Here is a 1,049,162-nt window from a genome sequence, read left to right as displayed (position 1 = left end):
TATTTTTGTTCGCTGCAGATGTACACAAAATCAAACAAGCACAAAGCAATTGGTCACATTAGGGCAACAAATGCATGTTTGATGTAAAAGAAATATAAAAATGCTCCTTTGAAAGGAATTTAAAATTCAGGTATAGGAAAGTGCTGTGAAACAACAATTAACTGCAATGTAAAACTTGTAAATCAAAAGGTCCAAAATACTGAAATGGCATTTTTGCAAGTGAACAGATCATTAAAATCACAACAAATGTTACTTCACTTTAAAGAAGTAACGCTAAAATAAAGAACAGCATACAGCAGCAAACAAAGCAACAATAACTGACTTTATTCTTTGCAGGTCTGTTCAACCTTTCTCTTACTTTGACATTAAAACTCAACTTCATCTTAAAAAAAGTGATCTTAGGTGAAGAAATCACTAAACTCTGTACTGATGTTTTCTTGATTTAATTTGAGGGAGACGTGCACTGTAGCATTTATCTGCAACTGTTTCATGGTGCAACCTCGCTTGCAAGCTAAGGTCTGGAGAAGTGTGAGGAGGTTCTGCTGCAACAGGGCTTGGGGATTTCTTCAGCCTTTTCCTCCTTAGTCACAGCAGCTGCTGTTTCCTTGATTTCAACATGTTCATGTGTGGACACTATGGTCTCAAGGGTGTCCACTGACCTTGATCTAAAAGCAGAGACAGTAGAGTTATTACATCCGAGAAACTGAGATCAAAAATAGTAAGGACGGACTTGAATTAAATCTCTAACCTTAGCACTTTCTCTGTCTCCTGTTTTGTTTGATGTAGTATACATGCATGTCTCTTTACCATAACTACAAGCTTGTCTTTTCTGGGGTCTTGAACCATGAAGCAGAAAGCCTCATTCCACTGAGGTGAAGTGGTACGATCACACACCTTTGATGATTGAGCAGTTATTTAATATTACTTTAAGATACAGCATCCTGTTCAGAATATTACAATCACATTTGAGTAAAGTTTGGGTACATACAGTAGTTTTACAGGACATGTTAAGTGAAATCTCAGCTCCAACTTTTGGCTCTTTTCCATTCTTTTTAGCCTGCAGAGACAGAGGGAAGTCATTACAATAAAAACTCAGGCATTACAATCAATTACTGCCAATGTGAACATCATCCTCCACATAAATAATAAAAGACTTACTGGTAAGCCATCTGCATGCACAATAAAGACAAACAGCAGGCCTGTGGAAGGAATAGCCTTATTTTGGAAGGACTTTCTTGAATAGACCTGAAGAACCTGAAGACACTCGGAGGAACAGGTGAGTAAGAATGTGGCTCACAAGCAAAAGTCCTTAAAAAGTGTCTTATCTGGAAAATACTGACCTGGTCAACGCTGTCAGACGCAGAGGATGTTGGAACCCATTCCAGCACCAGGTGAATTAAACCCAAAGGGCAGACAGGGTCTTAAATTTTGTCACTAAAAACATACAGATTTTGGTTAACTTCATATGATTGTAAGATTATCAAAAAAATGTTTCCTGTGATATACAGCCTCATGTCACTTACCTCATCCATCTCGCTCCACATTTTCATCTCTGCTCTTTCTAATCTCTTTCTCTCCTCTATGCCCTGCTGCTGCTAATGCTACCATTCTGGTTTCTCTGACACGTCCTTACGCTCAGCCTCTGTCCCAAAATGCTGCTTCTGTCAAAAATGTGTCAGCCATATCTTAATGCATGTGAAAAGTAACACCAATCTCTGATATAACTACAGTAACAAGTTTTTATTTTGCTTACCTGTCAGCAAGTGTTATTTTACGCTGTTGTATATGTTTTGTCTTTAACTGAGAGATAAGTACAATCATTTTATCAAAAGAACATTTTTGCTAAATCATACATGCAATTTCAAAATTGTTTTTCCCTGATTAGTCCTTGTTTTGTTTTTTAATGAAAAATGACACATAGCTTTTATAGTACACAATGCATGGAGGCTCAGTCTTTCTTCTGGAAAGAGAATAATGTTTAATTTTTGCTGGAGTACTTTACAAACTAAATAACAGATATTGTTATAGATAAAATTTTAAAAATTGTACAGAAAACAAAACAGTTTGCTTTGTGTTTTTTCCACATTTGTTGATTAGTAGACGAAATATAAGAGGCCATAATCATTTAAACGTGCAAACATAGTGTCGTTCAATCAGTGTATCTTAATGTCATCCTTTTACTTTCATAAACTCAAACATTTAAAATGAAAAACACAAAAAAAATTCAAAGAAAAGTTTGATTGATGGGTAAAGATAGTACATCATGCTTAAACACAACTTTCACGGTGGTAAATACTTCCTGACTCGACCCAGGAAGACTGAAAAGAAGACTGAACAGAGTCATATCACATAGACTCTGTTGAGTGTTTGGGGGTGTGTTGACACATTTCACTCGATGCCTTTGGCCTTTAGCTCCTCCTTGACTCTGCGCAGGTAGTGAGGATCAGGATACCCAAAACTGTTCAAAGAGAGAATAAGTTAGTGTCTAACATTTCAGTGCAACCAACATTTTTACCATAACACAGATGAAATGAAAACAATAAAGATTTAGCTGCTGTACCCTGTTGCTCCTCCTGTCATCGAGGTTTTGTGGTGAATGTCGTTCCAGGTCACCTGATTTTCAGCCCCAGTTGTTCTTGGGGTACCAACAGTGAAAATGAGCTTCTGTTCAAAAGCTTTCTTTAACAGGTACAGCACTTCTTTGCCCTCTTTGTTGTCTGGCAGAAATGCCATTCTTGTGGTACCGTGGAAGGACTTCCCAGGATCTGGATGATTTTCCTGCAGAGGAGTGACACATCAGCAAAAACTGACATTTCTAAAAGAAATAAATGAAGATTACGAAACTGAATTATTCTTCAGGAATTTACCGTCTGTATTCCACTTGGAATATTATAGGTGATGACTATATGGCCACAGTTTGGAAATCCTGGGAGAGACTGGCCACAAGACCTCCATGTCATTGTTCCAAAAGGCTGGTTTCCCTCTATCTTTCCATAGACATGTTTACACACAGGACACATTGGTCCCATACTTTTCTTCAATTGTTCCAGGCATTCCTCACAAAACTCATGTTTGCACTTGAGCTGAGTCTTCTTGAAGAATGTATCCATGCATATAGGACAGGTTTCTTCTTTGTTGTCACCTGCTGTGGCTCCCTCTCCTTTGGGTGCATCGGGGTAGCGTATGTTGTATCTTGGTCTACTGTTTGGCACTGGTCTACCAGAGGCCCCTTCTGTCACTTTTACATTACTAAGTTTCATCAGGGAGCTGCTCAATCCTGCAGCACCATAAGGCTGGGTGAACTTTAAGGGAGATTTAGTGATGGGCCCACTGGTGAGAAAAGGATCACTGATGTTCATGTCAGTTTTAGGTGGTATGCCTTGAGTGGTCGCCATAAACTTTTGGGCAGACCAGTTGCTACCTCTAGTTGTGTTGAGTGACTTTTTGATAGCATCTTGACTCTGGCTTGGCCCACATATGGCAATCTCTTCTGAAGACAAAGTAAGCATAAGCTTGCTCTCCTTTGTCAGGACAATTTGCAGAGCATCCATGAGCTCTAAGGGATTTCTGTTCTTCAGAGGGAAGTCTGAATAACTGTGTTCAACCTTCTGGACAAGGTTAGTGAACTTATGAAGTGCATCATTTGAGCTTCCAGCTTCTTTGACTGCTGGAAATGTCACACATGCTTCTGCTTTCATTTTGACTCCAAACTTTTTTTCTATGTCACTGATCTCTCTCTTGTACATCATGTTCATGTATATGAATTGGCTCACTGGGAGTGTACCGGTTTCTGTCTCTTCCCCTGTTGTGGAAACTGCTGTTGAACTGCTGGTGCCACTTTGTTCAATAGTTTGCTCCTGCAAAAAAAGAAATGTTTTAGGTCATACTGGTGCTGATTTTGGATGTTGGGTATCCATTTTTAAATTACACTTTACACACATTTCGTAACTTTGACACAGATGAAGAGGAAGGAGTACTAGATATGTTTTCCACACTTGGTGTTTCTGCCTGTGGAGGGACATTTGCAGTCATGTCATCCTTTAGTTCCAGCAGTTGTCCAGCTCCCTAGACACAAATACAGAGAATTAGTTAAATTGAATTAGAGTGATTCACTCTCAATTTCTAACTGCACTTAAGATACGTTTTGGAGTTCTGACGCATTGTCTGTCACCTGTGTCTGTGGTGTGGCAATCTTCTGGTACAGACGAAGAAGAGCTCTGAGAGCATGGCTCTCCATTGACACATTCCCTCCAAATCTTTTGTAGGAAGTTTTGATTTCAACTTTACCACGACTCATCTCTGACATTTTGATGTTTGCTCCAAATTTTGCTTCGATATTCTTCAGTTCCTGATGGAAGGAAGTATTCATCAGTTTCCAGTGGTTTTCTTCAAAGATGAGCCCAGTGGTGAGAAAAGGATCATTGATGCTCATGTCAATGTTAGGTGGTGAGTCTTGAGGGGTCGGGGTCACTGCAGACTCATCAGCAGAGAGGTTGTTATCTGTTATCTGCAGCAACTTTTTGAAAGCATCTTGACCCTGACTTGGCCCACATATGGCAATCTCTTCTGAAGACAAAGTAAGCATAAGCTTGCTCTCCTTTGTCAGGACAACTTGCAGAGCATCCATGAGCTCTAAGGGATTTCTGTTCTTCAGAGTGGAGTCTGAACCACTGTATTCAACCCTCTGGACAAGATCAGTGAACTCACCTAGAGCTTTTACTGGGCTTCCAGCTTCCTTGGCAGCTGAAAAAGTCACATGTGTGTTTGCTGTCATGATGACTCCATTCTTTTTCACTATGTTGTCGATCTCTTTCTTGAACATGTTGTTCAAATACATGAATTGGCTCACTGGGAGTATACCAGTTTCTGTCTTTTCACTTGCTGCTGGACTGCTGGAACTACTTTGTTTGGCATGTTGCTCCTGACAAAAAAAATGGAACAAATTAAACTATATTAAAGTGATTCATTCTCAATTCCCAACTGCACTGAACATACATTTTGGGGTTCCGAGGCATTGTCTGTCATCTGTGTCTCTGACTCTGGCGAACTTAGAATAACTCTCAGGATTGTGACGGTTTTCTTATCTTTGATTGTCAGTGTTTTTCCACACAGATCCAGAAGAATCCTCATGTCTGAAAAAAAAAAACACAAAGGAAGAATAAACCCACTTGAGAAAGATGTTGCAGTACAGTTCTTAGTAATCAAACCAACAAACTAAAAAAAAATGACCCTAAAAGCTTTTGTTTACAGTAGATACTGTGTTGAAAGAAATGTGTGACATTTCATTGTCGCTTTGATATTCAGTCATACTGCACCTGGAGCAGGCTCGATCTTTATCTTTGCGATTCCATTATCCCAAACAGCTAAAACGTCACAGTTTCCTTTGAATGCTCTGTTTGCCCACTTCATAAGAGCCATCTCCAGCTTTTCGCGACATTTCTGTGGTGGAGGACTCTCAAACCACTTAAAGGATACGGTGACTTCAACTTCGTCTTTGGTCTGTGGTAAAACAAAGTTTGGGAACATGTTAGAGTCAATGACACGGAAAAACCAGACGAGCTCAAAATACTCCATATCATATGACTGAAATAAATAAGATACATTTAGTATTAAAAGGATATCTATGTGACAATGCCCTTTTCACATAGAATTTTAGAGAACCTCTGTGCCAATAGGGAACAGCACAGTCACAGTGCAGCAGAGAGCAACATGAAGCTGTCATAACTTGGCCCTAACAGTTAGTTTTAAAACTTTATACTTTCACTTTGATGAAGACAATGCATTAAAAAAAACACAACCTACCTCTGCATAAGCGCCACCAGATGCTTGATTTGACCAACGATCCCACTGTAATGATATAATAGGATGTTTCAAAATAACACCACTTCAGCAAATAAAACTCAAAATTGTTTCTTTAAAACCGAGTTCTGCTGTGCTCGTCAACTCACCTCCATTTCTTCGTCACTACCTGACATATTGACAGTCTTCACTGTAACACAAATTGGTAAGAAAATATAAATAAATAAAATAAAATAAAAAACGATTATCTGTTTTCCTAACATAAGTTAAATAGCAAAAAGATCGCCGGGCCGATACAAACTTATAAAGGCTATTTCGCTTCAAATTTTCTGAACAGTTTTTACTCGTCAATGCACCGATGAGATGCTAACAGCGTAATCAAACCAATAAACCTTACGAATCAACAACAACTAAAACTGAATGACCGTCTTACCTTCACTAGGTTTTAATCGCTGCCTGTAAACGCTGACCCTCCCGCTGAAGTGAAAGCGAAAGCTCCGTCCTCGAGACATATGACGTCACGTTGTAGGCTTGCGCTTCTAGATAAAAAAAAAAAAAAAAAAAAAAAACCTCCAAATGCTTCTTTATTATGGATGGGTTGTGAAGTGACTCCATCAAAGATAAACCTCTGAGCCCCAATCATCAGAGGGTCAAGTGTAAAGGAACTAGCTGCTTGACATCAACTCCCAACCCAACCTCCACAAATGAAAAGTTTACAGCACATTCAGTTATAACTATTTTAAATAGATAAACACATAACGTAAGCTGTGCAAAATCAATTTATTTGGGTTACAACCTTCCAACAAACAACACTGGATTGGAGCCATAATCTCTGCAGATATACACAAAATCAAACAAGCAAAAAACAATTTGTCACATCAGGGCAACAAATGCAGGTTTGGTACAAAAGAAATATAAAAATGCTCCTTTGAAGGGAATTTCAAATACAGGTATAGCAAAGTGCTGTGAAACAACAATGAACTGCAATGTGAAGTTCGTAAATGAAAAGATCCAAAATACTGAAATGGCATTTTTATAAGTGAACATTTCTTTACAAAAAAAAACAAAACAAAAAACAAATGTTACTTCACTTCAAACAAGTAACACTGAAATTAAGGACAGCATAAAGCAGCAAACAAAGCAACAAAAATGACTTCCTTCTTTACAGGTCTGTTTAACCTTTCACTTATTTAAAAAATAAAATTTAAATTTCATCTTCACAATCTTGACCTTAAGTTGATTTCAAACTTCATCCCTTTGTACTCAGCTTCTTTAGCACACGTAACTTTGGTGACAGTAATGATGTATGTGAATATGCAGTACAGCCAATTCTGCCCTCTAATGTGTGCTAAAGCACAAAGACCTGGCTGGATGCAGGTAAGGCAGCCTTAGTGGGAGTGTATGCAGAGGTGGGCAGGAAAAGGCATCTGTGTGAGCGGCAGCAGTGGCACAATATCATGAAGGGTGATGAAATCATCATCAGCAGCATATTTCTACAACAGCTACAGGCTGAATGACTACTCATCTTCATCTTTGAGAGTGAACCTGGGATAAACACAGAAAAACACAACTTTTAGCAAAAAAACAGGACCACTGAATAAAATGATGCAGCTTTGCAATGATGGTGATCAGAATAAAACATATAGGATAAATAGTTCAATCACATTGTGACAAGATTTTCTACAGAAACATGTCAACTTAGACTTATAATATCAAAAAAGAAAAAAAAACATAAAAAGATAACATTTTTCAAACTGAGTACAAATTAAGCCACAGTAACCAAATGCTGAGATATTTTACATTTTTAGATAGGTCTTCTTTTGCAATGGAAAATTTAGTTTGCTCATCTCACCATTCTGTGACACCAGAAATCAGGTCCATCTGCGCCAACTGGATCTGTACCTGTACAAAAAAATACAAGTTAACTCACATGAGGCCTGTTGGCATCTGGCTGCTGGATGTGTATAATATCAAACAGTTTTAAACCACATCAGAGCTACAGGCAGAGGTTAAAAAAGTCAGTTTCACACAGACCTGTCCAATAATGTCCCTGCTCCTGAATGAGGCCGAGTTATTCTTCACAGACACACTGAGTCGTCTGAACCTTATTTCATCCACTGGGAGATCATACTCAAACCTTGAAGAAATGGACAATTGGATTGCTATAGGTATTAACAAATAAATGTGGAGAGTTAAAAAATAATTATACAGTGATTCAATAAGTTCATTACCCCTCGTTATATTCTGGGTTGAGATCTCTTTTCTTCACTGCTGTCTTTCTCTTGGTGGCCTTGCTTTTGTCTGGCAGTAGCATTAGGGAGACATAGCTGTCTACTCCGTCCTTGCTTTGAGGCATCAGACCCCTGTATACAAACACAAAGCATCTCATCAAACCACTTCTCATGTTGCAGTGCAAGTCTATTTTAATCCTCCAGTTAAACTGAACAAGTGTAGTACATCATCACTACAACCACAAACTGACTGAAAACATTTTGAGACATTGTTTGATGTGACATACCTGCAGGAATGGACGATCACACTGAGCTTTCTCTCCTGTGAGGCGTAAGAAAGTGACAACTTCACCTGTCCGTTTCCAGATCCACTGCCAGAGGCAGTACAGGGCAGGGTCCCTGCACTGATCAAGTCCACCATTTTGGATTCGAGAATCTAAAGATTTAAGAAGACAAACACTCAGTGCCATAAATAACAAGCTGCTATTAATCGTAAAATATGCATACGCTTGCATTCTAACCTTGAGTTCAGCCCTCAGCAGGATTTGGCTCTCAGGTAAAGCTCCATCCAGATAGAACCACTGATCCAGGACCAGCTGCGGCTCTGCAAGCAGCTCTTTGACCGTAACCACCAGAGATCCAATTGGCTGGTCCCAACCACTTGTGAACTGCAATTAAATAAAAAGAAGGGGGATGAAAAAGATGTGCTTGGATATCTAAGCTGTGCATGCGCAGATCCCTTCAAAAACTGATGTAAATTGATGTCTCACCTTCACTACAAGCATCTGATTTTTAGGGTCATGAACCTGGAAGTTGAAGGACTCATTCCACTGAGGGCTGGTAGAGCGTTCACACAGCTTCAGGGAGATAATGAAAATACATTTTAAAGTTATTAAAACAACTCTTCTATAAGATGAACTATACTGCACCATGCGTTACAGGTCTCACGTTAGTTTTGTAGCTTGTTCCACCAAGAACAAGCTCAGCTCCTGCTTTAGGTTCTTTTCCACTCTTCTTCAACTATCAAGAGAGAGAACAGGGCATTCAAATTTCATTCAAACCCAGCTTTTCTTTTTTATTCATATCTGCATGGCATGAAAATGAACTGCATGTGACTCACAGGTAGTGAATGTGCTCTCTCCATGTGGACAAAGAGCAGAGCTGCAGTGGGAACAGCTTTGTTCTGATAAGACTGGAGAGAGTGAAGCTGCAGCACCTGTCACAGAGAACACAGCCAGTCAGAACAGATAACTTTCGACACTTCAGTACAAAGGTTAAAGAAAACAGCTCTGAGTGTGGTGAACCAGAGATGCAAACACAGACTCATGTTTACCTGGTCAAGTTTGTCTGAATTTGACACAGCAGGCACCCACTCCAGTATCAAGTGAACCCGTCCAGATTTCACATCATTCAGTGTGTACCACTGCAACAGAAACAGGGTCTGTTAAGAGGAAGAAGAGGGCAACACCCCCCAAGAATGACAGTTTCATAAGATTTACATCATCAGTCTTTGACTGACCTGATCTGTGTATTGGGATCGGATGACCTCATTAAGGTTGATACTGAACCTGAGAACACAGAAACAGGAAAGTGAAGATTTCAGCTTTAGTGTGTGAGTTACACAAAACAGTTAATGGTCTAATCATGCTTGCATATTTCTTAGCTAAAGTATTATGAAACAAAAGAACTGAAAAGCAAGACTGTTTAAGCTCTATACACAGACGTATAAAAGGATTATGCAGAGCCCTCACATGACTCCACACTTTTTTTTCTCCTGCAATAATTTAAGCTACTTATTGACCAACATGTAGACACACCTGCCAAGGAAGTCATCAGAATCAAAATCTTTATCGAATGCTTCAAACTTGATCTCCTGGGTGCTGTTTTCCTCCATAACAGCCTGTTAGGAACATAAGAAGGCCATATTTATCAAAAATAATGCATAATGGTTTAAAATGCACGCAAAATCGAATGCTTCGGACAAAAGTTACTCATACCTCATACATCTCATTCCATGTTGGATTCAGGTTCTCTTTGATAACATTACTCTTGAATGCAAAGTCCCCTACGTTTATCTTCACATAGGGATCACTCTTGCCTTTCACCATGCCTCCCATGAGATTGTCCTTTGCAACCAGATTCTGGGCTTCAAGTAGGTGAATCCTTAGCAGCCCCTGTTGGATGAAGATTGTAAATGATGGAAACATAAAGGAAACATAAGCCCACAGCATACTTGTAAACTTTGTAACAAACACAGTGTACTGTACATACTTTATAATAAGCAAGTTCACAAAGCTTTTATTAAATTAAACTTCCACTTCTACCAGCTTCTTTTTTTTAATTCATCTTTCATTCTAATAAGAAGTTTTAGTTAAAGCACCTCTTTGGCAAAGTCTCGGCTGGGGTTGGTGTGCGGTGGAAGAACTTCACCAACTTCAGGGATTTCTGTGACCTCTGCTGGGCCCAGTGTGTCTGCAGGAAGACCGGTCACTGTTGCCCCTGCAAGGCTGCCCAAACCAGTTCTTCACACAATAAACACACATTCAAACAAGTTTATTTCTAGGTATCTTTAAAACACAAAGATGAGAAATTGTTGTTTGCTTTGATGTTGAGCTCACTCTTCTGATTGTGTTTTGTGAGGCTCTTGGTCTTCTTCAGCTGTTGTGTCTGACTGTATGGGAAACTCCTTGGTATCACTTGGTTCATCAACCTGCTGCAGAATTCACAAATAGGTCAGCATGGTGAAAAAAATTACACTTGATAATAGCTGGCTACAATGTGCTCTGACTCACTGTGGTAGCAGGAAATATATCAGGTGCAGAGTGAATGGCAGGTGGCTCAGCAGAAGTTTCATCTTCTGCTGCTCTGAAGTGTTTGAACTGGTTGGACACTGCGCTCGATCTGAAAATACACACTGCATTAAATATATTACAAAACAGTTTTAAAAGATGCAATTTAGTAAAATACCCTTTTATTTATCTACTCAAACTGAGAGGTGCTGCATCTTTCGGTCAGAATTTACAAGAGAGGCTTATGAGTGCAGCATAAATAAAATGTTCACTTTTTTATAGTTAAGAAAATACCTACTGTTACTGTTTTTTTTCTGAAACAGCTCCATGTAAATCCTGCTGAGTTTTTAAGGAAGTATCATCAATCAAGTGTAGAGCACTTACTCATCTGCTGGCAGCTCAGCGCTTTTTTTGTCCTCGCTGGCTGCTTTAGATATTTGTTCAGCTGGAACGAGCATCTCCTCTTTCTCTGAACCAGTCCCCGAGGGCTGTGGAGCCTCAGTCATCCGTGAGCTCAGGATCTGTCAGTAGACACATTTTTACTCTGTTATTTGGTGAATTCATGACTTGTTATACCAACATAAATGTGTGTGTGGGTTCTCTTACCTTAAGTTCAGCCCTCAGAAGGATCTCACTTTCAGGTAAAGCTCCATCCAGAGGCATCCACTGGTCCAGGACCAGCTGTGGCTCAGAGAGCAGCTCTCTAACTGGGACTACAAGAGATCCCATTGGCTGGTCCCATGCACTTGACAACTACAGAAGTAAGAACCACAATGTTGGTCAGGGGCTGATGAGTCACTGGCAGCATGCTTCACAAACAGCATGTGAGTACTGTGAGAAACTTACCTTTACTATGAGCATCTCTTCTCTGGGATCACGCACCAAGAAGTGAAACGCTTCACTCCACTGAGGAGATCTAGAGCGATCACACACCTCCAGAGAAAAAAGAAGCAGAATTAATACAATAAGAGGGGAAAGTTTATATATATATATATATATATATATATATATATATATATATATATATATATATATATATATATATATATATATATATTGTTCACTGATAAAGCTGATATATCTTATTTGTCAAAAAGTAATCTGAAGGGCATATTCTTGAACATTAAAGCTCTTTTGCTGTCAATCTGTCTGTCAGCCAGTTGGGGGCAGTACAGTTCAACTTTTCATATTCTTCCCACACCATGGTAACTCTCATACCTTGGTTTTGTAGCTCGTGTTACCAAAAACGAGCTCTGCCCCTGCCTTGGGCTCCTTTCCACTTTTTTTGAACTGGAAAAAAACAGAAAGAACACAAAACACTTTTTGATTAGTTTGTATTCACTCTGTCATTTAAGAAACAGTGGGTTTTTCATACACCTACCTATTCTTCAAATAGGAAACATTCCTAATTCACATCACTGCATTACATTGTTCAATTAAACCAGCTGTTGCTCAACAAGTTATAACTAAATCTTGCAGTCACAACTTGAAAAATTATCTCACAAGGCGTTTTCACTACAAGTTGTTTGTATGCGCTTTTCAAACTGTTGTCAATGTGAAACTAAGATACGGCAGACACATTGTTCACCACTTAACCAAATTAAGAGGAACTCACAGGTAACGAGTGTGCTCTGTCCACACAAACAAAGAGCAGCGCTGCAGAGGAAATGGCCTTGTTGTGGAAGGACTGTAGGGTCTGTAAATTCATCACCTGCATTGCAGAAAGAAACAATGTAAAGGACTTGATGTGCATAGCGACCTGAGCTGTGGGTCAAGCTTAGTACAGGGCAAAAGAGCAAAGATTTAAAAATGAAAAAAATACAGATAACTAAAAATGAGAGAGAGGAGTAAATTTTAAGTTATTATGCAAAATCCACTAACTTGGTCTAGGGGGGCATTGTGGGATACTGCTGGTACCCACTCCATTATCAGGCGAATGCGGCCAGACTTTACATCATTCAGGTTGTACCACTGCAACACAGACGTATACTTAGTGAATTCATGTCCATGATTACACTGCAACAGTAACCAAGAGATACAGCACAGTGTCAAACACTGACCTGGTCTGTGTACTGGGACTGGATGATGTCTGCGACGCTGATTTTAAGTCTGCCCACAAGGAAAATTAATGTTATGAATAAATGTGAAACTTCTACACAGTTAAACACATAACCTTTGGTAGTGAAGCTCATCCTTACAATGATCCGAAACTCAATCAAAAATGTCTATAGGATTCTTTGATGAGTTAAGGTGAGATAAAGGTAAATTTCCTTCATGGGTTAAACTATTTAGAAATACACCATATAGTCACATGAATTTGATTTATTGTCGTGGTAGAACCAGACATTTCAGTGTTGTCAGTTACCTCCCCAGGAAGTCATCTTTGTCCATGTCTTTGTCAAACAGCTCCACCTGCACCTCCTGTCCTGACTGAGGCCTCAGCACCACCTGAGTGAACAAAACAGTTTAAGCAATGAGGCAGTCTATGCAAAGCATTTTAGCTTATTCTGAAATGAAAAGTCCCTTCCTCCTACAAACCTCATACATCTCATTCCACACTGGGTTGAGATTCTCCTTGATCACCTTACTCTTGAATACAAACTCTCCAACGTTCAGTTTTACGTAGGGGTCACTCTTGCCCTTCACCATCCCGCCCATCATGCTGTCTTTGGCAACCAGACTCTGGGCCTCCAACAGGATGATTCTCAGCAGCCCCTACAAGATAAAACCATCGAACTTTGTTCTGGTGTTTTTATTCTTTCACTAGAGGAAGACATGCACTGTAGCATTTATCTGCAACTGTTTCATGATGTTACCTCGCTTGCAAAGCTAAGGTCTGGAGAAGTGTGAGGAGGTTCTGCTGCAGCACGGCTTGGCGATTCTTCAGCCTTTTCCTCTTCAATCACATCAGCTGCTGTATCCTTGATATCAACACCTTCATGTGTGGACGCTATGGTCTCAACAGGAGGGGTGTCCACTGAACTTGATCTAAAAGCAGAGAGAGTAACGTTTAAGAGACTCAGGTTAAAATGAAAGGAAGGTCAGACTTAAATCTAACTCCCTAACCTCAGCACTGTCTCTGTCTCCTGTTTTGTTGGAGCAGGAGGAGGGTCTGCCACTGAAATAACCTTAGACTTATCAGAGGATATTGGACATTTGCTGGGAATGAGCACCTGCAGAATAGAAACAAGGAAGTCAATAAGAGCACTGATTACACCAAATCTAAAAGAGAAAGAGCAACACATATGATACAGAGTAAACTGGACTGACTGAGGTATTGGAGAAGATGATACAGTAACAGACTGAGATCTCTCACCTTGAGCTCAGCCCTCAGAAGAACCTGACTCTCTGGTGAGGCACCATCCAGATGGAACCACTGGTCCAGGACCAGCTCAGGTTCAGACAGCAGCTCTCTGATGGGGACCACAACGGAACCAATGGGCAAGGTCCAGCTGTGGGAGAGCTACAGAGATAAAATGCAGACAGTTAGCACAGTATCACACTCTTTCTGTTATGGTCTGCTATACATGCATGTCTCTTTACCTTGACTACAAGCATGTCTTTTCTGGGGTCTTGAACCATGAAGCAGAAAGCCTCATTCCACTGAGGTGAAGTGGTACGATCACACACCTTTGGAGATTGAGCAGTTATTTAATATTACTTCAAGATACAGCATCCTGTTAAGAATATTACAATCACATTTGAGTAAAGTTTGGGTACATACAGTAGTTTTACGGGACATGTCTCCAAGTGAAATCTCAGCTCCAACTTTTGGCTCTTTGCCACTCTTTTTAACCTGCAGAGGAAGAGGGAAGTCATTACAATAAAAACTTAGGCATTACAATCAATTACTGCCAATGTGAACATCATCCTCCACATAAATAATAAAAGACTTACTGGTAAGCTGTCTGCCTGCTCAATAAAGACAAACAGCAGGCCTGTGGAAGGAATAGCCTTATTTTGGAAGGACTTTCTTGAATAAAACTGAAGAACCTGAAGACACAAGAAGGAACAGGTAAGTAAGGATGTAGCTCACCAGCATGGGTCCTTTAGAAAGTAACTTATCTCGGTAATACTGACCTGGTCAACATTGTCAGACTCTGAGGATGTTGGAACCCATTCCAGCACCAGGTGAATTCGACCCGACTTCACATCGCTGAGAGTGTACCACTGAGAAGTGGAGTAAAAACAGACCTCAATGGATGAGCTCACATTTAAGCTTGTTTTGACTGCAATGAAGGAACAGTGACCAGGGTCCCTACCTGATCAATGTACTGAGAGTCAATGATGTCCTTCAGATTGACCTTTAGCCTGCATATCAGGATATGGGAGTCTTATATGTCTCTAATAAATGTATTCATGATGTTTGTAAACCAATCAATTGAGAGGCACTCATACCTGCCCATGAAGTCATCCTTCATGTCCATGTCTTTGTCAAACATCTCCACATGCAGCTCCTGTCCAGGCAGCTGGGTAAGAATCACCTGAAGGGCAAACAAGGTCAAACTTTTTTAAGGTATCTCGTAAAATATTGTCAATCACACTTCTTTAAATACAAGCCTCTGTCCATAACATACGATTGTAAGATTCTAATAAAAATATGTTACCCTTTATCAGAAGCCTTATGTAACTTACCTCATACATCTCATTCCACACGGGGTTAAGGTTACCCTTGATAACTTGACTCGTGAATGTTTCACCCCCAATATTAATTTTGACATAGGGGTCACTCTTGCCTTTCACCATGCCCCCCATCAGATTATCTTTTGGAACTAGATTCTGCCCTTCCAGCAGGTGGATTCTCAGCAGTCCCTGAAAACAACAACACAAACTTGAATCAGCAATAAGTAACTACAGTGCTAAATCAAACCATAATTGTCAAGCTCTGCTTCACCTCTGTGGCAAAGCTAGGATGAGGAGAGGTCTGCTGTGGCAGCCGTTTGCTGAGTCCAGCCTCCAGATTGGTCGACTCATCTGATGGAATATGTTCCTCATCGAACCACAGGACCTGTGTTACAAAAAGAGAATTCTAGTAAAAGAATCGTACCCAAGAGAAGAGCTTTTAGACATAGTTTACTTATTATGTGCTTGTGTTGTTTTCCAGTCAATCAGCCAATGGATGGTGTGAAATGGTCTTGCTGCCACTTACCCTGAGAATGCTGTTGATATAGATGCGACTGGCTGACCCAGAGTTGTCTAACTGGAACCACTGGTCCAGAGAGAGATTTGAGTTGGACAGCAGACGGGACATAGGGATGGTCAGGCTGCCTAATGTCTGCACACGATCAGCATCCTTCACCTGGTTGTTTTGATACAAAGAAAAATCCCATGTAAGACCACAACAAGTTAAGCTATCAGAAATATAATGTCATGCAAAGTTTCATCTTATAAACTGTTACCTGAATATCAATGTCCTGCTTGTGAGGATCCTGGATGAAGAAGGTGAAGGCTTCCTCCCACTCTGGATTAACAGTTGTCCAACATGTCTATAGTGGCAAAGCCAGAATAAATAGCATGCATATACAGAATCATTAAGTACAACACACTCTACACAAATAGACCTCCACAGTGGATATACCTTGCTTTCTCTAGTAATGTCCTGCACAGATAACTGAACCATGGGATTAGGCTCTTTATTTCCTTTTTTCATCTGAAAAGACACAAAGTTAAAAATAAATATTAGCTCAAAGTAAGTCATGTGAACAATGACATCCATGAATCAAAAAGGGAGCAATAAATAGACTTATCTTCCATTCTGAAAACATGGCTGATATGAGTAACACTGTTTACGACGCTACTATAGCAACAGTTAAAACAACCAACAGGAAGTACCACAGCACATGGCATAATCAGGAAGTACAGATCTGCATCAAATTAAAGCACAAAGACTTGAGTTTCATTTCCAAGACTCTGCCATGGCTGTAATCTTCGGTGAATGATGAGAGTGCAGAAATTAGCACAGAAAAAGAAGTGTGTCCTTACAGCCTTAGAAAGAGAACTGAACACTGAACAACATCACAGTGGAGTGCACAGGGTTAGTGGCTTAGGTAACAACTTTGTTTAACAATGTTAAACAGATGGCAGCTGTGGCTTTGCCTCAGATTAACCACACACAGGAAGCCACTTTGAGCTGAGCACCAACATGGGCACAGGGAGTAGAGTTATATGACTCACAGGAAGTGCCTCAGCCTTGTCTAGGTATACAACCAAGATGGCAGAAGATGCCGGATCACCAGCCTTACTACTTAGGCTTTCATTCCTCTTGAGGATCTGGGGGAGTAATGCAAACATATATTTTTTTAATGTAATAAATCATGTTGAGCATCACTTAATACAGTTTTTGCTAGAATCACTTCTGAATAATTTATTAGTCAAAACAAGTGCCTCAAACCTGTTCAAGGCGGTCTGTGTTTGGCAGTAAAGTCAACCACTCCAGTCTGAAGTGAACCCTTCCTGATGTTGTGTCTTTCAAAGTGAACCACTAGACAGACAGCAAAAGACATTCATTTAAAGTCCAAAAATTAAAATATGGTTAAAAAATAATCTTACACAAGTCGGATTTGAGTTTTTACTTACATCATCCACAAGAATAGATTTCTTTACGATGCCCAAATCCAGTTTGGTCCTACATGGAAAGAAAGTTTAAGACATATTAACTAAAAAATACAACTAAGAAGCAAAGTTCTCATGTCAACTTGTTAACCAAAGGTGGCAGATGAAAGGTGACAATGCCAGATTTAACATATGCACACAAAAGACATGAATTATGCATATGTACCTGCCCAGGAAATCATCCTGGTCTGGGTCTTTGTCATATACCTCCACCTCCAACTCTTGACCAGGCACTTCATGGACAATGACCTGATGCACCAGACACACACACAAGGACATGTAGACTGACAGTGATTTGTATGGACTGTGGCCTTGCGTATGAAATGACCATGCACAGCTCTGCCTGATTCAGTCCAGTCTCTTAAATACAGCACAACATGAAATGATTTATGATTGAGTCCTCTGACACCTGAACATGAAGAAAATGGTGAAAAAAAATCCTAAATTCACTCAATCTCTCTACTGTTTTTACCTCGTACATCTCATCCCACTTTGGAGAGTCTGTGTTGTCAATGTGTTTGGAGGTGAAAGTCTGAGGGCCGACTCTCAATATAGCGTAGGGGTCAGACAAGCCTGCCATGACCCCTTTCACATAGTTGTCCTTGGCAGCTAGTTTCTGGGCCTCTAGTAGGTGGATGCGCACCACTCCCTTAAAAATAGGAAAAGGATGTAACTTATTAGCATGGGCTGATACACTACATAATACTACAGTCTAACTTTGTATGTATGTGCATATGAAAGGTTACCCTTGGCAAAGGGGAACGAAGTTGAGCCACATGTAGGCCTTGAACCAGGGGGACGACAAGGCGGTTTGGCAGGACCAAGAAGGATGCAATAGCATCCATAATCATGCTGTCGGACATTACACTACAACACAAAGAGAAAAGGCCTGTCAATGAAAACCTTATAATCAGCCTTAAAATCACTGTGCAATAAAATCCACACAACAATGGAAAATGTCTGGTTCAGTTTATTATCAGGCTGTGTCTGAGTAAACCTATCCAGGGTTATTTCAGCTAGACTCACTTCAGGCCAGGGATGTCCAACAAGTTAGTCAGTCCAGTCCAGTTGATGTCTAGTTTCTGTAAAGAGAGAACAGAGAATTTTGCGTTTGCAGCAAAATAAGCGGGACTGATGAGAAATCAATAGAAGGGAAAGCTGACAAGCCAATGCTGTGATACATGATAGTCTTAAGAATAGAGGCAGAGGAGCAACACCAAGAGGACAAACAGAGGTGAATGTGTATGAACATACAGGCCGACGGATGAAAAACATGGTGACTGCGCCCACTATGGGGACATCTCCAATGAGAGGCTCCAGGATCACACGCATCATCCCATGTAGCTGAAGACAGAAAGGCAGGAGGAACGGTGGTGAAAACTAGATATGTTGTACATTTACAAACTCAATTTTTATTTTTACACTCTCGCTTCACTGACCAAATAACTAAAACTTAAAAAATGAAACTGACCTGGATTCCTTTGACTCCAGCTTTGCAGAAGTACCTTTTCACCTCAACATTGATCTCAGCATTACCAACATAGCTGATCAGATAAGAACAAAAATGTTACCTACAGCAATGTATTTAAACAGCTATAGATATGAAAAAGCATCAGATAAAACTAGATTTACCTGATATACAAATCTAGCAATACTTGTCCTTTATCATTTTCTGTGTGTGCCTTGATCCCTACAACCTTCATTGCCTGGAACAAACAGAGAGAGCGTTTGTTTGCAGAGCATAGTACACACAGATCAATAAAAACATGTTATGGTTAAACTTAGTAGGCCTAACCTTGTTCCCCATGTCCACTTTTGTGAAACTGAGCGTTTGGAGGTGAGTGCTCGAGGCTCGGATAGATGGGGCAATGGTTTCCACCAAAAGCTTCTCAAGATATTGGCCAACAAATGGCCACACCTGCTGCAGCACCTTGGTAAGCCAGGAAAAAAAACTTGTAAGCCTTCTTTATTAGATCACATAACATACAACAGAATGTACACCCCTGCATGTGACTGTTGTGGCTCTAAGTAAATGTTGACATTTAGGCTGCATACTAACAAAACTATTTGTTGAATGCCTCAGCTTCTATTAGCCATGGCTGAAGACTGGCAGAGACAGCTGTAGTTGTCTGAGTCCCCTCAGCTGTTAGTTTGCTACTTCTGCTCCCTACATATATCACAATGAATCCTGTGTTCTGCATAGACCCACTTTTAACAATGCTTTTAAGTTGCCACAAGCACCAAATTACTTTTTTTCCATATAGGGAAAGAACCAAAAGCAGAGACGCTGCCGAGCTGTGTGCTTGTGAGACTGTATAAAAAAATTCCCTAGAGTTGGTTTCTGTCTGGCATAAGTGGAGCATGAGTCATCAGCTGCCTGCAGTCTGAACAACAAGGCAATCTGCTGACCACCTCTTCAGTAACCAGTCTCAAACCTCTGCTTTGTGTAGCTCTCAGGCGCTTCAATCTCATGGTCTTGGCTGCATGGATAATTTTATTACTGTATGTCTAAATTATTGGCTTCACAGTGCTCTCCCTGGGCTGTGAGGAAGGCGGGGGGGACAATGGCAGCAGTTTTATTTAGTTTAGGGGGCTGGCCAGCTCCTCCCTCTTCCCGTGAGCTAGGCTGCAATGCAATGGAAATGTTGAGAGACTTGTCTGGCACTGGGCCTGCTCTCTGCAGCACAGACACAGTGGACTACGCTAATGGGAGGTGCGGCCTCTTCTTGGACACAGCATTGTGACTATCTATCAGCTAACACTGGCTGATAACGTTGCATAATGACATAAATTGTCAATCAGCAGAACAGCTGGGTGACTCAACAAACAGCTGATGGCCTTTTTGTGGGCGTATGAGAGGACAAAAAACATTTGCCCCTGTGTAGAGACATATGGGAAGTGGAAGAAAAAAAGTAAACCAATGATACTTTACCTTATTTAGCCACTCAACCTTCTCAACATCTGGAAAGTTGACCTGAGAAAAAGAAAAACAATGCAGGTACATAATTAATCTTTGCATAAAGAATGAAATACAGGATAAGGAGATGGTATAGATGTAGCAGGCCTGTAAATATCATTAGTAACACTCTTGATCCTGAACCCGGCTCTTAACTTGGCTAATACTTTCCAAGGAGAAACGGAAAAAGGATGAGTGCATCTAAAGTCAATGCAAAGATCATTTTAAATGTTGTTTCTGTACATTATGAGGTTTATCCATGCATCAACAAAGCATTTATTGTACCAGAGGGCAACATGAAGTTTCTTATTTCACTGTAAAGGCAAGCACGTGTGCTGGGTGCTTATGCAACAATCACAAAAATCACTCACTGCATGAAAAATATATCAAACAGGAACCTTGTCTGGGTGTGGCTACATGAGTCCAAACAGGCCCGTGTGGTTAGCAGCATTTCCATTTCGGTTACATAGGAAACTCACAGAATGTATGACATCCAAATAAGCAGTAATATACTTCATGCAACATTTGTGCAATCTTCAGTAAGACAGTATAAACACATCAGTTTGAAATTAGACACAGAGATTGAGACACAGAGTGTCTCAGTGCTGTTGAACCAGTTGCATTATTTTGCTCCAGCGTGCTTTTAAACAAGTCTCTTCTTGACAAAGAAGGAAACAAGGCAAATTTGCCAAGTGGCTCAGAGGGAATGATGTGGAAGCAGTTTTGCTTGAAACTAAAAAGGTATCTCGGGCAGAGACCAATGTACGCAGTTATGAGTTTTATATTATACCTCATCTGGAAAAGTTTCTAAAACATTAACTGAAAAAATTATGAATGGATTTTGTAATCCCATGAAAAAAAATACAAAGACACCATAAGGCTGACTTAACTACTAGATACAAAGTTTCACATTCTCTGAGGAATGTATGGTTGCACTGTTTGATTATTAGGTTGGGTTTTGCAATACAGGCAGTAATGTGGCGTAACTGTAGGTTAAAGAGAGGGATCAGGACGGACAGGCTGATGCTTATATAGTTTTTTTCTTACCCATGCAGGGAGGTCTCGTTTGATTTTGGACGCTCTGGAGGATGTGAACTCCTCCTCGTTGCTGAGCAGCTGAATGGCTGACTTCAGGCGTGCTTCCTTTGCTTCTCGGGCATGTTTCCATCCTGTGTAGACCATCATTCCGAATACCAGCAGGCTGGTACTGACCCTGTAGTAGCCGGCCAGGTAGACGGGCAGCAGGGCTCCCAGACATTTACCAAACGTCCAGAGAACGGCCACAGCACTGATACCCTTGGGTTTGGGGGCCTCGGTCTCGGATGGGACCAGCGCTTTCCCCTCGGAGTCGCCTGGGCTCGGACACACATCGCTTTTGGGTTCACTTGGTTCCGACTTTTCGTTTTGCATGATGAAATCTTCTGAAGCCGAAGGCTGTGATTAAATATGTCACCGAAAGATTTGAAAAAAGTGAAGTGTTTCGGTGTGGACGGACGTAACTTTACATTTCCAGCACAGGCTCGCTAATTCCCCGTTTGATCCAAAGCAATCTACCGCTGCGTCACTCGCTAACGTTTGTTCGCTGTTTGTCCGTCTTTCATCTTACGAAATAGAAACTTACTTCAAAAGTGGACTGCCTCAGTTTTACCGAATGTGCACAGGTCCAGGAGAAGCCGCCGACGACAAGTTCTGCTCGTCACGGAGTCCCGTTATCCGGATAAAAACACGCCCACTGACTCACGCATGAAACGCATCTTTGACTCTTTCGCTCCTGTATGTTGCAAGACAGTCATCAAACTCAGAGCAATCACTGGTATTACTGCGGCATTAGTCTGGCGAGCATTTTCCATGGCATTAAAAAATACTTTCAGAGTTCACAGTCCAGGCAAAGTCTTCTGCAGCTCAATTTTGAAAATTAGTGAGACAGCAACATAAATGTACTGCCTTATTTTACCATTTTACCCATCTGTTCTTTCAGCTCAGTCCTATTTTAAAAACAGCAGAGTGGCCATTCATCTCCAAATCCTCTGTGAGCTCACAGACAAATAAAACATGCATTCCCAGCAGCTCTTAGACCAACACCAAATAGTTTTCTTGTTTAAACAGACACACGGATGTGAGGCTACTGATAAAGCAAGGGGAGTAATCTTTAAGTTTACACAATAAGACTCCACCCAACTAAATCAAGCAATGGGGTTTTAGCTTGATAGTCAGTTGCAAGACACCGTCTCCCTGGGAATGCCTTGTTTACCTTGAGTGAATGTGCATGCATAGGAAACTGTAAAAAAGTATACACACACAAAAAAAATATCGTACAGACTTTTATGTGCAAAGTACAAAATTTGTTTACACCATATTAAACCACAAAAATATAAACATGGGCTATTTCCAGAGTCTTCACATACCCTAAAAGACATCTCATCAGTCTTTAAGAAATGGTTTGAACCACAAAGACGACCCTTAAATACCATGTTGTTTCTCTTTTTGTATTCATTTGTGAGCACATACCTTCATTACAGCTCATTATCACATGTAAATATGTTGGGAAAATGTTTTTGCAATGTTATGAGAAAGCACAGAGCGAATCAGGCTGTGCAGTTAAGTCTTTCCTGCCCTCTGCTGGAGAGGAATCGAGTCTGTACTCACACACAGTCACTGTTTTTCACAAGTTTAGTTTATTACATGTAAGAGACAGTCATTGGTGCTACTATGTGACTTCTTGATATGACAGTCTGGCACCTTATCAGTCAGTGAGGCAGTGTGGTGATCCTCATGCTCTGACTTGCAATGGGGTACGACACCATTGGGGTGGTGGCGTGACTCATGGTGATGCCAGGCAAGGGCTGTGTCATGGACACTGCCACTGGTGCCACAGACACAGCAACTGGTGCCATTGAAACAGGTGGTGCCATCCCTTGGGCAATGGTCTGTGCAAGGGCAGCTGAGAGGGGGGTGATCTCAGGATTGAGGTGGGGTGGGGGGGCTGTAGGTGGGGCAGCATTAGTTGGGGGAGCTGCAGGAGCACCGGTAGGTGCTACAAGGTCTTGTTGGGTCACGGGCCGGGGCTGCAGTCCTGCACTGCTCAGAGTGGTGTGTGTCTGGGCAATGCTGTGATTATAGGAACTCACTGCACCCACAGGGGGTGCCATGCTCTGCTCAGTTGGTGCAGGAGTGGAAGATAGGGTCATCACTTTGGCCTGGCTTCGGAATTGGGCATTCTGTTCCAGAAGAACCTCGTTTGTGGCAATTAGATTTGAAACCTGAGAAACACATGAGAATGAGTTATGAAAGGGGAAATGGCTATGGACTGAGACACTGCCACAAAATCCTATCAATATCAAAATTAAAGTATTCAGAGTGCAGAGCATAGAGGGAAGATAAAAGTTGAATCCACGTTAGATCTTTAATAACTCATAACACATACTAGCTTAAGTTTTTGTTCATAACACAGCTTATGTATCATAGCATTGGCCATTCTTTAAGATAGTGTGAAATGATTGTGTCCCAGATTTGTCTGACTTACAGTGATCCAATAAGTTATTTTACAATATTATATAGTAAAATATATAAATTTTATAAATAAAATAAAATTAGTTAACTTACGACAACAAAAAACAGTCAACCTTTTTTTCTTCAGAGGCACACCTCATACTCAAAGGGTTCATATTTGACATCAACCCGAGAACTACTGATTCCGTCTATGCTTTACTCGTAATACTTGCTCCAGGTCCTCTGCTGCTTTTGGTTGATTATGTGACTTCAACTGTTCTCATCTCTGATTAAAGATAAAGAAATTTGCAACCCAAAAGTGGCACGGCCTCTTATTTCCAAAATCATGATTTTTTCAGTTGCTGCCATGTTACAAATGTTATCAGACAAACTGAAAGCAGGTACTAATGCCTTGCAAGGTCTATGTCAATATGTTTTTTTTTTTTTTTATCAATTGGGATCAGTTTACATTTGTTCATAAATGTGACTTTGGGAGCAAATGATCCAATTGTTTAATCTAACCAAGAGCCAAAACTAGCTTATTTGCCACAAATAGAGAAACACCAAATTAAAGCCTTTTCTAAGTTGCACTTTTCATGGGGCTTTAACTTAAATATTTTGTACTGAACAGCTAATTACAGTGAAATTTGGCTATCCATTTTCACACCCTTATATATTTTTATCAGATATTAAAAAAATTCCAAATATATTACCAATACAGGAATTTGTTCAGATTCAATCTATATTAAGTGCTATTTACAAGCAGAGACTTACAACACCAGTACAATGACTATGTTTTGATTAGTTTCTAAATGATTTCACCATCTCTTGTTCTAACCTGCTTCTTTAACTCTTCCACCCTCTTCCTCAGCAGTGAATTCTCCTCCTCCAGGAACCTGCACTCCAAAGGCCTTGATGGCAAGGTGGCCTGAACCCCCAGCTCGTAGTGGCCTCCTCCACTCCCATCTGCCAGGCGCAGCCCTTCCAACCGCCGCCTCTTAAGCTGTAGAGCAGTGTGGTCCATAGAGGCCTCCAGAGAGCCAGCATCAAACAGCCCAATTTCCAGCAGAGGGTCATACACAGAGCCTGAGCTCCTGTCGTAACGCCGCTGACCTGCAGAAGTGATTGACAAACAACCACTCATCCCACCTCCACCCATTCCTCCTACTCCTGAGATACCTGGATCTCTGCACCCACCCAAGCTAGGGCAACCCATCCCCATGAGATTACTCCCACCTCCACCCCCACCTCCCACCAGCCCCTGCATTCCACCACAAGCACCTACTCCTCCACCACCTATTCCTCCTCCTGCATTCACCATTCCACTGGCACCTGGCCCCACAACACCACCCACCCCAACCCTGGCAGGCTCATATTCATAGTCCTTCTTGACATGTCGAAATTTGCATTTATTGCCCCTCTGGCACTCGCCTTTCAGAAAGTCTCTGCAGATAGGAACCTCACCACGACTATGTGGGAGATCCATGGGGGACAGGCCCAGTCGAGCTGCAACTTTTCCTCTTAGTCTGAGGGGTAGCTCTCCTGTTTTCTTGTAATAGTCCTCATCATCTTTAGATCCATGAACAAAGCGGCAGTTGGAGCGCATACACTCCTTGTTCTGGTGGTCATGGCAGAAGATGAATTCATTCTTTTGCACACCCAAGTCTGGCACTTCATTGAAGTCTGGGTGTCTGAAGCGGCAACGCTTCCCTCTTTTGCAGACATTGCGTATAAAGTCCCTGCAGACACCGTCTAATGCCAGTCCTGGCCCCCCACTCCCACCATTCCCACAGCTATTACCATTTCCAAGTGCCCCTCCTCCCCCCATGCTCCCAGAGCCAGACACGTTGCCTCCAACAGTTCCTCCTGAACCGCCTCGGCCCTCAGCCGTACCTCCTGCCAAACCAGACCCTGGTCCTCCTTCTTCAGTCAGACTACCAGCACTCCCACCACCACCTGACAGGTAGGAACTGTCCCGGTCAGGCATGGCGCTTGGCCCAGCGCAGAGGGAATATAGCACTCATGTGTGTGAGTTGGGCTGGCGTGACCAGGCAAATGTTTTCATGCACAGGCAGAAATGAGTAGCCTTTTTTTTCTTGAAGTAGTGTGATCAGCAATTTAAAGATCTGTAAGACAAAAATATAAACCAGGTTTAGCATTTAAAGTAAATACAAATATCAATTTAATAATACATTTTAACAGAACAAGAGAAAAACTGCAGGGTTTTCAAAAGTCACAAGCTGAATTTCAATAAAGGTACACACATCTACATAACAAAATAATCATCTTAATAAGCTACAGCCATGCCATTTTAAAATTTCAGTTCTATGTAATGCATTCCTAAACGTTCACTGAAACTAGTCCTGTTATTGATCTGCAGTTGGGTATTGCAGGGAACAGTTTGTAAACAATGTACAGCAGGTGTTTCGTTTCTGGGCGATCAGTAGACACTATCTTTTGGGTAAAAGTGCGAAAAAGTAACATTAATATTTATCTAAAGTATAGCTGAAATAACTTCAACGATTATCTGTTGGAAAACTAAACCCACTGTGTTGTCACATTTATCGAATAAGACAAGTTAAATCATAAAAGCTTGCAGCAAGTCTGTCTTGTTCAGTACCGTTTAGCTTGTTTTTTTGGCTAGTGAACATTTCTAGCTAATAGGCTAAGCTATGACGATCTAACCTGATGGAAACCAGGAGTAGGATCCAGGGTTCAAATGGAGTAACTCCCACGCTAAATCGCCTCCTCTTGATTCGCTGGAAATTAAACTGATTAATCTGCAAAGCTTGTGTTTTCTTTTGGCTATCCTTTGAGGGCCCTGTGCCGTTTACCACATTTCATGATACGGCCTCGTTTTCTTCTTTTGCGGTGTGTTTGTGATTGGTAAACATCAAATGAGCGTTCCGCCATCTACTGGTGTGGAATGTAACTGTTCTGTAACAATAGGATTGTTAATTAGTAGCGCCGTCCCAGGCAACAGTGTAAAAAGAACCCGACTGTTGCCAAGTTACACTCTCACCGGTTACAGCCAGCTAATCTCTGAAGCTTCTATGTGACAGTTATGATCGTCAGTTGACAATAAAACAAGTAAGCAAGTTGTGCTTTAACCGTACATCCTGTAGTTGATTTTGAAGACTACAGGACGGGATGAAACATGATCTATGGACTTAAGGGGGATCCCCTTTTATTTACCCCCTCGAGGGGGTAAATAAAATAAAAGAGACAGTTGTTTATCAATGATAATCGGCATTTTTAAATTTTCAAGAAGCTTACTTTGATACTTAATGACTGTTCTTGCTTACTTGCTGAATAAAAAAAATGAATCAATCAATTCCTGAACAATTTCATAGAATGTCTGAAGCGCCAAGACTTTAACTTGACGGTTCTTCATTATTTGTCTTCTTTTATTTACTTAATTCTGACAGTGTGCCACCAGTGTTCAACGCGTTCTACTGTTTTCTCTTGATCATAACAATCATACCCACCTGTATTATGTGTGGCAGCCTGCCCTCTTGTGGTCCTAAATGGCAACATGAACTGCAGTGGGCCCTGCTGCTTCACCGACAGATCAACTAATACACGGTATAAAAACACAAGAAACAAAATTGCTGAATTTCCGTTAGCTCAGACACAGGTTCCAACTGTAAAAAGAGATTGTTTTTGATATTTTGCACTTTTACAGCCTCAACCATATGGTCGACCTCGAACTTGTAATGTGAGTTAGAGCAAAACTAGCCGAACAACCCAAATAGCAGGTTGTCAGCTAAATATGTTAGCTATTTCCCTTATCTACCGTAGGCTTGCTGAGCTGACGTGTAACTTTTATATCTGTTTGAGCTGTCTAACCTCAAGGAAGCTGTATTTCCAGTCGAGTTCTTTGTTATGAAACGGTTCATTTCGAGTTCCTCATCTGTGCTCACGAAGACACCCAGCATGGCAGTTCAAGGTGTGCTCCTCTGGATGAAAGCCTGCGTGGTCCTGCAGCTCTGCTTATCTGAAATCCTCCCTGCTGCCGCTTCAGAGACAAGTAGAAACTACTACGAAACTCTCAATGTTGAGCCTACAGCAAGTGGCAGCCAGATAAAGAAGGCTTTCCGCAAACTGGCAGTTAAATACCACCCTGATAAGAACAAGAGTGTCGATGCAGAGAAGAGGTTCAGAGACATTGCTGAAGGTAAAGCACGTCCAGCAAACTAAAACTTTTTAATGTTTATGTCAATTACCGAAATTCCTTCATTTTTTTCTCTGTAGATTGGCTCCAGACTAAGAGCTTGTTTGGCAGGGTTCAACTGTATATTGAGTTTAGTGGTTTGTGGTGCTATTCATAATGATAAAAAAAGACACCATACATGAATGCAATGCCTTTTTAACAGCAACACTCATGTATTTAATTCACCAGGCCTATATCAATTCAGCTGTTCAGTACTGCATTGGAACACTTGACCTATTTAAACTCTGGTCTATCCCCTCCAGCCTACAAGGTGCTCTCTGACAAGGAGAAGAGGAGACTGTACGACAATGTGGGGCATGCGGCCTTCCAACAAGACAAGGAGGCTTCCTATAACCCTGAAGATGGACACGAGTCGAGCTTCCACTTCAGTTTTGCAGACTTCTTTCATGACTTTGATGAGAGTCCCTTTGTGGAGGAGAAGATGTTCCAATGGAGCTTCGACCAGAATGTGGAGGACGAGGGTGGTCCGTATGAGCAGTACACCTTTGAGGAACAGAGTTTCAGCTTTTATTATGAGGAAGGGGATGAAAATGAAGAAACACACTGTTACTAGCTGCTGCACTTTAACGGTTGCAATGGTTTAATTCATTCTCTTTTATAGATAATAAAGACACTGCTGTAAATGGATTACTTAGTTTCTGTCTTGTATTCTCCCTGTAAATATTCAGGTAAATAGACCTGTATTTGTTTTGTGTGAAAACCTGTGTTCATTGGTTGTTTACATGTTTATTAGGCTGCAAAGTTGACAGCTGCAAGGGGAGTTGATTGGGCCGTTGTGATAGTTTTCCCAAGTGGGTGTGTCCAAAACCCAAGTTACTCACTAACATATAAGTTTCACATCTTTTTCTCTGAGCCAGCACTTCACATTTGGCAACAGCCTTCCTTCACTTTTTACAGGACCAGTGTGCACTTTGACCCAAAGGAAATCCTGTGCCTGCTCAGCGGTTGGAGAGTGAGCTCTTCAAAGCCAACATTTAGACAAAAGATCCTCACAGCTTAATGCCTTTTTGGCTAGATAAAGTAGGATTTGAGCATTTTAGAAGGTGAAAAGGGGGATAGTTTGGGAACTGCGATCCAAAGAATGATGGTAAGTACTCACTTAAATGTTCTGTCTGCAAGCCTGTGATAATCATGTGACAGTTTTTACTCCAGGCATCTGTTGTTAAATCAACTCTTTTGTCATTTCCTTTGAGCTCAGTTTGCATACTTGAGGAAACCAGGATCTTGAATCAAATGCTTTAATACTTTTGCTGAACAAGTTGTCTTAATAGGCATATGTGATGCAACTAGTAGGGAATTGTAAGTTCCCTTAATATTGACCTTCAATACTGCCAACCTCATTCAATACCACAGGAAGAGGTAAACGAAGCTGCGCCTGCTCTGAGTCTTCATCCTCACAGCATCAAAGTTTCAGAGGTGCTAAAAGACGGGGACTCTATTACCTTCCTTGTTGTATCTCAAAAGGTGAGAAAACCTAAAACTGTCACCTATTATTTGCCGCAGGCCTTTGTTTACACATGATCTTGGTAAATACAGCCAACTAACAGGATCGGTCAGTTTGTTTATTTACCATTCAAATGACACTGTTGCAAAATGAATACATATGGATGTCATGTGTTTGTGTGTTCTAGGTGTCTGGGGAAGGGGAGCATCATGTGATCCGTACCTACAGTGACTTTGAGTGGCTCCAGTATCATCTTGTCACTCAGGAGGAGGATGCGCCAGGCATGGAGGGAGTCATAGTCAGTGCTTTGTTTAAGTTGCATTTCTGCAAAACCCCCCTCTTGTAAACACCTCCCAAAATTCCTGACCAAACAAGCACATATGAGCTAAAGCATATTTATCACTCAGCACAAATCTAGCATTGATAATGTTTTCACACCATCCATTTGAAGCATGCATGCTGCTTCTAGTTATTTTGTTTCTATATAACTGCTGATGTAAATTGCACTATTAACTCATGATAATGTAGAATTAAATGCTCTTTTGACTGTGTTTTTACATTACATACCAATAGTTGTGCTTGAAACATTGAGCAAATATAACTAGTCTTTAGCTTTCAAGAATGACCCTAACCCAATGGCTTAAAAACCTTTTTTCTTTTTAATCATGAAGCAAATATGGGCACTATATTTCTGCCAAATTTATATATTTTTTCACAGTGCTGAATGAATTAGATTGGAGCTTTGTGGTCTTGTGTTTTGATCAAAGATTTTCATGAAACAGTATCCCATCAGGAATACTTTTGTCACAATTTGATGACACTAGAATATCAGTCTTGTTGTGTGCATGTTCCAAATGAGCATTTAAGAAATATGTGAATAGGAACCATTAAAATGTGGCACCTTATTAGAAAACAATTAAAGCAATTTTACTGTCAACAATACTGTTTATATTTTGATATAACTTCTCTCTTCTCTCTTTACTCCTTGAACTTCTCTCTTCTCTCTTTACTCCTTGAAGTTCCCTCCTCTTCCTCAAAAGGCTCAGTCAAATGCATCTGCCAAAGCTTTGAGACAGCTTGGTAAGTACATCTAAAAAAGAAAATGTAGCTTTTTGTAAAGAGTCAGTATGATACCATGTGTCAAAGACAAACACAATGGTTTTCTTCTTTTTTTTCCTCACAGGTATCCTTGGTTTAGTGCAGTGGCAGCCGTACTGTAAAGGTCTGGAAATCTTCCTCCAGCAGGTTGCTGCACACAGCACACTCAGCAAAGTTGCCACTGTGGAACAGTTTCTGACCAGCTTAGATGTAAGTAGCCATCAATAAAAAGCTTTTACATTTATTTTTTTATTTTTTCCAAATCTACATTTTTACACCAGCATGAGGCACAAGTAGTTGTTTGGTAAAAGCTGATGGTTAAACACTTCAGAAAAAAGGGACCAGCATGATATAACAGTTATTACATCATGCCAAGTTTTTAGCTCTTGTCATCATTTCATCCAATATATGTTAAATGTATGTGAGATGTAATGCAATAATGTAATAAACATTCAAACTACTGCAAATGTTATAAAGGTTGTGCAAAACCACCACAGAGACAAATATAACAATAAAGCAACCTGCAAAGCCTTTGTTGTGGGAAGGTGCTGTGAATATCCCTGCTGACAGAGTGTTGTCTTTAACACAACAGAGTGAATCAGTTGCTGAATGAGTCATGCACCAGATACAAGGCTGATAGTTTGAGTGGAACACGATTCTATAACATGTGCTTGTCTTAGAGAAGAGAAAGGATATTTAAGTGATATCACAAAGAAACATTTTATCCTTATTCTGAGTTTATTATAAACACAGGTATGCAGGCACAGACATATAGTTTCATATAGAGAGTCAGTATTTATTCTAAAAACTGTGAGCCCATGAAGGAATAATTTTGTGATGGTATACTGAGTTTGTTTCATATATACAGTTAAGGAACAAAGTACAATGTTGAGAATAAATGTTACCATTAGATCAGAGTTAGCTTTAAGTTAGTTTGCATCTACAGTATCTTGGCAAGTCACAATTAGTGTTAGTTTTATGTTCTTGTAAGTATCTTGTTTTCTTAACTCTTTGTTCTCTGGCCTCTAGGCTCCCCTCTCATGTTGAGATGGTTTCATGCACAGTGTTTACTTTGCTAAAACAGTATTTACTTTTAAAACACCCAGGCTTGTTTGTGCTTTATGTGTGCAGCCCCCAGGCAAACAGAGACTGAGCAGAAGCATTTTCAGCCGGCTGAGTCACGCTGTGGCAGAAAGAAGGAGAGAAGGCCATAAGGTAGCCAACAGAGGCACATAAAACAGATTTCACAACATCTGCACCAGTATGTGAGGTCTCATTGTCATACTGTTTCCACAGGATGTAGATGAGTTCTTTCAGACTGAACGTGATCATAACATTCTCCTGGCAGAATGTACCAAGGCTGCGGTCCAGGTGAGCCAGTCAACAGTTTTTGTTTTTTCCCTTGGTAGGTTAAACTTGAAGCTAATAGAATTATACTTTTCTTGTAGAGCTTCCTGGATTTGGTGCTGACTGAGCAAAGTAAGGAGACTTTGCTGTTTTTGTTGAAAAGTTAAAAAGAACACACCGGGGATGCTCCCCAGCTTTTGTTATTTGGGACCTTGATGTTAATAGGAGAGCTGCAGTTCTGCAGCAAAAGTCTGAACATCTTGGAAAACTGTCTTTATCTCTGTCTGATGTTAGTGTGAGCTCCTTTTCCATTTGTTTGCAGAACTAGCAGTGGCCTACGGGCACTTCTCAGCTGCCCTGCAAGTCTTTGTGGAACCAGGGGATGATCCGGACAAACAGGCCTTTACTAAGTGAGTCAAAAATAACATCAGTCACATGCAAACATCACATGAAGTAAAAGTAATTGCCTCTGAAAAGTGCACCTAAAAGAATGTAATAGGTTAGCAAACAGAGGAGCTGGCACACTGAAAATACTTTCTTTTCACAGGACTTGTGTGAAATTATCTGAAGTCTTTGACTCTATGAAGGTAGGTCTGTGCTCTTCAATGACACAAGAAGCATCAAAGAAAATTTGCCATTGCTTTTCAAATAAACTGCGGATTATTTCCTCTGTGTGTTCTGTGTGTGTTCAGAAAAGTATGACAAATGTGTATGAGAATAATGTCAACACCATTGGTCTCGGCTTGGATGTGGATTCACGCTACCAGGAGGCTGAAAAGGTGCATCTTCAAGTGCTTCTCTACTATTTCTCTACAGAAATGTGATAATGTTAAAGCTTGCTCCTGTGTTTGACATGTTTAAAATTTCACATTTAGGAAATGCTCTTCAAAAGGACCTGTAAACTGGTGAACATGGAGCAGGCCAGAAGAAATGCAGAAAAGGCTAAACCAGCCAAAAAAGAAGCTGTGAGTGTTTGAACCACAGTATCACTATTTGTACTTACCATGTTGGGACCAGCAGGTGTCAGTATTGTACTAAAGTCCAGAGAGTAGATCAGTCACACAAAAACTGATACAAGACAACATTATGGTTGAACATTTTCCAACCATTGTTTATGTTTTCATGAGCTTTTTTGTTTTACACTCCATTTTTTAAATTAATCATCAGCAATAGTTTGATTATCTAATTAGAGTGAGTGCATGTTTTTTGTCCTTGCAATTTTCATCCAAATAAACTGTGAGATTGAAAAGAGTCATGTGATGTCCCATGCTGCCACCTGCTGGTCAAAAACAATCACAGCAAAAAAGTTTGTCTTAATAACTTCTTAAGTTCTCTGCAAATGCAATCAAAGCCATTATCTTAATGTCTTTCATTTATAGATTTAACAAATTTGTTTATTTAAATTGACCTTAATAAAAGCCTTGCTGATAAGAAGTCAGAAGCAGATTAAAAAATATTTGTCTATTTGATCTAAGTGATACAAAGTTAACACTGATAATGACCTCAGTCTTCTCATAATATTACTCAGATGGAGGAGGCTAAGCATGCAGCAGAGGATTCATTTGATCGGATCAGTGAAGTGGCCAGAGTGGAGGTAAAACATTTCACATCTACAGTATCTCCAGTAAATTGTGTCTGTGCTCTGACTGACATATGTATTTTCCTTTGAAGATCAAACACCTCCATGCCGTGCGTCTGGAGATTTTGCAGAAGTCCCTGATTCACTGGTGTGAAAAGCAGCTTGAAACAGCCAAAGAAACTGCTGAGCTGTTCGAGCAGCACCTGCAAGCCTTTAAAGAGCTGGCCGAGTGACCCCAGCTGCTCACTTTCACTGACGTGTCTCCTTGTGTCTTAACATAATACTGAATGTTAATCAGACCATGTTTTGCTGTAGTAGTCTGATTCTATGTTGGAATCCAGTTGAAAATGAAAAAAAAAAATCCTTATCATATTTTCACCTTGTCCTCATACCAATAAAGTCTAATTAGAGGTGATGCTGTTGATTTCATAGCTATGAACTTGAACCAAGAAAATTGCGTATGTGTGTGTGTGTGTGTGTGTGTGTGTGTGTGTGTGTGTGTGTGTGTGTGTGTGTGTGTGTGTGTGTGTGTGTGTGTGTGTGTGTGTGTGTGTGTGTGTGTGTGTCTGTGTGTGTGTCTGTGTGTGTGTGTGTGTTCTATACTATGCTTGTACATTTTCGCTGAGAGTTGTTTTGTGCAGCTCTCAGGCTGCTACACCAGCCAGGGTCACACAAAGTAAAGTGTGATGAATTGATTTCCACAGTACCTGCCTGCCTTTGTGTGTGTTTCTCACTACTGGATCATTAATCAGTATGTTTGACTGGTACTCCAAGGACATGGCTGCAAGGACACTCTGCCTCTCTATTCAGCTATTAAAACTACTCCAGCTTTTTGAATATTTGTTAATCAACTCTCTTACAGCTGTTCTGTTTTTCATTAGATATTATATGAGGTCTGCTTAAAACTATGACTCAGGTATCTGAGATTTCCTTGACAGTAACACGATGTCATTCTCTTCTCTGCCTGCTGCAGACTGTAGGTCTATACCTCAGCACTGCTGAGCTCTTTATTTCATGTGCTTCAGTCTGTGATCTGTCTGTTGGGTGAATAAGGAGGATTGGTTCCCATTTAGGGAAATGTGTAAGAGAGGGATACATTTTTGGTTTCATGTGAAGAAAGTGGAGAGCAGGATTGGTTTATTACAATATAAGGGTAGATCACAGGCAATCATTTCAACTCTGTGTTTGTTATCCACTAAAATGAATAAACTTAACATGGTGTGTTCTTTCTTACAATAAAGTTTACCTACAGTCTGTATAAGACAATGCATACTGTCCCTCTGTTCAGAAACATCCACTTTTGGTTTTGTTCCCTGTCATAATATCTAAATCTGTTTAACCCTTCTTCATGTCGCACCTTCTGCTCTTTCTTAAATAGAGTTGCACAAGGTCAACTGGTCTGTGTAATTTTCATCTTGCACATTTAATCAGCCAAGAACCAGACATATGTAATGGTCTCCTCCATGTACAGTTCAGATAAGATCTTTATTGTCACTGGAAGGTAAATATGATCTGCAGAGGCGGATACACAAAAGTAGATAAACAGACACGGGACAGTGCAACACAACCTGATGAAATACAACCATTATAAAGAAAGTCACTTTTCATTTAAAAAGTTCCTATTGAATGGTATAAATAGATAGATATGATAAATATAAAGTCTAATAGCGCTGCTTAAATGTGCAATTAAGGGTTTAAAGAAGATAAAGAGCATTGATTGCACAAGGAACACAAGAAAATTTGTATCTGTTTGTCTTAGCCCTGGGCGGTCAGTAACTCCAACATAAAAGGAGAAGAACAAAGTTTTCAAAGACAGGAAAGACAGAGCTGGAGAAGACAGACTTTGCTTTCCTTACAACTTGTGAAAGCTGTATTGACAATACTGGAAAGATGATTTTTGTTTTGAATAGAAAGGTTACCGTACCATGAGATGTAGCCAAAGGTTTAAATTGACTCAAGAGTGATCAGTTAAATGAAACCATCATTGTCTTCTCCACATTAAAAGTGAAAGCAATCTCTAAAGGCCCTTTTTGCAGATTGAATCTGTTATCATCATGATTTAAGCTGATTGGAGCAGGGGTTTGTATGTCTCATAATAAAAAAAAAAAAAAAGCTTTGGATCCAGATCCCCGGCTATTGCCTGGTTTTTAGTTTTTAGATTCAGGTTCAGGTTTACTGCCAGGAAAGGTGTACGAAAACCAATTATTTGTCTTTGCGTAGTAAACAGACTTAATCTTGGTACAGACTCATCCCTGTCAGAGGCGAGTTCAATGAAGATGGGCCTGTTGAACTTCAGGAGCTTTACGGGCTGATGACTGGAGGTGCAGCTGGTGGTGTACAGAGAAAATCAATGTCATAATCAAATGGAAAATCCATACAATTGGATCAACTACCGAATGAATCCATTTGTTACATGTCAACCCCCACAACCACCCACACAGGCCTGGGAGCAATCTTTTAATAACCAAAATTCTCAACATATTCTTTATGATCCTGCCTAGACTTCAAATTATCCCAGAGCGATAACCGCATAAAATGAGGGCATATATGAGAAAAAGAAGAAATACCAACTCATAATCACCAAAAACAAACCAGCTCTATTCAAAATGATGTAAGCTTTGATAGAGGAAACTAAACCTTTACTGAGCAGCTGAAAAGACATCAAGCTTTTTGGTAGACCATGAAAGCGTTAATTAGCAGAAAATTATATGGAAAATAGCCTGGATAAAAAAATAAATCTGCCATATTTTGTGGTACTGAGAAATGCCTTCCAACAAGACCAAACACTGACTAAACCACTCAATATCTGCTGTGATCAGATAATGAATCAGCACAGAAAACTGGACCCTCCATATCTGAGAGACAGGAAATTTGGCAGAATAACTTCCTTACCTCAAATAATGAGCCCAAATAAAAATTAGATTTCTCACATGAGTGTATATCTAATTACAAAATTAGCTTCTCTGCCTGAAAATATCAGTCATGTTACAAAAGGAGCTAGTTTATAACAGAGTGACCCAACTTACTAAAGCTACCAGACAATGAAATACCTTACCTGAGAGAAAAAAACTACCTGACTGAAAAAGCTTTCTCAGATCATAAGTTTTCTTATCCACAAAATGATCTGCCAGTTAAAACTAAACTAAACTATATGGGAGAATAAGCTATCTAACAGAATATGCAACCTTACATGACACATCTAAGTGAAAATTCAGACTTATTGACGGAATGGCTGCGCTAACAATAAGAGATACCTGCATGACAAAATTAGGGCTATAAAAAAAGAAAAAAAAAACACAACATCACAGGAAGAACTACCTTTTGTGCAGGACTGAGGTAATGCACATCGGCACTTGGCTCACTCTGTTGGATAGGGCAATTTATTCTGTCAGCTCACTCTGTCAAGTGAGGTGTTGTGGCGTACCTTCTTCATGTGACAACAGGCTGTAAATATACAGTCACCCATAAACAAAATTCTCAAACATAATAGTGATAAACTCATGTGAGGACACAGTTGCTCAATAGGATTCAACCAATAAAAGCACAGAATGTGAAGCTGTTCCCTCAACCCTCACTTCAGGTATAAACTATGAAAAGCAGTAACTTAGTCCTGCTCAGCAGACACTATTCAGTCTTTTTTTAACTTAGCTCTGTGATGGGGTCGGCCACATTGATGAGGTGTTTGAATTATTCTGCCAAAGGCGGAAAAATATGGCCATTTAATCATCACTTTGAATCATATAGATTAAAATATGCCAAATCTAGAAGTAAACTCTGCAATCAAAAAACTAAAAGAAGCCACCAAGTTAAGAAGATGGTAGACTATGTACAAATAAATGTACTTTGCTGACTATGCAGCACTGTACACTGCCAACCAGAAGTCCAGCATTTTATCCATCCACCCATCCATTCACCCATCTATTCATCTATTCACTATCTATGCCGATGCAGGGGCTGGAGCCTAACCCAGCTGTTATGGAGTTTGTTGGTTTTAATGTGCATAGTAAAAGTAAAATGAAAAATCTGTGAGAAGCATTTCTGTTATCCCAAGGTTTAATATCTCTCACAATGTCTCTATATATAGGCTCATAAATAAAATGCATTACACTGTACTTACAGTAACTAGTACAAAATGAACAGTGTGAGTTTTGTTACAATATTCAAAACATTGCAACATTATTCTTTAAGTCTTTTTTATGGTTGGGATGCTTTCACCCATGCTGCTTTGCACCACATTGTCGTTTCTATTGGCCTTTCGGATCTGCAGCAGCAATTGACTCTCAAGGTGAGTGCACATAGGCATACTCAATGAGCACACACACTCACACTCATACATACAAATAACATTTCTTCTCAGTTACCAAGAGTGTGACCCTCATCATGGACCCAGGGCTCATGGTACTGCTCAGTTTGTACAGCTGAGTGTTTAGGTGCTCAACACAGTGAAAAAAAATGCACTCAAGGCTGATGAGCTAAAGTAGCTCATTAATGGTGGAAAAGCAGCACTCAGCACTGTGGCCTTTGGCCTGACAGGGAGATCACTTTGTCAAAGTGAAGTAAAGGCAGTAGCTCATCTGCGCACACAGCCTGACAGGGCCTTATGACTCAGCCATCCCAATAGAGCTACACTTCACTGTGTGGACAAGTATGACAATTTGTAGGAGAACGAAAATATGTACAAGCAGATGAAAAAAAAGAGAGTTTACACAGGAGATGTTTTATGATCCTTCGGTTATTCTTCTTGTGTCATGAATCGTGTCAGATTGTTATGGCATTTTTGAATTTTGATAAATCTTTATATTTGACATTGACACAGTTTTCACAATTACGTCAATACAGCAGAAAAAAATGCAGTCTTATCTGATGTTATCATTACCTCCACCAAGGAGGTTATGTTTTTGGGAGAGTTTGTCTGTCTGTCTGTCTGTCTGTCTGTTTGTTTGTTTGTTTGTTTGTTTGTTTGTTTGTTAGTTTGTTAGTTTGTTTGTTTGTTTGTCTGTGAACAATATAACTCAGAAAGTAAGAAACAGATCTCGATGAAATTTTCAGGAAATGTTCAAAATGATATAAAGTAGAACTGATTAAATTTTGGAGTTGATCCGGATCACCGTCTGAATACTGGATTTTTTTATAAGGATTCTTTATTATTGTGAGATAGGGCCGTTTTCACCATATGTATATATAACTCCATGATAAATGGTTAGATTGATTTACAAAACAATACAAGACAAGGTCACCATAACTTCTTACAGGTGTAAAAATACGATCAGATCCTGGCAATATTCTGGATACTAACATCCGGAATATGAAATATGCACCGGGTCATCATAATTTTTAACACTGTCAGGTAACAAATTATCATACAAACCTGCAACTAACAGCAAATAGTAGAAGACAGTCTGCTGAAAGGGAGTATAACATTAAAGTAGGACCAAAGTGTTGCGTGACAATCACAATATGCTTGGCTGAGGTCTGCGCTCTCTGAGTGCTTCTCTAGTTTAAACTGTGATATTTGAATGCTAAAGGAAGTCCCTCTCTTAGTTTTTTAGTTTATAAAAACTGTATCTCATGAACTAATGATGAAGAATCTAATGTGAAGTAATGAGAGGCTGTTTGATTATTGAATTTCTATAGAAACAAACAGGCATGTGATGATAGTGAAATGGAAAAAATCCTGTCTCTTCCTTCTTGACTTTTACCTCCTTCAAAAGTCAACACTGCCAGACTTCATCTTCACAGCTTTCTTTGATATATTTGAGGATCTCTAACTCCTGGGAAGATGTAAGAACAACTGGGAGTACAAAATGCTAATATGAAAGTGTCTCTGTCTTCTTCCAGCTCTTCAAGCTAGGCTTGACATCTCTGCCAATTACTACAGGTCCTGAAATGAAAGGGGGAAAAAAACAGACTGAAGAGCCTTAATCCTGAATTCGCTTGTGTGATGCTTCTTTCGTGAGGTCCACGGCCTGGCTGTGCTCAGTCACAATTTGATGAGTGTGTTGCTGCAGTGGAGTTGAGTCAACCCAAGGTTGCTGGCACCTCATTAAATCTAATCACTGCCTACACAGATTATGACTCATTAAAAGTTTGTTGGACTGAGAATGAGACAGGAGGAGAGAGGGAGAAAGAGATGAATGCCATAATGCAGATGCCCCAACCATCTGTAGTTTAAACAGCATCATAGGGAAAATCCCATTCTGCATGTGTGGCACGGTACGAGGTAAATACAACAAAATAGAGCCTCTTGGGCCTCAAATCAAACCTGATGGCAGCACTCCACCTGTGATTTGAAGAGCGGATACTGTATCAATTTTCTCCCCTTGCTGTGGATTACAGCTTTGAAAGGTATTAGACTTGCTAATTTAGTATAGTTCTCTGTTCACCCCTGAATGAAGTCATAAATATTAATACTTTCATACTCCCCTCCTGGCTGCTTGTCATGCTTTCAAGAGCTTGCAGCTGATGGCATGATATTGTTAATTAGGTTTGCAGGAATAATGTCAGCACTGAACCTCTGGACGGGCTGACATGCTGAGGTGATGACTTCTTGATGCACAACATGGAAAAACACTAACAGGAGACACGCAGCAGGAAGAAAAAGCTGTCCATCACTCCATTTCACATCACAGTCATTCATTTGTGTGGCCTCCATTAGACATAAATTAAAGATCTGCATAAAAAAATACAGCTGATAATGTTTGATAACGCAAAACAACAGTGCATTTTATATATCAAGAAGTTTAGAGTGCATACACTCACTCACAAATACAAATGCACCCATTAGAGTCAAATCAATTATTCATCAATTTTTCCATCACAGCTTTGACCAGGGTATCAGGGCAAACACACACAACCAGGCTGTGCACTGCAGAGGTCATACCGTCACATGGCTTCAACATGTGGCCTTCGTTCAGGCAGAATGTGTCCACACAGGACATTTTGTGCTGCATGGGGTTTCATGAAGTTACTGTACACACTACCATAGCAAATTTTTGCTGCTGCAGCACAGAAGAGACAAATGTATTTCAAACAAAGAGTGCACACGTGAAGCTGCAGGGCTGTAATCAAACCATTTAACTCAGTGAGAAATGTGTATTATGTTTAGCCATAGTTATGTTGATCATACCTTAGCCCACTGTTTTTAATAAGATCTATGAATGGCATTTAAAAAAAAAAGTTTTACGGTGCTACCCTTCAACAGTCATTGTCTACCTAGCTCCCCAAGAAAAAAAAAAAAAAACTAGACACACCCTACCTATGCAAGATGTCAGTGCTGCAGCCACTCAGGACGGAAGCAGGTAACAGTTTCTGTTAAAAAAAAAAAAAAAAAAAAGAAAAAGTCAGCTACACCCACAATCTAATGTTTTAATATATATCTAAACCTAAGTTATATTATACTGCCACTAGAACGACATTACAGCCAATGCATCTTGCCTGTTTTGCTCACCACACTGGCTGTTTCCCTGCTGACAGCCAAAGTCAATGAAAATCCCACAGGGTGCAGAGATAATGACTGAACCCTTAATGAAATCACGTCCAACTACTGCAGGCTCCTCAAGGTTTGCACTCAACAGATCTTTGCTCGACTGCTCTTATTTGTAAAGAAGATAGTTTGGCTATGGTTGTAGCTCTGAAGCATGTGGCACCATCCAAAGTCAGGCACTAACTTCTTAGTATGAGTCCAGAACAAAACCAAATTACCTCAGCACGCTTAATTTCTGTGATCAAAACATTTTCAATGATATTCCTCAGATCACTGGAAGAAAAGGTTGACTTTTCATTCAGTAGCTCCTTTACTTTGCCCCCAAAAAGTAAAGAATTCACAGTTTTGTTCAAGGACACCACAGCAGGGTGATTCTGGCTATAAAAGGGGCTCAAACGAAAGCCTTCTGGTTGTTGAAGGACGCCCTCTCTGCTCGCTGCGCCACCTCCATGTTCCAAACAAACATACAAGGGCAAAGCAACCAGATGGAAAGTGTCGACAGCAAACAGAGGTAGAGCATCTGTTGCAGGGATGTATCCAAGCTCCCAAGACAAGCTTTGCCTCACCTTGCCCGCTCTAGTTTCCTCTGACTCAGACTTGGCAAACAGATACAGATGGGACTGCAAAAGCCCCCTGGATACTGCTGTTAAATTTCACTTTGAGATAATGCATGCTAAAATCTCATTAAATTTCCGTCAGAGATAATGCATGGTAAATTCCCATTATGGTTTGATTAGAAGGCACGGGGCCTGTGGTGCTGATTGTCTTTTTAATCAGATGCTTCCTGCTGCAGAGCAAACAAGAGCGGAGAGGAGGGGGAAGTGGGAGAAACAAAGCAAAGCATGCTGAGCAAGCAGTTACAATTTCTTCTCTCTCCAAGGACAAATTGGAAAATGTTGTGTATTGTTTGTGGCATAATGAAAGTATATGATAGTGGATTTTACATGCAGTCTTTTCCCATTTTATTTTCTGTGTTGACAGCAGAAATTAATTATTTGGTGCAGGAAAAATAAATGAAGAAGTATGAATTTTATTAGTTTGAGGTCTTTGGTATTAAGCACTTTCAAGAGAAAAATAATAATTTTTATTTCTTACACTTTTCTGAGAATCACAGGTATAGTCCTCATGGGTCCTTCTCTGTCCTGCATCAGCTAAATCATGCTGATCATTTTGATTGCACTGTCATGTTTTCTGATTGCTCAAAAAAGATCTGATTTTAATTCATATTTGCATGCCATACATCACAATACAATGTGTAAACAAGGATTAAGGAATAAATTCACACACGTTAACGTCATATTTTAAAAAAACACCATCACTCGAGTTTCAAAGATAATGCCTCATTAAACTCTCCTTAAGCTTCTTTTGTGTTATAAAAACAAATTAAGGTAAAACACATTTTGTGTGGACACATGTGGGAGTATAAATCTGCCTGTAACAAGAAAAGCTGTGTCTCACCAGTAGGTTTCATTTGAGTCAGGAGAGGAACAAAGAGGAGTGTTATGATGGAGGTGTAGGCTGTTTTATAGAAGTGGTTTAGTAAAAGCCCACTTTAGCAGATAAAAATATATGGCCCTGATTACCCATAGCTTTACACACTGACTCATAAACACATTAAAAACACTTGAACACAATATCAGATGTTTTTTTTAAAACAATTTAATCAATCCAGTTCTTAAATGCATTTGAAAATTCAAACTGAAAAAAATCAATCCAGACTGTTCAGTCCAAAGACTGTTTTTAAGCATTTCCAATACAGCACCACAGGACAATAGGCCTCAAAACTCCATAAGAAGTAAATGGGTGGCATCACAAACTCCACGTTTGTGTGATATCAAAGAAGGTAAAGGATCAAACTCATAAAATCACGCAATCTGTACTTTGTGTGATTTCACCTCACATTTAAATAACCCAGTTTGGAGCAATTAACTGGTGTTTGTTCTCTGTCCAGGGCTGCAGACCTGTGAGCAGGCTATAGATGATATATATCGAAGACGAGCCCGTGCTCATAGCGCCTCACGAATCAAGTTTGAGTAGACCTCTTTCAACCACACACCTCTGCTTTCAATTTTGGTTTCTTTGTCTCTTTGTTTTTCCATCACAACACCCACATAGCACATTTTGTCTCGCCTACACCTTACACGACTGACTTTACAGATTTATGGCCTGTTTATGTAAGTTTTCCTTGCTTTCCCTAGTAAATAAACCATCCGGTTATTTGTTCACTTTTCAGTCTCCAGTTTTTGTGCAGTCTAAGAGCCGGGCTGTGACCTATACTGTTGAAATTTTTTTTACCTAAACTGCATTAAAGCAGCTCCTCTGAACATGCCAGAACAGCCCCGAGACTGTTAATCCCATCAAATTTGTTATGTAAAGTCTGAACACAGGGAGAAAAGATAGGTTTTACAGCTAGGATTTAAAAATCAGAAGACGGGCTGCTGTTTTGACAGCGTGACTTTAAGCCACAGAGTGGGGCAAGGTAGGGATGAGCTCAGTTTTCTGAGGATTTTATAAACTTGTATTAAACCTGGAGGTCTGCTCACTTGTATCTTCAAGCATACAAAGAAACTGAAAAGTGCTTTTAAATCTGCAAGCACATGATGTTTTCTACTTGACATGGCCTGTGGAATTCAGGATCTTTTATTTGGTCAAAAGTGGGCCTTTTAAATGAAGGCTGGGGCAAATTAAGCTGGAGATCAGGACATTGTGGTACAGTCTGGAAGGTTATTTAAGATTTAGAAGAAGAGTTCTCTGTCCTGTACTTGTCGGGTGTCCAGAGAGACTTTTCTGCCTCTCCCACCTGCTGTTTGGGCAGCAGTTCTGCTTCTCTCAGCTCAGCGTAGGAGAGACAAAGGGCTTTGTGACTGGACTTGGTGAAAATGTATTTTCTGCTGAGAACAGCAGCTACAGAACATGCTGAGACGAAGAAATGAGCAACAGACTTATGTGACTAGGACTACAATGTGGAAAAATCAACACTACACCAGAGTATTTCAGCATCATTTGTAATCCTTCCCTATAGAACTTATAATTGAGAGACAAGAAGTGAGAAAGGTATTGTAGCTGAAAAGGTCAGTTTACACTTACTGTACTTTTAAGAACTGTGGATCAAGATGTTTTATTCAGACAGAAGGCAAACTACAACAGAATGCATTATCATCCAGTAAACACGGGAAGAGGGAAGAAAAACAGCCATTGAAATGACAATAATAAAACACTGTTAACAAGCTGTACCAGCCTCACTCCTGTTTTCTTTCCGTCATTACACAAATCCGCTCTCTCTTTCCCTCTGTGTGTGTGTGTGTGTGTGTGTGTGTGTGTGTGTGTGTGTGTGTGTGTGTGTGTGTGTGTGTAACAGACTGTTCTCTCTCTGGCTGTCTTGTAGTTCGAAGCAGCCAATTAGATGCTGTTTGGGGGGAAATGAACAGAACAGGTGGAGAGGCAAAGGCAAGAGAACAGGGAAGGAAGGGGTTGAGATAGGAACTTAATTAGACAAATGATAAGCAAGGAGCAACACAGATTTTCTGGAAAAGGGGTCATTTAAGTGGTCGATCTTTAATAAATCTAGGTCTTACTTTTAATGTGGCTGTGGCGTCATTAATCAGAGTCAGAAAGAGGAGAGAATATTTGCTGGGAGAGGGATAATGACTGATGAGGGAGAGTGTGTCCACTCTGGTCTAAATGGGCTCTTTCTGTGCTGAGATAAATCCTTCCAGACAAAGCACTAGAAAGTACATCAGTCAGTTTGATAATTGGTAGTCAGGCTGACACGTTGAAGAAACATTGTCTTTGGTGTCACAAAGTAGCATACATGCATTTTTTAAAGGTCAGTAAGTAGAAATGGATTGGTTATGCACAGGATCATAGTTAAGAATAAAACTCTCGAGTATTACTCATACTACTCTATCAGTTAGACAGTTGCAACTCTGATCTGTACTGAAATATCTCAGCATGTATTAGATTGATTGCTGTTAGATCTAGCGAGTCACTATTAGATCTAAGTGTCACTCCCAAACCTCACGAGAATGCTGACCACTTTTGTCTTTCATCTGCTTTGAGGATTAAAGATTTGTATATTTATGACTATATGAAAACAAATGGCCTAAACAATTTTTAGACTTTCATGTTCAGAGTTTTTCAGCCTAAAGCTAGGAAAATTACAAATTTATCAAAAACGTAGGAAGCACGAGCTCACATTCATACAGAGTCAAAACAATGGAAAATACAAAAAAGATTTAGGTTGGTTGGAAAAATAAATAAAGAAAACATCTTCCCTTAATCTTCCTAATGCATAATCTCTTCATTTTACTATAAAGTAACTTGATTCAAAAGTTGAAATGTTGGCAAGATACTAAGAAGTATATTGTAAATTCGCCTGCCTATAAAGAAACAGTAGAATGATTTGAAACCTTATTAAGGAGACAGCTGCAAGGTGAGATTAATTTTGGAGGTTTAAAATCATTGTCTGACTACAGGTTTGATTCTTCTCCTTGGGTTGGCTGAACTTTCAAAGTGTGAAAGCATACACAGCCATTGGCTGCTTGACCTTTCGCACTCTCTATACACTACATCCCCTGTCTCTTTTTGGCTGTGCTCGCCAATGAAAGCAAAAATGTCCCAAAAAGTACGTAAAAAAAACAGTCATCTTCTTCCATGGAACAAAAATTAGTGACACTTATTAGTTCAATTCAAAGGAGACTTTTCTAATTGGCTTATTAGAGGCAAACCTTTTTTGGCCTAACTAGGATGCTTTCAAAGATCTAGGAGCAAATAAGTCAGTGTATGATATGGTTGTTTGGAAAATAAGGTGATCAGAGGAACATGTGACTGCTGGTTTCTTCCTGCTACTTGTTGTCATTAAAGAAATTTGGATAATAACAATAATAACAATAATAATAATAATAATAATAATAATAATTATAATTATAATAAATAAATGTTTTGCTTTTCTATACACTCAAAGACGTTTTATCGAGGTTAAAAGCATCATATAAAAACAGTGTTAGCATGTTGGTGTACTGGTTTCAGCAATCATCTCAAAACATTTGTACAATCTAAGACTCTCTTATCTGGACACACATTCACTTAAATGGTTCTTCTTTTAATTCACTTAATGAAGAGATTGTCTCTATGTGTCAATAGAACTATTTTTTATTGTGTTTGATAAGCAAATAATTAATGAATATACTACTATTCCCAACTCAGACCAAATTTTTTATTGCTCTCTTAGGTTACATAGCAGGTCAAAGTTTAAGGTAACTTGCTGACACAAAGCTGTGTCACAGAGACCACAGAAGACTTCACCCCCCCATATCAAACAACGATCTGCAGAAATGCTTACAGAGTCCTTTAATCTGCTCTGTGTAAGCTGTGATGAATATGAATGAGGATATGAATAAAGATGAAGAAAAAAGACTTAATATTAATGAAGGTTTCCCCTCCTACTGAATGATAGTGTAAGAGCGCAAAGTGGAACCAATCAATCATTACAGACCGAGCAGATGATTGGCAGACTGGTCAGTCACTCTTTCAATATAAACAGTGCAGAACGCCTTCAGGGTGTGCAAATTAAAAGGATATATGTATGGTGTAAAAGTGAAATGACTCTATGTGGAAAGCTGGCAGCCAGGTACCCTTGAACTGCAGTAAAATTTTTATCATGCTATATTGTGACTGCACTGATTTGTCTGCAGTGTCTTTAATTAAAAAGCATTGTTTCTATTACTGGTATAGTACAAGTACCCTCCCGCACCAAACAGTAGAGCCAATACAGGATTGCTGGGATGATAAATTATATGCAAACAAGAACATATATTTTCCCTAATGGTTTCATTGTCATTAATCTGATTAAACCAACAGCAGAGTTAATGAGGCATGCCGGATAGATGGCAGATGAATTGATGGAAGTTATGGGCCAAGGTCAAAGGTCAGGTTTCCCTTTTGACCTGCTAATTGAACCACCCTAAAGTAGCATATCAGGGATAGTAGATACCTGACTTTGCAGTGTGTCACACAGCAATCACTCCCATCAGCTTTCCTGTCCCTCTAGACCGTCTGTATCCTCTCGGTGCTTCATTACAGGCCTAATGCAGCGTCTCCTGTTCCTACAGCTGTGGGATCATTTACCATCCCTTTACCTTGTGCTTTTCCCCATTTACCCCAGGCCTATTCCCAGTAATGAGTCCAGAGGCACATGGATTATATTGTTCCCCCACCATCTGTGGGATATTGACTGCACAGCCCTTGATTCCAACAAGAGAGACGAGCAGGTCTTAGTGAGAGCTGAAATGACTGCAAGGACACATACACAAGATTGTCGCAGTGAGTTCAAGGTCTTTTTTGGGGGATGTAGTTACAGATTTCCCCAGAAAGGGGGTAGATTTTGATGCCGGCTTGGTATAAAAAAAGACAACCATGTAAGCCTAAATATGGTGGTCACCAGACTTCAACTTTTGGCCAGAAACAATCAAAGAGGTAGAGCTGGAGTAGGTCTTTGGTCTACTGGCAAATCAACTTTGATAATTTTAATAAAACATGAGTAACTGAAACCAAGTGTCACCAAAAAAAAAAAAAGATGACAGAAAAAGAAGTGTCTATCCGCAGTTTTTAAGTGTTACAAAAATTTGGTTTTGAGACCAGAACAGTTTTTTTTTTTTTTGTACCGTGCTACTTTCAGATGGACCAACTGCTGTTCTAGTAAAGCTTCTAATGGAGTCTCAAGAGGACACTTGAGGCACTGCAGTCTTTTGTATTTCTATGTTGGCTTGAATTTTCACCATAGTGCAGTGACATAATTGGAAAAAAAATCATTCACATGGTGATGCAAACATGGGATTTGGCACTTATACTCTTGAGGGCCACCGTTGACAAACTACGTTGGAAACTGAAAAATTCAACACTGGTTGAACAAATGAGTGGTGTAAGAGTTTTGTTTGTGATATAGATATGGAAATTGCCATGAGCAATTTCCATGAGTCCCTTAACAGGAAACTGCCCCAGCTACATAGGGTTTTTTAAGATAGCTGTGATTTTTTTCAAGATGGCCGCCACCTTAGTGGAGCGGTTAAGTGATGTTCAGTGACTGCTATAAGCATGAGAGTTGGCATTAGTAGTCTCCATGGGTCACTTGACAATCAACTGTCCACAGCCAATTTAATCTTCAAAACAGTGGACATTTTCAAGATGGCCACCTCCTTTGCAGAAAATTGGCATTAGATCCAAGAGGCAACCTCCGGTCTAAGAAGAACAGACAATGCAGAAGTGCTAAAATCTGCTGTTTCTTGAGTGTCCACTTGGGGCTGGCTCTGGACGTACCAGAAGTCTGAAAAAAGCCATTTTCAGAGCAGAAATTAACCCATTTACAGCCTGGTTAAAAAAAGTCTCCTGTCTGAGTTGCTAATTTTACCATCAGCACACACTGTATGGGGGGTGAAATTTTTTTCTAACTCGGCAGTTCAGAGGATATTAGGATCACAAGCTCGCCCAATTAGAGGCACAGCTCAGGGTCACGTGACCAACAAGCGCCCTCCAGCTGTACGCGAAGCCCTTGCCTCTACCAATATGGCCGTGATAGCTGATGTGCTTCATTGTCTATTTCAGAAACAGACGAGTAACGTCAAAGAGACTACGTCCCCCCATATCAGTCTGTTTTATACAGTCTATGATTAGACCTCATGGGTCACTTGACCAGAAACTGCACACAGCCACTTGAATTTTTAAGATTTTAGCCATTTTTTGAAATTGCTACTTGGGTCTTTAAATCATAGATTTCACCATCTTATTTAGGACCACCTCCCTTAAGATGTTAATGATAAAATGTTCTGCCTACTTCATCAAAGAGGCATAACTTGGCTTGTTTTTCTCCTGTGTGATGTAACAAAAAGACCTTAGGATAAGTCACTAACACTATACATCATGGCTATCAGATTCCCTCACTCTTGTGCACAAGCTCTGTCATTTCCTGTATTGGCTGTGACAGTCAACATATCGACACCACATGAATCCTTGTGACAAGTGTGATGGTGGAAAATGTTGCATGCATTTCATGGCAGCAATGCTGAAGAGTGTGACAGGCCTAGACAGCACTGTCTATCTCATGTCATTAGATAGACTGTCAGTGCTGTGTTATTCCCCCTCAGGGGCACAATTTGTATGAAAGAGACACTCAAACCTTCAGGGTTCCTGTCAGAGCCTGTTGAGCATCAGAACAATAACAGAGAAGGATCTCGAATTATGAATGAAGAGTTAATTTACTTCAACTGAGTGCGTAATTTGCAAACAAATCATCGACACCAATCAATATGGTGTCTCTGAGGAAATACATAATCAACTTAAATGTGTGAATTTATTTAGCACAACCTTCCCTGAGGGCTTTTAGCTCACCAGAGGTGGCAACATCTCTTGGTTTGTATTTTTCTGCTTTTATGACCTAAAGTCAATAAGCAGCAAATTCCCACAATCAGCATGAGCCACACAAGTCTCTGTCAAAGGCATAAATTAAGCAGGCACTGCAGACAGTGGGTCCTGGATGAGATCACACAGTAAATGATTAAATTGGTAAATGGGCTATAAATTCTGTGTTAAGCCGATGGGGGGGGGGGGGGGGGGGGGGTTGAGAGAGAAACACCTTTTTTCAATCCCTATAAATCAGTTATTTTAACCTCTGGCTGCACTGTGGAGCCAATTAGTCCAATAGGTATGCGTTGATATCTGCACTCTGGCTCGTCACCTCCACAGGAAGCCTCTGTAAACTGCTGCAGTAGAGTAGGCTCAGATATGATCAGATAAGCATGCCAATATAAATGAGGTTACCTAAACGTGGTAAAAAAAATACAAAATAAATAAACTATAAACAGCTTCAGTGACTTCATAACTCCATCAGACATGTGAAATCAATGGAAATTTTATCTTCATCAAATTCCACCCCTCTATTGTACATTCATTCAACCTTTCTTTAATCTTCAGATGCCACTGAGAGCATGCTCTCATTGTCAAGAGTATGTCAAGACTACATTAAAGGGGCATGAGAGGTTTTAAAGTGATCTTGAAAAAGTCTCCCTTCCAGATATATGCACTTTAACTGTCTTGTGTGACTGTGGGGACAGTCCAATTAAAACAGATCCTCCAAGAGTTTGTTTGTTTCCATCTTTTTGAGGAGCTGGGGTCTGTCCCCTATGAAGAGTTACACAAGTCTGCTGAGCAATTTCTCCTCTCCCAGTCAACTGCTGGTAATGATTGTTAACACTGCTCGCTCTTTCAACAGCCTAACTTCAAAAAGAGTGCGTTTCAGCTTGTCATGTTGTTGTTGTTTTATTTCTTGTAAATTAAGTATGCACAAAAAAGAAGTGAACAAGACTGACAAATATTTCTTTAGTATGAAGAAACTGCTCAACACTCCCACCAGGCCGCTGCAATTGATTTGGACAAATGATTGGGGATTTTTTTTTAAAAGACATTTTTTCATTTCTTTCAAACCTTGCCAGACAAAGAATTTGTGGTTGTGGACTAAGTTTGACATTTTTAATCTCAAATTTCCTCTGAAGTTACTATGTTAGCTTTTCTTTCCCCCCAGGGGGTTAAAGGATCAAAAGGAAAAAAAAAACTCCTCATGGCATCTTTAATACAGTAATTGCAAGACAATAAGTAAGCAAGAGACAAAATGCATATATGGACTTCTGTACCCACCTTCTGTTGTCAAACTGACCACATCATCATCATCACACGCTTGCATGCACCACAGACTGCGCTGTACAACAGGCTGTTAAACCAAGTGTCTGAACTGACGGACATACTGTGAATAACTGAGTTGGTGTAAACCTGTCTCATCCTCTTCCCAGAGCTTTTTGGATGCTGATATTGAAGCAACACAGTTGTTAGAGCTAATCTAACAGACTGTCCTGTTTGTCTTCGACTTTTGAGCCATATGTCCCTGGAGAGTTACCGTAGGTTGCTGTACAGCAGATTTTATTGTTGTTACATGTTTGGTTGTGTACATGTGTGATAGACCTAAGTGTGGCTGCTGTTCCACATCAGTGTATGTTAACATATTTCATTATTTTCCCATCAACTTTATGAGGTTAGGCGCACTCATAGCACTTGGTTATACTGACGCATAAGTTTTTGGCAGCAATTTTTGCTCAATGACAGCTAACGTGGATGATTAGTTGAGATGATAGACTAAAATTCCTGATCACTGATACATTGAAAAAAATGTCAAAATCAGCCCCAATCCGATACTAATGATTGGGATTGGGACATCCCTAGTTATTACCAAGAAAACCATGGAAAACAGCGAGGTATCAAAGCTCAAATTAAACTGTTGTGAGCTATTTGTGTTATCATTAAATCTGTCCAAACAAATGTACCTAAAGTTGTACCAGGCATCAAAAAAACATGAAATTGAAGAAAACAGGGGTGGTATAATATTCTAATATTTAAAAAGAAGCAACTGCTGTAACAGAAAGTGTGTCTTGATTTCTATCTGTTAAACTCATTCTGTAGCCAGTCACTGAGGGACGCTCCAAAGGTTATGGCTCTGTTCAAGATAGCTATAGCTCTGTCCACATTATGTTCAGTCCCTGTTTTAAACCCACCACTAGAAACAATGATAATGTTACTAAGATGCAATAGTTATATCAATATGTGTAGTTTATTATCATAAAATTCCTGTGAGTGACACACTGTGACCAACATTACTGAGAGCTCATCGGGGATATCGTCCCATTATAGTAAATCTGAGTCAGATCATTGTTTTATAGTTCTGTCACTAGAAGAGTGAACAATGAAACTCCTTTAAAAGAAAAATGGACAGTGTCTTGATTTAGTTTATTTTAGCAACAACAACAACACTCCAGGCTCTTATGACACTGTGTCCAAATGGTCCTTCAAAGGAAGGTTACTGCGCTCCAGGACTCTGAAAGAAAGCACCATTGGTGTCCAGTGAGTGAGTTGCAGCAGTGAGGCAGTTAGAGTCATTAAAACTAGCTTCAGGCTGTGCTTTCTGAGTGAAAAACAGAGGCTTGTTTTTTTTTCATATGTTTATATCTACAGATCACTGCCTCCACAGCAGGAGCCCTGCCATACTGCATGTCTGTGTGGGTTGATTTTGGCTTTGTTCATGTTTGAAGTGCTGCATCAATATTTATTTTTCTTACTGCTGAAGAATGACGGGAACTTAAAATGTTTACCGCTCAGATGATTGATCAGGAGATTCTTTTATCAGTTTTCAAAGCCTTTTTTGGAACAACTGATCAGATACCTTTAATGTCACACTTACTCAGTGCCACATGAGAGAGCAGTTTAACAAGATAAACAAATGCTCTAAGTCATTGTTACAAATGATGAATCCTGATTTTTTACTAAGGATAGAGGCCATAATCTGACACTCTTTTGTTCCTCTCCATAAAGAAAAACAGCTTGTTTTGTCCTTCTGTGAGTCAGTGTCCCACTGGATTGTATCACACTTCTCTCCTGCAGAGTAAAAACTGGACTGCAATTATGTGTCTAAAAATAGCACAGAAGGAGGAAGTCCCAAGTAAACAAAGAGTGGAAATAGTAGTATCCCTGAAAAACTGTATCATCAGAAAAGCAGTCCTGGATGTTGTGTAAGCTTATGAAAACATCCTGCGGGGAGGTCAGAGGTCACTGCCAAGCTCTTGAACAAGGCTGACATGGTGTGACATCATTAGTTGGATTCTAAGCATTGTCTTTGCACTCCAAACCCCAGTCAGGGACAGATGTTCACTTCCACAAAGCCTGGGAACTTGTGTAAAGGCTCACCTACTTCGGCCTCACCCATGCGTTCGCACATCTCCAATTCCTTCAGTGCAAAGAGTGGGAGGCTCACCCATGGGACTGTGGGTGGGGGTTTGTTGTCCCTAGTGTGGTGCCTCTCCTTTTGCTCTCTTCCATATCCTATTGATGTCCTAAAGGGTCCAGGTTAAAGGTCAGCATTTCAGAGGTGGTAGGGTCAAATTGTGTCTCATGAATATGGACGTCTGCTGGGCTCAGGGGACCATCTGGTGGAGACTCTATCGGAGACTCAACAAATGAGTGCGCAGAGAGGGTGCCATATTAGTTTGATTACTGTGGATTTCCCAGGCCAAGAACAAAACAATGGCATAGATACTTGCGAGATCACATTGTATGCACAGCATACAAACAAAAAAATCATATAAACCCCAAAAGCATGTGTGAAATAAAAAAATCAGGACAGATTGCTTTACTTTTTGATACCACAGCCTCAAGCTTGCTTGGTTTGGGCTTGTGCTGACTTGGGTCTGCTAATGAAATGGTGTTGTGTTTTCAGACCAAGAAAATATTATCAGTGGGCCTGGGACGATAGTCAATAAACAAAATGAACTCAATAGCTATGCTGGCCTCAGTATATCACCATGTACAAGCGTGTTTGTTTTTGTAGTTTGGGATGAAGCTGATGAGGCTGATGAGGCCTCATGGATGAGAGGAGAAATGTCTCTCTGAACAGTCCAGTTGCCTCCGTTTGGAGCATTTAGAATAACTGAGCTGGGGGAGTGAGAATTTACATTGACACAGAGAGTGTGGTTTGCTACATCACAATCTTTTTTTTTTTTTTTTGCATTTTAACCCAGTTTTTTATTCAAGTTAATTTTTCGACTGAGAGCCAATTTTTATTTATTTATTTATTTTTTTAATTTTAAGATATATTTGAAAGTTTTTGATAACACAATTACAATTGTAAAAAATACTAATGAGAAATAAAGATTTCTTGCATTTGAAAGGGTGCATTGCATTATTATGATATATGTTTTTGATATTAGTGGTTTATTTGGTCTCAAAAATCATGTCAATAATATTGTTTATGGTCAATAATTGTGGCTAATCATCCAGCAAAATTTGTTATCAACTCAGGCCTAGTTATCAGTGGGCAAGTTAATTGTTCTTATCAAAGGCAAATGCCACTGAGTTTTGCTGGAATGCATGAACAAGTCTGCATATATTGTTACTGTCAATCCTCTGGAGAGCACTGGGGACCTTGTCAATGCCCATCTTTCCACCTGTGTTCATTCTCTTATCTGTTTATTTAAAGAAATTTCAACCCTGTTAGCATTAAGGCAGCGAGGCACTGTAAAATAATCTCACACTGGGGGATTAAAATTTGCTCTTAAGAAGCAATGACTTTAAGGAAGCCTGTAAGACAAAGCTTCTTTAAACGGTTTGGATGATATGCTACAGAAGAACTAGAGCGTAATGGTATTTTTCTGAGAGAAATAACCTTTCTATAGGCTATGAATGTGTAACAAATGGATGCAAGCCCAGCTGTGTGGTGACCTTGATAAGAATCTCATCCTGTTTGTCACACTGAGAGTCTTTGTGAGGACTCTCACCAGAGGCGAGTCACTGGTCGACCTTCTGCTCTCCTTCCTCCTCCTCCTCCTCTTTCCATCATTTTGACGTCCCAGGAGTGGAAAACACTGCACAACTTGGCATGTCAATGGCTGTCAGGGTATCTGTTTGTCTCTGGAGTATTTTTTCATGTTTGAGTGCAGTGAACAATGCTCTCATTCTTTTGTATTGCTCACTGATACAGGTGACCTGGAGGCCATGAAAGCACCAGGCTGCAGATTTCAAAGGAGGGTTGAGAAGGTCGGAAGGACTTTTCAGTCTGATAGCATCATCTGAAGCTTTTTGATGGAAAAACACCACTGCACTACAACAGAGAGGCCTCAGTGAAGATACACTCACACATTTTTATAAAAAAGAAAAAAAGGGGAGGGGGTAGCAGTCACCACCCTGGCATATTTTTATCATCCAAGAACAAAAAGGTGAAGAAGTTGTGAAGGAAAAAAAGCCTTGTCTTCATTTTCAGTTTCCCACCTTGCTGTGGATAATGCTTTGTATACCTTTGTTGCTGCACTTGTGAGCTGCAAGATGAGGCTGCAGGTGTTTATCGCAGCCTTCTTGGTTTACATTAGCAATATTTGTGCACACAACTATTGCATAATACTCATTGTATCCTTAATGATCTTACAGACGGTCCAATACCATAACAGTTAAATCTTGGCTATTTGGCCATGTTGTTTGCTGACAGCAGTACCGTGTATCCAATAACACTCTAAAATTAGATATGGCTTTGATACGGCACAAAGCCCAATCAAAGTACCATCAACTCCTGACTTATACTGTGTCATACTTATACTTTCCATACAGTAACTGTATATCTGTAGAGTTTATGATCAGAGGCTGTGAGCCTGGAGCTTTCCTGTCATGCTGAGTGGCACTAAAGACGCAGAGCATGAATAAATCACCGCAGTTTGACCCATTTAAATACCAAATGGAACCACACTCTCCACTGGGGAACAACAGGCACGCTTGAACACACTTCTTCATTTCCATGAAGGCAACAGGAAGCCACTGGATGGCAGTGTGAATGTGGGGTCATAGTATTATGCAGCAATTATTTAAGTACCCCTGGCATTTCTGTGCTGACTTAAGCTTTAGGTCAGATGAACACACATGTCCACAGCTGCAGCCAAAGGTCTAAGTTAATAAAATAATGACACAGTAAACCTGATGTGGGCTCAATATTTATGGCCACAGAGGCTGAGAGTACCCAAAATGTTCAGCTTTGTTATTCCATTCAGCTTCTTTAAGTCCCTTTAAGTTCAAGACTTTGACTTTAATTGGTTGTGAAGTCTTCTTAAACTGGCTATAGTAGAAACCTATATTCACTTAACTTTAGTGCTTAAGCAACCCCCACTATGTAAGCCAACCAAAGCACTTAGAATTTGAAATCATGAATCTTTTAGGAAAATGAGTAGGCCTGCAGTCACCAGTTTTCTATGCTGAAAGGATTTTCTCATCCACCTAGAGATGATTTTCCAGGCTTATCTCACGCCTTGATAGGCTTATCCATGGCAAAAGACTGCAGTCACACAAAGGTGTTATGAAGAGTTGTGCTCTGTATGTTTGTGTTTGTGTGTGTGTGTGTGTGTGTGTGTGTGTGTGTGTGTGTGTGTGTGTGTGTGTGTGTGTGTGTGTGTGTGTGTGCGCGCGTTTGCGTGTGTACGCGCACACGCTTGTGTTTTTACCTGTTATTTGACCATCGTACTTTGCAGATCCACTTTCACTGAACCCTTTTAACCTGCCACTGCTAATACGTCATCTGTACCATCCCAGAGAGTGTGTCAGCTCTTGTCTGAGAGGTGATTAATATTTAAATTCCATGTTTTGACGCATGACAAGAACCACAGCACTGGGATGGGAGGACAGAGGGCTGACACAGCTGTGTCAGGGAGGATGAAGCCACATCAAGAGGTTGTCACTGATACAAACCTTGGACTTCCTGAGAGCTTTTGCCCCATCTATGGTTTCCTTCATTTCAAACAGGATAGAGCAGTTGACCCCATGTTTGTCACATTGGCAGTATCAAAGAGATGCACCCTGCCATTACAATATCAGCAACTCAACTATCATTTTGGAGCTGGTTCAACATCAAATGATCGTTTCATTGGGAGCAAGATGTGACCATATTTGGATGAAAGAGCTAAGAAGGAAAGAAAAAAAAGGTTAGCAAATGCTAATACTGCATTTCAACCAACTCCCAGGCTGGAATTGTACGAGTTGAAACTCCAACCACCGACATCAGAGTGTTCCAGACGTACTGTCAGATGTAAAGAAAACAAAAGGCTAAACTTTCACGAAACAAGAATTAAATCAAGAGCATTTTCGGGTGAGAGCTCTTGTGACAGGTTGAATTGGCAAATTTAATTCAAGATTTTTTTTGCTGTAACTTAATGCCAAATCAAACTAGTTCCATATTAGCCAGTTAATTTAGCTACATTTATGAACTCTAATTACAGAGCAGGTATTACTGTATCATTGATTTTGTTGTTACAATTGAAAACTGGAAAATGTCAAAAAAAAAAAAAAAAAAAAAACACATTTTGACAATGTTGTACCATTCATGTGTGGCTTTTCAGTGGATGCTGCAATTGATGTGTGACGTAAGATGGACCAGTCTCTGTGAATACATTTTGTTTTCCAAGTCTCCAAGTCTCCAAGTCAGGGCTGTGACTTCAGTGGCTGTTCCAGTGCATTTTTTGAGCTGGAAGTCTGAAAATCCAGTCCTTTGAGCTATCAGGACTGCATTATTGGTCTCCCAGTTTTGCTCATAGCCAATTCACTTGTTGACTATAAATGCTTATTAGCTACAGCATTGCATGAGTTCAAATTTGTGTTGGAATAAAAACATATAAGTTTGGCACTGGCAGAGAATATTTGGCAAATTTTTCATACTCTGCACATCCCACAAATGCATGCTCCTTACCACGGGGGAAATAAACTGTCTTTCAACTGAGATAAGATTTATCTTAAAAAAAGCATTGTTACAACAAAAAAATATTCTACCAAACACAATTGGCCTTACTTTTTGTCTAAGTTTAGTACATTTAGCTGATCCATGCTATGATAACTTGAGTTTTCATCTAAAAAAAAAGAAAAAAAAAAAAAGAATGTCAATCAGTGTCAAAGCAGCTATTGCTTGGCTCATACAGCTGATGCTATTCAGCAGACGGGACCTGTAGTGTAACCTCAATATGCTAGCTGTCATGTGTAAAAGGAAGTTATCCTTCTCCAAGGAAAAGAAAAGTTCCAGCTTCATTCAAAAAATAACCAGGTAATAAATAGAATAGAATAGAATATAACTTTATTGTCATTGTAATAAGTACAACGAAACTGAAGTCACAGCAGCAATCAAGAAAACAAAAGTAAGAAAGTGTAAAGAAAGTGAAAAAAGGTCATGAAAAAATATATGATGACAGCTTGTCTATCATTCTCCAGTTCAGCCAGCCTCCACCTCCACAGGGTCCAGGACTGAGCTTCTTCAGTCATGCTCCATCTCCATCTCTGGATCCTGTCTGCTCACAGCAGGTGAAGCTCTTCCAATGTGGTGTTGGTGTCTGGTGTTAGCTCTGTAAGCCACGTCTGTGAATAGCATGATGCTACTCTGCCCTCTGGTATTGTCTCTGTTGCTGGGTTAGCATGGCTAGCTCGTCCATCTTATTGGAGATAGATCTTGCCTTCTCAATAACGATGGATGGAGGACAGGTCCATGTCGTCACTTCTTAGTTCACACCTGAGTACCAGCGCATCGTCCTCACCTCCTTCTCCTCACCTCCTTCTCCTCACCTTGTGGGAAGACATCAGGCCTTACACCAGTTAGCATTGACATGCTACAGGCTGCTAACAGCTGAGTTTACATGTAAACAATGCAGCCATGATTACATGTAGGATCTCAAGACAAACACAGGAGAAAAAAGTTGTAAAAATGTCACTGAAGCCACAAAAAGTTTGGTGTCCATGACCAACAAATGAGCCATACAAAATAATGATCCACTCCAAATACAAAAATTACGAAAAACAAGAAACAGACAAAGAAGAGAGAGCCGCTGCAAAAGGCAGCCATAGCCAACAGGGCTGTGCCTAGCAACAAATGCAATGAAAGCAATGAATGTTACATATTGCACACACTCCAAGTGTCCATTTCCAGTGATCCATCGGCTCAGTCAGCTGTGTTCTCAGTAACAGAACCAGGAAAATAAAAGAGGAGTGCTGAGTCGGTGTTAAAAGCAGAGAACAATCTGTTCAGGAGCTGGTGGACAGGGGAGGTTTAAATACCGGCTTGATTGCTGATGAGCTGCAGCTGGGAGCTCAGGTATACTGAGCTGCTTGATGAGGTGGGCGTGACCAACAGGCAGAGAGCAGCAAAGAAGAGGTGAGTGGAAAAATACTGAGCGCATGGAGCAATACTGTGACAGACACTAAGTAGCAGATCATCTGTTTCAGAGGAAATTACAACTACTCAGAGGTAGGTGTAAGATATAATTGGTGGAACTGAAAAATTGGTAGAGTAGAAACTCCATCCTAAATTAGAAATTGCATTCAAATTAGACAATGTTTGAACTCGTGCACAGCTGGTGAATGCCAGTGCTGATCTGTTAAAAACAGTAATGAGCACAGCACTACAGCAAAGTAAAAAGAAAAATTCCCTGTTGTAGCTTAACCCAGAAATGTGGATAATAATGTGGAGGAGTTTAACATCGGCACTTGCTCAACTCTTTTATCAATTCTGATTTTTTTTTTTCGTGTCTATCATGAAATAAAATCTTCCTCTTTTCATCTATTTTTATTCATCGCTTGCCCTTCTCTTCCACAACGGTGACACCACAACCTCCTCAGCTTTTCCCTCGAGCTGAGGAGGAGGAGGTGAGGACGACGTGCTGGTTCTCGGATGTGAGCTGGGAGGTGACGACGTGGACCTGTCCTTCCATTCATCGTTGTTGGGAACGTGGGATCTCGCTCCGGGGGATGGATGAGCTAGCCGTGCTAACCCAGCGGCATCGTGCTGTTCACGGACGTGGCTGACGGAGCTGACATCGGACGCCGCGACACATTGGAGGAGCTTCGCCTGCTGTGAGCAGACAGGATCCAGGAGACAGAGACTGAACAGACTGCTGGGGAGGCTCAGTCCTGGACCCTGTGGAGGTGGAGACTGGCTGGACTGGAGAGTGGTGGACGAGTGGTGGACGGGATGTCGTCATCTAATTTCTTATGGACATTTTTGCACTTTCTATCCTCTTTCTTACTTTTGTTTTCTTAAATGCTGTGGTGACTCCTGAATTTCCCCTCGGGGATAAATAAAGTATTTTCTATTCTATTCTATTCTATTCTATTCTATTCTCTTCCACAACGGTGAGAGCCAATAGCTGACAACACATACAGTAAACTCCTTGTGACAACGCTGACAGAGAGAATTGGTTCCACTGAAAATGACTTGGGGTTTGGGATGTCACAACAAAGTTCACAGCAGGAAAACACAAATGGTGATCTGGTCAGCAATTGAAAACAAGTTAGTCAAGTTAGTTTTATTTTTTTTTAAAGCACCAGATCACAGCAGATGTCATTTAGAGTTAACTCTCTCATAAATCAGATCTAAACCTTGTTTTTTTTGTATAACAGTCTAAATAGCCTTATGTTATTCATCTATCTAACATGACAGGGTGTCATCTGTCTGCACATCATCACACTTACATTTCTCCCCATGCTCTTTGAGCATGGCAAAGGTCCACCCCAACAGACCCCCCAAGACTGTACACCTAAGTCATCAGATGCTGACCACCACTCTGTACAAACATTACTAAATTTATACTTTAAATGAAGTGTCTCAAAGGCATGACATTGAGAAAACCCAATGAGTGAGAGGTCTGTGAAGCTGGCTGCTCACTTCAATAAGCTCACGCTGAACTGGACTTTAAGGCTAAGGTTTTTTTCTCTAAAGAGAGTTTACTTCATTTTGTAATAGGGCTTGAAAGAATCGTAACGCTGCTTCACTGTGTCTCTCTTTAGAGCAGTAATTGGTTTAACCTAACAAAGCTCTTCTTGCCAAATGTCTTTGACTTAATACGCAGAAACAAATGCTGCTCCACGAAGTCGGACGGCTGATGGAGAGTTGGAGGGGATGCACAGGGCTCACCTGTAAGTGGCTCTATTTATTACATGCCCCGAAGAAAATTCAAGCTCTTGAGTTGTGTGATTCTTTCTCCCTCTTTTTTTCTCCTCTTAAAACTGCAGTGAAAATAGTAATCATGCTTCTCTGCGGATAGAGAGAGTAGAGGCGAGCCAAGGACAGCCTAATATTGATCCACTTGCATTAGCTTGTCTTGAGTCTTCCATAAAAGACCACTTTAGAAGTAAAGACTCTAAAACACTCCCCCAGGTAGATTCTCAGTGGGTTTTTTCTACTCTTGGCACCCTTCTCACTCACCCATCACTTCCTCTTTATTTCAAGCTTTTCTTTTTCTAGTGCTAGTGTGATTTATAGGGGTTAACAGCTGCCCACTCTTGTCATGCTCTCTAACTCTTCATCTATTGATATTAGCGCAGCAGGAAATGGAGCTAGATTATCCCACTCACCAGGTGACCTTAACAGTCCATAAGATTTACCCTCTAAAGTGTTGACTTTCCTACACTCATACAGCATGCACACTGAACTTTACCCTCTGGTAATTGATTCGCACATAGTAGTTAAAATATGTAGTTAATATGTTGATCCAGAAATGTCACAACAATGCAGTGATTCTTTAAATTCCAACATTTATACAGTGTAAATATCTATATTGTAAAGCAGCAGAAAAAGGCTGTCAGTGCCCTCAAGATGGGGTGTAGATTGAGACAACACAGACAAAGAAGATTTTCAAAGAGAAACAGCCTAGTCTAGTCTAGACTAGTAAAGGAGGCCACCCAACCCCCTTCTCCTCCTAACCCAAATACCTTCAGAGAACAGACTGGTAAACCACGTCACCAGCCTCCAGCAAATTAGCACGTCCATATATGGAGAAAAAAAGGGTGGGGCAGGAAGGATGGAAATTCCATCACTTTCTCCTCTTCTCCTCCAAATGAAAATTCTCATCCCTCCAGTATCAATCACAAAAATATATATTCATTCACCTTGCTTGACAGCCTGCTCTGTCATTAACCTAAAGCCTTATGCTCTCTGGGATTATTCTAAATAGAAACGCACTGGCAGGCCACGAGGATAAAGTGCTTTGGCGTGGTGAGGGGGAAAGAAAAGTGCTGAGAGAGTGTGTATGTGTGTAGGCTTCAGTTTCTTTGACAACACCTCATCCTCCTGACAGGAAAAGTGCAGCGCTGTCTTTTGAAAATCTGAAATATTTTCACATTGAAGCACCCAGAGCAGCAAAACAAAAAGGTGAAGTGTTCTGAAGAAGAAAAGGTGCTGGTTATAGCGCTTTTACAGCTACAGCTTCACTCTGCGTCTCTTTCAAGATGTCTGAAAAAAAAAGGTGCTGATGCTCTAAACTGAAGCCCAGTGGGCACAAGGCCTAACATTATCTTCAGGATTATTTCCTCCCCCGTCTCTGCCGCCCATAGATACAAACCAGCAGCAGGTTTACTATATCTGCCACCATCATCAGCAAAAAAAAAAAAGACACATACTGACTCCAAATCCTGCACAGAGCACGAAGCCAACAAAGAGCAGTTGTCTTTGTTCAGCTGGTGCAGGAGAGGGAGGGGGAACAGTGAGGGATAGGGATGGAGGATGGGGAGAGAAACTGACTTTCCTTTTTTTCCATTTTAAGAGAAAAGAGCAGAGGAGCAAAATTTCCCCCACTAATCATCTTCCCACCAGTTAAGACAAAGACTCCTGTGTTGTGTCCTCACACACTACTGTGCTTACCTAGATGTGTCTCCTTCCTTGATGCATTTGGTTTAAAAAAATGATTTGCACAATGCTTTTACTGACTGAACATTGCCACAGGAGTTTTATCTGTTATCAGAACACTCTCCTCTGACAAAACATGCTCCCTTTTACAGATAGAAAGTTGCTATTTGGAGATATGCTAACAGCATATACAGAGTTATTTGATCTCCTTGTTGAGAAATTAGGGAGGGAAAGGGATGAAGGGGACCTAAAAACAGATCTTAAATGTTGTTTATTCCACAGGCCATCAAATTTCTAATTGAAGTTTTTTTTTTTTCAGACATGGCTACTCAGCTGGTCTGGTGACACCTTCTCCCTTCTCATTTTATAAGTCAGTTATGATGTATGACTTGTCCGGTTACATCATGTCTGCATTATGTTTAAATGCTTTGCATGATTTCTGCTGCAACTTGATTTTCCCCACAGGTACAATAAAACTGAACTACTACTACTACTACTACTATTACTACCACAATATCTCTTTAAGTTGCATCATCACAAGTGCAATGAAGCTTACAATTTAACCAAAGGTATCATCCAGCGGCTTACCTACAGTTTTTGTCACTTGTTAATAAACACAATATTCCAACTGGCTCCTTGGATCAGTGCCAGGGGCAGCACATACCCACAGTTTCGGAGTGAGGCTACATGAACACAGGCCCAATCCATACCTGCCAACACTCCCATTTTCTGCAGGAGTTTCCCGTTTTTTAACCCTGTCTCCAGCTGAACTCCTGATTTGGAATTTCTCCCGTTTTTCTTCTGAAGTTCACACTGCAGCTTAGGTGCGCAACATGATGACATGCAGGTTATGTTAAGTGGCAAAGTGCTGTCCCAATCCAAGGCTGTTTCCCAAAGCCCAGGTACCTTGCCTTGCCTTGATCTGATGTGGGCGTGGGGTGGGCGTGGGCAGGCATCCACATCATCAGATGCTGCCTAAGTGCTGTTCCAATATTCATGTCCTTTGGAGGCATATGTCCTCCATTTGGTTAGCATGTGGCTAATTGAACAAGGATACACAAGTGTATCCTTCGTAGCCTTGCCACGGCTAAATACTCAACATGCAATGTGTGAATCTACAAAAAAGGAAAAAAATGGAAGGAAAAGATGCACCAGAGAGAGCCTCTGTAGGCTGTTCCATTAGCATCTCTTTTTGAGCAGAGGCAGGACACTTGCCTTGGATTGGAAGGAAGTGGCTTCGAAGGCACTGCCTTCAAAGGCAAGGCAAGGTACCTGGGCTTTGGGAAACAGCCCAAGTCATACCATTTTGAGCCTTAGCAGACTCATGCATTAAGCCACTTTCCAGGTGATCTCACTTAAGTCTGTAAGGGCTCGGGGCTCAGGGTTTAGGGGGGACATTGAGATTTAGCCACACTTACTAGCCCAGCAAACACCTGTAACATTGGGTTTTTATGAGGGAAACACTGGAGAGCCATGCACCTCAACTGGCATGTTGGCCCAAGCTAATCACGGGTATTTGAGACATATCTGGTAAGCAGAAAACTAACTCATGTTACTCTTCATCCCATGCTGCTTTCCAAGTGCCTGAAAGCGAGTAAATATCAAGCCAAGCTTTGCCCTTGTTGAGGAAAAAGCTTTATTTGTTTCCCATTTCGTTTTATTTTGGTCATTGCTCCTGTGCTTATTGTAGCTGCTTGGGATAGCTTCTTTTACTCACTAATCAACATGCAATGTCGCTTGCACAATGGGCGTGCTGTGATTGGCTGATATAACCATACTAACTCTCTGAAATGTCCAGGAACAATCGGAACATCAACTTACAGGCTGAGGAGGGGTTTGAGGCAGGCACAGGCACTGACACACAGAGGCCCATAGGAGACAACTGAGCAGGACTATTCCTGTAAAAGTTGACTTTTTTTTTTCCAGGAAAATCCGTAAGACTCTACATTTTGGTTATACATAATACATTTTTTAATATTATTATAATTAAATTAAATTAATTTTTTTCTTTTTTTTTGCTCAGTTGCTGTGATCTTGACAACTACATTTTCATTGAGACAAACTCTATGAAAACTATTTAAATATAATAATATAATATTTCAACATTCTTTAATTTTTTTTTTTTTTCAAACCATTAACTGTTTTCAGAACTTAATTCAGCTCAAATTTTGGGGGACAGTGTAAGACAAAAATAGGCATAAAATGTATACATCTCTGTAATGCAGTGATAGCAGTACTAACAGTAGCAAGCAAATGTATTCATGATAATATCCTATAATACAGTGGGTTTGAGATTAAGGCTCCTTTGAGGATCTTCAGATTTATGTCAGTTTTGGCGCCCCCTGTTTAAAAAGCGTTAGCCTTTAGCTCTCTGCTGATTTTTTTCACGTTAGTGTTATTGTTTGAGAATAATTATATTATGCCAACCTCAAACTATTTGTTCAATAAAAATTGTTGCCTAAAAAAAAATGCGGTAAAACAGCTTTTTTCTGGAACATGCCATTTTTCGCTTTGTCTGACAAATGCCTCAAGGCAGAACTTTGAGACATGGGAAACTCTTACATATCAAGCTTAAACATATACTATACTGATGTGGTTTTTTTGTTTGTTTTTTTTAACCTGTAAATCATCAAGTGGCATAAACATCATTTTAGTCTGGTTCATAACCAGCTGTAATCTTGCTGATGTTCTTTGGGTAGCATTTGCATTGCACATTGTCTGACACATTTCATGGTAGCCTAAGACTCAATGAGAAAATTCATAGCAAACGTCAGTCTCTGTTTGAAGGAGGGCAACCATCAGATGATGGACTGAGTCACTGAGCTCATTCTGTGGTGTTTAGGTATATTAGTCTGGACAGAATTGATCTACCAACTGATTGACGAACAGACTGGTATTGCAAGCCCAGGGGGCATCCATTGCATTGGAATGGGCGACTCAAACCCGAGCTAACAAGAAAACACATTTTGGACCATACAGGGCAGCCAACTGAACATTTGAAAACGTGCTGAATTAAATTTGGGGACACCCTGGGTTGTCGTAATGGACGTGATCATTATCTTAGGACTGATAGCCCAGCCCCTGTATTTGGTGATAACACAGTCTATGATCTCTGCTTAGTTTTGACAATTATATCATAACATGACACAGATGGTTATGATATCTCTAACTTGATTCTTTCTTATTTCAAGATGGGTTACATGAAAGGCAGGACTTGAATATTTGAAGTTAATGACATTATCCTAAAGTAGGTTTTCTGCTGAGTCAGAAAAACAACTTGAAATAAAACAAATTAGATAAAGCGTTGAAAGCTGGTCTTCTCTTTCTTTATGCCTAGCAAACACATTTGATATAAAAGCTTTCATTTGGGGAAAAAAACACTTATTTGCCAGGGTTGAAACACGTAAAGATAAACAAAATCAAAGCTAATCAACAAAAGGCTTTAATTTTCTTTTTGGATTTACATCCCACTAACAATTACTTTTATTGATTTATTTTGCATTGGGCAAAGCAGTGCCAACAATCTCCTCAAAAGCCAAACCCAGACATGCCTAGAAAATGTTGCAACCTTCATCTGGACCAAAATAAAACAAGTAGGGCTTCTGTTTGACAAACCCAAATGAAAGTCAATCCCCGAGAGCCTCTTTAAATTTCTTTGCTCAGGAGCAATTATAAAGGGATCTTTTGATTTTGTTTTTAAGTGGCTCTGATTGGTTGCAGAGTGGCAGGCGCTAATATAGACACTAATGCAAAGTGACATGTGTAACAGGAGTCAGGTCCTCATCACCTCTGTGGCTATTAGCAGCAATTGAGATGAGACATTTTACACTCACACTCACCTTAGGCCTTGGCAGAACAGACGGGCATCAAAAGTCAATGCCAACACTGATGAAAAAGCACAGACTTGTTTTTGTCAACAAAAACTGTTCACCCACCCAAGAAAGGTTAAGTCAAAACTCATACGAATTGGCAGCTTTTTAAAACTCTTAAATGTTTTGATGTTTATTTGTTTATTTGGACAGTGGACTGCTATTTAGCTGTAACTAAGCTGTGATATCTTTACATCTTTAGTCCCTCGGCAAGAGACAAAGGCACAGCAGAACACATGTACATATAAATCACCTGCTGCCAAGTACAGCCTAAATATATTGTTATGATTAAGTCTGTATTTATAGATAATGAGTCAAGCCTTCAGTGAATTGTTGCAATTTTATCAACCAGTTAGTGCTCTCTGAGAGATGTATTAAACAGAGGATATTAATTACACTGGGATCATTTTCTCATTTAAAGTGATAATTCTGTTATGTGCTGTATATGTGTAAAAACGTTTATGTATATTAAATAATATACACAAAATAAAGCAATGGAAAACTTAACAACAGGAAGTGGTCTTTAACCAGCCCAAAACAGCACACGTCACCCAGCTGTTGATCTCTCTTCACTGGATACCAGTGGCAGCTTCAATCAAATGCACAGCTCTTCTTCTGGCTTACACAACATTGACAAGAATAGCTCCTACCTACCTGGGATCCCTCATCCAGGTCTACACTCCTTCTTGCTCACTCTGCTCTGCTTGTGAAAGATGCCTGGTGCTCCCAGCCCAGCGCGGCTCTAAATCTCTGGCCAGACTCTTCTCTGTTGTGTCCAAATGGTGGAATGAATTACCGAACTCTATACAATCCGCAGAGTCCCTTTCTACTTTAAGAGATGTCTGAAAACTCATCTGTTCAGGGAACACTTAAGCACTTAATCTGACCTTTCTCCTCTTTGTCCTCAGGGGTAGAATGAGTCAGAAGGTCTAAGACTCAGCTCTTATTGATTTTTCAGCACTACTACTGAAGGCTGTTGAAGGTTGATGTATACTGCTGCAGCAATTAATTGCGGTTTGTTGGCTTAATTATTTTACCCCCCCCTGCAGCCGAATAACTTCCTGCACTGTTGTTGCACTAACTAGGTTTTCCTTCTGTCTAAATTTTTGCTTGTGTTGTACGTCGTTTTGGACAAAAGCGTCTGATAAATGAAACTGTAGAACTGTAGAACTGTAGAACTGTGAAACAGTCTGGCTCTATTCAAAGAATCAAAGAAGAGTCTACCAGCTTCTTTAAGGTTTTCCAGGGAGGTCACTTTGGTCTTTTAAAAAAAATGAGGTGCAAAATGCGCTGTGGTTGTTTGGCAAGGAAGGTGCCAATTATTTCTTTTCCTGGCACAGCAACTTTCTACAGACTGCCTGAAAATTTACAGTGACATCAGTTCATAGTACAGTCTGGTGTAATATAACTGTGCTTTAATGGGTCCTCAGGTGAGCTTTGGATGTTCTGATAGTGACACTGTGTTGTGATATCAACCACCACATCTCTCTGCAAGAAAGCTTCAAAAAGCATTCTCCCAAATGTCAAACAATTATTCAAAGGTTTTGATCTTCTAAGTGCTAGTGTAATAGGGTATAAAGATGATGTACCACATAAAGCCACAAGAGGAACAATATAGAACCACCTGTACACTCTGAACCAATAAAACACAACAGCTGCACAATATATTCCACCTCAGTGAGGCTCATAATGTTCAATTTGTCCAGAGATTCAGAGCTGCTGATACAACTCAGAGGGGATTTTCTGAGGAAGTAATCTGTGTTATTGTTGTGTCAAACTGCTGATTGTGAAGCGTTCTGTGTCCACCTAGTTTCACAGCTTTTCTCCCCTCCCCCTTCTGCAGGTAAAGAAAAACAGACACAGGCAGAGATTGACAGTGTTGTGTTCCAATACACACAAGTATGCTTTTGTGCTTCTGTGAGTGTGTCAGTGTTTATTAGGGACTGGAACAACATCTGCTGTTTGTCAGCAGTGTGTGCTGTGTCTTGCAGGAGGTGGCAATGGCAACTGGAACGGTGTTATAGTGGAATTTTTTTTACAAGGTGGGAGATGTGCTAAGTGTTGCATCTGCTACTGACACAGCTGATGACAGCATCAAGCTTTTCACATTCAAAACAATCAAAAAACATCTTCAAAGAAGACTGAATTAAAAGTGCTCCATGAAACGAAACCCAGAAGTTGAACCAAATACCAATGATCTTGATAAATGCAAACAGGTGTTGATCTTGAACTGATGCTTTTTGTAAACATGGAAGCACAACCAGTTCCCTCTCAGCATGGCATATTTGACTCCTTTCAATCATCCGTTTATTTTTCCCCCCAAAATTCATCTCCTCATCACATCTTGTTGAATATGCCACCCATCTGTGACTGAAACCAAGCCCTAACAGAAAAGTTGACACTCTGTTTCCTCCTCAGCAAAGTCTAATGCGGCAAAATGATGAGAAGACTTAGGAGAGGTAAAACAGGGGGCACGGTTTCTGTGTGACTGCTTCTCCCAGATGGCCACGTGGAGGGAGCTGTGTGATCAGAGATCTAATAAACCGGTGGATATGCTGCAGCGCCTTTCCTGGGAGGGAGCTGTTACCATAGCAACCATACCACAAGCGCTGCAGGTTAATGGTGGGAAATTATGATTTGCCGATTGCAAGTAGCACACAGTGTGACTGCTGAATCCACTTTGAGGCTTTCTGTGGAGGCAGAGAGATACGAGCAGAGCCCACAGTGCGGTTTTTGGACACCAGAAGAGTCTTTGAACAAGTTCCAGTTGGCCCTACAGCAAAATGGATTAAAATTCACTCTTGCAATTGTATTTACATAGATTTCACACTATGTTTACTGCGTACTCAGTCTGCACTAAAACCCTGTTTAAAAGTAGTACAACATTTTATGTGCAAAAGCACTTTCAGATCCTGGTCAAACCAAGTAACCTCAAATAGCCTTTTCAGTAGCATCCTGTTTTTAAAATGAGTTACAGTTACAGGAGTGTTGGTGTACTGAGTTATGTAAAAATTGAGACCACAGTGGGCTGAAGGTTTCCATAACATTTGTAGTTGAACAGCAGTGTAGCATGAGTCATGATAACTGTAGGGATGGTGTACTGATTCACCCTCTACATGGAGGTCAGAGGTCTCTAAGCTTGGGTCCTTGTATCAAAGGAATAGTTTGAAAATTTGTTTTTAAAAAAGCCAACTACTTTAATCAACTGTTATTATTAGCATAATAAGATATTGACTACTTTAATGTTTGGAGCTTTCAGGAAATTAATTTAGCACAAGGACCGAAAACATGGGAAACAATTTGACTCTCCAAGTGGTGGTTTAGAAAGTTTTGTTAAGAGTAGCCCCTCCAGATATCTACAGAGTGAACACACCTGAAAAGTTAAAAGAAATGACAACCTCAGGAAGCAGTCCTTTAACTATTTACATTAGCTTAAATTAACCAGTAAGTTGCTCATTTTAGATCAAATAACATAAAATGCACCCCTTAACCCCATGATATGCACACTTCAGCCTTAAAAATGTAAATAAAGTACAGACCTTGACAAGGTCCACCCCAGACAGCATGTTTCATACTGAAAAGATTTCTTATTGCTCTAAACACAACTGACATTACATGTTAGCTTAAACACTTAAACAGAAAACTTGAAAAAACTTCAAAACAGGTCATTCTCTCAAAAACGAAGTACTCATGAACTCTTAGACTCTTTCAGCCAGGTGCTACTATCCTCTTTCAGTGCCCTCTGAACAGCATAAACTGTACAGTATATAGCAGTAGTCTCTGTGATGTCATCCCTCTGTTTCTAAAAATGAGTTTTGAGGCCCATTGTTGACAGAAGCCAAATTGGTAATGCTGAACTCAACCTAAAATCAACTAAGTTTGAATGAGGCAAAGAAGCAGGCGTTTTAGCCTTAGAAAAAGCTACAGGGTGTCTGACTGTCAGACAAGTCAGCTATGCATTTACAGAGGCAAAACTCATGTGTTTAAAGAAGCTGTGAGGAGTTTCTAAGTGATCTTGCAAAAGTCTCTCTTGTAGATATATTCCTGATCATAATCCACACTTTAAAATGAGGTTTCTTGCACCAATATTGCAGGTTATAGGTTATTTCAAAATGCTACGCCTTAGCTTCCCAATCAGGGCGAGCAGGACTGGATTTATTTACAGCACATCTAAGACTCTATGACAACACCACGCCGGCTGACAAAGTTAAGTAGTGAGAAGAGAAATCTGCGTTTTTCTCAGCTGAAAAAAAAATCTGTGATTCATTTTGTAGTGATGGTGGACACAGGAGCCTAACTGTCAGACAGAAAAAGAACAGAAGAGCAGAGGAAAGCTATAAATGGTAGAGTGATAGTAAACGGGCTTAAAGGATGAGTTCGGTTTATAAAGCTTTTACATTGTTTATAGAATGAAGTAGAACAAAATACTCACCCAGAAGGCTTTCCTAATCCAAGCAGTGCTTCGGGAGATGTTTAGATCCAAAATCGTGCAGCGGATGTCCGTAAAATGGGATCCATCGGGGCATAGACAGCACCGCTTCTAAAACTTCATTAATCGTCCAAAAACTCACGTTTTTCACCGATATTCCATCATGGTCCGCTCCAAGATAGTCCTCTGCGTCAGTCTATGTCACTCCAGACAGCGCTGTGTGGCTGCACTGACCTCTGAACTCACGAAGACTTTGTTTACGCTTGCCCCTCAAAGAAAGAAGTCAGCGCTTCAGAAAGTACTGCGCATGAGCGGCCGGCTCTCCAGAGAGTACTGCGCATGTGCAGTCGGCTCTTGACTCCTTTCTTTGAGGGGCAAGCGTAAATAAAGGGTGCATCCGAATAGTCCTTTTTTGATAAGGAACCTTCCTAACTGAAGAAATGACCCGGAAGCATTTAAGCGTCGGCCATGATAAGTGCTGTTCGAATTCTCTAAAAGTTAAGGAAAGGAGGGTCGTTGCTTCCTTTAATATCTCCTTTAGCATAGGAAACGACGGACCATCCTTTTCAAAAGGAAAGGAGAAGAAAACGCCCAATAATGCCTTACTGCACGTGACGTGTAAAAACACGGCTACTGCCGAAAGTTTACGGAAACTTACGGTGGAGAAAGGGCGGAAATTATGTGAGTGACAGTTGCTTTTCTTACATTTACCATCATGTGTCTGCCTGAATGTGTTTATTGTGTTCACGATGTATGAACTTCAAAAAGATTTATACCCCGAAATGTTTGGTTGCAATTCCGAACTGAAACAATGAATCACTAGTGATAGAAGTAATATCGTTTATTAAAATATATAAAAGAAGGACAAATGAGGACTTTTACAATACTCCAAATATAATGAATTCAAATAATGTTCATAATGAATGATGTGAATGAAACAGGGGGTGTAGTGTTTCTGACAGTCTGCTGTATTATCCACAGTCCTCTTGTGTTATCAGGCTTCAGACTGTCAACATTTATAGATGCTCTCACAAAGCTCACAGCTGTGAGCAGGAAACACACACTGCATGACCAAAGACAAAACACCATCACAGGTAAACCCCCTGATCATGGATTGTTGATGGTAACCGGTGAAGACACGAAGCGACCCTGTGAGATAAGGCAGAGGACAAATGCGCTTCTTGTAGTTCATTTTCGAAAAACATTGTAGTTTGTCGTGGCTTACCTACGTCACAAGTAATTGTTGTCACATAAATGTGACATCAAAGTGAAAATGCAGTTGAATTCCTCTTTGGCTGCAGTTCTCCTTTCCTCTCATCTTTTCCCCTCCTTCCCTTGACCCTGTGACGTTTTTTATTGGGGTTAAGGTAAAGTGGATAGGAAAGGACTTAGGAAGGACTATTCGGATCCACCCAAAGTCTTCTTGAGTTCAGAGGTCAGTGCTGTCTGGAGTGACACAGACTGACGCAGAGGACTATCTCGGGGCGCACTAAGATTGAATATTGGTGAAAAACGTGAGTTTTTGGACGATTAATGCAGTTTTAGGAGTGGCGCTGTCTATGCCCCGATGGATCCCATTATATGGACGTCCGCTGCTCGATTCTGGATCTAAATATCTCCTGAAGCACTGCTTGGATCAGGAAAGCCTTCTGGGTGAGTATTTTGTTCTACTTCATTCTATAAACAATGTAAAAGCTGTATAAACCGAACTTATCCTTTAAGGCTAACAAAGGGGCTAAACTGTTGTGATAATTTTTATTCCAATTCACATGCAGCAATTATACTGCAATGGTCTATGCAGACTTGAGAGTCTATTAATAAAGGGAAGAGTGAAGTTACGTTAGCTCTGCTTGGTAGATGAGCACTCTAAGGACTTGACGAAGACTCGCTAGCATTACACGTTACAGACACGTCTCAGAGCACTTGGTTGTTAGTAACGCTCAATTTAGCCAGATACCAAACTACTGTACAAACTTACAAAATTTGCTTGTTCAAACATTTTAAATAACAGTGCTAGTAACTGTTAATAAATACATTACCTATTCAGTAAACACCACGAATTCTGGCCAAAGTTGTCGCTGCAGTCTACTTCAAACAGATCATCCTCACAGTCCCTTTATAGGAACCATAGAACATTGGTTTAAGAAGACACCAACCAGCCTTTACTGTCAGGTTTTCTGCACTCTATTGTAATAACAGACAATGAGGACTCCTTCATTTGCATGGGGGGGAAGAGAAATCAATCCCATTTAAGTCTTCATAAATGTGTCACAAACCAATACTTTATTTTTCAACTGATATCCTATTACAATCCTGCTTTCTATAAACTCTGGCTATAATTATTTGGGATACTGGTAAAGCTCTGTAGTTAAAATAGGTACCTCATCTACATAAAATCACAGGAGGCCTACTCCTGGTTCATGTAGGAAAGGTCAAACAATGTATTTGATGAACTTGAACCTGCAAGGGCCTCCCAAGAATACACCCAAATTTCATTAAAAATTGGATTTTCTGTCACATCCTGCTTAATTCTCGTCTAACCTGTAGGTGACACCTGCCTGGCACGCTTTCTCGTGCTAACACAGAGACAGTCACGTTAATTCTCTGTGGCTCTTGCAGCTGCATGAGGAAGCAGACAGCTCCCAAAACAGCTCCTCAAACAGCAAGTGATGAAACGTTGTCATTTTCACAGCTCTCCATGGAGAGATGGGGGAGAGGAGGGGGAGGAAGATGGGGAGGAGGAGAGGGGGATCCAAAACAGCCGACAGGTCTGAAATAAAAAGACTTTCCTCTATTTCAACATAGATTCCTGTGTGAGCAAGTGTTTGTTTTAGTGTGAAAGAGGGGGAGTGGAGATTTAGAGCATCCACTTCAGAGTCCATAAATTTGAAAGTAATCATGAATAATTAATTTTTAAGTTATCAAATGTAAATCAACTCTGGATCAGTGGCACTTATGACTGAACAACTATCTTTGAAAGTAAGCTTGTTTTCCTTAAAGAGTGGATACATTTACTTTCTATTGGTCAGAAACTCATTTCTCAAGTCAGCCAAAGCATCACAAACATTCAAACAATGAGATCTCCTCTGTGCACTCCTTTCATTGGCTCCTCCATCATATCCACCATCACACTCGCGCTTCTCGGGTCGTGGCCGGCAGGGTGGGACTTTGGTTCCCATGGTGCATGTTGATGACAGAACAGATGGTAAGGGTTGCTTGTTTTGTCGGAGTCGGGAGCTGTTTCAGTCCAGCTGACCTGCGCCAGGCAGCTGCTCGTCACTGTGCGCTGTGCGCCGCTGCAGCGTTTCCACTGCTGAAGTAACCCACCAGCGTGCCTGCAGCAGCACCGGGGAGCACAGCGAGGGTTTACCCCGCAGATGTTGATCCCACACGCTCCATCTCTGATTATCTGTATTCCTTAACGTAACTTATACCTCTCACGTCTCATCCTGGAGATGCGGATACCGCACGGGTCAAACACAGTCGCCTGCAGCAGCCTCTCGGACGGAGGGTACGGCGGTTTAGAGGTGAGAGCAGTCTATTTATTTTAAGCATGTGCTGATTTTACTACCTATCATTTTTATAATCCTTGACTGTTTCCTTGATTTCCGGTTTTAAGGAAAAATAGTTAAACATTTTACTTCGATTTTGATTCATAAACTCGCAAAGATGAAGTCATAATTCTACTGTGTTCGCTTTTTTTCTTTTGGTTTTCATAAATGCACCGATCAACAGAAATGAAACAATAATGCGATCTCTGCCGTGGCCTCGTGCAGCGTGCGTTAATACCGCAAAGGTGACGGGTAGTGTTTGTGTAGCTTCATAACAGAAACAAAGGTTTGAATGGGTTGGTATTGAATCCCGAAAGTTCATATTTATCAGTTTCTCTACGGTCATATTGTGGAATTAGATTAATAATACTTTGCCTTTTAAACTCTTCACAGATCGTTATAAAACCTGTCAGTTCTGGGATGATCTGAAATGATCAAAGATCAGATTGAGGGAAACAAAGACAAATCATTTTACCTTTTCACAACAGACCTTTGTTAAGTTTCAGTACTTACTTTACTGCTTTTGGCATAAAAAACAAATATCTGTGTGGTTTGTGAGTCATTATTAAAGCTGCATCCCTGACATTTCTCTGCACTGTGACACAGGGTTCAGCCAACAGTGTAGTGTAACATTGACACAAACTGCAGCATCACTCACAATGCAGGGAGCAGCTGAAACAGCAGCTATGGGTCCACGTTGTCCAGCCAGCTTATTTGCATGCTTAAGGGTCAGGAAATTGGCAGATGTCTGGAGTGAAGGCACTGAGGAGGACTACAATAGGCTATCCAGTGTTTCTGCTCAGAAGTTTTAGACAGTAGGGGGTGTGTGGTGGTATTGTTGGGGTCACCTTTGTCAATTGGGCTCTGTTGTCTCAGCTGCTGCATTACAACAGCACCTGTTACTGATCTTACCATCACATCAAGCTCCCTTCAGGAAGTTTCATCCCATAGGTTTGATGAGGGAAAGTTGGTGCCTTTGACAAATTTCTTGTTTTCTAGTCTCAGCAACCAAACATTGAAAGACAGCATTCTTTGTCTTTGGAGTCGCAGCAGACATCAGATTCCTATGTTAGCCAGTGACGAGAGAGTTTAAAGGGCTGTGGCTCCTTCCCCCAGTCTTCACAATGCGCCGTGACGTAGCTTCTCAGCTGGTAGTGACGAGTGTGAGAACCTATCCAGACAAAGACACGTCCCTGTGTTCGGGTGAGAGCCTTTGTGTGTCATAGGGCCCAACTTTTAAGCATGTGCTGGTCCTGAGGTTCCCACAGCATGCAGCAGAGACAAGGGTGCAACAGCTTGACCTTCAGCCTTTGTGTGCGTGATCTGAAGGGGAACGGGGAAGCACAGGGGGGCCATTGAATGGTTTCCCCAAGATCTCTGAGTCAGCTGTTTTGTCACCTTTTTGTTTTCATTAGTGAACTAGAAATGTATCCTAGAAAGGCTGTTTGCAGAAGATTTTGATTAATACTTGATGTGGTCAGGCATTTACAACACACCACTTCAAGAAAACAATTTTAAGTAATTTAAATCATGTCATACCTAAATGGATTTGAAACTGATAAAAAAGTAGGATAAATCTATGCTAGTATGATCAATTTTGGTTTTGAGGTCAATTTTCACTGCGCAACTCCATCTACCCTGACCTGTGCGTTGTTTCAAAAAAGGAATCCCCCTGAGATTAGAGACCTTGGCACTGTCAGTGTGATTGATTGATTCTCCAGTGACAACAAATTGGCTTTTCACCAGCCATGCAACTGTAAGGAGAGATGAAGGGGAGGAGGAGGGGGAGGATAAGGGCAGAAGGGGAAATAGAAAAAAAATGAAAGCAGCCTTAATGGAGTCAGGGAAACAGCTTAATTCCACACGTTGTTTTCAGGTTTTGACATTGTACTTTTCCCCATGTTTCATTTTAAGCTTAGCCGTCTCCTCTGGAGGCTTTTCTAATAGAGGCAGCACTCCCAATCCTCTCCCTCTTTACTTCCTCTCTTCTTCTTGACTGAGTGGACATGCATCCTTCTTCTCCTCGGCTCCACACCTCTGCCATCAGCAGCTGCACCAAAGCTCTGTGTGATGTGGAGTGAGACGCTTGCATACTAATGGAGCAGGAACAGGAAATCTCTCAGGCAGGCCAGCCCAGTAAGGCAGCAGAGACAACATCAGGCAGAACTCCTCAGATTTCAAAACTGGTGGTATAGCTCTGATGCAAAATGATTATATTAAAGATTTTTTGCTTTGCTGTAAAAAGAAAAAGAAAGAGACTTGTTGCTAAAGTGATGTACATCATAGTCACCTCCTTCTAGTTCTTCTTTTAGCTCTCTAATGCCACTAATAGCTGTCCTCTCATTTGGTTATGAAACAGACAAGTCAGTGGCATAGTCGTTACCATAGTGATGCATGTCTGTGAGCCTGTTGTGTGGCTGCTGGTTCAGAAACACTGCTTACATTTTGCACCCAGTGAAAAAGAGCCTGAGGACCTAAGGGGGGGCATAGCCCAGAGCCCTATGAAAAATGATGCAGTGTGCTCTCAAGTCAGGTTCCTCCTGGCTGCACCAGTGGCTCATGGTGAGGTATTCATTAACAGCTACATATCTGAGCTTGAAGAAAGAGTCAAAACTAGTTCAAGTGAAAATCTCGAAACCTACCAAAGGAGTCTTTCTTTACTCTTTTAGCTAGAAAACAAACAGTGCCGCCTGCGCACAACTACCAGTAGTTCACACATTGACACAGTGAAATGCTCTCTACATCTGACTGCAGGGCTGTGTTTTCTCAGCTACTCTGATTACTTTCATTGCTCCTGGTGTTGTCCAGAGATCATGTCTCATAAATGCATTTATGAGGCCAGAGCATGAAGCAGACAGCTCATTATGCCCCACCATCACATCTCCCTGCATCGCTTTGATCCTCCGGGTCTGTGATGCTCCAAGGATATATGCAAACTGAGTTAAAATAACAGGTACTGTAAATGCGTGTGTGTGTGTGTGTGTGTGTGTGTGTGTGTGTGTGTGTGTGTGTGTGTGTGTGTGTTAATGTGTGCTTAGATTAAAACTTCATAAGGATTGGTTGAGCAAAGACAGTAAATCCCTCCTGCTAGAGGCGTCAGCTCAGACAGTCAGCTGGATAATACCGAGCTGTTGAGGGATTTTTTTAGTTTCCTTCCAGTGCTCTGTATGCATGCATGTTGAATAAGAGGAGAGAAACAGATCATATATTTTGTGTCAGTTTGAGTATAGATGTGGTGAAGTTACATCTATATGCATGCATGTTTTAATTATGATAACTTCAGTGTAATTGCTTTCTGCAGCTCGAGAACAGAGATTAGGGATAGATTATCAGGATACAGGTGCTGGGACACAACTGGTCAGGCTCCGCTTTGGCAGTGAGAGAATTAATCTTTATTTGTGTCACATTCTATAGAACAAAGGTGCTAGTCCAACAAAGTGACCCTTCACAGCAAGACCATACTTCCTCTTGAATGTAATTTTAAAAGATCACAATTTATCTCTGGTACATTTCCAATCAAGTTTTAAGATATAGGTATGACTCATACACTGCATAAAACAACAATCTTGCTGAGTGTAGTTGTGTTATTTTTAATTAAAAAAAATACTTTGAAGTATTTCAAACCCAATAGAAGGACTTGATTGATTTTAATGAGTAAAACTGTCAGTGCAGCAAGCACAATATCCTCAGTTTCTTTTAAGATGATTTTGAACTTATTTCAATAAACTTATCAGATAAATAGCTTGATTATCTTGATACAAAATGGTCCAGTCCTGTGGTGAGTGGCCTGCACATGGATAGGCCCTCCAAGCAGTTTTGGGTTTAGTCTTGATCAGTTTCCATACTTAAGTCAGCAGTAGGACTTCAACCGGCGACCCTCAAGCCACTGTAAGTGCTGTTAAAGTTTGGGATGAAAATCAAAACAAAACACTGGGGGGTTGTTTGTTTGTTTGTTTGTTTGTTTGTTTGTTTGTTTGTTTGCCAAGACATAGAAAACAGAAAAAAACAACAACAAAAAGGCAACAGTTTCTCTGGACCATACACCATATTTGTAAAAAGTTATTAAGTATTCTCCTAAAGCAAGTGTTTTGGCTTGTTTTAGCCCACAAAATGTTTAATTTGACTTAATATGAAACATGGTCACCGGACAAATCTAGGAAAATGTCTTATTCAAGATCTTAAAAACAAAAACAAAACAAAACAAAAATCACTAAAACCAAAAAAATGTTTTAAGGTCTTGTTAATAGTAAATTTTAAAAAGGCTCCAATGGAGTAAGAAAAAAATTCTTGTCAAGTTTCCTGAACAATAACGATTTCTGAATACAATAAACTTAACAAGATCATTTTTAACAGTCAGCCTTTGTTGTATTGGGTTTGAATCTTTGCTGCACTAAACACAAGCTAATATCGATAAAAGCCGTTTTGCATAAACATATTTTTAATTCAATGCACCTCCAATGTCAGGGATGAACTATTTTATTTTTGAGGATTCATTTGTGTGTTTTCTGCTTTGCAGAGGATTCATTATTTACAAATTAATTTTAAATGCTGTGAAAATCTATTTGCTGTACAGTGTAAGTTTGAGTGGTGTAGGTGTCAGGTCACATGTTTCCTCATCCAGAGAACCAGAGTAGCAGGTTGTATGATGGCGACTCTCTGGACTGGCAGGGTCCAGGTAAGCTTGGTGGGGATGATAGTTGGGGAGCCAGTCAGAGATTACATATCTGGCCAGCATAGCTTGACTTTGAGTCATCCTAGAGCGCAATGTTTAACTCCAACCACCAGTGAAGTTGGTCTGTGCTCAGAAATGACCATCCGTGGGTGCACTTGTGCCTGAAAGTACTGATTCCTGCACTGCAGTGATAATGAAGCAGCCCAGTGTTGGAAAAGAGCATATGTGCACAGCAGAGCTTCCCTGGGTCAATAAGGTCAATGCGTACGCACAGTCAGAGATAGGTGGGAACGGATACTAACCCCCCTCAGCGTTGCCAGTCTGCCAGAAACCTGGTGCCAGGTGTCTGAGTTTTATGGCCTCAGCATGAAATTAGCGATTACTCTGCCTGCCTCTTCTGATTTTAAACTCGGGCATGGAGAAAGACAGAGACAGAACAAACCAACTAAGTCTCTGTGCTCCATAGTAGAGTTTACTGTGTGGGGAGCAGATCAAAATAAATGTGATTTGATCCAGGATTATTTTCTTAAAAGTCTGAATGTTGTAGGATTTGAAGGAAAAAGAGGTGCCTCATGAATTGCAGCTATCCAAACATAATGGAGCCGAGACACAGTGCTGGACCCTGTCACCTAACTTTGGTCACACTGAGAAAATAGGATCAGTCTGAGTGTGACCAGGTCAGCCACCTGATACACAGCATCTCATGGTACTCTAACTCAAAGAGAAAAGAGAACAAATCCAAGCTGCGAGGCTTTGTTTTTCTGTCTTTTGCTATTTTGATTTCCTTCTTTTCAGTGAGTTTTAAAAAGCTTGCTTTTACCATGCAGTGACACTCAGAGACAGGTTTACATTTTACAAAAATCTCATCATCTTGTTATTTTTTTATTTTGCTCCAGTTTGTCCCATTTAGCATTGTAGAGCTGCTATTTATACTTTGCAATAAGTTTATGCAAATTAGGGGAAAAACTGTAAAATAGTGTCAACACAGTGCAGTGCATGAACTGACAGCACATGAAAGGGGAGAGAAAACAATCTGTGCCTGGTTTATGTTAATATCTGAGAAACTTGTCATTTTGGATGTAAAACAAAATAATCCTTCCCTATTGTACACACACACACACACACACACACACACACACACACACACACACACACACACACATACATACACACCCAGAATGCTCAGCCTCAGTTATTTTTGAAGATAAATGTGAATTTTTATGACTGTGAGTCACACAAGAAGCTAACGCTGTGGTGCTCATTTTTATCGAGAGGAATCCAAGAGTTGCTTTTTTTCTGTCCCTCTTGATGGTTTTAAACTACTACAGAGGCTGTCCTTTTGTTTGTTTTTTCGTTTGCTTGTTTGGACATGTTCCACCTTTGGCAAATCCCTCACCTATCTCTCTATCTATCCATCTATCTATCCATCTATCTATCTATCTATCTATCTATCTATCTATCTATCTATCTATCTATCTATCTATCTATCTATCTATCTATCTATCTATCTATCTATCTATCTATCTATCTATCTATCTATCTAGTCACTTATCACAAACAAATGCTCGTGCACACAAAAAGAGGAGTCAGTGCAGAAAGAGAAAGTCTATCCGTGAAATTTCTACTGAGTCATTTTAACTCAGCTCATTAAAACTTCCGTGTAATTTAGGGATTACTTTTTTCAGAGAAAGTGATGACTGTTCAGCACCAATTCTAATTATGTCATTTCCAAATTTGCCATTTCTGCAGACATTCCTAAGAGCTCATGTAATGAAATTTACAAATGGCAGTAAAAAGCATTAAGCATCACAAATTATATGGGTGTGCAGCATGTCAGTCCACTCCTTTCTGCTCATCTTACATCAATCACTCCCTTCTCACAGCCACAGCGAGAACAGCCACAGTGCTTGCTCTTAACAAATGCGTATGGCTGCTTCCCGTGGGCTTGTATCATAAGTAGGGAGTGATTAACAGTGAAGAGCACATACTCCCTGTTTATTAAGTCCGTTGTGTAATGGGCTCTCAGCCAGAGCCCCTGCTGGGCCCACCCCTCCCTCACTCACTCACTCACTCACTCACTCACTCACTCACTCACTCACTCACTCACTCACTCACTCACTCACTCACTCACTCACTCACTCACCGAAGAGGATCACTGATACCAAGCTGGTGTGCAGATAATCTACCCATCACAGAGGGAAAGAACATGTTGGTAATCTCTAAAGAGAGGGATACACAACACATCAGGGAAGCAGAGCTTGGATCGACCTTTTTTCATATGAGCTGCTGACAGACACAGGGCTAACTTAATCCAAAATTCTGCATCGCTTTTTTAACTTGCTGATGTCGTCACGGCCTGTGACTAATAGGGGCCATAAAGAAATATTGGAATATTGGTGGTAGTGAAGTGGTGAGGCCAAATGTGATATTTTCCCATCAGGCTCAAAATCCCTGGCAGTGTCCCAGTTTCTATCCATTATGTCAGGGAAAAGAGACTGTGATTTTCACTTGTAGAAGAAACAATAAAAAAGTAGTGGCAGGCAAGTTGTTTACAGGCTATATCAGGTCTTGGTTGTGTATAGTCTCTTGATGTAATTTTAGCAGCTTTTGTACACATTCAACTTTTGTCCTGCTGTGTGGAAGCTTCTTAAAATGTTAAAATAAAGGTTGACATGGTATCACGGCAACAAGACAATTTCTGAGGATTTTTTCTGCCTCGTTAGACACATCAACTTAGTCCCTCGAAAATCTGCAGGGTGTCACTGTGACAACCTACCACTTCATCCGTTAACCTGTAAAAGGAAATCAAATATGACGCCCTTATCATTGCCATTTCTTTGATCAGCTTCTCTCCTTTGCTGTTATTGGTTCAAAGAACTTTACCAAATGAATGATCAAAAAAAGTGTGTATTTATGTTGCAAAGTCAAACCTTACCCTTCTTTCTTTCTCTTTTTTAGGTTTGAACCACAGAGAAAAACACCAGGACATCAAGTCTGAGCCAGATGATCTACTACCCCGACTTCATCAAATAATTTCTTCTGGATAATATATCACCTCTCAAAAAAGTGCCTCCACACATACCAAGCCCTGAGGAAGACTAATGCTTGTGAACCATCCCTGCAAGCCCTTCCCCAGAACTCTGCCTCTGGTTTAAGCTTTGTGTGAGCAGAGAGAGCGGACAACATGGCGCTCAGCTTGCATTCCTGGCCTCCTTTTTGGCTGAGCATGGGGTTACTTCTTTCTTCCTTGTTGCCTGTACATGGCAAAGAATGTCCCCATTTGTGTGTTTGCGAGATTCGGCCTTGGTTCACCCCGCAGTCCACCTACAAGGAGGCAACCACAGTGGACTGCAATGACTTGAGGCTCACGCACATCCCCACCAATCTGTCAGTGGATACGCAGGTGTTGCTGCTCCAGAGCAATGCCATCTCTCATACCAGAGGAGAACTGGAGGTGCTGTTCAACTTGACAGAGCTGGACCTATCCCAGAACAACTTCAGCACAGTGGAAGCTGTTGGCCTCTCAGGCATGAAGCATCTCACCACCCTGCATTTAGAGGAGAACCAGATCAGTCAGCTGCCAGACCACTGCCTGGGAAACCTCTCCAGTCTTCAAGAGCTCTACATAAACCACAACCAGATAAACTCAATCTCTCCTCATGCATTTGCAGGTCTGCACAGCCTGCTGCGTCTTCACCTCAACTCCAACAAGCTCCACGTCATTGACAGTCGCTGGTTTGAAGAGACACCCAATCTGGAGATCCTGATGATCGGGGAGAACCCAGTGATAGGTCTCCTTGACATGAACTTTAAACCTCTGGGGAGCTTAAGGAGTCTTGTTCTGGCTGGCATGGATCTCACTGATGTTCCAGCTAATGCTTTTGCTGGTTTGGATACCCTTGAAAGTATCTCTTTCTATGACAACAAACTGGTCAGGATCCCCCAACTGGCCCTTCAGAAAGTTCCCAATCTGAAATTCTTGGATTTAAATAAAAACCCAGTTCACAAAATCCAGGAAGGAGATTTCCGGAACATGTTGCGTTTAAAGGAGCTGGGTATCAACAACATGATGGAATTAGTGTCGATTGACCACTATGCCATGGACAACCTACCAGAACTGACAAAGCTGGAGGCCACTAACAACCCCAAGCTGTCATACGTGCATAGGTTTGCCTTCAGGGACATGCCCTCCTTGGAGAGCCTGATGCTCAACAATAACGCTCTCACTGGCCTTTACCAGCACACCGTGGAGGTTCTGCCCAATCTGCGAGAGATTAGTCTGCATAGCAATCCACTGCGCTGTGACTGTGTAATTCAGTGGATGAGTTCAAACAAGACCACAGTGCGCTTCATGGAGCCTCTGGCCATGACATGTGGTTCCCCACCAGAACTCAGAGGTCAGCGAGTTCGAGAGCTTCGGCTGCTGGATTCTCCAGAACAATGCCTCCCCCTCATATCCCACAACACCTTCCCAAGTCACCTGAACCTGGAGCTGGGAATGAGTGTCAGTCTGGACTGCAGGGCCATGTCTGAGCCAGAGCCTGAGATCTACTGGGTGACTCCACTTGGATCCAAAATCACAGTTGATACTGTCTCAGAGCGACACCACTTGAGCAGTGAGGGAACCCTGCGGCTGACTCATGTGCAGGTGGAGGATTCTGGACGCTACACCTGTGTGGCGCAGAACACAGAAGGGGCTGACACACGGGTCGCCACCATCCGCATAAATGGAACCCTTCTGGACAGCGGCCAGGTGATGAAGATATTTGTCAAGCAGACAGAGTCTCACTCCATTCTGGTTTCCTGGAAAGTCAATTCAAACGTCATGTCCTCTGACCTGAAGTGGGCCTCTGCCACCATGAAAATCGACAACCCACACATCACCTACACAGCTCGTGTCCCCGTCGATGTCCATGAGTACAACCTGACACACCTCCAACCTGCCACTGAGTACGAGGTGTGCCTGACGGTCTCAAACGTCCACCTGCAGACACACAAGTCTTGTGTCAACGTCACAACTCGTAGCGCTACCTTTGCCTTGGACCTCTCAGACCAGCACCCAAGTGCTGCTGTGCTAGCTGTCATGGCAACAATGCTAGCCTTTCTAAGTCTGGGTGCAGTGAGTGTATATATGGCCCGCAGATGGAAGAGAAAAAACTACCACCACTCTCTGAAAAAATACATGCTGAAGACTTCCTCTATCCCACTGAACGAGCTGTACCCTCCACTCATCAACCTATGGGAGGCTGAAGGTGAGAAGGACAAAGATGGCAGCACAGAAGGGAAGCCCTCTCCTGTTGACACCACACGTAGTTATTACATGTGGTGAGGGTTGAGAAAGGAGGCCTGGCTGCCTCTTCAGCAGCACAAAAAGACACACTTTTGCTATTTTGATGCAAAAGTTGATTAAAGTTGCAAATGTTTTTTGTATTCTCATCTTTGCTAATATGGGCAGAGTGATTAAGGACATGATTTTTATTAGTATAGCGTATCGCCTCTGTTTGATTCTTTCTATCTCTTTAATTGTTTTGGACTTTCCAAGATGGCAGCTGTATTTAGCCTGCAGGTTGTCTTAGTTGCTAAGCTTTTTTTTTCTGTGGTGCATTTTTGACTCACTTTCTTTTGAGTTAAGCATACAGTTGTTGAGGCTGATGGTCCTCTTGCAGACTTAGTAGAAATCAGTGTTTTTTTGACTGTTTGGTAAAACAGGTGATCTGTTGTGCACTGATAGATAATGGAGTTTGTTTAAACTTCAATTTAAAGCTGACAGCAGGGTTTAGACTTGTTGAACTGTCAACTGAATGTTAGCATTGTGCAGTAATGTTGTATCAACTATACCTTTTAATTTTATCTGTGAAAAGATAGGATTTTAGTTTGCTTATACTGTAATATTATTGCTAGATATTCAAATGTTTTAAAAGTTTTGAGTTGTTTTTTTCTTTAAATACACTGCACAAGTACCCATTTGAACCTTTCCCTCTTCACTTGCTTATTTTTCTATACCTTTCTCTTTATTGCCAGTTTCTTAGTTTATTTTCACATGCAATATGTAAAGCTTAATGAAAGCATTAAAATAAAGATTTTTTGGCCTTTTGCAGAAACTCTGTCTTTTTTCCCCACATATCCTGTTACACTCTTGGAGGAATTAGTATCCTTGTGGTTTTGACAGGCACACTCACCCCCCTGGGATACGTGCAGTTGGTTTCATCTGGATTCTTAATCTTGTGTCTTAGAACTTAAGCCATGCTCAGTCCAAAACTGCCTGAATCAGCTTTTCACTGTCACCGACCAGACTGCCTGTCAAAGCCAGAGCTTATACTGTGTGAGCTTAACTTCTCAAATGAGTTCATGCATTTGACTAAATGTTGGACAGAAAGACAGATAAGTACTGCCCCCTGCTGGATGCAACACCACTATGTCAAACTTGTGTATCAAACACATCTTACAGAACATGAACAGGACAAAAAAAGCACATTGGCAAACTGAGGTCAGGCACAAGTTGATTTAAATTAAAGACAGTAATTAACATTAAAATAGAGGCTTAAAAATAAATCTAGTTCTATTTGAATAAATGAGACATGTGATTGCCAAGGATCCTGTTTATTCAAGTCATAAAAATTATTCCACATTTATTCTTAAAGCAGCAGCTCACAATGTTTACAATGACTTTCACTGAGCTCTTTTCTGTTGATCTATAAATCTTTTATCTATTATTACAGGACCAGTTATTATAAGCTCTTATAAAAATATATTTAAACAAACCAAATGTGAGTATGTACCAAAAATTCTGCAAAATATGAAGACACTTTTCAATTTGTTTAAAAACCTTCAAACATATTTACAGACACTGTGAGGAACTTTTATGCCGTGTTGAAAGTTTGAAGTGGAGCATAATAACCATCTTTTTTTTGTAACTTTGCACAACCCGAGTTGGAGAATTTCTCTATCTGAAACAGAAAACTTACATCTAATCTTGCTGTGGTAATAGCCATGAGTCCAAAAGATTATGTTGAATCTTCAAATATATTTATCAAAGGGAAAAAACCCTCCTCTTGTTTGCTAACTTAGCTGCTTACTTGCTTCCATACCTTACCTGTGGAGTACTAAACATATCTACTTCAGGGTACGTGTGGATGATTGAGTCAGCTTTTTTATCCAGAAACTCCAATTTCAACACAACTTGAATGTATCGTTAAGAAGTGGCCAATTTTGTCATTGATAATCTGATTTTACACTGTGGGTCATGACGAGTGAAATAATATGTTGAAAGCTCCTCACAGTGTTTTAAATAAGACAGCACTAAGTGTTTCAGACTGGTAGCCCAAGTCACTTTTGGCCATTGGAGGCACAACGAAATCCAAGATTTGAGGTTGAGCTGTCTGGAGTGTTCTGGCTTCGGGCCGCACATCTGTATCTGTAACAGTAAGACTGGAGGACAGGAAGAGAGGGAAACTTACCATCAATTTATCAACAGTCGTGAACTTCTTTGTGAAAGCATAAAAAAAATTAGGGAGACCTTTACAAAATAGTGATAAGGAGAAGCCAACATATTAGGAATCATTTTTCTTTTCTGCTCAATCATTTCTGAGCATGTTTTTCCAAATTCACCAAGCACGTCTGACTATTGTCCTCTCCCCCTTATGTAGTTTATTCATATAAACAAGTAGACCTCTGTCTTAAGGACTCATTTAGCATGCAATTAGTCACATTCCCATGGCAACCCTGCTGGTGGCAAGAAAACTGAAATGGCTACTTGTGGGCGGCTCAAACTGTTGCAGATAAAGTAACTGCACTGTGAATGTATCGGCATAATTTTCCTGTTCTTTCATGAAACCCTGCATGGTTATACCATGGATTAAACAGATTCAGGCAGTAGTGCATGTAGTCCCAGTCAGCCACTCTTGGTCTTTAACTGGCCTATTAAATTATTTTGAAAAATAAGAATTAGTCTAATTCAGTCAACCACGCACATATCACATTTAAATTGATTAAATTCCTCAGAACAAATTTAAGCTATTGCTTTAAATTTCATGAGTTAATTACAAGCAGAAGTGATATTTTGTTGAGCAACACAGAAACCATAAAATTGGCCATCTTTTTTACCTTGTGGCACATGTACGACCCTCCCTTTTTCACCTTTTCTTTGCCTGACGGGGGACCCGTCTGAAAAAAAAGGAAAAATAAAGCAGACAGAGTCTCATTCCATAAATAAACTTCAGAGCAAATTGAAAACCTTGATCATTTTAAATCTTCACCGTTATAGAGTCTTACAGGATTTTGTTGACGGTCTGTGGTGTGAATCACATTCCACCAGTCTGCTGTCCATTCCCATGCATTCCCCACCATGTCATACAGACCAAAACCATTTGGAGGAAAGGACATCACCTGCAGGAGAGAATACTGTCACTGTGCTTTCTTAATCAGATATTTTTAATTCTTCTAAAAGCATGGGAAATACATTGAAACATGAAAGCACAGTGATTTCAGCAAGTGAGGGAACATTAATCTACTTTCCTTTTGCTCTTTATAGACTGAAATAATTTGATGCACACCATCATAATTGATATTTTCAAATCAGATCTTTAAGTCCCACACTGTAGAGAAGAGATGGAGTTAATATTATCTAATTATTATTCATCTGATATCTGGAAGCTGCTGGTGAGACTTTATCAACTATCGAGATGAGCTTTTTTCTCAGGCACATTTCATTTCCGTCTATAGAAAGCAGATAAATCATAATTCAGTTTCCAGATTTATATCAATCCCTTATGAGCACATATCTTCCTCTATCCTGGTTGGGGATGTAATGGGTCTTTAACGCACTGATAACTGAAGCCATTCTATATCTTTCAGCCTGAGACTTACTGGGGAGGTTTTAATAAATCCATCCTCTCCAGTGTTATGGTTGGGGAACTCTCCCTGCCAGAGGTTGGCGTAGTGCTCTCCTTTAGGGTTCAATTTATTTCCCCAGGGGTAAAGTCTAGACGTTGGGGTAGAAAAACAAGAAATCAACACATTGTATGAGCTAACAAGCATACTGAGATACCTCATGAGCACATATCAAGTGCATTTCCTACCGGTCTTTAAGGCCTCCCCTGCAGGCGTACTCCCACTCTGCCTCTGTAGGAAGCCTCTTTTTTAGCCCAGGAGCAGTAAGCATCTTCCCAGGACACATGGAGAACGGGATGGTCCAGCCTTCAAATAATGGGATTTAAGTGTTTGATGTGCAACCATTTCCTTGTCAGCTTGTGTTATTAAAATATGTAATGAATAATGAAAAAAAACAGTCAGACAACCATTTATCTCCTAAATGTTATCGAAAAGTTTAGGTTCATATAATTGGAAGGCTGTCCTCAACCATATTTTTATACCATTAGTTGTTGCTTGCTAGTTGGGATCCCATACTACTATAGATGTTCAAATACCTGGAGACAAAAACTACTGTAGCCTCTCACTTACTGTTGATCAAAATAATTTAACACTATGATGACATTATTCATGGATATTTTTCTCCATCACTTTCATCACAGTTATATTCAGGGTCAGCATAGAGAGCAAAAATCTGTAATAGCAACTGATGAAATGTAATGTAAAACCCTGTAACATTTTGAGACACATTTAACTGAAAATCTATTTTGTTATTTGATAACCATGAGTATATTCCTAGAAACATCACAGAAGACCATTTCTTCACCTGTCTGCAGATGTCGAGTCTGGACCTTCCGGGTGCCTCCAGTTGGCCCCTTTGACTGGCAGCCACCAGGGGGCCTCAGCTACCTAATTACAAAGCAATGGAAATGCTTGTTACAGTTTAAAATAATGCTTCTTCACTCTCATGTTTTGCAAAATCTTAGCATACGTCTAGACTAAATGAATTTTTACAAAAATGCATTGGTACTGATGTTCATCGGTGTTGCAGTACAAATGGGTACAAAGCACCTCTTCAGCCAGTACGATCAGGTCCCACATGACAGCTGAGATGAAGCAGCAAATTCCCTGCCGTCTGGCTTTTGTCTAAAGGAGGCCTGCTGTGCTTAGGGCCTCTAACAACCAATCTGTGAACTTTCTCAAGACTCTTAAATAACACGGGTCTAAAGCAAAAACAAGTGCGGACCAAGGCTGGGTATTGGAAGATTGAAAGCATGCAGCACTTCACTGTTTGAAAGAAGTTCATGTACAGCGTGGTTGGAGGAACACCAAGTCATCTGACATAAGACCCAGTATTGAAAATCTGACAAGTTTGTTAACTTTATACTCTGACTAAGGGCAAAAAAACTGTACTTGTCTGAAAACACCGCCCTATTTGCATGTTTTCCAAGAGTCAGAAAGCATAATCAAGCTCCTAACTTGAGATATCACAAGCTCTTAATGCTCCTGTTGTAGACATCTGCATTGCAGAGACAAGAGCAAAAACCAATACTGTATGACTATGATATTCCCACTCTGTCGCCCAAGTGTACTACTCCATGTGCATCTCCCAGGATAAAACAAAAATCAACTTGGAAAAAATAACTCACAACCTTACTTACTGCTTGAGTGATTTCGTCTTTCACACTGTCACTCAAAAGTCCCTCAAATACAAATGAGTCTCCAAAGCTCTCTGCCTACAAAGAGGAAAACCAGAGAAAGAAGATACTGTAAACAAATGAGAAACATATCAAGACCCTTGTCACAAATTTTATTTTATCTTACTTTAAATCAACTGGAGGCATTCAATTAAATGAATTCAAGTTCAAAAGCTAGTGTTTCAATTTTGAAAACAGTTTGCATCAATTCCTCCTTATAATAAAAAGCCCTAGTCAAATGCATTAAGACATTAACAAAATACAAGATGTTACAACTCTGAGATTGACAGATGCGCAGCTGTGTCAGGAACATATTTACCAAGAGCTGATGGAATTCAGAATGACAATATTTCCAAAGTACAGAGTTAATTGTCTAAACTATTTATTTTGTATGAAGACTCAACTTTATTGAGTCTTTTATTCGCAGTATTTTTAGATTTGGTAAGCATACACACCTGTGTAATGTAGTCTCTGGCCTCAACAAAGCTCTGGAACTGTCTGTTAGTGACCTCATGGGTGTCCATGAAGAAAGAGTCCACTTGCACCAACCTCTGGGGGCCTTCACCATCAGCAGGGATGCCTGGGTCATCTGTCCCCATCAGGAACTCTCCTCCTGGAATCCACATCATCTGTGCGGAAGAAACAGAATCTGTCAGATTGACAAAAGTTACCTTTTCAAAAGAATTAAAGTTTTTGTTATAAATTTAAATTGATTTTAAATCAATTAAAAATGTCTAACAAAAAGCAAAATTTTAGGAGACTGCATTTCATTCTACACAAAACAGATCTGTCTCAACCATTAACTCAAATAGATCAGATGACAGATACAATGAACTGTAGTACCCTAAGTTAATTAAAAGGCGGCTTCACTGATAGAAGAGACACCTCGCCTGTGAAGTTTACTCTCTCCAAAGCCAAATATAATTACAATATTAGCTTGATGCGGTGAAGGGAGGGACACATTGGAGTATGGAGGACATTCATTTAAGATACTGAAGTCTAAAAAAAAAGCTACCAAGTACCAACAATTACTTATTGTGCATTCAAACAATATGGTTTCATTTTCTGTTTGTAGGGGAATTAGGAGGATATATGTAGATCAGGCTGCTGTCAGCTTTATTAAAAATGACTCAAAGAACTCCTCAAGCAAACTGACACGAGAGTCCCTTTCTTTCCCCACAAACATAGACCCATGTCTTAAACTGATATGGTTTGATGGATAGCTGTATATTTACCCCACTTTTCTCCTCATCTCCCTGAGCCTCAGACAGCCTCTGGTTGGCTTCTCTGGAGTATTTTCGAGCTGCAGGCTCTGTACTTTCTTCAGGAGAGGTTCTCTTTAGCTTATTACAGCCGCAGTCCGCTGCTGGCTCCTGGTCTGCAGTTTTTGACAAATTAAGACAGACTAGGACAAGAAGAAAAGTGAAAATGAGCGCCATGCTTGCGTGCCAACCGGTTCCAACGATCTGCATCCACTCATGTTGTTGTCGCTTTCACTTCCGCGAAGTCACGTGGTCAGTCAGCTGGGCGCACAGAAACAATCAGTAACCCCTTCGTGTCCGACTGCAGACACGTTTCATTTAAATTTTAAAATACTTATATGTTTTTTTTCCAAGTGACGAGTGGATGCTGTGGTTTTTGTTTTCACAGTAAAAAGAAAGAAACTATTCGAATAGCATCGAAGTTTTAAAAAAGAAGAGGGTGCTTTTGGAAGTTTTAGAAAGTTACATTTTTCACACCCTTACTTTGAAATTCTGGGCAGGAATTTATTTCATTATTCAGATTCTCACATCCATCCATCAGTAGAGGGAAGTGACCACATGGACATCATTTCCCAGCTATCATCACTACAGCCGCCTAAGGAGAGGGAGAAGAAGAAGAAGAAGTGGCAGTAAGCCAGCAGGCAGCTCAGCCAGTGTGCCGCCTGCCTCAGTGAACACAGCCCCGCAGCAGCCTCAGGCGCAGAAAGGTGATACAGCTGTCTAAATTCAAAGAAATAAACTGGATTATTGGAGTCGCTGACGGCTGAGCTCACCCTCGACTCAGTGGAAGGGGACAATCCGCAGTCATGCTTTCTTAGCCGTAGCAGACAGCTGAGAACCCCAGCGTTTATCACAACCAAGGTAAAGTTGCGCGCACAACTTGTTCACTTCACTATCCTCTCTTCCTTTCTTTCTCAGTTTTCTCGCAAGCGGTGCAAAAATCCGTCCATTCCCTTTTGATGGTTACTGTGGTAGTTACGGCTTATGAAATGAGCTCGTGATACCTTCAATTACACCAAAAAAAAAAGGCAGGACAGCGAAGAGGGCAACAGTTTGTATTAGCTGTGGAGCAGTGTGATTGCGGATGCCGACTGACAGCCTGGACGCGTGAAGTTTCGTGTGTTTTGTGCTTGGGACTGGCAGATAGTTGGAAAGTATGCACCTTTGACGTATAACACCGAAACATTTAATCCCTACGTCATTACTCTAGTCACCGAGGCTGCTACAGGTGTAGGTTTCATGATTAGTCGACCTCAGTGAGAGGCAGTGCTTCACATATGGGCATATAACCGGACTGAAGTGAAGTGCTTTCGTCAGGCTTCAGCCTCAGAAGGCAGGACCTGTTGCAGGTGCATGAACCTTCCTTGTAGCTGAATCATTAACCAACTTTTCGGAAGTCACAATACAAACAGGTTACAGTTAGATGAAATATTTCCCTGCTGTTTTTATGCAAATCCCAGGGGTCAGAATGGGTGATCTGTTTAATCTGACCTCTTGGGGGAGCTTTGTTCAGAACTGGCACCTGAAATAGCTGCAAGGATACAAGGATAAAGTGAATCTCAAACTAGTAACACTCTGCTGCTTTTTAGAGGCTAGTGTGAGCATAATAGCAGTTGAACAATAAATATTAACATTACATAAACTGAAATAACGATGCCTTCACATCCAGCGTTTGTTTACATCCCTGTGGAAAATAAAGTATAACTGTGCAGTATTCACATTTGTAACCCTCTCCTCTGCTTTAGGTGTTCCCTCTGCGTCCAGTATGTCGGACAAGATGTCCAGCTTCTTGCACATTGGTGACATCTGCTCCCTGTATGCAGAGGGATCCACCAATGGTTTCATCAGCACCCTGGGGTACGTCCATTCATCCAATACTTTCTCTGTTTGCGTGCTTTACTTTTTCTCTGGTCTAATGTAAGGCTGAAACCTTTGGAAAGGAGGGGACAATAAAAAGCCAGCAGCAAATAACCAACAGCTTATATTCTGTTGATTTCTTTCAGTTACATGATAGTGTTTTTGTTTTTTTAAACTTCCTTATTATCTGTAGCAAGTGACTAAATTTGATCATACAGTGAAGTAGAGAGAGACGGATGTAAACTGTAGTAGGTAATCTCAAAGCACAGAGCTGTGGGAACAGTTGGAAGCCTTTTGAAGTGGTCCCTCTGTGGCCATGGTTGACCCCAACACCGCGAGTGCTCAGAGAAAAGGAAATGTAGAGGCGGTAGGCTGCACAGATAATGACTATTGAATGTATGTTTGTGAAAGTGTGGTGGAAGTGGGTAAGGAGGGTAAGGTAAGGGGGAAAACAATAAGGTGGTGCTGTGCACGGTTCTCAACACCAATGGTAAAACTGTTTACAAGCAGTGTGTCCACCCACACAGTTTGAGAAATGTGTGTTGTTTTTGTCTCCATCAGTGAGCTGATTGTTTCGTAGTGAAATTATTTTGAATTCTATTTGTTGAAATTACAGAATGAAGTGATGCATTGATACAGTGGGGCTCAGTAGCACTACTGAAGAGATCATTTGAATTTTCTGACATCACAGTCTGTTCTGTATGTAAACTTGGCAATAGAAATAGCCTGCATTAATGCTAATACTACTGCTAGATAAACTAAGGCAGGTGCAGCCTATTGTGGCCAGCAGCAGTATTACTGTTAGTACTATCACTGTCCAAGACCTCCCCCTCTGCTCATGAAAAATGGAATGACCTGCAGCAAAGACTGAGTCACTGTAGAGATATTGTGGCCTTTTCTCGAGTTCCATAGCTTCCCACATACTCACACACACACTCATACACACACACACACACATACACATACAAGTGCATGTATTCACTAAACTGTCATGACAGTTTTGGCTAGGAGCCACATTCTCCACGCACAACCACCAACACAACAGCCTTCTCCAGATCCGCTCTGGAGGAAGAAACTGAACTGAGAACACCATGGAGAGAGAAAACTCTTTGGACTTTAAATCACTCCAGTTGATCAGCATGCTCTGCTCGTTTGCTAACAGGAAAGAGGGGTTCATTAGCAGCCCAAAGGTTAAAAATGCTAAAAATGCTGCTTCGTGCTGTTAAGCAGGACCTGTCCTGTTTAACCAAATGTGTAACTGCAAAACTTGTGTTAATGACTGACCACTTCTGCATGGACAGCACAGGCATATGCTGATAGCTGCACACCTATGCTGCTGTATAATTTCTATTCAACACTTGCAGATGGTTTTTCTTTGTTGTTCGAAGTCTTTATCCTTCTTTTCTGAAAGGTATTTAGACTGAATGAGCAGACTGGTGTGTTTGGACAATTGTACACATTCCCCAGGATAGAGACTGAAATGGATGTGGGATTTGGCTCTAATCCAGACAAGTGTTATTCTAAGCTAGTAAAAGCTAAAAATGTCACCAAAAAGTCCAGTCTGCCCACAGGTCATGTAATCCAGAATGATTTCATTGCTGTATAGAGTGGGAGACAAAAATGTGGGAGCGCTCTATAAAAATAGGAAACAGGCAGGAGCTTTTTTTCCTGCTAGTTCTTTGATTTGGCCTTTAATATTTAACATATGAACAAACCAGTTTGCACTAACTGGCCCTCAGGGATTAAAGAGGTGCATAATGTCACTTGGATACCCCTGCAAAACATCTCCTCATCAGTTCTGTACTTTATCAAGTAAAGGGTAATGTATAGTGAGCAGGTGGTACGGGAATTAAAATGCCAACAAGTTGAGCATGACTCATATTTGTATAAACACCTGTTAGGTATATATTATGCCTCTTACATGTGAATGCCAACTAAAATACATTAAAGAAATTGACAGAAATTATTGATTTAAAGAAAATTTTATTGAATTAAATCACCTTTGAAACAACTCAGATTTATTCTCATTTGATGGTCAGCAAGGATTGAACAGCAATGAATCCCAAACAGCTTGATTGTGAGATTAAACTAAACTTTCCAGTTCAAGGTCAAGTACATACATTAGTTTGAACAGGATTTTCAGAGGAATATCTAGACTGAAATTTCTATCCTCCACCTCTTACTCTTTTTGAATTTTAGTTTATTGTAACATCTTTAAACACAGGGTAGTGTTTAACAGCTTTTAAATTGTTGCTCTATCACTGTTGCGTATGGTTTTCAGTTAGTTTCTAGCTCAGCTCTTTATGGGATACTTAGAATTTAACAGCCCTTCAGGATGCTCTCACTGTGTGCCCATTGTTTTTATATCCCAACTCTCAAGGCCAGCCTAAGATAGCAATTCATGACTTTGCCACAGGGGCCACTGACTCTGTCTCATGGATTGAGTTCAATTGTAATCATTGTGATTTGCTGTTTAGAATTAATCTCATTGTTATGACTTTTTGGCCAGTCACAATTAAGCATTTATATGGATAGCCCAGTTTGTCTTAAGTTGGGTTGTATGAGGCACCTGTCAGTTCTGTAAGTTTATCAGCCATTGGGGATGCCTTTTTGTTGAGAACCCAACCAGAAGTTACCACCAGGTAATGGGGAATCTCTTCTGCTCTCCAGCTAACACTGAAGTTTTTCCCTGCTTTGCTTTAGTCCATTGAGTCTCAATCTCCTTCTGTCAGCTACAGCACTTAAAGGTGCCCACTTGTGTCAACATTAAGCAGCATGCCATTACTGGTAGAAATACTCGCTTTTTAAATGTAGCAAGACTGTAAAACTGTGTTTTCCAGCAGTTACAACAACCTTGTAATTTTTCCAGTCAAAAAAAAAAAACTTAAACTTTGGCCACAAATAAAACTTTGGAGACTGGATGTGAAAATCACAATGACCCCTTGAAATGCTTTAAATTTCACCAGCAGTTAACATTTGAGGACTTTCATTTTGCAATCACCATTAATATTGAGGACATGGATTGCTTCAGTTATAGCATTTCTCTGAAGAGGATACCTTCAAAATTTATGTGTGTTTGAAAAGAATAGATGTATTCTTGTCTCACTTCATTATTAAAACCTGACAGCTAACTGCAGCACCAGTGATTAGTGAAATGCATAATGTTTTCATGAAACATTAAGTGAAATACACATATTTAAGGGTTACTGCAGGTGTGGGTCTTGTACCTAATCATGTTGTTTGTGTGACCCTAGATTGGTGGATGACCGCTGTGTGGTCCAGCCCGACGCAGGGGACCTCAACAACCCTCCAAAAAAGTTCAGAGGTAAGACTCAGAGATTGGTCTCCTGTGGCTTGACATCATCACTTTAACTGCTGTCTGTTTATACTGAGAGGGGCTCTGCCGAGTGTGTTATGCTGTGTTTCTTTGGTGACAACCACAATATCTCTGCCTACTGGACTTCAAAGAGAGCTGCCTTTGACGATGTTAATGGACCATTTATGTGTGTGTATGTAGTATCTGCATGCATGTTGATAGTTGTGTGTTTTTTAGCTTGTCCGTGGAGGAAGAGACCCACAAGAAAGAGATTGAGAGTTCTGGTGTGGAGTGTCGAAAAACAACACACTCAAAATGCTGCTTTAACGAAAAAGGAGCCCTGAGATGTCTCTCTGGGTGAACCCGCTATTATTAGCTCTTATACAGGAAGTAGAACTCATGACCCTCAGTTCTCAGGCTGGAGGTTTATATCTCTGGGGATAAGCCTGGGTTGATGTTGCACAGAGTTGTAATGAGTGGATTGAAGTCTTGTGTAGTGTATCTCGCAGGTTGTTGTATATGCATACAAAACACTTTTCACCCGTCGCTAGAGAAGACAAACTTTATTGAGACATTACAGTACATTGGTATGTTTACTTGCCTGTTTGTTTTTCATTTGTCTTTGTTGATGTTGCTCCTTCTTTTTCTCCTTTTTTCACTTTCGTGCTCCATCAGTGTGAGTGTTTACAAGTGAGTCTGGTCCTATTTAAAGTTTCTGTATGTACAAAGAGTTTTCTCTGGCCACTGTTGTAATGTGCTCTCTCATTGGCAGATTAATATTTTCTTGTTGGTAGATACGTTTTATACAGCTAGTTGTTTTTCCAGTGTTTTATAACTGAAGACTGTTGAATCAGTTGGACTTTGCAATTTTAAAAACTAAATTTAGAATGTTATTCAGCTCAGTAGTCATTGCTACACACACACACACACACACACACACACACACACACACACACACACACACACACACTTGCATGCTCAGGCTTTGCATTTATGGTGTTATCTGTTGTCTCAAGAGCATATTAAAGGTTGCTCTGTATATAGAAAGTAGAAACCTTTGATCTGAGTGGTGCTCATCTCTTCAGTGGGTCTCTGGTGTTCAAGGACAAACTATCTTCACCCCACAGATAGTCACTGTTACCAGGATAAACACAAAACGACAGACTGATGCCTCTCCATGTGTAGCAACATGAAAGATCGGATTCACTCTGGTGTCTGTTGATTTTTGTGTTTCATCACCTGTCCTCTTATTGTAAGTGACCTGGTGAGACAGGATGGAATAAGTTACATTTGTAAATATCCATCCAACCATCCATCCATCCATCCATCCTCAATGATGGGTCATCCAAGGATAAACATTTACGGTATTTTGCGGTAGCTTTTAACAGTTTCTGCTATAAACAGGATCAGCATTCGATACATCAGCTGAATAAGTAGGTTTTTTTTAGTAGCCAAACTGTTTAATGTGTTTTATTCATGTTGTATTATTAGCATCAAAAATGCTCTTGTCATGCAAGAGTTGCCTATTGCTCACTTTTACAAAAGGACACTGTTATTTACTTTGCCATTCTTTCCCACTTTATTTATTTATTTATTTAGTGTTTTTTTCAAGATTAAAATATAACAGCATACATACAGAAATGCAAGAACCCCCCTGCCATGTTTAATCTTCAGTCCTCCCACACATTTTCTTATCCTTGTTGCACCTATAAAGATTTCAAATTGTTGTTGGAGTTTTAAGATATGTGGTCTCATTTTTTACCTTGCTTTTGTTCCAGTTATGGAAATCTGTAAAAAAAAAAAGGCACCTGTAAGGTTATTGTTCACACGGTTTGTTTTGTAAATATACACAAGTTTATGAAGCACATGTGATCCTCTGATGTTAGTGCTGTTCAAGATGCTTTAGTAACCCCTACCAGGTCAGCTGGTCATGACCTGTAAGAGGTCTTTGTGCCACCATATGTGACATAAAGTGGGAGGCCTCTTTATCTACCAGAAGGCAGAAGGACTAGAATAACAGACCAAGAGGGTTTGAGAGAAAGGACAATACGAGACAGGGACCTTGTTGCTATATACTAACTTGGTGTTATGTAAAATGTCTTAACTCTCAGCATTCAGGTCTGTACTCTTATAGGGAAGTGCTACTTGGCATGTGGAGATTTTCTGTGGTGGCAACAGTAATTAATATCCATGCCCCTTAAAGACCCACAATGATTATAACTTTTGTGGGGGAGTATGTGTGAGGCACAGCCCTTTAATTTATGGTAAAGAAAACCCCTTTGTTTATTTTCTCCACTGTAAATGTTTTTGATAAATTATTTAAAAAGCAGGGTAGCACTTTCTTTGTCAGAGCACATATGTTGTGTACCACCTGTACAGTATCTGTTTTTTTCTGTTGAGCATCCCACAGATTGTTGCATCAAGAATGATGTGTTTGACCCTTGACCTTAAACTTTTTTTCAGTAGATATAAGAGTTACTTTCATCTTGAAGAACTGCACGGCCACTCTTTGTGCAACTGAAATGCCCTGCACTTCAGGGGATACAAAACTTTGCTGCTTGGTTCCCCAACCATTGTTATGCTAATGTGGCTTATTTCTTGTTCAGCACATTAAGTTGCACAAAAGTGCACATCAAGAATCACTCTGTTTTCATGCCTTTATATTATGGCTGACTAAATCTAATAGGACAGCCTTTCTTTGAATATGAAAATAGAAGCACTTGGTGTAACAGAGCCTTTTGATTGAATACGGTTTGCATTTTAAACTCATCAATTGTTGCATCCCTGCTGCAAGACTTAGGGAAGAAATTGTACAGTGCCAAAAGGAGATGTGTGAAGACTTGTTCTCTAGAAATCAGGGAGGGTCTGATGAAGACATATTTGTGGTTTCTTTATTGGAAATGTTGACTCCAGCATTGACCCAATGAAGTAAAGTTAATGTAGCCTCTGCAGTACCATAAGCAGTTAGTTGGTCTGCTGATGTTTGTTACAATCTCTCTTTTTTAGTCAAAGTGAACACTGGCGAGGAGAGAGGGAATGATAAACCCTAAGTATTCAGTCATTCAGTTATCCAGTCATTGCTCAAGGCTAAGTCATTAGCAGATCAGTTAACTAGTCAAACTATGTGTTTTTCCACAGAACATGATTTCAGCCATCTATGTTTTCTGCAGAGGGAAGTTATAATCATGCACCGATCCAACTTTTCTGGTTCCAATACTGATACCGATGCTACCAATGCTTTGGGTAAAAGGCAAAAAAGGAGTTTATGGAATTACTGAAGTTAATATTTATTTAAACTATGAAATATTTAACTGTTTACCACCAAAAAAATTCTTCAGAAAGTACATAAGTTCTTTTCAAATGTAAACTTTTATACCCTGTTGACTAGCTATGCAGCAAAAAGCAAAGCAGGTACATCAGAGGCATTTCAAATCAAGTGGAAAAGAGCGCTGGTAAAAAAATAAAATAAAATAAAAAGGCATAGAGCTGTTTGTCTGGATTGGCACCATGGATCTCTTCCCACTGATACTGATCGAGCCTTGAGGGGCACCGATACGCCAATAACGGATACCACCAATCAGTATCGGTGCATACCTTTATTTGATTTAACAGTTAAGTATTACAACATTTTACTAAAAGTAGTCGTTTGGCTTGAAAATAAAACTGCTGTTTGAAACAGAGTGTAAACATCTTTATTCCCTGGTCAGATGTTTGAAACCCCCCCCCCCCCATTTGTCCATGTTGTGTTGTGATCTGTTGTAGCTGTAGCAGTGATATTTGGAGCTAAAAACGTTTAAAAAGCCTTCAAAAAGTTTTAGCCAGTTCATCTAAAAACTTGTTTAAGACAACCCTTTGAAAAGTGTAAACCATCGTTTGAAAACAATACGTCGAGCAGGTTAGTCCCTCTTTAAACATCAGTGTGGTTTAATATGATAGCATATAATTATTACCCTTTAGAAAACTTCCTTATGAACTTCAAATTTGAGTCCTCCACAAATCTCTAAGCAAACACACTTCAGGTCCTCTCAGTTTAGAGGCTCCTCAGCTGCTGGAAAGGGTCTAAGTTTTTCAAAGATAATCATTCTTAGTGGACAATATAAAGGCATGGGGCCAGACTCACCATATCCACATTCAGTGCCTTATATTGTCACTGCTGAGGTATGCTCAACATTTCCTCCTAATGTAAACACAAGCACCCCCACACAATCACACTCTCACTCATTTCTCCTGTGTGCACACGCTGAGACATCAGGATGCAGGAGCTTCAAGTCTCCACTGATCTTTATTTGAAATATCATAACACACACACACACACACACACACACACACACACACACACACACACACACACACACACACACACACACACACACACACACACACACATACGCCTACACATACTTAGTTCACTGAGTTCAACACAATATACTCAGCAGCATTCAGCAGAGAATGCATTGTAGCTGTAAAAAGTATAACTCCTCTGGATTGTCAGTATGTTGTCTGGATGTTGAGTCTTTTGTCTTGTATGAAGCTGCCAGCTGAAAACTATAATACTAAAGTAGCTAAAGGCTTTGATGCTTTTTTATCAGACCTGTCATCGTAGACATTCAAAAAATACATGAATTAGAGCTTTAAGCATATTTATTAACCAAAGGAGGGCCCTGCAGAAAGAGTTTGGGAACCACTGTTTACACCTGAGGTCACGAAAGACGTCCAGATATCCAGGGACTTTAAGTTATCACTAAGGCTGCACGATTATCGCAATCGCAATCGCAATGTCAGCACATGCAATTCAGATTTTTCTCCATGATAACCAAGCAAATCTGTAGACTCATCATGACACAACCTTTTTTATTAAATCGCAAGCACAATCGCAATCGCAATATTTTCCACCTAATCGCAAATCGCACCTTTTCCCCAAATCATGCAGCTCTAGTTATCACCCTTTTTTAACTATCTGCATATTTCATTTCTAGAAATAAAATGTTTCATCTTGTAGTGGTTTTGAGCTACACAGCTCTTGTCTCTAACCATTAGTACTGCTGTGATGCATTTTATGTTGGTGTTAACCAGGGCATTCTTAAACACCTACTGTTAGTCCTGAACGCTGCTGCCTCGTTCTAACCATCACTCGAAAATTAGAGCACATTACCCCCATCCTGGCCTCACTCCAGCTGTTCCAAGTTTGTTTAAGGATTTCTTAAAAGAGGTTTTCTTTATTTGCTTTAGATTTTTAAAAGAAATGTTACATCTTTGACCCCTTGCAAATATCCACCCAATGTCTGCTGATGAGCTGCTTCTCATTGCTCCTTCATGCCAGGCTGAAAACCAGGTGTGACCACACCTTCTTGGCAGTGACCTCAAAACCACAAGACCAGGGACTTCAACTTTCTTATATTATAATGTAAATATGTAGGTTAAGTGAATGAATTGGATTGATTATAAATATAGAAACCTACATTTGAAAAAAAAGAAACAAGCCCAAAAAGAGACACACAGCAGACCAGTTGGGTGGTTCATCGGAGATAAACCCCAGAAGCACTTCTGCCTTTTGTCCCTTCCTCTCCTGATAACGACATATATTGCTTTCCTGTCTTCAGAAAGAAGGGGTCTTGCAGGAAATAGTAAAGTGAAGCTGTTGTCTGCAGAATCATTTATTGTCTTACATGCACTACAAGTGTTTGGTCACTTCCTGTATGATATCTCCAACAGGATAAGAAACTTGGACTGCATAGAAGTTTACACAAAGCAGATCATAGAGGATAGTGTTAATTTGGCACAGAATAGAAGCTGTGTTATGCAACCTGTGTCTCTGTGGGCCCCGTGCCAGGCTGATGTCGTCTAATTACTGCAGGAATGAGCAGCTCAGGTCTCCTACAGAGGCACAAACAGGCCTCAGTGCTTGGGCTTAAACAGAGATCATTTTGCGAAAGGGTATTGTTGGGAGGGAAATGAAATATGAACCATGGTCATTTAACATTCAACCAATGTGGAAATATGTAGCCTTCCATCCCTTTTGTAAGGCAGAATGATGAAACCTGTATGCATGGATAAAAAGCATTTATGGACAATTTCTGTGTCTTGACTTTTATCATGGTTGTCTCAAACTCAAATCTTTCCACAAGTTGTCATATACCTGTGTTTGTGTATGTTCTTCAGTAAGGACCACTCTTCTCATAAACATCTGTTATTCCCTGTCTGTAAGTAAAATTTGGCAGTACGGCTCTGTTTTAGAGTTCCCTGCCCAAGTCAGGTGAAGCAGCAGCGGCAAAGAATCGACAGGGTACAGAACTAAGTAAGGGTGCAGCAAAATGGCCAACTCACAATATGATACGAAATATTATATAGTGCTCACGACTGCTCAGACCCTGAGAATTAAACTGAACACTATGAGACAAGTAACCACCGGTTGTCAGTCAGGTTAACAAACCATACAGAATAAAGTAAACAAGGGTTCTGGCTCTGCCAGCCACAATCATTTTACTGTATGAATCTCTATAGCTCAGAGGGGTTTTTGACAGAAAAACCTGCATAGTGACTTTTGCTGATTTTAAGGAACAACCAGTACAAGTTACTTTATTCCTTCCATGTCAGTGTACATGAAACTTTTTTTTCTAATTCCAGCCTTTGCAGTTTGAAAATTGAATTCTATTACATTGTGATGTCGGTTTAAAATTGATAAATTGTTCAGCCCCAGTAACCGCTAAAAACCCTAGCACTACATACGATGAGACCTATCATTTTGCATCAGTACTTTAGCCCACGTAAGTGTCAGCTGATTAGATGGAGGATGATTGACAGTGGTTTTTTTTGTTGTTTTTTTTACTGATAGTTGAAACAGGGCAAACACGCTTCAACAGATGATTTGACACTACCTGTCTGTAGTTTTGATCAAACGTAACTAACATTACATAAAGTAAGTTACGTTTAGACAGCTGTATGTCAAAATTGGTTTCCTGGCATGAGAAGCCTCCATACCCTGATGCACACAGAGGATAGTGTGTGAGGAGACACGATGATCCAGACTGATTCAGGTTTTTTAATATGTATATTTTTTTACTTGATTTTATTTTGTGCATCTTTGAATTTTATTACACCATTTTTTTTTTTTACATTTTCGTCACACCCCTAGAACTGAGTGTGTATCAGTGATGGTACATATGACACTCATAAAATCAAACACAGCATAAAGAAAGGTGCTGCATTGGAGGTTTGAAGCAAAACAATTTTTGCAGAAGAGGCATCAAGACCCGGGCTAAAACCGTTTAAAATTGAGCGCCCCTTCGCCAGAACGTGTAGATCGTGTTCAACTGAGCTGTCATCTCATAGGGGCTGGGGATAAAAGTAGCTGATGTTCTGTGGGCTGGGCTTGACGTTGTCAGCTCAGAAGTCTAACAGAAGTAAGTCCCACCTCTGACAGTTAAGACATAAAATCCTTCAGGGTTTGAGTTTTTTTGTGGTAGCCAATCAAATTTAAGTAGGGACAATGGCCACCCTGTCCCACCCCATTGACCCTCCCCTGGGTATAGTATCAGAATGAAGCACTGAATTTTTTTTCTCAACTTGGCTGTTTTTTATGTCCCCCCCAGAGGGTTCATTTGTTATCTTGGCGACCAACCTCTATCCGTTGATCCCTTCCACTGTTGTGAAGCTTAACAGTGACTGCAGGTTTTTATTAGCTTTTTCTTGCTCTCTGCATGCTTAAGTGATCTCTCTGACTCATCTGTGGCCCCTTGTGAAAGACCACTCAAAGCGGTGATGCATACCACCCTGTTTTGAAGCATAGAAATATTCTCTGCCCCCAGTATTGAGTTGGCTACATTTATGCATCCAAAACTCAAATTAGTGAGTTGCTGTTTTTAAAAAATGCAGTATTTGCTGTAACTCTTTTACTGAAAACTGTAAACACTGCTCCATTTTTAAGATTTACTACTCGACGCACGATGTCTTCAAACAGTTTGTGCAGTTTTCCTCTAAATCAGATGAGTTTTTAACTAAATAAGGGACCAGGGTCTGCCTCTTCTGTAGTTTTTCATCACAAAACTTGATGGACTGAACTCTGGGCTCTGCTATGATTGATTTTAAGTTTCAACAGATGATCTAAATTTGTTGTGTATCTTTCACATATCCCGATGAAATCCAGGACTATAATCTAATAGACGGTTAGATCTTTCTTTACTAGTTTGTCCTTTCAACTATAAGGATGCTGAAGTGTGTGATTGTTGAAACACACAAAAAAAAGAAGCTGTTGTGTTACTTTCTGAAGTGTTCACACTCACTTTGCATGGTATTAGCACTTAGCCACTGTATTTTTTGTACTAGCTCACAGCTAATGCTAAAAGGCTGAGTCACAGTTTGACACCATCTTACCCACAGTCAGCTTCTCTGTACACAACACTGTGTGAGAGCGTGAGGGAGTCAGGGGTGTAAAAATTTAGTTGAGATACTGTCTTTTTACGGGTCATTTCTTCCGATCATTATGAAACTCTGCGTTCATAATCAATTATCTTTCAACAGCACACAACAAATGATTGATCAAATCTGGGCCACGTCCGACATAAACTGCCTGGAAAGGGTCGTGGAGGGTCAGATCTGAGCCCTAAAAACTGAGACCTGAAGTCTTGAGTCAAACTGACACTTTTTTTATACACAAGGACTTTGAAAGACTAACCAGACTTAATGCTTAAAGTAAATCACTGTTGCTTCAATTAGCCTAGAGAATCTAGAGCTCAGAAACATAGTAAACAAAGAAACAAACAAGAATCACTTGATACCTTCAGAACAAGTCATGAAGCTGAGAAAAAACCTGTTAAACTGCAAATTGTGAAATTGTGTGATTTGACTTTTTGCAGTGGGTGTCGAATGCTAATAGAGGAAGTTAAATTCAGCTCCTCAGAATGACGGTAACTACTTTGGCAGCGAATTGGGGTACATCGGCTAAGATTACATAGAAGCTTACTATACATCTCAAAGGATTACAGACCCAAGTGCATGAATGTTGGGGCACTTTTGACCAACCAGATGACTGAAACACTTAAAGAGCTACATTACACCAATTGTTGCGGGGTTTTAGGGTAAGGGAGATGTCAATAGAAAATGTGATCTCCCACAGTCACACATTTTTGAGAAATTACCTGAAATCTGTGAAGGCCTTATCTTACATTTACTATTAACTTTGGCCTAGCTTTTATTTCACGTAAACTTACACTTTTTGAGATAAATTTCTAGAGCGCTAGTAGGATTCTCCCACAGATAAATTCTGCAACATGACATGTTAAACAAAGGTAAAAATCTGTCACTCAAAATAAAATGAAATGAACATGTTTTGATCTTTAGCTTCAAAAGTAAAGGATGCTACATCGCCAATAACGGCCTGTGTCGTCACGGACCATAGACCGTATAATTAATGGAGCGTTACCTGAAACCATTAAAAGAGGTTGGGGAAACAAATTTTTCAAGCAAATTGGCTGGATATGATGCGGGTTTTGAGATTCCACACTAACAGCTATAGGGCACCCGTTAGTCACATGAGCTGAGCTGTGCCTCTGATTGGGTGAACTTGGGATCTAAATCCCTTCCAAACTGCAGAGTTTGAAAATATTCACCCCCTGTACAGTGTGTGCCGATAGTGGAATTAGTGATTCAGACTGGAGACCTTTTTTGTACCAGGCTGTAGATATGTTTATTTCTGACGTGAAAATGTCTTTTTTTGGCTTTGTGTGCATGTGACTTTCAGTATTTCCAGGACCAGCCTCAAGTGGACACTTGAGAAACAGCAGATTTTAGCACTTCCACACTGTCTCATTCTTTTAAACCAGAGGCTGGCGTTTGGCAGGGATACAGTTTGCCCGGCAGTTTAATCACAGGTCTGCTTTACAAAGGCCGTAGATCTCAATGCACAATTGATTCCAATTGATGCCAATTGATTTTTTTAATGTCAATTGTTTATGATTATAATTTAATTTCAGAGCATATTGAGACATGAAGCTGCACAATCTAAAAAAACCCTGGAAAATCAAGAAGTTCCAAAACGTTTGACTTGTAGTTTACCACTGCTATTGTTTTCATAGATAGTGTTGATAAGAGGTGTATTTTCATCACCACCTGTTCTTCATTCTGATTGGTTGATGATGACGATTTGACACTGAAGGCAATGTTTTAAATGTTGAACTACTTCCAACTAAGTAGGAGTGCAGAGACAAAAAGCTGAGCAGCTGATTTCATTGGGATTTTGGGGTTAGGATTCTGAGTGCCAAAAAAACTGACTTGTATTGGTTTGAATGAAAAACAAACAATACTGTCTGTATTAAAAGGTTGTAAGTAGAAGAGGGGGATATTTCGAATATGCTCGATATATCACGGGTTGTTGGACGTGAGATGTATGAAATGACTATATTGCGACTACCAAATACAAATTGTCATGTCAATGTTGTAATTGTCTTTCATGTTTTCCTTCCTCCACTTCCTCCTGGTACTCCTGTCACAGCAAGCAGCCCACTTGCAGAAATCCTTCCCTTACATACGTGTTTCTGTATTTGGAGAGGAGGGAAAAAAGTTGCTTACATATCTCATCAGTCACAGGTTTGGGGTTTGTAAATGCAAATTTTAAAAATTCAACTGGAGGGTCTGCTTGAGTTGTTATACTGGTGTCACTGTATGAACCATGGGGTTGAATTTAAAATTTTGTATAGTGATTTAGAGGAGAAATCAGAGTATCGAGAAGTATACTGTGTATTGTGATATAGCTTAAAAATATTGAGATTTTAGTTTAGGACAATAATGTGCAGCCCTAGTTGTAGGTGTACACATTTCCTAAAGTACTTAATCATAATTATGATCAGTCACTTCTCCGAAAAAAAAGCCAACATGATTATTTCACTCAAAAGATGTTCTGAGTGAAATAATTTATTGTTATCTGGTCTTTGTGGTGGTCATTGATTGAAAGTTGCAGGAATGTTTATTAATCACTGAGGTTTTTCTGCCCTTCAATTTCTCCTCCTCGGTGACCCCAAGAAAAATGTTCACCCCAGATTTCGTAATCAGAGAGCTGACATGTTGTTTCCTCCAGCTGTTTATGATTAAAACAAACTCTAAGTGTGAGCTGATCATCTGTCACTCACTGAACAGCTGTGATTGTGTGTGTCTGTTAAATGAAAGGGAATCTCACTCAGCATTAAATAACCCCAGCTCTTCCTCCTTGGCTTCATCTCTCTCTATTTCACATTCTTACACTCCCTGCCCATCTTCCTCATTTCTCTTTCGCTTCCTTTTTGGTGTTGTTCTTGTTGTATTTTGGGTCAAACTAAAGTAAACCATATCTGCTGAGGGGGGCTGAGAAGGGAACTAGAGGAAGATCTGCAAGATAGAGTGTTAACTTGGAGAGGGTGGGAGGGAGCGGTGTGTGAAATGGTTTGAGGAATTCAGAAGAGAGAAGGAGGGATGATAGAACATTGAGGGGGAAGATATGGGAGTCCCCACCCTCTCCCTCCCTCTCTCATCCCACTCCCCTTCTCTCGGCTGGCCTTATTTGGTCATGTTACTGCGGCGATAGCAGGAGGAGAGAGTGAGAGAAAGAATGGGGGGGAAGGATAGATGGATTGTTCTTTTTTCTCTTCTTACACCCTTTTAGACCAGAGAAATCTGATCAGATGAGAGGTGAGGTCAGAGGAAAGCAAGAACCCTGAGCGACAAGTCTCTGATGGGCATGAGTTTAGAGGGAATTGTTGTGTTTTAAGATACTAAACTAAACTTTCAGCTGGGTTGAAAGCATTCTGTGTGCTTCACTGAAATCAGCTGGGTCAGAAGAGGAACTGTGTTATGCTGAAACTGTGTCAACATGCAAATTAAATGACTGCTTTCCCTCCTGGCTGTTTCCTACTGTATCTATGAAAATGAGCAGCAATCAGAGTCTGCTGATGTTTGTAGCGTTCCATCGTTGCTACAGATACAAACTGACAGAAAATAATTTGTTATACTCAGACACACACACACACACACAAACGCACAGAAACACGCAAACGCAGTCACACTTACATGCACATGTGCACGTGCCCTTCATCTATGCTCCATGAAGCACACAAAGCCCTTTGATCTACATGAAGGTGAATAGTGAATGTGTTTTAAGTGGACACACACACACACACACACACACACACACACACACACACACACACACACACACACACACACACACGCGCGCGCGCACAGGAGCGTGTGAAACTTGTCAGTAGATTTCTTTTAACCTGTCTCATGACATGTCTTAGAGGGCTCTATTTTTGATTTTCGTTTTCTTCTGCTCTGTTTGTTTTATCTGTTTCTGCTCCTGCTGAATACTTTGTATTACCTTTTGTTTGAACAGCTCAGTTCTTCAGTGTGTGCTGATTTATGCTAAGCTGCTGCAGTGACCCATCTCCCACACTCAAGCTCTGACCTCTCTGCGCTTCGCTGGAGTGCATCAACATTTTCTGTCTTCATTTACTTATGCCTTTGACTTGTTGTTTTCACTTTATCTTTGCCTTAAACCTATGTATTATTCAGGGCTATAAACTTCATAGTTACACAGATTAAACTGATCATTAAAATTATTGTTTCTTCCATTAGTTTATTGTTTTTGCCTTTTTTCACACACCCTACAATCTCTGCTTCACATAAATGTATATTACTCTGTTTTCTTCCTCTATCAATCCATCTCTTGTCTCTGTATTTATTGTCTCTGTCTTTCGCTCCAGACTGTCTGTTTAGACTGTGTCCCATGAACCGCTACTCGGCCCAGAAGCAGTTCTGGAAAGCAGCAAAGCCTGGAGGGAACACGGACACAGTGCTGCTCAACAAGCTCCACGTGAGTGAAGTGACAAAATGTTCATCTGTCTCAAAGAAGCCAGAAAATGGAAATAGTTGCGTTACTTTTCCAGAAGTCTCAAGAGTATTCTGGATGGTTTTTATTGGAACTGAATTCAGGGACACTCACTTGAATGCTTAAAAATGTGTCTGCTGTGCGTCCCACTCTACAGATTAAGAGCAAGTTATAGCAAAGTTGAGTTAGCATGTATATCCACGGAAGTAGAAGCCCTTTTATAGGCATTTCTGAAAGCTTTTACTCCTTCTGTCCCACCTTTCTGCCCTCTCTTTTTTCTTTTTCTTCATGGATATGATACCATTTAAAGCAGTCTGCTATCTGACCATAAAATGGAAGATTGCAATCACTCCTTGGTTTCCATGGAGATGTAAGCCAGACTATTTGGCAACCCCCCCTGCAGTTGAAGAGTTTTGGCTAACTTTGTTACAACTATTCTTCATTTAGCGGCTAACCCTCCAGATCTCTTCTTTCATTTATTTGCCGTTTTATACCAGTGCCATGAAGAATGTTACTGCCTTTTTTTTAATCTCATGCTTTACTTTCAGAGTGCAGCCGACCTGGAGAAGAAACAAAATGACTCTGAAAACAAAAAACTACTTGGAACAGTAATTCAGTACGGGAATGTGATACAGGTTTGTTCTTTGATATGTGCCTGACATTTAATCAGATAAACTTTGAATAAAAAGAATACCTTACATGAGCCTCATCATGTTTAAACACCTGCAGATTATAAAGAAAAAGTTTTTTTTTCCTATACAAAAAAATCCTACTATTTTGTGATAAATTCATGGTCAGAAGCACTTGCTCCCAGTGGTTGCTTATACTACCTCTTGTTTCTGTCCAGCTTCTCCACCTAAAGAGCAACAAGTACCTGACAGTGAACAAGCGTCTTCCTGCTCTGTTGGAGAAAAACGCCATGAGGGTGATGTTGGACACTGCGGGAAATGAGGGCTCCTGGTTCTACATCCAGCCTTTCTACAAGCTCCGCTCCATCGGGGACAGTGTGAGTTATCACGTGCATGTCTGTGGGCATGGTGCATAGTGGGAGCAACCGTCCCTGTGTGAGTCAACATCAGGCAAAGCTAATGACTGAATCGTGCCTGCGATGATGTGTGCTTAACATTTTACATTGCGTGCTCTGAAAATATAGTCAGCAGATGTTTATCTTCATGGCGAGATTCCATTTTTATAACTGGGCTTCCAGCCTGCATATACAGCAGTGAATCAGTGTTAAATGGTTAGAATCGCTCTAAAAAATTTGAGTGTGGGGGCACAGCTTTCTTTACCTCCCTTAGCCCAGTGTTTAGCATCAATCTGATTACATCTATCCTTGCATGGATCTGTGCCAGCACCCAATTGGTCTTTTCCTGATCACAAAGCTTTTGCTGGCACCAGCCCATCCTCCTCGTAGCAGGAAGTTGTGCGATGGTGCCAAAGGACTAAATAAACCTGGGCAGGGAGAAGGGCTTCTCTGCTAATCTCTTCTTAGATTAGGCATGGTGCATGGCTTTAGCAGCAGGACTTGACAAAGAGAAAACAGGAGACACCTCATAAAAGAGAAAAAGACAATTACAGGCATAAGGACACCAAAGCTTTCATACACCTGGATGCATGTGAAAGAATAAAGGATGAAATTTTTAAAGAATTAAAATATACTCATACATATTGCACCTCTGTTGTGTTGGATAAAAACAAGATAGAACAAAAATAATTCTCCTTATTAAAACAATTTACTGTACTTATATCTAAGTTAAAGCCAACACTGAGTACCTCTTTAACCCTAAAACTGCTTCTTATACTGCATGATTTGAAATGATAGCTTTGAAACAGTATGGCTGGCTTAGTGCTCTAGGGGAGCTCCTAAGCTAAAAACAAAGAGAGCATCTGGACTTAAGCTATGCTAATATCAGCTGGTCTAGACATCCTGTCCACTGAAAAGTGCTGGGCTAACATTTTCTTATTTTTAGTGTTTTTACTGGTTTAGTGAGATAAATCTGGAGTAATTCAAACAACCCACTCAAAAACTGATGATTAGAAAACAGCCATTGCTGAACTTTGCTAGCTCAACTTTACTTACTTACTTACCTTAAAATCTTAGTTAAGCTTTCCCTTCCTTTATTTTAACTTCTGCCTCTGCTAGGATAACAGTGTTAACATCTGATCCTTTGTTTCCGAATCTTGTATCTTATTGTCTGATTGTAGGTGGTGATTGGAGACAAAGTGGTCCTGAACCCAGTGAATGCTGGTCAGCCTCTCCATGCCAGCACACACCAGCTTGTGGATAATCCAGGCTGCAATGAGGTTTGGCTGAGCTACTGCAACTCATCTTCACTCCTCACATGTTTGTGTGGGAGTGTCTGTGTGGCCGTGTAGAGCCTTATTATAGCTTTTTTTCTCAGAACTGCTTCTTGGTTATTAGCTGCCTGATGTCAAACAGTACAGGACTGTTTTATTTTGCCTTCATGTACACTGCAGCTTTCTCCTTTTTAAAGATGGTGTATCCTTCATCACAATGGGTTGTTCTGAGTTATTTAAACACACTATATCTGATCATTTATTGTTGTCTTGTAGCTGTCTAACCAAAACAGAACAAAAATATCTCTATGTTAGATGTGACATTATTATTCCACTTTAAACGTGCGTATTAAACAGTGTAACAACAATGTTGTTTCTGCTGACCTAGCCACAGATTTTAGAGGGAGAAAATTAGTTTAGAGTATAATCACATTTCTCTTGAGTGTACCGTAGGTTTTATTCTTTCAGTCTTTAAATACTTTTTTTTTTTTACTTGAAACATAAAAGAAAAGCTTCAACACCACTAACTGTAAACCATGGTTCTGCAACTTTCACTATCCAAGGAGAGATTTTGCCTCATCTCACCTGGATTAAAGTCTTCCCAGAGCCAAAAATCTACTTTACCTCCACAATAAAGACAATGCTGTGTATAACATTCTATGTATAATTAAAATATACTAAATAATTATGTAAACAAGGTTTTAAATTTATTATTTGTTTATACTGTATATTTTGCTGGCACATTGGCAGATAAATGATTGCATTCATGCAGAATTGTTTTCTTTCAGGTTTGTCATTTTGTTGATTTATTTATCTTACCAGGAGTGTAAAACTTTAGGTTAGCCACAGATGCAAGGAAAGTTAGTTGGCTTTTGATGTTGCAGGAAGTGAAGGGGAGAGGTGGAAGGCTTTATTGCAAGATGTGATGCTTATTTAGTTCAACAAAATGTTAAATCATGGTTTTATTTAGTGTCATTGTTGTTAATCATCAGTACCCTTCTCTAAGAACAAAATAAAAATTCTTTATTTTAACAATATTTTTTAAAAGCTCCAGGGAGCCACTGCAAAGGAGTCCAGGAGCCACAGGTTGCAGACTCCTGCTCTAGACTAACCCTTTAACTATAGCAAAGCTATTTTGAGCTCCCTGTGTCTAGACTGTTGCGAGGAGAAAGTTACTACAGTCACGACTAACTCTGATTGTTTGTTTTTCAGGTGAACTCAGTCAATTGTAACACTAGCTGGAAGATCGTCTTGTTTATGAAGTGGAGCGACAACCAGGAGATCATCCTTAAAGGGGTTTGTCTTACAAAAGCTTCTGCACATATTGTTTTCACAATATGTTTTTGTAAGGGTCATGTTTTTGAATACATATTACATCCTTTGCAAGAGGTACAAAGAAAACATACCAGCAACATTCAGCAATAACACATTTCTATGAATAGTTGGTTAAATGCAGCTTTCAAATAATCAATAAAAGGTATACCTAATTTATTGTTCATAAAACGCATGGACATAAGAGCTGTCATGTAAAGTCCTCCAACAGACCTTAGTGGACACCTGGCTTTGCTTTTTTAATTCAGTATTATCAGCAGACAACACATGTTTACAAGTAAAGTTTTCTTTTTGGGAGTGATTCAACATAGTGGTGCCTGAAATAGGTTTGTCCAACTTCAGACAAAACATTGTACTGTGAACAAAGAAAACATTTCAGGGTGGAAGACGCAACATAGAGAGTGGTGTCAGTCCACACATGAAGTCCACAGGGGTTTTGGGTGAAACAGGTTGTTTATTACATAAGTATCATCTTGTTAAATATGAAGCAACTTCAACTCTTTCACACTACACTTAAGAACAAATTTTTCAGAACATAACTTCCTGATATTTCCCTCCTCTCCAGGGTGACGTGGTCCGGTTGTTTCATGCTGAGCAGGAGAAATTCCTCACATGTGATGATCACAGAAAAAAACAGTATGTTTTTCTTCGCACTACTGGACGTCAGTCTGCTACCTCAGCTACTAGCAGCAAAGCCTTATGGGAGATAGAGGTGAGAAGAAGAATTTTGGTGTTTTACTAAGCTGATTTAAGTTTATTTATATATATATATATACATATATATATATATATATAAATGATTTTCTTTTGAAAATAGCATGATTTAGGCACCTGTTGAATAACTGTGTGCAGATGATGAGAGATGCTCTTCTCGTGTTCTGGTATCAGGTTGTGCAGCATGATCCATGCCGAGGGGGGGCCGGCTACTGGAACAGCTTGTTCAGGTTCAAACACTTGGCGACAGGGCACTACCTGGCTGCTGAGGTCAGTGCACAACACATAATGTGTCTTTCTTCCTACGCCTCTGTAGTAGTTTGCACTACTTTAAAACAACTTGAATATATTTCCAGTATATTTCCTCCTTTGAAGCTTTCTGTTGTTTACATTGAACATAAGAGTGTCTGCATTTACTGTAAAGTAGCCTTAAGCACATGGGAAATGCAGATCAAAGCTCATTTTCAGCTTCACTTAAAAGATATAAAGCTTTGTGTCAGTAGATTTCTAGACTATATTTCAACCCGTGAACCATGATGTAACATTGCAGGTGAATCCAGAGTATGAAGAGGAGTGTCTGGAGTCTCGCTCCTCAGTAAGTGAGCCAAGCTGGAAGACGTGTGTTTATAGTGGAAATATTTATATGTCAACAACTGCCAGTAAAATTGCCGTTTATATTTTAATGATTTACACAACCTAACTTCTAGTTGTGATACTATGGAACAGAAAATACTCCTTGATTAGCTCGGAGGGGCTAAATAATGCAAACTCTGACTTATGACACCGCACACTCAGTTCTGGATAATATTTATAAATTTGTGCTTTAGAAAAAAAAACAAGTTATTGACTAATGGTGATGGTGCCATATCTGTAGTAGAAGGGATTTTTTTGAGTATTGGTTGGAAGGATTTTTTCCTCTGGAGTTAAATTGTGATGTGGTTTATTCACCAGCAGATGGCAGCCTTTCACTTAAAATACACCCCCTCTCTGCTGAAGCCTCACTTTTCAGATGCAGATGACTGTGGCTACCGTAAACATAAGGCTGTTTACATTTGCTGACAAGGAAATAAACCAGCTCACTCAGACTTTATTGCCTCACTTTTAAAACTAAGACACAAATCAAAACCTTACTTCAATACAATACAATACCAAGAAGAGTAGACGTATGGCATAAGTCAGGAGAAAAATGAAATACCCTTAGGTCTCTGGTAAAGATTACTTAAGTTTGAACTGCATCTTTACAGTTTTCCCTGGTCACATCTGTGGAAGTCTTACCTCATTTCTCATTTGATCACAAGTATTGTCTGAGGACTATGTCGGTACTATTTGAGAAACACGTTGTAGTTATGTGATCATGTGCCTCTTTGAGGAAAAGAAACTTTGAACCGTGATTGTATTTTCTCCTGCATTTCAATTTCACAATCTGAAATCAATTCCTAGAAATCTTTCCATCATTTTCCCATTTCACTGATGTTTATTGATCATGACAGAAACTTGGCAGTCCATGTCACATGTTTCAACATGTTTTTTTTTTTGTAATGCTCGCAGAGTTTCTTATCACGCTCTCTGTTGATTTTTTTCCCCACAGCTGGACTCAGAGCAAGAAGCCATACGGGCACGTTTGAGAAATGTTCAGGACAAAGTCATGTACACACTTGTGTCTGTTCCTGATGGAAATGATATCTCATCCATATTTGAGCTGGACCCCACCACATTAAGAGGGGGGGACTCGCTGGTGCCCAGGTAGGGAGGCTTTAAAGTCGGGAAGTGTTTCAAAACTGTAATACAGCTTAGAAGACTGTCTAATCCCTGTTCGTCACTCTTTCCACTGAAGAGGAAACATTACACACATCACAAGTCGGGGAATTCAACCGAACATGATGTCATCTCATGGATGGTTGTAAAACAATAAACCAGGGAAAGAGTGTGTGTGTGTGTGTGTGTGTGTGTGTGTGTGTGTGTGTGTGTGTGTGTGTGTGTGTGTGTGTGTGTGTGTGTGTGTGTGTGTGTGTGTGTGTGTGTGTGAGTGTATGTGTGTGTGTGTGTGTGTGTGTGTGTGTGTGTGTGTGTGAGTGTGTGAGTGTATGTGTGTGTGTGTGTGTGTGTGTGTGTGTGTGTGTGTGTGTGTGTGTGTGTGTGTTTGCCCAAGGTGGTGTTTGAACATCTGTTACTGACTGTAAAAGATATTATCCAGGGTGTGCAGGTGAAACTTTTCTTCATGTAGGCAGACTGATACATATTCATTTTCACACTACTGAACCAAAAAGAAAACTGATAATGATTCTGTCTGTATTTGAAGGGAGGATAGGTTTCACACAACCAAAAAAAAATAAACAGAACTATGTGTGTGTGTGTGTGTGTGTGTGTGTGTGTGTGTGTGTGTGTGTGTGTGTGTGTGTGTGTGTGTGTGTGTGTGTGTGTGTGTGTGCGTGGGCGCACACATGTGTGTGTGTGATGCATAGTGTTTTCAGCAGAATTTCCTGAGTAAGAGGAAGAAGTTTCAGAGGTAGCTGTGTCCATGTGAGCAGATAAAGAAGTGTGCTAGAGCTTGTTGAATGAGTGGTTGTGCCTGTTGTTTATCTGAAAGCAGATGTGGTTATGAGGTGATTCTGGGGTCAGCTGAGGAGGCATGTGATAGAAGTGGAGTTTTGTTTTTGTTTTTTACTGAAAGTATCTTGTAAACAAATGTGTTCTTTTACAGAAACAAGCTCAGTAAAGTCATGAACATTTATCGCATCAAGCCATAAAGCTCCTGGATACAGAAGAATAATTTTAATTCTGAACCTTTGAGTCAAACTTCCAATGTAAATCTTTCTGTATTTTGAGTAAAGGACTTTTGCACTAGTCAAAATAATTTTGGTGGGGTGGGAGAAAAAATCACAAAAAAATTTTTGTTTAACAATATCAAAATTGGGATTCTCTGTCAAAAAATTGTTTTCTTTTTTATCTAAACTCTTCATTTCAGTCTTTGTTTATAAACTGGATTAGAAAAAAGTTGCCACTTTTCTCCAGCAGAGAGTGAAATTATGTTTCTCACTGACTCATGTGATGTGCAGTTTATGGGTCAATATGACTCCTGGTATAGTCTGTAGACATTATCATCATCAATTAACTTTTTCCCGTGGTCTGGTGTTAAAAAAGCAAACTAAAAATCGTAAATATCAATGAATCACATTTTAAATCAAATCAGCAGCCCAAAAATCGTAATCTAATCGAATCACAAGAAAAGCATATCATCTCAGCCCTAGTTTTCATATCTGTTGCAATAAATGTGTTTAAGAGTTTACTTTCCAAAATGGCCACAAATGTGCTCCATCATTGAGAAACATGCTGAAGCTGGTTCCAATTTTACTTCATACGTGTGTGTCTGGTTTTCTGCAGGTTTATGACAGAAGACAAAGACAAAATTAAAGAAATGAAAATGACACACATCTTAAGTGCACTCTCAAGAGCCCTGTGTCACATACACTCCATGGGAAGGACACTCGAGAGAGCTTTCCCTTTCATTTTGTTTTGCGCTCGGGCATTGTAACACTTCTAAATCTTTGATTTACTGTGAGAGCAAAAGGTCTTTATTATATCATTGATCAAACTCTGCCTTGTCAGTAACCATGAAATTTGAGGATTGCAGTTATTTGCAGCATTTTAAATCTCTGACTAGACATGCTTATTTCCCCTTTGAATAGTTTTTCTAAAGTTATCAGTTTGGTCTTAATCTAGTATTTGTGCTCAGTGGTGGATGTTCCTTTAGCAGATTGAATAAAATTTTGATTTGTGTTCCAGGAACTCTTATGTGCGCCTCAGACATCTCTGTACAAACACATGGGTCCACAGCACCAACCAACCAATCGACAAGGAGGAAGAAAAACCTGTAATGCTGCGTGTAAGTAACAGTTCGTTGTCACCGATATATAGTCAGAAATATCCTATGATGCTCACAAAGTTGTACTTTTCTTTTCTGGTTTAAGATTGGCACCTCAGCTATGAAAGAGGACAAAGAGGCGTTTGCCATTGTGCCTGTCTCTCCTGCTGAAGTGAGGGACCTAGACTTTGCCAATGATGCCAGTAAAGTGCTGGCCTCCATTGCTGGGAAGCTGGAAAAAGGCACCATCACACAGAACGAGAGGAGGTACAAAATGCATAGAGCTCATTCTGCCAAATAACAAAGTAGTTGTTTGTTCATGCTTTGTTTTTCTTTTTCATGCACAATCAGAGCAGTCACCAAACTCCTGGAGGATCTGGTGTTCTTTGTGGTGGATATTCCCAACAATGGACAGGATGTTCTGGAGATCATGGTCAACAAACCCAACAGAGAACGACAGAAACTCATGAGAGAACAGAATATCCTCAAACAGGTGAAAGCTTTCCTACACTGACTCTGTTTATTAGGTTTTTATAGGGGGTTCTTGAAAACTACTATATTTCTACAGTTTTATTTTAGCAGAAGCTTTTTTCCAAAGCCACATACAAGCAAGATTTTAGACTGTCACTGTTTTGTTTGCCAGAAGGAGAGCTTTGAATTAGATTTCAGCTGCCACTGGAAGCCATTGAAGAGAGGTTAACAGCTTGCTGTTTTGGGGCTGGTTGAAGACCAGATGTGCTGCTGCATTCTGGATCATCTGCAGAGGTTTAAATGTTCATGCAGGGAGGCCTGCTAGGAGAGAGTTGCAGTTGGGCCTGTGTAGCCTGTTGTGTCTGGTAGGATCTGATCCTCTTGATGCTATTGAGGGCACATCAACAAGACCGAGCAAATGAGCCCACATGAACCTTAAAGCTCACACCCAGATTTCTGACAGAGCTTGTGGGCACAAGTTGATTAGATTATGAAACCTCATCTGCAGACCATACACACAATGTCATGAACTGTCTGGTCTGGATGTTTATCATCAGGCTCCTGGTTTTGGCTTTTATTTGGTGACAACTGTTGAAAGCTCATCCACATCTGTTTCCAGATCTTCAAGCTGCTGCAGGCTCCATTCACCGACAGCGGGGATGGGCCCATGCTGCGGCTGGAGGAGCTAGCTGACCAGCGTCATGCCCCCTTCAGACACATCTGCCGCCTGTGTTATCGGGTTTTGCGTCACTCTCAGCAGGATTACCGCAAGAACCAGGTACGTGTAGCCAGGCCTTGCTTGACGAGTCTATGCACTGAGTGTACTAAACACTGGAGTTAGTGTGAAGCTTTATTCCAGATTACTTGATTCAATCTAATCACAAGTTAAAGCGACCTTTGCTCTGTAGCTTTTCTAACATCATTAGTACTCTAACATCATTACTTAGACACAACAACTGCTCAGAATTCAAAATGTGTTGCTTAATACCCCGGCATTTTTCAAGGGTCACTTACCCTTTATCAAATTTCCTGTTAATACAATAGCTGAGGCATGAAACAAGCACAACGTTTCACAAATTCTTGTCAGTGTAAAAAACCACATTCCCATTTTCTGAGTAGAGCCGGTCTCTCTTAAATTCATTTAAGTGTAATTGGTAGATGGCTCAGTTTATAAGGTTAAATAGGGAAGTAGCCTGACCCTCTGTGAACAGGCACTGTTTTCTAAACAGGGGTGAAAAGGAGCCATTATGTGCCCTCTGCTTTGATTGAAATACCACATAGAGACATAATAAAGTGAAAAGTTGAGATTGAGTGTTTGGCTTGTTAAAGTATTCGTCATGATTTATCGCTACTGTTGGTGTGCATGTACTCAAGACTGTTTACCTCTCTGTTTTCTAGGAGTATATAGCAAAACAGTTCCGCTTCATGCAGAAACAGATTGGTTATGATGTCTTGGCAGAGGACACAATCACAGCTTTGCTACACAACAACCGCAAGCTGCTGGAGAAACACATCACTGCAGCTGAGATCGACACGTTTGTTAGCCTGGTTCGCAAGAATCGTGAGCCCAGGTTTGAGTCCATCTGTCTGTCTGTGTCTGCCTGTCTGCCTTTCTGTCTGTCTATCTGCCTGTGTGTAAGAGCACCATCTGATCTAATCAGATCTGATTTGGGTTAGAGGTACAATCAAAGTTGGGAGTGTGTACCAGATCATGTGATTCATCTACAAATGTTAAATACAGTTTACAATCAACGCACAGTATGCCCAAGGCGTTGCAATGTGTCATGGTACCTTTTCAGTTTAAAATGTTGTTTTTTTTCTCAAAGGATGACATTCCTCTGATGCTTTAATTATTTGATCAATTATTTGGTTTGATTGAATTTTGCATCTCCTCCCTGCATGTGTGTGTATATGTGAATACCCAGGTTCCTGGATTACCTGTCAGATTTGTGTGTATCAATGAACAAGTCCATCCCTGTGACTCAGGAGCTCATCTGTAATGCAGTCCTGGATCCGGCTAATGCAGACATCCTCATAGAGACGAAGTAAGTGAAGTCATATTTACTGATACTGTATACAAATGAGTGCTATGAATCACCTCCACATTATGTACTAATGTGCTTACATGGCCCATCTCATCCTTCAGCTGAAGCTTCTGATAAACAGCAATGATGGCAACAGTTATTGTCATTGCACTCTTATTCAGTTTCATTTGTGTATTTACCACCATTTTTTCAATTGATATGTATGTAAATAAAAATTCCACCTTCCTGCAGACTTGTGCTGTCAAGATTTGAGATAGAGGGTGCACCACTGGGAGAGAACTCTGTGGAGTCAGAGGAAGATGAGGAAGAGGTTTGGTTGTTCTGGAAAGACCGTAACAAAGAGATCCGAAGCAAAAGCATCAGGGAGCTGGCCCAGGATGCAAAGGAAGGCCAGAAGGAGGACCAGGAGGTGATCAGTTATTACAGGTATACGCTAGACTCAAGTTTCTTTGCCCCAGATTAAGAAGACAAAGCTGTCCAGGATTAAAACAGAGTAGAGTCAACTCATGTTGCCAAGCTCTGTTTATTAAACCAAACACCACAGGAAACTGATGAGAGAAATTCAGATTGTTACTGATACTCCACTTGTATGTACGCACTACTTCAGGTACCAGTTGAACCTGTTTGCCAGAATGTGTTTGGATCGTCAGTACCTGGCAATCAATAAGATCTCCAGCCAGCTTGATGTGGACCTGATCTTACGCTGCATGTCCGATGAAGACCTCCCTTATGATCTGCGAGCTTCCTTCTGCCGCATGATGCTGCACATGCATGTGGACCGTGACCCTCAGGAGCAAGTCACACCTGTCAAATACGCTCGACTGTGGTCTGAGATCCCCTCAGAGATCGCAATCGATGAGTGAGTAAACAGAGACATTTAACCCTTTCATGATTTTTACTCTGCGTAATGGATGATTTACTTTTTTTCTTTTTACTATTTTTGTGTTTATTTTTGTTTATTTTTTGTCTGTTTCTAAATGGAGCTATGACAACGATGGAACTTCCAAGGATGAAATAAAAGAGCGGTTCTCTCAAACTATGGAGTTTGTTGAGAACTACCTGAGAGATGTGGTGTGTCAAAGCTTCCCCTTTGCAGATAAAGAGAAGAACAAGCTAACCTTTGAGGTCAGTCTGGCCCATTCCTCAATTATAATCACCAAAGTCAGTCTACCTTTCAGATTATAAAATCGCTGTCTTTTCTATCTTCTGTATGCAGGTGGTGAATCTGGCCAGAAACCTGATTTATTTTGGCTTCTACAACTTCAGCGACCTGCTGAGGCTGACAAAGATCCTGCTGGCAATTCTAGACTGTGTCCATGTGAGCGCCATTTTCCCTTTCAACAAGCTGGTCAAAGAGGACGAGAGCAAAGGTATGAACAAGGAGGACTGTAAGTGAAGGAGTGAATATGTCATGGACATAAACTTAATGTCTCTGTGTGCATGTGTGTGCTTGTTTCCAGGAAGTAACGTGATGAGGTCCATCCATGGTGTAGGAGAGCTTATGTCCCAAGTGGTCCTGAGAGGAGGAGGCTTTCTGCCTACATCCTTAAACAACACCTCAGATGGGGAAACAGCCAAGACCCAGACTGAGCCAGAGAAACAGGACATCCTGGTGATGGACACCAAGCTGAAGATCATTGAGATTCTGCAGGTGAGAGCAAAATCTTTTACACAGTGTATGTACACTCTCTGGCCACTTTATTAGGTACACCTTGCTAGTACCGGGTTGGACCCCCTTTTCCTTCAGAACTGCCTTAATCCTTGATGGCATAGATTCAACAAGGTACAGGAAACATTCCTTAGAGAGTTTGGTCCATATTGATGTGATAGCATCACACAGTTGCTGCAGATTTGTTGGCTGCACATTCATGATGAGAATCACCTGTTCCACCACATCCCAAAGGTGCTCTACTGGATTGAGATCTGGTGACTGTGGAGGACATTTGAGTGCAGTGAACTCATTGTCATGTTTCAGAAACCAGTCTGAGGTGATTCCAGCTTTATGACATGGCACGTTATCCTGCTGGAAGTAGCCATCAGATATTGGTACACAGTGCTCATAAAGGGATGGACATGGTCAGCAACAATACTCAGGTAGGCTGGGGCATTTAGACCATGCTCAATTGGTACCAAGGGGCCCAAAGCGTACCAAAAAAATATCCCCCACACCATTACACCACCAGCAGCAGCCTGAACTGTTTATACAAGGCAGAATGGATCCATGCTTTCATGTGGTTGACACCAAATCTGACCCTACCATCCGAATGTCGCAGCAGAAATCCAGACTCATCAGATCAGGCAACATTTTTCCAATCTTCTATTGTCCAGTTTTGGTGACCCTGTGTGAATTGTAGCCTCAGTTCGCTGTTCTTAGCTGACAAGAGGGTCACCCGGTGTGGTCTTCTGCTGCTGTAGCCCATCTGCCTCAAGGTTGGACGTGTTGTGCGTTCAGAGATGCTCGTCTACAGACCTCGGTTGTAACAAGTGGTTATTAGAGTAGTTGTCTTTCTATCAGCTCAAACCAGTATGGCCATCTCTCATCTGACCTCTGGCATCAACAAGGCATTTTCTTACAAAGAACTGCCACTCTCTGTAAACCCTAGAGATGGTTAGGTAGATCAGCAGTTTCTGAAATACCCAGACCAGCCTGTCTTGCCCCAACAACCATGCCATGTTCAGAGTCACTTAAATCACCTTTCTTCCCCCTTCTGATGCTTGATTTGAACTGCAGCACATTGTCTTGACCATGTCTACATGCCTAAATGTGTTGAGCTGCTGCCTCTGATTAGAAACTGCCATTAATGAGCAGTTGGACAGGTGTGCCTGATAAAGTTTCTGGTGAGTGTATATGTGCAGTCCCTTTATTTCACGTTTATCATTTTGTGTTTTGGTCTGCAGTTCATCTTGAATGTCCGCCTGGACTACAGGATCTCCTGTCTGCTCTCTATATTTAAAAGAGAGTTTGATGAGAGCAACTCTCAAAGTGATTTATCTCTCACTGGAGCTGTGGAAGGGCCGAACAACATGCCAGGTCAGATCTGACTTTCTTTGAAAATGTTTGGAAAATTGAGTTGGTTCTAAAAGTCTTTGACTTGTTTCCAGGAGCTTTGGATTTTGAACACATAGAGGAGCAAGCGGAGGGAATTTTTGGTGGGAGGTAATGCTAGCTCCATTGACAAAGAATCAGTAATAACTTAAAACTGCATGTGTGTTATAATTCAAGAGTGTAATTTTGTGTGTGTCTAGTGAAGAGAACACCCCTCTGGACCTGGATGACCATGGTGGCCGCACCTTCCTAAGAGTCCTTCTCCACTTAACTATGCACGACTATCCTCCTCTAGTGTCCAGAGCACTTCACCTGCTCTTTAGGCACTTCAGCCAAAGACAGGAGGTTTTACAGGCTTTTAAGCAGGTATCCTAACAACCCAGGCGATACATATTGATATAAATTATTCAAATGCGATGTGCATTTTACTGTTTTTACTTAAATAATCCCATCACCTGTCTTGTATGTATATGTTTGCAGGTCCAGCTGCTCGTCACCAGCCAAGATGTCGAAAACTATAAGCAAATAAAGTCTGACTTGGACCAGCTGCGCTCCATTGTAGAGAAGTCTGAGCTATGGGTTTACAAGAGGCAGGGACCAGACGAGGGTATGGATGCAGGAGAGGGGCTCTCTGCTGAGCTGGAGCATAAAAAGGTGTAGTATAAATTGCATTTGAGAAGCAGACACGAACAGAGCAGGGCCCTATTGACTTCTGTACTTCAGAAATGGGTTTTTGCTTTTGATTCTGGTTCTTTCTGCAGGGTGATTCAGGGGGCACAGATAAACCAAAGAAAGCAGAAAGTACGAGCAGCTACAACTACAGAGTGGTAAAAGAGGTAATTATCTTACTTCTTATCCCAGTTACAAGCGACGATCCAACCCTGATGAGTAGCTCCAAGATGTGTTTTTCCTCTTACACCACATTATCTTATATGTGTCACTGATATTTCAGATCCTTCTGCGGCTCAGCAGACTGTGCGTCCAAGAGGGTCTGTCAGGCAGGAAGAGCAAGAAACAGCAGCAGAGGCTACTGAGGAACATGGGGGCTCATGCTGTCGTGCTTGAGCTCCTGCAGATCCCCTATGAGAAGGTAGTTGCAGTAAAACAGCCTCTAATGGAGTCATCTGTGTGTGTTGGAATGGACAAAGCCCTCACATTTTTCTTACTTTAGGGAGAAGATTTGCGGATGCAGGATATTATGAAGCTGGCCCACCAGTTTTTACAGAACTTCTGTGCTGGAAACCAGCAAAACCAGGCACTGCTGCACAAACACATCAACCTGTTCCTCAACCCAGGGGTAAGCAGTCACATTGCATCACTCTGTATACTTAGTATTACTATGATGATTATTAATTTTTTTTCTTCTTTGTTTGTTTTTACAGATTTTGGAAGCCATCACCATGCAGCACATCTTCATGAACAACTTCCAGCTGTGCAGTGAAATCAACGAGCGAGTGGTTCAGCACTTCGTCCACTGCATTGAAACCCACGGCCGTAACGTCCAGTACCTGAAGTTCCTGCAGACTATCGTCAAAGCTGAAAACAAATTCATCAAGAAGTGCCAGGACATCGTCATGGCAGAGGTCAAACCTCATTGCCACCTTTAAATGTTTGAACCATGAAACAGTTTCATTATGCACCAATGTAATCAATAACCTTTTTAACTCTGCAGCTGGTGAATGCAGGGGAGGATGTTTTGGTCTTCTACAACGACCGTGCCTCCTTTCAGACATTGGTGCAAATGATGCGGTCAGAGCGGGACCGCATGGATGAGAACAGTCCTCTGATGTACCACATTCACCTGGTGGAGCTCTTGGCTGTGTGCACTGAGGGCAAGAACGTCTACACTGAGATCAAATGTAACTCCCTGTTACCACTGGACGACATAGTTCGAGTGGTGACCCATGAAGACTGTATCCCCGAGGTGAGACACAGGCAGAACGACAGCTTTCGGTACAGAGAGCTCAAGCAATGAGGCTATCTTGTACACAGAAAGGCTCATACTTCTTACCCATACCATGCCTTAATTTAATCACTTGCAGACAGACACAAAATCTGTTACTGTAACATACACTGCTTATGTTTTGTTCTTGTTTTTTAGGTGAAGATCGCCTATATCAACTTCCTGAACCACTGCTATGTTGACACCGAGGTTGAAATGAAGGAGATCTACACCTCGAATCACATGTGGAAACTCTTTGAGAACTTTCTGGTTGACATTTGCAGAGTAAGAAAACCCAGACAGACAAAAACCCACTCAAGAAAAGGGGCTAGTTAACATAAAAAAAACAACAACTACTTCTTTTTGTGATGTTTTGATGTTCACAGGTGTGTAACAACACAAGTGACCGTAAACATGCAGACACCATCCTGGAGCGATATGTGACGGAGACGGTCATGAGCATTGTGACAACTTTCTTCAGCTCACCTTTCTCTGACCAGAGCACCAGTCTGCAGGTATGTCAGCACTGGTTAATCAAGTGTGGAAGGAGTCAAAGTAGTTTTGAAATGCAAAAAGTAACCCCTCTATTTTATTAAATATGTCTAGCACATCATAGTTTCTTGTAGTTGAATGAAGTAGGTCTTATTCGCATGTATGTTCTTTACGCGCTGCATTTATTCTATAGATAAAAAGTGATCTGCTGATCTCTTTACTTCCCCATATGAATGTATATAAACATGTAAATGATGTAAATGAAACCTTCAGAAAAGTAATGTGCAGTTTGTGCTGTGCTGTAGGTAGCCATCCAAAAGAATGTAAGTACAAATGAAGTGTGTATCATCTTTATTACAGCCTAGAGAAACTCCTTGTCCACAATCCTGAAATTTAGACGTGCAGAACCAGCTGCCTCTTTGTTTTCCTTCGGTTTCATCCTGAAGTGTTGAAATCGGTGCCTTTGTGTAATTTCTCAGAACTGTTTTCTACTTGTTTACGTCACGACCCTCCCCTCTGGCATGTGCAAGTCTGAGCTCCTTTAGTCAAGGTCTTGTAGAGCTAATCACTTCAGACTAGTTCTTTTGAATGTGACAAAATCCCTTTTTTCCCCTTTGAGTCACTTCCTTTAGCAGTCCAGGAATAGTTCCCAGTCATCATCTTTTGTTTATGAAGTGCATTGTTAACATTGTTGAGATCAGGATTTACATGATCGTAAAACTTCTGGTAGCTTTCTGTAAACACTAACATACGTTTATTGGACATCCATCACAGACTTGGCACTAACAGGGTCACATAACTTTACAAGTGTGAAACATTAAAGAGCATTTCACGGGTCTCCATGGATTTAGATTTAAATTTATTGTATTTAGATATTTATGGTGTGCTACTTTGTTGTTTTCCATGCACATTTTATTTCTCTACTGCTTGTGTCCTCTGCTGCAGGCCTCTCTGTTGGGGAAAATATTTCAGGTATTTGACGAACTTTAATTCAACAGGAGAAACACAGAGTTTGGTGCTGGATTTAAGGGAAAGCCTTTGCCTTGTTAAAAATGTGTGTTTGTGTGACATTCTGAGATGAAAGTGGGTTATGTTTGGGCAAATGTCCGCTGAGGGATTTGTGTTTTTTTTTCTTGGGAAAGTAACAGTCACTAGGTCAGCACACTGTTCTGACTACAGTCTCTGAACTACATCACTGTGTGGAAAGAGGTGTGAATTTATGATATGTAAAGGAGCAACAGAGGTTTAGATTGTTGGTGCTGTAGATGACGTGTGTGCTACTTTCATGTCATCTAAGAACGTCTTTTTTCCTTTAACAACTGGAAAACTTGGAGGACTAAGATAGTCTTTAACATCTCTTCCTTTGCCCCTGCTTCTTTTCAGACCAGACAGCCGGTCTTTGTGCAGCTGCTGCAGGCCGTTTTTAGAGTCTACCATTGCAACTGGTTGGTTCCAGTCCAGAAAGGCTCGGTTGAGAATTGCATTAAGGTGCTCTCTGATGTGGGTAAGATTAAGAACCACCCATAAAATCCAGTTAACTTTTATAGGTCTTCACTTTACAAGTCAAAATCAGTGCATGATGTGCAGCTGGAGCTTTAACAGTTAGTGTTTCATGTCATGACCTGATGTGTGTTGGCATTTCTTCACTTGCCAGCCAAAGGCAGAGCTATAGCCATTCCTGTGGACCTGGACAACCAGGTGAACAACTTGTTTGTGAAATCCAACAACATTGTCCAGAAGACAGCCATGAGCTGGAGACTCTCTGCCCGCAACGCAATCCGCAGAGACTCTGTGGTGACCGCCTCACGGGACTACAGGAACATCATTGAGAGGCTGCAGGTGGAGTATTCACTTCTGCTTTTACTAACTCATAAGTGTTGATTATTTCAAGTCGTAATGATATGCCTTTTTCTGGACTCCAGGACATTGTCTCTGCTCTCGAGGACCGTTTGCGCCCACTGGTCCAGGCTGAGCTGTCAGTTCTGGTAGATGTGCTGCACCGGCCTGAGCTGCTTTTCCCTGAAAATACAGACTCACGAAAGAAGTGTGAAAGCGGAGGTTTTATATGCAAGTAAGCACAATAAACAGCACTCTCCTGCTACACTCATGTATATACAGTTGGGGAAATAAGTATTGAACATGTCAACTTTTTTCTCATCACATTTATTTCCAAAGATGCAATTCAAACAAAATTTCTTCCAGACATTGGTATTAACTCAAATAATCCAAACATGAAAAGAAATCACAACGTTCAATCACTCACACTGTTCAGGTGTGATTTTGGCCCATTCCTCTGGACAGATTGTCTTTAAATCTTAAATATTCTTTGGTGCCCTCTGGTGAAGCCTTTCTTTAGTTCTTTCCACAAATGTTCAATTGGATTTAAGTCAGGTGATTGACACCGCCATTCTAACAGATTGATTTTCTTTTTTTTGAAACCATTCGAGAGTCAACTTTGCCATGTGCTTTGGATCGTTGTCCTTGCTGGAAGGTCCAGCTACGTTTCATCTTGATCATCCTGGTGGATGGCAGCAGATTCATATGACATAAGACTTTCCCCATACATGGCTCCATTCATTGCTCCATCAATTATATGAAGTTTGTCAACACCATGAGATAAGAAACAACCCCATGCCATGATGCTTCCACCTCCAAACTTCACTGTTGGTTTAGTGTTTTTTGGGTGATGTGCAGTGCCATTTCTCCTCCAAACATGGTTTGCAGTATGACAGCCGAAAAGTTTAATTTCGGTCTCATCTGACCAGACAACATTATTCCAGTATTCTACAGGCTTGTCAAGATGCTGTTTAGCAAACTTTAAACAAGCTTCAACATGCCTTTTCTTGAAGAATGGAGTCTTGCGGGCTGAGCGTCCAAAGAGGCCATGGTGGTGGAGTGCATTGCCTATTGTTTTCTCTGTAACAATTGTACCTGCTGCCTCCAAGTTTTTCTGGATCACTTCAGGGTGGCCCTTGGCTCTTTGAGTACACTTCTGACTATCTCTCTGACTCCCTGGTCAGAAAACTTGAAAGGAGCTCCTGTGTGTGACCTGTTGATGGTAAGGAGGTGCTTCTTCCACTTGTAAATAATAATGGCCCCAACGGAGCTGACTGGAATATTCAGGTGCTTTGATATAAGTCTGTAACCAGTTTGATTCTGATACCGAGCAACAATCAGGTTGCGAATGTCTTCAGAGAGCTCTTTGCCTTTACCCATCATGAGGTGTGTTGTATTTAACTGCTTGGTGAAAAAACAACCTTTTTTATAGGACCATCAATTTTCTCTAGCCCAGTTGATGTTGTTTTGCACTAATTGGAAGTTCAAGTAATTATTACTGACAGATTTCAGGTGGTGTGGTGTATTTCCTTGCCAAAGTATACAACCTTTCCATGGTGTGTTCAATACGTTTATCCTGTGTTATCGTACTTGATTCCTATAATCATTATTAATGGACTTGAATGTCATGATTTCTTTTCAGGTGTGGATTATTTGAGTTAATACCAATGTCTGGTAGAAATTTTGTTTAAATTGCAGCTAAGAAAATAAATGTAATGAGAAAAAAGTTGACGCGTTCAATACTTATTTCTCCCACTGTACTCAAACCTGGCATTCATTATAAATATATTTTCACTTTCGTGACTCCATAGGTTAATCAAACATACCAAGCAGTTGCTGGAGGAGAATGAGGAGAGACTCTGTATCAAGGTCCTACAGACGCTGCGAGAGATGATGACCAAAGACAGAGGATATGGACAGAAGGTAGGGAGAGCTAAACTTGGTCAGACAATGTTCATCAGCAACAAAGTATTACTGTGCATTTTTCATCATATGTTTTTAAGCTTGGAGTAAGTATATCAGTGTGACTCTTTATTTTGTTTTTCTAGATGTATCTTCATGCTGGAGCACAAGTATGCAGGATTAGTAGAGAAACACGTGAAGGCATACAGTTTATCTGAGTTTCTTTCTCATTCTTGAAATCAGTGTTTTCTAAACTAAGTTGAGGAAAATGATTTAGATATATCATTTAGAGACTAAAACTATGAAAAAAATGGAAAAAAATCAAAACATTTCTGATCTGATTCAGTTACTTTGCAAAAGCTGGGTGCAGTTCCATATTATCATCAACACACGTATGCACTAGAATCAACAACCTGATACTCAATTTGAAGAAATTGCACATTTTTTTCTCCACACTCACGAAACTGTCACTAAGCATGCTTCAGAATCACTTCATGGCCCTTGTTTGAGAGTGCACCAGTTCTGCTCCGTCTATGTAAAATCCCATCATACACACTTATTGTTTTGCTGCTGAAGCTCACAAGTTTCTCCACTGTCTCCCCTCACAGGACTAACATGTCATGCTTTATCATTAACCTCTTCTTTAGCTTCCTCCTCTCTGTGATGTTACCTAACCCTGGCAAACCTGTGTTCTCTTTCAGCTCAGGGCCTTTGATGATGAAATGGATATGCCTAAGGTTGTTTCTTTTCTTTTTTTCTTCTGCTCGTGCCTGTGTTCCCCTGATCTGCTGTCTGTCAGTGTTTGGTAGTTTGGTCTGTGACTGTGCTGTGGCAGCTTTGTGTTGTAGTTAGCAGAGGCTTTAGGCATGGCTGGATAGTGGTAGTGTTACGCTGATTCTGACACACCTGCTGCACCCTCTGCCATTAACTTTTATGTAGATTTAGATGAAAACATGTAGAAGGAGAGACAGAGACAGTGAGATAGAGAGATAGAGTGGAGTGCAGTGGTGTGAGTGCTTGTTACTCAACAGGCTCATTGTTATTCCCAGCTTCAAGGTGAGTCACTTGCGGAGCTGGCAGTCTGCCAGGGCTGCATACGTCTGCACGGTGTCCTAACACGGGACATATGCTCTAATTCCTGCCTATAAGCACTACATGTGTGGAAAGTCATGTGGTACATATTTTCTGTACATTTTGACATTATCTCCGGCACAAGTCTGCACATTGTCCTCAGACTGTGCATTTAACATGCCCTACTTCCATTAAGTGCAAGCACTGTATATCACCAGATGTAGAGAAAGTCATGTTGGGGCATCTGGTCATGTTGGGACTTCATGTCACTAAGACAAGAAGCGTGGTGTGAAGAGAGTCGTCAAAGAATTACAGCCAAAAGAAGGAAGAAAATGTAAAAAGTATGAGGCACAAAATGTTCCAAGCACTAAAGTTTCAGTTTACAGGTAAATATCATATAGATTCTAAAAATCCTTAATGTGAAAGGTGAAGTGACAGAAATTGGATTAAAATCCCAAAGGCATGAAAAAAGCTCCCTTGAGCGTATAAACGGTAGCTCACTCACAGTGACATAAAGCTCCATATTTCCATATTTGTAGGGGATCAGATTTGAACAGATACTTTTATGAATGCATTACAGCCGTAACAGCCGAATTATTTCCTTGCCTCGTTTTTCTTTTCATCAACTTGTTTTACTATCTGCGTCAGTGTTCAGCTTTTTTTGCTGGGTGTTTCCCCTGCATCTCCTTCAGCTGTCAATAGGGGGCACTGTGACTGTGCGTGTGCCGTCTAGGTGTGCGCATTAATGAATGTGCTGGTCTGTAGCAGTCATTGAGGCTGTGTCCTAGTTTCCCTTGCCTGAGAGCTGCACGATTCCTGGGCCCCTGCCAACTCTGGGCCGAGGTTACATAAGAACCCGCCTTTTTTTTTTTTTTTTTTTTTTTCCTGGAACTCAGCCCCTCCGCTGATGTGTGACCTTCAGCAGTAATTGCCAATAAAAGTGTGGAGGAGCTGTTTACCCACACTGCCGGCGTGTGCGTGCCTGAGTGTGCGCCTGTGTGCACACTTGTGTATATTAATCCAAGTTAGGGTAGAAGAGGGATGATGGGCTGTTCGCATGAGCAAGTGAGATGGTGTGAGAGATGAGCCGTGCACACACCTGTTCAGTGCTGTCTGTCTGCCTGTCTGTCTGTCTGCACATGAAAAGCAGGTTTGATTTAAGAGAGACAGGTGAGTGGAAAACACCCCAGATGCGTTAATCTCCACATTTTTCTCTTTTTTTCCAGCATTTGGCTCTCTCAAATCATCATGACACAATTTTGCTTTCATCCGACATAATTCCCACTTCCTCATGCAAAGTGAATGCAAACACACACCCACTCAGTGTAAACTTAATGAAGGTGTCTGTCGGTGTGTAGGTGTGATATAAAAGTGTGCCTCTGGCTCCTGTTTCCTCTTTTGACCTTTGAGTTAAACATTAATAGCACGTTATATAATTTAACAGCAACAGGGTGTGAGCTTGTTGAATAGGGCTCATTAGTTATATGGGTCACATTAGGTGGTGTTATGCAGTGTCAGTTAGAAATGAGACATATTTTAATTTCAAGGTTATTAGGTTTTTTTAGGGTCTTGTGGTCAGCTGCATCTATATTCAAAGTTTGCCTTTCAAAGAAGTACAGGTCCTTTAAATGCACCACAGGGTTTCAGAGCAACAAGCGGCAGTATTCTGCATGATGACTTAGTTTGAAGTCATATTACTGAATACAGATAGCGTGAGATATATTTATGACCTCCTCAATGCGTGCATAGCACAGCGTTGCTAAATGTCGGGGAGGTGATTATCAGCTAAATCCATCACTCTTTGGCTGTCAGACTTATGTAAGAACCAGAGGAGTGCAGCATACACAGTGTTGAGTTTTTTTTTACTTGCAAGCTCCCCTCTTCACCTGGCCTCATATGTGTGTGGTGTTGTTAGAGCAGTTATGTAAGAGCCTCATGTTGGAATAAGTCATGTTTCATCCCTTCTTCGTCCCTGTTTGGGCTGCTTTCTCCCTTTCCTCAGACTTTACGCATCGGTGAAGACATTAAAAAGTAAAATCTCAGGAAATCAAGATAAAGTTTGGCTTATTTTAAATCTCTTTGGAACAGTTGTATTCTTCACTCATGGTTGTATTGCTCACTCTGGCCATGAGTTTTAAGTTTATAGCGTGGCTGTGGAAGTAGGTCAGCCACGGGGAAAATGAGAGACTACTGTCTTTTCATTTAGTCTACATTTCTGTCTGCGTATAAAAAGTAGCCACGTGTTTTAAACATGAGTAAGCCTGTGAGGACAAGTTTATTTACACACACCCTGAAAACCAAAACTACACATTAAAGTAGATTTAACTCTTTGTGTGCATGTGTGTGTGTGTGTGTGTGTGTGTGTGTGTGTGTGTGTGTGTGTGTGTGTGTGTGTGTGTGTGTGTGTGTGTGTGTGTGTGTCTCTGCTCAATTGATAATCTGAAAAGTCTGTGGGACCAATCAGGGGTTTGCCCTGGGAGTTTCCAGCCTGCAGGACTGCACTCCGTCAAGGAGGATGTGGCAGCTGTGTGGGGGTTACACTGTGGTTTCTATGGTCAGACAGACAGGGGATGATAACGTGCAAGCATCGTCTGTGATCAGTAGATCAATTAAGGGTTTTGATGTGGTGTTACTGAAAGACAGACCTAGCTGCACCTGCGTGTGTGTGTGGGTGTGTGTGTGTAATGAGAGTGTGTGTCCTCTTGACTATCTGGTGAACTCTGCTCCAGAACACTTTGTGTTCAGCATGGAGGAAACTTGTCATTGATCGGGGTCAGATTTGATATTCCAACTTAGTCACAAGTTTTGAACGTGTGTGTTTTTATCCAACTCATAAACTTTAAGCTGAGCTTAATAACAAAGGTCCTGGAGAAATAGAAAATTAGAAATTCAAGTTTAGAGAAATAATAATCAATACTAATCAAACATGAGTGAAGCTTCTGTCTCACTTTGACTCTGCCCACACACAAAGTGCATCTCTTTCTACTACCTGTTGCCTTTGGGAGTTTTCATGTGTCTCCACAGTTAAAATAGAAACCTTTTACTAAGTTCTCAAGCAATTAAATAATAATATTACTATTAGATAATCCTGTAAAGTATTTCAGAAATAGTTAGTTTACAGCTTTCAGTATGTTGTAACCTTTCATAGACCACTCATTGAAATACATTGAAATTCAATATTTCAACCCTAGAGTGTTATTGGTGGACATTACGAGACTTTTTTTTAACTTGTGTTTCATTTTTCATGTTTTTAATTTTGTAGTGTGTGCAGAAGTCAGCAGATATAGTTCCTTGCCCAGTAAAGAGTTAATGTGCTGTGTGTCAAACAAGGCCCTGTAATGTAATTTTGGCCCGGGGTAGTCAGCACAGATGTTTTCTGTCAGGGCAGCTTTACATTCTAAATATTGAAGTCTTTCCTTTAAGCTGTTCAAGTAAGGTCCAGAGTGTACTGTACTTTCTGAGACAGTGGTTATCTAAGCAGGATAGAGGATTTATTTCACTATGATTCCATCCATGTCTATAATACCATCCACATGTGATGGACTGTTGTAATCACGGGCTAAGAAGACTTCCCATGACAACTCTTCCAAAAACGTTTCCTGTCTGTGGGGTCGGCTTTCACATATGAAATAGTTTAGACAATGAACAGTTAGTTCTTCATGACAAAAGTCTAGCCCATTTCTTCTCAAGACTAATTTGTTGGAAATGAAGAATCAGTTTGCCTTTGATTAAATCATGGTCTAGAGCTAGGTCACCTGAGTTTGGAATTCTTCTTTTGTTTTAATTTAATTTTGATTAAAGCTCCTATTTTTGAATCACATTTCTAAGTATAAGTTCCAGATTCAAAATTTGTAATGCCATTCTCCAAATATATATATATATATATATATATATATATATATATATATATATATATATATATTCTTCTTTTTCTCTGTGATGTTGTTATAAGCTCCAGTGAAGAGCTTTTAGATGGAAGATGAATCAAAAATAAAATAATTATTGATGCCATGTATGAAATTCAAATGTTATTAGAGATTGTCTGCAGGGATTATAGATTTGGTTAATTATTTGGAATACGTATGTAGGGTATAAGGTGGTCATTTTATAGCATACTGCCAAAAAACTCTTTGTTTAACTTTTTCAGGAGAAAGATTTTTGATGAGTAACATGTCAGGCTAATATAAAGGTATAATGTGCACCTTAAACATGCAATACAAGATCAGCAAAGAGAGGCAGTAGCTTTGTCCAAAGGGGATGCCAACATTGGCACAACCCAGAAGTTCTTCAAATGAGAGTCAATTGAAAGTTATTTTCATATTTCATCTAGGGGTGCACCGATCACAATTTTGCGGCCAATCACCAAACACCGATCTTGAAAAAACCTGACTTGCTGTTACCAATTTGGGCAAATACTGATTTTTATTTTTATAACTGACAGCGTATACCTTCAATGTTCCAATCTTATTATATTGAAAATCATTGAACAATACCTGTGAAACAATAAAATCTTTATGTTTTAACTTAAACAACTAATAAAGTGTCCTGAGTTTTTGGTCTCAGAGCAAAAAGCAACAATGGCTGGGTGCCTGACCACCCCAAAGGTGCATAAGACCAGTTTTATATGTAAGGATGGGCTGATCACCGATCATCAATCCCCCAAAATTAAGGAAAACGGCACTGATCGATCAACCAGTGCATGTCTGATTTCAAAATTCTGATTTCTGTTTGTTTTTTAAGTTAAAATGCTTTTAGTAATTTGATTTTATTATCTCCTCACTTTCATTTACTAAATAACTCTAGTCCAGGAAGTCTTATATTCTGACTTCCCCTAGTTGAAGAGAGTCATGTATTTTTATCTTTCAAATATTAGAAGTGAACTAGTTGATAAAAACAAATTGAAAGAGTGGAGAGACTTCCGTTTAGGTAAAGTCAATTAAATGAACAACTTTTATGGAAATTAATTTCATTATATCAACCCCTCAGGTCACAGTTCAACACCTGTGGGTGATTTTGGAGCAGGAGACAGAGCGCTCTCCCTCACAAACATCAGCAAAACACCACATGAGGGAAATCTTTTGGCAGACTTGTGCTCAGAAACATGTAGGAACTTTTCCAGAGGAGGCCCCGCACCTTGATAACATACTGTACTGTACATTATGGCCTTGACCTGACTTACAGAGAGCGACAAGTTCTCCGGTCAAAGTTGTTGTGTTTGTTATTCTCCCTGTCTCTTTCTCTCTGTCTTGCTCTCTGTGTGCCTGGTAACAGATGGCCACTGTTAGCAGCTCCGTGTCACTGGTTCAGTGGCCTGGTTCCTTTTGGAGTGATTATGTAACTCTAACCCCCTCACCCCCTCGCCTCTCCTCTCCTCTCCCATCGCCTGCCGCTTTGAGTGTGTGTTTTTACATAACAATTTATGTGGAGCAGTGGCTTTTACCAGCTCCCTCCTCCCTCAGTGATCACAGACTGTAGATAGAGGTGTCTCAGATGAATTCTTGTTTGTGTGAACCTTTGAGGAAGTTAGTAAAAGGCTGAGGATTTGACTCAGAGTAGCGATCTTTCATCTTATGTTAACTCAGCCCTGACTTTAAATGACTTCAGCTTTTAGTCAGATTACACTTGCAAATTAAAATAAGACTTTGACATTTCAAAAATATTCTCACCATCACTGTGACTACAAGAGACACCCAGAAGTGCACTTGTTTTAACACATGCCCACTCAAAACCATATGCATCATTTTTTGTACGTCAGATTTTGTAAAGAATGAAACAACTAAGTATTCACACTTTGTAAGTAATCATTAGAGATGCTGGGCCAATGAATCAGACATTTTTTTCTCCCTTTTTTGTGGAATTGTACTAACTTCATAAACACAACTTCTTCTTATCTTTAACCTGGGTCAGGCTATGGTAGCTCAAGTAAAGATCTATTCACATTTTCTATCTAAGGTAACACTTATATGATTTTTTACTACAGAGTGTATGCCAATATTAAATCAAATTTCCTCCTTCAAATGTACAACTAACAATCACAAAAAGTTATAATAAATAAGCTAGATTGTGAATAATAGCACCATATTCTCATTTTTTGTAGTCTATTGGCGGTGGTTAATGGCCCTATGCAAGCCTCTTTTCTTATTTTGACATCGTAGTGAAGGCTGTTTTTCTGCGGCTCAACCTGACAAACCTGCATCATAAAGTCTTCTCTTCACAGCTGAAACTGAGACTTTCTTAATATGACCTCTTTTCAGCTTTGAGTGAAGCTGTTGGCCCATCATACAAACTGTCAACTCTCAGTCACTTGTCTTCTGATTCAGTTGTGGTTTTGGGTCTGTCAGACCTCTTCCTACCAGAGTTTCTAAGAACCTCTTGATGGAGAAGGAAACTGTACTCACTGGCATCTCGACCTTCTTTGCAGTTTTTCTGAAGGAAAGATTTACATATTAAATTATCTTAAGATGGTTGGTCTCTCTTCCATTGTCATTTGCCTTTTCCTCACCATGTTTTTACAGCAATGCACTACTTTCTGCCGTATAACATTGTTTGAATACAATCACAAGGGTATGGTACCACGATAAAATAATGCTCTGCTTTTGTACCATTGGTCACCTGTATGAACTTTTAGCATCTACTTTGCTATAGAACAGCTCTAAGTTAACTCATTTCTTGTTCCCTGAAAAACATATTTTTTGTGTAATTCTGAAATGTCCATTATTTTCCAGGGTTGGTTCACCTTACCTTTTTAACCTCTGGCAGTTCACCACTTACCTTTATACCAGTTTAAGCTGTTCATTAGACTTGAACTGATTGAATTTTAATGTAAAACTGGAAAAACTGGGTTGTTCTAAAACTTTTGACAGGTAGTATTTATATATTTATCTATTTTTCTAAATAAATGGAAAAACTTAGGTAGAGCTACACTGTATCTATCTCATTCTATTTAGTTTGCATGTCTCCTGTCACTTTGTTTTTGTAGTTTCTGACACAGCAGTTGGTGCATGGCTGCTAACACAGTGCAGATTTTTGCATGGGCACTGAAAACAGCTGGATGGGTACTTGATAATGTTCTTAACCTGTCAATAATCTTGTTCTGTCCTGCATGGATACTAACCCTGTGTGTTCAATCTTTTGATCACTGTGCTGACACTCCTCACTGCACCCAGCAGCTGGATCAGAACCAGCCTGAGAAGCTGTTAGAGGACCAGAAGAGGGTAGGTACTCACTACAGCATGTCAGCACAACTCACAAATCCACCAGTGTCAAGACTCAAGGTAAAAAAAAAAAACAAGTTTCATTCAAACAGGCAATGAGCATCTAATGTAAGAAAATATACTTTTCTGATTTTGATTTCTCCATTTATTGTGTAGGAACACCCAATGTGGTAGAAAGTGAAGAAGGAAGGCAACAAGACAGTAAAGATTAAAACAATTGAGGACAGAAGGGGGTGAGGAAGGAAGGCAGAGAGGACAGAAATTAGTTGGGAAGGACTAAAAGCAGTGAGCAAAGAAGAAAGAAAGGCAGGAAGGAATAAAAGTGGGAAAAATAGAAGCAGTCAGGAATGAAAGAAAGAAGTAAATGAAGTGGGAAAACTGAAGAATAGAAGAAGTGGAGAAAGAAAAAGTTGCATGTCTCAAGTTTTATCACATATTGTCTTCTCCTCTTTCCCTTTCCTTTTTGCAACTTTTAAGAGCTTTGTATGTTAAAGGCCTTTCTCAACTTTTGTTATCCATAATAATAATTTGATCAAATAGCTTTAATCATTGATTCAGAATTGTCTTCTCTTGCTTCACAGAAGGAAAAGACTGATGTGTCAGATACATAAATATTTATATACCAGTTGACAAATATGTACCCAGCAGTGAATAATGTGCCCAGCATGATTTTAAACATAAAACAGTAATTCTATTGGGCTTGTAGGACAACCCTATAATTTATTTTCATGTTCAAACATGATGGAAAATGTTGGATATGAGGAAGTACTGCACTGTCATTAAAAACAGCAACAGGTAGTTTATTTAACGTGTTCTGGCGCTTGCAAGGGATAACATTGGAAATACATCAAACCTTAGAGCTTACTTCAAAAACAGGTGCAAATAATATTTCAAAAGTAAGAAACTGTATTTGTCTAACTTCTAATGTCTTACTAGACTCAACATGTCACATTCATAAAGCTCTGGTTGTTTGTAAGGAGTTAAACAAGTTCACCAGTGGAAGTGACATTTTTTGTTTTTTTTTAAATATAGGTATTTTACTAATTTAGGAAACTTAGAAAATATTTTATTATTATTGATATTATCATGTTTAAATTTTTATGACAGTTTATTACTCTTTAAAAGCAATTCAGGCTTTTTTTTTATTTAATTTTTTACAGTGTACAAAAGACATCAATATCAGACCTTCACCCTTGTTGCATCACTTCCTGTTATGGTGTTAAAGTTTGATTAAATTGCTGCTCCCCAGGACAGGTTTGATGATGCACTGACACCATGAGTATTAGGCTCATAACAAGAGAGTCTCATCATCATCATCTCTTCGTGCTGTGGGGTTACACATCCAGCATACAGTTGATGAACCTCCTGCCAGAGAGAAAGAGAGAAAAAGAGATGACAAGAATAGTGTTCACACCTCCTACATTCACTAATATGACCTCCAGAGCAGAACCATGGCAGCGCAGCTTACATAACCCTGCTGTCGTCTGTCAGGGACCACCCACAGCTGATAACGATTCGCAATCATGCACAAACACGCACAAAAAAACACACTCTTTTTCATTTCCTTCACTTTATCCCATGGGAGGTCTGTCAGGTAGCTCTGGGCCCTGGTTTCCATGACGACTATAAAGTCGTGCTGATGAGTGCTCAGCGGTGGATGAGTCATAGTGTGGGAGGGCTGGCCTCAGGTCTGTCTAAGTGAAAACTAGGCCCTTACATTGTCACTACAGGGTCACTCAGTTCTATTTCTGATTACAAGATCAAGCTGAATAACTTTAATACAAGTTTTCTGTTCAGCATCGACATCAAAGGAATCCCATAAATCCACCACGCATATTGTATCACTATGTGGTTCATCTTCAGCATGGATTGTAGAGTGTTTTCTTTGGCAGGCTCTCACATCCTGAGGTCTGTGGGTGTTTGTGGGGTCTTTGAATGCATCATAATGCTCAATAAATAACTGATGATGTGTGTTTTCCCTGTTATACAACAGCTCCTCTCCCTGCTGCTGACATCATGTTATTACATCCTCTCCTTCTCTTTTTCCTCTCTGTAGGGCGAGGCACTGAGACAGATTCTGGTGAACCGTTACTATGGCAACTTTCATCGAAGTGGTGGGCGGAGGGAAAGCCTGACGTCATTCAGCAATGGTCCCCTTGGCCCGGTCGGGCCTGGTAAAAACCAATCAGGTGGGGCTGTTGCTGCTGTCTGTGGTCACTCTTACAGTGAAGTTCGTTATGAAGAAAGTGATAAGGGTATTTTAAATGTTGCAGACAAGGCCATGAAAACACAGGTCCCAACATCTTTTTGCTGATGTGTCTGTGAAGCGTTCACCAAAGGTCTCAGCCAAAGAGCCGTGACTTTGCTGCCAGTAATGACTGTTAACACTATCAGGGAGCAAAGTCCAGATAAACATTTTTTTCATTTTGGTTTGTCAAACTGTTTTCTGCCCCTGTGGTTGTAGTTAAAGCAAGGCTCTTTCAGTGTTGCATAAGGACAGGAGTGGGTGAGCGTGTGTGTGTTGAGTGCGTGTGTCTGGCCCTGAGTCGGTTATCAGCTGCACAACTGTCCTGTGAGCTGCCCTTTGTGCACACACACTGCAACACCCTTATCTTCACAGGATAACATGCTCATTGTGTTATTATCTGCAGTCAAAATACTGAAGCTCTGCAGAGCCTCTGCTTTTCTTTGTGTTATTGGTTTTGAATGTTGAATTTATGTGCTAACATTTTATCTGCATGCAGATAAGGGGGATATAATGGTGCCAGTGGTATGAGCTGTGGGTCTGATTGTTATTTATTCAGTGCTACCATATTGACCCACTTACCAAAATGGCTGCACGTATGGCAGCGTTTTCACATTCAGTGAGACATGAGTGTGAAACTATAATGCATGCATGTTGGATGGATTACAGATTGTATGGAAGGCCCAGATGTCATCTCGTTATTAGCTCATCTGTTCCCTACACACTAAGATGTTGGCAAACTTCCAGAGCAAGAGAAATGTATCCCTCCCCAATGTAATCCTTTTTGTATATATTATTTATGTATGTATGTTGCTAGGTGACCAGCTATTACTTCCTGTGAAAACAGCTGTTGCATCTGCTGCAGAGACAAGAGCTGAGCTTGAATTCCATATAAACTCTTCAGCCAAGGCCGTGAGGGGGAAATGTTCAGCTAATTAATGCACAATGTACAGATAGTAGCTTCTACAAGCATAGCCTCACAGTATAGAAAACACGAGAGGTTATGACTTGTTCGCAGGAACACGGATAACGTTTCCATTTATTAACTCAAATTCATATAGCCTTTCATGAAGCTGAATTAAAAAAAAACAGTGTGGGATTTCATGACAGGAAATTTCTGGATATTCTAGACAGTGTTTAAGTTCCTTTTTCAAAATTTATCAAATTATACAGCTGAAATTACTTTCTGTTTGTTTTTAAAAGTGTATTTTGAATTGACATAAAAGAAAAACACTCATTATTATAAGGACTATGTTTTTGAATAATTTGATACATCTTTATCGCTGTTGCTACATAGCATCCAAATTAATCTCTTGTCAGGCAAAAATAAGAATTGAATAATAAAAGACCAAAAAAAGACTCATCAGCCTCTGTCGCAGAAGGCCTGTATGCATGCATTTTGTTTGAGACAGTCTCATTGAAAAACTTGAAAATGGCTTGGTTTGTGTTTATTTTTGGTTCCTGTTCCAAACTTTAACTTAAACCATGTGAATTTGATGTGATACACAATTTTACTGACTTCAAAAAGTATTTATTTCACAGGCCAATATGCCTCAAAGTCTTTGCTCTGATCTGGCCTGCCTCTCTGTCTCTCTCGTCCAGTGTTGGGGGGTCCAGGGGGCCTGAGTCGTGGTGAAATGAGTCTGGCTGAGGTACAGTGTCACCTTGACAAAGAAGGAGCCTCTGACCTGGTCATCGACCTTATCATGAACACCACCAGTGACCGTGTCTTCCAAGAAAGCATCCTGCTGGCTATTGCCCTGCTAGAAGGTGGAAACACCACCATCCAGGTCAGTGAGCTACGCAGGGACCTTTTTTACTGGATAGTCAAAGTAATTTGTTACCTATCTGAATCTTTAATGGAAGAAAATCTCACTCACCTACTGACCTCACTACAAGCTGTAACTGAGCTCAACTGTTATCCGTGGAAAAGCTCAGTTTATCCACAGTGCATCTGGAAAGGATCTGCTCCAACCTAATCAGTAAAGAACACAATAGTGTTTCATGGATGGAGGTTTTCGCTACGAGAGGATCCACAGTATGTGGGTCAGTGTGCCACCATAGCTGCTCATATACATTACCAACGCGGCTTTCCCTGTCTCATATCTAGAAGTATGTCTCTTGTTTAAAGGCCAAACCAGCTGCTTACAATGGCAGTGGTTTTTAGACAGATGAATAGACTTAAGATAGATTCACAACTCAGCATTTTAGCTTTTGGACTTTTATTTTAGCTTTCAGCTAAAGACTGTGTGAGTGAACACTTTCCTTCTATTTTATTTGAGAAAAGCTGCTCATATTCCCCTTTCTCCTTGTTCCTTATTCCTCTCCATGTCTTTTGCTCTCCTTGTCTCTTGCATCCGTCTGTCTGTCTGCATAGTGTTGTGTAAGAGCGGAGCTTGCATAATCAGGTTAGAGCGAGAGAGAGCCGCTGTGGCGGAGATAATGCCTCGGCTTCCCACGGCTGCTGCAGAGCTACGTCACGTGATCCGTCTGTGTTACATAAGGCCTGTGTGAATGAACAATGAGGAATGTCTCAGCCTTCAAAACATTCCAGCCTCTCTCCTGCTCCCTCGCGCTCTCTCCTGCCGGCCCAAACTGGGTCATGCTGGGCCTCCGGAACTGGGGCAGTGGGGAGAGAGGGCGGGGTTGGGGGGAACACAGAGGGGATTGAAAAGAAGCTGGAGCTCCTCTTACCCAAGTTTGCTCTGCAAAGGCAGGTTTCTTTGAGGGAAACCTAGTCTGTATGCCCCCCCTGAAGTGTACCATAAAATACAGACGTTTATTTTAGATATTTGTTTAATTCTTTAGCATTTCAGTCCTGTTATTTAGAGCAAACACCCACCAACTTAAATTTTATTTATTTTTTATTGAGTGTCAATCAAAAGTGTGACATTCTGAAGGAAACTTGTTTTCACAAATCAAGGATACCTTTTTTCAGAAAACCCCATAAAGTTCACCCTGTTTCACTCTGCTCTTCTCAGCAGCACACAATAAGACTTGTTTGCTGTTGTCATTGTCTTTGACAGGCTCTGCCGAGCACCTGTTGGTTCCTGAATATCTTGTTCTTACATAACATATTTAACCATTTACTCGTGACCTACAAAGCTTGCACTAATGAACCACACATAGCAGCTAAAGATTGCGTGCACAGTCACGTACACACACACTCTGGTGCAAAGATGTCCAAGGAACCTTTGATACTTTGCAGTCATGATTTCGAGACATCTCAGGGCCTCCCTACTTTTGTTTATTTCTGTCACAGTCTTGTCTTTCATGACTTTTAACTCGTCACCCATTCGACATGTAACCTTGCCCCATGTTGTTTGGTTTCCTCATCAAACTTTAATGTTTGGATTACATTGAAAAAAAAACAAAGGAGAACAGAAACTAGTTTTGAGGTGACAGAAAAAGGGGCAAGGAGTTGAGCTGTGGAAATAAGGAAGAATAGAAGGAAAGGAGGAAAAGGAGACATTTTCAGTTCCACTTGGTTTGCATGCGGTGCCTGACACGAGAGGGAGGGCGAGGAGGAAAGGGAGCGTGAGTATAAATAGCTGTTACATAACATCCCTTTGTTGATGCCAAGTGGCGGAACGGAAGGAGAGAAGGGAAAGCGCTCTGACCTTGTTTTTCAGTGTTGTCCGCCCCCACCTCGCCCCACTCCTCTCCGTCTCATTCCACTCAGGGTTTGTTGCCATGGATACAGACATGCTCTGTGTTTACCCAAACTGCAGGGGGGCCCTGAGATGATCACCCATCCTTCTCCTCTCCTTTCTGTTTCTTCTTCATCCACCTCTTCTACTAAAATCTGCTTCTCCTTGACCCCCACACATTACATCACCCCTTCATCATTCCCCTCTAGTGTTCGCTTTTCAAGAGCTGTACTAACATATATGTCGTCTTGTACGACAATACGGATGTCATTACCTCGGTGTGGAAAAAAAAAACTGCAACAAGATTACTGCAGAGGCAGAAAGTGCTTCATCACGACGGTTTAGGTTTCTCCTTCTGATTTATAGACATCACATCATTTCTCGAGAAACCCTTACATAAAAGTCTGCCGTGGTGCTTTTCCTTTACTATGGTATTCCCTTTCAAAGGTGGAAAGGCTTTTTCTTTGTTTCAGTGACTCACATCTTCCGCTGAACCCAGCTCAGTTCTTAGAAACAGGCCGTTTCACAAAGTGGATATTTCATTCTGCTGCTGCAGGCTGAAAACTTCCACTGCTGGAATAAAAAAATTAATAACTCTTACATGACCAATACACTCCTCTTCCGGCCAACATTAATCAAAGAAACTTGCTGCTAACAGTGAAAATAAGTCACTCAGCTAGCCTGCATGCATGTACATACTGCTGGCTGCACACCCTCACTGTGCCCAGCTTCTCTCAAACATTACATCCTCAAGCGGAGAGCTGCAGCATTTAATAAAAATGATAGGCAGCGCAAAATGAATGTGATTACATAAGGACAAAGTTGGCAGTGTTTGAGTTTGCGGTAGAATGCTGTATTACGGAGTGTGTGTGATATGTGGGTGTGTCCTCTACAAATTGGCATGTGCCTATGTCGGAGACAGCTGACCCAGTTTTCGAGTGTAAAAGTCAGTGGGCGGATTAGCTTATGCACTCTCTAGCATGGGTGTGCTCATACTGTATGTGTGTGTGTGTGTGTGTGTGTTTGTGTGTGTTTGTGTGTGTTTGTGTGTGTCTGTGCTTGTTATGTAATGGCAAAGGGAGGGGGAGGAGAGGTGATGGTGAGTGCTCTTCCCTCTGTTTGCTCTGCTCGAACCAGTGTGTGTTATCCTGGCCCTTTGCCTGCGGCCTCACCCTCGTCTCACTCACCCCTCCTCACCCACTGCTGAGGGGGAGGCAGAGTTATGTGAGCAAAGAGACTGACCATCGCCCTACACACACACACACACACACACACACACAACTGTCCTCTGTCCATGCTGTGAGCTAAAGTGAGCTGCCAGCAGTGCAGCTCATACCCCCTCTGCAGCTTCTTCTCTGTCATCAAGTTGTTTATTGCATGAGGGCCTTGCATGGCAACCCCCTTCTCCCCCCCTCACTGCCACTGCCAAGCTATCTCTTTGTCCCTGACTGTTGGCAGGATGTGTACGTGCAGGAGGACTGCTGCTCTGTGGTGGAGGAGGGCCGGGGTGGGGCACAAAGAGGTTTCGGAATTTGCTTTGAGGCACAAGCGCACAGTTATGTAATTGTTTCTGTGGAGGAAACTTGGTCAGATATCTGGGTTAGCCCTGCTCTGTGTCATGTTAATAAGCTGCACACACAAGCTTGTTTTGCCACTTGTTGGTCAGTTTTTAATCTTTTATATGAAAAGATCAAACAGTAAAATTCCAACGCATTTAATCATGTTAGTACAACCACCTCAAGGCTGAGACCTTGGAGCAGGGCGAACAAGGACTGTTTTGTCTGTTTTGCTTAACGTTATCCTTGTGACTATCATTTATTTGTTTCCTCTAGTAGCCCAGTTTTACATCTAACCTGGAAAGACTGGTGGTTATATAACAAACTTGAAGAGTGGCCTAGATACCGCTTGATAACATTCCCTCCCTACCCACCTCTTACTCCTGTTTTCCCCTCTCCAGTTTACCTGTTTTTTCCCCCCACTTTTCCTCCTTTTTTCCCTCTTTGGTGTCAGTCTCTGTCCTCCAGCACTTCTTCTCCCCTCTCCCCACTCCCCACTGCTTTCTGATTTTCTAACTGTGTAAGTAGGCCAGGCTTCTCCGTCTCGTGTCATTTTTCACCCTGCTAGTGTGGTGAGGCGGCTTCTGCTGGTCAAAGCCTTTCCATAGGCAGCAGCAGATAACAGTTCTTACATAACCAAACAACAGGCCTGTGGGTTGGGACACGGTGTGCTTGCAGGCTCCAAAGTGTTCTAATTCTGCATGACCCAATTCCACAGTAATAACTGCAGCGTTTAATCCCTCGCATGGCGGTAAATCCCAGCCCTGCACTTGGAATATGTTTTGTGGGGGTCAAGTGAAGACCGTGTTGCTCAGGTTCAGTGATGTATATATAAATATATAATTTATTTTACTGTATTTTTTCTTCTTTTTTTCAGTTTGAAGAACGTTAAACAAAACCAGATCTAAAATTTGGTAGTAAAGCCAGTCCACAGTTTCAGTATCATGTTCATTCACTGAACTTTGAATAACACTGCAGTTGCATAACAAACTTGAGAGAGGATACAGTGTGTTGACTTTCTGGGGTTAGCGTGTAGCTTTCTTGCTTGTCTAAAATGCTTATTGAGTCCAATATAACATTATGCTACTTGTATTGTTTAGCCATAAGCAAAAACTCTTTGCCTATATTTTCCTTTAAATGGCTTTTCAAAAAGAACACAAACAAAACCTTCATTTTTGAAGCCCTGATCCTGAGGCACTCTGGTGTTTTATTAGAAGAACGATCAATCCCTTAAAATGCAAAGAACAGACAATAAAGCTCACAAGACCTTCATTTTTATCCTTTATTTTGTCTCCAGCGTTCGTTTTTTTGCCGCCTGACAGATGACAAAAAATCTGAGAAGTTCTTCCGAGTCTTTTATGACCGGATGAAGCTGGCACAGCTGGAGATCAAAGCTACAGTGACGGTTAACACCAGTGACCTGGGAAACAGGAAGCGAGACGATGACAGCCAGGACAAAGATGTTCCTGTCCGCAAAAAAGGTCAGAGGTCACTCTCCAGAATTCAAACTTTAACTTATAACAAATAATTTTATTTTATACATGTTAACTAAGTGTTTATCTTTTCTACCTGTGTCCGTTTAGCGAGAGACTCGGCTGTTGTCATGACAGACGATGTAAGAGAGCAACTGTTAGAGGCCTCCTCTGCCACCAAGAAGGCCTTTAATTCTTACCGACGCGAAGCAGACCCTGAGGAGCACTTAAACTCGGCAGACGGTCAGCCGAGCACTGGAGACAAGAACCAGGATGAGGGAGAAATGAGTTTTGTCATTGTCATTATGCAGCCCATCCTTCGCTTCCTCCAGCTTCTCTGCGAGAATCACAATCGAGACCTGCAGGTAGGCAGATGGAGCTTCAGACTCTGCTGGCTTTTAGATATCTACTGGAGTGCCTCTCACTCACAGCTACAAGAATACAGCAGGAGAAATGTGTTGTAGTTTTTAACTTTTTACATGAGTACAACAAAAAGCATCATCTAGCCATCTGTAAGACATTTAGCCTCTTAGCTTCCTTCACAATGTAAATAAAAACTTTGGTGTAAAACACAACTTCTCATTAAAAAAGGAAAACATTGTTACTGCCTTGGTTCTTTTATAATTGATATCTTTACTAACAGCAGTGTTTGAGAGGACAGAGAAAGTTTGCCTCTTGGTGTTTTCAGTCATTCAGGTCATATTTTCAGCTTTTCTTCAGCGCCAAGTTTGTTCCTTTTCAAATATAAAAGTCATGCTTCTGTCAGCGCACAAACCCCAAAGGAATGTTTTAAAAAACAAAAGCTTTACATCACAACAGTCGTGTAGTCAAGAAGAGGTCAGGTTGTGGTATTGTGACTGCAAAGTGGCATGCTTCTGATGGGATGGTCAAGTCCAAAATAGAAATGTGGTTGCTCACCATGTCTGTCTTTTGTCCTCCTTGACTTCCTCTGAGCTTAGTGTGTCAGGGAGGCCACATTTTCATAACAACTTATCTTTTGTTTCACAGGTTTTGTTTTCTATTAGGTCGTCACTGGTTTGATGATTGTTTTTAATTGATTCAGTAATTACACCAACTCCATCTCTGTAGAACTTCCTTCGCTGTCAAAACAACAAAAACAACTACAACCTGGTCTGTGAGACCCTGCAGTTTTTGGACTGCATCTGTGGCAGCACCACTGGGGGCCTCGGCTTGCTGGGGCTCTACATCAATGAGAAGAATGTGGCCCTTATCAACCAAACTCTGGAGAGCCTCACAGAATACTGCCAGGGGCCCTGTCATGAAAACCAGGTACAGAAAGAGAGCTTGTTGAAGCTACACCTGGACTGTGCTCCAAAACTTTTTCATTTTCATACTTATTTTTTGGTTTTCTTCCAGAACTGCATTGCCACACATGAGTCCAATGGAATAGATATAATAATAGCACTGATCCTGAATGACATCAACCCACTTGGGAAAAAGCGAATGGACTTGGTGTTGGAATTAAAGGTAAGTTATCCAGGAATGTTGCAAAAAAAAAAAAACGTTAAAAAATGATCTGCAGTTTTGTTCAAAACCAGGAAATGGATTGACCAGCAGATAAATTTTTAGTCTGCTGATGAGAAAAACTGAAGTCTTCTCTCACAGAAAGGGTTAAAGATTATCAGGTTACAGATTTGAGATCAGACATTCAAGCATCTAAGGTCAAATAAGTTCTGTGCTCACATGCCGAGACAAACTGCTGCTGAGTGCATTTTTTAAGAGCGTCAGGGTTTCTGTCTGCTTCGCTTGGAAAAGGTCTGAGTTTAACCTTTAAGTGCTTTCTCTTTTTTTCATATTTTCCCAGAACAATGCATCCAAGCTGCTCCTGGCCATCATGGAGAGTCGCCATGACAGTGAGAATGCCGAGAGGATTCTCTACAACATGAGACCCAAAGAGCTTGTGAGAAATAGCACCTTGCACACTTGACCAATTTATCCCTTTCTATGTGGCAGTGAAAATGTTCTGATTCGTCTTCAGGTATCAAAGTACTCCCTGTAAAATTACAGTGATCATGTGTCTATAGGTGGAGGTGATAAAGAAGGCCTACCTGCAGGGAGAGGTGGAGTTTGAGGACACACAAGAGGAGGAAGACAGCGGAGAAGAAGAGGAACATGATGCTGCTTCTCCCCGAAATGTTGGACACAACATTTATATCTTGGCTCACCAGGTCTACTTTTCTTTCTTGCATCAGGTGTTGTTGGATCTGAATATGATACATTTGTTTAGAATCATGAATTAAGCTCACTTCTTGGATGCATTTTCTCCATGCAGTTGGCTCGTCACAACAAGGAGCTGTCCATCATGTTAAGGCCAGGAGGGGCCAATGGAGAGGGGGATGAGGCCCTTGAGTTCTACGCTAAGCACACGGCACAGATTGAGGTCACAATACACATCAAACAGCATTGAATCTCAAAAAGCAATACAAAGATACCAAAATAACTCACAGATTATGCACCATGTGGATCAGCAGATTTCAAGCTAATTGGCTCTTTGGATGTAACAGAGTGTCTCTGTCTCCAGATTGTACGCCAGGATCGCACCATGGAGGAGATCGTGTTCCCTGTGCCAAACATCTGTGAGTTCCTGACCTCTGAGTCCAAACTGAGAGTGTACTACACCACAGAGAGAGACGAGCAGGGCAGCAAGATCAATGACTTCTTCCTGCGGGCAGAGGACCTCTTCAACGAGATGAACTGGCAGAAGAAGCTCAGAGGTAAGAATGAGATGCAGCTTGTGTGGCAAAGGGAAGGGTCCAGTGGTGACCTATAGTCAGTTGTGAGAATTATGTGTAGAGAAATACATTTTTATGACTGTTTAACCAAATGTTTGCTTCATGAGTTCTTTGTTTACATTTTACAGTGTATAAAAAATCATCAGAATTAAAAGACACAATACGAAGGGTCTGTTTGCAGAAAGGATGATGGCTCATGCAGTCAGTTAGTGTGGAGCATAACAAAAAGTTGTGACAGGATTTGGTGAGCCTGTTTGGCTATCAAGAAACTCAATAAGCTTTTATACATGGGACTTTTTCTTCAAATAGTCCCTTTTTACTGGTCAGCTGATGTTGTGCAAACTTAGTGTCTGACTTTTTTTGTCCTAGAAATTGCTTCAGGCGTTGTTCTTGATGTGATAGTGGATAATTGACTTCCAAACTGTCAAAAGTTCCAACTACAGACCTCAGCTTCTGACTTATGTGCTTAAGCTGGAAAATAAGCTTAAATTTCTCTGCTTTCTTGGGTTTTCACAATCACTTGTGTTTTTAATTGTTTTATTATTTTAGTTACTTTTTTACATAATGCTGTCATCTTTTTTTCTATATCTGCTGATGTCTCGCACTAGCAGTAGGCAGTAGTTAGACCAGACCTGACACCAACATTATAACAGACCTTTTTTTTTTTAATATTTTGAACTTAATCATCTTTGACCTTTTTCGAGTTTATAGTGTCCAAAGTTTTTTTCTTGAGTTGGTATTCTTTAGCCGTCCTCGGTGCAAACCCTCCACAAGAAATTTGTAAGCATTGAAATCTATGATTTTAATACATTGATAACAAATGAATTTATTTGGTCTCAGTGACTCAATCCCAGTAAACTTCATAAGATTCAGTTGCATTTCTTTTTGCTTACAGAGGTTTGTCTGAATGTCTGAAAAGACTTTGGTTGAAGAATCTTGGGAGCAGCTGTAAGAGATTTGGTCAGCTGGTTAGATAGACTGCAAACTCTTTATCTACCACCGCTAAGAACATGGTTGTGTAATTCTTTGTGCCAGCAGCAGTCTGGCAACATGTCCAAGATACAACCCAACCCTTACCAAACCCATTTTGGTTGTAGACCTGTGCCTGAACAGGATGAGCTGGATGAAAATCAGATGGAAGGATGGGTGTGTGTGTAGAGAAAATCAGAAGCAGTTCTAACTATGTCACTTTGTGTGCTAGTGTTGTGTATTTGTATGTTTCCACTGTCTAAAAGCAGACAGGGGCTTTCCAACGTTCACTGAGCTGTGAACATTTGTACAGTAACTTTATGAATCACAACTCTTGGAGAGCTCTGCTGCTCACGCACACACACACAAACACGCTCAGACCAGCACCCACACTCAGTCACACTTCTAATCCGAGGAGAAGTCTGCAAACCCCCACACACACACCGTCTCTCACTTAGAGGAGGGAATGGACAGAGAAAAGTCCCTGCATCTGTTACTGTTTTCTACTGAACCAGAGGGTTAAAAAACAAAAGTAGAGGAGAGGTAATCTCTTTGAAGCAGTGTCAGTGGCTTGTTTTGAGTCTCTAATTTGGATGCTAAAGTATTGATGTTCCACTCAACATCGTTAACAAATTCTCCAGTCTCTCTCGGCAGTTTCTGGAAAAAGCCTTTTGATAAAACAGCCTTACTACTCAGTATAAAAACTTTTTTTTTCTTATTTGAATCAATCCTATTAGGTTTTTTTTTTTTTTACATTTATTGTTTTAACATATCCCCAAAGCTGCTTAACAGAGATTAAGTTGAAAACAATTTGGTTAATCAGTACATTTGAAACAGCATTTTTAGGGTTGCAATGAATAAATATGAGTATATGAGCCCACGTTTTAAGTCTTTTATGTCCCGGGGGTTTGAGCTGTTAGTTAGACATGGATGGTAACATGCAGTCTGCACACTTTTGAGTTTTCAGTTCAGTTCTTCAGAAATTCATTGACCTTCCTAGCTCAAGCTTACATTTGGAAATGATACATGATGTATTTCCCTTCTCTTCAGCCCAGCATGTGCTGTACTGGTGCTCCAGAAACATGTCAGTGTGGAGCAACGTTTCCTTCAACCTAGCTGTCCTCATGAACCTGCTCGTCTGCTTCTTCTACCCTCTGGAGGGGGTCAATGGAGGTCAGTCACACATCAGTGGACTCAGGAGTGTGAAAGCAACTTTTTTAAAAAGAAATTTCAGTCATAATCTCTTTCAAACACTTTGACTTGTATAATACCTGTAAGATTAGCTCAGATTTTGTTATGCATACAAACCAGCCACCAGCTTTGCAGGGACTTTTTTAATGCGTGTTGATGTGGAACTCATGCTGCTCCACAGAGGTACATTTGTGTGTGCTGCAATTTTTAGACTTCTCTGGAGACCGGGTCAAAAAAAGGTGATGTACTCATGATGCAAACAGGAAGGATGGGACTTGCTGACATGTCTTCAACTGTCTGTTTATACCTTTTACATTTTAATCTGATGTGCGCAAAGAAAACATCAAAACAATGACAGTTTGCTTAAAGGTGCTGCACTAGATAAAACAAGCATCAAAGCCTTGACAGACAACCAGAGATCAAGAGGTGAAAAGGCTTTTGCTCACTGCTGTGTTATGTCGCCAAAGTTTGTACTCAGTGAGCACTGTGTAGTTTTCTAGCTTAGTTTAATTTATTGGTTTAATATACAGAGACGATGCATCTTAATAAACATTTCTGTAAATACGCCGGTTTAGCCAATTTGGCTAGTTTTAAACTGTAGTCTCTGGGGCAGGTGGCATGAGCACTACAATAAATGAAATGCATTGAAAAAGAAAATTAAAACAGTACTATAAACATATTGCAAAAATCATTACAAACATACAACAAAATGCAGTGAAATTGAAATTTCAGACCAGGTGGTCACACAATTGACCATATCTAAACCATAATTTTGAATTTCTTTTAAAAGAAAGGTAAGTGTCTTGCTTCCTGAGCTGAGCTGGAAGAGTGGTCCTTCTGTTTGGAACCACACAGTCCCCTCTACTGACAGTCCTGGATTGCCTGTCATTAGATGTTTTCTAGTTGGATCTCAACATTTACGTCACATTGTAATTAAAGGGTCTGTGAGGCAGGTCATATGGTTGAGACACCCACACTGATCGACTTTGAAGATCTGACTCTTGATCCTTCTCCTGCATCATCACTGACCTACTGATCTCTTTTAACTGCAGAGGTCTGATCCGCTGACTTCTGATCACCTGACCAGGATTAAAAACAGGACTTTAGGAGGCCTCTGCCTATGTCTCAGACACTCACATCCCCTTACCAGCTAATACACACACACACACACACACACACACACACACACACACACACACACACACACACACACACACACACACACACACACACACACACACAAATGAGTGTGTTTACCAAAGTCCATGTTGCCAAAGCTTTGAGCTCATATTTGTCTTTCATTACCATGGAGACTGGCGTAAACACAGGAGTGCCCACTGTCATTTAGTCTTCCATAAACAAAAATTACAATCACTCAGGTAGGAAAATTAAACAGCATGTATCAAATGATCAAAAAAAGTCATACATCATGTGTTAGACTTCAAACGTTTGTCTATCCAGCTGCCAAACCTTTCTTTTTGAGATTTGTCTGTAATTGTTAGTTGGTGAAGTTTCCCTTTTCAGACTTTTCTCTGCTGCTTTTGTTTTATGAAAGGTAAGGTGTGTTCAGATGAGTTTCTTAACTTGCATAATCATCAAGCTGTTATAAGTTAACAAAAAAATAAGCGAGACACAGAAGGTAGATGAATATTCTAGGCTGTATATTAAAACATTTAAGTTTTGATTTTGATTTGTTGATACGTCTGTTTTCACAGGATTTTTTTGTTGTTGTTGTTTCTTTAAAAAGTGTAGGGTTTGAATAAAAATTGTGGAAAACTACAACAAATAATAAAGCTGATTTCTTTAAAATTGTTCATCAGGGGTCCAAAAATTTTGGTGACCACATCTCCCTGTGTGGTGTCAAACATTGCTCACATCGCCTCACACACAGTAATAGGCCAATAATAGATTGTACAAAGACCTTGCAACATTATTGGACAACACAACATCCAAAAAACCATAACAACAGCTACATTTATCAACTTTAGAAAATACACTAATCTATTATACAAGAATAGTTGAAAAATGCATATTTGCAATCATTCGAATTTCTACCTTCACCAAGGAAGTTATGTTCTTGGGAGAGTCTGTCGTCCTGTCTGTTTGTCTGTGAACAACACAAGTCAAAAAGTAGCAAGGTCACGATAATTTCTGACAGATGTAAAAGTACGATCCAGATCCTGCCAATATTCTGGATACTAAGATCTGGAATATGAAATATGTACTGGGTCATCATAATTTTCAACACTGTCAGGTAACAAATTATCATACAAACCTGCAACTAACACCAAATTGTAGCAGACAGTCTGCTGAAAGGGAGTATAACATTAAAGTAGGACTAAAGTGTTGCGTTACAATCACAACATGCTTGACTGAGGTCTGCGCTCTCTGAGTGCTTTTCTAGTTTACTTTTATTTTTATTTACATGGCATCTCATGATCCTTCCATCACTGTCTCACAACCCTTACTTTTGGATCCACTGTCGTCAATCCTAGTTCGGTTTCCAAAGCTGAGGTCTCGATGCCCTTTTGTTGGATTCTCAACAAAAATATGAGATACATTTGACATAAAACCATACAAAAAGAAAGCGTTTGATTTGTTTTCAACATTTCTTTGTTGCCCAGAGACCCCTGAGTTGACTAAGCCAGGATAACAACGGTGACAGTGGCAGCAGATAAATTTAGGAAGGACATTAATATGTGCACAATGGTAGACTTAAAGGGCAACTCCGGTTTTTTGACTCCTGGACCTTATTTGTAGGTGTTTGCATGCTCATATACTCACTCAGACAAACATCGTGCAGCTCGGAGTCCTTCAGAAGTTATTTAGATCCAACTGATTTTAGCCGCACTTAGCGGGGGCCACGGCAAGGGAGCTTCAGCGCGGGACATAATCTCTGCAAAATCGCTCATTTCGGCTATATTTTTTCATCCATCGCTATCCATCGTTATCACAAACACACTCCTCTTCTGTTGCCATAGGCGAACACTGTCCACAAGCGCACCACCAGTTTTCATTGAGTCGTGGACGTGCTCCTGTTAGTTGTTCTCGAGCCAGCTCTTCGTCTCTCTCCCTCTGCATCCTTCTTTCATGGAGCTCCTCGTCCGTGTACTCAGGCTCAAACCAGTAAGGACAACCGTCAAACTCATAGTCGTAGTCTGAAGGCGGTAGAAGAGCTGATTTTATAACACTGGCGATGGATGAAAAAATATAGCCGAAATGAGCGATTTTGCAGAGATTATGTCCCACGCTGAAGCTCCCTTGCCGTGGCCCCCGCTAAGTGCGGCTAAAATCGGTTGGATCTAAATAACTTCTGAAGGACTCCGAGCTGCACGATGTTTGTCTGAGTGAGTATATGAGCATGCACACACCTATAAATAAGGTCCAGGTGTCAAAAAACCGGAGTTGCCCTTTAACTTTGTGCAGACCGGCTCTGTTAAGGATCTTAGTCCTTTTTTATTTTATTTTATTTTACATTATTTTATTTTATTTTATTTCAATGTCAGTTTCTAAGTTTGCCCATTGGTGTGTTCCCCTGGTGGGGACAGGGGTGGCCTGTCTAATGCACTGCTCTTTTTGAGGTTGTGGGCTAAAAAGATTTTAAACTTCTGTTCTGGATTACTGATAAGGATGTATTTACGTGTTTTTATGAATCACAAAAGGAAAGTTAGGCAGGGAAGAATAGCTCTGACACCAAACACAAGTTCTAATAATTTAGTTCAGTCATATTATACTTGTGATCGAACTGTAACTCGTTCAAGGACCTACTTTTTTGTTACAAACAGAGGCAAAAACAGCTCTCAGGCCTGACTGAGTTTCACCTCTCCTTAGTTGTTTTGACCATCACGTGAGCCTCCAGCATTCCTCTAGCCTGCTGTAACAGGCACCTTTATGGCTTTGGGCCCCTGATCCCTCTCTGTCCTACACATTCACACTGTGCTGGCTTGTCCCTCCCTGCTCAGGGCTTTAAAACGACGGTTATAAGAGCAGGAGATCTGGGTCAGTGTGTTCTTCCTGTATGCACGACAGAAAGCTATGAGAAGAAAAGCATTAGTTGGCGTCATGACCTCATAAAACACGTAAAATCACACACTGACATACATGTTTTGGGCTTTTTGAGCTTTTTAGGTTTTATTCAGCCCACAATCATCTGCTCGCACATAAAAGCATGAGGTATAAGTGTAAGGTTTGTGAGTGCACGTAAGCGCCCCCCTTCAGTCTGCCACATCACTGGATCTGTGTGCTGCTCCCTCCTCATTCCTCATAAATCTTTCAGCTGAGGTATTTTTAGAGACGGCTGTTATGTAAGTGGCACCTGTCATGTGATCTCGACACGGATTGGGAGGGGGAGGAATCTAGGGGGAGGGAAGGAGGTAAGGAGGGCTCCCTCACCCACATTTCTCCCCCTCTGCTTTCTAATCCATTGAGACTCTGTCTTTTAATCCTTCCAGCCCTCCATCATTTTGTTTTTTAAAATTTCTTTCCCACCTTTTTAACACCAGTGCAGCCCTTTGTTGTGTTTTTTTCACTCATGTGTTGTTTGAGGTTAATCCATGAACACACGCACTCGCACACATGCTAGTCCTGTGTTTCAACAAAGCGGGATTAGTTACAGATCAGAAGGCAGGTTGGGTGTGGTCTTGTTTTTTAGGTTGGTCAAACTTGGTCCAGGGTTTTAGCCTGAGTGATTTGTTGCAACATGAAACCCCTGGCTAGGACACTAATCCTGGATCAAGCCTAAGATCAGAGAGAGCTTCAGGTAGGCTCTCATTTAAGCTTAGCACACACACACACATACAAAAAAAGTATGTCATATACTTTTGTGTGTTATGTAACTGGCTGTTTTTGAGTTCAAAGTCTCCCTAATGACTGCCTGAGGCTTCCTGGGAGGCAGTAGAGAGCAGAAGCCAGTAAAAAAGATTGTTGATCCACAAACTGCAGAGTCATCTTCTCGTCCTGTACAGATGGTTTCATGTTCACATTCATAAGAAGGATGTCAGGTTAATCAGTTTTTGGCTTGTCCCATAGAGATGCACTCATAATGTTTGTGTCTATGATTCCTTCCCTTTTGCAGTTGTGCTGGATCCCCACCTGTCCGCTCTGCTTTGGATGGGAGTCCTGGCAACGCTGATCATTGTCATTGTTATGCCCCAACCACTGGGCATCCGTGCCCTTGTCATCATCACCATCCTCCGTCTCATCTTCTCTGTCGGCCTGGAGCCGACCCTCTTCCTCCTCGGTGCCTTTAATGTGAGTATGATGCCTTAAAGGGTCAGTTCACCCATATGATGGTGTTAGTCATGCAGTAAGTCTTGGTTGTAATTATGAAATCATTGCCCTGAAAATACTTTTATGGCTTTGGACTGTAAGTAGGATCTAATAAGAAATTTTAAAAAGTCACCTGGAGCTCACAGGAAATTGTAATTGGCTGTCCTTTCATGTCTTTTTGGATGATTTTAGCACAAAAGTCACTAAAGGATTTAGCTATGAAAAATAAAACAGCATTGTTAAAAACTGTTGAGAAAATTCAGCAGTGTGGAGTTTTGAGAACACCCTGTCCTTGTTTTCCTGAATAATCTAATAATAAATAATAATAAATGTTATTGACATTTTTCTTAACAGCTGTCCTCGGAGCTATTAGCAGGATGTGAGCTTATCACATAAACCTTCTTTATTGAGTAGGAAGGGGCAAGAGACCTGAAATCTGTAATGTTTAGTGTCTCTCCTGTGTTCAAGGATTTATGGAGTCAAAGGTTTAATATTTATATGAGAACAGATAAAATGACTAAAAATGTAATTCCTCTCCCCCAACAATATGTATTGAAATTTAAGTGTAAAAAAATTAAGCATTTACTTATAAAAATGTAATAAATACAGAAAAGGGAAACTAATGTACACAGTGTAGGTAGTGCAGTGTTGTGACAGATCAGATATAAAGTTGCAGGTAGGTGAAGTCGGTGAGTATGTGTGGGGGTTTGTTTTTTTTCTGGGGAACTTCTCAAAACACTTTCATTTTTATCACTCACAAACACTATAGCTTGTTCTTTCGAGTTATTGTAACCAAAACTATGCCTACTCTAAGTTTTCTTTCAGCCCTCATTTGCACCTTTGCCCACTTGCAAGCCAGCAGCATGTCTGCTTGTAGTTTTGCCCCCCTGCCCCACCCCTCTGGCAGCACCCTGACGGGTTATGGGGTGTGAAGTGCGTCACTGGACCCTAGAGAGAGTGTGACACCATCTCTGCTCTCGCCAGCCATTTTCTATGTGTTCCCTAACACACAAGCACACACACATGAAAAGTAAAGTGTTGTCCAAACTCTCTAATCTCTTCCCACGATAGCTAAGTTCACGTGTTTACAAGAAACACGGTCATTGAAGGAGATCATGTCAGAGCAGGAGATCAGAGAACACGTTTCCATGCAGTATCCTGGTCACTCAGCTTGTTTACATGCAGCTGGTCAGACAGATCATGTGTCACCCTGTTTTTTATTGTACCATGTTAACCTCTCTACATTAGCAGGCGATACCTTCATTTCATTACTAAAGGAATAAAGATTTACCACTGATGACCTCTTCCCTGAACATTTTCTACAGATGTCACAATGATACTTTTCCTGTCCCAAGCCTTGTATCATAGAGGGTTTCTCTTGAAAACAAACTCTGAGACCCAGTTACACACACATATGACTAAGAAGTCAGTTCCTGCAGGTGCCATGTTAGCTAGGTTTTCATCAACCCCTTCTCAGGGTCTCTAATTAAAAGAGTTAAGTGAATTTTTTTTCTACAGAAAGACAAAATACACTCTGTGTCATTCATCCTTAAAGCCCTCTCTGACATTTTTTAAAATTTTAAAAACTTTTTTTTTCAGGTGTGCAATAAAATCATCTTCCTGATAAGTTTTGTGGGGAATCGCGGGACCTTCACACGTGGCTACAAAGCCATGGTGTTGGACTTTGAGTTTCTCTACCACCTCATGTACCTCATCATCTGCAGTCTTGGGGTGTTTGTCCACGTCTTCTTTTACAGTCTGTTGGTAAGAGAAGCACAAACACACACCCTCAGTGTACATACATGCTGAGAATATGTGCTTAAGCATTGTAAACACACTCACACAAACACATCTCTGCATTACAAGGCTTCAACACGCAGGTGAAGAAAAACAGTACGAATGCAGACAATTTTGAGTAAAACCATGTGTAAAACAATCCTTGTGAGATAATAAATTTCCATCATGGCGCTTTTGAGAATGTTTCATGTTTGCATGCTGGAGTTTTTCCTTATTTGGTTGTGTTGTGGGGGTGTTGTAGTTAGGTTGTTAAGCGCTGTTTACAGCTTCCTCTGATCTACTTTATGATGTGTCAGACTGAATATGTCAGTATCAGGACTGTTATACACTCACACACACACACACACACACACACACACACACACACACACACACACACACACACACACACACACACACACACAGGTCTGAGCAGCTCCTTACAGATCCAGGAAAACACATCAGAAGTTTTATACTGTAATAACAGGATGTTATAAACTTATGTAACGCTTGTCAGATAGAGTACGGTAGTTTTAAAGGAGGTCAAAATGTTTAAAGGTGCATTTTGCAGCAAAAAAACAATCTAAAGCTTACAGGTTTTTTTTGGTGCAGCTTTGCAACATATGTGCTGTTTGTAAAGAAGGACAAGACAGTAGTTGATCTGACAGTTTTTTATGACTTCTTAAAGACATTTACAAACTACACAATCATGTGCTTTGGCCCTGTAGCTGTTTGACCTGGTATACAGAGAAGAAACGCTGCTCAATGTGATCAAAAGTGTGACCCGTAATGGACGCTCCATTGTGCTCACCGCTGTGCTCGCCCTCATCTTGGTCTACCTGTTCTCCATTGTTGGTTATATTTTCTTCAAAGACGACTTCATCCTGGAGGTTGATCGTATCCCAAACACAACTCTGAGTGAGGGGAAGCTTCTGTCTAAAATCATTTTCAAAGATAGCTTTTAGTTTACTTATTCTTGTTTTAATGAACTCTCAATTTTTACTTTTAGAAAATGGAGCGAGTTTGGCTAGCGAGTTTTTGTCCTCAGGGATGTGTCATGGAGGTACTGATGAGAACTGCACCACAGGAGACTCACAGGAAGGTAATGTAAATTGCAATTTAATGTTGTTTTAAAAACACATAAGAAGATATGTCTTTACATTCAACAGCTGTTGAAAAAATATTGCTTAATCATAAAATTGTTTACAAATTGTACATAAGATGGGTTTATATTGTTGTCAGATAAAGTTGTACAGTCAGACACAGAGACTGCAGAGATTTTTTTTTCACTACGAGAATAGTGCTCTCATTCACTCTCTCTGGTATAACTGACCGTAACATAAAGAAAATCTGTCGCCTCAGGGACTGACAAAGCAGAAGGTCAGTTTATTTTTGAGTCTGACTGCCATACTTGAACCAGTGTGGTTGTTCATGTTGTAAAAGTTTGCTGTTGCATGACTGGTCTTTGACCTAAATGACTGACATGCAACCTCTTCAGCCTGCATGTGACATCAGCATTTGGAGTCCTAAAAGGTTTACATACCTGGAAAGTCCCTGCTGGTCAGGATGTGTGGCGTCTTCGTGATTAAACCAGAAAGTAAAGTTATTTTTGGCTAAGTTATGTTTGTTTTGTCATCAAAATACTGTTGGAAAAACAACTTTATGAAATGACTAAATATTGAGTCAGAGCAGGAGTTTTTCTCTCTTGGCTGCCTTACCAGTCAACAACATGAAAACAAAGGTTGTCAAATCATAAACACACCCATTGGCAGAATTGTGATGCTTTTCATTGTATCTGACAGCTCACAGGTCAAAAGATTCCTAAACTGTACGAATGTATCCTTGCCTTGGCCTACCAACAAACACTACCTGATTAGATAAATCAGTCCTATAAGCCAATGCTTTGACTCTGTTTGCCTCAGATCAAGTTCAACCACAGCTACTTTCACATTCCAGTGCAGAAACAAACACTTGTTTTGACTAAGAATCTTCATGGTATGAGACAAAACTTGTAAACAAAGTTTCTACAGATACCAAGTCCTCCAACCAAGTCAAGGGTAGTTACAAACAAAAAAGATGATCCATTAGAGTGAGCACTGTGTTAAATAAAAGTATACGACAAGGTAAACATCTCATCTGAGATTTGAAATTTTGAATGCATCTTCATTTTCTGTAGAATATCTGCACACTCTGAAGTTTTACTTTAATTCTCCCAGCTTTTAACCTGTCAGGCCTTCATCAAAGCAAACAAGAGTCAAATAATAAACAGGCAGGATTAAATGAAGGGACATTCCTGCACACAAGCAGTATCTATTGAATTTGCACCATACTGAGTTTTGAGCCAGGTTGAGCAGAGGTCTTTCAATAAATGTTGCATAAATTAAAATGTATGTGTCCTGGTGGCACTTATACCAGTAGTCTGATTGTAACGTTTTTAAAGCATTCTGCTTTTGATATTGCTTCCTGGTGCTGCAGTTATGTACATATCAGTCAATATAGCAGCTTCTGGTACGCATAAACTCAGCAGAAGGCCCGGGTTGAAATAAAAACAAGTTTTCTTTCTGCTACCTTTACATTCTCATAAGTGGCCAGGCTAAAGCTTGCCTTTCTGCTCCCTCAGCTTCTGGGGATGTTGGTGAGAAGGATAGCGACATGGAGCGGACCTGTGACTCTCTTCTTATGTGCATCGTCACTGTGCTGAGTCATGGCCTGAGGAGTGGAGGGGGTGTAGGGGATGTTCTTCGTAAGCCTTCCAAAGAGGTACGACACCTCGGATTGTGCCCCTGACTCTTGTGTGGCTGTGTGTGTCTCTGTGTAAGTGTGTGTGGATGGGCTGGGACTGTTTAGCAACCCCAGCTGCGTTACGGGTCATTAGAGTTGGCTGTGAGCCCATCATGTGCTGGGGTTGTTTCTGTTTCAACATTAAAGAGGTTTCACAAGATTTCCATCCAGCTGCACGGCCTCCACCCCCTTTCAGAACTAAAACCTCAGACTTCCACCGAATTCAGTCTCAACCACTGATGATGTCAAAAGAGGATGTAAATATCTTTCTCATGTACCCACAATATACAGCAGTGGTGGCTTATGTGCTAATTTTATAAAGTAAAACAGCAGTTTGATTTCCATGTGGGTGACAGAATTTCTCAGTGTTTTAGTTTATTTATGTATTCAGTATTTTTATTGACATTTGAGCAGGTGTGTGACTTTATCTGTCTGCTGATCACTGTAGAGTACTCCCTTTCTATTGAGTGCTGTCAGGCACAAAATCCACCATTTGCTCCTAAGGCGACTTACTTAAAACTGAACAAATGAGTCTGTTTGACCTGATTTATGATTCCACTTGTTGGTTATCAAAGTAAAATCAAAGATTTCTCCTCTGTAGTACAGAGTATACAGTTTCAAACTGTGTTCCACCTAAAGACCATAGCAGGTCAACCGTCCTCCGGCCGTCTCTGTTTCTGTAGCATCTGGCAGGGCACACTTGCAGTCTAGTGTTACCATTAACATCCATGATGGAGAAGGTTAACCTGGTTCAGAACTCAAAACATTATCCCCAACACATGTTTACATAAAGAGCTGACCTTTGGGTCACATGTCTAAATGGGACAATCTGTCTAAATTAGTCCTCCATTAAAAAGCACATGTGCTCCTAAAATTTACTTAAAACTGTGCTCAAAACTGAAAAAAAGGAAAATTAATCAGATGGAAACTAATGGTTACTTCAAAGATTCCCTCCACTCTCTATTTATCACGTTTTTTTTTTTCTTTCCAGGAGCCTTTGTTTGCAGCCAGAGTGATTTACGACTTGCTGTTCTTCTTCATGGTCATTATTATTGTCCTTAATCTCATTTTTGGAGTAATCATCGACACCTTTGCTGATCTGAGGAGTGAAAAACAGAAGAAAGAGGAAGTGCTGAAGACGACCTGTTTCATTTGTGGTGAGATTCCTTGATTTAACACGTTGAAAGAACTGTTTTTGACTCTTTGATTTTGTCTCTGGTGCAATAATCTGCACTTTGCAGTTTACATCTGCTCAAAGTACTGGCTGTTTTATTAATTGGTCACTACTAATTATACATCTGTTATTAGCCATAGATTTTTGGACTTGTGCTAGAATGATTTTTAAGCAGAACAAATGATAAAACAATTCTGTATAGCACAATATGATATGATGGGATACAGTGTGATATGAGAGGGTACATAATTTACCTTTTTATTGTTTACTTCCCAACTTTCCTCATATCCAATACAGCAGACATGAACCTGCCTCCACACTAACATCAATAAATAACTAGAGAAAACAACAAACAGCATCAAAACACAACTTGAACCACTGTTAAAAAAAAAAAAAAGACAGAAGCATCGCAGTGCTTTCACCACACAGCATCAAGGATCTTTAAGACTGTGAGTGCTGAAGGCACAAATGACTTTTTAAAACCTGTGGGCTTGTGCTGGAGGTATTTGTCAGATGGTACAAGCTCAGACTCAGGGTGGAGGAGCAAATGATTGGGATTGCAGATTTTGTTGCAAAATGTTTTATCCCTGCCCTAGAAAAGTCTTAAACCCAGTTATATCAGATATTGATTTTGAACAGTTATTTGCCCCTGTTCTGTTTCGTGTAATCTTATGTGGTAGAGCTTTCTCAGTAGCATGTTCTGATAAAGTTTTCTAAGGATTTTGTCCTGGAAGTCAACCCTCTTACTTTGCAGTGACAGGATTACTTCTCTAATCATGAGGGCACCCTGCCAGCTCAGCAGGGCTGCGCTCTCGTTAGAGTAGCTCCATGTTTCAAAGGCTGTGCGTCATTCATACTCTTCCAAGATCCATCTCGTGTCAGTTGGTTAACTCCCTTGTTTTGCCTGTCATGATGTGATGTTTGATTTCTTGGTGTCTTTGTGGTTACTGCTCGGAGCATCTTTGAAGGTGTGAAAAGTGAAAAGTCCCCCCTCCTCTCTTTCACTGCACTGTCGTTCCAAAGAAGGCTGAGTCATGTTGAGCTTCCTGCTCTGCTCGCCTCTATTATTCATGTCTGTCTCACAGGCACACTCATTTTCTCCCACTCACACACATTGATTGTGAGAGCATATGTGTTTTGCAACTTTACTCTTGACCCAAACTGCATTTCCATTACATATCTTTCTACATTTGTCCAGGGGTTTAATACGTGCATGCTGCTGTGTGTGAGTGTGTGTGTTAGCCCAGTGGAACATGCTGTGAGCATGTGTGTGCTTGTAAGGTCAGGCAGTGAGGACAAGTGGTAAGCATATGGAACGAGAACAGTATTATGTCACCATGCAGCCATCAGCTGTGACTCACTCATGTTAAAGAAGGCCAGGACACAGGGGGAGCTGCCGTCTCCATGGTTTCAACAGGGACCACAAGGGAACAGGAGATGCAGAGATTAGAAGCCGACCTCCATGGGCTTAAGTGGCTCTACATCCTCCCGCTCAGTTTCATAAGCCATCGATCTCTCACTTAGTTTTAGGGTTTTAAATTGAACTGCATTAAGAATAGGGATGGGTATCGAATTAGGTACTTTTATAGGTTCTGATCGAATTCCATCTGTAGTACCAGTACCGGTCCAAATAAAATCAAACAGTACCATCTTTAGGTACCTAAACACATCCTTGTGACAGTGAGAGGGTGTAAGAGTAGGCGATTTTCCATGCTGAACATGAACACAGCATTGCAAGGCTATATACTTAAGAATAGAAATGTTGAATTCAAAAACTTTGAGATTTTATTATTAAACAAATAATATGTCTTACCACATTAACACAAAAAAGTACCGAAAATTGGTACTGTTGAGAACCAGTACCAATTACCAGGTGCAGGGCATCAGTACCATATCAGTTCAAATGTAAAAGATACCAATCAGAATCAGAATCAGAATCACCTTTATTCGCCAAGTATTTTCAAGAATACAAGGAACTTGACTCCGGTTTAAACTGCACTCTCTCAGTACAAACGTTGTGGATAGAATTACAAAAGTAGAAAAAATAAAGCTTAAGTAGTAGAGAAGAATAATAATAATTACAATATTAAATAAAAAACTTTGCACAGAGTAAATACAAAATATATACACAATTTAAGTTAGGAAAAAATTAAGAAACTTAATTTATTATTAAACTTAATTTATTATTAAGAAACCTTATTAAGAAACTTTTGTGCAGTTTGATTAATTTTACCTGGATGAAAAGAGTGTGGGCCAAAAGTAGGATTAACCCCAAAAAGTTTCCTTACATCTTGTTTAGAGAAGATGAAAAAAGGAGGAGTTCAGTAGGTTGCTAAGAACCTCTGTTAAATTGGAGAGAGACACTGAACAATTTCCCTCATTGAGTTACGTTGTTGTTGTTTTTTTTGGTGTAAAGGTTGTTTCTACATATTAGCCCTATGATAGACTGGTGACCTGTACAGAGTGTACCCTTCCTTGCTCCCAAAGACTCCACCAGCCCCAACCCCCCTTGATCCCCAAAAGTTAAATCTGGTAAAGTTAATGGATGGACGGCTCATAAAACCTCAGCTGACAATAAAGACAAGCACGTTAAGGGTTTTGTGCCGCTGTGATATTTTATTTGATTTTGAAATTAAGTTCACAAAGCAAATCTATATCTCAGTCTTTCAACTCCCCTCTATCCCCACCTCTCAGCTGTGATTTCATAGTCCTAAAAATAGGAGCTTGAGTTTGGCCTTTATATTAAAGCCCCTGTAAGAGGTTTTGACCGTTTATGAAACAGTCTAAAATAAATAATGATGCCACTTTATGAGCTACCGACTCAAACAAGACCATCAGCAACAAGATTTAGTGTTTCTTTAAAGTTATGTATAGAAATACCTGTAAACAAAGTGAGGGGCAAGTGTCAGTCAAGGTAATTATAAACTAAAAAAAAAAAATACTAAAACGCAACAAATATGATGAAAGATAAAAGATTTGTCCATGGGGAGCACCAAAAACAACTCAAACCAAAAGTTCCTCACAGAAGCTCTAAAGTTACAGAGAGGAACTGAGATAATAGGAAACTGAGTGAAAGAAAGTACTTAAGAGAATTTGAAAAAACTGCTTGTGTTGTGAAAGTTGGTATGTCACAATTGAACTTTTGAACTGTCTGAAGTACTGTAAAATATATAAAAGCATCCAGCTACTAAAGAGTGATGTGTAGATTTATGTGTTTATATTTAGGTTTTCAGATCAGTCTGAAATAAAGAACAGTTAATGCTCTTTGTGTTTTCTCTTTTATACTACAGTTAACAACTAATCAGAAAAACATACTCTATCTCACAGCCTAACATGACTGATACTTTTTTCAACAGCTTAAATTCAGATACAGTTCTTAATTCTGTATTATTATATTTTTTAACCAGCACTGTCTAATTTACTCTTAATTATTACTCTCATCAATTAGTAAGGACATTTCTCTTCATCTTTTTGAAGGAGGCGTTGGCTTTACAAGTTATCTTGAGCAAAACTAGAGCTAATTTTCTTTATGTTCATATGATGTTCCCACTTTTGATCACCTTTACCTGAGCAGTAGTTACCTTTTTCAAGTTACGGTAAAGTTTGTTATTGCTCCTCTGCAGGTCTGGAGCGTGATAAGTTCGACAACAAGACAGTAACTTTTGAGGAGCACATTAAAGAAGAGCACAACATGTGGCACTACCTCTTCTTCATAGTGCTGGTAAAAGTGAAAGACTCCACCGAATACACCGGCCCCGAGAGCTACGTGGCTGAGATGATCAAGGTAAATAAAAAGCACAAACACACCCAGAAAACACACATCCTCCTCCTCGGTTCATTGTTTGGGTCGTCTTATTTCTTGGAAATGGATTACATTTAGCTGACTCCGGTACTTTATTTGGATTAAGTATTTATCCCCATGCTGAATAGGATCAGAAGCAGCTGTGTTCTCGGTGTTTACAGGAATAATAATTTGTAAAATCTTCCTCTACTATTTCTTTTCTTAATAGCAGACATCTCAAGTTATGGTCTTCTTTTCAAAGCTGTTTTGTGGATTTTTTTCTGCATCTGCTAATTTTATTGGCACCAATTTTAAGGGATCAGTCCTGTATACCTATGAGCTGTTGCTGATTACCTCTATGTCACTTTTTGTATCTGAATTGAGTTTATAAGATTATTCTACTGAGTCAGCCATGGAAACATGCACTGGCCTGCCTACACTCACTTACACTCACACTCACCACAGCAGCATAGTGTCTTCCTCTTTTCTTATCAGACCTGTCAGACACAGCGGTCATGCACATTTAATGGCACAAAGAGACTCTTGAATACAAACAGGAAGTCTGAGGATCAAGACAACACATGAGTTGCAGTGATATTCTAAAAACGGTCTGAGCATAATGAGGACTGTTTGGTGGCTCTCTTAAATTTCTGTTATAGTATGTTTCAGTTCAATTGGTTTTAGAGCTCACAGTTGAACACTTGAGAACCTGACTTTAACAATTCCTGTTCATGAAACACTTTTTTGACATAAATCCAGCTTGTTGCTTTATTTCTTAACTGTAAATGAGGTGAATTATAATCCCTGAAATGAATAATGAAGTGTCTGGAATGCTTTGTGTACTGCAGGAGCACAACCTGGACTGGTTCCCACGGATGCGTGCAATGTCACTGGTGAGCAGTGATGCAGAGGGCGAGCAAAATGAAATCAGAAACCTGCAGGAGAAGCTGGAGTCCACCATGAGGCTGGTCGCAAACCTGTCTGGACAGCTGACTGAGCTCAAAGAGCAGGTATGACGTGACGAGAGATCAAGCATTGCCTAATTGTTCGCAAGCTTTAATCGTGTCTACCCCTAAAAATGTTTTGGTCAACCTTGATATAAGTGTTGACTAAGGTTTCCAACTTTTATGTTTTGTTAAGAAATTTCAAAGGATTTGTATTTTACACTTGTTTATTTGCCATGATTGTAGTCAGACAATGTCAAGTACAGTTGACACGACAGCTTTGGTTATTTTTCATCTTCTCTTGGACACATATGAAATGCGTAGTTCTACCTTAAAGGGTCTACATCTTCTGTTTTTCTATTCTAATTCCTCTGCAGTTAAATATAAAACTACTGCAACAACCATTACCACAGCTTTATACAAACAGCAGAACCAGGAAACAACAATTATCAGGACTCAGTCCACAAAGAAAACATCAAAACCAGTTTGCAAACTACCATTTGAGACCTTTATTCAAGCATTTTAGATGATGCAATCTCTTTTTTTAGAGCAAGGAAGGATCATATTGGGATGACAGGAGTCAGAACAATTGCAGTAGAGCAGGTGGTTGACAAACACTAGATTATTGAAGTTTTCACACTCAAACTGCTAAGATTGCATACCCCATAAGGCTGGACACTCAAGTGGTCAGCCCGGGTCCTGTCCTCTTTGATTTAGGGCATGAAAAACCAGCAGAAAAGAACTTAATAAAATAAAATAAAAAATTTCATCACTGTACTTGTATTTAAGATCATCTTCAGTCAAAGTTTCTTGTATTTGCTGTTAGTATGTTAAATTCTTCAGTTATGGCTGATATTTGAGTATGGCCTTTGTCAGGATTAGACTATATAAAACATTAACGTGGTCTCAGTGAAGTCACAGATGACAAATACACAGTCTAATACAGGACCTCATGGGGACTCCTTAGCTTTTAGAGCCAGTCTCCATACACCAGAGACTGGCTTGAAACAGGTTAGGAAAAACAGGTTTCTCCAAAGTTTTCAACTTTAAAATTCTTCACTAAAATTTCATTCTCACTGGCTTGCATTTTGGGACAAAGAAATAACATGAAATAGAAGAAGGAATTTGTTTACTATGATTTATATGTTTCTTGAAAATAAAACATGGACCCACTCTTGTAAATATTGCTTTTGGTGGTCAAAACTGTAGATGAAACCACAGAGCAAAGATGTAAACTGTTGTTTTGGTATCTCTGTGCAGATGACAGAGCAGAGGAAACAGAAGCAAAGAATTGGTCTTCTTGGTCATCCACCTCACATGAACATCAATCCCCAGCAGCCTGCCTGAGGGCCCTGTGGGTCCAGTTTCACCAGTGCCTGAGCACTCCTGACAGCGTGACACATGCTAGTCAGGAGAAAGCCAAAACGTGTCCAACTGCAGTTTGTATTTAGGTCAATGTCTGACTGTACTCTCGACCAGACACTCCTACAGCATGTGTGCCTCTGAGTGTGTGTCTGCAGCGAAAGTTACGTGAGTGTGTTACTCACAGCCTCTAGTGTGGAAGTGTCGGTGTGGGTGGAATTTGCACTAAGTGCCTCAGGACCTGAGAAGCCCGTCCTGTAAGAATTTAGAGATAAAAAATACTGACATCAGCTTTAATACCCAGAATGCCTTCTACTGTGTTCAGCTACACTCACAGCATGCCAAAGATCAGCTATTGTTCCTCAAGTGACCTTGTGTACCGAGATTTTGATCCACCAGCAAACTCAGGTCACAAATGGATTACAAGATTTGTTTGACTCTGAAAGACTTTATTTAATATTTTGCTTTTTTTCAGACAGCAATAGACAGGCTCAGTGATATGCAATGTCTATTTAAGATTAACTATATTTTGGTAACTGGTTTTTGCTTTTATATTTCAAATTATACTATCTTTATTTAAAAAATGAAGACAAATGAAACCTGTGGACAATCACCGTACTTTTGAAAAAGCGCCTCAGTGCCGTTATAAAACCATAACAGTGTGTTATTATTAACCCCAGGGTAAGTGATTGTTATCACACGTATAGCTCTTTGCCCTCTCTAATGAAGGTTCTTTTTGCTCAACGACACTTTAAACAAGAGAAAGAGTTGTGAATTAATAGAAGTTTTTCAACTACTTTCATTCTGAATGATGAAGTCATAGAAAATCTACAGATCATGCAGAAGGAATTCAGGAATGCTTCACTCTGAAGTCTGTTTATGATGTGCTTTATTATTGTAGGGATATTACGTCACATAGGGTTTGTACTGTAAATCCAAACTTAAAATGATTTTGGGAGAAACTTAAAATCAGTTTTTTCTGCACTGAATTATTTAATATTCCTTTCTTACATTTAGTCTCAAAGCACTGATAGTTTTTGTAGCACACAGATAAATGCTTTGTTTTGGTTGGTCACTTTGTTAAAAACAGAAAAAATAAATAAATGACTGATTGAGTGACTGGGTGCATGTGAAAAATAAAGACAAAAAAGTAAATGATATTTGGAGTGCTGCTTGACCAAACTGTACTTTTATATGATTAGATGGTTTGTGTCTGAATTGTACATTCCTTTCCTGGAGTCTATTTAAATAAAGAAGTGTGTTGAAAACATGTGAGAGTAAAGGTCAAAAGGATGTTTGCATTTTTCCCTAAGTGTACCTTGTAATGTATTTAACTATATTTTTGTGGTTCCATCCCTTTGTAGCGCTGCAGTCAGATGAATGAATGGCCTCACACAGGAGTCAGTTTGGGTGGCAGACAGTTGAACTCTGGAGTCTTATCTACAAATGAGGAAGTGTACTTATCTCATCACTACGGTGCAAGAGGAAATTTGTTCGTATGTTGAGCCCTAATACAATTTGCACATTATTGGTTTCAATTTGTCCCTTTTTGAGTTTATCAAAGCCCAGGAAGGCTCCATGGACACTATAGGTTGTGCTTTTGGAATGAACATGCTAACAACCAGTTGTTTTACGAGGATTTATTGTTAGGAACAAGAATACATTTCGCAAAAAGATAATTTTATAGCCCAGGAAGATTGTCAAAAGAAATTGAGAACTAACAAGTAAAAAAAAAAATACATAAGTAGTGTTAACTGACTTTTCGATCAGTGTCTAATTGCACAGATTGTTTTAAGGGACTTTCCATCATTTATCCAATTACATCAGAGTCACTGAGATCTGTGCCGCGGTCATTTTGAAATTATGACTTCTATAGCCCACCCCAATTACATTTAATTGACAAAAATGCAGGAATGTAGTTAATGTACTTACGTGGTACAATGCTGGTCTTTTGAAGCCCTCTTCAGGAATGAGGGACATTACTTGTTACTGTGACAAAGTATTCCTGTATTAATCAGTCAATGAATAAAGACATCATATGACAATGAAAGTAGAGGGTTTTTTATATCATACCATCAAAACTGTTAAGAGTGTAAAGAGAACATCAAATTAAATTGCAAGTTAAATGAGTGTCCGGATCAAACATTGCTGGCTTGAGAGGTATTCACCACTTGCAACAAAACTAAACTAAAGCAGGGTATAAAAAGTATGCAATATATGAGTTAGGAACAGATTATTATAGATGTCTAAGCTAGACTTTAAGGTAGAAATACTGGAGAGAAATTTTGTGAAATGTAAAAAAAAAAAAAAAAAAAAAAAGGAATTCAATTTTGGTAACCTTCTTATTCTTTAGTGGATTTTTTTTTTTGCCATGAGCTAGAATAACAATTGATTTAAATTATTGCTTCCATCAAGCCAAATGTGTCCTGTATTCTTCATACACTTTTTTTTAAACTAAATGCTTGAACACAAAACAATCTTCATGCATTTTAGTATCAGTGTATTCTATGTTGTATGTATGTAGTGGGGAAAAAACACGTGTTAGTGGTTAATTTGGAGACTTTGTACAGGTATTTTACATTTGCATTTCTCCAATGATTAAATCTATTGCCTAGTAAACGTGGTGATGTAGACTACAGGCAACCTTCCCTGGCACGCCTCATGTATATGCTGTCGTAAAATGTCTTAATGTAAATCTGCATCACTGGTGTGATAAGTACGTGCCCCTTGCCTGCAGCAGACAGGTGCAGCTGCTGTGTGCTGGATGTACTGGGATTCTGGACGTGCCCTGAGCTCAGCAGGCTCCTGGGGCCATGAGGAGATCAACGTGACAGCCGGGACCGCCTCATGACAACAAACATGGAGTCCACGCACTCATCCGTGCAAAGAGTGCACGTGGTTTTCATGCTGTTGATGTGGAGCTGACCTGCCTCCTGGAGAAAATAAGATCAATTTTAGACACGACTGGACGCTATGTGCTGTTATTGTTACACAAAAAAGCGCATCTGAACTCGGAATTCATATGCTTTGTAAAATGATTGCAGATGATGGTTCAAAATGCTTTTTTTCAAGTGAACAATTTTTGTCATATTGGTGGGATAATATTTCAGGTCGCCTTGTTAAACATTGCTCAATTGCTCAAATGCTCAACGTATGTTAGGAGGTGATTATTATATGGTTTAAATATTTTTAAGGTATAAAAAATAGATAAACATGGACGTGCTGATGCCATTAATTGTAAAATAATACTCTGTTTTAAATTGATAGAATGTAACGACATATCGTGACGTCACATTTACACTTATCCCACAGGTCAATATGTAAACTCGTGGCGACCACGGTTTGTGAAATGTATTATTTTCTTTTCATTGGCGGTCAGCACTATCTTCACTTTCCTCTCGTGCACGGGTCCTGTTGGTGTCCTGCACTGATTCTCTGCCAGCACGTTCCCCGCGCCGTGGCGAGCACAGCCTTGTTTCCATACACTTCAGCATGGTGGTACACGGGATCCGACGCGTCCCGCCTCCTGCGCTGACGTCTGCAGCCGCCCGCCCACTGAGGCTCCTTATCGGTAGAAAATGGGCGGTCTCCCCGCCGAGGATACAGCGCCGTTTAACACGTGAGCCTCATGTGACAGAGGTAGGTCAGGCTGAGCGGAGAGTCAGAGGGTTTATTTAACTCGTCGCTCTGTCCTCCCCCACTTTCCCAACGCGCCACCAAAGAGGGTTACCTTCTTTCCGCGGAGTGATCACAGGTTTGAAATCGCAGGGACTAACCTGACAAAAACAACCTTTACATTAGTTTGAGTAGCATCGAGCGACACGAACTATCACCGACTTGTACCGTTTGAAGCACTTTAGTGCATTTTACGGCTCGTCTTTTTTTTTCTTCACGCGTCATAAATGCCAAACTATTTGTGACTGCATTGGAAAAGTACATCTACTTTGACTGCGTAACTGGAGTAAAACAGAATGGAGAGAATTCCAAGCGCGCAACCGCCTCCTCTATCCAAACATCAGGCTGATCTGTCAGACGTGCAGGGGTAAGTTTCACTCTTTAATGGCTTTACAATACGGACAAGTTTTTTTTTTATAGAATTTCTTTGTTTTAGTTTTCTCTGACTCTTTTAATAAACCAACAAAACAATTTTGTTAAATGTCGTTTCCCTTTTCTTATTTCTTTAGGATGGATTACCCGATGTATGTTTATAAACCCAGACGGGGAATGAAACGGGGAGAGGAGAGCAAGGTTGGTTATTATTCTATTTACTGTGTCCTTGTTAAGTAATAATCAGGGTCTTCGTAAAAGGGTGTGAACTACAGGGGAGGAATTAGACTGGCAGTAGTCCTGTAGTCCCATAAAAGGTTGACCTAATTCCTGCTATGACATAACTCTCCTAGTCCTCCCTATCGGACTGCCTTCACAGAGGGCTGAATGTGAGCTTACAGATCCGCCGATTAACCCTTCATATGCTGTTTTGTTTGTTGTTGCAGGAAACCTACAAACTGCCTCACAGACTTATTGAGAAGAAAAGGCGTGACCGGATAAATGAGTGCATTGCCCAGTTGAAAGATTTACTGCCAGAGCACCTGAAACTCACGGTGAGTTCAAGCTGTTACAGGAGAGAGATGGGTTTTACTGGATTGAGTGGTATACGCTATCTAGTGGCCGGCTATGGTAGTGCACCTTGTAAACTATTTGCGTCAGCAGCCAGTGACTGACGACCCATACTAAAAAGAACCTCTTGTGTCATTGATTAAACTGAATTGAAGAGAGAATAGAAAAATTATTTAAGTTATGAAGAAATAAATTAAAGTTTTGATACAAATAATTCTTAAAATAGATTGGGTAGTTTCTGTAGATTTAATCTTATCTTTCAGATTATATAATACATTTTGTAGTTATTTCTGCCGGTATTTATGCCCCTGTTGCAATGTGGTTTTTAGGTCATCAAAATCCTATATACATGGATGGTATAGTGTAGTCTTCATGTGTTATGTAAGAGGTGAGGATGTGCTGACGCTTTGTGTTTCCTACAGACTCTGGGCCATCTGGAGAAGGCTGTGGTTTTAGAGCTGACACTCAAGCACGTGAAAGCCCTCAACTCCCTTCTCGAGCAACAGCAGCAGAAGATCCTAGCCCTGCAGAATGGCATGCAAATTGGTAAGTTGCACATCAGACACGTGCATGCACATCAACATGCATCGGGGGCACAAGAGGATTTTGTCAGACCAACTGCAAACTTTTAAGCAGAAAGCGTATGCTGGGCAATAAGTGCATCAACTGTGTTTTCTGACTGTTTGGTCTCTTTTGTCTCTTCAGAGCAGCCTCCTGTCAGCCAGGAGAAGTCTGAGGAGATGTTCCGCTCTGGTTTCCACATGTGTGCCAAGGAGATTCTTCAGTATCTGGCCAACCATGAGTCTGATAGAGATTTCTCACCATCCCACGTCATCAGTCACCTCCACAAGGTAGCCGCAGAGGTGCTGCAAGGCCCAGTTCGACCACGCACTCCTCCCAGCCCTCACCCTGAGGAGGCTCCTGCCTACCACCAGCACCAACCTCACAAGGAGACACCCACCAGCCTCCCACCTAAACCCAGCGAGGGTTATGGGAGAAACTGCGTGCCTGTCATCCAGCGGGCCTATGCTCCACCAAGTGGCGAGCAGAGTGGCAGTGACACAGACACAGACAGCGGCTACGGAGGGGAGCTGGAGAAGACAGACTCAGGAGCTCAACAGGGTCGTCCAGATTACTACGGGCAGGAGAGCCAGCTGAAGCGAGCGCTGGGTGAGAGGCAGAGCTCTGGCATCAAGCGGGAGGATGATGAGCCACGTCACAAACGACCACGGGTTGAGTCGTCAGAGGATGAGCTGCTGTCCGGTGGAGAATCCTCATCCTCGTCGAGTGGCTATGGAAGCTACATGAGCGTATCTCCCAACCATCCACCTCCTCCTCCTCCACACCCTCTCTGCATGCCTTTCTACCTCATTCCACCCTCTGCTGCGGCCTACCTGCCAATGCTGGAGAAGTGCTGGTACCCCGGAGCAGTGCCCATGCTGTACCCTGGGATGGGAGGCTCTGCATCTGCCATGCCCAGCGAAAGGCCATCTCCACCTCAGCTGGTGTTGTCTCCACGGGGAGGTTCTCCAGCTCCAGCCATATCCCAGACCCCTATGGACTCCCCTGCCCTCCTTCAGGCGCTAAAGCAGGTACCACCTCTCAACCTCGAAACCAAAGACTAAGAGATCAGAGAGCAGGGGTGTGGAGGTGATCCTGTTCTACTACCCTGGAGCAGAGACAGTAATAGGACAGAGAACATGACTGAGCCTTCCCATAATCCCTCCTCATTCCTGCTGTCTGTCCCTCACAAAACAAGTGGACTTGTAGAAATGATTGAGACGAGGTGGAGCGGAGAGAATGCAAAGCTCTGGTTGAATGTTTAAAGCTCAGTGGTATTACACAATGCAAAAATATCTTACGGACTGGACCTTCCCTGCACACACACACACACACACACACACACACACACACACACACACACACACACACACACACACACACACACACACACACACACACAAGGTTGAATGTAAAGAAAGTTTCTAGATGCTGCTGTTAAAGAATTCGCCGATGACACTGATGCACTCACTTGTAGCTGTTGCAAGACACGCCATCTTTGTACTTTAGAGAAGTGTTGCACCAAATATTAGCGTTAATATATCACCCAGAGTTTGTTGCCTATTTCCTGTAGGTCACCTTTAACATCATTGAAAGCACCCTTCAAACCAGTACCATAAAGTTCAAGGGTTTCCTCAAGTGTGTACAGACAAAAGTAAAGGGTACACTAGATGCACGGATGAAGGAATGGGCCGCAACATGACCACACTGAATGAGAAGTCTTGTTTTTTATTGACAAAAACAGACAGATAAGATGGATTTTTCTGTAATTATTGTTCATAGACCTCTTGTACATTTCTATTTTTGATACCTGTTCTTGCAGTCTGTCCATCCAGAGAGATAGAAAGTGGACAATTGTACTTGTGTACTCAGAAACTGTGTACATACTGTAGCACTGTGCTGGACCTGGTCTGCATATTCATCATGCATCTGTTTCTGCTCAAGTCAAACCTGGTGTTTGTTCTTGCTGTTGCCTTTTACTTGTGAAAAAGCTGATAAATCTCAGATGTTTATTCTCTGTACTGCATATGAATACTGGAGTCAAAGGAGCGAGGTGGAGAGAAGTGAATGTAAAACGTTTTACCAGAAGACTAGTTTTCTATAGAAAGAGGTACTTGAGATTTTATATTTTGGGACCTACATGAAAGATGTTTGATGTACATATTTTGTCTATAATTGTTGGTATACATTATATAAGTGTAATAAAGTATTTTTTCCTGTGGAAAATGGCTCTGACTAATATATGTATGTGAAAGAATCTGTGTGCTTAATGTAAAAATATCTACAAATGAAATGCAATCCGTTCAGTTTTAGTTCCTGCAGTGCCACACATGTCACAGGGAACACTTATGTAATGACAGATCTGCAGCCTGGCTTTCCTGCTGCTTAAGCGTCTGTGCACACTAATAGAACAACAAGTGGATCTGCACAAGCATAAACAGTTTCAGTTAATCACATGAGGCAGCAATCAAGATCCATCTGCAAGCTGTCAGCAGCTCTGGCAGCGTTACACTTATTCTTTTGGTTGTTGGATTCAACATGAAATGCTGATGCTTTAACATTGCAACAACAATTACAGGAAATCTGAATACAAATTCATAAATCTCAACAGTCACTCATGAGCTAATCTGAATTGTGATTAGCGATGAAATTTGATCTAAATTCTGCAAAATTTCAGCAGCACAGGAGGGTCCCTTTTTCCAAATTGTAACTGGTTTGCTTGGAAAAAACAAACAAACTCAGAAATAGCAAAGTACTTCACTTGTCTCCTACAGATCAGGTGTGCAGGAGAGCAAGAGAATAAAAAATTTCCAAATGCTAAGTTGTTAAAACACACATTTTTGTACAGTTTCAGTTCTGGATCTTTACTGAGCAATTTGAAAAAAAAAAAAATCTTAAAACAGGCATGGCTCCAAGCATGCAACCAGTCTACATCAACCAATCTGAGTAAAATCATAGATGCAAAATAAAAACAAATTCAGCATCTTTGCTGCCATCATTTTTTTCCTCAGAGGTTGTCTTGATGTTCTTTCTCACATGTTAATTTTCTAAGAAGTAACAAGTGTTAACAACTTATAGCTTAAAACTTAAGTATAACTTTAAAAAAAACTTATAGCAGCTTATTATATGAGCCATGGAGTTCCAGTGAAAACTATGCCTGATATTTTTATTTGAAAAAGCATATTAGATTAGATGCATAACATGAAATTTGGAGTCTATCAAGCAGGGGTCCAAAGTGTGAAATGTGCTCTCTTTGAGTGCTCCTCAACATTCTAAGCTCATTGCCTTATATTAAAACCTCACCCCATCTCTGTAAATAATGAGGAATATCAAATAATTTAGATGTTACAGAGGGTTGGTTTATCAACATCCAATGAAAACAGCCAATTCTTTACTTGAAATCCCTCTCCTTGAAAAGACTAATGTTGCAACATGCAGCAAAATCATCTGTCTTTTATTGCCACCTGCTGGTGGCGTAAAGGGAAACACACCTCTTCTGGCTTACAGAGTCATTTTTCCACAATGTGTGAAAAAAGAAAACAGTCAAAACTAGAGATCTAAAAAAAAAAAACAAGTTAACCTTTTTTTTTTAATCAAACTGAGGCCACAAGCAGTTTTAGACGGAATTTTCTTTTTTATCAAACTTTTTAAAATTTCATATTAAAACAGAAAACACAAACAACAATCCCATGCCTCCATAATATTCAGAATTTTGAAGAAAGTCCTGCTTTTTTCCCAGCCCTATCTTACTCTTTTCTTTTAACATGCATGACATAAGAACAGATGAAAAAAAATGTTTATTCTAAATGTATTTTTTTCCTTGTAAGAAAAAAAACTTTTGAGAGAAAAAAAAGACAATCATGGCAAAGCATTTTACCTTAGCGTAGACCAGTGAGAGAACAGGCTTCTTTCCTCCGAAATTTCAAATCCTCTAGAATAGAAAAGATAGAAAATATACTAAAAGTTACGCACTACTCTCTTTTATCTATACAGCAATAAAACAAAACCTCACCTCTTGACCTTGTACATGGTTTGATGATCCAGATATTACTGAGTCCATCCGTATCCAGCCAAGGGAAAACCTCCTGCAGCCTGATTCGCATTGCATGGCAGCACTCCACAAACACACTGCTATCTGTCCTACCTGTGACGCAAACACAAAACTCATGACTTTATCAGAGATTTACCTTATGTTGTATTCTTTTACTCCAGGTATTAATCTACAGAAATCTACCAAAAGCTCTTGTGTGTCCACTCTTTTAAAGATATGTGGAAGAAGTGTGGTGTTACCTGCCTATCTTTGTCGTAAACTATGAAGCCTGCATATTGTACTGTTAGGTTTTAAAACCATGCATACACCCTGTAAAAAACGTGAACTTCAAGGTGAAAGTCCATCCAGTAAATCAAGGATAGGCTGGTTTATATTGGTGTTCTACATTAACAAGCAGTGGTGTTTGGCTTACGAACACCAGTGTACTTGTATTTTCTTGGGCTGTATCGCTTTTCTGTTCAACATGAACTAAGGTTAAACTCTACAAACAATAGCATGTGACATTATCCCAGGTATTTGTTTATACAGCAATCAAGTATTGCAACGTGAGCATGTCTTTCCGTGACGCAAACTTTACACATAACTGACTAAATATAACCCTAGCCTGAGCCCTGACACAAACCTTACATATGGTTCATAGTGTTAAGAAATTGTACTGGGAGACATATACATCAAGGAGTTAGGACATACTGCATAATGAAAAAAGACTCTACTTATATGAACTTGTCGTCAGTCAGTTTTATTTAATGGTCTGAGTGATAATACATTAATTTGATGAGCCTGTCATAACTGCAGATGACTTTAGCAAAAGCAAGGAACAGTCATTCCTGAAGACCACTGAAGGAAGCATACTCACTGCACAACCCAACCTTGTAGTAGTCTTGCATGAATTCAACCCACTGCGCCTCTTCTACTGAAAGGGGTGCTTCCACAGTCACATTAACGTCACTGTGCTCTCACACACCAAGAAAGTCTTCAGAAATGTTTAGCGCTAAGTCAATTGTTCCTGCAGCAACAAACTGTTGATGCCAATGGTTCAAGTCTGTGAGGGGGAAATTATATTGTCAGTCACATTGTGACACTTAATGGCCTGGACCTAATTTTACAAATATGTTTTTTTTTTGTTTGTTTGTTTGTTTTTGTTTTTTTTTTGTTTTGTTTTTTTTATTGGGGGGGGGGGGGGGGGGGGGGGGGTTCTTTTCATCAACTGATTTTTCCCCCCTTACCCTCTGCTCTGTCTTGCCTCTGTATACTTGTCTGAACCACATGCTGCAGCAGGCTGGTGCACTCTGTCCTCCTGAAATTCTCTTCAAGATGTCAAAAAATTATCAAGAGCGCACAAGCCCAAATGAAAAGCAGGACACACACTGTTGTTTTGTTACACTTGATGATTTCCTTAATATTTTCTAATTTATAACCACTTCGCACTTCATGCAGCAGGACCTTGGTTGTGAATGCTCCAGAGTTTGCATAGTGGTTGGTTATTTGGTCATGTCCTAAGTGTGACAGTCCATAGAATCCTGGTGCGACGTCCGGTAGAAATATGTAGTTTCCTTTCAAGCCAGACAGGACTATAAAAGTTAAGGGAAAGTGAAGTTGGCAAGCTGGATGAGCTAGAAACAACAACAACAAAGAACTTTAATGAAGAAAAAACTTTCAGAATGAAGTCATAAGGAAATATATCAAAATCCTCTTTCAACATGAATCAGTATTTTTAAAGAGGGGTTCAATGAGTTACATGACCATCACATCAGTCGTGACTGCAAGTACAGATAGCACCCAAGCTAGGCTAAAGTTTCCTGAAAAAGGCCACATCTGCATAATTTGGATACATTTGAAAGATTCTGACCAAACTGCTGATCTTGGTTTAGGTGTTTGCTCTCCTGAAGATGTTTTCAGCACTTGCTTTGCCATGAGAATGCCTGTATGCTCTGAACTATTTGCAGGCACAACACAGACATTCATTCACAATGCACTGATCAGCTGTTAGGTCCACAGGCTTGAATAGAACAAAAATACAAAACACACAGTGTTAGCAACTGAAAGGGAAGATTAAGCTGAAACAAATTCTACAGACAGTACTGTGTTGGAAAATCTTGGGCATTTGGCTCTTTCCATTACGCACAAATAAGAAGCAAAAATTCCCAATTTATAGTGGCTTCATCAGTAACATATATATCATAAATCTGACGAGATGATCAGAGCACTGCAACATGGAAAGCATATTTTTGTTGCATCAGGCAATGGTGGAAAAACAATTATTTCTAATGGTAAAGTGCTGAAAAAAGTTTGAAGATGAGCAAAACTAAGATGAGTGCATGGGTTGGATTCACACTTTTTAAGTTAAAACACGACAGACCTGTCCCCATCTGTAGGAAACCTTTGGCTTAACAAAGTGTTAGTTTTCCAGGTTTTCACTGAAGGGGCTGAGCTGACCTGTAAGCATCCACTAAGGCTTGTACAAGCTCTAGTGACATTTAACAGCACCACTCAAATATACTGATATCTAGAGGAGCTTTTATTTTGATAGGTAATGCGCGGGTGGAGAATGAAACATGTTAAACTATAGTATTTTTGCTTTAGAACAGTAAGAGACAAAAACAAAAAAACAAAAACCTTTTGGGTATGAAACCCCAAGCTGTAAATAACTCAAATAATTTCCTCAAATTATTTGATCATCTTCTGCTGTACTTGTCCTTATTTGAAAGATTTTTGAAGATTAGATGTTATTAATTCATATTTATCAGATTATAGCCCATACAGCAATTAGATAGATAGATAGATAGATAGATAGATAGATAGATAGATAGATAGATAGATAGATAGATAGATAGATAGATAGATAGATAGATCGATAGATAGATAGATAGATAGATAGATAGATAGATAGATAGATTGATAGATAGAAACTTTGTCTGTCACAAGTGACAGAAATTCATCTTTGACAGGCTCGTTCACACATTTAAAGGGACATTACAAAACAGATGAGATGAGATGTTCACATTAAAGTTAGTTTTTCTGTATTAATAATATATGTGGCTAACTATGCATTAATAGTGAACTTAATTATTGATTTATTCAATGGTTTGAGAGGTTAAAGTGATTTTGTTTTGAGCAAATTCAAGTATACGTACAGAGCACTTCACACAGTCTGCATCTTTTGTATAAACCAGTATTTAGATTCATCTTTTAGTGCAAACTCAAAATTCAAATTGAAAGATGAAAAGTAGTGCTTGAATACATAAGACTTGTAAAAGATTGTACAGGTATGTTTTAAAAGATTTAAAAGACAGTATTTACTTTCTCCCTTTTTATCATTTGCTCTCTTCATTCATGGCATGTTAATGAGGCTCCTGTCGATATAGCAATGGGAATTATGACTTATAAAGATAATCTATTTTTCAGGTGCTTTTATATTAACAAGAATCGCACAGTTAATTGCTTCAGACTACAGATGATGTCAGTATCATGTGGGTGAACAGGAACAACGTCTCACCATAAGGTTATACATGCCATTTCTCTTTCTCACTTTCATCCACTCTGTCTGTACAGAGACAAAGTGTGACGAGAGTAGAGTTGTGTGTGTACAGTACAAAAATGGTTGGTGTCTGAGTAACAGGTGTGTGTTTGTAATCTGGTACACAAAGCATGCGCCTTTATTTTGAAATACCTGACAGTGGAAACCGGAAATGTTGTATCAATGTCCGCAGGTGAGTGGGTGTAGGTGATTCTCCGTTGTGTGAGAGTGGCAATAAAGCAGTTAGCCGGTGGCTGACAACTCCTGAATCGCTGTGCGGACCTGGTTTCATTCATCAGACAAGCGGCACAACAACGGGGACTGGTGCTCATGTTACTGAGCACAAGGCAGGGTACAGGTTACTAACCTTCCACAGGGCTGACAGGCAATTTACAGTGTTCAGTCAACCCAAATCGCAATGGCTTTGGAAGGTAGCCTGAGGGAACCCAAGCATGCACAGGGAAAACAATCAAACCCCACACAGGAAGGCACCTGACCAGCAGTGCACTCAAACCGGAAACCCCTTTTTTTGAGGCAACAGAGCAAACTTTCACACCACCATGCAGCCAAGACTCAACTTGGTGGGTAGAAAGATTTAAAAAAATTAACGAATTAACTTTAAAAAAAAAGTGTCTTCTTCATTTATTCTAGATTACCTTGGTTTCCCCTTAAATTTTAACATTGCATACAGTTTATGGTGTGCTGTTGGCTTGAGTAATCCTTTATCACTTTTTGAAACGAAGACACTTGAAACCCACAAAGATCTCTGTCGTTCTGATTATCAACTGGTGGGTGAAATATTACCTCAATTAGCCACGAGTTGGAGAAAGTTGATCCACCATGTCACGCCGTCCGTGGTAGGCACGTTATTGCAAAATGGTTTTCATATTTCTCTAAACTTTATTATTTTTATCCAACAACCCGCCAGGTGAAGATGAATAGGCCTCCTTATAGTCAAAAATTATTATTTTTATTTTCAATTTTTTATTTCCAATAATTATTTTCAAAAATTATTTTTGAAAATATGGGGGCCTATTCATCTCATATCATCATCCTTTGTGTTGCTTGCACATGGTGTTCAAGTCGATGGTGTGTTATTCCATTACCAGAAGGTGGCACTCTTGGCTCTTTTGTAAGTTTTACAGCGTGTAACAGGATCAATTAGATCCATGGATTCACCATGACTCGTTCTCGTTTTTTTCGTTCTCAGAGGTTATTGCTCTCATTTCGCTTCGTGTTTAAAATCAATAGTGCAAACAGACATTATAATCCTGAATGCTGCCCTATATATTGATCTTTGAGTATAACAGGTTCACTTACAGAGAGCTTTCTAATAAATAAATAAATAAATAAATAAACAGGTTCACTCACAGAGAGTTTTCTAATAAATTAATTAATTAATAGCAACGTATGGCTATGATAATTGATTATTAAACTGCAAAGCTGAAGTTTATTTAACTTTTACTATGTCATAAGTTGATTTCTCTTTTTTGAGTTCCTTGAAATATATTATCATCATGTTTTGTTTTTTTAGTCCTTGAGAATATAGGCCCAGATCTTTTATTCTCTTTTTCAACCAGAAATTACAAGACAGTAGGTTGTGATAAAGTTACACTACTCCTTATCAGCAGAACACAATGTCATAGGTATAAATGTGGGTATAATAAAACAAAAGCTCAACTAGCCAGTGCCAAAGTTGTCGAAAAAAAGTGTCCCCAGACCAACACTTCTAACGAGGAGAACGGTAAGAAGCTGCTGAAGTTCAGGTCGATTAGAGTGACGTTGCTCTATAAGCTATAATAGGCTTGGCTTTGTTGTGTTGGGTAGCAGCAGTGCGTCGCAGCCCGTTGTGCGCCTCTACACTCTGATTGGCTGACGCTGCAGCGATGCTCTCTGCATCCTGCTCTCACCGACAGGGCAGGAGGGAGGGAGGCTGGGAGCGCGGACAGGAAATCACAATACAGGGGAGCTAGTTGATCTTTTTAATGTTTTTCTTTTTCTCACCCGAAAGAGATATCTTGTCTTAACATGTCTACAGAAATAGAAGTCACTGCTGTTGCCAGCGCGTGACTGCTTGTACAACACGTCCCAAGAAAGCGCCAAGGGGCTGAGCAGCTGCTGAGAAAGTCTTACCGATACACCTCGGGAACACTGAACAGGTTAATTCAGAGGCCACCAACATGCCAGTCAACGACCCCGAGAGCATACTGAGCTACCAGGTAAAGTGCATTTTACATGTCTTCATGCATGTCATGTTTCTTTGCAAAAATAGGATTGCACAGACTAGGCTGTACACAGGCTCCAACAACTGTAACCCCCAGTTTTAAATACTCTACATTTGCAAATTTACCGCTACAGGAACTACTTCATGACTGAGCAATAAACACCTGCTGTCTTAACTACTGTTGCATTTCCTAAGCATGCTGCGATATTGTTCACTTCCGATTTTTGCATCATTTTTGTGTAAATTGGCTTTTCAATGTTTCTCCCAGGAAGCCGATTCTATAGTGTGTCCTGCCCTGCAGAGTGATGCTGTATGCGGAGGACGTTGTTGACATTGTTATTCCGAGGTGCTAACACGTGCAGTAATTCTGGAGAGCGTATAACATTGCCATGCACTGAGAGTTATTTGGAGTCCTCTTCCAACACGTATTGTTTTGGAACAGCTCGTGGCAGTATCAGTATTAGACTGCAGTACATTATCGATTAGATAGCCCATCGATGCATTTTAACACGGCATTCGGCACTCATAAAATAATCTGTTCGTCGACTGTAAGTACCAGCACGAAATGTTAAATTAGTTTGGGTTTTCAGACGTGTCCTGCTAAGACGGCGTGTGGTTTTTCCAATTACCCTCAAATGACCTTGACGCCATCCTAACAGCTACTGTGCTGTCTACTTCCATATAAATGATCCTTATTAGTCCATCCTGGCGGCAGGGGGAGGACAGCTTGTGGTCAAGTGCTGTTTGAAGTGTGGGACATGGCATGATCCTTGACGTCCTGTTGATGTATGAACCATCATCCTGATGCCAGGTCAGCTCATGATTCAGAGGTAGTACAGCAGGAAAGAGGAAGGACAAATGGACCATTGAACACATTGGGGTTCAGGGATGTTTATTAAAACTGGAGTAGTGTTTATGTAGTTTGACTGTAGCTACCATGGTAGGCACTATCACGGTAAAATGACTTGCAGCAGCCTATTCCACAACATAGTGATTTTAATCTCATGCCAGGCCAGTAGACAGATGGAGAAGGACCAGAGGTGAGCTGGGAAGTCTCTGATATGATTAGACAGCTTTCAGACAGGGAGGGCACATTGCCTGGGAGCTTTGCTCTCAAAACTTGTGCCAGTTTGATGTTGCTACAGAAAACTCGCATGTGTGCCTCTGAACTATTACTGATATCCTGATCAGTATGAACTGGATCCCATTAATTAATGTTTGCCAAAGAGCAAGTAGTTGGAAAGGTATTGAGATCATTCAACTGAGACAATAGAAGAATTAAAAAAAATCTACCTGTTAATTAAATTATTCTTTATAAAAGTAACAGAGATGGAAACAAAAGGCACATGCTAGGGAATGGGGCCCATGTGGAAAGTTTTCCATCAAGTGTTAAATCAAGAATGTCTTAAATCCACAATATTACCAATAATTGTTACATCATTCTGTCTTTAAAAAAACACTTTGGTTCAGGATTTTCCCTCTCCGAAGAAATGGTATCTCTGAGGAGAGATAGAAGGAACTTAGATGGAGGTGGCTCATTGTATTATTAGATCAGGTCCCTGGAGGCGTCACTAGATCACTTTTATTTGGTTTGACCCCTTGACTTCCACCATGTAAAAAACTGACTTTATTGGTGCCCGAATTTACATAAATCCTTCCACCATTTTAGTGAACAGAGCCAGGGCTAAACATAACCTGCTATTTGATGAAATCTGTTAATAATTGCAACTCCTTCTGCTTTCAACAGCTTATTGTTTTTACTGATGTAGTTTGGATCCAGCCATCTTGGGACCATCAAATTGTGCCCATTTGCAGAAAGAAGTCCATTCAATTTATAACGTGCCCATCCATAAAAAGAAGTCCACAAGCCCACTGACTGATACTGATAATACAATATAAAGAACCAAGAGACTATTTTGTTTTCTACGCTCCCATTACATAGTGATTGTTAAAAAACAATGACCCTGCCTTTATTATTCTTCATAAAAGTACTATTGAAAAGTAAACAGTCCTCTGATTATATTCCCATTTAGAGGTACACTCATGTCTGATTTCAGATCATTTTGAGTTTAATGTAACACAGTACTCTGCATTAAGATATTTGATGATCAGATAAAGAGTAATTCAGGGATATTCTTTGTTTTGTCCTGCTCAGCTGCTGATCCATCAAGAATTTATCACTTTGAATGTTTATTTTTTTAGACTGCTCAAGAACAATAATGTTTTACTGCATGAAAAGAGGTCAGAGAAGCTACTGAGTAATTCAAATGCTTTACTTTTGCCTCTTAACTGGCAGGCAAATGTTACATTAATGATACTGTTAATTTAATACACTATTTACTGATTATTCTTATTGGCTATTTGATTACTCATGCCCTCAAAATTGAATTGTGTGACCACACTGTTCTCCCTGAGTACAGGTCCACCGATATATAAAGAAGATTGCCAGTAGAGATTGAAGCAGGCTATTTACCATTGTTAGTGATATTTGGTGCACACAAAGTGGTGAGCTCCAGCTGTGAAAAATAAAGCCACACAGAAGTGCAAAAAAAAAAGAAACACTGCTTCAAGATTCTGCTTGAGGCTGGCTGCAAAAAGACAGAAAACAGCATACATACCAAGCCAAAAAAATCAAACTTTTACACTATTAAAGAACATTTTCGGCCTGATTCAAAAAACGGCTTAGGTCAGGATACCTCATTCCTTTATCTGCCAACACTGTACAGGGTAGATTTTGTTTTATAACTCAGCAGTTCAGAAGATATTATGATCATGAGTTCAGCCAATCAGAAGCAAAGCTCAAAGCTTTCCTCATTTCCAATATGGCCTTTGCCAACGAGAGGCTTCAAAAAGCAGATGGGTGACACCACAGAGACTATTGCCATATTTTATACAGTATTGTATTGTAGTCTTCAGTTTCACCACTGACCCTCAAAAAATGGTCACACTCACAGATGTGAGGGTTAAGTATAGTATCTACATGTCCTGATACCTTCTGACAGTGATGTTAGTTTTTTTCTGATAATTTATTGCAAACCAAGTCATGAATCTGTCTCAGCTTAAATACACTGGATTGCAATGTTCCCTTGCTTGGTCCTATTTGGCACTTCAGTGTTTTCACTTTAATTGGTGTGGTGCCACTGAGACCACTTAGTGGGATTGATCCATGGTAGTCTTTCCAATGGATGATTTTTTTGTTCTTTCTAACAGTTTCTGTTGTTTTGGTCATATCTCTTAGTAATCTTACATGTTAATAAGTAAGAACTGTATCTAAACTTTAAAGAATTAAAGAGCTCTGCTTCATGTTTAAAAACCACAACAGTGCGGCAGCTTGCCCAACGGCACCAGTGTGATTAATTTAGTTTGAAAGCAAACGCATTAGAGTTACACACAGAGGTTTCAACTCAATACAAGCCAGAAAAACTGATATGAGTAGAGAGATTTTCAAACTTAAGTGTCTTTTGGTACAGACTGTTCCGTCCTCTGTATTCAATTAATCTGAACATATTTTTTAAGGAGACTCTAAAATACCTTTTCAGTTTTCCTTACCGTTACCATCTTTCACCAACAAACCCGACCAAGGCCGCTGTCGTCTCTCTGAAATGAAACAATTAGAAAGCAGGGACTGTCGGAAGGCAGACATGTATTTGCAGCATTGAATAAGGTGTGTATGACTCATGCCGAATGTGGGCTGAAGCAGTCAAAACAGCCGCCCCTCTAATCCTATCTCCTTCTTTCCTGTCTCACTTTTTTTCATTATCTACTCATATTCAACCATTCTTGTAAACCAATCCCTTTCAGGCAGCCCAGTCTTATGTGCCTCTGCAGAAGTTGAGTCAAAGTGCCATGCTGGGCTATGAAGGGGCGGTGTTAGCGTGTGGCTGTAGCAACAACCTCAGACACAAAGCCTGGTCTGGAAGTGACAGGCCCAGTTGTCTGAGTCAGGATCTGTGTCCCTGCTGTCAGTTCATGGTGCTGCTGGTAGAGAAGGAGAGAGTGGTCTGCAAGGGAAGAGGAGAGGAGGTGTTAGCATGACCAGATAAAAATAGACGGCAGAAGAGAGACAATCAGAAGGACTAGTGGAAGAAATCTCTTGAGAAATGTTTGAGTGTTTTGTTTGGGGAAAGAGGTCAGTGGAGTCAGAGGGGACAGACATCTGAAGAGCCCTGAAAGCTCACACTGCACTTTTATCAATCCAGCATTTAGTGATGTGGTTATCAAATTCATACAACAAAACATCTCCCTCTCACAACAGAGCTATAAACACTGACATAAGTGTTTCGGTGTAAAAAAGGAATTGCGCCTGTGCTTTATCTTGTTAGTTATTCTGGTCTCTCCATATAACCCTGCAGGCTTCACTTCTCTAAAGTTAGCTCCATGGCTCCATGCACCCGCTGCTCCCTCATAGCACTAATGGAGTGAAAGGGTGTTTTGGCATTGCTCATTGATTACCTCTGTTGGTCAGGAAAATCGTTGCTGCTCCATTTGTTTAGGGGGATGATCGGTACAATGTGTTTCACTGTAACACAAGATAAAACCTCAGACTCTTTCTCTGAAAACTTTTCAGAACAAACTTGCTTCATCTTGCGAGGTTTGGTTTGCAATACTGAAGTAACTGTTCTGATAATACCTCGATGCCTCCATGTTTTTACTTCTGTGACTTCAGTTGGAAGCCTTTAATCTTAGCACATGAAGCAAAAGAACTTTACTAACTTTTAATGCAGCAGACGGTCATCCACCAAGAAATCTGGTCACGCAAAAGGTTTTACTTGCTTCTTTTACCAAATGTTGGCTCATTGCATTATCTTTACAGGTCCTTGGAGTGTCATTAAATCACTATTATTTGATTTGACCCCATACTAACAAAAAATGTATTGATAGCTGGTTTGAAATTTGTCTTGAATTCAGAAATATATTTAATTTATATTTGACCAAAAGCTTTACAAGTTTCAAAATCCTAAAATAATAGCCTTAAAATTTACGATTAGTTTTCTGTTGACTCAAAACTCTCTAAATCTCTTAACCCGTTTTTAAATCAATGTGATCTCCTGCCTGCAGTAGCTTTCTACATTATCTGGATGCTTATTAGGATGTGAAGTAGGACACTGTGAGGCTGTTGTGCACTCTTCTGCTCTGCTGTGGGAGTCCAACATTTTTCTGGGACAAACTGCCTCATCAGAAAATACATCTTATATTTGTTTAGCTATCTGACATAGACAATTGATGGCAGCTCTATTTTAAGACTTTGATTGCTGGGTCCCTTACCTAAAATGGGGTGTTCAGAGCCTCTATCATGAGAACCTGTGACAGTTGGATTACTTAGTGTTTGAAATTTTCACCAGTAAGAAAACAAGACGGACTCTCAAGTCAAAACTTGAAATACAAGTTACAAAAGTATTTCTGAATTTGGTGCTAAACTTCTCTCTGTTGCTGATTTGAGGAAGCAGACATAGACCTGTGGCACAGTCACCCTGTATGGAGGGAGGAGAAAAAAAGGTGTGAGACCCATTAGTTTGATTTTAGGAGCGCTAGAAGAGGCGCAGTTGAGCCCTTGCACCTGAAAACTTTGCGATAAAGCATCTCTTTATTTGTTAACATGAAGCATTGGTGCAGAATGCCATAGATCCTTGATGGTTTAGCTTTATAGAATTATATACCAAGTGAGAACCACCAAGAAATAAAGTCTCGCAAAAGACTTCCCTTTAGATCAACTTCTTCACATTGTCTCTTGTTAACCTCACACTTCTAAAGCAGTTTTCTAAATCTTTTCAAACTATAGACTGCTGAGGGAATAAAGCTGGTGTGAGCCTTTATTTGTTCAAACTGGGAAAGAAAAGGGTTGATTATCTTTGTAGGGTGAAAATAAGTTTACGTAAAACAAATCCTTGATCTTGTAACATTCACAGGGTTTCAGAATTATTATTTTTTTTATTTTTGTAAAAGTGACAGAAGGTTATAATCTATTATAGGTGTGAAAAAATAGCAATACGGCAATGTATTGGGATACTTTGACCAGACCAGTGATAAAATATCAATATTTCAACTCATAATATCAATATTCTTGTTTAAATAAAAATTAGTTTAGCTAGTTGAAAATAATTTTAAGTAGGGATGGCCAGGTACCAATACCAGGTATCAGCATCAGGCTGATACCAGCCTTTTTTCAAGGTATCAGTACTTGTGAAGGCTGCAGATACTAGCATTAGATACTCTAGGCAAAAAAAATCTTACATCAAGCAAGTCCTCCTCGCCAATAGATGCCGCTAATTGCTTCGGCTTAACACCACTGCAAACGTGCGCCAGGTCCTGTTCAGACAATATGAATGAACCAGGAAGAGTTAACAGTTAAATTTTTTTATTTTGCACTTTAGTTTACTTTAAAAAACACTTAAACTCTGACAGTTGTTAGTTTATTGTGCACTTTTAATGTATACTTTTTTTTATATTGATCAAAAAAGTTCTTAACTCAGAAAGACTTGTTTGTGTATTGTTTGGACTTAATGTTAGAGTGACTGTGCTGTCCTTGATCAAAATGATCTGTCACTGTTAATTGAAATTTTATGTTTCAAAAGTACTAGTAGTATTGGTACTCAGTATCGGTGAGTACTCAAGAAGGAGTACTTGTACAGGTATTGGTCTGCATAAAAAGTGGTATTGAACATCCCTAGTCTTAAGTTCAATTTTTACATAGTAGTTGACTGATAAAATAGTAATCATGTTTTGTGCAATATTAGGGGTTTTTTATGAGTAACATTGGTTACATCAAGTGGTTTTTATCAGTTTCACCGACTGACCACATCTTTCACCTAATAATTTCTCTGCAACATTTGTTCAATGTCACAGAAGTTTAAGTGACAAACTTGACACACTTTATGTTTTCAAGTTAAGTGTACGTATGAACCGCTGCAACTGACTTTCTAAATTGTAACCATAATAAAATAGTAACGTTTTCTATCAAATAGTTAACAGGAAAGAATATTGCAGTATATCACAATATTGTGATATCCTGATATCACAACATTGTGGCACATATCTGACACGTATCGTGACACTTATCGTAACACGTATCGTGACACGTATTGTGAGGTTCTTGCCAATACTCGCCCCTATAATCTATCTCCCATATAGTAATATGGGCTCCCATATTACTATAGTTATTAGCAAACTTTGGTTCTTTCCGCCAGTCTAGAAGACAAAACTACTTGATTGCTGTCAAGCAAAACTCGATTCAAGAAGGTTGTGATGCTCTACTTTTGTACAACTGCACAGCAATGTCCTTTGGCTGTGCTTCATTTTTTCAAACAGGGCCACAAAAGGATTTCAAGGGCTTTTTCTCACCATTTGTATTAAATGAATTGTTTGACAGAAGCTCATGGACAAGAAACCATTTTTGGCCAAACTTGGATAGACTGCTTCAGTGGCGCATAGGGCATAATCTGTGAGAAAGGTTTTTTTTTCTTTGAGTCATAAAACCTCATGAGTGCTGTGACTGATTTGGAGCTAGAGGACAAGAGAGGAGAAAAGGGGGATGGTTGCCAGGAGATAGAAATAGGCTCCAAAAACACAAAGTATTCACCATGTCAGTGGAAAATCACGCACACGTGCTTACTCTGAGTGTCACAGATGTGTTCACCTACAAAGAGTCACAACAAAACAGACTGAGAGTGCTGTGTGAGGTTTTAATTAGCTGAAACACTTAGTGTGACATGATGGAGGGACAGGGGACCATTAAAATGTGAAGAAAAACACATACCTGCATTAATTTCACATTAAAAAGGGCTCTTAGTGAACTGTGACCAGGAAGACCACAGGGTGTGAGTTAAAGTGCGCCACTGGAAGAACATGTAGCAGTGTAACATGATCTAACACATACAATTCAGAGTGGGAGAAGACTCTTCTTTGTTCATTCTGTCTCTGAAACACCACTTTAGCCGCTGGTTACAATTACAGTTATTGAACGAGCTTCCGGATAATGATTTTTCACTTTTTCTGTCAGTATTTCTGCTTTGCTGTTTGTGCGTGCATGTGTGCGCGTGTATGCACCAAATGGATTCCTGCTAATTGATGATCTGATGGTGTATCGTCCATTCTGGGACAAAGACTTTTTCGTGCCTCTGTCTCATCCATTGCCTTTCATTGTGCGCCTGTGTTTGGTAGAGCTCCAGCTCTAATGAAGCTCACAGCTTCCAGCCAGAGCCCCAACCCACACGCTGCATCAAGGGAGCCACAGCTGCACTCGCTGATAACACCGTGACACTGTGTGTGCATGTGTGTGTGAGAGATTCAGAGTTTGAGAATGAGGGCAGGGAGAGCTTTGGTAGTGGATGTGTGTGTTCACAGAATAGTTGGCATTTCAGCAGCTTTTATTGATTTTTTTCAGATAATAATGTGAGAATGATGTGACACAGGGATAGGGCACTCCTGGAGATGACCTTGTGTAAGTGTGTGTGTTTGTGTTTCTAAGTGTCACAGTTTTACGCTCACACTATATCTGCTGTACAAGTTATTAAGCAATTATTGGATCAAACATCAGTTAAATGTGAAGCTATGGCAAGTTTTGGGGTTTTATGAAACAGGCACACACAAAAAAACATCACATTGAAGCTGATCATATCTATGAAGTAATTAAAGTCGATTAAAGTCAATTTTGTTGATTTAGCATTGGTGAATTATTGACAAAGTGCTGCTTTCAGAGTCTTTCTTTGCAATTAACACCATTATACAACCATGAGTCACATCAAGCGTTTGGCCCAAGCATGACTTCCTAATTAAATGGTCCTATTCCTTAAGCAGGCACAATTGTCTGAGGACAGAAATGTGCTCAGTCATGGAAAATGAAAGAAATCCCACAGCTGTGATACAGAAGAGAGGGTGTTTGAGGAGGCAGGAAGGCAGTGGAAGGCCACACACTCACACACACCTGTGAATAAGCAGATGTCAGGGGATCACAAAGCTATTATGATTTATAAGCGTCTGTCTGCACGGGTATTAGAGCAGCTGATTTGAAATAACAAGAAACTTTATGGTATTAGATTTGAATTCTTGCTTTACTCAGGTAAGACATTTATTTGTTTGCAGTGCATGTTAATTAGTTTTCTTTTATCACAGCCTCGGGTTAATTTGCTTAGTGTTCAGTTTTTAGCACCACGGGGAGACTAAAGGAGTGAGACAGAGGATAAATAACAAGTTAAGGGTGGCAGTGTGAACATAAATACAGTCAGGGATACAGATAAAACACACACACACACACACACACACACACACACACACATACACATACACACACACTTACACACAGTATTTTATCAGCCAAACCCCAGGAGATCTGAGAATAATCACTTCCTCTCTTGCTCCATTGACACTTTTTACAGTAACACACACAAGGTAAGCAAATTTAGTACGAATAGATTAACTATCACTCAAGTTAACAGAACATATGCTTAAATTTAACCTTTAAGAAGTCATACTGATGTTTTTACCCCAGAATAGAATGAACTCCTGCATCTGCATTACATTTTTCTTTCCATCCCCCTGAAACACACTCTCAGCTTTGTCCAGTCACACTTCAGGAAGACAAATTGCAATTATTCCTGCTTCTCCAGCCTCCCTGTCGAGCTATAGCGAGTGCTGCCTTCCCTCTCCTCTGGAAACTGGACTGACCAATTAAAGTAAAAGTCTGCCCGACACAGGCTGTACATCTTTTGTTCCTACTCTGACACATTATTCCTACACATATTCAACCGAACACACATATGCAGCTTTTGTGCTAAATGCTAACACACATTTCCTGTTCTAAAATGAGCTGATTATATTATTTAATTCTACTGATTAGAGGTCTGCAGTTTTGCTACTGGTTTTGCACATTAGCTTAATGAAATCAGGGAGGAATAATTTAATCAGATTAACTAATAAACAAGCTAAATTACCTCAGCTCTGCCCTGAGTTTTACAGCTAACAAACACACTCTTGTGCTCTCCTCTTCTGTGTAGTTTGTCTACATCTATTCATTTAGCCATGATAAACACTTTATTTCCAGACTGATTCAATTTTTTAAAAAGTTCAAACCCCTTCACTATTTATCATTTGTGAGTGTGGACGTCAGCTCTGCAAAATGGCAGTTATCCAATTTTCTTTACCAGCAACGTCTGCATTCACCCCCTTTTACATACACATAAGGTACATGCACATCCTGAGTTTATGTTGCGTGGGCAGAGACAACATATATAGAGTTGTACGTCAGTGTGTGTTTGTGTGAGATTCTGTGTGCATGTTGTTTTTCAAGCACTTGTATTTAATCTTAGAATTAAACTATTGATTTGTAACAGCTTTTAACCAGCTTTTCCATGCCGTGCTCATATACATTCACAGTCTCTGATGTGTCATTAGTTACATTTCACGGTTATAATTTTACTTAAGCATGGGTCCCTGAGATGAGAAATCAAAACACTTGCTGTCTGTTTCTTGCGTTTGTGCAAAAAGATGAAAAGAGATGGTGAAATCAAAGGCACAGTGGCACACAGCCAACGTCGAGGTGCTTGTAGAACTCTGCCCTCATTATCACAGGATGGATACATGACTACGGATAACATCACTCGACACCTGTGCAAACATACCTGTTTCTGAGAAAGCCCTGTCACTGTGTTAATAAAACACAGCATCATCCTGCGGCCGCCTGCCAACAGCAGCACTGCAGATGGATATGGCACTCTGCTAATTTGATTTGATTTCCCCTCGATAGTAGAGCCAAGCACTTTCTCCAACAGACTTTGTTCACCTCTGACTTTTGTGTGTGTCACTTAAGGTGTGTGTGTGTGCGCCTTTCCCCTGTCCTTGTGTGTGTGTGTGTCAGACACTCTGAGAATAGCCTGTCTGGAATTTGATGCTCATTGTGAAAAGGTTCTTGCCAGTTTGACCAATTAGTGGTTCTGTTGTAGCGTCACTTGTTTGTCTTCAAGGACATTTTTGAACAAACTGACCTTTCAAGCTATCTTGAAGGCTGAATGTGGCCTTAAAAGTTCAGCTTTGTACCAGGAACTATTCTACGTGTTTTGTGTGTCTACCAGAGGCCGGATGAGGAGGTGGTGGTGGACCAGGGAGGGACAAGCTCAGTGTTAAATATCCACTATGAGAAGGAGGAACTAGAAGGTGAGTAACATGTATGAAAAGAAGCTCCTAATGTGTTATTTCCAATGTGCTTCAGTATAGATTTGGAATTATGTGATTGGTTTTTGACTGCTTTATTTTTCTTTTTGCTTCTTGTACTCATCTAAGCTGCTCAAATCTACATTGTTTAGTTTTTGACCTAAATGTTTGAATAATCTCCTATCTTGTCCTTTATTATGTCTCTCTCTACCCCAAATAATGAAGCCTCTGCTTCAATATCTACCTAAAAGTCCTCCACAATTAGCGCCATTTGCATACAGTCTCGTGTATTCATTGTATGTTCTACTTAACACAGACGATGACTTCAGATCGCAGCAGCAAATTGATCACGTTGGTGCCCATTCATACCAACGCCTACCCCTTTAATATGAGTTATGTAATAAGTTTAATATAAATTCTGTCAGTCATGTTAAAGCAGAAGAGAGCTCTGTGTGCTTTGTTCAGCTTTCCTTGCGTCACAAGTTGTTTTACGTGTATTGCAGTGACACCTCAATGTTTCAGCTTGTAAAGTTTGAAATTCCCTCTGCAGAAAGCATCAAATCAAATGGTACTGTTAACAATGCAGATGAAATCTGATCAGTTGTATTGTAACTGACTAAATTATTAATTTAAGCTATCCAGAATGCCTGGAATAATGTTCAGTGTCCTGAACTGCCAGTTATTCACCAAAAAAGTTTAGATCATCTTCTTTTGATTGTCCCATTTGTGTCAAAGGAGGTTTGTGAAAAGTGTTGATGTTTCAGGCTATTTCTGGTTGGACTATATTATCAATGAACACTTGTTCTTCATCCCCCAAGTTTAAAAAAAACTTTTGTCTCTAATGTGTCATCTTAAAAAAAAAGTTTATGTTAAATTGTTGCCCTCAATGTTTTGTTATATATCATGTTTCTTTCTTTTTTTTCTTACACTTTTTATTTTTCAAAGTTTACACCCCCACCCAACCCCACCCCCCTCTCTCTTTTGTTTGATTTATGTTTACTTGGTTGTCTGAAGGATTACCTGTGGTTTGTAGGGATGGGTACCAAATTAGTGACTTTTGTAGGCTAGGGTTTGGACTAAATTCAGTCTAATTCATGTAAAATCAAACGGTACCATGTTTAGGTACCTAAACACGTCCTTATGACTGTGAGGGAGTGGAAGAGTAGGCATTTTCAATACTGGACATGAACACAGCATTGCAAGTTTATAAAGAGATATGGGTGAAATATGTTAAATTTAAAAAAATATATATTATTAAACAAATTAATATTTATTTCTACATAACCACACAAAAGTACCAAAAATTTGTACCACTGAGTACCGATACCTATTGCCAGGTACCAGGCATTGGTACTGTATCTTTGTGTTACAATATACAGTGCTTAACAAAATTATTTGGCCACCACTTAGTGTAAGGTGTTTGCCACCACTGTCCTAAATTAACAGAATATATTTGACTACCAAAACATTCTTTTACATTTCTGTAACAGTTAATCTTGCAGTATGTGCAAGCTCTTTCATGATATATTTAATGCAAAAATACAATTTTGTTGTTATTCATGGACATCAATAGTTTTGATTTATAAATTACAATTATTTACTTTCATTCCTGAACAGGAAAACATGTTTGGTGGTTTTATGTTATTCCTGATTCACTTCTGACTTCTCAGAGAATTCCAGTTTTCTGGCTCAGATTTGGGAATAAAAACATAAAATCAATGTGAAACTCCTCCCTCCTGTAAATATGGTGAAGAGTAGAGAATTCACTGAGAAAGAAAGAGTCAGAGTTAAAGCACTTCATGATGCTGGACAGTTTTCTCATGTTTATGACAAGTGGTCTAATAAAATTAAAATGAATCGTAAGACAATGAAAACAAGACTCAGATAGAAATCATATACATTAGCTACTGTCAGACAGGAGCAAATATTAGCATTTCTGGGAGGTGAATTCTTGGCGCAAAAAAAAAAAGACTGCTAGCTCACAGTGACATTACCTGGCTGTCGTTTTCAATGTTAATAGTTTCTTGTTGACAGAATAATGTGTCTATAAATTTTTAGGGATGCACGATATTGGATTTTTGCCGATATCCGATATGCCAATATATTGAAACCCCTTTTGGCCGATACCGATACCGATAATCACAAGTTTGTTCGTTTTTTTCACTGTAAAGAAAGCTAAGTCTATTCTGTACTGGAATTTATATGTTACTCTTATTGTGACGGTCTTGTTTGTTTAAGAAACACACATAACACAAGACAAAAAACATTTGATTTTACCATAAATAAGAAATGTATTCTTTTTTCAAACTCAAGACATTCAGTATTGAAATACAGAAAAATAATTTCTTTAGATCACATGAACTTTAAATGTACAATGCATTTTTAAACATAACCAAGTTGCATTTGATTATTTTAGAGCTACTGTAACAACCTGGTGACAGACACAGAGCTCTGCAGTGCAAATAAATGAAGTGCTACATTTTATTTAAGGAGCTTTTTTTTTAGATGGAAAATAATAGTAATCCTAACTGAATAGCATCTTATCGGCTGTGCCTATCGGCAGAAATTTTCATATCTGCCGATACCGATAAACGTGTTTTTAAGCTTTTATCAGCCGATACCGATATTGTGCCGATAATATCGTGCATCCCTATAAATTTTCTAGTTTCTTCCTTTTATTTTCCTTTTTCCTTTTTTTAGCAAGTATTTTTGAAGTATTTCTCAGTATAACTTAAAGCACATCTGTTATCTTCACTCTTCTGTCTTTTTTCAGGCCACAGGACTCTGTTTGTAGGGGTTCGAATGCCCAGGCAGAGCCACCGTCACCACAAAGCCCATGGCTCTCGCCACCGCAAGAGAGACAGACGGGCTGGAAGTATCGCAACACAACAAAGCGAGGGAACTGAGACATCCACCTCCAGTCATGGTAACACAGAAACACAAAACCTCCTCTTTGGTTAACCTTCGCCAACAGTGTTTTCTATAAAAAAAAAAAAGAAGAAAAGTTTGTGATGCTCCGTGTTGAATATTCAACTCCCACTGAGGAGTCAGAGGTTGTTAAACAAAGTCTGTCAATACTGTGGGCCATTCACACACTTGCATAAACACAGAGCACTCCAGGCTAAAATTGACAAGCCTGATAATTAGCGTCCAAAGAGGAGGGAGTGGTCAGCATGTTGCGTGTCTGTTTGTATGTTGTGGTAGATTTTTGTGTGGATGCATGTGTGTGTCTGTGTGTGTGTTTAAGTGCGTGTGTTATAAAAGACATATAAGGTGTTTAAGTATGTAGTTGCGTGATCTTGTTAGTCTTCAACTGACCACTGTTCACCCTTTTTTCTTTCCTTACACCCTCCCTCTGGAACAGACACACCGTCCCAGCGGGTGCAGTTCATTCTAGGCACAGAGGAGGATGCTGAACATGTGGCCCATGAGCTATTCACTGAGCTGGATGAGATCTGCGTGAAGGATGGCAAGGATGCTGAGTGGAAGGAAACAGCCAGGTCAGGCTCTCCTCTGGGAGGCGTTTGCAACAATGCTTTGCAATAAAGCCTCTGACAGCCTGGCAGCTCTACAGCTGCACCGTTAGGAAGAGGGACGTTTACTGGCACCGCTTACACTTAAAGCTTAGTGGATCATTTTTTGGTCGGTTTACTAAAGTCGGAAGACTCCAAAGAGTGAAAAATATTGTGGTCTGCGCACTCTGAATTTCAAACACTTAGGTTAAATCACATACTGTTTCTGAGACAAAATAATATATAAACTACAACCAAAGAAGTAAATGTAACCCCCTCAATACAGAGCTTAGCATTTGTTACATCTCTTTAGTACTTGAAGATGCTCACAAGACCCAGTGTTAGACTAAAGTTAATTTTCTGGGTACTAAGAAAGAGATGTTTATTTTCAAGTACCATTACTGTACTTGCTGCCATATCCAAAGAAAATTAGGCCAACCATTCTGAGTTATGGATGGATATTTGGTGTTTTATTCATCATGAAGACTAACATTTCATGTCTTGGGCTTGTGTTAAGAAATGTAACCCCTGTTACTGTACTGCAGTTAAATAGATTTACTCCAAACTAACTCAAGAAACTTCAGAAATTCAAGAAACTCTGAAGTTTAGGACAAATAAAAGTATTTCTGCTTAACATACACACACAAATAAGTTCAATAAGTTCCTGATTTATTTCCTCTACAGGTGGCTAAAGTTTGAGGAGGATGTGGAGGATGGGGGGGAAAGATGGAGCAAACCATATGTTGCTACTCTCTCCCTCCACAGCCTGTTTGAGCTCCGCAGCTGCATCATCAACGGCAGTGTGCTGCTTGACATGCACGCTGACTGCATCGAGGAGATTGCAGGTGAGGATTTTCAGAACCAGTGCTAGCTATCTGAAGTAAAATCTTCCTCTTTTAGCTTTTTTTATGACTAAAAGTCTATTTCATCACTTTGTAAGTGGCAGTTGTCCCTTCATTTGAAAGATTTATGATTTTACACTTTACTGTCCGATCCTTTTTACTCCCTGTCGTCTAAAGTCCCTTTTAGCTCATGTCCTTGGGTAGATATTACAGGCAATGACATAAAACAGGCTCTATATCTCAGCTGAGGAGCCTGTAGGATGTGTGCTACAAATTGATTTACCCTGTGAGAGAGGACAGACACAGTACAGGCCTGAGGGGAGTGTCAGTGATGTGGTGGGTGCAGGAAAACACCAAACAGACACACAGAGACCAAAGTTGTCACTGATGGAAAAATTCTAGAGGGAATTAAGTAACTTATGATGTTGGAATTGAAAAGACCTAAATTGTCAGAAGGTATTTCATGCTCAAAGTGCACCTGTGACTGCTGATGCTTTGTGACATTAAGCTGAACAGTTTTGTTCAGCTACTGGAATATTGCAGCTGAACTTCTGTTGACCCTCATTTGCATTAAAATCTATAACCAGAAAAAGCTTTAAGCCCATTAAGTTCATTTACATACAATTGTGCAATCACTCTTGCACATTTAATTTGCATGCAGGTACACATTCACTGTCAAAGCACTGCTCATGCACGTCAATCAGAGTCTAAAACAGGGTGCATATCAATCTAAATGTGAAGCCAATGTAAATGTGCAGAAGTTCAGCAGTACCTGCTGTACTGTCGTCTGCCCTAACCACATACTAATTGGTATAAAATAATGCACAAGGCTCTCCATCGGCCAGCCTCCCTCCTGGTCAGATTGTGACAGGTTAACAACCTGAACAGCTTTGCTGCCTACAGCACATCCCACATCACCCGTGCGACTCCTGCCAGCCCCATCTGCCCTCAAAACAGTGGAGGAGATAGCAGAGACAGACTTCTTTATTTGTTCACATATTTATTTTTGGAAGAGAAGCAAACTGAAAATTGAGTAAAATATTCCTTGAGTTTCACAAAAAAACTTGCAACAACCTCTTCAGCTGCCAACAGTGGACTAATAAAACTCCTCAGATGAAACACATGAATGACTCTCTGGAGTGAGCTACAGTTAAAATAAGCTGATTTAAATGAACTAAACTCTTTTGTGAAAAACTTCAGGGTTATGAAAATTTTGGTGCCCTTGTAAACAAAGCAGGATGCTATTTCTCTTTGATGATCTTTTTTCTGTGTTTAAATCTTATTTTCCGACAACAATCTGACTCTGTCTTTCATAACAGTCAGACGGATCTTTGCTTTGTAAAATATCAAATAAGGACATTTAACAAAGTGCTGTGCCCCCTGTCAGCATTACAGGTATTAAAATTAATTAGAAGATTGTATAAAATAGTATATTGTATAATATAAAATAAATTTGTAAAATAACTTTCAAATCTTGGGTATATAAAAAAATTATAATTTTGGTTTAACAGGATACAAGAGGGTAAATCAATGATGCAAATTTTATTTTAGCATTTAGCTTGCCCTTATCCTATCACGACTGATTTTTAAAAGTTTGGCATTTTCATTAATGACCCTCATTTTATTCAACTTGTGTAGAACTCAATTGATTAAAAGTACCAGTTCATTTGAATGAAGTGGAAAACAGCAACAATGACTGAATGTGAATGTGATATTGTTGAGTGAATCCTGTCATAAGAGGGACTCATAATCGCTGGTTGACAGACAAGCTGTAGGAGGCTTCATTGTCGGACCCAGAGGAAAGTAATGTGAGATTGTAAGACTCACAACTTGAGAGTTTTAAAACTATTTGAGCCCACTTTGTGTGGATCTCTTGTCACTGTCCTTATTAACACGCTTGATTATGCTGCTGCTGAGCTTGACACATTAGCGCTGGCCTTGAAGTGTGCCCAGAATAAATTCAGGCGTCGCAGTGTGTGGTTTAGTGTGTGTGTGTGTGTGTGTGTGTGTGTGTGTGTGTGTGTGTGTGTGTGTGTGTGTGTGTGTGTGTGTGTGTGTGTGTAACAGTTTGATTGACTGTGGCAGAAAAGGACGGGAGGAAAGGAAAGATTCAGTTCTGACTCAGCAAGTGAAGAAAGGAGCAGGAGGAGAGAGATGGAGAGATGCTGATTATTCTCTGCCGCGCCATGTGACCATATGTCTGACACACGTCTGACACATATTGACCTCACACCTCCCCAACACACACTGCCTGTCCAGCACTGTGCCTTCACGTATTGACAGATGCCTAAAGAGGTTCCCTCATTTCAAATTCAGCATTAAAGGAAAGTCAGTTATCACACAATTTATCGAAAAATCCTCAACCAGCGCATCGAGATTGTTCCGCTCATAACGTGACAAATACTCTTCCTGCTATGACTTGCTGATGCTGTCAATCTGTTTTCTGTATTCTGCAGATATGGTGCTGGACCATCAGGAGGCATCCCATGAGCTGGACGACAGTGTCAGGGTGAAAGTGCGCGAGGCTCTCCTGAAGAGACATCACCACCAGAACGAGAAGAAGAAGAATCTGATCCCTATCGTGCGCTCCATCGCAGAGGGATCCCGCAAACAGTCAGAGCCCCATCTGACTGGTGGGTTGCTTAGTGTATCCTCAAGTGCTGTTGCGTGTTGCACAGTTAAAATTGGGCTACAATTAAATTGTTAAAACAGATATTCCCGGTATGAATTGAGCAAGATGGGGTCCTTTTAAGGTTCATTAAAGTAACTTTCAAACATCAAGCTACAGAACCTGAATGGGGTTGTACAATTATTAGATGGCAAGCAATTTCCTATATTAGTTATAAGACGGTTAAAATGATGAATACAGAAATATCTCAATTAATAAAATGCAAAAAAAGAAAAGAAGTGATAGGATTTATACACTTGACAACTCACTATTCCTGAGCAAATGAGCTATATATTGACTTTAAGCATTTGAGTGGTTTATTTCTCCATTTAGCTGACTAACAAAACTAAAGTCCTGACCCACATGCACTTATCTCTCTCAAGCACCCTTACATTTTTACTGTTGTGTAGGATCAGCCACATCCCCTCAGCCTCCAGCAGTCACAGAACCAGCTAAAAACGGCGGTGGACTGGACAGCACACAAGTGGATCTCAGCAAGGTAAAGCAGCACTTATGTACTTTTCAGAGCACACCATAAATTTACATGAACATGAATGAGAAAACCACAACAGAGCAGGAGTATAAAACAGTATAAGAGACATGGGTTTAAAAAGAAAGGATTCTCAGTCAGGCTAGTGAGTCCCTTGCTTTACATGGATCTATAATCAGTGATTGAAGTGCTATAAACACAGTTAAAAAGGTCAGACAGTGCCTCCCAGGGAAACATGGAAGAAAAACACTTGAAAATATTCATCAAGCAGCATCAATCTCTCAATGCAAGACCGGACAACCATGTAAAACAGCAGAGTTAGCCAACACATGTAACTTTAACACCGAAATTCATCATAGGAATGCAAGCACAGCTCTTCAGTATAAGGCAGCACTTGTAAGAGGTCAGCTTCATATAAAAAGGACTGGAGACATTTCTCTTTGCTGTAATAAAAATTTGTGTGATGTTCTTTCTGTTGCATTTTTTAAATGATAGCAACCTTTACCTTGTCTGAACAGGTGGACATGCACTTTATGAAGAAGATTCCAGAGGGTGCAGAGGCCTCCAACGTCCTGGTTGGAGAATTGGACTTCCTGGAAAGACCCATCGTGGCGTTTGTTCGCCTCTCACCTGCTGTGCTGCTCACTGGACTCACTGAAGTCCCCATACCCACCAGGTAGAGCATGCGTCTCTTGTTGAATTAAGCATCAACTCCAAATGAAAAGGTTTTTTTTGTAATCCAGGATTATTTACATACTTAATCCTCTGCCGACAAATTTCAGGTTTCTATTCATTCTTCTGGGTCCTGACGGAAAGGCTCAGCAATACCATGAAATTGGACGCTCCATGGCAACCATCATGACAGATGAAGTAGGAATGATTTGTCAATACAAATCTGCAAAGAAAAAGCAAAAATGTCTATCCTTGCCAAAGAAAGGAGTTCATACTCTCTGTCCTTCACTTTGTCTGCATCAGATCTTCCATGATGTAGCATACAAGGCAAAGGACAGAAGTGACCTGCTCGCTGGAATAGATGAGTTCCTGGATCAGGTGACAGTACTGCCACCTGGAGAGTGGGACCCATCCATTCGCATTGAGCCGCCAAAGAGCGTCCCCTCTCAGGTACACAGGTTTGATTTCATCAAAAACCTATTAAACATAAAAAGAAATTCAGAGGTGGATTTTAATTTCTGTTTGATCCTGGACTGTCACTGGGTGTCTGCAGGAGAAGAGGAAGATGCCTGGAGTCCCTAATGGCACAGCCTGCCAGGTGGAGGAAGAACTCCATGCTGAGCACCACGGGCCAGAGCTGCAGAGAACTGGAAGGTACTGTTTATTGATGTCCTGTTATCACATGTGTGTCAGATATTTTTCCGTTCTCCATCATTGTTACTGAAGCCATTTAAAATGTCAATAAGCAGGATTGTTGAAGGATATTACACTCATGTTCCATTTCTGAGAATGCTTTTACAAAAAGTGACATGTGAAAAAACTTGATAAAACACGTGGGGGTATGGAGGGGCCTGTGATGGGTTTGACACTCTTCACCAGCTGACAGATGCTCAGGCCACAAATTCTAATTTTAGATTTATATAAAGCGGGGCTGGACGAACAGACTGACAAGCATTATGACCAATAGGGACAGCTAGAAACAAAAGCATTCAGGATAACATTGTTTTATTTTATTTCTTTAACAGATATAAATTGGGAAAATCTTGTTTTTTCTGTGATCTTACCTTGGTATGATGATGTCAAAGTGTCTGACATGACTACATAAAAGACCAATGGAGAGGTTTTTGGCTGTAGCTAGATTTAAAATATGTTTGAAACCTTCAATCATGAAAAACACTTTTGGTTGGACAGGGTGTAATTTACCCTCACATCTTGAGTATTTTCAGTTTATAAAATTATAGATTCACACCAAAAGTTTGTTAATTTAACTAAAGTTATTGGATCTTGTTTTAAGCAGTGTAGTCCACAGTTCTGTATATGTCAGTTCTGGTTTAAGTCCTAGCACCTTTGAGCACCTCTCTCTGCTTTCATTGTGTTTGATTTTAGGTTGTTTGGTGGTCTGATAATGGACATCAAGAGAAAAGCTCCTTTTTATCTGAGTGACTTTAAGGACGGTATGAGCCTCCAGTGTGTGGCGTCTTTCCTCTTCCTCTACTGTGCCTGCATGTCTCCTGTCATCACGTTTGGAGGACTGCTTGGGGAGGCAACTGAGGGACGCATTGTAAGAGGACTGACACTCATATTCTAACAGACAATTCATGTTCACATGTAGCAGATATTTTGTGCTGCACATGAAACCTCATCTGTGTATTTTCCTGGCTTGCTACAGAGTGCCATAGAGTCCTTACTGGGTGCCTCTATGACTGGAGTGGCCTACTCCTTGTTTGCAGGTCAGCCTCTCACTATTCTGGGCAGCACAGGTCCTGTGCTTGTTTTTGAGAAAATCCTCTTCAAGTTCTGCAAGTGGGTACCACAAAAGCCTCCTGACATTTTCATCTCTGCCATCATTTGGTTGTGTTTTTCTAACTAATGTATCATTTTTTTTCGTCATTACAGGGACTATGGCCTGTCCTACCTGTCGCTGAGGACCTGCATCGGCCTGTGGACAGCTCTGCTTTGTTTGGTGCTTGTAGCCACTGATGCTAGCTCATTGGTGTGCTACATCACTCGGTTCACAGAGGAGGCTTTTGCCGCTCTCATCTGCCTCATTTTCATCTACGAAGCCTTGGAGAAGCTCTTTCACCTGGGAGAAGTCTACCCTTTCAATGCACACAGCGACCTAGACAAACTCACTCTGGCTTAGTAAGTTACTTAATAATACCTTTGCTGACTTTGCTGGTGTTAAGAATTGGTTTTGGGAGACAAGTGCAATCTGAGGAGCATTAAAAGTATTTGTTAGGTCTTAATGCTGAGTTGTACAAAGTCAGCAGAACAAAGCAGATACTATTATCTACAAAAAGAGAGAACACTGTTGCAAGTTATGAAAGAGACAACATTGTTAAACTATAAATTACAAAGTAACAAGAAATGATCTTTGTGGGACTCCTTTTGTAAGCAGTGATAACTTTTTTTGAGTCAAACCCACTCCAGAAAAATTTAACTTTACTATACACTTTTACCATGTAAGTGAAAATCATAGCCTAATCATATCTTTTGTTTGTAAAAGAAATAATGTTATCATCCTTTGACATTCAAGCTGTAATGCCAGCTGTCAGACCCATGTTTAGCTCAGACACCAGACTGATAAGACTTCATAAATAGAATTTTGAGAGACAAACCTTCAGCTGCAGGGTGACCTCATGCCATTTTAATTAATCATACTTCATTGTCTACCTTGATAACTGAACAGAACAGCTGTTATTTTCTCACTGTGAGCATCTATTCATCAGCTAACTCTTTCAGTGTTGTTTCTCTAGCTCCTTTGAAGCATTGTGCCAAGGCAGTTACTTTTCTGTCCAGCCTGACTGACTGAGTCCATCCTTTTTTAGAAATCCACTTTTATTCATTTGTCTTGATCCATCTTCCCCTGTGTAGCTGTAGGTGTGCAGAGCCCAATAATCCCAGTAATAAAACCTTGGACCTGTGGAGTGAAAGAAACCTAACGGCCTCCTCTGTGCCCTGGCCTAATCTTACTGTCAAGGTAACGTAAATATGTGAAAACATGCTGACACCTAATGCCAGTGTGACTTTCACATGATAGCACACACTGCATTTACTCAAATGTGTTTACTTTTGTTAAAATTCAACTAACCCCTTCACCTTCCTCTGAGCAGTTAACCTCTCATGAGGACCTTAGCAAACACTAAAAGGAAAATTCCATCGATTAACCTTTCACTGAGTGTGCACCTGGACGCACCAAAGGCTAGCCTACTATGGCTCCTCCTGACTGACAGATAATTTTCTGAAGATGTCTTTGGTTCATTTGGTCCTCACTTATGATAAGCTCACACTGTGAATGTCCACAGGAGTGCATTAGTCTGCATGGGCACTTCGTTGGGACAGCCTGCGGCCACCATGGACCCTACACCCCAGATGTTCTCTTCTGGTCAACCATCTTGTTCTTCTCTACTTTCTTCATGTCTGCCTTTCTTAAACAATTTAAGACAAGCCGTTATTTCCCCACCAAGGTATTTACTTTGTATGACTCTTCTCTAATCAAAGGCTTGTCTCATCAGTCGCGAGAGCTCTTCAATACTTTTATCTTTCATCTCCAGGTGCGGTCCATGATCAGTGACTTTGCAGTATTCCTCACCATTGCTGTCATGGTTCTGCTCGACTATGCAATTGGAGTGCCCTCCCAGAAGCTGAAGGTGCCCAGCAAATTCCAGGTATAGAGGAAAGATTCTCTCATCTTCCACTTTGGTATCACAATCAGCCTAGTAATGGTTAAATCAGGAGCTCACACATTTCTAATTGGGCCTTCCAGCCTACCAGAGATGATAGAGGATGGATAATCAACCCTATAGGGCCCAACCCATGGTGGACTGTCCTGGCAGCATCGATTCCCGCTCTTCTTTGCACTATCCTCATCTTCATGGACCAACAGATTACTGCTGTAATCATCAACCGCAAAGAGCACAAGCTCCTGGTAAGAATAATATTATAATCAAGATCATAAAGCAGCCAAAGAGCTGGTGTTTTCTTGGAATATTTACACTACTTACAACTGTAATATCCTCGTGTTGGCACCAGTGTTTTGGTTGAGTCACCAAACCTTGAGTCACTGTTACCTGAAAATTTGTTGGAGAATTGCTATTTTACTCAAAACTATAACTGTCTAAATCTGGATTGTGTTGTACCTTTTGGACATGTGAAAATTTCAGTTTAATGTTTAATTATTACCACTTCTTGAGTCAGATTATGACTGATCCTGCCACAGTGTCTTGAGGTGAAATGAACAGTTCTGGTAAAGGACTGTGTCATGAGACGCAGTCTTCATTCTGCTGCAGGTGTCTAATGTGAATCTGAATTTTACCTAACCAAACTTCTGGATCTAGTGGTTGGGCCCTTTGGAGGTTTGCTTGTATGTAGCATTAATAGTGGTCCAAGTAATTTAAGCATCTCTCTTACTTTTCAGAGTGGACTCTAGACAGCTGTCTTTTAAAATCAGAGGCTGTTTCGGTCTTTTCCTTAGTCCCACTGAAGGTTCTTCATTAATCTTCATATATTTATTTTTAAATTTCTGACGACAGTTTATTAAACATGTACGTTAAGATCAGATTTAACCACAAAAACCTGTCTGTGCCACAAGAGACGTCACATATTTACAGTGATCTTCGAATCACAACACATTTTTTTTTGTATCAAAATATGTTAAAAGGTACAGTTGAATTACAATCTCATAACCTTATTCTTTCAAACCTGATGTTTCTACTAGGAAGAATTTATTAATATAAATAAATCTATTGCCAGTGAGTATCAGTTAACAACCATCATAGTTAGAGCCTCACGGTTGGTGCAATAGTGTGTCTGCAGCGTATTCATTCTCCACTTTCTTCTTCTTCCATGAGGGATGATGAAAATTCTTTTTTTACAGTGTCTCTGGACCTCCTTGCTGATATCACATAACACAAAATAAATTGTTGTGATTTATGAACAAAAAGTGTCGAAACAATGTCTCTAGAACAGGTTTTGAATTACTGCTGGGAAATCTACTTGAGAAACATCAAATTATTATATCTGTTGTGAATCTTTAAATTAGGTCTTGGTGTGATGCATTTTGTTGATAGTTGCAGACATGTTATGTATCAGTTCTTCTCTCACTTATTCAGAAAGGCTGTGGGTACCACCTTGACCTGCTGATGGTGGGGATAATGCTGGCTGTGTGCTCCATCATGGGCCTTCCATGGTTTGTAGCAGCGACCGTCCTGTCCATCTCTCATGTCAACAGCCTGAAGCTGGAGTCAGAGAGCTCGGCTCCAGGCGAGCAGCCACGCTTCCTGGGCATCAGAGAGCAGAGGTTTACTGGGCTGGTTATTTTTCTGCTCATGGGCTGTTCAGTATTTATGACTGGAGCCCTACAGGTTAGTCAGACAAGCTTTTCAATGCTGCCCCCTTCTGGCTAGAACATTTTATCAAGCATGTGGGCATAATACTGTTGAGGTGTGACTGAAGTGCACTGATGCTCAATTGTTTTTTTTCCCAGTTCATTCCGATGCCAGTGCTGTATGGTGTTTTCCTTTACATGGGAGTCTCCTCGTTGAAAGGCATCCAGGTAACACTCTGAACATCCTTTTTGCAAAATTGATCAAAAACTCATGAATATTGGGCAAGATGCTTTAGTAATAACGGCATATGCTCAGATTTTGTTTCAGTTATTATTGTATTTGTACTTTAAAAACATAATACCCCAGCAAGTAATTCAAGCATGAAGTATGCAAAGTTGTCCTCTTGGTCTCTCCAGCTAAATTTATTACTTACTTGGCTGTCCTGTTTTTGCCCTCTCTTAATCTTATTAATTTTGTCTCACTTTAATGAGGCCTGACAGTTTAAACCCAGAACAAGCTAGGTGAATTTGTCATTCATAATCATTTTCCTTCTCATGTCATTATCACCATCTGTGTCCCAGTCCTTTTCTCATTAATTCATTTCTCTCATTAACCTCTGGCTCAAGCTCTCTCTGTTTTCTTCCTCTCAGTTCTTTGACCGTCTGAAGTTGTTCGGCATGCCAGCAAAGCACCAGCCAGACTTTATCTACTTGCGCCATGTTCCCTTGAGGAAGGTGCACCTGTTCACTGTCACCCAGCTCACCTGTCTAGTGCTGCTCTGGGTCATCAAGACGTCACCTGCTGCTATTGTCTTCCCCATGATGGTGAGTGGATTAACAAAAAACTATCCCAAATCTCTGCTGGTCTTAAATTTAAGCAATGAATTTGTTACTTCTTGTGCCTGAAGGTGCTGGCTCTGGTTTTTGTCCGCAAAGTGCTGGACTTGTGCTTCTCCAAGCGAGAGCTGAGTTACCTAGATGATTTGATGCCTGAATGGAAGAAGAAAAATCTGGATGATGCCTCTAAAAAGATAGAAGAGGTAGTCTGAATGGCATCTTGTAAAGCATGTAAAGGTAAACAAACAATTTTGTATTGACACTATCTGTTTGTGGTGGGCGGGGGTGTCTTTGAGGAATCACAGGTTATGCTCAGCTCCAAGATGGATGATACAACTTCTATTCAGATTCCCATGGAGAGCAGCAAGCCTGCTCAGGCTCAGAGAGCACATGACCCCAGGTCAGAACACACACACACACACATACACACAAACACAAACACACACACACACACACACACACACACACACACACACACATACACACACACACACACACACACACACACACACACACACACACACACACACACACACACAGACAGACACACACACAAGCAGCACAGCACTGATTTGAGAGGTGGGAAAAATGGACAGTTGCACTCAAATTCAGTTGCCTTTACAAACTATGTTTATGAAAAAGCTTTTACAAACTTTCATCTCAGAGTAGATAATCAGAAACATAACATTTTGGTAACTCAACACTGCTAATATTTGCGAGTAGTTTCTTAAATTTCTACAAAACTGCCACTTTTAATTACTATGTCATTCGCAAAATGTTTAGACCACTTCTTACAAGTAACATTTTATTGTTGTGAACTGATGAAAAAGTAATGCATAGCCAGACACCGGCTTCTGGCAACGTTCCTGAATAATCTTTGCCCACACCTCATGACCAGTGGCTTCCAGTTCACTATTATTCTTTGGTTTGCATGCTGTAACCACCTTCTTTGCTCTCTTGTTTAACTTGATTATTGCTTACAGCTGAAAGTTTGTAAATTTGCTAATAAACCTAGTTTGCCACAAGGCCTGAATTATTTTGGATGCAACTGTAGGTATGCTTGCCTTGTTTTGCTCTTGATCCTGTCAGTGCTGACACACTGATACCTTTCCCTGACACTTTCCCTTAACATCTTTCTTTCTGTTCTTACCCTCCTTTTCCTCTTCCTGCTCCTTAGGTGTGATCCCTCTGACATTAATATATCTGATGAAATGTCTAAAACCACCGTGTGGAAATCCCTAAACTCCAATCAAAAAGAAACTCGTCCTGTGGCTGCTAAGAAGGCAAGGGCTGCACCCTCTTTTTCCTCAACCCTGCCATGCTTTGTGTTGACTTGAGTCACTTGTGCTTTTAAATCCTCCATGTTCAAATGTTAAATGTTTGTCATTTTCCTCTGCTACACACTTAAAATGAAGACTGATGCTGGACACATTTTTCATGTTGTTTGAAAGGAGTAACTACAACAGTTTACTATTGTTTCTTTTCAATGACTTAAAAATTAAAAGCTGTAGTAAAACATACATTTAAACCTTTCCAAACACATGTAATCAGACTGAAACTTTTGCGCCAACATATGTTACACTGTTAACTTGAAAAAAGAAGAACACTAATATCAGTTGTTGTTAGATGGATCTTTTTTCTTCCCTAAACTATCGCTGCAAGTTCCACCAACTATTAACTATCCATTTTTTACAGATGGTACAACCTGAAAAATGCAATTTGACATCAGCTTCAACAGTATTTACATCTCCCACCATGGATGATGTCAGGGCAAAATGTCCTTTGTGCTTCATTAACTCGGGGTTTGTCTGTGTTCCTCTGCAGGATTGAAGGGATGGAGTTCATAGACGAATAGAGGATATCCACAGTCCTGGCAGGCTCAGCTGTGTCACATGACAGCAGTTCTGGACCATGGGACACTAAGATCTGGCGCTTTTGACCGTCAGCCACTTCAGCGCTTAGAGATACAAGCCTCGATGATTTCTACCAGCTACCCACAGCACATAGTACTGATTACACAAAAGACATAATGCAAACATGCTCTTCTATTGTCGTGAAGACGTTTTTTAACAGTCTCAGTGATTGAAGACAGCCCTACTCTAATCCTTTCTCTGATCCTTTAAGCAGGAACTACTTGTATCAAAATGGTTGCCCCACTTCTGTAGGCAGTTAACCAACGAAAATGAACACCTTCACTTGACATCATTTGCTTTTAGCTCTCTATGTAACCAGACCTAAAAAAGGTCAGACCTGCCATTCTGTACACTGCCATTAGCTTTCCCTATTAGTTGTGCAGTTTAAAGGTCCCATATTGTGCAAAAATCACTTTATCAAGTCTTTTAGTGAAATTTAAACCTGTACTTAGTAGTGCTTGTGAATGTAAAATCCTAACCTAAAAACGAGCTGTTTGGATTTTGGGGATTTGCTGACATCAGCGATTCCCTTTTTTGACCAATCAGGAATCAACAAGTCTAACCTGATTGGTTCACCGGAGCAGATACCCCTGCACCCCCTCTTCGCCCACCCCCGCTGCTGGAGAGAAATCTGTCCACCAGCGGGAAGAGTGAGTATTTTAAATGCTGTGTGCTGTGGAGCAGATATAAGAGCTTTTCCTCAGTGTCCCCCCTGTCTCTGTGTTAGCTTCAGGATGCTAACTTTAGCTGCGCTTAGCCTGTTTTTTTAGCCTGTAATGTTACGGTTAACAAGCTTCGCTGTTTTCTAAACATTGTGCACTCGGACCTTGTGGCGCAGCTCTCAGTGACGCGGAAGAGCGGGGCGGTATCAGCGGTGGCTCATTTACATATGAAGGTCTCGCCCACTAAATCAGACCGTTCTGAACAGAGGGGCTATGAGAGCCTGGAAACAATGCTGCTGTACTTTTTTATTGGCTTTTTGGACTAAAACATGTTACTACCATTTCATGAAGACATCAATGATCAGAAAAGGAGCATAATATGGGATCTTTAAATTTAAGTTTGAATCATTTTTTCTTTACGTATGAAAATTAAATGCTACTCGAAAAGCTGTTTAAAATAATTTGAGAGGGACATCAATGGGCTTTGATAATGTAATCCAATGTCAAACCCTGGAGCTGCTCCTTCCACAGCGACAGTAAATAAAAGAAAAACTGTGATAACACAGTGACAGCTGCTGGCAGCCACAATGATTTCCCTGAGATACAGGGACATCTGCCCATTCACAGCTGAAAGCCCTGCATTTATTTAATAGTCATTAGAAGGTGGTATCTCAAACTGCCAAACTCAATAACCGGTCTATTTCCAAAGTGTCAACCAAAATGAATGGATGTTTTTTCAAGCTCACAGGGACACAGCTGTTGTTGGTCTAAAAATACTGACTTTACTGCCCAGTTACAATGAAACAGCCCATTGTAAATTCTTTTGTTGGGTGGATTTTTCACTGAATGTCAGAACTTAAAATAGCCCCAGCAGTTAACTCAACCTTTCCTCAAGCAGAAGAATACCATGTTTTTCTGGCTGTTATCTGGCTTCAGCATCACAGTTGTTAATTTTTATGTGACTTGCTAACTTATTAATGTTAGTGTCAATTTAAGCCTCCATCCGGTGTCTACCAAAACCTGGAGAAACATTTTCTTGCTTTTAGGTAAAACAGCCAGTCTCAGTCTGTGACAGTCTGCAGGTTGGTGCTCAACATGTTGCATAAAGCAGGTTTTTAGATCTAGTTCCAGGCAGCTAAACATTAAATCATATTAAACTGTAAATCAACTTAAACCTGAGGGAAACTTGAGAGTTTGGAAATAATTTACTGTGAGTTAGACAACACAACTAACCTCTTTTATTAACATCAACTGTAAATTGATTTTAACAGCGTCCTCATCACAATACAAGAGCAAGTGCAGATACAAGACAATAACCTCCACGCTCCACTATTTCATCAGAAATGCACCCAGGCTTAAAGCCCCCTGTACACTGATGGGGTTTAAACCCTCCTTCAATAACAAACCAGGTTCTTTTTGATAATCTCAGTAGGTTTTTTTCTGTCATTGTTCCTGAAATGGACAAGAGCCACTTTTCATTTACCATGCTATGACTGTTTTGTTTTTGTTTTTTTCAAATAGTGGTGAAATGGTTGAGTGTAAGTAAATCTTAAAACATCATTGCAGGTTCAGTTATATGTGAACTTGGCCTCTTTTGAAAGCATTAAACTAGTCGTCGGTTTTACGTGATGATGTAAAATGGAAATTGTTACTGTTAGAAGACCCACAGCTGTGGCAGAAAAAAAAGTACAACAAAAACCTTTTGGATAAATGAATATCTTCTTTGAACTGATGACTGTGTTAGGAAGGAGGGTGTTCTACAGTCCGTGTTACGTGTTAGTGTCTTATCTCTTTACCTCAGACAAGTTCATGAATGCTCCTGCAAGGCACTTTGTTTGATGTCAGGTCAGGGGAGAGCAGAGGTGGAAAAACTGTAAGAATGTGAATTACTCTGCCAGTAAGAGGGAGTTTTTGTGTCCCTTTGAGTCACAGGAAATAACTATGAATTTTCTTTTTTTTTAAGGATAAGGGGGATGGGGTTCTAGCAATAACTTTCCCAAAAAGTAAATCCAAATTGACCACCTTCTATTCTTAATATATGGGGGTGCCATAATGCAAATGCACCCTTCTGTTTGTCCCTATTAGAAAAAGAATGACTGGCTGGGAAAAAAAAAACACTTTATGCATAAAGACGCGTTATGTGCCAAAAAGAGGAATTCTACCATTCAGACAAATTAGTAAAAGATATTATAATATAACCCAATTCTCATTCACTACATAGACATAAAGAAGTCCATGTGGCTGAACAATAGTCTAGTTAATTTATGTTTTATTATTAGTCTCACATCTGGCTGCTGTCTTTAAAAATGGATGCTCCATTATAGATTTCAGGCCGTCAGTCACCTCAAAGCTTGGAGAGCCAAAGAGGGCAGAGAGATTCTGAAGTAACAGACTGATCCTCAATTATTCTTCATTTGTAGTTGCACTTTCTGTAGATAAAGAGATTATTATATATTATTTTCATGAGATATATTGCATAAAAAAGGATTTTAAATTAATGTTTAATTTATTTATTATTGATGAAAGTGATATTTTTAGATAAAATAATCCAAGTGTTGTCTTTGCTTTCTGTAAATAGTGTACTGTAAGAAAAGCAGGGGATGACCTATGGGAGAAGGGCTGAAGAATGCAGCACATGAGTAATAAATATGAGAATTCAATAATATACCATCAGAAGTTATTCGAGAGGATCTCTGGTGGAAGACATTATTAAATAACATGCAATGTCCATGTCCTTAGTCTTTTATGGAGGAGTCTTGAAACTACTTTTAAACCAATCAACCATAGTCTCATGGTGGCCATTGTCGTCTGATGACAGACAGGTGGGATATTTGTTTAAAAGCTGTTCAGATGCCATGTTTTGTTTGACTATCATGGGGTTTTGGATAATTGATCACTTCACATCAAGACAATTAACAGTGACAGGGGAATATGGCTTTCAGCAGTAATTATATTCCCCAGACAAGTCTGGCTAATCAGCAGCCACTGTGTGCTTGGAAGAAAATGTTAAACTTGTGTATTACTAACACAGCTTGAGACTGGCTCTGTTATCAGTCTCCACTCATGGGCTGCTGATCCAAATGTCAGAAAACACATCATTTTCCATAAAAGTATCCATAAAAGAAAATGTAATCAATAAACTTTTAATTTTCTGGTCAAACTTTAGTTCATGAATTGGTTTGTATTTTCAAGGCTGTCCTCCATTGTCCCAGTCATTAATTTGACTCTGAGAAAATGTGCGAGTGCAGTAACCTTTCATAAAGTTTCATGCTGTGATACCTCCTCATAAATGCTTATGAAACTTTTAAATACTGTATGTGCTGTTGTGTGCTTCTGCTTTGACTGTCATACTTTTGAATGTGAATATAGTCTTTGTGTGCCTGAGGACCCATAATTTAGCAAATAACTGGCATGAAAAAATGTTATTCATTGTGTAACTATGTATTCTAAAATCTCATGACTGAGTGCAAACAGATGCTTTGTAGATTAAAAAAAATACCACAAAACGTCTATAATAAATTAGAACAACACTCTGCCACCTAGAGCTCTTCGATTGTAGGTGTTAAATAATTGAGCCATTGTTTGAGTTTTTTTCATTAACCATCATGTGTCTTAAACTTGATTTTAACTCATTGATGTATATGTGAATGTATGGTAAGCATACAGTAAATTGCCTTCAGGACACTGTGGGTGACTACATATGCATGTGACAATAAAGTCACACATTATGATGGATGTAATATGTGTGTTACATTTGTGCCTGTCATAGAAAACATAAACAGTTCCTGTTGTTCTGTCATTTTTGATGGTTGACCACCCTACATGTGACCAAAAAAACATGACATTGTAAAGCCAATAATGAGTAATGGGCTGTCAAAACAACTCAGCCATTTCTGTGTCTCATTTTATATAGATTCTCAATTCTTCTCACATACTAATACAGCAAAATACCCTTGTGTTGTTTATTTCCTTCTTGAATCTGTATTTCATATTTATGTGTATATATAACTGAAAGATGTGCAGAGTGTAAGGTCCTTCTAATAAATATGAAAACATGTCTGTTTCGCGGACAAGGTCAGTTTGACTAAGAGGAAGAGGATGGAAAGTAGAGTTGTCAGAAAGCAGAAGAATTTCAGGTAGAACAGCAGCTGTACTGCAGTACCCTCAATCTTCAAGTCTTGGAGCCATAGAAAAGAGCAATGCCTTTTCTCCCTCACCATTGAATGATTAGTCTTTAGCAAAGTACATGTTTTATATGTATATGTAATTTAAATTTTGATTATGAATAATGAAATAAAATACAGATTAAATCACCGTTTTATTTTGGGAATTGTGATTTATTGAATGTGAGAAAGTACCCAGAAACAATGCGTTGATGTGTTTTCATACATATTTGTTTTCCCACTAGAGGGCAGCAGGTCCTTAAACCTTTCAATAATCCATTTGGAGGAACCTTACCCTCCCAATATTGATAAAATCCAAACTTGAGGAACACTCATACACGTCATTTAATGTGAGAAAAACACCATCATGACACTTGGAGCTGTTCCATTTTTTAAGGATTGTCTCCTCCCTGCTCCCTGCTGGGTGTGCTGCACCCATCCCCCGTTTTTTTATCCTGAAGGTGAAAGCAACGTGCACATCTGGAGGTGATCCTGCCTGCAAAGGAGTGGCCTGTGGGAAGGGGCTTTAGGTTAGAGATGCTCAGCTCTGATGTATATTTCTATGGTTGCCCTGGTGCCTTCAGGGTGTCACGTGACCATAACTCCCGAACGCTTCTGATTACAAACAGCTGGCGGGCCTTGGCTTCAACCAACCAAGAGGTGAGAATAGCGGTTAAATCAGGTGGAAAGAGTGGAGAGGATCGAAAATTAACAAGTTTTTAGTGTATGAATTCAGTCAGGGATGTGCAACTTCAGGCTTCACGATTGTAATGCTTTGTTGAACTCCAAATTGTAGGTTAGGCTGTTAAGCTCCATCTGCATGTTTGTGCATTGCATAGCATTGATTATTGTTACACTGAAGACAGTCTGTGTGTGGCTCATGGCCAGCACGGGGCCAATCAGCAAAGGCTCTCATGTCCCTGAGCTGAGACTTCTGTATTCAAAGAAATCCTTTGTGTTTATGTGAGAGTCATGCATTGTTTGTGAAGGACACATTTTTGTCGATCGAAACACATTTTTGAAGGTTTTCACATCATTTCATCCCCGTATTTCATTGAAAAAATGTGGAAAAAAAATCAAATGTTTGAATTAAAAAATGCGACTGTTTTATGGACAATGTAAAACTGTTTTAAATGTAAGCTAAGGTCAGCAACTTATTTTCAAACGGTGGGACTGAGACAAAACATATGTTGCGTGATGCTTTAAAAAAAAAAAACACCAAAAGAAACACCTCCAAACTTAAGATGTTAATTCACACCAGGTAAGTAAAACAACTTAGCATTTCAGAGAGGCTGAGTCTCTCAGAAGACAAGGTGGGATGAGGTTTACCACTTGGTGTAAAACTATATCAGAATAATGTTACTCAATCATGTCTTATCATTTCCAGTGTGTAAACATCATTGACAGAATCAGAAAATCTGGAGGTTTCTCACATCTTTGCTCTTAAGAGAGGGACCACCTGGGTTTTTTAAGGTCATTTCAAAAGCCAATGTTCATGATGGTTTTGCATATGCGGCTATCCAGATATTGCAGCATCACAATACCAAAGCATATTCTGCAAAATGCAACAACTGCATTAATTCTTTGGAGAATAGCCTGTGTGCTATACTCCTACTTGTCTTCCACTCAAACCATTAGTGCATGATCAGCTAAGGGGACAAAGGAGGCATTGAAGTTGCGAGCAGTTGTAACCCTGTTTTTGGCTATAATAGGAATTTAACTTTTAAGAGTCCGGAAACCCTAGTCCCCAAATCTTCAGCAACTGTGTGATGCCCTTATGTCAATATGGGCTGAAATCTCAGAGGAATGTTTCCAGCACCTTGTCCACAGAGAATTAAGGCAGATATGGATACAGAGAAAGATTGCGTTATTAAGTAATTATCATAACACCTGTTAATAAAACTCTGTAAGTCTAAAAATATTTAAAATATATGTTAATCAATATCTCCAGTAGGAGAAAAATAAATAAGCCATCATTAGTCTTGTGTAAAATAAGAAAGCATGGACAATCTTACAGATCAAAGATGCAGTTGCATCATAGATATAATTTTTTTAAGAAAACATCTTGTTTTCTTTTTTTCTGTTTGACTCACTGAGCTGTGTTTTTGTGTTCCCACTGAGCAGGGGCGGCCCTCGACTCTGCCCTCCCCTCCATCAATCTCTGTCATAAATCTGTCACGCAGAAAGAAAGGGAACTGCTGAATACAGATTTGTCAGCAATTAATCTAACCTCTATTACTAGACTTGGATATTGTGTTCTCTATCCCAGAGAACAATAAGCCTCTCTAACATGGAGCACTGCGCTTCACGTGCATGTATGGTGTGCAGTCGTGTGTGCGTGTGTGTGTGTGTGTGTGTGTGTGTGTGTGTGTGTGTGTGTGTGTAAGACAAAGAGAGGGTTGGACATCCAGTTACACATCCAGTAAGCTTGCTCATGTAGTGCTTTTTGTTGTTAACACAGGCTTTATGAATGAAGATCCAAATTTTTCCACATATTGTGGAAAGGGAAAAAAAGAGCTAGGGGTTTTTCTGTCTTGCACTTAAACATTAGAGAAAATTACACTCCAGTGTTGCGTACAATTATAGCTTTTGCTTTTGTCTATGATTGGAAACCATTATGAGTGGAAATTAATTTGAATACGGGATTGGCTAATTAACATTCTGCTATTGATAAGTGAGGACCAGTTTCTGTGGGCATACACATTTGCTTTTTCCAGTGTGTACATATGCACATGTGCGTATAATTTTCTGTTCCATCCTCTTGAGTTTATAAGGATTGGATTAATTACCAATGGATGAGCATTAATATAAAAATTAACAAGAAAGTAAAGAAAACACCTAATATAATGAAGAAGTCTGTGTAACTTTGAAAAACTTTGAGCTGTCATGAAAAAGATGCAAATATAGCTTTAAAACTATCTACAGACTCCTACATTTGATATAAGACCAGCCCTGTGCTGACTCTGGCACTGCCTGTGCGAAACAATACACACATTTCCTGTTCTCTTCCCAAAGATTTCCTGTTCCTGTTTTGCCCTCTCCGTCCCTCTTCTCTTTCTCTTATAATCCATCCTCCATGTCTCATGGTTGTGTTCACACTATGTAACTCACTTTACTGCTCTTCTTTTCATAGCCTCAATCTATTTTCATGTTTAGCCCCATTCCATCTTCGTAAACACATATACTTGAGCTATTATCATTACTGGGGCAGTTCAGTGGAGCAACGGGCCAGTGCTCAGCTGCTAGAGACAGAATTAGAGAGGCCAGCAGCTGAGCTTCTCTGGGGTACTATCATGTGACCTATCCCACCCAGAGGGCCAAAGGAACCCAGATTAGCGTTACCATGTCCAGTTTACAGCATAGCTGTGATGTCTCTGTGTGAAAAATCCATCTTCCTGTGTGTATCTGTTGTTTCCAACAGTTGAATATTTGAAAGGGTTTTTTTCTTACTCAGATTCTACCAGCAACCTCCAACCTGCTGATAGCCGCACCTTTCTGTGTGACTGTCATTAGCTCAAAGTCTGCCCTTTTGTCCCTGTACTTGTCCCAGTGACCTGTTTAGGGCAGCAAGGCTGCATGTGGCATCAGTCCTGACGTAACAACAGACCACATCTGGGGGCTTCGACTTTGCAGTGAGAATGTATCAAACAGCCTACTTTATCTGCTATGAAAAGAACAGCCCCCGCAGCACATTCGGGTTGAGATGTATTGTTTCCTTGCCTGAAAAACAGCAACCAGGCTTTGTTTTTTCAGTGTTTGTCAGCAAAGCAGGTAAGGGAGAAAAAGCTGAGTGTTGCACACGCAATTACTCCTCTGTGTGTCACCTGATGAAAGGTTTTGAACAAACCTCTACTTCAACTGCCATCACTAGCAGCTATTTAACTTTTAAATAATAGTACACTCTTTGTCCAAAAGGGTAGGACTGAAAATCATTTTACTGTCAGGAGTATTAACAGGGTTGGCACTCCTTGTTTAACCACCACTTAACTAGTCTTCCTCTTTTTGTTAAAACTCTATGAGTTTTAACTGCAGTCAAACAAGTTTTCAAAAATGAGAAGGTCTTTATCTCTTAAAGAATACAAAAGGAAAAAAGGATGATTTTACATTGGCTGAGTCAGGACTAACTGTGCCTCTCTTATGTTTGCGGCTTAAAGTGTAACAGATGAAACTGCAGTTCACAAAGCAGAATAGCCCTGTGTGTTTGTGTGCATGGAAATTCATATTTTACCATTGTGCCTCTCAAGCTTTGCAACGGTGTTAAATATTATGTGTTACAAGGTTTAATGCACAAGTAAAAACAAGGTGGAGTGATGGCGGCACTGCAGCAGAATCTCACGGTAAAAAGGGCAACTGAAACACGACCCACACATGTCAAACATGTGCTGGACTGTGTGTGCGTTTGATAGGGCCTGGTGCTGGAAACAGCCAAAGCAGAAGAAGTTTGTCCTGCAGGGACTTGAGTGTTTACAGCAGAGTAACATGAGGAGTTGACCAGCTTGTCCCGCCTACTCCCATAAGTCTAAATGCAGGACCACAGCTGTGTTTCTATGTATGTGGAACTGGGGTTAGAGTAAAACCGATGAGACCAAAGAAAAGAGCCCCTGACTGGAAATGATATGAAACCAGTGTGTTGATTTCTGGGGGTTTCTGATCTTGATAAACAGCAGGTGAAGACATTAACCTACTGCTTGAAGGTTTGGTCAAAGGTTTGAGGCCAATGTGGAGGTCATTTGCTGCTGCCCATGCATGTGTGCATGCTAGTATGTATACGTGTAGAGGGGGGATGGGGTGCCACAGGAATTAGGTAATATTGACATGGTTGGTTCAACCCCACCCTCCTAACACTACTCAGATCAATGCAGCAGATCAATGGAAGTCATTGACAATAACTGAAGTTCTCATGTGATCAGTGAAGGGGAAAATGTAATGTTTTTCAGAAGCATTTTCCCCACATGCTAACTTATCACAATGAAAGTCTAAATAAAAACATACCAAATCAACAAACAGATGAAAATAACATCATGCACATGTGCGCACATGCAGAGATTCATGCACACACAGCAGGGGGAAACATGCTCTTCTCTGACAAGGCATGATTGGTCACTTTTTCCCTCTCTATCCCTTCCTGCTAAAATAGTTTTAACAAAAGAGAGGGAGGGGGAGGGGTGGCGTAGATGGGGGAGGGGATGTGTGTGCTGCTCTTGTTGTCACTGGTCGAAGGGAGAGCGAGAGAAGGGGGGAGGGAGATGGGAGCTGGAGGGCAAGCGAGGGAGTGTAGGAGAGAAGGATAGGGTCCCAGAAGAGAGCGCACACACACACACACACACAGTTAAGCAGACGTATTCACTCTGGCTCCTGTTGTACTTTGTTTTTTTTTTTCTTTTTCTTTTTTTTTTTTTGAATGGTGGATTACTTTCCAGGTTAACCACTCGTGTAAATCTGAGTATGATCAGGTCAGTATAACATTGACTCACTTGTTGAAATGGATTTCCTGTCTGTTATGAATTGTTTCAGCTGTTTCTGCAGCTTCATGCACACTCCTGTCATTTCACCCTTTTGTCTCTTATTATGTTGTGCTCTTTTCCCATACTTTTATTTTTGTGAGTGCTTAAAGTTGTATGCTTGTACTTCTGAATAGCAATCTCTAAGTTGGTCCTCTGTATGTCAACCCAGGTTACGCACTCACACTTACATATTCTCCTCATGTACTGCATGTTAGACATGAATCTGTCCTTGCTTTGCAGAGGGTTCAAAGTTCCTATGGCTGTTAAGGCTTATAGCTTTAGTTCAGATTTATAGGAGCTTCAAAGAATTAGAAACCTCTGTCTTCTGGACATGGAGTTAAGTTGTCTGGGGGTAGAAAACCCCGCTCTATCAAGGCATGTAGCATTCAAACTGATCATGGATGTCTGAATGTACAAACATAAATATGCAACTGAGAAAATAACTGAGAGTAAGTCAACATCATTCCTCACCTATCAGTTATTTATATATTGGATTTTAAATACAATTCTCATTCTATGCAAAATTAGATCATCAAAATATTACCAACACATTAATATACTGACACCCCTTTTAGATACATAATTTTGAACCAAATCTGTTGGAATTTATGATTGATTCTGTGGTAATCAATCACATTAGTCAACAACTTTCTGTGTGCTCTTCAGCTGGCAGTGTGCTGAAGTAGTGTCCAACTGTGAAATGAACCATGGAAGGGTGCAGAAGGCCAGTAACTAGCCAAGCCAGCAGCCTCGGGAGAAGCAGCAGTCCAGGGAGGTCCCACAGCATGCAGCTGGGCCCTCACTAGCACCCAGTGGACCCAGTCCTCTCCTCTTCACCTGGGGACCAGAGCTGCAGAATGCTCAGTCCTGTCACCCCATACAGTAAGTCCTTCATTTTCCCACATAAGTGCATATGTGATTGGTTTTGGAATGTTTTACCTCATCTTGGCTAGTTCAGGGCAGAAAGGGGCTTGGAGAGTCTCAGACTAATCATTTTGAGGGAAGAGATATGCTAATGGGTTAAACAGAGTCTCCTCATGCTTTGCATTGAACAATTTCATAGAAAATCTGTCAACCCCTTCATGTGAATAAAGTCACAATTTGTTTTCAGAGAGGGCAGTGAGCTTGTCAAATGAGCAGCATTCTCAAAGTGAGACTTCATTATTTCAGAAAAAAAACATGCTGCTTTTAACTTCAGCACTGTCAGCGCCACACTCTTTATTTACGATAATGTTTAAGTGTTGAAGCCTTAATGTCAAACTTTGCTTAAGTACTATAAAACACATCTATATTAACCCTCTGATGCTTAAGTTCTGTTTTCATTTTTACGAAATAGTCCTTGCTTGCATATGTGCTAATTATGAGTGGTTGCTTTCCAGTCCAATGAATTTGCTTTTATTGATTATTTGGGGTATAGGAGTATTGATCGGACCAGGCTTTAAACAGGATTACGACACTAACCTGATTGGAATAATGCAACAAGGAATCACATGCCAGTTTTTGTGCTCTAAAGAGCTGCTCAGACTGCCAGGGACAAACTGCAAAAACCAGAAAACTCAAGAGAAGGGGGGAAGGCAGAAGCTTTAGTAACGTATGAATGTCACATTCCTTCCTCAAAAAACTCTGTCTCCTCTTTCAGCAGAAACTTCCCCTTCTTACCATTTTTAATGCATTCCTTTAAACTACCACTACCAACCTTTTTTAAAAATTTAAAATCTGTATCTGCTGCTTATTACCTAAAGCTCATTACAAACTCTTTCTGTAATGATGATAGACTGACATAAAGAGAGCAGTTTGGCCCCTGCTAGTTACCAGAGTGAAGCGATTCTGTGAATGAAAGCCAGATCGTTAGTAGCCTGGTGTCAAGAGCTTCTCATTAGTCCAGCTTTAGGACAAATAAACATTGCTTTTGCCTCCATGCACACACACTGGTCCTCCATAGTCATCGTTAAAGCTTGTTAAGCAAACATGAACACACGTTATCTCCTCATTAGGTGTTATAGTAAGGACGTGCTGTTGGTGGTAAAATGAGCAGAGACGCAGAAAGAGCAAAGTGAAGGGCAGATGGAAAGGACGCGAGAAGGGACTGGTCAGCTGCAGCTTGATATATGAGTGGACACAATAAGCAAAGAGGGGCCTGCCACATGTGTGTGTGTGCTTGAGCTAAAGGGGATGGGGGAGGGGAAAACTGACCACACAGGCTTGGACACATGGTCCTGTCTTTACTACAACCCTCTAGGAGGCTTAAGGAACGAAGGAAGTGAGGGCAAAAACAGAATGAAACATTGAAATGAACTGTGGGGAATGGAAAAATTAGAACTATAAAGGGGTAACCAGATTTTTTTAACAGATAAATCTGTGTGATTTACTGCATAGAATAACGTTAAAAGACACATTCTGGTTTAAAATAAAGTGATTTGTAGGTTTATGAGACTTACAGGTTTGAAATAAGGAACCCTTAAATCTGGTATGTTACAGTAGTAGACTGGCTTTTGGCAGTGTGGCCTGTGCAGGACTAAAGCAAAGGGGGAAGGGGAGAGAGGAGGGGAGAGGGAGGGGTTTCTCCCTCACACTGGCTTTATGCTTAGTGTTTTGGACTATGGCCGCTGCTTACATAACAATCTCACCCTCATTTACACTGCACAGAGATAGCTGGAAAGGTGTGCGTGGAGTCCATTGTCCATCCAGTGCTTCACACATTCATATCCTATTTCTCCTCTGATGAGCTCTGTATTGATCTTACAAGCAGGGGTGGGAATTAGCTTTAACTAATACAAATCACCCAATAATGTCCAAACAGCTGATAGGGTCATTTATCAGCTCTGTAAGTAAGCATGTTCTCTCTCTGCTTGGTTTGGCCCAGGAGTGGACAGTATGTGTTGTGCGTATGGAGAGGATATGTGCTTTGTAAATAGATCTCAGGTTAGATTCTTGGCATTCCAGCAGCCTGACTCATCGGATAGATCTTCTGCCTGCTGGCCAGCTGAAGCTAAATACTTTGCTGTGCTTGAGCGTTGGTGTGTGCTTTTTAGTGTGTTTCCAAGTGTCAGTCCATCTCCAGGAAATTTAAGTCTTTGTCTATTGTGAGTGGACTCAAAGCACAGAGGACCTTTCAGCACCAGAGGGGTGATTTTTGACTCCACTCTCCATCCAGCTAGCCTAACAGCCAGCCAGCAAGCTACCTCTGATACCCCACAACCCCCAAATCCCATTCCAGTCCGCCCCTCCCCCAACTAGTACTTTCACCCAATTAACCCTTAATTACATAAACTGACCATGCAGTGGACCACGAGTCAAACTACCCTCCATGGGGACAGAACACATCCGTGACTTGCAAATTCCTTCAAGACAAAATCTTTGAGTGATTTTTGAGAGTTTGCCATGATGCTTATTGAAAGTGAGAATTAGACAGTTAAATTGTAAATACTGAAACTGTTTTTGAGGGAGATACTCACATCTATAAAGAGAGCTAGCACTGATCCTGGGGACAAAGCATTCACATCAGCATCCTCTCTTTACACACACGTACTCCACTCCTTATCTAGGTATTACCAAATGAGATGTTCATAAAAACACAAATGTTTACAAGGGACATATAAAGAAGCTTTGTTCTGCAAGAAGTCTATAAAATGAAAGCCTGAGATGATGTGTTACAGTAGGGGTCATTTGAAAAGCACTGACAAGAAGGCTGACCTCAACTGTTGGACCTGGAGGTAGTTTAACCAAGCAGAAGAATGCTTTTTACCATCCTGGAAATGCTGACTCAACCAAACCTTCAGACAACCAAGAAATTACAGAGGTGAACTTAAGGCAGGCCTTTGGCCAGGTGGATTTAGCACACCAGTCAAGCCAACCCCACTTCCAATGATGCACAATTTGGGTTTAAATGAAATCTGTAACGTGGATGAATTGTTAAAAAAATAATAATTAAAAAAAAAAAACTATATTAACACTAGTTAGGTGTCCTTGGGTTTTTAGAGCCAAGCTCAAGCAAATATTCAAAGAACCACAGAGTTTTGAACTTCCTAACTTCTCAATATCAGAACTTTCCACTGGCTCTCACAATCTCTTACTGTGAGTTTGACGGCTGGGGTGATATGCTATTCTGGCAATTTGATTCTATTACGATTTTTGGGGTGTATTTCAATACATGTTCTTCGGTATTTACATTTTTTTGCGATTTTTTTGTTTGCTTTTTTAACACCAGACCATGCACAAAAGTTGAATGATGATAATGTCTACAGACGATACCAGGAGCAATATTTTCTGCCATAAAATGCACATCATGAGAATCAGAGAGAAACATTTCACCCGCTGCTGGAGAAAAGTAGTAACTTTTCCAATCCAGTTTATAAAAAAAGACTGAAAGGAAGAATTTGAATTTGGAAAAAAAGGTTTATTTATTTATTTATTATTATCTTTTTCTTTTCTTTTTTTTTTTTACAAAGAATTATGATTTTGATATTGTCAAACTCAATTTTTGATATTTTTTTCCCACCCCTAGTGAGTTGTTTGTATCAAAAGGCATGTCTGGGCAAAGTTGGGCCCTTAGTTCTTGGACATAGTGCAGAGTTTTAATTGAAAAGTGTCTTTAGTAGATCAACTGGGACACAAATGAAAGGATAGTAAAATTAAGTTTTTGTAGCTAATAACTAAGCTTTAGTTGGCAGTGAGTTTCTTTTTAATCTTATTCAGTTCCCAAAGTGAACGCATTGCTTTTAGTCAAATGAGTAAATACTAATTTACAACAAATATATCATAAGATTCTTTGCTGCAGTGACCTTGCTGGGCTTTCCTTATAGCTTTGGTAAAACTGTAACCCAGCGTATAGTGTTTTAGCCCTTGTCAAAACTGATAAACAAGACAGATTGCTACCTGGATTAATATCCAGAGCCACTGCTATGAACACGCCCATTCTATGAACTGATTTATATCACTTAGTTTGTTTTTTCTTAGTTTGTTTTTAGGTTTTCTACTGCAAATTGCAAAAATGGGTTGAATCCAATGAGTATCAAATTGCAAAAAACAGTATTTGCGGTTAAAATAATAGATTCATGGCATATGCATGTTATTTAACATCTGTATCAGACATAGCAGGTGTAGAGCATCCCTGCAAGATTGTAAATAAAAGTACCTTTGACACTTTGATGTACTTAAAGTATATTGATTTAGACATAGTGATACAATAATACTCAATAAATCATACAGGGAAACTGCATTGTTACAGTGGTGAAGGCAAAAAATACATTTCATTAAAAGTGTCGAGCATTCAACATGTCATGTTTGATGGATTTTGATTAATTGGTCAGTATTAATACTCATTTACTACAATTTGCACAGTTCTTTATATGGAGCAGCTTGTAAATCCAGTTGAATTTGATTACATTTTATCTTATGAGTGTCTTGAAAATTCTGGTGTGACATGTTGGTCTCACATTTTAAAAATTGTGAAAAACACTGAAAAAACAGAGATGGTTAGCTCTAACATCTGGTCTAGAATTTAAGCTGGAGCTGGACAAAGAGGAAACACCAGTGTCAGTCATCAGTGAGAAAATCGCAATGATTAAAGGAGGATGTTGCAGCTTCAAGCCAGCATAGTGATTATCTTCATCTGTTGGGAAGCTCAGCATGGTCAAGAATGGATGGAGGGTTTCCAAGCTCTAAGACAATATGAGGCACGAGATTAGGGTTAGGGCCCCCCTGTCCGTCCCTCTTCATGCTTATACTGCAAAAACTCAAATATTATCAAGTGTCTTTGTCTTATTTTAAGTAAAAAATTGTCTTGTTATACTTGATTTGAGCCACATTCACCATTCATTGACCAGTCCAAATATGTTATGTTTCATGTTATTTAAACACAAAAATGAGGTCTGAATTACTTGTAACTAATAAAAAAATGGAACGAGAAAAACTTGCCTGAAACTAGAATAATGTCTTGATACAAGTAACTTTTCTTTGGTTCCATTGGCAGATTTTTTTTTTTTTACTTGTTACAAGCAATTCAGACCTAATTTTTGGCTTCAAATCACTTCAAAAAAGCTATTTTTTCAACTGGTCAGGTGAATTTGACTCAAATTAAGTATCAAAAGATTTTTTTTTACTTAAAAGAAGACAAAACACTTAATGAGATATCAGTTTTTGCAAGGTAAAACCTGCTCTCCTATGTTCTCTCCTTCACATAGATGCCTGATGCACCAACACTTATGAACAAGGGTTTTTGATTATGATGACTTAACTGAACACACAGCAGTGGTCATCCTGTAAATGGAAAAGGTATATATATATATATATATATATATATATATATATATATATATATATATATATATATATATATATATATATATATATATATATATATATATATATATATATATATATATATATATATATATATATATATATATATATATATATATATATCCACATCCTGTAGACATGGTATGTGGCAGACAGTTCTGTCATCAACGAAGGTACATCAGTTACGGCACATCAGCAAGGACTAAACCTTTCATCTAAGTTTCAATCTGACTGCAGGGAGCAAGGATAAGGAGTTAAGCTTACCAGAGGTTTTGTGTCTTTAATTCCAGCCCATGACTGTTAGATTGTCACCAAGCTCTAACACTCCTATAAGCCCTCTGTGATCTAATCCTTCATTAGTCTAGTTTCAAACGTCTGGTCGTTAACCAGTCCAGACCCTCTATGGCTCGTCCATCGTCAGATCTCAGAGCAGTTCTTGTTTTGGCTCCAGTTTTCTCATTCTTCTGCTAAATTCTTATGAGGATTCCAAACACAGCAGAAAGTTCTGGTACAATATGTCTGGGATAAATTGAAGACCACTTGGTGAGGAGAAGGCAAGAGCAGTGGATTAAAAGGCAGCAAACAAATGGCTCATGTTTGCAATCAACATGACCAGTGAGTAAAACTGAAGATCTCTGTGAGTTTGTCATGTCTGATGCCCCTCTATAATTCAGTGACGATGACTTGACGTTAATAGCCACAAACCACTGACAAAACATAGGCATTTTGATGCAACCTGTAATGGCTTGTCCATTTCCATAAAACTGTGGAGGAGGCAAAAAGGTTTTTTTTTCCCCTATAGCCATAGAACCCCTTAGTATTATCCCTGCTGGAATTGTGCGGTGATTTTTTCCAACCATAATAAAACATCACTTAAAAATTACTTAAACCTTATGTACCACAATGATAGCATTGATGAACAACAAGAGAGGAAAAAAAACAGATTTAAAGCACTACTAGTCATATACTGAATCATGCTGCACCCTGAGGCTATCTCTTAAATCTTATTCAAAATGTATTTTTCAATGCATAACCATGAAATACAATTTTCTGTCATAAGCACTATTGTTCCTCATTGTATACTGGCTGTCATTCACATGTGTTTTAGTGGACACTAGATGCTTACAGAGAAACAGTTTGTGCAAAGCAAAACAAATACACTGTACCGCAGTCCTTGTGTCTGTTGGCTTTTGTTTCATTTGAATTCAGTTTTTAATCAACCTCTATTACAGTTATTTGCGTGCAAGAGAGGCTAACTGTCCCTTCTCCATCTTACTTTAATTTCAATCTTGTTTTAAAAGATTGAATGGGGAAAAAGAAATACTTAAGACCTAATATTCATAGGGAAGTCTTGGCTGAACATTTTTTATTAGCAAAAACATACTTGTCTAAGGTTGTCTGCATAGAATCATTTACTCATAAAGACAACAAACCAGCATTGACTAAATGGGATCAGGTATTTCCTTTGACAGTAATAAATAGTGTTATTTCACTTTGAGAATTTTTAATGCATCTCTGCCACTGAGGGCAGAGGCATTTATTTATTTATTTATTCAATGCTAGGACTAGTAGTTTGTATGATGACTGGTCAGAATTCTCTGAAGCAGGAAGATTTTCTTAGACCCGCAGTGGAGCTTATGCTGGTCAAGAGCGCTGCAATCCTTGGATTAGATGAGTGGGATTATTGGGCTGAAGGATCATTTAATTTAAGGATAAACATGTGGACTGTGTGAGACCCATCTGGTGGTCCCAGTCAACATGTGACCAAACAAAACATGGTCTGAATTTAGAATGTTTTTAGATGACATGTGGAAGAGACTGTACTCAGATGTAAGATCTTTTTAAAATGTCTAATGCAGCAACAACTGTTTTCTTTTTGGTGAGTTAGAGAAATTGACCATTAAATGTTCTGCAAATTTGCAAACATCCAAACACATTCCAAAGCCTGAAATTACCAATTTATAAATCACTGTCAATAAAACATGTCTTAGTTTGACCAGAAGTGGACATCCCTTTTGTCTTGTTTTATCAAAAATAACTACAGGCAGACTGTCGTCAAATGTTATCTGTCAAACTCTTTGAATTAGATTATTATTACGACAGATCTGAAGTATACATTACAGGAAACAATTGTGCTTCAAAATATCCAATGACCACATTCCAACAAAGCTCTTATTTCTTGTGCTAAATGATGGATTAATCAGTCAAGAACATGCTGTGTTAATTTTTCCGCCTCTGTCTGTAAAATTGAGTTGGTGGCTTCTTCCTATGACCACTGCTGATGTAGGGAAGCCCCTCTGGCCCAGGCTTTGGGTCAGGACAGTTTAATAATACTCTGAAATGCCTGGAATGTCAGCCTAATGCCTGCTCAAAAAGACAAGGCCTGCAAAATCCAATCAAAGCCCACAACCACTAAACCCGAGGATTACTTTGTTTGTGTGAATGTACACAGCGCATGGAAGCCAGCCTTTCTTTAACACTCGGTCAACATATATACTTGATACAGTGTGCATGGCTTTACTGGAAAAGGTTTCTGTGTTGAATGCGCAAAACTACTGATCACCCCCTACACACTAACCCCCTCCCGCCCCTCGTCCACCAGACCCCTGAGGTTTGGGCCGAATTAGATCACACGCTTGGTGGGGGTGGCTTTGTGGACTGAAAGTCACTGAGAGACAACAATGGCTCCAATGTGAGCGAAGCAAAGGCGGAGGGCAGTGTGCAGGCTGATAGAGGCTTATCACCGTGGAGACCAGGCTGGAGGCTATGTTGTTAGCTTCACATAAAGATTAAAACAGTTGTCCCCTGCTTGGATGAGACTGAGTAGAATAGCACAGGCTAAGCACTGACATGATTCTGGAAAAGGGTCAGTTAGCCAAGGCGATTATACTCCTTGAGGTTAGAATTGTTACTTGCCGTTGAGTTTTGGGAGAAAGAATCCACAATTTTAGATGCAGATTCTCAAGTACAGAATAATTCTTCACAACAAAATATGTATTACAAATGTAAAATGATGGTACATAATTTTGTGCTTGTTTAAACTAACCCCACTTTGTTTGTCTGTTTCCTTCAGGTCTGTTGAAGATGCACTGGTCTCCGGAGCACGCAGCCCCCTTATCTCAGTGGCCTGAGCAGCACCTAGATGTCACCTCTACCACCTCCCCGCCATCTGCCCACAAACATGATCCCTATTCTACAGCCGCTCGCCGCAGCTATGCCCCTGCAGGTTATCCATGGGCTAGTGATGACATATCAGCCCTAACTGCTTCTTCTTTGCTAAAACGCTATGCAGAGAAGTACTCAGGCTTGGAGTTGTCCTATGATCGCCCAGCTACTGGAGCCTACTCAGAGCCTGGGACTTTCTTGAAAACTGAATCTGAGCACTGGGCTCTAGGTCAAGGCATGGAGTGTTACCCTGGACTAGAGGCATTAACAAGCACCAAAGTGGGCACTGCACCTGTGGCCATCCCAGCCACAGGAAGTGTAACAGTGGTGAGCAGTAACTTGGCAACAGAGTCAGGCTACAGTGGCGCCGGCTCTTGTAGTACCCCCTCATCTCAGGAATACCCTCCTGCCTACAACACCACTTACCTGTCCTCAGGATACTGCCCTCAGCCAAGTGCAGCACTTCCCTCTTCCCCTCTGCACTCTTTACAGGCCACACCCACTTTAGTGCCCAGCTACAGTGCCAGCACTCCTGTCTACAACTATCCTCCAGGGTGCTACCCCCAAGCCAGCCTATCCTCTGGATACAGCCACCCTAGTGCCTCCTATCTGCCCTCTGGGATTAGTGCACCCACTCCTCTGGCCCCTAGGCCTACAATGGTGGGGGGCAGTTACAGCTACCCATCTCACAGCCATGGAGGGGGTTCTGAAGCTGGGGTGCCAATGAAACGCAAGGCCTTTGAGATGGCAGAAGAAGGACAGGAGGGAGCAGAGGTCGAAGGATCACGCTACAGAAAGTATGGCAATGGTCATGGAAACAGTCATAGCAAAGGCCACGGCAATGGGAACGGCAACGGCTTTGATACGGGGGGCTCTCCCTCAGACCCACAGTCCTACAAATCTGGAAAGCCCCTGATGTCACCCCCCTATGGAGGGGCAAGGGATTACAGCCCTCCATCAAGCCTAGGAGGAGAAAGTGTGTCCGGGGATCATAACTTTCCTCAGCAACAGAGAATGCCAATGAAGATACCTGCAATGCACACGCGATCTGAGGACTCAAGTGGAGGCCGTTGACCTCTCTGATAAGCATACACAAGAATTCTCTCACTCTTTAAACCACCAAGGTTCCTAAATGAAACAGACTTGTGGGAACAAATATGGATTTGCAAATGCAAGGATTCATTTTACTGGCAAACCCATGGGGCACAACACAGATTACTCTTGTGTATTGTTAAAATGTTCACAATTCATGTTATCCCAAAGATTCAAAGGAGTATGAAGCCCTGCAAGGCTGAGGTAAGTCTGAGGGGTGAGGTTAAGGCATTCTGTGCACAGAAAGCATAGGGATAGATTAAATGGACGAATTCCATTTTCTCTCAGGATCCTATTTATTTCCCTACAGCTACTGCAACAGCAGCACAGCAACATTGCTGTTTTGGAGGTTGGTGTAATTATTTGTGGCCAATTTGTTTGTTGAAGGCCTTTGACTGCAATATGTTCTTACACATCACATCATGCATATCACCAAATCATTACTGACCAAATATAAAGAGAGCAATAACTGAAATGTTAAAAAAAGCCCATACTTCAGCACAATCATTCGACTTTACACAGCTAATTCCAAGGCTTGGTGCATCACTTTGGAAATGTTGAATTCCTTACTAATCCAACACTTCACAGTCTTTACTTTGTCATTAGTCTCTTTGTCTCTTTTGAATAAGGTTTTCCTTCTTGTTCTTCAACTTTTTTCATGAGCAAGGCTCATAACTGAACAACTATTTTTGCCCAGTTTACACAACCAAGCTGCTAATCAGATCAAATCACAACATTGTATCAGTTATGCAGCTGTTCAAAAGTTTTGATGAACGGAAAGAGTGAAGAATGGTCAAGGATTTTTTTTTTTTTTTTTTTGCTTCTTCAAAATTATTATTAGAATTAGTTCAAAATGTGTTTACAGAGACTTCTCCTGATCTTAACACAAGGTATTCTTTCTGGAAAAATTGCAAGAAGTTCAGGTCCAGCTTATGCCTTGTCTCTTCAAATCAACATAATGATATAAATTGTAACAACACCAATCTATAAAACGACTAAAAACAAAGGAAACTTGTGATTTAGTCCACGTACTGATAATACTCAGAGCAAAGGACTGCATTAGCCAGATTGTTTATGATGTTAGATGCACAACACAGACTGAGTGGCTATGGAGGCATGCTTGCTTGTCTGATGGGGTTTTTCTGCTTGTTTTTTGTTTGTTTAGTTTTTTTTTAATATGAGTTCTCTTTACTTTTGCCTCTAAAAGTGAGATAACTAGTTGTGTTATTGAATACTCAGGAAGAATATTGTTACCTCAGAATGATAAAAACGAATGTATGTTATTACCTTAGGGTGTTTATTGGGAGCTTTATGGAGAAAGATGAAAATGGAGCCATGGCTTTATTAAGAGCAAAACATACTCTTAACACTGCAGGGAAACAATGAACTTACAAGGCCTTTGACATAAACAGGTTACATGCACACATACACAAACATGCACACTTGCAAACAAACACACACTTACATACACCCTCCACACAGCTTGTTAGCTCTGGAGAACTGAACTTGAGGGTTTTGTACTAAGGCCTAAAACGTTGAATGTAATTCAGATATTTTTTTCTTTAAAGGACAATACACGCCATAATGTACAAGGATGTTTTTAGATGTATGAAACATATTTTCTTCATGTATAGGTGTAATTCTCTTATTGGTTTTGGTGGACAAATGAATGACATGTTAAGTGTTAGTGTAGTTAGTGGGGTAGCGATTTATGGGCAAACTGTCGAACAAGGCACTCCTGACAAGCAACTTTTGGCATATCAAAATGTAAACAAACAACAGTTTATGCTCTACAGTAGGTTTGTTTAATGAATGTCTTAACAGTGTCCTACTCCCATTTTCTATGTCAGTATTTAAATTCCACCTGACAGTGTGACCTGTAAATCAGCTTGAATCTGGCTCGAACATGGTGCGATATCATGAAGAAGAAAGACGTTCAACAGTGGGCATGTATGTGCACTGTCACAAAATATGTATGGTTAAGATTCTAAACTTCTTAGAGAGTTGTAGCTTTGTTACTCCTCTATGCTATGCTGTGATAAATTGTGCCATACAAATTACTTTAAAACAAAAGGCCCCTTGGCAACAAATAAACTCACAAAAAAATCCTAAATAAACAAATTGCCAAGGGTCTTACCTAGAGGAAAGATTCCTTCTAGTATTAGACAAAAATGAAAATTTGGATTTAGTCTGAAATGCTATCTGATTTAAAGTATATTATTGCCTTTTTTGCAAATATAAGCACGATCATACAACTGAACACACAAGGAATGTGGTTAAGTGTGGAAAAAATATCCTTTTTAAACATGCTGAAGAACAAATACAGAATAATTACTAAGAGTGAAGCAAGTAACTGATTATTCTTACCCCCAGATTTTTTTAATATTTAAGCGCTTAGCTTCAGCATTTAAATGCTCTTCAAAGCCGTACAAGAACGTGCTCTTCAATATCGCAGATATTTTGCATCAAAGGATAGTAGTTGGTTTTTCCTATTGTTTATCTGATTCATTAAAAAAAGGTGAAGTTGAATTTTTCCAACAGATGGGAAATGAATTTCAGTGTTACCTCTGTCCTTTGGTTGTACTTTTCTTTTTTGTGTACATTCTCTGTAACCATTTCTACCTCATTTTGAAGATACTGTACATGGAAATATTTATTTCATGTCATTTCACATGCTGGTTTATGGAGCAATGTTTCTATTTCTTGAACCGCTATAGTCTACCTCACTTAAGGTTGTTGTGTCATGGAAATGAAGATATCACCAAAAAGAAAAAACTGTCTCTGTGTTTTTGTCTTTAAAAAAATTGTGCTGGTTTGAGGTGCAAACCTCTCCCCAGCCCCACTGCTCCCATTGTCTGGAGAAGGCAGGGCATGTGCCAGGTATGACAGATGCCGGTAACTCAGGTGTCAGTGCAACACTTAGGTATTACAGGAAACTTTTCTGCCCAAAGCTGTTCAATGTAAACTTAACTTTCACTGTAATAGCTGTTAAATATTACATCACTGCATTTCAGAAATGACCCATTTGTTTTTAACAGACTGACACTAGCCAACCTTAGCAAAACATCTCAATGAGCATCTATTGACCTCATTTCAGAGCTCATAGGGGATGTTCAGTACATATTCTGAGTGAGGAGCGAGGGCTGCTCTGCTCAGTTTCATCTTTAACATTTTAAAATGTGATTTCATGCAGGCAAAAATCAAACTGTGAAAACATGCCACTAGAATAACACAGTGAAGGATCAAAGGTTAGCCATGTTATATTGAACAGATTATCACTAGATTTCCTGATAAATTTGTTTCACACCAACTGTAGCTGCAGAACAAGTGCTTGACATCAATGCAACAGTGACACCTACTGGTTAAGAAAAACACTTTGTGTGTGTGTGTGTGTGTGTGTGTGTGTGTGTGTGTGTGTGTGTGTGTGTGTTTGTGTGTGTGTGTGTGTGTGTGTGTGTGTGTGTGTGTGTGTGTGTGTGTGTGTGTGTGTGTGTGTGTGTGTGTGTGTGTGTGTGCAATTATAAAAGTTGACATAACGAATACACATGCATCTACAGACGCAATAGAGAGTATTTAAACACATTTTAGACTTTCAGCTGAGACACTGGTTGAAACATGAGAGATCACAGGAAATGCAAAGCAACAATTGTATCAAGACATGGTTCTGATAAATAACACAAATAGCAACAATTTATAATGTACTCATAATGCGTGTTAACCATTGACCCTGAAAATATTTTTTCTTTATGTTACTCTGAACAACCTGTGGTTGAATTGAAATTATATTGAAATGTTTAATGCAAAAACATAAAGGACTACTCTTATATTATATTTGTTTTGTTATATCTCAGGCTTAAAATCTTAAGTTTTATCAGTCTTAGAGTTTGTTTACACCACCACCACCACCATCTCCTCCCATTACTGTCACTCCAACCTGAGTCAAGGATGCAGCTGTTTGGGATTATTCCCCCTCATATCCACTAGAGGGTGTTAGATAGCTACAAAAAGCTGTTTGAGGTCCTTCACTGAGTACTTTAGTAGATGTGTTTACAACAATAAACAGGGGCTAAAGGCTGTTTTAATGGCAGGAACTGAAGACCAAAGGGGTACAATAAACACATTTTATTGTCCCATATTTTCCGATGTTCTAATCTATTCATCTATGAAGTGTTACTGATGCACGTGTGAAATGTAAAATGTTAGGTTTCCCCAACTTAATTTTTCTGATGTAATATAGAAGCTTACATGCTACACTGGCTTCCTATCAAACAACACACCCACTTCAGAGTCCTCCCCCTGACCTGCAAAGCACTCCATTTCCAGGCCTCTTCCTGTTCATCCAACCTGCTCTACTGTCACACCCTGTCCTGCAAACTTTGTTCTTCTGACACCAGCCTCCTCTCCATTCCACCACAAACCAAGCACCAGATCTGGGGAGACCAAGTAGCCTACTCTCCATGGCTGCTCCCACCCTCTGGAACTACCTGCTAAGACTCATCCATGTCTGTACAGACCTGTCCACCTTCAGAAGACTCATCTGTTCAGAACAGCTTTTAATTTTGATTTTTTGCGAGACTGATTTTAGTTGCTTTGTGTTTTTATCCCTTTGTATAATATGTTGCTTGGCATTATAAGATTGGTTTGCTTTAAATTATTTTTAATTTTGTGTGCTGATTTTGTAAAGTGTGTTAGAGCATCTGAAAAGCGCTTCACAGATGAAGTGTATTATTTATTATCATTATATTATTGGTTTTGCTGTCTCCCTGTCTCTTTATCACTTTGACTAGTAGGCTGCACTATCATTTCTTTCACCGCCCCTCTTTCCTTTAAACAAACTTCACCTGCCCAAGGCAGCCCTGACCGATCCCAGTGATGTCCTACTTACTCTCACTCCCACCTCTGCAACCAAATCAGATCTGGTGCAAGAAGCACAGAAGCCATTGTGAAAGGTGGGGCAGTGGGGGCCAACAAATAAAATAAATATTGCAGCTTAAAGACATTTTTCATTTGTTGATGTTAAAAATAAAACAACAAAATCAAAGTGTTTCTTTTTTCATTTGCACCTTTAACTGATACATAAAACTGTTAGTTTTACAAAACCATACAATATCATTTAACAGTTATGTTTCAGTGAAAATCCATTCTTTTTTGTTATCAAGTGCAAGATACAGTATCAAATTATACACCGTCAATGATGCAATCCCAACATGCAGCACTGCAGGTAAGAAGTGAGGGACAAATGAAAAGCAGCAGGCTAATTTTTTTTTATTTTTGTCTTCATGGAATGTGCCTCTGCTCATTGTTCTACTTTTCATCTTGCTTTAGCCAGCTCTCCCTCTGCTTGCTAGCTGTGGGTAAGGAGGTGCTACACAGTGCACTGTACAGTCTGAGCCAATTGGGAACATGCTGCTGACTCAGCCCAGGCCACTGCATTCATCTATCTGCACTGCAGTGCTGTCTCTGCCTCCCCCCCACCCCACATACACACACACACACACATACACACACACTACTCCTCCCTCTCTCAGTGCACCACCTTACACACACACATACACACACAAAGAAGGGGGAAGGCAGGAAAGAAACACACATGCATGCACACACACACAATCACACACAAACACACCTGCTCTTACAGCCGTTTCAGCGGTGTTGCACCATGACACACCCAAAAACACCAACTCAAAACACGAGTGTATTCAAGTACTGATGACAGTGTGATTTAGGAATCGCTGTCCAATTTTGCATTTTTATTTCCAAATGACTCACTGTCCTCTGTGCAGTTCTAGCGATTCCTAGCAAAGAAACAGCAGCAAAATTCTCTCTTGTGTGGAAACACACACACACACACACACACACACACACACACACACACACACACACACACACACACACACACTTCAAAACTGAGCTGTTCAAATCTGAAGAGTGAATTCAAACAACATCATCAAATCTGAAGAGTGAATTCAAACAACATCATCCACATGTCTGAAAACATTACGTGTGATAAAAACGACACCAGCCAGAGGTGTAACTGGAGGCTGCTTTATTGTTTGGAAATAGATTCGTGCTCAAATGAAGATACCGTTCAGTGATTTTCATTTTATTGTCCCATGTGGTTGTGCAACACACGTCCTCTCTCTGACTGCATCAGTGCCAAGAGATAATGACAGACAAAAGTTGTTTTTTCTTAATTTAAGTTAGCCTATTTTCAGGAACAAAAAGAAATTATCTAATCTATTATAAATTACAAAATCATCTCTGTCATGCTACAAAAGAAATGGCCCCTTATAAGGATTGGTAAACCAACATTTGGAAATGAACAAAAGTGTTTGAACAGAAGGCAAGCTGTTCTCTTACTAGCCCAAAAGCCAGTAAGCAGAACACACAGAGAGAGCACTTGTACTACATGACTCTACAAGATGTTAGTCCAGACAGTCTAATCTAGGTGGTGAGTTTTCAGTTTACAAGTTAATTTTGAACTCAGTACATCATTTCTATCGTGCTCCATTTTGACTCACTCCCTCAGGTTTTTGAGATCCTTGCTGCTGATTTTTATTGACAGACTAAATAGGAAGCTAAAAAGGCACGTGCCGTTAAGAGATATTGCACCATAAACAAACACACAGACAGTTAAGACAGCTAACCCTTAAATCATTAGTTATATCATATCGAAAGTGACAGCAAAATTAAACGTCAACTCCAAACTGCAGCAGCGTGTTAATGGGGAAACATGAAGGAAGGTTAGAGCGGAAACGAGCAAAGAATTGTCACACAAAGAGTGAGCTGTGGCTCTTACCGGGGCACACTGATAAGCCAGCAGTTGCCTTCGACAGGCTGTGAGTGAGTGCATGTTAGTGTGTGTTTTCTCCTCTGTCTACGTTTGTATATATTGTGTGTTCAGTATACGAAACTAGGGGGCAAGACATCTTCACACGTACAAAAGGGTATGCTGGTAGTGCAATCCTCTCACCAAGGCAGGCTCCACAATTCTCAGCAAGCAGCCAGTACAACACCATGCATTGTACGCTGGTACCCAATATGCAGAAGTTTGCAGAATTTTGGTTTTTCTCTGAACGTACCACACAAAGAAAAAAACAGTATCATGTACACGCTGTGGTTCTGGTTTCACTTCAATGCAAGGACTGGACAGGGGACTATATATACTATATATATATGTAGTAGAATATATATATAATATATATGTAATAGCTCTGTATATGTATGTATTGAATTTTACAGTTTAAGTACAATTTCTGCTTTTAGTATAGATTCTTTTTGTTTACTCCCATCTTTTTTGTGAAAAGTGACTCAAAAAAATCTACTTCATCTAACAAATGTGTCACAGCCTAACAAGTGTGACAAGGGGTGTCAGCTGAAAGCCATTCTATTTACGGTTATTTATATTTAGTGTTAGATTAATAGCTGTAGTTTTTTTAAGTAATCCTGTATTTACAAAAAACTACACATGCTGTTAAAAGAAAATAATATATTACATTATTTAAAGTACCATAAAAAGTCTGTTCGTAGCTTTGTGCCATATAGAACATAGCCTGAACTGTGTTTATTTTTTATATTTTTTATTTGATTTTTTTTTAACCGAATGGATGTAAGTCTACTTTTAGGGTTTCTTTCTGTCATACGCACCTATATTTCCATGGTGATCTTGGAGAAAATGGACGGCAGTAGCTTTTATGCTTATCATTCAGAGTTTTATTTGGTTCAAGTTAACACCCACACTGATTTTGGAGATCTCATGCAGCAACTGGACCATAGAACTTTGAGAACGGATGAGGGAGTCACTCATAAACAGGAAGTGACATAACTGCACAACAAGAAGTGCAAAAGCAGTGGTGTAGTGCTTAGGCTCATAGTACCATAAGGATGCATCCAGTGCTCTGTTGGTTATTTTGGTATCTGTTATGCAGAAGAGCAAGATGAAGAAAAGTGGCAAACGAGAGGCTCAGAGCACTTGTTGAACACAGAAATCTGGGGCCCATCCAATGAGCAGCTAGAGTAGTGAGTAAGCTGCTCAAACCAACACATCCCAATACATTGTCATGACATCTCCTCACAGTGTTTCCTGTATTTGTGATTTGGGTGAACATTATTAGTGAGTTTGTTGAAATTGTGACCAGACTACAGTCCATAATGACTTAAACCACAAATGTAATCTGCCAATACAAGCGAGCAAAATGTTGCTGTTTCACTGAGATGCTTCTAGCCCTATAACTCTAAGCATTGTAAGCAGGAAGCACCACACTGGCTCCAGACCAGGCGGCCACCAAAATAAGGCAGCAAGCCGAGATCATTGTCCATCAACATAGCATAAAACAGAAAAGGTTAAAACATGATTTCATAAAACTCCCATCACATTCACTTGCATTTTGTTGGAGAGCTCATAATAGTACAGCTATAATATCTCCTGAGAAAAAGGGATGAATTTTTCAAGCATTGCATACATTTCTAGGGTCTCTCTGTCAAGTACTGACAGCGAAAAAACTGGATGGGCAGGGCATACTTCACCCAATCCCACTTCATGGACAAAGGGCAACAAGGGATAGCAAGGCAGATCTCTTTGGCTTCTCCATACACAATGTTTCTGTCACCCATTCATACATTTTCTGTTTCCAGTTAAAATAGGATAACATTAGCTCCAGAAAATTCATCCCAGCAAACTGCTAATTCTCTCAACATCATCTTCGATGTGGCTTATAAAAGTGCGTAAAGTAAGACTCACTAACGGTCAAAATATTACTGGAACATCAGGGAATAAAATTAAAAAACAAAACAAAACACACATATGTAAAGAAGCTACATGACATTACATGACATAAACTAAAGGATAACAAAAAGACTTTTCAGCCCTTTCAGAAAGGTCTAACCACTTACAGAGAAACATCAGAAGTAGAGTTTGCCAAACCTGTGAAATCCCCACACACCTCTCAGAGCCAACAGATGGACTCATAAATGCCCGCTCACACAAAAACTGAAGGCAGAATGGAACATTACATAGGTGCATACAAATTATAATTATAAGCATTAAGATTCAAGGTTTTGCACTGTTTAAAACATTTCAAATGAACAAACATGTCAGTCTCATTAAACACACGGACATCCGTTTCCACATCTTACACAGCCAAAATCTCCACAGCAGCAAAGAATTGTTTGAATTTCACCATCTGATGCACAACCTTGGTATTATTTACCCTCATATTGCATTCCTCTGTCTAAAGAGGGATCATTGAAACATATTATTACTTAAAAAGTGTTGTGTAATGACATTCAAATTCAGAACCTTTGAAGATGATTAACCCCAATATCTCTTATCTTTTTAAACATATTACTCTGAACTCTGAGCTTTCAAATTTTTGACAATGTCTCAATCTTACAGTCGAGCCACTGTTGTGGTCTGAGTATTAGTGTCTTGTGGACTATGATAATTCATGCAAGATTTCTGATCAAAACATGCCATCATGCAAGTCATTTCTATGCATTGAACAAGCACAATTATTTATGTATTTGTTTGGAAATCTTTCTGGGTAAATGTAAGCCCTTGGCCCGAGTTGACCCCATTATAAACAGACCCTTAACCAATTGGTGTGAAAGCCCATGTAAAAAAAAAAAAGCATTTCGATGTGGGTATAACAAAGATAAAATGAGTAGAAGAGTTAAGTGACATGGGCAGAATGTAGAATATTGTTCCTTTTTTTGTCTGTTTGCATTTTGCTGCTCAAATGAACAATTTCTAGCTTTAATAAAACAGAAGTATTTCCAACGCTCTCTGTCATATGTGTCTTTCACTCGAAAGTCATCTTTCCGTTGGCTCGTACAGAGTGAGTGTCATTTTGCTCGTCTTTACATATCAGTACCAAATGACACAGAGCGCCTCATTTGCTGCATGAGGAGGACAGTCCTTCAGCATATAGCAGCATCCTCATTTCCTTTACAACACTTGTCTTCCACAGGAATCCCGCTTTTGCATTCAGACGCTGAATTCCTTGTTCTCATTCTACCCCTTGGTGTAGAGTTACTGGTCCTAACAGTGGACCAGTGTTTAGTGAGCAATCTGCCTCTCAGCAGACACAGACCGTGCCTGTTTTTCATTCCCTTTTGTTGAGCTCAGTAGTCTGGACAAAACAAAGTCACACAGTATGCTGATTATGTTTGGTTTGACTGAAATTCAAGAGTCTTCAAGCTGTAACAGACCAAGCTGCTCCCCTCTGCGTCAATATAAGAATGAAGTCTGTAAACAAAAGTATTGAATTCTATATTCTGACTTGCAAATGAAATAATCTGTACATCTGTGTGGGTGAGATTCCTCTCGCTTTGCTTGAAGTTACATTATTATATTTTTTATTGTTATTACTGTGATTAGTATTCCAACACTCTAACATTTAGATTCCCTGATGTCTTTTTGGTTTCTTCCTTTCTCTTTCCTTCCCCCTTTGCCCTCGTTGTTTTCATCCTGTTTCTCCTTGTCAGGTTTGGTTACACTGTCATAGGAGGGCAGGGAGGCAGTTGAGGGGCTGCCCTCCTTCTTTTCCTGGTCCTGATTGTTTCCGCCATTCTCAGCTTTGTTATTGGTTGGTTTGCGCTTACAGACAAAACCGCGCCGGGCCAGGTAGGCACGGTAGGCCCTTTGAATGATTTTGGCTGACACCTCCTCCTGCTTGCGCCTCAGAGTTGTGGTGATTGGCTCGTAAGAGACCTTGGATGGATTTGCCGCCACAAAACGCTCCTCCATTTGTTGTCTCAACATGTCCAGCTCGCCACTGTCACCCAGCACACGTTTAGTGAAGGCAAACAGGATATCCAGGCAGTGGATGCGGTCGCCACTCACCATAGGCATGTCCATGGCAATCAGCTCAATGGTGTTGGGCTTGGGGACTCGAAGTGGGTGTTCAAGTGCATCAGCAAAGTCAGAAAGCTTGGCATAGGTGATGAACTGGGAGGCATCAGGGTCAAACTTCTCCCAGATCTCATAAAAGGTCTCAAAGTCGTCCTCACTGAGCGGGTCGGCGCTCTCCTCTGTGGCCACACTGAAGTTTTCCAGGATGATGGCAATGTACATGTTGACCACAATGAGGAAAGAAATGATGATGTACATGACAAAGAAGAAGATGCCCACAGACGGGTTGCCGCAGTCCCCAGTGGCAGGGGTGCCAGCATTCTCCAGTAAGGGGTCACAGTCTGGAGGGTAGTTTAGGATAGGCAGCAGCAGGCCGTCCCAGCCAGCTGAAGTGGTGATCATAAACAGGATGATCATGCTGTTGCCAAAGGTTTCAAAGTTGTACATGTCATCAATTCCAGCCCCGTGCTTTACGTAGCCAAAGTTAGACATACCAAAGATCGAGAAAATGAACATAACCAGGAAAAGTAGTAAGCCAATGTTGAACAAGGCAGGAAGTGACATCATCAGGGCAAACAGTAGAGTTCTGATTCCTTTGGCCCCCTTGATGAGACGCAGGATTCTGCCGATTCGAGCCAGACGAATGACCCTGAAGAGCGTCGGGGACACAAAGTACTTCTCGATCAGGTCAGCCAGAAACATTCCTAAAGGTTGAAAGAAACAAAGAGTCACAACAGATGTCTGCTGAAAATATGCAGCGTGTACTGATCATTTAATTTTTATCTAAACATGTCAGGAAAACAGGTGTGTTTACAGTCACTGGAGGATATTGTCTCTGTTCATCAAGTCTTTATATTATCTAACTGAAGAATGTTTCTAGATTAGTCCAAAGTGTAATTCATTATTTATTATTTAAACATGTACAGGAAATGACCAGCAAAGGGGAGATTGACCTGCTTTTTTTAATTTTATTAATTTCAAAATTTTCCAATATAATCTCCAAATGCTGCAAAGTTGACATTTATGTGAGTGTACTCCTCTAGCTCACATGGGACAAGTGACCTATTTTGTCAACCTGACCCTTTGAAAAATGTGATTAACTCATGGCAAATATTCCAGCTGCTTTAATTGAACAGTGTGAATACTTGGCTTTTAAATACTTGCCCACAATTGACAGGATGACCACAACCACATCAAAGATGTTCCAACCATTGGTGAAGTAGTAGTGACGGAGCGCAAAAAGCTTCAACAAAAACTCTCCAGTGAAGACCACGATGAAGACAAAGTTAACCCAGTAGAGCACTTCCTCTGTCTCCTTTGACTGATCATCTGTCTCCACCATCATGGTGACCATGTTGAGGCAGATGAGTATCATGATGGAGATGTCAAACACCTGCTGCGTCACAAAGTCAAACACCATGCCTTGGATCTTGTTCTGGGGAGAGATGGAGGGAGAGACAGAAGGTACTTGGAGCTATCATAATAATACTCGATAAACAAACAAATTTAACGACAAAGATGACAAAATTAACCTGAGGCCTGGGTATTGGTTTTTGTGGCTTTTTTGAACCTAGTTTCTTCATGGCATTGTAGTATTTCTTCTGCTCTTCTGTCATGAAGATATCTTGACCTCCAAAGTGCAGGGACAAAAAAAACAAGTTGGTTACAATCTACAAAAAAAAAACTTTAATTCCAGTGCTAAGTCTGAAACACTTGTAGGGTTATCTCATAAACTCTATTAACATACAAAATATCTTGTTTCTTTGACCATCTTAGAGAAATACTCTTCTTTTTACTCCAACAATTAAACCACTCATCACTTCAGTCTAAACAGTAAATATGAATCTACATTGCTAGGTTGACTGGAAACTTTCAAGATCCTCCTCTAAAATACATGAACTAATATCACCTTCGCCAACCTACCCAGTAAGCCATTATTTTAAATGACAGAAAAGCAGTGATCCTCATCATCCACCTGATTCCTAAAAGCTGTTTTTTCCTAAACAAAATAATCCATCACATAGCTTGCTTTGAGATACAAAAGTAAGGAAAATCAATCTTATCTTTTTCTTTTGTTGGTTGAAGTTATCGATGATGACACCAATGAAGAGGTTTAAGGTGAAGAAGGAGCCAAAGATGATGAAAATGACAAAGTAGATGTACATATATAAGTTGTCCTCGTAGACAGGCTGGTCCTCCACCTGAAAAGCACAACATCAAGTCAACAATTTTACAGAAAGTGGACACCTAAGTTAGGCTTTTAATTTGCCAAAGCTTACCTTTCTGGAGTCTATTGCTGCATACATAATGTCCATCCAGCCTTTGAATGTTGCCTAAAGTAGGCAGACACACTGTGTTAGACACCGGTTATACACTTAAATTTAGAGAAGAAAAACAACAGACACCTAATGTTCCTCACCACTTGTAGAAGAGCCAGGTATCCAGCACCCACATTGTCAAAATTGATCTTCACATTTTTCCATCTGACTTCACTGTAGTTTGCATTAATGAGTGCAAAACACTCTGTTTTGTTGTTGACATCCTCTTTATCAAAGTACTCCTCTGCGGTCTCGTTGAAACAGTAGTAATACTTCCCGGCAAACAGATTGACACCCATGATGCTAAAGATGAGCCAGAAAATGAGACACACCAGCAGCACATTCATGATGGAGGGGATAGCACCCACCAAGGCGTTCACCACAACCTGTGGAGAACAGCGAGCGAAACAGAAGCTCTGTGAATTAGCATCTACACAGTAGCAGCACAGAGATATCCAGTATCAAGAAAATCAACACACACAGAGATAGAAACGCACACTCTCCCTTTCTATTATGGCTTCTGATTAATTTACTGACTTTTCAGCCGAAGAAGCTCATCGTGACTAAAAACTAAGGGGTGTGACAATATTTTTGGCTCATGGTAAAGCAACATATTCAGGTAAGAGTATGAAGTCTGATGGAACAAATTTATACAATGTTAAAATAAATATAAATGACCAACAGTAACTTTATTTTCCCAATATCTCAAAATAATTTCTTAAAATGTCCAAATCAGTTTTAGTTTTGCTTAGAGTAGGCCTTTGAGGTAAAGAGCATTTGTAAAGTTGTTTGACTAAAAGTTTCTCAGCTTTGTCAATCATATTTCCAATTCTCTAGGAGGTCAGCGTTGCTGGTTTGGCAAATCAAAGTTAATTAATTATAAATTGCTTCAAAGTTGAATCCATTCACAGATCATGGCACTGCAATACATTTCCAGCATAGGTGCCAGCTTAGCTTAGTGGTGATGTGTGGCAATGTTTTACACTACAGTATATTGTTGCACCCCAAAAACTGTTATTCTTCCAGGTTTTCAAATTTGTATTGAACAGAAATTTATATTCTTTTATAGCCAAGTAACGCTAGAGCAGGTTGGGAATCAAAAAGTTATGAGCTTAAAGAAGAAACCTTAAGAGTGTGCATTTCTTAACACGTAGGTGCCATGGCAAAGATTAACAAAAAATAAAAATAAATTGAAACAAAAAACTGCACATATCAGGCACACAAGGTTATTTCTTCCTGTTATCTGCCTAATAGTCTAAAGGCAAAGCATCAGTATGATAAAACTACTGCAAAATGGTACTTATAAAAATCATGGTCATGGTAGAAGTAGGAATGAGTGAGGATGGTAAGGGGGAAAGGGGGGTATGCAACCAGAAGTTTGTTGTTCTTCCAGTGTGACAATGCCAAAGCCAAACTCTGATAGGATCAGGACACTAAAGGCAGAGCGACAGTCAAAGGATGCTGAGCTTAGACACTGGCAAGTTTGGTTTTTCTGCCCAGCAACAACAAGAGGCTGATCAAAACTCATCACACATTTAGATAATGATCACAGAACCAAATGAAGACTTCTTTCTCAGGCTAAATTTAGTTAGTTGCTGGGCCCAAATGGGATCAAAATGAAGTGCCACAGTCTGTAGATACAAACATACAGATATTAATTCCGTTTTGCATACTTTTAATTGATCACGTTTACAGGAAGCACAAATGTCAAATCATTTTGTCAAACTGTGGGCCCCACCGGTTCTTCACCAAGTATGACTTTGCTCAGAAAATCTGTGGTCTCCATTCATTTTCTCCTGTGATTCTGTATTAACACTTTTGTGTGATGGCTCAGTCAAACCTCTAGTTGTTCACCCAGCTGGTATAAATGCTCCAAACCAGAATTTATACTTGAGCATGTTGCATCATTCTCATTACATCCGTGTTTTGGGTTTGGTATTTCATAAAGCATCAGGTTGATTTTAAGCTGTTTTCCAAATCTTAAGTCACTGCAGATTGCTCCATCATAGCACTAAATCTATAAAATATGAAATGAAAAAAATATGATAAATCAAATCAGATGTATTGTGACCATCTGAGGTGATCTGCACCCATGCAAAAAAGCTTCTCACTCATCAAAGCTTTCGTCTACTTTGGTCTCTTAGGGGTATTTTTATATTTGCTATGTTGCCATCTCTAGCATGCGTTGCTGCTTTTGTCTAGTTTGCATGCAGACGAACCAACTGTCTGGTATCTTGGGTCTTACCCTCATCCCTTCAAAACGTGACAGGGCCCTGAGGGGTCTCAAGGCCCTCAGTGTCCTGAGTGATTTAATCGGACCTAGATCGGAGTAGCCCAATGCATTAGCTACAAGGCTGACTATAGACACCTACACAGATAGGGACAGAAGGAGAGGAAAGAGACAGAGGCAAAGGAAGAGAGGACCCACATAGTTAGAGGGAATATAAAGAGAAAAGTGGGTCCTGTATATACTTGCTAAAGGGTTATAGACAGTACAAGGAGACTTGTATAAGTGGTGTACGTAGATCTAGATAACATAAAGTTAAACAGGGGTAATTACATAAGTTAAAAAGTGCATATGACACAAGCTTTCTTTGTCTTTTTTGTGTTTGTTTGCTTCTGTTTGTGTTTGGTTTAGTTTGGCAAGCCAGTCTGGCGTGAAAACCAGCTTAACAGCACAGTGAGCACACCTGGAAAGAAACTTGTGGTTGACACAGTGAGAGGGAGAGAAGATAAAGAGTCAAACAAAGGGAAAAAATTAGAGGAGAGATGTATTCACAAACACTAAATCAATGTGACACAATAATATACACACAGTACACAGTACAAAACAGTACAGTTTCCACACCAGAGAGCATCGCACTTAAAGAGGGGAGAGAAAAACGCAGAAGGTTGAGGACAACTTTCAGGGTTAGAAGAGAGAGGATAACCTGTGAAAGTAGGAGTCCCAACACAGCACATAAACCTTACCCTGCACCCTCACACATCGACCCCCAGGCCCTGTCGACTGCTGCAGAATGTCTCTCTTAACTTAAAGAGAGACAATAAGAGGAACCTGCTGTGAGAGAGAGGACAGGTCTATGTTAGGCCAAGATTTTGCACGGGAAAGTCAACACATAGTCCGAGCTCACACCCTAACAGACTCATTGCCCTGGCTCTGCTTCCCTGTCCGTTTTCTGATGTGTCTCCTCCTGCTGTTAAGTTCTTCTTTTTCCTCTTCACATATCCATAGATATGAGTGGTGGTGAAAGAAAACAGGAGGAGGGTTATACCAGGATGCTGGGGCTAAGTGTTGAGCCTCTCTGAGGTATCTTGGGCCTAACTTGATGAAACACTGGTGAAGGGCGGTGCCCACTTGAAAACACAGTTGATGTGTTAGCACTTGCTGCCCCTTTGGTTCAATGGTCCGGTAGTGGGGGACTAAAAGAGGCTATGTGGTTTGTAAAGTAGGAGAGGAGGGTCCTTGATAGAGTATCATATTTTTCAATAGGGTTCAGGGGCCTTAGGCTTTAAAGTGACTGGGAATTTACTGTCACCCAGTTCTGCTGCTCCATCTTCTCTTCAAATATGGCCTCTACGTGTGCTGTAAAACCAAGAAGTGTTAAGATACCCAAAGGAGTTGAACACTTATTTTTATTTGTTGAAGAAGGGTTATGATGCTCATTTTTCAGGCTTTACATTGTATCTCAAGGCTTTATAGAAGTGTTACATTCTTTGATTATCCTTTCAGCCTTACTTATTCTTTTATTTCTTATGAATTAACACTGTAAGCACAGTTGTTTGTTCTTCAGTTAATAAAAACACATCATCTGGTTCACTGAAACAGCAGCAATAGTAGGTATAACTAACTTTCCTGCAGCAGAAGCTGTGATCTTGGTTGTTTACAAAATACCCAAAGCAGTGCTCCTTTGTCCTCATCTAATAAAACCCAACCCATTTCTAAACAATAACTATGATTGGTCAAGCATATATGACTTCAGTGGGAGGATAGTTAAGAGTGACTGCAGCTCTGGATCCACCTGCAAGTGAAAATGATCGTATGCTGGCTGATGGGTCTTGTGACACCAGGCTAGTGTTGATCTCACTAAATCTGTGTGACTTTTGTTAAAAAGACATTAAAAACGTCCTACAGCGTCATTACATGACTATTTCACCGTACATGTACCTCACATTTTGAAACTATGCCCACAGCTAGAATTGACATCCAACATTTTAATTAAATACCTATCTCTAAAATATGGAAAGCATGATACCACATCTTTAGGTCTATTTTGGCATTATCATGTGTTTAAGAGGGAGAAAGAGTTTAAGTATCTTGTAAACATTGAATCATGTAAAATTAAACCTGGCCAGTGCTGAAAAGTTAGCATCTGTTAACACCTGATTCTCCAGAAAGTGGGCTCAGCTGGTGCTGGAAATTTGCCCTTAGGTTAGAACTAAAAGATGTGAGCATACATAAAAAAAACTTTTTATGTCTCTTTCAAGTTAAGTTAACTTTGCAACCCTGCAGCTTCTAGACAATATTAATTAATTCCTTTTTTTTCATTTTAACATCAATTATTGCATTTGCATGAGCATTTTTCACTGCAGAACTTTTTTCCCATCGATTTGTTTATAAACCTAGACGGTATGTATCCCCAAATACCACTCATGTGGAGAGTAGCATAAACTGAAAGATAAGCAGAGGAAAACCAAAAACACATAGTATACTGTACATTAGTGAACAATACTCAAATTACAGACAGATAGGCACCACCAGTCAAGGACAGTGGAGCATTGGTGGTTGGGGGACAAAGGACAATTTACAAACCCACACCTGACCCAGCACGACATAAAACAAATAACCAAATACATTCAAGATGTTAAGGACAAGACAATTTACGGTGGGTTCTGAGATTTATTCAAGAATTCAGAGAAAATGTCTGAATTAGGAGCAAAGGTCAGAGGTTGTGTATTTAAATGTGTTAAGGGCTCCATGGTTTGTACCAGTACTTTAAAAGAAGCCAACATTTAAATACTATATTTGGCTGTCACTATCAAACATATCAATCAACATATCAAAATAACAGAAATATGCAAAGGTTGATGATGCTGTAAATTCAGTGTTGTCACATTTTCACTGATTCCGACTTTAATTTATGAATTCTGAGATAAATCTCTGAACTTTCTGAACTCACAAAATTCTCACCGCATTGAGAGACACACTGAAGTAATGCTTTTCAGTTTGTGGAAAAGTGCAACTTTCTGAAAAGCAGTCAGTACTTCACAGTGACATCCCGCACTTTTATGGTCATTAGCTCAGTTGGAGAGGACTCTAACCTAAGCAGATCATACAACCCCTGACTCGCAGTAACGTTGTTGTATTATGGTCCACTTCAACTTCCTGTTTGCACAGGAAATACATCACATTACAGGTACAGTTAGACTGAGCATGGTGTGCCTTTCAGACACCACAACAAGTTGCCCATGAAAAAAACACTAATGCACAAAATGCATTTCAGGGTTTGTTGCACTTACTGTTACAGTTTCATTTTACATATCAGTTCATGGCTGGTGTCTGAGTTCATGACTTGTTACTCGTTCCAGGTAGGAAGCCACGTATTACATCTTATGCTGCGTTTCCACCAAACAGTACGGGTCGGTTCAGTACGGTTTGGGACGGTTTGGGACAGTTATGTCTCATCCCGTTTGCGTTTCCACAGCAAACTGTGCCCTCTCGTGGTGGGCGGCGTGTAAGCCGCATGCCGGAAGCCACAGCTGGTAAACAATAGCGCGACGCCGTAGCAGCTTACCCCGTGATTAAATCCAACAAAGAAGAAAACGCGACACAGTAAACAAAGAGCATGGAAGAAAGACATGCAGCATTTCGTCCTCTCTGTGATTTTCATGTAACTCTCTGTTACAAAGTGCAATCAAGATTCGTTTCAGAGAAGTCTGTGTGCTGCCAGGAGAAATGCAGCCGCTGTCGGGGTAAGTGACGATTCTTTTGACCAATCAACCGTCTGCAGTGTGTTGCTCCACCTCCCGAGAGCGGATCGGTTCAGTCTGGCACCCATACGAAAGGGTCCCAAAAAAGTGGGACGGCTCGTCTCGGTTTTTAGGGATCCGTCCCGGGATGAGTCTGTGGAAACGCCGCTAGAAGCGCACCGTACCGAGACGAACCGACCCGGACTGCTTGGTGGAAACGCGGCTTTTGCCTTTCATACGGTATGCCTTTCTCGTACTGTGTAAAGATTTACACATCAAGTTTTAGGAATAATGCGCAGCTCTCCATGTGCAGTCTGTGTTACAAGGAAGTAAGGACCCAATCCTATTGGGTCTTTGTGGAAACCATGTAATGTGTGATTTTTTATACCAACCTTTAAATAATGCTCCAGGAATAAACATATCATGCATGAACATCAGTAAAAAAAATAAACCATATGGGTCAAAAAGATCATCAGGAAGATAAACACTGAATGACTCAGCAGTCCTGAGGAAAATGAGCTTTTGAACTTATCAGGGTTTTTAGATATTTACAAAGTGAGCAATTAATATATAAATATGACACTTGTATGGAATTTTTTAAGAAATCACTGATCTTATTAGTTTACTAGTGGACTCTACTACTGCTGTGGTTTATATACATACTCTTACAAAGACCACAGTCTCTCCACTATAATGACTTCACATCAAATTAAGTTTAAGTTGAAAAAATTGCGTGACAGCAAATGTGGTCAAAAATCTTGAGACACAAAGCCTCCTTGTATGACCAACATGCACCTCAAAAGAAATGTTCTCTGTCACTAAGTCGTTTTAGCTTTGTCAAGATAAAAGGAAGGCATTTTCAGTGCTGTAGACTGGTTTAGTTGTCCTGTGAGGCTGTTAAGTCAATCCATTCATATCAGCAACACTGTTGCACCATCAGAAAACCAAAAATTGGTATATAAATGTACTTACATCCACAATGAAGAAGTCCAGCCAACACCAGGCATTTGTGAAGTACTTGACAAAGCCGTAGGCCACCCATTTCAGCAACATCTCCAGGATGAAGATGTAAGTGAACACCCGATCAGCATACTCCAGAATGATGCGGACCGTCTTCCTCTGTTCAATATACACATCCTCAAAGGCCTAAAGAGAAACAGCGAGACATTGAGGACAATCACTGTGCTAATCTCTAGCATGTGCATTTGTTTTTATTTGTAGTATTCCTTCCTCTTAATGAACTTTCACTGTTTTCATTTATTTTTCTACCTACTGCTTATTGACAGCTTTTAGTAAATTGCCTTTAAATGTCCATATAATTTTATCCCATTCTAATCATTTTATCTCCATTTTCTTTCTTGCTGTAGTCAACTTTTATTGTCAGTTTCTCTTCTTCCGCCAATTTTACGCACTTTGGGTTTTAATTTTCCATTAACAACAGGTGCTTTATCAATAAAGTTTACTTTAATTCAGTTTTACCCTTTTCTATTGGCTGTATCTGATCTCCATCACATAAGCCTTTTGATTTGGCCTCAGACCTCCCCCCTCTATATAACTGCAAACCTAAGCTGGGTTCTGCTGGTTTAAAGGTTGGCGCATTACAGCACTTAGCTATCCATCAGCAACAATCATATCAAGAGCTGTTGCAGAGGAAAAGGAAGTCAAGAACTTTTGTCACTATTTATGCATTTCCTTATAATTATCTCATTTCCTGAACAAATGCATGTTATTTTTTTAATTTAGAGTTTCTTCTTTTACATCAATTATTATACCAGTAAAGCACTTAAAACTTTGGAGAGCCTATCCATAAGTGGAAACACTCAGATGCTTGTGTATGTTTGTGTTTGCGTTTGTGGTCTTACCAGGGCTCCACTGCTGAGCAGGATCATGAAGATGATGAGGGTTTCAAACCAGTTGTGTTCTACAATCAGGTAGCAGGTCTTTCTCAAGAACCACCAGTGTTTCCCCCATCCATGAGTGATGGGAACATCACAGCACTTGTATTTGGCCACACACTCTGCATGGTAATTAAAACACAATTACTCTTGTACACATGAGAGAAAGATATAGAATGTAAAAAATCAACACAGAGACTTCAATGCACAAAGTATAGTGTTTATTACTGACCCCTGTCTGTCTAGTGTTGCAGTGAGTGTAAGAGTTAGTTATTAAGCACGACCTACCATCCGTCCAGCAGGCATCAGGGTCAACGTACTCCTCCACTACTTCCACCACAGCGACTTCCTCCACATCAGGTTTGATATCTATCGTGCTGCCCTCAGACGAGCTGGTATCATCCAGCTAGGGCAAACAGAACAACAGAGAGATCAGCTCAACATCTGACTTTCTCTCTGAACTTCCCAGGCTCAACAGTGAGGAGCCAGCAGGTAACTACGGCACAATGCCAGCTTAGCCATTATAGTAATTCCCCCTTGGGTTTATATGCATGACATGATTTATTGCTGGAGGTAAACATGTTGTAGCCATGAAGAGTGGTTGGATCTTCCTCTGGCACCTCCTACTCTGCACGGTTATTAGAAATTGACAGGGAAGTCATTACATTTGCTCAGTGATTAATCACACTGGTAATCACGGTTACTGTAATGCATGCACACATTAAGATTCCTTGTGTGTTTGTGAACAAGCAAATGTAAGAGTAAGAAAACAAAATAAGAACAATATCTGCAGTCGCAAAAAAAATGTTTCAAACTGATGAGAGTTAGATGTTAATGCTCATTACTGTTTCATGTTATTGTATTTACCAGCTCAGCTAATTTCATTCAGCTATTTCTATGTACTGACATACCGATGTTTTTTGTTTCAAGTTTTTTGTGTCATACACGATACAAAAACATGTACTGTAACTAGCTCCCATTGGGCGAGGACCGTAAAAATGAGTGTCTTAGTGAAACTTACCAATAAATCATGCAATATCTGAACAATGGGTCAAGGTGAGGCAGGGCAAACTAACCAAACCTCAGCAGAAGAGCAGCTTTATCGCCATTAACTCTAAACACTCGAACACATACAGAAACACTCAGCCAAATCAATTCACTTGGGAATGATACTGCATTTTACAATCTTAAGTCGTCAGCAAAGGCCGCATTCACATTTCTCTCTGCTTCCTCTCTTCCCACTTTCTTTCAACCAAACAGCCGAATGGATTCCTGCCCCTCTGATTGGCTGTCAGCTGCTCTGTCTGTGTCTCCTCCCTGCAGTGTTCCCCGTGGCTGCCTGTGGTGCAGGGAGGATTGGTGTGTTGTTGGTGGAGGAAACCCAGTGGAAATATGGACTTGGTGCAGGTCCTGTAGTGATGCTGCTGCATTATCTCCTCTCTTCCTGCTACAAACCAGGTCAAGGTGACCCATGAATCATACTTCTCTACAAGCTTTGGCTCTCCCTTATCCTTCTCACACATTTGTACCATACAGTAGACAAAATGTTAGTCTGGTCCGGTCAGGACTGCCTTTCTATCTTTCCCTCTAGAGTCAGCACTCAGGCTCATTGTGTCTAAATGGATGTGCTAAAATGTCAAATAAACTCAATGTCTTCAGCACTGCAGCTTAGGCTTGTTCTGCTTAATGGATCTGAAAATGCTGTATGGGCACAAACATACACACATTCACACACCTGCACACAGACTCGTTACATCACTTTATATCATATGCTGAACCTTGGGATTTTTGAGTACATTTAGGAATTTATAATCTTTCAAATCTGGCATTGACCCAAACCCCAATATTTGGAATTCTTACAGTTTTCCCAAATATGACCTGCTGTATTCCCCTATCATATAAATTAACCCACATTATCAACAAACTCTAAAACAAGCAAACCTTTGTTGTCTCTTGACTAACATCTTTCTATTATTCTTGCACTTTTTTCACTCACATCTTTGCTGTTCTCCACATCCGATTCACTGCTGAAATCTTCCGTGTTGAGGTTTTCAAAGTCTGACTCGCCAACAGCAATGGGAACACAAACGGTGAGGTTGGGGTTGTGGATGAAGGACATGTAGTCTTCTTCAATCATATACTTTCCCACGCTGCTCCCAATGCCACTGGTCGTCCCATTGCCATTTTTAGCATAGTCCAATTCACGGTTGATGTCCACTGTGTGGTTCGCAATGCAGTTCAGCTTCTTCTCATACATTTCATCCAAGGGCTTCTGTTCGTCCTCTATAGGCTGTAAGTCCCAGTGAAAAGAAGACCACCATGAAAAATGTGTCTGACTATAACCCACATTTATATATATAAAAAAAAAGTTAAAGTTTGGGCTTAAAAAATCAACAACCAATAATTTAAAAAAATTTATCCTTACCTTCTTAAGGACCGTGGCTACAAACAATCTCATGTTAATCTTGAGCCAGGCGATCCCTTTCTTAATGCGAGCCACTGCCAGCTGGAGGTTGTTGGGCTCACCGTCATCATCTGTGGCAGCGAGGTTGTCCGCACTGAATGAGCTCAGCAGCAAGGCCAGGAACAGGTTTAGCACCTCAAAGAAGACACCGAAACAGCATTAAATGGATGGCTCATAAGAAGTGAAACTCCAACAGGCTACTATTAACTTCCATCAGCATTTATTAGAGTGGGGGGTAGTTTATTGGGCTTTGATATAATCAATGTATGGTCTTACCACCAGGTTTCCAATGACCATGACCATCATAAAGACAATCAGGCACATGGACTGTCCGGCCACCTCCATACAGTCCCACATGGTCTCAATCCATTCCCCACACAACACTCTGAACACGATAAGGAAGGAGTGGAAGAAGTCGTTCATGTGCCAGCGAGGCAACTCACAGTCTTGGGCAATCTTACAAACACAGTCCTTGTAGCTTTTGCCAAACAGCTGCATTCCCACGACGGCAAAGATGAAGACGATGATGGCAAGCACAAGAGTCAGATTACCCAGAGCGCCGACTGAATTACCGATGATCTTGATCAGCATGTTGAGGGTGGGCCATGATTTGGCAAGTTTGAACACTCTCAACTACAAGAGAAACAAGACACTGGATTACCTCACCGTTGAACTTTAATACAGGCATAATCTCATCCTTGATTTTGAGCTTTGTAGAAAAAAAAAGTTGCACTACTGTTTAAACAAAACTACTTTCCCACTGTGACAGGACAATATTTCATCTGACAACATATTTCTCACAAACTCTGTGTGATGACCAAAGGCGGTCAAAGAAGGGGTGAACAAATGCAGACAACCTTGCATCAACCTACCAATCGGAATGATCTGAGCACTGACAGACCCTCCACATCAGACAGTCCCAGCTCAACTAAACTCAGAGTCACAATGAAGCCGTCAAAGCAGTTCCAGCCTTCCTGGAAGTAATAGTAGGGATCCATGGCTACAAGCTTGGCAAACATCTCACCGGCAAAGATACCTGTGAAAACCTGTATAAAAAAGAAGAAGAAAAAAGCAGAAAGTTCAGTTTGTGCCTTGCTTTTTTGCTCAACAATTTAATTTCGTTGGTGACTTTCAGAGCCAAAGAGGCATTTTTTATAAACACATCAGATGTCACTGATGTTTTAAAATAAACCATGACACCAGTTTTACAGGGCTGCAGAGATATTGAGCAACTTTGCAACCGCTGTTCTTGCTCGAAAAAGCGCTTAAATGGCTGAAACACATGGTCTGTTTGTTAACATGAGTCTGTAGTCCTGAAAAATGAAAGCTTTTAATCAAAGGAAACTCTAAGTGCCTCAGATCTTTAAATAAGTACAGTATATATTTGGATCCTCACACTGGTGAGAGGAGCACTTTTTCTCACACCTTGTCCCACTCTGTGCAGCACTCAATGCATCTGCTCTTTTTTAAATTATGTTCGAGTATGTCTAAAACTTTAACAGATATTTGAGTTTTTGGTGAAAAATGTAAGGCATTGTTACTTTTATTCCAGGATTTAGCTTGACAATGATAAAATACTTTTTTTTAAGGTTGAAAAATTTGCTATTTGTAAAAATATTACAGCACCTTTGAGGGTAAAGTAATTTTGCATAAGGGGACAGGCCTTCTTAAACTTATGCATGTGTCTTTAGCGTCAAATAGGGCATATGTGCTAACAAGCAGATATTAGTTTTCAATTTGATGGTGTTATGGACCAGTGCTAATGCAAATTAGCATATTAAACTTGTCCCTGGTTGCATGTTAAGGGGGCCTTAAGAGTAGAATAACCCATCTCTGATTTATGATTGCTGCATTTGCTAGAAATTTAGAATCAAATTCTTCTGTACTGCTTTTTATAAAAGTTATATTTTGGGCATTTATTCAGAGAGGATTGGATGGTGGACAAAGCAGGAAACAGGGATAGGGTGGAGAGTGGCCTGCGGGAAAGGTGTCACAGGTTGGATTAAACCCAGACTGCTTGATCGAGGGCTAGCCTCATTAGGCACGCAACCTAGGCTGCTAGGCTACACTGGCGCCCCCTGTACTGGTTTGTAAGTAACATTGTCTGATTTCCAGAGACTGTGCCTGAATGAAATAATCCCCCTCTTTCTAATGTGTCCTTACCTTTCAACCATCCATCTTTGGAAAATTAGAGCCAAGACATTTGCCCTCAAAAAATTCTTTCAGGAAATAAAACGAAAATGTGACAGAAATATGCGTATTGCTTTAATTTCTTTCAACTCTGAATAATAACGGCACAGGGTTAAAAAAAAAAAAGCTGGGTTTTCTTTTACTTCAGAAATCTTGAGCACATAATGAAATAGCTGCCTTGCTAACTTTGTGTGCTGCTGATAAGAAATGGATTTGGTTTTGCTTGCAGTGAGGACTCTTCTGAAAGGGCAAGGTCGTAAAGCAGAGCGTTTGTGTTTCAGCGGAGCTCACAAGGGGCTGTAGTATTCTGAGCTGCCATCCACCCAACAGCTTATCTTTTGCCCAATCAGTGCTGCAGAGAACACCCAATGATTCATTCTGCACCATCCATCCAGCTGATTCCTCCAACTTCAGTTCCTGTTTTATTCCTGACAGGTTGCCAATCCCTATGACCTCATTTCCTGTCTTAACATTGGTCCAGTGCCAGTCGTGCTGCCCTCAGACAGCTGTGCACCGCTGATACCTGACAGCAAGGGCAGAGCACCGACAAATCAAAATGTCTGCTGCAGATTTCATTAATATTTACTAAGCCTAACAAGTCTTGCAGAGATCAAACTACATTACCATGACAGCAATTCTGTGATTCTCTACGTGTGTGTTTATGAAAGAGTGGGAAAGAGTCAGTCAGAATCCAGTAGAGTAGAGGTAAGCAGGATGCAGCGCAAAGCAAAAAGTGACCTGAGTGGGGGTGATGGGAGTTTGGGGAGCAGGCTGGCCGGCTGCATTAAAATGGAACTAAATCTTTAATGAGACCCCATCAGAGTCCTATATTCACTTTCACTGTGTGTATTCTTAAGTGCACATACCAAATGATGCATTGATGTACTGGTTTGAGGTTATGCAGTTGGGGAAAACTGAACTTGGAAAGCTTTAGCAGAGATAATGTGGCCCTGGCAAACATAAAATAATAACACAGATAAAGAGCAGTGGTATAAGAGAGGAGAGGAGAAGAAGAACTGCAGTTTCTCACCAGGTTTCCAGTAGCAAGGACATCCTCAAAGTGCGGCGTCATGGGGTAGTGCTCCATGGCCATGAAGAGGGTGTTGAGGACGATACAGATTGTAATAGCCAGGTCGACAAATGGATCCATGACAATCAAATAGACTATGTGTTTGATCTTCAGCCAGATGGGACAGCATTCCCAGATCAGGAAGACGTTGGAAAACTTATACCAGCAGGGAGGACACTTTCTCTGAGACTCCTCCAACTCTGCAGGGAGACATGCAGAAAACCAAAAGAGGTGAGAAGAACTATTGTGACTGGGTCTCTAAAGTTACAAAAGTAAAATTTTAACTTTGAAATCATACATAAACTTTATGATCAGTAAGAGATCATAAAGTGGGTATGTAATTTCTGTAGAGAGGAAAGTTTGTGTGGGACGAGGTTAGAGTAATCATACTAAGCAAGGGGGCTTTAAAGTAAAACAAAAACATGTATTTGGCCACAAAAGAAAAAAAAACAGCGTTCATGTCTGTATCTATTGAAAGTAGCGTACACACACAGGAAGAGCATTTCAGTCAGACAACTCACATTTGAATAGTTTATTTAGCAGCAAATATTTTTTTATGTTTGGAGCCCAGGATCTGCTGACCTCATCACTCCTTGTAGATAAGTTTACATATCAACACTGAGGAGTGATGAGCAAAACATATTAAACACAACCCCCTCTCCCTGGAGCCTGCAGGTGGTTGCTATGGCGGTGGGGCCAAAAGAAGGCGCAGCAATACAAATGTAGGGCAGCAGAGGCATTGACAGGCAGAGCGAAAGAGATGGGAGCATCCCAGTTTAAAAGACAAGTCATGTGATATGTGCACAGCAGCGCAGCTCGAGTTGTCTGACTGGCATAGCTCGCAGGCTTTGCTCCATTCATTTACCCTTAGGTATGAATGCAGGGCTGATTGGATGTTAAGTATCAAGTACAGATAATCGTGCAATTTAAAAAGATAAAACATGGTAAACATAGAAAAAAGGAATATGTTTTGTTTGTACCCTCTAGCAGCGTGTTAGTGACCATGCTCATCTGACTGTTGGCCCGGTCCTTTCCTTTGAAGGAGGAGTTGAGCTGATCCACAGATACCATTAGAGAACCCGAGTGCTTCTTCTTGATCTCCACGTCAGTGGTCTGTGCTCAGAGATAGATGTAATATAAGTCAGAGACAGGACAAGCAGGAATAACATATCATACAATAAAATTCATGCTCTTGGGGTTTAGCAATCAATAAGAGTTTTTGGTTTTATCGGAAGAAAAAGTGGTAATAAGATAAAACGAACGATTCCCCAAAATTAGATGTATTTGTTCAATCTGAGCTTTTTCCAAAAGCAAATCATGTAACACATCAATTTTATACTGTAAATTCTCAAACTGTTGCTTTACTCAGCATATCTTAAAGGAGAACCATAAGCACATTAAGTCATGATTTTATTTCCAATTTTGCCTATTTTTTCTATTATAATCATGGGAATTATTAACGGGTTTGGTTTAATTTGAGAATTTACAATAATCTTACTTGAGCTTTCTTCTGCACTTTACACAAAACATCTACAACCCCTAAACCAACAGAATTTTCCTGCATGCAGTCGCATGCATGTCAAGAACAGAGGGGGATACATGACTCATACCCCATGCTACGTTTTGAGAAAGGGTAAAAGACAAAAGCAGGTTTATTGGTTGAGAGTCAAAGAGGGGGCTACCATGCTAGCTTGAATGAGAAGTAATATTGTTACAGAAAAAAGAGGTTTAAATTTGTTCTTGCACCATCCAGTGGCTCAGGAGCAGAGGAGAAGTTATGACTAAAGGAGGAAAGACAGGAAGGAAAATAAAAAGTGAAAGTGAAATAAATAGAAAAGTAGAAAAATCAGTATAAGTGTGGGTGTGGGAAGCCCTCAAGTAAGTGATAAATGTAGAAAGTAAAAAAAATAAAATAAAATAATGATTATTATAATATTTTATAGCTATGTGTGAGTGACAATGATGGTGTATGCATAAGCTTAGTGATAAAAATGTTAGGGGGACCAAAGGAGGCTGAAATCACAGTTCTTGCTTGTTAGATGTCAATTAATGAAATAATAATCATGGTGCTTGTGAGGCAGTAAGTTTTGGGGTACTGTAACACCATAAGAGCTGTAATATGACCAGCTGAAGAGGGTTATAAAATCAGAGCATGGCTGTCAGCAGTCGTGAAACACAAAATAAAAAGACAGATTCTAGATATTCAGGGAGGAAAAGGGAGCTAGAACAAGAGCCAAGGGAGGAGGTGGTAAAGGAGAAGCTGCAGAGACCGGGGCCACCACCATCATGCCTAAACTGTATTGGTGTCCCATGGACGTCCTTACACTGTCATCAGTGGCTGCCTTATCTATTTTCACCTCAGGCAGAAGCCGTCTGCCAGGACCAGGGCCGATGAGAGACACCACGCCATTGCAGTCCACCGTGCTGTTCCTCTTGCCTCCAGAGTGGGGTGCTAGCGGGTGGATACGTGACGAGCCCTGGCTGTAGCCACTGTAGCTGTTGCGGCGGTAAGGGATAAACAGGGAGCCTCGACGGTCCTCACTTTCCTCGACTGTGCTGTGTTCATCATCTGCAAACTCGTTCTCTGAGCCCATGTCCTTGGAGCGGCCTTTGAAGCTGAAGATGCTGCTCCGGCTGTTGTGGCGTGACATGAAGGGAGAACCGGGGATGCTGAGGAGGGACTGAGGTGTGACAGACAGATGCAGAGAGGGATAAATGGGAGGGTTATCAGAAACAGCAGGAGTTTGTTGATGTGTATACTGGGTGAAGCATGTAGTTAACAAAAATAAATCAATGGGCGAAAAGGAAAAACTATTCATGTTATTCAGAAGGGAAGTGATAAAGTCACACTGTGAAAATGTACATTACTTGCTCTTGTATGAAAACAAGGTAACATTTTAAACCTATCTAAATACCCATACTGATACTTGCTTAGGTGTTACATACTTTCATAAAGGACTTTTAGGGTGTTGTTACCTTGAAAACTGGTTTACAAAAAAAATAGTCACACCATTACAACAAAATGAATGTCTAACTACATGGTAGGCATTGGGATAGAAAAAATATCCACAAAAAAAAAAAATCCATAGAAAAAGGATTTGTGTTATTTTCCAATTAAGTGCTGTAACTTACTGCAAACTTATAAGCAGACCACATCTGCAGCCTAACGTGTTTTTCCGATGATTCAGTCTGACACAGAGCCTTTGGTTTTGTTCAATCATCAAAATAAAATCACAGAGCAGCCGAGTTCTGTGTGGAAGCTCTGTTCAGTTATGCAAAAAACTCCATTTGCTAAAATTAGACCTTTTTTAATAGCATATTTCCTGTCAAGATGGACAAGAAATACAAAATACCTGTTACTCTGATGTAGATCCTTTGTGTGCTTTTGTTCTTTTGTCCCAAAACAATCAAAAAAAAGTTATCTAACTGGAGCTGATGGGCACCTGGGGTGATTGTTTGCAGGAAGCATTTGCAGTTGGAGAGCTAATTTTTTTTTCCCAAAGAACAGGATCACTAAGAGCAAAATCAGGCCTTTGCTGAAAGAGTAGTTAAGAGGTACAGAACAGAGCTAAGGTAATAAAATGCATAGGAGATTAAATCTTGGAGAGCCAAATGAAGTACAGGAAAGACTTAACATGTTGTTTATATCCAGATAGAATTGGGGGGAGATCACCACACAACAATTCCTTTAAGAAACATGAGAAGATTTTGAGAAACTTTTTAGTAATGACCAAGAGAGGCAAAAGAAACCAAGAAAGAATAGTGTGGCAACAAAACCCACATAGTCTGCAAAACAAACCACAACATCGAGGGGTGCCTGTATGGCTGAGGCCTCAAGTGTGTGGCCTGGGTTTGAAACCAACCTGTGGAACCTTTCCTACATGTCACTCACCCTGTTTCCTTCTCTATCCACCACCTATCCTCTCCAATTAAAAGGCACAAGAAGCCCCATGAAAGCAACAACTTTCAGATGGTAGGCTCAGAATTTGGTGTTAACATAAAGCATGGATCCATCCTGCCTTGAATCAACTGTTTAGGCTTCTTGTGGTGGTGTAATGGTGTGGGGGACTTAAGGTCTCTTTGTACCTGAGTATTGTTGCTGACCATGTTCATTCTTTTATGCAGAGAGACCAGTAACTGCTCATTACTTCTCAGAGTGTGACCAACAATAAACTCAATGCACATGTTTGATGAAACACAGGCTACCTTTACATCATCATTTTACTTCTTAACTTTACCTGGTTCATGATGGATGTCTTCCTACCCAGCCGACTTCCTGGGAATCGGATGGTACTTTTCTTGCTGCCATCATCTGACTCAGACTTAACAACCTTTTCACTGTCTCCCTTCTCTTTCTCTTGCTCTTTCTGACGCCATTTCTTCTTGCGATTACGCCGTTCTTTTGCACTTTTGGAGCTCAGTTTGGAGACCTCAGAAGAGCTGCGAGACAGATGCCCCCCTCCTTCATCCTCTAATGCTGCCTCTGACACTGTGCCAGCAGAAGTGGCCATGGCAGCAGCCTGAGAAAAAAGGACATGTGATTATCATAAACACAAAAAGGGTCATAGTGTGCGTATGACAAAGAATGAGAATGGCACCAACCTGTGTTTCTTCTTGCTGCTTTTTGAGCTGCTCCAGCATGGCTTTGAACTCAGCCTCTTTCTGCTCCGCCTCCTCAATAGTGGCCTGGTTCTGCTCTTCATAGGCCATGGCCACCACAGCCAAGATGAGATTCACAAGATAGAAGGAACCAACAAAGATGACCAGCACGAAGAAGACCATGTAGGTCTTCCCTGCAGCACGCAGAGTCTAACAGATAGACACAGACAAAGCAATGAGAACTAACCGGACACAGCTCAGAGCTCCTGGAAAGAACTTTGGGGTTGTGTCAGTTCTAGTGCTTAAAGGAGGGTATGTTTTTGGGAGAGTTTATCTGTTTGTCTGTAAACAACATAACTCAAACAGTAACGGATGGATCTTGATTGAATTTTCAGGAAATGTTAAAAATGGGATAAGGAAGAAGTGATTAAATTTTGGAGGTGATCTGGATCACCATCTGGATCCAGGATTTTCATAAAGGATTCTTTATCACTGTGAGATAGGGTCGTTTTAACCGTTTGTGATTGTAACTCCACGATAAAAGGTCAGATTGCTTTGCAAAGCAATACAAGAAAAGGTCATGATAATTTCTGACAAATGTAAAAGTACAATCCAGATCCTGGCAATATTCTGGATACTAAGATTTGAAAAATGAAATTTTTAGTGGTTCATCATAATTTTCAACACTGTCAAGTAACAAATTATCGACTAACACCAAAGCAGACAGTGCTGAATGGAATTATAACATTAAAGTAGGAATAAAGTGTTGTGTGACAATCACAATATCCTTGGCAGAGGTCTGCGCTCTCTGAGTTTTTTTCTAGTTTGGAAATATTATGCAAATGCAACAACATACAAGAAAATACTGAAATATAGGATTATAATGAAGAATTTTATGAGTCTACATGTTTTGTCATAAAGGAACATACAGAGATTAATGATAGTTGTGAGGTTTGAATTTTTCAATTTAAGAAACAGATATTAACTTCATACATAATAAATTTTGTATTAAAAAAACAAAAAGAAAAAAACATAGTAATGCTCAGTTCTTTTCAATTCAGCAAGTTTTTGGTTTGGTATTGCCCTGAGGACAATTGGGCCTTTATCTCTTGCTGATTTTGTCCTGTATTTGTTTAAGTAGTGTTTCTTTACATCAATCTGATGTTTTCAAACTTAAATATTGTCCTTTTAATCTAAAAAATGAATTTCTTTCTTTTGAACATTTTTTCATCTAGTCGGGTAAGTAGTACTGATGTTTTTTCAGTGTATTCTTCTGGCTGTAGTGGTGCAGAGTTAACAGAAAATGACAGAAATGTCAGTGAAGTGTCATGGTGCTGCATATTTTGTGAGAGAAGCAGGGAATACAGATATATGATCATTCATTTCTAGTCACCAAGATCAAGGTCACTAAATCAATTCCCTTTTGTTCGACGCTTCAGTGGAAATGTAAACATAATATTTCAGGATTTAATTTCCTCCTGCATGACTTGCAGAGAAGCTTCTAGTGGTTGGTCACACATTCCTAGCTCCACTGATCATCTGTCCTTCCTTTCATTTTATTCAGAGGGCAAATGAACTGATGGGGGAGTTGCTGAGAGGCACTTCTGCTGATTCATTCAGGTAAAAGGATGAGCATGTGTACATGTTTTTATGAGGAAGGGAAGTCAGTATCATTAGTACTGCTCAGCGGGTGCTTTATTTCTATGGAATGAAAGTGAGGGCTTTTACACCGGTTTCTAAAAGATGTTTTTCTTAGACGTTTATGAGTCAGTTTTACACAAAGTGGAAGAGACAGAGAAATTAAGGACAGCATCACTTTACCAGCATGTAAAGATTTTCCCAGAAGTCTTGGGTCATGAGTCGGAAGAGGGTGAGGAAAGCCCATCCAAAGCTGTCAAAGCTTGTGTAACCATAGTTGGGGTTCCTCCCAGCTTTCATACACGTGAATCCTTCTGGACATCGTCTAAAAGGAACACAAGAGAATAAAAAACACAGCTGCTCCCATGTTCAATGTCAATAACTGAAATCTGCCTTTAACATTAGACATACAGGGATCATGGTAATCATGTATGCCACTGAAACCATAACATTACCTACAGTCTTGCTCAGGAGATGGTTTCATACACACTTATTACTAAAGCTGTGCTCCAGTGTTAGTAATAATCCAACTTATCTGATACACCAAGTTTAAGAGATGGTTTTCTCCTCACATCAAAACAATGATGAATACAATCAGTGTGAAAAAAGTCTTGCAAAGTGTGATATTTGTTTCTGGTCTCCATGAGCTCACAAAGAATTAATGCACTGGGACTTGCTTGAACTATCCCAGCAGTGTGTGTAGGTGGCTTTCATAATGCGACTTGTTTTTATGAGTCTTTAACTTCAATTCATTTAAATCAATTAAATGCTAAAAGAAAGATGCAAGAGATACACATTTGGAGGTATCTGCTAAACACAGCAAGTGCTTAGATATACTGTATGTGCATATGTAACTTACCCTGAGTCAGAACTATTTCCACATAGCAGGGCATCAAGTTGACCCGGGAGGAAGTAGAAATTAGCTAAAGAAGCAAAGAATGCTTAATGCATCAGTCACTTTGCAAACTTGTTATATGAATACAAGATATTTCTGTAAACACCTTCAAGGCAAATTATCACAAAGATGCAGTTTTTGTTGTGCCTGATTTTTATCATTATGTGCTTTATGGTAATCACTCACTGTCATTCATGATGTATTCATCCCAATCAAAACCCCTGCTGCCGTTTGCAAGGGTCCGCTCTGTCATGTTGATCGGCCAGATGACACACTTCTGCCTCAGGTTCCCCATGAAGAGCTGCAGCCCGATCAGAGCAAAGACGCTAAGACAGAAGACGGTCAGGATCATCACATCCGACAGCTTCTTCACGGACTGGATCAGAGCACCCACAATGGTCTTCAGGCCTGTCAATTAACATACAACAAGCACACACAAATACACATAACACATATGTGCACGGGTGCACATACATGAAAGCAGGCACACTCATACAGACACACACACACACACACACCAGCACACAATTTCAAATGTACACAAACACACAGGTAGACACCAATCAAAAGAAATGCAACCTCTGGCGGTAAAAGAATGTACAAGCTGAGTTTGTTTTTAAAACTGAAATTTCGATCTATCTGAGGTCATAAACAAAAAAGTAAAGTTAGGTAACATACATCTTATCCCATATTTAACCCTGTGCTGTGCACCCTCTTACATAAATATAAACTTGGCAGACTTTAGAGTTATTCCTCAACACCTACATTTCTGCTGCTAGTTTCTGAACCAGGAATTCAGTTTCAGTTTTTCTCATGAACCTATTTATCATTTAAAAAATAAAAAATAAAAAACTCGGACGGTTGTTTTGCCCCTGTCACCCTGGTTTTAGAAAGAAGTCTGCACTTTAGTTCATATATTTGTTATGTTAACTATTTGGATAGCTGCCATTTGGTGGAAATCATTGGGATGTGAGTCATGATGTATACAAAGAATTAGCTTTATTACCCAAGTATTAAAATCTAAGTCTTCTTTTTCTTTATTATATATTTTTTTCACCCAATGGTCCCCCTAGTTAAGAGCTTTCAATTTGTGTTGACTCTTTCGCTGCATGTGGACAGAGTTACAATTCTTTCCTCTCTGCTGGTCTTGTAACTTTGATGTCAGACATGTTTTCATCCTGCTTTTCTCAAACAATCAAATGTTGAATATTTATTTTAAAATACAGAAAGAGCTATTTTGTGGGCATCATGATTCAGGTATGATAAATTACTGTTTAAAAATGTCAAACATGTTGCTAATGGTCTTATTCATCTCTGTAGGTCACAAAGAGGCAACATTAACAACTTCAACTTGTTTCATGACCAGTCCATAACTTCTCATAGGATTCAAGGTGTAAAATTAAACCTTCTATTCATTATTATAATTAATGAGGCTGTTACATTGCATTGCTCATTTTCTATTTCCTTTGTAAAGTACTAATGAGAGAGCCCCAATTCATGGCCAGGTTTGGGTGTAAAAGATGTTTAGCAAGAAATTCAAATTACCTGATATCCAAACATAAATAATGTAAGCACTGGGCAATAACCTCACAACTATCCTGATACTGTAATAAAAGAAGCTACCCGATGTGAGTTGGTGTGGGGGTTTAATATCATCAGTCACTGTCTGCAAGTAAAACTCTGGAGCTCAAAGGCAGAGGAACATGTTGTTCAAACTCAGAGTATCCTGAGAGAAGAGGCCCATGTCTGCTTTCCTGTGATCCTTCACTTGATATTGACTTCTTCTGTGTTTGCTTATACTTATATGGAAAAGATTCAGGATATCTATTGCTTATTATGATTATTTCTTGGATAATCAATGTGATGTAGCTAAAAAGGACAAGCTAAAAATGTAATATCAAATCAACACAGGGGGATTTAAAAGACTAAAAAGCAAATAATTAGCATCATTTGAATTCCTTTACTGATTTTAAGACTTAAATGTTAACAAGCACCACAGCAAACATCATTCTGAGGCATTCCCATAAATCACTGTTAACCATTGGCAAAATTAATGAGCTACACACAGAGCAGAAACAAGCTCTCTGTGATTTCACAGTCAGACCTAGTTTTTGCATTTAGAACGGTTTCAGCGTCAGAGTCGGGTTATGTTTAAGTACAGCATCTGCTGTTACCAGTTCTTCATTATCAGACATACATATGTATGTTATGTATGTTAGGCATGACTGATTTAAAAACACACAAAGATCCTTAAAGAAATCATAAACAGCAAATCTTCCATAATTAGAGGTCTTGTATAACTTGAAAATCAATCAGCTGGTTATGATTTAGTTGGGCTCATTTAAAAAAAGGACCATGCCTAACCAGGGCAAAAAAATAGAAATCCCTACTCACTTTTATCCCTTCATTAAATTGTGGATCAGGTTTTTTTTCACTTATTGTCATTATCCTTTATTATTGTAATATTTATCTTAATTTGAAGTAGAGTATCAAGTTCCAAGGATAAAAACCTCCTCATTCTTGCCTGCAAAACTTTATTTTTAAACCAACAAAAAAGGTTTTTTAACTTTTTAAAAGGAGTTTAAGATTTTGAAAATATTATTCTCTGACTTTGCTCCAGAACTCACTGCCAGAAGTGTCTTTTATCTAAGCTATACAAACTGTAACCTGTAGATTTGTATCATCTGAGCATATGTAAGGTAATGCAAACATTAACTGAGGTTGATGTGTCTAATAAAGATTTTGGCTGATTATCAAACAGAAATACAATAACAAACATTCTGTAAAATCTAAGACATGATTATCTAGTGCAAATGAAAAACACAGTGATTTTACTGTGACAGCATCTGCATTTAACCGAAGGTCAATCAGCTTTTCCTTTATCACAGAGCATCATCACAAACACTGCAGTTGTTTGGGATGTTCCCATATGAAAGACACATTTTTCTCACTTTAATCAACCCTGGTGAGTGAATGTTTGGGTCATAAAAAGCTTGGATGTCTCAAACAGTTTCCACTCATGGAGCAGCTACATTTTGTATTCATTTGGGGAAGGGGTGTTGAATCATGGTTGTACTATTTCTATTTGTCCCTTGTGTCAGTCTGTGGGAACATTCCTGACTACCTGCAGATGAAAATTTCCAGCAGCACAGCAGCACCACAAACAGCGAACAGAACCAGGGTCAGTCAAAGGGAGCAGGAGAGTAAAGAGGAGAAAGAAAGGACAGGCGAAGAGGCGTTGGCGGCTCAGGAGGGGGAGGTGCAATGAGAGGTGGCATGCAGGTCATTTAAACTCCAAGGCTGAAGGAATTGACTGTGTGTCAGCATCACCTGTCTGTAAGTTGTGATGGTGACCTTGCCTTAACTAAAGAACTGTTCCCATCCCGGGTAGACCCTTCCTCACTCTGACTGGTGTTGGGTGAGTCCTCGGGCTGCTTTAGCCCTGAGTACTGCTGATATGTGCGAGTATGTTATACTAGACTGAGTGCGCTCTGTGAGAGCAGGTGTATACATGTGCTGATTCAAAGTAACATCACAATTTATAAAAAACTCAGACATGTGAGTTGTGTTCAAGCAAATAAATCCTGTATTATGTGACTGAGGATTAACTCTCTTCAACCAAATCTGGTTAAATTTTCATAGATTTTTCTAGGGGATATTTATCTTCTGTTCATGATTCTCTTTTGCTCCCAGGATGGACAAAGATCTTTAAAAAAATCCTAAACCTGAATTTTTTTTTTTTTTAACTAAAAGAAAAAAAAAACTAAAAAGAAAAGCCTCTTGAAGCCAAACTTGTAAAGCATGTGTCTCAAAGCTTCATGCAGCGTCCATGTGCTGTCAGATTAGGCTTGGCAGTCTTTGGGAAGCTAATAGTCGTTGGAAACATATAGACAGAGCCACGGATACATTAACTCTGGGAAAATTAATCAGTCTTAACAAAAATAGGATGTGCAATGAAATGATCTCCAAAAAATATGGTTTATTTAAACTCTTATAGTGATATTCTAAAAGTCAGCTCATTGGAAATGGAATTCAAAGTCTATCTCCCATCCATCTGTTTTGGAAATTTATCCCTTAAGGTAGAGATGAACACAGAGGTAGCTGTTTACACCCTAAGGTGCTCCAAATAAGACATGTGAGTCCACAAGACTGCCAATAGACTGCTAAGCCTATCAAAAATGTATGGCTACCATTTTTGATTCAAAAGAAAAACAAATAAAAATAAAATGTCAAACATCCTGTTTTCAAAAAGAAAAAAAACAAACAAAAAGTAAGCAAGGTAAGCTCAGCCTTAGTGTTTAAATGGGAGTCTCACCTGGAATGACAGAAATAGTTTTCAATGCTCGGAGAACCCTGAACGTTCTCAGCGCCGAGACATTCCCAAGGTCCACAAACTCTGTAATGTATCTGTAACAAGGTAGGATGACACACAGAACAGAACCCCATGACACACAACACACACGATAACACAACACACACGCACGTATGTACGCGCAAGAGCACGACACCAGCACCAGCACCAGCACCACCATCGAAGACCAGGAGGGGACACCACGGTGAGAGAGCGTACGCCTGTCCGACCAGTGGGAAGAGAACAAAGGAGGAAGAGGAAGAGGAAGAGGGACTGGAACAAAACCACACCTAACATCAACCCCCCCATGACTCGCCCTCCCCCGCAAACACAAACACCTGGGCTGTCTTACCTGGGATAACTGAAATTGTTTTCAAAGCCCTCAGAACCCTGAACGTACGCAGAGCTGACACATTGCCTAGGTTTACAAACTCTGTTATATACCTGCAAGGTGGATCAGATACAGTTACTCAGCAGGCATCCCGCATTCAGTGGACAGAGAGAAGATAGTTACACAAAGTTTAATGAACATTATCAACATAGTGTGATGAACCAGTGTGGCTGAAGATGCTGTGGACGAATATCTGTAGGACCCCTGTTTTTAAAAAAATAAAAATATCCAAGACAGAAAGCATGACTACTGCTTGTCAACCAAACACACACAACGGAGGCTTGTCTTTGTAGGAGTGCAAATAAAAAACTGACTGACAAAAAGAAGAAATGGGTTGTGACAAGATTGTCAAGGCTTACACTCAAAGTAAGTTTCTGCAGCTACATTTTTGGGGTGATGCTATTATTAATAATAAATAAGTACAGCTCACAGAGAAGCATTGTATAAAACTTGTAAAACTGAGGTATGCCTTATGCTTAAAGACTGGCATTTTCACCGTTAGGAAAAGAAAAGGTTTAGGCAGAGTGTGGGAAAAAAAGTGCTGCCTGGAACTGAGGTTTTTGTTCAAATGTTTTCCTTTTTGCCCACAGCAGCTGCCTACAGCTAGCCCACTGTAAAACAATAACTGTTGTCTTTAAGTGTTAATGTTAAAAGTATGTTAACCCAAAGCAGACATGCACCCACACATGTTAGAGTTGTCACCATATCATAACTCTGAACTTTGAAATGAAATAGTTAATTAAACAATATGCCTGTAAAAGAGCCAGAGACAGAGGGCAGAGCAGAGTCACACAGCAGTTGCCTCAGCAACAAAATAAAATCTTCCCCTTTCCTGCACTTTTTGCATAGATGTGAAAGTGTTTTAACATTTTTAGAGCACAACTGCCATAAATCAATCAGAAAATAACTTCAAGATCCTTTAATATAGCAATTTCTGTCTTTTGCTGCTGCTCTCTTTTTGCCATATCTCTCTGTCTGTCTATGTTTAGAGATCACCTGTACTGTCTGAATCCACATGGCGTTGGAAAGTATCATAGCAATGAAAATTTTGACAATCTTTGTACATTTTTTGATTCCATTTTGCAGAAAAAGTTGCTTCGTAGGGATCCCGAATTAACATCATTTGATGATAACTAATATCCCAAGAGATGATAATGTACAAGGAATAAAAAAATAGAACTAAAAAGAATGATTCAAAATAGATTTAACTAACATATTTTTTCATTTGTGATCAAGGAAAATTAACCAGTTTTATTTCATTTTTGTAATATTTTGATAATTTGGGATATACTTTTTTATAATTAAGAAAGCAGCTATGTTATCTGAAAATGTGAAAAAAAATTGTCAACAACCACGCACTCTTTTTACTTTTTATTATAGGAAAAAGGAGAACTTCAACAACTTCAAATGCGTTTATCTCAACTGAGTTCATTATCAAATCCTAATTGCAACTACAAGGTCAAATTATGAATGTGAATTTAACATATCTGTAAAATGTTTGCACCAAAGACAAAATTAAAGGTTAATGACTCTTCTGCAAAAGAAAAAAAAAGAAAAACATTTTGCCCAATTGATAAATCCCATCAGAGGTGCACCAGTATGTGCTATAATGAAACCCCTCACCTGTTTGGAGTGTAGCTGTTTTTTAATATGACCTGTGTGAGAGCTCTGCTTTCATTTGGTATTTACCTCTTTCTATTTCCTCTCACCAATATGGATTATAAATAAACCACTGTCTCTTTACCTTGAGCTAAAATTTTGGAATATTTTTATGATCATGTTAAAATCCTTTTTTTCTCGCCTTGGACGTCCGAGCTTTCATAATTTCCACATTTGAACATGTGTAACCTTTAAAGTTTCCATGCTACAATTCCTTAATGCGATGAAATACTTACGCCATAGAGATGACCATGAAATCTAACCAGTTCCATGGGTCTCTGAGGAAGGTGAACCCATCTATGGCGAAGCCTCTGGCAACAATTTTCGTGAGTGACTCAAACGTATAGATACCCGTGAAGGTATACCTTTAATAAAAAAAATGAGAAAGAAGAGTCAAGCCATGGAGAAAGCAGTTAAGAATATAAACACTGAGAAAAAAAATAATTGTACTTACTCTACTTGTTTGGACCACTCTGGGGGGTCACTAAATGTCATGAATATACAGTTGGTCAAAATGGTACACATGATGATCATGCTGAATAACGTGGGGAGGGAGAAGTTAAGGAAAATCTGAGCAAACATGGCTATCTTTTATACATTTTTAAACTCATAATTTCAACTTGACAGAGAAGCCAGGAGTAACTGATCAGTCAGCTTACATAAAAGCATGCCTTAAAGACACAGAAGTCTGGATGACCAGTAATTTCTTGCTCTACTTGAGGGAAATAAGTGATGGTTCTTGGTCTTTAACACTTAAAGGTGGAGGGGGCTTTTGTCAATGACATAAAATCCTTAGTGCAGCCTTAGATGACATTAGTCCAGCACCACTGTCGGGAATCTGGAAGTCCTGTCCAGGCCATACATCTCTCTGGGAGTCCCTGAGCAGCCTCTCCTCGTAGTTTCCTCTGGATCATTGCTGTCAATGACGTGCTGCTGTGCTGCCTTATCATATATAGATATAATGCCATAGTTGATTACAGGTCAGGATCAACATTGTATTAGTGTTGATATGAGATCAGTTGAGCCTGACTGCCTTGAATATCCTGAAAGCTCAGTCTTTCATCATAAGTTCCTGCAAACAGCAGCACTTTTAGAAAGTAGCAGTGGTGATGATGTAAGTAAGTACCACCAATACCCATTTGTTTTTGATGTTATTGACTTTTCTCTTTAAGTCTTTCTTTCTCTGTTTCTGTATCATTTTTTCCCAATCCAAACACAGTCAAGGCAGATGGCTGTCTGACATCACTCTGGTTCTGCTCCTGGTTTCTGCCTGTTAAATGGAGTTTCTCTCACTCCTATATCATACTAAATGCTAAAAAGTGCTCTGCTTGTTGTGGGTTAAGTCTTCTTGTTTGGCAAGACCAAATCTCATCCTGTCTTGATGCTGGGTCTATGTTGGATATATAGCAGCATCTCAGTTTAACATTTGTCGTGTATTGGTACAGTATAAAAAAAGATTGATTAGCAGATAAATTGATTGAAATTAAGAGCAGACTAAGAAGAAGACAGCTTACACTACATTGGCTTCACTTACTTTTGTCATGAAGACTTGTCATCTACACATAGAAAAGAAGCATCTAAAATATTTAATCATCAGTTTCATGTCATCTGAAAAGAACAGAAATGACTTTGTGAAAGGATATGAATGTATCAAAATCTTAATAGCTATTCGCCTAAATATATTAAAAGGACTTATGATGTACAAGGAGGGTGTGGCACTGAAGCGGAAGATTGTTTTCCCTTTGTTTAGGACAATAAACGTCTGTGAAAAGAGAGAGAGAAAGACAACAATACAGTTAGGACGTAATCAGAGCTAATTATAAGTCATAACATATCCAGCACGTTGTCTGCAAGCCTTATCTGTGAAAAAGGAAGAGTGCAGAAAGACTGCAGCTTCACTGATGAGCTGATGTGAGTCCTGAGCTCACCTCTGAGTCATTGGACAACACTGCATTGGTTTCCACTTTAACTGCAGGTTCAGTGCTCACAAAAGATAATATTAAATCCATTTGTAAGGGGGATTTTGATGACAGTTACTGTGTCAAATTTTAGGTTCTTTACTCAACTAGCAGTCGGAGAAGAATAAGGAAAGTATTTCAGGATGTAACATGCTGTTACTGGATTAAGAAAGAACAAAGAAACAATAACAATCTAACACAAAGATAAAGGCTAAGAGAAGAAGACAAATGTGCTTTTGTAACACTGGCACCACTCCCTCTGTGTCCAGTAACCTGAGAACCAGAAGCACAGTTATCCCCTCAGTCCTGGTTGCATCAGGCAGGCAGCGTGACAGTGGTTGTGTAAGTACCTCTCCTCAGAAACATCAGACAGGTGCAGGAGGAAGCTCCCTCCTTACTGTGGCCCAATGACTCTCTTAGCCCAAGTTTAAAGCTCTTACTGGAAGAGAACCGCAAATGCTGTCATCGATCAGGGCCAGATCTGCTGACTCTAGGCTCTCAACAACCACTCCCCACCCATAAACAGCAACCAGGCCAAGTGGGGCTGAGGCACTGGGGTGAGGCAGCACTGTGTGTCTAAGTGTGTGTATGAGAGTGGGTGTTGTGAAGTGAGAAGGGAAAAAGATGAGCAATATTTATAAACAAACGGACAACTGAGATTCTTGAAATTACAACTGATTTGTTACCGGTCGTTAAAAGGCTGGCTAACCAGCAGATTAATGACTGTGGTTTGAAAATCTGTGAGTCAGGAGTTTTTTCTCTTTCAACACATACCCTCTCATGTATTTTTGACATAAAAAATAAGTGTTTACAGAGCAAATATTATTTTTCTAGAAAGAACAACAAAGAAGAACAGTAAACACACACAAAAAACCATGAGAAAAATGTTAGTCACTTGAAAGAAATGAAATTAAATAAAATGCAAATCAATCTCAGGAGTCTAATAAAGCCTCCACAAAGATTACCCCTTAAAAACTTAAGATCTGTTTAGGTGGCTAATAAATGTTTGACACATCATTAATAAACTGATAGTTGGACCAGGGACAATGCTAACACAGTCTAATGAATGCTTAATGCAATAAAAAGTGTATCAAACTTTTATTACACAGTAAGAAATTGTGAAAACTGAGAGTTATCATTAACATTCAGTTCACACCTGCTGTAAACTGGGAACATTGGCCAAACTGTTTTCACTTCACTTGCCATGATTCCATATTCAAGTTTAATAATCCACTGCATCCACAAATCAAAGACCCAGTAGTGAAGCATAAACATGTGCTTGTGTAAGAGAGGCACTTGCTTCTGAGCATGTAAATAGTATGAAGCTTGTAACTCCAAAAACACATCACGAGTTCATGGCCCACACCACGGGAAAACACTCAAAGGAAACGGTGAGGCGCCTTGAAGTGTCCTGGGACAAGTAGTGTCCTGAAATCTAATTAAATTATAAAAAGCAGCTGCAGTCTGGGGAAAGACAAAATGTATTCTCTGTATCAGAAGACTCCCTGCTCCCTCTCCACCTCCCTCAGCATCTCACAGTCCTTTTTGTCTACAGAGCATCTGCACTTCTTTAAATATCCTCCCAATATATTTCCTGTCACGTGGAGAAAGAATAATCGACTCCTGATCAACAAGATGCAAATGGGCAAACACAGGAAGTAGAGTCACGTTTAAAGGGTAAAGCTTTCTCCCAGAGGTCAACTGGGTGTTTGCTGACATAGCATAAACAGTGTGTAAATGGAAGCAGAGGACTTAAAAATGACCCATATCTCATTAGCAGTTTACAGATGATGTGCATCATAGCTACTGCATGTTCCAATGGTTACATCTGTGTGACGCTTATTAATACAGAGGTTTTCATTCATTTGACCTTGTTGTACCTGAGATTAAATAAACCCTATCCTTTGTGAATAAAGAATCAAAGGTCTTATAAATAAGAGCTTCAGTTACTCAATGAACTGTGACAATTTGGAGACAGAAAAATCTGCTGCTGACGCAAACTTGGCGACCTGGCACAACAACAACAAGGGATGCAAATGTTGGGCAATTTCCTTAATTGATTGTCTGACACATGAATCGATAGCTTATCAACCTTTGGAGTTTCTAAAACACTTGAGGTATGCTTTTTCCCAATGAGAGGACGTAGGACCAAATAAAGTATGAGACATTATTGGGAAGAAACAAACTATTATCTAGCAGAAAAAGATGTGTTGCAGTGAAGGAAACGCCAAAAAGGGAAGAGGCCAGAGGAGAATCTGCTGTTATGCACATGGTGTGGTTAAGCCAAATGACTGAATTTTGGGCAAACATGTTAAAGTTCATTTTGTTCAGCTATGGTATTTCAAATGAAGCACATCATCCTTGGCATAGGTCCAGCCTCTAAAGTCAACAACACATGCACAATTTCCTTAAAAGCATGAAGTACTCGTCATTATTCAAGCAGTCTGAATTGCCAGAAAGATGCAACTGTATTTGAGTGACATATTAGTGTCCTATGTTGACTTGGTAAACCTAAGAGATAGTGGATTATATTCAGAGAGAGTCACTGGGATTGTACACAGGCATCATGAATCACCAAATATGTCACAAAATGCAAAGTAATCTACCCACAAATTTAGATAGTTACAAAAGTAAAAGTACACAACTCAGCAAAGCAAGACTTATTTGCTGCAACGCTGATGTTCCTACTTCTCTGTAGAGCGTTTAAGAACCAGGCACATATGCAAGAATCAGAGGGAAAAGAGAATGCAGCTGCAAGGACAGTCTGTGCGTGTGTGCGTGTGTGCGTGTGTGCGTGTGTGCGTGTGTGCGTGTGTGCGTGTGTGTGTGTGTGCCTGCATGTGTAGCCGTGTGTGTTTTAGAGAGGAGGAGGAATCACAGAGCAGGATATGGAGAGGGGCTTGCAGAGGTATGGGACAGCAACAGCAGCAGCAGCAGCAGCAGCAGCAGCAGCAGCAGCAAGGCGAGCCGAGGAGAGAGCTGAGAAGAGGGAGAGAGAAAGAGATGAGGGGGTGGAGGGGGAGTGATGCAGGACAGAAAGCCAGAGAGCTGCAGAGGGGAGAGAGCCAAACCTGAGATGGATGATGGGTAGACGGAGGGAGGGGAAGAGGAGGAGGAAGAAGAGAACTGGGTAGGCATGTAGCAGCTGAGAAACTAAGAATGAAGATGAAGATGTGGAGGTGGAAGGTGGCAGAGAAGAGAGCTGTGTGAGATCTAGAAAGGGAAACAATGGGGGCTGGATCATGGAAAGGGAGTGTTGTACATGTTTTTAGCATCACAGGACCCCAGCCTGACAAATAATGGTCTAAAGCTTCTTTAAATTTGGACTTAAAATAGAAACAATCAGTAACCGGGGACCAAAACATCTGTTTTAGATGATAAATTAATTATATCTATTAAACCTCTTGGGAAAACTCTCATTGTTCTAGCTTTTTCACTGTTTCGCATTCTTAGAGATGAAATCTAAATACCATTTTCTGTTCAACAAACTTGGTCATTCAAAAGAAACCACAAATCATAAACAAAAAAATCTTGATTCCAAGCTATTTCTAAAGAATGTTATGACTGTCATAAGGATAATAATTCTCTATTTTTTAGTTTAAACAAAGATTTCTAAAAAGCAAATCTTCACACAGTAAAGCAGCCTGATTAGATTTACAGAGAGTGTAGATGATGGGTAGTTGATGCGGTCTGTGACAAAACAGCTCAAACCTCATGAGGAGCTTTAATCATCTATCATCCCTGTGGTCTTCAAAATGTACTCCTTGTGTGTTTCTGTTTTAGCTCACTGCAGTATGGAGTTAAAGGAGTAGGGAATAGGCGAAGTTATAAAACAGACCAGAAGAAACAAAAGCAGCAAACTATAACAGTCCTGTATGTTAAACCAGATCAAAAAAATGTGTCATCCTTCTGCTTCATGTGTATGCTGTGCTGCAAAACCCCACTTTCCCCTCCTCCTTACCCCACCCTCACTCCTTACACAAACCTGTCTAGCAGCGAAGGCAACCCCCCCAACCCCTCCCCTCCCTGCCTCACTCAGCCCAGCGCAGGAAGATGCTGTGTCATCAGAGACTGAGGACTCAGACAGAGCACTAAAGCCTGGCCCTCACTCTAATTTACTACATCCTCAAAAAAAGGGAGCGCACAGGAGGAGAGGCAGTGGAAGGGAAAGAGGAAAAGGAGAGTGATGCACAGACACAGAGGGAGAAAAGAGAGGAAGACAGAGGGAAGGTGGTATAGGAACATTATGCAATGGTGTGTACAGTGCTACATGCTGAGGCTCAGAAGCTACTGCTGCTTTAGCCATGAGCTAAAAGCAGCACTGACTTGTATAACCGTTGCCCCGCAGAAGCATGAATAGAAATGACTGGACTGAAATATAAAACAGTCAACAAACCGCCACATTCGGGAGGTAAAAGCAGCTTCTGCATCAACAAAACCTCAAAGCTGTTGAAAGTACTCCTTGTTCAAACAACACCAGCCAAAAAGAGCTGAATCATCTCTGTATTTCCATGTAGGTTGGAGTCCTCCCTCTAAACACATTTGTATATGTTTACACATGCATGGTGCAAAAAACACTCAAACGCCCTTTATTTATCCCACTGTGCTCCTCTTGTATTATTACAGCAGCTTTAACAGCGCCTAATTGCATCAGACATTTGAAAAGCCCAGGCAGTCCTCTCCCCATCACAGGGGAAAAAAAGAACTGCAACGCTGCATTTCTCTTCCTCGCCACTGCCCCCTCTTCCTCTCTTTGATGCATGAGTGCTGTGATCAGGTTTCCTGCATCTGATGGTTACACACACACACACACACCACACACACACACACACTTAGACACATACCCATTGACATACAGTTCAATGGTAAGCGACAGGATGACTGTGGGTCGAGTAGAGGAGACAAACAGCCTGGGACGGTGAGGGCAGGAGCAGCAGAGGAGGTGTGGACGCTAACTCTTTATGTACTTATGGGCAGCTGATCATGTGTGATAAAGGACAAAAACACTATTGGATTAGGACAATGGTTAATTGGTTGGATTGAATGATAGTAAGATGGAGAGAAGAAATGAGGACTCAGCCTGTGACTCTGGCTGAACTTGCTGACACAACACATGGATGGTTATGATGGGGTAAGCAGATTTTGACAAGGCAGAATGAAGGGAAGACAGAGCCTGTGAACTATGCAACACATATTGGCCTAATTTAAAGATAACATATTTCTGCTAGTCTCAAAGCATCCAGGTGACTCTAAGTGAGATTTTAGTTTTAAGATGAAGATAAAAACTGAGTAAAATCAGGCCTGAATGTCTAGGACTTCATTTGAACCATTTTCCAAATGGCTAAAATGAAATTACAACCACAGCATTTCAGATATAATAATTTTGAATAAAACGTTGATAAATTGTTTATTTAACCTGAGACAGAAATGAAAAGTTTGACTGAATTTCCAGAGTCAGTTTGCAGTAAAAAGTCTAAACTTAAGTAGGCATAACTTCACAAACGTTGGTTTGTTAGCTGGTTTATGTACAGATGTAGGTAGGACTGGATCCAGTTTGGTCACTTGAGAGATTCATAGAGGCTGTGAGGCACTGTATGCTTGAATATACAATATAAACCGTTTTCAAATACACAAAAATTTTGATGATTAATCCAGTTTTAGCATCTTTTTTATGGTGGTCAATAGAAATGTGTTAAAATTATGAGGCAATCTTGATTCCTAATAATGAGCCTAAAATTGAGGTCCCTGTGAGGACTTTCTAAGTGATCTTGAAAAAGTCTCACTTCAAGATATATGCCTGATCATAATCCAAAACTTATAATGAGATAATCAGCTCTGAAATAGGTTATTTCTAAATGTTTTTTTTTCAGCTCCCTGGTCCGTTTTTTGCTCGGACAGGACCAGGACGCTGATTGATTGATGGCACACTGAAGTTTCCATGACAACACCACGCCAGCCAGTAAAGTTTGGTAGTAACAAGAGATTTCTGTGTTTGTCTCTGCTGAAAAACAATTCTTGGATTTATTTTGTAGTAATGGGGGATACTTGAGTGAGATTTTCAAAAAGAAAAGAAGGGGGGAGCAGAAGAAAGCTAAACAGTAGAGTGATAGAGCACAAGCTAAAGGCTGAAACATGGGCTAATGGCCAGAATGGGAGCTAAAGTAAAGCACAAGCTAAACACTAAAACATGGGTTAAGCCGTTTCGGATAAAGTTCATTCCAAACTACATGCAGCAGCTATCAATGGATTATCAGTCTACGTCATAAAAATACGCACACATTTTGAATGCAGATGAAGCTTTGAACTCTATTCATTCAGGCAAGTTATAGTTTTTTAAACACTTAAGTCAAACAGTAAGCAGCATAAAAAATTCTGGTTGTTCTATGGTCGGTTAAAAAACCAACTATACCGTACAACAGAATCAACATCTATCAAGTTTTGACTTTTATAGAGCTACAGGTATTTTGGAGTTAACAGAGACGTGCTAACAGGTGACTTGCAGCTGAACGTATCAGTGATTAACATCTGAGAGTCACCAGATGACAGGGTGGCACTTTACCCTGGAACACTAGTGAAGTCTGCAGCTGTGTTATTAAAAGTGTCTTCTTTATCCTCAGGTGACCAGGTTTGACTGCAAATAAATAATTGTAACTGCCAATAATGAAAAAGTTGGTCTTGGGCTGAGATTGGGACTCAATACAGGAAGTAAATAATAAGTGAACAAATTATGATTAAAGTAAAACTAAAGTAAGTTATCAAATAATTCAACAGTCTTATTAGTGATCCTGAAATACACAACCATTAACATTCTGATGTATTTGGTGGTCAACTCCTTCATGTCGCTTGGCAAACCACTATACTCCACAGTGCTTCTGCAGTCAGAATGCGTGCGCATCCGCTATTGTTGATAAACGAATAATCCCTCAATACTGCAGTGGTCTGTTAAAACTTGAAAGTCTATCAAGAAGATGAAGAGTGAGGTTATGTTTGCTCTGCTCGGTGAGGTTGTAGTTGGTAGATGAGCACTGGTGGGACGAATCAAAGGTTCACTCATATTACAAATTACAGACAGGTCATCAAGCAGTAAAAAATACAGCCAGCTGCTAAACTACACATAAAACTGAGTTTAAAAGTTTGCTTGCTGTCACATTTCAAATAATAGCGCTACGTAACTGCTAATAAACACATTACCTCATCACTTTGTCTCCGGTAAAAAGTTGACTTGAACAAAGTATTTTCAATTGTTAGAGACATTTTTATCAAAAAGAAGATCCGATCTCCATTCATTTGCTTCAAAGCACATGCATACCTTGGTAAGAGTCACGTCCTCGTGACAGTTGGTGCAAGCACTCATTGGAAACAGAGTCTTTATCATGGAAAAACACTAGCTTTCCAGATAGTTCTCACAGCACTGTAAACTCCTACAATAATGCATGTTGCCAAACTAGTCCTCAATCAATTTTGTGACAAAAAATATTTTTTTAGACTGGTGATCAGGAAGTGTAACTTTTGAAGAGTTATCCTGTCATAATGATAATGTAAAAATAAACATCTACAGTACATTTTTGGGGACAAATAAGGTTAGACTTGATCTTTTTACATTCTTTTAACATAACTGTACACATTTTCCAATGGAATTTTCAAAGTTTTATTTTTATCTCTATTGAGACAATGTGTTCTGGGCCACAGAGTTAAGTGTTGTTTTGAGACACTCTTTCCTAAGATGATTGAAAACACCGCTTCTGCATATTTTACATTATGGTTTTTATGTGGACTCTCAAACTTCAACTATACAAGGTAATTTGAAAGGTAAGCTGTTATACTGAAGTGTTGGAAACTTTATCATTGTTTGTCTAGTTTCTCTGCATTTCACTTATTTGGATGAACTTTAATCCAAAAGTTTTACAGAGTCCAAGCAGCAAAGCTGTTAGGTCCCAAATAGAGTATTATTTCAACAGTAAAATGTATGATATATTGTTCTTTTAATCTAGCCTTCATAAATATGCAGACTTGGTATGATGGAACCATATGTGGCCATGAACATCTACTTGTTAGAAACTTTCTCCAATCAAAAATGGATGTCATTTAGGAAAGTAGGGAGGAGCAGAGAGATATTCACTGAGTAATAGTCAAAGTGAGGGGGGATAATAAGACAAGAATGTGTCTCTTCCTGTGGCCACCACTGAACTAGCATTGTGGATCAATAGATCACAAAAGGCACATGCACTTGATAGTTTCATCCGCTCTATGAGGGAGTGCTTCTGGCTGAGATTGTCCGTCCTGCTGACTGAGCTTTTTGTTGCTGCACAGGCCTCAGATTCTCTTACACATTATATCACCACCGCCACCACACAGGAGACTGACTGCTCCACATGTCTACACAGCTTAAGGGAGTACAGCACGCTCCTGCCCTTTCCTCTTCACTTCCCGTGCTCTCATGCCATCTTCTGCTTTCACGCATCCAGTTCTACCAATGAAAAGCCACAGTGAGGCCACAGCAGAGCTTGAGTTTGAGTGGTGTGGGGGAAAAGGTCATGAAGTTACTAAATGAAAAGAAAAAACATCATCTGCAGATAAAAGCCGTAAGGTTTGTGCCTTGTGCATATGCTCCACCATAACAAAGACCCTGATTACCTTTTAAGAATGTAGACTTCTTTCCAACTGTTGTGAAACCCCTTATATTATCAAAGACATCCATACTCTGACACGGCAGCCATTTTCCTCTGACATCACACTCAGAGCTCAATGCTGTTACAGTTTTTGGCAGTGCAGTAGAAAGCCTTATGAACAATGGGAATCAATCACATCTTTTGTTTTTCATGATGGATAGGCAACTGTACAGCCAACAGATAGTGAAAATCTGACCAGATTAGATAACATATAATCCACCATCAGTGAAGTTAGCATTTAGCCACTCTCTTGCTAATTTTACTGCTATCAAAGGAATGGTTGAAAGCTAACATTAGCATAGTATCTTCTTTGTGTGAAGCACATGATTTAAACCAAAGAATGTTGGACAGAAAGTGGTTTAATGTAAACCCAAGCCATTCTCAGGTAACAGCGAAATGTTGTAAGTTAAAAAAAACTTTTTTTGTATTTTACAGTGTATCTTACAGTTTTTCAACCAAAAGTGAATATTGGATAATGAAAACATTCAGTCACAAAATAGCTAATGGTGATGTAGAGAGGGAGTGGCTGAGTTCTACCATTTGCTGTTGCACAACAGTAGATATTTGCAGAAATGGCATCGAGTGTATGTTTCTATTAATTCAGAGAGAAATGACACTTGTTTAAACTAATCGACTTTGGCGAATCATATCCTTTTGAACGACTAAGTATAATAGCTACCATCCTGTTTATAATGTTTGGTCATCAAGAAGTGAATATAAACGTAACAACTTTGAGACCTTTTTAAACAGCACTGACAAAAGACTTTTTATCTGCTGCCCAATGAGGCTGGTAAAATTCAGGGCACAGGGATCAAGTATCAGACATTAGCTCTGATTATTACCTACATTCTTATTGATCTTCCCACTGTGTTCGATGCTTAATCCTGAAAACCCCTTGACAACCCCTATCTAAACATTTAAAATTTGCCATTCTTGGTCAGGTCTTCCTTGGAGAAGAGATCTGCTGATCTCAATTGGATTAACTGGGTTAAATAAAGGTTAAATAATAATGTATGTTTTATTTATTGTTACAAGGACATATCATATCATATAATGTCCCGTGAATGACAGAGAGAAGACTTTTTCATGTTGTTTCTACAGTTGTTTCTATCTTTGAGCCTGCACATGCAGCAGAGTCCTTGTTGCCCCCCCTGTCTCTAGCTGTGGTGTCAGTTTCTTGAGACTCTCTTATGTGAGACTTTGATGCTGATCAAGGCTTGAAATGATGAAAAAAAAGAGCCACCAGCAGGTTCAAAGATAATTTTAACATAAGTCCCACCTCTGACAAGGCAACACACAATCACCTTGAGGGTAATTCTGGGGGAAAATGGCTGCCATGTTAGTGTGGAGAAAATGAATAAATTGAAAAAACATTGTGATGATTCTCTGACAAACTTAACAGCTGTTAAACAATACACTGGCACAGCTCAAAAACCCGCAAGAACATGTGGTCATTGTGATGGTAATGTATAAAAAGCAAATAATCGTAATGTATGATGTATTGATCTTAATAATGGTGCATGCACCATCACTTGCAGTGTATTTGCATTTAGACTTATTGATTCATCTCATAACAATGTGGAAACGTGAGCAACAATGGAAACACTGCGGATCAGGATGCAGACCACAATAACAGCTGTAAGAGCAAAGCAGTATAGGAATAAAGCTGATAATGATAGGTGTATTGTCCAATTGCATGATGGGCACTGAGCAAACAAACTGAATATAGGTCACAGCAGCATTTCTGTGAGCTCAGTTTGCACTAAACTCAAATTTGAGCTAAGCGAAGCTAGTCTGAAGCTAAGCTAAACAGCAGCAGCCACACAAAGCACGATAACTCAACTATGAATGTACAATAACCCCAAGAATACACACCGACCACACACTCATACATAGTTATTTGTTGTCATCTGGGAGTGTCATTTTATCACAAAATGGTTAACACTGCTCTTAAATGATTTCATCCAAAAACAAAGGTGAATCTCCTATCCCTTTGCTGTGATTATATCCTCTCTACAGTTTGTAATAACACAGAAAGTTATCAACACTTCAAAAAACTTGTATTAGAATTACCACTGCTCAAGATTTGCATTACACATCATCCCTGCATGCAAAAGCATACAAAAAGCATCTCTATAAAATAAGATGTTGAAAGAATCAAACCTGTTACTAAAGTAAATGTTAAAATTCTTTTGTACGGTGTATAAATGTGTGAGTATAAAATGCTAGCAATTACACATTGTAAAAGATTTCCAAACAGCAGAAGAATGTGTCTTTGAATACTTTTAAAGTTTGCACTATTTGCTTTACAAATCTAAACCCGGTTAAGGAATTGCTTCTGGATTTAAGTGTTTTGCACAAAATTTGGGAGCATATGTGGCAAACTCACTTTCTCATTCAGATAGTAGGGGTCTAAGTCCTCCAGCGGTGTGGCGACCATCCCATCAGGAATATCGCCGTAGATGTAGGGCAGGCTCTTCCCAGCCTCCAGGTCACTGTTAGGCTTGACCTCATTGTCGTCAGACGTGTCACGGTGACTGCTGTCCGACCTGGGCTTGGGTGGTTTCTTGTTCTTCTCTTCTTGGATGCGCTTCTCGATGTTAGCAAGCGACTCCCGGGTGAATTTCTTGAAGCTGTCAGGTCCTGGGGGTGCAAGAAGGGGTGCGGCCATGTTTTCATCCTGCAGCTATTTCCTTTTTATTGGTTTTCCATCCCAGACCTCCAGCTCTGAGAGGAGGAAAGGAACACAGATGAGGAAGTGAGGAAGAGTGGAAATGAGATGCTGAGCAAAGGAAAAAATAAAGACTAGACTAAAGAAGAAAAATAGTACCTTATTCAATAATACTGTAATCATTCATCTTTTATGTACTCGGGTTACAATAGATTAATACTAGACAGCACAGAGTGAAGCTAAAACTATGCTAAAACTGTAGCTACGTGATTGTTGCTGAAATCCTCCAAAATGTCAATTTTCTGGTTCTGCCACAAAAAGCAAACAAAGCAAAATAAAGCTGAAAAAGTGCAAACATTTGGAACATGGGCCAGCAGGCATGGTTTCTGCTCTCTCCATCAGCTTTAATGACTCCAGCCCTGATCCTGTATCCCCAAAAGCTGCACTCAGGTACCCAGCTTATACAGCAGACAACACAGATTTTCTATTTTCACTCTCTTTCTTTGAGGCCATGACAGCAAGAAAATGTGTCTCTTGATGTTTTTATACTTCCAAATAATCTGCCAGAGATCGCATTTCACATCTGTGTTACATAACTTTGCCGTCTGAATATTTCCTGTCACTTCCGATGACAAGAAGAATACTGACGACTTGAGGTTATTGTTTGATTTTAAAATTAACATGAGGAAAACACAGCAGTGTTGATCTGCAGCTGTTTACATCTCAGACCGTTGTTTTTCAATAGTAGTCTCTGTGCCTGAGTCTAAAATGAGATAATTTGCAAAGTAGGTCCTGAACTATCTCTTACAATCAAGCTAGCGCAGCATGTATGAGGTCATAATGTACACAAAGGCTAACTGAGGTTTTTTTGTTTGTTTTAATCAAGCTGTGATATCCAATAACACACAGGCACTCATACATATTTCACTTGGAATGAGTTGGGTTAGTGCATAACCAGAATGCAGAATCTAACATATTGTTGAAAACAGCATGTTGAACTACTGTAAAGTTAGTTTAGCTGTGCCACAAAGCCAACTAGCTGTTTGTTTATCAAATTAAGTAATTAATTTAACCTACATATATATATGTTATCTTGCCATGCTGCCCATAAATAACAGTGCACCCAATCTAGGCCAAAAAGCATCCTAAAATACTCAAAACATTGACAAGGTTAATAATAATAATAATAATAATAATAATAATAATAATAATAATAATAATTACTTATCAACATCCTTAACTGCCCAAGTGTGTGAAAGAAGGATTTTCCATAAGAGTGCAGTTAATTATTCAACCTCTTGAGCTCTGACTCATTGTTTAAACAGAAACGCTGGAATAACAAAATCATCTGCATCTCTCCAGACTCCGACAACAGATGAGTTTCTCTCCCTAGTTTACTGTTGGTGCACTGTATGAGACTGTCAAGTCAAGCTCTCGGAGGCTAGACAGCGTTAACAACGTTTCATGAAACAATGACGGCTGCAGCTGAAGATCTCGGGATGAAAACTCAGACACCCAGCCCGGTATCTCCAAGAAATGCAGCACATTCAACCAGAAGGAGCTGGAAGTAACCCAAGCTCGGTACAACCTCTAAGTCTCCTTCCACCAACGCTACACCAATTGATCTGCCGTCAAGGTGATTCAAAGCAGGATATAAGAGCATGACCAGCGGTGCTAACATGCCCCACACATTTCAGAGTGGCCACTTAAAACAGATTAACTAAAAGGTAGACGGTACCTGATTCTGCAGTTTGGTTTGATATCCACTGGGTCATACGAAGAACTTCACATAGAACGCAGCCACAGGGTAAAATGCTAATACACAACGCTACAGTTCACTCAGTTACAAAAATAACAGCATTTTATCGGACAAAATCGGCACCACTAGTGCACAGCCCATCACCGCACTCGCTTCTTTAATCCATGATCAATAGAGTCCAGATATTGATGGATGGAATAAAAAAATACGAACACCGACTGTCCTCTTTTCTTCGACAGACCCCCTGAAAACACAGAGATGAAAGCGAAAAAAAAAAACTTGTAGCTTTCCGTTTCTGATCAGCAGCTCTCAGTTATGATGCTCCTGTATGCTGCGTCCTCTGCGCGAAGGAGAGACATCCAAACGCACCGCGGCTTCCGTCCCGTCACTGGACAAATCCTCTATTCTGCTCATAAACACTCCGAGAATTGATGGAGCTAACCGGACACTGTGGTGAGGAAGTGGTTGCTTATCAGACTTTTGCCGGACAGTAAAGAACTACAACATTATTCATTTCCTGCAGTGGTGCCTAAATGCTGTCTGTCTGTAAATATAAAGGTGTCAAGTGCAAATCCACAGCATCACTAAAGTTACGTGAACCCAACAAGCCCCTGAATGCATCTTTCCCTAGAGAAAAATTAAGCTGCCAAATATGAATGAAGCCTCAGCTAACCCCCCTTTATCCTATTGGGGTGTGTGCCATCTTCTTCCTGGCTGGGATGAGTCGGTTTAAGGTAAACTTCTGACGTCCTGACGGCACATTGAGTTATGATGATTGAGAAATATGGAAATGATCGCATGTACATCCAGATATTTTTTGACAAATACTAGTGATGACAAGGGAAACTTTGTCTTATATAAACGATATTCACCGAGTTAAGCCCACAACAGCGAGGCACTGGTGTCCTATAGGGCCAAAGCCTAAAATACTGCAGTGTGTTTTATTGCTGCTATAGGCTCTAAGTAACTAACTCCTACTGGGTCAGTTGAACGCATCAGCTTGGCGAATTAATCCTGGTCTCAATTTAAAGCAGCACTTATGTGGGCTACAGCATATTTTAAACAAACAAAAGGGCTACAATTGTTTTTTTTCTGTACAGCAAGAAAAGGGAACAAACCAAAAGGTCTTAAAGCTACACCCCACCCGTATGGCTATGATATTATTGAGCAACAGAGACCACATAATGCAGGTATGTTAAGTCACATCATAAAGGGGTTCTTTACAAGGAGTCGGCAGCGAGAAAAGATCACATTTAGGTGCCGCGGCCCCTATGAGGACTGCCAAAGTAAAGACGCACCTTCCTCCTCACGCAATACAGTCTTCAAGAAGGAAGGAGGGGGCGAAGAGGTGGAGTGGAGGAGGGGGGGGGTGTATAAAACTACCATAGTTATAAAAATAATGGAAGCGAAATAATAATGCCACCACAAAGACTTTGTCAGCGACCTATTTTTCATGCACTCGGATCATGCAGACGTATAACAGTCGCCACTCGGAGAAGTTTGGCGTGATCTCACTTCTTCTCCATCCCGTATGCGTATGTTTCCCATACTGACACACTGAAATGTCATCCCATCCAGCGGCAGGCCAACACCCAAAATAGCAAGCAGCCTCTCTATTTTCTACCATAACACATCAGAAATTCACATTTTCCCTGTAAAAACCTCATCCCTACTACTTCACAGTGTTTCCTGACATACATATCAGTCCACGTACAGGCAGTAAGCCCTTCATAGAGAGCAATGAAAAGATGCTGAGAGAGACCGCTCTGCGGCACTGGGATGCAGTCAGTCGACAAAGTAGGACTACGATCTATCCGACGACACAGAATCTCAATCAAAGCAAAAAAACAGAAAGTCTACTTACTTTTTCTCGCATTAACAGAAACCCAGACAGCCTTCACTGAATTGCAGATGTAGAAAAGAGACGAGAGTAACTGCGGCTGTCGCCATATTGTTGCTGCTATCTTCCTTCCCAGTGCGTGCGGCTACCCTGCATAATTGATGACTCTCAGCAAATTGTTAGGGAGTGTCGGTAAATGCCTTTAGTTTCAATAACGGACAAGAGACCGCAGCATCGTAAGCAGAAAAAAACACTGTTCATTGATATTCTGTACTGAATAAGTATTTCATATGGCAACATTTTACAATCCCTGTGTTTTATAAAAATGTGTGTGATTATGTGTAGTTCTAAATGGCAGGCCCTATAAAATGTATATAACAACAGTCTGAGCTTTTATCTGTTTATGTAACCTGAAAAACAATGTATAAGGCATTACAACCTAAACACCTACTATGAACAACTACATGCATTGCTTCTATAAACTTATATTTATTGAAATGTGTCACCTTATTTGTCAATAAAACACTCAACAAACTTCAGTGTGAGCTTCAACAGTCTGGATACATAACCAAAAAAACCCATGAACTTATTCAAAAGCCATTTTTTTCTTTAATATACCAGTGAAGAGGTTGCTAATTGTAAGGGCGGGCGGGGGAGTGTTGGGTCAAACCAGTCTGGTAAAAAAAATCGAAATGAATTGTTAGACATGCAAGAGTTAAGGTAAAAGCAAACACACATGTGACCCTAAAACAGAGGCAGCTGAACGGGAATTTATTTTTGATACATGTCTGTCCCAAAGTTGTATTGCCATATCATCTTATGTTAACGTTAAAGAAGCCTAGCAGTGTAATGGGATCCAACAGTTTTAGATTATCTGAGTGTTTAAAAAAACACACGGTCAAACCATCTCAGAAACCAACTTGTAACTTGATTCACATATGTTATTTTCCCTATGATGGGCTAAATTTTATCAAGATCTATATTTTGAGTATTTACCTTGAAACTCTTTTGTAAACAAATGACAACACATTTTTGAGGCCAGCTTTGTAAATGCTAGCCTGCACAAAAAAAGAGAATTTATTCAGAATGTCATGCACTGCAGTATGCAAACACATGTACAGAATACATGGAAGTACATATATTGCTTACCAAGTGGTATTTTAGTTGCCCCTGGTTAGATAGTTCTGATTGTAATGCACAGGTAAATGTATTCCAACTGTTTATTTAGGGGGAAGTGAAGGCATGGTTTGGCACTTAAAATTCATGACTAAAGTAATACAGGTCATTTTGCAACTTACTGGCTCACACAGTAAAGAATTGGATATAGTGTTTTTTGCAGATAGGGTGTCTCATTTTTTAATTTAGTGTTGTGTCCAGGAAACCAGTTTTGTCATGTTAAGTTGCATGCCCATGTTCAGAGACTAGTCCTCAGACCAGCAATCTGGGTTTGATCAATAAACAGTGGAGCAGTACTGTTTTACTTTAAATGCTCTTCACTGTTTTCTTAATTTTTTTTTTTATTATTTTTTTTGGGGGGGTTACTTTAAGAAAAATATATAAAAACCATTCTTAAACATTGCCAGAAATTTCTCTCAACACTGTACGACCCTTGTCTAGGAGCTTCAGTTTTCATTACTTGAGGATGGAAGATTTAACACTCACAGTGTTGAAAAAAGTGACCCAACAATGTCTCCACCTTGTGGAAAATCTGAAAAACGGCAGATTTGAGTCTAGGGGGAATCAAATGGTTGGCAAGCACTTGAATAATAAAGACATGATCAAATAATCCAGATTCAAGGTCAAGGGCTCAGACTGGTATTTTAAACATATATGTTGGCCATTATGAAGCTGGTCAAACTACAGAGAGAAGACCAAAGCATTTTTTGTTTGAATGCTTTGAGTGCTGGATATGCTTCAATCTTTTTTATGAAAGTGAAAAGATGTAAAGCTATCTAATGATTTTATGTGGCTGTTACACTTCAAGTGTCTAACTGCTGGTATTTAAAAACATAATTTTTAAGTCTTGCATTCAACAGACATCATATTTGGACTTTCAGACGGAAATCTGGTTAAACATTTTTAAGTTGAGGTACTTGGTGATACATTGCTGTACAACATAGACATGGTAACTAAAGATTGAAAATCTACTTTATGTTGAGTCAATTATAAATGCACTGCTCACAGCAGTCAGCATAGCAATCAGTTAACTATATGATAAAACTCTTTTCTATGCTTTACATATTAGGTATTGTGCTGTACAAAGGGCAACAAGTCATGTGTTATGGACCCCATCCTATGGTCTGAAATTGTCCCAAAGTAAAAGGAGATGCTGTACTTCAGGCTACTTTGAGTATTACATAAACACTAGGCTACTAGTCTGATTTTGGTACATGTATATCAAGTAAATATTGTCTCATCTAAGACTGGTCTAAAAAGTGAATTGGCTGGATGTAAAGCATATTTACTTAAGCCAGGACAGTGACTTCTTCTGTTGTTTTACAGCACTATACGTTGACAGTGACATTGTGTTCGAATTTGAACAGTAATTGAGGTAAGCCGAGCAAAGACTGTTTTAAAAGACAAGAATGAGCTGTTAAACATGACTCATTCTAAACTGAACACATGTGATTGACTTGGACTATCAACAAAGTTCCAGTAATACTTGAACTTTCTTGTTAGATACAATCTGAAAAGTATTTAGCCTTAAAAACAGTGTGGACAGAAAATGTATGAAATGAGAAATTAATACAAATACTGAAAGCCCTATATAGTGCAGAGAAAATAATAAGAGACTTCAGGTGATCTGTAGCCACTGCACAAGGAATTTTACCAAATTCTTCTTTTCTACTTCTGAGTTAGCTTAATGTTTCAGTTCCTCGGCTTGAAAAATTTTGCACTCGCAAACCTACTTAAAACTAAAGAGTAAAAGATGAAAGCTGAAAATGTCAGAGTTGGCAAGAGAAGGACACTTAAGGTAACAGTTATTATGAGACAGACCAGCCCATGGGATTGCAGTAGCCGCCTGTGCCAAAAGCTAGCAAATATATTTTGGTGATGTGTAGTTGTCATCAAGTTGGGAAGTCCGAACTACTCAAAATAACGTGAAATAAATAACTTCGTAAGGCAAGTGTGTTACACACATAACTTCATACTCACCGTATATGGTCTACTTCACTGTTTAAAACACCTGGGAGACGCTAGCTTGTGAGCACAGTGTCACAAGCAAGGCACGTCATTTGCAGGTCAGGCCTACTCTTTCATTTTGAAGTTAGCGGGACAGCATTTCTGCTAGCAAATCCCCTGGGGGGGGGGGGGGGGGGGGTGTCATGTCCCCCCCTTCCATAAGCGCCCCCCCCCCCCCCCCCCCCCCCAAAAAAAAAAAAAAAAAAAGTAACTGATTTTCTAACAGTAACGTTTTTTAATGGTGTAATACAAGCCATGCAACTTAAAACACTGTTTGACGATTTTAACTACTGAAATATTACACACACCGCACCCTTCGCGATCCTCCCAGTGGTTTGATCCGATCTTTCTCCCAGCACTGATGCTATTGAGTCAATACTATGCTGCCGCCGTTCACACACACGCACACAAACACACAGATAGAGCGGAGGATCGCGGTTAAGTATAGCCTTTACTGAAAAACTTAACATTTACAACTTCACTTAACAAACACAGAGAAAATGAAAAGCAAATGTCAACTCCTTTGTCCGAAGTCTGACGGTATGCTTTAAATAAGCACAAGACGCTGGTTAAGCTTTCCATCCAATGTGGTGCGCACACAGACACAGACCACAGAGCGCCAAGGATCACGATTAAGTGTATTAAAACACTGAACAATTTATAAGTTAATTATTACTCCGTTTGCTGCTGGCTGGCTAACAGCCTCTCCTCTATGATGCAAAAGGCTCTGACAGATAGGACAGACAGGTGACATGCTGACATCCTCATCCTCTCATTTATGACACTATTAAACCATTTAAGATGCCTCTAGTGAGATATTGTCCAGATTTATGAATTCATTGATGTAGGCCTTTATTTATTCAAGTCTTTTGTTTTATTCTAGATTTACTGATGTTGAACAGATCCAGTTTCTAATTACATTCTGACTGTTAATTTACACCCCTTATTGTTCCCCGATCACCCAATACCACTTGGAATTGCCAGTTGAGCATAAACAAACATGCAAACCGAAAGAATATGGAATTATAAGGAACAACGACAATGATTACAGTCACTGTTTAATATCACAATAGAAAACAAAACAGTAAAGAATATAGCATATTTTTATGTCCCCTCCAGAGATTATTAACTGATTTTTTCTGTTTATTGTACAACTAGTACAACTAGTATTGTTGTAGTACGTCCGCAAAACATATTTTGTAAATTTATGGTGGACATTTTATTCAACTTCCTTTTCGTCCGCAGACAACTTATTTTAACTTATTCTGAAAATACAACCGGAAATTCTTTTGAGCTCCATGAAACTCTATAAAGCAGGTAACTTGACAATTTGCATCAGTCAATGCAAATCGTTGCGTTGGTCGGAGTTTGGCCCAAAATGACTCTGTTCATGCAGCTCTGTACTTTGGCGGTGAACGTATTATGTTTGCCACTCCACCTGATGGACGCGATCGGTCTTTGTCGATTGTACAAATATTTGTTCCCCGTCTGTCAATGTCGTCTTTCTCGTATGTACAACAAGAAAATGGGCGACAAGAAGACTGAGCTGTTCAGCGTCCTCTCGGAGTTTAAAAAGCCGGGCAAACAGCTCACCCTTCTAGAGATTGGCTGCGGCTCGGGCACGAATTTTGAGTACTATCCAGCAGGTTGCAAGGTGATCTGCACTGACCCAAACCCCAATTTTCAGAAATATCTTAAGAGCAGCATGAGCGAAAATGACCAGCTGATATATGAAAGGTTTGTGGTTGCATCGGGGGAGGACATGGGAGCAATTGAGGACGAATCGGTTGACATTGTTGTCTGCACCCTGGTGCTCTGCTCTGTCAAAGACATCTCGCAGACTCTGCGAGAGGTGCTCCGCATACTGAGACCCGTGAGTCAACTCTAACTGCTCTACATTGTACATGTACATAACAAGATGGTGTCTAAAAGTACGGAAGAGGATTAGGGCCACTCAAAAAAAGGACAATTTTTTAAATTTTGTATTTTTTTTCTGTGGAAAAAAAGTCAGAATTCTGAGATTACAGGCAGAATGCTGTTTTTTTTCTTTCTCAGAATTCCTTTTTTCTTAGACTTTCATCTCAAAATCTGACTTTAATCTCAGAAATCTTTTTTTTTTCTCATATTTTTTTTTTTCAGTGGCCCTAATTCTGTGTACAAAAGAAACCAAGGCTACCGGTTATGCTACTGCCATACAACATTGTAAGACAATAAACAGCAGAGACCATTTGATTTATCTTAAAGCAACAATAGACTGATTATTTATACAATAGAAAATTGATTAAATGTGTCAAACATTTGCTGATTACAGTTTTTCATTTTAGAAATTTTCTTCTCTTAGTTGTCATATATTTTAGTCTGGTAAATAAACAGAATTTCAGTTTTGAAATGTTTGTTCAGCAAAAGAAACATACTTAATATCACACTTTGAGTTGTTTGAAATGCAAATAAAGATATTTTATTAATCATTATTTAATTTTTCTGTAATTATACTGACTGGACAACTGACTTTTCAATTAGCAGTGAACTTAAATCACAATCCATGTTTAAAGCCACAGACAGACAGAACAGTTTCCACTCTGTTAATTTCAAGTGCCAAGAGTTGTTTGGAAAGTGCTTTGAGTCTGATCTCTGTTAAAGTTTTACCAGCTTTTTAAACTTCCAAAAATCAGTAATTGACTAAATCAGAGGATTTCAATTGGGATATTTACTGAAGGTTGCTGATCCTGTGTGGAATAACAATTTGATTTTTTACTTTATATTGTTTATTGTGTATAATGTACTAACTCATAGTCAGCCACGGCTGTCAACCAATGTTTCTAAATTTAGCTTTAGGTATATAATACAGCCACTGGAACTGATATTCCATACATGCAGATCTTTTTCAACATGATTTTACCTTTGACCTTTGTGCTTACATAAAGGCAGTGTTACCATACAGTTAGTGTGTATATAGGCCAGCATTTATACTCTCAGACTGCATTAAATGTTATCTTGTTTTCAAAGTTTATTCTTTAACCGATTTTAAGGTTCTTTTACTCTTTTTTTAGTGTCTTAATGGTCTTGGGTCTTCTTATCTCTCAGAACTGCTTTTACCCTACAAACCCTCACGGACTCTGCGCTCCTCTGGCAGCCGGCTACTAGTCATTCCCAAAGTCAGGACACACACCCATAGGGGGGCATCTTTTCACTATTATAGCCCCCACCTGTGAAACAGTGTTTATGTTTTTAAGAACAGGCTCAAGACCCACCTTTTTAGCTTAGCCTTTGGTTAGCATTTATTTATTTATTTTTGAAGTAGCCTAGGGTTTCTTAATTCATTTTCATCTACATGTACCTTCACTATTTTTAACTCTTGTCTTATTCATATTTTAGTCTTTACATGTTTTTATCCCTTTAGTATTTTGAGAAAACCACCAGTGTTTTCTCTGGGGAGCCTTCTCCACTGGGAGTGGTGGTCAGCTGTGGTTGCAAGGGCCTGTCATACTGGTCCCTGGTGGTGGGTGGTGTCCACTACACCCCTCCTTTGTGGCCTGTGCTTGGGCTCCTGTGGCTGTGGCTGGCTCTCTGCTCCTGGTGCAGACGGCTGCTCTATTGGTGCTTCCTCCATCAGTTCATCTGTACTCAGCTTTATCGGTTTCATCTACATATGTGTGTGTGTGTGTGTCTGTATGTTGCTCTTGGTGAGTGTGTGTGCGACTGTTTACCGTGGGTTTCAGGGGAGGGTGGGCATGTTTTGATTGTTTTTAACTGCACTGTAAAGCACTTTGAGTTACGTCTTTTGTATGTATGAAAAGAGTTTTATAAATAAAGTTTTAAACGATTGATTTGAACCAAAGTCCTCAAGTTTCTGTAGTTTGTCATTTCAGTGAGCCTTGAATGAAAGAAGTACATACAAGCTGTGATAAAAGTTAGGAGTGGACTCTGTGCCACAGAGAAAAACACTAATGAACTTGAAACAGGTAGAAAGAGAGATACTTTTTGGAAAGTGCATTACATTCATGTGGCAAATCCTTCTCTGCAGGGTGGAGCCTTCTTTTTCTTGGAGCATGTTGTGGCGGACCCCTCCACCTGGACTCACTTCATTCAGCATGTCCTCCAGCCTGCATGGTACTACTTTGGTGATGGATGTGTAGCCACCCGGGAGACTTGGAAATATGTGGAGTCAGCTGGGTTCTCTGATCTGAAACTGAGACACATAGCGGCACCATTGGTCTCCATCATAAAACCACACATCCTAGGCTATGCCATCAAATAGATTCTATTCATTTAGATTTGTGGGGCGCTGGCTTCATTATCAGTGTGAATTGGCTAAGCACAGTGTGTCTCGTGAATGGATAAATTTTTTTGTGACGTGACAGTGAATGGATACATTTTTATTTTGATAGAGATTTTGGTACTTGGATAGCACTAGCCCTTGTGTTTGTAGAGACTTAACTTTAAAGCACTAGGTTAAACATTAAGGATAGCATACACTAACTTTGTTTTTGCAATTTAAGGAGAAAAATTATTCTACAGTTCTGGTATTGTATTTCAACTGTTCTTTCAGATGAATCTTAACCAGTAATGTGTTGTCAAATTTCTGTCAGTGTAAATTGTAAAGGTACTAATTAATTATTTTATCTCTCATTACTCATCATCTGCATCAATGAAAATGTTTTCTATAAGACGAGATTTTGGTTTTCATTTAGTTGTTGATTTCTTTTACATGTTTATTTTTTTCCATTATCAAAACCTTATATGTACAAATGCATATAAACGAGAAAATAAAGTCATGGAAAGGCCTCTATTTTTCGTAAGTGAAAAGTGAAACTTTAATTTGTTTTATACCAGTTGCCTGTAAAACTATAGAATGAAATTATTTTTTATTTGATTTTGAAATCTGAGCAGCAAAAAACATGGTACCTCAAAACACCAGACTAAGAGAACTCTACACTGGCTTTTAAACACTTTGAATCCCATGCTTCTTTTCTTAGGGGCTCAATTTTCAATTTAAATTCAAAACTACTTTCATTTTAAAAGAAGAAACAGAAAGACTATAGTTATTTTCTTCCAAGCCCATGAAAAGGCACTGAAGTCTGTTTGTCAGCTCTTGGTGGACTGATAAAAGTCAAAGTCCACTCATTGTAAAACTCACCAAAGGTCTTGGAAAAAAAACACAGCTTGCGTTTTATGATACAAGGATATATTAAATTTGAAATTTCACACTGATGGTAGAAGTAGATTTTTCTTCACTTGAAGTACAAACCTTTGCGCCATCTGGTGGTGAAAGCGTGAAATGGACATCGCCGCCCAGGTATTAAGACTAATCTTTTGATCTTCTGAAGTGCCTGTCTTCAGACGCCTCTTGCAGTGCTTTGTTTACGATTAGCCGGAGAGAAAATGAAGTCACTCTTCATGAAAATTTGCAGATTTTTGTGTTTAGTTTTGACTCTACCCCTGTTCATGTTGGAGATCACGGGTTTGTACGGACTATACAAACGCGTATTCCCCTTGCTGGCCTACAACATAACATTTTCCTACAACGACAAAATGCATGGAATAAAGAGAGAGCTTTTTCGAAACGTGGGCAGGTTTGCAAGCACCGACGGTACTCTTCGGCTGCTGGAGATCGGCTGTGGCAGCGGAGCAAATTTCAAGTTTTACCCCTTCGGCTGCACGGTGACCTGCACCGACCCGAACCCGCACTTTGAGAAGTATCTGCGGTTGAGCATGGACGCAAACACGCATTTGACGTATGACTCTTTTGTAGTGACTTGTGGGGAGAACATGACAGGAGTAAAGGATGAGTCCGTGGACGTTGTGGTTAGCACCTTGGTCCTCTGCTCTGTTGGCAATGTGCTGCAGGTGCTGCACGAAGTACGACGCATTCTCAAACCAGTGAGTGAGATGTGCTGCCTTCATGTGCTGTAGGAATTTTTTTTTTTTTTTAAAGACAGGGGCGTGGCACTGGCAATGCTGTGTGGGGTCCTTTACTATACAGTCTATAGTGGGGTCACGCAGGTTGACCCAGAAGACGCACAATTAAATTATGAATCTGTGAACGTAGAAAACTAGAGACTAAAATTCTATATAAATAATTCTCATAAGGTTATGTAGATTCAAAAACTTTAACTTTACAGTTTCTGTCTTGAGAAGGGCATACATAAGGTTTTGTTTAGTTATTGCGAATTGGCTTTATGGGAGAAAGGTTTAGAAAGTTATTGCTATTTTCAAAGTGTCTTGGATCTGATTTTCAAGACAAGGGTTACTTTATGCACTTTTATCTAAATTGTGAGCTACTTAACCTTTTGAGTTGGCCTAAGAATTATCAACATTTTTAATTATTAATGTTTTTAAAAGCTACTTATGCATATTGATCCCTGTTAATCAGCCTATAATATTTTCACTTCAAACAAATGAGAAAGAAAGTCTTAAACAAAGCTTGCAGAACTTGATCTGATGTCGCAATCTGCTTTTGTTGCCTGTTTCAGGGTGGGGCATTCTACTTTTTGGAGCATGTTGTGTCCGATCCCTCCTCCTGGATTTACTTCTTGCAGCATGTTCTCCAGCCTCTCTGGTATTATCTTGGGGATGGATGTACGATTACAAGAGCAACATGGAAAGATCTTGAAGCAGCTGGTTTCTCTGAACTCCACCTTAAACATATTGAAGCGCCAGAGGTGACTCTGATGATCAGACCGCATATAATGGGATATTCTGTAAAATGAATGAATTGTATTCTCCCTCTTGATGGACTATAAAACCCAGTATTCAGAATAGCTGACTGATTACTTACTCATGCCTGACTTAAAGGCATTGTGACAGTTTTTTGTTCTTGTGACAATTTCATCACATCTCTGCTAACTTTCATAACAAGGCAATAGTCTCAAAATGTCCAGGTTTGGGAATTTATAATTTCCCTGCCAAATTGGCCAAATAAAACATGATAAAGTCATCAAGGTCCCCTAGAATTTATAAGAGGAGAAGAAAAATACACTTATCAAATATTCTGAGTGAAAATATATTTATTTTTTACAGAATCAGCAACATTTCATACACTGTTTGTTCTTTTCCCCCACCCCTCCCAAGTTGTACATAATAAATATTACCTGGACACTGTGTTTCTTTTTCCCTGATTGTCTAAGTAACTGCCAAGAAACAACCAAACAAATGCCACTTGATGTCAGCGTTTGTTGCCCTTTATATTTCATTGCACACAAATAAGGAATGACAGTTGTAACATCTCCTTTGTGGGGAAATGAGGAAAATGGCTGGTTCACAAAATGATGAGGAATTATATCTGTGTTGAATTGTACAGCCAAAATCCTCCAGATGCTTGAAGATTATAAAAAAGTTCAACAGCAACATTTTTAAGAACATGAGACAAAAAAAAGAAAAGGGATACAATTAGAAACTGAGACTTAAAGCTCACAATTTCAAACCTCCCAGTATTAAAAATGTACACAACTATAAATGTTATAGCATTAGCAAATGTTTACAAAACAGCAGGAGGAAAAATGGCCAAATTCTTGTTTGCTGAGTATATTTTACTGCCATCATTTGTCACTTCTATATCAAACAGATCAAACAGTAAAAAAGAGAGGGATCTCAGCCTGAAATGAAGTGTTCCCAGAAACCCTGTTCATGTCCCGCTGGCTGAGCCGTGGTGCTCCCACATTCTGTGTCAATCTCCAAACTTTACTCAAACAAGTTATCCTGTTTTTACACAATAAAGGTCCTTTAATGTTTTGAGTTCTTCAATAAGGGTCTTGTTTTGGTTTTCAAGAACAGCAACACGGTTTTCCAGGCATTTGACATATTCTTTTTTCTTTCTCCGACATTCACGGGCTGCCTCTCTGAAAAAGGAGGGAAAAACGCAGTGAGTCAAACTGAAAACTATCTTGAAAAATAAAATCACAAAACTGTATTCTATATTTCTTTTAAGAAGGCTATTTATCCAAAGTTATGTCCATGTTTATTACAATTACTTTTTATTCATTCAGGGAACGAGAAAAAAAAGCAAAAATACCTGTTTTTTGCAAGCCTGATTTCTCTCTTCATTGTTGGATCATCACTCTTCCCCTGAGATAATCCCACAGGAGAGGTCATAAGTACAGTTTGAGACAAGGGGCTGGATGTGGGCCCTGTGCGGATCTGGTATGCTTGCATCTCTCCTCCTGCACCTAGGAGGAAAATGCCAGTGGAAATGTGACATCAGGGCTTGTTACAGCTATACAAAACAGCATTTGTCATCTAAAACATCTCAACCATAGGGTTCCTCTTGTCAACACAAACATTTGGTTATTGAGTCATTTACAAACCAACTCACCATGACTGGGCATAATATTTACAGCCATCAACAGGGACTGTAATTTGTTTGAATATATCAAATAGTGACTCAGTTTGAGTACTTGTTTCCCGCTTAGAGCAAGTGTCTGTCTGCCAAAAGACTGGATAAATGAAAAGAATGAATATATGGATGTAGTTTCCATGACGTCATCCATCCATTTATGACAGTTTTGAAGCAAATCAATGGTGAGAGCCATCTTGGATAATGGGACAGGCTTTAAACCTCCACACTAATGGCTAAAGGGTGACCACCTGTCAGTCAGCTGAGCTGTGCCTCTTGACTGGCTAAACTTGTGATCTTAATGTTTTCTTAACTGAAAAAAAAAATCACCCTTCCAACATTCCCATTGGAAAAATTAGCTATCCAGACGAAAGACATTTTTTGTACCAGGCTGTGAAAAAGTTTACTTCTGGCTTAGTGTGTATGAGGTTTCTGGTGCTTGGAGCCAGCAGACACCCAACAAACCGCAGTTTTTAGCCCTGTCCTTACCTTGTACCACAACCTGGTTGCTGGGCACCAGGATCTGCTGGCCATCAGGTGTCTGGGCATACTGAAGAATGGTAGTGCCTTGCTGGGCACCACCTGCATTTGCCATGGCTACTGCCTGTAGTCCCTGAATGCCTTCTGACCCAGGAGTCGCCAGCTGGATTGTGCCATTGGCTGAAATGGTAACTAGAATAACAAACAGATGGCATCAGAAGAAACAGACATGATTAAAATTGTTTCAACTTTGCAGCAGAATTTAGGTATATGAACCCCACTACAGGGGCGACCTCCTTCTAACTATGTGCTATAGAAGAGAGAAGCTCATACTGTATTGGCCGCTGCTGGTCTGGTAGATGGAGGTGGATGGTACTGTAACACCTGACACTCCTGTGGCTGCAGGGCTAATATCCTTTGCATCAATGTGCGTCACTTCTTCTGATGAAAGCTCATTTAGGATTTGTCTACGAGTTAAGAAGAGAGTGGTTAATGACAATCTTATAATGTGTCAGGTGTGGAACTGTAGGATTTGATTTTACCTGTATGAAGGCCGCCTTGCCAGGATTTCCCTGGTCTTTTGGGTCGTAGTTCCGCTATCTGATGAGTCCTGTGAATCTTCACTGTCTGAACCCTGGGCCTGTAAGGAAGGAGGGAGTTAAGAAAGTGCATACAAAATGATAAATTATGTTCTAAAGCTAAAGTAGGCAAGTTGGTGGTCTTACCTGTGCAGTTTGCCCCTGAGGAGACTGAATGACTGATGACTGTGCAGACTGGATCACTCCTTGGACCTGAAACTGACCCCCTGGCAGCTGTACAACGGCAACCGAGGAACCACCTCCCAGTGACATCTTTAAAACACCAAAAATACAATTCTAAACCCACAAAACATGTTTTCCTCATGGAGAGAGCATTAAAATTGTGTGAAAAAAAAATGAAAAGAAGCACTTTGTTTACGATATTGGGAGAATGAAGAGGGCTGATATCTTTGAAATCAATAACTTTTGAAAATCCAAACTGTGTGAATCAATACGAGAAATGAGAGTCCACATACATATAGTTCAAATTTGATGATGCAATCATACAATGACAGACTGTCAGTGACGGATTGTTTTGAGCTCTCAGAATCATTAGGAATTGATTCTATAAGGCAGATAAGCAAGATCCTGAAAACATTAGAATACACATTATGCATCTTTATTTTATAGATTACTATACAAATGCGTTAGTCTAACATGACATTTTAATCGTATCGGGTGAAAATGAAATATATATATATATTGAGATCAGTTATTGTAGCAAGATTTCATATCTGTCAAACTTAGCTGACTCGTTTCATGTTTTGACTACACAATATATATAACATAACACAGTCGGCTTTCAGCAGAAAAACCAAATGCAAAGTGGTATATCCTAAAAGCTGTAGTTTTGCACTACAAGTCAGTAATCACGAAATATTCTTAATTTTATTTTGAAAGGAACAATCGGTTACCTGTTGGGCTATCTGTGAGAACTGAGTGTCTGTGATGGTGCTGGGAATGGTTACAGTCTGTGAATCAATGCCTTTGCTGCCCTGTTGTACTTCTTCAATAGTACCTGGGGACGAATTAATACACACTACTGTCTTACAATGGCTCTAGAGTACACAGCAAGTGCGGGGTTGTCTGTGAGAAATAAGGTGTTTTGCGTTGAGGCTTGAACGTTATTCAATGATCTGTTAATTGCAGCTTTTTCACTTTGTGATAACCAGATCAAAGTACCACATTATATTTCTTTGGTTAATCGTTACTTTATATACCAAACGGAACTTAAAGCTAAATAAAATTGACTTCCTCTTTGGCTCAGTTAGCCACTGCAGCCCGTCTTAACATGGACAGGGTTAGGCCTAACAGCAAAAACTATAAAGTTTTCTTGCCCTGACTTCAGTTAAGTTTGTGCATAAATTTCACACAGCGAGTGACCTTTTCCTTTATAGTCAAACACATGGAAATGAAGCACAAAGTCTTGCTTTGAGTCACAACTGCTAGAATGTTCGACCTCACCAACGTTGCCGTAGCTAGTTAACGGTAGCTAACATTCGATTAAACGGATGATAACCACTTTAAACCGTTAAAAATAACAGTTCTAGGTTTCAGAACGAGACATCTTCCAGTACTCTGGTTCACGGGATGGACAAGCTTTTATCTCAATGAGCAAATATGTGTAACTCTGTCACTGGCACGCAAGTTACCGCGTCAACAGACGTCAGCGATACGGGGAGCCATTTAGCTAACTACTCCTTCCCTTTTCGTAAAACAGCGAGAAGTTGACGGAGCAGGAGCCGCCATTATCGTCTATCACCACGAACGGCCAAACAAGCACTGAGCACCGCTCAGTGAGCTAAAAAATTACCTTTTCAAATGCCGCGTAACTGCTCTTGTTCACAGCAGGGACTTCGTGAAAGTCGTGCAAATACTTTGACACAAGAGACTCCTTGAGAAGTCACTTAGCAACTATGGCTAACAGCTAAAAATACAAAGATGTCAGCTAAAAAAATAGCTGACTACTTTTTTTCCTAAAGGAAGTGGGCGGGGCGGTTCGCCAAAGACACATTACGTAATTGTCTTTCTGTGTTTTGATTGGTCTAGAGAGTTTAAGTAACTGAAGATTCAAAAGACCTGTTAGATTTATCATCCAGAGTTTCTTTCCCGCATTTATTTTATGCGACGTAATCTTTGCCCTAATAACGGCAATATTTAAATTTACAATATAAGGTACTTTTGCAATGCACAAGCAGCTGACTGTACTATTATTGAGTTGGATTTTAGCAAGACATGCTTATATTACAAAAAAAGGTTTGAGTTGGAAACATTAGTAAAACAATGTCAGATCATCTTTGCAGCATCTCATAAGAACACTGAAATATTCTTCCACAGCTGTACATCTCAAATAGTAATACAATACATATTTAGCAAGGCACAGTTTGTCCACGGATATTTGGATAAATGTCACACACATAATAATAATGATAACAATAATAATAATAATAATAATAATAATAATAATAAGAAAAACCTTACATTGTATCTTGTCACCCACATGGGAGAAGTTATGTGTTTGAGTGTTGTACCAGTCCAATTAAGGAGCACATTTTAAAAATTCAGTTTAATTGTTTCTCGTCTCTTACCAGTCATTATGTTCACTTTCCTTGTCACTCAACCCCTGTCTAAAATTAAAAAAAAAAAAAAAAAAAAAGCCAAATAGGCTTTCACTCCCATTCAGTTAAGTTTCTGGGGATCAATTTTAGTCCCTCTTCACTACTGACCAACGTTATAAATATCAAAACACTTGAACTGATTAAATGCTTTTGTTTATTCTGTATTTCTTTTACATAAAGTATAAAATAAAATACATCAAACAAAATAGAAAATAAATGAGAAAATGGGTTAGGGTGTACCACTTTGAGCTCTTTACTACATAAGTTTCAACACTTCTCAAACATTTAAGTTTAATCATGCCCTCATGGAAAAGTTTAGAGTTCACCGAATAATTAATATACAACACACCATGGGTCATACAGAAATTATTGACAGAACAACTGAAGAGAGATCAATGCAGTCTTAAGAACACTACTGGTTGAATTTTATCAGTCCTCTGTTCTTGGTTAGTACAAAATGTAGAAGCATATTGTATATTTCACCAGACTGTGCAAGATTTGAAATCAAATTGCACTGTCATAGGGATTGCATAGTGTGTAAGAAGTCTGACAGAGAGGAGTGGAAACCAGAAGAAGCCCTTGTAGACTTCCAGCAAAGTAAGTAGATGGTGGATGGATCTCAGTAACCCCTCTCCCATACATCTACAACCTTTTTTTTACAGATTGCACCAAGGGACCACCTGGTCCATCCCTGTGTTACGAGTTTTATTACCTGAATTTACAGTCTGATACACACGTCTCATGTCTCCCCTACTTGTGCCTAGATGAGATGAACCCCAAGCTGATCTTTTCTGTGCTTGGCTGAGCCATGCAAACATTCTGCTGCAAATGCAAGATACAATATTGAAGCGAAAATGAAGGGCTTAAAGTGTTTCTTCAAGGTAGGCCTAAAAGTGGATGAGATTAGAACTTAAATATTATATTTCTGCAATGATTACCACATTTAATGTGACATATAGTGGAGTATTTGAATCAGTCAAAGTAGAAATGTACTGTCAGTACCACAAGTGCAAAGTGTAGTAACTGAATGGATCATATGTATTACTAGAAACTATTTAACATCTTTTCAATATTGTGTTTGGCGTGACAGAGTGTCAAATGGGACGGCTTTAAAAAGGATCTATGTACATGCTGACGTTGAGGGTCCATCAATGAAATACAGTATTAACCAGTACAAAGAACCTATAAACAATGGCAGGGAGCACAAGGAGAGCACAAGAAAACCAAAAACCAAATACATTGCAATATGCATTTTGTCTTTTTTAAAATTATTTTCTTTTTCATACCATTACTTTTCATACCAATAGCCTGTGTTTCTAATGTGGCTCAGCTTTGCAACTGCGTTAAGTGCTTATAAATCCAGTGACTGAAGACAGAAAAGACTCCAGAGACATGATGAATTGGCTTGATTGTGAAAAGACTTACAGTGTCGCTTTAATTTCTTCGCAGAGTTGGACAAGGACAGAACACAACTCAATAAACTCTGAGAGTCAAGACTAAAAGGAAAGGGGCCTATCCCTCTTAAACACTTGTTCTGTTATGCAAAACAAAAGTGAGAGGAGTTTGAGTGTTTAGCAATACAAAGTACGCTGGAAAAAGATGTGAGACAATTGTGGGCCATTCTTTAACATTTAAAAAAAAAAATAGCTGGAAAACAGTCATGGTATTGGTATTAGCCTTCTCCTCACACCTGCATTTGTATTTGCTGACAGGAAAAGTCCCTGGCATTAACAGTGATAGCCCCCCACCCCTCTGTAAATTCTCAAAGCTCTACAGAATAATAAATTCTCATTAACTATCCCTCATAATGCCTCATTGTTATAATAAAATATACTTTTTTTGAGAAAGTGCAGTGTTACATCTATCCTGCCAAGCAATGCTTTAAGGTTATGCATCTCCACCCTCCGTCAAACAGCTAATATTCAGCTTCAGATGTACTGTTAATTCTTATTTACAATCTTCTTTCTGCTACTCTTTTTGTCTCTCAGCTGCTGCCATAATCCACCAACTGAGGGAATCAAGTCAAACATTTATACATTTGTACAATTAAAAATATCTATACAGTAGCGTACATTATCTAAAATACAACAGGCCTTTCTAGATACAGTACAGAATATGGCCTCTTTCCTCTTTTATTTTGATCCCTATGGATATCTGGATTTCCACAACTAGGTAAAACCAAACCAGAATGAACAGTTGTTGATAATAGGTTCAATAAAAATCAAGTTAGGAATGTATGGCTGAAGTTTTATAAGGCAGGAAATATATTGAGCAGGAAAGTTGTAAAAATCTATTTGGCTTCTTTATAATGGGACAAAATATGCTCTCTAAATGGCGCCAACAACCTTTAGCTGTTTAGTTTGCACTCCTCTGCCCTCATTTATTCATCCATGTTAGGGAGGACTGTTAGGGGGTCTGCTCGTGTGTTTGTGTGAGCTTCTTTTAAAGCTACATAATGAAAAGATTTCAAGTTGTAGACATAAGTTTAGTAGCTCTTGAAATCTGTGTTAAAACTAACAAAGGAAAGTGTTTCAGAGATTCGGGGTAGGAACAGAATACGATGGATTCTCACAAAGACATTAATATGGAATTTCAAAAATGTTTTTGATGAATATGTCATTTTGTTCTCTCCCCGAAAAAGTGCAACAGAGGATTTTTTTTCTCTCTTTGTCATACGCAGTGCATGTTTTTCTGTCCCATTTGCAATATCCTATCTAAAAAACACAGTGAAAAACTCCAAACATGGCAGGTCCAATCACAGACATGCAGTGGCCAATATGCTGGTGTTGCACAGGGCTGGGTGGCAGTACATGTGGCTCATGCTTTTCCTTTTCACCATCTGCCAAGCGGTGACTGAATGCTGGGAGTGATGGAAGAGAAGCATCCAGACTGTGGATGAGGGCTGAACAGGCCCAGAGCACCACAAGCCCTCACATGTTGTAAGCAACATAGATGGGATCCAGCTGGTCGGCGAGGAAAGAGTCACGAAGGTGCATGCGTTGCTTCTCTCCTCTGGAATTGATGGGTATGACCCCGGGGTCTACAATAACCACCACCCCCACGATGAGGTGGTGCTCCTCCAGGACCACGTTGGTTATCAGAGGCACCAGGTCCAGTGCGTCCTGCTCAGAACCACATAGCTCTGACACCACCACTAGCAGGTTGGTCCACGTAAACACAGCACTGTGAGAAAAAATATCAGCGTGACTGAGAATACTGAGCTCACCTAGAGCAATGTCAAAGAATAAGTGTGACAGTTTTCGAAATCTACTTGTATTATTTGATTGATAGTAGTCACATGTTTGTATGCCAAAAAGCCGAAAGCTACAAGCACCTCTCCAAGGTAGTAACCTGTGCTGGCCTTTATTTTTGTAATAAATAAGTAAGTTAAAAAAAAATGTTTTACAAGGGTGTGATTTCTATCAATCAAGATGAAACATGTTTATCACTGAGCTGGTAGTTGAGTGTTTACATTCATGCTCAGCTTGGTAAACCATGAACCTGTTTCCAGCATGCTTGAGGCTAAAACAACTGCAGCTTTATTCTCCTATCAGGCCTTTTCCCAGTGGACAGAAAAGGACATATTGAAAATAATGACTCCAAGTAACTTAAATGTATCTAGAAAACAGTAAAGAAATGGAGCTGATGCAATAATCTTGCAAACAGCTATAGTCGACCCTCAACTGTGTTCCTTATTGACATTTTAATCAGCCATGCTCCCAACTATGCCTGACTGTGCCTCTTTGCCTTGATCTATAATGAAAAGAGAAGTTCATACCTTGAACAGTTGTTAAGAGAGTAGAAACAAGGTATAAAAACCAAAAAATACTTTTTGTCTGCTAGGCATGTAATGGGTTTGGGTTTATTATTGCTATGAAGTCAGCCTCAGTGGACATTTCAGGGGAGCATTAGATTTTGCCCCTCAGCATTGGCTTCATTTTTCAATAATAGAGGCTGCAGTCCGTTTTCTTTTAATTTTACCAAAATTTTAAAATAAATATTTGTCTATTCTAACCGAGGCTTCAATCATGTTCATGGGAAAAAGTCTTTGAAAATAAAAACTGATAAAAAACTAAAAAGATTGACCTTCAAAAGAGATGACAAGGGGGTATTTCTGTCGTGTAAGAAACAGTTACACTGAGCAGAACCCTGGTGCATAGTACAGTAAAACAGATCAAATATTTTAGAGTGAAATAACAGTGTACAGTGTTTTCCCATTTACAAAGTCTGATGTTTTGTGATTTAACATGAACTTTTCTTAAACCATCACTAAAAAACTGCAAGTTGTCTCACCTCTCAGCAATACTGCGATGAGCACGGGACACTGAGGTTTCAATGTCAATGGGGTGGTAGCGCAACCCTCTCAGCTCCAAGGTCTCATCCAGCGAGCCCACAACAAAGAGAGCATCATGTCGATCTAAGCACACACAACATCAACAACATAACCAGGTGAGAAAGGTTGCAAGCAAGGTAGAGGGAAAGTGCAAGAGTGTGGCTGAGTCACAAATTACATACTTCCACACCTACAAGTATTATTTTGAGAGCATAAGTGCGTTTACACTGACAGTGTGGAAAAACCCAGTGCACTTTGATTTCTCTGCTGGTGCACTCAAAACTGTCCAAAAGTTGAGTGTGGCACACTGGACACTTCTCACACTCAACAGTTATACAGTTATATTTATCAGACGCTGTCGTCCAAAGCGACGTACAACACAAGCAAGAATTTAGACAGAAGGGGAAACTGTAGTTAGTGCTACAAAGTGCTACAAGTTATTTGGCAGCAGGTGCTGCTATTAAGTGCAAGAGGATTTTTTTTATTCACTAAGAGCTGGGTCTGAGACCTTCTGACCCATTCTAACCCTGAGCACTTCATCCAAGTGTACTTTTGCAAGTATATGATTTAAAACACAATTTCTCTGGTACTTCACAATTCATTAAAGAACAGGGCCCCAGCATTCATCTTTGCCAGGGTTGTCTTACCCCCACTGGCATCCAGTAGCTCAGTCCTTTTCACAAAACCCAGGTATCCCGTCCTGGCCCATAAGGTCTGAGGGTCTCCAAAGCTGAGCTTTATGTTGAAGTGGTTGGCCTGTAGACTCTCCTCCCCGTAGATGGTGTAGTACCCGCTGGCACTGTGAGGGCTGTTCACCCATATCTGAGGGAGTGGAGCAAACACTGGTCAACACTGGTTTGGAAAGGCTACTTACAATACTGTCATATTAAAGAGGGTGGTTCACAGCTTCTTCTCACCTCGCCTAGATGAGAATCTCCAAGAGGACCTCTTGTTTCTGGGTTTACAATTATCACCCGAACACCTGGGAGGATCTGACGAGAGAGGGGAAAAGGGAAGGAGTAAACATAAATAAATTTAACTTTGAATTTCACTTACTGGACAATAGAAAATGAAAACAGAAAACTTGAAGTAGCATCTCACCTTGCCAGACTCCATTAGAGGTAGACTCTGAGGCGCTCCTCGTTCCACCAGTCTTACTCTGAAAAGTGAAGTATCAACCAAGTTTTACTGTTCTTTGGTCCAAATTAGAATGATCCAAAACATTAATTTCCAATGCAGTTTATGTTCTGAGGTTTGTGTCTGTTTGCCTTCACTGAGGATCAAACATCCATATTCTATTTCAGTGAAATCGCTCCATTTCTTCCTACCTGTCATGGCGGAGGGACTTCATGTCCACATAAACTGTGCAGGGATCAGGACCAGTGGTGCCCTGTAACACACAGATCAGGTTCAAACAAGTCCCAACATCTCATGTGAACTGCTATGTATTTATTCTTCTGTACAGCACTTTGGTCAACAGTGGTTGTTTTAAAGTGCTCAACAAATAAAGGTGGATTGGATTGGTTCCTTCAGGATCTACGTCAGAGTGTTCTTTAATGTTAAGCCAGAGAGGTTTATGGACGTACCTGCAGGCAGATAGCCAGATTAACCCTGGACCCAAAAGCAGTGCTGACAGCTCTGGACGACAGCCCCACGTCCTTAAACAGCTTGGAGAAAGAGTGTGTGAGGGCCAGACGAGGCCGCTCCTCTGCTATCACAACGCAGCTCCTCACGCATGACAGATTTACACCACGAGCCTGGAACAGACACACATAAAATGATAAGAATCTGTCTGCAAATCATGATTTTTGTCCTATATACAGTATGTCTCTCTTACCTTGAGCAACTCAGTCTGAGTCCCCAACCCTTTAGTGCAGAGCTCCATGACTGAGTAGGAGCAGAAGGTGTCTCTGATGCGGTATTGACTGAGTGTGCTCAACCACAGAGACAAGCAACTCTCCAACTCAAAGGGAGGAATCAGGATAGACTGGTGACCTGAGTAGACGCTGAATAACCAGACAGGAAGAGAAAAGAGGGATAAAACATTAAAAAAAAACTCTAAAATGTCAGAAATATGTATTAGGTGATGCTTTACAGTACCTTGCGAGGCACCACAAGACAAAGCCCAGACCACAGTATGGATCGAGGCATATGGCTATTTGGCGAGAGGAGTACAGCTCACACTGCAGCTTGATAGAGCGACACAGTGCACTGACAGCTGCATGAGAGATCTGTGACAAAGAAGAATACGTGTTACAATCTCAAAGAAAATGTCCCAGTGTGTGTTATCATGTGAGGTTTGATGCTTCTCTGAATTTAGGCTCAAGTACATCAGTATAATATGGGGATTAAAAAAACGGAGACATAGACATACACCTCACAAAAATCATCATTAGAGAAAGACTTAAAATTTTATTTCTATGATGGTTTTGAATCTTTTTTTGTGTGTGCCTCTATGTTCTTTTTCACTTTGCTGTCATTTTCTAATTTCCTTTTAAACCTCCCATTGAGAAATGTCAACGCAAAGGCAAAGATTTATAGGCCTCCCAGTTTGTGTCCTGCTTGACCTGCTCAGTACAGCAGAACTGAAGGTTTTCTTCCATTTCTTTTAGGATAGACTTTTGGTATCTTTTGAACACAAGTGCAGCTTTTTAAAGGCTCGATACTGTTACTGGGTCTGTCTGGTGATACAACAGATAATTGATTGGTGTGTCTCTCATCACAGAAAAACATTTCCTTCATCTTATTTTTTTTATACTACAGAAACATTGCTAATTGTCCCTCACAGTGTTGAGGCCTGTTTAAAAATGGGTAGCGACATGTAGGAGCTCAGTAGCTGCTTCCATCAGAGAATGTGGATTGAGGCGAACGAAAAACCTCTTCTGTCTCACCTTGACCCCAGTGAGCATGCCTGTTGTGGACACACTGAAGTCCAGATAAGCTATCATCTCTGCTGTGGGTGGCTTATAGATCTGTGGAGGCCGGCGACGTGGAAGGTCATCTGCAAGCAAGTGCAGAAAGTAATCATTAAGCTATAAAAAATACAATGATCTAGCCAAAAATATTTATTAAATAAGCAACTCACACAGTTAACTATTACTCTGAGAGAGTTAAAATAAAATCACACATCATTTGTTGTTTGCTCAACACGTTCAAATTCAAATGTTGATCAGAGGAGCAGTGCAGAGGAAAACAATATTCATTCACAGAACCAAAGGGTAAACAAAGAAGACACACAACTGCAGCAACAAAACAGAACAAAGAGCACCAAGCACTCTTCTTCTCTTGAAGACTTGCTGTTCCTGATGTCACCATGCTTAAGGCTCCCAGCCAGTGGTAACACAGGTACTGACGCACATGTTTCTGACACTTTATACAAAACTGAATAACTCTTCCCACATCTGAGGATTATCAAATGGATTTGTTGTTATGAGAATGTCAGCCAATGTAGACTTTAGTATCCTGTTCCACGTGAACTTTTTATGTTTCAGTGTTGCAAAGAGTTTTCACCAAACTAGTGGATCAAACTGGAATTTTATAAGCCATAACAAAAGCATTAAAGGGACAATTCACGCTTTGTTTGATATTATATGTTGTTATTTATATTAATTCTTATCAATAACAAGTGTACTATGCAGTAAATGACAGTCAGCATGGTTCAGAGTTTCTAACTTAGTACTAAGTACTTCTACAGACAGGGTCAGTAAAAGCGTGTTCTTGACCAGATTTGTTGATTTTTTAACTGTTTCACTTTGATTTAAATCCTCTTTCCTTTGGGACCACATTTTGATCTTTTCCTCAAACAAATGTACCTTACTAACATAATATCACTTATGTTACATTCTAAAAGTAAATATAACAATTTTGACCTATCATGGTAAGAAAAGCACAGGTGTAACCAAGCAGCTGTTAATAACACCTGTATTTTTCCCACCACAGCATGCCAGAAGGATCATTATCTTACCTGTGTCAATGATTGTTGGCCACGTTTTAATGTTAACAGAGGCAGCAGCCTCTTTGGAGCGCAGAGTCCTCATGAGATTTTGAGTGGTTAGGATGCATGCTGCTTTACTAACCTGCAACACAGATAAATTATGAGTCAGCTGAAAGGAATATATATGCTACAGATAGATGAAAATCAAATGAGTCACAAATCAGCCACAGAAGCACAAAACAATGTGTCCTTCTTGGATAAACTGAATCTTCATGTATGAGGTTTTAATCCATAAGGCTTTTGGACACAAAGTAAAATATCTCGATCTACTGGTTTTCATGTTGTTTCTGTCTGACTAGTTATTAAAATACAAAATATAGCATTTGCAAGACTGCATTAGGAGAGTACACTTTTGTAAAGTCGGAACCATCTCAGAGGGACTGGATGTTCCAATTTTTTGTTTTAGTCATTCTGATTTTTTATTTTATTTTTAAATAGAAACAACACTGCATATACATACATACATACATATTTAAGTCCAAAAGTTTATTTATCAAAAAAATGTAGTGATTTGGGGCAACTGGTTCATAAAAGAATATAACTATGAACAATCTGTCATAGCATAAATCAGTAGACATGTACATATGAATTTACTGGCCAGTGCATTAACATGTGCGTAAGAAGCCCACATACTTACATCAATTATCATGCGGACAGTGGGCAGTGTGGCTGCAAGATTCTGAGGGTGTGGAGGTCTGACGTTTACTGGGACCACTCCAGCATAGAGACAGCCGTAAAAAGCAGCGATCAAATCAATGCCTGAGAAAGACAGTGGACACAGGCAGAGTAAAAAGGGGAGAGCATTGCTAACTAAGTACCACAGCAGTGATACACAGACAGAAACAGGAGACTGGAGGTTCAACATACCAGGTGGATAAAGCAGCACCACATTCTCTCCGGTATTGATGCTCCCTTTCTCTGTGAGTGCTGCAGCAATCTTTTCTGCACGCTTATGAAGCTGCACACAGGTCGCAGTGCTCACTGCCACACCCTGAATGAAAGGATTAATGCAGAGGGAAAGACAGATATATGGTCACCAGAATGGCATGCAGCAGTATACTTTTATGAATTGAAACCACAGTGTATATTATCAGATCAGACTGGTACCTTGGCATTCAGGAGAACAAAGAGGACATGGTCTGGGTCTGTCTGTGCCCTCCAGTGTAGAGCCTCCGACAAATACTGATGCTGCAATTTAAAGTGAAATTGAGTACTGAGGATGTGCTTTGATATATTTTTTTTCCAAACACAACCACAGAGGGGTTGTACGAGGATGAGGGTTTTGCTGATGGAAGGACTTAAATTAAAACACCTAAAAATGAATAGAGTGAAGCTCAGACACTGCGTCCCTCAGGAAGAAGCTGCCTTGCATCTTTTGGCAGAGTACACAGAAGTTTAACTACACACTCTGAACCAATGCAGCCTTTAAAGTAACGAACAATAACTTAAGATGTGGATGGTGCTACCACAGTAAAACAAAGGCTACAAAAGCTGCAAATTTCAAACTGATTAAAAAAACATGCACAGTTTGCATTTTATACAAGCACGCAAAATAAAAGCCACAGTACAATACTGATAGGGCATGACAAGAAAATATAGTATAAATAAAATAACAATGGTGTGGGGGAGATGCCACACAAGGGGGCCTCAGTCCTTACCATCACAGTTGGCCACATACAGAGCTACATCCAGAGAGAGAAAAGAGCAGAAAAAGAGAAAGGTCCAGATTTTTTTACATCTAAAAACTGAGCTATGGCTGAGCCTCTAGTCTTTAGACCGCATTGTGAACCATTTTCACCGGCAAGATTTATCCTGATTCTCAACAAATTATGTAAGCAGCACTTTTAGAAACAGAAGTGTGGTCACAAGTATTTTCAAAGTTTAACACTGGTTAAAAGATGGAAGTCAGTCATCCAAATTACCTTTCTGACAAGATCCTGATCCTCAATCATGCCCAGGTCTCTCCCTGCAGCCTGAGCAATCCTCTTCCCTGCCACCAGGTTGCCCACCATGACGGATGCTGGGCCAACACCAACTAGAAGACAAACACAGTAAGACTGAGATGCTTGGGTTTTTGTAGAGCAGTTTTTGGAGGTTACCTTTACCTCCTAGCATTTGGCATATTCTCTCTGTGTTTTTCTTCTTGACTATGTTTCGTACTAGACTGATTTTGAGCGTTATGTGCAGGTGGTGTCATGATGTTTGACGAACTCCCACAGCCACAGCAAACAGCAAAAACACAGGCTGTTACATGTGCATTATATAACAAACACAACAATGCTATTTACACACATTTCTAACACTGTGACTGTTGTGCATGCACGGCATACTCAGATATCAGTGTATGTTGTATTATTTGCAAATGTGACACGTTTATTTGTCTATTCAGACAAGTGCTTCATACACATTTCATGAGGCCATTTCAAAGATGTTTGTCTCCTACCAGGTTGTTTCTGACGAGGCTTGGGCAGGTTGGTGACACATGTGTGGGGACACATTAGGATATTGCAGGGATGCAAGCTGCCATCTAAAAAGAACTGCTTGGTGTCTGAGATATGAATGCCGCCCAGGGGGGTTTTGGGTAAGGTGTTAGCCGGGACCAGAGCCAGACAGTAGATGCCCACCTGATGGATACTGTCAATAGCCTATAAAAAAAAAAAGTTGTTTTTGGTGATGAAATGGTGCTCCTGTTTTCAATGAAGTAGATATGCTGAATGTAAATCTTTAGTGTTGCTGTTTACAAGAACTGAGAAAAACAGATTTACCAGGCTTCAGTTTTACAAAGATCTGTGCCTGCTTCCTGTTTTTTTCAGAAAAAAATCTATAGGTAGCAGAACTCTGCTTAAAACATATTAATCACATGAATTCAGGTTCAGTTTTTTGCCCATTACTGCACCCCTAAATGTACAAGCATTCAAACATAAACACAATTATGACCCATTCTTTGATAGCTATCTGGGTCATTGACTTTTGTGAGTGATTACCATGACAAGACAAACCGTAACGAGTAATTTAATTTCTTGTCAAGCAACATTTTGGCCATTTTTTAGTCAGATACAGGTGTAAACGTAACAATCAGTGTATTACCATGTTACAGAATATCAAAAGAATATACTTTGATCAATCTAAAGAGACACATTTACCTGCAAAACTCTACTCATCCACTGAAAGCTGTCCTCTTCGCTTGCGTCGGGTCTCTGCTCTGCCACAATCACAACCCTCTCATCATAGAACACAGAGACTGAAAACACAGCGATCCTGAAAAACACAAACACAGAAGACTAAGAAAACATGTACAAGTGTTATTTTTAAGTGCGAGCAGTGTAAATGCACTCTTGACTGAATGCTAACGTTTCATCCTTGATTCAGATTGTAGTGCTTCCTTTTCAACACTGGGTGTCAGTAATGATGAACAGACTTCACCCCTTACCAACAAATGAGTTCATCCTCTTTTTAAACAGAATTTGTGGGTCCCCTTACCTCCCGCGGTAAACAGTCTTCACAGGCTCTACGGCAAGAGCTGTAGCCACCAGATCATCAGCGTTGTGCCTCCTCCCGCTCACCATCAGCAGACCCTCGATTTTGCCCACCACAAAGATCAGACTGCCCTGTAAGAGAGCAGGACACACACAGTGGGTCACTACACTGCAAGTATTGAGACACAAACGCAGGTATGGAGAGGGTTTCCTAAGAGTTGCTGCACTGTAAGGACAAAAGTGCTACTTACTGGGCCAACAAATCCCAAAAGTCCTGATCGCACAAAAGGAATCTCTCCGATGGGAACTCCATTGGAGTTGACTGGTATCACCTGAACACGTGGACACAGTCAGAAGGACCCAAAAAAATTTTCTTTTCTTACTTTAAGATTAGATTTAATGAGCACAGGCAGGCAGGTGATGTAACACTGTTTTCATACCTCAAAGGTGTTTTTAGTGACTCCAGGTAGACCATAGTACATGTTGCCTCCAGCACGCGAGTTGACGATTATCTCTCCTATCTCATCTGTTTTACACAACTGAGGGGGCCCATCTGGCTTCACAATGCACATCAGAGCTGGAGACAAACAAAGAGAGCTTTCAGAATATGAGGGCTTACATTTATTACATACATCTTGCTAGTTGTGGAAACCAAAGATCTACGAGGCTTATTCCATGCAACTGTAAGAATATTCTCATTGTGATTAGGCGCTTGCATAAAGCCCCATCTTACAAGTTTGAAGGATTGGCTGCAGCACAACAGCTTCCATTGTTAAAACCAGCATATTCTCAACCATTGTTTTCCTAATCCTTTATTTTTCTTGTAGTACTTCTTCCAATGAAATAATATAGGTCATGAACACTATTTTGCACCCGACACTCAAATGTTGTATGTCAGACATCCCCACAAGCACCTTTCTGTCATCTTTTCTTCTTTGCTCACCTCCAGGCATGACATGCCCCACATCCTGTACAGTCAAGGCTGAATTTTTGTCTTCTGTGTTGACCCTGATGACACCATGACTCAGGCCGCTCATAGAGAGGATGGCTCGGGCAGGGAGGGGGGCACCAGGGACTCCCGGTCTACAAGGGAGAGAGTTTTGATCAAACATGGACACCTCGGTCTGTCCCATCTGTTCTTACAGTCAGCCATCTGTACACCCACCTCACAATACATCTCCATCCAACCTGCTGGTAACAAGCTGTAATTATGAAAATCAACCTGGGGTGAAGCTGTGTTGATATTTTTCTTTGTCTGCTTTTATTTATGATTGTGTTTTAATGTAGGAGGTCAGCGGATTAAGAGACTTAGTAGAAGAAAGACTTTCTACCCCACTTCTTTCTTTTCTTATCATTTCATATTATATTTAAAAAAGAAATACCTGTTTCTGACTTACCTGCGTATAGCGACTGTCATTGCTTCAGGAGAGGTGGCACAAGGACAGATAACTTCTGGTTTCAGCCCATGTGACTGAAACACGTTCAGGAAGGCATCACATGAAGACACCGACCCTGTATGGCAAGAGATGTTATATCAAACACAAGATGTGTAATTTGTATAGATTTGTTCTACAGAGAAATGAGAGTAAGGAAGTGCTCACAGGGGTTAGCACCATCAGCAACAATTAGCATCCGTAATGAAGCCAAGCTGATGTCTCTCTGGTCCCGATGAGCCATCATGGCCCAGTGGAGATCACGGCACTTCACCAAACCTACACGAGCTGCGAGAGGAGCGACAGATTGATATCATGTTGTGTTTTAAAACTCTTCTGTGTGAGAGGGTGTTTAATTTTACCTTTGTTCACGTGAACCCTCTGCACCCAGGAGAGAGGACAGGCCTTCATCACTGCGTAGGGAACACTGATAGTATGTATCCTGTTCATCACAGCCTGGAAATGAAAAGAAATCTGATAAAGCAGCTGATAAAAGGAGAATTCCTATTTAGTGTTTTTCTGAACTAATGAGATGATTATCTCTTCTTTTTGAGATTAAGTTTTGATGAAATGTGTAAATCTGTTCTGTTTTTCTGATTCAATGAACTGAAATTAACTTTGTCGGTTGCACTCCATAGAAATCCAGTATTTTCAGCAGTTGCCCAATTGTCTCCTGAGTGACCACATAATAAGCCTAAATACATTTCAGATGCATTATCTTAAAACAGCAAACCATCCTAGTCAGTTAAACTGCCCCTTAACAAACAGTGCAGGATCGTGTGATCTCTCAGCCTAGAGCACAGATGACCTAGTGGTCCAGGTCAACCTCCATGAGGTCCGCCCTCGCGTGGGTGGCCCAGGTTTGAATACAGCCTGTGGCCCTTTTCCCAAGTGTCACTCCCTGCTCTCAATCAATTTCTACTCTATCCACTGTCCACTGTCCTCCTCCAGCCCAAAGAATAAATTAAGATAAAATCATTTTTAGCTCAAAGTTACCACACATAACTGAAACACTGATCACACATTGCAAAAAACTGAAATACAAGAGTTTTTTGACTTTATATTAAGTAAAGTTGTCTTATTAGAGTTTTTTTTTCACACCGTTGGCAGATTTGAAGCATTTTTGTCTTTTGATATCATGAAATACAACATAATTTTTACTTGTCAAGTGAATGTGACTGATATAAGTTTTAAAGACATAAACACTCTTTTGTCAATTTATCCAGTGTCAAACCATCTCTGTGTCTTAAAGACATGAGTATCTCCCTATAAAAAACATAATACTTGATTAGGATAAACAGCCTTGACATGTAAGCTTTAGGCTGCTCAAATTAGGTTTTTTAATAGGATTCAGGAGTTAATTTCCTTTTAATACAGCAAAAAATGTTTTACTTTCCCATCAACAGCAATTCTGAGTTATTTCTGATAAAGAGGTTTTTTCTTTTATTTGAAATAAATGCATTGCTCTTATATCTACAATCTTTTTTTTTTTACAATCTACAATTTATTTTCTTAATTTACGGACAATATCTAAAAAATCTTCACTTTCACCTCCTTAAATAAAAACTTAAGAACACTCAAACTGTTTTATTTATGTCATTTTTGGAGCTGCGGTATAAAGCATTAAACTGTTCATTAACTAAAAAGATGCAATAAAAAAAAATATGATTATGATCAACATAAATAAATTCACTGAAAATAATACATAAACACATATCAGAAGAATATCTATATATCAAAGGACACCTAAAAGAATGGACAAGATATCAATGTTGAACCCTTATTTTGGCTTCATGTGCTTTAAATCATCAGCAAACACATCCATGCATTAATCTACTGTAAATTCACTTACTGTGAGAACTCCATGCCACAGACCCATATCTTTTTTAAAGTCCAGAACATTTACTAAAGTTTCCCCTTGAAGAGAAGAAAGACAGAAGTGACTTTAGACTTATGAAAACATATTGATGAAGACACACTCTCAATCAAAGTGCTGAGAGGGACACTGACCCTCGCAGTAGTTGCAGGCCTGGGTCAGAGCTTGGCAGTGGGTCAACATGGCCACTTTGGACACAGCCACACCCACCACTGTGCCCTCCTTACTCGCCTTGTACTACAAACATGAGGAAGATTAGAAGAAGAAACACAGTAAATAAAAACATGAAAACCAAACAATAGTTGCTTCTCTTGTATCAAATCACGCCAGGGTTTAAATGTTCCAAATTATGTTATATCTGTGATCCAGCTAATCAGTACGGTCTACTCAAAAGCATTAACTTGTGAATGTATGTGGCAGACATGGTGGTGAGTTACCTCAATATAAGCAGGATCAGTGTTGGCGGTTGGGATGTGTGGCTGCCAGTCTTTGGATGGCTTGGTTAGGTATTTTGAGTCAGTGACTACCCACTTCATTCGAGGCCAGCCTATCAGAGAAGAGAACTACATGAACTGATACCTAACAGTACAAAACCAACAGTGTTCAAAGTTAAACTTTCTGTGGGCAAACAGCTGATGATGAACTGGAATCATTCACTTTTCATAGAACAAAATTTATGTTTTATTAATATAGCAAGCACATCTTTCAACAAGGGATGTTCAATAATTTCAGACCTCACTGACCTTTAAACTGCATTATTTCCCCTGTTGGTGTCTTGGGTAAACCTTTGAGACAGATCTCACTGGTCAGAGCCAGACCCACACCGCAGCTACCGAGCAAAAAACCCACCTGGCTGATACCTGCATCCTGACAACATCACACACAAAAACACACCCATAGTTAAAAATATATCTAAATTCAAACAACATACATGTCTCATGAGGCTTTTCTTACCTTACGTGACAAAGGAACTTCAATGGGTACAGGAATCACTTCAGCCAGGAGGCAGCCATAGAAAGCCACCCAGAACATTCCAGGGTCACTGTTGGGGTAGACAAGGGCCACCTGCCAAGACAATCAAATTGAATTCAGCAACATTTAAAGGATAAATTTAGAGCTAACTAGCAAGCAAACTAATTTTATAACAACCGATGCTGTTGGTAAAATGTCACATATTTAATTATATTTGCAACAATTGATTTTGGTGCAGCTACCATGCGTTAAAGTAACTACCACAGAATCATATTTAGCTTATGCTTATGCTAGCTGAATGCTCACTTCAGCACTTTAAATAATTTCAGGAAAACTGTTGCCTTGTGTTGCCAAATGTTGGTCTAACACAATAGCATTCTCACATATGTTTATCTCAACTGACCATGAAGCCCAGCTGAGGCTGATGGGAATGTTTCTGGTCAGCCAGTTTTGTGACAATCCCCTCCAGATGCTTCCAGTCTGAACCAAAGAGGTTGACTAAATAGTCTCAACCATAAACTGTAAAAAAAATGGACATCATCTTGCTCTACTTGAAGTGAGGTTGCCACAAAAGCTACTCCCCCTGGTGGCTGGCTGCAGTATAGGTAAAAAAAATCTTACTCTCCGGTCATTCCAGATGGGCTGTGGTCAAACTTTAAAAAATTAATACACCTCGTAGAAATGTTTCTCACAACCGATTGTTGTGGTGATTTGAAGATAGCATTTGGCTGCCTTTTATTCAAGTCCTCTTTTTCTGAAAACTTTCGTTTTCGTTAGTTATACAAGGTTAAAAACCTTATAAAAAATATATATATTTTTGTCACCCAGCTCCACCCAGATTCTCCCAGAATCCCTCACAGTCTCTACTGCACAGACTCTGGCTGCACAACCGCTTCAATGGCTGCGCCTGTGACGGGGGTATTCTGGCTTCAAAACCATACAATGATAAATGGTGGAGCCACGCCGTCCACTCTGTAAACAGTCTATGGTCTCAACACATTTAGATTTATGATGCTAAATGTGTGTCATATCTTAGTTTTCAGAGACCAGGAATGATAGGTGACCTAGGCTATAATCAAAGGGCTACTGCACCATAATGCAGCAAACCTACAAAGTCTTGCATACCTCTGAACTCAGTGAACCCAACACGGTGACATCACACAGGGTACATATGGTTGTGCGTGATTTTTGTCACTAGCTCTCTTACCCTGTCCCCAGGCTTCAGGATTTGCTCATTCTTGGCGCCCAGCTTGTTCAGGAGTGTGTACGCCAGCTTCACACTGCGACTCCACAGCTTCCCTAACAGACAGAAGGTGGAGCAGGGAGGAGGGTACAGGAGAGTGGGCTGTATGTCTTAACACTGCTATAAAAACTGATTTAAGATAAAGCACACATAATCATTTTTTGTTACATATTAACAATCCTGTCTCACCATAAGTCAGTGTGTAGAGAGGTTTGCCAGTGATGTCAAGAGCAGTGAGTGCAGGGCTTTTCCCCTGAGTAGCCCCCCATCGAGCCAGCGCTGCCTGCAGAGCTGGGGGCCAGTTACTGACCACGCCCAAAGGCTCTCCTTTCACTGGGATGATCTGACGGCCCTCTGGCTTTGGGGTGTTGGGGTCTGGAGTGGGCACTGTGGGATAACAAGGTGCTTTGGGTCAGATTACAGATTCATGTAGAACAAGTGGCTAATTATAAAATAGGATGATCTCATATTAACCATTGTATCTTTTGTCACATCATTAGCGTAAAAAAGTTACTTAATAGACAAAGTTTTCACTTTACAGTGTACTGATGTAAAAAGTTGTGTGTTGGGTGTATTGGGATCATGGATCCTCATACCTTCTACGATCTCCTCGGAGTCATCAGTGAAGAACTCACTGAGAGGCGGCCTCTTTGGCCTCTTCAGGGTGTTGAGCAGCTGCTGGATCTTTGTGGACACTCTACTGCTCACAGGAACTCCTACATCCAAATGACGGGGGAGAGAGTCAGCAGCAAGACAAACATAGAGTCATACACACTGAGATTTGTACATTCAGCTACAAACACATCGTCTTACTATGCTGCTCTTCATCCCAGACACAAGAAAGTTTATTTCACAGATACGTTTCCGTCAGGTTTTCACATTTGTAGGAGTGAGAAGCAGCATTTAGAGGTGGCAACAACACAAGGAAAACAAGGTGAAAACTGGGGAAAAAGGTTGGTTGTTTTGTTGGTTTGGGATCACATGTGCGGATTCATTCTGTGCATATATGTTGTTCGGTAGCATTTATTTCCTCAATCACTCATTACAAACAAGAGGGAGAATAAGGGAACACCAGCATACACAGATAAGGCTCAGGGCATAATAGATGAAGGAGTTTTCTTACTCTGGAAATTACTTCTTCCTACCAGCAGGACAAATAAAAATGTGTGGAGAAAGATCAAGAAGAAAAGAAAGCAGTAAAGTCTAATTAATGAAATGTCATGGTTGGAGATGACACTTATTTGAAGATCTGTGAGTGGAGTCAGCTCCAAGACACACAGACGACTCAAAGGTTATGTGATGTAGCCCCTACCGTCCGCGGTCTCCATCATGCTTGAGCGGCTCTGCCCCCGGCTCATCCCTCGGACCACAGCGTTAGAGGGCAGGTCCACCCGTGGGCCCCGGGATGAAGGGGCCATAGCTGTCACATCTGGAGGGGGAGCACTATTCTCTGAGGGTGCTGTAGAAGGAAGAAGGTAGGGCAGTCTGAGCATATTGATGCTTCAAGTTGTTTTGTAATTTCCAAACTTGGCACTATAAGCTTGCAAGTTCTTAGTTCTTAGTCCTTCTTATAAATTCTTGACAGTGAGCTCTACACAGTTTTCAGAGTGAAGTAAAAAATAGTGGGATTCAGAGATATTTAGGTTATGTCAGTTAAAAATCACCGTAGTGGCTCACCAATGCGACTATGGGCCAGCATGTTTGTGATGGCTGCAGTGTTTGGTTGGTGTTGAGGCTGATACTGCGGCTGATACTGAGGCTGATACTGAGGTTGGTACTGGGGTTTGTACTGTGGCTGAGGCTGAGCATGGCTCTGCGGCTGTGGCTTTGCCTCTCTCTCATGAGACAGGGTGGAGGAAGCCGAGGAGGAGGTGGAGGAACCCTGGACGGTGCGATTGATCCAAGCGTCCGGACTCTGCAGGTTGGGATGAACCACAGGTGGAGGAGCAACCACTGAGGACTGTCGGCGCATGGCTGTCTCGTCTTCAGAACCTGAGGAGGAGTCTGAACAAATAGCAGACTTGTGAGGAATTGCTCAACCTAACTCCTCATGATGAAAACATCTCTGTGCGAGTATTACAACAGTGAAGGTGAACTGTCAGTCCTTTAATCCTACCTGGTGGTGTGCGGGTTTCAATGGGAGATTGCACATAGGTAGAGCGTCGCTTGGTAGGCATAGGAAGCGCCATCTTCTCCTCTTTATGTTTAGCCAAAGCTGCTTGCACTGCTTCAGTGTGTATATCTGGACAGACAGAAAAAAATACACACAGTTTGGGTTGAAGATGTCTTCAAACTGGCAGTTTTCAGATGGTTTAAAGACAGTATGGAACTATACTTATGTTTCCTTTTTTATTTTGACATTTATTGAGGTAAGGTTTTCATCTGATGTTTTTAATTTCAGAGTCCAAAGAGCACAGCTTTCATTTTTGTTGTTAAATTTTACTGTTTCTTTTTCAAACCCTGACCTGACTACCAAATTTTGTTTCATTTTAAATTCTCACAGGATAGGATAAACTTCCTTGAATCCAAGAGGGAATACAAAACAGATAAAAAAAAACATACTTTAAAGACCAACTGCGTGAACGACTATCTAAATGGCCTCTAAAAGGGCACTGTTTTCTAAAAATTCAGCTGTTTTTTTGCTGTGCTAACTCCTTAAGGTCCATGTGTCAAAACAATGAGTGAGAAAGTCAGAAGAGAATCTTTACAGGATGATTGAGTTTTCCCACTGAAACCAAGATGAGAGGAGAAGACCAAGCTGTGTTGGCCCACACTCTTGCCTACACACATGCACACACTAATACATGCAGGCACACTGTCACTTGATGACACCCACGGGCCCATTAAAGAGGACCACAATAACAGCAACACATTCAGACCACATAAGACATGAGCAACAAAAGCCTACAAGCTGACAGATTACATGCATAAACTCTGAGGACACAATTTCTGTTAAAACATCAACGCATTTATAAAAGGCATCAGCATGGCTCATTACACAGCAACAGCAGCGGGGTCCATTATTACATAACTAGCATTCTGCAGATAAATCATCTTCTCTCATAAAGTGCCAACATCCTCCCTCACACAGGAGCGTCAGGAGAGGATGACTCCTTCCACATGTCTGAGAGGATGAGGGCTGCTTCCATGGTAATAAGCACGCTGGGGTGCGTGGAGGCTAGCGGTGTGTTTAACAACAGCTTAAATCATAGCTAATACGTGCTAACAGCTAGAGACCTTAATCCAGTATTATCTGTCATAACTACTTCTTGGTTTACTACTTCTTATCTGAAGAAGAAGAAAAATGTTTACAGCACATGTGTTATTAAAGAGAATGCAGCTTAAAAAAATACAGTTTATGTTTTTTTATGGCTCAAAAGCGTTTATGGGAAGTAACGTGCAGAAAACAATGAAAATTAGATTGTTTTCTGCTTTCCGGCAGCTTATAAATGATAAATACTTGAGCTTTCCAGACACTTGTTTCAGCAGAGTTTTACAATTTTTTTTTCATTAATTATTTGTTCAGGCTGGGTTTCCGGCTGCTCTCAGGCTGTCACTGTCTATTGTCTGAGTAGAATAAGAAAACGATACAACTTTTGAATAAATTGATATCAAATCTGAGCAAATATCAATGGCTTTTGGTTCAGCTAATGTATTTCAGCTTATCTAACTTTCTGCTGTGTCATTTTTGGTCCAATATACTTACAGTAGTAAAAAGTTTTTCGGATTATTATCAAGTTGTAAACATCACATCCGTCTTAAGTATGTTAGCATTATCGGTGTTGCAGTGCAGTATGCTAATGTTAGCTAAGTATTGTTTCCCTGACTGTTTAAATTAAACTAAAGTACTTAAGCTTATGTAGAAACTTAATTTTCTGCTATGTTATATTTTGTCCAATGTGCTTTAGGTAGTTGTAAGATTATTAGTTAGACAAAGGTCAGGTCGTAGGCATGGTGAACACAGCATCTATCAAAAGTGTGTCAGCATTGACATTATTGCAGTGTAGCTAATGTGCATGCTAATGTTAGCGGTGAATTGTTAGCTTAGTGCACTTTGTTTTCTTTTTGCCTCGTTGCTGTCCGATAATTTCTGGGTTAATAAGGTTTTGAGGTGTCTGCCTGTTAAAGGGAAGTTTTTCCTTGCCACTGTAACTTTCTAAATGCTGCAAAGTGCTATACTCATGGTTAGTTAAGATGAGATAAGACTCCTCAGTGACTCCTTATCTTGTCTTGATGTTGGGTTCCTGATAATAAAATTTACATTAACGGGTCTAGGCCTGTTAATGTTTCTGGAAAGTGTCCTGAGATAACTATGTTAAGATTTGGCGCTATACAAATAAAGACTGATTAATTGATAGATTGATTATCTAATGAAAACTCTTGTTTCATTAGATAACTGCACTGGTATTAACCCTGGGTCAGTAAATATAAGCATAAAGTTTAGTGTTGGTTCAAGGCGTTTTGATCACGTTTTTATAAGCCGTAGTTAAAGGTTTAAAAACATCACCTGTCAGTCTTTCCCAGAAGTTGGCATGACTGACAGTAAACATCTGTGTAAAATTAATTAATAATATTAGTTATACAGGAAACTGTTTGCAAAAATTCTTGAACACAAACAAGTTTTTATGCCACTACACTATGTTTGAATAACCTGTCAGAAGTGAAAATTCAAGGAAGTGTGAAAACTTGTCATACAGCATTAACTGACATCACTATTGATGGTGTTAGGCAGAACATTGGTTCTGTTATTTTTGAAAGCTTTGAAGTCAAACTTTTTAACCAATCTCCATATGAACAAAGAATCCAGCGGATAGCAAACTGCTCATCATATTCCCATGTGTATTCAGCCAGTTAGTCTTACAAACTTAAATTCTGCACTACTTTGTTAAACCAGAAGACAAAGCACAACTACCCTGCCTCAGCTCTTTGAATTTACGCTCTTATCTTTCCTATTTCCCAAACTCAATTCTGCCTTGACTCTATTTTTGCAGCCCTAATCCTCTGCGTCGAATCATCCTCCCCAATCTCCTTCCGAATCCCTCTATCAGATAAAAATATTCAGTTTCTGGTCAGATTTTCTGTGACAAAGAAGCATTTTCCTGCAAACTCTGGCCTCACAGACTATCTTGGGATGAGTCAGCATGATATTTCGCTTACTGGAGTGTGAGGGTGTTTCATATGAGAGGCAAGAAATGTTGGAAAGACATTCAGAGAGCGACAGTCTGGCTGCCTCCAAATATGCTCTGTGCTCTTTCACCTCTACTCTACTCCTCTGTTTTCTTTTATCCTCAGAAGGGTTAGGTTTTCCCCCACACATCAGTATTCCCTCTGTTCTCTTCACACATAGCCAGGCAGTGACATCACTCTGCTTTTACTGAGTAGGGGTCCCCACTTAGGGGCTCCCCAGCTGCAGGGCTGCACTGTCGTTTCTATCAGCCCCTAAACACACACACACACACACACACACACACACACACACACACACACACACACACACACACACACACACACACACACACACACACACACACACACACACACATTTGAACTTGTAACTAACTGGTCCCTTTGAAACAGCCCAGTGTCTGGCTCAACAAGTGACACTAATGTATGCAAGTTTGAGAGCTGCAGGGGTACTAGGTTAAAAATGTTTGCCCTCAGTGATAGGTGCAATGAAGAGATGTAGAGTGCCTGATGTCAAGCATTGAAGTTCTTACCTGATCTGTAGCGGTCATCCCTGGTTCCTCCGCCCCGATGTGTCCTGCGGGAGCGTCGTTCCCGGTAACGGGATGAGCTGGAGGGGGGAGGGGCATGGCTGGAGGAGGAACTGGGAGCGGGAGGCTGCACGTCATTCTGACGAGGCGGCTCCACTAACACATAAACAAAACAAATATGCGTTGAAAAAAAGGATGCTAATAGTTATAGAAAATACCATAGCTTTCATCACAAACACATTAGGCTTGCATGCACACAAGGTCAGAGGTGACACCTGAAACCGCATCAAAAACTGCCACGATAAATAAAGTGAGACTTATGTAAAGTCCAACATTCACGTTCACTGCCATATGATGAGCGATGAAAAACCCTTTCTGTCCATCTTGGACAGAGTCTGTGACTCTTGGTTTAACTAGCCATCCACTTCTCCAACAGTTAACAATTTGCCGTTACGTGTCCTGCATCATTTGAGTGTCAAGTGGCTATTAGCTGAGACATGCTGCCACTAGGAGGCAGTGTTAAGTATAATCAGACCAGTGTTTACAGAGTGAAATATTTCCTGTGATCTACATCTGGTGTATATTTTAAACAATCATGCTTCAATGCAGTCATGTTTCAGACATTTTATGAGCTTTGAAGCTCTCTACAACCTTCAACGCCATCTACCTTTCTCTATGCTAAAAATCATGCATGGGGAAACAAACCTTATAAGACAATTTGAGAACATTAAACGTGACATAAATTTCATAATATAGAAGTGATATATTTAAATTTTGATTTTATGAAATCAAAGTTATGTTTCTTTTTTCAGTGAGTTTAAGGGGCAAATCTCAAAGTCTGGGTTGTGTTTTTGTCAGCAAAAGAAGGCATGCAGGCATCTTACCTGGTGTATGGATGATGTAAGGAGCCAGAAGCTTGGTCCTTTTCTTCTCATAGCCTTTCTGTGTAATGTCACCTGGAAAAAGAAAAGAGGGACTCTAATTACAGGTTCATTATCACATTAAGTCACATCAGCTCAAACTTGTTTCGTTTACATTATCAGCTGCACACATTTTATGATAACTGATGCTTAATTGAGAGCTACATAATAGGACTGAACCAAGTGATAAACATCTGTTTGTGATACAACTGAACATTTCTGTCCACTGTCTGATCAGGTCTTTCCCCATCTTCCAAAGCAAGACTTGTGAAAAAGCAACAAAGAGGAAAGAGACAAGTAAACTGAGAAGATGGAAAACACAGATGGATGCACACTGTGCTGCAGTAATCTCCAGAGATGGCTGAGGGCGTAGGAGATGTGGCTCTGCTCCAACTTCAAGATGACACGAAGGGAAAAACAAAACAGAACTAAATTTGGAAACATAAGGAAGCGTGGGCGAGAGATTTCAGAGATGATTCAGAGCTGCTGGGAGAAAACATAGATTCATAACAGCAATGAAGATAAGGAAAGGACGTGGTGGTAGAGATGAGTTACAGTGTATCCGGTGCACAGAAAAAAGCAGTCACAAGTGCATGAGGAGCAAAATGACCCTTCAAAAACTTTCTTGCTTCACTCCACCAGACACAACACAAGCTGGTGCTTCAATGATACACCAATTCCTTCGCCAAACTCCTCTGGGGGTACCAGCTGTCAGATTTACAGAGAGCGTGTCAAGATGAAGTGATTCATTCAGGGATTCCCATCTAACCTTTGTGAACCTGTCCCATTTGAGCAAAATCTGTCTCATGTGTTGAAGCATCTCCCGGGCCAACATCAGAAAGAAAGTTAGTGCTGTGATAGTAAAGCTACTCATTTGAGGTAAATACTGGAAAATCTACTGATCTTCCAAACAAGTCTTGCTAATCTTGGGTGTTTTTAGAGGTTGTACAACCTTATGTGTTTTTCACTCAAAGATTACTGTTTTGTCATTATAAACAGACAACAATTAACAGTCCTAAACTATCAATAAACATCAAGTTGATTTATGATGAACTGAGCAATGCTATTGTTTCATGCCTCCGATAATCTTTTTGTGGCTAAGAAGAGTAAACATGCTGCAAAAGCCAGAAGCATTTCTATTGGGGGAAGCATGCTGCAACCCCAGTAATAAAGCCAATTCCCAACCCGGCAACACACATTCACAACAAATGAAAAAATGCTGCAAGAAGCCAAAATAATAACAACCTTTGAGTTTTCACAGGAATTATTATCATGCAAAGTCAGAATAAACAAACTCAGATAATAATTGAAGCAGAAAAATGCCAGAGAAGCTTGGAGACTGTTTCACGATGAGTGTTTATCAGGGTTTTTGTTGAATTCATTTTCTCAGTTTTTGTTTCTGGATTGAATTTATTCATTTTGTTGCAGTCAATCTAAGAGGCTTATTTTACAACAAACTTGAAACCAGTACAATAAAAATGTAGGGGAATCATATAACTTAAGAACTTAACACAAAAATCAAATTCTAAATGTGTAGTGTTCAATCAGCTAAGCTTTAATTAGAATTTCTTTACATACGTCTTTATTTTACAATATAGAAATACATATATAAAAAATGTACAATTTCAGATTTATATCTTGTAAACTCATATTTATATATGATGTTTGATGGCCCTACAGGAGCACCCTAAATTCTTTATACCTTCACAGTGAAATGACAATGAAGGCAATTCTATTCTATTCTGTTTTGTTCTATTCTATTCTATTCTATTCTATTTTTATTTGGGTCAGACAGTTTAGCTTTATTATTTCAAACTGCAAATTTACACTCTTCATTCACCAAACTGCTGACACACTACTGTCAAGCGCACAAAAACGACAGAGCTCATGTTCACAGGACGTCGCTTGGGAGTCTTTTACAACACAATATCTACACCGAGACTGGAGCTCTGAGCAGAAAATGGAAGAAAAGAAAACACGTCCATAAGTAATGCATGAACGGTACAGTTGGCCTCTCTCAGTCACATGATTTATTTTTAGCTCATGTGAACAGGCAGTTTCTCTGCAGAAAAACACAGAGAGAAAGAGCCAATGCAAGAAGGGAGCGATGGAGTCAGCGGTGGGGGAGGGGCTGGCATGGCATTAAATGCAACTTGAAGTAATCGCTGTTCCATCTGGATGATTTGGAATTCATCTGTGTAGTTTTTTATGCTTAAATCATCGGGCTCCAGCTGTAGAAACTGAAGAGTTAAATCTTCAAAAGCAAACAACTAAACTCTGTTTATGCACCAAAATGTTCAGGATGAGCCTTCATGATATGGTAAACATTAGCAGTGTGTGATTCCTTTGTTTAGTACAGTGACGATGATAGAAAGTGAGGTAATTAACACATATAACTGGATGCATATGTTGACTGTAATTTACAGTTCTCATATCTATTTGCTTGTTTTATGTCCCTTCCAGTGTAAGCAACATTAAACAAAAATAAATACAGACAGCTTTCCTTCTGTCACCTCCAGCCAGTTCATGTAAGGTTGGCTGAAAGCTAGCAAGAGGTTAATATCAGGTGTGTAAGTTAATGGGCACTGTTGGCTAACATCAAATATTTTTTTCTTTTTCATTGTAGTGAAGTAACTGTTAGCTCCTTGGGGTAAGAAAAACAACCAACCTGTTCACTATGGTCAAACACAGCATCACATCATCTGCAAATCAACAATGTCACATTGGTTGTCCAGGTGTGACTAATGTTAGCAGACCTAGCAGTACCATCCTTCAGTCCTCCTGGAGTATGTCCAGGAGAACTGAAAAACCACATACACAACAAGCCAAAAAAAAAGACTTTTACAGCATTAAAAAACATATTTACAGCCTCTATCAAAAAATGTTTGGGTCTGAATCTCTATTCTCACAACTGGCACACGTTGTAAGGGGGATAAATTCATTTTCAAACCCAGCACTTTAGAAGATATTAAGATTAAGATCTAAGTTTAACCAATGAGAGGTGGCACCCTATAGCAGTTAGTAAGTAGGCTCAAAGCACACCTCATGAGTCAGCATTTTAAATATCTATAATCACACATTTATTACTCTGTATCAGAAACAGATAAGTGATGTCGCAGAGACTACAATTATATATTACACAGTCTAAGATTATGCATTACTCCTGTTGAGAGGTCCTAGGCCAGTTTAAACAGACGCATCCTATGTAGGACTTTATCCCCACTTTCTAGATCAAAACACTGCCAAACTACACTGTCCTGTGAGATCCCATCTGTCATCTGTTCTTATTTACATTAGCTGAGTGCTGTGGTTGCACAGCCATTAACTGGAGCAACAGCCTTGGTTAGTGGGTGGTGGCTGTGCTACAGCTTTGACACATCAGCATTTTGAACCCTACAATAATTCATTTTACCAACTAATAGTTTTGGTGGTGATGATAATGCCTTTCAATCTTTTAATCATCACAACATGCACCTCTGTAGTTCAGCCATAATACATTGTACTTCTTGTATATTACATCCTGTCATCATATAATAGGGGTGGGTAAAATATTGATGAATTGATGCATCGCAATATTTCCTCGCCCAATTCAACATCGATTCAGCAAAACCCCTGAATCAATTCACCTCCTGGCAAATAGGGGAGGCTGTGGGAGTTGTTCATGTTGTTTGGGCGAGGGCCGCACGAGACCAAACGACAAAAAAATGGCAGCAGCAGCAGCAGCAGTAAAGCCAGCTCCTTCAGCTTTAAATTCTGACGTTTGGGTTGTTTTATTGCTCCAAAGCGTGTGGTGACATAACACGTATGTTCACATAAGCATGAAAATCGAAGCATTTAAATCAATACAGAATCAAATCGATATCGAAGCAAATGGCAACCTAAAGAACTGAAATCGAATTGAATTGGAGGCTCTTAGCAATACCCAGCCCAATAACATAAACTTTATTTTAGGGCTGAACAATTAATCAAATTTAAACCGACATGGCAATGTAGTAGAATGCAATTTTCAAATCGCAAGGGCTGCAATTAGTAAAAAAAAGTTTTAAAGTGCATTTAAGAAGTGCGTTCCAAAAGTTTACGTATTTAAGTAGTTGAGCCAAAACTTTGTTTCTATTTACATTTCTGCACTTTAGTTTGTGTTTTGTTACTGATCAGAGATCAGTAAGATTTTTATACATTTGATATTAATGTTGAGAGTTTCTTTTTCATTTTATAACACAGTGCATTCCACATGCTGACATATTTCAGTGGTTGAGCCAGAGATTTGGTCTTTTTCACATTTCTGCAGTTTATTTGGAGTGACATTCATAGAAGAGAGGATTCATATTTACTTTTTAGATTATTGTTCATACTAGGCCTCTTGTTCTGCAGTGCTTTGTTTCTTCCACTGAGTTTATTTAAGGAAATTAATGATCATTTTATTACACGTCTACAAGGCTTGAAGTTCAATCAATCAGTCAATATACTTCTGTGATTGTAATAGTTAAAGATATGTTATTCATATTAATTCATGCATTAATTCATCTCATTTCATCATAACATGTAGGCTTGGCCTAAAGGAAAGAATTATTTATATTTTGACAGTAACCTTTGTTGTGTTGGTCATACCACAGAACAGTTTTTTGCTTGTGTTATATGAAGAATGTAGAGGATAAACATTCCACCAAAAAATCACATGCTAAATCGCAATAGCAGTATCGTTTCCAAAAAAATCGCAATTAGATTATTTTTCAAAATTGTTCAGCCCTACTTTATTTCATTCTTTTTTTTTTAATTATCAAGAGGATCACTGCTCACAGAGATCCATTGTTTACCTTGTTATGCATCAAAACTGTGTGCAAACTAATTCTGCAGAAAAGCCCATTTTGATCTTGGAATCTAGAAATACATGCCACTTAATACTATACAGGAAATGAAAATACAGCAAAAATGGTGACACAGAATAGAAAGACGTTGATAGAACCCATTTTAATATCTGTTCTCTTGTTGTTATGTGCAGCCTGATCTGTATCTTGCAGGTGAAATGTGATGTCTGCAATGTAGTTACGTTACTGTGTACAACAAGCTGACAATGTAAACGTTTGTAGATATCTGCTTGAGAGGCAGGACACGACCCTGCTGAGGTGATGTGGGGCCTCACTCGTTAACCCACTTTCTCACAGTGACCCACTCTTTCTGTACAAATGGAGGAGGTCATTATCAAACCATTTCACACTTGCTCACACAGCTCACTTCGTTTTTAAAACTTCGAGATCTGTTTTATTTTCTGACAATCCAGTAAGAATAATATCAAACCTCTGCATGCTGATACCCTCTCACTCTCTCCAGCCTGGGATCATTTGAAATGCAGCTAGACCGCTCCCTATCCCCCTCCTTCCACCCCACAGGCGCTCTGTCTGAATAGTAATTAGCCACCGAACTCTATTCTCTTTCCCTACTTTCCTTTCCCTCTCCCTCATCTTGTCTCGCTCGGTTGCTTTCTCAGGAAAACAGCTTAAACACATGTCAAACACCTGCTCACTAAAAAGGATCCAAAACAGGTTGAAATGCTGCAGAGTATACAGGGGCTTCCAGCTGGTATCGCACTAAAAACAGACAACTTCAAGCAAGGTTTGAAGATAAAGAGCTGGAATGTAGGCCACTGTAACAACACCACATGAAGCTTTTTATCAGATCTCAGATTGTGATTCACACAGTCAGTAAAGATGTGGCCACCGGTACAGTAACGGGCAAACATTGCTCAGTCTAAAGAATGTCATAGCTCCCACCCCTGCCCTCCATTTCTGCATGAGCCAATCTGAGTTCAAGTGTGTTACTTTCCTTATATCTGTGGAACAGCACACGCCTATGACAAAGACTACCTACGCTCTCATACACGCCTCATTGAACCCCCAAGAGAAACACAACAAATACTGAAAATATCAGTGACAGCTACAAAGGCAATGTTTGAATTCAATCTAATTTATAAGCTAAAAGCCATTTCCCTCCCACTTTCTCACTCTTTCTTCCACATGTATCCACCCAAATTCCTCTACCTGTGTAGTGTGTGTCATTGTGTACCATGCAGTGCTTGCTATAAAGGCTGGCAGCAGCTGTAGTGAAAGTGGTTTGTCAAGTAAACTTGGTATTGGCGCTAATGATCCACCTCCATGGCATGTTGACAAGTGTGTGTCTAAGCCTGTGCGTACTTGCAGCATGGATGAGCCAACAGTTCAAAGTGCACACAATGCTGCAAGTGAGTAAACAACAAGATTATGCTGCTGAATTTTTGGCTGATATGAAGGGGCTATTGTTCTTCCTAGATTAGCGTGTAAATATGTAACACAATAAAGCAGATACAAGTTGCAACCTATTAATATTAATGATAACTCTTTTTGTTTTAAAAAATAAAGAAGGAATGTTAATATTGGGTGAAAAAAACAACAATACATCAATACTATACTATACTACTAAATTGTTATGGTAGGAGTGGTAGTAGTTCTTTATGCTGGTTGCCATCTGCAATAAAACAGAGGAAAGCACTGAAGCTCACCTTTAGTGTGGTGTGTGGCAACTACTGCAACAAATCACATCAGAAGAGAAGAGTGGAAAGCAAGGTGGTCAAACTGTACTGAAAATTTCCTCACCAGTATGAGGGATTTGGGGATTTCATAAAAAAAGGTGGGGTAAGGTGAGGAACAAACAAAGGTGAGGTGTTTGTTTACACGTGACTAAATAACACGTTTTGTATAATGACATGTGAGTATGCCAGTTGTTTTTAATAGTTAAGTTTTCTTTCCTTAAATAGACAGACAGCATTTTTTACTTCATGTTTCCATAAGTATCACTTGAGGTAAAAATCTGATATCATGTCAGTCAAGATGTACTTACGCATAAAGCGCCAGTACACCTCGTCATAAAAGTCACCTTGTCGGGATTAGATTAAGACCCTTTAATCTAGATCTGACAAGGTGACTTTAACTAAAAAACTTCCAACAAAGTTGGAAAAGTTGTCATATTTGTACAACTCAGCTGATGTGTTTTTTTTGGATGAATACCTGTAGAGTGGCAAATAAATGACTACTGATGTGAGAGCAGATACATGGAATATTTTCACAAAGGCTTATTTCCCAAATAAAAAAAACCATCAAAAAAATCTGTAGTTTGTCATATTGTAGTCCAAACTTAAATCTGTGGAGCTGTGATGCTGTAGACTGTGATGACAATGTTTTGAACCATGGAGTTGTCACATGTTGGAGTATTTTGTTGTGAGTGTCTAGTTTGTTAGTCATGATTTGTCTTTAGTTTGTATTTTGTCTATATCAAAGTTTAAGTTTCTTTTTATTTATTTTTCCTCTTGTTTATTCTTGTCTTGATGTTTTATAGATCAGTCTTTAATGTTTCCTGTTTTATTTTGTACTTTCTTTTCCATCCTCTTTGATCTAGTGGGTGCTATATTCTTGAGTTCCTGTGTATCTCATTGTTGATTTATATTGTGTCTTGTGTTTTTACAGTCTTTGTGTGATCCCTCTCATTCTCTTCACCTGTGTCATTAGTCTGACCTGTTTTTGATTACCCCATTGTCTATCTAGGCCATGTCCATATGTAGCCAGGTATCTGGGAAACCAAATATATTTCTATACATTCAGGCCTGTTGTCCACACAAAACTGCAGCTATACGCCAATTTTGGAAAACTCTTTCGTGTAGACACCGGAAAACAGAGTTTTTGGTTCTCAAACGTCACAGCTGGATGATAGGGGTTCATTCTGATTGGATCGCACAGGTTTAGGTTGGGAAAAACACTGCCAAATGTGGGTTATGGAACCTCACTAATCGATGGATTTGCCCAGTGCGTGTGGACACAATTATTTTTAAATACAAATGAGGGATGGATATTTGTTTTTGAAGATACCTGGCTACGTGTGTTCAAGGCTTGAGTCTCTGTGTTTCTTCTCTTCCTTGACATTTTGTCTGGTCTTCTTGTCTCCATGTCATATTCTTTGCGCCTGCGTTAGTAAGTGTTTTTAGAACTGTTAGGTTTTGTTTATGGTTTTCAACTTCTGGATTTCACTCTGGATTTTGGACCTCTTTTGGATTTTGTTGAATCATTTTTAAGTTCATCTGCACTTGGGTACCCCCTTCTCGTTTTTGCTGCCGACCCTGACAGTAGCTGTAGCACACATGGGATGACAACTTCTTCAGTACCTACCAGACTGTTTTCCTCATTTTATTTTATTATTTTTTTTTTTTAATTAAAATAGTCGTTATAAAATTTTTAAAAAATACAAAAGATATTTGATCCACAAAAGTCCACCTGGCATTGATGCATCTGTCAGCTCTACTCACTTCAGCTTTTCAGACAAGATTGTACCTGTTTGGGATTAGTTTGATTCTCATTCAAGCTGTGATTCTCTGGGATGACTTTGCATTTTTAGGGAAACATCTCTGGGAACATTATAGTTAAAACATGAAATTAAAAAAAATATGAAACTTATTGTTTCACTTAAAGGTAAAAGAATGGCATAAGCATCTCAACAGGCACATGAAACTGAAAAAAGCGCTCATCATTCTCACCATTCTTTAAACACCCATTTTACAAACAAAAGAGGCTACACATGAGCTTACATTGACTCAGACAACTGAAACTGGTATTACAGGCATCTGTGAGTATGGGAGGACTGGGTAACACTAAAGCAAATCAGACATGCACACGCACACACATGTATATACACTTGCAAGCAACTACACACTGAAGTTTCCTGCACAGGTCTCAAATGTTCCTCTCCCTCTCTGGAGACGCAGGCAGGGTGTGGCCAACTCAGGTAACAGAGTGAATCATGTTTCACTCCACGCTCAGGTTCAACTGACATCCAAAGGGAGTGACACACACACATACACACACACACACACACACACACACACACACACACACACACACACACACACACACACACACACACACACACACACACACCACCTTGGGACTTAAAGGGCCAGTCAGTGTAATTAGAGGGGTTACAAAGCAGGCAAGCAGAGGAGAGCATTAAGCAAACTGGAAAAAATTGGTTGTCAGTTAGAAGATCATTTCCACCTCCTGTGTCAACTTTTCCTTCTCTCTGTGAAAACATTAGGACATAGGAGGGTGTTTTTGGGAGCTGACACACTACACTTTACAAAAACGTCAACCCTTGGGTGAAAAGCTGTTGAAAGTGCTACATAGATCCCAACAAGCTCATAGATTAACCCACTGTGTAAACCATGACACCTGTGATCTGTTGCAAACCAACAGGTAAAATGGCATAAACAACATTCAGAGGAACACCACAACACACAGCACTACCAGCGGATGTTTAACATGTGGGAAGAAAAGTGGATTGCACTTCCTGTAAAGTTAAGGGGACCTCCTTTTCATCACTGTCACACAGGGTGAGCTGGTGAGCAGATGCTGCAGTCTATTTAGTTTACTGAAGAAACGTTCAGTGTCCACGTCCACGCTCAATGTCTAAATGTGCCTGAGAAGTGGGCACATGATAGTAACAGACTCAGCACAGTCACACATGAAAGCTAGATTGGAAAAAATAAATTGAAAACATGGGAATGTTTAAAACATTTACCCAGCTTGGAAGCTGGTTTAACAGGGGAGAAACAGTGCTTCAAAAAGTAATAATTCGGATCCATCATGACTCAGACTCATGCTGCTAAAGCGGGATGCTCAGTAAAAAGGATATTTATGTAGTCAGATGATACAACCAGAATAAGAAGACTAATGATGAATTATGTAGGACATTAACCCTTTAAGCCCTGGCTTCTTTTCTTCGAGCTCTGCTAGAAAAATACATAACCAAATTGAAGACTATATCTCTGCATCTATAAGGTCTGTTTCAGTCATTCTAGTGTCATAACAAAGGGAACACTTAGTAAATTTATTCAGAGGTGTCAGTAGTGGTATTTATGTCACCAGCTCAGAGTAACAACTGAAGTACTGAAGTATCATTTAACAGTTTGGTTGAAGTATCACTTGATGGCCTTTGTAGCTGAATTTCTCCTGTTTAATCCAATGAGCGATATGACTGTACATCATGATCTGATTTGTTTTATGCCTTTTGTTGTTGAGCAATTTCAAAGTCCCCCAACTGGAGAACCTAAAGGGTTAAAACCAAGCGGCAACCTCCCGTCTGAGAATATTGGACAATGCAGAAGTGCTAAAATCTACTGTTTCTCGAGTGTTGGCTTGAGGCTGGCTCCGAGAGTACCGGAAGTCACATACACACCAAGCCAAAAAAAGCCATTTTCAAAGCAGAAATTAACCTACATTTACAGCCTGGTTCAAAAAACATCTCCTGTCTGAGTGGCTAATTTTACTACCGGCACCCACCGTATGGGGGGTGAATTTTTTTCTAACTCGGCCATCTGGTGGATATTAAGATTGCGAGGTCCCCCAATAAGAGGCACAGCTGAGGGTCACATGACCGATAGGCGCCCTATGGCTGTACGCGAAGCCCTTGCCACTACCAATATGGCCGCTATAGCTGATGTGCTTCATTTTCCATTTCAGAAAGAGACAGGTGACGTCTGCGAGACTACGCCCATGTTTTATACAGTCTATGGTTAAAACCAAGTAAAAACTGAATTGTCTTCCAGCTTTATTTCCTGACACATTGTTAATGCCTGCCTCTACCCTGAACTAGCTGCTATAAGCTAAGAACAATACTGCTCTTTAATTCAGTCAAAAAACATTCATTTCACATTCATTTTTAAAATTGCCATGTTGTGGACAAGTTGTGACGGGCTCTCAAAGATCTCATGTTCTCTGTTTCAACAGCTTAACAGAGTATTACATTGTATTATGTGTTGCACCAACATATGGCTCATCTAATCTGGAGAGGGTCTGTGGAAAATTCAGGGGAGGGGGGTTAGGGCATCGGGGGCACCAAATGGGCCGTGCCCATAGCAACTGGGTCCATGCAGAGCTGCATGAGGGAACATGAGATGCAAAACCATGGTGAAGATACAGGGCAGCCCTGCGCTACGAGGGTGCTGCTGGCATATTGAATACATCAGGGAGCAGTGGAGGAGGAACAGTGGGGTGAAATAGGGTAGTTGTTTGTTTTTGTGTTAATCTTTTAAACCTGATTATCCAACCAGGACAGAATTATGACAAGAAAAGTAAACATTTGACGGATTTAACTACTTAAACATAGGAATTATTGTATGCTTATGACTTAATTAACTTAATTAGTGTTTAATTCCCCCAGAAAATGTCAGAGCCCCAAATCTTCAAATGTATGGCTCAGATGATATTGATAGAAATGAACACATTGGTACTTGTAATAACTAAGACAGTGGACCCTTGTTGATTTGAATTTCAAAGCTTCATGACACAAAAACAGAACATGTGAGCTTGGTCTGTTGACAGTGAGTAGAAAACTGAATCATCAGCTAAAACTCTGGATGCAATGGCAGTGGAGACTCTCTGGTGTGCACAGTCTGAAGCACGTGCTGTATGCAGTCTGACTGCAGCTCCTCTCACTTGGCACTTTTGAATAATTCAAAGAACTGCACTGTGACCCGACCAGTGCTTACCCTTCTCTGTCATTTTGGTGTGCAGAGTTACTTCTGGTAACACGCTGCAGAAGTCAAACAATAAATACTGAAAAGAAAGCCAGATTCTTAGTTACTACAAGGTTAAACAGAGCTCAACTTTAAAGCCTGCAGAAGCTGTGATCTCCAAGAGTTCTCCGCTATAGCTCAGTGTGGACATGAGAGTAAGTGAGAGTCAGCTTTCCAGCTGACTGTGTTTGCGCTGCAGTCTCATCTAAATTATTGAGCCCTTTTTGTACACAGGCTCCAGTGCACCCTGTTTTAGTGAGTGGGTCTGTGTGCATGATGAAATATGGGTGTTACGTAATTTAAAAATTAAAAAATAAGTCCTGTTGTGTTTGAGTGTGACAAAGGCAGCAGTAGCACAGTCCCCCTCTCTGCCAGTGGCCTGCAGGGCTGGCTGCAGATCAGAGGACAGCTCCTCTGAAACAGTTAATGAGCTTTAAACAGATAAATCAGCTTCCTTCCTGGCCCTGTCAATGCTGCACACATTCAAGAATCACTGGACACGTCAGCACGCCAACACACATGGTAACACATAGTGCATTTTCAGTTCAATGTGATGTCACATAATTTCTTTTTGCAGTCAATGTGCATAAAGAAGGGAAACCCAACAAAAAATATCCTTAGATCCATGTACCCTGAGCTTATATAACATCCCTCTCAACCCAAGTCCACCATTGTTTGTCCAACAAATTATTAAAACATATCAGCGGGCATTAGCCTTCTGCTCTCTGACATTTAACTTTGGAAAACAAACACAGGCTCTGTACTTTTTCTACTCAGGCTACAACTGGAAGATGCTCATTATTTAGGACCTTGAAGATGTTTTCATACTTTTGTGTTTGTGTTTGTTTAGAAAATGCAAGCTTCTTTCTAATTTCCATTATCAATTCAGAATACTTTATTAGCATGACTTTGCATGTATGAAGCAATATTGTCAAAATGTCACTTTCTCACTGCATTTACTTTGATGATTATGTTCCTAAATTCACCAACTCTTTATATTGTTGTTGTTTAAGTGTACGATTTGAAATCTATGGCTTCATATCTTTGCCCTAAATGAACAAGTACAAGGGATTACATCTAACCCTGGCCTGGCAATGCCTCGGGATTCCCCAGGTGAAAAACCTTGCTAGGAAGGGGGATGTCTGCGTCAGCTTGCTCAGACTGGTCCTCCTGTGACCTGATCAAAGATAAGCGGATGAAAATGGATGGATGGCTTAAATCCTTAAAAATGAAAAGCTGAAACTCACTTTTTTTCTTATATGGGTTAACTTCAGATTTTAAATGCTGTCAATTTTAGCTGTAGTTTATCAGATAAGTAATCAATGATTCTTTTGTCAATTACTCAATCAAAAAGTGTTAAAGCTCTAGAGCTCTCATACACATCCCAGCTGTCAAAAGTATGCCCAAATAATGGCACCATTAACTAATTTTTGTGTTTGCATGAAAAAATAATATGCCTCTCTGTTGTGTTATACAGTGTATGACTTTATCTGTCAAGAAACATTGTCAGGAACAGAAGTCTTAGAAGCTAAACATGAAATGCCCTGTTGGTTTTGACAAAACTTTCCAAGCATCTTATTTATTTTTGAGAGAAATCTGAATTAAATTTACAGCAAGGTCAGAATGTGGCATAGGTGGTGTAGTGGTGGGCGAGAGCAAGAGATCCCCAGCAGCGGTTCTGGCCCTGTGTGACTCACAGGCTAAATGAGCCAGGCGTGTTGCCCCCTGATGCTCTGTGACCTAGATTGAGAGTCAAAGGCAGGGACATAATCTCTCTCTCTCTCTCTCTCTCTCTCTCTTTCCCTTTCTCTCTCCCTGTCTCTCTCAGTGTGGAGTGGGCTGCTGAGATGGAAACGTGCATCTCTGCTACATCACAGACAGGTGGCAGGATGAACACCGGTCACTAACAAATCCACGCGTCAATCGACAACACAAGAATGAGTTAATGATAAATTGTGATTGTGACTGAAGTTGTGAAGTCTGTGTGAAGTTTTTGTTTCTACTGTGTGACAAATACACAGGTGCCACTGTAACTTCCAGATTAAATGTATCACTGACCGTAAGACTAATCATCCTTAGAGTTAACATTTCAAACTGTGGCACAGTAACGTTACTCACACTCAGTTTTAGTCACGACAGCCAGGGATGGATACTGAATCAGGTACTTTTATAGGTACTGACCTGAATCACGTGAAATCAAAAGGTAACATGTTTAGGTTCCTATATACATCCTTGTGACTGTGAGGGAGTGAAATTGTAGGTGATTTTCCATGCTGGACATGATCACAGCATTACAAGGTTATATATTAAAGAATAAATATGTTCAATTAAAAAATATATACTTTATTAAATAAAAAAAGGTTATTTTTTACCACATAAACACAAAAAAGTGAACAGAAACATATAAATGACTGAATTGCAACAAAATTTGGTGCAGACCTATCAAATCCTGTAAATAAGATCTGGAAAATCTTCTTTCACTCTCAAACCTATTCTTTGGCAGCATCACACTAAAATTTTTCATGGGCTATGTCAACATTCCCGTTAGCCTTACATTTAGTGTTGGGCTACTAACATGACTCAGTAAAGTTTGAGAAAGATGAAAACATTCTTCCTGAAAAAATGGGTACATTACTTTTGGGAAACTAAACTTGGTCTTTGTACAAGGAGTTTGGTTATTTGTGTTATGAGTTCACTATTAGTTATTTCTTACTGGTGTTACTGTGGTTAAAAACGCGTTTTTCACTGAAAAGGAGATCACCAAAAGATGGCATCGGCAGTGTGCCTGAATGTGGCTGATAGGTCAAAGTTTAAAAATATTAAGTGTGATGGGTCTAAGAGGCAGAAATGTAATGTTCACATATGTGGACGCTGGGTTTTTAAGAGGTTAAGGCCTCCTAACCTTAACAAGTTGGTCTGAGTCAACACCTGCTTTAAAACTCTGCATCAAAAACAAACTGGTGATGTCACAGTGTCTTCTACAGTCTATAGTGTCAAGGCACAAAAGTGAAACATCGGTTTAAACAGATACTGACACTAGACAGTTTTAGATACTGCTTTCAAAAACATGTTTGAGTCTCTTGTCTTGTCTCGAATGCTTGTCCCTTACTTTGAATGGCATCTGCTCAAAACAGACCTATACTCCACTCCATCCCAGGTCACTTTGACATGTACACAATCCATAAACAAGAGCCTCACACACTGTGATACACACACACTCTTGGCCTGAGCAGCTTAAACAGTTGTGGTTTAGTGCTCTAAATTCCAGTCCAGCTCAATCACTCTTTGATCCCCTCAATGGCTTTCTTTGTGTCCTTACACTCACGTAGGTTCAAGTGGGTGGAGTATCTCTCTTTCTCTTACACACATATACAGACACACACAGGGTGGAAACCACGACTGAAATAAGCTGCTGATGCATATTTTCAGCTCTTGGTGCATTTTGTAGTTTGTTGCAAGGAGAATCCTGTGTATCAGGACAACAATGGGCTGATTGTTGCCATGTAAAAGATATCTATGAGAACGTTTCATGCTCAATGGGTGGCCAGCTGCTACTGCCTGGTCCTGTAAGCAGTGTGCAGAGCTGAGTGCAGTTGAGCAGACGGCAAATGCATGTCATCGCACTGAAAGATGAGGATACAGGAGAGTAGCATCTGGATGGCTGTGAGCCTCTTTATTAGCACAAGTCCGCTCTGATCTTGAGTTACAAGTGATGGTGAGTTTGTCCTCTGAGGCTGAGTCCTAAGCAGAGGGTCAGTCACTCTGGGGGTATCAGCTGTCTAGTAACTCGCACTTTAGTCTGTTAGTCTATAAAAGAGTTCAACTGCTACAGGTAACTCTGAATGGACTGGAAGTATTAGTGCAGGATGTTGCACAAAAGACAGAAAACTGTCAGTACAACAGGACAGTCAAGTTACATGACTTAATCCTCACACTAGTCTTTACATCACCTGGAGGTCTGACATAATCTATTAGTAATCAACAACATGGTGACAACAAATCTATAACTCTGAAATAGTTGTTTCAGAATCAATATGGCCACAATTCATACGCAATTACTTTATTAAAAAACATGTTGTATGCATGGTTGCCCATCATTTTCCCATCATCCACTGCTTCAAACCCATGTTATGTGAGTTGAACATAGAGAATTAACACCCCCTCCTCTGTTACCCAGCCTCATTAACACAGAGTTAATTGGTATCTATTATTAAACCAGAGCACACACTAAGATCTACAGAAGCCCAGGTCACAGCACACCACAGATACACTAGGAAAAATTGACATTAGCGTGTGCTGAATGATTAACTGTGAGTTAAACAATCCAAATCTTTAATATTTCATTAAACTCTTGTGTCATGTCAGACGTCTTTCTGTCACAACTGCAGGTACAAACACAAAAAGTTTGAAAAGCAAGTGGAAAGCAGTGATCCCTCCCTGCTTCCACCTGTGTTTCAAAGTTTCACCTAACAAAAAATTGACATGACAATTCCAGATATCTGTAAGTTCATTCAGTGCAAGAGGCACTGAGGCATCATTAGTGGCCCTTACATCCCCTTTGCTTTGCTTGCCATGTGAAAAACACAACATTACTCATCCACCCCCGGGCACCTGGGAACTGCTCGGCACCAATCAGGCGGCTGCACTGTGATTCACAGTGTGAGGAGACTTGCATAACATCCAGCACCATATTCTTATTCTTCACAGTCATTATAAAACAAATAACCCCTCATTCATCTGATGCATTTTCTAGGTTCAGGCTCAGCACAGCTGGGCGCTGTGGCCTCAGCATCACATAGGGTCCAATGGGCTGCAGCACACACACCTACTCCACACACACACATGGGCCTTCAGGATGACAAACTTGACCCATTTTCTTCGACAGGAGTCTATTTGCTTGTGTAGCCGAGATGATGAGCAATGACTGACGTGTATGGGGGGATATTATGAGGATTTTAACAAGAAAATTCCCAGAAAACATGCTGGACTGAATCAAATACACACGTTCAGAAAGCAGTCCATAAAACTGATCACTACTGATGTACACTACAGAAACCCAGGATACTCGATTGAGTATCCTGCTGAAGAAAAGGAGGTCAGTGTGTTTTTATCGTTAGTTGTAGTCGTGCCCGGATCCACTGCAGCAGCTTTCAGTCTCAACCAGCTGAGAGAGTACGGAGCAGTTTGTGTCTGATCTCAAATAAACACTCCCAAGAGCCACACTTGACGTTTGCATTATTTGGAGCTTAAACTATTTCATCCCCTGTAGTAAATGCATTACCTTCAGACAGTTCCAGATCCAACTCCGCCAGCTGGTCCCTGACCTCTTTAGGCAGAGCTGACAGATCAACGCCGCGGTCGGCCATCGTTGGAAGCACAGCAGCAGCAGCGGCAGCAGCCAGCGGGATGTTTGTGATATCTCGGACGGCAGCAGGTACAGTCCACCATGAAGCTAAGATAAAAACAATGATGGAAAAAATCAAGATAAAGATGTGGTGAAAGTGGTACTGTTTACTCCATCTCCGCGAGTCCCTGACACCGCCATGACTGCTGGAGATGGGAACAACTCGCCAGAGGAGTCTATCAGTCACGTGACCCGGGCTGATGGTAATTGCTGTGACAGGATGGTGAGATGAAGTGGACTCTCTGCTCCCTCTGCTGTTCCTTTTCTTCAACAATAAGGAACAGAAGGAGCATTCCCACACATCCAGCTCACCTGCCACATGAGGCGGAACTTCCCACTCTATCCCACGTATGAACAAGTAACTAGCCAAGTCTTTTTTTTTTCAAAAGCGAAAGGGTTAGGCCTGCCGTTGACTTGGAAAAAGACCCTCCTAAAAATGTCTTCAAAAGCACTAATTGATAAGCATACCTAACTACACAGATGGGTATAGAGGTGAAGATTGTGTATGACAGGTAAACTGTGACTGACACTTTCAAAAACATTATTTATAACAAAACTCCACACTAACATAAAGTATGGAGGCCCATTTCCGAAAATGAAAAAAAAAAATAGAGGAAAAGGGTTTTTTTTTTTTAAGGTAAATCATGATAATAAGACGCTAAGTCATTACTATGGAATAGAAGCTCAGTACTATGACCAAAATATGGCCTTCCATAGAATAGTATATTAAGCTTTTTCTGGCCTCTGATTTTTTTTAATTTTTAATTCATTCTTATTTTTAACTTATTAATTTGTACTTTAGAGTTATGTGGATAGAAAACTCTAAAATAGTGGAGCTGTTGGGACAGAACCAAAACAAAGTACTTTATGATGCTACACCATCAAACCAAGAGGAACTAAAGTTCTAGAGTTGGTAAATTTTTCCTGCTAGGCATTTCTTTCTTTCTATCTATCTATCTATCTATATCTATATCTATATCTATATCTATATATATATATATATATATATATATATATATATATATATATATATATATATATATATATATATATATATATATATAATAAAACTGTATTGAAATGGTACAATGCAAGAAGCAAGTGTTAATAAGAAACTGTTCTTTTACATTAATTTATTTTTATTATTTGCCCGAGACACAACTTATCCATTAGTTGAGACTATACACAATATTGTATTTTTTTCCCATCTTGAGGCCTGAGTTTTTGACAAACACACCATACAGTGATCTTTGATACATTTTTTTCCACGTGGTTCAATCTCCTCCAAAAATAAAGATATCTTTTCTCATAAACAAAATAAAGGGAACATATTGTCAAATAGAGAACAAAATCTAACATGCACACAGAAAAAAAGACAACTTAACAATGCTGTTATAAAAAGTAAAAAAAAAAAAAAAAGGGGGGGGAAACAAGATGATAGTCTTGGAAGTACAATGTGGTATAAAAGCATTTGCAGTTTAGAACTTAAATTTTAAAAGAAGCACCTTACACAAGCCTGCTGCGTGAATACAACTGCTTTTCAAATGTTGGAAAGCAACTAACAAGGACATCTGTATCTTCATACAAATGTGCACAATTCACTAACCTGTCATTTATTTTCTTCACATTTCTCTGGTCTCCTCATAACGTTATCATTCAACTGAAACAGACCGAAGCCCTCTCAGCCCTCATCAGCTAAAAGCAAGAACATTGATATTTAATAGAAAAATATATTGCACTACTCTTTCCTTAACTGAAATGCCAGGGTGAAGGATCTCAGGTGTATTATGTTTGATTATCATTTAAAGGCCTTCTAAAGCTAACCAGTTCAAGTGTGTTACATTAGGACAGAGGATAAACTCCTTACAGGACAAGGACAGCTTTTGCATCTATAATTTCATGTTATAAATTAGGAGAAAAGCAGATTAATAAACAGTGATAGTATGTTGAGCACAAACACACAGTGGTATACTTCAGCCTTGAGTAATCCATGCAGTCAACAGGGTTTAATACATATAGGAATAGTATAATGACATCCACTCCAAATGGCTTAAAAAAGGATGGTAAAAAAAAGTCAGGCACACACTCACAGGGTAAACTGTGCACATATCTACAATTTGGTTGTTTAACACTCCGCTAGCCAAACTGTTATGTGTAGTTAAGCTGAGTTAACTCAAAAGGGAAAAACAGTGATGGAAAACTAAAGGAGTATAAAGAAAACAAAAACAACATTAGAACCATTTTTCAGGATGCCTTTGACTGCAGAGCGGCAACCAATCTGTCACGGTACTTTCACTACATCAGCAAAACATGTTAACAACCAGGATCAGGCATGTAAATCTCTTTTTACAATTAAAAAATACAAGTAAAAGTGTCAGCCTTGGAAGCAACAAACCTCATCACAGCCAGCGTTTGGGACAGAGTTGGACTAAAGCTGCATTTTAAAGTGAAATGAAAATCAACGCATATATCTGACAAAGAGTTTTCATCCATACGTTTCATACCTACTGAAAACATTTTCCAATGGTCACTACTGAACTAGAACGGACTCCAAAGCCTGCAGAGTTGTTGTCCACCGTGATATTCATATGTACATACAGCGTGACAGAGATCTCTGGCAGGGGGCCTGGTGGGACAGAGGGGTTGACGGAGGCACTGTGCAGTGTCTGTGTGTGATTATCACTGGCTGTGAGGGGAGGGGGGAATCTTAATCAGGGGTGGGGGTTGAGGGAGGGACCCTCTGCTCAATCATTTTGCACCAGTCCGGCCACTTCAGTCCTTACTTTCCACCTGCATCAGCACATCATCTTGAAGTTGACTGTGACTGTGTTGTCATGACAATCCCTCCTGGCTGGCCGGATCCCATGCCGGCTAAGACTGACATAGCCACCGCCTCTGCAGCCCGGACGCTCATGCCGTTGATGGTGGGCCCTGGACTGGAGGCAGAGGCTGGGGGTGATGGCCCGTGCTGGATAACTGCAGCTGGGGAGCCTATGGGTTCAGTGGGAGTGTCCCTGGAGGTTTCCTCTCCTCCTGCAGCTTGAGACAGAGTAAGAAACATTCACCCTTAAGAGAGGTGAGCGAGTAAGAAGAATGCATTAGATGGAGGGGGTGATGGATGGATCCTGACAGAACTGGTACAATACATGAAGGCTCAGGTCATGAGCTCAAATGACTACCTAAGAAAGCTGCTTTCTTCTGCATCAAAGTCACAGGACAGTCTTTGTGAGCCAAGAGAAGCTGCTTCAGCTGTGCCACCTCATTCCTCAGCAGAGTGACTTCATTCTAACGGAGGACAATGATAAAATAAAATTTAAAAAAAGAACAAAGGTTATTCCTAGTCATCCTCCTTCTATAACTCAACCATAGTGTGACAGGAACACAGACGACTCACCGTTAGGGAGACATTCATGTTGGCGAGATCATCAGCCTTCTTCTCCAAAGAGTTAACCCACAGCTTTCGTTTCTGCCTGCAGCGAGAGGCAGCTGCACGATTCCTCTCCAGAAAACGCTGCCTGCGCTCATCAGGGTCCATCTCTGTGGCCCGCCGTCGCCGGCCTCCTGTAGGCTGAGCTGGGGAAACCTGGTGGATGAGAAATGGAGAGAGTGTTTTGAACAGGGCTTTGAAAATGATTAATCAAAAAAACAACTTGTCATCAAGACAAATAATATTTCTCTTTCCTGCTTAGAAAGACAACATCATTGCAAAATCTGGTACAAAATACAAGACTGCATTACCTCGATTGTTTATATGATATGATTTTGAAGCTAGGAGCAGATAAAGACATATGTTATTACCACGTAGAGATTGGAAATTTATTCAATTTCATTCACCAATGTTTGAGGCTGCATGAGATTTTTAATCCTTTTGTTTGAAAATATCTTAAAACAAAGTCCCACCAAGAATCACAAGTTAATATAAAGGTTTAATTTCAGCAGATGCAAAGTGATATTAAGACAAAATTAAAGCCAGGCCAAACTGCCTCTCCTAGAACTGGACATACATAACATTCTGTATTGTGGCAGCCAAGCCTATTCTATGCAACTGAAAGAGCCCACATAGTGACAAAAACTTCTGCTTATACTCATTGTATTGTAAACATGTTTACAACCCAGATCTGACAGAACGCCTGCAATAACCGATAAGAGGAGCAGTCTAAAAACCATCACCAACTCTGGATGCTGCAGACTTCTACAGCTCATAAGCATGTCAGGGAACATGAACACAACTATTCCCCAAGAAAAGTGGAATATTCTATTAAACTAGAATACCGAGTCTTCAGAGCCAGCATTCCACCCAAAATCTTTTTCTTAGTTTCATTTTTGCTGCAAAAGGAGCACATGCCAAGACAGCTTACAAGCTCAATTGACTTCCATCTATGTTTGTCATCTGTAATCAAGTTTGATCACGCAACTTCCTTGTGCCCATGAAATCATCACCAAAAACACCCTTGTGGGAAATTCTTGTGTGGATGTGTTCAGAGGATTGTCATGTTTACAATCTGTTTGAACTCTCCTTCTGTGTGGGCTTTGGTAGTTTTAAAACCAGCCAATGCTCTTTTTATATTCATTTTGATTGTGAAATCTTTAAAATCACACCTGTAAAATATGTTTTATATTTGCACAACTAGTTTATGAAAATGTATAAAAACATAAATGAAAAAATACAACCACAGACAATCTTGACCCAGTATAACCTTCCATCAAAAATCAATATACTTTAAAAAATTCAAACACCAGAAAGTCAGAGTTAAAATAAACTAAGGTTATAATAATAACTTGAATTCATATAGCACCTTTCAAAAAAACCCAAGGCGCTTTACATACACAAAAAAGGTTTTACATGTTCTTGTTTGGAAGGTAACCAAAGGTTAAAGACATGTAGTTAAGGAACTCAAGTCAGCATATAGAATCAAATCTCTCACAGGTTTCCTGTACACTGGTGGTCACTGTAAGGGCAAGTCTTGTTCAGAGTTGTACGAACATTTGGGTGCATTACCTGAGGTTGTGCAGGTGATGGTGCATCAGAGTTTTGAGAGGGCTGCTGGCTTTGTTCCTGCCGCTGGGGGACTGCAGGAATAGATCCTGCCCCCCCACCAGCCCCATCCTGAGCTCCAGGGCCCTGATGAGTCAGAGCTGCTTTCAGTCGCTACAGAGAGAAACATAATAAACTCAATGAAGATTATTTAATGTGAAGCTCAAAAATTAGTGATTGAAACAAACAGATTTGATTATATGTAATTGGACAATTTTGCAGTGCTAAAGCTGTTTCTATAATTTGAAGCCTTTAGAAAAAATATGCCATCATGGTTGATTATCTCACCATCTTGGTCTCAGAGTGCAGATTATACCCAGATGGGGAGGAAGACCCACTACTAGCCCCGCCCACTGGAGGTCCTGGAATCCCAGGGATGTTAGGCACTGAGTTTACTGGCCTTGCAAGCTTCACATCCAATCAAAATTCCCAGGGATGGAGTAAAAGACAGGACATGGTTAATTTAAACAGTTAACTTTTTTTTTCTAGTTTTCCACCAGAGTTGCACCAATTACTCACAGATATGACTGAGGTCATTTGCACAGGACTTGGCAGGAGAGGCACTGTCTGCCCATTGGGAAGGTGCCTCACCAGCGGATATGAGCCTGTTGGTGAACTGTTGGAAAAAATCACATACTCATAAATGGCTACTCACACGTTCTGCACTTGCTGACAAAATACAGGAAGAGAGCCAGGTTGGCAAAGTGTTCAGAGTGATCAAAAGACGTTCCCTTTCGCTATTTGTATTTTTCCTTGCAGATCTTGACAAAAAACTACACAAAATTGCACAATTGGGTGAGGTATTATTCCTTAAGGGATGAAATATGGAATTTACAAGGATGATGCACTGAAGTAAGCAAATAAGAGAAAATTCAGAATCAAGAGGCTAACAATTTATTTTTATCAACTAGATGTACAGCAGAAAGAGCTAAAACTAAAGTAGCACCTGCATCTTTGTAACAACTAATTTCTTTGTAGGTCAAACAGCAGGCACTAAAATTAGTAAGGTGTCATGAATTCAATATTGTCACGAGAGGACTGAGCCTATCCATTGATTTCCCACCATTTTATTATTCAAAAAGCCAAAGTAATTGTTGATTGGCTGATGTGATTCCCCGAAGCAGTTTTTTAGTACATTTAGTCAACAACTTCCCTGGGGTAACAAACATGCAAACAACACAAACACACAGTAGTTTACCCAAGCTGTCTGTTGGAGGGTGGAGCTTGTGTAATGACAGATGTTGGAGACGGCAGAGTTGGGTGTAGTTGGTCATTGCTCAGGTGAAGGGGAAGTGAACCTGGACGCACAATGGTTGGAGTAGGGGCAGAGATGACCACAGGCTTTGCAGGGACCTCCTGTTCACAGATCAGTGTTAAACATGTTTCTAACAGAGAGTGTATTAATCTGCATGATGGACAGCCAGTTCCTAATGTTGAAAACGTGCGAGTTTTGAGCGAGAATAAATCTACGAAGACATTGCTGACCACAGAGAACTTTTTGTGGTCTGTACCTTGCCTCTCACCCTGGAGTCTTCACTGTCATCTGACATGCTGGAAGAGGAATCCGGACTTCCAGGAGAGGAAGAGTCAACTCTTAAAGGACCTTCATCCTCAACTTTGACTTCAGATGGTGTCTGTAAAGGTGCAGCCTTGGATCAAAGAAGATATGGTGACAATGGCGGCATCCGAAGTACTAAAAGATTGCAGTTTTATTTGGCATCATAAAGCAATTGTGTCTCCTTCATTTTCATATACATTTGTCCCATTACTCACTGAGTGCTTTGTTCTCTGCTCGTCTTCATGTGCTTTGCTGAACTCTTGTTCAAAGGAGGTCGCCAGCTCATTGAATAGACCAACCTCCTCACAGTTCTTAAGGAAACGTGTAGGTGTTGGGGTCTGATCTGCAAGAGATGAAAAAGATGGTTTAAGAGTTAGCCAAGCAGCATCCTGTAACCAGGTCTGAAATATGTTATTAACACAAATACTAACATGTATAAAATAGTATTACCTGCAATAATAACAGAGTCTGTCCTGGCAGGGCCAAATTTTAATGTCATTTCATGCTTGTGTTTGTGAACCGACAGGTGGTCTTCATTTGTAAATCTCTAAAAAATAAATACACGGTAAAGTTATTGCAGAAAGCATTACAGTATATAAGATTCACTGTGGAGTCAACGTGTGTTCTCTCATTTTGAAAAAAGTTTATAAAATACACTGAACTTTAACTTGTGTGATGTGTTGCAATATCTGCCTCTTGGTACAAATGCTACATATCTAATGTAGCTCAATAAACTAAAGCTTACTGACGCTTAAATATTATCCACCATTTCAATGTTAAGTATTTACAAAAAGCATATGTAATCCTCAGGAAAAGAGGAACAGTGGTTATTTATGTACAAGCTAAAGTACAGAGCTCCACATGATGAGTGATGGAGAGTGATCCAAGGATATGAAATGTCAGGTTAAGAAAGGTACCTGCCCACATCCAGGGGCAGTGCATACAAAAGGTCGATCATCCCCCATTTCAGACAAGTATGCTGCAAAAGAGAGTAAAGAACAAAAAAAAATCCTTACTGTTGTTCATTTATTCAATAAGCTACAATGAAATAGCTAGTGCTAAAATTACAAGGAGAGTATGCTATTAGTTACAGTCAAATGCTAATTGTATAACTATATATTGATCTACAATTGCTCAAAGCACTGCCAATTTTTAAAAAGAGCAACGATACTAGCTCAAAAAGTAGTCAAATGATACGATATGTCACTGAGTTGCGTTAACTTTTGATCCAACTTAGAAATGCATCAACCTGAAGCATAACTGTGTCTCTATGAATGCCGTGCACCTGTTGAGAAATACAGCTCGTTTAGCGCGCACTGGCATGCCCACGCCTCTCACAAAGACGGCAGAAAACATGGTCACATACCCAATAAAATGTAGTTGGTAGGTAGACAGATCAGGGACTGTTAGCTAGTTTAGGAATATTTTGTAACTAGGTTAAACCCAGAGATGATGAAGCAGCAGGGCCACGGCAAACTAACGCTACCAGGCAGCCTACCCCATAGTGTCGGTAGGTCACAGGCGATAGCTGGCTATCGTGGTTGAGGTCGTTTCGGTTATGAGGCTAGCTAGATGGTTCAAATTACGAATGGTGGGCAGGTTAACCAAGAGGAAAAATGACCAGGCTAGCTTTGATATAAAGACAGGTGGGCCTGATACTAGCAAAACTTTAGCGCAAAGCATACTATAATTGTGTGTTACAGGAAAACGTGACAGCTGTGTCATTACAACGCACTCGAAGGCTACCATTATGAAAACTAATTTTAGACTGAAAGCAGCCTGATATGTCCAGCGAGGCGAAGATGTTTGAGCAGCCAGCAGTCATAACACGGCTGGCTAAGCTAACGCTTCTGTGAGCACAGTGAAGGATCCGCCAAGTAAATAGCTGATCGTTAGCATGCTAATGCTACAGAAAGCTTTGGTTATTTACTCAAGCCCGGAAACACGTCGCATGGGAATGTAAGACACCTCGTGAACATAACTAAGCACATTTGATATGATATCGCATCAAGGGTTATGTAATCTGAAGCCTGACTTTACTTACCCGACGTTTAAACAGCCTCTTGACTCCCCCCTCCCTGCTCCGGACAGTGCTGCTCTGCTACTGCTGCTGCTTGCTTGTCTGTTGTTGACACTCTTGACACTTCCATTAGCAAAACAACGCGAGAGCTGGAGCTTGGAACAGAGTGTTACGTAAAAGTATTAATGTAGGGGGAGGTGGAGCAAAAGCCAACGTGAAATAAAACATTTCCATATCCTTGGATGTTTTAATTCATGCCACACCTCTACTTAATCTTAAATTCGAGTCATCAATTTTGTCATGTGTTTCGGTTGTGAACATATAAACCAAGCATTCCACGCCCTTTGTCACCACAACAGTTACATAATGTTTAAGGTTATTTCCGGATGGATACTTGGCAAATGACATGTAAAAATCTGTTAACAAATCCTTCTTAATGCCCTGTGGCAAATCATTTGAACTGCGCATGTCTGTCCCTGTTCCACTGTCCTGTCAGTTGTGATAAATACAACAAACAGCATGATTAGAAACAGTTAACATCTGTAAGAGTGCTGATGACTATTTTTGGCAGTTCTATCACATGAAAAGCAATTTTTGTATAGATGATATTGAAAAAAGTAAAACACAGGAATACTTAAAAATAAATCTTTATTCAATACATCTTACTCTGCAACAAAATATTCACTAGATAACCAGAGTTTACTTTGCTGCAATTTGCAAATTTCATTTTTTTTTGTGAGCATGTTTTTGATACTAGACAAACTGCATTGACAAGCCAACAAAATAAGCCATTTCACACAACATGAACATACAGGCATGCACACACATCTTGAGTCCCTTCTACAGCAGTCAGAGCGCTGCATCTGCTCCAAATATGAAATGAACATTACAGTGGACAGGATTGTGTCTTGTGTGTCAAGTCAACCAACTAGCTACCGTTGTTTAGTGTGACAACTTCTGCACTCAAAACTCCTCAACTTCTTACACTAAACAGATATATTGTTAAGGCACTGCAAGTTTGGTTTCAGACAATAATTCTGGTAAGTGACTATTCTTTCTCTCACACACATAAAACATTACAAATACACAGACACATCTGGGAAACAACTATACTACATATTACAAGAAACAATGTATTTCAAAATGAAATAAATCTTCAACACATGAGCCTTAACATCCCACTTTGTTTAGCAGAACAAGAAAATTCATATTAAGTGAAAGCACATAAAAGCACAAGTTTCTGTTTTTCACTGCAGTTTATGATCATTAGCCTTGAAACCAAACGATAGAGCATTTTAGCTTGCGTCACTCCATACGCATGCCTTTCCTGCTTATTACAGAACCAAGAGTGGTTGTATTGATTGGCATTGAAACCAGTTGTTGAAAATTTGAGACTGTTCTATAATCAGGACAAACAATAAAAAAAATATACAAAGTTTTCATCACCTTAAAAGAGACACATCATGATGGAAAATGTAGTCTATCACAAAAAGAAAAACAACCTCCCTTAAGTGAACTCACGTATAAACACAATAGCCAAAAGTCTAAACTTCTACACATATATAGTATAGTCACATACTAAACAAAGTTTGGGTGGTTTTATGCAAAAAAAGGAGTACATTTGAAGCCTTACTTATTGAACAAAAAAGAAAGTACAAATAATCTACATCAGCTTATTAAATTCAACACTGGCCAACCATCACATACATACCACCATGCAGGTTGCTAATCTCATTTTACAAAGTAATCCAGTACAGACTTTAGTCAGAACCAAGAGACAATATTCTGCAAAATCTACTACTAAACTTTCAAAACGCCACAGAAAATGGAAACAGAGAATGATCCCCGTCCTAGATCCTAACCATTTCAGGGTGATCCTCTAACATTTTTCACTATATGTTACCTTCCTATCAGGGGAAGATTGTTTTACAAAGTCAAAAACTGAAGCCAACGCTTGTTAAATAACCCCTTCATTTTGCGCTTTGATACCCAGGTACATACATCACTGATATCTGATTCAAGCCAATTAGCTGCTGACCTTGCTCTATTAACCCTTAGCAACAGCATCAGTTGGCTGAATCTTTCCTCAGAGTAATTCATTGCCTACCACTTTTGCAATGTACACCAAGTTGTACACAAGTCAACAAACTCATGCGATCCAGCTTTAACAATACAGTAAATACAGGTACTTTAAGAATACTAAAGGGGTTATGTAAGAGTCAGCAGTACTGAGCCAATACCCACGTTAAAAAGTCAACTGCTGCTGAAATATTGAACCATCAAAACCTGTATATGTTGCAATACTATGCAGACAATTAAAACAGTTTCAACCTGCATCATCTGTTAAAGATTCCAGGTAAATGAATTTTCAAACACTACTTTCAATTCACAAAAGTAAAAGCCTTATAATTAATCAGACACATCAGAGTTTCTATACTAATGCCATGGATTCAACATGTATACCCTTTTATATTCATGCCTTCTTGATTTCATTACTAAAAAAAAAAAAAACAAGCCCAAGAGAATGCACACCTACATCAACTATTCACTAAGACATTAAATGTGCCTTATAGACATTGCGATATCAATGGCAATGATTCACTTCCTTATTGTTAAAGTAGTGAGATCCCCATTTCTCCCATTCACACTTTCATGCGTGCGCACGTGCGCACATACATACATACATACATACATACATACATACATACATACATACATACACACACACACACACACACACTTCAGCGCATGACCATTAATGGAGGTGTCTCTTGATGATGCTGTGATCAAATTACCTAACATTAAGAATGTTTTAACTCCCAGTTAATCTGCATCTCAACAGACTACATAAAGTTCCTTGAAGAATGTATTTGCTGTGTTTCCAAATAATTTAAGGTCCAAAACATTTTTAAGCGAACAAGTCATAGAATCTATCAAAGAATTATATTCATCTTTCTATTCACATATATTTACACTATCTTCGTTTTTGATTGACAGGTTCCTTTATTTTGGTGATCTGGGGGGAATGTTCTGTTCTTTTCCACGCCTGACACCTCGCTGAGGTGAGAACCGCTTTCCAGAATTTAGGCCTCTCTGATGCTCCCACATCTTCTGCCCTGGGCCCCCAACTCTTGGTTCGCCATTTGTCCCAGTGAAGGAGCGTAATGGTTGACGAGGAGGGCGGCTGTGTCCGGATTTCTCTGGTTTGTCTGTAGTGCGCCTGGAGTTAGGCCGATGCTCCTCCACCATGTTGACCTTGAGCTCTTGGAGTGGCTGGCTGGCAGTAGAGGCCGGAGGGCAGGGAGAGGGAGCCTGGATTGGTGGAGGGTCCTTGGCCAGCCTCTGGCACACTTCTGCATAGCTGAGTTTTCTTGACCCCTAGTTTGAGAACCAAAAATTGAAAATCATTTATCAAAAATAAATCACAAGTTACAGATGATGTATAGTGAATGGTTGGTTATGCAGATTGGAATCCTGAATGCTAAGCAGTGAGATCTTGTCTCACCTATTGGGTTCCCTGGTTGCCCCTGGAATTGCTTTTGCCATTGAGAATTAAAAGAGTTTATCAGATGAGTAGGCAGGTCTTACCAGATCTGATGTAGGAGAAGGGGGAGATGGAGAACTTCCTTCTGAATGGCTGCTGGTGGGAGAACTAGGTTCGATGGCTGCTACAGAGGAACCCTGTGTGTCTGAAGATGTTTCCTCCTCTGGAACAGGAAGTTCAGCTTTTTCCTCCTCTTTTACTGAGGGACAGGCACCACTAAAAGTAAAAAAATATAAAGTCAAATCACATCATGGCAATACACTTCTTGGTCTCAAAATCCAGAAACAGAAACAAAACTTTACCTTGGTTCAGGTAGGGCCACCTCTGTGTGTGATGTTACAAGAGCAGGTTTAGCAACAGGGGTCACTGAATCAACTTTCTTGACATCTTCTGCAGTGTTAGTTTGTCTCATCTCATGAGCCTCTTGGCTGGTTGCCTGAAAAAACAAAAGGATTTAAATTGATGAGGAGCATTTACACTACAGAAGTGCTGCATATCAGTCAAAGGTATCAAAGAGAACAGCACTAACCTTGTTAGTCCCTTTTAAGCCACGCACAACATCAGACAAGCGCATCTCTGTTGTATTTTCTTCCTTTGGGCTGACCACAGACCCCGGTAAAGGTGGAAAATTGGAAGCTTCCAGGTCAAATTTTGGCGGGGAAGGAACCTCCATCAATGGAACAGGCTTCTGTAGTTTATATGTAGTAAAATTCAAGATTATGGTAAATGAACATTGTGTGATGTCAAAGCAAAAAAAATACCAACATTTCTTTAGAAAAACAAAACAAAAAACTCATTTGTTCTCAAACAAAGCAAGATTTTCAAAACAGAGTTTAAAAAAAATCACTGACCATGCTTTGTTCCTCCTCTCGTTTCCTCCTCATGCCTCTCTGATTACTTTTCCTGTAATAAAGATGTGTGATAATTTAAAAGTTACATTTCAAAATGGTCCAGAGAAAAAAAATGCAGGAATTATTATACAGGTTGTATTCATACAAAACACATTCCAAAGGCCTAAATATGCATTCATGTGAACCACATTCACTCACCTGCCCCGCCCAGCTCCGTTCAGGTACCCACTGGGATAGGCGGCTTGTAGTGACGTGTCTTTAGTGCAGAGGGACAGCAGAGGAACCGGTGCTGTGGTGGTACCAGTCAGTGTCCCTGACTTCTGAAAGGGCACTGAGCTCAAGGTACCAGGGAGACCATCTACCAAGGATTCAGGACTCAAAGGAGAGGCTGCATCTCTGGCTCTTGGATGACCTTTGACATGGTTTCTGGAGATAATAGGACACATTTGTTATACAAATGAATGTTACATTTATCAAAAAAACACAATGTCACTTATCTTAGAATGGGCAAAAACCATTTATCATTAAAAAAAGCAGAAGGTAAACATTCAGATGGCCAAGTTTCCCAGTTGGTTGTCTAGAGCAGCCCATCAATGCCTTATTTGAACCAACATTTACAAAAAAACTGAAATATGAAGGTACATTTCAATCAATTAGGATATTGTAGTAAATGCTCATGTGAGAGAAATTAAACAGATTGATCAACTTTTAAACACTGTATGATGAGTTTTCCTACCTGTTTCTGCTTAGGGGTCTTTGGTTGTTGACAGAACTCAAGTTTGCTTTGAAGTTACCCTCACTGCTGAAACCATTCATGAATCCACTGTGTGGGAAAGGTGCCTGGATATGATTACAACAGTGAAACATGAAAATCAAATTGTGTCCCACTTAAAGATCTCTCTAATGTTATGTCAGTGTACTTCATAAGTATCAAAATCTCTTAAATTTCAGAGGGCACTGTAATGTCCACATGAAAAAGTTTCATTTGGATCATAGCAAAAGCGTTTAACCCCAAATGAAGGTAAAAAGTAAATTTCAAAAGTAGACATCTTTCACAATAGATTCAGGTTCTCACCAGTGGTGTTTCAAAATAAGGCATGACGGATGGGTTCCAGGAGGGGGATACCACAGGGTAAACAGGGTACTGCTGCTGAGGGCTGTACACCTGCTGCATGTATACCGGGGAGCTGTACTGACTTTGAGGTTGGGCTTGTTGGCTGTAAACAGACGAGTCCAGGCTGCGAAAGCTGTTCTTGCCGAAAAATGTGTTGATGGCTTTTATACGGGCCTGGAGGGAAGGAAAAAGGAAGACAGAAGGATACATTTCTTGGGTGGTAACTGAAAAAACCTCCATTGTATCTAAGGCATATGGCACTCCAGAGGTATAACATCTTTTAGTCCCCTCAGATCTCATAATCTCACGGTCATTAGGCCATTAAACACTGTACTGACCAGGGGAAAGGAGTTGGAGGAAGAGGTGTGGGGAATAGAGAGGGAGGAATTATGAAGGATGAGTAGAGGGAGAGAGGAGAGACAGAGATACAAAAGATTTACACAAAGATACAATTGAGTAATTCCTCCCAGCCAGCCACAGTGCCAATGGGTCCTTCCAAGCGCGATACTGATCATCACTGGGGGCAAGATCTGGCTAATTCAGCAGTGCCTTGTTTTTAATCATAAAATTAAAAAGACACACTAAGTCAGGTCAAAGTCCAAGTGGAAGGGGATCTGAAACCCAAGTTAAATGTCACATGGCGACAAGAAGCTCAATCCAATACCACAATACTATCCAGAGACATGAGTTCTCACAAACACCTTGTTTTCAAGTCTCTGTACACATAAATCCCAGAAGTCACGCCTAAGGCTACAACTTAGCTAAACAGCCTAGCCAAGAGACAGGAGCATGATGGCTGACAACATAACTATCCTTGAATAACCCCAGGCTTGTTGGGTTCCATAACACTTTATAAATTAATGTGGATCCCATATCAATCAGCAATCCAGCTCAAGTTATACATTCTGGACAATGCTGAAAAACAAAGCCAATGGCTGCTCATGCAGACACAAGGAAAAAAAACTCACCATGATTGGCTGTCCCTGAAACACTTTCACTTCTTCTCTTAAGTATCTGTAAGCCTGAGGACAGAAAAGGAAGAACAAACAAAGAGGGCTGTGAAGAAAACTGTAGTTCCATTATGAATCTGAAAACTAAAGCTACCCCCCCCCCCCAATCAACACTAAAGGGAAGGGAAAACAATCAACAGAACACTTTATAAGAGAGGATTGAAAGCAAATGACCGCCAGCTCAGATGAGTAATTATGATGTACATTTTTCATAGAAAAGGGCAAATTAACAATACATCGCAGGGAATAACATTTCCCAAATAGGTGATTAGAAATTAGACCATGTGTTTGTTCGGAAACATACCTGTAGTGCATCCATATCAGATTGAAATGTTATGTACCAGCTGCTGTTGTGCGCAAACTCAGCACTTAATGCTTTAGGACAATTGTCACTCTTAAAAAGAGCCTCCACTTCCTGTGAAAGAAATGCAAAATACTTATAAAACATTTGTGTCAAACACTGAGCTCAAACAACATCGACCCTCAGGCCACACTGCAGGCTCTGAGGCAATAGGGTGTCAATGAAAAAGCCACAGAGTTTTAACTGACTGAACAATACTGTCTGAAATGTACGAAATATTCACACCTCTGTCTGATCACTGAGTTAGACAGCCTAAGCATGTTGCAGTATGTGGCCCTTACAATATTCGATTTAGGACGCAGTCACACTGGCCATACAAACCATGCTGTACTCGAGCACAATTGCCTGCCTGCCTTACCTCAACTGGTGTGGTCTCTGGCACCTCCCTCAGAATAATGATGGAGCGACTGTGGTTTGGCCGAACCTTCTCACCAGTTTCATCAACTTGCACCACTGGTGAGGCTGTAACAAAGCATGTTAAAATTGTGTGTTTTTACAACATAGAAGCAACATAATACTTGCTAATTTCTCGAGTATTCGGTGCTTGTATCATCTAAGTTTTTGACACCAGGCTGTATTTATAACAAACAAATGTGTAATGTACTTTGTTCATAAACTTGAGTGACAGTCATTGTAAAATATTCTCACAAGCATGGGTAGCACAGAAGCACAAATACCTCGCAGTACGTCAAGTATGAGATCCATGTCAGTAGTAAGGGCTTTGATGTCTTCCATACATGCAATAGTCCAGATGGGAACAAACTGATCGCTGTCCATCTGAGATATCAGGTACAGGTCCTTTGTTAAGTTTTCTCTGCAAACACCAAAACACTGCATTAGAATAAAATTATTTATACACCTAGCATTGGGTTTAACATCATCAACATGAAGGAGTGGGTTACTTAAGCCCTGTTTCCACCAAGCAGTCTGGTTTAGATCAGTATGGTTTGGTATGGGTTGGCCCTATTTGCATTTCCACAGCCATTCCCCACATTGTAGGCAGCGTGTAAGCCAGATGTCGATAGCCAAAACCAGTTAAATAATAGCGCGATGCCAAATCAGCACAACACAGTGTACCCTGACAAAAAATCCAACGAAGAAGAAAAACGTGACACAGTAAACAAAGAGCAACACAATGGGAAACATCCAGCAATTCACTTTCTTTGTGATTCACATGTGGCTCTTTGTTACAAAGCACATTCAAGCCTGTTTTACAGAAGGCTGTGTGCCGCCGAGAAAAAAAATGCCCCTGTCGCACGGTAAGTGTCGATTCTTTCGATCAATCAACGGACTGTAGTGCTGTAGCTCCACCTTCCAGGATTGGATCAGTTTAGTCTGGCACCCCTACGGAAGGATCCCAAGAAGTTGGACAGCACATATTGGTTATTTGGGGTTCTGTCCCAGGATTAGTCAGTGTAAACGTTGTAAAATGCATGCCATGCCGAGACGAATCGAACTGAACCGCCTGGTGGAAACAGAGCTTTGTATACATCGAGGGATGTGCCAAATACAGTTTCTCTTTGGTGATGCAACATAAAAATAGAATACTTAACAATCAACATTGTCTTTTTCAATGTAAGCACAGAAATTCAAAGTATAATTCCAGTGTAAATAAGATCATTTAGTGCTAATGCCAGTGAAAAAAGTCTTAGTTGTTGTTTGGTTAAGTGAAACTGTTAGAAATAGCTAATAAGCTATCTCCTACTTCCTACACTGCTTACCGAGAAAAGTAGAACTCAAGCTGTTTCTTCAAAGACTCTCGCAGGCTCTCCTCAGACATTGGTTGTTCCTTTGATAGGTCACCATCCACTGCAGGGCCACATTGTGAGTCAAACACTAAATAGCCAAGATCAGCATGGTCGATGTCATTGACAATGTCATCTGAGGGTACAGAGTCATAGTCAGCGGTGCAGTCCAGGTATTCAGTGTCATATCCTTTTCCCCCTACAGAGGGACCATCAGAGAAACCTGAGACAAGGACGACAGGCAGCAGTACAATGGTTGTAAATACCAGCCATATATAGATGACAACCACTAATGCTTTGCGCAAACTGTCATGTTAAAGAGTAGAGATACACTCAAATATTGAGTCTTTCTACAAACGTCTTTGTAATGTTCAATAAGACTATGCAAGTCTAGACACATCACAACAGTTCCCTGTGCAGCAGAAACAGGGTGGTATACAAATGCTTAAGGATGACATAATGGAAGATGCACACAAAACTGACTTATACCTCCAGTCATCTCAGTGGGAGGGGAGTAGGTCAGCAGCCAAGGAGAGTTCCCTGTCCCTTCAGGGGTGTCATTCTGGTGTGTAGGGATCTCTTGCCACACCTTGGCGTTAGGGTTCAGGCTTGTTCCCTTGGTAGTAACCTGCATGATCATAACAAGATGTTAAGAGTTGATTATTAGTTCTCTTTTGGGTACAAGTATAATCAACAGTGTGTCTCAATGCAACAGTGCAAGAAAACTGACTAAGTCTAGGACTGAAACTAGGTCCTTTCCCTTCAAAAACAGGATAGAAATTAAATGTTTTTGATTATTACCCTGTCTTGAAATAAGAGATTGTGCATGATGAGATTTAAGATGTATAAGGCACTCCCTTTAGTTCCTCACTCTTGATCTTACCTCAGATTTATCTATGTTAGTTAAACAAACAATTTGGTCTTTGAGATTTTTTATTCCACACAAGGTGAACCAGGACCTTAAGGCTGAGTTTGTGGAATAGTATTAAGTGTTATAAAAACCTTGATCATTGTGTAATACATGCTGTGAGGTGTATATACAAGTGCTATATCATATGCAGTAAACACTGGAGCTCAGAATTTACAAGAAGAAATTGCACACGTTCCCCTGGTCCTCTCAATCCTCAGTTTGACCTCACAATGAAAACGAAGGGCATTAAAGAAAAGATAGTAAGTATTGCAAGCCATTTACGTCGTTATAAATCAGCAGTATACGAAGAATTACATGATTGAAAGCAGGCAACCTATGAATGAAGCCAGTTCCTCTGAGATCCTGTGATCCTCTTATTGTATTTGCAAGCCCTTTACTCTACGCAATGGAAGAGTTTTCATTGGCTTTCTTTATCTGCAACTCCGCCCATCAAACGGTCACATGTGAGCATGGATGGCGCAAATCCATTACAGAGCAGTAGCGTGAGTTTAACACGACGTTCTTGATCTGTCATCAATAGTTAAACGTCGTGTGGTAGAACAAACTAATACACAAATCGAAATTTAAAGGTTTTGACACAGTCTGTCGTTCGACCGAGTCAATTCAGTGGGTGTGAATTTGCATGAAAAACGTCGTTTGTACAATCGGGTAGAAAGAGCACATGGTGCCAGCGTGCCCATGCAACTTAAAACAATAGTTTCTCTTTAGCTCGTTCTGATTGGATACGTTCGATTCCGATCAAAGGGCGTCCCTGGTTAATATGTGAACAAATCATCCTCACATTGATTAAATTTTCAAGCTGACGTCCCCATGGCGTTCTGCCATGACCTTTATCACGGAACTCTTTGATAGCTATTTGGCTAAAGTTGTGTAACTGCTAACACTTTCATCACGTGTAGTCGTTCCAACCCAAGCAACGTAAGGGAAATAAATGACAACATTTTGTTGATCACAATTTACCATATATCGAGATTTTGCACGGGTCCACGTTTAAACATGTCATTTCGTGTTGGGAAAGCACTACTGTTTACTTGGAGTCACTGTACCTATTATGTCAAGCGACTCCATAAATACCTGCCTCAAGCTAACTAGCTTAAGTTTACTAGCAGACCAGTACGAGCCGGCCTCTCTTGCTTGAACTCCTTGCCTAACTGCTTTTACAGTTGGCAGGCACACGCATGTGCCTAACCCAGTGAACTGAACCTCGTAGTTCTTAACATTAACGTCCATCAACAAGTGTATAAAGATATTACGACGGAGCAAACGTAGCTTGGCCAGGCTCCAGGCAGCACGAGTCATACAGGAGGAAGGACGCAAACAGGTTGTCGCATGTTAGCTAGCGCGTGCCCCTTCCCAGGCCCAAAAACTCACCATGCTGCCTTGGTGTTTGGCTTTCTCGAGGTCTCACTTTCTCTCAGAGGACGTTGGTTCAATTTAAGGGCGACGAACCAGGGTTAGAAAATATGTTCTCCGGTCTTCTTTAGATCTGGCCTCTCGTTGCTCTCTCCGCTTAACCACCGTCTCCCCAGTAACGTAACTCAAACAGCGAACGTGATCCGCTCCAAGCCAAACTGTGCGTCTGCACGGACCACAATCGTTAAAAGCCTCTGGTTTGTTACATTGAAAAGTATTTAGTAAAATTGCGATTCCATTGGACGTGATGTGTTCCTCTACTCAATTCCACATCCCGAAGTTTAGCTTTGTGGCACCGCTCGTTCAGCATGTGACAGCTGCGTCCGTCCTCTGTCTGCAACCGTCCGTCTTCTCTGCTCTCCGCCTCCACGGCAACAGCAACACCAAATGGTGTAGGCTTATAGCACGCGATCTGTTCGCCTGAAGCTGCTTCCGCCCTGTTCGCTAATCACTTGATGAAATTAAAAAAGCCTTGTAATAAAAGAAGGAATGTCATACTTCAAATAATTTTTCCACGAGGGTGTTTTACTCAACAAACTACCGCGAGTCTCTTAAAACGGCCAAACATTGAAAAGTGTCAGACAAAAGTTACGACACATCGCGTACTCGTTCCGCGTTGTTCGCTATCCCAGCATGCTTAGAGCAGCGAATCTACTGGTTCAACCACTAAGTAGGGGCGAATTTTCAACTGCGTCGGTTCGCTTTCTGTGGTGGGTCTCAGCACTGCTGCAAGGCTGACAGTGACCTCCTCTATAGGTCAGCAGAGGACAAGCCAGGGGTCCTTTTTGACCTTTCAACAACGATATTACTCACTGTTATTCGTAAACGGTCTTAAACTACCGTATCTAAAGTTTACCTTGCAGATAGACTAAGTTATGTGATTTATAGTTGGGACGTTACATTCTTTACATTCTCCCCGAGAAGTGGCAGGGAAGGTGGTGGCACTGCATATACGCAAATAATATACAGCAAATAATTCGCTAAAGATAAAACAAACACTATTTGATCAGTATACACCGCCTTTGAGCGTCATGCAGTTGTTTTAAGTCCTTCATTTTTTTGCACCACTTTCTACAGACCACCAAAACACAAAACATGATGCTGCTTTTATCTGTGAATTTTCTTTTCTTTTTTCTTTTCTTTTTTCTTTTCTTTTTTTTTAACCAATAATCCATGACAATTACATCATTATTTCTGGTGACTTTTTTTTTTTTATTTCTGGTGATTTTAGACAATCGATTTGATTTCATGGCAAAAGAGTTTTTGAATTCACTTAGTTGCCTTGACTTTATACAACATGTCACTCAGCCAACTCGCAAGAGGACACAATCTAGATTTAGTCCTCACCTGTGGCCTGCCAGCCAGTGTGTCCTCTATTGTCAACTTGGCTGTGTTAAACTACTGTGTGTTTTTAATCTCACTAGTTTTATTCAGCGGGAGACCTCAGTGTGAACTCTTAGGAAACTTTTTTTTTTTTTTACCCCAGAAGTGGCTATAAGTTATTACTGAAATCTTGGATAAGCATCCTTCAGCTGTTTTACCTGCATCCTGTATTTTTTTGTGGAACATTTTATCCATACACTTCAATCAACACATGATTTTGTTGCCCAACTGACAACAAAAAAGGCAGTGCATAAGCGCACACACCCATGGAGAAATGAAGAAATCAAAAAACTGAAAAGAAAATGAAGGGTAGCTGAACAGAAATGAAGGAAAAACAAACTAACAATTAATCATCAGATATACTTTGAGCAACTAAAAACATCTAATAATACTCTCAGGTATGTTAGCACTACATACATTACCAAAATAATCACTGATCAGAATAATAACCCAAAAGTCCTCTTCAATATTATTGATCTTTTAATCAACCCTGTTTTTAGCAGATATCAAGTAACTCCGTCAGACTTTCCTTGCCAATACCTTGCAGACCACTTCAGGGGTAAAAATCGATTTTATAAGATCCTCTATTTTATCAAGGCAAAATACTGTTTTTTAATACTTCAGAAAGCTTCTTTTTACTTAAGGAAACACCAGACAGTTTTGTCCTGATTGATGCTCAGTAAAACCAACAACCTGCCTTTTAGACCCAATTCCCACATCACTTTTTGAAACTTTTTATGGATTATTTGAAGGTGAACTCTTGAATGTTGTGAATTGCTCCCTTCAGATGGGTATGTTCCCTATTGCCCTTAAAACGGCAGTAGTGAGACTCCTTCTGAAGAAAATCAATTTATATCCTTATGTTCTTCATAACCACAGACCTGTGTCCAACATATAATTTTGAAGCAAAATTTGAGAAAAACTTGTTTTTATTCAGTTCAATGATTTTTTAAATAAGCAGTCAACCTTTGAGAAATTTCAATCTGGACGTGGAATGAACCATAGTACATAGACTGCCCTACTCTCTGCCTCTTTCTCTCCCGTACTAACACAGAGACACTAATGCATGCTTTTATATCCAGTTGTATTGACTATTGTAACCCCCTGCTTTCTGGTCATCCAAAATAAAACGTCTCAGTTTTACAACTTTTACAGAACTCAGTGGCACATGTGCTGACAAAGACCAGAAGGGGGACACATTATACTGGTTACAAATCACTGCATTGACTCCCTGTGTGTTTTAGGGTTGATTTTGAGGTCATTTTAATGGTTTTTAAATGTCTAATGGGTCTTGGTTCTTCTTATCTTTCAGAATTGCTTTTAACCGTATGAGGCATCTTTACAGCACTATGGCCCTTGTCTGTGGAATAGTCAGCTGGAGGACCTGAGGGCCACAGAGAAGATTCATATTTTTTAAAGGCAGGCCCAAGACTCACTTATTTCATTTGGCTTCTAACTAATATATTCTTTTTATTTTGCTTTTATTTCACTATTAGATTTATTTGTTCAATTTATTCTATTCATTAAATGATTCAATTTATATCTTAGCCCTTTTATTATCTATTTATTTTCTTAAGCTATTTAATTTTAATGTGTTTACTGTTTACCTCTACTAGTTTAATGCTTTTGTCCAATGTTCTTATTCCATATCTCCAGTGTTTTCAGTGAGTTTGGGTAATGGTAATTCCAAGCATTGCTCTGTCCGCTTTTAGCTTGATCAGTGAAAACACTTTTTGTGTTTTTGAGGTGCCTTCACAAATATGGCAGAAAACAAGAAGCCCTTTTCCAAAACAATCATGAGAAAAATTTGAAAAGCAAAAGATCCTTGTAACCTTGTTTATTGTACAAACTGATCAGTTAAGTGAATTTAAAATGCAGCAAAATCACTTGTCCACTTTACCATGACAGAACCAAAACAATCTTTATTTTTCAGAATTTAACATGACTCTTGGTATCAGCTAAAGTTGCTTCTTGACCTTTGATAGCAGATGTGCACCAAATTTGGAAGCCCCCATCCCTTTCATGTAGGGTTCCAACAGGTGCTCTCTTTAAGCACTGGTGGTCCCAACCATTTGTGATGACTGCTGGCTCTGTTGGAGCTGCTGGATCTTCACGTTCATTACTTCAACCACAGCTGTAAGGTAGAACACAAAATATATATTCCATTCATCTACTGAAATGGAAAAAATGTAACAGTTGACTGTCTTTAAAATATTTTCATCATAAATAAACATAATTGATATTTTTTATACGGAACTACATCACCAAAAATAAATCTTTTACACATGCATTTATACTGAAAACAACTTTGAAGTGTTAAAATGTGTGCAATGTTTTAACTAGTGTGCAAATGTTCTTTCCACTTCAGTAAATACTGTTAGAATTAATATTTCAGTTCAAATTTTATAAAGAAAATGCAAAAATATACAATAAAAAGACAAAGGAAAAGCAGAGAGACATGTAGCTTGTTTTACCTTGTTTCATAGCGTGTTTTTCCTGAAGGGCAGGTTGAATTTTCTCAACAATCTGCTTTGTGAGAAAATCTATTTTACGTTTGAAGAATGCCTTTGAGTCTTCAACACTCTATGGAGACAAATACATTTAGGCAGAAATATTTTTTACCATTACTTCAATAAGTGTTAATTATTTGGTTAAGAATTGAGTAACATAAAGGAAGTGGAAAAAGGTAATTGCCTTTTCAACATAGTACCCTGTCCCAACTTCAATTAAACACGTTTCCACATCATTTAATGTTCCAGGCACATACATCTGAGAAGGGGGAAGGTCAAGGTCATTTCTGTACATTTTGAGCGACACTTAATTCACATCATTATAAACAATAAACCAAATAACACTGGTCGTTAAGCTGTCAAAGGATACAGAGCTGGAAAGCGGCACCAACAATTCTTTTCCTGTTAGAGATCAGAGAGAAAAAGATGCAAGGAAAAAAATATCAACATGTGATGGACAAGACTTGATCCCAAGTAATGATCCCAGTCATAAAACCAGTCTAATTTTAAAGATCTTATGATACAGTAAAAAAAAAAACACACCATACATTGATACTAAAGGTGTGAGAAAAAAATGATGTGTTGTAGTATCAGCATTTTTTTGTTGAACAATTCTAAACAGTAATTTTTTTGTTTGAAAATATTTTTTCTTTTCAAACTTGAGTCCTTCTTTAGTCTTTGTTTATAAGCTGGATTGGGAAAAAATTGACTTGTCGGGTCCCCTGAATAAATCTTAAAAAATGGCCCACGTGATGTGCATTTTTGGGGAAACTGAGGCTTCCAATATGGTCTGTAGACATCACCATCACCATCACCATCATCGTCTGGTGTTAAAAAAAACCCCAAAAAAACCCCACAAAAATCAGAATTATCGAAAAATCGCAATTTTTCACATGAGAGGAACCAAGGGAGAAAGACCCATTGACACGATTTAAGTAGTTTACCACTCCTAGTTGTTGATGTAAAATAGTATAAAAAAGAACAGCACCCACCTTTGTTGTTTTTGTTTAGGACGTTCAAGCTATCTTTAGCTTCAACATATTTGGTCTGGGCAACTTTAAGCTGACCTATTGAAGACGTGAGGAACTCAACCTCCTGTAAGGACAAAACACAAAATACCTAAGAAACTATTTTCACTGTAATCAAAATGACACGCTCGCATGTTTCATATCAGGTGATGGTTTATATCCGACAGTGGTGTCTGTGCCGTTAGCACAGGGTGTGCTAGTAGCTTACTACAGCCTAATGCCTTTATTTTGCGTTATGTTATTGAATTACTGACGTTCCCATCAAAGAACTACAACCCAAATCAAACAAACAACATGCAATGACAGTACCTGATCTAACTGAGTCTTCAACCCTTCTAACTGAGGCAGAGAGAGATCGGTAAGATTCACAGCCATGATGGAAGCGTGATGTGAAACGATCCTAGCGATACGTTTCCGGGTTACGGAGCTGGGCTGGGGTCAGCCCGACACACCGCCCCCCTGCGGCCAAGACATGAGAAGCCCCTGATTCAGTCAGTTCCAATTTTATCCTTAATGGTAACCTATTGGCTCTCAAAGTATTTTTTTTAATATATTGTATGGTTTTGTGATTGACATTAGTAATGCAAAAATTAATTTCATGTTATTGGGAGTATGAGGACTCATAGCGTTGTGTGTTGCTGTCCATGCATTAAGTGGCTTTGTCATTTCCACCTGTGAAATTATGTTAAAACTGCTCATTTTAGAATACCCCCCAATATATAAAGCAGTGGTCAAATTATAAGATCACTTGACATATTAACAAAGGTTCAGTTGTTTTTGTTGAACTGGTCATCATCCCTGTTCTTTTTATGCCAAAATAAAGCCATACAAAGGAGTTTTGGTCATTTGTCCTACAAAAAGGAACTGTGCTCTCTACTGCCCCTCTCTGGACCTCTACCCCATCACCAAAATTAAAAGAGGATTAAAATAGAAAGAAGTGGCCCACTTGATCTGATTTTTGTTGTGGTCAGAGCAACTAAGCATGCTTCAGAACTCTATGAAATAAAATCTTGTTTAAAGGCAAAATAAAATATCTATGGTTTTAGGTCTTAGCAGTGACAGTGCAGAAAATGGTTTAATTTCCTAAACTATAAGTCAATTGTCATTATTTTTTTATAAAGGATCACATGACAAACCAATTCAATAAAAAACTGGATCCTTGTGTTTTCTTTTTGTTTTTATTTCAAGCCTCCCACTTCTAGTACTTTAATCATAAAGTTACTGGGTAATAGCAACCTTAGAATCTTAGAAAAACAGAAAAACATGTTGAAAATTGGCAAATGACATCAAAATGACTCTCACTCAAACACTGGTTATATATAAGAACACTTTTATTCACAATTTGTTGTTATATCAACACAATAAAAGTGCATATCTAAAATCATTTCAAGCATTAAAACATTGTTTAAAAACAGAGGGCATAGTTTTAAATACATAAGTATCAATTTAAACCTTTCCAAAAAAAAAAAAAATAGAAAAAAAACAACAACAAAAAAAGATTAAACTTCAAAATAAAGTTAAAAAAATTGTGCTGATTGAGGTTAAAATCTGCCGTCCATTGACATCCTGTTTTCAGCACACCTTGTGAATTCCAGCCCCCCTATAGGAGGTGGACAGGTAAGCCATAAACCACAGGTGCAGCTCCTATGAGGTGTTTCAGGTGTGTGGCTTGACGTGAAGGGCCCATATAATCCAGGAGGGGAGCTCCAGAGCCAGCAGACAACCAAGATTCCAACAAGGCTTTAGTGAAACGGTCGATATCACGATCCGTCACATCCCACAGGTTCCCCAAAACAAATGGGCTAAAGAGACAAAAAAGAAACAAACGGACTTAAAATCTGAAGAAAAAAAAAGATAACTAAAAATAGGAACTACTGAACATGCTTAGTGTCGTTATATTTGTCACAGGACTGCTGGTCGATCTTATTCCCAAAACAAACTTTATAAATCTACCCCATCAGAGGTATACATATCCACATGTATCACCAGTTATGCAGTGACAGACTGAGGTATTGAAAGTAAGGACAAATTGCTCACCATCCAGCTATGAGGTAGTTCAGGATGATTCCCTGTCCTTCTTGGTCCCCACGCACTGCCAGAGCAGCACTACTACAGCCGAAGAGCAGAGCAGCTGCTCTCATCTGCCGTTTCAGGACTGCCTGACTGTCTAGAAACCGAGCGCCTGCACCGTGACCCACAAATCTAAAATACAGACAGGGTCATTTAAACAAAGACTATTGTAGTTGGAGAGTAATAAAATACAAGTGTGTAGAAAAACATAAAAAACTTACATGTATAGATCCTTGGTTGCAACAGCCTCTTCCAGCCTACTTGAGTCGGGGGCAACGCCACACACACCTTCCCAATCTGGTTTACTTTGATGAAAGAGTGATTTGGTTAAAATGGAAGAAAAGCACTGATTGAAGGTGAAAAAAACAAAAATCAAAAGTTTATGTGAATCTGTCTCACCTGCTGAACCATTCCTTAAATCGATCCTGAGAGTTTCCCAAATTAGCATCAGGGTCCAGCACATAAAACACTTGCCTTGTATTAACACCGTTCTTCAGGATGGACTTTGAGTCAGTCTGAAACAGGACATGTTAATAACAATTTACTTTTCTACCACAGAAACAGAGTGAGTGACATTTGCCCCATAGAGCTCAATCTCACCTCTTTTTGAATGTTCAGTCCAATAAGAGAGTGTAGAGAAGGCATCCGGCTGACAGAGCAAGATCTTAATATGGAAATGCTCTCCCACGGCAACTTCTGAAGGTACTGCAAAACAAAACAGTGCTCATGAATTATTTTCTATTAAAAAATATCTCCAAGTGCAAAGTGGGACATTGTAGTATCCGACACTAAACAAACCTTGTCCAGAATGAGAACAACATGACTTTGAGGCTTGTCTCTGTCAGAGAGTTGGGACACAGTGGTCTGCAAGAGCTGGTCACACTCCATGTCCCACTGAGGAGAAACTCCCAGAGCAAACTGTTTGAGGTCTTCTTTGGAGAGCATAGTAGAGCCCAAAAGCAAAGCCTGAAACATGATACAAAGGTTGTTTTTTTGTTGGCTGTGTTTGTGCTTCCATAATGAGGTACAATATGGCCAAAACAAAACTCTCCCACCTTCAGCAGCTCCTCACTGACAGTCACTCCTCTTGCAGACAAAGATTTGCAAAGGTGCCTGGCTTGTTTGGAGAGCTCAGGGTTTGATGTCGGCGGGAGAAGAAAAGTTTTCCAACATCCCAACAATTCCTCCATCTCCTTTATCAGTTGCTGAAAGAATGAAGGGAAGCTACTTAAACTGGGCAATAATAGTACATCAAAACAAAAGTGATTATAAAGACCAGTAGTAGTCTGGTTCTTCATTACTTACCTCAACTCTAGAGTCAAGTGCCCTACGGCCTTCCCACCACTTGGCTTTCTCAGAAACGCAGCTCACAGCCTTCTGATCCCCCTGAATACAGTCTATCTCCTGCACCAGCCAGCTAATGGGGTGCTTGGTAACACACAAAAACAATCAATATTAGAATCTGGGACATGAAGTTAAAACTTAAACCACAAAAAAGAGTAATAATAAAAATGAACATTTAATAATATACTCTCTTTCAGCACTGCTACTTTTTTCCTCTCGTCAAAGATGAGTAAGCAACATGGCAAAATTGTAAAGTTAGTGGTCAAAGGTCATAATGAAGTCCCTGGACCTGTCTGAGCTTAATATTTCCTTTCTTATGAATTTTGGACTCTCCTCACCTGCTGTTTGGATGTGGGGATGTGGACAGTAACAGGGGCTGATCCTTTCTCTATGCGTGACAGCATGATGTTGTCACCCATCTCACCAGGTTTGACTCCAAGCACAGACATTACACACACGGTCACTCCTGTACAGGGGAAAAGTAGAACACACAATGTGTCCATGATTTAACTCGCATCTTGCTTTTGCATAGCCTATAAAGTTATCTGACTGAAAAAGAATGGGAAAAAAACAGTAATAATAGTATTAACAGCTGTGAATAGATTACCTTGTGGAAGTTGCTGAATTTGTTGCATGAACTCTTGACAGTGGCTCTTGGGGAAAGTGGAAGAATCAAAGGCTGGGAAGGAAAAGATGTTCTCTAACTGTAACAACTTCTGTTCGCTTAAACTCTTTGACTCGCCTGGCCCGAGCTCATCTAGGCTGAGGGAATTCATCTTCTCTGCCAGGTCAGTTGACCCCTTTTTCAGCTTTCTGCAAGAAAATTACCAAGGATATTAAAACATGATATATTTTAATTGAGTTCTACATTTTCTGTTTTGAAGAAACTTCAAATATGAACCACAGATCCTGATTAATCACTTTTCATACAACACACGTGCTTACTTGAAACAACTGGCCAAATGCCTGATTGTGCGATGACGACTTGTGATGCCCAAAGACTGGGCATGCAGCATTGCTGTGCTTATGGGGTCCTGCTGTCCCATGGTCAAGGCTAGAAGGGAACTAACTGTTGTGTGGAGAGTGGGGGAAGGAAAGTGCTGAAGAGCAAACCAGGCTGAGAGGAGTAGAGACTGAACATCATCCAGGCAGAGATTTTCTGTAAGGGAGAAATAAAAGTTATAACTGGGTCACAAGGACTAATTGGAATGTCCCTTTTGCCACATTTGTAAGGAACATGCATGAGTTGGATGAGCAGCAGAGCTGAATATGTGGGTTGCACCCATGAAAATTTGACAAATATTCTCTGCTAATGCAACAAGGTCACATTGATCCATTAAAGATGCTATGATGAGGATCTGTTTTAATTGGACTGCCTCGCCACTTTCTGGGAGTCTCGCTCACACTGTCATAAATTACTTTTTTGCAAGGTGCGTTTTTGTTTTGGAATGGAGATCGGGTTGAAACAAATTTTATTTGTTCAATAAAACTTTTTACTAGATACAACGCGCCGAAGTAAGGTATTTATCAGTATCTTTTTCTGTCTGACAGTTCGGCTCCTGCGTCAACCATCACTACAAAAAATAATCCCAGAAATTGTTTTCAGCAGAGAAAAACAAAGATCTCTCTCCTCACTACTAAACTTTGTCAGCCGGCATAGTGTTGTCATAGGATCAAGCATGTATCTAGAACGGAGAATTTTGCAAGATTACCTTGAAGCTACTCACAGCCCCTCTAAAGATACTGTATTAAGCTGTTCTTTCATCGGTGGAAAGTGTTACCTGGCCTGGTGTCTGAATGAGACAGGTGTGTTTGTGATCCATCCCTCAGATGGCCTCTGCTCCTCAGTTCAGACAGGTCATCCTTCTCCAAATCACAACACATGTCCCGCCGCAGCACTTCAAAATCGATGTCTTTGGAGAGCCAAGAAAGAGGTAAATGACGTGGTCTTTATTTGTTTGTTTCATGTTTTAACATATTGGGATAAATCTTTTTTTTTCTTGTACTCCTTTTCATTTTAACTTTAAAAAAAATTGCCGCAACACTCACCCATATCTTTACTTGATGCAGGATTATCTTCAGAGTCTGATGTCCTGAGCTGCTCAATGCTTAAGTCCAGAACGTCTGTAGTTTCCTCATCATTGGTCCTCATTATTTCCTGCTCTTCTACTGAATCTGCCTCAGCTCTTGACAGCTCCCTTCTGGTTCTTCCTCTTCTTACTGAGGTGGGCTGGCAGACTAAAGTCTGGTCATCTTCAGAGGAGTTGGCCCGAGCTACTGCAGTGCGCGACTTGCCCTTGGTCTGCCTCTTAGGTTGGACCTTCACTGTAGGAGGATCTGAGGATGTTTTACTGCTTTGGGCGACTCTTCTTGTTGTGGTTCGTCTTTTAGGGACTTCAGTTTTCTCTTTGAGATCTGGCTGGCTATTTGTTTCTGTGTCACTTTCGTCGCTGAATTCCACCTGTAATTCAATATAAAAAAAAAGAGTTTTTCATTGACCCAAAACAAAGTTTTTAAAAGTGAAACAACCTATTAATCAAACACTAACCTTGTAGCGTGATATCTTTGTGCGTCTAGGGGCAGCTGGCACAGGTTGGGCTTTGTCTTGAACTGGAGACAGCTCTTCATAGACTTGGAACTGCAGTTTTGGAACAGTCTTTGGTACTTTGAGCACTGACGCAGGGGCTTTCACTCTTTGAACAGGAGTGCAGGCCAGAGTGGGTACCACTGTGTTAAAATCAAAAGAGCCAAGGTCCTTCGCAGAGGGCTTTGACTTCACCATCACTGGTGTCATGGGCACTTGTCCCTTTACTTTAGACAAGGAACTTGTCACTTGAATCTTGGGTTTAACAACCTTGCTCTTCTTTGCCTCCTTTGTTTTGTCAGGAATCTCTGGGTTTTTAATGGACTCTTTTGGCTTCTTCATAGCCAATGAATGAGGTGCTGCCTCCTGTTCTGATTTTGGATCTTTATCCATTTTTGGAGCGTTCCAAGTCCAAACATTTGAGAAAAGCTCCCCTGGGCTGCAGCCCTTTTTGGCAGCCATGGTAACCAATGACACAATAGCTTTGGTTGCCATTAGGCCTGCTCTAATGGGTCTGAGGTCAGGAGATGGTGCAGAATCCACAAATGCTAAACCAGCCTCCAGTATTTTCCATATACCACAGACCTTGTTAAGGCCTGGTTCCAGCCCAGACAGAGCCATGCAAAGATACACACGACCCACTACATCCTGCATCAGGGAGGGTTTATAGGTGCTTTTAACAGGGCCTCCTGGAGGGAAGAGTTTGGCCAAATTTTTGCCAAGTTTGGAAGAGACACTCTTACAGCGGGTCAAAGCTGCCCACTGAAGTTTCAGACCAACCCTTGCTTCATTCGGATCCAACTTCAGAACCAGATCAGCCTGTGTAGCTGCCCAGCGAGCTGTGACACGGCCCAAACAGGGCTCAGAGCAGCAGTGACACTGGCAGTCAGATTCATGTGCCAAAGAGGAGAGCCAACGGCGAGGCTGCGCTTTTAGCGGTGGGGAGCTAGCAAGATCTTTTACGATAGGTTCCCTAGGAATCCACCTAGTGCTCAGGATGCCTTTGTCATCATCATCATCCACAGGGGGACAGGGCTGGGATTTCTTTGTAGGGCGACCTTTCCGGGGTTTGATTTTCATCTCTGATTTTTGCACCTGGTCAGAAAAATCTAAGGGGGTTAAAAAAAATGAGAATAAGCAGTAGACCCAGCAAAAGAAGTATTTATTTTGGGAAATCCAAATGGATTTATGGCATCTTTTTGAATGGTGCAAAAAAAATTTAATCAAAACATTAATAAAAGATGAATAATACGTCATCTGTAGGAGTGGTTGAATACTTAACAGACCTGTACAAAGCTCCAGAAGATTTCTGACTTTATCCAAATCAATTGCACATTCCTCTTTCTCGCCCTGCAGCAGCTCCAACTCAGCTTTTATCACCAGCAGCTCAGAGCATCTACAGGATAATATGTTTAAAAAAAAAAAGGATTAGCCACCTTTAATGGTAGATTATTTCAATTATGAATAAATAAAGAATAAAGAATAGCACAATCAAATCATTTTTCTTTGCTCCACATTTCACATTTTAATCAACGTACTTACCGACTGAGTGCTTGCAGCTTAATGGCCAGTTTTAGAGCTTCCAGACACTGCAGCCTGGCGTCATTGACAGCCCCACAGCTGCTCCTAACAGCTACCATCTTCATGGAGCATTTTAACAGCTCAGAGAGCAGCTGCCACTTCAGCACCAGGTTATCTCCTACTCACAGACCAAGGAGGAAAGAGTCAACACAGCAGACAGTCCTAAACAAACATTGATTGAGTATTGGCAGCTTCACATTTGTTGTGAGAACAGGTTTAGAAGTAATGTACCCTGGTCGATGAAGCGTGAGTCGCCTGAGCCACAGCTGTTTCCATAGAGGCCTTTCCCCACTAAAGTGACCAAAAGGCTGCAGAGAAGCTTGAGACTCTCGTACAGGCCAATGTCTGGGCTGTTAACACCTGTAAAGAAGTCAGAACTCATTTACATCTGAAAACTCAACCTTAATTTTGTGTTCTGGAAATTAAAGGATAAGTGTACTCTTTAGCTAACCGTGCTGTGTGATGTTGCTCCGCAGGGTTTCAGGTAGTGAAGTGACATCCAAACTCAGATAAGAGCTGCAGATTTGTAGAGCTCGAGCACGCAGCAGGTACCAGCTCTTTGACTGCCTTTGCTCATTCACTTCTTTAAGCACTTCACACAGTAAAGGCACCCCACGACAGATCTGTTACGAAAGGAATGTCGACTTTGTTTAAATATTCGATGCATTAAGTAGAAATACAATCCAGTTGAATAGCTGACAGCATAAATATGACCAACCTGTCCTGTGTTGTAGCAGTACTGAGCTTTCAATAGAATGGCCAGCATAGAAAGAGAAGAAGGTCCATCAGGGGTGGAGTCAGAGGTAAAACACTTTTCTGCTCGCTCCAGCTGGGCCTAAAAAGAAATAGTGTACAATTCTTTTCTATAACATACATGGAAAAATTCACAGCAGATACATTTAATTAATCTGTGGTGAGTTTGTGTCAAATTCTGCTCTCAAAACTGCATTACCAAAGCTAGCTCAGGGGTGCCCATGTCCAGAAGGATACCAGCCGACTGACAGAGGGAGGTGGCGCATGCGTGGGCATCAGCAAGTTGATGTGAAAGTCCTATCGCAAGTTGGTATGCTTCCAATGCCTTCAGAGGCTAAATAAGGGAAAGAGGTTTGATGAAGACAAAGAAAAATTCATTTATCAGTGGGAAATGGGTAGTAAACAACCCTATACAAGGATAAATATACAAACTGCAATTTGAAAGTGTAGTATTTACCCTCCTGAATCTAAATACACCTACACTAAATACTCAATTATTGTTTGTTTGGGGTTGATATACCAACTCCATTTTGTACCTTTCCCATGAGTTTAAAGAGAGCTGCAAGTACAGCAATGGAGCTACAGGTCTGTTTAGGACTTCTGACAGAAGGCAGGACATTACTGGACAACAGAGCAGACCATTCATCCAGCGCTCTTTCCAAAGGCTTGGACAATTCTAAAAGAGACAGAAAACATTGTATTTAACTCTCTACTAGACACAGAAAATTTAAAAACATCTTCATATCTTTATCCAAAAATATATCCAAAACTACATGGTGCATCCTAAATTTAAGTACATTACAGAATGAAATACTGGACATACAGTTAGTATATCACACAAGGCTGGAAATGAAAAGTAAGGACTCCTACTGTTCTCTGCAGCCAGGTTGAAATGCAGGCCTTCGTGGACCAGGAAGCTGTCCTGTGTCTTCTGTTTGTCCTCATAATCGAAATCATTGGTTCCTATTGGATTGGCTAAAGACTGGGTCTGCTCTCGCAACTCTCGCTGTTTTTTGTCTCTTTCAATAGCCTAGCAAAAACAACAACAAAAACCCATGCATTAATGACTAGGTACAAGAACTTTGATTAACAGGCAATGAATGTCATCATCATGCTTTTACTCACATCACTTTTATGCCTTATTTTATGATACCAAAAGCAGTTCTAAACAATAACTCTTTTATTAGAATACAGTCAGTGTAACAAAAATAATAAGTGCATGATTTCCAAAATAATGGAACAAAGTTCACCTCCTGGAGATTCTTCTCTAGACTACAGATATAGAGCCAAAGTGAAGCTTGGGCCTTGTCATCTTTCAGTCTATCAGCATTCTCTGGGGTCTCTGGTTCCTCTTCAAGAAGCCGTAAAGCTTCAAGGGTAAAATCAACCGCCGTGCTGTGCAATGAAACGAACACAGCAACCGTGAAAACAGTAGATTCCAGTCTATTTCAGCCCATGAGGGCTATACACATACATTCAAACAGTCTTTTCAGGAAATACTGAAAATTTTTACAACTGCAAACAGTGTGTTTTTGTATCAATGATGAGTGCCCTTCAAAGTAATAATGTTTCTAAAATTCCTACCAGTCAGTCTGTTCACTGAAATCCTGGTAACATACGACTTGGGCCATTTCACAGAGGTACACAGCACGTAGATGAGTGTGAGAGCTCTTTTCATGGCAGATGTCCAACAGATCACACAGAGTGTTATAACGCTCCTGGGCGGTGTCTCCTGCCACCTCCTTATAGCCACGCAGCTCTTCCTCCAAAAGGCAAAGCATTACTTGCTCATCAGGGACATCGGAGCCAAATCCATCATGTAAAGTCCTTTAGAGATGGAACAGGTTATGAGAGTCTTTCTTTTTTTTCATGTACATACTGGGAAATGTATATGAAAGATTTAAACATCATGTAGAGTACAAACAGTATCGAACAGAGCAGTGTTTAGACCATAAAATGAATTTGAAAATTAAAGCATACATAATTTCATATCTATCAAAAACCAAAACTTAAATGTTTTGATGTTAGTCTATTTAAGTCTGTTAAAGGATGACATTGAAAATATTTTCACATGTGAAATCATACAAGTGAAGTTTTCTTCAAGTGCCCGTGTCTTTCCAGTTCCCAATCTCTCAGGATCATCTCACAGGGCTCTACGATGAACGTTGGTCAGTGCACAGAAATTTCTAAATAATTTCCACTTTTTGATTTATCCACACCACTCGGCACACTCGAGCACTAAAGCAGCCAATCAGCAAAGAGCTGTGTTCTCATAGCAGCACTGCCTGCCTAGATTAGTGCAGGTAATGAAGTCACCTGAAGCTGCACAGCCTCAACAGGGTCTGAATATGTGATGCTCCTTGCAAATGAATTCAAAACTGTTGCATGAAGGAAAACTGAGGCATGCTGTGAAAAACTAAAAATAAATCCCACTATTTTGGACCTTTAACTTCTCTTTATCAGAGTCTGAGAGCCAGTACCTCAGACGGATGTCTTCCTCAGAGTTTCGAGCTGCATCAGTCTTAGTTTTGACCCACAGAGAGACCGGTTCAGCCATGTGAGAGGTGATTTTATCCCCCAGAGCCTTCAGCCACAGGATCACCCAGTCCAGTGCACGCTCCAGTTTTCCAGTTCGTCGAGAGGTCTGCACGGCTAGCATGAAGGGTCGGCTCACCTAGTTAAATTTTGAGACAGATATCCACAAGATTAAATCAAGTATTGAGCTTCTTTTCAATAACACAACCCAATTACAACCATAAGGTAATCATGTGCTGATTCAAAGTCCTTCCTGACAGACATGATAGAACAAATACTAAGTAAAAGTGTATCAATGTGATGCATGATCAAAGTAGAAAACTGCTCACCCTGTCAACAGAGAGACATGCAGGGACACTCTTGCACAGATCCTTACAGAGGATCTCGACTAGTGTGAAGGCTTGGTCGTAGAGGCGCCGGTTGTACAATCCACACGCTAAGTTGCTTACTGAGATCACTTGAAGGCATTATGGGGAAAAAAAAAAAAACAAGACAAAAGAATGAAACTTGTGTCCAAACTTTAAGTTTCAACAGGTACATTTATGATGATTTGGGGAAGTTACCTGCTTTGACAAGAAGGTTTTCACTGGACAGTTCATGCAGCTTAGTCAACATAAGTCCAGCTGTGGCTTGGCAGTACAGAAGCACTCTATCCAGTGTGTCACTCTCCTCCAGCTGACAACATCAAATTATAATTAGCACAAAAGATATAAAACCAAGTGTTTTTTTTAACTCTGAAAACACACAGGACTCCTGTAACTAATAGGGTATATGATTTAGTCTCCATTTGTTTCTTTAACAATTTTTGGGTTGCTGATTAGATTTAAACTGCAATTCTTCAATATTTCAGATTTTCAGTTTCCTTGTTTCACACCAGACCATGTGAAAAAGTTGAATGATGATGATGATGTCTACATACTATATCAGGAGCCATATTTTCCCCCAGGATTGCCCATCACATGTGAGTGAGTTTTTAGGATTAATTACAGGGATTTGACAATGTGTCTCTTTTTTTCAACCAAGCTTATAAACAAAGACTAAAATGAAGGACTTAAATTGAAAATTATATCCCCATTTAAAATTGTCAGACAATAAATCCAGATACTTGGATTTTTCTCCCAACCCTAATATCTCATTCATCTTGCAAACTAGACGCTACAGAATCAGCCTCACCTGTGAAGCAAGCATGCTCTCATAAGCAAATACAAAACCCTGGTAAATACTGAAGCAAAGTGCATGCTGTAGTCTGCTGCCTTCGGCCTGGCATTCTGGATTCTGTAAATGGAGCAAACCTCAAATCAGTGACCACTATATATGTTCACAGAAAAAAAAATACTGTCACGATTTTGTTGGGATTTAATCCAATAGTATACTAACTCACACATCCAAAGATATCAGAGCTGATCACAGTGGAGGAGTCACTGCTCTTACCTGCTTTAACACCTTTAATATTTGTTCTTGGTACTCCTCAAGAAATGAAAACCAAGCCAGGAGCATAGACCCACTTAATGCCTTGTTATTGCCACTCTCCACAGCCCACATAACCAGTCCGCATCCCTCCAGAACTGCATGAGCTTCTTGATCCCCCAGATCCGCTGAAAGCGATCGCAAGGCTCTTGCACATTCTTTCAAAGCGTGGCCACTGTTTTCATCAGCCAACACCGAGGGATGAATTTTAACAGCCCATTTGCAGAGCACCACAGCTGTACAGTGACAGGCACCATGATCCATAAACTTGCTCTCGATGTCAGCCAAGAAGTTGGAGGCTAGACCATAGTGGCTGGACTTGCAAAGCACCTTCACAATTACCAGCAATATTTCTGAGAGCACATGTAAACGTGATGTTTCAGCCGACTGCTTAGGCAAGTCCCCATCACAACTTTGATGGGAGGTCCAGCAGTTGTTTAAGAGAGCGTTCATTTCCTGCAGGAGAAAACAAGCATCATCCTTGGTTATTGCTCCACTGCTGCCCCCATATTCGTTGATGGCATCCTCAGCGTAGATGGGAGCTTTGGAGACAGAGGAAGTAGAGCTTTCTGTGTCCAGTAACAAGAGGAAGCTCAGAGCTTGTGTCTGGCAGTGGAGTCTATCACGATGTTTGAGAGTTTTACTCTCTTTGACGGCAGACAGTCCATTCCATAGCACTGAGAAGCAGCTCCGCACAAGGACACAGTAGTCTTCAGCCTATGGACCATGCAATAATAGTACTTTTATTAGTGCTTTGAGTGAAATAAACAACACTTCTAGAGTAATGCTGCAGAATACAAGAGGATACTAACCTGTTGGGCAGGGGTGAGCCTTCTGAAAAGCAACCCAGCTACATTACTACATAACCCGTGAGCACCCAGTGAGCTAAGTTTCTTGACGATGTGGAAAAGTATTTTCTCCATGTACAGAGGACTGCTCTGGGCAACAAGTGCTGCAGAAACATCATATCCATGAAGGGAAAGCTCCACCAGTTGTACCAACTGACTGATATGATCAAAGTCCAGGGATCCGGCTCCAAGGTGATGGTTACAGGCTCTGATGATCCTGTCACAAATTGTGCGGCCCTGAATGCTAGGATGATGCTTCACAAAATCCTACAAAGTTTAAAAAAATTGAAACAAAAATCAAGACAAATCCTTAACCTCCGTTCAACACATTTTAGAGTTCAATACAGTAAACTAACAAAGTTACATCAATCATAGCAAATGAAACGAAGCTTACTTAAGGGAGTTTGCCAGTTTCTGTTACAAGTCCAGTTTGTAAAAGTTTAGGACCAACCAGATATCCGTATAAATGGATACATACCCCAAACAGATGAGCAAAATACAAGCGATTCCTATGAGTAAAACTGAGTAGGCTAACCTGTAGTTCTCGAAATAAAAGCTCCGTGTCCCTCACAGAGGCAGTCCGTTTGATGTACTCTTCTGCTTTCACACACTTCATGTCGATACCTATGAAGATCAAGAAACATGTTAACGAACACGCTCGTAATTTTACCCAAAACTTCGACTCAGTGAACTGCTTAGCTAACGTTAGCGACAGCGTTTCTCAAAACACAATGCAAAAACATTAACGTTTGACAATTTAACCGATAGATAGTGACTTACTCTAAAGACACAGCCTTTCGGAGCAGCACCTTATTCACCATAGATAATAATTTATTCTTGTTGTAAGTTGTACCATGTTTTAGCCGCGATGCAGTGGCTGCTAAACTTCGTGTAGCGGAGTTTAAGGATTCAAATCTCTCACTATCATGGAAACTGCAACGCCGCGCACTGTTTTTGAAAGGTGTTTGTCGGCCAATCCGAAGCTATATCCGGTGTAACCTGAATCGCAAGGACTTGTGGGTAATGCTGTTTTGTTGGGAGAAGCCACTAAAAGGGAAGGTACAGACGGCTGTAAATGGATGTCATGTCATGGATAATATAATATGATATAAAATAATATAATATAATATAATATAATATAATATAATATAATATAATATAATATAATATAATATAATATAATATAATATGAATAGAATACAGTAACCTTTATTATCATCATATAATGTATGTACAAAATTGAAACTGCTCCTCTCAGTGCAAAGAAAACATGTAACATACAAAATACAAAAAAAAGTCTTGTGTAAAGTTTAATATGCAATAGGTTCACAATTAAAATGTGAGTGATCAGTAAATGCTTGAAGTTAGGGTGGTTATGGCTCTGGCAAAGAAACTGTTTCTGAGTCAGTTTGTCTTGGTTTGATTCACCGGTAGTGCCTGCTGGAGGGCAACAGGTCAAACAGATTGAAACTGGGGTGACCCGTCCCTGATAATGTGCTGTGCCCTGCTGAGGCATCAGGAGGTTTACAGAAAAGTAACATAATATGATTGGAAAGCGATCATCTAGATAATATGTGATAGTTCATCAATATGATTGGATAGCTATCTTTTAGATGATATGTGATAGTTCACTTTTTTTTAATTTAAGAGCATTTTTTATTAAGTTTAGAAAAATTAATTCAAGCTCTATGCCAAATTATTTATATGTTAAAAAAAAATGGTCAAAACTGGTTATGATCATTTAATGACCATGGTGCTATTGAGAATGGCTTGTGTGGTAGAATAAAATCAAATCAAATTTATTGTCATTAGGAAGTGTACACAACTGTGGGGCAGACAAAATAGGAGAATGTTTATCTACAGCTTAATAAAAGTGACAGTAATAAGAAGAATGATATAAAACCCTCCATTCCTCATCTGACATTTGACTGTACTCTTTTACTTTATTGAATCAACTAGATCTGAGTACTTTTATGGCAGATGTGCAAGAAATAGACGTTCAGAACTTAAGCATTTTTTGAATATTCCACTGTAGTTCATTTTAGTTCATTGCAAATGGTGCTGAGTTTCAAGGAGTATTAAATTAGGTGGGTTTTTGGTTTCCATCAGAAAAGCTTAAAACAAGCTTTTAAAGATTTATACAATGATAAAACCTCATAAGAGTTGTTACATTGCTCAAAGAGGATTTATTGCAGATCATCCTCTATCCGAGCAAAAAAAAGGAAGGAAGTCTGAACAAACATTTAGGAATTTAGAAAGCATGAATCAACAAATTTTCCTTGATTTAATTAAAGTTAAAATCTTTATTTATATTGCACTTGTCAAAAAAGAGACTCCACAAAGTGCTTTGACCCTTTTTTCAGGAACAATCACATCAAGAAACTGTTTAAGAAACCACGCCTCTCTTCTTAATGATGTGCTCCATTGCAGCCCTCTCAGAGGTGTCCAGATTGATCTTGTACTTGGCCAAAATCTTCAGGATGGGCCTCAGCTTTAGCCACCATTGTATCTTTGGAATACGATGTCTGGGAAAGACAAAGATAGCCAGTGCAGAGTCAGTGGAAATTACAAACATTAAAAAATAGATAAATAAATAACAATCACAGCACAGTAATACATTTGAAGCATTCTAACATTCAGCTGGATTAAATCATTTTAACCACTAGGATGCAGAATATCACAGAACTAACAGGAATCTGTTGAGATCTTCCTAAAACAGTTATTTTCATGCTCTGGTTGAGAAGTTCAAATGTTCATGTAATGCTTTAGTAATATACATTTGCAGATCCTATTAACATTACGAATCTGAGGAGCTGTGAAAACCTTTTTGCTATATTTTAGGTTAGAATAAATACTTAATAAAACATTCATTTACACAATGGCATTTAACCAATCCTTAGCCAGTGTTTACGACTGATATGGTAACTGTGCATTATTAATGGCATAATTTCTCTCCCCTTTTTCTTGCACCATTCACAAAGTAAACTGTCGTGTTAGCTGACATAATGGGTAAACTCACGAAAAGCTATCTTGAATTATTTCATATAAGCTGGGGAAAGGTTAGATGCTTGATTGTTACTTAGCAGATGAGTTATCAAGTATGCTTTTATGTACTGAAAATAGGTTATAGAAAATGTATGCATATTATTGAACTCCTCCTCCTTGTTCCCTGTCAGTGTATTCACCTGATACTGTGATGAATGTGACCCCAGCCTGGCCCAGTTACTCAGAGTAAATGAATGTAAAGCATTGATAAACTGAATAAGGGACAAGAAGATAACAAACAGGGTAAGTTTGAGGTCTTACTCAAAGTCAGTCAGCTCTTTTAGTTCTGCCAGAGGCTGGAAGACCAAAGATCTCTTCCTCATGCCCAGCACGCAAGCTGAATCTGGAGTGTTGGCAAAGATGCGACCTGAAAGTTCAAGATTAAAAAAAGTACAAATGAGAGAACAGGAAGCCATTGGACCACAATTGTGTAAAACATTTAATGTTAAAATTAAAGTTATGTCATTACCATGCCTGTAGCATTCCTTCAACTTGTCAGTCAACCATAAGACAGATTTCATCCCCATCTTTGTGCCGAAATTCCTGTCAAAGGGACTAGGTGTTCCACCCTGGTAGATAAGATAAATTTTTTAATGTGTATGAATCTAAATTTGGAGGCAAATGTTATAAGTCTGTGAAAAAAAGAGAAACTGTTATTAAGCTGCCCACCTGCTGCATGTGCCCCAGTACGTTCTTCCTACAGTCAAACACACCCTTGCCCTCCTCTGTGTACAAGTGGAAGATAAAGTCTGTGGTGTAGTTGGCATTGCACTTCTCATTTCTGAAAGATATGAAGAACACAGAATAATGATCCCACAATGAGCTGAAAGGTATTCACCAAATTGAGTTTAAATAATGACACAAATTTCTGAAAACCTGAGAATGAGTCCCCTTTTCACTGTGGTTTTCATCTTCTCCACCAGATGTTCCACATTCACCTATAAAAAATAAACAATCATCTCTCCATCCTTGATGGGTTTATTGAATATTTTCTGCTTTGTTGAATTTCATAAATCAGACCTCAAGGTCATGAATGTTGAAAGGCTCCTCGTAAATGTAAGCAGCATCGGCCCCAGACGCCAAACCAGCCATGGTTGCCAGGTAGCCACAGTATCCTCCCATAGTTTCAACAATGAACACTCTCCTCTTGGTGCCAGCAGCAGATTGTTTAATCCTGTCACATGTCTGAATAAAACATGGAGAAAAAAGGTAAGTTCATGTTTTATCTGATGTCAGTCTTTTACCAATTTGTTACTTATTGTTCAGAAGGTTTACCATGGTTATTGTGTTCAGCGCAGTATCAGCGCCGATACTGAAGTCAGATCCGGGAACATTATTCGACACAGTAGCAGGAATCACGACAAGAGGAATACAGAGTTCCTCATACTTTTCTCTAGCCTGTACCATCTGCAGACCGCCCACAAATGCCTGAGGAGAAAAGGAACAAAGGAAAAAAAATGCTAATGAGTGACTTTTGCAGTAATGCTTGAATTTTTAGGACTTATTTAGTAGACAATTAGTTCAGCTATTATAGCTCGCTATTCACCTCAAAGCCTCCAATAACGACCAAAGCATGAATGTTGAACTTTGTGATGTTCAGACTGATCTCTTCCATGAATTCATTTGGCAGGGATCTTTAAAAAAATGTGAAAAAGACCAAAATATAGTCAAGTCATCTTGGACATCCTCAGTTTTAACTTCGGAACAAAAGATGAGTTTGATGACGTCTCACCTCTTTGTGCCCAACATGGAGCCACCCTTTCCAGTCCATCCAGCCACACCAGACCAACCAATTGGCTCAATCTGTGCAGAAACCAGTGCAGGCTTAATATGATCTTTGCTGTGGATTTGTGCCAAAATAGTTCACGGTTATGATACTCTTATTGTTTGTTTATATGAGCGTAACAATGATGTACCATTCCGTTCGCCAGACCATCAAAGCCATCATGCACTGCCAGCATCTGGTGGCCTTGTAGGATCCCGATCCTGACAGCTGATCGAACAGCAGCGTTCATTCCAGCACAAGGAGCTCCAACATTCAATATAGCAACATTGATGTTACTCTGGAACAAAACCATTCATACAGACATTTGTCAGAGTCAGACTTCTTGACTGAACAAAAGACTGTAAATTTGTAGATCCTGACCTTGGTTTCTGGAATGTGCACATGAGCCAGCATTTTGTACGTATTCCAGTTGTTCTCAAAACTCCTGTGGTGATGAATTGGTAGAAATATACAGACATTTTAAAACTGGACACACCACTTACATTTAAATGGATAACACAAAAGTGCATGCCTCACTTTCCCCTGAGCTTGACTGCTTCCTCAAATTTCCCTTCAGCCATGGCTGTTGTGACATCTTTAGTCTGACGGAGAATTAAGAGAGAAGAAAGAATTGATTTAATATACTTAAGAAACATCAGACATATGGCTGTAAGCTGGTAGTTGATCAGACAGGAGAAATTTAGAGTTTCAGTTTTGGTTGGAAAAAATGTGTCTCACCACTTGTACACACTCCATGAGAGGCAGTCTGACGGCCATGTTTCCAGATAAGCTGACCACACAGGCAGGAGTGTCTGGTGTAGCTTCCAGCAGAGCCATCACTGCTTCCACCCCCATCCTGCTGGCCTGGGCCATGAAAATACAAGAAGTAAACACTTAAAAAACATGCACACAAATTTAACCGACAGTCTTAACAATAAGTCACCTTCAAAGATGAGAAGTAATACTGGATTTTAGTGGTGCAATGGTCACATTACCAGGATTCTGTCAAAGGCAGAAGGTGTTCCTCCTCTCTGGACATGGCCAAGGACAGTGGCACGGGTGTCAAAGCCCAGCTTTTTTGATACCAACTAGGAAGAAAAATCAGATTAAGAAGATTGCCTTCCTAGAAGATCTAGCGATGACATGTACTGGTAAATGTCACTACTGACCTGTTTGATGTGGTCACATGTGATTGGTTTACCATTGCGATCCATAGCTCCCTCTGCAACAATGATAATATTCAGACGGGACCCACGGCCTCTTTGCTGAGTGACAAGAGGAAACCATAAAAATTAAAACTTGTGTTTGTCATCCAAAATTTTAATAAATGCTATAAGATGAGAAAGGGAAAGACATTTACGTCAATGAGTCTTCTGCACAGATGATCCTCCCATCCCTCATCTGGGGGCATCTCGGGGATGAATACCCAGTCAGCACCACAGGCCAGAGCTGTCACTAAAGCCAAGTAGCTGTGGGTAGAGAACAAGCCAGGGTTCAGATGTCTTTGCAAAACTGACATTGTGTTAAGACTCAAAAGGTGGTGATGTCATAAAAGGTACTCCTTGGCTGGAAATTCCTCAAGAAAATAAATCAAGAGTAATTGGAGAAACAATGTCACAATCATAGACTGTATAAAACATGGACGTAGTCTCGCCGACGTCCCCCGTGTGTTACTGAAACGGAAAATGAAGCGCATCGGCTATAGCGGCCATATTGGTAGGGACAAGGGCTTCTCGTACAGCCATAGGGCGCATGTCGGTCACGTGACCCTCAGCTGTGCCTCCTATTGGAGAAGCTCACGATCTTAATATCCTCTGAACGGCCGAGTAAGAAAAAAATTCACCCCCCCGTACAGTGGTTGCCGGTAGTAAAATTAGCGACTCAGACAGGAGATGTTTTTTTAACCAGGCTGTAAATAGGTTAATTTATGCTTTGAAAACAGCTTTTTTTGGCTTGGTGTGTATGTGACTTCCGGTACTTCTGGAGCCAGCCTCAAGTGGATACTCGAGAAACAGCAGATTTTAGCACTTCCACATTGTCTCATATTCTCAGACCAGAGGTTGCCACTTGGTAACAATGAAAGCAAAATTATTCTATGGTTCAGGCCATGTACATGCAAATCCTCTTTTAATATCAGAGGGTTCAGTGTAGTTCCACTAACTGACATAGCTATAAAAAAAGATATATGTTTGTTTTCTTAAACATTATTTTCAGCGTGTAAAAGAGCCATCAGCATTGGAACAGCATACAGATATAACAAATAATAACCATTCATCATTATTGTCACACCTTTTTCAAACCTACCCACCAAGGTAAGGTTGAAAAGATTTCTATAGCTTACTTTTTTATCTATTGGGAACATTAAACCAGTATTAGTTTTTTTGGAACCACTCCTTTCTTCCTTATTGTACATAAAAAAGATTTAACAAGTGCTGACTAGCTAATGTTAGCACACATCCATGCTAATCTAGGAGTGGTGTACCCACCTCAAACTAAAACGGTTTCAAATTCTAAACTAGCAAAGACAAGCATGTTATTCATAGCTATTAATTTATTTGTAGAACATAAGCATGTTTAAATTAGCATTCAGCTAAAAGCACCACTGGGCCTCAAAGTGTAGCCTCATAGTATTGCTAGCTAGCATGTCTACAGTCTTTTTGTCTTTTTAATACAGATGATTGGAATTTTGTTAAAAGACAAAAAAGAAAAGCAGTAACTGTTCTCATTTAAGATTAAGTATGATTAAAACATTTTTACTCATACTAAAATATTTTAAAGCAGATTTTCAGTGGGAAATAATGAATACATGGTACAACTTGGTGAGTAATACTATAGAGTAACACCAAAAATACAATTGACCTTTCAAATGTCAAGCTTCTCATGCAATGACATTTTTTCTCCCCTTCCCTGTTGAAAAGTCCTGTTCACTTTAGTAACCTTACTTGAAGTGCTGTATAGGAATATTTTGTAACCCTCAAAACCAACAGTTCCCTTAATCTGTAAGATTTCAGCAGCCGTGTGCTCATCTCGTGTTGTTGTGTAATAGAAGAACATTGAGCATATGTCTTCCTTATTTTCTTAACCACATTAAATTATATCTTCACTTGGATAAAATGGAGTTTTAAGAGCAGACACAGAGTGTTTACTCACCCACAGTGCCTGCCCATTACCTCCAAGATAAAAGTCCTCTGGTGGCTGTAAAATAAAAAAAAAAATCATGTCAAGTGTCTTCAAATATGAGACAGCTCTTCTTTAGAAAACGTATATACGCCTGGTTATATGTATATACACCTCTGTGCTGTGGTGGTGATGGCATCCACAATTTCTATGATGCGATGCAGGGCAGAGTCCGTCCCAATGGTCATGTCAGTGCCACAGAAGTCATTGTCAATGGAGCCCACCATGCCCACGATGTTGAGATGGGAGGAGCTCTTAGCCTCTTCTGCTGTGATCTTGCCTAAGCAGACCAACAGACAGTTTAGTCCCCCAGATACAGTGAGTTTTACTATTGATTTGAAAGTGGGGAGTATGGCTGGCTGTTTTTAAAGAAGGAATATTATTGGAATTATCATAGTGTGTACAATTTGCTACATAACCTACTTCAAATTCACATTTAATCTAAAGCTGCTTGTGTTGCTGAAATCTTTGAGTTTTGTGCTCGTGTGTCTCACCAGCTTTAACCAGGTCATCCAACAGCTCACTCCACTCTGTTCTGAACTGGTTGGCGCCTGTCAGACTGCCATCACCTCCGATCACACATAGGTTGGTGATGCCCAGCTTCACTAAGTTGCACGCAGCTTTGGTGCGCCCCTCTCTGGAGCGAAAATCCTGACAACGAGCGCTACCAATCACAGTCCCACCCTAATGACAGGCAAAGTGACACCAAATTATGAGAAAGCAGAGGGGGGAGGAGGTAAGATTATCTGAAACCTGAGCTTGAATGTTTGAGATGTCTCACGTCTTGCTATTTAACTGGAACTCTGGCATTTGAATGAACTTTGACCTATAAATCTGCTGTGTATAGGGTTTGCTTGAGTCACATAGATCACTTGTCCCCGCTGAACATGTGTAAAGACAGCACTGACATGATTCATGTAAGGATAAAAATGTCTTAATGTCTTCGAGTTCGTTCTTACCAGCTGTAGCATCATTGACACACTCTCCCAAGTAGCTGGGCGGATGTTGTCACCTCCATCCACCAGACCCTGGTAACCCTGACAAAAACAGAGACAGCGCGATTATGAACTTTTTAAAAGTGAAATCAAGACGTTAGGACAGTATGTGCAGCTTATGTAGTCATGCAATATTTGTGATGTTACACTATTATGATTTGCTGAATACTTCTGCTGAAGACTGGTAGACATATTTCAGAAATATTTCAGAAAAAGCCCATCACATGAACATTTTGAAAAAAGATACATCTCAAAATCTCTCTTAAACAGCGACAAACATGATAGTCACATGCTGGAGGCTGTGAATGTTTATTTTTGGGATTATGGGGGCTTTTGAAGCTCTTTTTGATCAGAATTAATTTTCTATAATTAAAAAATATATAAATAAAAGTTAAAATCTTCATTTACCTCATGGACAAAATACACCTTGGCTCCAGTGTAAATTCCAACTCGAACTGTGGCCCTTACAGCCGCATTCATACCTGCAGACACAGTGTTTCTGTTTATTTTAGCACTGAAGATTTTTAAGATCTTTGCATCACTGACAGATAAGAAGAAGAGACAAGGGACAACAGGGTAAAGTTTTTCATAGTTTTCCTTAAAAAGTATGCAAAATTGATGTAGTTTCATGTTTTTTTTCAACATGGATTTTCATCACTAATCTTTGGTTACTGAAGTACATGCAGTCTTCATATTCCACAACATTCACGAGGTCACCCAAATGACAAGATGGGGATAGATTAGTTTTTAGGGTGCCAAAAGCATCTCCGTTTACAGTGTAAGGGGGGAGAGGACAGACAGGAGGAGTAGGACGAGCCTCTCACTTCACCTCACCACTTTACCGACACATGACTGAAAGGTCATCTCTCTAAAATTAGCCCTCATAACAGATACAGTGTTAGAAAGGAAAGGAGAAGAGATGAGAGGAGAAGAGAAAAGAGGAGAGGAAGTATTGCAAAGAAGAATCTTGGGCTTAAAGGTATAAGATGGATGAGGTAGATTTTTAATGAGGAGCTGGGGTTAAGGACAGCTAGCTGAGAAGTTTTGCTTCATTGAAACCCATTCAAAGATCTAAAAAATAAACAGTAAAAAATAACTGACATATGGATAACTTACTAACCACAGTGGTGTGAGGGGTCATTGACTCGTATCCTAAAGGTCATTGTGAAGATATTCCTCTTCAAGTTAAAGGTCGGTAAAGGTCAGCAGAGAGTCTGTCTTACTTTGTGTTCCTAGCAAATATGTATAAGGAATTCTATCTAATTCTTTTTAAATCTCAGATTTTTTAAATGTGTAAGATTTGACCAGTATCTTTGATTAGATGAAAATTAAAGAAACATTTTAAGTAAAATTTAAGTCACAAAACAAAAATTGGGCAAAATTATGATCAATGGAGCCACACTTAAAATTCAATACGGTTACTTCACAAAAAGGAAGACTTTTCAAAGCCTGTTCAAATAGAAATGTAGCTTACTTATACTTAAAAAGATTTTTAATTGATAAAAAAAATTAACCAATTAAATTTCAAATTAATTACTTTATTTATGGAGAATATGTCAAGCTAAAACAACCTACTTGGCTATTTGATTCACTTGCCTACATCAAAAGTTTCTCTTCTTTCATAGTTAAACACATCTTTAGTCTCAGGAGTGAATTCTCTCATACCAGATTGTCTCTGATCACCCAAGGAGATTAAAAAAAAAATCATCAAACATGCCCGGCTGTGGCACTCCATTTTCGCTGCTCTCTAAAGATCCTTTACTTACCCTGGGCATCGCCTCCTGAGGTCAACACGGCGATGGCCCGACCCATCCCCATCTTCGTCGGGTCAATTGGAGTCTGCTGTGCCATGACCCTGGTGCTGGAGCTGGAACTGGCTGAAAGGAAGAGGCCTTGAGCGTAAAATTCCCTGCAACCTGCTGCTGCCCCGTGAAGAGCCTCTCACCTGTGCCTCGGCCTGCTGCTATGCACAGTAAGAGCAGTGGCAGGAGCGTGCAGCTCAACTATCTGCTTGGCAGACATGAAGGCACACATAGTTGTGTAACACATTTAGACACACACCCACAAACTCACACACAGATTCATGCAGACGCTATTAAAGGTATTTGACCCTGTTCATCAACCATCCTGGTCAAAATGGTTCATGTATATTTTTCTTTTTGAACTTTGTTTACATTAAAGGAAAAAGAAAAATCTGAAATCATAGAAAAAAAACTCAAATATTGAGAATAAAAAAAAAAAAACTGATTTAGTCATAGTCCTTGCTAGCAAAATTTCAGATCAAATTAAAATAGACTTTTTGTGTTTCTTCTTCTTTTTTTGATAAAGAAACAACCAATTAGCGAAAACAATGGACTACTAAAGGACTAAGACTAAAACGGATGAATACAGTAATTAAGCCGATCTATCAAATGCGTATATGTATGTATATGTATATTTCCTCCTCAGTGTTTTTTTTTTGTTTTGTTTTGTTTTTTTTGGGTTGTTTGCGCTGTTTTCATTACTATTATTATTTGAGACAATTCAATTTGATAAATGATAAGTTTAGACTCTGATTGAACAAATAAAGCAAAAAAAAAAAAAAGTTGTACTAAAATTGAAGATTGAATTAAACTCCAAACCTTACCCTGTGAGACATTTAAACTTCTGTCTTCTGTATTTGATAAATCCATGTTTATTCGATAAGACATAATAAAAGTGATATTTGGACCTTTCACTTGCACAAAACAATATTTATTGTTTTTATATTGTATTATTAACCGTCAGCCCCTTTGGCAGGTCAAATATAAAAAATAAAAGCCCCTGTAAGGAGCGTCATGGACATTTTACTTTAAAATTACTACTCAAAATCACTTCTAAATTCTCTTCTATTTATAATGTAGACATTTCCTGTTGTCTTTCTGCTTTTTTTGGATACAGAGTTAAATTCCAAGCTACAGATCTCATAATTCTCTGCAGTGTTTATCAGAACCCGCAGCTACAAATCCAGTCCATGCAGCAGGAAGTATACATGTGCTAGCACTCATACTGTTATTGATAATGTTATCATTTAGTTTAAGTTTTTTTTTTTTTTACACTATTAAAGACAGTTCACAAAATATCAGTCTTTGTGCTGTAGTGTCTCACCAGCCTCCTGTGCTGGATCAAGGCTGGGCATCTTGTTACTTCGTTCAGGTCCTGAGAAGTCATCATCACCACCTAGAGAGGAAGATCCGAAATACATTATCCAGTACCCAGTATCCACAATCCAGCCTCACTCTGTCAGACTCATTTATTTACTGAAATAGGGGAAAAACTCCTTAATTCACCCAGATTACAAGGTAGTTTCTCACACTCACATGAAAGACCTTCTCTGCAAAAGACAACATGCTCAAGCATAACTTCTCAGATTTCCCCTCTAGGTGCCATGTTGTTATTAGGGTGAAACATGCTCTATCTGTAACAAGCAGGTTAGTGTACGCCCACCACCAGCCTTATCACGTCTTCGGCTTTGAGCTGTAGCTGATAGGCTGGTTACTGAGGAGTACAAACTCACCACAGAGTACTTAAATGCACAGTAAGTTGTTCAACTTTCTTTACTTAGCCAAGAAAATCAATTCTGACTTGTGTCAGACAAATTCTTTCTAAAGACCAACATTGTGTTTTTAACTTAGAAAAACTTGAATATACTTTAAAAGGCAATTGTAGCACATCACAGAAAAACAGACAAATCAAAAACACATCTGTAAAACATGATAATTAATCAACTAATCTATAACAACAATGTCCTCTCAGCAAAATAACTGTTACCTAAATAAATAAATAGTTGATAGGATCTTTTTATACACTTTTATTGGCCCCTGGTATCAAAATTAATGCATACAAGTGTTTTTATAGGTAAATCAAGAGTCATACTGACTACACTAAGTAAGAGAGTAAGAGAGGCCCACAGCTGACTGGAGCTGTCTCTAAATAGAAACAGGACTTTTGGATGCAGACACAGTGATGCAATGATGAATTCACTGGACCCTCCCCCTTTTATCCGCCATTACAGTAAAACTTCACAGTCATGCCTTTGACTGAGCATGATAAGCAGTGTGTGTTTTTTTTTTTTAAAAAGTACATTTTATGATTTACTAAAGCCATGTCAATAGTAACAACCAGGTGCTCATCTGATTATCTCAAAAGGTAGGTTTATTTTCAACATTGATCAGATAGTCTATATATCCATAAACTTATATATAAATGACATAACAATGACACAAATGTCCAAACAACATGCATACCTTTAACTTTTCTTCTGATCCAGACCAGCAGACTGACCAGCAGTGTGACAGAGAGCACCCAGACGACACCCAGGTGCCACATCCTCACAAGACCTCTCAGCTGTGGGAACCATTCTGTGAGTGATCTGTGGTGCAGTAATAGCTCTGATATCACCACTTCATTGTAGAGAAATGACCTTCATTGACCACTGGAGCATGGCGGGTAAACAGATTTAATCCAGCAGTGTCTGTTATAATTAGAAAAGAGGGGTTGTCACTGGGGTAGCATATTACAGCAATAATTCTATATTTAAAAATACGAACAAATACAAATAGTGGTTATAGGAAAGAGGTCTAAGTTTCTTTGTGCAGATGGTGACTGCACAAGTCCTGGAAGTGTTTTAAGCCAAACAATAGCTGCTTGTTTGTACTATTTATTTATTTATTTATTTATTTTTGCATTGGTTGACGTTAGCTAAAACGAACAGGCAGCTGCTAGTAACCTTTTTTTATTTCTTAATTCTTTTTGTTTTAATTTGGGGGGGTGGGGTTAATTTTTCCTGGTTGACAGCAGCCATACTGGAAAAAAGGGCAGGCTTTGAGCCTTTATACAAACAGCTATGGGACACCAGATGTGAGCTCTGCCTTTGATTGGACAAAATTGTGATCTTAACCACTGGGGAAAAAATTCACCCCCCATACAGTGTGTGCCAATGAAATTAGTGATTCAGACCCAAGCCATTTTGTGAGCCAGGCTGTAAATAGGTTTTTTAATGCCTTAAAAAGTCTTTTTTTGCCTTGGTGTGTATGTGGTATCAGTCTTTTTGCAGCCAGCCTCAAGCAGAATCTTGATGAAAGAGTTATGGAGTATGTGATACTATATGTACATGTTCTTGATACAGTACTATATATCAACAGGCTTGTGTGTTGGTTTTGTCATTTTGAAATAAATTGAGAAAAACTCACTGTGTGTTTTAAATTTATAAACACAGTTCTGCACTTTAATAACTCAATGTTTTTTTTCTATCCCCATCTGTAGTGGTATTAATTCATTGTTATTTTGTATCACAAATTATTATCCTCCCTCTGCAATAAATTGTCCCATGTACTACTGACCCTGACAATGTGCAGCTCCCAGTCACACAGCCTTACACAAAATGTTAATAATGCCTGCCATACCAGCTCTTGGCCTAAACTGAGCTGGACTCTAAAACCTTAAACTTGACTTTGTGAGGTGACCAACAAAGTCTAACCTTTCAAGAGAGTGGTTATTTGTCAGGTTAAAAAATTAAAAACAGTCTTCAAAGGGATAAAATAACACAATGTCACTACACACGCAACCAAACTTATGTATTATAAAAGTTAAAAAAGCTTTGATTGAATAATTTGCCTTTAAACATCAGCTCATGTCACCTGTCAGAGCAATGACTCCATAACTCTTGCTTTACCTCCACATCCTCCCACAGATCAATCACAGTGGACAAAAGGCAGCTTGTCATAAACACACGCCTCAGGTGATGTTTGTTTGCTGACTTTGTGCACCCCCGGAGGGTTGAGCGACGTACAGCTCTCTCCGGAGGCAAACCAGGATCAATAGTACTATTTCCAGGTAATCCCCCCTCCTCCTGTCTTCCTGGACAGTATTAACACTTACACAGCCTGTAATAAACCATACAGATCAATACAACAGGAGTTCAGCAAGAAACACTCAGCTAAACACCTCTGTGAAATATGGACCGGGTGTCGTAACAATCTGACCTCTCGCTGTCTCCAATTATGTGAAATACAGCAGCATAATTAAATCAAGCTGTGTAAAGTGGAATATAATGAGTGTAAAATGGTGAGGTACATGTCAAAATGGATCTGGCTGGTGTTTGTATGGGAAATTTACACAAGGAGCAGCCCTGACATTTAGAAAAACAGCGCTTTGTATTAATCAGATTTATTAGTGTAAAAACTCCAATGCCCTTCCATATCTGTTTACCCTACTGTTGGAGTTTACAACCCAGATGTTTGAGTTTTCTACTTCAAATTGCATAGATGAAGAGTAGCATGCTGTTGGTTTAAAAGCTTTCTTATAAGTCTTTATATCTTGTCCACTCTGTGTTGCAGTGTCATTTAAAAAAATATAAAAAAAAATAGAAAAATATTAAACAAATAAGTAAATAAATAGATTATTATTATTATTATTATTATTATTATTATTATTATTATTATTATTATTATTATTATTATTATTATTATTATTATTATTATTATTATTATTATTAATAATAATAATAATAATAATAATAATAATAATAATAATAATAATAATAATAATAATAATAATAATGCATACAGGGGAGAAAAATGTAAGGTTTATATTAAAAATCATTTGAACAGAAAATTGACTAATGTTAGTAATCCAAGTTAGTATACATAAAAAAGAAATGCAGCAGGTATTCTCTTTTGCTGCAACAGTGATCTCACAGTTGGCCAACAGGTGGCAGCAGCCCCTGATCTTTCCCCATCTCTGTGTGTTTAAGGGCTGGAGCGGCACATTCAAAGCCTCTGCCTAATAAATCATGTACTGAAAGTGTCAGTGCAAATTTTGTGAGATTTTATTGCAGTTTAATCATCTCAATGAATGTTTTAATAGGCTGATATTTCAGAGAGCGAATGGCTGTGCAGTGATAAATTATCTGTGGTGTGCCAGCCCCCCTTGCCTCACCTCTCTCCCTCTCTCGCCTTTCTTCACTGCAGAGAATCACTAATGTAGACCTGCACAGCTATTTGTCCACTTATTGGTTGCAGAGGGAACCTGTGTTATAAACTTAGATGATCCATATTCATTTCAAAACAAACAGACTAATTTGTAATTCACCCGCAAGGCAATGAATGCCTCTGGTCAAGCTTTTCCTCGATGCTAATGCTTAACTTTTCCCTTTTTTTCAGGTCTACATTCTTTATTGTTTTTCTCTCCGTTTCTTCCCTCCAAAGGGCCTTTGTGAATTCATCAGGTGGACCACCAAGCTCCACCTTATGCTCAGGCCTCCCACACCATTTAACATGTCTTTAAACCCTCCTCCTCTCTCTGAGGATTGCTCTGTTTATCCATTTGTCACCCCCCCACCTCTCTCTCCCATTATGTACATAACTTAATCGTCCTATTTTCCTTCTCTCTCAGATTTCATCCATCCTGTGTCCTTTTTTTCCCAGCTTCCCTTTGAGCTTCACTTCCTCGGCTTCATTACACTCCCTGCTTTCTGTATTTCTTCCCTGTTTCTCTGACCATAAGGTGGTAATGGAATGCAAAATCAACACGGCAGTGACATTTTGGGCGCCACCCCCTTCTTCCATCCCCCAGGCTCTGTCTCATATATACTGTTGTCCTCTGCCAGCTTGGATATATGATGTGAGGTATGACTCCTCTAATAAGGACATGGATGAGAGAATGGCGGAGGCTGGGGGCTGTAATTAAAGAGCGAGGGGTCTCTGTGAATAAGCAGGGAGAGCGGGGAGGTAAAACGGTGGCTATCTGCAGCGGGGACAATAAATCAACCTGCTCCTTCAGCTGGCCTCAACACAATATCACCATACAGCATTCACCCCCCTCCTTTGCAAAAGCAATTCCGTCATGTCTTGTTAGCTCATTCGTCTTCATCAGCACCAGTGGGAGGTTCAGACCCCCCCAACTCACCTCCCACCCCCCAACCCTACTCCCCAGTGCCAGGCCCCATTGATCAAAGGAGAACCAGCCTCAGCATGGGCATGGGTGTCATATCATTCTCTCTCTCTGTCCCACACACACACACACGCACACACACACACACACACACACACACACACACACACACACACACACACACACACACACACACACCACACAAATACCAAGTCAAGTAACAGCTGAAGTGGTAACAACAGTTAAACTAATCTTAGCTTGACCGAGCAGATCCGGGTCTTAATGTTATTAATGAACGCCTGGTTTACACACACAGCGTGCTAATGGCATTCAGGGCCAATTAAAGGATGACTAATTAATGAGACATTTCCTATAAGGCTTATTGATATGTTAATTTGCAGTCATATAAATCACAGTCTTAATTGTGTTGCCTTCGGATAATAAGATTTTCATTACGAATAATGATGAATTGTTAAGCCAGCTCAGTTGTACCAGAAAAAACGGACAAGAGCAGATCCACATTTTTTTAATTATTACTTCTCTGGGTGTGATATTTACGATCTAATTTTTATGCATATTGAAATAATCTATTCTTTAATCCCTTAACTGTATGAATATAATGCTTTGGTTATTTATTTTTTGTACACAGACTAACTAAACAAACTCACAAATAATTAAATATTGAACACAAGTTTTGCATATTTGTTCCCATCACATTTTTTCACACCTTGGTTGTTCTTGGTGTGAACAGTGCATTTCAGATGATTGCGTGTTTTAGTTCAAGCACACTCCAGTAGCAGTTGATAACAAGAAAAGAGAAAGAGGAAGAAGAAGACAAGAAGGTGGGAGTTCGACTACCCCTAATTTCTTCCAACCAGATATTCCAGTGTCTCAACTTTCCTTTAACATTTTTGTCTCTACAGTAGCCCTAAAGCAACAGGTTTGATTTGATAAAATCCTGCATCACCAGTTTCTTAAATTCCCTGATATACTGTGTAATCTTAAATTCTGCAAAATGTCCATTTCTTTGTCATTTTTAAAGCCACAGAGCAGATGTGATCTGAAAGAAAAATGATATAAATGCGATTCTCTTTCTGTTTCGACTGGGTCACTCAGTTCAGCCATTACTCTGCCCATACAGTTGCAGAAAAGGCTCCAGATCCAACCTGAGTGCCATAAATAGAAAGGAATAAGGATGTGAATGCGAGGTCATTAGTGGTTTGGTGGCGGTGGAGAATAATAACACAGATAAAGAATGGGTGTGTCTGTTCCCACATCACAGAGAGAGACGAGCTGAGAAAGCTGTGTTGCTTTGCTCTTTTGCAAAAAAAAAAAAAAAAAAACCCTCAAAGGTCTGGAAATGTTTGTTTCTTTTCATAGCACAACACAGGAGGCTTGTTTGAATGGACAGAGTGATCACGGTGAATTTTACCTGACTGTTTTTAATGACTGTGACGACATTTATAAGATTATCAAGCAGGTGTCACAAGCTTCTGTAGTTATTTAACATAAGAAGTCTCTGCTTTCTCTGCTTGCTTGCAATGCAAATCAATTTGAAATATGTTTTCAGGATGCCGACAAACCCTAAAATAACCTTATGTGCTTGGCTATGAAGTTGATTCTATAGCCTGACCACATTATGACAAGGCTGGACTTTCACATTTTTCGTATAAATGTACCTTTCTAATCATGCAAGAAAGATAGATAGCTGTTTAAATCAACATAGTATTTAACACATTACGTTTAATTTAGTTCAACTCAGAAATCACAGAACTAGGATCAAACTTTTATAAGATAAATATTTCTCCTCTGAATGACAGACACAGTTGATATCAATAATACTTAATAATACTTTTTCAAAATGTAAACTGACAACAGCTGTTTATAGTTGCATTAACAGTGCAAAGATTATGACTTGTAGGCAGGTATTTATGAAATCACTTTATTTTTTTAACCTAAAAATAAAATTCTGTTCTCTCTGATCTAAAATGCTAAGCATGTTGTTGATGAGATGGACCATAGTGGCTGCCCGTCGAGCCTCCCTTGTCACAGTGCACCCCAGACACCAGATTGACAGCTGTCAATGTGGCTGATGAGGGCTGACTGACGGGGTCAGCGATGGTACCAGGGGGCCGCCTGAGCCGTCTGAAAGGGGGTACACAGACGTGTGGAGGGAAGGGGTGGGGGCAAAAATAGACAGATCGACTGAGAGCCACTGGGCTCCCTTCTGCCCAACCCAAGAGGGACAAGCTGGTGCAAGGGTGAGGGAGGGAAAGAACTGATAGAGTAGAGAACAAGGAGCCCACTGGGTTACGACATGTTGGTGTCTGACATGTAGCCAGTCATAGATACGGCATAACAAAGACACATAAAACACAGGAATGACCATTTAACTTAATGTCTGTTCAGCCATTAGTCTGAAGGACAGATATAATATGAGAGAAAAAGATGACAGGAAGAAAAAATACATTAAGGGATAAGTTAGAAGGAGAATTCACCTCACGTTCCTGCTCTTGCCAGCTGGATACAAACGAGCAAAAGAAAGGGGAGAGAAATGAAAAGAGATACGAGACGAGAGAGGAGCTAAATGACTAGAGGGAGGCTAGTGGGCTTTTTAAAAAGAAGACTGTATATTTTGGTCACTGAGAGGAGGAGAGACAAGAGAGTGGAGCAGGTTTATAAAGCAGCAGGAGGAAGTGTCAAAAACAGACAGCTACATAGACAAAAGCAGGGTGCTGAAAGTATTCACCTTTTAAAAGGTAAAAGAGGAGGGGGGAGCAGACAGACAGTCAGAGAAAAGACCGCTGGTGTTGACGGAGGCTATTAACAGTTGGACAGTACACTGAAAGACTAAAAGGAGAAACAGATCCCGGCTGAAATGATTATGAAAATGGAGAGCGACAAAAAGGGGCCTGAAGAGCAAGAAGAGAAGAGGAAATGTAATGTACAGGAGGTAGCCAAGCTGTGAGTGGTCTTTGATCCTTTAGTCTTTGCTAACCTAACCCTCCAACATGGCTGCTGGGTGAACACACAGACACACACACAGACACACACACAGACACACACACAGACACACACACACACACACACACACACACACACACACACACACACACACACACACACACACACACACACACACACACACACACACAAATATACACAGAGCTGCACACACAGATTCATTGCTCTTGCAGCCTGTCTGATCCTTTCTCCTCAGGGAGGAGTTAGTCTGGAGGAATCTAAGGGGCTTCATTTGGACACCAGAGTGAGGGTAGTAATAATTCTCCTCCTCTCTCATGTTTCTCCCTGGAAACACACACACACACACACACACACACGCACACACACACACACACACACACACACACACACACACACACACACACACACACACACACACACACACACACACACACACACACTTAACACCCACAGGTAGAAAGAACTGTTACTTTTTATACACCTGTGTTTTCAGTGTGTTACAATCAATGTTACTAAAGCAGCCAGCTCGAAGATGAAATCCAGGCCTGCTCTCAACAGAGACTCGGGGTTTATGAAGAACACTACATCAGCTAGGAAAATTGGTAACAAGGACACAGTTAGAATCTGAAAACACAGAAAAAAGACCAATATTTACCTGTAACAACCATTTCTACATTTCAGCTGGAAAACAGGAGAATAAGTTTAAGAGCCACAGTGAGGCTCTCCTGTACCTTTGTGGTTTAAGCTAAATGCTGACATGCTAACATCGGCAGACCAACAAACAAAGGGCTCTGATGGGTCTGTGCTCATGACTCAAGCCTTAACACTGAAAAAGGAGACACTTAAAGGATGCAGAAATAATCAATTTGTGTGTAAATTGGGACTTGAAAAAAAGGTTAGAAGAACCCAATGCCCCTTTTTCATCTTCTTGAGTAGCCACCATCACTGTAGTGACACCTCAGCTTCTGCTTTTAACTGCTGATTGCCACAGAAGCATGTAGTTAGAGACAGTAACCCAACCACATTTCATCCAAAGAAACACAAAAACTTGACAGCTGTCACATTTCGGGTTGAAGAGCTGTGTTTTATAACTTAATTCTTCAATTTGGTTAAATATTTCAATTTACTGTAATACATGAATTATAATAAATAAAATTTGCGTGAAAAATAAAATGGATTGACAGTGTCTTTACATAAACAGGATTTCAAATACTGCTTAAAATTTACCAGAGAAATGCCTTTAAAATAAAAAATTTACTTTGAGACACATTTATGTTAATGATGAATTTTCACTGATTGAAAAATGGATGAAAAGTAAAGATTGCCAGACCTGACCTGTTTTAAACCAAATTTCAGTTTTTGAAATCCCAGTTAGCGCTAATTAAACTTTAATATTTTGTGATCAGTTTCAGCTCTTTAAATGCTCTTGGTAGCTAACTAAACAGCACCCTGGAGGTCTGTAGAGGTATTGTAGGGAGTCCATGACTTTTTTTTGTTAATTAGGCAAATTTTCAAATTTTCATATTTTCAAATATTTATTTCTCCCTTCTCCCTTTTCCCTCTACCTCGCAAAAATTTCAAATGAAAGTATAAATGTATTAACCTGTGTCTTTCCTGAATAGTTGAGTATTGAAACAAAAAAACGATGTACATATATACATGGCATGAGGCCCTGTTCAGTACAAAACACCACTTAATATACAATATTTATATAGTAGGGGGTTCCTGCTTCGTCTATCCATTAGTAAGGGGGTCCTTGGTCTGAAAAAGGTTGACCTCTGCTCTAGAACATAAAAGTCGGCCAAGCCTGCCCTCCATCTCTCTTTCATGACAGTGATACGTACTGACTGAAGCCGTGTGTCACTCAAGCCTGTCCCTACATCTCCCACTCATGAGATATAAATGTTTTATTTAACATTTAATGGTCACAAAAATGTATGTGCTTTTTATAGCTGGCTAATTATTGGTGTAAATTGGATTATTTAGTTAAAAGGGTTTCAATTGACATTTAAAAAAGTAATGATCTTAGGCTTAAATTAACATGTCAGACAAGAGATACTATGGATTTAAAAAAAAAACACTCTGAAATTCTATCTTAAATTTGTTAGAAATTAAAATGTTCATTTGTCCTCTCAAAACTATAAATTCATCTTTGTGATGGATTGGATTTGTCTAGGTTTTCACTGACTGACTGGGAGGGAGAGAGAGACTCCAAGCTTCAGTTTAGTACGTTCAGTGAAAGAATCACTCTCTCACTGAGAGGGAGGAAGAGAGAGACAGTCAGTGAGTGATTTGTGAACTGGATGTACTAAAACACAACTATGACTGTTTTAGTAGCTGTCTGTTTGCAAACTGGAGCTCTATGCCACTAAATTCTCAGCTCCTGGTTCATTATTCACTGTTTTTCAGTATGAGAACTAAATGTCCAGCTGTGATGTAGCATATTAAATTCTGATTTGCAGGAGAAGCTGTGGAGAAGTACTGAACAATTTAGTGAATACATTTTTAAAAGACTCACTTTACTGAACTGATTTCACTGATTCAGTACAGTAAAAAAGAGCTGCTTTTCCATCACTAGCCCTGTACCTATGCAGAAACCAATATACATGTCCTGACATGCCCCACCTCAAAAACAAAATAAAATGAAATACTTAAATAAATAAAAAAGTTCATCAAAACAACACAAACTGCCGGCCCTGGAATTGGTTTACAGGGCAGCAATGAATTACTGCATTTACAACATTTCTGGAATCTCAGTAGATCAACCATACAGTCTTTTTCCTCCAATGTTTCCTCTCCTTTTATCTTGTTATAACCGCAGTGTGATCAACTGCTGCGCAACAATCGTTAACTGCAGCTCTTGACATAACGTATTTAATACCCTTGGATTGGGAAAACTTGTTGAATGACTTGCATAGCATAGTCGGAGCTGCCAACTAACATTGGGCAGAGTTTTGCAGAGGGACACAGATACTGCTGACTTAAGTCTCCGTAACCTGGTATTAAAGCTTGAAGTGTAATCACACCCACATGCCACCCCAATACTGTTTCAATAGTAAAGATGAATTGGGAACAGAAATCGACTTCAACTTTAAAAACACGATAAACAGTATGATCACAAACATGTTTTTTTAACGATGCCCGTATCTGTAAAGGCAGATAAGGTGTAGGTGTAAATCCAAGCTGACATGAACAGATAGAAAAAACTCAAGGTTAAGTTGGTGAAAAGCAAAAGAGATACACAGAAAAGTGTGTGTGTGTGTGTGTGTGTGTGTGTGTGTGTGTGTGTGTGTGTGTGTGTGTGTGTGTGTGTGTGTGTGTGTGTGTGTGTGTGTGTGTGTGTGTGTGGCCAGATCAATATCAAACAGCGCTATGATACTGGAGGCCTATCAGGGAGAATGTCAACACTCTCTGGTGAAATGACCTGACACACCATCGCCACCAAATACTCACACACACACACACACACACACACACACACACACACACACACACACACACACACACACACACACACACAGTCAGTCAGTCATTCTCTGTGTCACCTTTTTCCCAATTCATTATTTACAAGCTCGCGGGGCCTCATTAGCAGCAGGCCACACAATGCTGCTTCCACAAACAAAACAAAACGCTCCCCTGCAATAATTGCCTTTTCTACTGTGTCCAGCAGCAAGCCTCCTTCCTCAGCTGACACCTGCTATGGAGAAGTTTAGTAGGAAACAAATCGACACATAAATGACTCTTTAAGACCACACTTTGTTTCCTTCTATACAATTTTGATCCCCCTCTATACACCTCGCCATGTAATAACTTTGAAACAGCAACTACTCATACGCAATAGCTTTTAATAATATGAGGGATGTTTCGTTTTTTATGTGGTGGAGTTAAAAATATACTCCTATCAAAAATGTTCTGGATTCTGCCAAATGTCTTGACACTGGATCTCTTCAAGACCAAAGTGCTCTTGCAAATATGTGTGTCCTCCTCCATTGATTTCCATATTCTTAATAGTAGTGCAAGCTCTCTCTTGCCCTGAACCCACTTAAGACAAAGAAAAAAACTTGCATAAGTGAGACAAAATTTAACATAAGCAAGAAGACATGTGAAGAGGCAAACAGAAAAGAAGAGAGATGAGATGGAGACAGCAGGAGAAACAACAAAAATAGGTAAAAACAGACAGAAGGGATGCTCCACTGCTTGGCTGACACACATGAGGTCTCTGCAGACTGAGAGGATGCTAGGCGAGGCAGGGAAAGAGAAAGAGAGAAAGAGAGCTGTGTGCTGTGCTGTGGTGTGGTGAGGAGCGTCCCAGCCCTCCTTCCTCACTTCAAGCCTCCACCTCTCTCCACCCCCACAGTGAAACTGTATGCTTGGCTTCTCCTGGTTTCTTTAGCATTCCTCCCCATCCTCTCCCAAAGCCTGGGAGAGGACTGAGGCAGACAGCAGGGCTTGTCACAGTCATAGGACTAGGTCCAAGCAGTGTGTGTGAGTTTGTGTGTGTGTGTGTGTGTGTGTGTGTGTGTGTGTGTGTGTGTGTGTGTGTGTGTGTGTGTGTGTGTGTGTGTGTGTGTGTGTGTGTGTGTGTGTGTGTGTGTGTGTGTGTGTGTGTGTGTGTGCATGTGTGTGTGTGTCCATTTACAACCAGTGGGTAGGAATCTTACTGTATTATGTCGGGAAATTTGTTAGTGCATAATTTGTACAATGTGTTAATGTGCCTCGTCATGCCTGTGTGGAGACAGATCTATAATTAATTGTATGGGAGGGAAGGCCAGATATTAAAGGTTATTCTACAATGTTCATTACTTAAGATGCCCTTAATGTAACTAATTTAAATTCCCTTTACTTGAGTAAATCATCAATTAATCAAAAACTACATTACCCATGGATCCCTGAGTAAGTCCAATAGGTTGAACTGCAAGATGATATTCTCCAAATGACAAATAAGCTCTTTTCCAAACAACTGCACAAGGTAAGACCTGCTTTTCTAAAACATTTTAGTTGATATGTTTTACCAATCAATGATAAAGTTGAAATGTATTTGCTACAACAAAATGCATTTTAGCGTACAAAGAGGGTATGACTAATCTAGCCATCATTCTACTTTTAGTGCAACGTGTCAACACCATGTTTTACTTCATGTTTCATGACAATTAATTTTTTTCCTCTGGCAAGGCGATCCAAAGGGGTTAGGCGGGACGTCATAGTCGCCTTGAAATCTGATTGGCCACCTCATGTGTCAACACAAATCTTAAACTATGACTGACTAGCTGTTCAGTCAGAGGCTTTGCAAAATGCTTAACACCGAAGCCGAGCTGCAAGAGGCAGCTAGTGTTTCATTTTCACTTTCTTGCATTAGTGCTTTGAAATTTGGGAAAGAGTTACAGTTCGATATATTGACAGGTGTGTGAAATTGATTTAATTATTTTTTTTACAGTAAAAACAAACTGATACATGATTTATTTAATGCAACTGCAGACGCAAACAATGTTCATGCCACCCTGTCTTAAGTTAAAACCTCAGTTGGGCCCCCAGTTGGAAAGACAGTGAGACCATTCCTCTGTTCACCTGTTCACCTGTAAATGTCAATCTCCCGGTGTAGAAGAAATATATATATATATCCTATATAAACAGATTTGATGCTTGGTGTGCTTTCACATTTAAGAAAGGTGTATTATTAAGCATGCAACAAGGAGGTCAATGGATTTTTTTTGTTTTCTAGGTGAAATGGTTTTACATCTGCAGTATATAAAATCTAACCAGGAAGCAGGTCCCACACATATATGTGCAAAACATAACTGAATGTGTAAACAACACTTGTGACTTGTGTGTGTGTGTGTATATAAATATGTGTGTGTGTGTGTGTGTGTGTGTGTGTGTGTGTGTGTGTGTGTGTTCGCGTGTGCGCGTGTGTCTGTGTCTGTGTGCCATTTCCTGTGTGTCTGTGGCCTGTCAGTGGGAATAAACAGCAGATCTTAGCTGGCAGACAGTATTGGCAGGAGGACCCTTGTGACTGGTGGAAGCTTAAAAACTCACACTGGGGACTCGGGCTGGACGCATATATCCTCCACCAACTACCCTCGCTCCAATATCCATAAATTATTCACCAAACCTTGACTGATGGGACAGAGATCGTGATGAGGAAAGTGCTGCAGGGAGACTCTCAGCTGCATCCGTGTGTATAATGTGTAAAGAGGCAACATGTCATCACACACGTTGTGCGTATGTAATAACATGTACATGTATGCTTGGTGTGTGTTGTTGTTGTGTAATTAAGTCAATGTGGTATAAAAGGAGTGTTTCAATGCTGTTTTTAACTGTAAATCACCCTGATGCAGACAAAAACCTTTTGAGCATGATCTTCCTCTTTGATTAATATATATGCAAATCCAAATTTTATGCAAGCAATTAGTAAACAAGACCGAAATAAGAAAACAGATATTAATCTCATGTCTGGAGGCTAGACACAACACAGTGGTCAGAGTGTGGGTAACTACAGGGAACCAGACTGGAAGCATGAAAAACAGCTAGCAGGGCTCAACAGAATTCAAAAGTACACCCTTCAGCAACTCTAAGGCAAAAAAGACATCGTGTTGGGTTTACTAAATCAGGAAAAATGTTGATTTTAGGAGTGCTGAGATTAAAAATCTATTTGCTTTCTGGCCACAGTTTTTCCAAGTGACTATGTTACGTGTCATTGTCACCAACATACCTGGTGTTTGGTGTCTTTGTTTTTGTACAACGACACATTTATGAAAAACAGGTTATGGAGCTGGAGCTTATATATTTAACTCTACTTTCCATCAGAGTGGGCTGTTGTGTTAAAACATACTTGCAACAAAATTCGGCTCCATATAAGTTGCAGATATCAGACAATCACTATGTCACTGTGAGGGGCAAAGCTTGTTTTCTAAATTGTTGAACTTTCTTTTTAAAATGTAACCTCTTGGCTGAGAGCAGTTTTGCTGAGAGGGACACGGTGAAGCAAACAGACAGAAGAGCAGATGACACAAATACATTGAAGTTTCTATCTCCCCTACCTGTCAACTTTCTCCTTCTCCTCCCAACAACCCCGCACACCTCTTGCTGTCTCTCTCTCTGTTACCTTGGAGTCTGGCCGTCATGCTCCTGTGGCTCCGCTTTAAAGGTTACGCTGTGTACCCACCGTCACTGCCTGTCACTCCCCCACTGCCTGCCATACACACACACACACACACACACACACACACACACACACACACACACACACATGCTCCATCAGTCCCAGGACCTGTCAGAGATATACCGTCCATAGAATCACCAACCTACCTACCGTTTGCCTTTGCAAAGAGGTCGTTGTGGTGAATAGACTAAAAGAGCCTGGGTAGGTTACAGGTTAACAGCTCTGGTGATGAGATTGTTGGAGTGTTAGTGTGTTGAGATTGTAAGATTGAAATGGAGGGAATGTGTATTTAAAAGTGAGACTGTGCTTCTGTGTGCATGTCCATCTGCAGTCTGCTGGCCTTGGCACAAGAAATTAAAATGCTGCTCACTTGAAAGAAATCAACAGAGTCCACAGAGACCTCATCTCAGCCCAGCCTCTCTCTTTCGACATTTCTCACTCCTGTCTGTCTCACAGATGAGTCTGTGGCAAAACTAGCAGAAAGTGGTGCTGGCTGAAGAAACAGGGATAATACAACAACTGGGACATCACATTACAACCCTTGGATGGAATGAAACAAAAGGGAATTTGAAGAGTCCTGTGTCAAACATAAGGGTGTGATATAACAGGTTTTGACTGAACAGATGCAAGTATAACTGTCCATGTGAAGATGTGAGATCTATTAGACACATTTTTAGACTTCATACCTAGTGAGATTTAACTTATTCAGACTTCTGCAGAAAAATCCGATTCAATGCTAATCTATAATGTGTAATGAAAAGAGAACCAAATTTTTACTTACTCCAGATAAAATAAATAAAAATCATAGTTGGACATTTTTTGGAAGTTGGACATTTTTTGGTAAAAAAATCTACAGACTATGTTTCAGCATTGCAGTCACATGTCTCACATTGTCCCACACAAACACACTCCCTGTTACATGAGTTGCTTGTAAGTGTCTGGTCACCCTATTTAATGGTGGATAAACTGTTGGGTCAAGGATTTCAAAAGGCTAAAGCCACTTCATTCTTTAGATCCACAAAATTTGGATCACCTTTGTTTCTTGGGGGCACTTTATCATACAATTTTACACCCACAATCTTTCTGGCCAATACAATTTATAAAAAAATTTAAAAAATCCCCCCTTGGTAATCTGAGGACAAATTTAGAGCAGCGCAAAAATGGTATGGCCAAAATCATGTACATTCTCTGGGCTCCACATCTTCATCTCAAAGAACAATCAAAACCAGTGGGACATTTTTGTCCACCAAAATATTTCTACCTTTTAAGATCCTGTCAGACATTTTCATCTGCCAGAAGCTTTAAAGACTCCTTTGTCTCCTGTTAATTTGACATGACTGGACTTTATAGGTTCACAGAGACACAACAAAACAACATACAAGAGTCTAGGAAGCTTAGAGTGTATTTGCCAAAAAAGGTACAACCCCTGTGTGCCAAATGTTTTTTAGCACAAACTTTTTACAGTTAGTGACTTGCACTTTATGATTTATCAGAGCTGGGTATAGAACAATATTATAGTGTACTAAGCATCACTACTTACCTTGCAGACAATGTACTCCAGACTCTGAGGGCTTTTAAAAGTCACCGATGACACTGTTGTGTTTGTGTGTATGTATTTTCATATAAGTATAAAGTTTTTTAAATTTTTTTGTTGTTGTTTTTTTCTTTATTTTTGATGTTTTACTACGAAGAAGATGGAGAAGAGGACTGAGTTGGGATAACAGTGTTGGGGGGGGGGGGCAAAATATTGAATTTTTTTATTGCACGTCACCACGCTCACAGCAAGTGTCTAGCTTTGCATACACAATTCCAAACAAGTGGCTGTTAATTGATGACTGGTTATATAAAAACTTGTTTCTCATTTTTCCTTTCTCATTGTTTCTCAATTGAGGAACCATTATAAATTCAGGAACTGATGCTGAATGTAAAAGATGCTTGGGTCTGCTCTTTCTATGTTCACAGACCGGTGACTCCATCCAAATTTAAAATCTGCTCACAGCAAAACACACACTCTCTTTCTCCTTCTCTCTCTCTCTCTCTTTCTCTCTCTCTCTCACACACACACACACATACACACACAAACACACACACACACACACACACACACACACACACACACACACACACACACACACACACACACACACACACACACACACACACACCTTACGCAGACTATTATAGTCTATGGGTTAATTCTTAGCAGTGAGTAGTTGACAGGGAGCCAACTCCTCTGAGCTCAGTTGTCTGTTTGTCTCCCTCTTTCAAGCGTGCACACACACACACACACACACACACACACACACACACACACACACACACACACACACACACACACACACACACACACACACGTGCCAACAATCAACATTTCTTATTAAAATACCTTTCTTTCCTCAGAATATAATGTAAAATCTAAACACCACAGACAGCTGCTCCCTTTGATAACTCGGTGAAGTTCTTTTGTCATTTAAGCAGTAAGAAAAATTGTTTTATTCATTTAACCGTCTCCTTTTCTTTTCTCTTTTCTCTACACCCCCTTCTGTCTCTCCTTCATACCTCCTCTCTGCGGGCCATCCGCAGAGCGTTCAAGCGCTCTGACGCCATGCATCACTGACTTTTCAACATCTTGTCTCGTCACGGCAATTACACAAACACACACACCCACAGACACATACACGCATTTAACATTTAACATACTCAGTACACTTGAAACATGATCCGAACCATCTTTTATAGCTTACATTACGGAACAACCTTTAAATCCATACCACTTCCACAGAGATGATTTGTCCCTAAATCTCAATTTGATCAGATTTCTATCCTGGAAAAGACAAACAATCACACACATGGCCTCACGCTCAGGAGTGAGAAACTGAGACAGTGAGCAGGTGGTCTGAGGGTCAGGGCAGGGACCAGTCACTGACCCCCTCCATATTACTGTGAGAGGATAAGGGTTAATTAACAGCAGTCTTTAATCACCTCTTATGAATGATTCATAGCTTCCTGCTCTATAACCAGTATTTAAAACACTCTGACCAAGCCAGAGCTGGCATGAATTATTCAGTTCCTACAGTACCCAGCACCATATCTCACTCATACTGAGCAAGGACAGCCCAGCACCCAGTATTTTAGCATCTAGCATCTCACAAGCCTGTTAACAAAGAGAGAGCAGTAAATATTTGCAGCGATTTTGAATAATCCAACAAGAGGGGTTAATGACAGTTTCCTGAACTGAAGCATTTGTGATGAACTGTCATTAGTCTCAAATAAATGAGGACAAGAGAAGAAATGCTGGTAGACTGCCCGAGAAAGATAGATGAATAGAAAAAAGAGCAGGAGTGTGTATGGGCTGCTGAGATTTACTGTCTTGGCTGTGAATGCAGCACATAATAAGTCACTAGCTAAGCAGCTTCCATATATTCTTAAAATCCATGCTGGTGTTGTTTCTGCTGTCTTTATCACAGTAAACCCCACCCTCCATTCACTGTTTACAAAATTGAGTCCACAGAAAGATGTATCTCTCAAGCAGAAATAGGCTTTAGTTCAAAAGTGGGATAATTATAGATGATGAAGGCGATATACTCAGTTATTTAACATGTATAACCACAGACTAAACAACCTGTCTTTTATTCAGAATACATTGCATAAAGGGTTTGAAACTGGTCACAGAACAAGATGTATGTAATAAATGGACTTGGTCTCTCTGACGTCACCCGTCTGTTTCTGAAACAGAGTCTTGAAACAAGCCATTGGCATAGGCCAAATTACAAATGAGGCAGGGCTTTGAGCCTCCACACTAACAGCTATAGGGTGCTGCCTTTCAACCAACTGAGCTTTGCTTCTTATTGGGCGAACTCGATAGCTTGATATCTTTGAAACTGTGAGAAAGAAAAAACTTCACCCCTGTACAGTGTGTGCTGTTAAAGAAGTTAGTTTCTCACACGTGAGACATTTTTTGTATCAGGCTGTTAACATGTTTATTTCTACTGTGATGGGCACCAGTACTTCCAAAACCAGCTTCAAGAGGGACAAGCTTAAAAAACTGCAGGACTAAGTTCCTCCACATACATTGCCTTGCTTGGTATGTAGTAAGGGTTGGAAAAAAAATGAAAAACCTATATTGAGATTTCTTGTTTGACAATATCAAAATCGCAATTCTTTGCAAAAAAAAAAAAAAAAAAGATTCAAACTCAAATTCCTCATTTCTGGAATGTTGCTAGGCCCCGCCCTGTTGGCTATGGCTGCCTTTTGCAGCAGTTATCTCTGCTCTGTCCCTTTCTTGTAATTTTTTCATCTATTTGTTGTAATCTTTGTATTTGGAGTGGATCATTACTTTGTAAGGCTCATTTGTTGGTCATGGATACCAAACTTTTTGAGGCTACAGCGATAATTTTACTACTTTTTCTCCTGTGTTTGTCTGGAGATCCTACATATAACCATGGCTTCATTGTTTACATGTGAACTCAGCTGTTTACAGCCTGTAGCATGTCAATGCTACTTGGTGTAAGGCCTGCTGTCTTCCCACAAGGTGAGGAGAAGGAGGTGAGGACGACTTGCTGGTTCTCAGGTGTGAGCTCAGAAGTGACGACATGGACCTGTCCTTCCATCCATCGTTATTGGGAACGCAAGACCTATCTCCAATAAGATGGACAAGCTAGCTGTGCTAACCCAGCAACAGAGGGAATACCAGAGGGCAGAGTAGCATCATGCTATTCACAGACGTGGTTAACCGAGCTTACATCAGACACCAACGCTTTCGTTTTCTTGATTGCTGCTGTGACTTCAATTTCGTTGTACTCGTTACAATGACAATAAAGTTCCATTCTATTCTATTCTATTTCGGTCTGTTTATAAACTGGATTGGAAAAAAGTTACCACTTTTCTCCAGCAGAGGGTAACATATTCTTTTCTGGCTCACAAGATCTGCATTTTATGTAAAGAAATATGGCTCCTGATAAAGTCTGTAGACATTATATCATCATTTAACTTTTTCACATGTGCTGGTGTTGAAAAGCAAGCTAAAAATGGCAAAAATCTGAAATATTGAAGAAACGCAACTTAAATCGAATTGGCACCCCAAAAATCGTAACAGAATCACGAGAATAGCATATTGTCCCAGCCCGTAGTCACAGTTTTTAGAACCTGTTGGAAAATTCACATCATACCTCTGAGATCACTTGCCTCACACTATGTATTCCTCAACTGTTGCATCTCTTTATTGCATTTACAGGTATATTTTTGCCTTCTTTTTCTAAAAGTGGATCTCACCATATTACACTCCTCCATCACAGGTACTCCATGCACTGACTGACATTATCTCTAACAGGCCCAGTCTTTTCACACAGTCACAGTTACAATCAAGCTCTACATCTGATTTCAGTCCCTGTTATTGAAAGTATGAGGGGGGCGCCAGTGGGTGACTACTAGGGAGATGAACAGGGCAAAAGGTGATGTAGGAGGAAATGAGACATGACATAGCACTTTAAAACGATGGCTTTGACCTAATTTTCCCTCTTAAAAATAAAGGCAGTAATCACCAATTTAAAAAAGCTCCTGGAAAGGCATTCTCACGGTGAAACACCTCTGTACAGATAATAAAAATTTGGGTTGTTTTTCTGTTTGGCAAATATTCATCAGCGTTCATTATCTTGCAAGAGCAAACCATTCCTAATGCTTTGTCACCAGTAAATCTATTTAAATAATGCTCCAGCAATGATAATTTCCTGCACAATTATTCCCTATGTTACAGGTTTACTGACCTGCCCAAGCACAGTCTTAATGAAGCATTGTTAACCACAAGATAAAAACAAATGAGGCCACTGCACTTGTGGTCTGTGGAAAGAATAAGAAAGAAAGAGAGAGAAAGAGAAAGCACAGAGTGTTGAACTTGAAAAGAGTGAGAACAGGTGAGACTGCGTGGGAGGAAAATAGAAATGGTACATTGGAGGAAGATTTGTTACTGTAATTGTGTCTGGAGTGAAGACAGGAAGAGGCTTCATGTTAAGGACACAGATGGATGGAACAGTGTGAGAAAGACGGATTATGAGATGGATAGCTGTTTGCAGGTAAATTGCACGGCTTAACCAATTGGAGGAAGATGGAAAGTTAGAGAATTCAAGTATATAGTGTAGATGTTTATCCACAGAGAAAAAACACACACATGTAGACGCTACATCCTGTACGAGGGATAATCAATGGGAGCGGCAAATGTGTCCACAGCCTGAAATAACAAGTTTAGCTGGAGCCTCTGGAGTGTAAACTTCTCCAAACCCAATAAGAGCTGGACAAAACTCTGGTTACCCTTTACTTTACTTTTTTTTTAAATGCTGCTATCATGCCTCTAGGCACATACTTATTAATGTAACCTGTAATACTCAAAAACATACGGTTAAATGTATGCAATTTTTATACAGACTGAACTATCATAGTCAAACAAACCCGAGAGCCTGTGCTTGTGTTACTTACTCTTTGCTAAGATTTAGGAATGAGCATCTGTAGACAGTATTTAGATATCTACATGGTCCCTCATCCATCAATTCTCACTGTCACTGTTTTCAGAGTGCCTTCTTTAAGGCCAGGTAATATTTACTCAGAGCCCGCCCAAGCCGTTATGAGGTGCATTTCATTTGGGGGGGGGGCCCCTCCCACTGAAGGCTCACAATATCCACGGTGCGGTTCTTATCACTTTTTTTGGTCACGGTTTTTAGATTTGGTTTGGTTCAGTGTACATTGTTGTTGTTTTTACCATATATCCAAATAATCTATAATTGACAGAGTATTTTTAATCAATTATGTCATGTATAGTCATAAAAAAGCTGAAAGAATGAGACTGTTTCCCATGTCAAACATCATTAAAGCTGATTGAAGCACTGCTAGTTTCAACATGCCAGCTCCACAGTAAGGAAAGTTGCTATTGGCTGTCCCAGAAGTCACTAAAAGATGCTGTCAAATTTGCAGAATATGCCATTCGCATGTAACTGTCTAAGCTCTGTAGGAGAGAGAAATAAGGTTGGAGAGACAGAAAGCAGGTAAAACGCAACATCATAAATATGTTTAGAACTACAAATTAACTTCTTCTGTCCATTCTTGTTTTTTTATGTCTAAATATCAACCCTCCAGCTTTATCTGGGCTTGGGACCGGCAGAAGTGACCATAATGAGATACACACAAGTGATTCATTTGAATGCAGTAGTCTGCTCTTGAGCAGCAGGGGGAGACTGCTGTGAGGAGGACTGTCTGTCTAAGTTTAGGACAGAGGAGGGACTCAACACACGCTGACCATTGAGGAGATCAATACACGCTTTAACCTCAGATTCTTCAAACTTCAGAAAAGTCACAAGAGTTGTCGTCTTTAAAAACTCATCAGAGGGGTCTGAAAAGTCATTAAACGTTGCAACAAAGTCTCTAAGTTGGCAACACTCAGTCGTGGTTTTATCCTCCACTTTCTTACAGACGTCACCAGAGCTCACACAGAATCTAAAGAGCTCCCAGGCAGCAGAACCATACAACCCCACAGGTACACCCTCTAACTCTGTCTTCTCTGCTCGTCATGTGAACAACACCAACACCACACACAAGTGTCCTGCTTTACTCCTTCGCCACTCCTTCGAGTTGCACATGTGTATGATCAGTTACATACTCGCTTTGGACTGAGTCGTAAAACGAAGAAAAAAGGTATCCAGAAACAAGTTGTTTGCATCACAATGTACAGCTCAGTGGTTGTGATTGTGAAACATACAACTTCATGCACCGCAGCTCATGCTCCTGGGGGCCCCCTGGAGGTGACGGGGCCCTAAGTAGCTGCTTATGTCGGTTATGCCTTGGGCCGGCTCTGAGTTTACTGTTACCTGGCTGTTTCATTTAGGTCATATACTAAAATGCTAAGTGCTAAAATATTCTTTTGATATTGCTTTAGCTAACACATCTGACACTTTTCAGGGAGAGATACAACAATAATTTGATTAACAACCGCACTGGCAAGTCTGAGTCTGTCAATGCAGACAAAAACATTTTACACATTTTTACATTTCTACATTTTAACTTGTTATTCCTCTGAAATGACATATTTAAGATTAGGCTACATTAGCAAATGCTGTTTATGCTAACTGGTGGGTTTTTTGATATTATGAGCATTTTGTTTCTCATCTTTCAGTGCTCAGTTGAATTAAAATATATTTTAAGCAAGATTTTCTGTTGCTCCCTTAGTACTGTACCAAGATACTCAAATATACAGCCAAAGGCTGAACTTAAAGATTGATAATGCTGTTGACCTAAAAGGGAGATGTCAATGTTTTATCTAGCACATCTGCACAGTCTACATAAAAGCCCGCCATGCTGCTCAATAAGATTTTCCTAGAGATGAATTAATGTTTTTAAGGTACTAGTAAATTAAAGCAAGTTAAGCCAATAAATGATACTTTTTAGAGAATGTCTGTCGTAAGTTGCAGTAAACATGAGCCTGTTACGATGAGGAGGTGAGTAAAATCAGCAATACATGGAAATCTGGTATTCTACTGTATGTAATCACAGAAATCCTTAGAGGGAAGATTGTGTCTAGGCGTCAGTGTGTATGCCTGTGTGTGTGTGTGTGTGTGTGTGTGTGTGTGTGTGTGTGTGTGTGTGTGTGTGTGTGTGTGTGTGTGTATTAGAGAGCATGTGTGTATTAGAGAGCATTGTCCAGTATATCAGACAGCCCCTGTCATGTTCATGTCGCAGCAGCAGGGTATAGGAGGTGTTCTTGTCTCTGAGTGATGCGATGGCATGAACAGCATGGTTTAAGAGCTAAAAGAAGGTCATCGATGTCTCGCTTCACTATCTCTCCCTCCTTTTTCCTCCTCTCTCTGTTGCCCCTGTCATCCCTACTGGATGATCCCTCGCTCTCCCTTCTAACCCAGGCTGTCTGTCTGTCCTTCGTCACGGGTTGCTGTGTTCCATTTCTTTTTATTTTTTGTACTCCTGCATCCTGCTCTTTGTTGAACTCCAATCCACTGGACTAAATTTATTTTTGCTACACTCATGCCTCAAGGAAAGGAATATTTGTAAACCGTGAGAGCGAGAACTGTTAGATATTTTGAGTGCAGAAAAAGGTCAAAAGTCGAAGACCGGTCCAGGTTTGTCACCAAGTCTAAAGGAATAGGACAGCCCAAGGACCAACAGTCGCCAAACCCATCTCCTGTCATCATTCAGAGAGGCTTTGACCTCTGAGCACCAAGGCGATCATGACTGCTAAATTATTTACTGCTCATTTTTTCAAGGCAATGACAGATTGTGCAGGTATCTGAATAGTTTGGTCAGTTTGAATGAGCTGCTGATTGTTTTCAGCCACTATCTTTGGTGGCAGGAAGTTGCATGTCCTAGCAAGCTATTGCAAATGGAAATCAGATTGAATTTTTCTGTATCATTTTAGAAAATCTTGTACCAAATATCAACATCTATCTACTGTAGCTGGTCATACAAAGTGCCAGGCTGGGGCAGTTGGCTTATCTGAAATGACATGGAAGGTCATGCTCACAGACATGAATGTGACCCTATAGATGTGTTTCTGATGACACAACTAAGACTCAAGAAGCAGGTCTGAGTTTACAGTCTGAGGATCATGAGTGGACAGTGCCAAATACTTGGGGCGCTAGTTTAGATGTGTTTATAGAGCAGACGCCCCAAATACATCGTAGCCCTTGTTGTACTGAGTCCTGCACCTGACTCCTGCTCCTGTTTAGGGGCCTTGGCATAGAAAGTTTTGGAACCCCTGCTTTATACCGTAAGACAGAACTGTTGCTGATCTCAACCTGACTGTAGTCAGGGTTGTGTGGAGGAAAGAGGCTGAGCTGGGCCCTGAGCCTCGCAGCCAACAGCTCAAGTGTTAAGGTTAGCTGTACCTCGGATTGGGCAAACCTCGTCATCTTATAGTCTCTAAACTTCAGAGTTATAAATAAAAGTAATTTTTGGTTGTAAAGATGTTTGCTTTAGCCGTAAAGATCAGCTTTTTTGAATGGGTATGTATGTAAAACTTGCTGCTTGGTCTCCTCCTGTGTGACTTTCTAAATTAATTTGGCAAATCCATTTTGTTACTTGACTTATCAGAGCAATTTTTGGTAAAAGATGTAAATCAATAAAACTGTCAAAATGTATGATTATTCTTTTATAACAGAAAAAGTTTTAATGGTACTCTGATAAGTACAATGAAGGTGGTCCTCGAGTTACGAACGAGTTCCGTTCCTATGAAGCGTCGTAACCCGAAAATCCTGTTGGTTTTTTCCCCTAAATACTCCCTAAATCTCTAAATAACTATCTAAATACATGTATGATACTTCATATTCATGGGGAAACAGTACAGACAATTAAAACCCATGAAGGTCGAGAACCACATAAGTTGAGTACCTCCTGTAATAACATTTAGAATATTTCTATGAAACCATCAAGTCTTTTTCTTTTTACCAATTGAGACACTTTAGTGAAGGAATGTGATAATGCAGCTGACTTAAAATATGTATAAAAAAACTTTTATTTTAATTGAAAGAGTTCCTCAGTTAAATCTTTCTGATGTAGTTTGTCCCTTTGATCAAGAGCTTGATGTTTTCTTACCAGAAAATTACAACTTAACTCCTAGAGCAAAGAAGCAAACAATTTAAGTCATCATGAGAAAGCTCAAAACAAGCTTTTCTATAAAAAAAAAAGGGTCGAACCATTTCACAAAACTACTTCACATGTTATAGACAAGCATGTGCATGTTTTTCATGCAGCTCGTCTCGCTCTGTGTTTCCCATGTTGAAGTGATTCAGAACACAGACTGCCTGCCGGGAGCAGCAGGTTGTTGGAAAAGACAGGAGCTTTAATTAATGTTCAGTGTGGGGTGGAGGATTTCTGACACAGTTGCTCTGTAGGGATCTTGTAGCTACTTTTGATCCACGAATAATGAACTGTACATGGTACTACTCGTCTTCCAGTGCAACTGTAAGGCTGGTGCTCACATTGTCTTAGTCATGCTTTTAAATCTTGCAAAATTAGAACTTCTGCAACTTTGTAGACACAAACCCAAAACTGAGGAGTCTGAAGAAGCTAAAGCCAAAGGAAGAGGAGAGGTGGCTTTCAGATCGGATTTTCTATAATTGTTAATATTGTTAAACAGTCAAGTCTAAAACAAAATATCTAATTACAGAGCACCGGTACGGATATGAATTAGAGTGATAAATCATTATTTACCGATGTGAGAGGGCTTACTTAACCTTGGAGTGCTGGCAGAATTAAAATGTGCATTTCAGGGGAAAAACCCACTCAGTATGCTGACCATGCCGTAGAAAGGGAGCAAGACACCAGTGCAAGAGGGGTAAAAGAGGAGTGCAAAGAGCTGAGATGGAGATGCAAGTGAATCCATCAGGAAAGGAAACAGGTGCAGAGCACAGAACAACCCACAGTAAGACAGCAAATTGAAAGACGGCTGCTGATGGGAGAATTTCTGGAGTAAGTCAGGAGGAGATAAAGGGATGAGGTGAAACTAGCAGCTGGGAGGTATGGGGACAGGTACAGAAAAAAAGGTGGTGTGGTTTGGAGGGGATGAGGAGGGAGGAAAGGGACAGGAAGGATGGGTGTGTGTGGAGGGCACAAGACAGATGACAAATTGTGATTAATAGATGGGGTCCGGGGCAGCAGTGTGGAGCGCAACTCATTAATAGAGAGAATTAGAGAGGCTGTGCAACTCAATCTGCACACTGTCACTTGCAATCAAGGACCATAATCAGATCAGCACACAGACAGAGGTAGATGTACGAGAGGAGGAAGCAGCACACACACACACACACACACACACACACACACACACACACACACACACACACACACACACACACACACACACACACACACACACACACACACACACACACACAGTTTCTCCCTTGGAGGAATGTCCACAGCGGCATTTAATCCCTGGGCCTAAACTTTGCTGAATGTTTAACCTAGACCTTAACCCAGCCGTAATTCTACTTTTAGCCTTAAACTGAACTCTTGGCATTTTACTGCTTCGTTACAGAGGTGAAGCCTTGGGAATTCTTAAAATGCCACAAAAAAAAAATCACTGACTAAATGACTCCATACAGGATCAGTTTTAGTACATCAGAAGCCTTCACTTTAGAGACTGACACAGACTGAACAGAGATGAAAAAGTTGACCGACAGTGGCCCCACAACCGAGCCTTGGGGATTCCTCACATTTGTGATCACATCTGCCTCTGACTCAAAGTTTCTGGTCTGAATAGTTTGTTATTTTTGAATTCCAGGTCTATCTTGTCCCCAAACTGTCCCTCTAAGATGTTTACTGGTCTCTTTATTCTGCAGCAGCTCCATAAAAAAGCTGAACCATTCCCACATTTTCACTTTAACAATGAGACTTTCAAAGGAGAGTGTACATTTTACAATGAGGAATTTTACAAGAACATTATAAAAAAGTGAACTAATATAAAATTCAATCTCAATTCCAAAACAGTGTGAAAGATGATGGTAAAGACACAATTCCATGGCTTGCAAATTACATAGTCCCTATGAGGATAGTACAAGCAAGGGTGTAATTCACAGCAAGTTTCTGATTAATGTTACTCACAGTACGATTATAATGAACTGGATGATTTCATCAACTGTGGAACAGGACAAAATCAAAATGTCCAAAGAATCAAGAGAAATGTTTGTTGCAGATATGACTCTGATTGTGAGGCCTTCAGGCAGCATTGCATAAAAAACAGACGTGACTCTGTAGTGGAAATCACTGCAAGGGTCATAACAACACAACCAATAAACCATTGTCTGTGAGTGTGAACAGAGTTTATAGCTGTGTCCACAAATTCAGGTTAAAATTGTACCGCCCATGCAAGGAGGAAACCATTTGTGAATATAATCCAAAATCACTGGTGACCTCTCTGGGCTTGAGCCCATTCAAGATGGGCTGAAGTAGTTGAAAACTGTCATGTTATGGAAAAAAAAAACTGAATTTCAGATTTTTATTCTGGAAATCATAGTCACATCGCTCGAAAGAAGAAGGAGGCCACCAGGCTTATTATCATGGTGTAGTTCATCAGTGACAATCAGTGATGGTATACTCAAGTGTGCAGTCTTAAATCAAGTTTCTGAACGTCTGCAGAAGAACAACCTGATCGACTCCCAATAATCTGGCTTCAGGTGTGACCATTCCACTGCGACTGCACTTCTGTCAGTCACAGGATCACTGAGACTGTCTCGAGCTGCTGGTCAGTCCTCTGTCCTACTGCTGCTGGACCTGACTGCTGCCTTTGACTCTGTGAACCGTCAAATTCTCCGCTCAACAATCTCTGAACTCATCATCTCAGGATCTGTCCTGTTGTGGTTCAAGTCCTAGCTCACAGGTAGATCCTTCATAGTGTCATGGTAAGGAGAAGTGTCTAAATCACATGGCTTATCAACAGGGGCACCCCAGGGTTCAGAGCTTGGTCCTCTACTCTTCTCCTTATACACCACCTCACTTGGTGCAGTAATTCGCTCCCATGGCTTCTCCTACCACTGCTATGCTGATGACACTCAGCTTTTCCTGTCTTTTCCACCAGATGTCACAACTGTCTCAGCTCAGATATCAGCGCGTCTGGCTGATACCTTCACATGGATGAAGGAGCACCACCTTCAGCTAAATCAGCCCAAATCACTGTCCTTCCAACATGTCCCTCAGTTCTACCAAAGATCAGTGTCCTGCTTGAATCCAATCAATTTGTGCCCACAAACTCTGCCAGAAATCTGGGTGATTTGACCATGACTGATGACCAGCTGACCTTTAAGGTTCATGTGGCCTCGATTGCCCAGTCTTGTCGATATGCCCTCTATAACATCAGGAGGAACAGACCACACACAGGCCACACAACTTTCTGGTGGTGATTTCACGCATCAACTACTGCATCTCTCTTCTAGCAGGCCTCAGTGCGTGTACATTTAAACCTCTGCAGATGACCCAGAATGCAGCAGCACGTCTGGTCTTTAACCAGCCCAAAACAGCACGTCACCCCGCTGTTAATCTGTCTGCACTGGCTTCCAGTGGCAGCTCCAATCAAATTCAAAGCTCTTCTTTTAGCTCACAAAAACAGTGACACGAATGGCTGCTGCCTACCTGGGGTCCCTCATCCAGGTCTACACCTCTTCCTGCTATGCTCTGCCTGTGAAAGTATAGCTCGAAATCTCGAGCCAGACTCTTCTTCTTCGTTGTGCCTGAATGATGGAATGAATTACCTAACTCTGTACGATCCGCAGAGTCACAGATGCAAAAAGCAAGAATATACATGTGAACATTATGTCCAAAAAACTGCTCAGTTTTTTTTTTGCAAAATTTAAGGTTTTTCCATATAAGCAATGTGATGATTACTTCCCTTGGTTACTAATTACATATGGATGAGTAGTTCCATTACTACCTCAATGACTTTTTTGGGAAAGTAATGAGTAACTATAACTAATTATATTTTAAAGTAATTTGCCCAACACTGGTTGTACATTGTTTTGAACATAAGCATCTGCTGAATGAAATCGTAGAATTGTAGAATTGTAGAATTGTAGGTATGTATATGCATAAGTGCCCACAGCTCAAGTAGCTTACAAATCTGGTAGGGCACCATTGACGCTGAATGGCAGATACATACAGGTTTTGCAGCAATATGCCGCCAGAAAAAAAAAAAATTACAGGATGTTTACATGAAATGTTACCAGCATCACTTTTAAAATGAGAATGTATCTCACAGAAAAAGATACATTTTTTCTGTTTTAATATTTGATCATTTATATGCACTTAACCATGATTTAAATGGTTTGCAAACCATCAAAATCCAGGATGGTATATGTAAACATTTTAGTCCAATTAAAAAACATTAAGTTGAATCTTTCAAAGTTGGATGAACATACCTTGACTATGTTTGAGGGAATCCACTGCCTGTACAGGCTTCAGACAAGCCCAGGTGCTCAGTACATTCAGGGCTTTGACATAGAAGTCAAGCTGCATTAAGTCACAGAGGGGAGTCAGGTTGTAAACAAAATCTCAGACAAATTAAGGGAGAAAGTAGACAAAGTTTCAATGCAATACAAAATGTACAGAACTATAAAGATCTCCTCACAAAAAAACTGAAAACAACTTCACTTTTTTATGGGTGGATGTAGACTAAAACCAAACAATCCCGTGTTTCTGTAAATGTTGCCCATGTGATGCTCTGACCCTTACATTTCCATTACCCTCCCTGCCTCTCCGCTCACCATTGTCCTCTTGCTCTTTCTGCCTCATCCACTCTCTGACCTGTGAGATTGCAGGTCGGGTTAAGCTCGTTCCAAAGCCACTAGCTCTGCTCGTGTTTGTTACTTGCTATGTGGATAGCACCTACACCCTGAATGAGCTGGTTAATGCCACCATAACATCTCTGAACACGTGATGACTATCTGCTCGCACGCTACAGTTTTACAGTTTCATTTATCAGACGCTTTTATCCAAAGCCACGCACAACACAAGCAATTTTGACAGAGGAAAAACCTTAGTTAGTACGAGAAGGTGCTACAAGTTATTTGGCAGCAGGTGCTGCCATTAAGAGCAAGAAGATTTTTATTCCCATGTAGAATAATGTAGCCATAACTAACCACAATTAATAGCTAATCTCGATAGGATTCTTCTGAACAGAGAGGGACTTTCCTGCAGCTTTATCCATCTCATTGCCATACTGAGAGGACCACAATGTATCAGCCTGAGCAACTGATTTCAACACATTGGTCCTGTATTTAAAATGACCATGATTCCGGTGTAGCCCACAGAGACCTGAGTTCAAACTGATGTGAGAGAAAGGTAGCAGGACAGTTTGGCCTAAGAGTATCACACATACTCACCTTTAATATGTTGTGTTTTGTGGGCTACATTTTAACATGTTTTTTGTTTGTCTAACTTTTGTTAATGAAAAAATATATGTATCTTTCTGACCATAATGACCGACTATTATGATTTGATGAAGAGTATTCACTACACTACACATACTACACACCATACTTTGGCCAGTCAGTACATACTGCTACTATAGTTTGCAGTTTCAAAAACAGCAGAGGACTGGGGATAATGAGACAAAGGTAAATTACACAGGGTAATCAGGGAAGTGGAAACAAAGGGGAAAAAAGTCCATGAACTTGGAATGAGAGAAAGTGTGAATATCAAAATAAAATGGGAAACATAAGGCATGATACATGAAGGAGGAAACAAAACCCTAACCCTAACCCCCACCTGGAAGTTGATTCATTTTAACACAATATGCATCTTGTTGCAAAAAAATATAAATCATTAACAATTTACCCTGAAATTCACTCTTCTCACAATATATTATATCAGATGGCTCTTATAAAAAAAAATCACATATTGTACCATTTGACTTCAGTTTTCCTGTTGCTGGGGCTTATTGACAGAGTTGGGTCAGCAGACCTTTGTGTTAACAACAACAGCCATCTCTCCCATCTGAGACTTAACCCTGTAACCCTTTAGTCTCCAGATCCTTCAGCTTGTTGTCGCTTTAAGCCTTGATATCAGTCCACTGCTGTGACTCTTGAAGGTCAAGGGTAGAGGGAAAGAGTTCAGAATCAGAAAAAGAGAGAAGATTTTACACCTAACAGCTAAATCGATTATCAGGTAATATTTTGTCAAATAAAAGCCAGTGTTGTGCGGATAAAAAGCTCAACCTGTTTCCTCCTATAAACATGTGCTTTAATTAACACAGGAGGGAATGATATAGTGCAGATGTGACATCATATATCACGAGAAAACAGAGTCAGAGACAGATATTATCGCTTCGCAGCTTAGATATTCATTGGCTTAGTTAATATTTCATAGGGCTCTAAAAACCTCATTCTCTCTAAATTGTCCTTCCTTCTTGGCAATAATAATTTAAATGCAGGAAGCTTCTCAGTGTGTCAGAGCCCACATGTAAATTATATGTGTATGTGTGCACATATGTATTCATGTGGGCACTCACACCCCTGCAATAAAGGGACATAAAGAAGCACGGCCAGGCATGCACGCACAAAGTAGATGTAAGCTAGTGGTGTACTGTAAAAAGCAGAAGCAGAAAATTCTCCACTACGCACTTTGCCTTTTTTTGATATGCCATTTTTTTAAATGTAGAGACCACACAGTTTCCCACTTTCTGACAAGCAGTAGTTATTTTCTATCTCCAAATGCAAATGTGACTAGAGGCTTGGCATCTGCCTGAGGGCTCAGCCGGCTGACAGTATGCATTCTGGGGAGTGATCTATTGATCCATATTCAATATCTGCTCCACTCTCCTGCTCAGTAAAGTTGGGAGATGAATAAATAAAGAGCAGAACTGACAGAACATACAAGTACACTTGTGGCTTAGAGGACTGACGGCTTCCTAAATGGTGTACTAACATATTTTTTTTCATCTGAATGCCCTGCGATCAACATTTCTTGATAAAATAAGACCACATAACAGCCATGACGCATTCAAGGAAAGATGTGTCTCCAATTATAGAAGTGTGTTTTGGATGCAGCTGACAAAGAAAGGGTGTCTATTTTAAGAGAAAGCTCAGCTCTATGCATCGGGAAAAACAAAAAACGAGTTTGCCCAATTTTGGAATGAATTAATTGCTATAAGTGTAAAATTCAACAGGGAAACAGGAAAAGAGAGAAAGACAGGGGGAAAGAAAGGCACCAGGAGGAGATGGGGAAGGAGGGGGAGTTGTCAGCAGCGATACATCTTTCATCTCTAACGAGGTCTGAAAGCTACAGAAAAAAACACGTAGACATTGACAACAACCCTAAGAAACACAGCTCTCCCCTTCTTTCACCTTATCCCTTTCACTTCCTCCATCTTCCCTCTGTGTGATGTGTGTCAGTCTCACATGCCTAAACTCAGTGCTTTGGCTACTAAACACCACAGGCTCTCTGCATGTGCTCTGCGCCATTACTGCTCAACAGGTAGCTGCAACACATTCACACTGAGGAATCTTTAAATAGGCAAGAGAATAAATGTACTAATGTGCAAACTGTGATCTAAATTTTGGAGCACAGCCTCTGGGTGGAGTTTTCAAGTGGATCCCATCATAGTGAGCAAAAAAAAACTGACAACACAGGGACAACTTTAAACAACCTATATTCACAATAACGTGTTGTACAAAATAAGATAAAGAAGCTTGTAACTCAACCAAAAACCCAACAATGAAACACAAGAAGCAGGTCATACTTTTAGCTGTAACAGGTGCAAATAAATTTTCGATATTTGAATGGCAGACGACAACCTTTGATGAAACTATTAAATGAATGTAGTCATTGGATTTGTGAAAAGGTCACAGGCAGGATGATGGGACGGTGAATCTGTGTGCGTGTGTGTGTAACACGGAGAGGGAGGGGGAGCAGTAGTAGGAAGATACTGGGTAGAGAGAAGCAGGACGGAATATACAACAAGTGAGTGAACTGTTGCTCTGCAAATAAAGTCTCCGTGCAGAGGGATTTCAGCACAGCGCAACTCTGCCAAAGTCACTCGTCGGAATGGGTGAATCTATTTGAGGGACCGCGGCGTTACTTTCAGTTGTGTTGTATTGTTTCTTCTGTGTTTTGTATTTCTCCGTGTGTGCTCGAACTGCCTGTGAGCGCTGCCCGGAGCGCTTAGCATGGTGCGGTCGGGTTAGCATGCAGGAGTGCTGGATCATCAGAGGCTGTAAGTTTGAATATTTGTGACACTTCAGATGAACTTTACCTGATCCTACGGAGGGAGGTCTGAGGAGGGGCTCATTCTGCACCTGGACCAGTTTCCCGCGGCGTTTCCATCTGAACCCGCGGCGTGAAGAACTGAGGAGCGGACAGGAAAGACCGGAAGGAAGAAAAAGAAACAGCTCGGTAAAAAATATTATGATATTTTTTTTTATTTTAAATTTAATTTTCACTCTCGAAGTTTCTCTTAGGTGTGCTGTCAAATCTCGATTTGTTCTCTGTCATGAGTAAAGAAGGGCGGATTGCCAAAAATGAACGATTTTACTCTGAATTTGTTAAGGAATTATTCAGTATTTGTACACTGGATTAACTCTAAGGGATAAAATTATTATTCAGGTTTGTGTTCGTGATGAATAGGCCTTTGCACTTGCAGCCTAATAACCTTATTTGACTTAACTTTTTACTTTGGTGTCATACTTAACGATAAAAACACCGTAGTCATTGTTAAGATTATAGTTTGTATTTAAATGCTGCACACAATTTTACACAATGCAATCTTTAAGTGAATTTATTTTTTTTCTTCAGGTGGGAAAATGGTTGTTTTGGCTTTTTTTTTATGAATGCTAACTGAACATTGTAATTCCTTGTGTGTGTGTGTGTGTGTGTGTGTGTGTGTGTGTGTGTGTGTGTGTGTGTGTGTGTGCCCTCCTTTCTCATAGGTTTCAGCATGTTCTGACCTGATACATATATGAAATGCCCACCTCACTCTCCTCCAGAAAAAGAGTGACTGATTAAAAATGCATCCAGTCTGCCCCGTTGTCAGATTAAGCATTTCTTGACCTGTAACTAATCTGAGTTTTTATTTGATCAAATCAAAATTTTGATCCGAATGACAGTACCCAAAAGACGTTAGGCCCATCATTAAAATCACCAGAAGTTAAGGCGGAAGAGTGCCTTGATATATTGTGCTTTCCTCTTCCTCTCTTCTCATTCCTGGACAGACAAGTAACGTGCCCTTCCCCATATGGGGGTGAGATGAGCTCCAATGGGAATACTGTAGACCCCACCTGACAGCTCCCCGCCTGAGCAAGTAGAAGCTTTTCATGTGAGCCTCCACTTCAGCAGAGCTGGTTTAAAAAATAGCCCAACATTTATACTTACAGAAATGAAAACCATTTATGGTATTTTTTCCCCAAATTGTGATCGTTTTGTCCAATACCTGTTTGTCTTATTCTATTAGGGCCCGCCTTATATTCTCAGCCTCTTACATCCACACATTTCCCTCTGCCACCCTCTTAATCCAGAGGTTACTTATTGCCCAGAGGTCAGTCTGGCAGGCACAACCATTCCAGCCAAAGGGGAGGAGGACTTCCTCACGCTGGCCGCCTCCCGGCTCAGCCGTAAGAAACGTGTCATTGGGGCGGGAGTTGGCGTGGCCATGGTCTTGGTCCTGCTGGTGGCCATTCCCCTATTGGTCCACACAACCAAGGGGGGAGGATCTGGAGGAGGGGGCACACATTACGAGATGCTCGGGAGCTGCAAAATGGTGTGTGACACTTTCACCCCCCCACAGGGAGAGCTCACAGCAGTCTCCCCTCAGCCCCCAGACTTTGCAAACCGAAGGGGCAAACAGGGGTTCAGAGGGAGCCCTGGACTTCCTGGTCCACCTGGTCCCAAGGGACCTCCTGGAGAGCCTGGCAAGCCTGGCCCACCTGGTCCACCTGGGCCTGGACCTGGTGGATACGGGCAATCCCTTTACAGTCCCAAAATTGCCTTCTACGCTGGCCTCCGGAAACAACATGAAGGCAGTGAGATATTGAAGTTTGATGATGTGGTGACCAATGTCGGGAACTACTATGAGCCGAGCACAGGCAAGTTCACCTGCCCGCTGCCTGGCATCTACTACTTCACATACCACGTCCTAATGAGAGGAGGAGACGGAACGAGCATGTGGGCTGACCTGAAGAAGAACGGGCAGGTGAGCGCGTCTGAGATGAGGTTGTGGCAGGTTGTGTTAGTGTATACATTTTCTGAAAAGTTTCACCTTTTGAAAAAACTTGTGATCATTGAAAAATTTGTGACCATCCAATTTTGGGAAAAACATTTTTACACTCTTGTTCATGAGTTTGGGTACACGTTGTCTGAACAGCTTTAAAAGCAGTTCCATTACACAGAAATTGAGAGGACACCGATACAACAAACTGGTTTAGCCTTCAAAAACAAATTTAAAACTTCGCCGGTCGTGCTGGCTACCAAAAACAATGTGGCAACATCTGGAGATCACTGTTGTGGTACAAACTCGCGTAGGAGAGGGTTGTTGTTCTGGTAAGGAGAAAACCAAGATTTACTGGTAGCTAGTAGGAAACACAAAACACAAGTATTGCTTTTCTGTTTAATTATTTCCCCCCACCCCATCCCTTCCACTGCAGAAAATAAAGCTACAAAACTGTATTATGCTACTTTCCCTTTTTCTCACAATTAGTAAATAATGCCAACACTAACAAAAGGTTTAACTACCACTCAAATTAAATACTGTTGCAGCTGGGATTGTGCTGAAACGTCTAGGTCTCAGTGGTGAGACAGTCTCTAAGTTCAAACTTGGAAAAAAAATAACATGAGAAAAATCAACTAAAGATTTCTAATATGACTGGATGTTCTGCCCAGAACTAAGATAAGATACATTAAAAGTTTCTTAACAACAGAGCTGTAGAAGCCTAATTATGTAGTTTTGCATAAGAGAACAGAAAGAGAGAAAAGAGGAAAAAAAAGGAAAAGTCTGAAAAAAATATTCCTTTGAAATTTATTTTGAAATATAAAATGTGTTTACTCAGAGTAGAGTAGGATGACACCTGCAGTAAGAAAAGTTACATTTTTTTATTCACTTTGGATAATGAAGGTTAAAGAGCACAAGAATAGGAAAAATGGACTGTAAAAGCTTTGCACAGAGAGTGAAAATCAGTAATTAAATGTACAAGTAGCAAACAAAAGGCAAGGGAGAGATAGTGACAGTCGAGCGATCAGGAGGACAACATTCCTCCACGTCTCTGTGGAATGAAACCGAAATGCAACAGCTGGCTACTGTCCTCTGAGGAACTCTGACTTAAACTCTAATAAATAAACAAGCATGAATGCCTGGGAAAAGCCTTGAACACTTCCATCTGGAGATCCATGACAAGCTTGAAGTACTACGCCCTCACCGTGGTGAGGAGTCCTAATTCTGACATGTGTGCCGCAGAACAGAAGAGTGACGTTCTGGGGATTATTAAAAAACAGAACTTGTGCTTCATTGTTACAAACCAAGTCAAAATACACTTGGTGTGATCTCTTACCATGGTAGTTTCTCACAACTACACAATTTGACTGCAAAATACTGCAGAGCTGACTATCATCCGCTGTCTGCTGATAATAAATACACAAATGAAAGATGTTAAAAAAACAGTATGTCAGAAAGTAACAGATCAACAGAGGACAGCTCTATAACTAGCACTGAAACTATCCTGAGCCACAGTATCTCAAGGTGTTTCTTGTTATTGAAAACTGTTATGTGAGCATTACGTTCCTGTGAAAAACTGAAAACATGTGACTAGGCATAAAAATCTACCTCTATCAATTTATGCCCCTCTTTTTGGAGGTAGTTTTCCCACATGTAACTGTATCCCTACTATATGCGCACCATTTATCAAGTTACCTATAGTGGTGTTAGGTAGCAGATACCATATAACAAATACAGACAGAATCATCAAAGAAGACAGAGGGTCATACTAAAATAAAAATAAATAAAAAAATGGGCAGAAAGTAATGTCATAACATCTATCAAAGGAAACATTCCAATAATTTTCAGCTGGACTGATAAAATCATTAATGAAAAATGCAAAAAAGGAAAAAAGCTAGAATTAAAAGCTATCAAAATTAATTGGAGAAACAATTAAAATCTGTAACCTTCTAAGTGACATTGGTGTTGCCAGTTTTCCATTTACACCACCATAGTTATTGTGTACACATGCTGCTGCAGAATTAGTCTCCAGGTTGCGACTTTCAGTTCGGGTTATACAGAGGCCAGTCAGTGGGAGTCATTCATGCTGGTTTTCCCACCATTCTTTGCAATTCAGCATCACTTACTATGACGTCAGGAATAACAGGATCACTTTCATCATCCATTATTTGGAAAACAAATCTGAATTTGTTGTAGATTGGAGCTTTTAAACTTGCAGTAGCATGCCCTTCTGGTAAATTCCTTTTTTTCCTACTGTTTTCTTTCATCTGTTTCTAAGATATCCCAATTTTTGGTTAAAACCATGATCTTTAACAGGAAAAAAGTAACTGAGAGTAAACCTTTTTAACTGCAGTATTTATGAGCATTAACAAATCAACATCAACAAAACTATATGCATTATTGTGTGGAAAAAAAACGTAATCTTCCAGAGACTGAGGTAATATCTTCTAAACACTGTCATTTGCCCCTTTGTGTTACTTGCATTTAATAAATATTATTATATGCAATTATCCCATGAATTTAAAATGGCTATGAGGAGTTTCTAAGTGATCTTGCTCAAGTCTCCCTTCTAGATATATGCCTGATCTAATCCACACTTTAAAATGAGATTATCAGCACTATATTACAGGCTACAGGTTATTTCAAAATGCAACTTCTTAGCACCTCACCTCACCTCTCTATGAAAACACAAGTTTAGTAGTGAGAAGCGATATCTGTGTTTTTCTCCGCTAAAAACTATTTCTTTGATTTATTTTGTAGTGATGGTGAACACAGGAGCCTAACTGTCAGACAGAAAAAGTATAGAAGAGCAGAAGAAAGCTGAAGGGGAGAGTGATAGTGCATGGGCTAAAGGCTAACACAGGGCTAATCTGTTTGTGATATTGTCCATACAAACCCACATGCAGCAGTTATTCTGCAGTGGTCTGTTCAAACTTAAGAGACAGTCAAGAAAATGAAGAGTGAGGTTACATTAGCTCTGCTTGCTAGATGACTGGCAGGACATAACCAGGATTCACTAATGTTACACATTACAGACATGTCTTGGAGCTCTGGGCTGTCAGCTGCGCTAAATATAGACAGCTACTAAACTACTTACTAACTGGCAGTGTTCACTTGTTGTCACGTTATCCTACAGATACGTTGGATTACCGTGCTGCCAGTAACACTACATATAGCCAGCTACTGCAACGTTTGCTTGATGTCACGTTAAAACGTGGCACTTTGTAACTGTACTGATAAATACCTTACCTTGGCATGTTGTATCCAATAAAAAGTTGTCTTGAACAGAGAAAATTTATTTCGATCCGATCTCCATTTAATTCTAAAACAAACACACACCTCTCTAAAAGTAATTTACTACAGTATGTGTGAAACTCCGGGCCTGAAGGTGCCAATCAAAACAGATCCTCCTCATAGCATCTTTGATTTAGAGGGACCAATCTGAAGTCTGACTACGATGTTTATTCATATTTCTTGTCTTTTACTGACTCACCGGATACACACATCATCATCACATTATAGATCTTTTTGTGACTGATCGAGTCCATGAAATAGTTCATTCTTTTTTTATTGATTTGAGAGGCTGTGCATTAAATTCGGAGTAAAGACGACAGACAGTTTAATGCCGGGTATAATTGGGGGACTTGGTATGTTGCGGGCCTTCACAGACATTGTCATTCCTGTCTCCTCCTGCTGTTAAATCTTTCATGGCCTTTAGATGAGATCCTGTCGCCTCCACCTGTGAACCTCCTCTACACACACACACACTCTCTCACACACCCACGCACACACACTTTTGTCATCTGCACTGACTATTGACTCCTTCCCCATTAATTATCTTTCCATCATCTGAATAATTTAACCCAATTCTGAGCTGATGTTGCCCTCAAAGTTTCTTTGCTCCCTATTTTTTTCCCCTGAAATGGCCACGTGCTCATGTGGGACACTGATTCAGTCAGGCTAAAGGACGAAAACCTACAAGATAAGCTCTAAAGGAAAACAGTTGAAGTAATTAAGTAGCACATTTGTATGCAAAAATTTAAAGATTAACAGTTTTCCAGATTTATATTTTTTCATGCTGTTCCTCTCTTGTTTATATGGTGTGTTGGGAAATACACTAATTGAGTCTACAGAGATATTGAGGAGTGACTTGGCTGACATGCTTCACTGGGATTTGTAGTTAAAGTTAACAGATGACTGGTAGCCAGAGTAGTTTAAAGTTAACAGTTCTTTGACAGATCAGTGAAATAGCACTAACAAATCTCTGAACTGGTGGCAATGATAGAGGTCTGTCAGGAAAGACATCCTGGACCTTGCACCTTGCTAAAAGACCAGGAACCACTAAGGGCTATTCCATGATCATCACAAAATATTCAGCACCCATTTGCTTCTTGCTCTGGTTCCACTTCTGCCTTTCTTGTAGCAACAGCAGGTACTCAGTTGTCCATCTATTTCAGAATGCATTGGACAGATACTTCACCTCTCTCCATCATCTTTGATCGATGGATCCTGAGGCTCAAACACTCTCTGTGTGAAACCTGGTTTCTTTTCAGGAGAAGTAGATGGTTGAGTGGGACTGGCTCCAAGTCATTAGGAGCATCAGGGAGCTTAGTAGGATGACCATTCAAAGTGACCCCCCACCTTATAATGACTTAGTCAAGAACCTTTCCCACCAGATGAATCAATTGAATCAATACACAACTGTGATTTGAAGTTGTTAAAAACTCCTGGATTCAAGCCTGTTATAGCTGCCAGAGCCTCCTTCAGTGCTAAGTTGGCAGCATTGTCAGACCCTAGATGTGCATCTTGTTCTCTCCTGATGATAAAACATGGCAAAGACTTACTACGTGAATCTGTTTCCAGCAAAACAGCTGTAACAGCTGTACTTAAACTGGTCCAAGATCAACGTTATTTGTGTGGCTGAACAGTAGTAGGTAGATTTGCCATTGTTTTTCCACTTCGTTGCAGCTAAATTGGCGCTGTAATCTGAAATTTTTTGCGAACCATTGGCAGTCACTACATTTACGTGCATGCAGCAGTCTGACCAAGGTCATAGCTTGATGATAAAGTCACATCAGGGATCTAGTATTGTCTGCGTATACATTCAGGAAAGGGATTCAGACTTCTGACTGAGAATTTGATAGGGGGTGATGTGTCTTTTTTGATAAGCATAGCTACATGGTTATGGAACTAGTTTTGGTTCACCCAAAGAGGAGCTTTTCCAACACAGTCTTCCCAAATACAGCGCTGTAACCGCTTCACTGAAACTCTGGCACTGGTAATTGTAAGTATCAGTAACCCTGCTCTCACCAGCTCATCCAGTGTTGAGTTGTAACTCCTAAATGCCATTGAGCCCCCCTGATTAGCCGGCCTGCTCTGATTGGCTGTCCTATGAATGGTCAACTGCCTCCTTTGATGGCTTTTCACCACCTGGATGACCTTTAACTAGTAACCAGGCAACTGATATTTTAAAACTTCTCAGCCAGAAAGTGAGAAATGAGCTCATTGATTAAAATAGGCTGGTAACACACACTGACGGGGTGAGACAACTGCAAGAGCCTCACTTTACTTCAAACTCCACATACAGCATGGTGCCCCACCGAACAGAACGCCAACAGGGGCTTGATGATCCTTGTTAACACCCAGGTGTAAGTGATGTAGCGAGGCATAGATGATTGCTCCAAAGTGTGCTAGATCAATGCCAACTGGGACAAATTCTCCAACCATCCACTCTACTGTTCAAAGATGTCCAGTTAAGCTTCACAACATTCAAAACCTCTCCCATCTATTATTAGCTCACACTGAGCTAATAAAAGATGGCATCAACTAGAAGTTTGTCTTGGTCCAGACCCATCTCTCTTGAAGCCTTTGATGGGATAAAATATCTTCCACACAAATGCAACTGTTGCTGATCCATTACTCCAAAGTGAAGCCCCCTTCAGACACACAGCAACAAGGTAAATGCAGTACAAATTTCTGGCACATGTTTCCTATGAGCATACAGGTGAAGCTTGGATTAAGACAGGCTTTGATAATGGACTGACACTTGGCTTCTTACGCCAAGCTCACATTGGCTTGTGAACCATTATGGCATCAGAATTGCAGTTGAGATACCATGCGGATTTTCTGCAAGCTGCCACTCACATCAGCTCCAGTTAGAGGCTGCGGCTGGCTCCGGTGCCGGGTGGGCACTCGCGAGAGTAGAAGCTCATGTGGGTTCACGTTCTGGACTTGCGCTAGAGCTTTATTCCTTTAACGTTTATTATTTTTTATAACGTTACTTTTTTCTTTTCTTGAATTATCCTTATAATAGTATGGTATGTGTCATATAAAATGGGATGACTTTCCACTTCAAGGATGAGTCTCTTGTAGTCCCTTGTTGTCGAAATGCGACCTCGTGTCACCGGGTGTGATGTAATGTTTACATTTACTACTAGCGCGACTGTGCTGTCAAAGAAGAGTCAAGTTACATTTGTTTGTACACTGATTTAATTCTAAAAATCAACTGATCTTCATGCCATGCGGCAATTCACTTCCTGTATAGCTCGTCATATTTCGTTCAGCTTGACACAGACCCTCTCCGGCGTCCGGAAAAGATAGACTTCTTGCGGATTCTTTCCGTTGTGCCATACGGCTCCCGCACCACGCAGGGCTAATGTGAGCCAACAACAGTGATCTTAATGATACGGATTACATGCGGAAGCCGCACCGGACCCGCACCGGATTCAGTGTGAGCCTGGGGTTAGTGGAGAGAGGCAAGTGAATTAAGAGACTTCATTAGACTGTAAACTAACCCCTAAAAAGCAAGTGAAATTGTAACAGTCGCACTAATATCACATATGATTCTAGACATGAGTGAGTAATTAACACCTCATGACTTTATGAAATGCTGTGAACTTTGATGAAAAGGTGATGATTTGCTCTCATCATGCTATCAGATTGGCTTTAACCAACTATGCAACACACAAACCTGAGTGTAGCTTTAAAAAGGAACATGTTTTCGAAAAGTCTGTTTTAGCTGATCTACAGTGTGCGATCATCATCAAAGCACTGATGGGGATATGTGTTAGTGTTTTTGAACATTTTCAACCGTGTGAACACAAAAATTGTCAGACTGATACACACGGTGTTTATAGAAGTCTGGGAATGACACACACCCTAAGGTGAGAACAGAGACAGGTGGACAGGACACAGATATGTGGGCAGGGGAGGGATGTGCACAGGACAATAGGTGGTGGAAGATGTGGGAAGAGTCAACTTCGGAGTATTTTCCATCCTCACTTGAATATCCCCCACTCTCATAAAGCTATGATACCAGACATTTTTTTAAACTATTCAGACTGTGGTCACTGGCTGGTCATCTCTCAAGTGTTGTAAAATTTGTGATGATGTCTTACTGATGTTAAAGTTAAGAGAGTTTGAAGAGCAGAATCAATCAATTACTTGAATCTCGCTCCCTGTGTCCAGTAATTAATCAAAAGAATGGTGTTGAGGTGGATGACCTTTTCAGTGGATATATAATTCACCACCAATATGTACTTTGCCCTTTACAGTGATGAGCATGGTGGAGGAGTATGAATATTTATAGTTGGTCCAGGTAGGTTGGTCAGTCAGTTGGTTTGCAGAGCTTTGACTTACACACATGCACGCACACACACACTCTCACACTCTCCAATTGATGACATCACAACTTTGCACCAGTGTCAAGATGAGCCTGTTGTACAAATTTGTCCCTTTTAATACAGGGTGCTCTGAAATGTGGTTCTGCCTTAAGGACTAAGGACTTCAGAAAGGTATAGAGGTTTTAAACAGGGGACATTTGAGTCAGAAATCTTCTTGGTGATGTGTCGCAAAAGCCAATCTGTGTTTTGATTTCTTGGCCTCCTTGGCTTCAGTTTTGGAAAAAGACTGAAAAATTTCTCTTTTCCTCTTAATCAAATACCTGGGTACATTTCTAATTTTGATTGGGTACAGGTCAACCTAGTGATGTTAAATTGGCAATCTTACAGCATTGATATAATCCTGAGTGAGCCTCTTTGAATCTTACTGTTTACAATGACACTGAGACTCAGCAGAAACAGATGAATAGGTGTCCCTCCTTGATGTTTTAAAGTAAAAAATTGTTGCATTAATTTTACAGAGAGGATAGATGTCGTATTGATGTGGGTCTGTAATTGATTGGTTTCAAAATAGACAGTCCGATAATGAGCATGTGCTAGTTTTTATCTAATTGAACAAGTTATTCCTTATTAAAAGGGGTTGGTACTAATTTGCTAACTGCAGTAAATAAGTTGTTGCAGACTGTTTTTTATGTATCTTTAATTGACTGCCAGGGCTGCGTGCTTGTAAATGATAAACAAGGAATATATAATGAGCTTATCTGATGTTTAAATAGATTACTTAAAAGTTGGAGATGACTTGCTTGGACTCAATTAAATAAGGAAATGTCTCATCCCCAGTAGTTAGGTGTGATGTAGCTACTGTGCGAGGTTGGAAGCTGCTAATTACACAGCATCAGACAGGGTGTCAATGTGGACCTCCTGTGTCTCTTCATTAGACTGCTTCGTATGTATTTTGTTTTGGCACTTTGGATGGAGTACATGCATGTAGTGAAACTCTTAATCAAGGGTAATTTTCTGTGTGCATTGCTTTAGTGTCGGACACAATGACTTTAAATTATGATGGGGGGACAAATGAAAGGCCACAGTTTCAGACAGAGCGCTGAGCCTCTCATACATCCTGCAGCTTGCTGTTGTTTATCATCTCGCCTTTTTCCTCTGACAACACACACATCTATGTTCATGCACACAGCCATTATTTGACTATATGTTTCAGTTATAATGGCTGAGGCCATTATATTCTGTCCTCTGAAAGGACTGGGCTGGTTGTTGCCGTGCTTTGTCATGCCTTTGTTGTACTTTCCTTTTGCCCTCCTATTAAATCGTTATCCCTGCTCATCAAGGAAGCAGGATTCTGTCTCTCACACAAACAGTGTTTGTTAGTGGCAGAGGCAATATGAACCATGGTGGAATAAAATTGGATTATTAAAATTGGCCAGAGTCAGTGTATTAAATCTAAAGGGATGGTTACTTTGACTCTTAATTGGTTTTATGTGATAATAATGAAACCGTTTAACCCTTGCATTTTGTTTCCAGGTATCAAACACTGCTGAAAACAAATTACTTTTCTGATACTGGCATTATATCATAAAATAATTCTATAATTTAACCCAAAACTAAGGCTCTTCATGTACTATAGATCGTTTACAGAACCAATTCATATCCAATTAAAGAATCTCCTCCACCCTCAAAGGTTTCAGAAGAGCCAATTAGAAACTTTCTAATCAACATCTTGACACCTTAGACTTCAGTGTCTTGACAAAATATTAACATTTAGTGTGCCAATTAGTGTGTGAGTATGCACTTCAGCAGGAGGGTTACATTTAGATCTCCTTTATAGAAACAGAAAACCTCAGACTGATACACATATTTGGAGGCACGGACACACAGCATTTCAATTGCCCGCTGTCTTCTGCCAGTCCCCCCGTAGAGCTCCCTCAAGTAAGTTTAAGAGACCCGGTCTCAATCGCCTCGCTCCACTCTGAGAGGTCTGTACATCACAGTGAATGAATCCTGTCAGTTTTATTACCAGAGGATCAAGGCACTGCTGCGAAACAAAACAAAAGTGAAAAAAAAAAAAATAACAGTGCGTGCACGGACAGCCCACCTCCCCAGCCTCATTTCTATGCCCCCCTCTGAAGCAGGCATGCTTGATCAGTTTGTTATCAAACGGGCTCCCTCCCCATCACTCAGAGCCCTGCTCAACTTTGGCTTCCTATACCCGCATCCTGTGCTTGGACTGTTAAAAGTGCATGCAGCTGCTCAGCCGTCTGTGAGCCCTTATCTAAATTTCCCTTCCTGAATTTCACTATCCTTTGTTGCTTATTTTTTTCTACTTCTTTTATCTTAAAATATTTTGATTCAAGCATTATTTAGTCACATTTTGATGCTGGCTAGATGTATGGTAAAATCATCTGGCTAAATAAATTTGAAATATAGTATGTTAGCTCTTAAATATGTCACACTAATCATAGGCACACAGCTGAAAATGTAGTTTTTTGTTGGGCGTTTAGTTCTGTCAGTGAATTATTTTCATGCTGTAAAATTCCTCCCTCTCTCTCTTGCACTTTCTTTACTGCCTCTCTCTCTATCTCCATTTAGTGTTGCCCCCTAATGAAAAGTGTAGGCAGTGTAATCTTCTCCATTGTCCCGGGGGTCTCCCCTCTCCCCAGATCAAGTCAGAACAACATCGGGCAAACAGACAGAAATTCACTCCCTTGTCGCTATCAATCTTTGCAGCTGTTGACAATAATCCTGATTTGCCTTTCCCCCTTGTTTTCACTCCCAGAGCCCCCCACCCCCAACACACACACACACACACACACACACACACACACACACACACACACACACACACACACGCACACACACACACACACACACACACTTTAGGCCCACTTTGAGAACACAAGCTTTCACCGCAATTGCCCGTGACAGCAAACCTGCAGACTTATTTACGCTCATGCTGGAGCTGCAGACTCGGCCACAATGTACCCAGATTGAGTATTTACCATGAAGTTTTAATTTGTACAATAAGCAGCAACTGGATACTTTGACAACGCAACCAAGAAAAAGCAGTTGTTGTCTGCATAGATTAAAAGAAATATAAATTACATGCAGTATATTGGTCTGTTTTCTTTTTTTTTTCAAATTAGAGTGCATTTGATAGATCCTGCTGTAAAATGAACATAGATCAGCTGTGATTTAATCAGAGTGCCTGTAAATAATACACTGTAATATTTAAAATGAAATTGTCAAAATCTTGTTTCAATGCATGAGCTTTCTGTTAAAATTTGTTGGGATTTTCAATTTGTTTATTTTATGGTAAGACGCTGAGTTATCGTGTGATTGTACAGTATTTTTCTGAAATGTGCTATCGTTTGAATACAAATTTTAAGATTTGAAAATCTACTCTGACACACAGACCTAAAACTAAATTATTTTCCCTGTGAATTAGGCAGAGAAGTTAAAGTGATGTACATTTGCAGTAAGTAAACCAGAAGTAGCCAGTAAAAAGTAAAAGCACTTGGTTATTTTTCACGTTTAAATAATCAGTTATTTTCTTCATTCTTCCATTAGTTTTTTTAGGGATTATTTCTTCAATTTTTCTTTATTCTCTATGTCCTCTTTGGTAACATGTTTCATTTTCTATTAGTTTGTGCTTAGCAAGCCTGTTTTGGGCTGGTGACTGACACATTTAGAACAACAAATCAATCAGTTATATCAAACTTTAATGCATCTTTATTCTTTTTACTTCTGCATAGGCTACAATACAAACAACAATGAAATGCTTGTGGATAATTATGGCTTCAGAATTGAAAAAGACTGATAATTATTTTAAGTGTCACATGCTGAAAAATATGTGCATGAAATGTGCAAAACAACTAACTTTCAGCATTAGTTACTGTAAAGGGAGGGAGGATGTGACCATGAATTAATCATAAACATTCACATTAAATGTCAGCGTCTCCACTGTCTGAGTCAAGGCCAAGGAAACCTGCGTGTCTTATAAAGTAGTCAGCCATAAAAAGCCATAAATAATGTTGTGTCCTTTTGGCTGGCAAATATAATTAGCTGATGTTCTTGTTTAAAAGGCCATATCAATAAGATGATGTGAATATCACTGCTGTAGCATTTTATGTTCCATAAAGCAAGTTGTGGGAAGTACTCTCTGTATTAACCTGCAACACGCAGTTTGTATCACTGCAGTCCACACATGTAGAGTAGCACACCAGATTTAATTGCGATCTTTTTGTGTTTTTGTAGGAAGTTACAGCAGCCTATCAGCCTGTAACTCAGCTGAAGATACTATCAGGGGAATCCTGCCGTTCAACCATGTAGACAGATGTTGGATGTACAAGATGTCAGATTCTCTTTGCTGTTATATTTTTCCCAAAACCTATTAGGCCTCCTCAGGAGAGTCGTTCAGTCCCTTCAGAGTGAAGCAGTCTAACAGTCAAACAACAAAACGTCTCATATACCAAGTGGTTTTTCTCAGGTGTTCACTTGAGATTCATAAAAAACAAAGAGGAATGAGAGATGCTCTCAGGGAGGGAGAGTGGAGTGTGTGTATGTGTGTGTAGGGGATCTCATCCTGACCTCCTGCTAGTATTTCATGGGCCTATTTGACCACTGTAGCCTATCCTGTGCCCCCATTTATTGTGATTGTATGGAGTTATTGAGGAGTTGGACCTATTAGGCCAGGAGCTGCCATGGCTGTCCAACTACCAATTACCGTAGCCTGCAGCCGTGTATGGCCTGCCCCCTTGTATCTGGAGGCGGGGTGGGGGGGTGGTGTGTGTAGGGAAGTGGGGTTGCGGGGATCCTCAGGAGACCTGCCACAGCAGCGTGCCGTTAATCAATCCGATTTAGACCGGACAGGGACACACTTAGTCGCTGCTCCAGTCAACACTGCTACGGCAGGAGGAGTGGGGAGAAAACGCGTGCGTGACCTGCATCTCATTCTGGTGTAAGGACACAAAAAGATGGATAGATGGGTGCTGGATGAAGAGATAGCGATGGTGTAGCGATTGGGGTGGGATGATGGAAGGGGGCTTGAGGTGTGGAAGGAGAGACAACAATTAATGGAGTGATGTGAGCAGAATTAAAACAAAGGAAACGTATTGATTTGTTTCTGTCTGGAGGAGGGGAATAAATATGTTCACCTTCTCTACATGGACAAAATGCTTGTATGGAGAGATTTATTGATGACATGGGTGTGGAAAAAGACTCATTAGTGGATTGAGGATGGAGAAATGGAAAGTTTAGTCTTATTTGATTTGTCTTGGTGATCAGGAGAGAGTCGGGGAGACCCGATGACTGGAGGAGATGATGGACCATATCCTCAGTCAGACCCAGACCCAGAGCGGGAGACAAGGATGGAGTAAGGGGATCATATTTGCATTCATTAATATGTATGTGCTTGTGTACTTTATTTTCCTCTCTTTAATGGATTGCCTGCTTGAATAGTTGGCTGCTTACCCAATGATAGTGCTATTTATTATAGCTGATTTGCTTACTGGCTGCTAAAACAACTTAGGAGCTCAGATAGCAGAAAAAATATAATAGAAACTGCTAGTATGAATAAAGATGCTCTGCATTAACCAGCTGATCACCCACACTGAAGTCTGCGTGTGGTAACAGGTTGAAGAAAGACACCTGCCTTTATGTATAAAATACATATGCATGTTTCAAAGCTGTGTGGGTTTGACTTCTAATGAAACCATCATATACTGTATACACAGCCGCATCATTAGATCTATGGTTTCATGTTTGTATCAGTACTTAGTAAACATTCACATTAGGTGTTGTATGTGATGGCTTCCTCTTAAATGGCCGGTCGTACCATTACAGAGCCAGTATCATGTTTAATCATAGTGTTTAATCATAGTGTATAATCAAGTGTATAATTCCCCTCACATAAACCTGTCTGCATGCAGATGAAAGAGTGAGGAATGACTCGTCAGACCATAATAATGCAATGATTACATGTTTTTAATGTGTCAGGTCACAGGCTCTGTGGTCTCTACATCAGATTGTCTGATCATTACTATCTTGTTTTGGAGTATGGGGCATGTCAATGCCAGAGTAAAGCTGTTGTCTTTGTGTCATAGTGATTGTGGTAGGGGATTCATTACAACTGGGTATTGTTTGGATATTTTGAGGCCATAGTGTTGTTCAGCTGGGTTCGTCCTTGCCTGTATTGTTTCTAATATTCAGTCTAAAATAATGGTGCGGCCATTGCTCTCATGCAAGAAGTGGGGGTTGTACCCAGAAGATGACTTACACTAGCTTTGTCAAAGATATGTAGTGTCATGACCTTGAAACCTTCCACTCACTGTGTATTGCAAGCGAATGCTTCACCGCCCAAACATACGAGGATACACTGCAATGCAATCCAGCAGTCTTTTTTTTATTTATTTATTTTTTAAAGCTTTTCTCCCTCATTGTATTTAAAGACACTCATGGGACACTTGAGGTAAACAAACTTTAAGTAGTTCAGTTTTAATCAAAAAGACTCTTTGATTAAAGAAAAAAACTGACCAGCAGAGGCGGTGGTTAGCCTCCAGGCAAATTGATCACTCGCAGTGGGTCCATTCCTCATGGCTATCTTACCTTAGGCTGAGCTAGACTGCTCTGCAGGAAGCTACCAAGATTTGTAACTCACTCTTGCTAAGATAGCCATCTTGTGGAAAAAAATCTTCTTTCATGCTTTTTTCATTAAAGGGTTAAGCATTTTACATACATAGACTACCAAGCAGCAGGAAATTCTAAAACAGTTGCGTCATCAATAAAAGTACAGAAAAGGTACAAACACCTTGCCATTTCTGTGAAATGCTATTTTTGACTTTGGAAAGTAGCTGTTCGAATCAAGAAATCCAAATAAAAGTGAGTGGACCCAGTGCTTACCAAGCATCATTTTTAGACAATTGAAATAGCAGCTAGCTGGTGAATATATATCTGCTTTAGCTGCTGCTCATTTTTCTGTAAGCTAGGGCAAACAGAAAGTGAAAGCTCAGTTTATTATAACTTTTGGATCAGGTGGGCACAAACACAAGTTTTGCAGGCATTTCACACCTACTTGAAGTCCATACTCCATGTATGCTTGTAGCACATTGTGCACTCCTGTAGCGCAATATTGATGATGGCCCTGAGATGCGAGTCTGAAAAAAAAAAACATCGAAAGTTGCCTTTGCCTTTTTAAGTCTGGGCCTTTTTGATCTTTTTGTTTTAAGAGTCCTCAGTGGAATGCAAACCTTTGAGCCAAAATTGGATTATTAGATTTCTCTATTTCTCACTGCTCAGAGTTTCAGCTAATTTCCATATACGTGTCTTAATGAGTAGTTAAATGACTACATGTTCAACATGGGATCTGTAATTGCCCGACAAATGAACTGATGTCTTCCCTGATTGTTTCCTTGTATTTCCCATCAGAATGTTCAGTGCAACAGGTGGATCAGGTGTGAGTGCAACAAGCTCTCTAGAAAAATTGATGGTAACAAAAAAGGTTGAGCTCTCCGATGGAGGTGTCAGGCCAAAGATCACTGCACATCTCATCTATCCATCTAAAGGATGGGAAAGGATCTGTACTGATAACATTACACCAAGATGACGGAACCAAACAGAAAATAAAATGACACCAGATAAATCCAGGGAAAGTAAACCAATTCGCTTTGGTTGCAATACTATGAGAGGGAAAACCAGCTAAAATCATCGGTCTTTTACATATAAGACAGGGTTTAAAGATATTATAAGTTTTGATGAGGATAGCTCTTATCAATCACCCGGGATCTTACTGTTAATGTGTCTGCTCAGCCTGGTGATTAACATTTAGATGGCTGTGTTGGACATATCCTCATGCAGGTTATAATTATGGCTTGGGGACTACTTGACCAGGGATTCAAATCCAGCACACATTAACCCCCATCCCCCACCCCCCAATGCTGCAAAGATCCCATGGATATCGGAAGGGCTAGTCAGCTTCATGACTTGCTTCATTGCTACAGCTTGCAATTGCACATAAGGCCACCACTAAGTTATCAACTGTTCAACTGAGATTTTTATTAACCCTTTTAACAAAATCCACAAAAATATTACAATATCATTCTGTTTATGATATGATTTTTGTGTCATATTTGATCAATTGGGTGGGTTCAGCAACTTTTTTTTCATAAAGTTTTTATTAGATTTGCATTTTCAATGTAGATAATACTTATATTAAAAAATGAGTTACGATTAAGATTTTATCCTTACGGCAACTTCTTGAAAATGAGCGATGTTTTCATGAAAAATGTTAGGGTGATTTCATGAGAGCAGCTGAGAAAAGGGCTGAAATACAACTTCTGCTGTCTGAGGTGGTATGATAATCCTTAAGGGGGTAGAATACTTTTTAAACATTTTTTAAACAGGATTTAAAGAAAACTATTTGTCATGTTAGTGATAAAAAGGTCTTGGAAACTCTTGTTTTAAATATGAAACATTTGGGTATATAATGTTAATGCTTAGGTAAGTATCTGCTTTTTATTAACAAAATGTTAATTGTAGCGTATGGAGTTGGGCTGTTTGAAAATTAACATTGGGTTGTAGGGTAGTATAATGAGCTCATCTCTCCTGTATAAGTGTCTCTACGCTGGCTCATAAAATACAGAGTAATACTTTATTTTTTCCCTCTGACCTTCAGATTTTTGGAAGATAAATGCTGACTAAATGTTGGGTTAGACAAATTTCCCCAATTGGTTTTATTTAAAGGTTTTGTTCTCCTCAGTAAGACTTCAGTTGAGATATCAAGTCTTTGTCATGAATGAAATACAAAAGCCGACTTAAACTTGTACCACTGTGGCTAAAATTGGAAGATACCAATTGTGAGTATGCCTAAAGTTTGTTTTTTAATTCCTTCGTCTGCTTCATGTCCTTCCTTCTTGTTATAAAAGCTCCAAAAATTACAAGAGAAGATTTAGTAAAAAAGACAAAAAAAACACAGTCACGACACAAAACAGCCACTTCCTTCATGACTGTTTGTCATTCTCTTCGGTATTTACAGCACTTGACCATTTTTGTTTTTGTTTTCAGGTTAGAGCCAGTGCAATTGCTCAAGATGCAGATCAGAACTACGACTATGCCTCCAACAGTGTCATCCTGCACCTAGATGTTGGGGACGAGGTTTGTGTACAGCTGGACGGGGGAAAAGTTCACGGGGGAAACACCAACAAATACAGCACCTTCTCTGGCTTCCTCATCTACCCAGACTGACCGCATACACACACTGCAATCAAGCAAAAAGTCTCCTCACATATCTGCATCTAACACCCCATCCTATCATGATGTAATTTTTCGTTCAACACACAAAACATGTAATAACATTCTAACAAATAGAGCTTGAGGATAACTTGTGTAAAAATGAATATAGTATTGTATATATTACCAGTTAACATTTACTTCAGATAAACACACAGTTGTGTAATCATTATTCTGTGCCATGTACAGTTTGTGTAAGCATGTCAAAAATGTCTGTTTCACACACACACACACACACACACACACACACACACACACACACACACACACACACACACACACACACACACACACACACACACACACATATATATGAATTGAACTTGTCCTATCAGTTTCAACGCTGAGACAAGATGACCATTTCAGCCACTGGTCTGAAATCGACTGAGATGATCTCTGAATGTAGCCTGTAAATCGAAGTGTGTGTACTTGGCTGCAGCTTCTCGCCTTCACTGTGAGATGGATTTCCAAACAAGAAAAGTCATGAATATATTGATCACAGCTGATAATTCAGCCAACACCGTGAACAAAATCCAGTGTGTTGTATGTTTGTGTTCATGCCTGTGTGTCAACAAAAGTGGTGTGTCTGTGTCTGTGTGTGTGTGTGTGTGTGAGTGTGTGAGTTTGTGCGTTGGGTCAAAAAAGGCATCACATAGCAGTTATTGTTTGGTTTGCACGTCCAAATCCTGTTGGGGGAAAGGAAGGGGGGTGTCAGGTTGTCAGTAAGAGTCCCTTAACACACAGTTTGTCGATACTGAGGTTTAGCTTTGAGATTTTCCCTGAGCCTGAGCTTATGACAGAGTCTCATCATGTTCTTCTAATGAGCTGAAGTTCACTCACACTCACACTCACACCTGGCATCTATAGTCTCTACTGAAACTGTCTGATGAAACACGTTTTCTTCTTTTTTTTTTTTTGTTACTACAGGCTGTTAGGTTCACGTAGCACAGTGTGTTCAAATCAGGTGTGCACCCAACACTGGGAGTTATATCTGTCAGCAGAGTCCGTATAAGGGTTCAAAGTATCCATACAAGGGAAAAGACTTTGGGGTTCAACTTATTCGGGTTTCTGTTTCTACTTTGTCCTCCAGTTCTCTGAGGTCTATGGCTAGATGGCTTTTAGACTCTGAAATGTTACTGGAGGGGATGAGAAGCAAGCAATCCCATGTTCACGTGAAAATGATGAGTAAACAACACTGTGGAAAGATTCTTTTGTTATTAAAAGAAGCCAGAAAGATTGAAAATATTGTACACTGACCCATTTTTGACCTTCAAGCAAACCCAAAGTTTTGTCTGTGATCATTTTCAATTGGACTGGTACCCAAATGGTAATGCAGAATTGGAAATTGATGGGAGAGCAAGATTGAATAAAGGTAAAACAACCTGACAGCTCAGGCTCTTTAAGCTTGTGTGTTATAATTTTATCAAGCCCAAGTATCCCTTTTTATTTTTATTTTCTACCTCTAACTGTGGATAAAGATGGACGATCCATCCCTTCAATCTTCTTCTGAGTCTAACCAGCAGGTGAACTTGTGGAGCCAGTAGCAAACTTTGAAATGACAAACAAAACAAAGATCCCTTTGACCCCAGTACATATCCCTATGACAATTGATGAACATGATTATGGAAAGTTGAATGACTCTTGTGTTTGTTGAATTTTTAGCCATACCCATACCTCCTTTGATCTGCTAATCCTGTACACTAAGCAATGGGTAACACATCTTTTTCAGTGATACTGTCTGTCATGGTCCACCTCAAGCATCCACCCACCCACCCGATTTCTTTGATATCTGGACTAAAGTCAGCATTGTGAGAATTAAAAATGAAGACAGAAACCACAATTGAGAAAAATAAATTATGTGAAAATTGAAAGATTAATTCATGTCCCAAATGTTTCTAAACTGTAGGCAGAGTTTATGCCGTGCTGTAGCTGTTTAGTCTTACAGCTGGTTGGCATGGGAAGCTCTAAATGCTTTGTTCGTTTTGGGTAGTTGTCATGTCCATTGTTTACTGTCTGTCTATTACTGCAGATAAGATACAAAGGACATATTTTGTGGAGAGTGTTGGGGTTTCCATTTTCTATTTAAGTCCTATCACCATTGAGCGTTCTTCAGCTGTTTGATCATCTTGAAAAACAGCCACAGATGAAGAAGCTAAAGCCACGTTTCCACCAAGTAGTCCAGTTCAGCTCAGTACCATTCAGTACGGTTTGGTACAGTTAAGCCTGATCCCATTTGCATTTCCACTGCAAAACTGTGCCCTTTCGTGGTGGGCGACATGTAAGCCGGATGCTGAAAGCCGCAGCTGTTAAACTATAGCGCGATGTCGTAGCAGTGTGACACAGTTTACCCCGCTAATAAATCCAACGAAGAAGCAACCGATGCACGGTAAACAAAGAGCATAGATGGAAGACATGCAGCATTTTGTCCTCTCTGTGATTAGCATGTAGCTCTTTGATACAAAGTGCAGTTAAGCTTTTGTTTCAGAGAAGTCTGTGTGCCACCAGGAGAAATGCAGCCGCTGTCGGGGTAAGTGACAATTCTTCCAACCAATCAACAGTCTGCAGTGTTGTAGCTCCACCTCCCGAGAGCGGATCGGTTCAGCCCGGCACCCATACGAAAGGGTCCCAAAATGTGGGACGGCCCGTTTAAGTTATTTGGGAATCCGTCCCGGGATAAGTCAGTGGAAAATGTGTGCCATACCGAGATGAACCGAACCGGTCTGCTTGGTGGAAACGAGGCTTAACAGTTGGGTCATAGACATGGTCTGTCCACTCAAAGTCAACTGTCTTGCTTCAGAGCGCTCATCATACAGTAAACAATGATAAGTGCATGCAAAAGATCATGTGTTGGATATTCTGTACAACTCATCTGAAGAACTGCTGGCTACACCAGAAGCCCCTCATTGTCTTTTTCTCAGAAACATGAAGCTGTATGTTTTCACAAATGGCTAAAACGCTTTGAGTTCAAGCGAGATACAAACCAGTGAGTGAAAAATGTTACAAGAGATCAAACCCTGGCTCACAATCGACTGCTAACAGGGAGAGTGGCTAGCTAGTAAGTTAATTATCTGACTGCCAGAGCTTTTCAAAGCTCACTAAATAAAGTCGTAAACAGGTGGGTATACTGCTCAAAGAACAAGCCCTTGTTTTCTTTCCTGTTTCTTGTCTTTGGGCTACGCTAAGCTAAATGGATTCTGGCAGTAGCTGCATTGTTACCAGAAGAAATTGATTCAATCTTCACTTCTTATTACCTCCAGAAAGTAAATCAGTGTATTTCAAAAAGTTTTGACCTATTTCTTTCATTGTACTGTGAATACACTCATGAAGAACGGTTTGTAATGCAAGTGACTGTTGTTGATGCTTCACTGCCATGCGCCATACCTCTAGGTTTTCTGTGCCTTACACTATCTTTATGGCTGTGTGAGCGAGCTGATTTCTGTGAAAAAAACACAGAAGTCCATGCAAAAGCTGTTGCGTACTACTTACTTAATAGAATTAAACAATCTGACTGAAGACATTGACCGTGAGTCATCGTGTGGCTGGATGTCGCTCACTGCTGAAAAGAAGCCCACAGTATGGAGACGGATGCTCTTTCTGTTCAGATGGAAACACCTGTGGGAATGAACACTAGAAGCATGTCAATGTGTAGTGAGAAAAATGCATTTCTATTAAAAAAATATAGATATATCAATGTAGCCAAATTATAGTATTTAACAATTCTGTTTTTCTTTCATCACCCACCCGTCGTATCCTGTTGCATCCTGCTGTGCGTGTGTTTTTGACACTGTTACCTTTGTTCACAAGCATTGTAGTCATTGTACTTCACAGGCTGAGCTGTGTGTGTGTATTTGTTATGTATGAAATCAACATAGATTTTTCTCTGCCCTTGAAAACCATGAAACTCAATAAAAGACAAGAAAAAGAAATTTAAGCTTTTTGCTGCTACTGAGTGAGAGTAAAAACAGAACTGTCTTTATTCTGTCTTCATTCTGTAAATCTTTACTCGCTCACTGTCCATCTTGATATAAAGTGACATGAAAATTTAATTGAAGTTAAAACCAGACAGTTTTCTTCCTGTATTTCAAATCACCCACCTTTTGCATCTTTATTTTTTTCAACAATGAGGTACAGGAAGGGAATAAAGCAACCTGAAAATCAACTAAATTACTTTCTTGTGCATTCATGTTGATAGATTTTATTTTATTTTATTTTCATTGTTTCATGGAAAGGAAACATCACCATGTTTTCTTATTTTTATTTTTTTGCACAAAGCTAAGTAATGTTTCCAAATTCAGAAATTAAAGCAGTAACCATTTGTAATATTCAAAAGTAATAGCTGGATGATGACGCTGGAAATGTTTTATGCAGAGTACACCTGCACTATTTAGTTAACAACTGACAAGTTATAAAACAAAATGAAACAGAATTTGAAGGCCAGAGAAAAAGCTTCAAAGTTAAAAAGCATCCAAACCCTTTCAAAATCTTTTTTATTTAGTTGTTTATTTATCTGTAAATTTTAGTAATGATTCTATTGTATTCTATGGTTTCAGTGACTGTACTTCAAATAAGTGCACCATCTGATCTACATTCTTTTTTTTTTTTCCGTGCATGAATTATTCTCTCTCTGTCTCTCTTTTGATTTTTATTTCATTTGATTTTTTATTTTTTGTCTCCTTTTTTCACACTTTGAGAAATATGAACTATTGTGGTCCTTTGGTTGTTCACAGTCACTTGACACTCACAATGAAAATTGGCAAAATTAAGTTTTTAATAGTAATCCTAGTCTTACCATAAAGTTCTGTTTTCTTGATTTATTTCCACCTCATAATTAAAGTGCATTGTTCTTTATACTCACATACTTCTTACATTATTTCACAGATGTGCTGTTTTTTTACAGTCAGTTGTACCTTTAATATAATCTTAACTAGAAAAATAGAAGAAATACCAGTAAAGTTTCATTATCTGATACCATGACTTGAGTTGGCTGTAAAGAAGCAGTGTATCGAAGTGAAAAGCCCACAGCTTGAAAATTAACACTATCTGTCATTTTCAGTTTTTTTTTATCATCTATGAAATACAGCATGTATTTCAGAAACAACTTTGTACTAGCGGTTTGGTTTTCTGGGTTGAAGCTTGAAGAGTGAGCTGTAACACAAATGTTAATTAGAGAAATACTTCTTATGAAAGTGCACCTGCAAGGCCGCCCTGTGAAAATGAAATGCTGGCTGTAAGAAGTTCTCAACTTGCCAGAATAAGACAAAGAGCTGGCTCTTTAATTAAAGGTGAGTGGTAACACTGCTAGATGAGAAGGTTCTTGCTGAATGTAATGCACACACAAGGTTTAAGAAAGGTAGTGTGGAGGGATGGGGAGGGGGTGTCTCAGCAGTGTCTCCCCCCTCTTTGAGTCCCAGCGCTCCTCCTGGAAGATTCCAGAGTTAAGTTAATTGGACAGAGAGAGACGGCTGAGGAGGGAAGCGTTCAGCCCCATTAGCAATCCCCCCGACGAGGCTGAGCCGAGAGGATCACAGACTCACAAATAGGAGGATTAAAATAATCAATAGGCTTCACTCTCGCTCCTTCAGCACAGACGAGCTTCACGCACGCGCACACACACACACACACACACACACACACACACACACACACACACACACACACACACACACACACATACACACACACACACACACACACACACACACACACACACACACACTGCTCCAATCCAGATATGTACACACACGCACATAAACAAATGCAAACACACAGTCTCAGTAATACTTGTTCAAGGAGCACTGCTCTCTTAAATGTTCTCTGGACTTTTACAAATTAGCCTGGATGGTGTTCACACAAACACACACACACACACACAAACACACACACACACACACACACACACACACACACACACACACACACACACACACACACACACACACACACACACACACACACACAGCGCTTCAAACACAAAGAGTAATATCTATTCTCTGATAATGAATTTTAATTTAAGTCTCCAGCAAAAAGGTCAGAGGCATGAAAATAGACACTTCATGTTTTGCTGGATCAATTCTAAAACAGGATGTGCAGGATTTACTTTTTATGGCCTTAAGACCAAAAGGTTTATTTCTGTTCTTCTCATGTTATATCATTTTTCTAACCATAGATGTATCTAGTGGATTTATCAAATTAGTAGAATCATACAAAATATTTTATGATTGTATCGCCTTAAAGTATATTGTATCATATGTATCATAAACCACATATGTAACACAGTCCACCGTATATTCAATCATATTTTACATTGCTTCAATCAAACCAAACACTTATAAAATATTTATATATATAAATATTTTGTTTTCTTGTATTGCTGCAGTGACTCCTGAATTTCCCCTCCAGGATAAATAAAGTATATTCTATTCTATTCTATTCTATTCTATTCTATTCTATTCTATTCTATTCTATTCTGTTCTGTTCTGTTCTGTTCTGTTCTGTTCTATTCTATTCTATTCTATTCTATTCTATTCTATTCTATTCTATTCTATTTATAGTACTTTGCATTACCATAATTGTTCAAATCTCTTTTAAGGCACAAAAAGAAAACAAATCATATTTGAGTGAAATTTAAAGCTTATTGTTTTTTGTTTGGGTTTAACAACCTTTAATGCTATAAAAAAAAAAGGCCACTGAACCTCTTCTTTTTTTCTTGTACATCACCTGCTAGTATGACAAAGCTAAAGAAAGACATTTGTCTTCGAATGAATCTTCGATTCATGGAAAAAAAGATAACACAACAACTGATGCTTAACAGATATAAATAAATTTGGTTCGGACATAGCTCATTTTCTCTGTAACACTTTAGCCCCCTAGAATGGATAAAATCACTTGAAAACAATAAGCAATATAATCAATGCTCCTGAAACACATGAAGAAAACTGTGAGTTTAACAACTTTTTTCTTGCCCTGTTGAAAAGCATTGTGGGTTTGCAATTAAAAAAAATCTTTTTTTTTTTTAAATCTTAATATTTTATACATATATCATTATTTTGTTGTTTTCAATTTTGTCCTTATGTATTCTATTTGAGGCAGCAACATTTAATCGACCTGTAAATCACTCTCAGCAAAGAAGCAGAGAGTGACAGACTGAAATGCAGTGAGACGGCTGTGTCATAATTCATTTGGAAACAGACACTTTTCTTTCAATGGCCACTTTGAGAGCACACTGACAGCACAGTGTGGTGCTGTAAACTACCTGCAGAGTAACATTTGCCAAAGTGAAGACCTACCTTTGACAGTATAACATGACATAAATCTGGGAGACGTTTCTTTGAAAATAAAACCTCACACATTTTAGACGTTTAATCACTCATCCAGTTTGAGCCTGTTGATGAACAGAATTAAGTGCCTGAAGAAAGAAAAATGTTATGTTAGCCCTTCTTTTGAGGAACCAGTCAGGAAACAGGAGCACATGCTGCTCATAAAGGATGTAACTGGTTTTCCGTATACAGCTTTATAAAGACCAAACACTCTCTCAAGCTGAATTTACGCTCTTGAATTCATCAGACAACTTGGTCTTTAATTTTGATATCAAACTAAAATCTTGTATGTGAAATGCAAAATTGCATTAGGGGCTTGAACAAAATTAAAAAAAGACTAACTTAAAAACAATCACCTGAATTCCTTAAATACAAAATAAATAAATAAAAATAAAAACAAATTGCAAATCTGATGAGCAAGATTAATTCAACAGACCAAACTGGATTTTTTTTTTTTTTTTTTTTTTTAATAGTTTTCCGAGCTAAATTTTTGAATGTCCATTAGTGTGTGATCTTAGTTGTAGAGTTCAGTCACTTTTTTGTGTGAAAATATTAATGTTAGATTTTTTTTTCCCATTTTATTTTACTGAGGTGATTGTTAAATGTGAAAAAATTGAGGAAATATTGTCATAACTTTCTGTTCCAGACTTGTAAATCATTTTAAGATAGTTCATAACTCCACAGAATTTAACTATGAGAAACACTGAACTGCCAAAAGTCCTTTTGGGCTTATTCCACCTTCACTTTAAGCATGAAAATCTGGATACTTTCTCTACTATTGTATTTTCTAATCTAACATTATGGAGACGCATCTTGAAAGTGATTGTCCACCATCATGGGCCATGGTATGAAATAAAGTTGTCTACACAGCTACGCCACCTGCCGTATATTAGTTGTCATTACAGCCCCTATGTTTGCATGGTAGTTGCAGTACCTGACTTTGGCCACTGGGCGGCAGCCGGCGTCGACTAGTTGTCTGCAGGCAAAGATGGCGGTGCGGAAGAAAGACGGCGGCCCGAATGTAAAATATTTCGAAGCGTCTGACACCGTTTCTCAGTTTGATAATGTCCGCGTCTGGCTGGGAAAGAATTACAAAAAGGTACTGACCGCATGTTTTGTAACCATACACACTCAGCTTACATTCAGCCAGAAATGTGGGCTCTTACCTATCAGGCAGAGGCAGTGACAAAGAGAGGAGGGAGGGTGCTGCTGAACATCCAGCTGTTTGATTCACTCGAGCCGGGATACAAAAGGATGCTGAGACAACAGCTGCACCACAAGCATCCATGAATGGCGTTATCCTCATAACGTTGTGTTAGTGTGGCTAATTTAACCAATAAGCAGCACATAGTCAGATCAGAAGATGATATATTTATAAAAAGGTTGACTTTAGCCGGCCGACCAGCTAGGTAGCTTGTTGGCTAATCGGCTAACGGTAATGCATCTCAGATCCAGATGTTGGCTCTGTGGCGCGGAGCTTATTGAAGCCATGGGCCGTCGGGGGAAAACACTGAGCGGTGTGCTGGGTAAAAACACGTTGATTTGCAACAAGAGAATCAAATTATACATAGAAAAATGTGTTTTTAAATTATAAAGCAACGAGATTCGCTTTCGATCCCCTATATCTTAAATTATAAAGCAGAGCTGTTGGAGTACCCTGAATGATAAACCAGACCTTTCTCTCCTTTTTTTGCTTTTGTGCACATATTTTCTCCCCTCTTACTGTCTCTCTCTGTTACGTCCCTCTCAGTACATCCAGGCTGAACCCCCCACCAACAAGTCTCTGTCCAGCCTGGTGGTCCAGCTGCTCCAGTTCCAGGAGGAGGTCTTTGGTCGACATGTCAGCAACCCTCCACTTACAAAGCTGCCGGTAAGCCTCTGCTTTCCACATCCACATCCAAATTCATATGTTCAAGAATTTCCCCCCATGATGCATTCTTAAGCCGTTGTGATTTGTGTCTGCAGATGAAGTGTTTCCTCGATTTTAAGTCAGGAGGGGCACTCTGCCACATCCTGGCTGCTGCCTACAAGTTCAAGAGTGACCAAGGATGGTATGACTATTTTTCTAACTGGCTTAGACTGACTGAAGATGGACTGTTTATTACATGAATGAATAGTGCTTAAATGTATGTTGGCTATGAAGCTGTTTCGTGTGTAACTCCAGTCTAATTTCCTGGTAGGCGCAGGTTTGACTTCCAGAATCCGTCGAGGATGGACCGAAATGTGGAGATGTTTATGACGATTGAGAAGTCCTTAGTGCAGGTGAGTTTGCCTCAAACCTGTTACTTTTTCCACGCTTATACACATTACCTGGACAGACATAATAAAGCTGTACATCTTCAGTCTTTGTTGTGATAGCAGTGTGTGTATTTGTTTTATTTTTCTCTCAAGAAAGCCTTTTTTTGACTACACAATCACAGCATGCTCACATTTGTGTGATAATTACAGATGTTATTTTCAAGAGATAAGACTGTGAGCTCCAGCTGAAGTCTCCTGCTGCAGCACTAGAACTTAATGTTTACAGAGAAAACACCATTATAAATGTTCAGTATTATGTCATATTTGTGAATTGTTTGAGAATCTGCAAGAGCTTTAAAGACGGAAATGATGACAGTCATTCAGTCATGTGACATAGCTACTAATTCTGCTTTGTCAGTCCAGCAGTTTAACTACAGGATCATCCAGCTCCCCTAATCTGAAAGTTTGAACTGCTACTACTTCACTTATTTAACTTAAGCTTTTATAAAATTGAAGATGTTTATTTTCACACATTTCCTTGTTGATTTGAATATCCGTTCATGAATGTCTTAATTAAATTTCTTTACACATCTGTTGCATCATTTCAGAACAACTGCCTGTCGAGACCTGTCATCTACCTGAGCTCTGACATAGAGCCCAAACTTCTTGGAAAGTTAAAAGACATTATCAAAAGACATCAGGTAGGTTTTCATTTTGTATTTTTACCGCTGTATTACAGCCAAAAGGTTTCTCTGCATGTAAGGCTCAAAAATATACTTGTGATGAAGGTTTCACTTTTATCTTCTTGTGTTTTACAAACTAGACAAGCTGTTTAAGATGTTTATTAAACTATAAATTAATGGGATTGTCTTTATCTTTATCCACAGGGCTCGGTAACTGAGGACAAGGTCTCCAGCTCCCACGTTGTTGTTCCTATTCCCAGCAGTTTGGAGGAAGGTGAGAATTTGGATGTGATATTTCAGCACAATTTGTTTTTTGTTTCAAATTTTGTTTCACTGGTTCACTTAAAATGCTTGTCTCTGTGTGCTGCAGAGGAGTGGGTGCGACCAGTGATGAAAAGAGATAAACAAGTGCTTCTCCATTGGGGATATTTCCCAGACAGGTGCTGAACTGCCTAAGATGTGTTTTTGTGGCTTCTTTTTTAATTTTTTTATAAAGTAGGGATGCACCGATCCAACTTTTTTGGTCTACTGTGGGATAAGACTGATAATGTTTTGAGTAAAAGACAAAAATGAAAACATCCGCAAGTACTGAAGTTAATATTCATTTATACTACAAGTGTTTAAACGTTTCATAGGAATTTGGTTAAAACAAAGATTCAGAACCTACAGAAATGACTATTTGATTGTAAAATTTTATACCCTGTATAAAATCAAAGTTTAGCCTTAGTGTCAAGTTTAGACCTATCCTTTCCCACTAATACCCGATCCAGTTTGAGGGACTGGATCAGTGCAGATACCAGATACCAGGATCGGATCGGTGCATCCTTACACATAAGCCGGTCTGAAATATTGTCAGAAGCTTAAATTTGGGTTTCCTCATCTGCTTTGACCTTTGACCTTGCTCCTTTCATTTTTCAGTTATGACACCTGGATCTCTGCCAGTGAGGTTGAAGCTGCTGTTGAGGATCCTCCCAGCCAAGAGAAGCCTAGAAAGGTATTTCAAATCTTGCCAAATCTTTCTGCCTCAGGTTTTCTCTTTTTTTTCCCATCAACTGCCCTTATTTTAAATTTTTGTCTTTTTTTTACTTCTAGAAAAACAAGAATATTTTCCTCTGTTTAGCATGAATTCAAAAGAACAGAAGTCACACAGTCAGAAGTCATATCTCTTTGTTTACTCTCAGCAAGGTTTCAGACAGTGTCTGTGTGCTTTATGTTTTAACTTTTCAGCCTTTCATTCTGGTATGTATGAGACTGAATTCTGTATTACTACTACTCATAATGCATTGTATGGTCTTTTCCACAGGTCCATGCCAAGTGGATTTTAGACCTGGACCAGTACAATGAATGGATGAATGAAGAGGACTACGAGGTGGGCGAGGGCTGCCCCAAAAGAAAGAGGATCTCAGCCAAGACCCTGACAGATGAGGTGACCACGCCTGATGAGCGGAGGGACAAGAAGCCAGGCAGTGCCAAGAAAAGAAAGCGCTCGCCATCACCCTCCCCGACCCCCCCACCACAGGAGAGCAAGAAGAAGAATACTAAAAAAGCGTTTGTGACCTTAATTGATCTTGAGGAGCACATCAGCTGCTGTAGATAACTGTATCAGCTTAGTATCAGCTACAGCAATGACAGTAAAATAATGTAATGCCCTTTCTTTGTGTTGCTGTGTGTGTACAGCCCAACAACCCCATACACTAAGTCCAAAAGGGGACAACGGGAGGAAGAACAGGAGGATCTGAGCAAAGACCTGGATGAGGCATCACCTATTCCAGCATCTGAAGAGGGAAACCCAGCAAAGACAAGTACGCAAGTCAACAAATGCTTATCAGCAGAATCTCAGCTCTCAGACATGAACTAAGATTAATTTAGATAACCATTACACTTAACATGTGTTATCATCTCTTTAAGGCTTTGAAGTACCTTAACGTCTCTGTTGTTTCAGATAACACAAAGAAGGACTCTGATTCAAATCCTGTCAAGGGAGGAACAGATATGGGTGAGAGACAACTGTGAAGTGTTTATTCATTATTTTATTGTGGACTGGGTTCGTTCATATAACACAGATTGTTTTTCTTTAAACTTGAGGAAAATGTCCTTGTTTCAAAATGACAATATGCTTATTTTTAATTTTAAACATTCCTTATTTTTTGTTTGATGTCCTCTTTTATTAAGTCCTCCAACTTCCCTACCTTAGTGTATATACATTAACTGTATGTTTCTTTTTGTAACAGACGAGCCAGAGGATGAGTCCATGGAAACAACAGGGAAGGTAAGGCCTCCTTTAAAAGTGCATGAAACATAATGGAAAGGACAGCATCTTAGTTGTGTGTTTGTGTCCAAACAGGAAGAGGAGGAAGGCTCTCCCAGTGTGAAGGGTGAACCTGTGAAAGGCTCAGACCTTCACGAGGACAATGTGACTGAGCAAACTCATCACATTATTATACCCAGCTATGCTGCATGGTTTGACTACAACAGGTATGTTTTTTTCTGCTTTAAACTATCATTGGAGATAAAAGCTGTGCATCAGCCATGATTGCCTGAGCTCAAATTGGTAAAGCACGATAGAGAAGCTTCCAACTTTCATGTTAAGCGGTGTAGTTTAAGGACTGAGGAGAAAAAAGCTTGAGATGACATTTTTATTGGTGCCTAAACCTTGGTGTCAGTAATCAATAATCTCCCCACTAACTCCTTATAATTTATTGACAAAATTATTTTTTTATGTCACTTATCCTTCAATGGCATCAACAATGATAGTGCAGTGCCCACACAGTATCCAACCAGCAAAATGTCAGTAATGACGCAGGTATCAGAAGAACAGTCTTGCATCTGTGGAAAATTTGTGAATCTTTTATGTGAAAGATGTTTTAAGAACTTGTGCTGTTGTACCACAAGTCGTCAATGCCTTATTCATCTTCCTCAGTGTTCATGCCATCGAGCGCAGAGCCCTGCCAGAGTTCTTCAATGGGAAGAACAAATCCAAAACCCCTGAGATGTAAGTATTTCAACAGTGCAAAACCAATTTTTGGATGCTTTCTCTGAAATACATCTTCTCTTCTCTGATCTACGTCCCTCCCTCCTTCAGTTACCTGGCATACAGAAACTTCATGATTGACACCTACCGACTGAACCCTCAAGAGTACCTGACCTCCACCGCCTGCCGCAGGAACCTGGCAGGAGACGTCTGTGCGATCATGAGGTGATCGGATGCTGAATATTTTTAGACAATCCAAAGATTTGACTCTGTCACACTGTCAGTGAATTCTTATTCAAACTTCAGTGGTAAAGCATATTCGCTATTTTTCTCTTGCTGCAGAGTCCACGCTTTCCTGGAGCAGTGGGGTCTCATCAACTACCAGGTGGACTCTGAGAGCCGACCCACACCCATGGGACCTCCACCCACTTCTCACTTCCACGTCCTGGCAGACACTCCATCCAGCCTGGTGCCGCTGCAGCCCAAGACATCCCAGGTTCCAGCGTACAAACACACATATAGACACATGCATACATTCAGAGGGTTATGTTTAACTTTGTCTTTCTGTCACTGTGTTGCTGCAGACCCCTGCTTCCCAGCAGATAATGTCTTTCCCTGACAAAGTGAAGGATAAACCAGCAGATCTGCAAAACTTTGGGCTGCGGACTGACATGTACAGCAAGAAGACTGGTTCTACAAAGGTACAACTCTTGCACAAAGCATGGCAGAGTAATTCCTCAGTTGTGTTTTATAACTGTGCATTGACAAATCATATTAACACAGCGATGTTAAATTTGCACACAGAGCAAAAGTGCTGCCAGCTCTATGAGGGAGTGGACGGAACAAGAAACACTTCTACTACTGGAGGTATAAATTATCCTTCAGGTCAACTGTTCTGATGCTGAAAATCTAGCTAGTGTATGTGAAATGAAATGAACTACAGAACTTAATGTAGCCCTTTCTTCCCTCAGGGTCTGGAGATGTACAAGGATGACTGGAATAAAGTATCAGAACATGTTGGCAGCCGTACTCAGGATGAGTGTATCCTGCACTTTCTGCGGCTGCCCATAGAAGACCCTTACCTGGAGGACCACTCCTCATCCCTGGGGCCACTGGCTTATCAGCCGATACCTTTCAGCCAAGCAGGGAACCCAGTCATGAGCACAGTGGCCTTCCTCGCCTCTGTGGTCGACCCACGTGTGGCCTCAGCTGCAGCCAAATCTGCTCTGGGTGAGAGGACGCTAGTTTGAAAGTATACCCATACAGAATATACTTCTAAACACAGAGTGCAGTGTGACTATGAGCCACTAGCTAGCTACGCAAAAATACTGAGGGGAATCAAAGTCTGCAGCTACATAATACAACCATTTTCTCAGTGGGGATGTGTCTTTATTTTACCGTTTTAGCATTATTCTGTTCTGGTGAAGTATATGAGACAAGTTGGAAACATAATTAAAATCAAACTTTCTCTCCTCAGAGGAGTTCTCTCGTATGAAGGAGGAGGTTCCTGCTGCACTTGTTGAGGCTCATGTGCGGCGGGTGGAGGAGGCAGCGAGGGTCAGCGGTCGACAGGATCCGCTGTATGGACTGGAGGGGAGTGGGATAGCAGGTACTGGGCTGGAAGAGGGAGAAAGACCAGGTAAGACACAAACACACACTTGTATCACAAAGTATTGTAGAAACTGCGTGTTTAAATTCAAGAGAAAAAGTGTATGTGGAAGGAGAACTTAAAAAAATAAATGAAAGCCACTCTTCCATTTTGTAGATGAAAGTAGTGATGAAAGCAAGAGTGACAGCCAATCAAGCGAAGACAAAAGGGACACCAAGGTATGACGCATTGGACCTAGTACAACACTATTCATGTTTCCTACAGCAAGGCTTACTGTGCTCTGTTTGTGTTCCTACAGGACAGCAAAGAGGGAGCACCTGAAGAAGAGGAAAAGCAGGCAGAAAATGGAAAGAAGGAAGAAGAAAGAGGAAGAGAACAGGAGGGAGAAAGGGAGCCAGACAAAGCAGAATCTGAGATGGGTATGAAAATATATGTCAGTGTGATACAGAAGATAAATTTTGTTTGTAATTGTAAAAAAAGCACATGTTTTCCCTCAGGTGATGGGGAGAAAGAGAAAGATGGAAAAGAGGGTGCAGAGGAGGGACAAAGAGAAGCAGAGAGTGAAGGAGAAAGGAAGGCTAAGGTAGAACGTGATGTGGGAGAGGGGAACCTAGCCACAGCTGCAGCGTCTGCACTTGCTGCCGCGGCAGTAAAAGCTAAGGTAGAGTTTGTTGCTGTGATCTTTCCTGTGCTATTTCCTTTCCTTCAAACTTTCTCACTTCTTAAGTTTATTCCTCATTTTCTGTGCAGCATCTGGCTGCGGTTGAAGAGCGGAAGATCAAATCTCTTGTTGCTCTGCTGGTGGAGACCCAAATGAAGAAGCTGGAGATTAAGCTGCGACACTTTGAAGAACTGGAAACTATCATGGACAGAGAGAGGGAGGCGGTGAGTAATGACTTCTGGGATTTGTAGCATCACAACTAAGAAATCAGTGATGTCACAACACAAAACCTTTTACATTTGATGTCTGTGCCTGCGCGTGTGTGTGTGTGTGTAGTTGGAGTACCAGCGACAGCAGCTGCTGGCTGACCGTCAGTCCTTCCACATGGAGCAGCTGAAATATGCGGAGATGAGGGCCCGCCAGCAGCACTTCCAGCAGATCCAGCACCAGCAGCACAGTCAGGGGGGTCCTCATTCCAATCAGGCCCCCTTGGTCCAGCCACCCCAGGGTCCAAGTCAGCAAGCTCCCAGCACACCAGCGCCACAACCAGCCCCCAGCCCTGCTCCTCCAACCTCTTCTGCCGCACCTCCTGAGTCCCAGCCGGCCCAGGGTGCTCACACCTCCCCACCCTGTCCTCCAGGCCAGACCCCAGCTGCTCACTCCAGCTCCAGCTCCAGCTCCAGCTCTGCTCCTGGACTACACGGTGAGTTCCACATTTAAGTCCAAAGCAGTGGCTTTAAAAAGTTTTCATGCTGTGGTTACACCAGATTTTTTGTTGAATTTCCTTTTTTTACTGCCTGTTTTACTAAAACAATTGTTTTATCATTGGACTTTAAGTTCTTTAGACTGAAAAAATATCAAAACCGTGGCCAATCAGACCAAGGGGCACCTGAAACTGAAATGTGGCTTATGTGTAATCCCTGGTTTCCTAGTGTATTTGAAATATGCACAGTGTGGCATTTTATATATAATCAGGTGCTAAGCTTAAGATAATTGATGTGTACAGGTAGATTGCTAATCATATTTCCCAACTTTGCTGAAAATAGCGATGCGTGGATCGATACTTAAACAACTCATACCAGATCTGTATTCTCTTAAATCGATATTGATACTTTTGATACTTCAGTCATTTGAGGTAATGTAAGTCATTGACAGGAACACAGTGGAAAGTAACTAAACTATTGAGATCTTGTCTAAATGATATGCAGTTGGTGGGAACTACTTTTTCTTTCACCTGGTTGAGTGCGTAATGTATGAGCACAGCAGCACCTTCCTCAGCCCCTCAGTTTCAGCCTGTAGATGCAATGGCAGAGTGTAAATAGAGTCATGTGTGGAACTATTTCATCGCCACAAACAGCCAAGATGCAGTTTGTGATGTTAGTGGAAAAACGGTGAGGAGTTGTGGCAACACAACAAACCTTGAGAAACACCTCAGGTTAAACCTCAACACGGAATATGAGGCATTTATGGCGAGGCAGAGAGAAGAGGAGAGCACAGTGTCAGGTGCTGCTACTAGGGCAAGATAGATGTCTCTGGTGGAGTCCTACAGTGCAGGCAGACACAACCCAGTTAAAAAGGGTGTGGTTTAGCAGTTATAGATTATTACTGGCCAGAGAGGGAAAATCTTTGCTCTATAATTCAGTAAATAATCAGGAAAAATGGTCAAATTATTTTGTGTCAAAGTGATAACTAGACAGGAAATTATTTGTCAGCAGCCTTTATATGATTTTTAAAAAATGTATTTAAAACATATTTCCCTTTTATTTTCGTCCCCTCGTTCAGCCTGTCTGTTAGTTAATATCAGAAATAGTCTAATCAATGAATAGTAGTTTGGCAGGATGGAATCAATAGTAATTTTTAAGTGTAAACACATTATTAAATGCATAAATCCCATGAACTTGAAATCCCATGTTCCTGATGCTAACTTTTTTGATGTATTTTAACTCTTTGTTCAGTTGATATTAATTTAAACATTTGTCTCCTCCTCCCTTTTTAACTGGCCACAGAGCCCAACGCCCCCCTCCCTGGGGAAACACTCCACCCCTCAGTCCCGCCTCCACAGTGAGAACAGAGTGAATCGCCTGAGGATCTAAAATGACTCTGACCACCCTGAATCCTGCCTGTATCATCAGAAATGAAGAAGTCATACATTGAAGGAAAAGAACACATTTTACATGTTCAGCTCTTTTTGTGTTTTTAAGACAATTTGATGTGGGAAAGAAAAGTAACACATCCTCCATGTGAAACCTCCCCAACTTTGACTATTGGGAATAAGCAAAACAAAGAAGCCCCTTCAAATTGGATATGACTATGAAGAAAACGTACTTGAATCAGAAGCCATTCATTCTGCGTGGTCAGTTGGATGGTAACATCTCACTGATTTGAAGCTGGTCCCCAGAGACCTGGTGAGCTTAAGAGGGTCTTTAAACCATGCTGGCACTTATGAAAAAGAAGAAGAGAAAAGACTCATCTCTTACTTTCAGTGTTTTGGAAAATGTTGCATTCATTTCCTGCAATTGTTTGTCACAGCTTGTGAAGTCTTTGCTTTATGATCTCTCCTCCCCTTTGTACTGTAGGTACTGATGATGAAAATGTGTCCAAAAAATGCACTTTTAACCTCGGTCTCATTGAAAGACTCGAAGCATCCATGAAATCAAACTTTAGCACTTATATCATGTTTTATCTTGTCTTAAATACTTTTCCATACTGAAGGTTTTGGAAACTTGATTGGGAATATTAGTTTTTCCTCCTTATTGTATAACATGGACAAACGGTCACTCTACAGGGTCAGGCCTGAAGGTCACATGTCTAAAACTAACTTTCTTCTCCGGAGAAGTGTGCATTAAAAGTGTTAAAATCAAAATCCAGTTAAAACTAAGAGAAAAGCTGGCTGATTGCAGGTAAAAAAGATGTACTGTAAACTGTAGTTTCTGTTACAAACAGATCTTTTGTTGCCCTTTAATGATTATATTTAATAATACTGACCGCATGAGACCATCCTGAGGATGTCTCTTTGACTGTATCTCCCCATTTCAACAGCACTTAGAGGAAAACATGAAGAGTTTCCTGTTTTGCAGAACCAGATGAATTTAAAGAATCCAGGCTGTAGTTTTATGAAGAATGTAGTTTTGTTCAAAAGGAGCAAATGAGAAAAAAAAAAAGGTCAGAGATTATTATTCTACCAGCGACCATGAACAGTTTGTGTTGTATTCAATATCTGTGTTTACTGCTAAACCAAAATGTTTTTATAATCATGTTTATCTCACATTTATTAGTGAGTTTTATTACAGTTGCTTGGGAAATTCAGAGGATTTGTGTCAAAGCAGCTTGTTTTTCATTGGTGCATTTCAAGTTACACACAGCTGAAATGTCAAAAAACAAGAGAGCTCGCACCTTAAACAGCTGACAATGGATGATTTGTGTCCTTATATCGGCAACAGTATCCTCATTTTTTATCCTATCAATTTTGTATTTTACTGCCTCTTTTCCCATCTTCTTTATTTGATATGTCAACATTGTGACTGTGTATTATTACCTTTGTAGTCTATATTTACCCCCTCCGCTGGTGAGTATGATGCAGGCAGGTCAGCTGGACCTGCCTGAGGTGTGACTGAGCATGTATGTGGACGCATGCCATTCAGATCTGTAAACATTGTTACCGTTCAGTTTTATTTCAGTGCCATTTGCTGTTTGTTGCAAAGTTTGAAGAATTAAAAAAAAACTGCTTTGTTCTGCACACGGTACATCACGTCGGTGTCATGAAATATAATCCAGTCAGATGATGAAACTTTTAACGTCCGTCAAGCCAGTATTGCAAAGCTCACCATGGCTGTGAGAAGAAATGGACTTCTTTTATCTGTGTTATTACTACATTGTGTGGATTTTGTGGTATGAAATAAGTGTGCGTTCAGTCTCTGTATGTTTTTCACTATGCTGGAGGTAGCAGCAGTTACATTATACAGTAGAAGTCAGAAGTCAGTTTTCCTCAGTAAATCATCACTTCAGTGCTGACAGACACTCTGGCAGTTTGTATTAAAAACGGCGAGGCAAAGAGGTTTGGGTTTTATTTACAACATGATCGGGAAAAAATAAAGATTTGAAGAGGAGTGAATTGTGTGAAATTTATTTATTTTCTATAACAGCAATTTTATAGACATGTAACAGAGGCAGAGCCAGACTTCTTGGTGGGGTTGGCTGGTCATGATACATTTCTATCCTGGTACATTTGTAGCAGTTGCGTTAGCAGCTGTACAGTAAATCGCTTGGACCCTTTTCAAGAGGTTTTCAGCTTAAAGAATAATCAAATAGACAAAGTAACTCCAATTGTTGATTATCTTATTGGTTACTTAGTGTCATTAACAGACACAAATGTCAGTTTTAGTATTTTCATTAATAAGTGTTACAACCTTTTTGTTGCTTCCTCTTCAACCACCTCTTTTACCTTTTCTCAACACAGCAGAGAACAGAGTAATTCAATGGATTTATCTTTGGATTTACATGACAACAAATCCGAAAAAACTAATTTAATCATGACTGAATGCTACTTGGCTTCTTCAGTGACTGAGTTTTACTTTTTTAAATGACAGTAAACTAAAAACACAGTCATGACTTCATGACTGCTGGATTAAGCTGCAATATTTACAACCTGTAATACCTGGCTTTCAATCTGAATGACTCCAAGGACCAACTTGCCACCACTGGGATAGTATCAGAAGCGTTATGGAGGAAAAGGTAGCTGATATCCAGAGTGTGTGTACGTGGAGCAATGACTGTTTACCTTTTGTGCATCCACAATGCCCCACCTTAATGTGAAACTGTACTCTGGACAAAACCATTGTGAGATCAATACAAAAGACCAAAGGTGTAGTGACAGCAGTATGTGACATCTGATCACAACAGAGCCTCAAACAGCCCCACCTCTAACTCTAAAGTGGATTTTAGCACTTTTTAGCTGACCCAAGACATTACAGATTTGAAAAGAAAAAGACCCACAGCCTAAAACACACTTTGAGAACAAGGACATTTATTTAACACTTTTAAATGTTAGATTTCACATTATTTTATTCACCTGAACAAAAACAGAATCAAATGACAACAAGACTGAAAAAAAATGAATCACATGAAATCATAAGATGAGTGTAAAACTGTGCCTGTGAGATGTAATACTGTTGGGAGAATGAGATGCAAGGATTAATTCACATTAGACAGAAAAGGCACTTGAAAAAATGCAACAGATGTAAAAAATAACAAACACACAGGACTTGGAGGAGGAGGTAGGATGAGTGGATGGAGGAAAACCTCAAGACAAAACAGAACAGTTAGGATTCAAATCAAAGCTAAAGATGTGTGAATGTGACACCCTCAACCGCTCATCACCATCCGGACGAGTTCTGTCATGAAGACACAGAAACACAGCATCAGCAGTTAGTTTGAAAACACCTGCTAGCCCTGGCACTAAAGACATCAAAACTTGTGAAATGTAAAATAATAAATCTTATCTTAAAATTTAAACAAGAAAGAACACATAGTTTAAATATGTCCCCTTAAGTCTTTTTTTCTCTCCATATATTGTATCTCTTATTCTCAAGGGCAATTTTAGACGCATGTAAGCGCGGACTACCAGAAACCTGCAAACTCTGAGAAATCTGTATCACAAAATTGCTGTGCTTGATGATGACACAATCTGACCCTTACTGTTTAGATTGGTTTGAATTTTTTGGGGGGTGCATTTTAAAGTTTATGCCACAATACAGTCTACATTATAAAAATATATATATGTATGTATATTTTTTAGCTTTACCTTCATAGTTGATGTAGCCATTAGCATCTTCATGCCCTGCTAGAAGAGTCTCAACCTCCTCCTCTGTCATTTTCTCACCTTAAACACAGAAATAACTACTGTTGTGTGTCTGAAGCATCAAACAAATTAAGTGGCAGAAAATTTACTTTAGATTTGAAAAACAACAGAACAGACAGGCAAGTGTGCTCACAAATTGATGGAAAATGACAGATCTGTGTGTTTGACAGGTTTGCTTTGACATACCTAGTGTAGTAAGCACATGGCGCAGCTCTGCTCCCATTACAGTACCGTTGCCCTCCTTGTCAAAGACACGCAGACCCTCTACTATGTCCTCAAAGGAACCCTGATCCCTGTTCTTCGCGATGGCCTGAAACATGGGCAGGAACTGTTCAAAGTCCAGCATCTTGTAGTTCATCTCTGAAGGGGAAATAAATGCATCAAACAAAGTCGCTCAGAGGTTTAAACTGATGTGACAATCAGTAAGCCTACATTTTATTTGTCACCACTAATAAAAAACACAGGGGTCATACTAGGAAGTGGGACTGGGGGGTTTCAAGGTAACCTCAGGGTTAACAGCAAGAAGTTCACTTCATATCAGGGCAGGTCACCATGGTAACTAACGATGGGCACCTAACCTGCCTTGAAACAACTTTTGTTGTAGAAAATAGATCAGTTTGCAGAAAAGACCACTTCATGACCAATTGGTTTGCTTCATGGCAGAGCTGAGCGAGCTGTTAAAGAGAGGTGAGGAGGGAGAGGGGCTGGCAGGACACTTTGTCTACTTTGTGTACGGTTGTAGATATGTAATTTGAAAATCAAAAGTTAAAGTTCCTATGTGCTTCCCCAACATTATGCTTCACCAGAGACTATAACATGTGAAGTGTGAAGTTGTTTTACTAATCAGATGCAATATTTCTCATCTCCTTTTCTTTGAATTGGATTCTTCATGATTTTCTTTTTATCATCCCCATTGTATTCTGTTTGATTCTATCAGAGCTGCAGCTGAAACATAGCTTTCTGATTTTCTATTTGTTTACATAAGTCTATTAACTTCTTCATATTTTCCAAAATCATAGTTTGCTCTCTAAGTTTGTAAAATGCGTGTCAATAATTGATCATATGTTGCTTACGCTTTCCCATTCTTTTGAATGCATTCAGTCTTACTCTGATGGTTAACCCATCAGGCTGATAACCAATGACCTTTCAGTCAGATGTCTTGGTTAAGTTAAGCCGTTCAGTTAAAGACATTTCGTTAAGTTTGATCTGTTTCTATGTTTTACGCAATAGTGAAGATGCTAATTACACACTTCAGCTTGTCTGTTACAATCTAACTGTTGTAACTGATGCTTCACACATGGAGTGAGTCCCACATGACAGGCATGGCAGACAGTAGAATATCAAACAACAACAACAACAGCAACATTAAAATAAGTAAGCTTTCCCTAATTTCCAACCCCTGACCCTTGATAGGCTTTCAACAGATTAAATAAAAATAGAAGGGCATCAAGATACTCTGGTTGTGTTCAAATTGCTTGTTAGAGTAAACCCAGGAAAATATAAAAAGCTGTTGTGGGGCACATACTAACAAATTTGCAATGCAGAAATGTGTATGCACAACAAAAAAAACAAATATTAGACAAAACTGTGATACCTAAGCAGTTTAAAGCAGATTAATAATTTTAGTTGAGCAAAGTTCTGGCACACACCTTCTAACTTGGGGTTTCCCAGGACTTTAAGCACCTCAGCATTGATCGGGTTCTGACCGAGGGCTCGCATGACATCACCACATTGGCTGTAGGTAATCTTTCCCTCGCCTGTCCGGTCAAACAAGAGGAAAGCCTCCTTGAATTCTGGCATGGAGACAAACAAGCAGAGCTTGTCAACCCATTTTGAGACACAAAAAATGAATTCTCAAATCAAAAAGTTCTGTGCAGCAGAACAGCTGATTTCACTACCAAATCTGCAAGAAGAGTAGATCACAGTTACACTTGTAGTCAACAAATCAGTTGATACCAGGGACTTACAACACCAGAAGATACATTTTAATGGTGACATTTGAGAGCACACTGTCATCACTCCTGAACACAGTGGTTATCTGAGCTACTGCAGCCTATTTAATTTAGTTCTTTCTTACTATACAGTGCACACATGCACATTTTAAAATCAAATAGTGATTGCTTACTACCATGATATTACAGAGATAACATGAAAGTCAAATTAACAAGCATACTTAGATACAAAAGCTTATTTCACTGTTTACTGGGTTTCTATCAACCCCTGATCTCCAAAACTCCCAATCCCCTGCAGCTAATCTAGAAAGAATCAGTGAGAGTGGGTGGGGGTTGTTAGGGGAATAACTTTACCTAAAACACAAAAACAAGTGTTACTGTGACCAACAACATTGCTGACCACAAAGTAGCTTTTGTTCCACAGAAGTGTCTGTGACTAATTTAAAGAATTCCACTCACTAACATATAAGGAAAAAAGTAGGGCAACACCCTCATTTCTCACTGCACTGCACAACACAACCGGTTAGGATTACAAATGCCAACATGCAACATACTCAAAGTGCATATTTGGGTTTGGATATGCAAACACGCCAAAAAGCAACATTTGAATATGTAATGTAGCACCAGTGCTGGGAGGCAGTGAAAATTAACTAAACAAGTAGACAATGATTTTAATACTATTCCAAGCGTGGAGTAACCTAAAAGATCCAGCGGCTCTCAGTGTCCAAGAGGGGCTTTTGCGTATACATAACATGGTAAAACACAACCTTAACGCCTAGAGGAGTCCCCTCTGCTTATTAGATGTGAACTTACCCATGATCTGGTCCTCTGTGAAGTCAGACTGGTTGAGGCAGGCAGGGTTAAAAGCACAGGGAATAACAGTTTGGTTAGATGCCGCAGACGAACAACACGCAGGCATTAGTGTGATTAATCCTCCATTAGAGCTAACGTAGTTAGTAAAAAAGCATGGTGGCTAAAGGCTTTAACGCTGAAGCTAGCTGTTAGAATGAGCGAAGCAGGCCAGCAGGGATACTCAGCTAGCTCCCCGTTAACTGGGTTAGATGATTTCGAAGCCTTCGAAAGTAGAGTAAGGTATTATACTTCGTTTTAATTCAGATGTACTGAAGGTACATTTTCAGACAGATTACATAGTATCATTACTTACCATGTCTGCGACAGGTTGTCGGGTGACTAACAGGAGAGGGTATCTTCCCTAAACTAGGAGGATGACACTAGCTACCAGCTCCACCACCAGGCTCCGTTACATCACTGATGATGCTGACGTAGCAGTAACATTAGCCAATCACAGGCCTCCATTTCACTGATGCGTTTCAGGCATTTTTGTAAGGGGAAGGTACTGCCTCGGGGCACCACCAAACCTCTCATCGACTTACACCTCCCCCTCTTTTTACATAACACAAATAACTACTTATAATCTCGGTATTTATTAGTATAATGATGAGTAATGTATTAGGCTCCGTTAAAACCTCAGAAAAAAACACGTAAATACGGGCATTTGTTGGTTTAGAGTGACTGTATTGAAGTCTTTTGTTGAGATAAAACGACTTCACGATGAGAATATACTCTTTTAATATATATATATATATATATATATATATATATATATATATATATATATATATATATATATATATATATATATAACAAAGAATATTCAAGTTTAGTGAAACAGCACCCAAGTGTTGATGATCTGCCAAATTTGTAGGGCGCCTTGACTCACCACTACCCACCACAATAAGCAAAAACAAATTATATACTTAACTGCATGTTATGGGAGTTCAGCAAATCTATAGGAAGATATGCTCACTGTAAATGCCAGTGTATTTAAAGCTGACTGAGTCATTATTTTACTTAACAGTGGAGAAAGGATAGGAATCAACAAATATTACTAATTTCAACTCATTTTCAAAGAAGTTAAATCATTGATTAACGGTAGTGTTTTGTATTGCAAGACATTTTTTGCCATATTGCAAAGTCTTCTCTGTCCTGACGGTTATTTATGTGTACTCTTTTCTTTAAACAAGTTTAAAATAAACAATTTAACTTCGATTCAACCAAGTGGCAACCTCTGGTCTAAGAAAAAGAGATAATGCGGAAGCGCTAAAATCGACTGTTTTTCAAGTGCCTGCTAGAGTACTGGAAGTCACATACACACCAAGCCTAAAAAAATAAGTTTTTACAGCAGAAATAAACCTATTTACAGCCTGGTTAAAAAAATCCCTCGTGTCTGAATTGCTAATTTCACTATGCACACACTGTACATGGGAGAATTTTTTTCTAACTCAGCAAGCTCGCCCAGTCAAAGGCACAGCTCGGCTCAGGTGAGTCATATATAGTCCTATAGCAGTACTCGAAGCCCCAGTAACTTCCAATATAGCTGCAATAGCCGATTTGCTTCAAAATACTGTTTCAGAAATAGACGGGTGACGTTGAGGAGACTACACCCACTAATCATACAGTCTATTTTATACAGTCTATAGATTCAGCACCTCTCAAACAAGTGTCAGCAAGACTGGTTACATACACCTGCATGCAAAACATTTAAAAAACAGTTTAAAGTGTTGCAATATTCGCTCTCTATTTAAAGGTCATCTTGTTCTGGGTGGTTCTACTCAGCCCAAAGCGATGTTCAAAAGAACAAAATATCAAAAAGTGAGTGTCCTGTGCAAAAGAAGGGATAACCACACTTTACTGTTCATAATTTAATCAGGTCTCAGTGCCAGCGTGACTACATATGCCATTTCAAATTCATGATGTGATTGTTTTACTGTATGTCCCACCACAACTTGGTAGTTAGATTTCATATTTATATAAAATAAAAACCCACATGGATTTCCTCTACATTGACAATTTCCCCCCTTTAATTTGCATCTTCCCCTGTTTTCTCACCACACTGAAATCGAACAAAGTCCAGCACTCGAGCCTGTTGGCCCCTGAGGAACTGTGCTACTGTGCTGCTGGGATCGCCTAGGAAGGTCTGAGGCAGCAGTCGGGTCTCACTTTCCCCACACGGCAAGTCGTCCATGTTCCCCAGGGACTCAGGAGCTTCTCCTACAATGTGCTGCCCCAGTTTACGCCCCAGAGTATCCAGCTCTCCTTCTTTTCCACCCTGAAAAACAACCAAAGCGCCATATCGACCCATGGCCACTTCACTTTGGCTGCTTCCACCACCATGTACGTATGAGCCAACGTCCCACTCAGCTGGGACTCTCAGGGTCACTGCCCTCTTTATCGACATGTTTTCACCAAGACGGCCTGAAAACAAAGACGAAGGCTAGTTTTAAGTAAATAACAATGGAAAAGGCTAATATCAGATGACATACCTAATTATACTGAGTGTGATTCTTTGTTTTTTAAAGCTGACATGTAGACTTAGAGCCTTTATTAGAATGTAAAGCTTGAGACTTTACTTTGGACTATTCATTGTTTAACCAGGTAGATGTGTAAGAAAGTCAGTCACTTTCGACATGTAGGGAAGCTTATGTTGAGGAACACAATTCATTAACATTCTGGGCTATTATAAGCTCTCCTTATTGTATTTCGGGTTTATGAATAAAAAACTGAATAGTATTGAAAACAGTACAGAAGTTGAAAAGAGCAAATAAAAGTTATTTTTAGTGAGTTTTATGGCTTTAGAAGTATTGCCCAAAACATTGATGCATGTCTGTACTTGTTAAATTCATGTCAAATATTGAGCAGTGTCTCTTCAGAGACAAACTGACCTATTGTTAGAGCCACACGGTCAGCAAGTGAAGTTTCTTCATCTGCACTAAGTTTGCAAATCTCATCACCAGTGAGAACACTCTGAAAACAAATATTGGAACAGAATGAAGGAAAGAGAGATGACATATTAGGACATCATACATGGAAAAAAACATTGCTTAAGTTAGGTGGAGTCATTACTTACACCAAAAGTATACACAAATTTTAACATTTAGCTCACAAAAAAGCTCCAAAATAGTTGTTCACTAATATAGGATCTCGTAAAGGTTACTAATGTTCAGTATTTGTCAGCAATAATACTTTCTTTATAAGGAAAGATGTGCAACACCCCGAGTGATCGTTCACATGAGAGATAAAAGCAAGGTGGTCAGTGATAGGGATCTACTCCCATTAAGTTCAAATGCCCAATTTTATTGAGGGTTAAATTTGCGAGTCAAGCACATCCAAGAATTCATCATGTAGTACACCAATAAATATGGTCACTTTTTTTGTAGTTGAATGGCCACCAAAGCTTAAACTTTGCAACTGATTGTTCACAACAAAGCAGATCCCATGTCTGCAATAGTTTTGATTATCTGTAAAGCTTCTTTCAAGCAGACATTTAGATTCTCATAGCAGAGGTAATAAAAGTAGAGGAATTATTTTACTGCTATGATTGTTATGAATCAGCTTTTATTGACATTTCAGAGTCTCTTAACTTTAACAGACAAATATGATCAAGATATCTTTTTTCATTTCCACCAACAAAAGGATTGCCATATTGTGTAGACAGGCACTTTTTAAACTGTTAGGCACAATAATGAAGTACTGAGTCACATTTGTATAATTTTGCAGCAATCAGAAAAAGAGCCTGAGTGCAACTCCTCCCGTAAACGTGGACCCTTACCTTCACATATCCGGCATTACTTTGAGTTTTATTTAGGTGATGAGCCAAGGTGGAGAATGCTACATCCTTCACCAACTGTTGGAATTTCTCATTACGGGCAACAAAGTCAGTCTCACAGTTGACCTGCATCATACAGGAAAGACAGAGACAAAACATAATGACAAATTCTTCCAAACTGATTAACTAAGTTTCCTTTTTCTTTTGTACTGCTGAGCTTTACCTCCACCATCACTGCAGCCTTCTCTCTTATGAAGAGCCCAATAAGACCCTCTTTGGCTTTGCGACCCTCCAGCTTGTTTGCTTTGCTCCAGCCCTCTTTCTGGGCCTGCTCATGTAGCCATGCCTCCGCCTGAGAGATTCCCACACAGAAACATTAAGTAACTATATTGATCACATACTCATCCAGTACTGTTTAACAACATAAAAACAGGTGGAGAAAAGTGCAAGAGAGGGGTTTTACCTGTTTCATGTCATTATCAAACTTCTCCAGTGCTTTTTTGCAGCTGATGAAGGTGTAACCGGTTGATTTTCGCAGCTTCATTAAAAGGGCTTTCTCAGCAGCCAGGAGTGTACAACCAGTGTGCAAAGACTGCACATGTTGACAGATGCTGACCTGAATAAGACACATAACAGTGTTATACGGAGTGTGTAGAAAGATTAACTTCTGAAATCCCAATGACTTTACTCTGAGGCCTGACTCTCTCTTCAACACAACCCCGTATATCATATCAAATGCTTATTTGTGAGTAAACTATTAGATGTATAATTGAAAATAAACAGATAGGTTTATAGTGGAAGATACTCGGTGGGAAAATTATCAATGCAAGGTTACAAGACAAAACCAGAGAAGGGGAGCATAATGTTAGCTGACAAACAAACTCGTGTCAACTCGGTGTCAGGAAAACAATGAAAACATAAATATGCTTAAATTTTTAATTGTACTTACCTTTGCGACGTCTCTGGTAATAGTCTTAAATAAAAAAGTGAACGACATTCTTACAGCCTTTCGAAGTGAGTTTCCTCCGGTTTCCTTATGAAAGCTTGAAATGTCATTGAAAACCACGCTGTGTAAGGAAGCCTAGAAGGGCCAAAAACGTCTAAGTAAGGTACCACCATTCAGCGCCCCCCACTGGATTGGAGTACAGCTGCTTTTGTAAAGCAACGTCCAGCCATCCCATCATCCGGGTCATTATCACTAAACAGTGCCAGTGCCATCGGTGTACCCGTAAGAATCACTCAGCCTCGTAATGTAGCAAAATAATAAAATCCTGAGGTCTTATTATTAGTGACCAAACATTTGTTCACATATCATGATAAGTATTTTAAAGTGTGTTTCCTTGATTTTATACATATTTTTCATTAGATTAACTGAAAATCGATATGTCCCACACACTGCTCTGTATTGGTACTATTTGTATTACTATTGCATTGCTTTTAGATATGTCGTTACCTGGGCAAATTTTCACTAGGTATGTTTTAATTCTCAAAATACTGCTTTTATTCTTCTCAGGCATTACCAATGACAAGATATTTAATCTTTAAAATAATAAAAGGGTTAAGTTTATGGATCCTGCCATTGTGTCTTCTTCTTCTTCTTCTTCTTCTTCTTCTTCTGTTTTTTTTTTTTTTTTTTTTTTTTTTTTTTTTTAATATTGTCCTCCTTACATTTCTCTTTTATTTCCCTTGAGTGTTGCAACCCTATTTTGAAGTGCTATGCAAACATATATTATTAATGTTATTAATGTTATTATTATTATTATTATTATTATTATTATTATTATTATTATTATTATTATTATTAGAAGTAGTAGTAGTAGTAGTAGTAGTAGTAGTAGTAGTAGTAGTAGTATTACTACCAAGTTGGTTGTTTGCCCATCCTCTTACTAATGCAATAGAACAGAAATCACTAATGAAGTTTTGAGGAGTTAAAACACTGAAAATGACAAATGAAATAGATTTTGTTTAGAGTTTTTATTGTAAATACACAGCTAGAAATTTCCTGAAAAAAAATATATATAAAAGGAAACTAAGAATACAATAATGGTGCCCCAATATCCCATTCTGTTAACTTGGTGTACTAAAGGAGCCTAAATAGCCAACTGTGGGCACAAAAATCCAAAAGCTTGGACTCATCTGTACAGTTGAAACAATGTTAGTTTTTCAGTATCTGCTGTTTTCGTTCTATTTTTGAGTGCTCCAAGATATTTAGTAACGATGATTACCTTTTCTGTGTTTGCTCAGGTCTGTTTAAATACAATTTGGAGCCTCAGAAGAAGCGTTTTGTTTGCAATGCTTAAACAGTCAACATGCATCTCTACTGCATGCTATTGACAGTGAGAGCATGTGAGCCCAGCAGAAACAAGTACATTGAGGCAGGTGAGCTATTCTGTCTTATCTTGTATGGGCTCTGTGAAATACGGCACCTGGTCACTTTGCTGTTTTTAATGTGTTTTAACAAGTTTTGTTTTAAATCATGCACATTTTGAACATCTGACACCTAGCTTGATCAGTATTTTCAAAAAAACAAAACAAAAACAAAACAACATAATTGCCAAAAAAGAGCATAAGATCAGAGAAAGCAGTCAATATGAAACCTCACACTTTAATTTGGTCTTATTCAGATACATCAAAACTATGTTTAAGTTTCAGACAGGTGTTTAGTTTCACAGAGAAAAAAAAGAAAAATGTTTCCAGAAGGAATGAAAGAATTGTTGTCCCCCCAAATTTTGAAGGTCTCTTTCTACAGCACGTCAATCATTAACCTTTATAAGTGTTTGCTTTTGATATAAAAATAAACTTCACGTGTGGAGGTACATTTTATCCATGGTCCAGACCAAACAGCTGACCTCTTGACTTGTGGGCTGGGTGAGAATTTAGAATTGTTTGGATTGGTCAGGTTAAACTTGCTTTAAAAGGAGACTGTGATAAGAGCTGGATCACATTGTTTTAGGGTGCAGCTGAGTCAAGATGAAGGCCACCGCTGTCCTTGCACTGTTGCTGACCCTGTTTCAGCTGGGATACAACAGTAGGAGATGTTTTCTCATCACTGCAAACTTTTATGTCAGGTTTATGTGTAACTGTGTATTACACCTAGTTTGAGTATAAGTGCTTGATTTTATCTGTTTACAGACAGCCTGGACTCATGTGAGGGTCGCTGTGGCTATGGAACAGACAGCGATTTCTCATGTCAGTGTAATCCATCCTGTGAACGCTACGGAGACTGTTGCTCTGACTACGCTGAGATCTGTAAAGGTGAGGGACAAAAGACAGACTTCTCTAATTCAAATAACTACTTTAAGGTTGTAGAAACTCTTCATATTATTTTAAACATGAATGTTTGTTCTGTTGTCTTCTAGGTGACTCCACATCTTGTAAAGGCAGATGTGATGAGAAATATGACCCTGACAACGAGTGCCACTGCAACTCCAAGTGCTCTGACTACAACAACTGCTGCAGGGACTACGCAGACCTCTGTGATAGTAAGTCCAGACTATTTTCACGCAAAGCTTTCTCTGTATTGCAAGCAGCATAGTTTATCACTGTTTGTGCCATACCTCCTAAACAGCCTCTTCACTCATGTCACACCTGCTAACTTTCACATGGTAGGTGGAGGCTTTGTCTGACTCCTGTGTAAGCTGCATTAGACGGCTCTAAATAAGATTCATTTCTAAAAAAATTATCCCTGAATGAGATTTCTTGATGTGACGCGAGTGACTGAAATTGAAAAAGGTATATTTAATATTTCAAGCAAAAGTTAACCAAGACTAAGATCTTATTAAACATTAGCTTAGTATCTGTCACAAGATCTTGACCTCCAGTTTCAAAACCCCTTGAGTAATTTATAAAACTGATTTTAAACTAATTCTAACATCTTAAAATGCAACAGCTATGACAGTAAAACGGTGCTTATATGTTTATGCATGAGTGCTTATGATTTGATTCAATGTCTCAAACATTTCAGTGAATCTTTCTTGTAATAAGGGTGCATTTTTCAGCAACACTTAATGTTTTCAAGTCATTAGTGGTGTAACTGCTTTTACTTCAGTTAAGGATCTGAATACTGCTTTCTCTGCGGCTGACTCCTGTGGCCAGCTTCTTTGCCAAATTTTCATTTAATGAGTGACCAGCAGGTGGCACTATTGTGCTTTATACTACGCTTAAAGTTGTTTATGTTGAAGATGGCATGTAAAGTTTCTCAAAACTGCACCACAAACATTGAAACCATATGCACCATATAAATGCATTATCAAAAGCTTTAAGTGACGTTATCAAGACATATTTTGTGTGTGTGTGTGTGTGTGTGTGTGTGTGTGTGTGTGTGTGTGTGTGTGTGTGTGTGTGTGTGTGTGTGTGTGTGTGTGTGTGTGTGTTCTACAGGTGATGGAGGCGGTATGATCACTGATGCTGAGATCAAGTCGGTTTCTGAGGCCCTCTACGCTCTGGACTCAAACAAAGCATCAGCCTCTCAGTTGATCATTGACCCTCAGGCTCTGGTGCACGATTCTCAGACCGGCTCCCAGTCAGACCTCTCTTCCAGGCCGTGAGGAGGAAACACATTCACCATCGAAGCTTGCTCGCATATATTTGCTTCTATCCTCATCTGTCTTGGTGCATTTATTGTTTCAGTCTTAATGGTTGATTCTTGTGTTTCCAGGTTGTTCAAGTACCTGGATGAGAAGGAGTTGTTTTCCAGACCCACCTATGCTGCTCTGCTGGCTGTGCTGGACAACTACAACAGGATGACAGGACAGACTGAGGACTTCAGTCCACAGCAGCTGGCTGAACAGGACACCTTCCTGAGGGAGACCATGTCTAACACTGAGCTGGGCAGAGAGCTGTTTGCCTTCCTTTACACCAAGGGTAACTGGGTCAATGTCTGACAGTGAAAACTGACTTGTTCACAGACTCTACTTACTACGTTCTGTTAATGTCAGTGCTTTGAGACAACAGAAGTGAAGTCTAGTGCTCTAAGTCTCAAGTATTTAGTTCACATGTTGAATTATATGTCACATTAAGTAGATGTCATGTTTCTGTGTGCCTGGTGTGGATCACTAAGAAATTGAAAAATGTCACTTTCTGGGATGAGATCAGAAAATGACCCAGCACCTTACTCAAATAAAAAACAAAAACAACAACAACAAAAAAAACAGATTGAGTTTTCAGCCTCAACAACAAGTATCAAGCCCTCGTCGGTACATAGTGGTGTTTGTTTTGACAGTATTGCTTCAAAAGTATTCCCTCCAAAACAAATTTAGAGTGAAAATAGGGATATGGCAGGGTGTGTCAGAGTGTGGATGCTTGAAGTTGACAGGAAGTTAATTTTTAAAATGGACATTTCAAGGCTTTAAGTTGTAGCTCAAAAACTGGTCAGCCAAGACCTTTAGTCCCGTTCATTGATGAAGTTTTGCAAACCCCACACCGAAAAACTTTTTTCCAACTACGCAATCTAGTGCCTTTTCCCCTGTGATTCCTGAGTAAACCCATGGATATTTATCTCCAAGTGATTAAAGATTCTTGTGGTTGTTCCAAATGAACAGAAAGTGTATCATGTAGAAAAGATTGCACAATGTTTATCGTAAACCTCTGCTGTGGGTTTCAAACATTCCTGATTCTCCCCTACACAAAGTTGTATTCGTTAATGAGTTCTGATTGTTCCGCCATAAAATCTCCTCACAAGTTTAAACTGTTTCTTTTGGCATTTACAGGGGTCTATGCCTCAGAAGGAGACTTCATCCAGGACCTGAAGATGATGTGGTTCGGTTTGTACTCTCGAAACAACCAAAAGATGGACTCTAGTGGATTTGAGCACATATTTGCAGGTACACAAAGAGCAGTTTTTTTTTCTTTTTCTTTCTTTCTTATTTTTTTTTTAATATCATGGATGTTTTAAGAATATTCTAAAAATGTCATGGTTAAAAAAAAAAAAACTTTAATAGGTGAGGTCAAGGGAGGAAAGGTGTCTGGTTTCCACAACTGGCTTCAGTTTTATCTCCTGGAGAAAAGCGGAAAGCTGAACTACTACAGCCACAGCTTCAATGGACCCGTACGCATCTGCAGAACATACCTCAATATGTTTATTTCTGCTGTTGCATGACACTTTTAATTTTTACATTTCTTTTTTTCATCTGTTCTCAGTGGACAACTTACCCTGATGTTCTGGGGATGCAGTTCAAGTGGGATGGCTATTATAAGCAGGTGGGCTCTGCAGTGATTGGCTGCAGCCCTGAGTTTGACTTTGCCCTGTACAGCCTCTGCTACATCACTCGCCCAGGGAAACAGTGAGTGCATTTGCACACCCTGTGATATTATTTCATTCTTTTTTTAAGGAATTTGTTATGATGTCATTAATCATCTGCAGGTGTCGTCTGAGTCTGGGCGGTAAAGAGCTCATAATCCAAACTTACACCTGGGATAACTCTTCTTACGGTAATGGGAAGAAGTTCATCGGCTCTGCCTTTCCTGCAACCCCAAGAAACTGAATCTGCTGTCTGCAAACAATCAAACACACAAATAGGAGTCAGCTTATGTTTCATTCAAAGCATAAATGCTTTGGAAATGGATGTTCCTTGAGCAAGTGAAAATAAAAATTGAGGAATATTCAAGTTTTGCATACTTTTTTTTATTAACATAATCTCAACAACAAGAACAAATGTTCTCACTTTACCTCTTTTCAGATGCTGATAACTCTAACTCAAACAGTCGCATAAATAAAACAGTTGAGCACGCAGTGGATTATCTGCAATTTAACCTTTTGCACAACAAGGGTTTGTGCTGCTCTCCCATGGGCACGATCAAACTGTGCCTAATGGGGCAAAAAATGGGCGTTTACACACCCGTAGAGGGCACAATACTGACACCAGCCCGTCAGTAGTAAGAGCATGTGTGCATGTGACACAATTACTTATTGTCTTTAAAGAGAGCACAACGAAACAAAAAAACAAAACAAAAAAAAACAAACGAATGCAGCCTTTTGCAGTATGAACTATAGAGACAAAAAGACATTAACAGATCCTGTTCTGCTTGACCTGCTTCAAACAGTACCCATCAGCTAAACCTGTTCTTATCAGCTGTCCATAAAGCTGCATGTGTAACTCCCCAGTGTTGGGGTTAAATGCGTGTGTGTGTGTGTGTGTGTGTGAGGCTGAATGGGTGCATCTTTGTGTGTGTGTATGCGTGTGTGTGTGTCCAGCTGGGATGGGGGTTGATTTTACTCTTTCACTCATCTAGGGTGACTAACAGGATAAATTTGGGTCTGCCGACTGAACAGGGGGACACACTTGCAGGCCTGTTTGAAGAAAGTATCACAGGAGATGGATCTGCCACTGATCCCATTGTCCACCAGTCTGCGTCCATTCATGCAAAAATAAGCGCACAAGACTCAGCCCGGACGCAGGAAAAATGCAGCCTTCAGGGATTCATCTGATCTGGGCCTCACATGCAGCAACACAACAATAAAGTTAGCCCAGGAAAAAAACTGAAGAGTTCACTTTTTTGTCCCACCATATCACATTTTCTAAGCGGGTGACTCCAGAAATTAGAATAGTAAATCTTCTCTCTTTTCACACTGGCCTTTTTTAAATGCCCCAGTGGAATCAAATTAAATCACAGTGGGGCAAATAAAGGGAAAAAAAAATTCAATTGTGTCTTTTGTTGCTCACACAACTTCATAATCGAATTATAGCTGGCCACCCGCCAGCGTGTCCTTGCATCTCCCCCCAATGGGCTCCTCCTGGCAGATCTCGTGAGCCACCTGACTTTTGTTTTGTAATTATATTATCCCGCTCTCTCTTTAGCGTGTTGTGGCTAATGGCTACGCGGGCTAGCCCAGCTGCACATGCAGAAACAAAGCTGCTTATGGGCCCAGACAATGGACCCGTGGAAAAGGGACGCCTGAAGGCGGTCAGCCAATGAGCACTCACAACAGGGGGCCGACAGGGGGTTTAGGGAAGGGTTAAAGTAGGTTTAGGGGTTGGGGAAAAGGGAGGGTGTTTTTTTATTTATTTTATGCAGTAGTAGGATCCATCAGTGAGATGGTTTGAAGAAGGACACATGGTCAACATCACCCCTGTCTCCTTAGGGTCAGTGCTGGGTTGGAGGGGGTTCAAGTTTGGCTTAGATGCTGGTTATTTCTAAAGCTGATGGAAGAGCGTGAAATGCAGAGCAACATTTATTCTCTGGAGTTTTGAGAAACCTTGCTTAACAATTTGACTGACCAATTGTCAACCAGTAGTTTCAATTCTGATGTTTCCCAGACAAACACAGTGAGAGATTTCTTCTTTGGTGGTTAATATGTTTTTTTTTCTGCAGTATTTCTAAGTTTGCAGATAACATTAGGAAAATAAGGGTTCACATGTGATCTGTCCAGCTCCACAAAAAGAGACATCTCTCTCTCTCACACACACACACACATACAGACACACTGACTTGCACATACACTTCATGCTGTGGAGTTGGCATCTCTCAGAGGACTCCCATGATGACAGATGGACAAAAACCCACTTTCTCCAACTGTCACACTCTAAAACTCTTGGGATACACAGGAAGGTTATGTTTGTGTGAACTGGAGTGAAGTTTATCTGTCCTTCCTATTTCCATTATATCCAACTAAATTCCCATCTCTCAAACATATCTAGAGGAGGCGAACAGAGCCCTCTGAGCCATATGAACATGCTGAGTGAGTTAAGCAGCCAGTGGAGGATAGATGAGCATCTGAGCCACACACCATTAAAACAAGAGGTATGTTCAAGGGCCATCTGCAGCAGGACTTCATCGTGTTCATCACTGAGGCCCAGGGACAGCGTGACATACTTAGTGTGAGACATAAACAACACTTGTGGAACTTAAAGACTGGGTGTCATCTAAAAAGTTAGTCAAACTGAAAATAAAGATAATTACAAGAATAGAAACGACAAGCTTTGGCAGTTTTAATGCAACTAAATTTCTCCCTCAGTTGTATGATGTTGTGTCTGTACGCAAAGGGGACTTTAAGCCTCAGATATCATATTCCCCTGCTAGTTTCGCTCTGGGGATGATCCGACTTGGCTATTCCCATTTCAGGCTGCAGGTGTGGAATACGAAAAGCAGAAACCCAGGGGGAGGTGAAGTGGGGAAGGTGGTTCGCCTGGGAATGAACAGGCACTGAGGAAATCACAGTTTGGGTTAGCAGATTACCTTCTCAGTGACCTCCTGACTCTAGATATGAGCATGTGGTGCTCTAATGGAAATTGTTTGCGCTGTTGTATCTCTCCAACGAACCAGTTTTGTTCACAATTTTATTTCAATTCTTAAAGAAAAAAAAACGTTTGTACTGAAACCTAAAGCACTGATCTGAGAAAATTAATTTCCCACTTCTACTTAAGCTGCAGTCAGCCTTAAGGAGCATTGCTGTATCTAAAATTGATTAAACCAGGTGGGTACATTTTCTTCCCCCACTGTTACAGTGCATAAAAATATTACTACCAAGAGTGGGATCAGAGAAAAAATTCCTTATGCATGGACCAACATTATTCAGAGTAGTGAGACCTTTTAATGAGACCCACAGACACTTCTGACTCAGTCCCTGCTCCTCCCATGTGATCAGACTCCCCCCGTCTGGTCAGAGCTGCCTCCAGGGTGATGTGAACTTGATCAGCAGCGCGTGGAAGGATGGAGGACTGGAGGAGAGGATGGAGCTAACACCTGCTCATATGCAACTTCAAGCTGTCACATACAGTTAAGCTCAGCCGGCTGAGCGCGTCTCTTCCTCCGCTCAATGAGAACGTGCTGTGGATTTGGCGGCCGCCCTCGCGACGTAACAAAGGCCGGGGCCTCTCCTGTTTGTCTTCAGCGTTTCACTGAGCTTATGCACATCCCTGTGACCCCCTACACACGCACACGCACACAGGCGAGCTGCAGGGGCTCGAGCCACGGGCTGGCCACGCGCGAGCTTAAGCGCGTCGACAGAAGCTAGATGGGAGGAGCTTTAACGTGGAGGTTAAAACCCAGAGCCCCCGCATAGTGACCCATGCTGAGACTCATTGGGACGAGTCTGAGTAGGGACAAGGCACGCAACTCTTTCTGGGTTTGACAGAAGACAGGCACCAACAACAAGATCCCAAAACTACTTATTGGCAAACTTTCCGAGAGGCTCGTGAGACCCATCAGCTCAGGTAGGTGTTATGAAGTCACTTATTTTGCAAATAAATGTTTGTATATTTTAATTTTCTGTGTGTTAACTCCTGCTGAACAGGGCCACAGCTCACTATCTATATTTGAATTTAATTAAGACGAGTCGCTTGTTTTTATCTAACAAAAATCTGTCTGAGATCATTTCTCCTGGTAAATAATTTGAGTTTCTACATTTGAAAATGTCGGAATTCAATTCCCTCTGAGTCGTCTGTCACTGATCTGGGGCCGTCGATCTTTCATTTAATCCCATGGTCGTCGCTTCATCCACGGTGCAAATCCTGCGATGGCCCAGATTGAAGTGCTGCGGGGCTTTACTGGTTCAAAAGATGACCGGGATTACCCTGAGAGATGCGAGAGAGGAGGGCAGAAGAAATACAAAAACATAATGAATTTTTTTTCTGCAGTCAGATTTTTATCACTTACTTACAAAGTCATCGCCAGTGTTGTCCTTCTTCCTCTCCAGTTTCTGATTGTGACAGCAACACCTGACAGTCAGGAGCTGTCCGGTGCTGAAGCCTGACAGCTTGCTTCCAAAGCTGCTGGCAATCTTGTGTAAAGGAAGTTTGGTTAAATGATAAAAGCTTTGAAAATTTAAACCAGGATGTATTATTATTATTAAAATTATTGTTATTGTGATTATTATTGTTATTAATATTACACTGCTGATATTGTCCTTAATGTGTTTATTGTAGTTGTTGTGGGTTATGGTAAATTCTTCTACATAATGTATAAAACACATTATATTCCATGACAGACTTTTTTCTTCTTCTTTTTTTTAGGAGATTGTAATATACAAACTAACTCAAATAATACTATTTATTACTTCAAGTGAAGAATTATAAAGTAGAAATATCATAGAAATGTACAGGTGCCCCATAACTGGTAGCCTGTGAATGGCACAATACATTTTTTTCAATTTGTGATAGAAAGATGATCATGCTGATGTCTAAGATGAGAGATCATAAGTCTGTTTTAGGAGAGTTAAGAAGAAGAAAAGTTTTAAAACACTCATTTAGGAAAAAGTAAAATCAAACAATTAAAAAAAAAGTGTTATCAAGTCTGAGCAGTAACAGAATTTAAAGGGATTTTCTGTTGAAGGGACAAGCATAGCTCGTGATGGAGTGTACATATCTTTAATAAAGATGTTTTCTGTCTCTACAGTACCATGATGATTAAACCGTACGCCAGACAAGGTGAGGGAGAGGAGGTGGTCAGCCCTCTGCAGTGGATAGATGGCGACATAAGCTCACCTGACAGAGAGGCATCAGGCTCATCTCAACACTTAAGAGCTGTTGGAGTTCACCAACAGGACGGAGAGATGGGGAGTGAGGATGCTGAGGAAGACGAGGAAGAAGAAGAGGAGGAAGGCCAGGAGGAGGAAAATGAGTCCAAACGACGAGGGCCCAAAAAAAAGCGCATGACCAAGGCCCGGCAGGAGCGGTTCCGTGCGCGGCGGGTGAAGGCCAATGCCAGGGAGCGTTCACGGATGCACGGTCTGAATGATGCACTGGAGAACCTGCGCACTATCATGCCCTGTCATTCCAAAACTCAGAAACTATCCAAGATTGAGACCTTACGGCTGGCTCGGAACTATATCTGCGCTTTGTCTGAGGCCCTGGAAGGGGGTCTGTCCACAGAGAGCAGGGCCTTCATGGAGACACTGTGTAAGGGCCTCTCACAGCCCACTACCAACCTGGTGGCTAGCTGCCTGCAGCTGGGACCAGCTCCTGGGGCTGGAATGAGATCTGAGGACAGGCACAGGGTTCGTGTTGCGCCCACCCCTCTGAGTGGCATGGTAAGCTACTCCTCCCCAGGCCTGCCAAGTCCACCGTACGGCACTTTTGACTCTGCTCACCTGCTCCACCTGAGGGCCATGAAAGGAGGAGTGTATGAGAACCACTCCCCAACCGAGTACAATACAGGTGGTGTTGGGACCCCTCCATATGACGGACCTCCTACACCTCCTCTGAGCATCAGCAGCAACCTGGTGCCCAAACAGGAGCCATCGCCTCACTACCCACCCACACAGCACTACTCCCCCTCTCCTGTGGAGCAGGGCCTGTATCAGACTCAGGCTGGGTACGATGTACACTTAGAGGGGGCATATGACTCCTACCATGCAGCACACATGCCCCCCCGACAGATCACATCTGTTTACAGAGACTAATATTACACTTGCAAACACTTGTTTAACATGAAAAAAAAACGAATAAAAATATAACGTGGACACGTTTTCTTATAAAACTAAAACCAAAAACTTTTAAGACCTCAAGGATCCTGATGGAACCACTTTGATCAGAAGTCCTGATACTGTTTTACAAGCACTTCAAATTTAGCTTTGCCACCATCATATATACTGAAATGTAATTTCCCCTTGGGGATCAATAAAGGATATCTGATCTGATCTGATATTTCACACAAGTTCAGTGTTTCTATTTATTCTCTAATTTAATGCTGTATATATGATGTGCAGGTATATGTCCCCTTCTGTATATATTTATGTTTTTCTTTTTTTTTGCTACTTAGACTAGTAACTTATCTCTTATGTTTAATACGTCTGTTTTCTCTCTTCTTTGTTGCAGCATATATTCTTATTCAGGTAGAGAATCAAGGTATTTTGATTTTAAAAAGAGGGGTTGAAATCAATGTGAAGAAAAATCAGTATTACTCTCAGGTGAAAATTAATATTTTATTTCAAACATTTTACTGGAAACCTTGTGTATGTTTTTCCTTTTTTTGCCCTTTTTCACTGTATTTTTTTGTTCCTTTTGGAAAATGTGATTTATTAAAAGCCACAAAAATTTCAGCCGTTTCTTTGAGTCTGTGTTTAACAGCACTTCAGCATCACTGTCAAAAATGAAGGATCCTGATTTGTCTTTGTTTCTCATTTTTTCCCTCCACATTGCGATGGTTTAGCTGCTCTAATCCTGTGGTTTAATGAAAGGCTGGTTGTGCGAGGCAGGATTGTGAGATAAAGATTTATGGTTACACGGATGCAGACAGTCGCCTTCATCAACACTGTGACGGCATAATCCCTTTCCTGACTTGTATGCATACTTTAATTTTACACTTGAAAAATGTAAAGTACATATCTGTGTGTCTATAGCTTTTAACATTCAGCGTATGAAGATTCAAATGACTGATCTTTACAGAGACAGATGATAGAGATGACACAGGTAAACATCAGATGACAAAGAAATAAAAACAGTTATTTCAAAAAGAGAGACTGCCTAGTGCTCTTGGAAACATCCTCCAACAAAAAAAAGATCCGATGTAAAGGCAGCCACTTCTCCTCATTCATGGTCAGGCTGGTCAGTGTGGGGCCACCCACTGAGAGGTCAGCCAGAGGAGGTCAAAAGGTCACGCAGAGTCACAGCTCTCTGGTGGGAATGGCCCAAAAGCATCATGGTCACCAATACCATTATCTTTCCGCTGGTCACTCGGTCAGTTTCACGTTGAAATCATCTCTCTATGAAGGACAGTGAGTGTTTGGTAAGTATGATTTTAGAGGTTGTATTATGGATAAAATGTTCTTAATCCTGGTAAACGACCAACATGCCACACTTGACCCACGCTGGGTGGAACATATCACTTTGTTTTTAACGCAAGGATTAGAATAAGCCTGTGTGTGTCTGTGTGTGTTTGGAGGACATCTGCACTTCTAACCAGAAAAAACAGTGTTGAACTTTGAAAGGCAGCATGAGCAATAGAGACAGTGCCTCTCTCATCACCCAGAGAGCAAAAACTCTTCTTTCACTGGACATGTGACTAAATGTATGGGATATTCTCTAATCCTGATGATCGATGATAGACAGGTGATAGACCAACGTCTTAGAGGGACAAAAGATTTCCTAATTGAAAAGGACGCTTTTTCACCCAAGACAAACGAAGGGCTGCACTGGCCCTTACCCTCTCTGACCTTTGACCCTGTGACTATGACTTTGTATCCAGATGAGCTCTCATGGTTATTGTATCACTAGTGTCTGGCCAGAGCACATCTGTAAATGGGGTTTTTGATTTATTCAGGCCGCACTCATGCTCACATTTTAGAAATTTCACATAGTGTAGTTAAAAGTAAAGAAAAAAAAAAGGATTCCCAGTGATGGCTGTGTCATCTTGCCCTGAAAAAGGAGTGATGAAAATGTTAAATTTGTTGTCCAACACAAAATAGCCTGTCCTATATCTCACTTCCTTGCAACTGTGCAAACAAGTGAGAAATTTGTGTCAGGAGATGAGACTCAGCACACAATGTGTACAGAACATTGTGAATATAGTTTCCAGAAACAAACACATTTTTTTAAAAAAAAAAAGCTCCTGTAAAAAACCTTTACTGTTTGCTGTAAGCAAGACTTATAAGCTGGGACACATCTCTTTTCTATTTTCTTTTCTTTTTTCTTTCAGTTGTTGTTTGTTTAAATCACATCCTATATTCTTTTTAATTTAGTTAGATCACTCATGGGGGCTATTTGCAGTGGAAAATGTCAACAAAGGCTGCCTCTGCTACGATACAGCCAGTTACAGACCATCAAAACACTCTATAGTAATCATTTGAATAGGCTTGTTTAGTTTCGATCTTTGTTTTTTTTAACCAGCAAATAACTCTGCTCAGGACCTGTAGGAGAAAAGGTGTTGTGCCTTAGATGAGTGTGAAAACAAACAGGCTCTAGGAAGCAAAGCAGATCTCTACACAGTTCCTAAATAAAGCTTACACTGAACAATTGAGGTTATTTCAAAAATAAATAGAAAATATATAAATAACAGAGTGAAGCAGACCCTGAGTTGAAAGCCTGGCTTCTTTGCCAGTTTACTAGCTGTTTTTTCAAGAAAGGCACAGACGTGATCCTCTGTGGCTAATGCACTTACAGCTGACAAGGACCTCATACAACCTCACTTCAGAGCCACTGATCTACCCCTTTAGATCTGGTCTAAGAGTTCCTTTAAAATAAATTCATTATAATTCCTTCAGCTTCAACAAAGCTTTGACATAGTTACCAGAACGTTGTTCAAAATGCCGTTACAAACCATTTACTGAGAAATGTTTTTCCTGAAGTGTTTATTTCACCTGCAAGTCAGCTATACTAAACAGAAAGAAAGGAATGGATTTAGGAGGTTTATGTCTCTTCATAGACGGGCTTTATGTGTCTACAGCAGAGTGCACGTCGTGTGTCTGTGCGTGGCTGTGTTATTGGGGATAAAACAGTATTAAGCAGCTGATCAGAGCTCAGTGTCTGAATGGTTGCATTAACTCACTAATCCTGAGGAGAGAGGGGCAGTCAGGGCAGCAGCTTCTCATTTCCTCTGTAATACAACAGCGGGCAGCTATTGTGCACTCCATGACAAAGCAACTGATGGTGAAAAAAAAAGATCAGGCACAGAAAAGAAGATTTTTTTTATAACTCAGGAAAAGTTCAACTAGATGTACATAAAGTACTATGTGAGGAGAACTTTGGTTGGAATGTAATTCTTCTTGGCTTAAGTCCATAATCGACGATGGTGGAATGGAGAGAAGAACTGCAGTGCCATCCAGTGGTGAAGGTTTTTGTCTTGACATGAAATAATAAGGTTGATGAAGGAAAAAACATTTGTCCACTAGGTGTCACTATTAGAGAGTTTACTGATCTGATCAAGGCCCCCTGAAAATAACGTAGCTTGGAGGAATAAAAAAGCATGAATGTTCATTTCTTTCATTTTGGGTTGATAACTGATTGAAATTCAACTGTTTCACAAACATGATACACTTACGGTCTATAGGGGCTGTATTTGACTGAGATTTTTCACAAGGATATGAGATACCAGTCAGTGAGATAACATCTGTAAACACAGCAGAGTGAGAGGAGTGGGAATAGTATTAACCTATTTACATGTAAACTGGCTGGTGGAGTGTTTGGATCAGAATAATCAGGCTAATGAAGGTACCTGGGGACTTGGTTCAGTCAGAAATCTGCTGGATGTCCTCTCAATCCAGCCACCGATCCTATCACACTGTGAAATGATTTACTGCAGGAGGACATGAGAAAGGATTAATCAAGGAAATCTCACTGATTTAATCTTCAAAGGCTCCACTGAAGAGCTGGGTCTGATACAGAGGAGGGATGTGGACTGTGCTTTTATCCTTGAGGTGGAAAAAACAAAGGCCCAAATCAAACCATGTTCAAAGGACTGAAACAAATTTTTAGCATTTTTTACTTCCACCTTTATTCTATAGATGGTGATGCTAATTTATTAGTACAGGGTATAAATTAAGGTTTACTGAACCACTCATATTATTCCGTCACAAAAAGAGAGAGGTTAGTTTAACTTGTTAATTCTTTATTAACACAAAACACAAGGCTGATCAAAAGTGTAACATGCAAGCAGCAATTAAATTTTGTACCCTAAAAGCTGGAGCGTATTTTTTGCACTTTATTATAAGTTTCATGTTGTTTTTATTGTTGTGTGTCAGATATACTAAATGTTTTTAAAAAATGATATTATTACACTCAGAAATTAAGACTGTTAAAGCTATATGCTAGCTAAAGAGAAATAACCAGTTAAACCTTTAATTTATGAATACCAGGCACATCTTTTTTTATTTGCAGTAAAATAATGGATATTCTGATTTGTTTATGGTTGTTACCCAGATTAACGGTAATAATGAACTATTAAGTATTATTTTGATTTTCAATTTGATTTAAAAATAAGAGAAATTTGAATTTTTGAACATAGATATTGCATTTTAGTTTAACTACATGATTTTTTTGATATTAAAATGCAAAGAATTACCACAGAGTGAAGATTCAGCTTAGACAGTAGAGCAGGCGCCCCATGTAGAAGCTGCAGCTCTTTATAAACTGATCAAAGCAGCGCTAATTCCTGATCTCCGCATGAGTTGGCGCCGCAGATTGTTTAATACATAAAAGTAGTCTTCATGATGTCCCTCATATCCATTATCATGCAAAATCCAGTTTATTGAGATCCTAGAACAAATTAAGTTATGACAAAACAACTACAGTCTGTATGTACAGTGTGAGCGGGTAGAGAGGTACGCGTTTCATACTTCATGTTTTTTGAACCAGGTTGCAAACATGTTCACTGTTGCTTAAAAAAGCAAGTCCCTCCCCCGACAACTTTTTCAGGGTTCTGTCATCACTGTCCTGATCATTTTGAAGTGTGTTGAAGGTATCAAATCTTAAACACTACATACAGTTTTTTTTTTTGTATTCAATCGTAACTTCTGGTCATCTTTGAACTGTTTCCACTTAAATCAGGTTTAAGAAATAATTCTGCATCTCCTGTGTTGTTTTAGATAACTTTTGGTTTTAATGAATGTCAGATCTTCTATCATCGGTGTCCAGCAGTTTTTCTGTTTTTGATCTTTCTCTTAAGGCAGACACTTCCTTTTTGGACTGTTCATTATCAAAGACAAAAGCCCGCCAAGCCAGTCAGTCCTCTCATGTGAAGGAAATATGTAAACAGTGATGAGCCGCATACAGATCAGAGAAAGAGAAGTTCACAACATCCTGCTCTGCACTGACAGATACAATGCTGGGAAGTCTTGTAAAAATTCTGCTGCAGAGAGAAAGAGACAAGTGACCCTGGTTGGGAAAGGGGGAAGGATAGTGTGTGTGTGTGTGTGTGTGTGTGTGTGTGTGTGTGTGCGTGTGTGTGTGTGTGTGTGTGTGTGTGTGTGTGTGTGTGTGTGTGTGTGTGTGTGTGTGTGTAACTGTATCCCCCTGGTGAAATGTGCTTACAGCTTCAGTTTGATGTCCTTCCCCACTGTCCCTTAACCTAACCTCCTACACGGCACGCTGCCAGACGTGTGTGTGTGTCCATAATGCAAATGAAATAATAGCGAAGGTGTCTGCCTTAAATCAAATGAGAAGAAGAGTTTACGTGCACATCTTCTCTTCAGAGGTGTCACCAAGATACCCTGCCAAGCCAGAGTGGACGCGGCCTTTTCTGTTTTTACTGCCTGTGTTAAACATTGTGTTATTCTAAACAGCTGATCTTATAAAACAAGCACTCCAATCACTGAGAGTCATTCAAGCGTTCACATAGCTCTATTAGACTGTGTTCACCCACATGTTTATTCACATTAATCTGTTGGTTACTTGTTATGTTCGAGGCAGAGCACAGCTGACTTGTTGTTCGCAGGCGTTTTAGCATTTCAGAATTAGCCTGACATTTACCCGACATTGCACCATGCGTCAGTCTCACCTCAGGCCTCCCCTCGATGTCCTCCACCTAATACCCTCCCACCTCTATGGAACAACACCTGTAAGCACATTCAGGATATCCGATCCAAATTAACACCTTAACTGGCAGCTGAGTGGATTCAAATTGAGAGCACACAGGAGTCAAACGGTGTCAGGTTTGTAAATTTTGTGCTACTGTCTTCATCTCATTGCCATGTTTTAATTCCATCATTGCAGCTGTGTAAGCACTTCACTGTGGGAGGTTTATTGGATAACAAACTGATAATGAGAGACTGGACAGGCAGTGGATCACAACTTCATTGACTGTCACCTAGCTTCCTGATGCTTGATGCTGTGAATTTTGGGGAATAACAAAAGAGCATGTGGCAAATAAACCAGCAGATATTCCTCCTCGGTGGTGGTTATGATGAAATACAGGGCTGAAAGTGAGCGTGTATTGAACTTTAGCCTAGTGATGTTCAGATATCTGTTTTCTAACTGGTTTGCAAAAGCATCTTCAAAGGATTATTGAATTGTGTTAGAGTGTGGTTACGGCCTTATTTGCACTGTCTTTGCATGTTATCAGCCCTATAAATTCTTGAAAGCCAAAAGATACTCAAAGGTTAGGTACCAGGGTAAGTGGGTAAAAGCATTAGAATGAATGAATAAGTTTTATAAATTGTATCATCATAGCATAATTTCTTTGGGATATGCTTGAAATTTTCTTATCCTGTTCTTGTCAAAGCCTGAAGTGGCTTATTTTGGATCTATGCCAGACAACAAACAAATGATGATGCAACCCAGCTTTTCTAAACTATAGACTGTACATTACATGGATGAAGTTTCTCTGACATTACCTGCTTTTTTCTGATACAGAGCTTTAAAGGCTGTATTGGAAGTGCTGAATCCAACCTTGCTTTATTCAAAGTGGCAGGTTTTTAGACATGCCAAACACAGAAGTTTAGTAACTTCAACTACAAACTAAAATAATAAAGAAAATCGCCCTGTAACAGCAGTAAACATGTTGTTTTGTTTTGTTTTGTTTTGTTTTGCAGAAAACAAATCAGCTTCCTGTCTTGGTGTGCTTGTGGTTTCTGGTCTCCCTGCAGCCTGCCTCAAGTGGACTCTTGATGAACTGCAGTTTTTGGCATTAATATTTTAAGACTGGAAGTTGCTGCTTGGTCTCAATATCTTACAGTCTATCAATGGAACTGTGTTCACTGTATACTCACTAAGTATTATGCAGAACCAGAGTCCAGTTTAAGGGCTAGGAAACAGCTTGAAGCTCCAGACTGTCACAGTTGTCTGAGCGTGGAGCTTGTTTGGCAGAGCTTCTGTTTGTGCTCTCATTTCCAAATTGAACAAACATATCTGCCTGTAAGCGCTCTGTTTCATCTGTAATCACGTTTCTCCTTTCTTCACCATGTCAATAATTTCTTCTTCTCCTCGTGTCTCTCAAGTTTCAACTTTGACTTGAGACTCCTCCTCCTCAACAACACACACACACACACACACACACACACACACACACACACACACACACACACACACACACACACACACACACACACACACACACACACACACACACACACACACACACACACTTCAATCCACGTTTCCTCTGATCTGCCATCCGTCACCAGGTCCCCCTCCTCTGTCTGTGTCCTGCCCCTCCTCTTCCTCACACTCTCTCTCTGCCTGTATCTCTCTCCTTCCACAGTTGTCCTCACATATTAGGTTCCCCCATCCTAAGAAGCAGAACGAGCCTCTGGAATCTTGTGCACTGGTTTTTCCTTCAAGGAGATAGGTGACAGCATGCAGTGGGTTGCTTGGAGAGGATAGCAAAGAGCACTGAGGAGGATTAAGATGAATCAAAGACGGGTTAGGAGGAGATACAGTGAGAAGGATGAAGAAGCTGAACATTGAGCCACCTGCTGTTTAATGCAACGACACTGCTGGCATGTGGCTGCCTGTGCAGAGTGGTTCCCTCTCCTCTCTCCCGCTGACTGCTGCAGGATCTGCACTCATGCCTTTGCATGCTTCTTCTTTCATCAGCAATTTTGAACGGCAGCTTGAATCTTTCCACTAAGAGAGGACCTCTGTCCAAGTCCCTATATGCTGGCTGGCACACTGACCTCTGAGGAAACTCTACTGGACTGAGACTTGGATCACTTCGATCCTTGTGAAGAACAGAGGGGACCTATGTGGGGCTCAGGTAAGCTCATCACAGACTACTGAGCAATGTGAAACCACAGACAACCTTGCGCATTCCTCCTTTGATCACCTCAAAGTGAACTGAGGGATTGGGCAGGCCGGGATGCCCTCATTATTGCAATATTCAGAGCAGAAGGAACGAGCAGGTGACAGTCTTTCAGGAAGCTTTGAAGGTTTCTCTCTTTGATTCTTGTTGGGGCTGTCTCTAACAAAGGTCCACACAGAGAGGACTCTACACTGAGACCTGGTCTGACCTCTAACCTTTCACAAGCAGCAGTGATTTGGTGCATGGCAGGAATGATCAAGAAAGGGTAGGAGACCAACACTGGAATAGAAACAGGGCTGTCCGTACATGTTTGTTCATGACAAGCTTAAATATTTTCCAGTTTAGGAGGACAGATATCAAACTTACTTTCAAAAAGGTGTGTAAACACAACAAACCAAAGGCAAAACCAATACAGATGAAGAAGTGATTCAAATATGGTTATCCCATCTTGCAGGGAGTTATCGCTCCTTTTTAGTTTAAATGATGACCTAATGTTGGCTTCAACTGCTCTTCAGATAGTTTGATATTATTCCCCGTAAGTATGATAAATGTGTTTTTGTGTTTCATGACACTGTTCTAATGTTCATCTTTGGCACATAGTGTTGAGTCTCGTCATGTGACTTTGCATGTGAGGGTTGAACACATGGGTGATGGGGTATTAAATTCTGACTCTGATGTGGTTAAAAGCTTTGCTTAGCGCTTACGTCATATGATGTTGGACTTTCAGGTTCATAAAACTCCATTGTCATTTAGTCTTCAACTGCAGTTTTTAACTTTTATCTCTCACATCATATTGTTGAGGATTATAATTTGTGCGTCTTTCTAAAATGTCTGCATGGGTAAGTCATTTGTTCATCTTCTAGATGCGTATTTTACCACTGATCGTACATATATGTTTAACAAGATTAAAAAAAGTAATAATCAAAGGGAGTTTTAAATCAGTTTTGCCGTGTACCAAACCTCAGCAGGTCAAGCCAATTTCAAAGAAATAACTTAGTTTACATGTTAAACGCAAAAGTTAACTTGCACCTCAGGTTTGTGTCCAGGGTGCGTTTTGGTTGAGTGCATAGTACAGGTCGGATATTCTATCCCTCCATTCTAGTGACACCTTTTTTTAACCTCTGACTTGCAGTAAACATTTGCGCTGCTCAGCCACCAGAGGAGAAACACAAGATTTAGATATACAACCAAACACTGCAGCCACATACTGGTAGCAGTCGCCAGGGTTTTTCAGTTTATGTAGATTAATAACTCTTAATACAATCATGACACTGCATCAAGTTGGATTTGAAAGAAAGTCCAGTGTTTCACAAACTGATTTGATCTCTTCATTGTTGCCTGATTGGTCACTTTAACCTCTAAGTGTCTATTCTTTGTCTGAGACTTCGCCACACGTGGCCTGGACTCCTCAGGTCTCCTAAGGGCTCACTCATAAGGACCACTGCTAAAATTAGAGCTCATCAAGCCTGTCGACACAGCTCTGGCCTCCTGAGGCGGTTAGAGAGAATGATAGGATGGCTGAGGCCACATATACATAACCACACACCGACACACAGATCTACCAATTGCACTGCACGCGAGCATTGTTATCATTTTATCCATAAATTTCAAATATTTCAGCTTGACAAGAGGAATATAACTCCACCTCCACTGTAACTGCTTGGCATTTAGTGTGCTCCGCTCATCTGCAAAACATTTTCATGCTGTCTTGAGACCAGTTTGCAGGGTTAGGTAAACATATAATTACTTTGAAAAATAAAAAATAAAATCTTTGTTTCCTGGGCAAAGCCACGTTTCAAATACAGTACAAAGATGTTGTTAGAAAAATTGCATTGTTCCTTATTTTCTCTTTTGTAATCAAAGAACCAAGGTCAGCCTGTAAGTATAAAATAAAAGCAGCTAAAACACTTGCTTGAAAAGATCACAGTTTATTTTGGTTGAACAAGAGTGTAGTCTAAATCCTTATTTTAATATACTTAATTTTTTTTTTTAATGTATTTTTATTTTTTTTATTTTTTTTATAACTATCAGTGATGAGGTTTGAAAATGGTAACATGCCTATAAAGAAACTTTGTCAACAAACACATCCAAGTCCCTGCTTCATAATAGTTTTAAAAAACAAGCTTGAAAAAACAGACCAAAAGGACTTGAAGTTTGAGTGGTTTCTTTTTTTCCACAACCATTAACAAAATTAAAATGCATGTCAACCAGTGTGACTGCACCTCCTTCACTGAGTAGTTTTAGTTTGAAACTCTAAAGGATAAGAGCACAGTTAACAAACTAAAATTTTTGAAAATAAATAGATAAATAATAACAATAACAATAACAATAATGATAATAATATTGATAATAATAAACGCAGAGCATATCTTAAAAGTTATTATTGTGGTCTAAACCAAAATGGCAAAAAAGACCCCAAAAAAACAAACATCTCATGCGAAAGTTATTATTGTGGTCTAAACCAAAAAAGCAACAAGAACTTTTTGAAAATAAAATAAAATAAATGAATAATAATAATTTGACTGTACTGTAACTATCACTATGTAGTTAAAGGTAATCAGATGCTAAAAATGACAAAACTTTCACCAGTTTTCACAGTAACTGAACAGTTAAACTTTTTATATTCTATAAACAAATTCAACACTACTGATAAAGTAACCACAGCTGTGCTGTAAGCAGGTCCTTGACACAAAGCATAGAGGCCTTGTCTCACCCTCAAAAAGGTCTTAATTTCTAAAATGAAGTACTTACTTTACATTGTCCTGGCTACTAAACTACAATATGAACTGACAGTTGCCTTGTCATGTTAACCTACGGATACATCGTAGCACTGGGCTGCTAGCAGCGCTACATATAGCTAGTGACAGACCAACTGTACAAACAGACAAAATGTTTGCTTGTTGCCATGTTTCAAACAACACTGCTATGTAACTGTAAACATAATCACAACTCACAGCTGGCGTTTTCTCTTTTTTCCACCATTTTTTTCGATTGTGATGCAGGAAAGAGCCAACATACCATACAAAAGTTGCATTGTGGTAAACAACGCACTTCATTACACTTCAGAACCAATAACCTTAAATGGCAATAGTCATGCAGACTGATGCTGACAGTATGTCGCTTACAACACTGACGTCACCATCGTACCTTATAACATATATTAATCGCTAACTCTCCTATTTACTGCAATTTAATTAGTGAAACAAATCTCAACAAATACACACCATTATAAGTTTTACGGCAGGTCATAGTGCTTTGTCATCGGCATTAAATGCATGGTAGGGAAATATAATACCTACAGCAAGTTTACGGTAAATTTAAGACAATTTAAGACCTTAATTACCCAGGTTTTAATTGAAGACATTTTAAGACTTTTTAAGGACCCGTGGGAACCCTGCCTTAGAGCATCTTTAAGTATTAATAACAAGTAAGAAAACTGGGTATTAGCTGTGCAGTAACATCTTGCAACCCTGAAGCTGAAAACTAGCCAAGTGTTTGAACAAGTGGGAAACTTAAAGTCTTACATTCCCGTGAGACACATGCAGGACGGTGCATCACGTAAGTCTAGTGGTCTGGTTTCAGTTTCCCATGGTGACATCCATTAAAGTCCTGCTGTGTCTGACCCTCTTGCCTCAGACAGCCACATTAGCACCTGGCCCATTGGCCACAACAATACACCTACCTGCATTATTCAGCGTGGCTCAACTAATGAGGAAACCTAATCTCAGGCACACAAACCTGATCCTCACAAGCTAAACACACACAGGGATCTGGTTTACTGTGTGTATGTTCAATCATGAGGAAACAGGTCACTTCTCTGTCATCTCATGGCACAACTGCCTTTGAGTGAGTTTAATAAAGTCATTAATTCACATTAGCACAGAGCTCCTATTGAAGTATATCACTCTGGTAAATGTTGGTAGAGAGTGCACGTGCTGAGTTCTCTTTTTAGGCTCACACAGCATCTCCTGCGCGTCAAACAGCTGTCAGCGACCTCCTTCATCTTGCTGTTCCAACACATCTTCAACATTTCCTCACCTTGCACATCGTCTCCAGTCAGTCGGTGTTAACCTCATTCTCCGCTCCCCTTCCTCCCCCTGTTACACTGAGAGTAAAGAGCTGTCAGTCTCTGTCGCACTTCAGTGTCTGCTTTTCTTTGATTCTGTTTCTGAGCAGAGCATGACCCTGGTCTGGTTTGTTCAAGATTTAACTCCACTCTTTTAGGTCCCCTGGCCTCAAACAGCAGGAAGGGGATGCCGGGGGTACAGATTAATGTAGTCAAGATGTGTTTAAGATGCAGCTGATGTGAAGCATGAGGCAGAAAATAGAGCGGGACAAGATGGGAATAAAAATCATCATAGTATACAACGACGAAAGGGTGACAGAGGGAAATGGAGAGCAGAATCGACAGCAGCATTATCACCCTGCTGTCTGATTCAAACACCCAAAGAAAACACTCAGCACCCACTGCTCTCATTGGCTGAACCTGCAGCCAATCACAGTTCGGGTACGCAAGGTGCCTTTAGGATATACTCAACCCCAAAACATGAGAGAGGGAGGGAGGGAGAGGCATGCTGTGGTGCAGAGGTTCCTCTACTGATGCAGGGCTCCATCTCAGCTGCATTCTCTGCTGGACTGAATATATAACTGTGAATAAATTACAGGATTCCTTGCAGTAGTTTGAGAGTGTGCTGTGTTGCGGTCAGGGCTGCCTCTGCTGCTGCTGCTGCTGTGCTCCTCCTCCTGCAGCTGGCAGAGCTGCGAGACGTGCAAGTGGAGATTTGAAGGAGAAGCATCTCATGTGTGGACGAGGGGAAGAGGAGAGAAGGACACAGCGCAGAGATGAAAAGTGAAGGTTGTGATGCTCGGAGTCCTCTCCACGCTGAGTTCTGAGTCACAGCAGTAGCAGAGCAGAGAGAGTCGAGCACAAGGAGGACGTGGGACAGAGAAGTTGAAAGTGGAAGGATACAGGATGATTTTGGGTAAGACAGAATCGGAAGGGTTTTCTCTCTTTGCTCTTCCTGATCTGATTGACTCCTTGTATATCCTTGTCAGTTCTTTCTGTCAAAAAGTCTGAGTGTTGCATGTGTTGCTTTCTTGAAGTTAGTTGAGTCTAAGATGATCAATTTACTTTGTTATGCAGTTCTGTTTGGATTACTTTGCACAATCTGTGGAAGGTGTGAGAAGATTTGCTGTTTTTGTCAATGTGATAATATGAAAAGAACTTTATTTCTACTGTAAGAGGTCATAATATTGCTCAAACTGTCACTCTGCACTCACACAGATGTAATTCAAAAGATATTTCAGAGAAACTGCCAAAATCTTAAAAAGAAAAAGCAGAAAACAAATGAAGAGGTTCTGTAGAGGTCATATTTATTTTGAAGCCTCTCACTTGACTGTAGTCTAACTCTGGGAAATCATCTGATCAGTCATCTCAGTTTCTTGTTGTCAAAAGTGTAGGTGCCTCCTACACTGACAGCATGAACTAATGTCATTCATCAAAATAATCTCCTGCCTCATCAACAACCTTCATTATTGGACCCCTCTCAGTTTTCACAGTCAGCATTCATTGGGTCATTTGGTCGAAAGATTTACTTACTGGTGTTCCCTTCTGCAGTCTCTCGCTCATTCTGTGTTAATGAAATATGATGTATCAACTCACACCAGGGAGACAAATGCTCAAATGACTGAAGAAAGATGGAAGATGTGAAATATCCATATAGTAATGCAGTGAGCCTTAAATATACTTAACTACGCAGGCGAGATCCATAACTGCTTTCAGTTCTCAACATTATAACACTAAATCAAATAGCTTAACAAGTAACATACACTATTATGGCTATTATAATGATTTGTGTTGGTGTAACTAATTTCTGGAAAGAGCTTGCAATGTAAAACCCCTGTGTGTTCGTTCCTTTTTTTCAGTTTTTGTCTGGCTGCACAGCTTTTTTCTGACTCTCTGAAATTACAATCTGTCCTTGTCAGTTTGTCAGTTTTTCAACACAGATGCTCTCAGTCTTTCCTTGAATTAATTTCTCTGACCTTGTCAGATTCTGTTCGTTAAATAAATATTTGAACACTTTATTTTGGTTTGCCTGCTCTGACTTCTGCCGGGGTCTCTCTGTGATCTGACTGCAAGTTTGAGCTGGTGGTAATCCCCCCGCAGAGAGCTTTAACTCTATCTGCATTTGACGCTCCACACACTGACACAAGATCACAGCAATGTGGGCTGTCGGGGTTTATATACAGCATTAGTGTCTGTTTACTGAGGCAGGGACGGAAACAGAAATAGTGTCTGTGAGGGGCAATGACAGTGACAGTATCGATAAAAGATGGAGAAACAATTGTCAGTGAGGTTTGAAAGAACTGTGCAGAAGCTGGCTCATCCCTCTGTGCAGAGCCGAGAGGTACATAGTTTAGTAACTCTTGTGCGATTTTAATGATGAATATTTTAGACCCAGAGGTTTGAGGTCTTTATTTATTTAAAAATGGGCCAAGGCTTCTTCCTGGCTGACGCAAAAACCTCACTCAGCGCTGTGAAAAAAGCTTTGTGGCTTGCATCACTGTTCACCCAACCAATAAAAAGTAATCTATAAATACGCATGTGTGTATGCGTGTGCCTGTACTTGTGCATTCAGTCTCACACACGCACACACACACACACACACACAAAATTTATCTCCTTATCAGTGTCCTCAGAAAGACTCACAGGTGTAGCTGTCCCCGATAAAACAGTATGTCCTTCAAATAGAGGAAATGCTGCAAGGGGTGAAAAGTATTGACACTTAAAATAGAAGAAAATGTGGCTGTTTGTTTAAGTGGCATATATTTTATTTAAGACCAGCTTGATAATGTTGTACAGAACAGAAAAGGCATGTGTTTCAAAAGAAGAGACAGTTTAATAACCGTAAAGGTCTGACTTTACAGTCTATGTCCTGTATAAAAGGAGTATTCCTTCTCCACCAATGATGACTCATCTGTCATGGAAGAAGTGGCTTTACTTTAAGGAGCATAAGGATAAGACCAAATAGATAAAAATAAGAAAAACTTGCACTTTCTGGTGAATTTTACCATAATTTGCTTATTGTTACAGTTCCTTAGACAAAGACTGCATTTCCGCGCTTTATCTTTTCTTTACCTTGAATAGAGATCAGATCTCTTGATCTGTTGATAGTCCTTTTGTTCCTGTTGGATTTCATTCATTGCCTTCATTACCTTATCTTCTTCAGCATATTCTCTGGCATTTTAAAGTTAAAAAAGAATGAAATCAGTAACAAAAATGAGTGCCAGTACAGGCATGTCTTCTATTTATTCATTATTATTTTTTACACAGAGTAAGAGTGACTAGGTGAAATAGAGTCCATGTGTTTGCTATCTTAGAGTTTTTGTTAAAGCTCCTGTGTGGAACTTTCTGCTTGTGTAGATTTTTCGGATTTTAAAGCCACTTTTCTCACCTCTTGGTCACGTACGTGTGCAAGTTCAAACTGGACACCATGTAAAGGTCCTATTTATTTTAACTGTCAACTTTAATTCACTAAATCTGCTGGTCAACTGGTCTGCTGGTCTGTACTCCCTCACACATCACATTTCTGAGGTTGTAGGCCCATCCATTTAGCTTTCTGTTGTTGCCAATGCCCCTTGATTAAGGACAGAAATCAAACAGAGGCCATCTCAAGTTATATGTCCTGCAAAAATAAGTAAATAAATAAACCAGCTGTTTTTAACAGTCACATATAGCATAAAGTGTTAATATTTGTAGTGCAATAAGCAGAAAAAAACCCACTTGTCTGGTTAGGGTTGCTTTTGCTGATCATCTTTTTGTTTTTGGCTTGAGTAGCTTATCAAAAAGGTATCAGTGTTTACTCCAGTCACTTTGATGAAGAGTTGGGAACTCCCTCAAGAGTTCTAAGTTGTTGTTGTTATTATTATTTTAATTTGAATTTATTTATTATTTAATTATTTAACTGCTAACACGTCACTAGGTTTGAAAGACAAATAATTTTTATTCCACTTGCTACTCCTAACTTGATCGTTGCTTTTTATTTTTCCCAAGTCATTGCACATATTCTGTTTTCTCTGTTATTGTCCCAACTGTTTTTGAAATTTAAATCTGAAAACCAGTGGGATGTGGGTTTTAATATCTAAAAAAATAATGTAAGCATAAAAGCCATGACACAGCAGTGATCTTTTGTATTGCAAACGACACAATGATTTAATTATGGTGTTGGATAATGTGTTCTGAGACTGCAGTGTCATTAAACCTGAGATTATAGTGTTCCCTATATACGTTTTTATTAAATTAGGAGGAGAAGCACTTTAGCCCTGTCAGAGAAAAAGAGCTAATAATAAAGGATTATTCGTGTTCTCTTTGTGTCCTTTGAGTCTAGACTATACAGTGCACACTTGTGTAGTCATCTGGCAAAGAGAGGACAAACAGGTAGCCAGTAGTTAAAACAACAAGTGACTCACTTAGAGTATATAATTTATGGATGTATTGTTTGTGACATCACCTGTTTGCTTCTGATACAGAGTTTTGAAGCCTGTTGTTGACTGTGTCCATGTTGGACATGCTGAACTCAAGCTAGCTTCTCCTAAGTTTGGAGGCAAGAGGCCTTCAGTCCCTTTGCAGACAGCTATTTGTTCCTGCCTGTCAATCAGGTCAGCCATGCCAGCTATGCCTTATCACGTGCAAAACTTGAAAGTTGAAAAATTTTAAAATGGAGAGCTATAGAAATGTTTTTCCCATGTACGGTGTTCTCGTAGTCCATAAACATATTTATTCTTCTGAAAAATATCTGCTTCTCTGGCTTGGTGTGTGTTTGGTTTCTGGTGTTCCTGCAGTAAGCACCAAGCAGACTCTCAGTGAGCTGCAGGTTTTAGAACTTCGGTATAAGCTTCATATTTTTGGACCAGAGGTTGCTTTGGGTAATGCTGTTAACTCAGGTCCATGAGTTGTCCTGAAAACACAGTAGAGAGAGGGTAGAAACATATCAGCAGCAAGAAGTTCACCAACTGTGACAATACAGCCAATGAGCTTGAAAGCATTTCACAGGAGTGACTCTTTTGTTCTGCCGGTGGTGTTGCTGGAAAATGTTTCATGGTGTATACATAGGAACACCTGGAGATCTGTACAGTATTTATTGGCAATACGTCCAATCATTTAGATTTTTTACCTGAACTGCAGATCAATGAGATACAAAGACAACCCTTTTACTGAGGACTATTGAAGATTATAGAAATAAGTACTACACTTCATAGCCAACGCAATATTTTGTTGTTTACCAAAGTGGTGGCCTAGACTAACATTTTACCATACATTTACCATACCGGACGTTATGGTGAAAGCATAGTAATTTGGAAGTTAGATGAGAAAACATTCACGAGTATTTCTTTGGACAGAATGATTTATAAATCTGTTGTTTGTTTCTCATTTTGAATTGTGTGTTGTTGTGATCTATGTCTGAAACAAAGTAAATATACGGCTGATGCTTATTTGTGCAATGGCACTTACGTCTCATGAGACTTCACCCATGGTTTAAAAAAAAAAAGAAAAACAGAAATAGCACTTGTGTGTTTTTTTTCCCCGTGGTAAGGGGGGGTTGTTGCCCAAAACCATAAAGTAGGAAGCCTTGAAACCACAGCTCAGATCACTCATGTCTCTTTTTGATGGTTCAGAGGATGAAGAGTCAAAGGGGCCAATGGGCTGAAAATAACTCTGTTTGTTGTCCTGAAGTTATTCAGACCACAGCTGAACCACTAGCCAGACTGTTACCCTCCATAACCTTTGCGTGCGACTCCCTGACCAAGCTATAGCATAAAACCACACTCTACCCTACACACTCCCAAAAATACAGCCTGTAATTTGTGCTTAAACGGAAAAACAAAGCTATAAGTCGTTTAACAGCATACATTGTCCTTTTGTTCTACTTTGATCAGTGATTCATTACTCTTGTGTGTTTTTCTTTCATTCTGTTGTATTAAATCATCGGAGGTGCACCTGGCTTCTGTGCCTCTGAAGCCATTGTGTGTTGGTGTGTTCTTTTTTTTTGCATGTGTGCCTTTGTGTGTTTGTTTAGTGTGATATTCCAGCTCCCAGCAGGTGTGTAAATGGTGAGACAAACAGAATAATATTGTGGGCACAGTGATGTCCTTGTGGTCCTCACTTTGTCAGGAATGTTTCAATGAAGTGGTGCTCTCTGTTTGCTTCAAATGAAGCTTCATCATGACCACAGTGTAATGAAAGAGAGAGTTGGCAGCCAGTTCTGTGTTTTTCAGTCTGTTCCCTAAACAGCTGAAGCCTGTGGGGAGCCACAAACACTACAGGTCACCCTAGATCTATATCTAAAAATGAATGCAGTTATTGTTTAGAGTGGGGACGAACACTGATCCAGCTTTTCTTTCAAGTTCAAGTTCTGATACTAACACTGAAACCTGGTTCTTGGTTTCAGCTGATACAAGCACTGCTCTGAACCAATACCATAATTAAATTAATGTGAGGGTCAGCCTGAAAATTGCACTGCATCAAGATCAGAATTTTCAAAATATGCACCCCAGTCCACTTGATTCAACAGAATGCTGCTGAAAATGATTTCTTAAATTTGGCAAAAAGAAAAAGGACAGCAAAGCAGAAGAAGGCTTTAGTTTTGCAGCAGTGGGCTGTTCAAACTTAGGAGTCCATCACTTACATGAAGAGTGAGATTACGTGAGCTCTGCTTGGTGAGGTTGGAGTTGGTAGATGATCACTGGTCGTATATTAACAGGATTCACTCACATTACAACTTATGGACACGTCTCAGAGCATTGAGTTGTGGGTAGCGCTAAATAGCTGGATTCTTGTATAAACTAAGTTTACAGTTTGCTTGCTGTCACGTTTCAAACAGTAGCGCTATGTAACTGTTGATAAATTTATTACACTGTCACTTTGAATCCAGTGTTAAAAAGGAGAGCTGCTCATTTGCTTCCAAAAACAAACAAACAAAAAAAAGTACACACACCTTGGTAAGAGTCATGGTGTGTTCCACTTACATTGGAACTGGGAAGTGGGAATGATGCCATCTTTAATTTTTAAAAGCACAGCAAAGATGGCAAAGACTGAGTCTCCCTCTGTTTATAACAATATGAATCACACAACCCTTCTTACTTGTTTAAATAAAAAAAAATGCAAATGAAATAAGTTTACACTTAGCTCAGATTTTATTAGAATGCTTACTCCTGCCATGTTTGCATTCATCACGCAGAATAAAAAGGTAGTCTGAAAGGCAATTTAGCTTACTCAATTTAGCCTATATGAGCAATATAAGTGTAATAATAATAATAATAATAATAATAATAATAATAATAATAATAATAATAATAATAATAATAATACATTTTATTCAAAAGCACATTTCTGGGCATTCAAGGTCACTTTTCAATTGAATAAAAACAGTAAAAAAGATAGCACAATAAAACGAAATAAAAAACAACAAGCAAAGATTTTAAGTAAATCTAGTTATATAACTAATAAAAACACAAATTTCAGACTTCTTTTTTTATCTGACAGCATCAGACAAAAAAGATAGACTGTACATGACCTGGACTCAAAACTCAAGGTCTCAGGATCTACTTCAAACAAGACAAGACACGCAAGCAACCTCCGAGGAAGGCAACAAAATAACCCAAAATTGTTCATGCGCATATGACATTTTGCATGTGACAGCCAAAGGTTAACTCTTACAAATGTTTGCGCCGTCTGGGCTGCCTTCATCCCTTTGAAAATAATGTAATCATGAGATTCTAAACACATGACCGGTATAGTGTGTCACATGCTGTGTGAAGTAGTACCACTCTCTTCAGTAAACAGATGGTGTTTTCTTTTTTCCTCCTTTTTTCCTGTGCATTAACCTGCAGGTTAACGTGGCTTTTTACCTTCTCTGGTCACCTTGGACTCACCTCAAAACATGCGGCTCCCTCCCCCTCCTCTATGCCTCTCGTCTTTTTCCACCTCATCTCCCGTCCTTATCCAGACCTCTTTTCCTCGCTCAATTGACTCCAGCCACTCAGCCATTATTTCTCACCAAAGTCCTCATCTCTGGAAGCCCCCAAATTGGGTGGGTGGGTGGAGGGGTACTGCTTCCTGATGTTTCATAATCTCACACTGAAAGAGAGAGATATAGTTTTTCATGAAGAATCTTATGCAGGGACAAGTGCGAACAAGTGACAAACTACATTTGTTATATAATGATGGTTAATTTTTAATGAGAGTGGGCTACATCTGTAAAGGGGAAACAAAAGTCATCATTAGTTTCAAATGCTGCATTAAATACAAGTGAGGCTGCAGAGGGGCTGGCTTGTCTCAAGAACATTGCAGAAACACACACACACACACACACACACACACACACACACACACACACACACACACACACACACACACACACACACACACAGGCACACGCACACGCACACATGCGCACACACAGGATTTCTAAGTGTTCTCAAGGAGGTGGCATTTAAGCGTGGCCACTGAGGTGCAGGACATCTATCATTGAAACAAAGTGCAGGCTGAAATCAACTGTTCTCTCCTTCTGCAGCACTCAGCTCTCCTCTTCACCATGGCCTTTCTCCTTCTCTGTTCAGATCTCACTTGGACAAACAATGACCAGCACCGAGCATATAAATTACCCTTTTCATTCATTCAGACCTCAACGGTTTGTGTACGTGTGCGAGTGTGGTGTCGTTTGTCCCCTGCTTAGGTTAAAACAGCCGCCTGTGACTTGAGGCTGAGCCGAGCTGCAGTAAATTGGATTTCATGCTCAGTCCTTCACAGTAGCAGTATGCGACACTAAGACAGAGCCATCTTCCCCCGCTGCAATCATGACAAAGTTAGCTCAGTGTTTCTTCAAAGGTTAACACAGTTTCATTACATTTGCACCCCCTGGGCATGAGCTGATGTAGCAAAACATTTAGGGAGTTTATATAACGGATCTTAGAGACGAATATTATGTCAGCTTGTCCAAAAATGTGGTAGCTCAGCGATACTGCGACAGAAAAGCAAACAGATGCCATGAAGCATTTAAACAAACGACCATCACTGGCGTAGTAATTGTGTCATCTGCCACCAAATGTTGTTTCATTCTTTTTCACATTGCCTCCAGGAAAAAAAAAGGAAACGGCACAGCAGATCCAGTGGTTTTTTTAAGGGTTACATGCTGTCCCTTGTTGCTGCAGTGACAGCAAGTAGAGATTTTGTCAGGAGGCGGCGTGCTAATCTACTACTGAGGCTCATTTCAAAGTCTTCAGTGTAGAGCAGACCATGCAGATACAGATGTGAGACAACTGTCATCAAATGTCAACCTCATCTTTTCATAAGAGTTGGTCTAGATCCAAATGTCTGATTTTTATTTATTTCAGGAATCAGGAATGCTTTATTAATCCTGGGGGGAAATTTGGTATTATTGTTGCTCTTTACATAATACAGTAGTTAGAAACAAGATGAATAGGGACAAACAATAACTATTTACATAAGGTGGTAGACAAGAACTATTCAGAACAGATATTGCACCAATTGAAGGTATAAGAAAGAATATTGCACTTAATGAGATGAACAGATTAGTGGATTTTTTTTTGACAGATATTGTGTAGATGAATATGTGAGACAGGTATTGCAGATTAAGCACCAGTGAATAAATTAAAGTGACCCCAGGTTTTTTATTCAGGGTCCAAAGAAAAAGTCCAAAGGGAGGAGTTATAAAGCCTGATGGCCACAGGCAGGAATGACCTCCGGTATCTTTCTGTGGTGCTACGTGGGGAGATCAGTCTTGCACTGAATGTGATTTATGTATTTATTCATTTTTTCTAACATTTATTTTCCTTAAATTTTGGCCAATGATTTCAGAGCTTCATCCTCTGGCCAGGCTTCATTCAGTCTCCTGGTTCTGCCATGGGAACAGGCACTGAATATAGAGAGGCTCCAGCAATACCACTGACTTTGACATTACCTCTGTGATCATTAAACCTAGATTGGCTTAATGAATTGCCAATTTAAGAGGCCTTAGTCACAGCATATTGGTGTGTGCATGCCAATGTGTGCACGTCTGGGTTAGTCAATCTACTGTGACGATTAGAATCTGTCCCTGGATGCGTGTGTGTTTTTTCCCTCCCTTTCTCTGCTGCATCTCTTCATTCCTGTCCTACTACCTCTCACTCACATTTCATGCAAAAATTCAATAAGCTATTACACAGGTATTGATCTTTTTCTCTTCCAAACATTTGCATTAGAAAAAAAAGGCAATAAGAAGAGAAGCAGGGTGAGAGGGAGCTGTCTGTTCATTTTAGTCGGAAGAAAGAGCAATAGACGGAGCAGCCTGGATTTATAGAGTTTGGCAGCACTTTAACACTTTAACGCTCCTCAGAATGTGTCCAATCAATGCGCTCCCTCCCTGCGTGGCTGCTGTCGAAGAGACGATGTGTTCTCTTATCTGATGTCATTGTAAATCACTCAGGAGGAGGGTAGGTCAGGGGAAGCTGCTGCTACACTCATATTCAGCCACCATCAAATGGTCAAACTACATCACTCTACTGTTAGCATTTCCACAGTGAATTCAGATTCACAAGAAACAGAAGGAAGACTTGCTTTGACCTTTACATTATAAAGTGGCGTAAAATGAGCTGGGGATTTACTGGGAGCGTGTCAGGAATACGCTTCACTAACCAATGGGGAAACACAATGATGATACCTCTGAGCCAATCCATAAAGCTTAAGCGTTATTGTCTCTCTGCGTGCTTTGTTAACCACATGTTTAATTACCTCAGAGACATTTTCCACCATGTATTTTAGTTTCTGACACAATAACTGGAAGAAAATAAAAGAACTCATTGACTTTTGGGATTAATGAAGGATGAGTGAGGTGATCTTTTGTATAAGAAAAAAAAAAGTTCACCAAACCCCATGAGAAGATAAAAAAAAAAACATTAGTGAACACCAGCCTGACAAATCTAAAGAATATGTACTGTGCTCCACTCAAGCCACTTCACTACAAAAACCAGATACACTGCTGCACTAGCTTACGTGTTCCTTTTGCATGAGCCCATATGTTCTCAGTAACTGATGCAGCCACTTTAGAGTCATTCATTGAGCTGTCCTTTCCAGAGGCTCCGGGTCCCTATTGATGGAGCAACAATATTGGTTTTCTGAAGCCAGACATGAACTTGTTTGAATCTAAGAATGGTGTAGGAAAGGAGTGATGGTAAAAGCAGTTGTCACATTTGGCAGCTAATAACCATTGTGACGTTACATATTGTTTGAGGGGCAAACAGACCTCAGTTGCTTCATTGGTAGGCTAAAAGAACTAAGATGGCCTGACTATCATTTCCAGCAGCTGATCAACATAAATCCACTTACATAAAAAAACAGTCACAATTGACAAATGTGTTAAAAACACTGAATTATGTTCGAACATCATACTCACTGAAAACTAGAACCAAAACTTATGAATGGTTTTTGTTCCATGTGCAAAATGAACAACCTCTCCAATAGTTGTACAGCAAATTTCACAATATGAGCAATTTTTTGTTACTTGTTAGTAATCACGAACTCAAACTGGCCAGCAGCGGGCACACTGCCTCTGGCCGCTAATACGTGAATGTATTCACTAGCTCAGCAAACACCTGCAGCATCACGTTTCTATGTGGGAGAGACTCTAGAGCAATGCACCTAACTTGGCATGTTAGCTCAAGCTAATCACAGGGCTATTTGACACAAACCTGCTCAGCAAACTTGCGTTGCTCTTTGTCCCGTGCTGCTTTCTAAGTGCCTGAAAGCCAGTGAATATTGAACCAAACTTCACCCTTGTTTACAAAAAAGCTTTTTCTGATTGGTGTATCGCTTTCTTTGTTTGTGTTTTTTCTCTACTCTGTGCTGCTCAGGATAGCTTCTTCCACTCACTAAACAACATGCAACGTCAAAACTGGGTGTGCTGTGATTGGCTGAGGTCAACCTCACCTACTCTCTGGCCAGGAACGTCCCAAAACATTCAAAACATCAACATACAGGCAGAGGAGACGGTTCAAGGCAGACACCGACACTGACAGCATGTATAGAGGCCCAGAAGTGACAATTGAGCAGGATTATATCTGTAAAAGCTGACATTTTGGCTTTGGAAAAAATCCTGCAGACTCTACCTTTAACTAGAACATTTTTTAAAGTGGGCCCCTTTTTCTCTCATTTTAAACATGCTTATAGTACGCTGCTGTAATACACTGAGCTGAAAATACCCTAAAAATATACTATTCTCCCCCCCGTCTGTGAAAAGACATGAGGTGTAGATTGTTATGGGCAAAGTACCAGATTTCTGTATCTGGCTGTTGCATAGACTCATTACTTGATGCTCTCTGCTGTGGTGTATGAAGCTGTGTAAGGTGAATTATTACTGCTGTTACCCTGCACCACAAAAACCTTGCCGTGGTTGTTCTGGAGAGGTGATAACAGAGGCCATGTGAGCTCTGGCATTCATGGCATGTCTAAAAGACATTTAAAGCGTGACCTGCTCTTGCTCCCTCTTGTGCAGCACATGCAAAATTAGCCAGGCAAAAATGACAACAGTTACAGCTGAGCTTCAGTTGTCACAGCCTCACAAGCACTGAAACAGGGAGGGGAGAAATGCCAGAAGGAGAGACTTTCCCCTCCATCTATTTCTGATCCTGACAGCACATTCTTTACGTCTTCCCTGCTGTCACTGAAAGGAGCATTCTCTGCTGTTACCAAAATAGCTTTTTCTTCCCTTCATTTACAAGTGACCAGTTTTCTTTTCAAATGTAACAAAATTGGTAAGTAGTCATCACAAAGCAGCAGCAATAAAAGATGATGATTGCATATAATCTCAGGAGAAAAGATTATACAAATTCTCTGCGCAGCCAGTTAGGGCCTGCAGCAGCCTGCCAGTGTACGCTGCAGAAGAGAATAAGTAGAGGAAGGAGAATTGGAAAAGAAGAGCACATAACAGAAAGAGGATGAGAAAAAGCGGGGACAAAACAGCTAGAAGGACTGGTATGGAGAGAAGTACGGATTGGGGAGACAGAAGCAGGCAGACCGAATAAGGGACCATGAAATGGGGATAGAACACAGCGCTTGGATAGAGAGAGACAGAGGGAGAAATGGAAAAAAGGCGGATATCTGCAGCACCCCAGCTGCGAGGCTTAAGGAGCTTAGCCCTCCTGCCCATCACGGAAGACTCCTCAAGTGCAGGCATTCACTGCTGCTGAGCCATGACTGAAAGAAAAGTGAGCAAGAGAGGCAGAGAGAGGAGAGGTGAGGGTGTGTTGGGCTCAGTGTGAGGGTAAATGAAGAGGGGATGAGAGATTCAAAAAGCAGATCTGAGTCATTCATACAGTGACTTGAAACGTTCAAGTGACACATAATTATGCCAATTTTTAACACGGCAGCCTTATCTTTGGGTAGACTGAGAATATTTTTTCATGTTGTTTAAAGATATATGAGATAAATACCAATCTTGTGTCGAAATGTAGATAAAAGACCACATCATTCCTGCACTGCATTTTGTAGCGTTGCCACAACTGTGCATACAGGATAATAATAATAATAATAATAATAATAATAATAATAATAATACAGAAAAAATAAATAATAAGATAAAAAACTGCTTAATCTCAAGGAGGTACAAAGGTCGATATTTTGTGTGTTTTTTTATAAGGTTAAATTAACAGTTGGCTAGCTCCTGGAAGCACAGCATCTGCAAAATAGGTCAAACCATGAGCTTGACTCTGTCGGGGGTAATAAAGCTCTTTTACCTAATTGAAAAAAACTTAAAATAAAAAAAAATAAAATTAAAAAAAGCACATGGTGGTTATATGATGGGCCTGAAGAGATGCTCCTGGTAGCCCCAAAAGAAACATTTTGAGTCTTGTTTACAAAGCAGCTATATAATTTTAGGAGACCTTGTCTGGTTTAAGTATATTTCCCTAAAACTCTGACGGGACAGATATTAGCACTTGCAGACCTGCTATGGTTCCCCTTTGTTATCATCTGTGTTATGAATTACATCTTAAATTTTCCTCTCCTTGCATCTTTTGCAGGAAGTGTAAACCGACCAGGGCCGGTCCCTGCCTTCCTTAGGAGCCCACCTGTCATCCCACCCCCGCTGGACATGAAACCCTTCCTGCAGTTCCCCTTGGAGTCTCCTCACCCAGCCAGCATTGGGCTCTTCCACAACTTTAACACAGTGAGTGCTCACAGGCTGACTCGCATATGAGAAAAAGTTTGTGCCCACATGGTATCTGGGATTTGTTGTCCTTTTGTTTTACATAAAAGGGGGCAGCTCAGATTCAGTGGTAATTCTGGAGCCTTGCCTTCTGTTTGAGTGATAAAGTGCTGTGGATTTATACCAAATAATCCAAAATGATGAGGTGACAGCTGTTTACTTTTTATTCAGCAGAGTCAGTTTCAGCATAATTGAGAAAATGCCCAGTGGAGTGTTTTACTGCTATAAAATGAGTAACAGCTAATCAATTGTGTAAGAGGCACAGGCTATGTTCTCTACAGTCAGCATTTTCTGTGGCTCCTGCTCATTTCCAGATTGGGTTTCATGTGAAGGTCAGGGTGGCGACAAACAGGAATTCATGTGCATCACACACATACACACTCAAACATACACTCGTACATACACACATTACTGCTTAGCCCATCATCATGCACTCAGGCAAAATGACCTGTCTGCAGGATCATGATTCATACGGCTTCAGTGAGGACAGCGAGTGTGTGGGCTAAGGCCAGTGCACCTCTATAAAATCTCCCTTTGTCTACACATTGAACTCAAGCTAGTATAGACCTGTTTACGGTCAACTTCATCAAAAACACACCTGAGCATCAAAAGCAAGGTTTCGCCCCACTCATCCTGAAGCTTTCAACAATGAATAAAAAGTTTCATCAGCATCTTCACTCCTGTAATTAAAAACCAAAGCATCTGCTTTATCATCAAGCTGTCATAACAGACACAGTTTGTTGGAACTGAAACACATGGCTACATGCTCTGAACATGACATGACTAATAATAGTAGCAAAAATTTGAAAACAAGTAACCAGTCGAAGGACTTGTGGGAATTTGTGTGTGTATTTGTGTGAGTGTGTGTGTGTGTGTGTGTTGAGTTCAATGTCTTAACTAAATGTGTGCAAATCTTCCAAATACAACAAATTCACCTCGTAGTAATACCTGAATCTGTCTCCAAACCACTCAGAATGGTCTTTTCTAAAAATAGCACGCGATCTTAACGAGACTTGCTGAAATGATGAGTCCATCACAGAACTATCTCCTAGCTGGTTCATGACGTATTGGAAGGGCAGGCCACAAACCCCAAGGTCTGCTCTTGGCTCCACCCCCAATATTCTTTCAGAGAACAGGTTAATCAGAGGGAAAGGGGTTTGTGAAATATGGAGCCTCAAAGGAACAGGAGCTAAAACAGAGAAGTCAGAAAGAGTGAGATTTTTTTCTGTAAATCATGTAAAGCTACCACGGAGGTACCAGAGGGACAGTATAAAGCCTTCAATATGATAATTATTTTGTACAGATTACACCTGTATCCTGCAGACCCAAAGGACACACAGGTACCGTTGCATCATCTCTCGCTGTAACAAATACTGGACGGGTACCAGACTAGTGTATTTTATGATGAATGAACACATCCGTAACATCAACAGACTGCAATTCCTTTTCATAAAGTAGCAAAAGCACAAAGAAACTCTGACATAAGTTTCATTCACCTCTGTCAATGTAAGAGGTACGCTGTCCTCTGGCTAATGATAGTGATCAACATGCTGATTTGAAGGTCAGGTGGCATAAGAAGTTATCTTGAAAATAAGCTTAGTTTTCTGGAGATAACCAGGAAAATAAGTTAAGATATCGAGAAAATGTAGGTAACATATTGTATAACATCATGGCCTTTCAGGGCTTCCTTACAATAGTATCAAGTGGCTTATATAGTTTATTTTGGTGCACATGCCAGGTGACTCCACTTTATACGTGTATATTGTACCTGGCCACAAAATATTTGACCGATTGCTCCTGTCTTTTTTCCACTTATAGATTTTACACAGATATCTGGAAGTCATTTGTCAAAGTCAGGTTGTTGAGGTAGCATTTACAATCTTTGGGGGTTTATCTTCTCATGCAGCTCCACAAACTTCCATAATCATTGTCCACAAATTGTCAAAGGGTCTAGACAACACTGCTGTCACCTTGTGACAGACATCAGCCTATACCTGTTTCAACACAGAAGTGTTTCACCTTGGGTCAAGTCATTCTGCAGAGACTGGAGTTCTGACAGTTATCCAGAGAGACTATATCAGCTCTGACTCGACAGGATTACAGGAAGTTTTTAGATAATTAAGATTCTCAAGAGTGTACAGCAGGTCTCAGCATCCTGAATGGAGACAGCACACTGAGGCATGGGGTGTGCGAAGGGAGACAATAAGCCAGTCGGCATAAAAAATCTGAACACTCCAGAGGGAAATTATTCTTTAATTTGGTAAAAGTTTATTGTATGTGTTATGAGCCTTTGTGTCGGCTGGGAAGAGTGAGTTTACCTTAGAGCCAGAACTCAAAGACTGTCATCATACACAAGCCAACTTTTCATATTACTTATTTTGTCTGTGTTTTCAGACTTATCAATTATCATTTATTTTTAGTAGTAATTTGATCTGTAGCTAGTCTGACTTTTAAACAAAATATAGAGAGATTAGAACAAAGCATGACATGACATGGATATAATTTTCTTACACTTAAAAAAAAAAAAAATCAAATCATGATGAAGCACAGGTAAATCAAAGGGGTAAACAGGTTTAGATAGGCAACTATTATCCAGGGCCTCTGATAGTTGATCACTGTGTCTAAATTACAAAGCCTGGGTTAATGGATGGAGTTCAAAACACTTAAGTCAAATCTCTCATTTCTGACTTGGTTTCATGTAAAGTTATGTAAGCTTGTGCTGTGTTTGGCAGGGAGACTAATGTAAACAGATGTAAACATATTTGAAGGTGTTACAGGTGTATGAATAATAAAAAAAAAAATCACAAGAGAGGCAAGTTAGAGACCTGATCAGAGAAAGGAGCAAAAAAACAGAAGACTAGAGTCTATAAATATGTCTCACATTACATTCAAACAAGGTTCTGCTTTTCAGACCAATTATACTATATTCCCTTGAGCCTGGAGCTCAGGAGTGTACACAGTCTCCATTTGGCAGCATGAAAGAGAGGGGGGGCAAAGGCTGAGTATAACCGCAGTGTGCTTTTGGCTGCCTAATGAGGGTAACACCCAGCACTGTGGTTCTTCAACTCTGCCATTGGGTAAAAAAACTCACACAAGTTCATCAAAGTCATCTAAATGAGGTACTAAACATTTATAAGAAAACGTCATGGTGTAAATTTGGCCTCAGTGGTAGTTTTATGAAAAGGCTGCAGCCCTGTGTTTGCAGATGTCACCCTTACACTTAGTTAAAGACATTTAATTTACAGCTTTGAATACATTGTTTTACTGTGTTTGATTATTTTTTTCATATATCTATACGAGTTATCTCTTAATTTACCTTATAAAATATCTATGGCACACTACTCACAATTTTATCAGCCTTTTTTGTCGTTCTTGACTATTATGCAAGTTGATCACCAGTGCTTACCAGAACTTACTTCCCTGTCTAAAAACAGTCTTCAAAAAGCAGAAGGTAAAGGACAAGACTAAATGGATAACTAAAAAAACATTTAAGCCAAAGACTGTTTTAAACATATTTTCACCAGTGTCCACTTTAGCCAGCTTGTGCCAAGTAAAAATAAACACACAGCAATAATGTTGACATGGGTAAGCCTTCATTGCCTGCCTAGAGTTAACATTAGTTAAGAACATACATAACACCTCAGTTAAGTGTGCTTTTGCTACATAACAACTAGCTTATCAATGTATCAATAGGATTTAAAGGTGCATCATTCAATGGTGTTCTAATGATAAGTGGTTTCTTTTACAGGGTTGGTAAATGGGTTGAGAGTTTAGCGGGTTTGGTGTGCAAAAGAGCGCAAAAGAATGTAAAAAAATTATAAGACTACTTATCTTTGATTCTGTATCAACTAGTCTTTCAACTGACAAAAGATCATTTAGAAGCAGGCACATCGAAACTCAACATCTTCAGGTCAGTGGTTACCCTGTGTTTACTGTCATTTCAAGGCAGAATAATGAACGTAGTGAACTATGCGTTTTTCACTGGATGAGTTCCTGGTTAAACACTAACAGTTAAAAAATGAAGTCAGCACACATGTCCTTTAATTTGGACAAAAAAACCTAAAACAATTTAAGTGTCAGAATGATGGGTCTGTGCATTTTAAAGAACGTTAACATGTGCCTATGTGTAAACATTGAAATGCAACAAAAACTGTAGATTATGGACAAACTTCTTTAGGACTTAATATCACCCTTTCACACAACCCCACATTGTATTGACTAAGTAAAACACCTAATACACAATTTCCATTTTATACTGTAAAACACTATTCAGTAGAATCTAAAACCTCTAGTCTTTTTTAATCAGACTTGGTAGATTTATATGTAAAAGCTGACGTGTTATGTTCAGCCAATTTTACTGTATTATGATTTTAATACATTTCTGCTGTGTAATTACTCAGCATACTCATTATTGCAAATGTGAAACCACATACCCCACAGCCAAAGATTTGTAGCAAGGACCCTCTGCTCCTACGGTAATCAGCTGAATCGTGTCTGATGTACATTTCATCTTTCCTCAGCGTCCTCTGTTGGAAATATCTTTAATGTTTTAAGCATTGGCCTGATGCGATGTTGTGAAAAGCTTAGGTTTTATAGTATAATAACATAGTACACATTTTTGGAGATATGGAGTCTGTAATTAGGCCTGCCCAACCTCAGCATGAATTAAAGCGCTTGAACGGCACCCAAGAGCTCAGGCACAGACAGTGTCACCAGCTGCTGCAGAGACAAAACACACCCTCCTGTCCACATCAATCAGTGTTCCCTCTTCAATTCACTCTTTTTATCTTCAGGCTTTCCCCTTCAGCGGCCTTCTTTTGTCATTTGACTGCACTTCTCCAAAACCTTTCTCTTTCATCCACATTCACAGAGCTGTTAGGGAATCAGAGACACAGCCCTCTGAGCTCTTCTGTGATGCAGAATCGTTGATATGACCTCTGGATTGTCTTTCCTCAGATGGACCCTGTCCAGAAAGCTGTGATGACGCACACCTTTGGGCCACCTATGGTGAAGACAAAGCGGCCAATCATCTCCTGCAACGTCTGTCAAATACGTTTTAACTCTGAGGTATGAAACGCTGTATGACTCAGATAGAGAAACTGCTTTTAACCGCTTGGGCTACCTAGAAGCTAATGATGCTTGGGTTGCTCAAAAGCCTAGTATACTACACATAAAGTTTTGACACACTTTAAAGGTTTTTGCCCCATTAGTGTTACTTCAGGGTTTTTTCAAGGAATGTTCCTTCTTTGAAATGCTCTCAAAGTAACTATCCTCAGTTGGTGTAATATTTATTGCTTATAAAAACCACATAAAGCCCATGAGAACCCAAAATAAACACGCTTCCTAAGAAAAAGAAAAACTTCCTCAAACTAACAATGTTTTAAGCCAACACTGTGATAAACTAACTGTTTTACCCTAATAAATAACACAGTTACATCAACATATCTCTTCTACAGAGAGGAAACCAGACATGAAACAGGGTATATCTACAAATTAAGACAGGAAATCAAAGACAGATGATAGCACAGAAAGCACCAAATAAGATGTCCTCATGACATAGGTAGCAGACTTAAAGCTGATCATAACCATTGTTGAAAGGATAAGTACCAGTTCTTAACATGTCCAAAGCTTTAAAACCTTGTATCTAAGTGCCAAAGGTGTTAAAACCTAGGTTGGGACTTTATCACTTCAACAAAGAACTAAAAGTCCAAAAACCACCCGACTGTGTATATGTCAGTCCAGTGGAGATTTCTGGATGGATGGGTGTAAGACTTGTGAGAGTCAAACTCAGCTAACATAAGCTCATCCTCAAAGCTACCTTGGAGCTGATTGTGCACATTTTCTGCATCTCACCCTTGACAGATGGCACTACTCCAACACGAAGCAGAGGGTCGGAAATAAAAGAGGAGAGAAGTGATGAAACTCTAGAGGGCTGATTTGAGTGCCTGCATTAAAGAGGCAGTTGTGTTTACTGAAAAGTAAATAACTCATAATGTGGTCATCCAAAACCTAGTTATTGGATGACATGAGTGATGTGTTTAGGGTCTGGGGCTGGACCTTTTACAGTGTGTGTGCTTTTCTTGGTATGTGTGTGGTGCTATTATATTTGTGGCTGTGGACCGTCTCTCTTTGGGAAAGAAATTAGAGATCATGTCGCCTGTTTTGGTTAAAAAAAAGGAACTTTCATTTATACTGATTGTGCATTCATACAGATTGTCAGAAATTGCAGTAATTATCTAACATGACACAGCGCAAAAAAAAGAACATTTTATTTAGACCGGAAATACCAAACTATCCTGAGCTAAATTTGATTCACAACAAGGTAACTTGAAATAATTTGTCTGGTGTCCATGTGCAAGAAAGGGTTGGGGTTTTTTTAACTGATAAAAGAATTCTGTTGTGTGATCTACACTTAATCCTGTAAACAGAACAGCTGAACAAGAGAGGAAATCAAACAAAAGTCCTAAATATCAGTGTCTCTAAAAATATGGCTGCATCCCTGTGATGGAGTGCGAAATACTTGCATTCTAAATGCAGAAGTGTGTAAAGGAAACATGCAGTGAAGGAGTCATCTGAAACTCATGCAACACACTGTTCTCTCTGTGAGGGGCCGCTTAATTATATCTCCCCTCGCTCAGACCTGCATGTTCTCACATGGTTCACAATGAACACATGTGGGGGCTGCCTTTATTCATTTCAGGGATGGGCGATGATTTTCGAATATTCAAATAGTCATTAACAAAAAAATGGAATAGTTTATGACGATGACTTTGTGCTATCTGCAGAGGTCGCAGTTTTATGCTGGATGCTGGAGCTGTTACACGTCAATTTCATAAAAAAAGCAGGTCAAGGAAGTGGGAAAGGAAGTTGTGCACAGAAACCACCCAAAGTGCCCAGAGACTTTCAAAATAAAGCAAACCGTGTTCAAACCAGATCGTATTTAACTTGACTACAGCTACAAACTGACAATGAGCAGAGACAGACCAGGAGTCAACAGGTTGGAGGATTTACAGCCAAAACAAGAACAAGGAGATGCTCAAAAATAGATTGGGAAGAGAGAAAATGAGGAGCAGTGCAAACTCTGCAAGGTTAGGCTAGCGTAAGTCAACAACTATGCACAGCAGTGTGAGAGCGAGGCATACAGCGGAAAGTGCGGCACTGTGCACAGATCTACATTCAATAGCTGGCTTTGTCACCCAAGAAGTAAGTTTGATGATCAACGGGTAGAGAAAGCAACAGCCCTCTTCCCCTTTTTTCAAAGTGTGATGTTGGCGGGCATGCGTATGCCGGTGGTGGTGGCGGTTTGGGGGTCTTCAAATAATTTTTGAATAGTCACAAGCAAATACTAATAGTTTTTTTGCTTGAAATGCCCATCCCTAATTTATTCCAACAAGTTAACATTCAGCTGCTCTTTAAGTAAATGTTTATGTTCATGTTTGTTGTGTGTATGACTGTCTGACCAGTAACAAAGGCTGTGTCATGCAGTCGGACCTTCAAAGCAAAGCCACCCGTTTGTCCTGTTTGTGCTGTGCTTGCTCTGCTGCAGCTTCATAACATGTTCTGTAGTAACCTGAGAGCCTGCTGAGCATTCTTTAATAATGAAGGAATAGTCAGCTCACGGGACCTGGCTTACTGAAGCCATGCGGACAATCACTTATTATATCATATTAGAATCTTACTGATGTATTTTCCAATATTTTCATGCCAACATGGGCCCATCACAATACTGTGAACCAGTGTTGGTGTATACTTTTCTGATATGGTCTAGGTTGAGATGTTATTTGTAGCACAACTAATGAAAAAACAAACATGTTTGGGGTGGTTTAACTAATGTTATCACAACGTTTGACCACTGGAGAACACTCGAGCTACAATGTTATTAATACTTTTAGCACTTTCAACACTAAGGCAGATGAGGCATAAATAACAGTATTCAAGTTTACAGTTTGTTTTGAATGCCTAAAATAATCTTTTTTTTTCCTTAACAGTTGTTATTTAAGGAAGGAAACTTCAGCATACCCTTTCAAAGTTATTTCTGTGCAAAACAGGTGCTCTTGTTTAAATCCAATCCGAAAATATAGTTATGTCGACTGCCCAAAGACGATAGTCCCCAACACCAAAGTATGCCAAAAACTCTGGCATTTTTGGTTAGAGGGCAGGGATAGAGGGCATCCAGAGGCAGGTGTTTTGCTCTGCCATTACCCTCAAGCCCCACATGTTATAATTGTAACATTGCAATTCAACTCAGGCCACAGAGGACAGATTAGCCTGCCAGTGTTTAGCTCGGCTCTGCTGCAAGGCTGACGTCACACCATGCTGCATTAGCTATTGTCACCACTGCAGTCCCATAATGTATGCGTTGCTTCCTGTTTTTCCAGCGTCTTGTTCTCACCACCAAACCTTGATTCATTCATATCTTCTGTCTGCTCAACACGTCAGTTTGCAGATCGAATTCCATGTCACTTTTTATGTTTCTTCATGCTACCCCCTCTGTGGGGTGTACCGTATCATCTGTCGCCTCTCTCCCTCTCCCCAGCTCCTTCCCACCCCCTCTTCCTGTCGCCGCTGCCAGAACCCCATACAGTAGATTTGGCTGCTAGACCCTCTCTCTCTGCTTTCTGTGCCTTTGTCACTTATAGATAAAACATCAAAGCACATCCTGCTTAGAGAGAAAAAGGATTTCAGGGACATTCACTTGCTCTCATTTCTCCCTCTTTAATCCCCTCTGCTTCTTCATTCTTCTTAATCCCCCTTTCCATAGGCTCTCTCAGTCCATTTCACCTTCTGTACAGGACATCATTTATATTTTATCATTATTCACTTCTTGACTCCAAACATTGGATGTGTTGATCCCTTTTACATCTCTTTGTCTCATCCATCTTAACCATTAGGCTGTCACTTCTTTTTAAACTTAAATTGATGGCTCAACTTTATCGATTTCCTTAAGCGCTGACACTGAAGGTCACAGGGAAAGGGAAAATATCAGAGCTCAAGTCAAAAGAAAACAACATGGAGCTAAGAATGGAGTGAGAGAAATGATAGGAGGAGTGTTGTGTATCAGTGTATGAGATCTGTGGCAGTTGTTCCTTCAAGGTGTAGAGCTTCCTCCCCATGTCTGACTGCAGGGCTTTGGGTAGCAGCAGTCACTGGAGTCTGGTTACACTGGCAGAGCTATATCTGCCTTTCTGTCATCACCAATCAGGATGAGAGCTATATGGGTAACTATCATTGGCAGCTAATACCACAGGCTTACACAGGCATCCAGAACATGTCCCAGTAGTCCACTTGCTTCAGTGAGGCATCCCATTCTGCAGATCCCCCAACATGTACCCGTCATGTGCCTTATGCAGGTCCCACGGTCTACTCATTGATAATGTGGTCCCATGTGCATCCACTCAGACACACACAGTCTTGTAATTTTGTGTCAGTGAGAAACGCTGAGAAAGTATATTTGTGTCCTCAGCAGTGTTGGGGAAGTTTCTTTTTATAAAGTAGTGTTTGCTCGTTACCCGTTACTTTTTGAAAGTAGTCCTTTGTTTTACTTAGTTACCCTCTATGGAAAGAAACTTTTTGCATTACTCATTACTTTTACGTTACTTTTATTAGGCCCACATAAAATTCTACAATGAAGGACATAACTGGTAATTCTTTCACGCTCTTTATTTTAAAAAATGCCACAGAGCACTTGACAAGAAAAACAAAAGTGCCATGATGACTTACTGCTCTCTGTATGCAAATGGGAGTATCAGCCTCAGTGTGGAATGACAGTCCACTACTATTGTGCATTCACACAGCTGAGGGAGTGTTGCTGTCAAACCAGTCCCTGGGAAAAGTAATGTTGTGCCCAACTGAAAAAGGGACAATATTTTCAGTAGTAGCACGTTACACTGTTTTTTTTACTCAAAAAAGTAGTTACGTTACTGTAACATGTTACTTTGTTACACCCGACACTGCTCCTGAGACATCACAATTTCTTTTGGCTTTATCTAATGAGGGCTTGTGTATGTCTCTGCTTGAAGGGGAGTATCGGTCATCTGGGTCTGGGTCAGCAGAACTTCAATACTGTACTTAAGTGCACTTCACTATTGACCCCTAATGTCAACTTAGGAGCCAGCACAACTGAGTTCTTTGTGTACGACTCAGAAAGTAAGAGCAAGGAGAATGGGTACTGTAAAGAATGAAGGGTTAAACATGCAAACAGAAGAGGTCTGCACATTCAAGTAACCTTCGTAATAACTTCTCTGTCTTTTTTCCACCAAACTCGAATCATAGTATTAATTTAGTTTTCTTTCTTCCATAAAGAAAAAAAGGACAAAGAAAAGACTATGATTTTGGGTTAGTGCAATTGTTTCTCTTCTCTTTCCTCTGCTTTACAAAAAGCCCTGAGGTTTGGAGCAACAAGTGCTATCTTAGGAGACTGGAAATTAACTCCCCCTGCCCTGCCTTTAAAAGTTAGTTATATTTGTGGTTTCTTGTCAATACCTGGAAAGAAAAAAAAACAAAAACAGCACGATTTTTTAAACACTGTTCATGTTTCTAAAGACCTTGGGACTTTTTATAGCCTTTATTAAGAAAGATAGACAACATTCTGGGAACAGACTTCTCTGACATCTTGTATTGGACAAGATGGGATTACATTCAAGTGTCAAGTATCAAACTGTGTTTTAGATTATAAATACCTGTTGCTTTAGCTTTTGTTGAAACTCACCACCCACAAACCAACTGGTTGAAAATCTTCTCCTCTTGAGATGTCCTATTACTTTGTCTAAGCTGATCCTTTAAAAGCAACCTCACAAGGACAAGCAGGCAAAACGCCCTCACAGACTGAAACTCATCTTGATTTGCTCCATTTCTTCCTCTCAGTAGCTGACCATCAACTGTCACCAGTCGCCCGCAGCCCATTTCAGATAATCCCACCACTCAATAATCATCATCTGCCCAGCAGGCCAGTTCAGTGATTACACCAGAAGTGAAGGAAGACGAGAACATTGTGGAGGCTAATCTACCCTGACAGCCTCATCAGCACATCAGACACCCAAACTATCAGCTCAACAGCCTTTCACTGCAACGCCTTGCTAACTCAGGGTGTCAGAAAATGTTTAAGAAAATGTCGGTGATCCTTTAAGTATCATGAGGGTCAAAATATATTGATGGGGTTCTGATATTTTAGCAGTCACCTCAACATGGGATTAAACTGACTGAGCTGAACCTACTCTGTCAATACTCATATTGATACATATATTACTGAACTCATAAGTAATACTTAGTTAAAATTAAAAAATACATATATTTATGCTTATCTAAATCTATGGTTGAATGTTGACCTCTTGAATGTCTTTTCTGTCAGAGCCAGGCAGAAGCCCATTATAAAGGGAACCGCCACGCTCGGAGGGTGAAAGGGATTGAGACATCCAAGACAGCTCGTCTCCAAGATGGTGACAGGCAGTATCCTCCCTCTACTGCTTCACCCTCACCACCAGGCCCGACACCATCCAGCCCTGAACCGGATCCTACTAAGCAGGGTGAGCATCACCTTGGATCTCTGTGATAGACACGCATGTACGCAAAAATATGTCACAAAGGGCTCCATGGATAAAAAGCAAAGGTTACTTTCTACCAACTGTTTGCTAAACTTTACAAACTTGTTGTTTACAGATGACCTTCAATCCTGTTCCAACTTAAACAAGTCACCTTTGGCCTCAAGCCTCCTTTCAGCATCCACTCTGAGCTCCACAGAAACAGAGTGTCTTCTCTTGCCTTCTGTCAGCATGCCCGTGCCATCCTCTCCCTCACCCTCTGTGGCCCTTAGTAACCCCTCAGCAGATCCAGCAGTGTCTGGTGTTCCTGACACTCCGTCCCCAGCACCCAGTCCTTCGTCTGGGGAGTCAGAGGAAGAGAAGGCTAAGAAGCTTCTCTACTGTTCCCTGTGCAAAGTAGCTGTTAATTCTCTCTCACAACTGGAGGCACACAACAAAGGTAACTGCAAAACAGCTTTGCCAGAGTCTTAGGTACATCCATCTGCAGAGCGTGCATAGCGCTGAGGGAGGAAAAGCTTTACGAACAAAGACATAGTTACACTTGCAACATGCCCTTTGTCAAATAAATGCAGACAGCCTTTAGCATAGCTCTTTGGAAGCCATTCTGCACTCTTCTAAGGGATGTAAAACTAAAGCATCACTGCCACTTAGTGGTGAGAAAACAACATGTAGTTGAACCTGGTGTATGCTGTAAAAAGATGCTGTATTTTTTAAACTTTTGAACATTATCAACTAGTGAATAAAATAATCCTAAAATAATAATCCCAAGGTGCCTGAAGTGGCTGTTGAATAATATAATAATAACCATCAGCTCTTGAGTTTTAGTTGATTGGTTTGATTGATATGATTTTGATGGCTTCCAGGCACTAAACACAAAACCATCCTGGAGGCTCGGAGTGGATTGGGGCCCATCAAAGCATACCCTCGTTTGGGTCCTAAACCAAGCCCGGAGCAGGGAGGCGAGTTGTCTTCTGACCCCAACACTCAGGAACGCACCTTCCACTGTGAGATCTGCAATGTCAGAGTCAACTCTGAGCTGCAGCTCAAACAGGTCAGAATACTCACAGAGATTCAAGTATCCTGACAAGGTCAGTGACCAAACATCTCAAAATCCAATTTTTGTCCTATCTCATTCTAAATTTCAGCATATCTCTAGCCGGAGGCATCGAGACGGAGTTGCAGGGAAACCTAATCCTCTTCTCAGTCGACACAAGAAGCGCACGGACTTTATGGTACAGACTTACTTTGTCCTTCACTGAGTATAATTTCATATCCCTCTTTCCACACCCAAAATATTTATGATCATGTCTTTCAGAAAACTTTTCCATACTTGAATATTAAACACACTGACTTCTATTTTCCTTGACTTTCTCACAGGAGCTTCCAAAAACTTTGGGAGCTGGACTTCTACCAAATCCTCTAGCTGTTGCTGCAGCAATGGCAGCCGCAGCGTCCTCCAATCAGCTGGCATTACGTCCTCCCGGCCCAACCTCTCATCCTCATCCCCATCACCACCTCCTGCAGGGAACACCCCTTAGCCTGCTAAGACCTGCCCCAGGTCCAATTCGCACCACACACGGGCCAATCCTCTTCACCCCTTACTAATGGCCCTGGGAGAAGGATCTGTCAGGAAGAAGCACACTGTGAAGTGGTGGCCTGCAACCTTCAGCCGTCAAGAGCTCAGTCCACTGGTGTAGCTCCAGCAGTGGACGTAAATGTGACTCTGCGTGCAAACTGTGGTTGCAGACCACTTCTGGTATCTTGAAAAACTGAACATTGAGACTGACTCAGACTTTTCAGAGACTTTAATTGTTCATCCTTCCACTTTTCCCTTCATCACTTAACTATCTACCAGTCATTAAGCAGACTCCAGTGACGGTTTAAAAACATGAAACAATTGATCAAGCTAACGTTAAACGAAAAAAGGTTTGATCAAGCATTGACTTCTTTCGACATACTGGAATCTGAGACTGACTTCATTCGGTGATCCACTGTCTCTGAATCAAACCCCTACCTCTCTTATGTTTGTAATGTTCACCTCTGCAAGGATTCATAACATATCCACAGCATCAATGTTATCAAAAAAAAAATGCCTGCTGGGTTAGAAATAGTAGTTGCCTCAGCTGTTAGCTGGTAACATATCGTAGTTGTACCACTGTTAAGTCCTGTTTTTGTAACCTGAAAAGATGAAAAGGTACAGACACTAATGTATTGCTTCTGGATTGAGCAAACATTTCTCTGTACTCTGTGTACAAAGTTCTCATAGAACGCCAATTTGGTCTAATGCCTCCGTGGAGCAGAAATAGCCAATCAGAGAGGAGCAGAAGTGTAGATACAACATAATGTCTTAAATCTGTACTGATAGGTACATCAACCATAGAGTCGAAAAGAAGTCATTGCTATTGGTGCACTATGCAGCTAACAGGGTTTCTTCTAAATGTTTGTGTAAAATGCAGTCATGTTGGAGGAAATGCAAAAGAAACTTGAGGGAAAACAGTAAATCAAATGCAGGTAAAAATGTTACTGTCCCCACTTAAATAGATGATTCCCTAAGCATCACCCTCAGACAACTGGCAACAGTGTTGTGCATAAAAATCCACAAAGCACATAAGTACGAGTCTGTAGCCTCAAGTCTACGTGTAAACAGCTTTATTAGAATTAAAGTCACCATCTCTCCTTTTCACATCTGGGCTTCACTGTTTAAAACCGAAAGACTTCAGTATCTTCATGGTTTCACTGTGAGCACAGCAGTAGAATGGCTGATTTATGACTTCAGAAGCAGGTACTTGCATTACATGCACATTTGAATATGCAGACCACATTTCCACTACAACCCATACAAAGTGTGAGGAAAACAGTGGGGAGAAAGACACCAGCATTATGTTACAAAAGGAATAGAAGAGGACCACATACCTAGGTAAGTAGATGCAAGAATAAAAAAATAAATAACAACACAGTTTGTGGTAGTTATTTTAGAGGAGGGATACAAAACATGTTGTTTGCTCTGCCTCATGTGTGCTTCCTACGTGACTCTAAACAATCCCAGTGAAACCTCTCATGATGGCTTGTAATACATTATGAGGAAGCTTTAGGAAACATTAACTGTAGCAATACTTAAAGCACTCCTGCTAACTTTTCTTGTTCAATGCAATAAAAGAAAATGTCTACAAATGTTTGAATTGTTATGTAGGAGAGATGTCTTGAAACATTATTGTAAATGTAGATTATTAAAAATGAGACAAGGAAATTGTTTGACTCTTAATTGTTAAATTGAAACAAATCTATAAAAAACAATTAAACTGAGTCTATGGTTCTAAAGAGTGTTGATTTTTCATTTGTTCACAGTATTTCAAATGTAATATTTGAAATTGGTCTGTTGAAGAGTTAATAAGTAACTATTGATAGCATCCATGAACATCCATGAAGCTTAATAAAAGTAACTGGTGGCTTCGCTCACCTTTTACAGGTGTCATACAACAAACTAGATGGCAATGACCCTAATGCTGGCAGCTAAAAAGCACATGTCTCAATGCTCTTTTAAAGTAGTCTGTGTGAGACACTAAGTTGTCAGAGACACACTCCTGTAACCTCTGAGGACTCTGTCGCCTGGCCTGTGCTCTACACTATGTATGCAGACAACTGCAGGGGCAAAATTACAAAAAAATGTACACCACATTCTCAGACCGTACAGTCATTAAGGATGCTTAGAGTTCAAGGACAAACTTTGAGACGGGAAACTCATACACACGTGCACAATTGGTAGACTGAAAACTCGAATATCATCACCAAAGCTAGTCAGCATCAGAATTTCTGATCAGTTATTCAGAGTTATGCAGATTGTTAATAATGCTGTTCATGTGTTGTGTCTGGGAAAATTACATTCATTTAGCCACATCCAGCTCTTTGGAGTGCCTGTGTGGCTTTCCCAAGGTCAGTCATAAAATAGATTATAAATGAAAGAACAATATATGCTGCAAACACAATACAACAATGCTGCTTTTGTTTTGAAAAATGAGGCATTTACTTTTTTATTTATTTTGCAAGGACACACATGCCTGCATGTGCCCTGTGACAAGTGATGAAGTTTAACACATTCAAATGCAGCTCTTCTATTACTGATGATCACCTCTTTTACAATGGGTAAAAGTTAATACTGAGCAGAATTAAGTCCACATTATTGTTGTTGCAGCCCACAATTCAGCCGTCTTGTGTGGCTTCTTGTAAAAATTATTTGCTCACTCCTTATATATTTTAGGGCTTTCACTATTAATGGCTGATGGAATTTAATCCTAAAATTCTAAAATTTCATAAATTAGACAGAAGGGGGAAACCTTAGTAAGCCAAAGTGTTTCAAGTAATTTTGGCTGCAGGTGCTGCCATAAGTGCAAGAAAAGTTTTTTTTTCCCATGTTGAATTATGTAGCCATTACCAACCACAAAAGGTAGAAAGGGACTCTGCAGATGATATAGAGTTAGGTGATTCAATTTAATTTAAATTTTAATTTCTATTTGAATAATTTTGTTTCTTCCTGAAGTCAAAGTCTATTAAAAACAGACACAAAAAATATGTTCATCTACATTAACAGCAAACAGGCTAAAGCGGAAAAAAAACACACAGCTATAAATGTCTGAAATCAACAAATAAACCATCACTGCCACTCAACTCTATGCTGTAGACACAGGTCACTGAAATAAAATGCCATGCCACATCATTTGCTTAGGCATACAGTTTAAACAGTTTTATGACTATATTTAAGCCTGTATTCAGGTACAGGTACATGTGATATGTTCACTGGTGACTTGAAGCTGAAAACATTTGCCTTGAACAAAAAGTTGTTTTGATCTGGAATTTGAATTTCTAAAACAAGGTGTGGTAACTCAGGAAAAAAAATAAACATACAACTAAAAGAGGAAGTCTGTCAGTGTGAGGATAAGATCACAGCAGGACATGAGAGACACTGTACAGGTACGGATAAAATGACTGATCATTAAGGTGAGAAACTGACTCTTACTCTTTTCTTTTTTATATCATATAAATATAGTTAAAAATAAGACAGAACACTTGAGGTTAGTTTACTACTGAACTGCTAAACTGGGTTGCTATTCTGGTGTTGTGTCTAAGGACGCGGTCACACTGGCCATCCAAAACGTGCCGTGCCTAAGCACGGTTGCCCCCCTGCAGCGCTGTTCCCCAGCTGGAGAGTACGGCCGGCGGTCACACTACCCCTATATGAACCAGACTTTAGCGGGTATCAGACACGCGCACAGCCCGCCTACGTCATCGTGAAGCATCTGTTTACATGAAGTGCGATCTCATCAGAGTCAGCACAATGAGACACAGAGAGCACTGCTACAACTTAAGAGATTTTTGGACTTATATTAAATCATTTTCGCCCGACACAGCCCTCTAACACCCCCGCTTTGTTTAAAATGATTGTCGAGCGATGCGCTCCCAGTGATTATACGTAATGGATCGCACGCGCTGCCCGCGTGCTTGTGCTCGTGCATGAAGTAAACCGTGCCGAAGCCCACCTCTCCAAAGCGTGCAGAAGCATGGAAGGGAATCGTGCTCAAGCACGGCACAGTTGCGGTCAGACTGGCCATTCCAAACGTGCTTTACGGCCGAAGCGTGCTTAGGCACGGCACGATTGGCCAGTGTGACCGCATCCTAAGGCCTAATTTCCCCCTAAAAGCAGCCCGCGAAAAACTGTGTTTTCCCAAAAGTTGGACCCCGGACCTGGTTCTGAGAAAACCCACTGGGGACGCTCCTAGGGACCTCACGGAAGCACCCAAGAAGTTTCGGAGCCCTCGGGCTACGTTTTATGAAGTTACGGCCCATTTGGTGAGAGGCTAAAAACAAGCCTAATTTCCCCTGAAAAACAGCCCAAAAAAACTCTGAGAAAACCCACTGGGGATGCTCCTTGGGATCTCATGGAAGCACCCTAGAAGTTTCGAAGCCCTCGGGCTACGTTTTGTGGAGTTACGGCCCATTTTGTGAGAGGCTAAAAACAGGCCTAATTTCCCCCGAAAAACAGCTCGCAAAAAACTGTGAACAGCGTTTTTCCGAAAGTTGAACCCCAAACCAGGCTCTGAGAAAACCCACTGGGGACGCTCCTAGGGACCTCCTGGGTCATTATTTCAGGCTGAACAATTTACCTTTAATAAAATAATGATGACAGAGTTTAATTTTTTTGGCTTTGCCTTTAGATTCCTCCATAAAGAAGACACAGATATCATCCAACTTCTTAAAGTAGTATTTTCTGATGGCGTCCTCGACAATTTCTTCGAGAAAGCTCCCCAACAAAGGACCTAGGGGTCGGAGAAAGTAATTGTTATTTGATATATTTAGATTTTTTGTTTGGCAATAACAAAATCGGGATTCCATGTCAAAAATGTTTTTTTTTTTTTTTTAATTCAATTCTTCATTTCTGCTTTCGTTTATGAACTGGATTAGAAAAAAGTTACCCTTTTTTCCACAGAGGTGATGTACATTTAATGGGAAAATAAGGCTAAAAAGAAAAGAAATTACCACTGTTTAAAATCCCCTTTGAAAAACCCAAGGAGCTCATCAGGCTAGCAAGAAATTGTCATAGCATCTTTATTAAAGAAAAATAGTAATTATTGTGACCAACTGTAATTTCCCTTTTCACTTGTACATAACAAAGATTTTACTGTACTTCTTTTAGGCAGCACAATGTTGATGAACCACTCCAGCCAAACAGGGGATGACCTCTTCTCCTGCTACAGTCCCTCAGTTGTGGGCTACAGATACTTCGCTGTGCTGTTGGGATGTGCTGTTACAATCACAGGTACATTGGGGAACCTGATGACCATTCTGGCCTTCACTTTGGACCCACGCCTGAGGACTCGCTTCAATGCGCTCATCATCAACCTGGCTGTAGCTGACCTCCTGTACTGCACTGTGCTGCAGCCTATCTCTGTTGACTCGTATCTACACCTCAGGTGGCGCAGTGGTCGGCTCTCATGCAGTGTCTTTGGGCTGCTCCTCTTTCTTTCAAACTCTGTGTCCATTGTCACCCTCTGTCTTATAGCATCATGCAGATATCTCCTGGTTACAAAAAGGGCTGTTTTCGACCGTGTTTTCTCCAACTGTGGTCTGGGTTCACTCTTGATTTTTGCATGGGCACTTGGCCTGGCCAGCTTTGGCCCACTCTGGTCAGTGTATGATTTTGTGCCAAAGGTGTGCACATGCAGCTTCCATCGGACCAAAGGTCGCCCTTACACCACCATCCTGCTTGTTCTCTACTTTGTTTTTGGCCTGGGATTTGTTGGTACATTCTGTATCCTTATTTACAGACATGTCAGGGTTGCATCGAAGGCTCTTCTTCGCTACAGAGTCAGCCGCCAGTCATCCAGAAAGAAGCCAACCGCATCATTGCAAGGGACTGATGGCAGTGGTGTAGTCAACACATGCAGCTTTGAACAGAGCAGTTACATGGAACAAGCTCCAAAGAATGAAGCAGTAATATGTGAACAACAGACACAGGGCTCTGCTTCAAATCAATCATTTCCCGGTATCGTCTTTACAGTTTCATCAACACCTGCTCCCAAAAAGCAACACCAGTGACCCATTTCACAGCTTCCAGAAGTGATAAAGAAATGAAGTATGTGACTCACATGTGTTTGGCTATTTTCCTGTGTTTTACATTCTGCTTTGTTCCATTCTTCCTGCTCAACATAGCTGACAGACTAAACAGTGCCCCCCAGATAGTGTACATGGTATGTTCAAATCTCACTTGGCTCAACAGCTGTATTAACCCAGTGCTCTATGCTGTTATGAACAGACAGTTTCAACAGGCTCATCGCATTCTGCTCAACAGAGCTGCTGCCCTGTGCCCCTGGACTCTGGGACAGGCTCAGGGATCTGAACCTACTCAGTAAGCCCTGGGCAATGTTATTCTGGTGACATTTAAGTTTTCACTTCTACCTTTGTTTGAGCTGCAGAAATTAGGGAAGTAGCTCTGATAGTTTCCATGCTATGAAGTTAAATTTGTTATACATTGTTACATGGATCTCGATAGTTAAGATTAGAGACAAATCTGAATGTGAGGATGCTGTTAATTCTTCCATTAATGTTGAGTGGATTCAGATAATGGGTCTCAGTCTAATGTACAAAACCTCAGCCAATTTACACACTCTGGGCTGAACTGGCCATCTAGAATACCCTAAAATTCCCATGTGCAGTAACAGTTTAGGAAAACACTCAAATTAAGTTTAATTAACTGTGTAATGATTTTATAAACATACATAGTATTTTCATCAGTACTTTGACAGATGCAGTTTTTTAGTACATCAGCCAATGGCTGACAAACTGAGAGAGTATCCAAGAAAAAAGATTGAAAAAATAAGAATTAAATCTTGATTCTAAGTCCTCAAAATTCAATACAAGGAAAGGAGGTTTAAATTCCCTTTTGAGAAAAAAATCAGAGCAATAGCCTGCAACCTGCAGCTAACCTGGAATTTAGAGGACTGCACTCAGTTTTATCTGAATGATTAAAAAATGAAATGTTTTCACTACAAGAAAATGTTCTCTGAGTTATGCTGCACTCAGTTTTGATTAGATTACAACTGTGTGTATGCATGTTGCAAATGCATGGCACAGACTAGCGGTACATATTGTTAGGTAATTCAGACACTTTGTATTTAGATTCAAAAAGTTAAAGAAAAAAAATAATCAGTTCTGTTGAGCCTTAAAGGGAATAGGATACCGATAGTTTTGGTGCTTGTTTTGTATTTACTGGCATCCCACCAGCTGCTTAACATATGTATGTTTCCACCCTTCTGGCTTGTACACCAAGTTTAAATCTATCCATGTATGACAGAAACAGGAAGTTTGCGCTAAAGAGCCGGGTAAAAATAACAGCTTTGGAAAGCACTTCCTCATTATCACAGATACAGCAATAAGTTTGTGCCAAGCAAGCAGTGTTTGCCTAGGCTGAAAAAAAAACTGTAAGTGTTCCTCAAACACTCATATTACAATAATGCAATAACTAGGACAATAAGATTAGAAAACTTCTTATAAACTGTCAACACTCCAATGATTGCTTTCATGAGTGGATTATATGGAAAATGACCTATGATAATAAATCACGTGCATTTGGATGAGATGTTCTTATATAAATATATATTCGGCATAGTAGTTGTGGATGCACTGGTCTGATTCTGGTACTGGGTAGTGGTCAACGTTATGAGAAAGTAGATTCTACCCTAGTCACACAAAGGAAATGTTTGATCCAAAGCATATTCAATTGAATAAAATGCACAACTGTTTGTTTGAACTACTCACTGTCACAACTGTGTTTAATTCTTATATTTATTCTCTGTTGTGATCTGATGTAGTTTTATTCACTTTTTCTTCATTCATGACCAGTTAGCTGCTACATTCAGTGGTTTACAGTTTGTATTTATTTCTCCAGTTATGCAGACTAGAGTAGATTGGTATCAGCTGATGCCAAAGCCACAGTATTGGCCATTGTATAACACTAGCCCGCACAAATACCACAACTAGGCTTGTGTTGATGTGGTGTGGTGATGGATCAGCTGCAGGAGAGGGAATGAAGAGAGTGGTTTATGGGAGCAGTGTCAGGGCTAATCAGCAAAGGTGTGTTTGATCTCTTTTACCCAGCAGCAGCATGCTGGAGGAGGCTCAATCTGGCTGTGTTAAAAGCTGCTTACTACATGTAATATGTAGGATGTACTGTATACGACACACTGCTTTTAAATGTAGAATGTGACTTGACTATCCTGTTCAAACAGGTCTGATGTATGCTTCACAGGTGTTTGGTTTTGGAAGCAGAGGTGAAACTAAAAGCTGATTCCTTGGCATCAGCTTGCAAATTCAAAAAGTTATTGCACTAAATTTTTTTATGATAATTTAATCTTTAACAGACGTAAACATTAAAGTGTGAGAGGAGTATTAACCAGAAGTGACAAGAATTCCTGGTCTGATGTTATTGTTTTTTTTTTACATCACTTCAATGTAAATGTAGTTTTGTAGGAGCACATGCAGCAGTATTGTAGTTGTACTGGTAACTCATCACAGTAGGTGGCAGTAATGCATCTAAAACTGAGAGCCACCTGCCATACTCAGAAAAAAAAACGAACACCATGAGCACCCTGTACTGTAGTAAACAGTGTTTGAGGTAGACTGACCCACTGCAGAATGAAAACTTTTCCTACATAATTTGGAAATTTGGGAATTTTTTTTTTTGTTAAGTATATAAACTTAAAATTTTGGATAGTTTCTCTTAAAAGGTATAGCTTTTGATGTACTGGAGTTCATTAGTTTACTCCTAATGATTGTCGAGTATGGCATCAAAGGGTAAGCGCAACCAGATTGTGGCCTTGAAGAAAGCGTTCAGCCTGGACCAAAAGGGTTGTTGAGATGATCAGGAAGAGAATCCACAGGAATCCTCGCAGAAGCATGAGGGCAACAGCAAAGGAAGCGAACATCTCAAGAACTTCACTGAGAAGAACCGTCAAACAGGATCTCGCACTGAAAGCACTAATAATGCAACACAGGCAACTGATTTCAGCCGCTTCTAAGAAAAAACGTCTTGACAGGGGGAAAATGATGCTGCAGGAGATCCAGAGTGCCGCAGACAAAGTCCTGGTTTGGTCTGATGAGAAGGTCTTACCGTTCAGGCAGTGGTCAATTCCCAGAATGACAGGGTTTATGCACATACTGCACAGCACCTACCTGAAGACTGTAAAACTCATTTTCGTCGTCAGAAGCCAGCTGGAGTCATGGTGTGGGCTGCTGTTACATCTGATGGCTCGAAGTCTTCTTTGGTCTTCATTCAGGAGGGTGTGAAAGTGAACAGCCAGGTGTACCTTCAAATGCTTGAAGAAAAAGTGTTGCCTTGGTGTACCAATGCGTTTGGAAACCAGTATGTCTTCACACAAGATGGTGCACCAGCTTGCACATCCAATGTCACACAGGCCTGGTGCAAGCGGCACTTTCCTGGCTTCTGGGACAAGAACATGTGGCCTCCGTCAAGTCCGGACATCCACCCTATGGACTTAGCGATCTGGTCTATCCAGGAAAGGGAGGTCTCAAGAGTATCTCACAGCAGTGTCACCGCTTTGAAGACAGCTCTGATGAAGTCATAGTCAAAACTTGATGCAGAGACAGTGCAGCACTTATGCCAGGCAGTGCCAGGTTGTCTCCAGGCTATGGCAAAGGGTGGCCATATTGAGATGTAAATCTTTTTGGTGACGGAGAATTAAGTATGGAAACTGTGTTCAATGTTTGTTATGTTTGTCTGCAAGCATTTTTCGATAGCGTGGAAAAAAACGATGGGTAAATCTTTCTGGCCCACCCTGTACTTCTATTAGTACACTCAAATGAAGTGCATTGCATAGTCTCTGTACTTCCAAAAACAGTACACAAAATCATTCAGGGTAGTGCTGTCTCAAATCAAACTCTGACACTTTACACAATGAAAGTGACGATTGCATTTCACAACTGTTCACAGGTGTCAGCTATCAACGCATTGTTTCACCTGTATCGACCCTTTCCTCTAATGGTGACCATTGAGGGTTCCACACAAAACATTCTGACTGTTTCGAGTACCCCAGCTGAGAAATCAAAGTGTACTGAGCTTTTACATACTCTACGTGTGAACACACTTATGCGCTCAAATAGTTGGTGTGAGTGCGGAACTGAACTACAATATAAGAGTTTTACTAAGTTTGCTTATTTTCATATCTTAAACACTAGTACTACATAACAACAAATATATACTACACATCTTCGTGTTGTATCCTACAAGAAGTTTCCTTGAACAAAAAGTGTTAAAAAGAAGATCTGCTCTCCATTCATTTGCATCAAAACAAATGCACATCTTGGCAAGAGTCACATCCTAACAACAGTAGGTATAAGTGCCCATGGAAAACAGAGTCTTCATCACCAAAAAACACCACAGAGGTGTCACTATTGTAAACACCAAATGTAAGCATGACCCTATTGTTGGAAAACACACACTCAGGTGCCCTCTGGGGAGGCAAAAATAGCGCAGCATGTACCTTTTTTCCTTTTGCCCCTGCGCTTCCAATAGTCAGTGCATGCTACCGGTCTTGTCATGCTGAGGTTAACCTTTGAGGACAGTCTCATGTCACAAACCTTAAAAAGAACACCACAGGTTCACTTTTACTCTTGTGGCACAAGCAGTTCAGAAGTTTTGCTACAAAAGTAAAGCTCTTTGATGATAAAACAGTTAAGTGAAAACATGATTGGTATTGCTTATCTGAGCATTAAGAAGGGAGTAGGTGATACCATTCACTTCAAATGAGGATTAGATTACTCAAGAATCCCACTAAGTTTGTTTTGAAAAGTAAAACTATGATTCTTCTTATCAAGCAACAATAGATAAATAATTAAGCATGTGGTTATGTAAATATGGGATCAACTGAGGTCACATGGGAATGTGTTTGCATAGTCCCCATAGCGCCTGGATGATGAAAGAAAAAAAAAACTCCTTCGTCAAGCTTATTTTCATACATGCCATATTTAAACTTATTTGGTTAACATTTAAAAAGTTAAAAAAGCAGTTGTCGTTAATCCTCAAGATGTCTCTTCCTCATATTACAAGTCGGAAAAAACCTACTTTGCAACATATGATCAAGCAGAGTAATAATGCAACCAGGAGAAGTGCATAAAATGTAACACTAACAGGAAGCCACACATTCAGGCAGCCAGACCACAGAGAGAGCATCACTGTTTTACATCAGCCGTCAAAGATCCCCATTTCAGGTAATAAATTATTCAAAAAGCCTAATTCTTATGGCTTTTTGTGGATGATACATTAGATAAAAAACAGATATGTTTCAGTTTTCAATGTGACACTTTTTCTTAACAAGATATATTTGATTCTAGCTCAATAGTGTTTCACAGTTAAAATGTCATAGTAATATGAATTAATGCTTATTGGTGATGTGAATACATTATAAAAGAAAATTAAAATGTACTTTTTCCAATGCCTTGAATAATTCCTAATTGTGAAGGTAAAGAGAAGTCAATTTCTATCTTAACACAGTTTTTTAATCGTAAATTCTGTCTTGTTTATGCTTATTTATAGAAGCTATTTGAAAATTATATTTATTTTTGCTTGCATGATTATATTTATCTTGTAACAAAATTCAGTAGAGTTGTTGTGCTGGAAGTTGTCCTAAAGCTTGATAATTCTTATTATTAAACAGGGATATCAGTACACCGTGGAGAAAACAAACTGTGTAAGTAAACAAAAGTTGAAATTAGATAATGAAGTGGCAAACAATCAGATCTAACTTAAAACTTCCTTTTCGACACATAGAGCTGCTTACATTACAGCATTGGGAAGGAAAGAGTGAGTCGATGATTGTGCTGAACTTCCTGATAGTAAGACTATCATGACACTGGACTTTAAAATGATACAAGTAAAAAATACAAAAATAAAAATTTGCATATTGAACCACAGAGACAAATAATGAACCCATTGGCACTTAAAGGGGTTAAAGTGGTCATTTTGATTTCTGCACTGCACACGGTACAGGCACAAAAAAGTATCTGAAGACAGGTCAACTTTTATCAGACTTTCAAATGTACAAGGCAAATAAAATGTGGTGTTCCACACAAAACACATGTAAAACATACGCTGTTGTTACTTATTTCTGATGAAGAGGAAGTGTGTGGTGGTGTGGACATATACTTCCTATTTGTATTAGGGTTGTGTGTAATTTGGCAACGACACCATTTAATGTTGTCCCCTTCCGCCTCTCCAGGGGACACCTGAATACAAAGTCAGTATTTGTTGAATCTAACCTTTAAAAAAAAAAAGTTTTTTTTTTTAACACGCACAAAACAAAGGACCCAACCTGGACTGGACTCAGCCTAATAATTTTGTGACCACAACACCGATGAGTGTCTTTTAATGTATCAAGTTCAATGTCAATTGATGCAAAAAAGCCAGAGTTAAAAGAATTACTGTTATTACAATTACAGTAAAGCAAATGATTTTGTAACAAAACATGAAAAACTGACAACCTTGCCTGATCTCACATAACAGAAGAAAATTTACTGTACTTCTTTTAGGCAGCACAATGCTGATGAACCACACCAACCAAACAGGGGATGACCTCTTCTCCTGCTACAGTCCCTCAGTTGTGGGCTACAGATACTTCGCTGTGCTGTTGGGATGTGCTGTTACAATCACTGGTACATTGGGGAACCTGATGACCATTCTGGCCTTCGCTTTGGACCCACGCCTGAGGACTCGCTTCAATGCGCTCATCATCAACCTGGCTGTAGCTGACCTCCTGTACTGCACTGTGCTGCAGCCTATCTCTGTTGACTCGTATCTACACCTCAGGTGGCGCAGTGGTCGGCTCTCATGCAGTGTCTTTGGGCTGCTCCTCTTTCTTTCAAACTCTGTGTCCATTATCACCCTCTGTCTTATAGCATCATGCAGATATCTCCTGGTTACAAAAAGGGCTGTTTTCGACCGTGTTTTCTCCAACTATGGTCTAGGTTTACTCTTGATTTTTACATGGGCACTTGGCCTGGCCAGCTTTGGCCCACTCTGGTCAGTGTATGATTTTGTGCCAAAGGTGTGCACATGCAGCTTCCATCGGACCAAAGGTCGCCCTTTTACCACTGTAGTACTCTTCTTCTACTTTGTTTTTGGCCTGGGATTTGTTGGTACATTTTATCTACTCATTCACAGACGTGTCAGGATTGCATCAAAGACTCTTCTCCGCTACAGAGTCAGCCGCCGCTCATCTACAAGGAAACCGACTGTATTATCACAAGGGACAGATGACAGTGGTGTAGAGAATGGTACAGTAGACACATGCAGCCATGAAGCGAGCAGCCAGTTAGAACAAGCTGAAACTAGGACAGCGATCCCTTGTAACAAGACTTCTGCTGAGGCTTCAGAAACACCGGCAGACAAAAATTTCTCTTCTAAAAGTGACCCTGTCACACCATCCAAGTCACCATCCTTGGGAGATGATGGGGAATTTAAACGTGTGACACGCATGTGCTTTACTGTTTTTCTGTGCTTTGTGTTCTGCTTTGTTCCATTCCTTGTGCTCAACATGGCTGACAAAAATGACAAGGCACCACATGTTCTGCACATGGTCTGTGCAAACCTCACCTGGCTTAACAGCTGTATTAATCCCATATTTTATGCTGTTATGAACAGACAGTTTCGACAGGCCTATCACATGCTGCTCACCAGAGCCTGTGCACCATTTACCTGCCTCTGGGTGCGAAGATGACAATTCCTAATTTTTTGAAACTCTTAATGTCTTTCTATTATGCATTGTATAAAATATTGACACAGTTCATGATTATCTAGTATATCTCACAGTCAGTGTTACAAAGTCAGTGTATATATATATATATATATATATATATATATATATATATATATATATATATATATATATATATATATATATATATATATATATATATATATATATATATATGAAGAGAGAGAGAGGGGGGAGGAAACTAATGCATTACGTACACATATAAAGATAATGTGCCTTATTTCAGTGTTTCCATAGTTTACTACTCTAACCTCCTTAACTCCTTTTCACCTTCTCCATCGACATTTGATTAAAAAACAGGTGGTTTGCTCTTGTTAGATATGAGTAGGCAACATTAAGAAGAGTGAGTGTGATTTATGTTTCTAGAGTACAACAAGTTTGTGCACAGGAGGCAGCTGAGGGGTGTAAAATTGCAGCATGTACTTTTTACACCTAGCTCATTTTCAATCTGGACCCTTCTTTACATAAAAGCATCTGTTTGGAGCAATGCAAACTCTGTGTTTGACAGTAGCCTCACTTAATCATAAAAGTGCATCATCTAAAAAGATTTGATTGGACAGCCAAGCTAGAAACACAGTAAACAATATCACTTTTGCAAATCATGAAAACCCACAATGACCTAGTCTCTACAATGAGCTTTGACAGTCAAATAGTTGATCTGTGTTGAAGCTGCTTCCCTGCAGTCACTCTCAGAGAAAAACAAAGAGCTGTTTCACATTAGTTTCCTGAGAAAAGACCTAGTCTTTCAGTAATTATTTTATGAACACCATACAAAACGTAACCACTTGGCAAAATAAATTAGGGTCTGCCATAGACTGTATAAAACATGGACACAGTCTCCATGACGTGGTCCAGGCTGAAAGAAATATGTTTTTTTTAATGCCATAAAAGTCTTTTTTTTTTGGGCTGGGTGCGTACGTCACTTCAAGTCTATCAGCAGCCAGCCTCAAACGGATTCTTGATGAACAGCAACTTTTAGCACTTCTGCCTAGGCTTAATTTTCTAAACTGGATGTTGCCCCATGGGGTAGGCAGGAATTTCTGTTACTCGTTAGTAAACTCAACATTTAAATGGGGCTCCTCCTCCTGGGCTCTGTGCCTGTGGCAGTGTACACCCCAAGGCATGTCTAGTTATTTTTGAAACTCAGGAAGGTAAACAATATGCATTGAAAGTCTGTGGACATCATTATCTGGGTTTAGAACCCCCAAATCTTGTCGTCTTTTACCATAAGGTAAAAGTGCAACACATGCAAAAAAGCATCATGGCAAAGGTGTTCAGTTTTCTGATTGTGAACTGATTCTCTGGTTGTGAAACCTCTGTGCTCAGGTCCTTGAACTAGATGCATGAATAAAGCCACAAAGACGTTTTTACCACCATGGTCTGATCTAAATCTTGACTGCAGGGCGCAGAGGCATGTTGCTTTCAAAAACGGACAAAGTACTGTAAGAAACGGTTGTCTGTGCTGCGGTTGAGGCAAGTAATCAGCAGACAGTATCCATCTATTGCGCCATGAATCACAAAGCTCCATCTAGAAAGGTTGAAAAAAAATTAAATTATTACTTGAAAATGATAATACTTTTGACAGTCTGTAAATATTACAGCTGTGAAGTTTACACTCGCTAAAATTGCTTTCAAAATGTAAAAAAGTAACACTTTTAACGAACTGTCATGTTTTTCACAAATGAAATGTCAGACAAATGTAAATATATACCACAAATAAATAAAGACCACCAATTACATCATTTTAGTAAGTGCAATAAAGTGCTTCAGGTTTGACTGACCACAGGTACTGCCATCTAGTGCCAGAAGAAGTGACAGTTTTTTTGTTTGTTTTTTTTTAGATCATGTAGCGCACAGCTAATCACAACAAATAATTCAAGTCAACGGTATCGTTCAGCATTCAACGCCATTCAGTATCCAGTGCTAAATACTCTCTAAGAGCTGAGGCCTATATCACGAAGCAGGATTAGTGTCTTAGCGAGATAACTTCAGGGTTAACTCTTGATTACCAATAGCACGAAGCCGGTTCCTTTTTTATCAGAGTAGATCACCATGGTGACCTACTCTGAACGGCTATCCTGCCCTGGAGCAGGATAAGTTGGAGGTTGAATCTGATCCTATAAGAAGCCCCTCCCACTGGCCAATCGGCTTCTCAGAAACAATGGCCTGCGCTTTTCTCCCAAACCCAGTGGACAGAGCCACACAAGTTGTAAGAAGAGCTTTACGAAGAGAAAGGGTGTTTAAAGATTGATCAGATCCACTCGATCAAAGCGACGATTCGCTGTATGAGAGGTATAGGTTCTCACGGCCCAGACTACTCTACCTCTGTGAAATATTAGAGCCGTACATTGCCTGTGCAACCCACAGGGGCAGTGCACTGACTGTCCCACAGTCATTGTGCATCGCCCTGCGGTTCTTTGCCACGGGCAGCTACATGTACTCTGTCAGGGATGCGGAGCGGCTGAGCAAGTTTACAGCATCCCGTGTTGGCTGCTGCCCTCGCGCAACTTAGGGACGAATTCATAGCGTTCCCAGGATGAATGAGACGGAGGTGGAGCCAGTTACCTGTGATAGGTAGCTGATTCTGAACAAAAGATGAAGGAATTCTAGCTCAGATTTTATCAATGAAATGTACAGACAGCAGAACATCTCACCACTTTTTTGGGAACATTTTAGGGGAAGCTGAGCTTCCCTTGTAGTCTTTGAGCAATCGCCACTGCTTGAAACAGCCTTTTCAGACGTGATGATGTTCTTGTTTTTTATCTGCTCCCATGTGTTTCTGACTCCAGAAGGATTACATCTGGGAGAATGACATGATAATTGGAATACACGCAAGTCATTTGCACAGTAGCATTTATTATTTTATGAGATATAGAAGTGTGATCACTATCATACTGAGCCACTGATGAGTAACTTGCGCGTTTACACAGTCCGCTATGTGTTGCCATGCATTTTGCCTGCAGTTGCTGCTAACGTGTTCCCCCTTACCGAGTTATTGCTTCTCTCCTCCTTGTATTGTTGCATTATCAGCCGCTGCTCTTCAGCGGAGTAGTACGGTGCTTTCTTAGTCGCTCATAATTGTGATTGGTCAGCTGCCTCTGAGTGCTCCTCTTTTACGTGCGCGTTCACGGCTCTTGATGAGACAATCCTGGGTTGAGTTACCGTGTTGATAACTTGCGTCGTGCTATCGATTATCCTGATTGCCATTGTTACGGTTACTCAATCCTGGATAGATGTGAGTTACCGTGGATAAGTTGACCGCGCTTCGTGCTATAGGCCACTGGTCTTAGACCTTTTGATTATTTCTACCCCTGAAGACAAAGAGGAGAAGGGTATTAAAAGTTGGCATATCACATCGGACATGCACATATCAAACGACTTGACAAACTGATCAAATTTTATATACACAGTCCTCTTAACAAACAATTTTAACAAACTGTTAACTAACAGTACATTCTTCAACAAAACTTAAGTACGATGGGGAGACCAATCTATGGTACGCACCTTTTTAAACCACAAACAAATAACAGAACCAAAACAGAAAAGACGAGCAGCAGTACACTGCAAAGCCTGAGATAGACAGTGCAACAGCGCCGCCCTCTGGCCTATTTAGGCAACTACCTTACAGATACATACAGTAAATTACTAAATATAAACATTTCTTGCTAAACAAATTTCATTTGTGTGAGAATTTACATTTTTTCAAAATTTTAAATTTGAAAATATACATTTTCTTTCAATTTGATGCAACTGGGACAGATTTTTTTAAATTTAAGTTACTAGCCTTACAGTTAGGTAAAAGATCGCTGTATCAGTGCAACATGTCTTCATAGCTTTTACTCCATATCTACTATAATGCCTATGATAATAAATGAATGCAGTGATAAACGGACTCACATGTACTGATGCGTCTGACTGAGAAACGTCGGTCTCCCCCAGCCTAGAAATTTGCATCTATTAGAGTTTTCAGTTCAGCCAAACTGCTCTTCAGTTCATTTTTTGTTTCTGGTAAGAGCAAATCTTCTATTCTTCCAAGATTACTCTCACAGCTTTCAAGGAAACAACGTACTCTCCTGTCACAAATCCCCTGTTTAAGGGCTTGTTTATTTGGTGGCATTTCCTTATAGTCTTTTTGATAAGAGTCAAGCCAGTCGACGCCATAACTGTTGCTTTCGCTGCATAGCAAGATTTAGGAAATAAAAACCACTGCTTGTCTTGATTATGGCGGGGAGGGGAAATTATGTATTTCTGGATATCTGAAATAGAGCAGCGTCATTAATGACATTTGAGAAATCTTTAATTCTCATTCTGCCTAGTCAAAATTGAATTACAGATATCTGAAATTATTATTTGAGGTGTGTGATGAGTTAAATGTGGCGTTTCGCCTATCCCAAATTGAAATACAAACATCTCTATTTCACATTTTGCTCATTCCAAATTAAATTACAGATTTATTGAATTAAAATTCCGACTATCTAATTACAACTAGTCAGAACTACATTTTTGATATCTACAATGTTAATTTCGGATTGCCAAACTTAGCTTTTTAATGTTAAAACTGCTTGCCAAAGACACCTGTTATTCCAATTCAAGATATCTCTGAAAACATTTTGACTAGACAGAATTACAATTACAGATAACTTGAGTTTTTTATTTTTATTTTTTTTAAGTAATTTTAATTCTGTGTAGCCGATATTTTTTACAGATATCTTGAATTGGAATGACAGATACCTACAATTCATTTGCTGATGTAATTCACATTTAGGATGTCCAAAATTACGTAGTACATATCTTGAATGAGAAACCCCATACACATAAATGGCAAAAAGTAACATACTTCGCCTAGTCAAAATGATGTTGTAAATATCTGAAATGACAGTTGTGGATTGGCAGACTGTATTTGCAGATATCTGAAATGTTCTTTTTGTCTAGGCGAAAGATATCAGATATCTGACTGCGTCACATGTCCTGTCCGGCATTTAAATATTTAAAATGGCCTGCCATAGTTTACAAGTTATTAGGGTCGTTTGATTGTCCAATCAAAGACATGGCTCAGGTCACGTGACTGACTGGCGCCCTAAATTTGTTCGAAAGGAAACTCACAGCCGGCGTCATATGATGTGGCTGCGGATTGGCTTCATTTAACGGTATCATGTACAGACCAGAGGCTTTGTCCATGTTTTGTACAGTCTATGATACACCCAGAATCTGCTAGCATAACGACGTGAACACACCCACTAGCCCAGCAACACCTGTAGCATCGCGTTTCTGTGTGTGAGAGACTGGAAAGCCATGCATCTGACTTGGAATGTTAGCTCAAGCTAATCACGGCTAGTTGACACATACCTGGTTAGCAGAAAGCCAACTCTCGTCGCCCTTCGTTCCGAGCTGCTTTCCAAGTGCCCGAAAGTAAGTGAATACCGAGCTAAGCTTCACCCTCGATTGGGAGAAAACTTTATCTGTGTGCTGTTTCGTATCACTTTGGTTGTGTCTTTCTTCCTCCGGGCTCCGTCCTCTGCCATAGCTTCCACTCGCGATCAGCAACTTGAAAAGTCATGTGCGCACTGGGCGCTCTGTGATTGGCTGTAACAAACATCTATATTTCTTTGTACAGTCTTTGGTTGAGACAGGCACAGACATTGGCACACATGCATAGAGGCCTGGAGGAAAAGATGGAGCAGGGTTATTCATGTAATAGTTGACATTTTATTTGTTTAGGAAAATCCTGCAGACCTTACCTTAAGCATATTGTGTTTGCACTGAAGTCACGATCTGGGTAGTTACCCGGATGTGCGGCCACGTATACAGTCTATGCGTTGGAGGTGCATAAACTAACACAGCCCATTGGTAAAATATGACTTTTAATTTGTCTTATCTTCCAACAAATGTGGAAAAAAGTACAGAGCACACTAAAACAGTTTGGGAAAGACTCAGCCAGCAAGAAAAAGAGAGATATTTTGACAAATTACGCCTGATAAGCAGGAGTGGCACATCGGAGGAGTTAGCATCTTTATCATCATCTACCCGAAGGCTTGAAAATATAGCTGTTACTACTGTTATCATAGAAGAGGGGGTGCACAGAATTAACTATGTTCTTTTGGAGGGGGCTCAGTCACCGGCACCTAAAAAAACATCTAAAAGATACTGAGTTTTACTTACCATTAAACAAAGTTATAGGTACTCAATCATGAGATATTTACTTTACCAAAGTGGGATTTTTAAATGCTATGGACAGAGAACATGACCCACCTGACAGGAAGTGCGGTGAACAGACTCAAAAGTTGAAATTCGGGACACAGTATTGCCTTGGAAATCCTGATAGTTTTGCTTGCCAGAATGTTCTCTGATCTACAGACAACTGTTTACATCCCTCACCCTAAACGGCAAAAATTTATGGTAGTCAAAAGCGTATAAAATACTTTTCCTTGGTCTGACCAATCAGTGCCGCAAAAAAAATAAAAACATTAATTAGGTTTATAATTATATGTACCTGTGAGCTCAATTCCGTTCTGTTGTGAGAGTGCCTCCAACATGGTCAATCTCGAGTTGATTACCTTGCATGAAAACATTCTATTCACTCACCATTAGTTAGCTTCAGTAACCTTTAATCTGCTACCACCAGCTAAAAACAGATAGCTTGAAATGTTTGTACATTGATAGAATTTTGGTTGTCTTTAAGGACTGATGCGCTCCAAGCAGGTTGTTTGGTTTAGTGAGCATGATTCAGTATAAAGCTTTTCTGGGGAACCTGACAGAGTCAGTATGAAACATGTGGCTGCGTGTTTGGCAGAGCAGCGATAGAGGCAGGTCTTCCTCCACCTGGAGGAGCAAGAAGTGGATGCTGAGTGAACTTGTGTGCAGGCAGAGCTGCTGTGTTATTTAATGTGTTCATGTCTGACTGAAAGACAACATCTTTGGCTTCCCTGTATCCATTGATATGTGTTCAAAAACTGGGAATAATTACTTGAAAGTAGAAAAAAATTCTCGACAAAGATTACACCCTGCAAAACCTCCACGCTCTGTTGAAGTCCACAGTTCTACAGTAACTGTGAGCAAGAGCAGTGCAACGTGCTAGATAGGTATAAGGTGGAGAAGTTGATGAAAACCAGATATAACAGACATTTATCCAGGATAAACCCAAAAAGAAATTCTGTTTCTTGGACCACACAGTGTTAGTACACTTATGGAAATGTTTTTTTTACTCCCATGTACAAGATGTTTTGTCAATCTGGGTAAAGCTATATGTATTACTATATACTCGAAAAAATTACTCGACTCAGACTTTAGTACCAAGGGCTTCAGACTCCGTTTGATGACACGTCAGACTCATACCTACCAGTCATGTATTACCATTTAACCTACTGTTTCTCAGTGCTGTAATTTGAAAAATCAAAAACAATAATCTCAAACTTGATGATGAACAGTCCTTAAATGACGTAACTTTGAACAAGCATATGTTAAGCAGTGCCATTTTTAAATACTTTGTTTTATTATGAGCAGGCTATTATAAAATCAAAAGAAACAGGTACAATGTTTCAGTGGCTCTTTACAAGTTGTTGTATGGCAACATAACAACCATGGGAAACACAACAGTAAATATCCAGTGGTAAAATAAGTGCAGCATAATTCACATTATCTTAAGTACCCCATATCATCTATGCACCACCAGTTCTTTTGATGACTTATTTCAAAACAGACACACAATTTTACAGAAGAGTTCAAGATGAATGACACTGAAGAGGCTAGGTAAGGTGCCTGGGATATCTTTAAGTGCTTGAGTCCATGTAATTAATAAAGTCTTCTCTGTCATAAAATGGTCATTATGTTTCATTTTTTAAAAAGGTTACACGTGTTAAAAAGAATAGTATTTTTTGAATAGTTTCAAAGTGCATACATATTTCAATAGAGACAGACACTGTTCTTCAGTACTGACAATGAGGATAAGCACAGGAGCTGCCACTGAGAGTGCAATGCAAGCACCTAAAAGTGGAACTGGCGAAACATGATTGTATTTTTGGTAAATTTGAACGTATAAAAGACTCATTAGAAGATAGATTGTGGTGGCAGGCAGACAAATTCTTGAGGGGGTAACAAAGCGTCATCTTGTAAGATGTCAGTCTCATCAAGAAAGTTGGGGATGTTCAGATCCATCAGCAAGTCATAATCTTGAGCTGCATCAAAGCCAGACAGCATGGGATCTTCAGGCTGATAGCTGTCTTGAGGTGTCTCTTGTGGAAGGGGAATATCATTTGGTTCTACAAGGAGAGAGGAGATGGACAAGAGAAAAATATTGTTTCTGTTTTCATGATTGCTTTCTTTATATGCTGTTTGTACCGATGAAATGCAGGTACAGGATGTGTCATGCAACTCAAAAATGAAAAGAAAAGCGCAGGTGGAGGTGAGACAGTGGAAACATTTCGACCAGTAGTGTTTGGCATCTACTGATAGAGCTGCATGCAGAAAATGAGCTTTTTACCCTGACTGTACAAAGATCTGCATACATTTCTACTGCAAGACAAGTATGAATTCAATATGACTGAAGTGCCTTGTCTCTACCAACACCTCATATGACCCTGCTTGTAGAAAACCTGCCACAGAGGCCTGGCGTTAAAGGCTGGCTCCTTCTAAGTAATGGCCCAGAGATTATGTTCAAACCCTTTGGTTCTTATCCTAAACATTTGGTTCCTGTTACAAAGCTCCAAGAACATCCACAAAAACAGTGAAATAAAAAAAAAATAAAGTAACAAAAAAAAGAAAAACAGACAAGTCTTTAAGTATGCCTTTGTAAGTGGCTGAATAGTTACATATATGTCCCATTTTGAATATAAAGGCTATTACCATCACAAGTTATTCCTCTTATAAAGTTACAATAAACAAAAAGCTTCATACAGTATAATAAAACAAATGGTTTGGTGTTACGTATTTGATAGCTTTCTTCTCTAATGTTTAGTGTCTTCAGGTTATTTAAGTAAAAACACAGAGTGAAGAGTTAAACCATAGAAAAGAGAATCAAAAAGCTGCGAAATTCAGACAAGGTGTTAGTAACAGTCAGGCTCACTCCAACCACCTATTTAGAGTTTGTATTCAGCAGAAATGATCCCCAACCTCTAGAGAATGTTAATAAGTTTGATTTCATAGCTGTGACTTCACATTCCTGCACCACCAGGCCAAATCACAGAGGGTGACACAAAGCTGTGCGTTCGGAGAGTGATTTGTTTAATGAGGTTTTCAGCTAGATGGGACAGCAAGGAGAGCCAGGACTCACCCGCTGCCTCCCCACACAGGCCTTTCATTGGCTCCAGGCCCTCACTCTGTACCATGTCAGAGTGCATGGGTGACCTAGCCTCCAGTGTGTTCCTACGTAACCAATAACAAACAGTCATTATAACCAGTTGTTTCATGACAATATGAAGGGTGTGGGCACCCTGCTCCTTTGGTCAAACCTGCTTTAAGGTTAATGTTAATGTATTAATAGCACATTTGAATATGAGGATCATTTTTGTTTGTGATTTAAACTAAAGACTGGGACTTCACTAGAAATGTTATACTTACTCCTTTGACACAAACACCAGCTTGGTTCTGATGTACTTGATGTACGGGCTGTCATCTGAAAGACAATGAGTTTAGTTAAGACTTTTTCTCCTTCATCCAAAAAACTATCATAAGATCTGTCTTTAACCTTGCCTTAGGGTACTTTTACTTTTTCCAAAAGAATTTTTCCAGAAATGTAAAACCATCCTACCTCCACTCTTCTCTGAGTAGTATTTTCCAAAAGCCTCATCTCTGGGTGTGTTGGGATACAGGTAAAGCAAAGGACTTTCTGGGATATTTTCAGCTTCAATGATCTTAAAATTCCTAATGATCTCCTGGAAGGGGATCTGGGAAAGGTCAACTTTGGTGAAGGGCTGGACTGTTTTTATATCAGGTTCACCTTGGGGGGAGGGGAAGAGAAAGATAGTTTGTCAAAAACAATCGGAAACTAACAGAATCACACAAGGCAACAACAACATAAAAAAGTTTTACAGATATAAGAAAAACATAAAATCTCACCACTCATGGTGATGTCTACCCAAGAGAAGGTGATTCCTCCAATGACGCTCTCACTGAAGCGCAACAAGAAGGTGCCTCTCTGTTTTTTCTTCAGGAGGGACTTCTCTTTCCCTTTGCTCACAAAACCCATGATGTGGCTGTAATACAACAAAAGAGTCATGGAAAACAAGACACTTGTCATATTACCCTCGAATAGATTAAGTGTGAAGTGAACTGCTCTGCACAAAACTGATGTGAGGTCAAGAAAACATACCCATCTCTCCAAAGGTCTTCGAGGTAGGATTTTACCATCACCAGGATGCCATCAAACCACACCCAGAAAGTGTCAGGAGGATTTTCCTGTTACAAAAGGGGTAAAAAGGAGACACCTCATCAAAAAATAACAAGTCTGAGAGAGCCTGAGAGAGTCAGAGGGAATCAAATGAAAAACATGATACGAGTTGTTCCAGAGCTGCAAGATAACACGTTTTTTTTATTTAGCTCTTTACGTTTAACCTTAAAATAAAACGGTCAAATTCAGTGTGAACACATTCAAAGGATCACAAAGTGTGAAATATTAAGGGTAAGGGTTTTTGCACTGGGTGATGAAAGCAAAGTTTTTCTTACCTTGCTAAATTTTGACCAAGTAACTGTGCAGTGGTCATAACTCTTCTGTTTTCCTATAAGAACGAAAACAAAAAGTATATTCAGCACAATTTACTTACTGCCATCCTGTTATATTCTGCATAATACATCAATGTCAGTGTGAACCTAAGCAACCCTAAAGGAACCAGGTAAAAGCTGTCCCACTCATTTGACCTGATGCAAACATCTATTACTTGAAATCAAGAGTTTAGAAAAACTACATCAAGATGTCAATAGAAAGGCAAAAAAAAATTAAAATAAAATAAAACCCCTTTTTGTTATCAATTGTAAAGCATTTCAATTGTAAAATGCATTTTAATAACTTGTAAAGAAAATAGGACTGTTTTTAACTATGACTCACAGATCAATGCATTTCATTCAAAATGATGACCGAAAAAGTAACAAATTGTGCAAATATGTATTCCTATATGACTGCATCCTGTCAACAACTTTCCATTTTTGAATTGTGAACCAAGCATAGCACACTGGCTGGATTTTACCAAAGAGTTTGTGCGCAATCATCTCCAGCTGAGCATCATCCAGGCCACGTTTGGTGGCAGAGAGAAACTGCCAGCTCAACATTTCTCCAAACTGCGGCCAAGTGGCTGCAGGGCAGTTAGCAAAGAACACGACATCCTGGAAAAAAGATACACAATAATGTTGCTCTCAAAATTAATCTGCTGTACCTTGTAAAAGCAAGCAATACACATGGTAGCATGTTGGTGATGTGGATTTCTCACCTTGGTGTTCAGACTGAGCATGTTGAACCAGAGGATAGACGCCCAGGCGCTTTGCTGCTGGCTGGAGTTGGAGATGATGACCACAGGGAGGGAGGAGGCCTATGTTAGATACCAGGGGGAGTAAAAACTGATTTTAGTCATACTTCCACAACAAAAGCAACAAAATCACAACAGTCTCGTACTTTTTTTTATCAACAAATAGAACAAATGCAAAGTCATGATTAACTTGTAAAGCAAGCTTTTTGTGAAGAAAAGAAGAAATCCTACCTGCAGCTCAATTGACAAGCCTTTATACTCAAATACAGTGTCAAAGTAGATGAGGTGCAGCTCCTCTGTGACACTGAGAGAAATCTGTCAACACCAAAACACATTCATCAAGACATCACTTTATTTTCTTTGCATCAACTGAAATTTATATGAAAATATAAATTCTATTAAAGGATGGAAAATTCTTGAGGGGTCGCCAGAGTCAACTCACATCGCTGATTCCTTTACCACCGCCTCCAGACTTCTGCTCTTTCAGAGACTAAAGGCAAATAAAAGGAAATATAAACATTTCCAACACTCGTTATTACCACCTGAGATTAAGATGTTGTTTCTCTTTATTATCCCCCATTGAGAGTACTTAACGATAACACCACACAGTATATGTCAGAATCTATCACCTGAATGATTGAAATATTGGACAGAAAGAGGTCAAAGATCTGAGCAGCTGTATAAAAATATGAATCTCTTAGAATGATTACCACTCACCAGATGTCTGAAGTCTGCCACCATTCCTCCACTCTGGCTCTCTGCCATGTTCAAGGCCTTTGTTTTGGTCCCCAGAACATTAAAACGGCGATATCTTCAAACATACAGGTTATAGGAAAAGAAAATACATTTAAGGTCAATGATGCTACTTGGAATTAATTTTATCTAAAAGCAGATTTAAGTTTGCATTTCTGCATAATATTTATCTTTCTCTGCTTTTTCTATCAGAAACTCACCCTTTGATCTGAGGAGCCTCCCTGCCATTTCAAAGGGTTTGTGGAAAAAAACAGAAAGTTACTGGGGGAGGGGCACTGATGCATAGTTCTGCTATGTTTGAAGTAAAAACAAAAAAAGAAAAAGGCTGCGGTTTCACTTTGTGTGAAGTGAAAGTGAATTCAACTGCACAGACATCTTACCTGTCCATGGACACGTTCACTTTCATGGAGTGGTTCAGCTCAGGGAATTTGACAAGAAGTCTGAAAATACCAAGTGAGAAGAAATTAGTGCAATAAGGGACTTAAAACTTTATATTTAACTCTTAATGTTTACCATGGAACAAGTTTTTTTGTTTTTTCAGATCATGTCATGTTCAAGAAAATGTCTAAAACAAGAAGCTTACAGAAAAACCCCATAGTATCTTTGTTCTACTTTCTGTTGTCATGTTAACTCAAAACAATGCTACCCACAAACAGGCGTCATACTTATGACTGCATCTTTGGTTATACGAAACAGAAGAACACAGGCTTTTTGAGATGTTAAAAGTACATTTAGAAAAACATAAGGCACTGTAGGGACTGCCTGAAGTGGTGCACTGACCTGGTCCTCACAGAGAATTGAACATTTGTTCGGAGCACCAGGGGTCCCTTTCCCTGTGGCATGGATGGCTGAGTCTCAACCACAAAGGAGCTTGGAAAAATCAAAGAGAAATGTCAGCACACCCAACTATCAAATCTTATCTTATGAGAGTGCATGAAAATGTTTCCTGAAAAAAAGGTTACTTCTTCATCAGTTCCTTCAGAAGATCATCTGTCCTTTTACACAATGCTGGTTTCTGAGCCTTTACAGGGTCACCTTCATAGGTCAGTTTTCCTTCCAGCTCATCCAGCTTATTGAGAAACTCGCGCACCTGAAACAGACACACTGCAACACAGGTAAACCTACAAAACAAGAAAGAGTCAGGATAAAGAAGTTATAATAGGTATTAAAAAAATTAATTAAATATAATAACACAAAAAGGCAAAGTCAAAACTTTTGGCATAAACTCATTCTCACTATTTCAGTCCAGAATTATAAATCTCATCACACTAATATAAAGAGAGATGATTAAAATAACTTACACTAGATTACAAAGAAGCTACTGTGAAACAAGTGAGACAGGTAATATACCACTTCTCTAACTGGTCCAGACAAATGTTGTCCGGGGCTCCGATGCAGGCTTTCTGCTGCCTCCTCAGCCAGTCCATCAGCTCCTTGTTCACCAGTTTGACAATCAGGTCCTCACTTCTGTCCAGTAGTTTATTCAGGTCACACAGCGTGCTCTAGGAATGAGAATGGGTACAAAAAGAAAATCAAGATAAAAATAGATCTAAGAAGATAAAGTGGAAATACACAATACCAGTAACCTTACCTTTCTGGATTCATTCAGTTTGTTAATAAGAACCTGAAATATTCTCATTTGTTCATTCTTCACAGCCTCATTGACCGCATCTGCATGATGGTTTCCACAGTAGGATCAATGTTTCCATACAAGACAGAGAAAATCAACAGTTACAATTTTGTTACTTTATGAATCATTCTCAGAGAATCTTATGAAAGTATGAAAATTACACGTTTGCATTTCAAAAGTCTTACTTTCCATCTTGTAGGTTTTATATTTAAAATCGAACTCGTCCTGCTGTTCCTCCAAACATAACATAGTATGCTCCATGCACTGTGACCAGACAAAAGGATAAAATGATGAGTGGATGGTAGCAGGTTAGGCTCCAGAAAGCTATGCATTTGCTTAAAGCAAGATGACTTCTACCTGCATGTCATTTCTGAGGCCTGCCATTTTACGTTCAAGATCCTGGTGGCTGCTCGCCTCCATTGGTTCCTGCGCTACTTGTAATAACTTAACCTGGATTCAAAAATTAAATGAATGAACAAGCTTAAGTAGAAAAAATGCTCATTAGAATGTTTTCAAATCCAACCAAATTCAACATAATGGACACAAACATGCCAAAACATGCAATTTATTACATTCTAATAGTAAAAAGTTTCTCATTAAATACAAATAAGCTGCAGGATGTTTATCCTTTCGTATCATAAAGTGTCAGTAACTTTGTACTTTTCCAACCTGCTCTTCCAGGTCAGCACTTTCAAGGATTTCCTTTTCTTTTTCAAGAAACCACAGGATGACGCTTGCCAGAACCATTGGCTCATCCAGGTAAGCCTGTCAGGGGAGAAGGGTGAGATGGATAAACATATTCAAGGCTAAATTTGAGCACAGGGAGGATTAAAAATGAATACAATAAAGACACTAGGGTAGTTTGCTGTGCAATCTGGTCAAGTAAAATAGAACATTTTGAACTATTTTCACACCCACAAATCCTGCCCATACTAACCAGGAAGTTCTGTTTATAGCGTCTTATGTTGTGCTGCAGTAAGAATGCTTCTTCCTGAACAAAACGGCTCTGTTGAATATCCAGGTTCTCCAACAGGACTTGGAAAAGCACCACAGCCAATTCATGGTCCCTTGCTGCTCTTTTCCTAATAGCAAAAATTAAACAGAATATTTGAAGAACAGGTGAACTAACTGTATTCCTTGAAATGACATAAAATGGTTAAAAAGAGCTGCCTTACCAATCCTGCTTCTCTATCCAGGTCGAGAGGTAGTGTCGAACATCCATTGGTAAACCATCTCTGTCATATAACTCATGTAACTGCTGTCTGTACAAAGCAGGGAGCAGCTTCAGTCTTTCCCACTGAGCCATCCTGAGGTCGATCTGTGAAACCCCAACATGCGAATAAACAATGAAACACGTTTAAAACAGCAATGTCAGATCTTTGTGCAAAAAGCGATGCCAAATAGTGTCAAATGTAAAACGAATTCGTCCACAATCAGCTGAGTAAAGTGAAAACTCTCAATTAAAGTATGTTCTGTAGATACCAGTATTGAACTTGTTAAGTGACAACTAATTATTGCAAATTCTACAAACGTTTTATTTCTATTAGCTTTGGTGATAACATTAGCTTACTCCCGAGAATGGAAACAAAGTTGATCGTTGCTAGCTTCAAAGTGCGTAACAGCCAAGCAGGTATGGCTCGATCCTTTAATAATAACACGCTCACCTAGCTTTACTCGGTCAGTCCGTGTCCACTTGGAAATGTCTGAAAATACGCTTACAGGTTAATCAAAATAAGTCCATTGTAAGGTAATGTTACTGGTTTTGGTCTTTAAAGGCAGCTGTGATAATAGACGGACGTTGCACATACAATAAACAACACCGTAGGTGTGTGACTGCTATTTCCTCTTCCAGTCCCCCCCGTTTCATTGGATATCTACTTCCCCCTCCCTTTGTGATGTTCCTAAACTAACCAAGGGCACCATTTGGACTCTTTAAGCTGCTTTGCAAGGCAACCTAGAGCCAAAATGTCCAACACACATGAGACAGTTTCCGAAAGTGCTCAGAGCTCACAGCCCATTGGTTAACCGGGACTCAAGCAGCGCGCGCTGGTTGCTACACATGCATGTCACTCTTTGAGGGGGCGTGGCCAAGCAGCAAAATAGAAACTTAAGGCGATGTCTTAGAGTTTCTCGAGAAATGACGTTTGGAAAGTAGTGAGGCTTCTATGTATCATGTGACGCGTTGAACAAATATTTCCTAAGTACAAAGCAGACCGCGGATCACTTGGGTGAACATGGCCGTGTTTTAAGTCAATATCAGGGTTTTTACTCATCTTTCTGGGAAATGAAAGTAAAACGCATAAGCGCCAAATTATCCACTTCAGTTACTGAATTAACCGTTCATGCTCACTCGCAGCTTCACATGCAACCCTCTTTAAATGGATAACAAAATGTTAATTTTCTTAAAACGGGTCCTGAATTCCAAACACGAGATACCCATTTAATAATACCTACCTCCTCACTTCTTCAAGATTGATACATGTAAATTTCTGGGCTAATTTTTGCTCCACCAAATTAAATTCGCTACGGTATGCCCATATTATCTGCTCAAACTCAAACTAAACGTAGAGCAGCTCTGCTATTTAATTAATTTGGCTTATTACACTTAAAATATCTGGAATTTCCCATCTAGTCTTGAATAGCACTCCCGGCTGTGATAAGGGCTGTGATAAGGGCTGTGTTTACCAGCTACACATCTTAACGTAGCAATGTTTCAGTTCCAAGGATTTTAATATCAAGCATTCTGATTTCAACTATTCTGTGTGATGGGCTTTGTCATTTTAGCCCCTAAAGGATCTCTTACTTCCATTCTTGCAGTTTAGAATTTCACCAGTAGATGTCAGAGTCATCATACCTCTACATAACCTCTGCAGTAATGTAAAATTATACCACAGAGTTCCAACACTAAGGTTGTGTCCGAAATCATTCACTCATTCCCTACTCACCATATAGTGAACAGGGAGTGATTTTGGACACAGCCTAAGGTGTAGTCAGAGCAGGGTGCAGCTTTTAAATGAATCAGTTTCCTTGTTTCTTGGGCTGTTTCCAGTTCCAGACACCCTCTCAGCTATGCTTTCCATCAAGAATTGTTTAACAAAGGATGGAAGCTCAAATGGAAGTTGAAACTCAAGTTAATTGTACATCTAGGAAGAGAAATTCTCCTACATTTTTAAAGAGATCTCAAACTCAAGTGGATCGCCCAATTACAGGAATAAAAAATGAAAAATGAATAAAAATTCTTAATTCCAAGAGAGCAAACTGTGTGTTATGCACAGCTGATAAAACAAACCCTGTGAGTCCCTTTTCTAACGCTACCACATGCAAGAAGCTGTGATGTTATTTTATGTGCAGCTGTGTATTAATCGAGGTGAGCGGTTTGCTAGGTCTGATAGTTGAAGATGACATACTGACTTGGATGAAGCAGTGTAAATTTATCTGTTTGGTAAATGTGTACAGAGAGCAAAGTTCACAGGGCAGTGCACAGGATGAGAAGAGAGATAATATAACTACAATCAAATAAAACTTTTCTACCAAGCTGTGTCTGAAATGCACCAAATGATATCTGATTAAAGCACAAACAAAATGTACCAACATGTAAACAGTGTTTAGAGTCATGTCTCAGCTGGTGATGGACAACAAGAAAAAGGCGAGACTCTGGACAGGTCATCAGCTAGCCAACACTCCCAATGAGTTCACTTAACTTGTGACTTTTTGGACTGTGGTAGGAAAATAAATAGACAGAGAGAGGACATGTAAACTACAGAGCACTGCCATCTGGTCTCTGATAAGCACACAAATTGGCCATTTATAGAACAGACCTACAGACTTGTAATACAAATCTAAATAATGACAATCCCAGTATCTCAACATTTGATAGTCCACACAGGTCATGATAATGCTGCATATTTAATAGGAGCTCAAAAATAAAATAAAATTAAAAAACCCACTGATAATCAATTTATCATTCTATAATTTTTTTTATAATGATAATAATTATATAAATTGGTTGTTGTAGCACATGGCCACAAATACCTCCTACACCTGTCAGTTCACCGTACAATTTACTGACATTTAGAATAAACAATCCAAACACATTTTAAGTAATCACTTTATTGTCCCTGCATAAACACCAGAGATAGAAATGTGACAGTTTGATCAAATGTTTAAATGGACAGAAAAGAAAACAGAGGTGTTGAAAAACAGGGGACTAGGAAAAGACACTGGAGAAATGATAGAATACTAGTATTGGAAGATTGAACATGTGATACCTGAGACCATTTCTTGAACAGTGTCTGCTTAATTTGAAGAAAAGTACAACCAAAACAGTTACAGTTCAAACATTTTATGTTGTCATATGATCCTACCTTTTTTATTTACCTGATATAAACTTTAATAATTGATAGTGAGTTTTTCTTCTCTAAGTCATTTTCTCTGTTACTCTTTTAGAAAACAAAGTTATCACACTCAATACTCATTTCAACTTCTCTCAGATTAACAATAATTAATGGTTCAGATTGTGTCAAATGAATTTCAAATGCACACACAAACAATTAAAAAGCTTTTGTCCTCTTTAAAAGTTAACTGTGATAATTCTCTGAGTAACAAAGTAACCTGCAAAATCCTTCTCCAAATCATAATCCCTACTAAATCCAATGTGTTTATCTCTGAAGCTTCAAGGATTGGTGTGTTGATCCGTCAGTCTACTCGATGGTGATGACGCCCTCCTCCCAGCTGAACTGGTTCACCAGCACGTCGTCTTCCTGCTTCATGGAGTTGAGTAGATACTTGACACCAGCCTTCACCCCTGTCTTCACCCCTGCACCCAGGGCATAGCCCGCCACCCCAGCAGTCCCCCCTGTGGCCACCATGAGAGCATCTGTCCCCAGATCTACAGCGCTGAGGATGGCTCTCTCCTTGGCTGTTTCAGAGCAGTTGACTGAGGCGTAGTATACAGCAGTGCCCAAGTTGTAAAGGGTGCTGACCCCAGGGATCCACTCCACCACATGGTACACACGCTGCTCTTTCCTGTTGATGCAGCTCCTTTGGAGGCTTCGCTTCAATCGTCGACTTGACCCTGCAGGGGTTGAAACATCCTCTTCTGTGCTGCACTGACGGATCCAACTCTCAGTTTCTGAGGATTCAGAGGGCAGGATGCGACTACCCTCTCTCAGCAGAGCCTGGTATTTCCTGTATTTGAGGGGCCCACTGCTGCTCACACCAGCACACAGGATTTCCAGCCTCTCACAGGTGCTCACAGCCTCCTTCAGATCACCTGCAGCTCCTTCCACAGCTCTTCCTACCAGTGTCGTTCCATTCACCCTGCTCCAGCCATCACAGTGCCCCTCCTGTTTGAATGATCCTTCTCCCACCAAAGCAAGCTGCTGGATGTTAAACATCAAGGCTTCTATGTGGCTTCCATCTCGATCCATCACTGACAGGACAGCTGCTGATGGAGGTGCTGGCGTAGAGGCAATCTTGCTCCTCCTACTCTCTATCAAGGCCTCCACCTCCATCAGAAGATCATCTGTGTCTGCCTCTCCAAGCAGCTCGTACAGCCTGAGCACCAGAGTCTGAGCCTCCTGTGTGCAGCCTGCTACAGCCAACACAGGAACCAAAGACAGACCCAGCAGCTCCTGAGGGATCAGTGAGGATGAGGGGTCATCCAGGGTGCTGGCAGACAGCAGCTCTGCACAGCTGACATTCTTCTGAATATTCATATAATCCTGAATCTGATCCTGAAGCTTCTCCCTGAGGACTGATGTTATAAGTTCTGCAGATTTAACTCTCTCCTCTTCTTGTGCAGCCACTGATACAGGATGAGGTTTTTCTGCAGGGGGAGGGAGTCCAAGTTTGGATGGGTTGTCCTGGTTGGTTGTTTCTTTTAAGTCTTCATGGAAGTTAGTTCCTAGAAGCAGAGAATTTCTTGGTGCGAGAGAAGGAGGGACTCTGCACAGGACTTGCTCACTCAGCAGGAGCTGGATCACAAGCAGCCACTTCAACTTGGAGGACATCATTTCAGTCCAGTTACAGCTTTGAATCCAAAGCTGCTACATGAAACAAAGAAGAAAACAAGCCAATCAGATCATGATTAGGCACATTTTTTTATGTTCAGCGTGTTGTGATAGTTTTTCTGCAAAAAATTTCAAACTAAGAAAACATTTTCTTGTGTAACAACAATTTTTTAAAACTATTAATAAGATTTGAATTATCCATGTATCACAATGCATATATGGATATCAATGTGACTTTGTGAGTACACTGGAAAACTAATCAAAGAAATCATTTGGACATGATGGAGGACGTTTCAAAAAATTTTCATTTAAATAGAGCAGCTTGTTAATCAGAAATGGAAAATCAATGTCAAATCTAAAAATTTAAATCAAACATCTCTATTTGAGAAATTGTAACATTATCTAACAAAGCTGACAAGAGATAATCACACAAACTCAATCCTAGAAAAATTAAGCAGCCTTTTTTCAGCACTGACAGTGTCTGAAATGGATGAGCTACTTCACCAACTACTTCATTATTTAACTGTGTCTTTTAGTCCAAAAGCTGTATGCTGAGCACCTACCTTAGTGATATGCTGATGTGGAGTTCTGGTCGTAGCAGTGCGATCAAGATGGCCTCGGCATGTAGGATGCTTCTTTTTATCCTTTTTTCCCCTTAAAACATGTAAAGCACTCTCCTCTCTCTTTGCCTCCAATAAGATTCTCCGTCTTTACACATGACATCCCACAGCCCTCCCTCTGTCTCATCTGTCTTTCAGCCTCCTCTTCTCTTTGGCCTCATTGCTCAAAGGGAGATCAGTGCTTGAATGTTAATTCACGTGGGGGGAAAGTCCATGTGTTCTGGAGCAGTTTTGTTTGCCTGCCGTGCAATCCTCTCCACCCCCCTGCCCCCCTGCTTCGTCGCTCACTCAGTCGTTTTGTTTTTGACCCAAATACTTGAAAGAAATCTCCCCTCATGCGGTGAGCAAATATATCTCCTATACAGCCGAGACAAGTGGAGAGAACAGAGGGCTATTTGAGGTAAAGCCTGAAAAAGTAAGATCTAAAATATGCACAAGAATCAAGCCTTTTTTTTGGCGTATTTTTCCAGGTGTTTGACTTTTACATTTTTATTAAAGTTTTATGCGATCCTTGCAGTTTTAGCACCCAGAGTAGCTTGACTTCTATGTGCTGTAACCAGAAGTGACCTATTTAAACCATGCTTATCAAAAAAGTCCACAAAAAATAGTCTTTTCTGCAGATTTGCAACTTTGCACGTTTTAGATAATCCAAAGGATTTAAAATGAACCAACATTAGACAAAAATTGTTTTCTTCATGTGGCTGTGATGCATCTGCCCATTTCATAGAGTCACCTGAGACTCTGGTGTGCAGAAGTGTTTATGGGAATGCATGTCTGATGAGAAACATTGAGGTTAGTTTGCTTTTTATTCATCTTTTATGCATATCTGTCACAAAAAAAGTGTAGTAGAACATTCAGCAGGCAAAAAAACTAATTTAGCTTTGAGGAGTTTTTCCTCCCTTCCCTCCCTGACTCTTCTTTAACTTCACTGGTCCTCTTACTTTGCAGCAAAGTGTCTCGGTACATGATGACTTTGACCTCCAGTTGTTTTGCTGAATTTTTGTTTTGGTTTTTTTCCAAAGGGAAAAATTTGGCATGTTTATAAAGATGACTGAGTTACAAACTTTAAAGCATGTTTCTAGTGACTGAGCGCTGTAAAAATAAAGAAAAGGCACATTTAGGTTAAGCTGTTCATTTTAAGACTGTCAGAGTCAAGCTACTGATAAAAACTCTTGATTCTGTCAGACTCTCAACTGCTCCCATTGCACCTTTAGCTGTTGTTTTTTTGGAAGCTTTTTTTTGTCTTTTCTCTACATACTTCTCTTAAATTATCTCTTGCATTGAAATCCTTTCTCTTTAAATAGCTTGCTATTCCTCATTTGTAACACAAGATGTCACTGTAGTCTTGTTAACTTGTTCGTGTTCTGCCTCTGGCTTTAACTCTATGCCACTTCCCTCAACATCTCCTCAACTACTTGACAGAAAATGAGTGTTTGTAAGCACTTCTTTCAAAACATATGCCAAGTGGAGACTTCCAGACTCAATATAAAGATTTCACTAGCTCTCCAAAATCATTAAATAACATCTCTTGATAGTTTTTTTTAAATTAATTAATAAACTTTTGAATGGTCATTGCAAATGTACCTTAATTTTCTTGAAGAGAAAAAAAATCAATCGTAAATGCTAATAAATGTAGGAGTTCCACTCACATTTTCCTTACATGTCCAATCTGCTGAAATCTTTGAAACTATGTTTAATTCTCTCCTTGTTCTGTGTTAACATTTCGTATACGCACAAAATGTTGTCTCCTTCCTGAAACTGGAAACAGAGTTTTTTTTCAGGCATGATCCAAAAGTCAAAATTGGACCCATATCAAGCATGTTCAGACATCATTGTGTGGGTGGATGGCCATCTGCCATAAGCTGAGAGACAGGAAAAGGAGAAATACAGGGAGAGGAAGCAGCGACTTCCAAAAACACAATAGAGCACAAATTCATTCATTCATTTCAGGCCAGTGGCTCTTACATCTCCACTGTTTAGTTGACAGTGGTTTATTTTTGTGGTGTAGCCTAATTTGTGACTAAGTCAGCAAAGTCATCACCAAGAAGTACTTTACTGTTCCCTTATATGATGTGTGCTTTTTCATCAATGATCCACAGGAACAAAAAAATACATGAATGATCAAAAAGTGAGTCCCTAGCAAGGTTATAATAGTTAACTAAAACGAAACTAAAAACGAAAACTAAAATTTAAAATACATTTCAGTTAACTCAAACTAATAAAAACTAAAAAAGAAAACAAAAACGATAAGTAAACTAAAACTGTATCTTGTGCTCTCAAAACTAACTGAAACTAACTAAAATTATAGAGAAAATGCCCTTAGTTTTAGTTTCTGACAATGTTAATAGCCTTTGGGATTTGAATTAATCAGACACATTTTCCCAACCAATTTTACGACAGTTTTCGGCAGTTGTTAGTGCTGTATGACACGATCATAGCGACATACTGGGACGTGCTTGTTTACTGCACTGACTGGCTGTGCTCTGTGCTGCAACGAAACGTAGTGGAGCAATGAATGAGAGCATCTGTAATAGTTTAATTGCATGTGAGTCTGACTTTAATTGTTTTTAAGTCTGTCTTTCTTGTTAGAGTCCAACTTTCTAAAGATTTAAGCTCATATTATATTGTTTTATATAGTTTTTGTTTATATTATTTTTATGTAATTAAGGCCAACATTATTTTTTATATAATTTATGTATATATTTTTTGTATTTGGTTTATATATATTTTTTTTTTGATGAAGGCAGCAGCCAACAGTTCAGTATCAGCGTTAACTGAGCAGTGAGCACTATGTTGGACTGGAAAATAAACAGTATTACAAAATATTTACTCTGACCTTTTTCAATCCTGCACCTGGTTAATAAGGTATGAAAAAATTAAAACTAAACTGAAACTAAACTAAAACTAAACTAAAACTAAGCCTTGTTGCAAAAATCAAAACTAAATAAAAACTAGAATGCCCGCTCTAAAACTAATTAAAACTAAACTGTAATGTGGAAAAAAAATCAAAACTAACTAAAACTAAACTATAATGACAAATACAAAACTATTATAACCTTGGTCCCTAGCTTATGGGGACAAGGATTTTTACAGATGTAGGGAATAAAGAGTGGATACTCCTTCTATCTGTTAAAGGGGAGTTTTTCCTCATTATTGTGACTTGCTAAATGCTGTAAAGTGCTCTACTCATGGAGAGTTAGCATGAAACATGACGTCTCATCTTGTCTTTATGTTGGTCCTCTTTTACTAAAATAAAATTATATTAATGTTGGAGAGTGTGTTGAGATTATCTCTGTCATGATTTGGATCTATATAAGTAAAGATTTACCTTGTTCATTTCACCTTACTGTGCTAGTCTGTGTGTTAACCTCTGGTTATTTTTTTTTATTCATGTTTGACAGCCGTCTCTGTAATCCCTTGAAAATGGAACAGATTAAAAAGTTTTATTTAATTCTTTCGTGAGGTAAGAGATCACAACAGCTGGCTGCTCTGAGGAAAAAAAGTTCATAAAGGACTTTGAGCTAAAACAAAAGTACCACATGTATTCTCACCCTTTTCACTCAGGGGGTCCTTAAGAGGGAGGCAGTCCACAGGGTTTCATCCCTCTATAATCAATTATACACCCTAAAATTGCTAGATTCATGAGGTGTGTTTACTCATTGGGTTGCTACTCGCACATTTTTTACTGCAGGGAAATTAGAAGAACTAACACTGAAGTTGATGGATAGGAAATATCTCCAGAGTCCAATCAAAAATTAATTTCCTCGCTGTACACACAGGCTCGGGGTCCTCAGAGTATAAACTCCTCACATGTGACTCACTGTCATGATTTATTATCACACTAACACTCCCACTCCAATTGTCGTGTTTGGATCTGCTGTATATACAAGGCCAATATAAGCTATATTTTGGAACAAACCCATAACACCTTTTGTGTCATGGTTAAGGAGCTTTTCTTTAAAAACAAAATAATAACCTTAAGAAACATCAACAATGTAATTTAGATTGTAAAATGGTCAAGCAGGGTGGAGTTGCAGCTGAATCCAAAATTCCTGTACACCTGACAGAGAGGACACCTGGCTCTGTTAAAAGTGACTCCCACACAGAGTCATAAAAATCTTCTCCAGTGGTCCAGTTGTATGTTTGAGGAACCTGACAAAATTATAAATTTGTGTTTACTACAAGGGCGTTATGTTCCTTTATCTTCTATAACCACTCTTTTTTTATGACTGTCCAACAATGGTCGTAGTCATTAGTCTTTTGCCTTTGCCCGGCAATTTGTTTGACTTGTATAGCCTCCTAGTCTTGTAAATCACGTTTAATCTGCAAAATGAAATTGCAACATTGTTATTGTAACACAGCTTCTAATAGAAAATATCAGTCTTTAACAGATAAGATATAGATGGGAAATCAATAACCTGACAAAAGAAGAGTCCATACAACCAACAGACCCTGCTTTATGATGTCACATCACGCTATGGATTAATGCAATCAATGCAAACAGAAAGATGTCCCATCCAACAGGGGAAAATTAATTAATCACAAACTAAAAGAAACATCCATTTAAACATTCACATAGCAGAGATCAAAACCTGAATACTTTAAGATATCATTCAACTTTGATGATCCTAGCTTAATCTAAACAGAAGTCACTAAGACCTGTTGATAAACATGTACTGCTCTTCTGTTGGGTTTTTGCAGTCTGATTATGAATTCTTCATTTCTCTTTTCTAAAGAAACCTTGTTGATGTCCATATCTGAATTGATTTTTAGTTTCAAGACCAAAACTCCACAATGATATCGCTACTTGTTGTACAAAACCCTTAGGGTTCATGAGCTGTGCCGAAGATAAAAAAGACTTTGGGCTAAGTGACTGTTGGTAGCTCCAGGAGGTCCCATATGGAGGTTTCAGACCAGACAAACAACAAACTGCTCACGCCGCTGCCTCTATCCTTATTTGTCTAAGGAGCTACATTTCACTTTAACTTATCAAGAAAGTCTATTCAAGAACTTTTTCATTCAAAAAAAAAAAAGAAAAAAGAAAGAAAAAGAAGGAAAAATAGATGCAAGTATACAAGTATAAAAGTATACAAGTATGACTCTGTGGGTGGGACCTCCTTTCCCTACTTACCTCTTACTCTTTTTGCCCACTCACACATTACACTACAATGCGTTTTTCTCTGCATTTGTTCATCCAGCTTCATTTTCATTTTCTCACAAGATTCAGAACCTGAATCCAAAGCCCTGGGTTTGTTTATGTTGGACTTATATCAGTCAGCACCAAGGCAAACAAGTAGGTCAAGGGAAACAGAGACATTTATAGTCGTTCAAGTCATTTTCATGAAGTTACAGATTGAAATATCACACCTACCTGTCGAAATTAAATTTTGCTGAAAAAATCCCCCATGGCTTCAGAATAATACAGGTAACATCTTCTGCAATGGATCTGAAACAAAATAATCTAGTTTTGCCAAAGTTCTTGTTGCCATGGTGTTGAAGTAAGAGAATTAGATATTGGTTTGGGACACATTGTTCACACAACCAACTGAGTTTATGACTAATTACTCCTCAGTAAACCAAGGATTTAACCTCCCATACCACTTAAAGCATGCTAGATGCATATAGCTGCAGCGTAATTTTAGAAAGCATTCATACATCCTTTCCTGAGGTTTAAACCTTGAGTATCATTTCCTTTCTAAAGACACAAAAACCCAATGAATCAAACAACTTCAGAGGTGTTAATTAAGTGTGACTCATTCAATTAGTTGGTGCAAAAACACATGATCAGGTGCATAGGCACACAAACATGAACACAAACACTGAAATGAGTTCTTTATTTTGAAGGGCTCACCTATTTTGTGCCCCATTACCACATTTAGGTGAGGTTTCTGAGTCATTTGCATTCTTGTGTCTGTGCCATCAAGAACACCCCTCTCACTGCACCTGTCGTTATTCTTGTTAGGCGCCATTCCTGTGAGTGGTGGTGTTACATGTGCTGCTTCTACTCATGAAGATGTGCAGTTTTGTAGTTCTCTCCACCAGCCCTTTCACATTGAATGGCCAAGAAAAGAAACAAGTAAAGTAAAGTTTGTTCTGCAGGCGGACAAAGACTGGCAAACAAAGCCTCTGGTTAAACTGGATGGTTATTTCTAAGCTTTTGTTGTTAAACTGGTTGAACATTAAGTGAAGCCTACACTATGAAAAACAAGAGCCCCACAGAGGAGCTGGAAGGCAGGGATTGCTAATGTGGACATAACAGAAACTGATATATATTCACACATCAGAGTACAAACAATGGAACGGGGTGGGGGGGGGGGTGGGGGGGGGGGGGGGGGGGGTATCTAGTACACAGTGCAAATATTGATAGTCCTGTTAACCAGGATGAGCTACCAAAGTAGATCACCACAAAGAGTCTTCTGTCAGACTTAAGGATTGCTTTCTTCGGGACCAACCAAACCTCAGAAGTGTTTCACAGCCAGCACCTGCCACCTGCAACTATTGACACTGAGCATCTGAGGTTATCAGAGAGCTCAGACAGTAACAGAAATCCTCCCTTAGGGCACCCTGGTGAAGTTTACAGAGAAACAATGTTATGATGAAACATGAAGGAATGAAGGATGGAGCAACTGTGGATGCTGATTGTTTGTTGGTTGGTTGGTTGGTTGGTTTGTTTGTTTGTTTGTTTGTTTGTTTGTTTGTTTGTTTGTTTGTTTGTTTGTTTGTTTTACTGTAGGTTGGGTATTAAGTAAAATCTCAAGATTTTTGTTGTCCATTGGTCCTGAGTTTTTGTCAAGGGTAGGAAAAGGTCAGTCTGGAGGGTTTCACTGCTCATTTAAGGGCTCATTGATTCAGAAAGTGTGGGAGTTAATTTAGCTCTTTGTGCTTACACACCAGGCTCAATCATCAAATTTCCCCCAAAATTCAAACAGATACAGAAGTATTTTAGTCCAGTAAAAACACAATACATATTAGAAAGGACAATTTAGAACAAACTGAAATAAAAAATAAAATAAAAAGCTTTAATGTTACATGCCATTACAATAGGTGGCTGTTGGTCTGCATGAGCCAGAAATCTTTTCCCTCATTTTATCATTTCTAAACAAAAAATCTTCCTGTTACAGTATAAGGTGATCAATCATTCAGTGATTGATAACAGCAAGTCAGATTATCCTCATGACATCAACAAAATCTCTTTCAGTGACAAGACTATGATGCTGCTGCGTGTGTGTGTGTATGCATGCGTGTTTTTCTGTGTGTGTTTGTATGTTTGTTTGTATATGAGGGAGGAGCTCTGATTTGATTACAAATGGGCTCTGGGACTATAACTATTGAGGTACCGAGGCAGCTCAGAGGAAAGACATATTCTGAGTTTCTCCAGAGCGTCTTTGACTTCAGAAAAACTGTTGAACGGATCCCAGATTTGTTGGATCGAAGAGTTCAGGTAAGACTTTAGGTTTTTATATCTTACTTTTATATTGATCATTGAGGGTGAGTAGATAGATAGATAGATAGATAGATAGATAGATAGATAGATAGATAGATAGATAGATAGATAGATAGATAGATAGATAGATAGATAGATAGATAGATAGATAGATAGATAGATAGATAGATAGATAGATAGGAAAAGGTCACAGGCAAACATCTACATGTTGCTGCATGCTTTATCAATGCTCTACCTTAACATGTGTTTTTACTGATATCACACAACATGTGTAACCTTTGCACCTCGTGGCATGTTTCTTTTTGAGCCTACAGCAGCGTTGTACAAAGTGCCTGTTTATCTCTGCTAGAGGTGAAGCTCTGCATTTACAGCGAAACAATGATTGAATGGACAATGAATTACTTTCTATGACCTATTAAAAAAGAGATACAATATATCTATTGGGCTCGGATATGCCATTGAAGCCCAGTTTACTTTACAGCTCGAGTATTGTCAGCAAACCATTTGGTAGAACTTTGGTGCTGTGGGCAGGCATATATCCAACATATTACATTTAATACAACATTTTTCCAATTTTGGCTAATAAACAGGAAACATGGTGTTTAGTTGTTTCATTGACATTTAGAACATGTAATAAGGATGTTCAGACATGATCAAACAACACCTTCACAAAAGGTTCATGGATGAAAGACTAGAAACCAGTCAAGCAAGAAAGTATTAGAGATGAAAGTACCATGGGGGGTTTGATTGCTTTTATCCAGGTTTTGTTTATTTTAATGCTTCAGTTAGAAACCTTTTGCTTTGCACTGATTTTGGCTCTCCCTGCAAAGAAAATGGCACCTCCTATTGCTTTGCTGATCTTACCTTGTGCATGCTTGGATAGAGCTCTGAGTGTCATTGTTATTTCTTTTCATTTTCAAATCTTTTAATGAATGATTTTTCTGCAGTGAAAGTATGGCTGCTTACACTGATCATACAGAGACATCAAAGTTCATTTCAGTCTGTCTCATAATCAGCAAAACCCTCCTCAGCAGAGCTTTGAATCTTGTCAGTGTTCCAGAGTAATGGCCAGAAGTTGGGGCTGCAGCACTCTTGCTTCACTGTTTACTTTCGTCATTCTCGTTTCCCTCCCTGTGGCATCCTTATGTAAAGAGGAAACCTACAAATCAATAGTTAAGGTAAGGCTAAAGGTACAGGAGCGGGTATTTAAATAACTTTATTGTAGAAAGGTGAAATGCACAGACTAAAATATCTTAGTTTCTGTTTTAGGGAAAAGCAGAGTGCTGCGTGAGTGAAGATACAGAGCTGAAGAGGTTTGATGACGTTGACTATGACAGCTTTGTGAGTTTAATGGGGAGAAGTGCTGCTGAACCAAACAGTGAGTAACATGATGCAGACACATCTTATCCTACAGCAATTTAAAGGAATTCAGAAATTTCTCTTCATCTCAATCAAAACACATTTTTTCTTTCTTTTCTTTGCAGGTTATAAAAACACCCCTATGCTGAGAAAAAGTAAGAATCTAGGTTACATCACAAACTCATGTTTTCTTTCTTTTCACTTTTTTCACTTTTGGCTGTCTGATAAGAGATAACTATTCAGGAGTTGTGGGTTGAGAGTAACCATGAAAAAATTTAGCTAAAAGGTTAATAACTGATATCTTAAATTCACAATACAGCATATCTTCTTGGAGAAAATGATGAAGTGACAACATTTTCTTGAAGTTTAAATTCATGGTGATGTCATCCGAAATTGATTTTTTTTTTAATTTGTTATTTTTTATAGTGTATTTATTTATTTTTTAAGATCATCTCCATTTATTATTATTTTTTCAGTCACATCATTGGAGTTAACTTTTAAAAAACGTAGACTCACACTACCACTTAAAGGAGTGTGTTTTGAAAGTTAGTTTCACTGTCAGTCAGTGTGAACACAACATCTCAGCAGTCACAATACAAGAAAAGGTCAAAATTTCGCAATGTCTCTGATGTATGCCCAAAAGTGCAAAACATAAGTAAAAAAGAAAACTTGACAACAGAAACAGAACATACTGTTTTTCTGTTAAGTTTTCTTAACTTAGCAAGTTTCCTTCTTTTTTATATCTGCACATTTAATTTTTGTTTTCTTAAATGTTATTGCACTTTTTTGTTGCATTTTCTAATTAGTCGTTGCCTTTCTTTTTCGGTTTTTACAATTTCTTGTCTTTGTGTGTTTCGCACTTAAAGGCCACCACGGTGCTCACACACATTCAATTTTTAATTGTTAAAGTACCTCACCCACAGCTTTACAGCATGAAATAAGTTACTGAGTGTTTTGTCTGTCTCATACAGGACACATTGATCACATCCTCACTGACCTGTTGGGCCAGAAAAAAGGTGCGTGACTTCAACCACAGGGCCAGAAATTCATCATTAAAAAAACTATTAGCTAAGCAATACAGTTTGGATATTAAAGTCTGTACAGTATTTCTTTATGCCTGAGTTTACATAAAATGTAAATGAAGCGAGCAAATCCCACCGTTAAATACACCCTCAACTGTAATCATAACATGAACTTTGATTGACCATGCAGCAAATACTTCAGTTCACATTCTTTTCACCTCATCATGGTCGCAAGAATTAAAAATGGTTTTAAAAAGTGTCAGTTTTATCATTGATGGTAATTTTTTTTAGTCTTGTAGGTCAAAAAGATGTCACTGTTAATTTCAGCTTGTTTTGTAAAGTTAAAATCTCCTCAGCGGAGCTTAAAAGGAATCCTTAGTACACATATAGTATATTATTGGACTTTATGTCATCTCACCTTTGAACATTCGCTGGAATGTTTGTTCAGCAAAGCCTGGGGCCAGTTTGAAATATGCAATTTACCAAAGTTAACCACTTTATGAGAAGAAAATCTCAAATCTTAAATACAGTTAGGTGTTTATTCCACACAAGCTGATGCCAGCAACTGTCTGTGAGAAAAAAAAACAAGTAAAATCCACAAGTTGGATGTTTCCGCACTGACTCTGTGAGCACTACCCTGTTAAACTTATGCTTGCTGGTGTTTGTTAAACTGTCATAACAAGCCAAAGTCCACTTAAGGAATCATCTATTGGCGATTTATTGTTGTGGTGCCTTTGTTTTGATGAAAGATGTGTGTTAGATTTAACTCATAACTTAGTAAGTCACTCCTCCTGTCATACACTCATACCCAGGCATAATTAAACTGTTTTCAAAAGTGAGTGAACAATGCACTCAAACCTGCTTTTAGCATTGTGTGGGTTTGTTCAGTTCCACTCCTTAAAACCTTCACGTTAACCAGTCAGCTCACACTGCTGTTCCAGCACTGGTGTAAAACATGCCCTTGTTAATGTGTTTTGTTCACAGCATTTCCTTTTTCCAAGTGTCAGATTTGTGTAAAATGTCTGGACACTTTGCTGCTAGCTGGTCAACATCCATGAGCAGAAAACTAGATTGTGTACAATACTGTACACCACCTTCTTGATTTTGCAGTGAGAAAGGAGCATGATGACCGATTTCAGTGCGCTTCAGGATAGACTTTGTATTTAAAAAGCCCTTCTGTAAATACTAAATCCAACCATCTGTTATCACATGCAGAGGCATAAATAAGCATACAACTTCTGAGTAGCTCTCTTTTGGAACAGGTCTAACTCTTCCATGCCCTGAGGAATACCTAAAGAAAAAGAGCCGGTTAATTAACCGTGGAAGGCAGAGGTAAAAAAAAATATTAATATATACAAAACACTGTCCCATATCCTTTGTCAACTCTCTCTCTGTCAACAAGTCTTTGTTGCTTTAACCTTAATAATATTTTGTTTGTTCTCTTCCCTCAGACCTCAACGCACTGTGTAGAGGAGCCAACAGGTCTGCACAATCTCTGTGCCTCTAAATCCTCACAGCCACAAGGGAGTGTGTCTCAGTCTCAGTCATACATGTATCTCGTGCACAGATGCTTTTTTTTGTCACTGGGAATTAATCTTATATAATGTGATACGCAATATCAAGTGAACAAATGTAAAAAAAAAAGCAGAAATGTACAATAAAATATGCATTTATTTATAGTGATTAAGGTACCGCTCAGTGAAAACAATCCCACACACTCCTTGTCACACTCAAAGGTCCTGACTCCATTCACATATTGATACCAACATAAATACATTAAAATATTAACAGAACTGTACACCTTTTGCTGTTGGACGTTTGATGTGGGCAGTAGATTGTCTGATGTGACCTAGGACTGACCTCTTAAAAACTTCTGAGGTGTTTTGGGCAGTGGGGCTTTGATGCACGGCTCATAAGAGCCTGTGGACCTCTCTTACTGACAGTTATAAAAACCAAAGCATTCATTTAAAAGAAACTATGATTCAAAACACGACAATTTGGTTTAAATGGACTTCAGACAAGCTCTGTGCCCCCTGAGTACAGAGGGGAAACTGTGTAAACTCTTAAAAAAAAAGGCATACTTGGGAATTAGTAACAAAACAGATGTGTTACCTTTGAAAACAATAAAAGGTCAAAGTGGTCAAAAGAAAAACAGTATAATACAGATACATGCAAATGTCTCATACATTTTTGAATATAACTGAATCCTGTTTGGAGTCTGCAGCCAGTTTTATGATTTGATAATTATTATTAAATCTCTCACAACATGAATTCTAACTCAATTCTCCTAAAATCATTTATTTAAAAAGCCTTCCACCCACACTGACAGCTTTACAGTCAAATAACACATAAAACAAAATCTTTAGATCTTCCCATTAAAAAAATAACCATGAACCAGTCATTCACTCCTCCACAGGACAGATTTAACACTTCTCTCTCATCACATGAAGTCACAGTGCAAAGTCACGAGTGCAGCTGATAGCCCGTACAATCTCATTTCTGAAGGCACAAGCTAATGAGTCGTCAAACGCAGGGAGCTGTCAAGTGTGTGGTTCATGTGCTGGCAGCCGTACTTTCAGTCAAAGCAGATAAGTGAGTTACAGGAGATTGTGTTTTATTACTAAGATGTGAAAACCACGGGCCATGTTTAAATATCACAGCATTATATGATGTGACACTGTCTGAGATTTCTGTGAGTTGGCGTGCGAAGATTTGCTTTTCTGTTTTTTGAAAACAGAAAAGCAAGATATTGCCTGGCATACTCTATTCCAATAAGGTGAAAAACAGCCCTGCTTACCAACAGAGGCAGAAACCAGTTTAAATGCACAAAGCACTGCACAACAAAGAGAAAAATATTTACTCTTAACTGTTAAGAAAACTAAGTACAAATACCATGATCTCCAGCCATTATAGGTGAGACTGCACCAACGACAATCAAATCTGGTATCAGGCCAATGTTGCAGGGATGAAAATGAGTGGGTTACACAGACCAACCATTTCAAAATCTATCCAGATCGATGTATTTACGTTTTTCTTCCTGTTCTCCCAAACTCCTCCAAGGCTGCAAAATCATGGCTAAATTTAATATCCCTAAAGCTGTATTCACTGTCTCCTTTAGATTCAAAATACTGTTTAAAGAGTTAAACAGTTATGTGATTAAGCTAGGGCTGTCAAAATTAACACATTAAAGCAGATTCATCATCATCATCATCATCATGATTAATCTGATCGTTTTTTTAATAACAGTAACTAATCTGCTGCACAGAATGACTCAAAATCCCTTCAAATGTATCTGGCAATACATTCTGGGCAGTTTGTCCAAGTAGATTTGACTACAAACAAAAAAGACAGAATAGCTGACCAACATAAAGTATTATGCACACTCTGCAGGGAGGAGGTCTCTTTTCTATCACTTTGGCCAATGGGTTTCTCAGCTTGCAACAAACCAGACTCATGTAACGTGATGGCCTCTAACTCGGACAAATCGGCAGCTGCAAAGTGCATTGCAACAAGCTCAAGACCCATTAATACTGTTGATGACACAGGCTTTACAAATGTTTTGAAAGTTTCCTCTCAAGGCTCCTTCAAAAAGCACAAAGTTTTTTGTTCACTTGACCTGTTAAAGCTGTTTAATAAAGATGTTAAGAGCAAAAATATTTCCTCTTTCCTCGAGTCTGTTTACTCATGCAAAAAGAAATATGAGTGTTATAATATTATTAAAAATGAATATCTAAATGATCAGTTTTAAAATTTTAATTGTTTGACAGCACTACTACAAACAAAATGTGCGTCAATTGTAGCATTTCAATAGATTAATTCTTTTGATACCCTTAATTAAGCCCAAGGGAAACATGTGATAAATTATGATTAATCACAGAGTAGCCGTGATTAACTTGAATTTGTTTGATCACTCAACAGGACTAGATTAAGCCAGAAAGCCAAACAACAGATAATATGTCTGTAAATTAAAAGCAAATACTATGTTCAAATATGACATTTGCCTTTAAACTCCCGGATTCCAAATCCTGCTGTAATTAAACAAATGACACACTCGTATTTAATCAGGATGTCCATACCACAGCTATCTACAAAACCCTTTGAAGTGAGTGTGAACTTGCTGCACAGGGTTAGGCACTTTGTTTTCAGAGATCCTGCTGCCCTGCATCTTGGTTTCCTCTTTTATTCTCTGATTATTCCAACAGTTTTCCATTAGCTCAAGCTAAATAAACTGAGTGTCACTGCCCTTCAGGACACATGGTAAAATAAGGTCAAACAACTCAAAAAAGGGAAACAACTCCTGCAAAATAAGAGTAACAGCACCCTGCAGAGTGGTCCGTCCAATTTTGGTGAATTTTTAAGAATGAATTAAAGTATAAAACATTAGTAAACTCAACTTAGAGTTGTAGAACATCAATTCTCAGGTTGATACAGATTTTGTTTAAAATTTACTTGAGCAATTTTTCAAATGAATTTAGTTTGCAGAAAGATTTTCTTGCCTTTAAAAAGATAACACTCTGTCTTAAAAAAGAACAAAGAAAAAAGACAATGAACCTCAAAACTGAGGGTTTAAGTTCTGGGAGAAATCACCTCTTCAAGTACACTTGAAACAGTGCTTCAAACGGGGACTCCTCTGCCAGCATGCTTGTTTTTGGGGTTGTTTAAAACCAAAGTAGAGTTTTACTTTCCTTTGAGTAAAACCAAAATGATCCGAATGTTTAACCAAACACCTAAAAACACTATTCCTAATGATACTTTTTCTTCACACACTCAAGCAGTCCTATAGTTTATGGCCAGCTTCAGCAGCAGGGAAGTCTTTATCAGCTCCTTGACCAGGACCTGTATCCTTTTTATTTTCACTCCTGGACGGATTCTTACCGTCTACACTTTGTCCCTTCTCCTGAGATGGTGGCATTTTGTTCCCTTCTCCAGTCACCCAGTGATCTAATGTCTTGATATTGTAGCCTTTTGGAACAGGGGGCTGGTAACGGTAGCTGTAACCAAAGGCACGCAGGTGATAGGTATAGTACTCCAATACATACATATGTGTGGCATCCACATAGTGGAAAGACACTGAAAGATCTGAGCAGCAGTTTGGACCCTGTGGAAAAAACAGAGAATAAGGTAATGTTAGATTTCAGAGGCACATTTTCACAAAACAAATGTAATTAACGTCAGGAGGTGAGAATAAATAAGGTCAGATATCTATGATGAGGTGAAACACATTACACTAATATTTTCCTGTAAATTTGGTGGTGTCTCCTCTATAATGAAGCTGCTTAATGCTCTTTGGTTTTCTTTGTAAATATTGCTCAGCTGGGACATAATAAAAACCAATTTGAAATAAGCCACATTTATCTACATTCATAACAAAAACCACAAATCTGTCCGAGGATAGACACTACTACTTCATTGGTTGAAATGAAAATGATAATTTCCTAACTTACCTCTGAGATAGGATAGTAGCAGTAGCTCCAATACCAGAAGCTCTTGGGGAACTTAGCAGTGAGGTGCTGCTCTGGGACAAACGGGTGAAATGTTTCCCTGTGCACACTGTCTCTGGAGTCCCCTGCCAACACCCCGACTTTTTCCATGCATTGTCCCAATGCAAGGTCTTCTACTGAACTAGTGTGAGAGCACACTTTGTTTTTAAATCCTTCCACAAATCTACGCAGAGCCTCTTTGCTCAACACATAGCCTGCGCCACCGCTCATGTAGCCTTGCTTTGTGAAGGGCTTAAACTTTCGTCCAAAGTAAACTGGCTCCTCTGGTGTGTGGTTAGCAAGAACCAATCGCAGGTTGTCCACAATTACATAGGTGTCGTCGTCAGCCTTGAGGAACCAGTCTGCCTCATCGAAGTGATGCTCATAAGCATAATGGAAGGCCTTGATTGTTTTCCAGTACAACTGGTCTCGACCCTCCTTTGTCCCCAATCCCACCGTGGGGAAGTCAGGATCATCCACAGAGCTCATGAAAATCACAATGTTACAGTGGCGACTCCAAGTAGACTTCACATGGCGGGTCTTCTTCTCCAGGTTACTTGGTCCAGTCATCACCCAGCAGAGGATACGCACTTTTTTGTAGAGCTCATCTGCCTTTCGGCTGTCTTCTCCTGGTAAGAAGAAACAAACATAAACAATCACAAAATGTTTACATCAAAAATACTGAGGGTACAGGTCAAAGATATATTTATATATTCCTGATTGTAATCCATGCTTTAAAATTAGATTGTCCGCACCATCTGTACTTTCTAAAATACTATTTCTCAGGTTCCCTGTCCAGGTCATTCAGGATAGGATTGATTTATGGCACATAGTAGTCTCTATGACAACACCACGCCTGGCTGAGCTTGACAATGAAAGAAGAGATGTGTGTTTTTCTCTGCTGAAAAGGATTCCTTGAATCAACTTTGTAGTGACTGGAGCTGAACTGTCAGAAAAAAAAATGACAAAAGAAAGCTAAAAAGAAGAGTGATAGAGCACGGGCTAAGGGCTTAAACACAGTTTAAGCTGTCTGTGATGATGTTCATTCCAACCCTCATGCAGCAGTTATTCTGCAGTGGTCTGTTCAGACTTGAGAGCATATCACTAAAATGAAGAGTGAGGTTACATTGGCTCTGCACGGTGAGGTTGGAGTTGGTAGATGCACATTGGTAGGAAATAACAAGGATTTACTAATGTTACAAATTGCAGACACGAACTGAGTAAAAAGTTGACTAGTAAAGAACTTAACATTATCGTTATAGAAATTATTGTTATAAAAGAACATCTGCTTTCCATGCATTTGCTTCAGCATGAATGCCTTGCTTTGCCAAATGCATGCCTTGGCAAGAGTCACATCCTCAAGACAGTGGGTGCTACTGCTCATGGGAACTTAAGCCTTTATCCAAAAAAACACAGGCTTTTCTGGATAGTCCTCACTGCTCCTTTAAGATAAACTTACTGTCAGTGACCCAAAATTTAAAGTTCTACAAGAAAACCAAAAGTAGAGTTTAGGCAAATTTCAAGTGACTGTCTGGACCCTGCTGTCAAGTTTGCATCATATCCACTACTACAGTACTGTCATAGGGCCTGTTTATGCTTTTTAAGATCCTGTTAAGGAGTTTTGGTTGGTGGCATTTTTAAGCAGAAACTGGAAACACCAGAAAATCAGGCTACTTACACAGCAACATATGGTACATATAGAACAGGTTTCTCAATCTTTTACAGCCCAAATATGGGACTGTCAATACTTTGAATAATTGTATGCCAATAAAAATCTATCCCTCTTAAACAATAACAAAGTTAGGTGGTAAGTATATTTTACACCTACCCAAAAACCAGGGGAAAACTCACATTTTTCTAGTCTCATACTTTTACTAGTAAAACAATATTCCGTAAAACCATAGCATAAAAGAAATCAGTACTTTGGGCTAAAATATATAATCCCTTTTTTTACCCTTAATTACATGACTGAAATGTGAAATGATCTCAGTCTGAACTTCCCCTTTACACCAACTTCCACAGTGAAGAGGAAGATACAATATTCTGTATAAAACAATCATTGTGTGATAAAAAGTTACAATTTAAATGTATTAGTCTAAGTAGGGAGTCCAGGAAAAACTGGAACATTAACCAATATGATTTGTTGGATCATGTTTTAACCCTTTACCTCAAGAACCTGGTTGAGGACATGCTCTTAATTATTACAGATAAGACTACCAGCCAAGCTTCCATGAAGTTGTACCTGTATGATGGGGATGCATCATGTTGAAAAGAGCAGACCTCTCCTTCTTCCATATCCTGCTCTCTTCATCGAGTCCGTTCGGGTACCGGTTGATTTGGGAAAGACTGGTGGCCTGCAGTGTTGACCAGGTATTCTCAAACCATACCTGCCGCATGAATACGTACAGCGATACGGTTCCCAACACGAAACCAGCGTAGAAAGAGAATCGGGGTCCGAGGGTCTTCATGCTGGACCAGGTGTCTCACCTTGGGTCGCTCAACTCGACTGAAACTGAACAAGGAAGGAGTACATGGAGGGAACTTTTACAAAAAAGGAAACTGGAGTGTCTTCGTCGTCCTGGTCACTGTGACAACCCTGCATGACAAAGTGAGAACTGCTCTGTGTCACTCCCTGTTTAAGGTGGGGTTTACTCACCAGCAGCAATGCAGGCACCATGACAGCTGTTTTATCCGACAGCTACTTCACTGGCAAAAGAACATTTCCTGGAAATAGGGGCTAGTTTCGATTACGACATTACGATTTTCTCCCTAAGCCCACCTTGTCGCACAAAATTTGAAGGGATTAATGGTATAACAACAGCCACAGAGTAAATAAAAACGTCGAATAAAAATCTCCAGGCAATTCAAAAAGGGTTAACTAAAATGACATTCCACAATACTTTGCTCCTGGCATCTATGGGTGTCAGGGTAAATCCGCGTTAGCAAACAGGCTAGTCCGTTATCCGACACTGCCGACGTCAACTTCTGTGTTCACTTAGAGAGCCTGTCGATGTACGGAGCGGAAATATCACACGCTTAGTCGATCGATAGAGCTCACTGAAATAACCGAGACAACCCCACTAATTTAGAGTATTTAAAATGGTCTAAAACATCAACACAACACCATTTCTGGACGTTGCCACAACTACATCCAACTTATCAAGCTGCTAACTTCCGCCCGAATGTATCACTAGTTCCGGTAAAACATTTCAAAATAAAAGCTTAGTGTCTGACACTGACGTGTCTTGCTCACAGACCGTAAAACTATCAAACAGAACCACTTATTTAGATGTAGCAGCAGATAGCATGCAAAATTCGATTGATGAACGATGAACTACAAGGTTACCCTTTATAAATCTATAGAACAGCTTATGGCCTTTAGTTGCAAATATTTGATTTTTAGTTTTATGTGTTTCCTCTCACTTAAAATGTAGTTTCATCTGTCAGTCACATTACTTGCATACAATTAGGAAAGAATTGCCAAAATACAAAACTTGCCATTTACAGTCCATACACTCAGATCTATAAAATTATTGTGATATTCTGACATAACAACCAAAAAGCTATTTAATGTAAGGAGACTCACGAGTTTCCCTTTTAAGATAAAAAAAACATACTTTGTTGTCAGTGTTTCTTATAGCATACTCAAAACCATCAAAGGACCTTGTCATTGCATTATCTGCCTCTTTTGTAAGCAGGCAGTTTTATGGTACACCTGGAATAAGTTAACAAGAGTCTTCAAACTTCAAAATTATCCAGGTCTCCTTTGATTACCTGGGATAAGTATTGTTGAAAATTTGACAACCATGAAGTAACTCATTTTTTAGAACATATCACCAGTCTCTGTTAAATTACATCCCAGATATAAGAGAGTTTCTGTGAGAGAGGGGCTAATACTTCATTATTAATGACTTAGGTGCACGATGAAATAAAGCTTCATATACAACTAAGAACATTTAGAAAACTGAATATGTTTACTCAGGTAACTGAAGCCCTACTTAGTTTGTGCCAATATACAACAATTCATTTCAAAAACATATTAACACAGTAATTATGTACAAATTAAGTCCCAACCAGACACAATTATTCACAAACTTTACAAATTCAGCCCTTGAAAGTACACCACAGAAGGATGCTTACAAAAGTTGTGTGTGGATTTATTACTTTTGTACACTAAAGCCATCTAAAATTACAGCTCTCATTGTTTTTTTCTTCTTACTTAAACTGTAAATCAAATTTATGAAGTCCTTGTCAGAAATAAGATAATCACTTTAAATATTACTCTCCCTATGCCTTCTTCTGAATTTTCTTTTAAGTACCTTTAACAGCACACTGCAACTTAAGGTGAGGCCAATAATTAAGGGAATGGTCAAATCATGAGTTTATGCACATATCTCTAAGAGTCTCAGCTTAATTTTGGACACTTTAGGGAGCTGCAGTACAGAGAAGGAAGCTGAGTACTGAAATATAGATCTAATAAGACCTAAGATGTCCTTTGTGTTTCACATCTTAGTTCCTACATCCACAGATCAGTAAAAAATAACGTGCAAAAACTTGTCCTTTTGTTGAAGTTGAGAAATGCCTGGTTTTGTTTGGATGAATGGAAGTAGTAGTTTTATGATGGGCACTGTGTTTTGCTGAAACTAAAGAAGTAGCTACAAACATACTGAGAATTCACTGAAAAACGTATTAAAAGGTACATAATGTCCCCATTTTTTCCAGCTTTCTACCAAAACTGAACCCAAATCAGAAAGACGAAATGCATAACTTAATTCATCTGCTCCAGTAAAGCTAAAATGTTGCAGCTTTGTGCAACATAAAGTATACAACCGATGCCTCCTACAGGCACATTTTGCCTAATGAAAACAGACACACATGTTCTGAATGTGCAAACAGGTAAGTAGATATTTTCAGTGATTTTCAACAGCATTATCTGAAAAATGTGAGCTCATCTTTCAAATCTGAGGCTGTCCCTCAGAGTCCTCCCCTCTGCTGAGCTCCACAGGAGTTCATCGTCCAAAAAGATGCTCTGAACGAGCTCAAATGTCCACATCATCTGAGTCGGAGGTGCTGGATGACTGTGACTCCTCCTGAGACTCTCCCCACACAAACCTATAGTTGTTCTCCAACTCCTGTTGCCTCTTTTGCTCTTTGTAAACCTCTTCTGTGCCTCCAGTCTGTGACATCAAGGAGACAAAAGGGTTAAAACAGAACTACGATTTACATATGTTTATTTTACCTGCTAAAAGTTTAAAGTTTCAATATATATATGTATATTTAAAAAATCTAGTAACATACACAGCAGCTCTAATGCTATTCTGCTGAATGTCAGAGACAACACACACTCAGACACATAAGGCAGACAAGGAAGACTGAAGTAAGCTTGTGGTTTCCCAAAGGTATGTAGGTTTTAGCAGTGGTAAGCCACCCAAATCCTTACTTATTCCGTCTTGAGTCAAGCAAATTTGTACATGATAGCCACAATAGTAATCATCCTCACAGAGGGAAGGCTTTTCTTGTGTGGAATAGCTCCGTAGGTTAAGAGTTTATCTCACAGAGTGCATTTCTTTACAGCAGACAAGGTTGTTTGCTAAGGGATATTACACAACAAAAAGTGAGAGACTAGCCCAGTCAACCTGAAACCTATAACTCATTACTTATTCAAATAATTTACTGGCAGCTATTCATTTCACCATGGGTGCTCAGTGACTGTTACTTGATGGGTCAATGTAGGGCCATTGTAAAAGGCCTACTTTTTGTTCATGTTGCAGCTGTTGTGTTTATTCTTTCTCTTATCCCTCTGCTGTATAAATGGAAAATTAACATCTCACAAAGAAAAATAATCTCTAAATTAGATTTTTTTTTAAATCAAATTTTCATATAGTAAGTGTTTTAATCCTGAACAACAGCTTATGCTGTAGAAACAGTAAATTTGGTTCCAACAAATGTCAAACTAATGCTGAAAAAAAAAACTGAACATAATACCCACAATTATGTTTAAATCAGTGCATTAAAAACTTGGATATAAAAGTTTGAGGGTATTTTGTTTTGTTTCTTTACTTAAAATTTGCTTTGAGTGTCTTTACAGGGGGTAGGTCCTCTTCTACAGAGTATTGTAATATTTTTACAGAAGCACAGAACAAACTAATACTGGCCATTTTTGTGTGACAGTCAAAACTGCACAAGTGAGAAGTTTTTGTGTGCAAAAGGCCTTCTTGTATTGATCTATGATTCGATCATGAAATATGACCAGTAAGGCATCACAGAAGCTACTTTTTCCAGAAGTCCACTGTTGCTTATGTATTTTTACTGATAAGAGAGAAGAGCAAGGAGGTGTTTTAATCTGTACACTTAATGTGGTCAAATATTTTCTTTTCTACACACTGTACCTTTAAGTTTCAGTGAGAGACAAATGACTTGTGTTCATTGAAAAATGTTTAAGTTAAGAAAACATCTATAATCTTTTCAAATCAGTATAATAACATACTTAGTCAGATCTGTCGGAGTGCCACTCATTGCTTCAACGGACCGATGCATGAATGATTTGCTCAACACTTCAAGCGGGAAGGCAAATATGTAACAATAACACCTGTGTCTGTTGACTTTAGATGTATGCTGTGTGTTTTGCCTCGTGAATAAAGATTAACACAATATGACTGCGCAACTCACATTTAAAGGATCTAAGTGAACCCAATAAAAAAGCCTTTTTGACATCAGAAATTACCAGTAGATTTATGAGGAGCTCCCTGAAGGACTTTGTATCCTCTTCAGATAACCACTGATCGCCTGCCTCCTCTGCATTTTTCCTGGTCAAGATCTTCACCTCAATTTTACCTGAAGAGAAAAAGCAGAAGAAAAGACGGGCTTGCCAGTTGAGCAAGTGTTCTTCCTGGTTTTCTCAAAGTAAAACAAGAAAAATGTTGAAATATGAAACAAATATTTAGAAAAATGGACCAAACACAACAGTGGATGGAAAGGAAAGAACACACATGGATTACACACCTTTCATGTCCCTTGGTCTTTAACAGAAGCACAAATTTCTGTCTAAGGTGTTTTGCACCTATGACTGTCGGACAGCTGTGTTTAAGACTACAACATAGAGAGCGCTACACCGGTGACTAAATACTAATTTTGGCAAAATTCTTCTTGGATTGTCCGTAAAAGCCTTTGTGGTCAACTGCTCTCTTGCAACCACTTCTATTCTTGACGTAATACTGTCTCAATGCTATGTCTGTAGTATTAAGTTGAAAATCGTAGTGATAGTAGTGTTCTTTTCAACAAGGATGGAGAGGAGGAAAAGGCTGAAGATTACAGATGGAAGAGAGAAAAGGCCTTGAGTGTTTCGGGCACTCCCCCCTCGTACCTTCTGCCTTCAGTCCTGCTTTCTCTAGCTGTTCTTTAACCACGTCCTTTATGTGCTGCCACTGGGGATCTCCTTCGCCCATCTCCTGAACTTTGACCTCCCCATCTGGGCTGCTGCCCGTCTTATACTTAGTAATTTTGATCTTAACATGGTCGTCAGCTGCTTGGTCTGCGGTGACGAGACAAAAGAGGGGACAAACAACACAGTTCACCGCAAAAGCCGTCAGCAGGGCCACAAGATGGAGGTGGCAGGAGCCAAGAACGACTGATGGATAACATTTTACATTTAGCACTGTCATACACTTCAACTAATGTGAGTGAGTTCATCATTTTTTTGATTAATCAAAATTACCCAAAGATATATTCATGGCAGCAGGAGAAGGCCTCTGACTAATTGGAACAACCCAAAATATAAATCTAAAAGTATTCATTTTCTGTGGATTAACATGTTTGTTTTTACTTTGGGACAAAAGATGTCACAACAAACAAGAACTTTGCATATGGATGAAAAGTGAGAATGATGGATGCAGTGTGCACAGATAGCATAACCACAGTGGGATGGTCTGCCTGGTTACCTGGCTGCTTTGGAGCCAGGCTTGGGCTGCCTCTGGTTGGATCGTTGCCTCTCTGAACTCCGCCTGTTTGGGGCTCCATGTCCTGGTCTTCTTTCTCCTCCAGCTGATCGAGGAGCTTGTCTAGAGTAGTCTCCAGTGTCTGTGTGGCCTGAGTGCGATCAAACTCCCCTTTCAGACCTTCTGTCTCTAACTCCTGCTGGGCCTGAAAAACAGAGAGAATGTTACAAGTCATCGTGGCAGCTCTGCCTTGGGAATTTCAACACACGTTGTCACCATTAGTTGACCTCATTTATGATGTTGTCAAACTCCTTCTGCATTTCTTCCTTTATCTCTTCGATCTTGTCCGAGGGCACTGAGAGGTCTGTCATCTCTTCCTCAAACTCCTGAAGCAGGTGCTCATCTTCATCTCTCTCATCCTCTCTAAGCTTCTCTGTCGCCTCGTTGCTTGTTGGTTTCTCTCCTTGACTTTTAACTTGGTTTTGGGCTTTCTGTGAACATGAGCCTCACTGAGAAAAAAAATACACTCCAAGAGATGCAAAAAGTATCACAGCAATCACGACGTACACTGACCTTCCTGTTACTTTCCTTGAGGTGTTGAACAAATTTCATCAAGTCTGCTGGGTCAGTGATGATTTTGAAGTTGAATTTTTCAACTGAAAGATGTTAACAGGCAGAAAACAAGCCCTTAGTTAACACTAAATGGCAGCATGTAAAAAGGTGTGGACTTCAAACTGTTCAACTCAGATTAACTGTCCAAAAATTATTCTATTCTTGTTCCTGTGTGTGACAGGGGGGCTGCATATGTCATACCTTCCTCACCGTCCTCAATGACTTCATTGTCCGTCACTGAGTTATAGTCATCATCTGCTGCCTGTGAAGGAAAAAATTGATGTGGATTGATGAGAAAGTGTTAATCCACAGCTCCCTCTAGTGTTGGGTGTTTGGTATGGACAATGGATTAAAAACTTGACTGTTTTAAATTTATCAAGCTCAACCAAAGGGACTCAAGTTGATTCGAGGAAGTGGTTTTTGACCTGATTGTCCTGTTGAGACGCTGTTGTTTTTGAACTCCTGGGCTTGGTAACCCCCTCCCAGAATTCAGAGTCCCCTCCGTCCTCCGACCCAGCATCCTTGGACAGATCAGCAACTTCTGCCAATACACAGGCATGTCATTCATGACAGAAAAAATGTGAATCCTCATATTTTAACATGAAAATTAAATTATTCAAGTGAAACACACCTTCTTTTTCAGGCCCAGCTGAGTCGTCATTGGCTTCAGGTGATGTTTCTTCTGTTGTAACTTCTGCTGCTCCATCTGGTCTTTCATTTCCTGCTAGCATCTCATCAAGACTCCTCAGCTCCTCCGAGATCTGCTCCACTTTACGCTTTGTGTCCGCTGGGAGGAATCAGAAAGAAGGAAAAGAAGAAGAGAAGGAGAAAAATGGAAAAAAACATCGTAATTTTTATTATATGACAGAAAATATCACATTTGAATTTGCATTTTACTGTAATTAATTATAGTCAGTCTTATTATTCGAAAATCACTTTATTAAGTAATTTAGTGAAATTTGTGGGTCTCTGGCTTTCCTCCCAGCCCACAAAATGTGATATTTAATGACAAAACCTGTATTTAGTAGTGCTTGTGAATGTAAAATCCTGACCTAAAAACGAGCTGAATACCCGGGATTAGCCAACGTCAGCGAGTCCCTTTTTTGACCAAACAGGAGCAAGTCTGACCTGATTGGTCCACCAGAGCAGATACCCCCGAACCCCCTCCCCTCCCACTCCTCTCCCCTCATCTGGAGAGAAATCTCTCCAGCAGCCGGGAGAGGAGTGTGGCTGTTTTTGGCTGTAAACAGCAACATAGTTCCATGCACAAGCTTCCCATCTCAGAAGAAGACAAGACTAAGTGGCTAGAGTTCATTTATGAAAGAAATGTGCCAGCTACACTCAGTAAAACTGTGCATGTGTGTGCTAGTCACTTCACAGCCGACTGCTTTTCCAACTTTGGACAGTACAACAGAGGGCTAGTGAATAGACTGGTCCTGAATCCAGGCGCATTACCAACCATCTGCCAACAAACCTCGGACCCTGGAAATGTGAGTATTTTAAATGCTGTTTGCTGTGGAGCAGATGTAAGAGCTTTTCCTCAGTGTCCCCCTGTCTCTGTGTTAGCTTCAGGATGCTAATTGTAGCTGTGGTTAGCCTGTTGTTTTAGCCTGTAATGTTAGGTAAACGGGCTTCGCTGTTTTCTAAACATTGTGCACTTGGGGCTAGTGGCGCCGCTCTCAGTGATGTGGAAGAGCGGGGCGGTATCAGCAGTGACTCATTTACATATGAAGGTCACGCCCACTAAATCAGAGCGTTCTGAACAGAGGGGCTATGAGAGCCTGGAAACAATGCTGCTGTGCTTGATTTATTGGCTTTTTGGACCAAAACATGTTACTACCATTTCATGAAGACATCAATGATCCATATTTAACTGCAGAAAAGGAGCATAATATGGGACCTTTAACTGATATCAACACTACATTTTCAATTATGGTCTCAGATTAAGTTTAGTCTCCAGAAAAACCACAAAGTTTCTTCAAAACTGCTGAATAGTGACCTTCATTTTTGTGAACTTACAGACTTGAGCCTTTACGTAGTCCATGTACTGTTGGGCACTTAGAGCAGGTTGGCACACAATGCCCTGGGGCTTGGCAGTGGACAGTGGCTTCAAGAATGGATGCTGGCAGGTGCGGCTGGTGTGAACTGTCAGCACATAACGGCACGACTGAGGTTCGTCTACTCGGGCAATGTAGTCATTGGAACCTTCTTCACACATGAACTGTGTACATATTAAAAAAACAAGAGTCCAGTTGAGTTCAGGCCTGTGCATTAGTTGTTAAAACAGTTATTTTTATGCTAACCTTAACCTCTTTGTGTTTAAGACAACAAAACTTCTGCTACCTCAGCCCAAACAGAAAAAAAGACAAAACCACACAGACATCATGCAATCCAAACACATCTTGTATTGAAATATCTTACTCTGACTTCAGTCTCCCTAGGATTTCCATTGAGGTCACACTTTGAGCCGTTGATGTAGGACTGACTGTGGTAGCGCTTCAGCCTGTGCTGCTTGGATGCCTGTGGAATGAAGGGAACAAAAAACATATTTGTAATCTTCTTGGACACGGGGGCTCAGCGCACCATCCAAACTTGAGATGTGTTGCGTCTGATGTCAAATACAGCTGCAAAACTCTTTTACATTATGGTTAAGTGAAAAATCACCAAAGACACACCAGCAGTCTGTAAATGCATATCTTGAGCTTTGTTGTAAGTTAAGGTCTTTGCTGTGCAGGGGCCTTCAACGGCAGAACAAGCAGCAACATGCCTCAGCTAGTCAAAATCTAAATGTGAAAATTTGTGGCATGGAAGGGTGTAAAGCTCTACTGGTTTCTTCTGTCTACAGTGATGACTTGTTTTGCTCTTCACATTGAAGTCTTTCCTTCTGAAAATGTCTTGTCTTTAGTTGGTATGATCTATTCCGGCCTTGGTATTACATGCTCATGGAAATAAAGGAGATGGAGGTCAAGTGCCTGTTGTGTGGACCAGTAGTTTTTGACATGATCTTAATTTAACTGAGGCATTGTGAAAATAGTGCAGTTATTTTTGAAAGTTCCACAATGGAGAAAGCAAGTAACTGACTGTTTTGTTGGAGTGATCATCATTTTTGTTTTCACCCATCAACACAATTAACAATGAGCAGACACTTTAAGGTGGGGTCTGCAGGATTTTTCTTAAAAAAAAAAAAAAAAAGGTAAATTACAACAGGAATAATCCTGCTCAATGTCTGTCAATGTCTGTAAGTGTCTCTGTCTGTCTCAACCCTCTCTGCTGCCTGTATATTGATATTTTGGTTGTTTTGGGACGTTGCTGGGAAGAGAGTAATCATGGTTACATCAGCCAGTCACAGAGCACCTAGTGCTCAATTGACTTTGCATGATAATGGCTGTGAGTGAAAGCTAATCAGAGCAGCTACAATCGTGGACGTATCACGGAGGAAGAAAGACACAACCAAAGCAAAATGAAACACCAAATATATAAAGCTATTTCCTAAATGAGGGTGAAGCTTAACTGAACTTTCACCCGCTTTTGGTGTGCGCTGCTGCTGGCGCTGTCCCAAGGAGGAGGAGCCCAGTTTGAATGTTGAGATTATGAACAATTAAGGAAAGTTCCTGCAAACCCTACATTTAATGTCTGTCATACAATATATCATATGATGATGAAATCAGTAAAACAAAGAAATACACCACCGCTTTGTTTCTATTCAAAATTCTTATTAGATTTGATGTTTTATTCTGAAGTGTTAATAAAAGTGGATTGTATTCTAGTTGAGCAATTTTTGCCAATCATAATCTAATAAGAAGTTCTCATGTTAAACCACTTCCTATTTTCTGAAACTTCTATTTCACTCTCTCACAGATAGTAATCTCCTAACAACTCCTACTCGAGTCATTTCAGCCTGTCCATTTTATATCTACATGGAGCCTGAAACATGGAAATATTTCTTCTATGTTTTTAAGATGAGACAATCAGATAAAAATCTGATGTCTAGATTTCATGCTGTTTCTTGTCACAGAAACAGCCTGAGTTAAGTTGATTTATATCTACTGGATGCAAAACTTGGTAATGTTTCACATGCCATCACAACATGAGCAGGAAATCAGGCAAGTGTTTCATTACCTGCACAGTCAGAACAGATATTTAACAATGTTAATCTGAGTGTTTATGATGGGGACTTTTAGCCGTTGAAGCAGAGACTCTGGTCTGCTGTGGTGTCCTTTTAATTAATAAACAACCGGAAACTGTACGGGAATATCAGGCTTTGTAATCAAACTATGTTTGTGACATGATATCAGTGCAGGGAGCTATGGCCAACTTGTCTGTGCTAGTAGGCCACATGACCACAGTTATTCTGGTCACTTTGAATACCAGATTGTTTTTATTATTTTAAAGGATTATGACAGTGACAGCAGCTTTGCTGTTACAGGCATGTCAGGCTTGTCAGGCTTGAAAGTGAGATCTCATCACAAGTGTCTCCTGCAGAAACCTTTGGGGCTGCAAAATCAGGCCAGGGTATCTGAAGGGATCAGCCAGACACACTTTCATACCTGGTATTATAGTCACCCACTCAAAATATAGATCTCTTTTTTTTTGCCTCATACAAAAAAATGTTAGAAATGTTTATACAATATGCTAAAGATGTCATATCATGTATTAGGGTCCCTATAAATTTAATGACTCATGCTAATAAGAGGGGATGTGACATGATTGGGGGACGGATGTGGAAATAAAAACAATTACAGAAACAGACGAGTTTATGAACTTCTCCTAACAGTGAGCATCTGCTGAACCAAGATTAAAAAAAAAAAACCTAGTGTAAAATATTAACAATACTTTAGCTTCACTTTGGTACAATGACAGCAGTTGGAAGCTGACCATCCATGCTGTTACATAGTAATGACAAGAACAAAAACTAATGCAAGAAAAAGTTGATGTGCTCACATCATTTTTGTCAGAAAATTTTAACTTGTGCAGTTGTTGCTACCAAGAAATGAATTTAACAAGCATACTGCTCTAAATAATAATATAGATAGAAGAAACAGTAAACTTTATGTAACTTTACCTTTGCCGTTTCATTGCTCCAATCAAATTCAGATTCAAAATAACCCAGAAAAAGGATGTCTCCCTTGATCTCTGTGTCTAGGGCGAAAACAAATGAAGACAGGTTCTCAGGCAGAGTGAAAAAACAAGTGAAGTCTAAATTACAAAACAAGAACGTGCCCTCTCACCTTCAAGGTGGTATTGTCTGATGTGCTGACCATGGCAGAACTCATATGTCCACCAGTCCTTTGTCTGCAGGAAGCACAGTCAACAAGAATGTTTGAAAAGTAAACGGCTATATTCATCTTGATAGTCCTCATAATTCACAATTACAGGAAAGCTGTTTTCCTTAATAATATCCCAAGTATGAATGTAAAAGATGTGGTCTGTTGTGACCATATTTGACACAAGTGTTTTACAGGTTACATTATATACTACTACTGTGTTTTTTATGCTGTTATGCACAGTTTAATTGACAAAAAAAATAAAGAAATTTTTTTTATTACATACAGTTTATCTTCTGTTGGAAGCCTTTTTTTAATTGCAAAGTATTCAGTTTTTGTTTTCTTCCTTATAGCATGATCATCAATTACACTCCATTAAAAACTTCAGCTCCCTCTGTATAACACAAGGCCTCAATAATTATGATGTACTTCACACGACACCGGTACAGTATGTACTAAAACCTAATTGTACATACAGAGGAACATGTTTGTGTAGCACGGAGTGACAAATTAGAAAAAAAGGAGCTGTCATTATCAGGTAATTACTCTGTTAATACCTCGGTGTGCCCATGTCTGCAACAATCTGTCCCTTTGGAGAACGATGAGAAGAGGATTGACCTGGTAATCTCATACTACACTAGGAACTCTAATATGAGCATGGCCCACATACTTCTCTAGTCTTGTTTTTTAGAGAAGTGACTGACAGCTACTTCACTGTCACTCAAGGCAAGTTTAGGAATCTTACAACTCTTTTGGTTCAGGTATAAGGTCTTATGGTTTATAAATTATTTACTGTTGTATGAAAATAAAATATATTGAGCATAAAAGAAACTTGATTGCCACCAATTAGTTTCAGTTAAATTTCTAAAAAGAGCAATAATTGATAACTAGCTATTGAGAACTTACCTTTATCAAGCACTGGTTATTGTGCATTGGACTGAGAAGGTCTGGGATGTCAGGCCCGGTGTACCCTGATGTTTCAGGCTCAGATGTCACATCCTGATGAAAGCGTACAGCCAAAGCTGGGAGTCGACACTCATACAGCTGCTTATACTTGTTGGACACCATCATAACCTCCTCTGTTTTGGTCTGACGAAAGAAAGTTAATTTCATACATTACATCTTTAGTTGTGACAAATTCAAATGTGAGTTAAGTAATGAAGATGGTTACCAATCGGGTTTTTAGTTATCGTCTCAATTATAAATTGAATGCCTTGAGAAAGTGATATAAGCTGAAGAAAGTGAGGTTGTTGCAACAGCTGCCAACAACGGTGCTGCGTAGATCACTTGTAAACAGCGCCAGTATTCACTTGTCTAAATTAATGTTCCGAATTTCAATTGCAAACAACATATCCAACTAAAGCTACGACTGTCTCTTGCCAACCTACAACACGTTTCTCATTTTCGTGATATGAAAGAGAAGATATCTCACGTTAGGTTGCAGTAGCCTACTTCCGAGCTAGCATGCTAACAGTTAGCTTCCTCAAACACATTCACTCACCTGGCCCAAGATGACAGGATCGGGAAGAATTTGGATCCCATATTTCATCTCATTCAGTTCCTCTAAATTTAAGAAAGCCGAGACATAGAGGGGGCAAGTTAATAGGACCACATACCATCTTTTTAGCCACCATACCAAGGAAGCAGCCATGACTGACTCTCTCCTCGGTAACCCCCATTTGTCTCTGACAGCAACAAAACACAGTATGCCTGACATGGTGGCAGCTGATTGGTCAATACGAGAGCAGCTGCTCTGTCATAGGCTAATCTTCCTTCTCTAAGATAGACCGAGGTAGACACAGGGTGAATGGGCGGTGCTTACACCCAAATCAGAAATCATCGTTTTACAACGCACATGTCAGCAGTCAACGTGCATCTTTATATAAAATTAAATCACATTGGTACGTGAAGACACTGAACTTATTGGTCTTTATGCGGTTTTTTTGTAAGAGGGGATGGATTTGTTTTTCAAGTGGAAAGTGGCTGAATAAAACATCAGCACAATCTAAATTCGTATATAATTTGGTATTTGTGGCAGAAGCACGTTGTAATGAAGGTTGTATGGAATTAAAGTCACTCCACTGGACGAAACAAATACACTGTTCTCCCTAGACATTCCCACACATGATCCCTGAAAAAAAATCGCACACCCATATGTGTAGACTTAAACATCCACCCATCTGCGCCTCCTCACGAGTATAGATTTTTTGAGAAATGTGTTTGAATAGTTATCAAAACGGGGCTATGTTAGAATGTATGCAACATAGAAATCTTGATTTAGGTTTTTTTTTTTTTTTTTTTTTTTTTTTTGCGTTGTATGATACATGTCGGAGCTCTGTGATGATGCCTCTTCACAGATTGACCGCTGAGTGTTCTGTTTAGGTGCGGTGCACCCTCCGCTGTGCTGCTGCAGGGGGAGCGTCCATCCACAGCCTGCAGTGCTGCGATGTGCGGCCGCTTTACTTGCCTCCTGGCTGCTGGGCTCCTCTACATCTAATCCCATTTACTGGACCACTGAGGAGAGGGGAATCATTCAGAGGAGCGACCTCCATGCAGGCGGGAGGTGAATCAGCTTATATCGTGCGTCTCTGAAACTGAGGTGAGCCCCCTGTTTATTTGGTTTGACTGTACTTACATAGGCCTGTTTCTCTTGCCTTATTTTTGTCAGTATTTCTGGTTTTGGATGGGCGTGTGACGGGCTTCTGCTGGACAGAAGGAGAAAAAAAGCACATGCATATGAGCCAAATGATCACTGGATGTGCGTTAGAATTCAGACAGTGTTATCGAAAGACATCTCAATATGTTCACCATGTAGTCTTATTCTTGACAAGGTAGGCTAATAGGCCCGTCTGGAGAGATCGTGTGAAATCTGCAGCCAGGATTTTATGCTCGCTGGTCCGGTTTGCTAAATGGATGAATGCTTTACACCAAGACATTTTCTGATGTTGGAGGATGATGTCCTTTAGGGAGGGGTCGCTGATGCAAAACAAAAATGCGGCTATTTCACTGGAATTTACAATTGGAATAAAGCAAAAAAACATGTCACGCGCACTTTGGGAGGGACCCACGGAGCTGTGCCCATGTATAGCATGTCCACAGCTCCCCTTACATCCCTATTGGCCTGTTTGTAGGTTAATTAAAATCAGCAGAGCTTATAATACTGAACACAGTTTCATCCTGATTGGCCTCCGGACATTTTACCCTTATTTAGATCATCTGACATAATTTATTCTCTATTACTAATCAATTCAAATGCACAATGTCAACAGCCATGTAAGGGAAAGGTTAGAGCCACCACTGCAAGCTTTATTTACTGAGCTTTACTGGACACAAATCACATTTGGGGTAGAGTCAGAGTTTTCATTATCATACTGTTAAAAATGACACATGTATCAGCATTCCTGTTCTGATGTGTGTCATATATAATTGGTTTAATTTATGGCTAGAGCTAAAAAACTAACTGTGTTGTCTTTTAGGTACAAACACAAATAATAGTATATTATTTTGCTTTATGTGTGTAGATGGTTTTGAATCTTAAAAGTCCAGCTAAGTTCTGCACATTTGAAAATTGTTATGTCCTGTCTGGGATGTTTAAGTGCACAGGTCATAAAGAGACTAATTTAAAAGAGAAGAAATCCTAAGTCTGAAGGTCTGATTACACAGTGATTGTGAATTCATGGATAAAATTCCAGCAAAAAAATTAAGTCAGTCTCTGTTTGAATAATCTTTTTGATAATCATGGTGATCCAGAACTACCCGTTATCATTGATGGAGAGAGGGCTATTGACGTGCTTTTAAAAAGAACATTTAAGGGAACCCATTTCCTGTTGGGGATGTTTAAGTGCATAGGTCATAAACGGCCCAGCTGATTGGCTGTTCAGCCCTGATCCTATCCCTCTTTCTCTTGCATTGATTTTTCTCTACCTTACAGCAGCGTTAAATTAGTCTGGCCACAACCCTTTTAGGATGTCTCCCGTGAGAGTTTGAGACCATGCAAGGAGCTACTGAAGCACCTTATGGATGGCCATGTGGCCACGTGTTTATGGGTTTACTTGATTACTTCTATGTAAACATCTGTGTTGTTTTTTACTGTGCTCTTTGTGTAACCTCACAATTTATTTTTTCCTGTCTCTAGATGGGGACGGTGCTTACTGATTTCTGTGACTATTTATGGTTCCTGAAGATGCAGGTGCCGTCAAAGGATACCCTTTCACTGACTGGATAGAGGCAGCTGGGTACAGTTTCTTACTTTGATCTAACACACAGTGCTTTATATTACAATTAAGTCTTAGATACCATGTTTATTATGACAGTAATTTATAAAAGCAAACAGAATTTCAGAGAATAGAATTTGCATTTTCCTCTTCATCTAAGAGGCAGTCAATACACATTTAATATACATTTATAATAATATACATTCAATATACATTTGAGAAGAAAAAGTCTGTCACTTTTTGAAATAATTCCTGAGTATGACTTATTTCAATGGTAGAAAAAGTCTTTTAATTAGTACTTTCTTACTAAGTTGTGGGCCTGAAAGCTGGGCACGAAAGAAATACTGAAAGAAAGACAGAAAGAAAGAGAAGTTTGATTACTATGTTGTAACTTCAGAGAGGACAAGAGTCTCTCAGAGGACCACTTTCAGACAACAAACACAGTCCTTGTCACCCCACACAAGTAGTATCTCATAATTATACTGAACAGAAATAGATTTTTTGCTCCGCTAAAGCTGGAATGTCAAAGAGAGAGTGCATTGTATTGTAAAGATTTCAGAAAAAGTTGGACATGTTCCAATCCCTGTTGCAGTGACGGGAAGAGAGGAGGACAAGTGGGAAAACAACTTCCAGATGTTTTATTCCTTGCTGGATGCTCACTTCCCCAGCCCATGCATGTGTGAGCCAGCTGTTATATGATATCTCCAAAACGTTTGGAACTGAGGAATGAGCGTAGATGAGTCCCAGATGATTCACACACATTGGTGCTGATAGTTTGTTTTTGTGACCATGCTGTATACTTTCTGACAGCTGAAGAATGCTTTAACATCAGTTTCATTTTACTCATCAGGTCCCATAAAATCTGAAGAATGCAGTTGCAGCTCTGTGTCAGGGTGACAGACATTTTCTGAAAAGTCCATCTGACATAGTATAAAAATAAAATTATGAAGTTCAGCAAGAGTTAATTTAATGCTGCAATCACTTAAATTTCATGAAATCATGATGATATTTTCCAAAGATTCAGGCTTGTAGTCTAAAAAATCATTTTCTCTGTCTCACTAGAAAGTGTGAATGTGAGCTGGGCTTAGATAGTACCAAAGATTATCAAGTCTCTGAAGGATATGCACTGGAATGTATGTGTCATACCACTTTTTTCAGACTGAACAAAAGCTTTTTTAAAAGAACTGGGGATACAACAGCTCTGAGGCTTGACATGCATCACTCCTCCCCATGTGCCCCAGATAATTTTAGTTAGCATCACAGTCTATCACTAGATTGAGCAATCTCACAAAATGCAAAAGCAAGCATCTATTTGTTCCTTTAAAACAGAAGTCTACTGATGTACTTTGTACAAAGTCAAGCAAGAAAATGTGAGTGTTACTTGGCAGTGATCCAGTGACAATCATTTTTGATCTAAGTTGTTTTGGCAAAGCAAAATAAATGATAGAATAACAAAACAAATGGTCATCTCTGCTTTCAGTCTCAAAGGAGCAACACCATACTTGAGGTTTTGCTTTTCTACTTGTATCAGCACATTATAATCACCTTCTGTATGGGGATCCAAGCTGAGTGTCTGTAGGTAAATTATAGCAGTGTTGGTATTCAGTGTCTCTCATGAGATACAGCCTAATAATAACTGCTAGAATAACATTAGATGACTGATATTTTAGTAAACATCTGTATGTTGCAGGTTTTAGGATGCGCTCCCTGAGAAAGACTGTGTTGCTTGCCATCCTGGTGTCTGTGGTGCTGGTACTTGCCCTTCTCCACTCATGGCCCACCAGGGCTTACACCACAGTGGATGTGTGGCAGCGGCCGGGGCTGATAGTAGAAAGACATCTGGAGGAGAAGCTGCCAGAGCCGGACCACAGATTAGATAACATCCCTTTTCATGTGAGGGACAGCGTGGCGAGGTAGGTGTAAGCCGAGAGCCTTATTATAACCATTGCCATTCCTCTACTGGACTGTTCGACCAACATTCATCTCTGCTTTGTGCAGCTTGTTGGCGCGTAACGGCTGCATATGTGAGGGTGAGAGTGGAGGAGTAAATCTGCCCTTCACCCAGCTCCTGTTCCCTCGGGTGTCAGCACACCCGCTTCACACTGCCTTTGAGGCCTCCGAGCTGGAAGAAATAAAGAGGAGACGGGCCAAAGAGTATAAGAGTTTCCAGAAAAGGTGTGTATTGACTGACTAGGCTGGTCTTATTCATCCAGTGTAAACTATCTCTGGATTGTTTCGGTGAAGACAGTTGTGTCTCTTTCCCTCTGTCATCTTGAGATAACCCAGAACACAGCAAAAGTATTGTGAAGATCAGAATGGAAAACTTTTATTAATCATGTTCTGTCCACACACTGGCTGCCGTAAAACCTGAAACATTCAATCCTTTCTGTACAGCAGTATTTTCTCCATCTAAGAACAAATCACAAGCTGGCATGGTTTGATATTATTGGCTCCTGCTTAAGTCAGCTGAAGTGTTTTCAAAGAGGAAAACTGGATTTTAAGTGTTTAATCTTTTCACGTCTATGTTCACATCATTTTCCCTCACAGGTCACAGACACCTGCAGATGTTCTTATAATTGCAGAGGCTAACAATCCGTTGCAGTATCCAACACAGGGCGTGGAAGTACGACCCCTGAAAACAATCATCATCCCAGGTGAGAGCTCAGAAACAGTGAGACAGACAAATCTGTGGTAGTACGGTGTTAGTGTGCTTGATTAGATGACTTTGTAAAAGCCGCAGAAATTGGTAATCAGTACTAAAAGCATGATTGATTTCCCTTGGAGGATATACCAAAACCCCCTCCATAATCAATAGACAAATGTTTGATTGAATACAAATGAGATAGATAAAAACAAGTCATTGTGGTGCTCTAACTTTTATTTGCTACAATATGCTTTCAGGCTTGGCCTTACATGACCTTTCCAGAGACCATTACTCAGTGAGTACAACAGTTTGTCTGTAATCATTAGGGCATATTTCAGCGATCCGCTATCCTTTTCTTACACTGTCTACTGGGGGTGGGAGAAAAGAATTGAAAATTATATATATGGGGATGTTTTGTTTGACAATATCAAAATCTGGATTCTTTGTAAAAAAAAAAAAATTCAAATTCAAATTCTTCATTTTGGTCTTTGTTTATAAACTGGACTTGAGAAAAATTGTTACCTCTTTTCTCCAGCAGAGGGTGAAATGTTTCTCTCTGACTCACGTGATGTGCATTTTATGGGACAATATGGCTCCTGATATAGTCTGTAGACATTATCATCATCATTTAACTTTTTCACATGTCCTGGTGTTAAAAAAGCAAACTAAAAATCTTAAGTATTATAGAATCACAATCTAAATCAAATCAGCCCCCCCCCCAAAAAAATCATAATAGAATGGAATCGCGAGAATATCATATCGTCCCAGCCTTAGTGTCTACCTGTCGGTCAAAGGATTCATATTAAAACTTTTCTCCTGTGGTTTGAGTTTCTCTGTGTGTCAGTGCCCAAATCCATCTCTAACATGCTTGTATCACAAGCCCACTGGGACCCAGAAAGCATCAGGGACTGGTCTACTGACCCAAAAGCAAGAACAAAACATGCCAATGCATTATTTTGTCCTTTTTTTTCAGTGGACCTGGAATAACCTCTCAGCCTGCAGTCCAAACACCTTTTAGTACAAGAAAACAGCTTTTTTTGGACGCTGTTAAGCTAGTCTCTGGATATAAACTTAATTTTTAAATCAGATATTGTCATTACTTTCAGTTACAAACTTTTGTAGTTTTTATTATTTTTAAAATACCTAGTAAACTATAAGTTCTGATCAAGTGTTAAGTGAATAATTTTACTGAGTTATAAGCATTTTATTTATCTGTTGACACTGCTGAGTGTTGTGTGCAGTGTCCATTTGGAGGGTTGATAGGGCACAGATGGAGCAGCTAGAGAGTCTTAACCCAGAGACCACAGACAAGTCCTCAAACCTGTGACCAGAGAGAAAGTAGGACTCTGTAGTTGGGGACTTCAGAGAACTAATTCACTTCCTCAAAGACCAGACACATAGTGTGCTAAGACCGTGAGTGGATTGTGCCACTACACCGCTTCTGTGAGGGGCTTCTGGGGCAGTTTGGGGCTGCTCTATATGAATGATTATGTATAAAAAAAACTTGGCTTGTTTGCATCCACCTGTTTTTCTCTTGTTGCAGATTAACATCACTGCCACACTGGGGACCATAAATGTGGCTGCAGATGTACAAGGAGTTCAAATCAAAGGCGATGGCGAGATGCACATGACTTTGTCAAGCCACTTCTTGCCCAACCTGAACCGTCAGCTTCAGTTTGTCACCTACACAAACACACTGTTCCATCCCAGCACTGCAGACACAGGTGAGCCCCTTGAAATACCAACCTCTGTCTTAGCCAGTAATTTTCCTTCTTTACTTTCTGATAATCATGTCCCCAGCTGAAACTCCCAAAGTTTTCAAAGTGGGTTCATTGAAAGTACATCTCACCATCTATTGCATAAGGTGCATTTAAAAACATAACCTCCATTGTCTGATTCTTATTTTTTTTGTGGAGCGCTGTGAGATCTGTTGTCATTCAGAGCAGTTGCTCTTTGACTTTGTTTTTGTTTCCTTTCAGATAAAAACTACTTAAGTGGATTTATTTCCCTTACATTGTCTTCATTGAAAACATGTATCTATGGTTATCATCTACTTATTCTAGTCAATCTTGGCAAAACTGGATCAAGAGAAAAAGACCTAACAAAGCTTCGTAAGCTGTTTTCTTTGAGTCACCTTAATGATCGGTTCCCAGGCATAAAAAGAAACAAGACATTATTTAGACTACTATCAGATGTTTTCCAGTCGTCATGCCAAGCGTAACTACATGGCAGTAGCTTTGGACAAATGGAAATTAGATTGGTACTTTTATTCCCAAAAATCAAACTGATGCTCCAAATACTTAAATTTACTTCAGTTTCTGACAAGAAATCAGGTAACTTGATTTTTTTTATCTTTAAGTTTTTTTTTTTTTTTTTTTCAAGGGCTGTCCGTCTTAAAAATGAAAACAGTAGAGGAGTCAAAAATCAATCCTGTTATTGTGATAAAATAAACTAAAAGTTATTTTGTTTTGTTTTTTAGTGCAATTTGAGACAGAGGGACATCAAGCTGTCTTCACCATCAAGATCCATCACGGTGTAACTCCTAAACTATATAACACAGGATCCAAAGGAGGTAAACCATTACAAACTGACACTGATTGGAAACGTGCCATCAAACAATCACCGTACAACGTTTAGCTAACCTTCTGACAAACGTTTTCAACACCCCAACTTTTCCAGTTTTTTATTGAAATTCAAGGAGTTCAAGTCCAATGAATAAATTGAAATGGTACAAAGGTAAGTGGTGAACTGCTAGAGGTTAAAAAGGTAATATTACCCAACATTTCAGAATTAGGGGGAAAAAGTAATTTCACAACTTAAAGCAATAGAAATTGGTCAAACCTTGAAAGTCGGTGCTACCAATTCCTAAAGGTGCCCCAAGTTTTCTTTATTACTTACAACCATCTCTATCATTATTGAACAGTATTGTCCTGCAGAAGTAGTGTAATGTTTGGAAATGACAAGAAGAGTGAGTTAATAATAAAAGAAAGATGGACCATCATAACATTTCAAGATACAGTACATTTCTACAACGAAACTGCAAAGAAAGTCAAGGTGTCAGTGAGTACAGTTTTTTTCACTAGCTAAAGACGCTCAGAAACTGTGGGAAAATCTGACAGGGAGAGGCTGCAACAGACTCAGAAGACACGTTTCTGCGAGTCAAGTCATGTAACAGGCGCTCACAGGACAACAGCTTTGAGTACAGCAGTAAATAAAAACCCAGAAAAGTTGAGGTGTTATAAAACTTTTGTCTGGTAGTGTATTTTTTAGTATCATTCAGAAAATTAATAATGTTTGATCTTCTGTTTGTACAGAGTACAACGTCAGCGCTCTTGTTACCATAGCGACAAAGACCTTCCTCCGCTACAATAAGCTCCAAGATCTCATCGACAGTGTGAGGAGATACTATCCCACTGTCACCATAGTAATTGCTGATGACAGTGAAAATCCTAAAACCATCTCCGGGCCTTACATCGAACATTACATAATGCCTTTTGGAAAGGTAAAGTAAAGAAAGAAGTCTTTTATTTTCTAATCTTTTAGTCTCTGTTGGCGTTTCCTGTGCTCAGAGCTCTGTTTCATGCGTCTCAGGGTTGGTTTGCGGGACGGAACCTGGCTGTCTCCCAGGTGACCACAAAATACGTACTGTGGGTGGATGACGACTTCATCTTCACAGCCAACACCAAGCTGGAGAAACTTGTGGATGTTTTAGAGAGAACAACTCTGGACCTGGTGAGGAATAAGATGTGTGTTTGTTTTGTTGATGTGCTTTTGTGAAATGTCAGCTGCATCAGTTTGTTTGTGTTTAGGTGGGTGGTGCAGTGCGAGAGGCCACAGGTTACACAGCCACCTACAGACAGACCATCTCCATTGAGCCAGGAGAGGAGGATGGAGACTGTTTACACATGCGGAGAGGGTTTCACCACGTCATCCAAGGATTCCCCAACTGCGTGGTGACGGACGGGGTTATCAACTTCTTCCTGGCTCGCACCGACAAAGTGCAGCAGGTCGGCTTTGACCCCCGCCTTGCCAGGGTTGCTCACCTGGGTAAGTCACAGTTACAGTTAAAGTATGACTTAAATGAAATGATGAATTATACAACATTATAAGTAAAAGTTAAAAGCTGGTTTTATCATTATTACCTTTATTTAAGTATCGTAAAATCCAGCAGATTTACAGTCCTGACTGGCTGAAAACTGTTCAAACAATTCATGGTTTAAATATTCAAATCTATTCCCTGTTTCTGAGATGATATCTTGTGCTGATAATCCCGCAAAGCAATTATACCGTGAAGCCAATTAATCAGTAAATGCAAGTACCACAAAATCTGTGCTTCATTGTGATTACACAAAATGCATTCATCAAATTGAATTTTATTTTATTTAATTAAGGGCCAAAAAATCTCCAGCTTGTTTTACTTTTAAGGTTCTGGAAATACAAAAAAGCAGCACATCAAGCAAACAAAGAGCACCTCTTATTATCTACAGGCAGCTGTCAACATTTGCTGTGAAGGAGTTATTATTCAAAATCTTATAAATATATCTTATAAAATCTTATATATATATATATATATATATATATATATATATATATATATATATATATATATATATTTATATATATATATATATATATATATATATATATATATATATATATATATATATTTATATATTTATATATATATATTTATAAATTTATATATATATATTTATATATATATATATATATATATATATATATATATATATATATATATATATATATATATATATATATATATATATATATATATATATATATATATATAACAATTTATTTAAAAGACTTTAATGGATGTCTTAAATGTTTCTGACTCTTCTGTTTGTGTCTGTTCAGAGTTTTTCATCGATGGCCTGGGATCCCTCCATGTTGGCTCTTGCGATGATGTCATTGTCAATCATGCCACCAAAATAAAACTCCCCTGGGTCAGCCAATCGGAGAGCGACAAGACTTACGCCAAGTATCGTTATCCACCAGCCTCCTCTGACGCCACACACACGAAAAACGGCCTCCTGTTCTTCAAGAACCGATTCCAGTGTTTGACTCATAATTAGCTCTTTCCCCTGTATCCTGAGGGTTCCTCTGCTCTTCCTGAGTTGCCAAAGACGTTCCCCCCACCGCATCCCGTCAGATAAGATTTCAGACAACTGTATGGTTTTCTTTTTCCAAAAACCTTGGGAAAAGATTTCCGGCTTCACTGAATTTCTGGTGTGTTGTTATTCAGTGTAGTCAGAAGAAGTCAAGTATGAAAGTTTTGAGTGAAAGCATCCTCTTGTTTACACAGTTCAATTACAGCATATTCTTCATGAGCGTAAAGTTACAAAGGGATTTAACTTTTTGTCTGTCAAATTTTATCTGGCTTGACATCCCTAATTTGTTGAGCTTTGGGGAAACATGGTAGCATCTGTACGGTCTGAGTCACTTTGTTATCGTAGTCTGCGGATGAAGGAGGAAGGGGTTCGTGTGTCCTTCAATTTGCACTATCCAACAAGAAGCATGGAAAAGCAATAGTGACATCGGGGCGCCTGCAGATGAGGACTGGGCCTTAGCAAGAACAAAAAGACACTTTCCTGAAAGTGACAATCCTGTACACACAGAGCATAGGTACCCTTCTCACCAATGCCACATGAAGAACGGTCCAGAACTTTTCCAGTTGTGGTACCCGCGCTCTTTGTGCCAAAGGTTTTGGCTCTATTTATGTTTTGGTTTTGCTGCCCCTTCATTAAGCCCCCAGTCTTCTGTGTCACTTGAAGGTTTGGTCCTAAAAATCTGATGCGACCTGGTTTATTCCTGTCTGCTGCTGTCTGTTGTTCGCCATGTTTCAAACATCTAAAGATGTGTATCTGTCCTGCATAGCTGATGAGTAACATTGATGATGATTGCATCTTAACGTGCTGCCTGAAGAGGGAAGTAGAGTGAACCAAAGTGCATGTTTATTTTTTCTCCTTTTAAGAGAAGAAAAGAAGAGATCAAACACAAACACTGATTCAAGACAGATTTAATGAAAGCATGATGATGAAATGACTCACTGAGACACAGTTTGAGTAGTCGGAGCATGAGAGGAGTAACCGAGCGATACCCAGTGAAACAAAGTCAACAATACAACGAAACAAGTCCTTTTTTCATTTCCTTTCATCTGAGGAGAGTTTGTGTGAATCAAAGACTGATACACTCATGCCTGAAGTGATGATGCTGTTCTTTTACACCATGGCCTTTAGATGGCGCCCTTGGTTTAATAAGTCAAATGAAATTTTAAAAGTCATTTGTTTTTAGCAAAGAGGTGCCAGATATTCACCCTCAGATTTGTCTTAATGTTCAGAAAATTATTTTAACCCTTTTTTTTTTCCAGAGAAGTTTCGAGCTGTTGCTTTCATTTTTTAAATTTGTTTAGCGTCAGTCCTGTGGACAGGAACAACCTGACATTGATATTTTTTGTGTAGATGTGTGTTCAAAGTTTTTCTTGTATTGGGTTTGCAGCTGTCAGCAGGTCTATAGATGAGCTGAATTTGTTAAAGAAACAAATATTTATATTTATTGTATTACACTGGAAATTTACTTGCCTGCCTCACCAAAAATCACAGGTTTGAGTCATCCTGTCACATCAGTTTTATCATTTATTTCAGGTGTTGAGGAATAAAAAGGTCTGTGGAAACATCTTTGTTTTTACTGCCCACAAAGATTATTGTCAGAAGTCTAGGGTTAAATATATTCCAACAGCTTCTTTTTGCTACAGTCAAAAGTTGTTAGTGCAATTGAGTGCTTATCATTCATATAAATTCCCCAAAAGGGAGATCCGTTTTGCAGTCTTTAAGCCCTTTTTCAGAATAGTGTAGTTTTAGTAACCTAAAGGAATTACTGTGACTTAGTTAGTTTTTCTAGCTAGTTTTAACAATGTTTCACATTTCTCCATCACAAAAATAAGAATAATCAGGAAGTCGGCCGACGGTGAACTTTAGTGCCTGGTATGTGAGTAATTTGAGTGGATGAGACCTTACTATACAAACTACAAAAATAAAGGATTATTTGGAAATAAAAAAAAAAGACGAAAAACCCAATGAATGAGAAAAAGAGCATGGATCTCTCTCTCTCTCTCTTTTTTTTTTTTTGCCATTTTTTTTGTATTTAACAGCATATTCTCCCTTGACAACAGACACAATGAGGAACATTTTTGTTGCCTATAAGCTTTATAATCCCCCCACTGATTTAATTTGGCTTCTGTCACTGCTTTGATTTCAGATCTGTTGAATGGACCCAGAAGTGATCACTGAGAGAAGAGTCAGGATCAAAGTTCAAATGTAGCAGTTTTCATCTCGGCTGATGATGCCCTGATAAAAAAAACAAGCTGAACAAGATCATTTCTCACTCATTTGTCCTGTATGTAGCGTTGAACATAAGCCTTGTAAAGGGGGGAAGTGTGTACAAAGTGTGAGGGATGATGTATGTTGAGCCGCTGAGCTCTCAGTATGTCTTATAAACTGAGATAAACAACTTTTAGGAGACATGAAGATGAAGTCCCTGAACACAGGGGAAAAGAAAAGTTTGTAACTATAACATGCCTTACACAACCCATCATACTGATGGATATAGATTTATCTACTTACAAACTGACTTAGCTTTGTTTAATGTCACTTTATTAATTTGATTTGCATTCAAACACTAATAGATGTAAAGAAAATTTCATTAAATGTGCTCAAAAGGTTTCTTAAACGAATTGGCAACCCAGCTTTATTGAGTTATGTAGCATCAGTTTGACTCACACAAGCGTGAGTGTCTACAAATTAACCACTAGAGGGCTCTGTATACCAAAAAGTTCTCTGTCCAGACCTGAATTGTTACAGTCACATATCAGGTTTTCAGTTAGATCATCATCAGAGTTGTAATATTCCTATTCACTGGGACACATCTTGGAGAATCACTCCAATTTAAAGTGCAGTGAAAGAATAAAATGAAAAAATAAAGCTTAATTTTAACAAAAGTAGCTTAATACGAAAATTAAAGTTTGTTTCATCAAAAAGAGACTAAAACGCTGCAGAGGTGTGCAAAACAACCAGATTTAAAGGAGTCTGAGTTTTTCTTATCTTTAACTGTTTGAGTACTTCTTACCTGTTTTTGTCCAGGAGTCTGTTGTATGTTGGAACACACAGGAACTCAAAAATTGTTCTTGGAAGAAAACTCATGACAAGTATAGCATAGGTTGTCTTTAATTCTGAGAGTGCGTGTATCAGAACAACACATGTCAAAGAGTTTCATTGATAAGATCCCACATGAGATTAGTGTACACTGCAGATGACAGTGACAGATATACACCTCTGATTTTATATTTGTTCCCTTTTCCTCTTTCCGCTTGATTCTTGGTCATGTTTCAATGCGTTACTTCAGATAAACCTCAAACAATGGCAGAGTTAAAATAGCTCACCACAGGGAAAAGAGACAGATGAATAGACAGATCTGCTGGGAATGCACAGGCAAACATAGAGCTCAGATGGTTTTAGATCCCCACGACGCAGCTATCTGAGGACAGGGTCTTGTTTGGCTGCGTACAGGGATTTGAGATCTTAGGTCTTTGGGGAACAGGGAGTAATTGGTCTCTTGTGAAAATATTATGCATTACAAAAATATCCATCAAGGAATTTTCATTGGAAAAAGTAAGAAATCTATGCATTTACAACATGGAGTGGAGTTTCTGTAATGCTTTATTTTCCATTATTTAACTTCATCTACTCTCTTTGTAGAAGTATGTGTATGTGGAGTATACACACAGTCAGACTCCGATCATTACACAGGACCAAATCCAGGTAACTGTAAACCACAGAAGTAGCTATTACGAGGAAAATGTAGGACAACACACAGAGACAGGAAGAGTGAGATACGTGTGACAGAGCACCACTGACTGCATGAGAAGACACATTAACCTATGAGTCTGAAGAGTCTCTCCTGATGCAAAACAAAAAAACAAAGTCCATGACTCTTCCCAGATCACTCCTGTTGATCCCGGTTGTTTGGCTGATGTGTTGAATAAACCCCGCTCTCATTTAATGTGCTTGCCTGGAAACTGGCAGTCACACCCTAGGAGAAAAGAGTGACAGATAACATTATTATACCAGTGGATAAGGACTAATGATTTTGGAGGTTGGGACAATATATATTTTTTGTATATTTGTAAAATTTCAACTTTAATTTCAGACTTTTAAAAAAGTAATTTTGAGAATTAGGAATCAGTGAAAAAACATCATTTTTTAATTTCTATTTTTTCTGCCCCAACCTTAAGAAAGACAAAAGACAAAAAACAAGAAAGAAAGAAATTACTCAAAGAATCAGCCAAGCTTTAACTAAAATGGGAAGTGTCATTTAACAACATTTAGCCATGGCTTACTGGTTGATGACTAAGTACTTGTCTAACTGGGTGACCCTGACCAAATTTAAGTGATTAAACATTTCAGTTTTTACAAAAGCTGTTGAACAAATTGACTATTCCAAGGTTCCCAACCTCTAATTTTTTCTACTCTACGTATCAAAAACAGATGTTCCATATTTAAAGCCTTACAAAGACCCGTCCCTGATGGATAAGCACCGAAGAAGAAATAAATTTAGCTACATGGGAAACCTTCCAGAGTTCCTGCTTGTATAAAACAGGATGGAAACACGACTGATCCAAACAACTCTGGGGGGAAACAAGGACGACAGTGACTTTGTGGAATCAGGCCAGGTAGCACCTCTCATAAGAACGATGTGATGTGTGGAAGCCTGAGATGATAAGATAAAGAAGCAGGTCAGTGGTTCTTTGAACTGAATGACTGACTGACACCGGGTGCAGATTAGCTCCCCCGTTACGTTTGTAAATCCACACAGAAACAACAACAGGATATTAAACAAAGGCAGCTCGAGAGTCATTTCCCCTCATCATCAGGGACCACGACAACACAAGGCTTCAGCTGCTGACACAGGGACAGAGGCATCTTAGGTATACTCTGATTCACTCATAGCTGTGAGAATGTTAAGCAGAGAACATGTGTACCCTGAACCAGATCAGCAAAAAATATAACAGTTGAATAAACTTTAATTGTGTTTCTTTTTTTAACTAAAAAAATGGTCAAAGTGCTGTGGGTGTGTCTGCAAAAATAATGCATAGGTATAAAAACATAAAAGCTAAATTAAACCAAAATTTACCTTCAGCTAGGAGAAGCTGTAAACAATTTACTCATAACTATTTGTTAATAAAAACAATAATTCTGAACTTGATTGTCATGAGCAATAAATTGTGATTTTTTTTTTGTGAACTCTAATTTTTACTTATTTATCCATTTGAGTTGGGTGGGGGTGCTCTTTATGTCTTTATTTGGAGAGGACAGGATAGTGGACGGATCAGGAAACAGCGTGAGAGTGACATGCAGGCTGGATTCAGACCTGAGCCGCCCTCTCAAGTTGAGATGGGGGACCTCGAGCACTACGCTTCACCAGCACTCCTAAACCTTTTGATGTTAGAACTTAAAGCAACGTTCCCCATGTGAAGGGGTTATGATATACCTGAATACTATGTAGGCTGCAGGTCAGTCCACCGGGTGTCCCTCTGCTGTGCCTCACCTCAAAGGATGGGCTGTGCCGTGTCAGAGAGGGCAGCGAGGTGTTGTAGCTGAGCAGGCAGGGCTGCTGACGCCGGTCCATGGATGCAGAGGAGTGAGGTCTGAAGCTACATGCTGACCCTGTTGGAGACTTCATGTTCCTGCCCAGACTGTTTGACTTGCTCTCCTTGCGTTGGTACTCAATTGGAGACTGAAGGGCTGCCAGGTACAGGAAGAGGTGTAACATTACTTGAATGTACAAAGAAACTAGTGAACTTTGCTATTGCAGGAGAAACTTTGAAGTCTGGTACCATTTAGGAAGTTCCTCTGCGTCTCTAAGATCTGAACTACATCACTGAGCCAAGCTTCCTGTATAACCGGAGATGAGGCCTGCATGATGAAGCGTGTCAAACTGCCATTGGTCCCACGGGATGTCAGAGCTATACAACATGGATCTTCTTCAGAGTGATCCTCCATGCCCAAACAGCTGACCTGAGGCACACAGGAGGGGCATCAGACATGAAGAGACAACACAGAGCTTCATATATGATGATTTAGAAAACAGTGTTGCTGGTACCTTGATACTGTTTTTAAAAGTGTACCCAGGCAAAGAGAAGCCTTTTTTCTTGTCTATCGGCTCACTGAAGATGACCAGCTGCTCAAACAGGAAGACCCGCCTCTCCCTTGGCCTGGACAGGAGGCCGCCTTCCTGCTCACTGACAAGGAAAGTATCCTGCTGGAGCAGCTTCCCCTGAGCTGTGATTTTCCCCTGAAGCAGAGGGGAGACATCGTCACAAACCTCAGGTCATTTTGGATATCAATACATGATTTGTTGTGAATAAAAGGACAATGTGAATCGGTATCTCACCTCAAAACCTTGGAGCCTACCCACATTCATCATATCATTACAGCGTTTTGGCACAAAGCACATCACTTCCACTGCCATCTGACAGAAGACAAACATCAGTGAGTAAATTAGTGAGACAAAGACTAACAGTGTAACTATTAATGACTGGTTTACAGCAGTCTGACACAATCATTCACCAACAAACCCTTTCTTTATGATGAACTGTTTTAAGGTGGCAGTAGCTCAGTCTGTATTAGGTTTGGTGATAAAGTATCTGATATTTCTGAATATTCTCTTTAAAACACACCTGCAGCTCCTCAACATCCCGCCCAGCTTTGCTGTAGTACTTCAGGAAGTCCTGTCAGAAAATCAGAGTTTAAAAGATTTTAATAAACAATAAAACAAAGACATTTACAGTTCTGCAGCTGTATCACTCCGCCAACACGCTGAGTTGAACTTTATCTCATCCAGGATGACAGCGTCATATGGCCAGGATGAGAAGCATTTGAAAAGAAACATAACCTTTAATTCAGAGTGACGTAAATAGGCCAACATTAAACAGGAACAGGAGAGACACAAGAGAACGACTCTCTTCTTCAGTTTTTCCCTACAGAGAGCGTGACTTTCTGCAGACTCTTCTACACAGCAGACTGAACAGGATCCAAAAGAGAAAGAGACAGCTGGCTAATTGATCCCAGATGCCCTCATTTTTTAGACTGATAAAGTTAAGATAAATAAATCTGTACTCCATGTTAAGAAATATCTTTGGAGGGGTGCTGATATTTGTGTTCAGAATAAACTCCGTCTTTGACCACATAAATCTAATATGCTCAACTACACAGGAATTTTTCAGCCTCAATTCAAGAAATTCACTCAAGAATTTTTACTTTCACAAGGATTTGATATGACGATTGAGAAATTAAGCTTTGATCTCTTTGGGAGAAACTGCAAGATTCTTTATTTAGTTTATTCTGTGAGAACTAAAAACAAATGACTTATTTTAGAGTCAAAGTAAATGTTGTGGCTTATTCCAGAATGCACTGACGTCAGCACTAGAGGACAACCTGCTGATAACAGTGAGAGGCTTCGTCGTGTTAAACAGCAAACCTTTAGCAGCAGCTGGTACTTCATGATCCTCTGAACAGGTTTGATGAGCAGGTCGTTGAGCTGTAGCCTGTGACCCAGCTGCTGTCTGAGCTCCTGTCAGGAAACAATAACACACAGAAAATTTGGTGAGAAAGTGTTCAAGGAGCTCCATAAAAAAACCTGACAGATGTGTAAAAGTTTACTGACCTCAAAGTAGGTGTCAATATATTCAGAGACAATGTGCTCTGATTTGGGTTTATTCTGACAGTAAACCACGTACATGTGCAGACGCCTTTCCTGGAAATGCAAGAATTTATTAGAAACAGAAAAACTCACGTCACCTTTATTACAAATCATTTGTAACAAGAATTAAGCTTCTGAAGAGCTTCCACACTCAGGTCAGGAGTGTTTCCATGACTCTCAAGGTCTTTCCTGAGAGTTTCATTAAATCAGTCCAGGGATTTTGCCTCATTAAATAGTTCCAGTGGCTGAGAAAGAATGGTTTGATTTGATTTTGCTTAATTAGGCAACACCGAGTGAGGCAGGTAGAGAAGCTAAGCCTGAATAAAACGACACATATTTCAAACATTTCTTCAGGTTTTTCTGCTCTAGCGAAACAACACACTGATGTGGAAGTGCACTGTGACAATCCATGTAACGTTATTTCATGTTACTGAATCAAATTAAACCTGGATAAATTCGAGGAGATTGGTTTTAACTTAGCTTTCACATAGAAAACTATGAAGCTCTGTATAAAAATGGTACTTTTTAATATCTCTTTAGCGCCCTGAGATCTGTAATTCCTGCTCATTTTCACACATGGTTGCTGCAAGTACCTTGACAGATTGTCACCTTGAGGGTTCTGTGGTCTGATCCACATCACGACGAAAGCATTTACTCTGCAGTCGACATTCAAACAAAAATCTACAACATGAGGACTCATCTGGATGGCAGGGAGCCAAAATTTTACAAAAGCCTGAGGTCTGATCTGTGTGACGGCCTCAGCCTCCAACTGTACTTAAAAACATCCGCAGAGACCAAAAAAAGAAACTCGTCATCCGAACTCTGTTACTCACTGATCTGTACACTCACATGTTTGATGAAGAGCTGGGCCAGACTGTCTGGATCCCCCACACATTTCTCCAGCTCTCCCAGGAAATAACTGTGTGACATGAAGCAGAGACGGGTCAGGAGGGGACGGACCGGTCATGGGGCCAAAACACCCACACACACACACACGCACACAGGCAGCATACACACATCCATAAGGGGTATGACAAAAGCTGAATAAACATGAAACGTAAGGTGCTTAAGAAACCAAGTGTAAACTGTGGAATGAAGACTGAAAGGACGTTCTGACTCACTCCTTATGCCAGTCAAAAATCTGGTGGATGTTCCCAAATACAATCCTGTCTTTTCCTTTCATGTCCTCTGGAACTCCCTGATTGGCCATAGTGGCCATGTAGCCCTGCATGTATAAAAAGATACCATAATGAGAAATAAAAGAGGTTCTGTCATTTCAGGCCTGAATGTGCAGGATGCTGCTGATAAAGAAATGTCATCTCAAGTAGGAGACAGACACACACCTGTACTATAAGTCCAAGATCTTCCACATACAACCTTTCCGTCTCTACCAGCTCTGTGAGCACATATCTGAGAAAGAAAGAAAGAAAGAAAGAAAGAAAGAAAGAAAGAAAGAAAGAAAGAAAGAAAGAAAGAAAGAAAGAAAGAAAGAAAGAAAGACAGCACGGGCAAATCATGATTTGAACAACAAGATAAGGTCTGAAATCTAGGTGAATGTTAGATGGTGTTTTTTATGTAACACATGACCTTCTTTCATGTCTGTATAGTTCATAGCTGTAACCAGTTGGTTTAGCATAACAAAAAACTCACAACAATTGGCAAAGAGCTAGCCTACCTCTGTTAAAAGGTGGGACAATCAGTCTTCTAACACTTTAAAGCTCAATAATTTAATCTTTACAAAAATTAAACTTGTACAAGTGCAACTCCTGGGGTCCTGGAGTAACACCTGGCAGCATGGTAATGTTAGAGCATCAATCAAAGTTGTGATTTTTTTTTTTTTTTTTTAATTTCAAGAATAAAAGCAAATTATAAGTTGTTGACCGGTGTGCTTTAGGTGTTAGCAGCAGTTTCCTGGCATCTCTACATATAATATGCTAAACTGAGTGTAGCCTTTGCTTGTATATTCCATGCAGGCATGAAATCCATTTCCTCATCTAAAACTCTATGGAACAGCAAACTGGCAGAATTGTAAAAAAAAAATCTCAAACTGCTCCTTTAATGTAGAGGTAAAAACGTACAAGCTCTTCTCTAAGGCAATGTCTCTCTCCTCCTTGCTGTCCACGGTAGCAGATAACTGACTGGCTGAGTCATCATCCACGGTGCAGCTGTCTCCTCCTTTGAGATTGTTGTCACTGGATTTTTGACTCTGAAACACACAAACAGAAAGTGCAGCTTTTAGCAGGTTGACACCGTAACATCTTATGTAACAGGAGACATCCTGTTCTGGTTGGCAGCGACTCCCAATGGACAGCTTGTTTACACGAAGACTTTAAGTATCATTTCAAGGTTCTTGATTATCATTATTATTACTCTGACATTTGTATGTAATACCTGCAGTTTCAGGTGTAACTCTGAATTTAAAAACACAAGATGAGCTTAAACATGGAATGTACAGCTAAAGATAAAACCATCTCAACAATTAAAAGAGTTTCCTTTACCTCTTAAAAAAGTGTCTTCAGAAATGCAGTATAAGTATAAGCACCATAACTTGAACTGTGAGTTAAATGAAGGGCCATATCACCAAACTGGACACGGAAATACTAAATCTTGGTCTACAACACCAAAAAGCTGTTATAAAATGATGATTATCTAATAACGTTATAGAATAATGTGCCAGACTTGCTGAGGTGACTTTTTTGCTTGGTTTTTTTTTTTCTTTAACCACATTACTTATTACGGTGTACAGAGATGTCTGACCACCATCTATAATCATCAAACCAAATCCTTGGTGTCCTCTAACCCAGCCAGTTACACATCTGTAAAACTGCTTAAAATCCAGAAGGTTCCTAAAGAAGGGTAATTTTACTGATCCCTTTTGGAAAGTCATCCTGTCCCTAACTCTCCGTAACCTGAGAGTAGAAATGGATATTTAATGTGTTATCTTGCTGCTGAGGAGACTTTTGAGTACAGATATTTGGTCATGTCGAGTCAAGGCTGAAATGGAGCTCAAAAAAGGCACCAGTACATTTCAAATCAGGAAGAAAGGGTTGAGGTACACAGAGAGACGTGAAACAATTCCACCTAAGAGCACATAATCCATTGTGAATTGGGCTGTAATCCTTTTGAAATACTTGTCGTCACAGAATATTTTGTAGTCCACCTCTCTGCAATAGGCAATAATCCTTTTGTTGAGGAATTCTGTGGGTCAAATATGTACTTCTCTATGTTTAATTTTGTCTTTAGCAGGGTTAGTCCCTGTATCAATTTGTTCACGATGCACCCACTGTTCACCTCCCCACCAGGCAGACATCCCTCATACATTTATTCTGTACATATTAGATTCATACATTTAAGCTAATCAAAAAGCCAGCAGTAATTAAAACTGCTGAGTTCAGCCTGCTTTTGTACGACTTAAAGCTTCTTCCTCTCATAGGAATTTTACATCATCAAGAAGTCTGTTAGCTCCTCTGGAAACCAGAAAGCTAATTGGTCTTAATGCCAACAGTTCAAGTGTAAGATCTGTGACTTTCTGTGTGAAGAACATTGGATTCTGTAAACCTTGAAGTTCTGGTAAGTCGACTTTTTTATGTTTCTACACATAAAGCTATTTGCCATTTCCGTGCAAGTCTAAGCTAACAAGATAACAAGGTGTGTTTCATAAACATCAGTGGTGTCATTCTTCCATCCTCTCAGCAGGAAAGCTAACGGATATAAATCCAAAATGTTTCACTTTTCATTCGAAAACATGAAAAGGCTTTCTTACACTACTTACACAGGACCAAGCTAGAAGATTGAGCTGCTGAGGATTAAACTCTGAGTAGTAAATTTCATAGCTGTTACTAAGTCAAAGAAAGGAAGAAAGTGAGGACTGTCATTTATCAACTACAACAATTTATACTTTATGGTTTAGGTTTTATTTATTCCTATCTCTTGTTAAAATGTAACTAGACTGTTTCCCCTCTTAAACTGCGCTGGCCATCAAACACGCTTGTTTTACAGCTTTTCTGGTGAGAGACGATTTTTTTTTTGTAATGGTTTTTGTGGTTAAGCATAGCAGGTGGAAGAGGCTGATCACGATTTTTCTTAGTCTGTAAATTCTTAAATGGACTGTAAATCACGGACAACAAGTCCTAACCAGTTGGACACACCAGGCTTGTCGTGGGAGTGGGATAAGCCGACAGACAAGAGAGAAAGCTTCATGGTTTCAACTAACCACTAACAGTGCTTTTTCTTGTTCTGGCAGCATGCTGATTTTACCATTCAGTCTGATTTCAGTTATGCCAAATGGTCAATGGCTAATATTTTCCTCTATTTAAAGTCAGCTTTACAACCCAGACTCTCAAAAAGTTGGAACACAGTGAAAATGTTGATTCAAATACATTTTGATGACTTGGTATCAAAATCAAGACAAATTTTCTTCAGGAGACAACAAAGCCGATTATTCTCCTTGCAAACAATCAAGACCCTAAAAAGAAGGAAAGGCAACGTATTAAAATTGATTTGTTGTTTTTGAAGAAAATATATTCCCTTTTACATTTGATAACAACATGTCAAAAAAACCTCTGACAGGGACAACAAAACAGTGAAAATGCTACATAACCCCAAAGGACCAATCAAATCAGGCTAATTTGGAGGAAGCTAATAACACGATAAGGCATAAAAAACTCCCCTTTAAAAGCGTCTTAAAACCCATTTTAATTTTTTGGCTTCGGCAAGACATAGTTTCTTTGCCCGATCTTGTTCCCTTTAATTTTCTTTTATTTGCTTTTAATTGTTTTTAGTATGTTTTCTTCTATGTGTCTGTATTTTCCTATCATTTTTTTTTTCATTTTACTTTAAAAAACCTGTACAGCACTTTGTTTACAGCTGTGGTTGTTTGTAAAAGTGCTTCATAAATAAAGTTGGTATGGTATGGTATGGTAAAAACGTTTTCTGATTGTTTCTCAGAAGTGAAGATAGGGCGTATGCAAGCTACTGAGCAAATATTTCAACTACTTTAGAACTATGTTTTCTAAGTAAATGAGTATCTCGGTAGAAATTATACAGTACTAGATAGGGCCTTAAGCAGCAATGCATTAAAAAATATGACCCTTAAATGGAAAAATCCCTGCAAATCCCTTTCAAAAACCAATGCTTGATGCTGTAGTAAAAACTCCTGGTGTTACATGGGCCAGTCTTCACTAAACCGAAAACAAATACTACGAAAAAAAAAGCAACTGAAGCAGCTGAAATCCTTTATCAGGCATAAGTGGGACAACATTTCTCTCAGAAAACTCAAGAAACTTGTTTCCTTGGTTTTCAGACATGCACCAGTGTTGTAAAAAGAAAATGTGATGCAGCATCTTGGTTCAGTCCAAGCCTTTGAAAGATTCTGCTGTCATAAATTAGAAAAATTAACTAATATTGTTCATAAAGCAGCATCACTTATCAGGGTTAATACTTGATTGTTTGTCTTTCTGCTATGTTTTTATTGAGATTTTACACAACATTTTTTGAACTGAAGCTTTACAAAAAAAATGCAAAAACTATAGAAATGGCTTGTGTCCAAACAGCAGCAGCAACCTTGAAAACAGGAGACTGACAGACTCCGCTATGCTTCTCTTGTACTGGAAAGATATAGGATGTCCCAATGCTTCTTGAATTGTTTTGTTGCCACTGGAGAAGTGATACAGATGTGTCTTTGGTGTTCCAAAGAGGAAACTACTCTTAATTTAGAGCACAGTTATAAGAAAGAAAGGGCTGACACTGAAGGCAGTCTTGTACTGATGCTGCATGGTAATGTTTTATTATAGTTAATAGTGCCGTCAGCAGTGAATACCAGCCCTAATGTCCTTGTCAAGCCAGCAGTCCAGAAGTTTGCTTCCACCAACTGACTCTTTAATGCAAAATACAGGCTGCTTGGATATGACAGCACAACCCTCACCCTAAACCTGACCCTTTCAGAATGTTACAGACTGGTTGATTACTTCCAGATGACGTCTGGAAAAGCCCACAGAGAGCTCAGTACAGAGTAGATATGACAGAAAATGATTGTTTGCTGTATGCTTGAGTACATACGCTTCTGTAAATCTGCATGTTAAGAATGCACATGGACATCTACCCAGGGATGTGAAAGACCTAAAAGTTTCAGCACAGCTGGAAGATTCAAATGACATGTGGAAACAAACAGAATTAACCCCTAAAAATGCATGTGCACTGGAACAGAAGAGAATATATATAATAAATATAATATTATTAATATTATATACATAATATATAATAAAACTGAACAAAATAAAATGTTTCAGATTGAATATGGAATATGATATTGTAGAAAAGACATTACTTGACTTTCCACGTCTTGTCTTTGCAAGAGGTCACATAAATGGCTCTGACAGGACAGTTGTGTAGGCGACAGAGCTTGTGTACCCGACAAACTGTCTTTCCGCACCTGCTCAATACAAACAGAGACTAAAGTTAGAAGTGTGAAAAGTTTCAGGCAGGAAATTCAAATGAAAAGAGCTGCACACGACTGTCTGTAAGTCTCACCATGTCACCACAGGAGAGGATGGTGTAGTTATCGTGCGACTCCGGAGGCCCCAGCTGAGTCTTAGTGTGGGAAAGGAGCAATGGTGCTTGCCTTCCATCTAACCTGCACATCTGCTTCTCCACCTTTCCCACTCCTCCCCTGGCATCGGAGCTCAGCTTGCGGACGGGATTGGTGAGCCATTTCTTGAGGGCGCTGACAGGGTGCCGTGATCCTCCGGATGAGGAGTGTGAGCAGGGGCTGGAACTGCCTGAGGCCTGGTGGGGCGCAGAGCCCACTGATGGAGGAATGGTACTGTCTTTGCCTGCCACAGTGTATGACTCTGCTGAGGAGAGAGCAAAAGACGAGAGGGAAAAGGAATGGGTTAATGCACAGAAGCTAATTGCGGGGTACATCCTCTCAGGTCAGATACTGCAGACAGATTTCTGCAGAAAAATGTTGTTCAATTTCCTGTGTTAAGCCCTAACTGTGACTGTAGTGCAGTACATACCGATCCTAAATCATTATAAACACATCTGTTCTCACGAGGTAAGACGCATAGATTCAGTACGAAATCATACACTGCAGCTTGACTGCACGCAATTGCTTATACTAAAAGTGAATATGGTAATATCGGCAAAATGAAAAACAAAATAGCCCTTGGTTTGTTGGAAAGAACTATGAACTGTCACAAATGAGTGCTTTATTTTTAGAAAAACATTAAAATTCAGAAAAACAAATTATTTAATACTGTGATTGTTTTTTTATATATCAGATATATAAAGTAATAAATGGTAAAGCTCTTTTCTGTTTTCCAGGCTGACCAAAGATTAGGTTGAGTCTGCATTTGCAATCTGTCGACTACCATCAACAGGCTTCAAAACACATCTCTACAGAAGACCTCATTTAAGCTACATTTGACACACAGTTAAATTGGAAACTACAATATCACCATCAGTATGTAAACCTTTTTTTTCATGCAATATAGCAAAAACACTGACTGTTCATTTCAGTTTTGTTTAAAATTGTAAAAATTTTAATGACAATGAAATGGAATAAAACATCATATCTCCACTGTTCTGATTTCTTTTTTTTTGTGACCACTAAACCTGAACCACCTCTGGCTCGACAGACTTTAACTCCACAGCTGGATTTTGTTTCCAGCCCTAAGTTCCTTGACTAGTATCTAATCCTCAGCCACACTGTTCTAATCAATCACCCTAACATTAACATTTTCATCTTTTTTGCTGAACATAGCAAAGCAGAATCTGTCAGGAGCCCCATTTTGTCATTTTGGACACTTTCCAAAAGCCACTATTCCCTGTCAGCACATTTATGTAAGCTGTAATTATAATAACAAGCTTTCAAGAAGCCAGTGGAAATCTGGGTCAGCCATGCGCCCAAGCAGCCTGAACTGCCACAAAGCAGAACACTACAGTCACAGTAAAGTACTACAATGGGTCCACAAGGTTTCTTTACAGATGAATATATACATTACAAAGGCAATTGATGAGATATTTTAATCAGAAGTGCTCTATGTACTCATTAGTTATCAAAGTTTTAATCACATTGCATTTGTGTATTCCAGGTATCCTGTTAATGAAAAGAGGTACTGTGAAATGAACCCCTAAAAATGGCTACTCCTAAAGAAGGCACAATGTGCGTCATGGTTTATTGAAACAAAATTGGATACGCAGACTCAGCAAAAGTATGGAAGAGATCCACTGTCATAATCGTCAGTTCATGCATGGCACTAGAAATTTATGGAGACAGGGACAGTGTTGGATAAAGGGTGGGGTAGACAACCAAGAGCTTCTAAGGAAAACATCAGCCATGTAAGAAAAGCTTAAAGCGTTCTCCTACAAAATTTGTTCTCCTATCAAATAGAATTAAAAAAAAAATTCAATATCTACTCCTCATGTAACAATTTCCACATATTTTTCTTTTAATTTGCTTTTGTAACATTTTGTTCACTTTGTAAAGAGATTTTATGGACACCATATTTCATGCTCCAATTCTTACTAGTTTCTTTGACTGAATACTACTTCATGGGACCAGCACAATCTTCACCAATACAAAAAAAAAGAGTAATAAAACAATACTCAGACTGCTGCTCACAACACTGGTAGTAAGTATCAATAAATGTTTATCATGGTTGCTTTGACTGTAATAATTAAGTCAGGCTTGTTAAATCATCACATTTCAAACGTTACTATATCTTATTGATTTTATTTAGATACATTTTACATGGCTTTGGTGAGAAACATTGTTGCAAATATTCAAACTTTAGTTTTAATTGTGTCATTTATTGTATTTGTGGATGATTTGCACTAACACTGGTAAGTAAATATTGGTTGTACTTTTGATAAGAAAAACAAATCAAATCACTTTATTTTGTGTGTCTCCAAGACAACATAAAAAAAAACCCTTTTAATGAGGTAGAACTGACCCACAACTCTAGTTAGAATAAAGCAGTGTCCTGGTTGCATACTGATCTGATCTGGCTGGGTTTATTCAGCAACCTATTTTTATGGATTACATAAACCCTGCATGTAGTTGGACTTATTTGACCCTGCTCTGATTGGGCTGTTTTAATCCCTGTGTTTTTAGGTTGTTTATTGGTACTGGAGCAGCAGGATTGGGACCATCGTAGTGGACTGTTGTGGTGAAGAGGGAGATGAGCTTGAAGACAAAGCTTTTGATTTATCAGCTGATCAGCCTTAAAGATGGCAGCTTGATCATCATCAAGAGAGCTTGGAGTAGAGCTGTTGGGCCTTCCCATCCAAACGGGTCAGGTGGTCCGGCTGTGAAATATAAATCCCTCCTGGAGGCCTCCTTTAAAGGTGTTCTGGGCATGTTTAAATTTGAGGGGACCCTGGTAGACCCAGAACTTGCTGAAGGGGTCATACATCCCACCTGACCTGGGAATGGCTCGGGATCCCCCTAGTGGGAGCTGGAAAACTTTCAAGGAAATGGATGTCTGGGATAATATGGATGGATGATGATTGTTGAATTCAAATGAATGTTGTGCACAAAATTTCCCAGGCTTAGTCTTGTGGTTAAGTGGCCCATCCCACCTAGTCCATCCATTAAATGGGTACTTCTCATTGTTTTTTTGTTCCATCCAATCCAGCTGTCCATCCACAGATTGTCACTAAATTTTTGTTAAACGTCTGCCCCACCCCTTTTTTACTCACACTATGCTCTCTGTTTTCCTCTGTACAACCAATAATCACTGAAACATTAGTGCATTATTTTGTCCAGATTTCACAAAGATATTGGTAATTTCCAGAGAATCCAGCCAGTGTTGACAGGCTCTACCTTTTCAAAACAAATCTCTAAATACCGTTAATCCTCCAGTTACATAAAGCATGAAATCTAAGAATGGTTTAAGTACAAAAGGAACCATGTTGCACCAGCGCTGTGCTCTCTCCACTGGCTCCCAGTACAAAACAGGATTAATTTTAACATTTATTGTTGGCTTTTAAAGCTATCAACGGGTTGGCACCTTCCTACCTTAGTGAACTGCTGCATGTTCACGCCTCAGCCAGAGCACTTAGATCAACCAACCAGCTGCTCCTGGATGTGCCTAAAACAAGGCTAAAAACCAGGGTAGCTGGTTGCGGTAGCTGCCCCAAAAAGATGGAATAGTTTACCATTACACATAAGGTCGGCTCCCATGGTTGAACATTTTAAAACACTGCTGAAAACCCATCTCTTCTTCCTTGCTTTTGATTCTAGTTGACTGTTTTATCCCATAACAATTCTATGATTTTATTTTTACTTGTAATTTTAGGGTTTTATTGGTTACTTGTATTTAATTTCATTTTATGAATCATGGTGTATTTTTATTTGTGTTTTCTCTTTTATTCTGTAAAGCACTTTGGTCAAACCTTGGTTGTTTTAAATGTGCTATTTTAAATAAAGTTGGCTTGACTTAATCAAAATACTTTAAGGTCCTCAAACATGTGACTAAGACAGGAAAACAGAAGAGAAGAACAGCAGATTCAGTGCCTGCAAACATCAACAGATGTTGTACACATACAGACTGGGATCACACTGAACAGAAACAACCATCTGGTCACCTTGTCTTTTATCTGTCAAGGTCAGCTCATCCACAACCACTGACACAACCTTACCATCTGCTATAGTGATGTCACAAGTACACCTCACTGCAGGTTTCTATGTACAAATACACTACCACTTTCTACAAATTGTCCCTTAATGGTGTTTGATGGTCAATGTGCCATCTGAAACCACAGCTGAGCTAAGCCGAGAGGCGCAGCTTGTCATGTTTGTTTGAGACACTTACATAATGTGTCATTTTCCCACAGTGCAACATCTGGACCCTTATCCTGGGTGCAGATTGTCAGCAGTGTCTGCTATCATGCAGGCTATGACTGCATCTTTACATGCAAGCTTTACAGGTAAAAAAAATGTATCAAACATTTACTTTCAGTCTAAATCTTTTTTTTTCACTTTAGACAAAAAAAGAACCAAAACATTTTAACAGAACACTGGGACAAATTTCTGAGTCCTGTCTATCATGGAGGGGGTTTAGTAGGGATCATATTTTCTCAGAATGATGAATTATGTCAGTAACCTTGCTGGCTCAGACAGCACATCAATCCAGATAGAAACAGAATGAAAAAATGTCAGAGGGTCAGTGTCTCTAACAGTAATCCTCTCTCAAACACAGGCTTCAACCTCCTACAAATGCAAAAGTGTCTCTCGAGTAAGCTGGCTTTCCAAGCAGCCTACCTCATGGTTTGGAACCACGTCCGATGATTAAACAGCTTCACAGATTTATGAACAAGATAACCTTGGGGACAACTGAACAATGAAAAGGCTGTGTGAGTAATGACAGAGTTAATCAATCAAATTCAAGATTGTTATCTCAGTCTCTTCTTTGGTGTCCCCTGAAAATTTAGAACTTGCATAAACTGGATATGTGCTGTAGATATCTCAGATACCTTCAGTACTTTCTGGTCAAATGACTGTTTCAGATACAATCAGCAACATTTTTACCATTTATGGTTTCTATTCTGATGACGATAACATTGTTCCCCCAGAGACACATCATGTAAAGTATCTGAGAATAACATGAAGTCCTAACAGCTGCATTGGTGACACTTGAAAGTAGGAGTTTTACATTGCAATGATGGTAACACAGATATCCATAATGTTTATTGTAGATCATTCATTTCTCATTAAAGATGATATCTTAGTGAGTATGTGAAATATTTGTGTCAATGGGTAATAACTGAGTTTCATATATTTTTTGTGTTTTGTCTTAACCTTGACAAGGAGGGTAATGTTTTGATTCCTTTGAAATACAATTGCTGTTTGTAACATTAATTATCTTAGATGTCAGATTTACCACAGAGAGCACAGTTTTGATCATCTAAAAAATACCTTCTCTAGACAGTTATTTCACTACACTGTCGAATGTGAGATTTCACACAAAAATATATCTATTTATAACTAGATTTATTTTACAAACCTTAACACACACATTATGTTTTTTTCTTGTCTTCGTCTGTAAATAACTAACTTATATTACATAAGAGAACTATAAAAATAAACTGCACTAGCACTTATCCACCTTATCCTGCGGTTTGGGAGCTGATTCTGTGACCTACTTTTAGTGGCAAAAGTCTCTCTCTTTCTCTCTGAAGAGCGGACGGCTGGGAGATGGTTAACTACATCTTTCCTCCTCTGAACCCCATAAATGGTCACGGTCAGAAACAGCAGGAGTAATCCAGATGCTGTTCAAGTCCTGCTCCACACCTCAACAAGTCAGAGTATGACTTAAGCTCTACACATTACCTGCCAGGTCTTTATTTATCTTTTATCGTTATTTATCATGCTGATGAATGAAATCATCATTCCGGCAATCAAATCCAGCCTGACTAGCCTTAAACAGTCTGCTCTGTTTCCCGTGGGCTAAACAGCCAGAAGTCTTATGATGGTCTGTCTCACTTTCTCTAGATGCTTTTTTTTCTCATCTTTTTATAGCATTACACCACTTTCTGCAGTACAATACTGCTCAGTAATGACAGAAATGGTTGTAAGTAATCCAGAAAACTTGGGGCACCTAAAGAAATTAGAAGCACCAACATTCAAGCCTTTATCACTTTCCATTGACACAGAACAGCTTTAAGTTGCTTTTTTTGTACAATTATGTAACGTACATTATGTTCATTGGACTTGAACTGCTTGAATTTCAATTATTAAAAAATGAAAAATGAGATGTTCTGAAACTTTTGACTCGTAGAGTACACAAATAAAACAAAACTACAAAAGCAAATTAATAACTCATAATAAGAAAACACAGACCTGAGAGCACATGCAAAAGAAAATCACTGCACTTCCGTTAAAGTTTCAATTACCTGCAGAGCGTGGTCACTTAAAATACAACTCAATTAATGATGAAAGAGGGAGGTAGAGGAGATATGGAATGTATCATTTGACAATACGTTAAAGGTGAAGCTAACTGTCTATATACACAAAGCCAATTCCAACTTTCCCTCTATGAATGACTGAGCACTCCCTGCAGGCCTGGAGGACTGCTGCTGTAACATCTGGATTTTGTGCCTTTTTCTTTTGCACATCTCTCTATCTTTTTGCAGCTTATCTTTCTGATTTGCAGTATGACTTGTTGATCTGTTTATTTTAGATTTTTGACTGTGCTTCTTGATTTGCATAAGTTATGGATATGCAGCATGTGTCTCACACTGGAAGTTGTTTTGGCTGTAGCACCACATTTGCACTTGTTGGCTTTTCGGGGTAATAACTACCAAGAAAAAAAGGGCCACCAAACAATCACTGTTCAGTTCACCACATTTCCTGAAGATACAAAAGATGTCCAAATGAGTACGTTTAAATAAGATGAAAAGATTTATGTTTTTTTTCTACCATTTACTAAACTTTAAATCATAAACCTCCACATTTTTTTACCATTTGGTGTTAGCACATCAAAAACAGTCAGCTTTTAGAGATGAATTAGATCACAGCAACATCTGAATCCATTTGCAGCTGTGTTTCTGGCTACATGGTGATATGAGTCAAAAAGTTACGGTCTGTCTGCTGGTTTTCGGTGTCTACCACCTTTTGACTTCATGTATTTCCATGCAACAGTAGGTATGTCTAACAGCTGCTTGCTGCAAAATGAAAATATTCCTCCAGAGAGGGATATCAGAGTAGGAGTATATTTAACAAGGGATTTGGCAAAATAAAAATCCTTTGACATACAGAGTCTCTCAGTATTCAAATTAGATTAAACTGACTTTAACTCTTAGTCACTAATAAATATAGTTACAATGCATATTACACTTGCATACGTATATTTTTCTTTATGTTTTCTTACACCAGTTTTTATCTTATACATAAATTTCACATTTCAAAGTTTGTCCTGAATCTATGTTTGCTTAATGCTTTCAACACACCTTGAAGAGACTTGGATTTGTCAGTGTACTATAAACAAACTTGCATTACTCAAAGAGAAGACATTGTTCTCTAAGACAAAAACCTTTTTTTTAGAAAGAACACAGGAATGTGTTCAAGTTCAGCTTCAGACTAAAAATTGCAACAGCTGGCTCCTGCCTAAATAGCTATCCGGATGTAATAAAAATTTTGAACCTGTTAGTCATCATGTTGATGATCTTGAACGTACTGGTAGTGATCACCTCACATAGACTGGTTGGCTAATAGACTATTAGTCAGAGCTGTTTCTGAGTAAAAGTGATGTTTAGCAAATGAGACATGGAAATGGTAGGATGTATTTTTAAACAGATTTTCCAAGGAACACATCCGAAACATATTTTGTCAAAAGGCGTTTCTCTAAATTCATAGATGGCTGTTGGACAGTGTGCCAAATGCACAGAAACAATGAAAAGTCAATGAGAATAAGCTGTAAAACAGAGTCTTCCTGAGAGGTAGAGGAGAATGAAATGGCAACAAAAGCAGGAAAATGCCTCAAAATAATAATTGGGAGTTAAGGAGAGATTCTCAAATAGCCACAAAGCAGTTAAGGTATTAAAGAAAAAACAAACTGATGGAAAGAAAGACTTTGCTGTCTTGACTGTTATATCTACATTTTGTATGAACACTCAACAAATGAACAGGAAAGGTAATTTGAAGAGGAAGAAAACAGCTTGTGTAACAGTAACAGTAAGATCACATAACACAAGCAATATTTATCCTGGGTAAAAGCACATGGATGTTTCTTGAAGATTATCAACTTCACTAAGAAGGCATCTCAATATAAGACTATTTTTGTTTTCCACATTTGACACATCTATTTGAAGAATTTGCCGAGCAGTGCAGCTCAGAGGAGAGCTGTTCTGTAATCACTCCCCGAGCAACTGGAACAACAGAGGATTTAAGGGTCGGGGCAGTAATGGGATGTGTTTGTGTGTCTAAAGTGTGTGTGTGTGTGTATGTGTCTGTGTTTGTGTACAGCAGCGCTGAAGCGTTGGCCCACAGTATAACAAGGATACAGATTAAGAAAATCATTCTGTTTTTACATGGAGCTACGCTAATACTTATTTACCAAACAGCAGTGGAAAATCAAATTGATGAATACAGTGATTTGTAATTCAGGCATCAGCAGCTTTTTCAGAGACACCTCACACACCCCAATATGACTCCATTGCTGATTTTCAGTCTGTCTGCATCAGGAGCCCTGATCTGAATAACAGCCCTCTACACAGAGTGCTGATTGTTGGCTCATGTAGTTCAATCAGGTGGGCCTGTGGGGATCAAAACGAAGGACACATAGATATACCAACCACTACCGTTCCTGGACACCTGAAGCCAGCTCCAAAGCAGGACGATCCCCGTAACAACTTCATAACAGCAGACTTGAGGCTTGAGAACCAACAAGTGACACCATGGTTGCTATTTACAATTTTCCTAGATAGTATTAACGCTAAAATTTCACACCACGTCTCTTAAGCTTTGTCAGTATATCCAGTCTAGCACCACCTCAATGAACACAATGACAAGGCTTTTTAATGAGTATGACCACTACTGAAGCATGTCATCACTTTAAAAGATGAACTAAACAGTGAAAACCGACAGCTTTTAGCTGTTATGAGCACTCACTGACTGCTTGCAAAGGTTTACTTTGTTGGCTGGTTGGTGTAGTTTATGTAGTTGAAGCTGCAGCAAGTTATTATAAAAAATAAATATAATAATTATAATAATTATAATAATGATGATAATAATGAACCACAATCTGAGAATAGAATGTCAGTTTAAAGGAGGAATGAGGTGAGCAAGATATTAAACAGACAACTAGATAATAAATAAATAAATAAATAAATAAATATCAATAACAAAGATGTTAGTGGTGGTTTGAGCTTCAAAAGAGAAGTATCTGTTTTGTTGTCTGCGCATCCTTTCAGTGTAATTAATACAGCAGCTTTATCATTTTGAAGTTGACGAACAGATGTAATCTAACTTTAAACAAGGCTAACTTTAGCATGTTAGCATGTTAGCATGGCTAAAAAAGAACTTTTTGGAGGTTAATGGGGTTATGTATTTTAAGAAAAGGGTATGCCATAGTATGTTACTTGTTTTTATGTATACAAAATTACATTTTTTGCTTTATTTTCAGCATTGACGACGTGTTTTTCAGTTTTCCATCTATAATTTCAGGTAGCTACATGGTGTATTCATACAGAAGCTCCATACGGAAGCTCCTCTCAAAGTCTCCACCTTTCCACTCATTTTGTAAGTTTCTTCTAAACCTTGTAAAAACTAAAAATTTTGTGCTTTATTTTTCTTCTCAACCTACTTAAATGGTGATGTGAAAAGGCAGGGCATGCTGATTGTAAACCTTATCTCCAGAACTGATCAATTACTGTCGTGACATGTAAGTGTACTCCTCTCTTTGCTCAAGAGACATGGGCACAAGTGTTGTGATGTGATGTATATGGATGACAGTTACACTAAAAATAGTAACAAAAAATGATAAATGCATGAATAAAGGTATACTGTAAATGTTAATTTTATAATTAAGGTAAACTTCAATAAAATCTGAGTGTCAAAAATAAATGTTGGTCTAACTTTAGGACTGTAGCCTTCTATGAATGTATCAGCGGTAAAAACTTTACTCTAAAGTCAGAGAACAACTATGATTCATGCCCCCCAAGGAACAGTGTGTCAACATACCTCTTACAACACAGCAGCCACATTTACTGAGCAGTTTTCTGAACAGGTGCCGACACCCACATCCTCGCTGGTGGTGACCCCCTCTCATGATGATCCACTCCAGCTGCTAGACCCAAAACTATCAGAGGGAGGCATCGCACTACACTGGCAAAGACGGACACACAAAGCACTACTCCTGTAGTAACAACCACAGGAGGTTGAAGGAAACGTGTTCGGTGAGCTCCACAGTCATGTCTCAAAACTAAGCTTTATTCCTTAGGAAAAAACACAAAAAGCGACTACAATCCCATAATTTGAAGAACCACAGCTTGAAAAAACAAAACAAAAACAAAAACAGAAAACTGAGGCTTTCCTCCACTCTCCAGCCTCTCTGTGTGGTCAGATAGTTGGCAAAGATTAAGAGAGGGACCAAAAGTGAGTGAGGGAGCAACAGAGAGGCAGGGTGTGGGAGGGGCTGTGACAAAGAAGTGGGTGGTAGCTTACACACACACCGCACCGCTGTGCATGCATCTGTTTGCCAGCTCAACCTCTAATCACTTCTCTCCTCTCCTCTCCTCTCCCCTAGCCTCACCTCTCCTTCTCTTTCTCTTTTCCTCACTGTCTCATCAGATTCTTTTTGCAGTGCTCCATCTGTGGGCTATTTTCAAAATATATAGATAACCAATAGCCCATTACTGAAACAGACTATTAAGAAAAAATAATAATAAATAAATACAGCAAATATTTTCCTAATGACAAAGTCATTTGGCTCCTTAATGAAAGCAGGATGACATTTAACGTCAGCGAAAAATCCAATCTTGGCATGAACAAAACAATATCAGCAAAGCCACAAGGTATTATTTTAGCCTACAGAGGGCTCCAAAATCAACACAAACAAAAAAAAAACAGCTTTATCATTTGTGGTTTTGAGTGAATTGGAAACTATTTGATGAATTCTTTGACATTTTTATGACCCTCCCAGAGAGAGTAATAACTATCCCAACTTCATGTTGCAACATGATCTGAATTCATAAAACTTAGCACTACATTTGTGCTTAGAGCTCATAAACAATCAGTCTAATACATACCACTTATATAGCTTAATGTCTGGAAGCTACAAGTACAAAAATCCCTCTCAAAGTTGCCAACACCACTACAAACCACAGATTTCAGATTTTGTGGCTTAAATTTGCTGTGGTGATACCTCACAGACAGCTAGTGGCACCTACATCTCATTCGGTGCAGGCAAACTCTTTGTTATGCACAACAATAATCCTTTCTACAATTCAATGAGTGGTTCTTCTAAAAATCAAGCTCTTGAGGTTGAAGAAATAGTTTCTCAATCCTCCAAGCAGCGGCCTTTTCTCCTTAGTCACCTCCCTGCTGTGGAAAAACCGACTTGTGGAAATATACAACATACACACACTCAGCAAACTGAGCTGGCAGGATGGAGGCAGGCCCTTTTAATCTCAAAGCTAAGATTAAGCATTCATTGAATAGATGATCTTCAGAGCACAGCTGGCAGCCAGTGTGCTTCGATTTGACACGATTTATGCACGAAATCATACGAACCCGCACTCAGGAAGAAGGGAGAAAACACAAGTGTTAACGTGGATATCTCTTGCTCTAACACAGCAGCAGTTTCTGTGTGACACACACCTGTTACACAACACGATCATACACAGACATCACAGGTCAACCAACACAACCCTGGAATCTCAAGCCAGCAAAGACAGATTACAGCAATAAAAATATCAGAATGCTCTCTCTCTTTCCATGGAGTTAAGCTTTTAAAATCTCTGCCCTGGTGATTTATGTGAGCTGGAGAGCACTGATCTCTCCACAGTCCAGGATTATTATGTTTAAAAATGTGCATATGAGTATTTACACCATCTGAGTGCTATTTTTCTACATCTGTACATCATGTTTTGTGTCCAAACACTTGAAGTCAAATCTCTGGTATAACACTGCTCTCTAGAAAAAAAAAAGAGCATCTCTTTGAATTCACCAAAGAGTGCTGCTAACAGCCACGGCCTCACCTTTAAATCCTGTAGTCACACTGGACTTCCTGGACCACACACTCCGTGTCTGCATGTCCTTATGATTTTCATCCAACAGAAGTTTCTCCAGGCTTGGGTCTGAAATCTTTGCACACAAGAAAGACAGAAAAAAAATGAAACTAAATTAAAAACACATCGTCCTCTTTATCAAAATCAGATAAAAGATCAAAAGAATTTGATAAATGAAAAACATGTGCATGGGTGTGACAGAAACAGAGAAAGAACAAAGCAGAAGAGGTAATTGACCTAATTACACCTCTTTTCCACTCTATTTCACCCCTTTCCAAGCCCATCTCTCTTTCCTATTTTGCTTCAGCTTAAGTGGTTCCTTATCTTATCTGAGGAATTCCTCCAAGAGCTGAGCTGATCAGGAGAGTTTCACAGGTCATCAAAGAATCAAAGGCTGGGTTTATGTCAACTTAGATGGGATTCAGTGAAAAGAGGACAAACACATAAAACAGGCCTTGATTTTTTTTCACTCCAACATATGCAAGACTTGGCAAGCATACCATTTCAGTGACAGATGGTTTCATTTTAATTTTAAGGATTCTGCACCAAACACTACATTGAGCAGATTCCAAGATTTTGAAGCACAACTACATGAACAGCTGCAACATTTCATCAATACATGAACCAAACAATCATTCAATTTTCTATTTGCAAGTGATTCCTACATTATGATTGGCGTAGAGTCATCCTAACCTCAAAATAGATGATATACTGAGTGTGTAATAAAAGGAGCAGCAGCATTTCTCAAACACCAACCATTACAGAGACAATGTTAGAGTTCATTTTGAGGTGGCGTCACTGCATCAATATTTAATTCAAGTTAGCCATTTAATTGAATTACTGCATCAGAAAATTTGTTGAGCAAGGTTGAGATCATCTGACAGAAATAAGTGACGACAAACATTATGGCATGCACACAACATTTTTACCCTCAGCTGCAGTCTCTGTGTTTGCAAATATTTGGAAGAAAAGTATTACCCCATCACAGTTCACACTTCGTTTGAGGTTCAATCGTTGAAAAATTCAGGGTGACATTGTTTGCTGATCCATGCAAGTTTCAAATTTCAAGTTTGCAATCTCCATGAACTCCACATTTGAACGGAGCACTCACTTTATCCACCCTGTATCCAAGAAGTTTTTCAGTCCTCCCCTGAACTTTGGCCAAAGTCTTCATTTTGCATCCCCTGATCTTCTGTCCACTTGAGTTTGTCCTAACTTTGTGTTACCGTTTCATCAATTCTTAAAATGTAGTCTCATTTACTCTTCTCAATGAGGCATCCATTCCCTATCCTCAAATGTATTAAATCAAAAGACAAAACACAAGCTGCAAGAGCCTTGTGTGGTGCCCAAAAGAAGCTGGAAAAGTGACCATCTATGTTTTCCACCAGGTTTTTACTCTGTCAGAGCAGAGAGGACAGCTGTTTAATTGCAGTGGGATCTGTCCTCAGGCCCTTCTGGACAAGAGGAGGGTCAATCTGTCGGGACAGGTCCAGTCATGTCTCATAGTCCCCAAAAGCTAAATTCAGTCAGAGAATATTCCCAAAGCAGCAGTTTTAACCCACTCTAAATAGCTGCAAAGTATAGCTGAAAAAACAGTGGTTTCACTACAGATTGAGCAGATCATCTGCCCCTGTTATTCATTTTTGTACCAATTTCTTTCTGTGCTTCACACATTACACACCACAATTCCAGTTCTGCCGAAGAACCAAAAGCACACTGAAACCCTTTCAGAGCCCACCGCACAGGGATATCTGATGCATGTACAATTTAACCATTATATATGCATTTCTACAAATAACTTCACATTTTTATCATCACTGTGAATCTGTATAAGATGAACTCTGAGATATGAGCCTGAGAGGTGTGACACTCACCCACCTTTTGGTCAAACTGAGAAACCTGAATCCCCCTGAGCTTCTCTTTAAAATGAATTTGGTTTCTAGATAAACGGTTGTGTCTGGAATCCATCCCATCTGTTTGGAGCACTTTGGTCACATCTGATGGGATTTATTGTTTGTCTTAACAATTAATTGGATTCCTCTGGTGTAAGCAGCTTACAGTTAACATTTATACATTTACAATTGGATTAATGACTTATTCTGTGTTTTAAATGACAGTATTTGGCATTATTAACTTCAGGTGTGTGTAGATGAAGTGCTTTACAAACACTTTTTTGCTCTATTCATCAGTTTTCTTTTTGTTTTTATTCTTGCTTCATGTATGTTCTCATTTATCTTCCAGTAAGTTTTTCATCCTGACTTTAAAAGTTACAGTGCTGGAATTTGACAAAGAGAAAACCAAAAGAAAAAAAGAAAGAAATTCTGTAGTCTAAACCGATATAACAACCAGGTAGCCTGGACTGAACTGCTGTTACGCTGAAAGGTGAGAGTGCCAGGAGCAGGAAGTAATCCTCTTTAATAAGCTGTTGTAAGAGGGATGAGCTGAGAACACACAGAGTCTCAGTGAAGACTCTGTGAAGACTCCTCTGGTCAGTTTGATGCCATCACCACGGTATGCTACATGGAAATGGGTATAGTGCCTCTATTTACAGTCCTGGGAGGGAAACTGTGACCCATCAGCTGCAGAAGAAGAAGTGCCAGGGAAGTCAGAAGTTGCCATAAGAAGTCACTGAGGTGCGAAAAAGACAGTCTGACACGTGAACATGTCTGTATTTACAGCAGATCGTTTACTCTGCACGGTAAGTGTACTTTTATGTTTTCGTATCAGCATTTGTCTCTTAGATCAAAATTATAGTGCACTTTCCAATCAAAGAAGGTCTGTGCTGCACTTCTTCTGGAGATTTTGACTCTAGTATTTTGGTTTCATCAATACTGATCTGTGGCATGTGTAAATGAATGTGTACATACTAATTTAAATGAAGAACCACAAGCTTGTGTACTGCTGTATCAAAACAAAAACAGGGAGGTGTGTTTCGCTAAATAATCTGGAAAACATGTCTCAGTAGTCTCAATTTGCAACTTTGTTCCCAAATCATAAATCTGTTGTGATTTCATTGCTGAGAACACTTGAGTTTGACTTTTTAAGCATGTGGTTAAAACATACTGCTTTTCAGATACAGAGGAAAAACCCAGTAGGTGTTGGTTAGACAGTCATATTTGCTTACAAGAGCAGTACAAGGGCCAAAACACAAGCTGACCAGGCCCACGTGCGTCTCAGGTTATTCTGGGGTGGATTGTTCCTCATTTAGCCCTCCTGTATATTCAGCGGGGCTTTCAGATGCTGATCCAGTTACTCAAGAGTAAAGGCACACTGAGCTCACAAGGCCACACCCACTGCATGACACTCAGATAACACACTCATAATCCTTGTTATCTCGATCAAAAAGATGATAAGCAAACTTTAAATATTTCACACCTGTAGTCTAATATGTGCCTACAATGACAAAATGATGTTCATTTGGCAGCATGTGTGATCACAGAGAGAAAGGAGGAATTATTCATCACCCCTATGTTTCAGTTACTACTAGTTACGGAATTGTCTCTAAAGATAACATCCAGGTTTTGCTTTCTGTCTTTTTTTCTGTTTTGGATACATTAAAGATGTAGTCTACGAGAACAGAATCATCTCACCTGTTCTGCTGCCGAGGGATGGCCACTGCAGCGGAGGACCCTCACCTGGGCTCAGGGCCCAGCGAGGATGATCTGTCTCTTGCAGGGAGCGAGTCCGATTCAGACAGCATCCTTTCTGACGACTCTGTGCTTCCTGTCTACACGTCAGAGACAGATGGACGTAGAGCGACAACCCTGTATCAAGCATGCGCCAAGAATGAAGTTGTATTTCTGCGGAAAGTACTGGAAAGAGGGGTCACAAAGGAGGAAGTTATGGAGCAGGACATCAATGGCTGGGTGAGGTTATCATTCTTAATGCTTACACTGACAAGACAATGAGTGATGTGATGATATATATCCTTAAAACAGAAGGAGTCTGCTCCTATCAATAATCCTTGCTGTTTACATTCACCCACAGAACGGCTTGATGGTGGCTTGCTGCAAGGGTTATATCGATATTGTCTTTGGGCTCCATGGCTGCCCCTACATAGATATAAACCACCAGGACAACGAAGGCAACACTGCTCTGATGATTGCATCACAAGCAGGTTGGATTACGCACCCCACAGACAGTAATGAAACAAAAGAAGAAAAGCTGTATCGCCATACATTTTCAAAAAAGTGATCTGATGTCTGGAATCTCTCATTTATCCCCAGGTCACATCAACACAGTCATGTATCTCCTGAACTACTTTCCTGGCATAGACACTGAAATCAGAGACTGTCGTGGTTTCACAGCCCTCATCAAAGCTGCTATGACCGGCCGTACTGATGTTGTGGCAGCCCTTGTTATGGCTGGTATGTACAAACGCTGGCATGAAATTCCTGCCAAAACACAGATTTTTTTTCTTGACTTGCAGCTCATTTAGTCTATGATAATTTATATTAAAGCTGCATTGTCTTTGGAGTGGTAAAAGTAAACCCAGGACACAACACCAATATACCAGATGTTGTCTATTGCTCAAGACAGTGGGACCTGAAGATGCTTTGTAAAACTGCACAAATGAGAGCAAACAGAGGCAAAACCAATGGATAAATTCAAGGAAAGAAGTCATGGATTTTTAAAATAAAGTTTCAGCCCTACAGCAATACTGCGCTCACGTAGCAGCTACTGCACTATGACATAATTAGGCTTTTTTTCAGAGCCCTGACATTAGCTCATTAAGCAGGGCTTCAGCTCAGCGTTATAGCTCTGCTGGTGAGAATAGCTGAGCCCACAGTTTATCCATCCATATTTGAAGACAGCTAACTCAGTTGGTGAGTGAACGAACCAGTGACGGCAGAACGGTTTAAGAGATCACACTGAGGGCATTATCACATCTTAACACACTGTCCGGTAGCCTAATCTCTGATTTACGACTCAAGGAGGCTGTTTGTAGGTTAGCAACCAGCAGGGCAATTTATAGACTCAAAATGTTTTCCTTAAATCTCTGCTGGTCCTGTTCTTTCCACACAACATTCCATATATATATATTTGCTGATTGTTTCTGAGATGGATTTATTTATCTAAGAGTCTGTTTCCTCATTTTTTTCTTTCTCACTTTGCCTAAACAAAACTGTTGAGGTAGTTTTAATTGAAAACTTTTTAACATACTTGGCAGAAATGCTTCAGCTCAAACCACAAATTAATGTCCTAATTCTATTTATCTGTATCTGTGGGGTTGTGGTAATATGCATGCTGGTTCCCTCTTACGCTTTCATGACTTACTAAGACACTTAATACGACACAGCCATTATTATTGCTGTTAGCCACACCTGTACGTTTTCTGCAGTAAAATTTTGCACATTGTAAAAGGCCCATGCATTAATTTTCCTTTGCTGTAATTTGGTAATGTTTGGTCTATGTCAACAGTTGAAAGGCCTTCTGGGTCTGAGCCATCATGTATGTGCCCAAAAGAGCCTTTGATTTCCTGCTATGAACAGCAAAACATTATTTATTAAAAGGCCTATAAGTTTGTGTGCTGCTCCAAGTATCAAAAAAAGAAAAAATGTTTGAATTGCTCCCCTCATTCCTCACCTGTCTCCTCTTTCTGTCCAGGGGCTGATTTAAATGCTGTGGACCCCACAAAATCAAAATGTGCTCGTGAGTGGGCACTGAAAACAGGTCGCTATGAGACTCTGCAACGCCTCCGTCGCCTTAACTTGCGGCCAAAAGCTGAGCAGTTCTGTGAGAGCTACATCCCTGAGTGGCCTGATCTCAAAGAGAGGGTAGCCAAGGCTACAGCAGAGAAAAGTGCCAGGGAAAAAATTACCCAGCGAATCAAAAACACATTTGGATTCAGGTTTCCTCGTGACCCTGAGGACAACGGGTGCTTGGACCACTTCGTACGCATCACCACTAGCATCCACAGTCCACTGATTACAACTGGATGCCGTCCACTGTGCCCCACAAGTCCTCCTGAAGTGGGGAAGAGGCGCCTGGCTGTCCCAGAGCTGGTGAAGAAACACCCAGAAAAAGAGTTAGAAGAGAGCTCAGTGTGTCACAGCAATGGCTCAGTATCGCACATCATACCCTCAATCCAGTCTGCAGAGTCCATCACTGCAACGTGCTGTGCTGACTCTGAGCGGCGAGGCAGCATGCTTTCTCTGGCTTCAACCAAAGTTGCTGCGACATTTATTCCACGTAGCATGGCAAGACGAAACAGCGTGTTTCCTTCTGGCTGCATCCCTCAGATCAACATCAACAGGCCCACAGAGGCAACGCCAAAGAAAGAGAAGAAGAAGAAAAAGATGGATAAGGGCTTCCTGCAACCACCAAAGTGGAAATACAAGGAGATAAAGGATGAGAAAAAGAGGGAGAAGAAGGCTGAGCAAGAAAAGGCAGAGAATGAGAAAAAGGAGAGCAAAAAAGAAAAAAATAAGAAAAAAGTGAAAACTTAAATGGTCTTTTTCCTGCATGAATTACCTTTTTATGAGGAGAAAAATTCAATTTCCCTCTAGAACTGAGCTGCAGGTGAACTCATTACAAACATTGCAAGGACTCACTAAGAGGAGTTTGGCCCCTGAGGATGAAGCGTTGAGATTAATATATTTTATGTTTAATTGTAGAGAAAAATGTTTATATTTTTATGACTATATGTTTTAAATTTTGTAGAATCAAGAGATGCAAGAAATGCAAGAATACTTGATCAGTCTGAGCGGTGCTGAAACATGTACAGGATCTACCTCATCACTAAAAGGAAGGCAAATACTTTATACTAACTATAATATATTCATATAAGTGAATGATGTAAATAGGCACAAACAGGAACAGTTAGTCATATAAAGTTTCATTCATTAAATTTGCTGTATCTTATTTTTGTAAAAAGGAACCCATAATCTTGTTAATATTGTAGTTGCCATTTTCTGATATTCGCAATAACATCTCCATATCATATCTTATCGTATCTTTTTTGATTAGAAGATAGTTTTTCAAACAAACAAAACAAAGATAGAACAGTTGAAGAACATATTTCAATTATCCATCTACATGATAGAATTTTTTTTTAATTATTGAATTCTTTTATAGCTGATTGTCTTATTTCAGTGCCCGCAACTTTGCTTTCCAACATCTCTTTGCTCCATGAAAGTCCTGATTATCCTCTACATCCTGACCTCTTACTTCACTTCTTTTCTTTTTTTTTTTTTTCTCTTTTAGGTTAGTTATGAAAAAATAAACTCATATATGCACAACCATATGCACCTACATCAACTGGTTGGGAGGGCTAAAAGGAGAGCAGTGCACAGTGGTATCAGAATAATCTTTCTCTAAAATGCTAATGGCAGCACCCCAAGGTGCCAAAGATTTAGCTCAGTAGAGCAGCTTTAATGTTCAAAGTTCAGTGGTAGAAAAACCTGTTTAATCTTTTTTATGCTCAATAAAGAAAGCAAAACCACCCCGTTAAATGTGGTTACATTTTAAAGTCCTGTACAAAGAAGTCACTAAAACTGAGGCAAAACAGAAATTCCTCACAGAGACTATATAAGTATGAAATAAGATATTGTACTTACATACAGAGCCTAGGTGCAGTATCTAAACACAGGCTTCCGTAGTTGTATATTTCATCACTGATAAAAGGCTGAAGGAAGCTAAAACCTGATCTGATTGACAAGACAATATTTTCTGCAGACATAGTTTCAAAGCTAGAGGTGAAGTAGCACTGAAGTGACTGAATCATATAGTCAGAGGCAGCCTTTCTTTCAGGACATTAAAAAAACTGAAACCTACAAAAGCCATATGATGCTGGCCCAGGTCACCCTTTTTATCTGTGATTCACACACAACACAACAACACAACACAACACAACACAACACAACACAACACAACACAACACAACACAACACAACACAACACAACACAACACAACACAACACTATACCATGATGCTGACTTAAAACGGGGATAAATGGATACAGGGATGGCGGATGGAAATCTTAAGTGACCTCGGTCTCCTCTGTGTCTGTGTATGTGCTGCTGCCTGCTGGTAGATCATGTTACTAAACTGTCTACTCACAGTGCACTGACAGCCTGGTTAGCTGTCACCATCACGCCTCGCCACATCTAGCTTAACGGGAAGCTAACCAAACGTGTCAATGCAATGAAACGAGAATTTATTGATCATGGCTAACCTGCTGATCTCATTAGCTGTCGTGATTGCTCAGACCGTCCTGTACAGAACCTGTGAGGGTAAGTAACTTCCCGTTTGTTTGGTTCGGGAGCTCAGTACAGCCGCCACCATCGAGGCGAATGAATGTGCTGTTAGTTGCTGGCTAACGTTAGCTGTGCTAGCTTTAGCCTAGCCGGAGCTCTAGACAGGTATTACATCGAGCTGAGGAAACCAGGTCAGCCTTCATTTTGAATGTGTTGAAATTATTTCAATAAAATGTTGTGTAAAATGCAACAATGGCTCACCATATTTCCTCAGCAGTGGAGTGTTAAACGGTTAAAGGTTACCTCTGGTCGATCATACTGTCAGCTCTGTGATTGCTTCTGCTGTAAACAGATATCTGACAGTCTCGTGCTCAGTTTTGGGGAGCAACTAACTAGATTGCTCTACCGCTTTATATTCTCCCCTTAAAACTCCTGGCCTGAACATTTTGCACAACACATCCGATTTATGAAGCCAATCAAATAAGGATACAATGCAGACATCACAGTGTGTGACAGGATTTAAGAGGGCTCGAGTGTCGATGGAATGAGGATGCATATCCTCAGATTACTCTTAATCAGACATTAGAAACCTTAGTAATCTGTAACAAAATATGGTTAAATCACGGATTGAACCTCCTTTACACATCCATAAAGTCATTCTTATTAATTCCACTCCCTTCTCAATTATTGATAAAAAAATGATCCATTCAGCTTCCTGAATATATATATATATATATATATATATATATATATATATATATATATATATATATATATATATATATATATATATACTTCTTGTCTGTAAGTAATAACTTGTTTTTAAATATATGGATTAATTAGTTAGATATCTTAACCTACTATGAGACCTTTATATCTTTTTTGTATCTGCTTATCATCACATTCACTTAATATCTTGTGTAATTCGCTCATGCTTCCATACCTAAATTATTGTGTGAAAATATGGGGAAATAATTATAAATCAAACATCCAACTGATTTTTCTGCTGCAAAAGAAAGCCATTAGAATTATTAATTTTGCTAATTACTATGCCCCTACAAATCCACTGTTTATTAAACAGAATACTTTAAAATTTCATGATCTTGTTCATTTTAACACGGTTGTTGTGATGTATAAAGCACACGACTGAAAGCTTCCACACAGTCTCCAAGATCTGTTCAAACTGAAAGAAAATAGATATAGTTTCAGAGATTCTGGTAACTTCTATAAACCCAAAGCTAGGACAAATTTGAAAAGCAGATGTATCTCTGTGCGAGGGGTTGATCTATGAAACAACTTAGATGAACAACTTAAAGGCTCCAAAACTATTAATGCATTTAAAAAAAGCTTCAAATCAAGAATTATTGAAAATTATAGGGCACTCGATTAGAGTTAATTAGCCAGCTAGTGGAGACCAAGTAGAAATAAATAAATAAATAAAATTATATGGATATGTTGTCACGTCATTATTATTGTTTTAATCACCTTATCATTGCTGTTATAGTTTGTTTTATAATGCTGTGTTTCGGCAGTGTCTAAAACTGAAGATTTAAGGACAGTTTCGTGTATGTGCCATCTTTAATCGTTTCTGTGGGAATACTATGGGGGTTAGGCAATTATAAGTTTCAAATTCAGCCTAAATCCTTTAGGTCGGCACTACCAAGTACATAGATCTGCACACGGTTATGTGTATGTGTATGTTTTGTGTGTGTGAGTATGTGTTGTGTGGGTGGATCTACATGTGTTTGTTTATGTATATATATTTAGATATGCCTATATATATATATATATATATATATATATATATATATATATATATATATATATATATATATATATATATATATATATATATATAAATAAATAAGTGTATTTGATTGTACAATGACTGGAAAAAATAAACTAACTAACTAACATTCCTACACATAGGCTCAAATCCATGCCTTTATTAAACCTCTTACTCATTTATATACGTATGAAACATTTTGTCAGGAGCTATGGGCTTTATTATTTCAATCTACTTTCCTACTCTTATTTGCTAACACGTTTGGTGTAAAAACAATCAGAAAAAGCATGATTTTTTTAATATCGTTTATCATTTTTTATGATATTAAGAATCTTTTGTTATCATAGGATACCCATTACCCATTTTTGTGTCAGAATGAGAAAACTTAAACCAATATTTGCAGAAATTTTTATTGGGTTGCTTGTAGCATCAGTTTTTGTCATTACAATTTAAGTGGTCTATTACCCTTTCAATCTTATATTTAACATCAACAAGATTTTTGTGACTATCATTAAAAATGACTCTTCTAACTTAAAGTCACTCGATTTCCACCAAAGAAGTAAGATATCTTATTTACAAAGATGTGAATTATTAGATCCTCAATGGTTTTGCTCTATAGAATTGAAAAGATAACAGTAAAAAGTAATGTTAAGAAATCTGAGAATAGTTCTTTTTTGTTTTCTCAATTATTGCATGCCCTTATAAGGTGTGGGAACAATCAGGTGATGCTGCACACGCCTCTGATAATGAGAAACATTGCTTATGTGAAGTTGCTGTTTGGAGACAAGGTAATTTACTACACATGGCCTCTCAGTTGAAAAGCATTGGTTCTCAAGCATGATTTTATTTATGATATCCAAAAAACGTTTTGTTCTTTCGTCGTGATTTTCTTTAACTATGAAAATGGCTTTTGGGGCTGTTTAGCAACACTTTTTATTGCAGAAGTCTAAGTGTTAGCTCTATTTCTGATTTCAGAGTTCTCTATTTCATTTACACCATGAGGGACTTAAAGATTTTAGAACATTCATGTCATCTTGGACTGTAGTGGTGCGACACTAACGGACATGGAAAATCTGAAATTGCCCTTTTGAGTTTAGTCAGCATTTATCTTCCCTATTTTTCTCTGGATGTTTTTTGTCTCATATCTGACCATCAGCATCTGCCAAGTAGGTGTTGGTGTTACGTGAGTCAATACCACAAAATATGTTGTAATGCATTCACTCTGAATTTCCCGTTTGACGCAGATAACAAAAGAGTCCAGCCGTACGTCTTTCAGTTTTTGGAACAAACACATCCAGCACTAAATCTCTGGCAAGATTATTTTATACAGAAAATCCATGGTGGCTTTGTAATAGGAATGTTACATCATGTCTGTGCCTTCATATCATTACTCAGTTTCACTTAGGAAGTATTAATCTCTTAAATAACAGTTACGGCTGCTCGTTTAATCTCTACACCCACATACTTTCACATAATAACTCCACCCATCCTCCCTAAGAGTAAGCCACCCGAACACACCCCACCTTAGCCTAGCTCTTACACTTCCTCTTTGTCCTTATGAAGGTAATACCATAGTCTGTTCCTCCGTGCCCACAGAAATCTCACAGATTATTTTTAAACAGTTTACTGTTGATTTTAGTGGGTGAAAAAGTAACCAACAATACTTACAATAATTTATATACTAAGCCCTCTTCAGTACATGACATGTACAGCTGAGAAGAAAGGATTCCTCTTCTCAAATATTAATGTAGTTGCTTCAGATAATAAGTTTATTGAATCTGACACTGTGTTACTTGTTCCTTGCAGCTCTATGGTGTAACTGCACCACTGCCTTGTGTGAGAAGACCGACTCTCGATGTGAGACTGATGGAGCCTGCATGGCCTCCACTTCCTTCATTGATGGTCAAGAGCAGCACATCCGCATCTGCATCACTCGGGATAAACTTGTACCCCCTGGGCAGCCGTTCTACTGCCTGGGTGCAGAGGGTCTGCTCAACATCCACTGCTGCTACACTGACTACTGCAACAGCATTGACCTTCAAGTACCCACAGGTGAAGATTATCGCAAAAATATGTGCTATTATTATGGATAACCAACTTTGGTAAACATATTTTTTTTGGCTATAATAGAAAATCCATGATCCATAAGAAGCATGGGTTTACATCGTGAAACATTCACCTTTCACACAGAGCTTGCATTTGTGCAAGAAGAGTGAGGGCTTTAGTGATTGTATCTGAAGCTTCCCAGTGCCTGTGAAATGTTTCTGCCACACTTTAATGACTCATGGTTCCTGAGAAGTTTCCTGTGGTGTTTTGTACAGTGTCCTCAAATATTTTTAGAGAGAAGAATGTAAGCTTGGAAACAATTTTGACAGGAAATTGTGTTCAGTATCCACCACCACCATGATCAGAAAATACACACAAGTTTACATGAAGATCTTAAGCTAAAGACCTGGAAAAAAAAACAGAACTAGAAATGTTATTGTAATGCAAAGCTGTTCTGTGAAAGGGTTGTGAATGTCCTCTTCTGAACTGTGAAGCACAAGGATTAATGGGTGTGAAAGACTTCAACTTTTACATGTTACTGAATAAATGTTTCATTATCTATGAAGATCAGATTAGAGGCATGTAGGTTTCAGAAGAAAAAACTTAGCAATGGCATCATGGATAAAAGCAGTTCTGAAAAAAATGAAGTGGCCAAAAGAGGAAATGGGCCCACTTTTACATTTATGTGTTCAGTTAATTTAATTTCAACATTTATATTGTATAATTTTTTCAACAGAGGATCCGTTCAGTGTTAAGTAGTGAACATTTTATGCAGTTTGTTCTAGCTCAGTGCAGCCACCCCTTAATGAAAATTTCGGAGAATGGTGTCAGTTTTATTTTCTCATATTTTCTCTTAAGTCACAACCCAGCCAGGACTAGCGGGAGGCTATGGTCCAGGCGGGACATGGGGGCTGGTGGAACTGGTTGCTGTGATCGCAGGGCCACTCTTCCTGCTGTGTCTGCTGCTGCTAGTGGCTGTGTTCCTGTATCAGTACCACCAGAGGGCCTACAGCCACAGGCAGAGGCTGGAGGTGGAGGACCCTTCTTGTGACCACCTCTACCTGGCCAAAGACAGGACTCTGCAGGACCTTATATACGATCTGTCCACATCTGGTTCAGGATCAGGTCAGTGCACGACATGAAATCACACAATAGCAGCCAAGTGCTTTTGTTTCTGTTTAGAGTGTTTTGTTCTTCAGGTGATTGTTTTTTTGTTCTTATGTTTTCTGTTCAGGTCTTCCTCTGTTTGTGCAGCGCACTGTGGCCAGAACGATTGTCCTCCAGGAGATTATTGGTAAAGGCCGTTTCGGGGAGGTGTGGCGGGGCAGATGGAGAGGAGGTGATGTGGCAGTGAAGATCTTCTCATCCAGAGAGGAGCGCTCCTGGTTTCGTGAGGCTGAAATCTATCAGACCATAATGCTCCGCCATGAAAACATCCTGGGCTTCATTGCTGCCGACAACAAAGGTGCAGACGTGTAACATCACAGCATCTTTTCTTGCCAGAGAATGGACTGAGAATTTGAGGGGCCTATTATCTGAATACTATCTGTTGTTCAGTAATTTACCAATATCAAACAATTCTGTCTCTTTCATGATCATTTTCCATCTCTCCAGATAACGGCACATGGACCCAGCTGTGGTTGGTGTCGGACTACCATGAATATGGCTCCTTGTTTGACTACCTGAACCGCTACTCCGTCACTACTGAAGGAATGATCAAACTGGCATTGTCAGCTGCCAGTGGCCTTGCACATCTGCACATGGAGATTCTTGGGACACAAGGTATTATTTCAGTGTAGACACGTTTGTATTATTAGGCATGCTGTCTTTTTTCCTGGCCTGTACGAGGCTCTTAACTATAAAATCAATCAATCAATCAATCAATCAATCAATCTTTATTTATATAGCGCCAAATCATAACAAATGTTATTTCAAGACACTTTACAAAAACATTTACAGGTCTAGACCCGTAAATGTTAATAAAATTTTATTAGCAGAAACCCAGCTATTATTAAAATCAACCCAGCTATCATTTTTTATTTGCTTAACAGGCTGATTTCTGAAGCATACTTTTAGTAGGAGTGTTTTATTGTTTTTGAGAACTTTTCGTCTCTGAACTGGGTTGTTTAAAACATCCATAGAACTAGATAGACTCTTTTAAGTAGTTGTAAATGTTTGTGTCAGAGAGACATGACAAACATAGGACTTTTGAATTTCACTTCATTTTCTGCTCCAAAAATTAGGTTTGCTGATCACAGTTACCAAAACCTTAACAGTCGTCCTCAAATCCCTCCTTGGGCTAAACAATAGTCCAAATTCCAGTGACTTCCTTTTGTCATGAGTAACAAAGATAACATGTAATACTTCTAGAATTAGGAACAGCAAATATTTTTGCTGATGGTGGTTTTCTGAATTGTTACCTTTACTTTTATGTCAGTATTTTATTTTCAGATTTTGAGCTTTTTAAAAAAAATATTATATGATCTAAATGTACGTTTAGAGTCAAAAACCAGATTTGAATTTTCCGAAGCAGCTATTACATGTTACACAATAAATAAATAAATATTAAATGGGTCTGGAGTAATTGTTAATGGTTTAAATACTGAGTTCAATAGAGTAAATAAAGCCTCCTAGAGAAACTCAGTGAGTATAACAACAAGATAGCAGTTGGTTGCTGTCATTTGGGATATGATTTTAGTGAAAAGAAAAAAGCAACAGGCTCAAAACTGTTCAAAAAAATAACCTTTGATATTTTTGCTTGTAGAAAAAATAATCCAAAAACAATTATTTTTCTTCTGACTTTTTCCAAACAATATTAGTGATTATTTTAATATAAAGCATTAGAAACTGTATTGTTGTTTTTAAAGAGAAAACGGTCTGAAAATAACTCTTGTCCCCTTTTGAAACACGTTTCTCATGTTTCCTACTCCACCCACTGACTGGAACAAGGCTTTTCATAACTACAATATTATTCTCACACTTTGAAGTGCTTGAACTGAGACAAAAAAAAGCAAATGTGTGGCTAGAATTTACACAACACAATTACATTTTGCGAAAATTTATTCCATTATGTCGAGAAAGTAGTCCAAGTGTGATACAGGTATCTGTTATATTTCTAAATGCATCTTAACTGTTTTTTTAATGTTTCTATTTGTTACCTTTAGCCAAATAAAAAAACCAAAAAGATAGACAATAAAAATTCTTTAAGCTCTCATGTCTAATACATCTGACCGTATTTGCTGAACTGTTGTTTGGTAATCTGGAGCTCAAAGCAGTACTGGACGTAGGATCTGCAGGACTCAAAACAAGTGACACATGAAGTATGACATGATGCATAATGTTGTTCCTGTTTTTGAAAGCAGCTCACTTCTGACTCTTCTGCTTGGGTTTACGTCCTGAAAACAAGACAGGTGTTGAAAACAATTTGTTTCATGTTTGGAGGAGTGTTTTCTATTTTTATCAACCAAACTAACTCCAGAAAGGAAACTTGCATGACTTGTTTGAATTGTTGGCATATTTGGGAAAAAACTGAAGAGAAGCATTTAGGTGTCCATTCATACATGTTTTTAATCAGGAAAGCCAGGCATTGCCCACAGAGACTTGAAGTCAAAGAACATTCTTGTGAAGAAGAACTGCACCTGCGCCATCGCTGACCTAGGACTGGCTGTCCGTCATGACTCTGCCTCAGACACCATTGACATCGCACCCAATCAAAGGGTGGGCACCAAGAGGTCTGTACCCACAAAAACACACCTGTTGTTTCTGACTATTCTGTCTGGGCGCTTATACTTAAAGCTGTCCACTTGTGATCTGATCACTAAAAACCATGTGTTGATGCAAGGTTTGAACAGAGCCTCTCACAGATATCTTTGACATGTTTCCCAGGATACCTTCTTTATGTAAATATTTACAAACTGATCTTTTTCATGCCCCACAGGTACATGGCTCCAGAGGTTCTGGATGAGACTATCAACATGAGACACTTTGACTCCTTTAAATGTGCTGACATCTATGCTCTGGGGCTGGTCTATTGGGAGATTGCACGCCGCTGTAACAGTGGAGGTCAGAGTCTTTTGTTTCCACTCTGGATATTCAAACTATGTTGTTTGTTTTTTTTGTTCAGTATTTACAGCTAAGGCCCCAGTGTTGCTGATCTGACCTCAACATTTTTTCATGCTCTCAGGTATCCATGAAGAGTACCAGCTGCCCTACTATGACCTGGTTCCCTCTGACCCCTCCATAGAGGAGATGAGGAAGCTAGTGTGTGATCAAAAGCTACGACCTAATATCCCAAACTGGTGGCAGAGCTACGAGGTATGAAAATGATTAATTTTATCAAAATAAAGGTCTTCAATTCAAACACCAGTGCCTATATTCATAAACTTCCAAGGACACTTTCATTTTGGCTATTATTTTATCTTATCTTAGAATAGAATCCAACTTTTAATTAAGGAAAATTGTTGTAGACTCGTTGTTGACCCAGTACTGCCTTCATAGGTAGTAATAAATGATTATAGAATGCATTCATGTTTCTTGATTTATTTTCTGAGATCTAGGAATCTTGTTGAATAATTAACATTCAGACAATTTTCAGGTTGATCCCTAGAGCTAAACTAATATTAATAATTTGGCTTAACTTAATTCTCCAACTTCCTCTTTCCCCTAAGTAAACTTTGTTTATACCATGAGATATTTTACATTTCTTGTGTTGAACTCTCAAAAAAAGCTAAACTGCTGGTTGTCTTACAAAAAGAGCTGAATTTATCAGCCTGTCTGCTTTTCCTTGCACTTAAAGGAGTACAAACACATTTTGATCGATCTAGAACCGATTTAGAGAAATACATAAGTTTTAGAAAAATTGGAATCTGTCTTGAACAAATAATTTGTTCCCTCACTCACTGACATTTTTGTTTTTCAAAGTCCAGCAGAAAAAAAATGCCATTAACTCATCAGTTTCTTAGTGAGTAAGTGAGTTAGTGAGTAACAGTGTTGTTAAACACATGGCCAAAGCTCTAAGAATAAAATCCCAGGAACTCAGACTGTTATTCCATTTTTGTGCATTTTTTAATTTTTTTAATGACAAAAAAAAGGAACCACGGTGCTCATTAAGGAGCCTGGCCCTGTCAAAGAAAAGGCTTTTTATACCTCACCTAAACTTGGCTCACTCCTCACCTGCCTGTTCCCCCCGCTGTTCTAGGCTCTGCGGATCATGGGAAAAATCATGCGAGAATGTTGGTATGCCAACGGAGCTGCTCGCCTGACAGCCCTGCGTATCAAAAAGACCCTGTCCCAGCTCAGCATTCAGGAAGACATAAAAGTGTGAGCGGAGTCAGCAGAACACTGAGGAAGGGCACTGACCAAGACCCGACTCCAGACAGAAGGACAGTGAGAGCAAGAGGAGCCAGGCTCTCTACAAAGAACGCACAAAGTCAGAGAAGTTAGTGGAGAGTCGCACTTTGTAAAATATTACTTCATAGACACTCCTGCCAGTTTTTGAAGCCACTTGATTTCTGACAAACCCTACCTCGCTTACCCAGCCAAACTACCAAGAACACCTTTCCTATCTTGTCTCAGCTACTGCCGCCCTTCCTGAACTCCTTTGTCCCTCTGTACACTCTATACTAACAAGAACTTTGGATTTTCAGTGTACTTGTATGCAATAGATAGCAGGATTCATAATTATCCAGTCAACAGTTTGAAACTCAGTTGCTCTTATTCTCAGTCAGGTTTATCACTGATTTAAGGTAGTCGAATACTGGATTTTACTCTTTTTTGTATTTGAAAGGAGGAAAACTGGGAGATTTGGGTTTTTTAACTTATTTTTTTCTCATTCTGTTATTTAAATAACTAAATGTTGTTATTATTTAGATGTTTTTTGGGGTTTTGGTGCAGGTTTTTCAGTACCAACCGCAGCACACAGGCATGTCCTAAACTGCTCTATTTAGAACAGTTCATCTGCTATAACTGTAGTGACCTAAGTTGATAATGAATACCATGGAGCATGTGCAGAGCAGTTTAGACAGTTTGATGGAGCCACTTTCAAAGACACTGGATTATTTAACATGATTTAGCCTTTGGACAAACTGCCTGGAGCCAGTCCAATGAGCTGTTGTTGAACCTCAGGTTTTCCTTATGCTTACCAATCAACTTTTTTTTTTGGTGTAGAAATGAAATGTGGAGTTATGAAGCAAGCACGCCTTTCATAAGAATGGAGGAGGGTGTTTTGGAGAGCTTGATTCTGAATGTTTCATCTTTGATCTTCTTTGCTGACAGTCAGCTGGCTTCACATTGGGACATGAATAACACCAGGCTACATGTAGTCAGGACAAATTTGAAGTATCCTTATCTGAATGAGACCACTGTCTCTTAATCAGCCCATGGACCACAACCTGCCATAAGACTGAGTAATGCTCTAGTCCCTCATGTAAAGTGGTACACACACATTACCCTTTTGTAACAGCCCGGCTGATATACACTATACACTGGAAGTGAGCAAACTGGTTCATTTTTAAACTTTTGTATAAAGGAAAAACACTCCTGTTATCTGAACTTTTTTTTTTACTTTTTGATTTGTTTTTTTTTGTTGAAGCAATTTTCAAAGCATTATTTTCCCCTCAGGGTGTGTTCTCCCTGGCCAAGTATGAAAACTACACATAGTCTAGCTTTTTAAGGTAATACTTGTGTATGTATATAAATATATATAAATGACAGTAAATTTAAGTTTGATGTTTTAGATAGTTGAATCTTTTATACTGGACTTTTGGTTGTAGAAAAGGAAATTTAAGACTTGCATCTTGTTGTTTGTTAACAGAGTTATGAACCAATGTACTTTCTCACCTCTGAGGTACAGTTACTGTATGTGTTGGATACACTGCTTGTGTTCAGTTTCTCTTACGGCCCTTTGATAACTGCAGAGCAGTATTGGACTTAACTGGATGTGATCCCCTCCCAGCTCTTTTCATCCATCCTACAATACCTCCTAAATGTTCAAGTCACATGTAATGTTTCCTTGAATTCAACATTGTCAGAAATCCCTGTCTGTTTGTCAGGAAAAGGTGCACTTTTCTCTTTAGCTGTATGAAAATTTAACAGGTACTCTTTGTGTCTTGTTTTTTCCATGTTATTTATATTTCTTGCTGTGAGTATCTACAGAAGCCTGAAAGGCCACAATGTGCACTACTACTGACCTCACAGCATTTAAACCAAATTCTTCATGGAATCATCTCTGGTCCTCATGGCCTTGATTGTTCATTTAAGGTCACACCACTGAAAACAAGAATGTTTTTACAAATCATGTAAATCTGTTGTTGACTCTAACTCTGGCTCTTTCCCTGAGAGAAACTTAATACCACTGAAATGTCTCAGTGTGGTCCCAAAATGTGTCTGACCAGTACTTTTGTTTCAAAACCACTTGTTAAATGAACTGTATTGTTTAAGTTTTGTCTGTAAGAACAGATGGCCTGCAGTGGATTTTGTCATTTTTGATGGGATGGACTGTGGAACTCTACTTCAAAGAAAGTTTAGTGTTTGACAATATTCTTACAATCAAGAGATATGTTTGTCTAATTGCACCTGCTGTATGATGCACAGAATACATTGGTTAGAAAGGGTTTTCATACCTTGCACCAAGTATCCATATGAAAGAGTAGAAATCAAAGAAATTAGGGTTTGATTCTTGAGGTTGTGACCACTCCAAAGTGTCTGTCTAGTTCTGTCAAAGACACAACTGCATCCATGTAAAAATCCCTGCAGGACTTCAATCATGTAACCTCGACTATAGAGTAATAAATGCAATCGTTTTCCTATGGTGTCATTTTAGTTTACTGTTTGTCATCTTAGTAAATCCAATAATTGGTCTAGTAAAGGTCAAAAGTTCATGAAAGCAACCTTTTAAAACTTTGGGAATGTTTTTTTTAAACAGCGTATTGTGACTCTGAAATTGATCCCATGTAATGAAAATGGATGGTACAAGCATCATATCCTCTTTAAGCTCTCTGTTTCTAGCTTTTAGGTCTTAATCATAAACTCTTCAAACTTTAAAGCTTGGTATTAGCTGCTTGTCAGCTGCACTGTAGTGAAGAATAGGGCAAGTTTGTAGCTACTTTTTTAAACATCCTTAGTCGTGGATTAGTTAGCAGCTGAAGTCTGGTGTTTCTACATATAACTTTGTGAAGACTTAGGACAAAACATAAAGAATTTATACTGGACTAGGAGTTTGAATCCAAATGGCTGTGTTCTCCACATTTACTGGATGTCTAGTATCATCTGTTTGCTTAAAAGTTGGCAGTATTCATTTCCATAATTTGAGTCAGATGGAATCTGTCTCTGATTTTCCAAAGTGGCCATTAAACTTCTAGTTATGCAAGTTAATTAAATGATAATTGTCAAGTACTGTCACATTACGTCTGTAGATAAGAAAATATTTGATGCAAGCTCTATACATTTAACGATGATGCTATTAAAAATAAATTCAAAGAACCTTTATTGCTTATCCCTCAAATCATTTGTGCTGATTTGTACAAAAAATGTAGTTTCAACATATGGTTGTACACGTACAATTTCATAAATTCCATTACAGAACAGATGACATGTTATCTGATTTTCATTAGAAATCGGAAATCCTGACATTTGACATTGAAAAAGTCCCCCCAAATGAAGAGTTGAACTAACCTATAAGATCTGATACTCCTGTCCTCGCAATATAAAAACAGCAACATAACACAGCAAGAAGACTTAAATCAAACACTTAACAACAGCAGTATCAAATTGACCATTAATTTTAAAGTGACAGGCCACTTTTATGGGGAGGAGGGGCAGGAACAGGACCAGGAAGAGTACAAGTTTGCAGTATTTAAAGCAATAAAAGTAAGCTCTTAATGTCTGAACTGAACCTGTGGGTAAAAGGCAGAAGTCAAATGTTCAGTCTAGTGCGCATTTCATTTTTCCACCTGCTTACAGAAAATAGCAAACAAAAACCCTTCAATATCCAAAGCTTGTGCATTCAGACAAAATGCAGCACGTTCACAATTGTCTACAATAGCAGACTGAGTGACACTGCCTAGACTTCGTGGATGAGGTGACATCAGGAGCAAAAGTGTTGTTCATGTTTTTTTCTTCTAATATAAGTTAAACTTTTAAAAATGTATATGACTGTTTTCAGTCCAGGAGCTACATAATTTATACTCGGTCGGTTTTTCTTTGAATGTACTTTATGCACACAACGTACAGATTAATACTTCAGTAACTGCTGGTATGGATTGCAAAATGTAAAATGTCACTTCAAATATGAACCCACGTCTGATTTTAACTGGTGCATTAAATAATTGGGGATAACATGTTGATATGTATTTATACACATAATAAGGCTCAGGAAAACCTCAGAACAAGACCTTGTGTTGTTGTGACTGAATAATTACGGTTTCATATGACCCACATGTCAGTCTTTTAACAGACCTGAAATGTGGCCAACACAAGCCATAACAGGTCAATCAGCTTTTTTTTAAGCAGGCAACTCATTATTTAATTAATGTTACCAAGAATACATTTGTATTCAAGTTATAATCAATGTCCCTCTTTAATGTGGATCAGCACCAACGCTACAGAGGTGAGGATGACAGGCTACAGCTCCTCTTGTGCTTTTGCATGATCTCTTTCACAGATCAGAATTTGGTTCAGCATACAGGAGGGTCTGTATGTCTTGTGCTGTTACAACTATTGCTGTTGATGAAATGTCTGTTTTTGCAGTGAAAGAAGCATCCATGTGGGAATTCAGGGCATATGGTTACAGGAGATCTAAGGAGAGGGTACTTCAGTCACCTGGTTTACTTCCCATATTCATGTTCTCTTCCAACCTTTGCTCTATAACTCCAAAAGATGGGCAGTCTCTCCTCATTTGGAGCTACTTTTCAAGCTGTGCCTGTGGAGAAAAAGCAAAAATGATCACACAAGAAATAAAAAACTCAAAATGTATACTTCTTTTAACTACTACTTCCAGCATTTCTTAGAGCAAGTTCTTGAATTTTTTTGACAGCTACATCACCGTGCTTACCCTCTTGTCCATCAGTAAGCACTAGTGCTTGTAGAATATCTGAAAGGGAGACAATTCCCTTCACTACATCCTGCTCATCCACCACCACCAGCCTGTGCACCTGAGTAACAAAAGGGACCATTATCATTTCTTGTACCTCTGCAAGACAGGAATCCTAATACTGCCAGAAGAGGGCTTTAAGAACTGAATGCATGGCTAAACTCACAACAGCACTGATAAAACAAGACAGAGAGAATGATAATTTGTTGGGTTGTGTTAGGAACAGGTGTGCGTACTTTTATAGATTTGGGTCAGGCCAGGACACTATAAAATCTTGATTGTTCCATGGTACTTAACTACATCTGACTCTCACCTCTGCCTCTACCAGTCTGTTGATGATAGCTTCCAGGGTCTCATGCCTGTTGCAGGTCAGCACTCCTTCAAAGTACTGGGAGCGATGCTGCAAGGCTTTGGTCACTGTCAAATCCAGGTTGTTGTAGGTCTTCTCTGCAGCCAAGTTCTGTGTGGACACAGGGCTTGGGGTTAAAATGTGTCTTCATGTCACACTGTACATTTTCTCAGAGGCACAGGAAAAGAGTTAGCCATCACATCCATGTTCCAAACGCTCAGCTTAAATTAATCAGCTGAGGAAGAGTGGTAATATTGTGTCTTGTTTAAAATGTGTGTTTAGTGAAATAAAAGGCTGATGATGATAAAAAATAGAATAAAAGACACTCATAGAATCATTTGCTGATGATTATTTTATATATTTTCTTGTTTTTTATTGAAAACTGAATATCTGCTAAGTTTTATCAGTTGGCCAATCAAACAAGTAATGAGATTATTATTGCAAATAACGGCAATGTGTAATTGTAGCAATTTTTAAACTTTTTGTAGTAACTCATTTAAAATCAAACCAGTACTGTAATACTGAAAATTATTTGCAGCCATTGTACCTTGTTCTAATAAACAACGGGAAGGTGAAAATACAGAGTCACATTTGCAATCAAACTTACTATGACATCAAACTTTGAGTATATATCCACCACTCGCCCTGCAACAGAAAAGCAGCATATAAGCACACAAACAAAACACATTAAGAATAAGCAAGCATGAAATGTTTCCTTTCTCACATACCTTTGTCATCCACAACTGGGAGTGCTGACACCCGCTGCTCAACAAAAATACCCAGCGCTGTGTACAGTGGTGTGTCAGTGCGGACAACTGCTATCTTCTGGAATGTCCCAATGTTCAGTTCCTCTAGGGTTTGCTTCAAGAACGAGGGTTTGGGCATCTCTGATATCTGAACACAGTGAAAAAAAACAGAAACTGCACTTTCAATCCAAACTCTAGGTGCATCTCTATAAAATAGCATTACTGTGTATTGTGTGCTTAACTGAACCAAGTGGTCTTCACACTGTACTACATGCCTGATGTGTCATTATAAGACCCAGGCCTTGTACACACATAGCCAGGTATTTAAAAAAAAAAATCCCCCCTCATTTAAAAAAACAACAACCTTACATCCATATACAAATGGAAAATCCACCAATAAGTGTGGCTCAAAGCATGCCAAAACATAAACTGCCATACATGGCAGTGTTCTTCAGACATGAAACCTGTGCCAGCCAATCAGATAGAACCCCTGTCCATTTTTGAAGTTACATTATACCATGAAACTGGAGTTTTCCGACATCCTCACTTTCTGAGATTTTAGAAAAAAATCCTTTTTTGTAACGTAAAACTGGTTTTATGAGGATGACAGGCCTAAATGTATTTAAATATATGCAGTCTCCAAGCTATCTGGCTAAGTGTGGACATGGCCTCAAGCAAGTTCCCAATGAAGAATGATTATAACTTACAAAAAGCTTCAGGAACTTGAGAATCCTCTTGTGTGTGAGAATGTACAAAGTGTTTCCTGTCAGCGGGTCTATAACAGGCAATCTGTGGATCTTATTCTTCAGCAGAGAAGATACAGCATCGTACAAACTGTAAAAAAGGGGAAAACAAAAACAAAACAAGAGGATTGCAGTAGTTCAGCCACAAAGAGAAAATTTCTCGAAAAACACTCAAAGACATAACTGTAATTAAGTACAACAGCAGAAAAGCAGACATTTTGTTTTGTTTTCTTAAAAATTTTAAGCAAAATTCTTGTATTGTATTAAACTAATCAAAACTCTTCAATCAATTCAATTTTGTAAAGATGCGACATGTAATAATAACTCTTTTACATGTTGTGATATTTAGGAGAATTTTATTCCCCTGGAATGTTAGGGCATTCAAGTTTTCAGTATTTGGACTTCTTGGCAGACAAACTGTAAAGCCAAACTGCCACAGGCTAAGCCCTCAGATGCCCCCTAGCTGAGTGCTCCAGCATACACCAACTGTGTATTCAGGGTAATGAAATGTGACACTACAACAAAACAAAGATGTCAGACAACTTAGCACAAACAAGAACACACACTCACCTTGCATTTGGTGATATGCTAACCAAGGGCTTGAAAGAGTCTTGAAGGTATAACTCTGTGTAAAAAAAAAATGACAAAAAGTTTAGTTTAGTTAAAACTCTAAGACTCCTACTGAAACAGACAAGGCATAATTACATTTTCATCAAAAATTCTCACCTCTCCATGTTTCTATTTTGTGCTCTTCCAACTCATATATCTGAACCTGTTGCAAATCAAAGTAAAGATAGTAATCTTTTACAGGCTTTAGGAATACAATGTTGCTACATAACAACTTTAGAGACTCTTACCAAAGGAGATTTGTAGTACCGATGAAGGATGTTGATAAAGTCTGTGATGGTGAGCATACCTGTAGAGTTACATAACAAGCATGAAGTGTGTGCTTCACTGAATTAGTGTAATAGAGTCAGTGTTGTGCCTATAAATAATCCTTACCAACGAAGCACTGTTTCTTGCTGTCCCATAGGGGTGCTGCTCTTACCCCATTAGAAACAAGAGCAAAAAATGCCTTCTTGACCTGAAAAAATGAATTACACAATCTTATTTGATTTCTGAATACCTAATAAGAAATAGACTTAATTTTTCAAGTTCTAAGTATTTTTACCTGTAGTGATGTGTCAAACACAACTAGTTTGGAGCTAGTAGGTACAAGGTCATAACACCGATGGGACTTCATAAACCTGGTGTACACATTGTGCTCTGGGTCTGGAAGAATGAGAGAGATGAGCTTTTAACAAATGCAAGTAAAATTTCCTCTTTTCTCATTTTGATCTTACTGGATTAAAACAATTCATATACCCTCTATTTGTGTGTCCTTTTTGCCCTCAAGATCATCAATAGGTACTGGTATCTGAAATAAAGGAATAAAGATCATGAAAAGCCAGTCCGTTTCTGCCACCACCAAAAGATAGTGATCAGAAAGTTTTTTCATTACACAGAACCTGCATGGCATGTTAAGCTTTTCCTGACAAGCTTAGTTTATTTATTTCACTGTAGAATGGATAAAAGCGATAATTTTACCAACAATGCTCTTTCAAGGTTAACCATGCCAAATAGATTTCTATTTGACATGATGGTTTACCATGTTATTGCTGATAGTATGTTCGAGTTTAAGCAGCGTCCAGTGGAAAGTGGAGCGGAGAGTTATGTTGGCAAAAAAAAATCCATTCCAAACGACCTAATGCCGAGAAGTACTTGTTCAAGTTTTTTAAAAAAACAGGTCCTCTATTTCCAAGGACAGCTATCCATCAAATTTGCCAACACACAACTGTTTGTATACTCTTTAAACACTAAATGGACTTCAGGTTAGCTATGGCAACTGCCACTTTGTCAATTAGAAAATATCTCCAGTTATATCAACTGATACAAATACGCGGTTTGACACTACACCTTTAATTCAACACAAAACTGAACGCAAACTAACATACGGTGCACTCTCAATTAGAGCACATGAATTACATGAAAACGCTACTAAACCATAATAATTACATTAGCAAAGAATTAGCGATAAGCTAGCTAGCGTAGACTGTTGTTGACGTGAACCAGTAAATGGAGGTGACTTTCCATTACCGTCTGGCTTTTATCAAAGCTATCCTCGTGGGATACTTCAAAGAAGAGTCTTTTGAATAAGTAACGATTGTATACTTTGTTAACTAGGTTGGAGACTTTATAGACATTTGTCGGGGATAGCTTATCTGTCTCCCTTCGCTTGAGAACAAACGAGCTTTTCCTCATAGTTAGCTTGCTACTAGCATGCTTAGGATAGTCTTCTAGTTAAAGTAGACTCAGACTAAGAGGTTTTCGATGTCAGTTAAGTATTCAAACAAGGGAAAAAATGGCTAGGTAACTTACACATTCCATTTTCCATCAATCCAGAATTTTTTTACGTGGTGAACCCGGGATCTTGCAGGTCTTCCGCCACAACTTACACTAAGCAACTTGAATGACCATAGCAGCGTAACCGTAATACATGTAATGTCGTCGCACAAAAATCTCACCACCGAAGTAGACAGCCCGTTAACCTGACGCCATCATGCTCAGTGGTCCCATGATCCTCAGTACAATCAGTTGATATGAGAAGTTAAGTTAAAGACCATAGACCATTACCGGTTATTGATGTTTAGCAGTCTTTGCACTATCGGTTGGCTGTGCAGTAATACACTAAACTGAAAACCATGCTTTTTGTTACCTGAATAATAGTAATAAAAAAAATCAACATCAAATGAGTAACAGATTTATTTATATACAAAACTGTTTACAGCAAGATTTCTGAATTAACAATGTGATGGTGTTCAGGTGTTCAGCACCACCTGCACCAAAGTATCAAGTCGACAGAATGAAAAAAAAAAAAACCCTTGAAAAGCACCTCGAGTCAAAAAGGGAAGCAGGTAAGGAGTTTGAAAAATTGTAAGGCACAAGACACAGCAACAGCAGTTTCTCTTCAACCATAAGATATCACCAACTCTACCTATTCAGCAAAGCACTTAATGAAGAAGTTACAATTACCCAATTACCCACTACAGGTACACCAGGGTGATGAAGAAAAATCCATGTTGTGCCACGTGGTTTTAAAGGCTAAAGGAGCCCAGAAGAAAAAAATAGGATCTCAGGCATCTGACAGGTATCAATGCAGATCGATTAAATGGACAGCATGTCTGCTTGGCTTACATTTGTAAAACTTGTGTGATCCATAAAATCTAAATCAAAAGCTTCAAAATTTCAAAGCTAACTTAGTCACCTTCAGCCACTTAGGTAGTCTTTTGCTGTTTTAAAATGCAATTCAAAAATTGCAACCCAACAATATCCATATGTATAATGCGTTTCTAACATATATTCAACTAAGGGTATTGAAGGGAGAGCCAACCTGCACCACTCCGTATATAACCAATAGTGATAAATCAATTTCTACAATTCTATCTTTACTGTAAAAAAGGCCATAGCTGGTAAATACAAAGATCTATTTATTTCTATACTAAATCTCTGAGGGTTGTCGACAAAGTCTTCATTACAGTCAATAAGGAGAAATTAAACTGTTACAACAAAGATCTTATCTGATTCACTGAAGAGCGTAAAATGTGAGTTTATATGATACAAAAAAATATGTGTCCATTTGTAAGACACAGTTCCAGAGTTCATAGATGAAAGGTACCTGATGACAATTGATAAAAAGTTGCAGTGAAACCACAGCGAGAGATCACATGTAAAATCTCATTCCAGGGCTTAATGAAATCCATCATGTGTGAGAAATACAGACAGTTTTATAACACATTCAAAGAAATGTGTACTGTGACTGTCCATCACTGTCATAACAATCTGTTAATAATACCAGTCCTTGAAGAAGTTGACAAGCCCTCAGTGCATCAGCTCAACTGATCGGACTGACCAGACATTAAGCAATGATGTCACAAACATCAGAACAAACTTTCAGGGTCCTGAAAATTCTGATGTAATTCAGAGGGATCTCTTAATACCATTTGGTGTTCACGTAATTAATTAAAAAAAAAAAATCAAGAAATATGTGTCTATACCAATTAAAATTTTGCTGATGGTGCTTCTCTGCCTTCAACAGAGATAAATCTAGCTCTTAGAAACTTCTCCCTGTGGTTACAAGTAATGGAATAGTGGATGTGCTGGACTGTCCAGGCAGTTGCCTTGCTATATAAATCAATCTGGTATTATAAGTGAAGCAGAAAAATATCCACTGCCGTGTCTTGGAATCTGTGAGGTCGCAATCTGTTGGCTGGTGAAGTTGTGCCTCCTGTCTTCAGCAACTGAGTTTACTGATGTCCCGGGTATGTGCTCACATCACTAAACACTTCTTCTCCTCTGGGGGTGCATTTCCATCTGCTTTTTCCATCTCCAAAATGATGCGCTTGAACACCTCCACAGCAGTCTGCATTGTGAAAGTATTACAATCAGAATGCCAAAAAAAAAAAAAACTCAATGAACTGTATAATGGGTTGGTAATCAAAGGATATCACTCAAACCTCATTCTCCTTGGCTGAAGACTCCATGAATGCAGCACCCATGGTATCAGCAAGTTTCTTTCCCTCCTCAGGTTTGATGACCCTGTGAATAGATGTACAAACTCAATTCCCCAAAAAGTTAGGATGCTGTGAAAAGTTCCCACTGGGGCAACAAAACACTGAATAATGTGTGTAATGCTGAAAGTATCACTAGGATGAACATCTCCCAACTTACTGCGTTCATATGTAACATGTGTTACAGTTTACATACAATGTAACAAGTAACACAGTTATAACAAGAGCATTTTTTTAGATAATGAACCTGACGAGTTTGAATAGAAAGAGGTTAACTAATCTGTTGTACTACTCTGAGACCATAAGATCAAAAAGTTTGACAATTTTGGAATAAAATTTCACTGAGTAAAATTGCAAAGAAAACCGAGTGAGGCCCCCTGCAGCACTCCATAAAAAGACTACAGTGGAAATCAGACAATATAGTTGAAAAATTGTGATTCAACAGCAGAATATGTAATCTGGCCCAGCAGTATGGTCTTTTCACTGTTTTTGAAGTTTTAGTCATCAACAAGATCTATGAGTCATGTTAAGGCTTTCATGATCTTATCAACAATACTTACAACACTTTATAAGACTTTATAACATTATATTTTGTATTTCACTTTTTTAGTTTGTCATGCTTTCACATGAGGAAATAACATAATATCAGCACATACAACTCAGTCAAAATGTGACAACTATAAAAAATTGTTTGCAACATAGGGCATGCAAGCAATACCTCAGACAAAAAGTGTGGCAAAATTAATGACAATGTTTGTATCTAACAGGCTCAGTTGATGCAAAAAAAAGCTTTGATTACCTTTCCATGTGGAGATCTTTTTTGTTCCCTACAAGAACAGTTGGGACCCTGAAGACAAACAAACATGCAAATCATAAAAAACACCTTGAAAAATGCCATCAGAAAGTGAAACGACAGAAATGTGGCTTTTGGAAAATTTGAATCAGACATACTGAATCTTCCCAACCATGTCCAGCATCTTGTCATGTAGAGCCTGAACAACTTCAAAACTGAAAAAGAGACACCAAAGTATACATTAGAAAGAAAACTGATGATGTACTTTGCTCACACTGGTATGTGACTTCCAGTGCAGCTTCTAACAGCAATTATTCAAAATAGTGAAGCATGCAGGCCTCTAGTTGGGTTGAACAAATGTTAATAGTGACCCTTTCTCTCAACATGATACTTGTACCTATTGGAAGATGTACATTTACTAAAACATATTGCTTTAAGACTTATTATTTATGAAAACTTAAAATATAACCATCAATTTACCTTTTTGCAGAGGTCACTGAATAGACAAGGACGTAACCATGAATATCCATTGTGTGGGATTGTGGGAAAATTGAATACTCATCCTACAAACGAATCATGTCATTAGAATGTTACCAAACATTTTGCATTATTAACTATAATCAAAAAATACAGGAAAATGTGTTAATTCAAAATAATTACATGAAAACAAACAAAAAATACTAACTTTGAAGGTCCCTGAAACGGGCAACTGAGATGGTAAAAGATGGAAATCTTACCTGACCAGCTGTATCGACCAGCTGCAGATTAAAGTCTTGACCATTCACATTTACCATTTTGTTGAAAGCTGGGAGAGGGATAGCTGAGTTTTACTGAACTGTCTTTGCATCAAGTTGAGGCTTCTGTAATTTTGTTTGATGTAATATCTTTTAAAAATACAGTTTAAGTACATACTGTTTTCGATGGTGGGGTCATAGGAGTCAACAAACTGCCCTTCAACAAACTGTATTGTGAGAGATGACTTTCCTGTGCAAGACAGGAAAAAACAAAATCACTGTGTTAACAACATTTCTACGCAAGAGCATTCCTCAACATAAATAGTCTTATCCAGTGCAGAAATATTCAACTGGATGCAATGAATGCACGATGGCAGTACAACCGAGACTTTGAAAACGTTTTCTGACATCATGTCCTTATCACGGCAGCTTTTTATCTCAGTGGTATCACTGACTATTCTATGTCGCATAAAGCAGTGAAAATTCAGCGACAAATTGTCACTTTATTACAACGATGACAATAACAATGCAACAACAACCCTTTATGCTAAAATAACCGACATTTTACGTCTGCAGTGTTTCACACAGTGGGCTAAAAGTTTCTACACAGAACATCTGGCACTCGACCAGGACGTCACCGGCTGGGCTAACTTTATTTTCCAAAGAACATTTAGCAAATAACAGCAGATGACTCGAGCTATTCGACAAAATAACGTTGTTAGCGATGTACTTTGATGATTCACTGCCTTGTGTGACACAAGGAAACGTTAACAAAGGTAAACCATCGGTATAAGTGTCAGTTGTATACACATGAGGAAAACAAAGCCAGGACGTTAGCATGTTAGCCAGCCAGCTAGCTGCCTAACATTAGCTGTACACGAGCTCGTGCGCTTTACTCACCTACAGACCTGTAACCCATTACGGCAATCTTTCGATGTTTTGGTTGAGGCATTGTTGGGATAACTGTGCACAATAGGCTGTGATAGAGTAGAACGCCACCTAGTTTTACTACCTAAATTAACTTTTAACGCCACATTCGTCTCACGTCACGTGACAACAACAAACTTTTCGGAGCTGCCGCTCGAGCTCTCTGGTGGGCCCCGAGTTGAGAGTTCGGAGTGTAAGTACAGTAAGTACAACTAGTACTTAATTCAAAAAAAGTGCCTGTCTGTATCCACTACAGTAAGCGATCACTAGCGGTAGTGAAAGATCTATGTTATTGCCGTTTTAGCGACACCCGAAGCGAAAATAAAATGCTTGTTCAACACGACTACGAATTGCAAGTCAAACTAACGGAAATTGTCATTGTGTAAGCACACCGTCGTAAAACCAGGTAGTACGTCAGAAGTTGCACGGGCACGCATCCATTCTTGCCAATTTGTACAGTAGAGGTCACTCTTTGTGCATCCCATAGTGTGCTCATGAAAGCAACCCCTTTCAGACTTTTCCAGTTCCCATATTGTGCTGGCATATTGTGAAAATGTTTGTGACATAGAATATCTTCAGTCTTGAGAGTTAAAACAGCCACATGGAGAACAGGCAACAGGGCTTTTTTGGGAACCTATTTCAGTTCCTATTTGGTTGATCAGCCAAATTATCACAGTACCTGCCGTGCAGGTACATATTTGATGTATGGAATATATGGTCAGTAGTGGTCAAATTTCTTTTGACATGAACTTTCAGGCAGCCTCCTAATTATTGATTAAATTTATTTGAGACTGATAAAAATTCCAGATAATATGCTTTGATCAAATGTTTCCAGTCTGAAATGAAACATTTGGTTAAAGTTCTTGCATCGCTGACTTTTTTAACACAAAATTGAAGTTATCAATAAGAAAGATTTGAAGCAATACAGGGGGTGTAGAATTTTTGTCTTTATTATATAACTCTTGGTAAAAAATAAAATGGAATAAATAAAATAAAATACAATGCTATAAGTTAAATAACAGTATTACAGTTTTCTTTTATTGAGGGTACTAATCCATTTTGACACTCAGCAGATAAAAAGGCACAAATTTAACAACCTGCAAAGATTCTCCAGACATTTTTTCGACAGCATGTCAGCTCAATGAGGCAACCTGTATTTTCTTTTTTATATATAAAAAAAGGAATATTAAAATACGATGGCATGGAGGAAAGGGCTGGGTGATGTCATGTTGGGTTCATATGATTTTTGGAAATATAACCTGGTAATAATAAAGATAATAATAATAATAACAATAATAATAACAATAATAATGATGATAATGATAATAATAATAATAACAATAATAACAACAACAATAATAATAATAATAATAATAATAATAATAATAATAATAATAATAATAATAATAATTATTATTATTATTATTATTATTATTATTATTATTATTATAAATGAAGTAAGAATCCAAATGGTGGGTGTACACGATAAATGTACAGTAATTTATGAGATGATGATTTAGTTAAACCTGGGCCATAATAATCAAATCCATCAAAGTTCAGCCCAAAGCAGTGCACGGGTCTAGTCTTGTCGAGTTCGTGAATTTTTTAACCTGTTCACGTTGAATGAATCGGTATAATTTGTTGATTGGCTGAGAAGTTTTCAAACCCCGATTCATGGTATTTTTAAGGCTGCTTGCTGCTGCTGGCCTGGCAGATAGGGAACCGTATTTGGAATCTAACCGGAAATTGTCTGTCGCTGAAGGTAAACGCTGCCGGGAGATGCTGGCGTCATAAATAGGCAGATGAAAATTCAGAATAAAATCAAAATTACGGCCCCGACAGGTACGGACAATGGACTTGTTTAACATATAATCGGATAAGTTATGCCATTCTCGTTTGTTTCCGCTGTGTCATGCTGTTAAAGTCGGCTTCAAGCTTTCAGGGACAGCAAGCTACCAAGCTAACCACTAGTTGGTTAGCTGTAGCATCTGGGAGGCGGTGGGTGCCATAGCAACCATTTAGGAAACATTACTGTGCTGTTAGCTAGCTAACACACTACGTGCTAATATCGGTTTGTTATGCTAACGCTAAACGTCGTAGATACTCGAATTTGATTTAGCGTTTTTCAGCCAAGCAATGCCGCATCATCATTGCCTGCCTTGCATCTTCGCTCATAATACTTGGCTGTCATTCCGCGACATGCCTTAAAGTAAGCTGTTGACGATGGCAGGGTTTAAACGGTGTCGTGCTGAGTTTGGCTAACTTGGCTAACGGTAGTTCGCATCACATGCAGTAAGCTAACGTTAGCCACCAAGGCCGACCCGTAAACTTGTGTTGTCCTAACGTCAAAGTCACATAAACCTCAAAGTAAACGCACTCTACTCGATTTGCAAACTGAATTTAATTGCTACTTTTTGAGTCATGCCTATTGTGAAGTTTGTTGTTCAGTTACTTTATTACAGTTGGTCTATCTGTAACCGAGTGATCAGCTGATCCATTGAGGCTAGCGGACGCGTTGATTTGGCTGCGAAATTAGTTTACCAGCATTAAAAACCAATTAGAAAGAAATTTTCGCACTAAACTGAAACAATTTGTTGACAAATGGATGAACTTTGAACTACACTGACATAATGTGACTTGACTAGTCTGTTGTCACTTGTGCTTTGTGGTGGTGTATTATTTTATTATAATTTAATAGTGTTCTTGCAAGTCAGAGTTGCTGATATTAAAGCTACAAGGATTTTTTTTAACTCAGCTTTACATTCATCTGTTAATTTTTGGTATTGAATTGAACCACCGCCAGAAAATACTGAGACAGATGACTACACATCACCCAAGCCCCTGACACAAGTATTGCTTCATATTTTATCCTAAACTAGTATGGATGCTGAAGACTGCAATGGTCAGTCTTATATATCAGGTAGGCTTTATATCTTTTTCCCCAAAGAATTCTTCTCTAAAATATTTCAGTTGGATTAAAGAAATTGTAGATGTTGCCTTTCTTTTTCCCTGGTTACAGCAGGTGGAGACTCTTCAATGGAAAGGGAGTTTTCTGGGGCCCTTGGTGGTCCAACAGTGAGCACCCCAAACAGCAAAGAGGCCTCCCCAAGTCGCTCCCTTAGTGGTCAGTGAAAAAAAAATGATTGGGAATTTCAAAATAGCTATATAATATAATTTAATGACTTTTAACACCTTATGTCATTTCTTGTCATTTCTTGTCATTGATTTACCCATTCTTTGATATCTAATCATGGGTCATATTGTATCAGTTGATCATTTAATTGTGCTCTATGAAATGTTTAACATTTCTGAAGCAATTGTTCAAATTATTCTAAGCCCCTTTTGATTCACTTATGCTGCGACTAAGCCTGTTGCTATCTATTGAACTGTAAATATTCAAGTATTTGTGGTATTATCTTATTTACAGCTTTTTTTTTTTGTCTCTGTAGCCAACTCCATCAAAGTGGAGCTGTACAGTGATGAAGACCTAGGTCGCAATACTGAAGATGAGAGAGGGGAACGGATTGAGGAAGGGGGACCAGAGCTTGGTCCTGACCCAGCTGGAGGCTACAGGGAGCCCACCAATCCTGAGAATATACCAACAGGGGCCACAAGGACACCAAATGGGAAGCTCATGTGTGACATCTGTGGGATGATCTGTATTGGGCCTAATGTCCTCATGGTACACAAACGCAGCCATACAGGTGACTTGTACATTTTGGTCTTATCAACTCATCTCTGTAGGCAAACATGCATTTGTTGAAAATTGGTACTAATATATTACAGCATCTCTATTTCCAGGTGAGCGACCATTTCAGTGTAACCAATGTGGCGCTTCCTTCACTCAAAAGGGTAACCTGCTCCGCCACATCAAGCTGCACTCAGGAGAGAAGCCCTTTAAATGTCCCTTCTGCAGCTATGCCTGTCGACGAAGAGATGCACTAACTGGCCACCTTCGCACTCATGCTGGTAGAAAAGATGCAAGAGTATAGATGTATATATATACATATATTTATATTTTGTTTAAAGGTGTACAAAAATAAGAATAATGTTATCTTCTCACTTTGTCCCCAGTGTCCTCTCCCACTGTGGGAAAACCGTATAAGTGCAGTTATTGTGGCCGTAGTTACAAGCAGCAGAGCACCCTGGAGGAGCACCGTGAGCGCTGCCACAGCTACTTGCAGAGTGTGGAGTCACAACAGCCATCTAGTGCAAACAATCAAGGTACAGTTTATAGTCTTCATTAAGATGGTTTATCAGATGTAGAACACATTTTCCTTGATAGAGCCATAAATAACAGCATAGCAAATTAATTTTACAAGGTTAGAAAGACAACCCTTAGTGTAGTTCTCTTCTGTCAAATTTTAGTTTAGATACTTGCAAAAGAAAAAGCCTCCACCTTTAAAGGTTAGGACAAATACTGTCTAGATGATGACAGAACATCCCAAATTGACATTAGAATTTCTTTGTATTCTATGCAGGAGAGGAGATGAGAGAGCTAGAGTATATACCTGACTCTCTACTACAACCCTCCTCAGACAAGATGGCATTTATCGATCGGCTCGCCAACAGTATCACCAAACGCAAGAGATCCACACCACAAAAGTTTGTAGGTGAGCATATGATCTCAGTGTGGACTGCTTGAAAAACTGAATTGGAAAACACTTGCAATAGCGCTTATCTTTTTAAGCCAACAATGTTACATTTGCTTTGTTTTGACCGATGTCAAGCACAGTTTTGTGTAAGCAGTGCTGTACAGAAGTGGATACAGGCTCGGATGATATTAGCAATATAAAAAGTTTGTCTTCTATGAGGGAAACTAGGAACTGGCTGGGAACTACAGTGGCTCAGGAGGGATTTTTGTATCTGCTTCTGTTGCACATGATTGTGTGTTCACACATGGCCCAATCGTGTGCATCTCTAGTGCTAATTTATAATGGGATTTCACTTTCTTTCTTCATGTGCAAATTATCACAGAACCTAGTGCACCTTAATCCCTTAAAAAACATTAAATTACTTTCACAAACCATCATGCAGACTGTTGGAATCACAGGGAGTTGGAGAGCACACTCGTATGACCAGAAAGCAGCAGAGAGTAGCAGATCATAATTGACCAAATGACGTGACAAAAACTTTGTTGAATGATGGACCCTGGTGTTCATCTAAGGTGCTGTGGCTTATCAAGAAGAATTAATGACATGAACAGTTGACTCAAGTCTGATTTTCCTTGAGTGAAAATACAATATCTGCTGCATTAACAACGTCTCTCTGCGCTGCACAATCTTAGACTCTACTTGGATCCTAAGTTGTTTGGGAAATTGAGACTAATTGGGTCATTCACAGCACATGGAGACTAAGTTGATGCATTATAAATTTAACCTTTAAATTTTGAAAATTATAGACAACAGCCTGTCATATTGTATTGCTCTGCATTGTTCTGTGCACAGGCACCTGGGGTACTCAGAAAGAGAACAGTATGATCTTGCTAAATTTGGGACTAACATTTGTTATGTATTATAAAATCATGTTGTCAGTTTATATGGATACACCACAAATCAGAAGTTTTTAATAGACTTGCCGATTTTCCTTAATTTTGGGAATTCTAGGGAATCAGTGATCAATGATCCTTACATATGAAACTGATCTTATATACCTCCAGGAAGGTCTGACAGCCAGCCATTGTTGCTTTTTGCTCTGAGACCTAAAACTTGGGATGCTTTATTGGTTGTTTAAGTTAAATCATAAAGATTTTATTGTTTCACAGGTATTGTTCAATGATTTTCAATAAAATAAGACCAGAACATTGAAGATGTATCCTGTCAGTTATAAAACAATAAAAAATAAAAATCCATATTGGCCTAAATCGGTATTGCCGGATAGGCTTTTTAGAGATTGGTGATTGGCCAGAAAATTGTGATGACTGCACCCCTAGTTTTTAAGGAAACTGATTCTCAACCCCTAGATTTTTCTTAGTTGTATGCAGCCCTAACTTGGTTGTACCCCAAATTTACCTAGGAAAGGTTTTCCATTATTTTTTTTTTGTATTGATAAAAATGCAGTTTCAAGGTTTTCCAAAGATCTCAGTTCTAGATTACAAGAATATCATTTTTCCTTATGCAGGACAGAAGCACATACATCTCAACCTGGCAGATGCACCTTATGAGCTTGGTGGTGGTTTGGATAAAGACAGAAAGATGCACACAGGGGACTTTGAAGCTCCGCACTTTACCGGCCAGGGAGGAGAATACATTGGTGTAGCAGGTAATGGGGGAGACACGTTGAGGCCCCTACACCTTCCTAACACTAACCCTTCATGTTTGTCAGAACTTAAGCCGATCCACAGCTCCATTCACCCCTCTGTGGCTCTAGGCCCAAGGCTGGATTGCACGGGTACTGGAGCAGGGATGGGAGCTGCTGGTGTAGGAGGGAGGGAAGCGGCAGAGGGTCATGAAGACCTGCCAGTGGCGCGGAGTCATGCACCTTCTCCTAGCAATGGCTGCCAGGACTCTACTGACACAGAGAGCATGCTTGATGAGCCATGCAACAGCACCGCACCTACTCCAAACATGCACAGCAACAATGGCCACCATGTCCTCTACTCCAACAACCATCACTCGGCGCATCCTCCCATTGCACACCACAGGAGTCGGGACAGGCACAGTCCCAGCCACGCCAAAGACAGGGAGGTGGACAGAGAGGAAGGAGGCCAAACAACTCTTCCAACTCCTGCCCTTGCTCCAACTCCAAGCTCGCCTACAGCACCTTCCTCCACCTCTAGAGAGGCTTTTCGGGTTGTAGATGGGGAGGGTCGGGCTGTGCGATCTTTCCGCTGTGAGCACTGCCGTGTGCTTTTCCTGGACCACGTCATGTTTACCATCCACATGGGCTGCCACGGGTTTCGCCAGCCTTTTGAGTGTAACATCTGTGGCCACCGCAGCCAGGACCGCTATGAATTTTCTTCACATATTGTCCGTGGGGAGCACATCCTTGATTGAGGACAAAGGGTGGACGTTGTACTTCAAATTAACATGTTTTTACACTGAGACAAGGACCTGGCTGAGTTTGATCTGCACTGATGACAAGAAAACAATGAGAGGAGATTTTAAAAAGTTCTATGGTCAGCATTGATGGCAAGCTTATATGGAGAATACTTAAATTATAGTAGGGGTCCTAGTTATTTTTACTGCACTTTGAACAATGAACCACAACAATGAAATGCACTTTAATGTAATCGAATCTAAATATAATCAAAAGTAGATGAAGAGCCAAAGCACCATTTCATCTGCACTTGTGCCTTGCTCTGAAATTCAGGACTTACACCTGATGCACAAATACCAGTTAAATAATCTGACTTTTGTCCAGAACCTGAAAACTTTCACTTTTAATGCACTTTAACAGAGATCAAATAAAACATGGTCATATGAAGTTCACCTACATTTGGATCTGCAGAAAATTGAATGCCTTACTCTTTAAAGAACTTATCTACTTATTTATAAAAAGTTCCTGTAGTTAAAGTTGCAGGAAAAACGTATTTCAAAGCTGGAGTTTATACCGTACTCTAAGCAGAAAAACTGAAAGCTTTACATCGTGTGAGATCAAGTGCAGACCAAACTCAGACACCAGGTCTAAGTCGATTGGATGTGTTTGAGGGGACGTCCATGAAATAAACTGCACTTTTGTTAATGGGGTTGGGGTGGACAAATCTGAGTGTGCGTTTGTGTATGAGTGTATGTGAGCGAGGGGAAACATGTGACACCCTGTGTTTTTGGAAGTAAATTTGAACAAGGATGGTGGAAAATGAAGGCCTTTGTGTGAACTCGATGTAAGGCAGTTTATGAAATGTTTGTTTTTTTCTTTTCTGTGACTGCTTTGGTTGCACTGATACCTGCCACAATATTTTAATTATATTAAACTATTTCATGGAATACATTAATGACCTGCACATTTCTCTTTAAAACTGAGAAAAACTTTCTCCAAGAAAGGGGTACGAGTTTCACTGCCACAGTTTTAGAGATTGCTGAAGGGGGTTGGGATCTTTACAAGTCTTAAACATTTACCCTTTTACACTGACATCTAACTAAAAACTAAAATTTATTTGTTAATTATATATCTAAAAACTTTTTTTAATCATTGTATTGTGCCTTTCTTCACCTTGATCATATCTTGTTGACCAGGCTGAAGGACAAAAACCAATTCTAATAGTCACAAGTCACAGTATTGCTCTAGCCATTTAAATTAATGGATATGGCATGAAGCTCTGCACAACTATTGTCTTCTGTTAAACTTAAAACCCAACTGATTTTATCTGCAAAGAACAGCTCTGCTAGATTGTCAAAGAAATACAGTGCATGGTGCTTGGCACAGATTGCTATAACTGCTGAATAAGAGGAGTTACAACTATCTATTATCCTTATTCAAAAATTTTTGAACTTATGAGTTACTGGTCTCACCTTCACTGACTTGACAGAAGGTAAATTGGGTTTTGTCATGTTTGATCTTTAATAAATGAGTATGTCTTTGTTTTATGGTGCAGCATTTCAACATAATTACAATGGCACTGTTACTTTTTATTCTGTCTATTTAAATGTTAAGAGTTATTTCTTGCGCTCATGTTTAGCTTCAAATCATGATACGTTGCAGACCCTTATTGAGTCTGCCATACGGAACTCGTCCCAGATTAAAGGGATCATCTGGATTTAATAAATACAACTTTTGAGATTCTCGCAGTTTAGACATATTGATATTTTAGATCTTGTGAGCTTGAAGTAGGGGCGAAAATAACAGTGACAGACAAGATCATCAGCAGAGTCAGTTGTTATGGCTCTTTTTTAACTGTTAGAGTTTTTCCAGCAAGAAGAACCTTCTAGACTTCTTTAGAAGGCTCATCAGAAACATAAGTATTTGTTGTGACAGGTTCCTTTTTTTCTGAACCCAGTGGAAAACAGTCCAAATAATTGTTCCCCCATGGCCAAGCCAAAGAACCCCTACCTCGTCCTCCATAGCACTTATATATATAGATTTCTTTGTAAGGAATAAATTTCAAAGTTATGGTTCCTTTTTTGTCCTTCTCAACAACCCTTGTAGATATGATTGACTTTTTATGTTTTTTCCCACATGACATTCAAAGACTCCTTCAGATAAACATGGTTACTGTCAACCTTCATTTATTTTTATGAATACATACCACTAGTTCTATTGTGAAGCTACTTTTTTGTTTATTTCTTTTTTTTTATTTCGTTTCTAAAATGTTAAAGAAAGGTCACACTGACAAGATGCACTGTGGTGCATGTGCACTTTTGATGGTCTTGTCTAAAAACAAAAGCATGCTTTGGAGGTGATAATGTATTTCTTCAACTTCATGGTTTCATTTTAAAAACTATAAGTCCTGCCTTAATGGAAGAAACAAGACTGCTGTAGTGTCCCACATCTTTACACGCTACACATTTGAATTAACTATATCATGAGTGATACGACACCAAAATTCACATACCTTGATTTTTAAGAAAAACTGATTGAACGTATCCCACATTGCATTCCATTTCCCCCTGTGTTCAAACAGGCAACAAAGTTGTACCCGCACAATATCCAAGGTGTGTTTCTCCCTCTGCCGGTGAGATTTCTGTGTTGTTGACTTTACAAATGTGCCTTTGGCCTGGCGTCTTCTCTGCATTCTTCAAAAACTGTTAAAACATGGTTGGCTCTTTTTTCATCTTCTTATAAGCATTCTGTAATAACTCTCATTACAGATAGTGTTAAATAGTTAAAACAATGTAAGAAATATTTGTTCCACTTCAGTTGTGTCCAATAAAGCCACCTGTAACTATTGGCCAGAATCGTAAAAAATGTGGCCACAAGGAGCCAAAGAACTTAAAACGTCCACAACCCCAGAGAGAGCTGACCCGTTACATGGTTTTGAATACCCACTTCAACAGATTCCTGAAATGGCTAATCATCTACAGAGGTTTTAAATCCTGCATCAAATTTTCTCTATGACATCAAAGCCTATTCATATTCATAAGTTGAAACTGAGTGTAGAGGTTTTATTCAGATGTGAAATAGACAGTAGTATCTCTAAACCTGATGCATGTTGATATCACCACTGTTTGCTCCTCAGCCTACACCCCTGACACCTTTCTGTTTAAGTCAGAAGTACAACCAAATAAACGATCTACTTCAATTCAGAAAAGTACTCAACTCTAGTTTTGTGCTCCTTTTGGTAAAACTGTTTCATTGTTCCACTGTTGTCTTCTTTATATTTATCTCCTCACTTCTCTAAAATTGTCTGCTATTGCTTTAAAAAAAACTGTACCGCCTATTTCAATGTATAAAATGTAATTATGCTTTTGCTTAATGGATCTTAAACCACTGTAAGTTTTGTACTGTAAGAAACTATCCCAAATAAAATGCTTTAACAGGCTTGTCCTTACTCAAAGTACACAAACACCTGGTGAAAGAATTACAAACACAAACACTGAAGTTTTGTAAAGATTTTTCAGTTTATTTATCAGATTAACAGCATCCTCGAGTTCTGCTTTACATGGGTTTTGGAGGAGCTCTTGGTGCACCAGCCTGCAAAGAAATGGAAGAAAAAGACAATTTGATTGGTAAAAATATAACATAACTGCTTTTTCTTATATGTGTCTGCCCTGTGCCAAAAGGGGATTAAAATCTGTAACCCCATGCATCAGGTTATATACACTTAAACAGACCATAGTCCTGTTACTCAAGCATATCAGATTGTGATTGAAGTAAAGCTTGTTAATGTACTTACTGCAGGCCTGAATCTGGGGGGTGGGGTGCGGTCCTTCCTTGCCTCGCAGGAGCGGTTCCTCACCACTTTACTGTGGATGGCACAGCTGACACAGTAGTGCAGCTTGACATAGAGCTTGGGCAGAACATAGGCTGCAAATTGTGCAGAGAGAGAAAAGTTAAAACAAGGAAAAAGTTTAAAGGGTAATACGCAACACAAGAGTGCAAACCAAAACCAGATACTTACGGTCAAAGACACTAGCCTCTGTGATGTCCCTCACAGCCGCAGCCTCCACTATGTTCCTGATGACAAACTTCTTGATGGCCTTATCCTTGGGGACACAGCGGGCACAGTTGGTGCAGCGGATGGGCTGCACATGTCCACGGCCCTTCTTGGCACGACCGTTGTTCCTCCTTTTCTTGGTCTTTAAAATAAAAAAATAAATAAAAAAGATAGGGTAAAAGAAAATTAGTTGCAAATAAATTTTCCTGCTCAGAAATTTGTGTCAGACCTGTTCTGTATTGAATCCTGAGGTATTTAATGGAGGACTTTTAGACAGTTCCATAATGAGTAATATAGGCAAATTCAATTAAAAAAGCTCAATTACCCTTGATTTAACTTTACTCCAACGTTTATAACAAAGACAATATATAAACCTCTATTTCTGTTGAGGATTCGCGTCATTTGCTCCCATTCAGTCCTCAAAGACAATTACGTGGATGATAAACACATAGACCGACTTCTAGTCCACCGGAATCAAAGCTCTGCTGGTCTATGCACAAGACGAACTGAGAACTGCATGCTAGCTCTAGTGTCCGATACACTTAGAGCTGTAAGTTCTACAAATACGCACCCTTCGTTATACCCTCAAGACCGTCATTGCGACTAAGACAACTAAAAACGTTTCCTGAACCAAACAATAACTGTTGTAAACGTAAAACACATCGATTGACCTCGAAATAATTTTAACAGACGAAGTCTTGTGTTTCTTGACACACCAAGAGTGACGCTATCGGTGCCGTATGCTAGATCATAGTAACACATGCAGCAGTGGCTAACCGGCTAACAGTTAGCCTAAGGCCTTGGTCTATTCTTTCATCATAAAGACCATCAGTTCGGAGTACTTGCCCCTTTCGTGTGTTTAAAGTATGATTATGTTACCTACTGTGCAAAAATTGTCCGTTATTTGTGTCGAAAATCATGCTAATAATTGGTTTTACTACACAAGCGCCGTTGAAACACACTCACCATGATGCACGGAAAGCTGGAAAGAGGACCGGAAGAGGTTTTACCGCGAGAAGTAGTCCCATCCGCTCCGCCCTCAATATATTTACACTAAAACATAGATTCTGTGCATTAAATTTTATGTTGTTGTTTTTTAATATATGCCCTTTACATTTTTATTCAATGACACCAAATAAAATGGCATATATGCCTAAATTGATACACATTATTTATGGTGGGATAAAAGTGCAGCTCATTTTAAACACAGCGTCTACCGAGGTTGCGGTGTTTTCACAAACAGCGTGCAGAATAGATGTGAGCTAAAGAGCCGGGCACCACCGAATGTCAAAACAAGCGTACCTATGGTTTTGTATCAGTTTTCCAGACGAGTTCAGAGGCTAGATAGCTGAAGAATATGAAAATCTGTTGCTGGTTGTCTTTTTTTTTTTTTTTTTTTTTAACTTGAGAAGAGCTACTGAATGGAACTGAATTCATATCAGCTGTGGACTAATTATTCAAGTCAATAAACGCATTTTACGGGCAAAGTTGTTCCTACTTCAGCTGGTGAACTCTGCATACTTCACTGATGTGCAGCAATCATAAACTGCTCCGAAAAGGATGACCAGCATTTTGTTTAATAATTGAATGGCTTCATCTGACGCAAACTATGCATTACAGACAGGCCTTGTAATTTTCTTTTCCCAGATTCTGGGGCCCTATGGTACAGATTCAAGTTAGGCCTAGTTTTGGTGCATTTGGCATCAGATTTATAACACCAGGACTACAACTACGCCACAGGATATTATGTGAATGCCCTTATCATGTTGATTCAATGCCCATGGCGCTTACATGCAAAGAGAAAAACACTGCTTCAGATGTGGGGAAACAGATTAATAATAATAATGAATGTTATATTAATGACTTATAATTTAGCAGTAAGCTGTAATACTTATTTATGCACTTAAGTTTTTTATGACTTTTGGTTCTTCTCTTACAAGAAAATCAGATAATAAAAAAATACCATAGCTTGTCTTATAAAATAACAGAAGTCCAAGTTTGAATACAAATATCCAAGGCAAAAATTAACATAATCGCAAATGAAAATGGAGAACACACCATACAATTAAAAAATTTATTAAATAGTTCTGGTCTTCAACATCATTTTTTCTTGATCTTCTTGTCCTTTGCTTTCTTTTTGCTTGGTTTCTCTGCATTGGCCTTTTTGTAGAGGTAAAGTCCCACCAGGCCAAGCAGAGTGGGCACCAGACCCAAACACACAAGGGGAAACACATCGTTGATCATTTTCTGCCAGGGTGTCTGCTGCATCAGAGAAATGACCTCCACTTCGAACTCAAGAGCAGCATCACCTAGGACAAGTTCAAGATCAGTGTTAGATTCCAAAATGATCATTAATGTTTTCAGATGTAAACATTTCAATTAGAACAGGGAATCTTGAAACAGATACAGGTTACAACCATTCAAATTCAAGTAAAGTGATAATATTTTCAAAAAAAAAAAAGTGTTATTCTTGTACCGTTCATAAATTCAAAACACATTAATTAGCCTCAAAGTTGCCACTCATTTTGTTGTGAACTTGGGCACTGTGGTTTATTGCAGGACAATCCAAAACTTTGCCACTGTAAATAATCACCAGTGTTTAATAATCAACATCTCAAAATAGTCTGAGAAGATGCTTTGGTTAAAAAGTTATTTTCTTTCACAGGTGTTTTGCTATTTCTGGTTTTTATAGCCTTGGTTGGCTAAAGTGGATATTAAGAAGAGAAACTGACTAAAAACTGGTTGAATTTTGTTTTATTTACTCAGTCTTATTTAGCCTTGCTCAAAGGTAGAATCTGGAAATTTTTTCCCAAAAATAAAATTTCAACTTTTACAAGAATAATCCTGCTCAATCATTACTTCGGGGCCTCTGTACATGTCTGTTAGTGTCTGTGTCTTCCTCAACTCCTCTCCTTAGCTTGTATGTTGATGTTTTTGTTGTATTGGGACATATCTGGGCGGAGAGTAGGTGTGGTTACTTCAGCCAATTACAGCATCCTAGTGCTGTAAGTGACTTTACATGTTAAGTTGGGTGGAAGAAGCTATCCCAAGCGGCTATGATACTGGACGTGAAGTGCAGCAAGAAAAACAACTGAACAGAACAAAACAAACAAAGCTTTTTTTTTTTTTTACCAATGAGGGTGAAGCTTAGCTCAACTTTCACTCGCTTTTGGGCACTTAAAGAGCAGCTTGGTACTAAGAGCGACAAGAGTTGGCTTTCTACTAGCCAGGTAAGCTTCAAATATCCGTGCTTACCTTGTGCTAACATGCCAAGGTATACGGCTCCTGAGTCTCTGCCACATAGAAACGCCATGCTGCAGGTTGTTGCTAGGCTAGTGAATATGTTCACTATTTGCTGTCAGTGAGCATGCGCTGCCTCTGGCACTGAGCCTAGGAGGTGGAGCTTCGTATGAATTTGTGTCTACTAACAGGTAACAAATATTCCTGCAGACCCTACTTTTAAGCAAATCTAGAGTGTATCCTATAAGAATAGATCGTAGCTGTTAGGCTGTTCAGCAAAAAACTGATGTGAGAGGTTAGCAACAGTCATCCCAGTATAATTAAACATGTGCAGATATGGGCAATATATGTGGAACTCAGTATAAACTGTATACCTGAATAATTAATAACAGACACCCAGGCAAAGACTTCCTCTACAGTGACTGAGTCATTTTTTTCAAGTTTGACTGGAAATGCAAGGAGCCAAAATTGAGTGGGAGAGAAGTGACAAAACATCCCACCAGAGTGTAGTCCTAATTTAAACAGTTATAAGTCTGATCATATTGATTGTGAGTATCTTCATAGGGTTTAACAGTTTTAAATTTATGCTCTTTCTTTTTAATTGCCTGCTTTTTATACGAAAAGTTTAACAAATTAACTCTTATTCAAAAATATTAAAAACATTTTACGAGCTGAAACCATAAAATGTATGGCATTATTTTTTAAATACAAAACACATTAAATTATATATGTTGCTTTTCGTACGCTCCTCTTTCACTGATTTCTGAGATGCAATCAAAGAAAACACCAGCATGAGCTATTTAGACCACAAAGAGAAAAATCAACCTACTAATTCTGTAGTCTGAGTTAATTAAACCAGTACCTGGAATTGTAGGAGGGTAGCCTTTTTTTCCATAAGCAAGGTGAGATGGAATAGTGGCTTTGATTTTTTGCCTAATCAAGGGGAAGAAAAACAAACATTTTATGGGGGAACATTGAAAATAATTGTTCATTCATGACTGAATTGTTGCTATTAAAAAGTAAATTGATTGCTATGGTATTTCACTTTTACTTACCCCTCACACACACCAACCAAGCTTTGCTCCAGACCTGATAAGAGGACCACACAGTGAAAAAGTCAGTCACTGAAGGCAGACTGGAACATAGCAGGCAGCACCAAACCCTTATCTTTTACATTAACACATCAAAGTGCCACTAACTGAACTACACAAATGGATTTACTGTCAATTTACCGGCAATGACTGTTCTCTTTCCCAGCTCAACAACAAGAGGGTCCATGGATAGCGATGAGTCGATCACTTTCCCATCCATTAGTTTACCCTGAACACAGAAATAATGAGTGGTACGAGGCCCTGACAATAAAAGAATTACAACCAACAATTCACAGCTCAAAGAAAAAATGATTTAGGTCACTGTTTTTTCATTTGGTACAAATCTATTGCAAGTTATCCTGAGATTTTTATTAAACAATAAAGTTGAAGCAAAGCATTGATAAAACTTAGATAAATTGACAGAAAGATGTCTCTCTTTTTTTGCTTAATACACAATTTAAAGGCTTCTTTAAAACTAAACTGCAGTAGACAACACTGCAGTTGCTGCCGCCTGTCATACACTCTCCCAGATCCCTTGTGCCCGAAACATTTCATAGTTTAGCTGTTATTTGATTATGTCAATCTAAGTGACACTTTCTCTTACCCTTACTAGTTGATCATGTTATGTACAACAGGGGTCAGCGGGGTTTTTTTTACAAGTTAAAAATGCACCATCAATTAAACCACCTGAGACAAGACCAATTCACAGTATGTATCTACATGCAGTACACAAATGATCAAGATATGGATAGTTTCCACTCGGAAAAGACATTAGTCACTTCTCATTTTTGTAGATTACCAGGCATTATTACATAAGATAATATAATGTCAAATACTAATAGATGGTATTTGTATAAACAACTTTAAAATTATTAATTTATGATTTATTTTTAATTGCTGTTCTAGTTGGTAACTGAATCACTTTGCCCAGATGATTTGAAAAGACAGTGAAAAGGATTTTGACACCCAAAAGAAATAAAAGAAGCACGTGTGATGTTGTGGTATAAGTTTTTAGGAAACTAAGATTCTAGGCTGTTTAAGTTTCACTCTTTTAAATGAAACAATGTGCACCGCGTTGAAAATCCATCAAATTTGTGAGATCAACAAGTGTGTGGACCTCCACAGCACTGCCATGTCCAAGGCACTTGTCTGGATCAGATAGTAGTGCTCGGTCAGGCGACGGAGCTGTAGTTGCTGACGTGTTGCACCGCCCCATCGTAGTAAAAAACCAGAGGCGATATTGTCTCACTCACTGAACGTGGCCAATTAAAACCACATTGGCGTAGTATTTACAACAATCTGCCCTTGAGTATCCACAGAGCCCAACCTAATCACTATGAGTAATTTATGTTTAACTAGAGTGATTAATGCACAGCGGCAGCCCATGCAGACAGTGCCACATAGACAACAGCTGCATTCGTGGCCAGCTGAATAAAATGAGTTAACATGCACATGTATGTTGCAAGTGGGGCTCGGGGTGAGGTTCCGTGCCCCTTGCTTACCGTGTAGTGGATTTTAAGCGTGTCTCCCATTCCGGAAAGTACAGAACAACTGTCCGGTCTCACCTATAGGGTCAGAAGAGTTCACCGTTAACGTCGCATCATGAATTCGGTCTTATTGTGTTGGAACCGGTTGGAACTGCAGTGTGTCAACATGCAAATGTGTGTAACTCACCAGGGTCTCCACTTGCAGCTCCTCGACTGCATTCTCTTCTCCCCATGCCAGCCCGCAGGTGAGAGCAGCGAGCAGGAGCAGGAATATGCCTGTCTTCATTGTGAACTTCGGGGAGAAAGCTGCCATCCAACAACTTCCGTGTGGGCTTCTCCTACCCACGGCTGCAGCGACGAGAGAAAACAGGGTAAGCAGGAGAAGAGGAGAGAGAGGGAGACGTCGACTGGTGTGTTCAAAATGGCTCAGCCCTCTGTAATGCTGATGTGTTATAATACTATAGCGATAAGGACTAGCTGGTGGTGGACGTTGCCCATACACCTGGGTCTCCCTCCAGAGCCCGCCTCAAACATTTTCACAGCATCCCATCGAGCTGCTGCCTCATGGGGGGAGGAACGGAAGCAGTGTTCTCTGGAGCCGCTGGGGGCAGTGCTGTGCAGGTTCTGCCAACATCTGCTTCTGCTTCTGCCACGAGACGTCATGTCATCTTCCTGATTTGCCAATAGCATAGCAGGGGATACAAATGATAATAGTGAGGGCAGCTGCGAACCATCTGGATATTAAGGAGTTAATGGTTAATACTGGAGGAGGTGCGAAGTGACCTTTGCTCCCAGGCCAGCCAAGAAACAGTTTGATTTGATCAGGACTAAATAGTTCTATTTTTACAGTGGAATGTTCGAAGTATGATTGCAAATGGACAAGAGTTTAAAAAGATTCATTGAAACTATACCCAATACCCCTGATAATATTTGTGTACAAGAAATATGGTTGAAATTGCATCTAAATTACGGAATTGATAATTACACATCAATTAGGTCTGATAGAGATGAGGGAGTAGGAGGAGGTTGTGCAACATTAATTAAGAAGGATATTCCTTTTAGGATTGTTAGTAAAGGAAAGGATGATGATTATATTGTAACACAAGTATGGACAAACTTTGGACAATTTACTGTCATAAATAACCACAATCCATGCAGAAAACTAGAAATGAATAAGCTTAGGAGAATTCAAGAGCAAGCTAAGGGTCACATTATTTGGTGTGGGGATTTAAATTGACATAGCACCTTGTGGGGAAGAGAAAAGACAGATTCAAATAGGGAGGTATTAGAACAACTGCTTAAAGATTTCAATTTGGTGTGTTCAAATGATGGCAGGGGAACAAGAACCGATGTAAATACAGGTAAAAGTTCAGCACTAGATTTGACACTGGTTTCACGAGGGGTGGCAGGGTGTGTGAGTGGGAACTGTAGGAAGAATCAACAGTTGGGAGCGATCACTATCCAATTTTATGTTCAGTTCTTATAAATAAAGGAAATCAATCAATCAATGTTTATTTCTAGAGCCCTTTATAGAGCACAAAAGGCCCCCAAAGTGCTTTACAGTAGTGTCGGAGAATAAATAAGAACACTATAGATAAAAGTATCATAAAGCAATATTTTAGGAACAATACATAATAAAAGAAAGAAACATAAAAAACAACGGGAGGTGTGCATAAGGATGCATAAAAGCCATTCGGAAGAGATAAAACAGGGTAAAAACTAATATGAGCACAATACCTTAAAGCTTTAGTCAGGGTTAAAAGCCATTCTAAAATAGTGAGTTTTCAGTTTAGATTTAAAAAGACCAAAGTCTATGGCTGTGCGGATGTCTGGGGGTAACCTGTTCCACAACGAAGGTGCAGCAATAGCAAAAGAACGGTCCTCCCACTTTTAATATCTGGACCATGGAACGTCCAACAGAGTGGCCAGAAGAACCCAGGGCCCTCGTTTGGCTGCGCAAAGTTAAAATCTCTGACAAATAGAGAGGAGCCATGCCGTGAATGGCATTATAAATGAAATACAGAAGAGGACAGAGAAGCAAGGTGGATATTTAGTAAATCCAAATGGGAATTGCAATTTTATAGCAAAGCTAACATTACCATGGGGATAATGTTCTCACAACAGTATGTCACAAGTCTGGTGCAGTGTCCCTTGTTGCTCCAACAGCAAAAAGAAATCCCCCTATTTGAACTGTCATTACTTCCTTGTCAATGAAAGTATACATGCCAACTCGATGAGGAAAATCAGAAGGGATGAGGGACCAATTTTTTTAATAACTTGTAGAAGCACCTATGTGTGCAGTGGCATTTTAATCCAGAGGATCTGCAAAAACCAATCTAAACCAGTGGACAAACTCACATTAAACATAGAGCAGAGCCTAGATTCTACTGGAATGACTGGGGTAGTTATCGCATGACAATGTTAAACCTTGTAGTTGTCCCTCTGCTCTATGGTCAATGCAGTTTCATATTAAGTGATAGACTTTGAAAATGGCTCCTTTAATTTAATACTGCTGTGGCCACCCTGAAATAAAAGAACCTGTAGCCTTTGTCCTGTTTGTGTGGCCCTACATCATGGAACCACATTTGCAGCAGATGGGTAAGGGGCTTTGTGAATTCCATATCCTAAAGCTAAGAGCAAGAAAAATACATGAAAATGGTTTATATTAAGAGCTTAATTAAGATTTATTTGATCAAATTTGGAATCTGATGAGGATTATAGTTCTAAAAGTAAACTGAATCCCTGAGATTGCCACTTGATTTTCTATAAATTAAAGAAATTGACAAAAATAAGCCTGTGATACACACAAGCAGACAACAGTAGCATCACCAGCATTGGTTTCTAGCACAAGTTCCCAGCCAAATTTAAGATATCTCTGAATGATAAAGTATAAAAGACAGGTAACATTATCATGAGAAGAACATAGTGAGACTTAAAATAGAAATTAAATTTAAATAATGTTTTTTGGATTATGGAGCAGTGTATAGAACATCCATGGAAGAAATCCCACCAATACCCTGCAATCACTATCCAGGATTTTGAGTGATATCAGTGTGAATTCACTTATTCACTGTAAGTCTGTTCAACAAATGTCAACAATTTTTAACCTGGTCAAGAAAGGGTTTTCTTCATTAAAGTACAAAATGGTGGGTTGGAATTAAAAAAAAAATGAATTAAAAAGAACTGTAGGACAGTTGTTGTTGTTGTTTTTTTTTTTTTCATCAGATGGGATTTCTAGTCAGAATCGGAAAGAGCAAAGCACACAATCACTATCATCAGCGTTGAATTAATTTATTACTTAACTGATTGGTTCAAAGAAGTGGTTTACATTGAATTAGCTTTTTTTTTACATGAGCCTCCTATAAACTGGGGGCAGAATGTCATGCCTTTGTCCAATTCTATTGAGTCAGAGTCTTTAAATGTATTTCCTATCCCTTTGAAACCAACAGTTCAACATCTGACTGCTCATATTCCCCCTGGAATATATTTTAAATGACCAAACAATGCAGACATTCTGTTTTTACTGAAAAAAAACCCAAACAAAAAACAAAACAAGGTTTGTTGGAACATCAGCAGTCGGACATTGATCAAGGGTTATATTTCTTTTAACAAGTCCTGGTGGCAACTAGGAAATTAATGAGCCGCTACATTGCTGAAGATTCTGTGACGCACATTTTTCACCTATGACTCATTTTCTTTCCCTATTTTTGGTTGCAATGGAACATGTGAGTACTATCACAGACCCTGTCAGGCAAAAACCTTTGGTAATGTCTTACCCGGGTCATGGATATGTCATTAAGTTATAAAGGTGTGAAAGGTACCCTGATTCAAACAAAAGGAGAAAATACTGTTGCTTTAAAGCATTGGACATTCAGCTAACTGTAGACCCAAATGTTTGTTGATTTGTACAGTGAAATACATTCCTTGCTAAGTAAACTCAATAGTTTTTGGCAAATATTCCAAATAAGTGCATTTTAAGCCAGAGTACTCTGTTCTTTTCACCTTTACAACTGCATATAAGTTAGCCAGCGTTACTCTCACTTCCCTTTTCTTTTCTTGCAAGAATGAAAAACAAAGTGACAAATGAAAAATCCACCGACTATCTCAAGTTTTCTGTTTGCCAGCAGGATGCAGGGAACGTTCACAGATTGCACTGTCAGTACCACATGCTCATGTATTAGTGATTGTCTCTGGTTGTACATTTTAGTAGACAGTGCTGCAAACAAAAAATGAGTCTGTCCAATTCAAACCATTCCTAGATTACAAAACTAGGGCTAGGAGTAGGATTGTAAAAAGGATGTTTTTATTAAATGGCTCCAATGTTCTTTACACCACATGATTGAAATAAAGTTCTTCAGTTTAGAAAGAAAGCTCAACACACCATTTCAGCTTGATTAATATTGCCCAAGTGTTATGCAATACAGCTGACCTTTTCTTTAATACTTCCTGAAAACTTCACACTTTCACCAGGAACTTTATGTAACAAGATGCCCAGCTCAGTTGCAACTAGATGTACGACCTCTGAATATTTTTATTTTTCTGTTTATTTCAAGTTTACAAACCCACCATAACTTAATGCTGATTTAGATAATACTATACTTAAAGACCTTCACAACAAGGTAACTGCATCAACCCTTTTGTTGTGCTCCAGTCAAATTTGACAGTTTTGAAAAAAAAGATTCTTAAAAAAAATATAAGTTAATTTGCTCAGACTGACTTGAAATTTCACACACACACACACACACACACACACACACACACACACACACACACACACACACACACACACACACACACACACACACACACACACACACACACCTTTGGTTCCCTGGGAGCCTTTGCCCTGTAGAGTATCTCTCCCGAGAATAACAGCTGATTTCAGTTGTTACAGGCAGTTGCAACATAGTTTTAATGTTTGTTTGATAAAATTGGAGCATTATTTACTTTCTTGTAGCTTTGGTGATGGTTATCTGAGACACATGCTGTCCCATTCGTTGTGTGGCAGCATCACGCCAGGTCAACACACCATAACCAGTCCAGAGGATCAGCAGCAGGGGACGTCTTACCTCTGTGCGCTGCAGGACCGAAGATCATTCCTCCCTGCAGCCATCAGAGTGTACAATTCTTTGCTTGGAAGAGTGCCCAAACAACATGAATTTCCCTCCGGGGATTAATAAACTATGTCTTATCTTATCTTATCTTATAAGATAGACTGATGATAATTATATTATTGTTCTTGTTAGCTGTTCTTTCTTTTATTAAGACAATGATCGTGGATTTTTATGACATTTTAAGTGTACTTTTGGTATAATTCCCTTGGTACATATAAAAAATGTTCATGGTCACTTTTGACTGTTTTATTTGATTGTTTAAAAATATTAAATACTTTCAAAGCAAATGCCCTTGGTAACTTTGACCCAAAGTGGTCTGTGATAAACAGTATGCTTTGTTTCATCAGATAATTTAGTCAATAGTCAAAATAAAACAGAAATTATGGTTTTTAGAACTTGAATTTGACGCATATAAGCCCTGGTCAATGAGGCCTACAGGCCAAAAATAACAAAGAGATGCTAAAAATTTGTAATGACCACAATATTTATTATTAATTCAGCTTTTGTGATGAGTCTTAATAGACCTATCATTTTTGACTGGGGACACAAAGATGTGTAACATGAAACAAACACAACGTGAAAATGTGATATATTTTAAAATTTCTTTCAATAGAATGCAGCAAATGTCCAGGGTTAAAGCCAAAACTTAATACATGCGGGGTTATACAAACTTATTTTTAGTTTAGTTTTATTGCCTTACTGGTTTGTAATTCTGTTTTCAAATAAGTCGTGGAATGGAAACAGCACGTAAAGGAGTTCCCCCATGTAACATTTTGTGTGGCCACTATATCTATACTACTTTTTTTTGGTTTTGTTACTTAAAAAGAAAAAATACCAGTCACTTGCCTGAGCTGTCAGAGCCTGTTTAACAACATTTTTGAGATATTATCTGGCATTTTTTCATAATTTCTCTTAAGTGAGATAAAAATGGTAAGAAAACTTCGACATTTTCAAAAATATTTCTCCCTATCTATTGTCCGAATGCTTCATATTGTGGCCAAAATCCTGGTTTGGCTTTTATATGTACTCTCGCGAGATGTCATTTGCTGCTGCGTTTTCTACCGGAAAGCACCGTGAGACGTTAAGTGGAGGGCGCCTTGGCTAAGGTAAGCGACACCAAAATCATTGCTAGTATTAATACACTCGTTTGTTGAGCATTTAGGGACATATTGTCGTGTGTGTTAGCCTCTCTGTGTTTGTTCTGTTGACCCATGGTGTGGACCGGCGGCACTTATCAGGCAGCAGGGTGCTCGCTGAGGTGATGAGGAGGATGTATGAATAGGGTGGATCGGGATGGCGTTTACGCTCGTTTACCGTTACGTTGATTCAGTGTTGAAAGCCAAGCTAAGCTGATACAACAGTGTATAGAATCATCAGACGTGTAATGTTGAATATGTTACTGTGGAGCTCAGATTGAGATGTAACAGTTATCACAAGTGGAAGGATGTGTTGGGCCGGTGTTAACGGCTAATAATGGCTGTAACGTTGCTTACCGTAGTCTCACCGGCTAACATAACCTGAGTCACTCGGAGCTGAATACTACAGTAAGGTAATCACGGTGGCTCTTCACTTGGAAAAAAACACAAATCATTTTAAGGGCCTGTAAGTCCCGTTATAGGAGGATGAGAAGGAGGATGGGATCCAGTTTCCCAGCAAAGTGTTGCTCCTCTTCAGCACCATGGACAGCCTCACATCTACTAACCTCTTAAAGTATTTTATCTTCTACAAGTTATCATATTTAGCTTGTTTGTTGCTCCACTACTAACTTGTTGTTCAGTGTTCCAAACTGAATTAGTCAGACGTATATAATCCCCACTGAAGCCGAGATTTCCTCTGTTATCCATGTCATATGTATAAAGTAGAAAAATATGACTTTTTCCAGATTGGAAAATCTAGAGGCCCTTTGTTGACTAGCATGCACACACCTTGTTAACTTGGTTTTGTTGCCAATTTCATGTTGTTTTTAGGAATCTCAACTTTTTTAGCTTGTTATAATTGGGTATATTTGGATTTCTTTCTAGAAAACATTGATTGCTATATTAATTTATATTTCAGTGTCTTGAGATAAAGCTTGCTCTTCTATGACAATAGGATACTTGTCCAACATGTTAGTAAACAAACACTGGGCATGTCTTTCTTGGCCAGACCACAATGTTTTTATGCTGCTGTTGCCACCATTCATGAAAAAAGTAGAGCCTATTTATAAGTTAATCTTGAATTGTTTCAAATATGGGAACTAGAAGATGCTCTGCAACTTCTGGTGTGCAGATTTACCTGCTGTTATCTATGGGATGTTCCTATCCAGCACCCACTATTTCAGGATCTGGAAATGCATGCCACCACCACCTTTGCTTCATGGAAATCTAAAGGAAGTAATTAAATTATTAAGGCTGACATCCTCCAGTGGGTTGGTTGAGCCCTCCTTCTACCAAAGTCTCATTGGTCAGTTACATTTTGCTATCATTCAAAAAGAAGCTTAATGCTTTATTGGTGGAGTTGGGAGGAGACCTGGTATGGTATATTTGCGAGTGTAACAGTGTTAAAAAGATTGAGTGGGAAGGAAACTAAAAAGCTATTTCAATTAGTGGATTGTTGTATTCATCAATAGCCCTCAGACCTCAAAGCACATTCCTCTACATGACTAATTGGTATCATAACAAAAAGTTTTGCAGGATGGGAACATACAAATTATAGATAAGATAAAACAAAGAGGGATGGGGGTCAGCTTTGCTCATAGCAGTTGTCACATGTCAGAGACATTAGATAAACTATCAGTGTAGTTTTGAAGATTTTAAAACATTGATAACCTAAAGTGCTGTTGGTGGTGTTTATACTAACTTATGACTAATAAAGAGCAATCAATTAGTTTATGATGATGTAATTTCAGTTCACCCCAGCCCTTAAAATGATCCTGCTTTTATGAGAAATTTTAATTTATCAAATGTTGATGCATACCCAAGAAATGTATAATTGAAGTAAAACTAATCACGTTTTAGAGAACAAATATCCATCTGTGTGCCATTAATCCCAAAGAGGTGAACATTTAGAAAACAATTACTTTGAATGTCAGATCACAGCTTTGTTTTTTTCACATGCATTTATCAACTTGTTTGCTTATTAGCACACAAAAAAGTAGACTATAAATCACAAGTCTCGTTCAAGGAATTTGAATGGTCTGCAGTCCTGAAAAGCATGTAAAACAGGATCATACCATTGGTATGAGATCATGGTGAACATGTACATTTTATGTTGTACAAAAACAATCAGCTCTCTGTAGATCTAATGTTTATGATGTTCTTCTCCACTTTACAAAGAGTGCTTTTCTTTTTTAACAAACTGAAATTCTCCCTCACAGCTACCCCCAAAATACTCCTGGAGACACAGCAGTTCACTGCTAAATTGTGACAAGTTGTTGAAAGCACTTTGAGTAGTTGGAAAGACTAGAAAAGTGCTTTATTAGTGAAATTCCATTTATAATTAATAAGAGGATCACACTTCTGAGCTACAGGAACAGCACCTTCTCCTGTCCCTGTTTTAATCCAGGTGGCTTTGTGGAGGAGTTAAACTGAGTATGTTCAAGCTGTGCCTGGTAATGTAGGACATTTTGAATTTGCTCTGAGGGCTTGGCAGTCTTGTTGTTGCAGGCTACCATTTGAAGGGAAAAGTGAACGGGTTCAGAACAGATTGTGCTGCAGCCTGAAGTCATGGCACTGACAGGCAGCTCTGTCATGATGACTGAGGGCAATTAGCAGGATCTGCACCTGTCTGTTTGCTGTGTGTAAAGAAGTGAGGTTTTCTGGCATGATGGTGTGTTACTTAAGAAGGTGAGATGAAGGATATTCTCTGTTTTATATCAGTGGAGCCTTGCAGACTGCTGAGCTTACACACAATCATCTCTTTGCTTCACTGTATGAATAACAGTGATGTAACGCTTTGGGATTGACCCAATTATCAATGATGCAATATTACTGATTCAACGGATGAATGTGAGTCATATTGAGTCAGTTTTTGATGTAAATGTATCAATAATCTGAACTGAGATGTAACTTGTGAATTAGACCTTTGCTTAATGATTTAAAGAAACTTCTTTCATGTCCCATCACCCTGCATCCTTGCAGTTCAGGTAACCACTAAATGTTTTTTTTCTTCTTCTTCTTTGTTCTGTCTCCTCCCAGATATTCTTCAGTTATCCACCCTTTCTTGAGGATTGAGACTTGACAAAAAGGCCTCTAGTATCAAGTTTATAACCACACAGTTAAGTTTAAGAGTCTCATCTGAACCATGGGGAACATTTTTGGGAATTTGCTGAAAAGCCTCATAGGGAAAAAGGAGATGAGGATCCTGATGGTGGGGCTTGATGCTGCGGGAAAAACAACAATCCTTTACAAGCTAAAACTGGGGGAAATCGTTACAACAATCCCGACCATCGGTATGTAAAGCACTGTCAACATATCCTTTACTGCTATGTCATTTCCACCTCTCTTTATTTTATTTTCAACTGGTACAACCTGTCTCTTGTTTTTCAGGATTTAATGTTGAGACAGTGGAGTACAAGAACATCAGCTTCACAGTGTGGGACGTGGGTGGGCAAGACAAGATCCGCCCCCTCTGGAGACACTACTTTCAAAACACACAGGGTGAGCGGAGCTAAACAGAGGGTGAACCAGCATAAAAAGAAGGAGCACTTTCTTCCTCTTCTTCAAAAGACAAATGTTTACTATACATTCTCTCTCCTCTCTTTCAGGTCTAATCTTTGTGGTGGACAGTAATGACAGAGAGCGTGTGAACGAAGCGCGGGAGGAGTTGATGAGGATGCTGGCAGAGGATGAATTAAGAGATGCTGTCCTCCTTGTGTTTGCAAATAAACAGGCAAGAAACAGAAACTGCTGTTCATTTACACGTTTAGAAGACATAACAGAGTTCTAACTGAGGGTAAACAAGCAGATCTTAATATTTTAACAGAAAATAAAACTCTAACATTTAATGCAACAAAGCTTTTTGATTAATATGAACGGAAATGCATTAACCACATTTTCAATTATATTGACAACAGAGTACAAAGAAAAATATTTTCTTCAAGACTAAAACTTTTCCATCAAGAATAAAAAAATAAATTGTGTTTTTTTTTTCAGTTCAGATTTGATAAAGTTTGAGAGTTTAGGAATCAATTTTTGGGTTTTTTCCCGAGAGTTAGGCAGAAGTGTCTCATCCTTACACCAAATTTCTTCTCCTTTACCTGAGGCCATGTCAGGGTGGCACCAGTCTGAGTAAGTTTATCTGGATATAAAGAAAGCCCTCTGTAAACATTTTGTTTTCCTTAAGTTTATAGTAAACAGTAAAGGTGTTGGTGGATTGGTTTTGTTCCTTTAGGACAGTCAGGCAAACTGTTTCACAATACTCACGCTAAACTAGCTAAACTAGCTAAACTAGCTAAGCTATGTAATGCCATGCTTTATTAATTTTAGCGGTGAAAAATGTTCACTCGTCAGATCGGTCGGTGGTATCATTTTCATTCCTTACTTTGTGGAGAGACTATAATAAAAAAAGAGAATATTTCTAAATGCAAAGAGTCATTTCATGAAAGTTAGTTTAGTAAGCTTAGTTTATTTTATTGGATTATATGAAAGGTACCATGTACAACACAACAACTGAGCCAAAGTTAACTAAAAACAATGTGTACCATAAAAATAATGATAAAAGAAAACCGATTCACAAAAAGTACATCAGGTTGAGAGTTAGCAGGAGACAGGGGCATACATCATCCAAAAGGTTTTATTAAAAAAAACAGATTGGATTGAATTTTCAAGCTTCTATTTTCAAAAATGTCATTAATACCATCAGAGTAAAAAGAAAATCTTGACAAACATGTATGTTTAATATTAATTGACCTTTTTAACATAAAACAAGTTTAAAATAATAATACTTTTGAATGAATTTTTGAAGTGAGTAGGATTTGCTGTCAACCAGCGGTAAAATTGTAGATTGCAACAGACTGTTATTCATCCAAGCAGCAGAGGCTATTCTAGAGATTTACTTTGCTAATGTGACGAGAGCAGCACCATTTCACATTAAGAAAGACCGAACCAGATACTTATGATTATTTAAAGGACTGTCCTCTCTTCTCACTGACCTCTCCTTTCTTTGACAGGACTTGCCGAATGCCATGAATGCTGCAGAGATCACAGACAAGCTGGGCTTACACTCCCTGCGTCACCGTAACTGGTACATCCAGGCCACCTGTGCCACCAGTGGTGACGGCCTCTATGAGGGTTTAGATTGGCTGGCCAATCAACTCAAGAACAAGAAATGAGAACAAAAACTGGAATAAGCAGTCACACCTGTCCATTTTTTTATTTTTTCATTTTATTTTTATTTTTTTATTTTTTTATTTTATTTTATTTTATTTTTTTGGGGGGTGGGGGTGGTGGTGGTGGTACAGGGTATAATTGAAGGGTAAAGTGCAAGATTTGGGGTTTGGGATGGGGAGTCTTTCATTTTCAGTCAGTTGAAGTTCTAAATAATTTTCAGCGCTTATTGAAAACAGATCTATTTCATATCTTATCACTTACACACACACAAACACACACACACACACACACACTAATGCACACTAACTGTAAGCAATCACAGCAGGCACTTGCTTTTCCTGTGTCCACCTCTTGTCCTTAGGTGAAATGTACTGTATGTTAGTCTCTAGGTGCTGTTCCAAGTCACACGTGACTCCCCTGAGTCAGCACCAAAGTCCTGTAAGACTTAATGTCGAGGTTTAGTCACATGTCAGTCTGTTCTGTGTTAGTTGCACTTCCTGTTCTTTCCCCTTTTCTTGGGTGTAACAGAGCCATGTTTAAGAACAATCACAGCTGGCAGATTCATGTTTACAATATTTGCTTTAACCGTGCGCCTCCCTTTTTGTTTTCTGAGCAATACTGATGCACTTTGATCCTCATATACATGCTGTTAGTGTGTGCTGCAGTGTTGTCTGTATTAATTATATACGACCCCCTGAAACAAGAATTTCCTTTATGTCACACATCCTCATATCTGTCTCATTTTGTAAATCTGATATCTGTGGCATGTGTACTCCATACACAGTATTTTAAAACAAATAACGTTTTTCTGATTGCCTGAGTTGCATGCTTGACTTTGCTGACATAACGGTGTACTTTCCATCTTTGAAACAAATACAAGCCATACCTTCCAATTTCTGCAGCACCAATAGACATTACTGCATTATTGCCTGATTTTTATGTAAAAGACTAATCGATCAACACGACACACATGACTTAGCCACCTGCTGCCTTCATGTCTGAGTGTCCATCCCCTTGAGTTCCCAGAGTGCATCAGGTTGCTCTTGCTTTTGTTTTTGTTTCAGAGTTTCATATCTGGTGGGTGATTCTGTTTCCTCTGTGTTCCTGAATATGAATGTTGTTTTTGGATGTCTTTATGGCTGTGATAATTATTTGACCTTTATTTCGGCGGTGTGTTGACAGAATCATGTGAAAGAAAGTAGGTTCATTCATCAGCACATCCACGACTCACTCCTGAACAGCAGATGAGTTACTGAGTGACCACTGATACCAGCAGAATCCACACACCCCTGTCGATAAAACTATTTCTTCGTGCCATACTTGAGTGCTTATGCTCGTATACCAGTGACAGTTCGACAAACTGTAAGTTCACTCCTCAAAGTTCATATTCAGAATCTATTGTATGTTAAATCATGAGTTTGATCGTTTGGGTTATGTGGCCTTATATCTAGTGATGACTTCAATGTTTTTGTTCTCTAATTATGAGTCACATATATTTATCTATAAAGAATGATTTACAGATTTATTTCTCTATGCCCTCTTGAGGCGGGCTTTGCACCACAGTTCAGGGTGTTTTAGGCAAATGTTCTGTCCTTTTGTTTTGCCAGTTTACTTGATTCAAAGTTGGTGGTAGATTTTTTTGTTTTCTTTGAGTGTAAAGAAACTATAGTGTAGGCTGTGTGTGATAAAAATGATAAACCGTGCAAAGAAAAAATAAATACATTAAAGTACTTCTGATGATTCATTCTGTACCGTTATAGTTACACCAGTAGATATAAAGCTGATGATACCTTGTTTTTGTGCTGAATGCCAGGAGACATCTGTATGTGATGTAAGACAACAAACAAAACCCAGCTGTATTACAAATAAACTCATTTTCCGTATGATCCCTTTCATCAAGAGTGAGTGTTTTTTACTGAAGGATCTTTTTGCTTTCAACACGTGCACTCAAAGAAACAAAGATATTGTTATGACAAGCTCTCACCAGAGGAGGGCAGTCTTAAACAACCACAGCTGCCTTACCTGAGACTTGTGTCTGCATCTCCCAATGGATTACAGTAGTGTTCATTAAGTAATAAGTTTAAAATTAAATGTATATAAAAGATAAATTCCTTAAAAAAGAAATAGCCTGAATTCAAGCTTTTATCTTAACTTAGCTTTACGAGACACCAGACAACAAAGAGGTGAAGCTGGTGTAAACAAAAAAAGGGGTCAAAAGGTCATTTTCAGGGATAGTTTCTGAAGGGTGGAGGTTATTGTAGACTATAATTTAACATTTTTGTCAAAAAGAAGACAAGACAAAAAAGAGAAACATTTTAAATGTGCTAGGATATGGTGGAAGAACTGACTTGCCTTCTTTATTGGCCAATTGGGAACCAAACAAAAAAAACTTTCTGTTTAACATTTTATTGGCACTTTTGGATATACGGCAAGTATTGAATCACACCTCTTTGTTAGATGGACTAAATATAACTAAGTTTCTGGATTTTATGTAATTTTTTATTTATTTTTTAATCCAGACAACAAAATGTTTTAAGTAATATAAATTTTTTTGTTATTGATCTTGAAATTTGTAATATTTTTGTGATTAAATTGCAATCTCTGGCTTTGTTTTGTATTTTTACCACATTTGTTACATCAAATAAGTCCTCTACTTTCAGGCTTCCATAAATGTGTGTTTGTTAATGTCAGTACTTCATTTAAGTGTTGGTAAATCAGAAAGGCTTTTGCTATTCTGCTCCTGTGGCTGTTTGGTTCTGTTACAACTTCTAATGTCAATTGTTTTCTTAGCACTCTTCTGTTCTTCTTGCAGGTGGCTGTTTCTGAGGTGAGGAGGAAGAAAGAAATATTCTTGGAGTCACTTCCTGGTCGTGGTGAAATATTAACAATCTGTTTGGAACATCAAATTTCAAAGAACCCTCACCATAGATGACTCTCTCGGGTGAAGTGGGGGCTTTTCTGCCAGGTTTTAAATTCTATGTAATTGAACATGTCCAGATTGAGTAACTACATGTTTTTGAGACAGTGTTTGTGTGTTTGAGAGACAGACAGACTTGAGTTGCAGGCTGAGCCAGTTTCCACAGAGCTGTACTGCTGGCTCGTCCTCTCTTCCAGGCAGGTGATGTTTGCATGAAGTGTCAGAGACAAGAAGATGATGACAAGAAGATAAGTTTTCTGACCAAACCAGATGATCGTGTGAGCTCATGGTTAAGTGTTCTGCTGTGACACTTAACTGGAGCTTAAAAAACACTGGAAGAAATTTTGAACAACAACTTGACGTGTCAAGCAATGAACTCTAAGTACAGCAATTAAACCATGCAGTGATAGTGTGATAGAACAATAAAAATAAGTGACATATGCAAGGGGTCAAAGCCCAATCCTTACAGTGACCGATATACTCCCAAGGATCAAGAGCAATACTTATTTGGGTTTATTGAGTTTTTTTCAAGTGACTACATAAAAATGCTTCCTTTCTTAGTTAAAGAAACACAATTTTAATTCATTAAGAGGACACAAAGAACCACTGCTTCCTCCACCACAACATTTTAAGAATATCTTTAAAAAGGGAAAAAAAAAACTGCCTATGAAACAGTTTATCAAGAATGAAATTCTGTAAATCAACATTTAAGAAAAAATGACAGGAGCAGTCAGGTGTGCAGGATCTTTACATTTAAAAATGCGACCACATGCAGTTAAATTTCTATTATATGAGTGATGATTGCAGAATGAAACTGAACATTTAATGCAGCTTTACATACACTGCCCTTCAGGATTCTACACATAAAGAACTGGTGCAGGTCTGGAAAACAGGTTTAAAGAATCAGTGAACTGTTTCCTGAGCCTTGCACCTCACAGCATATGGCACATACTTTATTTTCTGCAACGGCACAGGTGTACACTTTTCTATCTTGACCCTGAAAAGTCAAGGAAAATTCTTCATGTCAAAGCTTTCTGGGCTTGTTGACAGCATTGTTGTGAAAGTTGTGTTGTGTAAAAGGACTTGTTGACTGATAATTGTGTAGACAGGTTCTGCCTTGGTTTCTATAAAGGACTGCAGTGACACTGCATGCACAACAACAAAAGCAACACACCTTTGTTGATATGACAAATAGTCCCTTTACTTTTACAAGTTAAAAACATTAAATCAGCCGATTTGACTTTTTTTAATTACTTTGTGTCATCTTCCCTTTATTCTGTGAAGCTCTTCAAAATGTATTTCTACTTTATATGTATATATTTTTGGTTATATTTTTGCTTCAATAAAATGCCTCCTTGCATTTGATACTTTTATTTTGAAGTAGGGGAGACTGGGTATAGTTGTAACACTTTTTTGCTTCAGCACCTCTAACTCTCTGAATTTTTGAGTCAGAGTTCTCAAACTTTAATGCAAAGTACCCACATTTGTTTACTACAAATGGCACCAATTCAAACCTCTGAAAAAATATACATAAAAATATACAAAAAATACATGGTGGCCCTTGGTTGCAACCTACCCCACTACTGGGGTAGGTTGTAACATATGCTGGAGTAAGTTGTAACAATGAGACAAAAAAGCAAAAACAGTGGTTATGTGCCTCAAAAGAGGTTTACTGAAATATTAAAATCCAGAACAACATCTTGGACTCCTACCCTGGAGTAGTGTTTTTTTGTTTGTTTGTATGTTTGCTTTGAGGCACAACATTTCCCCCTGGCCCTCAGAGAAAACCTTGCTGCTCCAGTAACATACACTGGGATGTAGCTTCTGCAGTGATTTGTAGTTATATGGCAGATCCCTTGTGCCTCTGTGTTTGATTTGACTGACTTGCAATTCTTTGTGACTTCATCAGATGCTTTTTAAAAACATTAGCAGGCACACCTCTGTTTCTTTTCCACTGCCTGGGCATTGTGTAACATTATTTAAATCAAGAAAATGATCTTAGGTGTACATAAGGGGATGGTTGTAACACTTTTTAAAGATGTGTTACAACCCACCCTGCCCCTGTCAGCCAGTGTTTAGCTAGCTGTATTAGCATAGTGGATTGAAAATAGCATGGAAAAAATGCATTACATTTTGCCTGACAGACTACAGGTTATTAAGATATAAGGCAAATTGTTTAATTTTAGAAAAGTAAAAGTACTAACAAAGTATAGTCTTGGTTAAAAAAAAAAAAATCTTACCTCCAAATCTTTTTTTTCTCTCTCTCTCTATAGAATCTGCATGCACCTGTGTCCAGCCCTGACAATTATTATGGGTGATGAGGGTGGAAGTGGTTAAATATTGAAATGATCATGTGACTCACTTCTTATTCCTGATTGGTGGAATTTGCGGTGTTACAACTCTCCCATGTTACAATCATACCCAGTCTCCCCTACTTTTCGGACCAGTGTTTTGTTTTGTTTAGAATTTTTTTTCTCAAAATATATGTAATTATTCATTTATAATGTGTTTTTGACACAAGGACCACTACAAAAAAAATCGAGTGATCTGGGTTCTGAGTTAAATTTCTGGTTATTGAGGAAACACTATAGTTTAATGTCCTTAGTTGTATCATAGTGATAGTTAAAACATCTTCACGTGTCCATGCACTTTATAAAGCGTGTTTTCAGTGTCTTGTTATAGCTTATATTTGCTTGATGAGCAAATATAACTGCAGGCAGGTCTCTGTTAGATAAATCAGTGCTGGCGAATCAGACGCTCAGGCCTCTGATTGGCTGCTGTAGTGCTCCAATCACTGCACTGTAGTGATTGCTCTCACGCAGCCTCGTAAAGTTACGGCTCAGTCAGTTATCAAACGGGGAAAACACGGACTAGTTTTCACCACTGGACTGCTCTACATTTTCAACTGTGATACGAGGGAATAAATCAGCTGCTGGTGGATCTGGAGTGACTCCGCTTTACTCCTTCTGAATGGTTTCAGTTATGGTTTCCTACAGCTGAAGAAGTTTCATTTTTACGAGAAAAGGACGGACTTCTTCATGGTACCATGATTTTAACGTTTGTTTGATACTTCACTGGCTTTGGAATTAGAGCGACAATGACCTCCGTCCCCCTCATCAGGAAGGTGCAGCAGGTGCTGTGGGTCCTGCTGCTGTGTGCGCTCCAGCCCTGCAGCGCGCAGACACAAGGAGGTGGGCTTACACACTTCACACGTCTTACAGTCTTTTCTGTTCATGATTTTTCACACTCAGTTAACGGACCTCAAAAAAGGACACTCGCAGTGTAGTTCAACACATCCCCGTAAACACCTGGGTCGGAGTTGTACTCGACCCGCGCGCTGAGCTGTAGGAAGCACCTGTCCTCTTGTCCCTCCTCCTCCTCTTCACCCCTCCTCCTCCTTCTCTCTCACAAACACCAGAAACCTGTTCCGCACACGTAAAACTTGTTTGCTGTGAGTCACCTGCACCTCTCCCACGACTCAGTGTGTACTTTATCGTGATTGTTTCAATTGTTTCAAGGTTTTTCGACACAGGGGCCCAACCTTCCAGCGCCCGTTGACTCACGATCACAGTTAGACCAACAGATCTTCACACATGTGAGGTTTAACTCTTCCCTCTGTCTCTTTAGTCAGAGGTGTGAAGAGTTCATCAGATTTCTCAGGCCTGAAATAAACAATGTGAAGAAAATTGTGCTCTAGTTTATTAAAAGAAAAACATATTGGAGACATTGTGTACTTTTTGTGGAGCAGAATTCCCTCTTTGGGTGTCAAGACAAAACATACAATATCACTGGATTAATCTTACATCAAGAGTTTTAACTACTTTGTATACTTCTGAAAAAATCTACCACCCATGAGAATTTCTGATAATTGAACATGTTTTTTGACATTAAGGTATCCTCAAATCTTTTTCCAGATCAAAAAACGTTCAGTTTTGTCTTTGATTAATTAAAAAAAAAAAAAATCTTTTGCAATAGAATCGGTCCAGATGTCTCAGTACAGTTACTTCTACCAGAGCTGTGAATCTGGAGGAATTCAATTTAAAAGTTTTTATCTTAACAACAACTCATTGGTGTTGCTTTAAAAATATGGCACAACACATTATCAAATCAATTTAATGTTTTCTTCACAGACCACAAGAAACTTCTGATTACAGCCAAAGATGTGTTTTAGAAAAGAAATGTAAAACCTATTTTCTTAAACTTGGATGTCCTGTTAAAACTTTGGATCACTATGGTTGAAGATGACTGAACACTCACAAAAAAATCAAATCAAAAATTTTGATTTATAGATTAATAAAAGAACTGTTTGACTGTTGAAGTACAAATAGTTTTTCATAGAAGTGGTGAAGACTAAAGCCAAACGCATTAAGGTAAAAGGAAAAAAACAACAACTAGTCCCCGTGAATCATCACAGAGCAGAGGAAGTGAAATGTAGAAACAAATGCTGAAGTGGGTTCAAATTGTTTATTACTTAAGTGCAACATTGTAGCCAACAAACTTTTTTTATTGCTGGAGGAAATATGTCTGGATCAGATAGAGTTGTAATGAATTGAGACGTGGCAATGATTCTGTGAACTTTGACCTCCTGCTCTTGTTGACTCCACCTGGGCACAGGTGAGTTGAGTGGCTCTCTGAGTTTATAGAAAAACAACATGAGTGATTGGGCAGCTGCTGCTCAGGTGTGGTACTTTGACTCAACACTGAGGCTGAGGAAAACACCGATTGCTCCCATGAGGTCCATTTTTTAAGAGAGAGTACAATGCAGTATGTAACATTCATCACATCATGCGGGTCATGTGTTACATTGATGTTAACCCCTGAGTCTGAAACATTTGTCTGTTTTGAGTCACTTGTTCTGATTAGATCTTTGATATATTCAACTGAAGACATAATCAGTCATTACATCTTTGCTCCACAGTCCTGGTTGTTGAGCCTGTTGTTCAGCAGGATTTTGTTGTGCAGCACTCAGAAAGTTGTGAAACTGTCTGTTGTTTTGTTGATCTGGAGAGGTGGACCTGTGTTTTAACACTTCAGTTGACATACGTTAGTTTATCTGGCTATGGAATGGTGCATAATTGTGCATCTTGGGACATATAATGTCTCCCTATAGGGACACATTGCAATAATGCTTTTCACTGGTTTTTAAATCACAACCAGTGCAGATAGTTAATACAGATATGTTTGCATCAAAAGCAAGTAGACTCTTACAATCATTTGTTCATTTTACTAGTTGTGACATTTAAAGAACCAGATACGTTGCAGCTCCTGTTGCCAAAGCATGGTGTGAGGCAAGTCATAATTTTTAGTTTAAAGGTGCAGCTCTGCATATGGTAATGAGGAAAAATAGCACACAATTTGTGTCTGTGAACCACGAGAGAACCCTGAAATCAAACAGTTAATGTGCTCTCTAGTTAGTCTTGTGTGTGTGTGTGTGTGTGTGTGTGTGTGTGTGTGTGTGTGTGTGTGTGTGTGTGTGTGTGTGTGTGTGTGTGTGTGTGTGTGTGTGTGTGTGTGTGTGTGTTTTGAGGCTCACTTGTCAGGTATGCAGTAATCTCTGAGCATCCTGTGCCAAGTTTCTGTTTACCTCATCGTCTCAACTGCTTTATTGGGCTTGTTTATCTCCTCCTCCCTCTTTTCTTTTCTTTTCTTTTCTTTTCTTTATGTGCTTTCTTTTTTTTCTACAGCTATGGAACCGTGGTAACCGTCAAATGAAAATAAGAGCAGAACCTGATCTGTGTTGTGTTTTCCTCATGTGATCAGTTTCACTTTGGTGCACGGGGACAATAACACCGCTATGCTTTGTTTTGTTTTGTTTTTTTGCAGTGTTTGAAAGATTGAAGGAAGGAATAAGTAGGAGTTGGAAGCTCGCAGGGCTTACAGACACACACAGAGTAAAGTGACAGTACAGACACATGTTGATGCACTTCAACAAATGTTGAGCACTCTATCAAAAGAGAGACATTGTTTGCATTTCTGTGTTTTTTTTCTCCATCATCCATCTGCCAAAGGGTGAAAGTCCTCCTTTGACAGAGAGAGCCCACTCAGCCTGCTCACATTTTCAGCTGCAGCTTGTGCATTATGTGTGAGGCTAACATACTGTTTTGTCACATACTGTATGTGTACACAGTGCACCGGTTTGTCCGCCTCTTAAGTGGGTGGTGCCTGCACTGCATGCATAGTGAGCATACTGCAGCAGCTGGAAGATTCTTGAATGTATGTGCGCGAATGTTGACAAGTATTTCCCAGCAGGCAATTCAAACGTTACAGAGTCAACAGCTAAAGTCATCCGCTGATAGCACAGAGCTGCTCTGAGCTGAGGTGGGGTAGATAAAGAGCTTCACCCCTGAGCAGCTCATAAAATGACACATTTCCGCTGAATGACTTTCAACAAACAACTCTTACTCAAAAGCAAATTTGGTACCTCATAAAATTCAACTTGACAACCCTTAAGAAAAGCATATTGAGCTATCAAACACACAAGTATCTCCTGTCTAAGTTTTGCATGTGTTGTCTGCGAAATGAAACTGTAGAACTATAGAAGTATCTGCAAATATCATGAGATTTCTTTAAACTACCAATATTTAGTCATTTAGTTTCTGTGCAAACATACAATCATAACTAGTGTAACAACAAAAGACTTAATTGGAGCCCGGCTGATATTTCCAGTGAGGCTGGCAGCTAAAAGTTAGCTTCAACAGTAAGCTAGCTTTTAAAAAAAGAACAAAAAAAAAAAAAAAACAGACTGATACAACTGTACTCTCTACTTCTCAATAGTTTTTTTTAGTGATCCCTCATACCACAACAACACAGGATGCCAAACTGGGTCAGTTATCATCATTTTTGGCTTGTGCTAACTTGAAATCAAATACACAAGCTCCCAGATCAGGAAAGGCAGAGTTAATCTGTCCTCCCCATTCTTCAACCTCTTGTTTTACCAAGACACTTGGCCCTCTATTGTCATTCAGATTACACAGTTCCTGATAGAAACTAAGTATTGAGTTTTCTCATGTCCAGATAACCCTGATAACAGCATCAGGCCACATGCCACATTAATAAGTTTAATGATTATCTTAATGATACCTAACTTGGTGCGCCCTGTGCCTGTTCTCTTGAAATGTTCTCAAAGACTGCGTGTATTCACTTGAAAAATAAAATTTAGTTGACATTTGGACTTTTCAAAACTGATATTCAGAATAATTTTTTGATTTGGTCAAAGGTTTTGACAATGTCATAAGCTGTACAGCAATTTCACGTGAACCCAGTTTCCTCAGAAATGCAATAAAATCTGTTATCAGGTTTATGGACTTTATGGAGGACGTGCACATTGCACTGCTCCTTTTCCTCCACACTCACACACTGTTCCTTGACCCCTCTCTCACCAGAGGAGTTAATAATCATTAGCTGTCCTATTGCCCTTGTTGATCCTGTTCTTCTGCTGGGCTCCATTTTGGCTCTGATGTTAGTCACTGGAATGTGTTTTTGAGTGTTGACTGTTCATCCTGTGTGAGAGTTGTCAAGTTAAAGTTACACATGTTGAAAGATTTTTCTCTCAAACAATTAAAAAATCAGAGCCGAGTGGATTTGTTTCTGCTGTGACCTCAACTGGAGGTTCAATTAACCCATCAAGGCCAAAGTTTAAACGGTCTAAGTTGTGATACTGAAGTGGCACTAAGCTAAAAGATTTACCTATCATGCATCAACTTTCCTACCTAAATTTTATTCTTAGATACTGTAATCCTCAAGAACAGAGAAACTCTTCCACAACAAATATTAAAATTGTGTGCCACATCTTTCTTGCCGTAGCCCTTTGAATATTTTGTATTGATAAAATTACAACTGCTTTCTTAGAGCTTTATGCTCTCTGTTATTTCAAATATTTTGTCATGTAGAAATTACTAGATTTCCTCTGTTTATCTCTCCACCCAAGAAGTGAAATGATTTGCATGAGTTTTTGTGTAGTTTTAATCTTTAGAAAACATCCCCATCAGCAATGTTGTTTACCTCTGTGTCCTGTATTTTCTCCCTGCTACTCCTCTCTTGTGTGACATTTGAATAGCAAAGCAGCCTTCAAATGACGCTGAATGGCTGAACTCCCACACACCATAAACAAGGCCTCGTATGTTTGTCTCAGAGGAAGACACAGCGCCTAGTTTGTTTCACACTGTTACAGTGAATTCATTGATATTCTGTGCGAGCTGAGAACAAAGGCTGGTCTAAAGCAGAGTAAATACACTCTTTATAAGAACTTACATGGTTAACATGTTAATGGTTAAATAAAATAACCTTTTATTTGTAATGTGACGCAGCTACATGAGCGTAAGTTGGTGGGTTTTTTTTTTTTCATTTTTGAGGAGGTTTATTTCCTTGTGCCTTAATTGATGAACCTCTCATTGATGACTTTAAATACATTAAAATCTTGTCTCTAAAATGCTTGAGAGACGGAATATATTCACAATCTTAGGCACATTATCATTCCCTCCAACTGCTATAGGATCTAAAACCTCTGGGGACTTGAAAAGACTTACCCAGTGATTATTATTTAAACACTTAAAATGTGGATCCAGCGCTTCATACTGTGACCTTTGCCCCAAAATTTGTTGGAAAATTGTTTTTCCAAGGCTCAGTAAAATTTTTCATAAATATTATTTAAATGTTTTTTCCATCTTCTGTTATGAGCAGAACATGAAGTGAGAAAACACTCTGCAAAATAGGGCTTTGTTGAGAGACTGTTTTTTAAGTTTCTGGCAGTTGATGGTGTCAATGTGATTACGAATGGAGTTTTTTTGATGCTTTGACAGGACCTGAACTCTGTCCACATTACTGTGTGAGAGGGTTTTTCATTTTATTTCTTTTTCATCACTCACACTGAAGAAAAAAGGATCTTTGTTGGAGGCTTCTTCAGCAATGGACTTCCAACTAAGATAAGGACTGACATAGAAGTCCGATTGTTGGCCCGCTCTTCTCACAAGAATTAATGTCAATGAAAAAGAAACTGAGTGTGCACAAATGTCCATTATATCTGCGAATCAAACACAAAAACAATGTAATTAAAGCCACTTATTCACAAGAGTTCATTCCCTCCTTTTTTTTTAGTGGTGGTTTGCTCTGGCACACAGAATTTTCTGAGCACGACAGGAAACTCAGATATCCAGTACAACCTAATGAAGGATCGCTACACAGGCTGTGACATTGTGATGGGAAACCTTGAGATTACAATGATGGCGCACACCAGAGACTTCTCCTTCCTACAGGTGAGGCACAGAGCATGCATAGAGATACAATAATACTACCCATTACTCTAAAGTCATGCTAAAATTGGTCGTTAATCTTAACATGTGGGTTGTGTACAATATATTTGATCACTCCGTGGTCAGGGCAAGAGTTCAGCATTTCCCTTTGTGTGAGTAACACAAGAAAAAACAGTCACCTATGTATTCAGTCTTCACCCAGTGGTAATGACAAACCTTGATGCAAACTTAAGTTGATTATAGTCAAAGGTTCATGAAAAGGTTATTAGGTTGTTATGGGTTTTTGAAGTGGGGTTGTATGAGTTACATGTGACTAGAAACTGTTCTATCAACAATGGATGCAGGTCAGCTCAGCCCCAGCAACCAGAAATTGTTGGAAGAAATAGGACACAGGCTAGGCTACAATTTACTGCAGATGAGGCTACTTCTGTCACAGAATTCATCTGATTTTAAGACTCACACACTCATCTTGGTTTAAGTTTGCATGCAACAGATATTTTTAGCAATGTAGTTTGCCATCCAAAAGCCTGTCATTTTTTTGCAGTATTTGCAGGTGCATTGTAAATGTTTTCTCCTGCCTGATCAGCTGCTAAAGTCTGAAAGTTTTTAAGAGGCAAAAAATACAACCAAACTGAATCATGAGCTTTCTAACATCACCAATGACAGGCTGTTTACACATGGGCACCTATTTGAGTTGAAATATCCTGACTTGAAGGCAAGTTAATACCTCAAGAAAAGACAGAGACACATCAGAATTAGAAATACTTTATTATTTGCCAGAGGAATATTTTGTGTTACCATCGGTTTTACACACAAAGCAGTAGGAAATAACATAGAATATGAATAATAAAATATGTAAGCTATAAAAAGTAAGGTTAAAATGAAAAAATAAGCCATTAAATAAGCAAGAATTATCAAAAATAGGATATATACAAGAAAAGCAACATTAACATTATCAGTGTAAGTAAGTAAATTTATTTAGTACAGCACCTTTCATAAAACGGAGTCATGAAGTGCTTCACAGAAAATATAAAACCTGTAAATCCCTAAATTATTGAGTATGACTCATTTATATGTTGATTTTCTCTTTTTACTCATGCATGTAATGTCTTTGATAAACACTAAATCAATCATTAACAGAGAGAGAAGGATAAATCAGTGGGATTTGGGCATGAGTGTTTACAAACCTGATTCCACCACTGAATAACTTAGTGCCCCAGTTTGGTCACCCCAGTCAACAAAAGTGTGGACATGCCTCTGCTTGAAGAGCAAAAGAAGCAGGATACCGGTTTTTCTTTTCCCAGAACTACAATGTATACATGTGTTACTGAAGATATCGTCACTGTAGCCCGTCTAGACAAGGAGTTAGATCATTACCTAGATCTTAGAGACAAACCTAAACAGGCTTTCTCTGTCTGTGGCTGATGATGTCTTTGTCTCAGGGGTAAAATTACCTCATTTTTGTCACTCTTTGATACATTTGAGAAATCAATCATCACCGCACAGTCATGGTGACTAACAACACAAGCGAATAACACCTCTGCTGCCAGGAAGGGACTTCAGCAGCCAAACAAAACATCTAATAAAATCAGGATTTTTTTTAAAGTTTTTTTTGGACACCTTTATTTCCTTCTAACTTGCCCTATTTTTACTTTTAACCCTCTGCAGTCCATCAGGGAGGTGACCGGCTACATCCTCTTTGCTATCAATGAGTTCAGCCGCCTGCCCCTGGACCATCTTCGCGTCATCAGAGGCACCAGCCTGTACGAGGACAAGTATGCTCTGGCCATCATGGTCAACTATCAGAAGGATGGGCAGCATGGTCTGCAAGAACTGGGCCTGACACACCTTACAGGTAAACACAGGAAGTCACCCATGTTGTGTCTTAAAAACGTAAAACAGATAAGGATGTCACTTGTTGGAGCTCTCACACCCACACAGAGCAGCCACACCTGCAGGATGCCGGCTGTCAGAGAGCAGCGCTCTGAGGTCCCTGGAATGTCTGATTTAACTGCCAGCGTAACACGAGCTCCAGCTCATTATACTGTTTGCACTGTAGTAAACAGTGGATGTTAGAGTTTGGTACCATGAGTCATAGGCATGTCCGTACACGCCTTTTTTAATTCTTCTCCCCCATGTAAACGTATGTTTGCCTCCCACAGAGATACTGCAGGGAGGAGTCACAATCTTTCAGAACAAGTACCTGAGCTACGCTCCACAGGTGAACTGGCTGGACATAGTGAGGGATGAGACGGCTCATATTATGATTGAGGGCAATGGACCTGAGAGTGAGTGGAAAAATCATAATCACTCAGACAAACTCATAATAACCTCACATCATGAAACCAGAACACGCTTTTAGTCATTGAGAAATAATCTAACGATTTTGAAATGATGTCTTAGAGCCATGTCATGAAGCATGTGGAGGTCGTTCCTGTTGGGGCCCGGGCAATGACACCTGCCAGATCTGTGAGTGACTCCTTCATCTCTTCATTTCTTATGATCAACAAAATCAATAAAGAAGCCATGCTTATATTAACCCTATTTTTGTGTCGATAAAATAAACAAGTTTTTCTTTCTTTCTTTTAAATGAAGCAATGCTTTAACAAGCAATTTTATAAGTAAATATTTGACCTTTTCAAAGGAGGCCTGGGTATGAAAGCCATGCTTTTGCATCATTTGGATACAAACAGATACATCAAAAGTTAACTATCATTTACCCTTACATGTATTTGGTACTAATCTAGTTGTAAATAAAAAAGCCCTTAGTGTTCAGTTGTGAAGTCATTTCCAATCAGTTCTCTTCATAAATAACTGCCATAGTTTAACTCTGATGTTGACTGAGTGGGCTTGGACTTTTGTAACCATTAAAGAAAGGCATCCGGGTTCATTGAGGTCTAAAAACCACTGTTATGATATATTATCAAACTCACATACTCATGCCTTTTTTTTCAGTGACAAAGACTGTGTGCGCCCCTCAGTGTAATGGACGATGCTTTGGTAGAAACCCGAGCGAGTGTTGTCATATCGAGTGTGCTGGAGGCTGCACTGGGCCACTGGATACTGACTGCTTTGTGAGTCTCCAACTTTAAGACACATGCTGTTCATAAAGACTTGTATGACTTGTGTGAATAACAAGATGAATAAATACATCATTTCATTTTTCTGCCTTAGTGCAAAAAGGCACTGGCATTTTCGTGTCACAGTGTACATTTCCATATGAACACAAAATGTAGTTTTTCGGACATCTGCTTCTACAACTGTCAACAAGTGTTTCTTTGTTACAGGCCTGCCGAAACTTCAACAACTCGGGCTCCTGCGTGCCTCTGTGTCCTCAGACTCTCATCTACAACAAGCACACATTCAAACTAGAGCCAAACCCCAACGCCAAGTACCAATATGGCTCCATATGTGTGGCTGAATGTCCGAGTGAGTCTACACACACGCACACACACTCACACAAACACACGCTTGTATACTACACCTGAAGTACATTTTTTCACAACTCCACAAGCTGTTGCGGCTTCTGTATTCAAACTTTGTTCCTAAGAATTTTCAGTTTTGCAAAATCAAAGTTTTTCCTGGCCTTTTTTAAATTTCCAGCTAACTTTGTGGTGGATGGCAGCTCATGTGTGAGCAGCTGCCCATCCGATAAAATGGAGGTAGAGAAAAATGGAGTGAAAAGATGTGAACCCTGTGGAGGCCTCTGTCCAAAAGGTATGTCAGAATATCCAGCTGCTGTGCATTAAATAATTCAAAACAGTTAATTTATTATATTTATATACATAAGTAGGCCTAATCTTATAACACCCTGAGAACAGATAGGGAGTCAGAATGGGGTGGAGTCAGAGGTTGCTATGGGCACCCGAGTGGCCATTTTAAAGTCTCAGACTATAGTTGGTCATTTGCCTTGTCAGAGGCAGCACATATTGAAATGATCTATTTGGGTTACTTGGAGCTTTTTTAGTGTTTCATTGTGGAACATTACTCTTTTAAATGGTGACCTTGGACAAGCATCCTCTTTTTGAGTCTATAATGAAGTACTTCAGCATATTTCTTAGTTTCAAAGTATTTGATTTACCATTTAAAAGTTACAGAGGTTATCACTCATCAGGTTTAGAGTCACTATCAAACAGTCTGGTTTCACCATTGGACATACCATATGTCACGACTTCAGGGGCATTAGCTAATGGCTTTGTATCATCTGGCATGTCTAACAGAATGTGTCTTGACTCTTCCCTGGACTACCAGCTTATAGGATGCCCAATGAATAGCACACTAGTGGATACTATTTTGATAGCTGATATTGCACATTTGACTTAATCCAAATAACAATACAAAACTGTACTTGTTGAAATGTTTATCAAGCTTAAATCTTGTTCTGTAAAGGACACTGGTTACTGTTACTTATTTAATCAACAATTTTTCAGCCTGCCATGGTACAGGAAGTCAAACCAGACAGACGGTTGATGCTCTTAACATCGACAGTTTCATAAATTGCACAAAGATCCTTGGAAGTCTGCACTTCCTTGTAACTGGAATCAAAGGGTAAGAAGGCCTCTTTAGCACATTGTTTCCTTTTTATGCTATTATCTGGGGCATTTGGGATTACTTTTATATATGCTGTGAAGTTATTGTTTGCATGAAGTCTCTTTTGAGTAATTTGTTATTTTTTGCTCTAAGTGACCCTTTCAACGGTGTACCAGCCCTTGATCCAGAGAAGCTTAAAATCTTCAACACTGTGAGGGAGATTACAGGTGTGTGTGTATGTCTGTGTATCTGTGTGTCTGTGTGTGCCTTTGCTTGTCACATTGTTTGCTGTCATGTTCATGCATCTCAAATACACTGTCTCTCTTTTTCGCTCAGACATCCTCAGTATTCTGTCGTGGCCAGAAAACATGACCGACCTGTCAGTCTTCTCCAACCTCCAAACAATCCAGGGCAGAACACTTTACAAGTGAGTAGTTATTTTCTTTTGACATGTCACAGAACTGTTTTCATTTTTATTTTTTAAATTTCTAGTCAACCATGATCAGTTAACTATCATGTTGTTATATTCTTTTAGTCTTTCTTGGAATGAGCTAATGGTATTTTGTGTGTCATCTCTTTTTTTCTCTGCTTTAACTCATGTTTACCATGTTTAGAGGAGTGAGCGCTAAAAGGTACAGTAAATGTAATATGCCCACCAGTATTCACCTTTTTCTTTTATAAAGATAATATTTCTTGGTAGAACACATATTTACAATCCTTCAAGGGCATATTTGGAGCTGGGGTGATTGATTAAACCGGTGGAGGTCAAAACTCTTTGATCAACCCGTAGAAATCTTGCATGCTCTTTCTGGTGTGAAGTTGTTCCTTTAAGCTGCAAAGTGTACATCCTATAAGCGTGGCTGTATCTTGTGAGGTAAATGTGAACTTAAACTTTGGCTGAGCCTTTTTTGAATGGGTTTGTCTGTGATCACTGACGCTGCCAGCCCCAAGTGGACACCTGGGGTACTGCAGTTTCTGGCACTTCCGCTTCAATTTTCAGGACCCTAGGTTGCCACTTGGTGCTGACTAACAAGAAACTTGAAGATGAATCCTCTTCCTGAATCTGAAAATCTAAAATTTCAAAGACATTTAATCTTTCATAATCTTTCATAATTCTTTCCTCACAATTACCCCCTGCTTTTTATTTCAGAGGCTACTCCCTCCTGGTGATGAAGATCCCCTCTTTGACCTCACTGGGGCTGCGCTCACTGAAAAAAATAAACGACGGCAGCGTTTACATCACAGGAAACAAGAAACTTTGCTACCAAGACACTGTCAACTGGACACGGATCTTGACTGGCAGCAGCTCCCGCTCACAGCGTCGGCAGAAAAACGCTGAAATCAAGGAAAACAGACCAAGGAGTCAGTGTGGTAAGAGACAGAGGACCAGTTGGATCCAGCTAACTTCTCAGAGCTGATGATGATGATGATGATGATGACACATTCATGTTTTTACTTTCTGTGTTTGTAGTTGGTGAGGGCTTTGTGTGTGACCCCCTGTGCTCCTCTGACGGCTGCTGGGGCCCTGGTCCAAACCAGTGTGTGTCCTGTAAGAAGTACAGCCGGGGAGGAACATGTGTACCAGATTGCATGTTCTTAACTGGGTCAGTCTTAACGACACAACTTATAGCATGAAAAATTAAAGAGTTTGCCTTAATGTGACAATATTTGCTATGGTGTAGCTGCACCAAGTGTTTCAATGTTATCTACAGGCTGTTCAAAGACTTTCTTTATCTGGTATGCAGGGAGAGGCGGGAGTTTGCTTCTCCAAGATCAGGGGAGTGTAAGCCCTGCCACCCAGAGTGTAAGGTCCAGGAAGGAAAGCAGACCTGCACAGGCCCAGTATGAGTCTCTCAGTTCTCTGTCTCCTCATTAAGTCGCTATGCCTGTTGCTGCCACCTACTGGCAGTTTCTCTGAACATGCTCTATAACGCTGACAAACTACTCTCCCTCTCTTTGTGAATTTTTATCTTTGCTGCTTTCATCGACTAATTTCAGTGTCTTTTTATCTTCTTAGGGAGCAGATGAGTGTGTAGCATGTGCCAGGCTGCAGGATGGTCCACACTGTGTCCCCTCGTGTCCTGAGGGCATCATGGGAGGAGAAGAAGTCATCTTTAAGTATACCAACAAACAGGGACACTGTGAACCGTGCCACGCTAACTGTACCCAGGGGTGGGTACTTCCTCATTCTTCTTTCTCTCTTTTAAAACATTTTTATGTATTTGATTGAGGCTTATTCTTCTTTTGTGTTTTATCTTTAGGTGTGTTGGCCCAGGAATTAGAGACTGCATTGGGGCATCTCCCTACATTTCTGGGTATGTTGCTCTGCTCAGGGTGAGATGTTAAAGATGGTTTGGTAATAACAGCATCACATGCTTACAATGTGACACTCTCTCTTTTTCAACAGACAAACCACCACAGCCATTGTGCTTGGAGTGATTGCCCTTCTCTTTGCTTCATTCTCTATTTTCGTGCTGACTGTTCTATATCGACGAGGTCTCGCCATCCGCCGCAAGCGAGCCATGAGGAGATACATGGAGAGTGGAGAGGTAGGTCTGAGTCTGACATCTCCATGATATTGTGTTGCATTAGTTGTGTATTTGTTTTAACATATGCTGTGCATGCCTTTTAGAGTTTTGAGCCTCTGGACCCAGGAGAGAAGGGAGCTAAAGTCCACGTTCGGATACTGAAGCCCACTGAGCTGCGCAAGATCAAGCTGCTTGGAAATGGAGTGTTTGGACAAGTTCACAAGGTAACAGCAATTGTGGCAGATACGCCATTATAGGCCTAACATTTAATACTGAGCTAACAAGCTGTGAACATGTCCTTTGCCTCACAGGGTATTTGGATTCCCGAGGGTGACACAGTGAAGCTTCCTGTAGCCATAAAGACAATTCATGATCGCACAGGACGGCAGACCTTCCACGAGCTGACTGAAGTGAGAAAACATTTTGTATGGAAAAGGATTTCTCTTTGATCAAAAATCATTTGGTAGGACTGAGAGTTGACTTAGAAAAAATTGAAGATTTCTGAAGCAATGGAAGATACAGGGATTGTCCTTTCTCAACTATAAGAGTTAATTTAGTAATCTAGCGCATGGGCTACGCATGGGCTGCCAAAATAGAAAACTAAGATTTTAAGCCAAAATCAGCCTCAACACCGTCAGGCCATCAAAAAGTGACTATTCGATACATCAAGGACATAATTTATTATAAATGATAAATTATGGGAAAAACTGTTTTAAAGTTTGAGTAATTTTCATCTTTTTTTTTACCCGGTGTTTTCTGCAGCACATGATGATGATTGGAAGCTTAGACCATGTGAACGTGGTCAGGGTTCTGGGTATCTGTCCTGGTGCCAGCTTGCAGCTTGTCACACAGCTCAACAGTCAGGGCTCCCTGCTGGAGCACGTCAGGAACTGCAAGAACAAACTCAGTCCTCAGAGGCTCCTTAACTGGTGTGTTCAGATTGCAAAGGTAAAGGCATCAGCTTTGCTATCTTCTTCGACACAATCCAACATGGTGTTATGTACTTTCCCAATAGTCCAGGCACTCAAAGCATGTTTGTCCTTTCTTATCAGGGGATGTATTACCTGGAGGAGAATAGGCTTGTTCACAGGAACCTGGCTGCCAGGAATGTTCTCCTGAAGAATAACTACACAGCACAGATCTCAGACTATGGCATCGCAGATCTACTTTACCGTGATGACAAGAAATACTTTTACAATGAGATCAAGGTCTGTGCAGCAGCAATAAGGGTACTATAAAACAAAACAGTAAAATGATCAAAGTCCAATAAGGGGGCCTTCTGTTTGAATTTATTTGTGCACTATAAGGGAAAATCCTGTTTTTTTTAATTCAGTAAACAATAAAGACACTGTCGGTTTGCTTTTAGGCACCAATCAAATGGATGGCCTTAGAGAGCATCCTGTTTGGCAGATACACACATCAGAGTGACGTCTGGAGTTATGGTGAGATATTAACTTTTTTTAAGCCCATAGTTTGATTTGTATTAAATAAAACAGCAAGAGCTATGTTGGTGCTTCATGTTTACTATCCACTCTCTGTTTATACTGATCTAAATCTATCATGATCATTAAGGTGTGACTGTTTGGGAGATGATGTCCCATGGGGTAGAGCCGTACGCTACGATGCGTCCACAAGAGGTTCCTGATCTGCTGGAAAAAGGCGAAAGACTTTCCCAGCCTCAAATTTGCACAATTGATGTCTATATGGTCATGGTCAAATGTAAGTGTACTGGACTATATTCCCCTCAAATCATTACAGAACAACAAAAAAGCAACATAGCTATTATAACTGTGATGCACTTCTAGCCATTCTAGCAGGTATATTTTTTGTTTAGCTGAATTTTTGGGATAAATTTAACTTCTTTTAGTTTTCTGAAATATACTATACTATACTATACTATACTATACTATACTATACTATACTATACTATACTATACTATACTATACTACACAACAGATTAGCTAAGTGGCTGTCTCATGTTCTTGACTTCCAGGTTGGATGATTGATGAAAATGTCCGTCCAACATTTAAAGAGCTGGCAAACGAATTTACCAGAATGGCCAGAGATCCGCCTCGATACCTGGTGATTAGGGTAAGAAAAACTGTATTTCTGTCAAAAATTCAGTTTTAATCTTGTATACCTCTATAGATAAACACATCAAAAATTTTTGAGGGCCTTGAGTAGTAGCGTACAATCTGTCCCACTAGGAGGATTGCAGCCAAGCAGACTCACCCCCAGATGAACTTGCCCAGCGGAGTAAGGACCTGGATGACCTGGATGATCTCGACATGGAGCTGGTGGAACAGGAGGAGGATGTGGTTGATAGCTTGACTCCAGCTCCCCACTATATGTCTCAATCCAGGAGCCTCAATCGTCTCCCGAGGCTGGACACCAGCAGAGTGAGAGACAGGGGCTGTTTTTTAAAAATAAAAAAAAAACTGTTATCTTTTTAAACTGAAACTGACTCTTATCTTTTCTTGAGCAGGTGGTTCTTGCTTCATCAAACATGGCGGGATATCTGCCAATGACTCCAGGTGTTGACAACCCTGGGCAGGTATCTAAAACAAACTTTTCTGTTATAATTTCTCTCTTGAAAAGACATTGTGTACAGCTGAGTCACATTTTATTAATGCAGTTCTGCCTGTTTTCTTATGCAGGCCATGTGGCAGTCCCGCTCTCGACTAGACTCGGCTCGAACTGTGTCTGAAAGCTCAGAGGGCTGTGGCCTAGCAGTGGAGCTTGAGATGAATGAGGACTTTTCTCTGGCAGGGAGCCTGAAAAGACGACGTCATCGTGAAGACAGTGCCTACATGTCGCAGAGGGACAGCTTGTCTGGCGGACCACCAGAGGCTTCATCGCCAGAGATGGAAGAAGAGGATCAGAATGGATATGTTCTTCCTGGAGACAGCCCAGGGAGAGGTGATAGCATCATTTAACAATATATACATATATTTATCATCAATTCAAGTGACTAAAACAGTCTGTCTAGGAAAACAAGAAACAAATCTGGATGCCTTGACCATTTTTGTTGTGCCATGACCAGCATTTATTTGAAAAAAATGAAATAGTTGGTACATTTTTGTCCTAGTCTCTACTACTGCAGGTCGTAGCATCATATTTATGAGACAGCAAAGTGATGCAGATCTCTTGCTAGGAAAACAAACTACCCTTCTCATGTTACTCTTTTACTTTTGAAGGAGTCTGCATGGCCAGAGCTTAAGGCAAATTGAAACATAAAGTCAAAAGGAGCTCTCTTATTAAATAGTGATCCTATACCCGACCTTCACTTTGCTTATTTTCTGTTTTCTCAGATAACCTCCTTATGTCATCTCGAGCCACTATTGGCAGGATTGGCAAATCCCGTTCTGCAAGCCTGCTGGACGATCCGGATGATGAAGAATACGAGTATATGAACAAGCAGACAGGTGCAACACCTGTCTCCCCCAGACACAACAGCAAGGGGATGAAGCTGAACAAGAAGCGCACCTCCTCCGTATCCTCACAAGCAACAGCAGGCTCAGGAGATACTCTCCAATCTATGGAGGCCAGGAGAGGTTATTCATGGACCGATCAAAGCTCAGATTCTGAGCAGCAGGAAATGAATGAGGTTAAATATGAATACATGGACATCAGGGGTTGTGACAAAGATGAAAGCCCTCCAGCACATGACCCTCCTCCTCCCCCTCCTTCTTTAAAATCAGTGCGGACTGTTCAAGAAGTGGAGGAGGGGAACAAGGATGAGGAAGAATACGTGGAGGACAGCAACTATCATTACATGAACAGGCAGCCAAAGCTGCGACAAGCTCTTCAAGACAGAGGAGAGGCCAAAATGCAGGAAAGTGATGAGGGGGAGTTGTACGAGTATGAGGACATGGACTGTTTTGCTGCCTTGCAGTCTGAGGATGCAGTGGTGTACCAGAACATGCGGAGAGAATCAGAGAGGGCAGGAGGGGGGTCCTACCGCTCCTCCTTTGAACCCTATTTGAAGGTGAGAGCTGGAGTTGGAGTAGGGGAACCTGCAAATGGAGACCAATCCTTTGACAATCCAGACTACTGGCACAGCAGGATGTTCCTAAAGCCCAATGCAGTGCCTACATGAAGAATACCTTAAATCTTTAAAACTTCATATTCATGAAGGACCTCGAACAGGAAATGCAACCAGAAGCCATATTAAAATCAAGCTGATCACATTATTTCAAAACGAAACTTAACGTTTGACTCTATCACAGACACACCGTCTTTTACAGGCTGACATTATGTTTGTATGGGCATTTACATGAATGGTAGCAAAAAGTGTTGAAAAGCACTGACAGATATAAGCAAGCTTGATTATCCAGTTTACATTTTGAGATTAACAAAATATTTGTTGTTTTTTTTAACCGGCATGTTTTGTTTTTTGACTTCCATGGTTTGAGACTTCTTGTAATTATGACTTTTACTATGGAATGTATTTTCTATGCAATAAAAGTATTTTGAATAGCAAATCAGTGACTCTTAATATCAGTTTGTCATTAACAATATAAAGCTAAAGGCTTGGGTCATCTTTAGGCTGTCCCCATTGTTTAATGGAAGTCTTAGAGTGTCCCTTGGATTGGTAAAACAAGGTGCTGGTTGCCAATCTTTTAAACAGACTTTTACAAAGTGTACTGTTGTAACTGGGATGCCAATTTTTCAGTATTCTAGAGAATATATCTCAGCAGGCTAAAATGGATGCAGTGGTCACCCATGTTACCTCAGATGAAAGAAGAATGTAGACTTTCCTTTAGCTGTGGTACAGAAGATCAACACAAAGCTTTCAGTCTGTGTTATGACCGTTACCCAGCCAAGTGCACATGCGTCATATCAGAGTATCAGGCATTTTGCTACAAGCCATTCAATCCTTGTTTTATCTAAGTAAGAGCTGTGTCACTGCCAGGTATCTTCCCTGGCTCAAAGCAGAACATGAAGCCAGTGGATGTTGACATCTGTAAAAGGTCAGCAACATTAATTTCAGGCTTAAGTGAAAAGATCTCAGTAGTTGGGGTCAGGGTTGAAATAGGGGTTTAGGTTCAGCTTTACAGTAAGCTGGTTAAGGCTAAAAGGTTCAGTCCCTGAAACAAAATGGTATCATGGAAAGGGTTCAGGTGAGAGATCATGTATATGACTGTGAGTATCCAAATTACAGTCACCATGGTCTTTTTACCGTTTCTTCCTAGTTACCAAGCTTTCTTTAACAAGTTGTCACAAATATGTATCTAGTAATGATGTAAAAATGCATACAGATGTTTGAGTGGAGGGATTGGAGGTCCTCATTTTATGATTACAAAATATGTAAATACATAAAATTATGTTACAGCAGACTTTATCACATTTAGTTTTCAATACTACACTACAATTGTTTGTTAAAAATAAACTGGAACCTGGAAAACCTTTAGTTTTTATTTTGAATCATTCATGGACATCATTCCATACGATTTCACAATTTTACATGAGAAAAAAACATTTCACTGGGGGAAAATAAATGGGTTTCACATTTAAGGTCTGTATAAAACATAGGTATAAAGCAATTCCATTGACGGATAAATGCTGGCTGTAACTTTGAATTGTGTTTCTTTTGTTGTGGTTGGTATTGGGACTATTGGACACAATATTTTTGCGTAGTGGAATTGGTTGTTTTAATCAAATTCTCAAGCTATATTGCTATAGCTTGAGGGTCAAAAGTATAATCCGTTTTTCTGTCAATACCAATAAACAAAACGGATTATAGTTTTGTCCCCTGACTCTATGGAAGCCTGTTTCCGCCAGGTTCAAAAAGGAAAACTTGTCCTTAAAAAAAAAAAAAAAAAAGGACTTAACCCCCCAAAACACAAATTGGATTTATGACACACTAAGTCAAGCCTGTTTCCGCGAGGAAAGGAAAGTGGCAAATTTAATAATTGTATTTCAAATACTCAGAATATATGTTAGGGCTAGTTTCGCACTTTGGCTGGTTGGGTTTGCTGTGACGCATTTTTCGTCACGATGAAGTGGGAGGAGCCTCGGGACAGCAGGAGCCTGGTGGTGTAGACATCAACTGACAGATCTCAGTTTGCTGGAAGCTACTTGTAATCAGGTCCGGCTGGCGACTGAAACCTCACTGCCAATATGTCCGACGAGGAGCAAGAACAGACCGTAGCCGAAGACCTGGTGGTCACCAAGTACAAAATGGGTGGTGACATCGCGAACCGTGAGTTAATTTTGATACAGAAGCCGTAAATAAGTGAATGATCTGAGCTGCTCCCCTCGGCCTGCCATGCAGCCAGTCAGCCTGAGTTTGCCTACGGTATAGGCAGCCATGTGGTTCACCAGCTAGAGGCTCATATCATGCTATCCTAACCGGCTGGCTAGCTAGCTAGCAGGTGCAGCTTCTCGGTAAATCGACGCTGAGCTCCTGTTTCTGAAATGATTTGTGTGGATGTGTCGTTGTAATTTACTCGCAGTGCTAACTCACAGGTTAAAGTTAGCTCGCTCTTTTCTCCAGTACAGTCTGCTGAGCATGTCAAGCCAACGTTAAAAGATAACGTTTAACGGTCAGATGCTGATATGACACAACTTTTGCTTATGGCAATTCAGTTGTTCACTCATTATACCGACCACGATAAACTCCTTTTCAATCACATTGCCGCTGTTGTGGGTCTCATATCCATCTTATAGTAGTTATTTTATCTTAATTAAGGATATCTCCTCCTTTTTTACGAAATAGGAATTGAGGGTTATGAATTAAAACCTCCAGTCAAACGACGGTTATGGTTAAGGTGTGTATTACCATGATCAAAACAGATCAACCGTTTGAATTGAAAACAACTAACCGAAATCAACACTTGTGCTTATGTTAAACAATTATATTCTGTCTTAAGAATTATTCGTACAGCACACAATGAAGTTATTATCATGTTGCATGCCACAGCTAAAGTTGGGAAGCTGTCAAAAAAAATTCCCTGCCATGTTTCCCGGACATTTAATGGTGTGTAAAATATGTGTGATCTGTTTGTTTTAATTGTTAACTGTCGTACACTTTTTATTACAAATTCTCAACTCATTCCTGATCTCATACAACAACAGCAGCGATTAAAACATCGACCACTCTCCTCAAATGCTCTCCTCTAAATGCTCTACCATTTGTCTCATCCAGAGGCTCTTCGTCTGGTCGTGGATACAGCCAAGCCAGGGGTGTCGGTGCTCAGCCTGTGTGAGAAAGGGGATGAATACATTATGGCTGAGACTGGGAAGGTCTTCAAAAAAGAGAAGGAAATGAAAAAAGGTGAGGAGAAACACAATACGAGTTGTCTTGTTTTGATGACACTGATGGACCCATTGAGAGGAAAAGTCTGGGTAGGTTTTTGGTTTTCAGAATGGCCATGAGTCTGCACTGCCTTGTCTAGTTTTAATAACAAGGTTATTGAGACAACTAATGATATGTTTCCAAGCTGATCCAAGCGCCATCTCTTCCATCCATGTAGTCTGTTTTGCTAAACTTGTAGATGATTTCCAAATGAAGACTTGGTGGTTCTCTTCTCCCTCTTCTAGGCATTGCCTTTCCCACCAGCGTCTCAGTCAATAACTGTGTTTGCCACTTCTCTCCCCTGAAGAGTGACCCTGACTACACACTTAAAGATGGGGATCTGGTCAAAATGTAGGCACCATGCTCTGCAATAAGTGTTTCTTTCTTGTCTCCCACGTGTGTGTCTTGAGTCTCCCAGTGTGTAGTCCTCCCTGTTTCTGTGTGATATCTTGGCCTGTACTTGAGAGTTGTCTCTTTTGCTTTGACTGTCTGCTTCATCAGTGAAGCTTCATCTTCCTGTCTGTCCTGTGTGGCAAACAACAAGTAAGGTCAGACATTTTTAGAACAGGTCTGTGAAGGTTCTGAGTCATCAAATCATGGCACTGTACAGTTTAATCTAAAGGGCAACTGAACTCTGCTGAAGTCTTTAAGAGCTTCAACCAAGTCCAGTTGTTTTGGGTTAAACTTTGACGTAGTGAAAGAGGTGTTTTTTGTTGTAACGTGTTGGATTCAGCTTTCGTTGTCCTCTGTCTGCATTATCCAATGAATCTCTTTTTAACGAATTGCCATATTGTCTTATTTGTTGTGTTGCCACATACACTGTTTGTCCTCTGTTTTGTTTCTTGTGTTTTGTGTACATGTTGAGTGTTTTCCAGCTGTTTGTGTTGGCTCATGGTGGTATAGCTGCACACAGTCGGTTTGTATGTACCTCACTTCACTAACACTCTCAGCTTGACCCACTGGCTGGGCACGTCCACTCAATTTGTTAGAGTCTGCAGTGCTGCTCCCTTGAATTCACAATGAGTCCTTCTCTATATTCCATTTGATGTACAGCCAAAAAAAAATCACCTTGGACTTTATCTTCAATTTAATAGCAATAACAGATTTAATTTCTTTATTTTTGTCTGACCTCAGTGGTTACAGTTGAGACTTTCTTATTTTCCAAAGTGAGGGACATTTTGTCCTTCCAGAGTTCATTTGTTTTTCTGTTTTTAAAACAACTTAAGTAATTTGAAAGGATAGGTGGTAGTTTAACTTACAATAAACACGGAGCCTGATCAGTTTGCCTTGTTATGATGTTATTTCATACTCTAATCTGTGCCCTCCTTTTTCTTCATATATAGAGATCTTGGAGTTCATGTGGATGGTTTCATCGCCAACGTAGCTCACAGCTTTGTGGTTGGGGCCAGTAAGGTGAGGGCTTCAATTCTCATGTTGACGTAACACCACGAGACCAATTCATGTATGTACTGTTACCTCTCAGTTGACATTCTGATCTCTGAAGGGCTTTTTTTAAGTCAGATATTTGACTTTTATTTTGTAAAAAAAAAAAGTCTGGATGAATTATGAAATTGGCATTTCTCATTTTGTTTTTAGTATGAACTATTGTCCTAGTTTGGGTTAGAAAATTGTACCTTTGCTGTAGCAAGCTTTGTTGTTTACAAAAATGCTCTAGCTGCACTTATGCTCTAGACCCAGTGACAAGCCTCCATTTCAGCTTAATATGCACCTACCACTGCTACCTAACATTTCACCAGGTTTACTTACTAAAAGCCATGCCACTGTTTGCCTCAAGCATGTGATTATGACATTATCAGGGAGAAAATGTATTTAAGAGTGGGGCATGAAAGATTTCAGGTGTGGTAAATGGACTTGAAGTTGTACTTGTAATGCTTTTCTAGTTTTTCAGAACTCAGAGTGCTTTGCACTGCTAGTCACATTCACACATCGTCCCCACACAGATGCAAATGACTACTACAGTAAGGGACTCATAGTATTAACCAAACTCATTCATACACATTCACACACTGGTGACCAACAGCAGGAGCAGTTTGGGGTTCAGTGTCTTACTCAAGGAAACTTTGGCATGTGACTCCAGGAGCTTGGATCAAACTCTCAGTCTTCCGTTTGGGGGATGACGACATGTTTAGAGGGTTTGCACCTATGCCTGCCCATATTACACAAAACAATTGTGATTGATATGACCTTTATCAGGTTAGATCCGTCTTAATACAGCACGGACAAACTGACATTCGGGCACCTGATGTATCTGCAGGAGCAAATAAAATGGGAGCCAGGATGTTCTCCATCCTGTTTTTTCCAAGCATTGTGTTTTTTCCTTGAGAAATGGCTTTAAGAATTCTTCCCACTTTCTTATTTCTGCAGGAAAACCCCATCACAGGCAGGAAAGCTGATGTTGTCAAAGCAGCACATCTGTGTGCAGAAGCAGCTCTTCGCCTCGTTAAACCTGGTAACCAGGTAAATGCCACCATTACTACAAATTGCTTTCAATTGCAGCCGTAATAGTAAGGGAGATTTATTCTTTACAGTGCAAAGCTCTGATCGTAAAAGATTTAGATTGATCTTGTTCTGAAGAATTGTCAGTAGTATCCATAGTAAGTTTGCTTCAACTCTTGTTCTGCTTCATCTCCCATTGCAACTAAAAAAAATGTAAAAGATCACATTTTTGTCCAAGCCTTGAAAAACTTGTAATGATTGGCAGTATCCAGACAACATTTTCCATAATATATTGATCATATTGGTCATTTTGTAAAAATCAGAGCTAAAGTTGTAAAAGTAATCTATTTTGTTGTCTCTCAGAACACTCAAGTTACAGAAGCCTGGAACAAGATTGCCCAGTCCTTCAAGTGTTCGCCGATTGAGGGTGAGTGTTTAAAGGGGCTTCTCCACCATAACGTTTAGGGTAGTTGTTCTGACACAAGGGTTGTTTTCCTGTGTTCCTCTATGGATCAGAAATCGTTTAAAACATATTGACGTTTATTAAACAACACTATGGCAAAAGGAGGCTGGTATCACTTCAATGAAATCAGGTTATTACTATCTCAAGTGCTGTGGATGTGGTAGCGGTAGATGTGAAAGCACCTTTATTAAAACACTTCCTCTCAATGCACCTCCATGCCACAGAAAAAGCACTGAGGGCAATCACAAGCATTCATGTTGTGATGCCTTTGTCCTTTATTCCTTTTTTAGAATACTTAAATATTTATTATGTAACTGTAAGATGATCATGTCTGTCTGGCCGTCTGTTTTAAAGGTATGCTGTCTCATCAGCTAAAGCAACATGTCATAGATGGAGAGAAGACCATCATTCAGAACCCAACAGACCAGCAAAGGTATCATTTTTCACTGATTACTAATGGAAAAAAGTGCAGAAAGCTGATAAGTGTTAATCTACATACACTGGGATCTTGGTTCAGCTTTAGAATTTGCAACACATGGTGCTGTTTTTTTCCAGTAGTCCAGGCATGTTCTTCATGTACTGCACAGAGGCTACAGTCCTTGATGCATCAATGATAATCTGTAAACCATGTGATAGGACTTGGTAGAATAAATCACCCATCTTTTGATCTGTCTCCTGTCGACACTCTTGTAGGAAGGACCATGAGAAGGCAGAGTTTGAGGTGCATGAAGTCTACGCTGTGGATGTGTTGATAAGCACCGGTGAAGGGAAGGTCAGTGTCTGCTCTTTTTTTTCTCATTAATCCCCAAAGTTTCTGATCCTGTTGTAGCTAATCAACTCTTCAGCATCAGGACTTGTTTTATTATTTTCATTTTTAACTAGGCCAGGGATGGAGGTCTCAGAACCACTATTTATAAGAGGGACCCAAGCAAGCAGTATGGCCTCAAGATGAAAACCTCCCGTACGTTCTTCAGCGAGGTGGAACGACGCTTTGATGCAATGCCCTTTACTCTTCGGTATGAACATCACATGGTAGTGTATCTTTTCCTAAATGTACTGAGATTTGATTGGATTTATTTTTACATCAGAGCTTTTGGTGATGAGGCCAAAGCCCGCCTGGGTGTGGTGGAGTGTGCCAAACACGAATTGCTACAGCCTTTCAGTGTACTACACGAGAAAGAAGGTGAGTGTTCATCTTAATGTTAAATTGTTACTTTTCTTTTACTATTTCTGAACCCTGTCTTCCTGTGTTTTTGTTTTCAGGAGAGTTGGTGGCTCAGTTTAAGTTCACAGTGCTGCTGATGGCTAATGGGCCCCACAAAATCACCAGTGGACCTTTTGATGCAGAGCTTTACAAGTCAGAGCATGAGGTTCAAGATCCTGAGCTCAAGGTAGAACTGTCTTCCCACGGACACTTGGTGCATAAATGTATTGTTTGCTTTGTGCTAAAGATCTTTCTCCTTATAACAGGCTTTACTACAGAGCTCTGCAAGCCGTAAAACACAGAAGAAAAAGAAAAAGAAGGTAAAATTAAACACAATAAAGAGAGCTTAGTTTGTGTTCTGTTATCTATGTAACTTGTATATGTACCTTCCTTACTTATCCTACAGGCCTCAAAGACAGCAGAGAACGCCACCGGACAGCCAACTGAAGAAACGGAAGCTGTAGAATAAATAATCAATAAAAACTGCCTTTTCACACATGCAAGACCCCAAAGAGAAGCAAGAGGAAACATGATGAATTGCCCCAAGCTCTCTGCCCATTACACTCTCAATAGAGGCAATTTCACTGATATAAAAACATAAAGTCTGGACTTAATAAATACTTCAACGTCCTCTGTGGATGCTTAACCCTTTACTGCATTTGATGAGAGCAAAATTAGAAGAGTTTTTTTTCTTAACAAACTGGAGTGAGAAGAAGAATATTTGCAGTCGAACATCTTACTAAAGACTTGTTGGCTGAATATGTGACTGGTGTCTGCTTCAAGAAGACTTGGTTGTATTCTACAGCTGGCATTATCTTGTGTTATTTTTCCTATTCAATCATAGATAAAAAAGATAACTGGATGATGCCGCAAGAAAATTTGATTCTATTTCTTTTTCTCCAAAGCATCCTGCACATTCATAGAAATATTTTTTTCTGAAAGCATCATGCAGTAAAGGGTTAAGTCATAAATGTGTCTTACTTGTGAAATGACAAATTAAGAAATATTACACTATTGGTATTAAGAACAGGGATTCAAATAAAAAAGACGTTAAGGCAGGGACATTTTCTGACCATGTGTCAGGTTCAAGCTAACACATTTAGACCACGCTTGATTTTGTCAAAGCAATAACCTAAACAGAAGACTGGAACACTCTTAAGTTTACAGGTTAGTATGTCAGCTCGACTTTAGGGAACAAAACTGCTACATTTACTGCCACTCTCCTTCAATTTTATGAGAAAGTAGAAACCCAAGGTCTCAAATTTTGAACAACTTTTGTATTAGTGACACCTGTTTCTTGCTTTAATACGTCATTAGTCTTGTAAAGCATGAAAATGCAAGCTTAGAAGGCTTTAAAATGTTTTTTGGGTACTGTCATGGACCTCTGAGAACATTTAAGGACTGTGTTACATCTACAGGCCTGGAACAGTGCTTGGTGACGTTTGTCAATGATTCATTATGTTGAGAAAGATAAAACCCTGCTTTGTAGCTCAGTCACTGGGCAAAGAAACTTTACATCTATCAAATAAAAAAAGTTTCATACAAATCTTGTTTTTATTCTCTGGCTATTTCCAAGTCAAAGTCCAGGTCGTTCAACTTGCAGGTACTGTACAGTTTCATCTTTGTGACTTTGACCAAATATCACACATAGTATAGTAACTATAGATAGATATATAGCTACATAGATAGATACATATATAACATATATTTGTTTCATTTGAGGGATTTGTAAAGATAATTCACCTGAGTACACCACATGATTTTAAAACACATAATTTATTACTTTTAACCGTCATTTAACTACTTTTAGGTTGTGGTATTGCATTTGGAAGGTCAAAAAAGTATATGAGAATGAGTTGGGCAAATTTGACAGAGACAATCAAAATTTAACTTCTATCTATTTTAATTCTATCTTTGCCTCATGATCTTATCACAAACTAGAGTCAGGTAACTTATATTTCTATCATTTTTAGCATCGAATACATTATGAAGTACTTTTGCCTGCATGAATGAACAGTGTTAAAAGTAAATCACTGCTCAGTATTTCTTTTATTGTTTTTGAAGTGAAGCTCATTATTCTCATTGTTGCTTATGCCTTTCCTTCAATCCCCCTCAATTTTTGGAGCCAAAGCTTTTGGATCACCTCGTTGGTGAAATAATCTTTGTTGCTGTCTGTGGGCTGGTTTGTGTGATTATTGGCCATTTTTCAAATCGTACACAATTTTGAGTGGCTCAAAACCTAACCTTAACGTTTCCGAAAACGTTACAGACAAAATTGGACTACATTCCCCAACGACGCCCGAAGCTGCTGTTTGTCGCTTACATGTGTCGTCACTAAAAGTATAAATAGCGCCATTTTTCGTCGTCACATCCTCTTTCCGTTGCTCTTCTCGCACTGAGGTGCGTCAACCAGCTTCACTGTCAATACAATCCAATTTAATCTATTGATATTTTTAATCATCCACTGTCATTAATAACTTGGTTTCCTCTTTTTCCACAGAATCTCTCCACACGATGAGAGCCAAGGTAAGAAAACCCCATTCAAAGACATTTTAACGTTTTCTCATGCCAGTCAACGCTGCTAGCTAACAACGAAATCACTGCGAACGAGGGGATATGCATTGTCTGTTTGCCTTACATGTTTATTGCTCTTTAGGATTTTTGTTCAATAGTTACTTAGACTATACTTGGATGCATTTGATGCTGATTGTATATTTGAGAGTAATAGATTTTTAATGGGGAAGAGCATTGCTTTGAAAGGGCCCGCTCTGGCGCATGCTATTGTGTTGGCCATGCTAAACACCTGATGTGAGCGTTTTTATTCCACATGTGTTTTACCGTGCACATTGGTGCATTGCAACCTTAGAAATTGTGGCCTGTTTAACATGAATGCAGGTTGTCATAATGATGTATATTTTTTTTTTCTAGTGGAGGAAGAAGCGCATGCGCAGGTAAGCACTTGTGTTCAATTTTGTGTTCATTTTTACAAATTCTCAGTTCCACACACACTGAATATTTTTCGTGCAGTGTTGCAGATCACGGTTAACTGAGTTGGTTGCTAAAGGTTTCTTTTGTAGTTTGTGGTATAATTTATTCCATGTGAAAGTGATCACTACTCTGCATTCATTCATCACTTACAACACAGTCTGTTCTGGATGACAGAGTTTTTTTTATTATTTGGTAGGGATTTTGCACGTGTTATGTTTAGAGTTTCTTCCTGAAGATTTACTTTGCGCTGATAAATTGGATAACATTTTTTAAAGTGTCAAATGTTTTCATTTTTGTATCATTTAAAATCTTACCATGCTACTAAGGGTTTTTTTTGTAGGGCTATGATTTCTGGAAGAACCTGCTATTTTTCCATATTGTGTAGTTCAAAAGTAAATTGGGGACATAAGGAGCTGAAGTTTTAAGTTGAGTGTATTGAGTTCAGCCTCCATTTAAAAATTGATAATAGTGCCAAAGGTTGTTTTTGACGGCTATGCCACACAAATCTGAAATTAAACCATTTGTCAAATTTAGGGAATCTTGTTAGTCATCCTTGAGTAGAAAGTTTTCTTGCTTTTACCTATAAGTGATATTTTTTGTACATTGTGCAGTAGTTGGTCTTTGTTCTTAGCAGTAGTTTGGAAAAGAGTGTCAAAGACTGTTAAAGGCTGCTCTTTCTACTTTTCTGTGGGTTGATAGAGTACAGAATTTAGGTTGATTAGATTAGTAGCAACACTAAAAAAATGTTATTCGTTATTTTAGAGCAATCAACTGGCTATGGCTTAGATTTCATTTGGGTGGGGAAGCTACTTAAATCTCTGACATGCACTTCAAGGGTAAGGGTGTCTAAAATGTTGATTTGTTTCCCAACAGGCTGAAGCGTAAAAGAAGAAAGATGAGGCAGAGGTCAAAGTAAGCCCTCATCCCTGTCAGCTGCGTCCTGTCAAAGCCTCTTCAAAAAGACCAAAGGCTCCAGCCCTGGAAGCAGAATCTCCGACCCGAATCAGAGGGACCCTGTAATCGAGAACCTGTGAACATCAGAATGGAAGATGGCTGATTACTGGACGGATCTCTCGGCATCAGATATTCAGCTGATTTGTTCATGGACCATAATACATGTTTCCCAACAACCTGATGTGGTGTATTGAACAATAAATGTACACTGTTTGAAAAAACGAGTCATGGGTTTCAGCCTTAATTTGACATTTTGGGTTTTCTGAGGAACCTGTTTATTTTACATTATATTGGGAGAGAAGTCTGAGCTAACTTTAAACTCATTTATATCACCATTATAACAAAATGCACCAAATTCAAACAGTTTAATAGACCTTACATCACTTTCTTTATATGGGTTTAGTGAAGGTGCAGTAAATGACTTATAATTGCTGACCTGAGAAGCATGACACTTAGATCTGAAAAGAATACACAAAATTGTAAAGTTTGGGTTGAGGTTAGAATATGAAAGAATTTAACTCCAAGATCTTTTGTTCGATTTAATGCATCTAAATGAAAAAATATTGTGATATAATTAAAAGGCAGATCATTTACTGCATCAACTTCCTTTACACAAGCAGCCTATAGTCAAAGGGTCTGAAAATGGCTTTGCATGGTCTGTGAAGTATCAAAAAGGTCTGATTCTAACTAGGTTTTGGAACCTCATATTAATATGCGTGTGAGCGAGAAGCTGCTGGCAAGTCCAACAAGTATTATAGGTCTGGGAACAGAATGATCTGAAGTCATAGCAGTACAAGTCATCACTTGTGTACCAAAGCTCAGATCATACTTATTTCAAGCTTGGGTGCAAAGACCTTTACATTTTGCTTTTAAATGTAGCAACCTTTTGTATCTGTCTGTATAGAAAGGGTCAGCTCATGTTCTTACACAAACATCTTAACAACAATAATTGGGCCCAGAGCTCATAAGATGTTGCTGTTTTATAACTCTATTCAGAGCAAAGAAAATTGCGTCATCAAAGCTTTTCCTTTTAGCTGGATCCTGCAAATTTTGTAAACTTTAATTACTGCTACATGAAAGAACCGCTTTGACCTCATGGTAATGTTACAGCTGGCATTCAACTTAAGTAATCACTGCTCTTCTTTTCCATCAGCGGGGTCATGTCCTGATTAGAAATTAACATATTATAGACAAAATGCACCTTTGGTTTTCTAATTTTAATGACAAAAGTTATCAGGAAAAGCACTTGAAATAATTTTGCACTGTGCTTCATTACTCTTTTAAGTATTTGTTTGGCATGTGGCTATGTTTTACCTCAGAAAAAGCTCATATCAGATTTCTTTTTAGCAATAAGTGTCAACAGCTAATGACTTTACATGGTAATAGTTCATAACACCTGTAAGACATACTCTATAGCTTCCTAAGCCATCTGAAGCTGTACTTATCAAATCTCCTAACATTAGAGGCTATCTAATGCTTAAACAGTTAATGTTAGATATTTCTACATCACCAGGATGGAGCCCACAATTGCTGGTGCATCACTTTGTGACTCCTGCAGGTAGGAGTATAAATGAAAGTAGAACTAGTACACTAGAACAAATAAAACCATTTTATTTTATGGTTGACTTTTATTTAAGCAAGTAGGCTTCTCCAAAAATCCATTTACCTCAAATTTGTTTAGTCTCCTTAAGGGTCCTGTAACTAGCTTTAGGGCTCTGGCTGTTTTAAAAAAGGTAACTTGGGCAATCAGGTAAATCACTTCCAAGGTATGTGTTCCACTTCCCGTTAGTTTGTTTTAAAATATCGTAGTACAAGTCTAGGTGAAACGTTTTTGGAAACCATAATTTTAGACGCCCAAACGCCCACATTTGGTCGTGACGAGTCGCCAGGGGGAGCACTAGTCCTATGTTGGCGCTGCACACTGAGTAGACCGTAGAAGAAGATTAAGTATTGTAAACACAAGGATATGGCTGACGAGAGGGGTGGAGGTGAAGACAACATAAACGACAACATGGGAAACCAGTTACAGCTTCTACCAGGTAACAGTTTAGCTTCCTGAATGATAGGTCAGTCTGTTTGGTGTTTCAATGTGAAAGCGTTTATCTCTGGTGTCTGCTAACAGCTAGCTGACAGCTCTTCACAACAGGCCACTTGAATCCTGTCTGGTCAAATTAAGAACCTCTGCTTTCGGTTTCTTTTTATTTCTTTTCGGAGACACACAAAGAAGGTGACGTTTCAGTTTTAGGAAATGGCAAATGAAAAAAAAAATGGCCTCACTGAAGTGTTGTTTTCATATCACTGTGCTGTGACAGACAATGAGGCAGAGGAGGAAGAAGATGACATGGAGACTGAGGACCGAGACAGTGAAGACGCAGAGAAGCCAAACATAATCACCTTTGACCCCAGTCTTCCCACATCACATTCTGTGAGTTAGACCTAAGATTTCTCCCCTTAAATATCCAGTGTTCGTGTGAATCCCTGTACCACAAAATAAAATCAGCAAACTGTTTTTATATCTGTGAGAGGAGGGGTAATGTTAGATGTTGTGGTCATATTGTGTTGACAGTACCTGGGTTCAGACATGGAAGAGTTTCATGGGCGCACAGTGCACGATGACGACAGCTGTCAGACCATCCCTGTGCTGCCACATACAGCTGTGATGCTGGTACCAGGTCAGACATTGCCTCTGCAGCTCTTCAGGCCACAGGAGGTCAGCATGATGCGGAGTGTCATCCAAAAAGACCGCACCTTTGCAGTGCTAGCACACAGGTACAGCATGGCTTGGAGTCCATGGCTTGAAGGTTAAAAGGGGGTTGGATAGGGTTGCTCAAAGTGACAGCAGTCATTTAAATTATGTAGCTATTTGATTTCTGCATAAATAATTATGTTGGTGTCATGGCGGGGGATGGATATCAATACATCTGTGGTTGCAAAGATGCTATCAGGTTCTAATCCTTTTTATTATGACAATAGAGGTTTTCTTTTTATATTTCTCTTTGTTTCATTTTACTTCAATGATATTTCTTTGGATCTTTTCGGAAGAATGTGGGATCCCGTGTTTTTTTAATGTTAACCAAAGAATATCAAAAGTCAGAATGTCTTTCCCCCTTTAGATTTACAAAAATAGTATGTTATACATTTTTTTGTATTATTATATTTTGCTTGATATATATTCCTCTCTAGTGATGCAGGTGAGCCACAGGCTGAGTTTGGAACAACAGCAGAAATCTATGCATATCGAGAGGAGCAGGAATATGGAATTGAAACTGTGAAAGTGAAGGCTGTGGGGAGGCAGAGATTTAAGGTCCATGAGATGAGAACTCAAGCAGATGGGTGAGTTGTTTAGCTTCAATAAAAGAAATATCAAAGTTCAAGATTGAATGAGTGGATGTAAATATGATAGTAGTATTGGTTGTAGCATGGGAAAAAGAGCTGCAGTCCTGTATGGTTTCATCTTATTATTTTCTAGTCTTCAGTAAAACTGCACTTTACAAGATTGATGTTCTAGTCTATTCTTCTCTTCTTGTTAAGATAGAGAAACTACAACACTGTAAATCTATGCTGCAGCTCTAGGTATCATGAACTCAGTGTTGGTCCAAACAGAAGTCTGAATGCAATTTCAAATGGAGCCCACTCCACTCGTGTTTTGAGGGTTGCACCAGCTGAGACAATTCTAACACAAGCATAAATTAAAAATCTTACAATTAGCACCGAATGGGTGGAAAATCCTCTGCAAAATACCTGCTGTTATGGCCAAAGTCTGCATATAAAAGTTCAATGTACAGTCAATGGTAATGGGCTATGGTTTTTAAAGACAGGATAATCCAGAGGATGAAGAGAAGCAGGTTTTAACCAACTGTAATCTGGAATCACATCAGTTAAACATGTTTGGTGACTTCGATCTGTTCTTTCGTCTTCATTTTCTCAAGCAGTTAAAGCTACATGTGCACAGTAGTTGAGTACTGCTTAATCATCCATATTGTAGTTTGTGACTCCACCACTTGATGTCACTGTTGGTATTTTTCAGTCACAGCCACATTTACATTGTCACATTTTCATAATGCCTTGAGATTTTTAACTTACTTTTGCATCACTGTTCGTCTATTAACGACAGACATTTCTGGTTATTTTCAGCTATATGCCTCATTACAGACACTCAGGCATGAGAATCAGGACTTCAAAAACTCGTTAAGAAAATAATTTTTCACTGATATATCAAAGGGATTTAAAACATAATTTCTGCAGCAATACATAGGTTTGTTGTGATGTTCCATCCACTGGTTAAGATGAACCGTATGTCTAACTGGTGTCACTGAAATTTTTGTTAAAAAAAATTCAAACTGAAAATATTTGATCTCTGTCTGAAATCTCAAACAAAGAATTATGTAATGTGTCTTTAAAATGATCTTTGTCATCACATTAACTTTATGGGTTTTTTTTTAATAGAGTCATGCTTTCAGCCTTTTCACCACCTCAGTCTAAATATTTTTTTCTTTGTCTGCCCCCTTTGCTGACAGCTAAAGAGCAGACCAACCCTATTCTTTCTACTTATAATTTTGTTTATGATTAAGGGTTTCTTGGTCTATAGGTGTTGTACCAAAGCATGTTTTCAAGTTTCTGCTAACACTTTGCAATCCCCTGCAGACAATTTGTTTTCAGTCTTTAGAATCATTTTAAAGCCTGTTCTTTTCCATCTATTGTGGTTTGCTGTAAATGAAAAAATAAGAAATATTTCTCTTTATCTGTAGTTCTCTTTGTACAATGTTCATACTCCCACCCCAGCCTGCAAAGAAAGAATATTATTTGTTGTTTTCATTGGATGTTGCAATCTGCTGATAGATGTGATGCTGAATATGGTTTAATTAATGCTAACTGTTAAACCCTGATTTCTGCCACAAAAACAAATGTTTCACAGGAATTCTGTTCTAGCACCATCATGTGTTCACTGAATATCTTACCATTTCAAAGTGCATATTTTTTTTATCTGGATTCATCTGTGTTTGTGCTTTTCATTGCTTCTGTCTTTTTGAATGTTTGTGTGTCTGGGCACCAGGAAGTTTACCGAGTGCGTCTTTGTTGAGAAGCGGGTGAAATATTTCTTGTTGCTGCGGTGTACAACACACAGACAGCTTCTTTTTATGATCATCTTAGACTTACAAACATCCTGTCATATGCCTGATAACATTCAGCCAGCACACCGTTTGTTTAATCTGTGACTCATCTGCTCTGTTTCACTCTTTTGCTACCGTCTGTCTTTTGTTCTATACTTGTTTCATTGTCCCTGTTTGTTTTCCCTCCTCAGGATCAGACAAGCCAAAGTACAGATTCTTCCAGAACGAATCCTTCCAGATCCTCTCTCTGCAGTGCAACTCACTCCTCTCTCCAGGCTCCATGTACACCCCTCATCCAAACCCACAACTCAGAGCTGCAAACAGGCTCAGTGCTGGTGGAATAACTACCAACAGGTCAGACATACAACACACATATTCATCCATGATATATCAGCATAACCTGTTAAAAATAAACATATTCCAAAGCTCAGTATTGTCTTGATGTTTATAAACTTGGGGGATATGCAAGATGAACACCAAAAACATTCTTAATAATTTATTTATCACAGAATTTCCAGATTTCTCAGATCCTTTCTTATTTGGAGAGATGTTTGATGAAATCAGGCAATGCCTTTACTTTACAATACAATACTTTTATTAGTTAGCTTTTGTTTTCTTTGTCTGGGTTAAGGTTCTCACCTGCCCATCACTCAATTCTTAATGCATCAGTTTACTATATTTTAGACGTCTGTGCTTTACAAACTATGAGGCCCCATGGGACAGGCCTCTTCCTATATCATTATGCACAGGGGGAAAGTCGTACACTGTTTGGATGTTCAACGTTTGCTCATGATGTATAGCTCAGAAATATCAGTGTGAAGAGGGGAGTGAGACTCTTTGGATGTTCTTGTACCTCAGTAATCATTTGTACATTAAATCTGTTTAACATGTGTCTGTTGTTCATCACAGAGGAAGTTTCATGGTGCCAGTCTGACACCATGGCCACCCTGGGTCTACGCTCTCTATGACTCGGTAAGTGCTTGGGCCTATGTGCGTTGTTCAGAATTTCCATCACACATAAACAACATAGGAGTGAATGTAAACCACAGTGTTTCACGTCACAGGAGTCGCTTATGAACAGGGTAAAGAAACAGCTCCATGAATGGGACGAGAATCTGAAGGATGACTCCCTCCCTACGAACGCCGTAGGTCAGCCTCTGTTCAGTGTATCATGGATGGATCCCAGAAGTGCACACACAAGCGCACGTACTGCTGTGTTCTTTGTTCTCTCTCTCCTTCCTTTGTCTTCATCCCTCTCATTTTCTTTTTGCCTGGTTTCTGTCAGACTTCTCTTACAGAGTGGCCGCCTGTCTGCCCATAGATGACGCTCTGCGGCTTCAGCTGCTGAAGATTGGCAGTGCCATACAGAGACTGCGCTGTGAGCTGGACATCATGGACCGGGTAAGGACAGGTCACACCTGACCCCTTCATGCTGGACAGACACCACAGCCTTTCTCCTGCAGTCAAACCTATCATTCACCTCACTGTGTGATAAGATCTGGTGTTCTCTCTGTTGTTGAACTGTGCAAACTGTGTCTGTTTTCCTTGCTGATGTTCTGTGCTATATTTCAGCCTGCCTGAGTGGGGCTGACGGATAAAATGGCTGCTGTAATGTTTCAGCCCAGCATAGATAGCTGGATTTTATCTCTAGAAACAAATATGGAAAAAAAGGGCTGTATATATAAGCCATCCTTCACATTCACCCTACAAAGGGCAAATCTGGTTGATATTTTCTGGATGAAAATTATAAAATCATTCATAGACGTGACATATGCTATCAGTGGAGAATTTCTGAAGCAGTAGGGCCCCTGTGGCCTCAAAACAAGGGGTGGGCTGGTCTCAGACTACAGGTTGTAGACCATGCAGAAGAAGTTCTCACTTCATCTTGCCTGCCACAGCTCAATGCTAACAACTCATAGTTCAGTATAAATAAAACCAAACAGGCTAGGCTCTGTCTTCCCTCTTAACCTTACTGCTCACATGGAAGCGCCCAAGTATTCCTTACTGCTATTTTTCTCAGTTGATTTGAAAGAATTATAAATACGTCATTTCAGCAGCAACACTGCAACTGCAAAAAAAGACCACGGTGGCATCAAGAGCAGCTGTGGCTCAGCACTGGAGCTGATTGGGGTTCAATCAGTGGGTGAATGAGATCAGTTAATATTAATAGACTCTTTGTGTAACAGGCTCAGTAAATGAACATGTCTTATAATGTGAAAGCACTTAGTCATACAGTGACGTGCTTTCTCTAGTCTTCTACTCACTCTAACATCATGCATTCTACATACTGTCAAAATAAACACTGAGCTTAAAATGTAGCAAAAAAATTGGAAAGTAATCTTAATCTATTATGAACGGCAAAAAAGGTGTTAGATATTGACAGATAGAAATATGAAGCTTGTTTAAAATGATAACAATCAGCAACAAGAATATGAAAGGAAAAGTGTGCGCCTACAAAATATTTCCAGTGTCTAGAGGTAAAACTCTCCAATGGTCATTTTGAGCCTCCAAAACCATCTTCACAGGCAACATTTGAAAAATCTTGAGGAGCTCAGAAGTGCAGCTTCATGTCAGCCTGATTTGTTACACTTTTTTTAACAATCTAAAAAATTACAATTGATCCAAGATTCAAGTTTTTCATAATACAGATGTGAAGTGAAATGTAAAAAAAACTGTTTTGCAAGGACATGCAATGAAGACTGAAAATACTAAAACACTTATATTCAGTAATATTGGAGTAAAAAAAAAAAAAATTGAAAATACATGAAAAAAAAAACACTATAGAATAATGCAAAAAGTGTAATATGTCAGTGGTGAAAGTGGTGTCATAGTGAAATGTGCAGATTGAAATGTGTGGTGTGTGTTCCTTATGTGGAAACAGTTCTGTCTATTGTTCACTTGGCTGTATGTATCTATCTGATCTGAAGGCCCTTGACTGAAAAAAAAAACTATTCAGGAGTAGTTGTTTATAGAAAACACCAAGCCTTGGTATGGACATACTCTAAAGAAATTGTTTTTTGTGAACCTGGTTTGTTCAAGCTTTAGTATGATCCGTCATGAAGAATCTCATAAAAAGCCTCCCCTGTTGTCAGATGGCAGGTGGCTCCTCTTGAGGCATAAAGGACAGGGAGGATTATGATATGGGGTCCTCATTCTCCATCAACTATGAGAGCTAATGTATTGAGAACATATGGCATGAGTACATCCTTCTAAACGCTTATTACTTCTCCTCCTCCTCCGCAGTGCACATCATTGTGCTGTAAGCAGTGCCAGGACACAGAAATCACCACAAAAAATGAAATCTTCAGGTGAGGACTTCTTCTGTTTCTATTTACTTGTGTCTTTTCTTTGTTGTTGACGTATCTCTTTTTAACTGAGTAAGCAGGTTTTATACAGTACAGGCATCACTAAGTGCTCTCCTGTAAAAGACTGGATTTGAATCACAAAGATTGAAACAGAAGTTGTAAACAAATACTTCTGTAAAGCAGAGACAGGTAGATCACATAGAAACAATTTCCAACAAACTGGGTCTTTAACTGCTTTTTAAAAAAATCAAAAATTTCAGTTTCATCTTTTTGGGAGCAATAACTTCAAACGTAGTAAGTCAAGAAACAACAAGCAAATTTCACATCAAAGGAATTCAGATGTTCTTATCAGTCCCTAACAGCATCAGCATGTGGGCCAGCAGAACTCAAGTATCCTTAATACTTCATCTCATAGAAATTCCTGGTCCAGTGCCCTTGTTTATAAGAAACATTTTTCATCACAATATTAATACAAACTTGAAGAGACTTGGCATGTGTTGAAGAGATCATTCATCACCGTGAAATTTACACTTGAATTAACATATCTTGTCTGGAAGCTGAATACGTCTGAAAGCCTCCCACTGTTCACTTTCACCCTAAGATCCAGCAACTGTTTCACAGCACAAGTAGTTGATTCAGGTGGTACTACAATCAAGAGAAACTCAAGGAGCTAGTTCCCCACTTAGTCTGAGCTGCATATGTGTCCTCCCTGAAGTACGTCTCTTTCCCTCTGTTAACATGAACAGAATTAATAAAGAGCATGTCTCTGTTTTACTGAAGGACACACAGAATATGCTAATCTGATGGTTTCTGTGTTTACTCTCCAGTGTTCTTTTCAAGAGCAGTAGAAGATGAGAAACACACAATTAGACCGTTTCTAAAATGCAACTCTATCATGAAAAGAAATGCAGCACAGTAATCACTGATATTATTACCGCATTCAAGTCGATGCTGACTCTCTGTTCTGCCCCCCCTACAGCCAGTTAACACACACGGCTGTTATGTAAGATAATTTTCTCCCTGCAGATGATGTCTGATGGTGAATGTGTTTGCCTGACAGAGACACACAAATCTCTGACACCACTGAAAGTGTCCAGACACTTGCTACGCAGGTTCATTGGAAAATTATGTAACCTTTTGATCTGAAGACATCCAGGTGATCTGAGTGATTAATTGTTTCTATGTTTAACATAATTTCTAAAGTTTGACACTTTGGGATCCAGCTTTTAAGAACACTTCCTCTGAAAATCAAAACTTAACTTTTCCCTCCAAAATTTTATCAGAACAGACTTTATTTTTAAGGGAAATGGTCTCACAAAATTTCAGCGGTCCTTATCTTATCTCACAAAATTTAATGTTTAATGTGGACCTGGTCTGTCTTTAAAAAATGTGTTCCTTTCTATTTTTTTTTTTGAGGGGATTATTTTTTTCTTTGCTTTGAGAAAATCACTTTTTGCATTGTGTTTCTATTAACAGGCACTGGTTCAGACTTGCAGTTAAGAGCACATCCCATATATGACAGCTATAGCCTTTATCACATTTGTGGTTAAACTCAAGGTCAAGACCCTGTACTGTGTGTCACAGCTCCACTTCCTCCTTCCTACATTTCCTTTACCTTGAGGAAAAGAAAATGAAAGAGGTGGTACAGAATATCAATCCAGCAATATACAAATGGTCATCTTGACCCGTGCAATATGATTAACAAATCCCTGGCATTTGACTCACTGCGTCATGACTTCATCACCTTTCATGACAAGAATCTAGCTGTTTACTTTTTGGGGGTATTTTTAAGTATTTAGCTGATTGCATATTGGGATGTGGCATTATTTAATTGATTAGCACTTAGTTATGGTACAGTAGCTATTTAGGGATGTGATCTTCATCTTGGACTATGCATTGAGTATTGATCAAATATCACCTCATCGCTATATACCATACCATTATTAGCTTCTTGTTGACATTTTTCTTAAAGGCTGTAGAGGAAAGTTGAAATTGTAAATTTTTCCGACTCCCTGTAGAAATATCTTGCTCAATAACCATCAAATGCTGCAATGTGTTAAACAGGATTGTTGTTAAACAAAGTCTGCTTGTATTTGTTGTTTGACAGACAGTATAAACCGGAACAATGGGAGGTTTTTCCATGTATAAAGCACTCATCTGCAACATGAAATAATGCTGATGGAGACATAGGTTTTACAGAAAAGTGACCTTGTGGGTCAGCACTCACATGCAATGCTTTGGTTTACCATATTCACCCGACTTGATCTTTAGGTTTTTCCCAACTAACCCCTAGAAATGATTTTATTCATTTTAACTATGAGGTAAGTTTCAGTTTTAGCAGCTTCATGATCATTTCAAACGCTTTGCAGTCATGTCTATGATGTAAAAATATGAGTTTTCATCAAAAAAAATTGTACACGGACTTAAATTGAAATTAAATGCCATGTATTTGGAAAAACTGCAGTGTCACAGCATCTACACAATTTGATTTGAGCAGTCTATTCTGTAAACGCACTGCTGGGGTCAAACAAGCTGCAGAATTTAAACCTACAATTTAGCCTGTCTTTTTTATTGAGTCTCTCATCAGTGTGTTTGATTCTTTCTTACAGAGGAACATTTTGATGATTTGTTTTGGCTGAACAGCTTCTTAAAGTGCTCATGACGTGTTCTTCCTGCCTCTTGTCTCTCTGCAGCCTTTCTCTGTACGGGCCCATGGCTGCATATGTCAACCCTCATGGTTACGTCCATGAAACTCTGACTGTCTACAAAGCCAACAACCTAAACCTGATTGGCAGACCATCCACACTCCACAGCTGGTTTCCAGGGTAACTGTTCATGTCATGGCTCTGTTCACTTTTATTTTAGGCTATATATATATGTATTTATAGATATAACCCCAGAACAATTCTTCTATATTGAATATAGATTAACTCAAACCCCTCGCTGAGCTTTTCACAGGTGCGCCATTATATGTGAGGCCTTGCTCTGTGTCTCTTCAGTACATGGCTAAAGCTGCTGGAGCACTCTTTTTTCAAGCCGTTATTCATTATGAGGCTGAAAGAACTTCAAGCCTTCTGGTACAGCCCAGCTCATAAGGCAGCAACAATTACTGCACCTCAAATGAAACATGTTCAATATTAGGTTATATACTAAGGGGCTGTAACACCTTCCATTAAAATAAGGATATTTTCTTCAAATTATTAGGGCTTTGGTTGTCTGTCTTAACTTTGGGCTGTATGGACTTCTGTTGCCAGCACCAGAGGAGTTTGACATTCCCCTGTTTGTTTCCCATCTGACACTGGAAAACAAAGCATCTGTTCTAGTGAGATGTTATTGACTTTCCACTGCAATCTGTTTTGTATGTTCAAAAGTTTTTGAGGCTGTTAAAATAAGTTTGATTATTCTCCTAAGTGCCATAATAACTACATTAGTGAAAACCCTCTGTTATAAATCAAGGTTCTTTGTCAGCCTCTGAAAAGCAGCTTCTGATGGAAAAGTGAAGTGCCAGAATGAGTTATCGGTTTTTGCGTCACATTAATATTTGAAATAGTCGTTTTGAAGGAGTGTTCCATTTAAAATTTTTGCATCATTATTAATTATTCTTTGCCTGAGGGTTTGGCAGCAACACATAAAGTTTGAAACTTCCTTCTTCATGGAGAAGCAACCCAAGTTTGCAGTTAGCTGAGACTAGTAGTAGACTATAGTTAGAATAGTGTAGTAGAGTTATAACCCCCATGTCAGTGACACCTGATTGTAAAAGAACACTGTGTGGCTTTTAGCTTTTTTCACTCAATTTGACGTACCTCACGTACCCCTGTGAAATGTTTGTCTGCCAAATACCCTTCGGCAAGCACGAAGCAGTTTTGATTGGAAAAAAAAGACATAGAACACAGTCCTGAACTATCTGTGTTTGGTTTATGAAATTCTCTTTCTTAACAATAACATTGTTGTAAACCCTTAAAATAATGACTGGTTAGGCACAAAGCATTATAACATAACTACATCAAATATAGAATAAAAATAAAAACAACTAAAGATGCTTCCTTTGCTATCAAAGTAAAGGGCTGTTCTTGAACAGAAGTTTTTAACGAAACAAAAGAAAAATAGAAATTTCTTAACAAAAAATAATTTCTCCTTACAGAAAAATCATTATGCCTTGGGTGGGTTACAACTTGTGGATATAAATCCCATTAATGCATTTTTTCCAAATACTCAGAGATTTTGCTGGATTGGGTTTTATTTTTTTGCCTTCTTTAGCCCGTGTCCTTCCTGGTTTTCACCACCATTGCTGCTACACTTAAAGCACGATGCTGTTATTTGTGTTGTTATATGTGTTGGGAGACTTTTATTTAATAAAACAGAATTGAATAACTTGCTTGATATAATATTTAGTTTGTGTTAAAGGGATTTTTCTTTGTTGCTATCTTTTGAATATACATTTTTGCCCTCGCGTACCCCCGGGGTGCATGTACCCCCATTTGAGAACCATGACATTAGTTGACCTCACAATCACACAGAAACCCAGCAGAGAGAGAAGTCTTGGTCCAGCCACAGACAACTTCTGGTGTGAATCTAAGCAGTAGAAATGTTTTTGTTGTAACCTCAGTCTGACCTGACTCTGAGCTGAACTGTGAGTTTAAACTAAATGGCTTCAGCAGCCAGAGGCATTTGTATGCTTGGATACAGATGAGCAAATCAGTGGTTGCGAGCAGATTGCTAATGTCTTGATCGAGGTCTGACCTTGGCTTGCAGAGAGATAAATTGCCTTCGTGTGTTGATTTTCTCAGTCCTTCCTCAGACATGTTAAAACAATAGGTGTTTTCCGTCATAATGGTCTTTGAAAATTTGTGTCTGGAAGGTGTAGCTAACTCACCCACTAGGGCAAAGTAATTAAGGGTGAGTCAGGCTATGTGATCTGTGCAGAAAAAATGTCTGGAGGAAACTGCTTGAACCACTCCTGCAGCATGATTAAGAAGTCTGCTTGGGTGTGTTATTTCCAAGCTCCTCCATTTTAACGTGCGTTGTGCTCTGTCATTTTCATATTCCACTATAACTGAGCAGGATGATTGGAGTTTGGACTCACATTTTCATCATCTGCTGAAAGATGAAAGTGTTAGCGATCTCACCCCATTTCTATTTTCAGGATGTACATTTGAGCAAAAATTTATGATATTTGTGTACATCGTGATATGATTAAACTGTTTTGCAGTAAAAATAAATAAAAACCCAGATCATCTTTGTCTCAAAACATATTCTCATCTAGTTGACCTTTTCTTTTGCTCTCAGGTATGCCTGGACGATTGCTCAGTGCCGAACCTGTGGGTCTCACATGGGCTGGAAGTTTACAGCCACAAAGAAGGACTTGTCTCCGCCTCGTTTCTGGGGTTTGACACGTTCAGCCATGCTACCACGTATCCCCCAAGGCGAGGGTGAGGACGGAAGAGATGGCTCCCGCCTCTTCTGCCTGTGATGTTAGACTTTTTGATCAGAAAACGCGAAACCCTGGAAAAGCCTGGCAATTCAAACACTCGCTGGCTGTGATTACTTTGAAAAATCAATGCATCCCACACCGCCTGTCATACTTCAGCAGATCCATCAAGTAGTTGATAGCTCATTTAGCCTTTGGGGGAAGCGCAGTGAATTCCAATAGGATGCAGAGAGTAATTGCAGTGCAGGGACAGCGTTGAGACCACTCACAGCTTTCTGATGAAACGTGGTGGAGATAGTGTAGCTGTTTGAACAAATGGCGTGCTAGCGTCCCAGCATGCACCTCTGTCCAGCTGATTTCTTGCAGGCTGCAAACATGCAAACACAAAAGCTGTGCTCAGCGCATAATTGTCCCTCACCTTCTTTCCCCTGTATGTCAGCATAAGCGACTGCATGCAGGTGAGACAAAGATATCGATCATCAAGCTGATTGTGTGAGCCATTATCATCGATTATGAAATAAACCGGTCAATACAAATTTAACCCACATTCATATCCTTTGTGTCTCAGATCTGTTTTCTGATGACGATGAATTTCAGCTGCTGTAGGATAGCCAAGAAAACTGTTTGAACTAAAATAAACTCATGTATGTGCAATTTGTGAGTTATAGACATATTTTGGGATTCTACTGGATGTATTTTTGTATGAAGACAGATTGGAAAGTAATGAACATACTCACCTGTGTGTGCTTCTGTGCTTTGTGTGTTAGACTTGAACTCATAAGAGTCTGTTTGGTATTCGAGTAAGGCCCATTTTCAAATCAGATAGTTGTTTTCAGAGCACAGACTTTACCCCTGGAAAGCACATGTGAAAAGTCTTGGTTCCAATACAGCAGATGGTTGTTTTAAAAAGCTCAGGGCTGCTGATTAATACAGAGAGCAACCCATCTTTGAGCTTGGTTATGCTAGATGTCATTCATAAGTCGCCTACACACACACTATCAGTGACTTTGCTGAATGAGGAATCAATGAACCCAGTCATGAGTGATGACACAGAGACTGAGAGCATCCTTGGTTTATGGTCTCAGAGTGTTCAGGATCTTACGGCTTGCTGTTCTGTTTCAAGTTGCCGGCTCCCTCTGTATAAATATGACTTTAAATAAAGAGGCAGAAATAGCATTTGTTCAGCAATATTGATAGTGACAAACTGTAAATGAATCCCCGCTCTAATCTCACTGATTTCATACATATGAAATAGACAAGCCATCCTTTGTTGATGAGTAAGCTTTACAGGGTCTGGTATGAGAAGGCTAGCAGTTTTTCTCTGTTTCCAGTCTTTGTGCTAAGCTAGGCTGATCAGATATGCAGTGCTTAAAAAAATAATTGGACCAACACCTAGGGTAAAGTGCAAGCTCATTAATCAAAATGAGATATTTAATGCTAAAATATTATTGTTGTCCGTGAATTCTACAATGTAGTTTTGTACAAAAAAGGAAAGCTGATTATATTTCTTTTTTGATTGACAAATTAATGTTATTAACTTGTGTTCCTGAACATAAAAATATGTTTTAGTGGATGTAAGTTATTTTGATTAATTTCTGACTTCTCAGATAATTCAAGTTTTTTTGCCTCAAGTTTAAGAATTAAAATATAAGATCAGTTTGAAGTTCCTCACAACTCAATGAAAAACAGAGTCAAAGTTAAAGCACTTCATGATGCTGGGTGTTTTTCTCATTTTAATAACGTGGTCTGATAAATTTCTTAAGCATTGTATGATTATAATTTTAGTACTGATATGAGAGTGGAATCTAAGAAAATCTGACATTAAAGCAATGTGTTTTATATGGTGGGATGCCAGAATTTGTTTCTAAATGGAAAAGCTGTTAAAATGCAGAAATTTAAAGTGATACTCTTGGGGCCTTAATGTGGTTTCATGTGTTAGTTCACAGTTCTGAATTTCATCTTTTATTTTCCTCCCATAGTTTCCCCCCTTGCTGTCTTCCCTTACTGCTTTAAGCCTGGACTGCAGAGATGAGATAGTCCAGCTTTGTGTGATTTCACTCAAGGTACTCAGTCTTGACATAGTTCTCTGAAGCATCAAAACATTTAATACAACATGTTTTAAGCATGTAGAAATTCCACTGTAAGATACACCTATAAACAGACTCTGATGTAAAAGTCTTACGTAGTAGTCTCGTGAAGAATCAGGAGATGTTTGGTTCAGGTTTCAGTTATCAAATGCTTCAATTGTTTTACTGTGAAATCAGTTTTAGACATATCAACAATGAGACATATTAAGTCTAAAATAATGTTGTTTTCACTTTTTGAGTACATTTATTGTCTTATCCAGTACTCTCTATCTTAAGCAGGCCCTTACTTGTTTTCTTATGGTATTCACTCTAGCACACAGTAAATAAGCATGTGTTTACCTGTCACTCATCTAAAATCAAGACATCAGAAAGACTTTTGAGGCATGAGGAGCTTAAACAGAGCAGACAATGTGTGTGTAGGTGTGAAAGCCTACTTGTTTATTTCTGTGAGGAAAAATGTGACTTTAAAGTTTTGGCCTTAAAAAACCTTTGTTAAAGGCCAGATTCGGTTGAAAGGATAGGTTTAGAGTTTGTAGAATGCATCAGGTTAATGGCGTTCCTCACAATACCAGAAATGTTTCCGTCTGCAGACAAATCAACATGTGCCTTCATTATGTTTGTGTGCTTTCACGTGTCGGTGTAAACTATTTTGAGTTTGCAGTTAATCAGTCTTGTGTGCAGGTACACGGGACAGAGGATCATTTGTATGCAAGGCACAGTGAGGATTTAATGAGTCTCTGTGAGTGGGTTAGGAGTCTGCAAGACCACGTGAGCCTCTCTTGGAGAAGAGTATTAATAGTAATGATGTTGATGGGGATTGAGACATGCAAGATGTGACTTCTCATATCTCTCCACTTTAGCTCGATATCTAAAAATCATGTTTTGTGGATTTCACAGTTGTTGTGTCACTCTGCTTCTCTCTAGTAAACTTTCTATCCCCATGAATCTTTGGTTCATTTGTTGTTGTTGCTTTTTGAAACTTTGTCTGTTTGTGCCTCAAACTCTGTTAAGTCAGGACTATATTCAGACTGGTGTTTGTTAGTTTCTTATTTGGACTAAAGGCTTAAGTAGGTGTCATTATCTAGTTAGCAGTTCATTTTTGTATTCTATTTTAAAAAGTGTAAGATTCCCAAAATTCAAGCCGTGTCTTTAAATCAAAATGTCTTTGAAAACACCACCCTGATATCCGAGGGTAATGAGCATTTTGCCTGATTAGACGAATACATTTTTCATCGGGTCAAAATATCTGAATCCTAAAATTGTTTTGGTGGTACTGTTTCAGTGTTTTAAGATTATTTTTAACATTAGAATTAACAAAAACTAGCGCACATACAATGTAACCAGAGACAAATATGCTGTGACTTTTCAAGCACGTTAATTTTTGGCAGTTATTTTCATATTGAATATGCCTTAAAAGGATGAACCTGTTCCAAAACCATGTCAGAACATTCCTTTGAATTTGCAGTGACTTAAGAAATAAGTTAAGAATTCTTTTCTTGTTATTTACATTTGCGACAGTGACAAACAAGAGTTGGTAAGATGTCCAAATTAAAACATATCTCAAAGTATATTCAAAATATTACAATTCTAAACTTGATAATATGGCTTTTGTTGTACTGAGCAAGTCAGTATGCCGTAGACATTAATGTTTTCTCTCTTTGTATGGGTCAGTTGGTTTGAAATCATTTTAAATTTCATTGTTACAGTGTAGTAGACTGCTAAAATCATATTCATGTTCACTTTTTTGTGCAGTTTCAGAGTTTTATGAGAAACATTGGTTGCACCACTTTACATTTATCAGTTTCACCCCCTCCTGACCAGTGACCACGTCTTGCACCCATTTATGGATCAACTGATCAACTTCCAGACTTAAACCTTTGTAAAAGTAGAATCAAAAAATCTGAATACAAATGTAGTGACTCCCTGAATATGGGAGTGGGGTGTTTTTGACAAGTATCTTATAGAGGCCAGTGTCCAGTCCAGAGTTACTGTTGTATCTTTTCTGCTATTTCTTCCACAAAAAACTTCTTAATTTTTTCTTAATATGTGAGATATATGATGAGAAAACGGTGGCGTGCTCTTCCTGTTGCCCAAATCACCACTTCACCTGTGCCCTCTTGTTGTATTTACCTGCCGGTTTACCTAACTTGCCCCCCTTAAGTCTACCATGTAGTTGAGCATGCTCATTAAATGTAGGGTATTGTGTTATTTTTCAGGCTTTAAACTGTCTTTCTGGTTCTTTTTAAGCAGTTTTGCATGATTTACAGCTCAAACAAATCCAAAAATTTATTTTCTTCTTCTTTCTTTCTTTCTTTTTTCTTTTTTTTTTTTTTTTAAAAACACAATTTTTATGGGATAAGGAAATAGTGACTAAATTTTGGAGGTGATCAGGATCACTGTCTAGATCCAGGATTTTTTAGGGCCGTTTTCACCATATGTGTATGAAATTCCACGATAAATGGTCAGATTGCTTTGCAAAACAATACAAGACAAGGTCACCATAATTTCCGACAGATGTAAAAGTATGATCCAGATCCTGGCAATATTCTGGATACTAAGCTTGAAATATGTACTGGGTCATCATAATTTTCAACACTGTCAGGTAACAAATTATTGTATAAACCTGCAACTAACACCAAATTGTAGAAGACAGTCTGCTGAAAGGGAAGTGTTGTGTGACAATCACAATATGCTTGGCGGAGGTCTGCACTCTCTGAGTGCTTTTCTAGTTTCAGGAGTTTTCCTGAAGATCTCACTTTGTTTTAAAACAAGTGAGTAGACAGAGCCAGGGATTTCTATAACGTGGAAATGTAGAAGTTTGATCATCTACATGCATTTAGCATAAAAATATAGCATTATAACTTTATATCTAAGACTGAAATATGGAAAAGCATCATACCCCCTCTTTAACATGTGATGGAACACATGTTAGGTCTCTACACCCATGTGAGCACAGATGTGTCCTATGTGATGCATGTACACACACTCTATTATGTTTCATTAGTTAAAATTACTGCCAGTGTGTTTAGTGTGGGCTTATGTAACACTGTTTGTGGATTCACAAAAGAAGACTTGTTTTCCTCAAGAAGTTTAAGATGTGAATCCAAAGATGTTCTTCTTGGGATCATAAACAAATTGAAAGAGAATTACTCATGGGTAATAGTAAGTTTGAATAAAAAATTATTCATTCATCACAAGACAACAGATACAGTATTGTTCTCACATTTCATTGAAGTTGAAAATTAATCCCTTTGAACACTCTACCCATGAACTATAAATACTGGGACATCAACAATGAACGTAAATGCATTTTGGTTCATCTGTTGTCCAAGGACCTACACAGCATCATACCAAACCATTTTACCCCACGTCTCATGTACTAAATTTCAGCTGATAGTCTTTTGCTTGCTGTTTTAACATTGAACAAATCTTGTCAGCAGATTCATGAATCTGATTTGGTTTTATTTTATGTGCTCCTTCAGATAAAATGTCTTGTAGATGCACATAAAAATGAGTGAAGTCTCAAAAAATTGATCATGATATAGCTACTGAATGGGATACTTTCTACCATTGCACATTGTAAGGGGTTCAACTTTTTTTAATATAACTTTTTATTTTTTTAAGTTATTAAACTTAGAATGTTGCCTATTTAAGGGCATGGTTTGCTTCACAGACATCCAGGCTCGCACTTAGGCTACATGTTATAAGGCTTCAGCTTCATATCTACTCTACATCTTCAAATTGACCAAATTCAAACAAGTGAAGTTGATTAATCTTAATGAATGTGGCACCCACTGATGGTGGGTGCCAAATGGTGCCTTTTGGTGGCTTTGTATAGAAAACAAGTGGGTAATGTCTCTTAGAACATGTCTATGTATTTAACAGTCTAGGGTCTTTATTGTTTGGACCCGCTGCTAGTCATCCACCCTGCAGCAGCTGTTATAGAAATATGAACAGCCTTCATAATGATGATTTCATTTGCTTTTGTAGCTCAAATGACATTTGTTTTCATTCCTGTATTTTCCATAGCCAGTGAAAAACTCCACACTAAAACTTTAAAATGAGAATAAGCATAATCAACATCAGTCCCTTTCAGTGTAGTTATAACCTTATGATTCAAAACTACCTTTAGTTAAACAGTTTTTAAAAAATACACAATAAACACAACTAAGCCTTATTTCTAATATGACTTTATTCCATTTTTTTTAACATAATGTCCTAAACAACAGAGGTCAGACACTCAATAAGAGACTTAAACACAGAATTCGTCACAGAACACATTCATAGGAGTCAAAGTTTATTTCACAATCTATCCATGTTACAACAGCTTCCTGCCCACTGCTGCTTCTATTATGCTGTCTGCCTTTTGAGAAACGTTTTTGCAATTATGTGTAATGATAATTATCATTACTTTTTACTTTGTCATAGATTTCTTTTCAGTTAGGAAAAAAAGCTACAGACAGCACATCTTATCCAATACAGCCACTTATCTCAATTCAAAAGCCTCTGGCTTAATTGGAAAAAAAGAAGATAAATAATCAATAACAAACAAACCATAAAAAGACATGACAGTGTTTCAATGACAACTCAATTGAATTATTATGTGTCTATTTATCAAAAGTTTTCAGAACCAAACTTCTGTTAGACATGAGGAATGTCTTTTGCACCATGTATAACAATATGAATGTTGCTGACGAGGTCTGTACGGTTTATTTTCTCTGCGGACAGCGCAGGCATCACAGTCCAACAAAGCTTCAAATCATCCTCAGTCCTCTTTAGACACCTCGAGAGTAGTTCTCACTCACGACCCCGCGTGAAAGCTTCCTCGAGACGTGTTGTAATGTGTTCAACACAAATACAGTTTTATTATCTCTACTATCTGTGATTCAGACGCAGCAAATAGCTTGGGAGCAGGTTTACCCGGTGCACAGCCTTTCGCAGAACTTTGTCTTTGCGGTGAGCTTTGTCTTTCACATTAAAACGCTGCTGTTACTTAGGCTCTGAGACGTTTCTGAAGCTCATGTACAGCGTGCTGACCAGCGTCGCTTCCTCGTGAATTGAATCCTTGGCATGCCTGTGGCACAGGAGTGTGAGCAGTCTCTGGGGCAACTGCCCGCTGAATAGCAGGTAAATGCAGGGATTTGCGCAGCTGTTAAGACTTGCCAGTAGCATCAGTATGGTGAAAGTCGCAGCTGGAATGAAATCAGACATTCAAAACGTCATGAGTTAGCAAAGATGAGTCATTTGCCTCCTGTTGATACTTTATTCCCTTTGTGCGTAATTACGCACTCGTCAGAAAGATCTGGCGTTGTTTAACAGCTGGTAATTAAGAAAAGAACCAGTGAATGAATATACTTAGTAAACTACTAAAATACACAACAAGATTCAGCCACGATCTGAAATGTTTTTAAACTTACTTTCTTTGGGGGCGTTTGAGTCCCAGGCAGACCAGAGCTGGACGGTGAAAAAGGGGGCCCAGCAGATGATGTAAGCCAGAACGATAACCACTGTCATCTTCAGTGTCTTCACCCGAGCCTTGGACATTCCGGCCACCCCGCTGGCCCTGGGTGGTAGTGGGAGGCTTACACTGCTCTGCCGTTGAATCTTTTGATATAGGTTGATGTGGATAGCTCTGCAGATGCGCACTTGACAAACCACCACTGTTATAACGGGTAAAATAAAAATGACCAGCGTCGTCCAAGTTATGTAAGTCTGCAGCCCCCATGGTTGGATGAATTTAGCCCAGCAGTCAAACACACCAGGTGCGACCTCGACGCGTGAAAAAACAAAAACCTGAGGGAGGCTGCCCAGCAAAGAAATCCCCCATGCCATGGTCACTGGGATGTTCAGTCTGGTGCGCCTTCGCTGAAAAGTAACCATCGGGTTGCAGACAGCTTGATACCTATCAACTGTCATCACCACTATCATGTAAGTCGAGGAAAACATTCCGAGGACTTGTAGGTACTTCACCAGGCGGCACACCAGGTCCGGCCCAACGAATCGGTCCGTTATGTCCCACATGAGCTGCGGGCACACCTGAAAGAACGCGACAACCAGGTCTGCCAGGCACAGGTGGAAGACAAAAACGCGCATCCTGGTCATCTGTTTGCGCTGTCTCCACAGGACGAGCAACAGGCCAGCGTTGAGGATGGAGGCACTGACGAAGATGACGCTGAGCAGCGCGATCTCCACCCGGGCCAAGACTTCATCTCTCGGCACGTCCTCCTCATCCACAAAGTCACTGTCGTTCCCAGGACGCATTTGGGTGCAAAATAGGCTCAACCAGCTGGCCTGGGGAAAACAGGAATTTTTATAAAGAAAAAAAATCAGGTAAATTGAAGTTTCCTTTTATCTTTTGTGCAATTACTATGTCAATTGATTACTTTTATACTTCAAAAAATAAAGTCCCTTCTTGAAAGAGACCACTAAATTAAAGCTACAAATCAAAATTGATATTTCAGTGATAAAAACATTTTTCCTTGATACTTTTTTTTTTTTAATTTGAGAAGTAGGAAAGTTAAATTGAAATCGATGTTACCAAGTTGAGGTTGGACGTCTCTAGAGAGGAGCCTGGGCTTAAAATGACTCGCTGCGCACCCAGGTTTTTATGCCAGAATGAAATGGGGTGGAGCTTGCCTTCATTCTGATGAATTCTGATTCTGACAAATGAGTTGTGTATATCAAGGTAGGCTTAACATCAAAGTGCAAAACGCCTGTGCTAAATGTTTTTGGCTGTTTTTTTTTTCCAGGCGTACAACGGCTTCGATCTGTCACACACATCTTTATCAAAAACATACGACACTGTTCCCTGGTGCTCATGATTTTTTTTTTATTTAATTTGGTCCAGTGTGTTCAAATAAATAGTGAATGTCATACTTATGTAACGTCAATCAAAACCAAAAAAGTTCAATAAAATTGTTGTAAAATTATTCAGTAAAATAATATACTTATTTCTCCAGCCATGGACATTTTCAAGTGGTACATGTCACAGTCCTCGGCTGTAGTGCCTCTCGACCAATCACAATACAAAAACGTTTTACGTCATACAACGTCAAACCGGAAACGTGAATGTAAACAAACCAGGGAGATCTTGGGATCGAAATTCTCTGCTCGACTCACTCAAATAGTGCTTTGGTCATTTTTTAACGATGTAATTTTGGCTGATAGATAGAATGACTAACTCATTATTGATTCGAGGTTTGTCATGTGTCGACAACTCACATGGTTATCTTGTCAGCTAGCTGCTAGTGCTATAGTTAGCATTTCAGTTTGCAATACAAGTTGATGGTTATTTTTTTATCAGCATGCCTCAAGAAAGAGAGCAGTCTCTCCCCCTGGTGCGCTCCTTAAACAGCCGTATACCCGTTAAGGCTAAGTTTTGTAACCGCAGCCCCGTTGTGGTTAGACCACTATGGATAGACTTTCGTGGGACTCCTCAGAAATACGACGATTTACAGCCAGGAACGGGACGGGAGATGAACACCTTCATCGGTGAGTAATTATGTCTAAGAATGAACATAATGTGTCTAGGACTTCCTATTCTACTTTTCCTCAGATCTTGAGATACGAGTACACCGACGCAAGAGGAAAATTCCCGTGTCCCCAGGACTGAAAGCCTCACAAACATTATATTTCATCACTTTTGGGTGATAAAATGCATACACTCCTTGAAACAGAATTATGCCCGTTCTTTGAAGGTCATCCATGGATGTTTAGGGATGCAGAGACTGATGAGCCACTGAGGGTGAACAGCAAAGAACTGTATCTTCCGAAACCAGCAGAGGGTGCAGTTGCCAATATTACTTTACCAGGTAAGGCTGAACCAATCAATCTCGATGTTAGTCCCTCTTCCGTCGCATCTATTTTACCAGACCTACAATTAGTGCTGTATTGTGTAATGATAACCGTTTACTATCAACATGTCTCTCTGTCAACATATCACATGTGTCAAACAGAAAAGTTCAGTTTTAGTTTTCCACTTGTAGTTCCAATTATGTTTTTGATATAGCTGGTTAGCAGAAAAATCACTTTCTTAGTAGAAGTGGACTCTGCTTGAAATTTACCTGAATTTGTCAAAAACATTTTTATTTTTGGGTTCAACAGTTTACAGCCTCAAGGACCGTGCTCTGCAGGTAATTCGACGCCTGGTGAAACCAGAAGACTACAGGAGTTTGGAAATAGCCAGTTGTCTCCATGAGGAGCTGGAAGATAAGCCCAGTGCGTCCAAAGATCTAAGGCGCATGAATCAGAGAGTTGAACAACATCTGCAGGAGAGGATTCAAGGCCAGGAAGAATGAGGCTTGAAATTGGATGGATTTTACAGTCACTTACAGAGAGCAATATTGGATTTTGCACTATTAGCCAGCAAAGACTGTAAGATGTTTTTCATTTGCTGCAAAATTTAGTTGATAGCCTTGTTGCATTCTGTCATTAACTAGAGCAACTTGTGCACTCTCTACTTTTTGTAAAACCTTTCTCCTTTTCCTGTATACTGTTATAACAGTACATTTAACAAATCTTTCTTATTTTACCACTATTTTTTTAAGGATTTCAGTGTTTCATCTTGAAAGGCTACAGCTGACACTGTGAAATTATCTTTTGAAACTTTTTGTGCATTTTCACCATTGTCAGATCATGTGGATGAGAAAAAAGAGGGGGGATGGAGACATAGAGATAACATGTGTCAAGAGCTGTGTCCAGGAGACAAACTGGTAACCATAGAGAGCCATCCCCTTATACCATTCCCACGCTGCTTGGCCCACAGGCACCTGCATTTGACGCCTAACATCAGATAATATTCTGTCCCAAAGGAGCCCCATGAAAAGGAATCCTATTTGAAGGTTTGCACAAAACAGAATTTAGAAGAATTGAATTTGTATTAAATGTGTCTCCTTTCTAAATAAAGAAAGATAGAATACTTAATCAAATAAACTGAAAGCTGTCCTTGAAAAAATGTGGAAAATAATCATATGATTTTATTGTATGAAACTGCTCAAAAATCATTAGCAGATTAAAGATTACCATAAAGATATAAAACAAAAATAGGGAAAATTTGAAGAGTTGACTATACTTCCAAATGTCTTGTTGAATAAGTTGATAACATTGTCTTGCTGTCCTTAGATTGATCTCTTGAAACATTGTTATACTTTTTGTCTACCTTAGAAATATTGACTACTTTACTTTCCAATTTGTTAATAAAATTTGTATATTGTTCCTAACTTTTTATGTTTTGTGTCATTTTTGCTTTTTTTACCAATTTTAAAAGAAGCATTTAATTCTATAATCAATATCATTATTTCTAAACAGAGTAAATACGTGGAAGGTTTGCAAAAATCAAGCTTCAGTAAAAATTATTGTCGATAATTTCTTCAAAATTTTGCCTGCCTGTGTAAGTTAACAGACAAACACAACGTTTTCCATCACAGGTAATATCTCAAAGTCTGAAATTCTAACCAGCCCCAGTGGACTGCAGCGGGGTACTTTTTACTAAAGGTGTTGCTAGGCAACAAAGTAACACAACCCATCTTTGTTTGTTGGTAAAAGGGGGTGAGCAGGACACAGCAACATCAGGAACATGCAGGCAGGGGAGAAGAAGAAAAAAACATGGGACTCGAGTCGTTTCAGGAAAGAATAGTAAGAGCTTTGTCCTTGTCTCACATACATGTGCAGTATTTACTTTACAGCTGAGATCCAGTTTTGTAACTCTGTTTTATCAAGAGTCTTGGATTTCTTTTCACCAGCATGACATACTGGCAAAGGAGCCACCCTGTTATGATCCAACATCTGCACACAGACCACTGGAGCAAAATGAAAACAATGGTGAGATAAAACATATAACACACAAACTTGCCACACTTTAACCTAAAAAAGCTGCATACCTATGAACTACAGTACTTTGTATTTTTATAATACTATGCTGTTATTCCCACCTAGGCCCCAGTTTGTTTTACATTGGTTCCAGCTGCTGGACAAAGGTTTGTTAAAGTGAATCAGTTTTACAGTTATATACTTTAAAGCTGTCACAGAGAGCTTTTTGATTAAAGACAATTCTGTCTCTGATGTGGTTTTCTTTTTGTATGTTCAGTCATTGTGCAAGACCTCAACACCACGTGACCACCAGCAGCATGTTACCTCCTTTGAGTCAGGTTGAAGCTTCATTCACTGCTCCTGGTGGGGTTCTGTGAGTTTTTTGAACAGAATCTCACATACACTGTTTTTCTATTTCATTGTTTGAGTTTCTGTTTGTTTCATGTTTTTGTAGGCATACATTCATACGTACCAAGAGTTTCACCTCGAAACATGCCCCAGTACAGGAATGTGTACAATGACCGTGCCAGGAGGGACTTCTGCTACTGGTTAATTGAAAAGAAGGGCTCAACATGTATGTAGTAATTCAAGCTCTGACAGCTAAAAACTGTCACCCCTGCAATAAGTACCAGTTGGGTGTAATATTCACACTCTCACATGGTAAGGAGGTGTGAGATCCAAATCATAACTCTGTTGAACTGCTGACAACGCCCCCCCCCCCCCCCCCCCCCCCCCCCCCCCCACCCGCCCACATCCCCAACTCTGTCCTACTGGCCGACTTAAACCCCTGTTTATAATTTCTTCTCATTTATTTAGATGTCTAAACCTGGATAAGGGATTGGCATTTCAAGCAAAGCACTATTAGATAGCCACTGCTTGCAGTTCAACAATTATTGAAATAACCCCCTCCCATGCAGACATGAGGAGTAAGAAATCTATTTAATGACTGCCTTTATAATAAAATGTATCATGCTGTCTTCTTCAGCCTGCCACAGTGTTATGATATCATGATATATCGTAGATGAATATATTAGTTCTACCAGCAAAATTTGCATTTAACTTCATTTTTTGTTCTTCAAAGAACTCTTTGGAGCCTCAAATGACTCTGTGTCTACTGCACGTATACTGTCTCATGTTATTTTGATTTATGTGTTGTTATGGACAAGTTTTTTATTATTCAATAACAAAATCAACAGCTTCAGATGACCCACAACCATTAGATCACATTTCAACCTAAGGCTAGTAAAAACAACTGGGAAAAAAAGTATTTTTTAGATGTGATAATGGTCACATGAACTATTCAGTTAAAAAAAAAAGTATTAAACTATTATTTGAATGTTTTTAAAGTCATGACTTATCTCTAATCTGGATGGATATTGATATATAACTCTGGAATAATAGTGATCACTGAGGCATTTCAAAAAAGGAAAAGAAACGACAAGCAGTGTGGGACAACATGTCTTTTTAATTATTATTATTACTGGTAACTTTTTTCACATGAATTATTTTACACAATGTTCATAAAAACTAATGAATCTATTTCTGCCCTAACAGGTAAAGGACAAAGCTTTGGTGCCTACAAAACATATCTGGGATTACCAAAAGTCTAAAAAGAAGTATTACGGTTGAATACCACACAACTGCTGACTGTCTTTGTTGAAAAAAAATTGAGTAATATGATCTTACTTTGGGGTGAAAGTGTGTGATCTATTTATTGTCATAATCGTAAACACAGTTTAAAATTCTTTGAGGTGGTCTCACCTTTATTGACAAGTTTTTTAAATGCTTGGGCTTTTTTTGTAGTTGTAAAATGTGTTTAAAATGATGTGTGATGATCTCAAATGCAAACTCTTTGTTGTTTGATAGCACAACATGTTTTTTCTGAGCAAGAGGGAAATGATTTCAATCTGAAAATGCTTTACCACAGGCATAAAGTACAAAAATTGAGTGCACCAATGTAATCATCATCTGTAGAATTATCTTTATGTTCTCTACAGGCTCTTCTATGTATGCTCTGTACAGAAAGTGGTGAAAAATAACCTTGAAAAATAAACTATAAATGTGTGCTCATCCATCCGTCTGTCCAAAATTATTACTGTTATCATTATAAATATTATTACCACTTCTACATCCTATTTGTTTGCGTTTTTCATAGACAGAAGCAGGAACTAGCAGCTACATCCATGGACAGTATGATACATAACAGCTGATATATCACTTCACTGTGTGATCCTGACACAAAAATCTGATGAGTAGTTAGAAACTAAAAATCATAAAACTAGAAACAAAGGTTTAAACGCTGTTTAGCTTGAACCTAAGATCTAAAAGCAAATTTCTTGGTTTGTCAACATCTTTACCAAGAGTGAATGTCTGGCTACCGTATATAGCTGGACACAAAAGAAGTTAAATCTGACATCTTTCCTCAGGTATGGAAAGAATATGCATGATTTATAATCTTGATGGACCAGAAAGTTTTATCAAGCAAACCGTCTTTTTTCTCAATACGTGTTCTCAGGTGCCCCCCACCCCCCACGTGTCTCCTGCAAATGTACACTTATCAGTGACACAAGGCATGTCCAAATTAACATTTCCTTGACATATGTGCACCAAGTCTGAAGTGCCAAGCAATGCAGATTTACAGCACACCAAATACCCCCCCCCCCCCCAATTCCCCAGAGAGGTGCAAATTTCTCAAGTTGTTTTCTTTTTGTGTGACAACAGTGTCAGACATTTTTCATTTCTTCTCGTTTGAAAAAAAAAAAAACCACATCAAGCTTCTGTCTCACGATAGTCATCACTACAACACCAAACTACAGACTCTGCGTTTATGTCTCTATTTGTCTGTCTGTCTCAATTTAACCCAAACACAGTGGAGGCAGATGTCTCTCTAACATAAGTCTGGTTCTACCCAAGGTTTCTGCCTGTGAAAGGGAAGTTTTTCCTTGCCATTGTAAACTTGCTGCTGTATTAGTGCTGGGTTGAAGACTCCTTATCTTGTTTTGATAATGGGTCTGTTAATGAGGTGAAGTTTTATTTATATTAACAGGTTGACCTGTAATTGTTTGTCGAAAGTTTCCATTTGTTATAATTTGGCCTGATTTATATAAAGATTGACTAACTGATTGGACGCTGATAAAAAGGAGTATGGTGTTAATACTTTGACATATTCATATTTCGCAGTAGAGTGACTTTGATTGGCATCACCACTTTACATATAAAGTTATTTAAAAAAATGAAGGCGTGGTTGCCCACAATCAGCGCTTAATATCTATGACAGCTCCCTTCTTCCAAATCAAACATCTGAAATGAGGATGACAAAAACAGCCTATTTGAAAGTTTTGTAGATCTGTTTCCTGTGCAAGTTTCAAGTGTGTTTGTTGATTGTTGTTTGACATTTCAATTTGGCTTTTAAAGAACCTAAAAAACAACCATTAAAAAAAAACGACAAACTCAAAATGAAACAAACTGATAGGTCTTGGTGTTTGACCTTACACGGGGTATCGAAAGTTTCTTTGACGTGTTACCAAATTCTCGCGCGAAAAGTTTAAACTCGCGTTGCGTTGACTGGGTGCGAAATAACCAGGGCGAAAGAGAAGATCGTTACCACCGTCTAGCGTTTAAATTTGACGATTTTTTTTTTTTATCTTTTACATATATCAAACGCAAAAGTACGTTTATAACACGGCTTCTAATCTGGATATCTACAGTTTTTTATTTTAGTGAACAGGTCGAACGAATCGTTGGCGCCGTCGAGTAGATGCTGGCTATCTACACGAACGGTTATGAAACCTACGTGAACTTCTTCACAGTTCAACCGCCTCATAGCTGAAGGTAACTTTGACTTCTGTTGAGTAAAACGTCAGTAAAGAGTCGACCAACTATAAGTAGCATTATAATAGGTTGTAAGTCTATTTTGCATGTCAGGTATTGCTATCGGACGTCTTACTGCCGTTTGAAATTGTAGTAAAATGATTTGTGTCACCTCTGCTAGCTAACACTGAGCTAGCGGGTGGTTTTCATATTTGAGATGCTCGCTTCTGAATGTGCAATTCTGTCCTAGTTCGACTAATCCACAGCTTTTACATCCACCGAGCACGAATCTTCTTTGTTCCACTCCAAATGATATTGATATAGCTTGTTCTCCCAGTGAGACAGCCACCTGTAAACCAAACTAGAAAACTTTGCCGGTGTGTTGCACGGCATTTTTTCCTATCTGTATCATTTTTTTGTGTTACAGTTCAGATTTTCCATTGAATCCTCTTTTTTTACTCTTTTGGTGGAACTCTTCCTGAAACCCATTATCCCTAATGCGGCTCAGGTTTGCTGTGTGGCAACATATAAGTTTGTAGAACCATGTGGAAAAGTTTGACTTTGTAAACAAATGGTGTAGCAGTGGTATATAACTGGAAAGACCTGCAATGGTCTCCCAAGGTTTTAAATGGCTCTTGAAATAATCTGGTTCACAATCATGGTGAAGACAACTGACTTGACAACAAGGTTATAATAGGTTTTGGATTTGTCATTATAGTTTAGTTTTAGTTAGTTTTGACATTTTATTTGCCATTACAGTTTAGTTGCTGTGAATGCAGCAATGCATTCACAGCATATGTTCTTCTGTGACAAAAAATTTTATTCTTCTTCTTCTTCTTCTTCTTCATTCTTCCGCCCGCTTTTTTGGACCGCTAAAACTCCAGCAAACTTCAACCGATTTTCACCGTTCAAACTTCAAAACGTGTGTTTCAATGGGGACAAGGGGGCTATGACTCTTCAGAAACTTTTCACAAATACTTTCCGAGATATTCGACGATTTACGAAATTTCGGTCCCATAAAGATGAATGCGAAATTTTCAAAATTTCCTCTCTTGAGGACATTTTTTCAGCCTGCTTCAAACCCTCCTCATTCAGTCATACATTCAGCTACAAACTCCATTCAAACTTCAAAATATTAAGCTACCTTTTGGCTTCATTCAGTGGGTTTCAAATGTTTCCTAGCATTCATAGTTTCTTCACAATGACCCTTCAAAGGTCATGATGCATTTCAGCTCTTCGAGCCGTTTAACATTGGTGTGTATTGGACGGAATGTTTTGGCTCAGAGTGGGAGATTCAAACGACAGAGCACGGAGAGGGGGAAACAAGACCTGAAAAATTTCTGGGTAAACTGCTCTTTTGGTCACAATGTTCGCTCCACATAGGCATTTTATATATCAAAATGGAGGAGGGCTTGTCCTGCTTCTGACAAAGTGGTTTTTAAAGCAAAAGGATGGAGCACTTTTTCACAAAATGGCCAACTGTCATGAGAAGTTCAAAAAAATCCCCATATACCTCCATGTTAATTCCTGAGGGGTTTTCTCAGAGATCAGTAAATTTTCCCTCATCTATCTATCGCTCTCGTGGGTTTGTTTCTTGACCTTCATGCATGAAATTTAGACGGACAGCTTCCTCTGGGTCTCAGGATTCCTACGGTGTGTTCATTTTTATTCTAGCCCTCACGGTTTTGGCAAGGTGACAGGAGATTCGGACTCTTGCTTTGCCACAAAATCTTCATAACATTACAGTAACAAGGGCAAAGTTGTGCACCTGCACCTGCTGCCCTTGACGAGCTGGTCACCGTGGAAACCTTTGATCTCATGCAGCTGTTTATAGTAACTCATCAAAACATCCAGGAACAAAGACAAGCATGTGTCTGTTAATTTATCATTGATCACCAATGTAAAATCTGGCTTCAGATAAGCCTCAGCAGACAGGTTTACATGATTGAACACACACACACACACACACACACACACACACACACACACACACACACACACACACACACACACACACACACACACACAGGGCAGAAAGTATCACACTTTAACAGCATTTGACTTCCATTTCCCTGAGTCAGCTCCTTATTTTCCTAGATTTTTTCCTTTAAATTTAAATTCCTTCCCTTAATTCCTGAATTGATTCAGCCATTCAAACTTTTAAATCCAATTTTGGATCACACTGATTCATGCTTCATGATCATTCTTTTTGTCAGAATTGCAAGCACCTTTACACCCTGATTTCAAAAGGGGTGTTGGGAATCAACAGACTCCACCAGCTCTCTGATGGCAGTTGGTAAACAATGATCACCATGGCAACATCTGGCTTCAGATGGGCCTCAGCCTACAGGCTTACATGGTTAAAAAACTCACACACAGGACACACAGGATTACATTTTAACAGGGTTTAAGATAGCAGACTTACATTTTCCCTCAGTCAGGTCATTATTTCTATAAATGTTCTTTAAAATTTAATTCATTCCTTTAATTTTTGAATAGACGCAACCATTTCAACTTTAAATTCATTCATCCATTCCATTTATTTGTCCATTCATTTCCTTTCATCCAAGAGTTCATGGCAGGCTAATTCAGCATTCTGCATTAGCAGTTGAGCGCAAGCTTTTACAGGACTTCTTTAAACAATTTTCAGACATATCCTCAGTCATTCTTGATCAGCATTCTGCATCAGCAGTTGAGCACAAGCTTTTAAAGACTTCATTCAACCATTTTAAGACAAATCTTCAGTCATTCATGTTCAGCGTTCTGCATTAGCATTTCAGTGCAAGCCTTGCATGACTTCATTCAACCATTTTCAGACACATCTTCAGTCATTCATGTTCAGCGTTCTGCATTAGCATTTCAGCGCGAGTTATTTAAGACTTTGTTCAGCCATTTTCAGACATATCTTCAGTCATCCATGTTCAGCATTCTGCATTAGCAGTTCAGCGCAAGCTGCTTCAGCATTCTGCATTCACAGCGCAATTTCTTCAGAAATTGCTTTTCTAGTTTTAATTAGTTTTAGACCAGGCATTCTAGTTTTTATTTAGTTTTGATTTTTGCAAGAAGGCTTAGTTTTAGTTTAGTTTTAGTTTTTTCATACCTGATTAACCAGGTGCAGGATTCAAAAAGGTCAGAGTAAATATTTTGTCATACTGTTTATTTTCAAGTCCATCATAGTGCTCACTGCTCAGTCAATGCTGATACCGAAATGTTGGCTGCTGCCTTAAACACATGAAAATAATATAAACTTAGTATAAAAAATATAAGCATCAATTATATAAAATAATGTTGATATAAATTACATAAAAATAATATTAACATAAATTATAAAAAAAACCCCAACATAATATGAGCTTCAATAAATAAAAACTTGGACTCTGTAACAATTAAACTATTACAGATGCTCTCATTCATTGCTCCACTACGTTTTGTCGCAGCACAGCGCACAGCCAGTCAGTGCAGTAAACAAGCTCGTCCCTATATGCCGCTATGATGGTGCTGTGCGGCACGGACAATTGCCTAAAAGTGTCTAAAATTGGTTGGGAAAATGTGTCGGATTAATTTAAATCCTAAAGGCTATTAATATTGTCAAAAACTATAACTAAGGGAATTTTGTCTTTAATTTTAGTTAGTTTCAGTCAGTTTTGTGAACACAAGATACAGTTTTAGTTTACTAATCGTTTTTGTTTTCTTTTCTAGTTTTTATTAGTTTGGCTTAACTGCAATGTATTTTAAATTTTAGTTTTCGTTTTTAGTTTCGTTTTAGTTAACTATTATAACCTTGCTTGACACTTGTCCAGAAGACAGTCATTGCAACCTCCTCAAGGAGAGTGCAATAGAATCAGGAGGAGGTTGGTGGTCATAGAAGTTCATTCTTGGGGTTTGTTCACTTTCATTTAAATGAAGGGAGATCTAAAGTAAACTCCATATATAGGGACATATAAAAGTCACTCTTTACATCAAATTTAGCCTGTTACCTGCTTGAAAAATCAAAAGTTTTGAACTTTCTTGCTGGCATTGTGTATTAGATCTTTATGTCCATCTGTTTTTTCTTATACGTTTTTCTTACAGACATGAATAACTGGAAAAAGAAGGTGTCTATTACATGGTTAAAAAAAGCCACCACACCCACGCAACTCAGAGGGAGAGGGAAAAGCTCCGTCACACCATCAAGCTTGAATAAGATGCTGAATGAAGATTCAGAACCTTTGCCCCTCAGCAATTCTCCAGGGCTTGGTAGACTGGGAACGCTTAGTCTAGACACCCCCAAGAGAAAAGCTGTTGATGACAGCAAGACTTTTGAAGGCAAGGTTAAGCTGAGGAAGATTTCCAAGAGAAAATTTAAAATCTTCCAGAACCATTCAGTAAGTCTGTCATTTTTTTTATTCCCACATCTGCTGTTTTATCGTTCTCATTGAAACAGGATTTTCATATATGTTGTCTTGTACATCATGTTTATTCCTGCTAAGTCTCTGATGTACTCACCAGGACAACTGTCAGGAAAAACCGGATGACAACACACCTGAGCAGCTGGAATCCCCCAAAAGCCATGAAGTATCAACACCACTGTCTCATTCTTTCATTCTGAAGAAGAAAGAGAGGACTCCCGAGGAAGGGTCAAAGGCTATCTACAGAAGTGCAGTGATTGCAGCCATTGGCAGCTCAAAAGCAAGATCCAGCACTTCCAATACTCCCAGAACTGACACTGAATGCCAGTCTTTGTCATTTGAATCTTCTCTGGTGGAAACCAAAGAGGCGAGTCCAGTGTCAAGGGACAGGACAGATATAACACTCACCTGTTCCCCAGTCAAACTAGAGAATAGATACGAGGACAACTGTAATCTGCAGGACAGTGACTGGTCTCTCCTTTATGGACATGAAGACTTAAGGGCCAAAAATGAAAACTCAGAGCACACTACAGATGGACAAGTGAGTCATTTTGGGGTAGTGAATCTATATGAATGTATTTGTGACATTTATATGAACTGATTTAAGTATTGTGACCATGGTGTGATCATAATGTCATTAGGGGGAAAAAGCTTAACGTTTTTTTTTTTCAATTATTCTTTTCCTCAGAATGTTGTGCTTACAGGAGAAGATTCATCAGGGACATTTTGTGCTTCAGCTTTTACGTTTGAAGAGGCAGCCACTCAAGAAGACTCATGTGCTACAGCAAACAACCTGGATGCTGGGGCCTGTTACTCATACCGCCCTGCTCTGGAGTATATCCCAGACTCCACGTCGTGTTCCCTGCCTCTTCAGGATAGTTATACTGAAAGCCAACAGCAGCAAGGACGATCAGTGAGTTATCATGGAGCTGCAGCTTCCCCTCCAGCCTTCTCAGCAATTGACGAAGACACTCTGATTATCCATGCGCCTGCTGAGCATACGAGAACACCTTCATCACTTTCACAGAGGGCAGTCAGTGTCACATGCAAGCCCCCAAACCTGCAAGAAACAGAGTACTCAAATGCATTCAGAACTGACCCCTATGCTCTGCCGCTGCACTCAAAAAGAAGATCAGCGACCTCGTGCTCAGTCGCTTCAAACAAACACAGACAGTCAGATTTTGGCACTTCCACTCATCACTCCTCTTCCTCTGTCACTCATGGCTACAAGAGATATTCCTTGGGGGCAGAGCAAGCTATGTGGACCCCTCCGCTTCCATACCTGGGGGATCAAGTTGGTTTTATTGACACACACTGTCATATAGACATGCTGTATGGGAAACTTGGCTTCACTGGGACATTCAGCAGCTTTCAGAGAAAGTACAGGAGAAGCTTTCCTTCGGAGTTCCAGGGCTGTATCGCTGATTTTTGCAATCCAAGGATCATGATGCAGCAGTGCCTGTGGGAGGGATTGCTCACCGAAGAGACCGTATGGGGGGCGTTTGGGTGCCACCCCCACTTTGCCAAATATTACTCCAGTGTCCATGAACAGAGCATACTGATGGCGATGAGGCATCCAAAGGCAGTGGCATTTGGTGAGATAGGTCTGGACTACTCCCACAAAAACTCCACGGAGACCTCAAAACAGAAGGAAGTATGATGTTTCTTTTAATATGTAGATTTTTCAGAAAACTCAACATGATAGTTATTATTGAGCTTTCTTAAGATGGACTGTCCTTCATCCCTGTGAAGTGGTCATGTATTTATTGTGAGTGACTGAATGATGACTCTTAAATAGCAACAAATGTTGTGCTAACATATTTTATGTCCCTGCTTGACTGTGAAGGTGTTTGAGCGTCAGCTGCGTTTGGCTGTGACATTGCAGAAGCCTCTGGTGATCCACTGTAGAGATGCAGATGATGACCTGCTGGAAATAATGAAGAAGTGTGTCCCAAGAGATTATAAAATCCACAGGTACGTGAACAAAGACAAGCCATCCCAGTTGTTCTTGTCTTTTTAATGAAAAACTTAAAAATGCTTCTTTGCATCTTTGACAACATGAACAATGTAATTTGTCTTTTTATTGGTACCACGTTCTAACTTTTGTAATATTCATTGAGTTGCAATTGTTAATGGTTGCCACGGTTACTGCTTCATCTGCTGTTGCCGCATCAATGTTCTTTTGATCTAGTAATTGTCACCTTTGGAAGCTGATTTTAAAGGTTGCAGATATAAAATTGCTGCTATTGTTGAAATTAGTTTCTTTATATGCCATGAAAAGATAGGTGAACTAATGTTGCATATAATTGAATGTTCCAATTGCTCAGCATAAAGGACATTTATGTAACAACCATGTGGGCACTTTGGAGTAAGGAATTTATAAAAAGCATGCACTTGTGACAGCAGGGAGCACTGTGATCATTTATTCAAAGGGATGTTTAGTCATTTATTATCTCAGGGTAATTTCACTTAATGTTTACACTTTTACCTGATCCAACAGTTATGGATTTTCAGAATTTTATCAGTTTAAAATTCTTTAATGTAATCACTGTTTTTTCTGTTTTCTCCCGTTCTATTGTCCAGGCACTGTTTTACAAACAGTTATCAAGTCATCGAACCCTTCTTGACAGAGTTCCCAAACCTGTATGTGGGCTTCACGGCATTGATAACCTACTCCAAAGCCTCTGAGGCCCGTGACGCAGTCTGCAAGATCCCTCTAAGTCGAATTGTGGTAGAGACAGACGCACCATATTTCCTGCCCAGAGGGGTACGTGTCAGTTTTGACCTGGGGAAACTGAAACATGACTTAAACGTAATAATGTTTGAATGGTTCTGTACTTCATTAATATTAAATAATTACTGACAGCTGTTCACTTTGTCAAACTAAACTCAGTAAAGCTGGTGCCAGCTTAAAATCAGGTGGCCACAGCTGCATTTCACCTAAGTTTTAAGCTCAGTCAATACTAAAGATTAAGTTTAACAACCAATAATGATTAAGATAAACACTGACTCCCTTGTTTTCAAATACAGAAACTAGGGATGTCCCGATATTACATTTTCACTTCCGATACAATACCGATACTGCAGCATTGAGTAATGGCCGATACCGATATTAATCCGATAAGATATCAGCATTAAACATGCATACTTTTATTACTTATTTTGTAGTATGTCTGTCATGTTAGAAAATGCTTGATTAAGTGATATTATTCAAACAAAGAACAGTAATCAGCAACAGTAGGTATGAGGAAAAACTGACCCATTTATTATTAACCAATGGGTAACAGAAACTGCTTATATCGGAGTGCTTATATCAGAGATTTTAGATGCATTCCGATACGATACCGATATTTGTTTTTTTGCTGATATCGGACCAATATCCGATATCAATATCGGACTGGGACACGTCTAACAGAAACTATTGTGATCTTTTGACAGGTCAATAAAGATGTCTGCCAGTTCTCTCACCCTGGAATGGGCATCCACACGCTGCGGGAGCTGAGCCTCCTGAAGAGGGAGAACATGTCCACGGTCCTCACCACCATCCGAGACAACACCACTTTTCTCTACGGTATATAGAGTTAGCATGAAGAGTATAAAAACAAGCAACCGGTAAGATCAGCCTCAATCGGTCTTTTGGAACCAAACATGTCGTGTGACTTTTAGTTCAACATACACAGTCCCTATATGAGAAGAACTAAAAAAGTTAACGCATTTAAAATGTGCAGGACCAGTGTTATTTTAAACAAGCGTATTCTGTTATTTAGAGCAAATCAAACAAAAAGGGCTGAATCAAATTGTATTTTGCTTGTAGAAACATTGTAAATTATAGTTTTTCTGATATACTTTATGTTATTGTTCATCAAAAATGTAATCCCTAAGCATTCAGGGTTTAAAGTGACATTCTTGCTGTGTTGCTGTAATTCAACATCCCTTTAACTTGTTTTAATTTGTCTGGATGTTTCTGTTTTGTTGACATTGTCTAGTCCTCTGTTAGACTGAAAGTATATTAAAGGACTTTGATTGTTCTTAATTCTTTGGATCTGGTTTCATGTGAGGCCGTATTTTAGCACTCCTGAAGTTATCAGAAAATAGTCAATTATCATTCGTAACACACAGATACAGACTTATGTTGTGTTTGTCATGAGCAAACCTTCAGCCCTGTAGACAGGAAGTGACTGTTCTGTGGAGTCCATTAGCTTGTTTTGATTCCACTCTGTCAGCTGCACACATTTAGCTTGAGTGCTTTATATTTTGAGAATGGTTAGTCTCCACTGCAGGTGAGAGTTAATGGATGTTGGAGCATGCTATGTGAAGATTACATTAATGTTGGGTGCATCATGTTGATATCCTCTCTCATAGTGTGAATTTGTAGGAAATACAAAGCACATACATTTTCCCCTCTCCTTCCATTTTCCTTTTAAAACTTCCTCTCCAGAATGTGGGACAGGACATTCTGGGGCCATGTACATCTTATCTGTGGACTGTGCCAGTTTCTCAGGAACTGTGTGACTTAGTTAAGAGATTTGCTCTGGAAGTGTTGCAAATGTGCGCATGAAGCTGATAATGAAACTACAATGATGAAGATAATAATAACACTTGGGAACTAATTAAAAAAAAAAAATCGGTTGTGTTATATTTTTATCCTGATTAAAACTAAAATTGGCATGTCAATCCCAAAATGGCATTTAGTTTTTTTTTTCTAGCATTTCAAGATTTTTCTCCACAGTTTACCGTCCAGATTAGCTGTAAGACTTACCAGCTGATTACGATTTGACTCATCTACAGCTATGGGGTCACTTGTTTGTGCAGTCACAATCGAGACAGTGCGATGAGAGGTGTGTGCAGCTTCCAATAGGTCAGTACTATCAATATCTGCAAACAGACAGCTAGCATAGGAGGAATTAAGAAGATTTGTGCTGGCTTTTCTCTTAATCTTGTAACCATGGGCATACCACTGTAATATTTATTCAGTTTTTTGCTGTTTTTTGCTTTTAAAGCTTGTAACTATTTCATCTTGGTGTTTTATTTACAAAGGTATATATTTCATTTGTTTGAGATCATGTCTGCTCCTGTAGCTCCTCCAGTAGCCATATCTTTTGGTAAAACATAATAGTGTTAAATTAACATTGCAGTCATACCTGTTTCTTTCATATTTCGTTGTATGTCAAGTTTGAAGATTTTTATAAAACAAGCACATATCTGTTAAGTCAAGTATTTTTTATATTTTTAATAAAACAGGGATTCTTTAGTTCAAAAACTTGAGGCAATAGAGAAAAACTGAGATTAGTTTTGGATTCTGCACCCAAAACTTAGTTAAAAACAGATGTCAAACCCAACTCAACAAAAATTGTGATCCCCAGTGTAATTCAACAAAGGTGGGGAAGCTGAGGTCTGAGCTGGTCTCTTAATTCTATTTTTTTTTTAATACAGTCTGTTTATGTGCAGAAATATAAAAAACACAAAGAGTCTCAGGGAGGTCAAATGCAAAGATAACACAGAGGTACATCATTACTCGACCCTGCCCATCCTTTAACTGTCCTGTAGAAGCAGATTCGAAACTATAATTTTTATTTTAACAGGCATGTACATGTGAGAACTAAAAAGGAACAACGCAAAGAGCATACTCTGATGCATTTGTACATTGGATATTTTTTTATGCTGAATGACTACATGGGTAAAAATGACAAAGTGGTCTGTTGATAGAGTGAGTTTCACAATGGGTGCGGATGGCCTAGCAGTCTAGGTCGCACTCCATGAGGTTGCACTCCATGAGGTCGCGCTCCATGAGGTTTGCCCTCGAGCGGGTGGCACAGGTTTGAATCCAGCTCTGTTTCCTGTATGTGATTCCCCACTATCACCCTGTTTCCTGATCAATCCACTGTCCTATCCTCTCTGATTAAGGGTATTAAGTGCCTGGGGAAAATAATTTAAAATACATTATATAAAGGAAAAACGAGTGATTTTCACAATATAAAACTATCATGTATACGAGACTACACGAACTAATAAAATAGTGTAAGTACCACGGCATGAAAAACAAAGGTTTGAGTTTTTAAAACTACTTTGCTTAAAGACCTGTGGAGGGCAGCAATGTTCCTTGACTGCCTCTAGGAGCGCAGACTACCAGTAGGTGGTGGTAGAGCGCCTTCACGCGTGAATTGATCCTCCAATGGTCCGACGAAGAAGAAGACAACGACAAGAAAACCAGTAACAGTAGCCTAGCATACAGATAATGTAGCATAGAAAAGTTCATCAAGATGGATAGAAAAAAGAAACCCTTCGATGTGACTGCTTCATCGGTAAGTGTCATGGAGTCAGCTCAACTCGGCCATTGTATCGATGTCAAGCTGAGATTACGTCTGTAAAAGCTAGCGGATGGCTAGCTCAGGCTTGGTTGCTATCACACAAACTGACTTGAAGTTGTTACAGATTTATTATCGTGTTCAAAATATTAAGCTTACTGTTGATTCATATCTCGCTGGTATATTTCTTCCTCACAGCTAGTGGACCTTAAAGCTGAACTTTACAGAAAGCAGGAACAATTCAAACAGGAAAGACTTGGACAAGAATCTTCTAGTGTCGGATTTACGTCAAAATCCAACAACAAGGTACAGCAGCTCTTGTTTTGGGACTTATTCTAACCGGATTTTTGTTTATATTGAGTTCTAAAACCAGTCTGTTTTGTATCCTCGTTACTGTGTAGAAACCTAATATCTGGAGCAAGCAGAACGCCGGTGTTTCAGCAAGAGCAGAGAAAGATGCAGAGCAGCTGGCCGAGGAGCAGCACAGCCTTGACACAGCAAGGTGAGTGTAACACCTTGTTCAAAGGATTTACTGTTGTTACCATACAGTCTATGGCTATTTCATGATGAGGCCCAAATCTCAAACTCCTCATTTCTCTCATTTATACAGGCGGAAGTTGGAGGAGAAGGCCAAACTTTACGAACAAATGACTAAAGGAGACTTTCCAGGTCGGTGGAGCACTTTGTCGAGTATTAGATGGTTTGAATAAAGGTGTATGACACTGAGATATTTTTTTTCTTGCTACACAGATGAAGAGACAGAGTCACTGTTTCTGGTCGATTTCACCCAGAAGATAATTGACAAAAAGAGAGAAACACTTGCAGAAAGAGTGACAGAGAGTGATGATCAAGACAGATTCGACTTGTCATCTGTTCCTCCTCCAAAAAACCCAGATGAGGAATGGTAATGTGTGATTTATTTATTTTTATTTATTTATTTTTGTCTGTGAATATATGTGTTTATATCTGTTTTGGAGTATGTTAATTTTTTGTTTGTTTTCTATCAACTTCTTCTCAATCAAGTTATATAATTTTTTTAAAGTGATCTCTGTAAGACCAGCATCACATAGTTTTAGCTTTAACAATTTTGCACAGACTATGGTTGTATTTCATTTAAATTATTAGAGAAAATACTCTTAGATTTTGTACTTGAAGAAACACAATTTTTATTTTAGCCACTCATTTAGGACCTTATGTGCTTTTGTGTAGGGTTGATTATGTGGATGCCCTTGGGCGATCTCGAAGATGTATGAAGAAAGACTTGCCAAGTTTTAAGAAAATGGACCAAGACCTCGCAGGAAAAGGGTAAATATTCCACAAGAAAGAACTGGTTAAATGTGCATGTTTTCTGTATTTAACTCTTTGAAAATGTCACCTTTTTTGCAGAAAATTATCTGGCGACAAGACATTACTCTCAGAGGACATGCGTCGAGAGCTGCAGAGGCAGGAGTGGGAGAGGGAGGAAGAGGAGGCTATGAAAAGGCCTGTTGGTCCAATACATTATGAGGACATCAGGGGACAGGGTAACTTTTTGAATGCTTTTATAATCTACACACTTTAAAGCAAGAGCTTCTAATCTAAGAGTGGTGTTGTGGGAAAAACACTTCCTCATTAGTAATTTTTTTTTCACCTCAGAGGCTCGTGACCTTGGTGTGGGTTACTTTGCGTTTGCTCAGGATGAAGAGCAGCGCAGAAAGCAGAGAGAGACTCTAGACATGCTCAGAGATCAGGTGAGCTGCTGGTCATTGGGCACAATTAACAACTTGAGCTTGTATTTGAATTTTTTCACGTAGCCTTGATACTTATCAGCCGTCACACTCACTTTTAAGGATGGAACCTGTTTTGTAATTCCACAAACAACTGGCAGACACAGACATCTTTTACTGGATATGTTGCTTTCAGCCACTTTTTTTTAGTCTACTCTTCTCATTTGATTCCCATACCCTAGACAATGGACCAGCGTAACAAGAGGGAACAACTGAAGGACAAGAGGAAAGCCATCTTACAGGCCCGACTGGCCAAAGTGAAGCAGAGGAAGATGAAGAAGGCGAAGCTGGATGGCACTGAGGATGAGCAGAGAGAAGAGGAGAAAGAGGGTCAGATCTCATCCCAATCTCACCTCACCTGAGCTTTACCTAATATCAGTAAAACCGGAGCTTAAGGGGAAATACTTTTTTGTGTTGTCATAAAGTTTCATTGTGAATTGTTTTTTTTTCCAGCAGAAGAGGAGGATAGGGATGAATTAATGGGACCCTCTCCTCCACCAGAAGATCATCCAGAGGTCAGCATATTAAAGAAAGTGGAAGTGGAAATCCTTGAAAGGAGGGACACTAAACCAGGAGTCCCCCATGTCAGAGAATGGGACAAAGGAAAAGGTGAGCATTAAAACCATTGAGAAAAATATGAACCCTCCCCATAATATGACTGAATCACTGCCTGTTTATCGTTGCTGAATAATTCAGATCAATCTCTTCAATTATTGTAGCCATGAGTTTATGACCACTACCCGCCTACCATTACTATGGGGCTGATTTGTCCCAGATGGACTCTGTTGGCGCTCTATAGGTGTAATATGGTATCTGGCTCCAAGACTGTGACATGTCAGTACAAGGAGATAATAAATGTTATTCACCTCACATGTTAGTGGTCATGACATCATAGCTGGTCAGTGTATGTTGTTTTGTGAGAATGATGTCACTTTTCTCAACACCTCTCTTTTTTCCTTCCAGAGTTTATGTTCAGTGAATGGAAAACCCGGCTTCGTGATGAGCGAGATGCAGAATTTGCTCCTCCTTCTGCGTACTTCAACGAGAAGACAAATAAAAAACCAGAGAGGAATAAAAATTATGAAAATACATTAAAAACATCCTGTAAGTGGACCAAGGTCTCGAAAGAAATCTCTGAGAAGAAGGATGAACAACATGAGACTGTTCCCCCGCCTCCTCTGCCTCAACAAAATCCTGCGACTGTTCCCCCGCCTCCTCTGCCTCAACAAAATCCTGCGACTGTTCCCCCGCCTCCTCTGCCTCAACAAAATCCTCCAACTGTTCCCCCGCCTACTCTGCCTCAACAAAATCCTCCGACTGCACCACAACCACAGACCTTCCCACATCCAGATCAGCAAACAGACTCAGCCTCTGTGTCTGCTCCCTCTTTTGCACCACAATTTCCCCCTCCTATGTTTTATCCTCCTTTCCCCCCTCAGTTCTCTGGACCACCTCCCATGTTTCCTCCATTTCCTCCCCAGTACCCAAACCAGTTTCTGCCTCATTATCCCCCCCAGTATCAGTATCCGAGCTATTCCCAGCCTCAGCCTCAGCGTCAGCATCAGCATGAGCCTCAGCCGCCTCCCCAGCCTGCCCAGCCTGCCCAGCCCACAGATGTCAGTCAAACCCAGAAGCCTGCACAGAGTATAGACGACATGTTGTCTTTCTATAGAAACTCCTCTTGATCCCTGAAATCATATGCTTGCTTTCAAGTTGTTTTTCTAAATTCTGAGTTTAAACCTTGCTGAGGGAGTCACAGAAACAACAGTCTCAGCTTTTTGAAGTTCTTAATAAATACGTTTGACACAGTTACGACTTAATTTTTCCCCCATCATGCAAAAAGAGAGTATGTTCAGACATATAAGTTTTCACCTCCTGAAGCTTTCAATTTGAAATATGGGGTTTAGTAAAGTGTAAAAACTGTGGTTGTAATTTTAAAATACCATCCAGGTGGTACTCTGCATGATGATGGAATATCTGCAAGTGACCAGTCTGATTTAGTCTTGAACTATTAAAAGAAGTTACTCCAAAGATCATAAAGTTATTTTATTTTCTTTAACTCCATGAAGTATAGAAGCATGCAACAAAACATGATTTCACCTGACAGAGACTCAGAGCATTGACCTTCAAAATAGAGATTAGCAGAAATTTTTGGCATTATTGAACATTAAAAATACAGTAAGTGTTCTGGTTCCCTTATTGAATATTGAAGGAAACAAATTGTTTTCAATGCAGTCTGTATTGCAAATATTTAATATAAATCAGAGGTAACAATTTTGTATTATCAGTTAGACACTTGGCCAACCTCATTATTCTCTGACCTCATCTTTTTTTCTAAAAAGAATAGGAAAACATGTCAGATTAACTACAATCAAATTGTAGAAGGCCTTTCTACAAGCCTCTCACCTCAGCGTGCATATTCGGACCCACATTGGAGAGCGGCCACATCTCTGCCCAGTTTGTGGTAAAAGTTACTCCAGATCGTTTCCTCTGAAAGTCCCCCTGCGAGTTCACACTGGAGAGAAACCATTTAAGTGTGACAGAAGTGACAAGTGCTTTTATTACTCTCAACAGAGAATCTGAATCCTGTTGAGAGAATCAAATACAGTAAAGACAAACTGATGTGATGTGTGGTATGCTGAAATTAAGCAGGTTGGCATAGTTTTAGAAGCATTTGGTCTAATTTTGTAGTTTTTTTCAGTGTGGTAGTTTTTTTTAAAGAGAATATTAACCCTGTTTCAAGAGCTTGAAGAAAAATAAGTTATATCCCGTGTAGTGAAGATAGGAGACTTGTGCACCTCCTCGTCTTACTTGCTTAACCTGCACTTGCATGAGCCTGATCCCTTTAAAAGAGCAGGAAAGTGCGTCTCACTGACAGATTGCCCAGCTCCCTGTAACTGGCTGCACTGAAAAATGATCCCTGCTTTTAGCCGTGGCAGTGAAAAATAGCAACCTGCTGTTGTTGTAATAGACAACAAATAACCTAATGTGTGTGCAAACTCAAAGATATGGTGCTTATGTAGTGCAGTTTTATTTTCCTTTTTGATACTGTTTTTTACCAGCAGTCAAAGATTAACTGGCAGGAAGTAGAGACACTTTCATGTGTCAGTGAATTGATGTCAATTTAAGAAACACCATACAGCAGCATTATAAAAGCAGCCAAAAACCACACATTTAACTGGAATGTACTCTTTTTTTTATGCTTCAGCAGGGAGCAGAGAAGTTCACGAGTCTTTTTCTTTGTATGTAATGTACACACAGGTCTTTTACAGAACGAGCACATACTTTACTGCAAGTGTTACTCCTCTTTGGTTTTAATTCTAGGAGAAGTTTTATGGTCTTGGGTTTTAAGGATCCAAGTGGGGACAGCATTCACAAAGTAAGAGGGGGAATCAAACTCATAAATTATAAATCCCAGCACACACACTACCACTGCAACTTTGAAAGGCATTGTGAATCCTTGAAATTGAAAAAGATTTCACCCGAACAGCTGCACAAATTACACTGGAACAAAGAGACAAAAACAGCCCAGGGAAACTAGATGTTGAGCCTGTGGCATTATTCCTTAAATTACTGACATTAGCGCTGAAAACAAGTGAAGGGAACAGAGCGAATATTATTAGGTCCATTAGGGATAATAGACCATTAAGACACCATCAGTAAAATTAGCCATATTAAGCCAACAAACAAATTTAGAAAACTACTACAAGATAATGAGAGGTTTATAGAAAATGAAAGAACAAAATAAACTCTAAAAAGAGACTAATTTTCTCTGCAAGTTTTTATACCTACATTAAAAAACCTGGTCTGTTTTGAACCTCCAAAGAAGATTTTGATATACTTCTGCATCTCCTCTTTCATGCTTTTCAAACTCTAGTAAGAAGAGTACTTTGATTTGATCAGAGATCCTTTTGGGATTTTCTCAGCCAGCAGAGAGACAATCGTGGCTGAAATGAGCTGAGCAGATAACTGGACTTAGACTGAAATCAAAGACAGGGGGTGCAATGGGTCACATATACAGAGGCTACAACCCTGGTTGCACTTTTACTCCACCTCAACTCTCCAGATTCTCTTTTTCTCTTTATGCCCTCCTGCCCACTAAAGGCAAATGCCCAGAAGTTTAACTAGAAAAAAATATGTACAAAGACAGAGATAAACCCAGAATATAAACATTTAACACAAGCAGATAAAGCAGATGTGATATGCACCACTCTCAATATTCAGCACCCAGGTTGGGCCACCTCGAATCAGTCTAGATCAGGAGTCAGCAACCTTTACTTTCATAGGAGCCATTTTGCATCTGCTCACCTGGATTAAAGTCATTCCAGAGCCACAAAATAAGGACTATTAAGTGGATGAAACTCTAAACATCGGTAAAATCAAGTGAAAAATTATCTAAACAAAAGGCTTTTTAAACTAATAATAAATGAAATTGTACATGTGATGTCTTTTTTTTACAACATTTGCAAAATTGTCAAGAAATTTTGCAATTTCAAAATTTTCAAAATTTTGTAAATATTTAAAAAAACTAAAACCGTAACAAATTTGAAAAACTAAAACCGTAACAAATTTGAAAAAACAAAACAAAACAAAACAAAACATAAAAAACGTGCAAAATTTTCCCATAAATTTGAATTTTCAAAAATTTGTAAAAAGTAAAAAACAGAAATTTCAAAAATGTGCAAAAATAAAGTAAACTATATTCAAACAATCCATCCATTTAAGAATCTTAAAAATTTTAAAAATATATTAAAAAAAATTGCCAATAGAAAATAATTAAAAAAATGAAATCTTAAAAATTTGCAGAAATTGAAAAAAAAAGTTTGGAATTCAAACAATTTCCAAACAAAAAAACTTATTAACATCTTGCAAAAATAAAAAAAATCATTATTTGCAAAAAAATCCTTAAAAAAAAAAAAAAAAGAAGAAAACTTGAATTTTTAACCTATAGATAATACTTTGCAACTTTTTAAATAATCAGTTTACTCATGTCTTTCCACATATAAAGCATGTATATTAAGCCAGGGTGTCGACAGTTAAGTAAAATAAAAATTCTTTATTTCAATCATATAATTTTAAGCCACAAGGAGCCACTGAAAAGGAGCCAAAGAGCTGCATGAGGCTCCAGAGCCACAGGTTGAAGACCCCTGGTCTAGCTACACCCCTACATCCAACCACTGTGCAGAGCAGGTTCCTGCATGTTACTCACTAAATGACCTAAAGCTTGATGTTTTGTAGTTAACTAGGTTGAAACACCACAGTCATTACAATGACACAGGATCTGTGCACAGACTGGATTATTTTTCTGTTGATTAAGGATATGATACTTTCACAGTGATAAAGTGTCATATGGACGTGCTTTATAGTGGAAAAAGATTTGATGATCAAATTTCAACTATGTGTGGCTATTAGCAATTGAAGGAAGTGTGTGAGCCTTGACCATCAATACAATGTATGTTTTATTAAAATGTCTTTAACAAGGAGTGTTACATCAGAAATCATTCCAAAATCATGACGATTTCTGATAAAAACAACAACAGTAACCTGCCAGTGTCAGATGAAAATGAAAGAAACCTGCTGGACACGCATTAAAGTAAGTTTGAGATGCGTCCCTGTAAAGGGAGTCATAAGACAGTTGGGGGGCTTTTGTAAGGTCCTGATAGACTTACAGGTAGACAGGTGATGAGAACGAAACATTCATTAGAGCTTATTACATTTTCTTTCTGATATGTAAGCGGTTTTATCTATCTAAATTAATTCCACCTTCTGTTCTGAACCACCTGAGATCCAGCTGGTTGTGTTCAAGTTCTCCCAGAATGACACTATTCTCACACTGGGAGACATGCGGTTCTTCTGTGAGCTTAACTCAGCTTTGCAGCACTGCAGGAGTTTAAGTTGTCAATGTCCTCATAGAAATAAAGGAAATGAGAAACAGTGGGGGAGTTAAAATATGTCAAACCTAAAGAGAACAGTCAATAATACAACAGTAACATCTATTCATCTTTCTGCAGCAGATAAGAGAAAAAGTATTGCAGAACTTGTCTCTAAGTTTACTAAGATAAATTGGACGCAAAACACCTCATGGTGTTTAGAAATAATTTTTTAGCAAATATTGCAGAAAAAGACACCTGTCAGAGAAACACATGCATTGCATAAGTAGAAAAAATGAAACAAAAATTTGACCCTTGTCTTTACAGTCAAACGAGTCTCCTCACAGCAGACAATTCAAACACACTCTTGCCTCGACATATCCCGCTGCTCCACAGAAGCTCCATTTTGCTGCTGCAGGCTTCGTTAATGGTCCGTTGGTGTATAGGGTCTTCCACTGGTGTGTATCGCCACCTCCACACTGTAACATGACGGTCTTTGAACGCAGGCCCTCTGTCAGCATCACCCCATAGTGAGCTGTAATGAGTTTGTGTGTGTGTGTGTGTGTGTGTGTGTGTGTGTGTGTGTGTGTGTGTGTGTGTGTGTGTGTGTGTGTGTGTGTGTGTGTGTGTGTGTGTGTGTGTGTGTGTGTGTGTGTGTGTGTGTTTAATGAGAAGTAATGCTGCCACAGCTATTGAGCCTCTCCTGCCACCAGGCCATGATGCTGCTCCTGCTGTGTTGTGTCAAACAGTCACATGTAAAACAGACTGGTGCCACTGAGCCTGATGGCAGGCCTGCTGCAGTGCCCCTCTTCCCCAAACACAGCAGCAGATGGATCTAGAAAGAGGGACAAAGGCCCCACTGAGCCTCTAATGACAGCATTTGACTTTGGTTTGGCTCACAACATGGGGCGGCTGAATTTATGTTGTAAGTAACACCTTTGCTCTCTCTTGACCACATAGTGTTAACATCATGGTGTAATGGACTGAAGGGTTCATTATGGTTCAAACATTTAATTCAAACTGCTGTTTTAGCTTAGGTAGAGCCACTTTTGTATTATTAAGTGTGTTTGGTTGAGTATTTCCCAATTTAAAGGGACAGGCACTCTTCTAAGGGTCACCAGCAGGGGGTACTGCCAGAAACTTTTGGTCCAGTGAAGAATTATTGCAATGAGCTCACCACTTCACTCCTGCACATATTCTAATGTATTTAAGGCCATGAGAGTTATCTTAACGTTCTCCCTGTTTTTGACCTCAGTAGTCATTCTTTAATTCTTAATAGTGTCAAAAAATTGCAACTAAACAATGATACAATTGGAAACATTCTGAAATCGATTTTGTGAAATATTGGAAAGTTTCTTTAAAACATAGATGTGATACAAAATGTGATACAGCATGAATATATCTGAATATTGAAAAGTATGTTCATTTATACACTCAATACTTGTTTGTGACACTTTAACCGAAAATCAGTTGTGACATGTAGTGCAATCACCCTTTGGTGCTGCCAAGGCGTCACTGAAGCTCAGGCTGCATGGATAGCAGCCTTCAGCCTGTCTCTAATTTTGAGTCGTGTTTCTTGTCATCCTACCAACACAGATAGGATAGAATAGAATAGAATAGAATAGGATAGAACTTTATTGTCATTGTAACACGTACAACGAAATTAAAGTCACAGCAGCAATCAAGAAAACAAAAGTAAGAAAGTGTATAGAAAGTGCAAAAAGGTCCATAAGAAAATAGATGATGACAGCTTGTCCATCATTGTCCAGTTCAGCCAGCCTCCACCTCCACAGGGTCCAGGACTGAGCTTCTTCAGCAGTCTGTTCAGTCTCTGTCTCCTGGATCCGGTCTGCTCACAGCAGGTGAAGCTCTGCCAATGTGGCGTTGGTGTCTGATGCTAGCTCCGTTAGCCATGTCTGTGAATAGCATGATGCTTCTCTGCCCTCTGGTATTCCCTCTGTTGCTGGGTTAGCACAGCTAGCCTGTCCACCTTATTGGAGATAGATCTTACGTTTCCAATAACAATGGATGGAAGGACAGGTCGATGTTGTCACTTCTTGGCTCACACCTGAGAACCAGCACGCTGTCCTCACCTCCTTCTCCTCACCTTGTGGGAAGACATCAGGCCCTACACCAGTTAGCATTGGCATGCTAGAGGCTGCTAACAGCTGAGTTCACATGTAAACAATGCAGCCATGGTTATATGTAGGATCTCCAGACAAACACAGGAGAAAAAATAGTAAAAAATTTGCTGAAGCCACAAAAAGTTAGGTGTCCATGACCAACAAATGATCCAAACAAAGTAATGATCCACTCCAAATACAAAGATTAAGAAGAGAGAGCTGCTGCAAAAGGCAGCCATAGCCAACAGGGCAGCGCCTAGATCCTGATATAGATCCATATAGATCCTTCATAGCTGTTTTTCTCAAATAGTTTCAGACAAAGGACCTCCTCCTCCTAAATAAATAGATAGATAAATAAAAGAATTTTGAAAAATGGACCAAGAAGCCCCAGAACAATAGCCCAGATGGCAAAGACTGCAGAAACCGCAGAATGACTGCAGTAACGTCAAACTGTACCTTAAAACCCCTCTCACTGCTTCTGCCATTAGTGTATGTTTTCATTCTCTTAAACAACTAATAGAATATAATAAACTTTCTGGGTGTTATACGTTTCTTGAGCTGCAACCTGAAAGTTTAAGACCATGTTAATTTTTTTTTAGATATCCTAAAGTATTAGTCAAGCATTGAATCTCTTTCTTTTCATTCATTTGAAAAAAAAAATGTTGAAATTGTGAACTCATGTAGCCATTAGCGTTTCAAAGATAACCCTTTCTTTTAACATAAAGAGAAATACTGATCATGAATGTAACCTTGAAGCAGCAGAAATGCAGAAGATGTTCTCAAAGATTCAAATATTTCTTGACTGACGTGGCATGACTCATGACTCAAGTCATTGTTACCACAAGGACTTCAGACATCCGACTCACTATTTGTCCCAAACCCCTAACAATACCACACTTGGTATCCAGACTTCAAGTCCAATAGCATGTTATTGAACTTTTTGTCTTTGATGGGATGCGATGATGTGGCTTAGTGGGTTAAAGACAAAAGTGTTTTCCACAAAGTTATGTCTACAAACCAGCTAATGTATATTCCTGTTATTAGCTAGATTTTATGAATACCAGGAAACTTCTGATGAAAAAGTGTGATCAGATGATATTCAAAGCCTCTCCAGACAGGTGCTCAGTTGCAGTTACTTGACATTTTTTGCTTCATCCCATTTTTGTAAAAAACTGCACAAGTCACTGAAATACATTTCTCTGTTAGTGTGTTACACAGCAAAGATTTCAATCCTCTGTGTATTTTCTGCTGTAATGCTGGGTTTTGCTCACAGGAGAGAAGCCATGGGCTGAAATCATCAGTCAAGCTGCTGGTTACCTTAAAGAGGTTAACTGATGTGTTTAAAATGCTGGAGCATGTTTAACATCTGAAGTGTTTGCGTGTGTGTTCAGCTGAACTGTGAGCTGGGAGGGCAGTTTGTCTCCCAGGCTGTGTGTGTGTGTGTGTGTGTGTGTGTGTGTGTGTGTGTGTGTGTGTGTGTGTGTGTGTGTGTGTGTGTGTGTGTGTGTTTTCTGACAGACCCCCCATCCACCACCTCCGTGCTGGATAAAGATATTAGCTGACCACTGTTGACACTGCATGCACACTCGTAATGGCCTCATAAATTCTCTGTGTGTGAAAGGGAAAAAGGAGTGAAAAGCAAGGAAAGGGACTGTGGACTCATTGGCAGTCTGCTCTCACCCTCTGCTTGTTTCAGACCGCCCACCATGCTCCCTACCTGCAGTTAAAACACTTACTGCTTCATGTGATAAAACCATTAGTGGACTTATTCATCTCTTCAGGAGTCCTAAAGCAAAGTTAAACTAAATGCCCACAGGAAATTTTAAAAACACATTTCATTGCTATCAAATTTTTACTTCCACCAAGGATGTTATGTTGTTGGGAGAGTTTGTCTGTTTGTCTGTGAACAACATAACTCAAAACATTAACAAACAGATCTGGATGAAAATTTCAGGAAATGATTAAAATGGGATAAGGAAGAAGTGATTACATTTCCGGGATTTTTTTGAAGGATTCTCATTCGCATTGTGAGATAGGGTCATTTTCACTGTATGTTTATAACTCCACAATAAGGGGTTGTGTTGCTTTGCAACACCAATACAAGACAAGGTCACAATAATTGCTGACAGATGTAAAAGTACGATCCACATCCTGGCAATATTCTGGATACTAGCATTGGGAATATAAAATATTTACTGGGTCATGATGATTTTCAACACTGTCAGGTAACAAATAATCGTCCAAATCTGCAACTAACACCAAATTGCAGCAGACAGTCTGCTGAAAGGGAGTATAACATTAAAGTAGGGCTAAGGTGTTGCGTGACAATCACAATATACTTGGCAGAGGTCTGCGGTCCCTGAGTGCTTTTCTAGTTGGAAATGTATTCGCTTAACTTTTTCCTGAATATAAATCCATTGTAAGTTGGACAATTTCGACAGGTCCAAAGAGTTTGATTAGTTTTAAACATTAAATAAAATAAAATAAAATAAAATAAAATAAAATTAAATTAAATTAAATTAAATTAAATTAAATTAAATTAAATTAAATTAAATTAAATTAAATTATTATTAGTAGTATTAATATTTCAAGCACCAGATGCAAGTCCTCCTCCAGGGATTAAGTCCTGTGTTGGATCAACAGTTCATCCACCCCGTGTAAAAATGAACAGATATGCAGGCTCCGAGTATACCAGGTTACAGTGACCTTTTAGTCACTACAGTATCACATGGCAAGTATTGATAGTTAGATCCAGGAGCTGTTAAGGCTGCTTGCATCTCAATATGTCCTTTAGTGTGGAACAAATTTTCCCTTCTAAAGCATTTTGACGGATAACGCAGCATAAAACAGAGACATTCTAAAGACACTGTGAGGACTTTCTAAATGATTCTAAAAAAACACCCAAACTTCTAGATATATGCCTGATAGTGATTCACAATATAAATTGAATTATCAGCACATAAATAGGTGGTTTCTAAATGCTATTTTTCAGCTTCCTGGGGTCAGATAGGAGTGGATTAATTTACGGCACATGGTTCCCATGCCTACACTGCACTGGCCAGCAGATTTTTTCAGTGAGGGAAGAGATCTGTCTAGTCAGAGCAGACTGGAGCTGAACTGTCAAAAAAGGAAAAGGACAGAACAGCAGAAGAAAGCTAAACGCAAGAGTGATGAAGCACGAGCTAACACTAAAAAAACAGGCTAATAATGTTCACTTCAACCCACATGCAGCAGTTATACTTAAGTGGTCTGTTCAGACTTGAAAGTCTATCAGTAAAACGAAGAGTGAGGATATGTTTGCTCTACTTGGTGAGGTTGTAGGTGGTAGATGGGCATTGGTAGGACATAGCAAGGATTCACTTACATTACAAATTACAGACATGTGAGTAGTGCTAAATTAACCAGCTACCTATGGTACAAACTGAGTTGACAAAGGTTGCTTGTTGTCATGTTTTAAACACTAGTGCTACACAACTGTTGATAAACACATGATATACATGGGGTTTATGTGAGGAATACACCAAGAATACACAAGGTAATCCATTTTGTTTTCATTTGTGGTGCTAAAAAACTTTAGCCAGTGGTAAAGACTGGAAACAATATTGATCATCAGGTTGTATGCCAGGGAAAAAACATGAAATAAATATACAACCATCATTTAGCAACTTTAACGCCCACTTTCTCATATTTTGAGTCTACTGTTTATTTTCATACATATCCTCATTAGCTTTTGAGTATATTATGACCAGTTCCTCTTTTATTTTTTAAAATGGTTACTGAGAAGCTCACAGCAGCTCTGATGGGCTCATCACTGGATTATGGTATTGCATAACCAGCCTTCACCAGTTTTAGATTACTAATATCTTGACATGTTTTTCTACAAACCCAGCAGGGGTCCTTCTGCTTGAGCCATATCTTTGGCGGCCTTTTTCAGCTGCTTTAGGGACTGTGGACCACATGTGGCTTTAGACTGTTGGCAGTAAATTCAGTAGGATAGACTGATTGCTAGCCAGTAGTCACCAGCATTTTATTACGGGCCAAGCGTAGACACTTGTTTGTAGTTTTGGAGAGAGATTTTTGATGTTTTTCCGATCCTCTCAGACATTTGGCTTCTCTCTCTGTAGCTGCTAGAATTTCGTGTCTGGTTATATATATATATATATATATATATATATATATATATATATATATATATATATATATATATATATATATACATATATATATATATATATATATATATATATATATATATATATATATATATATATATATATATATATATATGAGAAGTGTTTGTGAAACCACGGGCATTTGATTAGCAACACCTGGTTTCTGTTTTACGCCCACTCCAGACTTTTGTTGCCTGCCTTTGTCTAAACATTTCCCACTGTGGACTTGACAGAAAGATCTCACAGAAGAACAAAAACAACTCTCCAGCTGTGTTTTCTTCCTTGACATGATGTAAAGAGAAACTAAAATTAGATAAACGTGACACAAGATTTTGTTCCTGCTGCTGCTGCCTGTTGGTTCACAAGCATCACAGTCAACACTTTTTTTAACTGATACGGAAAATGCATCTTTTTGCTGTTTATGTGACTTATAAAGGTAGGAGTGGTGTAGAAAAGCAGAGTTTTATTCTTATTTGAGTCAAATTTGCTAGCTGTATCTAAGTCTCATTACAGACCATGATGACAAAAAAAAGCACTGTCATAAGAACTTCTTGTGATAATGGCACTAAATTCTCATGACTTACTTCACATGACAATTACTGTAAGTCGCATGTAAGTATGAATGAAATTGAGGTTGGGGCTCCTTGTCAACTTCAAAAGTGTCAGTGACGGTATTGGCAACTTTATATAAACCATTAAGCAATGATGATGTCAAGAAATGGGGACAATGGGGCCAGGTTGAAAATAACCGGAGTTATCCTTTAAGTTTGGTGGAGCCCTCTGTGCTCTAGTTTTGCTGAGAGACTTGAAAACAGTCACAGGAAGGAGTAGATCAAGATGGAGTTCCTTTTTTAAGCCACAGTCTCATTGTTTCACCTCAGAGCAGGAGAGAGGAGGAGACGTGCTCTTTCCTCGCCTGACGCAAACAGGAGACACACAGCCAGGGATGGACCTCAGAGTTCGGCTGCTGAGGGCTTGGATTGTTTTTTCAAACTGTATCATTGTTTCTCAGTGTTGCTGTACACGTCTATTTATTTTATAACTGAAAAAGTCACATGCATTTGTGAGACAAGAAGCAGAGCTACTATGAGGATTGCGCCCATGAAAGAATGTGCCAGATCTTCTCTGCCAATGCCAAACAGATTACTCTGACTCTTGTTTGGAGCTTCTGGTCCTCCCAGGTTCTGACAAACAAGTGCAGGTACAAGACAAATAAACAGGCTGTCTCATAGTACAAGGTTTATTGCCAAGAAGCACTGTTACAAGAAAGAAATAATCAATCAAACACAATATACTAACACACATTGGCCCGGTTTCACAGACAAGACTCAAACCCAGTCCAAGGCAAAAATGCAGTTTGAGCTGGCTCAACTTTAAGCCACTTGCACATATCAATCTTAAAATAGTCATAGATTTTGTCTGTTCTGGATTAAACAAAGCCAATTGCAAGAGGATGGGTAAGAGCTACTCCAGGACCAAATTGAAGTTTATATTAATCATGCAAAGAGGCAGGTTTAACTCCAGCTTAGTATCCTTAGTTCCCTTAGTTTGTGAAAAGGAGCACACCAATGGTTTGGGAGCATGGAGTATTTGGAATATCTAAATGAAGACCAATATCTGCTGCAGAGACCAGCCAGACAAACACTTGTGGCTCAGAATAATCCATTGAATCAGTTTAAAAAATGACTTTCTGAGACCGTTTTCATATGTACAAAAAAGAAGTATTGGATATAATCACTTTGCTTAAGCCTAGACTTTCCTCCATAACTCACAGAGGAAGACCTGTACCCAGTTCTCTCCAAGTTCTGATCACTTTGAGGTTCTTGGCATCCCAAGCACTCCTCTTCTTGTGTTCACTAACAGCAGTATGACCTTTTCGTTCAATGACAGCATGATTTTTTTTCAAACTCAGTTCTTTGAATACCTTCTTCTGGCTTCACTCATATTTGGTATCAAAGTTCCCTCCTGCAAAGCTGCCCTCAATTATATTCCAGGTTTTTACAATCACTGTTAGGCTGATGGGCTGTGCTCCCACTTAGGCTAATGAGAACTGACGCAGATCTTGTCACTGAAGCTTACTCCAGGATTTCATAGTCTGGGACAAACTAAAACAAATGTAAGCTACACTCATGCAAGCTACTTAAATGACTCAGCTTTACTAGTCTGATTCAGGCCTACTCCTGGCTTAATATGAGCCTTGTCTGTGAAACCAGGCCATTCAGACGCTTTTTAGTGAAGAATAGCATGACCAGAAAAGCTGAACTGCCTCAGATCTATGTGCAGGTAGAGATGGTTCCAAGAATAAACTTTAGCCTTAACACCCCATTTCTCAACAATATCAACATTAGTTTTTTTTGCATGCATCCACCATCCAGAGAGATATGTTTTTCTGTTGCTGATGCTCTCAGAGGTTCAGTCATTATTCTCTCATGCTGCAGACTTTGGTTCCCTCCTTTCTACACACTTATTGACTCCATAAGAAAACGCAATTATTGCACCAACATGAGGCCGGTCAAAGGTGCAGCCACATCATGTTTTTCAATGAGCCAAACACTCTGTTAGTGACAAAGCTGTTTATGTCACTGTTTGAAGTGTTGTTTTTCTCTTCTTTTTAGCACTGTGTCATGATTTACAATCAGTATTACCTGTTCATATAATACAATAAAGGGTTCATTAGAGGTGACACGTAAAAAATGTAGCAGTTCGTCTTTCTTAAGACACTAATACAATCATTTGTGAATCTGGGCGCTGATTTTCTTTTTATTTAACCAAACTGTCATGCACAATCGTTCATAGGTTGACAGATTATTTTTGGGGGCTTTGAGAGCCCTCACTGAATGTGATCCTTGGATAAATCCTAGGCAGACAGGGGATCAGTATGAGGTGAGATGAGGTAACTGTGATCTATCAAAGTAATGGAAATGAAATGAAATTGAATGTTGTTTCTTTTGAGTCACCAGCAGTAGACCTGCCTGTGATGAAAGGACTTATATTGCTTCACCAGCTGACCCTTACTGAGGAACAAGAATAGCTTCCCTTACTTCACTGGCAGTGAGTTATTGTAAAACCACTGAAGGGTTAATGTGAGCATGGTGTCCATGTGCTGCTAAGGATGTGAAGTTGGGTTGAGCAGGAAACAGGGAGAGCAGTTTCCTGTTATGTAGAGAGAAAGAAAAAAACATGTTGTGTACCAATCAGATTGTCAGTCAGTGTTACAGGAAACAAGTCTGGTTTATCAATAAAAGATATCATATTTTACAGAGGTTTATAAGTTCTATGCTTTTCGTGAACATAACAGAAAATAATCCAGAAACACTAAAAATGTATATTTTTATGTGATAACGATTCAAAGATACAGTTGGAATTTGGATATTGACCTAAAAAAAAAGACTTACTGCTGTCTTGGCCAGGGCACTCATGTAAAAGAGATAGTTAATCTCAATGAGGCTTTCCTTGTTAAATAAATTTCAATCAAATAAAACGAAAAATAAATGTCTTTTGAAATTTAAGAAGGAAATTAGTGAAGTAAACGTGTTCTTTTGAAAGCAGTGAAAATTATTGCAATGTCATTGATATGTCATAAATCATCAACTGTGAACAGAGGTCAATTGTCTATCAGACAAAATGCAGTTAGATTAAAAGTTTTAGTTAATCAATAAGTTCCAAAGAGCCTTATTGAAATAAATAAATAAATAAATAAATAAATAAATAAATAAATAAATAAATAAATAAATGAGTCTTTTATCGTCTTGTTGACCTCAGTCAGTAATGATAAATAATTATCTTAAAGAATTAGACTAACTTTTATCGTCACTGGGAAAAGTTAAAAAACAAAACAAAAACAAAGGAGTTATTAAAGGCTCATTAACAGTCCTTAAAGAATCAGTGGTCCAACCAATCGTCTTTATCCTTTAACTCTGAAAACAGATTCATTATGAAAAAAAAAAACCCAGATTATTTTCTTTCCCACCAAAAGATGTTCAAACAAGCAGCTTCAAACGTTATCAACCCCATCGTGCGCCTTTTCTTTAAACCTTTTACTTTATTAAGGGGTGACTTTTTTACTTTTAGCCATTAATTAAGCCTTTAAAGCATTGAAAAGCTACAGGTATCATTTTGGACGCGCATGTGGACCTGTAGCTGTCTGGGATCCTGGGCTGTGCTGTAATGCAGCTCGCGCTTTCTCTCTCCATTAGGTTTCCAGTCGCGTCCTGCGCGCACTCCTGGACGCTCAAACGATCAGCTGAGCAACGCCTCTCTCAAAGGAAGCGATACAAGGCTGTGTCCAGCTAGATTAGATCACTTACGCTCTGTTTGCACAGTTTAATTGAGTTTTTCATCGCTTTTTCTATTTAAAAAAAAAAAATTAATCCGTGTGTCGACGCTGCTTTCGCGGGCAAGATGTGGGAGGAGGTCTCCTCGCAAAAATGAACACAGGTAAGATTGTACCTTTGAAAATGTGATGAGGGGTTGGCAAAAGCTGGTTGCTTTTCGGTGTGAATTATTCTTTCATGGTTAGAGAAAATTGAGAGAGTGGAAATTAATCGGCAGTTTTTGTCATGTGTTATTATATTTGACTCTTTTCTTATGGATGAGAATTAAGCTGTAGAAACAAGTTGTCTGCGCTTTAGTTCGTTCTTTTTCTCCAGCGCAGAAAACAGTGTTTTACTTTGAAGTTCTTCACTGAAGACTTGTTTTAATAGAATATGGTGATTAAAAGCAATGTTGCATCACTGGTGCTCTTTTTGACGAATCTTTGCTCCTTGAAGCCCATCTATTTTCTGAGAAACAATAAAAACTGTGTTTTGTGATGAATTAATCTTTTTTTTCACTTGATGGAGATAAATAGTATCTCTCATTACTATATCTTGAGTGTATTGTATTATTTTTAGTGAAGCAGTGGGAGTGTAGTCTTTGCTTGAGTTACAAGTGGTTTTGCTGCATTATAAGTGTGATTCTCAAAGCAGTACAGGCAGATTAAAAGGGCTTCTCTCACTGCAGGAAGTGAGTCAGGGAAATCCCTTAGATTTTTTGTATTCTCTCTCAACGGATGTACAAGAAACCAGAAGTCATAAAAATTGTTGTTATAGAACATAGCAAGTAACTTTATAAGTTTAGCTAGCGCTCTGTGTGCAAAAAGACATGTCATTGGTGTAACAGATTTCTTTGTTTTATTTAATACTGTTCACTCTGAGGGAAGAAAATGGCCAAACTGTGACCGCATGCCAGTATCTAGAATCTTCTCACAGCTTTAGGTCACAGGGACACAATACAATTGACCTGTAAGCTATTTTAAAGCACATAATCTTACAGTTTCCTTTTCCTGTTGTTCCCTCAGACTACGCCAAGCCTTCTGTTGCTCCAAAGCCAAGGTTTGTTTGTCACACCAGCCCGAACTGGCCCTCCCCTCCCATGTCTGCAGCCAGGGGTCCCAAACCCTCCATTGCCCCAAAACCCAAAGTCACACCAGAGCTCAATGGTAACCAGGAAAAAAGTGTCAACGGCAGCTTGCTTCATACACATGATGACGCTGAAGAGGAACAGGAGACAGAGATTGTTTTCAACAATGCCGGTACAAACAGATTACCGTCAGAAAAACAATTCAGTACCTACATCATACATCCACAGATAGGTTTAGAGAACGTATCGTTTCAGGACGAGACAACAGAGGTAAAAAGGGAAGAAGAAGATGATGCGTTTCAAAAAATGGACGAGGACTGGAGGTTGACTGACAGTGCTGTGACAGAGGAAGTGGACTCCCTGGAGACACTTTGGGTCAGTGATACAGGACTCACAGCTGACTCGGAGGACGTGGTGGAGATGGCTGACACAGATTTGACAGAGGACATGGATGCTGAAGGTTTAGATGCAGGTGAGGCCCTGGCTAACACAGATGGAGTTTCAATGGGAGACATTTCTGTTAACAGCATTGATGAGGAGGCAGGAGGATGTCCTGCTGAAGAGCACCATGTGAAAGAGGGGCAGGAAAAAGTCCAAAAGAATGGGGCTGAAACAGCTGAGTGTACAGCAGATGATTTGACTGAATCCCTCTCAGACGACATTACTCCACTTAAAAGTATCAGACCAGACGGCAATTCAAGTAAGAGACATGTTTCTGATCAGGATGATTTAACTCATGAGCTGCATCATGTTTGTTCAAATGATAAAATAAACAGAGAGATTTTACCCAGGAACAGCAAAGCTCATGAACAACCTGAGAGGAAACTTCTCCCTGGAGGTAGCAGCTTAGAATCAGCTGATAAATGTGAGCAAAGAGCAGAAAACAGAAAAATGGATTGTACTTCCACTGAGGATTATGTGGAGCTCAGTAAAAATGGGTCCAGAGGCCTGAACATGAATGAAAACATCGTAATACCATGTCAGAGAAGAAGGACTCTTGAACGTAGAGAGCCAGTGGCTCAGGCATCTGAGATTTTGCTGAATGGTTTTGACTGTCAGCCAAGGTTCAGGCTGGTTTCCATTTCAGTTCCAACAAACACTGAATGCTCCTTGACATCATCTCTCTCAGACAGCCAGCTCCTGTCCCCAAATGATTCGGATGTCTTTGGTGATGAGGAAGACCTGGATGGTCACATAGCCCCATTTCTGGATGACACCTCTGACACAGATCAGGACATAAGCGATGACCATGTCTATGAGGAGCCAGGGCACAGTTCAGAGGGTGAAAATGTTTTTCCTTTTGATATGAGGACAACAGGGTCACGCTCCAGCTCACTTTCACACCACATTAATAATAATGTGTCCGAGGTGGGAGTGCAGTTCCTTCATAAGCCCTACATACCTGGATTTGGTCAACCTGCAATGAGCAGCAGCCCGGTGTTGAGCTCTATTCTGCATAAGACCCACAACAAACCCCATTATTTGTCCCTGTACCCACGCTCCATCTCCATGGAGGGTCCGGACACAGCTTCAGGTGTACACAGCTATAGAGAAGGATCCTCGAGACAAGGAGGTGCTATATGTTCATCTGGAAGCTTCTCACGTTGCTCACCTCTGTCCTCCAGTGGTCTGTCCACTCCAACATCCGTAGTGGACATCCCCCCACCATTTGAGCTGGCCTACATCACCAAGAGGCCCATCACAAAGAGTTCCCCCTCACTGTTCATGGAAGGAGACTCATCAGAGAAAAACAGGAAAAAGAAATCTTCCATTAAGCGCTTTCTGATGCTCAAATTCAGGCGAAAAACAGAGAGCAAGCCTGTGGTGGATGTCAGTCCATCCAGTTTTAAAGCCTCTGTGGAGTCCAGCCATCTCACACACAGCAGACTGCGAGATCTTGATAGATGCAGCACGAGTAGCTCCCCACAGCTGATCTCACGCTCTGCTGGTAAATCCCATTTCTCATCAGAGCCGGCTTCCACCTTTTTGTTCTACAAGGACAACAAAAGAAAAGGGAACTCTGTGGCCTTCCTGAATCGCAGCGTTATTCGGATGGAGTCCTTCGAGGACCGCTCCCGTGTGCCTTCAACTTCTCTTCCCCTGACCAAGCCTCGCTCCATCTCCTTTCCCAACACGGATACCTCAGACTACGAGAATGTTCCTGCCATCAGCTCAGATTATGAAAACCTGCAGGTGCCACAGTGGAGGCCTGTCCGACAGGCTCCCTTTACAGACTTCTTTGATCGTCCCAGTCGAGTGCTGTCTGCTGCCAATGAGACTGATGGATATGTGGACATGAGCAGCCTGCCTGGCTTTAAGAGTAAAACTCAGCCATCAGAACAGGAGACAGAAAGGTATGTAAACAAGACCAAGAGTCCACAGCCGTGTGACAAGATGCTGATGTGAATCCTAAAGTATATACTCTGCATACTCTCCTGAGTTTCCTCAGTGTGTTTGCCTGCCAGTGTTAGCTCCGGTATTATCAACACAAGGTTAATTTCAGACAGGTGGAATATCTTGAGTCTGGCAGGAACTAGGTCATTTACAGAGACAGTGGACATATTGTGGTGGTCATGGTGATGGTGCTAGAGAAAAAGTGGAGGTATAATCAAAGTCTTGACCTGTGCCGTTAGGAATTAAATAGTTTGATCATCAGTCGTGACATTCATTGGGTTTGACACTTTGGAATGAACTGTACATTTTACTGCCACCCTTCCTGTAGTATGGTGTGTAGTATTTTGTTTTAAGACCTAAAAAAGAAACAAAAGGCTGATCACAAACTCCAATCATCTATAATCTAGATGACTGTTCTTATTGTCCACTGAGTTTCCCTATAATTTATACTTTTCACAGCTCATCTCACCTCACAAAACGAAAGCACAGTCACAAAATACTGAGACTGAAACCAAAAGCAATTAATTCCTACATCTGACAGCCTCTTCCAAAAGTAGTGTAGTGAGGTCAGAAGCCCTGTGCTCTTGGATGTGAAGACATAAATCTAAAAATCAAGAAATAAACCCCTTATTCCTGCGGAATCTGTCACTATAGACCACAAATCCATGAAACTAAATTATACTCTGTTTGAAAACTGTTGCGATACAGTGTGAACTGAAGTGATGGACTGACCAGCACATATTCACATCCGTAGAGCTATGTAGCTGACCTCTGCTTGCTTTCAGAATATGCATGTGTGGAGTGACGCTGCTGGACACAGTATTAGTGATCTTTGCCCGTTTTTACACTGAGCACAAGTCTTTTTTATTGCTGCTCGGACACTGTGAGAGTTTAACAATGCCATTGGGGGAAGGATTTATAACTATTTATTATGTGGAGTCCCTTAATGCTGCCATCACAGCAGACATGGAGGACATGGAGTCAGCTGTGCCTCTGCAGCATCCTGCCTGTGTGTTGTTTGGGCATGTTGGGCGGCAGAGAATGGAGCATTTGTGGTGACAGTGGTGATAAGATTTTTTTTTATTTATTTCAAATCTAAGTAGGGACAACTGGATTAATTTTTGAATCGTTTTTAGAGAGCAAAAACAGGCTCTTGTGGTGATGCTGAAGATGGACCCCCAGTGTTCCAGCTGTGGTGTTATTTGTTGGTATGATCAGCCACAGTGTGCTAACATTAACCCATCCCCCCTACATTTCTGCTGGCTGTGCCCATATCATGCAGGCCTCTCTGGATGATTAATAGTCAGAGCATTGTGGAGTCATTGCTCTTCTCTAAGCAGACCAGAACAACAGGCAAAGATACAATATTGGTATGTTTTGTAGTCAGCAGTTGTACTCTGCAGCAACCTCTCCCACCTTTGTGGTCATCATGTGCGCAATAAAATATTCTGCCAAGCCTCTAAAACACAACTTTTGGTGATATGGTGAGCGATTTTTGTTTTGCAAAAGGAATGTATCAGTCAGGGTAAAACACCTTGCATATGTGCATGAAAGCAAAACAATTATTTGGAGCATTAGGGGTTTGGGCATGTTATCTAAATGTCAAATTTGTCTCAAATAGGCATTAAAATAACAGAAGCATGTATCTGAAATACATACATTTGAAATGACAATACAAAGCACTATGAAACAATTACGCCATTAACACTAAAATCATTTTTAACAATTATAAATTGTATGACATTTACTATTTTTTGTTAATCTTGGGGTTTCCTGACAAAAACTAGTTTCAGTTTTTTATTGCTAGTCTGATGAAGTTTTGTTGAGCTGCATCCAAAGTATGCTCTAATATAATTTTTTAAACCCCAAATACTTCAACCGATACCTGGGCTTTGGTATCAGCCAATACCAATACTGATCCAATATCATGATCGTTTAACGTTCTTCCTTTAATTTTAGGATGAGATTTAGAAAAATGTTGTCGCACCCTTTGGCTTCTCTAACTTTGTAAACCAAAACGAATTAAAAAAATATCTGAGCAGACTTATTCTATGGTATTATAAATGTGTAAATGTGTGGTGAGTAGATATTTGGTACAAATAGGAATTATTATTTAATTGTTAACTTTTGAAGTGGGTAAATAAGGAATCAAACTTGCACCTGTTGCAAGATGCAGTCAGAGTTATTGATGAAACAAGCGGGGAAACCTACCAACTGTTGAGCTGCTGTGTTTATCTTCCTTTAAGCTGTTTTAGTTCTGCCAAGTAAAAATGAATTAGCTTACCGGCATTGAGGAATTCTGAAGAGCATAGACCTGAGTTTAATCAATTTTTCCTATCAAGTGTGTCTTTGTCACCATTCTGATCTCAGCGCTGACTGTAGGCTCTATGGCATGTCCCCCTCTGCTGTATTATTTGTGAATATAATGTTATCTAGGCATAATGAACAGTGGGTCCACAGTTATGCAATTAGGAAACCAGATAGAGTTAGCAGGAAGTGTAAAGCCTAATGTAAAAAGATGCCACAGTGTCAACAGGCTAAGGTGAAATGCGCCTGCCTAGTGATAGTGTGTGATCGCATGCTTCCTTGTTATGGTTTTTAAAACCAGTTGTTTAAACTTAGACCCCAAAGCAACTTAGAGTCGGAGGAAGCAGTTGAAGTGAGTGTGTAGAGGGTGAAGGTGGGAGATCCAGAGTCCAAGGAGAGGAAAAGATCATAGTGGGTGTGGCAGTGAGGCGTGAGTGTCAAGGTGGAGGCAGGTGAGTGTCCAGAGAGTGATATCGTGGCTGCGTGGCAGAGCTTGGGCAGTGGTGCTGGAGGCTCGTGGAGGAAAGAAAGGAGAGTGGCAGTCAGATGAAAAATTATCACAAGTAAACTAAAAACTTGCAAATATTTCGTAAGCATTGGCGAGCCAGCCGATGTGCCACAGTTGAAGCAGGTATACCTCCTGATTCCTCTCTCCACAGAGCCTAAATGCGTTTCACTGATGAGGGTGATGGGAAGGTGCAGGAGAAAGCCAGTGTGTGAGAGTGAACTGCCCAAAACTCCACAAATCACCACACTTCCTGTTACTAAGAAGTATTCACTTTTGTGATAGGGTTTGACCACTTACGGTCAAGCATTATCAGAAATCAGTGTTTTTAATCCAGTTAGACGAAACAAAGTTTCTGTGAGCAGGTGGATCCCTGAAGAAAGTCCTGCTTTTGTTGTTGATGTAATATTTTTTCATTACTCGGACTCCGTACCAAGAAACCACAGCCCTGGTCTATATATTCTAAACACCAATCTGCACAAAAGTTTAAAACATGTTCAGTGGTTTCCATCTCAAAGATCACTGAAAAATTGATTTGCTTTGAGTAAGAACCTGGACTTTCTCTGCCTGCTGGAAAAAAAGACAGCATGATTATTATCCACACTTTGAGCTTCCAGCATGTACAGCAGAGTATGTAATCACAGCCACCAATATTCAGTTGGACAGCACAGTCATCGGTTGAGGTTGTAAGTTTTACAGCAGCCTGAAGGGACAATATTAGCAGATCAGAGTTTGGAGATTGTTGGCATCCTTGCCCCATCACTGCCTCCCTCCCAAGGCGAAAAGAAAACGACTCTTTCTTATTTCCTTCTGTAATTTGTCTCCACAGATTTCCCCTCTAGCCTTCATACAACATGTCAGGAGAAGTGACGGTGGCAGTTTGTGTCGGTGTGATATAAACTCCTAATATAATTCTGCACATGTACTGTGTGGTTGAAGTACCCTCTGATATCTTATCTGAAGTTTGATCCCTTCAGCAGTAATGGACCATGCAGCTTTAATGTGTTTGGTGCAGAGACCTGAACTGCTCACATATGCTGTTCATACCAAGCTAATTTACATCTCAGTGGGGTTAGATCCACTCGTGCTTGGAGTGAAACATGGCAGCAACATTGGCAAGGAGTTTGGTCACACAGAGGACGATTGCAGCACTACTGTAACTCAAAGATGTGTTTTTATTTGCATAGATTACACCCCCCACTGAGCTGCAGTCATTAGCATATTCATTTGGGCTCTCTGCAGAAGAAAATCTAGTCACATAAAATACCGACATGCATCCCTAGTTAGGTACAGTTGTCGCCAAAGGCCTTTGAGGATTTAAAGTTTATTGGTTTCTCTATATCTGCAGTGCTTCATCCGTTTGCAGCTGCTTCTAACACTAAAAATATTGAATGTAGATATATTTCAACATAGATAATAAAAAGGGTTATTAAGATGGCTGGGTTTGTTGAATCAAACTGTTTGATTTATTCTTTCATGAATAAATGCTTGAGCACAGGCCATGGCTCGTATTGTAAAACCATTTATTCTTTTTTTTTTTTTTTGTCAAATATTTGATTTTTTCACAAGGTTGCCGACATGTCCACTCGAGAGACTCCGTGCGCCTGAAAATGAATTGTATTGTGCTTTTAGGCTCTTTTAGTGCTTTGAAAACACATTTTCACAGACTTTAACTTTTTATATTTTATAGCTGATAAGCTTTTAACCCTCTGATGCATGTCTGTAATTTTTTGAGAATATTGAAAGAACTTTTTTTTGCTAAGAAGACAAAGCAGTTTTGAATAGCTGTCTGCTGCAGTGACCACTATGCACAGAAAGGTTAAAATGAGCATCTTTGTTTTCAATAAATGCATCAAGGTAATCACAACATCACATTGTATGTTTATGTGTCTGTGTCTGGTGATAACCTTTTCAACGTGTGGTTGCTCTTCTTTCTCTGCAGCGCCTACACAGAAGCCTACAATGTGTGTTTAGTGGCGGTTCCTCCACAGACTGCATCAATGGGTGATGTCCGTGAAGAAACAGCTGGCGAGGAAGACCAAGGACACACCTCTGAGGAGGAAGAGGGAGGTGCAGACAGCAATTATGACAGACAGGTTAGCTCTCCTTTAAAGGGGATTTCTTTATGCCTCTTAGGGCAATACAATTTGAGTTACCCAACTCAACAAAATCAAAGTGAGCTGGGGTTTTTTTTTTTTAAATCCTGGAAAGCACTGATATTGACCTTGCAATCCTCACAGGCAGTTAATGGGGGGTTAATAGAGGATAATGAGCTGCTACAAGGCTATCCTCATTACTCAGAGCTCAGTGCTGCATGGAGGGAAAAGGACAGATAGTGAAATTTGTTGTGCTGGTGCCCCAATGCCTTTCTTCTCTATAACTCTGGGCTTATAACAAGTAAATAATATGATTGTTCACAGCCTGATGGGCGATCCAGAGCCTTTTATATCGCGAAGGAGCTGGTGGATACGGAGAGATTGTAAGTTTCATGAAAATGAAAATATATCTATCAAGCATCTAAAGTAACCAGGTTTTCCACCAGTTAAAATGTGTCATTTATTCTCTGTTCACAGACATGTGAAAGCCCTCAAGCTTCTGCAAGAGGTAAGCATCAATCTGCTCTAGCCCTATTTCAAATTCAACATTGCTAAATTATTCTCATGTTACCTGATTTATAAAAGAATCAAAGGTTAAGCCCTGCAATTTTTTTGAATTGGAGACGATTTTTTTTATTTGAATGCAGTGTGCAGTGGCTAAGTCCTTGAAGGTCCCTGGTTCTTCTGATCCTTGGCCCTTTACTGCCTGTCACTACCATGCTCTCTTTTATTCCCTACCATATTCACTGCTTTATCCTCTCATGTAGTCTGGAAAAGCCTAAAAAGTATTCTTAAAAAGAAGGAATACAGCATGAGAAATGCAGATTAAAGAGAACATTTTGCTGATTTCGATCATAACTCACATCACCCTCACCTGTCTTCCAGGACTTTCGGGAAGCAGTGGGAGCAGCAGTAGGAGATGAGGGAGATCCAGTTTTGGATGAGGAGAGGCTTCGAGAGATTCTCAACGAGCTGCCTGATGTTTACACCCTTCACCGCAGAATCCTCAATGAGCTGGAGAACCGAATACGGCACTGGTGAGGCGCTACAACTGTCTCGTACTGTCAATGCGACATGCAGTCATTTAAAAATGAACGACCCTCCACACCAGTTCCTCTTCTGAGCGTACATTAATAGATCTAATAGAGTGTTAAATGTAACCTGAGGACTGTTTTTCATCACTCAGGGAGGAGAGCCAGAGGATAGCAGATATCATCTTGTCCAGGAAAGCAGAGTTCTTAGTTTTTACGACTTACATCGGCCACTACGACAGGAGCATGAGTCTGCTGGAGGACAGTTGTAGGACCTCACCTGCCTTTGCAGCCATAGTTCACCAGTTTGAGGTGAGACCAACAATGTTTTTTCACTCTGAATGCAGAACCAACAATGCCAAACATTAAAATCCTCAACTAAGACCTCAATCTATGTATCCACATAATCCTCCACATGGGGTATAAATAGACCTTTCTGAAAACGGCTTGCCCTTTGGTTTGCCCAGAAGTACAGTGAATACTGATGTGAATTACCTGATTGAATGTACTTTCAAATGGTAGTTAGGTTTTAATTTAGTTATTTTATAGAACAGTTGACTTCATAAGCTGTCTTTTCCCCTCTTTCCTTAAATGTCTGGAGTTATCTTTGCCTGATATTTTACTATAGAATATCTTAAATACCTCTAATGTCTAGGTGGTAAAGAAGTTTTAATCAAAACAATCAGGAAAAACTTGATATATCCAGGTATCTAATTCTAACCACAAGCTTCACTTATCTCTGTTCATTAAATCTTATGAGAAAGGTCCAGTGTGCTGGTGCAGTGACATAGATAAAGTGCATGGACTACACTTGGTTGTTGATAGCAAAATACCCCTTCAATGTTAAAGTAAAGCAAGCAGACTTTTAAAATTAAAGCCGTAATTCAATTTAAAGCCAAAATGTGTTAGTGTTTTCTGTCATGACACCCAAAGGAAAAATATAGACCTTATGTTCAGATTTAGAAACAAACATGTTTGTTATGAGCCACTCAGAGCAACGATTAAATGCCAACGTCTACTTAAAAACAGGGGAATCTTAAAATTTATGGTGGTTGCATGCCCCACTGCTTCCTGAACTCCACAACAATGCACTTTTATTGAGGCGTTATAATTAGCCTCAATTAAATGAACAGACACTAGGCGGCTTTTCTAATCCAGTCAGCCAAAGCAGCTATTAAGATGATAAATTTAAAGTATGAAACATATAAAACTGTATGCTTGACAATTCAACAGGGAGGTGGACACAAGACTTTTCAAATTTTCCCTTCACTTTATGGATCACAGAGGAGAGGAGTTGGCAGAAAGTCTTTGCAGTGCTGGGTAGTTTTCTCCCTCTGATTTAAAAGCATCACTGTTAAAATCAAAAACCCTGTGTTTTAACATCAGTGATGTACACTCGTTTATTTTACTAACTTGTAATTGTTTTGAGTTTCATGATCAGAATAATTCCAATAAACTTAATCAATAATAAGAATACTGAAGATCTTTTGTAAATATATTTTGGATTGGGTTGAACTGTTTATACACCTTCACGGAGATCACCTTTTCTTCTCACAGCCTGACCAAGTTCATGTGGATGTCTACAGTAGATCTTTCCATAGAGCTCGGTTGTGATACACTTCAAGGTGTTTTATTTGTTTCATTCACATCAGCAGCAGAGTCCAGCCGGAGAGAAAGTCTCACTGAAACAACAGCTCCTGCAGGTCATTGTGCGCGTCGCTCAGTACCGCATGCTCCTCACTGGTGAGTCTTGTGTTGTGGTAACTTTCTGAACAAAAAGATGTTTCACTGATCATCGTTGCATTCTTTTTCAACATTTCTTTACTTCCTGCTCTTACAGATTACCTGAACAACCTTTCCCCTGATTCCCAGGAATATGAAGACACACAGGGTAATGAAACAAACAGCAGAGGCTGCTCACTCACAGGGGAGCTGTACTGGCCTGTGTTTGTGGATCTGTGTTTACTCAGAATTTATTTTCACTCATTTGGCATGGAGAAATGGCCTGGAGAGAGCCAATTTAGAGCTTTTTGTTTGCAGTGGTAACCCACCAAGCAGTCATTTCAGCACTTCTTATGTGACGGCTGTAATGTGTAATTCATGAGAAGGCAAGTCACCGCAAAACTCTTTCTTATCTTCCACGAGGGAGCCGTTTCTTTCTGAGGCTGTGTACCAGGCCAGCCTCCTGACTCATGAGTTTTATGTTCTTATGACCTTCACTCAAAATAAAACAAAGAAACATCCCAACAGCTCTGAATACTCATTCTGGATGTGTTCATATTGTGTTTTCCCTTTTTCCTCAGCTGCTGTGGTGGTTGTGTCTGATATAGCAGATCAAGCAAATGACAGCCTAAAGCACGGGGTAAGTGTCATGTGTTGGCATGTGTTCTTATTGACATAAAAAAACAACAACATTTAAATAAACTTAGTATTTTAAAAACATGTTTACCATCTTAAAACTCCTCTTAGTTTGCTATTAATTAATAAGCATGAAAACAAATCCATATACATCTACTGTGTTTTAATGACTAAGGTTTGGATCTTAAACAAAATTATCAAATACTTCTTGAGAAAATGCAGAATCACTTTTGTCAGTACAGATTTAACTAAGGGTCAGCAGAAGAAAAAAATTGAGAGCAAACCTACCACAAATAAATACGGTGAAATTTTTTTATTTTTCTGACATTAAATCAGAAATAACAATCCCACTCTTCACAGAAGACTGTGTTTCAGGAGACCAAACTGTGTCACTGAAAAGCAGCTAAAGACTCTGTATAAAGCGACCTTAGCTCAGGGAAATGATGTAAATTCTTGAAAAGTTTTCAGAAAAAAAATATGACTGGTTTCAAGAGGATGACCCTTTGACATATCTACACACAGATCTTTCCTCTTAAGCCCCATCAAGCCTGCGGTTAAATGGCACAGCAGTTGAATGCTCCAGGGATCATTCATCATTCATTTACTACCGATACTGATTCATGATTAAATAACTATTTATCAAAATTGAAGCACCAATCACAGGTAGGCCCAAGCACCACACTACTCTAAAGAGTGAGTGAGGAGTTTGAAAGTGATCTTGAAAAAGTCTCCCTTCTAGATATGTGCCTGGTTGTAAGCCACACTAAAATGAGATTATCACCACCAATACTGCTGGTTACAGGTTATTCTATTATGTTACTTCTTAGTTTCCAGTTTGGGTCGAGCAGGACCAGATTGATTTACGGCATGTCTCTATGACTTTATTCATGTCTTTATGACAACACCATGCCAGCTGACGAAGTTTAGTAGTGAGAAGAGATAAAACCCACAGATCTGTGTTTTTTCTCTGCTGAAAACTGTTTCTGTGATTAATCTTGTAGTGAAGGTAGACAGGAGCCTAACTGTTAGACAGAAAAAGGACAAAAGAGCAGAAGGAAACTAAACAGGAGAGTGATACAGCCTGAGCTAAAGGCTAATTAGCCTATAGCTCAGACTTTATTACTCTATAACACAGGGACTAATCTGTTTGTGTTCATTCCAACCTACATGCAGCAGTTATTCTGCAGTGGTCTGTTCAAACTAGAGTCCATCACTCAAATGAAGAGTGAGGTTACGTTAGCTCTGCTTGGTAGATGACTGGCAGGACATTGCTAACCAGGGTTTACTAATGTTACACATTATGCACCACGCAGCCAGCTGCGGTAAATATAAACGGCTACTAAAGTACTTACAAACTGACAGTATTTACTTGTTGTCACGTAAGCCTACAGTTACGTCAGAGCACCAGGCTGGCGATGACCCTAACATATAGCTGGCTGCTGTTTGCTTGGTGTCACGTTTCAAATCATATCGCTACGAAACTGATAAGTCCCTTACTTCGGGGCATTGTATCCAGTAAAAAGTGTGTCTTGATCAAGAAAATTTGTTTTGATCCGATCTCCATCTAATTCCAAAACAAATACATGCCTCCCTAAAAGTAATTTGTGACAGTGTGCAAAGACTCTGTGCCACAAGGTGGCGAGGAGTGCAGTTACAACAGATCCACCTCATAGCATCTTTAAGCTGGTGTTGGCTTGACATCTGATGCAAATTAATTACTGTTTGCTTAAAACAATTTAGCTTATTTTACCTTGACTTTTTTGCTTTCTGACACTCAGGGAAGATGAGACTTATACTAAAATAAACAAGCATTTTAATTATTAACATGATTGCAGACTAACTTAGCAGCTTCTGTCCTTGAATATGGTTGAGACTGTAATTGTCAAGTATCATCAGAAAATGACAGGAGCTGCACTTTTATATTCTCTATCACTTGGATGTCAAATTAACTCTTCTTGTGTTTTTCTTTTCTGTCTGTCTCTCAGGAGAACTTGTTGCGTCTAGTCAACATTGAGTACAGTGTGCTTGGCCAGCGGGACCTGCTGCAGCCTGGCAGGGTATGACTCTGATAACAGCATTGTTTCTGTTTTAATGCGTACAACCCTCCCTGTCTGCCCTGCACCACCCCTGTGCTGCCCTTTACGATCACTCAGCCAAGTTTCCCCAGTCAGCCAACTTATGTTCTTCTAATTTTAACATGGAAGATGGCAGATTTCTGTCATGTTTTGTATCATTTATATTACATTATTATTGCTATTATCCTGTCCGTTTAATGTGACCTTTTCTTACATTTTTTCACATTAGGTCTTTGTGAAAGAAGGCACCCTGATGAAAGTTAGCAGGAAGAGCCGACAGCCCCGTCACTTGTTTTTGGTAAGAACTATTTTCTGCCGATATTATTTATATACACACATTTGCAGTTGGTTTCCATACATACCTGTACCTATACCTACATCACAACACACTTCCTTAATCTTATAAATACAGTTAGCATTCGGGCATTTTTTTGTCTGGTCTTTTTCTGTGTCCAGACTGAGCTATTAAGAGCACAGTTTCCTGACAGGATGTTTCTGAATGCTGACTTCCTGAGCCGGCTCTGCTGACAGCAGAGGGAAGGTCAACCTCAACTTCTTATGTACTGAAGTATCCCGGTTCACCTGAGAGCTCCAAGGATTCTTACTCTAATTGCTAAATATTAGTTTGAAACTTAATTCATGGTAAAAGCAGGACTGAACAGTTTACTTTCTAATCTGAATACAGATATTGTTTAGAAATGTTTCAGTCCACAAATGTTGGAAGTTTAGATCCAATCCAGTATTATCAAAAAGTGGTGTTTTTTTTCCTGTAGTGAATCTATTAAGACTTATGGTCTAGGCTGACACTAAAAAAAGCTTGTAAATGTCTCTTCTGGAGGAATGTTGGTAATCATCACAGCAGAAATTCAATCCAGACAGTTTACAAGTGATCACGTTTTATTAAAGCTGTATAATCAAACCATACAGGGACAGGATGTAAAATGGCATACTGTAGAGAACATTACACTGGGTAATAATGCGTTTTTATATCAACTTTAATGTTTATTTACTAAGGTGTTTCATTTATGTATGACCATAAATTTTGAGATATGCTGAAACATGCTTCAGAAATACACAAATACTTCCTGGAAATGATCGTTTGTTAGCATCAGATAAATGAGAAAAGAAACAAATCCTTATAAGATAACATCCATCTTCTCTCTTGGTCATGATACTCTTACTATATGATACATTATTAAAGAGTTCATACTCAGTGTCCCTATGCTGAAGGTTCATCCGCATCTTTCAGGCTTCTGATGTCACAAATGGGCTTTTGTTGGTGCCTGCCTTTGAGTCTTTGAGAAACTTCATTATATATATATCTATATCAACTTAATTTATATAGATATATAAAAAATAACATTTTAACCTTAAACAATATTACCGTACTTGTCTCTCTGTTTTCTAAATTGGTCTGTCTATATGTTCATGGCCACCGTTGCTTTTTAAGTGTTTCCAAAAGTTATGCTCACAGTAGACTCACGTCATGTCTCTTTAAATAATATGACAATAAGTTCCAGCCCAGACTTGCTCTTTGTAGGAAGTGTTGTTTGGTAAAATTTTTCTTGATATGAAAAAAATGATGAACAAATTAAACAAAAAAATTAAATGAAAGCAAATTAAATTTAAATGTGCTTGATGTTCTAAGTCTACGTTAACCAGTGGATATTAAAAAAAATTAACTCTATTAAGACGCGGATTTGTTCAGTGTTAGAGTGACATCTGCTGGAGACGTGCTGCACAGTTGGGAAACATGTCTGAATGTGAAGTTGTGAAGCTGTCCGTTAAAAAAAAATAATTTTACCTTATGTTGTATTTGTGTTTTAATGTTTATTTTGTTAACAGTACTGGAGTACCACTTTTATGAAGTTAACATTGTCTATATCTGTTGTCAGATGAATGATGTGCTGCTGTACACATACCCTCAGCAGGATGGCAAATACAGGCTGAAGAATACTCTGCATCTCACTGGACTGAAGGTTAGTCTTTCATGTGCTCATCCACTGCTTTATGCAGAGAAAGGATAGTGTACCAGTTATAAACCTAGGAAGAGAGAGCGATGAATTACACACAGCATGGACCAACACTCAGGTCATCCACTCCAAGTGCTACAGTCACTGTACATGAGGTGTGAAACTTGAAACCTGACCACTGAGCCATGCTGGCGCCCCATTCAGGAACTTTTGAATAACTTTTTACCTGTTTGCAGCCAACAGGGAATTGATTAAAAGACACACACTAAAAATAAATGACACTTACTCTCTGACTGGTACTTTAATGCTCTTCACTCTCCTCTCTCTCTCTGTCTGTCTTAAACTTGTTTTCATTTTACCAACTTCTCAGATCAGTAAACCTGTTATAGAGAATGTACAAAACGCCCTGAGGATTGAGGGAGCAGACATCTCCATCACTCTGTCTGCAAGGTAGATGATATTGCTTGGAATAAGAGATGATATCTGATAATGATATCTAAAGTTCAATACTTTTTGAACCTGAAATGCTTTCTGCAAGGATATTTTGCTTATATGGTGTTAATGATTCTTGTATTGCTTAATAAGATTATAGTTTTAATAGCATTGTGATTTGTGTTAATTTGCAGCTCCTTCATTGAAAGGGAGGACTGGTTTTACACTCTGAGCCGCTCTGTGGCTGAACATGCCAGGGGATCTACAGCATTCAACAATGTGGGCTTAGGAGAGGTGGACCAGCAATAATATCGTTCTTTCTTATTAGATTAAGTTCACTTGTGTCAATGAACCAAAGTGTTTAATTTAAAGTTATTTCCTGTCAGTATAATTTCATTTAATCTAGATTTATAGTGCATTTGTACAGTTTGAAAGTTTTCTTTTTCTAATCTTTTCATTGATGTTTTTTCCAGACGAGAGATGGTCTGCGCCTGTTTCTTGGTGAAAAAGCCCCCACACTTGTTCCAGTCTCACAGGTGATGATGTGCATGAACTGCACCTCAGATTTCAGCCTCACTCTGCGCAGACACCACTGCTACAGCTGCGGAAGAGTGAGTCATAAACAAATCAATAGTTCAGTGGAATTCAACAGTCTACCAATGTCTTTATTAGCATAAATTCTCTCTCTGTTTTGCTATCTTTTTGAGACAAGTTTGTGTTGTTTTACACAGATTGTTTGTCGGAGCTGCTCCAAAAACAGATACCCACTGAAATACATGAACAACCGTATGGCCAAAGTTTGTGATTATTGCTACAATGAGCTAAAGAAGAGAGGTGGGGAAGCTCTGCAAACATCATTACACATTCATTCATTTAAACTTTTGGATTTTACATTTTGTGTATGAATTTTTAGTTAAACTGTCATGCTGTTTTGTTAGTTAGAATGTTACAGTTTTTTGTCAGTCTTGTCCCCTGCAGTGGCCAAATTGTGTATTCCCACAGGGGATGATTTGTCCACACTGTCAGGAAAGGGCAGCCCTCGTCCAAACCGCTCCAGCCGTCCTCTTTCTGCTGTGTTCCAAAACATTCATCCTCCTAACATCTGGAGACATCGCAAAGGCAATGCCTCCTTCACCCAGGTACAAGACACCCTCCCATGTGTGCCTTACACTTCATACCCACACCACAGTGAGGCCTGTGTTGGATGCACTGAGCGGTCTGCGGGAAAGTCTCTGATGTGTATGATTGCTGTGTTTTGCTGTGTAATTTCATTAGCTTCCTCCTCCCTCGTGCTCTACAGGTGACAGTGTCAGAGGAAGGCTCCATCAGTGGCAGTCTGCAGTGCAGCAAGAAGAGCAAGAGAAGCTGGAAGAAACTGTGGTTCCTCCTGAAAGACAAGGTGCTTTACACCTACAGAGGCCAAGAGGTGAGGGGAAACATGCTCTCCCCTTTAACCTGAAAACACATTTTCTTTCACACTGATACTAAAGTGTTCTAAAGCTATCATTTTTCTACAAATAAAAGCACAGACATGCCCACGGTTACATCTCTGTGTCTTAGGATCTTCTTCTCTGCCTGCAGGAAAAAGTAGCATCAGAGAGTTTACCTCTGCTGGGATTCACTGTGAAGCTTCCTGACAGACAAGAAGGGGAGGAGGAGGCCAACATCTTCCAGCTTTACCACAAAAAGACTTTATATTACACTTTTAAAGCATCTGATAACTACACAGCCCGGAGGTAAAACATATTGGCATCAATAAGTGTTGTTAAAATGTTTGAGGATTTATAAAAAGAATATGTAATGATTAATGGACTACACATTTTCAGTTTCGGTAGCAGGCTTCAAACTGACCCCAGTCTGTAATGTTGCTATCCCTCTTACTTACAGGCATGCAAAGTGATATTGTTCAGTGTGTAGACTAAATTGACCCTTTTTGCACAGCTTTGGGTCATCCTGTATATCACTAACTGTAAAAATGTAACTCCTCACACAGATGGGTAAATGCCATGGAGGAAGCCACAGTTTTATAGGATCGACTGTTCTGCTGAAGTTGCCTTTCCTCTGCTACAGACCGACTGTGAAACCAAAAGAAAAGATAAGTGAATAATGTCTGCAAGCTGCAACTTGTTTGGCTGGACTGAATAAAAGGCGACATGATGTTCTTTGAGAGGGGACATGATTACCTACTTTGATGCCCTCCTGTGTCCCCTGCCTGCTGCTGCAGCAGGCGTGAAGCTGGGAGCCTCGACAGGCATTGGCCCAGATACCTGCAAGTGTGAAACATTACATGATGTGACCTGTATTTCCTCTCAGAAGCTGATCAGACATTCCTCAGGAACAACAGTGAGACTTTTGGGAAAATGAAGGAATACTTTTTGCAAAAATAACCCACTAGCTGTTGTTTTCCAGAACAAATTAAATCTTAATGAATATATTTGATTTGTCTTTATATCTACATATGTTCTTTCATTAAATTAAACGCATTTCTATGACTCATTTTTTCAAATCACAGCCTGCATCAAAGAAAAAGTGATATAAAATGTATAAAGGTGTCTGCAGATTGCTATGTACTGTATTATGAAAGACTGTTCAACCAGTAAAAAGATTGCTTTCTTAAAACTTATATATAGAGAAATGAACCTATTAAAATATGTTTACCTTAATCTCAGAGGCCAAAAACTTAAGTAACAGTACTTAACCATATTACTTTGCGTGCTTTTTTTATTGGGAGAAATATCCCTCTATTGTTTCATTTTAGTTTAAATATCTTAAACAGAAACATACTTTTTTTTTTGTTCTAAGGCTCAACATCCAGATATGCACAAGTTGGCCCTGGATTAAACTTTGTACTGTACTTGTTGTAGTTATATTGAAATGTCTAACAAATAAATTAAAATCAAGAAAAGATGTTGTAAGAATAAATGTTATCCCTGTGTTTTCTTTGTACTCTGTTTTTGTCCTCTAGAGGGCTACAGTTTAAGGCTTGAATGGCTGTCATTGACTTTTGCCACTGTGTCCTTCCTAATGATGCTCTGTAAATACACAGAGACGGAAATATTAGCCTGTATGCTGACAAACAGTTAGCAATTAAGCTGAACACCCCGTGAAGTAGCACATCTTATCTCTTTTGATGTGGTCCATGTGTGGTCCGTCCCCATGAAACGCCAAGCCTGCTGTGTGGTTCAGATCACACTCGATGCTTCTTGGGAGACTGACTGACACACAGGCCAGTGTGTAGTGTGGCCAACGAGTGGCTAGGCCTGTTCTGCTTCTCGTTTCCCCCCGAGGATTCCTGACCCAGAATATTTGCAGGCAGAAAGTTTGCTTTCTAGGGCTCCTGAAAAAGTTGCTCCTGCCTTGTCCTATATAGAGGATGGATCATCCATCACTCTGCTCTCCGTCTCCTTAGCCCCATTTCTGTTCTCTCCCCTCTCTGCTGCTTTACCTTTTTTTTTTTCCAAATCTAAGCAGTATTGTGTTTCTTTTATTGCCCTTTGTTGTGACAATACCAACAAAATCCTTGCAAATCACAGTTTTAAAAGCACAAATCATCCCACACTCCTTGCACATCTCCCTGAATCCTCCTTCTTGGATGACTTATCTTAATTGGCTGTTATTCAGCACATTTTGCATGTAAAATCCCAAGGCAAACCCAAGAAAGAAAAGAGGAGTGAATAATGACCTTCTGCATAAAAAGATGAAGATCACAGATATCATGTTCATGTTTTTTAACATACTTCTGCTCATGTTTACCATGTCACACCTCAACGGTAACAACAAGATACGATTTATTGGAGCCAGTAGAATTGTTAAAATCTCTAAAAATCAGATGAAGAGTTGCTTCTTTAATGGTTCGCTGTGTTCCTTTTAATTCAAAATGAAAAATGATGAAATCCTGCTGTCACCAGATGGTGAGAAAAATGTTCCTTTACAGCAGGGTAGCAGCAACAGTGTCATAATCAAAGCTCATGTCCATATCGCTACAGGCAGGAGTGCTGCAGAGAGGAGCAAACAATCAATCATACACACACAGCCTACTCAATAACGTCAGACACTTTCAGCTCTGTCTGTCATATGTGCTCAGCCTCAGGAATCATTATAAACTGGTGCCTGAAAAGCTGAAAAACTTCTCTTCATCTGCTCCATGGCATGTTTTTCCACGCAATGCTGTGACAGAAAAGTTGTGGAAAACTTTTTAATGGTAGACTCACACTGAGAAACTTTCAGGTCATTTTCAGTCTTAGTCTGAAAAGGCTACACAGTGTTTGTGTTCATGTCGTGAGTTACAACAGCATGCCTTCCCATCTTTCACAGTGTTGTGTGGGCGGCAGATCCTCAGAGGAAAGAAAAGACTTTATTACATAATTGCCAAAGGTTTAAATAAAAACTCTCAAAATTAGGACATGTGGAAAACAGTCGTGTTCACTTGACATTGGCTCCACATTTCTGTTTGCACCTTGTCCTGTGTTTCTCAATGGGGAGAGGGTTGAGAAGAGAGAAGAAAGACTGCACCCATGTGTCCCACTTTGCAAACTCTTTGCGGCCTACACTGCCAAGTCAATGTTACACCTATTCCACCTCCCCTTTGCTTTAAATAGCTCTTTCTCTCAGCAGGACAAACAGAAAAACACAGCCCTCAACACTCTTGGCACCAGCGACTCAACATTTATTATCCCTGTTGCCTAAACATGGAGGCCACACTGTTCTTCTCATTCCTTGTGACCATTCTGTCACTGGCAGCTCTCTGTAGAGAAAGTTGTATCAACATATGTCAGCAGCTGTCACTGAGGCGTTAATCTACCTTGAGTCTCTGACCAAACAAGAACAGGGGCACATGCAGACTTTTGACTGGGGTGACCCAAGTGAGGCACTGATTTAAAATTTTAATGTCATGTTGAACTATTTGCCCTTTCTTTTCTTCCACAATCATACCTACTGTAAAAAAGTCATAAGTGATTGTTTACTGAATAGTGTAAGATGAAAACATGCAAGAGCAGAGTTTTGAATCTGCTTGTTAGTGGACACCATGTTAAAATTTCTTACTTAACTTAATATGGGACAAACTGGCCACAGACAAAGAGGGGGAGTTACACCAGTGTTAGGTCTTCTTGCTAACAGTTACAGTGTGCCTATCTGTCAGTCAAGTCCGCCTGGTTTCTAATTATGTAAGACTCCAACCTCAACAAGATCTTAGACTGAAGAACAAATTTCAGAAAAAAAGAACTCACTCCTAGACAAAGTGTGAGATGATAAATGAGATTTTAAGATCAAAGTCAGTGTCAACACCAGGCTGAACTGAAACAATTTAAAGGACTTAAGACACATCCATCCATCCATCCATCCATCCATCCATCCATCCATCCATCCTTTTTCAACTGCTAAACTCAGAGGTCTTCAACAGGGGCTCTGTGGCCCCCAGGGGGTCTGTGGAGGTACTGCAGGGGGTCTGTGACATTTTTTATATTTTCAAATCATTATTCCCAAATATTTCAATTTTTACTTTTTGAAAAAATATTTCAATTGCTGTCTGCTTTGACATTCAAAGTTTACAAATAAAAACTGTTTAACTTCTTTGTTTAGTGAGCTGCTGATGGTGCAAAAAGGACGCTTGATTTTGATATTTTGATTATTTTACTTAAAAAATTGTTTGGGTCACTCAACAAGACAAAAAAAAAACCCTCTAAGGTTTATTACTGGGTAATCCTGGTCCCATAACATAATCACTAATTGATTCACAGCAATAGCTGATGCACTGCCTTTAAGGTTGATGTGCCAGTTTCATGCATAGAAAGTTTCTTTGCGGCTCTTTTTCTGGCTCTCTTTCAGCTCTGCATGCTTTATTTATGCTGTAGTTAAAACGTGTAGTTTTGTTTTCTTGAGGAAGATCTGAAAAGAGGGGTTCCCTCAAGCTTTGAATATGCACCCGTCAATGTCAGAAAAGAGCAGCTGGGTAATTAAGTCTTTGGTGCACACACCTTATCTTCACTGAAGACTTCCTGTGTCCACCAAGAGTTTGAATGTGCGGTTATGTAAGACCTCTGAGAAGTGAAGGGAGCACTGACACACCTGTGCCCTTTTGGTCACACTGTTCCTGGTAGATTTCTCATGGCAGCAGTAAAATGTCTAATGCTTATTAACAGCAACTAAGCTTAAAATGTGACTCATTCATGAAGCAACTCTATATTTAGGTCAAGTGTATGTGTGTGTGTGTGTTTTTGTGTGTGTGTGTGTGTGTGTGTGTGTGTGTGTGTGTGTGTGTGTGTGTGTGTGTGTGTGTGTGTGTGTGTGTGTGTGTGTGTGTGTGTGCATGAGGCAGAGGTGAATGCTTGGCATGAAATAAATTTGGAATTCGTTTAGCACTAGAAAAGACCATTTGGCAGCAAGGGAGCCAAATCTTCAACCTCCTTCCCAGAAAAGCCTAACTCTATCCTCAAAAATACCCCCACAGCCTACACCACCAGTCACATGACTCCATCCCTTGCAAAACAAACACTATTAGCTGAAAATACCCACATAACAGATTATATACTGTAAACCTGGGCTCACCAATCACTAATACAAATATTTAAATATATTTGTTTCCCGCCTATGCGTTTTTATTGGCTCAGATGAGGAACAGGTAAAGAAATACCTCAGGCTGAGGTTGATTGGGTGGGACCATAGACTGTAAAACAGGGTGGGACCCGAGGGTCAAAATGGAAAAAACGTTATATTTGCTAAAACATAGTTGTGTGCAATAAAGTAAAACTCATGTGGAAAAAATACATCTTTTACTGACAGCCTGGACTTTGAGAAATAGGGCAACTGGGTGCCTTTGCCACTGTGTGTGTGTGTGTGTGTGTGTGTGTGTGTGTGTGTGTGTGTGTGTGTGTGTGTGTGTGTGTGTGTGTGTGTGTGTGTGTGTGTGTGTTATGACAGAGAAAGAGAGAGGGAGTGTGTGTGCACATAGCAGGTAAACGTCACTGTTCGCCGAGAAAGCCAATGTGAGCGCGCGCCACACTTCCTCAATCGACGGAATTACAGAGCTAAGAAAAAACGAGAGGAAGAGAAAGAGCAACTTTCATCGTGTTGCGGGGAAATAGACCCAGCACCGCGTTTGCAGAACGAGGTGAGGCAGCCGTTTTTGATACTTTCTGATAGGTTTCAAGCTCGTTTAACGGTTGTAGTTTGCAGTAAGTTGCTTGAGTACTAAAACTCGTTTCCCCTTCTTTTTCTTCGTGTTTCTCGTTTCATCTCGGGGGAAACAAACTCTGGGTTTAACCAGTTAACCGCGACCGCTGTTGCTAACGGTAGTTAGCTAAGTCTCAACACCTACTGCTATAGTGACATTAGTTTAGTCATAGTTAAAACATTCGCACTGTGTTCACGCCTTGTCTGTGGCCATCAAAACATTCTTAGTCTGATTAAAATCAGAAGTCATTCTCTTTTTTCCACCAAAATAATTTTTACTACTTTTTTTCCGTGGACGTTTCAATGAAAATGGTTACAGAGTCGTTTTTCTGTAAGACACCTTTTTTTGTGTTAGCGGTCCACTATACAAGAAAAAGTTGCCTGGTTGGCTTTTTAACCATGGACAGGTGAGCCCTGAGCAGTAAGACCCATATTGCCCCACCTTTTTCCGTTGTGGGAACGTGAGACTGTAGTTTTTGGTTGAATGTGCTCACTTTTAGCAGCTACCTCTCCTCAGCTGGGCTATAAAAACAACTGTGTGGTGGCGGCTTTGGTAGCATCATGTGTGACCTGGTCAGAAATTCCTTATGGAATTCCTGTCCAGGTCACAGAATCACCGAGGTCACAGAAAACGTTGCAACACCGGGGCGTCGAGCTGGAATGTGAGCAGGTCTGGACAGCACAGCGAGAAGACGATTTGATGTAAATCTTTACATTTATTTGTCATACGGAGAATCTTAATGGAAACTGTTATGAGTCAGACGTAAGGTGACACCTGTGCTCAGCCCAGTGACACTCAACCACATCCTTCTGAGAATGAAATTGTGTGAGAAGAAGTGTCAGATTCTCTGACTGGGTTTTCTGTAGCTAACTGTTTGCTCACGTTTGCATTGTAAATCACAGTGACATCCGGCTCTGCAGTGTGTTGTAGGGTTGTAATATAAGGCTTCATATGTCACAACCTTTGCATGTGTGTATGTGTGACCTGGAGGGACACTGTGTTAACACCACAATTAAAAAAAAGCAGATTGTTACAGTTATAAAATTATTCTTAACATTACAAACAGCATCTGTTTTTTTAACAAATATTCTTGTAATAATGCAAACATGTTTTATATTTTAACTCAAGTTTGAATGATAATAATAAAAAAACTTTCACTGTCACCATAAACGCTTGGAATTCTTAAGATGTATCATGGATGCCAGTATTGAAGATACAGTCTTTAATTGTACGCAAAACAGGAACAAAAAGACGTGTCCACAAGTTCTCTTGTATGAACACACTGCCCCTGGCGCCAGATTCTTGACGTAATAGTACAATAAGTTTAATTAGAAGAGTGCTACTCCAGATGATACACACACCCCTTGTTTTGTCAGTGAAGGTGTATTAGGACGAACACTTTGTGAGGATGAATATTAGGAAGTTCAGTGAAAGTTACTGCAAACAGTGGCATATTTCAGGTCACTACTGAGTTTAACTGAAGGCACAAATCGAAACTGCACATGTACAGTCTGAAAAGTAATCAATCTCTGATGCTCTGAATCACTCAGTGTGCTTGTTATTGATCCCCAAAAACTCCTGACATAACAGCTGGCTGCAGCAGTGAGAGAACGAGTTAACATCATCACCGTACACTATTAGTGAACTCTTTTTTTCCTGCTCTGTATTTTTCTCTCTGTCTTATTTTCCTGGTCTCAGTGTGGGCGGTTTAGGGTTTAGGATTGCAAATACCAGCAAGGACTACTGCGGTGCACTGCATGCTTGTGTTTGGATTAGTGACATGTTGAGGCTTGCTCTGCCTTTGTAGCACAGGCAAACACCCCCTCTGCTGCAGCTGCAGACTACATACTCAGGAAAGCAGAATGACAGGCAACCAGAGAAGTGGCAGAGTTATGATTTCAGCACATGTAACAAAGTGGTTGTGACTTATACAAAGGGGTTATTGAACAGATAGAATCAAATCGCCTGAGAGGATCGCTGTAACTGAATTGCCTGCTCAACATACAAGATGCTTACGTTAACTTGTGTAGTGGTGATAAAGAAACCAGAGGCGCATAGACTGTTGCAAAACAAGCTGAGGCTCAATCTGTAGCATCTGTGAGGTAATGCAGAACCGCGTGAGAAATGTAGGGTGGTATCGATCCCTCACCAGTGTGTCACTATGAGCCTGTTTTAGTTGTAATGCACAAGGGATGCAAATGGTATTGATGATAATTCAGTCATGTAACATTTTCCTCAACAATATATCTGTCCCACCACAAAAGCCCAAATTATGATCCCAACACTTTTACAGATGTGGAAAAAAAAATATGATGGTTTCTAAAGCTGTTTTAACCTCAAAGTACAAGTACAGAGAAGCATGAAATGCAGAGTAAATGGACCACACCATAGGAAACAAAATCTGTGATGCACATTTTGACGATAGTTTGCATCGTGCCTAGATCCAAATAATGCCAACATTAAGAGTTGTTGTGTCTTTTTGCCATCAAACATCATACAACTGTAGGCATCACATTTGCACCACGTCATCTGAGAGTAGTTGACTGCTACCTGAAAATATTCATAGTGCATGGTGATAGAAGTATGTTATCTGTCAGTGCAAAAGAAAACAAAAGATGTGAACCCATAAGCTTCATTTAAGCATTTCATAACAAATTACAAGCTTGTGCTTTGAAGGATATAAAATGTGCCTCTTCTGTTTGAAATGTCTCAAAGGGTTAAAGAAGTAAAGGGGTGATGCAAATGCATGGTGCAACCAGAGTCGAGTTATTTCCCGTTTCTGTAAAAAGTCTCTGTGTCCACAGTGACACAGTCATTTATCTTTTTTGTGCAGGTGCAGAGGGTTGTACTTTTTTATTTACTCATTCTGTTGGCTAAAAGGCACTAAATTATTTTCTCTTTGAATTTATTTTTAGTGTGAATACTAAGAGTTTAGAGTTAAAACAGGAACCATCACCTTCTATCTTAATGCTTAAATTTGCCCAGCAGTATCACTGCAAGAATATCTGTCTTTTTGTTTGCTTGTAAAAGTTTTTACATGTTTTCGGACAAGCATGTCATAGATAACTGTCACCAGTTTTATACTCTGTTTTTTTTTCTTTTTTTACCTTTGTGAGCAGGTGACCTGGGCACTCGTCAATATGGCTCCTTTTTTGAGGATTGCCTTTAATTCGTATGACCTGGGGGTCCTGCCTCCTCTGGCTGACGCGCCCTTCTGTGCAATTAAGATGAAGGAGGCCTTGACGACGGGTGAGAAACACTTTAAATACAAACAATCCTGTTCACAAGAGTTGTCACCTGCTTCAAAAACAAAAAAACAAAACAAAACAAAAAAACAAAGATTTTTTTTTCCATGATTTCACTCAGTCTGTTTTGCCTTTGCTAGAACGAGGTAAGACCCTGGTTCAGAGGAAGCCCACCATGTACCCAGCATGGAAGGCCTGTTTTGATGCACACATCTATGAGGGTCGTGTGCTGGAGGTACTGCTGATGAAGACAGCTGAGGAGCCGCTGGCTGAGGTCACTGTTGGGGTGTCTGTCCTTGCTGAGCGCTGCAAGAAGGCGAACGGGCGCGCTGAGTTCTGGGTAGGACTTAACAGAGTGTGCTCAGTTCCCTGGAGAGCGACAATCTGGGCTGTTTGTCTAACTCTCTATATCTGACTCTGTGTGTTCAGGTGGATCTCCAGCCCTCTGGGAAAGTGATGATGGCAGTGCAGTATTTTCTGGAGGGTGGGGATACAGGTGAAGGAAAAAAACAAAGACTTAAGAGATTTTACAGAATCTTTATCATAAAATCTATATAACTTTCTGAGACACCTGGGATTAAGACTTTCCTGGGCAAAGGTTTACCATACTGCCACGAAAGCCTGTGTGAAGTTTTCTTCTACAATAGAATAGGAATTGTGATAAGAGGCCAGGAGACTTAAAAATGACATCTCATTAGTACTGTTTAGTTTTGTTCGATGAGACCTGACTGACGCCAACTTTGTTGCATCGCCAGGCAGCAATTGAGTGTCACAAAATTCTGATTGAAATGTTACAAAAGATATTCTTCCCGCCTTTAGTCACTGTTAAAAGATCTCAAAAGCTTTCATTTCAATGGAAAGTACAGTATATTTGATATTGTCTGGCCATCAGGCAAGCATCTTGGAAACAACGGCAAGGATTCATAGTGTTAACTTTTCTGTCAGTAAACATAAAGACCATTGTAGAAGTGAAGAACTCAACCTTTGCTTCTGGACTGTATGTGGTCCCTTTCACCTTTTTTGTACTAAAGCCACTTACTTTTCTTATTTGTCAAGTAAAATACCAGACCGTTGCTTTAAGCAATAAATGGACAGTATCCAAAGGGAAATTATGATCTGTGCGTGGACATATGTGGCTTTGTCTTTTTCTAACTCTCCAAGTTTAAAAATAATGCCTGCCTCTGCTAAAACTTGATACTAAAGTAGGATCCAGTCAGTCAGATTAGAATCTGATTCAGATATAGAGTAAACAGAAGAAAGGCTGAGTATTGTGAAATAGGGGAAATAATCTTCAACATTGGTTTTCATCAGCAAACCTTCATGTGATACTGTAAAACTATACTGTTTAAACTTGGCCGTTCAATCCACAGGACGTTTGAATGAATTCCAGTCACTATTCCTTTTGTTCTATATTAGTTACCCATTTAATCACACTCACTCTTCAGCCTAGTGTCTGTGTTTTTAGTGGGTTTGTGGTCCACTGTAATCATTCATAGACATTCATTTGAAAAATTCCTGTGTCCCCATAGATAATCTGTAAGGTTTTCAATTGGTGACTAATACACAATAACCTTTGACTGTGTTTCTCTGTCCATCTGTTAGAGAGTAAACAGGCTGCAAAGGAAGAAGAGGCTCCAACCCTTAACCGTAGACGTGGGGCAATCAAGCAGGCCAAGATCCACTTCATAAAGAACCATGAGTTCATTGCCACCTTTTTCAGACAACCCACTTTTTGCTCCGTCTGCAGAGAATTTGTCTGGTCAGTTTGTGCCACGCTTTTTCCCTTTGAACCAACCTTAACATCAGCTCTAAGGAAATGCTTTAGTCACTGATCAGATTAACTAAAACACCAAACAGGAAGACTTAAAACATGGTGCAAAGGACTTCCTGATATTTGGGTGCATTTAGTGCAGAGCCCACAAGTTTCTGTCAAAAACCTAGACATCTTTTTTAACTTAAGATTTAATTCAAAGAGTTTGTGTGATAAGTCTTGTGGTTATACTGTATGTTTCTGGCAGTGATAATGTATGTTCTTAAGGCTACAGACCTTCACAGATCTGCCCACAAGCTCATTTGATCTCTCTGGAGTAAGAGATCTTTTGTTCTTAAAAAAAAGGAGGAAGCCTGACAAACAAATTAGACGGCGTGTTCTAAAGTTGCGACTACAAAGTGATCTATCAGTAAACAGCTGACATCCTCATGTAAATCAAATACTTCACTGACTTTTTGATGTCATCTTCTCTCCCACAGGGGACTCAACAAGCAAGGCTATAAATGCAGACGTAAGTGTACAGAATCTGATCTTGTTTGTGCAGTATATGTATAAGCAGGCCTGTAGAAGGGTCTATTAACATCAAAGCTGTGTTTTATTTTTATTACCTATATTTTCTAATCTCACTTTATTTTTTAACCAGAATGCAATGCAGCCATCCACAAAAAATGTATAGACAAAATCATCGGCAGATGCACTGGCACTGCTGCCAACAGTCGGGACACTGTGGTGAGTATCACATATTTGTTCAGTACACAGTGTACTCTGAGCGTAATTATGCCCCAACATGTTATTGAAGTGTTGCCTTTTTTCTATACTATCTCTTTTCTTAGCACAAACAACAATGGTTCATCATTGAACTGGTAGGAGACAGTAGTCAGGGTCTACTTTCAAAAACAGGCTCTTTTCAGTGAGAATCAATATTAGTGGATAAAGCCTGTCAGGGACCAACTGACATGCATAATGGTATCATGGGGATCAAACACACCCCACCCATGGGGTCAATAAAAGATGTGGGGCCGTTCCAGTGGGGCATTTGAAATCATTGTTGAGGCAGATGTAGAAAGACAGGAGGAACTCTATCCATCTACACTACTGTAGTCACCTTTGAAAGTAGAGTCTGTGGAAAAGAAGCAGAGTAATAGAGATGAGGCAGGTGCGCAGGCCTGTGAGGCATGGCAGGGTACCGATAAGGATTCGCTCACCACACGTCTTTCATGGAGATGATGAATGCTGCTTGTCCCCACAGTTCCAGAAGGAGCGCTTCAAAATTGACATGCCACACCGTTTCAAGACTCATAACTACATGAGTCCCACCTTCTGCGACCACTGTGGAAGTCTGCTGTGGGGTCTGGTCAAACAAGGACTTAAATGCGAAGGTACGTTGCATGCAGTATGGAGAAATTATCAGAGTGTAACCAAACTTTTATCTTTAAAAGATTTTTCTAATGTTCTTTGTGTAGATTGTGCCATGAATGTCCATCACAAATGTCAAGATAAAGTAGCCAACCTTTGTGGTATTAACCAGAAACTCCTGGCTGAGGCGCTGACACAAGTCAGCCAGGTGAGTTCACAGAGACAGTCCCTGTTGCAGTCAAAGTCTTAAGAATTTAAAAGACAAGTAAGACTCAGGTATCATACACACATAATTAAATTACAACTTTGCAACAGATATCTGATAGCATTATCTCTCACCCTCTTGTTGTTCAAAGACAAGATCTTGAATCATTTAAAGCTTTGCTGAATGAAAAAGAGCTTGATTCCAATCCAATTTCTTTTTATTTTCATCCATCTTTAGAAAAATTGAGTTGTTTAGCTGGTGTCTAAAGTGAGGATTGTAAAACCTGGGAGTGAAACCGAACTATCCTGTTGTGAAAATGTGCTAAAAAATATTACAAGATATTGACACTCATGGATGTGATGTTGGTAGAAAAATGATGGAAAATTCACCCAACCACTGTAAAACATCTTGTGAACAACATTTCTGCTCTTTTATGTTCTGCTTAAAGATTATCTGAAAGTACAAACTATCTTGAAGAGTTGACATTATGGTCAATGAATAGTGTACAACAGTGTGACTGCCCTCACAGTCAGCTCTAGAAAGCTGTTATTAAACACAAGAATCACATAGTGTTGAGCGAAATTCATTTATGATCCACTTAAATCTTTGAAGGGTCATTCATTTAATCCGTGGCCTTAGCTGGACATCTATTGTTGCTGCAACCATGACCCCATTCATCCCTTAATAATGTCTGTACATAAAACTTTACTCTAAGAAAGGACCGGTCTTAAACATTGCAGTCTCATTTTACACTGAACTTTTGTGACTTACACAATATAGCTTGTGAAATAAACCTTAAAACTCACTTGAATGTGAAGCCCAACATCCCTTTGTGTTTTGACTAACTATTGAGCGTTACATCTGACCCAAGTGGAAACCTGAGTATTATGTTGTGTGTGTGTGTTTAAGAAGTGGCCCATTGTAAAACTTTTGTTATCTCATTCTCTTTCACTGGATACTAAAGATTTTTAATGTTTAAAGTGTTGAAAGACAGCACTGTTGTTTCAAAGAGGAATCAGATTAAGTGTTTCCACATTGGTTATACCCCAGCTAGATGAGTAAACCCTGCTGAGAATGTGTGTTTCTAACTTTGATGTTTGACATTGTTGCATCTGCTGTTGCACCAGAAATCCACCCGTCGTTCAGATCCAAATCTGCCTGATCTGTCTGATATTGGAATCTATGATGAGGTCAACAAACTTGCTGGACTGGAAATCAATGGTAAATGAGTGTCTGACTGTATGTGTAAGCGCTTGTTTTTATATGTATAAGCAGTATAGGCAAAATTAGGCTCATACTTGCAGGATAAATTGCAAATGCAAAACATTTTTATTTGTAATTTAGATGGATCAACCTATGGCAAACTCTGGGAGGGGTCCAGCCCTCGGCCTCAGTCTCGTCTTACTCATCTGACCCGCATCAATGTAGACAACTTTATCTTCCACAAGGTCTTGGGGAAAGGCAGTTTTGGCAAGGTAAACATCAGCCATGTTGGTGTAAATTAAACTGTTAATGATTGAAACAGATCCATCATAACGTTACTGGAATCTTTGGGACTTGTAAGAGACGTTCACATAAGTTGTTGGCATTTGTTTGTTGGATGACATTTGGTTTTAAAAAGGTGCCTGAATTAATTACCACTGGAAATTGATGTTTTCAATGCTTTTGATTAACACAGGTTTGATAAAAGAGAAAATGCAAAACTGGCAGTGTGAACTTCTTTGCTTCTCTTTTCTTCACTCTGTTTCTTTTGTTTTGCTTCACAGGTTCTCCTGGCAGAGCTGAAGGGTCACAGAGAGTACTTTGCAGTGAAGGCTCTGAAAAAAGATGTAGTGCTGATGGATGACGATGTGGAATGCACCATGATAGAAAAGAGAGTCTTGGCTTTAGCCTGGGAAAACCCCTTCCTCACACACCTTTACTCCACCTTCCAGACCAAGGTAGCGCTCTTCCCCTGCTTTTTTCTGTCTACCATTTTTTTCTTGTCCTCATCACTGTTTAAATGGATGTACAAACCTAAATTACCTGTGCCAACAGGAGCATCTTTTCTTTGTGATGGAGTATCTGAATGGGGGAGACTTGATGTTTCATATCCAGGAAAAAGGGCGCTTTGAACTCCACAGAACCACGTGAGCCCCACCTGTCACACTGAAATAACATGTACTTAAATTTAGAAAGGAAAAAAACTCGCAGTACTCTTGTAACTGGTCAGAGAATGATAAAAACTGTATCATTGAGCTTGATGGAGATGTTATTGAATGTACGCTCTCCTCTTAAAGGAGAGTGTACATTGAATTTTTTTTTCACATGATGTACTGAACCTCGATAGGCTGCCACTCCTCTGTTATCCATCAGCTGCTATTCATCAGTAGGCTACCCTTGTAAGGAGGAAGCAGCCTTTTGTCTGTATATGATTATATGCGAAGTTTCAGTCGTACCCACTCATCTCCCTACTCACTGCACTATGGGAACCCTTCCAGAAAAAAAAACAAAAGCACACTGATGGAAAAAAAAATGTGTTATTGATTCTAACGCTTGGAAGCACATGAACTAATGCCAACTGAAGTTTTCAAAAGACTCCCAACGCCATATAATATGAGAGAGTGAAACAATTCGCTGAAGTAACTGTTAGTCACAAAATCAAGCTTCAAGGCAATAATTTAGAGGTTATCCTTTGGTTCTGAAGGTTGAGTTTTGACGCTGGTTTACAAAAACTGGAAGTCTTGTTATTAAAGAAATATTTTCAAAAACAACTCATTTGACTTTCCCGTATTAAGGGGATATTTAGGTAAGGTAAACATTGTCAGCACAAGGACAATTTTTTCATATGAAGTTGCATATTGTGTGTTTTTTTCCGAATAGCAACCAGCAAAAGAATGTTTCCTCACCTATTTACAAACACACTGATTTATGTTTAAGAGAAGTTTACTAAGGACTAAAGTTCTGATATTGGAAACAGGGTCTGCTCTGTGTTTCATGTAGTTAAACTGTAGCCATGTACTGGACCCATGAGATTACAGGAGTAATCCTCTTCTTCACAAGCACAGACACCTGATCTTGTGTTGGCATCTGCTGAAATCCTCACTCAGTGACTGTATTCAGCCTGGATGGATAATTGATCCTCAGTCACTAAGGGAAAGAGAGTGTGCTGTTTCATGATGTTACATTAATTCCTGACAGGGACAGCATTTGATTGCAAAAAAGCTTCTGTGCTGCTCTACAAGTCGTTGCAGTGGAATGGAAACTATCTTCTGTATTTGGTTATGCAAGATTTATCCTCGGGCAGCAAATGAACTGCAGAGTTTCCAGTGACCTCTTTATCAGCACCGAGGTCCTTTTTTCCCAGCAGCTACTGTAACCTGCTGACCAGCTGCAGGAGAAAGTGTAGGGTAATGTCTCCATGCTTCTTAAAAAGTAAAATACAACCATATTTCCCAGACTACACTTTGTATTCCCTTTTAAATTTGAGTTTAAATTCTTATACATATCTGCATTTTATTACTTGTACAAGAATATCTGTAATCATAAGGATTTGGAGTGAAATGTGTTCTGTGTATAACAAGCTATTGAGTCCTTGTCATATGGTCCTTTACAATAAATGTTGGATCATTGGGTTTTCGAGCAAAGGCTATTTCATCCACAATTGTTTTAGCGGACACAGATGACAAGCAGAGCAGGTCAGAGATAGTCTAATCTTTCTGCACAGAGCAGCTCTCAGGTTCCACATTATTGGAGCGTTATTCACCTGTCTACTACTCCATACAAATGTCCTCTTTAATAATTCAGCTAGACACTGAAACGAGTCTACCTTGACACCCATGTGCAGCTCAGCACTAAGGCAGCTACAGCCCGACCAGTAGCTTCTACCCAGAGATGATTGATTGATATATCTGTCTTTCAGGTTCTACTCTGCTGAGATCATTTTAGGCCTTCAGTTCTTACATTCCAAAGGGATCATCTACAGGTGAGAGCGAAAATGTTTGAATCACATTATGGTGCATAGGGCAAGTAAAAAAAATGCTCATAGGATAATTTATTTTTACTTTACTCCTTTTACTTTTTCCATTTACTTTATTTTAATCATCCCAGCACATTGTTATAGGTTATTTCCATTCCCTACACAAGAGTATTAATTTCATTTCAGCTGCTTGTGCAATGTGAAAATCTTTGCTTGGTAATACCTTACATCCTCACTTTTTCCAAAAATGTTTATAGAATATGGCATGGTTTTAAAAATACTACTTTTATACAATTTATTCATGAGAGTGCTGTGTCAAAAATCCTACAGAGATCATAGATCAATTTGTTTTCAAGTTATAAGAAAATAACTGGTATTAAAAATCAACATGTACTTTGAGGTATAGGTACATTACAGTACATTCAGCCAGAAAAGACATAAATCCCTGGGTCTTTAATTTTTTGAAGTAGTTACGCTTTTGATTCAAAAGCTGTGTTCTGCAACAGCAAGTTTAAAAGTTATACAGTACTGTTCATTTTCAGGTTTCATTGACTGCTATACATCATCTCTCGTACAACCCCTTATCATTTCCTACCCTCCTGTGATTCTTTTCTTTGCAGAGATCTGAAGTTAGATAATGTAATGCTGGATTATGAGGGGCACATAAAGATTGCCGACTTTGGCATGTGCAAAGAAAACGTGTTTGGAGAGAATCGTGCCACCACTTTCTGCGGTACCCCTGACTACATTGCTCCAGAGGTAGAGAGCTCTATACCTCTTGATCCTCCTTTGTTCTGAAATGTGACCTTTTTTTTATCATTTTGCCTGACTTTAAACAAACAACCAGTGTTGTATGTGTCAAGAAATAATAAACCATAATATTTTTTTTTTATCCAGATCCTGCTGGGTCAGAAATACTCCTTCTCTGTTGACTGGTGGTCGTTTGGGGTGTTGGTGTATGAAATGCTGGTTGGTCAGTCGCCTTTCCATGGAGATGATGAGGATGAGCTGTTTGAGTCTATTCGTATGGACACCCCTCACTATCCTCGATGGATCGACAAAGAGGCCAAGGACCTACTTGAACGGGTTTGTTCCAGTAGAAATTTCTTTTTTGTGTGTTTATCTTATGCAGGAGTGTGATTATCCTGTTATAATCTCACATTAAGGTGACTCATGTGGATGATGATGCCTGTAAATTAAGCATTTGTGTCAGAACATGCATACTTCTTGTTAAAGATCTCTGTTTGAATCCATACAGTTGTTTTTAAATCAACAGCCATGAGTTGTGTGAGCTGTTTGTCTTAATTTGCAGTGCTGTGCATGTATTACTAGCAGCTGTCAGCATGTTAAATAATGTTTTGATAATGCAGCATGGTCTGTTATTTTCTTAAATAGAGAAAGCTTTAATTAGCGTTGATGTCAGTGAGCGCTCAGAAGCTGATCCAAATCTGGAAAAATAGCTTCTTAGTAACTGAAAAATGAGAACTGAGTCACTTCTTGTGTGCTGTTCTGAGTGATCTGCCGCAGTAAAGCCACATGCCATTTGCACTTCTGAAGTGATTTAAGTAGAGTTTATTTTATACTAGTTTTATTTGTGGACTAATACAAGTTAAAAAGACAATATAAAGATTAGGGATGGGTGCTGAATTAGGTACTTTTATAGATACCGACCTAATGCCGTCTGAAGTACTGAATACCGATTCACGTAAAATCAAAAGCTAGCATATTTAGGTAATTTTACACATCCTTGTGACTGTGAGGTAGTGGAAGAGTAGGACATTTTCCATGCTGGACATGAAGGCAGTATTGCAATTTTTATATTGAGAAATGAATATGTTAAATTGAAAAACTTTGAGATTTTATTATTAAACAAATTAGTATTTAAACACACACAAGTAGAAACAAATATTGGTACTGTTGATACCGATACTGATTGTCTGGTACAGGGCATTGGTACTGTATCGTTTCAGATGTGAAAGTTACTCATCCCTAAGCAAGATGAAAAGAATATACAGAGTTTGAAAGTCAATTTGAGGTGGGGTTAGGGATTGAGGGGTCCTGAATTGCTGTTAGACGCCTGTCATATGCCTGTTTATGTCATTGTTTCATTGTTTTTGTTTTAATCTCAACGATCATATATTCATGTCCCAGATGATACATTCATTCAGCTTTTTGGTTGAGCAAAATTATCCAAACTTTTTTGAATGAAGTGCATTTATTGAGTTAAAAATAACTGTTCATAAGATGTATGACTTACTCTCGCCTCTCTGCCCCTTCAGTTGTTCGAGAGAGACCCTACTCGCAGGCTCGGGGTTGTGGGTTATATCTGTTTACATCCCTTCTTCAAGTCCATCAACTGGCAGGCCTTGGAGAGGCGAGAGGTTGAACCCCCCTTCAAGCCCAAAGTGGTATGGTCTAAACAAAAAACCACAGATTGTATTATGAAGACCATGACCATGAAGATCATGAGATGTATTTCTTTGTGTTTATTTTTTGTAAGGATTATCTATTCTTTGCTGTAATATCTTTTTGCCAATTGCTATTTGTTTTCATTTGCAGAAGGCACCGAATGACTGCAGCAACTTTGACCGGGAGTTCCTCAGTGAGAAGCCTCGACTGTCCTACAGTGATAAGAACTTCATAGACTCCATGGATCAGACAGCGTTCTCTGGCTTCTCATTCATTAACCCTGAGTTGGAGCATCTTTTGGAAAAGTGACTGCACTAATTGTAGTCAGGTGGGGTGACAATCCCATTGCTAACATACAGCTCCCTTATTCTCTTACCTTATTCACTTGCAAATGAGTGAGCTGTTCCATTATCAGTATTTGTATGACCTCCTCTAATGCACAAACTCTTTTACCCTGGGGTACGTGTAAAAAGTATAAGTATAGAAACAGGCCTTTTTACTGTAAATATTGATGTTATAGTGTTTGTGTGAATGCTTAATGTTATTTGTTAGGTCTGTATTAATGATAATGATACAATGGGAGATTGAAAGTAGTTCCATTTCACTTTATGTAAATGCTTTTATCTGTAGCATATGTTTTTAAACTCTTGTTTTAGTAAAATTCAAGTTAAATTCTATGTGCGTAAAAACAATGAAGATGAAAGGAAACCCAATGGGTGTACACATTACTTGTAATTCAAATGTAAATTGAGAATGATAAAACTGCATGTAGAGAGGTCTCAAACCAATACCTATCATGTTTAAATAAGGTTAATCAGTGTCAACAGTTTTCAAAACTGAATTTTTGCCTTTGACTTGATAAATTATGTCTGACAAAGTGAAACTTGTGGTTGCGTAACTGACTTTGAAGTGCCATGTAAAGAACAAATGTTAACAGATCAACTGCTGGTCACAGGTGGATTTAAAGGCTTGTCAGAATGCAGTCAGGTGTACAAAATGTTTAGCATCAGTGACTTTAAACAATGAGTAGAAAGTTACTGAACTGCTGTATAAAGACAATGTGTATGTATATGGCTTTAACGTGTATACTTCATTTGCTAAGAGTGTACTTTTTTTTGTCTTTTTTACAAACTGTATTTTACATCCAATTAAAAAATCATTGACTCCCAAGTCTGAGGTGCTTTTATGTTCAAATCTCTGCATTAACCATAAACTCTCACCATAAAATAGTGGTAGAAATATGACACTTTGGGTTTTTTACTAATATTAAGGATTATATAATGCAAGGTGTCAAGGCACCCATGAAGGCTTTCATTTTTGTTTCAGCGCAAAGTTTGCTTTACATTGTTTTGAAAGTTTTCGATACAATCACTGTACTCATTTGCACATTTATATTTGAGGCTATTTATAGCTTTGATGTTTCTTGAAAAAAATCACTGGAAACTTTTGTTTTTTAAAATAGCATAAAATACTTTAAAAAAATTATGAATCAGAATTCTTGAACACCTTAACGCCCTGGCTCACTCAGTAAAAATCAGTCGCATTTTTCCCCTCTGGTTTTGTACTCCTGAAAAGACGTATTGATTGAACTTGACATTTTACACAGAGTGACAGGGAATTGTGCCAAGAAGGCAATGTAATTATTTTTTTTAAAAATGGCGCAGGCTTACCAGCGAACCTAATATAAGTTCCAACGAATACGGTATTACTGTTTTTATTCAAATCATGATTTTAGTCATTACATATTGTTCGTTACTCCCTCTGTATGAAACTCATTTTCTTTCACCTTGTCCAATAAAATTAAAATGCGTTCGCCCTCTAGCGAGACAGAACCGTGGGCAGAACCGGCAGAACTGGAGACGACTCTGGGTGACGTCATCGCGCAACGTAACAATGTGTACGGAAGTGTTGCCGGTAGAACTGTGATCCGCTCTCAAGCCAATGTGTTTTACGTCTTGTTTGGATTAAGATGCCATTTCACTGGATTTCGGGCTTCTCCAATCACTGTTTTCACATCATGATAGTATCGTGATTTTGTTTCGTAAATACAAAGCGAAACGGCGTTGATTCTGTTTTATTTTACAAAGGTTAAAACCGTGTTACAGGAAATCAGAAATGAGTTCTCAGGATGTTCTGAAGAACGCGTCTACTTTAGCTTCATACAATGTGCTACTACAGGTGAGCACATAGTTTTTGACAAAACACGTCAGCATACCCATCTGTGTTTTAAAGTTACACCTAATACTTATTCTTTTATTGCTTGTAAAATGGTTATTACATGTTATGGTTGTTCTAGGTGATGTTTCGTGTCCTCACCTTCTTGTTGAATGCATTCACACTGCGATTTGTGTCCAAAGAACTGATTGGAGTCGTCAATGTTAGGTAAGGATGCCTGTATGTCTCATAGAATAGAAAAATTCTACTCAGGATTATACTGGCTCCTTTTACGTGACTGTCTTTTTCATGCAGGCTTACTCTGCTATACTCCACGTTAGTGTTTCTATCCAGAGAAGCATTCCGCAGAGCTTGTCTGAGTGGAGTATCTGGGACAAACCACAGCTGGAGACAAGTTATCAACTTGCTGTGGCTGACGTGAGTTAACTTGATGTGTCTTGGCTAGTGTCTCCATCTTGGAGGTGTGTCTTAATTGTGTCTTCTGACCCTCTAGGTTGCCTCTGGGTGTGTTATGGGCAACCTTGCTTGCCTCTGTGTGGCTTTGGCTCCTGGAGGTCCCAGACCCCCAAACAATTCCTTACTATGGTCCTGCAGTTATGCTGTTTGCCCTGTCAGGAGTGCAGGAGCTCTTCGCTGAGCCCCTTTGGGTCCTGGCACAAGCTCATATGTTTGTCAGGCTAAAAGTGGTCGCAGAGAGCTTAGCAATGATAGCTAAGTGCAGTACAACTGTGTTGCTGGTGGTGTTTGCCCGTGAATGGGGCCTCTACATCTTCTCTGCTGCTCATGTAAGATGAGAAATGGAGTCTTCTACACTTTTTCTGTATTAAATCCAACTTTTGACATGATTTTGAGCTTTTTTTTCTCTTAGTTGGTGTACACAGGATTTCTGGTGTTGTGTTACACTGTTTACTTCATTCGTTTTCTCGGCTCCAAAGAAGCAGCCACAATGAGTTTTCCTCTGAATCATATTGGAGATGTGTTGCCTGGCAGAGCTGATGGAGAGGTAAAAATAACATATTTTTCAGCAACAGTGATCTCTAGTAATAAAATCAGTCTGATAATTAACAGGATAAACCTTAAAATGATGATGATGATGATCCTCTTCTTTTGTTCTGTTTATAGCCACTGGTTGATTGGACTCTGGCCCAGCTCACTTGGAGCTTCTTCAAGCAGTCCTTCCTTAAGCAGATCCTCACAGAGGGGGAGCGATATGTCATGACCTTCCTTAATGTCCTCAGCTTTGGGGATCAGGGAGTGTATGATATTGTCAATAATCTGGGCTCCATGGTGGCTCGATTCATCTTCTTGCCTATCGAGGAAAGCTTCTACATCTTCTTTGCCAAAGTGCTGGAGAGAGGACATAGTGTCAGGAGTCAGAAACAGGTGCAAGTCATGGGTGTAAACACAGACACATCTTTGAAGAGAGCTAGTGAAGAATTATTGCTGGAATTGTTTCACACTAAGGATTATTTTTAACAGGAGGAAGTTGCGATAGCTGCAGAGGTCCTTGAGTGTCTGCTGAAGCTGGTGCTGGTAGTTGGTCTGATTATAACAGTCTTTGGTTACGCCTACTCTCACTTGGCTCTGGATATTTATGGCGGCTCTCTACTAAGCAGTGGCGCAGGTATGTAAGCTTTAACATACTATTTTGGGGTTTGTGTTATAAAAATCTTTTTTTACAGTCATTCATCCTAAATTTCTTGTTAAAGGGCCCACTTTGCTGCGATGCTACAGCTGCTATGTTCTTCTGCTGGCTGTTAATGGTGTCACTGAGTGCTTTGTATTTGCTGCAATGAGCCAAAAAGAGGTTGACAAGTAAGAGCGAAAACCCACATATACATATATCTCAGTTGTAAAACATCATGTAACCTGTGACATTGTTGACCCCATGTTTGTGTTTATTCTGCAGGTATAACCTTGTGATGCTGGCTCTGTCTGTTTCCTTCCTCATCCTCTCCTACATGCTGACATGGTGGGCTGGTGCTGTTGGCTTCATATTAGCAAACTGCCTGAACATGGGCCTCCGCATCATGCACAGTGTGCTTTACATACATCACTACTTCCAGGACAGCCAGTGGAGACCTCTGCGAGGCCTGTTACCCTCCCCACTCCTCCTGCTGGCTCTCGCTGTTAGCACTGTTGTCACAGCTATATCTGAGGTAAAACAGAATCAGAACTCAGTTATCCAGTTATATTTAATCACTATAGTTACCAATGTTTTTGATTTCAGTATTTTTATTCTCTGTTATCTGTATCCAGTCTTGTATATACTCCCTCACTTGAGCTTCTGTCATATGGTTTCAGGGTTTGTTCTGCTGTGACAGCGGCTGGATCCTGAGGCTAGTCCACATCACTGTAGGTGCGGCGTGTCTCCTCGTTGTGTTAGTCACTGTTCTTCTCACAGAGAAACAGCTCGTACAGTTTGTGAGGACTCAACTCTTGCCTCGATACAGAAAAAAACACACATAAATTCAACTTTGAGTGTTTACTGGACTGGAAAAAAGCTTCTGTTTCATCAGAGAGACAATAAAGGACAGTTACTGACTGCAACAGAACAATGGAGGGAACAATTCTTTGTTTTGGTAGCCTTTATGTTTGTGTCAGTGGGGTATGAAAACATGTCATTATTGTTTGGGATCAATTTAGGACGACATAAAAATGAATGTATTTAAAGAAAAAAGCTGAACTTGTTGATGCAATAATTTTCTTACACAATAAAAAAACTGCTTTTCTAATATTTGCAATTTTTTTAAGTGTTCTACTTCAAGAAAACCATGAATGAACAAACTTGGTTAATTTTGTACTTGCAGTTATGGTCTGTTTATAATAATTGACAAATGAGTATATTACTATTGTGCTGTGTTTGCATTGTATGCTGCATGCTGGACTTCCTTCTGGGAAAAAAAAGCAATCTCATGCATGTCTCTTCACTTAGCATATTTTCCAACAGTAGGAAGAAAAGGTGAAAAGTGTTGATTTAAAAATCTACACAGGGAAATCCCCTCCTAAAATTTTTTCACTGAGTTTCTCTATGACATTTTAGCTGGAACAGGTGTTAGCTGTTAAAAACTGTTCACCATCCTGAGCATACACTGGCACATGTTGCCCGAAACCATATGCTCTCTGTCTTGTATTTTGCAACATGCAAGCTAAAAAAGATAAATTCTTTGATGTTTTTGTTTCTAAGGAACTTTTAAGGCATTGTTTGGCATCTGCATTACTTTCTCTGATATACTAATGAATTTAGGGTCCCCGGGGGTGTTATTATGGAAAATGAGATGGAGAGGGTGGGGTTGGCATTCTTTAAATGTTTATTTCCTTGTCTTTCTTTTCCTTCTGTGTCATTATACCAGATTTGGGCATGGTGTAGTATCAGTAGGAAAGTTAAAAATCTTGGGACAGACAGCTTATCTTTACATATCTTTTGGACTTTGACACCAACTTGCATGGCAGTCTTATTGCTACTGCAGTTCGGGGGCGTTTTAAAAGGCTACTTTCACACATTTGTCATGCTCTTAGTTTTCTTAGAAAATGGTAATACCACTAGATAAAGCAAAAGTCTAATGGTTTCTGTTCGCAAGAAGCAGCAGACAACAGCAGGCCCTGAGAAAAACCAGATGCTAAGAGAGAAACAAGGAGGAGCTTTTACTGCTGTTGCGTCATTTGTTACTCTCAGGATCAGATTTATTGTCCACAGGAGGATCACAGCCTGGTTGTGTCCATTTCTGAGTGTGTGAAGACACAGGACAGAAAGTTAGGCCCACAAAGAGGAGAGATTTTAACGGAACATCTTCCACTGCTGATCAAACATGTCTAAAGTAAGACCTGCTTTAAGAAGATAACGCATTTTCTGATTATTTTGAGAGGAATTTTTATGACCGTAAAAAAAAGAAATCCAAAACATATCCTACTTATGGTTTTTACCTTCCAGTCCGGTCAGGAAGACGATGGACAAATGCAGCGTCCTGAGATTAAAGAGGAAGAAGTGAATGAAACTTGGAACAGACTGGGACTGAGTGGACCAGCAAAGAGCAAAACTATGGAAGTGATGGAGGAGTGTGGTGAGTACATTCTCATAAGCAGACAACTAAACATGGTTTATAGAGAAAACTGAAAGGGAACAGTGTTGTGTTTTTGGAATGTGGTAATTCATGACTGCATGTTGTGAGGGGCGTGACCCCATGATGCACAAGTTTCCACTCCATATACAGAGAGGAGGGGGGACTTATAATTATGTGACATCATTACAAGCATCTTGTGTTTAGACGTGTGTTTAAAGAGCATATCAACAAAATTACATAACCTCTGTCATTACTTTAATACTATCTTCTGCCGTCTCTTGTCTTCACAGAGAAAAAGGGTAAAGCTGCACCCTCTGTGTTCAGCAGAGCAAAGTCAGGAGGCGAGACAGCTCTAAACACACGCTCAGCTCAAACATCCAGGAAGTAGCAGCAGACCTTTTGACTTGGATGTGAAAACACCTTTTCCCAATTCACAATATTTTTTATGTTCCAGCTGTTTCATGAAAGAAAAAGAATTTCATTTGTGTGTTGTGTAAAAGTCACTTAATTTAAACATTATTTTGTTATTGAACTTCAACAAAGCTAACATTCCCATTTTAAAAGTTTTGTGTGAACTGGTAAATAAGACCCATTTTTCTTCCCTTTGACTTTTGCCCAATTATATATTTTTCCCTTGCAACTATTTTGTCACAGTTTTAAAGGAAAGAAGGGTATTAAAGGGACAAGAGGGTATCATTTTAACAAAACTGTAATGTTCATCTTTCAGAGACCTTCTGGGATGTGGCCATGTTTTAAAAGACACCAAAAGGTTTTGTAAGAAGAAATATTAAAAAGAAGAAAAAGTGATTTCTATAAGATGAATAAATTGGCTTTAAAATAAAAAGCTAATCATGTGTCATCTGTTGAATTTAACTATCCAAACATAATGTAAATGTTTCAATGTACCAATCAAACATTTTAGGGAAAACTGAATCAATCTGTTTTTTTTTATTCCAAAATTTTTCATGAACAAATCAAAAGCATTAATTATTTTTTACAACAAAACTAACAGTAAAAAAACACAAAAACTATAGTGAGCCACATTAGACGGGAGATTCAAAGAAACAAAGCCAGTATGAAGATACAGAGCCAAGGAGAAGCATGTAACAACTGGCTGAGAACACCAGCCCTTAACTAGAAACACAGTTTACTTCATGAATTTGTGATGCTGGTCCTGAAGGATTTTAGCGGAGGACTTGGCGTCGTAGAACAGCTCATTGATTTCTTCTACCTGCTCCCTCTCCACTGACTCTTTGCCCTGAACACGACCCAGGAGGCTTGCTGGTGTAAGCAGCTGCACAGCATACCTGAGAGGAAACGGGAAAAAAGACTCAGTGAGCAGTCCATTTTAAGTCCATGGTAAACAGAGAGAATGACCCAGAGTCAGGTTATACCATAGAGGATAGTTCAGACATTTCATATGACATCCCTCCGGTGACAAAAAGTAGATACCTGAGAGTGGTCTTGGTGCCAATCTCTGCCAGATGTGCAAGAGCTTCCTCACTAATAGTGATCCCCTCAGTCTGAGCTCTGATCTTGATGATCTGCAAAACCACATAATCACGATTTACACACAGAAACACACAGCCCCACAAGAAGATACCTGATTAATCAGCCTCACCTGCTTCATCTCCTGTGGAGTGTACAGCATGGTACGGATAATCATGACTCGGTCCAGCAGGTCAAGAGGAATCCCATGTGGAGAGCTGATGTCCTCTGTTCCCCTAGGACGCAAAATGTTCTTTTAGTTCCACAAACCTTGACCCCATGCCAGGCACGCCCAAAGTCAGGCCCAGGGGCCAAACATTGCCTAAGGTCCATTTTTATACAGCCATGAGCTTAAATTTTGTGTGGGTTCATATTTTATAAAAAAGGACAAAAAAACCCCAAAAGTACATTTAGCAATGTCTCATATAGCTACATTTCGACTGAACATAGGCTGCAGTATTAAACCACGCTCTGTACATTCTGCAGGGTGTATTTATAGCAATGTTTAGATGTTCTTCATGAACATCCAGAGTTCAGAAAACACATAAGAGAACACAAGACTCGATTTAAGTTATGAAATGGTGCAGAAAAAAACAAAATCAGAGCAAACATTTTTCATAATACAGGATAAAAATGTGGTTTGCAAGTTAAAATAGTTTTAAAAACATCACAATAAATATTCCTGATGAAAACCAGAGCCTGACCTTACCATTAAAAAAAGCCTGACATATTTTCCACTCATCATTCACCCCTGATCGAAAACATTAGTCTTGAGAAGAGGCAGAGTTTGAAAAACTGGCAACTTAGCATCTGGTCTCAAGGCAACTTAGGGACCAGTGATGTTTTATTTCAGATGTCACGAGTCTGTGACAATGGTACAAAAATGTTTGACATCACTTAGTGACATATATTTTTTAGATGTCACAGAAAGAAATAGTTGTCAAATAGAGAATTGTTATGTTACTCTCAGGGTGAATTCTTATATCAGTAAGAACTGTTGGCCCCTGGTTATTTTCACAAAATCAAATGTGGCCCTCTACAATTTTTTTGACACTCCATCTATGTCCTCGTTTAAACAACTTGTTAGTTATTATAAAGAAATTATAAACCTCTTACCTGATTAGACAGTTTCCCCTGTTAGAGGCAAACACAACAATAGGGGCAATGGTGCTCTCAAGTGCTCGATGAAGGTAAGTGAAGCATTCAATGTCCAGCATGTGAACCTCATCTACAAACAACACCCCCGGTACCAGCTCAGCCACACCTTGGTCGATGTAGCGGTTCACCACCTTGTTGATTTCAGCTCTCAGCTTGTCTGAAACAAGACGGAAAATGATGAGGATTAAACCATATATCACATTACACAGAGCTGCAATTTTAGGAACCTACAAGTCCAAAATAGACAAATGCAGCAACATATACCTGACACTGCGTTCCAAGTTGCAACCATATAAACACTGCGGATGGGATTAATCGAGATCAACTCAGAACTTCTAAACTTATTATGAATACATAAATGCTAACAGCAGCCTTCTGTCTAGTTCTGGCTAATGAGTTATCAAATACATCAATCTACCTGGAACCCTATCCATATTATTGTTTGCATATGGTTTGTCTTTTAAGATACCGGTCAATAAAGTGGGCAACAACAACTTTTTCTATCTCAAGTGTGAAGCATTTGCAGCCAAGAACACAACACCAGGATGTGATTCTTTTGCCTTAACATTTGAGCTTATGCATCATGAATTTAATAATTGATAAAAACAGCTGCCCTGCAAACATATTGGGAAAAAGGCAAGTGAAAGTGAAGACAGGTTGCAATGTAAACTGGATAGTGTTCTGGTTCCTCTACCTGTGATTTCAGTCTTTTTGGGCTTCATTAGTTGTCCCATCATGGAGAGAATGTCCTGGCCTCCCTGAGATCAAATTTGCATGTGTGGAAAACATCATACGTGAAATACTATGAGATCATTTTCACAGTTTGGTATGAACGGACAGCTGAGCTTGAGCCAACTTATAAGACGTTGTGGGTGCTCACCTGAGGTCTTGCATTTGCAACATCCAGGTCATGCAGTGTAACATCTTGAACAATCTCCTTCTTTTTATGGACATCCCCCTTTGGCAGTGGCACATACTCCTCTGCCTCTAAGTCAAACTCTGTAGCAAATGTGTCACACCGGCCTTGTCTCTGTAAAGATAAAAAAACAAAATTTGTGTCAAAAAAAATTTAATAACTATACATAAAAGCCTCAAATTTCTCTCAGCAACAATGCAACGAAAGACAGTGCAGTCACAGAGATGTGAGCAGGTGTATGACTGAACCCAGAGCCAGCCCATCACAAGGGGTGAGCATGTTGCAGAGGGATGAAAGAGTTCAGAGGGTAGCTCATGATACAACTGTCAACAGTAACAAATGTGTCGTCCAGCCCTCTGACCAGAGCCGACATAGAAGCCTCAGCCCACCTGCACTGATTAAAGGAACCGTCATCTCAGCCCATCAACACAGGCCACAAGCCTGCTGCTGAAAAAGAGGGATTGTGGGAGATGGTGGGATAGGGGGAGCATAAAGAGCTGCAGGAATGAGAAAGGCTCATTCCAGAGTACAGTAGAAATGCAGCAGTGCTTTCATGCTGAGCCGAAGGAGATGACAGAATGCCACCATGAAGGACTGAAGAGGTCATTCAAGCGCAAAAAGGGTACTGAACTCTTATTTGGCCTCATGGGTCTCTGTCCTGTGGGATAGGACACTTTTGTTTTCAGCTTCAGTCATGTAGGTCAAAATTTGTCTTGTTGACTTTTTTATCTTTGGCTGATTGTGTGATCAACATTTGTGACATTTACAAATGAATGTAAGTAACCTCTGCTATACCTTGACAGCTCCACTGTTGGCTTCAATGTAGATGACATCTCCCACTTCCACGCGCTCCTTCTGTAGACTCTCGTAAATACTGGGGTCCAGCTATGGACAGAAAGATGTGTTGTTGCAGCAAATTCAAAAAACCTTGATGAGTTGAGTCTTGATAAATACATGCCATTCACTCCAGTTACATATACCTCAGACTTTACGGTAGAAAAATTCAAAAAGGGTGGGTAAAAAAAAGCTCAGTCTGACCTTGAGCTGCTTTGTTCCTTTGCCTGTCTTTAAACCAATGACGACGTGGCTGATGGTTTTGCCGTAGCCTCCCATAGGATTTTCAGTCTCACAGGGGGTCAGCTCTGTCACCTCCCCTTCATACACCTCCTTTGTTTCTTTGATACGCAGTCCTAAAGGGTAGGTACAGTACAAAGTAAGAGCTCATTCTGACCTATTTATTTCTATATCAACAACACTGCTGCCTTGTTTAGAATGAAAACACTTTTTATTACTGAGAGAGAACACATACGCTTGTGCCCATGAAATGTCTGGGCATTACTTTGTGTAACTTGATCGCACTTGAGTTGAGCAGCCCACAGGTGGCTGATCTGCTGCGGTGAAGCTCAAAAGCAAAGCTTAAAGCAGGGACTGTCCGTCACAGAGCTCTTATCAACAAAGTGTTGAAAATCTGAAACGGAAACCCCTCCCCTCCTGAGGGTGGATTTTGTTCTGAGGCTGGAGTAAAGGTGCTGATGACCATCTCTATTCTTTCTGAGCTCTATTTCTGTCCTTATGACAGATATTAGCAGTCAGACAAAACTTCTCCCAACTCTCTAGCCAGCTTTCTTTCCTTCCCTCTCAACACTATTTTCATGAATCCCCTGCTGAGTATTGCTTTTCAGCTTTAGAAGACAGTACTACAGGATGTCTTGCTTATTAAAAGGACTCCGAACTAAGGGGGAAAAGGTCCTTCTTAGTATGTAGGTATTAACTCTAATAATACAGATTGCTAAATTCTAACCCAATCCATTTGATTTGTTTTCAGTCAGATACAGGATTAGAATTATTTTTACATTACTTGTTAAAAGATCCAAGGACTTACAAAAAACAACATCTATAGTGACTTCTTTGGATTAATAGGACAAAATAAAGGGTTTTCACTTACCAATAGCCCTCCTGAAATTCTCCATGAGAACTTCTGTTTTTTTAATCTCAGATGAATACACCTCACTGCCCACCATGGGGCAAAAAGGCACTTTGTTTCCCAGCTCTTGTGCTACAGCCAAAGCAAGGGCAGTCTGAAAGTGGTACATAGATATGAGGATTTCAAGTCATGCTCTGCAGGAACAAAGGAAGCCCTGTACATACAAGTTCTTCATTATTTCCTAATGCATGAAAACACAGCAATTACCTTTCCTGTTCCAGGTGGACCTGCCAGTAACACTGCCCTTCCTGCCATTTTCTTTGAACGAATCAGCTCAACAATGATACCACAAGCCTGCATGCGAAGAAAGCAAAGTACAAGGACATACTATTATAAAAACATCACCACCTTAAAAAACTAACTCTATGTTACAAAAAAGTAATTATCATCTCCCAAACCTGAAAAACAGAGTAATTGTGCACAAAATAAAGTCTTGAACCTGGTGACTGATTGTTTCTTTTTTGCTCCAGGATTGATGACACGTTTGATTTACATTGCAAGTATTGCCTTATAATTACAAATGCTCCAGCAAAGTGAAAAGTTTAAAAAATTAAAACTACTTTGGTTGTCAATGAGCTAGCACATTGAAAGTATTGCCGGTAAATTTGAGTTCATCAGACGCATTTTCCCCTTTTTAACACTTCATTTAAGTTTAGGGGAAAATGGTTTAAAACCCACAAAATACACACTAGTTGGACAAATGACTGTGAATTTGCTTTCCTCCCTTCATATTTGACCTGGAAATGAAACAGCGACACCATCATGCTAACGGGGCTCCTTTAGCTTTACAATACAGCAAAATCTCCATTAGAGCACAATCCTGCCTGCGAAAAATACATTACCTACCTACTTATTCTTCTCGGTTATTTCAGGTTAAATCGGGTATAATATCAAAACAATAAGTACCTCTCTTGCAGCCTCCTGGCCGACTAGCCCACATGCGGACTGTTTAGCATTCCCGGCCTCGTCTAGCCCAAGTCCTTTGACATGACTGTGTGAGGCGATTCGTTGGGTTTTCGTGGTGCTTTTAACCTCCTCGATCTTCATTTCTACTCTTATTCTATATATATGCTTTAAAACTTTAAAGCTGATCTACGCCACTAAAATTATTGCTTTTTGTGCCTTGAGAATTTTTTTCACCGCTGTATTGGGCGCCGAAACTAAAAACACAGAGAACTCTGTTTCCATGTGGGTTACTAAGGAACACCAACGGAAACGATACCCTAAGGCAACGCCCTTTGGAGTATCTCGAAATTGCATTGGCTCTTATTGATTTTCGTCTAGTTTTAATTCATCAAACTTCCTGTCAATCATTGCAAATAAACCCCGCCCATCAACTGTCACTTCCGCTTGTGTTTCAGCTAGCTTGTCGTAGTAGAAACGTTTAGAAACCTGTCACGCTGTAAACTGGAGTTGCAAACCTGTCCCGCGCTGAACAGAAACGTGTTTTGGTTTTCCAGCGCCCAGGAGATGTTCTATAGCTACACCTCAACGAAAAACAACTAGACTTAGCTTCGTCTTCATGCATTTTTTAAGCTAATAGGGTAAGCTAACAGGTTCCGCTGTAGCACGTCACGAGGAACAACTGCACCGACACCAGGGAAGACTTCTGTTTACATGCTGAAGTGACGCTAAAGTCCTGTTTGATACTACCCTTGCTTTTATGTTGCATAAGAAGTAAAACAACTTTATTCTGAAAGTCTTGTAAATCATATGAGTGGGTGGAAGCGACCGGAAAAAAATAATGGACTAATATAAACGCCATGTTTGTGTCAATGCTGAGATCAAGGTTCACTTCAGAGTAGAAACAATCCGAAAGTCAGTTAACTTTACATTCAAACGGATGTCAGTATGTCAGAGTCTGTTGACAATCGCACGAAAACTTTAAATTTCAACGTCGGGGTGCTTGGGCATGTCGACAGCGGGAAGACATCACTTGCCAGGGCGCTGAGCAGCACCGCGTCCACAGCCGCCTTTGACAAGAACCCACAGTCCCGAGAGCGAGGCATCACGCTGGATCTTGGCTTCTCCTCTTTCACGGTGGATCTTCCTGATCATCTGCGGGGCAGCGAAGCCAAGCAGCCGTATGACAGCCTGCAGTTCACTCTGGTGGATTGTCCTGGGCACGCCTCTCTTATTCGGACAATCATCGGGGGTGAGCTTCTTATTGAATTTTGGTGCTAGATCTTGCTCAGATTACACTTAAAGACACAACAAAGTGTACTGTAACTTACTTTATTGTTTGAAGAATTGCCGATTGCCACCATTTCAGTTTTTCCCCTTTTGCATAGATACATGATTTTTGTGATAAAAAGTTCTTATTATAGTGTTTACATTATGTCACGGACAAACCTGACTGCCCCAGACGTGGATAGGGAGAGTATTGCCTGTGCTATGAGTTCTGTTACTGTGCAAATTTAGTTCTATCCAGCAGATGGCGCCTTACCTCCAGAAGCAGTCAAACAGGCCTTTTTAGACTTGGTCGAATTGGGGTTTGAGAGGAAACATCTTTAGATTTGCTGCTCCACAGAGCAGACAGAAACTTTCTCTTTGTTGTCACGTCATTAACAGTCAGGACCAAAGGGCGTGATGGATGCAGATTTCTGTAAAATCTCTGTCAGTAAGGCTGGAAGCATTTAATTTTTGTGTACTGCTGTGTCATATCGTATCATACAAAATAAAAGCTTATGTGCCAGTGGGGTGTCACATACCGTAGATTATGGAGGAAGTAAAGTATTGGGATTGAGTTATGTATTAAACTTCCTCTCCTGTCCCAAGTGTGTAGCGCACAGGAAAGAAAGGGAGCCAAATAGAAGGAGAGAAAGTGGGGAATACAGGAAAGAGAGACTGCCAAGGTCAGGAGAGAAAAGAGGGAGAGGAAAGACAACCAAGTGAGCTGCAGCTCTAGTTTCAACCCTCCAGCTCTCTTCTCTCTTACACCCCCCCCCCCCCCCCCCCCCATTTCATGTCTTGTTCAACTGTTATTTTTGGGTGTCTGGGTCTGTTCCTGTTTGCTGCTGTCAGCTTCATGTTTTTCAGCACAATGTTTTGGTTCTGTCAAACCTTGATGCCTTTTTTATTACAACAATGTCTGACATGTATTTTTCTTTCTTTTTCAGGTGCCCAAATCATTGACCTTATGATGCTGGTCGTGGATGTGGTGAAGGGGGTGCAGACTCAGACTGCAGAATGTTTGCTGATAGGAGAGCTGACCTGTCCTCGAATGGTGGTGGTCCTCAACAAAATTGACCTGCTCCCACCAAACAAGAGGCAGGGAGCTATTGAGAAGATGACCAAAAGAATGCACAAAACCCTGGAGAACACCAGGTCAGAATTTTACAGAGAGTTAGTGGCGTCTTACAAATGACCTAGACAGCTTAGTGTTTTGGGGAGTCCTGTTCAGACTTTCCTACTTTTCAGTAGCCCAGAACGGACTAATTGCCAAACTTCTAATTGTACTCAGTATTCACCTTTCTCTTTCCTCTCAAAAAGTCTCTCTGTCTGACTTTCTTGATTTTTATTGTCACTCAATTTAGCATGAGCTAATATGACAGCTTTTCTCTCTTCCAGATTCAAGGACTGTCCTGTGATTTCTGTGGCAGCAAAGCCTGGGGGCCCTGAGGCTCCTGACACAGAGGAGCCACATGGGGTGCCAGAGTTAATAGAGGTAAAGTCCAGGAACACATCAGCACATTAGCTCTCAACTATGAAAAAACATTTTGTAAGTCAAGTCAAGTTCTCAGATGTGTGAACACATAGATTAGAAACAAACTACAGATCATTCTTTGTTCATGTACAAAGTATATTATTATTTCTGTCTATGCTGTACTTTGAGGGCTACATAAATCATTTTCATTATGATGACTTCTTAAAATTCACCAATTTAAGAAATTCATATAGACAGAGAAGACATTTTTCAAAATATAGATTAAATCTTTGATGAATTATTATTTTAGCATTTTGTTCTTTAGATTTTTGATGATCTCTTGTCATAAAGACAAATAATGATGTGTCTGCAAATAAGGAACTAGCTGATGTTTTTGTCCCTTTGTCTCTACTCACAGCAGGCTCTAATAAATTCAAACCCTTTTTAAATTGAGATTAAATTTAAGTGCTGTATTTCAGCTCTATTGTCACTAAACCTTTTACCTGGCCCGAACCTGGTAAAAGTGTAATATTGGTGTCTAGTGGGAGTTTGCACAGTGTTATTGTGTTGCAGAAGCATGACATATAGAGATGTTTTACACAGACCCTGTTTAGCCTCTGTTACACCTCTTCTTCTGCTGCTCATGACTGCTCAATGGGAAAAATGACTTTGTCTATCATGAAGCCTCCATAAAATTTTCATTTTTGGCAGAGCTCAAACTGGTGTGACAGCCTTGTTGCCAAGAGGAAATGTATTGGGGTTTTAAATCAAGTGGTGGTGGTTCACTACAGATTCACTACAGACTCCAGATAGTTTTTCTATCCTGCAGTGTTTGGAAAGACAGTGTTTCCTATTTGTTACTTTTCAATTTTGTCAATACGCCGTCTTGTACCTAAGCAAATACTTATGTTGTGATCGTCTGTTTGCAGCTTCTGAAGAAACAGACGTACCTCCCTAAGAGAGACCCTGGAGGGGATCTCCTAATGGCTGTGGACCATTGCTTCTCCATTCGTGGTCAAGGGACAGTCATGACTGGAACCATACTGCAGGGCTCGTTGGCCATCAACGACACAGTGGAAATCCCAGCACTAAAAGTACGCTTCAAAACAACAAGCATCAATGATGAATCTCAGATATTTACAAGCCAGCAACATACCAGAGTGCAGGAAATTCTTCTGTGGAGACCGCAGTGTTTAGGGAGTTCAGAAGTTGAGAGAAAGTGGGCAGACAGAGGGAGGGACAGCCGGGCGGGTTCAGAGGATGTGTTGGGTTAATGTGAGGGATGGATGAGAGGTTGGGGGTTGGCTGGCAGAGCTGAGGTTGGGTAATCTGGACCAGATGCACATTTCCAACCAGGCTCAGCAGGTTTTGTTGTGCAGTTGTCTCATTCCCCTCTTGGTGGCAGCAAATGGCTAAGTTAGCAAACATTTGTTACAGCTACTTAATCTTAACCTCAACTGCTAATTTGGTAAGTGCTTGATTTAAAAACAAGGAGAAAAGTCAGAAAATCTGAGGTATAACATATTCCTTGTAAGACTGTTAATCAGGTAGATAAATAGATTTGTGCATTTGGGATTTGTTCTTAGATGTAAAGTCGAAACAAAACTCACAGGGTTGTCATGAACATGAAGTAAAACTTCAAGTAACATTCCTTAGCTTCCCAAGCAAACTGCTCAAAAAAATGTGCTTCTATCATAAGGCGTTTACCCATATTTAAGGGTATTTGACAAACAAGAATAATCTCCCTCCACTGTTGATGAAAAAGTTCATTTTTTATTTTGTGTAAATGACCTTTATTTTTCTGTTATGAATTATATTGAAACTGAGCTTCAACCATTTATAGTAATTAATAAATGTCTGTTAAATGCTTCAAAGAAACACTGTGAACTCTCAAATCAATTACAGTCACATGCTTTGGTCTCTCCTAGCTTGCTTTTCATTCCTTTTAAATGAAAATGCATACATATTAGATTTCTGTAGCCTTTTATTTATTGTATCTCTATGCTTTCTGACATTAGGTGACCAAAAAGGTCAAATCAGTGCAGATGTTTCGGAAGCCAGTGTCTGGAGCGATGCAGGGAGACCGCGTGGGTGTGTGTGTGACACAGTTTGACCCCAAACTCTTGGAGCGAGGTGTAGTGTGCACCCCAGGGTCCCTGCGCACCCTCTATGCTGCTGTCATCTCTGTGAGGAAGATCAGTTACTTCAGAGGCTCCCTCTCCACCAGAGCCAAGTTCCACATCACAGTAGGTCATGAGACTGTCATGGCAAAAGTGACTTTTTTTGGCCTGCCACCTTTAGATGCCTCAAACCCTCAAACGCCTCCATCGGAGCCCTGCTCACTGGACACACCGTTCACTTTTGACAAAGAGTACTATTACCAGGATGAGTACGTCAGTGGTCAGGGAGAAGGAAGTTCAGGACCTGACCCAGAGCAGTGGGCCTTGCTGGACTTTGAGCGACCGGTCACATGCCCCTCTCTCTGCCTGGTGATTGGTTCCAAGCTGGACACAGACATCCATGCTAATGCATGCCGGTTAGCCTTCCAAGGTTTCCTGCTACAGGGCTTTGAAGATAAAGCCTACGCTGAAGCTTCCCTGCCTCGTCTGCGCATCTACAAGACCAAACACAAAGAAGGACAGGTGGAAAGGGTGAGTGGACACACAGTGTATTTAAGGCTTTGTTTTCAGACTACTGTTTTTTGTCTTTAATCTGAAGTGTTCTGCTTGCACCTTTGCCCTCGCTATCACTTTGTGCTCCTGCTGGCTCTGCTGCTTCGTTGGATGTTTCTCATTGCTGGCGGCACTGGAGCGTGCCTTCCAGACAGAGCCCCTATTGTATATTTATAAACAGACACGTACGCACAAACAAGCATGCATGTGCAGCCCTGGTGTGTCGTCTTTGAGGCTTGGGTGGGTATGCATGCCTTTGCATTTGCTGTGACACTGGGGTGTGTGTGGGTGGCCGCCTGACGCCACGAGCGTAGTCTAGCTGTCAGACGCTGACACTGTTTGGACACACATGAGTGGCACAGGAATATCCACATGACTACAGGAGTTCACCTGACTTTTACCTCGCTTCTCTCTACCTCAGCATCTTCTTCCCTCTCTCACATGTTGTTTAAAATTTTTGTTACGGTGTGATTGCTCATGCTCTGTCTGTCACAGAACTACACTGATCTGTATCTCATCTTATCTGTTTTAATAGTTTTCTTTCTGACTTCAGCTCCACTCATCTAAAGATGCTTGGTTTCTTGCCATTCTCTGCTTTACACCTGAGTTTTTCTGTTTTCATCCTTCAACAGGGTCACAGTCAGGTCAAAGATCAAGTGTGTGAACTAAGTTTTCTGCTGTTAGCACCTTAAGCTGTTGACAGCTCCAGTTACTGGTTCAAGATCTGACGAGAGGTCAGACCAGGGTCATGTGGCATTAGCATTTGTCCCTCATATGTGTCCCAGAGTGTGGCAGTTGGGCTTAAGAAAATTCCTTTTTTGCAAAAGAACACATTGCTGGCATTTTTGAGATATGACGGCCTCATCCAGTCACAATTCATATGGTCTGCTGGACGTGTACAGCAAGTGTGTTTTTTTTATCAGCGCATCAGTCACGCTTGAGGGACATAAGGGTCAAATGTTCAAGAATGAATGAGGGTGAGGCAGAAAGAGGGAGGAAGAGCTGACAGTGGGGGGGTTAGTTGGAGACAGAGCGGTGCCCTCCTGTGATCAGATTAGTGTCAGTTAAGATCGACTTAGTGATTGGTGATAAGACAAAAATACAAACAAATATAACATAGAATGTGCACGAGGACGTAGGAAAGAGCAAGACAGCCAGGCAGGGAGCCTCAAGCACTCTGCTGGTGGCAAGTGGGAAAGCTCATGGAGGGCAAAGGATGAAGAACAGGCTCTTTTTCCTCCTCATCCAACAAGAATGAGGAGGAAAGGATTGAGAAAGTCAAATCTGATGCAGATTCTGGTGTAAAATACATTACTTACCATATGCTCATTTTGCCCCATCCTATTCCTGTTTCAGGTGACTGATGATTACACTCTGATTGGACGCAACCTGTTCAAGAAGGAGACCAACCTCCAGCTGTTTGTGGGGTTGAAGGTCAAGCTGTCCACGGGAGAGACTGGCATCATTGAGGGTGGATTTGGACAAAGTGGGAAGTTCAAGATTCGAATACCAGGTAAGGATTACCAGAGGTGAGGAGTAGTAACTGTTAGAGCTGATTTCCCCTGTTTAACCTGGCCATCATTTTCCTCATGCTGCAACGGGGCCTAAATGAGCCTCCTCCTTCATCTTTTTTGGGGGAATTTGGGGCTCCTTGGACGGTTTTTAGGATGCGGTAAGAGCGGTAGGCCGAACATCCTGATCCACATTCCCATGATTCCTCCAGGGATCGACTGTGTTCCGGGGGAAGTCTGTTCATGTTTGTTTTACCTTCTGTTGCTCCAAACCCACTGCTCCTCACCGGGAGGGAAGAGAAAACAAAAACATTTAGAAAGAGAACCTCACCTACATCCTCTTAACTGCCTCACACTTGCATATCCCAAAACGCCTCAGACACACTTAAACACACACATCTTCATGCATGAACATAAAGCGCACATGCTATGGTGTTCATGTGAGACTCCCTGTGGGCATTGGGGCAAAGATGGCGCTATTCAACAGATAAAACGTAGGTCGAATAAAGGATAAGACAGTATATATGAATGGAGGCTTTTTCAGAACCATCGATACAGTTGTATCGATGACAGGGTAAGTTTAGGTGTGTCTGTTCTTGAGTGTTGACCTTTAAACTTTAAGATCCTTTTATCTTTTTTCACTGCAACTTTACCTCTGAGTGATGATAAATGTTATAAAACTCTAAAGCTGCTCTGTAGTAACTCACTGTGAGAGACTACAGTGAGAATACTGTTTGGATACTGATTTGATGGTGACTTCACAACTTGATCACCAGCTTTCTTGGATATTCTCTTTCCTTAAATATGTTGAATCTTTTTTTATCTCTTACCTAAACTTTCCCTGTCTGTATCTTATGTATAATAGATAAGAGGATCTTCTTTCTTCAGACTTAACTGGTGTCGTCGCTCTTCTGTTGTTTATACATTGGCTAACCTGTGTTTATCAAGGGTTGCAACCAGTTATTTTTCAACATCTGCTGCCAACTGTTTGCTATATTTTACATATGCGTGCTCTTCATTGAATATCAAAAACTGTCCACGTTGTTCCTCGTAAAGCTTGAATAAATCTCATGAAGCTCAGCAGTATAAGGGATATTTGTATAGCTTGATTGCAGGCAGAGTCCTGAAAACATCAGTCACAAGCTTAACTCTTGACCTTGTCTCTTTAAGGCATGTTGAACCAATTCTCCTTGCATCTTTTGTAAGCAAACACTTGAACTTGCATTGCTTCTACAAGACAAGTTTGATAACTTTGCCTAATAGCATCACATGTATTCATGAAAAACATTTTTGTGTTATCTAACACTTGCTCTGTGACAGTTTTGAACATTTTCTGATGAAGATCCTTGATGCATTTCCTGTACCTGGAGTGATTCATTGGCTTTTTAAGTCTGTGTGTTTGCTACAGAACATATTTTCTATATCTTGTGAGGAGACAAACGTGTAAAACTGCATCCCAATGTGTCACTTGGATATGAACATAAATCATTTACGTTTCCGCATTTTTTTTATGCCAGTAAACAGGCATACTCGACTGATCCCAGATAACAAGAGATTTCTGGCTATGCTGCGACCATTATAACCCTCACATTGCCATAACGATAAGAAGAAGAATGCTGGCGCCGCTATGTTTGCGAGGTCAGACGGCCTGTGTGAAAAGAAATGAACCCAGAACATTTCTTACCCTGCAAAGTGGCAAACATTTTCTATCAAGAGAACATGTGCGAGCAGAAAGAGCAGGGGGGTAGATATGATGGCAGAGAAGAATTTTCAGAGCGTGCAAGAGGAGCATCAAACAGCAGCTCAGTGATCACTGGCAGCTCAAGTTCGAGGAGCGAGATCTGTTTCTCCGGATATTTTCATCAGTTACATCAGGAGGATGAAAGCGTCAGTTGATCTTGAGGTCAGCACACCGAACAGGCTCCAGCACCATCTGCACACATAACAGGGGAGAATAGATCTTTATCAAGCATCAGATATACCTACACTAACATGATAAGGCTGACCTGAGTACAGAGCGTAGCGTAGGACGTTATGTAGTATGATCTTGATTATTTAACTAAGGGGACCCAGGTCTGAAATGTAATCTTGATTGTTGTGTTTGAATAACAGACGATTTATCCTCTCACTTTTTTATTCAGAGGGCCTTTTCCCTGAAACCAAGCAGCTGTTGTCCTCCACCTCTAAGAAGAAAGGGAAGGGTGGAGGAAAAGGTGGAAACGAAGAGGAGCCCAAAACTGAGTCCCAGCCTGTTAGCATTATTTTGCATTTCAAGCGGTATGTCTTTGATCCTCACAAAAAGATGGTTCAATCTTGACCTGTGGCATTCACGCTCCAGTCTGGAACCATGTCACAAAGTTTCAGAAAGGTGGGGTGTGAAGCAGACAAATCCTGTGGAGGTACAAGCTTCTTGTCAGGGGTGAGGTTGCTTTCTCATCAGCCTCTTCTTCTGAGGATGGAGACTGTCTGCTGCAGTACACTGATTGTGGAATGCTGAATGCAAACCAAACAATGAACGTTTTATCCTCCTTTATGGAGATAAACTTAATCCAGTTTGCTCCATTACAAGCGGCTCTTCTGTTCCTCATTTGAGCTGTCCTAAAAAAAATCAATACTTTTATTTCTCTTTACTTTGAATCAATTCATTGGACATGCAGAAAAGTTTTGTTTCTCTGTGATTTAATGCAGCATCCAACATAAGTTACAATGATAGAACTACTGAGCTCAGACTTTTGTACTTACTCCCTGCATTTTTCTCTAGCTGGTACAAAGGCTGGGTAATTTTCTGTGATAGATTTATCAGCCATTAATGTGTGAATCCAAATTAATGCTTTCATTCTTCCATCTATGCATAATAATTTCTTATCATGGCAGTTAGGGGAGCTACTTGATGAACCTAAGGATGCTTAACTTCAATTGAGTACTTATGTTTTCAGAGAGACAAATAAACAAACCTTTCCTGAAACTCTGTTTCTGACTTTTGCTTTGTGTGATCTTTATCTGGTATATCTTTATACCGTAAGATATTAATGGATAAACACAGAGTTGTTTTTGGAGGCAAATATGAATGTAACTTGTATGCATGTACGTGTATTTTCCTGTCCATCAGACGTCACTACATTTGAAGAGCCTTAAAATAAAATTATTACCGCGGTAGATATCATTTTCTAAAGAATCAATACAAAATCATTTCAGGATGAAGCTTGTTCTTCACACTAATACAAGTAAAATATTAATATGTTGAAAAAGGATGTAAAAGTGTGAAGTACTCTTTTGATCCTGACTTATTTTAATCATACAGTAATTTACAGCTGTAGAGCCTGGACATGTGTGTCCTAATGTGTCTTTAAGCATCTCTCTGTGTTTGTCCTGTCACAGCTGTGTTGTGGGGCGGGGCACTTGGAGCTGTGGCTCACCATAAAGCAGATGATGTCAGCAAACTGTCCCTGTGAGCAGCAACTCTATCTCAGCAGGAATCTGTGGAAATGAGAGAGAGAAAGAGAGGGGAAGGGAGGAGCAGGAGGGGACACTGGGAGGATTGTTCCTCTGAGTGACAGTCCTTTTAGTCTTATCTCCCCTGGTTCCTTATAGAAAACCAGACAGGAAAAGAAAAAAGAATCAAATCTGTCGCTTTGTTCTCCTGTCTCTCCAATTTCTCCTCCATGCTCCACCCTGCCTTTCATTTGCAGCCTATTTAAATTTCTTCATTAGGAATCTCTTTCTCTGTCTATTACGCTTTTGTATCTCCCAATTAGATGGATTTGAAGCACATTTTAGGTTTCTAAATATTGACCTTGATGACAGATTTTCACACATGTACACAACAGGACTGCACAATAGAAAAAAATACTACATTTTGTGTCATCTGTACTTCACATTTCCTAAATTTAAGAGCCATCATTTCACTTTTACACATTCCCTATTCTAAACCAAAACAAACTCCCACCCTCCACAAAAAAAAGGACCACTTCATTTTTGGTTGGCTTGAATCTTAAAAAGTGATCAGTCATCCATCTAATTAATTTTTCTTTGTGATTGAAGTGTTATTAATGAAACCACAATGTACTGAGCAGTGTTAATGTAGACTATGACAAAGCACTGATAACTGTTGATGATACGTTGATTTCTGTAGGTATGAACACAAGACTCCATGTAAGTAACGTTGTCATTTAAACTGCAGCCTAGACCTTTAGCTTCTAGATAATTCTATACATGCCTAATTAGTGATTTACAAATGAATACATATTTAATAAATTACCTGAAGGCTGCTTTAGTTTTGCTTCAGACCTTGGTGAAAAACGATATCCTCCTATACTATAATAACAATAAACACTGAATCCATTTGGCAGCATGTTGTGTTTAGAAGATAATTAGTAACATCCGTCTTGTCTCGAGAAAGATCCCATTTCATTAATTCGTATGGAGGAGTGTTGGTGCAATGTGTTTCTATCTGTGTTTTAACATGCATGCTAATCCTGTTGTATGCGTATGCGTGGGTGAGTGTGCGTCTGTGTGTATGTGTGTGTGACACTGAGAGAACGTGTGTGAGTGTGAATGAAAGGCCCTGCCATCCCTGTCCAAGCTCAGGTGAGGAAGTTTTGGCTGGACTGTATAATCTGCTTTTAGAGCTGATTGTAGCAGGAGGAAACAGACAGACAGGCTATGGGAGGTCTGCTGGGAGTGTGTTCTCACCTCAGCTTACCATGTACAAAATCACAGCGCCAGGACACAGAAAAGTGATTGCACCTTGCTGTTTATTTTTTTTCCCCATTACTCGTATTTTTTCCTACAGTTTCCTGCTGCACTGTCTGCATTTCCTTTCTTAAGATCCCTCCTTTTCTTTCAAAGAGATAAACACAGCCCTGATGATTTCCCCTCTGTGCCCTTAGCCTCTTTTCTGCAACTCCTCGGTCAAGCAGGGGTCAAGGGTCAGCGTCTGAGCTCCTGAATGTTTATAGATGGGAACAGTCTGTGATGAGCAGTGATAAGAGGTGAAGAGAAAGAAAGAGAGGGAGGTGCGTGGAAGCTGTGGATTATTGACATGGAATAGGAGGAGGAGGGGGAGAAAAGGGTTGAAATGTGGTTCTAGGCAGAAGAGATTTAAAAGACTAATTAGCAGCTGTTTAAACGATAAATAGTTGAAACATTAATTAAGTTTAACCAGTGGGGAGGTGGTGAGGCTGCTGATGCTCTGAAATATATTCCTGGTTGACTGTTTTTTTCCTTTCTCTTTTGTCTGACGTTGCTTTCCTTTGCTTGAAAATCAGCTCCTGAGGTAGAAAAAAAAGATCTAAGATTTTTAAAATTAAATGGCTCCATTCAGATGTTGGGGTTTCTATGTAACTTATACAAATATAATTACATTTTTAACACTATAACCCTCCACTGATAAATATGTTTTCCGCTGCTGATGATTTGATGACACAAGCTGTAGGAGACAGCTTCACTGCAATGATGAGCAGACACACAGATAGAAATCTCCCTCAGCCCTCGCCTGCCAATATAATTAGCTCTGATTAAAACGGGCATCGTTTAATTAATACCACAGCAGCCTCTTTCAGGCAACTTCTCCATTTCCGGTGCTGCTTATCTCCCATCCCCCCATCAGCTGTGGAGATTCGTCTCCTGTTGTGTGAATCTCAGATACTGGCCTGTCTTCATCATTAACGTCACTACACAGAATATGGATTATTTTATAGCTATGAGTGATTAAACAACACTTCGGCTTCTCTTCAAGTTCCTAGACTGTGACAACATAAAACCACAAAAGTATAACTGTACCTGACTAATTATCGTTTGAGCTTATTAATATTTTCTTTTGTAACAGGTCTCAGTGGACAGCAACTCATCTTAAAATTTACTTAGGAGTGCATTCCAATGGTATACATTTGTTTAAAATAATGTCTTGCTATTATAATCAAAAAAGAAAAACATTGCTGATAGTCTTAGTTGTCTTTTTGAGCTATTTTCATTCAACAGGAACACATTTTAAATATTGTAAATAGTTGACATTTACCTTTTTTCTTTTTCCTGATAAACATTGCTCTATTTGCCTCTTGTTTATGTCTCCCATTGTGAAAAATATTCCTTGCTTGAAAAGCCATAAAATGCTGTTTCACAAAGGGTTCTGTGTAGTTTATCCAGGCCATATAGAGTGTAATCAAACTCCCTTAGAAAGTTGGAACAGTGGACTTACCTGCGACTAAAAAAACACGAGTGAGGTGGCTACACAGCAGGTCTATTAACATCTCTCTATGTGGCAAAGTCAGGTAGACAAAGGTGTTTTAAAAAACTCAAATTATGTAGCTTGAGTTTTTTTGTTGTTGTTGTTTTGGCAAAGCAAGTTAGTTGGTGCTTGGATTTTACTCCCTAAAAAGTAATATTTAGAGGTCAGGTTAATGTAGATGTATCTGCCCTTTAGAGGAGAATTTTGATGTTTGATGGTTTTTGATGCAGCTTTTTCTTTACAAGTACATAAAGCATCAGTTAGCATAACTTTAAAAGAACTTGTTAACTATCCTGTTCATCATTTCTTGTTTCTTGCAGTGTAATGTTTGAGTGGGAGACAGCTTCAAATTGATATCTTTTAATTTTGCATGCAGACATCATAAATCAAAGGGTATGTGCAGTTCATTTGCTTTGTTTCACTGTACAGTTTGTAATTTGTCTCTCATACTGAATTGTGAATCCAAACAGCAGAGTCCTTCTTTGTAAATGTATCGAAATTATCCTGATCTGTCCAAAATTTCTTGTTGCAGAGTTGCAGAGTTGAAACCCTCATATTATCGCTGACATGTCTTGAAAATTCTGCAGCAATTCTCTATTCCCCACTCATTGCTGATGTGTCCACAGAATTTTTGCATGGCATTAGAAAGTATGTCCTGGTGAAAAAAGCACTCACAAGACTTATAATTGTTTTGACATTTTTGCACATCTGTTCCTGACTCATTTATGTAAAGCAGTCTATTGATAAACAGTCTGCTTTGCACCCGACATCCTTTCATCTCCCTCCTCTCCACCTCAGGATGAGGATTCAGACAGTGAAAGGCCGCCAGGGGCTGATGGATGAAGAATAACAGTCAACCAGTACAGCTGAGCTCAGCAAAATCCAGTCTGTCAGGTCAGAGGTTACCTGCAGCATCACCTTGAAAAATGTCACACAATGTTTTGTGCTAATGTCCCATTGTCTCTGATTTGCCTCCACACACTGGGGCACGAAGATGACCGCACACAGTAACCGTAAAGGCAGTCTGTCAGGGTTGTGATGCTGAAATGACTCAGAGAAAAATATCAACAGAAGGGAGTCCACAGCAGGTCAAACCCACCTTTATAATCTCTGTCTTTACACCTTGTTAACATTTATTTTCTCTGTTGTTTTAAGATTGAGATTCATGTTCTGCAACTTTAAGTCTTTCGTTTTAGATCATGAATTGAAACACGTGTGTACTGTTTGCACTTATCCTGTCCATTAGCAATTAGACATTTATTACTTTAGGCTGACAAGAAACTTGACACAATGCAATGGTGATTTGTTGGAGGAATCATATCATGACATATAACTGTAGAATCACATTGTTTAATATGACTTCAAAATATCATGCTCAACGCATACATCTGGAAAGCTCACAAGGGAAAAATGAAAATGAAAAATCCCAGGAATTTTAAAGGGTGAACTGCACTGGTGAATGCTAAAGCTGAATTTTCAACTCCAACTTTATCCCAAATTGTTCCTTGGCAGCCCCTTAGAAAACTATCTGCAAAAAATGTTAGGGTGAGTCAATATGAAAACACATCTATCACAAGTGGGTGGAGCTTGACATTCAAATCATGTGACCAGTGGGTGGAGCAACCAGTAGCTGGACAACTGGAAAGGAGTGCCATCTCAATAATGAGAAAAGCAAAGATGTCTCCATGTTTATGTACGTAGCACTGATATGAATCCAAAACTGTCATCATGGCTCGGGTGCTCTGTCTGGCATAATATTATAAACCTTTAAACTTGACTTTTGCAGAGGAAGACCTCCTGAAAATTTCCAGAAATGTATCCAACACAATCTGAGGACCCATTTACTCATTGTCTACCTGTTTTGTAGCCTCTGTGACTGAACCACTAGAGGATGGTGCTCGTATCCTAACGGAAACTACCATTTTGTAATAGTATTTATGTTTTGTAATTTGTGTCATGTAGGCTTTTAGTTCTGTGATAAGCCTTTAACTTTTATGGTTTTGAGTTTGAGGTCCTGTGCAGTCATGAAAATGTTCCCACTAATTATGTTAGACCGACATAGTAATGAATCTGAAGGAAAGGCCCGAAGCTCTTCCCTTCTCAGCATTGTGTTACTGCTGAGGGACTGCAGGGCTGTAGGGAGGAACATCTAAGACTGGGGGTCCAGTCTGACTAAAATCTCTGCTAGTAGGGTCATGTGATGTTTAGGGTCATGTGAAAAGTCACTTCCACTCTGGATAACCTTGCAAAAGATGTCAAAAGGATGTCAACTATTCTTGGATTTTCATGCTTGTTATACAATTTAATCAAATGTCTTCTGGGAGCCTCAGGGAGTCTATTTAGCTCAATAAAACCCAGAGGTAGATGTTCTGTTTAGATTAGTCCCCAAACATGGCGGTTATAAACAAAGAAATTTGTCCCAACTCTTCCCTTGTGGGTCAAGCAGTTTGTGGTCCGGCATTTATATACACACACACATATATATGTAAATATAAAAATGACAAAAACTCATAAAATGTTGAAACCAAACCACTGTTAATTACCTTTAATGAAATTTTTGATAGTGAATTTGAAACATAGAACTACAGGGACAACAAAACACTATAAAAGTGTGTAATACCTGTGAAACCATGTCCTCACTCTTTGTGTTACTTTGCAACAGGTTTCTAGAAGTCCTGATTGGACTCTGTCTTTTTCTTCCTCTGTTTTGGTGGTATCACAAACTTAGCTCATTTGCTAACACTTGATTCTAAAACAGCAATGAAAGTAAACCAGAAAACTTCAGCTTTAGGCCAGAAAACCAAAACATAAGCAGCAAGAGTTTCTCAGGAATGCAAAAACGAGTGTTAATTCCTGGTGATTTTTTCATTGTTTGCCTCAGAATTATGCATTTAATAGACCCTTGGTGACTATAAAAAGACAGCTTCATGAGTTTAAAAACACTTATTCCTAATAGACCAGCTTGCTGGACTGTCATGGGGACTGGACAGGATTTTTGTCTTGTAATGTTGTGGCTAATAGGGAAAGTGGGGCGATTGCACTGCCATAAAGAGATTTAAGTGCCCCAAAAAAACGTAATGTACGCAAGAAACTCAGGACTTCAGATTTACCACAAGTGTTTTTTTAATGAATGGAGAGAAAGTTTTACAGAGTTTGAGGAACTTCATGCAGTAATATACTGAAATACCACTTAAAGCCCTCAAAAATGCATTTTTAAGTGAATGTAATGTTATCAGATTAAAAGATATTTATTATGCCCTGAAGTCTTTGCTGTGTGTACGCAGAGTTAGCAGAAGACTGTCAGGCAGAGACATTGGGGCCCTGGTGTCTTCATGGGGACCCAAACATGGTTTTGGTGCAGTCGGGTACCAATCTGAAAGCTCCAACACTGTCAAGCTGACCCAAACATCGCCTGATGGGGCTTTTAGAAGACCCAAGTGAGTGACAGAGGTTTAGAGGAGATCTGACACTGCAGCCTGTGGTGCTGCTGTTTATGTATGTATGCTCGCCCTCCAAAAACTGTGTTTATAAAAACAGTGGCCCACTGCCCATCAGATAGGAGCGCAGAGGCTGGGACAGGGGCAGGTCCTCTGAGAGATCCTAAAGGAGACAAAAAGTCAGGAAGAGACAGAGAAGGACAGGAAAACAAGACAAACTGAACATGTTAAAACAAGGCAGGGGATGTTTTAGGGTAATCGGCATTTGATGCAAATGTGGTCTCAGGAACCTTCCAAATCAGTTTACACAAAAGCCTCTTCATGTCTCTCTGGCTTTTCGTTCTCTGTTCACCATTCCACTGTCTTTCCAAATGTTTTTCCTAAACTCTAAAAAAAAGTACTTTCCCTAACTCTCTAATCCCCCACTGCCTGTAATTTGATTTCTTCCTTTAGTTTTGCCCCTTTGGTCGTCTTCTTCCTTAATTAGCTCATATCCCTCTGGTTTGCTGGATTTAGGGTGTTGACATGCACTCAGACTCAAATCCAACATTTATATATTGCCCTCCAGATGACTAATGTTTCTTACAAGGGGTCTGAATTAAATATTTGAGCTTTCCCAGTTATCAGTTGTTTCTGTTTGATGTGAGAGTTGAAAACCTTTTAGTGGCTAATCTAAAGGTTTTATTTCTATATTTCAATCTTTCATGCAAACCTGCTCAAGAAACTTTTTTCTTATACTGCATAAATTACTTTGCTGTTGGTGACACATTACAGTAACATACTGTGTTTGGTACTGTTCACTTTTATGCTGCAACAATTTCACCCCAACTTTTGTTTGTTTTTCCTTGTCCTTGATCATTTTCGTGCTATCACACAAAAACAGAAAAAAAATCTTATTAGAGTTCACATTTCAAACGTTTAAATTGTTTTACACAGCTTTCATTAATTTCTCTAATAACCCCCTGAGGCGGCTGAAGACTGTTTACTGTCTCTGATTTGCAGTCCTGTAGCTTTTACTTTAAGCGTTAATTAACCTTCAAATGGAGAAATTACAGCAGACACACAAGAATGCACGCACACACTCCACGGTTACAGACTTAAATAACGAAAAAGAGTTCCTCCTTTTTTTCATCTTTGATCTCCCTTTCTGCTTCTTCCTCTACACAAGTGCATTTACTCCAGACTTACAACATGCACATCGACATTTTTCTCTCCTTGTCTCCCCATCGCTTCTTTTGTGCACCACAGTGTGTCTCAATCTCAGCCTTTGGATTCTTTTAACTTTTGTCAGCGCTGAAATAACATGAAACAGTTTCAAAGACAACACATATCTGTTTTCTGCTCAGAAACTAGTCTTACCCCGCTTTTTGCTCTGTGTTCAGTTCCTTTTCTTCCTTTATGTCATCATCATGGTTTCTGTTTTTGTCCTCTTCTTGCACAGCTGGTAAATCATTCCATTATTTTGACACAGGCTTTCATTTGATTCATTCCAATTAAAGGAGCTCATTCATATGAAGATGGGTCACTGATAGTGATTTCCTCCCCTAGCAATAATCACTAACCTTCCACGGCAACTCTTAATTAGAAACTAGCTTGATTGACACTGACTATACATTTTACACCGACTGCTTCACACATGCACAGTATATAAGCATTCTACAGCATAATACAGTCCGTCTTTGACTTTTATAATTAATGATATTAGTACAATTAGTATTCTTTTCCTACCTCGTCTTTATCTGATCCTGCCTCATGATGTCAGCTATATAATATCTTCATTCATGCTGTGTGGACTGATCCCACAGATTCCCACCAGCTTGTCTCACCTCTTTTCACTGCTTTTGAATACTAAGCATCAGGTGTGTGTACATTACATAAATGTGGGGAGGCACAGGACAAAATGCAAACAACAGAGGAGCAGAGGTCATTAATGGGCAAAAGAGAATAGCAGATTCAGTGGTTATATTTCCTCCTGTTTTGACCCCAAGTAAAAGCACAAGACCAGCTGATAACAGTGAAATAAAGCAGCGATGACAAGAACACAGGTTTCAACATTAACAGTGCCATAATGTTTCATTTCAATTTAAAATAGAAGTGGTTAAATGATGAATAAAAAGTCTGAATATGAGTCTATTTTCCTTCACTTTACGCAGTAACTTGTGACTTTTCTGTCTGGTTTAGCCTCCTGTCACAGAGTGTTTAGACCAAGCTTTGATTTATAAACAGAAAAATAGACACCTGAATACCAGTTAAATATACAAAATAGTAATATACACAAGATATTTTTTTTAATGCACCAGCATATTTTTTGTCAGAATACTCCCCTAAACTTTTTTAAACCTCACATTCTAGTTGTGGATCATGTCGTCTAAAAGGTTTTGTGATTAGGTAAAGCTTTTCATGTTTGTCTAATCTGGAAAACGATTAAAGATGACACAGCTTCATTGTTAAAATCTGGAGTTGGATCAACTGACATGCTCTGGAAACATAAACATCAGATTTTAAAAAATTCTTAAAGAGGTTTGAATTTAATCCACAAGAAATACAAAAAAGTGTCCATAGCTCTTCAATTAAAAAAAAAACAAAAAACAGTGGAGTTAGGAGTGGGGTTAGGATTTTACAGAACACAACTTCATAAAGCAAACTAATCATAAAGGTGTAACTTCCTATTACCTGGTATTTGTTAGAAATGATGTTTGTTAAATCTCCCAGCTTCTCTGCACAGACAAAAAGAAACAGACACAAGCCTCCGTGTGAATACACTTCATACATTCAGCTGTTTTTATGACCTGTGGTTTCACCCGCCCTGATAACAGCAGGTCCATCTGTGAGTCTGTGTCAAACTGAAAAATCAGATTAGACATACCGCTAACTCTGATTCGCGTGGAAAGTGTGGGTTGATTGGAAGATTTTATGGAGGTTTGGGGTTGAGGAGTTGTCTCATTAATGATGAAAAACTAAGGCTTCAGGGTAGTGTCCCACAGAAATGAGCCATTAAAATTGAGGATGTATATATTTTTTCCTTCCTCATTTTTTTCCTCCACGTGCTGCACAGGGTGCAGAAGTCAGACTATTTTTGAATAATAATAATGGAAATGCTACTGCAATTATCATCGTTTTGTTCTTTAGCTCACTGATATCTATGAGGGAAGAGTCTGAGAGTCCCCTAAAGAGGAAACTTTTCTTGTTTTAGGTTAGCACTGCAGTTAAAGTTAAGTCACTTTTCCCCAAAATTTCTAGTCCTTTTCTACATCTCTAAACATACAAGTGCAGACTCGTTTAAGGAGATAGGAAAGTTGCATAGAAGCCAAAGATCCTGTTGATTTTGCAGATGAGCTGTTGTTTTATCAGCCAGCATGTGGCCAGGGTAGGTCTGCTCAGCAGTCCTTTGATATGAAATGTGGCCCAGACAATACTGAAGAGAACAGATCTGAAACAGGAAAGTGAAGAGAGGTGGCCATGTTTTATCACAGCTGAGCAGAAAACAAACTCGACACAATACGAGTAAAGAGGTTCTGAAATTCTACAACCTAAGTTGTACGTTGAAACAATGTTCAAAAAACAGAATTTGATCATTTTCAATTCAGTTAAACCTTTATAGTTATTGAAAATAATGCAGAAATAATGTGTTGAAAGTGAACAGTTTCATTATATTATAAAACGCATGCTCATTTTAAATTTGTGGCCAGTGACATGTTTTACAAACATTGGGACAGGGACATATTTACCATCGTGGATTACCTCTTCTTTATCAGCTCTCTGTCAAACGCTCATTAACAGTGGAGACCAGTTTCTGGAGTTTTATAAATGAAACCCATTGTTGCCTTATTTATTTCACCTGCTTAAAGATACTTTCCTAAATGTATAAGCTACCAGTGCCACTGGCACTGATGCATCCCCATAATACCACAGATGCTGGCCTTTGAGCACCGTGCTAAAAACATGCTAGTTTTTTTTTTTAGCAGAGGACTACAGTTTCCAAAAAGAATGTAAAATATGGGTCTTCAGACTAGACAGGATTTTTTTTTGTCTTTCCATAGCAGAGAAACTAAAGTACAGCTCCACAAGCAGTTTAAGTGGCCTGTTGAATGGTCTGACAGATATCTACCAAATGAACGACACCACACTAGCAGCCGACAAGCTTTGTTAAAAACTGCTTTTACAGTAAACCCTAGCAGTAAAACACTGAAGTGTGTTCCATATTTATAGTTTATGAGTCTTAAAGATGACACATTTATATCAAGCCTGGTACTACTGTAAGCTTTTGCTTTGCAGTGTGCATTTGCAGCAGTGATTTGTTTGCACAGAGGTCATGTAAATACAAAACTCCCAGCAACAATAATGGTCACTGTCTACTCTGATCCCTCGCCATCTGCTCACTGTGTGTGTTAATCTCTATTTAATAAAAATGTGTGATTGATTTAGAGCCTCCGTGAACTCAGACTTCAGGATCCTTTCACACGGTCAGGATTGGCTGCCTGGCTCACTCATCTGGACGTAGTTTTGACTTATGAAGAACACATCTTGCTTCACTTATTTATGTTCCTCTCTTTGCTAATCTTCTCCTTCCCCTTCATCACTAATGGAGAAACATAGATTCAAAAATTATGAATTTGTTGCTGTTTGACTGATCCAATATCTGAACTTTCACAAAACACATTTTAAAGGTCTGTGAGACAACTACAGTAAGAAGGTGTTTTCTTACATTTCTCTTACACCACTGTTTTTAGATTTAAAAAAAATAATCAGACATCCTGAGACTCCAACAAAAAGCAAAAACAAAAACATGAACCATCTCTGTAAATGCAGGAGATATAAAAGCCATCGTTCACATATCTACCTTGGCACTGCCCAATCACACAGTGCTATGACGACACTGCAGTTACATACCCTGTATTTACGTTTTATGTTAGTAATTATACGTGCATTCATGCATCAATATAGCTTCTGTGTGGAACTTATATCATTTACTCTTTGTTGTGAACTGAAAGTCCTAACTTAGATTAACCCAATGTGTTAGAACTAACTGCCTCTTGATGGTGCGTCTGATTTTAATCAATAATTCAAATATGATTTTGTTGGTTTGAGTTAGCGCTCAGAACATAAATACAAAATAAATAAAATTAAAAGATTAATCTTAAAAGACCACAAAGATGTCAGAAAATGAATGGCAAATACAAATATAATTTAGTAGAACGAGTGAACACGCCATAAATCGATCGCTACTTATTGAAACCTTTTTACATCTATGATCCCAAAACAATAAAAGAAAGACTCATAAACATCAGCTGAACCAGGGTTTAAAAAAAAAAGTCAATTTTTTAAAAACTTTTCTTAAAGTCACATTAGTTAATAGTGACATTTTTTATTGGAAAACTTGACAGATCTGAAAGTACTGACCTTGTTTTCCTCCAACACATGATCCTGAAACATGCAGATGGTTGCTTTGAACACAACAAATATCAGATGAAATGAGTCCAGCTGTTTTTATTGTCTTTTAACTTTTATAATTTGATTTGCCCCTCTTTTGCAGTCACCACATCTCTGGCAGTGTCAATATATTTTCTGAGAACTTCAACTCTAGTGTTATCCCATGCCTTCTGCAACTTCAGCCAAAGGCTCCCCCCCTGTTAAGTACACTAGATCTGTCCAGTTTATTTTACAACTCACCCCAAATTTGCTGGATTGGTTTGAGGTACTTGAGTGGGCCAGCCCATCATGTACAATGTTCCTTTCTGTGATGACCTAATCGTCTTATTTCAGCTCTATTCTATGGTATTAAGAGCATAATGATAACTTAAACTTGTAAATATTTATTTGTTTTATTCGTATTTTAACAGCCAATTCACCAAAAACAACTGAAACCTCTTAAATAAACCAAGTGTTCACATAATTCTGTCCACCCCGGTTTATTGCACTCAAGTGACTCACTGCTCATTTGTAGTTTGGAAATAACAAAAGATCAGCCATGATTGATATACAAAAAGGAAAAGAATTTTGAAAATATTTTCTCTCATGAGGATTAAATCTGCTTCTTTTTGAACCATCACACATGTAACTGTAGTGTTGTTGGAAGCCTGTGTGAAAACATGTTTATACATGTGTGCCACAGCCCAAAACCATAACTGAGTTATCTGCCCCGGGTTATTGTTATTTGTATATTTTACATTTTGTGAACTGGGAAAACCTCATTGAGATGAAAATCTCGTTTGCAGTAGTGTCCCGGCCAAGATTAGCAGCCACCTGTTCCTACAAAGTTACAGAAATACAGCACATAATCTTAAAATGATACGCTGATATCCTTGATCTCATTACAACGCTTTTATTAGATGTACAGTCAGTGTCAAAGGGATCTTGGTTAGCCTAACACAACTTGTAAATTGTTCTCTCACACACACCTTCACAGAGTGTTTTCCTCTTCTTCCTGCTCTTCTTTCTTCCTGTTCAAGCTCAAATCAAAGGATGAAGGGCAAAGTCTTTGGTGTTCCCTGAAAGATGAATAACAACATAACTTTCCATCACTATCAGTCCAGTTTCTTCATCCCTCTCCCTCTCTCTCTCTGTTGTGATGCTGTGGCTCAGGTTTCAGTCCTACTCTGTTACTGTGTAATGTGGATTTTCCTCCTCAGGTTTCTAAATTTCTGTTTCTCTTGTATAAATATGAATTAAGTGCTGCATTTCCTCTGTGTTCTTTTGATGAATTGGAACATGTTTGAAAAAACTGAGGCAATCTAACTGATTTCAGCTGCCTATAAAAACACTCCAGGGCAGAGTACGAAGCTAGATGTGAAACTAAATCACTGTACAATCACAAATAGGCGTGCTCTTAATTGTTAACACAGGAGGAACAGACACATGTAGACATTTACAATCAAGTTCACTTTGAACCATTTGTCCTGGCCTGCAGGCTTTGGAAAGCGTTCAGTATCTCGCTTAGAGCTCAACCGTATGGTTATTGCGGTGAGTCTGAGTGTAATATCGAGGCTTAATGACATAACTCCCACCTGCAGAAGCAGGCTTTGAACAGCCATTACTAAGCCTGCTGCAAAGATAAGACAGCCATTAGCAGTCCGTTCATTTCATGGCTACTGCAACAATGAGAGTGACAGCTCCTTAACGTTAACTGCACCCACTCAGACGATCTGCTTTCTCTCTTTTTTGGGCATGTCTGCAGGGGATGTGCCGGAGGGTATTGTGTGTGGGTCAGAGGCCGTTTTAAATAAGCAATAAATGTTAAGTCTGCCTGACATCTTCAGTATCCGTTACTGCAGATAGCATGCTGCGGAGGAGACAGAGACGGAGAAAGCGGGAGTGAAGCTGGTAGATGGAGGAGATGAGATCAATAGAGGCAGAATGGAGGATTGATTCAGGCTCTTAGATCTTTCAGATTAGTGGCTCGATTAGAGACAAATATGGAGGCTTATTCATGTGACCTTAGCAGTGACAGCCTGAACTGAGTGGTCAAAGAGTAATTACATCCGAACCCAAAGATCACACTGATGCTGCAGATGTGAAGATTACTGCCCAGCAACAGTTTTTAGGATGTCACAGGAAAAAAGAAGCATGGCCCACTTTTCAACAAGTCTGTTGCACAGTTACAAATGTTGCCTTCACTGGAAATTTAACTCTCTGTTATTGAGCCAGTCATTGCATAGGCAAGAGATGCTACAGTACATGATGTGATATTCTTTTTCATTTATCTATACAAACTCCGGATAAAATAATCAGAAAGCTCCATTAACAGTTTATGTAGCCTCACACTGCAATGTTTATTGGGCTGTACAAGAAAACAGTTGGCATTCTCAGCTGTAGCTTCTCAACATCAGCTCTATTCTGGATTCCTAAGCTTCAAATTCGACTTTTAGCAAAGGCTTTTCACTTACAAGTAGTCTTGTGTAGGCAAGATTAATTGCTGGCTTTACTAGAAAACCCTTAAAAGATGGCACAGGCCCTGTCAGAATACAGCCAATAGATTTTGAAATTGTTTAGTTTCTGTTTATACTTTTAACTCGGGATGTGTTGGCCCTGACACATTTGCACAAGTGCACTTTGAACCAACGTCATTCCTGAACAGTTTGCACAATTTGAATAATTTCAATGACTTGTGAAAGCAGAAATATTGCTCTTTCAGCCAATATGTAGTTTTTACAGTAATTTCACTCAGGCATTGACAGAAGCCTGCAAATACACGCAGAGTGCTGAGCAGATAGATAAAAGAAAAGCAGAGAAACAGAACAGAGTCAGTCCAAAAGTGCTTAAAGATAATGTCAAAAAGAAGATTTTCTGTGTGTGTGACCATCTACGTATCTTTCTCGGCCACTTTCAGTTTGTTTCATAATAAAGAGCCATTTTTTAAGTGGCTTGTGTGCCAGGACTCAATGTTATTGTACATTTATATTCAAATTTTAAGTTATCCTGTAAAATGTGTTATCTATGTTCAAATGCAGTGTTAAATCAGATTCCGTTTTTTTTTCTTCATTTTAATCTGTTTCACTATATAACAAACAATAAAATATGAATAACTCCCAGATATTGAAATTTCAAAGTATTCCAGAAAAAAAAATGGGAAAAAGAGTCCAGGCAGACATTTTTAGGCTCAGGTGTTAAAGGGTTAAAAATTAAACCTGCCTCCAAAAGTTCTGAGGAAGTTAACATTGCAGTTATGAACAATGAAAGTGTTATAGCTGCTATCTTAAAATGAAGCCCATGCAAATGTAAGCAAATTGACCATGCATGTTGTAGTATCGGTCAGTTTTTTTGGTATGTTATCACAACTGGTCTGACATGGAGTCTGGTATCGTGCTACCCAGCTCCCAGATATGTGCCCCATCAACCAGAACTCAAACTTCCAAGAGTAGAGGTCAAAGTATACAATCAAAACAAAATTTGGCTATTATATTCTGGATCAAATGTTGTCAAAGAAATCTGAATGGGTGTTTTCTCTGCAGCAGCCTGACTTTATCTGATAGCAAGTGTTACCACATGATGAACTACAAGCTGTTCTACTGGCTTGTTTAGATGACACAACGCAAACAAAAGTTGAAAAGTTTTGCCCTTTTAAAAAAGTGTGTGCTCATAACACTATGTTCTGAAAATGCTGCTTTTCTTCACTGTTTACCTTTCCATGCAGACAGCCTCTGAAGAACACCACATAATCTCTGTTTAAAGATGACCCCCCCACCCCTTCTCCCAGAAAAACAGAAGTTAGCGAACCTTGTTCATCATCGCAAGCACTGATTCCCATTGAACGGTGCTGTACATTGATGGGTGGAACTAACTGAATTTGGAATATGCGTTGTAGCGTACCATCAACTGCCACTTATTGATGAAAGTTACCTCCCACTTTCTGCTTGATCCATCTTCAAAATCTGTTTCCACATGAAACTTTAGACAAGAAGCTGAAGCGGTCGTTAAAGAGTCACAAAACAATAGAGCAGGGCATTTTTTGGCGCGTCTACCATGGTGACCTTCTTCATACTTTAATAATATAAACATTTGCTGCTGCTCATAGACACATACATGGTCTCCTCTTCATTCCTTTTGATAATTAATGCATTCATTAAGTCTGTTAAGCAAATTGGACAAATTCAAATCAGAGTATTACAGCAACAAAGTGTAAATTTGTCCAGCCAATGCTGTTGCCAGCAGTAGTTGATGGCAGCAGTCTGGAAACTCTTCACCCATCTCCAGCTCAGGAAAAAAACAAACAAAATGTTTAAATGCAGCATCTAGTCTTCAAACAGAAGTAAACAAGTTTGTGGGCAGTTTGTTAAATTAATATCTTAATTTAGTCTATGTGTGAAAGAACTTGAAAACCCACATGCTTCAGAATACTACACATTGTGGCTAAATGAAAGTAATGTTGGTAATCCTGTGAGCTCTGTGTCCTGTGTTATGAGGACGCTGAGGAGTTGCTTGGGATCGGCAGATGAAGTAAACTTCTGTCACCCACACTGATATGACTGAAAGATTCAACAACAAACAACACGCAAGAATTAATCAAATACAACCCCTGAGTAACACTTGGATGCGGACGGCCATTTTAAATTAGATGAATAAATTTGGAAGCCTAATTATTTTTGGCGCTTTGAGCTATTATTCTCCTCAATAGGAGGGTGAGGAATGAGATGAGAGAAGGGGACAGGATATATGATCCCTCGAAGACAAATGAAGACGGAGTTGCCCAAAAACTCTTGTTTTTCACTTCTTCTGTGTCTCTCCTTTGGTCCCCCATAGGCACAACTTTATTTCTTTCACCTGTCATTAGATTGGCTCCAAACAAAACAAACTCAATTAACCTTATTTCTCCCTCTTAATTCTTAATTTCTAGAAGATCCCTTCAAGCAAACACCCACTCTGAGGCTCCAAACTGTTCCTCTAAGTCTGAGCATTAATGTAAAATAAGCAGTCTTAATCAGAGTCGTTACTAACCGCAGCCTGTCGGTCTGTCCACTTTCAGCTCCACACTTGGTGTTTTTGGCTGAGTGTAATTCAATCAATTCACACTAACTCTCTCCTCCTCCCCTCTTTTCCTGCTGAACTTGCCAGGTCATGTTCCATGGCTCGAATGTTTGATTGAGGCCTCCCTCTCGAGTCTCCAAAAGAGGGGAGGTGGGCTCCGCCGGGAGAGACAGCCTGGTCGCACTGGGACCAAACCTCCCTGAGCTGGGAAACAATTGCAACTCCCCCCTCTCCTCTTCATTCCTCCTCTGCCTGTCCTTCACAATTCTTTTCTTTCTCTCCTTTGCTTTAGCACTCTGTCTCTTCCATCCCAGTCCTGGGGCACTATATACCCCTTTATTTATTTATGTATCAGGGGAAGGAAATGGACTCCCACCCAGGGAAGAGGGGTGAGAGGGAGGTGAATTGTGAGTGCATGCTCATGGATGTGTGTGTGTGTGTGTGTGTTTGCATGTGTGTGAACATGCAGGCATAGTACAGTACATATGCAGTTTTTTAATATGATGTATACGATACAAAATTTTACTAGTTTCAAAATAAATGTCTTTGCAAATGCTCTCAATGCATTCATCACTCTTTAAAGCTACACCTGAGTAAAACAGGTAACACTGGAGTCAACATGACTTGATTTACTCAAAACTCATGAGGACCCTTTCATTCACATTTAGCATCGTGTGTTTTCAAGTCCGGATAAACTGCAGACTGTCTGCCTCTCTGAATCCTTTAAGATTTGAGTTTGCATCCTGCTTTTATCAATCCTGTTTTCATCCCTAATTTTTCTTAATGCTACTTTTGGGGCTTTTGCTTTTCCAGTGAGAGATAGGACAGAGTTGGAAACCAGGTTGGAATTGCTGCCTACTACAAGTACAATGGTTTATGTACATGTGATTCACAATTTAACTTCTGACCTAAATTCATCCCCCCATAATCCCTACACCTACTGTTCTGAGAAAGCAGCAACCTCAGATTAGAAAAATAAATTTAGAATACTTCTAATAAGGATCTGTAGAAATACCAGTTCCTCCAAGTGTCCACTTGGGGGTTTGTAAAAAAGCTATAAAAACCTTTTTAGAGACCAAATTAAAACTCCTTATTTAACAAGCAAATTAAAAACCGAATTTTGTTCCCCAGATCTCACGTGAGTCACTTTGCTATTCATATTTTTTGATGATAATAAAGTGAAGAGTTATTTATGAGCAGAGATTGTTGACATGTTGGATTTTACTGATAAAGTGGCGCAATGTAGCGACTAACGGCTGTCAGGTAAGGAAATTACCTCAGCTCTTAGCTAGTTTACGCCCATGGTTTATACGGCCTCTGGATTTGATCCTGACATTGTCCCACTGCTGCAAAGTATACTTTTTAATATTCTTGACCCACAATGCACCACATCCTCATGTGGAAAATAATTGCCAAAAATTTTACAGCTGCACAAAAAAACAGACAAATCAACTAAAATTAAGAAGACAAAAAGAAAAAAAACCCTCCAAAGCTAATCAGGCTCACAGCTAGATGAGACGCTGTGATTGCATCACTGTACTCCTCAGCTCCTTCCTGTACGTGACCTTGGCCTGACCTCTTGGTGCCCCCTTTGAAAGAAGTCAAGGACTTCTGCTCGGCTGCTTTGGGCTTTAAGTAGAGGAAGACGGGGTGAGCTGAGGTTCATTGGGCTGGCTCTCTGTTCACCCCAGAGTGCGTGTTATCACCTCCATCAGTGCAGCACGCTGCAGTAATTACAGTCTGTGATCTCGGTCTGGACCAGCTTTCGTCTTTGAGGTTCTTTCAAATATTCTCCTCCACCCTGTTGTCACCTTCCAACTCTCTCTTTAGATGCTTGAAAAAATATTGTGCCCTTTGAGGAACGATTTGCCAACTTATTTTGGAAATTAGGGAAAACCAGCAAGACATTAAACCAGGTTGAATGATGTGTGATTTCTACTACTTTACATGCTGCTTTACATTCAATTATCTTTGTTCATCAGTTTCTCATTTTGAAAGAAGTGAAAATTATAAATCATCACACAGTTCTTTGTACAAGGGGGGGCTGAAGAAGTTGTAGCCTGACTAGGAAGGAGTTATGCCACAGTGATGACTCTTGGCATGCATTAAATTCAACATTCTCTGACACTTACGACATGATTTATTTTCAGATTAACTGACCCTGATGTAGTGTTTCAGGACTTTGAAAAGTATAACCAGAAATTTTGTGAATAAGTTTAAAATTTGGTGTTATCAAATATCTGCAGAAAAGAGGTTCACCCCCCAGGACATTCATGCCGACATGGTTGTAACATTAGGGGATGATGCTCTAGTTTTATCAACTGTGACAAAGTGGGCAGCTGAATTCAAGAGGGGGTAGGAAGACATCATACCATGGCAACAACCCAAGAAAACATAGACCTTGTTGAAAAATAAACCATGGCATAGGTGTCAAAAAATGTTGAATTTAATGCATGCCAAGTTTCATCACTATGGCGCAACTCCTTCCTAGTCAGGCTGTGAACCTTTCAGCCCTCCCTCCTATGTTTGAACAGACTGAGGCAGTGGCATGAGGTCAAATGGTGGAGATAATTTGGGATGTTAAACTGGGCTTATATATATATATATATATATATATATATATATATATATATATATATATATATATATATATATATATATATATATATATATATATATATATATATATATATATATATACATATATATATATATATATATATATATATATATATACAGATATGATTGTTTTCTGTATTTTCAGGGTAAGAAAAAATTCTGAAACGTTCTGAAATTTTCATTAAAACTGTTTAAATAACTTAATCTAAATTTTTAAATCAAAAGAGAAGCATGCCTGGGTTTCAAATCCCTCTCTCCCTGCACGTGTGTGTGTGTGTTTGTGTGTGTGTGTGTGTGTGTGTGTGTGTGTGTGTGTGTGTGTGTGTGTGTGTGTATGTGTGTGTGTGTGTGGGTGTGAAAGAGAGAGAGACAGAGAGAATATTTGCATGTGGTTTGCGTGGCTCTGAGGCCACAGCTCATCACCTGCAGGGCCAGGTCTGTTTTCTTATCACAGTTTTTTTCCCCTCTGATTGGCTCTTATCAGCCCTCTGAGCTCTGATTGGTCGTTATCTTTGCTTGCTGCTCTGATTGGGAGGTCAGAATGCCTTACTGAAATGGGGCATGAATAGCCTGATAACACACCGATACCAGAGTTCAGCCAAAACACTCTGATAATACTCAACATTATATCCTTTTATCCCTCAGCCTGTTCCCAGCCGACCCTCGGCCTCTCTATCTGCAAACAGCACCACCTCAGTTTAAAGTTGTATAACCTCAAATCAAAGGCAGCATCTCTGACTGACTTCTCCTTAAATTAAATTATCCCATTGCACTCTGAGTAACTCTCATTACAGAGATGATGAATTAACCTGGATTACTTCAAAGTTAACAGTAAAATGCTTTTATATATTTATGTACACCATGATAATAAAAAATGGTAGTTTGCCACTAACAGGGGCTGTTCCTCTTAAAATACTTTACATTTATTACATAAAAAGTTTTATACTAAGCGGATTCTTTTTTGTCTTCATAAAGCTGGATTTTTTACTAGCATTTTTTTTTACTCTGCAGTACTTTTTCCTGGGTAAATTCCCTGTCCAGAGTGCCCCACGATGTCAGTATAGCATGCTTCATTTCTGATGTTGTTTTTTTCATTTGATTTTCATTTCCACACTTTAAGTACAGAAAAACACCCATGAAGGAATTAAAATCCTTTCCAGCTGAACTCATTCAGAAAAGATCTTTTCAGGTCCACTAGTGTCTTGCTCCTCCGCTCTACCCAATGCTCGTCTCCTGAAAAATTGACATTGAGTCCCCAGTTTTGTTTCCAGGATATTCTTGTGCTTGAATATTTACCTCTAGGGGGTAGCAGTAATCAAGAGAGGTTAACTGTGTGTGTGTTTGTGTAAGTGTAAGTGTGTGACTGTCTGTCTGTCTGTACGTGTTTCCATGACTTCAGTTGTGCAAGCACTTTGTTAAAATAGTGGAAACAAAAGGTTTGAATAAGCACACATTTCATGAAACACGTGAACTCCATTTCTCCAAATGCTTCCCTAAAATGTTTTAATTTTACCAGAATTGAGTACTTATCAATTGATTTAATTGTTTTACAAACACATTTTAACACCTATAAGTCCTTAATACCATCTGGTTATAGACCTGCTGTGTATTTTTAAGGATTATGTGCTTTCCCCTAACACAAATCTTTTTTGTGTAGTAAATTCTCTGAATTCTCACTTTTCTGTCTTTTGTACCGAGTTGAAATTAAATTTTAATCATCATAAAGTAAATAAGCTGTACCTACTCTAATGTTTCTGGAAAATCCTTCAAGCTGCAGCCTACGTTCATGAAGAGTTACCATAATAAACATTTAAATGATCTTTAAGAAGTTAATTAGACAGTCCATGTCTGTGAATTTGACAGAGCTCACAGCTATAGTTACAATTAGTAATTTAATCATATATTGTTGCACACTCAACCACTTCTGTTCTATCATAGGCATTAAGGAAAATTTATTTTTTGCTTAAATTGTCTATTAAATATCACAAGCTTACATAGTCTTTTTGTGATAAAACAAAAGTCTTAAGATGATCTAAAATGTTTCTTTTTTCTGCTGTGAAAAAATAGTCTGGTTCTCCTTCGCACATGGTTCAGACCTTTAGTCTTCAATGGTGTATATCAAACACATCCACATCTTAATTATTATTCCTAATGAGGGTCTGACTCTGGGGGAATCCTTTTTCCATCTCCAACCTTCAAAGGTCCTTAAAAGAACATCTGAGGCTTTCTATCGGACAAAGTTTCTCCCCTCATTTTAATAATTCTCCTAAACCAGCCAGGGGGAGATATGAGAGAGAAGCGCCAGCTTCTAAAGCTGAGACTGAAATGAGATCTGAGTATCACAGGAAAAGAGGTGTAGTAGCCCAAGATATGGATCAGAGTTTAGGGATCTGTACTGTACCGACCCTCTCTTATATTTCTACTTCTTAATATTTTTACGTCCTGTTTTCTCTGCAGACTGTAGCTTCATGTACTCGTTCAGACACATTAAGCATGCATTCTTGTTCTGAAATAGAAGGTTAGAAGGTGTCAGAGGGAAAGTTGTGTGTGCATGTGTTCATGCGTGTGTGTGTATTTGGAGGGCCTGTATCTCATTACATAGGAGTGTGATAGACATCAGAGTCAGAATAATATTTAGCACATGCTGCCTGCTAATGAAGCGGTAATGTCCACAGACTGGAAATGAGAACCAGAGAGGCTTTTCTGTCTTTTATCCACTGATCTTTACAGCTCTCCTCTTCCATCTCTACTCTCTGCTTTAATATCGCTAATCAAAGAAGTCAATGCTTATTGTCCTAAATCCTAATTCTTCTTTGAAATGTTGCTTTGGAAGTAGTGCAGAGGGGATACATGCCTTTGTTCTGTTTTTTTTTTTCTTTTCTCTACTTGTTCAAGTCTCCAAAAAGCAGAAATGCCTCATAACTAGCGCAAAATGAAGTCTTTGACCTTGTTACAAATCAGTTATAAACCATATGTTTTTGAAATTTAAATTTTAAAAACATATGAAATTTCTGTGGGAGTTAACATGCTTATGAGGTTAATCAGCATTTTTTTAAACTGGGTGTTTCTGTTCAGTTTATTGTGGCTGTAGTTGAGCCAACACTCAGTTGTAATGTTGCATAAAAAAGCCACTTGCCAAAGGCTCTTTAAAGACCCTTGGCTCACACTCAAGGCTCTGAAGGAGAACGCCATAAAAGTCAAAATATAATTCTTTTATAGCTGAGCAATAAAAATCGTTTAATGAACTCTTCGCTTGTTTATCAGTGTTTATTATTTTTCCAGGTTCAGTTAGCTCCTTTAAAAAAAAAAAAAAAAGGCTTTCATTTGCCTGCTCGTGTGACTGCTTTATGAGCTGTGTTTGCGTAACATCCATATTTCATCAAACAGGAAACAACATGCTAAGCTGTGGCTTCATGGCTAAAAATACATCAAGATTAATACAAAAAAAAGTTCGTAAAATTCAATCCCTACAAATTCTTGAATAAATCAGCCAATGAAAGATACACTTTGTTCTCTTCTTTTCTGACCAGTATTTACACATGCACTCATAGACAGCATTTGCAGTGGCTAAAAGGCAAATGCAAATTGTCACAAAGTGAAACCGCAGGAGAAAGCAGATCTCATCTCATCTGGTTGATGTCATTAGTCGGTCCGTGTCATTCTCCCCTCACACAACTCGTCTTTTCTCTTTTGAACACACACACATGCACAAAAACACCTGCTTAAAGGAAAAAGTGATTGTTTCAACTCCTACCCGTGCGCCCTCTTTTCTCTCTCTGGCCCTCTTTCTTGTCAAGAAGATTTACATGCTCATTTTAGGAGCCTCTTTTATGCAGAGACTGTGCTCTCCTGTAGACCCCCCCTCCTCCCCAAACACACAGAAACACACACAGTCACTGCACAAACACAGCTGACGGGAGGAGAAGGCACTGCCATGACAGTCGCGTGCCGTCCAACAAATCCCTCTCAATCCGCCGGCCAGCAGGCCCTGAATGGGCTTGTGCGTGTCTTTAAAAGTATCCTCAGTTTTCCGTGCACTGCACTTTAAATTTGTGGCTTTGTATTTTTATAGGTTTGTTATGTGCCCATAATGATATCAAAAATCAGGCATGTTTGTTGTTGTGCTTTTTTACTTCTTGACTGAGATCATCATTTGTTGATTTATGCCCTCTAAAGGAACAACAGAGGCCTAATACAGGCTGATAATCGAGCTTTCACTAGTTAGCATCCTAAACATTAGACATACAAGTTTGTTTCAAGGCAGCTTGTTGCAGTCATCAATCCTCTGTTTGATCAGTCTGTCAATCTCTATGAAGCAATATGTCTATCTGATGGACCAGTCTTCCAATAAATCTATCCTATCTCTTTTTTTTAGTTAAAGAAAAACTTTCCCTTAAGACTATCTACTTCAGTAATTGGGTTAATATCCCTCTTTTGGAGAATTCAATATATGGAAAGATTAACTGCAACCCAAGCAGAAAAAAGGAGTGCAACCCCAGCAGCTCTTCATGTAGCCTGTTCATCATCAAATTTGAGCATGTTGGTGCCAACATTTAGTGTGGCAAATGCAACGTACACTTCAGACTGACGGAAACATCGTTGTACTGAGCCAACTGCAGCATACTGGGCTAGCTCAGATTTCAAAGATTAGATGCTTAGAGGCCGTTTACACGACAACGGTTTTAGGGTGAAACGCAAAAGTTTTGTTGCGTTTCAGCCTTGCATTTACACAGAAACGGCGTTTCAGTCGACCTAAAATGCAAACTTTTGAAAATGGCCTCCAGAGTGGAATTTTTCTGAAACGCTGCCGACACCGTTGCTGTGTAAACAGTAGACCAGCGTTTTCAATGGAAATGCTGACGTCACACTTCGCTTTGCACCAGCGCATGCAACAGGACAACAGTACGGTTGTTAAGATCGTCACGAACTACCGTGTTGTGCTTGTGCTGCTGAATCTGCTGTATCTGTTGACTGTCTTTATACAAAATGTGCATCTATTGCTCCACTTTTGCACTTAGTATTCCCTAATACACCAGATAATTGGCTCAACTCTGCTTCGGTGGAGATCTCCCAAAAGCTGCTTCTGGACAAGACAGTTATAGCGCCACCTGCAGCCCTGGCTTGCTTACTACAGTGTTTTCAGTCCATCAGCGTTTCTGTGTAAACGCAATTTTTTTTCACTGCGTTTCAGCATTTTCAGATGAAACGTTGTTGTGTAAACGGGGCCTTGATATGACGTCATGATGGAAAGGAATTCAGTAGGGAGCATTTAAACTCTAAATCTTTATTTTGTATCTTAAAACAAAACCTTTGAAAACCCTTGAGGTAAATAAGGGCTCTCTGAGAACCTTCCAGAGACCATGACAGTTTGTGCTAATTCACAAGGATACTGCTCTATATGTGGCATCATATTGAATTGGTTTAAATGCATTGGTCCAGTAGGCAGCTGAAAAATGCAAACAACTGCTGAACAAGTGTTTCTTAATCAAAGAGAGAACATCCATTTAACACAGATTTTTTTTAAAATCAAAATTTACAGATTCCATTGGTAGTTTGAAAAGGAAAACTTTTTCTTGAAATGAGAAAAACACACTTATGATGAAATGGATGAATACAGAAGAAAGTGTACTTTTCTTTAAATGGATGTGTGAGCTCACCTGGAGTTTGTGAGAGGTGATGTGTGAATGCAGAGAGTAAAAGTGATTTCTTTCTCCTGCTCCCCAGATTTTTCTTTTCCAATTATATTTTTTATTCTGTGGATACAAACTGTCCACATGTCTGACTCTGCTTCGCAATCCTGGATATTTTGTTGTCATCCCTCGGTGATGACTACCAGTGTTGGAAATGAGGGCATTAAAAATGTAAGCATTACTAACACTGTTACTGATTTCTAGAAACAAGTCTTCCGATTAACCACCATTTTTAATGTCTCAACATCAATGGTGAAATGTGGTGCTTTACTGTCCACTGATACCAAACAGCTGTTGTCTGACCCGGCTCACTCAGCCAAGCACAGGACAGGAGCTGCAAATAGGACACTTTTTTTTCTGATTGTCTTTCTTTAGGTAAGGGGAGAGGGATGACGGACACAGTAATAATGATTGGCTCAAGGCAAAGAATAGTTTCATGATAAGCAGTGATAAAGAACAATCAAGAAATACAAAAGTACAAATTCACAATAGTCCATGGAAGTACAGGCATGAGATCATCACTGATGTAAAAGGCAAGGCAAACATGTGAAGTGTAAATTATGTAAATCCCCTCCAAAATTTGATTTTTTTTTTTTACATATTTGAAGGTTTTTCCAAATATTAACACAATTATTTCGAGGAATGCACAATATATGGGTATCAATATCAGTACTGACTGATGTTGGTCATATTTTTTAACATATCAGCATCAACCGATGTGTAAAAGTGGGCCTATATTCACTCATTAGCTGCCAGCCATTTTCAAAACATCTTGAACCATCTTTCAAGACCCAAATAATATTGTTTTCTATGACTATGTAAACAGCAACACTACCTAAGAAGAGTGAGCTGTCTTCTTTTACGTCTCTCTTCCTGTTTTTGATTTTTTTAAAAACAGACAAAACGTTCTTTTTTGATCGCGTTCATCTCGGGCGCTACATCCTTTGATCCTCTCTGAGGTTGTGTTTTCTCATGATCATGCCAATCTATCTCTCTGAACTACCTCAACACATTATCTCAGATTGTTTTTGTGTGTTTTTTTTTTTTTAATTAATATTGATATCAGTAAATGCCAGTTGTCAGCAATATTAATATCCGGTGTAGGTATGGGCTAAAATTTTCATATCGGTGCATCCCTGATTCTGACTTTTCCTAATTACATTTAGGAAGGAGTGATTCCGTTACTTTTTGGGAAAACAAAAACTTGTTGGGATATTTCACTCTTCATTAAGGTGCTGGACTGGTTTGCAGCTCATGTCTCTCTATGAATGGAGATGCTATGGGCCTAAATACGACATCAGCACTATATTGAGATTGTGTTACATTTGCACAGAGGATCTGTTTTATTTATTTGTTTTTAACAAAAAAGACAAAACAGTTTTGACAGTCTTCTTATGTGTGACCTTTGCACCGTCACACCATACAAAGAGGATGTTTTTGCCTAAGCTGTTGTTAGGATGCTATAAAATCAGGCTGATAAACTTTTGTTATGTAAATACAAGCTGCTGGTGGTGGTCTGCTGTTTATGACAACACAGAAACGTCTCAATGTCTCAGTGTTTACATGTCTGCTTTTCTTAAATTGACACATTTGACATATAAAAAAGTCACACTCCTGGCTCTGAGTGTGGTTGTAAATGAGGTATTCTTCATGTGTTTAAACTGTGTTTGCATCCTGTCCTTACATTACGGCTCAGAGATTAAAGTGTGGCAGTCAGTGATGGATGGGTGTGCTTGCTTCACTGTGTGGCATTTTAACCAGCTCTTTGGAAACAACTCTGCAGCTGTCTCCTGAAACATGGGACTGACACACACACACACACACACACACACACGCACACACACACGCACACGCACATGCACACGCAAACACACACACACACACACACACACACACACACACACACACACACACACACACTCACACACACACACACACACACACACACACACTGCAGCCCTCCAGCTCTCCTCAGTCCAGGGGGCAGTAAAGTGGTTATCTCTCTCTCTCAGATCCTAATCTGACAGCAGCTCCTGCCTGTTGCCAGGTTACCCCTTGGGCGTCAATCTCCATTTAAATCCTCTTTGCCTCCCCGCCCACCCATCAACACCAGCCCTGTACACCCACCACCTCCTCCACCCTCTACCCCCCTCCTTCTCATCCCCCAGCCCTGAGGGTTCACTCTCTCCTCCCTTACCCCTCCACCTCCCCTGAGCCTGAGTGTGGCAGTGACATCAGGCTGGATTCACTCAGGGCAGCAGGTGACACATGGATGCTTTGGAGTCATCTGCCATCCAGGAAAAAAAAGATGGATTGTGTATATATTTTACGACTTAGACTCTCACGGTGGAGTCTGTGTGATACACTCTCGGCTCTAGCTTCCCAACGTGCTTTGAGAAGGAGGGGGGAATAGTCTGAGTGGGTTTAAATGAGAGCTGGGCAGCAGACAGGGGTCTGGTAGCTGGAGGAGGATGTGGGCAGAGTCTGCTCAGACAGATGAGGGGAAATGATAGAAAGATGGAGCGATATGACCGTCCAAGCCTTCTCCTCCTTCTCTCTGTCCTGATGTAGCTTGTGAATGGAGATCCATTGTCTGTGTTGGAGGGACGTCTTGGATGCTGACCCTTCCCTGGGGGTCAGAGGGGGAGCACCGTGGATGAGAGAGTGCATAATTGCAGTACAAATACAAAGACTAGCCCACTGAGAGGTCTAGACGCCGTGCCACTTCTGAGAGGCTACACAGTAGTGCATCTGTGTGTATGCTTTCGCTTGTTGTTGAATGCTGAAAAACTGAAGGCAAGGAAGTCGTAGCATTCATTTCTGGTTCAAGCTATAGATGAACAGAGAGTCATGTGTAGTTGTTTGTATGACAGTTAGATGTAAAAGTAGGTAAATAGATGACTGGAAAGTCTTGTTCGGATGTAGACATGTCCTTAATCCCATGTTCCTTTGCACCAATCTTCTTGTTTTTGTATTTCCTATGGCCTTTAATTATCATCATCTGGGATTTTTGTTCAGAGGATCTCAAAGAGAAGTCAAAGGCAGATTTCTGATCATAAGGAAGCCTGAAAAGGCCATGAGTTGACACATTTTACTTTCTCTATTTTCTGGAGATGATGGGTTTGTTTTAGGCGTCATCTACACAACTTATTTTTCTTGTTATCTCAATAATCAGAAAGTTTTCTAAAAATTAATTTAGTATTGGTTGGTCACTTTCATTCGCTAGAAAATGACCAGGCAAGTGAGGGAAGAGAAGCCTATATCAACCTTCTAATTACATATTAAGATCACCTCAAAATATCTTGGTATCTCAGGAAAATGAATTTCATTTATTTGAGATGCAAAAATAAGATGAGTTCTCATGAAATCAACCAAAATTAACTTGTTTCAAAAAAACTGAAAAAATAAAACGTTTTTTTAAATTTTTTTATCATGACCCTTTGGGGCCTCCATATGTCTTGGTTTGTTGCTCATCATTCACAAATAGAATATAAGTACCTGTAATCACTTTAAATGACGATAGTAGAGTATGAGACTAACGCGTCATGTGCACACACAGAAATCACCAGGGGTTGAGAAAAAGCAGACATTAAAAAGTGGAAATCACATTATAAACTACTGGTGCACAGCATGTCTTTCAAAATGCATAAAAAAAGTTTTGTTATTCTGTAAACTGGTTCTGCTGGAAGCAAAACAAAAATTAGATCATTTATTGTATTATATTTTGCAGCCACAGTAGTTAGTATAAACAAATTCAATTGATGATATCGCTCTTCGGTCGGAAACGATGTGCTGTTTATCAGAAAAGGATGCACAACAGATGAATGGGCTCATGAAAAAGTTTTATCTTAAATGTGAGAGGAAAACTTCCTCCACCAGAAGAGACTCTGACTACAACTCAACTATTTATTTTCTTTAGGATTTATATGATTTAACATTTATTTTTTTTCTCTAAAAACTTTTTTTAAAACTGGATAAATGTATCATGGGTAGTCGTTAAATGTGTGTAAAACTAAGTCCTAATTGGTGTTGCAAGTCAGCATTGATTGGTATTATAAAACGTATTGTTAGCCCAAATCAAACACAGTCAAAAACAAACTAATTTTGGGGATAACTTAAAAAGTAAGGAAAATAAAATTCTAACTGTCAAGAAGAAGCATCACATGATTTTGATGTGAGGTCAAATAACTTTCAGATATGAAAAAAATGTGAATATCCATACCTCATAGTCTGTTGTTTGTAGTTTGAGATGTCTGTGTGTGTAGCCTTCGATGACCAGAGGCTTTTCAGGCAAACATTTGAATATTAGTCAGGGTGAAAATCAAAATATAGTACATTAACAGATAAAAAGATACAAGTACTTGAAGTTAATATTTCAATTAACCAAGCACTTGAAAGACCCTAACCAGGTTATATTGATTATCTGCCATGAAATTACTTGTCTCCCTTTTTTGACCATTCCCATTTATAGGATTCACAACCTCTTTTGAATCAAAGATACTATGAGGGGGATTTCTTTTAACTGGACTGCCTCGCCACCTTCTGACCTGGAGTGTCACTCACACTGTTGTGATGAACTTGAGCAAGACTTGTGTTTGGAATTAAAAAGAGATGGGATGGAAAAAAAATATTTGTCCGAGACAACTTTTAACTGGATACAATGCCCTGAGTTAAGGTATTTATCAGTACAGTTTCATAGTGCTACAGTTTGAAACATGACAACAAGCAAACGTTGTAGTGTCTGGCTGTATGTAGCACTATCTGCAGCCCGGTGCTCTATGTCTGTAGGCTAATGTGACAACAAGCAAACACTGTCAGTTTGTATGTAGCTTAGTAGTTGTCTATATTTAGCAGCCTAGTGCTCGAAGACATGTTGGTAATGTGTAATGCCAATGAATCCTGGTTATGTCCTGCCAGTCGTCCACCAAGCAGAGCTAACGTAACCTCACTAGCATTTTATTGATCCACTCTCAAGTTTTAAAAACACCACTGCAGAGTAGCTGCTGCACGTGGGTTGGAATGAACATTATAACCAGCAGTTTAGCTCCTGTGTTAGCCTTTAGCTCAGGCTGTATCACTCTCCCGTTTAGCTTTTTTCTGCTCTTCTGTTCTTTTTCTGTCTGACAGATTGGCTCCTGTGTCCACCATAACTACAAAATCAATCACAGATATTGTTTTCACCAGAGAAAAACACAGATATCTCTTAGAAGAAGAAACTTAAATGTGCTGTAAATGAATCCCTTCTCGACCCGATTGGGAAGCTAAGGAGTAGCATTTCAAAATAATCTGTAACCCACAATTTGGGCGCTGATAATCTAATTTTAAAGTGTGGATTAAGATCAGGTATGTATCCAGAAAGTTGACTTTTCAAGATCACTCTAAACTCCTCTAAACAGCCCCTTTAACTTACTCTTTGACCAGTTGTCCATTATCAACCTTGCTGTCTGGCAGTAGACTAAAAACACACAAGGGGAGCTACCAAATTGAGACAAGGGAAAATGATGGGCTGTGTGTGTGTGTGTGTGTGTGTGTGTGTGTGTGTGTGTGTGTGTGTGTGTGTGTGTGTGTGTGTGTGTGTGTGTGTGTGTGTGTGTGTGTGTTGTGCAGTGGAGTTGACATTGAGCCATCCTTGGCATTTCAGACCAGGTGTCTCATGCCAGGGTCCCAGAGGAGTTGAGGATTTGGGTGGAGGTGTGTGAGTGTGTGTTGGAGCCTCTACTGAGTTTTTGTGTCTCTGTCGGTCCAATTGGCTGCCTCTGGCCGGTGTGTCACTCAGTGTGTGTCGTGTGAGAGGGCACGCTCTGCGCATCTGAAACCTCTGGGCTGACGGCCGGCGGGCACGGCTCAGCCACTGCTGCTCCACCTGGCTGACTGATGCGGGCCTGTTTGAAGTCCTCTTTGGGAGAAAGAGCTCCATTCATGAGCTGCTGCACCCTCCACATAGCCTGCCCCACCCTCACTGATGTCCTTCCACTCTGTTAACAGCTGAAATGCAACCCTGCTCAGCTCATAGAGGTATGAGACTGAGGTGGACAGACAGCAGTATAATAGACAGCTTCAAGATGACCTCCGTCTGTGGAGCTGCTGCCTGACTGAGCTCCAGTTTCCTGTTCTCCTGATTTAAATAAGCAGTATGTTACATGAAGATAAGAGCATCCCTAACTCTGGTTACATTCACCAGTTGATTTTTGTACTGCAGTTAAAGTTATCATAAAGCTTTTAGAGCAGCAATCCACAACTAAGAAAAATATAGGTTAGTTTCTTTATTAATCATTTATGTAGTCGTTTTTCATACTTTTTTATATTAAAATTTCTTTGATCATACATCTGTTTTGTTTAAACGTTATAGATTTTTAACCCTATTTTTTTTTTAGCTAAATATGACATTTTCTTATTGGTTTTCTCCTCAAACAATAGTCTGAAATCCAATCATTAAAACCTTTGACTTTTGCAAAGTTAAAACCAGTGCATTTATAGATGTGGTCATAAATTCATGATAAAGAACTTTTGAAGGGATTTTTTAGTTTTTAAGTTTTTGTAAGTTTGTAAGTTTTTTTTTTTTGTTTGTTTGTTTGTTTTTTTTTTTTTTGGGGGGGGGGGGTGAAAACATCTGATTGTTGAAAATAGATATAATTCTTATGGACACTGGAAACAGTCTAAAGCATATAGCTCTGCATTAAGGAAAAAAAACAAAGGGCTTGCAGAAATTAGCAGGTTAAATGTCTAAATATGACCCTATTAGTCAGTTTTAATGCTAATGTAAACCAACTAGTAAAGCTTAATGCCTGCTTTACAGGCAAAAAAGGGATATTAATGTTTCTTAAAATATGTTGTAAAAAATGAGACACATTTAATTAGCAAAAAGTCACACTATTCTTTAAAACATATTTGTTCCCAGTCTAGCTTCAATGATTAAATCTGGGATTAAATTTTGTTTCTGCATTTGTGTTTGTGCATGCACTGAGCCCTGTATGCATTCCTTGTGTGTTGTCGTCTTGTAACGTACACATCTGGGAAAGGGTCCCTTGCAATTTTTTTTATCAGAGAGATCTGCTGTTGACAGGCAGTGCCGAGATCAGTTCCTGGCCTCCTCAGCACGTTTTGTCTGTGAGATCCCAGGAATGTGGAGGAATGTGGGCTCAGGCAGGTGTAGAGATACACACCCAAACACAGCCCTGAATCCCAAACTTCCTTCCCCCGTTTTTCTCATCTCTGTGTCCACGCTACTCCCCACTAGGTCCTTTCCTTGTAAGTCTCTCTTCACTAAATCTCTGAAATGAATGTCAGGAAACTGCTCTCCCTTCCTCTTTTCTATCCATCAACTAAAAGAAAGGATACTAGACGATGATGATTTTACATGTGAGCAAGACTCCAGACATATATTTGTATTTTGCTCACTTTTTTTTTTTTTTTTTTTTTTGACTGATTAGGTTTGGAATACAGACAAATATAAGTAAAACTATCCATCAGGATGTTTTAAGTAAAGAGTGGCTTTGTGTTTCCAGTTGGTTGACTTAATCTACCCCATAAAGATGTCAGATGAGTATTATTCTGGGTTAAACTAGAAAAATCACCGCCAGGAGTATAGAGCTAAATGAAACTGAAAAAAAAAAAACTTTTACTGTCAGCTCCCCTCATCCCACCACTGCCCCACCCTCCTCTCTTCCCTTCACTCAGATTGTTATCACCTGTTAGATTATTGCTTCCTGTAGAGACCCGGAGCAGCCTCGGCTTTTGGTTTTTATGGTTGTCATGTTCCTGAATGAAGCACAAGGCTAAATTATAATAATACTCACATTAGAGGTGAAAAAAGAGCCGTTAATATGCAATGGTTAAATCATAAAATGTGTGGATGCCATGTTCTCTGGTTCAAGTTAAAAATGTCTCAAAAATGATGTCTACTTTCATTGATCTCTTTATTTTTAGAGCATAAGTATGTGCTATAAGATACAAACCATAAAAATTCCACGTAAACCACGTTAATAATATATAAATCACACAGAAATTAAACACTCACACTCTTGTGAGAAGATAAAAAGGTAGATTTAATAAAGATATTAGACACAGATCCACAAATACAAACTCTTTAACTCCGGGACAAATGGAGGCATCGTGAAAAAAGCTTTAACACTGAAAGTAACTTTAAAAACTTGAAGACAGCACCTGTGGGGCACCACTTTGGACAAAGGCCACAGACTTAGTGAGTTCAGCTCCTGGATTTGACCTTTTGATGTGTGCTCACTCCTCTCTCTTCTCAAAGCAACTCTTGTTTCTCTTTAGTTGCCCTGACAAACGAGGATGAAAAGCTAATAGATTTTAAAAAGTAAAATAAAATAAGAAGGCATTTATCATATAGGGGTGCTGCTCATCCTGTCCAGATTCCAATACTCTATAACCACCCCCTCACCATGCATTATCCTTAACCAGGCCATTTTATGTCCATTGCCAGTTGAGTTAACATAAATCAATTAATAAAATGCAATTAATGAACTGTCAAGTGAAAAGCTCTGTGATTGACTGGCGACCAGTCCAGGGTGTATCCCACCTCTCTCCCGATAACCGCGGCTTTGCACAGGATAAGCGGTTCAGAAAATAAATGAATGAATTGTCCTGTGATATTGTAACATATGTAGTGGACAACAGAATTCAAATCAGCTAAAATAGTCCTTGGCAGAGTACGTGGTATCTACCGTAGAACTTGAAAGATAAGTTACACCGATTCATATGGATGGGTACCTTTCACATATGATACGGTACCGATGCCCGGTACCTGGCAATTGGTACCGGTACTCAACGGTACCAATTTTTGGTATTTTTTTGTGTTTCTGTGGTAAAAAAATACGATTTGTTTGGTAATGAAATACTTTTTTTTTTCGACTACACATATATGTTCTTCATTAAATAACCTTGCAATGCTGTGCTGTGCTGTGTCTACTCCCTCACAGTCACAAGTATGCATTTAGGTACCTTAACATGGTACCTTTTGATTTTACATGAATTGGTACCTAGTACTTCTGAAGAATTCGGTCGGTACCTATAAAAGTATCTGACTCGGTACCCATCCCTACCAGTGCATGGGCCACAGTCTATTGTTGGGGAACTGCCACAGCTACAAGGTTCAAATGGTCATCCTGTAGAAAGACTTTCATGTCTTTGAGTAAATTCCACAATGTGCAACTGGTGAGCTCTTTCTCGTGTCATTTACTTTTGCAATCCCAGTACGATTTCTTAGCTCAGTATTTAGTATGTGTGTGGTGCGACTAGACCTGCTGTCTCTGACCAGTTTGCAGTGACTCAAAACACTGTAGAGTCTTTTCAGTCAAACCTGCAGTCCATTGGTTTTAATTTCTAGATAGCGTACTGCCATTTCTTTAAATGCATGGTTGTACCCTTTGGTAAGAAGCTCTGCTGTGCTCGTTCACCTCATTATGTCCAGCATGCTTTGCACACTACATTCTTCAGGGTGAAGTGCCTTAATGCCATGAAATACTTTTCTCTGTGTTTTGTAGTCATATTTTGTTGCACTAAAGCAGGAGTCATAGCCCCCTTTTAATATAACAAAAAATACAGCTTACACAGTACTGGTCTTAGTAATTGTTGTAAGAAATATAGGCCTACTGTTCAACATTTTAAACCTGTATCATCCTCTCATACCCACAATCATTGCTTTCTTGTCATACACACTGTGTAATGATTGAGGGAATCCCAAAGCTCCTAAGTTTCATCCTTGGTTCGTCCACTTGTGTTGTTCACTTGTGTCTAAGTCAAAGCACACTGTTCAAATATCTAGCACATCCTCCTGCCTTTCCTAGGCCTGACTACAGCACAGTGTGCCAGCAGTCTGCCTCCTTTTTACAATTACTACAACATTGCTGGGGTAACCAGAGCCATCAAGACCTCCTCTGACACCCACTCCTACACCCCCTGTTCTGTAAGACTTCTGTTTCCTCTGATTAGATTTGACTCCTCAAATTGAATCTAACTCTGAAACAAACACCCTTTTATTCACATGAGGGCACACACAAACACGCATAAACATCACACTGAAACTCTACTTAGTTGATTGTTTATGTGGTGCCTCTTATTCTCAGTAAAAGCTGCTAATAGAAGCAAATTACTGCCAACAACTTGGAAATATCAAGTGCCCGACTGCTCAGCTGTAATGGAGTTAAAGCTGACCAATCTGATTATGGGCCTCAGCGGAGCAGGAGAGAGGGATGGACAGGATGGAGGGGGGATGGCCTCGGGGGACAGGGGAGTGGAGGGTACCTGGCTCCTGGAAGCTAACTGTTGCTGTTTGGCTGTAATTGCGTTTGGAGTGGACCGTGGGTTAAAGTTGCCCTGCCATCCAGACCGGACCAGGAGAAGTGATCTGATCAAGCTTTATGAGCAAACATAAAACATCTGCTCTGCTCAGGGCATCTTTTGTCTCTCCTTAACTGTAAGAGCAATTATTTTCTACAAGTTTACACATAGCTCATCTTTTTCAGCACTGCATTGAAAAGTCCATCCAGCATGTTATAGGATGTTATACCATGTTTCTGTGATACGTGGAACCCAAAATAGCCAATATCGTGGCAGTTTTCAAAACCTTGGATACAAGTTGCAAGCAAACGGCAACCTACGGTCTGGGAATATGAGACAATGCAGAAGTGCTAAAATCTGCTCTGTCTCTAGTGTTCGCTTGAGGCTGGCTTCGTAAGTAGCGGAAGTCACACACACACCAAACCAAAAAAAGCCATCTTCAAAGCAGAAATTAACCTATTTACAGCCTGTTTCAAAAAACGTCTCCTGTCTGAGTCGCTAATTTTACTGAATTTTTTTCTAACTTGGCTGCTCGGAGGATATTAAAATCGTGAGCTTCCTCAATAAGAGGCACAGCTGAGGGTCACGTGACCGACAGGCGCCCTATGGCTGTAGGCGAAGCCCTTGCCACTACCAATATGGCCGCTATAGCCGATGTGCTTCATTTTCTGTTTCAGAAACAGACGGGTGACGTCGGCTAGACTAAGTCCATGTTTTATACAGTCTATGGTTGCAAGGTTTTGAGGCTCTGTTCTCCATGTAACACTAGACGCCCACTGCTTCCATCAGGGAAAAACACTTCTACCAAAGAAAATCTCAACTATGCTAGTTGTCTTCTGATATCACTTGTAGTCAATTGGCTAAAAGATGCCAAAAAAGCGGAAACCATGAATGTAAATAAAGTTAATGCTGTGCAACACTAATCTTTCACTGCATTTGCCATTTTATTGATATCTAAATCTGTACAGAATGTTCTATATCTTTTACAATGTTTACCTTTCCCTGCTCATTATTTCAGAGCTGCTCTATAATTACATGACCAACTAAAGTAATAGATTTGGGGTTTATGGATTAATGCTGCAGAACTGCAGAAATGTTTTAAAAATCAAAGAGTTTGACTGGTCCAATGTGTGAAAAAGTTGAGGGGCTGGGCCAAAATAGCAGGTATGACAAACACCATGTTGATCCAAATATAAGATGATCCCCTTTTTTTCAAGACAGATTTTTTGGGAAAAGGCTATTTAATGACAAAATCTTGTTTTATAACAAAGAACCTTTCATTAGAAAAGTCTAATAAAACATTTATTAAAAAAATATAGAGAAGGCAGGCTGTTGTTTTTCACAGCATCGTGCCATATCAGAGCCACTCATAACACAACAGAGAAAAGTTGTGATAATATAAGGTAGACTGTTGTTTTTAACCGTGTAATAGTGAAATACAATATCTAGTGCATCCAACATTACGTGGGGTGGAGGCTGGGGGTGGATCAGCTTAGGCCATACAAGATGGGACTATTAAGATGCATGTAAACAGCTTAGTCGGACCAAAAACAGACTAAGCATGGCTAAATTAACACACCTAGATAATGATGGTTGCATTTGGCATGACTTGATATGACTTGATATGCCTTGGCGTGTGGCCAGAAAAGGAAGAAGATGACCATGATAAATACGGTCAATGCACTGATATGTATTGTATATTTGGCTCCAACACGACAAACAAATACCATGGCACATACATAGATAAAAACAAAGAGAACTACAGCTGCATCTATTTTTAAGAAACCCCCCCCCCCTATTTTGTATATTAGCCCTGTCACACGATGGAGGTTTCGTGGAGTAAATGAAACGACCCCACTTCTTCAATGAGGATTTCCCTTGGGAAAAAAAAGCATAGCCTTATATTAAGAACAGTACGGTAGTTGAACTTCTTGGAGTTTCTTGTGAATGAATAGAATGTCTCAATTCAATGATGAGAAAAGATTGTGCTTCTTTTAAATTAAATTCAAATTTAAAAAAAATCCTTTAAAGGGAAACTGGTTTAAAATGGTTGTGCTTTAACAAACAAAAATATGTATTGTGTTAGAGACAACAGTAAGGTATACACAAGAATTAAAAATTCCCACTGAAATTACATGTTTTTACATAGAAAAATACACAGCATCTATCTTTATAAAAATGCATCTAGTAATTGTAAAATTTAAAAAAAGCCTTCTGTTGGAACTAGTTTAGCTTCACAGTCAGGTAAGATTAATGATATTCTGATGGAAAGGTGGAAAATATCTCCTCAATAATATGAGCTGAAGGAACCAAATATAACCACCTTTCTGTAAAGTCTGGTTCCTAAAAACACTTTTCAGATCTCATGTCTTCTATAATTTTTGCACAGATTTTGACTGATTTACTGCAGATGATTGAAAGTTTTATTGAGGTTAGGGGCATGTAATGCTCCCTAAAGTCAGAGCAACTTTATCCTTGTCGTGTTTGTTTTTGTTCTGCTTTGTGAAAGACATTAGGCCGGTCGTGACCCCCAAGGTCACAAAGAACACAGCTCTCAGTTCGAGGGGTCAATTTTGTTTGACGTCTGGAAATGTTCGACTGGTAACTTAAACCAGGCCTGTTAATCACAGCTAATGCAAGTTTGATGCTGCTGTATTTTTCCCTCTATCTCACTCTTGATTTAGACCATTACCTTGGACTTGCTTCCTCGTTCCACATCCTCTGTCCACCCTCCTCCTCCTCTCTGTCTCCCTGTTGTACCCGCTCCCCTCAGGCATCCCAAACCTCATTTACACAGATATGTTTAGCCAGCACAGGAAGCAACCCGTGCCCTTAACAAAATTACAGCCCAGCCAGCGAATGAGCCGCGGGGCTGGTCTGCAGGGACCAATCAGTGAGGGGCTGGGCTCTTCCACTTCCTGATTTGTTGGACTCCAAAATGCTTACATTTTCTGCGCCCCTCTTCTGTGAGACAACTTTGAACCCAGCCAGGAGCTCACCTCCTACATGGTGAACTAATGTACTCCATTACAGCCTTTATATGAGCTACTTTGAATGATGTTAATGATAAGCGCCGTAATGATAGCGATGTAAATGCACTCAGTGCTGCATTAACAGAGACTGGGTGCACGGCTGCGCTCCGATTCCTATCTCTGCGGCGCCTCAGTAATTTGGCTCTGAAGTTGGTTCTATTAATGGGACTCTGCTTTTCCTTTTCCCTCCCATACCCTTTTAATCTTCCCATCCCTGGATTCTTTTTCTTTTTTTAAACATTTCTCATTCTTCTTAGGACAGTTTTTAAAAGACCATGATGTTTATGAACTTCGTATGACAAAGGCTAACAAGAGCACATACCAAACATATTTACTACTGGAGAAACAGGAAGTAGATGTATCAACTCCACACACAACAAAATCACAAACAAACACATGTGGTATTTACTTGAGAAATAAAATCGGTTTATTTTGGTGAATGGACAAGATAATTATCACACATTTTTTTCTGAATCATTTCAGAGAGATATCTCTACATTAAAACACATTAAAAATAGCCCCCCAAAAATAAATTAGCCACAAAAATTCTTCAAATATTCAAAGGCTGCATATTCAAGAAAACAAATATTTGCCAAAATAAATAATAGACACCGCCACAAGAGTGCTTTTATAAGTGTTTTGTTGCAGCATTAACTGTAAATTGCCTCAACTTTTTGCAACAGTTTTATTCATTTGTGGAGCTTTTTTCATAGTTACTTCTTGTTTTTTAAAACAGCAGGATGATCATTTTTTATCGCAATGTTTACATTTTAGTGCGTAGCAGATATGTGTGTGTAACACTCATGTTTTTGTTGTATCTTCAAGAAATCTTTTCAGGCGCATGAAGTGCAGCAAGCCTTTACAACCTTTATTCAAAATCCTCCATGTTGCTATTTACTGTTAAAGTGCCGCAGGTCTATATGAGATGACTTAAAAATGAGTGCCCCTGTTTGATTCCTCATCAATATTCCACTGTTGTGCTTAGTCCCCAAAAGGACCAGGATGTTACTTAAACAAATCCCATCCCCGCTCCTCCTCCCTGAATATGTTTCAGTATGCATCAGGGACTCTGGAGGGGTATAGCCATGAGAGATATCTCTCTCTCCTTCGTTCCAATCAGCTCTCTCTCCATGCCCTCTGCTCAGGTAATTAACTTCTCCCTCCCATCTCCATCTGCTCCACGCCCTGCCTCTCTCTGCTCCTTATCTGCACTCCTTTCAGACTGTTAAAACTATCAGCCTCCTTCTCTCAGGCCCCCCTCTCTGTCTAATTCCTCTGACTGAAGGTGGGGAATAGGTAGAAACTAATCCAGACCCCTCCACCACTTCCACCCACCACTCACTGCTCACACCACCTGAATGACTTTCTGCTTTTTTTGTCCCCTTATAAAAGAATCAGGGATATTCACCTTCAGTCTGAATGGAGATTCAAGAGCCAGAGATTGGATTAATTAGACATGTTATCCTGATCAGTGAAAGAGAGACTTGATGGCTGCTTGCTATAACCTGATTAGGATGCATACACACATGCACGCACACACACACACACAGACTGAGGAGGTAAGGTGAGCAAAGACAGGCTAAATCTTTGACTTTTTAGAACTGTGAGGGATTAAAGGAGATTGTAATTGCTTTTTTTTCTCTCCCCTCTCAGTTCATTTGTATTGACAACTTGTTACTCATCTGGCGCACCGCAGAGAGCAGAGGTCACAGATCTTTGAAAAGAGTCGAGCAGCCACTTGACAAAGACAGACCACAAATGTAAGGCCGAGGAAAAAAGGAGGAAGCTTTCATCTTTCCTCTGGCGAGTCCTCTCAATCATGATCTGATTTAACGTAATCCAGGAGTGAATGGAGAATACAGCGACAAGAACGGTCTGTGACAGATAATCTCAGTCATTATTACCATAATGTGAGAGAAAAAGAGAGAGTCCTGATTGAATATGAGAGGAATTAAAGAGAAAGACATAAAGTAAGTGCTGCCCTCATGCCTCTCTTGTTTCTCATCTGTCTCTCAGTATTTATATCCGTCTCTAATGGCCCGTGACTCACAGTGTGTGGCACCACTTGCTGACTTAGAGGTCAAGTGTTGATGATTTGTTCCAGATTGTGTGTGGTTAAATGAGACGATGAAACTGAATGACAAAGAATAGTTAGCAATGAGTCTTGAACAGAAGGATCACATCATTTTTGCTGAATTTACAGCCTCTTTAAAAATAAGAACTACAAGAACAAATGTGTTTAATCTTTTTAAAAAAGAAAATATTGATTTGTATGTAATAAGTACTTCTAAACTAAAAAAGTTGATTAAATATCAGTGTTCATTTTGCCTGTATTTCAGTAGAAAGACAAGATGTCCCTTTATCCAGTGACTCCAGTGAGTCTGATTAATTTGTTTACATCATCTGAACTTATTATTTTGTGACAGGGATATTGAATCTTCTCAGAAATTTTAAATAGACAGGAAGAGAAGTTTTAGGTTGAGTTTCATGACACAAGAAGCATTTGTTCCAATTGAATCATAGAGGAACATAGGGTTGTATCCGTCAATAAATCTGTGTGAACCCTGCCTTTACAGTGTCACTTGAAAGTGAGTACTTTTATCCAAGTTTTTGAAAAGAGAGTTCATGCTCATGTCAGCTGTAGGAAGTGCAGCACATGAAAATTTGTCAGAGAAATAAAACATTTATAACATAGGCTACTTTAATTTCTTCTTACACGTCTGTCATCTTAAGATGCCAAAGCTATGAATGATGTTAGTCAGCAAAGTCAACCTTTCAAAGCCGTTACTTCCAGTTATTATTGTGTAATTATGTGACCAGTGAATATATGATACTTAAAAGACGGATAAAGTTTAATTTTAATCAAGAGGATGCTGAAACCCATCTCCCAACAGCTTGGTAGGCTAACAGTTGAATGGACTGATGCCTGCGATGCCTTTGTTGGATTATATTTCATTGAGCACATTAAAGATTATCACTGAGTGAGTGAAACATTTGACAGCTCAGAGACAGTAGGATGAGTTCATTTTTCAAAAGTGAGTCACACAAGTATAAGACAGCGTCAACAACAGGCTAGTAAAGAGCCTGCTCCACAGGGGGCGCCAAAATTTACACAAACCAAAATCTTGACTCAGGAGCTTTTTAAATGACCCAAAGCTTTGGTGTTTATTTGGGGCTTCATTCTTGGTTAGAAAAATGCTTCTATGCTTCTGCATCTTTATCAAAATCAAATAAATACATTTCACTGATAGATTTTTTTACGGTGTATCTGTTCCCACGTCAAGTGTATTGAATGGCTCTCCCTGTTGGGAGCTTCCATATTCAATTTTACCATCAGCTGATCAGAGGTGCTCTCCTGATGAATGAAAAACCAAAGGGTTGAGTTTCCCTCCTTGCTTTGTGTTTCTCCTGCCACTTAAACAGCCCCAGAAAAAAAAAATCACTGATGGTTTCAAATGGAATGATTTCTCCCCGTCACGGCCTTGGCACATTCACATTGGATGGTATAAATTTCTGAATCAAGGCCTCGTTCTCTTTCACTCTGCTGGCTGTATCATGTTGCTGGGACAAAGATGTAGATCCCTCCTCCTTTTACACCTCAGACTATAGACCAGGACAAAGACTCAATTCACACACCCTTCATACACCTTTCCCTCACTGGCTTTTAACTGTTTGCTGCTGTACACTTAATCATACAGCACAGGTTGGCCTCTTGCTCAGGCATCCTTTGTTTTTTTAGCTTTAGCAGAGCAGGTCACTCTTGTTGAACAAGATGGACGGATGGATGGATTGATTGATTGATTAATGGAGTGAAGAAAACACTGAAACAAAAGTAGATATGTAAAGTTGAAAACAAAAGGGTTCCTGCACTTCCCACCACAGCCACGAGCCTCTTCTCACTCATGTTGGGCTGTAAAACCAAACCCTGTTGACTCTTGGCCTGGCTCCACTTATTATGTTGGTTTGTTGTAGTAGAAAAACTAAATACGCTCTGGAGTTGACTCATAGTATTCTTATGAGGTGTTGCACTGTTCCACCACCGAAGCCTACACATGTAGCCTGACTGGCCCCAAAATGTAGCTAGCGTTAAAACAACCTGGTCTGCTGAACAGCATCACTTTTCCTGCATTTACAATGCTTGTAGGTTGCCAAAATCAGCTGTACTTTCTATTTTCTTGGACACTTCCTCTTGATTCTTCTTTGTCACGTTTTGTGTATGATCAGTGGCAACACTGATCTGCTCCAGTTTAACACAACAGAACCAGAGATGCAACAGTTCCTTTTAAAAAAGCAAGCAGAGAAAGTGTGGGGCTGGAAACAGATCATCTTAAATGCATAGGAATCACACTGCCCTGACAAGTGTTATTGGAGTATGACAGAGCAACTTGGGCACATGGATGCATAGTTGATTTCCATAGTTTCCTAATAAAGTTAACCTGAACAAAGAGAGGCTTACCACTTTAATGGGGTCGCTGTTGTTATTGTAGTATAGATTTCTCAGTTGTGGTTTTTCTAACCCTAATTGAGCTTCACTGGTTACTTGAGAAAACAGCTTTGATATTGTTGTTGTGTGGCGGTGTTTTTATTTATTCTTGTCTTTACCAGGTTACTACCAAGGGTATTACATGGGAAAGGTCAAACAGTAAAAAGTAAATGGTTCAGCATGTCAACTAAACACTCTTGGGTCTATTTTTAACTTCGTCATGTAACTTTGAAGCAGCACCCATCAGTAATTGGCAATGGGGCAGATGCCACATAGATGCCACATAGAAGCCATCAAGTACCATTAAGAGCTGCTCCCGGGGGAGCAACAAATAGGAAAGCAGTATTCAGCAGGCAGAAGGAGCAATGGGATGCAAGGGATTGTCAGAGGATGATAAGATTTCTTTGTCAGTGAGTCACAATTTGTGCAGAAACAATGACCTTCAGACTCACAGTAACTTCTTTTTCCCTTGAAAGTGTGTACTCTCAACATATCATAGAGGAAAAGAGTGGTGTTTTGACAGTGTAAGGACAGCTCTGCTATTTTTTTTGGATGCCCCCCAGGATCTGTTTCATTCTGTACAACTGGATTAGGATTGACAGATTGAGAGGGAACCAGCAGGGGAATAATGGCATTAGTACCTGCACACTGAGCACTAGTGAGCCATCATCAATTCAAACCTGTTCAGCTGTGATTGACTGGTGATAAAGACTTTCAAATGAAGAGCACTTTGCCCTCCATGTGATAACCATACATTAGCAGAGGAGTAATTACAATCTAACAGAAAGAGTACACTTTACATGTATTAGCATTGGCCTCTTTTTTTTAAAGGTTTAAGCTATTGTAAATCAATCAGATTGAATCTGGTTGTAAACCTGTTTTCTATTGACCATCTTTGTTCAGAACAGCACAGTAAGAAGTTACTGACTGACAGGGCTGTGTCCAGAGATGAGTGAGCTTTATATCTATGTTCCTGGAACAAAGTCATTGATGGGGCTGTTTCCTATAAGTCAATCGGGGATCTCCTGTAAAAAGTAGAAATACTGGAGACAAGAAAGATAGCAAAGGGTAAGAGTAATAGTGAGATGTGTGTGATATAATCTCCTGAGATCTCCATTAAGTGGCAGTGAGCCTAGAGCCAGCCACATAACCTCTCTGTCTCGGAGCCAGCACTGTCTGTTAAAAGAAGACATCATCTGATTAAGCATATCCTCCTAAAGCCTGCAACATCTGATCATGAACTGATACTTGCCTTTATTAATTACTGAACCCAATCAAGAGATGGACAGATGGTAAGCAGTGATTACACTTCTTTCTGAGATCTACTAAGCCCCGCTGTAAGCTGAACTTTCCTGTTTGTCATACTTACATGGTAAAGAAAATGTAAAGCGAGATTTTCTTTTGTGTAGGTACTGGTCAAACAGTTGATAATCTAATGTATGTAACAGTAATTTGTGCAGATCCAATAACCAAACAGATAATCTAACATGACAGAAGAGGAGGAAACTCTTTTTTTCTCTTGTTTTATTTGAGTGTTGTCGTCATTATGACCGTTTGCCCAAAATTGAGTAAGCTCTACTCTGTTCAGGTCAGGGGGAGAACAACCCTAACCTGCTGACACATGGGCTCCACTCAATACATGAAGTGCTGTGGTATGTGTCATCAAATCTTACATTCAAACTCATCCTGACTTATAAAGGACGTTGAAAATATGTACTGTACAAAAAATGATAATGGCATCAAAATAGGTAATGGCATTGAAAACATTTGGCAAAAGTTAAAAACATGAACATGAAATGTTTTATATGATTCCATTTGTATAAAGTTTTGCATGCTGATGTATGTATGCATTCATCCTTGGGTGAGCATGAATGTGTGCCCAAATTTTACATTAAAGAGACACTATTACCAAACAAGTGACATAATTTAAGAATAAAAATGACCACAATCAATAAATATCAACTGTTTTTTAAAGTATTTTCACATTAATTCTTTGTTTCTATGAGAAGCCTCCTTGTTCCTATATTAGTTCAACATGTTTTTTGTCTGCAGGGTTTTCAGTAGTTCTTCCATTGATAGTTTGTGCAAGTGAAATGAATGAGCGCTGGATGAATGCTGGACCTAGGATTCTGCACAGAGACAGAGAAAAACCAGATGGCAGAAGACGATTGATCAAAATAATGCAGAGACAGGAAAGGAAAACGTCAGCATGACAGCTGCCATGAGGAAAGACGTCTGTGATTTCCTTTTTGAGGAGTCTTCTTGTTTCACATTACCGCTTGTCTGCACAATAACAACAGTGATACAGCAAATTTGTTTTTTTATTCTTATTATTTCTGATGTTCAGTGTAAGAAATGTGATTAATGATGTTGTAAATGAGATAATATACTCAGTGTTGTTTAAAAGGAAGAGTACCGACATGAATGAAGATGGTTAAAGGCAGTGTTACTGTGTGTGTATGTGTGTGTGTGTGTGTTTGTGCTGGTAGGACAGAAAGCAAGCATTAACACGGTGGAAGTGGCGCTGTTCATTTGTCAGGAGATGGATTGCAGCCATTGAGGGGAAAAGCTTTTAATTTGGCTCTGGTGTGGTAATTAGGCTTCAATTCGCTGTGCTCACTAAGAGGAATGGGGAGGGTAATGAAGTTAGTCATCTCACTGTGTGTGTGTTTAGAGAGAGGAAGAGGAGAGGAGGAGGAGGGGTTAAGTATGCATAGTGTACACTTACAGTGACTCTCGTACTCTAATTCATTGTGTAATGCTGTTTATTACGGGTATCACAGTGTCTGTAAGCATTAGTTAAGTGGCCCCGGCACATTACGGTAATGGGGAGAGAACATGAAAACATACTGACACCTGATCCAGCTCCTCCCTGCAGCTCTCTGCTCTCTATCTCAATAACGTCTTCCTTTATTCAGCTGAAAATATGTTTCCTCCGTCTCGTTTGCACTCCATTTTTCCCCCCAGTGTGTCTTTCTCCTGATCTACTTCTGCTTCGTCTGGACTGAGCTTACGTCACTAATGGATGGGTATAATATGCAGAAATGACAGAATAGAGGAAGTTCAGGTTACATGACCTGAAAGGAAAAAAGAAAATGTGGAAAAAGCAGAAAAAAAAGAAAAGAAGCTTGTAAATGTTTTCTGTATATGGAAAAATGGCCAAAAATACATTAAGAAGAATGTTATCTAAAAAGTTGAATGAATGAAAATGAATGTTTGATTCATTTTCTTGGTTTCTGCATTCATGCCCATACGCTTTTGTATTTCTTCACACATACTGTGTGTTTTTGGTGTGTGTGTGTGTGTGTGTGTGTGTGTGTGTGTGTGTGTGTGTGTGTGTGTGTGTGTGTGTGTGTGTGTGTGTGTGTGTGTGTGTGTGTGTGTGTGTGTGTGTGTGTGTACATTTGGCAGTAGGCACAGTAGCCACATGACAACCCATGTTTGACCCCTGAGAAGCGTGTAGGCGCCAGGGTTCAGTCTGACTCTTGTCACATGATCCCCTGCTACCCTCCTTCTCTATTCACAATGGCGTATTAATCTGAACAACACACACACTTACACACACACACATTAGGCTCAGACACAGTCACACATACTTAGTTGAAAAAAACACACAGAAATAGACAGTTCTTTGTCTCCAAGTACAGCGTTTTATAGAAGTCTTTCAACTGTAACATTACAGAGAAAAATCAATGATCAGCAGGCATTTTTCAGGATCATCTCCTCGTTTGTTGGCGTCTCCACAGACTGTGCTGTGTCTGATCTCATAGAGCAGAGGCAGGTGTCCTGATGCACAGATATGGCTGATTTTACTCTAGCCTTGTGTTCAGCTGAGGCATTTCAAGGACTTTTTCAAACTCTCATTTCCCTCCCTTTTTCATCCTCTTGCTGCCCATGACTCTCCCTCTCTCTGGTTTGTCATTAAGGGATTAGCAGGCTGAGAGATGGATGAGGTGGCCTGAGGTGCAGCTGGTTTTCTGCTAATAGACGAAGTGTGCCTTCTGTCAGTCATGTCACTCCATCTTTTAACCCCTTGTGAATCAAAGCCACCCTCACTGTTTTATTTTTTAAAGTTATAACTCTTCGCTTGTATTAGTGAATACACTGTTAGTCGAGCCACTTCCTCTTACCTCTCCAGTCTCTCCCACGGCAGGGGCCTCCAGCCTCCCAGCATCCTTGGTGTGTGGGCTGACTCCAGCACAGCTTCCTGTTATAGAAATTTGCGGAACCACGATCCCCCTAATGCACACACACACCCTCAGAAGCCCTGCAGCCATCTGTAGGTGAGTGTGTCTGTGAATGTAATATACTGCATGCGTTCTGCTTCTCACACAATAGAGTCCGCTCGCAAGAACTCAGTGAGACAGGCTGGAAGAAGTAAAAGTGGATTGGTGGAGTAAACTTGTGACACGCAAATGTACGAGGCACCCATAGTTTCTGAGGGTAACAGAAAGTATATTATATCAGGGCATGCTACATGAATGTCAATAATATATGGAAAACAACTAAACACTTCACTGAAGGAAATGTTAACTTAAAGAGAAGAAGGGAGAAGATTTAGAGTACTCCACCACTATTTAACTCAAGGCTATACTCGTGATCCATCAATTCAACAGATTCTCTCTGCTTTATGAAGTATTTTTATGTCTTTTAGCGCTTTGTTGTGCTTTCTTCCTTACATCTACTCTGTAAATTATGGTAGTTAATACATTTTTTTAACAACATTTTGGGTTGTTGTTACATTTTGGGATCTAAGGAACTGGCAGAAGATGCTTTATGCAGGTTAACTTCGTCTTAGCTACTGTTAGAAAAGTGAAACCTATCATGTTATAACATGATTCTGATGAGTTTTTTTTTTTTTTTTTTTTTCTGGAATGGCAGCAAAATGATTCCACCTGATTTCTAGTCATTAATTTTATTTCATCAGAGGCATTTTTGATAGTAAAAACATAGAAATGAAAATATCTTTGTGTTAACCTGTTTTGCCACACCAGCAACAGTTTTTGCTGAAGTGTAACACTGTCATTTTCTACTCACAATAAAAAATCTAACCGTCACTTATGCAACTTTTTCCACTTATATGCTAGCAGACAACTTAAACAAAGATTTTGGTTCATAAAAAAATGTTTCCAAGTGGTTCCTGTCACATGATATCATCTGCTTCCTGCTCCTTCTGGTAGAAGACATGGTGGATGCAAATTGCTCTGGAAAGAGTCAATTTTCATAAATGTCTTATGATTTTACTCTCATACATACTTAAGATCGTTTAATCATATAAGTCTCCAGAGTAACTCTCCCCTAAAAAATTGAACCCGGGATAAATATTTTTTTTTTGTTCATGGGCTTATTTTTGTAAGTGTCAACAATTGTTGCCAGTGGGCACATAGCTAGTCAAATACTAATAGAAAACATTGCCTGCAGTATGGCTCATAATGTACTTATTAGGTGAAATTTTCTTTACACGGAAGTACTAACCATAGCCACACACCCACACACACCTCCATTTTTTTCACTTATTATAACTATATTATTATTTTTTATAACTTAATTAGTATTATGGTTATTATTATTTCTATATATTTGTGAGGTTACCTAGTGACAAGCTGTGTGACCACTGTGTGACCACTGGCAACAATTGTTGCCAGTCATGAAAATCCCATTTTCCTCAAGACAAAGTACAAAATAGAAAAGATAAATACAAAACATGATTCAGAGGGACTTAACTAATTAAACTATATGCCTTACAGCTCTGAAAAAAAAATGGGCATTAATGGGTTAATATTCCACTTTGACACTTTGGAGTCATCATTTGCAAAGACACTCAAGGATCTGTAGCTTTTGGCACATTTACATATGCATCTTTTTTTTAACACTTGAGGTTGATGCATGGATGAAATAAAGTTTTTAATACCTACAGTACAAGCTTTAACTTACAGGAAAAATAGCTTTGTAAAATCAACTTTCACAGATTAAGCAGTCATTGTACATGCAGATCAAGTTCAATGGGAGTCCCTCTAAAATCAGGACACAAGCTGTGAAAGTACAGTAACCCTAGTTGTAGTTGTAGTCTAAAGCATTCAAAGTCTCATAGTTGTAATGAGAGACCAGCACAGCATAAGCTGTAATTTATAGGTGGAGATGAGTAGAGAAGGTGAGCAGGGTGAGGTTTCAGAACATGGACTAATAACCTCTCAGCGTCACTCAATCCGTAGCAATTGTGCCGTAGCTCCTTGGCTGTGCTGTGCTGACAATCTGAGCACCATTGTCTTCATGTGTGTCCTGGGGCAGTGGTTCATGAAGGAAGTATCTTTTTAAATGACAATAAAACACACAATGAGAGGGTGTAAGGGAGAGCATTGATCGTGGTTATCTTACAATGGATCCAGCTGAGGGGAGACAGTCAGGTTTTCTTGAACTCTGCATAGTTGAGGTTACTGTGTGAAAATATCTGCCCTCACATTGTGCATATATTTTCTTGAATAACTGCTTCTTGTTGGTGGATGATCATCCTACGAAAAGTACGAGTCCGTGAGCCTAGACTGATGTAAGTTAAGCTTGGGCCCACGCTGACAAAGGCTGAGATCTGCCTGCCGCTACACAGTAAAAACATTGTACAAAGGCCAGTCTGCTGACCCCCACCCATCTGTAGTCAGGCTTGGTGGTGCTGCATGCATAGAGGCTGCTTGGATGCTATCGAACTTATCAGCAGGTCAGAAACAATCCCCGACAAGGACTTGAATGTGAAGAGGTTTTAGATGAGAGCTCAATAGATTGAAAAAAACTTCCTCATATTTCTGCTTCAGTGTCTGATCTCTATCAAATGTCCACCCACACTAACCCGTATCATAGATTTGACTTTTATAGATGACTCAATTGACATCACACATGAGCAACCTCCAGTCTAAGAATATGAGACATTGCGGAAGTGCTAAAACCCACTGTTTCTCGAGTGTTTGCCAGAGGCTGCCACTGGAAGTACCAGAAGTCACATACACACCAAGAAAAAAAAAAAGACGTATTCACAGCAGAAATAAATCTATTTACAGCCTGGTTCTCCCATCTGAACCACTAATTTCACTATCTGCACACACTGATTGTGGGGGGGGGGGGTGAATTTTTTTCTAACTCAGCAGTTTAAAAATATTAAGATCCTAAGCTCGCCCAATCACAGGCACAGCTTAGCTCATGTTATGGGCATCCTATGGCCGTCCTCGAAGCCCCGGCCACTCCCAATATCCCAATATCCCATATTGGGATATTGGGAGTGGCCAATTTGCTTTAAAAGTCTGTTTCAGGAACAGAGGGATGACGTCAGGGAAGACTACATCCATTAATTCTACTGTCTGTGGGTGCACACTTAGGGGAAAATTCCACAAGATTTACATCTTCTTTACAGACATTCAAGTGCAGCGTTTTTTTTTGTTTTGTTTTTTTGAGACTGACATTTAGAGCAAGCCACCTCTGGAATAAGATTGTAGGAAATTATATGAAAGTACTCATGAGCCATCAGAGAAATGTGCGCTAGTGAGTATATTATGTTGGAGCTGGGGCTGATAAATGTGGAGAATAATAATAATAATAATAATAATAATAATAATAATAATAATAATAATAATAATAATAATAATAAAATGATAATAAAATGATAATAATAATCGGTTTTATTTGTCAATGCATATGTTCAGAACGACAAAATTATTATCAGTTTCATCCCGTCTAAGACACGCAGTCACAGACAAGGGGGATGGACAAGAGTGGGAGAACTGGGGGACAGCAGCGTGAGTGGCACCGAACTCAGGTGAGAAAAGAGAATACAAGAGGCGAGTAGAAGACAAAAAAAGGCTATTCCTACCTATTCCAGTGGTTTGTACAATTGCATGATAACAAAGACCAGACAGGGAAGAAAGTATACGCAGTGACTGAACCAGGGCAGGCAGTAGCATCAAAAATGTTTCAAAAGCAACGGCTTAATTGCCATGCCAAAAAGTGATCGTTGCAATTAACTGCTCTTTGCCCACAGCCCTACTGTTAAAGCTGCCACCTGGCAACAAATGTTAAATGGGTCATAAAAGTCTGCTTTTACCTATTTTAACTTACCACCGTAAATGCACCAGAATCATTCATGTCAAATTAAGATGTAAACTTCAGACTTTTGATTTTCTTGTAGACTTGCTGTTTACTATTTTGTCAAGAAAATGCGCCTGCAGTTCTTCCTGTGTGCATTGAATGGCTCTCCTGCAGGTAACAAAACAGCCTCATCATACTAGAGCAGTATACAGGAACACAACAATACAGTGGGGTGTTGCATCTACTGCAACAAAAGTAGTGAAAGGAAAGATGTGAAGGAGGCTCTGTGGAAATGGTTACACAGGGTGGTGGTGGGATAGTGAGGGGGGCTGATGCTGGGACAGTGGCAGACGCTACATGGGAAGCAGATCTGTGTCTGCCGCTGTCCTTCCTTTTTTTCTCTTAGTGCTCACATCCATGTCTCCAGTTTCTCATGGCCCAATTTCTGTCCCACCTAAGTGTGTGAAAGCTGTGTTAAGTTCTTGACAAGCAAACCCAGGTCACTTACATATATTTGATGCGTAAATGTGGAAAAGTAAGATAAAGGAATTGATTTTTAACGATAAAAGAATTGTGTAGAAAAGCAGAATAATTGGGTTGATCAATGGGTGCTCAGTGAGGTGGTGGAAGGGTTAAAGAAGCACACCACACAAATTACAGAAAAGGAGAGAAAAGCAATAAAAAGGGGAGGAAATGAAAAGCAGCTTGATGGTGGAGGCTGATAAGAGGTGCTCTCGTCAAAAAGTCAATCAGTTCAAATTGAGAAAATAGCAAAGAGGAGAGGTGGGGAGGAAGAGAAAGGTGCACACATGACACATCGTGACACTTTTATGATCTAAGTCTTATAAAGAAGAACCAAAGCCTACTGGATTTATGTGTGTAATCGTGTGATTATAGGTGGGTGTAGGTGCACGCATGTCCTGTTTTGCATATTTAGTTCATTATCAGTTTTGACTGCAGTCATTTCCAGCACGCTGACTGAGATATCAGCGCTGGGATCTGCTGAGGGGTGGAGTAAAAAAATCGCTGGAGTTGCAACATACGAGCTGTGTGCTATGGCTGGGTTCAATACTGAGACTCTGATGCTGTTCAGCTCTGCTCAAGATAACCTGATCACTTAAATCAACAAACACACGCCCCACAGTGTTCCTCCTTCTTAGTTCACAAGCATGTCTTATTCCTGTCACAGCTTCCCCAGTCCATCTTTCATCAAGTCCTCTCTTTTCTGATTGTTATTTTGCGGTGCAATATCCCTCGTGGTAGTGCATGTTTCTTTTCTTTTTTTTTGAGTCTTCCTCTCTTTCTCTCCAGAAATGTGTCCCCAGGAAGAGAGAGGGCCTCTGCACTGAGCTGTTGTAGCTTTGCAGGTCACTGTCAGGTCAGCTGAGAGACAACATTACCAGCAGACACTCGGCCTCCAGAAGAAATCCCAAGCATCTCTGTTAATGACCATCACATTTATTTGAGGTACAAAAATTTAGAGTGGTGTCAAAGTTTATCAAATTGAGGACAAAACCCTTTTAAATTGTACCCACTAGGATTTATTCCCACTTGAGATGTGTCATATTTGTGGCAGTGGAGTGCAAGTGGATAACATTTACATACTTGTGAATAGAAAACAGGTGGAAAGAAGTTTGAATAAAATGTAAGATAATACAGCCAAATGGAACAATGGTGTCTGGAGACCAACAGGTATCATGTGTGTCTCCTAGTTTTCCATTTGTTGCATCTCCACACATATAAAACCTATAATGAGGGAGATTAGTGAAGTGCTGATTTAGTGGAGGGGAGCACAAATACCTTACAACCGGGGATGCTTGAGAGCAAATCACTGAATTCTTGGCAGCTGAGGTGCTACCAGGAGCTGAGTTGAAGTGTTTGCAGTCAAAAATGTTGTCATCACTTTTTGTTCCAGTGAAAAAAAGTCACTTTTTAATCTTGTGACATATGACGCATCTTTATAAGGAGTAAGGTGTAGATAGCCAGGGGTCATGCCAACTAGAATCTTGACAGGGCGAGACAAAACCCTGACACTGTTAACAACCAAGCCACCAGTAAATATACAAATACAGTGGTTGTAGTGTCTCCAGTATTTTCAATCTTACAGGAGTCTAAACATGATCCTTTCTTCCTACTATAAATCAATTTAAAGTCAACATTCTAATTCACACTGAAAAAAAAATCATGAGCATGATACTGATAAATCCTCCTCATTATGTGCTTCACTTCATTTGATTGTTTGTAATTTGGATTTACATGTTGTAACATTCATCAGTAATTCCTCAGCTGTTTCCTGCACTCCTCATCTTTTTCTCTGCTGGTGACTAGCTGGCCATCTCAAAGGTTGTGCATAATAAGAAGTTTAGAGTAATATTCATAATTTACTCCATACTGTCTACTCATACCATCAGAAAGTAATGGTTTTGTCACAGCTGTCACCAGGAAGTGATGAAATCATCAGCAGTACATGCAGTAACTCCCGTTAGCAGATTGCTTTGATGTGTGTAATGTTTGTGTTAGGTTGACTTTAGTGTCATCTCTGCTATTCCAAATCAGTGACCATCTTATTTTGGGGGTTGACAAATCAGAATAAAGGATGGAGCGCATCTATGGGATTTTTTGGAAAGATGGGTAATAAAAGTAGCAATTTAAATCAAACTTGCAAACATGTTATGGCCTGTAAAGGTTCATCATCATACTGAGATGTCTTGTTCCTCCTTCTTTCTGTCCTGCGCTCCCAGCCTAGATACTCCGCCTCTCAGATTTCTTTAGGGCTGAGCTCTGGGCTTTTTGTCAAGTGTTTTATAAGTCAGGGGGGCCTGGACGCCCAGTCCCAGGGGCCTTAACACACAGAATGTTAGCCTGTCGCTACGATGTGGTTCTGTTGCACCAGAGCTCTGCCTCTCCTGCTCTCTCCCAGACCCTCCCTCCTCCTTTCATTGGTGCACCCGACTGAAGAAAAGAGGCGATTGTTTGGAGACAAGGGGGATGAATTTGTCCGCTTCAGAAAAGAAAGCAGTTTGAAAGGGACTTGTCAGTGTCTGTGGATCAGGTGGTTGGAGGGTGTCCCACTTTTCAGGGAGAATGCGCTGTGTGTCAGCATGTTCTACCTGCTCTACACAGCACAGTGTGTGTGCCTGTTCAGTGTGTATATCCCTTTTCCAGCATTACTACATGGATATTAATGAATCTTTCATTCCTCTTTTGACTTATCTTTATCACTATGACCTTTTGGTCCTCTTCTCTCTTCTGATTCTTTTTGTGACTTGAGGAACTTTTATCTCTCAATGCTTCATCCATTTTATGATGTTTCTGATTTTACAGTCATACCACGAGGTGGTCAGTACCCTTGAGGAAAAACTACAATACCTCATATCTTGACCTGTGTACTTGAGTATGACATCTCTATGTTACTGCTTGGTCCCAGTTGGAGTATGTCATTGCAGTCCTGTGGGTATGATAGTATTGTCATTGGTGCCTTGTTTATTTCTCCTCTGGGAAAAAGATGATTCTATCACACATTATGAAGATGGATGATTGTGGCCTTCTTTCTTTCCTCTTGAGATTCTAGAAGAGACAACACCTCTGTGTATCAAACCCAGATCTCACCAAAAGCCCGCCCCAGTTTAGCAGAGTCCCAGTGATGGACACGTCTCACATTCCCTGTCCTTCAAGAATGAGCAGTGTGGGACTGTGTCGTCTAAATGAAACGAGGGCATCACAGATTTTTGGTTCTGTCTTTTGGAAACCCAAAGGATGGTTTTGTTTAGTTAGTAGATGCTAGCTGATCAGTACCTATATTGTGTGAAGCCTGCATGACGTCCAGGGAAAACTATTTACAATCCCCTTTAAAATATAATTTAGATGCTCAATACAGTATATACAGTTACACTATATAACCATTATACTTGACTTAAAAAAAGAGGACTTGTTCTAGTTTTTGTCAGGAATCCCTACACTTTGAATACATGTTTTATGAAACAAGAAATTAACAGACCTACATTTGAATTTGAAAGTAATTTTTAGGATCAGTTTTTGTCAAACATTAATGCTGACTGCTGGGAAATGCTGACTCATGCTAACCAGGCTAATCTGCGAATGTTGACTTGTAAGGTGTAATATTGAGGGTTGGATTAGTTTAAAAAGGTCAACCTCATGTGATCTGTGGGGCAAAGATTATGAAAATTAGATTATGAATTTTGCTATTGAGGTATATGAAAACCTTTTTTTGTATGTGTTTGTGCTTTTATTTATCTTTTCTGTTTTTGTTTATTCTTTTTTAACTTAACCTTTTTCACCCTGTAAAGCATTTACAACATTACCTTATGCAGTCTAAATTGAACTACATTGAAATCTTTAGTTTACCATGAAGGAGGGATTGCTGTGCCTCGACATGTGACTTATAATTAATTTTCCATGTAACGTGCAGGAAAATGAATATTTCTATAAATGAATCAGTTATTTGAAGCACAGAAGTCCTTTTACAGACTTAACCTTACTTGGCATTTAAGTTTCCACGTTTGTAGTTTCTCCTCCTCCTCATAAACTCCTCTCTTTGTCATTACTAAAGCTCTGAACTAGTAAGAACTCTGCTCTCTCCTCCTTTCATCTCCTTTATCTCCATCTCTCTACTAATACGTTCCTCCAAGCTCTCTTCAGGCTTGTTTTTTATTCCTTTAATTGAGTTTGGTTTTTAAAAAAAAACAGTCATGTAAAAGAGGGTGCTTGTGCTAAGGTGGGAGCTCTAAATCTCAGCAGTGAGCTGATATACGATGCCCACCCAGTTCCTGAACTCCCTCTTAAAGAAGGTCCTTAGTGGGGGTTACCTCAAAGGGGCCTTACTCTTATTCCCCGACTGTGTTTTATCTCCTCTTTATGAGGAAAGTATCCATCTTTATTTTCATCCAGGATGTGACATTTCAAGAGGGTCAGTGAGCAAACCTGAGAGCAGAGTGTGTGGGGGTTTCATAGACTGACAGAGTAAGTGCTTCCAGGGCTGAAGGTCAGGAGAGACTTGAGAGGAGGCTGCATGCTGCACTCGGGCTGACCCTAACCTTTGGTCAGCATTGACTCAAGGTAGAAGCAGCCCTCAGCTTTTTAAGGAGTTCAAATCAGACGATGAGATCTGAGCATAAAGATCTACCAACTAACAGGCTGTAAAGTTTATATTCAGAGTGTAGCCACAAAAAATCTGGGCCCTGTACTCTCCAAGGGGACCTTCCCATTATGCATGGTTGTTTAGGAGATTTTTTAGGGTAAGGGAGGGAGTTGCCCTGCAAGTGTTATGTTGGTTGCCATCTTTAATCCTGTTCTGAAACATTTATGGCCTTAGATTTAGAAGCGAAATGTTTTAGATTTGAAGGGTTTTGTTTGCAAAGTCGCAGTGATAATAAAGATGCAAGTCAGTAAGGACATTTAAACACTTAAACACTGTAGCAATTTTCCTCTGACCCTTTCATTGACGAACAATGCTGAAATAATTTAATTACTACAAAAAAATCTTACTCATTATTGAATTGAATTGAACAGCAGCAATATTTGACAGTGGTAATAGGAAATGTCTTATGTCACAGTCAGAGCGGCATCATGTAACAGACTGAAATTAAGAAGGCCAATTTCATAAGAGTATTACCTAATGAGCAGATGTGAGAGGTTGAGTAATTGCAGGGACATATGGCTTAGCCCACTGAGTTTTCTGTCCCAACACTAATCTCCAGCTCTCAATGAAGTAACCTGTTCATTGATACTGCGCCGAAGAGAACTGCTACAAAGTTTGACCTGAAAGATGATGATAGGACCTCTTATGCAGAAGGTTACAAAAGCAACCCCCTGAGTTCGACAGTCAACATAGATTTTTGATGCTTTTGTAAATAAAAGAAAGATGTCGATTGGATTGATCTTGATTGAATTCAGTAATAATCAAAGTGGAACATCGTAGAATCCAAAGTTAAACAGGTTTTCCCAGTCGCTAAGCCACATTGCAGCTTCTTTATTGCCAATAAACCCTTTCCAATGAACAGATTGTCTGTTCATAAAAACAGAAGTGTTGATCAAAAGCCATTTTACAGAAGATTAAGAAAGTATTCTCCCTTGTTTAGCTGCAGAGATGCCCGATTTTGTCAGCATGAGCTCTTTCTGCGGATTTGTTGCTGATAAACACAGAACCGTCAAGGAAAGTTAACGACGTTTCAAGCAATCAAGACTGACTCAATTTTCACGTCTGTCTAGTCTAATTAGCTTAGTTTAGCTCAAAGACTAGAAGTAGCTAGCCAAGTTCTTCCCTTAAAACTTTGTTAGCACCTCTAGTGTCTTATCTGTTAAAAGTTTGGGTGAAAATAACAAGTTTTGGTTGAGGGTGGTATGTGCAGGACATTAAGTTTGCCTGATAGAACCTTCTGCCCCCCCTCATGAGGTTTAAGGCAGGGAAGTTAAAAGCTTTTGAGTTTGTAGCATTTGGACAGTTCCACCTATTTCTGTCTTTATGTTAAGCCAGGCTCCAATTGTATTAACAAGTGGCTGTTTATGAACGCCCCCCTTAAAGAACAGCCAAGAAAACACTGAAGTGTTTATGAAAAAGTGGAACTGTTCCTTTTATTTGTCGCTTAGAGATGAATCATGGAAAGCAAACCAGTATTTAAAGCTGAACCATAGATAGTTCCTGTAACCGCACAAAAAAAAGAGGCATGTCTAAATTTCTTGCCCTTTGTTTAACTTTAAGAACTGATTGTCTAAAACTGTCAGTGAAATGTAATTGTTGTGTTTTAAGTTCAATAATATGTTGAATTATACCAAAAAGGACAGCACTAGCCATATGAGTGCTTACATCAGATGTTATTATAAACTTGCATTTATTAAACACTGGTTATTAAATAGAAAAGAGAAAATGGGATAATGAAGTTGATCTCTTTATTTCTTGTGAGTATAAATGTTGACCAGCTCAGAGAAAGCGCTTTAGCTAAAAATATATTCATAACTCCTTAACAGGATCCATATCATAGTTCGGGTGATATAGTCAAAGACAAAAGGCAGTGAAAATAAATTATCTTATTAACAATAATAATTATAATAATAACAATAATCATAATAAACAGTGTCATCAAATTCAGAATCATAAATCTGGTTTTGTTAGCTTTTTTTTCTTTGTGAAAACTTTTCAAAATTGTCCATAAGCCAAAAAAATGGAAATAAAAAAAATCCAGCATGTTTTAATTTCTGAAGTGGTGAAAGGGGTAGCTCAGGGGGGTGTCCCCTTCAGACTCACATATTTACAATATTCACAGTTATAATAAACCTGTAGGGCACATAATGAGCCACACAGCGGTGGTATAGTACTAAGAGGTGCAATGACATTGTACATGAGAGTGCCTGGCAGATGGGGAGGAGAATGTCTCTCTCTGTCTTTTTCCAACAGAATAGGTACCAAGAGATAAGGAGTAAACAGGTCCTTAACTCCCATAATGCATCTGTTCTCAAACATGAGAAAGTTCCAGCGTTCTCATTTCTGAATACTCCCAGCTTCCTCTCAGCCCATGGCCGTAACCATGTTTGAGTGGTGTGGGTGCCCAAAGGACGGATGTAATGGGGTGGGGGTGGGGAGCATATGTCCAGTGTGGCTGAATGGTGGCAGGTGGCTCATGGGCATGTGTCCGGCAAGAGAGGCAGCACTGAAGGGAGAGCTCTTGTCATGCAGGCATTTTGAATACTCCTCGTAGCTGTCGCTGCACCGCTTGCTCTTTTTGGATTTGTTAGACATCTTCCGATTGCGTGTCTGTATTCCCTCCTTTTTCATGGTTAGAGGCCGGTTCACCTGTGAGAAAGGTGGAAAGCATGGGCGTGAGGGTTCAGATTCAAGTTCAAAACGAGTATGCGAAAATGTCAACTAAAATGTTTACAGGAATTAAATATTTATTTTGAGTTTGCTAAGTATTCACAGCAAAAAGCTGGCAATGTGGTTGTATAATTGTGTTATTCTGAGCTAATCCAATGAAAAACCACAAACAGCTGCATCAGTCGATCTTTTATCACCCTTGTTTCATCATCTCAGTCTTGGGCACTTTGGTTTTGATGACGGATGGTAAGACATTTCTAACAATTCTAAAAACATTGATACTTTACTTTGAAGCAGACTTTACTAAAAATGGTTAAAACAATTTATTTGTTTATAGGCTTGCCCATATCAGTTTTAAAATATCTATAGAACTCCCTTGACCAGAAAAAAATGTAAAACCTCAGTCGGCTTCACAGCAGATTTTGTTCACAGAACATGTTTGTTGATCCATTTGTCTTGGATATTGTCAGATATTGGGTATTTCTCTCAATTGAGAGAAATACACAATATCTTGCTACAGTCATCCTTTTGCAACCACATGCACCTCTAATACCTACAATCTACTTCGGTGTCTCTAGTTTTAATGCTATTCATATGAAGGTTGCTCTTCTTTCAGTCCCACTTAACAGCAACCCCACCAATATGACTCTCAGGGGGATTACACCTCCCAGGGAAACAATACATCACAAAGAAAGAAACCACCAACCGGTCCAACAGTGCCCCCCCCCCCCCCCCCCCCCCCCCCTCTCTCTCACACACACACACACACACACACACACACACACACACACACACACACACACACACACACACACACACACACACACACACACACTTTTTCTCTCCTCTATGCCTCAGTTATCCCTAAACAATCAGTGTAACCTGCATGGTTACACTTCCTGTCTACCTGACCCTGCTGGCTTTGTAACAGGCCAGCCCAGCAATCAGCAGTCAAACACTTACATTATGCAGCTTGTAGTAAAGGCCGCAGGCGTTGCACACCGGGTCTCCATTTGCATTGCGCCTCCAGAGCGTGGTGGTAGTGGTCTGACAGTTAGCACAACAGGTGCCTGCTCGTCTGGCAGCAGACTGTGAAGAAACATGGATAAAGTTTTGATTAGAGCTCAGTCACTGGGTGACCAAACAGTGCAGCTTATGAATCAATTCACTAATATTTTTGCAGCATGGATGACTGACTTTCTTAAAGTAGGGATATTGGCAACACAACAAAGTAGTGGACAGATAAGAAATAAATGATCAACTTGTTGGTCATTTAAGCAATTATTGGTAAGTTTACACAATTAAACAAATAGAAGAGCTTTTTGCAGCTCAAGAAGACAATGAAAATAATTATTTAAAAAAAACCCCAACAACCTCCTTACTCTTATGGTACCAGAATTTGAATTCAATCTAAAAGTATAATTATAACAAAATGAGTAGGCCTACCCCTGGAGCGAAATGTGTCATTAAAATCCTTGTAAATTTAAATGAGAGACTTTTGAATATCAGCATTACCTCAAATGTTCCCTACACCTTTGATGAATGACCTGCTATTCTCCATTACACCACTGTGCCCATAGTTGTCGAGCTAGGTCATACATCAGCTTCCATAACTTTCCCTCTCCTCTTTTATTTACATCTGTTCACTCTGTACTTTCTCTGTGACAAACTGGGAGCTTGACCACTGTGTAAAAGAGTCTGTATTGAGAAGGCCGTAGCAGGAAACAGGCGCTGGCCCCGCTGCTTTATCTGGACCGGTCACACATCCGGGGAGGAAACAAGTGGAAGCTGCTGCCTCTGAGCTCAGCGAGCGCCGGGCCCACCGAGACGTACGGGAACCAGCCCGATACATGACAGCGTGAACCAGCAAAACGTAAAGACGCTGGAGTAAATGCTCGTATATTTTCTGAGGTAGGCATGTGCTCGCGGGCCTGTAGATTGAGGGCTGTTTGTTCACGCGGTGGAAAGCTACAACAGCCCGCGTGCGTCAAAAAGTGGCTCCATGTTGCTTCTGCTCTTATTAATCACGTTTTTGTTTTATTTTGTGATATTTTTACACGTAATATCACCGGACTCCTGGGAGTGCCTTATGTCCTTCAAAAAGTTTGTGGTGGCGCGGTTTTTTCAGGTACTTCTCAAAAATAAATGAAGTAAATTTCGATTTTAATTCACTTTACTCAGGGTTTGCTTTCTGCTTTTCATGCCATCCTGTCACGTTAGTATGTGTAGGTGTGTAGTTTAGTCTCCATTATAAATGAATCTTTTTCTACATCTATTACGTTCTTTATAGATTCTGTTTGCTACATTACATCCACACATGTACAACTGGTGCTTACATTTACATGTGTTCATCTAGGCTGCAGTGTGGATTGCTTTCCTTTAACTAAATGAAAATTAGCCTAGTATTTGGTGGAAATTTCCATTTTATTTTTGTTATTGTAACATATATATGCCCTCAAAATATCCAAGTTATGCAATTCAAGTTGTTTGAAATATTCAATAACTTACTTTATGCTCAGCTGTCAAGTACTTCATGAAAATTATATCTATACTTTTTTCACTGCTTCAAAGCTCTGAGCAGGGTGAGTGTGGAATATAGTTTGGGCAGACTGTCAGACTGCCACATTTGTCACCATAAGACTAAAGTGTGAGACTTAACAGTTGTACGTTTTACACTTTCCCCACACAGAAACATATTTGTCTTTTAAAGTATTTTTGTTTGTTTATTCAAAAATTCTTTTATGAGCAGCTACAGAACCCTAACATGATAACACATCTCATGCAACCTGATGGATTTTCAACAGAATACTTTAAAATACAAAACATTCACTCCTCCATAAAAAAACGAAATCCTAAATGAATACCTTTAATTAAGAGAAAAAAACTCAAAATCATGTTATATCAAACATATGTGCTATTACATTTTGAGACACCTTCCTGCCCACATGGTAAAAAATATAAAGACCGTACAATACTGTACAATTAAAAAACAGAAAACACAGTGCCGTATGAGTGAAAGTGTGGCCCTGTGTTATTTGTAGAGATGGGGTGCTGGTTTTGCTATCAATGACGGTATCAGAAGCAGCACTAATAATGATAACAGTAACAACACAGATAGTCCCTTTGTGCTAACAGCCTTGGCTAAAGGAGCCAGAGGTGAGCCACTAACACAATTCCTGGAAACTGATTGGGGAAAATATAACTTTCCTGCAATTGTACACCTCCTCCTCCTTCCCCCTACATTACACTCTTTTTTATTTATTGCAACCTCCACATATGCACACGCACACACACTCACTCACACATACACACACACACACACACACACCTATATATGTAAATTAATGAAACTGACCAGCCTGCGTTTGGGTTTGATGAGGGGTCTGTTCTGGCCGTTCATCTTATGGTACAGTCCACAGGCATTGCACAGGTAGTGTCCGGTGCTGTCACGTCTCCACAGGGGGGTAGAGGTCGCTCCACAGTTCACACACTCACGGCCCTCTATGACAAAAAACACACACATTGAGTTTCTTGTTTGCAAAAAGATAACTTTGATTCATTTCACTTGAATACAAATGGTTGTCTCAAGTTATTTCAAGTTTGTATCTTTCAAGTGCATACCTATGCACTCTCAAAAACTCTTCTTCATCATCTTTTATCAGCTACTGCATTTTCATAAGGGGCACCTCAAGTTAAGAATAGGGTGGATGTGTAAACTTTTGAATCCATGGACAACCAAGAAAAAGAAGCAGGGCATTTTAACAGACTCGTAAGCTTGTGTTTTGTATAGACACCAAAGTAAGTATCATTTAACCAATTTTCCCCTGTGTTGAAACTGTTAACTCTGTAAAGAAGCGGCCTGAATAACTATTTTTATTGAATCAAACATTTAAATCTTGTAGAAACCATGACATGTAAAAACATTAAAGATGATGGTTTCTATTTCTTCTAAATAAAAATAAACAGTTTGTGTTTTATTTTATTTTATTTTTTTCCTTTTTCTTCCACTATAGGACAGTCCAGTCTATGCATTGATATTAAAACATTAGCGCTAATTCAACAAAGAAAAAGTTTTCAAAGCAAATTTGAGTGGACTTTCATTACAAATGGGTTAAACACAGCCAGACTTCAATTGGCAGTCTATTACTCTGATCAAATACCAATCAGGACGGGGTATTAATGGCTTATGTAACAGAGAGAAGACTCACAGCCTAAATACTGAGGTTTTGGCTCTGTGCACCTGTGGATCATCCTTTCACACCTTTGGACCTGATCCAGTCACTGCTCTGAAGCATCTCTAGTGCTGAATAAAGGAGAGATCATCTAAAATACCCTTTTGTTTTAAGAAGTAATAATGGTTTAAGACTCTAAAATTATCATTTCAGAAAGAACAGTAGTCCTCAGACATTTTTCTGTTTTTATTACTTTATTAGTCTTTATTCTCTCGCACACACACTGCAGTCTCTATTTTAGAGTGGTAATTTGACGTTTTGATGAGGCATTATTGTATTGTACTGAAAGTTAATGTTAAATAATAATAATATTTGTCTTTTTGGCTTTTGATTTTTCTTTAATCAAGTATTCATTAATGCCCAGCCTTTTCATTCAACCAGTTTTGTCTCACTGAGATTAATCTAATATCAGCTATGGCTATTTAGATGACGATTTATTTTATTTATTACTTTTATTACTATTACTAATTGTATGGTGCTAAAAAAAAGTGCTGGGCAAGTGTTCATGTGAATATTGGCATGAAGTGCACTTTTTTTTTCAAACATTTCATTTACAAAAAAAAATGCAAGACGATGCAACGTTGTACTTCAAGGTTTAAAAGAGACAACAAATCAAACAAAACAAACAAACCCCAGTCCTTACTCAAAACTACACGTAGCCTAGTCTGCGTTAAGGTGCTAGCTACAGTATAAGTTACTTTGACACTGCCTGGGTGTAAATAGGCTACCTCTTGTTTCCAGATTTTTCTCGTTTGATTGGCGCCGAAAAGTCATAAACTGTAACACTTTTTTTTTTTTTTTTTTTAACAATATTTTTCTATTGTTCTCTGAGGTCGTGCTATGTTCAAAGTGACTCACCGGTACACGAGCGTGTCTTGCCCTTGCTCTTGGGTGTGAAGCTGGGTGACGCTCCCAGCAGGCTGCCGTGGTGGAACATGCCGCTGTACTCGTGTGCCGCGGAGAGAGAGTAAGTGGGATAGGTCGGTATCGGGTGGTGGGTTGAGGGGGTCTGAGCACTCATGGAGGCCAGGCTGCTCCTTAGAGGAGAGGAGCCCTCCATTTTCATCCCCTCCGGTAACGACACGTGATATTTGATAGATTCCTTCTCGTCCATCCTGCTACCGGAGGGAGACACTGTCCCGGGGTCCGGGGATACATCCTTGGGCGGTGTGGGAGGGAAAGTGTACAGAGAAGGGCTTGAGTGGGACGGCGTCAGCGTGGAGGCTGAAGCCGTGTTTGAGGAGCTGCTGCACGGGTAAACTGCGGATAGGCCGCCTGGGGACGCGGAGCCCGGGTGGTGCAGGCTTGGCTTGCTGAAGGGGCTGACGGCCCAGGCGTTGTGGTGGTGGAGGCCTGACAGGGCTGCTTTCCCTCCGTCCAGCCACGAAATCCCCGGGCTGTGGAGGATGGGAGGCCGGCACACCTGAGTTCCCGTAAGACGAGCTGATGAAAACACAGGCATAACAATGATTAGGCTATATGAAATAACAAAATGAACACGTTTATTGGAGCTGTTGTATAGCATTAAAATAAATAGTAGATAAACTAGGCTACTTGTTGACTTAGGACCACACTTTTAAGATTTTGAATGTGTAAATCATTTAAAAAAAAACAAAAAAAAACAATTCATCATCACATCAACTCTTCTGGCGTTAAAGGTAGGCACGTCCTATATCTTACATTAGATTCTGATTGAATTTGTTCTATTTTTTTCTTCGCACAAGTTTTAACGAAACAGATGTTTTGCTTATAAAAAGTAAATAAAATAATTAATTTATGCATGTCCAGAAAAGAAAATCATGGTTTGAAATAACAGGAGAAACTCATATGTATCTGATTGTGCCGAGATAATTTTCAAAAGTCACTGTAGGAGAAAAAAACTTCACATTGTCCAGAGCGACTCGGCTGATATGCCCTAATTTTGATTTTTTTTTTTTTTTTTTTTTCCTTGATCAGTAGACCATCACTCACCGTGCGCTTGGCTGTAGGACACTCTGGATCGGGGGGAGTTGTAGGAGTACGGGTTTCCCGAGTCCAGGTGATTAAAGAAAACATCCACCTCATCTGGAGGCAGCAGCTGCGCCGTAGGCTCCATGTAGTTGTGCCCGAGGCCAGGGTGATGAGAGTCCGGGTGCTGTCCGTTCAGCACAGCGTGGTGGTGCACCCATCGCGGCTGGTCAGCCGCCACATCCATCTCTATGTGGTGATTTGTCTGGGAATGTCCAGCAGTAGACTTACGGTGAGTCTAATGTTTGCACTTTATGAAAGCTTCACTGGGTCCATTTACAGTGGAAGGAGAAATGTTTTTCTCCCTTTGACTTGATATCTTCTCTTCCCCTTGTGTAGTAAAGTTTGGCACTGGGAATCTGCAGACATCACATATTGAACATTTTAAGATAGAAAGTGTTTAATTGGCATCAGTTGATCAAACGAAGGACTAGCTCTACACTGTCAGGCTAACAATACGTATTTTTCATTCTTTACTCCTCCACATCCTGTTTTGCTGGTAGGACATGTCAAAATGTTTGAGGAGAAAACAAAATATCATACCTTTCGGTGACACTTCACAGTCAGCTCCCGCTTCCTTGAACACCAGTCTCTTGCCTGTGTTGGTTCAGGTCTTCTCCAGTTTGCGGCTGCTGTTAGAGTAAACTCTGTCCACAGGGACTAAAAGCAACACGTATAAATGTGTGTGACAGCGCGGGGCCTGGCTTGTCAAGCTGGTGGGCGGAGCAATGAGTGAAGCTGTGCCTGGGCCAATCACACGGTAGCTCTGTGGCCCAAAGAGGAGGGTGCAGAGGTTCAGAAAATCTCCGAGATGTTTTTTGTAGTGAAGAAGGACGTGACTGTGTCTGCTCTAGGCCAAGAATTTGATGCTATACAGAATTTAATGTTTCATCGAGTGTCATATCTTACCTTATAACACGGTATACTATATCTTGTGAATAATCAAATAGCCTATTGTTCATTTAAAACGGATGGGATCGCTAATTAAGCCTACCACCTGTCCACCTCATCTATAGCTAAATTAAAAAAAAAAAAAAACACAATGCAGTATTACTGTAATTGTAATAAAAAGAACATGAAAACAGGTAGAAACGAAGCAACAACCTCATAGGTTGTTGCTTCTTTATCGATATTTCCTCCAGAGGACAGTTCATCTGACAGTCCAGGGAAAACGACCAAACCTCGTAAGCTCTAACACTGGAATGAATGTGAAATAATCATTTAGGTGAAAAGGTGACCCATCAGGAAATAACTTTTAAATTAATTTTGATTTGATATCATCCTGGACTTTATATCTGCAGGCATAAAGTGAAGGTAAATTTGACCCCTCTGTCGTTTTGTGTTGTTAAAGTTCAGGCTACAATTTAGATATAGGCTACCCCCACCCACCCCCCTCTCTCTGTCTTTCTCCCCCTCTTTCTCTGTTATGATTGACAGACAATAATTGGAAGGGAGCGCGTGCAGCCCAGGCCGGCCGACTCTGCCGCCTGCTTGACGCCGTTTCCTGACGTCAGTGCATCTTAGAGCACAAAAAAAAACAGACTCAGGACATGAACTTTAAGGGGGACTAACGGGGTAGAAGGAAAAAAGGAAAAGAGGGGTTGCCCTGAGTCTGCTGCTGCTGTCCCAGCGGATGAACTCGAGGAAGGACACTGCAACTGATATTTACACTGTGGCAGCATTAATAAAACATCAACGTTCAGACCTGCAGTGATTTCAAAGAACAGGCCAACCAGCGCTGTGTTGCAAACCAACAGCAAATTCTGCAGACTTTAGATTTGATCAGATTAAATTTGATCTGATTAGATTACATTGATTAGATTATAGTTCTTAAATGTTCTGACTGGGACTGTTCTCCCTATACATAGGCTTTTGCATACCATAATGGGACGTCATTTAAATCCAAAAAAGATTTATGTAAACACATATCTATTTCGAAGTATGCATTGATGTGGTCCACTTAGAGAGGAAGAATAAAAGAGGATCCTGCATTAACTTTAAATTCTGAGCTCTTTCCAGTGCAAGTGTAGTTTGGGAGTACATTAGGCACCAGGTTTGAGCAGAGAATTCTGCCTCCTTCACGCGCTTTGCGCTGAATCACGAATGACAAGACACATAGACGCAATAGATTTTACACGCAGATCTCTGGCTGGTTCCTGCGCGTAAACATGATGTCTTTATCCTCTACCAATGGTGTCACATGCTAATTGAAGAATAATGTTAGGTATTAATAGAGAATAAGAAGCTTAAAAGAACATGGTGAAAAAAGTGCCTGTATTTTGAGTTCTTGATAACTTTGGTTTGCTTTTTGGCGCTTTATGCATCAGAATGGCTTTTATAATCATGGTGGCCAAAACTGTCTTGCAGTTTTCAGTATAAAACATCCACAAAGCTCCAAACTTTGCGGTATTTGCACCGAGTTGAAGCGAGGTTTACAGCAATGTTGTCTTGGAAAAAGCACTGGTGTGAGGCTGACAATAGCTATTTGTGCAAATTTGTGTTACCATCTATCTATCTATCTATCTATCTATCTATCTATCTATCTATCTATCTATCTATCTATCTATCTATCTATCTATCTATCTATCTATCTCTCTATCTATCTATCTATCTATCTATCTATCTATCTATCTATCTATCTATCTATCTATCTATCCTCTCAGTTTCTTTTTTACATCAAAAATTTATAACTGGGCCCTTAAAAGTCCTATTCAGCCCATGATAAAAACCTGCTCTAATTTAAAAAAAACTCAATCTTATGTACAGAAGTGGATGTGTGTATAGAGAAAACGTTTCTTTCAGGCGGTATTAAAGGAAAAATCTCCCGTCTACTGAGTGAGGAGAGCAGAGCACAGCACAGGGACAAGTGCGTCAGTATTAGAGCTCATCAGCATGATAATGTGCAAATACACATGCTTTGAGTGTGAGCCCTTTTGATCTGGCGTGCCGATAAAAACCTTATCGGCGGAGAACATCCACTTCCATTTTAGGATTTGACATTAATTCAATCCGCCCTTTTCTTACTGCTCTTTTTTGTCGCCCGAGCTTGGGAGAACAAGGTCGCAGCTCCGGGAATCTCATTATAGAGCTGCCATTGAAAGAAGACTGGGTTTACCTTGCCAAATAATAAAACATTTTAATATGTGTAAAGACTCACAAAAAGTTTCTTATTTATTTATTTTAAAAATAAAGTTTTTACCAAATGGCCCACCAATAATCTTTAACCAAGTTTTCTTCCTCGCCTTTCACTTATTTTTTTTTTATTTTTACTGCTCTATATTTTGGTGCATTTTCTTTATATTTTTTCCCTCTCTCAAAATTAACTAGTCCCAATTGTGTTCAGACAGAGAAATCCTTGGGTCCCTCCGATTATAACCCATCCCGGGGTAATTTTTCATCGGTGTTGGCTAATCTTTGTTCTTTGTGCAGATAATAAATAGCCTAATCGTTATCAGCAAGCTGCTGGAGGTGTCGCGGAGAATGGGGGCTGATCGGCCCGGGAAATAGGCTCCAAAGTGCCGCAGAATAAATGGCATTTCTTATCTCTCTCACCCAGATTATCGCCGCCTTTTCAACGCGCGCACAACAAATAGATCTAATGCAAGGAATGCATCATTTACTGGAGCAGATCTGTGCAAATGATAGATGGACAGATAGAGGAACAGGAGGCCGTATGCTTTTGGATATATTGTTTACGACTTTAATGTTGTGCATATGCCAAGTCATTTTTTTTAACTGCATAAATACAGCTCGTTTTCCCCAATATCTTTGAGACAATCTGCACCAGCCATCTGAGGTTCCGGTCCTTTGTGGTGGTGTTTTATTTCTCTTGTCTTTTTTTTTTTCCAGAAAAATAGTTAAACAGACACAGCAGAATCATTCCAGGGGGCACAACATATTTGAATAATGTTTTCATGTGGTGCAAATTTTGCAAATAGCAGCCGAGAGCAGGCGGTTTGAATCCACTGGCTCTGTTTACAAACAGATGTATAACCAGATTTATTCGACATTTGAATGACAAAGGCAGAAATGGAGTGGGGCTGATTTAAGTTTGATTTTATTTCATGGTCTTAGCTTTACAGCACCTTGTGTTTGTTTAAAACTGTGTTCTGTAAATAATGAAAACAATGCAGAAGATTTAATTAGCCCATGTACAACATCAGCAACACATGGATCCAAAAAGCTGTCTCATCATTTCTCCTGGAGTCGTTTTAAATGACAGGTAAAAAAAATAAAATTAAAAAAAAGCATGACAATCAGTTTCATATTAGTGCCCTCAGTTAAAGCACAAAAAAAATAATAGATACTCTGTAAAAATTTCACATCACTGTCAAAAGAGAAGGTGGTAACTCAATACACCACATAGTGATTTACAGGGTGAAGTATGAGTAGCCAACATGTTGCTGGGCTCACTCATTGTGCAGTAGTATGCAGGAGTGACCAGTTGTGGCAGGGAAAGGTATTTTTCTCTCTGTATAAATGCAATGTTTAATAAGTTGGCAGCTGCAGCAGCCCTGGGTGCTACTGATGGTCTCCAGGGTAACACAGATAACAGCTCAGTCATTTTCCATATCTTACAGTCCATTATATTCAAGGATTAGTTCTCCTTTTCCTAAAGGTCAAACGTAAAGTCAAGCCATGCAGGAGTGTACCTCCTCTTCCTCCTCCCCCTCCTCCTCCACGTCCTCCTCGTCTTTTTCCTTCTCTCCTGCAGTGACAGAGCAGCTCCCATTTGAACCAATGTAATGATCTTTGATGTACCCTACCCTTTGAGGACAATAAACCTCCTTCATCGGAAAGGGTTTTATTTTGCTTGGTTGTAAATCACAACTTTCTTTAGCATGTCCAAATATCTTTGACTGACTATACATCCCTTTCTCCTGACTTGGGACAAAATTAGAGAATAGATTTGTCATATAATTTGTCACATCTGTCTTGAAGAAAGTGTTCCATATCAAAAATGATACAGCAATAGATGAAAAAAGCTTATATTACAACAAGATGTGATCAACCCAATACAGTATGTGACATACTGACAATATGACACCATAGAACAGGATATTATACAATATTATGTGATGTAACAGGATTTATTACAATTTGCAAGGAAATGTTAAATACATATTGAGATGATACGATAAACAATCATATCAATACATGTTAAGCTACTGCACAATATGATACAAACCAGGATGCTACCATATGATACAATTTGATACAAAGCAATATGTTAGTTCATGATACACTGTAGTGCAGTATCAAACAGCATTTGAAAGTTGTTGTTTTTGTGCACTACAATCAAAAAAAAGTATGTAATAATATGATACAGTACAATACACATTAAAATATCATTAGAATTTGTCCTGGACATCAGTGCTCCACATTTAGCTGCTTCTTAAGTTGTACAGTAGTAAAATATAAACTACAGAAACAAACTTCTGCTCATTTAAAGCATCCCAAAAAAATTAAAACAACAACATCAACAACAACAATAATATTAAACAGTTTACTGTTAAATCCAAACAATCTGGGAACCACAAAAATCATCTATTCTGCTTGCAGAGCTTAAAGTGTCACAGCCGTCTGTCCGATTTGTTCCTCACACTAAAAACTTTCTTATCCATTCATATGTGTCTGACACTTGTTGTCCTGTTCAGTTGCACAGTGGTTCTTACTGATCTGATTTTCTGGCCATTGGTGGTAAACTTACGGTATTATATACAGAGTTACTTAAACAAAGGCCTCAGATCTGATTAGCAGAAAGAAGTTATTGTATATCACAAGAGGTGACCTTCTTTTCTTTTAACATCGAGAAGTAACTTTATAATTGCATTTATTAAACTTTTTTTTTAATTCTGCTGAAAACACATCCCTTTGGACGAAGCCTTTGTAAAGGTGTTCTGCAAGAATAGCAAGTACTGAATAATCAAGCCGATAGCGACACCTAGGGGAGGGCATTGATGTTCCTACTTTGCGTCCTAAGCCTAGGAAGAAGCAGCTTTCTCTAAACTGTAGCACTGTCCATAATTCACCACTGAGCTCCAAAAGAAGAGAGTTTGAATCTAAAAGTTTTTTTTTTATTTTTCTGAAATTGTATCTGTCTCAGGTCAGTTTACTCTGTTAGTAGATTGTTTATATTCTCTTTTCCAGTCTCTCCAGTATCTTCCATATGTCCTTTCTTGATCTGTCACATCACCATCTGAAGTCTTAAAGATCTTTGGTTTGCTTTCAGAGGTCAAAGGTTCACTCCTTCACTTCCCATCCAGTGGGCAGCAGGGCGAGAAAGTTTACAACGCCTTTTCCTAACAACCTGTCAATCAAACCTCTGACTCACCGAGGCTGCTCGGGGAGTTGAAGAGGTCAAAACACATCTTTTTTCTCAACCTCAGTGTTCATCAGCTTCAGACATTTTGCTTTTATTTTGTCTTTATGTGAATCCTGTTCGTGGGAGTGGGTGAGTGCATGAATGTGTGTGTATGTCTGTGTACACTGTCAGGAAAATCTGTGCACCCTGACCAGTTCTGATACAAAAATCAAGGTGCATCTTTTTAAATTTCTGAACAATATTTTTCATACTTTGGTGTCAACAAATGACTCCCTTTAGTCTTCTTTTTCAAGAGTCGAGTCACTGATGAGCTCCAACACAAGTTCAGTGTGAATTGGTCAAAAAGTCTTTGGACTACATCTGACAACAAGTTGAGCTGAAAGTTTATTAGAAATTTAAACAGGAAAAAAAATGTAGTTATATTACCGGTATGCATATATTTACAGAGGGTATGAAAGTGGATAGAGCAGGAAACACAGCCAGAGTGAGGAGTGGCACATGAAAATGTTGAAACCCTGGCTAACCGCTCAAAGGCTAGCCTCACAGGGCACACAACCAGACCTTTGGGCCGTAATGACCCCCCACCCTCAGTTTTCTCAAATTGTTGAAACCAGCTAAAGTTAAGACTCTAACACATCCACGATGCTGACTCTCCCTCAGCACAGGTATTTGGTCGTAAACTTAAGAAAAGTACAAAGTGACAGTTTGGGCTCTTTCAGGAGTCAACCAAAAGATTAAATCAGCTCACCAGATTCACACACATTAACAAAGACATGTTTGTACCCTTAGACCCTCAGATGCAGTTTGGGGTTTCGTTGCTCAATCCCAAACCCCATTCTCAGGCTCATGAACTTTGAGGTGCGTGGCTCTCATTGTCAACATCCAGCCTTTGAGGGTCTTAATGTAGACTTTACAAAGCTAATGAGGGTTTTAGTTGGACTTATCCAGAATTTATTGTAAGGTAACTTTATTTCAAATTCCATCAAGGTTACAGTTTAATGCTCAAGCTGTGGGCTGGACATTAGGTATGGACCAGAGTCATGCCCAACAACACCCAGTCTGTCTATTAGAAGACAGCCTATCATATCTCTGAGCCACAGCCCATCAAAATGTGTATGTGTTTGGATACTTCACTGTGGATAAAGGTCACCAACAAGACTGACATCCATGCAGTGCTGGATTGAAAAAAAAGTCAATTGAGTCCAACAATATGCTCTTCTCTGCATGTTCAGATCATTGCTCTGTGTGTTTGATTAAGAAACACAAAGTCACAGCCCCTTCAGTAACTTTTCTGCTGCATCTATGTATTTGATACCATACAAAGGCTGAGGTATGTCTTTCAGCATTTTTAGGTGTTTGTGTTTGTGCACCCTTTCTGTGTTTTTGTGTTCATCTCAGTGCTCAGTCTGTCTCTGATCCTTGCTGATTGTGCATCTAAAAATCCCTGACTTTCATCTTTATTCTGAGAAGAAACGTTGACTGCTTTGCTTAAGCAGCATCTCAAGCTCTAACCTGTCCTGCCTGACACACGCAACGGTAGCAAATAAAAATCATCTTTAAGCTCATTACCATTGTTTTAAAACCAGCTTTTAGTAGTTTGTTGCTCAAGATAACAATGGGGCTCTGTGCGTGTGTGTGTGTGCATTTTCACTGACAACTCTCACAACTTGCTGCAGGTGCAACTGAGAAAGAAACCAAGAAAAAAAGTGAGAAACATAGCTGACCATTGTAGAGCATTACCACATCCTTTGTACTGTATTTAACATTCACCACATGTGTGTAGGCGTGCACACACACACACACACACACACACACACACGCACGCACACACACGATATTTCTACATTGCATTTGTATTTCTTCATTTATTAATTGTCAAAGGTTTGTCTGGTGTTTATTTTGGATTATTCTGAGCTGCTTCTGACTTCCTAGTGGCTTCCTTTCATGTGTATTTGCATCAATCTGTATTATCAGATTAGATAATCCTTTGATTTCAGAAACAGACTCTGCCTGATCAGCATTTTCCATCACCTCTCATCTCCTCTCACCACAGCCACCTCCTTCACATCAGGGAGACAGCTTGGTGGATTAAAATGGAAACCGTCAACAGCAGAGATTTTGATAGAAAAGGAAACTGGTGTGAAGCATTTTTGCCACAGAATGGGTAGGGGACGAGGTTCTGATCCATAGCCTTGGATTTAAAGCATAAACATTTTTCACTCACACTTACACAATATTGTATGGAAATATTTTACATTTGCATGTTTTTACTCTATAAGCTTTTTTTTTTTTTTACAGATAAAATCTAGCAAGTTAAATATAAGTGAACTACCTTAGCCTTGAAGAAACAACAGTTAGGCCTTGTGAAAAAGAAACTAACTTTTCTTTATTTGTGGTTTTGAGAAAGATGCTGTGTATTTAAGACCAGCCTTGTTCAAAGAAGTGTAGTCTGTTTACATGCAGTCTGAAGAATACTACTATTTATCTGGAGAGATGAATGTGAACACAGGATGAGTTTCCTTTCCTTTTTGCCCTATGTTTGGTCTCCATTAACTGCTGAAGATAATACCTTACTTTAGCTGCTACATCATCCGCTGTGATAACTGCTGATCCGAGCTGAGTTTGTTTCCTTTTCTGCCAGCTGTTTGGTGCTGGACACAGCAGACGGTGGTGGCAGTCAAACCCAATTAGCAAAGTTACAGTTGGAACAGCTAAACCCAGAACTAAGAAAGAAAAGAAACAATGTAAGATTAAGCTAACATTTTGTAGCCAATATTATAACAAGATATAGTGAGGAAACATGTCATAATCTTGAAAATTTAAGTATAATATTATCTTTAAAAATTACAACAAAGTTAAATATATGTACATTGATGTAACAAAGGACCAGTCACTCTGAAAAAGAAAGATGCGAACTTCATAAAGAAATGTGAAAAGGTGCTTCACCGGGACAGAAAGCTTGAACGCTTCACCAATTGTTCTAACCTTAACAACACTATACACACAGAGATACCAGGTTTCGCTCTGCTGGTGGATCAGCAGAATAAAGAAAAAGTTTGGCTTTAAAATACTTTTATATTGTATGATTTGTTTTTGAAGCTCAGTGATTGCTTATCAAAGTAATATAAAGTTGTATCTCAGCAGCAAGCTGTAAGACAGTTGCAGTTTTTAATAGTACAGTAAGCAAACAGGAATGCGTCTCACTTGCAGAATTTAAATATATGAAGAACTAAATTTAAATGTTGCTCAGTTGTTGCAAACATTCACAGAAATAACTCCACTGTCTCCTTCCTCCTTGACAAACCTCATCAGCAACACTTTCTTGTACAGCTCTAAAAATGACAGGAGATGGAGCGAGGTCTAACACATGGCCTTTCTGTGTCCTCCCTTCCCTCCTCTCTGTTCCCCCCTCCTCCCTCCCAGCTCCTCACCACATCAGGATACACTTGTTCTGGTGAATTCCGGTTTCAAACGGAACGCTGCCTTGCTCTGGTTTAGTGCAGGGGCAACATTTAAAGAAGGCACATGATGTCTCTCAGTGGCTCTGTGGTTGGGGGGTGATGTGGAGGGGGGGTGTCTCTAACGGCCCGTCATACACGCACACCTTTAAAACCTCACTCCCGCTTCCTCCCATTCCTCACCCATAATATCCGACATGTACACGCTTATCAACATGAGGGCTGAATAATGAATGAAATTTTGCTTCCACTGAAGGCCACTGAGTTTATCAGTCTCCTCATCCTCCTGCCCCAATTACACCGTCACTGATCAGTGACTGCTTCATTTTCAAAAGAATCTCTGATCTGTATCAGTACCATCAACAACATACATAATCCACTTTGTGGCTGTTTTGTGAATTTATAAACAGCCTGCAAATGCTTGAATCTCATCACAGCATCTGTTTTTGCCCTTTGACCTCAGCTATGCTGCCCCTAGTGTCAAAAAGAAACACTACAATGGGTCTTGATGTCGAAGAAAGCTTTCTTAACTTTTTGATCATACTTTTTAATTTGTAAAATCATGTTACAATAAAAGTATCATAAAAGAAAAATAGTCAGTGAGATACTGGGCGGACGCATAATTACAGTAACATTATTGAATGGTTGGTGTGAGACATGATGAAGAAGTCATCTGTATGTGAATAACTTCTCATGGGTTCCCAGCTTGTTTTTGTGGGATGTAGAGATGTATGTTTATATCATTGGGTGAGATGAGTAAGTGTGAGGATAAAAAGCATGGAAACATTTTAGAAATCCACAGCCGTTCAAAGAACTCCCACTTTTATCTTCTGCCTTCATGTCAAAGATGGAGTCCCCTTTGTACAAAGAACAACACCTGTAGCTCTAGATCCCCTTTTATCTGTGCTTACAGCAATTTTCCTACAGTGCTAGACATTTATGAGTGTAAAAAAATGTAGTTATTTGTTATATGGCTGCATAGTAAAATAGACACTACTAAACACCTAAATAAAATCAGGAAAAATACAGCAATAAATTAGCAACAATAAATGACCATGAAACCAACAATCTTCTTTTGTCTTATTAAATACATTGAGTTACAGTTGATTAAGGCACATAACATGAAAAAAAACTACTATAATATCAAGGCATAAAATTTACAGTACTATTTGGGCCAAACTACAGCATATTAGGTTGTGTTAACGTGCTGAAGACAGAAATATTTGGGATGTGTTTTACTTTTTCCACCTAAAGGGCCTCAATTTGGTTATTGTCATTGAGTATGAATGTAGTCATTTGATTGTGATATGCACTCTGCATACTAAGCACTGTGTTTCTGTGCATTAATCTGTTGATTTTTTCAATGGATTTCCTTGTGATACAGGCTACAGTGATTTTTGCCCATTATGCTAAAATCTAAAGTATGTGTAAAAAGGGAATCCCAATTCTGAACAGCCTTGTCCTCACTGTCCAGGTTTTCACCATCCACTGCCTAACTTTGGTTTTTGCCTCCAAAAATCTACAGTTTTCATTCCCCTTCAGATTCCCCATGTTTTTACAGTATATTCAAAGTAACCACAGTTGCTGGTATTTAACCATATGTGACCTAAAAAAAACATTAATTTATTTACAGTGTAACTTTGCCTTTTTTGTTTTAATTGATCCACAAAAGTAGTCATCTAAAGAAACAGGCCTGCATAGACATGTTTAATATTTGGCTTCAAATGTGAAAAAATCATCGTGTTAAAACAATGTAACAATGTAAAATCGCTGTCATGTCACCAGCAACTGGGAGTCAAAGAGACATTTTTGTCATATGAATGAAAAATGCAAGCGCAAAGTGTTTGTGGAGCATGTGGAGCAGAGAGCAAGCCCGGTTTGACATTTGAAAGCTGCTGCTCTTGTGTTTTTTCATTTGTTCTGGGACATGACCTTAAAACTTATCGGTCACTGGCATCAAAACCACTTCTAGAAATCTAATTTTCCCTAAAAGTTTTAATACATATGACATCATTCACTTTTTCTCGCAGCATTATTCTCATAAGAAATTTGTGTTTAACCCACTTATTGTTCTGACTGTTTATTTTCATAAGGAGCACAATATCTATTGTGCAGTCATTTCTATGCTCAGTATTTCTGCTTCTTTTTCTTTCACATGTGGGGATAGAGCCAGTCAAACAAGGAAAGTTTTTTTTCTTTCTCTCTGCTGTGCAACATTGCCACCTGGTGTTCTCAGAGACAGATTTGCATGTATGGTACAGTTGGTCTTGAAGCAGTCAAGACAGGAGGTGGTTGATTTTAAATAGTCAGTGTATATTGTTGCTGATCCTATGTATGGTATATTGGATGCATTCTGGCTTCCGCTGCAGTATCTAATTATTTCTGCAGTGAGGTTTTTGTCCTCATGCTCAAAGACTAAAGTAAAGCTGAGAAACAAATGTGATTTTTGAAATAAACCAAGTGAAGTTGTTTACTGAGAAGTAAGGATTGATTCCACCAATGCTCATTACTGTCTGATCACTTTCAAAGTTTTCCTGCATGGAGCGAGATCATGCATTCTAAGGTGTTATAAATAAGGTTAAGTTTTAGTATTAGCATATCTTTTATCAAGGTAAAGGGGCTTCAGTCTTCATCTGAAGTCCTCTTATAGCTCACAGTTACAAGTGATCCTTGGTGACAGGGGGAACTCCCCTCAGAGGAGTGGTGTGTCTCTCAGAGAGGGATGTGCTGGCTAACCGCTGCCCGGGCTGAAGCTTCCGGCCCCAGGGGCAGCAGAGCCTGCGGTACCCCTCACACCATGCAGCAGCCACACTATCACCCAGCACCAGACACTGTGCCAGGATACTGTGGTGACACAACCCTGGGCCTCTGTTCCTCCCTGTCAACAAGACTGATGGATTCACAGAGAAGAAATTAAGATGATAGAGGGGCTCATTGACATTACGAGTGAGTGCACCGCAGTAAGGTTTGCTTTTAGGCCATTTCTTGACTAAATTCAGCACTTTTTGTGATAAATGTATCATATTTAACTTTTTACAAATCTACGGGAAAGTGTAGTTATTACAAATTGACTCATGCAGATTTTAAATATGTCTTTGGAAGAGTTTTTCTTGTCTTCTTCATTATGAAATGAAGCCACCAGGGGGCAGAACATGGAGCCTTTGACCTTTCAACCTTTTTTGTTTCCTTCTGTAGTGCAGACACACATTCAAAGATGAAATCAACTAAGCAAGCTGATATGATAATCGCTTCTATGGGTGATTAATTTTGATTACTTTTGGTGGACTATCTGCTGTCGTTGTGTTTGTGTGAGTTGGTGTGTATCAAGTGGCTTCTTTTAGTGTTCATATAAGACAGAAAAGGGAGAAGCTTGTGGCTCAACAATTATGATAATAATAATTAAGGCGGCATGATCAAACCATCTTAAATAAAGGGTGCTTTATTGCTCCTTTTTAATGAAGTCAAGTCGATAGAAACACAGAGCCTTCTGTAAGAATGTGAGTAGAAAGTCTGTACCTGAATAGAGGTACGCCCCAGTGTGTGTGTGTGTGTGTGTGTGTGTATCAGCAGCGTGTGTGAAATACCGTGACTGGTTGGGAGTCTATGAGTGGTGAGTCTGTGTTTAGATTGGAGCATGCTGAGCTCCCTGACTGGTTAATATTAGACACTCAGTAGTTGGTTTGGTTGGCAGCTCACACACATAAGCATAACCAGAACCAACCAAGCACCTCATCTCACCCAAAGGTCAGTGTGTCAGACTAAGACCTGGGAAAAGTATGAGCTAGGTATGAAAAATGGCCTCCCCTAAAACTAGGCTCCTGTTTGTTAAGTGTGAAACCACCAGCTTTGGGTTTGGCTAAGCTTTCGAACAGCTGGAGGAGGAACACAGGGGCCTGTGGGCGGACAGAAATGGGTCTATCCAAATCCCTGACAGCTCTCTGTCCCATGAATGACATGGTGCAGAAGTTCAATATGTGAACCTGTGTAACTACTTACTGCATGGTAATAAAAGTTTAGACATTTTCTCATGTCATATCATCTGACCTAAAGCAAAGCTAAGGTGTTGGGAAGTGTATATGCAGTAAATGGTCACAGAGCTCAGAGGTATATAGACACATTTAAACTCATTCAAAGTAGTAATAAATTAGTTTATGTCAGACTTAAACAAAAAAAGTTACAAAATAATTTGTCTTTTTTATGAACTTGATAAAAGAAAAGGATTTAGCCATCTGGATGTGACCCAAGAGTTCAAGGACTGCTCCTTTGTAGCCACAAGTCTGGCATTACATGATTCCTCTGGTGTTTTTTGGGGCTTTAACTGAAGATATATTGATGAGATAATGAAGAGGGAGAGCGCTGACTAGTTGACAAATGCGCTTTAGAATGTATGTTCAAAAAGATTTATTAGCTGGTTGTTTAACTGGTAAGAAACATGTTAAAGATCTCACATTTTATTGTAAAACAGTGTTAATCATTTGAAATGAGATGTTTTAGTATTTGGGCTGCATGGCTGACTTAATGATTCAGACAAAAAGGTTAGAGCAAGCAACGATCATCTTCCTGGTGGCGACTGTGACCAGGATAACAAAAATGAATTGTATGAAGCTAAAATATGTTTGACTTGTTTCAATCACTATACAGTGAATAAATAAATGAAAATTGAATCTCATTTGGTTGAGTCAAGAGGCCCTTAAGAACAATGCTAGTCTGTCAACCAACTTGAGGACTAATTAATGTGAAAATGTTCAGGTAAATTGTAAAATCCAAACATTAGCCTGCTTTACTTTTATAAATTACACTTTGCCTACCATTGTCATCCTCAGCAAAGTCAAAACATCAGCAATTTACCGACCTTTAAAATAAGACACTTGTTGGGTCCCTTTCACCCAAACTTTGTCTAAGTGCCATAAATCTGTATTTTGTTTGTCACTAGACCAGTCTCGTACCAAAGTAAAAGGACTTACCATCTTGCAGTTTCTGGTTGATCCAGGGTTCATTTTCTTTTATTTGGTCAACATCTGTTGCTAGGTTTCCTCCACTCTTCTTCAGTATTTGGTCAGCTGTTACCCCAAATCAAATTTCATCTTCTCATAACACTTTGAGGTCAAACTGAAAATGTGCTCAGTGTTTTTAGACCATATATTTAAAAAACAAAAACTAACAAAAAAGAAAGAAAGGCTTTTTTAATCAAAGCAGGATAGATTACAAGCTGGGTAATAAGTCTGGAATAGAATAGAATAGAATAGAATAGAATAGAATAGAATAGAATGTACTTTTTCAATCCCTGAAAGACAAATTTGTAGTTTTATCAAAGTTCTGGCAGATTCTCCATAAAACGATGAAGGATGATTTACACTATGGGAGACTTTATAAATGGTAGTTGTTGGCCTAATTTGTATATTTTCAGCTTCCAGAACGTATTCTTTGCTTAGAGACCTTTCAGTTTGGAGAAGTTGCTGTATAATGAAAATCCCGTGAACTTAAAAGAACTGATCACCCTAAAAGTACAGTGTGTCATCTTCTCTGTGGGGAAAAACAACAACATTCAGCCACAGAGTACAAGACACTCTAAACAAGCAAACGAACACATACAGAAGGATTCAGATAACTTCTGATTAGTGCTAACACAGCAATAGAGTTCACCAACTAAAACCGTTGGAGCCATCGACTTTATAACATGGGAATTCCTGAGACAAGCTTCAAGTGGCCAGCTGAGGAATTACAGTCTTTAGGCACCTTGCCCTTAGCCTAACTAGGAGGTGTGAGCTCAGTCTTCATGCCTTACCCAGCCCCAAAGTGATTGATGCAAATTAATCACACCATATTCTTTTTAATGTGAGTATGTAGACATTTTTGAATACTTTATTTCATAATCTATAGCTGCCATTTGCATGAAACTGATTACTGACACAAAACATCTATCAAAGAAAAAGCCGATCCAGATCTGTGGCTGGTATTACTGTAAAGGATAAGATCTTAATCTTTAGGAAGTTCCTGCAAAGTTCCTGGGTCTTGTCTTCATCTCCACCATCTTGAAGGAATAGCGCTCCCCTGTTCGTCCATCTGTCAGGATGTACCATGTCCCCCAGTAGATACCATTAGTCACTCCACTGTAACGACCTCGATAATAACGTCCATTCAGATTTGCTGCCAGACAAGCATCAAACCACCAGCCTGCACCGTAGTAGTGTCCGCAGTTCCCGGTTGCATAACGGTCATTGTCCTGGTCGGCGGTGCTAAAGGATCTACCATCATGGTTATATCGTTTGCTGTAGCTTAAAGCATTGCCTGCATCACCTGAGTACTCCCGTGCAGTAAGCCGATACCTGGGGAAAAAGAAAAGCAACTTGTGACACATTTTTATGTCCAGGGTTGTATTTAACATCCAGGTTTGTTCACTGTCAACCTTATAGAGGAAAAAGATACAGGAGCTTCTGTGTGAGCTTCTCTTCTAAATACTGTTAAATGTGCAAACTCTTGAGTGAAATACATAGCACTGAAAGAGAATTATGAAGAGGCTTTAATTGATATTGTTTGCAGGGAGTGTGTACTTCCTTCACCTCTGAGCCTCTGAGCCCACTTTAAAGTTGTTATAGGTAGCATGGCGCTTCTGTTGGTGCCAGTCCTCCAGCTCTATACGGACTTGGTGTTGTCCAGTAGAGGTGAGGCCATGAAGTGCTGCGTTCCCCAGCCACAGCTCTCCCTGTGGACTGCCAAAGCCCTCCCGGTATTCCTGCCACGTCCTGTTGAAGTCCACTGAGCCGTCCTGCCGATTCTGGATCACCGTCCAGCCACCACCCGCTGTCTCCATGTCACATTTAGCCTAAGCCGAAACAGAGATATTACAAAGGCTAGATTTTAGTGATCAGCAGAAAGCATGCACACCTCTAAAAGTGGAGAAGTAAGGTGGTAGTCTGTCTATGTATTTTATGAGTGTGGTGAAGATGAAATACCTCTAAAGCTGGTCGGTGCAGGTCAGGCTGAATGGTGTAGATGCCATTCTCTTTGATCCCAAGCTTGTAAATCTCTGCACAGTCCTGGGGATGTAACCTCTCCAAAGGGGCAACTAATAACCACATATAGTACATATGTATTCAGGCTGTTGGTGAACTATGTTCATGTGTGTGAACCTGTACCTACCTGTGGGTGGATATTGTGTGATGCTCTTCAGTAAAAGCAGCAGATCTTTCTCCCCCTCCCTCCCGACAGCTGCACTCTCTGTCACCCCAGAGACAGATTGGGTTATCACACTGTTGTCAGGGGTTCAAAATAGAAGCTTTGTCTATATAATTTACACCGAGGGGTTCCAGTTTGGATCATGACTCTTTAAAGCTTCTACACATCATGATCCACAAAGTGTGTGTAACTGTGTGTAATTGTGTGTGAATGTGCACAGGGGTTTGTCTCACTGTTCTCAGTGCAGTTAAATTCCAATGCACTCACCTATGACCGGCACTTAGCAGGCCCCACCAAGGTTCTGTTTACTGTGTGTGGGGGAGTGACGGTTCTGGCATTTTGTGTGTGTGTGTGTGTGTGTGTCTATCTGTGTGTGTGTTTTGCTGTGTTTATGTGTCAGCGTTTTTCTGTGTGTGTGTGTGTGTGTGTGTGTGTGTGTGTGTGTGTGTGTGTGTGTGTGTGTGTGTGTGTGTGTGTGTGTGTGTGTGTGTGTGTGTGTGTGTGTATTCATCTGTGAATCGCAGAGGTGGGTGTTATGAATGCATACTCACCCAGTCGTTTGGCCATCACCCCAAGGGCCTGGCTGTGACAGTGGAGGTCACACTCTGTCAGTACAGCTGCCATCAGAGCTAAGATGGCCCCCAGAGAGCTGCTGTCCTGGCCTCCCTGACTCCAGGGGGCCCCTGTTTCCTGGAGAGCGCGCATGCAGTGCTGCAGCTGAACCAGACGCTCTTTCACACCTCCTGCCTGCAAAGACAGAGCTCAAATGTTCTTCTTGTTAGGATACTGATCCACATTTTGCTGAAATCCACTCAATTCAAATCAAAGTTTTTATAGAGATGTATCTACTGCTGTGTTCTTGGTTGTGAGTGGTACTACCACGTTATCTAAAAATGGTTAACATCTTGTCTTTATTATTCATATCAAGAACTGGCAATTGACGAAAATCTGGGGGATATCAAGTAATATTTGAAAAAAAAAAAGCAACACATTTGATAACTTGTTAACCTGACTTCGACTAGAGTTTGTATTGGTATTTAGCCTAACTAGCTTTACGCAAGCGAGTTACTCTCGCCCACTCTCAGGACTAAATTTAAAAACTTAAAACTTGCAACATTACCCTTGCTAGGAATTATCCCTTTCCCTCTGATTTTTAGAAAAGGCCAAACCACACTCAAACCATACAGTTCAGTGTCGTGCTTTGTGTCACACTCAACCTGTCTCTTACACTTACATCAGCCTGTGTAATCACCTCCCTCACACACCTGTTGCTGCATGAGCTCAGCACAACCATATGATGAGGGCATTTTGAAGGTAGACCTAATTTTATCCCTTCTTTGATTGCTAACTGTCATTGCCACACGGCTGTCAGGTTGTGCCAAGTTTAGCAAGTCGACTGTCCCACAAGGATGGACCTGCTAGCCTCAGACTTATGGCACTTTTCAGTCTCATTGGTACATGTGTGTTAAATAAGCAGGGGTCAGCTCTGCTCCTCATCTATCAGTCACCAGCTGACGTTAAATGTCTGAGATATTCTTTTCAAAGGGTACATTATATATGTATTAGTACAAATAATATCTGTCTGTCTTACCTTGTGCTGAACCTGAGCAAAATTATGCCTATGCTCCACCCTCCGCGGTGCATCTGAGAGGGCTGGAAGAGAGACCCCCATCCTGCAGGCTGCTGTCCCAGTTTGACCCTCACAGGCCCTGGTGCTTGGTTGGATGGGTGCAGCCACCAGGGTGTCCTTGCAGGGAGGGCGTGTGCAGGCAAGAGATGACTCAAAGGACAGCAAAGCTCCCACATACAGAGACAGCAGAGGGAGCAAACCCAGAGAACCAAATGGAATCATGTGGAAATTGAGAAACAAAGTCTTGTCCAAGTTTTCCCACCAAGAAAGGAGCCTCCTTCCACTCAACTGCAAGTCCTTCCTCCTCTGTTTAGTTGTTGATGATTCTCAGTGAGCTTTCACTTCACTTGAGATTTCTTCAAAATTTTCTTCTGATGGCAAGTGTTTGTAGATCTGTCCTTTTTTAGGTCTCTGATGTCTATCTTCTTCAATTTGTCTACATGCATTTACTTTTTTCTTCAGTTCATCAGACTCAGTCCTCTTTTTCCTGTTGCTCTGTCTCTCCAGTGAGGTTGCTTTGGGCTCAGATTCCTAGATAACTGCGGCACTCTTTGCTGTCTGACATGGACTAATGCACCCACCCCCTGATGCACACACACACACACACACACACACACACACACACACACACACACACACACACACACACACACACACACACACACAATCTGTCCATCTCCTTAACTCATCTCATTCTCTCTCATAGACTCCAGCACAGCCACACACAGAGCTGCATGTTTGCATACGCATGCAGATTTTAAAAGACAGATGCACGTGTAGTTATACACTTTGCTTATTGCTCTCTTTTGTAAAGGGATAGTTCTTGTTTTCTGGTGGGGGTTAAGGTACCTGTCAATGTAAAATCACCCACTGTCTGCTTGGCCCATTTATGGCAAGAAAAGCCTAGCTGCTGAGCATTGTATGTGGCTTGTTGGAAGACTTGGGGAGTCTCCCCTCGCCAATATAAAAGCTGAGCTGACCAGCATCCCCTGAGGATAATATGCTTATTATTGTCACTCACTTCATGTAGCCCCACTTAGGAGATGGAAAAAGAAAAACAACTACCCCTTTAGGGTCCATTTCTGTTCTGAATGCAGTAAATAAGGCCCTGCCTTGGTTATTATTTTAATCCTCAAAAACCCATTGTGAGCAGACTTTTAACTCTTTTTACACTTACCATGCATTCGTGGCAGTAGTAGTGCACATGAAAATGCAGCAGATGCTTCAAGTATGTGGTTCCTTTCCTCCTGTGTGCCATGTTTTCACTCCTTTCCCTTTGTGCTGCGGTATTTGTGTTGACAAACTGAGTTCCAAAGAGGCCATAAAGACGTTAAATTCAATGGGAGTGAGAAGACAGGAATTCCTCTTTAAACATCCACACATGAGGATTCTGCAGAGGCACACTTCAACTAACAAGGGGGGCAAACACACACACATACGAAGACACACTTACACATGGACATGCAACAGGAAGAAATCAGTCAGGAAAGATGGATGAGGGTGTGGCAGCCCTGGTTGTTGCTGAACTTAAGAGTTTGAAAGATCCGATGACGATGTAAGAAGATAATTTGTAGAATTTATAGATTATTTTCTTTTGGTAAGGTCTTGTTTTGGTAAATGTTTTAAATATTTGTCTGCCTTCGAGACATTTTACTTAAAAAAGAATACTTGTTCTTTCATCTCATTTTTTGCTGGGTTTAATAGGGGGTAGCTAGAATAGAATAGAATAGAATAGAATAGAATAGAATAGAATAGAATAGAAAACAGAGCAATATGTTCATGGATGGAGCTGCACCTAAAAAAATATTACGTTATTATTTCTATATTACAGCTTGTTGCAATTTCTTGCAACACCTAGGACTGAGACAAAGACACTATTTCAACATTAGCCTAAAACACTGTGTGTTTGTTTTACTATAACAAAGATAAGGTCTCATTAAAATTCTGTGACATTCAGGTTTGGGAATATTTTAAGAAGTTTTTAAAATATAAATACTGTCTTATATTTGGACTTTTCAACCTATTAATATGAAATTCTTACATATGGGTGATTTAACTGTTCTCATTTTTGTGTTATAAAATACTTGTTTGTTTTGTTGTATTCTGAATGCAAATTAAAGACCCTTTCTTTCATATCTGACAGGGACGTGGACTATTTTCCAGTAAGAGAAAGCTTCCACCACAAACTTCTCCTACCAACCCCAAATGCACCCACGCGCACACATACTCAGAGAATCCAATTTCTTACTGATCTCTGACCTTTATACTTTCTTGGCAGAGGGACAACACCACAAAGCAACTGGATGAAGCGACTGGATGAAGGCCCGAGCACATCTTTGGGCTGATGACAGTTTTTTTAATGAGTTGACACTGTCCTCTAGTGGTGGTTTTCACTATCTGTTACATGAGTAACTCCCACAGAAGTCTCCCACAGAGAAGTGAAAGAGCATCCATTTATACATGACCCAACAAGGGTAATAAGTAGAGGACATGGAGGCAGAGATATAGCCAAGTGCCAAAGAACAGTAACAAAAAATGCTCTGCTTTTTTTTCTTTTTTAATTAGCTTTCCAGAAATTGCACCCCTTCCCCTTTTGATGCATATTATAGATAGGACTAAAAGTTTGAGGAGGGCAGCTAACTGAAGTTTGACACCCATTTTTTTTTTTATCTGTAATGATGGATATTTGTTAAAAGAGATGTATTCTGGGGGACTACTTTGCCAAAATAAATTATGACAACCATGGTAATTCTTCCAAAATCGACTCATTTTGGGGTGGGACGAAATGACATTTTCACCAGACTTGTAAAAGGCACAAAGGGGCAACATCAATTAATAACATTAACATGAATCTATGGTGTATTAGTTATTTTAACTTGCGTCACAGATTTTAAAAGCAATGTGCATTATTTATTTTTAGCATCAATAAAGGCCTGAAAAAATCAGCCCCAACTGCTTCTAATTTTTAAAATTCATTAAGTTTTTCGTATCCATCTCTTTGACTTCCAGACTTTGCAGGAGTGATTAATTTGATTTTTAAGGATCATTTTACACCCATATGTGCACAGCATAAGCTGTATAGTATATGGACATAGTATCCCATCCCATCTGTTTCTGATATGGAGAAGCAAAGCGGGGATCATATTGCAAATGCTGACTCAGGAGGCAGGTTTTAAGCTAACAGCTACAGGGTACCAACTCAGTCGTGATCTTAATATCTTTCTGCAGGCATCCTCAAAGAGGATCTCAAAGAACTGCTGTATGTAGTACTTCTCAATATGCTCCAATTCTCACCACTGAGCTTGCCCTTTGTTGCACATCCAAACTCCATATTAGTCAGTTTTCAGCTGTAAACAGGAGTGTAATTTTATGGAAGCTTATTTCCGTCAGTAAAAAAGAGAAATGGTAAAAAAATGAAAATCAATAAGTCATAAGATACTATGGCTTACTAATTATTCTATTTTATTTTTCGGCAGTTTTCCTGTATTTTCCTGGTGGAACTGGGCTTCCATTTAATTTCTTGGCTAGACTTGTTCTGTCTACGAGCGAAGTATATATTGGTTCTGGATAAATATTTAAGTTATTTAGTGATAAAGGAACTGAATAACTAACAATCATGGGCTGTGGGCTGGGGCTCTCAGTGGGCTGCGTCTGACGTAGGACGTAGACGTTGTTTTTGAGGAGGAAGTGAAAGGGGAACAGAGAAGCTGGAGGTAGCAGATAGCTCGCTGTCAGGCAATCCTTCTAGCAAAGTGCCAAATTTACACACCCGTTGAAGGGAATCCACTTTGCCAATTTCCGACAGTTTTTTTTTAGTTTTTCGTGTGAAAGGGTGACACGTTTTCTAAAAATTCGAAACGAGGGATTGCCCAAAGTAACGCTAGCTAACAAACTCTGTGCCACCGAGCTAGCTAGCTAACGTAACGCCTCGTTAGCTTGGTTAGCCTCTACCGAAAACTGTCCTGAACAAAAAGAGCTTGGCTGCTGGTTGCCAGGTTGGTCCCCCTACAAGAAGTTGGTGCCTCGGTGTATTGTAAGTTGAAGGTAGGTTTTGGGACGATAGTATGTGATAATATTTGTATGTTCCTCTGCGTTCGTCAGTTTGTGCTGAGTTCTATTGCCGTAAACGCTTTAGCGGCTAATTGTGGTGCAATATTTTTCGGGAAGCTACTTGGCAAAAACAAGGCCGGCCTCTGGCTCCTCTGGTTCGGCTCCAAAAAGAGAGGACATCCGGGGCGACTTGGTCGGTTGAGCAAATCACCAGTTGAGGACATTTCCTTTGTTACATGTTTATAGAGGAAGTTATGCTTCATTTGACAATTGCAATTGTCTGTAATGTGTATATGAGAGGATGAGGTGCAGGGAAAACACATTATGTGATCCTTAAATTCCTCGTTTCTGACTGTTTGGGGAAAAATATGACTACCTGACGGTTTGAAAGAGACATCAATTTTGTCTCAAGACATCTGCTCCTATAGAGTTGCAGGGCAGACGGAGCCGATCATGTGATTTTTTTTTGTTGTTATCAAGTTTTTGTTTCGGTTATGACTCACAGGCCATGCAGGTACATGTCGTTCAGTGTATCAGTTGGATCATAGACACGTAAACAACAATCCACTGTGCCTTCAACGCCCATTACATAATGCATAACTGCTGGGGTGAAGTCCAACCTGAACTCTGCTTCTATGAAGAATGAAAGTTATAAACCTGTGTCATTACTTTGCTGCCTGTGTCATTTCAGGTAAACACCTTTCACTGAAGATCCTGCATGAGAAAAATGAGACAAGTTACAGCCCTGTGCTTATTATGAATATCACCAGGACAACTGTTAGTGAGATTTTTGATTCTCCAGTCTAACCGAGTACCTTTATGAATCCTACTTTAGACAGGCTTTAAAAAGAGATTTCCTCCTGTGCTACATGTTTGTACACCCTTTCTGGTGTTTTTTTCAGCACTAACTCCATACATGTGTGTTTTTCTGGTTCAGAGGCCTGAAGTCTTCTTCACAGTTTACATAGTAGCACACACAGCTTGAGCCGATTTTACGCTGCATAGTGTACCTTGCAGGTAGTTTCAGTGCTGTGGAGCTAGAGAGATTTTTATTGTGGTTGTCAGGGGCTCTTATGGACAATACTTTATTCTGTTAAAATGTCTCTTATCTGTTTATCACAATCCAGAGTTAACATCAAAGTGAGATGGCATGTATTTCTGAGGCCATGTTCATAATTATTTTGGACAAAGAGTTGTTTTATGGGATCATTAGATTCAAAAACTAAATTAAACATTACATCAGTTCAGTATTGTTTGTTCAATGCTGTACCTAATTTTAAGGTACTTGAATTGACCACACTGGTCTTACTCTGTGTGAACCCTGTGCCGCTGGCCTGTCTGTTTATCACATGTATACTACTCAACATGCATGAAATGCAGCTGGCCAGAAAAACAAAATGTCCAAACTCTGTGGCATGTGGATGTCTGGAGAGATGGGTTTCAGTATTGAGAAACATCAAACAGATTTTGTATTCTATATTTAGTCCAGAGTCTGTTAAAGACTGACTGTGGATTTCTATATCGCTTCATGTGAGAGATCTGTGAAGTAATCAAGTTTCCTGTGCCAGTAATTTCCGTTCATTGTATTTAGTCTGCACTGGAGTGTTGATCATACTTAACGCCAAGTTTCAGCTGTGATATGTAGTTACTGTGGTATCTGCTTCCGTAGAAACTTCTGTTAGTGTTTTCATGACACCACACTCACAATTAAGCAGCATTTTCTTTATTTGAATCATGAAAAATAGCATCAGAGCAGATCTTAAAGCACTAGATTTATGTTTCTCCAAGAGGTCTGAATGACCCATGCCTGTGGATAATTTATGAATCATTTCAGTTTTTTTCTTATTCTGTTGTAAAATTCTTTCTTTTTTCAGATTTTTTTTGCACTGGATTAAATCAAATTAAACTCATCAGAGTTTGGACTCTGATGTCTTATTGTCTAACGCTCAGCTGTTTGTCAAAGGTTACAGATCTGTGCTGAGTGTCTTCTGTAATCATGTGACTGTGCTCTGAGCATGCTCAGACCTCACTGATGTGCTGTAGTTCAAGCTGTTGTCAGCTTCACAGTGAGCTGCTCACTTAAGTACTCTGCTTGTTCCATTGGGGAATAACATAAGTGTACTTCTCTGACAGGGTCTGCTGCGTCGTGTTTAATAGACTTTTAGGCCTTATGTTTGTTTTCAAGGCTTCATGATTTCACTTCAGGTTTTTTGACTTCTTTAAAAATGTAAGCAGAGATTTTGTTCTGGTATTGAGCAGTGAATTTATTTGTGTAAAATGCTTTTTCAGCTTGGTCCGTGCTAGTTATTAATTACTGAGGGAGTTGATGTTGTTTTAACACAACTTCCTTTTATATCCAATTGGCAAACATAAAACTCAAGGCCATTGTCTGTGTGTTTGAACGCTATGTTTTTTGCATTCTCATTATTGATCATAGAAATCCTTTCCTCTGTGCTATGTTGAAACAGTCATAGACAATATTTTCCCATCAGACATTGGTTCCTGCTTCTTGGCTCTGTGCTGGTCTGTTTCTTTGGCACTGATAAGATAAAAGTGTGAGCAGATAAAGCAACCTCTCAAGAATTCTGGGTTTATTTTAGTCTCTTGAGCCTATTTGCACATGAAAAAGGTTTGCAGATAAAATGAGGAGTCCAGAATTCATGGTTTTTGTTTTTTTTTACTGTGCTGAGTTTCATCCAATATAAAATGTCAAAAATCAAATATCTCTTCTGGTCAGATGTGATTAAGCTCAACACCAGGAAGTGAAATAAAACCTGCAATTGTTTTCAAATACTGTAAACTTCCTGATTTTTGTACAAAGCTGTTTAAAAAAGGCCCTACAAGTTTTCTAACTACCCAAAAAATACATGTTTTTTCATGTCTGGGATCGTGTTAACTTATCTTTGTTCAGTTTTGCATCTCATCGTCACCAGTGCAGATCGGTGTGTAGATATTGTCAAGTTACCCAACAAACGACTTCTTCCACTAAACTAAGTCATGTGTTGTGTCTCCTACATCTCTAAATCTCATAAGTTCAAGTATCAAATTGCGTTGAAATATCTCCTGTAGAGTCTGCATTAGTTTTCTTATAGCTTATGTCAGCAAAAGGTGCCAGATGTGTCACTGTTTGTGCAGCACAGAGAGTGAGTCAGACCTCTTGGAGGTAACTTCCTGCGGTGCGTGAGAGAGAAAGAATGATGTGTTCCTCGTGATTTGCCCAACAGCTTAGAGAGCACATGACAGGAATGAGTGGTATTCAAACCTGATTGGTTAAAGGGCCGAGAAACTTTACACTCACAAACTTTTTGGTTAATGTTTTTCCAAGAGGCCTTCCCAGACAGAAAAAAATTATCCGATGAATTGATTGAATTATCCCCGCACAGTAGGAAGGTGGTGACTAGGTTATGGAGATGAAAAGGTTGGGAAGGTGTGTGCCATGACCGATCTCTGTGCGCTCAAGTTGTTGCTCTTTGTTGTTCTGCAGCTGTGGGAAAATGGCATCCAGGAAGAAAGTGCTCTTGAAAGTCATCATCCTCGGAGATTCTGGGTGAGTTTCAACATTTTTCTCCTAAATGTTAAAATCTGAGATGAAGGATAGGCGATCGTTCGTCAGGTGTTCTCAGAAATTAGTCTGTCAGAAGAAAGATCAGCAAAATCAGTTAAGAGAACTTCCCATCATCTGTCTCCAGGCAGAACTCCCGCCTGTGAACTGCAGGCTCCAAACTTATCACTGGGATAAGCTCATGATGAGTGACTGCACTCAGTACAAAGCACTGCCCATAAACAGTGGATCATTTTTTAAATATTTTAAGGAAACTTTCACAGACTTGAAAAAATTAATAAAGTGTGTTTAGGTAGACAGTTTATTTTATTTTTTAGATTAGATAGCTGTTTAATCTTCCCTTCTTAATGCAGTTAGACAGTGTAGATCCCTTCAGTATCTCAGTCTGCCTGTATTCTTCTCAACACCCTTCAGTCTGCCATTCTCTCTCAAACTGTATTAAAGTACCTCATCATTCTTTCTGTCTGTTGTCCTCTGCTCTCAGTGTTGGAAAGACCTCCCTCATGAACCAGTACGTGAACAAGAAGTTTAGTAACCAGTACAAAGCTACAATAGGAGCAGACTTCCTGACCAAGGAGGTGATGGTGGATGACCGGCTCGTCACGATGCAGGTAGAGGACAGACACAGCTCCACACGTCACGTCCTGGAGAATTTAACTGCAGATTTATTGCTACTTTACCTACTGAGGTTGAAAATTGGACGGCTGGGCATATTTTGTTATCATGGCTGTAAAATGGTCTGAAAATATCCTTTGTCTGATTGCTTGGGCCCTTTTTTTCAGCATGTCATGAACTTGAATTTTAACATCTGGTTATTGCATATAGTTTGGAAGTATTAGCAGTTTAAAAGAAGAAAAACACAAACATGAAAAGGTTTTTCTATGAGGTTACTGAGACAGAACACTAGTTGATGGAAAGCACAGCTTCTCAGCTCTCTGTCAGTGTTGGATATTTGGATTGGGCCAAAACCTGAGGAGTTCTGGTATTCAGAAGCCGTCCAGTGCTTTTGCAATATTTCCAGTGTTGTCTTTTGCGGGGCTACTTTAAATGCTTGTGATTACCATAATGAACCGTAATGCCATTTGTTACATAGAGTCACAGTAATAACACTCTGCCAAGGTGCGGCTATCGCAGTAAATAAAGGTTGCTGTTTTTTTAAGCTGCGTCACAGCTGATAATATCTGTAGTTTTGGCATTTCAACGTGTTTCCCTGTGGTTTTGTAGATCTGGGACACAGCTGGCCAGGAGAGGTTCCAGTCTCTGGGTGTTGCATTTTATCGTGGAGCGGACTGCTGCGTGTTGGTGTTTGACGTCACCGCACCCAACACCTTCAAGACACTCGACAGCTGGAGGGATGAGTTTCTGATCCAGGCCAGCCCTCGAGACCCTGAGAACTTCCCTTTCGTGGTGCTAGGAAACAAGATTGACTTGGAGAACAGACAGGTGGGTTAAGAATAATTGGGTTAAAGTCATTATTTATGCTGTGTTTGAATCAAGTCACTCAAGAAATAATGTTCAATGTTTCCCCAAATTAGACCATTCCCACTTGGGTGGGTCTCACCCAGTATAAGTGCTTACTAATCTTACTTTTTTCATTATTCTGATCCATTCATATCACCCTTCAATACCAGTAATTTGGATGATCTGTTTAGATGATCTCTTCTCATCCTCTGGCTAGGCCTGGCCTGGACGATTTGTTGCACCACGAATTATTGACGATAAACAATATTATTGTCTATATAATTTGAGACCAAATTAACCACTTACTTTATAATATATTATAATAATACAATACAATCTTTCAAATGCAATAAAATTGTATGTCTCATAAGTATCTTTTACTGTTGTAATTTGAATATCGATAACTTTCAAATATCCCAATAAAACAAACAATGAACAATGAAGATAAAATGTGCTCTCAGTTAAAAAATTCCGCTTGAATAAAAAAGTTTACTCAAGGTTAACATTTCTTTGGCGATGTAGCAAACTTCACTTTCTGTGTCCATGTAAATTCTCACTCATCCGGGCCAGAGGAAAAACCAGGCAACTGGACTGTTCAGAGTTTGTGAAGATGTTTGTCTGCTCATCCATGAGGCTTCATCGGTTTCATCCCGAACTACAAACAGTCCAGTTGTCTCGGTTTTAAGCATTCAGAATACACTTTTTGTGAGCGTGTGTAAATCAATCGACCCAGTGATTGTTGACTGTCAGGACGAAGGCTCTGAATCTGCTGGTGCAGCTTCTTCCCCAGTTTGGGAAACTGGATCTGGGCTTAATTTCTACAACGTTAACCTGCGTTGCCCCTCACAAGCTCGCAAGGGTCACTTGTTGCACTTTGTGTTTTTACGCTACACTGATGCTAGCGGCCAAGCCTCCACCCCAGGGGCAGAGATTCTGGATGACTGACAAGAGGGTTCACTCTGTTGATTCTGCTATGAAACAAACGCACGCAGATGCTGAGAGCGATGCACAGAGTGAACCCTCTTGACATCCAGCCTGTTTGAAGAGGATTGAGGGTAAACAAACACACATGCACATGGCAATATATCGAGGCCAGCAAAATGATAGAGTTCATTTCATTTATTTAATTAACATTATTATTAATTGATTAATCGACTATCATCTCAGGCTTACCCCTGACACTACATTTCATAAACTGCAGTGCTCGATACATGCTTTGCAAGAGATAGAGAAGAGGGGTCTTTCATTCCACTTACTAATGAATGGATTGATGGACAAGTGACATCTTTTGTTAAACATGAACCTTCTCATTTTGCTCTTTTTAATGTTATTTACAGCTGTTTGTTAAATATCATTTTTTATGCTGTCTTAGTTTGGAAACATTAAGTAATGCTTCATTATTCACAAGATTTGCTTATGTGTTCACTGGCTGCTAAACAGTGTGAGGCCTCAAAGAATCAAAATTACCATCATAACTAAGTTTTGGGTTAGGCTTGAGAGGAAGTGTCACTGCTGAGTTTTTTCTGGACTTTGCTGCTAGCACAGCTCCTAGCTTCCCCGTTTCTGGCATTTCAAACAGAGGTTAGCTGAAGCCAGGTATGAAGTTCATAACACTGGGCTGGATGATTACCTGCTAAGCATACGCTTGATGTGTACATGGAGTATGAGAAATGACAGTGGAATTGATGAAAACATTAGAAACAAATAGCTTAAGTGGCTTCACTTTATTTCTGTGGTCTGGTTACAGGGGTCATTGATATTTGTATCTCTAAATATTAAAACATATTAACGACACGTCTGTGCTGATCAGACCACCTGCAAACAAGCTGATAATACTTCTGTAGCATAAAGATCTTAGCAAAGGGCTAATAATAACACTCTTTATCTTAAACAAACTTGCAAAACTTCAGAAAACTTTTTTCCACATTGTCATTATAGAGTGTTGTGTGTTCAATTTTGAGTGAAAAAATGAACCATTAAGTTTTGGAATGAGGTTGTAACATAAAAAAATGAGAGAAAAGTGAAGAGCTGTGAAAAATTTCTGGATGAACTGTATCCTGCTCTGTTTTAGCAAGAAACCTGAACAATTTGATCATTTATATTGATTTTGAAGTACTTCATTAACCTGACCAATACCAACATGAACTGCAGGTGAAAATTTGCCACATTTGAACCCTAGTTCAACATATAAAGTCATGGCCTAACATTTTACATGGTCAAATTAGAATCAGCAGATAGGACAAACCACTAGACTAATTTGGGGCCATCATGATGAGCATCAGTGTCTTTGCTCTTTACCCTCAAATTCTTTATTTAAAATTAAATATTATTTCAGAATTTCCTCAAGAATTTTTTAAAAAATCCTGAACTATAGTTACTTATAGTTGTTAAGTAGAGAGTGAAGTTAAAGAGTATAAATGGTGATAATTTGTATGTATGTGCACTCTGGCCACCCCTCCTTATGTCACTGCCCTCATTGTGCCACTTTAGTCTGAAAGTCTGGACACGCCCCTGCACAGAGGCACATTTAGTAACATTGGTAAGAGTGGAATAAAAGCTAACACGCTTTTAGGTTAGTTCAACAAAAGCTGGAGGAAAATATCTCTGTTAATTTTTAAGGAATGAAGGGTCGTCCCAAGGAGACAACAGGAAGGTGACTCCTGTAGGAGCGTAAGGAGGATTTACGATCAGCGCATTCTATGCTATGATCCTACCTTGAGTGTGACTTTTGGCAATTTTGGTCACATGTACAAGAGCCCTGTACAGTATAAATCACATTTGAAACATCTAAAAAAAAAAAAAGGATCATACTTCTGAAGGCATGGCGGCTTTATTTTGGTGTGGCCATGTGCCACTGTCATTTACACGTAGCAGAAACCCTGTGTTCGTTTATGATCACTTCATTTTGCTTTTTTTATGCACACAGGTAACCACCAAAAGGGCTCAGGCCTGGTGTCAGAGTAAGAACAACATCCCCTACTTTGAGACGAGTGCTAAAGAAGCCATCAATGTAGAACAGGCATTCCAGACAATTGCACGTAATGCCCTCAAACAGGTGAGTCACAAAAGCAAGAGATCCAGGATCTCTCAGGATCTTCCAGGATGATAACTTTCAGTTTTTATGCTGACTGTTCTCTTCTTCTTTCTGTGCCCTCATTAGGAGACAGAGGTGGAGTTGTATAATGAATTCCCAGAGCCCATAAAACTGGATAGGAACGACAGAGCTAAACCTTCAGCAGAAAGCTGCAGCTGCTGAGGGACAACTTGGACCATCTTCTCTCTTTGGCTTTCCGAGACACCGGTTGCATCACCTGTACCTCGCTCCCAGGGAAAGGACTTCCCTACTGGTCTTCCTCCTTCACTTTTCATTCCATCATCACCACCCCTCTCACAGTATGCTGCACATGGATGTAGACGCCCCCGACACACAAATACATAGACACACACACTAAAACACACCTGTACACAATTAAATGCGCTAGTGTACTCGGATTAAATTCCCCTGCAAATCCTGTGCCCAAAGATCACATGAGAGGATCATGTTACCCCTTCTGATCTGACAGTCCACAGCTCGACAGTGAGTGATCTTCTGGCCCCGCCCAACCACTGTTCTGACTGTGGCCCCTGCGTCTCACACTAAGTAGGCAAGATGGAGCCATGTTCAAAGAGTGCAAGAGGAAACTCAACATGGACTGGCTGATGCTCTGTAATGTGAGATGATGTTGGCTGACGTCAGCATCCCAAGTATCTAATTCGCTCATTCTTCTTTCTCTTTGCTTTCTTTTGCTTACGTGTCAAGAATAATCAAGTTTGAACTATATATATATATATAAATATATTGTTATTGGCTGATGTTATTTTCAGGCCAATCTGAAACACACTTTTGTTTTTTTGCACTTTCTTTTTATGTTTTTGCCTTTAAGTGTTGTAGAGGGATAACTGATTTCGGACAACGTCTGCTACCACATGCCTTTGCTTCAAATTCAAGCCCCTCACTTATTTTCCTTGTCAGTATTCCCTTGAGAATCTGTCGAACACTTTGGTGATTGTACTGCCTTTTTCCCTCCAAGGTTGCGTTAAGGGGTTTTGCCTCACACTGCAGAAGAAATGTTCCTAAGTAGACAAGCCGATAACGCAGCCACGGTGTAAAACATGGATTAATTCCACAATGTATTAATATTTGCCTTTTATGTAACATTAATTGTACTGCTACTATTACTGCTGTATGTGTTCTGTCCTTCATCAGACATCTTTCAATGCTGTGGAATTACAATATGTGTCACCAACACAGCAAACACCTGTCTTCTGTCATGTCTTTGTTATTGCTGTTCTCGATCTGCTTGTAGCTCAGGTTGGCTAAGTACTTAATATTTTTAACAGATTGTGCATTACATTGTATAGATGGTAAAGGTTAACGGCAGGTGGATTGAACTGAAATGGATAGTTCTCTTTCCATTTAATGAAAAGATCCAACTTTTTGCCCTGGTATTACTCTTTCTCCTTACAGAAAAAATCACTGCGATGCCAATGATGTTGTCAAAGTAAACTGGGACGTCAAATAATAAAACTCTTGAATATATCAAAGGACTTGAAACTTGTATGTGTGTCTGTTTGGTGGAAACAACTGTCTTTTAGAAAATTTGTCTTTTTCACATAAAATATACAGCAACTCTACAGTGTTTCGATTTGATGGGGCTTAATTCAAAACTTCTACCAATTGAGTTATAACATTGGGTCCAAAGCTCTAAGTTTATTCAGAGATATTCCATTTTCACTCGGTAAATTAACATATACTCACTTACTGAAATAGTTTAGTTGGAGACAGAGGCAGACCTTGTAGTCAAATTCTGTTTTTTTTTGTGCTGTAAACAAGAAGAGGCTTGAAGTTTAGTTCCGGTTTGTTGACGGAAAAGTGTCCTGATAAGGGTCGCTACTTCCGCCTTGTAGCCGCAGCGCATCACACACAGCAATGGTAAGAGAAGTATTAATATTTCAAGGTAGCTCTCTAGTTTATTTACCACTTTCTTATATTTTGTTGAAGTCTACCTTTCCTAAAATAATGCAGTGTCATATTTGCAACACAAACGCGTTTTTTTTTTAATCTTCATTGAAGATTATTCAGACCAGCTAAGCAAGTAGCTAGTTAGCTAACAAGCTAACGTTAGCTCGTCGGTCTCTGTATCGGAAATAGAATAATTTTGTTCACTTGGAATCACGTTGCGAACCCCCAAATAATAGTGTTCTTTTTACCTGTGAAGTGTGTCGTAGTCGTGTCAAACATTTGGTCATTCGGTAACCTTGAATGAAAACAGTAAATGTGAACAGGGAAGGAAACATCTGGTTAACGAGCTAGCTTCCACTGATGCAAACTGAAGTTGACAGACCCGCTGGTGTCGTGTCGCGATTCCACCCACAAGAAATGCTTCAGTTCTTATATGAGTACTTGAGCACTTGTCCAATTGTGTTTCGATGCACTGGATTGTTCAGTACGAGGCAAACTAGCTGGTTTCCCCACTAGTAGCAGCTGGTCGTCAGCTGATAGGGCAGATGGTTGTGTTCTCAAGCTACTGGAGTATCATTGTTAAGTAACATTTGCAAGAAAATTACAAGGGAGATTGTTAGAATTACACACACACACACACACACACACACAATGAGACTGACATGGATGGTCAACTGTGAGTAGATCACAGAGTACAACCATGTAGGAGTACAAATCAAAGAAATTGAACTGGAGTCAGTATCAGTGATAACAAGTACACTCATCAACATTACAGGTAAAAAATAATGAAGAAGGGTTGGATATTTGTTTCTTTTGTTGTTACCAAATGTCATTGCATGGGCTTTGTCTTAAAAACAGATATTCCAAGTTATTTATTTGATAGCCTGTTTTTGCTTTCCTACCCCAGACAGCAACCTTGCGTCCATATCTCAATGCGGTGCGTGCCACTCTGCAGGCCGCCCTCTGCCTGGAGAATTTCTCCTCACAAGTGGTGGAGAGACACAACAAGCCAGAGGTGGAAGTACGGTAAGACTGTCTTTGAGACTTAATCTGTGTCTTTACATCTGTCCATGATACTGTATGAACGTTTCGTTTATATTTTCCCTCCTTTTTAGGAGTAGTAAAGAGTTGCTCCTCCAGCCTGTAATCATCAGCCGCAACGATAAGGAGAAAGTTCTGATTGAAGGCTCCATTAACTCTGTCAGAGTCAGCATTGCTGTCAAACAGGTTGTTTAGGCTACATGATTAACAGTTGCAGATTAATCATGTTATTGTAGAGGTCATAACTGTTTTTTATTCTGACTGTTCCCTTTTAATGATCTGCTGTTGCAGGCAGATGAGATTGAAAAGATTCTGTGCCATAAATTCATGCGTTTCATGATGATGAGGGCAGAGAACTTCTTCATCTTGAGGAGGAAACCTGTTGAGGTAAGTTGGCTCTTAAAATAAGTGATGTGGTGTTGAAAGAACAGTGTAAAAATACCCATGAAGCAAGGAGCTGAAGCTTCTGCTGATAGATATGACTCAGTACAACGCTTCACATCACAGCTCAAACAGAGCGGTTAACATGCTTCTTTTACAGGGTTATGACATCAGCTTTCTCATCACCAACTTCCACACAGAGCAGATGTACAAACATAAACTGGTGGATTTTGTCATTCATTTCATGGAGGAAATTGACAAAGAGATTAGTGAAATGAAGCTGTCTGTCAATGCCAGGGCTCGTATTGTTGCAGAGGAGTTCCTCAAAAATGTGAGTAGTTCTGTGTGATATTTGTGTCAATATTCACACCTATGCAGAATGAATATTTAAAAAGTTGTAAGTTATTAATGTTAAAGTTTTTAAATACCATTAAAGGGAGATATCAATGCAGTTATTCTTCTCTTATAAATTTTGATTTAATACTCATTTTTTTCTTTTGACTCTTGCAGTTCTAAGAGAGAAAAAACGTGGGAATACATTCCTTTTGCGATTCCAGTCATCGCTGTGGAGCACTCACCTCGCAGAGCAGAGAAAAGACGACAACAATAAACAAAGAAAGGCTGAGAAACAACATGCGGTAAACGTGCACAGGCTGATGGGAATTGCCCTTTAAACTCAGATTCCCCTTTGCTCTAAAGTATTGATATTTGTACACAATAAATCAATATACCACTCATTTGTTCCTGCCTTTGAAACATCAGAAGAAGTCAGGACAGGTCCTTTGTAAAATGATTTTTATCAATAATAATGAGCACAGGGTAATATGAAATTTTAAAAGTTTATTTAAATGCTGTTTTTTATATATATTATATGCACATTCAAGTGAGATATTTTTTGTTATGACTGATTCGAAACTATGAGGGCAATCAATTGGTGCATGTTTCCAGTCTTAGAATAGAAAGTGAACCTTATTGTAAATGGATATATTGAGAATAAATATACATGCTGGCTTGTTTAACTTGTGAAGATAAATAAAAAATATGCTTTGTATTTCATGAACTGTTTTTTTTAACTCATGGGTTATCAAGCACAAACCACAGCTCTGCCTCTTCCCCACAAAGCACATATTTATTCAGGTTTTGACACAAACAAGGCATTTGGAATCATTTAGTACATTTATATACAAAGTAAAATGTCACATATATTGTGAAGTTCTTAAAAATGAAATGCCCCAGTGTATAATGTTTGTTGATTGCTCACATCAAACACATCTGGGACAGTTTTCACAGTAATATTAAAACTTTCACTGAGGCGTTCATGTTAACCATGAATCAGACTGTCTTTGAAGGGACTTATAAATAACTGAAGATTTGTCTCAGTAGTTCACAGTTAATTAAATAAACTGGAACTCCCTATGAATCCATCCCGAAAGGTTATTTCAGTTCAACCACAATGACTGTACAGCAAGGGCCACATCTTGACATTTCTGATTGCAGGACAGATGCTACATCTGTGGGAATGAATGTCTGTTGCATTATATCTGCTACGCTGCCTGTTTATCTTTTGATGTGTACGAAACTGAGCTTCATATCTGGAATGTTAGAGATGTTCACTGAGAAGGTACACTAAGCTTTTTTTAAAACAAAAAAACAAAAACAAATCAGTTAAAAAACAAAGTTCATTTGTGTCTTAAAAATGACAGGGGTTAAGGACTTTAAGACAACTTTAACCAAAGTACCCACAGTTCTCTATATGGGGTTTCACTTATCTTTGAAAAAATAAGAGCCTTTTCTGAAACACAGGAAGCATTTGAAAATTCAATCAGTGCATGGTGAATTTTACAGTGAGTATTAAATACAATCCTGGACATTGATGTTAAATGTTTACAGAATTATCAACAGTGGACACAATAATCTTGGCATGTTCCTTTAGTTTCCTTACTGAGAGACAAGCTAGAGAGGCAGTACAGTAACAATCACACAAGAACACAGTTATAAAAATGAAAAACATAAAGTGAAAGTGCTTACAGTAAGAGTCTGGGAAAACACTCAATTCTCTGGACCAGTGAATTGAACAGCACCTTTTCCCATAATGCTGTTTGGTCCAAACTTTGACTCGGCTGGAGCAGGAAGAGCAGGAACTCAGAAGTGAGCAGGGACTGTTTCCAGAGCATCATCTGAGGTGCGCTGCACGTTCACATTCTGAAATGGGGATGAGATGACAAAGTTATTGGTCAACAAAAATTATCCATCCTTTCTATATTTTGATCAATGGACAAGCCTCTAGTAATTACAAAATCATTATCAATAACATGAATTTGAGACATTTTGTTCGATGAAAGCAGACCTTTCTGATATTTCAGAGTGCAAAACAATCTTTTAGGTGAACCTTTATTATTATGGTTTTGTTCATGTGTTCCTATGAACCAAAGGGTATATTCAGTATATTCATAGACTGACTGATTGGAACATACATATCACTACTTAAATGTATGCCATAATTAAAATAACTATTTGTTATTTGTGTACTACCCAAATCAATAAAAAGAAAGACTCAATGAGCTTTGTATCACAGACACAATCATTGATGTTAATACCAGTTAAAAGGAGTGGGGGAAGAATTTTTTAATATGGAGTTTCATATCGACAAGTAATTAGAAATACACAAAAAGCACAACACACCAGTTACATATGGTCAGTTAATTTCAGAGAATGTTAGCTAACAAAAAGTTCACACTAATCCTTCTGTAATAAAAAAAAGTGCCTGATCATGATTGAGTGAATCTGTAGTGAAATTTTAGTGTATTTTATCGGAATCGATGTCACTGTAGGAGAATCCTTCACATTTGAACAGTAAATGAAATGTTGGCAAAGAGACAAATGTTGCTGAAATAAAAATCACATTGTCAATTTACATGCACCAAAAACAGAATGACTTCTGATGTATTGTGAACCAGTACTTGTAAACATAGATTTTAAAAACTTGATTATGTAACACATATGTTCATGGGTTCATGTTTATAAAAAAAACATTACATTAGTCCTTTGTATAATAAAAAAAAGATTAAAAAAGAGCAACTTTTGATCCTTCATGGTTTTATAGATAGTTTTTTTTTTAAATCAACATTTTATGTGCTTGATCTCATGTTAAGTCAAATGTATTCTGGACCACACACACACACACACACGCACATATTAACTGAAACGAATGAAATGTCCTGAAAGTAAATTCCAGTTATGTGGTTCCTACAAACTGAGGAAAGTAAGTTGTCCTGCTCATAGAGCAGTTTAAAAAGAATTAACCCAGCAAACACAGAAACTTATTGACCAAAAAATAAATATTGCAAAGTGAAAACACATCACTTACAGAAATGCTGCATGGCATGCAGAGTCAAACAGAACTAAATTTAAAGTGATGTGACGGCCAGCACACAGCGCAGACATTTTATTTGATAGCCAAGACATTTTTACTGGGTTGTGGTACTTAAGAATAAGCAAAGCTTAATTTTTGTTCGTATTCTGACTGAATGATTAGGAAATTATATAAAAAGAAAAAATAAGAAGATATTTCAGATTTATCCAGCATTACCAATTCACATCTAATTACCAGCATCATCGTATAACACACAATTAATATTTTAAAAACATGACCAAAATAATGAATATTGTGTAATTCACAGCATTTCTGTCTTGGTTTCAATATCAATTTTATCCAATTTGCAAAATGTTCGTAAACTCTTAAGAAACACTTTATATATTTTTCTCTGTGTGTTCTGCATTTGTCAGAGTCACTGCAGGAAAAGACCTGGAGGTAAAACAATAACATCACGATACTATAAGTTTCTGCTCCCACTGAGGGTAAAAATGATTGAGTCAGGATGGAGGTAGGAGTGTCAGTGTTAAGTGGTCAAAGTTTTCCTGGCTGCTGTCATGGATCTCAGGAGGAAGCAGAGTGAACACAGCTCCCTTTGACATCTGTGAAAGATCTACTTTCTCTGTGCAGTGAGAAGAGAGGGATGGATCAATACGCACTGCTAGTCACAAACAAACTGAATGACAAACAAAATGCCTGTTTCCAAAATTCATTACAGAAACACACACATCTTATACAGTGAAGCCATCAGTGAGGATTTTCCTTCCAGTCACAGACAAGTCAGACAGGGAACAGAACTTGAGCTGTCAGTGTCATCTGCTGACACATATCTGAGTGTGCCCCCAGGGAAAACCTACCTCTGGTTTGTCTCTCTGTGTGTTCACAGAGTCCACGCCTAAATACACAGACTCCACCTTACATCCTGGAAAACAGCACAACAGGTATCACGCATTAAATCACACTTTTAGGATGCTATCACCAAGACCTGTTTTTTTTTTTTTTAATTAAAGGGCAGTTAATAATTTAAGAAAGTATTATAGTTTCATTAAAAAAAATGTAGAATTAAAGAATTAAAACTGTACATACAAACATTAAACATTCTCTAAAATCACTTACCATAAGCCATGGGGGTCAACTTTAACACAGTGTGCAAAGGACACTTAAGATAAGGCAACTCATCTGTGGAGGCAGAAAGCAACATCATTTCACATTTTTTTATCCACATATAATCTGACAAAAGCAAATATTAAAGGAGGCTGCTGCTGCTGATTAAACACAGCACTTAAATTATTCCCAAAGGCAGACAGCAAAGTTCAAATCCAACCTGTGGTGCTACGCTGCATGTGATCACCCACTACTGTTCTACCCACTGGCCTGTTTTCTGCATAATGGCAGGAAAGCTCCCAAATCAATTAGAAGATGTTCATAAAAAGAAAAACTACAACTGGCTTCATGCTCTTACATACCTGCAGTTTTGTCCAAGAAATATGCGAGCAGACAACGCATGACAGCTTGGTGACAAACAACCAGAACATTCTCCTGCCTCTCCAGCTCCATGATCACAGGCTCCAAACGCTGAACAAGGTCTTCATAAGACTGATGAGAGAATCATGGCATTGTTGAAAGCATAAGTTAACTTTTTCAAAATCATTCATAATGAGATATTTGGAAGGATCAGCTCTCACTTCTCCTTTAGGGTAACGATAGCGGTACTTGTCCTGGTCTCTCAGTGCGAACTCCAGAGGGTAATGCTCCTGGATCTCTTCATACATCATTTCTTCACACACACCCTTTGGAAAAACAAAGAAAAACTGAAACTGAAAAACAAATCCTTTCTAAGGTAAATCATTCCTATGAATATGAAAATCTACGTACAGCATCAATTTCGTTGAGAGACTTCCACTGTTCATACGGGACTCCGAGACTCTCTGCCGTCTGGATCGTTCTCTTCATCTGGCTCGTCCACACTTTGAGATCTTTGATTTTCTGTTCCTGGATGAATTTTCGCAGACTTTTGGCAAACTATAACAAAAGAAAAGGTTAGATTAGTACAATTTAAATCCATATCCATATAAATATCCTACTCCTTGCACACAAACACACCTCCTTTCCCCTAACTGAGAGTCCAGAGTCCCCTCCAATCCGACCCTTGATGTTGAGGTCACTCTCCCCGTGACGACACAGGTAGATGGAACGTGGTGTGATATGGATGTTCATCAGGTAGTAGACAATCCGGCTCTGGATGTGATCCATGACATGGTTTACCAGGTAACGTTTGCCCACATCCATGATCTTTATGTAGGACAAATCCCTGCAGGCAGACAGCGGTGTTTACAATGTGGTCGGAAAAAACTGTTATTCCGACCTGAGTCTTTCTTTATTATCTTTACCTGTCGAGAACTTCATCCAGAGGCTGGTAGGAGGACTCGTAACACTTGATCCTCTTCATGAAGTCCTCAATGGCCTCTTCTGTGTTGCAGTGAATGTAGTCTGGGCTGCCCAGCTTCACTTGCTATAAAGAGAGGAAACATAGAGAGAGGATGTGAGTAGAGGAAAGAGGAAGTATGCTGCCTGAAATGACACCGAGTTTTTTTTTTTTCTTTATAGTTAAAAATATAGACCAAAAATTTCTGAGTCCAAACTCTGTATTAATTGTCAAGCATTCAGTACATCACTACTGGCTTTTTATTACAACACTGGTGCACAAAAGACATTTCTAATCACATCTTTTGGCAGAAATATTTAAAGTCAATTCAATTCTTTTTAATTAATTTGATATTTCACTATCTGCTAATAACGAAGACCAAACTTACTACTATATTTTGCGCAATGACGTCAGGGTCCTCACACACAGATTCTACGAAAAAAACCTGGATTGACAGGAAAATAAAATTGTAAAACAATGACAGCATGCAGCTGAGGAGGTGACTTGTTAAATTCTGTTAAAAAAATCTTTTGACTGATGTACCCTGAACCCATTCTGCTCAGCAAACTTCACGATTGTCGCTCTTCTTTCTCTTGTGGTGTTCGTGGCATCAAACACCTGAAACAGCAGGATGAAGGCACTCCTTATACAGCCCTATTGTGCAGTATCTACTGATTTTAACACCATTTCTGAATCAGTAGAGATACACCATTTGCTATGAACAACACACAGTGCCACAGACTCACCGCCACCTGTCCTCCTTCTACACTCAGGTACTGTCGGACATCGTTAAGAGCTGCCGTGGCACACTGACTGGAAAAAGGGCAAAAAGAGTCAGCATAAAATGAGGTTCCCACCATATGGTTATTACATTTACCAGTGTACAAAAAAAATTCTAAAAAAAGTTTTCAATTTCCAAATCTGGTTTTCAAAATAAAAATTTGCATAAAAGCTGTGTTTGTATTAGAGCCCGACCGATTAATCGGTAAGGCCGATTAATCGTTAAGGCCGATTATGCCTGTCACTGATTAATCAACACCGGCCAAAATGTAGCTGATTACAAAAAATTTTGCTGATTATGTCACTCCTGTTCCTGTGTGTCTGTGCCTGTGTGTTGGGCTACACACTGCCCGAGTGCCCGCCCCCTCTGTCCACCATTACCTAATGTAAGACTATAGAACGGCGTTTTAACGACATGTTAGTTGCTTTTTTAAGAGATAAACAGAAATAAATGGTACTGTTATTTCACACGTCCACCATTATCTAATGTAAGACTATAATACGGCGTTTTAACATCATGTAAGTTGCTCATTGTGTGTTAACAGTTTGACTTTTTTCTACTTACTGTGTTTAAAGTTTGACTCCTTTATTTATTATTGTGTTTACAGCTTGTTCTTATTTATTAGTGGTTAACACCACAGTTCTTATGTTAACACTTTGATAATTAAAGTTCCTTGTTTTAATTGAGTAGTGTTCTGTCTCTGTCTTGAATCATATAGGTATTATAATAATTTGTGTTCATATACAGTAGGGCTGCACGATTATCGCAATCGCAATCGCAATCGCAATGTCAGCACATGCAATTACGTAATCGCAAAAGAGGCTATCGCAATCCCAATGTCAGCACATGCAATTCAGATTTTTCTCCATGAGAACCAAGCAAGTCTGTAGACTCATCATGACACAACTTTTTTTATTAAATCGCAAGCACAATCGCAATCGCAATATTGTCCACCTAATCGCAAATCGCACCTTTTCCCCAAATCGTGCAGCACTAATATACAGTATATCTTGTGTATATCAATTAACTTATTATATATATCAGCCGATATATCGGATATCGGCCGATATATCAGATATCAGCTTTTTTTTGCCCCCAGTATCGGTATCGGCATCGACACCAAAAATCCCATATCGGTCGGGCTCTAGTTTGTATATCTGAAAACTCTATTAGTCACAGTCAATCTTATTTTTACATACTCTAAATATGAAATAATAATAAAGTCAATACCATTTCATATTTACTGATAAATTCTTTGTTTGTTTATCTGAAAATTCACGACATAAGAAAGCCGATTTTAACTTTAAAATTCGAACTTCTAAAATAAAACACTTAGCTGATGCTCCTGTACCTTGGATAAATTAAACTCTTATGACAGAAATGTGAAAATACACCAGGATATCATCTGTGTGGTCCAGACTGTCACTTTATTGTTTGCGGCACACCATCAGATGCTTCAAGCCACTTGAGACTTACCGCCTGATTTTTAAGCCCTCTTCATTATCTGGACGGAAGAATTCAAAGGACTTGTAGATCTTCAGACACTCCCTGCGATACTGGCCAACATTAAACTCTGTTACACATGACAGAATATGCAGTTAGACTTCAGAGAGCCTGATATGTTCAAAATAATCATTTGAGACACAATCTCCTTATCTTGTATCAGTTCAAACAAAAGTGATAATTTTAAACAGTGATTGCAAAAACAGGTGATTAAATGCACCCTGTGACCATATATGGTTTTATTAATTTAAAGAAACCTCAAAGACTTAAAGTATTTATAAGAGAAGTGTTTTCTATAAGGTCTGAAAGCCTGTATTGGTTGTTATTAGGTGAAGGACTCATGTGACGGATCTACTGTAAAGACTGTTTTTACTCTGCTCAGAAAGCAAGTTTAAGTGAAACAGTTAAAATTCTCATCTTGGGTATGATGTGCCCATTGTAGCTTGTTTGTTCTTGATTGTTGTTTTTTATGGCTGATGCAGAGTTGAAGCTGTTACCTTTGGTCGGCACACCGATCCAGTTTAAGTAACGCGTCAGCTTCTTTGAGATGTAAGTCTTCCCTCGGGCTGGGAGTCCTACCGTCACGATGACAGTCGGGCAGTTTGTCATGCACACTGTGAGAGAGGAGGAGAGAAACACACATTCATTCATTCATTTTCTGAACTGCTTATCCTGTTCAGGGTCGCAGATGGCTGGAGCCTATACCAGCTGTCATTGGGCGAGAGGCAGGGCACACCCTGGACTGGTTGCCAGTCAATCACAGGGCTGACACAGAGACAGACAAGCATTCACACACACACTTAAAAACACACATTGTAACTTCTAACTGCTCTTTGAACCATAAAGACCAAAGGAGAGTTATTAATAAATCACCCCACAACACGATGACCATGCATGAAGTGTTTGATCCCAGACGTGAGGGTTATCTGGCTGCAGTCTGATAAAAAAGGGAAACAGCTCTGAAGAAGACAGAGCTTGACTCAGCAATAATCAGAAGAGAGAAAACCTGATGATCACGTCCACACTGAGGGGTTAACAGGACGTATGGGCTGGGAGTGCTGCTCCTTGCATTTCAGTCATGTGTGTCTCATAAGTTTATCTCCGCGAGCTCGCAGTTAACTCCCCATGTGCGCTTCATATTTACCTCACAGCACGTGAAATTAGGAAAGATGAAGCGGATTGGTTGAGCATGACGCAACACTACTCAACGACAAAGACCAAGGATGCACTTTATTAGTGCGCAACAAAACAAACGCCTCTAATTGGTAGTTAACGGGTTGTCAACATATCGTGACTGGTTAAAATAATGATTGAAAAAAAACACGAAAACAAAACCAACAACAGCAGAATACCATCAGATCCCCTGCATCATCTCCCATCATTAGTGGAACTTGATGCTCAGTTGCCGCTTACCCCGTCTCTGAGCTATGTGCCCATTCCTGCAGGGCATCCAGATCTTCCTGAGCGGGTTCTGCGTGAGCTCCCTCGGGGATGTATCCAACCTAAACTCGTCGTTGTCTAACATCTTAGATGTGGGGTCATTGATGATTTCCAGCTAGACTGAAAGTGAGGCGGTGGGCTCCAGCACTGGCTATCTAATGCTGCAGGAACACAGGGGGATGGATACTTCTATCAGCTGAGAAACAGCAGTTTCTTATTACCGTAACGACACGAGACAGCGCGCACCAGTAAGTGTAGGAGCAAAACAAGGTGCCGGGTACAGGATGTGACTTTGCTTACCAAGCAGTTCAGCTTATTTCACCCTACGTAGCATTTTACAATCATTTAGTAGATTCATGTCACAGTGTTGGTCGGACTTCTTTTTATTTTGTAATATACTCTTACTAAAAGCGTACTGTATGTAAAAGCAGCTATCACTGAAGATGAAGAATCGACCCACAAAATCGATAGAAAACCATAGTAGACAAGACATCTTCCCAAAACAGACACTCTTTCAGAAACCTATAAAACATAAATATGAAGCATGTAATCGATCTGGGGTATGAAAACCACAAGATAAAAAATAACGTAACAAAATTCACAAAATACAGGAAATATATCTTTGTTTCCCCTTTCATTGAGAACATTACATTGGGCGTGTAATTTTATTAATGATAACTTCTTTTGCGACAGATGCATTACAAACGACTACGGACAATAAACCAGAGGGAAAAAAATATTTTCAAGAAAGCAGCTTTCTGCGTATTACCGTACTGCTGCCACAAGAGCGCAAGATATTCGAGGAAAAACAGACGTTTGAAGAACAAGCGTTCACATGCAGCCCACATGGACAGTGAATGCAACGGAGAGCTGAGCCAATCAGGGCAGAGATAAATGGAACAGCAGCCAATAGGAGAGACGGACCTGGGAAACTGAGGGCGTGCTGTCCGCTGAGAGCTCAGAAAACATCATACCGAACAATATTAGATCCCCACGTATACACGACCCTGCCACGAGCCCCACGAGCTCATCACAAGAAGTCAATAACATAACACAGACACGACAGGATATCCAGCACGTGATGTTGTCCATATTATTTATATATATATAAAAAAAGGTTTTAAAGTAGTTGCTTTGATGACTTGATTTTGTCATCGCTTATTCTCAGGGATATTTAAGAGAAATTTCGAGAAATTTCGGTTATTCTCTCTCTTTCTCTCTCCATACATACAAAATACATACATATTTCTCTATCTCTCTTATCTATCTCTCTAATGCTGATGTGTGCTCATGAATTAAATCTTGAGATAATTAGGTGAAGAACAAGCTACTTAATAAAACTATAAACCTTTATTTTAATTTTTTTTATTATTTCCTTTTAAAGAAGGAACGTGTTCACTACTTGTCTCTGTTTTAAATCTCAAATCTTTATTGACTTGGGATTTGGGACTGTATGTGGGGAAAAAAAGCCAAAGTGTGATGTCAAATTGCTTTAGAATAAATAATTGTGGTCTGCATGTAATTTTTCTTTAATTTACTTGGACTACAGTTTAAAGACGAGAATCAAACAAAAACAGAGATGCTGTAAATATGGCTCAATAAATGTTTTCAAGAGATAAATACTAAATAAAACAACTCAATCTAAATTTAACAAATCTACCAACAGGTTTTGTTGTTTATTTCATTTTTTATTGAGGTTTTAAGTAAAGGTTACAGCACAAGTGTCTCTGTCCAGAGTTGTGTTTTTGTTTTCAGCAGAACATGGACCCATCTATATCTGTCCAGCCTGAACAGCAGACTGACACTAAGAACGTCATTGCTTACTGTAGAAGTCATTAAAGCAGCATTCTTTTTCAAAAAAATAATCCTGGGTACACATTCGATCTAAGTTTCACATCAAACAAAGCCTGCATCTTGAGTCCTGTCACGTTTTCAACCTCCTGAGCTGTTCCGATCAGCCTGCATTAAGTCTGGTCATTCTCAGGCTGAGACTTGATGTAGTTTGACAGTTATGACACCAGGTGGCACTGTGCACTAGTTGACCGAGTTGGAATTTCACTGCAGTGTGCAGACATGAAATGAATCTGACCTGAATCTGACTGACAGGTTTGTTAACATTCATCACCTGCTGTGACAGTAAACACATCCTGAGGTGAGCAGCCAGGCTCTGTCAGCATGTCAGCTAATCCCATCAGCGAGACACCACACTTCACAGATCCTAACAATAATCCCCTCTAATCTCACCTGACAACATGCTAACAGGCTCTACACTTTTCTAAACAACATGCATGTAAACAGAATAATATGTGGCACAGAATTAGTCAGGACATCTTTATAACCTGGACCTCCTTCAGAGGGTTTAATGATGGCTAAAATGGACATGACAGCAGAAAAAACTACATGAACTCTGAGTAATGCACCATTGTTTTTTGTAGTTGAGGGAGTAAACCACATCTTTAACAACAAAATTATGACAACAGATTTTTTAAAAATGAAAAACCACTGATATCTCAACAAAGTTTCACTGTTTTAAAAAGTGAGTCTCCTGATTAAAGCCCCTTCAGCACAAATAGGTCACATTTTCTCATCTATTGGTATTAACTTTGATACCGACTGGCCAGCTAACTAGACTGACTGACTGACCCTACTCAGCCACAGAGCCCACATGGCAGAAGTTTGTTTAAAAGTTAACTCTAAGATATGAACCAGACCAGAGGAATAGTTTTGGATTCCCACACCATTGTTGGCCTAATTTACACCCTGAAGGTTTGTTTGCAGATTGTACATTGTTCCCACAAAGGTCTAGACTGTATTGGGTCAGTCAAGTTCACAATCAACAAACCTCTTGTGAAAATGTCACAAAAAAAGAGCCAATGTTTGGTTTGTCTTTTCCTGGGTGTTACACACACACACACACACACACCCACACAGCTGTGTCTGCAACACTGGACTCTGCACAAGAGCCCCAGTCTCTCTGTAGAAAGAAAAACTTCATGAGATGACTATGATTCATGATTTCAGTTTATTATACAGTACTGAACACAAACTGATGACTACTTTGGCCAAGATTCCCAAATCACACACACATGTGGACATTTGCATGAAAAAAACCCAGACGACTATCTACAAGAAGCAGAAGGCAAATCCACAATACTGTGAGTGTATTCCAGTCGGCACACTGAAAGACTGAAACCCCAAAATATTTATTCCGTGAGGAGAATAGCAACAGAGCACAAGCAGGAACGTGCATTTAAGACTCTGGAACTATTTTCGTATTTGGCTGCACAAATTAAGTAAGGATTACCTGATTACTTAATCTGTAAATTAGAGATTATCAACTATAAGTAAATTGCTAATCAGCACTAATTTGTATCCAGTGTAATCCAGAATTTGTCTAAAGCTTGTTATTGTGTTACATGCTGCAGTGGGACAGATGAGGCCGTTTTTTCCTGAACCCGGTGAAGCAAAACTGATCGATTAGCGTCTCCATTCTACAACATTTGCAAGCAATGGTGATACCAAACCAACAATCCTGAAATTAAATGCCCACAGAAGCAAAAACATCTGCTGAGTGAGTGAGCTGCGCAGGCGTACAAGTACCGCATAGACACTCCACTCATACACAAACACACACACACACACACAGGGTACAGCTCTGCCTGAAGCCTATAATGAGATTCTGAGTAAGCGGGTGAACTTTCCCCCAGATAGAGAGCAGACACAGGGAGGGAGGGAGCTGCAGTGAGCAGGCGAGGAAGAGCGACTCGCTGAACAAGGATAGGATGGATTGAATCGTCTAGGGGTGGGAACGGACTAAGATTATAAATTAAAATCATGTACAAAAAGAGAAAAAGGATCTTGGTGTACAATATAACTCTGGAAATAAGGAGCTAGAAGCCGCAGGTTTACTGCAGCTGGCAGCACCTAAGAGGCAGCCTCTCAAGCATGTAGATAAATATCCTGCAGAGTGCACAGCCAGTGTTAGAGAGTGCATGTAAGGATATAATCCATGCTGAGTCTGCTGCACCAACTGAAGCTGATCCCTATCCAACTGCGTTTTTTAACACATGTATGTACACTGTAAAGGCTGTGCTAACCATGTGCTTTTACAACCAGTGTCTTCTTTGCCTCGTCTTCACAGCAGGTCTGCATCTTCACATGTGTATTAACTGTGTTTACCTCACCAAATGGCTAAAGCACACAAAAGCTGGATTCATCCTTTTTTTAAAATATTACAAGCAAACACACCTGCCACACCAGCTTGGCCACAGACCTTCAAACAGCCCAATTAGTTTTTTTTTAAAGCAAGAGTAAATCACTCTGTCAGGACTAAAAGCCTCAGCAAGTTTGTTTTCTCTGCATGGAATATGTCATAAAGACAGCATGTTTGACAAATCTTCCAGGCTCCATTCATTTGAATATCCTCTTATCATCGTACGAGAGCTAATCAGAGGGGAACAACGAATACAGGTTGAATAGAACATTATAGATTTACAGCATGTGTAAATGTGTATGTGTAAATCTATACATTAAGTGACTGAAATGTGAAGACAGTTTAAGCACCTGCCAGACCAGGGTAACAGGAATCAAATGAATACTGAGCTCTGTTATTCATTTTCTGCATCAAAAGCTGCATATTAGCAAATGAGAAAGGTGTCCTTAAAGTGGCAGACAATTACACCTGAGATGCTGCAGATAGTTTTATATCTAGTGTCAGAATAAAATAACAGTAGCTACAGCCTACTTTGAATACAACACTGTTATTTATGACTTATGTGCTACAGTAGTTATGTCAAAGCTTATTGTTGCAGGGTCTACAGAGAAAGTCGACTTGATGATTGATTAGTGTTCCTTCTTGTAATGCAGTATGGACAGACAGAATCTTTGATAGTGTTGTAACCGCTTGTTGATAAAATCGCGATCCATATCATACACTATCCGTACATTTCTTAATCCCCCATTGCTCATATTAATCAGATGCTGTCTATAACCCAAAACTAATCGATCTGGTGCATTTTCAAAATAAATGTCGTCATGTTTCACTCCTCTCAGCCACAGTCAGTCAACGTTTACAACCCACAAACTGTCAGCCCACCAGCTAGCTTGCTGCTAGCTTACCAGCAGCTGCAGCCTGGAGGGGGCTAATGTTTTCAACCAAGGCAGTCTCACTTAGAATTTGCGAAGTGACGAACTATCTCATCGTCTTGTCTAACATCAAACATCGCCTCTTCCCACATTTCAGGGCAGTGTGGCGCAGAATACCCCCTCTCCTCGGTATGTAAAGCCCCTGTCAGCTCGGAAACGTGCCTACGTGACACAGAGTTGTTTACTTCATCCGCTCGCGAGCCCAGCTGCTCAAAGCACACGCTGCTGCACACAATGCAACATTTGAGAGTGCCAAGAAGACAATGAAACAAGACTTTCAAAAATCAACGAATGTTTGTAACCTACCTGCTTTGTCCCGCGTGTGTCTTGGGCGGCATGAGCCCCTCATGGTCCCGGTTTAGCACCTCTTCTTCCCAGCTTTGAGGAGCAGCGCCAGTCCTTACAGCCACACAGGCAGCAATGAATGGAGCGAGTGAGTGCGTGCTGAGACAGTCGCGCGCTCTAACGCACGTGCAAACAGGCAAACCCACTTGTTTATGATCAGGGTATAAACGTCCTCCTTCCTAAACTGATCTAACCCGTCGTGCATAAAATGTATGTCACATTAGTACCAAGAAAACAAAGAACTAAAAAACACTGAAAAAAAAGAAACTAAAGAGAAGCTAAAATTTCAGAATTAAATTCACTGCCTGTAGACTGCACGATAAATAGAGCGTTATAAACTCAACGTGAGGAAAAAAAAATCCACAGAAATGTGTACATGAAAGAAAAATAACACACAATCTGACAAACTACATATTTTTATATTGACACAAAACTAACTTTCTATTAAGTATGAAAATCGATAGTTGACGCACATTTCCCACTGTCTGGATTATGAAAATGGGATTAACATGCCCGCATTTGCATCTGCTCTTAAACCCAAGATGCTGTTTACCAGTCTGCTAGTCATCACTACAATACTCATCATGCACCTTGTGCCATATGGCTGATTGCTTTTGCTTATAATATGAGGATATATGTCCTCATATTATAACCAAGAGCAATCAGCTAGACCACAGCTATATCCCACATTTTAATGAATGTATAGTTGTTATTGTCTGGTTTCATTTACAGCAATTTTACTGACAATTACAATAGGACAATGTCATCGGGCAGTTCTGATGGCATTTTGTCTGTTAAGAAAAAAGTAATAAATCACCAATCCCTGGTTAATTTCTTCTCTTTGAATCTGAGAATTACATCATTTTACCACACTTAACCAAAGGGTCATTTGTGTACAAGTACTGTGTTGTTGTTGTTGTTGTTGTTGTTGTTGTTGTTGTTGTTGTTGTTGTTGTTGTTGTTTACTTTTATTGTGACAGCTGTCAGCTAAGAGGTTAGACTAAACAGAAATACATTTCTTTGACTAGAACAAACCTGCCTGTGAATGTTAATTACCAACACCCATTAGTTGTTTGTGTTACCAGTTTCTTTTTACAGTCTGCACTGCAAGATGAAAGCCCTCTGCCTCACTGCTCCATGTGCAAAGCTAAGGGCCAACGTGAGACTTTGAGACAGCAGAAACCAACCCACTGTGATGTGATTTCAGCATATACATTAAACTGTCGTTTAACAGAGGTAAAGGAGCATGTTGGAGAATATGGAAGTTGTTGCATACTGAAATGGAATGTTCATTAGCTTCATCACTCACTGTGTTTCAGGAGGAATTGAAGAAAGGAGTGTTTATAGTAGACAAATGCAGCTTTGAAATATATAGAGGTGATATATGAGGAAAAGCACACCCATTAAGTTAGGTCTCCCCATTGTTATCAAAGGAAACTATGTATTAAAGGAAACACTACCTCAGTCACTGTGCTCAACAAACAAAATGAAAGTACTGTATCACCTCCCCGGGGAAGTGGTGTGTTGGCAGATTTAGGAAGAAAGATCTTTAATACACATCAGTTTTTCAGTTCCTCTTACCTTAACACAATACGGCTGAAGGAAGTTGAAACCAAATTGACTCATTTTACATGAGACAAGACCTCAAATCCATACATCTTCACTACAGGCTATACTACAGCCTGAAGTGTAGTAACCTCAGTTATCTTGAATATAGTAGCAAAACAACCCATGGCAAGAAAGTGTATTTTAAAAAGAAACTACTACTTCTCTGATCAGCAGCCCTACATGTAAAAATGGATGAAAATGTCAATTCTCTTCAACTTTTTTTCAATACTGATTTTGAATACTTCAGTTCATGACAGTAGGTCTACAAATACCTGTAGCATTTCTGTTGTGTAGAAAAGTTTAAAAAGGAAAAAAAGGAAACATTTCAAGATCAAAACACAAAACCTAACTAATATCTTTTGTTTGTTAGAGCAACCTCTGAAACTTTCTGGTTTGGGTTTTGGGCATTTTATGGCAGAAACACCGCTCCTAAGGGAGATGATGAACTTTCTCAGGCTCATGATACTGATAAATGATCCTTTTTTTTTTTTTAAATCTTGGGGCAGCTTTGGGTTTTTAACAGTTTTATTATAACCTAGATACAGACAAACATCCCAGCTGACATTATGGATCTCAAGATTTAAGTTTTGCAATGTGCTTTTTGTCAACATAGGAGTATATATATATATATATATATATATATATATATATATATATATATATATATATATATATATATATATATATATATATATATATATATATATATATATATATATATTACCATAGGTTAAGATAAGTTTTTTTTTGTTCAAAATTAAATGAAAAGTACTGTACATTATCAAAAACTTGAACTTGAACTTGGGGTACTGATCAAGTGGCTTGTTCATATACAAGGCAGCCTGGGTAGCTTGTAGCCTGGGGCTCCATTCCCACAAATCCTTCGCCCACTCTTTCTTAGCTTCTTGATCTATCCACTCTCACGCCCTCCCCACATGAAGTTTTTAAAGCCCCAAAAGATTAATAAACTTAAAACTCTTAGACATATTTTGTTTTACTTTTTTTTTTTTTCCTTTTTGAAAGGATTTTGCTGTTGTTTGTTGACAATAACTCAATCATCCTTCACACTCACTTTTTTATACAATGTATATTTTTATTGTTTATTTTTGATTTATATTAATTTCTGCTTCTACTTTTGTTACTCTTGTTCTTTTCTGCAGAATATATGAACCACCGTGTTATTTCTGGAAAATATGTGTACCACAGACTGATGTGTACCCATCAGATCTTGTTCAACAGGTTCTGGCAACATTGCGTAATAGTGCCAGGAAATACAAACAGGGCAGATTATCTTTACCACATATTTCACAGTGGGCCAATTCATTCACAGGGCCTCAGGATTTTGTTGGTTTGATTTACAGTTTTTCTCTGTTGTTTTGGTACATTTCTCAAATCATCCTTGCCATTTGCAAAACAGTCAGTGTATTTCTCAGAACAGTTCGTAGAAATAGCAAAACACCATGGACTATCTGCTACAGCCAGTCTCTTTCTCAACATCCTTAGTTCATCTCTCAAAAGTAAATTTCTGTGTCAGTGAACATGTCAGTGCATCAGAATGATGAGTACTTGTCATTATGTATGCATAGGACCATCAAAGTGCTCAGTCGTGTTGTCAGTACAACAGTTTACTCTGGAAGAATGTTCTGATGTAAACTATGGCTAAAGTTTTGATGACAGTTACAATAAATAGTAAATGACATCTTAGTTTATGTAGGAGATTGATTACAAGAGACTGGACAAAATTCACATTTTCACTTTAACTGTGTGTGCTGTAATTTGTTGACGGACCCCATTGTGATACAGAAAGGAGAAGAAGGCGCTGCATAGCACAAAGAAAAACATATAAATAAAACATATAACACACACACATTTTTTTATTTTGCACATTTAGCTCCAAACTTTGCCGAATTAATGAACAGGCATGTATTGCAGCCAAAAACCAGTAAAAAGGGGTTGAGGGCTGTCCAGGACTCTTGGAATACAGCAGGCTCTAGATTTTATCAGTGTTGAAGATGCTGAGTTGTCCAAAAGGGAAAGGGGCAGTGAATTCGAGACAGTAAGGGAGAGGACCTTTGTGCAGGCATAACTCTTCTCAGAGAACGAGGTTTGAATTATTTTGATCCTGGTGTAGTCAGCTACACAGTTTAATGTGTGTTTTGAGTCTCATAAAATCAGATAAAAGTTTAAGAATATAGAAACAACACATTAACATACAACATGAAAAACACGTTTTATTAGAATGGGAGAGAAGGAATAACCCAAATAACTTTTCAACAGGGTTAAGTGCAGTAATACAAAATAAAAATCATTAAATGAGTCAAGTACAGTAAGTGACATAAGATGAAAACTATTGCTCACACTTGTATTCAAAGTTACATACTACTTGTTACAAATAATCATTTCCCCATGCTCCTCAGAAAATGCAACTTCTCTGTAGGTACTACATGCCACTGCTTCACCTCTCTCATCACTGCCTGCACCTGTTTCTTCCTCTTGGGATGTGGGTTTCTTCCTCCTCTTATTAAGCAGAGGGTTGTTGGACAGGTCCAGGTCTTTGATCTTCACCTGGTCATAGTCAACACGCATGGTGGCCAGAGCGCAGGTCATTTCCTCCTGATGAAATAAAAAAAATACGGAGGTGGCTTTAACCTGAATCTTGACTGCCACCTGCTGGCTAAACATAATAAACAAACATCTCAGAGTGGGTCCCACCTTCACATCATCCCAGAGCTCCTTGTCTTCTGTTAAAACTCGAGAGGTGTGGAGAGGAGTTGGAGGAACCACCATGGACTTCTGCAATACAAACATACAACAGTACTAAGAGTATATCAGGGAAAAACCAAAGGATAAAGAGACGACAACAATGTGAGAACTTACACTGATCCAGGGGTGGTTCACAAATTGACCAATGGTCATCCTCTCATTAGGGTCTGTCTTTAGAAGCTGGATGATGAGCTGTTTAGCTACAGAAGAAAGAAAGTAAACACAGCTAACAAACATACACTTGATTACAAAGTCTTACACACATACTGTTGCATTGTCAAGTGAGGAGATCATTCACAATTTTACTTTTTTTAAATGAAATCTAAAAACAGCTGTAAATGTAGGAGAGACCTGTGATTTTACTTGTTTGGTTGGAATCTGTCACTGTTACAGTATGTCTATGTTCTTAATGTTATCGGCAGAAGTCTCATTTTGTTAAGTCACTGAGAAGGTCTCTCATCCTTTAATTGAGCTCAGCCTTAACCACTAAGCCTCAGTCTTGCTTCATCATGCTTGCTTGTTAACATGTCTAATTACTGTTAAGTCATCTGTATCTCCCCTCAAGTTATCACTTTCCTTCTCGGAGGTATTTTCCTTGTGATCTATGAATTTTCTGTTTCAGTCGAACCTTCTTCAGAAACATCAGCCCACTCAGGGTTTGGGAACTCGTACTGTCCAAGCCTGATCCTCTGCTTCATGCCCGGAGAGATGGCCTGACCTGTGTTAGAGTAGAATGGAGGAAACCCACACAGACTAGAAAAAGAAGAGATGAAAACAAAAGCAGAGCCTGTTTGACTTTGCAAACTTATTTCACCAAACTGCAGGGTTAAACTATTTATTAAGAATACCAGGATATGCATACTTGTCTTATTATGCTGTGCACACACACACACAAACACACACACACGATACTCACAGAATATACATGATTACGCCAAGAGACCACATGTCACATGACTTGTCATATTTCTCTGGCCCAAGCACTTCTGGGGCTGTATGGTCAAACAGGCACATGAAAAACAAACTCAACAACGTGAAGAAGGACAGACAGGCTTAGCCAAAGCACAAAGACAACACAAGATTTAACATCAACCCAAAACTTACAGTTATGATAGCACGTTTATGGTACTGATTTCACAGAAAGTCTGAGAATTAAACGACAGAAAACCACTCACCAACATAATAAGGAGTGTAACAGGGAGTTTGTAGAGAGTTGTACAGTGTTGTCTCCTTTGCAAAACCAAAGTCAGTCAGTTTTAGCGTTGCATTACTCTCCTTGGTCGTGTAGAGCAGGTTTTCAGGCTACATAAAATGCATAAATGAGAAAAACATATATATTCACAAGCTTCAGAGATTTTTTTGCCATTCTTTGTGAAGAGCAGTTGCAGTACCTTTACATCTCTGTGAGCGATGTCCATGTGGTGGAGGAACTGTATGGCTGTGCCAATGTCGTGCATGATCTCTGATGCCTCTGATGGATACACATGACACAGATGTAATATGTCAGTGCAGAGTTTAAAAGCAGATAAATCCAAACTGCCTCATGAAACCTCTAACCTACCTCTCTCAGTGAAGGCCTGGTCTCCCCTGGCCTGGATGCGGCTGAACAGCTCCCCTCCCTCCATACTGAGACAAGACCAACAAGAGATCAGAGCAGGGGGCAGAGTGGGCTCTATTGGCAAGCACATACTTCTCTCTACTGGAATCATGGTGGAACAACAAAGCCTCTCATTGTGCTATAATGATTAACTGCTGAGACGAGTCCAGTCTACAGACCGAGGACACTCACACAGTACACAGTTCACACAGTAAGGGGGCACTGGAGGGCAAAGACAGCATCTATACAGAGCCAGTGCATTCATTTTACACCATCAAGTTAATACAAACAACAAGGTTGTGCAGGTTGCTGTACATGTGCTCCTGAAATTTTTCAATATAAGAGTTTTTTCATCACTATGTAGGATGTGTGAAGCACAGTGCAAAAGACTGGTGCATTGCAAAAACTGAAATATAGTGTTGGTCTGATATCTTCAGTGGAAAAAAAAATGCATTGTTAAATCAAGTTTGACAAATGATCAACTGTAAGTTCAATATAAGCCACATTCACTCGACAAGTACAGAAAAATGTCCTATTGAAACATTTTGCCAGTTGGATAAGAAGAATGTACTTCCTTAGTTTCTTGTTTTGTTTTTTTCCCCACATTTTAAGATACTTGACAAGCAAGCTTTTCTTACCACACCAGAAGATTTTTTTTATGATTGACGAGCAATTCAGGCATCATTTTTGTCTTTCTATATCTTGAAATAAGGCATTTCTGGACTTTTTAAGTAAATGTGGCTTATATTGAGTCTTAAAGGACATTTTAAATTAAGATATTGCTGCAAGTAGTCACCTGAGTGAGCCACATTTACATATTTTGTGCTCAGGTTTGTGATCAGAGTTTTACCAACCTGTCTATGTGTTCCTCTGCCCTGTCTAATTTTTTGCTTCCCTTTCAGTCCAAGAAAATATTTTGATGTGATGCAGCTTAAAAGGACAGAAAAAGCCTTTAAAAGGGCATGTTTGTTGGACCCAGAGATTTTAAATATCACAGAGGGACTGATTTGCGTACAAAAACACAGGGCACAAATGTAATTACTGAAAGCAAAGCTGTCCCTTGGTGGAAGTCTTCCTACCATGGAAAATATGTAGTCATCATTACAAGAGTTTTTTTGGCAAACAGAAACAGAGACAGAAAAAAACACAAGTGCATGATTGCACGTACTTCAGCAGCTAAAAATGGGTGAAAGTCTTATTTTGAAATCAGAGTAAGTCAAGATGTATTTGATTTCCAGTCTTTTGTCAGACATGAGCTGAATGTGGATACCATGCAGTCATTTTTTGATCACAAGTCCTAAAAATAACCCCGATTGGTTTTCTTCCAAATACCCATACGACACATCCTTTTGGATAAATAATTTCAGTCAAAGACAGTTATATCATTGAATGTCACTTATTTTGCTCTTGGCAGATTTACTGACAGGTCATAAACTGACAGGAAATAACAGCTATGCTCACCACTCCATGATGATGAGCAGACACTTTTTCCCCTGGTGCATGTTCTCATACAGGCTGAGGATTTGGACAATGTGGGGCCCTCCTGACACTCTGTAGTGCAGCTCTACCTCCCGTCTGGCTTTAGGGGTATCGTACAGGATCTGCACCAAATGAGACAAACACACATCAGTCACATTCTTTTAAATCTGCATGGATGTCTGCAGATCACAAGTGATAGTTATAACAATTCATTGAGCCCCACAGTAAATTAACCCCTATTCTACAGCCCTGAGTAAAAAACATCAATCTACTGCAGTCATTCATGAGAAATACTTTCTGAGTTCAATTAGCAACATGCTTGCTGCGGCTATGGTTAAATTATTGAGGAAGGAGGACTTCCGATTTTCCCCAGCATGTAGACCCTGGAAAAATTCCCAGACACTGTATTTCCTATGAAAGGGAAAGGCTAACTATTTCGGTCTTTATGAGGTTTGAGGCTCTTCTAAAGCCTCTGAATGCAAAAATCAAGCATTTCCACTTATAAGAACACATGATACAACTGGCTTTCATATCTGTTCAGTTTTGCTTGGCACCACAGACATCGCTAAGAAATGTGGAGACACTCCAGAGGCTGCATTTTCTGTTTGTATTTTGCGTTAGTCCAAATAAGCCGTTCAATCGACTGCATGCTCAAAATTACTCATATTTTCCATCTCTGGCTTTCAAAAGTAAATACTTAATAATTTGGACTGTAAACATAGACTGTAAAATTGTTAGTTAGTTGGTGTAGTTGAATATGTGAAGCACAGAGTGCATCATTGTCCACACAACAATCGTGGGAATTGTGTCAGAAGCATGCCAGACAGCACATCACTGTTACACTCTCAAAAAGCTGTCTGGGCAGCTCGGGAATTGAATTTGCTCTCAGCTATCTGCATCAAGCATCCAAAAAGTGATTCACATCTCATCTGTGACACACGGGATGCACCAAACAATTTTAAAGTGTCACAAAACTTAGATACTGAGCAGACTTTTAGTATGAGACACAGACGGTTGGATCTTAAAAAGAAAATTCATTGTTGGAAGCTGTCTCCTAAGTGGCACCAGCATCTGTGGGACAACTTGTAGACACATATGGACATACATAGAAATAGAAATACACACACACACACACACACACACACACACACACACACACACACACACAAACACACACACACACACACACACACACACACACACACACACACACACACACACACACACACATACACACACCTTTAGGGCACATTTTTGTCCAGTTTTCTTGCAGAAGCATTCCAGCACTTTGCCATTGATTCCCAGCCCGAGGACCTGTGCTGTGACTTTATAGTCATCTGTCACCGCATTTCTCCGAAACTCCAGGTTGCAATAAGGAGGAGGCTGGAGGTCAGTGAGGCCGCTGTCCAGGCTGCTACCCGGGCTTGTGGAGCCACTGAGGCGCGCAGCCCCATGCTGCGCAGTAATTGGACTTACTGTCTGCTCCTCCTGGTTATGATGCATTTTGAGGACGGTAGATTGACAGTAGGGCCATCAGTCAACACCACGGTAAATATCCTGAGTCATTCCAGTGCACAAGACTTTCACACTTCTTGAAGAGTTTGCGGGTATGGGAGAGAAAAAGGAGATCTGCAATCTATCCAAAAAGGGCGGAGGTCTGAAACCGCACCGTTATGTTTGCTCGGAGAACTTGCAAAGACTCCACCTGTCCCAGGGAAGTCCGTATATTGGGATAGGACAATAAACGACAACATTGAGATGTAAGAAATTGTTAAAAAGTAATTTGGTACCCCTGTCTGTTCCTCATCACGTTTATTTTCCTCCTGCTGCAGGAAACACTGAGCTCTCCAATTCCCTTACGTCAGCGCAGAGGGGCTCAAATATTTTCTTAAAGGAACATCACGCGCATTGGCGCGCGGCTGGGTACCACCAGAGGAACAGATGGACGCCCGGAAGCAGAAATGAGAGGGATCGTTGCACGTTTATAGTCCAAGGCTGTATGGTTGTAAATTAATTCTGCCCAGATTCTTGTGTAACCATTGTACATTTTCGTGGATTTCTGGGCCACACAAACTTGAAAATGTCAGTGCAGCAGTTGACCACCGTTGAGAAGCTGAAACTGCGCGAGGCCAGGGGACACACAGGCTACTACTATAATTGGTCTTATGTATTTTGGAATTTTATCAGAAAATATTTTTCAAGTTTTCAAAGTAGCCTATTCAGTACATCTACTTGTCTGAGCTGTAGACATTATCTCAGTTATTTTGTACAAAATTACACATGGCTTATATAAGCTTTATTAAGTATCCATTATTTAGTTTTAATTGATGGCACAAAAATGACAAAACATTCCATCAGATTAGAAAATAGAAAAAAAAATACATGTGACTTTGGATTATGTGCACTCATGACAAACATCTGATATGACACCACTGCAATGCTTCTGACAGACATAAAGCAGGGTATTATATGTTTGATTCATTGCATGGTGTGGCTGTATGAAGATTTTTAACCAATGCTCAATTCTGATTCAGCCCTGCAGGGCACGGTCCAGCACATGCTCATCCTGAACAGGAAATGGCATTGTGACCAGCAGCTGCCTGTTTTCTTCCATGGTGCGCTGGATGGTGTCATAAGCATTAGAGTTTCCAGACCAGCAGCGACGAGCCACCTGCAGAACACACGAACAGATCCAACGAGCTATCATTGATAATCTGCTCCATTTCAACATTGGTGGCCCAGGTCTATGATGCTGCCTGTCTCATTACGCTCTTACCCCATTGGAGACGTCCCAGTTGAGCATCAGTCTGGCTCGCTTTGCTGCTTCCTCTGAGCCATCCAACAGCAATCCAAAGCCTCCGTTCATCACCTCACCCCTGTGAGTATGTAAAATAGAGAATTAAGACAGACATATATTGACATGGCGAAGAGTTAATTTTTTTCGATATAAAAGCGCAATAACCTCCGCCTATTATAAGCATTTTATAAAAGAGCAGTCAGGCATACCAGCCAACACCACCTCCATTGTGCAGAGCGACCCATGTAGCACCTCTGAATGCATCACCAACAAAGTTCTGGACAGCCATGTCTGCAAGGAAGGGGGATTGTGAACTGTCAGTTTGACTTATGCAGAGTTTCCTAGCAGTGATACAGATTATACTGCTTTTGATGAAAGAAAGGAGACTGGGAAATCTGAAGAAAAGAAAAAGGAGTTTTCTTTTTAATTAGTATCATAGAACGGATTCTGCACAGACGCTTCCTTATGTTTGACCATCTCTCATAGTTTCTCCATTTCTCTCTTTCAAGCCAGGTTCCACTGCATTACCCTCGACAGACCAAAGCATGAAATGAGCATGAAAAAATGAAAATGAATGTCTCTGTACATTAGTATTGTACATTTGCTGGCACATCATACTTGTTGTAATATACCGCAGCAAATAACAGTTGTTCCTTTTTCTATTTGATTTGACTGCAGTGTTAGACTGTCATAACCAGCTGTAGACTTTAGTTTCCTGGTTGTGTCTGTCTGCAGGATGTCATACCTGCACAGAAGGCAGATCCATCATAAACATTGGAGGTTTCTCTGAAGGGGCTGTCTGTGCCACTAACATCATGATGGTCCCTGCTAATAACCACAGGAGCCTGAGCAACACAAATGATATGAGATACAGCTTAGATTACAGTGAAAATGTGGTATTATGTAGACTGCTGTAAACAGTAAAACATCTTCTGAAGCGACAATCCTCTTACTGAGACTCGTCCATCAGCGATCGCCTGGTTTATAGCCAGAGCAATAGAGACTCTCCCTTTCTGGTCTGAGTAAAGGATTCTGGCCTGAGATCCCACAACCTAAACAAAGAGAAAACACAAAGGAAGTAAAAATTTTGTTGCAATGCATCACATCAGATATATCGATATACCAATATCGATAAAAAGCAGGTATAAGTTGCAGACCATTTTGTGTTTTCCAGCCTCTCTGATCCAGCGAATGTTGTCAGCGTACTGCTGTTTGATACGATCAGTCACACTGGCACTTATTTCCTCCAGGACATTGGTTGCAATGTTGTCTGTTGCAGCAAGATCTTGAGGGTCACCGGATGTGCAAACCCAGCGAAATGGGCCAAAGCCCAAAGAGAAAATATCACTGCAGCAAAGACAGAAGCAGAGAGACTTTTTTTAAATGTACTGCTACAAGAAAAGGTTGAATCCTAGTCTATTGGCTTTCTGTCATGGACTTGAGCATTTTAGTTTTAATGCTATATTCAATACAATAGAAAATGTTTCACCCCATTATATGCTGGACATAAGATGGGTAGCGAAATTCTGTGGCTCCTCCACCAATTTTTTGTACATCCGCTCCTGAAAAGACAAGATGAATACGCCTCTTTTAGGTTTTGGACATACACAGAATTAGAATGATGATATAATCTGTGCTTGTTAAAACGTTAAAATGCTGACCAGCTCTTTGGGCCTCCAGGAGAAAGGCATTGCCATAGTCCCAGAAGAACATCCCGGCATCTGCAAGTTTGTTGATGGCCTTAATGTGTCTTTGGAGGCTGTTATTAGATAAAAAACACATTTTAATTTCACCTTTAAAGATGTTTACTTTGTATAAAATGTAATACAATCTATGGGTGTAACTACCTTTCTTCGACCATGGCTCGAAAACGGCAGGGATCAGTCACCATGAGCTGATTGGCCTGGCGGAAGCTGAGCTGAACTGGGTAATATCCTCCGTTAAACGGATTGTGTAGAGAAGTCTGATCTGAACCCAGATCCACCAGCAGCTCCCCTGTCTTCTCATACTCCAAAAGAAGTCTCTCCCTAATAAAAAAAAAAATGATTTCAGATGAAAAGATGTTTTTTTCTGCAGCTGCTCACTCTGAAAATATCAACTTATTCCTTACCAGAGGTCCACAATGTTGCCATGGAAACCCAGACTAAGGGCAGTCTTCGACCTTTTGGCATCTCTGACAGACAAAATTTAAAGTGTCACATTTCATATTAGACAGGTGCTATTGTGTGTTTGAGTTACAATAAATTAGGAAACCCTTTTTAGAAATGCTGAGTGTTGCTAACACTTTATACATAAAGTACTAGGGTTAGATATAAAGCGTTGAAGCAGGATAGTACTACAGACCAGGTACTGGGCTGTCAGTGGTACAAATAGACCAGCAGGGAAAACATCTACTAAACATAATTATTCAAGTATCGTTTACCACATATTTAGTACATGTGCTATAACTCTTCTTCTGTGAGAAGATCAAGGCAACACTAATGTCATAACCCAACACAAAATGTGAGGCTTGAGCAGCATTAAGACTGGAAATAGAGAATAATGACGGGCCTGACTGTTTACAGAAAAAAACAAGATTCGCCTTTCTCTAAAGCTAAACAATTGATAATGAAGTTCAAAAAGGTAAATAGTAAAACAAATAAGCTGAATGACACCTGTAAAAGTCTGGTATGTAATTTTTACATGCTTGTTATTATGTGGCCTAAATGTGCATTTTTGCGAATTATTGACTACATGATAAAGTCTCCAGTATCTGGGCTGTGCTAAGCCAAGCTAATATGCTACTAAGGTAAAAGCTTCACTTTTGACTTTATTAATTAAGGCTGGAGGCTGCTGCTTGAGTGGTAGTTTTTGTCTTATGTAACTATCTTTCAAACAGTAAATTTTACAAAATAATTTGCTCTTCTGATATGATTTCCAAAATGTTCTTCAGTGTATTTCTCACATGATCAAGTTACACCTATAAATCAGGCTTTTTGCCTTTATTTATGCAGTGAGGAGTGATTAGTAAGGGACCTAATTTTTCTTTGTGTATCAAAAGGATGCTCATTTAATTAAGAACAAAGATATCTCCAACATTTTTAGAGAAATACACACAATGAAGGAGTAAATGAAGTTGTAATAGCATGTATGCTGCAATGATGTTTTCTATAATGATTCAGACATTGATAATTCCCCTTTTGTTACCTGATGTGTCTAATGCACTGCTCAATGTTGCTGGTGACCTCCATCAGCCAACCCTGCTCATGTCTCTTTCTAAGAGGGGCCTCGTCCACCTACACACACCACATTACACAATTACCCTCAGCAATAATCCTTTCATCTCACACCATTAGCAGTGATCAGTAATCAGAAAATCAGTATTAACCACCTCACCTCTGCAATAACGCCAATACAACCTGCAATGACAGCAGCTTTAGCCTGGGCTCCACTCATGCCTCCCAGGCCAGAGGTCACAAAAACTCGCCCGCTCAGGTCACCTGAACCCAGATATCTCCGGCCTGCATTCAGCACTGTCAGCTATGCAGGAAAACACAGGGAAGATTAAAAACACGACAAAGATTTGAGTAAAGACTTTAATTATCTACATAAAACATTGGCTCTTCTCAGATAGTTGGATCTAAAAAAATGTACGTACAAGGAGTGAAATTATCATGTTTTTAATGAACATTATTACAAAAATCCTAAAGTTTGATTTTTGATTTGATTTTTCTTTTGCTGAAAACACAAACCATAGTGCCATGAACAATCCCTTGCGGTCCAATGTAGCAGTAGCTGCCTGCTGTCATTTGACCGTACCTGAACAAAAGTGAGTAAAACATGAAGAAGTTAATTCTGCTGTCTGGAGGTTAAAAGACACACAGTTTCTTCCTGATTTAAAAAAAGTGGAGAAGCAGCTTGATGGATTCAAAAGTATTTTGAAAACTTACATGGACACACCGAGAGCAAACATCTTCTCATACTGCTCTTTGGAGGAGTAATTAGGAATGACCTGTGTGATGCAAAGGAGTGAGTACACATGTGGGCTGAAAACATCTGTTTGGTAGTTTAGAGTAGTTACCATGCCGTTGGTGATGATGGCACGAGGTGAAGAGGGCAGGCTGGGGAACAGGCCCATTGGATGACCACTGTACATCACCAGTGTTTGTTCCTCCGTCATCTCACTCAAATAATGCATGACCAAACAAAACTGAATCCAGAGACACACATATAGTACATTTTCACCATCTCAGGCACGAATAATACAATAAAACCTTTCACATAAACTGGAGCACACTCATGGCTCACCTGGGCCCAGTTACTGAACACCTGTCCATTTCCTCCATAGGTGACAAGCTCCTGGGGGAACTGAGGGAAAAAGGAACATAACGCTGTCAAAGAACTTACACAGCAAACAGATCACTTTAAAAAGATGTTTGCTCTGCTTTCCTACAGGCTACCACCTGAGCAACAGCAGGGTCCAGGTTGTTCATGATCATCAGCATGATGGAGGCTGCTTGACGTGTGCGGCATGGGTACTGATCGATGGGGTAAGCTCTGAAAAAGACAAAGAAATTTAAATCACAGTCCTGAAATGAAGACAAACTAGACAACACCACTGTAAAATGGAGCTACAAACCATGTTGTTTTCAATTACTTTCTATTTACTTCCTCTAAATATCCATCTGATTTTTTAAAAAGTTTTTGTAAATTACCAAAAACTATTTAAAGCTCATGTAAAAGAATTTCACTATTTGGGTTTACTTTTGCAGCCCCTGGTCATACGCTTAAGGAGAGATACACAGGGTAAATTATAAACCAGAATTCTCAGATAATGTAATTTTTAAATTTTGCATTTCTAACTGATTTCTTAATCTTATATTTTTATATTGTAATCCTTGTATTTGCTTAATGTCACATTTCTTTTGATGCTGTTAATTTTATTATTGTTGAATTTTAAACTGTGAAGCACACTGAACTACTGTATAAATGGTGCTTTATAAATAAACCTGAAGATTATTATTATTTTGCCTTTGGGAAGCAGCAACTTGTATAAAAAAAAGATCTGCACTTAGGTGATGATATAAGGATTTGGTTTGTCATTGAAGCATTTAGTTATCTTTTATTCAGATAAAAAAAACAATGAAGCTTTTATTCCCTACACATAATACATCACCTTAAAAGAAGTTAGGAAAAAAAAGTTAAAAGAGAGTCAAAAGATTTGCTGTTAAAATATTTAAATTCGCTGCATACAATGAAAAAATCTAAAACTAGACTGATAAGGTTTTCATTTTGTCTCACCTCATGCGCATTGTGGGACAGAAGCGGTACATGTAGATGTGGCCATACTGCCGTAGCTCTTGAGCAAACTCCGGTGCGAGTGTGGAGTGGTGGGAGGGGGGGAAATAACGCAGAGCATTTCTCAGCGCCAACTACAGGAAGAGACATTTATTGCACTTTAGTGACAGTCTACAGCATAAACTTTGATTCATATCATATTATGTGGTAGATGAGCATCAGAAGATCTTTTACTCTTCCATCTAAAATAACAGAAACTCATTATGTCTTCAAATTATTTACTCTAGCCTTTGCTCTGTGTTTGGGCAATCAGTGGAGGACCTGAGAGAATGATCAAATATTTCAGACAGGCTATGAGCCAACAAAGTGATGCAATAAGTCAGAGTACACAGCATGGCATAATGAAGGATTTGACACACCAAAGCAACTTTCTGGCTATGTACAAATCAATTATCAGTGTTACTTTCCAGACCAGCAACAATTTGAGATTACGTTAATCTGGGACATTTTCTGATTACTGAAAAAGCAAAAGTTTGTCGCAATAATAAAACTCTCAGAAAATACCTAAGTATCTGCAAAACAGAATTCAGCACTATTTTGACTAATTATTTACACCTTCATTCATTGTTTTCTTATTTGTACGGCCCTCTGGGGAAGGATCCTATGATATAATGTACCTAGAATACTCATTCAATAAATACCTTTCATATGCACAGAAACAGTGTGTATTTCCTTACCCGTTCCTCCTCTGCTGAAAGGTTGGGGGTCCTGATGGGTGCATGTGGCACATTGGGGTCTCTTCCCCTGCGAGGAGGCAGAGGGTCCAGGGGGAGACCGCTGCATATCTCCTTCAAAGAAGACATCCCGTTGAACACTCTCTGTCACACGCTTGAGCTTGTACTTGGAGATAAGAATTACAACAGTGACTAAAGGCAGCTCCCACTCGTGCTGCTAATCGTGAAGAGGATCGGTGAAAGACAGAGTACTGGGGAAAATCTGAAGATGATCACCTCTCAGCTCTTTGTCTCATTGGCTTTTTGGTCATTTTTTTGCCCTTCACATTCAACCAATAGTACGACGTGAAGAGAGATGGGTGTTTGGTAATTATTGATCGTTGAGAGAGTTTGAAGTGGCACATGCTTCAGTGGACAAACACAGCAGCAGACCTCTGACCCCTGATGCTGGGACATGTAACTTAAAAGTTAAACAAAAGTGTGTGCCAGAACCTTTGTGCGGGTCAATAATTATTACATAGAAGCATTCTGTTTCCCTTTTTTAGTCCTTGCTACACAACATAGATTTTATTACCTCCAGGACATGCAGGTGTATCCACCTCTTACTAATTTAGTCTGATACTAATTATTTCAATCCATTATCATAATTGTGATTATCTTACACTTAAAAATCCACAACATCTATCATTCTCATGAGATCATACACCAGAGATATATATATATATATTTTTTTTTCTGGCCTTGGATCATTTGTCTCCTGATTGGAGGGCCGGCAGTTCAACAGCAGTTACCGTAGTGCAGTGCCAAAACATTCTTCAGCAGGACTTTGAGCCCCAAATTCCTCTGATGTTGTCAACAGAGTGAATTTATGAATGAAATGACCAAATACTGAGTGAAGGACTGTGGTGTGAATGACTGGATGTGATGAGCAGTGCACAAAGTCCTTAAAGTTGCAAAAAAGCCAAGAAAAGCTCACTTTGAGAAATGATTCATTTAGCATTTACATTTGGGGATTCTGCTTTTCAGAACGCTTACAGGGTAAATGGTTTGTCCCTAAGGAATTAACAGAACAACCAAGTGACAAACTAATAAATGTGATTTAATAGTCCCAGGACATTAACTCTTCATTAAATTGTGTACTTGACAGAGCTTACATACATGAGAGGCATCAGGTGAAAGCAAAAATAGCACCTGATAAGGATCAAAAACATACTTTATTATAAAAACTGTTTTCACTTCAGGTTACTCTAATTAGTCCTGTGTTCAGTAACCCTTTAAGCACGGCTGAGGTAAATGTGTCAAGTTTGGTAACAAGTCATCAGATGAGATGTAGTGGCAAAAGACAGACAGCACCAGAAGACACACATTACACAAGATCCCACACTGGAAAGATTCAGATTTTTTTTTAGTACATTCTTCTCAACTTTGTGAGTCGAAGAATTTGACGGTAGCACTGTATCATATAACAACATTAGGGTAAATATTAGGATCTGCAGTGACAAACCAACATGTGTTACAGGACATTGCAGCCCAATAAAGTTGACTCATGAGGAATTCTAAAAATACACACATCATAGTGTGTAAACTCAGCTTGGTCCTTAAAGTTTCTTGAATGAATTTAAACTTCCCTTAATATTTCTTACAAGCCCAAAGGCAGTGTTGAGCCTAAACCTTTCAGAAACATTTCTTTACTGCTTTCCACTTTATTCATTTTGCTAGATTTAAAGGCAATCTGAAGTTGGACATCAACTTTTCTCATCTACGCCATAAATATTATTTCATTAAACCACATGTTCAACATACCTCTCTGAGAGAATATCAAAAGTCAAACCAATAATTCTGGTGTTATGACTATTTGCATAATGCAGTTAACCAAACCCACATCATCCTGCTTCATTCTCCTCCTGACCTGACTTACAAACATCAACTTAAATCTTGAGCCATAGCTTGATTGGCCAACCATAAAAAAAACACCTCTTGAGCAAAAATAAACTACTAGAGTCAGTTAGCAGGTTAGCTAGTGCTCAGCTACAGCATGTAAACAGCATGTCAAAGTGCCATTATGTCAGTGTTTTTCTATTGTTTTTAACTTTGTCACTTATTTCCATGATCATCACTCAGCCTGAACTCAGAAGTATATCAAATACAGACACCAACATGGGCTTCTTCTTTTTTAAAACTACCTGTTAATTTAATTTAAAACATTTGTTATTTTTACTGTAAAAAGAAATGGAAAAATGAAACTTCAGTTGGACTTGAAAAGCGATGTCAGCGTTCCCCTCAGAGGACATTAATTTTCCACTGAACTCTCAGTGTTGGGTTGTGTGGTGTTAGAGTCTATCTCAGAGGTGGGTGTTGAGTTTACACCTGACGTCTCCATAGATGCAGAGTCCTCCGAGGTCTGGACTATTTCTGATGTTTGCTCTTTTGGCTCCTTTTCGTCTTCTTGTGGATAGAGTTCAGGGTAACGCTGCATACACTCCTGCATAGACCTGAACTGCTCCAAACAATCAGATCCCTTCACCTCCTCCTTACTATAGTGGAAACAGGAGAAGGCCTCCTTAAAATCAGTCCCACAGGGACCACTGGCCATTCCCCCCAGACAGGGGCAGTTCCAGTTGATCTCCCCACTTGGAAGTATCAGACCTGGTGTAAGAAATGACACATTTGTTAATATGTAGTAAAAGGCAACTGGGAGCACACCTGAGCTTGAGGCATCAGGTTCCCATTCAGTGCTTAAGGCTCCTCACCTCGTTCCTCATATGGGTCATCTGGATCTTCTTCTACAAGCTCAGCACTGCTGGGTGTTGCATGATCCTCTTTCGTTACAAAGATGATTTGATCTTTACCTGGTGCATAAAATGTTCAGAGAGAAAGCAAACAAACCATCAGTGACAAGATGAAATGCACCCAAGTAAACATTGAGACTTGCAGTTAACACTGGTCCATTTTGGTTTTTGACACTAAGATCAGCTGACAAAGTAACAAAAAAGAGAGAGCTGGGATTATTAAAAACAGTGATCTCATATTTTGAGACTACATGCTTGATTTCAAGACACAAATGCTGTGCCTTGTTTGATGTGTTTAAAATCACATATTTCATTTAAAAAATATTTGATACTCTTGAGTTGTCGAATAATTTTGGTAGGTAACAATAGCAATGGTCTCATAATGTATTTTCCCTCAAGACAAGCATAGTGAAAACGTCCAGGAGAGAATAAAAGAATACCATGACCCATTCAAAGACTGTGCTCCCTGTACGAGTTCACTGAAATGCACCTTAAGGTCAGCCATTGTATGACACTTCCTACACATGTCACTGTGGATGCTTTTCAAGGTTATCACTATGATGTTACTGTTAGCCTACAGCCTTATTGACGATGACACGTAAGGTAAGGGGTACACATGTTAACAGTCTTGATTTCTCATCTCAGTAAGATGAATATATACACATTTTTATGAGCAGGAAACCACCATGACATCATTTTTAATTCAGACTATGAGCAACCTCAGAGTTAGCTTTAGCCGCTTAGCAGAGCATGCTTACCTTCCTGTCTGACTGAGCTCATTTCTTCGGCTTGATCAGGTGAGATTCTTCCTCACAATATACGGCAACAACTTCGTGGACTCTTGTCACCAGACAACAAAACGCATGTACATATCAGTTTTGTAACAGCATCATCAGCTTGTTTCCTAAGTACCCTTACTTTGGTGCATGGGTCCTCTTCTTCTTCTACACGCCTTTTCCGGTAGCGTTGACGATTCTGCGCCGCGCTACTGCCAGCCGCCAACGCGGTAATACATCATACTTACGGGCCTGCGTAGACTTTCTCGTAACTGATCTTGAGAGAGTCTGAACTCTAGATATGCGTGATCGTAAACCCACAAAATAAAATGAGGTCACCAACACCAACGAATCTCAAAATAACCAAACTAAGTTCATTTTAAAGTCTATTTCTCAGCCTCCCTCGGGGGTCGGACAGGACCAGTTAAGGCACATCAACGCAGGCCGACAAAGTGTATTGGTGAGAAAAGAAATCTGTGTTTTTCTCAGCTGTAAATGATTTCTTTGATTGATTTAGTGGTAATGGTGGGCACTAGGGCTGGACTGTCTGATAGAAAAAAAAGACACAAGAGGAAGACAAAGCTGAACAAGAGAGTGCTTGAGCATGAGCTGAAGGCTGAAACATAGACTAAAGGCTAAATGCTAAAATACGGGTTAAAACTAAAACACAGGTTAAGGTCATGGTTAAGGTGTGTGTAATAATGTGCATTCCAGCTCAGATGCAGTTCAGACTTGAGAGTCTATCATTAAAATGAGGAGTGAGGTTAATTTATCTCTGATTGATGAGCACTCAAAGCACGGGGCTGTGAGTAGAGTAAATATATCGCTGGCCACCAAACTAAAGTTCAAACTGGCACAGTTTGCTTGTTGTCACATTTCAAACAGTAGCGATTTTTAACTGTTGATAAGTACATTACATCATTGTGTTGTATCAGGTAAAAAGTTGTCTTGCAGTTATATTTTTCAGTACGCACAACACTGCTCAGCACGACAGTGCGCACGACTCCCGCCAAGAGGTGTCACTGCAAACCATTTCAGACCTTAAGTCCTCACTGTCCCTTTAAGAAGATTCATTACTTTTGCAAATTAATTTAATAATCCTTCCCATAAATACATATCTTAAACAATGGTTTTATTTACAGGGCTGTCAAAGATTTTTTTTTTTTATCATAATTGATTTCTGAACACAAGTAGTTGCAGTATGATTGGATGTCTGTTGCTTGCATTGAATGGTCGTTTTTCAATTTTTCAGCATTGTATACTCTATCTGTCCCATACTGTAAATACTCAGGTGAACTGTACGTCAGTAATTTATGTTAGATGCCCCTAATGCATTTCAGTTTTTATGCTCATGATACAGTTATCTGCACTTTGATGTCTTCCCTATCACATGCATTCAACGACCCTGCTTCTAAACTTGCCCAGACGAGGTATTGTAAATGTAGTCATTGTTGTAAACTCCAGGACTACTTTTTTTCCCCACAAGAGGGCAGTACCTGTTTATACAAAGGCTTATGGGGTGCTGGGGTTTTAGGGGAAGGTTGTTTGGATTGGTTTTGGGTTTGATGACAGCTTAAGGCCTTTTAAACTAATACTGTCCTTAGGAATGGGTACAGAATTAGGTACTTTTATTGGTACTTTTATAGGTATCGACCAAATTCTGTCTGTAGTACCAAGTACCGATTCACGTAAAATCAAATTGTTTGGAACTATGAGGGAGTGGAAGAGTATTTTCTGTACTGGAAATGAACACAAAATTGCAAGTTTATCTATGGAGAAATATATATGTTAAAAAAAACATTGAGATTTCATTATTAAATAAATTAAAATTTATTAATGCATAAATACACACAAAAGTACTGAAAACTGGTACTGTTGAGTACCGATACCAATTACCAGGTACTGGGCATCAGTACCATAACTTTTAAGATGTGAAAGGTACCTATCCCTTACTGTCCTAAACTGAGTTAAACCATAAGTGTGAGTTTGTGTGAGTTTGTGTGTGTGTGTGTGTGTGTGTGTGTGTGTGTGTGTGTGTGTGTGTGTGTGTGTGTGTGTGTGTGTGTGTGTGTGTGTGTGTGTGTGTGTAGATGCACAGAAGACTACATCAAATATGGTAGCTCTAGTGCTTTGAGAACAATTGGAGAACAGGCCAGAAAACTGTGAGCACTCAATTTCAACTAAGGCACACAGTGTTCTCAGAGTTGTAAAGGCAAAGTCTGACTTTAAAAATGTACAGCCTTTCTTAGCTATGCCATTGCTATGCTGTTTGCTTCAACCAACTCTCTGCTCTAATTTGACTCACTCATTGATAACTGCTGCATCTTGCTGTATTATTGGCACATTGACAGATTTTTAAAGTTTGTCTGGAGGAGAGGTCACGTGAGCATTTTTTTTTCAACCCCAAATATCTTCCATTTATCTACATGAAACATTTTTAGAAACTGTTTTTGTCCCTGTGGAATTACTGCAGGGCTGTGTTAATGGGAACCAGTACAAAATTTTGATATGAATATGATGGATCGTAGGGGAGTTACTGGTATTAATAGCCTAATATTTGTACACACAGACCCTGCATCTGTCATCCATAAAAATCTAATGTGTTTTTTTTTTTTTACTTTTGGCAGCGATGTTCAATATGTTTTCATCTTTACACACACACACACACACACACACACACACACACACACACACACACACACACACACACACACACACACACACACACACACACATACACACACACACACACACGTTCAAACATTTCTGCCCATTTCTTCTCCAGAGGGCATTTCCATTTTCAGGCAAACAGGTATTGCAACACGTAGCTGATGTCTGGTGGCAGGTGGTCTCATGTGTAGAGGTTGTCCTGAGGGGGGACACCTCCAGCACTGCAGCATCATTCTGTGCCTGTGTTTAGTTTACTGATTCAGTGAGGAGAGTGGAGACAGTGGTAGAGACTTAGTGATAGAAAATAAAACATGAAACATACAGTTCTTACATAATCTAAGGTGTTAAACTAATCTGTGCTAAGGTGGCTACTAATCAATCAATCAGTTATTTTTTGAGTCATTGATGAATACTTAAATACACAAATTATATTTTATGTTGGAATATGATTATCCATGAGTAAAGACATTGTTTTTTTGTTGGGGTTTTTTTGCATTGTTTTTACTATTCAGGCTTGGTGTAAGTGTCCTTTGCCAAGTTAAAGCATGCAGGTGATCTTGATCAGAAAAAGGTCTGTTATGACAGCGCACAGAGCTTATTACATCATTCATCATGTCATCTTTGAGGTGAAGGCCCCAGAAACATTGGCAGTAATCATCAAATCCTCTATTTCTAATGGGCTATTAGTAAACTAGAGCAAAACAATTATGTCTTACTCTAGCGAGAAGTTGCAGGAGATGATGCTGGAGCTATCCTATCAGTTTTCTTCATCTTGTTGTCTTTCTCCTCTAATTACTCATCTTGATTTCACATCCAATCATGGCATTTTCTTCCTGCTGCACCCTCCAATCACCATGTGTCCTACAGGCAGTAACACTTATACATATCTGTCGTAATTAGACAATCATTCCCATATGTAGATCAAACTCCTTCAACCACTCAACCCCTACCTCACCCTCCCATCCGCCCACTGTCTCCTTTTTCCTCCCTCTGTTTTTCTTATTCCCCCGTCTCACACTCTACTACCCTCCCTGTGCCCCTTTTTTCACTTTTTCTTTCCCCCTTCTTTTCCCCTCTCTCTTTCTGATTGAATTACCATAAGTGCAGGTCTTGGCCAAAAAATGCCAGCTTGTTCTGATTAAAACTGTCCTTGTTATACCAGAGACTTTCCAAATGGCTGGGAGCAGTTTGTGTTTGGGGGTTGGGTTATAGGAGAAGGAGCAGGAGAAGGAGGAGGAAGACAAAAAGCAGTTTGTGATGAAAAGAAAAATGCTGCCAGACAACATCATATAGCAAAAGAGAAAGAGTGGAAGTTCCAAAAAAACAAAATGGAGACTTAGCGGGCCGGGATGGAGGGGCAGGGGTAAGGGAACAGAGGGGGAATTAGATGGTAATGGTAGTTGACAGAGTCGGGTTCACAACAGGTTCATGGTGACATCATGGTTGAATTTTAGGGAACATTTATATAGGAAAAACTATCCTCGCTCATTAGATGCACATGTACAGCCCCAAACTCTTTCTTTCTTTCTTTCTTTCTTCTTTCTTTCTTTCTTTCTTTCTTTCTTTCTTTCTTTCTTTCTTTCTTTCTTTCTTTCTTTCTTTCTTTCTTTCTTTCTCTCATACTCCCTGGGTCACAAAACCTAATCATCGCCAACTACACCAAATATGCAAATGAGCTCTGGCTCTTAAAAATTAATTTCAGCCCTCAGTGTAATGAACTTTTGTGTCTTCTTCTCTACATATGGTGTCACCAGATTTTGCCTGTTTTCAAGCACAAAAACCTCCCCCAACCCTCAGGTTGTGTGTTAAACTTTGTCACCCTAAAAACTGTCAACTTCAACTCAGAGCATCACTCTTTTTTCAGCTTTCTTATGATCCTTTTCTTTCTCTTCTCCTCATTTTTCCTCCCTCTTTTATTTGCCCTCAAGTCTAGCCAGCCCTCAGCATTGGTACAGTATGTTCTTTGTGTGCATGTTTTGCTGTTTTTGAGGGACAGAAAAGACATAAAGGAGCATCAGGGACCTGAAACGTGTTTATGGTGTATGTGTGGGTGTGAATATATTTGCGTCAGCTTTTTCTCTTGTTGGAAGAAAATTAACAGCAGGGAGTTGTGGTGTATTAAAGGCCCTTTGTGTCTGGTGCATGTGTTTTTGGGGGGTGGTGCTGGTTTGTATTTGTTAGTTTGGGGGCATTTGCCAGACGTAATATGAGTGTAACTCTGCGTGTACGTTTGTATGTTTGTGTGTGCCCACGCAAGGTTGTCATGCATGCCTGTCATCTTCTGCATGCCTCTCTGCGCACCGCAGAGCTTCACATGACATCAATCTGAGAGCAGTGGGATAGTGATCTCATTACCAACAGCCTGTTGCTGATTAAAACCTGCCGTCTGCACCCTCCTTTCTTTTCTTCTCCCTCCTCTCTTGCTTCCTTGTCCTTTGCTTGCCCCCCACCCCCTTCATGCCTCCTCCACCCCTAAAAACTCCACAGTCGCACCATTCTGCGGTTTTCTCTGCAGCTCACTGCCAAAAAGGGCCCCATTTCTAACTCTGCAGAAAGTAATAAGCTCCCCCTTTTTTCCTCTTCAGTTTTTCTTCTTTTGCTTCTTTGTTCTTTCTCCTTTCTCTGAATCTTTGGTCTGTTTTTATCAGAGGCCTCCACCTCGACATCCTTTCCTACAGGCCTCATTCAAACCTTTCTCATGTTGCTCTGGATGAGTCAACCTGCTTTGACACCCAGTGACACCAAAGAAGAAGAGGGTGGTAGGAGAATGAAGCTGTCTGTAACTGAGAGCATGTATCAGCATGTGGACGTACGTGCTCATTAGAGCCTCATAGATTTACAGTCAGAAATACACAAACGCCCCTTTCACACTCAGCCAGGCTTCATACACTCCCCTCCTCTGAGAGCATTTCAGTGAAACAGAAACACAAACAGCACTAACCTTTCACCTCCTGGGCTCACACTGTCAATGAGAAGTGTGGCAGAAATACGGATGGTTGAAGAACTGGACCCGTGACTGGACAGTCCAGGTTCAATGTTTTCTGAATGTTTTCAAGGGTTCATGAAGCATTTAAAACTGCAGAATTATAATAATCAAAGATTTAATTGTAGTTACACCACTTCATTGTAGTTTCATAAAATACCAAAGAGCTGTGATGGGCAAACAAATAAAATCTGTCTTGTATTTGGATATTAACTCCCATGCTTACCAAATACAACCCAGATTTTTCTTTTGTTTTAGGATTGGAAACACACATATTATCATTACTTTTATGGCTTCCAGCTTCAGCATGCGGCTGAGGTCTTTGTTTCCATGTCATGTTTGAGAGGGGCAAAGAAAGATGTTCTCTTGGAAATCCTGGTGGCTATTAAGAATTTTTTTTTTGCAATAGAAACCTCTTGGAGGTGCATTATAAATGTATTCATATATGAGGATGAGGGTGGACATTTCCTTTTGCTGGTGGGATTCATTTGGGTGATATTGTTTACCCTTTTTGATGACAATAGCGAACATGTTACTCTTAATGTTGATGAAAATGAAAACAGTCAGAGAGGAAATGAGGTGTGAGTGAAGCTCAAACAAAACTATCTGTGGGATTGGAGGTTTGATGGCTTTATTTATTGATGTGTGCTGGTTGATTTGATCACACTTACAGATCAAATGGCTCCGAATGCGTCAGCAGTGCTTACACACAGATCTATGAGCTCTAAAACTTCTGTTTCATTCCCCACAACTGATAAACCACTTGCTTCTTGCAGCTCCTGCTTGTGCCATTCACAGCATGTCGAGACAATTGACTGTATAAAACAGGGAAGTAGCCTCTGTGAAATCAGCCGTCTGTTTCTGCAGCAGAGTTTTGAAGCCCATTGTTGGCGGTTGTCATATAGGAAAGGTTGACTCAATCTAACTTTTGTTTATCTAGTGTGATATAAAGTGGAGTGGGAAAAAAAGCCTCTAAGACTAGAGGTTTCCACTTGGTGGAGGCATAGTTTATATCTCTACGTAAGCTATTTATTTATGTCTGTTTTAATACAGAATGCAGATAGGCCAGAAGATATAAAGCCGATCTTTCGGGTTTTCATGCTAAATTCATCCACTACTATGGTATAGATGGAGCAGGTGGCATTGAGTAGCAGTCCAGATAGCTTCACTATCTCCAAATAAATTATCTGACTGTTGAGAAACTTCCTCTTTCCTCTGAACTTTGACTCAACATGTGTTGAAAGTACAAAAACAAACGCTCGAAGGACGTCATTCTCACAGAGACAATCAAAGCAACATGGTGAAGTGACTTTAAAGGTCCCATATTGTGCAAAAACTACTTTATTAAGTCTTTTAGTGAAATTTGTGGGTCTTTGGCTTTCCTCCCAGCCCACAAAATGTGATATTCAATGACAAAACCTGTACTTAGTAGTGCTTGTAAATGTAAAATCCTGACCTAAAACGAGCTGTTTGGATTTTGGGGATTTGCTGACGTCAGCTATTCCCTTTTTTTGACCAATCAGGAGCAAGTCTGACCTGATTGGTCCACCGGAGCAGATACCCCGCTGCTGGAGAGAGGAGTGTGGCTGTTTTTGGCTGTAAACAATCACATAGTTCCATGCACAAGCTTCCCATCTCGGAAGAAGACAAGACTAAGTGGCTAGAGTTAATTTATCAAGGAAATGTGCCAGCTACACTCAGTAAAACTGTGCATATGTGTGCTAGTCACTTCCCGGCCGACTGCTTTTCCAACTTTAGACAGTACAACAGAGGGCTAGTGAATAGACTGGTCCTGAATCCAGGCGCATTACCAACCATCCGCCAACAGTGGACCCTGGAGATGTGAGTATTTTAAATGTTGTGTGCTGTGGAGCAGATGTTAGAGCTGTTCCTCAGTGCCCCCCCCTGACTCTTTGTTAGCTTCAGGATGCTAACTGCAGCTGCGGTTAGCCTGTTGTTTTAGTCTGTAATGTTACGGTTAACGAGCTTTGCTGTTTTCTAAACATTGTGCACTCGGAGCTTGTGGCGCCGCTCTCAGTGACGCAGAAGAGCGGGGCGGTATCAGTGGTGGCTCATTTACATATGAAGGTCACGCCCACTAAATCAGAGCGTTCTGAACAGAGGGGCTATGAGAGCCTGGAAACAATGCTGCTGTCCTTGATTTATTGGCTTTTTGGACCAAAACATGTTACTACCATTTCATGAAGGCATCAATGATCCATATTAAACTGCAGAAAAGGAGCAGAATATGGGACCTTCAAGTCGCAAACTAGTGTAACAATGGCAGGCTACGAGTAGACACACTGTTTGAGATTTTCTCACAGTGTAAAAACCTATCAGGGATTTTTGTATGATAGACATATAACATTATTCAATAAGGTCAACATGTTTTTTTAGGTAGGACTTTGATATGTCAAAGTAAAATAATCAAAAAAATGATAAAGCACATTTTACACTTATCAGAAAATAATAGAAAAATATAAGTTTAATTCTCTTTAACTGTGATAAGTTTATAGTCAAAAACAAACCAAAAGAAAATGTTCAAAGCATTATAGTGGGCTGTCTCTCCACTGTGTCCGCTCAGTCAGACAGTAGCAGACAGTTTTATCTCTGACATGAAGAGGCAGGTCGCTCTGCCCCTCAGGGGCTGACTGGCCAGGTTTGATCTCATCACGGATCAAATGTATCTCCATTAAACGCTTCCTTACCAGAAAAACAACAGGCCTGATTTGCTTAGGAAAATCCTGTAGGAGGAGAGGAGTTCACTTGAACTGATTTAAAGGTGCGGAAACTGCCGGGAGAATGGCTCTTTGTACTTCTCAGACTGGGAAACAGCTCATGGTAGTTTGCATTTTAGAGATGTAATGAGGTCATCTAACATATATACCAGGCTCTGTGTGGTTTTCAAAGAGGATCTCTACTCTGAGGGTTTGTATTACACAGTATTTATTGCACTGAACGTGCACTGTATGTGGAACAATAGTTTCCTTTTACATCACCACAAACAAGTTTCATGTTTACATCTGTTAACAGGAGGTGATTTAAATCAGTCTTTTGTCACTAAATTTCTGTGCTTTATTTTGTTAACATGAAACAACTTTTGGTTTAAAATTTGACAACAAATCTGAGAGTTAGTCCTGTTTATTATGTTTCAAGTTTTCAAGTATTGCTTCTATAATCTCAGCTCATAAGGAAAGTGATATTGAGAGGGCGTATGTCTTTCCCATTAGGGATATGCAGTCACAATAAAGCACTGAGTGGCCCTTGATTGGCCCCAGGCTCCTGGACTCCCACATTGGCTGGCTGTGGTCCCAAAGTCAGGCATTGTAAACATGGAGTGCAGGCCAAGGGCTGATATTGATATCCCCAAAGGTGTGCAGCCCCCCTGCAGCATGTGTGTTTGTGTATGTCTGCGAGTTAATGACTGTTTCATTAGTGTGAGTGTGTTTACATGCTGCACCGCTCTCCTCTCTCTTTCTCTCTTTCTCTCTGAGTGTGTGTGTGTGTGTGTGTGTGTGTGTGTGTGTGTGTGTGTGTGTGTGTGTGTGTGTGTGTGTGTGTGTGTGTGTGTGTGTGTGTGTTGTGTGTAAAAGCCTGTCTGTTCTGTGGTCGGTTAACAGAAGAACAAATTTAGAAATCTGACGATCCAACAAAAGAGTGTTGACTGACAGCACAGTTGAGAAGGAGTGGAGGTAAAGAAAGACAAAGAAAGAGAAAGAAGAGTGAAGAAAGAGGGGAGGGAGGTTGGTGTGTGTGTGTGTGTGTGTGTGTGTGTGTGTGTGTGTGTGTGTGTGTGTGTGTGTGTGTGTGTGTGTGTGTGAGAGGGGGGGGGGCAGCGAGTTGAAACCTAAGCTTTCTGGACCCTGTTTTCCCTTCCTTCAGGCATTCTGTGGCTGGTAAAAAAATGTGCTGTATATTTGAAGTGTTGGATCACGTGACAAAGGCAGGGTTTCTGAATCAAAGTACACAATGATTTCAGGAGGAGAGAGGGAGAGAGGGAGTAAGGAAGCGAGGGAGAGAGGGTGTGTGTAAGTGCGAGAGAAAAGAGAGAAAGAGAGACGAGGAAAAAGAAGGAGGCGGTATGCAACAGGCTGAGCTGTTTCGCCGTTGCGAGAGGGACTCCTGACTGACAAACACAACTACTGCCCTCTTTTCTCACTCCTCCACTAACATCCAGAGTGTGCCGCTTTTGAAACTCACCAGATCTGGTAAGTTTTCCTTTGCGACTGATTTTTCCAGATCTTTTAATTCCTCATGGCTTCTCTGGGGTTTTTGAGAAAGAAGAAGACAGAGGACATGTCAGAGCATGAGTGAGAAGTATGTTTCTCTTGTCTTTCTCTCTGTCTCTGTCTCTCCCCTTTTCTGTTTCTTTGTGCGTGTGTGTGTGTGTGTGTGTGTGTGTGTGTGTGTGTGTGTGTGTGTGTGTGTGTGTGTGTGTGTGTGTGTGTGTGTGTGTGTGTGTGTGTGTGTGTGTGTTTGTGGGACAGCATGAGTGGAGTTGAGTTTCCTGAGGACAGCTTTAATTGAGAACAGAGATTTTCAAGAGAGGGAAAAAGAACAACAGAAACAGCGAAGGAGGGAAATGAAAGCTGAGCGGCACTTGCATGTGCTGAAGGTTGATCCATGAAAAGACATGAGCACTTGTGAGTGTGTATGTGCTGTGTGCTCATTTGTTTCCCTGCTGATTGATGCACATCTGGATGTTCCTGACTTTGTAAACTGTGATTCAAAGTTGCTGAAAGATTATGATGACTGCCAGGGTCATGTTAAAGAAAAAAACAGATGGAAGTGTGTCATGGCACAATCAGGCACGACCAACTCTTCTTTCTGCTTCTTCTAGCACTAATAGTTAGTCTGAGTGCTACAGGTGAGCTTGGTTACCATATCTCAGGCTGGAGCAGCAGACAGAGAGGCAGCTTTAGCCTGCAGGCTCTCAGCCAACAGACGGGCTGTCAGACTTGATGGATCACTCCATCAACATCACAAATGGCTGAGTGGGTCTGGTCTACCTGAGTATGCACACACTCATTCACCCCCTGAGGGTTATGTAAACAGGTTTCCATCCGCACAATTACATAAGCTAGATGGAAACACTAAAATAGGCTACTCTGGATATCACGAGACAGTCTGCAGTGTGTCCGACTAGCACTGCTCGTAGTTTGCATTGTGTTTGTGTGTGTGTGAATAAACTTACTGACCCCCTCACATTTAAACACAAGCCCAGCCTTTTATACACTGTGAATCAGCACAAATAGCTTTCTTTGTGCGACATTAGCTATATAAATACAGATGCATTGTTAGATTGATGTTCCTGACATCTATCTGCTAAGTGCTGATTACCAGCTGATCCAAGGTGTCTGTATCTGTCCGCTCACACCAAACTGCGGACCACTCCGTCCTCCATGCCCTACATGCTAATGTAAAGGCCTGTTATTGTAGCAAAGGCTCAACAAATCAGTTTCAGATTAATTTTCTTTCATGTCTTCAGGAATCTTGGATGAGTCGGGCATAAACATCAGGGTGTAAACAATTAACAGTAAAGGATCAATGCGAAGCTCACACTAAATATAAGTCTTCTTTTTCCTCTTTTGTCCTCTCCCTCTCCTCCTCCTCTTGATTTGTTTTGACGATGACATCCTTCTCATCCCTTACTCGTTTTTTTCTAAGTCAGTGGATGTCTATAAAGTAACTACTGAGAGAGTCCTGTCATTTTGACCCCAGATCAGTTCTCCTTTGGCTAATGTAACTTTTTTTGGTGGAGGAATGCATCTGTTTTTGGTTAGGATAAGTGGTTTTCTTCTTTCATCATCTGGAGAAGAAACTTCTGAACAAGTTTGGGGTGTGTTGCGCTGGACTTCTTTAACTGCACTCATCTTTGTTCCCTAAACTTTTCAAGAATGGCAGCCCCTCAGGCTGAGGAGGCTGTCTGGCTCCTCTCCCTTTTCTCTCTGTCTCACTGACTTCTCTCTTCTTTATTTCCTCAATACGAAGAAAATATCCATCTTCTTCCCTGGAACGTGTCAGCTGAGTTTGATTTTGTACAGGGTTTGTTGTCATGGTCTTGTCGTATAAATGGAAACTTGGAACTTCCAAAACAAAGAAACAAGCGTTTGCCACTTGTTACTGGCGGCAGAGATAAATGTTTTTCTGTTCTTGGGAGAATAATATTGTCCATAGGGTTATTTTGAGGAGTGTTGGTGAGAGTGACTGACTTATTGTGGCTCAGTTTGGCATGCCAAATTGGCTTCAGAGATTTGCATGTCACTTACAACATTCATTGTTGTAAGCGACAAAAACAAAGCCGCTCTCTTTCAAGATGGATTGTGGCCACTGGCTGCTCCCTTGTACTTCCCTTTAAAGTCACTTCTAAGCTTTTTTTGTGGAGGAACAACAAGGCACAGATGCGGCGTGTGTGTGTGTGTGTGTGTGTGTGTGTGTGTGTGTGTGTGTGTGTGTGTGTGTGTGTGCGTGCGTGCGTGCGTGCGTGCGTGCGCGTGTGTGTGTGTGTGTGTGTGTGTGTGTGTGTGTGTGTGTGTGTGTGTGTGTGTATGCAGGGTTTTTGGCAGTCAGTTTTCACTCTAACAGCAAATGAAAAGCTGCCTAAGTAACACCATAATTAGACCTGACCCATTGCTGGGGTGCCGAGCCCAGAGTGACAGGGGATGACCCCAGACCCTGACCTGGAGACCCCCAGCAGCCTGAAGGGATGGCTCCACATAATGAGAACACTGTGGGTTTTGTGAAAGATCACTATCATCGATTTCATTAGCATTAGCTCTGCAAACACAGAAATCAAAGTTCATCATGAAGACTATGACAAAACAGAAATCAGTGAATCTGAGTGACGTTGTTGATTAAATGTCAGGTGACTCCTGTAATAATAATAATAATGATAATAACTGTAGATAAAGCTTGTTATTACTCTCACTCTTTATTGATTAAATAGATGTTGATTGTACATAACAGAGCAAATCCTTTACAACCATTTATTTTTTTTAAATGGATAAGAAATACCCAAGTAAAAAAAATGTAATCCACTGGATGTTTGCCATTTTAATGTAGGAAAAAAGTGAAACTTGTAAATTATCAAAACTTTTTGGACTTACATTTTTTATCAAATGACTGATCATAATTTTTAAATTTTCTTTTTCATGCATTTTACTTATATAATGCTAGATTTTGAATGAAAAGTAAAAAAAAGATATAACAAACCAACACAGGAGACCTATAAGCTTTAATTAACAGGCTTGGCTGTTTATCATTGCAACTCCCACTAATTTAAAGAGTTTTTACACATAGTTTTCAAGTCTTTAGTGTTTCTCTTTGCCGTGACTATTTGTCTTGGTCGTGACTCAAAGCGACACTAAAAAGTGTTTTTGTTCATAATTCTATTCATTTTTTCTGTAAGCAGTTTTTCATCATTGGTGTAAAAGCTTGCAGTCCAAGACAGAAGTCAGAGCCCGTGTTTGGAAGTGAGGTTAAAAATTACAATTAAACTGATGGATGAGAAATTAATGCTGCTCCCAAGAAATCAGCTTAGCATCAAGATTACACATCCCTGTAAAGCTCACTAACTTTTTTCCTGGTTTTGACTCTGGGGGTCTGATGGACATTGCTTATGCGGAGAACCAGTCAAGGGCTAGGACGTTAAAGCTCAGGTGAGGAGTTTTAAATGGTCATGAAGAAAATAAAATACATACTCTCGTCTCATGATAACCTCCTCAAAGAAAATCGTCAGCAACAAGACTCACCGTCTCTCTCTGGATGTGGAAAAATACGATTTAAAAAAGGCTGGGGAGACAGACATTTTACACATGTTCCACAGCAAGGATCATAGTGGGTGCTACATTTGCCCGTTAAAAAGGAGCAGAATTAAAAGTATTTTCTCATGTTCAGAATGAGATCAGCACAGAGATAAAAGTTCTCATTTTGTCCACAGACGGCGTCCAACTGAACATCCCCAAAAGCTCTTTACACAAGCTTTAAACAGACATATTGTTTTCTTTACAGATGAAAAAAGGGTATTGATGTTTAAGGCTGTCTCTGACCAAACAACCATTTTTTTATACTTCAAACTTCGTCTAAAGATTAGCCAGGATCAGATCGGGTATACTGAAGGACAGCCTGGCAAACGTGTTAAAATATTTTCCAGGCATAATAATACTTGGAAAAATAGATATCAAATGCTTTTTTTCAGGTCGAGCATATACATCTGTGTGTACATTATTGACAGCCTAAAAACATAATAGCTCCCATACACTGAAACTATGTATTTGTTACAGCCAGAAACATTTTGTGGTTATTTGATGGCTGTCAGACACTGAGGGTTTTCAGCCCAGCAATAATTTTATTCCTCAAAACACATTTTTTCATGTCAGGTTGACATAAATTATAGTACAGTACGTCAATTTGTTGGAAAATCTAATTATGTTGTTTGTGTGTGATGGTGCATGGGTTTTTTCTCCTCTCTAAGGGTGTTTAGTGAGTCAATATGTGCATTTTCCTCTTGGTGTGTTCAAAACAACTCATTATCATCCTTTTAGTTTTCATTGTGGGTTTTATGGTTTACTGCTAATTGTCCCAACTAAAACCATATTTTCCCCTTGTATTGGACAGTTTTGGGGAGTTTTTAGCATTTTCTCATCTTCACTCAAGCTCTGCTTATGAGTGTATGCTTTACAAAGAAGCACTGTGGTTGAAAACAGATTCTGTTCAAGTTTGTCATCCTCGTTTTCCTCCGACTATCTCACAGTCATGTCTCTTTAGATACATTCACAAGCTGAACAAAGTCATAACCTTTGTGTTATGTAAGTACTACATCGCTGTAAACCATTGATTGATTAGTTCAACATTACGCTGTCAGCCAAACATGGATCTCTAGGTGGGATAAATAACAGTAGATACAAAGAAGCTTATTCATCCTCTCAAACTCATGCACCAATAAATGAACTAACAAACATGAATCAACAAACTTGAGACACTTTTGCTTTGATAATCATTTTCAAGCTGACTCACATGGCACTAAAATAAACCCACATACTGGAAGCAAAGAGATGACTTAGTAGTCATAAAAATAAAACACAGAGACACAATCTTTTTACTTTACTGAGAAAAAGGGCGCTCAAGGTCAAAAGGAGTGGGCATCTAACTTTCAGTTTAGATGTTTTATTTGTGTTTCTTATTGGACAAACAACTGTTTTTCCTCTTTACTGTAGCAATCAGAAAAAAAATCATATAGATCCTGGGTACGCTATGATGAGGAGTAAAAGCTTCAGAGTAATTAACCACATGATCAAAAAGAACCAAAGAAATCATTGTGTGATGTGAAGAGGAGCTACCTGCGAGTTTCCTCTTTGATTTTAGGATTTGTCACCGTTTCAAATGAGTGGAAAATTTTAATTTCTCCTCCTTTTGGGCAAGGGGGGGTTTACAAAGGACAAATGGGTTCAAATCAGTTGAAGGTTAGATGCATGCATGTATATGTTTTGTTTTCACATTAATCGAGTTAACCTACTAGCTCATCACAAACGCAAAGTGAAGCCGTGATTTGGAGTCAAAATGATTATAATTTCAGCTTAGAAAAGAACAGCATGTTCACGAGTGAAGTGTTCTTTAAAAAAAAAACACTTGATGTAGTAATTTGAGCATAAATCTGTCTTGGTGTCACTGATAGGCATATTAATAGTAGAGATGGGGAACATTGAGGAGGGACGCAGAAATGTTTTGAAATAAGTCTGAACCCTGGAATGCCAGTAAAAATAAAGGGAGATAAACTCTGGATCCTGCACAGATTTGGAGTGTTTAAGGGTTATGGTTATAAGTCAATATTCAAATCTTTCAGTTATTCCAAAGCAAAGAAAAAGTCAGAGCTGACATTCAGACAAGATGGCCCCATGCAGGAGGTTTTATTTCTGCTGTACTTCAGTCTGTCCAAACAGATAAAACCTTCAGTGAAAGTGGGTTCAGTCCTAAATGAAACAATTTTGTGCCTGGTGAAAATCAACAAAGTGGTTTAACAAATCTGTCTGATCTCTTTTTCTGAAAACGTGTGTTCCCTAATGACACTCAACGGTGCTTAAACCTTTTATTGCTAAACATTTCTCAGACATTTGTGTCAACTAATTATAGAGGAAAACTAAAGGTCAACTAAAATTCTCATGTCATCTATGTCTTTGAAAGTTCTCTTACACATTTTCCCACCAAATTCTGGCCCCCAAATCAGACTTTTCTGCACCTTGCTTTAAAAATCCACAAAATGGTAAAATCAAGCGTCAATGCTAAAATCTGCAGTCCTTCGAGTGTCTGAGGTTGGCTGCTGAAGCACCAAAAAACCTACACACCAAGCAAAATAAAGACTACTTTTACAGCACTAAACATATTTACAGCCTGGTACACAAAAATGACTTTAAATCTCTAGTTTAAATCTCTTCTTTCCCCAGTGGCACACACTGTACAGGAGACATGCCGAATGCTAAAGTTAACCCTATGAATTTTTCACGTCAGTCGCATTTTTGTGTAGGTGTCCCAAAGGAAAATCCTATGGCATGATTCTGACTCTTTGTTGCGATGAATGTTTGGCATTTGTCAATGTTTGCTAGTTTTGCACGCTGTTAGCATCATTTGAAAAAGGAAGAATAGGAAGGAAGTTTGAAGTGTAAGTGTTACACAGATTTTCTGGGTTTACTTAAGGCTTGTATCTATCAGACATTCCTGTGTTGATGACAATTATCATCAGTGTGGCTAGATCAAAACAGCCAGAATCAGAGAGGTCAGTTTAAAGGGACTGTGAGGAGTTTCTACGTTATCTTGAAAAAAACCTCTCCCTTCTAGAAATATGCCTCATTTTTATCCATAATTTAAAATGAAGTTATCAGTGCCAATATAGGTTATTTCTAACTGCTGTTTTTTGTCTTCTCAATTGGGTCAGGCAGGACAGGGTTAGGACCAGCACATCAAAGTCTCTGTGACAACACCATGCAGGCAGACAAAGCATAGAAGTGTGGTGAGAAATTATGTTTTTCGCTGCTGAAAATGATTACTTTTGGTTAATTTTTGTAGCAATTTAGCACTGGAGCTGAAGTGTTAGAAAGACAAAGGACAGAGGACAGAAGAGTGCTAAACGGCTAAAGCTGAACGGGAGAGATAGAGAGTAATAGAGCATGGACTAAAGGCTAAAACACGAGCTAAACAGTGATAATGTTCATTCCAACCCACATGCAGCAATTATTCTGCAGTGGTCTGTTCAAACTTGAGAGTCTATCAATAAAATGAAGAGTGAGGTTACGTTAGCTCTGCTTAGTGGATGACTGGCAGGACATAACGAGTATTTACTAATGTTACATGTTACAGACATGTTTAGGGATATCAGGCTAATAATAGCACTAAATAAAGACAGCTACTAAACTACGGTACAAACTGACAAAGTTTGCTTGTTGTCACGTTTAATACAACAGTGCTTTGTAATAGTTGATAAAGACATAACTCTGTTGCGTTGTACCTGGTTAAAAGTTGTCTTGAAAAAAGAAAAGTAGGGAAAAGAAGATAAGACCTCCATCCATTTCCAAAACAAATGCCCGCCTTGTTAAAAGTGACGTCTTCACGGCTCTGCGCGTGAGACTCTGGGGCCAAAAGGTGTCGCTGCAATCCACTTAAAACAGATCCTTTTTAAGAAGCTGAGACCAATCAAAGTAACGTGCTGTGTTTGTCTGCAGGCTTCATTTGGGTTTTTGCTGTTTTTCCCTTTTCTTGAGTATTTTCATATAATCTTTATTGAAACAATCTGGGGGTTTCTTCCAGTATTTGGATGGTATAAAAATCAAATTTTCAAAATTAATCATCAATTACTGACCTTTTGTATGTGTCTTTGCTAACATACAACAACTAAAATGGGTTGGAAAAACCATAAAGTTCAGTCAATTCAACACTCGCAATAACTAGAACCAGATGACACTCCTAATAAGCACTTGAAACATGCTACTCAAAAAATATTTTTGTCATTCAGTCTGTTTACCACTAAAGCATGTTTACAAGGGTTGCAACAATGCACTAAACACAATGACGTGGTTCCCATGAGTGTTGTTGGATGAGAGTTAATTGAAAAATAGCTAAGTTGACAGTATGCAACGGCGTGTTGGAAGAGACAGACACATGGAAAGCCCCGTCGTTTTTGCACCAAAGCTGTTTTTAATCCCCATAGTCTGGGAAAAGGCAGCATCGGTTGTGTGTGTGTGTGTGTGTGTGTGTGTTTGTGTGTGTGTGTGTGTGTGTGTGTGTGTGTGTGTGTGTGTGTGTGTGTGTGTGTGTGTGTGTGTGTGTGTGTGTGTGTGTGTGTGTGTGTGTGTGTGTATCAGCAGGACCAGGACCAGGTGACCCAGTCTGACCTGACCCAGCCAGGTCTCATAAAAGCAGCATTGAGGCCTGGAGGCCCGGAGACACAGCCCAGCTTTTGTTGCCCTACCTAAGGTGTATTCCCCTGGAGGGAGCGTGAGGGGGCAGAGGGTGGGGGTGTTACTCATTAGAGAGAAAGAAACCATTCCTTGGCCAGGGCACATATTATTTCATAGTTTATTAGTGGAAATAAAACCATTTCTTTATTTTTATGTGTGCTTTCTGCAACCATTTTACCTCTTTTTCTGCCTCCTCCCATGCTGTTTTACGACGGTCTGTTTCTTTCTCTTATTAATCCAGTTTCAACATGGCTCTAATTAATAGGACTCTGTTCCCTTCTTACACATGGCATGCCAGATGCCTGAAACCCCTTCATACGAGCTCACCCCTCCTTTTTTCCTCCTTACCCTCCATCTTTTTCCATGTTTTTTTCAGCTTTCAACACTTTATTTTTTTCCTCCGTCTCAGTCCTTGTATACATCTGGCTTTCATACTCCTCATTTCACTCTTTGAATTTGATATGTAAAGAATCAACTTAAATGACTCAAAATGTGCATCTGCAGTAGGATCCTCTGCCCTATATTTACTCCTTCATTCTTCAAGGTCAATTGCAGCTTTCAATGGGGCTTCAGCATGTGTGAACGCAGTGTGTTTCCCGCTGATTGCTCGCCCATGAACATGATTAAAGTCACAGAACATCTGCGTGTGTTCACTCCTGCAACCCTACATGTCTGTGCCTGTGTTCTCTTTTTAGAGAGGCATGTGTATGCATATGTTTTGCGAAATGTGACCATTCCATACAACGTATGTAATCACTTTTTATAAACACCACACACTTTGTCCACCATGTGTTTGACAGTCTTTGATCGTCAAACACAAAAGTTCCCTGTGAAAATAGTTACTGGGACTCTCCCCGACTGGCCCTCTCAGCAGAGAAAACCGCAGCAGAGCCAAGCAGCACCAGAAAATATGTCAATATAGGAAATATGGCTTTAAAAACAACACTTGCTGTGCTGGCTGTGCGGCTCTGTGTGTGTGAGTGTGTAATATGTACAGTATGTTCAGGTGTGTGTAGGAACAAACAGCAGATTTTAAAATGAAGTGATGTTCCAGAGTTTTGCTCCAACAACACCAGTACACAGGCCTGAATGTGATTCAGTGATTCAGTCAGATTTAGCTTTCGACACAAATATAGAATCTACTCTATGAAGAGACTGTGAGGACTTTATATATATATATATATATATATATATATATATATATATATATATATATATATATATATATATATATATATATATATATATATATATATATATATATATATATATATATATATATATATATATATATATATATATATATAATTTCCCTCCGGGGATTAATAAAGTACGTCTTATCTTATCTTATCTTATATATATATATATATATGGCATATATATATATATATATATATATATATGGCATATATATATATATATATATATATATATATATATATATATATATATATATATATATATATATATATATATATATATATATATATATATATATACATATATACATATGTGTATATATATATATATATATATATATATATATATATATAAATACTTTTTATCATTATTATTATTATTTTTTATCATTATTATTTATTATGTTTCTAATGGTAGACACTGGTGCAGGGCTGTCAAAAAGAAAATTGAAAGAAGACGGAAGAACTTTAATGAGCTCACAACTCAATATATACTTTTGGTTACACAAATGATTACTTATGTATCAAGGTGCACTTTCATCAAAAGATAAAAGTGTGCATCGTCAAATTAACTGAGGCTGAGAAAACAAACAGGGAGGAGACACTTGTCTGTTGTTGTCCATCAAATATAGAAAAGCTGAATGGTTGTATGTAGACTCTTAACTGTTTAATCCAGATCTGCTAAATCTCCTTTAATATTATATATTAACAGTAGAGATACTGATTTCTATGGATTATTGTTATTACGACATGTATATATATTTTTACTAGTGCCACTGGTGTGAATCAAGTAGTGTTTTTTCACTAGTCTGAATGGATGTGACCCATGTTTGTTTTGTGTCTGTGCCCTCCAAAGTGTCTGTTCTTGCCCGTATTTTTTTTACCTCCATGTGGGGCGACCTCTGAGGAAGCATTGTAATTTACATGCCTCTCTGTTTCTTGCTTTGTGTTTACAGACATACAATAGCTGTAGTTTTCCTAACACCAGCTTTAGTTGGACTGTGTAGCTTTTCCTCTGTTTCCAGCTGTATCGTTATATTCATCTTGGTAGTCTGATGTATTTGTAAAACCATAATTCTCTCAGCCTGTTTCATCCACCCTGGGTGCTCAATCCCTGTGTCGAAGCAGGCCCAAAACAACAAGACATTCTTTGGCTGAGCTGTATTTACCACAGCTCCACCACACTGAGTCAAGCCCCGCCCCCCTCATGAAATCACCGAAGGGGATGAGTTGGTCATACAGAAACTACAGAAACAAGGACTGTCCTTGTTTGACCCATATTCACATTGTGACAGATCTACACTCCGTCCTCAGAGACAGGGAAAGTGAGGCTCTGCACGGTGTGCGTTCACACAAACATGATGGACAGGAATGTTTGGTGTACAGTGGGGGGCACAGAGAGAATGAGTAGGTTTTGTGTGTGTGTGTGTGTGTGTGAGTGAGTGTGTGAAGCTGTAAAGGGTTAATTGTACCCATGTTGTGGCTGGCTGTTCTCAGGCAGGCTGGCAGAGGGAACAGAGGGCTCTCTTCATAATACAGTTCTGCTGATTGAAATCATATGGCACTGCCTGAAATCACTGCACTACTTCACAGACGGACAAAAACTGTCATGTGCAAAATGCTTTTCGATGCTGTCCTCTTTCAATTCTTTTGTTCTTCCTTTTCGCTTGCTTTTTAAGTCTTCTCATATCTTTAACATTTAGTTTTACCTAATGAAAAAGCCTTTTAGATTTCTGGGTAAAATGATCATAACTGCTCTTTCTTCTCTTTCTTTTTTTTAGAGCCTGGAATCTGGTCAGGTCTTGTTCCTTTCTCCTCTCCTCCCTTCTGACAAACCATCTCACCTCCCTTTGGCCACAGACTTTGAAGGACCAAGCAGCTGGGAGAGGCTGGATGGCATCAGGACATTTCAAACTCTCGATAGGTCCCTGAAGAAGACAAAGGAGGAAGTGGAAACAACCAGACCCTCAGAGCAGTCGCCTGAACAATCAGCAGCACTTTTCAAGATGGCTACTAACAGGGAGCACCAAGTACGTCATATGACCGGCTTCCCCCGTGCCATGTATCCATTCACCTTTAACTCCATGCGGAGCCACTCGCCCTTTGACCTATTGGCCAGTAGCCACCTTTTCAGCCGGTTTGGAGCAGACCTTCCTAAAGAGATGGCTGCATTGTGTGAGTAACATACAGCTTAAAGTTCACAACTGTCACTCAATACCTTCCTGAATTTTTGAAACATTTTACATTCAACAAGTGTCACAGGGGTAAAAGGTATCAAGAAATATAAATTTGGTTGGGTTGTTTTATTTAGTTATTTATTTCGGTGAACTTACCAAAACTTACCAAAGGCAGAGACGGAACTTACTAAAAAAGTAATTTCAAGAAATGTAATATCATCATGAGTTTCAGCTTGTCCAAGGTTCAATCAGGAGGCAAGAAATCTTAATCGGATACCCTTTCACATGACAAGACAGCAGGCCAAATATCCACATTTCATGTCCTGTTTAGTATTAAACAGTGGGGGGACTCTCCACATTTTTGGAAAAGCCTCCAGGGCCAATTTTAGATTTCTATCAGGCTCTTAATCATGTATTGAGTGGGAAAGACAAGAAAAGAGGGAAGAAAAAAGGGGAAGGAGTAAAAAAGAGTCTTGTGTATTTTTTCCTCCATGTGGTTGACCAAGCGGATGGCATACAGGAAATAAATCATAAACACTATATTTCACAATGACTCATTCAAACTTTTCTTTTTACTTTAAAACTTCTAAAAAAAAGATGGTCCCAGAAAAAGATGGCATTTGAGGAAGATAAAAGAGCTTTTAAAATGAACTGTATTGTACAGAAACTGTTTTAAACCACAGGGGGCGCTGTTGTATTGCACTTCATAGTAACAGTGAAGGTGAGACAAAGAGATGCTGCAGTAGTTGAAACACAGAGTCTACACTTGATTTCTATTTCCCTTCATTCACCTCTCTTCTTTGTGTTCAATAATGACTAAATAACTTTAACCCCTGTCAGAAATTTTAATCCTCACAGTTTTAAGCCGAGTTGTAAGCTCATTGTTCTTTGAATGAGAGTGACTGACTGAAATCGACTGAGTGAGTGAACAGAGGGAGTGTAAAATGTCACTCATAGTAATCCAAGGGATGAAAATGGAAATAATGTGTGAGTAATAGTTTTTGGCTTTCCTAACTTCTACTCTAAAATACAACTGAAACATAAATTATCTGTGTAAGAGTTCTTTATGTTCTTGCCTTCAGATTCCACCCTCAGTATAACAGCAGACACTTCTGTTATCATACCTTTGATATTTTCCGTTACAGAACAAATGCATGCAGATCTAGGTTAAGTTTATTTCAGAGTCAATTTTTATCTTAAAAGTCAACAAATTAATCCTGGTGCAAAAACAGTGAACACAAAAGTAGATTAAAAAGCAGATAAAAAGCGTACAGCTCCATTTGTCAGTAACCATAAATCAAATTTGACGCAGGTCAATCACATTTCTGTTTTTCACTTCTGCACATTTTCTCTAAGTCCCTGATTAAATGAGTTTTTATTCAAAGAAATCCTTGTATCATACAAGTGCTTTGTGCCTTTTCAACACAGAAACATGCCTGATCAGTATCTGTCAAAAGTCTAACTCATAGTGTAGAAATACCTGCTGAACACTCCTGTCAGTCACAGTGTGTGTCATTGTGTGCACACACAGTGATGTGTTCAGTGAACAGCAGTTATCCATTTATCTCCACAATCTCTGCTTACCTCGCCTTATGGAGACTCAGGTCCCTGATCCAGTCAAGTAGCGCTCAGTATGCCATTACATCTCTGACGTGTTCCCTGTTGGGCTTTTAAACTCGTACAGACAGAGATGGAGAGATAAGAGAGGCTGCTGTGTGTCAGTCAGGACAGACATGTGACAAAACAGAAATCAGAGACACCTGTCAGGTACTTCCAGAGCGTCTAAACCAGTCACATTTATCTCTGACATTTCTGCTTGATTTCACAGTAGACAGTATGCAATTCGAAGGATCACAGTTTCATGAAAAAAATGTGTGTAAGATTAACTTGGTAGAATGAATCTGCATGTTCAAAACAACCACTGACATTTTAGTGTCAGTGCAGTTGAAAGGTGAAACATCTAAGTTTTGTAGTCTTGTATACTGGATTACCAGAACTTTTTGACACATAAACAGCTCTTCAAGGTAGTGAGATTAATAACTGCAGTGTGTATATCCATGATCCCCAGAAATGTTACAACCGATCAGTGTGTTTAGGGATGGGTACCAATAAGGTACTTTTATGGCCACTGACAGAGTTAAGTCTGTGGTTCAGATTCATGTGTAATCAAACGGTACCATGTTTCAGTCCCTAAACACATCTTCGTGACTGTGAGGGAGTGGAAGAGTAGAAGATTTTCCATGCTGGACATGAACACAGCACTGCAAGTTTATGTATTGAGAAAAAATATGTTACACTGAAAAACTCTGAGATTTTATTATTAAACAAATTAATATTTCTTACCACTTAGACACGCACAAAAGTCCCAAGAACTGGTACCATTGAGTATTGGTACCCATTTCCATGTACCAAGCATTGGTACTGTATTGTTTCAATTGTAAAGGTAACCATCCCTAAGCGTATTATATCTGCTTTTTGGATTTCATCGTGAAATAGATTTCAGTACAAGTTATTGTCAAGGATAAAATGAAACATGACTAGCTGGATGAGCGGCCACTGAGTTTTCCATTTAGTTCAGTTTGACACATTTAAAGTGGATGCAAGTTCACCCGAGGAATTGTTCATCACACAATTATTTCTGTGATCTCCATGGGATGAATCCTATAAATGCCAGTATTTTTTATACTTTGGGCAGTTGGAGCTTGGGGTTTATCAGCACATCTCTGTTAGAACTTTAGAAATTTTTGGAGGTGTGCAATGTGGTTATATCCGTTTGAAAAGGACCACACGAGAGAGCAAGGCTTCAAAAATGACTTCATTTGTCTGTACAAAGCAGCTGACGCATCAGGCATAAACCAAGCTTAACTCTGCCCTGGACCGGTTTGCATCCTACCTCTTAAGGAGGACCCACTGTGCTGGCATGGAACCTGCAGGGTCTACAACTCTTCCTCTCAACTGTGGTGTCCCTCAAGGGACTGTACTTGGTCCTTTACCTTTCACTATATCCATGCTCCCCTTTGGTCATGTCAGTATGGAGTCTCACTCAGCTGCCTAGAACTGTCAACTCACCACCTGCCTGTAGAAGACAGAGGTGTGGATGAGTCAAAACTATCGTTGACTCAACTGCTCTGAATCCTCTTCCTCACCTGGCTGATGCCAAGAAGCTTGTTCGTGCCTCCATCTCCTCCAGACAAGACTACTTCAATGCCCTCCTCACTAGGACAACCAAAAAAAACTCACAAGCTTCAGCTAGAACACCAGCCAAGGTCCTATTGAGAGTAAAAAAAACACAAACATATCACGCCACACTTCATGGAGTTCCCATTACTGCAAGAATAAAAAATGAAGTCGCCCTCATCACCCATCAGTATGTTTATGAAAAGACGCCCCACCATACCTTAAAAAACTCCTCACCCAACAACCCTGACCTAGAATACATGCTCTGCACATTAAACCCTCCTCCACCCACCCAGAACCAAGCTCTAGACCACGGGAGATCAGGCCTTCTGCGCTGCTGCACCACGTATGTGGAACTCCCTGCCCAGCCATCTCAGGACCCCACAGACCGTGGGTGCTTTCAAAAAACACCTAAAGACAGTCCTCTTTAAAGAGGCTTTTAAATAACTTGAAGTACTCTTTCTAGATTTCCTATGTATATGGTTCCTTTTTATTGTGTGCCTGTAGCACTTTGAGATTTCTCAAAACAAAAAGCAAGATATAATAAAATTTATTCTTATTTTTATTATTATTTTCTTTATTTATTTGATTATTAATATCATATGGTAGCAGCATAGAAGCAGTTACTGTAGTTGTCTTAAAAACTCTTAACATTCTGTAAAGTGATAGTTTGTTGTGGCAGTCAGCCAATAAGAGTTTTCTCTTCTGATTATTTCCAAACGGAGACCTCTAACTGTGCAAATAATGAGTCCTTTCCCCAGCAAAGAGAGGAGCCCTGGAATAAAAAAAAAGCTTAATTTTGATTGGAGCAGTGAATAAAAGGTTCCTAAATTACAGTAGAAGCTTAAGTGGGATTTGCAAATGAAGTCAAGCCAGGACCTTATCAGAGCAAAGAAAAGACTGGACTCTGTTCTCTAATGGGCTGAACTTAAAATGTCTCTGGTCATAAAAATCAGAGAATATCCACATCAAAGCTCCCAGCTGAGGGTTCAGTCATACAGTAAGTTAAATGCTTGTTCTCAAAGCACCGGGGAGCTGGAGATTATACAGCAAGAACACACAAGAAACTCCTTTTGGTTTCAGTCTCTTTCCTGCCCAGTGCTTCTTGGAATCAGTGGAAATACATGATACCATCTCTGGATTTTCTCAGGATTAAGTAAATATTTCTCTCTGACTGTTTTGGAATGATGCAATTTGTCTTTTTCTGTCCGATGAGGATCAAAATTGTGGATCATGTGAGTCATTATTTAGCCGTGAAAGGAAATAAATCTGATTTGAGTGATTGCGAGGAAAAGAAGTGTATTTTTCCACAATGAACACAGTGTCCTTTCGTAATTTTCTGTGCTAGTCACATCTTGTTCTTTGTAATGTTTTGAGTGTGTGTGTGTGTGTGTGTGTGTGTGTGTGTGTGTGTGTGTGTGTGTGTGTGTGTGTGTGTGTGTGTGTGTGTGTGTGTGTGTGTGTGTGTAGTCAGTAACTCGAACCTAAAGGCACAGAGCACTTCTTGTGTGTTGTTCTTTGTGTCTTTCATCAGTTTAGTGCTCACACACTTACACACATAATTGTCCAAGCATCTAAACACACACACACACACACACACACACACACACATGTTTCCACTGCCACTCTGTAGGCTGCACATTCCAACAACCATGAATATCTCAAACCAGCAGTCTCACACTCCTTTGCTTCACATTTGTGACTATATTTGTGCGCACACTGATGACCGCAGAGAGACTTTGTGAAAATATCTGTGGCCAAGCTGGAGGAGCTGAAACAGTCAGACAGAGAGAGCCCATTGTTCTGTGTGTGTGTGTGTGTGTGTGTGTGTGTGTGTGTGTGTGTCGGGAGCGTGTGTGTGTGAGACATGAAGAACCTGATTGTGAATTCTTGTATTTCACTCTGTCTCTCTTTAAAAATGTATGTGTGAAATGTAAGAGCTGAAAATGTTCATGTAGGTAGAAAGTTTGAGTTGGTTGAAAGTCAGGAGAATAAAACAGCCCTTTATTCTTTTTTCCCTTTACAATGGCCATGCATTTGTGTGTGTCTTTCCTCAACAGGGGGCAGGGTGGCAGAAAGCGGGGGGGAGTCTCAAGGTGTGGAGAGCTCAGCAGGCTGATAGTGTGCAACTCTACTCCCTACAGTGCGTCATTGTGATTTGTGAGGGTGTGTTTGTGTGTGGCTCTTGGCTGTGATGGGAGAAAAATAGGTAGAAAATTTCTCTTACTGAGACCAAGAAAGCCAGGGAATTCTAGTTGAAGGACGATTGAAAATAAAAGTTAAGGGACAAACTAGCAGAGAGTGAGCATCTTATTTTCTTTCAAACAAAAAGAGAAAGGGATTAAGGGGCTCCAGTCCAAACAAAGACAAAAAAAAATAATTTTTACTTGCAAGAGCAGAATGAAAAACAAAAAGCCACAGGCAGGACTTTTTGGGAAGTGTGTGTGTGTGTGTGTGTGTGTGTGTGTGTGTGTGTGTGTGTGTGTGTGTGTGTGTGTGTGTGTGTGTGTGTGTGTGTGTGTGTGAAGGGGAGTGTTAGAGCCCCAGTGGGGGTTTCTTCCAGAGTTCATCCCTCTTGAACGAGGGAAGGAAAGGGAGGAGGGGGAGGCTGTCTCGTATACAAACTATCCAGACTCAGGGCCAGTGTGGTTGGCCTGCAGCGGAGTCACACTTCACTGTGACTGAAGTAACCAATAAGCTGCAGGAGGGAACATAACTGAATCCACTTGAACTGAACTGAAGGGATCAAATTAGGTTTGGGCAAACGTCATGAACAAATGGAGAAACTGAGACACAAACTACTTCAAATGGAGAGCCATGAACAGGAGTAAGCATTTAGAGGAGAAAAAAGATTTGTTTAAAGTTTTACAGATCAGATTTTCAGACTCATTGAACTGAAATACTTCATCAGAGCTGACCAAACTAGTGAAATACCAGGGGTTAACACCTAAAAATCTGATATAAATTTAAACTTTCAAGATGATTTTTTTCCAAATTATTTTGTTTTTGTGTACCCCACACAGACAGACACCACTCATTCTCTGTAACTATTAAGTTCCATCCAGGTGCAAAAACACAGGCTGAATATATAAACTTGTCTACATGTAGGCTAAATATTCAGTCCTGCAAAGTGTACTTCAAGTATGACATATAAAAGGCTGCTGAAAAGGTTTGGATAAGAGTACTAGTTCAAACACAGATATCTGGAGAGGATGTCTGAGGCCCCGTTTACACGACAACATTTCATCTGAAAATGCTAAAACGTCGTTAAAACGCAGTGGAAAAAAAAAATCTGCGTCTACATGGAAACGCTGATGGACTGAAAACCCTGTAGTAAGCATACGATGCCTGTAGGTGGTACTATAACTGTCTTGTCCAGAAGCCGCTTTTGGGAGATCTCCACCGAAGTAGAGTTGAGTCGGTCATCTGGTGTTTTGGGGAATACCAAGTTAAAAACTGGAGCAACAGATGCACATTTTGTTGAAAGACAGTCAGCAGATTGAGCAGCACAAGCACAACATGGTAGTTTGCGACCATTGTAACAACGGTAGTGTTGTCCCGTTTTATGTGCGCAAGGCGGAGTGTGACGTCAGCGTTTCCACTGAAAACGCCGGCTCACTGTTTACACGGCAACGGTGTCGGCAGCGTTTCAGAAAAAGAGGAGGCCATTTTGAAAGGTTTGCGTTTTAGGTCGGCTGAAACGCCGTTTCCGTGTAAACCCGAGGCTGAAACGCAACAAAACATTTGCATTTCACCCTAAAACCGTTGTCGTGTTAACGGCCCCTTAGATTTAAAAGTGCCTTATTTAGGGGCCGTTTACACGACAACGGTTTTAGGGTGAAACGCAAAAGTTTTGTTGCCAGCTCAACTCTACTTCAGTGGAGATCTCCCAAAAGCGGCTTCTGGACAAGACAGTTATAGCACCATCTACAGGCGTGGCATGCTTACTACAGCGTTTTCAGTCCATCAGCGTTTCGGTGTAAATACAGATTTTTTTTCACTGCGTTTTCACCGCGTTTTAGTGTTTACAGATGAAAAGTTGTTGTGTAAACAGGGCCTTAATCAGTTTCTTGCGGTTTATTTTGAAATTGTCGACAGAAGTTAAATATTCTTGGTTTCTGTTTACTTCTGCACAGATCTAGTTGCTTATTGTTGAATTCTTTCACCTGAAAAACAGCATAAAACATAAATCAAAGTAAGAGCAAAACACTATTCTCTAATCAAAGGCTTTTGTTATGGAGGGTATGGCGGGAGCTGGATTTATACCTTAATCAAGCAGAGCAATTAATTTCTTTTCCCCGACCATGAGCCAGCTTCAGTCCATGATGAAAGCTGAAATGACTATAGAAATAAGCTTGAGTTGTTGCTCTGAGGCTGGATTTCTGAAGGTGGCAGAGTTTTGGAGTCTTCTTTTTGTTTGTTTTTTCAAATTTAGTGAGACAAAAAGAGAAATAAAGCTTAAATTTTTCAGTTGCAAAAGGGAAATCAAATAAAGGAGGGGGAAAGTTGATACAAGCAGTGTTTGTTTTCATTTTCAGATCATGTTATGAACAGGCAAGCTGGAAACTTGATGTAGAAAGGGGGGGGGGTTAGATGACAAATCAGAAAGCAGGTACACTCCCCTTCAGGCAACTAAGCCCCTCCTGTGTCTTCTTCCTGGACCCCGCCTCCTCTTCTCTGTGCCTGGAGAGCATGCAGATAGTTGGAGAGTGTGAGAGGCCCAGAGAGCTGCTGAGAGGGGAGCTTAGATCAGTTACAGCAAGGCAGGACAGAGCAGGGATTTGGTCCATTCAGTGGAGGGAAGAGAGGCAGTCAGGGAGCAGGGACAGGGCAGCAAGAGGCAGGCAGACAGACAGACAGACAAGGAACACCTGGATCTAGCAGAGCATTAAGTTACCTTCAGTAACAGGACACTCAGCTCTCTTAGAGCAGTCACAGGACAAAAGGAGTGCAGGCTGTGATTTTTTAGAAGAGTATGTTTGACTGCATGGAGGCCCTGGGTCTGGCCCCGCGGCCTCTCTTTGATGTGTCTCAAGGCTCCTGCATGCTCAGCAAGGCAGCGCCTTACTTCTCCGGCCTGGACCCATTCGCCTGGACAGGGACAGGCAGCATTCAGTGTGAGTACTCCATCCTGTCCATCAGACTGGAAAAGAGCAACTCTGTGTGTGTGTGTGTGTGTGTGTGTGTGTGTGTGTGTGTGTGTGTGTGTGTGTGTGTGTGTGTGTGTCAGAGTGTGTGTGTGTGTCAGAGTGTGTGTGTGTGTGTGTGTGTGTGTGTGTGTGTGTGTGTGTGTGTGTGTGTGTCAGAGTGTGAATGTGTGTGTGCTTATCAGAGTCCTGGTTTTGTTATCATAGAGCTCTCTCCACAGGAAGAGTCAGATTCCTTTCGATTCTCTGTACCCATTCTCACCCGGCTTTGTGTTTGTTTATGCACTCGGCATGCTTTGTGAGAGTGAGGTGGGGGAGTGCATATTTATACATCATCATGTTTGTTTTCTTTATGAATGACTTCACCTGACTGACAGCTCTGTTAAACAATCCCGGGGACCTGACCCTGGTGATGTGTCCAGAAAACAACATCAGCAAACGTCCAAACAGAAACAGCTCTGACAGATTGGAGGCAAATGGGCCTCGAAATCACATGGTTGTAATTTGGCTAATGTACTCACAGAAACACGGTTAGTTAAAGACACAAATGATGCTATAAACAGACTCATTATTGTATCAAAATGTGAGTCATCTTTTACTTTTCAGAGTTTGAATCATGTTGCTGTGCGCTTTGTTTGCAGTTATGCAAACTCCAATCTTTTGAAGTAATACTCCTCAGCAGAACAGATGACTGCAAGATAATGCATGAATCACTCGCTGTTTCGAAACACCACGGGCCATGCAGTCTGTGGAGAAGTGACAAAAAAAGCATAGACAAGGTGAGGATTGCATCAGATATTCAGATACAGTGTTCAATAAAAGTAGCTGCCACACAGAAACAGTCACAGGGACAAACACTAAGACGATAAAAGTGTAAAAGGCTTCCATTCCACCTGATGATATAATACGCTCACCTTTTGTTACTCTCATGGAGACTACTTTCACACTGTGATTGCACTTGACTTTGTGGCTCAGAAAACAAACATTGACTCGATCTTTCTTTGGAAACTGACTGGCTGAGGTCTATTTATACATGTCACCTAGCTGAGAACACAGCTTTCCTTATTTAAAAACATATTCCCAGTGTATGGGATGCCCCCTCTGAGCACCTTCAGGTCTATTCATCTTCAGTCATTATTTAGATACCAGGGCATCAGGCGCTGTCAGCCCCTCAGTGCTGCTAATGATGATGGATGAGCAGTCAGGATGACAAACACCACAGCAGGGCCTGTTCCAACTCGCTGAAGAGCCACGCCAGATGCCAGCCTGACAGACATATGTCTACAAAGGTTCATTTATCATTTCTTATTTGGATTAAACTTAGCTGCACTTGCTATTTTTAGCTCAGAAGGTCCAGAATAAGCAAAGAAAGTCTTTATAAATGTGTTTTCTGCTCAGATGGAAGGAAGTTGCTTCTGGAAATTTTAGGGATTCAACCATGTTTTTAGCTGGCAAGGTTATTGGTACAGTGTGGCATAAGAACGTCCCATTTAGCTCTGATACTCCAAAATTTACTTCACTTTTTTAACCCACATTTGCCCCTTTAAGTAACATCTCCCACTGGATCAATCTGTAGACTCAACTAGAGAACGTGTTCAATTCATTCAAAGGCTGATTATCAATCACAGGAACTTTTTGATGATAAATCAGAAGTTTGAATCAGTTTTAAGTCAAAACAATGGCCTTACCGCAGCTTTTTGAATTAGATGATTTCCCTTTTTTGTGAGCAATAGAAGTGAAAGTAAATTATTTCTTTGCTTTAGTTGGTGTTTGTCTTGAGAAAACTCAATCTGGTAGTGGCATTTTAATAGATCAGGAGTTCTTATAAGTGATCAAACCTCGTACATCATCATGTTTCATTCATTATTCATCTGTTTGTGATCTCTTCAAGGCAATTTGAACTATTTGCACAAATAAAACCTGCTCTCCTCCCTCCTCAGCCCTTTGACGTTGATGATGGTCTAACCTTTTACACTTTTCCAATAACAAATAAAAACTACTTTGACAGTAATCCAACACATCACTGCACAAATGGTAGAAAGTCAGTTCAAGTTTACCTTTTCCAGTGTAGCTATCTGAGAGCATGATGTATTTTGGCCCCTGTTTTAAGACGAAGAAGGAGGGAGAATGCACCCTATCATGTTATCCAGTGGTCATTTTTTTATGTGAGGCAGTCCAGCACCTCTCTGCCTTCCTTTGTTTCAACGTCAGGAGGCATTAAAGGGAGCGAGGAGGGGGACGTGCCAAAGTCTGTCCACTCGCTCTGTCACTGCTCCTCGTGCAGCGCTCGTGTCGGTCCTCTTTGTGACATTTGTTTTTCTCTTCTTTCCAAGACCTTACACTTGATTTCTCCTCTTACAGTCTGTCTGTGTGTGTGTGTGTGTGTGTGTGGTGTGTGCACTCTTCTCACACATGGCTCACTTACATGCCCCGTGTTGGCTAACTGAGAGCTTTTAATGATTCAATTACAATTACAAAAGCTCAATTAAGAGATTAGGTGCTGCACAGGGGCTGAGGCAGTTAAAAGAGAGACAGCTGAAAGAGGAGTGGAGGGGTGAAATTGGATTTGAGATTAAACCCTCCTTTTAACTTTTTGTATGCTGGTGTTTCAGGCCTGCAGGGGGAATGCTCTCATCTTTATTCAGCGATAATCTCCATTTACTCTGACACCATTTCCTCCTTATAAGACTCTTCATTGCTACTTTGACAATACTCCTTCACCACCATGTCACACACAGGAGAGAGCAGCTACATAGGGATACAATCAAGATTCTGTTACTCCAAAGTAAAGAGAGGATGAGTTACTGATTCAAACAAGGGTTTGACTGTTTGTTTTTCAATTCTTGGACTGGATGAGGTTTAGATCACTATTTTGGCAGCTCCTGCACCACTGACCCAAGTTTCTAAGTGAATTCATAGAATTTGGGAATGTGTGTCAGTGGGTCATGAAATCTTGGCCCAAACTCTGTCTTGATGGCTGTGGGCTGTCTTTCCTTATCACTATTGATATTCTAACTGCAGAAAGGGAAAATAAAGTTTTATTAGCGCAGCAGGTCTGACAGCCTTTAGATTTAAGTTCAGTCAATGTGTGCACAAAGAAAGCAAAGTTAAAACGGATGTAACAAAGACAAAGCTTTCCTCTATCCTGATAACATGGTCTTTTTTTTATCTCACTTTATCTTAAGATAAGAAGTAAACACATCTGCTCAATTAAAGAAAATTAAAGTAAAAAAGGTTCGATTACTGATAGGCATGATGGTGTTGTTCTGAGAGAAGTCATTTAGTGAAACAAACAAAGCAATGCAGATTCACAGAAAAAGCAAACAGTGAAGTGGATCAGGTCCAACTTTTTTCCTTCTTTCTTGCTTTCTTTATTTTTCTTTCTTTCTTTCTTTCTTTCTTTCTTTCTTTCTTTCTTTCTTTCTTTCTTTCTTTCTTTCTTTCTTTCTTTCTTTCTTTCTTTTAAATTATTGATTAATCTGAACTAAAAGTGAGTTTTATAAGTCTACTAAAATATCTGTCAGATAAAGCTGGCAGAAAGTTTATACTATTTTTAAAAGTGTGTTGCCTTAAAAAAGTTCAAACTGAAAATAAAACTGGTCACTGGGTTAATATAAATCTGGCAGGAAAAGGCAAACTAATCTAAATGCACCACTTAAAAACAAGTATTTAGGATGTGACCTTAGAAAATAAAAACAAAGTCCTTAAACTTCTGACTTAAACTTCACCTTGGTTTTGCATTTAGACAATCACAGATTGAACCCACTTTAACTAAACAGAGCTTAATCCGCAACTTCCTTCGTATTTATTTTTTGCCTATTTTTCCAGCTGTGTTAAAGTTTGCCTGTCCTGTCCAGGATTTTTATTTGCTGCTCCAAATGTGTGTTCACCCCTTTGTGCACTGTTGTTTGTCCCTGTGTGTATGGCTCCATTTTAAGTGTTTGCCACTGTTTTTATTGAGCCATCTCCTGGACAGTAGCCTGGTTTTCACAGCCTTTCCTTTACAAGGCGCTGCCAATGACAGGAAGGACTCCTCCTCGTGAGGAAGGCAGGAGAGGACGAAGGGGGGAAGAGGGTTATTAGTGAGGGCTGAGCTGGGGTGGGGGGCAGGAGGCTGCTGGTATTGAACTTAGGACAGCTGATGAAAGGGATTGTGAGTCAGATCTCCCTCATCTCCTCCCTGCTGTTGTGGTAATTACTCACTCAGCATATTTGAGCCTGTAGCCCCCCCACCCCCACCCCTACTGTTTATCTGCTCATGAATTACAATTTGCTACATTACAATACAGTGACCTTCATTTGAATCTAGATAAAAAAAGAGCATCTCATAAGAATTTCATTTACAAGTCCCATTGAGTTTGCTATTTAAAATAAGCTTGACCCAGGCATGTGTGTCAAAACCGTTTCGTAATGACTGATATTTATTTCACTGTTTATGTGAATGGTGTTGCACTTAAGTCCCTCACACACAGTGTAGCTGACCTGGAGCCCACACACAAACACACACATCCCCATATTTGCACACAGTCCTCAGTGAGTTAATGAACTTTACAAAATGAGAGAATTTGTAAAAACTGAGTTAACACTCCTGCTCCATCTTCTGAGGAATAAAAGTGAGGGCAATGCAGGAGATATGAGAAATAAGATTTATCAGTACAAGTCTGAAAGTGAAAGAAGGGTTTAAATGAAGCATTTCTAAGAATTAAATGTATTATAATTAAACTTTTTGTAGATACTTGAATCTTCAGGTTGACCCTCAGTGAGATGTGTGATGTTGGCAGTGTAGCTGTGCTTCAGGGTTTTTAAGCCACATGTCTCTGTGTTCAACATAAAGCCACCCTGAGAGGAGAAGAAAATAAAGTTCAATGTCAGGATTAAAAAAAGTGTTTTTTACTTATATTTTGATATTTTTTAAAGTAGATTGTCCTCGATAGATGTGAGGTAGTCTGAGTTAATCTGACTTTAAAAGGTGGAAACAGGTTCATTGTGATGCGTTAATAAATTTTTATGCTTCTTTTGAGAAATAGAAAAATTGATAATAAATTATGGATTGGTAAAGCTTGAGTTAAGCCTTGAATTTAGACTAGACTTCATATTATATACAGTTTAAGCTGTGTGAGCAATATAATACATATGCATTCAAAGAAAAGCATATCCTTACAACAGAGATAAAACAAAATTATAAAATAATGCTTGTGCCTTGAAGCCTTGATGCTTGATTAAGTCACTATTCTCCCACTGTGCAGTGCACAGAGAAAAAAAGAGGAGCTTCTCTAAAATAAACTGAATATCAAAAAACAAAACTAACTCTTGGATAAATAAATTACAAAATCAGCCAGAAATCAAAAGAAAAACTCGGGGGGTCTTTTTGTCAAATTTCAAAAGGGATGTATGAAACTTCAAATATTTCAAACTCTATTTAGGTTTTGTCTCCTTATTGAAATTAAAAAAAACATGTTTGCATACTTTAAAATACGGTGCCACTCAGGTCTGAAGTGGGGGCCCCTGAGCTGGAGGTCTCTCAGGCTTCAGAGCTGTTAAGGAGGTGTCTGCTTTCAGAGGAGCTTCTGTTGTCTAAACAGAGATGTGTTGATCTGACAACATACACTGAGTGAAAAGGAGAGGAGGAAGGTGGCAACAAAAAGTAAAATGGAAACAGAAGTAAAGTAACATTTAGGGATACTATTGTGTTGGGAAATGGGGATAGAAGCGAGACTGGTAGAAATGTTGTGTTCTAAAAACTCTTCTTAATCCTCCTGTAGAGACAGTTTGTTTTCATAGCTCAGGGGTGGAAGCTGAAGGTGAAGCTTCCAGATATCTGTTGGAACTGATCCACCAAAGCCGTCTCGTATGTGTGCTTACTGATGTTGTGACACACTGAGGGGGTGACTGGTGGGTTAAAACAGAGAGAGCTTTTTCTTTTGTTCGAGCTGAGTCTCTGAGGCTGAGCTCAGTTCAGGGTGATGACAGCCGCTGACAGTTTTTGGCTCCTCTACTTCTTTCCCCACGCCAGGTAAAGCCCCCTCCTCCCCCTTGTCTCACACTGTGTTCAGCCCGGTGTCTCTCACCCTGTCTCTCTCCGTCATGTTCCCTTCTCATCCGCTCTCAGCACCTTCAGACGGTGTCAGTCACTACCTGTGTGCTGGCGCCAGATGCAGTGTCTCTGTTTCACTGGGAGATATCTTTCCTCTTTTACATTGTCAGTGTTACCATATAAACAGAAAACAGTGATTAGGTTACAGCACCTTTCACTCACCTGCTCTTCACTAATACCTGTTGTGTGACACACATCTTGTTGTTTATTCATACAGTTTTGTTAAAAATTAAGAAAGATCACCAGAAATCATTTTTCATCCATTATTCTCTCCGAAAAGAACAATCTGAAAAAGCACCAGAATCGAGGCTCATCACCAGAAAATGCACCACCTAACCCTAACCCTTAATCACAAGAACAAAAAAAGCAAGATAAATCTATTTGAAGTACAAAAAAGAAAAAGCTGAAGCAATTTTTACAACTAGAGCTGCCACAACCAATCATTTTAACATACAGGCACAATTTTGTTGAGTTGGGTCAGACAGCTGATCTTAACTAATTTTAGGGTGCAGAATCCAAAACTGATCTCAGTTTTTCTCTATCATGTCAAGTTTTTGGACAAAAGGATCCCCGTTTTCTTAAAAAATATGAAGAATACTTTACCAAACAGATATGTGCTTGTTTTATATAAATCTTTAAATATTTACATACAATAAAATGTGAAAGAAACAGGCATGACTGCAATGTTTAATTAACACCGTAATGTTTTTACAAAGGATATGGCTAGTGGAGGAGCTACAGGAGCCGTGTAATCAAAACACAAAGATGGAATAGTTAGAAGCTTTAAAAATTTAAAGAAAAAAGCATAAAACTAAATAAAACTTACAAAAATATACCCATGGTTACAAGGTTAAGAGAAAGCCAGCACAAATCTTCTTAATTCCTCCTATGCTAGCTTTCTGTTTGCAGATATTGATAGTACTGACCTATTGGGAGCTGCACACACCTCTCATCGCACTGTATCAATTGTGACTGCACAAACAAGTTGCCACATAGCTGTAGATGAGTCCAATCATAATCAGCTGGCAAGTCTTACAGCTAATCAGTGAAATTTTGCTCATCTGGAGTGTAAAACTTAATGTGCTGGAAAAAAAAAACTCACTGCAATTTTGGAATCTGCATGCCAGTTTTAGTTTAAATCAGTAGAAAAATCTAACTCTACAATATTTTTTTTTCAAATTGTTCCCCAGGGCAATCAATGCATCTTTTTTCTTTGGTAAAAAACGTGTTCACATATATTTCTATCAATGTGTTTTCTCAAATTCATTCTGAAAACTCAAATGTATGTAACTGACTGTTAACATAAACACACAAGAGCAGCAAATCTTCCCGAAGGAAAAACATCAGAGTGGCTCAGTGCATTCTTCAAGCATTAAGTCACATGTTAGATCAAATGAATACAAACACCAGGAAAGACTTTTATTGGAAGGTCTGCTGGGTCTCTCTTTGTGTGGCTGAAAAATATAGACTTTTATTTGAATAAAATGAAAACTGAAACTTTGAAATCATTGATAATCAATTATTCATAGACAGAAGCATTAACTAGAGATTATTTTACAAATTAGCTGGAAAAACTTCTACACTCCATCATGAGCTTTTAGCTGATCAGCTATCCTCTGTTTGTTCTGGCTTTATTGAATGTTGCAATCATCTTTTACCATATTTGAATGTTTTACATGCCCCAGAGAAGCACAATATCTTTTATTTTGAAGGGGCTGTGAGGAGTTGAAAGTGATCTTTGAAAAGTTTCCTTATATGCCCGATTGTAATCCACACTTCAAAATGAGATTACCAGTGCCAATAAAGGTTATTTTGAAATTCTACTTTGTAGCTTCCCGATCGGGTTGAGAAAGATTTATGGTAGGCCTTAGTCTCTATGACATATATTTTTTTGCCATAGTTGAAAGAATGAGAAACAATCACAGTTTTTAATCTGTATATTTTTTGGGACTATTTTAGGTGTAAAAGACAAAAATGTCATTACCATTGTTTTATATCTTTCCCTGAAAAAAAAACAAACTATAGAAGGATTTTATTCGTTTTTGGACAACTGTCATCACTATATTAGTGGCTAGCAGTGAAACATAATCTCAGTCGGAGGGTTTAAGATTTCAGAGTGTTCTCACTTGAGCTCCAGTCTACTCAGTGATTAATATTCACACTTCTGTTTAAGAATCACACAAACACACATATCTCTGTGTCAAACCATGCTGAGCTGGTTAAGGTCAATGTCAGATAAACATATGAATCAAAATGTGTCATTGTTCCTTTAATAGCTCAAGATGGGCTTTTTGGTGACTGGATATGTTGCCCAAATAGGAGCTGTTAGTACAGAGCAGAAACACCTCAACGGAGTATCTCATGTCATCTTTGAGAACATTTTGACTTTTAGAGTGAACTACTGCTCTTGTAGTTAGCAATGGCCTTCTCTAGTCAAGGTCAAAGTTAAATGGTCAGGACTTTATTTCACCTCTTGGACACTGGGAAGTTTGTGTCCTCTTACTCACCTCGGTCTCTCCTTTTCTTTCTCTTTTCACTTCTCCTTCTGTGTTTTATTAGATTATTCCTTTGTGCCTCTGCCTCTCTGTTTTTTGAAACCTTACCACTCTTGTTAATGGCGAGCTGTGGGTTCAGGTTGGGGTTGCTGCAGAGGGGCAGGGTGTGTGTATGTTGGGAGGGGGGGCACATTTGGTTCAGTCCTGTGCTTTCCATTGAAGGTGACAGGAGGGGCTGTGACTTTGGGTTTTTGACCCCTGAATTCTTTATTTTTACTAGGAAGGGATCCAAGGATGAAGCTGTTGATGTGAATAGCTGCCCAAGGTGACTGGATCCCAATAAAGAGGCCGTCAGCCCGGCCGGGGGGCCTCCTTCCCATCTCAGACACAACCTTTATAGGGCCGCTTATGAGCCTGGACCACTATTAAACCCTGTCCAGCCTGCGCTGAGGAATTTAGGGCCAGGAAACAAGAGGATGGGGGTGGGAGAGGGCCAAGGGAGGTGAAGTTGGGGTGACTGAAGGTGAAAGTTGAAAGGCATGTTCGTACGAATCTGGTTGTTCTTTAGTCATCACCGTCAAACGTGCATTAGGCATGTTTCTATTTCACTCCTCCTGAGCTAGACTCTAATGTTTAAAACTACAGTTTTTAGATTGTTCCTATCGCTGTGTCGCTTTCATGTTGTTTGTTTTGGACGATTTTTATTAGCAGCAGTTTGCTGTGGCCAGCAAATGGTGTTACACAGTGTGCCATTTTCTTTAGCGAGACAGTGAGAAGGCACAGAGGGAGACAGCCAAGTCCCATAAACATCCCACCTCTGTTTGTTCACATGGGGCTCGAGGTATATAGGCGGCCCTGGTTGGACAGGCCTTTCAAATAAAAATGTGAGCTTAGTGTGTGTGTGTGTGTGTGTGTGTGTGTGTGTGTGTGTGTGTGTGTGTGTGTGTGTGTGTGTGTGTGTGTGTGTGTGTGTGTGTGCACTAACACACACATGTGCAGAAATTCAAGATGTCAGTCAAAAAGTCAGCAGAGGTATGCCTGCTCCCCCACAACTTGCCAGTAAAAGGAGAAGCCAATCAAATCTTAGCTGCCAATCAGCGTTTTATCAGAGGGGCCATCTGGCCATCAGCTAATTGTGTCTCTTTTAAGTCCCTGTCAATCAGCAGAGCCCGCTCCTCCTCCCTTTTCTCTTAAAAATGTCTGCCTTTGAGCTTGCCTTCTGGCTCCGAGGGGTGGCCTGGATGGGGTTGGGGGTTGTTTGTTGACCACTCTCTCCTAATCAGTGATTGTATTAGCTTTCATCATGATTTTAAAAGACTTTAAGAACTTATGTAAACAAGATGTTCTGATGTAATAAGACACCCTTCATGTTTCTGGGTTTGTTTCCCCCTCTCTTTCTCTCTTACAGCGGTGGAGACACAGAGCACCAGCTCAGAGGAGATGGTGCCCAGCTCTCCCTCGCCTCCTCCCCCTCCTCGGGTCTACAAACCGTGCTTTGTGTGCCAGGACAAGTCATCTGGTTATCACTACGGAGTGAGCTCCTGTGAGGGCTGCAAGGTAAATGAAGCCAGGGACACATGGAGGGTTTACAGGAAGTGTGTAAAATGAACAGCTGATGTCCACTAAGAGAAGAAGGGAGAGGGAACCTGATGTTGAGCCAGACAGATGTCAGCAGTAAATTCTCTGTTTGCTTTTGGGAAGCTGCCCTCTAGAGTTTTCTTACTAATACTGCATCTCAAGAATGCAACAAAGCAGCACAAAATGAGATGACACTGCTCTAAAACTTAATGCAAATTGCTGTTGTCATTAGGGATGGGTACCTTTTAGGTACTTTTATAGGTACCAACAGAATTCTGTCAAAAGAACCAGGTACAGATTCACGTAAACCCAAAAGGTACCATGTTTAGGTACCTAAATGCATCATTGTGACCATGAGGGAGTGGAAGAGTAGGCCATTTTTCCATGCTGGATATGAACACAGCATTTCAAGGTTATGTATTGAAGAATAAATATGTTAAATTGAAACATTTTTATATTTTATTATTAAACAAATTGATATTTCTTTACCACATAAACAAAAAAGTACCGAAACTTGGTACCGTTGAGTACTGGTGCCGATTGCCAGGTACTGGGTATAGGTACCGTATCGTTTCCAACGTGAAAGGTACCTATCCCTCATTGTCGTATTAAACTAACAATAATAGACTAATTAAATTTGGAAATTAATGTCTGTACAGATCACTGCGTCTACATCTGATAGCCTGAGGAGTTTAACCTTTAGGACTTGTTAATTCGTTTCAGGGTTTCTTTCGGCGCAGTATCCAGAAAAACATGGTGTACACCTGCCACAGAGAAAAAAACTGTCAGATCAACAAAGTCACCCGCAACCGCTGTCAGTACTGTCGGCTGCAGAAATGCTTTGAGGTTGGCATGTCCAAAGAAGGTAAGAAGACCCAGTGTATCCATTGTAAAATAAAAAGTAATAATTAACACATAGAAACAGCATGTGTAGAGTCAAGCCTTGTTAAGGGTGCCATCTTGTTTGTTTGATGTAGCTGTGCGAAACGACAGAAACAAAAAGAAGAAGGACGTTAAGGAGGAGGTGCTGCTGCCAGAGAACTATGAGCTGAGTGGTGAACTTGAGGAGCTGGTTAATAAAGTCAGCAAAGCTCACAAAGAGACCTTTCCATCCCTCTGCCAACTAGGAAAATACACCACAGTAAGTGTTTGAATACATCTCCACCTCTGAACACTCCACCCAACATTAGCTCACTTCTTTGCTGTAAGAAGGAGCACAGTGTGGACTCTGCAAAGCCACATGGACAAAACTGTCCTTCTTTCTCTCCACCAGAACTCAAGTGCAGACCACAGAGTACAGCTGGACTTGGGCCTGTGGGATAAGTTCAGTGAGCTGTCCACTAAGTGCATTATAAAGATTGTGGAGTTTGCAAAGCGGTTACCAGGCTTCACCACACTCACCATCGCTGACCAGATCACCCTCCTCAAATCTGCATGTCTGGACATCCTGGTACCAAAGAAAAGCTTTAATATCCCTCTTTAACAGGCCACCTGTCTCACCTCTTTAATGCTTGTTCCATTAGTCCTGCTGGCTGACCTGTAGAGATGTGTTCTTGATACGATAGAGGGCATTTAAACTGATTTCCAACACTGTTTTCTACATTGTTTTTAGATGCTGAGGATATGCACTCGCTACACACCAGAACAGGACACTATGACCTTCTCAGATGGTCTGACTCTGAACAGAACCCAGATGCATAATGCTGGCTTTGGCCCACTCACAGACCTGGTGTTTGCCTTTGCTGGCCAGCTGCTGCCGCTGGAGATGGACGACACAGAGACAGGTCTACTCAGTGCCATCTGCCTCATCTGTGGAGGTGAGATTGTGCCCACAAGTTTCCATGAATACCGCCCTCTTTTTCACACTGTTTTTCTTAATTCACTATTAATTTGTTGCTTGATAGCATGTAGTTACCTCTGCATCTGCCTGTGTTTCAGACCGTATGGATCTGGAGGAGCCACAGAAAGTAGATAAGCTGCAGGAGCCACTTCTCGAGGCTCTAAAGATCTACACCCGCCGCAGACGTCCCAACAAGCCTCACATGTTTCCCCGCATGCTGATGAAAGTCACCGACCTCAGAGGAATCAGCACCAAAGGTTAGCACATGTTTGGATTTTAAATCATAATACCATTTTGGTGCCTTGAAAATGAGACCACACTTTTCTACAAGTAAAATCCAAAGCTCATGTGAAGAGTTTTAGTCATAGGTTTGTTGTTTTTTTTCAGGATGTTAAACAAACAAAATCATCAGAGGCGACATTGATCAGTTTTATTCTATTATCATTGTTGTCTGAAAATGCAGCAGCAGGGTCAGAGTCAGAAAAAGGGAAAAACTGCAAGCTTTATAAACAGTTCTTTCAGATATTTCCCAGCAGAATTACTTAATGAATCCTATATCTGTTACTATAAAACAGAATATTTTGATCAACACTTACTTTCATGTGGAAAAGGCAAAAAATGTCCACACAGGTCACCAAAATAAGCAAAAGGAGAATCCTCACAGAAGCTTTAATGTCTGTATGATTCCTTTTTTAGTTTAATTTGAACAACAGCATTAAAACTGTAAGAGTAGATGAGTTTCATCCAAAACAAAAAAAAAAATAGAAAAACACTCAGAGACCGCAGACCTCCACCCAGCATATTGTGATTGTCATGCAACTCTTTAGTCCTATACTTTAATGTTATACATCCTTTCAGCAGACTGTCTGCTACAATTTGGTGTTGATTGCAGGTTTGTAAGATAATTTGTTACCTGACAGTGTTGAAAATTATGATGACCCAGTACATATTTCATATTCCCAATGCCAGCATCCAGATATTTTATATTTATTATTGCCAGGATCTGGATCGTACTTTAACATCTGTCAGAAATTATTGTGACCTTGTCTTGTATTATTTTGCAAAGCATTCCAACCATTTATCGTGGTGTTATATACACATATGGTGAAAATGGCCCTATTTTACAGTGATAAAGAATCCTTTGAAAAAATCCTGGATCCAGACGGTGATCTAGATCACCTCCAAAATTTGACCACTTCTTTTTTATCCCATTTTGAACATTTCCTGAAAATTTCATCAAGATTCATTTGTTAGTTTTTGAGTTATGTTGTTCATAGACAAACAGACAAACTCTTCCAAAAACATAACCTCCTCCGCAGAAGTAACTATTCAACAAGAAGTGAAATATCTGATGCATAAAAAAATTGCTTCATTAAGAAGAATACAGCAGCAGCAGTCTGCACACAGAGATAACCACAGCACACTTTTTTCAAGTAGGATCTGATTTGGTGTGACCCTTGTCCAACTTAACACAACCATCATTAAATATGTGTTAATGCGTTTTTAGGGGCAGAAAGAGCAATCACATTGAAGACAGAGATCCCCGGCCCCATGCCCCCGCTCATCAGGGAGATGCTGGAAAACCCTGAAGCCTTTGAGGACAGCAGCGACTCAGGGGACAGTACTGCAGCGGCTCCTCCTGCCATTCAAGCCATCAAACAAGAGGACAAGGCTGCGTACGAGTCACCAGTAGAAGAGGAAGAGGAGGAGGAAGAGGATGACTACTGGGATGAGGAGAAAGAGAGAGGGGGAGACAGTGACGGGGAGGTGTTGGGGGAGGCAGTCGTAGGAGCGCAGAAGAAAAGCGTGACTAGAAAACCACAGTGAGAGACTTCACGATGCTGTTGCTCGGCAGTATCTTGTCTCAGAATCCAGCAGACTCTACAGCATCAGCGTTGCATACAGCACATTTACAAAGTCTGTATGTCACGGCTCAAAGTAAAATGTGTTGAGTTCAGAATAGGAGGCAAAAAAAATCTTGAGAAGAAAAAGCACTAAAAGTCAGTGGGTTGAGGAGGGCAGTGTAAAACGTCACTGCCAATTCTTGACTGAATAAACAATGTTCCAAAAGTGTTTTGTCCACCAAAAGAGGAACATTATGTGGTGGATAAAAGAAAATGCACTCCTCTGCTATCTATAAGGGCTATGCTTTGTATAAAATTGATGGTAAGAATACATTGCAGCAACAGAGCTCCACGTGGCGCCCATTTGCCGCAAATGTCTTTGCAGAATTCCTTTTATTACTATTCAGAGATATGCTACTTATTTTTTTTATTGTATGTTTTTTAAGCATGTACACATTTCCGTTCTCTCTTTGTGCCTGTTTGTGGGAGTCTGTATTGTTTATTGTATATCCTCATTCAGTCCTGACATTTTACTGGACGTACGTGTTTTTTACAGTGTGTCATTAATGTTTTGCTTTATTGGGACAAATGAAAAGCAATAGTAAAAACTAGTCAACAGCAATAGAAGACCAAGTCATGAGCAGGACTCAAAATTTACATTGCACATGGTATACAGTAAGAGGACTAATTTTTATATCAGTTGTGGTGCTTGTGACTCCAAAATCACTCTAACAAAGTATGCAAAGCAAATGAAGCAAAATATTTCCACCTCTCAAGAAAACAAACAGGCATCAAATACATTATGAAAAATAATACAACTTAAGAATCTGCAGGGTAGATTTGATACCATTACACAGTCTCAGGTTAACTGTCAGTATAGGATTCTGTTGTGTATAATTGAACACTACATCCCTAATCCTCAATCAGAAAATACTCCTTACATCAAGGATTATGGATTTTTTCTTTTTTTCTATGTTAAATTTTTTTGGTTACGTTGCATGTGTGCAGCCAGGTACTGGAAAGCCATAATGTTTTTGTTCCAAAAGTCAAGCATAATCTAAACATGAAAGCAGTTTACTTCACAGGAAACCTCAGGTGTGATTGTGTGTGTGCGCGAGTGTCTTAACGTGTAAGAGTGTTTTACATCAGAATATTTAGCATTAGATGGAGTTATGTTGTAAATTTCGTAGACTACCAAAATCCAAAATGAGCCTTCATGCAGAGGACCAGCTCGCTTTCTTCAAAACGCACATAAAACAGGTTTCCTCACAGCTTCAAGTTAAGTCGTCTTGGCTCAGCTGATGATGGAGGTTGATTTTGTTACCAATGTTAGCTGACCGAGAATGAGTTTGTAACCGTCCAAAAAGCTGAAAACAAAACAATGGTTTGTCTCTGAAAGCATGGGGATGAGGAGTTCACCTGATGTATTTTTTCATTTTATCTCCAGAGCAGTGCAAACATGACATGGTATTTGTAAAATAAATACTATTTTTTGTTGTTTGTTTATTAATGTGAGTCTCACTGAACTCATATACAGTTGTAAGGGAAAATATTCCCAATCAGCATAAAATCCACTAATGATAGATCACCCTGCAGCAACAGAGCTGAGGCATATCTTTGGTGCTGAAATGAGTTTTGGAAATGAAGCTAAGAAAAAGGATGTGTGGTCACTGAAGTAAGAAGACAACAAAACAAATGTGCTGCGAGTATAATCTGATCATACGGTTAAGAAATGGCCATAAATCAACATGGTCTTAGTCCTAAATGTCAACCAGCCGAGTACACACAGGGTGATTTGCCGAGTCAACATTGAAACTACAGAGATGTTGACTGTTAGTTATGATCTTACGGGACTGAAACTCAATAACCATGAGTTGAGAGACCACAGCTGTCATCTTCAGTGTGTTTCTTTAGTTTCTCCTCCACAAATCTACAACAAACACACACCAATCCGTTGCACATCATCAGCTAACTCTGTATACTTTCAAAGTGTTAAAAGAAATGTATAACTATCTTATCAAAACTACATAAAAGTTTTCTTTTTTTTCGTAATATCTGTTATTTTTCTTGAATTTGAGCTGGTGCAATAGAAAAGCCATGGAAGAGATCTCAGGCCTCAGCTCCTTGTGGAAGCATATGAATACAAAAAAGACCAAAGACAGACATCAAGTCACATTAGGACAAAACAAAATATAAAGAAATAAAAACAAGTTGTGAAATATATAAACTTTTTATTATGGGAGATTTCATGATCTCTTGACTTTTGAAGCTGGAATTTTTTTTTTTATCTCTGTTACATTTTGTTGATGCTTTATGACGTTTTATATCTTCAGTGTTTGTAGTTTTCAACTCAATTCATGTTCAGGGATTCGGAAACCTCATGAGATTTATTTCACATGTATCGACTTAGCTCTGATGCTCACAGTTAAAGACTGGGCTGATGTGTTCTGTTACATTCTTATTTGTTGCTTATTGTTTGCTGTTTTGTTTTGTATGTTGTTGTCTTTCTTGTATTTTGATAAAGGCGCTTTGTCCTCAGATCCTCAGTGTCCAGTTGTCAGTTTATTTGCAATCCATTTTATGAACCAAGTCCTGAGTTGAAGCATGACTTAGAAATCCAGACCGGTTAAGTCAAGGCACATTCATCACGATATTTTATTAAAGAGACTTGTTTCTCCAGACAACACACAAAAGTATCATAAACGAACTCTCATGTTATTCCAGCCTGAATGTGCTCAACAAGCTGCAGGCAGCAGAACATTTCACACTTTTCTGTTACACACTCACACCCGCGCTTTGGGCTTGGTATCAGGATTCACACTCACATGCAGATTTTATGGGGCTAAAAGCCACCAAAAACAAGATGTGTAGTAAGATGAAGCTACTTGCAGGGTGACCTGACACTTTTCTCGTTAAAATGACAACCTAAACTCATTTTTATTAACTAAAGCAAAACAAAAACAAAAAAACACACAACATGGAAAAACAGCATCTGTAAACACAATAACAACAGTTCAGGAAAAAATTGTGCCAATGAAAGTCAAATCCTAAAGCAACAACTAAATGATCAGCCGACCCCATCTTGCTGTCAGGATTCTGGACACTTAACTAAAAGCTTGTGCCTGTTTTTTCTTTAAAAACACATATCATGGTTTTCACCATAACATGATGCCTTTAGGGCAGCTTTCTACATGAACAAATATAAAACAATGATCTTATAATCACCACAGGGCAGCCTGTTTTTTACGGCCCATGTGATTGTCCAGCCTTCACTGTGTTACCACATGGGGGCGTCAGCCAGCACACTGCAAAGAGAAAGAAAATAGAAATGAACAAACCACACATCTTTGCTCCTGTCAATTTATTGCTTGCTAAATTGATTCTATTTTTAATCTTGTGCCACTTTAACACTTTTATTTTCACTCTGTAGTGATGTGTGTGACTCTTTCCACAATAAGTGAAAGTGCAGAGTAAGTGGAACCACAGCTGCAATAAACCTGTCTGCCAGCGAGGAGTGTGAATGAAGTCATGTCGTTATATTTTGGGAGTGGTGCTTCCAGTCATGGGGAGGGAAAAAAAGACAGTTTTGTCCTGTGTGACCCGTGGAAACAAATAGAAGTCACCTTAGGACGGGGTTGATGAGTTCTGGTAGGACTAGTTCCTTCCGTTCGTTTTCTCGAGCGTCACACTGCTGCTTTGTTGTGTCCTGAGTAAAGACAGAAACAAAGACACACAGGGGGTCAAAATGACCACAAATGTCTTTTTGTTTCAAAACAACAAATGAAAATGAAAATTAGACACAGTTCACAACAAGATGAGCTGGATGTGTACACAAAGCTGAGAGGTCTCAACCTGAAAATTACGACATGTCTTCTGAATGCTTCAGTTCTTTTCTGAGATTTTAAAACTCTGTTCTGCTTATTTAGTTTCAGCTGTCCTCTAAACTTGACCCATCCTCAGTGGATAAACTGTCATGTCTGCCGTCCACCAGCCTTGGTGTTAGATCGCAGAGCCAAAAAACTAAAAGTCTGCAGGTTGAGAAGGTAATTTAAAGACTGAATAGAGTAACCAGTCAAATATTTGCTCCCTGCAGGATGTGCTGCATCGTATTCAGTTTTGAAAAGGACTGAATACCTGTGTGTCAGAGGCTGCTGTGCTCTCTTTGCTCTGGTTTTGTGTCAGGATCTCAGATCTGTCAGGTTGTTCCAGGTCAGCTGACAGGAAAACAGGTAAACACAGTGATCGGGCAGGAGCTGAAGAAACTTCCTGGTGGTCTTCAGAGGAGAAGTCAGGGGCTGTTTAAATCAGTACCAACTCTTTTACTTGCTAACTCATTGCACTCTAATGAATTGGTAACGCTGTGTACAAAGAGACACTATTACTCACAGGAAAATGTTTCTCCGTTTGACTTATTGTTTGGCACAATCTCCGACCTCTGCTCCAACTCACGAATGTAGTTTAACAGGTCCTGTGTGAATCCAAGTTACAACAAAGAGTTGAGAAAGAAAGGGAGACGAGTTATTAGGAAATTATTTGGAAAACTGGAAATGCAGCATCTGTTTTTGAGAACAAATTTATGGTACTGGCCACTGATTTTCAAGATCTAAAGTTGTTTCTTGAAGAGTTTGATTTATTAGTTACTGAAAGGAACCCTAAAAAAGATCCTGTGCAAAATGATTAGAGTCAAAATATTGGGGTTTACCCAGTCTATGGGGTTTACATGAAGGCATTTCTAGGTTTGTGCAGTTTGAGATGTCTCTTTGGATGAAGATGTCCTTGTTGTTTTTTTTCCTGTGAATGAAGTTTTTTAAACAGAAAAATTATCCCACTTCCCTTTAAGGGTCAAAAGTGTTGTTTATCAGGAACATTTACTGAAGAAAATGTCAAAGATGAGGCTGCTGCTGTTTGTCATACTGTGTGACTCCTACTCTCAGCTGCTCAGGCTATATAATCTTTAAAGACATAGCTTTTTGTGTTTGTTGATACTACTTTTACTTTTGCAAACCCCAAAAGAGAGATTAGTATTTTAGTCTTCTTCACAACCAGCTAGTCATATTCTGAGGTACCTATGTCTACTAACTTAGGTGTCTCAACTCCCAAGTCTTATCTTAACCATGCACTCAACCATCTTACTTTTAAAGTCCTGACGTAAGATTAAATTCATATTTTCACATGTTGTTGAGTTTAAAAAAAAAGTAAGTTGTAGGAAATAAGTTAACATAAATTATTGCTAAAGTTTATAACTTAGCTGACTGTTATCTCTCAAAAGTGAGCTGAAATGAGGAAGATTCTCCTTTCCATTCATTAAACTTTCCCACATGTTTTGGGTGCTAAGTATTTGTTTCTCTCACTCTCCCTGAGTCCTTGAGGCTGCTGTACTTTTTCTACAGGCAACACTTTTTACATAGAAGAAGTTGTTTGTTTGCATCTTCAGACTGGAAACTCTTGAGTCATTGAAGAGCTAAACTGGGATTCAAATAAGCTGGAGTGAATTTCTTGCCTGTTTTTCCAGCTGCTCGTCCTCTTTCTCTCTCTGGGCTCTCCTCAGACTGGTCTTCAGCTCCTGCAGCTCCTGCTTGGCATCACTCAGCAGAACCTGCAGGGGGCAGCACAGTATATCCACACCATCTGAACTCCAACTCATGTGACCTGGCTTGTCCTCTCTCCTGTGGTCCTTCTCATCAGGGTGAGAAGAAATGTTTACTCACTGTTCATGGAAGCCTTTCTATTTGCGATGGTGTGTGATTTATTAAGGAGCCAAGCTGAACTCTGCCATCGTTCTCCAGTTTCCAAAGTGTAATCTGAGCAACTGATGATGCAGATCTGTGGCACGCGAGTGGTTATTTTTGATACCTTAATGTGTTTGTGTAGTGGACAGTAGTGTTGCAATGTTCTTTAGTTCACTCACTCGATTGCAATCTCGTTCTCTTCCAAGCTCTGCCTCTATTTTCTCCCTCTCCGCCCTCTCCTCCTGCAGCCACTCCTCCTTTCTCTGCACCTCACAGCTTAGTTCTTGTAATTTCTTCATATCAGTCTACATGGGAAACAAATATATATATCATATATATATCAGACTGCCATTTAGGTTATGCACATGCAGAATCATTCTCTGCTGCATCCTCACCTCTGCTGCATGTCTGTTAGCTTCTCTCTCAAGGGCACATGCAGCACGCTCCTCCCTGAGTAGCAGATTGTCCTCAGACAGCTGGAGGGTGAGCTGGGCCACCTGCAGCCGGGCTTGATGCAGCTCTGTGTTGGTGTGGCCCTGACGGGTGCCCAGCTCTCTCAGCTCTCTGCGAAGGCCCTCAGCCACATGCTCTGCTGCATCCACACGATCCTGCAGCCCCCGAACCTCAACTAGAGCTGCCTCATTCTCCTCCTACAAAGAGAAACATAAGAAAATCCTGTTCAGTTAGGGTCCTGCATTGTTTCAGTCATGGCTTTCATAAAGAAAAGAAAAGAAAAGGGAAAAAAATGACCATTTTCATCCGTCACCATGCTCTGAATGAGATGCTCAAATCACGTTGTGTCATACTGCTGTCATACTGGTTAAAAACTGAAAAACTTCAGAGACCCCTAAGCTGTCACCACACAACAGCTACTATTTGAGTTTTGACTCTTGCTAACTGTTGTTTTTGAAGTTAGTTAAAAGAGAAAACCATGCCAATGGATTAAAACAGCAATAGGTATGAAATTTAACGTGTTCTGTGATTTGGTCTCACACTGTCAAACAATGTTAGCATTCAGTCTCTTCCTGGCTAACTGCAACAATGACTGGTAAGGGCCAGAATGCTAGTTTTAGCATTGTCCTTGGTAGCTAACCAGTCTTCATATATTTACCTTTGAAATATGGCACAAAAAAAATCCTTCAGATATTACTCTCAAAGAAATCATAATAAAATCTATTCAAATCCATGTTTGTGCACAGCTTACTGCCTTACACAGTCGTACAGAAACTCTGCACTGTGACCTGTGACCCTCCCCGTTAGCATTAGATGTGCTATTGGAGAAAAACAGCTGCCTAATACAGATGCTGTCATACCTGAAGTGATTTTCTCTTTTCCTCATCATGTTTCATTTGACTGGACATTTTCTTCACTCTCTCCTTCAGTCTGTTGAAGAAAAATGTGATTTATTTAGGTCCAAAGAAATAACTTAACAAAAAGGTTTGAGCCAGCAGCCACCACACTTTCCTTTCCATTTCCAGGTTTCCGTCTTTTTCCCGCTCAATCAGAATCTTCATATCGTCCTCCAGGTCTCTGACCCGCTGTTGACTTTCAGCTTTTTCAGCCAAAAGTTTACTCAGTTCATAGGTGAGATTTTCCTGACTGTATTTCACATCCTTATTATGTTCAAAGAAAAAACAAACAATGATTATCAGTTCTTTCCACATCTGTTCATGTGTAACACAGAACATGTTGGAAAGTGAAGGCAGGTGAGATCTAGTGAGGAAAGATTTCAGTACCTTGTGTTTTCCTTCTACTTTCTTCAGTGCGTCGCTGCTGTGAATCAAGTTGTCTCTGAGCTCTGTAATCTCTCCCCTCATTGCTTCTCTTTCAAGTTCCCACTCCATCCTTGAAATTTTGTTGTTTTCTTTCTCTTCTTCCCTCTTCTTTTTGGTATCATCAAGAACCTGGAGCAGATCTGCCTGTTTTTTCAAGCATTCATCCAACTGACTCTGTTCACAGCAGAATAAACAAACATTGAAACGGAAATGGATGAAGTATCATGTAAGTGGTACTGCTCTTCATGGTACAGAATTACTGTACTGAACTTGATTACTGATCCTGACCTGGAGTAGCTGAGCCCTCGGTATAACCAGAAGCAGCTCCTCCTCTCCATCCTCCTCATCTCTATCCTCTTTCAGAGTCTCTAGCTCCTCCAGTGGCTTCGGAGCACAGAAAGTAAAAGGGCGGCTGCTGGCACACATCTCTCCGTTTTTATCCACGTAGACAAACTGATACTCTACCGAACTAGGGCGGGGCAGGTAGAAAGCTGTTTTAAGTGGACACAAAACTTTGCATGAGCAACATACGTTTAGGAGCATATATTCAGTTTTGTGACTTGTTGGGCTTTTAGTTAATTAATCAAAGACTGTGGCGAAAAGTCTATGCACACCACCGTTTATCATATGTGTGTTATCAATAACTTCTAGTCTACTTTATAACTGCATTGGTGTTATTGGTGGAATAACCATAGACTGCATGGACATAGTCTCTGTGACATCACCATCTGTTCCTGATGTAGAGTAATGAAAAGCCTTTCGTCAGCAGGGGCCATATTGCAATTGCTGACTCAAGAAGAGGTAGAATAGAATAGAATAGAATAGAATAGAATAGAATAGAATAGAACACATTTATTGTCTTTATACAATTTACAGCAAAATTTGACAAGGGCGGACTTTGAGACTCCTCACTAACAGCTACAGGGTGCCAGATGTGTCAGCCAGGTGAGCTGCTTCTCTGATTGGGTAAGCTTAGGTTCTTAATGTCTTCTAAACCACTACGTTATTATTAAAAAAAAAATCACCACCAGAACAGTGGGTGCCCAAAGAAAAATTAACAGTTCAGATCTAAGTCGATTTTTGAATCGGGCTGTAAATAGATTTTTAATGCTGTAAAAGTCTTTTTTTTTTTGTCTTGCTGTGCATGTACGTCACTGGCTTCTTACTTTTAGCCTGCTGCTTTGGTAATAATTCTCCATTTACTATTTGTCTCTTTTATTGTGTTTCTTTCTGTCTGTTCCTTTTCCTCCACCCATATCACTCTCTTTCTCCTACTCTGGAGTTCTAGTTTCTTGTTGTTTAAAATGTTTCACCTAATTCTTACCATGGAAAAGTGCACAACAGTTGACATTAGTCCCATCAGTGTAGCCTTCAGGAACGAGAGCCCATGTGTATGTGTAGTACTGCTTGACTGAAGACCAGCCCACCTACATGGTAACAAAAATATGGTTGAATTACATCACCAACAGTTATGTCATTTGATGTTTGACATTCACTTAAATTATTTGATTAAACTTTTGGTGTTTAGTAACAATCTACCTCAAATATCCCTATCCAGTCACTGCTGCTCCACTGGTGCTCTGAGGTCAGACTGTAGTGACACTCCACTCTGGTCTGGGGGAAGTAAAGCTGCCCCACATTTCGAAACACCACTGTGGGCTGTTTATCCATGGTAATAGGAAGCTGTGCTGTTTAGGATGAAAACATACGTGGATCCAGTGAAATGTGCTCCAGTTTCAGTCTGGAGGAGGACAGCTGATGTAAGGTGATAGCAAAGTCAGTCCAGGAATGCAGCCTGGTCATAATAACACCAGACACCTATGGACCCTCAGTATGTTCATAAACAACAAACTTACAAACCTAATGAGCAATAAAGTTACTTCAATGATCTTCTACCAAATACAGATTCAAAGAAGACTGTTTAAAAAATCTGCAACATACTTTTGTGTGAATTCATCCTCTGTTAAATGGTCTTAATGCTAAAATTTATCAAGCTACTATCAGCCTACATTACAAAAGATACCAAAAATATATCATATCAGATAACTTAGCTAGTGAAAGATAATAAATGATTTCTGTTATATCATAGAAGAATACAAATATCAAAACAGAAAATATTAAGAAAAGTAAGGATGTCAGGTTTTTCTGACATGAAGTACGTTAGTATTTTTCTGACCTGATTCTGCTGCGATGTAAGTAATCCAGCTGAGAGATGCTTTTCTTCTGTTACCACTTGCACGTCTGGGTTGTGCATCGGTCTGTGGAAAGTGATGAGCAATCCTGTCAGGTGCAAGAGTTTCACAGTCTTTCCTGAACCATGTGGGCCTTTCTTAGTAAAGTTAATGATGCCAGAGGAATCATGGGAGATGCAGTTCGGAGGCATACAGCGGATCAAAAGGCAAAGGGGTGCTGCTGACTTCAACTCCCACTATAGGAGGCCACTGTTTTAGGAAACAGGATCTGCTGCTAGTGGTGGTTGCTCGTTGCTATGCTCAGGAGAAGCAGTGTGGGGGGTGGGGGCAGTAAACATCACCCCTAAAAAGAACTGTGTTCATTTTATTTTATTCAAACACCACGACAAGTACTCGTGAAAAGGATCATGCTAACAAGGGGTTTGCTAGTCAATCTTCTTATCAATTCATCTGTAAGTGTTACTTCTTTTCACAAACTGTTGTGGTTGTGTAATAACTGCAGTGCTTATTTTGAACATTTGATGGCAGTAAAGTTTAAAGGAACAAAAAAAGTACTTGATGTCTGAGTGTGTGGCAGATTGGTATGTTAAAAAAGAGAGAAAAAGTGTCAAGACTGATATGGTATAAGTTGCTCTGATAAAACTTAATAGATGTTAACACATACATATGATTGGAGATGTATCAGAAGTAAATAAGTAGGACTCCTCCAAAAAGGCTGGGCAATGTGTAGAGCATAGACCAAACAGATTTTGATGGTTTTCAAATCCTTTGAAATAAAAACATCCCCCACCCTAACGACTTTTAAATTGCATCTTAAAACTCACTTTTCATTCTTTGGCTTTTAATTCAGCATGAGATTTGTGTGGTCAGTGTCCTTTCATGTCTTTTATGGTCTTAACCCCTTTGTTTTTTATGACTCTTATATGTTTCTATGCGTTATTTTAATTGATTCTTTTTCTTTTATTGATATTCTTCTATGTTATTTTAACTTTGCAGCACTTTGGTAAACTTGAATGTTTTTTAAAAGGTGCTAGATAAATAAAGTGGATTGGACTGATCCTTTGGACCAGCAACATGTTTTAAATGGGATGGGAAAATCAGTTAATTGCAACCAGCGACATGACTGGGTTTAAAAGAAGGGTGGTCATGAGAAGTTGTGTCTCTCAGAAGAAAAGATGGGAAGAAAGTGTTGTCAAAGAAAGAGGTCGTACAACAAAAATATGCCTTTGTCCTCCCTTTTTGAAACATGTTCCTGGCATCAAATTGAAAATAAGAAGACATTTTTCATACAGAGCAGTGTTTTAACTCATTTTAATTTTACAGATTGTCCCTGCACACTTTTCAATGTCAGTTAAGTATATTTTTAAAGTAAATATTTTTGTTCTCACGTGACTTGGGAGTTGTGTCTAACCTATCATGCCTGAATGTTTTGGTCCAATAATAGATGTTCATAAGGGTCATGATAAAATATGAACTATAAGTTGGGTTAGGGTTTGGCTGCAAGAAAACCTTCATCCTTAAAGCATCAGGGGACAAAAATAATTTCTCAATCCATTACCCAATGTATTTATTGGAAGAAAGTTTCAATAAAAAGAGAACTGAGCCTGGAGGTGGATAAAATACATGCGTAAGAAGATAAATCATATATACAAAACAAAGTCATTGGAAGACCTTTTTCAATACAAAAACAATAATATTATTGAAACATGACAAACAGCTTGTTTTTACAAAATATTTTTTGTAATACCCGTTCCCACCCCTACAATGTCACCATCAAAAAGCTTTAGTAGCTCAACAAGTGTCTTCTTTTGAAATAAGTAGTACGTAAAGTTTAGTCAATAAAATACCTTTGAGGGTAAATAAGAATGTGCATTATGTAAAATGAATTTCTGTTACATTACATACTTTCACTTTCATGTTTAGAGGTAGGTGTGTGTATGTGTGGTGTGTGTGTGTGTCTGTGTGTAATTATGAATCATAATTGCTCAGACATATCAGTGCAGGCTTCAGCACTCACTCTTGTATTTGACCTTTCACTCAAAACAGTGGCCGGAACAAACTGAAGTTGTTCAAAAAAGAGTTTTAAGCTTCAACATACTTTTTACAAATATCCTGAGCTTACATTTGAAATATTCAAAGAAAGTTTGTCAACAGCTCCTTTTAACTAGTGTGTAGAACATTTAAACGTATTAAACTGTAATACGGTCGTTTGACAATAAAGTTCAGTATAAATGAGAGAAATGGTAGATTACAGTATGAATTCTCCTACGCTGCAACCTGCTGGACTTCAAACTGTTCTACAAAGTTTTAAGTGTGGCTTTACTTTTTAAGCAGCATGAGTAACCATACTTTTTTACACAACACCCAGTGCCTCTCACTGATACCTTTTAATTCCCGCTGCTGCTGCTAATAATTAAACTTTTTGAGAGGTTCACGTGTTGTTTAACAGAGACATGACTCCAAGTTCTGTCAGTTTGGCTCTGGCTACCTCCTCCCAGCCCTTATTGGCCTTTGGATTTCTGGGTGAAGGATGCATGATGCCCTCTACTCGCACATCGACACATGCAGCAGTCAAGGCTCGCCGTGCCCTCTGCTCTGCCACCCTTCCAACCCCAATTACCATAGAAACACCCAGCGCCTTCACTACCTTGCACAATGCAACATCACACAGAGCGAGGAGCTTCTCTCGCTCGCCTGCAGGCAGCTCAGGGGGAGTTAAATTCTTACCAGTGGCATTCATGAAAATGAGCGGGCAGAGATTGTGCACAAAGCAGTGCTGGAAGAACAGAGCTGGTTCTCGACAAAGTTTCCTGAAGAGGCCCCAAAAACGAGCGCCGCTCACTTCACTCTGAGTGCAGGCAAGTCCTGTGATCCGCCGCTTTGGATGCTCCTCAGGAGGATGACCCACCTCCCCAGTGATGTTTAGCCAATCGACAACTGACCTGATTTCACCAAAAGGAACCTATGGATGGAAAGAAATGTAAGCTTGTGTGTAAAAACCTTAGACATGTCAGAGTTAAAGAACAAGAGTAATAAGTACACACTGCAAAACATTGAATGCATATAAATGAGTATTTGGAAATTGTACAACTAGATTAAATTCATTATTTCATCATGAGCTTTAGTGTAGATCATCTTTAAGAACACAATCATAGAGGTTGAATCTAAAGTAACATAAATTTCTGGAACTAAACTTATATATCACATTTACAATGTCCAACATGGGACCCGCCATAAAGCCCGCTGTACTATGATGTTTCTACTGTCACTGCTTGTTTTGCTGAGTTTACTTCCGCTTTAAGAGCCAATGATTTAAGATCATAGGACTGTAGTCTATAGGTTGAGTAGTTTAGTACATTAACATCCAGTTCTCTCTGGTTAACATCAAATTGAACATAATGAAGCATCCACGCAGTGCATGCTGAGCTCACCCCTGTCTGTGCCATGCCGAAAGGTCCAGGATTCATCCCGAGAAACAAGATCTGTTGTCCGGCCTGGCAGTACTTCTCCACGTAGCAGCGGTGTGTGTCCCAGGCATACTCCAGCGGGTTGTAGATGAAGCGGACGGGCTCACTGAAGGACATCCGGCTGAGGAGGGCGTTCAGCTCCAGTTCAGCCTGCAGAAACCTGGAGGACGGGGTCAGACTGAGCTCCGGGTCCACCGCGTCAAAGCTCCGCTGCAGGACGAGCTCACCCGAATCACCGACAGCTGAACTGTCACCTGACATCTTGTAGTGTCAGTGTGATTAATAAAAGCCTCTTAGACTGATAACCATGCATTGAACTCACACATCAGCTGCTTGTGTGAAGATAAACAAAGAAAGACCATATCACACGACCAGCCACAGAGACGGGCTTTGTGATTTCTTCCTCTGCTCTGTTGTGCAAGTCTGCCATCATCAAGTCATATTTGAAGTTGCTGCTGCCCCCTGCAGGATCACTAGTGTTATGGCATCCAAGAGCCATAATTCAAACAAAACTTTGTAAAAATAAAATAATAAAACACAAACAAGTTATTACCTTCTCGCTTTTCCACTCAGAGATAAATAAATAAATAAATAAATAAATAAATAAATATAAAATTATTGTTTTTCAGCACAGTACACTATTTTCCTATCAATATGCCTCACTCAGAGAATTGAAAGTCTTGTTGTTTAAAACATTACAACTTTTATGATTTTCTAGTACTATTTGAACGGCCATGAGTGATTAAATATTTTGTCAATCTTTACAGACTTATCAAAAAATTCTTAAATAGCTGAAAACGTTTATACATATATTTTTTAACACAAGGGCATTACTGTTGAAAAACTGTCAGAATACAACTGATCCATAGAAAAACAGCTAACTTCAAACACCAGAAACTGACAAATAAATACTGTTTGAAATTTAAAATTTAATAGCAAAACACATTGTTTAATGGTAACCTCCAGCACAAATGGCTGGTGATAGATGCTGAAACTTGGCAAAAGAGTAACTTTTCAAATAATGCTTCAGGCCAGCAACAAACTTAGCATTTCGTGGCATTTTCATAAGGCCCTAGTGAAGGAAAAGGTGAACAAACTATTTTAAGGCAGTGCTTGAATACATTAGTTTCAGTGTTAGGTGAGGTGCAATAATTTTCAGCATGTTTGTCAAAGGAAATGAAAGTTATAGGACAACTAAGAAATATTATTTCATCTTTAATGTCAAGACTAGTGTGGCTAAATCTGAGCTATTATATTATCATTGTAATAAATGTATCAATATCAATTAAACTTTGATTTTCAGAAATCAGAATTCTACAAGCTAACTTGAGGACATTTTCCAAAGGATAAAGAGAAATGTTGGGGTTACTCAACACAAAAATAAGATCAATTCTAACTGACCATGCCCTCATAGCAAGGCATATCTCAGTGAATAAGCTACTTCCCTGAGTATCAAAGATTACCTTTGTATCCTAGATTCTTTATCAGATAGGACAGCTGCTTAGAGGAAAGAAATCTGAGGAGAGCAGGGATGCAGTGTGAGAGCTGTGCTTATGACTGTAAGAAGATAGGTTGAGCCAAAAGATTCAAACTGGGTCACATGACAAATCCCAGCAAATCTTTTTTTTTCTGCCCCAGCTATGACAATGACTCTGAGTACTTGTGTTAAAAATCATAAATATTCGTGAAAAGTGTTTTTCATGTGAAGTCTAATAGGCCGCTGAAGTTACCCCTGTCTTGTCCTTCACTGAATCTGTCCATGTGGAAGAGGGCTGTGGCTCGCCTGAGTCAGATTTGGTGAAATAAAGTGCACAAAGTATTTCAAGTCAGAAAACCTCATCATATTTATATTCCTTTTTAAAAACACGTCAAATGAAGCAAACAGCCAGTCAGTATGCAGACATCCTTTACAAATTGTTTTTTTTATTTCAGCATAATAGTAAGAAGCCTCTCCTCTGATTTTCATATACTTGAAACTAATTGGATCACAAGGGTACATATTAGTTAGCCCATTTTACAATAATCATTGTAACATTTTTTTAGGAAGTTATTCTTATGCACTCTTTTTCCTACACAAAATAATCAATATCAAGATCCTATCTTAACTGAGGACCATAACTCTGCATGCAAGACTAATAAAGAAAACAACTAATCTGTGATAGCTACTGTTATGCTGTTGTTCATCTAATACCATTATCAATATAATTTACTACAAATACCAGGGACCTTTGTCATAAGAAACAGAACATATTCTTGTGGTACTACCGCCTCTAATGTCAGAATTAGGAAACAGTGGGCTCTCATCTGTACTGATCCAAATTGTTCTGTTGGCCTGTCGTGTCAAGTTGAGGAAGAATAGGCTTTTTCTAAAACCTAAAATCTAGTACAGTCTGAAGAAAGAAAATATCAATTTCTGTCTTTTTTGTCTTTTTTCCTTTCACTCCAGTGTTTAAAATTCCATAATAATAAAAAGGGTCCTTAAAACAATCCTCAAAATGTGATGAGAATATTCTCAGACAATGTAATCCTTGTATCGGTCAAAAACAAAAAAACAAACAAAAAAACAGTAACCTCGATTTTTTATAAACAAATGATCCGAGACTCAAGGATTCTATTGCATTTTACACAACAAGATTGATAGTACTAAAAAAACAATAAATGACAAAAAATGTATTAACAAGAAAAATTATCTATATACTGTATTGCCCTTTAGCCTTTTCAATATGTACTCGTGCTTGCAGCATCCCTTCCAGAGATAAAAAATAATGTTCCCAGAGCCAAATTAAACATTTCTGTCTTGACCCTTTTTCTGCAACTGGTTTATCTTGATCTTAACGTGCTAGTCAAAGCTGAAATCTTCCTCTGCATACACCTGAACCACAACACAATTACAACGTGATGTCAGTGACATCTAAAGAAATCTCCTCCCCTCAAAAAAAAAAACTCATGTAACACAGTGATAAGCTGCATGAAAAACAATAAAGCTTATCAGTCTCCATATCAAGTATGTAACTTATCGTAACTTCAGTGGGAAAAAAACACATTTCAGCCATCTTTTACTGTTACAGCACAGAGGATCAGCTGAAATATGCTGATATGTTAATAAATGTTCAGTCCAGCAGACCCATCCTTTCAACCAGCTTTGACAGAGTGGAAACATCCCACCAGTCACAGAAAGAGTAGACTTCAAGAAACATAAAGTGGCCCTGATCGACAGGCTCCGACCATCAACAGATTTTCACACAGTACAACTGAAGTTTATCATAAGTACAAGAATTTGTTGTTACATTGTCATTTAGTACTAGAATGATTATTTTTGTATCCGCACTCACTTAAGGCTAAACCCAATGACATGACAGAGACATGACATCCATTATTACACACCAACCACATTATATTTGGATAAAAAGGCAACTGTTAGTGTGTGGTAGAGTCAAGCGAGTACTGATTCTGACAAGGTTGCATTCAGTCAAAGCACTGCAGGGGAAACAATTAAGCGTGACTGACTTCTCCGAGGACCCTCAGACTCCAGGAGCTCCCTTTAGGATTCGATAACTGTTACACTGTAATCAGTAACACTGACCCACAATATTCATTTCCATCAAAACACAAGCGCCCTCACAGGAGGACACGAGTCTGCGTTAGCGCCACTGAAGCTATCAACATTCTTTAACCATGACAGCTTTCGGCGATGTAACATAAAAACATACTGTGAAGATGAAAGGCTGCTTCGTCTTGGTAAATACATCTGATCCACAATAATAAACAGTTGAGAAAAAGGCAAAACAAAAATGAAACACACTAAGGCCACAAGATTGTGTATACCCCCAGTTATCTCACACAGAATGTAAGAGTCTGTACAAACATGATGGGACTTTAGGTGGCCAACCTGCACCGGATTCAGATCAGGATGTATGGACAGAGCCCTGATCTGCTTGGTGTGTAAATCATACCCAGTATTCTCAGTAGGTGTGGTAGGACATCCTGGTAAGGCTGCCATCCTGTACCATTTCCTGAGTCCTCACACATGACACAGAAGATGAGACGCATGTGATAATCCTGCGGTTTAGGTCTCTGTGTCCCTCTCTGCATCCACTTCATGGGAATCCTTGTTTACAGTTAATTTCTTTTTTATTCACACACGTTTCTCAAGTCTCCTCTGGATGTTACGTTAACAGTGGCAAGAAACCGTTCATGAGACCATTTCTAATTTTCCTAGTCTGTTTTTGCCCATTGTGTATACTTAGAAAAATTCCTGCTCATAAAAAATAATAAACACTTTCAATTATTTACATAAAATAACCATTGACTTTCACTTGACCAGAGAAAGTCATAGAAATCCTGCTGTTGAACTTGTATTGACCAGATACTTCTTTTAGTAAACCCTCTCAGAGCTCAACACACAGTAAGCTTCTTAATGAGGAGGTATCTAGTCTTAACGACATGCTCAACATGGAGAGAAATTCCATTTTTATCACTGGAGAGGTCATCGTTAGGAAGTAAAACAGACCACATTAGGAAACTTTAGAAACAAGTTCAAATACGTTTTCTCGCCACATTATCCCATATGTTTCCAACACATCCAACAATCCCCAATGCTCTTCCGAGTACCACCAGATGGAGATATATTTGAATAACAATAAAAATCTTTTTTTGTTTTAGCAAAAATCAAATAGATAAAGTACAAAACAGGACCACTGTTCATCACAGAAAAGTCTCATCTTAAAAATAAAAGCAGGGGAGAAAAGGAAACAGTAAAAAGTCAACAAAACAAGAACTCAAATGTCCCTCTGTCATAAGTAATCCCGAGAGCGGAGCTACTCGATCAGCCTGTGCTAGTAGTTGCTTCACTTCGCACAGAGCTGAGAAGAAGAAACCCTGTGGCTTGTCCCGACTCTGGCGGTGTTATGGATGTAGGCAGGATGGAATGTCAGACCGCCAGCCGGCCCGGAGGAGGGTGGAGGGGACTCCAGGTGGGAGGTGCAGGTGGGGGTTCTTGGGGGTATGGGCGTGGTTCGCAACATGGCTGGTTCTCTACTTTGGCTACGCTGCGACCCTGGCATAATCGCCGATGTCGCAACAGCCTGTCTGTCCGTGAAAAGTTCTGCAAAAGACAAAGTGGACAGGATTAAATCAACCACAGAACCGATGATTTTTAAAGTTAAACGTCCCAAAGGAGACAGACAGTACAAAAAACAGCTCTGTGTTTCAGCCATCAGTCATTTAAAGCCTGAAACAACAAGCAGCTGTGGCTTTAAGATCTCTGATTGGTTGGCTAATTGGAAGCCTACTGTTTTATCTCCTTGCAGGTTTTGAAGGCAGACTGTAAATCTGAACCCACAATGTCAAAGTATGTATTGTCCTCAATACCTCCTCAAAAAGATGCTGCAAATTTTCAAACCTCTGTAAGACCTGGGCAGATAACAAACTCTGCTGGACAATAAGCTGCCCCACAATTATTGACAAAAAACAATACAGTTGATATTATTGTAACACCAAATTAACCACTAATATAAACATAGTATATCATTATAATGCAATTCAACCTTTCAAATGCTATAAACTTTTATTTCACATTAATATTTTTTACTGTTTTAATTGGAATATCAATAACTGTTAAATATCCTAAAAAAAATAACAAACAGAAAACAAAAATAAAATAGACTCATTCAAAAATTGCACTTGGAAAAAAAAACATATTGAAAGGAAGCATTTCTTTTGCAATGTAGTCAATTACACTTTGTGTGTACATGTAAATTCTCACTCATCCAAGTCAGAGTGATTCTGAAAACCAGGAAACTGGACTGTTCAGAGTTTTTAAATATCTTTCTTCTCCTTTATCCATGAGGCTTCATCAGCCTCATCAGCTTCATCCCAAACTATCAACAGTCCAGTTGTCTCGGTTTTAAGAATTTGGAATACACTTCAGTTCACTATTTTGCACTGTTCTGGTTGTATTTACCTTGCTCATTCAGTTTGGAGCTGAAATATTTCTACACTGGGGCTGTGGCAATTTGCTTTTCAATCATCCTTTCTCCTAATTACTACTACAGGCATTGCCCCTTGTGAGCTCATGAAGCTCATTTGCTGCACTCTGTGGTTGTTTATGCTAGCCTGATACTTTGATTTGGCACCATTTAACACAATAACTTGTTTATTATTTTAATCTTCTAGATCTATAGGGTTTCCATAACATTTCTTCACAATTAAAAATATATATTACAAATGCAATTAATGAGATATCTTAATCAGATTTGTTCTGTGTACACAGTAGTTGTCAAAGTTTTTAATCACATTGCATTTGTGTATTTCAGGTATCCTACTGATGATAGAGACCCTGTTAAATGAACCTCTGAAAAAATGTCTTCTCCTCAAAAAAAAGCAGAATCCGCGTCACGGTTTATTGAAACAAAATGGGATAAACAGACTCAGCACAACTAAAGAGCTAAGTATGAAAGAGATCCATCGTCACATCTGTCAATTTGTGCATGGCACAAGAAATTTATGGAGACACGGACAGTGTTGGATCAAGGGAGTGGATGACTAAGAATATATAAAGAAAAAAACTGATCCTCTAAGACAAGCCTTTCAGCTTTCTCCAACAAAGTGAATTGTCCCATTAAAATAGTTTTAAAAAATTCCAATAACTGCTCATTTTGTAACTAATTTTTCAGTGTATTTGCTTTTATAATACATTTCTTGAATTGTAAAGAGACTTTATGGACACCATGTATATATTTTTCCATTTCTCTTTATCATTATTATTATTTTTTTTAGATATGCCAGTAAAGAAAAATATATCAGGAAATAGCTGGCCACTGTTCAGTAAAGAATGCTTACTACTTGACGTAATGAGATAATAATGATCTATAAGTGCTCCGTCTGCGTGACTGTACTGTTTGTATGTTTAACAGTCTAAAGCGGCAGTCTCCGTATAATCTAAAAGCTCACTACAGTAAACACAACACAGTAATAAGTGTAATGACTTAGGAATAACAACTATACTACAGTTTTAGAGGCTTCTAGCGTTTAAGAAACCCCTCTTGATACAACTTAAAGCAAAAAATAGACACATAAGTGAGTAGTTGACTCATCCCCTTGTTCAACTTCTCTTGACAAAAAGATCTTGTGATGTTTCCATATGCACGTACCTGCTGGCAGCGTTCACACTGGTAAGGCTTCTCTCCACTGTGGACACGCTTGTGTCTCTCAAGGTGGTAGCGCTGGATAAACCTCATATCACACATGTCACAAGCAAATGGCTTCTCTCCTAAAAGAGCACACAGATACAGTCAATGCATCAATTTAGGTGTCTTGTAAAAACATATTGTATGACATTTCAGATCACTTATCTTTATTCCAAAACTATATTTCCAACACTTGCAAAAAAGTTGGAGAAAAACCTGCCCTAGGAGCATATTTTGACAGTGTAAACTGATGCTCTACAAGGCCTTGTCATCAACTCATTATGTGTAGATCAGAGTGGAATTTCTGGGGGGTTTTCGTGGCCCAGATCTACGCAACATTTTGGCCCCAAAAAACTGGGGTGACTATTTTGAGGCTGGTTCAACATCCCATCAAATGACTTGACATTACAAACTTGGGTTTGTTGTGACCCCAAACGGCAGAGCCTCTCTCAGTGATAGGGTACGCAGTAACAAAGGAGCGCATACCCGTATGAGTGAGGCTGTGTCTCTCCAGGTGGTTACGCTGAATAAACCTCATGTCACACATGGAACAAGCATACGGCTTCACCCCTACACACATAGAGCAATATATTAGCCCTGCTGCCCACAGGTACAAGACATAAAACTTTCAAGCTCAAGCTAACACTGAGATAAAATCTCATCATTTCTGAGTATGTGGTGTTTGTTACTTTTCCTTTTCAGAAAATGTGCTGAGATGTCATGCAAACATGATTTAATCTGTGAGTACAAAGTGAGTCATTTACAGTTTAAAACTACATCAATTCTGGTGGAAACAAAAATACCCACATCCATTGTATTTGTGAATGACAGTTAATCACAGAACATATTGTGTATAAATGAACATATAATATATTTATATCCTCACTTAATGCTGAGAAAACAAAACTATTTTAGTACCCACTCTTCCATCCATGCCTGTATTTATATGGTCAAAAAACGAGTGGGGTGATCAATTTTCAGTCTGGAGTATTTTTTGCAAAGTCTTGAAGAATATAAATTTATAATATTCTAGCATCTTAAAATTGCCCTGAATTAATCTCATTCTATAACAGGCTCAAAATGTAGCTATAAATGGTACAAGCTCGATTCTATTTGGGTGCCATGTTTTACTTGAACATGTGTTACCTGAAACTACAAAAAAAAAATAATACAACAAAAAATATTCTAAGCCTGTAGGTTTCCTCAACAAACTGACCTTTTCTTTTTTAAAGTAATACATTTAGAAAGGCAATTAACATTTGTAAAAGTGTAAACACCCAATTTTACATCCTTTATTACATGTGTCTTATTGTTTTTAGAAAATTTAAATTTTCTGATTTAACACAATGTGACTTAAATCTATGATATAAAATAATTAAGATATTACGCAACCAAAAAAAACATCCTAGAGGGCAAGAAACAGTTTTTAAATAAATAAATTTCCTTGCAAAAAATTAACACTGAAGTGAACCATGAGTATGAGTGTTAAACTGACAACCTGATGGCCTACTACAACATATGCAGTCATAACCATGGCAAAGTCGTGTTAGCCAAATAAAAATAGTGATCAAATGTGATCAATAGAATGTGAAGGGGACAGGTGCACGGACCCATACCCGTATGAGTGAGGCTGTGTCTCGCCAGGTGGTAACGCTGAACAAACCTCATGTCACATATGGTGCAAGCAAAAGGTTTCACACCTAAATGCAGAGCATTAAGGTATCATTATGGATATCATTTTAATAATTTCTGCGTCACAATCCATCAATCAGTTTTAAACCTAAGAATCTTAATAATTGATGGGTTGTTAACCACTTTTACTTGCTCGTTGAGTTTTTCACAGTCCAATGAAAAAAAAAAAAAAAAACTCAATCAAATTCATAATCCACAACTAAACACATGACATGAGCTGATGATGTCGCTGTCCTGTACGCCGTCACATGTAAAGACAGGTGTACAGGTACATCTCAATAAATTTGAATTTAATGGTAAAGCACATTTTCTTTCAGTAGTTCGATTCAAAAGGTAAAACTAAAATAGATGCAGAACACATAAAGTGAAATGTTTCTTTTTTATAGATTTGATGATTACAAATTGCTGTTCATTTAAAGAAAAAAAAAACACTCCAAAAAATTATACAACATGAGACCTATACAAAGTATGTGCCTTCTTTGTGCTTGAAATACTGTAACAATGCTGTGTGGCATGGAGGCAACCAGCCTGTGGCACTACTGAGGTGTTTTGGTAACACAGGGTGCTTTAATGGCAGCCTTCAGCTCGTCTGGTGTTGCTCATCCTACCCTGACAATACCTGATAGATTCTCTATGGGGTTCAGGCCCAGAAAGTTTGTTTGGCCAATCATTATACCATGGCCATTTAACCAGCATTTGGTGCTTTTGGTGTGGGCAGGTGCTAAGTCCTGCTGGAAAAATCATTAACTGTGAGCGGTAATCATCACAATTCAAATACAAATGTTAGAAATATTTCATGCTGTGTATACTGGCTCTATTTACATGAGTTTGACTTTTTGAATGGGACCACTGAAATAAATCAACTTTTTCATGATACTCTAAGCTTATGAAATTTACCTGTATATGTGAAATTCAACAAAATGCAAAGATGTACATTACTGTTAATAGTCACAGATCAGCAAAATAACTGCCCTCATCTGCAGACCTGGAATTCATATTGTTAAGAAAAAGGAAGTAGAAGTTGGTCTAAATGTTATAGGTTCGATGAGCGGGCGCCTACCCATATGAGTGAGGCTGTGTCTTGCCAGGTGGTAGCGCTGAAAAAACCTCTTGTCACACATGGTGCAAGCATAAGGTTTCACACCTAAATGCAAAGTAGCAATATTTTATTACTTTGCCTTCGGTTTCCTTGTTTAAAAATATAGACCTGCACTATTGGTTATTAACCACACAATTGCCAATTCATGCAAAAGCAAACAATATGTTTTTTGAAGTTTCTCCTACAATACATATTCATGAGCACCAAGAACTACACAGCAATTTTAGCTATAAACCCCAAATAATTTTCCGAAAATCTTCAAACTTAAGAATTACAGTGAAAAAACTGTGACTGGTGCCTTTATTTCAATTTGCCTCATTCACCAATAGACTCAAAAGAAGTTTTGTGAAACAACTTTTTATGCATCTTAAAAGCATATATAAATAAAACTCAGACATCTAGATGCAACATTACATTTATATTAAACCTAACATTTATCGTTAATAATTATTACACAAGTGCTGAAGATGTAAAAACTGTTTTTAAAATGTCATTTGTTTGAAAACGTAGGAAAAAGTTACATATTTAAACTGTGAGTAATAATCACAGGTATCAAATATGCAAATATGCATAACAGCAAATATGTCATTTGTTTCAAACTGTTTGTTGAACTTAAACTAAAAAAAAAAACATAAGACTAGGCAATGATGAATTTCATAATGTGAGGGGGACAGGTGCACTGACGCGTACCCGTATGAGTGAGGCTGTGTCTCGCCAGGTGGTAACGCTGAACAAACCTCATGTCACACATGGTGCAAGCAAAAGGTTTCACACCTAAACGCAAAGCATTAAGGCATTATTTTCAGTCTTTTGTATCTGTTGGTGTTTACAATCCATCAATAGGACCATTTATCTATGTTCAGAATTGATGGGTAGTTAACCACTTTTCCAAATGTTTCAATTTTCACTTTCGCAAACAGCTTCCTGTTTTAAACCGTTATCTCTGATAAAATTCAGATAATAAACAAATTTCACTGCATGAACCAATTCCAAATCCACAACTTTGACACATCACATGAGCTGATGATGCTGCAGTCCACTGTTTAAATGTTTGTATTAAATTAATACATGCAGACTTGCTTAAGTGTTGATACGGCAAACATGCTGTATTTAGGCTTGCCGCTCTAATCCTTTATAAAGTATTTTTGGGGAAGAATGCAGTCAACTTCGGAAAGGCTGGTTCTGTTTAACATCTCAGTAAAATAAGTTCGGTGGGCGGGCGCCTACCCATATGAGTGAGGCTGTGTCTTGCCAGGTGGTAGCGCTGAAAAAACCTCTTGTCACACATGGTGCAAGCATAAGGTTTCACACCTAAATGCAAAGTAGCAATATTTTATTACTTTGCCTTCGGTTTCCTTGTTTAAAAATATAGACCTGCACTATTGGTTATTAACCACACATTTTCCAATTTCTACCCCAATTAATGCAAAAGTTCCAATTTCTTCCAAAAAGTTAATCAACTACTAGCACAAAAAAATCATGCATGTCAAAAAAACTGGTGGCTTACTCAGACAACCTTAAAAACCCTGTGAAAGACTGCAAAGTGACATTACCGTTTATGCAACAGGCTTATGTCTGAAGTGGACTGAAAACTAAATGTGCACAGTTTTCGAACACTGAATGTCATGGGCACGGTGCACGGACCCATACCCGTATGAGTGAGGCTGTGTCTCGCCAGGTGGTAACGCTGAAAAAACTTCATGTCACACATGGTGCAAGCATAAGGTTTCACACCTAAACGCAGAGCATCAAGACAATTAAATTTGTGTCTCTGCAGATAAGGGAAAGAAATATTTTAAAGATATAAGGTGTCTAATCTGAACTAAATTGATGACTGTGGTTAATAACCAATGTCATACCCTAAAACAACAAAAGGGTACAATGTAATATGATAAGATACTGTTTCAGAAGTTCACAAATGGGATCTTAAATCCACGTATACATCACAACACATGAGATGATGATGTCATCTTTTCTAGGTTACAGTTAAGTAATAAATGTGTATAAATAAAGATGATTAGATCTACATCAGGCAAACAGGTGTTGCAGCTTCCTAATTGTATATCTTGGTTATGATTGGCAGGCGCCTACCCATATGAGTGAGGCTGTGTCTCGCCAGGTGGTAGCGCTGAAAAAACCTCTTGTCACACATGGTGCAAGCGTACGGCTTCACCCCTATACACACAAAGTACCAACTTTAGCAAGAAACAATCAACTGCCAAAAATGATCGATGTCAAACTTTACTAAATGCTTAGTAAAGTTTGGTTGCACTCATCAGCGCCTGGCTTACGCTATAAATCCGAATATGCAATCAAAAATATTTACTATTCCAATTGGAGAGACATTTTCATGTCCAATTGATGTTGAGCTGTGTTTAGCAAAGCGATTCGAGGGACAATCTTCAGTAGAAATCAAAACAACTATATATTTCCTCAAAGCCCGCCAAATGAAAAAAAAAAAAAGAAAAAAACAGACCAAAGTCCTTCAATGCTATGCCAATGGGTGTTCGAGTAAATTTTCTACAATATTCAACTGGAATTCCAAACTTTGTAACTTGAATTTTGTGACGCTGATCAAAGAAGTCAGACAATTTTAGGCAGTTGGGAAAATAGCTAAGAACATCACAATAAGATATGACATTTGTTTGCACAGAAACTCTTGGTATTCAACTGATTTCTTAACCAATACTGCTTTGGATCATCAGACTGAAACTGGATTGTTAAATAAACAAATGAACCATTTACTTTGCTCTCTCTATATTTAGTTAAAAGGCATATATTAGAAAGCATGTGTTAATTGTGACAAAACACAGATATAAAACAATTCATAATAGTGGATCATGTTATTTCCTCACCATATCTTTGAATGTGAAATGACACAACTACAGAGCAATGTGAGCAGTTGGATCCTTATTCCTAATTTGAATTTCAGTGACAGGAAATAAAACTTATGTCCATTTCAGCTCGATAAAAGCCTAATGTAAAACACCAGTACCTTAAATAAGACCCAGAGGTCCCGCCCCCCATAAACCAGGAAACATCACCAAAAAACACTCCTTAATTCAGAATGTTGGTGATTCCTTCTACACCTGTCTTAGATTAACCAGACTGACCCATTAACTAGATTATCCTTGAGTCTTTCATAACGTGAAAAATGATACAGTCTGATTAAACTGCACACATTTAGAACCAAACAAGCTGAAACCTAAGACACAAGACTGCAGCTACTTTTCAGTTATCGCCCTTCTCGTTAGATTTGATAATGTGCCATTTTGACCTGTGTTGACCATACCTAAGTTTTTCAGAGTTATCAGAGGATTCAATAATAAGATAACATCTCAATATTATCCTGATTGACTAACCCTTTAGTGTGGCGTGTGTAATTTCTAAGCTGAGATGTCATTTCATATACAAAGTAAGGGTGAAGTTTCATTGGGCCAGCACTTGAAAAGCTTTTTGTGCATAGTACAAACAATAAACTTTGTTACTAATAAGGAATACAATCTAGTGTTTGAAGCAGCCAAATAAACAAAAACGTGTAGCGCATGCATGACCAAGGTCATAAGCAGAAGAAGTCATGGCAGAAAAAAAGAGGAAGACATACCCGTGTGCGTAAGACTGTGTCTCTCCAGCTGGTAACGTTGTATGAACCTCATGTCACACATGGTACAAGCATACGGCTTCACCCCTAAACAAGGCACAACAAAGTTAGATGCAGTTCAACACACAGACAAAGCCCACAACATTAAGTTCAGTGTTTTTTTTTTTTTATTAATGCATGCATGTATAAGCACAGACAGGATACTATCAGACACATTACACTAAAAAATCCAGACATATTCAAGAGCGCACAAGCAGTGCACAATGAAGAGACAGAAACAGGATTTTGGATTGCAGATTTGAAGATTTAGTAAGTCAAAGATTTATCATTGTTACCAAGTGTATATCTTATTAAATATTACTGTCGGCTAAAAATGCAGGTCAATTAATGATGGCTGTCACTGACAGTAGACAGCATCTCATAGTACAGCCCAATTTGACAGGATTTTGATTTAGAGAGAGGTTTTAGTGTTTCCTTACTTTAGGTTTATGTATATCATTTTTGACCCCTCGTACATCTGTTATGACAGAACATCCATAGTTTGGACAATACGGTTAAGACACCAGTATCAAAAACAGTTACCCTACAAACTAACAATTGACTGTGCAAAACTGTGATAAATTTTATAGTATTTTTTTTTAAATTACATAATCTTTACAATTTTTTTTTTATTTAGAAAGTCAAACAAAACAGCACAGACAGTCTTTTGGATATATTTGACTATTAAAACCTGCATTCAACTCTTTTTTTTGGTGTAATGTGTCTTTCAAAAAGAATTTTATGTAGTACTCAACAATAGACATGCAATAGTACCATTACAATGTGGAAAAAGGTAACTGACAAAGAGGGTCACTTTTTCAGTGGACAGTTTTCCAACAAAGCCTAGAAAGCTATATTAAAACATTTTAATTGGACTTTGTTTAATGGGGAGGCTTGACAAATAGAGAAAAAATGTGAAGGAAATAGATATGAAAGGTTTTTGGGGGGAAACAAAAACAATTTAAGCATACCCGTATGAGTGAGGCTGTGTCTTGCCAAATGGTAACGCTGGAAGAACCTCATGTCACACATGGAGCAAGCGTATGGCTTCACCCCTAAACGCATACAGTACCAAACTTTAGGAAAGTGCTCATAAACTATGTACACACAAATATATTGCTTTACATGGTCACTGTCACTGTTACTTTATATATTTATAGCAATCTTGTCACTGTACAAACAAGACATAAATGTGTTTATGTTCAATACTAAATAACAGATCACACACACATACACACAATGAGTACACCCTAAACAAACCAGAGTATGCTAAAACTTTATATTTTCACAATTTATATATGGAATGTTAGCTTTTTTTATATCAATGCACTCTCACAGGTAGGCAAAACATGGGGGCTAAAATGTACAACTTCTAATGTGGTCAGGTAAGAGGGATAAGTAAAACTTATACCCGTATGAGTGAGAGTGTGTCTTGCCAGGTGGTATCTCTGGAAAAACCTCATGTCACACATGGAGCAAGCATATGGCTTCACCCCTGCACACACAGAGGAAAATATTTTGTAAAAAACAACACAATTAACTGAAAAGGACACACTCAATTTGATTATGTATCTAGACATGCCTAAAGAAGTGACACAGGCTAGGTGCACTGTTTTGTGTTGTGCTAAAATCTTTTTCTCTGGTCATATGTGTGCCAATTAAACTCAGTAAAGCACTTTTGTCCTATAAAGGGTATTTTTTTTAATTCTAGCTTTGAAAGGAAGATCTGCAAAAAAGCCTCAGGACACTTATTAAGGATTAATTTACAGGCACTGAAGTGAAGTACAAGAGAGGTGCTGTGATTTGAAAATAATGCCATGAAGGTTACAGCCCTCGTCCTGCGCCAGCTATTGAAATGCTTGATGTTTACCAACAGTTTGAGAAACTAAGTTCTATAAGTCATAAAACAAAGGGCAGATGGTGTAAGGTGTACTGTATATTAAGTTCTATTGGAAAAAAGAAAATGGGAACTTGTACCCGTGTGAGTGAGGCTGTGTCTTGCCAAGTGGTAGCGTTGAAAAAATCTCATGTCACACATGGAGCAAGCGTATGGCTTCACCCCTACACACACAAAAAGTATTTCAACATAAGCTTGAAACAGGGAAAAAAACAGATTGAACATATAACCATCAACTTCTCCCCTAGAAAAGCTCTTCTGCTACTACTACTGCGGGTCACACACAGGCAAAAACAGATGTTTGTTCTGCAGTACCCCATTTGTCACATTGTTATCATGAGATGAATTAAAGCCAAGTAAATTATCTATATGAAAATGCAATGAAACAGTGTGTGCAGAAGAACATAGAGCATTCCTTAGGGGAAAAGCTGAAGTTGTGTGCAATTAGTACAAGTATCCATCTATGTATGTATGTCTCTACTCAACAGCTACATATTACAACACCTATTTATGTCTGGATAGGTTGCTAGCACAGCTCAATACTCAGTTTGTACAGAACTGTGATTTCAAATAACAGGTCTTTCTCTTATCCCACTTAGAAATGAGCTGAGGTATTCAGACGCATACCAGTATGAGTGAGGCTGTGTCTTGCCAGATGATAACGTTGGAAGAACCTCATGTCACACATGGAGCAAGCGTACGGCTTCACCCCTACATACACAAAGTATTCACATATTAGCTAAGACGTTCCTTCAGCGTCAAAGGAAGGCAGGATTCAGACATTTAATCACAGGGACCTGGCAACAATTTCACATTCCAGCTGAGCTTCATGCCAAGAGGTGCATGTTGTTCTTTAGCTTAAAGTGACCTTTGTCTTAACGAGCATTCATTTTTAAAACAGCAGCAGCAACAACAAGAAAGCCAAGCATGAATGAAACAACACATAAATGTCAGCAGCTTTAGCAATAAATGTCTACGACGGTGATCACACTGGCCAGCTGAAGCTGAAACATCAAACATCTCCAACATCTTCCTGTTATTATTGTCTACATGTTTTAGTCCTTTCTACAGCATGTATGTTATCAATCACTGAATCTGAAAATGGTGTGGATGGTTTAATTTAGGTTGGCTTTGTTTTGAATTATAAAGCTGCGCTTGTTCTCTAGCCTTTCACACTGACGATCTGCCACAACTTTCAAAAGCTACCAATCTGATCTCCGCCATACACTTACAGAAGCAACAACGATGTAACAGTTAGATAAACACAGACATTTTCAAAAGCCAGAAGATGACAGCTTAGACATGTGAGCTGGTCAGACATAGTCATGTAAAGAAGATGTGGACATCAAAGGACTATTCCCATAGTATACCATGGCACAAAGCAAATTCTGTATAACAGGAAAAGGCAGTAAGGAGCTGACATAAACTGTAACATATGAACTAAATAAAGTCAAAAAATTATCTGCAAATGTTTTAGTCTTCAAGTTAAGCCACAAACAATCAGGATTTTAAAACAGGTATTATGTGACATTGTGTTTCGGAAATAACACACTTTTATCCTGGTTACAATGTGATCAATCAGCTCAACCCTTTGCTGAGTATGACACCGTCCCGTTCATCAAACGTCCAAAAAATGATGGGACGATCCCTTTGAAATGATATCCCATTAAACTGATGTTGGGTGACAAAATGTATTTCCAGTACATAAACTAAAATGCCAGCTTTATCATTTACACTTTTAGATAAACTAAAGAAAAAAGTACAAAGCCAAAGAAACTGTTGTTTATCAGCAATGGTACAAAAGGGATAATACACTTTGAGTGGTCCACATGAGAAATTTTAGTTTTTGTGCCAGAATCAGACCCACCAAATTTGGCATCTTGTTTTAAATAACTAGAATGATTTTAGTCTGGAGCAGCTTGATGTACAGTTTCTTAACTTGAACTGGGTACGGTAAAGGACGCATACCCGTATGAGTGAGTCTGTGTCTCTCCAGGTGGTAACGCTGGAAAAACCTCATGTCACACATGGAACAAGCGTATGGCTTCACTCCTACACACACAGAGCATAAAATTGTTAGCTTTTCAATCTAACAAAAAATGTGGACAACAAAAATATTTGGAGGGTTTTAAGTTAAAAAAAGAAAGAACAGATGCAGTGCTGCTACAAAAAGCAACAGCTTATACTCTATTTGAGATTATACTACTTTCAATAATATAATTATACATTTTTTGTATAATCAATGTCAGCTGAGCTGCTCAGAGTTGGTCATCAGTAGTTCATCAGTTAAGCGTTTTTTTCAAGGACTACTGAGGTGGTGCCACTGACTTTGAAAAGTATTTGGGTGGAAAGGGACTTACCCACAGCATACTTCTTAAACAGTGAAAAAAAAAGAGATTAATGTGAAAGGGTGCAACACAAACTGTAACTTAAGTCCTCAACATCCCCTTTGCATGATGTATGACTAATGAGTATAATAGTCCTTTGATGTCCATGCAGTTAAAGTCAATGATAAAGCAATCATTATCAGCAAACATTTATTGTTTGGGGATTTTTTTTAAGAACCAAATCTTCAGTGTCTTTTCAGGCCTGTGCTTGAAGGCTGTCACAAACATACACTGGGGTCCATAAGTTTGAGTCCAATTTCAAGTCCACTATCAAAAAGTCTTGTTTCTATAGTTTCTTTTTCTTTTTTTGCTTATCTCAATTCTTTAACAAAAATCTAGTTTGGATGTGAAAATATGTGTATGGCTTAGATCCCAAAAAAGATCAAAAAGATCCAAAGGATGCTGCTGAATACCAGAAGAGTTCCCCTGCACTTATCCACTGTTAAACTGAAGATCATCCAGGAGCTGATCGCTGATAAGATTCTCAAACTT

The 1,049,162-nt window shown here is 39.6% G+C and overlaps 69 protein-coding genes and 2 long non-coding RNA genes across 148 annotated transcripts in view; 36 read left to right on the top strand and 35 right to left on the bottom strand.

Moving 5' to 3' along the window:
• Positions 1-1,529: 1,529 nt before the first annotated feature.
• On the bottom strand, positions 1,530-6,263 carry LOC141794805 (uncharacterized). The gene is made up of 10 exons (XM_074675335.1): positions 6,233-6,263; positions 5,949-5,989; positions 5,803-5,847; positions 5,316-5,499; positions 4,996-5,132; positions 4,172-4,921; positions 3,940-4,065; positions 2,868-3,857; positions 2,561-2,778; positions 1,530-2,458 (listed from the first exon to the last, which is right to left on the bottom strand). Exons 2-10 carry the CDS (start codon positions 5,973-5,975, stop codon positions 2,389-2,391), a joined length of 2,547 nt encoding a protein of 848 aa, XP_074531436.1. The 5' UTR covers positions 5,976-5,989; positions 6,233-6,263; the 3' UTR covers positions 1,530-2,388.
• Positions 6,264-6,569: 306 nt separating this feature from the next.
• Positions 6,570-22,127, bottom strand: esyt1b (extended synaptotagmin-like protein 1b). Of its 2 annotated transcripts, none has more exons than XM_074675952.1 (52): positions 21,435-22,127; positions 20,364-20,405; positions 19,227-19,361; positions 19,064-19,137; positions 18,903-18,975; positions 18,686-18,775; positions 18,458-18,513; positions 18,178-18,298; positions 17,904-18,080; positions 17,598-17,680; positions 17,396-17,444; positions 17,211-17,300; positions 16,994-17,089; positions 16,398-16,469; positions 16,219-16,305; positions 15,969-16,118; positions 15,714-15,827; positions 15,455-15,631; positions 15,218-15,303; positions 15,082-15,130; positions 14,900-14,989; positions 14,717-14,812; positions 14,544-14,615; positions 14,363-14,449; positions 14,136-14,282; positions 13,886-13,992; positions 13,636-13,807; positions 13,358-13,534; positions 13,185-13,267; positions 12,880-12,928; positions 12,701-12,790; positions 12,435-12,530; positions 12,038-12,109; positions 11,666-11,752; positions 11,426-11,572; positions 11,204-11,340; positions 10,823-10,931; positions 10,649-10,740; positions 10,411-10,552; positions 10,028-10,204; positions 9,848-9,930; positions 9,550-9,598; positions 9,364-9,453; positions 9,151-9,246; positions 8,979-9,050; positions 8,801-8,887; positions 8,552-8,698; positions 8,318-8,466; positions 8,031-8,162; positions 7,834-7,936; positions 7,652-7,701; positions 6,570-7,344 (listed from the first exon to the last, which is right to left on the bottom strand). In XM_074675952.1, exons 1-52 carry the CDS (start codon positions 21,795-21,797, stop codon positions 7,317-7,319), a joined length of 5,499 nt encoding a protein of 1,832 aa, XP_074532053.1. In that variant the 5' UTR covers positions 21,798-22,127; the 3' UTR covers positions 6,570-7,316. The 2 variants fall into 2 exon arrangements, with proteins under 2 accessions (XP_074532053.1, XP_074532047.1); XM_074675946.1 differs by having other exon boundaries at positions 10,649-10,743; positions 21,435-22,126.
• Positions 22,128-22,723: 596 nt separating this feature from the next.
• On the bottom strand, positions 22,724-27,443 carry zc3h10 (zinc finger CCCH-type containing 10). Of its 2 annotated transcripts, none has more exons than XM_074680074.1 (3): positions 27,365-27,443; positions 24,715-26,002; positions 22,724-23,647 (listed from the first exon to the last, which is right to left on the bottom strand). In XM_074680074.1, the coding sequence occupies exons 2-3, from the start codon at positions 25,861-25,863 to the stop codon at positions 23,135-23,137; spliced, it is 1,662 nt and encodes a 553-aa protein (XP_074536175.1). In that variant the 5' UTR covers positions 25,864-26,002; positions 27,365-27,443; the 3' UTR covers positions 22,724-23,134. The 2 variants fall into 2 exon arrangements, with proteins under 2 accessions (XP_074536175.1, XP_074536167.1); XM_074680066.1 differs by lacking the exon at positions 27,365-27,443 and adding an exon at positions 26,562-26,762.
• Positions 27,395-28,731, top strand: LOC141798243 (chaperone protein DnaJ). The gene is made up of 3 exons (XM_074680087.1): positions 27,395-27,461; positions 27,562-28,053; positions 28,353-28,731. Exons 2-3 carry the CDS (start codon positions 27,762-27,764, stop codon positions 28,661-28,663), a joined length of 603 nt encoding a protein of 200 aa, XP_074536188.1. The 5' UTR covers positions 27,395-27,461; positions 27,562-27,761; the 3' UTR covers positions 28,664-28,731.
• Positions 28,732-29,012: 281 nt separating this feature from the next.
• LOC141795177 (sorting nexin-32) lies at positions 29,013-34,737 on the top strand. The gene is made up of 14 exons (XM_074675976.1): positions 29,013-29,197; positions 29,464-29,574; positions 29,742-29,852; positions 30,574-30,634; positions 30,738-30,862; positions 31,784-31,867; positions 31,949-32,023; positions 32,101-32,131; positions 32,322-32,409; positions 32,547-32,586; positions 32,692-32,778; positions 32,875-32,964; positions 33,528-33,593; positions 33,671-34,737. The coding sequence occupies exons 1-14, from the start codon at positions 29,192-29,194 to the stop codon at positions 33,809-33,811; spliced, it is 1,116 nt and encodes a 371-aa protein (XP_074532077.1). The 5' UTR covers positions 29,013-29,191; the 3' UTR covers positions 33,812-34,737.
• A 38,779-nt stretch (positions 34,738-73,516) lies between these two features.
• LOC141798841 (leucine-rich repeat neuronal protein 1-like) lies at positions 73,517-84,838 on the top strand. Its single transcript, XM_074680707.1, has 2 exons — positions 73,517-74,106; positions 81,761-84,838. Exon 2 carries the CDS (start codon positions 81,987-81,989, stop codon positions 84,129-84,131), a length of 2,145 nt encoding a protein of 714 aa, XP_074536808.1. The 5' UTR covers positions 73,517-74,106; positions 81,761-81,986; the 3' UTR covers positions 84,132-84,838.
• A 555-nt stretch (positions 84,839-85,393) lies between these two features.
• On the bottom strand, positions 85,394-90,936 carry sumf1 (sulfatase modifying factor 1). The gene is given in 10 exon segments (XM_074673223.1): positions 85,394-86,230; positions 86,906-86,965; positions 87,074-87,187; positions 87,668-87,782; positions 87,880-87,941; positions 87,943-87,997; positions 88,497-88,579; positions 89,332-89,406; positions 89,823-89,996; positions 90,603-90,936. Coding segments are annotated over 10 exon segments (1,077 nt in total). The 5' UTR covers positions 90,840-90,936; the 3' UTR covers positions 85,394-86,128.
• A 286-nt stretch (positions 90,937-91,222) lies between these two features.
• Positions 91,223-169,172, top strand: LOC141792534 (inositol 1,4,5-trisphosphate-gated calcium channel ITPR1). 10 transcript variants are annotated; one of them, XM_074673214.1, is made up of 61 exons: positions 91,223-91,490; positions 92,375-92,486; positions 95,741-95,811; positions 108,531-108,640; positions 109,204-109,290; positions 109,503-109,661; positions 110,861-110,959; positions 112,166-112,249; positions 112,851-112,997; positions 113,174-113,269; positions 113,550-113,594; positions 114,588-114,742; positions 116,783-116,882; positions 116,968-117,128; positions 117,213-117,354; positions 117,952-118,110; positions 118,731-118,903; positions 119,258-119,377; positions 119,609-119,803; positions 119,985-120,236; positions 120,361-120,502; positions 120,594-120,747; positions 120,838-121,028; positions 122,276-122,408; positions 122,480-122,534; positions 122,624-122,789; positions 122,904-123,077; positions 123,185-123,259; positions 123,376-123,513; positions 123,595-123,720; positions 123,806-124,006; positions 124,096-124,347; positions 124,525-124,650; positions 124,752-124,880; positions 125,803-125,829; positions 126,241-126,361; positions 126,512-126,696; positions 126,780-126,928; positions 128,505-128,616; positions 129,297-129,332; positions 136,836-136,880; positions 138,937-139,069; positions 140,728-140,915; positions 145,629-145,812; positions 145,915-146,168; positions 146,893-147,093; positions 147,181-147,291; positions 147,629-147,724; positions 147,849-147,992; positions 148,097-148,204; positions 148,346-148,538; positions 150,576-150,698; positions 155,791-155,966; positions 157,584-157,748; positions 158,489-158,678; positions 158,770-158,862; positions 160,381-160,520; positions 161,533-161,698; positions 165,339-165,499; positions 166,345-166,506; positions 167,701-169,172. In XM_074673214.1, the coding sequence occupies exons 2-61, from the start codon at positions 92,395-92,397 to the stop codon at positions 167,785-167,787; spliced, it is 8,259 nt and encodes a 2,752-aa protein (XP_074529315.1). In that variant the 5' UTR covers positions 91,223-91,490; positions 92,375-92,394; the 3' UTR covers positions 167,788-169,172. The 10 variants fall into 10 exon arrangements, with proteins under 10 accessions (XP_074529315.1, XP_074529314.1, XP_074529317.1 ...); XM_074673213.1 differs by having other exon boundaries at positions 136,833-136,880; XM_074673216.1 differs by lacking the exon at positions 125,803-125,829.
• A 2,216-nt stretch (positions 169,173-171,388) lies between these two features.
• Positions 171,389-174,358, top strand: LOC141791010 (class E basic helix-loop-helix protein 40-like). The gene is made up of 5 exons (XM_074671232.1): positions 171,389-171,844; positions 171,987-172,050; positions 172,296-172,403; positions 172,842-172,965; positions 173,125-174,358. Exons 1-5 carry the CDS (start codon positions 171,774-171,776, stop codon positions 174,042-174,044), a joined length of 1,287 nt encoding a protein of 428 aa, XP_074527333.1. The 5' UTR covers positions 171,389-171,773; the 3' UTR covers positions 174,045-174,358.
• An 8,096-nt stretch (positions 174,359-182,454) lies between these two features.
• Positions 182,455-215,145, top strand: slc4a8 (solute carrier family 4 member 8). Of its 2 annotated transcripts, none has more exons than XM_074681752.1 (25): positions 182,455-182,767; positions 193,836-193,917; positions 196,688-196,840; positions 197,279-197,414; positions 198,111-198,271; positions 200,725-200,901; positions 201,347-201,435; positions 201,945-202,102; positions 202,209-202,296; positions 202,402-202,548; positions 202,652-202,752; positions 203,485-203,659; positions 203,768-203,901; positions 203,995-204,240; positions 204,973-205,078; positions 205,404-205,565; positions 205,653-205,766; positions 205,865-206,026; positions 207,210-207,461; positions 207,584-207,652; positions 208,076-208,249; positions 208,333-208,464; positions 208,567-208,661; positions 209,439-209,544; positions 210,086-215,145. In XM_074681752.1, the coding sequence occupies exons 1-25, from the start codon at positions 182,729-182,731 to the stop codon at positions 210,089-210,091; spliced, it is 3,264 nt and encodes a 1,087-aa protein (XP_074537853.1). In that variant the 5' UTR covers positions 182,455-182,728; the 3' UTR covers positions 210,092-215,145. The 2 variants fall into 2 exon arrangements, with proteins under 2 accessions (XP_074537853.1, XP_074537781.1); XM_074681680.1 differs by having other exon boundaries at positions 208,558-208,661.
• A 6,215-nt stretch (positions 215,146-221,360) lies between these two features.
• On the top strand, positions 221,361-231,360 carry LOC141798189 (fidgetin-like protein 2). Its single transcript, XM_074680016.1, has 2 exons — positions 221,361-221,385; positions 229,877-231,360. Exons 1-2 carry the CDS (start codon positions 221,361-221,363, stop codon positions 231,040-231,042), a joined length of 1,191 nt encoding a protein of 396 aa, XP_074536117.1. The 3' UTR covers positions 231,043-231,360.
• Positions 231,361-237,043: 5,683 nt separating this feature from the next.
• Positions 237,044-288,405, bottom strand: scn8ab (sodium channel, voltage gated, type VIII, alpha subunit b). Of its 5 annotated transcripts, none has more exons than XM_074674473.1 (28): positions 288,270-288,405; positions 284,365-284,702; positions 272,993-273,110; positions 271,803-271,893; positions 271,585-271,713; positions 269,651-269,742; positions 265,134-265,355; positions 264,912-264,975; positions 264,236-264,377; positions 262,418-262,624; positions 262,054-262,335; positions 260,140-260,496; positions 258,796-258,928; positions 257,777-258,015; positions 255,429-255,602; positions 254,833-255,189; positions 254,518-254,691; positions 254,089-254,382; positions 252,381-252,498; positions 252,060-252,214; positions 251,170-251,343; positions 246,476-246,598; positions 244,332-244,616; positions 244,192-244,245; positions 243,976-244,113; positions 243,445-243,549; positions 243,077-243,347; positions 237,044-242,616 (listed from the first exon to the last, which is right to left on the bottom strand). In XM_074674473.1, exons 2-28 carry the CDS (start codon positions 284,644-284,646, stop codon positions 241,451-241,453), a joined length of 5,946 nt encoding a protein of 1,981 aa, XP_074530574.1. In that variant the 5' UTR covers positions 284,647-284,702; positions 288,270-288,405; the 3' UTR covers positions 237,044-241,450. The 5 variants fall into 5 exon arrangements, with proteins under 5 accessions (XP_074530574.1, XP_074530590.1, XP_074530557.1 ...); XM_074674489.1 differs by having other exon boundaries at positions 260,173-260,496; XM_074674456.1 differs by lacking the exon at positions 269,651-269,742 and adding an exon at positions 269,263-269,354.
• Positions 288,406-292,724: 4,319 nt separating this feature from the next.
• LOC141793671 (thiol S-methyltransferase TMT1A-like) lies at positions 292,725-296,112 on the top strand. Its single transcript, XM_074674500.1, has 2 exons — positions 292,725-293,301; positions 295,453-296,112. Exons 1-2 carry the CDS (start codon positions 292,771-292,773, stop codon positions 295,684-295,686), a joined length of 765 nt encoding a protein of 254 aa, XP_074530601.1. The 5' UTR covers positions 292,725-292,770; the 3' UTR covers positions 295,687-296,112.
• A 69-nt stretch (positions 296,113-296,181) lies between these two features.
• Positions 296,182-298,452, top strand: LOC141793681 (thiol S-methyltransferase TMT1A-like). The gene is made up of 2 exons (XM_074674512.1): positions 296,182-297,308; positions 297,902-298,452. Exons 1-2 carry the CDS (start codon positions 296,811-296,813, stop codon positions 298,136-298,138), a joined length of 735 nt encoding a protein of 244 aa, XP_074530613.1. The 5' UTR covers positions 296,182-296,810; the 3' UTR covers positions 298,139-298,452.
• Positions 298,453-298,903: 451 nt separating this feature from the next.
• Positions 298,904-302,708, bottom strand: atf1 (activating transcription factor 1). The gene is made up of 7 exons (XM_074674522.1): positions 302,632-302,708; positions 300,966-301,091; positions 300,783-300,880; positions 300,574-300,707; positions 300,250-300,432; positions 299,440-299,593; positions 298,904-299,266 (listed from the first exon to the last, which is right to left on the bottom strand). The coding sequence occupies exons 2-7, from the start codon at positions 301,089-301,091 to the stop codon at positions 299,122-299,124; spliced, it is 840 nt and encodes a 279-aa protein (XP_074530623.1). The 5' UTR covers positions 302,632-302,708; the 3' UTR covers positions 298,904-299,121.
• An 865-nt stretch (positions 302,709-303,573) lies between these two features.
• On the bottom strand, positions 303,574-344,573 carry dip2bb (disco-interacting protein 2 homolog Bb). The gene is made up of 40 exons (XM_074674535.1): positions 344,269-344,573; positions 327,362-327,433; positions 326,481-326,633; positions 322,880-323,005; positions 322,441-322,767; positions 322,076-322,222; positions 321,887-321,904; positions 321,360-321,479; positions 320,953-321,150; positions 320,728-320,819; positions 319,503-319,613; positions 319,292-319,415; positions 318,986-319,095; positions 318,683-318,785; positions 318,525-318,589; positions 317,035-317,128; positions 316,841-316,960; positions 316,637-316,751; positions 316,183-316,322; positions 315,680-315,816; positions 315,491-315,571; positions 315,244-315,371; positions 314,907-315,021; positions 314,207-314,408; positions 313,686-313,798; positions 313,422-313,445; positions 312,871-312,951; positions 312,631-312,754; positions 312,401-312,522; positions 311,734-311,845; positions 310,661-310,770; positions 309,870-310,000; positions 309,607-309,775; positions 309,356-309,526; positions 309,098-309,159; positions 308,871-308,928; positions 308,687-308,761; positions 308,417-308,591; positions 307,730-307,853; positions 303,574-306,619 (listed from the first exon to the last, which is right to left on the bottom strand). Exons 1-40 carry the CDS (start codon positions 344,351-344,353, stop codon positions 306,367-306,369), a joined length of 4,887 nt encoding a protein of 1,628 aa, XP_074530636.1. The 5' UTR covers positions 344,354-344,573; the 3' UTR covers positions 303,574-306,366.
• A 936-nt stretch (positions 344,574-345,509) lies between these two features.
• atf7b (activating transcription factor 7b) lies at positions 345,510-353,177 on the bottom strand. 6 transcript variants are annotated; one of them, XM_074678133.1, is made up of 12 exons: positions 353,029-353,177; positions 351,902-351,963; positions 351,435-351,531; positions 351,200-351,327; positions 350,938-351,075; positions 350,625-350,782; positions 349,946-350,042; positions 349,715-349,834; positions 349,391-349,540; positions 347,786-347,974; positions 347,571-347,676; positions 345,510-347,430 (listed from the first exon to the last, which is right to left on the bottom strand). In XM_074678133.1, exons 2-12 carry the CDS (start codon positions 351,947-351,949, stop codon positions 347,195-347,197), a joined length of 1,467 nt encoding a protein of 488 aa, XP_074534234.1. In that variant the 5' UTR covers positions 351,950-351,963; positions 353,029-353,177; the 3' UTR covers positions 345,510-347,194. The 6 variants fall into 6 exon arrangements, with proteins under 6 accessions (XP_074534234.1, XP_074534241.1, XP_074534249.1 ...); XM_074678140.1 differs by having other exon boundaries at positions 345,510-347,424; XM_074678148.1 differs by having other exon boundaries at positions 350,950-351,075.
• A 489-nt stretch (positions 353,178-353,666) lies between these two features.
• larp4ab (La ribonucleoprotein 4Ab) lies at positions 353,667-364,626 on the bottom strand. Of its 2 annotated transcripts, XM_074676665.1 has the most exons (15): positions 363,932-364,626; positions 362,119-362,257; positions 361,606-361,852; positions 360,562-360,698; positions 360,243-360,346; positions 359,828-359,938; positions 359,482-359,535; positions 358,475-358,687; positions 358,136-358,239; positions 357,598-357,825; positions 357,400-357,451; positions 357,078-357,236; positions 356,851-356,984; positions 356,593-356,764; positions 353,668-356,382 (listed from the first exon to the last, which is right to left on the bottom strand). In XM_074676665.1, exons 1-15 carry the CDS (start codon positions 363,932-363,934, stop codon positions 356,008-356,010), a joined length of 2,232 nt encoding a protein of 743 aa, XP_074532766.1. In that variant the 5' UTR covers positions 363,935-364,626; the 3' UTR covers positions 353,668-356,007. The 2 variants fall into 2 exon arrangements, with proteins under 2 accessions (XP_074532760.1, XP_074532766.1); XM_074676659.1 differs by lacking the exon at positions 363,932-364,626 and having other exon boundaries at positions 353,667-356,382; positions 362,119-362,263.
• A 1,760-nt stretch (positions 364,627-366,386) lies between these two features.
• On the bottom strand, positions 366,387-369,330 carry pfdn5 (prefoldin 5). Its single transcript, XM_074674306.1, has 6 exons — positions 369,204-369,330; positions 368,859-368,961; positions 368,237-368,268; positions 368,051-368,125; positions 367,831-367,939; positions 366,387-367,490 (listed from the first exon to the last, which is right to left on the bottom strand). The coding sequence occupies exons 1-6, from the start codon at positions 369,267-369,269 to the stop codon at positions 367,405-367,407; spliced, it is 471 nt and encodes a 156-aa protein (XP_074530407.1). The 5' UTR covers positions 369,270-369,330; the 3' UTR covers positions 366,387-367,404.
• Positions 369,331-370,319: 989 nt separating this feature from the next.
• On the bottom strand, positions 370,320-383,019 carry espl1 (extra spindle pole bodies like 1, separase). The gene is made up of 32 exons (XM_074679364.1): positions 382,857-383,019; positions 382,612-382,700; positions 382,041-382,343; positions 381,193-381,945; positions 380,935-381,036; positions 380,325-380,436; positions 380,091-380,218; positions 379,707-379,900; positions 378,811-379,053; positions 378,477-378,621; positions 378,097-378,256; positions 377,763-377,902; positions 377,426-377,560; positions 377,192-377,308; positions 376,925-377,096; positions 376,705-376,833; positions 376,435-376,591; positions 376,179-376,288; positions 374,857-376,001; positions 374,358-374,769; positions 374,090-374,221; positions 373,254-373,467; positions 372,916-373,121; positions 372,647-372,774; positions 372,270-372,392; positions 372,020-372,169; positions 371,763-371,930; positions 371,565-371,669; positions 371,364-371,479; positions 371,186-371,269; positions 370,932-371,096; positions 370,320-370,696 (listed from the first exon to the last, which is right to left on the bottom strand). The coding sequence occupies exons 2-32, from the start codon at positions 382,690-382,692 to the stop codon at positions 370,495-370,497; spliced, it is 6,531 nt and encodes a 2,176-aa protein (XP_074535465.1). The 5' UTR covers positions 382,693-382,700; positions 382,857-383,019; the 3' UTR covers positions 370,320-370,494.
• Positions 383,020-384,395: 1,376 nt separating this feature from the next.
• On the bottom strand, positions 384,396-427,955 carry pfkmb (phosphofructokinase, muscle b). Its single transcript, XM_074665433.1, has 26 exons — positions 427,847-427,955; positions 408,992-409,143; positions 395,324-395,550; positions 394,185-394,256; positions 392,825-392,935; positions 391,467-391,540; positions 391,023-391,100; positions 390,558-390,747; positions 390,178-390,343; positions 390,037-390,081; positions 388,247-388,355; positions 388,056-388,151; positions 387,882-387,974; positions 387,625-387,750; positions 387,424-387,488; positions 387,268-387,331; positions 387,038-387,184; positions 386,854-386,924; positions 386,668-386,755; positions 386,397-386,549; positions 386,142-386,306; positions 385,998-386,059; positions 385,791-385,902; positions 385,591-385,690; positions 385,383-385,488; positions 384,396-384,601 (listed from the first exon to the last, which is right to left on the bottom strand). Exons 3-26 carry the CDS (start codon positions 395,403-395,405, stop codon positions 384,463-384,465), a joined length of 2,514 nt encoding a protein of 837 aa, XP_074521534.1. The 5' UTR covers positions 395,406-395,550; positions 408,992-409,143; positions 427,847-427,955; the 3' UTR covers positions 384,396-384,462.
• On the top strand, positions 427,561-450,826 carry c1ql4b (complement component 1, q subcomponent-like 4b). Its single transcript, XM_074665444.1, has 3 exons — positions 427,561-427,986; positions 428,520-429,778; positions 446,482-450,826. Exons 2-3 carry the CDS (start codon positions 429,239-429,241, stop codon positions 446,659-446,661), a joined length of 720 nt encoding a protein of 239 aa, XP_074521545.1. The 5' UTR covers positions 427,561-427,986; positions 428,520-429,238; the 3' UTR covers positions 446,662-450,826.
• Positions 450,827-454,964: 4,138 nt separating this feature from the next.
• smarcc2 (SWI/SNF related BAF chromatin remodeling complex subunit C2) lies at positions 454,965-466,285 on the top strand. 3 transcript variants are annotated; one of them, XM_074671800.1, is made up of 26 exons: positions 454,965-455,121; positions 455,773-455,892; positions 455,988-456,073; positions 456,209-456,284; positions 456,869-456,961; positions 457,148-457,217; positions 457,314-457,383; positions 457,862-457,937; positions 458,247-458,491; positions 458,621-458,745; positions 458,886-458,939; positions 459,175-459,212; positions 459,288-459,418; positions 459,864-459,935; positions 460,026-460,139; positions 460,257-460,410; positions 460,499-460,615; positions 460,719-460,781; positions 460,886-461,144; positions 461,392-461,553; positions 461,680-461,741; positions 461,822-461,942; positions 462,021-462,184; positions 462,274-462,408; positions 462,521-462,887; positions 464,191-466,285. In XM_074671800.1, exons 1-26 carry the CDS (start codon positions 455,011-455,013, stop codon positions 464,247-464,249), a joined length of 3,144 nt encoding a protein of 1,047 aa, XP_074527901.1. In that variant the 5' UTR covers positions 454,965-455,010; the 3' UTR covers positions 464,250-466,285. The 3 variants fall into 3 exon arrangements, with proteins under 3 accessions (XP_074527901.1, XP_074527910.1, XP_074527893.1); XM_074671809.1 differs by having other exon boundaries at positions 456,203-456,284; positions 461,392-461,523; XM_074671792.1 differs by having other exon boundaries at positions 456,203-456,284.
• Positions 466,286-467,190: 905 nt separating this feature from the next.
• On the bottom strand, positions 467,191-471,287 carry myl6 (myosin, light chain 6, alkali, smooth muscle and non-muscle). The gene is made up of 6 exons (XM_074670855.1): positions 471,159-471,287; positions 470,807-470,834; positions 469,691-469,834; positions 468,228-468,401; positions 467,985-468,062; positions 467,191-467,574 (listed from the first exon to the last, which is right to left on the bottom strand). Exons 1-6 carry the CDS (start codon positions 471,159-471,161, stop codon positions 467,546-467,548), a joined length of 456 nt encoding a protein of 151 aa, XP_074526956.1. The 5' UTR covers positions 471,162-471,287; the 3' UTR covers positions 467,191-467,545.
• Positions 471,288-472,702: 1,415 nt separating this feature from the next.
• Positions 472,703-475,721, bottom strand: tsfm (Ts translation elongation factor, mitochondrial). The gene is made up of 6 exons (XM_074670844.1): positions 475,570-475,721; positions 475,084-475,236; positions 474,844-474,972; positions 474,624-474,746; positions 473,737-473,818; positions 472,703-473,269 (listed from the first exon to the last, which is right to left on the bottom strand). The coding sequence occupies exons 1-6, from the start codon at positions 475,615-475,617 to the stop codon at positions 472,875-472,877; spliced, it is 930 nt and encodes a 309-aa protein (XP_074526945.1). The 5' UTR covers positions 475,618-475,721; the 3' UTR covers positions 472,703-472,874.
• Positions 475,722-477,590: 1,869 nt separating this feature from the next.
• endou (endonuclease, polyU-specific) lies at positions 477,591-481,102 on the top strand. Its single transcript, XM_074678818.1, has 9 exons — positions 477,591-477,648; positions 477,753-477,875; positions 477,980-478,102; positions 479,001-479,163; positions 479,278-479,483; positions 480,329-480,442; positions 480,560-480,666; positions 480,759-480,901; positions 480,982-481,102. The coding sequence occupies exons 1-9, from the start codon at positions 477,591-477,593 to the stop codon at positions 481,100-481,102; spliced, it is 1,158 nt and encodes a 385-aa protein (XP_074534919.1).
• A 3,536-nt stretch (positions 481,103-484,638) lies between these two features.
• On the top strand, positions 484,639-487,270 carry LOC141797809 (neurogenic differentiation factor 4-like). The gene is made up of 2 exons (XM_074679497.1): positions 484,639-484,771; positions 485,952-487,270. The coding sequence occupies exon 2, from the start codon at positions 485,956-485,958 to the stop codon at positions 486,955-486,957; it is 1,002 nt and encodes a 333-aa protein (XP_074535598.1). The 5' UTR covers positions 484,639-484,771; positions 485,952-485,955; the 3' UTR covers positions 486,958-487,270.
• Positions 484,945-545,915, bottom strand: LOC141797820 (uncharacterized). Of its 2 annotated transcripts, none has more exons than XR_012599110.1 (3): positions 545,703-545,915; positions 507,159-507,363; positions 484,945-485,131 (listed from the first exon to the last, which is right to left on the bottom strand). It is a non-coding gene; the product is annotated as an uncharacterized LOC141797820 (long non-coding RNA). The 2 variants fall into 2 exon arrangements; XR_012599109.1 differs by lacking the exon at positions 484,945-485,131 and adding an exon at positions 504,039-504,184.
• LOC141797795 (zinc finger protein 385A-like) lies at positions 494,684-528,291 on the top strand. 2 transcript variants are annotated; one of them, XM_074679482.1, is made up of 8 exons: positions 494,684-495,182; positions 513,300-513,445; positions 518,441-518,551; positions 524,832-525,006; positions 525,140-525,460; positions 525,885-526,072; positions 526,167-526,253; positions 526,399-528,291. In XM_074679482.1, the coding sequence occupies exons 1-8, from the start codon at positions 495,170-495,172 to the stop codon at positions 526,624-526,626; spliced, it is 1,269 nt and encodes a 422-aa protein (XP_074535583.1). In that variant the 5' UTR covers positions 494,684-495,169; the 3' UTR covers positions 526,627-528,291. The 2 variants fall into 2 exon arrangements, with proteins under 2 accessions (XP_074535583.1, XP_074535588.1); XM_074679487.1 differs by lacking the exon at positions 494,684-495,182 and adding an exon at positions 499,792-500,209.
• Positions 531,715-532,922, top strand: LOC141799315 (G-protein coupled receptor 84-like). The gene is given in 2 exon segments (XM_074681565.1): positions 531,715-532,593; positions 532,596-532,922. Coding segments are annotated over 2 exon segments (1,206 nt in total).
• Positions 537,745-540,299, top strand: LOC141799232 (G-protein coupled receptor 84-like). Its single transcript, XM_074681454.1, has 2 exons — positions 537,745-537,795; positions 539,113-540,299. Exon 2 carries the CDS (start codon positions 539,121-539,123, stop codon positions 540,297-540,299), a length of 1,179 nt encoding a protein of 392 aa, XP_074537555.1. The 5' UTR covers positions 537,745-537,795; positions 539,113-539,120.
• Positions 545,916-547,824: 1,909 nt separating the features above from the next.
• Positions 547,825-556,057, bottom strand: stat2 (signal transducer and activator of transcription 2). Its single transcript, XM_074665806.1, has 24 exons — positions 555,854-556,057; positions 555,365-555,507; positions 555,127-555,271; positions 554,859-554,954; positions 554,547-554,639; positions 554,375-554,453; positions 554,151-554,230; positions 553,910-554,061; positions 553,522-553,680; positions 553,340-553,429; positions 552,940-552,999; positions 552,760-552,780; positions 552,524-552,617; positions 552,249-552,296; positions 552,038-552,121; positions 551,771-551,869; positions 551,531-551,666; positions 551,013-551,065; positions 550,660-550,745; positions 550,407-550,543; positions 550,099-550,287; positions 549,909-549,963; positions 549,622-549,713; positions 547,825-548,611 (listed from the first exon to the last, which is right to left on the bottom strand). The coding sequence occupies exons 2-24, from the start codon at positions 555,493-555,495 to the stop codon at positions 548,400-548,402; spliced, it is 2,391 nt and encodes a 796-aa protein (XP_074521907.1). The 5' UTR covers positions 555,496-555,507; positions 555,854-556,057; the 3' UTR covers positions 547,825-548,399.
• Positions 556,058-558,291: 2,234 nt separating this feature from the next.
• apof (apolipoprotein F) lies at positions 558,292-561,091 on the bottom strand. 2 transcript variants are annotated; one of them, XM_074674081.1, is made up of 2 exons: positions 560,764-561,091; positions 558,292-560,233 (listed from the first exon to the last, which is right to left on the bottom strand). In XM_074674081.1, exon 2 carries the CDS (start codon positions 560,201-560,203, stop codon positions 558,890-558,892), a length of 1,314 nt encoding a protein of 437 aa, XP_074530182.1. In that variant the 5' UTR covers positions 560,204-560,233; positions 560,764-561,091; the 3' UTR covers positions 558,292-558,889. The 2 variants fall into 2 exon arrangements, with proteins under 2 accessions (XP_074530182.1, XP_074530174.1); XM_074674073.1 differs by having other exon boundaries at positions 558,293-560,236; positions 560,764-561,090.
• A 13,895-nt stretch (positions 561,092-574,986) lies between these two features.
• c1galt1lb (core 1 synthase, glycoprotein-N-acetylgalactosamine 3-beta-galactosyltransferase 1, like b) lies at positions 574,987-579,294 on the bottom strand. Its single transcript, XM_074676858.1, has 4 exons — positions 578,782-579,294; positions 578,368-578,637; positions 576,090-576,754; positions 574,987-575,743 (listed from the first exon to the last, which is right to left on the bottom strand). The coding sequence occupies exons 2-4, from the start codon at positions 578,591-578,593 to the stop codon at positions 575,423-575,425; spliced, it is 1,212 nt and encodes a 403-aa protein (XP_074532959.1). The 5' UTR covers positions 578,594-578,637; positions 578,782-579,294; the 3' UTR covers positions 574,987-575,422.
• Positions 579,295-580,083: 789 nt separating this feature from the next.
• os9 (OS9 endoplasmic reticulum lectin) lies at positions 580,084-591,640 on the bottom strand. 3 transcript variants are annotated; one of them, XM_074679342.1, is made up of 15 exons: positions 591,437-591,640; positions 590,842-591,024; positions 589,900-589,963; positions 589,734-589,810; positions 587,093-587,191; positions 586,691-586,892; positions 585,303-585,458; positions 585,097-585,209; positions 584,873-584,933; positions 584,633-584,715; positions 584,347-584,550; positions 584,063-584,264; positions 583,489-583,656; positions 582,850-582,959; positions 580,084-581,302 (listed from the first exon to the last, which is right to left on the bottom strand). In XM_074679342.1, the coding sequence occupies exons 1-15, from the start codon at positions 591,584-591,586 to the stop codon at positions 581,165-581,167; spliced, it is 2,010 nt and encodes a 669-aa protein (XP_074535443.1). In that variant the 5' UTR covers positions 591,587-591,640; the 3' UTR covers positions 580,084-581,164. The 3 variants fall into 3 exon arrangements, with proteins under 3 accessions (XP_074535443.1, XP_074535434.1, XP_074535452.1); XM_074679333.1 differs by having other exon boundaries at positions 580,085-581,302; positions 585,097-585,212; XM_074679351.1 differs by lacking the exon at positions 583,489-583,656 and having other exon boundaries at positions 580,085-581,302; positions 585,097-585,212.
• A 476-nt stretch (positions 591,641-592,116) lies between these two features.
• On the top strand, positions 592,117-604,086 carry b4galnt1b (beta-1,4-N-acetyl-galactosaminyl transferase 1b). Its single transcript, XM_074662716.1, has 12 exons — positions 592,117-592,534; positions 594,071-594,170; positions 595,840-596,062; positions 596,148-596,324; positions 596,697-596,803; positions 597,051-597,088; positions 598,337-598,517; positions 599,273-599,365; positions 600,108-600,295; positions 600,385-600,525; positions 600,603-600,840; positions 601,672-604,086. Exons 3-12 carry the CDS (start codon positions 595,848-595,850, stop codon positions 601,887-601,889), a joined length of 1,596 nt encoding a protein of 531 aa, XP_074518817.1. The 5' UTR covers positions 592,117-592,534; positions 594,071-594,170; positions 595,840-595,847; the 3' UTR covers positions 601,890-604,086.
• A 921-nt stretch (positions 604,087-605,007) lies between these two features.
• arhgef25b (Rho guanine nucleotide exchange factor (GEF) 25b) lies at positions 605,008-636,777 on the bottom strand. 7 transcript variants are annotated; one of them, XM_074662473.1, is made up of 17 exons: positions 636,763-636,777; positions 631,893-632,114; positions 628,273-628,378; positions 616,099-616,421; positions 615,896-616,000; positions 611,649-611,776; positions 610,914-610,980; positions 610,692-610,795; positions 610,420-610,489; positions 609,535-609,624; positions 609,349-609,441; positions 608,549-608,599; positions 608,263-608,340; positions 607,972-608,163; positions 607,706-607,886; positions 607,360-607,613; positions 605,008-605,901 (listed from the first exon to the last, which is right to left on the bottom strand). In XM_074662473.1, exons 3-17 carry the CDS (start codon positions 628,325-628,327, stop codon positions 605,812-605,814), a joined length of 1,881 nt encoding a protein of 626 aa, XP_074518574.1. In that variant the 5' UTR covers positions 628,328-628,378; positions 631,893-632,114; positions 636,763-636,777; the 3' UTR covers positions 605,008-605,811. The 7 variants fall into 7 exon arrangements, with proteins under 7 accessions (XP_074518574.1, XP_074518424.1, XP_074518617.1 ...); XM_074662323.1 differs by lacking the exon at positions 636,763-636,777 and adding an exon at positions 633,889-634,199; XM_074662516.1 differs by lacking the exon at positions 636,763-636,777 and adding an exon at positions 633,889-634,199 and having other exon boundaries at positions 616,099-616,418.
• ankrd33ab (ankyrin repeat domain 33Ab) lies at positions 631,911-634,866 on the top strand. The gene is made up of 4 exons (XM_074662970.1): positions 631,911-632,168; positions 632,290-632,419; positions 632,529-632,669; positions 633,910-634,866. The coding sequence occupies exons 1-4, from the start codon at positions 631,911-631,913 to the stop codon at positions 634,749-634,751; spliced, it is 1,371 nt and encodes a 456-aa protein (XP_074519071.1). The 3' UTR covers positions 634,752-634,866.
• Positions 636,283-648,826, top strand: LOC141784871 (activin receptor type-1B-like). Its single transcript, XM_074662840.1, has 9 exons — positions 636,283-636,537; positions 640,094-640,339; positions 641,192-641,458; positions 641,568-641,798; positions 641,948-642,115; positions 643,908-644,064; positions 644,271-644,395; positions 644,517-644,647; positions 645,531-648,826. The coding sequence occupies exons 1-9, from the start codon at positions 636,471-636,473 to the stop codon at positions 645,654-645,656; spliced, it is 1,518 nt and encodes a 505-aa protein (XP_074518941.1). The 5' UTR covers positions 636,283-636,470; the 3' UTR covers positions 645,657-648,826.
• On the bottom strand, positions 648,799-654,852 carry prkag1 (protein kinase, AMP-activated, gamma 1 non-catalytic subunit). The gene is made up of 13 exons (XM_074663096.1): positions 654,677-654,852; positions 653,624-653,675; positions 653,430-653,530; positions 653,261-653,342; positions 653,116-653,174; positions 652,985-653,030; positions 652,829-652,883; positions 652,223-652,349; positions 651,498-651,663; positions 651,377-651,414; positions 650,734-650,880; positions 650,382-650,481; positions 648,799-650,249 (listed from the first exon to the last, which is right to left on the bottom strand). The coding sequence occupies exons 1-13, from the start codon at positions 654,683-654,685 to the stop codon at positions 650,239-650,241; spliced, it is 993 nt and encodes a 330-aa protein (XP_074519197.1). The 5' UTR covers positions 654,686-654,852; the 3' UTR covers positions 648,799-650,238.
• Positions 654,853-655,045: 193 nt separating this feature from the next.
• Positions 655,046-659,752, bottom strand: rhebl1 (Ras homolog, mTORC1 binding like 1). Its single transcript, XM_074666311.1, has 8 exons — positions 659,293-659,752; positions 658,571-658,642; positions 658,396-658,463; positions 658,139-658,221; positions 657,817-657,873; positions 657,665-657,712; positions 656,812-656,893; positions 655,046-656,717 (listed from the first exon to the last, which is right to left on the bottom strand). The coding sequence occupies exons 1-8, from the start codon at positions 659,342-659,344 to the stop codon at positions 656,625-656,627; spliced, it is 555 nt and encodes a 184-aa protein (XP_074522412.1). The 5' UTR covers positions 659,345-659,752; the 3' UTR covers positions 655,046-656,624.
• On the top strand, positions 659,097-669,724 carry LOC141787641 (zinc finger protein Eos-like). 11 transcript variants are annotated; one of them, XM_074666288.1, is made up of 9 exons: positions 661,074-661,161; positions 662,123-662,239; positions 662,339-662,443; positions 662,769-663,023; positions 663,121-663,288; positions 663,394-663,543; positions 663,801-663,932; positions 665,440-665,580; positions 665,689-669,724. In XM_074666288.1, exons 2-9 carry the CDS (start codon positions 662,200-662,202, stop codon positions 666,312-666,314), a joined length of 1,617 nt encoding a protein of 538 aa, XP_074522389.1. In that variant the 5' UTR covers positions 661,074-661,161; positions 662,123-662,199; the 3' UTR covers positions 666,315-669,724. The 11 variants fall into 11 exon arrangements, with proteins under 11 accessions (XP_074522326.1, XP_074522355.1, XP_074522336.1 ...); XM_074666225.1 differs by lacking the exon at positions 661,074-661,161 and adding an exon at positions 659,097-659,168 and having other exon boundaries at positions 665,440-669,724; XM_074666254.1 differs by lacking the exon at positions 661,074-661,161 and adding an exon at positions 659,151-659,168 and having other exon boundaries at positions 662,199-662,239; positions 665,440-669,724.
• Positions 669,725-669,796: 72 nt separating this feature from the next.
• LOC141798672 (small ribosomal subunit protein eS26) lies at positions 669,797-671,405 on the bottom strand. Its single transcript, XM_074680496.1, has 4 exons — positions 671,318-671,405; positions 670,316-670,493; positions 670,091-670,221; positions 669,797-669,888 (listed from the first exon to the last, which is right to left on the bottom strand). Exons 1-4 carry the CDS (start codon positions 671,318-671,320, stop codon positions 669,853-669,855), a joined length of 348 nt encoding a protein of 115 aa, XP_074536597.1. The 5' UTR covers positions 671,321-671,405; the 3' UTR covers positions 669,797-669,852.
• A 1,006-nt stretch (positions 671,406-672,411) lies between these two features.
• Positions 672,412-676,803, bottom strand: fkbp11 (FKBP prolyl isomerase 11). Its single transcript, XM_074680495.1, has 7 exons — positions 676,670-676,803; positions 676,357-676,517; positions 676,185-676,247; positions 674,824-674,911; positions 674,647-674,680; positions 674,454-674,524; positions 672,412-672,660 (listed from the first exon to the last, which is right to left on the bottom strand). Exons 1-7 carry the CDS (start codon positions 676,701-676,703, stop codon positions 672,452-672,454), a joined length of 660 nt encoding a protein of 219 aa, XP_074536596.1. The 5' UTR covers positions 676,704-676,803; the 3' UTR covers positions 672,412-672,451.
• A 5,494-nt stretch (positions 676,804-682,297) lies between these two features.
• On the top strand, positions 682,298-689,477 carry LOC141793931 (ADP-ribosylation factor 3). Its single transcript, XM_074674812.1, has 5 exons — positions 682,298-682,389; positions 685,459-685,712; positions 685,810-685,920; positions 686,028-686,152; positions 687,432-689,477. Exons 2-5 carry the CDS (start codon positions 685,565-685,567, stop codon positions 687,591-687,593), a joined length of 546 nt encoding a protein of 181 aa, XP_074530913.1. The 5' UTR covers positions 682,298-682,389; positions 685,459-685,564; the 3' UTR covers positions 687,594-689,477.
• A 3,893-nt stretch (positions 689,478-693,370) lies between these two features.
• On the top strand, positions 693,371-711,193 carry erbb3a (erb-b2 receptor tyrosine kinase 3a). Its single transcript, XM_074666959.1, has 29 exons — positions 693,371-693,699; positions 699,602-699,759; positions 701,425-701,611; positions 701,919-702,044; positions 702,160-702,225; positions 702,712-702,830; positions 703,044-703,185; positions 703,360-703,473; positions 704,187-704,304; positions 704,440-704,513; positions 704,623-704,713; positions 704,901-704,918; positions 705,437-705,657; positions 705,758-705,890; positions 706,032-706,128; positions 706,304-706,458; positions 706,548-706,601; positions 706,694-706,835; positions 706,919-707,038; positions 707,126-707,224; positions 707,577-707,762; positions 707,867-708,022; positions 708,181-708,256; positions 708,387-708,533; positions 708,809-708,906; positions 709,023-709,214; positions 709,301-709,369; positions 709,473-709,734; positions 710,127-711,193. The coding sequence occupies exons 1-29, from the start codon at positions 693,606-693,608 to the stop codon at positions 710,912-710,914; spliced, it is 4,302 nt and encodes a 1,433-aa protein (XP_074523060.1). The 5' UTR covers positions 693,371-693,605; the 3' UTR covers positions 710,915-711,193.
• A 1,631-nt stretch (positions 711,194-712,824) lies between these two features.
• On the top strand, positions 712,825-719,301 carry pa2g4a (proliferation-associated 2G4, a). Its single transcript, XM_074679989.1, has 13 exons — positions 712,825-713,020; positions 713,966-714,094; positions 714,361-714,466; positions 715,459-715,528; positions 716,501-716,593; positions 716,936-716,999; positions 717,390-717,468; positions 717,729-717,807; positions 717,918-718,051; positions 718,124-718,218; positions 718,299-718,426; positions 718,506-718,559; positions 718,646-719,301. Exons 1-13 carry the CDS (start codon positions 712,939-712,941, stop codon positions 718,706-718,708), a joined length of 1,176 nt encoding a protein of 391 aa, XP_074536090.1. The 5' UTR covers positions 712,825-712,938; the 3' UTR covers positions 718,709-719,301.
• A 1,272-nt stretch (positions 719,302-720,573) lies between these two features.
• Positions 720,574-722,403, top strand: LOC141793813 (uncharacterized). Its single transcript, XR_012598438.1, has 4 exons — positions 720,574-720,639; positions 720,740-720,765; positions 721,168-721,190; positions 722,101-722,403. It is a non-coding gene; the product is annotated as an uncharacterized LOC141793813 (long non-coding RNA).
• Positions 722,404-724,058: 1,655 nt separating this feature from the next.
• Positions 724,059-739,067, top strand: crbn (cereblon). Its single transcript, XM_074677572.1, has 11 exons — positions 724,059-724,220; positions 724,494-724,606; positions 724,748-724,950; positions 725,365-725,514; positions 727,484-727,646; positions 728,202-728,264; positions 728,357-728,441; positions 728,578-728,693; positions 730,536-730,600; positions 733,291-733,422; positions 735,884-739,067. The coding sequence occupies exons 1-11, from the start codon at positions 724,148-724,150 to the stop codon at positions 736,065-736,067; spliced, it is 1,347 nt and encodes a 448-aa protein (XP_074533673.1). The 5' UTR covers positions 724,059-724,147; the 3' UTR covers positions 736,068-739,067.
• A 3,329-nt stretch (positions 739,068-742,396) lies between these two features.
• avpr2b.1 (arginine vasopressin receptor 2b, tandem duplicate, 1) lies at positions 742,397-744,673 on the bottom strand. The gene is made up of 3 exons (XM_074676666.1): positions 744,651-744,673; positions 743,530-744,403; positions 742,397-743,304 (listed from the first exon to the last, which is right to left on the bottom strand). The coding sequence occupies exons 2-3, from the start codon at positions 744,371-744,373 to the stop codon at positions 743,102-743,104; spliced, it is 1,047 nt and encodes a 348-aa protein (XP_074532767.1). The 5' UTR covers positions 744,374-744,403; positions 744,651-744,673; the 3' UTR covers positions 742,397-743,101.
• Positions 744,674-745,044: 371 nt separating this feature from the next.
• On the top strand, positions 745,045-747,212 carry vhl (von Hippel-Lindau tumor suppressor). Its single transcript, XM_074676667.1, has 3 exons — positions 745,045-745,603; positions 745,810-745,923; positions 746,216-747,212. Exons 1-3 carry the CDS (start codon positions 745,417-745,419, stop codon positions 746,407-746,409), a joined length of 495 nt encoding a protein of 164 aa, XP_074532768.1. The 5' UTR covers positions 745,045-745,416; the 3' UTR covers positions 746,410-747,212.
• A 4,188-nt stretch (positions 747,213-751,400) lies between these two features.
• tatdn2 (TatD DNase domain containing 2) lies at positions 751,401-760,398 on the top strand. Its single transcript, XM_074680492.1, has 7 exons — positions 751,401-751,750; positions 755,801-756,093; positions 756,218-756,658; positions 756,806-757,771; positions 757,964-758,091; positions 758,701-758,884; positions 759,556-760,398. The coding sequence occupies exons 2-7, from the start codon at positions 755,803-755,805 to the stop codon at positions 759,694-759,696; spliced, it is 2,151 nt and encodes a 716-aa protein (XP_074536593.1). The 5' UTR covers positions 751,401-751,750; positions 755,801-755,802; the 3' UTR covers positions 759,697-760,398.
• Positions 760,399-762,256: 1,858 nt separating this feature from the next.
• ccdc174 (coiled-coil domain containing 174) lies at positions 762,257-766,258 on the top strand. Of its 2 annotated transcripts, none has more exons than XM_074680730.1 (11): positions 762,257-762,419; positions 762,621-762,728; positions 762,824-762,924; positions 763,033-763,091; positions 763,173-763,326; positions 763,632-763,727; positions 763,809-763,945; positions 764,058-764,152; positions 764,371-764,518; positions 764,645-764,797; positions 765,152-766,258. In XM_074680730.1, exons 1-11 carry the CDS (start codon positions 762,378-762,380, stop codon positions 765,871-765,873), a joined length of 1,815 nt encoding a protein of 604 aa, XP_074536831.1. In that variant the 5' UTR covers positions 762,257-762,377; the 3' UTR covers positions 765,874-766,258. The 2 variants fall into 2 exon arrangements, with proteins under 2 accessions (XP_074536831.1, XP_074536821.1); XM_074680720.1 differs by having other exon boundaries at positions 764,642-764,797; positions 765,152-766,254.
• A 14,321-nt stretch (positions 766,259-780,579) lies between these two features.
• fgd5b (FYVE, RhoGEF and PH domain containing 5b) lies at positions 780,580-799,635 on the top strand. 3 transcript variants are annotated; one of them, XM_074664810.1, is made up of 21 exons: positions 780,580-780,790; positions 781,692-784,107; positions 788,902-789,055; positions 789,380-789,438; positions 789,533-789,563; positions 789,941-790,092; positions 790,242-790,398; positions 791,742-791,829; positions 791,927-791,977; positions 792,390-792,448; positions 794,430-794,501; positions 794,749-794,817; positions 796,415-796,498; positions 796,863-796,942; positions 797,119-797,218; positions 797,398-797,535; positions 797,656-797,758; positions 797,927-798,063; positions 798,225-798,350; positions 798,506-798,660; positions 798,918-799,635. In XM_074664810.1, exons 1-21 carry the CDS (start codon positions 780,781-780,783, stop codon positions 798,952-798,954), a joined length of 4,278 nt encoding a protein of 1,425 aa, XP_074520911.1. In that variant the 5' UTR covers positions 780,580-780,780; the 3' UTR covers positions 798,955-799,635. The 3 variants fall into 3 exon arrangements, with proteins under 3 accessions (XP_074520911.1, XP_074520981.1, XP_074520844.1); XM_074664880.1 differs by having other exon boundaries at positions 791,739-791,829; positions 798,225-798,323; XM_074664743.1 differs by having other exon boundaries at positions 791,739-791,829.
• Positions 799,636-803,875: 4,240 nt separating this feature from the next.
• On the top strand, positions 803,876-818,203 carry prkcda (protein kinase C, delta a). Its single transcript, XM_074664988.1, has 18 exons — positions 803,876-804,032; positions 807,215-807,344; positions 807,481-807,680; positions 807,770-807,836; positions 808,943-809,099; positions 809,591-809,622; positions 809,755-809,840; positions 810,361-810,490; positions 810,575-810,675; positions 811,800-811,893; positions 812,017-812,147; positions 812,439-812,612; positions 812,710-812,801; positions 814,574-814,636; positions 815,251-815,389; positions 815,528-815,716; positions 816,910-817,038; positions 817,190-818,203. The coding sequence occupies exons 2-18, from the start codon at positions 807,236-807,238 to the stop codon at positions 817,346-817,348; spliced, it is 2,052 nt and encodes a 683-aa protein (XP_074521089.1). The 5' UTR covers positions 803,876-804,032; positions 807,215-807,235; the 3' UTR covers positions 817,349-818,203.
• Positions 818,204-818,945: 742 nt separating this feature from the next.
• rft1 (RFT1 homolog) lies at positions 818,946-821,949 on the top strand. The gene is made up of 10 exons (XM_074666337.1): positions 818,946-819,217; positions 819,336-819,421; positions 819,509-819,631; positions 819,708-819,999; positions 820,083-820,217; positions 820,337-820,597; positions 820,694-820,838; positions 820,924-821,029; positions 821,124-821,373; positions 821,519-821,949. Exons 1-10 carry the CDS (start codon positions 819,155-819,157, stop codon positions 821,681-821,683), a joined length of 1,626 nt encoding a protein of 541 aa, XP_074522438.1. The 5' UTR covers positions 818,946-819,154; the 3' UTR covers positions 821,684-821,949.
• Positions 821,950-822,815: 866 nt separating this feature from the next.
• mustn1a (musculoskeletal, embryonic nuclear protein 1a) lies at positions 822,816-824,094 on the top strand. The gene is made up of 3 exons (XM_074666362.1): positions 822,816-823,032; positions 823,146-823,275; positions 823,566-824,094. The coding sequence occupies exons 1-3, from the start codon at positions 823,024-823,026 to the stop codon at positions 823,661-823,663; spliced, it is 237 nt and encodes a 78-aa protein (XP_074522463.1). The 5' UTR covers positions 822,816-823,023; the 3' UTR covers positions 823,664-824,094.
• A 122-nt stretch (positions 824,095-824,216) lies between these two features.
• Positions 824,217-830,046, bottom strand: ruvbl1 (RuvB-like AAA ATPase 1). Its single transcript, XM_074666348.1, has 11 exons — positions 829,728-830,046; positions 829,029-829,115; positions 828,783-828,915; positions 827,876-828,027; positions 827,633-827,722; positions 826,802-826,951; positions 826,616-826,679; positions 825,880-826,078; positions 824,897-824,999; positions 824,728-824,819; positions 824,217-824,582 (listed from the first exon to the last, which is right to left on the bottom strand). The coding sequence occupies exons 1-11, from the start codon at positions 829,866-829,868 to the stop codon at positions 824,423-824,425; spliced, it is 1,371 nt and encodes a 456-aa protein (XP_074522449.1). The 5' UTR covers positions 829,869-830,046; the 3' UTR covers positions 824,217-824,422.
• A 119-nt stretch (positions 830,047-830,165) lies between these two features.
• On the top strand, positions 830,166-839,615 carry eefsec (eukaryotic elongation factor, selenocysteine-tRNA-specific). The gene is made up of 7 exons (XM_074666323.1): positions 830,166-830,976; positions 831,941-832,148; positions 832,392-832,488; positions 833,397-833,561; positions 834,486-835,118; positions 836,496-836,652; positions 838,792-839,615. The coding sequence occupies exons 1-7, from the start codon at positions 830,673-830,675 to the stop codon at positions 838,965-838,967; spliced, it is 1,740 nt and encodes a 579-aa protein (XP_074522424.1). The 5' UTR covers positions 830,166-830,672; the 3' UTR covers positions 838,968-839,615.
• Positions 839,616-897,890: 58,275 nt separating this feature from the next.
• Positions 897,891-905,699, bottom strand: gata2b (GATA binding protein 2b). Its single transcript, XM_074671425.1, has 6 exons — positions 905,581-905,699; positions 905,002-905,396; positions 903,889-904,473; positions 902,154-902,299; positions 899,762-899,887; positions 897,891-898,777 (listed from the first exon to the last, which is right to left on the bottom strand). The coding sequence occupies exons 2-6, from the start codon at positions 905,222-905,224 to the stop codon at positions 898,493-898,495; spliced, it is 1,365 nt and encodes a 454-aa protein (XP_074527526.1). The 5' UTR covers positions 905,225-905,396; positions 905,581-905,699; the 3' UTR covers positions 897,891-898,492.
• A 15,034-nt stretch (positions 905,700-920,733) lies between these two features.
• Positions 920,734-924,103, bottom strand: LOC141797113 (fibroleukin). Its single transcript, XM_074678543.1, has 6 exons — positions 923,588-924,103; positions 922,548-922,743; positions 921,961-922,038; positions 921,774-921,886; positions 921,381-921,643; positions 920,734-921,146 (listed from the first exon to the last, which is right to left on the bottom strand). Exons 1-6 carry the CDS (start codon positions 923,846-923,848, stop codon positions 920,804-920,806), a joined length of 1,254 nt encoding a protein of 417 aa, XP_074534644.1. The 5' UTR covers positions 923,849-924,103; the 3' UTR covers positions 920,734-920,803.
• A 3,185-nt stretch (positions 924,104-927,288) lies between these two features.
• LOC141795169 (ras-related protein rab7-like) lies at positions 927,289-937,286 on the top strand. Its single transcript, XM_074675962.1, has 6 exons — positions 927,289-927,670; positions 931,161-931,223; positions 931,723-931,849; positions 932,463-932,681; positions 935,626-935,754; positions 935,860-937,286. Exons 2-6 carry the CDS (start codon positions 931,171-931,173, stop codon positions 935,953-935,955), a joined length of 624 nt encoding a protein of 207 aa, XP_074532063.1. The 5' UTR covers positions 927,289-927,670; positions 931,161-931,170; the 3' UTR covers positions 935,956-937,286.
• A 315-nt stretch (positions 937,287-937,601) lies between these two features.
• Positions 937,602-940,057, top strand: arpc4 (actin related protein 2/3 complex, subunit 4). The gene is made up of 6 exons (XM_074666556.1): positions 937,602-937,671; positions 938,609-938,727; positions 938,817-938,928; positions 939,034-939,129; positions 939,284-939,454; positions 939,634-940,057. The coding sequence occupies exons 1-6, from the start codon at positions 937,669-937,671 to the stop codon at positions 939,637-939,639; spliced, it is 507 nt and encodes a 168-aa protein (XP_074522657.1). The 5' UTR covers positions 937,602-937,668; the 3' UTR covers positions 939,640-940,057.
• Positions 940,058-940,282: 225 nt separating this feature from the next.
• On the bottom strand, positions 940,283-954,235 carry LOC141787837 (6-phosphofructo-2-kinase/fructose-2,6-bisphosphatase 4-like). 4 transcript variants are annotated; one of them, XM_074666520.1, is made up of 14 exons: positions 948,619-948,809; positions 947,703-947,819; positions 947,179-947,275; positions 945,668-945,734; positions 945,465-945,539; positions 945,310-945,366; positions 944,887-945,008; positions 944,600-944,807; positions 944,372-944,518; positions 944,182-944,286; positions 943,963-944,092; positions 943,613-943,675; positions 943,354-943,418; positions 940,283-941,325 (listed from the first exon to the last, which is right to left on the bottom strand). In XM_074666520.1, exons 1-14 carry the CDS (start codon positions 948,728-948,730, stop codon positions 941,266-941,268), a joined length of 1,425 nt encoding a protein of 474 aa, XP_074522621.1. In that variant the 5' UTR covers positions 948,731-948,809; the 3' UTR covers positions 940,283-941,265. The 4 variants fall into 4 exon arrangements, with proteins under 4 accessions (XP_074522621.1, XP_074522634.1, XP_074522643.1 ...); XM_074666533.1 differs by lacking the exon at positions 948,619-948,809 and adding an exon at positions 954,097-954,235 and having other exon boundaries at positions 940,316-941,325; XM_074666542.1 differs by lacking the exon at positions 948,619-948,809 and adding an exon at positions 953,815-953,923 and having other exon boundaries at positions 940,316-941,325.
• A 3,361-nt stretch (positions 954,236-957,596) lies between these two features.
• LOC141798640 (MAP kinase-activated protein kinase 2-like) lies at positions 957,597-963,463 on the bottom strand. Its single transcript, XM_074680494.1, has 10 exons — positions 962,822-963,463; positions 961,565-961,704; positions 960,068-960,132; positions 959,898-959,977; positions 959,682-959,808; positions 959,423-959,498; positions 959,135-959,259; positions 958,621-958,706; positions 958,456-958,536; positions 957,597-958,356 (listed from the first exon to the last, which is right to left on the bottom strand). The coding sequence occupies exons 1-10, from the start codon at positions 963,083-963,085 to the stop codon at positions 958,123-958,125; spliced, it is 1,278 nt and encodes a 425-aa protein (XP_074536595.1). The 5' UTR covers positions 963,086-963,463; the 3' UTR covers positions 957,597-958,122.
• Positions 963,464-963,971: 508 nt separating this feature from the next.
• uroc1 (urocanate hydratase 1) lies at positions 963,972-970,683 on the bottom strand. The gene is made up of 19 exons (XM_074675058.1): positions 970,394-970,683; positions 969,660-969,790; positions 968,822-968,915; positions 968,667-968,726; positions 968,440-968,568; positions 968,309-968,370; positions 968,111-968,177; positions 967,755-967,898; positions 967,566-967,654; positions 966,490-966,552; positions 966,227-966,406; positions 966,041-966,138; positions 965,869-965,941; positions 965,537-965,726; positions 965,333-965,431; positions 965,125-965,224; positions 964,589-964,670; positions 964,359-964,458; positions 963,972-964,253 (listed from the first exon to the last, which is right to left on the bottom strand). Exons 1-19 carry the CDS (start codon positions 970,517-970,519, stop codon positions 964,113-964,115), a joined length of 2,028 nt encoding a protein of 675 aa, XP_074531159.1. The 5' UTR covers positions 970,520-970,683; the 3' UTR covers positions 963,972-964,112.
• A 1,061-nt stretch (positions 970,684-971,744) lies between these two features.
• Positions 971,745-974,196, bottom strand: LOC141806091 (mitochondrial intermembrane space import and assembly protein 40-B-like). Its single transcript, XM_074691364.1, has 3 exons — positions 973,938-974,196; positions 973,141-973,239; positions 971,745-973,036 (listed from the first exon to the last, which is right to left on the bottom strand). Exons 1-3 carry the CDS (start codon positions 973,957-973,959, stop codon positions 972,681-972,683), a joined length of 477 nt encoding a protein of 158 aa, XP_074547465.1. The 5' UTR covers positions 973,960-974,196; the 3' UTR covers positions 971,745-972,680.
• On the top strand, positions 973,714-1,020,098 carry LOC141805780 (retinoic acid receptor gamma-A-like). 3 transcript variants are annotated; one of them, XM_074691001.1, is made up of 9 exons: positions 973,714-973,782; positions 995,035-995,428; positions 1,013,752-1,013,900; positions 1,014,645-1,014,786; positions 1,014,899-1,015,062; positions 1,015,195-1,015,371; positions 1,015,534-1,015,738; positions 1,015,860-1,016,018; positions 1,017,269-1,020,098. In XM_074691001.1, the coding sequence occupies exons 1-9, from the start codon at positions 973,771-973,773 to the stop codon at positions 1,017,586-1,017,588; spliced, it is 1,722 nt and encodes a 573-aa protein (XP_074547102.1). In that variant the 5' UTR covers positions 973,714-973,770; the 3' UTR covers positions 1,017,589-1,020,098. The 3 variants fall into 3 exon arrangements, with proteins under 3 accessions (XP_074547102.1, XP_074547181.1, XP_074547264.1); XM_074691080.1 differs by lacking the exon at positions 973,714-973,782 and adding an exon at positions 983,662-983,816; XM_074691163.1 differs by lacking the exons at positions 973,714-973,782; positions 995,035-995,428 and adding an exon at positions 1,003,266-1,003,724.
• LOC141805639 (calcium-binding and coiled-coil domain-containing protein 1-like) lies at positions 1,019,887-1,030,169 on the bottom strand. 2 transcript variants are annotated; one of them, XM_074690823.1, is made up of 15 exons: positions 1,030,029-1,030,169; positions 1,027,286-1,027,367; positions 1,026,649-1,026,797; positions 1,026,434-1,026,536; positions 1,025,398-1,025,600; positions 1,025,071-1,025,283; positions 1,024,801-1,024,947; positions 1,024,648-1,024,719; positions 1,023,730-1,023,984; positions 1,023,514-1,023,639; positions 1,023,106-1,023,201; positions 1,021,992-1,022,073; positions 1,021,740-1,021,900; positions 1,021,229-1,021,311; positions 1,019,887-1,020,910 (listed from the first exon to the last, which is right to left on the bottom strand). In XM_074690823.1, exons 1-15 carry the CDS (start codon positions 1,030,035-1,030,037, stop codon positions 1,020,883-1,020,885), a joined length of 1,809 nt encoding a protein of 602 aa, XP_074546924.1. In that variant the 5' UTR covers positions 1,030,038-1,030,169; the 3' UTR covers positions 1,019,887-1,020,882. The 2 variants fall into 2 exon arrangements, with proteins under 2 accessions (XP_074546924.1, XP_074547005.1); XM_074690904.1 differs by having other exon boundaries at positions 1,026,649-1,026,792.
• Positions 1,028,029-1,031,199, bottom strand: LOC141805985 (single-strand selective monofunctional uracil DNA glycosylase-like). Its single transcript, XM_074691247.1, has 2 exons — positions 1,030,733-1,031,199; positions 1,028,029-1,030,263 (listed from the first exon to the last, which is right to left on the bottom strand). The coding sequence occupies exons 1-2, from the start codon at positions 1,031,027-1,031,029 to the stop codon at positions 1,029,733-1,029,735; spliced, it is 828 nt and encodes a 275-aa protein (XP_074547348.1). The 5' UTR covers positions 1,031,030-1,031,199; the 3' UTR covers positions 1,028,029-1,029,732.
• A 1,479-nt stretch (positions 1,031,200-1,032,678) lies between these two features.
• znf740a (zinc finger protein 740a) overlaps positions 1,032,679-1,049,162 on the bottom strand; it is a 22,174-nt gene continuing 5,690 nt past the window's right edge. For 7 of the 24 annotated variants that reach the window (XM_074673573.1, XM_074674425.1, XM_074673247.1 and 4 more), the window contains 15 exons: positions 1,048,252-1,048,335; positions 1,046,911-1,046,994; positions 1,046,358-1,046,447; positions 1,045,798-1,045,881; positions 1,045,358-1,045,441; positions 1,044,351-1,044,434; positions 1,042,838-1,042,921; positions 1,042,397-1,042,480; positions 1,041,974-1,042,057; positions 1,041,437-1,041,520; positions 1,040,708-1,040,791; positions 1,039,572-1,039,655; positions 1,038,442-1,038,525; positions 1,037,920-1,038,038; positions 1,032,679-1,035,872 (listed from right to left, as the gene is read on the bottom strand). In XM_074673573.1, coding sequence (XP_074529674.1) covers positions 1,035,699-1,035,872; positions 1,037,920-1,038,038; positions 1,038,442-1,038,525; positions 1,039,572-1,039,655; positions 1,040,708-1,040,791; positions 1,041,437-1,041,520; positions 1,041,974-1,042,057; positions 1,042,397-1,042,480; positions 1,042,838-1,042,921; positions 1,044,351-1,044,434; positions 1,045,358-1,045,441; positions 1,045,798-1,045,881; positions 1,046,358-1,046,447; positions 1,046,911-1,046,994; positions 1,048,252-1,048,335 — 1,391 coding nt within the window. In that variant the 3' untranslated portion in view covers positions 1,032,679-1,035,698. The remainder of the gene's footprint in view (positions 1,035,873-1,037,919; positions 1,038,039-1,038,441; positions 1,038,526-1,039,571; positions 1,039,656-1,040,707; positions 1,040,792-1,041,436; positions 1,041,521-1,041,973; positions 1,042,058-1,042,396; positions 1,042,481-1,042,837; positions 1,042,922-1,044,350; positions 1,044,435-1,045,357; positions 1,045,442-1,045,797; positions 1,045,882-1,046,357; positions 1,046,448-1,046,910; positions 1,046,995-1,048,251; positions 1,048,336-1,049,162) is intronic. The other 17 variants (XM_074674865.1, XM_074674004.1, XM_074674784.1 and 14 more) reach the window with 15 other exon arrangements.

The sequence above is a fragment of the Halichoeres trimaculatus genome, unplaced genomic scaffold (genome assembly GCF_033239565.1).
Source record: "Halichoeres trimaculatus isolate MK-OKI-2021-1 unplaced genomic scaffold, fHalTri1.1 fHalTri1_scaffold_1, whole genome shotgun sequence".
NCBI classification, from domain to species: Eukaryota; Metazoa; Chordata; class Actinopteri; order Labriformes; family Labridae; genus Halichoeres; species Halichoeres trimaculatus.
The sequence above is the reverse complement of the archived record's forward strand: the minus strand, read 5'-3'. Positions and strand labels throughout refer to the sequence as shown.

What these genes read in the sequence shown, in the direction of transcription:
- LOC141794805 (XM_074675335.1), bottom strand. Translation starts at nt 5,975, where the DNA reads ATGTCAGGTAGTGACGAAGAAATGGAG. An exon ending in GTAGTGACGAAGAAATGGAG is followed by an intron (nt 5,848 to 5,948) that starts GTGAGTTGACGA and finishes ATATCATTACAG; the next exon opens with TGGGATCGTTGGTCAAATCA. An exon ending in CTGTGTCAAAGTTACGAAAT is followed by an intron (nt 3,858 to 3,939) that starts GTGTGTAAAGTG and finishes CTTTTTTTGCAG; the next exon opens with GAGCAAACTATTGAACAAAG.
- esyt1b (XM_074675946.1), bottom strand. Translation starts at nt 21,797, where the DNA reads ATGCAAAACGAAAAGTCGGAACCAAGTGAACCCAAAAGCGATGTGTGT. An exon ending in ACATTACTAGAGAAAGCAAG is followed by an intron (nt 16,306 to 16,397) that starts GTATATCCACTG and finishes TTGCCACTATAG; the next exon opens with ACATGTTGGACAACTGTTAA. An exon ending in AGTCTGACAATGTTGACCAG is followed by an intron (nt 14,813 to 14,899) that starts GTCAGTATTACC and finishes TTGTGTCTTCAG; the next exon opens with GTTCTTCAGTTTTATTCAAG.
- zc3h10 (XM_074680074.1), bottom strand. Translation starts at nt 25,863, where the DNA reads ATGCCTGACCGGGACAGTTCCTACCTGTCAGGTGGTGGTGGGAGTGCT. An exon ending in TGGAAGAGTTAAAGAAGCAG is followed by an intron (nt 23,648 to 24,714) that starts GTTAGAACAAGA and finishes TGTGTTTCTCAG; the next exon opens with GTTTCAAATCTAATTGCCAC.
- LOC141798243 (XM_074680087.1), top strand. Translation starts at nt 27,762, where the DNA reads ATGAAACGGTTCATTTCGAGTTCCTCATCTGTGCTCACGAAGACACCC. An exon ending in GTTCAGAGACATTGCTGAAG is followed by an intron (nt 28,054 to 28,352) that starts GTAAAGCACGTC and finishes TATCCCCTCCAG; the next exon opens with CCTACAAGGTGCTCTCTGAC.
- LOC141795177 (XM_074675976.1), top strand. An exon ending in TCCTTGTTGTATCTCAAAAG is followed by an intron (nt 29,575 to 29,741) that starts GTGAGAAAACCT and finishes TGTGTGTTCTAG; the next exon opens with GTGTCTGGGGAAGGGGAGCA. An exon ending in AGTTTCTGACCAGCTTAGAT is followed by an intron (nt 30,863 to 31,783) that starts GTAAGTAGCCAT and finishes TTATGTGTGCAG; the next exon opens with CCCCCAGGCAAACAGAGACT.
- LOC141798841 (XM_074680707.1), top strand. Translation starts at nt 81,987, where the DNA reads ATGGCGCTCAGCTTGCATTCCTGGCCTCCTTTTTGGCTGAGCATGGGG.
- LOC141792534 (XM_074673213.1), top strand. Translation starts at nt 92,395, where the DNA reads ATGTCGGACAAGATGTCCAGCTTCTTGCACATTGGTGACATCTGCTCC. An exon ending in CGCAAGAATCGTGAGCCCAG is followed by an intron (nt 118,904 to 119,257) that starts GTTTGAGTCCAT and finishes GTGAATACCCAG; the next exon opens with GTTCCTGGATTACCTGTCAG. An exon ending in TTTTACAGGCTTTTAAGCAG is followed by an intron (nt 122,790 to 122,903) that starts GTATCCTAACAA and finishes ATATGTTTGCAG; the next exon opens with GTCCAGCTGCTCGTCACCAG.
- LOC141791010 (XM_074671232.1), top strand. Translation starts at nt 171,774, where the DNA reads ATGGAGAGAATTCCAAGCGCGCAACCGCCTCCTCTATCCAAACATCAG. An exon ending in AACGGGGAGAGGAGAGCAAG is followed by an intron (nt 172,051 to 172,295) that starts GTTGGTTATTAT and finishes TTGTTGTTGCAG; the next exon opens with GAAACCTACAAACTGCCTCA. An exon ending in CAGAGCACCTGAAACTCACG is followed by an intron (nt 172,404 to 172,841) that starts GTGAGTTCAAGC and finishes TGTTTCCTACAG; the next exon opens with ACTCTGGGCCATCTGGAGAA.
- slc4a8 (XM_074681680.1), top strand. Translation starts at nt 182,729, where the DNA reads ATGCCAGTCAACGACCCCGAGAGCATACTGAGCTACCAG. An exon ending in GAGTGGAAGGAAACAGCCAG is followed by an intron (nt 197,415 to 198,110) that starts GTCAGGCTCTCC and finishes TTTCCTCTACAG; the next exon opens with GTGGCTAAAGTTTGAGGAGG. An exon ending in CTATTGTCTTCCCCATGATG is followed by an intron (nt 208,250 to 208,332) that starts GTGAGTGGATTA and finishes TTGTGCCTGAAG; the next exon opens with GTGCTGGCTCTGGTTTTTGT.
- LOC141798189 (XM_074680016.1), top strand. Translation starts at nt 221,361, where the DNA reads ATGCTCAGTCCTGTCACCCCATACA. An exon ending in CAGTCCTGTCACCCCATACA is followed by an intron (nt 221,386 to 229,876) that starts GTAAGTCCTTCA and finishes TGTTTCCTTCAG; the next exon opens with GTCTGTTGAAGATGCACTGG.
- scn8ab (XM_074674473.1), bottom strand. Translation starts at nt 284,646, where the DNA reads ATGGCCGCACCCCTTCTTGCACCCCCAGGACCTGACAGCTTCAAGAAA. An exon ending in GGAAATAGTTCTGACTCAGG is followed by an intron (nt 264,378 to 264,911) that starts GTAAGTTACATA and finishes TGTTCCTTTTAG; the next exon opens with ACGATGTCCAGAAGGATTCA. An exon ending in AACCAATACCCAGGCCTCAG is followed by an intron (nt 243,348 to 243,444) that starts GTTAATTTTGTC and finishes ATCTCTCCCCAG; the next exon opens with AACAAGATCCAAGGCATGGT.
- LOC141793671 (XM_074674500.1), top strand. Translation starts at nt 292,771, where the DNA reads ATGCAAATCGTTGCGTTGGTCGGAGTTTGGCCCAAAATGACTCTGTTC. An exon ending in TGCTCCGCATACTGAGACCC is followed by an intron (nt 293,302 to 295,452) that starts GTGAGTCAACTC and finishes CCTTCTCTGCAG; the next exon opens with GGTGGAGCCTTCTTTTTCTT.
- LOC141793681 (XM_074674512.1), top strand. Translation starts at nt 296,811, where the DNA reads ATGAAGTCACTCTTCATGAAAATTTGCAGATTTTTGTGTTTAGTTTTG. An exon ending in TACGACGCATTCTCAAACCA is followed by an intron (nt 297,309 to 297,901) that starts GTGAGTGAGATG and finishes TGCCTGTTTCAG; the next exon opens with GGTGGGGCATTCTACTTTTT.
- atf1 (XM_074674522.1), bottom strand. Translation starts at nt 301,091, where the DNA reads ATGTCACTGGGAGGTGGTTCCTCGGTTGCCGTTGTACAGCTGCCAGGG. An exon ending in CTCAGGGGCAAACTGCACAG is followed by an intron (nt 300,881 to 300,965) that starts GTAAGACCACCA and finishes CCTTCCTTACAG; the next exon opens with GCCCAGGGTTCAGACAGTGA. An exon ending in ATCAGGCTTGCAAAAAACAG is followed by an intron (nt 299,267 to 299,439) that starts GTATTTTTGCTT and finishes CTCCTTTTTCAG; the next exon opens with AGAGGCAGCCCGTGAATGTC.
- dip2bb (XM_074674535.1), bottom strand. Translation starts at nt 344,353, where the DNA reads ATGGCCGACCGCGGCGTTGATCTGTCAGCTCTGCCTAAAGAGGTCAGG. An exon ending in ATGACAGTCGCTATACGCAG is followed by an intron (nt 316,323 to 316,636) that starts GTAAGTCAGAAA and finishes TCTCCCTTGTAG; the next exon opens with ACCGGGAGTCCCTGGTGCCC. An exon ending in AAGTCCCTCCGCCATGACAG is followed by an intron (nt 308,929 to 309,097) that starts GTAGGAAGAAAT and finishes TTCACTTTTCAG; the next exon opens with AGTAAGACTGGTGGAACGAG.
- atf7b (XM_074678133.1), bottom strand. Translation starts at nt 351,949, where the DNA reads ATGGGGGATGATCGACCTTTTGTATGCACTGCCCCTGGATGTGGGCAG. An exon ending in AGCAGAGAACAAAGCACTCA is followed by an intron (nt 351,076 to 351,199) that starts GTGAGTAATGGG and finishes CTTTGATCCAAG; the next exon opens with GCTGCACCTTTACAGACACC. An exon ending in GAAGAAAGCAGCTTTCTTAG is followed by an intron (nt 347,431 to 347,570) that starts GTAGTCATTTGA and finishes CTCTGTCTCAAG; the next exon opens with CTGCAGGAGGAGAGGAAACC.
- larp4ab (XM_074676659.1), bottom strand. Translation starts at nt 362,263, where the DNA reads ATGCAGGTTACTACCAAGGGAACAAGCCTGAACCCTAACGCCAAGGTG. An exon ending in TCCCACTGAGATGACTGGAG is followed by an intron (nt 361,853 to 362,118) that starts GTATAAGTCAGT and finishes TCCTTGTCTCAG; the next exon opens with GTTTCTCTGATGGTCCCTCT. An exon ending in AGACCCCTAAGCAGAAACAG is followed by an intron (nt 357,826 to 358,135) that starts GTAGGAAAACTC and finishes TATTATCTCCAG; the next exon opens with AAACCATGTCAAAGGTCATC.
- pfdn5 (XM_074674306.1), bottom strand. Translation starts at nt 369,269, where the DNA reads ATGGCTGTGAATCTTACCGATCTCTCTCTGCCTCAGTTAGAAGGGTTG. An exon ending in CCTAAACAAAAACAACAAAG is followed by an intron (nt 368,269 to 368,858) that starts GTGGGTGCTGTT and finishes GATCTCTAACAG; the next exon opens with GAAAAGAATTGTTGGTGCCG. An exon ending in AAAACACGCTATGAAACAAG is followed by an intron (nt 367,491 to 367,830) that starts GTAAAACAAGCT and finishes TCTACCTTACAG; the next exon opens with CTGTGGTTGAAGTAATGAAC.
- espl1 (XM_074679364.1), bottom strand. Translation starts at nt 382,692, where the DNA reads ATGAAGTGTGTGAAAGCAGAAGAGTACATCAAACGGACTGCCTCTGTG. An exon ending in CATGTCTCTCTGTTGACAGG is followed by an intron (nt 379,901 to 380,090) that starts GTGAGCAGTTTT and finishes AAATTTAACTAG; the next exon opens with GTGAGCCGACCCTTCATGCT. An exon ending in TCAGTGAGGAGCTGCTGAAG is followed by an intron (nt 371,931 to 372,019) that starts GTGGGAGAGTTT and finishes ATCATGTTTCAG; the next exon opens with GCTTTGCTTTTGGGCTCTAC.
- pfkmb (XM_074665433.1), bottom strand. Translation starts at nt 395,405, where the DNA reads ATGTGGCACCTGGGTGTCGTCTGGGTGCTCTCTGTCACACTGCTGGTC. An exon ending in GGATGACCTGGTTAAAGCTG is followed by an intron (nt 390,344 to 390,557) that starts GTGAGACACACG and finishes TGGTCTGCTTAG; the next exon opens with GCAAGATCACAGCAGAAGAG. An exon ending in TCCATGTTGGGCACAAAGAG is followed by an intron (nt 386,756 to 386,853) that starts GTGAGACGTCAT and finishes ATTTTTTTAAAG; the next exon opens with ATCCCTGCCAAATGAATTCA.
- c1ql4b (XM_074665444.1), top strand. Translation starts at nt 429,239, where the DNA reads ATGGTCTTGGTCCTGCTGGTGGCCATTCCCCTATTGGTCCACACAACC. An exon ending in ACCTGAAGAAGAACGGGCAG is followed by an intron (nt 429,779 to 446,481) that starts GTGAGCGCGTCT and finishes TTTTGTTTTCAG; the next exon opens with GTTAGAGCCAGTGCAATTGC.
- smarcc2 (XM_074671792.1), top strand. Translation starts at nt 455,011, where the DNA reads ATGGCGGTGCGGAAGAAAGACGGCGGCCCGAATGTAAAATATTTCGAA. An exon ending in AAATCCAAAACCCCTGAGAT is followed by an intron (nt 459,936 to 460,025) that starts GTAAGTATTTCA and finishes TCCCTCCTTCAG; the next exon opens with TTACCTGGCATACAGAAACT. An exon ending in TGCAGCCAAATCTGCTCTGG is followed by an intron (nt 461,145 to 461,391) that starts GTGAGAGGACGC and finishes TTCTCTCCTCAG; the next exon opens with AGGAGTTCTCTCGTATGAAG.
- myl6 (XM_074670855.1), bottom strand. An exon ending in CCATGTGCTTACTACACTAG is followed by an intron (nt 468,063 to 468,227) that starts GTATGTCAAAGC and finishes TCTGTGTTTAAG; the next exon opens with GTGAGAAAATGACAGAGGAG. An exon ending in TGGCTACATCAACTATGAAG is followed by an intron (nt 467,575 to 467,984) that starts GTAAAGCTAAAA and finishes TCTTCATGACAG; the next exon opens with AACTCGTCCGGATGGTGATG.
- tsfm (XM_074670844.1), bottom strand. Translation starts at nt 475,617, where the DNA reads ATGTCGTTCACTTTTTTATTTAAGACTATTACCAGAGACGTCGCAAAG. An exon ending in TTGATAATGACATGAAACAG is followed by an intron (nt 474,973 to 475,083) that starts GTAAAACCCCTC and finishes GGAATCTCTCAG; the next exon opens with GCGGAGGCATGGCTACATGA. An exon ending in CCGTGTGGCTCTAACAATAG is followed by an intron (nt 473,270 to 473,736) that starts GTCAGTTTGTCT and finishes CTTTGTTTTCAG; the next exon opens with GCCGTCTTGGTGAAAACATG.
- endou (XM_074678818.1), top strand. Translation starts at nt 477,591, where the DNA reads ATGAAGGCCACCGCTGTCCTTGCACTGTTGCTGACCCTGTTTCAGCTG. An exon ending in ATTTGAGCACATATTTGCAG is followed by an intron (nt 480,443 to 480,559) that starts GTACACAAAGAG and finishes AAACTTTAATAG; the next exon opens with GTGAGGTCAAGGGAGGAAAG. An exon ending in GCCACAGCTTCAATGGACCC is followed by an intron (nt 480,667 to 480,758) that starts GTACGCATCTGC and finishes ATCTGTTCTCAG; the next exon opens with TGGACAACTTACCCTGATGT.
- LOC141797809 (XM_074679497.1), top strand. Translation starts at nt 485,956, where the DNA reads ATGATGATTAAACCGTACGCCAGACAAGGTGAGGGAGAGGAGGTGGTC.
- LOC141797795 (XM_074679482.1), top strand. An exon ending in AAATACGTTTTAACTCTGAG is followed by an intron (nt 518,552 to 524,831) that starts GTATGAAACGCT and finishes CTTTTCTGTCAG; the next exon opens with AGCCAGGCAGAAGCCCATTA. An exon ending in AGAAGCGCACGGACTTTATG is followed by an intron (nt 526,254 to 526,398) that starts GTACAGACTTAC and finishes ACTTTCTCACAG; the next exon opens with GAGCTTCCAAAAACTTTGGG.
- LOC141799232 (XM_074681454.1), top strand. Translation starts at nt 539,121, where the DNA reads ATGCTGATGAACCACACCAACCAAACAGGGGATGACCTCTTCTCCTGC.
- stat2 (XM_074665806.1), bottom strand. Translation starts at nt 555,495, where the DNA reads ATGGCTCAGTGGGAAAGACTGAAGCTGCTCCCTGCTTTGTACAGACAG. An exon ending in TGGCAGACTTCAGACATCTG is followed by an intron (nt 552,297 to 552,523) that starts GTGAGTGGTAAT and finishes ATTTGCCTTTAG; the next exon opens with TCTCTGAAAGAGCAGAAGTC. An exon ending in CTGGTGTTTGTGTCAAAGGA is followed by an intron (nt 549,714 to 549,908) that starts GTAAGTATAACA and finishes TTGGTTACGTAG; the next exon opens with GAACACACTGGAGGCTAGGT.
- apof (XM_074674081.1), bottom strand. Translation starts at nt 560,203, where the DNA reads ATGATGTCCTCCAAGTTGAAGTGGCTGCTTGTGATCCAGCTCCTGCTG.
- c1galt1lb (XM_074676858.1), bottom strand. Translation starts at nt 578,593, where the DNA reads ATGAAGACCCTCGGACCCCGATTCTCTTTCTACGCTGGTTTCGTGTTG. An exon ending in GATGCATCCCCATCATACAG is followed by an intron (nt 576,755 to 578,367) that starts GTACAACTTCAT and finishes TCTTCTTACCAG; the next exon opens with GAGAAGACAGCCGAAAGGCA. An exon ending in GCTACTATCCTATCTCAGAG is followed by an intron (nt 575,744 to 576,089) that starts GTAAGTTAGGAA and finishes TTTTTTCCACAG; the next exon opens with GGTCCAAACTGCTGCTCAGA.
- os9 (XM_074679333.1), bottom strand. Translation starts at nt 591,586, where the DNA reads ATGGCTGCTTCCTTGGTATGGTGGCTAAAAAGATGGTATGTGGTCCTA. An exon ending in ATAACCAGTGCTTGATAAAG is followed by an intron (nt 589,964 to 590,841) that starts GTAAGTTCTCAA and finishes TGCTTCCTGCAG; the next exon opens with ACAAAGGACTGGTGGACATA. An exon ending in CGTCTCAACAGGACAATCAG is followed by an intron (nt 584,934 to 585,096) that starts GTCAAAAACCAC and finishes TTTCCTTCACAG; the next exon opens with GCAGCAGATGATGACTATAA.
- b4galnt1b (XM_074662716.1), top strand. Translation starts at nt 595,848, where the DNA reads ATGCGCTCCCTGAGAAAGACTGTGTTGCTTGCCATCCTGGTGTCTGTG. An exon ending in GTGAGGGACAGCGTGGCGAG is followed by an intron (nt 596,063 to 596,147) that starts GTAGGTGTAAGC and finishes TGCTTTGTGCAG; the next exon opens with CTTGTTGGCGCGTAACGGCT. An exon ending in TATAAGAGTTTCCAGAAAAG is followed by an intron (nt 596,325 to 596,696) that starts GTGTGTATTGAC and finishes TTTCCCTCACAG; the next exon opens with GTCACAGACACCTGCAGATG.
- arhgef25b (XM_074662182.1), bottom strand. Translation starts at nt 626,342, where the DNA reads ATGAGAGGGGGTCACCACCAGCGAGGATGTGGGTGTCGGCACCTGTTC. An exon ending in CTTTTAAAAACAGTATCAAG is followed by an intron (nt 607,887 to 607,971) that starts GTACCAGCAACA and finishes TGTGTGCCTCAG; the next exon opens with GTCAGCTGTTTGGGCATGGA. An exon ending in GCAGAGGAACTTCCTAAATG is followed by an intron (nt 607,614 to 607,705) that starts GTACCAGACTTC and finishes TGTACCTGGCAG; the next exon opens with CCCTTCAGTCTCCAATTGAG.
- ankrd33ab (XM_074662970.1), top strand. Translation starts at nt 631,911, where the DNA reads ATGGCCACTGCAGCGGAGGACCCTCACCTGGGCTCAGGGCCCAGCGAG. An exon ending in AGCAGGACATCAATGGCTGG is followed by an intron (nt 632,169 to 632,289) that starts GTGAGGTTATCA and finishes ATTCACCCACAG; the next exon opens with AACGGCTTGATGGTGGCTTG. An exon ending in GATGATTGCATCACAAGCAG is followed by an intron (nt 632,420 to 632,528) that starts GTTGGATTACGC and finishes ATTTATCCCCAG; the next exon opens with GTCACATCAACACAGTCATG.
- LOC141784871 (XM_074662840.1), top strand. Translation starts at nt 636,471, where the DNA reads ATGGCTAACCTGCTGATCTCATTAGCTGTCGTGATTGCTCAGACCGTC. An exon ending in TGACCTTCAAGTACCCACAG is followed by an intron (nt 640,340 to 641,191) that starts GTGAAGATTATC and finishes TTTTCTCTTAAG; the next exon opens with TCACAACCCAGCCAGGACTA. An exon ending in CAAAGGGTGGGCACCAAGAG is followed by an intron (nt 644,065 to 644,270) that starts GTCTGTACCCAC and finishes CATGCCCCACAG; the next exon opens with GTACATGGCTCCAGAGGTTC.
- prkag1 (XM_074663096.1), bottom strand. An exon ending in TGTTTGACACATCACTACAG is followed by an intron (nt 653,343 to 653,429) that starts GTAAAAATACTT and finishes TCATTTTTTCAG; the next exon opens with GTCAAGAAGGCATTTTTTGC. An exon ending in CAAAATAGAAACATGGAGAG is followed by an intron (nt 652,884 to 652,984) that starts GTGAGAATTTTT and finishes TTTTTTACACAG; the next exon opens with AGTTATACCTTCAAGACTCT.
- rhebl1 (XM_074666311.1), bottom strand. Translation starts at nt 659,344, where the DNA reads ATGCCTCAACCAAAACATCGAAAGATTGCCGTAATGGGTTACAGGTCT. An exon ending in TGACCCCACCATCGAAAACA is followed by an intron (nt 658,464 to 658,570) that starts GTATGTACTTAA and finishes TCCCTCTCCCAG; the next exon opens with CTTTCAACAAAATGGTAAAT. An exon ending in TCAGTGACCTCTGCAAAAAG is followed by an intron (nt 657,874 to 658,138) that starts GTAAATTGATGG and finishes TCTCTTTTTCAG; the next exon opens with TTTTGAAGTTGTTCAGGCTC.
- LOC141787641 (XM_074666225.1), top strand. Translation starts at nt 662,200, where the DNA reads ATGGATGCTGAAGACTGCAATGGTCAGTCTTATATATCAG. An exon ending in CCACCTTCGCACTCATGCTG is followed by an intron (nt 663,289 to 663,393) that starts GTAGAAAAGATG and finishes CTTTGTCCCCAG; the next exon opens with TGTCCTCTCCCACTGTGGGA. An exon ending in ATCTAGTGCAAACAATCAAG is followed by an intron (nt 663,544 to 663,800) that starts GTACAGTTTATA and finishes TATTCTATGCAG; the next exon opens with GAGAGGAGATGAGAGAGCTA.
- LOC141798672 (XM_074680496.1), bottom strand. An exon ending in AGAGGCTAGTGTCTTTGACC is followed by an intron (nt 670,222 to 670,315) that starts GTAAGTATCTGG and finishes CACAATTTGCAG; the next exon opens with CCTATGTTCTGCCCAAGCTC. An exon ending in CCCCCAGATTCAGGCCTGCA is followed by an intron (nt 669,889 to 670,090) that starts GTAAGTACATTA and finishes ATTTCTTTGCAG; the next exon opens with GCTGGTGCACCAAGAGCTCC.
- fkbp11 (XM_074680495.1), bottom strand. Translation starts at nt 676,703, where the DNA reads ATGTTTGAGGCGGGCTCTGGAGGGAGACCCAGGT. An exon ending in CTCTGGAGGGAGACCCAGGT is followed by an intron (nt 676,518 to 676,669) that starts GTATGGGCAACG and finishes TCGTCGCTGCAG; the next exon opens with CCGTGGGTAGGAGAAGCCCA. An exon ending in CTACCCTCCTACAATTCCAG is followed by an intron (nt 672,661 to 674,453) that starts GTACTGGTTTAA and finishes AACTTGTCCTAG; the next exon opens with GTGATGCTGCTCTTGAGTTC.
- LOC141793931 (XM_074674812.1), top strand. Translation starts at nt 685,565, where the DNA reads ATGGGGAACATTTTTGGGAATTTGCTGAAAAGCCTCATAGGGAAAAAG. An exon ending in CTACTTTCAAAACACACAGG is followed by an intron (nt 685,921 to 686,027) that starts GTGAGCGGAGCT and finishes CCTCTCTTTCAG; the next exon opens with GTCTAATCTTTGTGGTGGAC. An exon ending in TTGTGTTTGCAAATAAACAG is followed by an intron (nt 686,153 to 687,431) that starts GCAAGAAACAGA and finishes TTTCTTTGACAG; the next exon opens with GACTTGCCGAATGCCATGAA.
- erbb3a (XM_074666959.1), top strand. Translation starts at nt 693,606, where the DNA reads ATGACCTCCGTCCCCCTCATCAGGAAGGTGCAGCAGGTGCTGTGGGTC. An exon ending in CACTGGATACTGACTGCTTT is followed by an intron (nt 702,831 to 703,043) that starts GTGAGTCTCCAA and finishes TCTTTGTTACAG; the next exon opens with GCCTGCCGAAACTTCAACAA. An exon ending in CTCGATACCTGGTGATTAGG is followed by an intron (nt 708,907 to 709,022) that starts GTAAGAAAAACT and finishes CTGTCCCACTAG; the next exon opens with GAGGATTGCAGCCAAGCAGA.
- pa2g4a (XM_074679989.1), top strand. Translation starts at nt 712,939, where the DNA reads ATGTCCGACGAGGAGCAAGAACAGACCGTAGCCGAAGACCTGGTGGTC. An exon ending in GATGGGGATCTGGTCAAAAT is followed by an intron (nt 714,467 to 715,458) that starts GTAGGCACCATG and finishes CTTCATATATAG; the next exon opens with AGATCTTGGAGTTCATGTGG. An exon ending in GCAATGCCCTTTACTCTTCG is followed by an intron (nt 718,052 to 718,123) that starts GTATGAACATCA and finishes TTTTTACATCAG; the next exon opens with AGCTTTTGGTGATGAGGCCA.
- crbn (XM_074677572.1), top strand. Translation starts at nt 724,148, where the DNA reads ATGGCTGACGAGAGGGGTGGAGGTGAAGACAACATAAACGACAACATG. An exon ending in CCAGTTACAGCTTCTACCAG is followed by an intron (nt 724,221 to 724,493) that starts GTAACAGTTTAG and finishes GTGCTGTGACAG; the next exon opens with ACAATGAGGCAGAGGAGGAA. An exon ending in TCTACGCTCTCTATGACTCG is followed by an intron (nt 728,265 to 728,356) that starts GTAAGTGCTTGG and finishes TTCACGTCACAG; the next exon opens with GAGTCGCTTATGAACAGGGT.
- avpr2b.1 (XM_074676666.1), bottom strand. Translation starts at nt 744,373, where the DNA reads ATGCGTCCTGGGAACGACAGTGACTTTGTGGATGAGGAGGACGTGCCG. An exon ending in CTCAAACGCCCCCAAAGAAA is followed by an intron (nt 743,305 to 743,529) that starts GTAAGTTTAAAA and finishes ATTTCATTCCAG; the next exon opens with CTGCGACTTTCACCATACTG.
- vhl (XM_074676667.1), top strand. Translation starts at nt 745,417, where the DNA reads ATGCCTCAAGAAAGAGAGCAGTCTCTCCCCCTGGTGCGCTCCTTAAAC. An exon ending in GGAGATGAACACCTTCATCG is followed by an intron (nt 745,604 to 745,809) that starts GTGAGTAATTAT and finishes CGTTCTTTGAAG; the next exon opens with GTCATCCATGGATGTTTAGG. An exon ending in TGCCAATATTACTTTACCAG is followed by an intron (nt 745,924 to 746,215) that starts GTAAGGCTGAAC and finishes TGGGTTCAACAG; the next exon opens with TTTACAGCCTCAAGGACCGT.
- tatdn2 (XM_074680492.1), top strand. Translation starts at nt 755,803, where the DNA reads ATGAATAACTGGAAAAAGAAGGTGTCTATTACATGGTTAAAAAAAGCC. An exon ending in AGAGATTATAAAATCCACAG is followed by an intron (nt 758,092 to 758,700) that starts GTACGTGAACAA and finishes TCTATTGTCCAG; the next exon opens with GCACTGTTTTACAAACAGTT. An exon ending in CATATTTCCTGCCCAGAGGG is followed by an intron (nt 758,885 to 759,555) that starts GTACGTGTCAGT and finishes ATCTTTTGACAG; the next exon opens with GTCAATAAAGATGTCTGCCA.
- ccdc174 (XM_074680720.1), top strand. Translation starts at nt 762,378, where the DNA reads ATGGATAGAAAAAAGAAACCCTTCGATGTGACTGCTTCATCG. An exon ending in TGAGGACATCAGGGGACAGG is followed by an intron (nt 763,946 to 764,057) that starts GTAACTTTTTGA and finishes TTTTCACCTCAG; the next exon opens with AGGCTCGTGACCTTGGTGTG. An exon ending in GAGAGAAGAGGAGAAAGAGG is followed by an intron (nt 764,519 to 764,641) that starts GTCAGATCTCAT and finishes TTTTTTTTCCAG; the next exon opens with CAGAAGAGGAGGATAGGGAT.
- fgd5b (XM_074664743.1), top strand. An exon ending in CCATAGTTCACCAGTTTGAG is followed by an intron (nt 790,399 to 791,738) that starts GTGAGACCAACA and finishes CATTCACATCAG; the next exon opens with CAGCAGAGTCCAGCCGGAGA. An exon ending in CAATGAGCTAAAGAAGAGAG is followed by an intron (nt 797,759 to 797,926) that starts GTGGGGAAGCTC and finishes GTATTCCCACAG; the next exon opens with GGGATGATTTGTCCACACTG.
- prkcda (XM_074664988.1), top strand. Translation starts at nt 807,236, where the DNA reads ATGGCTCCTTTTTTGAGGATTGCCTTTAATTCGTATGACCTGGGGGTC. An exon ending in GGAAAGGCAGTTTTGGCAAG is followed by an intron (nt 812,148 to 812,438) that starts GTAAACATCAGC and finishes TTTGCTTCACAG; the next exon opens with GTTCTCCTGGCAGAGCTGAA. An exon ending in ACTCCACCTTCCAGACCAAG is followed by an intron (nt 812,613 to 812,709) that starts GTAGCGCTCTTC and finishes CTGTGCCAACAG; the next exon opens with GAGCATCTTTTCTTTGTGAT.
- rft1 (XM_074666337.1), top strand. Translation starts at nt 819,155, where the DNA reads ATGAGTTCTCAGGATGTTCTGAAGAACGCGTCTACTTTAGCTTCATAC. An exon ending in CTGGCAGAGCTGATGGAGAG is followed by an intron (nt 820,218 to 820,336) that starts GTAAAAATAACA and finishes TTCTGTTTATAG; the next exon opens with CCACTGGTTGATTGGACTCT. An exon ending in AGCCAAAAAGAGGTTGACAA is followed by an intron (nt 821,030 to 821,123) that starts GTAAGAGCGAAA and finishes TTTATTCTGCAG; the next exon opens with GTATAACCTTGTGATGCTGG.
- mustn1a (XM_074666362.1), top strand. An exon ending in GGAAGTGATGGAGGAGTGTG is followed by an intron (nt 823,276 to 823,565) that starts GTGAGTACATTC and finishes TTGTCTTCACAG; the next exon opens with AGAAAAAGGGTAAAGCTGCA.
- ruvbl1 (XM_074666348.1), bottom strand. Translation starts at nt 829,868, where the DNA reads ATGAAGATCGAGGAGGTTAAAAGCACCACGAAAACCCAACGAATCGCC. An exon ending in GTCCACCTGGAACAGGAAAG is followed by an intron (nt 828,916 to 829,028) that starts GTAATTGCTGTG and finishes TACCACTTTCAG; the next exon opens with ACTGCCCTTGCTTTGGCTGT. An exon ending in TTGCAAATGCAAGACCTCAG is followed by an intron (nt 826,680 to 826,801) that starts GTGAGCACCCAC and finishes ATTTGATCTCAG; the next exon opens with GGAGGCCAGGACATTCTCTC.
- eefsec (XM_074666323.1), top strand. Translation starts at nt 830,673, where the DNA reads ATGTCAGAGTCTGTTGACAATCGCACGAAAACTTTAAATTTCAACGTC. An exon ending in GGGTGCCAGAGTTAATAGAG is followed by an intron (nt 832,489 to 833,396) that starts GTAAAGTCCAGG and finishes GTCTGTTTGCAG; the next exon opens with CTTCTGAAGAAACAGACGTA. An exon ending in GTTCAAGATTCGAATACCAG is followed by an intron (nt 836,653 to 838,791) that starts GTAAGGATTACC and finishes TTTTTTATTCAG; the next exon opens with AGGGCCTTTTCCCTGAAACC.
- gata2b (XM_074671425.1), bottom strand. Translation starts at nt 905,224, where the DNA reads ATGGATGTGGCGGCTGACCAGCCGCGATGGGTGCACCACCACGCTGTG. An exon ending in GTCCTACAGCCAAGCGCACG is followed by an intron (nt 904,474 to 905,001) that starts GTGAGTGATGGT and finishes TGTTTTCATCAG; the next exon opens with CTCGTCTTACGGGAACTCAG. An exon ending in CAAGACACGCTCGTGTACCG is followed by an intron (nt 902,300 to 903,888) that starts GTGAGTCACTTT and finishes TTTTTGTCATAG; the next exon opens with AGGGCCGTGAGTGTGTGAAC.
- LOC141797113 (XM_074678543.1), bottom strand. Translation starts at nt 923,848, where the DNA reads ATGATTCCATTTGGTTCTCTGGGTTTGCTCCCTCTGCTGTCTCTGTAT. An exon ending in GGTGATGGCCAAACGACTGG is followed by an intron (nt 922,039 to 922,547) that starts GTGAGTATGCAT and finishes CTGGGGTGACAG; the next exon opens with AGAGTGCAGCTGTCGGGAGG. An exon ending in TGCACCGACCAGCTTTAGAG is followed by an intron (nt 921,644 to 921,773) that starts GTATTTCATCTT and finishes GTTTCGGCTTAG; the next exon opens with GCTAAATGTGACATGGAGAC.
- LOC141795169 (XM_074675962.1), top strand. Translation starts at nt 931,171, where the DNA reads ATGGCATCCAGGAAGAAAGTGCTCTTGAAAGTCATCATCCTCGGAGAT. An exon ending in ATCATCCTCGGAGATTCTGG is followed by an intron (nt 931,224 to 931,722) that starts GTGAGTTTCAAC and finishes CTCTGCTCTCAG; the next exon opens with TGTTGGAAAGACCTCCCTCA. An exon ending in TTGACTTGGAGAACAGACAG is followed by an intron (nt 932,682 to 935,625) that starts GTGGGTTAAGAA and finishes TTATGCACACAG; the next exon opens with GTAACCACCAAAAGGGCTCA.
- arpc4 (XM_074666556.1), top strand. An exon ending in TCAGCATTGCTGTCAAACAG is followed by an intron (nt 938,929 to 939,033) that starts GTTGTTTAGGCT and finishes CTGCTGTTGCAG; the next exon opens with GCAGATGAGATTGAAAAGAT. An exon ending in TGAGGAGGAAACCTGTTGAG is followed by an intron (nt 939,130 to 939,283) that starts GTAAGTTGGCTC and finishes CTTCTTTTACAG; the next exon opens with GGTTATGACATCAGCTTTCT.
- LOC141787837 (XM_074666520.1), bottom strand. Translation starts at nt 948,730, where the DNA reads ATGTTAGACAACGACGAGTTTAGGTTGGATACATCCCCGAGGGAGCTC. An exon ending in GAGGGCTTAAAAATCAGGCG is followed by an intron (nt 945,735 to 947,178) that starts GTAAGTCTCAAG and finishes CCCTTTTTCCAG; the next exon opens with TCAGTGTGCCACGGCAGCTC. An exon ending in ATCGTTACCCTAAAGGAGAA is followed by an intron (nt 944,093 to 944,181) that starts GTGAGAGCTGAT and finishes TTCTCTCATCAG; the next exon opens with TCTTATGAAGACCTTGTTCA.
- LOC141798640 (XM_074680494.1), bottom strand. Translation starts at nt 963,085, where the DNA reads ATGCATCATAACCAGGAGGAGCAGACAGTAAGTCCAATTACTGCGCAG. An exon ending in TCGCTCACAGAGATGTAAAG is followed by an intron (nt 959,809 to 959,897) that starts GTACTGCAACTG and finishes CATTTTATGTAG; the next exon opens with CCTGAAAACCTGCTCTACAC. An exon ending in AGCTCTGGGATGATGTGAAG is followed by an intron (nt 958,357 to 958,455) that starts GTGGGACCCACT and finishes TTATTTCATCAG; the next exon opens with GAGGAAATGACCTGCGCTCT.
- uroc1 (XM_074675058.1), bottom strand. Translation starts at nt 970,519, where the DNA reads ATGTCTTCTTTGAAGGAGATATGCAGCGGTCTCCCCCTGGACCCTCTG. An exon ending in TGTCCCACAATGCGCATGAG is followed by an intron (nt 968,916 to 969,659) that starts GTGAGACAAAAT and finishes TGTCTTTTTCAG; the next exon opens with AGCTTACCCCATCGATCAGT. An exon ending in TGGATCTGCCTTCTGTGCAG is followed by an intron (nt 964,671 to 965,124) that starts GTATGACATCCT and finishes CCTTCCTTGCAG; the next exon opens with ACATGGCTGTCCAGAACTTT.
- LOC141805780 (XM_074691001.1), top strand. An exon ending in GCTCCTGTGAGGGCTGCAAG is followed by an intron (nt 1,013,901 to 1,014,644) that starts GTAAATGAAGCC and finishes AATTCGTTTCAG; the next exon opens with GGTTTCTTTCGGCGCAGTAT. An exon ending in CTGCATGTCTGGACATCCTG is followed by an intron (nt 1,015,372 to 1,015,533) that starts GTACCAAAGAAA and finishes CATTGTTTTTAG; the next exon opens with ATGCTGAGGATATGCACTCG.
- LOC141806091 (XM_074691364.1), bottom strand. Translation starts at nt 973,959, where the DNA reads ATGAGCTCAGTCAGACAGGAAG. An exon ending in GAGCTCAGTCAGACAGGAAG is followed by an intron (nt 973,240 to 973,937) that starts GTAAGCATGCTC and finishes TTTATGCACCAG; the next exon opens with GTAAAGATCAAATCATCTTT. An exon ending in TGACCCATATGAGGAACGAG is followed by an intron (nt 973,037 to 973,140) that starts GTGAGGAGCCTT and finishes TTCTTACACCAG; the next exon opens with GTCTGATACTTCCAAGTGGG.
- LOC141805639 (XM_074690823.1), bottom strand. An exon ending in CTGTTGTGCACTTTTCCATG is followed by an intron (nt 1,025,601 to 1,026,433) that starts GTAAGAATTAGG and finishes CACTTAAAACAG; the next exon opens with CTTTCTACCTGCCCCGCCCT. An exon ending in CAGCAGCCTCTGACACACAG is followed by an intron (nt 1,021,312 to 1,021,739) that starts GTATTCAGTCCT and finishes GTCTTTACTCAG; the next exon opens with GACACAACAAAGCAGCAGTG.
- LOC141805985 (XM_074691247.1), bottom strand. Translation starts at nt 1,031,029, where the DNA reads ATGTCAGGTGACAGTTCAGCTGTCGGTGATTCGGGTGAGCTCGTCCTG. An exon ending in TCGGCATGGCACAGACAGGG is followed by an intron (nt 1,030,264 to 1,030,732) that starts GTGAGCTCAGCA and finishes TTCCATCCATAG; the next exon opens with GTTCCTTTTGGTGAAATCAG.